The 1,086,141-nt window shown below is 40.6% G+C and overlaps 8 protein-coding genes and 1 long non-coding RNA gene across 17 annotated transcripts; 5 read left to right on the forward strand and 4 right to left on the reverse strand.

The window, feature by feature from the left end:
- Window positions 1-11,402: 11,402 nt before the first annotated feature.
- LOC125460676 (cyclin-dependent kinase inhibitor 1B-like) lies at window positions 11,403-46,888 on the reverse strand. Of its 3 annotated transcripts, none has more exons than XM_059652240.1 (3): window positions 46,652-46,888; window positions 40,074-40,480; window positions 11,403-14,631 (listed from the first exon to the last, which is right to left on the reverse strand). In XM_059652240.1, the coding sequence occupies exons 2-3, from the start codon at window positions 40,471-40,473 to the stop codon at window positions 14,573-14,575; spliced, it is 459 nt and encodes a 152-aa protein (XP_059508223.1). In that variant the 5' UTR covers window positions 40,474-40,480; window positions 46,652-46,888; the 3' UTR covers window positions 11,403-14,572. The 3 variants fall into 3 exon arrangements, with proteins under 3 accessions (XP_059508223.1, XP_048404322.1, XP_059508224.1); XM_048548365.2 differs by having other exon boundaries at window positions 46,586-46,888; XM_059652241.1 differs by lacking the exon at window positions 46,652-46,888 and adding an exon at window positions 40,748-40,861.
- A 41,263-nt stretch (window positions 46,889-88,151) lies between these two features.
- cdkn1bb (cyclin dependent kinase inhibitor 1Bb) lies at window positions 88,152-91,753 on the forward strand. The gene is made up of 3 exons (XM_048549048.2): window positions 88,152-88,969; window positions 89,358-89,497; window positions 91,014-91,753. Exons 1-2 carry the CDS (start codon window positions 88,489-88,491, stop codon window positions 89,480-89,482), a joined length of 606 nt encoding a protein of 201 aa, XP_048405005.1. The 5' UTR covers window positions 88,152-88,488; the 3' UTR covers window positions 89,483-89,497; window positions 91,014-91,753.
- A 93,029-nt stretch (window positions 91,754-184,782) lies between these two features.
- kcnq1.2 (potassium voltage-gated channel, KQT-like subfamily, member 1.2) lies at window positions 184,783-665,364 on the reverse strand. The gene is made up of 19 exons (XM_059652242.1): window positions 665,251-665,364; window positions 664,029-664,526; window positions 631,819-631,909; window positions 600,958-601,084; window positions 600,253-600,331; window positions 599,016-599,112; window positions 584,687-584,827; window positions 583,757-583,867; window positions 581,534-581,629; window positions 566,782-566,910; window positions 551,897-552,059; window positions 530,543-530,569; window positions 529,547-529,606; window positions 527,546-527,663; window positions 345,524-345,599; window positions 338,388-338,482; window positions 336,562-336,602; window positions 333,247-333,308; window positions 184,783-185,306 (listed from the first exon to the last, which is right to left on the reverse strand). The coding sequence occupies exons 2-19, from the start codon at window positions 664,433-664,435 to the stop codon at window positions 185,163-185,165; spliced, it is 2,064 nt and encodes a 687-aa protein (XP_059508225.1). The 5' UTR covers window positions 664,436-664,526; window positions 665,251-665,364; the 3' UTR covers window positions 184,783-185,162.
- LOC132210699 (uncharacterized) lies at window positions 201,591-251,810 on the forward strand. The gene is made up of 3 exons (XR_009446859.1): window positions 201,591-201,702; window positions 247,738-247,794; window positions 251,701-251,810. It is a non-coding gene; the product is annotated as an uncharacterized LOC132210699 (long non-coding RNA).
- A 7,762-nt stretch (window positions 665,365-673,126) lies between the features above and the next one.
- On the forward strand, window positions 673,127-704,622 carry mrps35 (mitochondrial ribosomal protein S35). Its single transcript, XM_048549540.2, has 8 exons — window positions 673,127-673,316; window positions 674,927-674,976; window positions 675,891-676,058; window positions 679,365-679,425; window positions 685,273-685,412; window positions 689,995-690,104; window positions 692,701-692,770; window positions 704,271-704,622. Exons 1-8 carry the CDS (start codon window positions 673,193-673,195, stop codon window positions 704,544-704,546), a joined length of 999 nt encoding a protein of 332 aa, XP_048405497.2. The 5' UTR covers window positions 673,127-673,192; the 3' UTR covers window positions 704,547-704,622.
- An 18,937-nt stretch (window positions 704,623-723,559) lies between these two features.
- klhl42 (kelch-like family, member 42) lies at window positions 723,560-737,725 on the forward strand. Its single transcript, XM_048548338.2, has 3 exons — window positions 723,560-724,698; window positions 731,325-731,518; window positions 736,059-737,725. The coding sequence occupies exons 1-3, from the start codon at window positions 723,938-723,940 to the stop codon at window positions 736,502-736,504; spliced, it is 1,401 nt and encodes a 466-aa protein (XP_048404295.1). The 5' UTR covers window positions 723,560-723,937; the 3' UTR covers window positions 736,505-737,725.
- A 5,481-nt stretch (window positions 737,726-743,206) lies between these two features.
- LOC125460949 (delta-type opioid receptor) lies at window positions 743,207-744,319 on the reverse strand. Its single transcript, XM_048549186.2, has one exon. It carries the CDS (start codon window positions 744,317-744,319, stop codon window positions 743,207-743,209), a length of 1,113 nt encoding a protein of 370 aa, XP_048405143.2.
- Window positions 744,320-759,481: 15,162 nt separating this feature from the next.
- On the reverse strand, window positions 759,482-765,603 carry LOC125460983 (parathyroid hormone-related protein-like). 4 transcript variants are annotated; one of them, XM_048549228.2, is made up of 5 exons: window positions 765,363-765,603; window positions 764,749-764,821; window positions 764,466-764,584; window positions 763,216-763,727; window positions 759,482-760,003 (listed from the first exon to the last, which is right to left on the reverse strand). In XM_048549228.2, exons 3-4 carry the CDS (start codon window positions 764,570-764,572, stop codon window positions 763,244-763,246), a joined length of 591 nt encoding a protein of 196 aa, XP_048405185.1. In that variant the 5' UTR covers window positions 764,573-764,584; window positions 764,749-764,821; window positions 765,363-765,603; the 3' UTR covers window positions 759,482-760,003; window positions 763,216-763,243. The 4 variants fall into 4 exon arrangements, with proteins under 4 accessions (XP_048405185.1, XP_048405187.1, XP_048405186.1 ...); XM_048549230.2 differs by lacking the exon at window positions 765,363-765,603 and having other exon boundaries at window positions 759,482-759,767; window positions 764,749-765,101; XM_048549229.2 differs by lacking the exon at window positions 765,363-765,603 and having other exon boundaries at window positions 759,482-759,997; window positions 764,749-765,101.
- Window positions 765,604-817,065: 51,462 nt separating this feature from the next.
- On the forward strand, window positions 817,066-997,913 carry LOC125460864 (coiled-coil domain-containing protein 91-like). 4 transcript variants are annotated; one of them, XM_048548999.1, is made up of 14 exons: window positions 817,066-817,108; window positions 817,249-817,621; window positions 824,497-824,540; window positions 826,390-826,468; window positions 839,310-839,497; window positions 851,959-852,165; window positions 861,970-862,062; window positions 889,421-889,498; window positions 920,080-920,187; window positions 939,996-940,088; window positions 940,179-940,247; window positions 942,220-942,396; window positions 945,633-945,746; window positions 996,746-997,913. In XM_048548999.1, exons 3-14 carry the CDS (start codon window positions 824,511-824,513, stop codon window positions 996,872-996,874), a joined length of 1,365 nt encoding a protein of 454 aa, XP_048404956.1. In that variant the 5' UTR covers window positions 817,066-817,108; window positions 817,249-817,621; window positions 824,497-824,510; the 3' UTR covers window positions 996,875-997,913. The 4 variants fall into 4 exon arrangements, with proteins under 4 accessions (XP_048404956.1, XP_048404958.1, XP_048404957.1 ...); XM_048549001.1 differs by having other exon boundaries at window positions 839,313-839,497; XM_048549000.1 differs by having other exon boundaries at window positions 817,249-817,598.
- The last annotated feature ends 88,228 nt before the right edge of the window (window positions 997,914-1,086,141 follow it).

The raw sequence follows: 1,086,141 nt of genomic DNA on the forward strand, positions 1-1,086,141 counted from the left end.
CCCTGACGGCTACCTTTATGTGCGGCTGCATCAAGCTGTGCATAGATCCTCAGTACGCAAAAACCAAGTGTCACTACTTACTGAGGTTCTACCTGTCCCCAGTGTTGCAAAGGATGGGCCTGGCCTCGTTGCCGCAGAAAGCTCTGAGTAGTTGGACCGTTCCGTACCACCTGTCCTTCATGGAGAAATTTTTGAAGGGAAACACCTTTGACCACAAGGCCATCAGGCAGTGGTCAGCACGTCGTATCCTCGAGACCCTTCGGGAAAAGGAGAGGGTGGATCCCGTCGTGTGGTTCCCCACGCAGACTGCCAAAGTCGTTTGGCAGAATGCCTCATTGCCAGAACTTTCAAACAAGCACAAGGACATTGCTTTGCTGGCGGTGAGAGGGGCTCTGCCAGTGAGATCTGTTATGCATGCCCGGAATCTCTGCGCCACCGCATGCTACCCTCGAGGCGGCTGCGGGGGGCACAAGACTGTTGATCACCTCCTCTGGAGTGCGCCTATGCGCAGGAGGTCTGGAGGGGGGATGCAGTGGTATTTGTCGAGGTTCGTCCCGAGCAGCTCCGTGACACGGGACTCCGTGCTCTACGGGCTGTTTCCTGGGACGCACACCGAGACCAACATCAACTGCACCTGGAGGACCATCAATGCGGTGAAAGACGCTCTTTGGTCTGCCCGCAACTTGCTGGTCTGCCAGCTGTAAGAACTGACCCCGACCGAGTGTTGCAGACTGGTGCACTCCAAGGCCCAGGACTATGTGCTGAGGGACGCGCTAAAGCTTGGGGCAGCCGCCACCAAGGCGCGGTGGGGAAAGACCATGGTATGAAACCCCTCGTCCAGAATGGTAAAAAGGGCTCTATCTGGTAACTGGGCCCAGCTGGCGCCTTCCCCAACTGGTCAGAGGGCCAACGGGGACTGTGCGGGGAGACGACTGCCGGGGTATTTTCTTTGCTTTGTTTTTTTTGCTTTCTTTTTCTTTTCTTTTCTTCTTTGTTTTCTTTTTGCCTTTAGTTGGTGTACATACCCCCTGGGTAACCCAGAGCTGACATGACTGGGTAGGTGTATAAATGCTTTTTTTGTACATTCTATGAATAAAGCATATTTTTTCAAATAAAAAAAGGTGATGAAACATCTGAAAACTAACCTTCCAGCTCAGCGAGCAAACTCACATCCAGAAGCTCAACCTGAGCTACAAATCTTCTCAAAACTCACTATTTAATTGAAAATTATGTGGTGTCATAATATAATATGTTGGTACATAAAATATCCTGACAGGTAATAAAGAAAATTTATTCAATAAATACCACAAAGGGAATACTTCAAAGTCTGTTTAGTATTTAAAATTTTGAAGGAGTTTGTGCTATGATGTTTTGAATTGATCATTTTCAATGTGTCTGCAGAGTCGGTGGAAGAAAGATTGTGGTAGATGCTATGACAACAAGCAGGATAATTTTCTGAATCACCTGTCTCGCTTGATGAACAACATGTACCATTTGAAATGAACTTAATTCAGTGATGCTGCATAAAACACCAGATCAGTACTAAGAGGTTTCAGAAACTTATAAGTCAAAGCTCTCAATTTGCAGGTTGAAAATGAGGAACAGTTTATTATCATTCAGAGAGCATTGTCAATATGCCATGTTCATTTGTGTCCACTAACGTATGTGGAAGTCTACTGAGAATGATACATTTCCACTTTCCAAATGTATATTGTAGAAATAAAAAAGTTATGTTAACATGTTAAAATTAAAATGAAATGAAAAATTTACAAACATTCACAGGTTAGTCTTAAGGGCATGTTATTGGAGGCAGTTGGAGCTACAAAACTCCAACTCAGGCTTCAGTTCTCCAGTTTTCTTTGTAGAACAGGCAGGCATCAGTGATACAGCAACGACATAATCACTCATTACCTTCTCTGGATTGTACACTTGCTTCCGGGTTACTTTTTGATCAAAGCCTCGAAGTGGAAATTACTTTTTTTTATTGTCTGTTTTCCTTTGCAAGACATCACATTATCTTTGATGCCAAACTATTGCAAGATGCAGGAGCAAAACAGTGCCCTTTCTAATATCACAATGACTGAGGCAAATAGAATTGTTATCTTTCAATTTTTAACTTGAGAATTGAAATTCATCATTTTCAGTCTATAATTAAAATTTATCATCTGCATTATACCCATTTCCTTTTGCGTTACTGTCCCAAAATAAACATAACTTTATATATTTTTAACAAAATCTTCCTCCAATATACTTGTTAATTTCAAGCCAAACAGTATCTCTGAAGAAAGAAAACAAAATAATGTCTCAGGCCAACGATCATAACTGGAAGAAGTTACTGATGTAATAGGTTATAAGCAATTACTGTATCAGGAAGTGGGATGGTGGTTCACTAGTATAATCCCTACTATGAAGAGATTGTCTTATGACCAAAGGCTAAACAGTTTGTGACTCTACTCACTGGAGTTCAGAAGAATGGGAGGTGATCTCATTGAAGCATATAGACTTCTTAAGGGGCTTGACAGGGTAAACGCTGACAGAATATTTCCCTTCATACGGGAGTCTAGGACCACATGGCATAATCTCAGAATAAAGGGGTGCCAATTTACGAATGATTTGAGGAGGAATTTCTTCTTTCAGGAGTTTGTGAGTCTTTGGAAATCCTTGTCGTATGTATATTTAAGGCTGAGATAGATAGACTATTGATCAGAAAGTTAATCAAGGATTACAGGGAAGGGACAGGAAAACGGGCATGAGGAATTTCAGATCAGCCATGATCCTATCGGATAGTGATGCAGGCTCTGAGGGGCTGAACAGCCTACTCCTGTTCCTATTTCTTATGGTCTTGTGGTGGGAGGATAGAACAATAGGATGATTGTTCAAGGAGAAAGGATTTGCTACAAGAAAAAATAAAAAAACAGAATATAAGTTTTGGGGATGTGAAAATACAATAGTGGATTGTATCTGAAATAAAATGTGAACAGGTGTTCTGATCTGAAATGGGTGAAATAAATGTTGAATCTGGAAGGCTAAGTTCACCCATCAAAGGGTGAAGTACTGCTCCTTCAGCTTCCATTTGACCTTTATTTTAAGAGGCCAAAGACAGAAAGGTCAAACTGAGTGGCGAATTAAAATACCAATTAATTGGAAACTTGAGGGTCTGCTTTCAAACAGTATCTCATTAAAGTTAAGCTAGAACCCATATGTATTCTCATAGCAATACCTTTTATTTCACGAAATTAATCAAGTCACAAGAGAAGTCATTCGACGTAAGAACAAATTCACCTAGGTGGTGAAGGGGTATTGGGGAAATGATTGGACCATTGCTTGCTATTCACCTTATCTTGGCCCTTCATGATTTTATAACTCTCTATAAGGTTACCTCTCAATCTCCTACATACCAGGGCAAAAAGTTCTAGCCTATCCAACCTCTCCTTATAACTCAAACTCTCCAGTCCCAGTAAGATTCTTGTAAATCTTTTCTGAGCCCTTTCCAAACTAATATTATCCTTCCTAATGCAGGGCAACTAGAACTGTACACAGTACTCCAAAAGTGACCTCACCAATGTCATGCACAGGTGCAACATGGCATCCCAACACCTATACTCAATGCTGTGACCAATGAAGGCAAGAGTGCCAAATGCCTTCTTCACCATACTGTGTCCCTGTGACACCACTTTCAAGGAACTATATACCTGAACCTCTCGGTCTCTCTGCTCAACAACATTCCCCAGTGCGCTACCATTACCTGTGTAAGTCCTGCTCTGGTTTATCTTACCAAACTGCAATGCCTTGCATTTACCTAAAATTGAACTCCATCTGCCACTTCTCAGTCCATTGGCATGCTGATCAAGACAGAAGGCATAGGTTTAAGGTGAGAGGGTAAACTTTTTCACAATGAGGGCCATGCATATAAAGAATGAACTGCCAGAGAAAGTGGTAGATGCAGGTACAGTTACAACATTTAAATGAGATTTAGACAGGTACATCAATAATAAAGGTTTGAGGGATATGTGCCAAATGCAGACACATAGCAGTAGTATAATTTGGGAAACTTGGTTGGCATGGATGAGTTAGACCAAAGGAACTGTTTCTGTGTTGTATGACTCTATGGCACTGTTTAACAAAGAAGTTGAAAGTTCTCAGGCTGTCCTGGTCGAGGCAACAGCTCAGAGGGATTGGATGTTTAGCGTGAAAAAGAGATGGTTAGGACATGAAAACTGCCCAAATGTAGATAGAAAAATATGTTTCAAGGCAGGAAGAAATCAATTAAAAACTGCAAGAACAGACTGAAACAAAATTGTGTACATAGCTAAGATGAGCTGATGGTACCTTATGACATATATTTACCTTTCCATTTTGTTAATCTGGTGAAAGCATTAGAAGCAGACTATATGGGTTGGTTTTACAGTTTTAGAGTCCATTGAAGGAGGATTTCCAAAAGAGGTGAACTCAATGAACATTTGCAATTTGATGCTTTGATGTTGGGTGAAACAAGTTTAAGATGGCGCCAAAGAGTTGTGATTCAGTTCCAGAAATTAGAGATCCATTTGTCAAACAGTAATACTGCTACCTTGGTCAGTAGTTTAATTGCCAATTTTAGGATTGAATCTGAGAAGATAGAGATCTAGAAGATCTGAGGTACAAATCTACTCAAGAGCCTTAAAGATCTGAGGTAAGTAGTTTCTTAATTGCCAGTAATATAATGCAGTTCAGGTGATTTGACTCAATGCCAAAGCAGCAATAGTAGGAAATGTCTGTTGGCATAATAGACAATGGAGCCAGACTAAATCTCTCCCAATAGTCCAATCTCTCTCAATAAAACAAAACTTGACAAGAGCCAAAAAATTTTGTTGAAGCTTTAATCTTGCACTAATCAAAACAAAATGCAAGAAGACCAGTGTAAAAGAAAAGCAGCACTTAGGCTGGTTGGGTATGGTCAGAATACAGCTTATGCTTGCAAAATTCAAAACACCGTGTTAAACATTAGTTGCAATACCAAATGAGGCATTTTCTAAATAATCCTAACAGTGCAAAGAAGTATGCTGCCAATCAGTTTAGAATTACCAGTCAACCTCACAATGTGGCATGCTTGTGTGCCCTGGAAGCTGGTTATTATTAGTACACAAGGTTCTGTTTTTTGTAGACAGAAAGAACAAGTGCTCCTAAAATGCTGCTTGGCCTGCTGTGTTCATCCAGCTCCACACTTCATCATCTCGGATTCTCCAGCATCTGCACTTCTCATTATCTCTAATATGCTAATACTCTGCCTGTTTCAATTCAACATAGTGGTTAACACCCATTCTCTGGTCCATTTCTCAAGACAAAGCCTTGACCAGAGTCAATTGCCTGATGTAAAACATAAACCAGGTTTGGCAGCTGGCTGTCTGTCATAACGTAACTGGTGCATTCTCCATGGCAACACCTTGCCAACCAATCAGCGCTCTTTTCTCACATGGTAAAAATATCACTTTCCATTTACGTTGGTATTTCTTCCAAAGTGAATGCAAGATGAAAAACTGTGACAAAATCATCCTTTTTTCCTTCAATATCAATTGCCTGTGGATCGTATGCTATATAGGAAGAATAAGGGATCATCTTTCTCAAAATTAATTCAACAATAATATACTCAATATATTGTGGTTAAGATATCAATTGACAACATTTGTATTAAAAATATACATTTGATTTGCAAGTTTTATTCAAGTACATTTTGGTGAGAAAGGATTTCATTCTTGGTGTTCAATGCTACAATAGATTACAGAACAAAATTATGTAAAGCCATACTTTGAAATAAAAAAAGTCACAAAAATTAAAAGTATTTACTTTAGACTGAATACTGTGCAGAAGACATTTAAAATAAGATATGTTATTGTATACACTAAATAAATTTCCATCTGAAATGAGAGCAATTAATTTTGTGCTAATTTATAGATAATGAGAGATATAGGAAGCACTCTTTGATTAATTGGAATAATATCAAAAGAATTCACGATTCCTATGGAGTAGTCATTCAAGTTTTGTTAAATATGTGAAACAGTTTGAGCCTCGATTAATTATCATGGGTGAGCAAAGAACAGAGAGAGATTCTTGGAGTAGTTTGTTAAAGGCAACATAGCTATACTTAGCCACCCAATGTGAAAGCAAGGAATAGATCTATCTTGCTTGTATTATCTTATATATAAGACAAAAAAATCAAGTAATAATTCTTATGACTTTGAGGAGAAATAAAAATTACTACATCAAGACAATATGAAACAGAAGCAATCCAGTTTCTTTTTTAAAAATTGCTAATGTATTGATGCTGTCCAAGAGTCTTTTTTTAAATCCATAATGTGATGCAGGTTTTGCTGGCTAATCTAGTAGGTATTGGCCATCCATTATTGCCTTCGCGAAAGTAGTGTCTTCTTGAACTGCTACAGATCTAGGGGGCATACCTACAGTGCTAATAGGAAGGGAGTTCCAGCTTTTGACTCAGCAACAGTGAGGGATGGTGAAAACAAACCAGACTGGGTAAGCACTTAGCAGAACACCTCTGCCTTAGCTGTTGGAATGATGTCGACTTTCCAGTTGCTTTCCAGTTCAATGAACCACGTTCTCATGCTAGCTTTTCCTTTTTGGCCTCCTATAACATTCAAATGAGGTTCAACACAAGTTGGAGGAACAACACCTCATTTTCCACTTAGACACTTCACAGCATCTAGGACTCAATACTGAGGTTCAAAACTTCAGAGTCTAAGCTCTATACTTTTCTTACATACACCTTCCTGCCAAACTGTGTCTTGTTGTTCTGAAGAAGGTTACTGGACTTGAAACATTAATTCTGTTTTCAATTCGCAGAGGCTGTCACCTGCTGAGTTTCTCCAGCAATTTCTGTTTTCTTTGATTCAGATGTTCAGTATCTGCAGTTCTTTTATCTAACTGGTTTGTTTCTTGTTGGCTTTATTCTCAGCAGAGTGGACCCAGTTTCTCCTTTTCATGCTAGCATTTACATGGATTTTAGACATCTATATCTTCTTTACCACCATCATCACTGCTGTCTTATGCTCTGGATACTGTTACTTTCTGTTCCATCAGCTCCTTCTCTCCCTCTGTCTACAGCATGAAAAAATAGCTCCTTCTGTCCTGAAGAAGTCAGATTCGACTCAAAACATTATGTCTTTTCACAGATGCTGCCAGACCTGCTGAATTTCTCTGGCTCTTTCTTTTATTTTAGAGTGAATACGTTTTGTAAATGAATGGACTTTTGTTTATTTGAGATTCTTTGCAATCCAGCATGGTAAATAATGGCCCCTCAAGAGTTTGTTACAGAGCCCTGGAAGTTATTTTTCCCTGAATTAAAGGGAAACACACATAACTGAGAGGCTTTTAGTTTCAGTTTTAACTCCTGGTAGTGTTAATCCTGTGAAGCCTGTAGAATGAGATTGCTGTACAGAGAAGTGCTCCTGATAAAGGAATGATAGATTTAGTGAATTACATTACTTTGGAATGAAATGTTAGTTCAGAGATTGTTGGGATAAAACCCTGAAAAAATTATTTAAATCTGAGTTCATTGAAGAATAATTATCTATTTGCAGTTCCAGCTGAGGTCACTATTGGCTTAAATCTACCTAGGTATTAGGTACAGGTGGTCAGTATTATGCTACAATGGAGTCTAAAATTCCAAATCCTAATTTAACAATCTGAAATTCCTCTGTGGACATGGTTGATTGGTTCGCCAGTAGTTCACGATTCATAGATTGTATCTTCTCTTTAAGACTCCTTCAAAGATCTTCAGAGTAAACTTGCTGCAATTTAATTTCTGCTTTGCTGTTTTGTTCAAAGGAATTTCATTACGTGCAGTGAGCACAAATGCAGATTTTGTATGCTTTTTTAGGTCAGCGGTGTCACCTTCATGGCTGAGTTAGTGTCCTTGGGTGTACATCAGCAAGTAATGTAAAAAGCTGTAGTGATGTCTTAACTAACTTCTGTTTCATCCATGTATGGTTAAGAAGGTTCAGCACTGTGGAAATAACACGGCCAAGTCCTGGAACTAATACATCACATTATGTTGATATGATGAGTGACAGCAGGTGAAGATAAAAGACCACTTAAAGGTATGTTTACAACATTTTACAACAGCTGAAATCTTAATTAGAGATGTAAAAATAAACTGGAGTTTCTAATTTAAGACCACCATCTCTGCAGCCAAAACAGCTTACAATACTCATGAAATCAGCAATCAAGTTTCTGTCTGTGAGTGATCACCAGAGTGTTTGTAAGAATTGTTTCATATTTGAGTCTGAATTGAGCTATGAACCCAACTGTGTATTTGTGCCATTAAAAAGACAGCCTATTTCTATCTCTTCCGTTGCATCTCTGAAAGGAGATACCCAACCCTGTCACATCCCACTCTGGACCAGATGATCATGTTGGATGGCTCAGAATCAAAAAGCTTATCTTTGAACTTCTCCCCCAGCATTGACACTTGGAACTGAAATTAGACCAGACTTTCCAATGACATTTTGGAGTCAGAATATTTCTCTGCCTCTGTCTCTCTTTCTCACGCTCTCTCTCTCAAACACACAGACACACATACACACACAAATATCTTCTGATGATGAAGAACTCCTAGAAGCTTGCTTTGACTATCTCCCACTGGTGAATCAGATGATCTCCAACCTTTGGAATTCCTGTTCTTCAATGTTTTCATGAATCAACATTTAAGTTTGATTTCCATATTTCCCACCAACTTATTGGTCCTTTTGAGGCAATTGGCCAGTAGAAGGTAGTGATTAGAAAAGAATTGGTAGGCCTGATCACAAGCATTTGGGGTTCAAACTGAAACTCTTCCCTAGCATAGACAGAAAGCTTAACATCTCTGATTGCTTCTATCATGAGTTTGCATCTGGGGCCTAATTCATTATCAGCTCTGCTGAATTATCTTTCTACATCATTCATACAAATGTCCTTCAGTATATGGTGTTCTACAATGACATCCCGCATTACAACAATGATGATGCTCTCAAAAATATTTTGTTTTGGGATTTCCTCAGGCTGTGAAAGTTAGACCATAAGACCATAAGACATAGGAGTGTAAGTAAGGCCATTCGGCCCACCATGTCCACTCTGCCATTTAAATCATGGCTGACGGGCATTTCAACTCCACTTCCCTGCACTCCTCCCGTAGCCCTTGATTCCTTCTGAGATCAGGAATTTGTCGATCTCTGCCTTGAAGGCATGCAACGTCCCGGCCTCCACTGCACTCTGCGGCAATGAATTCCACAAGCCCACCATTCTCTGGCTGAAGAAATGTCATCTCATTTCAGTTTTAAATTTACCCCCTCTAATTTTAAGGCTGTGCCCACGGGTTCTAGTCTCCCCGCCTAATGGAAACAACTTCCTAGCGTCCACCCCTTCTAAACCATATATATATACTATAAATATATGTATATAAAAGTGTGTCTTTCATATCTTTTGAGCATTTGGAGGCAGTCCCTCTTTAGAACTGAGAGCATACTTTGATCAGTCACCGTGGGTGGGGGGGGGGGGCGGGGGGATCATCAGGACATCTGTTCCTCAAGAAAGTAAGTCTGACCACTTCCTTTACTCTGTGGATGAAATTACCACCCTGCAGCATGACACCAGACTAAAGAATCAATAATAATGATGGGAATTGATCAAGGCAACTAATCCCAGCCCGGAGCAAGAAGAATTGAAATACGCTCCCTCCTCCCAGTGTAATAAAGCTGAACAAGCTTGGTCTAGAACATCATAACTCAGACCTTCTGGTCTTTGGATACATGAAGAGCAGATTGGCTCTGAAAGATGTGTGTTGGCTTCTCTAAGCAGTCATTCACTGATTATGTCGTAATTGTCTGGGAGGTTTAAACTCCTGATGTACATTTATCAGCATATTTACCCTCTGCAAATTTGAGTTAAAGTCAGAGACATCCAGCTACCATTACCTAACAGCTCGCCAGAAAAAAATAATGCTACAGAACGCCCAATTACTTATATTAACTAATCCCCAAAACCTGCACCACCATCAATGGTTCAATACTCAACTCCTCCTTCTGACATCTGAACACACTCCACCCTAGCCCCAAAAACTTGATGCCACCTAACACTCAGCATCCCCCTGATCCAGCCCCCACCCAATCCCTGACTCATCCTACGATCCATCCACTTATCTGTTACCTGTACCCACTGAGCCACATTATCCTAACTCCTCACTGCACTGATCTGCCAACCTACCTCTTACCCATTTACCTACCCCTTTATTTTCTCATCCAACTCCTATCCAACCCTTCCTTAGCTATCACCCAAACCTAATCACCTGATCTGCCAATCTCACCTAGCTGTCTCCCTATCCCCTCACCCAGAAAGAAAGGTTTTGTCATTTTCTTAGGCTGTTGAGTAGGGCATAAAGAGTCAATATTCCAGTCCTGCTTCAATATTATTCATTCTGTTCTGGAACAGTGAACACATAAGATGTAACCCCGGTTTTAATTTTCTTACAAATTATTTTGAATGTTTCATCTTTTCAGTATCAAGGATTATTGGTAAAATAAGTAGGCAAACAATTTTAACAATATTTGATGGCATATCAAAATCAAGCAATAACTGTGTGGCCAATGTCCCCATTCTGACTTCTAAAGCACAATGTGTTGATCAAATATGCTGCCAGTTCCATACATAACTTTTGGTGGTTTTGTGCTGGATGAGATGATGGATTCAGATGGGCGTAATAGATCCAAGGCATGTGTTTTCTTTAAGAGTATGTTTTAGTTGCACACATTGCAAGAAGTTGCAGATTATGAAGGACTAAATAGAACCTGTCTACTCAGGTGACTGAAAACACCTCAAATAATTGGTAATTGTGTAAATAATAAAAAAAGAGGTGAAGTGTCATTACCATTGGCTACAGTCCGTCTTCCTGCCTTTTCATTACTTACCAGCCAGAATCAAGGTCCATGCATGAATCAGGGTGCCAATTTTCAGAGTCAAGTATTCCTGCAAGTTTGGTTATAAATGCTCACGCCTAAAAGTAGAATCAAAATCTTCTGTGGAATATTACAGCTGCTAAGGAACAAATGTTAGAGGAACACATTAAAGTAAAAGTCTTTGTAAAGTTTCAGTAATGTCTGCTGAACCCACTATAGAGCTGGGAAAATTTTCACCTATGTAATCTCAAAGAGGAGTTTGGCTTGATCCCAGCCGATGTTGTTACTGGACAAGTCAGATATGAGACAGGAACCTGGCTTGATAAGCCATATTATGAACTGTTTTGCTTTTCCCAAAGTGGTCTCTCACTGAAACAGAAACACACAATGCTGCAGATTTTGTTTGAACAAAAACAGAAATTTATTGTCGAAAGAAATGAAGATAAAATAAACAGAAATCTACTTATAGGACAACGCAAAGGATTTTTAAACAAATAGTAAAACTATAATCCTATTTATCCTAAAACAGTCCTTTATAAATCAAAAAGAAACAGAACAGCTTTGAATCAACAGCTTGGGGTGGCACGGTGGCTCAGTGGTTAGCACTGCAGCCTCACAGCACCAGGGACTCAGGTTCAATTCCAGCCTCGGGCAACTGTCTCTGAGGAATTTGCACATTCTCCCAGTGTCTGCGTGGGTTTCCTCTGGGTGCTCTGGTTTCCTCCCACAGTCCAAAGATGTGCAGGCTAGGTGGATTGGCCATGCTAAATTGCCCATAGTGTTCAGGGGTCTGTGGGTTATAGGGGGATGGGTCTGGGTGGGATGCTTCAAGAGGCAGTGTGGACTTGTTGGGCTAAAGGGCCTGTTTCCACACTGTAGGGAATTTAATCTAATCATAACCAAAACGTAGCCCCTGGTGAGTACTCATAACACCACTCATAAAATAGTACACCAGAATCCCTCAGTAGTTTTAAGTCATTTGTCACTTCAACATTTAGACTGGAGTATCAGACACCTGCTTAAACATATTCAATTTTAAGTAACCTCTTCAGGGTTTTCTCCCAACACTTCTGATCTGGGACTAACACTCTTCAATCTAATGTAACCAAATTCACTATATATTGTTCCCTTCTCGGAAGCACGTGTCTTTATAACCACCATATCATAAATACTTCACAGGACTGCCCCAATCAATTTAAAAGCTGAAACCCACAAGTCTCCTTCTCTAAGCTATGGGTGCCTCCTACCCACACCCCCGCAAGCTTTACAGAAGTTCCAGATGTCTCCAATTAATTTTTCTATGTATGTAATGGCTTTGAAGAGGGAGTTAGAATTTCAACTGGTAGAGTTAAATGTTGATAGTGACTAGAATTATTTATTTGCAATAAACAATAGTTATGTTGATTACGGGAACCTTGTCAGTATTTTCTGTAAACATGGTTCCATCAGACTGATAAATTGAAGACTCAGCACTTTGAATAAACCATTAATTATTTTCTAGGTCGATCGTAATAATGGTCAGTGGTAATAGAGTTTAGTGCTCTGTTAACCCTCTGACATGGCAAGCTGCAAAGAAAATAATCATTTTTTAAAATCTCTTACAGTGGGGTCATTCCAGCTAATCCAGGTGATAGCTTTCATCACCCTCTCAAGGCAATTTGGAATGAATAATGAATGTCCAATTTTAGGCAGCAATGAGAATTTGGGAAGGAAACTTTTCAAAAGCTATGGTTTGTCTACAGTTGAATAATAAATAAATATCAGTAGTACAAGCCATAGATCAAACAACAATTTCCTTTGTTCTGTGGTTATGTTGTACATTAAGAAGTGCATTTTGCATTTAAATCATTGGCATTAGTCCACTGTTTCACCAACTCCAGTAGCACTGATTGTATAAATGACCATTATGAACTGAGTCTAGTCCTGCTGACTTATACCTCACTTAGGGGAAAACACCTATATAATATAAATACTCAGTTACCTGACCAGATGGTAGATTGAAAATTTCTTCATTAGCATAGTCTGGGAAAAGATACATAGAAGACCTAATCTTTTAGACATTAGAATAACCAAATGAACATCATATAAAGTTTGCATTCACTGATTAAAACAAAAATGATAAAAGGCATGTTTAACAAATCAGGTCATTAGTCATTCTTTACAGGATGACAAGCAGAGAGGGCTGTCTCAGCAACAGAAAAGGCTGTTATTATTCCTCTCATTATAAATGTCTATATAATTTACATACCCAAACATTGGACTAGAGCAAATATTAGCCCAACCAAATTGACACAAATTATACATCCACAAGCTGCACACCTTCTCTGACAAATCGATCTCCACGCATGACACAAAATGGGAGTTGGGATTCCACAGGCTATGGCTGTAAGGCTGATCTAAATAAGTAATTGCAAATTCTGATATTGCATATTTTCTATGAGACTCCTTTTTATTGCTTGAATTTGTCATCTAAACTCCTGCAAAACAATTTTCCATGGAAGCTGTGGGATACTTGTTTGCTTTAGATGAGCAAGGCAAAATCACTTCAATAACAAAAAAGGAAATGGATAATGCCTCTGCTGATAGCAAAAAAGGGACAAATCAGATCTCACGATTTTCTGCCCGGTTTATAGCTAACACAGTAAAATCTTCTTGGCATCTGTCTCAACAAAACTTCTGCACAGCTAAGTAACACAGATGAACTGGATAAGAGAAATCTAAATATGGGATAAATCAATAATCCTCAAGCAAAATTCAAACAAGTTAGATTTACAAAAGACAACAGAGATGACAAAAAAAAAGATCGGACTCCCAAAAATTCTGGGCAAGCTATTCACCCAGTTACATTTCATGGTGTAGTGAGATGTGATACTTTTTCCAATTTCTTGATTCCTGCTCCACTGCGATCTAGTGGACAGTCTACAAATTTGCATTTCTGAACCAAACAGGTTTCATGATTATCCGAGGGGAATCTACCTAATTTCATTTTCAGTATAAAAGCAGATGTTGGGAGTTATTGATCCTTAGCTAATATTATGATATTTGTGATTTGAACACAGTGTTGACAATGTCAACAGTACAATCCCTTAGCGCATTGTAGCTGGGCAATACACTGTGTTTATTTGAAGGTAGAAACTCACTCAAAGACTGCAAAAGAAGACTATTTCAAAATAAGAACAAAAAATACAGAATATATATCAATATTCACTGAAGAAACAGCTACTAAAAAATTCATTCTGCACACAAAATCAGCACACAGTAGAAAATATGGGAATCATTTTGTGATACAAACAGCAACAGTCAGGGTGTGAGAGCTCAGTTAATCGTTTCCTTCTGCAAGTTTTAGACTTTGTTTTTAGCATGCAACAGAAGTTCAGAAAAATTAAATCCAGAAATCCAATGTCAAAATAGAATGAGCTGTTCAATGATTAGAGTCTCCGTCTACTGCTCAACAATTGTTTTGTTTAGTGTAATTCGTACCTGAATTGTGATTCATTTTAACATCCAATTTGTATATCAGCTATAGCTGAACAAAAAGGTTTGCATATAAAATATTTTCATAATACATTTTCTTCATGAACCCAAGGCAGTTTTATTCCAAGTGATGTTTAGTCCCTTGAAATCATCTCTAGGTCTTCCGTTCTGTAATGCTACTTTTTTCTGCTGTGGTGGATTGGGCATGTATATCTCTTCTTTGTCGAATAGTAATCTATGGGAAAAAAAGACAGATTGAGCAGAAAAAAAACTGCAATTACTTACAACATACACAAATTGTTCACAAGGTCTTTTACTGTGGTGAAGCAATTATTATGCCAACTTTAAACATCTTATTGAACAAAGTAAAATGCACCATCCTGTGTGGATGGCAAGTCCCAAAGCAGCTGTGCAGCCTGCAACTGTCGTTAGCAAAGAGCTGTTGCCACCGGTCTAGACTTGCTGATTAGCCTAAACCTGCACAAATCAGCTACCTGGCAGTGAGAGTTTGGTGTCAAGGAGGTCACAACCAGTATATCATGATGAAGCTCTGCATGTGATTAGCAGATGGTGGAAGGCCCATAGTTTCCTCAACAGTCCCCAGAGCAGCTCTTCCTGGCCCACAGATGAGCAAAAATAACAAGTTTGCATCAGGATAGGGCAGGAATGTGGCGAGATCAGATGGTTGAGTTCAGCAGTTTTGTGGTTATGCAGCAATTATACAGATCAGTAGGAGTAGTCATTCTGCTTCTTAAGCCTGCTGACATTCAGTGAAATCATGGTTAATCTGATGGTAACCTCAAATCCACATTCCCACCGACTGTGGAGAATCTTTCAGTTAATGCTTAACAAAAATCTAATTACCTTTGCCTTAAAAAGCTCTGCTCCACTCATTTTTCAATAAGGTTTCTAAAGATACCCAGTCATTTGGGAGAATCTTTTCTGTCTAATCTGTCTTAAATGGATAACACCTGATTTTTAGACAGTGACCCCTCATTCTAGACATTCCCTTACGAAAATCCCTTCCACAGCTACCTTGGGAAAACCCCAACAACACATAACTTAAATGCAGAGTCTTGGACTAATAATCCAATAATGCAATGTCATTAAAACCCATCTATTCACTAACTTTTTTTTGCTTACCCACAATGGCTTGCATGTGACTCCAGAACCCAGAAAAACATAGTTGCCATTTTACTGCCTTTGGAAATGACCTAGCAAATCACTTGACCAAACTGTTCTGAGAATGGAGTAAAACAATTCTCTCATCAGCACCTTCGAGTCCAATCAGAGATAGAATCATAGAATCCCTAAAGTGCTGAAAGAGGCCATTGGTCTGTCAAATCTGCACTGACCCTCCAAGCAGCATCCAACTGAGACCCATCCCCACACTACTTCTGTATCTCTACATTTACCATGGTTAATCCACCTAGCCTGCATGTGACTGGACATTGCAGGGCAATTTAGCATGACCAAGCCACTTAACCTGCACATCTTTGCACTGTGGGAGGAAACTGCAGCACCCGGCAGAAACCCATGCAAACACGGGGAGAATGCATAAACTCCATACAGACAGACTATAACCCAAGTCCGGAAACAAATCTGGATCCGTGGCGCTGTGAGACAGCAGTGCTAACCACTGTGCCACCATGGTCTGGCCAGCAATACTCATGTTTTGTGGATGCATTGGAAAGAAAAGTTCTACCCTCAGAACCAACAACACCACCATCTCCTTGTTTCTCCAGGCTGGGAGTGAGGGTAGCTAAAATTAGGCCACTGGTTCAACTCTGCTCTAATCCAGTCCAAAGAAAGCAATTTTATTTTAAACCAGTTTCACTCATGAAAATACCTATATGCTGCATAAATTGGCTAACAATTAGAAAATAAAATCTTCATATAACTTTAACAGTTGAACGTAAATGCTTTTGCTACTTAGAATATTTTTCTATGTACAATTGTATGCTCACTGCCACTAGAGGTAGCTGATAAGCTACGTAAGTACACAGCCTCAGGCAAGTCATTTATTGGTTAGCCAAGAAAATACAATGTTCATCAATGGCAGTATATGCTGTTATGCTGTGTCACAGTGGAAAGACACAACTGCAAGTTATTTCCTGATATAGTGAGCTCCTGATTACACTTGTCGAGTATAGCAGATGCCAGATATTTTCCCAGGATGGGGATAAACACAGGAGGGAACATCATCCATGGGCTAGTTGGTACATCATCCAGTGACTCTACAGGTGAAATATATGCTGCAATGAAGCTTCCTTTCTGTACTTCAATATTTGAAGATTTTAAACAAGATGCTATTGTAATAAGTTGGAATTCACTTAGTTTTTCTAAAAAAAATTCATTTACAAGATGTGGACATGATAACATTCCGTGCCCAACACTAATTCCCCTTTAGGGCCTGTCTTTTTGAACCACTGCCGTCTATGGAGGATAGTTACACCCCAAGTGTGTGTTTTTTTAAAATCAACCTTGTCTGGGATGTTCTTACAGACCTCTAGAATCCAGGCCTCCTGGATCAGCTGTACGAATACTACACTGCACTACAACAGACCTCCACCCAAGTGTATTGGCTTGGAGGGAAGCTTGGAGGAGTTGGTGTTCCCACATAGCTACTGTCCTGCCCTTCGAGGTGTTAGAAGACACAGGCATGGAAAGCGCTTTTGGTGAGTTGCTGCAGAGCATCTTGTGGACAGTACACACTGCTACCTTAGGGAGTAAAATTTCAAGGAGGTGACTGAGATGCCGATCAAGCCATGCTGCTTTGTCCTGGATGTTTTGCGAGTGTTGTTGGGTTACCATCCAGACCCGTGGAGAGAATACCATCTCACTTTCGATTTGTGCCTTGTTGATGGTGGCTTGAGTCAGGAAGCAAGTTACCTGCTGTACTATTCACAGCCTCTGGCCTCAATATGTAGCTAGCCCAGTTCAGTTTCTGATCATTAGTAACCCCAGGATATTAATAGTGGGGGACTCAGCAATGGTAGTGTTATGGAATGTCAAGGGAAGATCAGATTCTCTTTTGCCGCAGATGCTCAGTATCTGGTACTTGTGTCATGAAAGTTACTTCCACCTATAAGCTAAGGTTACAGATTGTTTAGGTTTGGCTGTATATGGACACGGACTGCTTCTGTATGTGAGGAATCGTAAATGGTGCTGAACGTGGTGCAGTACTAGTAAACATTCCCAATTCTGACCATATCATAGTAGTGGTGGGGGGAAAAGAGTGGAGATGACAACTGTTGATGATGAAGCAGTTGAAGATGATTGGCCTAGGTCAATAGGAACTCCTGCAGTGTTGTCCCAGGATGGAGTTGATTGATGTCCAGCAATCACAACCATCTTCCTCTATGTTAGTTGTACACAAAACAGTGGAGAATTTTCTCCATGGTTCCTAATAACTCCAGTTTTGAAGCAGCTCCTCAATGCTACACTTGGTCAAATGCTGCCTTGATGTCAAAGTCATTTACTCTCACTTTTTAAAAAAAATTATTGATGGGATGTGGGCAGCATTTATTGTCCATCCCTAATTGCTGAGCCAACAGTTAAGAGTCACCCTGATTGCTGTGGGTCTGGGATCACAGGTAGATCAGACCAGGTAAGTTTCCTGCCAAAAAGGACAGAGGCGTTTTTCCAACAAAATGATAATGGTTACATGGTCATTATTAGACTCTTAATTCCAGATTTTCATTAAATTCAAATTCCACCAGCTGCCATGGTGGGCTTTGAATACAAGGTCCCAGGACATTTCTGAGACAAACTTTGGATTCCAGATTGAGTAACTGAATTTAAATTCCACCAGTTGCTTGTGTCCTCTAGATCTCTGGATTACTAGTCCAGCAACATTATCATTGAACCTCTACCTCCCAGCAAAGTACTTAAAACATGAGATGAGATTTTTCTTTATGGTCAGTAACATCATTAAGTCTTTATAATTGCTCAATTATGACATACCTTTAAAATTTCAGGTTTCCAATTAAAATTGTGGACTGTGTGATATTGTAAGTAAACTCCATAGCATGGATGAGCAAACTTACAGCTCCTGGAATAGAAGGGACAGTAACAACAATAACACTGGCTATAGTTAGTTAATGTTTTTAAGATTGGATGATGACCCTCATATCTCCGTATGGCAGTGCTGGGGTTCCTGCACTTCCTGATGGATGCTATTGACGTAGACCTTAGTGTAGAGGGCACAATTTCAAACTTGTAGATAATCCAAAACGTGGAACCATTATGAATGGTTAGAAGGGTAGAGGAGAACTTCAAAGGGATGTAGACAAGTTGGTGGACAGGGCAGATGAAATTTAACATTTTACTTTGAAAGAGACAGGGAACATGGAAGAGGAAAACTGTTACTCTGATTATAAAGAATTGGATAAGGACAAATGAGGAAAAAAAACATATTGATTGAGAAAATCAATGTCTTGTTTCATTACAAGAACAACTTGCACAGAACATTTCATAATTTTAAACAATCTGTACAAATCATGTGACCTATGGAATTCTGAGCTAGATAATTCTGAATCTAGAGCAAATACTGAATTTGAATATAAATATTCACAGTTCAGAAAATGCACATGTCCCTTTGTTTAATAATGGACCACTGAAGAAGCAGTCAAAGAACTATAGCATTCCAGCCAACTTGTCTTTCTGACTCACCATGAAAAAAGGAACATTGAAAGTGTGTATCAAAGGTGAATGTGAAATAGATCCCATCGATTTGTATTATCAAGGCCTCTCATGCAAAACTAGGATGAGTTTGAAAGTGTCAAATGATAAACCAACAAGATGAAAAATCAGTACAGCATCCTTTATTGGAAAAAAGGTTCTTTGAAATTGTACAGGTCACATGGTGGAAGCCATCTTCTTGGTCATTTTAAAACTAACAGCTTGCAGAGACAGAGTTCATCAGGAAAGTGGTCAAACCAACTGCAAGCCAAGCTAATCAACAGCAAAGCCTTGAAAATGGGAGTCAGTTTCTCCTCAACCTCACCAAATTTCAAGTGCACATAAAAACCAAGTTCCTGGAAATTTAACTATCAGAAATCTCTCAATCTTCTGCTTGAAACCACCTGCACTTCAATTAACACGTCAACTCAACTTCAAAACTCTAGTCTACTTTGTAGCAGTCCAATAATGTTAGAGGTTGTAACATTTTTCACCTGTATGTAGTCTTTGTGAGTTGCATGAGTATGTGGTGAGAGTGGGATATTATGTTTTCAAATCTTTAGGGGACATCTAGGATACTGACCTTTATTTTAGTGAGCTCATAAAAAAAGCTTACCCAGATAGACTGGTTCACTGGTTTCTGGTGCTAGACCAGCCATTGATTTTATTAATTTTCTTTCATATTTATAATCAAAAGAAATTGAAGTATTATATTTGAAATATTTCTCCTTGTACAATGGAACAATGCAACAACACGTTATCTGTCCATGTAATACTGCTACCACAGTCCCAAAGATCCATTGGCTGCTCTCAGAGGGAGCAGTGTTGGAGAGTTGAACTCAGGGGTCACCACATCTCAGGTGAGGGCCGAGTTTGAGAAAGCAGGGCCTTCGCAATGATCTTAGTTCGATAGGGAATTGAAACCATGCTATTGGTGCCACACTGCATTGCAATCAAGATGCCCAGCCAAATAAGCTGATGATATCTGTACATTGAACACTTGCAACATTGCAGCCTGTAGAAACACTTCTACCATTTGGATAATTTCTTCCCAAACAAACTTCAATTCTGTGCTAAATATTTACATGAAGTTTACCAATCACAGCTGTTCGTCATTTTTGAAACGACTGGTCCACTTAAGATAACATACCAATAACCTTCCAGTATTAACACCATAAGGTAATGTTTCAGTGAAGTTAATATGCTTCATCTGAAGGGAATCTTAAATATTTCAACTACAATGTTTGCACCATGTAACAGAATATTTCAAGACAGTCAAAAACAACAGCAACAGCTAGGCTTAAAAGGGCACTGATGTGCTTAAATTTTATGGAGTGTTTAAGGAAAATGACAACTATGCAGCAGTTCAGATAAATGAAAGCACTGGAGCTTTGATCCAGCAGTTCTCACCTACATGACTAGGCTATTTTCTACCACCATCCTTCTGTACCCTCTAAGTGAAGGCATTTACAGTTTGTCTTCATGTTTAAAAAGTCCTGTAATATGTTGAGCTTAGAATGTTCTTCTGGCTATGGAATAATTAACTTTCAGTAATTTTGGGTATATACGTACAAGTATGAAACAAACTTAAAACAAGTTGTTGAGTTTAATATCAGTTGTTTTAAAAGGATCCCAGCCAAGAAATGAAACAACTTGAGATATTTCATTGCCAATACTGTGAAACAAAAAAAAGTACAACACAATCATTGCTTCACATTCAAAAATCATGGTTTTAATGGTTCTTGCACAGCAGAAGTTGGTCCATCATTGCACTCATTTTCATGGTGTCCAATTATTGGTGAATATTGCAGGCTCGATTTGGCAACTGCAGGATAATTTAAAGATTTCGACATTCAGCATCATGAGTTAATGTGGCTGAGATCTTCCCTTGTGTTGGAGAAGATCCATGCACGTACAATCAGTCTGTAATAACAGGACTTGGTTGGAACCATTTAACTTTTCTATATTTCAGAAAGGGCATCTGTTAAACATGCACCTATGGAGTATTTCACTGCTTTCAATGTGAAGGAATGTAATTAGCAATGCTGCAAAATCAGTCAGCAAATGCTGTGCCAATAATAGTGCAAGTTACTTCAGGTCCAGATTGTTAAGTACACCATAAATCTTCTGCACACAAAACAAAACTATTTTAGAAGCGCTGGTAGTCTGCAGGTGGCAAAAAACAGGTATAGACCAGATCAGGAAAAAACAGTTGGCAAAGCCATGACTCAGAGATGATCACGTGATTCATACAGCGAATCAGGCAAATAATCAGCACAGACTGGGTGTGAATCTATTTTCTAATCAGCCAATCAAGAATAATGAATGAATTTTAAAAATCAGATTAAATTTTGTAAAAACAGGAGAAACATTTTTACCTAGTACTTAACTGAACTTAACCAGAATTATATATCTGTTACTGAAAAGCATTTTAAAATCTTTGGGATCTTAGCATTTTAATATTTTAGCTGAACCGTTGCCAGGTGTTTAGGCCAATCCCAACTTGCAAAGAATTTTTAAAATGTTTATATAGTATATATAAAGCAAGTTTACCTCATGAACTTGAACTGTAGTGCAGGAGGGGAGTGCAGTCACAGCTGTAAATGACTTTAGCTCACCAGTGAGGGAGAAGTTACAGTACTGCAGAAAAATTGCCTTTTTACAACGGCTGAACAGAAACCTGGCAACATTACTCCTGATACCGTAGAGTTGAAAGTGCTGCTTCAAAATTTACAAATAAATGTTGTCCCATTTGGGCCTGAAGAACACTGTCTCGTTAAATGGCCAGGAGGCAGCTGCACAGTATCTGACACTTAATGCACAAAAGAATTAACTGAGGAGAATGGCAAAGAGAAAGAAGTGTCACAGGAGATGTACAGTCAGGGAGGAGGGTGTTGCATCATTTGATAGATCAGTAATTCCAGGCATGGGTACATCCTACCATTGTACATCTTTTTGTTACAAAAGCCCACACATTACCTCACCCAACACTCCCCAAACAAGAAGTGTACAAAGCAGTCCCTCTGGTCAAGTTAAATTGCCATATTCATATTCCATTCCTGCCTTAGAAGCTTTTCTACATCCTACCCAACAAATGTGGTCTGTGACAAAAGAGAAATTAAAGAGTTACAAGCTCTTCCTGGCCACACATGACTGGAAAAATTTCCTTTCGATGACCATATCCTGAACAGACTGAAAATACACATGTATGCCAAGCATGAAGAGTTAAAACTACATGTTTCTCATGTTGCGAAGGTCAGCAGGAACTGGCCTTCATCTTGATGCTCCTAATCCAATTCCCATCAGGGTTAAAATTGGATTTAAAATCTCTCTGTTTTAAATCAGTATGCTTTTACTGCTTTTCTGCTTCCATTCATTAAATAACATGGTGTCTTGGAGTTTTAATCCAGAGTATTTTCTTTTTATTTTGCAAGCTGTAAATTAATCTATTATGTCGAGAACAATCTCCTATAAATTATTAATAAATTGTAATGCATACAGTCAGCTTTGCTAATTATGTTTCAATGAGCACATTAGAACCAAAGGTGAAAGTTTGTTTTAAATGTATAAACATGCCAGTCCAGTCCTCAAAGCACTTGAGAACAGGTACTCGCAGTACTGCCTGTGCAGGATCCTCCACATCTGGTGGTAGGCAATGCAGGCCATTGGTAGTGGTCTCTCTCATGTTCTGCACCGCAAGAAAAACAGATATGTTCAGATTTTACTTTGAAACATATAAAGTCATGCTTTAAACTAATGTAAATTAGACCTGAAAATTTGAAGGCAGTTGCGTTTCTTTTAAAAATAGGTACATCTGCCTCTGTGAAACACGGACATGTGAGGTACACTCAACCCTCCACATGAGGAAAGCAGTGGATAATGAAGGAAGTAGGGGTGGAACTGGGCTTTGGTCCCATTGTCCAAATTCTGGCCAGTATTCTTTATTCTGAAATGAAACAGTGATTTTCGTCCTTAATATATGTTTATAGAATCCCTAGAGGTAGAACCAGGCCGTTCAATCTATTGAGTCCACACTGACCCTCTGAAGAGCAGCACACCCACCTTTCCAACAGCAGATAAGTATGGATCTGGCAAGGTTTACAAGTCTCAGGACTTAAATGATACTGGAAAGCAAATTGGCAACATTTATGAATGAAGATTTAACATGTGCCCTGCAAAGATTTTCCTCAACTTCTTCCTCTTTCTATACAGTCTCCTTTTCACCAACACTCACTCTGTCCCCTTTTCCTCCTAATTCTTTATCCCATTTGTTACTGTAATACTCTCCATTTCCATCATCTCCCTCATCCACTGACCCCAATCCTCACCTATGACCCAAACATAAATACTTAATTGGTCTACAAATAGTCTATTTGTTTTAAATGACATAAATGCAAATTGTTTCCAGATTGTATCAGGAGGAAGTCAATGTCAGCCAAACAGTCATGGAGATGCACTGGTCAGTGGAAAGCAACTGCAGCCAATACCTTAAACACACAGAAGCAAGAACTGAGCTCAGAGGGAGAAAGGGGCACAAGCCAACATTCAAGAGAAATGGGGTGAGAAGCAAATGGTTAAAAGGAAGTATACAGTAGACACGGAGAACACGCTGAGAATAAATGAGACAATTTCAACAATAGCAGAAGCAGGCCCAGTGCAGGCCATAGGCAGTGAGGGCCCTCAACAAAAGCAACTGAAAACTTTAAACTGTTTGTTAAGTTTCCTTTCAATATATGAAATTGGGCCCAAAAGTGCCATCTAAACTGTGGCAGGAGCAGACAACAGTGACATCTATCTCAGAAATGAAGTAATGCAGAACATTGGAAATAACAAAATTAGTATAAACTGAGACAGAAATAGGATAAAAACATGGCGTGTGTTGAATGCGTTTGGGAGGACAGGGCTGGGCATGTGGGGGGATGGGGCTGTTGGGGGGCGGTTTGTTGGGGGAGGAGGGTATTGAGAGGAGGGTCTGTGTGGATGGGGGTGTGTGAGTGGTGGGGGTGTGCCCATGTTGGGGTTCGCAGGTGTGGTGTTGCAAAGGCAGTCAGTAAAAAACACTCAGGTTGTTTTTTCGTAAGTTTCCACCTCTTGCAGGTTTTCCAAGGGCTGATAGGGGTGATCTGCTCAGAAGCAGTGGGAAATCGACTGAAGGGGTAATTAAGTAGCTTACAGCAATCTTCACTGATATTTCAATTTTCTCAGTGTTACATGGGGTCTATGCTGGGTCAGCAGCTTGGTGACCCAGTAGGAGGCTGCATAGCAGGAGAGCAGAACAGCAGTAGAGTTTAAGACCTTTTGCCTTTAAAAGTTAAAACAAAGAAAGGCTGATATTTTCCTAAAGTTTCCAACTGATCTGGGGATAATACAGTCAGAGCCTCTATCACATCTCCACTTTTGCAGTATTCCCTCAGCAACATAACTGCTGCAAAGGGAGAGTCAAGGCAGCCTGAAATAGGAGGGGTTTCTGAATCAATGTCCCACCTCCTCCTATTTGGACAGGAATCTTTCAAAATGGATTATTATATGCCTACTTTGCCGAAGATTGAAACCATAGTCGTGTTCCTGTTGTGCAAAGGACCAAACTGAGAAAATTCTGTTAATGGTTTTGGTCATCAATTTGGTCATCGAATGTTAACCTTGTCTACAGATGTTGTATAAAGGAGTATTTCCAGTTTTTTTTTTAATTGCCAGCTTCTTCAATAGTTTGTTTAAACTGTGGATAATATTTGAAATAATATTTTCCAATTTTAAAAAATCAGTTGAATTGAATGTACTCATTTAAAAGTGGTTAAAAATGCACCTTTAAAAAAGCAAAAATTCAGAACCTATTGTATAGTGAGATGAAAGGTGTATAATATATAAATATCATTTTTGGAGTTGGAGTTTCAAAATTGTGGCATATGACTGTTGGTTACTTTTATTTTTGAAAAAAAAGGTTAGAGAAGCCTTATGCAACAGTAATCTAAACCCATATTGCTCAGAAAGTAAGACACTGTGGATCCTGTGGAGTTAATGAAAAATTATTTATGTTATGGGGTAGGTAGTGTAAAAATGGAAGGCCATAGCTTTTATTCAGTCAAGATTAATCAACAACTGTTTTCTAAACTGAAATCAGAGATTGCAAGTTATTACAAAAGCCAAGAGAACTGCGGATGCTGTAAAGCAGGAACAAAAACAGAAGTTCTCAGAAAAGCTCAGTAGGTCTGGCAGTATCTGTGAAGAAAAATCAGAGTTAACATTTCAGGTCCAGTGACCCTTCCCCAGCGCCATTCTGAGGAAGGGTGACCAAACCCGAAACATTAACTCTGAATTTTCTTGAAAGTTTTTATGGTAGTTCAGTGGAGACCTGACTGGGCTAAGAGGTAAGATTAGTTATCTCTCCTTAAAAAGGAGTTTAGGACAATTCTGGGAAAAGTCAGCTCAGCTGAAAGGTTTAGTTTGTGCAACTTACAAATGAGGATTGATTGGTTAGAAAACAGCAGGTTATTAAAACTAAAATCGTAGACTCAGAGTTGTGGAAGAATTCATGTTGGCAAATTTGGAAGATTCTCAAATTGTCTCCACAGTTATTTTTGCCAGAGACCATGATTCAGTTAACTAAAACCATAAGATGGGGTGTAATTACAATGGATTTGAATCTCCATAAACAGATATTGCCAGGGAACAGGTTAAAACTTTATTATGTTGTGTGTTTTAAGGCTTTTCTAATAGTGTTCTATGTTTGGATAGATTGGTTTTTAATTAGTTCTTTGTGCTGTAAGTTTCTTTGCCATTGTTATAGAAACTTTGCAGCCTCATGTGACTGTTTCAGTGACAGAGCACCATGTTGACTAAAATTTTAAAAGGTCACCTATCAAGCCAGGTCTCTTTCTGAAATTTGATTTACTGAGTAGTGCCATCAGCCAAACAAAACACAGATCAAAACACAAGCAGGAGTTCCTGAAGGTTCTTTTTTCCAAAAAGAACAAATACCTAGAAATTGAGAACCCTGTTTGACATGAAGAATGGAGGTATTAATACCAGTTAACATTGTGAAGAGTGGTAGATTTGCTTGTGGAAGACTTAGTGTCCCTTTCTAGTTCCTAATTAACAGTAGTGACTATTAGACATTGCTGAAAAGACAGACTTGAAGATTGAGATAACAAAGTGTGGAGCTGGATGAACACAGCAGGCCAAGCTGATGAAGGGTCTAGGCTCGAAACATCAGCTTTTGTGAACCTAGGTGCTGCTTGGCCTGCTGTGTTCATCCAGCTCCACACTTTGTTATCTCAGATTTTCCAGCATCTGCAGTTCCCATTATTTCAGACTTGAAGATCAGTTGGCATTTATCCTGATGAGTGGAAGACAATCAACAAGGTTATTCTTCTGTATAAATTGCTGTGATCATTTGAAATTCTTGCATTTGTCTTGACAGGATGAAAAGCATTGGTGACATGTCTCTTCACAGTAATATTCAAAGTTCTGCACTACCAAGTGACTAGTGGGGACATGAATTTAATCATAACATCATTGAACTGGTAAAAAGTGCAAACTAAAGTTCTTTTGTGCTCAAAACTGCATAGCAGAATCTGAAACGAGAGGATAAGAAGCACTATTGAAATCATGTTCATGAGCCTTTTGGCTACTTAATCTTTAGCAAAATTATCCCTCTTCTTAGTGGTGGTAAATCTGAATTATGGATGTGAGTTTGCTCGCTGAGCTGGAAGGTTTTCAGACGTTTCGTCACCATTCTAGGTAAGATCATCAGTGAGCCTCCGACAAAACGCTGGTGTTATGTCCCGCTTTCTATTTATCTGGTTAAGTTTCCTTCAGTTGGTGATGTCATTTCCTGCATTAGTGATGTGATTTCCTGTTCTTTTTCTCAGGGGGTGGTAGATTGGCTCCAAATCAATGTGTTTGTTGATGGAGTTCCGGTTGGAATGCCATGCTTCTAGGAATTCTCGTGCGTGTCTCTGTTTGGCTTGTCCTAGGATGGACGTGTTGTCCCAATCAAAGTGGCGTCCTTCCTTATCTGTATGTAAGGATACGAGTGATAGTGGGTCATGTCGTTTTGTGGCTAGTTGATGTTCATGTATCCTGGTGGGTAGCTTCCTGCCAGTTTGTCCAATGTAGTGTTTGTCACAGTTCTTGCAAGGTATTTTGTAGATGACGTTCGTTTTGTTTGTTGTCTGTACAGGGTCTTTTAAGTTCATTAGCTGCTGTTTTAGTGTGTTGGTGGGTTGGTGGGCTACCCTGATGCCAAGAGGTCCGAGTAGTCTGGCAGTCATTTCGGAAATGTCTTTGATGTAGGGGAGAGTGGTTATGGTTTCTGGGCCCGTTTTGTCTGTTTGTTTGGGTTTGTTGCTGAGAAATCAGCGGACTGTGTTCATTGGGTACCCATTCTTTCTGAATACGCTGTATAGGTGATTTTCTTTTGCTCTGCGTAGTTCCTCTGTGCTGCAGTATGTGGTGGCTCGTTGCAATAATGTTCTAATGCAGCTTCGTTTGTGGGTGTTGGGATGGTTGCTCCTGTAGTTCAGTATTTGGTCCGTTATGTGTTGTTTTCCTGTAGACACTGGTATGAACTTCCCCCATTGGCTGTTCCCTCTACTGTGACATCTAGGAATGGCAGTTTGTTGTTGTTTTCCTCCTCTTTTGTGAATGTTATGCCAGTAAGGGTATTATTGATGGTCTTGAAGGTTTCCTCTAATTTGTTTTGTTTAGTGATGACAAAGGTGTCATCTACATAGCGGACCCAAAGTTTGGGTTGGATGATTGGCAGAGCTGTTTGTTCGAGTCTCTGCATTACTGCCTCTGCTAAGAACCCTGATATCGGAGATCCCATGGGTGTACCGTTGGTTTGTCTGAAGGTTTTGTTATTGAAAGTGAAGTGGGTGGTGAGGCATAGGTCCACTAGCTTGATGATGTTGTCCTTGCTGATGAGGTTGGTGGTGTCTGGTGTATGTGTCTTCGGTTCTTCTAATAGTGTAGTCAGTGTTCCTTTGGCCAGGTTGATGTTGATGGATGTGAACAGGGCTGTTACGTCAAAGGAGACCATTATTTCATCCTCTTCTATCTTGGTGTCTTTGATGGTGTTCAGGAATTCTTGGGTGGAGCGAATGGAGTGGTGGGAATCTTCTACTTAGGTGTTTTAGTCTTTGGTGTAGGTCCTTGGCTAATCTGTAGGGTGGTGTTCCAGGTAGCGACACTATGGGTCTGAGGGGGGCTCCTGTTTGTGAATTTTTGGTAGTCCGTAGAAGTGTGGTGTGTTGGATCCATCTGGTTTCATTGTTTGGAAGAGAGACTTCCAAAAAATGAAACCAGATGGATCCAACACACCACGCTTCTACGGACTACCAAAAATTCACAAACCAGGAGCCCCCCTCAGACCCATAGTGTCGCTACCTGGAACACCACCCTACAGATTAGCCAAGGAACTACACCAAAGACTAAAACACCTAGTAGAAGACTCCCACCACTCCATTCGCTCCACCCAAGAATTCCTGAACACCATCAAAGACACCAAGATAGAAGAGGATGAAATAATGGTCTCCTTTGACGTAACAGCCCTGTTCACATCCATCAACATCAACCTGGCCAAAGGAACACTGACTACACTATTAGAAGAACCGAAGACACATACACCAGACACCACCAACCTCATCAGCAAGGACAACATCATCAAGCTAGTGGACCTATGCCTCACCACCCACTTCACTTTCAATAACAAAACCTACAGACAAACCGACGGAACACCCATGGGATCTCCGATATCAGGGTTCTTAGCAGAGGCAGTAATGCAGAGACTCGAACAAACAGCTCTGCCAATCATCCAAACCAAACTTTGGGTCCGCTATGTGGATGACACCTTTGTCATCACTAATCAAAACAAATTAGATGAAACCTTCAAGACCATCAATAATACCCTTTACTGGCATAACATTCACAAAAGAGGAGGAAAACAACAACAAACTGCCATTCCTAGATGTCACAGTAGAGCGAACAGTCAATGGGGGAAGTTCAAACCAGCGTCTACAGGAAAACAACACATAACGGACCAAATACTGAACTACAGGAGCAACCATCCCAACACCCACAAACGAAGCTGCATTAGAACATTATTGCAACGAGCCACCACACACTGCAGCACAGAGGAACTACGGAGAGCAAAAGAAAATCACCTATACAGCGTATTCAGAAAGCATGGGTACCCTATGAACACAGTCCGCAGATTCCTCAGCAACAAACCCAAACAAACAGACAAAACGGGGCCAGAAACCATAACCACTCTCCCTTACATCAAAGACATTTCCGAAATGACTGCCAGACTACTCGGACCTCTTGGCATCAGGGTTGCCCACCAACCCACCAACACACTAAAACAGCAGCTAATGAACTTAAAAGACCCTATACAGACAACAAATAAAATGAACGTCATCTACAAAATACCTTGCAAGAACTGTGACAAACACTACATTGGACAAACTGGCAGGAAGCTACCCACCAGGATACATGAACATCAACTAGCCACAAAACGACATGACCCACTATCACTCGTATCCTTACATACAGATGTGGAAGGACACCACTTTGATTGGGACAACACATCCATCCTAGGACAAGCCAAACAGAGACACGCACGAGAATTCCTAGAAGCATGGCATTCCAACCGGAACTCCATTAACAAACACACTGATTTGGAGCCAATCTACCACCCCCTGAGAAAAAGAACAGGAAATGACATCACCAACTGAAGGAAACCTAACCAGATAAATAGAAAGCGGGACATAACACCAGCGTTTTGTCGGAGGCTCACTGATGATGTTACCTAGAATGGTGACGAAACGTCTGAAAACTAACCTTCCAGCTCAGTGAGCAAACTCACATCCAGAACCTCAACCTGAGCTACAAATCTTCTCAAAAGTCGCTAGCAATCTGAATTATATTTGACATTAACTGGCTGGCAAAACCTACAGCTGTTTACGATCCATAAGCAACTCTGCATGGAGGTAAATGTTTATAAGTGCAAAAATTTGCTGTCACTCTGTTATATTAAAGTTTTACTGAAAACAACCTGTGTTAGATTCTGACTATCACGAGAGTCCAATGAAAGAAAATGTGATTAAATCAAGTAATAGACAATCAATATTATCTAATCATGTGAAAAACTTTACAGATTTTAAATTAAGAAATACCCAAGTTTGGCCTCTGGGATTAGTTTTTAACATTATTTAAGATTCATTGCAACAAGTTTATCTCAAATACAACAATATCACATGCCACCAGAGTGTAGATTAGTGAAAATAAATCTTTGAAAAACATTTTTCTCCAGATTTTAATACATTGATTGGTTGAAGCACTCTGTGTCTAAACATGATTGTCTTGGACTCAAACTGGAAATGAAGGAACTACATCTAAAACTCTTGTATTCTCTGAAAGCTAGTTTCACTGACAGCTGATTCAAATTTATAGGCAACTTTGCGCAGCTTGAAGTAAGTATCCTAATGTTAATCTTTACTTATTTGAATAGGATGAACACACCAGCTGAGACTTTAACATTAACAACTTTATACCATTTACAACCACTATAAACTGCATTATTCTAGAGCTAAGTGAGCTTTCAGTTTTGATATTTAGTTCTGGATCATCCTACCAGCATTTCCAGTATCTGAGTTTAGAAACCTTTACCCAGTTACTGATGGATGCAAACCTGAAGCATACAGTCAATCATGCAACATAGAAATAGGCCCTTCAGCTCACCATGTCTATGCCAACCAATAAACACCAAGCTATACTAATCCAATATACCAAACTAAAGCTTCAATTGAAATTTCACAGGGCTTATATATTTCCATTCAGCCGATACTTACCAACTGATTTCAATTTTCAAGTGAGATGACAGTTAATGTCCTGGACAACAAGGCCACATTTGATGGAATGTGGCATCAAAGAGCCATATTAAAACTGGAGCCATTGGAAAATTCTCCGCTGGTTGGAGTCATTTCTGGCCTAAAGGAAGTTGGTTGTCATTACTACAGGTCAGTTATTTCAGCTTCAGGACATCTCTGCAGGAGTTCTTCAGGGTAGTGTCCAAGGCCCAACCATCTTCAGCTGCTTCAATGATCTTCCCTCCAGTACAACGTCAGAAGTGAGGAGGTTTGCAGAAAGCTGCACAATGTTCAGCAGCATTCATGACTCCTCATACCATGTCCAAATGCAGTAAACCAGCACTTTGCAGGTTTGTGCTAAAAAACGACGGTCACACTGCACGAGTGTCAGGCAATGACATTTTCACCTGGAACAATCAACCATTGGCCCCTTGACACTCAATAGCACTACTGTCAATGAATCCCGCACTACCAACATCCTGGTGGTTACTACGGACCAGTAGCTGAAGTGACCTTTACCGTAAGTGCCACAGCTACAAAAGCAGGTTAGAGGCTAGGAATCTTGTAGGGGGTATCTTATCTAACTCTCCACTTGTTTGGACGAGTGCTGCTTGAATAACACTCAAAAGCAAACTTGACACCATCCAGGATAAAGCAGCCTGCTTGATTGGCACCACATCCACAAATATTCATTCTGTCCACCACTGAGGAAGAGTTCTAGGGATATGGGCCAAATGCTGGTAAACGGGACTAGATTAAATAAGGATATCTGGTCAGCACGAATGAGTTGGACCAAAGGGTCTGTTTCCATGCTGTACATCTCTATGATATTTAGTAGTACCAGTGTGTACTGTCTACTTGACACATCACAGAAATTCTCCAAGGCTCCATGACCTTCCAAATCCACAACCACTATCATCTCGAAGGACAGGGGCAACAGATACATCACAACCTGCAAGTTCCCTCACAAACTGCACACTGTTATAACTTGAAAATATATTACTTTTCCTTTAGTATCATTGGGTCGATAGCCCGGAACTCCTTCCATAAGGGCAATGTGAGGCCACCTACAGCAAGTAGTTTGCAGTGGTTCGAAAAGGCAACTCCCTACCACCTTCTCAAAAGAGAACCATAGATGGGCAATAAATGCTGGCCCAGCCAGCAGCACCCACACACCCCACGAATAAACTTGCAAAAAAAATTAAAGGATAGGTGTGTGAAAAATGGAAATTAAACAGTGAGCAGAAGGAGTTCTGAGGTTCAGAACAAAAGAGACATTAGTGACAATAACTTATATAGTGCCTTGGATATTTATTCATAATTTGTTTGTTTCAGTGCTATTATTATCCATCTCTAATTGCCCCCGAGGATGGTGGAGAGCCAGTTACAAACTAAGTGGTGTAGAAGGCCATTTCAGAGTGCAGTGACCTGCATTAGTTTGGGTCTGGAAACTCAGGCCAGAACAGGTTAAAGATGTCTTGACAGAGTGAACCAGATGGGTTTTTACAACAGTCCAATAGCTTCATGATTAATATTAAAATAAGACAAGCACTTTAAGTTCAGATTTCATAATTAATTACAAATTCCATCCAGCTGATGGGATTGGAACTCTCATCTTTGAAGGATTTGTCTGGGCCCCTGTGATCATGGCAAAATATCACTATTTGTGATATTCTGCTATCATAGTAATTCAGACCTTATGGGATCATCAAACATCTTTGAAAGGCTAGAATGACAGGTAGTATTGAATTAAGTGTCATGATGCTTCTAGATGCTCTGTAGCAATTAAATAATATTTATGTTTTCAAGTAAGGTGATTAGAAACAAAATATTGCAGATGTTAGAGATCTGAAACTATGAGGTCAGATCTTCAATACCAGGGCAGAGTCAATGGACTTGAAACACTAACTATATTTCTCTCCACAAATACTGTCTGCCCTGAATTTCCCCAGCACTTGTTTTTATTAAAAAGTAATTACAAGCATTTGTTTGCAAAGCATAATGTATAACACCATAAATAGGTGTAAAAATGACTTTCAAGCCTCAATTTATTAAAATGACACTTGTAACATCCTGTCCAACACAATCTTTATACATGTTTAACTTGGGCCACACACTTTTCCTTCTTTTTGCAAAATGTCAGCTTTCAGCCTCAGTTCTTTAAATCTACCAGTTTGTAACCTTCCCATGGCCATAAATTTTACTAAATTTGGTCAACCTTTAAAATTTTAGGCCTGGACAATTAGTAGACACCTGACCCATAGCCTCCAAGTTTTGAACGTTTGAGCTGCGACAGGCAGAGGTAGAAGAATTAAAAATGGAATCATTTTCTGTGTCAGTGCTTTTTCTTTAAACTTGTGTGAATACAACTTTGTTAAAATCTAACATTTAAAATATAATGAATTCTGCCAAAATTCTTCTGTCAAAACAATCCTGTTCTGAATTTTGTTCTTTTTAATATCCAGAGAGGCTTTCATCACATTGCACATTTTTTCCGCACCACCAAATCACCTATGTTATTTTTCTCCTTTATCCTCCACCAGTAAGTAACATGTGTTTTGATCTTTTTGGCTCAGAGGTAGGGACACTACCACTGGGATGCCACAAGGGATCTCAGTTTCCTCCGACAGAGGTCATTAAACAACCCATCCAGACATGTTATGACAGATCTTAGCAGCACAAAAGCTGACATTTCGGACCTCGACCCAAAGGCTGCTTGGCCTGCTGTGTTCATCCAGCTCCACACTTTGTTATCTCGGATTCTCCAGCATCTGCAGTTCCCATTATCTCTCTATGTTATGGCACATCTCTGGATTTGAACAGATGTATTCTGGTCCAGAGGTAGGGATACTACCACTGCATCACAAGAGTCCCTTCTTGGGCTGCAAATGCAGTCCTCCACTACTACAAAATTTGCAGCTGATTATCCTGCTTTTGGAGGCATCACAGGCATCAGACCATCTAAAGTGCAATGAGCTAGCCTCATCCACAGAGAATCACCTTTGTAATCATGCTCTCTCCATTTTGCTCTTGCTCTCCTCTCTTTTGCCATGAGTTGATAGGGATAGGGTCTGGGGAGAAACAGTTCTCTGTCATACATACTGTTAATGCTACTAAACTGTATCCAGGTTTGTTACTGATCCTTTTCAGTGCCGTCACATGAAAGTAAGACTTCATGTAATTTTGTGTAAAAGTTATTTTTTAACAACTGTTATTTGAACTTTTAGATTTAATAAAAGCTGTTTTACAAATCATAAGAGGAAGACTGTAATCTCCAGAAATAGCAAAAGAGCTATTTAAAAAGTTGTTGAAACTAATGAAAACTAACCTAAGATCATCCAAATTTGCTTTAACCAGATACTCAGTGCTTAAAATAGTTGAGGCGCTATGGATCACATTGTTTAAAAAGTTTTGTGAGTATAGTGCCCAGTGATTTTTTTAGAAAAAGCACGAGAAGTACAGGTTTATTAATGCATTTTATAATATTTATTATACATGCATGGGATACAGTGTAATTACCAAATGTCGTGTTTCAAACTATTTTAAAATCCACAAACTGAAACTAATTTATTTTGTAAAACATAAATGACTGTATTACGTATTGCAAACTTTTGCAGGTGAAGGAATTTTAGTAATGCTATGAATGCTACAGTACGCCTCTTAAGTTAATCCATATTTTTCTATAAACATTTTTTACATACTTCTGTTTTTGAAATAACAACAAAAAGTGCAATTTAAGAAGAACTGAGAGATTAGACTTGAAAATTAGATTGAAGTGCAAGTGCTTTATGCATTGAGGAAATTTACACAGGCTAGACTCGATTGGTAGCACAACAGTTAGGAGAACACGATCGCAACTTTGAGACAAGCTTTGAAACGTTACACCTAAAAGGCTATACTTGGGCTGCAATTTCATTTTTGTCAAAGACAGACTTAAGAATGAAAATAAAGATCACTTTATGTTTCAAATTTGACTTACAAACTGTTACTTAACTAAATTTTTGGTCCTGAATGGGGAGATTTTGAAGCCAACATGGAAATGGAACAGTAATTCCCTAATGATAGTGGGGAAATACTGGCTGCCTAGTTCCTGTTATAATTCTTCCGCCTAGGCAAAATCAACAGGTTGGTCCACACTTGCTGCTGATATGCTCAATCAAGAGAAACAACTAGTGACTGAAGGTGCAGAAAGCAGTTAGGTAAGCTGGAATGAGATAGTCAGAGAAATGGAAAGACCAAAGGTCAGCAGACCAGGGGAAGGATGGGTTTAGCCAAGTTCTGGGGATGGGGATTCACGACTGAAGACCAGGAACAAAGATGTAGCCATCAAAAATAAAAATTAGGCTGTGATATACACTACTCAGTTTGCTATTGTGTGTATTGGGCATTGTGCACCTTTTGGGATTGTATCCACAAGCACACGTTTCAAACCTCATGACTAATGAGTTAAACATGGCTCATGTTGTCTGTCCATTACCTGCCTCCTGAATGCTAATAAGGCCTGGTCTTCAAAATTAGCTAGCCTTCTATCAGACTATCAAGTGGCTAACAGCTTGACAGCTGGACATCCAGCATTTGTGCTGCAGGAAAAACTACTCCAACCTTTATATAAACAGGAAATTAGTGATGCAAGCAATAAAAGATATAGCAGTAACATGCTGCAGAGGAGTTTTTGTTTATTCATTCACTGGATGATAAGGCAGCATTTATTGCCCATCCCTAATTGCCAGAGAGTAGTTCGGAGTCAACCAAATTGTTATGTTTCTGGAGTCACATGCAGGTCAGACCAGATAAAGATGGCAGTTTCATAGAATCACAGAATCCCTACAGTGTGGAAACAGACCCTTTCATCCAACAAGTCCACACCAACCCTCAGAGCATCCCACCCAGACCCAATCCCCTTGAGCCACCAAATCTACACATCGATGAACTACGGGCAATTTAGCAAGGCTAATCCACCTACCCTGCACATCTTTGGACTGTGGGAGGAAACCAGAGCACCTGGAGGAAACCCTTGCAGATCCTTCCCTGGAATTTTCCAACAATTGACAGTGGGTTCATGGTCATCTTTAGATTCCTAATTCCAGACATTTTATTGAATTTGAATTCCACCATCTGCCATGGCAGGATTTGAACCTGGGTCCCCAGGACGTTATCTGGGTCTCAGGGTTAACAGTCCAGCAATAATACCACTAGGCCATTGCTGCTCCTGTGCCCTGTGTGTACAAGATGGTTCCTTTTCATATTGATCCAGAGAACTGGACATCCTAGACTGGGTATTGTACAATGAGAATGGGATTTATTCCCAATCTAGTTATGCAAGGCCTCTGAGGGGGTTGTGTGTTTGTGTACATGTGTGTGTGCATGCACATGAAAATGAGGAGGGGGAGGTGGAACAGAAAAAATATGATAGAATTTTTCATTAAGAAAGGTGGAGAGTGATGTACTTGATTCTGAGACTAGGGTCCTGAATCTAAATAATATTACTATGCTGATAAGGCAAGAGTTAGCTATGATAAATTGGTGAATATTTATTTAAGGGATAATAGTGGGTAGACAACGGCAAACACTTAAAGAATGCAGGAGAAAATGCAACAATTGTTTATTCTTGTCTGACACAAAACTGAATGTGAAAGGTGATTAACAAGTGAAATTTAAGAAATTACATTCAAGGAAAAGGCATACAAATTGGCCAGGAAAGGCAGTAAAGGCAGTGAACCTGAGGATTGGGAGCAGTTTAGATTTCTGCAGAGGAGTTGGGTGGGTAAAACAGTGTGTGAGTGAGCGTGCAGTAACAAACCTTTGAAGCTTCTACAATCAGTCTATCGGTTTGTATGGGATGAGAAAAATATTAGTGGAGACAAATGCAGGTCGCCTACAGTTAGAAACTGGGTAAGTTATGAGGAGGAACAAATATGGCAAACCAATTAAATGCATATTTCAGCTGTCTTTAGTAAAGGGCAACAAAAAAAATCCCATAAGTCTTCACAGGGTCTGGTAGTGGGACGAACTGAAGGAAATCGGTATTACTAGGGAAATGGCATTGGGAAACTTATGGGATCAAAGGTCAGTAAATGCCCAGAATTCGATAATCTACACTGCAGAATGCTCAAGGAAGTGAGCGTAGAAATAGTGATTGCATTGGTGATCGTCTTTCAAGATTCTACAGACTCTTGAATTGTTCCTATGGATTTATTATTTAAAAAAAACTGTTGAGAGAAACCAGGAAGTTATAGACTGGTTAGCCTGACATTAGTAGTACGGAAAAAGCTGAAGTCAATTACAAAATATTTTAATAGCAGTGCACTTGGAAAACTGACAGAATTGGACAGTCACCATGGATTTCTGAAAGGAAAACCATGCTTGTCAAATCTACTGAATATTTTGAACTATGTAACTAGTAGAGTGGATAAATGTGAAGCCAGTCGACGCTATTTACTTGGACTTTCAGAAGCCAGTATAACAGATTAGAATATAAAATTAAAGTGCATGGAATTGGAGAAATGTACTGATTTAGATAGAGAATAGGTTGGCAGAGAGGAAACAAAGCTGAAATAAGTAAGTTCCCCTCTCCTCCCCACCCCACCCAACCTGTTTGGCAGCCATTGTCTACAGGGGATTAGTATTCGGACACTAGCTTTTCATAATATCTATTCATGATTTAGAAGAGGGAACTAAGTGTGATATCTCCAAATTTGCAGATGACATAAAGCTTGGTGGGAGGGTGAGCTGTGGGGAGGATGCAGAGATGTTTCATTGCTATTTCAACAAGTGGAGTGAGTGATCAAATGCATGCATTTGAAGTATATTATGGATAATATGTAAGTTTATTCACTTTGGTGGCCAAAACAGGAAGGCAGATTTAATAACTGAATGGTGACCCTTTGGGAAAGGGGGAGGTACAACAAAACCCAAGTTGTTGTTCACCATTTGCTGAAAGTAAGCATGCATGTGCAGCATATAGTGAAGAAGACAAATGGTACGTTGTCCTTTATAGTGAGATAATGTGAATACAGGAGCAGGGGTGTGTTGCTGCCGTTGTACAAGAGCCTTGATGTGACCACATCTAGTGTAATGTATGCAGTTTTGGTTTCCACATGTGAGCAAGGGATACTCTGGCTATGGAGGGATGGCAATGAAGGCTTACCAGAATTGTTCATGTCATAACAAGACTGAAGAAAGGAGAGTGGATTGGTTAGGATTATATTCACTGGAATGAAAGAACAATGAGGGTTAAGAGAAACCTATAAAATTCTAACAGGACTGGTCAGAGTAAAACACAAGAAGGATGGATGTTCCCAATGACTGGGGAATCCAGAACCAGAGATCACACACTGGGAATACAGGGCAGGCCATTTTAAGGCTGAGATAAGGAGAATTTTCTTCACCCAGAATGTGGAGAGCCTGCAGAATTTACTACCACAGAAAACAGTTGCGGATAAAACACTGGATGTTTAAGGAAGGATTTAGATTAATTCTTAGGTTTAAAGGGTTCAAAGGGCATGGAAGAAAGCTGAAACAGATATGAGTTGAATGATGAGCGATGATCATACTGAATAGCAGAGCAGGCTTGAATAGCCTACTTCTGCTTCTATTTTCTATTTGATTTTTAGGGAAATAACAAAATTAGAAAACATGCAAATCGCATTTTGTATCAAAGTATGATGTACAAGTGGTTCAAATTTTCCTAATGAAAATGCCAAAGTAAGTATTCAAAAATACAAGAGGCCCCTGTCCTTTACAAAAAGGAACATACAAACATTAATCATGTCAAAGGCCAAATCAGTTACTAGAATAACAAATTACAATGTAGTTAATGACAGGATGTGTTACAGAAAATGTTATGATGCCAGTGTTTTTATTTGATGGATCATAAAATGAATAACAAGGTACATGTCAACACTCCATCATCAATTCCAATGACACCTGTCAATTATCACTAAAATAAAATGTAAGTTGTTACTTATACATTTTGTAATTAGTAAGGGGATCAAAGGTTACATTGAGATGGGGGGGAATGGGGTTGAGAAACAATCATCCATGATTGAATGGCAGAGCAGACTTGGTAGGCCAAATGGTCTACTTCTGCTCCTGTAGTATTATAATAGGGGAAAAAATCTCATCCTATGCTGCGAATAATACACTTTAGGATGTCATAAAAGGAAGATACGTCCAGGAACTTGGGAAATAATTCCAAAATAAGTCTAGGAGGTTGATGGCCTGGCTACTAGCACAGTATGTGAGCGTTTGCAGTTGTAGTTGTCTGCAGGTAAATGGAAAGATTCATGCAGAGAAGAGGTCAAAACAGGAAAGTATGAACAGAAGCCTGAAGACATGGGTAAACATTTGAATTTTGAAACTCTGGGAATTAGAGGTTCAGCAAGTGTGGTAGAAACAGCATTAGAGTTTTCACTGAGCTAGAGCTTACACAGTGTGGAAGATTGGAAGCCAGCAACAACAGCACCTCAAGTTCTTTGCCATTAAGAGACCCAACCCAAGGTGCCATAACCTCCATCATGGGCAGGGCAAGGATGCAGTTCCTTACTCCACACCACGTGAAAAAGGGAACGAACTCTGTGTGGTTTGCACCAATGTAATCCCAATCCAAATAATCAAGGCACCACCAACTGAGCTCTCGCTGACAATATAGGGAACATATGTTAGATGCATGAGTGGGCCGTTCGGTCCCTATAGCCTTCTCTGCCATACAATAAGATCACTGCTGATCGGACTGTAACCTCCATTTACATTTCCGCTTACTGCCGTTTCAACTCCCTGCTTCGCCAGAATCTATTTGCCTCTGCTTTAAAAATATTCAGACTCTGATACACTGCCTTTTCTGGAAGGAGGCACAAGGTCTCGCAACCTCAGGGCGGAGGCTGACAACATTCTCTGGTCTTTCCAGTGTTTCGCTGGACAAAGTTAAATCCTGTTCATTGCAGCCAGACTAAACAAAAACAGCAGCATCAGAGAAAGAGGGAGAGACAGAACTTGCTGTACGCTTGCTCTGCTTTGAAATATTCTCTGTCAAAGTACAGCACGTAGATGCGAATTGAATTTAAATTATAATTTAAATGTGGAAAGAGTGGACAGAACCAGTAATGATAGAGAAATCACCATGTACCTGTGATGCGGGTTTGTTTCCTTCTCTTGGACTCAGGGTTCAGTTGAGCTTTGAATAGCTTACTCTGGGGCACTGCCTGCTCACAGCTCCTCCTGTCCACCACAGGCTCCTGAACCCCACACGCGTGTTTCCCTTTGCTGATAACACGGCTCCTGTAAAAAGCTGGAACATCGTGGCATTTCAATTCTTCCCATTCAAGGGTCCCTTCCGACGGAACTTCCCGACCGAAGTCATAGTTCCATTTTTGTCCGGCAGCTTCAATATTGGCCCGCAGTAAATGCTGAAAATCTTGCTGTAGCTGCTCGTGATCAACGGGGCCGAATAAGTTTCTCCGAACGTGGTCCACTTTGCTCTTTCGATGGAATTCCAGTTTCCCTCCTTCAGAATGTCCACCCACCATGGTGTTCCTGCATCAAAAAAGGCAATCTAACTCAGAACTCGTGCATCACAAAAAGAAAATAACGCCCCATATGTTACCCGTTCTTTTACACTCCATTTCAGAAATCCATGAGAATGTGCGGTTATTGCACTGAACACTACTCCAGAAATTCACTGCAAACTGGAAAGTTTGTACGGAACTTTCAGCCTCAGTGTGTCAGAGCCCGAGGTTACAGTGAGAGAGGGATTTCACTGAAGTGATCTTGTTTATTTATTACGGATAAACCTGCACCTACAATGAACAAGGATCTTCTAGCTTTTTTTAAAAAAAGGAAATCTCAAAGCGCCTTCAGTGCCAGTTGTTTTGTTGGGAGCAGTGTTCTGACTGGGCTCAGACACCTCCCCATGTCACAGCTGCCTGCCTGTCAGTTGCCTCCTCCGAGCAGCATTTCCCCGCCAGCGGGTCAGTGGCGGGCGCTAAGTGCTATCAACTGAAGGTTGTGCAACAATCACATTCCACATAGACACACCGCAGCCAGCGTTTCCCGTTACAAACACCAGCCTACAAGTGACGCACGAAGCGTTCCTCCCTGTGCTGACTTTCATAAAGAATCCTAGATGTGCCCAATTCAGGAGACACTGACACGCGGAAGGGGTGTCTGTGAAAAGCGGCTGGCAGGGTAAGCCAGGCGCTCGGTGACTGACAGGCTAAACACAAACAGACCCCCTAACCACGCTTGACTGCAGCCACAACCTGAACTGGAAACTCAAACTCCGAGCCCATGCCTGCCCTCCATTTGTCCTCTTCATTTGCTCATTATTGGACACGGCATTGATCATTCCACCGCTGAATGCAATGCTTCTCGCCCGTCCGAAAGGGGCATCAGACATTCCCTGAAAGCAATTATCCTTCAGATAATTATAATTATAAATATCCTTCAGAAATCGCATCGGCGATTCTGTCTCGAAAGACACCAAGTAAATTTGAACGACGTTTAAAGTTCGCCTCAACGTTCATGAGGTTTCCCAACGAACTACGGTATTACTTTGTTGAACAATTCTGTTTGTCGGTAAATCACAAGTATTTTTACGATAATGTCCACAGGCTCGGTGCTTGGACTCGCAGAACTGGATTGAAACCCAGCTGCCTCCGGCCAGCTCCACATTTCTCATCCGAGCACATCAACGACACATCAGACTGGCGCTTCAATCCATTCTGCAGGCGGCAATACATCAGCACATCGCCACTGCAAAATGTGCAGGACCAAGTTGGGCGCAGAAGCACCACTGACATTTCTGGTCTCCAGAAAGATATGTCAGAGGGTGGAGAAAAAGCGATGAGGGAATGCACTGATAACGGAAAGATCAGTGTGAAATGAATTTGCATCTATAAACTGTGACCCTTAATACATGCTCCACAGCCTTTTAGTTTGGACGTATATATTATTGATGCGTTATTATGTTTAAAAAGCTCAACCCAGGTCAAAGAAACCAACTTGATTGGCACCCCATCCACCATTTTAAAGACCCTGCTCATCACTGGATGAACACTTGCTCTGTCATAACATTCAAGGCTAACAGCCAAGTGCTGTGAAGTAGGACTAGTGCATATAGGTCAGCACAGACTCCATGGGCCAAAGGGCCTCTTCAGTGCTGAATTACTCTATGATTCTGATCACTGTGGCAATACTGTACACCATGTATCACTGTGACAGTGATATGCACCATCTTCAAAACAGATTGCACAACTCATTAAAGCCTTCCCAACATCAGCTGGGTGGCAGCATCCTCTACCATGCAGAAGGACAAGGGGAATAGGTGCATAGAAACATCATCATGCGCACAATCCCTTCCAAGTCTCACACAACCTATTGCCATTCTTCCATTGTAGCTGCATCAAAAATCTTAAGAGCTAATAGGAAGGGTGTACCTGGCGCAGCCAACATCCAGTGAAAGACTTTTTAGACTATAACTATTCTATAAATGAATAAAACAATATGGGACACAGTTTATGTGCAGAAAGATCTTAGAGACTTCAATGAAACAAATCAGTTTTTGTGTTGTTTGTTTAAAGATATATTTTGGCCACAGCAGTTGCAAAACTTGATTGATGATTTTCTTTGATTAGTGCTAGGGCATCTTTAGCATTTTAAAAAAATACCTGTTTGGATATGTTGTGACACACCTCCATGGTAGGCAGGACGTGATTCTGGACATTCTAGCCCAGAGGCAGAAACTCTACTGCATGACAAGACGACCACCCATTCAACCCGAGACAACATCCCAGCTAAAAGAATTGCAGTGTGCGACTTTCACCTGACAGTATTGATTTTTAATCAATCTGTGCAGATGTGTTTGAACATTTCTGGAGCAGGTGGGACTTAAAACTGGGCCTCTTGGCTCAAAGACAAGGACACTACCACAACATCACAAGTGTCCCTATAGATCTGAGACAGCATCACATCTGAAAAAACTTTGCAGTACACCCCCATGATCTTCACCTGACAGTTTAAATTATGAGTTAAATCAATTTACCAAGGTAATCTGATGAAATCTAGGCTAGAATCATGTAGGAGCTGCCAAAGATAATGGAAGAGTTTCAATTTTGCCACTCTGAACATTACTGAATTTTTTTTCCAAACAGGTAATACTATTGACCAGGCAACTGGAAGTGCAACAGCACTGGTGGAGACTACGAGGTACACGAGCTTCATGGTTTCAACATGAATAGATTCAATACTCTGAGACAATACCAGCAAAAACTCATGCGTAAATAGTTACAACAGACAGGGAATGGCACTTTGAGTTGCACTAAAGATGTGGCTATAGGAGAAGACTCATTTTGGGAGATTACATAGCTGAATTCTTTTGTTCCCACTGAGGTCAGGGAAGAGGCAGAATTGGGATTGAAAAATGAGGATGAGTTGGCATGCTCATTTCCCAGTGCTGTTCCAGGCTTTGGAAGAACTCTTTGCCACCACAAAGTGAGCAACTAGTTTGGTACACCAGGAGGCAGTTTACAGTTCGGGGACAAGGGCAATTTGCCTACAGGCAGGCACCCAACATAAGGCCAAGGTGCTAGCATTCTATAACAGCCTTCAGGCCCACCCCTGCCTGCTTAGGTGGGTATGCAGCAAAAAGGTTGCTCCCTAGAGGGACTTTCCCCCTTAACAAAAGTAAAACAGCCAGATCTCCACTTTGTGGAACGTTTGTGGCCTAGAGGCACGTTCCTGTTGGAGAAACCCCTCTTTTATTTGTTCCTCATTGCATATGAGTGTTCCTATGCAATAAGCTACACAAAATGGAAGGGATTATCACAAAGTCTTTGTCAAATGTAAGGGCTGATTAGGGACAGTCAACATGGCTTTGGGCATGGAAACAGTAACTTGATTGAGTTTTTTGAAGAAATGACAAAGAAGACTGATGAAGGCAGAGAAGTGGACATTGTCTATATAGATAACAAAATGTGAAGCTGGATGAACACGGCAGGCCAAGCAGCATCTCAGGAGCACAAAAGCTAACGTTTCGGGCCTAGACCCTTCATCAGAGAGGGGGATGGGGAGAGGGTTCTGAAATAAATAGGGAGAGAGGGAGAGGCGGACCGAAGATGGATAGAGGAGAAGATAGGTGAAGAAGAGAGCATAGGTGGGGAGGGAATAGGTCAGTCCGGGGAGGACAGACAGGTCAAGGAGGTGGGATGAGATTGGTAGGTGGGAAATAGAGGTGCGGCTGAGGTGGGAGGAGGAGATAGGTGAGAGGAAGAACAGGTTAGGGAGGCGGGGATGAGCTGGGCTGGTTTTGGGATGCAGTGGGGGGAGGGGACGAGCTGGGCTGGTTTTGGGTTGCAATGGGGGAGGAGGAGATTATGAAGCTTGTGAAGTCCACATTGATACCATTGGGCTGCAGGGTTCCCAAACGGAATATGAGTTGCTGTTCCTGCAACCTTCGGGTGGCATCATTGTGGCACTGCAGGAGGCCCATGATGGACATGTCGTCTAAGGAATGGGAGGGGGAGTTAGAATGGTTCGCGACTGGGAGGTGCAGTTGTTTATTGCGAACCCAGTGGAGGTGTTCTGCAAAGTAGTCCCCAAGCCTCCGCTTGGTTTCCCCAATGTAGAGGGAACCACATCGGGTACAGTGGATCCAGTATACTGATTTGGCAGATGTGCAGGTGGACATCTGCTTGATATGGAAAGTCATCTTGGGGCCTGGGATGGGGGTGAGGGGGTAGGTGTAGGGGCAAGCGTGGCACTTCCTGTGGTTGCAGGGGAAGATGCAGTGTGTGGTGGGGTTGGAGGGGAGTGTGGAGCGGACAAGGGAGTCACAGAGAGAGTGGTGTCTCCGGAAGGCAGACAAGAGTGGGGATGGAAAAATGTCTTGGGTGGTGGGGTTGGATTGTAGATAGACTTCAGCAAGGCATTCAACAAGGTTCCGCATGGCAGATTGGTTAGCAAGGTTAGATCACATGGAATCTTGGACAGCTAGCCATTTGGATACAAAACTGGCTTGAAGATAGGAGACACATGGTGGCAGTGAAGGGCTGTTTTTCAGATTGGAGGTCTGTGACCAGAAGTGTGCCACAAGGATTGGTCCTGGGTCCACTGCTTTTTATCATTTAGACAAATGATTTGGATGTGAATACAGGAGGAATGGCTCATAAGTTTGCAGATGACACCAAAATTGGTGGTTTACTGGTCAGTGAAGAAGGTTATCTCAGAGTAAATTGGGACCTTGATCAGATGGGCTAATGGGTCAAGGAGTGGAAAATGGAGTTCAATTTAGGTAAATGTGAGATGGTGCATTTTGTTAAGGCAAACCAGGGCAGCACTTATACACTTAATGGTAGGGTCCTGGCAGGTGTTGCTGAACAATGGGACCTTGGGGTGCAAGTTCATAATTCCTTGAAGGTGAAGTCACAGGTACCGATGAAGGCATTCGGTAGGCTTGCCTTTGTTGGTCAGTGCATTGAGTATAGGAGTTGGGAGGTCTGTTATGGTTGTACGGGACATTGATTAGGCCATATTTGGAACACTGCATTCAATTCTGGTCTCCCTGCTATAGGAAAGGTATTGTTAATGGTACCAAAAAGATTTATAAAAATGTTGCCAGGGTTGGCGTGTTTAAGCTACAGGGAGAGGCTGAATAGGCTGGGGCAATTTTCCCTGGAATATCATAGGCTGAGGGATGACCTTATGGAGATTTACGAAATCATGATGGGCATGGATAGAGTGAATAGCAAAGGTCTTTTTCACAGGGTAGGGGAGTCCAAAACTAGAGGATGTAGATCATAGAATCCCTACACTGTGGAAACAGGCCCTTTGGCCCAACAAGTCCACACCGACCCTCAGACATCCCACCCAGATCATCCCCTTATAACCCACCTAATTTATTAATCCCTGAACACTATGTGCAATTTAGCCTGGCCAATCTACCTAGCTTGCACATCTTTGGACTGTGGGAGGAAACCAGCGCACCTGGAGGAAATGCAGACACAAGGAGAATGTGCAAACTCCACACAGGCAGTTGCCCAAGGGTGTAATTCAACCCAGGTTCTTGGTACTGTGAGGCAGTAGTGCTAACCACTGAGCCCGTGCTAGGTTTAAGGTAAGAGGGAAAAGATTTAAAAAGGAACCTAAGGGGCAACTTTTTTCTCACAGAGGGTTGTGCACGTATTGCAATGAGCTGCCAGAGGGAGTGATGGACACTGGCACAATTACACCTTTAAAAGGCATCTGGATGGATACATGAATAGGAAGGGTTTGGAGGGATATGGGCCAAATGCTGGCAAATGGGACTAAGTTAATTTGGGGTATCTGGTCAGCAAGGATGAGTTGGACTTAAGGGTCTCTTTCCATGCTGTACATCTCTATGAATCTAATCATGAACTTACAATATCACAACTCAGGCAGTATGAACAAAACATACAGTGAATTACACATCAGTGACTAAAGAGAGATGGCAATAAGTACTGTAAACTACACAAAGTCTAATGGTAATAAAATTAATATCCCCATAAAATAATCTTTAGAACACAGAAGTGTTAACTGCAGAGCTAACGGTATTAACAGATGACAACTGCATGACAATTAATGTTGGAACAATTTATACTGTATACCAATAATAGGGAGCTATACCTGTAATGCATATGGCACATTCTTCCACGGACCCATGCTACAAGCAGACTTGTATATGCAGCTTACCGGAAAATTGTAGATTCTGTCACATCGTGGGAATAGTGGGCAGAAAAAAACGTACGCAACGTTTCTTTGAAATTTTAGTGAGCCATTTGTCTTATTGGGCCTACAACTGCTTTCGTTCAATAGCCCTGAAATTCCTGAGGTATCTTCTAATGTAATTCTCAAAGAAATGAATGGTAGAAAATGGCCCATTTCTCTGACGATTACATAAAGATATAGTCGGAGGTCAGGCTGCAGAATTTCTGCATCAACAACAAACCATGTTGGCTCCAAAGATCATTTACAATAGCATTAAGTTCCTGTTCACACCTTTGGAATGCTTGCTTATAATTGAAATTAATTACGAATATGAAATGGGAGTCACGCCCCTTGGGGTGATACTGAGTTCCAGCGTAACCTTTCCGCTGAAAGTCACCGACCTGAAACGTTAACTATTTCTCTCTCCACAGACGCTGCCATAGCAGCTGAATGTACCAGAATTTTTTTTAGTGCAATATACTTCAAATTCACTTTGGAGGCTCCAAAGTGAAAGGCCAACAGTTTTTTTTCTGGGGGCGGAGACTTTTAATGTGATCAAAGTTAACAATCGCGTCAGATCTCATAAAAATGTAAGAAGTGTAACAGCATAACGCCGTGGTCGCTGGAAATTTCAAATAAAAAAAAGACGCTTGAAGAAAGTCAGCGAGTCCGGCGGCATTCGTGGACAGAGAGAAACGGAGTCAACGTTCGAGCGTAATATTAGTCCTTTTGCGGCCCATGTAAAATGGAACGAATGTTTGATTCCCGTAAACGGCTGCAGACACACGTGTATTGTGTACAGCTGTTTCCCGGGCTCGTTCATATATACGCACTAGCGAGCGGCTGCCAGTTTCGTCTCCATTTGTCTTGAAAGCGCCTAGATCTTGAAACAATAATGTTTGTTAAATTAAAAAAAAACCTCGACATCTAGTTAGGATCTTCCGAACAAAACCCACAAAGTCGGTCACGATCATATTTAATTAAGGAGTATGCAAAAAACTGCTTGTACGTTCGCCTTGGCTGCTAATTCTCCCGCCGTACGTAGCTCACAGCAGCGGTCATGCTGTGTTTATTTGTGCCGAATCCTCTTCCACACGTGAATAGACACGTGAGACAGCGCTAGCTCCTGGTACCTGGCTCGAGTCCAGTGTCAATACAGAAGGTCTGTGCGAGTCTACAATCACCAACTCGTTTGCGTTCATGCGCACATTTCGACACTGGATGGGAGTTTTTTTAAACGCACTTCCAGTGCTGTTCCAATGAAGTGTTGCAATTGTTGGCTTGCGGTAATCTGTGTTTGTGTAATGTTCAGTCAGGGCGTGGAACGGCTAGCTAGGCTTGCACTAGCAAGGCTGGCGTGATGCTGATAGTCTCAGCTGAAGTGATTGCCCAAAAGTGAATCCTGTATTGCTGCAGATTCCCAGCGCTGAACGATTGTGATTTGAATGATTTAAAGCTGGCGTTATAAAATTTCCCTTTTCTAAAGAAAGAAGCTTTTCTTAATGTTAATATTATTTGAATAAAATTACTATTTTACAAAATAATTTCTGGCGGGAGTTTACACTTTTTTCCAAAACTATATTTTAATCATTACATTTGTAAACATACATTATGAGCTATATCCCCATAAATTACAAAATTTACAAAAAAATTAAATTTGTGCCATAAAGCATGTTAAAAACTGTCTCAATACAATTGTAGATAACAAGGTGTAGAGCTGGATGAACATAGCCAGCCAACCAGTTATGAAGGTCTAGGCCTGAAACGTGAGCTTTCCTGCTGCTCTGATGCTGCTTGGCCTGCTGTGTTCATCCAGCTCCACATCTTGTTATCTCAGATTCTCCAGCATCTGCAGTTCCTACTATTTCTCTGTATACAACTGTAATAGTTTTAATGGCTACAATATACATTCCGTGTCAGGCATTCACCCCCAAGTCAAAACTTCTCAAACTGAAAATTTTAGAAAGGTTTATTTCTGTTGAAATTTTTTATACATCATGATCCACTGTGAATTGCTTCAATACAGTTTTAATACTTTTGATGTTCACAATATACATTCTTCACAGTTAGGCATGCTAAAGTTTCCACCAACTCAGCGCTGATATTTTTCCCAATTGACCCATTGAGGAATGTTATTACACTGGAGCAAATGAGACCTAATTCTGGGTCTCCTGGCTCAGAAGTAGGGACACTCCCACCCTGCCACAAGGGCCTCCAAGACCTCAGTGCACAACAGCTGAAAGAGCTTCCCAAACTATAGTCATGATCCCTAGGGAGTCAAGGACCAATGGCTGCCTATCAAGTGCTATCAGCTGGAAGATCCCTTTAAATACTGCAGTTTTAAAGTAGTAGTGGACCGAAAGATATAGGACTGAATCCTCTGAAAAAAACCTAATGGAAAAGTAGGTAGTTTTATTAAAATGAGGGTCAGAACCCCAAAACAGTATATGCACTTTTAGCCTACAATTGCAAAATGTGCATTTTCAAAGAAGACTGCTATAGAGAGACAAAGTAACTGCAGCAATAAATCTATGTGGATAGCTGTCAAAAATTGTGTGGGACCAATGTGATATAACACCCAACACGTATTAAAAAACAACTTGAGAGAGAGTAACTTGGGATGACAAAGGCTGACAACATGCTGCTCAACAGCAAACCACCTCCCACAGATTACATCTCAAACTACAGACATTTCTTGTGTTTTTCCTTTTGAAGAATATACAAAGGTAGGAGTTAAAAAGCCAAATTCAACTCTATTAGTGTATTCTGGAGGAACTGAATATTCTCATGTTTGAGTATTAGAGTGTTGTGAGGAACTATTGAAGAACTATCCTGTAATCACCCCTGTGCTGGAAGTAAATCCTGAAATGGCTAGAAGTCAGCAAACAGCAGCCAGACCCCAAAAGGGAAAAAGGGTAGCAAAAAGGGTAACAAAAAGACTATCTCTCACCCGCAATACTGGAATTCATTCGGGTTACAAGGAATAAGTATTACATAAACTCAAGCAATCTGCAAAACTAAGGGTCATGAAACCTGTTCAACTTGCCAATGTCAATGCTATCAGTTCAACGCAGTAAGGGCCACAAAACATTATCTTATTTTCTCTTTGTGAACAATTCAGACACTGAATCACATTACTTTTAAAAGTTATATCTTTCTGGGCCCAACTTTTATTTCCAGCCTGTGTGCATGCGTGTTGCATTAGCATTTATTATTTATATTTGCATGTACAAATTATTGAACTCTTTTTGTTAATTCAAGAAAAATGGCTAAATTGGCTCATTTTAAAAGCATAAGTTCATTTGGTCAGGTAATCACAGGGAAGACATTGACCAAATGAGGTACTGAGTGAATGAAGACAGGGAATACTGTCTCAAGAAGCAGCCTGAACAGATATTCCTGGAAGGTGAAAGGTTTACGCAACTTGCTTTTGACCAGAAGACATCGGCATTTAGGACAGAAAGCCAATGGTGAAAAACCCTGTGAAATAATAAGGGTGGCATGGTGGCTCAGTGGTTAGCACTGCTATCTCACAGTGCCAGGGACCCAGGTTCAATTCCAGCATTGGGTGACTCTGTGGAATTTGCAGTTCTCCCTGTGTCTGTGTGGATTTCCCACTACAGTCCAAAGATGTGCAGGTTAGGTGGATTGGCCGTGCTGAATTACATATAGTGTATAGATTGGGTGGATTATCCATGGTAAATGCAGGGTTAGAGGGAAGGAGTCCGAAGGAGGGGTGGATTTCATGAGCCAAATGGCCTGCTTCCACACTGTAGGAATTCTATAAAGTCTACTTGAGGAGCTTAAAACTCAACCTCCTCTCAATAAGAATAAACCTTGAAGAACACAAAGTGACCATGGCAAGCAGGGAGCCATACATGAGCCAATCTTTTCCTTGTTTGAAAAAAAATCCTTCCCTACTTGCCTCAAAGACTGGAAAGAGTAGAGGGGGATAGAGTGACAGGAAACTAAGCATCAATGGGAGAGGGGGAATGTCAGGAGCCATCCTCAGGACACAAAGCGTGGTGTAGAAATGAAAGGTCAGGCCAAGAAGTCTGTTTGTTTCAAATGAAAAAGTAGGGTATGTCTGGATCAACTGCTGGAGGGAAGGGTGTCACATTTCCCCAGAGTGAGGTGAACAAGCTTAGAAGGATACTGGAGGCCAGCCCAAGCTTTCCTGCTGGAAAAAGGCATAATCTTTCATTAGAAAGTGCGGCGAGAGCCAAGGTGCTGGTAAAAGGTGTTGAAGGAGTATACATGCCCACCCCCTTTACCAGGTGCACATGAAGAATGACTTTGTTTTGGGACCAGTGGGACTGGGAGTTGTACCTAGTTTGCCTAATGATCGAAGGTAAGAGCATCCCAAGGGATCTCTGGGAAGGCCATTAAAGTCAGGGAGACTAAGCAGCTCCAACAGGAAGTTCCGGGCATTTTCCCTGTCTGTATGGCAACATGGTCTATGGCCAGGCAAGCTTGGCCAGTGGAGGCTGACTGCAAACAGAAGACCCCTTTGTCTCCTTACCTGAAACTTTGTCTAGGAGTCTAGAAGACCATAAGAACATAACAAATAGAGTTTCCTTTGTAGAAGCCCAATAAGCTGACCCACTGTTTAAAAAAGAAGTGGCTTCTAGTGGTCACACTGAAGCTCAGACAGAATCAAATCCTGAGTGCTACTGTATTAAAAATAAGGTTTTGATGAGGAAATGGAGATACCTTGACATAGTTGCAAATGAGGAGTGGACAGTGGTCCACCAGACAATGATGCCACACTGTAGGAAAATATTGTGGATAGCTCATGAAATTCCAATGGGTGGCCATGTTTGTACATGTAAAACCCAGGCCTGCATCAGGCAGTGTTTTTACTGGCCGCAGCTCCACAAGGACGTAGAAGCTGCCATACTTGCCAGATTGTTGGAAAGCCCAACTGATGATACTTATGATGCACTTATGATTCTCATGATGGTTTTTGGGGAACCATTTAGCAAGGTTTTAGTAGATATGTGGGATGGCTGATTAAACACTGACGAATATACCCTTATCATAATGGATGTGGCTATCCATTTTTCAGTGGCTGTTCTCCTGAGACCATATCTGCTAAACAGTAGTGAGGGACTTAACTTAATTCTTCACAAATTATGGTCTGCCCATTGAAATTTATTTGGACTAGGGTTTAAATTTGATGTCCAAAGTTTTCCAGGAAGTAGTGATTAATCTGGCAATGACTGAAAAGAAGTCTTCATCGTACAGCTCGCAGAACAGGAGGTGTAGAATGGTACTACTAGACACTAAAATCAATGATCGAGACATACTACCATGAGTCCCCACATGACTGAGGTAAAGGACTTGATATTATTCTGTTTGCCACCAGCTACTTACTCAGTGAGTCGACTATTTTTACTTCATTTGAATTAGGTTACGAGCACCAAGTGTGAAGGCCTCTAACAGAAAAAGGATGTCTCCACGTTGGACTACACAACAGAGTTCCAAGAGCAACTCTCAAGTGAGTGGCTGTAAGGGTGCCGGGGAACATTCAAAAATCTCCCAAACAGTGATAAAACAAACAACAGGCAAACACGCTAGGCCTTGAATCTTTTAGACCAGACACAATGTGGTCGTGCTATAGTTAACATCAGGTGAACCCTTAAACTCTTAACTTGATGGCCCATTTAGAGTAGTGAAGAAGCTTATAAAAGTGAATTATTTGATTGAGACCCCAGATTGAAGGAAAATAAATCAAATTCTGGGACATGTCAAAAATGAGAAGGTAATACCAATGTTGAGAGGTCACAGTTAACAGTCTGTCCCATTGCCACCAACCTAGAAAATAAGTGTACCATCAGGGATTAATTGGAGGGATATATGGGTGAGGTACACATTGAAGCCCATTCTACCTGATGAAGTAATACAGAAATACTAGCAAACTAGCAAACTTAGACCCCTTATTCACCCACTCAGAGAGCAGAGGCAAGCCAGGCTGCAACATTTTGGTTTTTATGTGATGTGAATGTGGGAGCGGTCTTGCCTATAAGGCAACATCCCTATCACTAGGTCATGAAAAGCTGATCTAGGTTCAGGAGATAACAAAGTGTGGAGCTGGATGAACACAGCAGGCCAAGCAGCATCTCAGGAGCACAAAAGCTGACGTTTTGGGCCTAGACCCTTCAGGAGGACATTTACTACATCCTGCAGCACAAACTAATAAAGTCTAGTAGAATAGCTAGAGCTCCCCATTGTGCTCTTGGCCAAGTTGGATGGCGGCATAATGCTCTACATTGATTACCAAAAAGTTTACACAGTGACCAGAATGGACTCTTAAATTCTCCCTCAGCTGAAAGATTGCATAGATAGTGTGGGCAAAGTTATCACATTATCAAGCGAGAATACGCAAAGGACACTAGTAAGTTTTCTTAACTGCCCACACAAAGGAAAACTCCACCTTCATAACCCTAGGGTGAGTTATGCCACTGTTGCATCATACCATGTGGATACCGAATGCCTCAGCCATCTTACAGAAGCTGATGAATCACACAGATTCAACTAATTGCATGACCTCTTAATATGCAACAACACAGGAGGAAACATGCTTAGAGCAACTGCAAGTTGTTTTCTAGAAAATACAGTCAGCTGATCTAGTGGCCAGTCTTGCAAAGAGTGAGGGCCCAATAACCTATCTAGGACATGTTGTGGGTCAAGGATGAGTATTGCCTAGGGTTGCAAAGGTAAAAATAGTAACACAATTCCCTATTCCTACAACAAAATGGGAAGTCATGAGGTTCCTGGTAATGTGAAGTTTCTACCAAATGTTCATCCCAATATTCAGTGCAGTAGTTGTACCACTAAAGGACCTACTAGAGAAAAAAATGTGATGATTGTACAGAATGAGTAATTCTAAACTACTTTTAAAAGTCTGAAGGCCATTTAAACCAGAGAATCTATGCTTGCAGCTTCAAATTTTAATTAAAGTAGTCACTGGTGTGTGACATTTGATAGGGGCGGTTCTCCTTCAGGTAGACGAGTCTGGAGGAGAGACCAATTGAGTACTTCTTCAAAAAACTAAATAAACATCAGAAATGTACTCCAAAGTTGAAGGAGGAATTGGTTGGTTTCTTACTGATTCTCAAGTGCTTTGAGATATATGTCTGAAATGTGTAATTATAGATCATAGTCTGCAAAATCTTCTTGACTTTTAAGGAAAAGGTTAAGACAGAATGCCAGGTTATTCCATTCAAGCTTGCTCCTTTAACCATACTACCTTGCTGTGAAATCAAACGTAATTGCAAATGTCTTGTCCAGAACATACCAAGACATAGTTAGAATTAAAAATATAATATTGACTGAGGCTAAAGAATGAGGGTGTGGACCACCTCCAAGGCCGGTATAGTTTTCCTTAAATAAAATGTTTTAACAGTATTCCAGTTGTGATCTGCTTTGTGTAGTTTTACGAAGACCTCCCTATTTTTATAATCTATTCCCTTTGAAATAAAGACCATTATTTCATTTACTTTCTCTATAACCTGATGAACTTATATGCTATTTTTTGTGTTTTTTTTTGTGTTTCATGCATGTGGACTCCCAAATCCCTGCAGTATTTCTCTATTTAAATAATATTCAGTTCCTTTACCTTCCTGCCAAAGTGCATTACCTCATATTTCCACATTATATTCTATCTGCCAAGTTTTTGTCCACTTCCTGAACTTACCTATATCCCTCTACAGATTCTGTGTCATCTTCGCCACCCGCCATTCCTTCTCCTAAAACTTATTTTCAAAGTAACATTTCAGTTTGGTGGAAGGTCATCATCCTGGAACATTAGTTCTACTTCTCTCTCCATGGACGCTGCTGAAGGTTTCAGCATTTTCTGCTTTTACTTCATTTTTCCAATATTCAGAGAATTTTTCATTTAGATTTTTAAATGTCTAATAATTTGGGCATTGCTTCAATGGATTTGGAACTATTTGTACAAGACCATCAAGATAATCAGCACTCTGAAGATACAACAGTGACTGCTGAAAAGGCTAACAAAGGACATAACATTGACACTACATCCTTTGACACCGCAACAGCACTTTGTTCACACCAATTTCACTATCAATCCACTACATTTTGCAAAGTGATGACATATACAACTATCTGTGTCTTACATGAGTACTCCCATAATCACCACCTGGGTGAATAAGCATCAAATATGAGCAGCATTTTCCTAAATGAATCAAACCAATATGAATAACAAAGGGCAGTGTTCATCCACATTCAGTTTTATTACTATGGAGTTTGAAAAGACGGACATGACAAGGCTGTTTCCCTGGGTGGTGAGTCCTTCCTATCACCTATTTTAACTCTCCTGAATACACCCTGAGGGTTAGCATTATATGAGTCGATTGGTTACCTTTGTTCTATAGAAGAAATTTTGGATTGAGGTTGGGTTCATTGTTGCAGTTTGTTCCTGAGAATCTTGGGTTTGTTGTCCATACTCCACAGTCATACTTTACCGAGAGGGAAAGCTAGAGATGTCTTGAGAGACACCAGTATCAGCCTGGCAAACTGCAACCATTACCGTTGGAATCTTTGGTCTCACTGTTCTAATGACAACATCAGATCCTGAAGACAGCAGCAGGCATTGTTATTGCCATGGACTGGAGGCTGCTGTGCTATAGCTTCCCTATTGCCAACAGAGAGATGGTTTCTTACACTGGTTTGAGACATTTCTGGAACAAATTTAATGAGTGTTTAAATTTCATTTGAGTCATGAGATGAGCTTACTGTTGTGAAAGTCAGAATAGACTCTTCTTTTTAAAAATACATTTTTTGAGTTGATCAGTTTAAGTTAGTTTTCACTTTTTTGAATCAATTAAACAAATTGCTCTGAAATATGTCTCACACATCACTGTGATTATGATAATGATTCAGAACTCCTTTTCTTCTCCAAAGCAAAAGTTGTGATAAAAGATGCTTTACTTTTGCAAGCAGATTTTAATGAAGACAGTGCTCCTTTATCATGCCATTGATTGTTTTAGTGCAAAGTGCAATTAAGCGCAAAAATAATCATTGGTATGTTGAACACTAAGCTCATTATTGCTATTTAATCCCATAACTGTGAGATAACCCATAAGTAAAAATCCCTTCAAAATAATATTTCTTCACAATGTCTACATGTTGCATACAAATTAAAAGATAGTTTAGAATTTTGTTTTGAATGCGAGTGGAAGTAGCAGTAGGTAGGGTCTTCATGCAGGAGAGTGTGGGCACAGCTAGCAGTCTAAAGCTCAATATCCTGCACAGCAGCCAATCATATTTTTAATGCTGATTCCACCGAGATCTAATTGGATGGTGGATAAAACTTGTCTTACTCACCGCTGTAAGATGACAAAGTGTGGAGCTGGATGAACACAGCAGGCCAAGCAGCATCTCAGGAGCACAAAAGCTGACGTTTCAGGCCTAGACCCTTCATCACCGTTGTGACATTTATTTACTGATGTCATTAACTAATAGTCATGTGCACTGATTTTTAGGACAAAATCTCAACATTAGCTAGCAGTGGAATTACGTGTAAAATATGGAGTGTGGCTTGTCTTTATCATTGTAATATCTGATGTTTACACCGTGTACATAGCATATATACACATACATGACATAAATTCATAATCTGTTACGTTAAGACTCACTGCCCTGTGGCTTGATTTGTAACCATTCCAGTTTCAGCATCCAAGTTATTAACTAAGAGGATGAGGGAAAGCACACTGTGCGATGTCTGCATCTTTACCTTCAGAAATTCATTAATTCTTGGCAAACATCACTTTGAATTTAATATTCTCCTCAAGCAAGTTGAGGCAAGGTGTTCTTTTTCAATTAGATACATTTATTCAAGAATACCAAATTCTGTGGTGTTCAAAATGTAGTCACTTATATCTTTTGGTTGCATATGGACAGAAAAAAATGACAATAATGGTCTAGCCTTGGACAGAAAACATTGGCATTCATATTCAAATTTGAAAGCCATCAGCTCTTTTAAAAAGTCACAGATGCTGATCAATTGTCTCTCTGCCTTTTTGTCTCCATGTCCTTTAGGAAACCCTTTGGCCTTAGTTAATTAAATCAAATCAGCTTTACAAATTTCTGATGCATGTTTCGTTTGCTTGCAAATTTTTCAGTAGGATTTTCAAAATTAGCTTGTTTACCTCCTTGGTTACAGATCAATATGAAATTCTACAGAAAATAGGATTTCAGCATTCCTTAAGATAAGTAAATATGAGCTTTATGCAGATGCTGGAGAATCCGAGATGACAAAGTGTGGTGCCAGATGAACACAGCAGGCCAAGCAGCATCTTAGGAGCACAAAAGCTGACGTTTCGGGCCTAGACATTTGTCCGAAACATCAGCTTTTGTGCTCCTAAGATGCTGCTTGGCCTGCTGTGTTCATGCAGCTCCACACTTTGTTATCTCATGAGCTTTATGCTTGTTCACATTAGATGTCATGGAGATCACATGTGAGAAGACTCACCAGACTCATATCTGGCAGTTTGGATTTTCTTCATACATTTCCTTCAAAATCTCTGTTGCCTATTTATATAGAGTTGAATGCAGTTCAATCCTGCAGATATTATTCAGCATGGTTAAGGTGATTGCAATTGTTCATTTTCTTGAGGAAGCATGGGAATTATACATCCGTGTAGATTGGATCTTATACCTTAAAATCAGTTGCTTGCTCCATACTTCACTGACACACCACTTACACTACTCAACGTAAAAATTCTTCGTCTTAAAGACACCAGCAAATGCACTGGATGTATATAAGTAGAGGTTCACCAGACAAACACTAAAGGAAACATAAAGAAACCTGGAAACAATTTTTGGATTTTGAGATGCGAGAAGAAGATTGGAGGGAAATATTAGCATTTTTACCTTGATATCCACCTTTGAAGATAAAATAGTTTTAGGATTATCTTCTGTCATAAAATCCACTTATGTTGTAGCTGAAATAATAACCCTTGAATCCAAATCTATTGTCTGCATTCACTGTTATTAAACTTTGTAAACAAAAAATGAAACAAAAGAGTGCCATAATGATTTGATTTCAATATATTTCTAGAATGAGCTATTTCAAAACTGCAAATTGAGTAATCATCTAATTTTTAAAAGTAAATAATGCAAATGGTAAGGGATTGCAGTAAGGGGATTGGCTTCTATGTGACAACACTCAATTTGAAGGCATTGTGGAATCCAACAATGTTAATAATTTCCATTTTTACATGAACATACAACATTAATGAACAGGAAAACAGTAGCTGATTGAGCAAACATACCAAGGAACAATATAGCCAAACATTTTTCCCTTTCCCAACCTGCAGTATCCCTATCTGCCTCCTCCCACAAACAAACCCCATCCCTTGCACTCCTCCCCTCTGACCCTGCTCCAGCCCTTTGGCCATGTAATCTGCTGCGAAAGGAAAAATACAGAAATAAACCAGGACTAATAAGGGAAAATACATTGTAGAGTAATTCACTTGACTTCTTTAGCTATGCAAAGTGGGAGATCAGATGAACAAAATATTACCAGCAAGGACACTGATAAGATCTTTGCCCAATTGAACTGGTCCAGCAACCTCTTGAGACATGTTAAGAGTTAGCATTTTCAACATTAGCTGATTATGCTGTCCAGAGGCACATAACTCTGAAAATAGAGCCACATAATATACAGAATATTCCAACCATTACATATTAATATTAGATTTAAACATGTTTCCTGATTTTCCTCAGCAGGTTAAACAAAAATAAGTTGTCAACAATATTTATTCAGCATTGGTGCTTGCAAATAATACATGTAAGTTTGTGTTAGTCCCATCAGCATGCATGTAACTTCAATTATCTAAAGTAAATACCATTTGCCTTGTGAAGCCACACCCCTAGCAAATCTAAGTATGTTTGGATCTGATTGGACTCCTACACTGCTTTAATCCTTGAGCAGATTTTGATATCATCTGCAAACTTATTTACCTCTCCAAGATAGCTATCCAGGTCATTATAATAACTGGGAAGAGTGGCATGCTGTTGAATAACTTCATGGGAACAAAACTAGGAGTATTTCTAAAAGCCAAAACATATTTGCTAACTGGAACTTGTTAGCTGTGGGATTGGACATAATTCCCAATTCAAATTTCAAATTGATATTGATATAGTAGGATCCCAGTTTTTAAAGTAACCTAGGCCCTGATTTTCTTTCCTGGAAATATGACTTGATTTATTACTGTCATGTATACTGAGGTACAGTGAAACCTGTTGTATTATGTGCTTTACAGGCATGTCGTACCAGGATAACAGAACAAAGTGCAGGATATAATCTTACAGCTGCCAAGAAGGTGTAGAGAGAGATCAACATTAATATTTAAGAGGTCAATTCAAAAGTCTGATAACAGCGGGGAAGAAGTTGTTCTTGAATCTGTTTGTTTGTGCATGTAAACTTTTATATCTTCTGACTGATGGAAGAGGGTGGAAGTGAGTACAACCAGTGTGGGAGGGGTCTTTGATTATTTTGGATTCTTTTCTGATGCAGCGAAAACTACAGATGAAGTCAATGAATGCAAGGTTGCTTTGTTTAATTGTCTGGGCTATGCTTATAACTTTCTATAGTTTCTTCAAGTCTTGGGAAGACCAATTGCTCTACCACACTGTGATGCATCTCGACAGGATGTTTTCTATGATGCATCTATAAAAATTTGTAGGAGGCAGATGTTCGAGGGTAATTCAACATTTGGTGCATGGGAAGCTTTCAACTGTAAGTTGATAGGAACTCATTCCTGTAAGAGTGAAGGATAAGTATGGCAAGTTTAGGAAACCTTGGATAATGAGAGACAAAAAAGAAAAAGGAAGCATTTATCAAGGCTAAGAGGCTGGGAGCACAAGAAGCAAGGGTGGAATACAAGTACAGTTGAAAAAACGTAAGCAAGGGGTTAGGAGGGCTAAAAGGTGTCATGAAAAGTCATTCGCCAACAGGATTTAAGAAAATCGCAAGGCTTTTTATACATATATAATAAGCAAGAGGGTAGCCAGGGACAGGGTTGGCCTACTCAAGGACGGGGAAGGGAAGTTATGTGTGGAGCCAGAAGAAAGGGGCAAGGTATTAAATGTGTGCTTTGCGTCTGGGGAAGGATGCGTAGATAGTTTGGGTCATGTTGAGATTAAAAGGGAGGAGGTATTGGGGATCTTAAAGTTGACAAGTCCCCAGGGCCTGATGGGATATACTGTAGAACACTGAAAGAGGCAAGGGAGGAAATTGTTGGGCTCTTGAGAGAAATCTTTGTATCTTCACTGGCTACAGGGGAGGTCCCAGAGGATTGGAGAATAGCCAATGTTGTTCCTTTGTTTGAGGAGGTTGGTAGGAATAATCCAACTAATTACAGGCCAATGAGCCTAACATCAGTGGTAGGGAAATTATTGGAGAGGTTTCTTCGAGACAGGATTTACTCCCACTTGGAAATAAGTGGGTGTATTAGGAAGAGGCAACGTGGTTTTGTGAAGGGGAGGTCGTGTCTCACTAACTTGATTGAGTTTTTTGAGGAAATGATGAAAATGATCGATGAGAGTAGGGCAGTGGATTTTGTCTACATGGACTTCAGTAAGGCCTTTGACAAGGTCCCTCATGGCAGACTGATACAGAAGGTAAAGTCGCACAGGGTCAGAGATGAGCTTGCAAGATGGATAAAAAACTGGCTCAGTCATAGAAGACAGAGGCTAGCAGTGGAAGGGTGCATTACTGAATGGAGGGCTGTGACTAGTGGCATTCCTCAGGGATCAGTGTTGGGACCTTTAATATTTGTAATATAGATAAACGATTTGGAGGAAAATGGAACTGGTCTGATTAGTAAGTTTGCAGATGACATAAAGGTTGGTGAAATTATGATGAGGCCCGTCAAAAGATACACCTGGATATAGATTGGCTGGTGACTTGGGCAGAGAGATGGCAGACGGCATTTAATCTGGAAAAATGTGAGGTAATGCATGTTGAAAGGTCTAATGCAGATGGAAAATATACAGTAAATGTCAGAACCCTTAAGAGTACTGGTAGGCAAGGGATCTCGGTGTAGGAGTACACAGGTCACTGAAAGTGGGAACGCAGGAGGAAAAGGCCATCAACAAGGCATATGACATACTTGGCCATCATTGGCCGGGGTATTGAATTTAACAATTGGCAGATAATATTGCAGCTTTATGGAACCTTAGTTAGGCCGTATTTGGAATATTGTGTTCAATTCTGGTCGCCACACTACCAGAAGGATGTGGTGGCTTTGGAGAGGGTACAGAAAAGATTTACCAGGATGTTTCCTGGTATGGAGGGCATTAGCTATGAGGAGAGGTTGGAGAAACTTGGGTTGTTCTCACTGGAATGACGGAGGCTGAGGGGCGGCCTGAGGTTTACAAGATTATGAAGGGCATGGACAGAGAGGACAGTCAGAAGCTTTTACCCAGGGTGGAAGAGCAATTTACTAGGGGGCATATGTTAAAGGTGTGAGGGGCAAGGTTTAAAGGTGATATGCAAGGCAAGTTTTTTACACCGAGGGTGGCGGGTGCTTGGAACTCTCTGCCGGGGCAGGTAGTGGAAGCAGATATGATAGTGACTTTTAAAGGGCGTCTTGACAAATACACAAATAGGATGGGAATAGAGGGATATGGTCCCCAGAAGGGTAGGGGGTTTTAGTTGTGACAGGCAACAGGCTTAGAGGGCCGAAGGGCCTGTTCCTGTGCTGTAATTTTCTTTGTTTATTATTACCTGCTAAGGACCTGCAAAGGGCCTGTTCCTGTGCTGCAATTTTCTCTGTTTATTATTACCTGCTAGTCCACTTCCAAGCCAACCCACCCTGCCTTAGAGATACATTGCTGTTCCTTCATCATCAGTGCGTTAGAACTATTTATCTAACAGCACCATGGGTGAACCCTACATCTCAGGATTGCAGTGGTCAAGAATGAAACTCAAAATAACCTTCTCAAGGGAAGTTAGAGATAGACAATAAATGCTGATCTGGCAAGTCACGCCCACTTGCTGTGAAAGAATTTAAAAACTAGTTTCCAGCACCAGTCTGATGACTGATTTCAGCCTAACTTGATTTTGGCACCCTATTTACTCTCTCCCATTCTTGAATAACAATGTTACATTTTATAACTTCCTCTCCATCAGGACCATTCTAGAATTTGGGGAAATTTGGAAAGTCATAGCCAAATGATGAACTATTTCTGCAAATACCTTTTTCAGAAGTTTAGAATTAATACTATCAGGTAGTGGCAATTTGTTGGCTCTTAGTCTCTTAGGTTTTTGTTGTACTTTTTCCTGGGATATTAATTAATTTACATTCCTCACTCTTATTAGTCCCTTGGCTACTGTTTATTTCTGGTATAAATCATGTGCCCTGTACTGTGAAGACAGATGGCTATATTGATTCATAGTCTCTGCCATTTCTTCAATCTTCAAGACAATTTCTTCTATCTCTGCGTCCAAGGGATCAACATCTATCTCTATGCTCTTCCTTTTTAATGTGCTTGTAAAAGCTGATCCAACTTGTTTATTTTACTCATAAATTCTACTTTTTCTCCTTTTTATCAATGTTTGGTCACTCTTTGCCAATTCTTAGCCTCTCCTAATATTCTATCATTCTCACACTATTCTTAACTTCTTGTGTAAACCATAGAGGATCTTTTTCACAGTTCATATTTGTTTTAAACATTTTGAATTATTTATCTACCACCATACCTTTGAGTCTAAGTAACCAATTGACTGTAGCCAATTTGCCCCTCGTATCTCTGCAATTAATTCTGTTTACATGTAGGATTTTATTTTGGACTCAAATATGTCACCCTCAAATTCAATATGGAATTCATCTTTATTTTTATCCTCTTTCCGAGAAGAGAGCATTGATGCTCTTTGATCATCATGTTGTATTCTATTTTACCCAAATTATTACACAGTTAAATTATTTTGATTTTTTACTCATAATTCTAAAACATTCATTCATCTAAACCTCATCCCGCAATCTGTCACTCACAGCTCTTTTTAGTTCAAAAGCTTACCCAGAAACGAGCCATGATCAACCCTGTGGGTTTAGTGTAACCAGTCAGGGGAGTCATAAGTCAGTCGGGGAGGTGCATGAATATCAGTCAGATGTCTGATAAATTCATAGTTCAGGGCTGTCTGTCTAAGTGGGTCAAGGTGGTTTCCTGGGGATCTGTTCATTAAAAAAACAAGGGAGTTTATCCATAGTGACGTGCTTACCAGCAGGTGCTCCTGACTCTGACATACAAACCGAGCTGTCAGTATCTGAGCTGATGTAGGGTGGAGCAGACTGTCTTGTCTGTGTTTCTTTTGAGACTTCTGTACTTTCTTCCTCAGAGATGGAAGAGTAGAGGTACAGGCTGGCCAGCCACCAACACCTGCTGATTCCACTGGTACCTGCGCAAAAGAGAGAATATATTGCTAACCAGAGGTAGAAGCTCTAGCCTTTTAATAATACATGCACAGTGGTGATAATGGGAGAGTAACAGAGAGAGCAAAAGACAATGCCTCTTGCTTGATTACCTAGGCATGGAAGTTTCCGCATCTCCACAGGAGTGGTTCCAGTCTTTGCTTTCCAGGGCCAGGATCTTTTCTTCGTATGGATAAGGAATCAAATGAGCATCCGCCATCCTTCTTGGTTCTCTTTTGCCTATATTTTTGGGATGTTTTCTCCTGGAATGAGACAAGCGGGGGAGGTGTTCAGTGAGATAAAAGTGTCTCTCACAGTTGTTAGTGCTGGTGGAGGTGGGGGAAAGGTGGTAAGATGGTAAGGTGTCCCAAGTGAGTGACAATGCAGGGTTAATAGTCTCAGGTATTGGAGTGATTAACAGCACATGAGGGCAAAAGATGTTGGATGCAGTAGCATGAGCGGTAGACCATGAGTCTGAGTGGGAAGTGGTGCAGTAGCAGACACAGAGTGACTGTGAAGTAGCAGAGAGAAGATGGTGGGGCTTACTTTGGCAGAGCGTAGAAGTTCCCTGAACTTCTTCCTACACTGCTGGGCAATTCTCTGGCCCATGGTATATTCCTCTATAGCCTCCTTATGTCCTCTTCACAACTTACTTTCCTCCCTAAGTTGGTGTTATTGCCTGACGCCTGCTGTTGGCAACAAAACAAAAAAGACACTACAAAACTTAGTAAAAATTTCAAAAGATATTATTTTAAAGGATGAATATATTGTCATGAATTCAAAGCTGTCAGCTCAGTTACAAAGATCCATCATATGGCCATTTCCTCAGTATAATGGTACATCAGTTATAATGATGAAGGCTGCCTGAAACAATTCAGTCTAAGTAACTTCAAGTAATAACTTCCCTGAACTGCAAGGAGAATGTTACAGTTGCTGCTGGATTGCAGACAAAAAAACTGATATGAGAACTAACCTGAATGACTAAAAGTTGCTGTGACTTGGTACTCTTAATCTTTAGAAAGGCTAGCACTATTGTCTGTTAGTAAGTGCCCTTTGAGGTGGTGGCATTGAGTCATCTTCATAAGGTATAGTTAAATCCATTGCACTGCCAAAGGGGTGACATCCAGGATTTTAACCTAATGACACTGAAATAATAGTCATACAGTTCCAAGACAAGATTTTATGCAGCTTGGAGGGGAGCCAGCAGGCAGTGTCCTTCCCGTGAATTTATTGCCCTTGATCTTTTAGGTGGTTGAGACAGTGGATTTTGAAGATGCTGTTGAAGGAGCCTTGATGGGTTGTTGCAATGCACTTTATAGATGGTCCACTCTGTAATTACTGTGTATTGGTAGAGCAGGGATAAAATGTTTACGGTGGTGGATAGAGCTCAGTTTAAGAAATCTCTTTTGTTCTGGATGCTGTTAAGCTTCTTCAATATTGTTGGAATGACACTGGTTGAGGTAACAGTGCAAACATCACATGGAAAAATTTCAAATTTAACAGTGGCTTTACCAATTTTAACTGATCTACAGCCATTGAGTGGAGAAAATATTCATTTGTTTAAGATTGACTGCATCTTTTAATTTTGGTTACTTACTATATATTTACAGGACTCCAAATAAGTAATTATCTGGTCTTTGAATCTAAATCTAAACCAAATCTAAATTTGGACAATTTAAAATATATATAATGCAACTCCAGCAGGTGTTGTTCTCTTTTGCAAAAATGAGCCTATGGACTCGTGCCATTTCAACTGCTGAGCATGAATAAGTTGGGAAAATGTTATTCTTGAATCAGGATTAGTCAATTAAATGTTATTTCTGGACCAACAATTCTTACAATGAAAGTGAGTAGGAACTGAATTGGTGTGTTGGAATTCTAAGCTGAGATCAATGGTGTAGATAGACAGGCATTTATTGGGAGTCGATTGGATAGCATAGAATAAGATTTTTTTAAAATTCTACAATTTTCTTTCTAACTTTTCTTTCTAAATACATTTACCCAGACTCTTTAATAGTATGAATAAATATTTTTGCAATTGTCTCAAAATCCTAGATCTCCTAACCACATGCATGGCAGCAGTTCAAGAAGCAGGCTCACCACCACTTTCTCAAAGGCATTTAGGGATGGGCAATGAACACTGGACTCTCCAGCAGTATTCAGATTGCATGAATGAAAAAATATTGTAAAGAATCTCATCAGAAATTATTTGCAGTTCACATCAGGCATGGTTTCTTTAAATAATTGTGCCAAGAACATTCCATGCCCAATAAGAAAAATGTGATTTGCCATTCAAGTATGTTTGCTTTGGGGAAAGTGTGAGTCCCTAACTAAGCAATAAGCTGTCATTTGACTGCTGAAAACTTTCATGAGCTTCATTAGTCCACATTTTAAATAGTCACAGGCAGCTGTAATCAGTGGCAGGTTAAAGCACACTATTTATTGTCATGAGGCAAGGCTGTTAGTAAATTGTACAACTATCTCAAAAAATAATTGGGAAATGTAATGAAAATATTTCATTAGTAAGTTACAGATGGATTTTTAACTTGTTAATGCTGTGCATATATTTGTTTTAAACTATAGTTAATCTCTACCAGGAGAACACTGGAGACTGGTTTTGATGCTTTGCAGTGTTTGTTAGTCTGTATTTTAATTCACAAGTACAGACATTTAAGACTTGAAGTTATGCCATGATTCCAAGTTAATATTTACTGAGACAGTTATACAGCAGATTTTATCTCAATCCAACTTAATTTTCACGTTGCATTGACAGACTCTGTTGTATAACATTCTAAGCAATCTTGAGATTGAATGAATTTAGTTGAAGTGATGTTGATTCAATTTGCACAGTTTCACACAGGTTAAATGAAAAAAAACAGTTTAAAAGGGTTGAGATGATTTGCTGGATTCCCTTAGATTTTCTAATGCTGAAGCTGCAACAGAATTAAGTCTTAATGGTTTTGATCTGACATGAAAAGAACGTTCAGTGAGAATTTGACAATGATTTCATCGAGATCCAATTGTACCACTCTAAAAGCATGTCAAACAAATATTTTCAATGTAATTATTTACAAAGTCGGGTATATTTTTCAGTTAGTAGTGAAGTTTGTTATACTTGAACTTGCCCATAGATTATTTTTATTAGCTTCTACGCAACATTCTTTTGAGTCAATTATGGGGTGGCATGGTGGCTCAGTGGTCAGCACCAGGTACCTGGGTTCAAATCCAGCTTTGCGCTCTTTGGAGTTTGTACATTTCCTGCTGGGCCTCTCTGGGTGCTCCACAGTCCAGTGATGTGCAAGTTAGATGGATTGGCCAGGCTAAATTATCTAGGGGTATGTAGGTTAGGTGGATTAGCCATGGAAAATGCAAGGCTATAGGGATGCCCTTCAGAGGGTCAATGCAGACTCCATGGGGCCAATGGCTTGCTTTTGCAATAGGGGTTCTATGATACTCTGATTGAAAAATTGTGTGTGAATAAGACAAGAAGCTGTGCACTGCTTTAGCTAATCAAATTGATGAATTGTTAAGCCAAGCATGTAGTCTGCACCAGAAAGTGTCAAGTAGAAAACTTAATTCCATGTCAAATCATGTACATCATACAGAAAATAAAGAATGAATAGAAAGAGAAAAGTTAAAATATAATGTGAATTTGTAAGAAAACTACAAGCATGTTCACTGATGTTTGCACATTTGCAATAGTTGCAACTCTACAGGCAATGAAGCAATCAATTACATTGACACGTAATAAGACCTGGACAACATTCAAGACTGAGCTGATGAACCAAGTAACATTTTTGCTACACAAGAGTCAGGCAAGACTCTCTCCAATTAGAGAGAGACCAACTATTGCTCCCTCAACATTCAATACCATTATCATCCTTGAATCCGCAATTACCAACCTGGGAGATATCTTTGACCAGCAATGAATTGGTTTGGCCATATAAATACTATGCCTATCAGAGCAGATCAAAGATCGAGACCTTGCGACCAATCCCCAAAACCTGTCCAACATCTACAAAGCACAATGCAGTGTTGTGACAAAATCCTCTTCACTTGCCTGGTTTCTCCTACAACACACGAAAAAAAAACTCAATGCCAAACAGAACAAAACAACCCTGTTAAATTGGTACCTCATCCTGATTACAGTCCTTAAAATCCTTAAATCAACCCAATATTCACAATTTATGATGCCAGTATCCAGACTCTCCATTCAAGGAATACAGCTTTTTGGCTGTTTCTAGGTGTCTAAGAATTTTATAGATTTCAATGAGATCACCTCTTATTGTTTGAAATTCTGCAAACTATAGGCCCATTCTTCTCAGCCTCTTGGGAAAAAAAATAAACTTAATTTTGAATTTGGCCAAAAACTGTCATCAATTATTTAACTGCCTCAATTTAATGAGTTGAAAACATTTGACAATAAAGAGTTGAATCACTGGAGTTAGGGGAGATTTTTCTTCAAGTTCAAAACAATAATTACCTTCTTTCAAACTATGTGATTCAGTTAGCCCAAAGAATGTACTTTGCAGTGAAAATTAAACAACAAATGTCAGACAAACAATAAAAAAAATGGCTGGGTCAGATCCAAAGCTCAAGTACAGCCAATGCTTATCTTTCTTCCCTAATTTCCCTTGTCAATTTTCTTATTTCCTCTCATGAAGCATTGATTTCTGCAGTGGGATTGTTCCACATTCACTGGCAGCTTTACCTAATTGACCATTCTTCAAATGAACCTTGAGTTTGTGATTTGTGATACTATTTGACTAATTAGGTCATCATGAGAGGAACTGTTTAAAATAGGACCATGATATATATGCACATTCCTTCCCGAATTACTGTCAAGGATGGCTACTTCTTCTCTATTCTAGGTGTAGAAAGTAATTACAGTCTTCAATTTCTACCCGATTAAATGAAATGATGTATTTGTAATTTTTTTTGTATGTTACAAAATTTGTATGTTTATCATGATTTAGGTGCGCATAAGCTTGTATATTATTAACAGATGCTGTTTTATACAGTAAGTTGGAAACTCCTTGGCTCACTGTCATGAATCTATGCAAGGCCTGGGTTTCAAAACCCAACTCTGTAGCACAAAAGCCTGGACCTTGTAAAATGGCACACAGTTTCCTGTCACTGCTGGTGTACAGGTATTATCACTGATGTGTCATGATGCATGCAGAGAGAATGCAAAATTGGCAGACTGCAATGCCAAAGAGCATCTAACGTTGATTTGGTGCAGCGTCGTTTTGCTTGCAGGTCCAGAGAACATCCTTTCTTAAATACACCAAGCTAAACATAACTTCAGCTCCATGAAAGATCACTCTCCTTTCCCACTAATACTAATACCGCTGGGACTTCTGGGCAACATATGTTAGATTTTCTTGTACTTCTGCAGAATGAATGGAAATATTATGTTCAGTGTCATTGGATGAGCTCAAAAAGTTTTTTGGATTCAGAGGCAACGGTGCTGGACTTCAGTAAGCTAAAGCTTCAGTTCCTCTTGGCCTGCAACATGAGAAAGAGATGGAGTTCAGGCAGCAGAGAGAGTTGAAGGATGGCTGTAAATGGAAGGGCATTCCCCCCCCGCACCACCCCCCACCACCCCAACAACTTCCATTTCAGTCAGAGAGGGTTACTTGTTACCAAGGAAGTCACTTAGGTGTGCCACCTCCTCTACCTACACACATAGCCACACTGCACAGTGAGGATGCTGAGGTCACCTTTGATGCATAATAGCGTAAATGTCTGAAAGGGTTAATGTCAAGGAGTACATTGAACATTGCCCAATATGTTGATGTAATAGGGACTCAGCCAGAAGAACAACTTTGGACATCAAAAGAGGAAAATCTGACATCAAGGACTCCCTCACAATCTGGTTGTGGGATTGCTTAGCTCTGTCTATCATTTGCTGCTTACGCTGTTTGGCATGCAAAAGTAGTTCTGTTTGGTAGCTTAGTCAGGTTGACACCTCATTTTCAGCTATCCCTGGTACTCCTGGCATATTAGGTTGATCCCCTAGCTTGACAGTAATAGTTGAGTGGGGAATATGCCAGGCCATGAGGTTGGACATTGTGCTGGAGTACAATTCTGCTGCTGTTGACAGTTCACAGCATGTTATGGATGCCCAGTCTTGAGGTGCTGGATCTGTTTGAAGGCTGTCCCATTTAGCATAGTGATAGCGCCACACAACATGATGAAGGTTATTCAATGTGAAGGATGGACTTTGTCTCCACAAGGACTGTGTGGTGGTCACTCTTACTGAGACTGTCATGGACAGATGCACCTGCAGCCGGCATGAGGTCAAGTATATTTTCCACTCTTGTTGGTTACCTCACCCTCTGCTGCAGACGCAGTCTAGTAACTACGTTCTTTAGCATCCGACGAGCTTGATCAGTAGTGCTGCTGGCGAGACATGCTTGGTGATCAACATTGAAATCCCCCATTCAGAGTACGTTTTGAGTCCTTTCCATCCTCAGTGCTTCCTCCAGGTATTGTTCAATATGGAGGAATATTGATTTATAAGCTGAGGGAGGATGATACATGATAATCAGCAGGAGGCTTCCTTGCCTGTTACCATGTACCATCCTTGCTTGGTTGATGAGTCAGTAGTCCTCCATGTTGGAGGAAGCTCTGAGGATGGTAAGAGCACAAAATGTTCTCTGGGTGGGAGGTTTCATCATACAAACGGATCCATCATACAAAAGCCATAGCCCTCATTGTATATTCCAGTAGATCCTCAAAGGTATGCAGATTGTCAGTGCCATCATATTATAGTTCACATACATTGCTGCATCAGAAACATGACTGAAGCCTTATAAGTCATTGTGTCCTTCTTTCCCAGGGCTTTGTTAAGGTAGCCAGATTTTTAATGGTGCAGAAAGCCATGAATGACATTCATGTGGGTCTGTGGGGCCCGGATATTAATGGATAAAAGAGCTGCAACCAGAAGGGCGATTACTTCCTGAATGTGGCGATTGATGGGCAACCATGCACAGAACATTCTGTCAGTGAATGCTTCACTATTCAGGCAATTGTCACCAAGCATTCATACAGCAGACAGTCGTACCAAATGTACTTCATCCTTTGTGTCAAACCAGAGTTTGGCTGTTTGCTGACAGTACTCGCAATTCCCATCAGCCACCTGACTGCTTTTGAATAGTGCATCTACAAAAAGCCATACTGTCAGGAATTCTTGAAGGAAACCATCACTACTCTGAAACTAAGATTCTACTGCCTGAACTACTCTGGGTGAGGTCTCCAATACTTGTTGTAAAGTAAGTCCAGATATGTGGGGGTCTCTAATCTCACTATTTGTGGGCTCAGCCATGCCAATAGGTCTTTGGCGAGCACTTCAGGAGTTGGGAAGAGGAAGGAGCAAAAGCTAACTGAGACCCTTTACGTTACATGGACTGTCCATAATTGGCTACTCAAACTCCAGTTTCCTGAAAATTTCATTACCTCTGATCTACTTGTCCCCATATTTTCATTTGTTGCCACAGAGCATCGGAATATTCTCTTGACCAAATTAAAGATACTACAAAAATTTATCTTTCCATCACGACTATATTCGACAATACTTCAAATAATGCATACGAAACTGAACTATTCAAATTTAAGCATTTCTTAGTGCCTGTCTGGTGGGCTCCATTGCCTCATTTAGAGTTACTCTGCAGTACAACCTCAGTGATATTACTTCAGCAATTTTATTTTTTAGGAAAGTTTTAAAACAAACTCCTTAATTGCAACACCTTAAGTTTTACTCTCTTAAAATATCGGCTTTGATGGCAAAAGCTCTGTCAGTGGTTACACTGTAAATAAAGTGATGCTAATACAGTCAGAGACACGAAGGTACCAGTAGCAAGGGATTTTACTAAGTTCTGCCAATAACTAGATTTTATTATTCCTGTCCACGTGGATCTGACTGTTTTGGCTTTGCATGACATTTGTGCATGCACATTTCCCTATAACAAAACAAGGCAAATTCTAATGGCAGTGATACAAATGAGGTAGTACAATATTTGACACGTAGCCAGATATACAATTCAAATAAATGCATCCTGACATTATCAGAACTCTTGTGTACGTTGCTCTTTACAATGCTTTTTACAGATAGAGTCATACAGCATGGAAACAGACGCTTCCATCCAACAAGTTCAAGCCAACCACGATCCCAAACTAAACTAGTCTCACTTGCCTATGCTCAGTTCATATCCCTCTAAACATTTATTATTCATGTACTTATCCAAATGTCTTTTAAATGTTGTAACTGTAACCACATCCATCACTTCCTCTAGAAGTTCATTCCACAAGTGAACCACTCTCTCTGTAAAACAGTTGTTCCTCATGCCTTCTTAAAATCTCTTTTCTCTCACATTAAAAATATTCCCCCTAGTGTTGAAATGCCCCACCCTAGGGAAAAGATACCTGCCATTTTTCCTAGTTATACACCTCATGATATTATAAATCTTTGTAAAGTTTATAAATCTCCGATGCCCCATTGAAAAAAGTCTCAGCCTATCCAGCATCTCCTTATGAATAAAATCCTCCATTTCCAGCAAAGTCCTAGTAACTATTTTCTGAACCCTCTTTGGTTTAATAATATCCTTCCCATAACAGGGTGACCAGAACTGGACACAGTACTCCAGAAGAAGTTTCACCAATATCCTGTACAACCTCAACATGACATCTTGCAAAGTTTTTTGATGTGGCCAACAATTATTGGAAAGAGCTGATTGAACCTTAGTCCTGCTCAGTCTGATTCAAATCCTTCATTTATTGCATAAATATTCTAATCCAGTGCCATGGTCATCAATCTAACAGTTTGGAATATGTGTTAGTACAACAATCCTTTATCTGTTATTCCCTCATCATTCACTATGCATTTTCATTTTGAAAATGTAATTTTCACTACGAGATCACTTAAAAAATGTTTTAATATTATCTGTCTTGACTTAAATAATAAAATCAATGTCTGCTGGTACGAGTACTTCTGTTACCTGAAGATACGATGTTGTTTGCACAAAATGAAAGGACATTTCTCAGTTTGCATTAGGTTGTGATGAATTTGGACTACCATCTGTTTATAAAGAAAACGCTGATCATTGAACAGGGAATGTTGATAGACCCAAAGATTCAATGACTGACATCATAAAGGCATACATATGTTTTGCTATTTTAGGGTCAATTTTATCATTTAAGTTATCGCTGTACGATTAGCTTAAATCTCACATCAGAAAGACAGCAAGCATATTTGGCAATTGATTTAAGTACGAGTGAGTTATGCAGTATTACTATTAAAACAAGACATACATTTACAAACTAGGCATCAAGTATATTGTTTTATGGAGGTGAGATCTGGATTAACCAACAGCAGACATTGAACACCCACTGCCTCATTCTAAAAATTAAGTGGAGTTATGAGACCACATCATTGAAAACATAACTTGTGATTTTACCAGGCCATCTTTTAAACAGCTAATTTTTTTTCTTTGAAAATCCACTACATTGTGCATGACAATCTAGGACTATCAGCAATTCTTTTCTAAAATGTCAATTCCACATTCTTGTAAAATTTAGTTGGCCTAAAATGTGACACAGGCTGCCAACGGGGAACAAGAGTTAACAGCCTTAGAACTCATTTCAATAGATGTCATGTACTTACACAAGGGGGAGCAACTGTTCCAAATACAAACCTCTCAGTGAACACACTCCAAGTGACTGTATTGAATTGTTTGGATAAATATTGGAAAAATCGGTAAAAATAATAATCACAGCTTACAAAATAAATCTATTCCTTCAAGTGAAATGATGGAAGAGGCATAGCATGGACTAGGGTTCTTTGAATAAATAGATTCAACATAAGCTTAAAAGGGAAGGTTAAAACTAATAAATTCTTCCATGAGGACTATCAGTAATAAAGTAGAGACATAAAAGACACATTAGATGGACTAAAAAGGAAAATAAAAAATGTTTGACTAACAATATAAAAGGTAGGCTTTGTAATAAACATATTAAATATAAAAGATCATCCAGTGAGAGGGTGGGACCAGACAAGGATTATGCAGAGAGTTTACTAATGGTGCATGATGGAATGGTAAAGAAATGAAATATTTTACTTTGATTTTACAAGCAAGTTTGAAGTGGGAATGAAAGGATACTAGAGAACGATATGTAGCAATTGATTGATTAACCTATGGAAAAGGAGAAAATAGACAAAATTTATAATGGACATGTCACTGAGGTTTGACAGCATATCCAGCAGACAGTGAAGGAAATCAGAAAGGATATACCTGAGGCTCTGGCTACCACTTTTAATTCTTCTTAAGTATGAAGATTATATTGTAGAATGGAAAGAAAGTTAAATGGGTAACAACAGAAAGATTAGTCTATGGTAGATTGGAAAACTTTTAGAATCTATAACATGACCAAATCTATTTGAATTTAGAAATGCTGAGGCTAATTCAGGACATCCAGCACAAATTTTTAAAGATAAAATTTAAGCAAAATTCTTGAAGAAATATTCTGCTGGACATTTAAAAAGGAATTTAGTGGGTCCTGTTTGAAGTTGAGAGTGGATAAAGATCAGAAGTGGGGTTTCTCAGGATCAATATTAGGTACACTTTAACTCCCCATATAAAAGTGTCTTGGACATGGGTATAGAAAGCATAGTCTTGAAATTTTCTGATGACACAAAACAGCAAGCTTGGAAAACTGAGAAAAACTATAAAATACTTCAGGAATATTAGTAATGTTATGGAACTTGGTCAGTTGAAGACGCAATTTAATACAGCTAAGTATAACATAATATTTTTAAGAAAATAGGCAAGATGTGAAAATATGGAATTAATGAAAAGGTGTGTATGGAAAGAATAGCAACAAGTTACACTGACAAAATGCCTTTGAAATGTTCCAAGATGCTTCACAGGAGCGTTATCAGAATGATTTGGCACTGAGCCACATTATATCACAATAGCTGAGCATAACAACAAAGACGTAGGTTATAAAGGGCATATTAAAGCTGAAGAGAGGGGTAGTGTAGTACTAAAATGTAGGTTAACAGCTCTGGCATTTGAATGGCACAGAATTCTGCACAGCATACATGGATGGACTTGCTTTCCCCTATCATAAAGTGGATTTCCTCAGCTTCAGTTGTAGCCAAACTGGATGAGATATTCTGAAGATAAAAAAGGTGAAGAAGCCAATGCGAAACAACTTCAGGCACTTATCCTAATAAGTGTCTATCATTTGGAAATGAAATAAAATATTTATGCAAACAAATCATCCAATGTTATTGTTTTGATTGTGAAGACAACGCATGATTTTCACAGAAGTCACTGCATGATTAAATATTATGTTGTTTGCACACGGAATCATGACAATAGTTACGTTCATATCTTTGGAGATACAACACTCCACTGAGTTGAATTAAAAATTCTGGCTAAGCGAATGCGATCAAAGCGTTTTCTTTTCAAAAATATAAGTGGGGGCTGGGGTTCCATAAAATTACAACATTAGAATCTTCATCCACTACAACCAAGGAAAATTTGATCAATTTATTGCTTTGAGTTTTATCCATTGTATATATTGAAGCACGTCTATTTGTGCGATTGTTTAAATATACTGGATCAAATTTTCTTAAGTCAGAAAACAGTAGTTTTGTATGTTCAGGGGATGCACAGTAAATTTCTGCCACTAGGCCAAAGGATTTTCAGCTGGTTAAGATTAGTTTTCATCCAGTGATATTTAGGTTTTCTGAATAATAAATTGAAAACCAGAAATAAATTTTTGTCTTGATGTTTTATGGTAGAAATTACCTATCAAATTGTTGGGTGGGGAATCAGTTAACAACCAGTTTATGCTTTTCATCTGTGAATTACAGAACTCTGACATGGAAGGGTTAGTTGCAGCAGACAGAGTAATGAAAAAATAAGCACTGGCTGTGCACAGTGGGGAAAAAATTACAAAACTTCATATTTTGTAATTTTTCATAGTGAAATGACAATGAATAATTTTGTATAGTATTAACTACAAGACTGTTTTATTTTGTATCATGCAACTTTAGAATAGGTTAGCGAGTGTTTAATTTCCATTATTGTTAATGATTAATGTGCCTTACACTAGGCATTTAACACATTTCTGTTGCTCCTTTATTTAAAAAAGTTCTTTCATGGAACTTGAGCATTGCTGGCAAGATCAGCATTTGATGCTCTCATTTACTTATCCTCGAGAAGGTTACAATGTTGATTGGATTCTGACAAATGTATTGAAAGGGCTCAAAGGAAAGTACAAAATAATTTACATCGGTGCCCACGTATGGACAATACTTTCTAACTGATATTTAACAGATCAATTATTCAATTAATTCTGCGGTAGGTTACTATAACATAATATTTAAATGTACTGGAATGAATTTTCTAAAGTATGAAAACAGTAGTTTGTGTGCATGTAGGGGATGCACAGTAAAGTTCTGTCCCTCGGCTGGGTAATATTAGTTTTCATCCAGCAGTGTTTAAGTTTTCTGAATAATAAATTGAAAACCAGAAATAAATTTTTGTCTTAACGTTTTATGGTAGCACTTTCTTATTAATATGATTAGTGGGGAATTAATTCATATCCAGTTTATGTTAACTGGATTCTTTTCTAGTTGTGAATTATAGAGTATTTACATGGAATGGTTATTCACATTCAACAGTGTAATAAAAAAAATCACTGGCTGTGCACAGTAGGAAAAATGTTCAACAGCCTTTACAAAACTTCATATTTGGATATTTTCAAACAGTGATATGACAATGAATAATTTTACATAGCATTAAATACAATAGTGTTTGGTCTAGTTTTGCATCATGCAACTTTACAATAGATCATCAAAGACCATAGATCATAGAATCCCTATAGTGTGGAAACAGGCCCTTTGGCCTAACCAGTCCACACCGAACCTTGGAGCATCCCACCCAAACCCATCCCCTGGTAAACCACCTAACCTACATATCTCTGAACACTATGGGAAATTTGGCATGGCTAATCCACCTATCCTGGACATCTTTGGAATGTGGGAGGAATCTGGAGCACCCAGAGGAAACCCACACAGGCACAGGGCGAATGTGCAAACTCCACACAGATAGTCACCCAAGGTTGGAATCACAGTTCTCACAACTGAAAATCGCATTCAAGATGTGCATGCACACATATCTACTGAGAAGTATACTGAAAGCTATCTTACTATATTCCCACAAAAAAATCACCTCAAGTGGTGCTTTTGTTGCCTGCAGAACTCAGCTGCACCAGTATCAAGATATGTGTAGCACACAATACAACCTGGTCATTAAAGGAAGGCCTTGTCATCATCTATCAAGCAAGAAGCTGAGGAGGAAGTACATGAGGGTGTTGCAGATGAATGCAACATGAAGTGGAGGAAAAAGAATAGGAAGGGAGACCATGCTGTAGATAACCCATTTTTCTTGCTCTCTAGGTGATGAAATAATGAAGGGGTGATGTTAGTAATTATAATCACAGTCTCTCATTCACCAACAGTTTCACATTCCTTGTTTGTCCTGTCTCACTGATCATTAGGCTATTCTCTCACTAACCATACAAAATTAAAAATTAGAAGTTACACATTCCAATCTAAATTTATAAATTCAATCATGACAAAATTAATGTAAAAAACGTGCTTTCTACCCTTCAGCATTTCCTAAATGCCTGTCTATCCAGTGGCTTTTCCTCTCTGAGTTCTTGTACAAAATGCTTCCAGAGTGGCTCTAGTAGATGATTAAAAAGCTGCTCCTGTGCGGAGAAAGAAACTGTCAATGGCCTTAGAAGCCTACTTTGAGCATCTCTGGACTTAGAGGATCCTTTTTCTTTAGAACAAACACTTTTGGCACAGGTGGAGTGTTTGGGAACATTAATACTGGCAACCTGAGACAGAAAAAGATAAGTTGTAATCCTTCGAGCAACTGTCACCCTCCTCGTGCAATATCTCACCATGTACAGAACCCCTCCTCTATTTAACCTGGAATGTGACTGCACCATGGAGTGAAAAGGTCTCTTCTTCATCACTGTTTCCGCCTTTTCCTCAACTGACCGAGCAAATTCCAGTCTAAAACACCTGAACTGCAAAAATGAAGTTATGGGGAGAGAAAGAGAAGAAATGGATGCCACAATCATCTGCCGCTTCTGAATCAAAAAAGATTGTGGGATGGGTGAGACATTAGTCATCAGAAAAAAGATTAGGAATGCAGATAACCAACCACAATCGTTTCAGTTTCAGCCGTGACAGCAGTCTCACAGATATCTCGTCCCCTGACGGCCACTACTGTCTTGTCCTTTGGCAGTGAATGAGGGGAGTGGGGCGTGGGGGAGGCGTAGGAAACATGTAAGAGCGCTTTCTGCATTAGTTTTTTTTCCAATGCCTGGCCTATTCCTGCTCCTAACTTATATGACGGGACACATGTTTGTGTGTTTCCTGCTAGCTCCCATTTTGCGTCACCGTTTCCTTAATGAAATAGTGAAATATATCAGTAATATATCATTTGGCTGGGTGATGATGTGACAATCGAGATTTAATTATATGTGTGACAGCTGAGAGTTGTTGGCACTAGGCTTGCAGCTATATTACGTTTGTGAGGGTGAGATAAAGTATCTGAATTCTAGGGTAGAGTTAGATTGATAAGAACTGTTTGTAGACAGCTAATGTTGATGGGGTGTAGTTAAGTGAGCTCTAGAGGAGGCCAAATCTGCAGTAGGCAGGATATATCAGTTGCAGATGAATTATTCAGCAAGACACCTTTTGCAAGATCATTTAATTTCTTCCCTGCACTGCATCCATGTTCATGTAGAAACCTCGTCGCGTTTACCGCTGTCCATGTTCCCGCTGTCTCCTGAACAATTAATTTGGAAGTCTTCCTGCCCCCTAGTGGATACTGAACATCTTTCCATCTCGATCATGAGGACTCCGGTATCAGAAAACGTTGGTGCACACCCTCAAATGTTCAGACATCCTCCATAGCAGCTTTTCAGAGGAGCCAACCATTACCCCAATTCCGAATACCATGTTTCACAGCCACAGCACATGACCTTTAAGAAATACGGACTGATTTTTGGTAGCTTGCAATATTCCGTGTCCTGGCAATAGCTGCAACCAATTAAATATGGTCGGGCGTTGCGAGTTGCACGTAGTAATGGCAAAGCAGCAGGCAGCAACATGTACGGGTGCGGCTTATTTAAACCGCGATCCTGGTGTTTGGTTGGGGGGGATGAGTCAATTTCTACATCAGAAACACTTTTACTTTTTAAAATTCTGAAAAGTAATACAGACAATATTTGCATTTTGGAAGAACCATTTGGCAAGGCATAAACTTATATTAAGAACTTCATGCAAAAGTGTTCAGAATATTGTTTACATTTCACATATTTCTATAATTAGTTAATTTAACGATAACTACGTTTCATGTATATGTCATTAGCAGTTGTTTTAAATGTATCCATGACACGAGTTTTAAGACATTTGTCTGGCAGTATTTTATAGGTTTTTTTGTTTTTGGGACTGTGCAGTTTTTACAACACATTCTCACTGAAATTAATTATTTACTTTTCTGTTCGAGATGTAAGACCACAATTCCGTGAAAAATATAGATTGATAAATTTATGTTTATTTGTGCAAGGTACAAGATGAGGAGCCAGATGAAAACTGAGCTAAATGGATTCAAAAGGACAGAATTATCTACATAGGATAAACGTTTTCTTTGTCTTTGAAAAATATGGATTTGTATTACTTGTGTATATAAGCATAACATGAAGTAAGCTGGATAATTCAACCTGGACAATAGTAACACAGCCACACAGGCAAGTCAGAGAAAAAGGTACTAGTGTTGCATGAACTGATTTTAACTATTCCACATACTTGACTGCAGTTCTAAAATTTCTACATGTTACAGAATCATAAGAGGTCAGTGATGTAATCAGCAGTGACATTTTCAAAATTAAAACCCTTACAAGCAAGTACAATTTACATCTTATAATAGTTTTGATTTAACAAAACACATGAAGGTAATTTAGGGGAAGCAGTAGCGATTAGTGGAGGGCCTTTTGTTTGTGATGCAGTGGTACTGTTCCTGCTTCTGGGCCAGAAGGCTTAGCTTAAAGTCCTACCAATTGAGAAGTTTGTAATAACATCTCTAAACAGCTTGATGTAGAAAATATCCGGAGATTAGTGGAAGTAGGAAAGGGTTTGGAAGATGAAAGAAAATAATCAAAAATGTTTAAGAAGGTTTTGTTTTGAACAGATAGAACTTTAGCCTGATGAAGAGACTGAGAAAAAAAACTTAAATTGCAGAATCGTGCCCAGTTGTTACAGCACAGTAGGAGGCTGTTCAGCCATCATCTCTGCACCAGCTGTCTGCACAAACATTATAACCTAGTGCTATTTGCCTGCTTTATCCCCTCAACCCTGCACACTGAGTGCCTCAACTGCACCTACATCCACGACACGTACATGCCATCCATTCCATATCCTAACTACTCGCTATTGTTATAAATGCTTTATATTTAATATTACTTTGAAGACTTATGTTTTGAAGGATCGTGGAAAAAAAGAATTGTTTTCAAGATTTGTGGACATGCCTGGAATAGTTTCTTTAAAAGAGGTCATTAAAATTTCATGGTGGAATTGGAATTTTTTTAAAAGGCTTCTTCGGACTCATATGACCAATGATAATTGTCTGTTTTGCTGTAGACCCTGCTAGGACTGTTTTTACACAGTGACTGGCTTGGAAAGGTTCTTGATCATTTGGTGGGAAGTGCATTTGGAATAAACTACTGAGCTGATTACTTCCATTTCTGAAAAGAACATTAATTCAGGGTGAAGCCTTATTTGTTTTTTTGAAAAAGTTGTTAAAAGAACATTGCAAGATTGTATTCTGTCAACAAACTGTGTCTGCAAGACTTTAGTTCTGACTGTGACTAGTGACCTCCCCATGTATGCCAGAAAATCAAAGCAACAGAATCTTATGCTTTAACCTTTTCCCTTCAAGAATAACACAATGCCCCAAATATTTATTTTTCAGAAAACCAACCTCAGCAGAGAAAACTTTTTTTGCCATGCTTTTCATGAAGAGCTTGATATACAAAAGATGGTACAAACGGTGAAGTCACATGGTATCGGGTTGAGCTGGCAAGATGGATACAGAGATAACAAGGTGTAGAGCTGAATGAACACAGCAGGCCAAGCAGCATCTGATGCTCCTTGGCCTGCTGTGTTCATCCAGCTCTACACCTTGTTATCTCAGATTCTCCAGCTTCTGCAGTAATGACTATCTCTGAAACAAGATGGATACAGAACTGGCTTAATCATAGGAGATAGAGGATAGCAGTGGAAAGGATGCTTTGCAGAATGGAGGGTTGTGACAGGTGGTGTTCCACAGGAGTCAATGCTGCAACCTCTGCTGTTTGTGGTCTACGTAAGTGATTTGGAGGAAAATGAGTCTGGCCTAATTAATAAGTTTGTGGACGATACAAAGATTGGTGGCATTGTGGATAGTGAGGAGAATTTTCAGAGGATAGAGCAGAATATGGATCAGTTAGAGACATGGCAGAAAAATAGCAGATAGAGGTCAATCTGGACAAATGTGATGTGATGTAAGGTCAAGTACAAGTGGAAATTATACAGTGAATGGCAGAACCCTCAGGAGTATTGATATGCAGAGGGATCTGGGTGTGCAAGTTCACGTATCACTGAAGGTGGCAGTGCAGGTATTAAGGTAAAAAAGGCCTATGGCATGCTTGTCTTCATTGGAAAGGGCATTGAGTATAAGGATAGACAAGTTATGCAGAGGCTTTTTAGAGTATTTAGTTAGGCCACATTTGGAATATTGCACACAGTTCTGGTCACCAAACTACCAGAAAGATGTGAAGCTGGATGAACACAGCAGGCCAAGCAGCATCTCAGGAGCTTTTGTGCTCCTGAGATGCTGCTTGGCCTGCTGTGTTCATCCAGCTACACACTTTATTATCTTGGATTCTCCAGCATCTGCAGTTCCCATTATCACTACCAGAAAGATGTGGATGCTTTGGACAAAGAACAAAAAAGGTTTAAAACGATGTTGAAGAAAGGTTGGATAGATTGGGTTTGTTTTCACTGGAATGCAGAAGGTTAAGGGGCGATGTGATAGAAGTTTATAAGATTGTGAATGGTATAGATAGAGTGGAAAGTATGAGGTGTCAATTACAAGGGGACACAGGTTCAAGGTGCAAGTGCTTGTGGGGTGGAATTTAAAAGAGATGTGTGAGGCACGCTTTTCTACACAAAGGATGATGAGTGCCTGAAACGCACCGCCAGAGGAGGTGGTGGAAGCAAACACAATTGCAGCATTCAAGAAACAAAATGTGCCAACGCAGGCTAGGAGGGCTGAGGGGCCTGTTCCTATGCTGTATTCTTCTTTGTTCTGTGTATGTATGTGTGCATGTGGTGGTAACTATATGTCACCAATGTAGCAAGGGGTAGATAAATGGTAGATTAGAAATGGAAAATCTTATGCTTTACTATGTTGAACATAGTGCTTCATTCTGTCTTAGCACAATCATACCTGATGATGAGGGTGGCCTAATTGACTTCATTATTAGTTCTGACAGATTTCCCAATGTTTTGGGTTGGAACTAAAATATCACTTTGCCTGACTGTGAGAGAGTTGAATTAATGACAACCACTATTCCAATGTGCCCTATGATTTTTAAAATTTGAATCTTGTACAACATTTATTTAGATGTTAGACATTTAAAACAAAGACACTTTTAAGCAGCACCTTCTGTTGATGGTAAGTGGAAGACTAACTTCAAAATTCACTGAGCCTGATAGTGTGTGGCATCTGACATACAGATGCTGCTGAAGTAGGAGGGGATTATTGATTATATGTGTACCAGTATTAATTCAGCTTCATCATCGGACAGTGTTCTATGATTCCTCAAAGCTTAAGTCATTTATTATTTCAATAGAAATCAACAGAATTGCAGGAAAGGAATAAGACACCACAAAATTGATAGTTTCTGGTAGCTGAGTTTTTTTTTAAAGAAGTATACAGCTGTCTATGACACATGGCTGTAGAGAGATGACTGGTTGATATCAGACAGGTAGAATAGAGGGAAAACACAACCACCTATGCAAACATAACAATCCAATCAATGACAGCATCTATCCCTACATTCAGTTGAAGCTAATTGAACTAGCTACATAAATACCGTGGCTAATAGGACAGTTCAGAGGCTGGTAATTCTGCAGCAAGTGAATTGGCTTCTTTTTCCCAAAGCTTGTCCAAAACTTGCAAAGCATACATCAAAGGTCTGGTGAAATATTCTCCATTTTCGTGGATGCTGTGACTGTAATAAAACTCAACAAACTTGACACCTTCGCACTCAGCTTGATCGACATCATGTCCAACAGCTTAAGCACCATACAACTACTATTACACCCTGTACCATCTACAGTATTGACTGCCAAGGCTTCTTCAGCAGTAACTTCCAAACCCATGACTCATGCAAAATCTGGGTGGACCAGAGTAGAAATTGAATGTGAGCACTATCATTTCTAACTTCACCTCAAAGTCAAACAGCATCTTGTCTTTGATATTTATCACAGTCTCTTAACTATTTCTCGTTCAAAATCTTTGAATTCACTGCCAAGCAACATCATAAACTTTCCTTCATTCTAAGAACTGCAGTAGTTCAAGAAAGCAGTCCACTATTACCTTCTAGGGCAACTGGGATGCACAAAACAGAGTTAACACCTTGCATTTGGTGACCCTTTGTCAGAATAATGCTGGTCTACCAGTGAAAACCATTTCCTGGAATTAATTTAAAAAACATTTAACTTCTTCAACCTGACCAGCACATTTGCTGTGACTCAATTTTTACAGCTGTCTCTTTGTTAAAAATCATTCAATCAGGCTATTCATACATGGTATTTGAAAACATAGTATTTGAAGGTATCTTATTTAATTGGGACTGTGACTGATTGTTCCTTCTCATCGAGTGATGGAAGTAGATTAAACAGTGACTTGAAAATAGAAATGGAAATACAGTATACCTGAAAAGGTAAAAATTACAAGGTTAAGAGGGAAAGCACCACTGTGGTGGGGCAAAATGGATTATGCAAAAACCTCTTTCAAAGAACTGGCATAGGCCTCTGGTCTAATAGCTTACTTCTGCACTGTAGGGGTCCAATTTTTTTTTGATTTTATCCTCTTTAATCTTCGTAATTTATTCAACACTGTTAGGCATGCTATCCTTCCAAAACCCTGTTAGGCATGCTATCCTTCTCTGTGCATAGTTCATGTCTGTAACACCGTCTGTCCTGACTCCATCCTGTCACATTATAGATAATATGTCCAACAATTTGTCCTTCCATACCCAAGTATCTCTAGTGCAACTAGGGTTACATAATTACCCATGCCATTTTATAAATTATATCATATTCTTTCGTCATGATGGTTATCCACATTTTCGGTTGTGTATTCAACATAAAGCCCTGGATGATCACATATCTTCTCCAAGTTAATGCCAGCAGAACCAAGTTGTCCTTTACAGCTGCTGCAAACACTTTACAGTATCTTATCCTTGGCTGCTACCTCATGCTGTACTGTTCAAGCTTTAACTGCTTCCTTCCCTATAGTCAATCGAGCACGCACCAGGCCGCCTTTGTTTCACTTCTACAACAATGCCTGCCTTTTACCCATCTGTCTTTCTTTCCCATCAAAACCCAATTCCATACATTTATAGGTCGATTACTACTCTCCTCCAATGATAACTGTCCCAATTCTATCATTTAAAAATCACAGGTACTGAGAATGTTACAGCTATTCCATCTCCTACATGAAGGCCTTATTACCATTACACCACCAAATTCAAGTAGCTTCCTACTGCTGCAAAGAACTGGATTCTCTTTCAAATCCCTCCAATAACTTTCCTACCCATCCAATAACCACTGCACTCCCCACCGGTGGCCACATAATGCATGATATCCACCATCTCTTCACCCTTGAATACACTCCTATGTCTGGATTGTTGCCCCATTGTTCATTTCTCACCCTTTGTGTTTCCCCTTCCTGCTTTTCTTTCTGTTGATTTATTTTCTTCTCTACTTGGGACTCTTTCAAAATTTTCTTCCCCATATTCCAATCTGAGACATTTTTGAAGGCTCCGACAATGTTCCAAAATATTAGTGTATGGGAACATTGGAGCAAGAGTAGACCATTCACTTGGGTTCATTCCACTAAATTTGATCATGGCTGATCATCTACATCAATCCAATCATTCCACTCTATCCCCATAACACTTGATGTTAGAAATCTATTAACTTATGCCTTGAACATAATGCAACAGTGCCCTGTGTGGCAGAAAATTCTTTTAGACTAACACCTCCACTTTCCCAGCTAGGGGAAATATTGTTCCACACCCAACTTGTCCAGTTCTTTAAAAAATTTGTACATTTCTAAATGTTAGTGAACATAGGCCCAGCCTCCTCAATCAGTCCTCAATTACAGGAATTAATCTGGGGAAACTCTGGAGTTCCCTCTACAGCATGTATATCCTTCCTTAGATAAGGTGACCAAATTATACACAATACTTCAGATATGGTCTCACCAAGGTTCTATACAATTGAAACAAAACATTTTTACTGTTTACTCAAATCCTCTTGTAATAGAATCCAACATGCCATTCACCTTCCTGATTGCTTGCCGCATCTGTATGTCATCTATCAGTGACTTATGAACAAGGACCATTTTCCCCTTTGGGCATAAACACTGCTCAATTTCTGAAGAAATACTATGCACCTCATTATTCCTATCACAAGTGAATAATCTCACACTTATTCATATTAAATTCCATCTGCCATATTTTTTCCCATTCTTTGTATCCTCCTCACAATTTAGATTCCCACTTAGTTATGTGCGATCAGCAAACTTAGAAATATTACATTTGGTCCTCATTTCCAAATCATTGACATAGATTGTGAACACCTAGGGCCCAAACACTAATCTTTTACCCATCTGTTTCTTTCTGTTAACCAGATTCAATCCATGCTAGTATATTGCCCTTTATCCCACATGCTCTAATTTTCCTCACTAATATCCTAGGTGGTACTTTACCAACAAGCTTCTCAGAATCCAAGTGCACAAGATTCACTAGTCCAATAGCTCCCCACTACCAACTAAAAAAAACTCCAACACGTTTGTCATTATGATTTTCATTTCATACGTCCATGTTCACACTGACCAATTGGATGATTATCAGCTACCATACATTTTATAGAGTCCACTATTTTTCCTATCACTGATGTCAGGCTACCACACCTGCAGTGCCTTATTTTCTCTTTGCTGTTTTTCTTAAGTAATGACATTATATTTCAACGTTTACAATTTGGAAGTATTATACAGAATCAATAGAATCTTGAAAGATGACAACAAATGCATCCACTCTCTCTAAAGCCACCTCTTTCAATACTCTAGGTTGTGGATTATTGGATCCCAGCAATTCAATTTTCAGTCCCAGTAATTCTGCAGGACTACATTTTTTTAAACCACACCTTTTTTTCAGTTCTTCAATTCATTAGTTTCTTTGAACTATTATTTCTGGGAAATTTCTTGTACCCATTCCCATTATAAATTACCCCATATCTGTTTGTCATGGACCCACATTTGTCTTTCCTATTTATATACGTATATAAGCTGTTTTTTTTTGTTTTGGGTTGGGTTCATATTCTATTCTCCCCATATTACAATCATTAAGAACTTGCAACAAACTGTCATGCACATGGTTGCAAAATTCAGCATAGCTATTGAGGTGCAACAAATGCAACGATCCGATGCCTTGTCTGAATGGCTTTACAGAGATAAACAATCCTTCAATGGCTAGATCAAATATGAGACTACTGCTATATGTGCCCATAGCAATTCATATGCAAAATCCTAACTGAATGTTGGACGCTCCATTGATATTCTTCCCTATTCCACTATCCCGTTCCCGTTTCGCTGTCAAGGATTTAACAGAATTTGGCGCAAATTAGATTATTGAGTGACAGGGGTAAATGCTGTACTTTAACTAATAAGAATAACTCATAATGGTTAAGATAACCTCTCTGAAGTTTGTCTTATATAAGAATCGGTGATTCCGCATGCATTATAAGCCACCACCGCCCCCCCGCCCCCCGAAGATGGGGCGGGATATAATGCTCAAGTGTACTAAGACTGATTGTAACTACATTTGGAAAATGTGCTCTGGGTAAATCGGAGATTTATTTACTTTGTGTCAGCTTTGTTTGGGCGATACATCTTGAAACACATTACAAATTACTCCACGGTTTTACCAAAGGAGTCGTCGTTTATCCGAGAGAAACACAAATACGGCGTTTGCCCTTTCCCTGCAGTGTCCCCAAAAGAGTGATTCAAAAATATACTAGGTGTGATTGCGAAGCACAATAAAACAATTCTAAGCAATGATAATTTACACTGAAAATACTTTCTGAATCAGTTACTTTCTAGCTTTTGTCTTGCGACCTCATTACAATCAAGACCGTTCATATTTTTCTTTGCTGCGCCCAGTATTTATAAGTAAACACAGCGCAATTAATGTGCAAACAGTGAGATCGACCTCTGCATTTCAGTTCTGTTGACGTCCTAATGTTTACCAAAATTGACTGTTTTCTTGGAATACAATCACAGAACATGTTTTACAGTGAGATCTGAGTCTTCATTTCGTTTCCCAAATACTACATACACTGAGGTGAAGGAAAAGTCGCCTTTACGTATCGAGTCTCGAAAAGCGATCCCTGGATGTCTTGGGTAGCTCCTAAACATAACACCTTGTAACAGCTATGAATGCGTCTAGAAGGCTCTCAAACAACTGCCGAGAAATCAACTACAAGACGTTTTTACGGTTATGTTTAATTCTTGAAAACGACATCATAATTTCTGACGCGCCCTTTTAGCACTCTGTGCAGTCACCTGCTGTATTGCTGAAGGGAGACACGAGTTGCCAGTTAAACTACAGTATCTACAATGAAAATATGATTTACAAACTCTCACCCACGTTAATATTTTAAAATAGAAAGAGAACCCCGTATTTTGTGAATTCGACTACATTACTATTGTTTCATAGCCTTTATTCTGCACTCACCCGGCCAGTTTCAGATGATTAATCCACAAAAGTGGTAAACTGCACAATTGAGAGCGGTTATTGGCAGAAAGTCCAAGATCGGAGTTAAAAAAATTCCGCCAAGAAACATGTTTACGTCGCATAAAAGGAAACCAGTTAAGATTTTAAAATATAACCGACACACTGTTAACCCCTTGAGCACTTTCCAGTAAAGTTACTCGGTTGGTCATGCGTGCTGCGGCTGTGCTCAATCATTAGCGAAATCATTCATCTCACTGAAAATTCTCCAGTTTTGGGATGTCTGAGCATTCATCGAGAGCAATTTTCATGAATAGCCTGATTACTCTCGATCATTTATTGCGAGGTGTTTGCTGCATTTGTAGGATTTTAACAATTAGTAATGTGCATTTTGAGGTGTAGGATAGCTGGTTTATAAACAAAACACTTGGATGTGCTCATGAGCTGCCCTATCGTCCAGGGCTACGGACCAAGAGTTGGAAGCTGGGAGGGAGGCTGGATGACGTTTACCCGTCTAGTACGGAAACGATGGACCAAATGCACTCCTACGCTGTCATATGTTTTTTTTAATGTCCCTAATAGTCGGTATAAAGTCACTTCAATGAATCTAAGTGATGCAATATGTAGGAGAATTCACGTTTGCTGCGGGAGAGCTGTGTTTGCTGCGGCTGTCGGGTTGATGGCGCTACGAGCTGACTCCTCTTTAGTAGGTTTCACGCTTCGCTAATACTTCTCCATAGGCGCCTACCTCTCACTCTCCCTTCGAGGAGGGAGGGGGAGAGAAGAGAGAGATTGCTTGTCAATAAACAAAACGTTTTTAGATCATTACAAGGTCGCTCCCAGCCTAGAGCAAGCTCGTTCCCGAGTCCCAGCCCTACACTTGAGGGCGGGACAAGGGCGGAGCAGCTTCACTCCGGCCAATCGCAGGGTGCTCTCTTTTTAAAATTCCCTGTCCGTCACTCAGTTTCCTCTTCGTCAGCCTCCTTCGCCATATTGGGTAACTGAAAAAAAAGCCAGTTTTTTTTCCGCCTTACTGGAATCAGTTTTGACGAGCGATAGGTTGTAAACTGCTGCTGTTGTTGGCGTTTTTGTTGTGGTTCTGTGCTTTGCAGCTTTCTGAAGAATTGCACGATATTGTTACATCGTGTAACCTTGCAGTCCTGCTGTCTGTGAGGCTTCGGACGATTTGCAGCGAGAGGGGGTACGAAGGGAAAAAAAATGTCAAACGTACGCATTTCTAATGGTAGCCCTTCGCTGGAGAGAATGGCAGCTCAGCAAGGAGGGCACCCAAAACCTTCAGCCTGCAGGAATCTTTTCGGTCCCGTAAACCACGACGAGTTGAACCGAGAGTTACAAAAGAAACAGAAGGAGATCCGCGAGCAGGACAGGCGGAGGTGGAATTACGACTTCGAGAGGGACAAGCCGCTGGATGGGAATTACAAATGGGAAGCCGTGGATTGCAAGGATGTGCCTCATTTTTACTGGGGTTCTCCCAGGGAGCAAGTGTCATCAGCCGATTGCAGTATGGATGTGAACGGGAACCATGCGATAGTTTGCGCAGGAACTCTGGCTCAGGGAAATTCAGGGGAGACACACTTTGCGAATTCAGAGCAAAAGGACGTGGTTAAAGAGACAACTGAACATTTCACGGACTCAAAAGAGCAGTGCTGTAGTCCCCGAAAACGAGCTGCGTCAGTCGGTAAGTGACAAAGATGTACTCTATTGGGAGTTGCAGGATCCATTTTCAAACGGACCTTTCTGACCTTTTTTTTCGCGCAAAAAGAAGCTTTCACTGCCAACCAGTGGTTTATTCACATATTTCCGCGGACCTGCTTTTAAAATCGTGCAGTTCTTGGTCTGTTTGGGGTTAAGCATGAGTTCCCCTACGTTTGAAAAAGGATACTGCAACTTCAAAGGCCTTTTACAAAGATGAAGCAAACGGCTTTTCTCCCCCCTTCAACAAGCTTGAGATGTGGTTGACTACTACCCATCAGCACGACGAACCTTCATTAAGGAGTAACGCACATAATATACTATCATACTGAATTTTTTTTTACAAATTTTAATTTAGCTTTTCTTGATTATAGATGGCTTTCCAGAAGCAAAAAGAACCAACACAGCGACGGAGTCAGACTGGTCAGCAAATTCTCCCAATATAAATACATTAGAGAAGACGCCGAAGAAATCGATTTCGAGCGGGCATCAAACATAAAGCAAAAGTGACAAGGTAGCTCTTCTGTACCTTTTTTCAATTGACTGTCTCCTCCCAAAATATCATATAACAACAAAGGTAGCAACAAGACTTTATACTGCATTAACCGGTTGGCCTCACTGGCCCAGGTTTGAAAGCGTACACAGGGTTGTAATGTCACTCGTGTTTCTTTGCTATATTTTCTGACCGACACGTATGCACAGGTGATTATTTCCAGCTGTTTTCAAATAACCAGATACACTGTAGCGTTCTGCACAAGTTAAACATCTTGGGTGTCCTTTCCTTCCCTCCACAATACGGTAGATTGCTTTGCACAAGTCTTGTCAATAAAGTCTCAGGACTGACTGCGAAAACGTAGTACATTACGCGGGGGAGTGCGCAACCACAACTGTAATGTGTCTTTGTAGGCTTTATACATTGGGCATTTTTTCCCTTTACGCCAACTTCCAACATTAATACAATAAAACAAGAAATAATCACGATTAAAAACAGATCACAGGAGGAAGCTGTTCTTTATCTCCCCGGCTGATGTACAAGCAGCATTCAAAATTACACTTGCGGTTGAGTCCAAGGTTGTAGAATAGCTGCATGGCACATATATTTTAACGTTTCTCTCATTTCCCCTATGATTTTATAAGTTGTAGTAAAATGTGAGTGGCGGGACTATGTGGTGTACACTCAGGTTTAATATACAAACAAGGGGTGTGGTGGGGAAGCTAGCTTTTTAAATAGCTAGTCTCAACAAATTAAAATTTAATGGAGATGCTTATTTCTTGGCTCTGTCCACATTCGTAGTCAAAGTCGTGCATTGAAAATATTGTCCACTACTTTTTGTGAAGTATTGTGTATGCTAAACTGTCTTCTGTATCAGTTTCAGATAGAACAAGGTGTGTTTGCACTGAGATTTTAAAACATCCTAATTAGACTACAGATATATTGCCCTGTGCAGTTGTGATATTTCTTTAAGTTGGTAGGTCTAACTAGTCAGATCCAAAAACTCTCTCTTTAAGAAACCTATATAGGTGACTTTCTTTCAGGTAGTGCTGCCACACTCACCATATCTCCCCCCTGGCCCAAAGCAAATCAGTTTGCTTTTTAAAGGAAAGGCCTGGATGCACCACAGCTAACTATATTCAATAACAAGTAATACATATTTGTGCATTTGAAAATTATAGCAACTAGTTAAATGTGGTTCTTGTGTCTAAAGTCCCACCATGCTGACAAATGCATTTTTTGATTACTTCCAGGCAGTGTAACTTGTCCAGTTGCTAGATTTTTAAATCAAATATTGAAATATCATGTTAATAACATGATCATATCTGTGCACAAGTCTTAGCACTAATGGTATTAGTTGGCTCAGTGTCCAGTTGAATAACCAATTGCTTAACCCTTTTGCCAACTGTACCCTGTAATCAGCAGCTGAGTTGAAATTATCAGTGTAGCTATGCCAAATAGCATTTTAAGTAATTCCAATGATACATAATTACCAAACATTGTATTAATCTTTTTACTTTGTATTTTTCCTTGTTAGGTATGAAGATCCTTTTTTTTCCCCCTTGTTCATCCATGGCAGTGCTTGATGAAGCGAGGACGATCTCCTCAGAGACAGACATATCGTTATCTCTCCAAGTGTGGAGAGCCCAGGCACTGAACTTGTGAACACTAAACCGCTGATTTTAGAGTGGATATAGCGCTGTGCAATTAGGTTCTTCCTTTATCACTTGGCTGATTTTACTACCTGTGTACATAGTTTTTTTTTGTAGCACATAAATCATTTTTGGGGGGTGGGTGGGGTGAAGGGGAGGAAGTGGGAAACTGTTAAAATGCAGAGTTTAGAAAATGTATGACTTGAATAGTAGCAGTGTAGTTTTCCAATGCAGTTTAGAAACTGCAAAGTTACAATACCTGTGTATTGTATGTTTAAAAGAATAAAAAAATCTAAAATGTACCTGTGTACATAACTTTGTAAAGACACTGAGAAATTATACTAACTTATTTATGTTATAAAGAATTGATGTTTTTGAAATCTAGAAGATAATTTTCCGTTAAGCCAAAGTGGCATTTTTCATGTGCATTTGTAAATGCTTTATTGTAGATTTTCCCATCCGTTTTTGCCTGTCATAATATAAGGCTATGCTTGAAAGAGGGAGCGTCCTGAGCCATTTTCTGCCTTTAATATTGAATATATTTCTCATTTTTTGTTTTGTAACGTGTGAAGAGGTGCTGACGTTGTCCGGCATCCTGATTTCCAATAAAGAGAAACGTGCATTATGCGTGTGTATAGTTTACAATTTAAAGCAAGTATAGCTACTTCACATGTTGCAAATGCTTAAGAAACCATTAAAAGTTGCTAGTGCTGCTACCTTTTTTGTTAAGGAGAGAGATATTTTGATTTGAAAATTATCTCGGGGCTTCCGTAATTGTAAATGTGGTTCTTCGAAATGATGCACACTTTTTGTGTTGATGTAAGCTACACCTAGTCACAGAAATGATGCAGAATGTTTAATGTTTCATATTTTTACGAAAACGTTACCATTTGTAAGGGTTTTCTTCGCAGTCTGAAACCGTTGCTTTTTATAAATGCGGCCTTTATTAATTTTTAAAATGATTAACACGGCTTCTTAGGTGTGATTTTTGAAGAGGGGATTTACCGTGGCGGGGGAGTTGACAACAGCTTACCAGAGTACTTACCTACTCTACCCGCTCCTCACCACCCCCCCCCCCCCCCCAACCGAACGAATCGAGAGCTGAAATGCTTTTGAAAGCCTTTTAAAAAATAACAGTAGCTGCCAAAACAATAGCTTTGTAAAACATTATCGCCCGCTAAGTAGGAGCCAGACACTCCCAGGAGCAGCTACAGCGTGTGTGGGAGAGGGGGAGCTCAAGCTCTGGGGCGGCTAGAACTCTGTCGATGATTGACAGCTCGAGGACCAAAAAAAGCACGCCATGGCGTGGCGGCCAATGAGGGCGCGAGCTGCTGCAACGTCAGCGCGAGCCGGGCTGTGTTTTCCTTTCAAACACTGTTTCCCCGCCCCATAGCCTTCGTCGCATTGGTTCGCGCTCGGCTAGACGAAACGAACGGTTGGGAATGGCAAGATCCTATTGGAGGAAAATAACGTCAATCAACGCGTGGCGTTGTCCTTGTCGTGAGCGCGCACGCAGCTTGTAGAGAGGTCGTCCAAGTTTTTGAATTCATATTTAAAACGACAATAACCGTTTCCCGAAGTGTATTTAAAGCTGCGCCAAAAAAATAGGATCCTTCACTTGCCATTTCCTTTGGTCTCTCTCCTGCAGTGGTTATACCGAAATGATATATTTGCGGCTGCTCGAATTTAGAAAAAATGAACACACAAATTAGCGCTGTAAATGTAGGCGGAATGGAATGCATTCTTTTTATTTAAAAAAAAGTCTTAAGGAGCGCGTTTAAAACATCGAAGTGTGAATAAAATGTGATTTTCTACAGAGTGCAGTACGGAGCCGACCTTTTTAGTGATGTTACAGGGCGGACAGGTTTAGATGGCCTCCATCCACCCTTTACGTTCCTTCACATGTTTCACAGCTGCTGCCCAGTGACTAAATGAATTGCCAGTATTTAAAAACAATCATTGGAACGGTCACTTCATGCTGTCATTTTAGGAGCGGGGACGTTGGTAAGTAGCATGTTCTCATTTCAGAAAAAAACCCCACTATTAAAACGTAATTTTACTCAGTAATTATGTCGTAATTAGTTATAATAAACACGTTTTACTTGAGAATTTGCTTCACCCAGCAATAAATATTAGGCAGCGAAACGGAGACAACTGCATTTCATCTTAAACAGTTCTCAGGGTAGGCCTTAGCAAGGCAATCACCATTTTTACAGTAGGTCTGTTCTTTTTAAGGGATATATTGCTTCTTCCTCTTTCTGTCTTCTCTTTCTCCCTCCTCACACCTCCACCAGAATATCTACATCCTAAATACTATATATTTCTTAAGTATACGTGAGTGAACGTATTTTGATGACTAGTTTTCGAGGTACTTTCCACGATAAACAACTTTACCACCTACTTTTACACTGTCTTCATCACTGACAACATATTGGATTGAGACCCACTAATGTGTGATCTTGTGAAATTTATTTTTTTTAAAAAGCAACATAATTAAAATTGTGGCTCCAGTTGTAGAAGCATGCATTAAAAGTACCTGTTTAGATAAACGTGCCAATACAGATGGGAGGAAGAACTTTTCCCCAGGTGTAATCTGGTCATTTATGGGATTACGCTACTCGCCTTTCATGGGTTTAACACAACCACACTTGAGGCGATCATATATGATGACATCCTGCAAGCACTTCAGTCACAATGCCTGGTAAACCATCTATTCAAATTTAGCGAAGTATTCAAGTATCAATCAGAATTCCAAATCAGTTGAATCCCTCACTTAATCAATGACGGTTATTGTGAGTTTTACTCATCTGCTCACTTAAAGAGAAAAATAGTTTGGAAGGGGTAGAGGCAGTTTGCATCTCTCATTAGTGATGTATGGAATACTTAATATCTGCCTCGAACGCTATTGACTAGCTAATTGGTTTATGACTATAAGTCAGCTGGACGAACATGCAACCAGAGCTCTTATGGCATGGTGGTAATATCCTTACCTCTGGACCAAGATGCTTGGGTTTAATTCCCACCTGATCCAGAGATGGATAATAATAGGACTGAACTGGCTGACTAGGAAATATCCTACGGCTTGATATGTGTTCCTACCTCTGGGCCAAAAGAGCCTGATACAAGTCCCACCTATCGGTCTAAGCACCCGGCCTGAAACGTCAGGTTTCCGGCTCTTCTGATGTTGCCTGGCCCGTTGTGCTCCTCCAGCTCCTCACTCTGTTATCCCTGACTACAGCATCGGCAGTTCTTACTATCTTTGATTAAAAATATAAGGTTACATCGATATTAAAATATGAACGTGTCGGCTCTCCAAATCTGACGTTAATTAATAACTATAATCTCCATGCAATGTAAAACACTCCACAAATCATGCGTACTTTAACCAAGTATCACTAATTTATCTCAACTAAAGACCCTGCCTAATATTAACTTTTTAAAAAATCAATATCGGGACGTCCAATTCAGCTCTGTTTTCATGATACTATTAGAGTCTTTCGCCACCCGACCACACATTGTGTATGACCTTGGCAGTGATAGTGTTTCGATATTCGTTTACACATCTGTGTCTCAATGTATTTTTGCAGATAATGCATATTTTGCATACACTTCACCATTGTCACTCTTCAAAAATAAATGAAGTTATTCGGAACGTGAAGCAAGTATTTGCACAACATTTACAATGGAATGGGTAAATGGCGGACACGGGTGAAATTGGAGAATCAAATATAGTGAAAATTGAACAGGTATAAGGACATTCTGATAAAAGGCTGGAGGCTACATCAGGGATACAGGAGAAAAGTGGCAGATAGATGTAACACAAAACAATCCAGAATGATTATTACAAGAATTATGGTTTGATTTGGAGGATCGATTGAAATAATATTACAGAATTGGATGTCTTCGGGGGACTGGATGGACAAAAACAACGGAGAACCAAGGCTGGGATGAATTGAAGGTTTAATTTCAGATGGAGCAGAAAAAAAATGAGCTGTTACGATGCCTTGGGTGACAAGACCAGAGTCTCAATATCATCTACATCCAAGATTAATGAACAGTTGTATAGGAAGATCCAGATGAATAAATACAAATATGGACTCTTTCAATTACAATGAGAGATTTAACACAGATCGTTGGTTGATTAGAGAATGGAATTTAGATTTCTTTAACGTGCCTACTTGTTCCTTGTGTATCCCGTTCGGTTACCGGCAATGACACATATACGTTAATATTAAAATAAAAACCTTATTTCTAAACCAGTATTTCAAAATTGAAGGGAAAAAAGATGTTACGTCTTTTTTTCGGAGGATTAACGAGTCAAATTAGAGGTCAATCATACGCGCTCAATTCAACTCCATCATTTATGGAAATAAAGCGCAGAATCGATTTTTCAGACATATGCTATCTAATGGGTAAGGGGACAGAGATGAAGATTGTTATTAAATCATCAATTAAGAGAACGAGGAACGAAAGAAGATTCTCCCCCAGATAACAAAGTTATAGTGATAATTTATTCTTCTTTGGGCACGCAGTCAATGTTCCAAGACGTTTCTTAAACGTTATTTAGGCTAGACTCGCCTATCTGATTTTCTAATGGCGTACGTATAAATATTTTAAAATCCATACAATAGGAGGCGAATTAAAGGTGCATTATGCTCGCAGGCTGGGGCAAAGATCATATGATCTAACTGTGGGAGTAAAATCATCGCTTGGAAATAGAATAGCTGCCCAATAAATTATGAATTATAACTTCACTGACTTATTCCATTTCAATCTCTGAGATTTAAAAAAAACATGAAAGGAAACATCTGGAGTGATGAAAGCTGTTTCCGATAAGATCGTGACAGGTCGCAAACAAATCTTCCATATTCACAATCGCCCAATTTAAAACGAATTTGATAGTAGGAACACAATAATGTGTCCTAATATCGTACCGTGTACCATATTTTCGGATGGGATTTATCCTTTTGAACTCATTCTCTCATTCCGAAAAAAAATTCGCTCCTGAGTCAATCTTGGTTTTTTTGAGCTGTAAATTGGGTATTCATACTTCCTGAATCCGATAGAATGTCCTTTCCCTTTTGTCCTCACGTAGAATGATATTTCATATTGATAGTTGTTAGTTTATCGTGTGGGTGCTTTTTAAATTCCAAGTCGATGCAATGGAACATCAAAGAATATTGTCCATCTATGAATGAATCATAGTTCCAAACTGGATTCTATAACCAGTTTAAACACCATTTAAGACCGTATTGTGCAAACTCTATGAAAAATTACAGTGCCACCATTTGTCCTTTGATCGGCCATGGTTAGTAAATTATAAATATGACATTTATGTGACGGCCGTAACTTCACAAGAACAGCCCCAGAGAACTGATTCTAAGTAGGCAGACTTCTTTTACAAATCTGAAAGCCTGTTACTAAGTGTAAACCTCATTGTCATTGAAGTGATATTCGGGATAAAGCGACTTTTTTTTGAAACAGTGCGAGCCAATTTCACATTGTCGAAAGACAGACAAAAAAAAATCCATCAGACCTCATCGTTGTTTCACTGTTACAGTTTATGTAACGAAATTTAAAGGATCAACCACGTGGATGAAATCATCAGCGACAAAAGTGTATGAGCAATCTAATTAGTTTGTTTTTAGTAGATTAGGATTTCGATGACTGTAAACCATCCAGCAATTCACTGGCTGGCATAATCCATCTGGAAACCACATTAAAAGTGGCAACTGCGATTTTAAAAAGTCCTCAAAGAAACAAAGATGACTAAGTTCGAAAAGAGAATCACATCACATCACTTATTTAACCTCTGAAAAACACACATTATTCAACGGTTCTTCCATGCATTTGTGTAACATTAAACGACTTTCAGTTCTAGAGTGAATGCACAACACTCTACTGTTTACCGCACGTATTTCCACAAGCTGTGCGCGTTTTTCAGCCTCCTTACCGACAGGCATCAGGAACATTTCCCTCCCCACACAAATATTATCTAGTCTCTACTTGTAAACATAATAACAACAAATGCGTAGCAGAGTTTCCGTTTTAAATATTTGCCCCACTCACGAAATATCAATTACTACATGTCTAACATTTCTACAATTAAAAACTGAATCTAACTTTCCGTTTCTCACAATGTGTTTAGGAATGAATTTTCGCCAAGGTTTTCCGGCTCTTTTTTACAGGTTTACTCCGTTTCCATTTTAACTTGGGAAAGCTTTGCGCAATCAGTTCGCATTCCTGAGCGATTGGGATGGTTTTGGACACTTGGAATTGAATAAATTGGAGGTTTAAGTGAAGATAACGTTGTCACTCCAAGGGTATAAAAAGATACATTGAGGAGGGTAGTGGTAATTATTGGGCAAGTATTCCAAGCATCAGTACATTCTGGGACGAGTTCAAATCCCACCGTGGCAGATGATAATACAATCTGAAATGAAAATTGGCCTCATGATGAGCATGTAACTACTGTTGATTATAGGGGGTCTTATGGCACAGTGGTGGTGTGTCTATCTCTGCGCCAGGAGGGCTGGTTCAAGCTCCACCTATTCCAGAGGTTTGTAATATTTTTAAATTGACGTATTGAGATATTTATTAAAAAGAACGTTCACTCGCTTAATAGTAGGTCTTTCCATTGCTTCAAGGCTCGGGAACACACCTAGGAAACTGCTGTTCAAAAATGGTTGCGGTTAAAGCATCACTGGTCTACGTAAGTTCCAGAGAACAGATAGCAGCAACCATATTCCCAGAACTGAAAGCAATTTCCTTGGTTCTGTTTTTTTTTCGGTTTGTGGTTCATTCTAAATCAGGGGAAAAAAGACTACTGCAAAATATTGTTATATTCTATGTCCTATTTGAGGAAAAAAACTGCGAAGTTTGTTTCAAATCTATTTAATAACGAATCCAAACAAATGCTAGAGCAAGCACAATTTGAAATGCACACTTTGGAAAATGATTGGCTATTAAGCTATTCTTAACATTGACAGTCAAGGTAAACGCCTAATTACGATTCTCTTGAATTTGCCAACTGTAAGACATATTTGAACAATTTCTGTTGTCGATCCGTCTAGCTAATTGCAAACTTTTCTGATCAGTTAACTTGGGTTTAGTGAACTTTTATAATCCGGCTGGATTTTGCACTTTGACAGAGTTTTTAATCGTCATTACTTTTTTGTTTAAATTTTCATATCAATACGCAGCAGTATATAGTGACAATATACGAACAGTTGTTTTTCAACAACTCCCATCTGTCCTTTTCACGTAGGAAGAACGCTGGTCAACCAGACGCAATTAAAGAGCGTTACGATGACCTTTGAAGCAAAAATCTATATGTGCCCAGGGGAAAAAAGCAATGATATTGGAAAAAAAACAGGTGAGGCGAGTTACACAAATCAGAGGTAGCAGTGGAGTCAGTTTCAATGAGACACAATGTAGTAACAGGTTAGATCGGAGTCCAGCATGTTGGGTATCCATTGATACGTAGGTGGTGCTAATTCTTATGAACTTCCAAGTCGACTGAAGTCTCAGATTTGATATATTGCACTATGGAGTCACGTGCCCCCACACTACTATCACGCTACCTTATTTCAGGAGCGGAGTTCTGCAGTAATGGCGTCTAGTAGTCGCTTGTTAAGATGATATGCCATTTATGGTCTCACTACTTGTTGTTCCGATGCGGTTTTCATAAATATGCTTACTGCTAATGACAGGCTACAGATTTTACGGTCTGGTGACTAAGCTAACTGGATCTCATTTGGAGATCAGGCAATTAACAACATTCTGAAACTGTATAGATTTTTGTTATCGTTCGTTACACTCATGGTCAATGGAGGAGATGCTCTTCTGCAGTGGCAGAGTGGAGAATTTATTTGACCCATTAATGGGATATTTGACTTATACAGGTTAACTGGTGTTACAAAAGTGTAATAACATCTGAGCAAGTTGATTAGAAAAACAAGCTTTTCTTTTAAGAGATAGTAGGAACTGCAGATGCTGGAGAATCCGAGATAACAAGGTGTAGAGCTGGATGAACACAGCAGGCCAAGCTAGGTCCGTAACTTCAGCCTTCCTGTTTCCTATGATGCTGCTTGGCCAGTTGTGTTCATCCAGCTCTACACCTTGTTATCTCTTTTCTTTTAAGATGTAGCGCCCATTCTTCGGGCACTAACTGGCCTACTGAGCATCCGAGGAAAATCACCATCTTGATTAAGTGAAAAATACAGACATGCTTGAGGCAGGCATTAGGCCTTTCACATGTGAATAAAGGGGCTATCGGCTCTTTCAGGCATTCATTTCAAAATTAATTGCTATGAAGCAGAGGTAGCTACAATCTGGAAAATGAAGGGTCTAGGCCCGAAACGTCAGCTTTTGTGCTCCTAAGATGCTGCTTGGCCTGCTGTGCTCATCCAACCCCACACTTTGTTATCTTACTTACAGGAAAAAAAATCAGGTTTTAGGGATTACTGGGGAGCCCATAAAACGTTTTACAATATTTACCTTAAAGCAGAGTTCTCCTAACTTCACATTTAATCATTCCCTAATCCAGATCACATCCCCTGATCCTCGAGTTCTCCAAACCCTAATTGGAACCGCGCCTTAAACACAAAACTAATTTACCCGAAGACGTCTGCGATACTAATAGGAGCCTAATCTTTTCTCTTTCCATAAAAACTCTTCAGCTTTCCAAGCCCTAAAATAATGAGACCTGGAGTTACTAGCTGGAGAGTCCCCGGTCTCAAAATTCAGGCTTAATATATATTTTATGAGCCTCCACACGTGTCTCATTCAAAATAGAACAACCTTTTTAATTTTAAGACTAATAAACTCATAGCAATAATCTAAAAGAATTTCAAATACTTAAGTAATAATAATAATAATAATAATATTAGCAAGTTGGTCTACTTGGAACTTGATAGTTGGATATTTAATTGTGAAGTGCCACTCTCCCAAATGGGATCGCAGTTAATAGGAGGGCGTGGAGAAGTTTGCTGCTACGTATCGGGGACGGGGACGGGGACGGGGACGGGGACGGGGACGGGAACAAATAACAAACGTACGCACTGCAACCTAAATTTTGGTCTTTATTCATTGCAGAAAATGTCAGTCATTCTAAATATAATCGACTTTAAACGTGAAAGTTTTTCTCTTCCCCCTTTCTTTCACGAGTCAAATTTCATTTTGTTTGTAAATGCGAGTTATTGTTTCTAACTTTTGAGAGGCAGCTCTACGCATATGTGTATTCAAGCATGCAAAGAGATCTCTCCTAAACATGATGGTTAAAGTTTCAGTCAGCCAGGAGCCAAGCAATGTAAACAGGGTTGTTTGGCTGGATCCCAAAAAGCTGTTATTCCGACCAATAGCTACATCATAAATGTATTAAACTATCTATAATTGATACAAAATATGTACATAGTATCTTCCTTTGCATAACAGGTGATTGTTTTATATTAGCATCCTATGATTATATTTTACGTTCTTATGAGTGTAGTAACTTCAGATGATCGAACTGCTCCCTGAAGGCAGAAACTTATTTACAAAATCTAATTTTTGATTAATACATATCTGTCGTGGATTAATACAGATCTTCGTGATTTATCATTAAGGCTCCTATTGAAACCAAACGTTTCAATTATTCTAATATTAACAAACTTCAAGTGCTTTAAAAACTGGAGATGCAAAGAATTGCAAACTAAACAGCGCAGCATTGTGACTGATTAAATAGCGTTTTCAGAAAGATGGCACAATCATAATGGACTGAATGGTTTCCTTCTGGGCTATATGCTTCTATGATTTTGTAAGTTTTTTTTCTGACAAACTCCGTTTGAAGCAACATCTTCCATATACTTTATAATATTACACTGATGTTTACTAATGCTTAAGTTAATTACTTTGCACATAATTATGACTCAAATATCGGTTTTTGTTTATGCACTCACTGGATATGACATTACTGGCAAACATTCATTGTCCACCCCTAACTGCCTATGTGAAGGTTATAGTGAACAGTTTTTGAACAGCTGTGGTCTGTGTGTGAAGGTCCTCCTAAAGTATTGTTAGGAAAGAAGTTTCCAAATTGTAACTCAGAAGTAACAAAGCAATGCTGAAATATTTCCAAGTCAGAGTAGTGTATTGCTTGAAGGAAAAAATGGAGATTGTGATATTCCCTCACACCTGGTATTCTAGTTTATCTGGTGATGGAGGTTGAGAATTTGATTTGGCATTGATAAAGCCTTGATGAGCTGCTGCTGTGCACCTTTTATAGATGATCCAAAGTGCACTAGTAAAACATAGGACTGAAACAGGACATTCAGTCCATTGGTCAATTCTACCATTGATGATCGTGGCTGGTCATTTATCTCAATGCTCTTCCCATGCCTCTTATCACCTTTTAGCCTCTAGAAAGCTACCTATTTATTCTCAAATATATACCAAAAACACTGCTTGGATGATCAAGTAGCTTTGAGATCACATCACCAACCTGAAGAGACTGGGAGCCCCTGTGAATGGTGTGGGAGAGTACCCATTTGGCAAACTCATCCTGGGTTATGTGGGGTTCAGTAAATCCATTTGTGGTATATGGTGATTTTATTCTGGTGAAAAAAATATTCAGTAACTTGCCCTCCACAGTCTTCTAGAGAGTTCCAATTCCACCAGTTCACCATACTCTGAAGAAATTTCTCCCAAGTCCAAAACAGCCTACATTGCATCCTGAGACTATGACCACTTGCCCTAAGCTGGCACTACTAATCCCACCCCTCCAAACTTGGTAAAAGGAAACCATCAGTCCTGCACACTCAAGAATGAGAAGGCAACTCATTCTTTTAAACTTCAGTGACTAGCACCAGAGATAATGGGAACTGCAGATGCTGGAGAATCCGAGATAAGAAAATGTGAAGCTGGATGAACACAGCAGGCCAAGCAGCATCTTAGGAGCACAAAAGCTGACGTTTCAGGCCTAGACCCTTCATCACCCTCTCTGATGAAGGGTCAAGGCCCGAAACGTCAGCTTTTGTGCTCTTAAGATGCTGCTTGGCCTGCTGTGTTCATTCAGTGACCACCACTAGTTGACCTGATCTCTCCTAATCAACAACCCTGAAAGGAATCTGTCTGGTGAACCTTTGCTGCACTCCCTGTACAGAAAGTATACCTTGGGTGAGGAAGCCAAAGCAGTGTATAATGCTCCTTTCATGGTCTCATCAAGGCATATTCCATCTGCAGCAAGATTTCCTTGCTTCTGTACTCCAACACTCTGTTGCAATGAAGGCTAGCATGCAATTTATGTTCCTAAGTGCCTACTTGCTTTCAGTGAGCAGTGTACAAGGCCATCCAGGTCTCTTTTTTGTGCATCAAGATTTCCTAATCTATCACCATTTAAACTATACTTTGCCATTCTGTTTTCCTATCAAAATAAACAACTTCACATTTATCTATGCTTTACTGCAACTGCTATGCATTTGCCCACTCACTTAATTTACCTAAATAAACATAAACCCTCCTCACCACTTATCAGAGATAGTAGGAACTGCAGATGCTGAAGAATCTAAGATAACAAGGTGCAGAGCTGGATGGACACAGCAGACCAAGCAGCATCAGAGGAGCAGAAAAGCTGACGTTTCGGGCCTCGACCCTTCTTCAGAAATGGTTCTGAAGATGTCTTAAAAACCATTTCTGAAGAAGGGTCTAGGCCCAAAACGTCAGCTTTCCTGCTCCTCTGATGCTGCTTGGTCTGCTGTGTTCATCCAGCTCTGCACCTTGTTATCTCACCACTTATCAGCCTACCTAGTTTTGTGTCACCTGGAAATGTGGAAGTAGTAGATTCAATTCCTTCATCCAAATCATTTATGCATACACTGAATACTTAGGAATCAAAACACTGATCCCTACAATGCCCAGCTAGTCACTGCACTCCACTCTGAAAAACACCTATTTAATCCTGCCGTTTCTTGTGGGCCAACCAGTTCTCAGTCCATGATGGTATATTTTGTTGCATTCCATGTGCTTTCATTTTACAAATTAAATTCTTACGAGCGATTTCATCAAAATCTTTCTGAAAATCCAAATATAACAGCTGCACTAGTTTTCCAGCATCTACTCTACTAGTTATTAATGACCATTCTAATTTTTAATTTTGAGGCTGACCTGATCTGATGGCATTTGATCTGGCCCTCTCTGATCATGAGTCATTGTGTTACTGAGGTTGGCTGGTGGTTGTGTGTGTGTGTGTGTGTGTGTGTGTGTGTGTGTGTGTGTGTGGGGGGGGGGGGGTGGTGGGGGGGGTGGGGTTGATGTGGAATGGGGCGGGCAGAGAAAAGTGGTGTGTAAATGGAGTTAGCTCACAGATCAACTATGATCTGATTGCATATAGAACAGAGCTGATGGTGTGAATGGCTGCTGCCTCCTCTTCCTGTGCCCCATCCTTCTTTCACTCACATGTAGCCCATCTGTCTGTGCGTTTCTGTTTCTTTCTCCATATCTCACACTCTCAGACCATCTGGAAACAATCACAAAAATCAGTCAGCCATTTTATGTTTGTTGGTGGTGACCATTTTTATATCCCCACAGCCTGGGATCACTTATTACAGACAGTAACTGCTCAATGGTGTATTCTGAGTGTTTCAAATGTTGCAGAGGTGCAGATAGTACAGGCAATGTATCTTTAAGATGATGGATAGGGTGCTAATCAAGCAGGGTGTTTTATCTTGGATGTTAAGCTTCTTGAACGTTGTTGCACTTGGACTCATTCAGACATGAAGAGTATTCCATTACATTCCTTTCTTGGGCCTAAGGGTGGTGGGAAGACTTTGAGTAAGTCATGTATTGTAGATTATCCAGCTTCTGACCTGCTGTTGCATCCACAATATTTGTGGCTGGATGAGTTAAGTTTGTTGTCAATGGCGACTCCAAAATGTTGAAAAATGGAGCTATCAACAATGTTTGGGTCTTTTTGACAGTTGAGCGGATGTAGTTAGATTCTGTCTAGTTGAGATTGCACATTGTTTTGTTGCACAAGTTTTTGTGGGTGCACAGATTTTGGGGAGTTAAGACATGAGTTACTTGCTACAAGATTCTAGTCTCTGACTTGCTGTTGTAGTCCTGGTATGGATATGGTTAGTCCAGTTCAGCTTCTGGTCAATGGTAACTTACAGGATGTTGCTAGCAGGGATTCAGCAATGGTAATGCATTGAATGTAAAAGTGAATAGACTGCCTCTTTTGGAAATGTTCATTGCCATCTGATTGTATTCAGTTTATCAAAGTATTAATTCAGCAGTTATGAAAGGTTGGCAATCAGCAAGAGATTTCTTTGCTTATGTTTGTACAGTTATCCCAACATTTCTCACCACAACTCTGTCATTTTGCCTTTTTCCTTTCTGATGGCCCAAGAACTGCAATCTGCTCAGACAATGGCAGAGGAGCAATAGGTGAAAGAGTAAGGTGACAGTGGTGATGAATAAACACTATCACATCTCACACTTGATCTCTCACTCTCTTGTAGCTGCCATCACATACACTGATACTGCACATCGTTTAGATAGCTTATAGATGGGATATGTATTGCTTGGCAGCCAGATCAAAAGGCAAGGATAGTGCAGGTGCCAGCTTCCCTGAGGGCATGTTCTTTTGCACAGGACTCATTGTGCACTTTGGGACATTACCATTGCACTACAAGAACCCCTTGTTATTAAATGTATATCAATTGTGGTGGCGGGTATTAATTATGAACTCAAATGTGGATATGAATCTTGCTCTTGTTTCTCATTCTAAGACAGCTTTCATCCTTCCAACACTTCTATTCTGCCAGATGTTTGACTTCCGTGTCAAGTAGTCAGCCCAGATTGATGGCAATGCTGAGTATGGGATAGAATGAAGTTCTGCTTCTTTGTCCAGAATAGCATGAAGACCTCCTTCAAACCATCGAGCATATACCTTCAGATTAAAACAAGGACAAAATCCCTTTGTTTTTTGCAGTTGGCTTCTATTTGCCCACTCGCTCTTCCACTGCCTCCATGAAAAGTATGAAAATGAGCCTATTTTCCCACACTTTTTTTCCGTTTTTAAAAGCAGTTCGGAATGAGAATCATGCTAGACTCAGGGTTAACTCTTTCTTTCTTTCTTCACATGTGCTGCCAGACCTGCTAAGTTTCTCTAGCATTCTGTGTTTACTTAAGGTTTGCTTAAGGTTAGATGCAGAAGGTTGTTTCTCCTTGTGTCTAGGGCTGGACAGCAAGATCCTGGACGAAAGGCCTGTCCTTTTAAGACACATGAGGAAGATGTTCTCCTGAGAGTAGTGAATTTGCCAAATTCTTTACTGCAGAGGCTGGGTCTTTGAGTATAGTTACTTTTGAATCAGCCTATTCAGAGATGTTATTACACACCTCACGCAGGGTTGGAACTTGGGCCTCCCAGCTCAGGGATGGGGAAACTACCACTGTGGCAAAAGAAGAGATGACTGCTGTCAGGGTAACGTGCATAGTTCAAGATGATTTATTGTGCAAGATCACACATTGTTGATGATGAAAGTATAGATTTTAAATATAAAAGTACAAACAGGAATTGGCTATTTAACAGATAATAATAATTGATATGTAAAATATTACCAGAAGTCATATTTTTAATGTTTAGGCTTTACATTTTGCTTTGTTTTGAAAAGATGCAAGAAAACACTGAAAGTTACATAAGAACTTTTATTTGAAAAAAAAGGAAATCCGTCAGCATCTCATGCTTCCTGATCCTTATCGGTCCTCAACCCTCAAAACTCTGAGCTCACTTAATTTTGGTCCCTTGCACACTCCTGATTTTTTTTAATCCACTGAACCATTAGTGACCATGTCTTCAGATACTAGGTGGTAAGCTGTCAAATTCCTTTAATAAATCTTTAAATCCCTTTTTTATTTCCTCCTCAGGTGCTCCTTAAAACCTATCTCTTTGATCAAGCTTTTGATCACCTGTCTCAAATCTCCTTATGTGGCTTTGGCAAGTTTTGTTTCGCAATGTTTCTGGGGAACATTTTAGGACGTCTTGACATAAGTTCTATAAATGCAGATTCTTTGCGTAAGCATGGATTGAAAATATTTGTAAATGAGCATTATAAGTAATGATGATGGAGCCCAGAATTGGCAGTCTTTTTATTATTTGAACAGAAGCACATTTTTGGATTGAGTGGAGGTCGCTTTCAAAAGCATCTTTGTCATTGGTTAAATTGACCTTTGAACTACTGGATACTAACAATCAGTATCCGAAATAGAAAGATGAAGAAGCAAAAACATTTGTCGAACTAAAACTCTCTCATTGAACGCAACAAACCTCCGATTGGCGCACGACGTTGTTCCAAATGCCATCGTTGGAATGAACTATTGTCTGATGTCCGATTTTGTGTTTCAATACAGTGGAGCTTGTTGATTTGGGCGGTAGCAATAACTTACGGTTCCTGGGATTTTTCGAGTCGAACAATTGTTTATCCAGTTTTATTAATTAGTGATTCTAGCGAAGTTTTAAGAACAAGCTAAACAAATGCAGTGAACTGGTGACGGTTTTCCCAGATTTGTTCACATTTTGCATAAATTTATTTCAAATGAATTCTGCCGGATCAATGTTTTGCATATATTAAACAAGAAAAACAGGTAATGTCTGATACGTACTTTCAGAAGTTGTATAGACAGATTTTTGATAGTGTTCTGTATATTTTATTTCATATTATTTCAACTACAACATCTACTGAAACGATAAAGTATCATTTCGAATTTGTGACAATTTGAATTTTTGATCATCCTTGACGCGATATGAGACTACTCTGTACAATTTCCTTTAACCCACATAAATGCCACATTTCGAAATTATTAATTTTTAAAAATATCTTTTAAATTTATCTATGCCTTATCATGAACGATCCTTTGGCCGTTGTGCTTCAGGTTTGTGGTTTGATTTAGCCACGGATTCTTTACGTCAATGAAATCCAGTTGGTTTCGTTTTGTACCGTATGATGTGGAATAAATGGATAGGCATTACAGAATATTTTTGGTTTGTCCTTCTTTCATTTAATATCTTAAAATATCCTCTTTCCTAATAATTGCGAACTCATTTCCCGTAAACATTAGCGAGTTTTTGAAATTCACAGAATACCCCTGAGTTTCTCCCACTAGTTCCTCATCCGCCAACGTCATCGCAGAAATACTCAATTGCGCAAGAGTTCCCGCCAGAATGCGCTACATCTAGCGGACCAATAGTGAGTGGCAACATAAATTCATTGCAGTCTAGCGAGCTGGAAAGGCTTTTTGGAAAACCCAAATGAACATTTCTTTGAAAAATTCAGTTTTGTTTAATATGTTGTTGTTCTGACCTCTGCAATGTAAACAATAATGTTAACGTAACAAAAGATTATTACCGAGGTAATAAAATTTGAGGCTGGACGAACACAGCAGGCCCAGCAGCATCTCAGGAGCACAAAAGCTGACGTTTCGGGCCTAGGCCCTTCATCAGAGATTATTACCGAGTCTGTTGGTTGTTTGATGAACCGTCACTCCTGGGTTTTAAGTTTATAATTTAGATAAGGCATAACAATAAATAATAGCTTCATTTGGCCCATAGACCTAACTTGAAAACTGAAGGTAAAAGACCCTACGGAAAATACCGGGGTGTGCCCAGGTATTGTACCAAACAGGTTGAGTTGAATAAATTAGCGGGTACCTGTCATAGGTAATGGTAGATGTGTATTTTTAAAAAAAGTGTACTCTTGAGTTAAGTAGTGGCACCAAGAATCTAGGCGTTGGTAGGGTTTAAAACAATGTAAAGTTACCAACGAAATGTTTAAAATTGCTTCGTCACTGGTCGCTAGTTTTCGAGAGGCAGAGAAATTGCAGGAGAAGAAAACTTGAGTCTTCAGGGTCTATGATCACAAGCCATTTTCCTGCTCTGAAAAAAACTCCTGCCTTTCTGAATGCATTTCTTTTTCTGACATCTGGTTGAATAACATGCAGGCAACTTTCATCTAATATATGAAACTTCCTGATTTTAGCTCAGACTGTTCTTGCTTATTGAGATTCTCATGTGCTTGACTCAAACTGATCACGTGACTACTACAGACATATTAAGTCTTCACCTTTTTTTCCCCATTTTTTTTCAACCAATTTAATTCTTGAAAGGTCTTGGGTACTAAAATTAGATAATAAAAATGGGTGTTTATTTTTACTAATGTTATAACTATCATTTCTAATGTAATAACCTTTTGCTTAAAGCAAAGTACTGCAGATTTTGGTGATCTGAAATAACAACAGAAATTGATGTAGAAACTCAGCAGGTTTGATAGTGACTGTGAGAAAGTTTCAAGTTCAATAAGACTCTTCTTCAGAACTCAGTGAGACCAAGGATGGAAGGTTCCCTTTTCTGTTAGTTTTTTTTGAGTGAGTTCATGGTGCCCAGTCTGGCATAGCATGGAGTGACTCGTTTCACACAATCTTCTGCTCTTCCCCTCACTATTCAGACAGGTTCTTGCTTTTCTCAGGGGCTGGTTAGCTCAGTTGGCTGGGTGGAAAGTGATACCAACAGCGTGGGTTCATTTGCCAAACCTGCTGAAGTTTCCAAGAAGGGTTCTCCTCAATCTACTCCCCTCACCTGAGATGTGTTGATACTCAGGTTAAACTAGTTGTCTCTCTCCTGAGAGGGGAGCCCTATGGTTTGGTAATACTGTGGCAACTTCTACATTTACCTTTTTTGGGAATCGTGGAGCAATATCTAAAGCCCAGCCACGCATCACTTCAGATAATGTAGGTAAGGAAATGCTCCTCACACAGTGTGCTTGCCCATTATGACCAACAACACAGCTCAGATGAAAAGAAAGCTTATTTCATGCTTTGTGGAGTGGAGACAAGGATGGAATGATGGCGATGAGGACAATTCCTTTTCCTCTGGATTACAGCAGGAGGCCATATCACCAGACCTAGCTAGTCTGATCCCAAATTACAACCTGGGTCAGTGCTGCATCTTGGGTGAAGTGTGATGCCCAGTAGTGCAGGCAGCAGGTCAGTGATTTTCTGCATTCTGCAAGGGTAAGTTCCAACATGTTCTCTCTACTATTTTACACTCTCAGAGCCACCACTCTTATCCTGCATTTGCACAAGTCTGTCACTAAGGCTCATGGACTACAACTCTCAATATTTCATGTATCGAGTCCACTTAAAGACTGTCCCCCCCACCTCATCCTCCAAGACTACTAACCTTTCCTGTGCTCACTGTTTTCTAAACACTCAACACACACACCCTACCATTATTATTACGTATTATCACTAACAGCTCTTCCATCCATTGCTACCATAATCAGTGCTGCCCTTTGTCACATTGCAGCAAAACGTGGCTCACTACTTGGCTGTGTAGTCCAAGACTGGTGCAGGGGTAATGGATATCGGGCACCTCAGTCTCTGCTTGTGAGAAGGGGACAATGAATTTAGCTGGCAAAACACTAAAAGAGTGGCCTGGGAAAGAGGGGTTCAATTTTGTCCTCCATATAGCGACAGGAAGGAACTGTACTGTCAGGATAAGCTCCACCTGAACTGATCTAGACCAGGATTCTAGCAGAAAGGCTAAATAGGGTCATTAAAAAGACTTTAAATGAGTTGAGGGTAGGCGGGATCAAGAGGCGATCCAAGTAATAGGACTGGGTATGGAAAGGGCCATGAATGTAACTTCAGGCATAGCAGTTAAGCAAATATGAGAGTTGGTGGGCAGTCAACACAGGACTGGGGATGCTTTACTTAAATGTGCATAGTACATGAAACAAGGTAAAGAGCTTGTAGTACAGATTGAAATTGGTGGGTATAATTTTGTGGCTATCACAGACGTGGCTTCAAGGAGATCAGTTCTGGGAAATAAATATCCACAGAGACATGACCTATTGAAAGGATAGGCAATTGGGCAGAGAGGGTGGAGTAGCCCTGTTAGTAAGAAATGGAAATTAAAAAGATTTAGGGCCAGAAGGCATACAATTGGTGTGTGCAGAGTTGAGGAACCACAAAGGAAAAAATATCTCAATAGGACCTGTGGATTGCACCAGGATGGAACTCGTCATGCCTTCATGCTACGCTGCATGCATGCATGCCGCCACCAGGCTGGTCACTGCGGGCATGCAGTTGGGGTGTTGGTGTGGTCTGGTTCATTTTCCTCTGTGGACAAAAGCAAATCAGCTCGGCGAGTAAGTCAACAACCTCACCCCAATGGGAGTTATGTACAGGCTGGGTAGTCAGGATGTGGGACAGAAAATCAATCAAGAGATAAGGAAGGCACTAATGCAATAATTGTGGGGGACTTCAATTACGCAGGTGGAGTGGGAAAATCAAACTGGTAGCAGATACCAAGAAAAAGAATTAGTAGAATTAGTGTACAAGATTGTGTTTTTTTTTCTTTGGAGCAGCTAACAGTAGACCCCACTAGGGAACAGGCAGTTCTGGATTTGGTGATTATGTAATGATTCAGACTTGACCTTAACGTGAATGAACCCTAGGGAGCAGAGACCACAACATAGAGCATTCACTCAGCAGTTTGTGAGACGGAGAAGCTGGGATCAGATGTAACAGTATTATAATTGAGTAAACGTAACTACAAAGATGTGAGGGATGAGCTGGCCAGGGTTGATTGGAAGGGGAGCCTAGTTGGGAAGATAGCAGTAATGGCAGGAATTTCTAGGGATAATTCAGGAGGCACAGAAAGAAGAAACATTTTACTGGGAGGAAGAGGCAACCATGGCTGACAAGGGAAGTCAGGGATGGAATAAAATAAAACAAAAATCAGACAGTGTGGTGAAGATTAGTGGAAAGTCAGAAGATTGGGAAGCCTTTAAATATCTGCAGAGAACAACTTAAAAAAAATATACTGGGGCTGAGTGTTGGGGATGAACAATGAGGGTAAACTAAGTGGTAATATGAAAGAATTGCAAAAATGTTTTTAGATACTTAAAAGGTAAGAGGGATGTTGACATTGCACCCTGGAAAATGAGGCTGGAGAAGTAGGAATGGAACAAAGAAAAAGTGGAGGAACTGATTAGGTACTTTGCTTCGGTCTTCACGGTGGAACACGCCAGTAGCATACTAGAGAAAGAGGTGATTGTGTTGGCCTTCATGAAGGAAAAGGTACTGGGGAAGCTGAAAGGTCTGAAGGTGGATAAATCACTTTGATTAAATGGGCTACATCTGAAAGAGAGAGTTGAGATTGTGGAGGCATTGGTGGTGATCGTTCAGGAATTATTAGAGTTGGGGAGTGTCCTGGAGGACTGGAAAATGGCTAATGTAACATCACCATTTAGGAAGAGAGGGAGGCTGAAGACAGGAAATTATAGGCTGGTTAGCCTAACCTCAGTTATTGATAAGATTTTAGAGTCCATTACATTATTGAGGATGAGATTGCGGACCACTTTATATTCACTTGTGGGATGTGGGCATTGCTGGCTGTCCATCATTTATTGCCTGTCCCTAATTGCCCTTGAGAAGATGGTGATGATCTGCCTTCCTAAACAACTTGTACATTTAGTGGTAGGGCTCTGGGTAGTGTTGAACAGAGAGACCTAGGGATTCAGGTACATAGCTCCTTGAAAGTTGCGTCACATGTGGACAGGGTGGTTAAGAAGGCATTTAGCATGCTTACCTTCATTGCTGAGACCATTGAGTATAGGAGAGAGACATCCTGTTCAGTTTGAACAGGACATTGTGAGGTCACTTTTGGAGTACTGTGTACAGTTCTGGTGACCTTTATAGAGGCTTTTAAAATCATAGGAGACATAGATAAGATGAACAGCAAAAAGTCTTTTCCCTAGGGTTGGTAGTTCAAAATGAGGGGTATAGATTTAAGGTGATAGGAGAAAGATACAAAAGGGATTGAGGGACAAATTTTTCACACACAGTTTGGTGTGTACATGGAATGAACTTCTCCAGAGGAAGTAATAGATATAGACACAGTTACAACATTTAAAAGACATTTGGACAGGTACATGAATAGGAAAGGTTTAGAGGGGTATGGGCCAAATGCAGACAAATGGGACTAGTTTAGTTTGGAAAACTTCGTTGGTATTGATGATTTGGACTGAAGCGTGCATGTGCTGTATGACTCTGATTTGACACAACATTCCACATACTGTAGGTTAAGCCACAATGCCATTAGTGAGGGAATTCCAGGGCTTTGACCCAGTGACGCTGAAGGAATGGCAAATTTATTTCCAAGTCAGGTTGGTGAGTATCTTGGAGGGGAACTTGAGTGGTGGTGTTCCCATGTATCTGTTTGAATTCCTTTCTAAATGGAAATGGTTGTGGGTTTGGAAGGTGCGGTCTAAGGATCTTTGGTGAATTTCTGCAGTGCATCTTATAGATAGTACACAGTGCTGCTACTGAGCATTAGTGGCAGAGGCAGTGGATGCTTGTGGATATGGTATCAATCAAGTGGGTTGCTTTGTCCTGAATGGTGTCAAGCTTCTTGAGTATTGTTGGAGCTGCATACATCCAGGAAACTGGGGAGTATTCCATCACATTCCCGATTTGCACCTTGTAAACAGTGGACAGGCTTTGGGGTATCAAGGAGTGAGAATACTGTGGTGAGTAATTAAATGTCTGACCTACTCTTATAGCCACTGTGTTTATGTGGCAAGTCTAATTGAATGTATGGCCAATTGTAACAGCAAGGATGTTGGTAGTGGAAGATTCAGTGATGGTAAGTGCTTAGTTAAATAGGGATGAGCCAGTGTGGCTTTGTTAAGAGGGGCTCATACCTGACAAATCTGTTAGAATTCTTTGAGTAGGTATGAGCAAGTTTGACAAGGGAGAGCTGGTGAACATGGTCTATTTGGATTTCCAGGACACCTTTGACAAGGTGCCGCACAGGAGTCTGCAATCTAAGATGTCAGGGGAAAGGTATTAACATGAGTCAGCTACTGGCAGAAGGCACAAAGTGTGGATAAAGAAGGCTTTTTCAGGGTGGCAGTTGGTGAATAATGGAGTTCTACAGAGGTCAGTGTTAGGATCAAAAATATTCATGTTATACATTAATGATCTGGATGAAGGAACTGAGGGCATTGTTGCCAAATTTGCAGATGACACAAAGATAGGTGGAGAGATAGGTTGTGTTGCTGAAGCAGGGAGGGCTTGAACAGGCTGGGAGAGTGGGCAGAGAAGTTGCAGATGGAGTACAATGTGGGAAAGTAGTGAGGTTATGCACTTTGGTAGAATAAATAGAGACATATACAGTTTTCTAAATGGGAAAAGGAGTGATGATACAATGGCTTTAATAAGTGTATTTTGTCCTTTTTGCATGAAGAAAGGTTGAGATCGAGGTGAAAAGCTGTCAGTTCAAAACTAATAAGTTAAACAGCTTGCAAGGGGACTTGGTTTTATTTTTGTTGGAACAATACAAGCAGCCTGAATTGGTGGGGTCAAGCTTCCACAGTACTAGGAATTTTAGTTTTAGCTTTCAGCAGTTGCTGAGGAACAGGATTGGATGCTCTTATTCCTCTCTCTGTTACAACTAAATGGTGGGGTTCTCTCCCTGCTGCTAGAATTGCATGTGAGGCAATCTATTTCACTGAATTTGCCTTTGCCAAGGTTGTGTTTATGGAATGTTACCATATCTGAACAACTAATTAGTAGGATTTTATATATATAGTATATATTTTTGTAAAACATTTTGATAGAGTTATAGTTAAGCCCATTTAAAATTTTATTATTATTTTATCTGTATTTTAACTGTAGTGTAAAAAAAAGTGTGTTTTTCTCAAAGTTGAACAGTTTGACCAATTGAATTGCATCTGGCATGCAACTCCTTACACTGACCTTAAAATGAGGAGAGGTTACAGTTTAGCCTACTTTCTTACTATATTTTGAGGGGGATTGGTTTGGTCCATTAAAAAAATTGGGGCCTCGTTCAGGATCAAAATCTCTAATTCCAGGTTGGGTTTAGGATCGCTGATCTCAAAGGCAGTGGGTGGGGAGTTTGGTGATTTTTTTTTATTTCAGGTGTTGCGTTCAGTTGGTTTAAATAGGGTGTGCCTTGTGTAGTAATGGCACTTCCAGTCACTAAGAGTTTCCTGGGGCTGAAAGAAGTTAGTTTGGGAGTTTTATGGAAAGTGAGCAAAGTAAAGCTTTTGAAATTGTCAGACAAGCTAGACCGGGGTTTGTGTTTGTCCGTATGAAAAGGGGAGAAAATTGGAGCATTAGCTCACTATCTGGAAATGTCATCGGAATCTTAGGAAATGGCTAAAATTCAGTTGCAAATGAAACAGCTTGAACATGAATGGGAAATGAAACAGATTGAATTATGATTGCAGGCAGAAGAAAAGCAGAAGAGAGAATAGCTCTGGCAGAACAAGAAGAAAAGGAAAGGAAGGCCCCAGCAGATTAAAGGGAGAAAGAGTTTTTGAACTTTGGAGATTGGAACTGAAAATTCAGTCTTGACTTAAAATGGTGGAGGTAGAGGTGAAAAGTAGGAACAGTGAAGAGGACAGTGAGAGAGAGCAATCCCATTATAGCCAAAGGCCTGATGGGGATCTGTTTAAATATGTCCAAACATTACCAAAGTTTGTTGAGAAGGCTGTAGCAGCCTTCTTTATTTCATTTGAAAAAGTGGCTAAACAAATAAAATTGCCGGTGACTACGTGGGTACTGTTGATCCAAACAAAGTTGGTTGGTAGAGCTAGTGAGGTATTTGTATCACTATCAGAGGTGGTACCTGGTGAATATCATGAGGTGAATTAATCCATCTTAAGTGCATTTGAGCTAGTACCAGAAGCCTAAAGACAACGTTTTAGGAATTTAAAGACGGAACCTGGTCAAATGTATGTAGATTTGAAAGGATCGAACAAAGCAATTTCAATAGTTGGATAGAGACAGCAAGAACTGCCGATGCTGGAGTCAGAGACAGTGCAGTGTGGAGCTGGAGGAACACAGCAGCCCAAGCAGCACCAGAGGAGTGGGAAAGCCGATGCCTCAGGTCCCAACCTTAGGCGTTGGCTTTCTTTTTCTTCTGGTGTTGCCTGACTTGCTGTGTTCCTCCAGCTCCACACTGTGTTGTGTCAATAGTTGGATAATTGCTTTGAGAATACATAAAAAGTATGGTGCTGTTGAAGATATGATTATTTTGGAGGAGTTCATAAATTCACTTCCTGAAGTAGTGAGAACTCATGTGGAAGAGTGGAGAGTGAAGACTGCAAGATTAGCCACAGAAATGGCAGATGATTGAGCTGGTTCATAAATCAAAGTTTGGCTTCCAACATCAAATGAGGAGTGGTTGAAAACTCTGGCTCTGAATTCAATGGAGTTTAGAAGGATCGGGGGTGATTTTATTTGAAACCTTGAGAAGCTTGAATAGAGTAGACATGGAGAAGATGTTTCCCCTAGTAGGAAAGACATGAGGCCACAGCCTCAAAGTGAAAGGATGACCCTTTTAAAAACTGAGATGAGGAGGAATTTCTTCAGCTGGAGAATGCTGCAGTAGGCTGTGGAAACTAAGTCATTGAGTGTGTTTAAGACAGATACAGGATCTTGACTAGTCTGGGGATCAATGGTTATGGGGAGAAGGCAGGAGAATAAAGTTGAGAAGCAGATAAAGTATGATCAAATGGTGGGCCAGATGGACTAATTGTGCTGCAACATCTTATGGCCTTATGGAGGAAAGCATGACTGTTCATGTGGGGACATGGAAAGTTCAATGGTCGACCAACCCAGCAAGCTTAATTGTGCTGCCTTCCCATTATCATTGGTGCGAACTCATTCTTAATCTGAACAACATTTTTATCCATGATAATGGGAACTGCAGATGCTGGAGAATCCAAGATAACAAAGTGTGGAGCTGGATGAACACAGCCGGCCAAGCAGCATCTCAGGAGCACAAAAGCTGATGTTTCGGGCCTAGACCCTTCAGAGAGCTGAGAGTGCTCCTGAGATGCTGCTTGGCCGGCTGTGTTCATCCAGCTCCACACTTTGTTATCTAACATTTTTATCCATCTTACTGAACTAATTACGTAGCCGAACCCTCAAAAGGTTTACCAGGAAGGCTTTCACTGAAATCCTCCACCCAGTGGGACCCTCTGCTCTGTGGGTAATCTTTTTAATTTTGACTCAGGAGGGCAATCAGTGAACACATTATGGTTGAGGATCAAAGGCTCCAGCTCTCTCGCACCCAGTGGACTGCTGAAGATCAGACACCTTGAAGTTGATCTGTGGCCCCACCCATGAATTACTTTGTGAAAATGCATAGACATGCACAAGAACAGCAGGCAGGGTTTGTCAGAGGCATTTAATAAACTGATCAAAGGAATCCACCAATATTATAAGTACTGTGCTGCCGTCAGAATGCATGCTTTTGGCCGCCTCCAAGGAGAGGTTGGTGACTGCCATGGACAGTTAGGTCCAGCAATGTCTCTCAGATATGTGCATTGACTTACACCTTGTTGGTCCAGTCATTAGTGCTTGGCAAGTGAGGAAGAATGTGTGACCCCACTGCAGGTGCTGTTTCCTCTGAGAGTGGTACTAGCAGACATTTGTAGGGAGGAGAAGTGGCACACTTGGGCCCCTTGAAAAGTTTCTCGCCTTGTTCCATAGGCACCCAGCCCTCCAACACTGTCTGCGATCCCAAAGTCTGCAGCAATTCAAACCAAAGAGATTCAGCCTGTATTAGGGCAGCGTAGTCTTACAAGACCTAAGCCCTTTAGGCCTATAGCAACCAAGATGCATCTTTCCAAGCCAACAAGGTCAACCACAGAGTAGGCTTCCTCCACTAAATTGTGGAGGTTGGGACTGCACTTAGTAGTCGTACTCACTAAGGGCCATTGGTGTCTCAAGTGACACATTGTAAATCTTTCATTTTCTTAATCCATGTTCACTGGCTTTGTTAAAATGTCTGCTTTAGTGTAATTTTCACTGTCAGAACTGGTTAAATTGCACCCATGTGAGAGATGAGCAGCCTCTCCAGATACTCCATGGATGAACAAAGTTGTAATGGCTACTCACATCAGACTTCAGGGGTTCTTGAAGCATGACATTGTTGGTGACTGTCTCCAGGGATTGTTACACTTTACCATGAACACCACCGAAGTCTAATACACTGTATAGAAACCATGCTAAAGCCTGCCTTGTAGGCATCATTCCACTATCACATGCATCTTGTGAATGAGTGTTTGCTCAAAAGTACAAATGGGCAGCTCAAAAGACCACTCTGTCTCATTGTATGTTGTTTTTTGAGAAAAGCTGCACAATTCACTTGCCTCTTGCAATTTCAACAATACCTTGGTGGATTCTCAAAACATTTCAAGGCAACATTGTCTTAATGGATTCTCAAGCATTTCAGGACTTTAATGTATCAAAGGATTACCAATGATAGAAAGGTTAAAAGGAGATTCCTTAGGATTCATCTTAACCTGTCACCTATCATGAGAGACATTATTGCAGAACATTCATATGATATTCAGATGGAAACTTTGAGAGCTAGCTAACCTAAGTGCAAACCGTGGAATATGTAATGTATGAAAAAATTTGGAAGTGAGGGAATTGTAAAATATAAAACTTGCACTCAGTTGGATAATGAGTCATTTATTCAGCAACACAAAGGTCGAGGTCTGCAAAAACAGCAAGGTCTACATGTCCTCTGCATTAATCAAGGGCTTATTGATAGATTACCAACAGAATGTTAAACAATTACACAAAGTCGAAATACAGCTGGAAACCTATTTTAAGTAAGTAATCGCTGGCTTCCTGGACTGGATACATTCCTCTGTTACACTTTCTTGAAGGCCTCCCGGACAATGCTCTTCATTTTTAAATTTATTCTCAAAAAGATTGCCTTTGATTCACATTTTATCTGCATTCAGGACATCCTGTACTTTGTGCCATACTGTGTCCTTTACAACTGTAGCTGACAATCATTGGCTACTCTCTTTCTGGACTGTACTCATAGGATCCATGAGAATGGTCCAGACATCTCAATCTCATCCTGAAGTTATCTATGGTTGTTTCATCATGGTCTTGATGGGAAGGTAAGCCATGTTGTGTCTACATTCTCAAATGTATCTCATAATATGGGATAAGGTTTATATACACTTACAGAAGAATGAGTTAGTACTGGATAGTCAACATGGCTTTGTCAAGGGCAAGTCATGTCTGACAAACTTGAATTCTTTGAGGTGACAGAGGAATGACTCAGGACTACCCTAGAGGCTTGCAGATGTTCCGTCATTGAAAGTACAGTATTTAAGGATAAAATAGACTTTTAGGCTTCCAGCAAAACAAGGTATATGGGAAAGGGTTCTGGGGAAAGGTCACCAGACCTGAAACATTAACTCTGTTTTTACCTTCACAGATGCTGTCAGACCAGCTGAGCTTTTCCCACAACTGTGTTTTTATTTGAAGGTATATGGGGAATGGTGGATAGGTGGCGTTAAAACTGAACACTAGACATGATATAATGAATGGCTGTCATGGAAGCCTGCCTTATTGATTGTCAATGCTCCCTTTAACTTGCCTCTGTTTTGAATTCAGAGGAAATCACAGACAGCAAGAGGAAAATAATGAATGAACTGTCATGTTTTTCTGGAATTATTCCATAGCCATTTTCGTTACACTAGTAGTATTGTAGATAAGAAAGGTTTGTTTTGATCGACTTCTCAGACTGGCAATAAATTGAGATTTTGAAATCGCTTTAATATGGGATTGTTAGAGGAAAAATGACTAAGACTGCAATTCTCTTACAACGAATTAACAGTGCATATTTAAAGCAGTAATATTCATTTAAAATGACCACTGTCCTGTATTTTAATCAGTAATTACTTTTGGAATCTGAGCAAAATGAATAAACAAGGCTTCCTTACTCTCAACTACAACAAGATGACCCTTTGTTACCAATGCATAATGTAAAAAAGCTACACCATCACATGTACTGTGCTGCTTGACTGAGGAAGGTGGAACTGCCTGCATTGTCCTGAGCCACTTCAAAATGATTGAAGAATAAAGCCATGTTTTCAAAAAATATTATCTAAATATTGTCTGAATAATTAAGGAAAGCAACATAATAAGCCAAGTATTAAAAATATATTTGTTCTTTGTCCTGCTGACCATACAAGCCTATAGGTTTAAATACAACCTTGATTGTTATTTTCCCTATGCGCAAACCAGTTCCCTGTACCTTAGAAGCATCCTGCTTTGAATAATTGAAAATTTACCTGTAAGAAGGTCATGGGTTCAAGCCCCACTTCAAAACTTGAGCACATAATTACTTCAACACAGTATGAGTATTATACCGTCAGAAATGCTGTATTTAGGATAAAATATTAAACAGATGTTCTGCTCGCTCAAGTGCAAGTTAGAAGTACTGTATTTTGTGTATTAACCTGCAGACAGGTAAGAGTATAGAAGTTAATAATATTTTAAACTTAGGCTAATATCTTTACTTGAAAAGTGCACTTTAAAATGAACTGTGTCCGTTCAAAACTCATCTCTCATGAGACCTTTAAAGCTTCAGATAGTGGGGTGGATTTGAACCTAGATCCAGGGAATGAAAACCAGTTCAGCAATTTAGTATATCTGGCAGGAACTTAATAAAAAGGTTTCACAGGTTCTGTTTTCAGAATTTGGGACGAATCTGCAGTTCATTGCAATTGGTCTACTGATTGTGGTGGTGCTAGGTTTTCTAGTTTGCTTAAAGATACACAAAGTATAAAGCAAGATAGCGTTATAAGTTGAGTGATAGTGGGAACTGCAGATGCTGGAGAATCCAAGATAATAAAGTGTGAAGCTGGATGAACACAGCAGGCCCAGCAGCATCTCAGGAGCACAAAAGCTGACGTTTCTGGCCTAGACCCTTCATCAGAGAGGGGGATGGGGTGAGGGTTCTGGAATAAATAGGGAGAGAGGGGGAGGCGGACCGAAGATGGAGAGAAAGGAAGATAGGTGGAGAGGAGAGTATAGGTGGGGAGGGGATAGGACAGTCCAGGGAAGACAGACAGGTCAAGGAGGTGGGATGAGGTTAGTAGGTAGGAGATGGAGGTGCGGCTTAGGGTGGGAGGAAGGGATGGGTGAGAGGAAGAACAGGTTAGGGAGGCAGAGACAGGCTGGACTGGTTTTGGGATGCAGTGGGTGGAGGGGAAGAGCTGTGCTGGTTGTGTGGTGCAGTGGAAGGTGCAGTTGGTGGAGGGGAAGAGCTCCCCCTCACCCCTATCCCAGGCCCCAAGATGACTTTCCATATTAAGCAGAGGTTCACCTGCACATCTGCCAATGTGGTATACTGCATCCATTGTACCCGGTGTGGCTCCCTCTACATTGGGGAAACCAAGCGGAGGCAGAACACCTCTGCTCGGTTCACAATAAACAACTGCACCTCCCATTCGCAAACCATTTCCACTCCCCCTCCCATTCTTTAGATGACATGTCCATCATGGGCCTCCTGGAGTGCCACAATGATGCCACCCGAAGGTTGCAGGAACAGCAACTCATATATTCCGCTTGGGAACCCTGCAGCCCAATGGTATCAATGTGGACTTCAGCAGCTTCAAAATCTCCCCTTCCCCCACTTCATCCCAAAACCAGCCCAATTCGTCCCCATTCACCAACTGCACCACACAACCAGCCCAGCTCTTCCCCTCCACCCACTGCTAACAATGTCACTTTGATACCATGCACTAGGATCCCTCACAAGATGAAAGTGGAGTTCTCCACACTTTGCAACATTACCAAAACAATTACACTTCAAAAGTGTTTAATTGGCTAAAATGTACTTTGGGATGTCCTGAAAACATGAAAGACAGTATATAAACCCAGGGTAACAAAGTGTGGAGCTGGATGAACACAGCAGGCCAAGCAGCATCTCAGGAGCACAAATGCTGACATTTCGGGCCTAGACCCTTCATCAGAAAAGGGGGATGGGGAGAGGGCTCTGAAATAAATAGGGAGAGAGGGGGAGGCGGAACGAAGATGGATAGAGGAGAAGATAGGTGGAGAGGAGAGTATAGGTAGGGAGGGGATAGGTCAGTCTGGGGAGGGTCTAGGCCCGAAATGTCAGCATTTGTGCTCCTAAGATGCTGCTTGGCCTGCTGTGTTCATCCAGCTCCACACTTTGTTATTTCGCATCCTCATTAAATGATTTTATTTGAAGTTGCACCATCGAATGGTCAACAAGTCTAGTAGTCAGTGTACTTTAAATCTCTTCCATTGAAATATTGAGGGATAGTCAGTTACGGCCTTTGAAAGTCATTGGCATTCTTAAATAACTTCCCAGAAACCGGAATGAAGTCATCCAACTTTCTGGAGTCCATTATGTGGTGGTATAGTGTCCATATTTCTTGTTGCTTTCTCTTTAAAAAAAATTAAAATGTGTTTACATCCCAATTAGCTTGACAGACATGTTGTACATGTTACAATATACCAGCATCTGTGCGTTCCCAGGCAATCACACTATACATGACTTTTGAGGTGTAATTTCCGAGTGATACATAATCATCTCCACTGAGTATTGTCAATATATTAGTGCCACTATTATTATAGAAACCTGATGATTAGTTATATCAATTCATGTTCTGCAAGTGTACAACTAATGCAGTGGTATGTATATCAATACAAACATTGATTAAAAGCAAATTTAACAGGAAATGATACTTACATCTTTGTAGAAATTTATATAGAATGCACTAAAGTAAAAAAACCTTTCCTTCATAAATTGCTTTTCAAGGCTCAGGTATTTCACAGGCTATCAGTTTTTCTAAGTGTAATTACTATTACATGGACAAATTGAGAAAATCTATGCTGTCCCCATTGTATATTGGATGGGTAATGATGCAGAATTTATTGGAATTGACACCCCACAGCCTGCACCACCCTTCAGACTTTACCTTTCAACTTCAGTTAAAATTTTTTTTTTTGCAAATTTTGGGTGCGTGTGTCGGCCAGTGTAGCTTAGGCAAAGTGGCATTTTTAACCTTGGTAAATGAGAAGACCACCAATCCTATCTCCTTAGCCAGTGAGGTTTAAAGATTGCGATTGTAACAGAGGAAGAAGAACGATATAGAATGAAATCCAATCAGTTACATTAAGATAAAATAAAAAGAAAGAAGAGATAATGGGAACTGCAGATGCTGGAGAATCCAAGATAACAAAGAGCACAAAAGCTTTTTTGATGAAGGGTCTAGGCCTGAAACGTCAGCTTTTGAGCTCCTAAGATGCTGCTTGGCCTGCTGTGTTCATCCAGCTCCACCCTTTGTTTTAAAAAGAAAGAAAGCAAGATTGGATTAAGAAGAATTGGGGAAAAAAATCTCCATAGTTTTTAAATCTTGAAGAACAATGTACTAATCACAGAAATGGGACTGCATACTTTCAAGTGTTCCTTTTTTAGGACTGGAGTTGTTGAAAGGAAATGTGGAAACATATACTTAGTAGTAAGAATCCTTTGCATAACAGAAGTAGAGGCTATGATTCGGTGTGGTCAGTTTGGTACTTGATATGCCAATGCAACAATTTCTTGATACCAATGTGAGGCTAACTGTTAACTACCATTATCATGATATGGATGGTTGAGCAGACAAAGAAATTTATGGTAATTTGCAACCCATAGCATAGTTCTCCCTCATCACAAATTTATGGATGATTTACATATAAAGCACAATGTCTGCATTAAACTTGGTGCTGTTTTAGCAGCAAATTTGTCCCAATAAATATACTGTTGAATTATTGAATTCAGTTTTTCTAATGAGCAACACAAGATTTGTTAATATAGAGCACAAATGTTTGCTACTCTTTATTGCCGAATGATTGCCAACATAATCAAAGACTCATTGCATGTGGTAATGATTTCCTATAACCTCTTCCATCAGGCAGAACATACAGAAGCCTGCACACGCACCGACAGTTCTTCCCAGCCACTGATGAATGGACTCTCTGGTCTCAAATAATGCTGATCTTACTAATGTTGTTCTCACCTAGTGCACATTCTGTGCAATGTAACCTGTATGCCTGTGTCTAAGTCTTTTTGATCCATATATCCTTGCTTACTATTATCTACCTGTACTGCTCTGTAAAGAGAAAGAGGGGTTAAATAAAAGAAAATCCCTGATATTTACTTCCTAAGTAATGAGCAACAATTTATTTATTTAACACTTAACAGTGAAAAATTAACAGAATTACTTACAAATTAAACATTTCTCCCTTAACTACTAACTATTCCCTAACTGAACTAAATTCTACTTGTATGATGTTCCAATAAACAGAAATTCCACTTGTATCAACCCAGGGAATAAGAAAACAAACTAAAACTTTGTCTCAAGTCTACAAATGCCTTTTTTCTGCTGTTCTCAAGTCATAAACGTCTTTCTTTTGCTGATCTGGCTTCCAGGGAAGTTTTCTGTGTGAGGTCTTCTGTGAGGACTCTTAGCCAGAAGTGCCATGGTATCTTTTATGGATAGATGGTGCTTTCTCGGAGAGTTTAGCGATTTCTTATGAGAGCTAAATGCTTATTTCTCAGATGGTGGTAAGCAATCAGTGATTTTCAAAAACCCTCTCCTTATATACCTTGAATGACATTTTCTTACAATAACATTGGCCCGAGGTTGTCAAAACCATCAGATTTAAGCATCAAAACAAGCCTAATGTTTCCAATCACACAGACAATTACTACACATTTCAATTTCATAACTGTCTGTACCTGTGCAGCTGTTTACAGACACATTTTTGTTTAAATCTCTAAGCTTAAAAAAGTTGATCACCTCTTAAAGGGACTATGCACTCTTCTCCCTTATCATTTTTTTTACAAACAAATTCTAGCTTTCTGTCTTCCAATTCATGATTACACTAACTTCGTAATAGCTCATAAACAAAGCTTTTCACAATACTTCGGTATACGTGACAATCAATCAACCAAAAAAATTCTAACAGGTTGAACACAGAATTACAGATGTTAGGGAAGTGGATTAAATCATGTTATGAGTACTGAAGTTCAGTAATGCTTTAAATAAAAAAAATCTGTTAATAGCAAATTTATTTGACTATGTTTAAAAGCAACATCTAAAAATAAGAATACTTTTCTGGGAAGGAATGAATCTTGCGGTATTTTGTTCTAGTGTCTGTGCCTCATAAACTATAAAACTATAAATTATACCTATTTTCTTTCATTGCTACTGGTTACAAGCCACAAACTAGCCTGTGCATTAGTGCAAAGACAGTATACATTTCATTTAGTTGGTTAACTTGAAATGGGGTATCTACCAATAGTCAAAACATTTATCCACATGCTGAGTTTCTGATATAATCTGTGGGCATTGGGAATCTTAACTTGGAAATAAATGGAAAATTGTAGTAGCGTTGTTGGAAATGTATTTTATTGAGAACCTTCAGAAATTGGGAGACAGGAAGAAAAACAAAGGCAGAGTGGAATAGGTGTAAACTATTGAATTTTGAAACTGTTGGACCTTTAATATTAATATGGAAATATGTGTTAGAGGACTAAGAGATTGCTGGAAAATGGAAGAACTCACAGGAACATATGGCCTAAGCTGTATTGGTGGTCCTTAGTTTTTTTTCTCTAATCCTTTAAGTACTGGATTGTCATAGTTATTGTAGAAATTTATTTATACAGATTTCTCCAAAACTAACGCTGCCTAAAAGCTTCCTCAATGGCTGTTGCACATCTCAGGTCTGTACTAGGTACTCTCTTAGGCTCAGTGTTATCAATAATTCTTTTTAGTAGATTCCATACTTGTAGAATCAGCAGTTTTCCTTTTACTGCCTGCAGTAACATAATATGATATTCATAACATTCATATTTTGTATACTTGCTGCAATTCATGTTTTCTAAAATGTAAACAAACACTGATTTATTTCATATGATAATTAATAAGCATTTTTGTGAATTTTGAGCTCTCTGCTCACAAAGCAGTACAAAATAATAAAAAAATTCTATACTTATTAATAGGCTACATTCATTTTAGAGTAGTAAATTCCTGGAATTAGTATGTAACCTGTATGAGAGAGTTCTTCTGTGGTGGTTTTTCACTCCGTTGCTTCCCCAGATTCTGCTTGAGACAATGCCAAAGATTTAACTTTTGGCCTTTCATAGCTTTCTGTGTTGGGAAATGGCAAGTTTTGCTGCTAGTTAAACAATTATTGCTGTCCTGGATGTAGGTCCTCTGGCAGTCACCTTCTGCTGGTATCAAATAAGTGGAGCAGTTCAATAATAAGTATGTGAATGCATAAAGAAATCCACTTGTCTTAAACTGATATGACCAACAAGAAACACAATCCTGCAGTCATTTTATGTAGTTCTGTCTACGAGGTCAAATTCACATTCCCAAATAATTTGTGGACTGGATGGATTTAACTCTGAATGCATTGAATTAAAGTTAAGAGCATTGGAAATGAATCTGGAATTTTTTTTGGGTAAAATAGTTACTTATTGACAGTTGAGTGCAGTGTGTCTTATAGAACAACGCCATGACCATTTATCGTCTACCTTCCCATAGCACATGCAGAACCTACTGCTTTGTGTGTTTCTGGGCTTTCATTTGTAGCTGAAGTAAGGGTGAGATATTATCACAGGTTTTTTTGTAGCTGATTTTTGTAATAGAAGAAGCCTTAAGAATGAAGCTGGAAAGTCGGTCTGCTTAATATTCATAGAGCCTTTATCTGCCTTTGGTGCCAATTGGTTTGCCTAATTCTAATTTTCTAGTGATGGTCATAGTGCTTAATTCCTTCCCCATATTCTTTAGTATTAATGGGCTGTTTAAAGTCACTTCCACAATAAAGACTGATGCAAAAAATCAGTTTATTTCCTCTGCTATTTCTCTTTTCCCTTAACCATCTTCCAGGTTCATTTTCTAAGCGGCTTATGTTTACTTCGATATTTAAAAAAACTCTTACTGTAAGATTTTATATTCCTTGCTAATTTGCCTTCATAATTAATTTTCTCTCCCTTTATCATCTTTTTAATCCACTGTGCTGCATCCTGAATTTGTCCTAGTCTTTGGGGCTATCACTGACTTTTGCTTCCTTACATGCTTTTTCTTTCAACTTTATCCTCTCCTCAACTTCCATGATTAGCAATGGGTGGTTTATCCCTGTCTTAGAACCTGTTGTTTGTGGTCTATGCAAATCACTTCCCATTATTGATCGGTACAATGCTGTTGGAGAGGGCAGGATGCTTCAACTGGCAATTGGCAAGGGTAGGAGTTGGTTTGCAAAGTTTACAATGACTCTAGCCACGATACAAGGAGATTGAATTTTAAAATAATAGTTCATAAGTTTTGGGTGTCACTGGCTGGATCAGGAATCCAAGTATGGATGGTGAGTGGCTTGGTGGAAAACTTTCAGATGGTGGTATTCTTATCTATTTGCTGCCTTTGACCTTTGAGAAGAAAGTGGTCATGGTTTTGGAAGGTGTTTGTGGATGTGGTGCCAATCAGATTGCTTTGAGATGGATTGTGTCAAGCTTCTTGAGTATGGTTGAATGGCAAGAAAGGCATGGCAATTTGCAAAACTGAGAGCTCACAAGTAAATGGGGAACATCAATAAACAGCTGAACGAAAACAGGGAAGGCTGAAATCTCATTGGGAATGGAGGGACTGTAATACAAAAGGGACCATGAATGATTGGGGATCTTTGTTAGTGTGAGGTGGAGCTTGTAACACACTCATGAGGAAGTAGATTAAGGCCTTGTCATTTTTGCACCAAATCCAAATGTGAGAAGAGGACAAGATGGGTGTCAGCACATGCATAGTGGATGCAGTAAATTATTGTTTATCCCTTCAAGGGCAGTGCACAACAATTTTCATGTGATGCCCTGTGAAGGGCAATTGTATTAATCATGCAACCACTGAATTTTTAATGACACCCACCTGCCATTTAAATTGAAATCAGTTTAAAGCTTATTCCTTTGCATCGATGATCATTACAAGTTACTGCCTCTACCAATCATGACCACTACATGTATTATATCAATTCGTCCCTTTGTCAAATCAGATAATCAATGCTACGCAGACGCATGTGAAAAGAAAAGTCTCACCTAGATTGGCCATTTCTGCAACACCTTTCACACTTGACACTGGAGCACAGTGCTTAGGAGCTGCAACATTTCACACATCAGTGTGTATCTGATACATGCTCAGTGATTTTTAAGGGTGGCATTTTAAAAAAATTTTGCAATAGGATGCTATCATAGTGGAGCGATAATGGGAACTGCAGATGCTGGAGAATCCAAGATAATAAAATGTGAGGCTGGATGAACACAGCAGGCCCAGCAGCATCTCAGGAGCACAAAAGCTGACGTTTCGGGCCCAGACCCTTCTTCAGAGAGGGGGATGGGGTGAGGGTTCTGGAATAAATAGGGAGAGGCGGACCGAAGATGGAGAGAAAAGAAGATAGGTGGAGAGGAGAGTATAGGTGGGGAGGTAGGGAGGGGATAGGTCAGTCCAGGGAAGACGGACAGGTCAAGGAGGTGGGATGAGGTTAGTAGGTAGGAGATGGAGGTGCGGCTTGGGGTGGGAGGAAGGGATGGGTGAGAGGAAGAACAGGCTAGGGAAGCAGAAGGAGGCTGGACTGGTTTTGGGATGCAGTGGGTGGAGGGGAAGAGCTGTGCTGGTTGTGTGGTGCAGTGGGGGGAGGGGACGAACTGGGCTGGTTTTCGGATGCGGTGGGGGAAGGGGAGATTTTGAAGCTGGTGAAGTCCACATTGATACCATTGGGCTGCAGGGTTCCCAAGCGGAATATGAGTTGCTGTTCCTGCAACCTTTGGGTGGCATTATTGTGGCACTGCAGGAGGCCCGTGATGGACATGTCATGTGAAGAATGGGAGGGGGAGTGGAAATGGTTTGTGACTGGGAGGTGCAGTGCAGTCCACTCCCGCACATCCCAGATGTCCAAGTTCTTCAAGGACCGCAACTTTCCCCCCACAGTGGTCGGGAATGCCCTTGACCGCGTCTCCCGCATTTCCCGCAACACATCCCTCACACCCCGCCCCCATCACAACCGCCCAAAGAGGATCCCCCTCGTTCTCACATACCACCCCACAAACCTCCGGATACAACGCATCTTCCTCCGACACTTCTGCCATCTACAATCCGACCCCACCACCCAAGACATTTTTCCATCCCCACCCCTGTCTGCATTCCAGAGAGACCACTCTCTCCGTGACTCCCTTGTTTGCTCCACACTGCCCTCCAACCCCACCACACGCGGCACCTTCCCCTGCAACCGCAGGAAATGCTACACTTGCCCCCACACCTCCTCCCTCACCCCTATCCCAGACCCCAAGATGACTTTCCACATTAAGCAGAGGTTCACCTGCACATCTGCCAATGTGGTATACTGCATCCACTGTACCCGGTGTGGCTTCCTCTACATTGGGGAAACCAAACGGAGGCTTGGGGACCGCTTTACAGAACACCTCCGCTTGGTTCGCAATAAACAACTGCACCTCCCAGTCGCAAACCATTTCCACTCCCCCTCCCATTCTTCAGATGACATGTCCATCACGGGCCTCCTGCAGTGCCACAATGATGCCACCCAAAGGTTGCAGGAACAGCAACTCATATTCCGCTTGGGAACCCTGCAGCCCAATGGTATCAATGTGGACTTCACCAGCTTCAAAATCTCCCCTTCCCCCACCGCATCCCAAAACCAGCCCAGTTCATCCGCTCCCCACCACTGCACCACACAACCAGCCCAGCTCTTCCCCTCCACCCACTGCATCCCAAAACCAGTCCAAACTCTCTCTGCTTCCCTAACCTGCTCTTCCTCTCACCCATCCCTTCCTCCCACCGCAAGCCGCACCTCCATCTCCTACCTACTAACCACATCCCACCTCCTTGGCCTGTCCGTCTTCCCTGGACTGACCTATCCCCTCCCTACCTCCCCACCAAAACTCTCTCCACCTATCTTCTTTTCTCTCCATCTTCCGTCCGCCTCTCCCTATTTATTCCAGTTCCCTCGCCCCATCCCCCTCTCTGATGATGGGTCTAGGCCCGAAACGTCAGCTTTTGTGCTCCTGAGATGCTGCTTGGCCTGCTGTGTTCATCCAGCCTCACAGTTTGTTATCTTATAATCCAGGAATGGCCTGACAGTATCAAAGGAATACCCAAGAATTTTTTTTCATGTTGGCCATGCAAAGACAAACTTAGCATATCATCTCAAATAATTTCAATGGCATATAAATCCAAATACTAGAAATATTACTTCAAAGTATCATGTCTATGTTGCACCAGTTACACATGGGTGTTAAATGCATAAGCCAGCAATCATGTGAATTTGTTTACTGTTTGGAACTGACTAGGATATTCAAAGACTTGTGAATGCATATGAGACATACCCAATGTATCAAACCCAGCACTATGGAGAGACTGTGCAATAATAGAATGTTGCACTCTCTGCGGATGAAAGCAACAACAGAACTGTTCACAGTGCATAGGAAAGATTATATCCTTGTGAAAACTGATTTCTCAAAAGTTCCCATTGTTTGATGATTTATCAAGCGTGACTGTTGATGAATGTTGACAGCCATTTTCTGTTTATTCAGTTTCCGAGAATGGATAATTTCTGAAAACCATTTGAAATATATGTAATAAGTAGAAAGAGACACACATAAGACCATCATCTCACTATGCAAGCTCAAGCTATCTAGCAGAACTTATGGTGTGTATTATAAAACCAGTGATCATTAAGAGTCAAGTAACAGAGCAAGATTTTCACATTTTGTTGCAGCATTTTTGAGCAAAGCCAATGAAGAAGAGATTACCATACCCAGCATAACTTTTGCTCAAAGGCAAGAATGAGCGACTTTGCTAGCAACCAGTTGTCTTACTATTCTGAGATGGAGAACATGTTTCTTCAAAGACAGAGGAGAACATTAGAAATACACAATATGTGAGCAGATAGAGAACTATTACAACTGCACATTGGGCAGAGGGTGCAAAGTAGACACCCAGATACAAATAGTTGGATATCAGCAAAGGTTTCTAACATTTGCAACCAGCTCAGATTATACAAAACCTTTGCTGATAATTGTGCTACATTATAAAGGAAAAGAAGCCAACTTAGACAAATGTACACCATTATCAAGTATGCTTAAACAGAATGAGGAGCAGCATTTCAATGATGATGATGATATGGTGATGCTGAGAGGCAGCAACCAGCAGCAAGACATCCAAGTTGTCAATTGAGTGCAATAAAGAACAAAGCTGGATGGATATATAACGGGGTGGCACGGTGGCTCAGTGGTTAGCACTGCTGCCTCACAGCACCAGAGACCTGGGTTGGATTCCAGCCTTGGGCAACGGTCTGTGTGGAGTGTGCACATTCTCCCCATGTCTGCATGGGTTTCCATCAGGTGCTCTGGTTTACTCCCATAGTCCAAAGATGTGCACGCCAGGTGGATTGGCTATGCTAAATTGCCCATAGTATTCAGGGATGTGTAGATAAGGGGGACAGATCTGGGTTGGATGCTCTGAGGATCGGTGTGGACTTGTTGGGCTGACGGGCCTGTTTCCACACTGTAGGGATTCTATAATCAACAGATCAGTACAGGTTATCAGACCTCCAAAGCATTGCACTGAAGTTTGAAATGTTTGCCTGTAAACTCTGTTTTATCTATTTATTTAATTATCAAATTGGTAACAGGTAGCCTATGTACAACTTTCTATTTCTGTTTGGGATAAAATTTATCTTTGGACAAATGAAGTCTCATGATCAGTATATCAGTATACCTTTAACAGGCACAGATTGTCAGTATACTTTTACTTACGCTCAAGATGAACCTACAGACCAACAGGTTCAAGAACAGCTTCTTTCCTGCCTACTGAATGAACTCTCTCTAACTTCAAATAATGTTGATCTTGCTTTGTGCACCTCTTGTGCAGTTGTAACCTGTATGCCTCACTCTGTTGAAGACCCTATGATCTGTATGTCCTTGTTTGCTATGAACTGCCTATAGTGCTTGAAAAACAAAACTTCTCACTGTGTACATATGTACATGTGACTACAATAAATCAAATCAAATTGACATAACTGCATCATAGCCTGTGACATGAGGGTCTAAAGCTTTCACCTTTGGATTATTTAAAGCATGGCACTTAATTGGAAGCATGCTCCTCCGTTGTAACATCAGGACTGAGCTGCTGACATGACTGCCATGGTAGTCTGAGGGACATGCAGGATGTGGAGATTATAAATTGTGTTGAATAAAATTCTGCTGCTGATGACCCATGCACCTCACTGATGCATAGTTTTGAGCTGCTTTGTCTGGACTGAGTTTATCCCATTTAGCATGGGATGCCACACAACATAATGAAGGGTTCCTCTGTAGGAAGATAAGACATCATCTCCTCAAGGGCTGTGCAAGTTTTTTTCTACCAGTATATTCATGGATAGATACTTCTGTGACAAGTAGATTGATGCAGTCAAATCAAGTAGTTTTTGTTCCCTCGTTTTAATTCTGTCAATACCTTGAAAAGTCCTAGGCTGATATATATGTCTTTCAGAACTCGGATACCTTTGTCAGTACAGGTGCTACTGAGTCAGTCTTGGTGGTGGATGTTAAGTCTCTAAACCAGACTATAGTCTGTGCTGTGTCTGCTTCCAGTTGTCCTTTTATTTTATTCAACATGGAAGAGCACTGATTCATCAGCTGAGCAAAAATGAAAGGTGGTAATCAGCAGGAACTTTTCTTGCCTGTGTTTGGTCTGATGCAATGAGACCTCATGGGTCACACTGTCAGGATTGAGGGTTCCCAGGGTTACTTATACCTGATTGTACACCATTGTGCAAACCTTACTTCTTATGTATCTATCCTGGACAGGACAAACACAGAATGGTGCTGGAAGAGTCTGCAACATAGGCTCTAAAGTGTGAACTATCAATATGACCAGTTGAGGGACAATACTCCCAATTTTGGCATAAGTCACCAAATGTTAGTGGAGACAACTTCACAGAATTGACTAGACAGTGTGTCTTCCACGTTTATGGTACTTAAATTGATGCCACTGGTCTGTCTAGTTTTTTTTCAATCTTTCTATCGTTCAGCATTACAGAGGGCAGTTAACCATCAACCACATTGCTGTGGATATGGAGACACATGCAGGTCAGACTCGGCTAACATGGCATATTGCCTGTCTTAAAGGGCATTAGTGATAATCCAGTCTTTTTATGGTCATTATTAAGAAGTCCTATATTTTGTTCCAGAATTTTAAATTAATTGCATTTAAGTTCTTCTGGTTTGTATTTGAATCTATGTGTTTGGGCACCATTAATAGATTGTTAAAATAACTGCTATTCATCTGTTGGAATTTTCACAATGAAATCCAATTGTGAGATTATAACTCCAATGAACTTCGAGTTAGGATCAGTGGATTGCCTTCAATGCAAACAACAACCAAATTTTCCTTCTCTTTCAACTTGGAAAACTACCATTAATTATAGTATCTCTTGTACTTCACCAATGCCCATATTAAAAAAATCATAGTTTGACCACTCCAATTCTCCTTCAGCCATCAACCCTGAAACTAACTACACATTTCAGACAGTCTCTGTGGCCTCTATCATTTGATAATATTAGTTATTTATCTTTGTTTAATAAATAATTTTTCGTGTAGATTCTCCTGGCTGCATCTCTTCTTTGCACACCTTCCCTGTAAAATGGAGTAAATAAGAAAATTACTGTGAAATGGAATGTTAGGAGGTACAGTGTATGCCAGATAACTCAGATAAGTCACCTGCAAATTCCACTAGAGGAGTAGTATGCATTCATTCTCAACTTTTTTCCCTCCCTTCTTCCCTTTCCATTGATAGCTGATGATTACTCCTTCACATCATCACAGGAGTCAAGTCTGTCTTAAGTGCAACTGTTGTATGTCTAGTCAGAAAAGGTGATTGTAGGGTTTCTGTTGAATAAACTTCCTTTTCAGACACAATATGACTTACCTAAATAGACAGTGATTATCCACAGGTCTGGAAAGTTGATTCTTTGTAATTCAGTGGATTGAAATCAGCAGGAAGGTATCTTTTGTTTGAGGAAAACATGGAATCAGTATCAAGAGGGTGTTGCAAGACAATCATTTAGAAGACTATGTTATTAATTACATAATGTAATTTTATGAATCGAATCTCTCTGTAGTACTGTCCAGATGTTGCATTAAGAAAGTCAGATGTTTCGCCCTATGGGGAATAATATTTAACATAGCCTTATAGGTCATACTGCTGATTCTGTCAGTCCTCGAGTTGTGGTATTAAATGTCAAGGGGCTTATCAAGAGGTAGTCTATGCTGCCCTGGGGAATGTGGAAAACACAGCTCTGGAAATGGTCTTAATTGAACTGGATCACTAAGAAAATGATTGGGGTAAATGGGGAAATGCAATTCAGGATAGAAGGGTGGGATCTAATAGAGCTTGGTTTTGGGGTGTTAGGTTCACGAGTCCTTCTCATTCTGGCTTCTCCATAAAAGTGTGTATAGCTAATAAGGGTGTGCAATTCACAAAGCCATTGTGCCTGGGGTGAAAATAAGAAGAATGGAAATGGGGAGGCTGAATGGTAATTGGGGCATTTGGATAGTAACACAAAAGGGAACATGGACAACAGGGGAATTATCTTGCATTTCAGAGACTATAAATCATTCATATGGCCACAAAGTTGAAACTTTGCAATCTTTGACCCAAAGTCAGTTGTACAATAATGATTCAAAATGGATGCCACTGTGTATGGAGTGGGCAGAGTATATTTCTGTTTCTTTCTTTGGTGGCAAAGTCAAGTTATTTGAAATTAAAATTTGAAGTTCCCTGCTAGGGGAAGTTGCATTAGTCATGCATCCACTGATTCGGTAATGCCACTCATCTGTCGTCAAGTTGCACTTCCTCTTCAGGTTATTCTTTGTGTAAGAATAAACATTCCAGATTATGGCTTCCCACAATCATGACCATTACGCTGTTTGCACTAATTGCTTCCTTGTCATGTCAGCAAATATAATTTTATGCTAGTTTAGAATTATTTGCTGGGCTTGGCATTTCTGAAACACATTCCATAGGTATCACTGAAAAACCAATGCTTCAGAGCTGCTGCATTTATACAATGAATTGTATGTATGTATGCAAGGCCATAATTTGTGATTTTAAAGGATGTTTTCTGATAGTTGGGAGGCTTAAAATTGCAGCTTGCTGTCAGAATTTCACTCCCTTAATGTTGTCGGAACACTTAGGTTATGTAGCATACTGTTGGATAAAGTTATATAGCTCATAGCTCCTTATTGAAGCATGACATTGATATTGTAATATGACACTTCATTGTGATTGGTGTCAGGGCTCAGGAGTATTGTCAGTCAAATGTTCTTTTCCTGACATTCTGTATAAATTATCTGCTCTCACATTTGATAAGAACATTATCATAGCTCTAGACCTTGTGGTATTGCATTAGGGAGGTAATGGCCTAGTTGTATTATTGCTGGATTGTTATTCCAGAGAACCAGGCATTAATCTGGGGATAATGGGAACTGCAGATGCTGGAGAATTCCAAGATAATAAAATGTGAGGCTGGATGAACACAGCAGGCCAAGCAGCATCTCAGGAGCACAAAAGCTGACGTTTCGGGCCTAGACCCTTCATCAGAGAGGGGGATGGGGAGAGGGAACTGGAATAAATAGGGAGAGAGGGGGAGGTGGACCGAAGATGGAGAGTAAAGAAGATAGGTGGAGAGAGTATAGGTGGGGAGGTAGGGAGGGGATAGGTCAGTCCAGGGAAGACGGACAGGTCAAGGAGGTGGGATGAGGTTAGTAGGTAGATGGGGGTGCGGCTTGGGGTGGGAGGAAGGGATGGGTGAGAGGAAGAACCGGTTAGGGAGGCAGAGAGAGGTTGGACTGGTATTGGGATGCAGTGGGTGGGGGGCGAAGAGCTGGGCAGGTTGTGTGGTGCTGTGGGGGGAGGGGACGAACTGGGCTGATTTAGGGATGCAGTAGGGGAAGGGGAGACTTTGAAACTGGTGAAGTCCACATTGATACCATATGGCTGCAGGGTTCCCAGGTGGAATATGAGTTGCTGTTCCTGCAACCTTCGGGTGGCATCATTGTGGCAGTGCAGGAGGCCCATGATGGACATGTCATCAAGAGAATGGGAGGGGGAGTGGAAATGGTTTACGACTGGGAGGTGCAGTTGTTTGTTGCGAACTGAGCGGAGGTGTTCTGCAAAGCGGTCTTGACCGCATCTCCCGTATTTCCCGCAACACATCCCTCACACCCCGCCCCCGCCACAACCGCCCTAAGAGGAACCGCCTCGTTCTCACACACCACCCTACCAACCTCCGGATACAACGCATCATCCTCCGACACTTTTGCCATTTACAATCCGACCCACCACCCAAGACATTTTTCCATCCCCACCCCTGTCTGCTTTCCGGAGAGACCACTCTCTCCGTGACTCCCTTGTTCGCTCCACACTGCCCTCCAACCCCACCACACCCGGCACCTTCCCCTGCAACCGCAGGAAATGCTACACTTGTCCCCACACCTCCTCCCTCACCCCTATCCCAGGCCCCAAGATGACATTCCACATTAAGCAGAGGTTCACCTGCACATCTGCCAATGTGGTATACTGCATCCACTGTACCCGGTGTGGCTTCCTCTACATTGGGGAAACCAAACGGAGGCTTGGAGACCGCTTTGCAGAACACCTCCGCTCAGTTCGCAACAAACAACTGCACCTCCCAGTCGCAAACCATTTCCACTCCCCCTCCCATTCTCTAGATGACATGTCCATCATGGGCCTCCTGCAGTGCCACAATGATGCCACCCAAAGGTTGCAGGAACAGCAACTCATATTCCGCCTGGGAACCCTGCAGCCATATGGTATCAATGTGGACTTCACCAGTTTCAAAATCTCCCCTTCCCCCACTGCATCCCTAAACCAGCCCAGTTCGTCCCCTCCCTCCACTGCACCACACAACCAGCCCATCTCTCCCCCCCCACCCACTGCATCCCAATACCAGTCCAACCTGTCTCTGCCTCCCTAACCGGTTCTTCCTCTCACCCATCCCTTCCTCCCACCCCAAGCCGCACCCCCATCTACCTACTAACCTCATCCCACCTCCCTTGACCTGTCCGTCTTCCCTGGACTGACCTATCCCCTCCCTACCTCCCCACCTATACTCTCTCCACCTATCTTCTTTACTCTCCATCTTCGGTCCGCATCCCCCCTCTCCCTATTTATTCCAGTTCCCTCTCCCCATCCCCCTCTCTGATGAAGGGTCCAGGCCCGAAACATCAGCTTTTGTGCTCCTGAGATACTGCTTGGCCTGCTGTGTTCATCCAGCCTCACATTTTATTATCTATTAATCTAGGGACTCAGGTTTGAACCCAGCTGTGGTAGATGGTGGAATTTGAATTCAATAAAAACCTGGAAATAGGACTGACATGATGATTATGAAACCACAGTCAATTGTTGACCCATCTGGTTCACTAATGTCCTTTAAGGAAGGAAACTGTCATCCTTACCTGGTTTGGCCTACATGTGACTCCAGACTCATAGCGATGTGGTTGACTCTTAACTGCCCTCTAGGCAATTAGGGATGGGCAATAATTGCTGATCTAGCTGGTGATGCCCTAATCCCATCAATGAGTGAAAAAAAAATACAAACAATGATAAAGGAGAGAGGAATTTCAGTGTGGTCAGTCAGGACAGCGAACTCCAGTTGCTGCTGCAACATGTCCAGAGGGAGAAGCAGCAGGTACAGATCCCCAAGAAAACAGAGCAGAATGATGTGACTCCAGATTTGCAGTCCTTGTTGTTTCTACAGCTCCCAGAAACATAGTGTAGGTGCAGATTAAGGAAGTCCTGGGCCATCATTACCAAATGGTGTCATCAGCTAAAATAGGATTTGCACTTAAAAGGACTGGGTGACCATACTGTCTTGACAGCCATCAAAGTCCTAGCTGCCCTGAATTTTTATGTCAGTTGCTTGATTCAAGGAGCAATGTGGGGTATTATGAGGCATCTCCCAAATGTTGCTCCCAAAAGAATTATGAACTAGAAACCCTGTGTCTCTCAAGAACAAAAATGAAGTTGCTGGAAAAGCTTCCAGGTCTGGCAGCATCTGTGAAGAAAAAATCAGAGTTAATGTTTTGGGTCCAGTGACCCTTCCCCTATATATGTCTGTCTACAACACTCCCCAAGGCCCTACTTGTAATTGTATAAGTCTTACTTTTGTTTATTTTACAAAAAATGCAATATTTTATCTTCCAAGCTGCCATGATTCTTTCACACTAAAAGCCTCACAGGTTCCTGTCTCCTTTGAAGGTCTACAGAGACGGCTGCTGAAAGACAATGGCTTCCCCTCTAAACGTGATGACACCTTTATGAAATCTTCAGAGCAGTTCAGAATGAAGATCCAATACTGCCCATACTTCCATTGTGGTCATTGTGGGACAGACCATGGGCCCCATTAAATGTTGTTTGAAATCCTGGATGACTCGGTAGAATATAGGATAGTCCTTGCATTATAATTCCAGAGAGGTTGTGCCTTATCATTGTGGCATGCTATATCCTTCACAACAGGAGCTGACAAAGATGGTATGTCCTCGATGCAGAGGAAATTGGGAATTGACAGCATTCTACTGAGGATAAAGAATAGAATGAGGACATGACTGGGAGAGACATCCATGACAGCACAATAGGGTAATGCATCATCAAGTCCTAGAGGCTGACAGACTTAACCGATACCCTTTTCCAGGATGAATTAGCAGGTTTAGATACATTTCATTTTGAACCTTCCCACAGATAATACAGTAAGATGGTCCTGCTTAATAAAAAGCCATTGTGGACGTTAACCGCATTTTTGCAGCTCTTGACCTTTTCTGTTCTTGAATACATTTGTAGTTACCATCTGACTGCATATTTGATCATTTCTGAAGGTCCCACCTTCAATTATCTATTGACCATTAGTGACAAAGTAACAGTCAGTGAAACAGGTGCTAACATTGCTTGGCACCAAGATTAGGTAGTTTTTAAGATATCAGTCAGCATATGATACCAAGAGTTGTGCAGTGAAGTGTTTCGTGATGGGCAGTGGATTGAGACAAATGCTGAGGCATGTTTTTGGTCTTCTATCGTTGGTCAGCCTTCAATGTTTCAGATTTTACCTAGACTGTTAAATTGCCGTGAAATGCTTGAATATCCTGTAAGACAACATTTAACATGAGAGATAGTGATTTGTGCATTTTTTTTATCAAAAGACCACTACACTGAGGGAGAGTGGACATGTGAACTGTCCATTGTTCACATTCCAGCCATAAATGGCAGTGGAGTCCCTTGAAAAGTTGACTTATAAAATGAACCTTTCTTTCCCGAGATGTGTGGAATCATCACGGATTCCATACACTCACTCACATGGTGGATGCAAGTGTGGAAGACATGCACAGGTCAGTCCCTGCCCAATTCCTTTAGCTTTAGTGTTCTCCATACTGAAGTACTATGCCTTGGCTGCAGTCAAGCAGTGAATTGCCTGTGATGGATCAGCAATGCTTGTCTGTTACAACTTCTTTCACTCCTGGAATGTCTGAAAAGGTTGCTCATCTCTCACATAGACTGAACATAACTAGATCTGACAGTGAAAATTATGGTGGAGCCAAATTTTAACAGAACAAGTGAATATATATCTACAAATGTACAAAGGTATTTATAATAATGTGCCAATCATTATCCTATATGCCCTCAGTAAGTTATTTTTCCTTCTTTTCCCATCCACAATGTCAGAGTGCAATCCTAAACTCCGCAACTGAAGTGAAGGCAGCCGGCTCCATTGTTGGCCCTTGACCTGGAAGACTTAGGTGGTCATCCCTGAAGGTGTTTAGGTCAAGACGACCCAGGTATGTTGAGAGTGTCTTGCCCAGATAACGGATAACACCTTTAGTATGGTTTTCTGCAAGCTTTGACAACATAGACGGGGAATGTGAACCTGCTGTTATTCTCTGAAGCAGTGCATTTGGCTTGTCTCTGTTTAAGCTACTTAAATGTTCTTTTGTAAATGCAAAGAAGCTCCCAAGGTACCCTGTGCGCAGCTTCTAATCTCTACGAATCCCCAAATGACACCACCCTGTTTCCCTGAAAGAAAGCACCACCTGGAGTGAAGTCAATTTTCCTCAGCTTGCCACTGATACTGAACAGTTATGGCCACAACAATAGAGTGCAGGTCTTCAACTGACACTGCGTGTGTTGGACTCATTCTCTGTGATAGTTGCCAACACCTTGATTGAGGCAGCATGGTATTGATAATATTAGTAGACTCCTTCACCCTTCGAACCAGTTTACTGACTGCCTCTGATAAGCCTACTTGATGTTCCACAGGTGCCTGTTCTCCATTGTGTCAGTTCTAGGGTGTTCCTGACTTTACCAGTGCAGAGGTATGTCATTGATGTGGTCGTCAGATTATGCTCCCAAATCTAATCTAGACAAAGAGCCCACTAAGATGAAAGTCTCTGAGGTAGTGGAGACTGCAGATTGAGGTGCACTGCCAGGCATTTTTGTTTCACCCAGGACATTGGGGTTTTGCACTGACCTAGGGTGCTGTCTCAGTCCAGGCTGGCTGGGTTTGTGACATGGCTCCATTGCCAGTCGGTCAGATACGTACAGCACTGCTCTCCTCTACGCTACCTTGTCCATCAGCCCCACTTAAGTTCCTTCATGTGACATCAATGTCATTGATGGCCAAAGTCACCTGTCCTTCCTTGCAATTCCATGAGACCAATGCCCTAGAGCCAGAATGGATAATTAATCATAGAGTCATTACACCACAGAAGGAAGATTTATTGTACTTGCACTGGCTCTCTAATGATTATTATGACATAGTGCCATTCTCTTACCCTTTCAATATACCCTTGAAAATTGTTTCTATCTTTTGGATACTTTGGTGGGGGTGTGGTGGGGGGAGCATGTGATAACTTCTCAGGGGAGTATAACAGCAGCAGCCGCCAGACTTGTGGCATCACAGCTGGCTCTGCTGTAGACCAGGGTCAGGCAAGGTCCAAGCAAGTAGTAGAGACTTGCCAGTGAGGGGCATTTCTGTGGCTGTATTTGAGACACCAGGATGATGTGATGCCTCCCTGGTGCCAGGGTCAAGGACGTCACTAAACAAATTAAGGGGGCAGGTGAGCAGCCAGTGGTCATTGTGCACACTTGTACCAACGACGTAGGTAGAAAGAGGGTTGACGTCCTGCAGAGTGAGTGCAGGGAGTTAGGAAAAAGGCTGAAAAGCAGGACTCCACGGGTAGTAATCTCTGGGTTATTTCCAGTGTAATGTGTTAGAGAGGCACGGAATAGAAAAATAGATCAGATGAATGCATGGCTGAGGAGCTGGTGCAGATGGCAGGGTTTCAGGGTCTTGAATCATTGGGACCTCTTCTGGGGCAGGGGTGACCTGTATAAGAGGCATGGATTGCACCTAAACTGGAGGGGAACGTATATCCTTGCAGAAGGGTTCGCTAGAGTTACTCAGGTGTGTTGAAACTAGAGTGGCAGGGGACTGGGAACAAGAGCAGCAGATCAGCAAGTGGAGTGTTTGAGGGGAAGGTAGATGTTAGGGACAATAAATCAGAAAGGAGGGATAGGCAAATGAACATGATGGTACTAATGTGCTGAAATGTATTTATTTCAATGCCAGGAGTATTACAGGTAAGGCAGATGATCTTAGAGCCTGGATCAGTTCATGGGATTATGATGTTGTGGCCATTACAGAGACTTGGTTGAGAGAGGTATTGAACTGGCTGCTCAACATTCCAGGGTTTTGTTTTAGACAAGATAGGAAGGAAGGGTAAAGAGGTGGAGAAATTGCATTACAAATCAGGGACAATGTCCTACCTGCACTCAGGAGAGGACAAACTGGAGGGCTCATCCACTGAGGCAATATGGGTAAAGCTCAGAAATGAGATGGGTGCAATCACTCAGATAAGATCATGCTATAGTCCCCAAGAGCCACCAAAACATTCAGGAACAAATATGTGACAAATTACGGAAAGATGCAAAAAAAACAGAGTTGTCATTTTGAGTGACTTTAACTTCCCAATAGTGACTGGGACTTCCTGAGAATAAGTGACTTGGATCGGACAGAACTTGTTTAGTGCATCCAGTAGGGATTCTTGAAATAGTATTTTGAAGGTCCAACTAGGCGAGGGACCTTACTGGATCTCGTTTTGGCGAATGAGTCTGGCCTGGTGACTGACCTTTCAAAGGGAGAGCATTTTGGAAACAGCGATCAAAATTTCTTAAGTTTTAAGATAGCTATGAATAAGAACAAGGACCTTGTGGAAAGGTACTAAATTGGGGGAGGGCAAATTATATCAGTATTAGGCAGGAGCTAGGGAGTGTTGATTGGGAGGAGCTGTTATCAGGCAAGTCGGCATTTGACATGTGGGAATTCTTTAAAAAAGGCTTGCTGATGAGAGTTCAGGACTGGCATGTTCCAGTAAGGAGGAAGGGCAAGGACAGCGGGGGTGGAAGGGTCAGAGATAATGGGAACTGCAGATGCTGGAGAATTCCAAGATAACAAAATGTGAGGCTGGATGAACACAGCAGGCCAAGCAGCATCTCAGGAGCACAAAAGCTGACGCTTCGGGCCTAGACCCTTCATCAAAGAGGGGGATGGGGAGAGGGAACTGGAATAAATAGGGAGAGAGGGGGAGGTGGACCGAAGATGGAGAGAAAAGAAGATAGGTGGAGAGAGTATAGGTGGGGAGGTAGGGAGGGGATAGGTCAGTCCAGGGAAGATGGACAGGTCAAGGAGGTGGGATGAGGTTAGTAGGTAGATGGGGGTGCGGCTTGGGGTGGGAGGAAGGGATGGGTGAGAGGAAGAACCGGTTAGGGAGGCAGAGAGAGGTTGGACTGGTTTTGGGATGCAGTGGGTGGGGGGGGAAGAGCTGGGCTGGTTATGTGGTGCAGTGGGGGGAGGGGACGAACTGGGCTGGTTTAGGGATGCAGTGGGGGAAGGGGAGATTTTGAAACTGGTGAAGTCCACATTGATACCATATGGCTGCAGGGTTCCCAGGCGGAATATGAGTTGCTGTTCCTGCAACCTTCGGGTGGCATCATTGTGGCAGGGCAGGAGGCCCATGATGGACATGTCATCTAGAGAATGGGAGGGGGAGTGGAAATGGTTTGCGACTGGGAGGTGCAGTTGTTTGTTGCGAACTGAGCGGAGGTGTTCTGCAAAGTGGTCCCCAAGCCTCCGCTTGGTTTCCCCAATGTAGAGGAAGCCGCACCGGGTACAGTGGATGCAGTATACCACATTGGCAGATGTGCAGGTGAACCTCTGCTTAATATGGAATGTCATCTTGGGGCCTGGGATAGGGGTGAGGGAGGAGGTGTGGGGACAAGTGTAGCATTTCCTGCGGTTGCAGGGGAAGGTGCCGGGTGTGGTGGGGTTGGAGGGCAGTGTGGAGCGAACAAGGGAGTCACGGAGAGAGTGGTCTCTCCGGAAAGCAGACAGGGGTGGGGATGGAAAAATGTCTTGGGTGGTGGCGTCAGATTGTAAATGGCGGAAATGTCGGAGGATGATGCGTTGTATCCGGAGGTTGGTAGGGTGGTGTGTGAGAACGAGGGGGATCCTCTTAGGGCGGTTGTGGCGGGGGCGGGGTGTGAGGGATGTGTTGCGGGAAATACGGGAGACGCGGTCAAAGGCGTTCTCGATCACTGTGGGGGGAAAGTTGCGGTCCTTGAAGAACTTGGACATCTGGGATGTGCGGGAGTGGAATGTCTTATCGTGGGAGCAGATGCGGCGGAGGCGGAGGAATTGGGAATAGGGGATGGAATTTTTGCAGGAGGGTGGGTGGGAGGAGGTGTATTCTAGGTAGCTGTGGGAGTCGGTGGGCTTGAAATGGACATCAGTTACAAGCTGGTTGCCTGAGATGGAGACTGAGAGGTCCAGGAAGGTGAGGGATGTGCTGGAGATGGCCCAGGTGAACTGAAGGTTGGGGTGGAAGGTGTTGGTGAAGTGGATGAACTGTTCGAGCTCCTCTGGGGAGCAAGAGGCGGCGCCGATACAGTCATCAATGTACCGGAGGAAGAGGTGGGGTTTGGGGCCTGTGTAGGTGCTTTTTCAGGCTGGAGGTCCGTGAATAGTGGTGTTTCGTAGGAATTTGTCTTGGAACTTCTGCTGTTTGTGAAATATATATAAATGACTCGGATGAAAATATAGATGGATGGGTTAGTAAGTTGCAAATGAGACAAAGAGTGGTGCAGTTGTGGATTGTGTAGAAGGTTGTCATAAGATGCAGCACAATATAGATCAGTTGCAGATAATGGCAGAGAAATGGCAAATGGAGTTTAATCTGGGTAAGTGTGAGGTGCTGCACTTTGGGAGATCAAATGTTAAGGAAAAGTATACACTTAATGACAGGACCCTGAAGAGTATTGATGTACAGAGGGATCTTGGGGTTCAAGTCCATAGCTCCCTGAAAGTAGCCATGCAAGTAGATAGCGTAGTAAAGATTGGATTAGAGGGTATGAGCTATAAGGAGAAGCTGGAAAAACTTAGGTTTTTTTCTATGGCGTGGCAGAGACTGTGGAAAGACTTGATAGAAGTCCATAAAATTATCAGATGTATAAATGGGGTTGACGTTCAGAATCATTTTTCCCAAAGTTGAAATGTATAAAACTAGGAGCATGCATTTGAGCTGAGAGATGGAAAGTTCAAAAGAGATGTGAAAGGCAAATGTTTTACACAGGGAGTGGTAGGAGTCTGGAATGCACTGCCAGTGATGGTGGTGGAAGCAGATACGACAGGGGCGTTGAAAGAACTTTTAGATAAGCACATGAATATGCAAGGAATGCAGGGATATGGACCAAGGGCAGGCCAAAGGGATTAGTTTAATTTGGCTTCATGTTTGGCATAAACTCGTGGACCAAAGTGTCCATTCATGTTCCATACAGTTCTACGTTCTGTGTTCTATTCAAATATTTATCTAATTTTGACACTGTCTCCATCATACCTCCGAGCAATGTATTTCAGACCTGAAACACTGTGTGAAAAAGATTTTTATCACATTACATTTGCTACATTTACAAATCACTTTAAACCTGTACAGTCTCCTTCCTGATTCTTTTACGAACAAGAAGATTTTCCCTAGCTGCTCTGCAGAGACCTTGCATGATATGGGCCATAACACCTTAAGACAAAGGAGTGGGAGTAAGGCCATTCGGCCCATCAAGTCCACTCTGCCATTTAAATCATGGCTGATGGGCATTTCAACTCCATTTCCCTGCACTCTCCCCGTAGCCCTTGATTCCTTGTGAGATCAAGAATTTGTCAATCTCTGCCTTGAAGGCATCTAACGTCCCGGCCTCCACTGCATTCCGTGGCAATGAATTCCACAAGCCCACCACTCTCTGGCTGAAGAAACGTCTTCTCATTTCCGTTTTAAATTTAGCCCCTCTAATTTTAAGGCTGTGCCCACGGGTCCTAGTCTCCCCGCCTAACGGAAACAACTTCCCAGCATCTACCCCTCTAAGCCATACATTATCTTGTAAGTTTCTATTAGATCTCCCCTCAACCTTCTAAACGCTAAGGAGTACAATCTCAGGATTCTTAGATGTTCATTGTACGTTAAACCCACCATTCCAGGGATCATCCGTGTGAATCTCCGCTGGACACGTTCCAGGGCTAGTATGTCCTTCCTGAGGCATGGGGCCCAAAATTGGACACAGTATTCTAAATGGGGCCTAACTAGAGTTTTATAAAGTCTCAGAAGCATATCGCTGCTTTTATATTCCAACCTTCTTGAAATAAATGACAACATGACATTCTATTTCTTAATCACGGACTCTACCTGCAAGTTAGCCTTTAGAGAATCCTGGACCAACACTCCCAGATCCCTTTGTACTTCTGCTTTATGAATTTTCTCACCATTTAGAAAATAGTCCATGCCTGTATTCTTTTTTCCGAAGTGCAAAACCTCACATTTGCTCACGTTGAATTTCATCAGCCATTTCCTGGACCACTCTCCTAAACTGTCTAAATCTTTCTGCAGCCTCCCCAGCTCCTCAGTACTACCTGCCTGTCCACCTATCTTCGTCTCATCGGCAAACTTCGCCAGAATGCCCCCAGTCCCTTCATTCGGATCACTAATATATAAGGTAAACAGCTGAGGCCCTAACACTGAACCCTACGGGACATCACTCGTCACCGGTTGCCATTCCGAGAAAGAGCCTTTTATCCCAAATCTTTGCTTTCTGTCAGACAGCCAATCCTCAATCCAAGCCAGTAGCTCACCTCGAACACCAGGGGCCATCACCTTGCTCAGCAGCCTCCCATGACGCACCGTATCAAAGGTCTTTTGGAAGTCTAGATAGATAACATCTACTGGATTTCCCTGGTCTAATGTACTTGTTACCTCTTCAAAGAATTCTAACAGGTTTGTCAGGCATGACCTCCCCTTACTAAATCCATGCTGACTTGTTCTAATCTGACCCTGACTTCCAGGAATTTAGAAATCTCTTGTACCACTTGTATCAGGTCTCCACTTAGCCTTCTTCTCTCCAAGGAAACAAATCCTAATTTTTTTTCTCAACTGAAATCTCGTCCCTGGATCCAGTTTTGTAAATTTTTGTGTTGTGCCCCCTGTTTTATATTGTCTGCCCATGTTCTCCCTATTAAAATCCAAGCCTCACACTTCTCCACAATGAACTTCACCTTCAACCTATCTGCTCTCTCTGTCAACATACCTATGTCCTTTTGGAGTTCTTCACTGCCTTCTTCACGGTTCTTAATCTTCCCTCGTCATAAGGGATTTTCACTGATGATTGCACAATGTTCAGCACCATTCATTACTCCTCAGACACTGAAACAATCTATGTACAAATGCAGCAAACCTTTATGATATCGACGTTTGGGCTGAAGTGTGTCATGTAAAATTTATGCCAGTTAAGACATGACCATCTCCAGCAAAAGATACTCTAACCATCGCCTCTTGACATTTTAATAGTATTGCTTTCAGTGATTCCTCCACTATCAATATCCTGAAGGTTAACATTGACTAGAAACAGTATTGGGCTATTCATATAAATATTGTGGCTACAGGGCAGGTCAAGAGTGCTACAATGACTAGGTCACTAACTGATTCCCTGCAGATTGCCCACCAACTACAAGATGTGTGATGGAATACTCCCTGCTTGCCTGATTAAGTGCAGCTCCAGCAACACTCAAGTACAGAGGAAGATGAAAACTGACAATAAGAACATTTAAAAATATATAAGATGGAAGCGAGAGGTCATGGTGAATGAAGAAGGCCCCTCAGAAAATGCATCTGGGAGATTGTTATTGGAAACAAGGAAATGGCAACAGCGTTAAACAGATATTTTGTATCAGTCTTTTCAGTGGAAGATGCTTCAAGCATCCCATTTATACTTAAGAATAAGAGGAAGGAATTAAGCACCACCACCATTACTAAAGAAGTAGTATTAGACAAATTAATGGGCCAAAAGTTAGATAAGTGCCCTAGACTTCATGTCTTGCGTCCAAGGTTCCTAAAAGAAGTAGCTATACAGATAGTGGATACATTGGTGGCAATATTCCAAAAATCCTTTGATTCTGGAGAAGTGCTGGAGGACTGGAAAACTGCCAATGTGACCATAAGACATAGAAGCAGAAATTAGGCCATTTGGCTCATCAATGTGGTATCTCTATTTTGAAAGGGAGGGAAGCAAAAGCAAAAAGACCAATTATTGACTGACCAGGGTAACATTTATTCATGGAAAAATATTGAATCATTCATTAAGGAAGAAATAGCAGCACGTTTGGAAAATCATAATCAAATCAAACACAGTCAGCATGGTTCCATGAAAGTGAAATCGTGTCTGACTAATTTATTAGAATTTTTTGATGAAGTCTCAAGTAGAGTGGATAGAGGTGAAGCAGTGGCTGTCTTGTATTTGGAGTTCCAGAAGCTGTTCAACAAGGTACCTCACAAAAGTTGAAATAATGAAATAATGGCCCAATGAGTTGGAAGTAGTATATTGGCTTGGAAAGAGAATTTGTTAATGACAGGTAACAGTGGTATGGATAATGAACTCTTTTTTTCAGGTTGACAATTTGTAACCAGTAGGGTTCCACAGGATAAATGCTGAGACTGCATACGTTAACAATATATACTAATGACCTGGGGGAAGGGAAAAAAAAGTATTGTCACCAAAATTCCAAATGACACAAAAATAGATGGAAAGGCATGTTGTGTAGGGGATACAGACAGTTTATAGAGAGATATTGATAGGTTAAGTAAGTGGATAAAAAGTTGACAATTGAAGTATAATGTGGAAAAATAAAAAAATTGCTAATTTTGAAAGGATAAACAGAAGAAGAACAATGTATTATTTAAACCTGAAGAGCTGCAAATATCTGCAACACAAAGGAACTTGGGGATACTTGTGCACGATACACAGAAAGCTAGCACACAAGTGCAGCAGGTAATCAGGAAGACTAATGGAATGTTGGCCCTTGTTTCAAAGGGACTGGAGTAGGGAAGTCTCACTGCAATTGTACAGATGGTGAGACCACATCTGGAGTGCTGTGAGCTGTTTTTATCCCTTATTTAAAACATATGACTTCATTGGAGGCAGTTCAGTGAAGGTTCACTATTATGATCTCTGGTATGGAGGGATTGTCTTATAAACATGGGTTAGAGGTTGGGACTCTATTCACTGGAGTTTGGGAGAACGAGAGGTGATCTAATTGAAACATACAGGATTCTGAAGGGGCTTGACAGGGTAATTGCTGAGAGGATGTTTCCCCTCATGGTAGAGCCTAGGACCAGAGGACATAATTTTGAAGTAAAGGGGCATCAATTTAACACACTAAGAAAAGAAGGAATTTCTGCTTTCAGAGTTGTGTGAGTTTTGGAACTTTTTGCCACAGAGAGATGTGGGAGCAGCATCCATGTGTATATTTAAAGCTGAGATAGATTCTTGATCAGTAGGAAAATCAAGGGTTACGGGGAAAGGATAGAAAAGTGATTGTGAAGAATGATGGAACAGCCATGATCCTATTGAATAGTGGAGCAGGCTCAAGAGGTCGAATGGCCTACTGGTGTTCCTGTTTCTTGTGTGGTCTTATGGTGTTAAGCTTGACACTGCCTGGGGCAAAGTGACCAACTTGATTGGCATGACATCCACAAACATTCACTTCTTTCACACCTGGCCCTCAGTCACAACAGTGTATACGATCTACAAGTTGTACTACAGAAATTCAGCAATGCTCCTCAGACAGCACCTTCCATCCCATGACTACTACCATTTAGAAAAACATGAGCAACAGATCTATGGGAGCACCACAACCTTTAAATTCTCAAATATATTTTGAAATATATTATCATTCATTCGGTGTCACTAGGTCAAAATCCTGGAATTCCCTATTTAACAGCCTTGTGGATATATGAACTGCACCATTTTAAGAAAGCAGCTCAGTATTATTTTCTCAAGGGCAACTAGGGATGGTCAATAACTTGGCCTAGCCAGTGGCACCACATCCTAAGAAGAAGTAATAAAAAACTCCATGACTTGATGTTGAAAAGAGCAACGATAAAGATTTTGAAGAATAATTTAGGTTTGCTATGCAATTGAGTCATCAAATGGAACATGAACATATAAAGAATAACACATTAAGTGCAAAAGTGAGCAACACAGATATGTATTGAAGGAAATAGTCTGAGTGTCATGAATGCTGAAAAATGCTTCAGGATGATACTGGTTTTCATTGTTTAAACAATGTAGAAACATAGAAATAAAGAAGATAGGAGCAGAAGTAGCACATTCGACCCTCGAGCCTGTTCCATCATTCAATATGATCATGGCTGATCATTGAACTCAATTCCTGGTTGCCACTCTCCATCCTCCATCCTCCATCCTCCATCCTCCACTACCCCCCCCCCCCCCCCCCCACACACACACACACACACACACACACATGATCTGTTTAGCCACCAGAACTATATCTACATCCTTCTTGAAAATGCACTGTTTTGGCCTGTACCACTTTCGTAGTAGTGAATTTAAGTTTAAGCACTCTGGATGAAGACCTTTCTCCTCATTTCAGTCCTAAAAGATTTGCCCTTATCCTTCAACTAAGACCCCTGGTTCTAGACTCCCCCACCATTGGGAACATCCTTGTTACACTTACCCTGTCTAGTCCTGTTAGAACTTTATAGCTTTCTATGAGATCATGCCTCATTCTTCTAAAATCCAGCAAATACAATCCTAGCCACTTAATCTCTCCTCAGATGTCAGTCCTGCCAGCCCAGGAATCAATTTGGCAAACCTCTGCTGCACTCCCTCTACAGCAAGAACATCCTTCCTCAGATAAGGAAATAAAAACTGTGCACTGTATTCCAGATGTGGACTCACCAGTGCGCAGTGAAATTGCAGCAAGCCATCCTTTTTCCTTTACTTGAATCCTGTCTCCATGAAGGTCAACATACAGTTTACTTTCTTTGCTGCCTGCTGCATCTGCTCATTTACTTACAGCAACTGGTGCATGAGGACACCCAGGTCTCATTGAACATGCCCCTCGCTTAATTTAAAGTCATTCAAATTATAATTGGTCTTCCTATATTTGTGCCAAAGTGGATAATCTTACATTTATCTACATTGTGGTTCATCTTCGATATATTTGCTCATTCACTCAGCATGTCTAAATCATACTGCAACATCCTCTTCACAGCTTACCCTTCAACCCAGCTTTGAACCAATGACAAATTTGGAGATAGTATATTTAGTTCCCTTGTCTCAATTATTAACATATACTGTGAATAGGTCCTATTACCAATCTCTGTGGTATCCCACTAGTCATGCCTGCCATTCATAAAATTTATTTCACTCGGTTTCCTGACTGCCTACCAATTTTCTATTCATCCCAATACACTTCCCCCATCCTGTGCACTTTAAATTTACCCATTAATCTGTTATGTGGGACTTTATTGAAAACCTTATGCAAATCCAAATAAAGCACATCCAATGGCAACCTGATTAACTCTAATAGTTGCATCATCGAAGAATTCCAGTAGATTTGTCAAGCATGATTTCCTTTTTGTAAATCCTTGCTGACTGTTTCTGATTCTACCACTGTTTTCTAAGTGCTGTACTATAAAATCATTTAAAAGGGACTCTTGCATCTTTGCCACAACAGTTGTCGGACTCACTGGTCTATAATTCCCTGTTTTCTCTCTACCTCCCTTTCTAAATAGTGGGATTACATTAGCTATGCTCTAATCTGTTGGAACTATTCCAGAATTTAAAGAATCTTTGAAGAGGACCACCAATACATCCACTATCTTTAAGACAGCTTCCTTCAGTACTCTGGCATGTAGTTTATCAGGTTCTGGTGATTGTGTCAACCTGCTCCAACCTCATTTCCATACTAATATGGATTTGTTTCAGTTTCTTCTTCCCACTATTGAGTTCTCTGTCATTTTTGATAGATTATCCGTGTTCAGCTTTGTGAACTCAGAAGCGAGGTAAGAATTAGTTTGTCAGCTACATTTACAGTCAGTTTTTATGTTCCCTGTGAGGTTACTGTCATACTCTATTTTCCCCTTCTTAATCAATCCCTTCGTCCTCCCTTGTTGACTTCTAAACTGTTCTAATACTCAGGTTTATTGTTTTTTTTTCTAATTTGTATATCTCTTCTTTGCATCTAATACTATGATTTGGTGACTGTTCTCCTTGCATCCTTACACCATACAGGAATAAAGTATTTTTGTAGTTCATCCATTCATTCTTTAAATATTTTTCATTGCCTATCCACTGTCACTCCGTTCAGCAACATTTCCCAATCCATCATAGCTAATTCACACCTCATACCATTTCAGCTTCCTTTATTAAGGTTCAAGTCCCTAGTCTCAGGATCACCTAGCTCACTCACCATAATGAAGAATTCTATCATATTTTGGTCACCCATCCCAAGGGGCTTCTCGCAGCTACGTTACGAATTGTTCCTTGCTCATTGCATAATACCCAGTCTAGGATGGCCTGTTCTCTTGTTGGTTCCACAATATATTGGTCTTGAGAACAATCCTGTATACACTCTAGGAATTCCTCCTCTGCTGTATTGTGACTGTGTTTTGATTCATTCAACCTATATGCAGATTTAAGTCACCTGTAATTACAGGTGTTCCTTTACTGCATGCATCTCTGGTTTCCTGTTTAACATCATTTCCAACATCACCACCACAGTTTGGTGACCTATATTCTATCTTCACTAATGTTATTTTGCCCGTGGTATTTCTTAATTCAACCCATGCAGATTCTTCATTCTCTGAACTAATGTCTTTCCTCAATATTGTGTTTATAACCTTTTAATCAGTAATTCAACTGTTTTTCCTTTTTGTCTGTCCTTCCTAAATACTGAATAACCCTGATATTGACTTCCCATCCCTGGTCACCCTGCAGCCATATCTCTTTAATCTCAACTATAGCATATCCATTTATAAATATTTCTGTGATTCAATTATGAAAACCAATTTAAAAATTTTTAAAAATTATAAAACTTATGCTGAGACTACACTTCAGCTTGTTTTTCACACTAAGCATAAAGTCACAAATATAAACGGATGATGAAGGATCTGAAACTGTATAGGCCAGAATAAGAAAATTTAAGGTGCAAGTCTTTACTGTGTAAATAAACAGTCTTGCCTGTATATACTGGGCTATAGTTATTATTGTTTTACGCAAAGATGCGATTTTACAAAATTGGATTAAAAACATTGACTCACAGTCATCAAATTTTAAATCCAAACCGGAAAAACTGACGTATTCTAATTAAGCTAGTAGCCTATCATCAATGTAATTATGAATTATGATATACTCTAAACTTCGTCGTTAATCTGGCCTCTTCCTAAGTTGTTGTGCCCTTGGATCCTTGTACCGTTTACACCCGTTTTTTTTTCCTACTTATTTGGCAGCTTTTCTTCTACCCACATGAATTATTTCACATTCTGGCACCTGACCCCTTACCTGGGACCATGCTTCTCTGGCTAGCTAACACCTTACCACCTGACACCCTACCCTGCTTGCACCCTAATCTCAGTTATCTTAGACACTTCCTCTTTTGTAAGTGCTGCCAAAGTGGCTGTCTGTGATTCTGAACATTTAAATCACAGGATATGGCTACTACTGCTGTGAGAAAGGGGGTATATTTGACTTTCTTGACTATCCTGCACTAAAAGGAAGCTGTCAGATTTAATTCTCTGCATTTCTAAAGGACACCTGATTGGAATCTACATTAGAAATATGGAGCTTTTTCTTATTGTAAGAAAGTAGGAGTGGAGTGGCAATCTTAATGTGATTGAACTCAATGGAAAATCTGATTTTTATTTTTAAATTCAGTGAGGATGTATAGATGTGAAATGTTGAGCAAATAGTCAAATTTCTCTATGTTGGGGAAGCAAATCATTCTTGTTATATTTTCCTCACCAGTTCTAGCTCATAATTCGTAATAAACTTTATCTTCAGTCTTTCGAAAGAATTAGAGTTGGAGAAAAAGATGACACGTACTGTTTCCACGTGCCTTTTCATTGTCAGCAAAATGTGAGGACATGAAGAGTTTGTAAAGAGGTATAGGCTGTATGATGTCTTTTGAGGAAAATGTATTTTTTAATGCCCTGTGGATTGCTAGTTGTTTTAAGGATGTTTAAAAAGGACTTTGAAGGGTTCGCATCAGTTGTAAAGGGATTGACTGTAACTTTCTTGAATAAAAAGAAATACTGGTCCATGTAACTGGGTGACCTTGCCTGGAAGCAAGTTAAGAAAGAAATTGCATGGCTGGCTGACAAAAAGTAGAACTACAGAGAACCTGGAAGGTGAAAATGATCAGTGCACAGATGCAGATGTGATCAGAAAGCCAAGACAGAAAAGGAAAACATATCATTCCTGTGAGGAGAAGAAGTTAATCACTTTCAGGAAGTGGTCAGTTTTATGTTTGGCAGAAAGCAATCAGGAGCTCTTAGTGCCACAGTGTGAACTGACTATAAAGGTCTAAAACTTGGAAAGCTGCGCAAAAAACTTCAAAACTCTTTCAAAGGAGGCCAAATTGAGAACTAGAGTGTATAGATTAGTTAGTTGAAAAGAAACTGTGGAAATCTACGCTATAAGGATTGTTGTGTCCCCAAGGATGAGAGAGTATGTACAAGTGAGCATTGCTGATGTTAACCACATCTGTGAAACTCAAAGGTCACAGCTGTCATTGAATCAGCCTCCTGATCTACTCACATATATAAAGAAGAGCACATTTTGGAATTGTGTAGTTACGTAGTGCCAGATTTGTGTGATGAAAATTCCAGTTGCTTGTGTTTGAATAAGGCTTGTTGTATTGACTATTTAAAGTAAAATTTGTATTTTTATTTAGAATATCTTTTGGCTGTTAATTCATGTACAGTTTACATTGGTTTTGATCTATATTCAAGTAAGAGATACAGAAGTGGTTATTGGTATACTTATTGGTATCTCTTCAGTGGGTGTCAGTCAGTAACTTGGGTCAATTTCGTTTCTATTTTCCTAATAAGGATTATAACAATTTAAATGAATGAGCAAACAAGGTGGCAGATGATCTGAGGAGATGTGAAGTTATTTACTTTGGTAATAAGAACTGAAGACAGAATTTTATGAAAAGAAATGAAACTTGTAAGTGTTGATGTCCAGAGGGACTTGGGTGTGCTTATAAAAAGAACAGAAAAAGTTAGCATGCAGGTGCAGCAAGCAATTAGGAAGGCAAATGGTTTGTTAGCTTTCAGAATAGGAAGTTTTGAATAAATAAATAAATACATTTTTACAGGGTTTTGATGAGTCCTGGAGTGGCACGTAATGTTCTGGTTTTCATTTTTATGGCAGATTTACTTGCATTCTGAGCAGCAACAGCAAGAGTTCACTAGATTGGTTCCTGGGATAAGAAGGTTGCCTTTGATGAGAGGTTGAATAAACGGAGTCTATTTTCTATGGATTTTTGAAGAATCAGAGGTGATCTAATTGAAACTTTGCAAGATTCTTAAGGGCTTGATAAGGTAGGCACTGAAATACCATTTCAAAACACAGGAGCACAGTCTCATAAGAAGGGATTAATCATTTAGGATTAAACAGAGAGGAAACATCTTTACTCAAGGTGCCCAAGAATCTTTGGAAGTCTCCTATCTAGAGGGGTATTGAGTATATTTAATGCTGAGGTAAACATATTTTTAGTCTCTCAGGGAATTGAGGGATAGGGTTTGTGGGGCCAATATCTGGATTTAAGGTTCAGGATTAACCATGATCATGTTGGAAGGTGAGAGAAGTTCAAGTGGTGTGTGGGTTACTCCCGTTTCGGCAAGTTATTTGGTCTTTATTCCATAACTAGGGACCATAGATATTGGTGAGAGGTAAGAGCTTTAGAGGGGATTTGAGGGGAAATACTTCAGGGTGGTTATAATCTGGAAGTCACTCCTGAAAGGGTGAGTGAGTCAAAAATACTCGTCCTATTTAAAGTGTTTGGATTTGCTGTTAAAGTGGCCTAATGTAGAAACCTATGGGTGAAGATCTGGAAGGTGGAATTAGGCTGCAGGGCTACTTATTGGCTGAAGAGATAACAATTAGCTGAATACCCTCATTTGACTCTATACATCTCTTCAGTCCATCAATTCTGTGATTCTTTTCTATTATGAAAGCCCCTCAGGGTCGTTATTGCCACTTCAGGGTTTACTGGTGCTTTTCCAAGGCAGCTGTGGAAAGGAGCTGTAATATGGATCATTGTAGCTATAATCTAATGTGAGCAGGATTTGCCAACTATATCATTTTCTATGTTGCATCTGAGAAAATAGTAGCCAGCAGCAGTGCTGGCAAAGAAGGAAAGTCCATCCAGTCATTGGCTTCAACCCTTAGATTTTCCATAATTCTCTAATGTGACTTTCTTTACCTCAAATTTGGATTGAATTGTGGAGAAAAAAAAACCTGACTGTGTTGTAATTAGCACGTGCACAGAATAACAAATATGTCTAAATATAGTGCATTTCAATCAATCTATAGAAGCTTATATGTCTAAATTGGTGCATGAGAAAGATTGAGTAGAGACCAAAGCTAAAGACTGAATACATATGAAGTATTTATATGTAATTCGTAAATGGAACTTTAAATTACCTGCCTACATTACTGTCATATCCATTCTTGCTTCACTGTTTATATATTGTTTTTATTTCAAAAATTGAACAACTAGCAAAGAGAAGAAACATCCTCCACATTCAGTTGAAATCCTAGGTGGTGAACAGAGGCTAAAAGACAGCCCCATGAAAACAATAGAATACATATGACAATGACAGGCCGAGTTCCTGGTTTCTCTTTCCCTCATGGTATAGGTATAAACCAGGTTATAGTTCACATTTATGCTCCGTTCTTAGTATCAGACGTTTTAAGAGTAGTAGCTATTTTTCAATTTTGTTTTGTGAAATTGAGTTGTGTGTCTGAAACTATCACAGATGTAAGCCAGACTCTCAATGCAGATGGTCAGCATCAATAACCACCACGTGAGGTTAACATTAATTTACGTTAAGGTTTAATGCAGCAGATGTGGCTTTTACTTTCTAGCAATTTGAAGGAAGATCATGATTGTAGAACCCATTATCATTGCTACCATTGATCTATGCATGTACAGTTAATTGTGTGACAAGTTATAGGCGAAACCACAACCTAGTCATTGTTTTCTTCCTACTTTCTGAAGTAAAGAAGGATCTGATGTGATTTGTGATGTGAAATATAAGGACTGATTTTAACTCTCCTTGGCACAGAGGAAACCATGTGATGCAGGGGCTAAACTTCATGTAATATGTTTCACTATCCTCCTCTCTCATTTTTCCATATCTCTTCAAATTCATTATAAAATCCATATATCTCCAAGCATCTCAATGCACAATGGTGTAATTTTAACTTCAGTTTATAATGTAAAACAGGTGAAATTTGATCAGCTGTTGTTTATTTATCTCTCCCACTTCCTATTTCTATTGAGCTACTGCTTCAGAACACTCAGACACCAATCCCTCTAGGTTTTCCTGACAGATCCAGAAAGGGGCAGAACATTGAGTTCAAATGTATGTGGAGATAAGAAGTTGTGTTCAGCATGCAACTTTAAACTTTTAATTGCAACTCTCTTTGCCAGGGTAGGTGTCTGATACAGAGCCAGAAACAGGTCATGTAAAAATGATCAGAGATAATGGGAACTGCAGATGCTGGAGAATCCAAGATAACAAAGTGTGGAGCTGGATGAACACAGCAGGCCAAGCAGCATCTTAAGAGCACAAAAGCTGACGTTTCGGGCCTAGACCCTTCATCAGAAAAGGGGGATGGGGAGAGGGCTCTGAAATAAATAGGGAGAGAGGGGGAGGCGGACCGAAGATGGATAGAGGAGAAGATAGGTGGAGAGGAGAGTATAGGTAGGGAGGGGATAGGTCAGTCTGGGGAGGACGGACAGGTCAAGGGGGCGGGATGAGGTTAGTAGGTAGGAAATGGAGGTGTGGCTTGAGGTGGGAGGAGGGGATAGGTGAGAGGAAGAACAGGTTAGTGAGGCGGGACGAGCTGGACTGGTTTTGGGATGCGGTGGGGGAAGGGGAGATTTTGAAGCTGGTGAAATCCACATTGATACCATTGGGCTGCAGGGTTCCCAAGCGGAATATGAGTTGCTGCTCCTGCAACCTTCGGGTGGCATCATTATGGCACTGCAGGAGGCCCAGGATGGACTTGTCGTCTAAGGAATGGGAGGGTGAATTAAAATGGTTAAATAATGGATGGTTGGAATAGTGCCAAAAGTGTGTGAGGCAGCCACAGATGAGAGATAAATAAACAACAGCTGATCAAATTTCACCTGTTTTACATTATAAACTGAAGTTAAAATTACACGATTGTGCATTGAGATGCTTGGAGATATATGGATTTTTTAATGAATTTGAAGAGATGTGGAAAAATGAGAGAGGAGGATAGTGAAAAATATTACATGAAGTTTATGTGATGTGAAATGACAAAGAAATAATGGAGTAGTTGCTTGTTGTGCAAGTGCTAGTATGTGAGAAGAGAATGGTTCTAGTGTGTGGGTTAAGAGAGGAAAGAAAGAGATGTAATTGGAATGTGTCACAACATTCCACAAGTTGTTTCATCTGGCTTTAGTACCCATCATCAATGCAACTATGTCTTTATATTTAAATGTGTGACATTTATTTTGAAATACAACTCTTACAAATAACTGATTCCCAAATCCTTTCTCAGATGAAAAATATTTAGTAAAAATTCTAAATGTGATGTTCATCCTTAATTTTAATTTGAGTACTTAGTCAATTTAAGCAGCTGACTTGAGGGATCGTGAATAAGCAATAAATACACAATCATTAAAACTTCTCTCATGCTTTTGAATTTTCCAATGCAGATATCTCATCAAAGACTTAACAACTTGCTTCCATGTAATATGACCACAATTTAACATAACCCATTTTTTGGAATGGGGTAAGTAAGCAGTTGAAACTATGAAAATATATTTGATGTCCCAGGCATCCGCTGACTACTAGCTTAACTCCAGACACCGATAAGAATACACCAGGTACAGATGGGTGCCTGATGAATTAGTTCAACTAGGAGTCTAATTTGGATAACAATAGAGTCGCATGTTGTGCTCAGCAACCAATGACATTGTAATAAAATGTGAGGCTGGATGAACACAGCAGGCCAAGCAGCATCTCAGGAGCACAAAAGCTGACGTTTCGGGCCTAGACCCTTCATCAGAGAGGGGGATGGGGAGAGGGAACTGGAATAAATAGGGAGAGAGGGGGAGGCGGACCGAAGATGGAGAGTAAAGAAGATAGGTGGAGAGAGTATGGGTGGGCCAATGACATTGGTTTGACAAAGCGAGTTGAACTTTAATTTAAAAAAGCATTCACCTGCATGTATGTAGAATATCTTTGTTATTGTGAGAAGTGCATTTACATAGCAGTTCTGAGCTAGTTTATTTCTTTCTGATGCTTTTCCCACTTACATATTATCCAGCACTAACTACTTATCATGTTTTATTTATTTGTCCATAGGATGTGCGCAGTGCTAGCTTGGCAAGCATTTATTGCCCATCACTAATTGCCCTGAGAAGATAATGGTGAACCACTACAGTGCATGGGAGGGTCAGCATACCCACAGTGCAGTTAAAAAGGGAGTTCCAGGATTTTGACCCAATGGTAATGAAAGAATGGCAATATAGTTCCAAGTCAGCTTGGTGTGAATTGGAAGGAAGGTTGTATCACTACTTGAGATGAACAAGTGGTAGGTTTGAAGAGGAACAGATGGAGTCTGAAGAATCAAGACCAGCAGTTGGACCTGTTACAAAGCATTAAGTTAGGGGTATTACTAAAATAGGCCATACCACAAAGAGTAAGGACCCAGTGTTAAATTAATATTGGAATAGTGCAGGAGGAGGCTGTTGCTGATGTGTGCAGCCTGTAGTGTACCAGATACCCAGTGACTTCATGAGCAGAGGACCATGCATTTCCAGTGGCTGTCAATGTTGCCACTACCTTTAACATCTTTGTCGGATGACTTCTACAATGCTATAACAGACACTAAATACATCTGCCACCATATACAGTAAAATTGTACCAAATAGATCATTAACTTCTTTCTTACCAGAGAAAATATCTTCTAGATGGGTGCCAACAGGCAGAATGAAAGAGGTAATACAGTAATGACCAGCTTCCCAGTCTATTACAGACTCTTGTGATTATAAACAAAAGCAACTTATTTTTGCACAGTGCTGTTAATGTGATGAAACATCCTAAAGCACTTCACAGTAGGTCCCTCTTATGGTGCAGTAGTAGTGTCCCTACTGCGGGATAGAGAAGCCCAGGTTCAAACCAGGGTCAACCCACAGCATGTGGTCTGCAATGGTTCAGGGAGGCAGTTCACAGCCAACTTCTCAAAGGCAACTAAGGATGGACAATAAATTCTGGCCAGCCAGTGATGCTTATATCCCACAAATGATTTGAAAAAAGGTCCCACCTGCTCTAGACGCGTGTAATAACATTTCTGAACAAGTTGATTAAAAAACGGCTCATAAAAAGAAAGCATTATAAAATAAATTATGACACCATACCACAAAAGAAGATGTTATCTTACATTAAAAAAAGCTTTAATAAAGATATAGGTTTTAAGGGATGTCTTAAAAAAGGAAAGTGTCAAGAAAAGGGATATCAGGACACTATTAGGTGAGCAACAACTTATGTGGACAGAATAGGATTCCATTACCCAAATGTTCAATTGGTATTGGATCAAGTCAGAAGAATAATACAGATTTGCAACTATTATTCTGGACCTGTTTTCTGAGGGGAGTTTTGAACTCACCACACTTGTCAGTAGTCAAAAAGTTGTCATTACATTGCAATTGTAGTATTGCAGAAAACACGTAAGAGGCACCAATGTTGCAGGATGCAATCAGATTCAAAGGTTAAAGTCATATCTTCCACTGTCAGCAGAGGATAAATATATTTAAGAAAAACCCAAAGAACTGCAGATGTTGGAAATCAGAAACACAAACAGAAACTCTTAGAAAAACTCAGTAAATCTGCCAACATCTGTGGAGAGAAAGCAATGATAATGTTTCGGGTCCAGTGACCTTTCTTCAGAACTAGTTCTGAAAATGCTATCACTGCTTTCTCTCCACAGATGCTGCCAGATCTGCAGAGTTTTTCCGGGAATTTCTGTCTGAGGATAAATGTATGTTGGGAAGAAGGTGCAACACCAGGGAGGGCTAAGTTGACCAGAGGAGTGAGGGGTACAATTGGAGGGTGGGAGTGATGATCAAACTGAAAAGTTGAAATGGAAAGAATTGCTGATCTGGGCAGGGTGTACAGGGGGAGTTGATTTCTTATGGGGTTAGGCTTTGTAATGGAGGCATCAGGGTTGATGAGGTGATAGGGCCTAATGGTTATAGGGGAATTTCAGGGTCTGCTTGGGGTAAAGTGAAGATCTGGTTTAGTTGGAGAAAGCAGACTGCTGATGGAGTATACATCCTTCCTCATTCCAAATAAATATTTTTGTCTTCTTGATGCATCTTCAACTGTATGATCAGATTATGAAAAAGTATTAACAAAGCATCTGAAATGTTGCTGCTAGAATTTTGTTTAATCTCAGGTTTAGCAGCCTACTGAAGCCAGTCCCAAGCCAAGCTGGAAAGAAAGGAGGATTGCCTATGAATTAGTAGCAGGAATAAAGCACTCAGTCCCCAAATCATCCTCTGTCATTTAATAAAATGTTGGAAGAACTGATTGTAAGCTCAAATTTACATTCCTGCTTACATCTGGTAACCTTTCATTCCCTTGTTTACCAAGAATCTATCCATTCCTGCCTTAAAAATATTTTTAAAATGTATGAAATACTCTACTTCTACTTCCTCAGGAAGAGACTTCCAAAGACATGACCATTTGAGAGAAAAGCCTTTGCCCCATTTCTGTTTTAAATGGGTGATCCTTTATTTTTAAACAGTGTCCCCTTGGTTCTAGATTTTCCTATAAGGGGAAACATTCTCTCCACGTTTATCCTCAGGATTTTACAATTTTCAATCAAGTCCTCCTGTACTCTTTTAAAACTCCAGTAGATATAAGCTTAACCTGTCTGACATTTCTTATAAGACAATCTGTCCATTGAGGTATTTGTAACAAAAACCAATGCAGAAATTCAGCAGGTCTGGCAGCATTTGTTGGGAGAGAAACAGTTGACATTTTGAGTCTAAAGACATTTCTTCAGAACATAAATGGAGTTGGGATTTTTAGAGAGCTTCTCATCACCAGTCCTAGCAGGATCTCTCATGGTATCTTACCAAATTAACTACTTACCTCACCCCTATGACATCCCTCATTGTTTGCAGAGCAATTTAACACTCAATGAGTATCTGTCTAAAGATTGGCATCCCTTGTACCCATGCCATTATTGAAAGTTTCAGTGCAATTGGACAAGTGTTGGCAATTTGGCATTATCAATCTCCAGCAACATCATAACACAACAGCCTGCTCATGGCACACAGCCAGCTTGGTTGAGACCATCTTGCACAGACATCCCAAGCTCTCACTCCAATCACTGTTTAACCATATAGTACACTTCCTGTCTGTATAGCTATATCCCATCTGAACACACTCTCCAAGTCACTGCTACTCTGTTCCACTGAGCAAGGAAAAGCACAGTTGGTCAGGCAGCATCCGAGGAGCAGGGAAGTCAGTGTTACAGCCTGAAATGTTGACTTCCCTGCACCTTGGATGGTGTCTAACCTCCTGTGCGTTTCCAGCTCCACATTTATTAACTCTAGCTTCCAGTATCTGCAGTCCTTACTATCTTCAACCCACTGGGCATCATCATCAGAAGGATCTAGGCCCGAAATGTCAGCTTTTGTGCTCCTAAGATGGTGCTTGGAGAGTTGCTTTCCGGAGAGACCACTCTCTCCGTGACTCCCTTGTTGGCTCCACACTGCCCTCCAACCCCACCACACCCGGCACCTTCCCCTGCAACCGCAGGAAATGCTACACTTGCTCCCACACCTCCTCCCTCACCCTTATCCCAGGCCCCAAGATGACTTGCCATATTAAGCAGAGGTTCACCTGCACATTGCCAATGTGGTATACTGCATCCATTGTACCCAGTGTGGCTTCCTCTACATTGGAGAAATCAAGCGGAGGCTTGGGGACCACTTTGCAGGACATCTCCGCTCGGTTCGCAATAAACAACTGCACCTCCCAGTCGCAAACCATTTCCACTCCCCCTCCCATTCTTTAGATGACATGTCCATCATGGGCTTCCTGCAGTACCACAATGATGCCACCCGAAGGTTGCAGGAACAGCAACTCATATTCCGCTTGGGAACCCTGCAGCACAATGGTATCAATGTGGACTTCACCAGCTTCAAAATCTCCCCTTCCCCCACCGCATCCCAAAACCGGCCCAGTTCGTCCCCTCCCCCCACTGCACCACACAACCAGCCCAGCTCTTCCCCTCCACCCACTGCATCCCAAAACCAGTCCAGCCTCCCTCTGCCTCCCTAACCTGTTCTTCCTCTCACCCATCCCTTCCTCCCACCCCAAGCCGCACCTCCATCTCCTACCTACTAACCTCATCCCACCTCCTTGACCTGTCCGTCTTCCCTGGACTGACCTATCCCCTCCCCACCTCCCCACCTATACTCTCCTCTCCACCTATCTTCTTTTCTCTCCATCTTCGGTCCGCCTTCCCCTCTCTCCCTATTTATTCCAGAGCCCTCCCCCCATCCCCCTCTCTGATGAAGGGTCTAGGCCCGAAACGTCAGCTTTTGTGCTCCTGAGATGCTGCTTGGCCTGCTTTGTTCATCCAGCTTCACACTTTGTTATCTCGGATTCTCCAGCATCTGTAGTTCCCATTAAGTCTCACCAGTAATTAGTGAATAAAATATTTTGTTTCTTCTGTTTAAGTTTTCTGAGTTTACTGGTTTAGATAGGTTCTCGTCAATCTTGTTCCAAGTCTACATGACTGCCCAATAATTGGTGCTATTACCACAGACACCTGGCTACAGAAAATTGGAAATTAAAAAGTTAATAGTTGTAGCCTTTAAAGTAGAGGACAATTTACGCTATATCTATCTATATTAAATCTGGCACTATATACCCATTTCTCAGTTTCAACATCCCCCAATTTTATTCGTACAAGATTCACAAAGACATTTATGTGACAGTACTGACAATGCTTTGCATTTCATGAACATTTCTGGTTATGCAAAGGATTGTTGCTTATGATGAAAGACAACAGGGAGAGCAGTGTGTAATGCTCATCATACCTATAAAATATACAATTTGACCATTCATATGTACCGTAGTTAAAGTGATGCAACAAATGGATTAAGCCTTTTGAAGTATCCCACAGGTAACTGTTAAGTTCCAAGCAGGACCAAGAGACCAAAGTATTACAGAGTATGAGCTTTATTAAGGAGATGTTCATTGTACAGTTAGCAAGGCTAAATTAAGCTGTGTCCTGCCTAAAATGGCCCATGATGTCATCATTACGTTAAAGATCAGACTTAAATAATGACAATCTGCCATAATTACACAATCATACGCATCCCTCCCTTTACATCAGAGGGTCTTTCAATAAAAACATTTGCAAGATTTACAACTTATATATACAACAGTTAATAGGTAGGATGTTCCAGAGGACATTGATTCCTGTGTAACTGTCGGTGCACTTAGATGTCTGTTTATTTCACTCATTGGCTTTAATTTCTGGTGTTGTTCCTGTTATCTTTTCATGAAGTGCCTTGTCTGTCATTTTTGGTAGTATTTGATCATTTCTAGTGTACTTCTTAACTTATCTTGCCATTAGTGGAGTGTTCTCTATATGTTCAAAGTAGAAAATGTTTACGTATGGACTGTTTGTTGTTGACTCATTCAGCAAAAATGATCACAGTTTACATTTTTAGGTACTGGTGCCTCGGTTATGGCCTTTATTTCTGAATACTTCTTATGTAGTTCATCAGCATCAATGATATGGCCCAGGTATTTGACATAAGGTCTAAAAAGTTCATATTTGTCTTTTGGGCCATAATCTTCAAGTGTCTGCAGAGTAGTACGTAAACTGTGGAGATGCTCTTTCTCATATCTTAAGTCAATAGCATACCATCTAGGTAACATTGAATTCCTTCCAATCTACTTAAAATCTGATCTATGGTATGGTGGAATAACACAGTTGCAGGTACAATTGCATTTGAATAGTTCTAATCATCAAGTATCTCTGTGACTTAGGATTTACACTCATCTGGAGTTAGTCTATTTTACTGAAAAGCTGGTTTCTAACTAGTCCATCAATCAGCTCACTGTTAAATGGAACGGATACTGCAAAGGATATTTCTCAGCACACATTACCTAATTAATAGTGACTTTAACACACTGCAGATGTGCACTGATCCGTCTTCCTTCATCATGGGTATGATAAGTTTGCCCCAGTTATTCATATTTATGGGTTCAAGGACTCCCATCTTGACCAGCCTCTCTAATTTAGCTTTGACCTTTAGTTTGATTGCACAAGGCATTGATCTAGCCTTGCAACATCTTGCTTGATTCTTATTCTTGATTTTCAATGTAACAGTTTCTTTCTCTGCTTCTCAGATCCCTATTGAAAACAATGCCAACTTCTTTTTGAATTTGGGATAGATCAGTCCCAGTATCTGACAAGTGATTTACTACAGCCTAGTTGAGTGTGATCTTCTTCAACCATATTCTTCCCAATGAAAATTTCCTTTGACAACGTGTAATGATAAATCCTCAGGCTGTCCGTATAACTGAACATTCACACTGATATAACCCCTTAGATTCATCACTTTATTTTGAGGAACAAGTATAATTTTGAACAATTTTTGAAGGTTCTTAGCACAATTTTTGAGGGTTGCCATGCAATGGGACTCAACTGATATACTCTTTCAGATATCTATGATACAAGATACAAGTCTGGTGTCTGCCTCCATTCTTACTTGTTTGCCATTCATTAAAAAGTGATCCAGTATTGGTTGATGTAGCTAGCAATAATCAGTAAGTTTAATAACAACTCCTCTTCAGACTGTGAATCTGGGTGTTTCTCATGCCCTTTTTGTACTGTGTAGATTTTCTTTCTACTTATGTACTTTTGCTGTATATTGTTCATATTTTCTTCCTCAGACATACCCATTCAATGTGCCCTTTCCTGCTGCAGTTTCTGAATACAGCTTCTTTATGGTAGCAACTTGCTTCTGTATGACCTATTTCTTTTCACACCAATGGCACTTTTGAGTCTGTACTGGTGCTCATCTCACAGCCACCATTTTGTGAACACATGCTCGAGCTTAGCTGTTGGTCTTCTTTCACTGCCAGTTTCATTAAGATTGCTGTTTCCAGTGTTTTATTTAAGTCCAGGTTCCTTTCCATCAGTAACTTCTGGATTGCTTCACCAGTCTGTCTCTGTTAAAGTGTCATTTAACAGAATTCTGTAAAACTGCTACAAACTAAGAGATTCACTGTGCTCGGAGATAATGGGAACTGCAGATGCTGGAGAATCCAAGATTTAAAGTGTGAAGCTGGATGAACACAGCAGGCCAAGCAGCATCTCAGGAGCACAAGTGTCTAGGCCCGAAATGTCAGCTTTTGTGCTCCTGAGATGCTGCTTGGCCTGCTGTGTTCATCCAGCTTCACACTTTATTATCTTGGATTCACTATGCTGGTTGCGTTTGTAAAATATGAATGTGATATCAGTCAACAATGGTTTTGGTGAAAAGTGATTCTGTAGGATTCTTACTATTCCTTTCTAAGTTTTGGAACTTGGCTTCTCTGGCTAGGATGTTTAAAAGACTCCTCCCCCACCAATACTCAAGAACACACTGAACAGCACTTTATTGAAGTGCCTCTGAGATCTGCAGTGAGGACCATGATTTTTTTGACCATTAAATGGATTTATCTGGTGGATCTCAGTGGTTCTTATCCTCAACACCTGTTTTCTTCTTATATCAAGATCCAAGAAGGATCAGGAGCCCAAAGTATTAAAAACCATGAGCTTTGTCAAGGATATTTTGACTGTAAAAGCAGTAAGGTTAAATTAAGCTGTTTCCTGCCCAACGAAGATAATGATGTCGTCATATGAACGCAGGAATAGGAGTAGATATTTCAGCCTCTCAAGCCTATTCTGCTAGTCAATGAGATCATAGCTGATTTGTGGCCTAACTCCACAAACCTGCCTTTGGCTAATATCAATTAATACCTTTGCTTATCAAAAAAATTACCTATTACACATTTAAACTTTTCAATTGATCCTGCATCCGCTGCCATTTGTGTAAGAGTGATCCAAATATCTACCATCCTTTGTGACTGCACTGCAATAGCTTTCCAACTGACTCTCACCCACCTCAACCCCTGACAGTGCTAACCCTGCAAGCCCTCTCACTACTTACATATTTGCTTGGGTCATCTCCCACCAATACCAAAGTAACAGCTGCGCCACCCATTTTCATCTCCTGTAATACTTACTCCTCTCTCTCTTGTTATAGGAGTAAAACACACGCAGTACAGCTCTAGAAAGAGTAAAGACAGGTGATGGGCCACCTGACATTTGGCTCCTCAATCCTTATGTAGAGAATTGCTACAAGTGGCTGATAAATCGAGTCCAAGTCCTTGGACTTGTATTGAATTGGACTGTAGTTGACGTTCTGTGCCAGTACCTACTAAGTGAAGGCTATTTCACATAACTTGTCTGAGGCCTGCTGACAACCATAACAAGCTCCACACTAGACAGCAAGGCAAGATACAAGTTATGTGAGCCTGGTATGTCTGACTGAGGCTTCAAAGTGCAAAAGGTCAAGGCATGGCAAGTAAGGAGGGATGCTGTGAGCACCCAGGTAGGCACAGAACGAATGAGCATTATGATAGCAAGTGAACAGGCTAGAGATGCATCCTTGTTCACTCCATAAGCTGGATGCATGTTCCTGAGCTCATTTGCAGCAGCATTTCAATGATTGTTGCCAGTTCAGCCCAAGGTGCAGCAGTAAGTGGAACACAGGTTTCTTAGAGGCTGGCACATATCTAATGCCAGTGTCCACTGGCATAGGGTGCATGTGGCAACTGTTCTGAGATGTCGGTGCATGGTGTCCAACATGAAGGTCCTTTTGGAGCAAATGGCAATCTCAAGTCACAGGTAGGTGCTCACTTAGCAGCATCTTAGGAGCACAAAAGCTGACGTTTTGGGCCTAAACCCTTCTAGACCCTAGACCCTTCTAGACCCTAGACCCTAGAAGAGGCTTTTCTGATGAAGGGTCTTGGCCCGAAACGTCAGCTTTTGTGCTCCTAAGAATGCTGCTTGGCCTGCTGTGTTCATCCAGCTTCACACTTCATTATCTCGGATTATTCAGCATCTGCAGTTCCCATTATCTCTGATCACAATTTTAACCTCACTGCGAAGCCTCTTCCAGGATGCCTAACCTGAAGAAGTTACCCTCCTCCCTCCGGACAAACCTCAGGGGATCTCTCTCCCACTGCAACTCTCTTGTAATCTCTTCAGCCTTGAAACTGCTCGACCATGTCCTGAAGCAAACCAGGTACCACAGCCGCATCACCTTCCCAGCACCTGCCTACGGAACCAGATCATCCCCAATGGACTACAGTCCACATTCAAGCCTTCCCAATTTTTCCCCAACCCCGACCATATCTACATCTAGAACATTGAGACCTTTCAGAAGTGTTTCTCCCTGCGAGTCCTGAAACAAAAAAAAACCTTTTCTGACGAAGGGTCTAGGCCCAAAACGTCAGCTTTTGTGCTCCTAAGATGCTGCTTGGCCTGCTGCGTTCATCCAACCCCACACTTTGTTGTCTACATTTGTTTAAACGGCTTTACAAGTCTTACCATTGTATTTGGTGAGCTCTATAAACCCATCATCTTACTGGAAAGTAAAAAATATGTCTTATTTAAACTCTCTGGTTGAATCCATTATGATTGAACAAACAAAAAATACTTCCTTTTTTTAACTAAAATAACACGGTGTGAAGCTGGATGAACACAGCAGCCAAGCAGCATCAAAGGAGCAGGAAAGTTGATGATTTGGGTTGAGACCCTTCTTCAGAAAATTTCTTGACCTGAAACATCAACTTTCCTGCTCCTTTGATGCTCCTTGGACTGCTGTGTTCATCCAGCTTCACACTGTGTTATCTCAGATTCTCCAGCATCGGCAGGTCCTACTATCCCTGCCTTTTCTTACTTACTGTCTGTCAGTAAGACAACTCGCTTTTCTCCTCTGATAGTGCAGAAGGTATCACTGTGATTGTATAAATATGATGATGCAATTTGTCTGACATCAGGAGCATGGTTTATTCTGACATGTAAAGATTAATTTGGTGCCAGATTAATAATCCATCTACAATGTTTCCAAATGGTTGAGAGATTAAATAATACCACAGGTGGAGTTTTGTTTATGTTGGAATGATTTAGAACCCTTGAACAGTATATGGCAATTTCAGAGATTGGTTTGCTCTGACGGGATTGGTAGGAATATAAACCGAGTGAGACCATTTCATCAACAATGTTGTTGAATTGAGCTTCTGAAGAAGAGTCAAATTGGACTCACAATGTTAACTCTGTTTCATCTCCATTGATGTTGCCAGACCTGTTAGGTTTCTTCAGAATTTTCTGTGGTTTGTTTTATTTTGGCACATTAAGTGGTTGGGGATTCAACAAAATTTAATTATTCATTGTCAGATACTGCAACACCAGAGGTACAAGATTCAATTTGGGCACTCAGTAATGTCCTCCAGAAATAAGATGAACAAAGCATTACAAATAGCCTGTCTATTGTAGATGTGTTCTACGTACGGGGCTCAATTTTACAGGGCAATGTTTTCTCACCCATTCACCAACTGCAAAGATGGTCATCGGCACAGTCACTTGATATCCAGTTGCCCTGCAACAATATTAGCTGACAGCAGCCTTGATGGATTCAGAGCGAGCTTTCCACACATATGCCCTACAGAGCTGCTGGCCATTGTGAATGACAGTTCATGAGAAGAAGGCATGATGAAGCCTAGATTTAAAAGTAATCTGGGATTGTGGTCAGGCCTGTATGGTAGAATCCAGTTAAGTGGGGACTGAATTCAGGAAGTCTGGTGGAAAAGCTTAAAGCAGAAGCAACATTCTTGTGGAGAATGCCTGTAACGTGCACAGACCCTCATCCTTTTCCAAAACAAGGTACTTACTGCTTGACAATCATTTGTGCAATGAAATCTGCCAGGCTTTTCACTTGCCCCTGTCAAATGTACAATTGCAGAATGAGGCTATGAAATCCTTATTAAATGGCCTTAACAGACCTAAGGGAGGTGAGGATGCCTGACACCTTTTCCACCCACCATAATTTGGGAAACAAATCAAGGGTGGGCTGGAAGCCTGTGGGAAGTCCACCTACAGGAAGCCCTGCCATCTTCAAATATGCTGGCAGTTAGAGTGGGCATAAATTACAGACCATAGACAATGTTGAATACTTTTTAATTGGAAGAAGGAAAATTAATTGTGCAAACATTTTAATGAGTTGAATGGGTACATCCAGCCTAGAGCATGTTCTACTAAATTAAGATTATTTTCTGAACACAAACTCAAAATTTTTGATATGTACTTGTGGTTGGTGAATGACCTCACTGTTGGTACATGGAAAATTTAGGCCAAAAATTATAGGTTAACTCAAGAAATTACTTATTTAGAAATGTGGCTTATATTTCCATTACTGGATGGTTCGAGTTTGATGAGAAATAACAATTTATACCCTGTGGCATTGCCCACACTGAGTTATTGAAGACTATCATCGTGTGAAGATCTTTGATGCGGTTTATGTCTGGGGAGGAGTAGACATTCCTGGTAAAAGCATTCAGTAAATAGTTTGTGAAAAAGTGTTTTTTTTAGGTTAGACTCTGGAAAAATTCATACTCTCTTGCAGGCAAAGAAATATAGTTACGTAAATAATCTGGACATGTAATGCTGGAAGAAGGATAGCTCAGGACCACACAAATACATAACTATTTTGTCTGGTGGTAGGGTAAATAGGATAGAGGGGGCGTGTGAGGTACCGACAAATTTGATTGCTGATCAGGTTTAGAAGCAACAAAAGGACATATAGAGTGAACAGACCCCAAAACTGGGTCTGCATACTGGCAATAAGGGACAATATTGAGAAGTATCCTGAGCGTGAGGGAAGTATCTGGTGAGTGACATGAATCTGTGTACGGAACAGTACGTAAACATTTGTCTCCATTTAATAAACAACCACAGAATGTTTTCATGTTTTTGTACCAAAAAGATCAAATTTATATGTATTTCCAAAGTTCTGAGACTGGTTTTCTGACTTTGTGCAGCCAGGCCTTCACTGTCACTGGCAAGACAGCATGAACGGAAGGGTGGATTTACCAACGCCGAATCCCAGCATGTTTTGTGAATAGCTGGTCTTTCTGGAAATCTTAAAAATATTAGAGAGTTTTTGGCAGAGTTGCATGCCGTAAATTCTCTCAACTCAAAATGACAGTCATGGGAAGGAGCAAGAACTCAGCAATCCACAGTCTTCCCAAAAGAACTTAGGAACATAGAAAAGAAGATATATTTTAAAAATACTTTTAAGTACATAGATTATGTCTCGTTGCTAAGTTGAATAGTAAATCGTGTATTTATCCTCTTTTATATGACCATATTTCCAATAATACATTTTTATCCTTAAGGAAATTTGAATGTGGTGTCCCAAAAAAGCTTCAAATTGGTAATTATTGTAACTGCTCATTGATGAGTAGTTTTCCAACATTCTTTATCAGTTTTTGGAAATTTGTTGCTACTAAGCTGTTTCCTACATGTTCCATTGTGATTCAACTGTTTTATGAATATCAAACTTTAGGGAATTATGCAAGTCTGACAGACTGTGTTTGTCAAGTTTAACCTATCAAATGTGATTGTCTAAAGTGTCTTCTAGGTAGATGTAAGTTTTTTTTTGCAGAAATTTAAACCCAGTGTTTCTTTTGAGCCATTATGAAATATAGCACACAGCTGGTATGCCAGAGTAATACCTCTTATGCCTCCATGCAAGTCATCACAAACTCAGCCACGAAGATCACAAACCTCCAATCATTGGGATGTGAATGGTTGATATCTTAAAGCAGATGTCTATACTTTTAGAAGGTGATCATACTGTGTTAAAGTTATTTAGGCTAATAGAAATTCAATCCCTTTGAAATGGAACTTATGGTGGGAATTTCACACTTGTCATATCCTGTGATTCCTGTAATAATCACTTCTGACTCAAAATGCTGAAGTTTCTCTTTAATGTATTTTTTAAAAACTTTCCACATGGCTCATGGACTGCTACTCGGCAAATGACCGCAATGTGACCGTAAATGTGGCATCCTGTGTATCCTTTCATAATAATGAAGTCCCATATCTTTATGACTAACAATATAACATCTTTCCTTCTTAAAAAAAGCTTTATATCAATACTATTAATACAATCATTAATGTGTTTATCTAAACTAAGGAAAGTTAATGATCAACTTTCATAATTAAACTGAACACCAGAAAAGTCTTTTAAGGTTGACGTCATTTTCAATAAATATTATTCACAGCATTGCTTAGATGTTAGAAGGTTGTGTGCTCATCTTGTACAGTTATAGCCATAGAATCTTAAAGCATGGAAACAGACCTTTCAGTCCAACTCATCAATGCCGACCGGGTTTCCCAAACTAAACTATTCCCATTTACCTACAATTGGCCCATATCCCTCTAATCCTTTCCTATTCATGTGCCTGTCCAAATGTCTTTTGAATGTTGCAACTGTACCTGCATGTACTACCTTCTCCTCCAGCTCATTCCATATACGCACCACCCTTTGTGTGAAAAAGTTGCCCCTCGGGCTCCTTTTAAATCCTGTCATCTTAAACCTAATGACACTAAGATAGGCAGTATATGACACAAAAATAAGTGTTATATGACATTAAAATTGGCAGTATTGTGGGCAATGACACTAAAATAGGTAGTAGTGTGGACAGTGAGGATGGTTATCAGAAATTGCAGCAGGATCATTATCAGCTGGGGAAATGGGCTGAGAAATGGCAAATGGAGTTTAATTTAGATCAGTGTCAGGTATTGCATTTTGGAAAGTCAAATCCAGGTAGGAGTTTCATGGTGAATGGGAGGGCCTTAAGGATTGTAATTGAAGAGAGGGACCTTTTGAGGTCAGGTGCACGGTTCCCTGAAAGTGGAGTCACAGGTAATTAGGGCAGTGAAGAAGGCTTTTGGCACTTCAGTCAGTCAGGGTATTGAATATAGAAGTTGGGAAGTTATGGTGCAGTTGTACATACATTGGTGAGGCTGCTCTTGGAGTATTGTGTTCAGTTTCGGTCACCTTGCTATAGGAAGGATGTTAATCAACTGGAACGAGTGCAGAAGAAATTTACAAGGATGTTACCAGGACTCAAGGGACTGAGTGAAAGGGAAAATTTAGACAAGCTAGGACTTTTTTCTTTAGAGCATAGGAGACTTGAGGGGGCCTTTATAGAAGTAATATAAGATCAGGAGAGGCATGGATAGGGTGAATGCACTCAGTCTTTTTCCCAGGGTTGTGAAATTGAGGACTAGAGGGCATCAGTTTAAGATAAAAGGGGGAAGAATACATGGAAACCCGAGGGGCGACTTTTTTACAGACCACGTGGTACACAAATGGAATGAGCTGCCAGCGGAAGTGGTTGAGGGGGTATATTAACATTTAAAAGGCATTTGGACAAATACATAGATAGAAAAGGTTGAGAAAGATATGGACCAAGCACAGGGAAATAGGCTTAGCATGGATGGACATTTTGGTTGGCATGGACCAGTTTGGCAAAAGGGCCTATCTCCATGCTGTGGGACTCTATGCCCCCTAGTTTCCACCCTAGGGAAAAGACCTTTGCAATTCACATTTTCTATGCCCCTCGAAGTCACCATATAAATCTCTATAGGGTCATTCCTCAATGTCCTACACTCCCGGTGAAAAAAGTCCCAACGTATTCAACTTTTCCTTATAATCCAAACCCTCTAATCCCAGCAACATCCTTGTAAATCTTGCCTTTAAAAGGGTTTCTGGAACTGTATGCAGCACTTCAAAAGTAGCCTCATCAAAGTTCTGTACAGCTGCAACATAACATTCCAACTCCCATACTTAATGCTTTGACCAATGAAGGCAGAGATGCCACATGCCGCCTTCACTACTCTGTCTACCTACAATCCCACTTTCTAGGAACTATGTAGCTGAACTCCTAGTGCTATCTGTTCAACAACACTCCCCAGGGCCCTAACATTAACTGTGTAAGTCCCTCTCTAGACAGAAAAAAACAAAAGAACTGCAGATGCTGAAAATCTGAAACTAAAACAGAAATTGCTAGAAAATCTCAACAGACCTGGCAGCATCTGCAGAGTGAAATCAGAGTTAATGTTTTGGGTGTAGTGACCTTTCTTCAGAAAGGACTGTTTTCAAGATGTCACCATTTATTTCCTCAAATTCCCTAGCTTGCATGTCATTCTCCACAGTAAATACGAATGCGAAATAGTCACTTAGTATCTCACCTATCTCCTGTGATTCTACACAAAGACATCCTCGTTGATCTTTAAGGGTCCTTATTCTCTCCCTAGTTGTCTTTTGTCTTTAGTGTACTTGTAGAATCTCTTTGGATTCCCCTTAACCTTATCTGCCAAAGGCATGTCATATCCCCTTTTTGTCCTGCTGATTTCTTTTTTAAGTTGATTTTGCAGTCATTGCTCTAAGTGGTGAGTTTGCAATCCTATGTGGGCAAAGTTGCACATGTTCTTCCTGCTTTTGTAGGAATTGCCAATGTTATGTCACTTGCTGGTGATATCGTTGACATCCCATAGTTTGCTACTGATGCTGTTGATGGTTTTTGATGTTGCTATTTTTCCTGTTCCTCCAGCCCTGGAGGAGTTAAATATGGATTATGTTCCTTTCTGTGGCTAATTTGTTTCAGTCTCTAATGATATATGGGCTAGGATCATACAATCATACAGTGGAGAAAGAGGCCATTTAGCCCATCTATACTGGACTAACCCTCTGAAGAGCATCCTATCCAACCCCAGTCTTCCATCTATCTCTGTTACTCCACATTTACTGTGGCTAATCAATCTAGCCTGAAAATGCCCAGATTTAATGGGCTATTTAGCCTGACCAATCCAACTAACCTGCACATCTTTGGACTGTAAGGGTTAATTGGAACATCTGGCAGAAATCCATGCAAACACAGGGAGAATGTGCAAACCCCACAATGACAGTAATCCAAGGCAGGAATCGAACTCAGGTCCCTGTGCCACTGTACTGCTCACCTCTTGGAGTCTTGGCTTCACCAACAATTTTTGCTGGGTTTCAGGTTTCAGATTGGATCCCATCTGTGTGCAATTTGTTAAAGAGTAGCTCAGTCAGGTATTTGGCAACTTGAGGAAAGGCTGACCTCTTCAAATTAGTAAGCTGTCATCGTATTTACGCAAACCAATGCATACAGTTAATGGTAGGTCCTGGGTAGTATTGTTAAATAGAGAGAACTAAGGGTTCAGGCACGTAGTTCTTTGAAAGTTGAATCACAGGTGGACAGGATGGTTAAGAAGGTTTTTAGCATGTCTGCCTTCATTGCTCAGCCCATTGAATATATGAGTTGGGACATCATGTAGCAATTGTACAGGACATTAGTGAGGCAACTTTTGGAGTACTGTGTACAGTTCTAGTCACCCTGCTATCAGTAGGATATTATTAAATTAGAGAGGGTTCAGAAAAGATCTACAAGGATGTTGTTGGGACGGGAGAGTTTGGGTCATTAGGAGAGGCTACACACTGGGACTCTTTTTCACTGGAGCAGAGGAGGTTGAGGAATGATCTTATAGAGGCTTAAATGAGGTTTATAAGGGGCATAGATAAGTTGAATAGCAAAGGTCTTTTCACTCGGGTGGTGGAGTTTAAAAGTAGGGGACATAGATTTAAGGTGAGAGGGGAAAGATTTAAAAGGGACCTGATGGGCAACTCTTTCACACACAGGGTGATTCATATGTAAAGTAAACTGCCAAAGGAAGTGGTAGATGCAGGTACAGTTATAACGTTTAAAAGACATTTGGACAGGTACATAAATAGGAACGTTTAGAGAGATATGGGCAAAATGCAAGCAAATGGGATCAGTTTACTTTGGGAAATTTGGTTGGCATGGACAAGTTGGACAGAAGTTTCTCTGCTGTAAGATTCTGACTCTGACTTCCTCCTGATCATGAGAGAAAAGTCCCTTCTTGACAGAGTTGGCTTTTATTTTCTTCCATTAAATAGCTCTTCAGGCAATTTCATGTCAATCTTGAGATGCAAAAAAAGGAGTGAAAATGAAAGTTTGGGTTTTCCTTTGTCAGCAATTTGTAAGAGTTCTCCTGACTGTTTGGATGTGTCTGGTTATAAACCTCCATCCTCTTGGATATTTTCGGGATGAGCTAATGATATTGAGACCATACTGTTTTAAGAACTTCTTAAGATCACTCAAGGTGGATTGGGTCCCATTGTCACATATTGTTCTTTCTGACTCAAATGCTGGAACTTCATTTAATGTATATCTTTTAACTCCCCCTGTGGCTGGTAGACTAATAGACTGTTACTGGGCACATGACTGCAGCGCAGCATTAATATGTGTTACCCCAAATGTACATTCCCATTAATTAGTTGCCGTTTATTTATAATACAAGATAACAGTTCCAAGACAACAAGGTGTGGAGCTGGATGAACACAGCAAGCCAAGCAGCATCTTAGGAGCACAATATCCAATGTTTTCGGCCTCGACCCTTCATCAGGAAGGGAGGATGGGGAGAGGATTCTGAAATAAATCGGGAGAGAGGGGGAGGCAGATCGAAGATGGAGAGAGGAGAAGATAGATGGAGAGGAGGGTAGGGAGGGGATAGGTCAGTATGGGGAGGATGGACAGTTCAAGGGGGTGGGATGAGGTTAGTAGGGAGGAAATGGAGGTGCGGCTTGAGGTGGGAGGAGGGGATAGGTGAGAGGAAAAACAGGTTAGTGAGGCGGGACGAGCTGGGTTGGTTTTGGGATGCAGTGGGGGAAGAGGAGATTTTGAAGCTGGTGAAATCCACATTGATACCATTGGGCTGCAGGGTTCCCAAGTGGAATATGAGTTGCTGTTCCTGCAACCTATGGGTGGCATCATTATGGCACTGCAGGAGGCCCAGGATGGACATGTTGTCTAAGGAATGGGAGGGGGAGTTGAAATGGTTTGCGACTGGGAGGTACTACGCTTGGTTCACAATAAACAACTGCACCTCCCAGTTGATATCTTGGGAAAATCTGGGAACCATTGGTGGCATTTGAATTTAATAAAAAAACTCTGGGATTAAAGGCCTAATGCTGGTCATGACACTATTGCTCTACCACTCACCTTAGTGTCATCTGCAAATTTTGACATACCACACTTAGTCCCCAACTCCAAAGCATCTATGTAAATAATTGAAGTCCCAACACTGATCCCTGAGGCACACCACTAGCCACTGACCACCAACTAGGAAAAACTTCCATTTACCCCTACTCTTTGCTTTCTATTGGTCAACCAATCCTCTGTCCATGCCAGTACACTACCTGTATTCATCATTCACAAGTGTAATCAAAAATATGTTTCATTGACAGAGCTTGGAATTTAGTTAGTGTGAACTAATAACTGATGTTCTGTATGAATTCGGGAGAAATTAACTGCTAACATAGTTGATTCATTCTCTCTCATTTCTCTTGCTGCTTCCCATATTTACAGTGTATGGTAACAATATACATCAACTACCACCTTCTTAAGTAAAGAAAGGTTTGTACATTTACAGTCTATTTATAACAACCAATGGAATACTTTTGAAGGGTGGTGCCTCATGTAATGCAGAAAATCCAGCAGCCTATTTGCACACAAGAAGTACATAATAACAGCAATGTGGCATATGATCAGACAATTTGTTTTTTTTTATGTTGATTGAGGATACATATTGGCCAGGACATTGGGATAACTTTCCTGTTCTCTGTGAAATATTGTCATGAAACATTTTTTCACACACTTGAGAAGATGGAGTAGTTCTCAGATTTACATTTTATCTAAAAGACAGTGGCTCCAATATTGCAGCACTCTCAGAATACTGTACTAGATTAATAGCCTTAGGTCATGTGCTCAATACTATTAATAGTAGTCACTAGTAAAAACACCTCGGGTAGTCACGAATGAGTTAATGTAAAGTATGACCTTAGGACAGAGCAAGCTAAATCTTGTAATAGCCTCTCACTATGATCATCACATGATAATTTGTTGCACTTAATACAATAGAACTGTTTACACACACACACTTTTAAACAGCCATCAGAAAACACTTTAATGTGGATTGCATGTACACATATTAAGTGAACTTCAAAGTCCTTTGGATCTTTGAACATTCTATTATGAGCTAATAATAGGGCTACAGGTGCTATATCAAAGTACATCGAATCAATTAAGTGCAAATCATTTGAAAAAAGAACAAAGATTACGAAATACAAGGACTGTATAGATACAACTCTTTGCCAAATACTAGCTATCTTCTGTAAGAAAGTCTAAAGGAAATCTATTTTATGTGTGTGTGATTTCAGGAAGGCTTTCAGTACCATCCATTAACAACACTCTGGCACATCACAAGACAGCACCGCAACCCGGAGCAATATATTAACATCTTCAATGCCTCTACCGAAGCTCCAGCTTCTGTGACAAGACCAACATAGGCACCATAAACTCCTTCAACAGCGTCACAGCAGTACTGCAAAGCATACTCTCCTCACTGTTGTCTTAACAGTGATTGCAATCTACCTTATTTCTTCCTTGACATTCTACCTTTGATTTTAAATACTTCTGAAGATTAATTACCGACACGCTACATTCTTTGAAACTAAGATAATACGTTGAGATACCTGGAAAAGAATTCGAACTTAGTAATACGCGGAGAGCCCAGAATCAGTTTGCTGTTCCCTGCGCTGAACCCATAAATCACAAATTAGAAGGGTTTTTTTCAACAGCCTTGTCCTAACATTGTCTATCCGTTAATCGCGGAAAGATCTTCAAACAAGGCTGAAACGCTCAAATCAAGGTTCGTAGCTGAATGAACACTTCGGCTTTCATTTATAGTGTAATTTGCTCTACCTTAACTTTTTTTTTAAGCGATGGGATTTGCAAGTGCGCATGTTTTCGAAATAACAGGCAACATTGGCCCAGATAAACATCAACATTTCTTAATGTTAGGAACATGAATAGGCGCATAACGCAATTGCTGGCATCACATAGTCTAGCTTATAATTATTCAATATTAGAAGCTTCAGGGATCTGAATGTGTTTTAAAACCCATGCAAAGTCTACTTTCGTATTTTCTTATGGTCCCTGTTATGGAAGGGTATCTGATTTGCTAAGTCTTCTGTTTTACGATCTGAGTATAACTTGTCGCAGTAACAGCCCTCTTGCAGTCATCTGATTACTTTTGTTGCGCCGAGTGAGGCGTAACTGAGCCAATCGAGATATGGCAGTTCAGTTAAAAGCTTGATAGCAGTTGTTTGGTGTCGACAGGACGAATGTACCACCGCCATGTGCTGACACTCGATCGCCGTTTGTTCGCAAAACAATGTTTTGTTTGACACAGATACAATTGTAGTTTCAGGCGTACTTTTCAAAGTGACAAAACTAATGTTCTGTTTCTCGCCATCGATGCTTCTGCCTGACTTTGTGTTCATATACGAAACTTGGAGAACAGACCTAAAAGGTGGTTCATCGTCTCTGTTTGCTATGTATATGTGCTTTGCATGAAATAATACAAAATCCAATGTAATGCGCTGCGATACAGAGAGAGGGCAATGTTAGGAGTGATGAATGAGAACCAGAAAAAAATCAAATTGGAAAGATTCCATAGCGACAAGTTTTTTGCGCCATTAGCCTTATACTTTAACTTTCAACTCGTTTTACTTTTCATTGTGTCACTAAGGACTGACATTAGCCCGGCTGTCAATTACCTTGATTAACGCTATCAAAATACATATTAAGAACCTGTTCTTGATTCTACTTGCTCATCATTAATTTCCAAAGCAATCTGTTTTAGAATTAATGAAGAAACTTCAGATCCTTAAACTATGACAATCTATTTCTCGTAAATTCGAATCTGTCAATTATTTCTAGGCTCCAAATGGTAACATAGTACAATAATTCCATTTGACTATTCCCGGATGCAAAGCTATTTCTGGCATGTGTCAAAACAAAGGTAGCATAAACATTAGATGCCAGGTTTTACTTTGCTTAACAATATCAGAACTGGTCTCCCAGATAATGGGAACTGCAGATGCTGGAGAATCTGAGACAACAGTGTGGAGCTGGATGAACACAGCAGGCCAAGCAGCACCTGGCGTACTGCGTGCAGTTTTGGCCTCTTTACTTGAGAAGAGATCTACTAGCACTGGAGGGGGCGCAGAAGAGATTCACTTGGCTGATTCCAGAATTGAGAGGGTTGGATTGTGAGGAGAGACCGAGTAGATCGGGATTATACTCATTGGAATTCAGAAGAATGAGGGGAGATCTAATAGAAACATAAGATTATGAAGGGAATAGATAAAGTGGAGGCAGGGAGGTTGTTTCCACCAGCAGGTGAAACTAGGACTAGAGAGCATCACCTCAAAATAAAGGGAAGCAGATGTAGGACTGAGGTCAGGAGGAACTTCTTCACCCAAAGGGTTGTGGAATTCCCTGCCCAGTGAAGTGGTTGAAGCTACCTCACTGGATGTTTTTAAGGCAAGGCTAGATAAATTTTTGAACAGTAAAGGAAGTAAAGCTTATGGTGAGCGGGCAGGTAGGTTGAGCTGAGTCTTAAGAAGATCAGCCATGATCTTATTAAATGGTGGCGCAGGCTCAAGGGGCCAGATGGCATAGTCCTGCTCCTAGTTCTGATGTCCTTATGTTTTTATAGGCATATTCACATACAGCTTGGTGGGGTGTATGCTCAGAGGTCTAACTAAATGTTGGGCCCTTGGTAAACTTATAACAATGCTGAAAACTGTATGTAACCGCTGAAACAGTTTCAGTATGGTGTGGTATATAGTAATATGATTTGCTTCATTATTAATGCAAAACATACACTTTCTACTCATTTATTGATACATTTCATGACGTGTTTATGCTTTAAAAGGTTAGGAAGAAGCAGAGAGTTTGGGGCAAGTTGTTATGCTAGGAGCACAGCGCTGCCCAGGACCCCAAGAATGATTTATCTTTATTTCGACGTGAACTTCTATTACCAAAGTGAGTGTTGCTCTGGAGGTAAAGCTCAGCAAAATTGATATTAACTGAATCAACTGTAACAAAGTCAATGAAAATTACAGTACAGGAAATGACGGGTCCATTGGTATACCCATGGCAACATAAACAAAACTAATTGCTTGATTTCCTGGCAGCAACAATGTTTCAGAGAATGCACTTTTGGGCCTGTGCCGGATAAAACTTTCTGATAAATTATACATGTACTTTTTGTTTCAATGAATTTTGTTTTTTTTTGTAAACTGTGAATTAATATTTGAATTTGTTTCAAATATAAATTATATGCAAATATTCATTCACCACCACATTTACAGTTTGATAAGGGAATACTTCCCACTTAGTTTGAATGTGAATAGGCTTCATCAGGAAATTTTGGGCGATGAAACTGCAAACAATGATAAGATCGACATGATGACTCATGGCCTGATTTGATTTGTATTTCAATTGAGAAAAACAGTTATGTAATAGTTTCAGATCATCTATAATGTTATACTGATTGTTATGTTCCGTCTCTTTTTGTGAAACATCAAAGGCTGTGTGGAGAATTATGTCTACTAGTGTGGAATGAAGGGTTTTGTATACTTTGCCAATTTTTCTGTACATTTTGCCTTTGATATTAATTCAAACTCTATTAGAAATTAATGTGTGCAATTAAGATCCATTTAAGGAACATCATTTGCAAACTTATTACTAGTTGGAGACTAAATCTATATTTTGGATGGCATGGGAAATACAGAGAAGGTTCACTTCAGGCGAGATGATATTCCATGCCACTCAGTACCTATTTTTTCCCTTTAACCTAGCAGGAAGCTGTATTTACTTTTATTTTAATGTTGAAATTTTAATTTGTATCCAGAAATCAAAATACAGCACAAGCTGCTATCTTATTCTTATAAACAGAAAACTTTTCAAAGTAACTAGTTAAGCTTGTGATAGATACAACTTTCTCATACCACCAAGGAGAGCACTGAACCTGAAGTGTGGTTTCACCAGCTGTGCCCTTTTCAATTATAAAGATCTAGTTAACACTCTCCGTTAATTCTGTATAGCTGAATGTGTCCAGCAGCAGGAAAGATGCCTTGTATGCACTACTTAAAGAAGTCATCAACCGTTTTCAGGTTAATGTCTACTAGAACTTTCTAATCTGTGGAAATGTTTGGAGGCTCTTACTGTTACTCAGAGTTGATGAAGACTGCATGTAGTGAAGTTTTTTGTTTAATCAACCAATTCAAACAATTCACACATCTCTGGACCAGGTGGGACTTGAACATGATCAAGACAAGTCCACTGTAATACAAAACCTTGAAGGCTTTGGTTCCATGTTTTAAAGAAAATGTATAGTCTAGCACAAATATCAGTGTCCATTTTTCCTTCTGAATCCTTTCACTGTTAAGAAGCCAAATCTCGACAGGGGAAGAACCTAGCTCTTCTTATTATCTTAATTAATGTGGTTAGACATATTGTGATACATCTACTGGGCATGGGTCACTTGAACCAAACCTTTTATCCCATAGATAGGGCATTACCACAACACCACAAGAGCAATTTATCAAACATTATCAACCAGGACTAGTGTAATAATAACAGATATTCAGGAGAATAGAGAAAGAGGAGGGAACTAAAATAAAATGGATTGGAAGACTTTGGTTCATTTTTTTAATGCAGTCTAATCCAATCCAATCAAAGATATCATGTCCCAACTGCTCCAAAGATGGGTTTTGTACCCAGACCTCTTGGGTCAGAGGTAGGGACACTACCACATATGAGCTTTGATTTTTTTTGGGCTTTTTAAAAAATTTCTTATTTCCTATCCAGAATTGCTTTTATGCACCTCTTAATGTTTTTGTGTTACCAGCGAATCACTTGTGTTACTTTGTTTTTGTTCTCCATCACTATAACACCTGTGTCTCTAATTACAGTAAATTAAAAATCTATAAGTACTGCCTTTCAGGGCAGTGCAACAACTACAAAATGAAGATGGTGCCCACCTAGGGGCTGGAAGCTCTGCTTGTTGAGAGATACCACCAGTTGGAGGTTGATTGTCTTAATTGCACAGCAGCACCACTGGGGAGGCGGGAGTGGGTGCATGGTGATGGGGGTCTTTGGAGAGAATCGGAAATGATACCTCTCTGATATCTGCTCACTCAATTAGCTGTTGAATGCCTTTGATCAGGGATTCCTGCATGGAAGCCTTCAACAAGATTTGCTTTTCAGACGTCCTGCACTGCGGGGTTGGATGACCCCAATAAATGGGCCATGGTTGCTCACTGAAAAGCTTCCTTTGGTCATCCCAAGTTTTCTGTCTATGGACATGCAGGCCAGAGACAGGAACATGGTGAGATCTTCACCTGTCACCATACTACCCGATTAAATGCCTACCACCACCAAACACAGCATTGGTTAAGGCATTAAATTCTGCCCACAGAGTTAGGGGTAATAAGTGGGAAAGTGAGTGATGGTGCTTGATATTTGTCATGTTTTCCTGCTCATCTGCCTGTTCTCTTTCACCACCGCCTGGCCACTTGGCAGGTTTTGGATATCTGAAAGGAAAAAGCACAAAAGCAGGGTTACAATGAGGGTAGTGGGGAAAGTAAGAGGTCAGTGCTTAGACCATTTGTAAGTTATTTCAGAAGAAATTGAGAGGTAAAGGGAAATGGGATTGAGAAGATGCAGCATGAACCGGGGCCTACTTCAACATGGCTAACATTGTTACCTCCACTGGGTTGTAGATATGGGCCATGTCTGTCCCTGCTGGTTAATCCGAATGCCTGTAAAAGTGCATGACTGGCTCTACAAGAAAGAATGAACTGCGCCATTGGCTGTGCTGCAACATGTTTGGGTGATGTGACTGCCAATAATAGTGGCAGTATGTGCAAACTCTGAGGCTTGCAGGATTGCTAAATTAGAGGGTGGTGATGCTATAAATGTGAGTAATGAGTTATGATTGATAGAATCATTTATTATTAACTATTGGGTGCAATGCACTGAGCAGAGTACGAAACTGACATTCCATTTAGTGGGAAGATGCATTTGCTGACAATGGGCCTCTCATATTAGGCCACTGTGACGCTGCATTCAGGTCCTTGGATCTACATTGCTGACAACAATCACAACAGCCATCTGTTCTCACTGCTTTTGCAGTATCTGCCTTGAGGATCTCCTGATCCCTTTATGGATTGAGGAAATTATGTCCTCCTGTACATTTCTGCACCAAGGTCTCCAGAATTATGCTGACGAAACTTGGCACACATTCTCTTCCCTTTTTTGCCACAGTCACTCTTTTTTTGAGATCAGACATTCTTGTTCAACCTTGCCCAGCTATTTCCTGCACTTTTCTTTCAGTCAAAATGCACTTCCCTTTCAAGAGGCGCAGTCTAGCTTTAAGTGATGCAGTCAAATTTAAACTGACGGTAGTCTTTCATGATTCCGCACCTCCTTTTCAAAAACACAAGAATATAAGAACTAGGAGTGGGAGACTTTTTTTAAAATTAATTTGTGGGATTCAATGTAGGCATTGCTGGCTAGGCCAGCATTTATTGCCCATCTCTAATTGTCCAGAGGGCAGTTAAGAGTCAACCACATTGCTGTTGGTCTGTAGTCATGTATAATCCATACCAGGTAAGGATGGCAGTTTCCTTCCCTAAAGGACATTGGTGAACCAGGTAGATTTTTCCTGACAATCGACAATGGATTCACGGTCATCATTAGACTCTTAATTCCAGGCTTTTTTCTACTGAATACAAATTCCAACATCTGCTCTGGCAGGATTCAAACCGGGGTCCCCAGAACATTATCTGGGTCTCTGAATCAACAGTCCAGTGATAATACCTCTAGGCCAATATCTTCCCCATAGTAATGCAGCTCCGTGAGCCTGCTCCACCAAATAATATGATCATGACTATTATCATCTTGGCCTCAACCCCACTTTCCTGATCACTCTCCATAATGCTTCAACCCATTACTAATTAAAAATCTGTTTACCTCCTCCTTAAAGTTAATTTAATATCTTGGCATCCACTATACTCTGGGGTACTGAATTCCATAGATTCATGACACTTTGAGAGAAGTGATTTTTCTTGATCTTTGTTTTGAATCTGCTATCCTTTTTCTTAAAACAATGTCCTCATGTTCGAGATTGCTCTAGATGAAGAAACATCCTCACTACTTTGTTGATCCCTTTTAGCATCTCATATAACTCATTTAGATCTCCTCTCAATCTTCCAAATTCCTGAGTGTATGAGCCTAAACTACTCAATCTGTCTTCATAAGACAAACCTCTCATCTCTGGAATCAATCTAGTGAACCTTGTTTGAGGTGTCTGCAAGGCAATTATATCATTCCTCAAGTAAGGGAACCAAAATTCTAAGCAATAGTCCAAGTGCTGTCTCACTAAACCTTGTACAGTTGCAGCAGCACCTCCCTACTTTTATATTCTGTCCCGTCACTCAGCAATGACTTGTGGAGTGGTGGTTGCAAACTGTAATCATGTAAATGATAGGCTGCACAAAGTTTCTTTGTTTCCTGCATATGAAGCAATGAGTGTGGGCTACTCATTGACTGCAACCCTCTTGCTTGTTTCTTGCCTTATTGAATTTTGTGGACAAAAATTCTATTTGAAGCATCAAGAAGTCAAATTCTATCAATCATCAACTGATTTCCTTCAAAAGAAGCTTTTAAAAAATTTAATGATTTTGGAGAAATTTGAAAAGCAAAAAGATTTAGTATTTCATCACTGAAAATAATATCACTAAATTATATAAAACACACATTCTTTCCAGTGAACTTTACAAATTGTTTATTTTCATAATTCCAATTCACTTTGTGACAATCTCGAAGTCTATTATTCTGCAAAGATGAACATTTCCTTTTTTTCAAATGTCTACTGCTTCTGAAATTTGAATATATTTATAGTATGCTGTTTTTGTTGAACACTGTGGAGGAGCTGAACATTCTTTTGATCCTTGTCAGCACCACAACCAGAGCATTACAAGTGTTAAAATTGCTAAGTTAATAGATTTAGGGTACAAGATGAGCACTAGCTATAGTATAGATAGATGCACAGAGTTTCACCAAACAAATTTACAGAGAAGACATACCTTTTCAAAAGCAGTACATCATACATTTATTTTGAAAGAAAAGAATGCCCAACATTATCATATGATTTTCACTTGAAGCATTGACTAGTTCAGATGTTTATAGTTTAAAATTGCTGCGTTTGTGGCCTCATACTTTTGAGTTTACTGACATGGAGACAAGGTGTTTGGTTGTTGGCGATGTAGATTCTGAAGAATGTTGCAGCTGCTGTATGGTTAGATGATCTTTAAGAATGCTCAGGACATCATCTAGTTTCTGGTCTATCTGTGTGACCTGCCAACAAAAACAGGAGTTCATCAGCATCACCCTCATTCTTCTTATCACTTTGTTTGCAAGACAACTGACTTTTTCTCCTGCTCTATTCACAAACCTGCAAATGTCCCTTTTTTTTAAACACATTGCAATATGAGAACTTTTTGCAATTTGTAGAATACCAAGATGCTGTGGTCAGTTCGTTTTGCCAAACTGGTTTGGTGGTTGGCAGACATTTCATTACTCTGCTGGGTAACATCGTCAGTGCAGCCTCCGATGAAGCGCTGTTGTGTTTTCCTGCCTGGTATTTAAACTCTGGGGTCCACTGGATATGATTGCCTCATTTCTGGTTTTCATAGAACATTACGGCACAGTACAGGCCCTTCGGCCCTCGATGTTGTGCCGACCTGTCATACCGATCTCAAGGCCATCTAACCTACACTATTCCATGTACGTCCATATGCTTGTCCAATGACGACTTAAATGTACCTAAAGTTGGCGAATCTATTACCGTTGCAGGCAAAGCATTCCATTCCCTTACTACTCTCTGAGTAAAAAAACTACCTCTGACATCTGTCCTATATCTTTCACCCCTCAATTTAAAGCTATGCCCCCTCGTGCTCGCCGTCACCATCCTAGGAAAAGGCTCTCCCTATCCACCCTATCTAACCCTCTGATTATTTTATCTGTTTCAATTAAGTCACCTCTCAACCTTCTTCTCTCTAATGAAAACAGCCTCAAGTCCCTCAGCCTTTCCTCGTAAGACCTTCCCTCCATACCAGGCAACATCCTAGTAAATCTCCTCTGCACCCTTTCCAAAGCTTCTACATCCTCCTTATGATGCAGTGACCAGAACTGTACACAATACTCCAAGTGCAGCCGCATCAGAGTTTTGTACAGCTTCACCATAACCTCTTGGTTCCGGAACTCGATCCGTCTATTAATAAAATCTAAAACAATGTATGCCTTCTTAACAGCCCTGTCAACCTGGGTGGCAACTTTCAAGGATCTGTGTACATGGACACCGAGATCTCTCTGCTCATCTACACTGCTAAGAATCTTACCATTAGCCCTGTACTTTGCCTTCTGGCTACTCCTACCAAAGTGCATCACTTCACACTTGTCTGCATTAAACTCCATTTGCCACCTCTCAGCCCAGCTCTGCAGCTTATCTATGTCTCTCTGCAACCTACAGCATCCTTCGCCACTATCCACAACTCCACCAACCTTAGTGTCGTCTGCAAATTTACTAACCCATCCTTCTATGCCTTCATCCAGGTCATTCATAAAAATGACAAACAGCATTGGACCCAACACCGACCCTTGCGGTACACCACTAGTAACTGGTCTCCAGGATGAACATTTCCCATCAACTACCACCCTCTGTCTTCTTTCAGCAAGCCAATTTCCGATCCAAACTGCTATATCTCCCACAATTCCATTCCTCCGCATTTTGTACAATAGCCTATTGTGGGGAACCTTATCGAACGCCTTGCAGAAATCCATATACACCACATCAACTGGTTTACTCTCATCTACCTGTTTGGTCACCTTCACAATGGTGTATATATAAGGTCTAGTTCTCTACCAAGAAGGACATCAACTAACACATACAACTAGACCCTATATAAACACCACTGTGAAGGAAAACCGGAGATGAGGTAATCAAATCCAACGGACCTCAAAGGTTAAATATCAGGCAGGAAACCACAACAGCGCTTCATCGGAGGCTGCACTGATGATGTTACCCAGCAGAGTAATGAAATGTCTGTGAACTAACAAATCAGCTCGGCAAGCATCCACAACCCGGCTACAAATCTACTGAAGAACCTTAAAAACCAAGATATGAGTCAGTTTATAAAAAATGCTTAACAACGTACTTATTGAAATCAAGACCAATGATTAATAGAAAATGGTCTAGGTAAAACGAAGTTAATTAGTTGTAATTTACAACTACACTGATGACTTTGCCTGCCTATAATGAAGAAGCAGGGTTTTAAATATATTATCCAATATTTTATAGCAAACCACAATTTTCATTTAGTTAGAATGTTTGTAAGGGATGCTGTGAAAAAATAGTTTTAAAAAACTTGTCTTAATATTCCTAAGGATGGGAAAATGTGCATACTGATAAGCGTTCTCTTTTGGATTCTTCAATAAAGACCGTCATTGCAATCCCTAACAGGAATGGAATTTTACAATTAAAACGTGACAGAAGGATATTACCAGCCACTTTATCAATGACTTTCCTTTCATCATAAGGGAAGAATTGTGTGTTTGCTGATGATTACACGATGTTCAGCGGCTTTTGTGACTCAAGAGACTAAAGCAGTCCATGTCCATACGTAGCAAGACCTAGACAATATCCAGGTATAAGTTGACAAGTGGCCAGTAATATTTGCTAGAGAATGACCATCTCGAAAAAGAGATTTGTAACCATTGCTCCTTGACATTCAATGTCAGTGCTAATGGTGAATCCCCAACTGTCAGCATTTTGGGGGTTGCCATTGACAAGACGTCAAACAGGACAGCCCCTACAAGTACTGTCGGTACAAGACCAAGTCAGAAACTAGGAATCCTGTAATGAGTAACTTAGCTCCTGACTGCCCAAAGCCTGTTCATCGTCGATAAGGCACAAGTCAGGAGTATGATGGGATACTGAGATAACAAGGTGTAGAGCTGGATGAACACAGCAGGCCAAGCAGCATCATAGAAGCAGGAAAGCTGATGTTTTGGACTAGACCCTTCTAGGCCCAAAACGTCAGCTTTCTTGGTCCTTTGATGCTGCTTGGCCTGCTGCATTCATCCAGCTCTACATTTTGTTATCTCAGATTCTCCAGCATCTGCAGTTCCTACGATCTATGATGGGATACTCCTCACTTGGCTTGATAAGTGCACTGACTGACTGACTGACACCATCCAGGACAAAGCAGCTCACTTGATTAGATCCACATTGACATGCAGTCCCTTCACTATCAATGCTTAGCAGAAGCAGTATGTACTATCTACAAGATGAATTGTGGAAAATCACCAATGATCCTTAGACAGCACCTTCCAATTTCACAACCACTATCATCTAAAAGGACAAGGATAGCAGAAACATGGGAATACCACCACCTGCAGGTATCCCTCCAAGCCATTCACCATCCTGACTTGGAAATATATTGCCATTCGTTAATATTGCTGGGTCAAGATCCTGGAACCCTTTCCCTTACAGAATTGTGGGTTTGCTAACAGCAAATGAACTACAACGTTTCAAAAAGGCAGCTCGGCGCCAACTTCTCAAGGCAGCTAGGGGTGTGCAATAATTGGGGACTGAGCAAAGCAATGTCTGTATTCTGTGAATAAATGTTCAAAGAAACAAGATATTCTGTCCAATTTCTTTAAGGCAATCAAAGAAATTCCCAGCTCATATGCAGCGTGATTATAAATGTTAGGAAAATTTCCTTCATGCAGACATGATGCAATGCAACTGGGCAACAGTTTGACAGAGACTACCTCAGTGGTTATCAAACTGTTTTCTTTTGGCAAAGTGCTGGCACTGAAATAATGTGCCAAAAGGTCTCCTTTTGTGCTGTTAACTACTGTGATTTTGGTTCATGAACATGTTTTTACAGTAATACAGTTCATTATCCTTAACTTAATATTCTTCTGTTTCTTGATGCATGACGTTTTGTAAAGCTATTCCTCCAGGAACATATTACTTGCATTCTGATGTGGAATCAGCTTTTGCAGTTTTTTATTTCACAAATGCTTTTGCAATTTGTCACATTTTTACATCTGCAGTGTCACAAGTAACTATAAATAGCTGTGATAGTTATTTTACTGACCATGGCAAGGTAGAAAATAATCAGGAAGGCTTATGTAATGCTGGCCTTTATATCTAGAGGATGAAAGTACAAGAATGTAGAAATTATGCTGCAGTTATATTAGACCCTGGTCAGACCCCATCTGGAACACTGAGAGGGTCGGAACACCACACCTTAGGAAAGGTATACTGGCCTTGCAGGAAACATAAAGTAGATTTACAAGAATGATACCTGGACTTCAGCGGTTATGTGGAATGATTGTGCAAACTAGACCTGTTTTGTTTCAAATTTAGAAGGTTAAGGAGTGATCTGATCAAAGTCTTTAAGATTTTAACAGGAAAAGAATTCCCACTCATTGGAAATTCCAGACCTGGGGGCATAGTCTGAGAATTAGGGCGAGATAGTTTAGGAAAGACATTAGGAAGCATTTCTACACACAAAGGGTGGTAGAGGTTTGGACCTTTCTTCCACAAACAGCAATGGATGCTGGATCAGTTGATAATTTTACATCTGAGATAGATAGATTTTTGCCAAGCAAAGGTATTGAGACATATGGGCCAAAGGCAGGAATATGGAGTTAGGTGACAGATCAGCCATGATTTCATTGAATAGTAGAACAGGCTGAAGGAGCTGAATGGCCTACTCCTGTTTCTATAAAATTCTGTGCTGTACTTACAGATGACCCTTAGAGCATTTCATCATGAACCTGCATCAGCCTCCTCTTATATCTGGGAAACGAATGTCATGGTTGGGACTCAAAAACAACAGATTGTGAGTAAACATGTACAATTGACCTTGTCTTGCCTCAAGTAGTCTGGAATATGACCTCTCTGAAGGTGGATAAATCACCCAGACCAGATGGACTACACCCTAGAGTTCTGAAGGAAGTAGTTGTGGAGATGTGGAGACATTGGTGATCTTTCAGGAATCACTGGAGGCAGGTAGTGGCCTAGAAGATTTGAAAATGGCTAATGTAACACCTTGTTTAAGAAAGGAGGGAGGCAGAACACTAGAAAATATGGGCTGGTTAGCCTGACCTTGGCTGTTGGTAAGATTTTAAGTGTCCGTTATTAAGGATGAAATTGCAGGATATTTGGAAGTGCGTGGTAAAATACAAATGAGTCAGCATGGCTTTGTCAAGGGGAAGTGATGTCTGACAAATCTGTCAGAATTCTTTGAGGAGGTAACAAGCAAGTTAGACAAAAGAGAGCCAGTGGACATGATCTGTTTGAATTTCCGGTTCTTTGACCAGGTGCCACTTAGGAGCTGTTAGGAGCAACGTACTGGCATGGATATAGATTTGCTGACCGGCAAAAGGCAAAGACTAGGGATAAATGGTTCTTTTTCAGGCTGGTAGTGAAGTTTTTCAGTGAAATTCTACTGGGATCCATGTTGGAACCACAACTATTCACATTATACATTAACGATCTGGACAAACAAACTGAGTGTATTATTGCTAAGTTTGCAGCTGACACAAAGATAGGTAGAGGGATAAGTTTTTTTTATGGAAATGGGTAAACTGCAGAAGGACTTGGAGAGGCTATGCAAGTGGTTAAAGAAATGGTAAATGGAATATCATGTGGGAAAGTGTGAGGTTATGCACTTTGGTGGGAAGAATAGAGGTGTAGACTGTTTTAAAATGGGATAAAGCTTCAGAAATTTGAAGCATCAAGGGGCTCAGGAGTCCTTGTTCTGTATTCTCTTAAGATTAATATGCAGGTTCAGTTAGCAATTAGGAAGGCACATACAAAGTTAGCATTCATTTCAAGAGGGCTAGAATACAAGAGTGGAGATGTACTGTTGGTACTGTATAAGGATCATGTCAGACCACATTTGGAAAATTGGGAGCAGTTTTGTTGGGTCCACTTCTAAGGAAGGATGTGCTGGTATTGGAGGGGTCCAGAATGATCAAGAATACAAGAATGATCCTGGGGATAAACGGCTTGTCATATGACTCTGGATCTGTACTTGATGGCGTTTGGAAGGTTGAGGGGGTATCTGATTGAAACTTACAGAATACTGAGAGGTCTGGATAGAGTGGATGTGGAGAAAATGTTTCCACCAGTTGGGGAGACAAGGACCCGCGGGCATAGCCTCAAATTGAGGGAACAACCATTTAGAACTGAGATGAGGAGGAATTTCTTCAGTCAAAGGGCGGTTAACCTATGGAACCCCTTGCTTCAGAGGGCTATGGAGGCCAAGTCATTGACGGTATTTAATACAAAGATAGTTAGGTTTTATATTGATAACTGGATCATGAGTTACGGGAAGACGGCAGGAGGATGGGCTTGAAAAATGAGAGTGACAATTGAATGATGGATAGATTAAATGGACCAAATGACCTAATTGTATTCCTGTATCTTATAGCCTTCACTATTCTTCCACAATGTGTTCTCTTCAGATTTGGATGTTTGATACATTTTTGGGTTGAAGACTTTGATTCTATTTCTGATGGTTTGAGAATTGAATGTCTCTTTCCTTCATTGGGCTTGCCCCAACCAAAAAGTGGCGGATGATTGAATCTGCAATTGGATGAGGTTCCTGCATTTCATTTCAACACCATTTTCTGCCATACGCATTGGATTGCTGCTGGTTGATAGTTCTTGAATGACCATACCTTTCCTGTTCAGATCCCATATCCTGTTGCCTTTGAGTCAAAATGTCAACCATCTTGAAGGTTGATACTGACATTGTCTATCACCTGTTCCCGGATACATTGTGATAGTCCCATTGATGTAAATGAGGAGTCAAACTCTTTGATAGAATGGGGAACTGGGTGTTCAGTTTCTGCAGAAGGGCAGTCAGAATTTCACTTCAAAAGTGCTCTAACTGTTCAGACCTATTCAATTTTGGGTATCTTGGCAAGCATGTGTCAAGATTAATTTCAGAGTAGTTTTCAAACTGCCTGAAGTACTCATTGGAAGGCTGTGGTTCACTGTCTGAAACAACTACATCAAGTTTACCATGTATTCCAAATAATTCTTGCAAGAACCTGATAACTACATCTGTCATAGTGGTAAGAAATTTATTTACCTCTATTTACTGTGACAAATAATTGATGGTAATAAAATAAGAATTTTTGATCAAAAATGAATGGGTCTGGTGGGGAAAGTAGTAGGTGTCAGTGGCTCCTGTTTCTCTTGCCTGTGAATAGCAGAATTTTCATAAGGCTGTTATGAAATTCTCAATTCTTTTGGGATCCCAGCCCACCAATCTGCTGATCAGGCTTCAGCCAACAGTTTGAGATCTTCAAGTCTCCTTTGTATATCTTGAGTTGGTCATCCTTCCAATGTGAAGGTGGAGCAACAGACTCTCATCTAATGCTAATAAGTTACCTTTGATAATGAAATTCTGTCAATATTCAAAATGTGTTTTGATGGCTAATCACCAGACCTTAGATCTGGGAAACCTGGACATCCAACATCAAATTTGGAAGAGAGGTAAAATATGAGGCATGTATCAACATACAAAGTATTTAAATTAGAGGCCAGCGACCTGGGAGCAACTGCCCTTAGTCCTTTTTTGTTAAAACTGGAAATGACGAATTGGGTTCCAGTTTTAAATTTCTTAAATTTAGCAATTGCACCACACCCAAGGACATGCAGTACTCAATTGAGGCTAATAGGTGATGTAAAAGATATAAATAAGTCATAAATTAGGTAGCAGCAAATCAATTAAAGGAATAACAGTCATATCAATAGCACTGCTCCAGTTTGTGACATCACACTGCACAACTAATACAATCTTCATGGGCCTTTTTATACTCAAAGATTTTTGTTTAAAAGATCCGTTTCAGACTTCTGTTTCAAAATGGTTTACAAAATGATAAACTGTACAGCAGTTTCAAAAAACGCAGTCTCCAGGTTTGTGTATACTGCTAAATAAAGAAAAATGGATGTTGATTATTCTGGATACCATGTAGGGTTTAATTTTCAATGACCCACAGGACAAGGTTGGGTATGATCATAGTTTGAAAGTAGCACTCCTGATTGGCGTACTAGTTTTCCAATGTGCTGGGAACATGTTATTTTCAAAGTGAGGAGGGGAGAACCAGCATACTATTTGCCTCCAATTAATTGCCTGTTCTCTTTGTACAGCTTGTTTAGAGCCCGGCGAGACTAGATGGTGATTCATAAATCCCAAGCAAGGAAAACCAAAAGGTTCAGTTTTGTAATGCTTTTACATTGACAGAATTGAAGATGGGGGCCTGTAAAATTAAGTGTATGACCTTTTTGCCATTTAAAAGATGCATTCCAATTTTATTAGAGAGTAATACCTTTTTTAAAATATGTAGAATTTTCATCCTAACAGCCTTTGAATGTCTATTTATGGAATATTAAAATATGTGCACTTTCCACTCAACTTGCTTTTGTCATAGCTGTTAGTAACAATTTTATGTCAATATCTAAAACTGCAATTACCAATATAGATATTCATAATTGGTATTTCCAATGTAAACACTTTGGAGTCATGGTGTAAATTTAGGCTTCTTACTACTGGTGGCGCTTAGCTCATCCCTTGTTCATGCTCACTGCTGTTTGGCCTCTACAGCTGCTCGACCTGCTGCCAGTTTCTAACCTACTTCTCTAGCTCTGTTCTTTGGCCTGACTTTTCTAAGCTTTCCTGCTGCCACGTTGGCTGCTGTAACCTGCTTTGAAACTCCACTAGTGACCATAAGAAAGAAACATTACATCATCTTCAGCTTTGGCTCGGAAGAAAAGGGCAGGCCAATTTGACCAAAGATATATCTGCCTGTTTTTTGTTGTGCTCCTCTTCTAGCAGTCATGACTGTTCTCATTGTTCTTCTTGCATTCCAGTTGCCATTGCTGCTCCAATGATAACTAGCATTTCTAACCCTGGTGACCACTGCCAATGAAGATAAACCAATGTATTTGGTGACTGCATCATTTGCTAATCTCAGTAGAGTATTTTTTCAGTGAAAGCAGAAATTACCTAGGTCTTGCACGCCTGTTAATAATCAGTATTTATCCTACTACATTTCTTTCAATGAGGACAGTTTGGGTTTGGCAGAAATACCCATTACAATCAAAAAGCCTGCCAAACTCACTACCTCAGCTCATGCATCAAAAATTTACAACAGAGGGAGTTACTGAATGGAAACCAGCGAAAAAGAGAAACTATTTTTTAAAAAATCCATTTCAAAACTCAAAAACATCTGTGAACTACAAAGCACTGGAAAGCATAACCAGTGAGATTTCTTTAGCCAGATGAGTTAATTGAATTTAATGTCAGGTTGAAATTCATTGACCAAAACTCATTCCTGAAGAACATGAGTAGCTGTGATGAATATCATTGTTTTCTTAATAAACTAAACAAAGTTCAAAAGCTGTGGTTCCTGACAGATGCACTGATGAAATTGCTGCTCCTGGCCTGCAAGAGAGAGGCCTGCCAGAGTTCTGGAATCAGTAAGACCCTCTTGCAATGGAATGAGGAGAGCAAACTTACTTCAAATATATTATTAGCAGCCATCTGTATCTGGTGCCTGAAAACTCAGATAGCTACCCTGCTTGTACCTGCATCCTATCCTCTTCTCTGGTATTGCAACAGTTTGAGAGGGACCTATGACTTTTGTTTTACTCTACTCACCCGACTAAATGATGGGCACACTCAGCTTTAAACATGGACAATGGTCCTGCTTCTCCAGCTACTACTGTAGCGATAAGCTATAGTAGTCTTTGCTTTATTGTTTACCATTTTGGCTTCCCTAGATTTATATACCATGAAATTCCTTTTCAATTTCTAGCAATAGGGACCAACAGAGAAGGGCCTCTGCATAAATTCTGAGGCATTCTGTTGGTGTGGTTATTGAAGTGGGTTGGAGATAACAATATCAAGTGTAAATTCCAGAAACAAGTGCTGTGCATCTGTCACTTTAACATTCTTTATGAATATTTTACTTCTGAATTTGAATGATGCAACCTCAACTCCAATCTTTAAAAGACTATAAAGTGTGAATTTGGAGTATTTGGAGTTGGAATCATGAAATTATGTAATAATAGATTCTGGATGTTCAAAGATTGCATCTTACTTTTATGAAGTCTCTCTAATGTGCTTCTAGGAGCTGAGAGTAGTTGGAGAAACATACACTGCCACAACCATTGCAGGAAGAATCTGGGTATGGTTCTAAAGAGTTGATGGTTACAGGTGGCAGTGAAGATTAGTAGCAGAAGCACTGAACAAAACGTTCCTCAATTTAATGCGGGAAACACTTTAATGATTTAAATAGGGCAGGAAAAGTGATTACAATTGCACATTTATCCACATCCTGCTGTTTACAACACCATTCTTCTCACTCTATCTCGTCAAGTTTACATCATTATATAATTTCTCACCAACACTTCCCTTACTATTGCCTACCAGTGACACTTACCCTTTCCCATAAGCAATTTCAAGTTCTTTTCTGAAGGTCACTCCCACCAAATCAAGACTTTTTTTTGTTTCTTTTGTTTGGGTTACAGATCATACCTTGGAAAAGTATACTGTTTTAAATGAACGGAACTGTGGAAGCAGATGCTGCAGTTTGAAAACAGGCTACTGGAACTCTCAATCCGCCTAGCCAAACTTGTCCTCACCCTCAACAACTTCTCTTTTGACTCGTCCCACTTCCTACAGACTAAGGGGGTGGCCATGGGCACTTGCATGGGCCCCAGCTATGCCTGCCTCTTTGTAGGTTACGTGGAACAGTCCCTCTTCCGCACCTACACAGGCCCCAAATCCCACCTCTTCCTCCGGTACATTGATGACTGTATTGGCGCCGCCTCTTGCTCCCCAGAGGAGCTCGAACAGTTCATCTACTTCACCAACACCTTCCACCCCAACCTTCAGTTCACCTGGGCCATCTCCAGCACATCCCTCACCTTCCTGGACCTCTCAGTCTCCATCTCAGGCAACCAGCTTGTAACAGATGTCCATTTCAAGCCCACCAACTCCCACAGCTACCTAGAATACACCTCCTCCCACCCACCCTCCTGCAAAAATTCCATCCCCTATTCCCAATTCCTCCGCCTCCGCTGCATCTGCTCCCACGATAAGACATTCCACTCCCGCACATCCCAGATGTCCAAGTTCTTCAAGGACCGCAACTTTCCCCCCACAGTGATTGAGAACGCCCTTGACCGCGTCTCCCGTATTTCTCGCAACACATCCCTCACACCCCGCCCCCGCCACAACCGCCCAAAGAGGATCCCCCTCGTTGTCACACACCACCCCACCAACCTCCGGATACAACGCATCATCCTCCGACACTTCCGCCATCTACAATCTGACCCCACCACCCAAGACATTTTTCCATCCCCACCCCTGTCTGCTTTCCGGAGAGACCAGTCTCTCCGTGACTCCCTTGTTCGCTCCACACTGCCCTCCAACCCCACCACACCCGGCACCTTCCCCTGCAACCGCAGGAAATGCTACACTTGCCCCCCCACCTCCTCCCTCACCCCTATCCCAGGTCCCAAGATGACATTCCACATTAAGCAGAGGTTCACCTGCACACCTGCCAATGTGGTATACTGCATCCACTGTACCTGGTGTGGCTCCCTCTATATTGGGGAAACCAAGCGGAGGCTTGGGGACCGCTTTGCAGAACACCTCCGCTCAGTTCGCAACAAACAACTGCACCTCACAGTCGCCAACCATTTCCACTCCCCCTCCCATTCTTTTGATGACATGTCCATCATGGGCCTCCTGCAGTGCCACAATGATGCCACCCGAAGGTTGCAGGAACAGCAACTCATATTCCGCTTGGGAACCCTGCAGCCCAATGGTATCAATGTGGACTTCACCAGCTTCAAAATCTCCCCTTCCCCCACTGCACCACACAACCAGCCCAGCTCTTCCCCTCCACCCACTGCATCCCAAAACCAGCCCAACCTGTCTCTGCCTCCCTAACCTGTTCTTCCTCTCACCCATCCCTTCCTCCCACCCCAAGCCGCACCTCCGTCTCTTACCTACTAACCTCATCCCACCTCCTTGACCTGTCCGTCTTCCCTGGACTGACCTATCCCCTCCTACCTCCCCACCTAAACTCTCTCCACCTATCTTCTTTTCTCTCCATCTTCGGTCCGCCTCCCCCTCTCTCCCTATTTATTCCAGAACCCTCACCCCATCCCCCTCTCTGATGAAGGGTCTAGGCCCGAAACGTCAGCTTTTGTGCTCCTGAGATGCTGCTTGGCCTGCTGTGTTCATCCAGCCTCACATTTTATTATACTGGAACTCATTGTGAGTTGTGTTTGAACTGTTGCTTTGTTGTAGGACTGAGGGAAGGTGCTTAAGAGTCATTGCATACAGGTGTTTGGAGCAGCTTTGCCCAAGGATAGGCTGTTGATTGGTTTTCAAGTAGCACAATTTCTGCAAGTGAGGAATGTTTAGCACAACAACAATTCTCTGATTGGTTCCTGGACAGATAGACAGCTTGTGTTTGAAAAATATGGGTGGCTCAAAATGAACAATACACAATGTGGCAGCACACTGTCTCAGTGGTTAGCACTGCTGCCTCACATTGCCAGGGACCCAGGTTTAATTCCACCCTTGGGTGACTTTGTGGAGTTTGCATGTTCTCCCTGTGTCTGTCTGGGTTTCCTCTGGCTGCTCCAGTTTCCTCCCACATTCCAAAGATGCACAGGTTAGGGGGACTGGCTATGCTAAATTGCCCCATAGTGTCCGGGGATGTTTAGGTTATGGGGGTTAGATATGGAAAAAGCGGGGGTTGGCGAATGGGTCTGGGTGGGATGCTGTTTGGAGGGGCAATGTGGATTTGTTGGGCTGAATGGCCTGTTTTCACTCTGTGGTGATTCTATAACTTTAATACAGCAACAGAAAACCTCCAGACTCGAAAAGATAGTATCTCGCTCTCCTTTCAGATAGGAAACAAGGATTTGGAAGATAATTAACTATTCTCATTCATCATATACCTAAAAGTTGATCTTGTGGCCAGGATAGTATTTACATGGGACTTTCTCTTCCCTCAGGACTCACTTTCTCTCAACCCACCTGATCCCAACACCACTAACCCTGTATGCCCTCTCTGTTGCCTATTCACTTGTTGATGACACATTCTCAAATGCACCAAGAATAACAAATGTGCCACTTATTTTTGTCTTCTATTACATCTGTCTATCCGTTATTCCCTGAGGAAAACCAATCACAATAGGGTAGAAAGACTCAAGACGAGGGGTGTGCTGTCGTCATTCAACTTCTTACCCCTTATGAGGACAGGATCACGATTCTGACCACTCTGCGCCAGATTTGGATTGGTATTGGAGGCTGCCCTTGACTTACTGTGCTGGGAAACCCTGAGTGAGAGCCTGTTGACAACTATGACAAATTTCCTGGCTTTGTGCCTATGCCAAATAGCAAAGCAAGACAGCAATATGAGATAACAAAGTGTGAAGCTGGATGAACACAGCAGGCCAAGCAGCAACTTAGGAGCACAAAAGCTGATGTTGCGGGCCTAGACCCTTCATCAGAAAAGGGGGATGGGGAGAGGATTCTGAAATAAATAGGGAGGGGGGGGGAGGCAGACCGAAGATGGAGAGAAAAGAAGATAGGTGGAGAGGAGAGTATGGGTGGGGAGGTAGGGAGGGGATAGGTCAGTCCGGGGAGGATGGACAGGTCAAGGGGACGGGATGAGGTTAGGAAGAAGGAAATAGAGGTGTGGCTTGAGGTGGGAGGAGGGGATAGGTGAGGGGGAGAACAGGTTAGGGAGGCGGGGACGAACTGGGCTGGTTTTGGGATGCAGTGGGGGGAGGGGAAATTTTGAAGCTTGTGAAATCCACATTGATACCATTGGGCTGCAGGGTTCCCAAGCAGAATATGAGTTGCTGCTCCTGCAACCTATGGGTGGTATCATTATGGCTGCAGGAGGCCCAGGATGGACATGTCGTCTAAGGAATGGGAGGCGGAGTTGAAATGGTTCACGACGGGGAGGTGCAGTTGTTTATTGCGAGCTGAGCGTATGTGTTCTGCAAAGCAGTCCCCAAGCCTCCACTTGGTTTCCCCAACGTAGAGGAAGCCATACTGGGTACAGCGGATGCAGTATACAGCACAGGAACAGGCCCTACAGCCCTCCAAGCCTGCGCCAATCCAAATCCTCTATCTTAACCTGTCATCTATTTTCCAAGGATCTGTATCCCTCTGCTCCCTGCTCATTCATGACGCTATCATGTCTGCCTCTACCACCTCCGCTGATAATCGTTCCAGGCATCCACCACCCTCTGTGTGAAGAACTTTCCACGCATATCTCCCTTAACCTTTTCCCCTCTCACTTTGAAATTGCGACCGTTAGTAATTAAGTCCCCGACGCTGGGGAAAAAGCTTCTTGTTGTCCATCCTGTCTATACCTCTCATGATTTTGTAGACCTCAATCAGGTCTCCCCTCAACTTCCGTCTTTCTAATGTAAATAATCCTAATCTACTCAACCTCTCTTCATAGCTGGTGCCCTCCATACCAGGCAACATCCTGGTGAACCTCCTCTGTACCCTCTCCAGAGCATCCACATCCTTTTGGTAATGTGGCAACCAGAACTGTATGCATTATTCCAAATGTGGTTGAACCAAAGTCCTAGAAAATTGCAACATGACCTGCAAAGTCTTGTACTCAGTACCTCGTCTGATGAATGAAAGCATGCCATATGCCTTCTTGACCACTCGATCGACCTGCTGCCACCTACAGGGTACAATGGACCTGAACACCTAGATCTCTCTGTGCATCACTTTTCCCCAGGGCTTTTCCATTTGAATTTTGAATTTTGGATCTTCCAAAATGCATCATCTCGCATTTGCCTGGATTGTACTCCATCTGCCATTTCTCCACCCACTCCAATTTGTCTATATTCTGCTGCATTCTCCAACAGTCCCCTTCACTATCTGCTACTCCACCAATCTTAGTGTCATCTGCAAACTTGCTAATCAGACCATCTATACCTTCCTCCAGATCACTCATGTATATCACAGCAACAGTGGTCCCAACATGGATCCCTGTGGAACACCACTGGTCACAGTTCTCCATCTTGAGAAACTCCCTTCCACTACAATTCTCTCTCTCCTGTTGCTAAGCCAGTTCTCTATCCATCTAGCTAGTACACCCTGGACCCAATGCGACTTCACTTTCTCCGTCAGCTTACTGGGGAACCTTATCAAATCCCTTATTGAAGCCCATGGATATTGACATATACAGCATTTCCCTCATCTATCAACTTTGTCACTTCCTCAAAGAATTCTATCAAGTTGGTAAGAAGTGACCTTCCTTGCACAAAACCATGCTGCCTATCACTAATAAGCCCATTTTCTTCCAAATGTAAATAGATCCTATCCCTCAGTATCTTCTCCAACAGCTTTGCCACTACTGACGTCAGGCCCACCCGTCTATAATTACCTGGATTATCCTTGCTACCCTTCTTAAACAAGGGAGCAACATTCGCAATTCTCCAGTCCTCCGGGACCTCATCCATGCTCAAGGATGTTGCAAAGATATCTGTTAAGGCCCCAGCTATTTCCTCTCTTGCTTCCCTCAGTAACCTGGGAAAGATCCCATCTGGACCTAGGGACTTGTCCACCCTAATGCCCTTTAGAATACCCAATACTCCTCCCACGCCCCGTGCCAACTTGACCTAGAGTAAACAAACATCTATCCCTAACCTCAACATTCGTCATGTCCCTCTCCGCGGTGAATAGCGATGCAAAGTACTCATTAAGAATCTCACTCATTTTCTCTGACTCCTCGCATAACTTCCCTCCTTTGTCCTTGAGTGCGCCAACCCTTTCTCTAGTTACCTTCTTGGAAGAAGTGACAGATTCTCTTTTTTTTAAGTGACTGTGGGTTTTATTCTTCAATAAAAGGCAGGATTGGGACAAAGTGAGCACTGATTTTCTGGGGAGAAAATAATTCTACCGGTCTTGGCACAAGAGAAATAAAGCAGGACATATGTTGTGTTATAGGGGTGCATTTTCAAGAGAAAGTGAGAAGAAGTAATAGTAGAGATAAATGCTGGAAGTGTTAATCCAAGAATATGAATGCAGTGCAGGAAGATGTTTAACAACCTCATATAAATTATCAAGGAGAGTGAATCATCTTTGAATTACATATTCTACTACTACACTTACCTCATCTGTAAATCAACTCTATACACCCCCATCACCTAACTGCTGACAATCACTCATTCATTTCCACACCTTCACACACTCTTCACTTTTAGAAGCCTAATCCTCACAACTGGGCAGTCTGTTGGTTGGATAGGTTTTGTAGGGCCTTTCAGTAATTGCAGATAGTGTGCCACATAATCCTAATATGCTGTGCTCTGCGCAACTGGAGCAAGTGACAAGAATGCACGGAACATCAAGGAACTAGGTCAGCTAAAGCAGTTTTCTATGAAGGATATTAACTATAGTGAGCAGAGGAAAATTCCCTAATGCATGACAGACCACAGCTTCATTGGGTGGAAGCTAGTTAATCATGACAGTTACATCAAAAAAGTGTAGACATTCAATGGTATGCTTCCTTTCTTGCAGGAGAAGGAAATGCATGATGGGAGGCAGCAGAAAAAGAGGACAACTAATGTGCCTTCAATTCACGGGAACCTGCATCTTTGAAGGTATGACTGGCATGGCTGGACAGATTAATAGTTAATCCTACTTTTATACCATTTTTCCATCATCTTTCTAACTCATATGCTGTGGATGGTAATCACGTACATCCTATTTCCTTCTCTTCTTCTACCACACATTGATCACCATATAGCTTCTCCCTTTTCATTTTAGACACAAACACAAGGAGGAATTGGTGGAGGGGGAAGAGATATATTAAATTGATTTTAGTCTAACAGCCACTAATTCAGAGATTTACAATGTAATTTTGGGACTTTTTTGGTTGTCATTTTTGTTGCGTTTCATGGATGGTTTATTTCCCATGGCCTCACAAGTTTTCTCAATCAATCATCCTAGATGTGCCTCATTAACTACCTACCCTGCCTGCCTTTATGGTGCCATAGCAACAATGCCGTTTTGAAAGATTGGTCATGTCACTGAACAAAAGTTGGAATTCTGGAGTTGCCTTTCATGTCAGCAAAGTAGCAGTGTAGCCATAACACAGCTCTTCCACCTGTACAGAATTGGCAGGGCTGGCATCGCTTTGCACATGCGACTTACCTTCCCACTTCCATCATTGTTTAAGCACTACACATCAGTCTGCAGATACATCACATCTCACAATTCTTTGTAAATCACTAATTCTTCATCCCCTGTGCCCACCGGAGCTCAGCATCTCACCATTGTTCACAATCATGGCCGTTAAATAATGTGTATCATTGACTTTTATTCAGACGAGACAAAAGCATGCAGAAATCAAACCAGCAGATGTTGCATCCCCCTCTTTGCCCCCCCACCAATTCAGCCCAGTTCCCATTTACAGGAACAGGGTATCTCACTCCTGTCTGCCAAGCAGCACCCAATGAAGTTGTGCTCTGTCATGCATTAGGGAATTTTCCTCTGCTCAATATATTAATATCCTTCATAAAAGACTGCTTTAGCTGACCTAGTTCCTTGGCGTTCAGTGCATTCTTGTCACTTGCTCCAGTTGCGCAGAGCACAGCATATTAGGATTATGCGGCACACTATCTGCAATTACTGAAAGGCCCTACGAAACCTATCCAAGCAATGGAACCTTATCTTCCAGGAGGCCTATTGTCTGCTTCACTAGTGCTGGTTGTAGAATAGGCTGCATTTTATCCCTGCTGTGCCTTAGGCAGGGGTTGCATAACAGATGCAAATATTATGGCAGTTCCAAGGGTACCAGGCATAAATCGCTTAAAAAAAATGGTAGTAGTAATCATAGATTACTTGCACATTAATGTTATAGAACCCTTTTTATTGATAAACCCTGCCATGTTCTGTTAAGGCCACTTAGTGTGATGTGTATGATCTATCACTTCCTGCACCTGGGGGAAGCTAGCTATGTTGCTGAATCCTACTGACAGGACTACAGCATAGTCCTCATCATTAAAATTAGGCAAAGAGGTATGATCTCACACAGAAAACATTGGTCAGGCCTTGATATATTTCTGGGGGGATGATTGAGATATTCCACACGGGTTCCCTGGAAGGAGCTGGCTGCATAAATGTTCAGTGCAGTAGTTACTGTAAAGGCCACCTAGAATGCATGTCTTTAGGTCATATCACTATTGTGCAGTCACTGTGTCCTGGTACATACGCAGCCTGTGTCAATACTACATCTCATCATTGGCAGCAAATGCCATCCAGATACATGGAAAATGTCCTTCAATGGGCCTCCTATCATGCAGAAGTAGAGTCTTCATTTTATTTTGGGCTGTCAAATTGACATTGGTTCCATTCACTCCCAGCATGGTGTCAGCTATTTACCATTTGAAGGTCTTGATTAACAACTGGCTCTGACAATTGAATGGCAATGCGGGTTCTGCTGGATACCTGAATACCTGGCCACCAGACTTGGTCTGGTTATCAGGTTCCTTCTTCCAACCTATATGTCCTTTTCCAACTAGAATTCCTGGACAACCTATGTTGACTGAACCCCAACATGTTCCCACCCACCACATCAAATTTAAACTCTAACTATTCTTCTTACATCTTGTTGTCCCTCACTATAGCTTGGTGATACCCACCATCATGCTGCACTGTCCTCTCATCAAGGCAATGGTGGTGGCGACAGCCTATGTCCTCCAGTGCTGTACTGGCTTCTCCCTTATATATTGTTCCGTTCCATAACTATCCTTATTTCCTCCATGTACCAGCTGTTGCCTTCAACCCCCAAAGTTGATCCTCTTTACTTCCCTTCCCTATAGTATCCCAACACTCTATATCCACCAGTGCTAATTCCACTGATATGCAAGCGTGACTGAAGCACTCTCCCTGGGTTGTCCTGATAAGGAACCTCTGACATTGACAACTGACCAGAGCCAAGCTCCTGGACTGTGCATAGATGCTGCCCTGGACTGGTTGTACTGGAACCCCTGACTGACACTCAGTCCCCTTGACTTAACAGAGGACTATTTCTCTTTGACTTTGAGATGTGGTCATTAGATTGAATCACATAGTTTGTTTTCTGTGCAGGATGCTGGCATGTTGTTGGAGGAAGAAGGCAGCTCACCATTACCTTTTCAAAAGAAATTGTGGTTCCATTTGTAAGCCCCGTTTATTGATTGATTTAATATTAGACTCATAATTCTTAACTGAAGTAATAAAAAAAAGCTGAAATTTATACTCTTTCATATGAACACCATTTAGAAGCACTGAGGGTAGCAAGGACACAGGATTGTCTCTTTATTTTATTACCCAAGACTGACGCAGTAGCACCACTATTAATTGAGCTGACTGAGTCCTGGAAGACCCAGGAGCTGGTTTGTACCTCCAGTGTTAACTTTACTACCGAGAAGGAAACAAAGTTACTTGACTTCACTTGTACCAATGATACTTCTCAGATGCATTTATCCATGACAGTATTGGTGGAGAACTTGTGGTGAGAAAATCCTATCCTCACACTGAATATACTACCCATCACATTATGTGGTATTAGCACTCTGCCAACTGGATGAATTGAAAACAGTATCAACGGGGCGGCACGGTGGCTCAGTGGTTAGCACTGCAGCCTCACAGCACCAGGGACCCGGGTTCAATTCCCACCTCGGGTGACGGTCTGTGTGGAGTTTGCACATTCTCCCTGTGTCTGCGTGGGTTTCCTCCGGGTGCTCCGGTTTCCTCCCACTGTCCAAAGATGTGCAGGTTAGGTGGATTGGCCATGCTAAATTGCCCATAGTGTTCAGGGGTGTGTGGGTTATAGGGGGATGGGTCTGGGCGGGATGCTGCAATGGGCGGAGTGGACTTGTTGGGCCGAAGAGCCTGTTTCCACACTGTAGGGAATCTAATCTAAAAAAACTGGGCATCCATGAGGTGCAGTAGAATATCAACAGCAGCAGAATTGCATTCAATCACAATCTGTAAATTCATGGTCTGGAGTATTCCTCATTTTACCATTACCATTAATCCAGGGGATCAATCTTGGTACAATGAGTATTAGAGAACATGCCCAAGGTAGCAGCAAACTTACCTAAAAATGAGGTGCCAACCTGGTTAAGCTACAACACAGTAATTAAATACGCAAATAGGGGATACAACATGCCACAACCGATGGACAGTATCAAAACTCTGCAGCACTCCTGCAACCAGTCATGAATATTAGTGGACAATCAATCAGCTAACTGAAGGAAAAGGCTACACAATTACTATTATCCTCCTGATGAGGGAGTCCAGCACGTCAACTCAAAAGACAAGATTGAAGCATTTGCAACCATTTTCAGCTGAAATGGCAACTGGATGATGTCTCTTAACTTTCTTCTAATGTTCTCAGCATCATGGATGCAGATTTCAGACAATTTGATTCATTGCACATGACATTAAAAGCTGAAGGAACCAAATATAGTAACAGCTGTAGGTTCTGACACCATCTGGCAATAGTGCTGAAGACTTATGCTCCAAAATTAGCAGTGTTGTAGCATAGTAGAAAATGGTCCAAGTGTACCAAGTCATGAGAGAAAAACTCTCCACCTTGGTGGGAGAATCGAGAACCAGAGGAGATAACACCGTGTGGAGCTGGAGGAGCACCGCACACCAGGCAGCATCAGGGGAGTAGGAAAGTTGATGTTTCGGGTCAGGACCCTTCTTCAGAAAGAATCCCGGCTCAAAACGTCAGCTTTCCTGCTCCTCTGATACTGCCTGGCCTGCTGTGCTTCTCTAGCTCCACACTATGTCATCTCTGACTCCAGCATTGGAAGTTCTTACTATCTTGAGAACCAAAGGATATGGATTTAAATTGATTGGCTAAAGAAACCACAGCACCAGGAGGAAAGTTTATTTTAATGTGGTGAGTGGTTAGGATTTGGAATATGCTGCTCAAGTTGTCGTGGAGGCAGATTCAATTGCAGTTTCTAAAGAATTGAAAGGTATGTCAAGAGGAAAAGATTTCAGCACTATCAGAAAACAAGACATTAAGTGAATTGCCCTGGCAGAAACACACAGGCCAATAGCCTCCTTCTCTGCTGAAACCATTATATGATTTTATGAACTCTTTCCTAACAGTACTGTGAGTACTGCGTATCAACACAGGATAGACTGTAGTTATTGAAGAAAGCAGCTCACCATCATCTTTTCAAGGGCAATTATATGTTTTGTCTTGTCAGCATGCTTATATTCAATAAAACCATTTTAAAAATCTATTGCTCGTGGGTTTGGGATGGAGTACTGCCTTGTAATTTGAATAACCACTGCATGTGCTGTACTCAATTGTAATTTACTGTAAAGAAATCCAAGGTCTATAAGACATTACAAACATACAAAACCTTGTCTGCACATTGGTTCCATAGTGCCTTTTTATAATGGAGTTGGATATACCTTTAAACGTCTTCATTATACTTTACTACCAAACCTCATGTAAAACAAAACCCTTTACTGAGCTATGTAAATATTAATGTTGATGTTACAGAGCATTATTTTTGCAAAGTGAGCCAACAGAATTGACTTTCAAGCCCATTAAAACATCTTTTGCATTTATATTTTTAGACTAAACTTAGCTTCTTCAGTAGTGATATCTACCTGTATCCTAGCAATGTCTCTGATGTACTTATATTGACAAACAGTAGTGTAAAACCTAACTTGTGTTTACAGGAATAAAACCCATTCTCCAAAATAGATGTACCTAACACAGTAAGGTTTATACCACCAAATGTAAATGTATGAAAAATATTTTAAACATCAGCATACAAATTGAGTGACAATGGTTATGTTAACATGTGAAGAGTTCACACAAGATAAATCTACTTTTACAGTTAATTCCAAAGATGAAAAGCATTTATTCCAAACTTTTTACTGAATTCTCAGTCTTAAGGTGGTCTTCCAGAAACTTTTGAAAATACTTTGCACAAACTCAAATACAAAAAATGTTATGAGGATGAGTATTGCAACCATTTTATACAATGATATTGAATAGACAGGGGTGAAATGAATGATTGGTCAATCTGCTTGATTTAAAAGAACAATGCTGGTCGAAACTAATGCTTACTTTTCTTCAACATTGCTCAGGGATCTTTAAAATTCACCTGAACACTGAAAACAAGCAAGTGAGAATTTAATATCAGGAACGCATCACCTCTGACAATGTGCCACCAGTACTATGTCAACCTAAAATTGTGTTTAAGTATTCAAGTGACTGATAGGTGAGATTAATTCCAATTAAGCCAACTGGAACTTGCCTTGGGAGAGTGAGATAAATAGGCAGCAGTTGTCTCAGGATATTTTAATTTTTTTGTGTAACAATCAGTTGCAGACCAGTATTGCCAGAGGCCTGACAGCAGATTATCTTTTCATCCAGCCAAAGAGTGAGAGTGGGTGAAATGATATCCTAAATTGGAGAGAAACTATCAAATAATCTAAATGGTTCTATGTGTTAATGGATTAAGCATACCATGAAGAAATTTATTCTGTACGCATTAACTAACTAATCAGACGAAAAATGACATTTAAGTTTCTTCCCTAAATATTGCTCATTGTTGGAGAGAAAAACAACAAAGATTGAGTTTCCAACTTTGTATCTTCTCTCCATTTCCTTTTCATATTTATTCTTGAAGGAAGTTAAATCTGTCCTGTTTGCACAAACCTGTCATTGTGTTGTGATAAAATCAATTTTCTGTATTGATTTGTGTTGTGTAGGGTAGCAGCCTGTCAATATTGTAACATTTAAGCACACGATGTTCAAATGCCAGTTACACTTGATGCAGTCTGTGAGAGAAAAAGCACAGTTTTGTTGTGAGGTTTTTAATGCATCACCTAAAAAAATTCAGCGGCAATGAATAACAGTCCATGGCTGAGTTTTGATCAGAATCAGGAATAGGGGTAGATCACCAAGCTCGAGGGGGAGAGTGAAGGATTAATGTCACTGGACTAGCAATCCAGAAGCCCAGTTAATCTCAACAATGAATAAAGAAATCTATTCCACATATTTTTCGAACTGTTAGTCTTCAAGAATCTTGGAGCATCAATGCCCCAGGCAAATGCTCTGGCGATATGTGTTCAAATTCCATTAAGCAGCTGATTGAAATTAAATCACATCAACAATTCTGGAAAATAATATTAGTTACTGTAATGGTGATCATGCTAACTATTGTCATATTTGATTTGCTAATGTCCTTCTAAGGAAGGAAATTCTCCTTACCTGATTTTACCTGTATGTGACTCCCTACCCACAATGAGGTTGACACTGAAATAGTCTGGAAGGCCACACAGTTGAAGGGCAGTTGGGGATTGAAAACGAATGATGACCACCCATATCCTATGAAAGAATATGGAAAGAAATAAAGGGAAAAGTGGAGCTTTAGCTGGCTCAGTGTAGGTGCTGCTCAGGGAAATGCGTTTGGAGCTATTGAGACTTAAGAAGGCTTTCATGTACTTAGGTCACTGGAGCTGTAAAGAAGCTATCCACTAGGGAGCTGGCAGATGGTCAGAGCAAGTCAAAGAAGGTGACTTCATATAGTGAAAGTGTTGCTGGCAGTTGAGGAGCTGAAAGTTCATTAAAGTTCCAGGAGCTATTTGGTACCTGAAATCCATGAGCAATATTTGGTGCAGCTTGGAACACTAAAGAAACCCAGGGCAGTGTCAGATTAATGAAGGCAATCATCTATAAAGCAGCTAGATCATGCCAGTGTTTAGAATCTGGTATGCTGGTTTGACAGTCCAGTGGAGGACAGTCTTGGGAGAAAAGATTGGACTATGAGTAGTTGAAGAAGGCTACATTGGTGTGACCTTTTGAGGAAATGCAAAATTTGAATATGAACATCAAATATCCCTTTTGAAAGAGGAAATGATTTAGATGAGAATTAAGAGGAGAACCTGATGAAAAAACTCAGCAGGTCTGGCAGCATCTAAGGAAAGAAAAACAGTTAAAATATCAGTCCAATATGACTTTTCATCAGAGCTCTTCTGAGTTGAAGAAGAGTCATATTGTGAAAAGTTATTGCCTATCTATAATTGTCCATAAGGCAGTTAAGAGTCAACTGTATATGTATAGATCTGGAGTCTCATGAAGGCCAGACCAGGTAAGGGTGGCAGATTTCCTTCCCTAAACGGGAATTCCATCAACAAACACATTGATTTGGAGCCAATGTGTTTGTTGATGGAGTTCCGGTTGGAATGCCATGCTTCTAGGAATTCTCGTGCATGTCTCTGTTTGGCTTGTCCTAGGATGGATGTGTTGTCCCAATCAAAGTGGTGTCCTTCCTTATCTGTATGTAAGGATAGTGGGTCATGTCGTTTTGTGGCTAGTTGATGTTCATTGCCCAACTAGCCACAAAACGACATGACCCACTATCACTCGTATCCTTACATACAGATAAGGAGGGACAACACATCCCTCCTAGGACAAGCCAAACAGAGACATGCACGAGAATTCCTAGAAGCATGGCATTCCAACCGGAACGCCATCAACAAACACATTGATTTGGAGCCAACCTACCATCCCCTGAGAAAAAGAACAGGAAATGACATCACTAACGCAGGAAATGACATCACCAACCCAAGGAAACCTAACTAGATATATAGAAAGCGGGACATAACACCAGTGCTTCGTTGGAGGCTCACTGATGATGTTACCTGGAATGGTGACGAAACGTCTGAAAACTAACCTTCCAGCTCAGCGAGCAAACTCACATCCAGAACCTCAACCTGAGCTACAAATCTTCTCAAAACTCGCTATTTGTTATTATAGCTAACAGCACACTTGATATTGTTCAGCAAGTGTTGCCCAATTACATGATGGCACCTATCAACAGGTGTTTTGAGAATAGGCAGCATTTACTGGACAATCCATATTATGCTAATAACTACACTGACATCCAATTTAGTTTAGTAAATCAAGCTTGTAATTTGATTGAATAAAAACTGAAATTCCTGGAGAAACTCCACAGATGTGGAAACATCTGTGGGGAGAAAGCAGAGTTAATGTTTCCAGTCCAGCGATTCTTCAGAACTGCTGCAAAACTTGCTCAGTTTCTGAGTTTGCGCAATTTCTGTTTTTGTTTCAAATCTCCAGCATCTACAGGTTTTTAATATCATCATATCTTTGCCTAATACATTTACCTTTCCAAGAAGTGAATTATATTCGTATGTAGGAACCTATTCCTTGCAAACAAACAGCATATGTTCTGAATCAGTCAATTTGCTAACCAATCAATGCCTTTTTCTTCTGTAGTGTAAATTGTTTTGTTTGAAATTTAGCATTCTTGCATTTGTCCTTATGCCAAGAAATTGAAAAGCTTTAGCAATATGTCTCCTTTTTAAAGCAATATTCAAGTTCTGTATCACCAAGTAACAATCATTAAATATAGTTACATGTGAAGGATTAATTTAGTTGTTTCTTTCACGATGATTTACCATCCATATGCTGTGCTGTTAAAGGGAATTACGCAGCTAGACTGCACATTTGAATAGAGATATTTGGATATTTTCTGTTTGCACTGAGAATGCTTGGATTACACTCAAATATCTTATTTTGTGAATGATTTCTGCTCATCAGTTTAAAACTAATTTTTATGGTACTTAGTAAAGTTTTTTACAATATAAAAGGAAATAGTACTTTGGTAAATTGGGGCTAGGAGGGAAGTCACTTTGACCTTGACCAAGCATGGTGTTAATTACACTTGAATGTTACTGTGATTTTCCATCATGGCATTTCACTCATTCTATTAAAATAGTTCAGGGAATTTGCAGGATCAGAAAATGTAAATTGATTAAAACATATAACACCATTGTATTACAAAATTGAAATTAAAAAAGAAAAGAAATGCATACTATTGAAAGCAGAATATGCAATAGTTCTGATGCATCTGACTCAGTTCAGATTACATTTCTCATACAGTTTCTGTGACATTTGTAATTGCCATGCCAAGTATGTGGTAGGGATGGAGTTTTACAACCCTTTCTCCAGACTCCCTGATTCTCTTACAAGATCACGGATGGATTATTCATAGAAAATAACAAATAGGTGTAGGAGTAAACCATTTGGCCCTTTGGGCCTGCCCCATCATTCAATATGATCATGGATAATTATCTAACCAAGTATCCTGTTCTGGCTTTCTCCCCATATCCTTGATTCCTTTATTCAAAAGAACTACATTTAAGACATTCTTGAAAACATTCAGTCCTAGGACTCAACTGTCTTCCGTGGCAGACAGTTCTACAAGCTGACCAATCTCTGGGTGAAGAAAATTTATCATAATGAACCTTGGGAATGGCAGGACTGAGACTCGTTCAGTTAAGACCAAAGAAACCTAGAAAATTCCAATAAGATTATCAAAGGGTCAGTGCAGGAAGGAATTCCTGAGGACTAGGGAGTATAGAACCAGATGTTACAGTTTAATGATATGTGGTAGGCCATTCAGGACTGAGATGAAGAGAAATTTCTTAAACCAGCAAAGTTTGTATGTTCCCTGCAAGCTTACACATACTTTATTTCTTCCCCTCTTAATCAATTCTTTGTTGTCCTTTGCTAAAATCTACACTGCTCCCAGTTCCCACGTCTGTTGTATTTTTTAGCTAATTTTTATGCTGTTTCCATAGTTCTAATACTATATCTAATTTCCCATTGGTGGACCAATGTTTTTCTTGTTTTATCTTGGGCCAGACAATAATAAACAATTGTTCCAGTTCATCATGTGCTCTTTTTAAATGTTTGCCATTACCGATGTCCTCCCTTTAAGTGACATTTCCCAATTTATCATAGCCAGCTTGTGCCTCTTTATTTGGGTGATAGCCTAATGGTATTGTCACTACTATACCAGAGACCCATGTAAGGTTCTGGGTACTTGGGTTTGAATACCACCATAACAGATGGAAAAATTTGAATCCAATGAAAGTCTGGAATTAACAGTCTAATGATGACCATGAAACAACTGATTGTTGGGAAAAATCCATTCCGGTTCACTAATGTCCTTTAGGGAAGGAAGCTACCATCCTTACCTGGGCTGGCCTACATGTGACTCCAGATGTACAACAATGTGATTTTCTTTTAACTGCCCTGAGGAAGTCCTCCTGGATGTCCAGGGGATGGGACAGCTGACCACCAAAAACCACAAACATAGTTCTTTGGGTCAAGTGTTTGAAACAAGGCTTAAAGATCCAGGAACTGAGTGACTGATGGAATTAAACTGAGTGACAGTGAGCAGGTTGTTGCTAATTAGGTGCTGCTTGATACTATAGTTGATGACACCTTCTGTCATGTTACTGATGATTGAGAATGGACTCAAAAATAGAAATTGCTAGAAAGGCTCAGCAGGTTTGGAAGCATCTGGACAGAAATCAGGGTTAATGTTTCTGTTAGCTCTGTTCTGAGGAAGTTTCACTGGACCGGAAATGTTAACACTGATTTCTCTCCACAGATGCTGCCTGACCTGCTGAGCTTTTCCCACACTTTCTGCTTTTGTTTCTGATTTACACCATCTTTTGGTTTTAAGAATAGATCGAATGGTTAGCAATTAGCCAGGTTGGCTTTGTCCTGCATTTTGTATATTGGACAATTTTTCACATTGTTGCATAGGTGCAGCATGATAGTTCATTGGAACAGTTGGTTAGGGGTATGGAAAGGTTTGGAGCACAACTCTTCAGTACTGTTGCCAGATGTTGTCAGGGGCTGTAGCCTTGGCAGTATCAGTACCTCCAGCCATTGCTTCATATCATATTGAGTGAATTGAATTAACTGAAGACGAGCATCTGTGATACTGGGGACCATTGGAGGAGACTAAGATGGAATATCAACTTAGCATTTTTGACAGAAGATTGTTGTGAATGCATGAGCCTTTTTTTGGCACTGAAAGACTCAACTCTCCCATAATTGAGGATAGGGATATTTGTGAAGTTGCCTAATTGACTGAATTGTTTAATTATCAACCACCATTAATAATGGATATGGCAGGATTTCAATCTGATTCATGGTGGAATCACTTGGCTCTGTCTATCATCTGATGCTTGTTCTGTTGGGCAATAAGTAGTCATGCTTCTGCCTTGATGGTAAAGGTAGAGTCGTAGATATGCTGGGCCACAAAGTTACAAAGATCCTTAATCTGTTTGAAGTCTATTTCATTTATCACAGTGCCACACACAGTGTAGGGTATTGTCAATGTGAAAATGGGACTTTGTCTCCAGAAGTACTTTGCGATGGTCACTCTTACCAATATTATCATAGACAGATACATTTGGTCGTGTATAAGTTCCAGTATGTTATTTTCCTACTTATTGGGTCTCTTTCCACCTGCTGCAGTCCCACCACCTGCCACAGTCACAGTCCAGCAGTTGTCTTCTTTCAGATTCGGCGAACTTGGTCAGTAGTGGTATTACCTGGTGGTGGACATTGGTCACCAATTCAGAGCATACTCTGAGACTTCATCAGCCTGAATACTTTCTCCAATGATGATCAACATTGAGGAGTACTGAGTCTTCAGCCAAGAAGGGGGTGGGATAGAATTGGGTGGGTGGGAGGGCGTGCTGATGCACGGTAATCAGTTTGGGTTTTCCTTGCTCATGTTTGACCTGATGCCATGAGAGTTCATGGGGTCCAGAGTCAATGTTGAGGACTCTTTCCTGATTGTATGCCATTGTGCTAGTGGGACAGGACATAACCAGGGATTATGAAAGTGTTGGCTGGAACATTCTATATAAGATATAATTCCATGTGTATGACTACTTCAGGTTGTTGCTTGACTAATCTGTGAGACAGCTCTCCCAATTTTGGCACTAGCCCCCATATGTTAATATGAGGACACGGCTAGGATTGACAGGATTGTGTTATTTTGTCATTTATGGTGCCTTATTTGAGGTCAGGTGGTCTGTCTGGGTTTTATTGTTCTTTTGAGATATTCCATTGATGTAACTGAATGGTTTGCTAGGTCATTTCAGAGTACAGTTAAGAGTCAACTACATTGTTGGGTCTGGAGTCTCTTGTCAGCCAGACTAGGTAAGGACGCAGTTTTCCTTCCCAAAAAGGCATCAGTGAACCAGATGAGTTTTTAACAACAATTGACAATGGTTTCATGGTCACCATTAGACTTTTAGTTACCGATATTTATTGAATTAAAATTCCACTGTCTATAGTGGCAGGATTCGAATCCAGGTCCCCAGAAAACTACCTTGATCTCTGGATTATTAACCCAACATCAATATTACTACACTGTCATTTTCCCATGATCCCTCTCTTTGTCTGCTTACATCATTGATCCAGGGAACTGCCAGCTTCAATCCAGACCTCTGCCTCCAATCCAAATATTAGTCAACTCCATACTTGATTACTGGCCTATATCCTCCTCTTGCCAGAATCTAAGCCTTTGCCTAATCCCCAGATGATCCCGGCCTTTGCCGTCCAGTGCTGGACTCAAGTCCTCTAATATTAGCCTCTGTCTATGCTGATCCCCATGAAACTGTTCTCATTCCTCTTCATTTCTAATATGCCATCCTTCTGTGTCACTGGTCCACTCAGTTTTAGATACCCCAGCTTGTCAATGAGTGAGATTCTATACTCAATATCATACATATTACCTTATTTGTCCAGAGATCTGTGCCAGCCCCACATGCTGCTTAAAATTCTAAACCATAATGTACAGCCATAAACACTGAATTTAGGTCTTTTGCAGTGAGTCATTAATAAATCTGATGTCATTCTTATGCAGCTATCTGTCTGATTTTTAGACTGAGCACTTTCTTCAGAAACTGATGCATGTGTTAAAAATACAACTACAGGAATGTAGTGTAAGCAGCTTGGGGCAATGACAGAGATATACCTGTGAATAGTGAAAGACTGTTTCTTCTGGCTGTAGAGACAGTAATGATGAGTCATTAATTTAATATCGTCACTGAGGGGCTAGATTGTGTGAGAAATTCTTTATGTAAATAATTAATCGAGTGTTGAATGCTTCAACATAAAGAACGGTTGAGGCAGGCATCATTGTACCTTTTGTTGAAAAATTGGAAAAGTATTTGAAACAGAAGTTTGGTATTTCTCTAGCAGTGAACTAGTGTGGAAACAAAATTATCTTGTACCGTAGATTTCTTTACTTTTATGACACTTGTAGGAAAAAAAAACAAGTGCATACTTTGCAGGAATTGGGAAAGGAGAATTTTTGGATTTATTTATTGTCTGAAGCATTCACCTATCAGGAAATGTTAATTTTTAAAATTATTTTGCATTTTCCATTTTTACCTGAGGCTACCCTGTACTTGGGATATCAAGTTAATCTGACTGTTAAGGGATAACATGAGAGATTTGGCTTTTGAACATTTTAGAATCAGAAGCAAAACTTACCACCAGAATAGTTGCAAAACTAAGCAACAAAATGAATTAAATGTAGATTTTAATTTCAGTCATTTGTGTGAATGACTATCACCATAGTGATAATTAAAAGTTTAAATCCCAGTTGTATCAACACAAAGGAGTGAAACCAAACAATGTTCTGCACTCAAGTACTGTAGTATGCAAATAAAATTAGTGGAGCAATTACACAGAATTGTTTTGCTTCTCATTGTATATAAGACAGGACTAGGTAAAGACAAAAATAGTACACTGAATGTAATTTCCTCAGAAACATCAGTTTTAAGAAAAGCTCTTTTCCAAACTCAACACGATCAAACACCATATTATATTGCAATAAGGAAATCAAAAGATGTGTAAGATGATTTTTTTCAAAAGCTCCTTCTTTAGAATATACTTCACAACCAGCAAGGCATGTTGTAAATGTTAAACATTAATTTTAGTGGACGATGTTTTATGAGTCTCCCGATCACTAATGGAAGATGAAGATCTTGACTTTTTGTAGCTTAGTCAGTTTATAGAACATTACAGCACAGTACAGGCCCTTCGGCCCTCGATGTTGTGCCAACCTGTCATACTGATCTCAAGCCCATCTAACCTACACTATTCCATGTATGTCCATATGCTTATCCAATGACGACTTAAATGTACCTAAAGTTGGCAAATCTACTACCGTTGTAGGCAAAGCGTTCCATTCCCTTACTACTCTCTGAGTAAAGAAACTACCTCTGACATCTGTCCTATATCTTTCACCCCTCAATTTAAAGCTATGCCCCCTCGTGCTCGCCGTCACCATCCTAGGAAAAAGGCTCTCCCTATCCACCCTATCTAACCCTCTGATTATTTTATATGTTTCAATTAAGTCACCTCTCAACCTACTTCTCCCTAATGAAAACAGCCTCAAGTCCCTCAGCCTTTCCTTGTAAGCCCTTCCGTCCATACCAGGCAACATCCCAGTAAATCTCCTCTGCACCCTTTCCAAAGCTTCCACGTCCTTCTTATAATGCGGTGACCAGAATTGTACACAATACTTCAAGTGCGGCCGCACCAGAGTTTTGAACAGCTTCACCATAACCTCTTGATTCCGGAACTCGATCCGTCTATTAATAAAATCTAAAACACTGTATGCCTTCTTAACAGCCCTATCAACCTGGATGGCAACTTTCAAGGATTATGGATTTCAAGGAGTTTGGATGATGTATTACGTCCTTTATGTAATAATGAATAAATATCAGATAAGACTTCGCAAATCAAACCAAATCAAATATAATTATCATTACATTTCTTCAGGGTTAGAACTACCAATTATTTTGTGTGGTTTGTCATTATTACTTCACTGAAACTGGCATAAACTCTTGATATGCACTCAAACAGAATAATGCTGAAATTAAGTTTTAAATGTTACTTTTGGAGATTCTATGTTTCTTTGGAGGGTGTGATGTTACAATCCCCTCCAGTCTGCATTTAATTGAAAATTGCTGAGCTGGTAAGAACACTCAATATTACACTTTCAGTCTTTCTGTAAAAATCCTTGTAAAAGTTACACCTCATAAAATGTGAGCTAGGTTTTTAACAATGTATTAAGTTATAATTACTGCTCAAAATCTCAATGCCCTGAAAAGATAATTGTATAATTGTGAAATGTGAAATTTCTCCTTTGTGACCCAAAATCCCACATTTTCAAGGTAAACATTTCTTTTTAAAAATTGCCTATTGTAGATTGTTGGATGTGGGTTAACCCAGTAGTTATGTAAACCATTTTATACACACTGAAATGCATGTTGAATTCTGTTCTCAACATGTAAATTGACCCTATATTTTAGTTAATAAATGAATATTTAATGCTATACTTTGCACTGATAGCCTCAATATTTTAGTTTAAAAATAAAATTAGAGATATACCCGTCTTTTAAGCTGATGCATTGGATCAATGAGATGATATGTGTTGTGTTGCAGAAAAAATGCAAAGGAAGTGATCACACAGAGCAAACATGAGAAGATCAGACATGGGTCCTTCTGCATAAAGAATAATGTACAAAGCTGGTTTCAAAGGTACAAATCATAACATTTATTAACTGCCCCATCAGATTCACTGATGTCCATTACAGTCGGAAGTCTTCCATCCTTTTCTGGCCTGGGCTACATGTGATTTTTAGATCCACACCAATGTTGTTGACTTGAATGAGTGGATTGCCTTACAAGGAAGGGTTGTACAAGTTAGACTTCTTTCTGTTAGTGTTTAGAAGAGTGAGTGGTGACTTAATTGAATCATTAGGTTCTGAAAAGTCTTGACAGAGTTGAGAGCAGAAGGGATGTTTCCTCTCGTGAGAGAATCTAGAACTAGAAAAGAAATCAGTACAGCACAGGAACAGGCCCTTTGACCCACCTTGTCTGCACCGACCATGAAGTCATTCAAAATTAATTCCATCTGCTTGCTATTGGCCTGTATCTCTTTATTCCCTGCCTGTGTTCATGCATCTGTCTAAATGCTTCTTAAATGTTGTCATCGTTTATGCTACTATCACCTTCCCTAGCAGGCACCTGCTAACCTCTGTGTAAAAATAAACTTGCCTTGCAATCTCCTTTAAATTTTCCTCTCTCACCTTAATTCTGTGCCCCTCAGTATTTAACACTTTCGCTATAGCGAAATTATTGACATAATATTAATCTCGTGAAATTATTGACATAATATTATTCTGCTTTAGCAGAATTATTGACACAATCAATCCTATCCGTGCCTTCCAAAATTTGATATATGAACAAAGAACAATACAGCACAGGGACAGGCCCTTTGGCCTCCATGCCTGCACTGCCATATTATGCCCTTCTAAACTAAAACTGTTTTCACTTACAGGATACATATCCCTCTATTATCTTCCTATTCATGTATTTGTCCGAGTGCTTCTTGAATGCTGCGACTGTTTGTGTCCACCACCTCCTCTGGCAACACGTTCCGTGCACTCTCCATGCTTTGTGTGGAAAAACTTGCCTCTTTCATCTCTTTTAAACTTTCTCCGCCACTCCCTGCCCTTGTACCTTGAACTTGTGTCTCCTGGTAATTGACCCCTCCATCCTGGGAAAAAGCCTCATTCTTTCCACTCTATCCATGCCGTTCACAATCTTTTAAACTTCTATTAGGTCACCCCTCAAACTTCTGCATTCCAGTGAAAACAAACCTAGTCTATCCAACCTTTCTTCACAGCTAAAATACCTCATACCAGGTAAACATTTTCTGTACCCTCTACAAAACATCCACATTCTTCTGGTAGCATAGTGAACAGAACTGTACACAATATTTGAAGTGTGGTCTAATTAAAGTTCTAGAAAGCTGCAGTGTAACTTGTCTATCTTTATACTTCCAATCAGGTTGCCCGTCAGCATCTGACATTCTAACTGATTTATTGTCAAGTGTACTGGAATAAAGTGAAAAGCTTTGTATACGAGCAGTATAGGCAGATCAGAATAAGCAAGGATGTACAGAACTAAGATCGCAAAAAAAGTAGACACAGGCATACAGGTTACATTGCAGCTTTCTAGAACTTTAATTAGACCACACTTCAAATATTGTGTACAGTTCTGTTCACTATGCTACCAGAAGAATGTGGATGTTTTGTAGAGGGTACAGAAAATGTTTACCTGGTATGAGGTATTTTAGCTGTGAAAAATGTACAGAAAATGTACAGAAAAACATAGGAGGAGAACACATTCCTATCTACATCAACGGAATTGAGGTTAGAGAGTCCATTCATCAGTCTAATAATGGCCAGGAAGAAACTGTTTCTGAATCTGCTGGTGCTTGTGTTCAAGCTTCTGCATCCTCTGCCTGTAGGAAGAGGTTGTAGGACAGCATTACCAGGGTACAATGGGTCTTTGTTGGCAGCTTTTCAGTAGCAACAAGTTGTGTAAATGGAGTCCATGAATGGAAGGTTGGCTTCAGCGATGGTCTGGGCTGTGCATACACATGTCGGTAGTTTCTTATGGTCCTGGGCAGAGCAGTTGTCAGACACTATGCTTTCAAAAGTGCATCTGTAGAAATTGGTGAGTATTCCTATGGACATGCCAAATTTCCTGAGCTGCCTGAGGAAGAACAGGTGTTGTTGTGCCTTCTTGACTGTTGCATTTATGAGGGAAGTCCAAGGCAGGTTGATGGTTATTATCACTTTGAGGAACTTGACACTCTCCACTCTCAAAACCTCAATTCCGTTGATGTAGATAGGAATGTGTTCTCCTCCTATGTTTTTGAAGTCAATAATCAGATCTTTAGTTTTGCCAATTTTGAGAGAGGTTGCTCTTATTGCAGTACGTCAACAAGCCCTCTATCTCCCTTCTGTATTTTGACTCATCATTATTAGATGTCTGTCCTATTACAGTGGTGTCATCAGCGAAGCTGTAGATGGATTCAGAATTTGGCAACACAGTCGTGGGTGTACAGGGAGTGTAGTAGGGGGCTGAGGATGTGTCCTTGGGGGCTCCAGTGTTGAGTGTTATTGTGGAGGAGGTGCAGTTACCAATATTCACTAATTGTGGTCTGAGAGACAGACTGCAGAGGATTCCATTGAAGAGGGCAGAGCAGAGACCAAGGTCTGAGTTTTGAGATCAGTCCAGAGGAGATAATTGTGTTGACCACAGCAGGAGTCTGACGTAGGTGCCCTTGTTGACCAGATGTTCTAGGGATGAGTGCAAGTCTCGGAATATGACGTCCGCTGTGTAAACAGATTAAGTTTATCCAACCTCTCCTTGCAGGTAATACATTCTAATCTAAGCAACATCCTGGTAAAACTCTTTTGCACCCTCACCCAAATCTCCACATTCCTACCATAGCGTGGTGACCAGAGCTGCACACAATACTCAAAATGGCCAGACTTTTTAATATAGCTCCAAAATGACTTGCCAACTTGCATACTGAATGCCCCGACTGATGAAGGCAACAGAGCATATGTATTCTTTACCACCTTAGCCACTTGTGTTGCCACTTTCAGGATTCTATGGACTTACACCCCAATAACTGCATATTTTCTTCTTGTATCTGCCCTGCCAAATGCATCACCTCAGATTAAACTCCATCTGCTGTTTCTTGGCCAAACCTTTCAACTGATCTTTATCCTGCTTTATCCTTTGACAACCTTCCTCACTGTCCACAACTTCACCAAATTCTGTGTCATCTGCAAACTTACCAATCAAACCAATAACATTTTATCAAAAACTTTTTTTAAACAAACAATATAAACAACAGAGGTCCCAGTACTGATATTTATGGAACACCACCAGTCACAGATCTCTAGTCTAAAAAACACCCTATTCACAATTACTTTCTGTCTTTTATGACCAACTCAATTTTGTAGTTAACTTACAAAATTATTGTGGATCCTATGTGACGTAACCTTTTGGACCAGCTTACAATGAGAAACCTTGTCAAATGCTTAATTAAAGTCTATGTAGACTGCCTCCACAGTCCTACTTCAATCATCTTTGTCACTTTCTCAAAACACTCAAATTTGTGAGACAAGACCTTCTTTATACAAAGCTATGGTGACCATTCCCAATAAATCCATTCTTTTCCAAGTGTGAGAGATCACTACTCAAAAGTAAGACATTGCCCATTTAAGACAGATGAGGAGAATTTATTTCTTAGAGAGGGTCACTGCTTTCACTGACATTTCAGGAAACGTTGAGTCTTGGATGCTTTTTAGGCAGTAATAGATAGATGCTTTGGACGAGGGTATAAGGTTGTCAGAGATAGGCAGGAATTTAGAATAATCAAACCAGCAATGATCTTATTGAATGAGTTTTGAAGGCTAGGTCTTCCACTTTTGTTCCTAATTCATAGGCCATTTCAGAACTTATGAACATAATATGACATGGCAGCAAATGCATGGGAAGATCACTACCTATAAGGTTCCCTCTAAGCCACTCACCTTCCTGACTTTATAGTTAGTTCTATTTTTGCTGTTACTGAGGGAGGAAAAACCTGGAGTCCCCTCCCTGAACACACTCCATATAAACATGCCATAAAGACTGTAGTAGTTCATGACCTTTACTAGGGATGGGCCAGAAAAGGTGGCCAAGCCTGCGATGCGCAAATCCTATGAAAGATTTTTAAAGAATTGGTTATTGGTATAACTATCAGTATAGTCAAGATTTTACAGCAAGTGCTACCCAACTGAGAAACATGTTTTACAGTGCAAGATGGTTAACTACAATCTGTACCCTGGCTATTACAAAGAACTGAAGAAGGGCCTAGGCCTGAAATGTCAGCCTTCCTGCTCCTCTGATGCTGCTTGGCCTGCTGCGTTCATCCAGCTCTACACCTTGTTATCTCAGATTCTCCAGCATCTGCAGTTCCTACTATCTCTGAAGGAACACATTGTTTGATTCTATCAGTCTATCATTAGGATGTATGGTGCAAACCTAGCATTGCAAAAGCCCCAAATTCATATACAGTACTACTCAACTATGCGATAGAACATTTTTTTGGATTGATGGCAAAATCCAGTTTGTGGAAACACCTATTTTCACTACACATCATACATCTCTGTAGACTTCAACAAACATTTTTACTCAACAGAAGCCAAACAAAACAATCCAGCAACTCACCTGAAAATAGTTGACAAAACCTTTAAATAGGATGATGGTGAAACATCTGTGTAAGGAATAGGGAAAATGTTTGCTGGAGAGGGAGAAGACTTGATAATAGCATCACTGATGTTAAATGCTGACCAGTGTCACCAGCTGCCTAATCTGCATACTTATAGTGCATAAGCCAAGCATTTGCCGCTAAGTATCTAAGTATGGGCAATTATAAAGTTGCATTTTGCAGCCTCTCTCTATGATTGACTGTCAAAATTGAGTGACAATATGGAAAAGAGATGTTTGTCAGATAGTTTATTTACTTTACATTCAATATAATTGTATAATTCAGTATAATTACTAAGTGTTCTAAAATTGAATTGCAAATGCATTGTGAAGTCATAAACACTCGTCAAACAGTACTTATCATGGATTCACATTCACAATAAACTGCAGAGTTAACTTATTATCAGTAGGCTAATTAGTAGTTGTGTAAAATATATTTGGTGCAGTCATTCAACGCATAAAGCAAATGAAAATTACATGCTCTGTTGGCATGTGTTCCATTTTCAACAAAGATGAGATTCAAAGATGATCTGATTTTTTTTAAAACTTGGATTGTGACCTGACCTTGCACCTGCTTTAACACTTCAGATGCCATTAACTTCAATAGTCCCAAGCTTCTGGATGTATTTATTAACAAACAGCTGTACTGCAAAGTATGTATGCAGCTCAGTGAACAAAACCTGACATATAGGGAATTCCTCAGAGGATTTGAGTTTCTAATGCAAATCAAAAGAAAAGGTCAGCTTATAAATGCTTTATTTGACCCAGCAGTGTCCCCACAGATACTGCCAAATCTGCTGAGCTTTTCCAGCACTTTGAGTTTTTATTTAAGCCGAGAACATTGGCCTTGAGGAACTCATGCAGTGATGTCTGAAGGTTGGGATAACTGTCCTATGAAGAGAGATTAAGGTGACTGTAGAGTTTAGAAGGTGATTTCATTGAAACGTAAAATTCTTAAAAGGCTGGAAGGGATGGATACAGAGAGGATGTTTCCTCTGATTGTGGGGCTAGGACTAGGAGCCACATTCTTAGAATAATGAACATGCTAATTAGGACTGAGATTAGGAGAAATTTCTTTCCTCAGAGAAGAATGAATCTTTAGTTCTCCACTTCCTGAGGAAACTCAATAATTGAGTATGATAATGATAAGATTTCTAGTTTTCTAGATACTAATGATATCAAGGATGTGGAGATAGCACAGGAAAAGGATGTTGAAGTAAATGATCAGCCATGATTGAGAATGGCAGAATAAATTTGAGGGCCTGAATAGCTGATTTCTATATTTCTAACTTCAGCAATTTTCCTTTGCATTGTATATGTCTCCAGCACAGTGGAAAGATTTCTCTGAATCCCATTGATTTTAATAGGTTCCTTATTGCCACACTTGGTCATTTGATATTATGACATTATGGCGGTCAATTTGATCTTGGTTGTGGAATGGCTAACAGTTCAATTCTGGAATCACTCCAGGTGACAAACGCCAAAATATATTTATATGTTATACATTTATGTGCTGTGCTGGGTCATTAACCATGCTTCAAACATACCAGGGGTCACATACAAAATGACATGCAAAAATACTTCTATTTATTACATGAGTGTGACAATAATCAGTGATTTAGTAATCTTTACAACAGTCATTGTAAATAAAGGCTGTATGTTATTTTTGTGACCGTTCCCTGAGGCCTCAAATACATGAAATTGTTGCCTAACTGACAGGTTTTTTTTCCAAGCTGCTCAAGTCAGATGGTCTTTTTTTGACATAAGTTTCCAATTCAAAGAACCATCGAAGCAGCTATACTGGCAACTAGCAACTGTCAACAAAATTGAGTGGAGACATTAAAGTGGGGAATGGGGATGTGGAAGTTCCAAAGCGGGGGCTGGAAACAGGAAATGTTCCAAGGCCCATAGAGTAGGACTTTCTCCTCCCTGATTTGGAGTAAGCACACTGGTTGGAAAGATGAGAAAATATGGAGAAAATGAAAAAAATTAGAAGCTTAACATTGAGAAAAAAATTTGCAATTTTCTCCTCAAGCCTTGAATGATGATTTCAGAATCTTGCCATTGAATGGTCATGATCTTGTTTCAATGTACTTAAATCTCATTATGAGTCCAATTCACTTTATCCATATACCACGTTCAATTCTAATCTCTTTCCCTGAAAATTAGTCAGCACAAATTCTAGACATGTAAGTCAGCAGATAGCTGGTGGCCACAGCTTGCCGAAAGCTTGTTCCACTTATTGTTCAACTATATATTCACAGCAATGTCCCTGAATTCTACGTGGTCACCATCTTCCTCAAAGTTTCATCCATGCAAGTCGGCAGCAAACCATCAACTTTACCACATCATCATGCTTGTTTTTGGACCAACTCACAAACCATGTCAGTGTTTTAACAATATAGTTGGGAGTTCAGGGACACCTATGACTTTCATGTTTCTGCCAGGTCATATTGTATGGAGAGACACAGGCATATCATGCATTTACACAAGATGCATCTTGTGGGTTTTAGTTTGCTTTCTTAGCAGTAAATCATGTTGCATTTTAGAGGTTGCTAGCCTTTTTCTACTTTTTGTATCACTTTTTTGATGAACACTCACTGACTTTGGCACCATTTTATGGGCCTCTGCACCAGTACTTAGATACCAGCCTTTGTAGCTTGAATTGCTTTTTTAGTGGAAATGGAGATGGAGGCCGCCTGTCATTGTTGGGAGGACTGAATGGGGAAGGGGATAGTAGCATGTGCTGTACAGTGATGTGTTTATTTGAATGTCTCACCTGCAGCAGGTACGAGCAGTTGACACACCAAACAGTGCATGTACTTTAAGCAAATAGTCATGTGGGAAGTCAAAGTGAAGTCGTTTTTAGTGAGGTGAAGGGGAACTACAGTGAATCAGCGGTACCACCACAGTCAGTCATGAGCTCATACATTCCATTGAATGGGAATTGGCCACAGTGAGTGAGGTACTTGATCCAACCAACGTCTGGGGTTCTGTGTCCTTACAGTCCAAACACTGGGCCACAGTCATTTCCTATGAGTCAAGTGCAGCAGTCCAGAAACTATAGTTGGGTCAGATGAGTTGCTGTGAAAACATCAATCTAGGGGTGGGCCATTATTTTCCTGGAATCAGAAAACTGTGGGATTGAGTGTAATGTAAGTAAAAGAAAGAACAGTTAGTACAGACGCACAAGCAGGAAAGGTAGAAGATATCACCAGTGAATGAGTAGGGAGCACTGAGGACAAGAAAGGTTAGTTGTTGGACCTAAGCATGTGAAAATGAGAGGTGAACCTTGGTGAGAAGTGTGTGCAGTAACAAAGTTAGAATGAGTGGTAGTCCTGTAACAGTGAGTTAGTACAGAGAAGATACTTATTCTTCCAAAATGCAGAAGATCACTACTAGGCACCTGACTTCATCCACAATATGCATTAACTCGGTTTGCAATTTGTTTTCAGGCTGGCTTGATCTGGTGTGTAGCCTCCTGTGGCAGTCTGCAGGATAACACACCGCCCACCTCTTTACCAACTCATCCACCAACACCTCCAGGTCCCTATCTGCAAAATGGAGAGCAAGCTATTCTTTCTCCAAGGTCATGTCCTTGGTTTTAAAGATCAGTCACCACAATGTTCATGACAACTCCTAACTTGTAGGTTTGTAGAAATGAGTAATTTAACTTTAAATATGGCACCAGAAAACTGGAAGGTCCCTGCAGGAGCAAGCACTTAAGCCCCACTGGCTGCACAATTCTCCAAGAAAGGTCCTCACGTCTATTTACGTAATTAATGAGGAGAGGAGCAGAGGATTGCATGCAAAGAATTTCTGTGAGATGTGGCAGACCAAACACCATGGACCTTACTTGGCAAGGCATTTCAACCATGAAATAACCACACAGAGACCAATATCCCATCACCATGTCACCCTTTATTTACTAGGGCGCAGTACACTGGCTGTCACCAGCCAACTTGGCATCAGTCCTCAACTGAGGAGCTTCTAATCTCCTTGTTATATTGATAGGCCAAGGCTTTCCTGGTTGGAGTTGTTAACTTGGGCCAATCAAGAACCTCATAGTCAACAGGGTCCACCTGGTTCCAATGACTAGAAACTAAAAATGGCAAATTTCTGCCACAATTTCTCTTACCTGGCTTTGCTCAGCTGCTTAAATTGTCTGCTTGAACTTATTAACAAGACAGCACAGACTTTTAGTGGTTCACACCGTAATTAACACCCAGCAATCAGTTAATCAGAAAAAGAGAGGTCATTGCAGAGGATTCAAAATGCTGTTAAAGACATATCACATTTACTGTTCACTTGCTGTGCTCATGTGTTGTTGGAGTCTGTTACGCATCGGAGACTATCTGGAAAACTCGGTCAACATTTAATCTGGAAATTCTCTGAGGACTTCATTAAGAAGAAGAAATTCTCATTCTTGGTATCCACTGTAGTTTTACTGTTGGAATAACAACTTTTAAAACTACAAATGTGCAGAAATAGTGTATAAATGCAGAAATTTTGTCATTTTTCTATTTAAATATTCAGTTTGCATTATGGGACCATTAAATTGCATTTAAGATTTTTCTTCAAAGTTTTCCTGAGCCATAAAATGGCATGAACTTGAAATGAAACCACAGGGATTACAACAAGTCTCAAGTCTGAGGTGACAATGGAATGAAAAGGTACTATGAATATGTGAGCAAGTAAACTGATAGCTTGGGGAACTCTCACACCTTGACTGTTAACAATAATGCCATCAGGCTGTCCCTTGTCGGATATTCTCCCAATGTCAGGTAAAAAGCTAGCCCAATTTTCAAAGTCATAGTGATATTTTTCTCTTGTTTCTCTTTGTTATTGTTGAATCCACTTGCAATACAAGTTATTGATTCAGTATTGACAGGAAAGAACGTATTTACTGAACCACTTCCAGTGGACCAAGAGACCTCTTTAAAAATGTTTGGTATCAGTTTCTTACAAATTATCTTTCCAGGGCAAAAACCTTTTTCGAAAAGGAAGTAGTTCAGTCTAATGAATAGCACTGATAACAACTTGAATTCATGCACCATGTTTAACTTCAAAGAAGCGTAATGAGGCAAAAATGGAGACTGACCAAGGGAGGAAACATTTGGAAGACTGACTGACTAGTAAGTTTTAAGAAGAATATGAGAAAAGAGAAGTAAACAGACAGAATGGTAGGGCAGTGCAGGTTGTTAGGCTAAAATAATCAAGAACACAACTCCAATGGCAAAGCTAAGGAATTAGAAAAGCTCAGAATTGGAAGAACTTAGAACCTTTAGGAGGTTGTAGTGCTGAAGGAGAGTATAGATAGGATATGGAAGACATGAGGTGATTTAAACATGAGGGTAAAAAATTGAAGTCAAAGTGGATCAGCAGCTAAAGTAGATCAGATGACAGAAGGCACAAGGCAATCAGGATTTGATCTGGATGGGATATGTAGGTGTGGAGCTAGCTAGAAAAGCATTGACGCTCAATGTTAAATCTGGAGATGACCACAGCATGGATATGATTTTTTTGGCAGCATCTAGGAGGAATGAGGTAGTGTGGATGTACTCAATGTGAAAGAGGAGGAAGCAGATGTCCTTTTTGTTGGAGATATTGCGTTGGGGAGGCAATGGCCTAGTGGTATTATTGTCGGACTGTTAATCTAGAGACCCAGATCTGGGAGCCCAGGTTTGAATCCTACCAATGGCAGATGATGGAATTAGAAATCAACAAATATTTGGAATTAAGAGTCTACTGACGGCCATGAATCCATTGGCAGTAGTAAAAAAATCCATCTGGTCCACTAATCTTCTTTAGAGAAGGAACCTGCCGTCCTTACCAGGTCTGTTCTACATGTAACTCTACAGTGACCGAAATGTGCTTGACTCTCAACTGTCTTCTAGGCAATTTGGGATGGGCAATAAATGTTAACTACCCAATGACACCCTCATTCCATGAATGAATTTTTTAAAAATGAACTGGAGTTGCAAGATAACAAAGTGTGGAGCTGGATGAATGCAGCAGGCCAAGCAGCATCTCAGGAGTACAAAAGCTGACGTTTCAGGCCTAGACCCTTCATCAGAGGGTTACAAACTTGGTTTGGGATAAGTAGGTGGCCAAGGCTGTGAAAGTTAAGTTTAATCTCAGACAGTAGCTAGATTTTGATATGGAACTGGTGGTGAGAATGTGGAGTTTGTGGCAGGGTCTACGAGTGATTATATTTGGTCTTCTCAACATTCACCTGGAAGAAATTTGATTCATGATGTTGAACAGGCAATCTGGCAAGACTGAATTAAGAGAGGCACTGAGAGAAATCATAGAGAGATAGAAAACAAGTTATCAATGCCCAAGTGGCATCCTACCTTATGTCTTTGGAATGGTGTTACTAAAGAGTCGAATTAGATAAGAAAGAAAATGGGGCATATGGAGAACTCCAGAGGCAATGGTGCGGGGCTGGGAAGAGAAGATGTTGTTATAAATGCTCTGGCTATGTTTAGATTGACAAGAATCAAGCCAAGCATAGTAATCTAATATAGTCAATAATATTGAATGCCAAACAGAAAATATATTCCAACTAATTATCTTATTTTCTGATAATACAAGACCTGTTTTTCCCTCTGTTCTGGCATGATAAGCATTCGACTTTTCCTTTTGTGAATGGATTTAGGGCTTCTCCTCCAACAGCTTTCTGCCAAATTAATTTGCAGTTTCTTTGTACCAACCTAATAATTCTAATGTATCAACCAGCTGTGGATCTTGGATCAGTGATAATGGGAACTACAGATGCTGGAGAATCCAAGATAATGAAATGGGAGGCTGGATGAACACAGCAGGCCCAGCAGCATCTCAGGAGCACAAAAGCTGACGTTTCGGGCCTAGACCCTTCGTCAGAGAGGGGGATGGGGTGGGGCTTCTGGAATAAATAGGGAGAGAGGGGGAGGTGGACCGAAGATGGAGAGAAAAGAAGATAGGTGGAGGGGAGAGTATAGGTGGGGAGGTAGGGAGGGGATAGATCAGTCCAGGGAAGACGGACAGGCCAAGGAGGTGGGATGAGGTTAGTAGGTAAGAGACGGAGGTGCGGCTTGGGGTGGGAGGAAGGGATGGGTGAGAGGAAGAACAGGTTAGGGAGGCAGAGACAGGTTGGGCTGGTTTTGGGATGCAGTGGGTGGAGGGGAAGAGCTGGGCTGGTTGTGTGGTGCAGTGGGGGGAGGGGACGAACTGGGCTGGTTTTGGGATGCGGTGGGGGAAGGGGAGATTTTTGAAGCTGGTGAAGTCACTCTGATGAAGGGTCTAGGCTCGAAACGTCAGCTTTTGTGCTCCTGAGATGCTGCTGGGCCTGCTGTGTTCATTCAGCCTCACATTTCATTATGTGGATCTTGGAGATAAGGTTGGAAGGATAACCTTTTTTACACAGTTCTGGTGGGTGGTGTGATTATACCCATTGTATTTCACCATGCATTTTTCTGTTGTACTTTAATGTTCCTTTTTCTAAAAAATTGTGGCAGCACCAACTTTTCCAAAAATTTTGTAAACACACTGCATCTTTGGGAAAATAAAGGAAATTCATGGCACCATTGGCATTCTCTTTTATATAGTTGATTCAATATGTGCAGTTAGCTGATCTCGATGGTCTAATGGAACTCCAACAAAGTGCAGCATTAGCAGTATGAAGAATATATTAGTTTATTGTATCTGACTGGCAACCTCTTCAATAAATGAATTTAGATCTCACATTTCCTGGGCTGAAGCCATATTATCTTTTTTGACATTATTGTTATTTGTGCGCATCTTGTCACATCATCCTAGTCCCCATGGACAATGATAAACTTCCGTGGCCAGAGTAGAGACAACAATAGCCAGGGATTCTTAGAAGGAGAAAAGATCTATTGTAGTCCAGACTAAAGTGCTGCAAGCACATTGACTAAGGCTTACACTGGTACTTAACATTAAACAATGTGCTTAGTTTCTTGAATGAGTTTGGAATCTTCATTTATATATAGAATACACAGTACAAGAGCAAGGATAACAAAGTGTGAAGCTGGATGAACACAGCAGGCCAAGCAGCATCTCAGGAGCACAAAAGCTGACGTTTCGGGCCTAGACCCTTCATCAGAAAGGGGGGGATGGGGAGAGGGTTCTGAAATAAATAGGGAGAGAGGGAGAGGCAGACCGAAGATGGATAGAGGAGAAGATAGGTGAAGAAGAGAGTATAGGTGGGGAGGTGGGGAGGGGATAGGTCAGTCCGGGCAGGACAGACAGGTCAAGGAGGCGGGATGAGGTTAGTAGGTGGGAAATAGAGGTACAGCTTGAGGCGGGAGGAGGGGATAGGTGAGAGGAAGAACAGATTAGGGTGGCGGAGACGAGCTGGGCTGGTTTTGGGATGCAGTGGGGATGAGCTGGGCTGGTTTTGGGATGCAGTGGGGGAAGGGGAGATTTTGAAGCTGGTGAAGTCCACATTGATACCATTGGGCTGCAGGGTTCCCAAGCGGAATATGAGTTGCTGTTCCTGCAACCTTAAGGTAGCATCATTGTGGCACTGCAGGAGGCCCAGGATAGACATGTTGTCTAAGGAATGGGAGGGGGAGTTAAAATGGTTCGCGACTCGGAGGTGCAGTTGTTTATTGCGAACTGAGCGGAGGTGTTCTGCAAAGTGGTCCCCAAGCCTCCGCTTGGTTTCCCCAAAGTAGAGGAAGCCACAATGGGTACAGTGGATACAGTATACCACATTGGCAGATGTGCAGGTGAACCTCTGCTTAATATGGAAAGTCATCTTGGGGCCTGGGATGAGGGTGAGGGAGGAGGTGTGGGGGCAAGTGTAGCACTTCTTGCGGTTGCAGGGGAAGGTGCTGGGTGTGGTGGGGTTGGAGGGGACTGTGGAGCGGACAAGGGAATCCCAAAGAGAGTGGTCTCTCCGGAAGGCAGGCAAGGGTGGGGATGGAAAAATGTCTTGGGTGGTGGGGTCGGATTGTAGGTGGCGAAAGTGTCGGAGGACGATGCGTTGTATCTGGAGGTTGGTGGGGTGGTATGTGAGGACGAGGGGGATTCTCTTAGGGCTGTCATTGTGTTGGCAGGGTGTGAGGGATGTGTTGCGGGAAATGTGGGAGACATGGTAAAGGGCATTCTCGACCACTGTGGGGGGTTGGGAAGTTGCGGTCCTTGAAGAACGTGGACATCTGGGATGTGCGGGAGTGGAATGCCTCATCCTGGGAGCAGATGCAGCGAAGGCGAAGGAATTGGGAAAAGGGGATGGACCTTTTGCAGGAGGGTGATTGGGAGGAGGTGTTTTCTAGGTAACTGTGGGAATCAGTAAGCTTGAAATGGACATCAGTTTCTAGCTGGTTGCCTGGGATGAAGAAAGAGAGGTCCAGGAAGGTGAGAGATGTGTTGGACATGGCCCAGGTGAACTTGAGGTTGGGGTGGAAGGTGTTGGTGAAGTGGATGAACTGTTCGAGCTTCTCTGGGGAGAAAGAGGTGGCGCTGATACAGTGTTTTACTGTACAATTGAATCAATTGACTGTATCAGCGCCGCCTCTCGCTCCCAAGAGGAGCTCAAACAGTTCATCCACTTCATCAACACCTTCCACCCCAACCTCAAGTTCACCTGGGCCATCTCCAACACATCTCTCACCTTCATGGACCTCTCTATCTAAATCTCAGGCAACCAGCCAGAACCTGATGTCCATTTCAAGCCCACTGACTCCCACAGCTACCTAGAATACACCTCCTTCCGACCACCCTCCTGCAAAAGTTCCATCCCCTATTCCCAATTCCTTCGCCTCCACCGCAACTGCTCCCTGGATGAAGCGTTCCACTCCCTCACATCCCAGATGTCCACGTTCTTCAAGGTCCCCCCCCAACCGCGGTGGTCGAGAACGCCCTTTACTGTGTCACCCGCATTTCCCGCAACACATCCCTCACACCCCGCCCCCGCAAAAACCACGTAAGAGAATCCCCCTCGTCCTCACATACCACCCCACCAACCTCCGGATACAACGCAGCATCCGCTGACACTTTCGCCATCTACAATCCGACCCCACCACCCAAGACGTTTTCCATCCCCACCCTTGCCTGCCTTCCGGACAGACCACTCTCTCCGTGATCCCTTGTCCACTCCACAGTCCCCTCCAACCCCACCACGCCCGGCACCTTCCCCTGCAACCGCAGGAAGTGCTACATTTAACCCCACACCTCCTCCCTCATCCCCATCCCAGGCCCCAAGTTGACTTTCCATATTAAGCAGATGTTCACCTGTACATATGCCAATGTGGTATACTGCATCCGTTGTACCCGTTGTGGCCTCCCCTACATTGGGGAACCCAAGCGGAGGCTTGGGGACTGCTTTGCAGAACACCTCCGCTCAGTTCGCAATAAACAACTGCACCTCCCAGTCATGAGCCATTTTAACTCCCCCTCCCATTCCTTAGATGACATGTCCATCCTGGGCCTCCTGCAGTGCCACAATAATGCCACCCGAAGGTTGCAGGAACAGCAACTCATATTCCACTTGGGAACCCTGCAGCCCAATGGTATGAATGTGGACTTCACAAGCTTCAGAATCTCCCCTTCCCCCACTGCATCCCAAAACCAGCCCAGCTCGTCCCCTCCCGCCACTGCATCCCAAAACCAGCCCAGCTCGTCCCCGCCTCCCTAATCTGTTCTTCCTCTCACCTATCCCCTCCTTCCACCTCAAGCTGCACCTCCATTTCCACCTACTAACCTCATCCCGTCTCCTTGACCTGTCCGTCCTCCCCGGACTGACCTATCCCCTCCCCACCTCCCCACCTATACTCTCTTCTTCACCTATCTTCTCCTCTATCCATCTTCGGTCCGCCTCCCCCACTCTCCCTATTTATTTCAGAACCATCTTCCCATCCCCCTCTCTGATTAAGTGTCTCGGCCGAAATGTCAGCTTTTGTGCTCCTGAGATGCTGCTTGGCCTGCTGTGTTCATCCAGCTTCACACTTTGTTATCTTGGACTCTCCAGCATCTGCAGTTCCCATTATCTCTGATCACAAGAGCAAGGAAGCATCGTTAAGCTCATACAAAGCATTGGTTTGACCTCAACTGGAGCACTGCATCCAGTTTTGGGTGCTGTATTTTCGGAAATATGCAAAAACATTAGAGACTGTAAAATTGCATGCTGAGGGAAGCATTTAACGTTTTGAAGCCAAAATCAGAGGAGATAGGTAGAGCATGATGGAGTAAAATAGGGACAAACTGTTCCCCATCGTGGAAGGATCAAGAATGAGAGAATACAGACTGAAGGGGTAATTGACAAAAGAAGCCATGATAACCTGTGGAACAAGCTTTTCACGCAATAAGTGATTATGATCTGGAGTCCGCTGCCTGTGAATTTGATAGCTGCAGATTCCATCTACATCATGGGAAAATATTGGAATTGACACAGGTTAACCCCACACCACGTATTTGGGGAATGTTAACAAAATCTTCAAACGGAGTAAGAAAATATATTAGAAAGAAATAGGGTATTTGGTTAGGCAGGTAACATAAGATTAATTACATTATTCATTTTATTTTTATTCAAGAAAGGTTGTCAGGTTAAAAAGAATGGAAACATGCAAGTAAGCTCAAAAGGCTGCTGACAACGGAGACTGCCAGATTCACTATGGGGACCTCCAGGCTGAGAGAGTAGCACAGAAGATAGGGGGAGTAGATTAAGACCAGAGACTTTCGGGTCCCCTGCAATTTTTATGTGTGGAAAACAAGTTATTTGTCTGAATCACGCCATTTTGAAAGTTGAGTAACTGTACTGTCTGTGTGGCTTATAATGTATAAATATCTGATATTTCTTGTTGGTTGGCAGATTACTAATTTGGAATCCTCTCTGGGGTGGTACCTCCCAATTGGTTCAATAATCAATCATTAATCCTGCACCTGAGACTCCTGAGATTATTTGGTAAAATAATCTGCTTCAACATTAGATTTTCAAAAGGGAATTAAATAATTATCTGAAAAATAAGAATGTGCACCATACTGGGAGAAGGTGGGGAAATGACATTAGGAGTTGCTCATTTGAAATGCCATGCAAACATGACAGGCATAATTGCCACCTTCCGTGTTGTCACAATTCAGTGATATTTACTACAGGCACTTGGGAAGCAGCTGAACTTCCCCTTCGCAAGTCTTCAACCATTATCGATTGCCATGCAACGCATACTACTGTGGTTTCGTGCAGCTCTGCAATTTAATTAGTGCTTGAGTGTGGAAGATCTGCAGGCTAATACAGATATTGGTTTTGAGATTAGCTGTGGAATGTTATGGTTGGTTAACTGTGTGATACCTTTTGGTAGACAAAAGTAATGAAGAACATTACAGTGATCAACATTACCATTTTTTGTTGTCGAGTCAACACTGTGTTGAAAATAAAATAATTACCGTGCGTATTCACAATGACTTAATTGGCCCTATTCAGAACTATCAGCTCTTTCTATCAAACTTCTGTACTCCAAAAAGCAGCAGTTGATTTAGTTTACCTTGTTAAAAACTTTGAGTGAAGTCAAGGCTTTACTAAGAACCTGTATTGTAATGCTGTGCAAATCTGTGCAAGTAAATAAATCATCTTGTTAAATTTCCACTCAGTCATGAATAATGGAACTACAGCCCATGTTTACCTGTTAAAATCACATTAGAAAATACACTTCTCAAAGCTTTTATTGCTGTCCCAGTTGTTATGGGAGAAATAATCAAAAATTTTTTACATAACTTTGCAGTGTGGTGTTCTTAATTTAAACTGGGCTAAGTCTGAAATTCTTTACTTACCAAATAAATCATCAGTAGCACAGCATTTACCTCAGATAAAAAGAGGAGAATTTTTTTTCGGCTAAGTGTCAGTGAGTTTCATATAGGGTTTCTCTCTACAAGGCCTAGAGTGGTCTCTTGTCAGATCTTAACAAACTTCACTCATTAACTAGCTACCCCGCTCAATTCTAACCTAATTCTACCCAGAACTGTATACAATATTCCAGCTGAAGTCTAACCAGTGTCCTATCATAGATTCAACATAATCTCACTGTTCTTGTACTCTATGTCTCTATTCATGAAGCCTAGAATACTGCATGCTTTATTAATACCTGTCCTGCCACGTTTAATTATTTTTGCACATACTCAACCAGGACTCTTTGCTCCAGCACACTCCTACTGACTGTTATTTTATACTGTCCCTCCATGTTCTTTCTCCCATCACTTCATATTTCTCTGCATTGAACATAACTTACGACCTATCTGCCCACTCCACCAACATGAAGTTCTGCACTGTCTTCCTCCCAGTTTACAATTCTCTCAAATTTGCGTCGTCCCAAATTTTGAAACTTTGCACACCAAGATCTAGATCATTCATATCACGAGAAGCAAAAGTCCCATTACAGACCTCTGGAGAACTACATCACAAACTTTCTTCCAGTCTGAAAAGTGCCTACTAATTATTACTGTTTCCTATCCCTCAACCAATTTTGTTTCTATATTGCTACTGGCCCTTTTACTTGAGAACATAGAAATTTACTCATGAATCTGTTGTGTGGTACTGTATTGAATGCCTTTTGGAAATCCACCAATGGCAGCCCCCTCATCAACCCTTTCTGTTAACTCTTCAAAAAAGCAGCAAAATAGTTAGATTAGATTAGATTCCCTACAGTGTGGAAACAGGCCCTTTGGCCCAACAAGTCCACAACCGCCTCTTGGAGTATCCCACCCAGACTCATCCCCCTATAACCCACACACCCCTGAACACCATGGGCAATTTAGCACGGCCAATCCACCTGGCCTGCACATCTTTAGATTGTGGGAGGAAACTGGAGCACCCGGAGGAAACCCACGCAGACACAGGGAGAATGCGTAAACTCTGCACAGACAGTTGCCCAAGGTTGGAATCGAACCCAGGTTCCTGGTGCTGTGAGGCTGCAGTGCTAACCACTGAGCCACCGTGCCCAAAGATATAACACAGTGTGGAGCTGGAGGAAAACAGCAGGCCAGGCAGCATCAGGGGAGCAGAAAAGCTGATGTTTCGGGTCAGGACCCTTCTTCAGAAATATGGGAGGGGGAAGGAAGCTTTGAAATGAATTGAGAGAGGAGGGGTAGAGCTGAGGAAGGTAGGTAGGATGGTGATAATTAAGTGCAGGTAGGCAATGGTGGGGATTGGTCAGTGAGATGGAGGAGCGGGTAGTTGAGAAAGAAGACGGACAGGTTGTTTCAGGTCAAGGAGGCAGGATTGACAGGGAGGATTGTTCATGGGATGAGGCTGGGGGTGGGGAGATTTTGAAACTAGTACAGTTCACAATGAGACCATTGGGTTGTAGGCTCCGAAGGTGGAATATGAGGTGTTGCTCCTCCTGTTTCGAGGTGGCATCATTGTGAAGCTGGAAATCTCAGCACCCCCACCCTCATCCCATGACCAACCCTCCCTCTCATCCCCACCTTCTTGAAATGTTCATCTTCTCTTCCACCTATCTGGTCTTCCCACCTCACTGACCAATCCCCACTACTGCCTACCTGCACTCACCTATCCCATCCCACCTACCTTCTCCCTCCCCCATTTCTGAGGAAGAGTCCCAATCCGAAACATCATCTTTCCTGCTCCTCCGATGCTGCCTAGCCTGCTGTGTTATCTCTGACTCCAGCATCAGTAGTTCTTACTATTTCTGATGAAATCAGTTAGACATCATTTTTGCTCAACAAATCCATGCTGACTCTTCTGAATTAATATATATTTTCTGATGTGATTATTTTATCCTCATGACTGTTTCCAGAAATCTCCCTACCACTGAGGTTAAACTAATTGGTCTGTAAATGCTGGGCAGATCTTTACAACCATCTTGAACGAGGGCATAATGTTTGCATTTCTTCAATCCACTGTAAGACACTGAATCCGGGGAAGATTGAATGATAATTGCCAGTGCATTACCATCATTGAAATCCCCATTATAAATATCTTGATGTTACCATTGACCAGAAATTGAACTGGACTAGGTTTTCTACAAGAGCAGGGCAGAGTCTAGAATTCTGCAGTGAATACATAATTCACCTCCTGGTTCCTGAAAATATGTCCACCATTTACGTGGACTGCAATGGAGTATTCTTCATTTGCCTGAAGGAGTTTAGCTCCAACAACACTCAAGAAGTTTAACACCATCCAGGCACAAAGCAGTTAGACTGGCACCACATCCACAAACATCCATTCCCTCCACCACTGACAGTAACAGCAGTGTGTACCATGTACAAGGTGGACTGCAGAAATTCAAAAAGGCTCCTTACACAGCACTTTTCAAACTCATGACCACTCCGATCCAGAAGGTAAAGACAGCAAATACATGGGAACACCACTATCTGCAAATTCCCCTCCAAGCCACTTACCATCCAGACTTAGAACTAGATTGCTGTTCTTTTGGTGTTGCCGTGTGAAAATTCTGGAACTCACATTCGAATTATATTGCAGGTGTACCTACACCAAATGGACTGCAGCAGTTCCAGCGGGCAGCTCACCACCATGTTCTCAAGGGAAACTTCGGATGGACAGTAAATACTAGCTCAGCCAATGGTGTCTACATCTCATGAATCAATTTTTAAAACAATTACAGTGAATCAATCTGCTGTGAAGTTAAGTGAATCGACATTTGGTTTTTCAGTCATGGAATGGAATCAGAAATGGAACTGTTATATCACAGAAGGTGGCCATTTGGCCCATCACTGTTAAATGAGCATCACTGCCTGCTGCCAATCTCTTGTTTTATCCTTGCCTGAATCAGACTCCACCACACATCCAGGCAGTGCATTCTATACTCTGGATACTCGTTGTGTGAAACAGTTTTTCTCAAATCACTTTGCTTTGTTTGCATGTCATTTTAAATCCATTTCTCTTGTTCTTTTCTATTTTACAAGTGGGAACAGTTTCTCCATAACTACTCTGTGCAGCACACTCATGATTTTGAAAACTTCTATCAAATCTCTTTTCAGTTTTCTTTTCTCCAAGGAGAACAACCCCAAATTCTCCAATCTATGTTCATAACTGAAGTTCCTTATTTTTGGAACCATTCTTGTAAACCACTTCTGTAATCTCTCCAATGCCTTCACATCGTTCCTATAATGTGGCACCCAGAGCTGTACATAATACGCCAGCTGAGGTCTAACAAGCGTTTTCTACAAGTTCTACAACACCCTCTTGCTCTTGTACTCTGTGCTACTTTTCTGTCATTAAATTTGTGACAAAGAAATTATTAGGTTTGTAACAAGGAGCCACAATATCCATGTAATACTTGTTTTCACACTTCGAGGAATTATCCTGTGTGTTGTAATGCCAGATATGTAAGCTGTACATCCCAGTATTTGACTGATCCAATCAAACATTGAACACCGTAACTTCCAGGAGAGGCATGAGAAGGGCCTTGCTAGATTAAATAACTCAATCCACTGAGGCCAGTTCTTATTCTGACATTTGTTGATCAACAAATTTTATATCATGACCACTTTTGCTACTGCCAAATCGACCACCATATTAAGCAATGTAACGTAAGGTGATGCTATTAGAGCTGACTATCTCCAAATAATAGACAGATCACTTGCCATGAACCTGGACACTGGATTGCTAAAGGTGCACTCAGCTATGTCGTACCAGAGTGGGAGGAGTTTTCTGCAGAGTTGTCAAGCAAGAGCCTACATAACCATACTCACTGAATCTGAATATTGCCGGAAATTTTCATTGTGATCTTGGACAAATGCAAAAATGCTATATTTCAAATGATCACAACAATTTATACTTAAGATAAAAAAGGTACTGATGATTGGCATTGATTCTGATTGGTTGAGGCATTGTCACCAAGAAAATAATAGAGAACTACAAGCTCCCCAAGATCCCAGGAAATTCACAAAAGACACAAGGCAAAAGGCACATTTTAATGTTTTAATGAAGATCTGTAGCTCAGGTTGTGGTTGGAGTTGTTGGTTGGTTTGCTGAGCTGACTGGTTTTCGTGAATGAAAATGCACAAAAACCAGTCAGCTCAGCAAACCAACCAACAACTCCAAAAGGTGCACACTGTTGTGCTACAGTGTAGGAGAGTATCAACTGATCAATACTAAAATGAAAGTCCTGACCTAATTTCCAAAATTGTATTAAGACTAGGCTAAGCTTGTATATGTCAATGAATCACCTGACTTTACAGAAATACTGTTGGTCACCAGGCTGTTTCACTCAGCATTCACACCATTTTTCCTCTTCCTCTGATGCTGCATATGTTTTCTCCCCACTCCCAAGATGTGCCTGAGGGCCACTGCCAACATAGAGGCTGATCCAAGTTGGTCAAGAGAAAAATAGTGAACTGTCTCAAGACAACTGATTGACATCTGCAACCTGTTCTGAGGAAGGGTCACCGGACCCAAATATTAACTCTGACTTTTTTCTTTACAGATGCTGCCAGACCTGCTGAGCTTTTCCAGCAACTTCTGTTTTTGTTGTTGTGAACTGTCTCAGGACAACTGACTGACATCTGCAACCTGTCAGAATTATTAAGACTTTAAATATATATTCTTTCATGGGCCATGAGCATGTCAGCAAGGCCAGCATTTGTTGCTCATCTCTAATTGTACCTGCATTAAGTGACTGTCTAGAAGAGGGCAGTTAAAAATCAACCACATTGCTGAGGTTCTGGAGTCACATATAGTTTATACAAGGAGAATGGATTTTTTTCCCTCAAGATATTTGTGAACTAGGTGGGTTTTTAGGCCATTTAATGATGATCAATGATCACCATTACTGAGATACGTTTTCAATTTCAGAATTATTAATTTAAATTCCACCAATTGACATGATGAAAGTTGAACCCATGTCCCTGGGTCTTTAGATTATTAATCTAATGACATGATTATTACATCACTGTCTTCCCAAATCCAACTGAATCTTGGGTCTTCTGGCAAATGTTCTGAGACAATAACCATTTTGTGCCCAAAAATGATCCTTAATAAATTTCTCATCCATAACCATATTTCAGCAATAAGTCAATGTATTTTAGGCATGAAAGAAGAATACAAAGTAAAAAATTTTAATTTTGCCCTGTAAATTTAAATACTCTGTATGTTACTAAAGAATTCACAACCACAATCAAATGAATTTGGTCATATATAAATGCAAAAGCTGATAGAAGTGCTGCACTATTCTGACATTCTGAATGTGTTGGAAGGCTTCATTCAGAAAATACCACAAACGTATTACTAATGTTTCTGTTTTACAGGTTACAAGTGCAAATATTTCCAATGTACATTCTGTTGGCAAACAATCTGAGTTGTGATTATGAAATGATGCTGACATATGTGTATGGCTTCAGATCCAGGAAAGGATCTGTTACTGCAGTACATTTCACTCAACAACTATTTTTATTCCTTTTACTTTCAATGGATATGGGTGTTACTGACAAGATCAGCATTAACTAGCTTTAAATTTCAGCTGCCATGGTGGGATTTTAACCAAAATTCCCAAGCATTAGTCTGTGCCTCTGGATAACTGATCCGATGACATTCCCACAATGCCACCACCTTCCACTACTATTGGAGAAGTGATTGTAAAGGAAATCTGCAAGCTGAAAGACCCAGATTACGGGAGTCAGAACAGAAAGTGTGGTTTTAGTGGAGGATCCACTGAATGGTTAATCAATATCTCCTACTACTTGATCCTAAAAACATAAGTGCAAAAAATATATACTTTGTGTCCCTAACTTTGTTCCTTTTCATTTGTTCATTATCTGGTCCTACTATTTACATGGCTTCACATTTGGAGTGGAGTTTCTGGGTAGAGTTATGCATCAGAAGTGTAAGTTTGTGCAATTTTAACGTTTTTCACCAGATTTCATACTCAACAGCCAGCCTGTCTGGCAGTAAACCCTGCAACCGAAAGGCACAAGTGAGGATCAGTTAGTGAGAGATTGTTGTCAGAGGTTCTAGTGGCAAAGTAAGGTGGATGGAAGTGATGTGGAAGATGGTAGCGTAATGATCAAATTTAAGATTATTGAAAGTGTTGAGAGTTTACCTTCTGATCCAAACAGTCCCCAGCTGGCCCATCCCACTTTTTGCTTTCCACATCTGAAAACCCTGGTCCCATTCCCTCCCAAGCCTGTCAAAGTTACTCTCTAATCCCAAAAACTGGCTGATCCACACCTTCCAAGGACACCATGAGGTCCAGTGTCCAAGCCCACCCCAGAATGCCTTGTAGTAGCTGAAAGGAATGTCTCTCAGAGAATGACCTGGAGAGAGTGGGACCCCAGTCTTGGCTGCATTGAAGTCTGATGTCATATCTTAGAAGTCAATGCTATAGCATCTTATCCCAATGTTCTTCTGTCTGGAAGAGGTCCAGTCACACTTTGATTTTCCTTCTAGTTCTTTGCTCGATTGTGACTGAATTAATTCACTGAGTTTGACAGAGCCATATAGTTTGCTGATGATGCCAAGCCAGGTGGGGTGTGAATGGTTAGGAGGATGTGAAGAGGTTTCAGAATGATTTAGAGAAATTGGGCAGGTGGACAAATACATGGCTGATTAATTATAATATGGATAAATATGAATGTCCACTTTGATAGGAAAAATGGAATGGCAGAGTATTATTAAAATGGTGATAGATTGGGAAAAGTGAATTTACAAAGGGACCTCAGTGTCCTTGTATGCTGGTTATTGAAAGCAAGCATTACAGGTGCAGCAAACTGTTAGGAAGGCAAATTGTCTTGGTTGCAAAAACATTTGGGTACAGGAGCAAAGAAGTCTCACTGCAGCTCAACAGGGCCTTAATGAAGAGTGTGTCCAGCTATGGTCTCATTATCTAAGAAAATATTTATTTTCTCTAAAGGAGAGTGGCAAATGCTTGCCAGATTGATTCCTCTGATGGCAGGTGTTGTACAAGGAGAGACTGCTTCAACTGGCCTTTATTCACTCGACTTGAAAAGGATGACAGGGATCTCACTGAAACTTATGAAATGCTAACGGGGCTGGACAAACTGAGTGAAGAGATGATGTTTACCCTCACTGGAGGCAGAGTGGGGGATGGCCGGATCAGGAGTCATAGTTTCAGAAAATTGTACAGGCCATTCGGACTAAGATGAGATGTTTATTCACTTAGAGGGTGGTTAATTTGTGGAATGTTCTACTCAAGAAGGCTGTGGAGGTGATTTAGTTAACATATTTCAAGTGAGAAATAGTATTCAAGAAGCTGAAGATGTTGTAAGTTTTGTGGAAAGAACGAGAGCAAGGTCATGTTGAATGGTGAATGAACCCGATGGGCTGAATGGCCTATACGTGTTCCTGTTTTTGATGTTCCGATGTTCCTATAGCCTTAAATAAAATTTGGATCGTGAAGCAAAAAAATTCCATTCTTTGTTGTGAATGTTTACCAAGGCATGATGAACAAGTTTGAAACACATCTGGAACGAATTATTAGGGACAGAACTGTGAATTGGTTTAAGAAAGGTTCTCATATTATTGAATAAAAACAAATTGTAGTCAAAATTGTTTTCAACCTCAAAAAATCTGATGACAGCATGGAATTTGCCAAAAGACTGCCTCAAGGATTCTTTAAATCCTTTAATGCTATTTGGTAGAATACTAATTTTCTGATAATTCTGACGTAGTGACTAATAAATCTGTTATATTCACTTGTGGGATGTGGACATCCTACATTTATTGCCTGTCCCTAGATGTCTTTGAGAAGATGGTGGACTGCCATCCATGTGCTCTAGGTAGTGCCAAAATGTCTTTAGGAATGGAATTCCAGGACCTTGATTCAATAATGGTGAAAGAACAGCCCTACATTTCCAAGTGAGGATGGTGAGTGAATTAAAGAGGAACTGCAGGTGGTCCTGCTCCCATGTATCTATTGCCCGTATCCTTTTAGAAGAAGTGGTCGTGTGTTTGGAAGTTGCTATTGAAGGATATTTAACAAATTTCTGCAGTGCAGTGCAGCTACTGAGCATCGATGTTGGAGGGAGTGGATGCTTGTGGATGTGGTGGCAAATAAGCAGGCTGCTTTGCCCTGTATTGGGCATCAAGCTTCTGGAGTGTTGTTGGAGCTTCACTTGTCCAGGCAAATGGGGAGTTTTCTATCATGCTTCTGACTTGTGCTTTGTAAATGGTGGACAGGCTTTGGGGGGTCAGGAGGCGAGTTACTTGCTGCATTACTTGTAGCCTCTGACCTGCTCTTGTAGCCATTGTATTATATGGCAAATCCTGGTCAATAATAACCCCAGGATGCTGATAGTGGTGAAATGAGCAATGATACACTGTTGAAGATCAACGAGAGTAGTTAGACCATCTATTATTGGAAATCGACATTACCTGGTATTTGTATGGTATGAATTGTCCGGGTCATGTTGAATTTGAACCTGGACTGCTTCAGTACTGGAGGAGTCGCAAATGGTGCTGAACATTGTGCAATCATCAACGAACATCCCCACTTCTGATCCTATGATGGACAGAATGATATTGATGAAGCAACTGAAAATGGTTGTGCCAGGACACAACCCTGAGGAACTCTTCCTGACATGAACTGGAGCTGAGATGACTGACTCCAGGAACCACAACCACTCGCTTATGTGTCAGGTATGACTCCAAGCAGTGGAGAGTTTAGCCTCTGATACACATTGATTCCAGTTTTGCTAGGGCTCCCGAATGCCATCGAATGCAGCCTTGATATCAAGAGCTGTCACTCTCACCTCACCTTTGGAATTCAGCTCTTTTGTCCAGTGAGCACATTAAGATCACAGACCATAAGAAGAATAGAAGTAGGCCATTCAACCCCTCGAGCCTTCACTGCTATTCAATAGGACTCATATCCACTTTCCTGCTTTTTCTCTATAACCCTTGATTCCCTGAGTGGTCAAGAATCTATCTATCATCAAATTATTTAATCTTAAATATACAGAAGGATTCTGCCTCCACAGCTGTCTGTGGCAAGGAATTCCAAAGACTCACAACATTCTGAAAGAAGATATTCCTCCTTTTTGCTGTTGTAAATAGGCGTCCCCTTATTCTGAGACTATGCCCTCTGGGCCTTGACTCTCTCACGAGAGGAAAGATCTTCTCAGTACTCACCTTGTCAAGCCCCTTAAGAATCCTATACGTTTCAATTAGATCATCTCTCATTCTCCTAAAATCCAGTGAGTAGAGTCCTAACCTGTTTAACCTTTGCTCATCAGACAATCCCTCCATACTAGGAATCATCCTGGAGAACCTTTTTTGAGCTGCCTGCAGTGAAACAATATTTTTAATTAAATATGAGGACCAAAACTGCTCACAACAGTCTAGATATAGTCGTACGGACACCATTTACAGTACAGATAATCCCTGTATTGCTGAAGGAGGCCATTTGGCCCTTTGAGTCTGCACCAAACCTCCAAAGGGCATCGACCCAGATCCAACACCTTACTGTCTCATGGTAATGTCACATTTACCACGGCTAATTCCCCCTAGCCAACACATCCCTGGACACTATGGACAATTTTAATATGGCTAATCTATCTAAACCAACACATCTTTGGACTGTGGGAATAAACCAGAGCACCCAGAGGAAACCCACACAAACATGGGGAGAATGTGCAGACTCTACACTGACTGTCAATCAAGGCTAGAACTGAACCCAGTTCTGTGGCTGTAAGGCAGTAGTGCTAACCACTGAGCCAGGTACCACCCAATTGCAGTAAGACTTTCCTACTCTTATATTCCAACCCCCTTAAAATAAGGGCCAACATTTCATTAGCCTTCCTGATTACCTGCTACACCTGTGTGCTAATTTTGTGTGTGGAGGTTGTTGTTCAGCAGATGCTGCTTGAAGGCACTGTTGATGACATCTTCCATCACTTTGTTGATGATTAAGGGTAGAATGATGGGGCAATAATTACTCGGGCTGGATTTATCCTGCTTTTTCTAGGTAAGACATACCTGAGCAATTTTCCACATTGTTGGGTAAATGCTAGTGTGGTAACTGTACCGGAGCAGCATGTCTAGGAGAATGGGAAGTTCTTGAGCACAGGTCATCAGTACTGTTGCTGGAATGTTGTCAGGGCTCATAACCTTTGCAGTATCCAGTACCTCCAACTGTTTCATGATAGCACGTGGAGTGAATCAAGTTGGCTGAAGACTGACATCTGTGCTGTTGGGGACCTCTGCAGGAGGCCAAGATGGATCATCCACTCAACACTTATGGATGAAGATTGTTGTGAGTGATTCAGCCTCAACTTATGCACTGATGTAGAGGGCTGTACCACAGTTGAAGATATTTTGTGAACACCCTCCTCCAGTGAGCTGTTTAATTATCTGCCACCATTCATTTCTAGATGTGGCAGGACTGCAGAACTTTGATTTGATTGGCTGGTTGCGGAATCACTTAGCTCTGTCTACCATTTGCTACTTATGCTGTTTAGCACGCAAGTTGTTCTGCTTTGCAGCTTCACCAGGTTGACATCTCATTTTGAGGTATGCCTGATCCTGCCCTCCTGCACTGTCTATTGAACCAGGATTGATCCCTTGTTTTGATGGTAATTGTCGAGTGGGGGATATGTCAGACCATGAGGTTACAGATTGTAAAACAAAGAACTGTGGATGCTATAAATGTGAAACAAAAAAGAAATTGTTGGCAAAGCTCAGCAGGTCTGGCAGTATCTGCAGAGAGAAAACAGAGTTAACATATCAAATTCAGTGACCCTCCTTCAGAACTGGGAAGAAGGCAGAAGCATGCTGTATGAGTTTGAAAGACTAAGAGCTTAGAGTTTGCGAGTGTAGGGGGAAGATGAGATAAAATCAGTGACCATATTGGACACAATGCCCTGGTATTCAATGGTGAGATCATGGTCCAGTTCTGAAGAATGGTTACTGCACTTGAAATGTCAACTCTGCTTTCTCTCCTCAGGTTGCAGAGTGGAATACAATTCTGCTGCTGCTGATGGCCCACATCATGTCATAGATGCCCAGTATGGAGTTGCTAGACCTGTCCCAGTTAGCACAGTGATAGAGCCACACAACCAGATTAAGGTATTCTCAGTGTGAAGGTGGAACTTCATCTCTACAAGAATTGTGGGTGGTCACTCTCACTGATACACTCGTGGACAGATGCATCTGCAGGAATCAGATTGTTAGGGATGAGATCAAGTATGTATCTCCCTTATGTTGGTCCTCTCACCACCTGCTGCAGACCTAGCAGCTACGTCCTTTAGAACCTGATCGGCTGTGCTGCTGCCAAGCCACTCTATGTCTTTGCTACCCTCAGTGCTTTTCCATGTGTTGTTCAATGAGAGGATTTCTGATTCATCAGCAGATAGAGGACTGTACATGGTTATCAGAAGGAGGTTTCCTTATGCCATGAGACTTTGTGGGTTCCAGGGTAATTGTTGAGGACCCTCATGACTGTGCTACTATATACAGGGATGGTGAGGTGAAATTTCAGACATTGACTAGATGATACGATTCTGTGAGCATCAATAAGTCAGGCTTCTGCTGGAATGGTCTGTGAGACAGCTCTCTCAGTTTTGGCCCTCAGACATTGGTAAGGAAAACTTTGCAGGATTGACAGGGCTGTTTTTGCTGTTGCTGTTTCCAGTGCCAGGGTTGAAGTTAGGCAGTCTGTCTGGTTTCATTTCTTTATTGGCACTTCATAATGATTGTTAGAATAGAATACCTACAGTGTGGAAGCAGGCCATTTGGTCCATTAAGTCCACACTGACCGTCCAAAGAACATCCAAACCAGACCCATTCCCCTACCCTCTCCCTGTAACTCTGCATTTCCCAATGCTACCCCACTTAGCTTGCACATCCTTGGACACTATGGGCAATTTAGCATTGCCAATCCACTTAACATGCACACACTTGGACTGTGGCAGGATACTGGAGCACCTGGAGGAAACCCATGCAGTCACGTGGAAAACTTACAAACTCCATACAGTCGCCCGAGGGTGGAATCAAACTTGGGTCCCTGGCGCTATGAGGCAGAGTGCTAAGCACTGAACCACATCGCCATCCTGTTACAATAGAGTGCCTTGCCTTTCAAAGAGCATTTGGGAGTCAATCACATTGTTGTGTCGTCTGGATCACATGAAGGATGGCAGATTTTCCTCCCTGAAGAACACTGTTGAATCAGCTGAATTTTCTGACAACTCGCAGTGTTTTCATGTTCATCACTTTTTTTCTTAATTCCAGGTATTTATTGAATTCAAACTCACCATCTGCCAAATTGGGATTTGAACTCAGGCTCCCAGACCATTAGCTGACATTCTGGATGAATTGTTGATGATGATACTACAAGGCTGCTGCCTTCCCTTCAGAAATATGGAACTGTAGGGAAGATTTAACTCCTCTGACCATTGATACAGGAGCTAAAATCAAAGCAGTCCACTTTTCTTCACCCTCTCTACATGTCTTATTTCTGAGCAGCAGTTATCACCACAGTGAATAAAAACAGAAATTGCTGAAAAAAGTCAGTACTGAAGAAGAGTTACTTGACCTGAAATGTTAATTCTGATTTCTCTCCACAGATGCTGTGAGATCTAATGACTTTTTCCAGCAATTTCTGTTTTTGTTTCTGATTTCCAGCATCCATAATTCTTTATTTATCACTGCAGTGAAGTGAAGTTGCCACAGTGCTGAGTGCCACCTCTCTCTCAGTTACAGGACAGAGACCATGACCAGAGAAAGTTTAATGAATTCCTCGTGGAAATCAAGGTAAGGGAACAGTGACCTTCCTTTTTACCATCTCAACATCACTGAACTCCGATGTCCATTATCCTTAACACTTAAATGGAATAGTACATCATCTTCTTTCACAGTGCATGTTGTTCAATAGCTCTTAACTCTTCCTTTGTTTGGAACTTGCACCAAAGGTTCATTACCAACATGTCTCTTTAAAATGCTGACCTCTGATATTACAAAATTCACCGTGTACTTGCCTTCCATGATAAACCATCTGCTCGCTATCAGCTAGGAGACACATTTCAGGAGCTTCCCTAATGCTATTAATATTGTTGTAAAGAAAAATGAGCAGGAAATCTTGTAAAACTTTGTAAAAGATGGTAGCACACCGAGGAACTCCAGATTTAAAGGAATTTATGTGATTTGAGAAGTAGGGGATGGCAAGAGGTTTCAGCAAATGGTAAGGTAATTTTTTTTAGCTCTTAAAGGCTGTAAGGGATATGGAGAGAAGGTGGGAAGATGATACTGAGGAAGAAGATCAATCTTGATCATATTGAATGCTGCAGCAGGTACGAGGGCTGATTGGTTTACTCCTCCTCCTAGTTTCTATGTCCAGGACAATTCACCATGCCACTCTCTTAAGGGCAATTAGGGATGGGAAATCAATACTGGCTTGTCAATGTTGCTCACATCCCATGAAAGAATTTTAAAAAATTCGTAGTCCAGCAATTTTGAAACTTTGGAAGGTGATATCCAAATTCAGGTTTTCTATAATTTATATAGGAACAATATTTGCTGTGACCTACAGAAACATCAGCCCAGTAAAATGTTTATAAACAGACAGCATCTTTGAAATATTAAAGAGACACATTTTTGCCAAAATTATAGTAAACATTCATGCTTGAATATTTGATCAAAGGGCAGCCATTTAGTACCCCATACATTTTAAAATACCTTAGAAACAATGGATGGAAGCTTGCTGCTGTCTGTTCCAAATTCCCTGGAAGGCATCCAGTTTATTAAATCAGCTTGTGCACATTTGTTGTTCATAAACACTAGTGGCTGTTTTACGTCAGAAATATCTTTTCAGCTCTTAATAACAACAATGTGCAGAAAACATGCCTTCTCCACTGTGTAGTTAAGAATTCTGTATCACAACTGACAGAAATATGTCTGGAGAGGCATAACACTTAATTGTCTGGATGAGGACAGCGAGTCTTGACAGACAGCCATGATTTTAATTGGACACTTTAAGGACACACCTCAAATATGCCTTGATCCTACCCAACCCCCATTTCAGCACAAAACCTTAAGAGATCTAATGCCAATTCAAATCAATTTGAAACGAGCCTCCAAACTCTGGGAGGATTATGTGATGCCTAGTGACACCACTTTTCAGCAGGACTTTTTCTAAGAAATCCAAATCCAGGTCACGAATTGGTTGTCCTCCTTCTTCCAGTTATGGTTTTGCTTTTATTAAAGAAAGCTGGTTTTGCCTCATTATGCAACACCAACTTTATTCTATTGTCTTTGTCTCTCTCACACACACATCTCTTTGAGAAACTGGAAACACCTTGTTTAAGAGAGACAACACAGTGTGGAACTGGAGGAACACAGCAGGCCAGGCAACATCAAGGAGCAGGAAAGTTGACATTTTGGGTTGGGATCCTTCTTCAGAAATGGGGAGGGGGAAGGAGCTGGGAAAATAATAGAGTGAGAAGGGGTGGGGCTGGGGAAGGTAGGTGGGATGGTGTGAGGTGAGTGCAGGTTGGCAGTGGTGGGGATTGGTCAGTGGGATGGGTGGGGCAGATAGATGAGAGATGAGATGGACAGATTGTGTTAAGTCAAGGAGACGGGGATGAGAAGAAGGGTTGGGTATGAGATATGGACATGTCATCTAGGGAGTGGGAAGTTAAAATGGTTGGCAACCAAAAGGTGTTGTTGTTTGTCATGTACAGAGTGCAGATGCTCTACGAAATGATCTCTGAGTCTGCTTGGTCTCATCGATGTAGAGGAGGCCACACCGGGTGCAATGGATACAGTAGACCAAGTTAGAGAATCTACAGATGAACCCATGTGTGATATGAAAGTTTTGTTTTGAACCTTGAATGGAGGTGACAGGAGAGGTGTAGGGGCAGGTGTAGTATTACCTGCAGTTGCACAGAAAGGTGCCCGGAATGGTGGGGCAAGTGGGAAGTGTAGAATTGATGAGGGAGTTGCGGTGTGAGAGGTCCCGATGAAAAGCAGATAGGGGTGGGGAGGAAAATATCTCTTTGGTTCTGGGGTTGGATTGTAGGTGGCAGAAGTAGCAGAGGATGATGCACTGGATGTGGAGGTTGGTGGCATGGTATGTGAAGATAAGGGGAACCCTGTCTTTATTTTTGTTGGGGAGAGGAAGTTTGAGGGCAGAATTGTGGGAAATGCAAGAGATGTGGTTGGGTGCATTTTTGATCACCAGAGGGGGTAAGTTGCAATCCTTGAAATGGAAGGACATCTGGGATCTTCTGGAATGGAATGCACCATCTTGGGAGCAGATGCAGCAGAGGTGAACAAACTGGGAGTAGGGGATCGCATTCATGTAAGAGGATGGGTGAGAAGAGGTGTAGCCTAGGTAGCTGTGGGAGTTGGTGGGCTTGAAATAAATGTCAGTTTCAAGGTAGTCACCAGAGGCGGAGACAGATGTCCAGGAAGGAGACAGAGGTTTTGGAGATGGTCCAGGTGAATTTGAGGTTGGGGTGAAAGGTGTTAGTAAAGTTGATGAGCTGTTCAAGCTCCTCGTGGGAGCATGAGGCAGCACCGATACAGTCATCAATGTAGTGGAGGAAGATGTGGGGGATAGTGCTAGTGTAACAGCGGAAAAGGGACTGTTCCATGTATCCTACGAAAAGGTAAGCATAGCTTGGGCCCATGTGGGTGCCCATAGCCACTCCCTTAGTCTGTAGGAAGTGGGAGGAGTTGATGCTGTATTGGCATCACAGAGAATATGATCCAAAAAGGCAAGTTAGCTCCCATGTCATCAACATGAACTTAAAGGTGGCGGTTGACGAGATGGTGGAGAGGAGCCAGTGCTTTCTCCTGAAGACTGGAAACAAAAAGCCACAGCCAGCATGGACCAAGACAGCACTTGGATCAGTGCTGTGTTGCAGGGAAAACAGAATATTCAGTGGATCAAATAGAAAACTAATAATCTGCACTCTGCAAGGCAACATCCCATCATCTTCACACTACTCTCACCTCTTTATTAAATTGATTCCTGGGGTGGCAGGACTGATGTATGAGGAGAGATCACATTGGTTAAAATAGTATTCACTGGAGTCTGGAAGAATGAGGGAGGATCTCATAGAAACCAATAAAATTCTAACAGGACCAGACTGATTAGCAGCAGGAAAGATGTTCCTGATGGTGGGGAAGTCCAGAACTAGGGGTTATACTTTAAGGATAAACGGTAAACATTTTACGACTGAGATGAGGAGAAATTTCTTCACCCAGAGAGTGGTGCGCCTATGGAATTAACAACTAGAGAAAGTGGTTGAGGCCAAACCATTACAAATTTCAAGAAGTAAGATGATATACCTCTTGTGGCTAAAGGGAGATGAAAGAAGGGTGAGATTAGGGTATTAAGCTTGATGATCAGGCATGCTCCTATTGAATGGTGGAGCATGCTTGAGGGGTTGAATGGCTTACTCCTGCCATCTTCCATGTTTCTATGTTTAGGTTTTATGGATTACAACATTCAGCATTGCATGCATCATATTCAATCGACAGCTCCAAGCTACACCTGTCAGAAGCAATTTGTAAACTGAATTGTATAATGGAGGAATCCACCAAATTGATTCGTATTTTGCTAGCTCTGATATGCATGTATCCGGCTGTCTCCATGCAGCAGTTTGTAGGAAGGGTCACCAGACCTGATTCATTAACACTGATTTCTCTCCACAGATGTTGCTAGACCTGCCAAGCTTTTTCAGTAATTCATATTTCTGTCTCCATTGAAGACTACACATTCAGTGTCAGCCAGATAAGCACACAGACCTATAATCCATTGACGGAGTTTCAGATGCGTATCATCAATGGTGAGGTGAGAGGGGACATAAAATCTTGATCTCATTTCAGACACCCATTCTTGTCAAGGAAACATGTAGTTCTAACAGGCCATCACAAGGAAGAGAAGCTGTACAGAAGACTTCTAGAAGCTTCCTCTATGGACACTCGATATGTGCCTGGTCCCTCCTCTTCCTGTCCACTGTGATGCCAAAGCCTGCCAAAGTTCCAGCTGCAGGGAATGAGCCTACATTTGGGCAAGATATATCAATGGCTCTCTAGGTCCAAACACCCCCCAGAGACTAGGTCTTCTAGGCCAATGGGCCACCACACAAAAGGTTGCTCCATCCCAGCTGCAGAAGGCAGGATTGCACATTGATGTAATGTGGGGGAAGGGAAGAAAATAATTTATTGAAAGCATGTGGATGACACAGGTGATACATCATTAATAATTTTGCACTTCTTTAAATATGCATATTTAACTAGCACATTTAAAATGTCTGCTCTACAAATGAAATGCAAACATATGAATTCTGACCAGGGGTAGGTTGTTCAACCCCTCAAGCCTGTTCACCATTCAATATGATGATTGATGATCTGACTGTAACCTCAAGTCTGGATTTCTGTCTACCCCTTTGCTTAACATGAATCTATCTCCTCCTTCCTTTAAAAAAAATTCAAGGACTCTGCTTCCACCGCATTTTCAGGAAGAGAGTGCAAAAGATTCACAACTCTCTGATGAAAAGAAATTGTGCTTCATCTCTGTTTTAAATGGGTGACCCCTGATTTTTAAACAATGACCCCAAGTTCTAGATTCCACCATGAAAGGAAATATCCTTTCAACATCTATCCTGTCAAGACCTTCCAGGATCAATATGTTTCAATTAAACTACATTACACAATCATAAACACCAGCAGATACAAGCCTAACCTGCTCAACTTTTTTCATAAGTCAACCCACTCATTCCAGATATTTGTTGAGTAAGCCTTCTCTGAACTGCCTTCAATGCATTTGTATCCTTCCTTGAATAAAGCAAAGAATACTGTGCACAATAGCCCAGATGTGTCCTCACCATCTCACTGCATTTGTATCCAATTTCCCTTGCAATAAATTATAAGTGCCTCTGTCACTGTCAGACCTTGTGAAGTCACACCCATGTTTGAGATGAGCAGCAACTTAAGAATTCCCCAGGATGAAGGAAACTGAAATGGCCAAGCATTACTCATCTCTCAAAAGCATTCATTGACTCCTTGGCTGCAGTTAGCCTCAGATGCCAGGGATCCTTGAACTGAGATGTTGATTGACTGCATGCAAAGCATCATAGTATAATGCTGATGACACTGGGACCAAAGCTAATGTGCAGAGATTATGATAGGACCTGGTCTGCACACATCTTCCATGCATACTTATCCTGTGAATGTACAGTTCAGAATGAGGAATAGTTTCACACATTTCTGGAAGGAGTACTTAATTCTATTTTTAAGCGTGCACACTGTTATTTAGGGATAGGAGATGTACAATAGACAGTTTACATGTCTACTGTCCCTTCTTTTGCAGGGTTTGCTGAGAAAAGCTGCATAATGTGCTGCTCTGTCATGTTCAACACTGTCCTACTGGTCACTGAGGCATTTCAGGTCAACTTAGCAATCTTTGTGATCTTTGAAATGTTGAAAATTTACTAGCAGTGGATGAAATGAGGTACTTCAGGATTCATCTTGACCTGCTGCCTATCTTAAGACTTCACTATACAACACTCAGACATCCTATGCTGACTGAAGCCTTACCAATTACCTAATCTTGGGGCCAAGTGATGTTTGTGCTCTGTCTCACTGATTGGTGCTTATTTGCAAATAGTCAATGGTGCTTATAATGCAGAGATACTTGAAAATGGGATTATCCTAAGATACGAAGCTGATAATCAGATGGATAACAAAACACTTTTTCAGCAACAGAACAATAAGAAATACAAAAACAATCAGGGCACATGTCCTTTGCACTAAACAGGGGCTTCCTGCTGCACAACCAACAGAAAACACTCAACTAATGGAAATCCAAACCCAGATCATTCATCTTGGAAGGGAGTTTCAATTAGGTTCTGTCTGGTTTCTCAGGCTTGACAATGAATAGCTGTATCATGCTCTCTTGGATGTCCCTGATAGTTAATATCCCGATTGTCATTAATATTTTTCTCCTTAGACAATTGCTGTTGAACTCCAATTTCCTCTGTATTCAGGGAACACTCCTTTGTTGGCTCTAGTTGTGAAGGGGACAGCATGCCATGATGATGCATCACAGCCCTTCTGTGTTGTACTCAAAGATTCACTGGATTAGTCCAGCATCAACACCTCATCTTCAGGGAGACTATGGTCACTTCACTATGACCCTTGTGGACCTGTAGGCAGCATTGTATCATTGTTCTGAAGTCTGACATTTTTGTAAAGGTGTCATCAACCATAGTCGGATGGAATGCCTCTCAGCAGCTAACCCTTTCTGCCCAATGACATGGGACGCAGGCCAGAATCTGTCAGTGCTCTGCTTTATGCAAGTCATATCAGGTCCCAGGATATCCACTGCAGATCTTCAACATATGACACCTATGGTCATGTTTAATTAGAACAGTGATGAAGTGGAAGCTTTTTCTGTTGATGAACTCTGCAGCTTCATAATGGAGCTCTCTATCAAAATAATCTTAGGTGCAGTCTATAGCATACAGAACCTGAGGGAAGTCAGCAATGCTGGACAACAGCAGTGCCCAGGCTGCTTGAAATTTCTCTCCACAGGGAAGAATATGGACAGTTGTGAACTGACAAAAATGGCATTATTTACATCCTGGATATATTAGTGGGGTGAGAATTGGGAGATGCCACACAGGTCCACAGTTCCTCCTTCGAATGAGTGACTGTCAAATGTGTTCTACTTTTTAATTTTGCTATAAGCCTTATAGCAATAAATAGGTCTTTGTGTTGTTTTTCATTCCACTTCATACTTTACAGAAGAACCAAACTGGTGGACATGTTCTGTCTTCAAAAAGCAGGGGCAAATCCAACCCAGCGAACTATCAGTGACAACAAGGTGTACAGCTGGACGAACACAGCAGGCCAAGCAGCATCAGAGGAGCAGGAAGGTTGATGTTTCGGGCCTAGACCCTTCTTCAGAAAAAAATGCTGTCGCATTTTTCCCTCCCCACCCTTATCTGCCTTCCAGAGGGACCGCGCTCTCCGTGACTCCCTTGTCCGCCCCACACTCCCCACTAGCCCCACCACCCCTGGCACTTTTCCCTGCAACTGCAGGAAGTGCTACACCTGCCCTACACATCCCCCCTGTTCCCATGCTGTAATTTTCTTTGTTCTTTATTCTTTGAGTAGGCCATTTGACCCTCCAAGCCTGCTCCACCATTCATTATGGATGTGGCTGATCATCCAATTCAGTAGTCTTTTCCTGCTTCTCCCCCATATCCTTTGACCTGTTTAGTCCTGAGTGCTATATCCAAGTCCTTCTTGAAATCAATAATGTTTTAGCCTTGACTGCTTTCAGTGGTAGCAAATTCTACAGGCTCATCATTCTCTGCGTGAAGAAATTTCTCCTCCCCATCTAAGTTCTAAATATTTACCCTATATCCTTAGACTGTGAACCTTGTGACATCACCCCAATTGTTCCTCCCAGTTCAGATTGAAGCTTTTATTTTAATATTTATCACTCATCACTCAGTGCCAGCTCCTCCCCTACAGGCTCTATTCTGAGATTGCAGCTCATAGTGAGTGTCTCTGTGGTGTGGTTTCCCGTGATGTCAGTCTTTGCTTAGTGCTGGGCCACCAGTCCTGGGCTTCAGTTTATCTCAGACAGTGCCTCACTCCATATGTTATCTCTCGTGTCCGATCACATGAAGCTTCACACTGATGACTACTGTATGATTCTAGGATTCTATGAATTCACCGATTGGAACTAAAGCTTTCAGGCAGTCACTAGAATCAATTGATCAGTTCATCAGCAGGAGCTATGATAATTGCAAGGATTGCATTTTTTTGGAAGCTGAACTGTCTGAATAGAAATTGGAACTAGTTATAGCTTCAATGCCAATCAAAGCTTTCCAAAAAGACCAAAGCTAATTCTTGTTTAATACTGTAAAGTTCTGCCATTATCATATTCAAAGAACGAAACAGTATGAAATTAAAGAATAGAGCACAGAATGAAGTTATAAAATCGATTCATAGAATGGAGCAGTATGAAGTGGTGTATTTTGTTCATAGAATCCCTACATTGTGGAAGCAGACCATTTGGCCCATGGGGTCCACAGCAATCCTCTGAAGAGCATCCCACCCAGAACCAACCCTCTACCCTATCCCTGTAACCCTGCATTTCCCTTGGCTAATCTACTTAGCCTACACATCCCTGGATACTATGGACAATCTAGCATGCCCAATCCACGTTACCTGCACACCTTTGGACTGTGGGAGGAAACCCAAGCACCTGGAGGAAATTCACATAGATATGGGCAGAATGTGCAAACTCCACACAGACTGTCGCCTAAGGGCGAATTGAACCCCGGTCTCTGGTGCTGTGAGGCAGCAGTACTAACCGCCTAGCCACCAAGGCACCCCACGATCTTTTCCTGATCTACTTCAAAAATGTCTTACTTGAATTGAGTGAGTGATAATGGGAACTGCAGATGCTGGAGAATCCAAGATAACAAAGTGTGGAGAGAGATAATGGGAACTGCAGATGCTGGAGAATCCAAGATAATAAAGTGTGAAGCTGGATGAACTCAGCAGGCCCAGCAGCATCTCAGGAGCACAAAAGCTGATGTTTCGGGCCTAGACCCTTCTCAGAGAGGGGGATGGGATGAGGGTTCTGGAATAAATAGAGAGAGAGGGGGAGGTGGACCGAAGATAGAGAGAAAAGAAGATAGGTGGAGAGGAGAGTATAGGTGGGGAGGTGGGGAGGGGATAGGTCAGTCCAGGGAAGACGGACTGGTCAAGGAGGTGGGATGAGGTTAGTAGGTAGGAGATGGAGGTGCAGCTTGGGGTGGGAGGAAGGGATGGGTGAGAGGAAGAACAGGTTAGGGAGGCAGAGACAGGCTGGACTGGTTTTGGGATGAAGTGGGTGGAGGGGAAGAGCTGGGCTGGTTTTGTGGTGCAGTGGGGGGAGGGGGCGAACTGGGCTGGTTTAGGGATGCGGTGGGGGAAGGGGAGATTTTGAAGCTGGTGAAGTCCACATGGATACCATTGGGCTGCAGGGTTCCCAAGCGGAATATGAGTTGCTGTTCCTGCAACCTTCGGGTGGCATCACTGTGGCACTGCAGGAGGCCCATGATGGACATGTCATCTAAAGACTCCCTTGTTAGCTCCACACTGCCCTCCGACCCCACCACACCCGACACCTTCCCCTCCAACCGCAGGAAATGCTAACCTTGCCCTCACACCTCCTCTCTCACCCGTATCCCAGGCCCCAAGATGACTTTCCATATTAAGCAGAGGTTCACCTGCACATCTGCCAATGTGGTATACTGCATCCATTGTACCCCGTGTGGCTTCCTCTACATTGGGGAAACCAAGCGGAGGCTTGGGGACCGCTTTGCAGAACACCTCCGCTCGGTTCGCAACAAACAACTGCACCTCCCAGTCGCAAACCATTTCCACTCCCCCTCCCATTCTTTAGATGACATGTCCATCATGGGCCTCCTGCAGTGCCACAATGATGCCACCCGAAGGTTGCAGGAACAGCAACTCATATTGCGCTTGGGAACCCTGCAGCCCAATGGTATCCATGTGGGCTTCACCAGCTTCAAAATCTCCCCTTCGCCCACCGCATCCCAAAACCAGCCCAGTTCGTCCCCTCCCCCCAATGTACCACACAACCAGCCCAGCTCTTCCCCTCCACCCACTGCATCCCAAAACCAGTCCAGCCTGTCTCTGCCTCCCTAGCCTGTTCTTCCTCTCACCCATCCCTTCCTCCCACCCCAAGCTGCACCTCCATCTCCTACCTACTAGCCTCATCCCACCTCCTTGACCTGTCCATCTTCCCTGGACTGACCTATCCCCTCCCCACCTCCCCACCTATACTCTCCTCTCCACCTATCTTCTTTTCTCTCCATCTTCGGTCCGCCTCTCCTTCTCTCCCTATTTATTCCAGAACCCTCACCCCATCCCCCTCTCTGATGAAGGGTCTAGGCCCGAAACATCAGCTTTTGTGCTCCTGAGATGCTGCTTGGCCTGCTGTGTTCATCCAGCTTCACACTTTATTATCATCTAAAGAATGGGAGGGGGAGTGGAAATGGTTTGCGACTGGGAGGTGCAGTTGTTTATTGCGAACCGAGCGGAGGTGTTCTGCAAAGTGGTCCCCAAGCCTCCGCTTGGTTTCCCCAATGTAGAGGAAGCCACACGGGGTACAATGGATGCAGTATACCACGTTGGCAGATGTGCAGGTGAACCTCTGCTTAATATGCAAAGTCATCTTGGTGCCTGGGATAGGGGTGAGGGAGGAGGTGTGGGGGCAAGTGTAGCATTTCCTGCGGTTGCAGGGGAAGGTGCTGGGTGTGGTGGGGTTGGAGGGCAGTGTGGAGCTAACAAGGGAGTCATGGAGAGAGTGGTCTCTCCGGAAAGCAGACAAGGGTGGGGATGGAAAAATGTCTTGGGTGGTGGGCTTGGCCTGCTGTGTTCATCCAGCTCCACACTTTGTTACTTGAATTGAGCCTCATTTTTGAATCACAATGTTTGCATTTCTAATTTTTAAATCTTTTATTGATTTTTATAATCATTACAGCCTATGATGTTGTAATTATTCCTAGCTCAAACTTTAAGTATCAAAACATAATAATGAAAATTTAATACTAATGTTTATAAATTCATTTTATGCCTTATTCCATTACTTGATGCATCACAAATTAAAAGACACAACAGCAAAAAGACAGTTCAAGAACATGTACAATGCCTCATTGACCAAGGTCTGCCCATCTGACTGCCAATGTAGCAATTTTCTCATCATAATGCTATTCCTCCCTTACGCTGTCACCTTCCATTTCTACCCCTCATTTACTACACCCCATCTCTCACAGCCTCACTTTATTTTCTCGCTCCTGTTTACTCTAAGATTCTGTGGGAAGAATCCTCTCACTGTGAGGAACTACCAATAATATGACCTGACATGAAGGAGAATACAGGAAAGGCCTTGGATCTATAATTGCATCACATCTGATAATTTAGACAGCCATGTAGTGTGTGCTCTCTCATCCACTGGGAACTACATTGCGCAAGACTGCACAGACTAATTCTACCTCCTTCAAACAGGATTAGATTCAACCCTCTTCTTCCTTCAAACTGGATTGGATTCAACTCTGTATTCTGGAAAGGAAGAAGTAATTCCCAATGCATTATCCCATCCAATGTATGCTGCCTCCTTCACAAATCAAGTGCATTCCACAGCTGTCTCTCAGAAAAGTAATGTTGATAACTGGAGTAGTAAGAGGAAATATTGACACTGAAGAGCGGATTAGTGTTCAGGGATGAGGGTTAAGATATGTTGCCAAGGCTGAGTAAAGAGGGCTCTATCATGTATCCAGGCAGAACTATATAAAACCTGGGAGTACTGGCATTGAGTGTCAAAATATTAGAAGAAAAATATTGCATCTCCTAGCATTGCCATCTCCAACTTGATAAGCAACAACGTGTTAAGTATAGAATTTATGTAAGGATAAATTCCAGTAAAAACTATTAGACAACTCAGCTTATGTATTTTATTTTCAATCTAAACATGTATTTCCCAAAGTACAGCTCCCACTGGAAAATTTAACAGAACACTGTTTGCAAAGTTCAGACAGAATATTCACCACAGCATAGCATAGGCCAAGCACAGATGCTAGTATTTCAAATTAGACAACTGTATATAACGAGCAATTCATTTTTCATTGTTAAATGTGTACCTATCATAGTTTAAGCAGTAACCATAACTTATTTTTCTTTACGTTGCAAAGCCCTGAGAGGTCAGCATGTACCACCTTGTTAGAATGTTTAAATATTACATAATAGATAACTCTCCTCTATTTTGCCTGTAAAAAAGCTGATATCATTTTATTAACCTTTTTACAACATTTATCTTCCTCGTATTCGTAAGCAACATTGGATTGCATCATTATTCATTCACAGTGTTATTTTGCATTGACTGTATAATATAAATTCCCACTGGATTTTAAGCAGTTGTACAGATTTTAAAAATACCTTTGAAAATAGTGATCTTAGAGAACCATCATTGTGCCAATCCATTAATTTCTTTTTGATAAGGTATGAAGATTTCTGTGCAAACTGCAATGACCTCTGCTGTCATCTAACAGGTTTGACATTCAGCCTCTTCAGAATTTGTCATTCACAGCTATTGTGGTCTTTCAAATACAAAGTATGGATTTTTGCAGCACATTAACCCTACCTATTGAAGTATTCTGTTAAATTATAGCTTTCAGTGTAATCAGTATTAATCCTTTAAAAGGAACAGGTTGGATGGACAATCTGGTATCAGTGCACACTGCTCAGCCCACTGGTAACTGTTGTGACAGCCAGCAGCAGGGAGCCCACTTGGAACAAAGTTACACTCATTTAAGAGGAGCCAGTATTAAATATGTATGCTGTCTGCTTTAACAGCAGCGAGCACATGTCAGTCAGTCACAAACCACGACTCCTGTGCCTGAAAAGAATTTTCCTAACTTTAACCTTAGTCAGTACTGAAATTTTTTAACACTGTCAGAGTGTCAGATTCAGGAAGGATGCCAATTCTGATTCAACATTAAAAAATCCATCCATGACAATATTGAGTGAGACTATCTTGTCCAGGAGTTCCCACAAGGTGGTTTTATAATGAACTATTTTCAAACATTTGAATCCTTTTGGATAGATGCAATTCTAAACTTATTGTCTCAAAATCCCAAGTCAACAATATTATTTTTTAATAAGTGTTCTTCTTCTTTAGATATTAAAATTTATCAACAGTAATAAAATCCTATCGTCAAATATCGGAATGCAGTTATGCCTTGGCTAACAAATTCTATTATTATAACACAATGAATATAACAAAAGTATTTACTCATGTTCCAGTTAGAACTGCATTATGGCCCTAGGAGCTCAGACAACCTTCCCACCTCATAAAAATAACTATTCTGTCAGTCCTGGGGGTTTATAATAACAAGCTCTGCTGTATTGTGGCTGTCTATAATTACTATTTTGTCATGAGTTTGTTGGGTTATAAACATGTCTCCAAACGACTCTTGGTGAAGACCTGGCTCCACAAATTGGAAGATGCTAATTTATGATGACCGATGTTATATTCACTGTACTGGTACCCTTTCAATCATCATCGGATACAACATGTGGTTTTGGTTTCAATTTATGAAAAGGAGTAGAATTTGTGAACATTATATTTCATCACAGTGACAGGCCAAGTGTTTAATTTCATGTTGTTCAAATTGAGTAAAAGTTGTTGCAGTCAAGAATAGCTTCTATCAGTTTAAGAAATAATTCTCGAAAAATATAACAATCCAGTCAAATAAAAATTTTGATAAAGCTTCTTCGTTATGAGTCCTATTGTCATAAACCTCTACTTGTGAGAAAATCTTTCCTTAGACCAAAACAAATGCAAAAGAATTTAGGCATTGGTCACGCAGTACCTTGTTAATTTATGTGACTTTGCAATGATTAGATTTAACAGTATAAAGAATAACCTGGTTTTAGATTTTATGAAATACGTTCATAAAAATGCTTTCTTTCTGCCTGTGATTCAAATGGAGACCTATGATGGATAAGAGTTTCTTTATTCATTTGGGGGATGAGGGTAACAGTGACTACACCAGCATTTATTGCCCATCCTTAACTGCCCTCTGGGCAAGTAGGAGTCAACCATATTCTGTGGGTCTGGAGTCACATTGTGGGCCAGACATGGTAAGAATGGCAGTTTCCTTCCCTAAAGGACAATAGTGAACCAGATGGGTTTTTCCTGACAATAGGCAATGGATTCATGGTCATGATTAGACTTTTAATTCCAGATATTTACTGAATTCAAATTCTGCCATCTGCCATAGTGGGATTCAAACCCAGGTCCCTAGAACATTATCTAGGAATTTGGATTAACAGTCCATTGGTAATACCACCAGGCCATTGCCTCCCGATGTTCCATGGGTGGGAGGCATTTCTCTGTATCTCAGTCAAGTGACAGACCTTCGTGTGAGTTTAGATGGTGACAGCAGGAAGTTATATACACTTGATTCAAAGGGAACAGGTCACAGGGTCACAGAGCTACACAGGATGAAAACAGATCCTGTCGACCAAGCAGTCCATGCTGACCATGTTCCCAAACTAAATTAGTCCCAACTGCCTGTGTTTGGCCCACATCCTTCCAAACATTTCCTATTCACGAGTTTATTATCCAAACATCTTTTAAACATTGTAACTGTACCCACATCCAACACTTTCTTTGGCAATTCATTCTATACATCAAACACTCTCTGCATAAAAAGGTAGTCGCTCATTTCCTTTTTAAATCTTTCTCCTCTCACTTTAAAAATATACCCCCTGGTTTTGAATTTCCCCACCCTAGGGAAAAGACCCTTGTCACTTACTTATTTATGCCTCTCATGATTTTCTAAACTTCAATAAGGTCACTCCTCAACTCTTACACTCCAGAAAAAGGTCCCAGCCATTCCAGTCTATTTTTATGTCTCAAATCCTTCATTCCTGGAAACACCCTAGTCAATCTTTTCTGAACCCTTTCCAGTTTAATACTACCCTTCCTATAACAGGGTGACCGGAACTACACACAGAACTCCAGAAGAGGCTTCACCAATATCCTGTAAAACCTCAACATGACATCCCAACCCAAATACTCAATGGTCTGATCAATGAATGCAAGCATGCTAAACTCCTTAACCACTCTGGTAATCTGTGATGCACATTTCAAATAATACCTGTACCCCTATGTCTCTCTGTTCTACAACACTATCTGGGGCCCTAGCATTAATTGCATAAATCCTGCCCTTGTTTGCTTTACCAAAATGCAATACCTCACATTTATCCAAATTAAACACCATCCACCTCTCGTTGGCCCACTGACTCAATTGATTAAGAACACTTTGTAATCTTAGGTAACCTCCTTCACTATTCATTATACCATCAATTTTGGTGTCAGCTGCAAACTTACTATTCATGCCTCCCATATTCTCATCCAAATCATTTATATAAATGACAAACAAAAGTGGACCCAGTACCGATCCCTGTGGAACACTGCTGGTCACAGGCTTCCAGTCTGAGAAACAATATTCTACCTTCTGTCTCCTAACGTAAATATAATTTTGTTTTCATGTGGCAAGCTCGCCCTGAATCCCAAGTGATCTAACTTTACTAATAGTCTACCATGTGGAACCTTGTTAAATGCTTTACAAGAGTCCAAGTAAACAACATGTTTGTTTGTCCTCATCAATCTTTTTGGTAACTTCATTAAAAGAAACAATAAAGTTTGTAAGAAACAAACTTCCTCGCACAAAACCATGCTGACTATCCCTAATCCTTCCTTGCCGCTACAAATGCACGTAAAACCTATCCTTCAGAATCATCTCCAACAACTTACCATCACCAATATTAGACTCACAGGTCTATAGTTCCCAAGCGTCTCCTTACAGCCTTTTTTAAACAATGCCACAACATTAGCCACCCTCCAATCCTCTACTACTTCATTCGTGTTAATAGATGATACAAAGATTTTTGCAAGCGAACCCACAATTTCATCCCTAACTTTCCACAATGTCCTGGCATGCGCTTGATTAGGTCCTGGCGATGTATCTACCTTTATGTTTTATTTTTAAACTTGTAGCACTTCCTCTTCTGAAAGGTGACCTGTTTTCAAAACATCAATATTTATTTCCCTGAGTTTTCTAGCCTCTATTTCTTTCTCAATAGTAAAAACTGATGTGAAATATTCTTTTAATATCTCCCAACTCCTGAGTTTCAACACAAAGATGACCTCATTGATCTTTAAGGCGTCCTACTCTCTCTCTTTAGTTGATTTCTTGCTCTTAATATATTTGTAGAATCTTTCTGGATTACCTTTAACCTTATTTGCCAACGCTATCGCATATCCCCTCTTTACCTTCTTGATTTCATCCTTTTGTGGGAAACCGGCAATTTAGGATTCCCCCTCAAGATATGGAGTTTTAACTACAAAGCAGGACCATGACATCACCGTATGGCTCCCTGTTCAAAGGCCAACCTGATTGATAGACTGGCCTCCAGTTTGCCAGTGAACTGGATGGTGAAAGCTACAAGAATGGATCTGTTCTCACTGCTGTGTTAAGAGGGTAGTGGGGACGATGGTGTTGAGACGGCTGTGATTGGATGGCTTAGTGGAGAAGATAAGAGAAAGTAGTGTCGTTTGATTGAATGAAAAGGGGATCCATGGGAGTAAGGAAGATAAATCAAGTTGATGGACAGTTGGTGAGGGTGATTAATTGTTGGTGCTGCCAAACAAACTGGGAAGGTTGGGGTGCCTAGATCAAGAGATTGTGAGCCCAAGGGAGGGAGATCACAAATTCAAAGGGGGAATTGAGAGCTTGGAGCGGATCTGGAAGATCTCAATGCATAGATTTGTGTTTGTTAGCATTTATCTACTGGCTTCTTCCATTGTGAATGTCCAAATACCTGTGTCTGGGAATAGATTTATACTAGAAGAATATTGCCAGTACGATGATGTTTCACACTGCACTAATGCTAATCTTGTAAAGTTATTTATATTGCATCAAGAGCTGGAATGAAATAACTGAAGTGATGCAGCATGAGCTTTTAGCAGTCTCATCCCCACTCAACAGGTGTATCAGGATGGGCTATAATTCTGAGTTAAAGCTGCTTGTACAATGACTAAGACTTTCCCATTTGAAGTTAAAGAGAGTTAGTAAGCAAGTTTCATGGTGTTACTTCTGTCGTGCCTGGCGTGAGTTATCTTCCTCAAGCACATAATTCTCACTTCATTATTTATCCAACCTTTAAGTTGGGTGTGTTACTTGGTGAATCGGGGGTGAATGTGATGGAAGTGCTCACCACTTCTGGGACCTTCTGGCTGCCAAGATTTTGGTGTCATATTTAATGTACCGCTGGAAATCACTTCAGATGCTGTAAGGCAAAAACTACCTCTCACACAGTGGTGTCCACCTTTAAACTCTCACCAGCTGGCAAAGAAGAAAAATAAGATAACCCTTTTCTTTCTTGAGAATGATTTTGAGGCACCGGTGCTTGGGGTGACAGAGACTCTCAAACAGCTTTCAGTCACTGTAGCTCAAACACTGCACATATATCTCGCCAATGGTGATGGACTACAATGCTCAGCATCACATGCATTGTGTCCACTCAAGGAATCATATCCATTTCATCCTCAATAACTACTAATCGCTCTTGCCCTCTGCTCTTCATTTTGACTCACTGAGGACAACCTGACCATTTATCATGCTCCTGCAAGATGACTTACCTCTCTTGCATCCATTTCCATCATACTCAATTCTTCCCTTTGTTTCATTGCAGGAAAAACTGACTTGTGAATGGCTTGAGAGGTCCAGGACAAGCAGGGAGATGGCAGACATCAGGCTACTCATTCCCTATTAGGCAAAGGTGGCGAGGAAAGTCTAAGATGTCTCATTTACTGACAGAAAAACAACAATGGACAAAAACCCAATGAACTGCATTCTACAGCGCTTGCCTTGCTTCCTGCCAGCACTCTTTTTATTCTGAACAAGTTTATCCATCTCTAACTCTTTCCCTCTTTTTGCTTATGCAGACAGTAGCAGCACCCAGGGAATTTTTAAATGGTAGCTATCACAACCTGAATCCCTCAGCAGCAGCTCCACCTCTTGAGGAGGAAGCTAGTGAACACTCAGAGGGTACACCCCACCAACACAGAGGTTTCATCTCAGTGGGTACCTGATCGAGATACAATATGGTCTGCATATCATTGGTACATCTCTGCAGCCAGTGTAGAAAGGAATACCCGAGGTCTCTGACATATAGAGGACTGCAGATGAGCAGGCACCCATTCATCCCCAGGCAGATGTGTTCCTGTTTTTTTTAGAACATTACAGCACAGTACAGGCCCTTCGGCCCTCGATGTTGTGCCGACCTGTCATACCATGTTCTTGGCCAAAGTGTCATGCTCAACCTGCAGAGCTAGGCACAGGAACATCAGGCAAGTATGGTGGGGCTTTTGGTAGGCCCATCAACATTCTTCAATGTTCTCATTACTGTGGTGCTTCTAATACAAAACTGCCTCCATGGAAAGTGTAGTAGTTTCTTGCAGACGCAGGCCCAGCAGAACGCTCAGTGACTGCTTTATTTGCAATTAGGCCTTCACTCCATTGTTCTAGCCATGTGTGCCCAGCATCAATGGCAAGACATGAGGGATAAGGCACCTTGACCTTTTTCCACATGCCCTTTCCTCTAAAGGAAATAAGATGGTAAATGCGGGCACCACTGGAGTGGAAGGGCAATATGCAGCACCACACAAGCTTCTTCTCAGGTTACCTTCCCTCCAACTATCCCCTGTCTGTGATCCCAAAACCTGCAGCAGTATAAATTGAGGAGCATGAGCCTACACCTGAACAGAAGATTGTAGGCTGGAGGATATCGGGGGATGACCTCCAAAGTCTTCCAAGTCAACAAAACTAACCACTGAGCAAGCTGTTTCTACTTCAGCTGCAAACGTTCGGCTTGCACCTAGATGTAGTAGAAGGGAGAGAAAGAAGAAAACATTCTACAGCACATAGATGGAATGGTTGCTACATCAGTTTGCCAATATAAGTTTTGCATGCCCTTTTATAATGGCTGATGTAGAATTATTTTCAGTAGAAGACCTCGTTAAGTCACGTTGATGTGAGGGATGAGGTGCCTCCTCCTAAATCCCAAGGATGCAAGATGTTGCAATCACTAAATATTATTAATTTCTTATAAATAAATGTGTATTTGTCTTTAAATAGCCTTGTATGTCAGGGATCCTTGAAATTTAACTTTGAGAACACAGCCAAGGCATTGCATGTAAATATGGAGGGCATTAGTAATATTCAGGGAATGATCCAAGGCCTGGTCTGCACACACCCTTTGATACTGACATCTACATTATGTGTGACAGTATGAAATGAGTGATCATTCTACAAATCTCAGCACAGAAATGTTGTTTTTATCTATGAGGTTTCCAAGGAGCATGGTGACTTTCAAGGCTGGGAGACATTCAATGGACAGTTCACTTGTACACTGTTTGTCATAGATCAGAGGCTGGCAGAGAAAAGCTGCATAAAGCAGTGTCCTTGCAGGTTAAATGCTGTTGTAGAGACTGTTCAAGCATATCTAGGTAATTCAACAATCTCTGCATATTCTGTAGCATTCAAGAGGCACACATGAATGAAGTGCCTTGTAAAGCAAGTGCCACTATCTTACTGCTGCTTTTTCTTCAACAGTGATGTATAGCAAGTTATGCATTGCTACCTTAACATTGCTTCAACTGAAGATATCATTCACACATGCTCAAACAAAATAGTGATGAATGAAAGTTAAAGGGAAAGAATGTTTTGGAGGGGGGTGGGTGTGAAGGTAGATTTGAGTCCATCAGAGATATCACCACAGTCAGTCAAGGGGTTAGTCCAGTTACAGTCAAGGGAGTTGGCCACAGGCAGTTAGGTGGTTAGTCCTGCACAAGTCCAGTGTTCCATGCCCTTGCAGTCTAGGAATTGGACCATGGTCAGCACTCAAGGTCAAGTGCAAGTAGTCTGAGAATTATATGTAGGTCAGTTGAGGTGTATACACAGATTAGTCCAGGAGGTAGCCATGGTCAAGCAGGCTGTCCTGAAAAGTCCATCTGGGGAGTGCACCACAGTCAGTTGTCGGAACAAAAACAAAGTTGCTGGAAAAGCTCAGCAGGTCAGGCAGCATCTGTGAAGGAGAAAACAGAGTTAACATTTCGGGTCCGATGACCCTTCCTCAGACCTGAGGAACCCTTCCTCTGAGGAAGGGTCACCGGACCCAAAATGTTAACTCTGTTTTCTCCTCCACAGATGCTGCCAGACCTGCTGAGCTTTTCAAGCAACTTTGTTTTTGTTCCTGATTTACAGCATCTGCAGTTCTTTTGGTTTTTATTTGGTCATCGGAAATTGGTCACCAATTGTTAGCCTGCTAATCCGGGGGCAGTTCTTGGATCCTGGGGAAAGCAGGCAGATAAAGTTTGAGGATAGGCTGCACTATACTGGGTCATTGTTGTAATGATGACAGAGATGTGGGACAATTGAAGACAGTATGGGGGCCTTATAGTTAATGGTAGGTCTGGGAGTTCTTGAACAAGTAGGTGTTCAAGCAGATTATGACTACTCTGGCCTCTGTGTAGTGATAGTATGGAGCCAACAAGGACATAGAAACTCCAGAGCATGGGCTCTTTGGGCAAAATGGGGATAGTCATATAAATTGACTCAATCAAGATAGGGGAAGGTGGTAAGGTTGTTAGAGCTTCAACCTAGCACCTTCTGACTCAAGCACAGGAAAATTATCAGCAGACCCCATAATGGTACGTTTTCAGTTATCTTTTGGAATACAACTTTAATTGTAAATGCAGATGACGTCATGGGAAGTGGCAATGTAGAGCTTCTGAATCTCATTATTATCAAGCCTTTTGTACATATGGGTTAACGTTACCTCTCTGGGGTAGCATGAATTGCAGGGAGCAAGGTGGCTTTCTTGGGTGACAGTCCAAAAGCCAGATGCCCAACATCAAGAAAAACTTGGTCAGTTAAGGCCTCATGCCATAGATTGCAAGTTCAAAATCTCACTATTGGCAACAGCTTATTTCCTTACATTTGCATCTCATCATTTACTCAAGTTACTGTACTATCAATGCGCTTCCTATCTGCAATTGAGAAACTGAATGGCACAAAAACATGACAAGCACCATGTATATGGTGACTTGTTCCATCAGCATCCATTGCAGCTCCCAGAATGGTTGGGGGTCCACCATCATCAGCCATTCTCTTTACGTGGAACTATTCCTTCTCAATAAGTTACTTCTATAGTCAATGGTCATGATCTTTCAAGACCTTCCATCTATGAATCTCAGCATCAGCAAAGCACCAGCCTCATAACATATTTCTGCTTGCTTTCAGCCCAACACAGCCACAACTTCAAAATTGTCTGTGTCACAGCCTGCTTTATAGTGCAATTTTTTAACATTTACTTAGAGGCAGGCAAGCCCCGATAGCTTAGTCTGCTTTGTTGTAATGAACCAGAGACAAGCAACTCATGGTGATTGTAATCAATGAAGGAAGTGGACCCCCATATCACTACAGCAATGACAGAACTGCAGTATGTGACATCTGCTTACGAATCTGTGATACTTCCATCTTCAAAAACCAGTAGGAGATATCAGCTTTAGTCTGTTTGGGAGATATGCAAATTAACACGTACTATTTGTTGACAAGAAAGTAAACAAGAACAATGTAGATTTTAGTTCACCAACTATTTTTCAGCACCACAAGAACTCAGCTTATTGACCATGGCGGAAACCCGCATTCCCACCAATCTCCACATGCATGCAGACATATACAATAACTGACAGGTCAATAAAGATTTTACCATAAAAATACTATATACCATGCACTTAAAATCAACAAATCCTTCAAATATTTTCTGACTTTGTGAACCATTTAACAGCAATTATTTGCATTAGTTTGACGGGTATCTTGTAACTTTAGACATACAATAGTCTGAATTTTACCAGACCTTTGGGGATGGCCTGTGAGGCACTGAAATAAGGATATTACTTTTGATGAATGGGGAACACACTTTGTTGACTTCACTGGAAATTTTTAAGAAATCACCCAATTTATTTTGCGATGTTTGGATTCAAGGACATAATGAAGAAAGAAAAATAGATTAGTGTATGACAGAATGTTGTAACACACCTTGTCGATGGACAGATCCCGATAAAAATCGTTATTGGTGTTGAGTTTCATGAGCTCTCGCTAGTTGGTTAAAAGTGAAATTGGAGTATGGCGTGGTTTTATGTGCTCAGTCTGAGCTGACTGAAAACAGATTGGGATCTGGTTGCCGCAGGCAGACAGAAGCAATCTATCAACAGCAAGTTCACTTAGCAATGAGGTTTTGTGTATTTTCCCCTCCCTATTTTGATTTGCCTGACTAATCAGGAATGGCTTTATTAGGATGAACAAGTGTCATGCCTCAACTTTGTATATTGGGTCTATTCAGAATATAATGGAATTTACTGACTGACCTTGATTTTGATATGTGACTTGCTTGATCTGAACCAAGCAAAGCTTCTTTGAAGGGAGAATTCAAAGGAGAATTATAGAGTAGGAGTAAATACAAAGAATTTATTGTTCTCTAAAATATAGTTTTCTAAATTTGATTATTTAATTAGCTTATTCTAATGAAGTATCATCACAGTTAATATTGTTATGACCAGGTGAAGACAGGGTATTAGCCTCCCTCTTTTTAATCTCCTCTTCATTGGCTGCAACAAGTATTTTTATTTGTTCCTTGTCTTTCATTTCAGTTAAAACATAGTTTGCTAGAAAATGGATGATCCAATTATAAGGTTTTCTTGAGTGAAAGGAGAATTCTATTATCTGCTAAAATGAATAATGAATAAAAGTGTGACATCAAACACACGCACATACATTGGTTAAGAGTTTAAAAGGCAAATTGTCAGGTTCAGTCAGGGAAAATAATGATTACACAGTTAAGCATTTGAGAGTCCTTGGGGTGTTAGATTTGTCACACTTCAGTGACGTAGCATGTTAGAATCAAACCTCACTTGTCCCAGAGTCAGCACAAATGTTAAAGGTTTTATCAATGCTTGCAAAATCCCCAATTTATTTGCCTCAGGTTGTGGTATATTGGCAAGACCATACAGACGTTATGGCAACAGATGAATGTACACCATGAAACCACCTGACAGGAATGTTCCCTTCTAGTCAGAGAGCGCTTCAGCTGTCAAGGACATTCAGCCTCTGGTCTTCAGGTAAGTGTCCTCCAAGGCAGCCTTCGAGATACGCAACAATACAGAATTGCCGAATGGAAACTGATAGCCAAGTTCTGCACCCAAGACAGCCTCAACCATGATCTTGTGCTACATGTAACCTGACCATACTGTTCTGTATTTGTAAAATCTTCCTTACTGTCATGTTTTGACACCATCACCTTGATAACTTGCTATGATCTCTCTACCTTAATTAACTTGTACAGTTTTGGATTACTTATTACTTCGGTTAGGCTCTCAGCATGCAACTCCCATATTATGTCATGCTTTTCCAGCCATTTGTTTGTTTCCAGCGCCACCTTATTTTTAAATTTTTTGTAACTATCTCTCTGCCTCAATTAATCGGATTATAGGTCATCACTTCACTTGCTGTTCAGCTGACACTTTACTCATACCTTCTTACACTTTTGATCAACTGCAGAGACTTATTCAGCCTGTTGACATTCCACTCAAACCATTTGTCTGAATCTTTGATCTCACTGCCTATAATTTATGTGCCTGTGTACTTGTCTTCACGCCACCTGATGAAGGAGCAGCGTTTCAAGAGCTTATGATTTCAAGAAAACCTGTTGGACTATACCTGGTGTCATGTTACTTCTGAACTTAACTACACTGTGGATGGGTTTGTTGCATAAGAACAGTGGGGAATAGCATTAATGGCTCTTGAAGTCAGCCTGCACCTCCTAAAGGGATGGGACACTCCAGTTGGAGCATATTGCAGCAGATGTGCAGGAACTGAGTTTGACTTAGGAAGAAGTGAAGAATGGCACCCAAAAGGTTCGTTCTTTGGACACTAGGCTGGAGGCCACAGCAAATAAGCCTGTTTTCTGTTTTTCTGTACATATCTTGGCTAGCAGTAATATCAAAATTTTTCACTGACAGTGCCTCCACATTACTAAGTTTTCAGCTATGCCTCCTCGAGCTGATATAAAAAAAAGGGTCTCTTGCAGCATCATGCTCCAGTTTCAGTCAAACTCAGACAAGGTTGTGGATATTTCAGTAGACTTGGAAGTGAAGGAAGTAGTCCCTGACAAAAAAAAACCTAGAGTGGAGCTCAAAGGCAGACCAAATAAGCAATCTTTCTGGCTTCTTATGTAACTGATGCAGTGCCAAATATAGTGCTTCACATTCTTTTGGACAGGCCAGGGATAGTTGAGAGGGGATGTCTGGTGTTTGGGCAGCCCAGGATCTTGATAAAACTTTCTCAGATTTGCACCTTGTAGAGGACGCTCCAGTTTCATGACAGAGTATTAATACAACACAGGAAACACCAATTATAAGATCAACTCTATTGACATGAAGGCAAGGTATAACGGGCTGTCTCTGATCATGGTGAGCCAATCTCACACTGGGCAGTCCCTTCATAGTAAGGTGGTGGCCTGCAATAGTTTATTTGCATCAACGGGTGTTTGGGCTTAGAGTCTCTGTTCCACAAGTGGATAGAATTTAGCACACCAGGCAAAAAGAAAGAATATACAACCTCTTCAACTAGCAAGCTAGAGTATCAGGGCTATGTGCACAAGGCTGACAACTTGCAGCTGATTGAAAACCGGCGCAAGACATCTGTGATCAACTTGAACTTGATAGGATGTTCATTGGCAGAGCTTCCCTAAGAAAACAGGCTCGTTAAGACTGCAATAATGAAAGAAAAACACTACTTGTTTATCAGGCAAAAATGTTCAGAGGAAATGTATAAATTGTGGGCTTCACTGTAAATAACTCACCACTTTTGATGATATAACAACCCACCCTCAACACATTCATATATAGTTCAGAATATGTTCTCTCCATTTGTTTCCCAACTCAAATAGGGCTCGTTAATCTCATGAATGTCTATACTGCAACACTGCACTCCACAACAGAGATAAAAGATCACTTCCACAAGAGGCTTGACACAGCTATCAGCAGAATTCCTAAATTAGAACATTTTTACCTACTGAGGTACTTCCGTGCAATTATGGACATCATGGTCTGGGAAAGATAATGAGAATGTTCCAACTCTCTTCTTTGTTGCTGTCATATATTTTCAGGTCACCTGAACAAGATGTCTACCTCCAGAACTCTCAGAATGTTGTTCAGCTTTGCCTACCTAATATCCCAAACAAAGGTGTGCCAAGTTTCAATCAAAGGGTTTCTCTACTCAAAGGATATTCTGTTAACATTACATAGTCAAGAAGTCCTGCAGTCTCATGCCTGTCAAGAGGTTGTTTAGTAATAGCATCAGGAAGACAAATGCCTTGGTCCAGGACATCGCCAAATCACCTATCAATCAGTGCTGACATTGCATTGCAAGTGTTTGTTGATAGATTCACATATATAGGATCTCTAATTACTAGCAATCTATCATATGATATTGAAATCAGCACATGCATAACAAAATCTGTATCCTAATGTCTAAACTGAGGGGCAGCTGGGGACAAGAGCAATCTTATTGAGAAAACCAAATTGCAAGTATATCAAGCTTTCATCCTTAGCACATTCCTTTGCAGTGATGAGACTTGGACAACATAAACAGGGCATATAAAAAGGCTGAACAATTTCCACCAGTCTTAGTTACCATTAACATCTCTTACCAGGATAGGTAATCAACACAGAGATTCTGGATCATGCCAGCTCCACTAAGATGCAGTCATTGCTAAGCCACTGACATCTGGGCTGTCTCACCCATATTTATTGATGAATGATTGTTGTACATCCAAACATCTTATGCAAGGTAAAATAGTCATAATTTCTTGGTTATCTATAATTCTGCCACAAGGACACATGCAAGAGAAAAATAAAGGTGACAGCTATTGTTACTGATAATTGGGAGACTTGCTGATATCCATGATTCTGGAGGTTGATGGTTTGAAAGGGCATTGGAAGAGAAGGTAGAAATGAAAAGCTCAGCTGGTGAGGATAGATCAGAAAAAATAGAGGCCAGTGAATCGTACACCTTCATACACCAATTCACCATTGCCTCCAATGTGGTCAGCACAGCCATTGACCAAATGATAAGTGTCAAGGACCAGGATCTCACACTGACACTAATGTCATGGTTTATTGGGCAGTAGTGGCTCCCGTGCTTCAATATGCTTTGGAGACTTGGACAACCAAAAGCAAGCACCTCAAGTCACTGGAGAAGTACTGTCAATGGTACTATCACCAAATCGTCCTAAGATCCAAGATACAAATCCGGTAGCAAGAGAAGTGGTCCAATAGCATTCACTTCCAAGCTAAGTCACTCAGCATTGAAGCTCAAATCACTCAAAACTGGCTCTGCTGGGTGGAATAGATCATTCATATGCCTGGCACCAGCCTCTTTTCTACAATATTTCATGTGAGTACATAGCTATTTTGGGTGAATGCTGTACATGTAGTTGTGGGTCTTATGATCCCAGCAGATGTGATTCTTGGGCATTTTCTTTTTGATTTTAATGAAGTGGTCTCTTACAGAGATAAAAGCATGCAAAGTTGCAGGTTTGGTTTTTTAACAATTAAACAGAAATTGACGATGAAAGGAAATGAAGAGTAAATAGAATGAACCAAACTATTTATGTAATATATGCATGTAACAGTTTCAAAACACAGAGTAAAAATATAGTCCCATTAGCCACAAAGGATTCTTATGGTACTCACACCCTCTCTCTCACTCATATGCTTAACTTAGCTGTGGCTTCAACCCTCAATCTTGACAATCTGATGGCATTTTTATGGAGCCTTTGTACAATTGAGATGAAATTTTTACAGCTTCAAATGATCACTTCAGGAATTTAGCAAAGCATTTTTGGTTTGAAACTATTACCAAATTCTTTAAACTGAAGCAATCTATTTATTCAGGTTTTAACTAACTTCTTTCTCAGGTGCAACTGCTTTATACATCCATCTTCAAAGAAGAAACGCGCAAACAGAATGCATCAGTGTACCGCAAACTGCAACATGTCACTTGTATTTCCACTGTAAATTTTCATAGCTTTGAGCCTAATTTGAGGAAATTTGATTGCCACATACCAAATTGCTTCCCATAGTTTACCAGTAATCACTCATATCAAAGAAAATGTTGGCTGGTCAGGAGCTTTACCCCCTGAATCCATGTTGATTACTGTTCGGTATGCTGCTATATTACACACATTCCTAATATTTACTCCTGATAATCAATTCTATTTTCTTAAATGGGATTTAACTAAAATAGTGGGACAGATCAAGGGTTGGAGAGAAAATTGTGAAGTGTCCTAAAGAGGACTGAGCTTGGGGGTCATTGAGACAAAGGATGGAAATGGAGCTGAGAAAGAGATCGTAGGGTGGGAAGACCTTGCGAAGGCACTGGATTGAAGGGTGATAGATCGTGTTGACTGATCACTGGGAAGGTCACTTGGAGGGCCACAGGCAGCATTTCTGTTCATCCTGACTCAAATTAAAATGAAAAGTGCTCAGATGAATTTGGTTCTGAAATTTCTTACGTTTTCATTGCCTATCTGACTTAATTCCATCCATTTTGGGGAATACATCTAACGTCAGTGTATCAGCACTGTCTATTGTTGCTTTGTTTGCTTGTGGACATCATGTTAGCTTGCTTTAGCCTAGTAGTTGATCCCTAAAGTCCAATACATCTGTCAAAATTATTGATAATGGTTTAGCTACCATCTTCCTGTAGCAGGATCTCTCAACTCCTACACTCAATGCACTGACCAGTAAAGGAAAGTGTATCAAATGCCTTCTTCATTATCCTATTTACCAGTGACTCCACTTTCAAGGAACTATGAATCTGCACTCCAAGGTCTCTTTGTTCAGCAACACTCCCCAGGACCTTAGAATTAAATGTTAAGTCCTATCCTGATTTGCCTTTTCAAAATGCAACACTTCACATTTATCTGAATTAAACTCCATCCTCGGCCCATTAGCTCATCTGTTCAAGATCCTGTTGTACTCTGAGGTAGTTTTCTTCACTGTCCATACACCTGCTATTTTGATGTCAACTGTAAACATACTAACCATACCTCCTAAGTTCATATCCAAATCATTTAGCTGTATCACTTAGTTGCAGCAAATCAGTTTCTCCAGAAATTTCTGTTTTCATTTCACCATGACATGATGATCTCTCCATCTTTGGAGACAGCCTTTAGCATGCATTCTCTGAACCAGTAAGGTGGGACTTATTAATCATAACTGTTATCTCCTGAATTGCATTAATGCTCTGCATCAGAAACGGAATATTTTCTTATAAGGGCCCAAGGGTGGGCAATATTATTACAGACCACAGGCTGCCAAACATCAGTGTTTCCCTACTAACTATCTATATTGAGTCCAAATAAATATGTAGCACGATGTTTAGCACCAGCTCAGTTATGTTATTGTGGTTGCTCTAAAGGTGACAGATCTAGATCAAGATGACTCCACAATGGAGCCATCACCCACGGCTGGGAGTTTGTTTCATAGTGCTAGAGCATGCCCAATGCCAGCTAACTTGCATGCTGCATGGCTGGGGGCCAAAACACTTCTGAGTTCCTATGAAGCTTTAACGTAGGATTATTATTGACCCAGTTTCCACATGTTGCCACAAGAATGCACAGCTCAGGACTTCTCAGTACATAGGTCATATACTGACAGGAAAGACCAACACTTTGTCTCTCATTTTTTGCATTGTGGCTAGCAGGCCAAATATGAGAAGCAAACCAGCACACGCAAAGAAAAAGTTGATAACTGCTTTCACATCCATCATAGAAGTATCACATTAACCAGTTGGACATATATGGTTTTTTAAGTGATTGCAATACTTAACTAGACCAAGCATTCTTAGGTTTGAACCCTAGATGTCATCAGAATTCAAACAGATTAAAGTCATCAGTAAATCAAAAATATAACCCATTGTTTCATGAATGGGGTAATAATAAATTGGTAGCATTCATTAAATAAATAAAGAGCAGTAGTCTGACCTTCCATTCCCATTTGGGAACTTTGCACAGAACAGAGCATGTATTTTCATGCAGGTCATTGAAACATGTATGAAGTTAGAAATATCTTCTACCTGAATAAAACTCACGTCAACACCACTGTTAGACCTCATCTAGGGGAAACTTATGAGAAACAGTCAATGCATTTGTTACAATTTTGATGTCTGTTTTGAAATATTACAAACTGAAACATTTCAGGATTTCTAATAGGTGATTATTTGCAATAAAGTGATCCATAGGAGACTTTTGCTCAAAGAATTCTACAGTATTTAAGATACAGGTGGTAGCAAAACTCAAGTTTGAGTAGCAAATACTACCAGCTCAATCTCAAAACTGATCTGCTTTGTAATAGTCATCATTCATTTAATTGATAAACAGTTATGTAAGGTTATCTTTGGGCTTATATTTTTGCATGTTTTACCACAATCTATCTAAGTCAGTTTCTTCCATAATCTGCTGTTTTAATCACCATTTTGTTTCTCATAAATTACTTTAATGAATATTATATCTAAATATTCAAAATAGTTCACATTTGTTTGTTCTTAGCAAATCTTTGCTGTGGCAACAGTTTTATGGCAACAAATTCCTTTTAACTCACATGCCAGATCTTCAAAGAGATTTTTCACATTTTCAGTTAAAATTTTGTTTTGCCAGCATATTGAGAAAGTTTTTTCCTTCCCCCTTATGGGCCTCCATGCCATGTGCCATTCTATAAATCTGTGCCAACATTGTTTATGTGTCCAATTCCCAGACGCTCTGTAAATGTATCCTTAAGAAACATGGTCTTGTAATTAAGTTCTTATAAATTTTGCAATTAAATAATTACATTTGTCTCCTTTGACTTAATATTCTTCCCAGATTAGAAACTCACCATGCAGATATTTATGGCTGCTCATTCTGTTCTCTACCAATATATTCCACTGGCATTCCAACTGTCCTTCCATTAGAGATTTACTTAAATGTATTTTTACTTCTGTAACAATTATGTTGCTTTAAAAGTTATGCAAGCTATTGTCCTTGTTATTTCCTCCTTTGCATGAGAATGTACATAACCTCTCCAAATGTTACACCTTTAAGGTATTTTAGACAGTTTGTTCAATTATAACATGCTTTAATTTTCGGAAGTGTCATTGTTGCATTTTGGACAATCTTAGTTTTAGAAAAACAAATAAAGAACTTGTCCCATTATTTTCATTACAAAGGCAAATCTACATGTAATACTTAATATGAGTTTGTCTGCAGCAAGCTTTCTTTTACCCTGATGTGATAATGCTTATGTTATCCTGATAAATAAGAAATTGGTCACTGTCATGCTGAAAAGTCTAACTGGTGTGCATTAAAGCTGACTATTATACACAAAGATTCCACTCACTTATTAGTTACACAAGGTCATGTGATTTTTAGAGAAACTGAATTTATTATTCTTGTGAGTCAAGCTGGGCACCAAGTGTCCTTGCATTAAAATATGATTAGATTCGCAGTTTGTCACAGTGAACAGTGGACAGTGGAACATAAACCTCCAGAAAGCCTGTAAGCAAAGGCAGGTCAAAACAACTTTCTCTTTTTCACCTCATGGAAAGAAAATATGCTAAAAGACTCTGAAAAGAAGACCGTCAAACTATAAGACCTAGGTCTAACTAACTAGCTATCAAATTGAGGATCTCCTATTGTTCTGGGGTTAAGAACAACATGGCATCAATCCCTAAAGCAGTGTGAGAACATCATCTCATTCTGGCCTTTATGTTTGGATTCTTCACCCACAGGTTTGTTCTGTTTTGCTTAATTTGTTTACTCATGACATTTGTGCAGTGCTTCTTGTTTTGTCTTTGCTATTTGCAAAGATTTTTTTTTAAATTTTCTGTGTTTATGATTTGGGCTTAATTGGGAAAAGGTGCTACAGACCTGATGTGCTGAAGGGCTTCTTTATTGTGTGATTCTATGATTCTTTTAAAAAACCAAGGATTATGGAAAGGATTGTTTCACTTTTTAAAGCAAGATACTGACACTCATTTCACACTGCTGCTTGCATTGTTGCTTACTCAAACAGTGGGGCAGGTTACTGCAGACAAAATGACACCGTGAATTACCACAATGTAAGATTTAGTCAGCAACAAGTATCTGTTTGGCATGGTGGATTGGTGATGTGAAGGCTTTCTGCTTGCCAACAACTATTTGAAGCTGTCCATGTAGCTGAAAAGCTTATGGGTGTGATTTATATGGCAAGAAGCCTTTGGACCTCTGGAGATAAGATCTTGTCTTTTCTGCAGTTAAAAAAAAACCTAAAGGTGGAGGAAAACCACGTTATTTTCCCTTAGCTGTTGCTTTTATCGATTAAGTCAGAGTCTTTATATCTTGTGATCTAATCATCCTGTACCTCCTGTAGTTAAGTGAATAGTACCTAGATTAGGCCTGCAGGAAGTGTGTTTGGATGTGAATCGTATCAGATTGCATGGATCAGTTGGAACGGCAGTTAGAGACAATGAGAAATTTACAGAAACCAGGAGTGTGATGGATGGCAGTTTCAGGAAGATAGAAAAATTGCAGTTATGGTCAGGCAGATGGGTTACTGCTAGGAAAAGTAGGAGAGGGAGGCAGGAAGTGCAGGAGTCTCCTGTGGCTATCCCCATCTCAAGCAAGCATGTGGAGCAGGATGAACATAGCAGACCAGGCAGCATCAGAGGAGCAGGAAAGCTGACGTTTCGGTCTGCACCCTTCCTCAGAAATTGAGGGGGGGGGGGAGGGGAAGGGCCCACGTCCTCCAATTTCTGAAGAAGCGTCCAGACCCAAAACATCAGTTTTTCTGCCCCTCTGATACTGCCTGGCCTACTGTGTTCATCCAGCTCCACACCTTGTTATCTCAGACTCCAGCATTGGCAGTTCCTACTATCTCAAGCAAGTGTGCAGGTTTGAATGCTGTAGGCAGTGATGGACGCTCAGGGGAATATAGCACTAACAGCCAGGTTTCTGGGACTGTGATTGGTTCTACTGTACTGGGTTGTATGTCAGGTTCCAAGCAATCAATTGTGATAGGTAACTCTCTAGTCAGGGCCAACAAGTGAAACAACAGAATGATATGTAGCCTCCCTGATGCCAGGGTCAAGTTTGTCTTGGACAGGGTCAAGAAAATTCTCAAAGGGGAGACTGACCAGCAGAAGGTTGTTATACATGCCAGTACCAATGACATAGGAGGAGAAAGGGATGAGGTTCTGCAGAGAGAATGCAGGAAATTAGGCAGGAGGTTATAAAGTAGGTATTTGATGGTGGTAATATCTGGAATACGCGTGGTACGATATGCTAGTGAGAGTAGGAATAGGAAGATAGGGCAGATGAATGCATGGCTGAGGAACTGGTGCAGAGAGCAGGCATTTGCATTTTTGAATCATTGGAATCTCTTCTGGGATGGAAGTGGCCTGTACAAGAAGGACACGTTCCACCTGAATTGGAAGGGGACTAATATCCTACAGGGCAACTTGCTAGTGCTACTCAGGAGGCTTTAAACTAGTAAGGGGCTGGAGTGGGTGGGACCCAAAGAGACAGTCAGAAAAGAGAGAAGTCTGAGGCTGGTACAGTAGAGGAGAAGCAAGTTAAGTAGTCAAGGCAGGCAAGGGCATGACAGACAATGTGGTGAGACTGATAAATTAAACTGCATTTATTTCAATGCAAGAGACCTGACAGGTAAGGCAGCCGAACTCAGAGCATATTTGGGAACATGGGATTGGGGTAGCATAGCTATGACAGAAATGTGGCTCAGGGTGGGGCAGGACAAGTAGCTTAATATACCAAGATATAGATGCTATAGGAAGGGTAGATAGGGGGCAAGAGTGTATTGACGTGGCATTTTTGGTTAAGGATAACATTATGGCTGTAGTGCCATTTTCCTGGATATTCCTAGAAGTACGTCCAATTAAGTTACATGGGTGGAACTGAAAAATAAGAAAGAGATTATCACCTTGTTGGGATTGTACTATAGGCCCCCCAATAGTCAGTGGGAAATTGAGAAGCAAATATGTAAGGAGATCTCAGCTATCTGTAAAAATAACAGACTTTTAATAGTAGGGGATTGTCCTAGAAAGCATTCAAGCTGTGAGAATTGACTATCCTAGTGATTGAATTGGTCATTTATAGATTTGTGTCAGCTTATAAATAGTGAGCTTGATTACTACTGCACTCTCTCCATTAGGGTTGTGGCAATGTCTCTTAAAAGTATACTAACATACTGACTGTGATACACATTCGAGGTTAGGGACTAGTGTACTTTTAGGGTATTTTTGCCATTACAGAGTTGATACGCTAAAAGGTCTTTTCTGTACTGCATGATTCTACGATACAACATAACACTTCCCAATTTATCTCAAGATTAAAAACTATCCTATGTAGATATACATGGCAATAAATAAGCACATGTTGTCAATTCAATAATTAAAATAGCAGATAAAACAGAGTTTACAAGACTAACATTTCAAACTTCAGTATAACACTTTGGAGGTTTGACAACTTGATCTGATCTGGTGAGTGCATACCTCTCCGAAGATGTATACTTTGTTCACTGTTGCACTTGTTTGACAACCTACTGCTAGTTGCTATCATTCAGCCTGAGCATACAATAATCATTGTTGTACTGTTGTTCCTCACTTACTTCATGCATAATTGATGTGCCAGTTATTAGTCTGAGCTAGTTTCTGCTCCATCACAATCAAGTTCCATGATCAGCAATTACTTTATATGATCTGTATTGCATACATATTCGAGAAACCATTGCTGGCATAAAGTATTTGTATTTCTAACTCACATTGTTTTTCCAATTTAGTAGTACTCATTGTGCGTCTCTCACATTCTTCTTTGAAGAAGAATGTTCTTCATCTTGGAATGGTTAGGAAATTAGTTGCTGGGAAAGGTTGCTTGTACTTGCCTTCTGTGCATAATTTGTGCTGGGCATGGTAATCTATTTTCCACTAGTATTACACATTTCCATTAGTATTGCAGCAATGTAATGTGAAAATCTTGCTTTGTTACTCAACACTTAATAATCAATCATTTAACAGTACATAACCATATGTTCTACTAAACTGCTTCTGTGCAGAGACAGTGGTGTGACAATGTGATATGGGTCACTCCCAAAGTAGTACATGCATCTTAAAATGGTTTGCTGGTGAACTGCATTCATTGTCAGCCACTATTTATTCTGAGCTACTAAATAAACTGAAAATAGTGCTAATGAGGTCAGCAACAGTTAGATTTGTTGTGTTGCTGAGTTGATGGACAGTGGGAAATTTAGAGAGTTAATTTCTAATGTAGACATTCCTGCGCAATGTGAATAGGTCTGTTGCAATTTTCATCCAAGAACTGGATGAAACATTATGGGCATTTAAAGGTATCCTAGGTTGGGCACGCCTCACATGCATTCATGAGAGATACATTCCTGGTCAGTACAAAGATTTATGTACTCACCTTCTTGTGCATTCAAGACCCATCTGCTGCTGAAGTGACATGAAGATAACATTTTCGCACAATGCTTTTGTTACGAGATTCATTTCCCCTTGAAAATGACTTTTTGTAATGTGACAAGGTCAACTCTGTATGGACAAAATGAACGAATCTTCTCAGATACTTCTTTAATACAGACAGGCCTTGCTCATATAGTTCCACCTCTTTGGCAGTTGGCAGTTGGCAGTTATACTGTTTACATTTGGCCAAAGTGTAACAGATCAAAACTGAAAGCATGTTCAACTTGGTAATCTAGAACTTCAACATGTTAGATCAAGAGGCATATATTGGTGTTCGTGTGGGTTGAATATCTGTTCTGCTTACTAGGTGTAATCATCCCAGAACCTGGTTTATATCTCAGTCTAAAGTCATAGCAATTGTTGACCGATTTGAGTGAATCATGTGTGGCGTGTCACATCACACTGGGTGTGATTTGAATCTCATGAATAATGACTTAATTGGGGACTGTGCATACTGGTCATCCTGGCACTTCTTGAACATTGGTATCTATCAGGTAGAGTTGATTTTTGGTAGGTCAAAATGAGCTTGTGCCATGTGATTTTGTCAATGCACAGAATTGGTGATTTTTTTAAAAGAGCTGATAAGTTATTTCTACAAAACCCCTCCTTGCCAACAGTAAGAAAGACTTTAACAGATTATTTCTTGAGATCATCTATTGCTTGATCTGTAATAATAAAACTGTATCTATTGCCTGCACAACTCTAATTCATGTCACTTGATGCCCAATCCATACTTAAGAACTTTCTCTCCACTTGTCTTTTCAGGCCTTCGCTTTTTTTAAGACGTAGACAGCAGTGCATTGATTGTTGGGTTGTATTGGTGCCGCCTCTTGCTCCCCAGAGGAGCTCGAACAGTTCATCCACTTCACCAACACCTTCCACGCCAACCTCAAGTTCACCTGGGCCATCTCCAACACATCCCTCACCTTCCTGGACCTCTCAGTCTCCATCTCAGGTAACTAGCTAGAAACTGACGTCCATTTCAAGCCCACCGACTCCGACAGCTACCTACAATACACCTCCGCCCACCCACCCTCCTGCAAAAATTCCATTCCCTATTCCCAATTCCTCTGCCTCCGCCGTATCTGCTCCCAGGATGAGGCATTCCACTCCCGCACATCCCAGATGTCCACGATGGAGTTCAATCCGGGCAAATGCGAGGTGATGCATTTTGGAAGATCAAATTCAAGGGCGAACTATACAGTAAATGGAAAAGTCCTAGGGAAAATTGATGAACAGAGAGATCTGGGTATTCAGGTCCATTGTTCCCTGAAGGTGACAACGTAGGTCAATAGGGTGGTCAAGAAGGCATATGGCATGCTTTCCTTCATTGGGTGGGGTATTGAGTACAAGAGTTGGCAGGTCATGTTGCAGTTGTATAGGACTTTGGTTCGGCCACATTTGGAGTACTGTGTACAGTTCTGGTCGCCACATTACCAAAAGGATGTGGATGCTTTGGAGAGGGTGCAGAGGAGGTTCACCAGGATGTTGCCTGGTATGGAGGGTGCTAGCTATGAAGAGAGGTTGAATAGATTAGGATTATTTTCATTAGAAAGATGGAGGTTGAGGGGGGGCCTGATTGAGGTCTACAAAATCATGAGGGGTATAGACAGGGTGGATTGCAAAAAGCTTTTTCCCCAGAGTGGGGGACTCAATTACTAGGGGTCATGAGTTCAAAGTGAGAGGAGGAAAGTTTAAGGGAGATATGCGTGGAAAGTTCTTTACACAGAGGGTGGTGGGCGCCTGGAATGCATTGCCAGCGGAGGTGGTAGACGCAGACACGTTAACATCTTTTAAGATATAGTTGGACAGATACATGGATGGACAGGGAGCAAATGGACACAGACAGTTAGAAAATAGATGACAGGTTAGACAGAGCATCTTGATTGGCGCAGGCTTGGAGGGCCGAAGGGCCTGTTCCTGTGCTGTAGGTTTCTTTGTTTCTTTGTTTCTTCAAGGACCGCAACTTTCCCCCTGCAGTGGTCGAGAACGGCCTTGACCGCATCTCTCGCATTTCCCGCAACATATCCCTCACACCCCGCCCCCGTCACAACCGCCCCAAGAGGATCCCCCTCGTTCTCACATACCACCCAACCAACCTCCGGATACAACGCATCATCCTCCGCCACTTCTGCCATCTACAATCCGACCCCACCACCCAAGCCATTTTTCCATCCCCACCCTTGTCTGCTTTCCGGAGAGACCGCTCTCTCTGTGACTCCCTTGTCCGCTCCACACTCCTCTCCAACCCCACCACACCCGGCACCTTCCCCTGCAACTGCAGGAAGTGCTACACTTGCCCCCACACCTCCTCCCTCACCCCCATCCCATGCCCCAAGATGGCTTTCCATATTAAGCAGATACTCGCCTGCACATCCGCCAATGTGGTATACTGTAACAATTGTACCCAGTGTGGCTTCCTCTACATTGGGGAAACCAAGCGGAGGCTTGGGGACCGCTTTGCAGAACATCTCCGCTCGGTTCGCAACAAACAACTGCACCTCCCAGTCACAAACCATTTCCAATCCCCCTCCCATTCTTTAGATGACATGTCCATCATGGGCCTCCTGCAGTGCCACAATGACGCCACCCAAAGGTTGCAGGAACAGCAACTCATATTCCGCTTGGGAACCCTGCAGTCCAATGGTATCAATGTGGTCTTCACAAGCTTCAAATTCTCCCCTTCCCCCACCACATCCCAAAACCAGCCCAGTTCGTCCCCTCCCCCCACTGCACCACACAACAAGCCCAGCTCATCCCCTCCCCTCACTGCATCCCAAAACCAGCCCAGCCTGTCTCCACTTCCCTAACCTGTTCTTCCTCTCACCCATCCCTTCCTCCCACCCCAAGCCGCACCCCCATCTCCTACCTACTAACCTCATCCCACCTCCTTGACCTGTCCGTCTTCCCTGGACTGACCTATCCCCTCCCTACCTCCCCACCTATACTCTCCTCTCCACCTATCTTCTTTTCTCTCCATCTTTGGTCTGCCTCCCCCTCTCTCCCTACTTATTCCACAACCCTCACCCCATCCCCCTCTCTGATGAAGGGTCTAGGCCCAAAGTGTCAGCTTTTGTGCTCCTGAGATGCTGCTTGGCCTGCTGTGTTCATCCAACTTCACACTTTGTTATCATTGATTGTTTTTGCCTTTTATATGATTTGATTTTCTCCCCTTTTAATTTTCCCTTCTTATTGCTCTTTTAAGAATTGCACATTTGTGGTTAAAGAACTGCAGTCTTATAGAAGCAGGCGCCAGCATATGGGTGGTGTCATAAAGTGGAGGTTGGCCCCATTCTGAGAACGAAAACTAAACCTCCCAAAGAGGAGCCCCTCACTCCATCATCTGTAAAAGGGATGTGAAAAGTGGTATAACCTACCTTTCAGCAACTTTTAGTGGTTAAATAAAATAAATCCCTGACACTGATTCTAAAACCAACAAGCAACAATTTATTTACTTAACTTTAACACTGAACAACTTAACCGAACTATTAACAAACCAAATAAATCCTTTCTAACTATTCCAGAATAAAGCAAGATTCTAATGGTATGCTATGTAATAATTATAAGACACAGTTATATATAAAAAAGAATTTAGTCTCTCAAAATTACAGCCAGGTTATGTGTCTTCCAGAATGTTCTGTGCCTTCTCCTTGACTCTTCTATAGGAATGCCCTCTCTGTCAGGAATATTAACTAGTTGTGCTATTGGTACTATTGTTATTTAGATGGTGTTTTGTCTCAAACATAGAGGAGACTATGAGAGCTAGCAATTCCCTCTTGAGAGCAGAGGGCCATTAGTTTTGGCAGACAGCAGCTAGCTCTGGGGCTTTCTCCAACTGCTCCAGTCTTTTTCTAACCTAGAGTACATTCCAATATTTCTTACAATAGGATTGGTCCTATGTTATCAAAACTGTCAAAACTAAATTTCAGATAATAAAATGTGAGGCTGGATGAACACAGCAGGCCAAGCAGCATCTCAGGAGCACAAAAGCTGATGTTTCGGGCCTAGACCCTTCATCAGAGAGGGGGATGAGGTGAGGGTTCTGGAATAAATAGGGAGAGAGGGGGAGGTGGACCGAAGATGGAGAGAAAAGAAGATAGGTGGAGAGGAGAGTTTAGGTGGGGAGGTAGGGAGGGGATAGGTCAGTCCAGGGAAGACGGACAGGTCAAGGAGGTGGGATGAGGTTAGTAGGTAGGAGATGGAGGTGTGGCTTGGGGTGGGAGGAAGGGATGGAAGAACAGGTTAGGGAGGCAGAGGGAGGCTGGACTGGTTTTGGGATGCAGTGGGTGGAGGGGAAGAGCTGGGCTGGTTGTGTGGTGCAGTGGGGGGAGGGGACGAACGGGGCAGGTTTTGGGATGCGGTGGGGGAAGGGGAGATTTTGAAGCTGGTGAAGTCCACATTGATACCATTGGGCTGCAGGGTTCCCAAGCGGAATATGAGTTGCTGTTCCTGCAAACTTCGGGTGGCATCATTGTGGCACTGCAGGATGCCCATGATGGACATGTCATCTAAAGAATGGGAGGGGGAGTGGAAATGGTTTGCGACTGGGAAGTGCAGTTGTTTATTGCGAACCGAGCGGAGGTGTTCTGCAAAGCAGTCCCCAAGCCTCTGCTTGGTTTCCCCAATGTAGAGGAAGCCACACCGGGTACAATTGATACAGTATACCACATTGGCGGATGTGCAGGTGAACCTCTGCTTAATATGGAAAGTCATCTTGGGGCCTGGGATAGGGGTGAGGGAGGAGGTGTGGGGGCAAGTGTAGCATTTCCTGCGGTTGCAGGGGAAGGTGCCGGGTGTGGTGGGGTTGGAGGGCAGTGTGGAGCGAACAAGGGAGTCACGGAGAGAGTGGTCTCTCCGGAAAGCAGACAATGGTGGGGATGGAAAAATGTCAAAAGGTTTTTGCTGTCTAAGTACTTGGTTCAAATTGATTGGCTAAATTCAAAATGCTCTCGTCTTCGTGAAAAAAAACCTGCTGCTTGGCCTGCTGCCTGAATGGCCTTTCAATACAAATGTTTCAATTCAGGTGCTCTCTGGGTACTTGCACAGAAATCCATTTTAAATCTCTAAGCACAGTGAAGGACGTGACCTTTTAAATGGACCAGACAATGCTTTCCCCCCTAGCATTTTACAAACACCAAATTCGAACTTCTTGCCTCCCGATCCACAAGTACTGTACAAACTTCACAACACCTTCCCATCTTAAGAAAAAAATGAACCATCGTTATGAAATTTATGATGAAAGGTCTAGGCCGGAAACGTCAGCCTTCCTGCTCCTCTGATGCTGCTTGCCAGCTGTGTTCATCCAGCTCTACACCTTGTTATTGGTATCAAAAGTGCAGGTTTTATCGTTACCTGTGAATTTCCTACCATCTGACATGTATGACAGATATCACAAAATTGAACCACATCTTTATGTAGTCTAGGCCAAAAGAAATACTTCTGCATCTTAGCCTGAGACTTCCTCACCCCTAGATGACCATTAACTGGTAATGTGTCTGCTATCTCCAATATTTTGTGTGTATTTAACCAGTAACACAATCTAGTGAATCTCCACCCATTTCTTAGCTCCACTAACCTGCCAAGTCTCCATTTGTGCCTTAACATTTTATCCTTAACGTAATAACATTCTGGAATACACTCTGATTCTTTTTCCGAATATGCTTTATGATATAAATTCTTTTATCATCTCATCTTTTCGTTGCAACTCTCTTAATTTTTCAGAACTAAATACCTCTGCCTGATGCTCTACCTGCTTAGGTTTTTCCTTTACCATCTCATCAACAGAGTGTCAGCTAACTGGACCTCAACTCCTTCATCCTCGTCTTTTGTTTTCCCTTCCTGTTTTAACTTAAGGCTGTGGGATCTTGTCACCACAGAGTCTGAAAAACTTCCAGGGTATTTTTCTTTTAACTCCTCAGTTTCCTGGTTCTCTTTTAGCTTTATCGCTACAATGGGAATCACTCCCACCCGTGATCCAGCTAGATTGTTTCCAAAAATAAACTGTACTCCTAGGATAGCCAATTTTTCCATCACCCCTACTATTACTTCCCCACTCTTGATTGGACTTTCTAGCCTTATCTTACACAGGCAAACACTACTCCTTGCTCCATTTATTCCACAGATCACCACACAGTGGGAGTGCAAATATTTTCATCTTTTACTATTAGATGCATACTATCTCCAGTATCTCCCAATATTTTAAATTCTTTACCTACTCTCGCTATTCTACCTGAATAAATTTTATCCATATAGGTGAAGTCTTTGAAAAGATCAAGTGCTATCTTAATATCCTGACTAGTCTGTGCATTCTACTGTAGGTCCTTGACCTCTCTTGGGATTTCCTTCACTACCTTAAAAAATCCCACTGGTTTATCCATTTTTTACCACCTTTTTCCCAGTGCCTTCCTTAAACCACCAGCACTGTGACTTTTTGTGTCCCAACTTATTGCAGTACTGCAGCTCTTTTCCACCCTCTTGGGTTCCTTTTTTCACATGTGGTTAATTGTTCCCAGTGTGATCTACTTTTTGTTTCCCATTGAAAATCTCCCTCTTTCTCAATTTCTATCCCTCATGGAATGACATTGCTGTCAGAAACTAGATTATGACTTATGCATTAAAATGTATTCGTCCGCCATCTCTGAAGCTCTTCTCGCTGTTTTAAATTTCTGCTCCTCAACATGAGTTCTTATCACCTCTGGAAGTGAGTTATAAATTCCTCCAGCTGAATAATATCTCTAAGAGCCTCAAATGTCTTTTCTATCTTTAATGCTCTCATCCATCTATTGAAGTTGCTGTATTTAATTCTTTCAAACTTGATACAAGTCTGACCTAGTCCCTTTCTTACAATTCTGAACCATCATCTATATGTTTCTGGTACCAACTCGTAGACACTCAAAAGAGTCTTTTTTTACTTCATATTCTCCTGACACCTCCTCTGACAGTGGTTCAAACACCTCATTAGCCCTGCCTACCAACTGGTCTGAATGAGCATTACTCACACAGACTCTGGCCAATTCATCAGTCTAGCCAATTTCTCAAAGGAAATGACAAAGGCTTCTAAATCTTATTCATCAAGTTTTGGTAATGTTTGGACATATTTGTACATATCTTCACCAGGCTTTTGGCTACAATGGCTTTGCTCATTACCATTATCTTCCTCACTAAGCCTAATTTCTAGCTTCACATCATCCTTATAGGTTGAATTTTCTGGCTAATTGCCAACTTTTGAAGTTCAAACTCTCTCTCTTTTTCCCTTTCTTATCTCCCCTTTTCCCTTTTTTCTGCTAGTCCTCTCACATCATTTTCTTTTTCTTCTGCTGGAGTGATTCTTTTCTTTTCTCTTTCCTCTGCTTTTAACCTTAATTTAAACTGTTTCAGCTCCCTTTCATGTTCAAGCTGCTTCACCTGCAATTGAATACAGCCATTTCCAAAGATTCTGATGATATTTCATGAAATTTAAATGTCGGGCTACTGCTGTGATTACCTCACCTTTTTTCAGACAAATGCAACACCAGCTTCGACTTAAGATAACAGGGCGTAGAGCTGGATGAACACAGCAAGCCAAGCAGCTGAAGGAAGGCTGATATTTTGGGTCTAGACCCTTCATCAGTAATGGGGGAGGGAAAGGGTGTTCTGAAATAAATAGGGAGAGAGGGGGAGGTGGACAGAAAATGGATAGAGGAGAAGAGAGGTGGAGAGGAGATTGACAGGTCAAAGAGGCAGGGATGGAGCCAGTAAAGGTGAGGGTAGGTGGGGAGGTAGGGAGGAGATAGGTCAGTCCAGGGAGGATGGACAGGTCAAGGGGGCAGGATGAGGTTTGTAGGTAGGAGGGGGGTGGGGCTTGAGGTGCGAGTAGGGGGTAGGTGGGAGGAAGGACAGGTGAGGGAGGTGGGGATGAGCTGGGCTGGTTTTGGGATGCAGTAAGGGGAGGGGAGATTTTGAAGCTTGTGAAATCCACATTGATACCATTGGGCCGCAGGGTTCCCAAGTGGAGTATGAGTTACTGTTCCGCAACCTTCGGGTGGCATCATTGTGGCTACGTCAGCCACAAACGTCAGCTTTCCTGCTCCTCTGATCCTGCTTGGCTGCTGTGTTCATCCAGCTCTATACCTTGTTATCTCAGATTTTCCAGCATCTGCAGTTCCTACTATCTCTGAACCAACTTCAGCTTGCCTGCCAGTTCCAACAGCTCTGCCTGCTTACAGTTTGCAAAACCCCCAAAGTCACTTCTTCCACCCCCAGAAAACTCTTTGTGATTGAAAGACCCATTACCCCACTTTAACCAACAACAAACAACCAAACTTAAACTGATTTTCCTCTTTTCAATTACTTTTTATTTAAAGATCTAGGATATTAATCCCCAAGTCTGTTTAAATCTGCTGGGACCTTTTATACCCTAAATCCGTTCAAATCTGTCCAAACCCTGAACAACCCCCAATCTGTTATAAAGTGGAAGGTGACTCCCTTCTGTGAAAAGGATATTAACTAATTGTGCTGTTGGTACTATTGTTATTTAGATGGCGCTTTCTCTAAGACATAGAGAAGGCTGTAAGAGCCAATGATTCTCTCGAGAGCTGCCGGCCATTAGCTTTGGCAGATGGCAGCTGGTCTGGGCTTTGTCTAACTGCCCCCTTCTTTAATATCCTTGATGATATATCAATATTTCTTAGAATAGGATTGATCCGATGTTGTCAAAACCATCAAATGTAAACTTAATAATTTTTGGTATCTAGTTACCTGGTTCAAAGTGATTGGCTAAATTCAAAAGCATGTTGTCTTGCTAAAAAACCTGCTGCTTGATCTGCTAACTGTAGAGCCTTTCCATACAACTATTTCAATTTGGGCGTTCTCTGTGTACTTGCAAACTTCCATGGTGCTGTCTCTAAGCACAGAAAAAGCACATGCTCTTTTAAAGGGACCACAAAATGCTTTCCCCCCAGCATTTTACAAACAACAAATTCTAACTTCCTCCCTCCCAATCCACAAATACTCTCCACAACTTTGCAACAGTCTTGTTTATATTACTGTGTCTCGTGTCTTTTTTTACTTTTGTACCCATTTGGGAAAAGAAAATGGTGCAGCTGGCTCACTTTTTTTTGTTTTCAACCTGTGCTTTCTTCTAGGAGTGCTTTGGTGCTGCCCTTTCATGAACATTTAAAAAAAACTCTTTTAAAAAAATTAGTTTAGCAGCCTCTTGTCAGTTTTTCTTTCTAAAATGGAGAGAGAGTTAAAGAGGCCACTGTCCTTTTGTATAGATCTGTAGCCTTTCGTTCTGCTTGTATTTGTAACTTCAGCAATTTTAATTTTAAGTAAGACGCCCTTGGACAATCTTTGTATCTTAAAAATGACTTATATTCTAAATAAAAAGAAATTACAGTTCTCTTCTTAGTCCTGCTTTTGTTTTTGTTAATCTTCCCATACAATATACAAACATCTGACTGAATGAATATTCAAAAACTAGGATGGGTGTCAAAGGTGCTGGTTTACCTACAATTTGAGGTTTTCCTGCTTCTTGGTATGTATGACAAGTTTTACAGAACTGCCTTATATATTTATGAAATTTTGGTCATTTAAGTATCTATCTATCAGTGATTGCATTTTTTTTGCATTCCTTCACACCATGTCAGAGAAATTTTATGTGCCACTCTTGTTATCTCCTGATGATATCTGGACAGTGCCACTACTTGATGAACAACCACCTATTTTTCATCCACAGGTCCGAGAGTATGCTTCCACTTCCTCATCAGAACTACATTTTTCACACAATACTTCTCCATACAGCGTGGAGATGTAAAACACAGGAATGGACTCTTTAGTCCAACTCATCCATGCTGACCAGATATTCTAAATTTATCCAGTCCCATTTGCCAGCATTTGGTCCGCACGCCTCGAGACCCTTCCTAAACATATAGCCATCCAGAGATAATGGGAACTGCAGATGCTGGAGAATCCGAGATAACAAAGTGTGGAGCTGGATGAACACAGCAGGCCAAGCAGCATCTTAGGAGCACAAAAGCTGACGTGTCAGACCTAGGCCCTTCATCAGAAAAGGGGGAGGGGAGAGGGTTCTGAAATAAATAGGGAGAGAGGGGGAGGCGGACTGAAGATGGATAAAAGGGAAGATAGATGGAGAGGAGACAGACAGGTCAAAGAGGCGGGGATGGAGCCAGTAGAAGTGAGTGTAGGTGGGGAGGTAGGGAGGGGATAGGTCAGTCCGGGGAGAATTGACAGGTCGAGGGGGCGGGATGAAGTTAGTAGGAAGGAAATGGGGGTGCAGCTTGAGGTGGGAGGAGGGGATAGGTGAGAAGAAAAAGAGGTTAGGGAGGCAGGGACAAGCTGGGCTGGTTTTGGGAAGCATAGGGGGAGGGAGGGGAGATTTTGAAGGTTGTGAAATCCACATTGATACCATTGGGCTGTAGGGTTCCCAAGCGGAATATGAGTTGCTGTTCCTGCAATCTTCAGGTGGCATCGTTGTGGCACTGCAGGAGGCCCAGGATGGACATATCGTCTAAGGAATGCAAGGGGGAGTTGAAATGGTTCGCGACTGGGAGGTGCAGTTATTTATTGTGAACCGAGAGTAGGTGTTCTGCAAAGCAGTCCCCAAGTCTCCGCTTGGTTTCCCCAATGTAGAGGAAGCCACAACGGGTACAGCGGATGCAGTGTATCACATTGGCAGATGTGCAGGTGAACATCTGCTTGATGTGGAAAGTCATCTTGGGGCCTGGGATGGGGGTGAGGAAGGTGTTGTGGGGGCAGGTGTAGCACTTCCTGCAGTTGCCGGGGAAAGTGCCAGGTGTGGTGAGGTTGGAGGGGAGTGTGGAGCGGACAAGGGAGTCGGAATTGTGGTTCATGACCTGCCTACATCCATTGCCTTTGAAAATAGTTATTACAATATCTATAGAGATTAATAACTTTTAAATAGAGATTTGAACTTCAACATACTGGCTGAAAGAGCAACATGAGAAGATTTCACATTTTAAGACCTATAGAAGAAACACTATTAAATAAACACCAAATTCTTTTTGAAACAAATGTATGCATTAATGACAGAAAGTGACATTTCCTTGTATATTTATTGCATTCTCCAGGTCACTTTTGTTAAACAATCCACTGTTGCTGCTAGCTTCCAATGGGTTTCTATATCCTAATTTCACCAAATGGTAACTTCAGTTAACCGCAGTTAACTATTATTACACACCTTCACCACTGGCATTATAGCCGGTTCTGATGATTCACATTCCCCATACCCATGCCAGAATAAATTTTCTGAAATCTGAAGAAAGATGCAGAGATAATGGGAACTGCAGATGCTGGAGAATCCAAGATAATAAAGTGTGAAGCTGGATGAACACAGCAGGCCAAGCAGCATCTCAGGAGCACAAAGATGCAGAACTCTCTTTTTGACCAGAAACCCACTCCCTCCTGCAGCTAGCTGTGCAGCTCACAAAGTCAAGCAATTTCCTTTCTCTGCTGATGACACAGAATCTCCCCCTCAATCGATGATAATTATTGATTTGAAGAGGAACCTATAATCTGATCTCAAAAATGGCTTGCTCTGCCCTCTTCCCCACTGCACATGAATCACGTTAACCTTAAATTCAGATAGGAATGTTAGTTAGCTATCGTTTATCACAACTCCCTTTCACCTTAGAACTAACTGGACTATTTCTAGTAAAATTGTTTATAACTTGATATTACTAATATCTTGCGTGAACACTGACTCAGACAATATTCATTATTAATTCATAGGCTGTTACTCTTGTCTCCAATAATAACACCTTCTTTTCCCTATTAAAGTCAATGTCTTCCTTTGATTTCTAAAAATAAAACTAACCAGGCTTACCGTCAGATAAACTGGAGAACCGGTGTCAGACCCCTCTAATCACCCAACAAGTCCACACCGCCCCTTGTAGCATCCCACCCAGACCCATCCCCCTATAAACCACACACCCCTGAACACTACGGGCCATTTAGCATGGCCAATCCACCTCGCCTGCACATGTTTGGACTGAGGGAGGAAACCGGAGCACCCAGAGGAAACCCATGCAGACACGGGGAGAATGTGCAAACTCCGCACAGACAGTTACCTGAAGCTGGAATCGAACCTGTGTCCCTGATGCTGTGAGGCTGCAGTGCTAACAACTGAGCCACCGTGCCGCCCTTCATTAGATGTATTGGTTCATTCAAGGACTGCATTTTACAAGTTTGTGCTAGATTGCTCAATTTCCTTATAATCTCTTTTGCAATTTTCACATCAATTCAGCCTCTCTATTTGAATGTGGAATGTGTGAAGATGTTGATGGTGTTGAATTTCTCAATCCTTTCTGAAGCAGCTGAGGACCATTTCATTTGTCACAATGTCTGGAATGCCATGATGACTGAAAGTGTGCATTCAGGCATTTTACAATTTCACTGGTAGTCACTGATGTCAGCTAAACTAACTCCCAGTAGTCAGAGTAGTAGTTATTGGTGACAAGACAGTCAGTTCCTGTGAGAATGAAGAGCTTTACTCAAATCTTTACACATGCTCTGTCTGAGATGTCAGCTGTTAAAGGCCTGCTTAGCTTGTTATTTGTTACAAGCACTACACTTGTTAATGTGGTTATTAATCTCATTGCTCACGTTTGGTCAGCAAAGCACTTATGTTTCCATTCTCAGGCTAGATTCAATTCTTTGATGGCTTGCATGGATACACTTCATCCCCATTTTCTCATATCTCCTTAAGGATAATGACTCTATTTCCTTTGTACAACCTTGAACAGCTTTTAGCTTCGCCTCTATGCCTACTTCCTGCAGCAACTGGAGAGTTAACCCAGTTATGTAGTTTGCTTGAATTAAGCAAAACATTTGTCTTCCAGATTCAATGTTTCTGCTGAACTGCTTACTTTCAATGCTTGTCAATCTGTTACTTCTGAATGAATTTAGAAATTTCACATGTTGTCTGAATATCCTGAACTTGCCTTATAGGGACTGCTGCATTTGACAGCACATCTGTACGCATATCTACACATTATATTCAGGCGATATCTTTGCAAATCAAGTAACATTCTTTGAAGATGCTGTTCTGAAGAAGGGTCACTGGAACTGATGCACTAATTTTTTCTCTCCAAAAATGCTGCCAGACCAAACGATGTTTTCTAACAATTTCTATTTTCATTTCTGATTTCCAGAACTTGCAGTTTTATTTTAAATTTAGAATTTAACTCACTGCCATATCTCTTCCAGGTATGCCCACCTTGAAAATGTTTTGCCCCTCTCTAGAACCTAATATTTTCTTATTTTAAAGGTAAGTGTAAGGTGTTGCATTCCGGATGCCGTTTGATTAGTCAAAATACTCGACTTTAAGCAAAACACACTTTACTTTTACACTACAGCTAAAATACAGACAAAATAAAAATAAAAGATTGATTTAACTGTAACTTCATCAAAATGATTAACAAAATACTATATACATTAACTACTACTAAATAACTATTCCAATATAGTAACATCCCATAAACACAAACAAAAACAGAAATTTCTGGAGAAACTCAGCAGGTCTGGCAGCATCTGTGGAGAGGAATCAGTGTTAACATTTTGGGTCCAGTGATCCTTTCTCAGAACTGAGTCAGCTCTTCCAGCAATTTCGGATTTTGTTTCTGATTTCCAGCATCCACAGTTCTTTTAGTTTTTAATCCCATAAACATACCCTTGGCAAAGGCAAATTCTATAAAATAGCTGGTCTTGCATGCAATTCTAGCAGCAGGAAGAGAACCCCAGCTTTTAGCTATAACAGAGAGAGGACTAAAAGTTTCTACATCCATCTTCATGATGCCAGCAGCTGTTACTGAAAGCTAAACCATAAAAAATATGGTTCTGTGGGAGCTTGACCCCACTCATTCAGGCTGCTTCTATTGTTCCAACTTTTAAAATAAACCAAGGCATCACAAGCTGTTTACTTTGTTGATTTTGCAGAAGATTGCTCAACACCTCTGTCTCAACCTTTGTTCATTAAAAAAAAACTAAACAGACCTCTTAAAACTATAGCATCATCACACTATATGTTAGCTATCATTTATCACAACTCCCTTTCACCTTAGAACTAACTGGACTATTTCTAGTAAAATTGTTTATTGACTCAGACAATATTCATTATTAATTCATAGGCTGTTGCTCTTGTCTCCAATAATAACACCTTCTTCTCCCTATTAAAGTCAATGTCTTCCTTTGATTTTGTGTCATTCTCATCACTTGCTTTTTCATCTACTTTTGTGTTAACTGTGAACTTGGCTATATTAGGTGCCATGAGAATGCCATATAAATAATTGTGGCACCAACACTGACCTTTGTGGCACACCACTAGATACTGGATGCCATCCTGAAAATGCCTTCCTTATCCCAACTCTTTGTTTTCTATTAGTTAGCCAATCTTCTATTCATGCTAATATATTGCCTCTAATAGCTTATCTCATTAAGTAGCGTAACACATGATACATTATCAACTACTTTCTCAAAATCCAAATATATTACAACCAGCTTGTTACTTTCTTAAAGAATTCTAATAAATTTGTCAGGCATGATATCCCCTTCATGAAGCCATGCTGACTCTGCTTGATCATATTATGTATTGCGAAATGCTTTGTTATTACAACCTGTAGAACAGATTTGAAGATTTTCTCAATAACAGACATTAAGTTAACTGGCCTATAGTTACTTGTTTTGGTTTCCTTGTCTTTTTGAATGGGATGTTATAATGGCTCTTTTCATATCCTAGGATGCATCCCATCAGCATCTTCAAAGAATGTTACTTGATTTGCAATGGATTTATTGGTCTTTAGCCTGGTTAATTTCTCAAGCATTTTTTCTCTCATGAGCATTATTGTATTTAGGTCCACGCCTCCTTTCACTGCTTGATTATGTAGTCATTTTGTAGTGCTATGAATGTCTTCGAATGTGAATCCTGATGTAAGGTACTTACTCAGCACTTTTCATTTCCTGGTTTCCCCATTAATGTTTTATCATGCTTGTTCTCTCAGGGGCCTTTGCCCCTCTCTTTTTGTTTTAATATGCTTAGAGAAGATCTTATGATCTAATCTTATTCTCATTTAGTCCATAATATCTCACAGTACTGTGTAAAGACTAATATGTTCTTTCATTATTGCACTCAAGGTGATAATTGACAAACTTACAGTTTTTGCACAAGTCCATAGCTTTATTGAGAGTAACTTTCTTTACTCTCTATAGACATGCTTTCACAGCAGGATCCCTTATACCTAAGAGATCTCTGATGAGAGCAACTTTCAGTTGTTCAAACTCTCAGATTTCAACTAGATTTATCAGTGCAGTTGTATTTTGATCAATCATCTCCCTTTCCCCTTATATTTGGTATTGAACAAATATTGTCTAAAAGTAACACCAAAATGGATGTCAAAGCGTGCAAGAATTCTTCTGCCTTTTGTGCATGACAGTGAGCCTGCAATACAACTTGTATCACTCCTTCTCTGAAAACTCGCCAACCTGACTTGGAAATACATTACAATTGCTTCACTGTCACTGGGTCAAAATCTTGGAATTCCTTTCATAATGGCATTGTGGGCCAACCCACAGCAGGTGGACTGCAGCAAGTTAAGAAGGCAACTCACCACAAACTTCTCTTGGGCAGCTATAGACAGGCAATAAATGCTGGCCAGCCAGTGATGCCCACATCCTACAAATGTATAAAAGAAAGTTAGTAGTATTATTGCAACTTATATATTCAGGCTTTTAAATTATGTTGCTCTTTTGTAGCTTTGACATCGTATGTTGGAAAAATGTCTAACTCTTTTATGTTAACAAAGTGTGGGGCTGGATGAACACAGCAGGCCAAACAGCATCTTAGGAGCACAAAAGCTGACGTTTTGGGCCTATGAAGGGTCTAGGCCCAAAACTTCAGCTTTTGTGCTCCTAAGATGCTGCTTGGCCTGCTGTGTTCATCCAGCCCCACACTTTGTTATCTTGGATTCTCCAGCATCTGCAGTTCCCATTAACTCTTTTATGTATCCTCTTTAATTTCCATTGCAGCAGAGAGTGGAAAGCGTCCAGCCATTTCAACTAACAGTATAATTTAAACATGTAGGCTATTGCTTTTTCATTTCTGTCTTTGTTATTTCATTTGTTAGCTGATTCTCTTACATTTCGGATAATCCACACATTTTCAGCTTCATCGCTCTGCTGCCATGTTACATATGATGTGCGTTTAATGGCTGTCACTAACTGCACTCATAGGCGCCTACCAGGATCACAGTGCCTCTTGCACTGCCACAATGATGCCACCCGAAGGTTGCAGGAACAGCAACTCATATTCCGCCTGGGAACCCTGCAGCCTAATGGTATCAATGTGGACTGCACCAGTTTCAAAATCTCCCCTTCCCCTACTACATCCCTAAACCAGCCCAGTTCGTCCCCTCCCCCCACTGCACCACACAACCAGCCCAGCTCTTCGCCCCCACCCACTGCATCCCAAAACCAGTCCAACCTGTCTCTGCCTCCCTAACCGGTTCTTCCTCTCACCCATCCCTTCCTCCCACCCCAAGCCGCACCCCCATCTACCTACTAACCTCATCCCACCTCCTTGACCTGTCCGTCTTCCCTGGACTGACCTATCCCCTCCCTACCTCCCCACCTATACTCTCTCCAGCTATCTTCTTTACTCTCCATCTTCGGTCCGCCTCCCCCTCTCTCCCTATTTATTCCAGTTCCCTCTCCCCATCCCCCTCTCTGATGAAGGGTCCAGGCCCGAAACGTCAGCTTTTGTGCTCCTGAGATGCTGCTTGGCCTGCTGTGTTCATCCAGCCTCACATTTTATTATCTTGGAATTCTCCAGCATCTGCAGTTCCCATTATCCCCAAGGATATAACGGTACTTCTCCACATAGGAGGTGAGAAATTTGCTACTCTGTACAACTGTGTACTCTTCATGCATCTCAGAGCTATTTAAGATCAAACTTCTACTGAGAAAGCTCCAGTGGCAGTGTTGGAGGGTGGTTGTGTGGTTTGCCTGATAGACATGGGCAATGTGAGGAACAGGTTAAAAAAGACATCGGGAATCATACCACTGAAGAACTCAAAGATTGACATCAGAAGGAATACAGGTTGCGTTGGGAATTACTAAATCATGAATAGGGTAAATTGAAATGGAAAAATACAATTCTACTGGGAAAGCTGGATTCTGCTTTCATGCCCTGCAAATTGAACAATTTGGTGTCTTTTTCTGCCTTCAAAACTTTGGGTACTAAACTGATTTATCTTCAGCTTCAAAAACTCTGATTCATGTTTGAAATAAATGCAGGACTCAGGGATATGGTGGAAAATGACATGAAACATGGAGGAATGTAAGAGAAGGAAAGTATATAGGGTATATAATTACACAAAACTGCTAAAAGTATCAGAATTAAGATGTCAGGATGAAAACTGTTGTGGAAAGAGGGAACTATAACATGTTAATGCCAGAAAAATGTTATAATTCACAGGATGGAAATTAATAAAATATTCAGAGATGTTGAGAATTAGAATAAAATTGGAGGTTGTGTGGTCCTTTCCTAAAACAAGCAAATTCAGGTTAAATTATCCTTAAACTAATTTGAGAAACAAATTACAGAGAGTAGAGGAACAAAAGTAGCTTACATAAATCCTGCAGGGAGATATGAATATGGCTCAAAAATACAAGAAATTACACAAATACCTTCAGAAGATAATCAAAGAAGCAAAGAAGACACATGTTAAAAAAAACAACTGAGGCTAAGATTAACTGTGAAACACTATTACAGTTATAAAACCGAAATGAGGGCATCCAGGGCAATGGTACAAACCATAAAATGTATAAGCACAACGCAATAAACATTCTAAATAATTACTTTCTGCAAGTATTAATGAAGAAAACCATGTGCAATATTCCCTTCCCAGCAATGATATCACAGACAAAAATCAGTTGGTTGGATTTAATGGATATCATGGGGTCCTGCTTGCTGGTAGAAAGTTGGCACAAGACCTGGACCCCTCTTTTTAGGAAGGCAAGCTAAATTAAGTACCACTCAGGCACTTAGCTGTACAATGCAGGGCCTTCCACAGATCAAGACACCATGGACAGTGTTCCCATTCACAGAGACCGACAAGACAGTCACAGGTTGTTAGTTATGCTAAACCATGGCATCACTGGGGATGCAGTGGCTGCTTTCTTCAATACTAAATCCCACTTGAGGCCTAGGATTATTGGTGGATCTAACAGACCATAGTTGAGTTTTGGCAGCAGGGTAATTATGGAATGGGATTCAGAGAGGGTGGGGAAAACGGCAAGGACTGAGAGTGTCTCTGGATGTATGTGACCAGAACAGTATTCATTAAGAGTGACTACCACACAGTTCCAGTGGAGATGAAGATCCATCTTCATGTTGAAGATACCCTTCACCATGTTGTGTGGCATAATTACAATGCTAAATGGGGCAGACTTTGCCCAGATCTAACAACTGGGCATCCATGAAGCACCATGGGTCATCAGTAGCAGCAGAATGGTACTCAAATACAAGTTGCAACTTCAGGGCCCAATATGTCTCCATTCCATTATTAAGATCGAGGAGCGGATCAATACTGGTTCAATTACGAGTGCACAAGAGCATACAAGGAGCAGCTCCAGGCACACCTAAAATCACATGTCAGCTATAAAACAGGAGTACATGCGTACCAAACAGCACATATAGCAAATGATAGTCAGAGCAAAGTGATTTCATAGCCAACAAATCAGATCTGAGCCCTGCAGTCCTACCACATCTAGATGCTGGACCATTAAACAACTCACTAGTAGAGGAAGGGCTCCACAAATATACCTATTGTTAATGAAGAGGTGGCCCAACAAATCAATGCAAAAGATAAAGCTGAAGCATCTGCACAGGTCTTAATCCAGAAGTACCAAATAATCCACCTCAACCTCCTCATGAGATGCTTGTATCACAGATACCTGAATTCTACCAATTCCATTCAGTCCATGTAAGGAAGAGAGGTTACTTCAAAGGCTAATGGCCTGACAACATTCCTGCAATAGTACAGAATGGTTCGAATGAAGAGTCACTGGATTTGAAACATTGACTCTGTTTTCTTCCCATGGTTGCTGCCAGACCTGCTGAGTTTCTCCAGTTTTTTTTTGTTTTTCAGCTTCTGCAGTTCTTTGTTTATGTTATTGCTCCAGATCTTGTTGCATCCCTATCCAAACTGTTTCAACACAGCCACAACACTGGCATTTCTCCAAAAATATAGAAAATTGCTCACGTATATCCTGTGCACAAAAAGCAGGACACATCCAAATGAGTCAATTACTCCCCCATCAGTCTGCTTTCAACCATTAGCAAAGTGATAAACAATGACATCAAGCATGCAGCTTAGCAATAACCTGCTAACTGATGCTCAGTTTGGGATCCACCAAAGTCACTCAGTTCCCAACAGCATTACAGCCTTAGTTGAAACGTGAACAAAAGAGCGGAATTACAATGGGAAGCTGACAAAAAAAGTTGCATTTGATTAAATATGGCATCAAGGGTCTGAACAAAACTACAGTTAGTCGAAATCAGTGGGAAGACAAGCACAAAGGGAGATGGTTGTGATTGTTGGTGATCAGTTATCACAGGACTTCTCTGCAGGAATTCCTCAGGATTGTGCCCTAGACCCAGCTCTCTTCAACAGTTTCACCAATGACCAGAAGTCAAGTTCAGAAGTAGGCATGTCCACTGATGACTGCACAATGTTCAGCACTATTTGTGACTCCTTAGGCACCGAAGCAATCAATGTCCAAACACAATATCCAGGTTTGGGCTGACAATTAACATGCACACCATATACTTGCCAGGCATTGATCATTGTCAACAAGAGAATGTAACGATTGCTACTTCACGTTCACAAGAACTTAAGAAGGTAAGTAGTTGGAGTAGGAGTAGGCCATCTGGCTCCTCGAGCCTGCCCCTCCATTTAATAGGATCATGGCTGATCTTTGAGACTCAGCTCCACTTACCCACCTGCTCACCATAATTCCTTTACCTTTCAAAAATGTATCTAGCCTTGCCTTAAAAACATTCAGTGATGTAGCTTCAACCACTTCATTGGGCAGGGAATTCCACAGATTCACAACCCTTTGGTGAAGAAGTTCCTCCTGACCTCAGTCCTACATCTGCTTCCCTTTATTTTGAGGCTATGCTCTCTCGTCCTAGTTTCACCTGCTAGCAGAAACAACCTCCCTGCCTCCACTTTATCTGTTCCCTTCATAATCTTATCTGTTTCTATAACATCTCCCCTCATTCTTCTGAATTCCAATGACTATAAGGCCAGTCTACTTAGTCTCTCCTCATAATACAACCCTCTCAACTCTGGAATCAACCAAGTGAATCTCCTCTGCACCCCATCCAGTGCTAGTATATCTCTTCTCAAGTAAGGAGACCAAAACTGCACACAGTATGCCAGGTGTGGCCTCACCAGGACCCTATACAGCTGCAGCATAGCCTCCCTGTTTTTAAACTCCATCCCTTGAGCAATGGCAGACAAAATTCCATTTGCCTTTTTAATCACCTGCTGCACCTGCAATCCTAATTTTAGCAATTCATGAACAAGGTCGTCCAAGTCCCTTTTACCATTTAAAACATAGTCAATTTTCCTGTTATTCCGACCAGAATGGATGACCTCACACTTATCAACATTGTACTGCATCTGCCACACCTTTGCCCACTCACTTAGACTATCTGTATCCCTCTGCAGACTTTCAGTGTCTTCTGCGCACTTTGCTCTACCACTCACCTTAGTGTCATCTGCAAATTTTGACACACCACACTTAGTCCCCAACTCCAAATCATCTATGTAAATTGTAAACAATTGAGGTTCCAACACTGATCCCTGATGCACACCACTAGCCACTGACCACGAACTAGAAAAACACCCATTTACCCCTACTCTTTGCTTTCTACTGGTCAACCCTTTATCCATGCCAAAACATTACCTGTAATACCATGCAACTTTATCTTATGTAGAGCCTTTGGTGTGGCACAACTAATTCAACGGCATTACTATCACTAAATATTCAATTACAAACATCCTGGGTATTACCATTGAACAGAAACTGAACTGGAGCAGGAATATATAAATACAGTGGCTTCAAGAGCAGGTCAGAGGGAGGGCATCTAACAATAACACTTCTTCTGATCCTGAAGACTTATACACCATCCATCAGGCAGAAGTTAAGAGTGTGATGGGTTACTCCCGAATTGTCTGGATGGCAGCAGCTCCAGTAACACTCTAGGAGCTTGACACCATCCAGGAGAAAGCAGCTCACTTGATTGGCATCACATTGACAAACATTAATTTCATCTATCACCAATGCTCATTAGCAACAGACTATACCATTTACAAGATGCACTGCAGAAATTCATCACCTGCAACCTCTGCCATATATAAGTACATCTGATTGTGAACATTCATATGCATGAGCATGATCTCGTACAGGAGTAAATATCTGACATATGAAAATTTCCTGCATTTACAAATGGCTCATTTACATTGGTCCGCATTGTGTTCAAACTGGCATTCAAATCAACTTGTGATTCTGGAACAGAATTTATTTGAAACCTGGGAACAGCCCGTAGGAGGACAAGGACAGGAGATACATAGGAACACCATTGCGTTCAAGTTCTTCTCCAAGCCACTCACCATCTGATATTCCCTCCCTAACAACATAGTGAGTATATCTGCATCAAAGAGACTGCAGCAGTTATGGTGACATCAATGATGTTGAATGCCAGAGGGACATGGTTAGATTCTTTCTTGTTGAAGATGGTCAATGTTTGGAACATGTGTGATGTGAGTATTACTAGCCACTAATCAGCACAAATCAGACTGTTGTCCATATCTTGCAGCATACAGGCGATTTCTTCAGTCTGATACTTTCAATGAAGTTGAACAGAAGTTATTGTCGGCAGTATTAATGAGTGCATGCTTAAAGCAGTGTAAACATTTAGTTTGTTGCTATTTTATTGGTGGCATCAATATTTAAAATAAATGAGCTAAAACATAGATTAAAATGGGGTCTGATGGAATATCATACAATTTTTTTAGGCATTTACTGTTAATATGGCTATCAGAAACATTTACATTTTGTTGTTTGTCCCAGTGATCACTTTGAGCAAAAGGTTATCCTATTACTAGGCAACATTCAAATATACTTTACCTGACCCCATTGTTTGAAGTCAACTCCTTTATTTGTCCTTGATATTACCCTCAGATGCTGCATTTAATTTCAGTTAGGCTTGTGCGTATCTGTGCATTGAGGCAAGGCCATATTGACTTGTGTAGGCACCTTATATTTAAAATTCTTCTGAACATAATAATATGGAAACCATCACAAACTTTTACATGTGACTTTCTAACGTTGATTTTTTATTTTCAACTGGGTAAAGTTCAAGCTGTCTGCCAGCATCCATTCCATTTCCTCATTTCAGCAGTAATTTACTGTATTTTCTTAATCATCATACAATTTATTTCCAAATTGAATACAAATGGGTAAAATCCAAGATGGTTGCTCAGCAACAAGTGCATTTCATTGTGACTCAACAATCCATAGCTATTCAATTAATCATCACCAAATGTTACTTACAAATTACATCAGTAAAAACTTCAATTTACTTTTAAACTCAGTATGCAACAATTCAGAAGATCTGTTCAACCAACCCACCCTTTCAGATCAATGAAAGAAGTCTAATTTACGAAATGTGGGCACTGAAATAACAAGGATATAAACAAAATAAACCACCATAGGTATAATGGTGGTTTTCCTATCAACACTAAATTCCATACCTTGTCCTTTCTCCCTCTCACTGTTGCCTATGTTTCTTGCCTCAGGTGATTTCTCCTTCTCTTTTGCCCTTGTTTCCCCACCCCCCCCCCCATGCTCCCTCTATTCATCCTTTTCTTTGAGCAAATCTTTCCTGTCATGCCTTATTTTGGTGATAACCTTGGTGCTTGCTTGTTTAAACTGAGTTGGAAAATAGCTTTTAATTTTTTTGAGCATTTCACTTACAGGACTATATTTGCATAGCTTAAGAGTAAAGAAGCTGCCAATATAAGTATTATTACTGGCAAATGGACATAAAAAGATGAATCTTCAGATAAGAGATGCATGGGACTCGGTCTTGATTGAGAGAAGTCTGAGGAAAGGGGGAACTAGAGAATTAAGGAGAGTTGGCCTAAAGGGGTCACAAATTGAAATGGGCCAGATGGCAACGACATGTACTGACATGATGCTTTTCACATGATAACCATGTCACAGGAGGGACATCAAAATTAAATTGATACTATAAGAGCAGAGGTAGGGACAGATGACTAAAAGTTTGTTCAAATAAATATATTTTGAGGAGAAACTTAAAGGTGGAAAGAGAGGTAGAGAGGCAGAACATTTAGGGAAGGAATTCAAAAACTTAGAGAGACAGGGGTGTTCTACTCTTGCTCCTGTCTTTTGTGTTCTTAGCCTGGAAATTGAACCTGGACCAAGAGAGAACTATCCATACAATCAACTCCAGTCAAACACATAAAAATATAATCAAAACATTAATACTTTATTACTACCTGGTTTGAAGCCACAGAAAGAAAGATTGAATCAGGGCTGAATTCTTGTACAGTATAATTGGAAAACTGAAACATGAGATTCAAAAGTTATGGAAATATTAAGATTGAACTACTGCGTCAGAAAAGACTGCAGCAGGATTTAAGTGTTTTACTTTGTTTCTTTTTAAATCAACTTGTTTGCACAGATTATGTGTTATGACCTACTTGGGGAAGTATGCTGACTCTCATGCCCCACCAGTCCTTAAGTTACCACAAGCCCTGACGATTTAAAGCACATAAAGTTCACAATTTACCTGTCTGTTGCCACAAATTAACAGAAAACATTGACCAGTTTTATGTGAGAGATAATAGCAACTGCAGATGCTGGAGAATCTAAGATAACAAAGTGTGGAGCTGGATGAACACTGCAGGCCAAGCAGCATCTCAGGAAAGCTGATGCTTTAGGCCTAGACCCCTCATCAGAAATGGGGGAGGGGAAGAGGGTTCTGAAATAAATAGGGAGAGAAGGGGAGGCGGATCGAAGATGGATAGAGAAGAAGATAGGTGGAGAGGAGACAGACAAGTTAAAGAGGCGGGGATAGAGCCAAGTAAAGGTGAGGAGGTAGGGAGGAGATAGGTCAGTCAGGTCAACCTAATCTGAAGAAGTTACACTCCTCCCTCCGAACAAATCTCAGGGGATCTCTCTCCCACTGCAACTCTCTTGTAATCTCTTCAGCCTTGAATCTACTCAACCAAGTCCTGAAGCAAACCAGGTACTACAGCCACATCATCTTTCTTAGTACTTGCCTACAGAACCAGATCACACCGATCAAGTTTGGACATTGAGCAGTTTTTCCGCCGCCTTTGCCTCACCCCTATTTCCTACCCACTAACCTCATCCCACTCCCTTGACCTGTCCGTCCTCCCTGGACTGACCTATCTCCTCCCTACCTCCCCACCTTTACTGGCTCCATCCCTGCCTCTTTAAGTTGTCTGTCTGCTCTCCATCTATCTTCTCCTCTATTCATCTTCAATCCACCTCCCCCCTCTCCCTATTTATTTCAGAACCCTCTTCCCCTCCCGCATTTCTGATGAAGGGTCTACGCCTGAAACGTCAGCTTTCCTGCTCCTAAGATGCTGCTTGGCCTGCTGTGTTCATCCAGCTTTACACCTTGTTATCTCAGACTTGTTTTATGTGTTTAACAACAGCTATTATTTATTACAAACAATGAAATTATAATCACAAATAAATAGTTATGGACTATCAACAAATTGCACTACTGGTTAAAATTCTGAACCTTTTTAATACCCCTACACACGGACATAGAAAAGCAAAAAATTCATTTTTTATGAGTGGAGAGGAAAAGCTGCGAAGGACAGTTCAACAGCACTAGTGCATAGGGTTTGTTGAGAAGTTTTCGGCATGCAAGGACTTTCTGTTTTTTAATCTCTTTTTCTAGGTTCTTTGACCTCTTCACAGGAGGCACAAGGAAACTGGCATTCTAACCACAAAGCTTCTTAGTTACTGGTTACAGCTTACAGGACTAATGAGAGAAAATAAGTGGCTTCAGGCATTTCTACTGAAGAGAGTCATATACACACATAACCTGTCCTTCCCTGTATCATTCACACCCACCAGGAATCAGAGAGTTATTGCCAGGGTGGTGACTTTTGCATCATGACTGGTCACAACGGTACAAATTAATCAGCTACAGCATGCAATCTAGAAATACTGTAAACATACAGAAATTCGTCATCTCCCATATGAATTGGTACAGTCTTAGAGCATTTCTTGAAATTTTAACTTATCCCACTACTTTACACTCAGGATCATGTATTTGCAATCAGAATTGTTTCAGAATATGTATAGTCTTAACACTAAATGGTTGAAACTACAGATTTCATCAGAATAATCTCACATTTTGAGTTTTAAACTTGCAATGCATGTCAATGGGTTATGGTCAGTGCAGATTAATATTTCTCTGTTACTGCATTGGTCATATACTTCAGTGTTGAAAAGCCAATAATAATCCCAAAGTCTCTGTTTCAATTGTAGAATGATACTGATTTAGTTCCTTAGACAAATACTCCACTGGCTTTTCTATTCCCGACTCACCATCCTGCAACTAAACTGCCTCGATACTCAAGTCAAAAGCATCAATCACCATTTTGTTCAGCCAAAACTTATTCTCAAAGGTTGCCTGTCATTCTGCTGATGATACACTTTTGCTTATTTCCTTAACAAATTGGTTAAGGGTACCGATATTCTGTTGAGTTTGCATACAAAATTCCAGAAAACTCACATATTCCTAAAAACTTGAGTTTCTCATTTAGTTTTAGGAACAGAGAATTCTATTAGAGCCTTCACAGTCACTGTTCTAAGTAACACCTATTCTTGTCCTATGATCTGACTTAGGTAAGCAATTCAGGCTTTTGCAAATTCACTTTTGGCTAAATTTATTACCAAGCAAGACAACAGCAATTGCTTAAATAAGCCTTCTACTTATCTCACATGTTACTATATAGTATAACATTGTCCAACTAACCCACATAGTTATGGACTCTAGCCACAATTAGATTTAGAAGCCTGTGGGATGTACCCGGGACATTGTTTCACTGACATTCATCAACATTGGAAAAAACTGAAAGAGCTACAGTTGCTGGAAATCAGAAACAAAAACAGAAATTAATGTAAAAACTCAACAGGTCTGGCAATATCAGTGGAGAGAAGGCAGAATTAAAGTTTCAGGTCCAGTGACCCTTCTTCAGGACTGGTAAAATGGTAAAAATGATAAAAACTATTTGATTTGATAAGAGAAGATATCTCTTTAGGCCTGGATTGTGAATTCACTTGCCAGTATTCCTTCAATACATCAATTTTTGAAAGGAATGATGCACTGACAATCCTAACATTACAGTCAAATTATGGAATTAGGTACAAATCCATTCTTGTAACTGCATTTAATTTTCTGTTGTATATACAGATTTCAATTGTTCTATCTGGTTCAGAAACTAACATTACTGGTGAACTGCAAATAATTTGACTCGGTTCAATTAAGTGATTGTCAGGAATGTTTTGAACCTTTGTTTCTACCTGAGCTTGTTTTTCTGAGCTCAACCAATAAGGATGCTGTTTTATCAGTAGAGACTCTCTTATGTCTGCATCATGTGCAACTAACCTAGCACATCCAGGTTTATCTTTACAGATTACATTATACTGCCTAAGTAGTCTTACAATTTACTCCCACTGTCCTTTGTGTAAATAATATAGTGTGATTAACTGTCTCACCATTTCTGTGTTGGCTAATCAAATTAATAAAAGGTTTGTTTTGAGAACTGTTTACCTTTCCTTCTACCTCACACTAATTGTCTCTGTTATTATCCATTATTCTTACCACCTGACAAATTTGTTCCTCCTTAGCCTCTTTCCTGTGCTGATACCATTTCAACATTTTTGTGTGATGTAACTGATTCTCCTTCTTACTTTCAGGACCTACTATCTTTCCTAACTACCTTGTATGGACCACTTAACTTTGCTTTCCAAGATTCACCTTGAAAAGGCAACAACACCAACATACACCTCCCAGTTGAAAAGTTCTAGTTTCAGAATGTTTGTCTGGTCATGCTTTCATTTTGGCTTGTGAAACCTTCAAACACTCTTGTGCTACCCTACAGGTTCCTATGGTCTCTTTAGACACAGGGATACGCAATCCAACATTGAAGATTTTCTGAAGAAGGGTCTAGGCCCAAAACATCAGTTTTCTTGCTCCTATGATACTGCTTGGCCTGCTGTGTTCAACCAGCTCTACACCTTGCTATCTCTACTGAAGACATTTTGTTTTGTTTCAAGAACTTCTCCCTAATTAATTTTAAGGGACCTCTAATCCCATTGTTTGGGGAATCTCTGGTAGCAAATAGTAAGATGTCTAATCCTGGATCCTAATCCTGTGGGTATTCATGACAGTATACCTTAGACATGGTTTTGAGAGTCCAATGATATTTCTCCAAAGCATTCTGGGGATGACAGAGTATTGGCTTCCATTGATTTACCCCAAAACTGTTGATTATGTCCGTGGAAGTGTAAACTTTAAACTTTAGAGTTTTGAAAGTTAAAACCCAGATTATATTGCATCTTAACTGATGGTCCGTAATGGTCCTACACAATTTACTAACACTCGACAAAATAGTTTTTCAAAAACTGGTATGGGTATCAAGTGTGGTGATAATGGGAACTGCAGATGCTGGAGAATCCAAGCCAATAAAACGTGAGGCTGGATGAACACAGCAGGCCCAGCAGCATCTCAGGAGCACAAAAGCTGACGTTTCGGGCCTAGACCCTTCATCAGAGATGGGGATGGGGTGAGGGTTCTGGAATAAATAGGGAGAGAGGGGGAGGCGGACCGAAGATGGAGAGAAAAGAAGATAGGTGGAGAGGAGAGTATAGGTGGGGAGGTGGGGAGGGGATAGGTCAGTCCAGGGAAGACGGACAGGTCAAGGAGGTGGGATGAGGCTAGTAGGTAGGAGATGGAGGTGCGGCTTGGGGTGGGAGGAAGGGATGGGTGAGAGGAAGAACAGGTTAGGGAAGCAGCTTTATCTGCTGATTTACTCCTAGATCTGAACTCTCTGTTCCTTCCTGTCATTGTTTAGTTATCATTTTCCACATTAATTCCTTACACTGTAGCTTTCAACCCACTCTTTGATTCACTACAATTTACAAAAGTTGCGTCCTTGCCCCACTATTTAATTTAAAACTTGGTCTATTTCCCTAGTTAAAGGATTTTCCAGAACATTAGTCCCAGTATAGTTTAGGTGTAGACAATGTCAATGGTACAGATCCTATTTTTTTCCCAACTATTGTGTTAATGTCTCATAAACTGGAATCCGCTTCTCCCAGACCTGTCTTTCCACCAGGTAGTCATCTCTCTAATATTTCTTAACCTATGCTAATTTGCAAATGGCTCAAGTAATAATCCAGAAGTTATTACCTTTGAAGTTCTGTTTCTTAATTTGATGCCTAAGCCCTCATACTGGCCATGTAGAACCACTTCCCTAGTTGTACCAATGTCCTTGGTGCGTACATGGACCAGAAAGACTGGATTCACTCCTCTCAATGCAAGTTTTTCTCTAGCCCAGAGCAGATATTCTGAACCCAGGCACCAGGCAGACAATACAGCCATCTCACTCACGCTCAATGCTACAAAGAACAGTGTCAATCCTCTTGACTACACTCACTACATTTCTTTTGGCCTCCGCTACTTGAATGGCTTTGCCACTGTGCCATAATAACTCAACTCATCCAACCCCAGCTTTCAACAAAATTGATTGAGAAAACTTAATACTTGTTGGACAAGAGTGTTAGATCCAGAAGCTGACACTCCTGCAGTCCCATCCTCTGAGCCCCCTTAACTGCCTCACCTGTAGCCACACCCTCCTATCCCTGACCACTGACCATATCAGATTACCCTCTCCTAATAGGTGTGGCTGTGCCTGGTATAAAGAATCCAGGTGGTTCAGATTCCAGCTCATAAACTCTGAGCCGAAGCTTCATGAACTTTAAACACTTACTGCAGATATATTTGCCCTGGATCACAACGGCATCCCTGCACTCCCACACACTGCAGCTTTGACACATTGCCTGTTCTGCCATTCTTAATGAGTTTTTAATTAATTATTTAGTTTGTTGTTCAATTGTTTATGGTTTTTTGTGTATTACCCTAACCTTTCCACTAATACATGCACTATCCTAAAACCCAAGGATAGAATATGTTTAAGCCGATTAACAGATATTCACTCTTGATGAAACAAGTGTCTGTGTAAGGTCTTGATCTGATTTTTGGTTTAAGCTTCCTGTTCCTCCCTTTCTGATACCAACCAGAAAAAAAGGCAAGGAATTGACTGCAAGGTACTCTTCCTTGGCTGCTTTACTGCGAGGCTGACTGCAAGACTGTGTTCCCCAACTGAGATTTACTTTCTTTACTGAGATGCTGACTGTAGGATCCTCTTCCTAGGCTGTTTATGATGACTCTGATGCAGGTCACTCTTCACAGATTGCTTTCCTGAGAAGCTGACTGTAGAACAATTCTCACCAGACTGCTTACTACAATTCTGACCATACAACCCTTTTCCCAGATTGCTTACTGTGATTCTGATGTAAGACACTCTTCTCAGACTGCTTTACTGAGATGCTGACTGTAGGACATTCTTTTCAGGCTGCTTACTATGATTCTTATTGTAGGATATTCTTTCTGGAATACTTTACTGTGATGCTGACTGCAATCTCTACTTCTCCTTTACCATCATTAGCTCTGGCTTTGTCTTTTCCTTTGCAAACCTTCAGAATCAATTCTATGTCCTCCTCCTCCTCCCAGTCTGTCAACAGCATAAAACAAAACATATTCCAGCTCCTTTTAGCCCAAAGAAGAGTCATATCTGCTTAAAAGTTAACTCTGTTTCTCTCTCCACAGATGCTGCCAGACCTACTTGTCATATAAATACAGCATACAAGAGCAGGTCAGGGGCTTAGAATTGCTGACTCCACAATACTGTCCTCCAACTATGTGGCATAGATGAAATGTCAGTTTGGAATATTTTTCATTTGCCTGGATGACTGCAGATCGAATAACACTCAAAAAGCTCAATACCATTCAGGATAATGCAGTCCACATAACAGGCATGCCATCTGTAGTGACTACAATGAGATCAGCCGGGGGACCTCATTGAATATGAGTTCTCTGATTAGGGCTGTTAATCTGGTCAGAGACTCTGTTCACTCTGAGAGTTGGCTCTGAGGAAGCTGGATCAGTGTGAAGGACTTTCCATGTGTGAATAAAGGGGAACTTGGTGACAGGATACCAACTATTGTGGAGGTATTTCACCATCTGGCACTTTCAACATTCACTCCCTACTCCAGTGATGCGCAATGTCTGTACCATGTACCATCTACAAAATGCACATAGTAACTCAACAAAGTTTCTCTGATAACTTCTTTCAAACCCATAACTTCTATCAGCTAGAAGAGCAAGAGCAGAAAATATATAGGAATCCATAATGTACAAGTTCCTATCTAAGATACACAGTATTCCGACTTGGAAATATATTACTATTCCTTCACTGTTGCCAGGTCAAAATTCTGGAATTCCCTTCCTAACAGCTCTGTAAGTATATGCTTACACCCCAAGGACTGCACACGTTAAAGAAAATTGGTCATCATCAGTTTCTCCAGGGCAACTAGGAGTGGGCAATAATTCCTGGCCTAACCAGCAACATCTGCGTCCCATGAACTAATTTTTAGAAACTTATACTCCCAATTGTTGGGAACAGAATTCAGACATTTTGCAGACGTTTTTTTAGCATGTTGCATAATCATGCTAAATGCAGACAGAACAAAATGGAAAGAAATGGAATAGCTTGGCCAATAAGCTAATAACTATAAATAACATTTAAAATAACAAAAATGATGGGAAAAGTCAAAAGGTCAGGCAGCACCTGTGGAGTGAAATGGAGTTAATGCTTCAGGTCAACAACATTTCATTAAACAACTATAATGACCATTCCTGTCATTGAATTTAACTGTTGCGCACATATCTGGGATATCTACTGTGAAACAATACAGTGCAAGCACAGTGAAAATACCATCTCTTCAAGTCTGGGACCTCGATCCAGTCTCCTTCGGCTTATGTATCTTCTTTGGTTCGTGCAACATTGCTCGACCAGATTCCATAGATTGGCCCCAAATTTGAAATCTGAGTTGAAGAGGCCACTGGATAACCGATACAAATAATAGAAAGATTAATTGTGGTTCTCAAGTTAATACACTGCTACAGTTAGGATTAAAATACATTGTTCATGTACTTTATTATGCCATTCTTGTTCTGGAAATACTTGATGCAGTTACAGAGTATAAAATGTAGGAGAAATTCCATTCACCAATACTTTTCATCTTGGAAAGCATAGATTATTTTTCCTTAAATAATAAATGTATGTCATAATATTCCAGCAAAATATGATTTTGGTTCTTTGTTTCTTCAACTTCTATCACTGGTATACTCTATTTGATATGCACATAACAAAGTACACCCGACATGATGGCAGGAATTGAGCAGAAAATCAATTTCACTTTATGTTTCATTCCTCCAGCCCCCACAGCGTAAAATACAAGGCATGTACAGCATGATTTTAAACGAACATGATTGCATGCAGGTCAAATGAAGGCGAAAGGATTCGAAAATGTATAAATGCAAAAAAGAAAGAATGAGTAAGGCTTAATTGTCATTGAAGGCAAATTAGATCTTTAAAATTACCATTGACAATAGGGCTTGATTATTACATCAACATTGCTCATATTTTGAAAAAGTAACAAAGTTATTTTCAATATTTCCTTTTAATAATGACAGTTGGAACACAAATCTAAACGATGGCAAATTCTAAACTGAAAAATGAGTTAAAACTTAACTTAATCATTCACCCTGTGCAAGCTCACTATGATTAGAGCTGCAAATTCATATCAGAGGTAAATTGACATATTCTCTGCCCTTAATTTGAGCTTTTGGTCTTATCAGCTATTCCAGAATCCATCACATCAGTGTGGAAGCAAGTCATCCTCAGTCCCGAAGAAATATTATGCTCTATAAAAACCAGGAGTGGAACAGCCTGCAGTTGACAACTCAAATGTTCTTATAATGTTTTTATTTATTCAAGGCCTGTGGAGATCAATGTCAAGGCCAGCACTTACTGCCCAACCCTAAAGGTCTTCGAGAAGGTAGTTTTGAGCTGCCTTCTTGAATACAACTGTTTTAGAAGACAATTAGAAAACAACCACATTGCTATGGGTTTGGGACCCCATTTAGTGTGTGATAACATTCCCTTTAAAATGTATTAACCATGCATGGCAAGTTTTTTTTTAATCGCATGGTTGCTTAAAATTATTCGCATGGATGTTGTATTGCTGGGCACGCACACTATTTATCACATAACAAGAAATCCCTACATAGTACCTTTCAGGCACATGCACATCCACTGAACAGGAACATTGGGTTAGACCAGTTAAGGTGAGCAAATATTCTTCCCTAAAGGGCATTCATGAATCAAACAAAAAACAGAACAGATGAACATTTCTTCTGTTAAAATAATTTATTCTAAGTCCTGGGACATCAGATAAATTAAATGAATACAAGCTAATTGCAAAGGCAAATTAGGATCAAAGATACTTAAACTTTGCAAACTTTATCTTTTTCAAGTTTCACATAAAGAAGTTGCTTGACTAGAAGCCAACATAGATCAGCAAGCCCAAGGGTGATAGATGAAGAGTGCTTGGTACAATCAGAACATGGTCAGCAGAGTTTTGGATGACCTCAATTTATTGGAGGGGAGAATGTGGGAGACCACCCAAGAGTATATTGGGATAGTCAAGTCCAAGAGTTTGCAGCACTGTGGGATCGTCTTACGGAGTTTGCGGGAAAGAGCAGTAAAAAGAAAAACTAAAACTGGGAATTGAATGTACTGTTCATACTGGAATTCCATTTTCAGGTATACAAAACAAGTTGGAACAGTATGTGTCATTTCCAAGTTATACCGTTTGTCACAGACTAATTGTTCTTTAATATGCCGTTGGCTTTTAGGCAGATACAGAATGGAATTTCTGGATTCTTAGAGGAACCTGGAGGCTGCCGGTCTTTCTTACAAAGATGTAGCAATTAGTGGGACTAATTCCACCCCTACCTTAGCACATCTGCTGTTGAAATACCGATCCATGACTTTGTTAAATTTAGGCTTGATGATGCCAACACAATATGAGCTAGTCTTCCATCTTCCAATCTCCATTAACTTAATTCAAAACTGTGCTGCTTGTATCCCAACTTATTGATTTGTGGCTGTGGGGTAGATGGTTCAGGTGAAAGAAGCACCTTTGAATTTGCCAGTGTGAGAAGGTGAGGGAAGAAAACCTGGGTTCCACCCATATCTCTCTCCCCAAATTCAAATATAATTGAAAATTGCCCCCCATATGTCACTCTTAATCCTATTTTAATATAAGAACAATGTTCTGTTTCACATTTTGATACTGCTACTTGGCAACATTATCTGAAAGTATAATATCAGATTCCACTTCTGTCTCAGAACCAACTTTCTCCACTGTCTCTAAACAGTCAGACTGTTTTTGTTACACCTGCCAGATGAACAGAAATTTCTTCCAACTAACCATGCAAAAGCCAAAGCTAATAAAATGTCAGGCTGGATGAACACAGCAGGCCAAGCAGCATCTCAGGAGCACAAAAGCTGACGTTTCGGGCCTACCCCACCAACAAATTCAGTGCCTAGCCATCATCTGAGACTGAAGTAGACTTTTTGCAACCACAAGATGAGGTTCCCATCACATGTCCACATTCCCATTAATACAGAAAATGTTCATCTTTGAATAGTGCCAAATTCTACGCTGCTTTAGTACATCTGTAGTTGAAACACTCATCCATGACTTTATTAAATTTGGGTTTGGTGGTACTAATGCTGTTCTACCTGCTGTTCTCCCATCTTCCAGTCTTCATTAAATTAAGTTCTTTCAAAACTCTGCTGCTTATAACCTAATACATTATTCACTAATTAGTAAGGGGAGGCAGTGGCCTCATTGTAATCTATTCATCCAGAGACCCAGGTAATGTTGTGCAGACCTGAATCTTGCCATGGCACATGGTGGAATTGAATTCAAATAAAAAAACAAAAATCAGGGTTTACGAACCTAATGGAGTCATACAGTACAGAAACAGACCCACCAGTCCAGCTCATCTGCACTGACCAAACATCCCAATTTGACCTAGTCCCATTTGCTTAACATTCAAGCCCACATCCATTTAAACCTTTCCTATGCATACATCCATCCAGATGCCTTTTAAATGTTGTAATTGTACCTGCCTCCACCAGTTCCTCTGGCAATTCATTCAATACACACACCATCCTCTATGTGAAAAAAAATTACACCTCAGGTCCTTTTTAAATCTTTCCCCTCTCACCCTAAACCCATTGCCTCTAGTTTTGGATTCCCCAACCTAGGAAAAAGACCATAGCTATTCACCATATCCATGCCCCTCATGATTTTATAAACCTCTATAAGGTCACCCCCTCAGCCTCTGACACTCCAAAGAAAAGAGCCCCAGCCTAGTCAGGCTCCCTTTCTAAACAGCAACATCCTTGTAAATCTTTTCTGCACCCTCACAAGTTTAATAACATGATAGCTCAAAAAAGGGCAACCAGAATTTGTGTGCAGCATACTGAAAATGGCTTCATCAATGTCCTGTACAGTCACAATATGATATCCCAATTCCTATACTCAATGCTCTGACCAATGAAGGCAAGTTTGCCAAATGCCTTCTTCACCACCCTGTCCACCTGCAACTCTATTTTCAAGGAACTATGCATCTGCACTCCTAGGTCTTTTTGTTCGGCAACGTTTGTCAGGGCCCTACCATTAAATGTGTAAGCCCTGCCCTGGGTTGCCTCACCAAAGTGCAATGCCTCACATTTATCTAAATTAAACTCCAAATGCAACTCTTCAACCCATTTGTCCATCTGATCAAGGTCCTATTTTACTCTGAGATAATCTTCTTCACTGTCCACTACACCACCTATTATGGTGTAATCTGCAAAATTACTAACCATACCTCCTATGTTCACATCCAACTCATTTATATAAATGCTACAAAGCAGTGGACCCAGCACCGATCCTTGTCGCACACTGCTGGTCACAGGCCTCCAGTCTGAAAAGTAACCCTTCTACCACCACCTTCTATTTCCTACCTTCAAGCCAATTTTGTATACAATTGGCTAGCTCCCCCGGATCCCATGTGATCTAACCTTACTAACCTGGTCTACCATTTGGAACCTAATGATGACCTTGAAACCATTGCTGATTAACAGAAAAACACATCTGGTGCACTGATAACAACAAAAACAAAGTTGATGGAAAACCTCAGCAGGTCTGGCAGCATTTGTGAAGGAAAAAACAGTGTCAACGTTTCGGGTCTGGTGACCCTTCCTCAGAATAGAAATGTTAGACCTTCCTCAGAAACGTTAACTCTGTTTTTTCCTTCACAAATGCTGCCAGACTTGCCGAGCTTTTTCGGCAACTTTGTTTTTGTTCCTGATCTGCAGCGTCCACAGTTCTTTCAGTTTTTATCTGGTTCACTAATTTTCTTTAGGGAAGGAAATCAGCAATTCTTACCAGGTCTGCCATACATGTGACTCCTGACCTGCCATGTAGTTGGCTGTCAACACTCTTCTGGCAATTAGAGATCAGCAATAAATACTGGCCAGTGATATCCACGTCCCACTCATCAAGGGTCCATAAACTAAGATCTATTTAGATATTTATGATCATCAGTGGTTCAGAAGATTATACTTTAACTTTCTGCAAGTTACTGAACAACTATATCAACTTTGTTTTAAAGACATCTAGCTCATTTCTACCAGAAGACAGAAATGATCACCTATATCCATCACCATTACTTCAACTTCTTTGCATTTAAGCATCATTGAATGCTCTTCCTCTTCTTTATGAAACAGCTGGTAATCCATTGTCTCAAGAAGGTGGATAATGTTATATTCAGGAGGTCTAAGTAAATATATCCTCCCCTATAGGTATAGCTAACAGAGAGAGAATTATTTAGTTCTAAATATTGACACAGTTGCCCTCTCCTGCAGAGACTAATGTATACGCAGGGAGAACATTACTAGGTTATAACATTACTGCTAATTACAGGATGTATGGCTGGGGATTACAACTAATGCTACTCCAGAAATAAAATATTGCAGATGCTGGAAATCTGTAATAAAAACATAAATTACTGGAAATGCTCGGGTTTGGCAGTGAAGACAGAACAAAATTAATAGTTGAAGTTTTTATCTGAATGGTCCAGCAAAAACAATTGCCCCATAGTGAGCTCGGAACCTGCTGATGGCTGGGGAAGACTTTAATCTTTAACAGACATATGGCAATAGTGGTCTTCCTCCAGCATTCTCAGACTATCAAAGAGGTCAGGTGAAAGAATACATTATTTCCATTAAGAAAAGGATTTCTAATTAAAAAGACTCTAACATAAGAATTTGGATATGGATTCTTCTGGCCACAGCCTCGCTCAGATATCTAATCTCAACCTGAAGGTACTGCTGCAGAATTTGAGAGACCAAAGGGAGATGATCTTTCTCAAGGGTGAATGGAAGAGACCAGCCTCTCAAATCAAGCAGGCATGCATAGAAGTGATCAACAAATGCCAGCAGCAGAGTTGTGGACCCTCCAGTGTAGAAAAAGAGTACCCAGAGAGTTAAAGGGCTTCGTGTGGTCAGGAAATGAGTAGCATATCATTTTCAAGTGCCAACATCCACATTCTTGACTTTGCCAGAATTTCCTACACATACTTCTCAGAACAACACATCTTAACACATCTTTTTTCTCTGCCTCCCTTCTTAAAAAAAAAGGTTACATTAGGTACGCTCCAATCTGTAGGAACTGTTCCACATTCAATAGAATCTTGGAAGATGATCACCAATGTGCATGATCACCAATGCATCCACTATTTATGGCCACTTCCTTAAGTAGTCTAGGATGTAGATTATCAGACTCTGGAGATTTATTGACCACCAATTTCCCCAACACTATTTCCCTATGAATACTAAATTTTGTCAGTTCTTCCCTCTCACCCTGGAACACTCTGTGTTCCTCAACATTTCTGCAATGTTATTTGTGTCCTCCTTTGTGAACACAGGACCGAAGTACATATTTAGTTGGTCAGCCATTTCTTTATTCTTAATTACAAATTCCCCTGTTTATGATTGAAAGAACCTACATTCATCTTCACTAAGCTTTTTCTCTTCATCTATCCTTAGAAACTTTTGCAGTCAGTTTTTCTGTTCCCTGCAAGCTTACTCTTATAATTTCAATGTAAATTCAGGACCCTAGGATCAGAATCAGTTATGTCATTACTATGTGTTGTCATATTATGGGTACTCAGCCCTGTGTGACTTCATGCAACGAGACTACCAATTATTCCTTTCTCATTACACAATATCCAGTTTTGGATGACCAGTTCTCTAGTTGGTTCCTCATTGAAAAATATCCTGTGTACACTCCAGGAATTCCTCTTCTATAGTGTTATTATTATTTGATTTTCCCAGATTGATGTCACCCATAATTACATATGTTCCTTTATTTGTACACATCTCTAATTTCCTGCTTAGTGCCATTCTCTCCTAAACTTTGGGGGTCAATAATGTTTTTTCCCTTTGTATTTCTGAAAACATACAGATCCCATGAAAGCAAAGCTTTTCATTTTGCACTCATTGGAGTTGAGATGCAAGAAAATCAACTTATACTGGTTCAAAATTTTATATAGTATGAGAAAAGGTCACTGACTGGTTGAATTATGTTTGGCATACAGGTGCAACAAGAACCGTTAACTGTGAAAGTTAATTGATTAGATTCAGACCTGATAGGCTGACTCTGAATATAGTTGGGAAAAGAAATTGAAGGGACTGGAACATCTGAAGACCATTGCTGTGGGACCTGAGTGCCTCCATAATCATTTCTTCGGTGACAAATGTGCAATGTGTGAGTGCAGCCTGTTTGCCAACATAGAACATCTGTCACATGTGAGCATATTGTGAGCCTAATTGATAATCTTAAACTGAGTTCCAGTGTAATCCTTAGAACAGTCAGGATCATTTGTCAAACGCTGTTCTTCCCTCAAATCCATACAAACATTTCCCAAACACTCTCAAATTCTCTGATTTCACTCTATGTGGGAGCAACAACATCAGGGAGAGGCACAGACCTAGTCTGGGGGGATTAAAGGTTGATAGGCAATGTTCCAGAAGACTGCAGATGTCAGACTGAGTGTTAAATGCACACCCTTTGTTAATACCCAAACAATAAAATAAATTATATTTTGAGAAAACAAGCATTAACAGAATTTGAAGACTTTCAGTTAAATTGTACTCATTGATTTTATAATTAGAACAGTTATTTTGAAACAGAGACAATGTTTTGAAAATTCTGAAGGCAGAAATGCTGAACTTCTATGAAGTTAATGAATTAAGCAAAACAAAGAAGAACATGGCAGAAAACAGAATTCTGGGACTCAAACCAACAGGAATTAAATGACAGGTCTTAAAGAGAAATTATAGCTGAGGAATCAAGGCAGACCAGGCAGTTTATAAAAAAAGCCATGAAGTAGTAAGCTTATGCCAAAGAACACAGAAACACATGGGTACAAGGGCTGATCTGACAGATAATGTATCTGTCAAAATGTTTTTAATCTAACTTGTAGCATTGCAGCATACATGTTGCTGTACAGTTAAAGAAAATTGGATGACTGGTGGCATTAATCAGCAATGACACAATAAAGAGGCATTGGTGGTAATAATTCTGCCTCCTGCTTGTTATGAATGCAGCTTTCAAATCAGACCAGAAGCTGCTGAGCTTAATTAGAATGCTATGATTCTCATATCAAATATTTCTAGATTTTAAAGAAGTAAGATTTATTGTCAATATATAGACTATTTTCTGAATAATTATTCAGAATGTATAAAATGCCTGCTTGGCAAAAACAACTTTCAATTATTGATTATCAATTAGAAGCATAACTTTCAGTCATGTACATAAAAGACAATTAGGACAGAGATCAGAATTTCAGCACAAAATACCTAACATCCAATCAATGTATTTCATTCATCCCCAGAGCAGAAAAGAGGCCAGTTATCTTAACCAAAGATTTTAAACATTTTCAGTGAGAAGTATTGCTGATATACTTCCAGGAATGCCCTCTATTTTCAAAATAGGATGCGCATTCATTCCATTAATGTCCAATATGTATTTCAATTGGTCGAACCTACATGCCACCATTCGATATCCAAGGAAAGCCTCGACTCTTCAGGACTCTGACAAAATGCTACTCTAGTCTTCTGGGCTCAGGTTTATGTATCAGTTGACTCAGTTCCATGCTGCATCAGAATTATATTTTGCTTTCTCTTCCAGAGAAAGTGGTCTGTATTCCAAACATCCTGTGTGGTTAATAAGGCACCAAAAAGCAAACGGTGGCTTTACACTGCTGGATACTGTGACAAGATTGTCAAACATTTACTTCAGACGGACTGTAAAGAGGTTACAAATGGTTATAAAACCAAGTCAGAGGCTAGAAACCCTGCAGATTTCAATATTAATTATTGAGCCTTTAATGACCAGCTGAACACATACTGAGAACAGTTCCCATAAATCAACAGTCAACTAATGCACTCTGCAACTCCTTGGAGAACCTAAAATTCCAGCTCCATGGAGTTCTTAACTCTCCTGCTGCAGCATATCACTTATCAGGCCTGAAATGCTTTTACCATTAACTGTGGGGTCAGTCTTTGTGAATCTTGAAATGCAATTTTCTTCTGTAGTGTCCACTGAAGCACAGAATCACAGAACTGTTCTGATGCAGAGGGAAGCCATTTAATTCATCATGAATGCATTGATTCAGAGTCATGGAGTCGTAAAAGTCTACAGCACAGTAAAAGACACTTCGACGTTTACAGTGAATCTACAGTGGTTAAAAACAAGCACTTAACTAGTCTAATCAATTTTTCAGCTCTTGGCCCAAACCCTTATGTGCTCTGGGAGCACAAATGCAAGCACAGAGTGTTCTTTAAAGTTCAGCTGTTCCTACTGCTGACTATCTGCATGAACAGGATTCTTAAAGTTGTGACAGAAGAAATCTTCAGATTGCAACAATGACCAGCATGTGTTATAGGGTAGTTAAATTTAATCCATACGACTGTTTGCCATGTTGCATGAGAAATTCGTCACTGCTGACCACTTTGTTGTTTGAGGCGGTCACCACGATTACTCATTATGGGTTAGGTTTGCTATCACAATTCTCTTTTTGGTCAGGGATCTTCAGGGTACACTTTTTCAGTGAGTTGGAGTAGTACAAGAATTATACTTGCTAGTCTAACAAGAAGAGGCTCGTGTCTTTAACCACATGTAGTTTATTGCATATTAGCAACAAAGTACAAGTTAAACGGAATGAAAGACATTGTTACACAGCCTGAAGAAGATTTCGATGATACATCAGTATTACGCCTCTCAAACCCTTATACCAACATTAACTCCATGTTGTTTTAAAATCTGTTTTGTTGCATAATTTATTAGGAAGTCCTTTCCTTCAATAGACATCCATTAGGATTCCAGTAAAAATATACGTTAATAAAATGTTATTGCTCCTGCAGTATGTATATTTCAATGGAACTTTGTTGAAAAGATTCTGTCCTTGAATTCGGTCATTTTGTAACAGTATATCACCACTGTTCTTTATAGCAAGGGCACACTGATTAATATTTACTAGATACAAATTCAACTCTCATCTTTCATAAAATGCAAAATTCAGTACTTTTCCTTTGGATCATGCTTCCCTCAATCCATGGTTGCACCCAAAAGCTGTAATATATTTATAATCTTGGCTTGGAGCCTGCATGTAACAATAGGCTTGGCAATATTGCATGCTTCATGCATAAACACCCTTTACCACGCCAGTGGGGTACGTGTTGTTCAATGACTGACACAATGCAATGATTATAGCAAGAATGATAAACAATGGAAAAAATGCGCAATGTGTATATAATTCCAAAATTTAACAGATTCCATAAGTAACTGATAACATCCAGCTGATTATGGATAAACCTCTAAGGATCCTAATTACCGTAATTATGCACCATAGCTCAAATTATGAGATGCAGAATTTTTTTCCTAAGCATACCTCTTTGTTGTGTTTTCTCAATTGACTTTAATGTGGATTTCCAATCCAGCTATTTATAAAGAAATATTAATATTAGGCCCTAGATTGTGAGGTAATGTGTATTTAAAATTTAACATTTACAAGTTTTAGCTGTCAATGTTGAGGCACCTTTTGTATGCATCTGTAAAATATTAAATCTTATATGGGTTATATTTTCCCCAACCGTTTCAATGTAACTGTACCTAATTGGGAATTCCACATTAAGGTGTCTGTTCCAACTCTTTCGTCACCCATTTCGTTAGGCACCGCTATCATAGAAATTTCAATATTAATTTTAAAACCCATCAGTTATGTCTTTCTCACAGTTACAACACCACAAATCCAGTTAATTCACTGGCACTTCTTGGTTACAGCTCTACTTGTCGCTGCATGTGCCAAATTTTACTTATTTCATTTATAAAAATTTTTTTGAGCTGATAAACCAAACACACTTCCATACACAATTGGGAACATAGTGAGTAATATTACAGCTCAATAAAGGATAAATGAAACATCAGACAAATTCAAAGAAGCATTTAAAGCTTCTGGCGATTATTTTAGCCTCAGGTCTAATAAAATTCTTAAATTAGAAAGATTTAACAAAAGAATGCAACATCCAGATGAATTCACAAATGATTGCATTAATTATCTCTCCAGGGCGGATGAAACTTCAGTGACTCAAAGCCAGAATTCATGAGATTGAATTGGCATTATTGATGAATCTTTGTCAGATTTATTATAGATAAAGAACCTAACTATAGAGAATGTTATTCATATGGTGAGCAAAGTACAATTTTGTATGCAAAATGGATCAATCCCAGTGAGCAGAAGATATAAATTGACACAGGCGATCTACAGAATCTGTTCATTTCTTGAGGTACAAAGCCACAAACAATGCACCAGATAAGTTAATGCAGCAGGAAGGGTGAAATCAGACAGAAAAAATTCATGTCAAAACCATGAAAAAGACAAAATCTCACAATCGCAAATAGTGTCTGGCTTTTAGAACTGAATGCTTCTATTATAAGAAAGAAGGGCACTTCAGAAAATGTGCCAACGCAGGACACAGGCACAGAAAGCAAACATGTGAAAAACTACCTGCGCTAGGAAATAAATAATGTGGAACAGTCTCCATTGGAAAATAAACCAGAAACTTATCGCGGTAGATCAATGACCATACTGAAAATTTTGACAAATAGACATTTACATCAATAGGCAACTCATGATTTCAAAGTAGACATAGCAGCAAGTTTCACAGTATTATCAGAGCCTTCAGTGACAAAACAGAGCTTATAGCCAACAAATGTTCAGCTATCTGTCCCATTGGCACTGCAGTTATTTTAAAGGTATGTTAAGATTGACAAGTCGCCAGGCCCGGACCAGATTTGTCCTCGGCTGCTTTGGGAAGCGAGAAATGCAATTGCTTTGCCACCTGTGAAGATCTTTGCATCCTCACTCTCCACTGGAGTCGTACCTGAGGACTGGAGAGAGGCAAATGTAATTCCTCACTTCAAGAAAGGAAATATGGAAATCCCCGGCAATTACAGACCAGTAAGTCTCACGTCTGTCGTCTGCAAGGTGTTAGAAAGGATTCTGAGGGATAGGATTTATGACCATCTGGAAGAGCATGGCTTGATCAAATGCAATCAACACGGCTTTGTGAAGGGCAGGTCATGCCTCACAAACCTTATCGAGTTCTTTGAGGATGTGACTAGAAAAGTTGATGAGGGTTGAGCTGTGGATGTGGTGTATATGGACTTCAGTAAGGCATTTGATAAGGTTCCCCATGGTAGGCTCATTCAGAAGGTCAGGAGGAATGGGATACAGGGGAACTTAGCTGTCTGGATACAGAATTGGCTGGCCAACAGAAGACAGCGAGTGGTAGTAGAAGGAAAATATTCTGCCTGGAAGTCAGTGGTGAGCGGGGTTCCACAGGGCTCTGTCCTTGGGCCTCTACTGTTTGTAATTTTTATTAATGACTTGGATGAGGGGATTGAAGGATGGGTCAGCAAGTTTGCAGATGACACAAAGGTCGGAGGTGTCGTTGACAGTATAGAGGGCTGTTGTAGGCTGCAGCGGGACATTGACAGGATGCAGAGATGGGCTGAGAGGTGGCAGATGGAGTTCAACCTGGATAAATGCGAGGTGATGCATTTTGGAAGGTTGAATTTGAAGGCTGAGTACAGGATTAAGGATAGGATTCTTGGCAGTGTGGAGGAACAGAGGGATCTTGGTGTGCAGATACATAGATCCCTTAAAATGACCACCCAAGTGGACAGGGTTGTTAAGAAAGCATATGGTGTTTTGGCTTTCATTAACAGGGGGATTGAGTTTAAGAGTCGTGAGATCTTGTTGCAGCTCGATAAAATTTTGGTTAGACCGCACTTGGAATACTGTGTCCAGTTCTGGTCGCCCTATTATAGGAAAGATGTGGATGCTTTGGAGAGGGTTCACAGGAGGTTTACCAGGATGCTGCCTGGACTGGAGGGCTTATCTTATGAAGAGAGGTTGACTGAGCTCAGTCTCTTTTCACTGGAGAAAAGGAGGAGGAGAGGGGACCTAATTGAGGTATACAAGATAATGAGAGGCATAGATAGAGTTGATAGCCAGAGACTATTTTCCAGGGCAGAAATGGCTAGCACGAGGGGTCATAGTTTTAAGCTGGTTGGAGGAAAGTATAGAGGGGATGTCAGAGGCGGGTTCTTTACACAGAGAGTTGTGAGAGCATGGAATGCGTTGCCAGCAGCAGTTGTGGAAGCAAGGTCATTGGGGTCATTTAAGAGACTGCTGGACATGCATATGGTCACAGAAATTTGAAGGTGCATACATAAGGATCAATGGTCGGCACAACATTGTGGACTGAAGGGCCTGTTCTGTGTTGTACTGTTCTATGTTCTATGTTCTATGTTACAAGCAGCTGTCCAACAAAGGGAACGCCATATACCACAAAACCTTTATGTTCTTCACAAACAAGAATTTTTACACGGGAGTAAAATAGCTTGTCTTGATTTCAATCACAATAAATTTGGAAGAAGTTTAACAGCAAAGGTCAAAGAGAAAACAGAACATTTTCAAAGATTCTGTAAGCTCACAGCAAATCTAAATAAAAAGCAGAATCTCTTGAAGTTCGGTTCGTTGAAGTGACAAAAAAAATTGTTTCATTTCATCAAAGAGCTGGAAAATTATCACTATAGTGGTTTGACTGAAATATTTTCCTCAGCTGTCCAAATTGAAAAAGGTGCAGAGGGCTCGGTGGATTAAGTTGGGTGGTTTAGGTATGGATTTTAGGTGTTTAGTAGTGGGTGGATAGATAAAGATGGTTGGGGTGGGTGTTGGTTAAGTGTTTGGAGGAGATGATTAGAATGGATGTTTGTTGGGGGGAGGGGGTTAGTAGCTCAGTTGTGATTCTCACTTGAGTTACACTGGATAACTACTAAATTAAACCAGATATTAAACTGTGAAATTTGTTGGATAAGTATGCAGCTAAGTCCTGCGTATCTCACTTAAGTCTCTGCCTAGAACCCAGGGTTGGAGACATTCAAGGAGGGTCCTTGGCAGCAGATATCAATTCATTAGATCTTTAAACATCCTGGGTACTTTTTACAGTTATCTGTACTTCAAGGCTTTTGCAGAGTCCAGAGTTACATTTCCCAACGTACACCCCATCTCCAACTATTTGGAGAATGAAGATTTGTGACAGTGATTTTAAAATATTCTCTACATGTTGGGTTTGGAACAAAGGTTAGGTATTTCATTTGAAACACTCACTATTACAATCTTTTACTTCAAAATATTTTTAACAACCCTATCCTTCACTGCCTAGAATGATAAATAGGGGAGCTCTTTAATGCTTGAATTATCATTATTTCATTCATTATCATCATTACAAATTTGAGGTTATTAGTAACCTAATTGACCATTGTGACGAATTATATTTTTACTGTTATTAATCTTAGTTCCTAAGTTCTCCTTCTATTGTTGCTTTGTATGTTGGGTGGTGTTTTGGTCTGTACTCTGTCAGCTCTGTACAAAATTTTCTTTGTCTGTTGTTCATGTTGGCATTTAGGAACTATTGGGCTTCAGTTTTAACTATAATTGAGCAAATTGCCTGATGCTAACAGAGGTTGACTAGGTAAATGAAATGCATTGCAGACTAACCCCAGTATTCTTTTGGAGAGTTGGTGGAAAATAATGGTCATGTAGCAATCCACTGCTCAGATAACTGAAAAAGTTTTTACCATATCACAAAACAATTCAAACTGAAACAAAAGTACAAATGCTCTGCATTAGGAAACACACCAACAGGATTTCAAAAAGATCCCAGAAAAATAAGAACAAAAGCTATTCGAGGAGGCTGCAAATACCTAGCTCATGATTCATGTTACTATTTAGTTCTGGAAATATTAAAGTTGTGAAGGTAATTAAATGGCTGGGATTCAGAGATTGCCAGAACACCTAAAGAAATGGCAGTTCAAAAAGTGACCATGTTCATATCATAAAATCATTTTTTTTAATGTTGCAGCCTGATGAGTGACTACTATCATTTCTGTTTAAAGTGGACAAAGTTTGAAATCCCAAGTACTTACAAAGAGATTTATTGGTACAAACAAACAAAATAAGTTTTACTATCAAGGGATAATATAACAAAACTATATAATATGACATCATTCTAACTTCCAGAATGAACATGAAGTAAACATGGGTAACGCCTCAACAATATATCACATAGCAAATGTGTTCAAGACAGATCCCACAGATTTTTCAGCAAACCTCAAGCACTATTGACAGTGTGAATCATCAATCTCAAAAACGTGTCTCCTCTACGAGAAATTCAAATTCTTCACTGTTGAAAATCTGGCTTTGAAACTCCCTCAAACGTTATCTGTCAGGGACAGCCTCAATGACCATTGGTAATTCTGGTATTTCAACCTCTTCCCTGAGATCACATTCCACTGGATTCCTGAGACAGTTTTCATTTTGTCATGCATGATGCTGACTAGGCCAGCATTTATTGCCCATCCTTAAGCGTCCTGGAGATGGTGATGAGGAGCTCTCTTATTAACCTGCTGCTGACTTTGAGGTGTATGGAGACCCAAAATGCTGCTGGGTATTCCAAGACTTTGAATCAACATCCGTAAAGGAATTTCAACATATTTCCAAGTCAGGATGGTGTACGGTTTGGAGGGAAACTTGCAAGTGGTGACATTCCTATGTTTTAGCTGCCCTTAATCTTCTAGATGGTAAAGGTCACGTGTTCATAAAGTGCTGCTGGAGGAGGCCTGGCAGTTACTGCAGTGCATCTTGTACATGGTCAAACTGTTACCAATGTGGACTGGTGATGACTGAGTGAATGTTGAAGGTAGTGGATGGGCTGCAAGTTAAGTGTGCTGCTTTGTCAGTGATCAGTATCGTAACACAGTACTGCAGATGTGGAGGATACCTGATACTGCTCATGGTGTGCTCTGGTGCATTCTTCATTCACTGGTCTCCAGCACGAGCCCACGAGCATAATCACGGCTATTTGTTGATAATTAGCTTCATGAAGGTGAATCTGCCTATGGGTTTCCTTAGACACTGATATTTTTCAGCTGCAGCAAGCTAATACTGCTTGTGGGCTTTATGTGCCTCACTTTTCGTTGCATTGAACCATTAATGGCTCCCAGTGCTTCCGTTGAGCCCAATATGTTCTGGATGCCTCCCACGGAGTTTCTAAACCTAAACCTGCCCTCTAGTTGCACCTACTCCTAGGATTTGAGCTCTTACTGCTCAAAGCTTCCTGCAGCAGGACTTTTCAGTACGGAGCTTCTTTCTCTCAAGTGCCTGACTGACAAGGAGCCCAAACGTATAACAACCTTCTGCTTTGACTATCGCCAATTATCTTGCTGATGATGACTGTTCACTTTGAACTATTTGGAGTGATCTTTCAACAATACAGCAACCATTGAGCCATCCTGTGCCTATGTTACAATCTTGACAGACTGCCAGTTCACACCTGACAAATGCATTTTTAAAAAATGGACTTTTGTTCTGAGAATTAAACCTAGATTAGTTTAAAGGCATTCAGTAAACCGTGAAAATTTGTAGAATCTATTTTCTTCGTCAGATCAAATATAATTGTAAATAGGAATTTGAAAGTTGGTTTGAGAATGGCCTAGAACAGGTTTATGTCATTATGATGAAGAATGAAGTTTTAGAAGGTTTTTGGGTTTCAGTTTATCTGGGTGTTTTCTGAAACAGTTAGCTACAGTTTGGATCTCAATAAGAGATGGCAAAGCAAATAATAGATAGGTAGGTCTGTGCTGTAAACAGAATTAAAGAAAAGGTCTGTGTGGACTGCAGATGAGGCTTAATTTTAACTTGAATACTGTGAGGAGCAGAAGATAGAAGATTCTTGTGTTTGAAGCTGCAGAGAGAATCCACTCACAGAGTATCAGGGACAATCCAAGCCTTACAGTATCTTAATGTAAAATAAAGTTATTAGTCGAATTAGCTTGTATGTATTGGAAGATAACCAGGCAGTAAAGAGAAGGTAAATTAATGTTTTACCTCTGAGAATAGCTTGAGCCATGGCCAATTTTCCATGGGGCTGTGGCGTACTTATAGATGTTACATTAAGATGTCTCTCACAAGAAAATTCTTGGAAATGAGAAGTAAACCGAAGTGTGTAATGACATGTTGTTAAACGAAATATTGTTACTGTGTGCGTTATGTCAAAGTATTTTAAACAATAAAATGTTTTGCTAAAAAGAATTGAAATCTTATGGTACAGTTCTTTAATTAAGATGCCATGCGGGGATTTCTATTTACATATTAATAGTCCCTTACCAAACTGTTGTAATTAATTGACATTCTCCTTAAGTTTTACCATGAAATTGAAATATGAACCAATCAGATGGAACCACTTTGTTGCACTGAACCTAAGCAAGCTTGGAATTGTCCTTGATAGCCTGAGAGTGTAGGAGCCTGCTTGGAAATTTTACATCTCCACAACAAAGTGCACAATTCATACTGCTCCTCATCCTCCTCTTAGCAACAGCAGATACATTATACCCTTGTCATATCTTAGATGCCAATAATATTCAAAAGAAGAAAACTAAAATGAAAGAATGGAATAAATAAGCATGAAACAGTATTTAAGAAGGATGTACATGTTCTTTGAAGATGTTATTAATGAGTTTTGTTTCAACCAAGGTACAGCTGGGCCTGTACCTGGACAAAGGTCTGAAGCTGCCAGGACCGCCCCATCATTATGAAGACTAGGGATGTAATTTTACAGTCCCCTGATGTTGGGTTTACAGGTGGGAAGAACTTGTAGAATTCTGATAGTGTCCTTCCTCCATCTATCTACCTGCCCTAGCAATGATATTACAGGGGTCAGGTGAGCCCCAGAGCAATCTGCCAGATTGTGATCCTTCTGAGGCCCGTGTGATCCATTAATGGTACTTAACAGCCACTTACCAGTTGCCGTCTTGAGTTGGAAAATGCTTGGTATGGGATGCCAGTGTAAGTCAGCAGTTTAACCAACACCTGCCTTGGGCTGGAAGAGGTTGTGCTTCTCTTGCAGCCCCTGTTGCCAAATTCGAACGCACCCTCATGGTCTTTTCTACACCCCCAGTTGTACGCTCCACCCCTCCCCCGCCCAACGTCTGTGTTTTTCTATTGGCTCTGATGTTAATGTATTTCTACAAGTGAGAACTGTATTGCACATCTTTCAGTTGTCACCGAAAAATAGGTAATTCTTATAAGTGTGAAACAAAAAAGTTAATGCTGTAACCTACTGTTAGCCTCTGAAAAGAAATTTTCAATTATTTACCCACCTCTTAAAGGTAAAACTGTGCAGACTACTTAAAAGTGGTAAGCTTGAGACAAAGACAATATCAATATTTTTAAAAATTAAATTGCTAAAGTGTTCTTAAGGCTCATATTTGTGGCCTAAATCTTACCAATGTATAACATCCCCATTAATCTCTCTCTACACCCATTAAATGTTGTCAACATTTTTTTAACATGTTGCGAATTATTTTTCAAATTAAAAAAATCCAAGATTAAAGAATTGGAAATGTCTGGTTTCATGGGATATTGAGGCATGAAGTAGGTTTGAAGTGCGGTTACTACCATGACTGTGCAGTAGTTTCCAAAGTAGATGCACAATACAGAAGAACCTGCATTGTGATTAGTGTTAGTTAGCATGCAAGGTTTGGCGTAAAGGTGCTAACATTCAAACTACAGTTGTATTCACTGTAAAGATGGCACAGTTAATTTTAAAAGCAAGTGTGTGCTCTAAATATTACCTTATTTTATTTCATAAATAAGCTAACTAAATTACTGTCAAAGATTGAAAGTAAAATAAGTCCCGTGTAGATAGTTGAATTCCAAAACATGTAATTCCATAACACATAACTGACTATAGTTCAACACTGAGTGGATAATGTCTTTCAGACAGACAGTAAGGAAACATTGGATCAGAAGTCGTAAGCTTACTTCTGTGTTATCCTGACAACTCTATCCAGTATGCTCTCCGCAAGAGAATTACCATCAGCAGACATGATTTCCACATGAACCTCAGAATTGAAGATATTCAAGAGAATCAATACCAATAGAAAATATCCTTATGGTTCACTAAGGTGTTAAGGATGTGAATGTCTTAATTTTTTGTTGGGTCTTTCCAAGACCTCTGTCATTGTAGCAAAATGTTTATCCAGCATTCTTGCTCAGAGAATTGAAACAGGCAACAATGTTGTGTCCTTAATGGCACAATGCACTTGTACTAGATATGCAAATGTCATCACTCCTATCACTTTGAATAAGGCATGGGCCTCTCTGCTATAAACAGTCCTTCTGCAATTATGTATTATTACTTTTAATGCTGATACACCAAGTGATTGTTAGTATTTATGCAGTAGTTCTAAATTGAATTACTTTGGTGAGAGTGAGATAGCAATGGTAATTTTAGTGAAATAAAAAAGATGTGTGAGCTCAAGTTAAAAGTGTCATACTCACCCACACTGTATATATATATAAATTTTCTTGGAAGTTCTATCCCATGTCTCAGGTTTGAGATTGAGATTATGAAGGTAAGCTACATTTTATTCTTAAAACCCTGCTTTATATTAAAGTAAATATGATAAACTTAATGAGACAGACTTAATGAAACTGAATACACATTTAATACGTGATGACCATTTTCATTAAAGATTAAATTTGTGAGAACCATTTAACTTTCTAGTTCTGTCAATTTACAATCGGTCTTACATCAGGAAGGAGAAAATCAATGTACATTTGCAACAAAAGAAAATTATAGTCAGAACATTCCAATGCTTCCCATGTTGCAGAACAAAAACTTAGAAGAAACAGGTTTATTGTCAATGTTCATTCTCTTGTTCAGCAATATATCTGGATAAAACACTACCAAAAGCTAAGGACAAGCAAGTTAAAGTATACCATTTGATGAACGGAGTAAAATAATGCACAAACACACATTTTGTCAGTATATAAAATTAGATCAATGGCACGAGTTATCCAAAAGTATATTTCAGATAAGAATCTGAATTGCCCTCAAGTTTTAAGGAAAGTGCATCTTTCACTTACCTTATCTTCCAGCCGGATCAGTCTGGCTCCTGCAGAGTAGTAACCTTTGTCTAGTCCCTTTTCTATAAGTTGCAAAAGAGCATAAAGATTGACTTTAAAAAAGAGTTTTGTTACTGCTCTCAATGAACAGTTCTAAGAAAAATGCATTAATGGTTAATCATGATGTACAACTTGTTATAGCACCAAGACTTTTAGCTACAAACAATTATGCTTTATACACACTGTTTCATAACACAATAGAGTTGAATTTCATTTGAGAAGTATCATCCTGGCCTGATTACAATTTTCAGCGTAGATAGGCCAGGAACTTCCTTGGAGCTACACCCTGCACATTGGCTGCAGAAAACCCTTTAGTGAAGTGTGAAAGTGGGATTTTCTTCCACCATCTTCAAATTTACAACAGTTCTGTCGAAATTCATAGCTAAAGATTGCAGGAGCAAATTTCTTACATATGCTTTTAGCTGAATGGGTATGGTTAGAAAATGCCATTTTGAGAAAAATGATTAAGTAATATAAATTAAAGAAGTAAACAACAAAATAAAACAGTGGTTATACATTAATTACCATCAAATTGTTATTGTCTGACATTTAACAGCAAAATAATTAGGAAGTTAAAGTTTACTATTAACATATTGGTGAGGCTTTTTAAACATGCTCAACTTTTGGAACAGATATAATCAGCTAAATTCAAAATTTGATACAGTTGGTACAGGAATAGGGTAGTGGGATGGGACTAGATGGGATGCTCTTTGGAGGGTCGGATTGGGTTTATTGGACCGAATGGCCTGTTTCCACACTGTGGGGATTCTATGGATTGATACTTCTATGGAAGATCAGTTTCACAGTGGCAAGCATCATTTTTCATGTTGGTCTGAAAAACATAACATTGGATGCAATTGCAATATATTGGTCAGGTTTCAGTGGTTGTGCTAACAGTGAAACAGCATTCAACATCATTCCTGGGTAAAACTGACAGCAACTTCTGGCACCTTCGTAGATGCAGTAAAAAACAATTGAAAGTTGTTATTGGTGATATCCATCTCCAACCAAAGATGTACTGTTGCACAATTTCCAGATGTAATCTATACAAGCAGTTAATTCACATGAAATTGTTAAAAATATGTTAACCATTAGAAAAAGAGCTTTGTTGATGGTATAATTGAATTTTTAACTGTGAGCATATTTAGGGATAAACAAGCTCTTTGCCTGAAAAAAATAACTTCCCAAGTACCCTATTCCATAATACACTTTATACAATTTTTAAGTTAATTAAACTTAGTTTAGCTTTTAAAGATGTTTTAAATGATATTTCAGAGTCTTCCTCCAGTGAGTTATCAAAATGTCTGTCACTATTTATGGCTGGTTACTGCAGGACTACAAACCTTAGATGTGATCCATTGGTTGTGGGTGACAATATTAGAAATGCAGATCAACCAGAAGAGCTCCAGAATTGGCAGAGAGCAAAGCTCACTAGATTCTGTATTTTGGGTCACTCTTAAGACCATAAGACCATAAGGCATAGGACTGGAAGTAAGGCCATTCGGCCCATTGAGTCCACTCCACCATTTAATCATGGCCGATGGGCATTTCAACTCCACTTCCCTGCACTCTCTCCATAGCCCTTGACTCCTTGTGAGATCAAGAATTTATCAATCTCTGCCTTGAAGACATTTCATGTCCCAGCCTCCACTGCGCTCCATGGCAATGAATTCCACAGGCCCACCACTCTCTGGCTGAAGAAATGTCTCCTCATTTCCATTTTAAATTTAGCCCCTCTAATTCTAAGGCTGTATCCACGGGTCCTAGTCTCCCTGTCTAACAAAAACAACTTCCCAGCGTCCACCCTTTCTAAGCCATACATTATCTTGTAAGTTTCTATTAGATCACCCCTCAACCTTCTAAACTCTAATGAATACAATCCCAGGATCCTCAGCTGTTCATCGTACGTTAAACCTACCATTCCAGGGATCATCCGTGAGAATCTCCACTTGACACGCTCCAGCGCCAGGATGTCCTTCCTGAGGTGTGGGGCACAAAATTGGACACGGTATTCTAAATGGGGCCTTGTTTGGAGAGCACTCTTGTGGTGCAGAGGTATCCCTGCCTCTGCACCAGGAGGCCTTGGTTCAAGTCCTACTGCTCTAGAGGAGTCTCATAACATCTCTGAACAGGTTGATTAAAAATAAACAAAATGGGTTTCTGCACCAACCCTGGTGGACGGTATAATTCCATGAGAGTGACTACGTTCACTTTGGCACCAAGGAGAGAATCGCTGAAAACTGAAAATGACAATGGAATTCATAGGTACAAACAGAGTTGAGTTTCCTGGTATACGAGTTGCAAAAAGTTAGTATGCAAGTGATTAAGAGGCTAATGGAAGGCTGTCCTTTATTACAAGAGGAATTGAACATAACAGCCTTACTTCTGTGATAATAAAATGTGAGGCTGGATGAACACAGCAGGCCAAGCAGCATCTCAGGAGCACAAAAGCTGACGTTTCGGGCCTAGACCCTTCATCAGAGTGGGCCTTACTTCTGTGGTACATTTATACAGGGCACTGGTGAGGTCATATCTTGAATACTCTCTACAGTTTCGATCTCCTTATTTTTGGAAGAATGAGCAAGTGGTAATTCAGAACGTTTTAGCGGAATGATGCCTGGAATGTCTTTTGAGGATAAGTTGTTCAGGCTTGGTTTGTTTCCTCTGGTATTTAAAATGAGGAGTGACTTGATGGAAGTGTATAGGATCCTGAATGGTCTAGACATGGTTGATCTGTAAAGGATGTTTTCATTTGTGGGAAAGTCCACAATGAGTGGGTAATATTTAAAATTAAACCTGAATCTTTCAAGACAGAGATGAATTTTTTTTACCTCTCAGGGTTGTGAGAGTTTGGAACTCTCTGCCTCAGAATGCAGCAAAGGCAGGATCATTGAATCAAGGTAAATAGATCTGTTTATTTTTGATAAGCTGTTTTTCTCATCTGCCTGTTCAAAGATGTAAATCCCACACCTCTGGTCCAAGTGGGACTTGAAACCAAGGCTTCCCTGGATCAGGGCAGGGACACTATCACTGTATCTCAAGAGCACCTAATAAATGGCCTCTTGTTAGGTGAGGGAATAAAAGATTACAGTGTGGATAGAAACGAGATATTCAGAATACAAAATGGTCAACAACGATCTTACTGAATGGTGGGGAAGGCTTGGGGGCTGATTGGCCTATTTCTGCTCCTGGTTCATATTTTCAAATTCAAAGTTGCTTGCGTAGAAAGAATTTATAAAGTTTTAATGGAAAATATTACAACAATGTTAACTTTACCTGAAAGAAAAAATGCAGGCTTTCCCAAAGAATGATCTAACCTAAAATAGAGACACAAAGTGCTTTATTATTATTGTAATTATTTCCAGCTACAAAGCAGTGATGTGGCAGTACTGTGTACTTTCAGTCGCTCATTTCTATTTTTTGAAACAATCACATTTTATTTGTCATTGGTAGATCTTCCCTGCCATTACTCATTAGTTGTTTCAGATGTGGAATCTAATATTATTCAAGTTACATCCATTTGTCTGCAGCTGAAGTTCAGCAAACCTTCTGGAGCAGTGAGTCTTGGTAAATGTCCTGTACACTGTACAGATATTTCAAGATATATTCTTCAGGCATAATAATGCAAAAACTTTCAATTTTTAAACAAGTTCACTATCCAAAAATCACTTAATGGTATTTAACCTTTTTAAGCTGTTGTAGCCTTGTCGGAAATGCAGAATTTCCTGAGAGTGCAAGCATTTAATTTATCCTTTTCCTGATTGCTATGTCTTCTCTTTTGTAATATTTACATGCTTCAAAATATTTATTTCCTTTCACTTCCTACTGAAGTTGTCACTACTCAAGCATCCCTCAAAGCTTTCCCATTTAAGTCTCTAAGGGACACACCTAACCAAGGTTCATTCACTATGGTCTGGACCTGTTTGATGAACTCTGGCTCAAAAAATCAACTGTGCCTGAATAAGAAAAGATCTAATTCCCAAAACAGCCATTTCCTAATTCATTTTTTCAATGTATTAAACTGTATTTAACTTGAAAAATATTATTTAAAGAAATAGGTCCCTGCTGCCTAGTGTAAGAATACTGTAACTGTACAATTAATTTAATATTAGCTATGGAGCATATGCAGGATCTACATCAAAGATATTAGATGAAAGAAACTGGGACCTGAGCATTTATAGACTCAATGGGTTCTACCCTATCCATTCTGATGTAATTTCATGTGTAATAAAATCTGTTCACCCACTTGAGTACAGGCCTGATCTCACAAACCCAAATATCATTTGAGTCGTAAATTGTTTGTGCAGTTGTTTGAATGTACACAATATGTTACAGTTTTCCTGGAGTACAGTAAAAATGCACCTCTCATGAAGCATCAACACATGCACACATACAGAGTTTATCCACAGAAGCTGGAAATAGAAGCTCAAATAACATTTTAACCTCAGCCTCGGGCTTCAGAAACAAAGTAGACCTAGTTTGAGAAAATTACAAATCTTAAGGGTAAATTCTGAGGTTTTACAGATCTATCTAATGTTGAGGTATTTGTTATGATAAGTTAGAATGCTAACTTTAGACATCAAAATAATGAAAAATAATGTGGAGAATGCAATGAAAGATGAGTGATCTTTTTGGATCAATTTACTGATATTTATTTGTATTTTTATTTGTTCACACTCAGGCTGATCAGATGACTGATTGATAACACAATTTTTTATTCCAAACGATCACCAGCTTCTTGCCTATTGATAAATGCCGCTATGAGGTGTAACACCTGACCTGTGGTATTTTTGTTTATTGACTCTGAAAGCAGAAGTTTTAGGATTGATATCTTTAAATATTTAACAGATGCAAATCTTCTAATTAAATAATGAAACTTGCTCCCTGACTTAGATGTAACACAGGTTTCTGATTTTTCAAATGATCCAAACTAATTTCCTGTGTCCTAGTTTGGAAAGAAAGGGCTAAATTGTATTTATATTTCTATGGGAAGATGTTGGAATATGTGCACATGAGGATTCTATGATTCGATACATTCATTGAAGGTGTTATGATTGCAATAACAATTATCAGCAAAGTTGACTATGTATATGAAACTTTACCTTCTTTGTAGTTCTTTGATCCGGACCATCATATTCAAGTGCCCCTGGGAATACTGTTCAATTACATCTCGCACATCATATGGTTTTCGAGCTTGCTGTGGAATACATCCCAAAAATGTATGGGGAATTTAACAACTTTCTGTAAATCAGGTTGTCTCAGATAAAGAATATATAAACCACTATATCTGAGCCCAGAAATACAAATGCTCTTTATTAAACTAAGAGAGAGATTATAGACAATGTTTTAAATCAAATCTTTATCCCTATTCACACCAAGAGACGATTATGATTTAATTTTACTCAGTTTTAAACAGTTGTTGGTTGTGTATTTCTCCAGTCCCTCTGTTTGTCGATTTAACTTCTTAAGGACCTCAGCAACACGGTTGTAAAGTTAAACCATAAACATAGTTTCTTTCACATCTAGACCCAGAGAGTGGAAAGATACTTGACACATGGGCACACTCTCAGAAATACACAAGGAGAGACTGCATTGTCTCTTTATCCTTTCTCAATTCAATCAACACCAAATTAACTCCAAAACAACAGAGGGACACCAGTTTATCAATATCATTGCTTTTAAGTTGGAGTTCAAAAGTCAAATGCTGGAGTTAATAGTCTGGAAATCCTTTGTAGCGGGGTGGGGTGGGGGTGTTGAATAGCAATCTGGCAGTTGAGGACTCATAGGCAGTTTCTTCACCTTAAATTTCTTCATAGGTCTTCTGAGGAATACTGCTGAAAGCTCTGCTTTATGGTTTTGACAAATGAATATTAATTATTTGTAGAAAGCAGTTTATTGGTTGCTTTTTTGCAAACCGGAAGTTTTTCCTCCGTGTCCCACATTTTGGGCTTTTGATACTGTAGTGATGGTAGTAAGGTCAGCCAGGTTCACATCATAGAATACGAGCCCCGGCTGACAGATAAAAAGAGGGGCGTCAGACTGAGAACTGGCTCTGAGGAAGCTGGACTACTGTCAAGGGCTTTCCACATGTAAACAAAGGGTGACTTTTTTGTTGAGACGCCGGCCTCTGTGGAGTTATTTGAGATATCATAAATGGACATTGCATGGAGAAACATTGACCCCTTAAGTGATAAAATTGTGCTGTTAAAAGGCAGTCGGGTTCTGGGTTAGGCAGTGTGGAAGTAAGGTCCTCGAGTCATTGAGGCATACAGCACGGAAATAAACACTTCGGTCCGACTCGTCCATGCTGACCAGATATCTTCAACTAATCTAGTTCCATTTGCCAGCATTTGGCCCATATCCCTCTAAACTCTTCCGATTCATATACCCATCCAGTTTAAATGTTGTAGTTGTACTAGTCTCCACCACTTCCTCTGGCAGCTCATTCCAAGAATGCATCACTTTCTGTATGAAAATGTTGCCCCTTAGGTTCCTTTAAAATTTTTCCCCTCTCAACTTAAATTTATACCTTTTTGTTTTGGACTCTCCCATCCTGGGAAAAAGATGTTGTCTACTTACCCTAACCATACACCTCATGATTTTATAAGCTTATGAAAGGTCACCCCTCAGCCTCTGATGCTCCAGCCTATTCAGCTTCTCCCAATAGATTAAACCCTCCAAACCTCACAACAGCCTTATAAATCTTTTCTGAACCCTTTCAAGTTTCACATCGTCTTTTCTATAGCAGGGAGATGAGAATTGCATGCAGTATTCCAAAAGTAGCCTAACCAATGTCCTATATAGCTGTAACATGACCTTCCAACTCCTAAATTCAATGCACTGAGCAATAAAGGCAAGCATACCAAACACTCTCTTCACTATCCCGTCTACCTGGGACTCCACTTTCAAGGAATGTTTTAGGATTGATATCTTTAAATATACAATGCAGTAGACATTTAACAGATGCAAATCTTCTAATTAAATAATGAAACTTGCTCCCTGACTTAGACGTAACTCAGGTTTCACTCCAAGTTGTATAAGTCCTGCCCTGATTTGCCGTTCCAAATTGCAGCACCTCACATTTATTTAAATTAAACTCCATGCACCACTCCTTGGCCCATTTGCCTATTTGATCAAGATCCCATTGTACTCTAAGGTAACTTTCTCCACTATCCACCACTCCTCCAATTTTGGTGTCGTTGGCAAACTTACTAACCATACTTCCTATGTTCAACCCTGCTTGATGGTATGGGAAACAGTCATCACCAAGTCAAAGGCTTGCAATTCAAATAAACAACAGTCTATGACCCATTGTGGAGGTTAAATGGAAAGTCGTTAACATTATTAGACAGTCATCTTATAGGTGAGGATTTTTCTTGGCAACAAACATTCTCAGTGACAACTATAATAAAATAGTTAGCATTCAAATCCCATCATGGTGTTGATTGTCCTGCTGACTTTGAATTCTACAAGTTTCCTGAGGGTTACTGTTAAGTCCAGTTGTGTGATTACAGCAGCCTCTTTTGCTGGGCTGTTTATTGTGCAGAGATGATGTATAATTATATATTAAAGTTTTTTTATGCATTCAAGATGCCTTTGGCTAGGGCTTGGGGCTATGAACTTTATATTATTTACAATATGTGTTCTCATTAAAAGGAAACAGCTAAAGAGATCTGCATTATTCACAAACGTAACTCAAACTTGTTCAGTTATTTGATGGAATAGCAGCTTCTGCTTGCGTCCCTTCACTTAACATCCCAGAATTATATCTTTGCAGATAAATGGTTCTTCATAATGATACACAAAAATCTGAGATTAGACACTGCATTAAGCACAAACACCTTAATGGCATGAGAGATTGAGCAGTCTCAGTCTGAATCCAGCAAATAAAGCAATAAATTTGCTCACTTTCAGGGATGTATTCTGGGGAACTGCAAATTCTTTGATGTCAGATCAAAGTAGGGTTGAATGCAGGTTTAGAAAAAAAATCCCAGATATCTGATGTCTGGAAAAATATCACTGGCTACTAAGGGGGTGCTATGAAGTACTACTTTTAATATGAAAATTTCCCTGATTGCTTCTGGAGGGAAGCTGTAAATCATTCAGATTCTTTCCAAAACCACTGAGAGTGGCAATCAAACACCTAAAAAAATTATTTCTAAGTTGAAGGAAAATTTGGGAAGGTGGGTCATTGGTCCCTATGCTAACGGTCACTGTGATGAACCTTTTGGCTTACCAGGATTTGCCAGTCATCAGGGGGTGTGTGGGTTATAGAGGATAGGTCTGGGTGGGATGCTTCAAGGGGCGGTGTGGACTTGTTGGGCCAAAAGGCCTGTTTCCACACCGTAGGGAATCTAATCTAATCTCATCTAATCTAATCTCCAGACACTTTCACCTGACTATAGGAGGCAATAGAGTGACTGACTCACAACTTATAAAGGCACTAACTTATTGGTTAATAGCAACAGTTTACAAACAATTGGCAGAGGAAAATAAACTGGCTTTCTTCAAGCCTGTGATATTTTTTACTGCAAAGTCAAGGACACTATCTCATCTTCCAGGGATCTGAAGGTTTCTGAATATGTCATTCACAACCACAATCTGTTCAATTGCTCAGAGACAATTACAGCACCTATTGATTGGTAGAAGGCATTTGTCATTGACAACTAAGTGGTCATCACTCCACAGTCCAATCTGCTACATGACAAATTTTGTACACACTCCCCATTGCCAGTTCATCTTCAATTAAACATCCCCCATTGGCTGAACAAACAGCACATGCAACAAATATATACAATAAATATAACAAGCTGGTAGCTTGCTTTTAAAAGGTGCAGCAATCCCCACCACAATCCTTGGTTTTAACAACAGCTCTTTTTCCATTTCAGTCCATAATCAAAAATAAAAACATATAATCTTTACAGAGACCAGAGCTTCAGGGGGTTCTGTGGTTTAATACACTTGAACTGTATTAATGGCATTTGCTAGGCTGGTTGAGCTTTAAGAGAGTTAGCTTTTCATGCCTTACAGCTTTAGAGAGAAGTTGTTTAAAATCTGCCTGTATCTGTTTGAAGAATACTGCACTCAGGTGACTGTCTGGCCACTGCTGTGTTGCATTAAGGTTTTAGAACTGGGTGAGGCCTCGTCCTTCCTCTCATTCTGTCTGTGTGGGAGAAGGTTTGGTTAATCCAACTTCTTGCTCTGCCATTGAAGGTGTGGGCTTCTGTTCATCTACAGTTATCTGTCTGTGCAAACTTTCGCATTGCTAATTAATTCTGGACAGAAGGACTCTGCTGGCTACATTTTGGCTGTAGCTCCCACAATCTTTGCTAGTTCAGCTCTAGTATGCTAACAGTCTTTTAACTCCTTAACTGGAAGAGATATTGCTTTCAACGTGTGCCCAGTAGTATGGAAACCCTTTGGGTTTTGTGTTAACTCAACATTAGGATTATTATCTTCAGGTTTTTTTTAATTTTCTATGAGCCCTTCCAGGACTCCATGTTCCTTTTCAGTACCAGTTCAGCCCTTTTAATCATTCAGGGTTCAATCTGGGTTGCTTTTTGGATTCTACTGCCCCCTACAGGGCCACTGAACCTGGACCAACTTTCTGCACCTTTGCAGAACCTTGATGATGTGATTCATCCCCTTTCTTTCCCTGGGAACCAGGCATAACGCTCTTTACTCTGCTTATTTCCTATGAGTCTGTTCTTAAGCCTATTTACTTTGGCCTTTTAAGAATTTGGCCTCCCTCAATTCCTGTGGCTGTTTGGTCTCCCTTGTGATGCCTGTCTTGCCTGAGCCTTTGGGGTTACTGTGTCTTGATTGTTGGCCAACTCATTCCTAAGTAGGAAGTGTATCGCTGCAGAGGATAGCTGCAGAATAATCTTTATGGTTAAGGGACCTTAGACTAAACCACACCGAACTTGATGGAGGGAAAAGACATGCACCCTCCAATCACTCCTCTGATATGGGCCTGACATGAGAGATTGAGTAGTCTTAATATCAGAATACAGCAAATAAAGTGATAGATTTGCTTGCTTTCAGGGATGTGTACTAGGGAACTGCACATTCTTTGATGTCAAATTAAAGGCGAGTTTACTACTGAATTCAACCTTTGGAAATGGTCTGCAACACACATTCATCCACCAAAGAAGAGAGAAGTAGAGAAGTTACAAATTACTTCACAAAGATATCAGATTTATTTCACATCCATTCAAGAGTCCAGTAATTCAATGCAGAGTTGAGGTTGTCTCAGTTGGTTTGGCACAGGAGTCCTTTCTGGAGGAAAACAGATTCAGTGGAAGAACTGATGATGGTTTAGTAGTTGGAGAATCACGAGTTCGCTTCCAAAAGCTTTCAGACATACTGCGATCAAATTGGTGGCATTGTAGAAAGTGAAGGAAGTTTTCTAAGATTACAAAGGGATCTTGATCAAATGGGTTAATGGGCTTAAAAGTGTCAGATGGAATTCAATCTGGGTAAATGTGAGGTAGTGCATTTTGGCACAACAAACATGAGTAGTGTTTATATAATTAATGGTAGGGCCTTGTGTAGTGTTGTGGAACAGAGGGACCTAGAACTTCATGTACATGATTTTTTCAAGTTTGCATCACACATGGGCAAGGTGGTTAAAAAGGCATTTGGCAAGCTTGCCTTCATTGTGCAGTCCTTTGAGTATAAGAGTTGGGAAGTCATGTTGAGATTGTACAGGACACTGGTGAGGCCTGTTCTGGAATAGTGTGTCCACTTCTGGTTGCCTAGTTATAGGAAAGATATTATTAAGCTGGAATCGGTTCAGCAGAGATTTACCAGAATGTTGCCAGGTATGGAAGGTTTGAGTTAAAAGGAAAGGCTGGAGACTAGGTTGGGGCATTTTCACTGGAGCATTGGAGGTTGAGAGACAACTTTACAGAAGTTTATAAAACCCTCTCCAGCCGCTTCATCAATTATCCCTGTCCTTTGTATGACATGAAGCAGGGGTGCTCACTGATCTCTGAAACTTTTCAGTAGCATAAACAGCTGGTCAAATGCTGAAGCAGTCCATTCTCACATGTAACAACACCTGGATAACATTTAGACTTGGGCTGTTAATAGTAAATAACATTTGTGCCAGGCAATGACATTCTTCAGCAACAAAGAATCTAAATCTCTTTCCTTGACAGGCAATGGTATTACCCCTCTGAACCTCCCCACCATTATCATCATCCTAGTGGTTATCATTGACCAGATGCTTAACTGGAGCAGCCATAAAGATATTAGACTGCTAGACCAGTTTAGAGGTGGAAATTCTACAGTAATTAACTCACTGTCTGGCATCCCAAAGTCTATGAGCATCTACAAGATAAAAGTTAGCAGTGTGATGGAATACTTGTTCACTATACCCCTAATCCAAACGTGCCATCGGTTCTAAGTAAGGTGAACTAAAAAAGTCCTTAACTGTCAAGGGTGGAGTAAAATGGGCAATGAGGGGTTAGTAGCAAATATTTCCTACCACTCAAGCCTTGGGAGACTTACTTCCTGTACACCATTCCTAGCCACTACAGAGAAGAAATAGATGAACTAATATTATTTTACAGCTCCATGGTTCAAATTTCCATTTGTCACAGCCAGCTCTCCTTGTGCCCAAACTCAAAAGTGTAACTTGTTTGAAAATTTATTTTTCATTTTTACAAGAGGCAATGGCCTAATGGTATCATCACTGGACTGTTAATCCAGACACCCAGGTAATGTTCTGAGGGCCCAGGTAATATTTTGGGGATTCAGGTTCTAAATCTGCCATGGTAGATGGTGGAATTTGAATTCAACAAAAATCCAGAATTAAGAATTAAGAGTTTAAAGATGACTATGAAACCATTGTCAATTGTAGGAAAAATCCATCTGGTTCATTAATGTCCTTTCGAGAAGGACACTGCCAACCTTACCTCATCTGGCCTACAGCCAGATCCACAGCAACATGGCTGACTCTTAACTGCCCTCTGGAGTGGCAATATTTGCTGGCCTAGCCAATGACACCTTCATCCCATGAACAAATAAAATATTTTAAAACTAGTTGACCCTTCCAGGTGATAATGTTGTATGTCACACCACTTTGCAGAAGTATTGAGCTATGTATAAAGCCGAAACATAATTTGATATTTTCCAAATGGCACATAACTTAAGCACTTCTATTTCTTTTTCATTAGGTCCACCAAAGCCATTGTCTTTTTTTTATGTTGGTGAACTGAATATTACTTCTCACCTGAAATCTTCTCCTGGCAACAAAATATTGCATTCGTCGAATAACCTTTATGGCAGCTCTGTGTGCTTCTGATAATCTGCAAGACAGTGGGGGACAAAAGTTCCATTTAATGCTTTCCAGTGAAACAGTCGATAAATACATTGGTTGGGACGGAACCAAACCATGTAGACTGGATAGTGTCAAGCTCCACTGGGTTGAATTATAAAAGTTAGTGCAGATATAATCAACTATAATGCACTTGGGATAGAGAAAGAAAGAACAGGACATGAAAAGGATAACATAGGTGTTATCCAAACCATTACCATCAAATATTTCCGAAGCTTGAGTATTCATTACCAATGAATTCCCCACATTTTCTCGTAAGTAGCAAGAACCACTTCATCGTTCATCAAATTTTCTATTCCATTTATTTAGGTGGGATTTATTTTCCATAGAATGACTCAAATCATTACAAATAAACAACTTGTACCTATCCAGTGAAGTATACACATGAAACGTTACTTTGATCCAAGTACAGCTTTTCTCTAAATATGGATTAAAGTTTACTGGAGCCAAGTTTGAAATCACTAAGGCATGATTTTTTTTCTGAAAATAGGTTTGATAGTTGGTCCACAGATATCCTACATTATCTTGCCATCTTCAATTTTAACCTGTTCAAAGGGTCATCTGAAGCAATTGGGATCTTGTTTTAAATGTGCAGATCAGTGTCCAATGGCATTTTGTTGACCTAATTAATTTCATTGATTTCCTTCTGTGAGGAACAGCGTGAGTGTCCAAATTACCCTCAAGTAATCCCAGAAAGTAAAATTATCAAAACTGGGAAATGAGACTACTGTTCTGACTCATCTTGTACACATCAAAATGGAAGATTAGTATGCACATCCAAGTACTACTGGGTTTTCTCTCAGGGATACTTCACATTGTTGAGTGCTCGCAATTTTTTTTATTTCTTGGCTTTCACCCAAAACTTTGCTTCCATCAGCCAGCCAGCTACTTTCTTCCATTATTTTGGGTTAGCAGCAATTCTCTGGAAAAATGTAGATGTACTTAGTGTACTGCTGACCTGTGTAATCATGTTAACTCTACATGTGCTGCAAGTGCCTTTGAGTGTAGTCTGTGGCAGGCATTAAGGTCATGGTGTCAGAATGGTGGAGCTGAAAATGTATGGATTTTCAGACCTTCAAGGACCAGTTATTGAAAGAAAAAGCTAGAAAGACAAATAGTCTGCAACTCTGAAGTACTGCGTGAGTCAAAATTGTTGTGCATTTTTCATTCTATGCTGCTGTGGATATGAAAGGAAACATGATACAGAATCAGAATTATTTCCACTCTCAGTGACAAAACTATAAATTGCTACAGAAATGCTGGGAAAGATGTGCTACAAGCCATACTGCAGCCTAGGCTTTACACACTACAGAATATCCAAACAGAAGCGGTTTTGTAGATTTTGAAAACACCTTCTTTGCACCCTTATTAATATTACTTATAAACAGAATTTATTCTGTATCAAATGTCAAGTCAAGTCCAAATAATTAATTAGCATATGACTGAATCGATAGAATTAGCTTAATCCTATGCATTTGGACAACTGAAAGATAATCTCATCAGAGGGAGGACTGTTTTAGAAACAAAGGATCTTGCCATGAGATTACATCTGCTGAGAAAGGAGACAAGAAGGACATTTTTGCAGGTCTTGCTGATTTCCGGGTGAATACTATTTCAAAGTAAATGAGAATGGGAGATCACATCAGTATCTATATAGAGAGTTCTATGTTGCCTCAGTTTCAGCTTGAATGTTAAAAAGAATAGTTGAAAAAGGAAGTTTGAAGAAATTGACAACTCTTCCAAATTGGCCTGGAAGTATGGTAGCCATGGGAATAAAAGGAAAATTTAGAGTATCCATACAGTTAAAGGATTGCAACAAAACTCTGAAGAGATCACAATACCACAATACAATCACTGAAAAACTTTTGCTACATCTTGCCAAGGCAAAGTTCTTCACTAGGCTCTAAGTGGAGGATAGTTACTGCTAAGTGAAGTTCCTCAAAGCAGCCATTTTCTAACTACATTCTGGATATCATTTAGTATAGGTAGTAGTTACACAGTAGCATTTCCACTGCTTCAGAAAGTATCATCGCAGACAGCGTGATATTTATAATCATGAAGGGAATCAAGGGTTATGGGGATGAGATAGGAAGGTGGATCTGAACATTATCAGATTAGCCATGATCTCTTTGAACGGTTGGAGCAGACTAATTAGGCTGGATGGCCTCTCTCTGCTCCTACATCTTATGATGATAGTTATCTTCCTGCCAGGTATTATGGACAACCTGCTAGTCTGTGGATGTGGAGACACAATGGAAGAAGCCATTGCAGACCATGGTCAGAATCTGGTGTAACTACTAGAGAGAGATTTTTAGATGAACTTGAAGTTGAACAAGAAAAGGTGCTAAGTTCAAGGAAACAGGTTGCTTAGTTACAGCAATAGGACTTCACCAGGATCCTGTCAAAGAGAACTGTCCAGGGACGCAGCAACCAAAAGGTGTGAAAGCAATGCAATTGTTTGTTGGATTCATGAGCTATTTATCAGATTTCCCGTTTAATTTGACATCAAATTAAATGTATGAACCTCTATTCATGTTAACTGTTAAGGGCATACAGTGGTACTGGGACACTGAGCAAAAAGCAGCATTCACAAGAATGAAACAACCAGTGATGACAATGCCAGTGTTGAGGTAATACAATGATGAAGTTACCTTGTAATCCAGCACTTGCAACAACCATTATGAAGCAAGGAAAACTAGTTATATTTACATCCAGGCTGTAAACACAAAGTGAATTATGTTATTGCTCAGATAATGAAAGAGTGTTTGGCTATTGCCTTTGTTTGTAAGCCTTTTAATTAATGTCTGTTCAGGAGAGCCAAAGTGACAGTGGAATCCGTCCATAAGCCATTTCAAGACATTCTCCTCAAACTACTTCTAGCTGATCCAACGCATCTGCAAGGAATGTTACTTTATTTGTAGAGATATCATCTGGACATTGCATGCTAGCAAGGGAAACAGATATACATTGCCAACATGCTACCGAGAACAGCACTCTTTATAAAGGATGATAAGACAGAGTGTGAAACCTTCCAGATTCAATGAGCTTGACAAGCTCTGGAAGTTATCAATGCAGCAGAGACATGAATCTGAAAAATTAATATCTGGCTCTAAACAAGCAAGCTATGTAACACAATACAGCTCTTTAAGTGGTGCAGGAGGTAGTGATGAAAAGATGGCCTGAAAATAGCAATGATATACCTGTTCTTATTGGACATTGGGTATACAGAGATCAATTGACAGCCCAGGATGACATTGTATGCAAGGGAATAGAGTGATTATCCCCAAGGAGCGAAAACGAAAATGCTGAAACATCCATTCAAGTATCAAGGAAGTAGGTCTAGTCTGAGGGAGGCAGGAGAAGTACTCAACTACACAAACATGAGAAATTAGATTAGAACAGCCAGTGCACTACCTGTAACAAATAATAAGCTGAAGAACTGTTTATAACTCGTGACATTCCAGTCAGAACAAGGATAAAGCTTGGTGTAGTCTTCTTTACATTCACAGGAAATTATTCCTGAAAGTACACTTCAGTTGTTATGACATTCCAGACATAACAATAAATGATATTGGCTCTCGATTCATGAGTGGTGAATTCAACCACTACCCAATGGCAGCCACCCCATCCTCAGTGAAATGGAAAGGCCGAAGTGCCTTTGAAAATCACGAAAGAGATCACTTAAAAAAAATCGAACAAATTGAGCACAAACTTATATGAGGCAATCATTGATTGGAGAAATATGCCTACTGAAGGCTTGGAAAGTAATCTAGCCCAATGCCTAACTTCACATTGCACTCAAGTTACTCTTGCAATCATGAAAAAAACTAATGAAAACATTATCAGTAAAAAGCATTAGTGGCAAAATGAAAGTGCAACAACTGCCAACTTTCACCTTGACAAAATTTTCAAATCACCGCCAGAGCTGACCATTAGAGAGCCAGAGTGCAAGCAGTCAATACACTAAACACTTGCAACAGAAGTCAGTTCATGTGGCAACTGGGGACCTGTGTAAAGCAATTGTTGCCTCAATTCTATCCAATGAATATGAATGAGTTGATACAAATGACACAGCTGCAAACAAATAGATAAGCTGTTCCTCGAGTACAAGCTGACTGGGGAGAAATGATATCACTTCCCACAAAGTACAAAATATCAATCAGACTCAGAGATTCACTATTCTGTAGCAACAAAAATGAATCAGCAATAACACATCAACAGCATCTGTCGTAGGATGTACATTCTCCGGAGAAGGAAAATCAACCCTTAAATAAGCAGGTATCAGAGGAACAATCAACAATTTACCCTAGGAGTTTTGAGAAGATTTGTAGCTCAGGTTGAGGTTCTGGATGTGAGTTTCCTTGATTAGCTGGAAGGTTAGTTTTCAGACGCTTCGTCACCATTCTAGGTAACATCATCAGTAAGCCTCCGATGAAGTGCTGGTGTTATGTCCCGCTTTCTATTCCCGGGACATAACACCAGCGCTTCATCGGAGGCTCACTGATGATGTTACCTAGAATGGTGACGAAACGTCTGAAAACTAACCTTCCAGCTCAGCGAGCAAACTCACATCCATTTACACTAGGAATTTGAAGACCTGCATAATTTAAAGACAATGCATACACTGCATTAGCAGAGGCTGATGGAAGTGGAACTGACTAGCGTTTACTCACAGTTTTGTTGGTGAATAATGAAGTTTTAAAACATATATCTATGGGGAGCTTACATACTTCGTAACTGAAAATGAAAATGCTTGCAATTTGTTTTTAACAAGAAATAGAATGTTTGGAGGAAAGTAGCTGTTTGTGGCATACTTGCAGTCTTGTTGTAGTCATGTAACTTTTACCTTCGCTTTAGATGGCTTTTTTTTGCAGTCTGTGGCAGCCATTAAACACACATCACTTGAAACAACGTGCAGATGATGCCAGGGGTTAAAATTGCCACATCTGACAAATATCACCTTGAATTTGTCTGGGGATTATGAAGTCACTCACCCACAGTTAAAGTTCCACACGTAGAACCACCATTACACAAAGAGATATTGTCACTGAAATTGAGTGTCAGATGTTTTTGATATACATAAATTTATATATATATGATACATTTACATCACATCTTCAAGAATAACTTATGGGCAAAATTGCCATCATTCATGTTGAAGTGATACACTTATAAAAATTGGCTGAGATAAAAAAACTGTATTTGACTCAACTATACAGTCTATTGTATCTTCTCCATATCATGCTAAATAAGATGAATCATTGCATAAATGATGAAAAGATACATTTCTGGACATCGTCAATTGCTAGGCACACACTGTCACAGATCTGATATTTTCATGTAAAATATAAAGGCATAAATGCACTCAAAACACATTATAATTTTGTACCAAAGAACTCAAAGCAAAACAAATTTCTTAAAATTAGTTAGGTTTTTCCACTTAATTATTAATTTCAACATCAAATAATTCTGCATGGTGTAATAATTTAAAGAGCAAAAGAATCATCATTTTGAAAATGTATCATTGGACAGAATCACAGAATCCCTACAGTGTGGAAACAGGCCCTTCAGCCCAACAAGTCCAAACCGACCCAATGTGTATCCCACCCAGACCCTTGCCCCATAACTTAAATATATTTGAGATGAATAATATGTGGTATCATTTATGAATAGAAATTATTTCGCACCCAGAAACCTTCATTTTATTTTGCTGACCGAAGGATTGGGTAGCTGAACAAGATGGACTAAAGGATTCCCTATCTATTATTTTAACCCTGACTTGATGGTGATAAGAACAATTTAGTTGAAGAGATAGACAGAATTCTGAAGTGGCAAACTAATCAGCCTTTGCATGCTTGGATGCTATCAAGTTTGTAAACACGTATATGAGATGAAGAATAGTCTAGCAATTTGACCCTTCAGAAACTTCTTTGCTATTTATTTTTGACTCTTACTTCCTGCTGGTGAGGCTATTTCAATTGGATTTAGATGGGAACAGTGAAGTAATATGTCTCTGAGGTTCAGGAGTTAAAAATTCCAAATGCACAATTTCACCTCTGCAACACAACGCATGTACTGAGTAAACATTTGTGTGAATGGTTAACAAGGAATTCCTTTGCTTTTATTACATGCAAGGATGTCAACTGCAATTTATCAAATCTTTTTTACTGAAATATTTAGATAGAATTTTCAAAAATTTTAGCGTTCTGCCATATACTTTGTTTAAAAACTATTTAGTGGAGAATAGGAAAAAGAATTTAAACAGAACAAGTGGCTTATGTTTAGCAATGGAGGCAATAAGTTCAAACAAATATGTCTAATTGTTGTCTGGAAGACTTAATCTTTTGTTGTTAGAATTTTCATTGTGGTTTTTTCAGAAAATTGATTGTCCAAAACAGACCAGAATCCACTATAAGTAGCGTTCCACCTTATACCTCTGAAATAATCCTCTGAGTTTTGTTTTCAAGTTTAAAGAAAACCACTGAAGGCTTAAGTAGGAACAGGTGTTGACTGCTAGAGGGAAAAGTGGATTAGACTGGATTAGCGGATGCATAAATTATTGTTACAGTTGAAAAGAATTTTGAAGTATTTATTGACTTCAGAAGATGGATCGTTGTGGCACAGGCAAACTATGTCTAAAATCATGAACTTTACATTAATACCATCTAACACATGTTTCTTATTATTCTATTAGCTTTTCTAACAAATCTTTTTTTTCTCCTTTTCCTGTAGGCATTTAGGGAACAAGTTGGATATGGTATCAGAAAGGGCATGGGGGATTGTGATGTGTGATATTCATTGCACAATTATTGTTCTGGCAGTTCATTGATAGAAATTTCTAATCAACCTGGTTAGCAGTGTCATTATGTACTTCTGGAGCACGTAGAACTTGAGCCCAGGCTTCCTGCTCCAGTGGTAGGGACATTACCACTACACTGCAAGAGGTCTTATGTCGAGTACCTTCCACAGACCAACACCTCCCAGATGGAACTTTGTTCTTGAGAGATATTTTTTATCAACTTTTCTAGAGATATTATGACACTCCTCTGGAACAGGCAGGACTTAAACGCAAGCCTCCTGGTCCAGGCAGGACACTACTACTGCACCACAAGAGCCTATCCAGCTCATTTATGTGGTCACAGTCTGAAACCGGTGCTAAGTATGCTGTCAATAGCTGTACATCTGACAGAAGGCACAAAATCTTGAAATTCTGCAGAAGTGCCAGTACTACTTAAAGCAAACCTGTACCTCTTACAAGGGAGAAGGGTTTTTCTGGAACAGGTGCTGTATTACATTGCCAGAGTAAATTGGATTTGAAAACGACACAGAACAGCACGATCTGGCAAAGAGCAGGCATCAAGGTTCTATGATGCAGCACTGGAGGCTGTGGCAATTGAAGTGGAAATAACAATATGAGTTCTTCATGTATAAGAAGCCAGGAGGTCCTCATAATAAACTTTGAGAAGGCAAAGGAAGAGGTTAGCTCTCTCACTGGTCAGGGTGTAGCCCTGATGACATGAACACAATGTTGAACAAAGCTCAATGTTCTCACAGGAGTGCTTAAAGTTACTGAATAATCATCAAATTATGCATGACATCATGGAAGCATAGAAGGCTCCTACAAAGTTATGGCATACGAGAATGCCACTGATGTTTTATTTTTCTACCAAAGTGAAAAACTTGACATTTTCCCACATTTTACTCTATCTGTGGACTTTGAGCCAGTCACTCTATTTACAACTGTCTGCAATTTCTTCATGTGTTCTTCGCAATGCATGTTCTGACCCATCTTAGTCATCTATGACTCTAGCTACTCTGCCTTTGTTCCCCTCATCTAGGTTTTTAATGTAAATTATAAAATGCTGTGCCCCACCCTGCCCAAGCTCAGACACTTTAGAACTCGCTTATTGCATCCTGCCAGTCAAACCAACATCCATTTATGCATAATCTGTTTTCTGCCAGCCAGCCAATCTTCTATCCATGCTGATATGTTACCCCTAAAATTATACACTTTTATTTTCTGCAATAACCTTTGATGTAGTACCTTGTTAAATGCCTTCTAGAAATTCTTAAGTATATCTACAGGATCCCCTATTCAGTACAAGCCGCTCTTTCAAAGAATTCCAATAAATTAGCGGAACATAATTTGCCTTTGATGGAATCATGTTGGCTGTTCCTGATTACCTTGAGTTTCTCAAAAGGTGGTTATAAACTCCTTAATCATTAATCAACATGTTCCCCATAACAGACATCAAGTTAACTTGTTTCCTGCCTTCCTTCTTAAATAGAGGAGTGATATTTCCAATTTGATAGAACCTTGCTCCAATATGGGGAATTTTGAAAAACAAACACCAAAGCAACCTACTATGTAATTAGCAAACTCTTTAAAGACTCTAGGATGAAACTGATGTGGACCCAGAGACTTGTCAGCCCCAGCATCATCAGTTTGTTTAATATCATTTCCCTCGTGATAGCAATTTCAATGAGTTCTCTTCCTGCTACTTCCTTATTTCTGGGTGTTACTGGACTATTTCTTGCATCCTATATAGTAAACATACAAGCAAAATATATCTCCATTTTATTTGTCATTTCTTTATTATCAACTATTAACTATTCATTCTTGCTTTCTAGGGGACCAACACTCACTTTACTTACTTTTCCCTCTTTTAAATACCTGAAGAACCACCTGCTATCTGTTTTTATATTCTTAGCAAGCTTCCTCTAATGCTTTAACTTATTCCTCCTGCTTAAGCTTTAGATTATTTTCATCCAACAATCCATCTGCTCTCATCATCTGGAACTCCTTGACCGTTTGTTTTCTCAATCGTATTCTGCTTCATTAGCAAAATCTATCAACACCCGACCCCCTGCCATGATCAGAACCGGCCTCCATGAGTAAATACATCCCCTGCAATTAGAATGCCTGCCCAGAGTCATACAACACGGAAACAGAACTTTTGGTCCAACTCTTCCATGCCAACCAAGTTTCCCAAACTAAACTAGTCCCATCTCTTTGCATTTCACCCATATCTATTTAAACCTTTCCTATTCACGTACCTGTCCAAATGGCTTTTAAATGTTGTAACTGTATTTGCATCTATCACTTATTCTGACAGTTCATTCTACATACGAATCACCCTCTGTGTGAAAAAGTTGTCACTCAGGTCCCTTTTAAATCTTTCTCCTCACACCTTAAAATTATGTATCCTAGTTTTAAACTCCCCAACTCTAGGGAAAATACTTTTGTTATTCACCTTATGCTCCTCATGATTTTATTAACCCTTATAAGGTCACCCCTGAGCCTCCTCTGCTCCGGTGAAAAGTGCAGCTTATCCAAACTCATTGTATAACTTAAATCCTCCAGTTTCAGTAATATCCTTGTAAATCTTTTCTTCATCCTCTCCAATTTAACAGTAACCTTCTTTTAGCAAGGTGACCAGAACTGTACACAGTACTTCAAAAGTGGCCTCAGCAATGTCATGTACAACTGTAACATGACATCCCAAATCCTAAACTCAATGGTCTCAAACACAAACGGAAGTGGGCCAAATGCCTTCTTTAGCAGTCAATCTACCTGTGATGCAACTTTCAATGAACTATGTGGCTGAACGCCTTGATCTCTCTATTGTACAAAAGTCGGTGGGCTTGAAATGGACATCAGTTTGATGGCACCCGCATGGGCCCCAGCTATGCCTGCCTCTTTGTAGGTTACGTGGAACAGTCCCTCTTCCGCACCTACACAGGCCCCAAACCCCACCTCTTCCTCCGGTACATTGATGACTGTATCGGCGCCGCCTCTTGCTCCCCCGAGGAGCTCGAACAGTTCATCCACTTCACCAACACCTTCCACCCCAACCTTCAGTTCACCTGGGCCATCTCCAGCACATCCCTCACCTTCCTGGACCTCTCAGTCTCCATCTCAGGCAACCAGCTTGTAACTGATGTCCATTTCAAGCCCACCGACTCCCACAGCTACCTAGAATACACCTCCTCCCACCCACCCTCCTGCAAAAATTCCATCCCCTATTCCCAATTCCTCCGCCTCCGCCGCATCTGCTCCCACGATAAGACATTCCACTCCCGCACATCCCAGATGTCCAAGTTCTTCAAGGACCGCAACTTTCCCCCCACAGTGATCGAGAACGCCCTTGACCGCGTCTCCCGTATTTCCCGCAACACATCCCTCACACCCCACCCCCACCACAACCGCCCTAAGAGGATCCCCCTCGTTCTCACACACCACCCTACCAACCTCCGGATACAACGCATCATCCTCCGACACTTCCGCCATTTACAATTCGACCCCACCACCCAAGACATTTTTCCATCCCCACCCCTGTCTGCTTTCCGGAGAAACCACTCTCTCCGTGACTCCCTTGTTCGTTCCACACTGCCCTCCAACCCCACCACACCCGGCACCTTCCCCTGCAACCGCAGGAAATGCTACACTTGCCCCCACACCTCCTCCCTCACCCCTATCCCAGGCCCCAAGATGACATTCCACATTAAGCAGAAGTTCACCTGCACATCTGCCAATGTGGTATACTGCATCCACTGTACCTGGTGCGGCTTCCTCTACATTGGGGAAACCAAGCGGAGGCTTGGGGACCGCTTTGCAGAACACCTCCGCTCAGTTCGCAACAAACAACTGCACCTCCCAGTCGCAAACCATTTCCACTCCCCCTCCCATTCTCTAGATGACATGTCCATCATGGGCCTCCTGCACTGCCACAATGATGCCACCCGAAGGTTGCAGGAACAGCAACTCATATTCCGCCTGGGAACCCTGCAGCCTAATGGTATCAATGTGGACTTCACCAGCTTCAAAATTTCCCCTTCCCCTACTGCATCCCTAAACCAGCCCAGTTCGTCCCCTCCCCCCACTGCACCACACAACCAGCCCAGCTCTTCCCCTCCACCCACTGCATCCTAAAACCAGTCCAACCTGTCTCTGCCTCCCTAACCGGTTCTTCCTCTCACCCATCCCTTCCTCCCACCCCAAGCCGCACCCCCATCTACCTACTAACCTCATCCCACCTCCTTGACCTGTCCGTCTTCCCTGGACTAGCCTATACCCTCCCTACCTCCCCACCTATACTCTCTCCACCTATCTTCTTTTCTCTCCATCTTCGGTCCGCCTCCCCCTCTCTCCCTATTTATTCCAGAACCCTCACCCCATCCCCCTCTCTGATGAAGGGTCTAGGCTCGAAACGTCAGCTTTTGTGCTCCTGAGATGCTGCTGGGCCTGCTGTGTTCATCCAGCTTCAAATTTTAAAGTCAACAATAATTTGCATTATCTACTGCTTTATCAGTTAAATCTGGTAGCTGAATAAAATAACTTAGTGAAAGAGAGAATACATCACAGCGTAATGACACATATGTAGAAGGATACTTACATACATTTAATCAGGCTCTTAAAACAAACGTAGAGGCAGAGGGGCTACAGAAATCAGAGAAAACTGTGTTTTGTTGATGCCTCCCTCCATTTTTCGAACATGTGCCTTCTGTATGGTGATACTGACATGACCAGCAGTATTGGGAAGCCATTTGAGTTTGTGAAACGGCCACAGGTACAAGTATGCAAGGACATTGAATTTTGATAGTATTATATGGCCCAAAGGCTAGTCAGAAATGTCAGTTACTCAGAGGATGCGGCTACACAGTGGAAGGTTGGAGTTGGAGGGATTTAAAGGTTTGAAAATAGGATGCAAGCTGACAACTTAAATAGTGCAAATGGCAAGCCTAAGCATATCGGCTCCTAAAAACTGCCATCAGGGAGACATGGATTTCCTTTGCCCTTTTTCTCACTGCCATTTCACTCCATCCCTCTTTTAGGTTTTCTCATCAAGCAGTTCAGACACTCCAGCCGTGATGAAGGCTGGCCAACACATTCACCAGTCTCTCCTTTCCCAAACTACCGACCATTCCTAATCAGATAGTGAACCCTGAGGCAGCTACTTAACTGGCCATCTTGTAAAAATCTGTCTATGAAGGTGCACTGCTCTGCTGGCTGGACTGCGGACTCAAAAGCATAAAATATTCCATGTCCAGAAAAATCAACAATAAAGGCTATTTCTTTAAACCATCAACAAAAAAAAATTAACCTCACTATTATTCTACTTTTGGGAGGGTTCTCTTAGTTTAATTCCTGTTTAAATACTCACATCCAACATATTCCTCAGGATTGGAAGAAAGGAATTTTTTTAAAATCAACTTGTGGAACGTGGACATCACTGATGGACCAGCATTTGTTACCGTTCCTAGTTGCCCTTGAGAAGGTGGTGATGAGCTGCCTTCTTGAACCATGGTAGTATATGTATTGTAGGTTTACCCACAACGCCCTCAAGGTGGGAATTCCAGGATTTTGAATTAATAACAAGAAGGAACAACGATATATTTTGAAGTCCGAACGGTGAGTGACTTGGAGGGATGTACAGCTTCCCACATATCTGCTGCCCTTGTTCTTCCAGATGGAAGTGGTCACGGGTTTGGAGGGTGCTGTCAAAGGATCTACATTCGGCAGTACATCTTGTAAGTAATACATATTGCTGCTAATGAGTGTCAGTAGTGGAGGGAGTGGATGTTTGTGGACATGTTGCCAATCAAGTGGGCTGCTTTGTCCAGGATGGTGTCAAGCTTCTGGATGTTTTGGAGCTGCAATCATTCATGCAAGTGGAGAGTATTCCATCACACTCCCGACTTGTGCATTGTAGATGATGGACAGGCTTTGGGAGTTAGGAGTGGGAGGTGGGGGAGGGGCATACAGTGTGTTACTTGCTGCAATGTTCCTAGTCTCTGACCCATAGCCAGACTGATTATGTGGTGATTCCAGTTCAGCTCCTGGTCAATTGTCATTGCCTGGCATTTCTGGGATGCAATGTTACTTACAACTTGTTAGCCTATGCCTGCATATTGTCCATATCTTGTTGCATTTGAACAGAGGCTGCTTCAGTATCTAAGGAGTTGTAATTGTGCTGAACATTGTGCAATCATTGGCAAACATCCAGACTTCTAACCTTAAGATGGAGGGAAGTTCATTGATGAAGCAACCGAAGATGGTTAGGTCCAGGACACTACCCTGAGGTACTCATGTACAGATGTCCTGGGACTGAAATGACTGACCTCCAATACTACCTTCCAATGTGCTACATATGTCTCTAACCAGCAGAGAGTTTGCCCCCGAATCACATTGATTCCAGTTTTGCTGGGGCTCCTTGATGTCACACCCAGTTGAATATGTCCTTGATATCAAGGGTTGTCGCTCTAACCTCTCCTCTCAAATTCAGGTCTTCGTCCACGTTTGAACTAAGGGGGAATAATCAGGAGCTGAGTGGTCATGACAAAACCCAAATTGGGCATCTCCGAGCAGGTTCTTGCTGAGCAGGTGCTTCCTGATAGCACTGTTGAGAAACCTTCCATCACTGTACTAAGATTGAGAGTAGATTTGTGGGGCAGTAATTCCCCAATTGGATTTGCCCTGTTTTTAGCATACACAACATACCTAGGAAATTTTTCGCATTGACAAGTTGATGCCAATGTTGTAACTGTACTGAAACAGCTTGGCTGGGGTGCGGCAAGTTCTGGAGCAGAGCTTAAATGTGATCTATTGGTTGTCGGATAGTTTGGCTCTACTTATCACTTGCTGCTTATGCTGTTTGAAATTCAAGTAATTGTGTTTGGTAGCTCCACCAGTTTGACAACTCATTGTGAGGTATCCTTGGTGCTGCTCTTGGCATGTCTCCAGCATTCTCCATTGAAGTAGGGTTGCCACCAGCTTGATGGTAATGTTTGAGTCGGGGCCATGCACAGCCGTAAGATTGCAGGTTGTGTTGGAGTACAATTCTGCTACTGTTGATGCCCCACAATGCCTCAAGGATGGCCAGTCTTGAGCTGCTAGATCTGTTTGAAGTTTGTCCCTTTAAGCACAGTGGTAGTGCCACACAATACGATGGAGGGTACTCTCAATGTGAAGGCAGGTCTTAGTCTCTGCAAGAACTGTGTGGTGGTCCATCTTCCATGGACAGGTACATCTTCAGCCGGCAGACTGATAAGGATGATTTTTCCCTTTCGTTGGTTCACTTACCACCTGCTGCAGACACAGTCTAGCAGCTTTATCATTTAGGACCTGATCAGCTCGATTAGTAGTACTGCTGTTGAGCCACTCCTGGTGGTAGAAATCACCCAGAGTACATTTTGTGCCCTTGTTTTGATCAACATGAAAGAATACAGATTCCTCAGCTGAGGGAAGATGGTATGTGGTAATCAGCAGGGGGTTTCTTGGCCAAGTTTAATCTGAGGTCATGGGTCTTCATGGGGTCCGGGGACAACTCCCTCCCAACTATGCCACCACATTTTGCTGGATCTGTCCTACCGCTGGACAGGACATATCCACGTGACAGTTGCGTCCGGAACATTATCTATAAGGTATGATTTCATGAGAATTGCTACATCAGGTTCTCCCAATTTTGTCACTAGACCCCAGATATTGATCAGGAGGACTTTACAGGGTCAATAGTGCTCTTTCTGCCGTTATTTTTTCTGTTGCCTAGCGCAATGCCAGGTGGTCTGTCTGGTTTCATTTCTTTGTTGAGACTTTGGAGCAATTGGTACAGCTGAGTGGCTTGCTCAGCCATTTCAAAGGGCAGTTGAGAGCTAACTGCATCTTTGTCAGTGTATGTATCATGTAGGCAAGAACAGGTAAGAATGGCATATTTCCTTCCCTGAAGGACAGATGGGGTTTCCCTTGCAATGGCTTTGTGGTCATCATTAGATTCTTAATACTAAATTCTTTCATGGAATATAAAATATTGCACTGGTAAAAGTACTTTTTTGATATTGTAATACCATGTCAAGATAGCAAACGCATACTGGTGAGCATACTGGCTTCCTGCCAAATGAGATTCCTCTAACTGTGCTATAATTACTGAATATCTAAACCAATATTGAAAAATCAAAGTAACAGGACAGAAAAGTCAAATGCATATGAAAGTTCATAAATCCAAATAAAGAAATTTGTTTTTTGATGGAAGAGTCACTAATGGCATAACTCCAAAAATCTGAACAGCAATGCAATTAACATGCAGGCGACTGAGTTATTCTGGGTCTTCACCATGTAGATTAAAAGAGGTTAGTAAGCAAACTATGGTACAAATGAAAATGTTTATTTTCCATAAAGACAGGACCCTCCTACTAAATTATTTTTACAGGAGACAAGTAGCTGACTTATTCTGAAACATATGGTTTCAATTCATAAATAATTGGAGCTTCTCATGTGGAAGTATATCTATTCCATTTTATAGAAAGCAGCGAACAAAAGAAAGACATTGTGCCCTTTGTTTGTGCTTGAATGGTACAGACTTCAACGGAGGTAGCAGTATAGAGAATTGTAGTGTCATACAGCATGATAACAGACTTTTCGGTCCAACCAGTTCCTGCCGACCATAATCCCAAACTAAACTGGTCCCAGCGGCCTGTGCTTAGCCCATACACTCCAAACATTTCTTATTAATGTACTTATCTAATGTTGTAAGCATTGTAACTGTATCCATGTACATCTCTTTCTCTGGACTTTCAATCCACATATGAACCATTCTCTGTGTAAAAATATTACCCCCATGTCTTTTTTAAATCTTTCTCTTCTCACCTTAAAAATATGCCCCCTAGTCTTGAAGTGCCCTACCCGAGGGAAAATACACCTGCTATTCACCTTTTCTAAGCCCCTCAAGATTTTATAAACCTCTGCAAGGTCACCCCTCAATCTCCGATGCTCCATGAAAAATGTCACAGCCTATCCAATCTCTCCTTATAACTCCAGCCTTCCATTCTCAGCAGCATCTTGGTAAATCTTTTCTGAATCTTTTCCAACTTAATAATATCCTTTCTATAACAGGGCAACCAGAACTGGACACAGTACTCCAGAAAAGGCCTCACCGATGCCGTGTACAACCCATACCCCACTAGCTCATCATGGGTTGTTTCCCTACTGTCATCAATTTCAGATACCAAAGACGTAAAACTCTGAGCTGATCTGCCACTGCAGTTAGTGTTGGAGAACAGTAAATATTCACAGGGAGACAGTAGAAATGAAAATTTCTGTTGTTTTAAAATAGAGTTGGTGGTCAACTAGAATTATGGTGAGACTTGAGAAGAACATCCATAGAATTTCTGTACTAAATTATCCTAACTGGAGGACTACCATAGAAGGGAAATATGATGATTATTTTCTTTCTAGAATGAATGAACATCAGAATCTTATTTTAACAGTCAGTGACATACCATCATCCATAAACTGAACATGATGGTTAAAAGAAATTATCATAGAACGTACTAAGATTCAACAAGTTCACCATTTTTCACAAGCCCTTGTACAGAATGTCTCTTAAAATATTAGCAAACAGAATCCCATAGCCACTTGTTCTACAAAAGCCAGTACTTTAGCAGCTAACATGTTTTGAACAACATTTATTTCCTTAGTTTCATAAGCAATAGCCTACTCACTGATGCTCAGTTTGACTTCAAACAGCATTTATCTTGAGGTCTCATTGCAACAATATTCCAAACATTGATAATAGAGCTGAACTCCAGAGAAGAGACGAAATGAAAGTGACTGCCCTTGACATCAAAGCAGTATTTAAATGAATGGGACATAACTGACACCAGCAAATTTGAAATAATTGGGAATGAAGGAAAAACCTCTCTATTGATCCAACTCAGCTTGCATAAAGGAAGACAGTTATAGTTGTTGGAGGCCAATGCTCTCAGTTCCACAACTTTACTGCAGGAGTTTCTTAAAATTGTGTCCTAGGTCAATGTATCTTCAGGCACTGTATCAATAATCTTCCCTCAAATAAAGGAACGATGTTCACTGTAACTATTTAGTATTATTGACAACTCCTTAGATACTGCAATAGTTTGTGTCTATATGAGTGAACTTGGGATAACTTCTGGTTTAGGCTGATAAATGGCAAGCAGCCCCTATGTGTCATTCAACTGTTAGACAAGTGCAGGTCTGAGTAGTTAAGAACATCAATGGTCCAGATGGGTCTTTACAACAATTGCTATGTTTACTATTATTTCCAGAGATTTTAATTGATTTCAAATTTGACCATATGTCATGGTGGGATTTGAATCCCATGTCCCTAGAACATTAGTCTGAGGCTGTAGATTATCAGTCCAGTACATTACTACCAAGTCACTGCTTCCAGGTACTGGATGGAGAAAATACCCTCCATACCCAGGACCATCTGCAAAAGGACTTAGTGCCAGAAGGAGAAGACTTGCCACAGACTGGTCTCTCTGAAGGCAAGTAAAATTGGATCTAACCCGAGCCTCAGCTGAATTGGCAAAGATGCAGGAGGAAGCGCTCAGCTATGATTAAGGGTAGGGCATTTTAAACCATTATTCATGATGGCGAGCTATGAATGTTCTTTTGCAAGATGGATGCACTGTCTTCCTGGTACTCAGAAAGAACATGGCATTCCTGTACGTACGTAAGGAAACTACAATGGTGAAGGAATATTAACCACATCCATGGCTTTAATACACATTTTCATCACCATATTGGGGTGAGTGTAGCAAAAATAGTGAGGGAGCTAAAGGAGCAACAGGAGTACAGCACCCTTTTCCATTACAGTCAATTGGTTTGCTATCAATTATTAGCCAGGTGATATAAGAAACAAAAATATTGCAAATACTAAGCAGAATTGAGGGTGACAGTTCTGAAGTGTTAACTACGCTTTACAGATGTGTCCAACCTGCTGTGTATTTCCAGCATTTTCTGATTTTATTTGATATTTTAAAATATTTTGCTTTTGTTTCAATCAGCAAAGTGATAGTAGGTGTCACCAAGTAAAACTTACTCAGCAATAACCTGTCGTGCACATCATGGCACAAGCCTTGCAAAAACAAATGGGGGTAACAGAAACATAAGACTGTGAATGTCCTTTTGCTGTGGAGCTGTCAGCTGACATCTGGCCTTTGAGCAGCTGAGAACAGAGACTAGAAGACCTGATGGTGAACACTAAGGTGTCCTGGCATCAAACAGAAGCCTATTTGTTTTTCTCACTGTCTTTAGCTTGCTGATAGGCTTCACCTTTGCTCTGGGGGTATCTAGGCACAAAGCTGACAACTAATGGCTGCACACATTCTCCCATCTTCACCTTACCAAAAGGAAAGTGATATAGGAAATTTAAGAGCAGCACCTCCCATATTACTTTCCTGGGATTATTGCACATGCTTCTACTTGAGGCAAAGGCTCTGGTCCTTAGAGAAGTTCTGTAATTCAAGAGGCAACATTAAAAGATAAACAGAATAAATTTGCTCCTTTTCCATTTTGCGCTCAATGGGCACAGTCATTGGGTAGCTATGGACTGCAGGAAATTCAGCTGTGTTTCTCTTTGCTTGGCCTTAAATATTTTTAATTCTATCATGACTACTTTTTCTGTGAAATCTGGCAAAATTTATTAAAATATCTTAGTGATAGTAAATCCCATACCAATGGGATGAATTTCTGGCAGATTTCTACTTTAACTCCAGTGGGAGACAAATAAATTGCGTGGAAATGGGTGGAACTGGATATAACAGGTTCTGACCTGTGCTATGATTTACATTACATAACAACTACATTCAATTTAGCAGACAGCGTGATTTATGAGTTGGTAATGATTTGTTGATATCACATGTCCAAACTTCCATCAATACTGCTTCACATACAATTAATCACAATCATGTCTGTATAAAGTGGAAGTCCAGTACAGCAAGGTGCCACAGAAAATGTGGAAATGGATTTAAAGAGTCTAGTATGTACTTTCCACTGACTCAGCTTATTTCTGAATTAATTTTGGTTCATTTTAAACAGTAGCAGCAGGGTTTTCCAAATTAGATAGAGTAACAGAATGCAGGTGCATGGTCATATGTATGATCAATGCCACTGTACATATCAACAGGAAAAGACTTTGCCTTCTCAACAGCCCACCTGTTTGTAACTGGCAGCACAATATCAAGCGAGTGAATGCTCACTTTTCGAGGAGATGACATCATGATGTTTTCATTTGAAGCAGTTTTTTGTGTCAGCATTTCTTACTGAAAGACAAACAATTGATTGACTACAGGGAGATTAAGGATGCTCTCTGCAGCAATGGTTAATGGTATCTGAAGACGTCTCCAACTGAGTTTCACGATAACAAGGTCCATCAATTCTCTAGTCACCATTAAGCACACAGTGGAATGTTGAATATATGCATTACATACCTGAATAGTCAGTCTGAACGTGTGCCACAATGCACTATGAGGGACCCAAGTTGTGTATTGTCTACTGCACAACTCTTCCAAAGAAGGGTCTTTTATTAGACTACAGCAACTCTTTGTCACAATGTAGCACCTAAGAAAGTAGTAAGCTAGAAGTAAAAGTTTAGACTTCGTATGCTGATGCCAATGGAAAGTGCAGTGTTAATACTGTGTTAATACAAAGAACTCTTCCGGAGAGACCACTCTCTCCGTGACTCCCTTGTTTGCTCCACACTGCCCTCCAACCCCACCACACCCGGCACCTTTCCCTGCAACCGCAGGAAATGCTACACTTGCCCCCACACCTCCTCCCTCACTTCTATCCCAGGCCCCAAGATGACTTTCCATATTAAGCAGAGGTTCACCTGCACATCTGCCAATGTGGTATACTGCATCCATTGTACCCGGTGTGGCTTCCTCTACATTGGGGAAACCAAGCGGAGGCTTGGGGACCGCTTTGCAGAACACCTCCGCTCGGTTCGCAATAAACAACTGCACCTCCCAGCCGCAAACCATTTCCACTCCACCTCCCATTCTTTAGATGACATGTCCATCATGGGCCTCCTGCAGTGCCACAATGATGCCACCCGAAGGTTGCAGGAACAGCAACTCATATTCCGCTTGGGAACACTGCAGCCCAATGGTATCAATGTGGACTTCACCAGCTTCAAAATCTCCCCTCCCCCCACTGCATCCCAAAACCTGCCCAGTTCGTCCCCTCCCCCCACTGCACCACACAACCAGCCCAGCTCTTCCCCTCCGCCCACTGCATCCCAAAACCAGTCCAACCTGTCTCTGCCTCCCTAACCTGTTCTTCCTCTCACCCATCCCTTCCTCCCACGCCAAGCCGCACCTCCATCTCCTACCTACTAACCTCATCCCACCTCCTTGACCTGTTCGTCTTCCCTAGACTGACCTATCCCCTCCCTGCCTCCCCACCTATACTCTCCTCTCCACCTATCTTCTTTTCTCTCCATCTTCGGTCCACCTCCCCCTCTCTCCCTATTTATTCCAGAACCCTCACCCCATCCCCCTCTCTGATGAAGGGTCTAGGCCCGAAACGTCAGCTTTTGTGCTCCTGAGATGCTGCTGGGCCTGCTGTGTTCATCCAGCCTCACATTTTATTATCTTCCAAAGAATACTTGCCATATAACACAGGAAAGGAGCATCCAAAGGCATCAGGGAATTCGGCCAGAGAAACAATAACAATCTACATAGAATGTAAATTTGCAAGCTGCAAGACATCATTGCTTTAATTTTACAAAGCAAGTTTGCTCATGTTCCAGTGATTTAACAGTTCCACATATCTTTACCCCATTCCCCCCAAGGAGGATTCACGTCACATATAGATTTTTTTTTCCATTTGGATCAATTCATGCATTTTGAACATCTGATAAAACCATCTTCTAAGTCCTGTGAAGAACAATGTCGGCACACAGAATAACTCGAGTGTGACCATCCATAGCTTAAATCAAACATTCCAAGGCAGTATTAACACTGCACTTTCCATTGGCATCAGCATACGAAGTCTAAACTTTTACTTCTAGCTTACTACTTTCTTAGGTGCTACATTGTGACAAAGAGTTGCTGTAGTCTAATAAAAGACCCTTGGAGCACAGTGGCTAAGTTATCAAATTGAATTTCTGTACTTTGACAACTTTCGTACCTGCTGTATGACACTCCAGCAACGCTGTCTTTCTGCCACATACAGAAGGATCTTTATCGGCTGATAAGAGGGCATACATGTACTGCCTTTCTGACATACAGGATCAAAGCCGGATGCAAGCTATTCATACCCGCTGTGCTGGCACTGTTTCTGTATGGTCATTACTCTGATAGACCAAACTTATAACAGTATCAATAGGATCACTGGGATTCCTACGTAAAATAGTAAAACAAAAGTATTTGTAAAGTGTCTTTTGCAACCACAAGATAGCCCAGTAATTTACATATTACATTTGAGTTTTTCAGGCCTAGCTGCTTCGAGCCTGGAAGACAGACAGTTCATTTTAAACTGGTGCCCCAGGCCTATATGGCATCTGCCACATGTTGCATGATGGTTGCAATGACCATAAAGCCATCCATCAGGGTGCTGCATATATGGGTTGATGATTGATCAGCCATCTGTTGGTCTATGTCTTTTTAAATATCAAGCCCATGAGATCTGGTTCCTGAGGCTCTTTAGGCAAGAGGCAATGAATTCTGATCTTCTGGACAACAATACCCTGCTCCTCATATTCCACCCACAGCTACTCCTGACCACAATACGCTGTGTGCTGCCCTCCAGCTTGCTCTTTAATGTATCCTGGGTGGAGCAGGAAGTAATTGATGCAATGTTGGCAGAACTGGAAGCAAAACTAAAACTGGCTCTTCTGCTTCTTCCTCTTCTACATTGTACTCCTTGGCACATTCAATAAGCAAACTTAGAATTAATTGCTGAGATGCAGAATTCTCTTGTTTTCAATGGGGAAAAAATGGCAGGAGTTTCCTGACAGGTAACGCAAAACACATAAATAAGTGTGTTAACAAAACAGCTTCATGAAGTCACAGGCATTTGCTATCCTCTAGGTCTGGCTCCCTATGACATCACCATTAGTTCTCCAATTGTTTTTCATCTGCTCATCATAAGTCGATCATGTTACTAATTTTTCAGTTAAGTAATGATTTTCTGAAATAAAGCATGTCATAAGGGAAAAATTAGCTTTAATATAGGCTATAGTCTAACCTAGAAGACTACATGAAGCACATAATGGAGTATGCATTCCATCTGAGATTTTTAAATAACATGACTACATGGAGGCATGTGTGCAAAGGAGTGCTTGCAGGTTGAAAAGAAAAGAAAATTTCCCTGTAGTGCTCCAGTTTTGTCCATAAGCACTCAGTTGTATTTGTGAGATCAGGTATTTATGCCCTGTATTATATTTGTGGATATTTTTATTATAATCATATTGCTTTAGCAGCAAAGTTTTCAAATGAAAACTGGTGCTTTAGAATATATCAAGTCTTGAAGATCATCTAACTGTACTAATTAATTTGGCATCAAAGAATAGAGTGAGGGTGGCACTGCTGCATTTGGGAAGTCCAGTGTGATCAAATTACTTAAGAATGCATTGGTTAACATGTCAAATTATCAGATAGGGTATGTAACTAAAAAGTGAAAGTGAACAGAATGCTAAATGACTTTAGTTGAAATTGCCTTATTAAGACTCAACAATGACACAGTCAAACTGCCCTTAAAGTATTGTAATCAAACTAAGACTGTTTGAAGAAAAGCAATTGCACCCTTGACGTACTGGTCAGCTTGCCAGAAACATGTGAAAACAATCTCTGCTGTAAGTGCCTTTGTGTGCAATCTGGTGCAGCTATTAAGTAGAAATCAGGTGAAAACTGGTGCCAAAGTGATGCAGCTGAAAATGTGTAGATTTTGGATTTTCAGAGCTGTAAGCGAGCCAGCTAATGAAAGAAACAGCAATGAAGAAGTCTGCAAATTTGAATTAATGAGTGGTTGAGTCAAAGTGGCTGTTATCAAAAATTCCTACTACTGGTGATCTGAAAAGAGATATGAGACAGAATTACAACATTTTCCACACTTAATGGCAAAACTATGAAACAGCTATAAACTATTTTAAAAACCTGAGCACATGCAAGATATAAATCTGCTATCAGTGCCAGGGAGAGTGTGTAAGAAGCAGCATAGCAGGCTAGATTTCACTGAGAAGGACAAAGCCAAAGCCAAACCCAGACATGTTTTAGGCTTTGAAGATACATTTTGAACCCCACAAAAATGTTATGTATGAATGGTAAGTGTTCGACATCAGACATCGAGGTAGAGGTATATAGTTGCTCAGTATGTGATCACACTGACACATCTAAAAGAATCTCATGAGTTTGGACAACTGAACAACAATCTCATCAGATGGCTATCAGCAGGTGGTTGTCAATCAACAGCTAGAGCACATTCATGGGAGAACAGGCTTGTCTTCGAGGCCCAGACTAGCTCCATTACATCTTTCACTACCATTTGCAGTCTTATCCAATGAAAGTCAGTGGCTTTCCACAGTCATTGGGATAACTCTGCGTGGAGCGCTGGACCAAGCAAATGAAACCAAAGATAGACACTAAATATCAAATATTTGGACTTGCTGTTGCACAAAGATGTTAAGGAAAAGTTTTTTTGGCGTTTTCTTTTGCAGAATTTTGCCCAAAGGGATTGTTTTATGGGTGTCTCAAATGATTTTAACCATGCACGATGCATTTTCATTTATAGCTTTCAAAACACTACAACAGACAATAAACCTACATAATTATTTTCCCACATCAATAAACATAACAATCCTCCCCACATACGTCTACCTCAGAAATATTACACAGCTGAATCCATGATCACTTGAAGGAGGAAACTATAATTTTTTTTCAAGATATTAGCCACTTCATTTTTCACTCTTGCCAAATATCCAAGGACAAATCTCCTCTCTCTAGAAAAATCCTTAGCAACTGACAAATGGATTCTACTTATCCATAGGGACAGTAAAAGTTGTCATGAAATTCTATTAGCTTAAACTTTATCAAACCCAGTGCAGACATATTAGTTTGTGGATTTGAAATCCCAAACAAGCTGCCAGTTTTGTTATGATCCTGTTAGATACCATTAACATGTAAAGAGAAATCCAAACACCCCATGATTAACTGTCAGAAAATACCATAACATTTAATCTTTTTATGTAAAAACATAAGTTTTATAGAAAATAGGAGTGGGAGTAGGCTATTTGACTCATATAAAACAAACACTATAACACTATGGTTTACAACCACTTAAACTAAGTACTTCTGTTTACTTCTCCTCAAGTGTTCTCTTATACATTACAAGAATCTTTAAGATTAATTTACTTTTTTAGGATATGCCACAGTTCACAATATTTTTCCTCAGGGTTCCAGCTACTCTTCGATTAACAATTTTCTGGGTTGTCCCATTATCATTCAGCTAAGCAACCCTGCAATACATCTTGAAGACCTCATGACTGTAGATGATTCAATCCATTGAGCTACCTGTTGGCAGATATTTAATTGAATTCTCAGAGCTTTCAAGGCTAACTCTGCTGATAGCATTATTCTCAGCTTGGGGTCCACACCAGAGGTGGCTGCAAATGCTGCATGTGCTACTTTGTGAACTCAGGGCTTTCTTAATGCTGGCACCAGCACTATTACAGAGGTCAATTTTGCAGCCATGATCATGATTTACACACAATATAATCTAAACAAAAAAAAACTTTCTCAATGCACTATATCAATACTGTCAGTTGAACACGTATTCACCTTTTAGCTGATCAGACTGGATGCCTTGAGTCTCACTTCATTAAGTTATACATGTAAAAAAATTCACCCTGCTTGTCAACCCACTGTTTGCACCCAGGAAATGCAGCAGAGACTAATGTTCTAGGGTGGAACTTCTGAGCAACCAGGGAATGCTTATTAGACCACCATAGCTCAAAATATCATCTTAAGGAAGAAAAGGTTCCACTGAGAAGTGTTAAATCTTTTATTACAATTTTGATTGTGCATTTTCCTATTTTAATGAAAAACAATTTATTCATTTCCGCTAAAGCAATTAAATACTGCGCAAAGAAAAGGAATTCAAATGAATGCCATCTTGTAATTTTCACAACCAGACATACGCTACAGAACAAAAGCAGCAGTATGCCAAATCTCAAATAACGTTCCACGTTAGCAATTTATTGATGACTTGACCTGGACTACTACTGAAATTGAGTCCTGTTAAATGTGCAGGATAGATGGATAATTAGGTGCATTTTTAGGTATGTTCAGTTTCAACACAAGAAGTGAAGAAGATATCTACATTACCTTATGTTCAAGAAAGCAATAGGATCAAAGAATTATCACTGGAATGCCTTCTTTTTACAGTCAAGATCTCTGGGACAAGTAATGTGTTAGACCAGGATTTGTAATTAATTTAGTAATAGGATTTTGAACAGTTTGGAAGGATTAAGCAAGTTAAAGAAAGGCCTAATTATTTCAGCTTGACAGCAGTTAAAATTACATAGTACTTGGTGTTGTCATTTCAACAAATTTATAGGATTACGCAGTAGCCAACCACTTCAGCTCCTCTGGCTATAATGTGTCATGGTAACGGTGATATGTGGATTATTGCTGTTTCTGTAATACAGTTCCATAATCATAGCAGGTAAGTTGACAAGATTTAGCATAAAGTAGAAACAAATCAAAATGCTTTGTTAAGAACACACCCTATGACTTCAGTAGTGCAGTTGTGGGACACTGTTTCTCCATGATTGAATGTTTTGTCATATATATTCAGCACAGAAATTCTGGCAATCCCTTCTGCAAACTGATAAACACTCATTAACTCAAAATGTGGATCATAAACATGCAAGAAAAAAATGATAGGGAAATAAAAGAAGCTTCAGGAAGTATTCATTCCATTTTAACCCTTTAACTATTTTAAGGTTGGGGAAACAATAGCCTAATTTTGTGTAGAGTATTATGAATGGTTGCTGGACTAGTAATCCAGAGGCCCAAGTAGACAATGCAATTTGGAACCAATAAAAAAGTGGAATTAAAAATTTAATGATGACCACAAAATCACGGTCCATCTGGTTCACCAACTGCAGACCCACAGCGGTTGGCTCTTAACTGCTTCTGAAATGGCCAAACAAGCTAATCAGTCATATTACTTTTTTTCCTTTCTAACAGTTATGAAACTGGATGGATCACCTGGCATCTACTAGTACACCAGAAAGGACAATGGCCGACACTACAAAGTCCTCCTTAGCAACACCTGCCCGGTGTCAAATTTGGGAGAACTGTCTCACCGACTAGAAAAACAACAGCCTATCACAGTCATACACACAGAATGATACCTCACAAACAACACCCCAAACAACACAATCACCATGCTGGCACCAGTGGCTCAGTGGTTAGCACTGCTGCCTCACAGCGTCAGAGGCCCGGGTTCAGTACCACCCTTGGGTGACTGTCTGTATGGAGTTTGCACATTCTCCTTGCGTCTGTGTGGGTGATGTGCAGGTTAGGTGGATTGGGCATGCTAAATTTCCTGTAGTGTTCAGCGTTTCAGGGGGATGGGTCTGGGTGGGATGCTCTGAGGGTCAGAGTGGACTTGTTGGGCTGAAGGGCCTGTTTCCACACTATAGGGATTCTATGATATGACCATCCCCCCACAGAAGTGACAGCCCTAAGGTATATGGTCAGGACACAGTTGCGCTGAGAGTCCTCAACTTTGGCTCTGGATGTCATGAAGTTTTATGGTACCAGATCAGACATTATCACGGAAACATCCCACTGCTTACCATGTACTGTCCCTCATGCACACTTGGCTGATGAATTAATAATTCTCCATCTTGAATGACACTTATAGGAAGTGCTGAACAGTGGAAAAGGCACAAAATATACTATGGGTGGGGCATTTCAATGACACAGGTCAGAGCTTTTCATGACGTGTAATGTTACAATAGTTGGCGTGAGATTTATATGTTGTTCAACATTATTACATTTTATTGCTGAAACATGACATTTTTTGTTAAAGCTCTTTGTCTCACATACCTCAGGACAATTTGCTAAAATACAAATGTAAAAGAAAAACAACATTTATTAAGTATGAGAGAAGAGTGCTGATTGGTTGGCAAGTGGACTCTGATTAGTGAAGGCCTTGCAATGGAGAATATAACTGTTTATTGGTGACTGACAGTGAACACAAACTAAATAAGCCTAGGTGTGCAAAGAATTATGCTGTTGGGTTCAGAATACGTCGCTTGTACTGCAAGCTACATATGTTAAAAGACAAAACAAATACCATGCACACACTGTGCCTGTTTCAATTCAACAAAATAGGTGACAGCCATTCTCTTGTACATTTCTAAGGGTAAAGCCTTGATCAAGCGGAATCAATCTGCCTGATTTAAAATTTAAACAAAGCTTGCCAGTTAACTGATAACGGATCCATTTTCAGAAGATGGGTCATTCAATAATCACTTTTAAGGAAGTTGGCTGCCTCCATTTTTGCCTGTTATTTATCTTTAACTGGACTCGGGAAAACAGAGAGGACAAAGATGGCACATACTTGCCTGCTGCTCCTGTTCCTTCCTGTGCATTTGGATGACATTGCTAATTGTTGTCAGCACAGGATACTCTCCTGCCTTGGGCTGAGTTGATGCCTAGTCTCTGGTAGTGCTTTTAGTGTCAGCAGCCTGGGCACTTCATTCTCAATCAGATACAGATCTGTTGCAGTGAGTCACCAACTTGTGCTCCCACACTCTCTAAGCCTAACATTCCCACCAAAGAGTCAGTATCTGAGCTGGTGCAGAATGTAGGAGGTAGCCTTATCAGGGGCCCTTCGACATTTTGGGCCTCAGAGGTCAAGCAGGTAGTTTCTAAAGTGCTGAGTGTTTCACAATGATGGTAGTAGACAGGCTGGCTGTCCTGAGATGCAAGAGAAAACAGAGAGAAGGCTTCATGGCCAATGGTTAGAAATGGCGTGCACTGAATGAAATTGACTGCAGGGTTAATATGAGAATTGCAATGTGATGAAGTGTAGTTCTTAACCCTTTGGCAGGAAATTGATGTCTTAGTATCCCTGTAGAAGCATTCCTGGTATTTTCATGGGAAGGTCAGTATTGGGTTAGGAGCATAACATCCAACTCCCCTCCATCTCTATGGCCTCTCTCTTCCCTGTTATGGACTGTTTTCCCCTGTTACTCATTTGATCTGAAGATATCATACTGGACTCAAAGTGTTAACTCTGTTTCTCCTCTCCATAAATGCTGCCAGGCCTGCTGAGTTTCTGCAGCATTTTCTGTGTTTGCTTTAGATTTCCATCAATATTTTGCTTTTAATAACATGGAGTATATCTGTTTAGGAGTACAGATACATAAATATAATCGTAGAATTGTAAAATAAATATAACAAATGAACCAATTTATGAATATGCTTCAAGGAAAGAAGTCTGCCATCCTATATTCTTTTGCCTTATGTGTAACTCCAGTTGAAGAATGTATGATTTGACATTTATTGCTCTTTGAAATGATCAATATGCCATTTAGTTGTAAAGCAATGGCCACAAAACTGAACAGTATGAGAAACATATGTTTTAAAAGCAACAAGCCGGACAATGGATCAGGTCATGACTTAGTCATTCCAAAGCAGGTGGCCAAATCCTCACTAAAGCTAGAGGGCTAGTTTCCTCGTTGGAAGAGAATTATTCCACTAGTTGGTTCTTCAAAATACTGCCATATTAAGGCCAAAGAGTCATATTTATCACCCAATATTCCAAATTCCTCCACTGTTTTGCATACATCAGAATTGAAGCATCAGATTAGTGCACAACAATAAATTGCATTAGTTCCCTGTTGTATTTCTTCGCTTTCCATTTTACGAACATGTATTAAAGACTGAATAATTGCCAGCTTTGTGGTTTCCATGACTTTAGAAGATAAAGGACATTATGCTTGAGAATGGGACAGTTTGTTTTTCCCAATTTTGGCCTTTACAAATGCTACAAAGTACTATCAGTTCAATACTAGGTGAATTAAACTTTGTTGAAATTCCCCGTTATTCTGCACCTACAATAACTCATAATCATTCTAAAAAAAACATTTTCATGAATTGCATTATCAAAATATTGCTTTTTTTGGTGATTCTGAGTGGCACAATAAATTGATCTATATTATAGTTAAGGATGTTCCATAGACTTATACTTCAAGACTTGGTTTGAGAGTTTCAGGCCCATTTCATTTAGAATCTTGAGAACTAAACCAAGAAGATACATTCTCCTTCCATTAAATTTGTATTTGAGATAACTAAAAATTAGGAAATATTCCCTAATTTTGAGCTTCTAATGATACATTACTGAATGAACAAGACAGTGCTTTATATAAGTTTATTAATTTGATTTATAAATATGGTCACAATATTACATTTCTTGAAGTGCATTTTTGTTTGCTTTTGATTACTCCATGAGCCATTTCTGCTTTTCTACTTCTTACAAAGTTGCAGTAATATAGTACTTATGATTTTGTTTGTTGCCTCATTTGCAAGAAATGCGATAAGGAAAATCAATGGTGATGTAGACTATTGCTTACAGGGAATTAAACAAAAATAATTCCTGTGGAACAATGAAAAACAACCTGCAATTTGTAAACTTGGCACAGCTGTGTAAGTGGCACTCTATTAGCACTGTGACAGATTAGGCACATTGAGCACATTTTCCATCATTGATGGAGTGGAAAGAGCTAGAAAAGCTGAATATTTGGCCAAGATTGTGCATTTATTACAGCTGCTGCAATCATTATCATTGTAACAGTTCATTGAGTTGGAATTGCTGGTACATCAAGCACATTTGGCAGAGTAGGTACTGGTGCTAATCCTTTTTCAACTGGTAGAGTTACAGATACATGTCAGGAGGCCAGACAATGGAACAGACAGTATATAGCTATCGGTCTGTAGTTGATAGGCAGGAGCAAAGATGCAAGAAGCTTGGATTTAAAGGTACTCATTTCATTAGAAGTAGAAGAAAGGAAACATTGCCCATTTGTTCAAGTGTATCAAATACTGTAAATAGTTGAGCATCTATGGCCAGAAATTCCAACGGCTCCAATATAGCACAATATTACACCTTTTTTTAAAAATCAAATCCTTATTGTAGAACAATCCCCAAAGTGTTTCATAGAGAATGACCACTGTGCAGTAATTGAGGATTTAAGAAAGAAAATTAGAAACACAGTTTTAAGGTGGCTTTTAAAGTTGGGTCAGAGACATCAAGATGTGAAGGTCTGCACTAAAGTATAAACCCCAGAGATTAGGATCAAGGCATCTGCATCAGTAGCAGACCTGAGAGCAGAGTGAATGGGGTGAAGGTTATAGGGAGTCAATGGAGGGACAGGCTACATAGGGGAGTGGTAAGAATTGGGAAGAATTGGAGCGTAAATGGTTTGTTGAGGAGAGAAGTCAAATCTCAGCTGTATTTATCTATAAACTGGGGAAATAGGGAGCTATTGAAGTCATAAAGAATTTAAGTGATGGGTGACATGTTATGGTTCAAGATGGGATGGGTGGCAAAAGTTTGAATGAATTATATTTTGTATATCGTAGAGTGTTGGACCTAGCAAGACTGTAGGTGCTGAATGCATAAGTAAAAGCTCCAAGTAACAATCTGAGTTAGGTAAGGATGATACTTGATGGTAATGCTTAGATGGAAGTAAGTGGTCTTAATGGTGGCAACCTATAAGGTTTCCATTTTGACTCTAGATAAAACAAGGTACTAAGATTGTATACTGTTTAATGTAGCCTTAATGAACAGTCAGGAAAAGACAGAGGATGGATAGTGGGTAGACAAGGTAGCAACATTTTAGTGGGAGGTCACTAAGATTGTTTTGTTTTCTTCTAATGTTCAAGTAGAAGTTCTGGTTCATCTGTAATTTAAAGTGAATAGCATACAGCGAGCTACTGATTTCAAATAATAATGTTGAATATAGATATTGAAATGAAGGAAAAGAGGGATGGCCAAATTGGAACCTAAGAGTTCTATGTTAGAACCTCTAAAATTACTATTTCAGGTAGATCGAGAAACCATTGTTAGATAGATGGTCATTACATGATCGCAAGTAAGTGTTGAAATAATTGGATTGGCCTTAAGGGGGTAGAAAATGAAGGAGTTATAATGCTGGAGAAGAAGGATGCGAAGTGGTTTGAAAAAATTATTCAGGGGTAATGTGTCATAGGCAAAATAACAAAGGATGTCATTGGTGCCTTTTGTCAAGATGGTGTCAGTGATGTAAGGTGAAAACATAGACTGAAGGTAAGCACAGAAATTATAATTATGTCATTTGCAAGGAGCACAGAGATGGAAAATGGGTTATGTATGGAGAAACCAAATGACTCAATGATAGGATTTTTGAGGAATGAGATTATAACATTTTTGAAAGGTAACAAAGTTAACTCGAGCATATAGAATTTCATAACATTGGTAATCACTAAGGAGAGAAAATGAGTTGAATTAGGTGCAGTAGAGACGGAGGGAACAATCTACAGATCCTGCGCCAAAATGAACTTTCTCACTTTCCCCTCTAGCCTCTGAATGGATTTGACAGGATGATGGCAATATAGCCAGAATGAAGGTAAGGTTATTTGTGAATTCTGGTCAGCAGCAACTGAATTGAGACAGTAGTTGGATTAAAACAAAGAGAAAAGAAGGCTTTTGCACCAAGTGTGGCAGAGGAAAGATGTAAACGCATGCTAATTAACTATACCACTGACCACATGAACTGACTTTTAAAACATGTAATTTGTGGGTTTTGGCTAAGTGTTTTTATTATTGATGATTAAATGAGTTTTTCATGAAAACCTTTCTATTTTTAGCAATATTTTTTCCATTTACATTTAATAATGTAATCAAGAGGGAAAGAATTAAAAGGGTCAAGCAGGGGATCATAACTTATTCAGAGCTTGTGGAAAGTCTGTGGAGGTGACATACCATTTTATGTAACATCATGTTGGATTGTTCACTGGAGTAAGCAGGATAATATTCTCCTTTTAATATTTAAACCATTCTGAGGTTAAAACCCAATAAAAATTTGTTCCACTTATTTTATACTTGTATGTCTTAAATAAAAAGTGACCACAGTCATTCCAGGCCATAGGACTGCTCTTTCATTAGACAGAGAGGTGACTGGTGGTGTTTTGACCTGAGGGTCATCAGGCTCAAGTGATAGGAAAAGTTGAGAAAGGAGAACCCTTCATGGCAACTTCAGCTGATGCAGAAACTGAACTCACGCTGTTGGTATCACTCTGCATCGCAAACCAGCTGTGCAGCCAATTGAGCTGCTTACCTTTAAATACCATCAAAGGTCAAATACTGGAATGCTTTCTTAGTCTTGCAGTCAGTACAAGTTTAATAAATTGTCTGAATGGTGCTAAGTTTTTCATAAGTAGCCTTAATGCTTGCTGTATACAAATCTTTTCACAGAGCTGTGACATTGTAAACAGGAGGAAGGGTTGCCAGGCACATTATTTAATGTACAGGAATGTATTGTACATTCATACTAACTTCCATAGATATCATTGTAGTAGACTGTAATCTCCAAGGGTTCAAGTGCCATTCCAGGAGTGGAAGATAATCTCAAAAATACTTCAACGCAGTGCTGACGCAGTGCTGCAATGTTGAATATTCAGATGAACACTGAGATGTTGTCTGTCCTGACAGATGACCTCAAAAAAATTCCCATAACACTATTCCAAAAAGATCAGGGGGTTGTCTTCCTGTGGGTTTGCTAATGTTGATATCAACTAATTGTACCAAAAGTAGATTAGCTGGTCATTCATCTATTTGTTTTTTGAAGGACCTTGCAGTCGCTCTGTTGGTCTGAGCACATGATCAGCATGTTGAAGTGGATCACAGTGTTGACTTCTGATTCTGGAAGTTACTGCTGTCCATGGTCCTTGGATGTCCGAGCAGAAGAAAAGAAATTAGAGGGAATTCTGGCTATGACATGTGTTTGGATAGGCTGAGAATGTCGAAGACACAACATATATGCAAATTAATTTTGATTTCCTCCTCTCACAGCAGTACAGTTTATTCAATAAACATTTCATATATGAAGTAAGCGAAACCCACTTGTATTTTTGGATTCAGCATTATATAGGTTTACATAGGATAGACAAAAAGCAACGGGCCAATTGGCCAAACCACTCCAGGCCAGTGTTTATGCTCCACTCCAGCTTCCTTTCATCTTTTCTCAACTGAATCTCTCAGTAAAACTCTTTATTCCCTTCTGTCTCAAATGCTTGCTTAACTTCCCCGTAATGCATCTACATGATGCAGTTCAACTTCTCTCTGCGGTAGCAAGTTCCACATTTTATACTCAAGTTTTAGATTGATCACTCAGAAATTGACGCTCACACTAAATTGTAGAGAGGAACTGTGTGGTCTGCAGGCTTTTAAAGTTTATAGCAGTACAAATTCATGCTGATACTTTGGACTACAGGCAATTGCCCAAAGCTGCAGCCTAATAACCACTTCCACAGCACTCCATTCAAAGGGTAAAGCAGTCATTTCTAGATCCTTTCTTCCTTTCATCCTTTTAGACTGTCTTGCATCTCTGGAGAACCATGCCAAACGGACCTAGGAAGGATTAGCGGCAGGTTAGCAGTTGAGTCATATGGTGTTCGTTGGTCCAACTCCACCAACAGCCTACTAATGGGAAATAAATTCAGTCCTATATTTACTGTGCTTATCTAATAATTTCTGCTGGAATTCTACCCTGGATTTTTCCTTTTTGGTACTACTGCCAGAATAGATTAAATTTCAGACAAATAAGGGTTGTTTACACCAAAGTTCGCTGTGGCATTTCATTGCATGACAGATTCATATTTTGACATATCCAAAAAGTAGTCTCGTGGTGCAAGAGAAACATTTACATAAGGCAAGTGGAGAAGTTGAGAATGTCTAAAGGAATATGTCAGAGAAAGGGGACAAAGTTCTTAAAGTTTTTGTCAAGTGTCACAAGGCACGTCAATCAAATCTGAAACACTAGAAGACCAGATCAAAAATGTGAGGACGGAATTTTCCCCTCCCAGGGAGGTACTGGGGTGAGGTCTTGGTAGTGGTGGTCAAGAATAATGGCAAACATGCTGACTTAATTGAGTGAGAGTCCAAATATCAGCCATTCACCATCAAATGAAACTGTCACAATTAAGCCTTCATTCCTGAGATGACAAGATCAATTTCTTACCATCAAGTGGAGAGAAACCCTGGTATATACATTTACATCTCATTAATTATCCTATTTTCTGGAAAAAAAAATTCACCTTCTCAATTCATCTCTACTGACTAAAGATACATGACATTTCAAAAACTCAATTGTATAAACCTATCAAGCTGGGTCCTTTGCTTCCTGTTGAATACTTCTGCCACCTATGTATACAAATGCAACGTCTCGATGAGAAATTGATCTTGACGTCTGAGGAGTGAGGACTTCATTGCAACAGTTTACTTTTGATGGAACCGGTACAACTGTAGTAGGTGCATCTGTGTTGAGTAGGCACAATGTCTCCTTGAACCATTCCTCCAACTAACTGAGCAGTAGCAACGTGCCAGCATCAGATTCTCAAGTGAGAACTTTAGTATTCAGGCTCAGTTAGCAGTGCCACAGTGCAGGGTCAGGTTTTTTCTGTCTCATGTTACACTTTAGTGCAGAATGAAAGGGAAGCAGCTTGTGACTGAGAGGGAAAAGATACTGAAGAAGGAAAGGCAGGCAATTCCTGCTGGTAGGAAACAGTGAAGAGTAAATGTAAAGTAGGGAGCATAGTGGTGCACAGTACAATGCTGCATCAATGTCAGGTAGTGCATGTCCCAGCAGCTTACACATTACACACACTGCAGTGCTTGGGGAGTATGACGATATGTGAAAGGTCAGGCCTGTTGAGTAGCATGAGGGTCAATTCCAGTCAGAAAACACCAGAAATCCAAGATGCAGCAATTATTATACACATAAGTTCCCAAGTTATATTACAATTTGTTGCCGGAAACTTCCACATCAGACAGTCCCACCAGCAGTGAGAACTGTGAGATTCGATGAGTAACTCTCACAACATTACACTTGTGGAGATGAGCTGGAAAACATGTAATCATGTGAGATAACTTGCCAATGAGCACTGATGAATATGACTTAATATCCAACATGCTCAACGTCATACTTTAATTTCAAAAGTGGAGAATTTCACCCTCAGTGTACATTGTGCAGGTTTGGTAAGGCAGTCAAACACCTGATTCCATGTTTTATATTTGTTAAATGAAGGTGTTTCTGTAAGATCTGGCTGTGATAAAAATTGCACTTTCTGCTATTCTGCACCCTCACCTCCATAATCCACAATTGCCTGCTGAAGAGGGAACAAAGTTCCCTTTGGAAAGGGTGCCTATTACTAGCCCACAAACCTGCTGGATGGAACCATATGTTTCAGCCCTCCCGATATCAGATGGGACAAATCAGTCTCTCGCAGCAAGTCCAGATTCTGAAAAGACAATTTTCATTGTCATTCATAGGCAGCTGTGCCAGTGCCTACAAAAATACTTGATATCCTTCTGGCTAATGCAGTCAATTGGGTAACACTAACTCTTGATTTCCATGGCGCACTTTCAATATGGTGTTGTTGACAGGCTTCACTATAATTAGGGTGCTTCCTTGCAAGCAGTTAGGTATCAGTTAGGTATTCACATAGCTTAGTGATGCCATTGGATTGGCTATCACAGACCACTCTGAGAATGGAGCCTTTACCATCAACTTATATGTATATAGGACCGTTTATGTAATGAAATATCCTAAGGCATTTCACAGCATAATTGTATGACACTGAGCAACATGATGTGATATTAAGTTAGATGACCAAAAGCCTGGTCAAGTAGGTAGGTTTCAAGAAGCCTATTGAGGGAGAAAAGTGAGGTGGAGAAGCAGAGAGTTTTAGGAAGGGCACCCAAGAATATAGGGTCTCGGAAACTGAAGGTATAGGCACAACTGGGGGAGCAATTATAATTAGGAATGCACAGGGACAAAATTAGAGAGCATAGATCTCTGTGGGTGTGTGGCTGGAGGACAATACAGAAAGTGTGACCTCAAACGACAATTTAGTCTACTCCTCAGTCACCCCAAAGATTCCTACTTTTTATAAATCACCTTTTCACACATGACAGGAAACGCAACATCTGCCTTTTTATCTCCTCTCTTCTCACTAACCAAGTCTCCAAATATGTTTTCCAAATGAAACAGCAATTTATTTTTATTTATGAAACAAATAAATTGTTTCAATTTAGTATACTGTATTTGCTGTTCACAGAGTGAGTGGCTGCTTTGTAGGACATCTCTGTTCAATCCACAAGCATGATCCTGAGTTTGTTTGTCAATATCAATTTTTCTGCTTGCTTCCACTCTGACCTTGGTTTGCCACAACGTTCCAATGAAACTCAGTGCAAAGTCCAGGAACAGCACCTCATCTTTCATCTTGGTATTCTACAGCCTTCTGAATTCAACATTGAGTTCAGTAATTTCAACTTCTGTTTCCTTTATGTTTCATTTCTGTTTGCCATTCTATATTGTCCTGCAAGGGTTCTGACTTGCATACAAATTGTTTTACAAACAGGCTCAAGGATGGAACTCATTTGTAACCTGGGGACTGCCTGTACTGATTACCAACAATGCCTGTAATTTTTTTCCGCTGTGCAAATCTCCAAGGTCCATCTTGAAGCCATTTATGGCATGTGGATCAGCATGTACTGACCTTCCCAGTGGCTGCACGGCCATACAGCTTAGAGGGGACATTGTTGATGACCAAAGATAGTAGGAACTGCAGATGCTGGAGAATCTGAGATAACAAGGCGTAAAGCTAGATGAACACAGCAGGCCAAGCAGCATTAGAGGAGCAGGAAGGCTGACATTTCGGGTCTAGACCCTTCTTCAGAAAATCTGAAGCAGCCCGACTAATTTTTCTCATTCAAATAACTTGAATATAACAATCAATGCCACTCATTCAACTAGTCTGTCTTTTGTAGTACCCTACTATGCACAAAATTTGTTGCTGTGTTTGCTTATATAGCAACAGTTCAAATTGTAATTCACTGGTGAAAATAATTTTGGAACCTGCTGAGAATGTGAGATGTACAGATAAATTCTCCTCATCAAGAGTGAGGCTAAAAACAGAACATATCTATTTCACAATAGATTCCTAAAGCATCTTTTATCTTGACAAAGAATCATTGCAACTTCTATTTCTGGACCTTTCATATTTGGAACTCTCATTCTGAAAATTCCATGTGGAATTTATTCTGAGAGGCCGTACAGCTTTCACTGCGCAAAAGGCTTCCTCTGGAGAGGAGAATGCCTATAGTGATTTGTGCAGGCATTTTACAAGCCACTTATCAGAGGAAAAGCAAGCCAGAGTGATTAAACCTAATGTCTTCTTCTCCAGACACGTGCACTGACTTAATCAATCTGACGCCAGCTGCCTACCATTTCACATTGTCTGTTGGCATTTTTCCTGAAACATTCCACCTACTGTAAGTCTGAGTAAATGTGATAAGGAATGTGATCTGAGCCAGCAAATAAAACTACACTAAACTAAATGTCATTAATTTGAGCTGATCTCCTTCTGTTGAAATCTGCTATCTCAGCAGAAGGCATACACGTCTGTGTGCAGCAAAGGGCAATGTGTTGAAGTTTCAGCAAGCCTCAAGCAAATTTAAACTGCTACTGAGCTCAGCCATAAACATCCATGTATTTCTTTTTTGTTGCTTCATTGGGAATTTGCCCACAGATGGACTTTTGCCTTTAGCATATGCATTGACGAAAATAAGTCATTCTTAGTTTGCAGTCTCCTTTCTCAGGCATTTAGTCTGCATTCTCCTTTCTCAGGCATTCGTCTTTATCCTTATGAGGCGACGAACTTTAGTTGGAAAAAGCATAAATGATAATTTTTTGATTCCAGAATACTGACAGGTTGCTTCTGTCAGTGGAGACCTATGAAGTCACATCTATGGCCTAGTATTGAGAGAAGAGATGGTTAAAGTTTTAGTACATCCAATCCCCTCAGGCAACTTCTTTGAATGCACCACAAATACAACTGCCCATGTTGTGGTATAATATTTTATTTAGATCACTTTGATAATGGCTCTCACCCTAACTTTGATTGCATAAGGCTCAGACATTCCGTTAAAACAGAAATTGTTGGAGAAACTCAGCAGGTGTGGCATCATCTATGGAGAACAAAAAGAGCTAACACTTAAGTCCAGCGGTGTTTTGTCAGAAATGAAAGCAGCTGGGAAATGGTGGTATTTGTGCCTGATGATAGAGGAAGCTCACGCTGAGGGAGGAGGTGATGGAGTGAATCAGATGGATGGAAACTGGGTCAGGAGAGGAAGAGACACAGAGAAAAGGGGAGATGCAGACAAAGGTATTGCTGATAAAATGATGGGAGAGAGATAAACATAGAATAGCTGCTAAGGGATGTGTGAACAGTTGAAAATGAAGCTGTGCGGGGAGCAACAGACATAGAACAGGCCAAGGAGATATGAGGAACTATTGAGGAAGATTTTCATGCACTGAAATTCTTCAAGAAATGTTTTCTGTTCTGTGCTGCCTCTGTGATACTGTAGTCCAAAAGGAATGCAAATGAATGGCCCATATCAGGGACCAAATACCTTGCGCAGAATCCTAAGGTCTGGGCAAAGTCCTTCAGCATCTGCCACACAACCTGCCTGCATTTCAGCAATTTTAACCCGGAAATGGTCACTTCTACAATCACAGCAAGTTAGTAGAGATGAATTATCCAGTAACCTAAAAATAACAAATGCTCTATTTTGATAGTTCTGTAGGGCAGTGGTTCTTCTTCCTACTGCTGAATGCATCTTCAGCTGCGCATAGTTAAGAGAGAACAATTATTAAAAAACTGAACTCCGAAATTACTGCACTCGTGTAAAAACAACATTACAGCCTTGGTTCAAATAGGAACAAAATAGATTAAATCCAGATGTGAGGTGAGAGTGACAGCCTTTGACATCAAGGTCTCATTCAACAAAGCGTGATATCAAGGAGCCTGAACAAAACTGGAGTCAATGAGTATTGGGGGCAAACTCTCCATGGGCTGGAGTTATTCCTGGCACATAGGAAGATACTTGTGGTCGTTAGAGGTCAGTCATCTCAGCTCGAGGGCATCTCTGAAGAAATTCCTCAGGGTAGCATCCTAAGCCCAACCATCTTCAGCTGGTTCATCAATGACCTTCGCCCCATCAGAAGGTCAGGAGTGGAGATGTTTGTTGATGTTTGTACATTGTTCTGCACCATTTGTGACTCCTCTGCTTTTGAAGCAGTCGATAGTCAAATGCAACAAAATCTGGACAATATCCAGGCTTGGGCTGACAAGTGGCAAATAACATTCACATCACACAAATGCCAGGCAATGACTGTCTCCAATAAGAGACACTCTAATCACTGTCCCTTGCCATTCAATGATGTTACTATCACTGAATCTCCCACTATCAACATCCTTGGGGTTACCACTGAACAGAAACCTGACTGGACTCATCACATAAACACAGTGGTTACAAGAGCAGGTCAGAGGCTAGGAATACTGTAGTGAGTAATTCATTTCCTGACTCCCCAAAGGCTGTCCACCATCTACAAGGCACAAGTCAGGAGTATGATGGAACACACTTGCCGGAATGGGAGGCAACATCACTCAAGAAGCTTGACGCCATCCAGGACAAAGAAGCCTACTTGATTGGTACCACATCCACAAGCATCCAACCCCACCACCAACACTCAGTAGTAGCAGTGTGTACTATATATAATATGTAGCACAGAAATTCACCAAAGAGCCTTAGACAGCACCTTGAAAAACCTTGGCCACTTTCATCTAGAAGGACAAGGGCAGCAGGTACACCAGAATACCATGATCTGTAAGTTCCCCTCCAAATCACCCACCATCCTGACTTGGAAATAAATCACCACTCCTTCACTGTCGCTAGGTCAAATTCCTGGAATTCCCTCCCTAAGGGCATTGTGATTGAACCTACAGCAAGTGGAATACAGCAATTCAAGAAGGCAGCTCCCCACTACCTTCTCATGGGCAACCAGGGCCAGGCAATAAAATGTAGGCCAGCCAGTGATGTCCATGTGCCATCAGTGAATATAAAAAAATTCTTGTTGATGGCAATCAAAAACAAGCCACTTTGTATATTTCTGGTGGATAAATAGAAACATACTAAATAGGATCAAAAGTAGACAATTTGGCCCCTTGAGCCTGCTCTTCCATTCAGAATGTTCATGGTTTATCTACATGTCTTTCAAATTCTATGACCCATGATTTCTGTGCCTATCATGAATCTATCTAACTCTATCTCAAAAATATTCAATAGCCACATCTCCAACGCTGTCTGAGACAGGGAGTTCCAACATTCCATAACCCTTTGAGAGAAAAACGTTCTCCTCAACTTCGTCCTGAAAGGGAGCATCCTAATTTTTAAGTATTACCTCCTCATTCTGGATTGATCCACTAGAGGAAAGATCTTTTCCATGTCCACCTTGTAAGACCATTCAGGATCTTCTACATTTCAATTGAGTCACTCCTCATTTTGAACTCCAGTGGAACAAGCCCAGACTGTTCAACCTATTCTTATCAGACAACATAGGTATCAATCTGGTAAACTTCCTCTGAACTGTCCTCCCTTAAGTAACCACACACAGTGTTTTAGAGATGGTCTCATTGATATAGTTGAAGGATAACGTTCTTACTTTTACGTTCAATTCCTCCTATAATACAGGAAGTATCCCAGAGATTTCTTGATTACCTGATGGTCCCTGCACGAGCATCCACATCCTCACCAAAAAGGCTCCCAGGCCTTTCGGCCAGCACCAAAAACCTGCACTCATACTGCACACGCCATTTTTGATGTAAGATCACACTTGTAGTATTGAAAAACTAAGTGCTGCAAAGCCAAATTTTGTGACAACTTAGTCTAAGATGTTTATACAAGAAAGTATAAATTGGATTTAAATCACATACAGAAAGCAAAATAAAGATTGGGAAAATAATGATGGAATTAGGGAAAGACAGAAAAATGACTGACAGAAAATATTGAAGTTATTTCCAACAATAACTATTTCTAAAAGAATGAAGCATCACATTCACTACATTTTCAGCACATTTGAAAGGCTGTTTGGCAGCAAGTAAGACATATCATGCCTTTAAAATTCACTGACACCTGAATGAAACAGTATTACATTTTTCTTCTGTACTAATAGGGAAACAGCTGGTAAGTACAGTTACTTCCCTTGACTTTCAATTCAGAATCTATTGATACAGTTCAGCATGTGAAGGAGCAGGAAAAGTTGCACTACAATTTCTGATTTCAATCTCAAATTGTGCCTGTATGTATTCTGACAGTTGCTGACTGATACACTCCATAATGTTGGCGTGTACTGTTAACCTTACAGTTACTCTTAATGCAAAATCCGTGCCAATATAGCTTCCAGCTGTTGGAGAGAAGTTGGAAATGAATTGGCAGGCAAACTGGGCAGGTTTCTGGTGGTGCTGGACTTTTATAGATTTCTCTTTCCTTTAAATCAGGTAGTAATACAGATGCAGACCACAAAAGTCCCTCAGAATATATTAAGGAAAGGCCTTCATTCTCATGGTACAGCAATCAGAATCTTGGCAATCCACCAAAAAAGCTGAAGTGATGTTGTCATGGTATCGTGTAGGAAACCATGCTAAGAATAAAGAGACAGAAATGGAGACATTAAGAGACGGAGATACAAAGTTAAATATAGGGAAAAATAAAATGAAAACAAAAGCATCCTTTTGTTTATTTGGCTTCTTTGCGTTAAGGTAGGTAATACGTTTATGCTTATTAGTGTTTAAAATTCTAAATGTTAGCATTGTCATACACTCATATTACTGAGGAAGACTAAAGGTAAAAATTTCAGCATTATGTAATGTTCTCTGATGTTGCTTATACTATAAGCATGCCTATATCTTTATTGTAGATATCAAGATCATTTGATGCATTGTACTTTGCATTAAACCATCTGAAAGTTCTGATTATATGTGTTTATGTTTCCACAGATTATAGGTTACCCAAATCCCTTTTGTAGGCAGTATTACCGAAATACAGTTAATTTAAAACAGTTAGCTGACAAGTTCAGTATGAAATCACAAAAAATTCTTATATATTCATAATTGACACAAAAAAGGCACAATTAGTGAATTTTTACGATTTCATAATAATTTTCTAAAACTATAAATATTTAAACCAACCGACAATAATGAATTTCATATCATCCGTGCTGATGAGGAATTCTTTTGATTGTCTCAAACAATCTGTAAATAAGAAACCAACCAAGCTTCAGCTACAATCCATTAAAAAGAAAAATGTTATTATGCATTCCTATTTTCCAGTGGGAATCTGGGGTGGAGGGTGTTGCACGTAGCAATCCCATGTAACTGCAGATTACAGCGGTTCATGGACAGTGAGACCAACTGTTTATTTTGCACTGCTGTGGAGTCTGTGGACCAGGTATATATTGGTTGTGGCCGATTGCACCCCATTGTTAGTATTTGAAAAATCTTTTGTTGTGCTTTTGGTTGCACCTCATCCCCACCCTCCTGATCTTTGAGCATCCAGTGAAGAGGATGGCTAAGTTAGAGGACTTCCTCATGGGTCTGCTCCTAGGTCTAGCGAAATTGGCTATAACCGGTGAGTAATGAGGTGTGGAGGGTGTCATTTCTATTGATTGTCTGCCCCTTTTCCACCACCAAGTTCATACTCCGGTGTCCCTGGAGAGGGAGCACACGTCCACCAATACTCTCAATGCCTTTTCAGAAAGATGGGCACTGTCCACGGTAGAGGGCCTTAACAGACTTTTCAACTCCATTTTGATTTAATCCCTTCCTCTACCTCTTTCCTTTGATGGTTTGCATCACCCTTAAGAGGCTTTGCACATAAATTACTCAATTGGAAACATGGTGAATTACTGATGATGGTTAATCTATGAAAAAATAATGCCATGGTGATTTGGTGTTAGGAGAAAAAAAACATTCAGTTGTATACGAAAGCACTTCTGGATACAGAAAAATAATCTCACCATTCAAATTGTTAAAGTTAACAGTTTTAATTCTTGCAAAATATGCTGCCAAGAAACAAATAAACCGAACTAAACCTGAAATTATTTCCCATTTTCAGACTGACAGAAACAATTCTCTATGCACCAAATATTTTATTGACTGATCTACCACAACAAGGAGCTCAGTGGTCATTAGCAAACAAGGTTTCATATCCCCTCTGTATTTCCTGCACTGTTCCTGGGAATTTACCTCACATTAAAACATGACTTTCTGAGCCTTCTGCGGCCTAGGATTATGAAGGTCTCTCAGGCAAGAAGGGAAGGTGGCCTTGAGTGGCATTGCAGTGGAGGAGTGAGGGGATGCGCAGCAAAGGTAAGGAATGACACGTACTGTTCCATCCCCCTTTCTCAATAAAGAGTCTGTCAATCAAGCACTGAGTGGATTTGAGCAGGGGGCACCAATTCTCTGAACACCCAAGCAAACACTAAATGTTGGTTGTTATGCTCCATGCATAGTGAGCACCAGCATCTGCCACTAGGCTCACCCCAACAGTGGCAGGATGGGGCTGTAAATGTTCATGGTACATGGGCATCACTGATGGGATTAATTGTCCATCACCAACTGCCTTAAGAGGTGGTGATGAGCTGCTTTCTTCAACTGATGCAGTTTACAGTGGGTAAGCGCAGCCATCTTGCTGTTATGAGGCAGTTGCAGGAACAGCCTTATAGTTCAGAATGGTGTGGTATGGAGGAAACTTGCAGATGGCACAAAGCCAGGCATTTAGAATGCCTGCTAGTCATCCTCACCATTCCACCCCACTCTCCTCAAATATTAGTGTCACTGCGTAGGAGATGGGCATAGCACCCCCATCTGAGACAATAATACACACCCTCCTCTGATGTGGGTGGGGCCTGGGGGCTACATTCTGGCCCTACGGTTATCTATTCTTAGATCTATATCACAGCATGGCTGAAACCGAAACCTGTTATGGAAGGAATGGTTGGCCCAAAGACCTGACAGTTAAGTTGGTTACGTAGAAATAATTGCCGTAAGTACATTGGTAATAACAAGATGATTGAGCAGTGTGTAAAATTTAGGCAGGCAGTTTAAAGATATGACATTGATATTGAACCCTTTTCCACCAGGTGTCTTATAATGAAGGGCTGAGCTGGATGTGGGTAAAGAATTTACTTATGAGAAACTGACGTCCTGTTTTAGCCTTTGTTACATTGAAATCTGGTTTGGTCTTGGCTGTTCAAGTCTTGTACGCATAAAGAAATGATGTATGAAGTTGACTTGCTAGATGGTAATCTTTGTTCGGAGACAAGCTCCATGTTCTTTCCAAAGTCTGCGAGTGAGCCTGGTAAATTCTGAGCAATGGTTAGTTTTCTATCCAGCATAATGTTATTGGAGAAGGCAGCCATAGCCAAACATGTGCATTGGATGGAGTAGTGTGTTGTTTATAGTGACTATCAGGTCTTGGACCACGTGGTCAGGGGTGGATTAACACAAGATCCCAGAATTCAGATTAATTGTTATGCCTAAGTGTTCTGAGGCTTGGATGAAGCAATTAACAAGCAGCTAAATGTCCTGTGGAGTAGGTGCTATGACAACGTGGTTGTCCAGGCTAATTCCTGGGATGGTAACACTGACACATGAAGAAAGACTAGATCAGTTAGGACTATGTTCGCTCAGGTTTAGAAGAATGAATAAAGGGAGTCGGCATCTCATAGAAACCTATAAGATTCTAACAGGATTATACATGGTAAACACATGAAGCTGTATCTGATGACCGCAGATTCCAGAACCAGTGATCACGGTCTAGGGATACAGGGTAGGCCATTTAGGACTGAGATGAAAAGAAATTTCTTCACCCAGTGAGTGGTAAACCTGTGGCTTGAAGCCAAAACGATGAATGTTTCAAGAAGGTATGAAGTATACTTCTTAAGGGATCAAAGGTTATGAGGTGAAAGTAAAAACAGGGTGTTGAGTTGGATGATCAGCCATAACTGTATTGACTGTCGGAGCAGGTTTGGAAGGCCAAATTGCCTACGCATGCTGTTATTTTCTGAGATCTTATGTTTCTATGTTTGTGAACAAAACTTCACTCAGTAGCTGTTGTACAAGTCTTGCGCCTTTGCACATTGAAGACATTGTTATTTGTCCTGAATTGAATGCATACTCTTGATTCAAGCTATTTGAGTGCATACAGGATCATAGCCAACAGATATAAGCAAAGTTGCAGCCAGTATAAGCCTTGTTAGGTGGTATTAGTGACAGGACAGGCATAGATGATGAACCACTTTGCATCATCCTGGCCATCCTGCCATCGTGAAACAAGTGAATGACACAATCATCTTTGCAAGGCAGCCATATTTGTCCAGAACCTTCCACAGGCCATGCTAGTTTACTGATCAAAAATCTTCAACAGGTTAACAAAGAGGTCCTTTTGAGTTGCTCAATCTGTTGACAGGACTGTTGCTAAGAGCCTTGGCAGGATTTCAGGAAAGTAGCTGCATCATATTTAGTCTTGGAAGTCTTGTATTGATATGCCTCAAGATTGTGAGGATCAATTGCTAACTGAAGATTCAGAGAATGAAAACCTTTCTTGTTGAATTTCATGCGGCTTTCAAAGGGCATCTTGTAATCATACAGTTAGATAAATGACACCTTGTACTGTATGGATCTAGCCAATGGGAAGATTCATATGAAACTAAATGAAAACAGAAATTTGTCTGAACAGAGCATCCATAACCTGTTTAATGCAGCAATGAAGTGCTGACTGATTGATGTGACTAATGTCACCAGATTATGCCTGCAAGCATCCAGGTGCATAAAATGTAACCAATATCCTTGAAGAATGTTTTTTTTTGTAACGTTTCCTGCCAAGCATAGATGTGAAGCTGCCCCCTCGGCAGTCATTGCAGACTTACCTATTAAATATTTGAGTATTAATATATAACTCATATATAATTATCAAATTTTATGTTATTCTTACTTAATCGCAAGCTGAAAAAACAATCGCTTTCATCGATAAACAAAATCTAAGGAGTGAATTTCTACTTTGATAGGGGCAGTCTCAGATTTAGTTGTCCATTATAGATATTTGCTATCAACCTGTTCAGGCATGCTATGACACATCTCTGAAATGGTTTGGACTTGACCTCCTAATTTGAGAGGCAGGGACACTGTCACTGCACTATAAGAGTCCTGTTTGGCTACCATTATACACTTAGCTTTATAGTCAAAGGAAATAGATGCCAATTCAGACAAGTTTGATAGTATACTTCAGACTAAGTTAAATCCCAGCAAATACTTATGTGAAAAGGATAACTATTATGCCTTTCATACTGCACCTCTCAGTGTAGAATAAAACATCAATTCTGAATTGAGAGGAAAATATCTGCTTTTGAGAACTGCTTTTTGATAACTGACAGAAATTTTGCAAGAAAAATCCGAATATTGTAACTATCCCAGGGATACGTCCAAACAGGTTTTACCACTCATAAATGGCAGCAGTTGTGCCAATGTTTACCATTTAAAGATTGGCTGATCTTCCATTTACTGAAACTAAACAGAACTCTCTTTCTCTCTGTGAAATGTGAAAAAAATGACAGCACTACTGTGACACCCCCTCCCCCCCAGCGCGAGTAAAGAATTACTTTTTGTATGGTCACAGTGTGTTTGCATCATTTGTATGAAAATATCAGACAAGACATTAAAATTAAATTGACACTGTGAAATGCCATTTATCATGTATAGTAGTGTAGCTCATCGGATAGTTCTAAGAGAAAGCATGAGTCATCAGGTACAAATTGTCTCTTGGTATCTCAATGGTTAAACTTGGTTCACTATCATTGCTTGCAAAACAATTATGATCATGGATTTTGCTGCCAATCTAATCAGGCTGCCCCTTCCTCGCCTGCTTTTGCACTGTATTCATAACTGCATTAGAAATGTTTTCATGTCTCACCTCACATGAAAAATTGAATCAAATTTGCTTCCAATTTCTATTCTTCTCTCATATTCATATGATCAATCTCAATCTCTCCTCTTCCCTTCCCTTCTATCTGTTTCTATTTCTACAGACAGGCAATTGATGAATGTTTACTGTAAGCCCACTGATTGCCACAACTGCCTCCCTAATGCAATCTCAAACCCTACTTCCTGATAGGACTCCATTCCATTCTCTGAGTTTCTATATCTTTGTTGCATCTGTTTTGATGCAAACTTCCATGCCAGCACTTTTGATATGTCTTCCTTTTTCCTCAATTGTAGATTCACAAAATGACAACGTTAATACAGTGTGGAAAGAGGCCATTCAGGCCTATATTTCCACATAGGGCTTGAAATAAACGTTATGACTTAATGCCATTCTCCTTTTCCCTGTAACACTGTACACTGTTTTTATTCAAATAATCATTTAATACCCTCTTGAAAGCTTCAATCAAACCTGACCTTTGGGCCCTATTCCTCCCTCTACAATTCTATTACTATTTGGGTACTTATAAAAATACTTTGGAATCTCATTTTATATTAGCTGGCAATCTCTTTTCATAATCCCGCCTCGCTTCTCTTATTTGTGCCGACTCCTCAAGATAAAGGGAAGCAGATGTAGGACTGAGGTCAGGAGGAACATCTTCACTCAAAGGGTTGTGAATCTGTGGAATTCACTGCCCAGTGAAGTGGTTGAAGCTACCTCACTGAATTTTTAAGACAAGGCTAGATAAATTTTTGAACAGTAAAGAAATTAAGGGTTATGGCGAGTGGGCGGGTAAGTGGAGGTGAGTCTCAAAAAGATCAGCCATGATCTTATAAAATGGCAGGGCAGGCTTGAGGGGTCAGATGGCCTACTCCTGCTCCTAGTTCTTATGTTCTTATGTCCTGCCTTCTGTATTCTGCTTGATCTCAATGGCATTTTCGTCTTGATACCTAACATAAGTACACAATTTTGTCTTTAATTTACTACTCTTTTTCAATCCATGAGGGTCCAGAATTGTTTGTCCTTTAAGGGAAGATACCTTCCCTGTTCCTAAGCCATCTCTTCTTTGATGATAGCCCATTGGTCAGCTGTAGTTTTCCTGCCAGCTGTTGAAGTCTATTCGGCCCAGCTCCATTCTGATCTGCGGAAGGGTCATTGGACGTGAACTCTGATTTTCTCTTCATGGATGCTGCCAAACCTGCTGAGCTTTTCCAGAAATTTCTATTTCAGCTCCATTTTTGCCCTATTGAAGATGATTGACTACTACTGCTCATAATATCTTTGGACACAATTAAATTTTCAGGTCAATTAAATCTAATCAACAAATGTATCACAAAATATTCACTACCATGTCAAAGCCTGAACATTAATCCCATACTATATATCGAGAAAAGTAACTTATTAGAAACAATAACAGTAAATGCTGGAAGTACATAGCAGGTTAGTTAGCATCTGTAAAGATTTGTGATTAAATGCGAAGTTCGGGGGCATATGCTTTTCGTCAGATGAACCTTCAGAATATACCTATGCAAGAAGCAAGATTAGCATTTATAATTTACTGATGGACTGTTTGCTATTTCTCTCTATTTTGAAATGTTCAGCTAATCAATGCTGAGAACGATGAAAAAGAGAAAATTTACCCAGCTTTGGAAGAGCTTGAACTCTTTGAGACAATTTTCTGATCTGTCTGCCAAAACCTCTAAGTTTAGAACAGTTGCCAAGCCATATTAAAGACAGGTGACTTTGGAAATGTTTCTTTACTACATTGACATGAAAATCCTTCTTGTCTAATGTCTTGGAAAAATTTGAAGTTTAAAATGGATTCAAAGGATCAATGGTGGGCATTGGGGAGCAGCTATTTTCAATAGTAGTGACCACGAATTTCATTAATTAATCAAAAACCCTACCTGATGCATTTTTGTATGAATACGTAGTGAAGAGAAGATAGGCAAAAGAATTCTCATCCCCAGTTTGCATGAGCCTCCAATTGCACTTTTCACTTCTCATCATCTCTTTCATATGCTGAAACTAAAAGACACTCTCTTCCAAATGAGATAATGTTCAATGGATAAGTTGCGTTTTTAGTTCACTTTCATTCCTGTCTGCTAAATTCAATATTTTTTCCAGTAAGCAGAAATAAGATTCAAAGGAAATGTTGGTGGTCTGATTAGTAAGTTTGAAGATCACATGAAAATTGTTGGAGTTGTAGATACAGGGGAAGGATATTCAAGGATGCAGCAGGATACAGATCTGCTGGGAAGTAGGCAGAGAAATGGCAGAAGGTTTAAGGTTGGTATGAGATTAATCTGGACAAGTGAGAGATGATGCATTTTGGGAGGTCAAATGCATAAGGAAAGTATACTATAAATGGCTGGACTCTTAGGGGCATTGATATACAGAGAGATGTTGGGGTCCAAGTCCATAGCTCCCTAAAATGGATAAGGTGGTAAAGAAGGGACATGGCATGCCTGCCTTTGTTAGTAAGGCATTGAGTATAAAAGTTGGCAAATCAGGTTGCAATAATACAAGATTTTAGTCAGGCCACATTTGGAGTACTGTGCGCAGTTCTGGTCACCACACTATAGAAAGAATTTGGAAGTTTTGGAGCTGGTGCTGAAGAAGTTTACCAGGATGTTGCCTGGTTTGGAGTGCATTAGCTATAGGGAGAGGTTGTACAAACTTGGGTTGTTTTCACCAGAGCATCAGATGCTGAGGGGCACTCTGACAGATATATTACAACGTTTTGAGTGGCATTGATATGATGGATAGTCAGAATTTAATTCCAAGGGTAGAAATGTTAAATTTTGGGGGCATAGGTTTATGGTGAGAAGGGGAAAGTTTAAAGGAAAGTTTTTTTTCATAAAGGGTAGTAGGTGCCTGGAACGCACTGTCAGGGAAGGTGGTATGGGCAGATATAACAGCAACTTTCAAGAAGTACTTAAAGAGACACATGAACAGGCAGGAAATAGTGGGAGATTGACCATGTTCAGGCAGATGACATTAGTTTAGCACAGCATTGTGGTCAGCACAGACACGGCAGGCCAAAAATTCTGTTCCTCTGCTGTACTGTTCTATGTTCTATGTCCCATGTAAGCACAGTACAGACAGTGTCACACAACCTTAACGATGATATGCCACTTTGAGTCCATGGCCATGCTTGTATTTTTCAAGCATTTTGTGATCCTAAATCACAAAATGCATGACAGACATTAAACCAGTAGAAAAGTAAGTCCTGTAACAGTATATACATGCATCTACTAGTTAAATAGTGCATTATTACTTTGCATGTTCCCTCATTTGTAGAAGCAGGTGAAAGGTGTAAGTGAACAATTGCTGCCAATATATTTGATGGACTTATATTAAAAAATACAATAGAATAGAAAACTAATATAATTTTGGGACTTTTAGCTTGGAAATCTGCACAAGCAGCTTACATATAAGTTATAAAAATGTGTTGAGCTTTGAAAAGCACACAAGTTAGCTTATGGGCAGATTTATCCCAATCATTGAATGAGCTTTGGGAAGAAAGTTAGGAGAATCATGTAGGATCAGCACTCAGGATTTGACAGCAAAGAGTGGCAAGAGGCTTATTTCCATTCAGTCGCATGTATTAATATCCTGGCTATTATGTCATCACACCTTATTGATATGCGGAGTTCCACACACACTAGACAAGAATTTTCGACACAAAAGTCAGAGCAGTAAAAAAAGCAATTTGTGAGAGAGATAGTGTGAATGTGTGTGTATGTGAGAGAGAGAGAGATAGTGTGACTGGCTGCGCGTGAGAGAGATTGTGTGTACGTGTGTGTGCGCGCACGCAAGAGAGAAAGTGTGTGCGTGGGCGTGTGTGAGAGAGACAGTGTGTGAATGTGTCCGTGTGTGTGATGGAGGAGAGAGGGTGTGTGTATGTGAGAGAGATAGTGTGCGTGAGAGACATAGTTTGTGTATGTGTGAGAAAGAGAGAGACAGTGTGTGTGAGACAGAGGGAGTGAGTGTGTGTGTGAGATAGGGAGAGAGTGTGTGTGAGAGGGAGACACTGTGTGTGTGTGTGAGAGAGGGAGAGAATGTGTGTGTGAGAGGGAGAGTGCGTGTGTGTCTGAAAGAGACAGCGTGTGTGTGAGTGAGAGGAAGACAGTGTATGTTTGTGAGATGGTGAGAGTGTATATATGTGAGATGGAGAGAGTATGTGTGTGTGAGAGAGAAAGTGTGTGTAAGTGTGTGAGAGACAGAGATAGTGTGAGCATGTGTGTGAAAGAGAGATCGTGTGTGTGTGAAAGAGAGAGATTACGTGTGAGAGAGATAGTGCGTGTGCACATATGAGAGGGAGAGTGTGTGAGAGAGAGACCGTGTGTGTCTGTGTGTGAGAGTGTTCGTGTGTGGAGTGAGAGAGAGACAGAGTGTGTGTGTGTGTGTGTGTGTGTGTGTGTGTGTGTGTGTGTGTGTGTGTGTGTGACAAACAGATAGTGTGAGCATGTATGTGTGAGGGCGAGATAGTGTGTGTGTGTGTAAGACAGCGAGAATGTGTGAGAGAGAGATAGTGTGTGTATTTGTGTGAGAGGGGTGAGAGTGTATGTGTGTGTAGGTGAGAGAGAGAGATAGAGAGAGTGTTTGTGAGAGAGAGAGCTGGGGAGTGTGTGTGTGTGTATGAGAGGGAGAGAAACAGTTTGTGTGTGCATGAGAGGGAGAGTGTGTGAGTGTAAGAGAGTGTGTGCTTGTGTGAGTAAGTGAGACAGATAGTGTAACTGTGTGTGTATATGTAAGAGTGTGTGTGTGAGAGTGTGTGTGGGGGAAAAAGAGTGTGAGAGAGAGAATGTGTAGGAGAGAAAGAGATTGTGTGTGAGAGAGAGAAATTGTGTGAATAAGTGTGCATTTGTGTGTGCGTGTGCATGTGTGTGTAAGAGAGATTGTGTGTATATGTGTGAGAAAGAGAGGGACAGTGTGAGATAGAGATAGTGTGAGTGTGTGCGAGAGAAGAGACAGTGTGTGTGTGAGAGAGAGAAAGATCATGTGCGTGAGTGTGTGTGTGTGAGAGAGAGTTAATGTGATTATGTGTGGGAGAGAGTGTGTCTGTGTGTGTGTGTGTGTGTGTGTGTGTGTGTGTGTGTGTGCGTGTGTGTGCAAGAGAGCGAGAATGTGTGATAGAGATTGTGTGTTAGTGTGTGTGTGTGTAGGTGAGAGAGAGATGGGGAGAGTGTTTGTGAGAGAGATAGATGGAGAGAGAGTGTGTGTGTGTGTGTAGAGAGATACTGTCTATGTGTGTGAGATTGTGTGTGTGGAGAATGTGTGCGCGTGTGAGAGAGAGTGTGTGTGAGAGAGCGTGTGTAAGAGTGAGAGTGCATCTATGTGTGCGTGTGCATTTGTGAGTGTGTAAGAGAGAGACAGTGTGAGATAGAGATAATGTGTGTGTATGTCTGTGAGAGTGAAAGAGAGACAGTGTGTGTGAGAGAGGGAGATAGTGTTTGTTTGAGAGAGAGTGTGTGTGAGAGAGAGACAGTGTGCGTGTGTGTTTGAGTGAGAGAGAGGGAGTGTGTAAGAGAGAGAAAGAGAGTGCATGTGTGTATTTAAGAGAGATAGTGTGAGCATGTGTGTGTCAGAAAGAGATTGTGTGTGTGTATGGTAGAGAGAGATAGTGTGTGTGAGAGAGGGAGAGGGAGTGTGAGTGTGTATGAGTGAGTATGTGTGTGAGAGAGAGAGATAGTGTGAGTGTGTGAGAGAGAGAGATAGTGTGAGTGTGTGGGAAGAGAGAGTGTGTGTGAGGGAGAGAGTGTGTGTGAGGGAGAGAGTGTGTGTGAGGGAGAAAGACAGTGCATGTGTGTATGTGTATGAGAGATAGTGTGAGTGTGTGTGAAAGAGAGGTAGTGAGAGAGAGATACTGTGTGTATGTGTATGAGAGAGAGATAGCGTGTGTGTATGTATGTGAGAGTGAGAGAGAGTGTGTGTGTGAGTAAGAGAGAGAGGGAGAGAGATAGTGTGTGTGAGAGAGAATATGTGAGTGAGAGAGAGAGACAGTGTGCATGTATGTATGTGAGAGAGAGATAGTGTGAGCATGTGTGTGAGAAAGGGATTGTATGTGAGTGTATGAAAGAGAGAGATAGTGTATGTGAGGGAGGGATAGTGTGAGTATGAGTGTGAGAGAGAGATTGTGTGTGTGTGAGAAAGAGAGAGAGAGTGTGTGTGTGAGAGAGAGACTGTGTGTGTGTGTGTCTGAGAGAGAGATAGTGTGAATTTGTGACAGCGAGATTGGGTGGGTGTGTATGTGTGCATGTGTGAGAGAGAGAGAGTGTGTTTGTGTGTGTGTGTGTGTGTGTGTGAGAGAGAGAGAGAGAGAGTGTATGTGAGAGATAGTGTGAATTTGTGACAGTGAGATTGTGTGTGTGTGAGAGAGAGAGAGAGACAGTGTGTCTGTGGGAGAGTGTGTGTGTATGTGTGTGAAAGAGAGAGGGTGAGTGTGTGTGTGCAAGAGACAGAGATAGTGATCTCCATCAACTATCAACACTTCTGAGCTCACTCCATAGCCATCAACCACATGCATCTTCTTGTCCATCAGGACGTGCATGTGTCCATCAACAAAGTGGGGTGCCAGTTACCCTCGAGTGCAATTGACTAGGACTGTGCTACATAACTGTAGACAGCCAGCACCTAACCACGTGTGCAGTTGGGCTTCAAAGATAATGCCAACACCAGGAATCCTGGGAGGTCCTAGCAGTGGCCAATATTTCTACCTGGTGAGTGGGAGAGTACAACAAGCCATAGGGGTGTGGTGCATAGGTAATAAGGCAATTTAGGATATAGTGCGAGAGAAACTCGCCAAGAATAACACAGCTGTTTCTGGTAAGATTCAGCTATGTATGTTTATTGCACATGTTGCTGTGCCTGTCAGCTGTGTCAAAATCCTGGATCTCACATCCTAACAGCATGGAAGCTCCACAAAATGGCCTGGAGGGATTCAAGAAGACGGTTTTTCAACCATCCTCTCCAGGTCAATTCAGGATGACCAACATATTCTGGCCTCACCAATGATGCTCAAACCCTATTAAAAGATTTTACAAACATGTTTAAACTTGAGTGCATCATCATTCCTTATTTATATCTATTCTTACAAAGTTCTGGTAGACATCTTGCAAGTAATTCATTATCAGCACATTCCAGAAGAATCTCCATGAAATGTGATTTATGAACCCACAATTGAAACAGCCCAAAATTGTTTCATGTAAAAATAACAGTATTTAAAATTTCACATTCCAAGAAAGTTATGACACTAGCAAATACCCGACAATGTTGGGTCTGGCCTGTACACAAAAATCAGGACAGAACCAATCCAGCCAATTACTGCCCATTAGTCTACTAGCACTTATCAGTAAAACAATAGAAGGTGTCATCGAAGTGCTATAAGGCACCACACTGCTCAGCAATAACCTGCTCAGTGATGCCCAGTTTGGGTTCAGCCAGGGCCAATCATCAGCTCCTGACCTCATTATAGCCAAGGTTCAAACATGCACAAAAGGGCTGAATTCCAGAGGTGTGGTGAGAGATAGCCCTTGACATCATGGCCACATTCAACTAAATGTGGCATCAAGGAGCCCGAGCATAAGTGGAATCAATAGAGATCAGGGGGCAGACTCTCTGCTGGTTGAAGTCATACCTGGCATATACGAAGATAGTTGAGGTTGTTGGAGGTCCGTTATCTCATCTCCAGGACATCTCTGCAGGAGTTCCTTTGGTTAGTGTCCTAGACCCTAGATAGCCAGCTGCTTCATTGACGACCTTCCCTCCATCATAACATCTGAAGTGGGGTTATTGACCAATGATTGCACAATGTTCAGCAGCACTTGTTTCACTAAAGCAGTCCATATTCAAATGCAACATGATCTGGATAATATCCAGTCTTGAGCTGACAAGTGGTTAGTAACATTCACACGACACAAATGCCAGGCAATGACACTCCATCTCCAACACAAGATAATCTAATCATTACCTGTTGACATTCAATGGCATTACCATCACTGACTCTCCCACTATCAACATCCTTGGAGTTACCATTGACCAGACACTTGCCTGCACTTGCCACATAAACACAGTGGCTACAAGAACAGGTCAGAGGCTAGGAATACTGCAGCAAGTAACTCACCTCCTGACTCAACAAAGCCTGCCCACCATCTCCAAGGCACAAGTCAGGAGTGTGATAGAATACCTCCTATTTGTGCAGATGGGTGCAGCTCCAACAACACTCAAGAGATTTGACATCATCTAGGACAAAGCAGCCCACTTCACTGGCACCACATCACAAGCATCAACTCCCTTCACCATCACTCAGCAGCAGCAGTGTGTCCTGTCCACAAGGTGCACTGCAGAAATTCACCAAGGATCCTTAAATAGCACCTTCCAAACACATAACCATTTCCATCTAGAAGGACAAAGGCAGCAGATACATGGGAACATCTCCACCTGCTAGTTCCCCTCCAAGCCACTCACCTCCTGACTTGGAAATATACTGCCATTCCTTCACTGTTGCTGGGTCAATATCCTGGATTTCCCTCCCTAAGGGCATTGTGAGTCTACCAAAAGCATGTGGACGGCAGCAGTTGAAGAAGGCAGCTCCCCATCATCTTCTCAAGGGCAACTAGGGATGGGCAGTAAATGCTGACCAGCCAGAGATGCCCGTGTCCCACAAATGAAGAAAAAAACTAATTAACATCAGAAATCATAATTGGAGATGAACTCAAATTATTATAAATTATCCTCATTATGCTAAATGCTGGCAAATACATTTTTTTAAAAAGGCCTGGAACAAACCCCAAGCATACACATTCACTCAAGAAATACGGACTTTGTGGTTTGTATATGTGAAAAGGAAACATAGTTCTGAAACTTGTGGAACATAGTATTGAAGTGCCATGTCATTGTCATAATTAATGAATGTATTGTACTCAAATTGTAACTCACCACTGCTGTTTACGTGAAACACAGGGGTGCAATTGTAAAATATAGACTGCCAACATAAAATATGGATGATCAATAAGTAATTCTTATTCATTCATGAGATGTGGGTGTCACTCCAGCATTTATTGCACATCCTTAACTACCTTTGAGGAGGTAGTGATGAACTGCTCCTTGAAATGTTGCTGTCCACGGAGGGTAGGTACACAAAATTGCTGTGAGGAAGAGAGTTTCAGGATTTTGACCCAGTCACGACACCTCTAGTGCTTGATCATAGGAATACTTCTTCCTACGTGAACCTGAACTATTTGCAAGCTATTGAATGAGGCAATATCATACCTGTTCTTAGTCAACATCCCACATGCTGACTTGCAGTACAGTTTGCTAGACTTCAACCAGAAATTGGCTGTTTTCTTTAAAGCTAAGGGACACAGATCTGCATTGATTAAGAGAATTCAATTTGCCACTTCAGTATCTTTCCAGAAGCATTGTTAATTATCCTCAGCTTCAACCGGTGAATCTTGCTAATTGCATGCCTTTGAGCACTCTGTAGGCATATGCAGAACGTCGAGCATGAGCAATGTTAGTATCTGCATAAGCTTGAACTTTAGATTTTAGACCTTGAGCACTGGCTGGAGCCATTGTTGTTCAGTGAGAGACAGAAGTTTACAAGAACAGCATGTTTAGAGGGCTGCATCTTGGGTTGAAAAACAGGACTTTTAAAGCAGCAATCTCAGGATTACTCCTGGTTCCCTGTGCCAATGAGCATAGAATCTGGAGAACTGCACGATTGAATACTTGGCTAGAAACTGGCGTGGGAGAGAAACATTGGAAATTGTCTGAACAGGTGAGATTTGGAGGCGAGAGAATTGTGATGTTTTGAAAGCAGTTCATATTACAGAAAAGGAAGTGCTGGAGTTCTTGGAAAACATAAAGTTGGGTAAATCTCCAAGACCTGATCAAGTGTGTCCCAGGATGTTATGGGAATTTAAGGAAGAAATTGTAGGGCCCCTAGCATAAATGTTTGTATCATCTATAACCATGAGCAGGGTGCTGGATAACTGAAGAGTGACTAATGTTGTGCCTTTATTTTAAAAAGGCTGTAAGGAGAAGCCTGTGAACTATAGACCTGTGAGTCTGATTTTGGTAGTTGGTAAGTTGTTGGAGGTGATTCTGAAACATAGGATTTACCTGCATTTGGAGAGACAAGGACTGATTAGGGATAGTTAGCATGATTTTGTACGAGGGGAATAGTGTCTCACAAAGTTGAACACGATTTTTGAGCAAGTAACAAAAACAATTAATTAGAGCAGTGCGGTAGGCATTGTTTATTTGGACTTTAGTAAAGCCTTTGACAAGGTTCCACAGGATGGACTAATTAGCAAAGTTAGGTCACATGGAATTCAGGGTGAGCTTGCCAACTGAATACAAAATTGGCTTAACAGTAGGAGCCAGAAAGTGGTGGTGGAGGGTTGTTTATCAGCCTGAAGGCCTGTGACCAGAGGTGTTCCACAGAGACTGGTTCTGGGTCCACTTTTGTTTGTCATTTATATAAACGATATGAATGACAGTATAGGAGGCATGGTTAGTAAGTTTGTGGAAGATACTAAAATTGTGGGTGGAGAGTGAAGAAGATTATTTAGAGTCATAGTCATAGTCATACAGCACTGAAACAGATCCTTCGTTCCAACTAGTCCATGCCGAACATTATCCCAATCACAAAGAGATCTTGATTAGTTGGTACAATGGGCTGAGGAGTCAAGATTCAGTTTAATTTGGATAAATGTGAGCTATTGTATATTTGTAAAACAAACAAGGCCAGGACTTAAACAGAAAATGGTAGGGCCATGGGTGGTGTTGTAGAACAGGAAAACCTAGGGGTTCAGGTACATAATTCTTTGAATTTTGCATCACAAGTAGATTGGGCCATTAAGAAGGTGTATAGCATGCTTGCATTCATTGGCAGACCATTGAGTATAGGGGTTGGAACATCATGCTGAGGTTGTACAGGACTCTGGTGAGGCCTCTTATGGAGTACAGTGTGCAGTTCTGGTTGCTCTGCTATAGGAAGGATATTACTAAGTTGGAGAGGGTTCTGAAAAGATTTACCAGGATGTTACCATGAATGGAGGGCTTGAGTTATAAAAATAGGCTGGATAGGTGGGAGAAGGTTCCAGTTCTGAAGAAGGTTCACTCCATCTGAAACATTAATTCTGATTTCTCTCCACAGATGCTGCCAGACCTGTCAAGTATTGCCAGAAATTTCTGTTTTTGTTGAATAGGTTGGGATTTTTTCCCACTGGTGCACAGAAAGTTGAGGGGTGAACTTAGAGGTTTATAAAATCATCAGAGGTGTAGATATGGTGAATAGCAAGTATCATTTCCCTACAGTGGAGGAGTTCAAAACTAGGGGACATATTTTTAAGGTGAGGGGAGAAAGTTTTAAAAAGGACATGAGAAGCAACTTTTGTTTTTAGACAGAGTGTGGTTCATGTGAGGAATGAATTGCCCGAGGAAGTGACGGATGCAGATACTGTTACAACATTTAAAAGACATTTGGTTAAGTACACGGATTGGAAAGGTTTGGAGGGATATGGGCCAAACACAGGCAAGTGGGACTAGTTTAGCTTGGGAGCATGGTCAGCATGGACAAGTTGGTCTGAAAGGTCTGTTTCCATGCTGTATGATTCTATGACTATTGCATATGTATGATATGCTCTTAGCAAATATCATAGACCCCTCTGTGGTCGAGTAAAATTACACCTGGATCTGCCAATATCAGTGACCATCAGGGTTATTGATGAAGCAGCTGAAGATGGCTGAACTTCAGACAATATTTTGAGGAATTCTTCCAGTGATTTTCTTGGGGTGAGATGATTGGCTCCAATAACAATGCAAATTTTCCCTTCTGTTAGGCAGGATTCCAGCCAGCAGCGAGTTTTCATCCTATTATTCTGGAATTGAATTTTTCTAGGGTTCTTTGATGCCATATGTAGTAACATGCTGATTTAATATTAAGGACAATCACTCTTTCCTCAATGCTAGGCCAAGGGTGTAAAAAGGTCTAAAATCAAATGACCTTCGTGGAAATCAAAGTGATCATCAATGAGCAGGTTATTTGTTAGTAACTGACACCCGATAGCAATGTCAATGGCACCTTCCATCACTTTGCATGATCTTGTGGTGTCTCTGCCTTTGACCCAAGAGGCCTGGGTTCTCATTCCACGTGCTTCAAAGGTGTGCAAGAACATCTCTGAACAGGTTGATTAAAAGACATCCATCACTTTATTAATGACTAGGATAACTTGAAAAAAACTCTCATGCTTCTGAACTTTTCTTTAATTGATTGCATCTCTCCATGTTCAGAAAGCATAAAGTTCAATTTGTTCCTGTCTCATTTTATTTTTACATTTGCTTACCAAGTTTGGAACACTCAAAGCATAAAATTCAGTAAGCAGCATTTGATAACATTCAAAAAGTATGCAAATTACAGAGAAATGCCTTTTAAAATCCCTACTAAAGTGTCAACAACTCAGCCCTAAATGGTTGTCCCTTCACTCTGAGGCTGTGCCTCGGGTCCTAGTCTCTCTTACCAGAGAATTTAGTTTTACTGTCAGGATTTTGATTCTTTGAACTTCTCTACTTATAGGGTTGTGGAAGCTCAATCTTGGTGTATGTTCAGAGTAGAGGTTTACAGATTTCTAATGCTAATGACAGATGGGGACATGAGGATAACATACAAGTGTTATAAGATCACATTAAAAGAATTACATTTTACTGAATGAGGCAGCACTGTGTTGTTTTTTTAACAGAATACTATGTTATAAGGACTTCTGAACAGGATTTTTGTTCCTGTAAAACCAATATTTTATTTGTATTAGATTTCTCCATGATACAAATTCTATAGATTTGCAAAATAATAAAAAGAAAAATTCAATTTTTGCTTGTGATATTTCAGTTTCCATCCTAACCTTATGCATATGTCCCAATTTTTATCTCACTTCTGTAAAATTACATAAACTGCATGATAAAACCTGCTTGTTATTTAATGGTTTGCTGTCTGTGAGCAGTCTTTGATATGACTGGCTACTTAGCATTATTAATTTTCTAACTAATGCAGAGGTCCTCCAAAGACAGTCCCAGAATAAAATTAATGTTGTGGTAGGTGAAATGCATGCCATTTTTGTGAACAGCTTTCTACAATATTCATAGCAAGTGCCATAACTTCCTTATTGACGCAGCACATTAATTATCTACATCATTATATGTACGATTATCTACAGGATGACATACCATCTATAGTTCTGCATTAGTGAAATGAAATACTTTTAAACATAAATGTCTAGCCTTTCAGTATATGTGCGTGACTAAGAATGGAATACGGTTATCCTTTTCCCATATTATAAATGCAAGATTCAATCCCAATGTTTAAATGCAAACCAGGTGTGTTATGATTTATGTGTGCAGGAGCACTCAACAGTCTTTTTTGCATTTTATGAGAAAAATAGTTTTTTCCAATTCTGAGTTTTGAAACCTTTCAAATCGAGAAAAAATTCTAAGGGATAATGTAATAATTTCTTCAGAATCATGATTTAGGAATACTTATTCCAGTACGGTTGACTTATTCAACAACTCTACAGAAATAATCAATTCAAGTTTGCATTTAATTGATTTGTCAGTGAATTCAAAATTTTAGTCATCTGTTGAAGATAATGAATAAATCTCAGTGAATGATAAAACAGTAGTCCTTTCAAAGAACCCTGATATATGTAGATTAAGAGGCAATCGTGAGTTGCTTATGAACTAGAAATTGGACCACTGCCTAAAACATCATAACAATACATATGTATAGAATTTTCTTTACTTTCATTTAAGCTATTACAACCCAATGATGTTGCCTTTTGAAGATTTTCAATACTGTGAAACAAATCCTCAAATGTCTCAAGGCAAAAAACAAAACTGTTATGCAGTTTTATCGCAGTGTTATGAAGAAACAGATATAACTTTTCAAATTCATAAAATCCTGGGTTGGAAATATTTGCACACAAAATCTCATTTTTGACCACTGCATTGGGCTTTAATCTTAAACTGGATCATTTTTTTCTGCACAAAACACAGCTAGTGACAAAACATGCAAGGTTTTTCTAAATATAAAGGAAAACTACAACACAAGTCCTTATGTATTTAACAAACAGTAGTCTGAAACAGACAAGCTATTCGTATTTTAATATAAGTGGGGCTTTGAATGTTAGGCAGTATGCTCTTATCTAGTAATTTTAAAGCTATACTTAAACTTTGATTTTCAGAAGAATTAAATGCAAATGTAAAACCATTATGTTATGCAGGTGTATGTTCCTTTTTTTAACCACCATTACATAATATACATGAAAATTATTTTCATGAGAGATGAATTTTCATTAACTTGTATGAAAGACATCTATCAGCATAATATAAAGAGAAAAATGTACCAACATAAACGGCATTGAAGTGATATCATTGGGCTATCAACCATACCTGGTGCAAATGTAATGTTTATGAAAAAGCAATGCTAAAACTTAAAATGGTTTTTCAATAAACCTCATAGTAAAAGGATTAGCAAGTGATCCAATTTAATCTTTTAGCAACTTAACAAGCCAATGTTTTTTGGAAGAATTTCACAACACATTTGTCTTAGTTTTGCTCCAGACTGCAGCTTCCTAATTACTCTATATTGACGGAGAACAGTCTGTTAAACATCTTAACTGCTGTAGTTATCCCAAATATGCATCTCTTCATTAGTTTGTACTTTTTAGATTTCATCTGTTGTGTAAAAGTGTAAATGTTTAGGATACTGTCTCCAATTCTTTGGTTTAGTGATTTGTTTTTGAGGAAAACTGCTTATGTTCACAAAAATGTTCATTTAAACTCCAGGTGAATTTATGCTGGATTAATTTTACTGGAATTCAGTACTGACTGTGCAAAAAATAAGGTTTATGTGTGAATATGTGCTAATTTCAATACATTTCAAAACTTTCCATTAAGCCAGGTTTACTTTGTTGAATCCAAATTCGCTTAATTGGAATAATCCAAGCATTCAGTCAGGACAACCAAACTCACGAGGTGGGAAGAGTGACAGGGATTTGTTCGGACATACTGAATATGTGGGTACTGAAGTAAGAACTAAATTATACTATGAACAGAATGAACTGATAACATTTCCTCACTGCAATGCACCTTCCTTTGAAGAATGGTTTTCAGGCACAAGCCACATAATCAAGTTGAAGAAAAGCATGCAGGCAGTCAGCACACCTCATATCTTTAGGAAAACTTCAGTCAACTTTAATTGTGAACATATTTTAGTCAAAGAAGCAACTCACTAAATTCCATTTCTCTTAGTCTGGAATGCTCTGGAAACAACACTGTTATATACATTTTTTTAAACTTAGAAGCTGTGACTTAAACTGTGCTTACATTTGGGTGGTTCATTTGAATTGCATCCAAATAGAGGAACAATTGTTTCTGAATTCCACTTGTTCCAACTGAGTAAATTATGTCAGATCTAAATGAATTTGTATCCAAAATGTTTCCATGACAAAGTGATCATTCCACCATAATTTTACAGTTCTCTTTTTACGCCAAGGACCACTGAATTACGCCAAATCTGTCTTAACAATTATGGCATGCAAGTGTGAGGTAGTGGGGGAAGGGAGCATTCATGTGTATGCCAGCAGTGATCCAACTGACTGCATTTAACTCACATGTTGCTATTATTTGAAAATGCTTTATGTGTTTGAGAGAAACAATTCTGAAGAAATGTGGGGTGGGCAATTAAAATGACAGTACTTATTCATGCTGTGACACTGGAAATGACGAAATTACTTTACAAAGATTTGGAGAGTATTTCATTTAGCCAAAAGAAAATATTAAGTTTTTCACTATTATTAGGTAAAGAAATTGCAAAAACAAGTTATAAAAATGACAGAAAGCTAAGAAAAATAAAGTTTTGAAACTTAAAGGATCAATAGCTGAAGCCAATTAACAAAACATAATACAGGAAAAATAAAGGATTTTTTTTAAAAGTTCTTCTCTACATGAGAAAAGCCAAAAGTGTCAATTTTCTATGATTCTTCAGAACAGCATTTTAAGGCAAGTCAAGATAAAATAATTGCTCATTAACTGCAATTATTGTGAAATTAGTTGCAGAATTTAAAGGAACAAGTGCATTGAAATGAAGCTTTAGCAGAAATAGAAATTGTATTTTGCTACAGCAAATATATAGCAGACCAATAGGTATGTTTGGGTTTGAAAGGCCAATACTGTACAGCAGTTATTTGGTCTGATGAGAATCCATTCACATCAGCTCTCACGGGCTGGATTATTCTCCTCGCAGTGATCATTTGGAGGGAGGATTAGGGTAGAGACTGAACTGATGACACTTGATTATTTAAGGTGGCTGAGAGAAAGAATCCAGGGGCAGAATCTTACAGGGGGATGAACCACGTGGGCAATGGCAGTGAAGTGGCAGAATCAATTGAAAAGTTCACCTAGGCCTATCTTGACGCTGTGAGTAATTTGCTGCATCTTTTAACCAGGTTCCAGGTATCAAGGCAAGATTTTTGCTAGGTAACAGAGGGTTGCCTATTAAGGGGAATTATTTCTCATTAATGTATTAACATATTATTAGCAATTCTACCTCAGTAATATGCACCTTTCTATCATAACCTGCTGTAAGCAAATTACATGTTGAGAATTCTCACCAATTTTGTCGGTGAGTACCTGACAACTCCTTCTTACTGCTTTACACAGACAGGGAGGGGCAATGCAATTGTGTTATCGGGAAACAATTGTCTCAATGCAGTCAACGTTTGCCTGTGTACCAGGCTGATACTTTCACAGCACTCTGACTGACCTACCTGTAGTCTTCAGAATGGTTGCACTTGACATGCAGGACAGTTCATGGCCCAGTTCCTGGACTGCAAAAGCACATATCTCTAGTCTCTAGCATGACTAACTGCCTGGCTGACCATGGCCAACTTCTGACTGAATTGACGCTTTAGTGACTGTAGCAGTACCCCTGACAGACCACAGCTTCCCCCGACCTCGTTAAAGACTAGTCCCCTAACAGACATGACCATTTGGGAGAATTTTATGCATTCTCATTTCTGTTTCTGTTGCATCACCCCTCTCTATCTTTATAATCTTCTCCAGCTCCACAAACTGTGCTTCATTTCGTTCAGCATCTTGTTTATGCTTATATGCAAAGTTCTATGTAAATAAATCACATTGCAGCAAATAATAAATTTAAGGGACCTGATAGCTGGGTGTCAAGGGGATGTTTCCTCTCATGGGGCAAGACTAGAATTAGGGGACATTGTTTAAGAATAAAATATTTCCCTTTTAAGATAAAGAGGACATTTTTTTTCTGTCTCAGATGTTCATAAGAATAGGTAATTACTTCCAGAGAGAGGAGTGGTGGTTGAGTTATTCTATTTATTCAAGATAGAATTAGATAGATTTTGATAGACAATTGAATCACTGATTGAGGATGGCAGATAGGAAAGTGGAGTTGAGAGCACAACTACATTAAACATGAATAGTACAGCAGGCTCAAAGGGCTGAATAGCCTACTCCCCTCCTAAATTCCACAAGTTGTTGTTGACATGAAGCAACCAGTGATGCAAGCTTCTGCTCTGGAGTCTCACTGCTTACAATATTTGAACTTGGATGAAGGAAAGTAGAATTGAATGTCCAAGTTTACAAATCACTCTAATCTGGTAGGGACACATAAGCAGCAGATAGCAGAAGGAAGTTACCCAGAAATACAGGCAGCTTAAGTGAGTGGGCAAAACAATGGCAGCTGGATTTCGAAGTAAACAGTGTGAAGTAACCTACTCTGGCCCAAAGAAAAGAAGAACTTCTTGTGCTTGGTGAGAAACTGGGAACCAGAGAGGAGCGAAGACATTCGATAGTAATGGATAGTAATGAAGTAATTTAAAGCTAATTGAGTGGTACTATTATTAAAAAGGCTAATTAAAGGTTAAACTTTGTCTAAGAAGAGGCTGGAATACAAAGGAAAGGTAGTGGCATTGCTTGTAGTTTTTGACATCCCAATCTCGAGGACTATGAACAATCAAAAAGGAACAAGTGTAGACCACGCAGCCCTTCAAGCCAGTTCTGCCAATCAAGGGGAGATGATGGCCTAATGGTTTTCCTGCTAGACTGTAAATCTTCAGACCCAGATAATGTTCTGGGAACTTGGGTTTGAATCCCACTACAACAGGTGGTAGAATTTGAATTCAGTAAAAAAGAAATCTGGAATTAAGAGTCTAATGATGATCATTGTCAGTTGTTGGAAAATTCCATCTGATTCACCAATGTACTTTAGGGAAGGAAACTGCCATCCTTACCTGGTATGGCCTACATGTGACTCCAGACCCACAGTAATTTGATTGACTCTTAACTGCCCTCTGGGCATTTAGCGATAGGCAATAAATGCTCAGTCTTCTTGCTGTTCCTTCATTGCTTGGCCAAGCTGAAATTCCAGCAACACCCTCATCCCATGAATAAATAGAGAAAAACAAAAATTCAGTAAGATCATGGCTGATCTGATTTTTACCTCAATTCTACATTCCTGCATAATTCCCTTGGTAATGAAGAATCTATCTTCTTCTGCCTTAAAATATTTAAAAGATTCTGCATCCATTGCATTTGAGCTTTGGAATTCCAAAGCCCCCTGACACATAAATGTTTCTTCATCTCTACTTTAAAACCGCCCCAAGCTCGAGGTTCTCCCACATGAGGAAACATCCACCCAATCAAATATCCTCAGGATCTGATCGGTTTTAATTAAGTCACCTCTGATTCTTCTAAATTCCAGAGCACACAGGCGTAGCCTTTTCTCATAAGACAATTGCTCATTCTAGGTATTAGTCTAGTAAACCTTTCCTGAAATGCTTCCAATACATTAACATCCTGAGGCAGGATATATTAGACTTTAGGGGTAAGGTGATTGTTGGGATATAGGGCAGAGGAAAAGAGTGGGGAGCAGGTAGATTCATTAGAATAGTGCTCGGGCTTAGAATGCCAGTTCATAACGATAGCTACCCAGGAATTTAAGCTTGGCCAGGCAATGAAGGAACAGCAAGAAGATGGTGATAATGGAGGCATAGCGCCATTACTTGATTTCACCATTGCAGTCAGCACCTTAGATACTGACACTGTATCTTACAGCACAGATTACAGGCAGGATTTGCACATGGTGAGACATCAGGCATGAATGGTTGACCGCCAAGGCTCACGCCAAGAATAATGTAGGTGCCAGTTCACCAAAGGTTGTGTTCATTCACAAATTCTGTTGCAGAGTATTCAGTGAACACCTTGGTCAAAGATGGGATAATGTACAGAACACTGATAGGTACACATGTAATGTATATTATTCTTAATATGATTGAGTGAAGTATTGCCACAAGGAGGAAATTAGCATTTGTCAGTGCCTCCTCATGTCAATGAACCATTGAAGAGCCGAGCAAACTGACATTGTAAAGCATGAGTCATAATCAAGACACCACTTTACCCAAGTTTGAAACTAAATTTAGCTGTGGTGTTCAACTAAAATAAATACCAGCTGCAGAGGAGACTATAGTAATAAACTACTGCTCCTCAAATTACAGAAGTGAATAGTGCCATTCTTAACCACTCCAGCAATCTGAGCCGAGTGGCCAGTTTACACTATAACCTTCAGCATCAGTCAATATTTGCACATGGCTGTCAACCCAAATGAAGTTTCTTAAGAGGACTCTATGACATGAAGTATATTAGCTGTTACTCTATCAAGAAACTCGCCGATCCTTGTAAATTTTAGCAAGAGGAACTGAATCCAAACAAGAAGCAAACTATGCTTTTGAATCAGATCAAAAGGCTGGTAAAATGGTATAGAACAGAACTCCAACAAGCTATAAATGAACAAGGAAACAGTGAACAGTTTGAGACAAAGACATTTCTAGCAAATTACTTTGTCTTTCTGCTTTGCCAGAGAGCTATATTGTTATGCAATCCTCATGAGTCAGACAGTGAAACTTTGAAGCATGGGCCGGGATTGCCATTCCAGCGTTGAAACCAACATTGTGATCTCATCCATGGATCAATCCTGAACCAAATCAGCAAATTACATTCATTACAGTTCACGATGCCATTCAATCAGAATTGATTAATGCAGGGAAAAGGTGAAATATACATAGAAAAATTAGAAAATAGGGGCCAGTCAGCCCTTTGAGCCTATTCCACTATTCATTGTGATTATACTGATCATCTAACTCATCAGCCTATTCCTGCCTTTTCCCCTTAGCCTTTACTATATCCAACTTTTCTTGAAATCATACAAAGTTTTGGTTTCAACTGCTTTCTGCGATAATGAATTCCACAAGGTCACCATTTTCTGCTTGAAGGAATTTGTCCTTATCTCAATTCTAAATGGTTCACCCTGTATCCTTAGACTGTGACTCCAGTCCTAGCATTTCCAATCATCGGCCTCATCACTCCTGCATGTTCCCTGTCTAGTTCTGTTTGAATTTTATAGTTTCTGTGAGTTCCACCTCTCATTCTTCTGAACTCCAGCAAATATAATCCTAACCAAAACAATCTCATATGTCAGTTGTGCCATTCCAGTAGTCAATCTGGTAAACCTTCACCACACTCCCTCGATAGCAAGGACAGACCTGCTCAAATAAGAATTCAAAACTGTACACAATATTCCAGGTACAGTCTCACCAAGGTCCTATATATTTGCAGCAAGACTTCCCTGAGCCTGTACTCAAATGCTTTCACTATGAAGGCCAACACATCACTCGCTTTCTTACCTGCCTGCTGCACCAGTATGCTTACCTTCAGCGACTGGTATACGACAATACCCATGTCCTGTTGCACATTCCCTCGGAAAACGTGTCGTCATTGAGATAATAATGTGCCTTGCTGTTTTTGCTCCCAAAGTGGATAACTTTACATTTATCTAAATTATACTGCATCCACCATGCATGCTACTCATTCAGCTTAGAACATAGAATATAGAACATAGAACATAGAACAATACAGCGCAAAAAAGGCCCTTCAGCCCTCGATGTTGCGCTGGCCTGTGAACTAATCTAAGCCCAACCCCCTACACTATCCTATCATCATCCATATGCTTATCCAAGGAAGCTAAATCATACTGAATCATCTCTGCATACTCATCACAGCTCAGCCTCCCACCTAGTCATGTTCAAATTTTGAAATGTTATATTCAGTTCCCTCATTCAAATCATTACTATATATTGATCACTGTGTTATGTCATTCGTCACTGTCTGCCATTCAGAGAAAATCTGTTTATTCCTACTTTTTGCTTCCTGTTTGTCAACCAGTTTTCTGTCCATCTCAATAAACTATCCCCAATGCCTGTGCTGTAATTTTAATGCTATTCTCTTGTATGGACTGTATTGAAAGCCTTCTGAAAGTCCAAACAAACCCATATCTACAGACTCTATCTCATCAGTTTTTTGCCATCATTTGTTTTTTGTAAATACATACTGATTCTGTCTAATTCTGCCACTGTTTTCCAAGTGCTCATTTATTAAAGTAACAGCAGGAGTAAAATTGCCCAGTATGTGCTATACACAAAAAGCAGGACAAATCCAACCTGGCCAATTATTGCCCGATCAGTTTATTCTTGATCAGCAAAGGGATAGAAAGTGTCATCAAGCAGCACTTGCTCAGCATCTAACCTGATCACTGGCACTCAGTTTAGGTTCCACCAGGACCAGGACTGCTCAGCCTCATTGCAATCTTAGTCCAAACACAGGCAACAGATCTAATCTCCTAAAGTGAGAGTGACTGGCTTTGACATGAAGGCAGCATTCTCTGAGTGAGACATGATCTCAGCAAAACTGGTGTCAATGAAAATCACTGGGGAAAACTCTGTCAGTTGAACTCTGTGAGGGCCCAGAGATGCATCCTGCTTTGGTCTCATTGGCCATGTTGACATCAGCAGTTGAGATTACAGCAAAAGTGAAGACAACAAGCAATTCTCTAGAGGGAGAAAAGCGAAGAATTTATCTGGATTGGAAGCTGAAGACTACGTCTGCAGTTGTATAAGGGTGTGTTATCTGAAACATCAAACATCTTGATTGGGCAGTGAATTGGAAAAGTGAAGTTAGTTCCAATGTGTTGCCTAAATAATAACATGCAAATGTATGTATACTCAGTTCTTAACACCTGAAGATATGAAGGTCAACTCAGCTTCTGAAGGAGGAGGATTAATTCCTAAAATTTGACTTAATTTTTATTGAAAGTAAATTATATGAACCACTCCACTAACTGAAATTATTGATAGTAAAGTTCACCTTCATTAATCATAGTTTCGTTACCTGTTCCTATAATTCACTAGGTTTTCTCTTCTACTGATGCCTAACCAAATAACTACATATGTTTTAGAGTTACAAAGTATTTCAGTTTGTGATTTCAGTTTGCCAAGCATTTTGTAAAAGTTGGTAAAATGCAGATTTTAGTGAAAGCTCCTTTTGAGGTTGCTTTTCTGATTTAACAGGCTATTCTACTTAGACAATGTTGACAAAGTGAAATAGAATAAAATGTTCAGCGTAATATTGTGGGAGGCAACAGAATTGAACTTTGCTCTTTAAAGTGAAGTACAGACTGAGTGCGATTGCTGTTTGTTGAGTACACAGAAAAATAATTCCTGAACGTCTGCGATTTCTATCGATGTGCAAAACTTCTACATTTTTTATGGTACAGATTAATCTCAGTCAACTTTCTGTATATTGCTAAAATGATTTTAATAGTAGACAGATTGGGAAACTGAATTAATTGTTTCGACATTGTGAAAACATCACAATTTGCAAGCAATGTTTACTTCGCGTGGTCAGTCTGTGAAATCAAGCAACATCAGTCAAGCGTTGCTGGTTGGTCAACCAGGGGCATTTTCAAATTCAGGGACATCTGATGGTGCTGGACACAATGTAGAGAATTTTGCAGAACTAATATTTTGAAAGGATGTTGCGCCTATATCCAGATTAGCAGCCACATCCTAACAGTACTGGCCCACCATATGGGGAATTTGCCAAGGGCCCACCAACTGAGAGGTAACCTGAGGGTTTGACAAAAGCAAGTGGGAAAAGCAGTCAGAAGCCTGACTGAAAGCATGGCAGTTAAAGGGAAACTTGCAGTAAGTACAACAAAGGTATTGTGGCGTGTAAACTGCAGAAACAAAAGAAGCAGGAATTATGGGAACCAGAATGGAAAGGCTAGCTCTTGACTTTCAGATGTGGCGCCCAGTGTAATGCTGCAATTTGAGAGGATGCATGCCCTCTTTCCAGAGGATGGCAGAGGGTAAGTCAGAGTCATCAGACAGACTTAGCTGGAGACTGCAGAAGAATTGAGCAAAGAGTATGTGGTCTGCAGGATGTAAATATAGTGCAAGAAATGCTTCAGTAACCTCCTGACATCCAGCAAAATAACTGGCATGCATGTCAGACGGGACCATCCCTCTACACCTCTGTGGCTTTCATTGCACACATATCCTTTGTAGCTCTCTTTGCAGTAACACAAAAGAATGTCTGCCCAGGCTGCACGTGAACTTCACACTATTATTTTAATTCCAGTGATATGCTCCAAGAGTTTGTTGACCTAGTATTCTGCATCACACAGTGGCTGTTGTGGTGTCTGAAGCAAAGACTGATCTTCTAATAGCTTTCCTTTTGCATTCAGGAGAAAATAACATATGATTCCCATGACAGATGCAGATCTTTGGCTATGTTGATGCCAATGAAGGATTTTGCACTGGAAATTGGCAGGGTAGCATCAGTGTATGCTGCAGCAAATGGAGCAATGGGTATTCTACGGGGAGCAGTGAAAACATTGTATATGCCTCTTGCAGCTGGCTTTGACATGTGACTAATTTGGAACTCAGTTCAGAGATGGGAGAAATATAATCACCAGCAAAAGCAGCTTGATTCATCTCTCTGCCAGTTTCGTGGAAGTTTGATTATTGTCTTTTAGCTCCAACAGGTGAATTGCAAGAGATGAAGAAGGGAGGCAGGGCAATCTTTAAGGAAGAGGCAGTACTCTGTCACAACATTCATGTGTACTAAGCATGAGCACAGATACACTCAGTTTATGGGTCTAACATCACAGACAGAAAGGATGGCATGAGGCAAGGAACGCTTCACATGTGAGAATAAACACATGCCACAGGGAGAATAAGTCACAAGTTCTCAATAGGGGATGAAGAAGCATTGAGCTGGGGTCAGATAGACACAAATGATAAGCTCCAAGGGTCATATACTAAGTGAATGATTATTGGTCAGGAAAGGGAATTATGGAGTCAACTGTAATAAATTCCAGAGACCTGCAGTTTCTTGCACTAAAGATGGAGAAGTCCATTGTGGTGATGAATACTGATATGTCTGCGACATTTGACAACCTCCACTGAAAGACAGGTTAATCTCAGGTCCAACTCAGAAAGAAAGTGGATGCAGACACAGAACAATGGCCTCCATATAATGCAGTCATATTGTAACATTGCGAGAATAGTTGCCTTGATGGCAGGTAAATGCTAATCAACAGGAAGTTTCCTTGTCCACCTTTGACCTAATATCCAAAGACTTCACAGAGTGAAGACTGAGTACTTTTAAGGTAGCTCCCTCCTGACTGTATGCCATTGTGTTGCCACCCTGCTGGCCTGTCCTGCCTGTAAGGCATACCCAAGGATAGCGATGATGGCATACTGGATACTTTTGCAAGGCATGATTTTAAGATTTGGACCACTTTGTGGGACAGCTTTCCTGTGGCACAAGGCCCCCAGATGATGAAGTTAACTTTAACTTGTGCAGAGTAGCAAGGGTGGTGGTAGGTGGCATTGAGTTTGTAGGGGAGGAGAAGGTATGTGGCACGAGGGTATAAGCAAGCTTTTATTAAGGAAGCATTAAAGCACATTTCTTGGAAAACTTGATTGTACATCAGGCACTGTGGAAAGTATGGCTTTCAGCCTATGAGAGTACTGTTTGCACTTATTGTGAGAATGTATTGGCTGTGATACAAGCAATTACAGAATGCTGAAGTTAGAACTGCAGGGTTCCACTCTAAATTGCTATTATCGTTAAAGTTAATGCTAATGAATTATAAAAGACAATTGTCATTCTAAAAAAAGACTAACAGAAGCATTTTGTTTCATTGAGTTCACTTACTACAATGATTGATATGATGACATATTTGTTTACCTAAGGTGGCATGGCTGAATTGTAAATACAGGCAAAAAGCCAAAGAATGAGTTCATCCATTGCAATTTGTTTTTCTATTTATCCAGGGATCAATGACTAATGCAATCTCAAAATATGGTAAGAGTAAAGGGCCTGCAAAACAACATGTCCCTTTAATTACCTTAAACTTTGTAGTCCCAAATGCCATTCCACTGACATAAGCTTACATCATATTTTGAAGCTTTAAAAACAAAGCAGAAATCAAAAGCAATAATTTTTGTGAGCAGGTTAATTCCTAATTCATTGAAATAGTTGCAAATGGTGCATGAATGGACTAAAAGTTTGAAATCCTTACCTGTCATATATAACTGTAATATCAAACCACAATTCACTTCTTTCAGGCTGCAAACTTAGATTCTACAGATTTTCCTCATAGATCAGACTTTTGGCACAAGGAATAAGTCTTGTGATTTCCTCTACACTGCCTAAAATGCTGGTATCACTTTAATGTAAACAGTAAAGATATAATTGGTAAAGTGAACTTAATGTTAGAGTCCAGTTGGTGCGGGAGAGGTGAATTGTAAACAGCATGCCTGATAGTGTCATCAGCTACTATTGCTTCAACAGAAAGATAAAGGGTAAACAAACTGACGACATTGAAAAAACCGAAAGAACTGCGGATGCTGTAAATCAGGGACAAAAACACTGTTGCTGGAAAAGCTCAGCAGGTCTGGCAGCATCTGTCAAGAAAAAAGCAGAGTTTACGTTTTGGATTGGGTGACCCTTCCTCAGAACTGAGTACATTGAAGTCAATTATGATTTTTATGGCTCATAAATAAAAATAAACTGTAATGGTACATTGTGCACCTTTCAAAACATTAGAAAAGCTTGCCAGAAGATGGAAGGGATGGAACACCGTGCACATACATTTCAAACGTTCTAAATTCAAGCAGAGCATTAATTTGTTCATAGGTACTCAATTATCATGGGCAGTCAGCAGCTGATCCGATCATGAAAACCAAATTAAAGAAACCACAAACCCAAACCTCTCTTCCCCACCTTTTGTGGTCTCCCTTGTCCTTGCTGGACATTGAATGTAATTTGAATAATTGGGAAAAGGGTGATTTAGCGGTTGTGGCAATGGGTGAAAAGTACCATGGGCGATTTGGTGTCAAGAATAAAGCCACTCAGCTGTCTAAGGTAACAATTCTGGTCAGAGACAAAAAAAAGACCAGCGAAAAGAACTGGGCCAAAAAGTACATGAGGAAAGGGTTAAAATCTTAGGACAAGCACCAATATGTGTTCCCCTAGAAAATTTTCTTCTGACCCATCTAAATTGTTTGGGGACAAAGCGAGTTCTTATTTTGCATGCCATCATTGATTACTTACATTTCTAGCCACAGACGTAAAGCATGCAGAGTCATTCCTGAATGACATGAGCAACGGTGACCACTTGAGCATCTACAAAGGATAGCGTGAAATCATTTGCTTTCACATCATTGTGCATTTGAAATGCATGCAGTATGGAAGTGGCACCTATAGGCTACAATGCACACAATGGGTAGCCCTTGCCACCAGTAACCAGCCTTGAGGGACACCTGGAACCTCAACTGCAACAGAAATGCAAGCATTTTCAAGGCTATAGAATACATGGCTCCCAGGACACCGAGTGCAAACTCTGAAGGAGCAGTACTGATGATCACAAGTAACTAGCACATTGATGGAATGGAATCCTGTTTTCTAGATGAACTGAGCTGTGTAACAAAACTGTCCTCAATACCGCGTCTGTACATTCAACTACTCCAGTAGATGAGGGAAGCCAGTTTCTGAAACTCGCTGTCCGGGCTCCACTACTAACCTCGTCACAGGTGAACAAGATGAAGTGGTGCGATCAGCTTAAAACAAGACATCCTAAGGTGCACAGGGTAAGGGGACTAATTCCCTCTCTCTACCCGCAAGAGAATACAAGACTCTCTTATATACAACAATACATTTCATGGGCTGGGAGGAGAAGAAATCTATGCTCATGTAAAATCTATGTACTTTCACTTTACCATTCCCTACTTTCCACAAGACAGGTGATGAATTCATTGAAATAAGGTCTAATGTCAAAGTGCCAAGATGAGTCAGAATATTCCATGTCCGAAGGCATAATGGAATGTGTTAAGTCTTCATTTGTAAGGGATGTGAATGTTGACCTTTTGCATTGCTAAGGACTTGTGTTGTCTCTTCTGCTCCCACACCAGGTCACTGCAAGTACGATTGATGGATCTAATCACAGCAAGTGTGATCATTGCTGTTGATACATTGCAATGAGAGCAGATAAATGGAAGAGGAACAGATAGGTGCTCAGAAACAGCAGAAGCTCCAGTAAAATCCAAGTAACCTCCACATGAAGAGGTCAGAGCTGAAGGGCCAGTCATGATGAATCAGAGGCACAGGAGGCCCAGAGATTTTCATCCTCAATTTACCTCCAGATGAGTGAGGCACAGTGTCAACACAAACTAAGGACAATGATGTCAGCAGCTGGATTAGGACCTGTGACCTGAGTGGCTATCAGATGCCAGCTGTGTTGGAACTTTTACTGAAGCAACTGGTTCCTTCCAGACACTCATTGTAAACCTGTATGGAATATCTCAAACATTCACCCACCAACGTATCAAAACAGTGACTGATGTCATTTGTGCCCAATCGCAACACTTCATCTTGTTTCTCTGTGACAAAGTGAATTGTGGAGTCTAGGCAATAAGACTCAGAAGCATAGCTGGCTTCCCTCAGCAGTTGACTCTACATACTTTGGCAGAGGGGGGGGTTTCATAACCACAGGTTAGTTCATCAAGAAAGCAGGATTCCATTCCATCAATATGCAAGTCATCTGTGATCATCAGTACTACTTCTTTAGAGGTTTGTACTCAGTACCCTGGGAACTGCCATGATCCCTAAATCCTTGAAAATGTTCATATTTTGCTGCAGTTGAGGTTCCAAGTGTCTCACAATGATGGTTACTGGGAGACAAGCCACGGCTATCGTGGTTCATAATTCCAGTCTGTTCCTCTGAGGTGGAACACAGATACAATGCGGTCCATTTCTCAATAGGTCCATGGTGGAGTAGATGAAAGGCCTGAAGATGATGTTCTGCTGCTCAGAGTAATCTTGTTAAGCCTCTTCAGTAAACTCTGAACAAAGTGGGCTTCAGAGTCCTCACATGCTTTGCTCTACACAACACTGGAACAGGCAACAAGGTGACGTGAGGACATTCAGCAGGAAGAACTGAACCATGTGTATGATACAGCATATCTGCAATCCAGCACAACAAGCCAACAAAGACTTAATTGACATCTAGTACCAGTAGAAGGGAGCTGGGTACATTGATCAATCACAGTAAAATTGTTGGCACTCAACATGTAAGCAGTTTATTTGTGTTCCGAGAGATAAATGCAGCTTCAGCTTGTTTGACTTCTGTTCACTTTGGTTCTGTAAATAAAAGCTAACCTTTCGAAGTGTCTGAAGGCTTTACTGTATTTGATGCCCCTACATTTGTCATTGATGAGATTCTCAATTGCAACAGGCTTTCAGAAAAGTACAACATTGATTTAGAGAGGCTTGTAAGATGGTACGTAGCTAAGAACCAGCGAGTTGTCTGGGCCGTCACTTAACAGCTATGTGTGTAGGAATGTGCAGTTGTAATGTATATGGAAATGTCAGCCATAGCACCTGTATAGCATGAGAAGTATTGGTTTGTATCTGCTGTGTCCCTGCATAATTGGCAAAGGGCACCTCTGGGCTACCACACATTACCGGATGTATAGCTGGGTTTCCAAGATGGTCTCAGTGCCAGGGATGCTAGTATATGCTGAGATATCCTAGAAAGTGAGTGACTCAGACTAGCATTGGATGAGAAAGGTGCTACAGAAATGTGGTAGGTAGTTAACTAGGTAAGTTTGGGATGACACTGCAAGCAAACTTGACATGCCTTGCAGGGAGACAGAGACCTTCTGAAACTCAATGAAAATGAAACTTTGGTTAAAAATGCTAAGATTCAAATCTTTTTATTTGAAGGAAGGTCATAGTACTAATCTGGGTTCTAAGGTTGGCTCCACTTTGGTTTTTGACTAGCTTGTTATATTGAATCCCTGCTATTTTTATTTTCGCCAGAGATCTGACAGATTCTCAGCATAAAACTTATTTTGAAAGGTAACCTCTAACAGATCAGTTTTTTAGTCTTACACTGAAATATCACTGTTTAAAAGAGCTCAAGTCTCTGGAGTACAGCTTGAAGCTATAATCTTGAGATGTGAGTGATACCACTGACGCCTAAGATGGTACCTAGTTACATGGTAGTATCAAAAATTTGAAGCTGTTGCTTTGCAAGTTGTAAAGTAATTTTCAAGCCTTTATTTGCATCTTCTTCAAGCTATCTTTGTAGCATTTGCTTTTTGATAGCCTGTATTTCCATCGTCAGCTGCCTTTGAATGATAGCAATTTTCCTATGGAAAATATCACTGTACAACTGTTTTTTGATAAACAGACAGAAAGAACATGTAATATACAATGCACCTGTAACAATTCAACAAGATAGTTTACCGTCATTTTCAGGTTAATTTCTCCATGTGTCATCTGATTCTCCATGACAACACCTTTACCAATAGACACCACCACTTGCCAACCAATGGACACTCTCCTCTTATATGCTATAAACATTGTTTTCCCTTTACATCACTGATCTAGTGAATTGTCCCAATGAGTGCATGACATTCATGTATATGTTGATCATTATCTCTGCACGTTAACTCAGAACGATGTGTGCACAATAAGGCGTTTGAAGATGAGACTGTAGCTGGAAGATATCCAATAATCAAGTGAGAGCTTGTTCTGTAATTAGATTAGATTATCTATAGTGTGGAAACAGGCCCTTTAGCCCAACAAGTCCACACCGCTCCTTGAAGCATCCCACTCAGACCCATTCCCCTATAACCCACACACCCCTGAACACTATGGGCAATTTAGCACGGCCAATCCATCTAGCCTGCACATCTATGGATTGTGGGAGGAAACTGGAGCACTCAGAGGAAACCCACGCAGACACAGGGAGAATGTGCAAACTCCACACAGGGAGTCACCCAAGGCTGGAATTGAACCCGAGTCCCTGGCGCCGTGAAGCTGCAATGCTAACCACTGAGCCACCGTGCCGCCCTGTTTTAAAATTTGGATTTAGATTAGATTCCCTACAGTGTGGAAACAGGCCCTTCAGCCCAACATGTCCGCACCGCCCCTTGATATATCCCACCCAGACCCATCCCCCCCAAAACCCTCACACCCCTGAACACTGCAGGCAATTTAGCATGGCCTATCCACCTAGCCTGCACATCTTTGGACTGTGGGAGGAAACTGGAGCACCCAGAGGAAACCCACACAGACACGGGGAGAATGTGCAAACTCCACACAGACAGTCACCCGAGGCTGGAATTGAACCTGGGTCCCTGGTGATGTGAGGCTGCAGTGCTAACCACTGAGTCACAGTGCCGCCCCTAAATTGTGAAGAAATCCACTCACTATAGGCACACCTGCATTTGACACAGCAGTAAACATTCTTGAAAAATATTTCAGATCAAAATATGTAACAATTGAATGTATATGTTATGCCAGGATCCCCATCACAATCAAGTACACTCAATATGAACCAAAATGTGGAGGTGTTGATGGATTCATAGCACCCTGTGCAGCTCAAGGGAAAAAATGTCATTCACGCTTTAAAGTGGAAGCAGTTCACAAAAGTGTGCAAGTCACTGAAGAAGGCTTAATTGATCCAACATGAAGAATGTCTTCATGACAATGAGGTATGGTGTGTGTATCCCAGGTAGTAAGGCACCAGGCCATTGTAAGGAGTAATTAGTTGAGATTGTGGGCATTTCAATGTCACCTCTTATCAATGATGGTGCAAAAGGATCAACTTTGAATGACAAACTCTCTCATTGATGTTATTTGCAACTTTCTTTCATCCTTTGACATTTGTCAGGCTCATGCTGACTCCACTGTGCCAGATTTTGAACCGATTACAACTCAAGTATTCTACTCAAAAGCAACACGAGGTAGGTTGATGTTCTACTCAGCCAAAATCAATAAACCTTTTCAATCCATTTGGCTTCAAACATGCAGACCTGACCAGAGCGCATGTTAACAACATCGACAATGCTGGCTATTGACACAGTACGATCCTTCTTTATTTAATGGACTTGGGATATGAGATTCTGACCAGATATTTGTGCTATCACTAAAACCATTTCCTTCCACCTCCATATCATCACTTGACTCAACTTTTGCTTTGCTCTTCTGCTGCTGAAACCTTCATTAATGCTTTTAAACTTGACTGTTCTAACACACTTGCATCTGGTCTTCCACATTCTCTGTCCATAAACTTGAGGACTTCCAAAGCCCTGCCATCCGTGTCTTAACCAGCACGTTCCATATACTTAAACATCTGATTTCAATGACCTACATTTGTTCCAGGTCAACCAACATATTCATTTTAAAATTCCAATCCTTGTATGCAAGTCCCTCCTTACCTCTACAACCTCCTTCACTCCACAAGGCTCAGAGATAACTGCATTCACCAAATTCAGGCCTTTTGAGTACCCACAGTCCTAATTACTCAACTTGGTGACTGTGCCTTCAGCTGCCAAAATTGTAACCTCTGGAATTTCTTTCCTAAACCTCTTGAACTCTCTGCCTCCTTTTCCTCATTTAAGACGACACCTCAAAACCTATCACTTTTATCAAGAGTTTTCCCATCTGCCTCAATTTGTTATTCGATTTGGTGTCAAGAGTTTGGTTTAATAATACTCCCATGAAGCACCTTTGGCGTTTCACTATGTTAAGGAAGTTATATAAGCTGCTGTGAATTATTAAAATAAACTTTAAGACTCAACAGCAGAATTCATTTCAAGCTCAGTTTTCATTTTTCTAAACCAGGATGCAATAGTGAAGGGGTTACTCCTCATTTAGTATTCTCTTTGACAGTGTGTTCTGCATTGTTTAGCACCTCCAACATCAGCAAGGCATGTTTTTTTCAATGTATGTAATTAATATGTACAGTTTATTTGATAACATCACAAAACAGCAGGTGACAGACTAGGGAACCCTTTCATTTGATTCAACTAACAAAAGCTTCCTTGGGGTGGGGAGGGGGAGTAGGTTGCAGAACACATCCTGTTTCAACAAGTCAAAATGTGTTAGCAGCAAGACAGATTAATGAATGAATGAATGATTTTATTGTCACATGCATCTTGAAGGTAATGAAAAGTGTTATGTTGCGACAATACAGCACTATTTTGAATAACAATAAGGATAAAAATAAATTACTTAAAGAGAGTTCATCTTCTGTTCAAACTGGGTCTCAAGCACAGCTCCAGGGCTTCTGCAAGTTCTCTGGTAGGTGTTCCGGTCCTCAAGGAGCCTCGATCTGGAACAGCAAAGAAGACCTGGCTCTGCTGTCATCTCACACTTCCAACAGTCCAAGCTCCACGCTTACTGCCACCAGGAGTCCCTGCACCGGGCATTGACACTGGTAAGAGTCCAGGAATACCACCATCACCACCAGGAGTCTTGATCCATGCCACCAGCACTGAATGACTGCCCTGGCCTCAAAGATGAAGAAAGAAAACCAAGAAGATGACGAAAGTACTCACAGAAAAGGATGCCACTGGCCTGGAGCAGACGAGGTCCAATGAGCCCGAACGCTACCTATTGTGTCAGCACCACTATCTTTGACCTCATTGAAACATACAGGATTCTTAAGGGACTTGACAGGATAAATAATGACAGGATGTTTCCCCTCATGGGAGGATCTAGGACCAAGGGCATAGTCTCAGAATAAAGGGATGCCAATTTAAGACTGAGATGAGAAGAAATTTCTTCTGTCAGAGGGTTGAGAGTTCTAAGGAAATCTTTGCCACAGAGAGCAGTGAGGGTAGAGTCCCTGTGTATATCCTGCACCTTTGTTGTTCTCTTACAAGTACAAAGCGGGTGCTCAATTTGTGCCAAAATTAATTCCTTTGAGGTCCAAATTGACGGAGTAAGTCACCACTGTGTCATTTCCGGTCACCTTCTGTTTAAGTTTTTAAATTGGGCTTACTCAGTACATCTTGTCTGAAGACTATTTTTGATTAACAAACTCACTGGCACCATTTCCTCCTCTCCACCAAATGTATGATTATGAAATAATTGGCATTTTACATCCTTCTTTAGATTGATTTTGTTTTGACATCGGGCAAATTATTTTAGTTTTTAATGTAAATTCTACTCTTGTTTGGGACCAGTCATAGGCCTTTACATTCTCATTCTTGATTAGCAGCTCTTTACTTTTTGACAGTCTAATCTAAGTAGTCTCAGAGATAATGGGAACTGCAGATGCTGGAGAATTCCAAGATAATAAAATGTGAGGCTGGATGAACACAGCAGGCCCAGCAGCATCTCAGGAGCACAAAAGATGACGTTTCGGGCCTAGACCCTTCATCAGAGAGGGGGATGGGGAGAGGGAACTGGAATAAATAGGGAGAGAGGGGGAGGTGGACCGAAGATGGAGAGTAAAGAAGATAGGTGGAGAGAGTATAGGTGGGGAGGTAGGGAGGGGATAGGTCAGTCCAGAGAAGACGGACAGGTCAAGGAGGTGGGATGAGGTTAGTAGGTAGATGGGGGTGCGGCTTGGGGTGGGAGGAAGGGATGGGTGAGAGGAAGAACCGGTTAGGGAGGCAGAGACAGGTTGGACTGGTTTTAGGATGCAGTGGGTGGGGGGAAGAGCTGGGCTGGTTGTGTGGTGCAGTGGGGGGAGGGGACGAACTGGGCTGGTTTAGGGATGCAGTTGGGGAAGGGGAGATTTTGAAACTGGTGAAGTCCAAATTGATACCATTAGGCTGCAGGGTTCCCAAGCGGAATATGAGTTGCTGTTCCTGCAACCTTCGGGTGGCATCATTGTGGCACTGCAGGAGGCCCATGATGGACATGTCATCTAAAGAATGGGAGGGGGAGTGGAAATGGTTTGCGGCTGGGAGGTGCAGTTGTTTGTTGCGAACTGAGCGGAGGTGTTCTGCAAAGCGGTCTCCAAGCCTCTGCTTGGTTTCCCCAATGTAGAGGAAGCCACACCGGGTACAGTGGATGCAGTATACCACATTAGCAGATGTGCAGGTGAACCTCTGCTTAATGTGGAATGTCATCTTGGGGCCTGGGATAGGGGTGAGGGAGGAGGTGTGGGGGCAAGTGTAGCATTTCCTGCGGTTGCAGGGGAAGGTGCCGGGTGTGGTGGGGTTGGATTCTTTAGATGACATGTCCATCATGGGCCTCCTGCACTGCCACAATGATGCCACCCGAAGGTTGCAGGAACAGCAACTCATATTCCGCCTGGGAACCCTGCAGCCTAATGGTATCAATGTGGACTTCACCAGTTTCAAAATCTCCCCTTCCCCAACTGCATCCCTAAACCAGCCCAGTTCGTCCCCTCCCCCCACTGCACCACACAACCAGCCCAGCTCTTCCCCCCCACCCACTGCATCCCAAAACCAGTCCAACCTGTCTCTGCCTCCCTAACCGGTTCTTCCTCTCACCCATCCCTTCCTCCCACCCCAAGCCGCACCCCCATCTACCTACTAACCTCATCCCACCTCCTTGACCTGTCCTTCTTCCCTGGACTGACCTATCCCCTCCCTACCTCCCCACCTATACTCTCTCCACCTATCTTCTTTACTCTCCATCTTCGGTCCGCCTCCCCCTCTCTCCCTATCTGTTCCAGTTCCCTCTCCCCATCCCCCTCTCTGATGAAGGGTCTAGGCCCGAAACGTCATCTTTTGTGCTCCTGAGATGCTGCTTGGCCTGCTGTGTTCATCCAGCCTCACATTTTATAATCTAAGTAGTCTATTATTTTACATCTTCACCTTAAAACCTTCAAAATGTGGAACAACAAGATCTTGCATTTGTATTGCAAATTTAACATCATAAAACACAGCAAGCTGCTTCATATGAGTGTATCAGATAAAATCTAACATCACATTACTGAAGGCAATATTAGATTGGATGCCTAAAAATGAGGTAAGTTTTGAGGGAGCTCTTAAAAGAGGAAAGCAAGGTAACTAGGTGGACAGACATATCAGGAAGGCCAGTGAGGCTTGATCCAGGAGGTGAAAAGCCAGTAAGACTTGTTCTTTGCCTCAGAGGATCCCAAGATAATTTTCCGGTCCAGGGTTTGCACTGGGGAGCTGGATGAGGCATTCTTCCAGAAGGTGACACAAAAAAACCTCTGTGATTAGTGTGAGGGGAGAAGATAGCCCGGTAAAATCTTCTCAGTCTCACACTCTGAGAGTCAGCAAATCCTTTCATGACATGAAGTCCATGGATAGTGTAGCCTACCAGTCACTCCTGCTCTCTATCATGGAGGACTTTGACAACATCATGCGGGAAAGGCTGTTTGGAACTGGGGTGCACTTTGGGCGTCAGGTTCTGTCAGTGCTGCTGCATGTGGCACATGTCTGGCCCATTCCCCAAACCTGCATCTTTGCAATTACCTCAGCAATCTTACATTTCATCTGGATCTCAAAAATGGGCCATGTACAAAGCTCTGGATAAGGAATGGTGGTGGAGATGGTTGGACAGAGGTGGCGGTGTTGGGGGATTGTAGCTAATGCTGCCCTCTTCCTGAGAGCCACCTCTGTACGTGGCAACATCAAGCAGTAAGTAGACCCGTAGTAAGCAAAAACCAAGTGTCACAATGTCTGAGATAACAGGAACTGCAGATGCTGGAGAATCTGAGATAACAAGGTGCAGAGCTGGATGAACACAACAGGCCAAGCAGCATCAGAGGAGCAGGAAGGCTGATGTTTCAGGCCTGAGGTTTTATCTGTTCCTTGTATTACAAAGAAGGGGTCTGGCTATGTTGCAATGGAACAGTCCAAGTAATTGGATTGTTCCAAATCATCTGTCCTTCACAGAAAAACTTGTGAAGGAAAACACCTTTGACCACAAATCCATCAGGAAGTGCTGAAATCATAATCTCCTTGAGACCCTGTAGAAAAAGGAGAGGGTTGACCCTGCTGGGTCGTTCCCTGAGCAGACTGTCAAAGTTGTTTGGCAAAAGGCCTTATTACCAGAACTTTCAAACAAATACCAAGATGTCGCTTGGCTGGTGGTGAAAGGGGCACTTCCCATCAGATCCTTCTTACAAGCTCAGTCTCTGCGCATTCCCACATGGTGCACTTGAAGCAGCTGCACTCATGAACACTCTATCACACATCTCCTTCTGGAATTTGAAAAGTCTATACAAACAAAACGGTTTTTGACCTTTGTATGCATTTGTAGATATCTTATGAATCAAGTATATTTTTGCAATTGAAAAAAAATGTTACGGAACATACACCTACAAATAGATGGCAGCACCTTTGTGGAGGCTGGGGCTACTGCCAAGTGACTCCTATGCAAGGCCTCACTCAATCTCATGACAGTAATGGTGGAAAGGGGTTTGTTGGGTGGAGTCATGAGAGAGGGAGTTGGCAACAAGGGCAAGGGGTGGCTCTCAGTGTGCTCAAATTTCTCAATGCCAGATCCCTCAATGAGGCACTGACAATGAGGGACGCATTCACCTCACCACCAGCCAGAAGTCCACTTGCTGATTTGACCTGCATAAGTTAGCAGGTTAACCTGTTGAGATAACAAGGTGTAGAGCTGATGAACACAGCAGGCCAAGCAGCATCATAGGAACAGGAAGGCTGACTTTTCAGGCCGAGACTCTTCATCAGAAATGGGGGAGGGGAAGGGAGTTCTGAAATAATTAGGGAGAGAGGGGGAGGCGGATCGAAGATGGATAGAGGAGAAGATGTGTGGAGAGGAGTTAGACATGTGAAAGAGGCTAGGATGGAGCCAGTAAAGGTGAGTGTAGTTGGGGAGGTAGAGAGGAGATAGGTCAATCCACGGCAGTTGGAGATGAAGAGGTCGAGGGAATGTAGGAGGCCTTCGGGTGGTGTCCAGGAGGAGGGCTGGTGTTGGAGGTGGGAGAAGGGGTTACCTTGTTCAGCATCCTACATAGCTCCCCACCATGCTCCAATCTATTTCAATGTTACCCCCTCACTCAACATTTCATAGGGTAAGTCATTCACTCCACTCAATTTCTCTCAAGCCTTACCCTTATAAATTTATAAATGAAATTTATAAGTTACTAAAATAACTTGTGAAAATAATGTTGCATTATCTTGGCAAAGTGTATTCAGATTTTATTTGCGAATGCAGAACTTGTAGATGTTGAATATAAACCCAAAAAATTCCACTTCCTGTGTCTTAATCAGATGTTAATACAGTCAATTCAAATACAAATTTTCAATGTGGTTTTTATTACATGCTGTTAATGTTGAGTGATTGATTTTTTTGAAATGATTTTCATTAATGAGTGTGGTTTTACCACAAGCATTCAAGTGGGAGCTGGATATGGTGAACCTCAGTACTGTGTAGAAAGTAGGCGATGATAGGAGGATTTTGACCTTATCTCTTTGATGGAAACCATGTAGTCGGTAAGTTTAAATTCAAGGCACCAGTAAATTTAACCTGCTGGGTCACCTACTCAAAAGCTGGTGATATCCGATGATGCCACAAATTCAATTCAAGCTTGTGATGGAACTCTACCTCAGGCTTTTCTGGAAGACCAGCTTAAAACAGAACAGAATCAATGGCAGAGGTTCCAGAGGGAAAGTCAGGTTATTCTGCTTCAACATTATCTAACTCCATCCAAATGTCAAACCCCATAAGATTTATCTAGAACCAGATTCCACTACCTGCACTGTGTCAGGTAGCAGTATCAAGGCCGCATAATTTTTTATCCATATCACACTGCATGGAAAGTTAGTTGGTGGGATATTTTGGAGGTCAATTGCTATAATAACCCAGGCCTGACTTGTGCAGCAGTGGGTGAATTACCAAATACCCAGTACCTGCCCAAAAATAAACAGAATTAAAACCCTAAACTAATTTGTCTTCCTGTAGGTTTCTGAAAATTATTTAATAGACATTGAGGGTTGAAAGTAAATTGGATTGTGTAGTATTGCTGATATTTTTTTTACATGAGATTAGAAGACTGTTTGGTTTTGTGACAGAAGAGGCCAAAGTACACATGAGCTGTATCATAAATCTAGTGGACAGAATAAATTATTCATCTTCATGTGATCTTTCACATGCTTTCGTTTTTCTATGTTTGTAATTAGCTTCCTGATAATGTCAATGCCTACTCATAGCTTCCCAAAATTGAGAAAGTGGAAGAAATGTCATCAATGTCAAATTCTATGGACTGTCTAGTATTAGAAAAAATAACAATAGTAGTGAAAAATGCTAATTTTAAAATCAAAATAAAATCATGTTCTCTCATGTAGAAATGTACCAAAATGCATAGGTTCCTTGTGATTATTCACACAAACCTGAAATATTAACTTTGTTGTTGCCAGACCTGCATTTTTATAGCATTTCTGTCCGTTTCTAGTTTCTACAATATTTTGCTTTCAAATGACTTTAAGGACCTCTGGTGGACTTGTTAAAGACCTGGAACTAGCTAAGCATTGCAAGTGCTCAGCACAACTGGAAGTCACTGCCTTCTAAATAAACTGTTGGTACATTTCCAGGGGAGGGAAGATATTATAACTCAAATTTATCTCACCCAAAGCCTACATTTTTCCCACCAAAGAGCAAATGCAGCAGTGTTCAATTCTTCTCCCATATTTCTCTAGTTGTACTCCACCGAACCTGGGCTAGCATTGCATCAGAATTCTTACATGGCCCTCACAGCTCCAAGAAGAATAGCTCCATATGAGCTACACCACAGTCAGAAAGGATAGCGCTGAAAAGCTTAGTAATTATCTCACTTCTCTTCCATAATCAACATCATCTTACCTACAGAACTATCCATTAAAGACAGCTTCAAAAGATATCAGTGAGCTGTCTCCTTGGTTACCTAAGATAACAAGGTGTAGAGCTGGATGAACACAGCAGGCCAAGCAGCATCAGAGGAGCAGGAAAGCCGCTGTTTCGTCCTAGAAGAGCCTAGGCCCTAAAAGTCAGCTTTTCTGCTCCTTTGATGTTGCTTGGTCTGCTGTGTTCATCCACCTCTACACCTTGTTATCTCAGATTCTCCAGCATCTGCAGTTCCTACCATCTCCTTGGTTACCTATCTCAAAGAATACCCCTTGCTCTTTTACATTAACAGTTCAGTTGAGAGAAAAGAAAAATGTATTTTAAATAAAGGAATGTAGTGATTATTAATGTAGAGTTTATAAACATCAAACTGAATTTCGCAACTCTCTGCCTCCAGCTACCCAAGACGAAAAACTTGATATTGAGTCAGACTTAATCTACCAAATACCCATGCAAAAAATGTAGCACTAAGAAGATAGTGCCATGGTGGGAATATCACTGCATTACCAATCCAGAGGCTTGGGCTGATGCTTTCACATCTCCCCGCGGCAATGGGCGTAAGTTCAATTCAATGAATAGATATGATTAAAAGGGTGAAATTCACACCTAGTGTCAGTAACAGTGCCAAAAACGATCATTGATGGTTGTAAAAATTTTCTTCTCATTCGCTAATGTCTTTTAGAAAAGGAGATCTGACGTCCTTACCAGGATTGGCCTACATGCAACTCTAGACCCACAGTAATTTGGCTAACTCTTAGCACCCCTCTGAAATGGCTTAAAAGGCATTCAATTACAACAGCAATTAGGAGCTGGCAAGAAATGCTGACTTTGTCAGTAAGAGTTGAATGTCATAAAAAAAATTAGAAGCACAACTTCTGATCAGATTGACATTAACGATACTTCCAAAAATTGAACATAGCGGGGCTATTTAATATCGTGAAAATATCATGACTGCATCATTTACAGACACAATTTTTCTCACTTGTAGCTTCTGGTCTCTTACAAATTGAGGATTTCATGTTCTTTCAGACATGTAGCTTGCTGCAGAACAAATTTGAAGATCTCATAGTTTGATCTGAATATAATACAACTTTTGTGTGATCTTAATTGCGATGGATCTCCTATTTTTCGCAAGCACAAACTTTATCACAGTAAGAGTTCACATTTATTGAGTGAGCATAGATGCTGCAGTTCAGAAATTGTATGATTATCTCCAAGTAGTTTAAATATCATTTTATAGCATACTTTATGCAGGATGGGGGATACTGAACTAATCAAAATATTAATCTATAACAGCATGAGAAAGATTCTACATGCCCCAACACACTCATCACACTACCCTACATCAAGAACACGTCAGAACTCACCATAAGACTTCTATGACCGCTAGGCATCAGAGTGGCACACAAACCGACATCAACCCTACAACAAGTGCTCACCTGAACTAAAGACCCACTCTCCGCCATAAACAGGACAATGTCATCTACAAGATCCCCTGCAGAGATTGTGAGAAACACTACATCTGACAAACAGGAAGGAAACTAACACGAGTACATGAACACCAACTGGGTACAAAAAGACACGACCAAAACTCACTCATCTCAATCCACATGGACAAGGAGAACCACGACTTCAACTGGGACAACACCAAGATCCTGGGACAAGCCAGGCAGAGACAAGCCTGAGAATTCCTGAAGCATGGCACTCCATGAAGCAGGCTATTAATAAAGACATTGAGCTTCACCTCATATACACTCCACTACAGACAAAACCCGGAAGTGAGGCAGTCCATCGCACCAGACCCCAGAGTTTAAAAACCAGGTGGGAAAACACACCGATGCTTCATCAGAGGCTGCACTGAGGATGTTACCAAGCATGGTAACAAAACATCTGCGGAACAACAAACCAGCTTGGTGAGCCCACCTACCTCAACATTCAACTATATCTCACACATTAAGTATTTTAAGGGCCTCTGTCTAATAGAGTAGGCATCATAGAATCCTACAGTGTGGAAATAGGCCTTTCGGCCCAACAAATTCATTGGAACATCCCACCCAGATCCATCCCCCTAATCTACACATCCCTGAACACAACAGGCAGTTTAGCAATGGTGAATCCACCTAGCCTGTTATCTAGCTTCTGGAGCTTTAATTGTTATCACATTAGTAGATAGCTGACATTTAAATCTAAAGATCCCCCCTTATCATGCAGCAGTTTTGTCAGAGGCCTGCACCTTCCAAGAGTATATGAAAATTTCTATGACTCTATAAGCCTCCTACTTAGGCAGAGTAAGTTTGAGGGGATAAACTGCCTAATCAGATAAGTTCTGATATTTTGGATGTTTGTAGGGCTAGAGAAAATTACAAAGATTGGGAGAGGTGAGGTGATGGTGGGAGTTGACAAACAGGATGTTAATAAGCTCGGCCATGAGCCCACGTGGATCAGTGAGTACGGGGTTGATTAGGAAATGGAATTTTCTGCCAGTATAAACACGGGCAGCAGAGTTTTGGATGAGCTGAGGTTTAAAGAGGTTGGGAGAGCAGCCGGGAGTGAGTGGAGCTGATAACAAGGGCTGCACAGGTATGTCATCCTTTGTTGTCTTCTATAGTGGTCACCATATGTACTTAAGGATATTAATGCATTGGGAGCAGTTCAGAGAAGATTCACTGGACTAATACCTGGAATGAGCAGATTGTCTTGTGAGGAAAGACTAGACAGGCTAGGCCTGTATCCTCTGGAGTTTAGAAGAATCAGAGATGACTTAATTGAAAAACAAAAGATCCTGAGGGCACTTGACTGGGTAGATATTAAAGGATGTTTCCTCTTGTGGGACAATCTAAAAATAGGAGTCGTAGTTTAAACATACAGGGTCTTCCATTTAAGACAGAGGTGAGGAAACATACTTTTCTCTCAGATGTTTGTGAATCTTTGAAATTCTCTTCCTCAAAAGGCAATGGATGAAAAAGCATCAAATATTTTTAAGGCAGATAGATTCTTGACTACCAAGGGGATGAAAGAATATCAGGAATATGCAGTAACGTAGATTTGAAGTTAAATCAATCAAAATCTTATTGAATGGTGAAGCAGGCTTGAAGGGCTGAGTGTCATATTCTTGTTCCTAGCTGGTGTGTTTTTGTGCTCAAGCCCTAGGGTTTGAACATAGAACCTCTTAATTCAGAAACAAGCATTCCACCAACTGAACCACAGCTCACATTTTAAATTAAACTATAAATTGATTCCTCATACCCTTAGTACTATCTTGACTCAGAATTAATACATAGAACAGATGCTGTTAAATGCAATTCAATTTTGCAATGTCTATAAATGTTACCATAACTAGTTTATTGGCATACACTAAATTATGTTATCTTTCCAATTTTGGATATAGAAGGTTACTGGTGTGCTGTTCTCTCCCAATTGGTTCTTTAAAAGGCCGTACCTATGCAAAAAGCTTGCAAAATGCTGACAGGATCTGCTCAATCCTCTGAAGTCTATAGTACAAGACTAATCCTCTAGAAGCTAACTATTACTAAAGCAGCAGCTGAAAGATAGATGCTTCATTCCATGTAACATGATACAAAACTATAACCATGAATGGAGCTGTAACATTAGCTTTCTAATAGTGTCTAATAAACATGTAACTGCATCTATTATAAATGCAGGAGACATATGCAATACTGAGTGTTTTTCAAAGATCACTAGCCATATGGTCGCCTGGTGGTGTAATTGACAGAGACAAGCTACTAAATCTTGTTGTACATTCAGAATCAGTTAGCAATGCCTTGCATTTCATGTATCTGCTCACAATCTGGTCCTTAAGTTAACCCACTCAGGCTAGGCCTACTTTACCTATTACTTTAAAAATAATGAGTTAAGAAGGTCATACTTACTTCCCTGCTTTCTATTTGTACTTCAATAGGCAAAATACCACATCTGAGACTTGTTTTCTCAAAGTAATTAAGTAAATATTGTTTTTGTTGTTCTACATTATGCTGCATGGCTCAAAAACCAAGAACTAAAATCGAACAACAAAGAAATACTACGTAACCTTAAGAGGGCGAGTTACCTACAGCTGTTATTTTGCCAGATGCTTTCAAGCTACAAACAGTTCAAAGTTAAGAAAGTCATACATTATGTAATACACCTGTTAACATTTTGCAGCCTTCTTTGTTGTATAAACTATTATAATATAAGTTACCTCAAGGATGATTTTAACTCAGCCTGCAAACAGAAATCAGTAGGACATTTATGTGTTGTTGACCTCCCCTTTTCACACTTCAATTCTCAATTTAAATCTAAGTAGAAGAAAAGGACAATGAATGGATACATATGTAGATCAGGCTCCAAGAACACATTGCTATCTTAATCTATAGCCTTGCTTCCATGTGGAGTGAGTGAGAAGAGCTGAGAACTGGGAAAGTCCAGATGGATATCATGCTGAAGCTATGGCCATGTGGAACAGGTATGTTCTACAATAGTTTTACAAGGAAAGGCTAGGTGACCCCATTAGCTCCAATTCACTTCTCATTTGCCAGACTGTCTAAAGCCCACTCCTCATCAATTTCCTGAGTGCACAGACAACATCTAACACGAATGGCTCTGGCTGTGGATCTTTAGAGCCTGAGCCCACTATTCTCTTTTGAGATCGCAATATTAATGCTCCCATCACTGTCACTACTCTTCCAGAGCTCTTGTTCTTACTTTTCAGATTGGCAATCGAGATTGCTCCTGACCAAACTAAGGTGGTTTCGTCCAAAGCCATGCCCTCAAGGCCAAATAGCCTCCTGCAAGGCAACACGTAATCGCTCCCAATGAAAATCACGTGTACTGGAGCACTGGGTCAGGCAAAGGTACCAAGAGAAGAGTCACTGTGCCAGAAACTCCTTCCTTTTCTCTGTATTGTGTGTGTGTGTGTGTGTGTGTGTGTGTGTGTGTGTGTGTGTGTGTGTGTGTGTGTGTTGCATTTTATCTTACCTTCAGTCAACAAAACTTTACTTAAGAAAAACTTGGAACAGGCTCTCCTATACTTTGAGCTGGTTAACTAAATTTCATTGAAGTGTGATACTACAGTCCTACTAATTTTCTGTCTGACTGCCCAGTCCTCCCACTTCCATGCATGGCAACAACTTCTAGAACTATGCTGATGTTCATGCATGGGACTGCACAGTTTGAGGGAAAGTTGGTGTGATAGCTGATTGCTAAAAATAAGAAAACAATTTTTATTTACCACTGAGTAAGAGGGCACTAAAAGAAAGAGGGAAGCCATGCCTCACCTCACCTGTTTGTAAAGATACCTAATCAACTGATGTGAGAGGGAGCTGTCATGAGCTCAGAAGCAGTACAGGTATCTAGCCTTTGATTTACTTTAAGTAGTTCAATGATAGCAAGTAAAATTTATTGACACAGAATTAACATATGTGGCTCATGCCAAGATAACAAGCTTTCACAACAGGATATCCTGTACACATTTACACTTCAACTTCACTTTCATGGATTGGTAGCTTTTGCAATTGTGGAACATTTCCATGCCAATATATAGAGCTTTCAGAACCATACGCATATGGTACGCATAAATGGCTGTTAACCTGACAAAGCTATGTGTCTGCTACTCTTGCTTCTTTTCGGTTAGCGAGGTTATGAAGTGATGATCTGTGACATTATTACAATTCTAGCTGTTGGTAATCCTCGACAAAACAGATCCCAGAATTAAACCTGACATGACATATCAATTCTGATGAAGGGTCCAGGCCCGAAACGTCAGCTTTTGTGCTCCTGAGATGCTGCTTGGCCTGCTGTGTTCATCCAGCCTCACATTTTGTTATCTTGGAATTTTCCAGCATCTGCAGTTCCCATTATCTATGACATGTCAATTGTTTAACTTCTGAAGTTTTTCACCATTTTGGTTAGTCTCTGGAACATACCAGGCTGAAAATATCCTTTAACAACAGAACATAAGTTTACTACACCAAAATTAAGAAAAGAACAAAGCTACAGGTACTTGGCAATTAAAAACAAAATCTTAACTGCAAAACAAAGCTTCAATCTGTTTCCCAACACTATCATTTTGAAGTGAGTCTTCTAGATAAATATCACTTCTATCTCAACTCTTTGATTTTATTTAATGGCCTCTTCCTAGTTTCTTTTCCTTAAAATGCTGAGACAGTGTAATGATCCCTTTCTCATAATTCTCACAATGAACCACTCACAATTCTGATAGTCTAACATTTCTCACTTCTAATATTCCAGCTTTGAAGAAACAATACTTTAGCTAGGGTAACAAAGTGTGGAGCTGGATGAACATAGCAGGCCTAGCAGCATCGTAGGAGCATAAAATCTGACGTTTCCGGCCTAGACCCTTCATCAGAGAGTCATCTGAACTAAAAATTAATTCTTCTCCTAGGTGAAAGCTGGTCCCCTTCTAAACTGAAGCCTTGATTCTTCTGAATTGAACTCAAAAATTAAACTAAAAACCGAAAGATCTGCAGATCCTGTAAATCAGGAACGAACACAGAAGTTGTTGGAAAAGCTCAGCAGATCTGGCAGAATCTGTGAAGAAAAAAATCAGAGTTAACGTTTCGGGTCCAGTGATCCTTCCGCAGAAGGGTCACCAGGCTCAAAACCTTAACTCTGGTTTTTTATTCACAGATGCCGCCGGACCTGCTGAGCTTTTCCAGCAACTTCTGTTTTTGTTCAAAACTGCAGCCTCTGACTTATTTCTAAAACTCAGCAGTATAAACATTCCACATATCAACTGTCCTGCCAAGCACTTGACTGAAATTACAATATTATAGATTAGGTTCAATGAAGAGTGCAGGAGAATATGCTCAAAAACTGCACTGGGCATATCTAAAAATGATGAGTCAAACTGGTGAAGCTAAAACAGCATAAGCAGCAGGTGATAGACAGAGCTAACTTTGCACAACTAACAGATCAGATCTAAGCTCTTCAGTCATGCCACATCCAGTTGTGAACGGTGGTGGACAATTAAACAACTCATAAAGGTCATGTTTGCACAAATATTCTTATGCTCAATAATGAAGGAGCCTAGCACATCAACGCAAATGATAAGGCTGAAGCATCTACAACAGTCTTTAGCCATAAGAACCAAGTAGATGATCCATCTTGACTTCCAACAGAGGACCCCAGCATGACAGGTCACAGTCTTTACCCAATTCAAGTTTACTCCATGAAATCAAGCAACATTGGAGGCATTGGATACTACAAAGGCTGCGTTCCCTGACAATATTCCAGCAATAGTACTGAAGGTATGTATTCAATAGCTTGCCACACCAGAAACGACCGTTCTTGTACAGCTACAACACTGGCATCGATCCGACAATGTGAAAAGTTGCACAGGTTATGAAAACTGGTAACATTTTGGCAATGACCAGCTCCAGTAAGAGACAACTTTGTTATCACCCCTTAATATTCAATTACGTTACCTCACAATATTGCTCACTATCAACATCCTGAGTGTTACTATTGATCAGAAACTTAATAAACTAAATATAAATACAATGGCTACAAGAGTACTTTTGTCTCTAGGAATACTGCAGCAAGTAACTCATGTCCTGACTCCCCAAAGCCTGTCAACCACTTACAAGGCACATGTCAGGAATGTGATGAAATACTTCCCATTTGCAGGGACAGGTGCAGCTCCAACAACGCTCAATAATACTGACACCGTCCAGAATAATGCAGCTGCTTGACTAGTACCACAAATATCCATTTCGTCCACTACGATTGTTCAGGAGCAGTAGCGTGTACCACCTTAATCCAGCAAGATTCCTCAAGCAGTGCCCTCCAAACCCCTAATCACTTCCATCTAAAAGGACAAGGGCAACAGATGCATGCTGATAAGATCCCTCCAAGCCACTCACCACCCTGACACCTCTTTGACTTGGGAATAAGATCCTTCAGTGTTGTTGGAACAACATCCTGCAATTCACTCCCTAAGAGCATATTGGATCTACTACAGCACAAGGACTTTTATAGTTCAGGAAGGCCACTACCTCCTTCGCAAGGGCAAATGGAGATGGGCAATAAATGCTGGCCAAGCTAGCGATGCCCACATCTGATGAGTGAATCAGAAAAAAGACATGGCTTATTCTAAGTTATACATTTAGGTCCCTGTTACAAATGACTTTCTGACCCTTAAAAAAAACCCTCAACAAACCAAAATTCAACTGTTTCTATTTTAAAATCCATACCCAAAATGTTAATAACATATTATACACCTTTGATCACAGCACATTGACAACATCACCCAAATCAATACTTACTTACATCCGGACAGATTTGCTGTCCTAGAAATTGAGCCACAAGATTTTCTTTATTACCTTTGGCAGTTTTGTCCTTGACTTGCTGCACAACTATAGATCTGGTTTTAGAAGACGGTACAGTTCAGCATCCTAGTAAAAGGTAGCCACTGTGGACATAGCTCCACGTCACTGGCATGTTGAAGCCCAACAGATATTGCAATGATAACCCCCACTAAAGAAAGAAGGACTTCTCCCCACAAACATTCAAACTTCTCTGAATTCCCTTTCAAAGTCCAACACCACTCTCTTTTGAATTCAAAGCATTTCCAAGCTCTTCCAACAACACTGAATACAAAACTTGTAAAACTGCTGCAGCAAAATAACGTCAAAAGCATTGTGACCTGAAGTCCTAAGTTAATTCCTTTAAATCGCAATAGTGTGGTTCCCGAATGCAGGAAAATGCATGCCCAGCCGGAAGTGAGATCTAATATATAACAAATTATACACCAATTCAGTGTTGGATGCTGTTTCATGTCGGCCCACTATGCACATTTATTTCGAAACAATCTGCTAAGACAATGTATAACACACTTCTGAGGCAGAAGGGATTTGAATCTGTACCTCCTAGTCTAGATTTAAGTATTTTGACACTGCAAGACCTCTCACTACTTATTTTTGGCTTATGCAGGGAACACACACATTAGAACAAAGAACAAAGAACAAAGCAAATTACAGCACAGGAACAGGCCCTTTGGCCCTCCAAGCCTGTGCCGATCGAGATCCTCTGTCTAACCTGTCATCTATTTTCTAAGGGTCTGTGTCCATTTGCTCCCTGCCCATCCATGTACCTGTCCAAATATATCTTAAAAGATGCTAACGTGTCTACGTCTACCACCTCCACTAGCAACGCGTTCCAGGCGCCCACTAGCCTCTGTATAAAGAACTTTCCACGCATATCTCCCTTAAACTTTCCTCCTCTCACTTTGAACTCAGGACCCCTGGTAATTGAGTCCCCCACTCTGGGAAAAAGCTTCTTGCTGTCCACCCTGTCTATACCCCTCATGATTTTGTAGATCTCAATCAGGTCCCCCCCTCAATCTCCATCTTTCTAATGAAAATAATCCTAATCTACTCAACCTCTCTTCATAGCTAGCACCCTCCGTACCAGGCAACATCCTGGTGAACCTCCTCTGCACCGTCTCCAAAGCATCCACATCCTTTTGGTAATGTGGCGACCACAGCTGTACACAGTACTCCAAATGTGGCCGAATCAAGGTCCTATACAACTGCAACATGACCTGCCAACTGTTGTACTCAATACCCCGTCCAATGAAGGAAAGCATGCCATATGCCTTCTTGACCACCCTATTGACCTGCGTTGTCACCTTCAGGGAACAATGGACCTGAATACCCAGATCTCTCTGTTCATCAATTCTCCCCAGGACTTTTCCATTTACTGTATAGTTCGCCCTTGAATTTGATCTTCCAAAATGCATCACCTCGCATTTGTCCGGATTGAACTCCATCTGCCATTTATCTGCCCAACTCTCCAGTCTATCTATATTGTGCTGTAATCTCTGCCAGTCCCCTTCACTATCTGCTACTCCACCAATCTTAGTGTCATCTGCAAACTTGCTGATCAGACCACCTACACCTTCCTCCAAATCATTTACATGTATCACAAACAAAAGAGGTCCCAGCACAGATCCCTGAGGAACACGACTGGTCACAGGTCTCCAATTTGAAGAACTCCCTTCCACTACTACTCTCTATCTCTTGTTGCCTAGCCAGTTTTTTTATCCATCTAGCTAGCACACCCTGGACCCCATGTGACTTCACTTTCTCCATCAGCCTGCCATGGGGAACTTTATCAAACGCCTTACTGAAGTCCATGTATATGACATCTACAGCCTTTCCCTCATCAATCAACTTTGTCACGTCCTCAAAGAATTCCATTAAGTTGATAAGACATGACCTTCCCTGCACAAAACCATGTTGCCTATCACTGATAAGCCCATTTTCTTCCAAATGGGAATAGATCCTATCCCTCAGTATCTTCTCCAGTAGCTTCTCTACCACTGACGTCAGGCTCACCGGTCGATAATTACCTGGATTATCCTTGCTGCCCTTCTTAAACCAGGGGACAACATTAGCCAGTCTCCAGTCCTCCGGGAGCTCACCCGTGTCTAAGGATGCTGCAAAGATATCTGTTAAGGCCCCGGCTATTTCCTCTCTCGCTTCCCTCAGTAACCTGGGATAGATCCCATCCAGACCTAGGGACTTGTCCACCTTAATGTCTTTTAGGATACCCAACACTTCCTCCTTCCTTATGTCAACTTGACCTAGAGTAAGCAAACATCTATCCCTAACCTCAACATCTGTCGTGTCTCTCTCCTTGGTGAATACCGATGCAAAGTACTCGTTAAGAATGTCACCCATTTTCTCTGACTCAGCGCATAACTTTCCTTCTTTGTCCTTAAGTAGGCCAATCCTTTCTCTAGTTACCCTCTTGCTCTTTATATATAAATAAAAGGCTTTGGGATTTTCCTTGCCAATGTTTGCCAGCAATATCTCATGTCCTCTCTTAGCCCTCTTAATGCCTCATTACAGATTCGCTCTACATTCCTGATATTCTTGCAAAGCTTCGTCTGTCTTCAGTCGCCTAGACCTATGTATGCTTCCTTTTTCCTCTTGGCTAGTCTCACAATTTCACCTGTCATCCATGGCTCCTTAATCTTGCCTTTTCTATTCCTCATTTTCACAGGAACATGTCTCTCCTGCACACTAATCAACCTCTCCTTAAAAGCCTCCCACATATCAAATGTGGATTTACCTTCAAACAGCTTCTCCCAATCTGCATTCCTCAGATCCTGCCGAATCTTGGTATAGTTGGCCTCCCCCCAGTTTAGAATTCTTCCTTTAGGACCACTCCCATCCTTGTCCATGAGTATTGTAAAACTTAGGAATTGTGGTCGCTATTTCCAAAGTAGTCCCCTACTGTAATATCAACCACCTGGCCGGGTTCATTCCCCAGCACCAGGTCCAGTATGGCCCTTTCCCGAGTTGGACTACATACATACTGCTCTAGAAAACCCTCCTGGACACACCTTAAAAATTCTGCTCCATCTTGACCCCTAACACTGAGTGAATCCCAGTCAATGTTGGGAAAATTAAAATCTCCCATTACCACCACCATGTTTCTCCTACATCTTTCCATTATCTGTTTACATATTTGTACCTCTATCTGACGCTCGCTGTTGGGAGGCCTGTAGTACAGCCCCAACATTGTTATTGCATCCTTCTTATTTCTGAGTTCTACCCATATTGCTTCACTGCTTGAGTCCTCCATGGGGCCCTCCTTCAGTCCGGCTGTGATATCGTCTTTGACCAGTACTGCAACTCCTCCACCCCTTTTACCTCCCTCTCTATCCCGCCTGAAGCATCGATATCCTGGGACTAGTTGCCAATCATGCCCTTCCCTCAACCAAGTCTCAGTAATAGCAATAACATCATACCTCCAGGTACCGATCCAAGCCCTAAGCTCATCTGCCTTGTCTACTACACTTCTCGCATTAAAACAAATGCACCTCGGACCACCTGTCCCTTTGTGTTCATCATCTGCTCCCCGACTACTATTCCCTTTAGTCACACTGACTCCATTATCTAGTTCCCTACAGGCTTTTGTTACTACCTCTTTTCTGTCCAATATTTGGTTCCCATCCCCCTGCCACATTAGTTTAAACCCTCCCCCACAGCATTAGCAAAAGCACCCCCAAGGACATTGGTTCCAGTCCGGCTCAGGTGTAGACCGTCCACTTTGTAATAGTCTCACCTTCCCCAGAGCTGGTTCCAATGTCCCAAAAATCTGAACCATTAGTGCCCTCACAATCATGGCACATTTTGTGGTCCTACCAGAAGGGATGAGAATGGCTCCGGCCATTAGTTTAGGATTTCTGTGTTTTTATTGTGTTGACATCAGCAGTGCTTTGGAGCCAAATTTCACAGCCAGAGTATTTGGTGGTTCAAGAATTTTGATTAAATTGATATTGATTAAATTGTCCTGATTTTGACTTAAGCTGGTTAAAAAACTAACTAATTAAATTTCTTAAAAGAATTTTTGAGTTCAAAGCATACAGTTTGAAACAGATGGTGGAAGTGACAGAACATTTTCCCTAAAACACAATATATCCGCCTCAGATCACTATTCCATTTTAGAATAAGTGAAGTTAGAAGACCTAGTGTTTTTCCATGCACAAGCTTGTCTTTAATAGTCAGCTTTGTTTACATTTTGTTTCAAGTGCACTTTAATGTTTGTTCATGAAGAAGAAATCAGACACCTTTCAATTTGTTTACCTTCTACTCCATATAGGACTCAGGTTTTGACAAATTAAGGCAATAAAATACAGCTCCAGCTGGGGTTCAATTAAGAACCAAAGTCAAAATGGGTGCTGATGCTGTCCTGACAGTTCCTTGTTTGCTTTCCACTCGGTCCACCAGTAAAGTTGACCCTTCAAATTCAAATAAAATGAAACAGAACAGTAAAAATTCTCTGGAAGCAATTTGTATTAGGCTTCTCTGGTCTCATTCTGGACCACATTCACAGACTTTTACTGCCATTTCTGCAGGCACTTCCACTGACCCCTTTCAATTACTAACAAGAAATGAAAGACCTTTTCTCGAAGGCAATGCCTAGCTACCAAGTAATCACCAATAAAATCAGTCAACCTTGACAACCCATGAATGGACAATGAGATTACTTGCTCATAAAACAAAAAAAAAACACATGCTGCACTAATTCCTCCAACATCTATTTCTAAAAGAACAAAAAGTGCAATGATTTTTCATCTCATTTCTCAGCAAGTTTCACAAACAGCACACAATACACAGATTTCACACTGGATTGAAGTCAAGATGAAATACTCAAACAGAAAACTTGAAATCTGAGCTTTACTTGGTATTTCCTTCCACAAAAGGTGCTGAATGAGAAGACTAAGGATATCATTCAAAATGCAAGGAATATGGGCCAAGAGGAAAGGATGTACAGATACACAAAGATCCTCAAAAAGACTGGAATTTTCATAAATTTTGTGACATCATTCCTGTTTTATAGCAACTTTTAACCAAAGTAATAAATATGTTTGTGCTATCCTAATGCAGACAAACTTAAAAAAATACATATTTGCCATAATACATTTTGAGAAGACTGAAATTTAACCCAACACCGGAGATTGAGTTAGAATTACATGCAAAAATGAAAGTTTCTATTGTTCTGTTTTAAATAATCCACTGATGAGAAGAAGCATCTTTGAGAATGTGTGATTAAAATCCAGGAAAGTCTCTGAATCACTAAGAGCATCAGTTAGTGTTTGTGAAACTAAGTATATCACACAAAAATACAGTTCTAAATTATCCATTACCAAAAGAATGAGCTTAATGGAAAGTGCCCCTTTAAGTTATTTGGCAAAAGCAATACAACTCTTAAAAAGTTGTAATTAAAGTGACAACATATGTATGATCACAAACTGTGGAACAACATTGGCGCTACTGTAAAGAGGTTATACTGATACAGATTATTGTAATCAGCATGCGTTTACATAGCTGAATACATTCTTCAGTTGAACAATTACAATCTGATAGCCATAGCACATATCCCATCTGTCAGGTGGACACCCTGTCATGCGAGGGCAGGGGCTCTGACCTCATAAAAATAGATCACCGTTCATCAGTCTTGTAGCAGCAAAACCACCAATCAGTCAGGCAACAAGCGATGATTCATTCAACACCCTACTCAATTGAAAAGAATGCATAGAGGTGAGTTCTTCAGCAAGGAAAGAAAAACATAGGAATATAAAGCAGACATAATGCAGTTGTAAAGCTTTATCACATCTGTGAAAAAGAACAGAACAATAAAGGGATCTGCTTTCACAATTGAAGCAGCTGGTGCAGTATCATACAAAGTGGCTTGCATTGACTATCAAAATCTTTTCATAAACAGCTGCACAAATAGTGACTATTCGTGTTACACCATCATCTTGGAGTTACTTTCCCAGTTAAGATTTGGATTATCTTTTCAACACAATATTCCTGAGCTTTTTTTTTTGCAATATTGCTACATGTCCCATATATGCCAATATGAATATTAATATTTGACAGAATCTGAAAATTGAATCAACAATCCAGGTTTTGCGTCTCAAATACATTAATATTTGAAGTTTCCAAAACCTGACTTCCCACATCCATTGAGGATAATAATAGAATCATCTGCTTTGCCGTGACAATGAGCTATGGCAGGCAATATGGTGACATATTTACGATGCTGTCGTCAGATTTGTTCCTTGGAACCAGACTGACCTTTCTCAAGAACTCTGTGAAATTGCTTAGCTTGAAGTTGAAACTAGGCTGATCAATGGCACACTTAATATAGTTTTACAATTCACCTTCTGCTCAGATCGTTCCTTTCAACAGGTCATTCTTTGTACTATTACAGCTGGTTACACATAATATTAACAGATTTTAATATCAGTTAGGATTGTCTCGGTCCAATCATTGATGGTTTAAGATTGTGTTACAATCCTGTTACAAAAGTAGATCTTGATTGTGTTTTTGTCAATTCTGGAACTTTTCTGATATATCTTTTTTGCTTACTTCATAAAAAGTTAATTTGAAAATACAGTATACTGTATACTGAGTTGAAAAAGAGCAGAGCTTGCATATTTTTTAATGGTTCAGGTACTAGTACTGTAAATGTTGTTGGGAGTTCTTTTTAGATCATTGAACATCTGTCATGAAAAGCTATATTCTGTCTAGAACTGATCCATCTAACTAAAGTATAAGCAAATTACAACTGAGCTGCTATATTTTATCAAACTTAATGAATATTAAATTTCAGATTTTATTAAATACAAATAGCATGAACCTCTCATGTCACCAAAGTAAATTAGTAGTTTAATGAATACCAAAACAAAAGCAATCAAAAATATTTGATATAACAAGGTGTACAGCTGGATGAACACAGCAGGCCAGGCAGCATCAGAGGAGCAGGAAAGCTGATATTTTGGGTCTGGACCTTTCTTCAGAAAATATTTGCTGATTTGTGCATCCTTTTTTTCTCACCCATTACACATTGTTTAAGACAAGCTAAAACTATTGGTCAATATTATTTATTAGTTTCTTTATTCAAATCGTTTCTTTCTACTATTCTCTTCCAATGACTCTCCATCCTTCAAGTAAGAAGCGAAGAATTCTTTAAAGATTAAACTTGATGTATATGGGGAGTCAGATGGCATTTCATCAGAAATGTAAAAAAAACTGCAGTGCATCTTTTAGTCATGTCTCACTTACATCTTTATAACCATTTTTTGCGACGCATGTGTGACTATTATGAAATTGTACTATAGCATGTGAGTAGAGTAAATTCTAAAGTTTGTTACCAACTTATCCAAATATGACTTAAATATAACAGATTTTCCACTTTGGTGCTCAATCACTGTAACGTCTGGTACTCTAAGGTGAGTAGATGGAAAGTTGCAGGCTGGCAAAAAACAGAGACAAGAACCCTTGACGTTTTGTCTTAATATGATGCAACAAACAAAGGAGCACAGAGACCATTTCCTGTTACAAAAACAGAAAGTGTTGAAGAAGCTCAGCAGGTCTGGCAGCATCTGCAGTGAGACAGTCCAGAGACCCTTCATCAATTTTTATGTATCACAGGGTGAAGAACAAATATTTTCTCAATATTCATTCGAACACAGTTAAAGCAATATACTCTTTCTTAGGCAGCAGGCTACCCATATCACTCTATTAAAACAATAAATTTTGGTTTTCTACCATACTATTAGCAACAGAAGAGTTAACAATAAATTATTACATCATTTTATTATAGGTAATAGATTTTTTATAAGTAATAAACTATGAATTAATTTATACATCCACACAGATATTGATCTCAGTGGCTGCAAGAATGATCTCTTTCTTGCCTTTTGTTAAAAAATATACAAGTATTGCCATCACTCAAATAGTCCTATGGCACGTGCATACTTTCCTGGTATGAGTTATTCTGGTGCTGTTTTGATGAGGATGCTTTAGGAAGCATCTGCTTGCAGTATATGGAGTAGGCAGATTGTAACACTGATCAGCATGTAATGTTGATTTGACACCAGTGCTGTTGTTCTGGAGCTCAATACATCACCTATTGACCTCTCTTAGACACGCACAGCATACGCATGTATTCAGCAGGAGGGAGGACACTCTCTCCCAACTATTAATGGAAATCAACTACTTAAAGATTAGTAAGCTCCACTACCAAAGGTGAGCAGAGGTGATTTTTTTCCCCCTCTACTTGTTAGTCTGTTTGTAAGCAATATATCTCAAAAAGCAAAAACAATTTTCAATTAAACTTGTGCACATGTAAACGTATGTCCCAGAGAAAAATTATTAGTTTTTGGCAACCGTGCAGTTCAAGATCCTGGTATTATTTTTAAAAATACATTAACATTGAGAGAGAGGGTGAATGACTTTTTTTTTCTTTATAATGTTTTATTTAGAATGTTGACTGGTTTAAAATGTTGCAGATTGGACCATTCACATGTGGTGGAACATTTTGTCATGACAATGGATTAGAATCCTAAAGTACAATAGGCGTATGTTTCAATAAGGGACTACTACAGACAAAGAAAGAGTATGGGTATAAATTCATTGTAATCTGGCAAAGTCTTGTATGGAAGCTACGGAGTGCCATACCTGTAGAATGTTAGAGAGATCTTGAACAGAGTGAGAGCTGTCAACATGTGAGCAGAGTTTTCAGAGCACAATGTTGTCTTAAGACTCCTCAATGGCATGGAAGCTGCTAATGAGAACATTTCTTTCTTTAGTTTTGTATTTCCAGAGCATCAAACGGGCATGCAAAAGCCTCAAAAAAGAGCTGGAAAATTGTAACAATGTAAACTGCATAGTGGAGGTAATTGCTGTAATGAGTGTCTCTTCACTTGTTAGTGATCCATTTCCACTGGCCGATGCTGTGATTGTAAAAATATGTTCTACTTTCTAGAGTTCTTTAAAATATTTACAAAGAGTAATGCATCATATACTGAAGGTCCTGACATAAAGGATTTTTTTTTCCAGGCATTTCATCCATTGTAACCTCAGTCAATGTTCCCCAAAGTTATTAAGGCTGTGGACAAGTTACCCCCAATTACTCCATGAACAGGAACAACAAAAGGAAGAATGTTTTAAGATAGACTAATTTCGACCATCAACCGGCAACATGAGGCTCACGATGTGCCCATACTGGAAAAGATGAGGTGCTGGAATCGGCAGTGCTCAGGCACAATACTGGCATCATTCCAGCAGCCAAGATCATATCTTGTCTGCGCACCAAATGACATTAATCAAAACACTTTGATTTTGTTAAGGCCAAACCAATAGCTGGATAGTTTCTGTACTCAGATTCTCAAGAGGATACTATGGTAACATAGCCAAAAGTGACTGAGACAACAGTTTAAAAATATCAGGCCACAGTTCAACAAATATCAATCCTTTACAAGCTACAATGGACTTCTGTAGACATTTCAGGAGCCTAATCAAACCATCCTACAGACTTTCTTTGTGAAAAGTGTTACAACCAGATGCTGGCATGGACCCCAATTTATTATGGCTCCAGACTAATTCCCCAAAATTGTTAAGCTTCGGGGTGAGGACAGATAGACTGGCTCCCTTTCTTTATTCACCTGTTCCTTCAATTGGTTGCATCAAGGTTTATTTAAAAGGAACCCTCTTTTGTGGCTGCCTTTTACCTAGACCAAATGGATTTATGTTTTGAAAGGAGCCAGTTTAACCAGGCTTTATAGAGTTAACAAGGATGAGTTTATTGGTTATTAATTATGAGGAGAAATATTAATGCAAAACACATACACACAGATTAAAAATGGGAAATGAGTATAAAAGAAAGTAACAGTTATAATAGGAGTTAGCAAGAACTGCAGATGCTGGAGTCAGATACAATACAGTGTGGAGCTGGAGGAACAAAGCAGGCCAGGCAGCATCAGAGGAACAGGAAAGTTGACATTTCGGGTCAGGATGCTTCTTCAGAATTTGTGAAGAAGGGTCTCGACCTGAAACATGAACTTACCTGCTCCTCCGATTTTGCCTGGCCTGCTGTGTTCCTCCAGCTCCATACTGTGTTGTCTAATAGTTATAATATATACAAACCAGTTTTTTGTGGCATTTGTGAAGAGTACATAATGGAACATGGGTAGTTAAATAGTTGATTTGCAATTCTTTGTTTTCTAGTTACTTGAAATCCTTTTGCCCTGTTATTTTTCCCCTGATGGTAGCTAGCTGGCTAATTTGCTTTCAACATCTGATAAAAGTGAGAGACCTTTTTATTCTGTTTTTTTTTCAGATCAGCTTGTTAGCTAGATGGATTCTAACACTCACAGCAGGAGTCACATTGTCCTCTTTCCTTTTGCCCTGCTTGTTAGTTAGTTGGCTTTTAGCACTCAGAATCTGAGAGTCCTTTGACCTGAAATGCAGAAGTGACTCATGCATGGTTCTTTGACTGTGACCTTCCCAGCTCGCTAACACCTGAACCAAGGCTAAAATATACGAATGACTCAGTTCACTGGCAGGCCTTCTTCTACTAGGACATTCTCATCCACTAGCACACACAGACCAGGATTGTGGATGGCTTTTAGTCCCTTTTTTATATATTCCTAGAAGGTCAAAACACAAAAAAAAATCTACAAGAGGTGGTTTTCTGTTGAGAAAGATAAAGATAATCAGTCATTTGCCTCTTTATCTGTTCCTAATATGGCTCTCGCTGTGTTCAAGATCTCTCTAACATTCTACAGGTATGGCACTCCGTAACTTCCATACAAGACTTTGCCAGATTACAATGAATTTATACCCATACTCTTTCTTTGTCTGTAGTAGTCCCTTATTGAAACAAAACGCCTATTGTACTTTAGGATTCTAATCCATTGTCATGACAAAATGTTCCACCACATGTAGCACATAACCACCAGATGGCTATATCTTGAAATGGATGTAGAAGAGTGTTCAAAACAGACTTTGCAATGGAAGCAGAGAATATTAATACTAAATGTTAAGAAAATTTTAACGGTTAATAGAAAATTACTTACAACGTATTTAACAAAAATTTGAAGGGGGTGAGGTGAAGGATAATTAACAGGTCCTGTTATTAGCAAGTCCTCATTAATAGGATAAGTCATTAGTGATGCTTACTGATGTAGCATATATTTGGAACTGGGAGTAAGCCTGCAAGGTTGTCGATTGCTCTCTTTCACCCATATTTGCATATAGTATATGGTTTAGACAATTAATAAAAGGTTGTTGTCACCAGTATGAAGACATACTCGCCTCTCCCTACATCCTTGTCGTGATTTCACAAATGTGTCAATTCAGTGTGTGCTACATGTCAACTAGAAAGGATTTCACTCTCCCTCAGTGTTCAGGCAGCATTCAACTATACACAATGCATCATACTAGCAACCACCCCAATGTCCACAAATGGACCTGCATCAGTACACTACTTAAATGAGCCACAACACATTGCAGCAACCCGGAACAACGCAAAGCAGAACAGGAACACATATGGAGTCTTCAAAAGAAATGAATACCCGAAAAGCACAGTCATCGTTATCTCCGAGACAGACCACAGCAGGCAGATACACCACGACCAGACTCACTAATCACCCTACCATACATCAAGGAATTTTAGAGATGACCACAAGATTACTGAGACCCCTAGGTATTTGGGTAGCCCACAAGCTGACTAGCATCCTACGACATCTACTGACGAATGTAAAGGATCCCATACCCAAAACCAGCAAAACCACTGTAATATACAAAGTACCATGCAGGGACAGTGAGAAACACTACATGGGCCAAACTGGAAGAAAATTGACTATACGGATACATGAACACCAACTAGCCATCAAGATACATGACCAATTCTCACTTGTCTCACTACACACTGACAACAAGGGATAGGAATTCGACTGGAACCACATCAATAATAGCACAAGACAAACAAAGACACAACAGGGAATTCCTGGAGGCCTGGTATTCCAACTGGAATTCCATCAACAAAGACAGTGAATTAGACCTTGTGTACAAAACCACTGAGAAACAAAACCAGAAGTAATACCCAACTATCCCAGCAAATCAAGATTATAAATAACAAGTGGGACAGAACACCAATGCTTCACTGGAGATGCACTGATCATGCTACCTAGCCAGGTGATGAAATGTTTGGCAACCAAATCCACCGGCTCGGTGAGTATGTCTACAACCTAATGCATCATACTAGCCACAGCCCAGTATCCTAATAGCATTTTTGACATCTCCATCCAATGGCAAACTACTGTAGCATCCATGCACTTCAGCCACTACAACAAAGCAAAGTATGGCTACTGAGAGAGAAGGGCAATTCTGTGAGAACATGGTTCCTGATTACAGTACAAACTATACACACATAGGCAATGTGCTTACAGAGAAAGCTATGATGTCACAGCAAACACAATAGAACTGACAATTAGTATGCTGAAAAAAATCCATGTAAATCCTGAAGATATAGCTGATCATATGGCTCTGACATCAGTAAGCGAGAAAAGGCATTGTCTATAGTAAGCATGTGAAGAGGAAGATCTTAGACACTACACTAGAGAGCTGTATCGATAATCCATAATGTATTGATGTTGCTGATGTAGCAGTACATAAGGTGTTTATGAGCTTTACAAGTTGATAAGCAGCAAGCAGCCACAGGACAATAAGTGTAGAGATGGCAAGCCCGAGATACTCAAGACTAGTATTTTAATGTACACATAGCATTGGCAGTAGGCAAAGCACCTATCAGTCATCTCATGTTTACATCATTAATCTGTCTTTGTCGCAATCAACCTAGTTCTTAAACCTACACATCAGGATAGTTGACTGTTGAGCAGGGCTTTCCCATGCAGTCCTTTGCTTATGGTCCCACAAAGGTTTCTGGTTCAGATAGAGATAAAAACATAACTGGCAACACACATCAGTCCAAGATGAGTCAATGAACAAACAATACTCTACAACATTAAAGTTAACTTGTAAGTGCCTGGGTAAAACTAGGAGAGGACACACAGACCCCACATCCAAAGACATTAGCATCCGACGTGCGCCAGCCTCTAAGAACTCTCATGATACATCTCTGATTCACATACTGAGCACTTCTGACTTCAATGCAGCAGTAATAGCACTCACTTCTCTCTGAGTCTATCTGGATGCTCACAGCATCCCTGTCTTGCATTTGTGTGCTATGCACCGTCAGCCGGATGTCACATTACTTTGGTTTTGCCTTGTTGTTTGGTGCAGACACAAAGCTTATCATAGCTGTCAGAGGGTCTCAGGCAAGCCATCACTCAGAGCATCCTGGCACAGTAAGTCAAGGGCAACCTCCGATACAGATCCAAGGGTGTGGGCATGGGCAGTCAAATATTCAGGGTGCTCAAAGCCAGGCTTCCCTTTATTCAGGGGTTAGGAGCCAGGTGTCAGGCAATCCACCACCCATTAGGGCAGCACAGTGGCTCAGTGGTTAGGACTGCTACCTCACAGCACCGGGAACCTGGGTTCAATCCACCCTTGGGCGACTGTATGTGTGGAATTTGCACATTCTCCTAGTGTCTGCATGGATTTCCTCTAGGTACTCTGTTTTCTCCCACTATCCAAAGATGTGCAGGTTACGTGAATTGGCCTTGCTAAAGTGCCCAAGTATCCAGGGATGTGCAGGCTAAATGGATTAGCCATGGGAAATTGCAGGGTTATGGGGACAGGGAGGAGAGTAGATATGGGTGGGATGCTCTTCAGAGGGTTGGTGTAGGCAAGAATAGGCTGAATGGCCTGCTTCCACACTGTTGGGATTCTTTGAAAGTATAACGTTCGGAAACAGGTTTAAACAAAGCATCTTGTAACAAGTATTCTAATCAAGTCTCGGTTACATTGATATAAGCCTATTGTAGCAGTGTTATATTCCGTTCCTGGTATTGGCAAGTTGACAGGCTCATAATCCTGGAACAGAACAGGCACCAAAGCTGTACATCAGAAAAGCTGAAAGCCTGGTGCGATATTAATTTACAACCAAAGCATAAACAGAGCTAATGACATTTATTTCATATTAATGGCAGAACTTTGAATACAAGCAAATACATTCTTAATTAAGAAAATCACGAAGTATTAAATTGATTGATCATGTGCCCATTTAGTCTACATGAGATCCAAACCTAACGCTTGTTCGTCAAAGCAGTTGCTGTGTTTCGATAATCCTTTACATTAAATATTATAACTCACAAATGTTCATAATATCTCCCTAAAATGAATTGCATAGCACTTCAGAATCCATGACTTCCATTCATCAGCATAGAACATGTTTAACAATATTGTAAAAACAAATATCATAGCCAAAGCAAGTGACTTCCTGGAATATACTGTATCAAATCCAAAGACTTTTCTTAGATCAGATACCCGATTACTGTAATAGACTTAATTCTGCTCTCATTGACACATCCATTCAGAATCTAATTTTAAACAGCTTGTAATAACCACTTAGAAACTTTCTTCAACGTTTGACAAAAGGAGTGCAGCAGAAAATTGATATTTTAATTCAAACTCTGACGAAAATTGAAGAATAAATTGGATGAATTTGAACGGAATTGATAAAAACTCCACCTATATATAGCACCCCTGAAGATTATAAGAATGAAAAAAAACAGATGGACATCCTGACATTGAACTAGGTGTTGGAAGCGATAATATCAAATCCAGTCCTGCCATGCCTACATGGTCCTCATGACTAACATCTGGGCTTGTGCCAAAGTCAGAAGGGCATTCCTACACACCAGTCATACAACAATGACAGTAATGCCCACAGAACCATACCTTACAATGTCCCAGACAGCACCATTACCATCTTGTAGTATGTCCTGTCTCACTTGTAATGACAGACCAGCAGAGGTGTCGATACAAGGCTGTACAGTCTGGAAGTCCTCAACATTGACTGTAAACCTAATTAAGGAAATTCCCTGCTAATTACCACTCATCACTACCCACATTTCAGCTAATTAGTGCTCCTCGGTGTTGAACACCAATTGGAAGAAGCACTAAGGGTTGCAAGATTGTATATTGTACTCTGGGTTGGGTGGGTTAGCACTGAAAGGGCATAGCTGCTGACTGGGTCTGCTGATGGAAACAGAACCAACACAAGGAAAGTCTTACCTTGACCTCAGCAATCTACCTTTCACAGCTCCACCTGTCCATGTCAATATTGGTAGGTAGAAGTGATCTCTGCATAGACATTATGGAGACTAAGGCCCATCTTTGCACTGCACCCTCCATCATTATGCATGTTACTGCTACCATGCTGAATGGGATAGCTCTCAAACGGATCTAGCCACTCAAAACTAGCTTTCACTGAGTTATTGTGTGCCATCAGCAGCAACAAAACTGTATTCATTCAATCAGAAACTGTAACCTCGTGGCCTGTCATATTGCCCAAACCATCAGTTACGATCAAGATTGGAGATCAACTCTTGTTCAAGGAAAAGTGAAGGAAGGCAAGCCAAGGACATTATTGAGCACATGTAAAAATGCAGGTGTCAACCTGGTGAATCTACAACACAGGAATATTTGCATTTCAAACAGCAGAAGCAACATGCAATGGAGATAAGTTCCTGGTGTGGCAGTACTGACATATGGAGAGAGACTGGATCCACTAGGAATATATGCGCTGCAGTTTAGAAGAATGAGGGGTTATTGTTTCAAAACTTATAAAATTCTAAGCGGGTAGACAGAATAAATGTAGGGAGGATGTTCTTGATGACCAGAGAGTTCAGAACCAGGGGTTCGTGCTTAAGGATATGGATAGACTCTTTAGGATTGAGATGAGGAGAAATTTCTTCACCCAATGAGTGGTAAGCCCGTGGAAATTTCTACAACAGAAAGCAGTTGAGGCCAAAACACTGAATGCTTTCAAGAAGGAGTTGAACACAGTTATTCAGGCTAAAGGGATCAAAAGAAACGGAAGAAAGTGGAGCAGAGTACTCAGTTGGATGATCTGATGGAAAGGTGTAGCAGGCCAAGTGCTAGAAAGTAGGACTAGTGCAAATTTAGAGTAGTTTGATCACAATGGGCCAAAGGGTCACTTCTGTACTGTATGATTCAAATTCTAAAATGAGTAACTCACTTCCTGACTCCTTAAAGTTTGGCCACCGTCTATAAGGAACATATCAGAAGTGTTATGGAATACTCTTTACTTACTCTCTACATACAGTAGCAGGTTGTGTGTACCATCTACAAATTGTGCTGCAACAACTCACCATGGCTCTTTTGGCAAACTAGCAACTTCTGCCATGTAGAAGTAAAGAACAGTAGATGCTGCCATGAGATCACTATCACCTACAAGTTCCTCTCCAAGCGATGCACTATCCTGACTTGGAACTATGTCACAATATGCTCTGTTTCGCTGAGCCAAGATCCAAGAATTCCCTTCCTAACAGAACAACGGGTGTACCTACACCACATGAACTAGACTGCAGCGGTTTCTGAAAGCAGCTAAATGCCACCTTCTCAAGAGCAGTGAGGGACGAGTTAAAAATGCTGGTCTAGCCAGTGATGCCAACATCCCATGAATGACATATATAAAAATAACTGCCCTTACAAATAATTGTGAATCTTTGAACTTTTTTTTCCAAATCATGAATCACTTATCCTAAATATGCACATAAGCATCTAGTCTTAATTTACTGTAATACACAATGAAGCATCTTCAGATGAAATATTTCACCTAAACCCGTGATTTAATTCCATGGTGCATATCTAATTTGTTGATCACTTTGCCTGCTCATACCAGTAATTCCCACTGGGATTCTCCATCACAACAATGTCAGTGAAAGATCAGTGGTAAGCCAAGACAAACAGCATATACAGTTGTATATAACATTTGTCTGTGGTTTCTGCTAATCTTCCACCAAAACTATGACAAGAGGTCAGCCACTTTGAACCCAAGGAAGCTAGTTCAGTATATTGTCTGACCAGTAAAAAGCTCAAAATTGTAAGGAGCAGAAATTTCAGGGTTCAAGTATAAAAATCACAAAAATTTAAATCAGATGCAAAAATAATTTCAAAAATTAACAAATGTTAGCTTTTGTCTCAAGGGGGCTGCAATGTAAAGAAGGGAGTTATTCTACAGCCGTCTAAAGCTCTGATGAGGCTAGAACACTGTATTAATTCTGGCACAGCAGCTCATGAAGGGTACAGTGGCTTTGGAGTCAGCACAGCACAGATTCAATTGAATGATGTCAGGGGTAAAAGGTTTAATTGCTGAAGAAAGGTTAAATAGGCCACAGAAGATTCAGATGATCTAATTGAAGCTTGAGAGCTGATTAAATAACAACAGGTTGAACGAGGGAAATTTAATTCTTTGATAGATATTACAGAACAAGGGGCCCAGTTTTAAAGTTAGACCTCGGCATACATGAGTTATGTCATCAAACACTGCTTCACACAACAGTGTGGAAATCAGGCAGTTTTTGATTCACTCATGAGATGTGGGCATCACTAGCTGTGCTACCAGTTATTGCATGTCCCTAGCTGCCCTTGAGGAGCCGCCTTCTTGAACTATTGCAGTTCATGTGCTGTATGTAGACTCACAATGCCATTAGGGAGGATATGCCAGCATTTTGACCCAATGACACTGAAGGAATAGTGATATATCTCCAAGTTACGGTGGTGAGTGTCTGTGAATGTGATGACATGCAAGCTGGCTGCTTTGTTTTGGATGGTATGGAATGTCCTGAGTGTTGTCGGAGCTGCATTCATCCAGGCAAGTGGTGGGTATTCCATCAGATTCCTGACTCGTGCCTCATAGATGGTGGATAGGACCCCAGGATCAGGAGGTGAGTTACTTGCTGCAATACTCTTAGAGTGCTCTTGTACCTATTGTATTTATATGGCTAGTTTAGCTTAGTTTCTGATCAATAGTAACCCAAGGACTTTGATAGCGGGACTTCAGAGATGGTAATGCCTGTAAATGTTAAAGTGTGATGGTTAGATTGTCTTACTGGAGCTGGTCATTGCTTGGAATTTGTGTGGTGTGAATGTTATTTATCATTTTTCAGCCCATGCTTGGATGGTCTCCAGGTCTTGCTGCATTTTGGACATGGACAACTTCAGTATCTGAGGAGTCATGAATGGTGCTGAACATTGTGTAAGCATCCGTGAGACTCCCTGCTTCTGGCTTTATGACAGAGAGGTCATTGATAGTGGTTGGGCCTGGGACACTAACATAAGGAACCACTACAGTGATGTTGTAGAGCCGAGACAACTGAACTCCAGCAACAACCATATTCCTCTGTGTCAGATACAACATCAAACAGCAGAGAGTTGTTTTTTGTCTCTCTGATTCCCATTGATTCTAATGTTGCTAGAGATCTTTCACATTACACTTGCTATAATTGGGCTTGACATCAAGTCCAGTCACTTTCATCTATCCTCTGGAGTTGAACTCTTTTGTCTATGTTTGAACCGAAGCTGCATTGATGCGGATCAGAAATGATCTAATTGAAAACTAAGTAGAATGGAGTGCTGCATGTTCAATGCTTCCTCATGTGTATATTTGGAATGGAACCTTTTGGAATCCTACAGTACTAATACATTTGAATAACTTATTTGCCCACTTTGCTGCAATAAATTAATTTGCACCTTAGCTTATTATGTGCATGTACAGAGGTTAACGGATGCTTTTGGGTTAATTCAGCACTTTGGGAACCTGGGGTAAAATTCATGTCTTCGATAAATAATTTCAAAATGTATTTTTTGCAAACTGTAGATATTCTTCACTGTTCAGAGTTCACTGAAATTACCCTTCGATGATGGGATTATTGAGAAAGCGCATTAGATTATTTATTCCTTGTCAAAGGATTTTTGTTGTAAAATTGAGCAAAATGTCATGGCATTGTTGAAATGCTAATCTTTATTGTATGGACAGACTTGAAAATGGTGCATTTAAGGACCCACATCCCCTCTTCAAACAAGTGTCTTTATTCATTTCTTGTTAATCAACTACACAGCACAATGGTAGAATACAAATTGTAGACATTTTAAGACATGGCAATGATTTTACAGATGTCATTCTATCTGTGGGTACTGCAAAGTTGAAAACTAATGACCAGGCATTGGTACATTCTATAATTACTTGAAAGTTACTTAGGATTGCTGAACACACCAAAAGTGTGAAAACGATGGAGTAGGGAGGGGATGTGTTGCAGGATTGGGGGAATGCACCTACATTCAACACACTGTAGGGATTCTATGATCTGCAATTTTACAATCTGTAAGTGAGTGGCACATGGCATAGTCATAGATAGATTAGGGTGACTGCATTTGAACCATGTCACTCATCAGCTTCCATAACACAACTTAGAAAGCATTGTTGGAAAAGTATATTGAAATAAAAACAAATAAAATAAAACCCTGTGTCAATTGAATTGTTTACTTAGGGATTTCTCTCTGCTTCATACCAAGCATCTAATTAAATCTAACTATATCTGTACAAAAGAGAAAATATTAAAGTATCTCAGTTGATAAGTGTGCTTAATTGATAAAGTTTAATGCTACTTATCCCCAAATCGCCCAACAAAAGTTTAATGTGGAAGGAAGGAATGTAAACTGTCAGGAAAAAAAAGTTACAAAAATACGTAGACAGATTAAGTAAATGAATACAAGGTGGCAGAAGGAATAGAATGGGGGCAATGTGAGGGCAGTGAGTATAAAAAGCAAAATTTTGAGAGCCTTCCTTTTTTTTCCCCACGTAAGTATATACGAGAACACCAGTTCAAATCCTACCATAGAATTTAAATGTAATCAATAAATTCAATTCTGGAACAAAAGCTAGTCTCAGTAACAGTAACCATGGAAGCACAATCAAATGCGACAAAAACCTATCTGGTTCTTTAATGTTGTTTAAGCAAGAAAATTTGCCATCCTTACATGGTCTGACTTACATATGACTCCAACTCTACAGCAATGTGACTGACTCCTAACTGCCCTGAAAAGACATTTAAGAGATAGACAACAAACACTGGCAGTGCCATATCCCACGAAAGAATAAGTAAAACAAAAATAAAGGGAAACCTTGTTGCAATTACAAGGTTGTCTGGTGGAATCCACTTCTAAGGAAGGGTATGTTTGTGTTGAAAGTGTTACGGCAAAGTTTCATGTGGTAGGGTTTAGAAGACTGAGAAATGACCTCATTGAAAAATACATGGTTCTGAAAGGTGCAGACAGAGGGGTTGTTTCTCCTGGCTGGGAAATAAAGAACACAGGGATATAATCTCAGTCTAAGGAGGTGATCATCTAGGACTGAAAAGAAACATCTTCACTCAAACGGTTATGAACTTTTGAAATTCTGTACTCCAAAGGATTTTGGATGCTCTGTCACTGAGTCTATACAGGATCAGACCAGACTGATTTTTGAGCTCTCAGGAAATAAAAAGACACAGGAAGCTGGCAGGAAAGGAGAGTTAAAGTAGAAGATCAAACATGATAAAATTGACTGACTGATACCACTGGATGGGATCCTTCACTTGTGGGAGCAAAGTATAGACATATCTGAGACCTATCTGTCCTCAATAAGGTTGAGTGAAATTTGAAATATAACTTTAATGTTAAACCCTTTCATTGTGGTAAGTTCAATGCCCATAAATGGATCTTTAACGTAGAGGTTTCATGTTAACACTTCCCTGTTGCTACCAAAAACATCTTTCCCATCAAACTGAAGCTAAATAGCTGCCAAAACTGCTTCCAAATGCAAGGGTCAAGATGTGACTAAAGTATAGAACAAAAGATACCAAGAAAAATGGGCTGTTGCACAGGATAGCCCGCAAAGGTCCACAGCAAGCAGAGAGAAGTGATGTGAAATAAAACTCCAATTAAATAACTATTGCAGTTATGTAGTTCTGCGATGAACAATGCCGGCTAAAGCACTCCTTAACATGCCTCTAAATACTTATCCACATTAATTCTTGATAATGGTCAACCGCTTGACATGTTTATCTGAGACAGAACTTGAACAATTACTAATAAAGGCACAGTGTGAAGCTGGATGAACACAGCAGGCCCAGCAGCATCAGAGGAGCAGGAAAGTCTGACATTTCGGATCAAGACCCTTCTTCAGAAACATCAACTTTCCTGTTCCTCTGTTGCTATTGCCCCCTGTTCTATTCCTTCTGCCACCTTGTATTCATTTACTTAATCTGTCTACATATTTTAGTATCTTCTTTTCCTGACAGTTTACATTCCTTGCTTCCACATTAAACCTTTGATCATGCTACGATCTTCCAACTCCGCACTGTATTGTCTCTGACTCCAGTACCTGCAGTTCTTGTCATCTTCCAGATCTGCTTCATAATACTTTCATTTTGACTAACACTGGCTGAGGAAAAATTGTCACCACCGTGTCTTTCCCAATTCTTTCAGATGCGGCCAAATTCTTTTGCTGTGGCTTCCCGTGGATTATAACAGTTTCAGAAACTCTGAACATTCTTGCTGTAATAACTCAGCAAGCCTAACTGGAAAGGAACATCCTTTATTGTTGAAGATGTAAACAGAGCTCTACTTGTGCTATATATAATCTAATCCAAGCTAGGGATAGACAGTTCTGCAGAACGAGCTCAGGGCTTATTGGTTTGCTTTACAAAGGGTTCAGTTGATGAGTTCCAGATGGGCAGACCATTGCCTGTTAGCAAGGGAACTCGTACTCAATGAACTCTATAGGGAGGTTAATTGGTTATTCCCCCTGGGCCTTAATGGGATTATCACATCCCTCCCCCCACAAGTCCAAAGGTTTTCCTCTCATTTCTGTGATAATAGGGCATCCTTTGTTGTTTTGCCCATGGCCTCATTCCTATTGCCTTCAGATCTGGTCAAGGGCCATGTAATAGGTAGGCATATGCTCTGTGAAGACTGTCATTTACTTGAATGATTATCTTAACTGAGGCCATTTTGGGAGCATTGATATAAATGCTCATCCTTGGGCTCATTTATTTGTAAAGTTCAGTCTTGAGGTGACTTCACCCTTTGGCCTGGATGGTATGGATTTTGCCTGGTTTGCAGCCCTGTCTGGGGCATATCTTATGACTACAAGTGTGGCATGAACATTTCTGCTCTTCACCGTATCATGGAGGAACTTCCCACCCAGTTCTGGAATGTTGTGGGCTCAGACTTCCTTAATAACAAGCCGGTGCCATGAGTACTGTCCTCTAGGAACTTGGGATGGCAGTACGGGGTTGCCCAAAGTTGAGGATGGTACCATCTATGGAACCCTGAAGCTCCCAAGCTCCCATTTCTGTGCTTTTGCAGGAAAAGGCGAGTTCTGTCGCTTTCTTGAGGTTCAAATCTGGTTCAGTCAGTAGCTTTGTTCGGATCACAATATCATTAACCCTATGCTTCTCATCAGTGTAATAATTCAGGAAGCCTGAATAGAAAAGAACATACTTTGTTGCTGAACACAAAAATTGAACTTCAACTCATGGCGTGTATAGGCTAGTCATAGCCCAGGATAGACAGTTCTGCAGACCCATCCCTGGACAGACCAATGCCTGATACTGAGGAAACTCATACTCGATGAGCTCCACAGGGAGATGAATTACAGATTCCCTATTGGTCTTAAAAGGGCTATCACTTTTGGATCAGTGATAATGGGAACTGCAGATGCTGGAGAATCCAAGATAATAAAATGTGAGGCTGGATGAACACAGCAGGCCCAGCAGCAGGGTCTAGGCCCGAAACGTCAGCTTTTGTGCTCCCGAGATGCTGCTGGGCCTGCTGTGTTCATCCAGCCTCACATTTTATTATCATTTTTGGATTCCTGTTTAATAGTTGTGCCTCTATACAGCTCTTCAACTCTCAATCTCAGATCCATTGTCATCATGTTATTCACTCACATGACCACAGTCACGTGTGTACCATGTCTTTACTGAAATGAATATAAGATGAACATCAAGGTCAAGGCCACATGACCACATCAGAATAGTACTGCACTTCTATCTCTGTCCCTTTGTAACTCACCACAGAAATTTGGCTAACACTAATATGTTCTTTGATCACTTGGACTGACTCATCAGTTTTGTATTTGGATTAGGTAGAAGCTACTAAATTCTTAATCAATGTGCATATTGCATGCCCTCAGCTAGTGAAACTACTTTATGGTCTCTATTGTTGGGTCATTTAATTGCATTTAAAGGGAGATGGGCAAGCATGAGTTAAACATTAGAGGATTATCCTGATAGGACTGGAAGGAGGCTTGGATAAGTAAAATGCAAAAGCACCGACCTGTTGAACCAAGTGGCCACTTTCTACATACTCAATCTAACTTTATTTTGTTATATAGTTATGATTTTTCTTATTAATACCAACATGATTGAAAAAAAAATTGACAAGGTACACAAATAATAGTGCAATATTCCAAGTGTAAAAATTGCTATCCAGTTCCTACTGCTACTCTTGAATATAAATAAGCACGAGAATTGGTAGGGTAGAACAGATGAGACAGACAGGTTGGTTAGACTACAGCAAGAGGTAATTTGATTGAAACATTTGAAAAACTTAGGGGTCTTGGCACAGTAAATATGGAAAGGATATTTCCTCATGTGGGAGAATTTAGAACTAGAGGTCATTGTTTAAATGCAATGGGTCACCCATGTAAGACAGAGGTGAGAAAAAAATTTAATTCACAGAGGTTCATGAGTCCTTTGAATTCTCTTCCTTGAAAAGATGCTGTAAGCAGAGTCTGAATTTACTTAAGGCAGAGGTGGATAAATTCTCGATAAACAAAGGGATAACAGGTTATTAAGGGTGGACAAGAATTTGGAGTAATTACATCAACCATGATCTTACTGAAAGACAGAACAGGATAAGGCACTGAGTGGCCTATTCCTGCTCCTACTTAATAAGTTCATAAGTATGGTAATAACTATCTGCACTTTTACATACAGGGCCTCTGAAATGTTCCAAAGAAAATAACAAAATCAATGTACAGGAGAGCTAGAACTGTTTTTGCTACCACACGCTTCAGGGCACCATCTAGTGTTCAATTCACATTTAACAAGTACCCTACATATCAAAGGATGTGCATCGGATGATTCATAGAGCCTAATAAAGCTAAAAGTGTGGAATGGAGAGGATCTGTCAACTTCCCAGCAGAGGCCAAGTGAAGAATGTCTGTGCCTTCGACCTGTGTAATCAAGGACCTACGATACTTACCTGAAAACTAGGATGTTGGTGCAACATATCATCTGCATGTAAGGTCTGATGTAATATTTCAAGAGTACATGGCGATCAAATTTACAGTATACAGTACAGGCCTCAGTTATGGGGAAAAAAAGGAAAGTTTTGTCGCAGGCAGCATATGCTGATTTCATTGGAGCCTAAAGGAGATGCTGACCTAATAATAACTCAGAGACAGTGATAATGGGAACTGCAGATGCTGCAGAATCCAAGATAACAAAGTGTGGAGCTGGATGAACACAGCAGGCCAAACAGCATCTCAGGAGCACAAAAGCTGACGTTTCGGGCCTCGATCCTTCATCAGAGAGCTCAGAGACAATAATAATAACTCAGAGACAGTCAGTATCATTTTGTTCACAAAACATAGCTAGAAGTGTTGTTAAATGTGTGCTTACTGTCATCAAGGAGCTATTTATTTTCATACATGCTGCCTCAATGGTAAAAAGGACAGAATAAACCAGCTTTCAAATCCCTGAGGGTGGAATACTTGCTGTAGTCTCTCAGGACTTTCAGTATCCGATTGCTGCCTTTGAGACAACCTGCTTATTAATCAACATGGGCATAAATCCAGAGTCCAATGGAATGGAAACAAACTAAAGTAGCTTGAGCCTAAGGGCTGAAGCTTAGGTCTGTGTAACAGATGGATTTTGATTGAATTAAAATCTCATCCACTGTCTCTCAGGCCAGGTTTCTGACCTCACTCTTCAGAGAACCATACCAGTGAAATGTGGATCGGCACATCAGCTTCCTCAGGCATAAGTTCAAGAAACATGGTCAGTAGCAATTACCTCCTAGAAACAAATTGCTAGGAATGGGAGATATGCTGAGCCTCATTATCTCCTTTTGTGCTGACTCCCAGGTTGCATTTATAACAGCAAAAAGAGAATGCCACAAAAATGTGTTTTGTTAATCATAGATATTAAGATTATTGTATGGGGACTGCTTCAAAAAAGTGATGATGATTCACACAGTCATATGTGGCAAAAAGATCGGACATGTTGTCTTCTTTTAAGATGTATACTGATTGAAGGACTGTTCTGTTTCTTTATTTCAAGGTGCGAGAGAGAGAGAAGGAAATAGTAGCAATGGTAAACAATGCCAACCAAACTTCAGTGATTAGCTTTGCTCCGAATTTCCTTGCAGCAGTCACTGTGCTCCTTACTCTGATGTTCTCCTCCTTATTGCTTTACCTCCAAAGCTGCTGTGACCATTTTTTTTAGCAATGCCCATGTATAGAGTTTGTTAGATGTGAAGGATGTGACAGCAGGTCATGTGAGCTGACGATTACTGCAGAACCATTTTTAACCTGGCAAGATAGGAAAAGAGACCACTGTCATCCAGCTGGAGGGTAACGCTCTTACAGGGCTACATTTTAACTAATCTAATCATAGATGAGTATTACCTGTAAGTGATTCCCTTCCTGCACTTGCACAATTAGCTACTATGACCCTCAGAATCAACCCAAGACCCGCTCCTGTATCTCATTTACATGCAGACATTATTGAAACACACAGCATTAGTTTTATATATCTGTTGATGACGCCCAGCTCTATGTCACCACTACTTCCAGCCTGCATCTTGAATTTTGCTAAATTACTTACCTGCTATCCACTACTGGATCAGAAAAAAACAGTAAGTGATGTCCCCGTCCTCCCCTTCCACACCTGGGAAATTGGGTAATGTGGCAAAAAGACTACTCAGTGCATTGTTCCCACTATTCCGCCTCTGGAAATCCATCGTTGGTGTCGATAAAATTCTGTTGTTTTTTTCTGATCGGGCAAATTAGCATTTAAACTTTATTTTAAAGTTTCTATTTTGTGATTTTAAAATGCATTACATGTTTTCTAGAGAGTGCCTGGTAGAGTTTTGCGAACTACGTTCTTCTAGATACATGCAAATAAAAATCAGTTGAAAAATAAGTGCATTGTGGGGAAGCCATGGTAGGAGTCATGGTGTGAATCAGAAGTGAAAAGTTAATGACTGGCAATGTGTGGGTTTCAAGATTCACCAACTCAGCAGAGTGCAGGAGGCGACAGGTCTTCAATCTATTGGAGACGAAGAGATCCTCCAACTAAATTCTGAGATGGCAGTGGATGCAAATAATGGGAGTGCAGGCCAATGCGAGGGCTGTAGCACCAGAGTTCTCGATATAGCACTGAAAGAACAGCCTCAAACATGTAGTCAAGGTCACTGAGTGTCATCTGAGTGTCAAATGCTGTATCCCATCATCTACTGCACCAGCCTCAGACAGTGCTCCATGTAAAACATCCCACCAATCAGCTTTGAACATTTTCCATCAATCAGCATATTTTCTTTACATCAAAATATAACAAATAATTGTAGTTGCTGGAAATCTGAAATAAAAGCAGAAATTGCTGCAGAAACTCTGCAGGTCTGGCAACACCCAGACCTGAAACATTAACTCTACTTTCTCGGTACAGATGCTGTCAGAACTTCTGAATTTCTCCAGTAATTTCTGTTTTTGTTTCAGATTTACCTTACATTTGCAGCCTCATCTTCACCCCAATGCTTAGCACTGTTGCAAACCCCAGGCTCACAACTCAGAGCTTGCACAAGAGTAAATCTTCAACCATGATAAAACATAATCTAAACATATGCTATCACACCCACTGATACAACTGCCCCTCTCTTGCAAGTCATGTTGGTGCATAACTATAGACAGCAGCACCTACTCGTTGTACTAGAGACCCTGGGTTGTAATGGCCTCCTGATGGGAGCCATACTTTCCCTGCTCATCCTTTCTGTCGAGCAGCTCATCCCCTATTTCGTCTGCTCAATCTTCCAGTGACCAAAACTAATGGTATCTGCAGCATGTATGATTCAGAACAAGTGATCTGACTTAAAGGCTGGAAATCGGAGCAAAGGTCTTCACCACATGTAACACCACTCCCTATAGACAACTGCAGTTTTTAAAAATGCATTGAACTTCTGCAGGAGCAAAAACACCACTGGAAATAAATCAGCAACTAAGCTGAAAGTAGTTGATAATTTTATATAGCATGGTAATGGAGTTCTTCCTAACGTTCAGCTCACATTTTGGAAGGGATTAGCTGGAGAACTGAGATTGAGAATGCATTGCTACAGTAAATCAGTGTCACATGCTCAATGGCATCACAATCTGGCTTCTGTGCATAAGTTTAGTGTACTTTTTTTTAAAAAACCCTCATCAGAATGCACATCAGTATGGTGCACACTTTCACATGCTTGGTCTCAATGTCGTCTGCAAAACTGAGTTCCCTTGTACAGTATTCAGGTAATCAAGAAAATATTTAAATGAATGCCCTTTTTTAAGGGAACATTGCAATTTCTCTTTCCATTTGTTTTAACTTACAATTTGAAAAACTGAACAATTCCTACCAACTTTATTCTGAATTTTGATTATATTTATATTCTGCTATTTACTTCCAACCACTGCGGCAGTAAGTGGTAGCAAACATGCATTTTATAGCATGCTTAAGTATTTCAATTTTAATGTGACAACTGTAAAATATTATTTCTCTTATTGATTTTCATAGGCTTCTAATATCCTGCAAATAATAGCTAATTTTGTGACTATTTAGAAAGAGGTTGTGTAATATAGTTTCTATACTTAACACAATGATATTGTATCCAGATCTTTCCCTTTTCCTATGATCCGTGTTGTATAATATTACAATTCAGGGCAACTGTTTTTCACGTGTGGTTTACACATTGAGCATTTTGTGTTTTCCTGACAGTGTTCCAATTTTTTTTAAATGCAAGAAGCCATTTATATTCCTTATTAATAGTTCTCCTATAAAACTGAACTGGAGCTTCAAGTTTTAAATTCTGAGTAGTCCAGTGTTTAATTAAAAACTAAATGTCCTTTTGTTCTGAATTTTTTTTTAAAAGACCCCAGTGTGAGATAAAGAGCAGATTCATGATATTTAACTACCCTGATCTAAATTTTCAGATGGCAAATATAGACTAAGCAACAATGTATTTGAAATCAATTATTTCAAAAAGTTTCAAGAAGGGAATAGGCATACCATTCCCTTCAGTTTTGAAATAGGTAAGTGTTGTCTTTCAGGTCATTGGTGCCTACCAATAGAATCAGCTTTGAATGTTTCACAGAAACAAACAGATCACACAACTGTTAGTTATTTTTGTGGTAGGGGGAACAAGAGGAGATACAAGGAACAGCACAATCTTGAATATCATTGTGGTCACTAGACATTTAAGAAAAACTAAATTTATTTAGCTACTGTTGTGTCTCCAAGGTTTCAAAAATAATGAATATCAAATTTATAAAGGTGTTACTATTGAATATTTATTTTCTAGCTTTTGAAAGAAATTGGTTATTGAAGATGAGTATGTGACTTCCTGCCTGTTCTGTCTGATAGTAAGTTTGAGACCTGGTTTCTATGGAAACAGGTGATCCACATGATACTTTTAGCACCTGAAAACAAAGGACAGTGTATCCCACCTTGCCGTGAACAGGCTTACAAAAATTCTCATGTCTCAGATTAAAAAAAAACCCTAGGCAAAATAGAGACAGAGAGACTGGAAAGCAACAGCCATTGTGAGTAAAAGAAAAAGTAACAATATATTCTGTTAGCTGCCAAGCAGAACATTAGTGGAAGCTTGTCCTCTGGTTGAACAGAAGAGCCCTGCAGAGATTGGATGATACTGGACAATTCACACTGGGATGTGGAATCACGAAAGTGATCCTTGCTGTCTGAAGTTAGTTTGGGGATTTTCAGACGACAAAGAAATGATTTTGCCCCATACCTCTGTGAAACAAGCAGAAATGAATCCATCGAAACGGGGGGTAATATTTCACTGGTTCCTATAAAGACTGAAATTCTTTGGAATATATAAATACAGCATACATTATGCTGTAATATATAAGTGCAGCATTGGATTTTCAAGCATGAAAATACTAATGAGCGATGCCTTCTGCGGCTTAATATAATATAAATTTTGATTTTAGTTCATTTGTTACAGTGAAATTTTTAAAACAAGAAATCCTCCATGTGATCCCTTTAAGTTGGCTAATGGCAATTTAATTTTTAAAAAATATCTCTATTGGTATTGTAATACAGCAGATTCTGTTAATGTCAGTGATCCTGTCCATGGTACAGAGTTGTTCAAATCTACACAACAGATTTCATGTGAGCTAGGAGTCATAGAGTCATAGAGAAGTATAACTTGGAAACAGACCCTGCAGTCCAACTCATCTATGCCAACCAGACATTCTAAATTAATCTAGTCCCATTTGCCAGCATTTGGCCCATATCCTTCCAAACTCCTCCTATTTGTAGACCCATCCAAATATCTTTCAGATATTCTAATTGTACAGCCTCCACCACTTCCTCTAGCAGCTCATTCCACACACACACACCACACTCTGAGAAAAAGTTGCCCCTTAGGTCCCTTTGAAATCTTTTCCTCTCACCTTAAGGCCTTGAACATTTGCCCTATCCATGCCCCTTACGATTTTATAGACTTCTATAAGGTCACCCTTCGCGCTCAGATGCTCCAAAGAAAATAGCCCCAGCCTATTCAGCATCCCCCTACAGGTCAAACCTTCCAACCTTGGGAACGTCCTTGTAAATCTTTTCTGAACGCTCTCAAGTTTCACAACATGCTTCTTATCACAAGGAGACCAGAACTGAACACAGTATTCCAAAAGTGGCGTAACCAATGTCCTGTACAGCCACAACATGACCTCCCAACTCCTATACTCATACTACTAACTAATAAAAGTAAGCATAACAATTGCCTTTATCACTACGCTGTCTACCTGAGACCCCATTTTAAAGAAACAATAAACATGCACGCCAAGGTCGCTTTGATCAGCGACACTACCCAGGACCTTATCATAGAGTCAAAAGCAATGTTGTCAGTGGAAGAGCGGGAAGGAGGGTATGGGAGGGGTGCTGTATATGAGAACGGAGTTAAGAACAGTCACATCTCGAATTGTTGGTGGATGTAAGTAATGAGGGGGGCGAAATAAACTGATAAGGAAGGGACTCAAGAACCACGATTGCCCAAATTAAGGAACTGGGTAGAAGTAAAATGCCAGCTTCAAATGTGACAGGAGAAATAGGAGCCCAGCACAAACTGGAAAGAAGTAGAATGCCAGTTTTAATGGAAAAGGTGGGAAGAAGACAGCCATACTTAAGTAACAGAGGAAAATGACTAAAATTAATGAGGCCAAAGTGGGAGGGGAGAATGAATGTCAACATGAACTGTGAGTGGAATGAGACGAGGGCATTATTTTAAATTGAAAGTGGAGGATAATGCATTGTGAACTGTAGCATGCAAGTCACAACAACATAAGCTGAGAGAAAGGGACACATAAGTAGTAGTAATAATATGAGAGATAATGGGAACTGCAGATGCTGGAGATTCCAAGATAATAAAATGTGAGGCTGGATGAACACAGCAGGCCAAGCAGCATCTCAGGAGCACAAAAGCTGACGTTTCGGGCCTAGACCCTTCATCAGAGCCTGAAGGGTCTAGGCCCGAAACGTCAGCTTTTGTGCTCCTGAGATGCTGCTTGGCCTGCTGTGTTCATCCAGCCTCACAGTAATAATATGAGCTTGATTTTGTTTTATTCATTCAGAGGATGTGGGCATCTTTGGCTAGGCCAGCATTTATTGCCCAGAGGGCAATTAAATGTCAACCACATTCCTGTGGGTTTGGAGTCACATGTAGGACAGAGCAGCTAAGGACAGCAGTTTCCTTCCCTAAAAGACATTAGTGAACCAGATAGATATTTCATGACAATCAACAATGGTTTCACATTCATTCGGCTCTGAATTCCAGATATTTGTTGAATTTAATTCCACTATCTGGTGATTTAATTTTGGCAGTCAAAATTATTTACTTAGGTATGAAAGACATGTCATTTTTTTTGAAAGGTATAAAACTTATAAATGTTGACACTGAAACAGAATTGCGTATAGTTGTACAAACAATACAGAAAGTTAGCAAACAGGTACACTAAACATTTTGGAAGGCATGTTTGTATTGTACATAAATGTTTGCTGGTTTTTAATTGCAAGAAATTGAACTCCAGGACTATGAGAATTCTGCTACAACAAGATCACATCTGGAGTACTGTAGTGTAATTTTATCTCCATATCTAAGGAAACATGTACTTGCTTGGATGCAATACAGTAAAGGTTGACTACATTGATTCCTGAAATGAGATACTTGTCCTTGAGTAAAATGAGCCAAAAGTCTCTGGAGTTGAGAAGAAAGAGAGGTGATCTTATTGAAACAAATAATATAATGAAGGAGCTTGACAAAATAGACACAAAGGCTGTTTCCCTGGCTAAGGAAGCTAGAACATGGGGGCACAGTCACTGGTTAAGGAGCTGGTCATTGAGAAATGAAATGAGGAGAAATGTCTTCATGCAGAGGCTTACAGAACTTTGGAAGTTTGTACCTGAGATTCTATGGATGCTCCATCATTAAATATACTTAAGGCTGAGATAGGCTGATTTGTGGTCTCTCAGTTAATCAAGGGGAATGGAGTATAAGGAGATTTAGGACAAATCAGCCATGACCTTATGAATGGTGCAGCAGGCTTGACTGGCGGAGTGGACTCCTCATAGCTCCATTTCTTACGTTCATATATAAATTAAATATTAAGAACTATATCAGATGTTTGGTAGCTTGGATAGGCTTTGATCTGGTAAATGACAAACAAAATTTGTTGCAAATCCAAGTGATCGAGAGGACAATTTATCCTTTTCTTTTAAAGAAAATGTACATATTTATAATGCACAAAAAATAACAGCTGTAGACCCCTGAATTTACAGGGCAGAAATTTTGTTGGTCCCTTTGGTGTGAGCAGATGTGTACTGCATTCCTTTTAGCTGTGCAAAAGTGGCCAGTTGCTGTGTTATTACTGTATATGGTAAATATACCATCTGTCAATGACAAGTCTGTGGTTATTAGACCTGAGTGAGAAGATCTGCTCACCCACAGGGTCTTCAAGAGAGGAACCTTTGACCCTGTAAATTCTAACATGCAGTTTGTGTAGCATAGTCACTGCAAGAGAACTTTAAACCTGTTCCTGCAGCTGTTAAAGCGGGGACTAACCAAACACTGAAATATCTCCCCTGGAGCTTACATTGCATTTTGAAGGCAATGTCACCTGTTCATTTCAAGACATAACTTTGTCAAATGTTGCCTGTTATAGGTTTACTATCAATGAAACAAAAATGTGCTACATACACGCAGCATACCGTAGACAGTTGAAGATTAGGGACATGATAATGTTTAGAGTTTAGTCATTCCTTTTAAAGGCCTTTTAAAATTTTCATGCTAACAAATTTGAGTATTTGTGAGAAATGTACTTCATTTTGTCAATCTGTCCTTGTGATTATTTTGGTTTTAGTGACTCATACAGTTATTGTGAATGTATGGTAGCTAGCGCACTTAGGACTCCAATATAATCACAAATCAGCGATAATATTGGAGTTTTTATGCACATCATACCCGAAATTCAAAGTTCTTTGAACTTTGACAAGCTGACGTAAGAAATTATCAATTGTTCACCCACAACTAGTCGCAAAACATTCTCAGACAGAATTGGTGGATAATGTTGGAACATTACATTTAAAAGGGAGAAACTAAAGAAATATAAATTACATGTATATATCCAAGGAAGTTTTATTTTATTATCAAACAGTAGATTCTTTTATTTATGTAAACAAAATATTACATGTAATCCATCTTCTACAGAGATTGAAACATTTTAGCATTTATCTTGAAGACAGATATGAAAAAGACCTGGTGATTTGCCAAACTAGAATAATCAAACAGAAAATGTCTGGCAGAAATCTTGTCCCAAAATACTATCATTTGAATGTTGATAAAAATACATAATTAAAATCCAAATATGCCTTAGACCATAAGATATAGGAGCAGAATTAGGCCATTCAGCACATTAAAAACTCAGAGGCAGCATGGCTGTAGTAGTACAAGCAATTTCTATGAAAAATAAATTGATACAATTAAAATTTTTGAATAATATGTGCCTCAACTGTTTCTCAGCACTGGCACCCAATATCTGTAAAATGTGTCGAGCTGGTTGAACACAGCAGGCCAAGCAGCATCAGAGGAGCAGGAAGACTGACATTTCGGGCCTTGACCCTTCTTCAGAAAAAGATTTTTTTCTGAAGAAGGGTCGAGGCTCGAAATGTCAGCCTTCCTGTTCCTCTGATGCTGCTTGGCCTGCCGTGCTCATCCAGCTCTACACCTTGTTATCTCGGATTCTCCAGCATCTGCAGTTCCTACTATATCTGTAAAATGCTAACTTTTAATTACAGGCAGTCCCCAGGATGCGAACAAGTTCCATTCCTGAAAACAATTGCAAGATAATTTGTATGCAACGCAGAAGACAATACAGTACAATATAAATTACTGCTCATAAAAACACGCAAATATTCATGTCAGATCTTTAAAATCAATCTTAATACGGGATCCTGCTCGCAAGTATGAGCGTTTGTATGTTGGGAATTCTTAAATTGGAGACCGCCTATGCTTGTATGGTATTTGTATTATTTAAATGATTATGTACTTTCCTTCAAACTTTACATTACACAATATAGGAATATAGGAACAAGAGTAGATAATTTAGCCCCTGATCTGGCTTTCACTAAGATCAGGGCTGATTTATAAATGCATGCCCTTTGTAGCAATGACTTAAAACGGACAGGGTGTTAACTTTGCTGCAATAAAATTGGGGGCTTCGGTGATGATCAGGATATGGAGATTGAAGCACTAATCTGGATTGAGCAAGAAACCACTATTCTATATCATTTACTACTGCCTGAAGATGCTGGAGTCTGGGGGAAAAAAAGTGAAGTTTCTGGAATTGCAGAATGACTTTGGGCTTTCTGGTGATCAGTTTGAAAACATTACTGTTGATCTGCAATTTGACATCTGGCCTGGCATTCTGACAGTACAAGGATAGTAAAATGTAGTGATCAAACTGACTGCTGTCAACATCTGAATCAAGACTGATCCCATGGCTGTAGCATTTGCTTTAATTTCATTTCAGATAATTAACTTATACACGTTGGTTCTGCGTATATCAAATCCAATAAGATTAACTTGTGGCTTAAACAGCATTCATTATTTCACATAGTTAATTTGGCTAACATTCACTGTGGTAAAGTGTACACAACAAGATTTTATCAAGATTGGGCACCTGAAGCACAAATACTGTGATCTACAAAACCGAACAGAAGCAGTATTATTTCTCTTCAGTTTATTAACGCAAAAATAATCAGTAGATACCTTTACTAATATAAATGGAATATTACATATAATTCTTCCTCTACAGAAGTCAAAGCATTTTGCACGAAAATTCTACTGAAGGCAGATATTAAAAATGACCTGGTGATTCATCAGCTAGAATAATCAACGACAAGATGGTTTTCAAGAAGATCAATCAAATTTAGATATTTCAGTTGCAGTTCCCCCTCCCCCACCTACCATCCCAAAAATGACTGAGACTTTCCTAGATTATCGTTTTTTTTCAAAGGAGATTTGCTTAGCACCTAATTTCAATTCAAAAGCTTCTGTTTCAATCTGGAAAATGGACTTGAGAAGGAATAGTTTACAGCACAAGACCTCCAGCATGGAACTTTTCTCCCCTCTATGCTTTTCATTTAAAGATTACTGTAGCTAGACAACAGAAAAACATGCATTAACATATCAAAGTTCCTGGTATTAAAGTCTGTGATTTTCTCCATTGGCAATCATCCTATGCTTTGATTTAATGAAGTTCTGAGCAATTTAATTGCTGCATGGCTTATCATGCAACATAACAATCCCATCAAAGGAAGCGAAATAAAGTCTAACTGAGAAAAACAAGTAATTTCTTATGGTGATTTTAGGGGTGGACTGAAACAGCTCATCAAAAGTCTGACTGTGTTCACTGAATTAATAACAAACCATGCATTCTTAATTATTCAAAATGAAGCTGCAGCAGTTACTTGTTTGCCTTTTAAATATGCACATTAATGTGTGAGAAATGAGTTATCCGACCACAAACAGGGAGGAAAAAAAAATCAACATTCAAGATTGGATACAAAAGTTTTGTTCCTCCATATACTGTACAATAGCAATGCTTCATTAAATTATGCACAGACTAATAATATTTAAAATAAAAATATGTAAATATAAATAATTAAATATTTAAAAATATTGTATTTCCCTAAAGAAATACTTAACAAAACAGCCGGACATAATTCTAGAATACTATTTCTGATAAAGCAAACAACATCTTCATGAATAACTGACGACATTCTGTACCAACAACAACTTTTTTCATGTCTGACTAAATCTTACGTAGGTGGTTACATTAATTTACGTATCAGCCTTATATTTATTTGGCATTACAATATTAGCATTGCTCTTGTTTATTAAAAACACTTCCTCAGACTGCAATAATGTGTCAGATAAGCTTTTCTAAACTGATTAGACATTGTCAGTGCCATGACTAATTTAAATACCAAGTTTTAACTGCTCATATTTATATGAAAATGATAGGTATTTCATAGTTGCATCAGTCAATTTTACATGTAAATTTAAGATTAGGTGAGTTCAATTATTCAAACTTTATTGACCTTAAAGTAGCATCAACACCCAGGAACACAATCATTTTCGACTCATCATAAACATATAATTCAATATTTTTGTTCAGTTGCAAAAGTATTGATCTGTTTTTGCCCATTTTTTTCAATTTCTTTATTTCCTTTAACATCCTCTTCCCTGAACTCCTAATTATTTGTTTCTAACCCTTACTTAAGTGTCGATTTACCTTCTCGTATTCAGTTCTGGTGGAGAGTTTCCAATTGAATTCTCATGGCCTAGTTTTACTTTTAAGGTAAAAATTGACCCATTTGATGACTTTTATGCGAGAATGGAGTCTACCATCCCTGCCGTGAAAGTCTGATGTTAGCCTGCATCCACTTGGTCAGCTCAGTCAACAGCCATTTAGTGGCAGCCAGTCCCTTATATGGCTTGATGTGAGACTTCTGGCCCCAGGGGAGATGAAGTCCTATTTTCAAAATCTGCCAGCCAATCTTAAGCCAGTATTTCTCCAGTACCTGTCCAGTTCAAGCAAATGAATTCTGCTGCAAAGGATCTGGACTTCAATTCAAGTGCAGGGTCTTGCACAACTATGGTAGCACGCCTCAGCAAGTTCAGAAAGGTGGGGTGGGGTGTCCAATCTGGATACGAAAAGGAACAAGGGAAATAATGGATGGAAAGCTATCGGGATTATTTTATAGGGCGGGCTACCTCTGAATTGCAAAAGACACCCTAAAATAAGGAACACTGCCTGCTCCTTGCCTCACGACTAGCTTGCCATGATTCACCAGGCAGAGGGCCCTCAAGTGGTTTTAATTGGTCCCTTAAGGACTTTCACTAGCCTACAGACCTTTGGCTACTACCTCCCCTGCAGCTGATACAATTGCATTAGGGGTTGGCAAGTGACTGTTGAGGACAGCAATGCTGGACAAGGTGTACATTTAACAGTTTCAACCTCCGCACCGCCCCCCACCCTCTCCCCCCCGCCCTGCCCGAGGGGCTCGTAAAATTCAGGCCACTACTTATTTCCATCATTTTCTGGATTTATTTTAACCATGCCATCATAATAGACTGTGATCATAGTCTTGGAGCACTAATATTTGAGAGAACTCACTGTGTGCAGCCAAGACAGAACATTTTATATCAAAATGTTAAGGGTTTTGTTTAAAATGTCACTATTTATGATATTTTATTAATCTAGATCCCACAGATCAGGAATGAAATTTGAAGACCCCTATCTCTGCATAAATTTGGAAAATTTGCAGTATTACAAAATTAGACATAAGTTATCTCAATAGTAAAGATGGTGGCAATTTATTGAGTAGTACAAGGTAAATTTAACTTCCGGAAAATCTAACTCTGTAAATTGTTAGCAATTTAGTTCGGTACAATTAAATTGTGTTTTTTTAATATTAATCATCAAACTAATTGGCTTTTCTTGGCTCTCAAATGGAAAACATCTTGGTGCATATAGAGATAATGGGAACTGCAGATGCTGGAGAATCCAAGATAATAAAGTGTGAAGCTGGATGAACACAGCAGGCCAAGCAGCATCTCAGGAGCACAAAACCCGACGTTTCGGACCTAGACCCTTCATCAGAGAGGGGGATGGGGTGAGGGTTCTGGAATAAATAGGGAGAGAGGGGGAGGCGGACCGAAGATGGAGAGAAAAGAAGATAGGTGGAGAGGAGAGTATAGGTGGGGAGGAGGGGAGGGGATAGGTCAGTCCAGGGAAGACGGACAGGTCAAGGAGGTGGGATGAGGTTAGTAGGTAGGAGATGGAGATGCGGCTTGGGGTGGGAGGAGGGAATGGGTGAGAGGAAGAACAGGTTAGGGAGGCAGAGACAGGCTGGACTGGTTTTGGGATGCAGTGGGTGGAGGGGAAGAGCTGGGCTGGTTGTGTGGTGCAGTTGGGGGAGGGGACGAACTGGGCTGGTTTTGGGATGCAGTGGGAGAAGGGGAGATTTTGAAACTGGTGAAGTCCACATTGATACCATTGGGCTCAGGGTTCCCAAGCGGAATATGAGTTGCTGTTCCTGCAACCTTCGGGTGGCATCATTGTGGCACTGCAGGAGGCCCATGATGGACATGCCATCTAAAGAATGGGAGGGGGTGTGGAAATGGTTTGCGACTGGGAGGTGCAGTTGTTTATTGCGAACCGAGCGGAGGTGTTCTGCAAAGCGGTCCCCAAGCCTCCGCTTGGTTTCTCCAATGTAGAGGATGCCACACTGGGTACAATGGATGCACATCTGCCAATGTGGTATACTGCATCCATTGTACCCGGTGTGGCTTCCTCTACATTGGGGAAACCAAGCGGAGGCTTGGGGACCGCTTTGCAGAACACCTCCGCTCGGTTCGCAACAAACAACTGCACCTCCCAGTCGCAAACCATTTCCAGTCCCCCTCCCATTCTTTAGATGGCATGTCCATCATGGGCCTCCTGCAGTGCCACAATGATGCCACCCGAAGGTTGCAGGAACAGCAACTCATATTCCGCTTGGGAACCCTGCAGCCCAATGGTATCAACGTGGACTTCACCAGCTTCAAAATCTCCCCTTCCCCCACCGCATCCCAAAACCAGCCCAGTTCGTCCCCTCCCCCAACTGCACCATACAACCAGCCCAGCTCTTCCCCTCCACCCACTGCATCCCAAAACCAGTCCAGCCTGTCTCTGCCTCCCTAACCTGTTCTTCCTCTCACCCATCCCTCCTCCCACCCCAAGCCGCATCTCCATCTCCTACCTACTAACCCCATCCCACCTCCTTGACCTGTCCGTCTTCCCTGGACTGACCTATCCCCTCCCCACCTCCTCACCTATACTCTCCTCTCCACCTATCTTCTTTTCTCTCCATCTTCGGTCCGCCTCCCCCTTTCTCCCTATTTATTCCAGAACCCTCATCCCATCCCCCTCTCTGATGAAGGGTCTAGGCCTGAAATGTCAGCTTTTGTGCTCCTGAGATGCTGCTTCGCCTGCTGTGTTCATCCAGCTTCACACTTTATTATCTTCGTGCATATAGATTTCACTGTGATGTGTATAAGAAATGTTGGTATTTGCTTTGATAGACAAATTGCTGCAGAAGAATAACAAAAGAGATTCAGGGTCAGCATAACAGTACATAACTAATTATCACCTAATGTTGCACACAGCAAACTTTCAGTCTTTTGAATAAGAATATTACATGGTTGATCAGATAGTTGATCTGCTTTAAGTCTCTCTCTCTCTCTCACTTTCTCGTCTTCCTTAACTATAAACATTTGTTCTGGCCCTTGAACAATGACAACTGTTTGTCAAGCAATTGTCACTTTCAGATGATGACTGAAGAAAAAGAACCATTTGGAGTGTTAATGTGCAGTTTACCAAAGTTACATTTTACTCAAGAACAGATGTAAGGTCATACACCATGGAGGAAAAAGACTTCCCTGAACAGCTGCCAAAAAAACTGTAAGACATTTTTAATAAAGACTTTGGGAAAGCACGTTTAAAATAGCATTGCCCTAAATAATTTCAGATTAAACTATGGCTCTTGAAACTAAAAAAAATCATAATAACCTATTTTGAGATTTAGCAATGAATTGTAGCTGTAGAACAACTCAATATAATGGAATCTTTCCAATGTTTAAAAACAAAATTGGATTCAAGGGGTTGAGCAACTTCAAAGTCGCTTAAAAATTGTCAGCAGAGCTCAATCCTGAAACATTCTCAATCTGATTACTAACATTATAAAGGTTGGCATTTCTTAGCCCCTGCACTTTTCATTGAGATGATCCACCTTCTACATGAATCGCATTTCATATTCTCTCAGAGGAATCCTGGATCCAGGAACAAAAACAGAAGCCTCTGGAAAAGCTCTGTAGGTCTGGCAGCATCCGAGAAGAAAAATCAGAGTTAATGTTTCGGGTCACTGTACCCAAAATGTTAACTCTGATTTTTTTTCTCAGATACTGCCAGATTTTTTGAGCTTTTCCAGCAACTCTTGTTTTTGTTCCTGATTTACAGCATCCACAGTTCTTATGGTTTTTATCCTCGATTCAGGAACCTTTCCAGAGGTAAGTTCAAGAGGTTTCTTCCAGCTCCCAGATATTCCTCATGGTCCCTCATATCCTCGATGCCAACTCAAGACTAAGTCATGCCCTAGCCACTCCACATAGTCCCCATTTTTTCCATGTGAACTTAATGCCAACTTATAGCGCCAGGCATTACCAATGGCTCTTTATACTCTCCACTTGATATGAAGGCAAGCACAGAGGTAGGTGGACACATAATTCCACATCACCAATTGCTATGCCGGTTTGTCAGCAACCATCCCAGGGCACAAGTGGCTGGCAGCTAATGAAGGTAAATTTAAGCCCAGTTAAAATTTGAGACTAATTGAGATTTTCAGGTCCTTGAGCAGTTTTTGTTACAGATGACTAACCAAATGTCTCCCCAAGGCATTGGAATAGGCCAGTTGCCTGGAGACAGCCTCCCAACATTGTAAAATGGGGCCAATTCTCCAGGCACATTTTGCTCTGGATGGGCTCACCTCCACAATACTGGCCCAGCAACTGTTGCCTTTGTTTAGAAGTTTTAAAAGTTATTGGCGAGAGCTCCTCAAGACAGAATCTCTCCCTGACATACCCTTGCACCTATGAAAGTTGCTTGCCTCTGTTTCATTAGACAATGAGTATATTTTCTAAGATAATAAAATGTGAGGCTGGATGAACACAGCAGGCCAAGCAGCATCTCAGGAGCACAAAAGCTGACGTTTCGGGCCTAGACCCTTCATCAGAGAGGGGGATGGGGGGAGGGAACTGGAATAAATAGGGAGAGAGGGGGAGGCGGACCGAAGATGGAGAGTAAAGAAGATAGGTGGAGAGGGTGTAGGTGGGGAGGTAGGGAGGGGATAGGTCAGTCCAGGGAAGACGGACAGGTCAAGGAGGTGGGATGAGGTTAGTAGGTAGCTGGGGGTGCGGCTTGGGGTGGGAGGAAGGGATGGGTGAGAGGAAGACCTGGACTGACCTATCCCCTCCCTACCTCCCCACCTACACCCTCTCCACCTATCTTCTTTACTCTCCATCTTCGGTCCGCCTCCCCCTCTCTCCCTATTTATTCCAGTTCCCTCCCCCCATCCCCCTCTCTGATGAAGGGTCTAGGCCCGAAACGTCAGCTTTTGTGCTCCTGAGATGCTGCTTGGCCTGCTGTGTTCATCCAGCCTCACATTTTATTATCTTGGAATCTCCAGCATCTGCAGTTCCCATTATCTCTGAGTATATTTTCTAGCCATTAATTGAGCAATTCATAGAAATGTTGCTTGGTGACTGCTCCCAATACAGTTTGAGATTGAGACCCATTTTTAACATAAATTTTACCTAAGTTCTACCACTGATTTCTCATTAATGGCCTTTTACCCAGCTCCTGCAGCCTACCGTAATGATTTTCCCATATCACTTTGCGGACAAAAATGACTATTAGGCATAAATAATGGTCCATGAACTGTCCAATTCCAAATTTGTCAGTGAAAGATGTTCAAATAATGGATTTTCAGCTGTTTATGCAACTTATAAACTTAGCATTACAACCAATACTTGTGCAGTGAGCATGCAGGCTGCCCCAAAACTAAAATGGTATGCTTTACACCTATTTTACGCCTGAAAAATAAGTAGAATACATACTATGCCACATGGTACGATTGCAATGCTGTCACCAGTATATTCAATCATTGGATTCTTGCTATTTCTCATTTTTATACTATACATTTATGCATCATACAAAAAAAACCTTTAGTTTCCACTGGAACACCAACAACATGCGGTCCCATCCTATCATAAATAATTTCTCCTAACACTGCCACCCTCTCTAAGTGGTTGAACTCCATCTCTCTTGTCTGGAGCAGTTTTCTGAAAATTACCTATTTATCCAACTCTCCAAACATTTTCAATTAAGTTTCATTTCAGTTTTCAAATATTTATCCATTTTGCCCTTTTAAAAGGCTTATGGGGATTTTACTTGCATTCAATGACTCAGTATACTCCATGTCCTACATTAAAAAGAAATCTCTTCTTTCATTAATTTTGTGGCAAGGTATTAGCAACATACTTCAATTTAAGAGATTCAAATCGACACAAAAAACTAAAATAAAGCAAATTAAAGTTATCATACTTTGTATCAAAGAATAAATCAGCATGTTCCTGCTAATCCTCATCACAAACAACATTCCCTTCAAGTATTTTCCTTCAAGATATAAGGCAAAGCTACTCACAGTTCCTTGATACACACAACAATGATTACCAACTATCGTCAAAAAGATACACAATTGTCAAAATTGTGGAAGTTATTCCGGTCGCCAAGTTAATATCTGCTGCAAATGCAAAACTTCCAGGGCAATATTGAGAAACCATTCTCAAAACTTTGGACAGGAATGATATTAGCACACACAATTTCATATTAAAAATGCATTATGCTCAGTCAGCAATACAAGTATTGTGGCTCCTAAACAGACAAGAGGCTGGGAAATCTGCAGTGAGTAATTCACCTCCTTATTCTCTCAAATCAGTCCAACATCTACAAGTCAAAAATTAAATGGAATGCTCTTCACCTGTCTTGCCAACTCCACAAAAAGAAATGAAACATCATTCAAGAAAAAGTTCCCCAAATGCTTAGCACCTCATCCACAACTATTAATGTGCACACCCATCACCCCAATACACAGTGGCAACACTACAGAAACTCATTCAGGTCAATACTACTTTTAGTTTTGTGTTCTAGTGCACAGACTGCCAAGATCCTCACGTGACATCAATTTCTGAATTTGGAAGTCAACGTGCAAACACATGAACTCTCGGAGGAAATCTAACCATGAACTTAACATTATCCTTCAGAGAATGTCAACTCCAACTCCTTCAACAGCACCTTCCATGAGGCTGTTTTCAGTATGTGCAGAGAGTTAAATCTCTTGAAATCAATATTGGATGGGGATCCCAAAACTATCCTGCCATTTTCCAGTTTTCCCCGAGTTCAGGGAGCACTCCCCTCGATCTGTTAGGAAAGCAATCCAGCCTAACAAAAACACAATTCAGTCCCTTTCGAATATTAGATTCAGTTTTTCCGCTCCAGAGCATAGACTCCATGCTGTGTCTGTACCTTACCAGGTTGGTGAGGGAGAGTGTCCATTGTTCAGTGGAACTGACCTGATAGTTATTTAAGGCTAAACTCAGCAAGTCTGGAATCAGCCAGAATGTAAAGCTAGCACCTACAGCATTTCCTTTAATCTATGTTCACCAACTTCTTGGAGATGAACAACCACATTCAATGGGGGTAAGGGAAGCTGCAGCTAAGAGGGTGGGGAGGTGGAGAAATACCTGAAATATTGACTTCTCCTTTCCTCCAGATGCTGCCTAGCCTGCTGTGTTCTTTCAACTTCCTGTTTGTATGTCTTGGATTCCAGCATTTGCAGTCTTCTTGTCTCTAACCACTTTCAGTGGTGGAGTTGCGGATAGTGAGGAGGATTGTCAGAGCATACAGCAGAATATAAATCTATTGGAGGCATGGGCAGAAAAATGGCAGACGGAGTTGAATCCAGGCAAATGTGAAGTGATGCATTTTGGAAGGTCAAGTGCAGGTGGAAATTATATCATGAATGGCAGAACCCTTAGGAGTATTGATATGCAGAGAGATCTGGGTATGCAGGTCCACAGATCACTTAGGGTGGCAGCACAGGTAGGTAAGGTAGGAAAAAAAGGCCTATGGAATGCTCACCTTCAGTGGAAGGGGCATTGAGCAGAAGGATAGACAAATTATGTTGAAATCCATCCGTTAACTTTTGAGATATAGGCCCAGATTTTCATGAAGTTGGATAAACTCCAGGAGCACTTAAAGATAGTGGGTGGATATTGTACTGGGATTGTCGCCCACATTCCCAGTACCCATAATTTTTGCTGACATTGGATAAGGATGCAGGTAGCATGTGCTTACCTTGCATTCTCAACTTATACAACTCCATTGCAGGGCAAGCATCTCTCAGCTTGCTCCAATGTTTGTGGAATCTGACCAACTTCTAGTTGTTCATGATTCCTGGTCTCTCAGAGGAATCAGAAACCATGGTATAGATCCAGGAAGTTTTTAAATTCATAAGGTCTTACATTTGGATCCCATGTATTTTCATTCCTCCCTATTCCTCCTTAATGTTAACTACTGTAGCCAGTCTCCCACTGCCTCCCAGATACTCGAAACCAACTCGAAGTCTTTCAAACAGTAATCGATGCAGTTTGCTGTTTCTGTATAAAGTTTGACAATGGCTTTTGTGGAAATTCTTCAGAAAGAAATATCTATTCATAAATCTTCTTTCGGAAAAAACTGCTTTTTCTACAAACCCTATAAAAGTATCAATCAGGCAGACGATCAAAGCATTAATAAGAAAGGGTTCAGACATTTCACGACTCTTAATCTTGAGCAAACAAATACTGGGACATTGACAAAAGAGGTCACAGAAAGAACAATTCATTACACCCACTTAAAGATGTTAACCAAGCAAAGTCAACAGTTCGACCCAGCTGTCAAAACAGAACGATATACTGAGGAAATTCTTTTATGAGTCTGGGTTCTCAGCCAAGTATGCATGATAGGAAAAGGCGTGAGGATTCTTTCAATAGAACTGGATGGCACAGTGGTGATATGAGAACAGGGGAGGGGTTTGAAGCAGCATGATGTCTATAGGGCCTTATGGCTTTTAACACAACTAGGCTGAGATCCCAGCGAAACAAGACAGACTTTCTATCTAACCTTCATAACACACAGCTGCTCTGAGGCTACCAAACTCTGTTCCAGAGTGTTGGCAGAAATAACTTCATCCTGTCATCCTGTAACTGTTTCCTGGGAGTAAAGATTATATTTGGGGACACAGTTGCAGCAAATCAAGAAATTTCCTGACTCAAACTACCCGCCCTGGTTGCCAAATCCAATCATTGGTTATTAGTGTTTTTCCATAAACAGGAATAACAAATGAGCAAAAACATTTCCTCCATACATTGTCAGCAGCAGCACTAATGGAGGATGGCAAAGCTAATTGTTTTAATGGTGTATCAGGAGAAATGGATATCATGTTTTATTTTCAATTTCAACATTGATTACTACTTTATTTAGAAGATTCTTCTTAAACTTCACACAGTTAGGAAATCCAGATTGAATTTAGAGTGAGACACAGCTCGAATGAATATATAGTTCAGGGAATTTGGAGGTAACATGGGAATTCAGTGCACAGAGAAAACAGATGCTTTTTGTTTGCTTTTTTAGCTCAAAGTTTTTAAGTTTTTTTTTAAACAGGATAAATAAAGCCTAGGATCAGGGGCCCAACACAAAAGAGTGACATCACAGGTAAACTGTAAGTTCAATGGTTGTACACAGCTACTAATTTAACTAATTTGGGAAGTTACTTTTGAATTGAAGGTAAACAAGGGAAGTATTTACATTCTATAACCTAAAAGACCAGTATGATTTTTTAAAAATCAAACTATGATCTAATTAATTAAAGTAGAGATTCTAGGCCAGATGATGTGTTCTAACTGCATGATTTTTGGAATGCATGCAAGATTTTTTTGGAGTAGCTTGTGGTAGGGCCAACTAGGGATTGGGCAGTTTTGGATTTGATGATGTGTCATGAGGCTGACTTGATTAGGGAGCTTAAGGTGAAGGAACCCTTAGGAGGCAGTGACCACAATAGGATTGAATTTAATCTGCAAGTTTAAGAGGCAAAAGCTGGAATCAGCTGCAACAATAATACACAAAAAGAAATGGGGGAGGAGAGGCCAGAGTTGATTGGAAGGGGAGCCTAAGAGGGAAGATGGCAAAACACCAATGGCAGGAGTTTCTGGGGTAATTCAGGAGGCTCAGCAGAAATTAATTCCAAGGAAGAACAAATTTACTAAGGGGAGGATGAGGCAACCATGGCTGATGTAGAAAGTAAGGGACAGGATAAAAGCAAAAGGAAAAACCTACAATGTGGTGAAGATGATTGGGAAACCTTTAAATGCCAGCAGAGGATAAAGTTAAAAAAAACACAAATGGGCAAGAAGATGAAATATTAGAATATAAGGTTGCTAGTAACTTAAACAAAGATTGCAAGAGCTTTTTTCAGATATATGAAAGGTTAGAGAGAGTTAAGAGTGGACACTGGATCAGTGGAAAATGAAACACTGGATCAGTGGAAAATGAGGCTGGAGAAATAGTAATGGGGAACAAAGAAATGTGGGGATGAACTGACTGGGCACTTTGCATCAGGTTTCACAGTGGAACACACCAGCAGCATACCAAATCAGAAGAGACCTGGGGTCAGAGGTCAGTGTAGTGGCCATTATTAAAGAGAAGGTGCTGTGAAAGATGGAGGGTCTAAAGATGGCTATTTCACCTGGAAGAAGAATGGGCACTATAGGCTGGTTAGACCTATTACACTTTGGTCGTTGGTATGATTTTAGAGTTATGAGATTTCAGTGTACTTGGAAGTGCAAGGTAAAATAGGGCTGAATCAGCACAGCTTTGTCAAGGGCAGGTCATGCCTGACAAATATGTTGGAATTCTTTGAGGAGGTAACAAGCGAGTTAGGTAAAGGAGTGTGGGCATGATTTATTTGCATTTCCATAAGGCCTTTGACAAGGTGCCACAGGAGGCTGTTAAATAAGATAAGCGTCCGTGATGTGAGGGGCAAAATAATGGCATGGATAGAGGACTGGCTGACTGGCAGAAAATACAGAATGAGAACCAAGGGAGTGTTTTAAATATGGTAGTTGGTGACAGTGAATTCCTGCAGGGGTCCATGTTGGGACCACAATTATTCATATTATGCATTAATGATCTAGACAAAGGAACTGAGGGCATTGTTGCTAAGTTTGTGGGTGCCACAAATATAGGTGGAGGGACAGGTCATATTCAGAAAACAGAGAGGCTGTGGGAGGAATGGACAGGCTAGGAGAGGGAGCAAAAAACTGGCAGATGCAATTCAATGTGGGAAAGTGTGAGGTCATGTACTTTGGTGGGAAGAATAGATGTAGTCTATTTTCTAAACAGGAAAAGGCTTCAGAAATCTAAAGCACAGCTGGACTTGGGAGTCCAAGTTCAGGACTCTCTTAATACACAGGTTCAGGTGGCAGTTAGGAAGACAAAGGCAACGTTTGCATTCATTTCAAGAGGGCTAGAATACCCAGAGCAATGATGTGCTGCCGAGTCTATTTAAGGCTCTGGTCAGACCATTTACAGAATATTCAGAGCAGTTTTGGATCCTCATATCCAAGGAAGGATATGCTGGCATTGGTGGGGGTCCAGGAAGGTTTACAAGAATGATCCTGAAGATCAAAATCTCGTCATGTGAGGAGCAGTTGAGGACTCTGAGTCTGTACTCCATGGAGGAATGAATGATGAGGGGAATATGACTGAAACTATCAGAATACTGGGAGGCCCGGATAGAGTGGATGTGGAGAAGAAGATGTTTACACTAGTCAGAGAGATTAGGATCTGAGGGCACAGCCTTAGAGCAGAAGGATAGCTTTTTAGAACTGAGATAAGGGAGAATTTCTTCAGTCAGAGGGTGGTTCAGTGGAATGCACTGCTGCAGAAGCCTACGGAAGCCAAGTCATTGATTGTAATTAGGACTGAGATAGACAGACTCTCGAATGGTAAGGGGATCAAGTGTTATGTGGAGAAAGCAGGAGAATGCGACTGAGACCCATATCAGCCATGATCAAAATGACAGAACAGACTTAATGGTCCTATTACCTTATAGTCCTACCATCCTTTTGTAAAAAAGTCTTGACAAAATATAAAACAGAATTACTGTATTTCATATTTCGAACAAATTATTCAGAAGAACATAAAATTCACATGTCCTATTGGTTAAACAACAGTAAGAAGAAAAAAAACTACATCAAACAGAATTGATGAATTAAAAAAGCCAGAATGTTTGTTGTATATGATGGTGGCTAGTTCAAAATGAATAATTGTACCAAAGTCCATCACCCACAAATGCAACATCAAAGTGTTTCTCCAGATCAGTTAAGTTTCAAACCTCCCTGTTTTCCACATCAAAGGGATGCTGCTTACTTATGACCTTCAATCAAATGTGGACAATGAGTTAGTGAGAGCTGTCTATAAGAGCGAATCAGTCTGCAATCTAAGGAGGCTATCCTTCTGACATCAATGTAAAATCTGCCATACTTTGCATCTAAAGTTCTTGATACTTCTATTGTAAAAAAACAGGAGTCAAGAGAGACAGTGTGGGCTCATATAGAAAGAAAGAAACAGAAATATTTGAAATTATTATGGTTAAAAATGATGATAAAAGTAAAATAATTTTAGGGTTAATTAACAACCTTTTGCACATAAAATTCCAATAAACCATGAAGACAATATTTGTATGATACTGACTGAATAACTTAATAGCTTCCAGAAAGGACAAGCAAACTCTTCAGATCTAACCCTTCCTTTTAAGTAAATCTTTTGAAGTGGTTGCTTTAAGCTTTAATCTGATGTGAAGAGAATAATATGTTATGTTGGTTATTTTACAGGTTTATGATTGATTTCTACGTATGTGAAAGGATACAAAAACCCACCTTCATGGAAAAAGAAAATTCAGATTATTGGTCACAATGCTTCTGGTCAGGTGTATAAATAAATTTTATAACTGTACTCATCAGATCAAAGATTAATTAATATATCAAGTAATAGTTTGGGGTTTCAGATGCGTGGGATATTGTTTTTTAGAATCACAATATTACCCATAAAATATTACTCTTGCAATCTATTTTAGTTTTCATGGGAGATGCCAAAACTAACAACTTAACAAAACAACACCACTCCTATACATTAAAAAAAAATCAAAGTAACCACATCAAGGAACGTGGCCCTGAAAAGCTCAGGCCAAATGAAAGATATTGAATTATTCTTACGCTTTGATTGGATCACTGGACATGTCCAATGATCCAGCAAAGAAGCCAATGATTAAAAACTGAAATCCAGCAGCACATGCAAAACTGTCAAAGTTAAGGAATACTTCGGTTGCCTACTAACACCTCGCCAGTGAGGTACGTTAGAGGTTGACCTGAGGTTTCTTCAATGGGCTCCTGATACCTTTAATTTTAGGTATTCGTCTTCCTGAAGGAATCCATTTGATGTAATGCTTCAAAACAATGAACCTTATTTGTCAGCTATAATACCTTACTCACACCCCTTTAGACAAAAACAAGGTAGTAACTCTTAATAAGTCAAGAGTGGAGTGACATTCCCTGCTATCAAATTACAGGATATTATATTAAAAACACTTGGAGTTGAATGAAGATCCTGTTGCAGAAGTCAATCTAATAAATGAGACAGTAAAGAATTTTTCATTCATTTAGAGGATGTGGGCTTTATTGGCTGAGCTGGTCTTTATTGCCCATCCCTGATTGCCCTGCATGAGGTGGTCCTGAGCAGTTTTCCTGACTTGCTGTAGTCCATTTTGTATAGGCAGACCCACAATACTGTGAGGGAGGATTTTGAACAAGCAACACTGAGGGAATTGCAATATTTTTCCAAAGGCCCTTTGTCTTCATTAGTTCTGCTTGGATGACACTTGAAAACTGCCTTGGGTCTCTTCAGCAGAACAAAGAAGCATTTAAAGGCACCTTTATCTCAACAACTCCCAATGTCTAAGAGAAAGCCCAAAACTCAAATTGTCACTACTCACTGGGCAAAAGATAAAGTTCCACTACTCCCAGAGTAGTCACAAATGTGAAACTTTGATTGAACCTGCAAATTGCTCAACATTATTTCAAAGTCCAATTCAGGCTAAAACAATATGTATGTTAGATTTTTTTCTCATTAACAAGAAAATAATTAAATTGTAACTAAAACTGTGTTTTTAAACTGTTGGCAAAAAATAAACCAGTTGAATTGCTAATCGAAAATTTAGAATCATCCGGTCAGAGTCTTGACTTGCATGTCCACGTCAGTCATCAAGTACCTATTTACTCTCGTAAAATTTGCCAGGACTTGGTCCATAGCCTATACGCTGTGCTACTTCAACTGATCATCTAAATACTTCTTAAATATTGCAATGGTTCCTGACTCTACCACCCTTTCAAGCAGTGAGATCCAGGTACCCACCAGTCCCCACTTACCCCTCAAAAACTTTTACTTACTTAAATTATATGTGCTAATTGATTTCTTTATTAACAGGAAACATGTCAGCCTATCTACCCTATCTATGCTCTTCATACTTTTGTAAACCTTGTATCAGGATCGCCCTCAGCCTTCACTGCTCCACGTAAACAACCCCAAGCCCATCTAGTCTCTCATGACTAAAGCGTTCCAGTTCAGGCAACATCCTGGTGAATCTTTTTAAAAAGTCCAACATCCATAGAAACAGATATACAAAGAGACAAGAAATAATTATTATGGATGGGAAGAAAAGTTAGTGAAACACAGTTCAGCACCAGTCCAGATCATAGGTGTTAATAAGTTGTTTTGTTTTGGCTTTCTTTTGCTTCCTCCTGATTCATTGTTAGTGATTTGAGGTGGTGATACAATGATTCACAGTCTTCCTCTCAATGGTTGAGTTTCATCTGAACGCCTTATTTTCACCCCTTTCTTTCAACAATGGAGTTGTGGAAAGCACAACTTATGGAGAAAGGTAAGAGCAAGTAAATCAGCTTTGCTTGGATCAGTAAGCATTGGAGTACTGGAATTCGATACAGAGGGGGAAAGGTGTTTGTTTGCTCACTAGTCTGAAAGGTTCTTTTTTTAAACAGAATAAATTCAAGTCCAAGGTCAGAGCACAAAGTAAAGTGTGACATCACAGGAAAACTAAGTTCATTGAATGGTAATAGCTGTTAGCTTGACTACCTATTATGCTTTCAAACTGAAGGTAAGTAGCAGAAATATTTGTAAATTACAACTAAAAAACAAATACGAACCCTTTTAAAATAAATTAAGAACTAAGTAAACAAAATAGAGATGCAGGGACCATAAGACACTGCAGAATTAGGTCATTAGGCCCATTGAGCCTGCTCGACAATTCAATCATGGCAAATCAAACCCATTCTCCTGCTTTCTCCCCATAACCCTTGATCACCTTCCTAACCAAGAATCCATCTATCTCTGTCTTAAATACATTCAACGATTTGGCCTTCACAGCCTTCTGCAGCAATAGTTTGGCTGAAGGAATTCCTACTCATTCTCAGTTCTAAAGGGTTCTCCCTTCAGTTTGACTCAGGTCCAAGTCTTGCCTACTACAGGAAACATCTTCTCAACTTCCCCGCTATCCAGACCTCTCAACGCTTCTGGAACTTTCAATGTGATTTCCCCCCCCCCCCCCCCCCCATCCTTCTAAACTCCATCGAGTACACACCCAGAGTATTCAACCACTCCTCATGTAAGAAGCTTTTCATCCCTGGGATCATTCTTGTAAACCTCCCATGGACCCCTCCAACACCAGCACATCGTTCCTTAGATATGGGGCCCAAAACCGCTCTCAGTATTCCAAATGTGTCTGATCAGAGCTTGATATAGCCGTGAATCAGAAGAACATCTCTGCTCATAAATTCTAGCCCTCTTAAAACTAGTATTAACATTGTATGTGCAGGTAGAGGGATCCAGGAGATGGTGCGGAAGGAGCGTCAGCCTTTGAGCTTGTCTAACAGGTTTGAGATTCTTGCTCCCTGTGTGGATGAAAGCAGGGGCTGTAGGGAGGATGAGCAAATTGATCATAGCACTGTAATACAGGGAGGCATTCAAATGTGGGAAGAAAAGAGAAATGGAGTTGTCATTGGGAATATTATTTTTAGGGGAATAGAATCTGGTCTGTGGCCAGGATCAAGAGTCCTGAAGGCTATTTTGCCTGTCAGGTGCCCAAGTATAGGATATCTCACCAGGGCTGCAGAGGAAATTGGAAGCGGGGGAGGAAAGATCCAGTTGTCGTGGTCCAGGATTTACCAATACTAGAAGCAGAAAGAGGAAATATGAGCAGCTAGCAGCTAAATTAAGGAGCAGAACAAAAAATCTGGAGATTACAACCTGAGCCATGAGCAAATTTGCACAGCAACGAGATTAAAGAGATAATTGCATGGCTCAAAGACTGGTGTGGGAGAAGTGGGTTTGAATGCATAGGACATTGACCCAGTACTGGTGAAGGAAGGGACTGTTCTGATGGGACAAGCTCTGTCTGAATCATGTTGGGATCAGAGACTTGGCAAGTTGCATAACTAAGGCTGTAGATAGGGTTTTAAATTAAATATCGATAGGGTGGTTTTTATGGGGAGAGTGGGGGTTGTTTTCAGTCGCATGGAAAATGATAAAATCAAAGGTAAAAGAGAAGATAGAATTGCAGGTTAGTAATGAGGTTAATTGTTTCCAGAAAATAAAAGGAAGAGTCAGAAAGTGTGAATGTTATGTTGTACCAACGAACAATAAAAATGTAGGGAAGTTCGATAATGGAAGAAACTTTAAATTTTTGTATCTTAATGCACAATGCATTTGACAGATGAACTAATTGCAAATCAGGGTAAATGAAAATGATCCCACAGCCATTGCAAAAACATGATTACAAGGAGATCAAAACTGGGAACTTAACATACAGAGATATTTGACCTTTCAGAAAAATGGCAGAGATAATAAAGTTGCTAGGGTAGCATTGCTAATAAGAAATGAAATGAGGACATTGTGATAGACGATTTAGATACAGATGATGTAGAGTTCATTTGGTGGAGGTAAATAAATAGCAAGGGAAAGAAGACATTGGTAGAATTGTTGTACAGACCTAATAATGGAAGCATGTAAAAAGAATAGAGCAAGAATAATGGGTGACTTCAATCCTGACATTGATTGGATTAGTCACATTGGAATCAAATCATAGAGTATTGGGGATAGTTTCCGACAGAAATATATCACCGAGCCAACCAGGAAGCTGACTATTTTTGTTCTGGTAATGAGGCAACTATAATAATTCACCTCCCAGTAAAAGATCCCCTAGCTGGGGATCATAACATGTCAGAATTTAATATTCAGTTTGAGAATGAGAAACTTGGGTCAGAAAAACCTGTTTTTCATTTAAATTAAGGGAATTACGATGTATTGAGGACAGAATTAGCCTAAGTGAACTGAACAGATAGATTGGCAGGAAGGACAGTAAGCAAGCAGCGACAGATCTTTAAGGAGGTAATTCATTGCTCAGCAAAAATACATCCCTGTGAGGAGGGGAGATTCTAAGAGAGGGATAAACCAACCATAACTAACCAAGGAAGTTAGGAAGAGTATTCAGTTGAAAGAAAAGGTCTATAAAAGAGGTCAAAGTTAATGACAGCCTGAAAGATTGTGATAAATTCAGAATCCAGCAAAGGAGGATTAAAACAGTAAAAAAAAATTACACGAGCAAACTAGCCAGGGATATAAAAACCTACAATAAGTCCTTCTTTAAATATATAAAAATGAAGAGAGAGCTGAAAGTGAGCATAGGACCATTGGAATATTAATCTGGAGAGGCAGTTTTGGGGAACAATGGAATAGTAAAAGATTTAAACCGATATTTTGCATCAAACTTTATGTTGGTACAAAATACTAATGAATATGGGGGAGGAATTCAGTACCCTTACCATTATTAAAGTAGTAACATTAGATAAACCTATGGGGCAAAAGGCAGATAAGTCCCCTGGCCCTCTTTGCTTCATACTAGAATCCTAAAAGGAGGATAGTATAGATAGAATATGCATTGGTTGTAATGCTCCAAAAATCGTTGGGTTCTGAAAATATACCAGAGATTAAAAAACTGCACACCTATTCAAAAAGGGAGGTAAAAACTGGGTAACAATATATCGATCAGCCTAACATATATTGCTGGAAAAATATTGGAATCAATTATTAAGAAATAATAGCAGCACATCTGGAAAATCATAACCTAATCAAGCAGAGACAGCATGGCTTCATAGAAGAGAAACAGTCTGACTAATTTAGTAGAGTTTTTCAAGAACATCTCAACCAGAGTGGACAGAGGCAAAATAGTAGCTGAGTTATATTTGAACTTTCTGAAGGCATTGAACAAGGTGCTTCACAAAGGTTAAGTCACAAAATAAGAGCCCATAGCATTGTTGGTAGTATGTTGGCATAGATAGAGAATTGGCTAATGGGCGGCAAACAGTGAGTGGGGATTAAGGGTTCTTTATCAAGTTGGCGACCAGTGAGCTTCCATAGGGATCAGCATTGGGACCACAACTCTTTACGAGATATATTAATGACTTGGAAGTAGAAAACGAATGTACTGTTGTCAAACTTGCAAATGACACAAAAATAGGAGGAAAGGCAAGTTGTGACAGGAATCCAAACAGTTTACAGAGAGATATTAATAGGTTATGAAAGTGGTCAAAAAGTTGGCAATTGAGTATAATTTGGGAAAATGCAAAGTTGTTCATTTTGGAAGGGAGAACAAAAGAACAGAATATTAAATGGAGAAACACTGCAGAAAGCTGCAAAACAATGGGTACTTGTGCACAAAACACAGAAAGCTAGCACATAAATGCAGCAGGTAATCAGGAAGGTTAGTGGAATGTTGGCCCTTACTTCAACGGCGTTTGAATTTAAAAGTAGGAAAACCTTACTGCAACTGTAAAAGGTGCTGGTATGACCACATCTGCAATACGTTGAACAGAAATATCTTTTAATCACAGGAAATTCAAAGAAGTTACATTTGGATGATCCCAGCTTGGAGGGCAATTGTCTTTTGAACAAAGGTTAAACTGTGTGGGTCTAATCACAGAAGTTAAGAAGAATGAGAGGTGATCTCAATGAAACAGATTGGATTCTTAAGGGGTTTGACAGTGTTAATGCTGACAGGATGTTCGACATCACAGAAGAGTCTAGGACCAAAGGCTTGGCCTCAGAATAAAGTTGTGTCAACTTATTACTGAGATTAGGAGAAATATCTTCTCTCAGAGGACTAAGTGTTTCAAACTCCTTGACACAGAGAGCTATGGGGGCAGAGTTCTTGAGTATATTTAAGGCTGAGAGATTCTTGATCAGTAGGGAAATTGAAGGTATGTGGAAAGGCCATAAAAGTGGACATGAGAAATATCAGATCAGTTATGATCCTATTGAATAGTGCAGCAGGCTCAAGGGGCCGAACAGCTACTCCTGTTTCTATTTCTTATGGTCTAGGTACTAGGGATTCTTGTGTACTTCTCCACACAGAAGGAAAAGAAAACACGAGCAAGACAGAAAAGGATGCTTTCTCTCCACAAGCTGGATGTCTCTACCTTTCTCAGCCACATCCAAGCCTGTGACCACCAGTCCTGGAACCAAAAAAGGTGGTTGTTACTACATTGTTCCCTCTTGAGTCCACAACAATTGGTCACATTTGACGACCTATTCCTGAAAATTGAAAGTCTTAAGACAGAGAAATCAAGGTTCCGTGCCACCATTCTAGCCTCCAATTGCCTCAAAGTAGAAAATCACGTACTGCTGTTGTAATTTTTTTAATGTGGCTCTATTTCAGAACATGCATCTCAAGTGACTAAACTAAAGTTGAACTCTTCTGATCATATATTATGACATAATGAGCATACTGCAAGACTTTCGTACAATGCAAGCCATAAGATCTGTGAAACAAAGTTCAAGTTTCAAATCATTGATCTTCAGAATCAACCTGGTTTCTCTCTCTACAGCTAATATTGAAAGTTTCTAACATTCTCAGTATTTATTTTAGGTTTTTGACTTCTACAGTATTTTGTTTGTCAATCAGGTATATGATTCCATACTGAATGTAAATGGGTCTCTCATTCTACTGGCGCCAAGATAATCTTATCAGCTTCATTCCCCAGCCTTCTTGGACCTATCGAGCAGACATTGGAACCAGCAGAAATTCTTAGAGTGTTAAACATGATAGACTGTACCAGAATGCATTATTATCCACAGCGCACAGGTTCAAGTCAAAGGTGTCTGAGACCCAATTTTGCTAAAGTCTCAGATTGATATCTGCTGGCACGCAAGAGATTGTCCTTTGCTTTACATGTGAAACTAATATTTAATATAGGAATGATTCAGTGTCATAAACTGCAGCATAAAAATTTATTATTAAAAAGGAAACAAACCTAGCAACGATTGCATACAGCTCTTGACAAAGAATGCTTAAATTGAAAGTTTGATGCAGAACTTAAACTGAGAGCTCTAGATTTTTCCCTATTTTACAATGGATTGTAAGTGTGTTTCTGGTTAAATAAAGTAAGCACACAGTGAAATTCCACACCATGGCTATAGCAAACTGGTTGGTACTCTATCCAGCTGTCACAGGATTTTCAGCTTTATGCCTGTAAATAAAACCGCAGAGAGCAAATGAAAGGCCAAACTTCCAGACGGTCTCTGATTGCCTGATGCATATGAATCCCTGCTTTTGATTGAAAGCATATGAAGAAGGTTAGTGCACTAAAAATAGAATAATTTGTCTGACACCACATTCCACCAACCCGTGTCTGGCACATGCTGCGTTCATTCATACAATCAAAACAAAGAGGATTACATATCCTGGGCATCACCAGCCACACTCAGACTAAGCAGCTACAAAAAGGTCTCTGTCAGTTCGTTTTTTTTGTTTTAGATCACATTAGTTAGAATTAATAAATGCCCTAAAAGTTAAATTGTTATGAACTAGAACATGTTTCTTCATTTCCTCAGCAAGTCATGAAAATCAACCAATATAGGACCATCTAAACAAACATTCATATTTTAGTGAGATAGATTTTGAGTCACATGACTTTATACCCACGATCTTTTACCCTTCAATAATTTTGAAATACAAAAAAGCAAAATGAAATACTTTTGAAAATTCTGGAACAAGTATGAATTTAATGGGCTGTGCAAGAGTGGTGCAGGCATAGGATCATACCAGGGGTTGATTGGCAATGTTAGGAATGACTGGAAAAATCATTCAAATGGGGGAAAGAAGTGAGTCTGCCAAACTGCTTGAAAGCAATAGGAGATGACAATTGAAAAGGCACATCCTTGAATGTAATGTAATGTTTCTTTCTAGCTAGCATTGAGGGCTAAGCACTGTAAGGTAAGAGCTCACCAAAACAAGATCAGCGATGAGGGAATCTTGAGATTCAAAAGCAGAGTAAAGAGATCCAGGGACCAGTGGCTGAACACCCAGAGCAGTACGAGCATCAACAAGTTGAGCCCACAGTCGGCCAGGATCCAGCAGGATACCATCAGGAGTTGATCCAGGAGAGGACCAGATGATGGACTGTCCTTTTGTTTTTAGACAGAGTTCTCATACAGTTATCCAATTGACAAGATCTGAAGTTGGCACCAGTCTTGGGATTCAGACACTGACCTGCATACTCTGCTGCAGACTGACAGGTGCCCAACAGTTTAGAGTTGGAACACTATGCCAACCATATTAAAGATCATTGCCATGTTAAATTTTTATACATGCAGATCTTTTAGAGGATTCAGCGGAGACATGTTGAAAATATCTCAGGCAGTCAACAGCGATACACCAAGTAAGTCATGAACACACTGTTTAAAAGGGATGGAGAGTTTCTGCTTTTCCACTCAAAGCTGAAAGGCCAGACTGAGAGGTCTGTTGACTTTGAGCCATTGCAGGCTTCCCCTAAGTAGACAAAGTCATAGATTGCACAAATGTGCCTTTCAAGACCTCATGAGATAAGCCTGGAGAGGGAAATGCACTCTGAGTATAGCAACAGATCATGTCCGAAGTGAGCACATAATGATAGTGCATGGATCTGTAAGATGCTTTTTCATTCCTATCAAGGTGAATGTAATCACACTAATGAATCATGTGGTCAAACAATGTGATGTTGCATCCTTTAAGGCGTCAATATTCTCCACCCCAGAGCACGAGTGCAGGTTTGAACCTCTGAGTGCTGACAATGGACTGAGACCTTTGTGGCAGTGCTGAGACCCACACGAGGTAAGAAAGGCAATTAACTGAAGTTTGCAATTAATCCTCCCAAATATTTGTTTGTCGTCTGCCTGTGCAGGCCATAAACATTTTCAAGTGCTTCTCACTGCCACGACCCATGACTGATTCCACCTGCAATAGAATGGTATCCCCGCTTTCTGGTCAGTTCCATTTCTACTGTCTTGAGGTGTGTCACACCTCATCGGTTTTCATCCTTTCCCAGGTATTCTGGGCCCTTTTCTCCTGCTGGCAGAGTAACACTGCAGTCACCAGACATTTTTAAGTTCTCCCCCACCCTGTCTAGTATCCCTTATGATCACAATGGGTCCTCTAGAATCTCTCACACTCATATCCATTCAAAGCTCCTGGGAGTATCAGTCATTGACAGGAAAAGGTGTGAAATACACACAGCATTCTTCCAGAGGCCCAATCTTCTGTTTTTTTCTCTCTCTCCCATTTGATCCCATCCACCTCTGACATCTATCATGTCACGACGATCACGTTCAGACTCGCTCTTGCGGATTGCTGAAAGTTGCAGACCCATTTGTGACATTGGACCCAGTTACATTGTAAGATTCCACCACAGCTGATCTCTGCAGCAATCTCTGGGCTTCTTTGGTTAGTCTTCTCTTGCCATCTGCATAGAACAAGATCCCTTACCATTCCTCGGCTGCCCCCAGGAGAACCTGCAGGGTGACATTAATGAATCATGGGCTAAATTCTCTTGAGACTTTTGCTATTGCCAAGCCTCCTCCTCCTTTTTTGCCTTCTGCTAGGCTCTTCTTCTGAGACTTAAGGTACTGATGGCTCTGATATGTACACTGCACAGCGGAGGACACTCACTTGATTTTTCAAAGTTTATAATGTTTTGCTGAAGGCTAATACTTTTATCCACAGTGATGTGGATTTGAACTGGTTGCCAACTATAAAACACCAGACACCAATTACAGCAGACAAGCCAGGCTACTGTTTAAGAATAGCAGTGCGCCATGTGACGTTTTCTGCTCTCCAGCCTGCTTCCAACAAGACTAGGTGGGCCATGCATATGTGGATTATTAATTGGCTAAACATCAAATGATCATGACATTAAGTTCTGAGGAAGGGTCACTCGACCTAAAACACTAACTCTGATTGCTCTCCTCAGAGGTTGTCAGCCCTGCTGAGCTTTTCCAGCAATTCCTTTTTTTTGTTTCTGGTTTACAGCACGTACAGTTCTTTCAGTTTTAACATGATCATGGTTCTCTTGCCACTTCTGCTGGAAACTGCACTGCCATCCACTTCTACCACTGGGATCTGCAATGGTCATCTTGCATTCTACCTATAATTATTATCTGATGTACTTTCTGTGAAGTTTCAGAATTCAGTTCATGTAGTTAATAACCTGCTTTTTAATTTAACAGTATACACAGTAAGTGTTGTAGCATTATACATCTTACACCATTGAGTGGGCATCCAAACTGGCATAGCCATTCAATGAATACACGCAAATCTCCCAACCCCATGGTCCAGGGTAGGGTGACGGGCACATCTTTGGAGTCAGTGAAGGTTACTATAGCCTGAGTTGTAACCACAGCAGCTTCTACAGGACCCTAATTTGCAGATTTAAGCAAAAAACTAGATTTTTTAAAAAAAAATCAATTATTAGGCTCACTTCAAGATTATTCAAGTGAATCATCTGAGCTCAATTTCTAATTTTCAACTTTATTTATTTCACATGCAAGAAAGGGACAGCCACAGTTAGAAATCAACCCAATTGTCTACAGGTCAGCTTCCAAGCCTGAACACTCTAACTATCAACATCTAAAAAAACTATGTTGCTTGTCTTCTATGCCACATACGTATCAGCTGTTTCCACTTTTCTCATTTTCACAGATTATTGAGTCCCAATGTTACAAACATAAAATTCTCATTCTTACTTTTAAACCAATGTATTGCCTCATCCCTCCCAATTTCTGTAATCTCCTTCAGTACTACAATCAAAACTGTAGCTTCTGTTCTTTGACTTTGGACTTTTGTACATTGCTTGTACTTGCTTCTCCATCATTTCCTGCCACATAAACCCTACTTGTCTGAAACCTCTTCGGAAAATCGCTCTACCTCAACTCCTCCTCTTTCAGATCCTTCTTAAATTTATTAGTCATTGTTTGCAATACTTCCTTCTTTAGGTGAGCATTCATTTTAGTTTTGCTTTTCTGTAAAATGCATTTGGAACTTTTCTATGTTAAAGTTAGCGTGGTTGCAGAAATTTGTCCAAAAGGAGATGTGCTCAAGCCCATTTTTATACCACTGAACACAATATCTTCATGAGGCAATACAACTGCGTAATCTGTTAAAGCATTTTTTAAAATCAAATTTTAAATTTTAAGTAAAAGCTCTTTCATACATGTAAAATTGGTAACTTGCTAAGTGTAATTTAAAAAGATAGAAATATGGTCCTCACAAAAAACAGTGGCCACAGTATGTGGACTTCATTAGCTTCAAAATCTCCCCTTCCCCCACTGCATCCCAAAACCAGCCCAGCTCGTCCCCGTCCCCCAATGCATCCCAAAACCAGCCCAGCTTGTCCCCTCCCCCCACTGCATCCCAAAACCAGCCCAGCCTGTCCCTGCCTCCCTAACCTGTTCTTCCTCTCACCCATCCCTTCCTCCCACCTCAAGCCGCACCTCCATTTCCTACCTACTAACCTCATCCCACCTCCTTGACCTGTCCGTCTTCCCTGGACTGACCTATCCCCTCCCTACCTCCCCACCTATACTCTCCTCTCCACCTATCTTGTTTTCTCTCCATCTTCGGTCCGCCTCCCCCTCTCTCCCTATTTATTCCAGAACCCTCTCCCTAACCCCCGCTCTGATGATGGGTCTGGGCCCGAAACGTCAGCTTTTGTGCTCCTGAGATGCTGCTTGGCCTGCTGTGTTCCCATTATTTCTGATACACTTTAAAGGTATGTCATTTGCTGTAGGTATCTTGCATTCTTGAAAGGCACAATATAAATGTGATTTTTATTAAGCTTTAAAATTGGTCAATACAGAGATGATGATTTGATACTGTGGTTAGAGATAATGGGAACTGCAGATGCTGGAGAATCCATAATAACAAAGTGTGAAGCTGGATGAACACAGCAGGCCAAGCAGCATCTTAGGAGCACAAAAGCTGATGTTTCGGGCCTCGACCCTTCATCATACAGCTCTGCTGAATGGTCTAGGCCCGAAACATCAGCTTTTGTGCTCCTGAGATGCTGCTTGGCCTGCTGTGTTCATCCAGCTTCACACTTTGTTACCTTTAAAGTGTAGTTGCTGTTACAATGTAGGAAATTACTGAATTTCACTTCTTACTAGAAACAAGTTTCAATTTATATTGGAGTACATTGTTCACTATCTTGGTTATTTGAAACAAGAATTATGTTTTAAAACTTTTAAAAGGTACCATTAATATCTTTTCATCTAAAATGACACATTTGAATGTGTGCGACTGATGGAAAATCTCACTCTGGGGACATGTTCGATTTTGCAGGCAAGTTGTTATTACTATTCGCTTGTTGACAGCACAGATGCAATCAGTAACAAACCAAATACAGTATCATGGACACATTACATAGTTTTTCCTACTGTACACAATATGGCTAATGTAACTTTAATTAATTTTACACACACTTTTGGTTTACCTCAAAGTAATGCATCATAATTTAAGAAGCTGGGTCAATTGATTTATGTCCATAAATGTACTAGTCTGATAACTCTCAAGGGATTAGTTTATGAGAGTTGCATTCACTTAGATAAGAGAAAACTACAGACCTGCAGCCATGTAGCTGACTCTTTACAGCCCTCTGGGCAATTAATGATGGGCAATAAATGCTAGCTTAGCTAGCAAAGAAAACATCCCATGAATGAATAAAAAAAGAAAGGGATTTATTATGTTTCAATCAAGTAATCTCTTGCTCTTCAAAACTCCAATGGGTATGAGCCTTATCTCTTCAAACTTTCCTCATAAGACAAACCACCCATTCCAGAGAAACCGTCTGGAAACTGTCTCAGAATAATTTTCAATGCATTTGCATCCTCCTGAGATGAAAGTGACCAATATTGTACACACGCTGCAGGGATGATGTCACAAGTGCTTTGTTGAACTGAAGCATAACCTCAGAACTTCTGTATTCAATTCCTCTTGCAAAAAAATGATGACATTCTATTAGCTTCCTTATTGCTGAAACAAACTGGAGCATCCATTTTAAGATGATAGAGTTTTTTAAAAAAGGAATAAACATGTTAGGGACACCACTTAAAACAGAACATTTCAACACTGCAGTGAAAAGGCGTCACTACTTCTGTCATTGATAGTGTAAACACGACTCAAGAATATTAACGTCACAACAGTAAATCTGTATCGCATGGTAAATGTTACTCATTCTTATTCCACAAATGATTTAATTAAACTTAAAATATAACATTCAAGACTGCTCCTACACACATCAGTTATATTTTGGAGCAATTTGAACTAAAATAGGTCAAAACAGGCAGTCTTATATTTAGAACAAAAACAGAAGTTGCTGTAAAAGCTAAGCAGGTCTGGCAGCATCTGTGAAGAAAAACTCAGAGTTAAAATTTCAGGTCCAGGGACCCTTCCCCAGTTCTGAATAAGGTGCTACAACTCAGATATACGCATGGTCCTCTGGAATTTTCCTCTCCTCCCCTTCTGTCTGACTGTAACCCCTCCGCCAATCCCACGTCCTGTTGGGTATTCACCATCACTCCTAACCTTCCGCTCTCCGATGCTGAATGTTCTGTACTCAGCAAAGGCCTCAGCTTTATTCCTCTATGTCCCCACCTTAACAAATTTTGGGAATGACCAGACGTCGAATTCTTCATCAGCTGTCTTTGCCTCTGTGCTCATTTCTTTGGGCAAGAGTCCTCTCTCCATCTGACAGGCTCCTTCACCCAATGCTAACATTCTATCTCCATCTGGCCACCCCTCCCTCTGGCCTTTATCTGTACTCAATCTGTTCTTTGAGAACTGTCAACATGATATTGATTGCCTCAATTTCTCTCCCCCACCTCACCAAATCCAACCTATCTCCCTCTGAACTGACTGCACTCCGTGTACTTAGATCCAACCCTGACTCTGTTACTAAACCTGTCAATAATGGCACTGTTGTTGTTGTCTAGAGTACTGACCTCTACATTGCAGAGGCTGAGCGCCAGCTCTTGGATACCTCCTCCAATCTTCCCCTGGACATTAACCCCAGCATGATACATCAGGCCATTGTATCAACTACAGTAACTGATCTCATTTCATCTGGTGACTTCCCCACAACCCCCACCTCCACTGCTTCCAAGCTGATAGACCCCAGACCTGTACAGCTCGCTTCTACCTTGTTCCAAAAATCCAGAAACAGGACTGTGAAGGCAGAGCCATTACTTCAGCCCACTCTTGCCCCACCGAACTCATCTCTTCTTACCTTGATTCAGTTTTCTCTCCCCGGTCCAATCCCTGCCCACGTACATGCGCTAAAAAAACTGAGGAAATGTCACTGGACCCAAAATGTTAACTTTGATATTTTTCTTCACAGATGCTGCCAGACCTGCTGAGCTTTTCCAGCAAGTTCATTTTTGTTCCTGATTTATAGCATCCACAGGTCTTTTAGATTTTAGTCTTGTAATTACAAGAAAAAACACAGCTATATCTTCTTCTGCCTCATTTATTTCCTGTGGATCACAGATTCCACAGCAGTCAAAGCTTTGAAAGTGAGGATGGGACACTTTTCTAGCTGTAACTGCACCTTTTCCAGCCTGGTCCTCATTGATTTAACTCTTATTTCTCCCTTTTAACTGTGGCAGGTAACTGCAGGGTTCTGATCAATTTTTTTTAAATCCTGAAACTTAGTAAATTATTAGCATAATCATGGTTTATTGACCATGCAATAAGTGATCAGATACTGAAGTTCCTGGTTAATACTCCATGAGTTGATGATTGAAGGTGTTTAAGTGTCACTCAGAGTTTAGGCAAACACCCACCAGAAATAAAAAGATAGCTTGAACCATGATCAATAGATTCTCACTGTGTGATCATACATTATATGAACAGTGAAAATAAATAATATTTCAAGCAGTTCCTGTGTCATTAACCATCATGAGGACCTTCCTCCCAAAATCTAGTCAGTCAAACAGCCATCAGTTCTCTTGTCTAGTAGAGCCACCTGGAAGGATGGTCACTGCTGGGTTTGCAGTGATGGAATTTGCTCCCAAAGATTTCCTGCACTGATCATTCTGTTCAGGAAGAGGGTCGTACAGATGTAGCATAAACATGGATGGAAGCATGCAGTGTGAGCAGTCAGTCAACACTGAATGCTGCGTCAGAACCTGATATGTAAAGTGGGCTTTGTAGGTCCTGTCAATGCCCTCTCCTAAATGTGCACAGCCAGACATACTTAACTATATAATGCACACTCTGCAAGCACTATTTGAAGAAATTATCATGCATCTGACATTCTTTTGCTGATGCAGGGTTCATGGAGGCACTGTTAACAATGTTATTGTAAGCATAGGCACAGATGGGAGAAAATGCCTTTCTCACCAATGGACTTCAAACAACACTTTTCCCTTCAACCTACAATGTCCGTGATGGCTAAGTTTCACTAAAGAGCTGATCACTAAGCAGTGTCATCTCCTTGAGCTGCACCTACAGCATCAGAACAGAGTGAGAATGGTAGTGCCAGTTAAAGCAATGATGACATTAAAGCTTCCAATGCAGATGGGTAAAGCAGCAGGTTTATTGCAAGGCTACACCACAGTGATGGAGATGAAGGAGTAGAATGTAGTTTGGATACCGTCTGCATCAATTTCAATGGGCACAGAATAATCATGTGATTCCAACATATGCTAACGGACATGGCCCCATTTTTAGTCCAATAAGTTTCTGCTTGGTTCATAGGTGAACTATGTAGAAACAGCACTGAACACGAGAGTTTGATTCAGTTTTGATTTTGAGATCAATTTGATTCAATCTGATCCATCCACTAAAAGCTTCATTTCAGAGATGAGGTTACAGATATCAGGGCCTGATCTTGACTGGGGGAGGTTTGGCAAGTGGGGCAAGAGAGGAGTTATGTTCAGTTTTCCCGCACAATTGTGGAGGTCTTGACTGTGTCCGTACCTCAGTCGCAGAAAAGTGGTCATTGATCCCTTGGGGATATGGAAAATTGTGATCTCTAATTCCCGGAGGTCCAACTGCAATGGGATCTTTGCGTCAGTGTTGAGGAACAGTCCACTGGTGGATAGGAAAGCACATAAGCTTATTAGGAGGAAGAAAGCTTCTCCTGGCCCAAAAGCATCAATGAAAACATACTTCTTTGCCATAAAACAATCCTCATCTCCCTTCAGCTGCTGGGATGAACATGAAACATAGATTAAATATGAACTATGTAGACTCATTATTGTCATTTAATAGTCAATGTATCACAAGGACGGACTTTGGTTTCCCTTCCCCATTACATCTCTGTTAAAACTGGAAGTGGATCTGTTGGAGGTCGATTGGCGTTGGCTTTGAAATTTTTTAAAATGTCAGCATCCCACCCAAAACCAAACCACATGTTTTTCTGTGACTGAAATTACCCCCACACTCATTCATTTATGTTATTTTAAATCAGTAAAGGAAACCTTCATTATTCAATTAAATCAAAGGAAAAGCCAGTGTTCCATATGCAAGCTTTAACTGCTCCCCTATCAAAACTGAATGCAATTATTACAACACAAGTCATATGACTAAATCACCAGTGTGCAATGTATCATCCAAAAAATGAAGTTAAGAGCCCAATTCGATAGGAAGAAAAAAGCTCTGCAGTTCTCATAGTAGGCATTAAGAAAAATTCCCTCTTTTCATCTGAAGCAAGTTGAAAGCTCAGATGGGGAACTGTTTGGCATACCACTTCCATTCCAGGAGGATAACTGACTATCTCATGCTGTCTGTGTTGATACTTTTCCAGACCAGTGGAATTACCAATTGGAATGTATAACCATCAATACCTCTCTAGAATGTAGTCAGAAAATTAAACTTTGTCCAGCTTCACTTCCCAGAATCCATCCTTCACATCTAGACAGTAAAGATCTTTGCCACAGCACATTCCTACATTTCTTTAATCATTAGGATGGGGGTAGTGAGTTCTCTTTGAAGCTTTATTGAGATCCTCTGGACCCGTTCATGCATTCTCACACTTTTCCAGGTTTCTCACTATTAGCATGCTTCTAATCCAGTCTGCCAGGGTTGTCACTTTCTTGATTACTTCCTTCTTTACCAGATCTTCCCACTTGTCTTCTGGGTTGGATTGAGGGAAGTTGGAATTCTCCTTAGCAGATGTTGAGTTGATGTCATACTCCCATCTACTCTGAAATAATATTCACCAGGAAAACATTCAAGACCCACAAAAACATCTTTAATTTTTTTTTTAAGCAACTGTTCAGTAACCAATGGCCCAGCACTTTTTGAAACACTGCAGTTCTCTTCTGGTATGCCAACAGCTTCCAGTCCAAGCTTTCAACTTGCTTCAGATGAAAGAAGGGAATTTTGCTTAATGCCTACTATAAAGAACTGCAGATCTTTTTCTTCCCACTGTATTAGCCTCCTAACTTCATTTTTCCTCTCAGAATAAGCATAACCTCATCATATGGTCATGATTCAGGGTAGTCTCTTGTGGTTGCAGAAGTGTAAGCCCTTCCTGCTTCAGAGGTGTGTAATTGCATCTTTGAACAGATTGATTAGAAAATATCTAAAGCCTAAACTCTACCAACTCAATATCTTCAGCCTCTTCATAGAAACCCTACAGTGCAGAAGCAAGCCATTCAGGTCCACAAGACCCTGTGAACAGCATACTACCCAGACCTGCACCCCTACCTATCCCTGTAATCCTGCATTTCCCTTGGCTAATCCATCTAGCCTGCACAGCCCTCGACACTGTGGGCAATTTAGCATGGCCAATCCACCTAACCTACACATCTTTGGACTGTGGGAGGAAATCCGAGCACCCAGAGGAAATGCATGCAGAAACACTGAGAACTTGCAAACTCCACACAGTCACCCGAGGCTGGAATCAAACCCAGGTTCTGGCGCTGTGAGGTAGCAGTGCTTGCCATTGTGCCTTCTACATGCAGATTGTGAAGCTCATGTGGTTGCATGTAGTACAGGCATCTGACATCACACTTATTTGATGCTCTCCTTTCACAGTCATCATCCTAGCAGTCATAAGCCTTTATCACTTTGATGTTGGACAGTCCTTAAAAGTTCAATGGTGTAGTCCTGCATCAGCTATCTGTACAGTTTGCTTAGTTTCTTTGCAGCAAAACACAATTACTCATTTTAGTGGGTAGTTTATGGATATAATAAATGTAAAACACTTGCATAAACATATGTAGTGTTTGGACTGTGTATCTGAAATATATGCACGTAATCCAATGCAACTACTAATTAGCCAAATTTCAAACTATCCGAGTATGTTGTCAGATGAAAAAGATCCAAACAAAGGCAGAAGGATGTAATAAATTAAAAGATAATTTTGCATAAATATGTATGGGTACTATTGTCTGCTATGCAGACATGTGTAAATATGACAATTGGTTTGAGATTAGTTGAAATTTTTATTTCTCTTCAAATGGTCCAAAGGTACAGATATCTCACTGATTATTTTAAATCCAGCAGATAGTTCTGGCAGGATGTTAAACTGGTTACACCACTTCACTTTACAATCAGTTTAAGTAAAAAAAAGTGATTGACAAAACCTCAAAATTCCTTGCATCTTGATAATTTATTTATTATGAAGTAGTCAATATAAAATTAATCCTGATTTCTCATTAGTTGATACATTTTTAAAACATATACAAGAGGGACTTTATCTAACTAGAAATAAAATGGTTTTCCCAACAGTAAATTTAAAGTGTGCTGCTAAGTTTAAAAGGTTAGGAGACATTCATGTGTTTTTGATTCTATTTGCAACTCTTGGCAAACTATATATACTGATGTGTTTTTAAGGACAGAACATTCTACATATCGCTCATGGCTCTTGCACCTGAATCAATTTTTTTCTAACTTAAACATTTTATAAGAATGAATGAAAGATTATGCCCATATCAATCTAGCAGAGCGATTAATAAGGTAATAATTTATTCAGGTGCAAGCAATGTTGCTTTACTGAAGTACCTGTTACACACAGAGCTGGACCTGGAAGTAGTCATTTATTTATACAAGTGTCTTGTTTGATTTGTTGACACATTTAAGACTACCATTATATCCAGTCATACTGTTAGGAAACTTCCACAAACCCATGTAATATTAGCATTGATTCCTGAATATAGCTGAAAAGCGAGACATTTTATTGAAACATTTTAACTTGTATTTCTCAAAATAAACACAAGAATGGCAAACTTTGAATGAGTACAACAACTTAAGCTATAAGAGAAAAGGGGTGCTGATTGGTTGGCAGCCCAACTATGATTGGCCAGGGCTGTGTCATGGAGAAGGCAACATTTGTGGATAATTCAACAAAGTGTAAGACTTGAACATAATTACTTTGATTGCAATGAACAAGTTTGTTGCATCTAGCAAGCATAAATAAGACATCAAAGGCCTGACTGATTATTTTAAATTTCAGAGGTAGGTTCTTTATTCTGGGAGAGTTCGGGGCGTGGAATGCATTGCCGGAGAGGGTAGTGGAGTTGGCCTCATTAGGAACATTTAAGTGGCTATTAGATAGGCATATGGATGATAGTATAAGGTAGGCAAGGAGGGTGGATAGACCTTAGGTTTAGAGTAAAACTCAGCAAAACATCATGGGCTGAAGGGCCTGTACTGTGCTGTACAGTTCTATGCTCTATGATTGTTAATGTAGCTATTCACACGTTCAGGATTGTTCAGTAAGTGCTGCTCAGTTGCTGAATCAGGATTTAATAGGGTGTGTTGTGTTTTGATTTTTCCAAAGCCCATATTTTCTGCTACCCAGGTGCATACACACTAGCAGTGATAGTTCTCATAAATATATGTGAATAAACAGTATCAAATACCTATAAATGAAAACAAATGAGTGGGTATGTTGAGTACGAAAAATGGAAAAAAAGCCTAATAAATGATACTGTTTAGAACTGTAAGATGTACTATCCAACTACAATTGTCAGATTATGCCCAACAATATCTTGTACTTCTTTAGATTGTTTAATCCGAAAATGTGAAAAAAATCATTAAAAACATAGTGATAATGGGAACTGCAGATGCTGGAGAATCCAAGATAACAAAGTGTGGAGCTGGATGAACACAGCAGGCCAAGCAGCATCTCAGGAGCACAAAAGCTGATGTTTCAGGCCTAGACCCTTCATCAGAGAGGGGGATGGGGAGAGGGAACTGGAATAAATAGGGAGAGAGGGGGAGGTGGACTGAAGATGGAGAGAAAACAAGATAGGAAGAGAAGAGAGTATAGATGAGGAAGTAGGGAGGGGATAGGTCAGTCCAGGGAAGATGGACAGGTCAAGGAGGCGGGATGAGGTGGTAGGTAGGAAATGGAGGTGCGGCTTGAGGTGGGAGGGATGGATGGGTGAGAGGAAGAACAGGTTAGGGAAGCGGAGACAGGCTGGGCTGGTTTTGGGATGCAGTGGGGGAAGGGGACGAGCTGGGCTGGTTTTGGGATGCAGTGGGGGAAGGGGGGATTTTGAAGCTTAGCAATGTGTGTAACAAGTCTCCAGTGCTTCATTTTATTAGTGACCCTCCAAGCCTAAAAGCACACTGCATTACATCATCGCAACAACTTTTGATTGTCATGAAGTAATTTCAAGTACCACTTTATAATCCCCTTTGCTTTGCCTAATGATTCTGTATTACTTTTCAATTTACCTTCACAAGTCCCTGCTTTGTAATCAAGTCGCTACCACGCCCTTAACTTTAATTTATTTATAACTCTGACTTTAAAAAAGACATTAGGGAAAGGGAACCAAAAATTTCAAATCAAAATGAGCTACTTCATTATGGTCAATTAAAGAGCCTGTGCACAACCATTAATTCATTTCCACAATTAGATACAAATTTCCCACTTTTATATATTTCAAGCACAAGGCTGAAACTACCTTAAGTGAAACAGCACTCATGCAGATTGTAGTACTAAAGCTGATCGAAAAACATTGAAAGGCCTTTGCCAGGGAACGCGTCCCGACTCCCTTAACTCCTTATGTCTTACAGAGTATAAGAGATTAAAGTAAACTATGAAGGGTTTTGGTGTGACTGTCCTCTCCCCTGTAACAGGTGATGTCTACTGCAAAAACAATCTACAATTTAATGGAAATCAAAATATGAAATTGTTACACTAATCTATTCAACCATTAAAAGTAACAATGAAAAGGCAGGTAGTTAATGTACTCAACTAAGTTGCACTCAGCCATTCTGTTAATTTCTTCTTTGCCTAAATGGGATACTACAAATATGAATTGACATCATAGATGCGGCATTTTTTGTGTTGTGTACAAACCTAATTCTTTATACATAATAAATTTAAGCACGGGCATGAAGGAAAATGGGATCATGACTATAAACAAAATCACAGCACCGCAAGCTTTCAAACACACAGTTGATTCACTAACTAAATTATATTCGATTTACTGTCCAATTGATCTTTTTTTAAGCACACCAATTCAGAAATGCAAGCTAGAAATAGATGTTTTTTGCTTCTTAAATATGTCAAAAATGATATACTTATTTGAAAAGGTGGGAAGGAAGAGAGGAAGCACATTAAATTAGGAGGTGTAGGTCCATAAGCTCTGTTGGCTGGAGAGCTCGTTTGCAATGCTGAATAATGCTAACAGCATGGGTTCAATTCTCACATTAGCTTAGGTTAGCAATTAGTACTCTCCTTCTCAATCTCTCTCACCTGAGATATGATGGTACTAGGTTAAACTACTACCAGTCATTTCTTCAATGAAAAAGCAGTCCTATGGTCCAGTAAGACTATGACAACTTTATCTTTAACCTGTGAGTGCTGTGACTCAAGATGCCAACCCTTTTCTTTCAACTTGCAAGTTCTTTTCAACTTCTTCAATAGTGCTAGCTCAGAGTTTTGGCAATTCTGGGATGATTGGCCAGCAGCTCCTGAAGGTAACACTTTTTGTGCATTGAGAGGCAGAAGTTTAGCTGACTCTGAAAGTGTTATTGCTGGGGGCAGGCTTAAAGTTGATCTATTCAGGATGCGTGTTGCTTCTGGGAGGGCAAGTAATATAACCATCTGTAAAATGCAACCTGCCATTACTAGATTTTCTGCACACATCTATATTAAACACTTAAAGAACCAATTTCATCGCATTACTATGCCAATCTTTAAGTAGCAGCCAACACATAATACCTCAGTCCTGTCAATGTTTGATATGTGCCAATTTAGGACCTGACCAGAACATGGGCATCCACTGCTTCCCTCCAGCACAGATGGTGATCTCATTAATTTATGCAAACATGGTTTGTGACATGGATCCAGGTGCAATTTTAATGCTGCAATGCACCACTGTGTGTGCTACACAAGTCACAGACTGTAGAACTTCGTGTGGAGCAGTCAAACTTGACACTTAAAGAGTATAATGAAGGCTACTTGGAAAATGTTCCAGGAGGTTTCTTTCAAATACATTTCAACATTAATGAAATGCTTCCCTGATTCCAGAATAATTTTCTCACTAACTGCCACTCTGTACTCTGCCACCTTCCTGTGATTAACTGATCTTACCCTGAAACATAAATTACCACCTTAGCTGAACACAGAAACTGCTGGCTTGCCCCCATAACAAAAAGCTGTGTTCCAAGACTGATAAGATTTCAGCAAGACCCAGCCACAGAAAGGGCTAGGCCAACAAAACTGTGATTTTACTCAATTGAATGGGGTGACTTGAATGTGGGACGTTCGTCTGTTTAAGTCCAATGTAAAAATTTCATGTTTTCATTTTCATTCATGTTTACTTGCTTTATTCTACACAACCAATCAAGATGATGAAACCCGTTGAAATTCAAGTATCTCCAAAAAAGGAGGCTCATTATTCAAATACAAATTTGTATAGCCAAACACCAGAAAATTTAAATCCTACTCAAAATATATATGTGGTGATGCCTTTATGAAATATTAAGTGAAATTAATCTTGTGAAGTTTTAGAGACACTTGTGTCCAATAACTTTATGCAGCAAAACAAATATTCTCTGTAATGAGGCACACAAATATGTATATTATATACAAATATCACTGCTACATTTTATAACACACCCAAAATAAACCCACGGTTGCCCTCTGTTCATAAATACTCAAATTTTAACTAGTTACGTGTATTTAAGGACTAGCTTATTTCATTTATTCCCAGAAACAGTTAAGTTTGGACAACTATTGAAATTTACAAAAAACCAAATGGAATACAACTTTGAGAAAATCAGATTTTATGAACTTAAACATCAGCCTAAATATATGAAAGTGGAGTTCAGCATAATGTTTTAGATTCCTATTTACATAATGGAGAACTGTGGGTAATTAGAGTTTTGCTTCGCTGTTAAGTTTCTGGAATCATGTAAGGAAGTACAAAACATAAGGAAAAAAAAATCGAAAAGAAAATTAGAAAGACATATTAGTATTTGATAGGACAGCAAAGCTGGTAACAACACAAATATCAGTAAATACCTTGTTGAATTGAGTTGCCTTGTTGCCTGTGATTCCAAGGCCCTTACATATAAAGGACTTGTCAAGCAACTGTAAGAGAAAAGTGTTTGTCCCATTTTACAAATGCTTTAGTTCACATTTTGGGATACAAGACAAACATACCACCTGTGACACTGACAATGACAATAGGCAATGTGAAGAATTAGCTGCTGGGAAACAATGAAAAATATGAAACATTGATAGTTGGTAAATCTATATTGAAAAATTTATTCGGTATTATGTTTATTCAATTTATGCACAGAATTGTTACATATGGCTAGTCTGACAAGCTTTAACAAAATTACCACTGAATCAATTCTGTCCTACTTCTGCAATAGGTGAAGCAACAGCTGATCAACTATCTTACTTAGAAAAAAATACAAATATAAGTTCATCTAATAAGTTTAAAACCAAAATACCGATGGCAATATATTTAAAAGACTGTTAATAAAAAACAATACATACTACCAACTGAGATACTAAGAATCTAAACCTTAATTATTGCTTAAGTTTACATGGTTCAATGATTTAGTGAATCAATGTGATGCATTCAGGGCTCATCATACAAAGATTACTAAATTTGAATTCCATAAATTACATTACTCAGACAAAATATGGAAGGCTCAAATCAAGGCATATCAATGCTTATGTTCAGGTTTTTTATAAAATTAGAAATTATCAAGGGCTAATGGGCACTTACCTGCTGGAATTTCTGTTGGCAAACGATGAAAAACAAAATAGAGAAAATGCCATTTAAATTTTTTTTGTAAAATATGAATTATCTGTGTACTGGTGAACTTACAACAGACCATAAATAGTAAAAACACAAAAATTTCAACCTTCTCCCAGTCGAGCAAAACAGATCACTTTGTCAATCACTTCATTTAAATTTCCGTCACATTAAAAACATGAGGTCTTAAAATATATCACTCACTTCCTATATGACCCTAAAAGAGAAAAACGAAAAAAATAAAAATGCAGAGTCTGCTAATTGGCATGCAAGTAGTTCTGTGTAAAGGCTTCAGCAAATTGACACCTTATCTTTAGGGATGCCTGGTGCTATTTCTTGCATACCCTTCTGCACTCATTGAATCTAAGAAAAGATCAATGACACTTGTCATTGAATATAAGAACATTTACAGGCAGAAGCATCATTTTGGAAGCAGAACAGCAATTAACTACGCAATCACTTCATGCATACTCTATAACTTAAAAAAGCCTCATGATCTATAAATCTGTCAGACAAATAAATTTTATTGTTGAAATTTGCCACAAATAAATATTAAACATGTTAATTTTATTCATGGTCTTAACACCAAAAATCATAAAAAGCATTGATTATCTTATTTTGTCAACTGTCACAGCAAATTTGAATAAATAATTCCTGCTTTTGCCGACATTATTGTTTTCAGTGTTCACAGAAAGTGTAAGTACTTATCACGATACCATTGTATGTAAATGAGATTGTCAACAAGATTCCCAGTATTTATTAAGAATTACCTGTGAAACTCATTGTAAAACAAAATGAGTGTTGAAACCTTTTATTTGCAAAGGAATGTTAAAAGCCTCTATTCAAAGTAAAAACACTGACACATTTAAAACACTCATTTTGAAAGAAACACAACTAAAAAGCTTACTCTTGTGAATGCTCTGTTGTTTTACAATATATTTTACAGAGAAATACAAAATATGGCAGATTTCATTTACAGATGTCTTCAGACAAATTGGATAGCAATTTATGGGAATAAATGGGATAGCCTCCGAATAACATACCAGATTAACCCAGGCGCATTAAATGGAATGCAGGCAACATGCCAACTTTGTGCTGCCTGCTTATCTCCATGATTGCTATGTGCAGCCAGCACAAACTGTGTCATCCATTGGGAGCACATGTCAATGATGTTCAAAATCATAACTTGCCAGCATCACTTAAAGTTAGCTTGCAGCTCTTAAAGAAGTGCATTGTGAGAACAATTAAGAGTAAACCACATTTTGTGGTCCTGGAATTGGAGGTAGGCATGGCCATGGAAGGACAGCAGATTTCTATCTATAAAAGATGTGAGTGAGCCAGCTGGGTTTCAAACTCTCAGATTCCAAAACTAACAAACAGCGCCTGCCCCAGTAGACACTTCATTTCAGCTGAAATGTGCCAAACTAAGCTTGTTTCTTTTAAACTCTATTCTCCTTCCTTTAAACCACCTTGTCCAGTCTCTTTCCACCTACGTCCTTTCGATTAATCACTTCAGCCCTTTCTAATTTTCTGGGCTTAACCACGTTCTCTTCACCTTTAACAGCCAAATCTTCTACATACCCATCTCCCAATTCTTCCTTGAACAGAGGCCTAACTGGTCTACATCCAGCACGTTCCTCTTCCACCCGGCCAAACTTCTTACGACATAAGAACTTCTCTTTCATCTCCACACACTCCCTTACCCTTCAAATCAGGTATGTTCCTCTGGCTATTTGTATGAATCCTATCCGTTCCTGCCTTTTGTGGGAAGTATGGAACATTCTTCGTTACAGTTTAACTCAAACTCCCCCATTGCTGCATCTCATACATTGACTCCTGTTTCAGTGGTATTTCCTTCAAATGCCCTGAAATGTAAAATTTCATCAATTTGCTTCCAATTCCAATCCTTCTCTTACCTTCACTTGGTTCAACACTAACTCTTCTTTCTTTGGCTTGTCTGAATCCTATTATAAAACCATGCTTCACATCAAAAATGACTACTTACAAACTGGATTGAACTACAGAATGTTTTTTTAAAAAAACTGAAAGCAGTATTTTAAATGACCAAGACAACAGCTCTCAAAATGGCTGGACATTTACATAGCTTGATATTGTAAATTACGAAGCTATCAGAAAGGGGTTTTGCTGTCTGAAAGTACCCTAGACAGACTATCCACTTGAGTAAGTGTGAACGGCTGATCCCAAGAGTTCCTCGGGACATTCACACATAATCCCTTTGAGGTAGGCAAAGACTGAACCATTAAACTCCATCACCTTGGGCAATGTTTTGACTGAGGAGGGGGGTCCATTGACCATGTAATCTAATCATTATAAGCAACAGACTTTGAATGAGGGTTCTTCCCATTTATTGTACCATTGGCTAGTTTGTGGATGGTGGTCAAACTAGAAGTTTTGTCTTAAACAGACTTCTCAGATATTGTGGCCAGTTCTCTGGCTTCAGAAAATGTTGATTGAACTACCATAAGCTTCATTGCAGCTGCCAGCCCTTTAACTGTCAGACTGTCTACCATTTGTGACTGTTTACTGCATTAAGCCTCAACACTGGCATGTCCTTTGCGTTCAGCTGAGCTGTTTGCAACTTTGCCAAGGTCCTGTTCATCTCTAACAGATGTAGGTGTACAGCTGACAAAAGAATAGATTTTAGGATGCCAGTGTCTTTCCACTTCCCTGTGGTGCTGCTTGGCCCTTACCACAGAATAATCTCTCTCACCCCTTCAACATCCAGAGAGATGCCTGGAGATTTGCAAACTATGGTGGTCTGTTTTTCATTTTCTGCACTGCTAATGCAGCTCCAAATGATTTCTCTCAGCATTTGTGACCCTCTGTAATACTGCCTGAGTTCGGCATCCTCCCGTGCAGCCCCGTAATGGCATCCTGTTTTTTTTTTTGCATACTTTCTGCTGGAAAACCTTCTTTCCTTCCTGATTTCTGTAAATAGCTAAATCTACTGTAATGTTTTACTCATGGTAGTGAGCTGATTTTTTTTGGCAGCCCTATGCTTTGTAAACTTCGTGTCAGCATCCCCTCTCCACTGCCTGGTGCCTAGGTGAGCCCTGAATTTATTCACTCACTATGCACTGTGATGCAAATGGACTGCTCTTCAAGTCTTTCCCCCATCTTCTGTAGCTGGATAAATTGCTGACTTTTTTTTTACATGCAGCATTATTCTGCTTCACTTCAAGTGCTCCTTCACATATGTCTCCAATTCTGTGGCTACGGTCACCACTGCCATCTCTACCTAGATCAAGTGTAAGCTCAGGTCAGTGAGCATTAACAGGCTTTACTGAACATCATTAAGAGAAAGCACATCTTCTGGAACCCTACAGGCTCAGCGCACAGGATACAGGAGCACAATGTGCTACGGTCTGCAGAGGAACACTGATGGAAACTTACAATAAAATGTTATTATGAAGCCTGCCAGCAAACCTACTGTCAATCTCAGTGGGTTACAAAGCAAAATCGAGTAGAATCAATGACAACAATGCATCCCTCCCTGATGAGTTCAATGCATCCTATGCTCGTTTTGAGTAGAAAGTAAGTGAAATGATGTCACCTGCCTCGACAGCCTTGATGTATACCTGTACCCACAGTCATCACCGTAGATGTCAGGCCAGCTTCTTGAGTGAACCCATGGGAAGCAACTGTTCTGGCTGGAGTCTCCAGCCATGCACTCTGAACTTGCACAGACCAGCTGGCGGGAGTATTTGCAGACATCTTTAACCTCTCCTTACTCCTACGTGAGGTTCCCACCTGCTTCAAGAAGACCACTGTCATCCCAGTGCCAACAAAAAAAAATCAGGTAACGTGCCTTAATAATTACTGCCCAGTGGTTCTGACATCTATCATTATGAAGTGCTTTGAGAGGTTAGTAATGGCATACATCAACTCCAGCCTCTCAGATTGCCTTGATTCACTACAATGTGCCCACTGTCACAATAAGTCCATGGTAGACACCATCTCTTTGGCCCTATACTCATCCTTGCAACATCTGGATAACAACGACAGATACATCATACTCCTACATATTGACATTAGCTCCAGTTTCAACGTCATTTTTCCCACCAAACCCAACTCCAAGCTCTGACACCTAGGACTCTGCTCCCTCTCTGTAAGTAGATCATCAGTAAGGATAGGCAACAACACCTTCTCCACAATGATCCTTAACATGAGTGCCCCACAAGGCAGCATATTCAACCCCTTACTATACTCCTTGTAAACTCACAACTGTGGGGCCAAATTCAGCTCTAATTCCATTTACAGCTTTACTGAGGACATCACCAAGCGGGTTGGATCTCAAACAATGACAAGACAGAGTGCAGGAGACTGGCAGAAAGCTTTGTATGCTGATGTAAAGACAACAAACTCTCCCTCAATATTGGCAAAATGAAGGAACTGGTCAACAACTTCAGGAAGCAGACCCATGTCTGTACCAATGGTGCTGAGGTGGAGATGTCTGAGATCTTCACGTTCCCAGGGGTAAATATCACCAACAAATATGTCCAGACCAATCCATATCAACACTATGGTTGAGAAAGTGGTGCACCAACGCCTCTATGTCTTCAGACGGTTAAGGAAATTTGGCATGTCCGCAATGACACTTACCAATTTTTATAGATGCCCCATGGAAAGCATCCTATCCAGTGGCATCACAGTTTGGTACGGCAACTGCTCTGCCCAAGACTGTAAGAAGTTACAGAGTTGCGAACACAGCCCAGACCAACATGCAAACCAGCCTTCCTTCTAGTAACAAAAACAGAAACTGCTGGAAAAATTCAGTAGGTCTGGCAGCATCTGTTGAGAGAAATCAGTTAACGTTTCGAGTCCAGTGAACCTCAAACTTCAGAAAGGCTTTTTCCTTCCAGTGACTCCACCTATATTTTCTTCTGCCTCAGGAAAGCAGCCAACATAATGAAAGATCCCTACCACCCCAATTATACTCTCCTCCGCCCCCTTCCATTGGGCAGAAGTTTAAATACACATACCAACAGATTCAAGAACAGCTTCTTACCCACCGTTATGGGACTTGTGAATGGACCTCCCATGTATTAAAGCTGATATTTCTCTGCACCTTCTGCATAACTGTAATGTTGTATTCTGCATTCTGTTCTACTACCCCAATATAATTAAGTAAGGTATGATTTTTCACTGTATCTCAGTAGTGCAGTAGTTATAACAATGTCAGCCAGATGGAGCTCAGAATATGAGTTCACTGATTGGACCAGATTAACAGGCCCAATCAGGAAACTCTGGCTGACAGATATAAACAGGGGTGTCAGATGTTCTGCTCATTTTGAGAGCTGGATCTGAGGAAGCTGGATCAGGGTCAAGGGCTTTCCTTTGCAAATAAAAGGTGACTTGATGACAGGATACTGACATCTGTGGAATTATTTCAGGTCCTTGTGACAATAATAAATCAAATCGAAGAAGTAACATAAAGTAGTCCAGTACAATTAGTCACAAGGCCATAGACAAAGCTTGGAAAGCGTCATTTCCAGCCTAGAAGTGGTGAATATCCCTGTTCAGACAGTTGTAGCTCAACAAAGATACAGCATCTGATGGCAAATGTCACAGCCTCCACTGCAGTGTAAGCCACAGACAATCAATGTTTCAGTGCTACAGTGGAAATTCACACTACTGCTAGCACCATGGCTGAGGATTGTGAGGAAGAGTTTTGTAGTGTTACTGTACTCCAGCAATCTACCCTCCAACAAATTACTAAAACTGCACAGATGGCAAGGCACTGAGTAATAGTGGCCATGCCATGGAGTGGCAGTGCCTTCTTACAGTGTGAACTTGCGGTCCTCTAACAACAAAATTAGCATTAATCCTCTCATCATTGCAACTCTGTCAGAACACTCACTGCTGGCTGTCATTAAGCTTGTCCAGACAGATGCTATATATGTTGAGCAGGTGCAATACACAGTGTGATATTCTAAAACCAAAGTTGATTGAGCAAGGGCATCTGCTGTCTTTTCCACTGAAATTCAGCAGCATTCTATTGACTAAGCTGCAGCCACTGGGTTAACACTGCCTCGGAGCACTGGGACAACCAAAGGCACAGTGAACACAGTTACTAATGGAATGCAGAGCTGTTCCATTGGTTTTTGCATTCAACATAGCATGCTTTGTTTTTAAAATTTTATTTGCAACATTTATTTCGTCATGACTTACATTTTTGCATTCTAGTCATGCTGGCCAGACAGACTGAAAGGAATGTGTTGAATTTTTGGTGTGTTGGTGAATTTTGAGTTAAGGTTCCTAATATTGCACTCAGTTTAGTTATTTACTGAAAACCTGTGCAGAAGAAGTCTGACAGGACACATCTCCCTTCCCTTACTTCCTCTTCACCACTGCATATCTCTCCTCCTGTTTGCTGTTCAAGCTGGTGACAAGAGCTCTCATGATATCAAAGTTCTGCAGTACACAGCTAACAACCATTAATCATAGCACTTGCTTTGCCAAGTACTGTAGGGTTTATTGAAAACTGTCCAAGCAGCAGATATCTTGATTCAAAATGCCAATAGTCTGTTCAATCACATTTTGTATAGCAGCATAGCATTCTCCGCATTCATGCGCACAGTCAGTGTGAGTCATGTCATCAGCAGATAGTTCGCCACCTGTAGTCAGCTTTTCGGTTGTTTCAGGGACTTAAGTATTGCTGACACAATGATCTGCTACAGACTGGAGGCAGCATGGAAGCTGTATTCCTATAGTGTAATGGATATCTCGTTCGCTTCGCACACAAAAGATTGCCGGTTCAGAACTGGGCAGAAATATCTGGTCTGACTGCTGCCGGGATACTAGACATTGGCCTGCATGATTTGCTACCTATAGTCACAAACTGACCAGATATTGTGGAGGTGCCGGTGTTGGACAAGGTCAAAAAGTGTGTATGTATGAGGGCGGGTGCGAGACTGAGTGTGAGATAGAGTGTGTGAATGAGAGTGCATGTGAGTCTGTGTGAGTGCATGTGAGAGTGTGAGACAGCATGTGTGTGAGTGTGTGTGCATGTGTGTGAGTTATAATCCAACAAGTTTAGGTGAAAACACGAGATATCAGAGGGTTGCTCCTTCATCAGATGTCGTGAGAGAGGCATCAAGACACAGAATTTATAAGTAAAAATTCAAACAAAACTGTACAATTGATGGGAATGTTTTGAATAAACCTAAAATGGCTGGCTGAGTCCCTCCAGTCAACTCTGGTTTTGATTGATTAAAATGTAAATCCCAGAATTTCTTCCAAGTCACTGCCTCAAGATAACTAAATGTTTTATCAACGTGTACAACAGATGAAATCTCAGGTCAGACAATACACTTTAGGTGTGAGGCCTTGTTTAGAATCTGCCTGTGTTTTTATCTGGAGTCAGACTGGTTTCACTTTCAAAGCAGGAATTTACGAAATGCCCCACTGACAAATGGCAAGGCAGCATTTTAGGAGGACAAAAGCTGACGTTTCAGGCCTAGACCCTTCATCAGAAAACCTTCATCTTTTCTGATGAAGGGTCTAGGCCCAAAACGGCAGCTTTTATGCTCCTAAAATGCTGCTTGGCCTGCTGTGTTCATCCAGACCCACACTTTGTTATCTTGGATTCTCCGGCATCTGCAGTTCCCATTATCTCTGTGCCTACAAATGGTGTGTCTTTTGAACAAAATAAGATGTACCTGCAAATGCAAATTCACTCCATAGATTTGTGTGTTTGTATGTGTGTGTGTGTGTGTGTGTGTGTGTGTGTGTGTGTGTGTGCGCGCACACATCTGTGAGAGAGAGTCAGAGTGTGTGTGCACGTGTGCCTGTGTGGGTTTGAGGGGACAGTGCGTGAGTGTGTGAGTATGTGTGTGGACAGAGTGAGTGTGTGAGCGTGACTGTGTGTGCATATGTGTGAGAGAGTGTGAGATTGACTGTGTGAGTGTGAGTAAGTGTGTATAACTGTGCGTTTGTGTGAGTGTGTGTGTGTGTATGCGTGCATGGGTGCAAGAGAGAGGGTGTGCATGTATGTGCACCTGTGTGTGAGAGAGTGTATAGTGTGGTGGGGTCACCTGTAGTGCGACATGAACCCAAGATCCCGGTTGAGGCTGTCCTCCTGGGTATGAGCCTTTGCTATCTGCTTCTGCTTGGTGACTCTGTGTTGTTGTGTATCCCAAAGTCCACTTTGGAGTACGTTTACCCGAAGAACTGAGGCTGAATGTCCTTGACCGCTGAAGTGTTCCCCCACTGGGAGGGAACATCCCTGTCTGTTGATTGACGCACAGTGACCATTCAATCCATTGTCATAGGGTCTGCAGTGAATGAGACAGACAATATTGGCTGAGCCACATGAGTATCTGCCATACTCATGTGTGGTGTTCCCACACATGCGTATGGTAATGTCCATGTCAATGATCTGACCTGTCTTGAGGAGGTTGCCATGGCAGGTTGTGTGGTGTTGTGGCTGCTGTCATCCTGATGGCTAGGTAGTTTGCTGTGAACAATGGTCTGTTTAAGGTTTGGCAGTTTGAACGCGAGAAGTGGAGGCCTGGGGAAGATCTTGGCAAAGTGCTCATCATCATTGGTAATGCGTTGAAGACTGCAAAGAACATGGAGTAGTTTCTCCGCTCCAGGGAAGTACTGAACAATGAAAGGTACTCTATCAGAAGTATCCCATATCTGTCTTCCGAGGAGGTCATTACGGTTTCTTACTGTGGCCCGTTGGGACTGGTAAACAATGAGTCGAGCATCATATCCCATTCTTAGAGGGCACCCTCGCACACATCTCTGATAAAATCTTTAGTTATCTAGGGGCGGTGACGTGAAAGAAATTCTGGGATTTGCATTTTAATCATTCAAAACCTGCACCTCCTTTCCAACAGATTAAAGATTTGACAGAAAGGAGTCAGCCAGCCATTTTAGGTTTATTCAATAAATTTGCATCAGTTGAACGATCTTTTATGTATAAATTCTGCGTCTTGATGCCTCTCTAGTGTTTCACTGAAATTCACCGAAAACTAGTGTTTTCAAATAAACTTGTTGGACTACAACCTGGTTTTGTGTGATTCATGACCTGATTGGATCTTGAGTGAATGGAATTCCTTCAGGGTCCAATAGAGGGCAGAGTTGATATATGCAGTCAGTACACCCTACACCTGCAATCTGAGCAAAGCCCTCATTTGCTCCTTTTGCAGCTGCTCTCAAAAAGATGAAAACATAGTTTTATCTCCATGAAGAGGGTGTCAGTGATATTTCTTCATAATAGTAGACAGCAAACTGCAAGATGTTGCAAACACACCCAATCTGGAAGGAGCTAAATGCAGAGAGGTTTATCACAAAGGTGACTTTCACAGTCAGTAGCAATGTGATCCTTGGTGGTGGTTTTGGCTGCAGCCAGCCGTAAATTTCAGTGAAAACATCTTTATGAAATAGAGTCCTTTCACACATGTTCCTTACGAAGGTTCTTTGAAAATTTTTTCCTAAACATCTGGAATGGACAAGCCCTTTTGATGACAACTCTTCACCCCTCCTCCCGCTTCCAATACAGCGACCTGTCCTGATTTACATGGTCCTGTTCATTCTCCAATTTGGGCATTATTCCAAGCTGAAGGGCTACTAGTCCACCATGTCTGGGAACAGCTGATTTGTACAGAAGCCTCAAAGCCAGCAAAAAGTCATTCAGTATCTCCCTCACCACTCCCTGTGAATTTTGCAATTTTAATTAGCTAAAAGAAAGCAGAAAACAGTTGCAAAGTCATAGTAACAACCAGAAGAAAATAACTAACAACAATTGTTGTTAGATGGTGATTCCTTTAAATTGTGCTGCTCAGGTTATTCGCCTGTTGAATGCATGTTTCATTGTGTAAGGTTCAGAAACAGCATTAGCCAGTATGTTGAGCTCAAAGTACGGACATCAAATCATAACTGTGTACTGAATGGCTCTGCATACTTTGGTGGCCATTCTGTTCTTGCACTAATGCCCTTACACAATGGCATTCCGTGCTATTCACCCCAAAAGTTTACTTTTCAATCTACATAATATCCATATTATTACTGTAATATTGTAATATAAAGTGATGCCAGATACACAATCACATTAGGTGGAGTAGAACTGTCCACAAACTTGTTATTTATCTTTACTTCTTATATAATACCAACAGAAAGACAAATATCAGGAAAACAGATAAATTTCAGGACTAAAGCTCGGACCCAAATACTAATCTCATTTCTCCTTACTAGTGGATTAAAATTTTCCGACTTTATTCTTTGCTTTTTGTAAAATGATAACCATTTCATGTTTTGGTACAAATCACTTCAGCAGTGAATGGTAACATTGAAGCCTTAGCAGACATTTATATACAATCAATTCAATACACGTCCACGCACAGCATACTGGGGAAAATGTAAATTATTCCACATTACTAATTATGGCATTGGACTTGTCGCACATTCAAATATCAATGTAGCAACCAAATAAATGTGCTTCAATTTCTAATTTTCTTCCAGTATACATTCAAAATCACTTTTGAGAAAAATTAAAATTAATATTAATCAGGACACTTGTAATTAAACAAAAAAATAAGCCAGCAACACCATCCATATTTTAGAAACAGGGAAATATGAAGACCCAATGGAGAGTTTTGTTGAACTTTTTGTCTGAAGTCTTTCTGCCAAAGTTAAGCTGGGGTCCATTCAGCTATTAGACAACCTGGTATGTCAAATGCTTGTAATTATACTCACGTACAAGAAAAAAAATGCCTTTGGTTTCTTTGTTTCTTTTTATGCTACTATACAGAACTGAACTGCTTTAGTGACTATGTATGCATATAAAGATATTTTAATGAATAAAGTACATGTTTGAAAAAAAAGTGCCATTGTGGTGTGGAAAAATCCGTGCTGGATACTGGAGTTATTTTCCACTTTGGTTTTCTAGTATTCATATTCATATATGCCAAGAGAGGGGTGTACTGAGGCTCCTTCCACATCAAGTGAACAATGTTTCCTAAATGCTGTCTTAAAGGTTACATCCTACTACAGCAGTATGATTTTTTTTCAAACTATACATCGCCATGATTTGCCTGAATGAGGTTAATTAAATAATGACTTCCAGGATATTTCTGCTGCTAAATTTCTTCAATTTGAACCTAATTCCTGAATGTGTCCAGGCAAAGATCTACCCTTCTTTTTCTAATAATGCCAACAAGTTACTAATTTTCTCCTGAAATAACACACAAATTAAAGAAAAAAAACTTGCTGGTACAGAGTGATATTCATAGCTTCAGGACAGCCCACTGCACTTTCAAAACAATAAATTATTTTTGAAGAGTAGTTAGACATCACCGCCCCATGTCATACCTCAGTGGGATAGTGCACTGCAAGTCAAGACCTGGATTCATCACAAAAAGCTTTTATAAAAATACACAAAATTCCCCAATGTACTGTAACTGTCTTTTACTCCCAGGCTAACAGAAACTTAACAAGGATTACTATTTATTACAGATAAATAGATTTTAGATGTAAGAAAAAACACACACTCTGTCTCTCTCTCACACACACACACACACACACACACACACACACACACACACACACACACACACACACACAGAAACCTTACCACACGATGTTTGCAAAACAACTTGTCCACTTGGTGATATTCTGGAGCTCATAGGCATCCCTTGCACCTGTGCCATCTTGAAAGGACCATTCTGCACCCAGACAAGGACTGTGAGCCCTGAGTTGTCCTGCACAGTTCTTGACATTTGCCATGAACACAGATGATGGGGGAAATCAGCACCATGCTTTGCAGTCAGGGTTCTGAGAGCCCAGCTTTATCAGCGTAGTGCCAACCCAGGACCACTAGGAGCAGTAGTGGAGGCCACAACATCAGACCGTGCCAATCAGCGTCAAGATTGCCACCCAGGTTACAGCTGTTCCAGCCATCTAGAAGAACGTCCAGCACTTTAAGAAGCAGGTCAGTGTCCTTCTCCACTTTGCCAACATATGTTCCACCAACCTCTTTCTGACTCCTTATACTCAGTCTGTCTCTGTTACTGTCTCCGCCTCTTTCCAAGAGTCATGCTCTATCAATCTCACTATTGCCTACCATATCTTCCCCACGTGCTCTCACCCACTTTAACCTCTGACTGCATGTCCTCCTGACTCACTCGGCTCACCTCCCCTCCTGCATCAACAGTGGTGGCTGTGGTGCCCACTTTCATTTCCTCTAATACCTGCCTCTCTCTCATTCCTGAAGGCAAATAGTCCACACAAACCAGAAAGAGTCAAGTTAGGTGGTGGGCTGCCTGACATTAGGCTTCTCACTCCTAATGAGCCGAGGATCCTGATTCTGATAGCCCCAAGTAGGGACTGGGCTGATATTGAAGGCTTACTGTGCGAGGATCCTCTAAGTGGAGGCTATTCCCCTTAACTGACTAATCCCAATAAGCTTCATGTTTGCACAAAATGGCTCAGCAAGCCAGCAGTAATGTGAGCCTGGTACCTTTGGCTGAAGGAACAAAGCACAAAAGGGCAAGGTAAACCAATTCAAAGCAGGGACTCAGAGTGTAAACTCAGAGTGAGTGAGTACAATGAGAGCAGACAAAGAACGTGGAGATGCAGCCTGGTCCAGTCCATGAGCTGGGTGTATGTGCCTTTCGAATCTTGCCATGCCATGTGTGAATGCTTCAAAGATAATGTGAAATTACTTTGATGTCAAGATGAATTGCAGCATACTTCTCACACAATTCTGCCAAATGTCTCATATGTCGGTCTGGCTCCTCTAAGATTCCACCCACTTTACGCCTATCAGACAGCAAAACACAGCTGCAAGAGTCGATTAATTCAATCAGCAATCAGGCTAAGCGACTGGGACTCAGTTTAGCCACCAAGAAAACAAAAACAAATGATGACTAAAAAGAAGCAACAAAAAATGTTTGTTGATATTGTGCAGGACTTTATCTATTTGGATGGCTTGCTTCTTGTCCAAGAAGCCATAGACAAAGACTTCAGTAGAAGAATAAGTAAACTATCGTTACTTTTCAATCACTGAATGTTGAAAAGTTTTTCATGAAAACAAGCTGAGCTTCCATACGCAAATGTGTTGTCCAATTTTTTTATCCATTTATGGTACGTTGGCATCACTGGTTGGCTAGCATTTATTACCTGTCGCTAATTACCCAGAGGGAATTTAAGAGTCAATCACATTGCTGTGGATCTGGAGTCACCTGTAGGCCAAACCACATAAGGATGTAAGTTTCTTTCCCCAAGGGAAAGGATATTAATTAACATTAATGACTTTTCTGACAATTGACAATGGTTTCATGTTCACAATTAGACTTTTAATTCTATATTTTTATTGAATTTAAATTCCACCATGTACCATGGGATTCAAGCTCAGGTCACCAGAACATCACTTGGTTTTCTGGGTGAATTGTCTAGTATAACACCACTAAGCCATCAGTTTCCTTCTAAACATCTGAAAGACAGTCAAGAAAAGAAATTGCATGCTTTTCATACCAGAAATCTTCAAAACCTGCTAGTCATCCACTGTTGGGACTTTATACCAAACAGTGGAGCAAAGAAAATGCTCAGAGCAGCCCAGAGGTTCATCAATCAGCTTCAAGAGACAGCTAAGCTGACACATCCATGTCATTGCAGCCTATCTATACAGTTAAGCTGTGGGCTTCTGACAGATGTAGAAGGGGGTGGCCCAAATGAAATTGTGCCAGATTGTCAGTGGAGATTTTCAGCCAGTCAGCAATGTGAGAACATCGCTATGGATAGAAAAGGATGGAGTGCTTCACCTGCTTCATGCATCTCTAGACGTGGGAAGTACGTCAAAGTTACTAATATTATCCAGCCAAACATGACAGGCAGGTTGTGTACAGAAAGATCCCACAAACTGCAATGAATCAAATAATCAGTTTTGGTGGCACTGATTGAGAAAGAATTCCTATTTTTCTATTTGTGTGTTCTCCTTTGTGAATGTATTGTTCATTTATTACTTCAAAATGTCTTTCTTCAGCTACAAAACTTAACAATAGCTTGACTTCAACTGTCTTTTCTTCAACCATCAGAATCAGGAAATGAAAGGAAAACAGGATTTTATTTCTCCTGCCTTTGCCATCATCAATTACTTCTTAGGACCTGAATTTCTGACCACTCTTTCCTCAATACTAAATATGAAATCGTATGATCAAATTTGCAGGTACATAAAGAATCAGAGCACAATATTATTTAAGTCCTGTGATCCAATTTTATTTGTATGTTTATGTTGGAAAGCATCTGCATTCGGTTGTCAAAGGTTAACTGTTTTAAGAGACCTTTAACTTCAAAACTGTCGCCAGCTAACTTAGTACAGAGATTATCAAAAGACAGCAGTTTAGATTGGCAAAAATGACATGGATTTAAAATCTGTCTGAACTTACTGTAATACATCTGTCACCACAGGGAGTGGTGATTCTTCACCCATCAAATCCATTTCGTCAGTAAAGCTGTTGGTCCGTGAAATATCATTTGGGTTATCTTCAGTAGCATGTTTTCTCACTTTCAAAATAAAAGGCACCAGAGGGAAAAAAAATTAAAAATCAATCAAGATAAATACTTACATTCAATATAAGTAAGTTACAGAACCTATTTAAGAAAAGTGGTAAGGAAAAGCCAGGGAACTATTGACCGGTCAGCTTGACATCAGTGGCAGGTAAATTATCGGTGTGGATTCTGAAGGACAGGATTTACATGCATTTGGAATGGCAACGACTGATTAGGGATAGTCAACATGGTTTTATGCGTGGGAAATCAGGTCTCACTAACTTTATTGAGTTTTTTTGAAGAAGTGACAAGGAAGACTGATGAAAGCGGAGCAGTAGATGTTGTCTAAATGGACTTTAGCAGGGCATTTGACACGGTTCCGCATGGTAGGCTGGTTGGCAAGGTGAGATCACATGGATCCAGAGGGAGCTGGTCAATTGGATTCAAACTTGGCTTCAAGGAAGAAGACAGGTAGTGGTGGTGGAGGGCTGCTTTTTGGACTGGAGGCCTGTGATCAGCCAGATTCCATGCTGGGTCCCTTGTTTTTTGTCATTTATATAAACGATTTGAATGTGAATTTAGGAGGTATGGTTCTAAGTTTGAAAATGGCACTAAAATTGGTGGTGTAGTGGACAGGGAAAATGGCTATGTCAATGAGGCCTTGACCCGATGGGCCAATGGGCTGAGGAGTGGCAGATGAAGTTTAATTTAGATAAATGTGAGGTGCTGCATTTTGGTAAGGCAAATCAGGGTAAGATTTACACAGTTAACAGTAGGGCCCTGGGGAGTGGATGAACAAAGCAACCTAGCGGTGAAGGTGCATAGTTCCTTGAAAATAAAGTTGCAGGTAGACTGACTGGTGAACATAGTGTTTGGTATGCTTGCCTTCACTACTAAGTGCACTGGGTATAGGGATTGAGACATCATGTTGCAGATGTACAGGATATTGGTAAGGTCACTTTTAGAATACTGCGTTCAATTCTGGACTTCCTGCTATTGAAAATATGTTGTCAAACTTGGTAGGATGCAGAAAAGATTTACAAGGATGTAGCCAGGATTAGAGGGTTTGAGCAATGGAGAAAGGCTGAATGGGCTGGGGCTTCTTTTCCCTAGGACATCAGAAATTGAATCCAAAACTAGACGGCAAAGGTTTAAAGTGAGAGGGGAAAGGTTTTAAAGGGACCTGAGGGGTAACTTTTTCCACACAGAGGGTGGTGCATGTATGGAACGAGCTGCCAAAGGAAATGGTGGAGGTGGGTATAGTTACGACATTTAAAGGGCATCTGGGCGAGTACATGAATTGGAAGGGTTCAGAGGAATATGAGCCAAATATTGCCAAATGCGGCTAGATCAGTTTAGGATATCTGGTCGGCTTGGGTCAAGTTCGACTGAAGTGTCTGTTTCTGTGCTGTATAATTTTACAACTCTAAAGCCAGTCAGAGGACAACAGCAAGGACAATTTTTTTTCTCAAGGTTGTGCATTGCATTGTGGCCCGTGCATTGGTTCATCAAAGATGCCCCATGTTCAATATAAATGCATGCAGATTACAAACTGAAGGAATAGTCTAACAATGGTGGTTGAAGGGAACCAAGTTTTAAAAATAATTAACAATATTATAAATAAAAAACGTTATCATGAGATATTAAACTGCAATTGAAAACAATTTCTTCATTTGGAAACAGATCATAAGAAAGTAAACAGGTTATGGAATACAACACATATTTAAAGTTCTATGAGTGATATTACTGCTCTGGAATTATACACAAAACAGAAATTATTATACATTGTAGGAGTCTAATCAAAAATAAAACTGTTTGAACTATACATTTATGTTCACCTCTTGAACAAAATACTATTCTAGTCAACAAAAAATGGTCTTTTGAGAATTATCTTGTACCTGGTGATGAGGGATAGCTTGAGGTACAGATCGTTAAGGAAGACCAGGAAAGCTGTCGACCTGCATGCAAAAAGTCAAAGAAAGGCAGAAACCACGAGCAAGGTGTAAAACAAAATAACTAATCTCAATCAAAAAGGGAAGACAAATATGCAGCTGTTAGGAGTGAGACAATTTGTCTAATATGGGCCAGGTAAGACATTACAGCTTGTAAGAGCCAAGGTTGACAAGAGCTTCATCATTGGCAAGTTATTTAAAGTGCTAGAATAAGATGAAAGGATATGACTCAAGTCAATTTGAAGTTATTGGAAAGAAGACATTAATAATTTGATAATCAAGAATATAAAGATTACTTCAAGAGTTAATACAATTTGTGAATCAAATTTTGTAAAGTCTGCATTACAAAAATTGCGTTTAGTAAGTTCTTGGATCTTTGTACATAATAAATCATTTACCAGCACATATTAATCAAGGAACAGACAATGACTGCTTATTATACATGCTTAAGTGAATCGCTTGGTTTGGGAGTTGCACAATGGAAACAAATGCTTAGACTGTCATTGACAAAGCTCATTCTGCATTCAAAGCAGACAGGAAGCGAGACAGATGAGTGTGTGATAACACTGACATTCATTAACAAGTATTACCCCCAAAATAATGCTGCATTTATCTCAAGCCGCTGATTTCAGAAATGAATTATTAATGGAGCATGAAGAAGCCAAACAGATTAGTGAACAATTATATACTGTAACAACAGTAGGCACCAATGATAATATGCAAATGCATAATTGAAATAATGAGAAAGCACTAAAATCAACCATCTGTTTAATTTTCCACACTCCATAAGAGAATTAAATGGAGAAGGAATAAGCATTGATGAGAACTGATGGGGAAAATTATATATGGAGAACAGAGTCGAGACAAAAGCAAAATTAATTCCTCAACAATCACAGTTCAGACTACAGGATTTGAATAGTGATTACTTTAAAGCAGACTTACCAGATTGTCTAAACATCCTTGTAAGACCTGACAAAGCAGAAAAAAGGCAAGCGTGTGAGATTATTTCTGAGCGTCAGTCTCACTATGAACCAGCTGATTCAGTCCTTCTGCTAACAAATATCTACGGCTGAAAGGTTTCAAGAACAATTGAAAAAAACTTCACTGAAAAATACCTCATGCAATGAGTACAAGTCAGCTCAAACAAAAAAAATCATTCATCAAACTTGTCAAAAGTCTTGAGCTAATGCTAAATAGATGAGTGCACATTCTAATTTTACAAAACAACTGGGGTAAACAGAGAAGATAACATTTTTGACAACTGGTCTATCTTGCTGTTCAAGGTCATAAAATAACAATTTTAATCCTACCTGACTATCAGAAATTGTGCGACAGGGAAGTTAAGGTCACCCAAGAACTGAACCTACTATCATCTTTTTTAACCAGCTGTTCTGATCAGATAGGAAGAATAGCTCCTAGCAAGTGGGGAGACCCTTCCTTAAACACATACACTGGCCTCTAATGATAGCATCTGACTGATGTTTTATCCTGAGGCTTATGAGAAGAAACTGTTATGACTTTCTGACCAGGTAAAGCTAGTGGGCAGGAGAGTTAGGATGTAAAAGGACACAAGAAGATTTTTTAAACTTATCTGTGCTTTCCTTGTAGCAGCAGAAGGAGATCCTCCCAGTAACTTACATGAACACAAGAGACCTTTTGATTGGTTCACACCAGAGGTACAGGTCACCAAACATATCCACTGCCCAAATGGTCCTAGGTCAGTTAGCACCTGAGGGCATATAGATGGGGTCTGGATGATAAAATTGCCCAAGCCTCACATTGGCAGAATTAAGGAGAGTTCACTGTTTCCTCAATTTTCCACTTACAATTCTCACCTCAAGTTAAAATCAAGGCTCGTGGCTGTCAGGATAAAATAACAGCTCATGTTTTACCTATTGGCTAACCGTGAAATTGACTAAGCGAACTAAAATAAAGTTACAAAGTTGAAGCAGGCAAGAAGGGTGGAGTACATAATCTGGGGTAACTCTCCAGTGTAGTATTATCATTTTCTTAATTAAGGACTTGTTTAGGTGGTTCAAGAGAATGTAAAGGATCTTTTTCAATTTGTCAAAGAAAAAGCAGGCATCCCTAACTATTAAAAGAGTCACATTTTAATCTCCTCTTCATTTTTGTTTCTAATCAACACAACAAATTTGGATGTTCTCATCACTGCACTCATCAACTAAAAAAAATTATTCAATTATATTCTTGAATTCTCTATCAGGTCACTTCTTTACTCTCCCAGCTCTGTTGAAAAAGTCGCACATAATAACCTTGCTGCATGAGCATTCTAGGTCACAACCCTGCATAAGATGTTGCTCATGATGAAGAATGCTGCCACCATCCTTGTTAAGTGTAGAAAACCACAGGGCCTGGTTGGGTCAGTGTGGCAGAAGAAACCTACTTGTTGATCTAAACTGAACAGACTCTTGTATTTAACAGGATATAACTTTTCACGTTAGCAACTGATTCCAGGTTACATTGATATAAAAATATTGTCACAGATTTTGAGGAGGACCAGATTTTCGATCTCACTCCTTCAAAATCCTGAGCCAATCTGCCACAAATTCATATGGCATCATCATTGTGGGTGGCAAGTGAACACTCCTCAGTATTAATCCTTTCAGAGCCATATAACAAATCTAACTGTAACCTTATGTGACTGGTATTATTCTGAACAATCTATGCTGAAGCTTTTCCACTGTTTTCTAGGACCTTTCTATAATAGAGTACCCAAAGAAAACTATTTACAATAGGAATGATTCCCTCTACTCCACAACCACCAGGAGTAATTCTTGATACAGTCAATTCAGCTGTTAATGAGAAGCAACCCCAAACAGCTTTCCTGTATATAATTGAACCTGATAAAATAACAATGCTAATCAGAAGAATACATAGAAGGACTACATGTGAGTTCACCTAGTTAAGACATAAAAGGAAGAATATCATTTATTTCAGAAACATATCCATCTTCTCTGTCTCAAGTTGAGGAAACTAAAGATCATCCACGAGAGAGGAAAGTTTATAAAGTAATATCAAAGTGTCTGCAAAGGACATTTAGGGAACAGTAATTATTGTTGTGTAAGGAAGATCGTAGAAAACATACAATGGACAACCCAGAGTAAGAATTAATTAGGGTAACCAACTTCAACGGGGCAAGAACAGAACTCAGCTGCATAGTCTGAAGACAAAGGCTACATAGAAAAATTAGTTGAATAATGGGCTACCTTCAAAGTAGAGATGGTTCAGATACAGTCAACACATGATCCCTTAAACCAGGAAAGAAAAGTAAACAAATTTAGAGCTCTCTGGATAAAAAAAGGCGATAGAAATTAAGATAGAAGTAGGAGTATGCTTATGACAGGTTTCAGTTAGAAGTTACAAGTCTGAACCAAGCTGATTACAAAATGTTCAAAAGACAACTGAAAAACAAATAAGAGAAGCAAAAAGGAATTATTTTTTTAAAAAACTGGTAGTTAAAATAAAGGGGAAGTCCCAAAATCTTCCACATCACAAATAGTAAAGGTTAATTTCCTGTCTCAAGTATCTGTAATCTTAAATCTGTTACAGGCATAATCGTTTTCTCCATCTCCTCTGTACTTAACAGTGGTTACTTCTATTAATTGAATGATTTATATGAAAGCTATTGTAGGAAGTTTATTTTGTAGATGTAGCTGGTTTTGTTGGTTAGTATTGGAAATTGTAAAATCACTTCAATTATAATAAATATTGAGTTTTCTTTAGCAAATTGTTTTAAATCATTATAATAATTTTAAATATGGGATAATGAGGATGAATTTTTAATAAACATTTTCATTGAGGAGCCTTGCTGTTTTAATAAAGGCTCTCTTATGTCTGTCTGTCTAGCTTCCTATTTTTCTTTACAGAAATTTCCTCTAAAATCTGTTAAAATTGGAAACTTCTAAATGTTTCAGAATCATCCTCTTTTTTAATGCTGAACAAAATAATTCAATGTTTGAAAATTGTTGAAATGCTTTAGAATTTTTCACTAATTAGTTAAATTACACTGCTAGTTTTAATGACTTTCTTAACAAATTTCTTTCAAAGTTTTTTTGTGTCTTTTACTGATAATTTTAAATGATGATACAAATGCTTATTTACTGAATACAGAAAGTTAAGTTTTCTTGTAACTTCTCAGCCTAGAATTTGTTTCTTAAATGTAAGAATTCTTCCCCATTCTCTAAGGGACTTAAATTTATTTTGGCCATCTGATATCAACTGCTTTTTCTCAGGTGTATGTTTCAAATTTTTCCTCCTGCATCTCTGGTAAACCTGCATGATATTCATAAGCTTTTTCAACATTGTTCACTATTTCTAGTTGTTTTAAGCTTCTGGAGACATGTCTAATACTATTATCAGTTATTCAGTCTTTTTCAATTGCTGGCTGCAGCATTTGCACAAACTGGTCATGTTGATTTTACAGAAGCTGACAGACTCTGGGTGTTTTGAGCTGCTCAATATTGAAAGATCCAATCAGCTTCTGTTGGAATATTTTCCTTCTCTTCCTCGGACGGCTGTGGCTTTTGTAGAGCTGGAGGTCGCTTTGGGCTGCACAATCTGGCCAAAACCCACACTGCTGTTCACCATGCTAAATGTTATGGTGTGTCCACGAGAACCATGTGGTATACTCTGGGTAGAACTACTGCCACCAATTCTTCTCATTGGTATAAGTTTAAGTTATTGATACCAAGGAGAGAAGAATGGCCATATTAAATCTTCAGCAGAAAAGTGGCTCAGCCTTGATAAACAGATCAGATTGATTACATTGTAATTAATAACTAATAACATCTGAGAAACACAGTAGTGCCCTGATAGACAAGTCTATTCTAGAGAGTAAGTACACATTAATGATACTGAAACATTCTGGTACACAAATTCTCACCAGAGCATTTAAGAACTTTGACTTCATTAGAGAGACAATTGATGGGGTTGAATCTAAGGATCACCGTACCTCAGATGAGAGAAGAGGTTGAGATGGAGAGTCCTTCATAGTAACCTTAGCCAGTGCAGAAATTGAACCTATGCTGTTGGCATAGAACACAACACAGAATATAGTGTGACAGCTACAAACAAGGTGCAGAGAAAGATCACCTCTAATATAGGAGAGGTCCACAAATAATTCTGATTACAGCAGAGAAGAAGCTGTTCTTGAATCTGTTGAAACATGTTTTCCAACTTGTGAATTTTCTGCCCAATGGAAGAGGGTGGAATAGAGTATGACCAGGGTGGGAGGGTTCTTTGATTATGCTGGCTGCTTCCCAAGGCAGCGGAGAGTCAGGGTCAATGGAAGGAAAGCTAGTTTTTGTGATGGACAGGACTGTGTTCCAACTCTCTGTAGTAGTTTGCGGTTTCAAGTCCCCTCCCCAGCATACTCCTGACAAATGTCCAAGCTGTTGAAAACAAGCTTGGTGAACTTAAAGCTAGACTTTTCAAAGGGAATTGAGAGACTGCTGTGTGCCCTGTTTTATAGGGATATTGCTTACTCTTGCTTCACATGACTGTGCCTTATAACCTGCAGGTTTCTCAATCCACCATATGGACTGCACGGCATCCTTAGGCAAGGCAAGAGCAGAAGGGTCTGCCTCCTGATCAATTTGGTGCTCTGATATGAAGAACTTGGTGAGTTACTACACCCCAGATCTAGAATATTTCATGGTGAAGTACTGTCCATACTACCTGCTGCAGACATTTTCTTCTGATATTCCAATGGCAACTTACAGCCCACCCTATGTAGAAGTGAAGACCGCACTTGATGAAATAATACATTGCTACAAATATCCTTGACACAGAATATCCTGAGGCTTTGTCCATCATAGTCAGTAGCTTCAACCAGGCCAACCACAAGAGCGTGTTACCAAGATATTGTCTCCTGTCGCTCTAGACGCAAAAGCACCCTGGACCATTGCTACACAATCAAAGATGTCTACCCCTCCAGCCCCCACTCACACTTTGGTATATCAGACTATAAGGATGTGCTCATTCTCCCGGCCTGCAAGCAGAAACTGAAGCTTGAGGATCCAGTACAAAAAGTCATACAGTCTGGCCTGAGGTAACAGGTAAGCTCCTACATGACAGGTCCATATTCAAGAACTCAGCTGCCAACCTAAATGAACATGTCATAGCCTTCAGCAGTAAGTCTTTAGAGATAGTTAATCCAAAATAGTTAAATCGGAGTGGTCCCCAACTGGAACCCATGGATGAACCAGAAGATCCACTCCACTGAAGTCCAGGCCTGAGGCATTCATGTTGGGTGACAATGACTAGTACAGGAAATCTAGCTAACCTTTGCAAAACTATCAGGGACACCAGCAGACAATACCAGACTAAGCTAGAGTCCCAGGCTAACTACATGAACATACACTGAACATGGCAAAGCATACACAACATAACAGGCTACAAAGCTAAGTACAGTAGATTCATGGGCTTATCCCTCCCTGATCAGCTCAAAGCATTCTATGCTTGTTTTGAACAGAAGGTCAATGAAATGTCATCACCTGCCCCAAAAATCTCAGGTGCACCTATACCTACAGTCACCACCGCAGACATCTGATCGGCCTGCTTAAGGCTGAAACCACGAATGGGACTGCCCTAGATGGAATCCCTGTCCATGCGCTCAGATCCTACATGGAACAGCTGGTGGAAGTATTTGCTGTTAGCTTTAACCCCTCCTTATCACAAAGTGAGGTTCCCACCTGCTTCAAGATCACTATCATCCCTGCGCCAAAGGAAAATCAGGCAACACACCTTGATAACTACAGCCTGGTGGCTCTGACATCCACCATTATGAAGTGCTTTGAAAGGTTAGTAACGGCACACATCAACCCTAGCCTCTCAGAATGCCTTCAGCCACGACAATTTCCCTACTATCACAATACGTCCACGGCAGATGCCATCTCCCTGACCTTACACTCATTCTTGGAACATCTGGATAATAAGGACAGTTATGTCAGACTTCTATTTATTGACTTCAGCTCTGCCTTCAACCATAATTCTAATCAAATTCATCTCCAAACTCCAAGACCTAAGACTCTGCTCCCCTCTCTGTAACTGGATTCTCAAACTGCTGACCTGAAGTCCACAACCAGAAAGTATAGGTGACAACAACTCCTCCAAAGTAATCCTCAACACTGATGCCCTGCAAGGTTGTGTACTCAACCCCTTACTTTACCCTTTGTACACTCATGACCATGTGGCCAAATCCGCTAATTCCATTTACAAATTTGCTGATGACTCCACCATGTTGGGTCAGATGTCAAACAATGTCAAGACATAAAGTACAGGAAAGGGATAGAAAGTTTTGTGGCATAGTTTAAAGACAACAATTGCTCCCTCAATGTTGGCAGAATGAAGAAGCTGGTGATTAACTGCAGGAAGCAGAGCTGAAGACATTCTTCTGTCTGTATCAATGGTGCTGAGGTGTCGATGATTGAGAGCTTCAAGTTATCAGGAGTAAATATCACTGACAATCTGTCCTGGTCCATCCATGTTGCTGCTACAGTCAAGAAACACACCAATGCCTCTACTTCCTCAGAAGGCTAAGGAAATTTGGCATGTCCACACATCTTGGTATGGCAACTGTGCTGACCAAAATTAATTTTTGTTAATAGTTTCAAGGTCACTATTAGAGAGCAAAACCTTTCTCTTTCCATATTTTAATACTTGAATTCCAGTTCAATCAATGCCACAGTGGAATGTGAACTCATGCTCCCAGAGCATTAGGCCTCTGGATTACAAGCTCACTTGTGATTTACCATTACACCATTATCTCCCCTGAACATTGATGATAGTATCTCTGATCTTCTTCAAAATATTTAAGATATGGAGGGCTATCTAGAACCATGTAGCATAGTTTCAGAATAAGGATTCTCCTTTTAAGATGGAGATGTCAGGAGGAATTTCTTCTCTCAGGGGGTTGTGAAACCTTGGAATTCTACATCCCAGAGAGCTGTGCAGGCCGGATAATTTAATACAGTCAAAGTGAAGGGAGACAATAGGGGCATAAAGAGTTATGGGAAATAGGCATGGAAGTGGAGTTTATGCTAAGGCCAGATCAGCCAGAACAAAAACTGGAGTTGCTGGAAAAGCTCAGCATGTCTGGCAGCAACTGTGAGGAAAAAATCAGAGTTAACGTTTCGGGTCCAGTGATCCTTCCTCAGAACTGATGGTCGCTGCCATCAGTAGCTTTCCCAGCTACCATTAGTTCAGAGGAAGGGTTACCGGACCCGAAACACTAACTCTGACTTTTTTCTTCACAGATGCTGCCAGACCCACTGAGCTTCTCCAGCATCTTTGTTTTTGATCCTGATTACAGCATCTGCAATTCTTTCAGTTTTATCAGTTCAGTCATGATCTTACTGATTGGAAGAGCAGCTCTGGGGACAATATAGAGTAGATCTGCACCTACTTATATTCTTACGAAATGAGTGTATAATGGGAGAATGGCACCCCAAAAATCATAATGAAATTGCACAGAAAAGGGACAAATCAGCAATCCTGAGGTCGTCCAGTGACTGCGGTCTGCGAAAGCATATTTTTACCTGAAGATTGATGTGACAAACAGAATCAAAGATGAAGAAGTAACTGCCATTTCCTCCTGTTATTTCACAACTCAATTTCACCCTAGTTGCTCTCAACTTAGTCTCCACATCAGCGCTGCCAGTGCAGAAGCACAAAATGCTATTAGCATCCTCACAATCAACTGTATTGAAAATGCTCTTGTGGCACAGTAGTAGTGTCGCTACCAGTGAGCCAGGAGCTCTAGGTTCAAGTCCCATTTCCTCCAGAGGTGTTCATATTTTCTAATCAGTTCAGAGATGTTATTACACAACTCTGGAGCAGGTGGGACTTGAACCCAGGCCTCCTGTTCCATGGAGGACCACTGTGCCACAAGAGCTCATCTCCAGTGGTCTGTAATAACATCTTTGAACATCCTCACCTGCACTGAAATGCCCTCCATTCTCTTCAGCCTTTCAACAGTCCCTAATGACACAACAATCTCAGGTGCATTGTCTAATTGGCCTGTAGTTGTACTAGGATCCCAACTGTGACAGGATCAAGTTCATATGGTCCAAATATTCATAAAAATCTTGAGCTGGGAGAATGCAGCCCCATGTACAAGTCAGTAGTCAATTTAAATAATAATTTATTCCTGGAGTGACCTGCAGTGGAGAACACAGAGAATTAGTTGATGGTTTACACAATCCCTTTTCCTCAGAATGATAGGGATATTATTCCCATACTCCCCTTTGGCAACACCAGACTAGCAACATCCTCACAGGAACGTTGAGAAACTCTAATCTTACCATCTGTGCAGACTTGATCTGGTCATCCTGGGAAAGTTCTGCAGCTTTCTCCACAAAAGGAGTCAGGGTTTGAATGTCTGCAACTTTGTCACAAATCTTTGAGTGTTTCCAATAATTGTGAGTGGCTTTCCCTTGCAGACAGACAGACAGAATGATCGAGCTTCATTTCAATGGGTGTATGATGACTTAATGAGAATACATGGCTAAAAAAGCTCCTGTACTTCCCAGTTTGTAACTGGTGCAACCTTTGCAGAAAAACATACTCAGGCCATCTGCTCCAACTAAGGCTGCACTTAAACTCATGTATGACATCCCTCTGCACTTAAACAGTTGACCCCCCTATGTGCACACTTACAGTGACAGTGACAATGCGGTTTCATTTACCCTTGTGGAGTATAGTAGACCATTCCTTTTGTGATCTGGAGGCAAGTCCACAGGAGCCAGTCTTTGTCTGCTCCGAGATTTCACTCTGGGAGCTGACGTTAGTTTTTTTGTGGTGGTGAAATACCTAAAAGGTTCCAAATGCAGCTGTTGTGTCAAAGCTGCCACTCACAATCACTGACGCTGTTAGCTTGCAGGGAATGCCCATCTGGGTGCCATTTAAAGGTGTTACCAAGATCTTTGACCTTATGAGGGAATTGCTGGTGCCTTGACCACCTGCCTGCCCCTACCACAAGATTTACCACACAGCTCAAGCACACATAGCTAATTCAGTATCAACAGTGTGGAGCTGGAAGAACACAGCAGGTTAGACAGCATCAGAGGAGCAGCAGAGTTGACATTTCAGGTCAGGAAATGTTGACTCTCCTGCTCCTCTGATGCTGCCTGACTTGCTGTGTTCCTCCAGCTCCACACTATGTTAACTCTGACTCCAGTGTCTGCAGTTCTTGCTATCATTGATGTATAGCTAATTGCTAGCCAGTGCGGGATCAAATGCCCAGGATGAAAGTGTCACTCACTTCCTGTTCCTTTGTTGACAACCTCATTGCTACCAGAAGATTACACCATATAGATTTACATTCCAAAGTCTTTGCAACGTTTTTACTCTTCATTTGCTTTACAAAAAAGTTCGTGAGCGGAGTCCCAAAAGCAACCTCCGTAGTGTGCAAAGATATAATTGCAAAACAGGGGCACTTCTTAAAGGATCCAATCAAGATAAGCACACCGTGTCTTGTTAGTGGTCATTTAAAACACGAATACACTGGCTCTGGGGAAGAAAATAATTTCGTGTGTCTTCCATACAGCTACTGATCTGTATAGTTAGCTCTCAAACCCTCTGTGCAAGTCACAAATCATTTGAGATACAAAATGGGCAGGGCCTTCAGGGTGTTTCAGATGCTAATTTTATTTAAGGATAGTGGGAACTGCCGATGCTGGAGAATCTGAGATAACAACGCATAGAGCTGGATGAACACAGCAGGCCAAGCAGCATCAGAGGAGCAGGAAAGCTGACGTTTCAGGTCTGGACCCTTATTCAGAAGACCTGAAATGTCAGCTTTCCTGCTCCTCTGATGCAGCTTGGCTTGCTCTGCTCATCCAGCTCTACACCTTGTTATTTCTAATTTTATTTAAGTTGTTTTCATGAACAAAGTGGATATTGGGTGTCAAAACTGATCAGCAAATTGATTGTACACATTATTTTCATGGTGGGTGAACATCATTGGCAGGGTCAACATTTGTTGTCCATCCTTAAATGCCCTTCAGAAGGTGGTTGCAAACCACTTTCTTGAAACATTGTAGTCCATCTGCTATGTACATACTTATTGATATGAGGAACAGAGGTTGTAGGAAGGAATGGGTTTGGAGCATATAGCTTCGACAGAAACTTGCAGGTGATGGTGCTTCTATTCATCTGCTGTCCTCTTCCTCTGAGATGACAGAGGTCACAGTTTTGGGAGGTACTGTGGAAGAAATTTTTGTGAATTGTTGCAGTGCACCTTATAATTGATACACATTACTGCTACCATGTTCCAGTAGTAGATAGAATGAATATTTAAGATGGTTGATAGGTTGCCAATCAAGAGGGCTGCTTTGCGCTGGACTGTGTTGAGCTCATTTAGCGTTCTTGAAGCCACACTCATCCGGGCAAGTAAAAAATTCTATCACACTCCTGATTAGAGTCTCGCAGATAAAGAGAGTGCTTTGGGGAGTAAGGAGATAAGTTACTCACTGCAGAATTCCTGCAGTATAATCTGTTAGTTTAGCCACCCTACTTATACAACTAGTAAGTTAAGTTTCTGGAAAATGGTAACTCCTAGGATGTTGATTGAGAGGGATTCTGCAACGGTAATGTTATTGATTGTCAAGGAGGATTGTTAGATTTTCTCTTACTGGAAATGATAATTGTTTGGTACTTATACTACATGAATGCTATTTGCTACTTATCAGTCTAAGACTGAAAGTAGTTCAGTTCTTGTTGCTGGTGGGTATGGACTGCTCCAGCATCTGTGGAGCTGCAAATGGTGCTGAACAAATCAGTAAACATTGCAATTTCTGGCCTTACGATGGAAAAGAGATCATTGGTGAAGCATCAATGGATGGTTGGGCCTAGGACAGTACTCTGAGGGACTTCTGTAGTAATAGCCTGGGAATAAGATGATAGGTCACCAGCAAACACCACCACCTTCCTTGGTATAATGCTCAATACAATGCTAATCAGTGGAGAGATTTCCCTCCAACTGCCCTCAATTTTGCGAGGTCTCCAAAATGACACACCTAATCTCATTACATAGGGTTTGAAGGCCAGAAGTCTGGAATATGTTGAGCATCTCCTATACCTTGGCACCCAACTCTTCAAAAGGCCATGACTGACAAGAAAATCCAATAAAACTTCAACAAGTCGACAACAATTCCAATGCACAATGCAGTTGTTGTCACCACACTCCTGTACTGCAGTGAAGTCTGGACTGCACCTTCAGTAACTCCTAAAAGCACCAGGGAAATTCAAACAGCAAAGCCCCCACCACACTCTCTGGATTCAACAGAGGACCAGCAAACAAAAAATAATGCCCTTTTTGAAGCTAGCACCACAAATACTCAGACAAAAATCTTGCAAAATCAACTTTGACAGACAGGAGCGGAAGACTCGAGAATGGAGAACCAACAACTCACGGGCCAGTTCCCACTTTTCCAACTCTGAAATGGCCAAGCAACAAAAGCAGAATTTGCTGGAAAAATTCAGCAGGTCTGGCAGCACCTGTGAAGGAAAATCAGTTAACATTTTGGGTGCAGAGACCCTTCCTCAGAACTCCTCAGGATCCAAAACGTTAACTCCGATTTTTCTTCAAAGGTGCTGCCAGACCCACTGAGCTTCACCAGAAACTTCTGCTTTTGTTCCTGATTTATGGTTCCTAGAGTCTTTTTTGGTTCTTAAATGGACAATTTCCTTGGGGGAGGGGGGAGGTGCAGATAAATTAGATGCTTCAAAGACATCCTGATGCTCGCTTTTCATACTGGCAACATTAACATGAATGGGGACAAACTCCTCTCAGCCAATCAATCATTCAGAATGGCAACAATTTGTCTACCAAGCCACATCACACTTTGATTCCAACCCTTAAATGATGAGGCAAAGAAAGAGAGATGAAAAGAACAGGAAGCAAATCCTGCACTTCAGAACATAATAATTCATGGGACATACCGCCCTACATGTCAAATCTGAGCATCAAGAATCGGCCTGTTGAATCACCTGAGGACTGATGGGAAACATTTGAAATTCTTGAGTAGACATGGTCTTCAGTTTCCTTATCAGAAATACCTCAGGAGGCTCAGCTGCCAGATCAGGAGCTAGCAAACATCTGCAACCTGATGGAAGATAAATGCTTCCACTGGAACAAGTGACCATGGCTTATCTGTGGCCATCGATATCTCTATTGCTCTTAATCCTTTTGTCTCTGTACCCTCCAGATGGAGATGTCTGTACTATACCCCAGTCAAAACCCCATAAATAGAAGACAAATGAAAAAGCAACAAATGGCTGTTAATTGTGTCAAGTTTTTCTAAATGAGTTCTAGTCAGGACAAATAGATAGTCAGGTCTCGAGTTGATTTTTCACAAGTTCAGGATGCCATTGACTACCCGTGGCAATCCGGGAACTCAGATCACGAGGAAATAGGTCAAACGTTTTCCATTTCCTGCATGTAGCTGGTGAAAAAACTACAAAAAGGTCTTTATGCAGTTGTGTGCAAGATTACAAAACCATTGAGATTATGGTGTGCTCCAGCTGACTGGACAAATCAGGAGCTACAATGGTTGATGTTTGTGTGTGACGCACTACACAAAATAGATCAGCAGTAGGTTTGGGCATGCAGAGGTACCAATTGCCTTTGGAAGAAATCAGAGGAGGAGGATAGGATTCAAGACTGTGCAACACTTGTAATATACATTGCCATCAGGATGTCAAGGATGGCCTGATTACTCTAGCGTTCACTTGCTTGCACCAGGGGATTCAACTAACAACCACTAGTTCAACCCCCATTCCCTCATCCAACTGTCAATGGCGCAAACATAAAGCAAATAACTAACTACTTTATTCACGCCCTCCTGTCGGTCCAATCAATTTTTGCCTTCTTTTTCATCATGAAATAAATTAAAAGGTCACACGCAAGTAAACCCAGAAAGCCCTGCACTTCAGGGAAAGAACATAAACTCAAAGATGGAATATTTAATAATATGTACATGTACGTGCTCATGCAACTGCAAACCATTAACGTTCCTTTTCTGACAACTGTTACGTGGCGTAACTCCTGTGCCTTCAGTAGGGTGAGGCACACTACTCAGATCCCTGCTCTGATTGTTGAGATACTCTCTGCCTGCATCTTATAGTACTAGAGATGATACAGTCCACCAATAGTGATTGAGACTAACAAAAAAGTGAAGGCACTTTAAGTGTTTCCTCTTTCTAAAATTGGTCCTATGGTCCAGCCACACCTCACTACTTCCACAGTGCTGGACCTTGCTTTAGTGCAGGTAAGTGAGGCACTGCAAGGCTGGAGTTAAAGTATTTGTTAAACTGGCATTGATTTCCCTCTTTAACCTACTGAGCCTAAAATAACTCAGGTCTTAAAGTCCATCCTGAAACTCCATCCTTTCATCCTCAAGGTCACTTGGATCATCACCTTGGAAGGATACGATCCACCTACAAGGTGAAACAATTCCTGTCCCTGATCATAAAGCCCCACTGTTCCACATTCAAGTTCCCACTATGATTGGCAGTATTCCTTCTGCCACTCAATTCCACCAGATGCCCAGACAGGAGCCTTCTGCAACAAGGACCACTCCTTGGACACCTGTGGTTCTCGTTTGCCAGCCATTGCCCCAAACAATGAGACAGGACAGATAATGCTGCAATACCCACCTTCCTAACCCTGAGCAGATTGTGCCCTACCCCTGTCTGCTCAACCTCTATTCTATTTGTCACATTGGTTTCTGCTGAGGAGGGTGAAATCAATATCCTCCCCTTTGTCACTTCGAGGGTAGTAGTATTTTGGAACTTATCCCTGAAAGGTTGTGGCGCTAGAACAATTAATGCTAGATCTCAAGAGATATGAACCCAAGAGAGATCATTGTAGCTTGGGTCCATTTATCAATGATTGAAAGAAATGGTGAATTCAGAGGCTGAATTATTAAATCATGGCCTTGTGTTGCTAAAATAAAGTAGATTACTCATCTGTTCATCTATAATTAGTTCTCTTTATTGGACAATTAAAAAGAAAAAGAATCAAGCTACAGTCAGTTTAAAAATAAGAATTTAGATATTGTATCAGGAAATAAAAATGGAACACTTTAGAAAGCAATCTGAAATAGCTCAGCAGATGTAATTAGCTGTTTTACAGTATTTTTTAGAACATTTTAAACACTTTTCTTTACAATTTCTTATATGAACATGTCAAGCTTTGTACTGGTTTACTATTGTACAATACTGGCGGTGCTATTCTAGGTTTTACTGTAATTAACATTCATAGTGGAAAAACTGCTTGGAAAAGGATGACCCCCATGTCGCGCAGGATAAACAGTGTCGTCCTGAGGACAACCACATGAAACTAATAAAGAATTAACAAATACATATCTGCACTACCCTTAGAATATCCTTACGAAGGTATAAGTTATGACAGAATGCTCATTCTACAAACAGAAAAACTCGAGGATAGATTCAGTATCAGGAAAAACCTGACTTGGAAAAAAAGTTAGTTGTTTTGAAATGTGGTAAAGACTGTGCTGTTTTGATTCCCAAACTCAAAGCCCAATTTAAACTGCAGGGCTATGTCTTGATGCAGTTCGACAGCAACATTTTGACAGGCCTGTGATGAAAATCATTTTGGCTGATTAGGCAAACAGCGCCACAGTGAGGTCTGATTCACAAATGACATCACCAGAGATAAATGTACTTAAGCGATTGTCTAACATAGATCATAGATCATAGAACACTACAGTGCAGTACAGGCCCTTTGGCCCTTGATGATGCGCCGACCTGTAAAATCAAACTGATGCCCATCTAACCTATACTATTGCATTATCATCCATATGTTTATCCAATTACCATTTAAATGCCCTTAAACTTGGCGAGTCTACTGCTATCACAGGCCGGACATTCCACACCCTTACTACTCTCTGAGTAAAGAACCTACCTCTGACATCTGTCTTATATCTATCACCCCTCAGTCTAAAACTATGTCCCCTCGTGCTAACCATCTCCATGCGAGGGAAAAAGGCTCTCACTGTCCACCCTATCTAATTCCCTGATTATCTTGTATGTCTCTATTAGGTCACCTCTTAACCTTCTTCTCTCTAATGCAAACAGCCTCAAGTCCCTTGATGGTGACCACAGTCTGGTTACGTTTACTTTAGCAATGGAAAGGAATAGGTATATACCGCAGGGCTAGAGTTATAGCTGGGGAAAGGGAATTATGAGGTGATGAGGCAAGATTTCGGATGCATAGGATGGAGAAGGATACCACAGAGGTTGGGCACAATTGAAATGTGGAGCTTGTTCAAGGAACAGCTACTGCGTGTTCTTGATCAGCATGTACCTTTCAGGCAGGGAGGAAGTTGTCTAGCAAGGGAACCGTGGTTTACTAAAGAAGTTGAATCTCTTGTCAAGTGGAAGAGGGAGGCTTATGTAAAGGTGAGGCATGAAGGCTCAGTTAGGGCACTTGAGAATTACAAGTTAGCCAGGAAGGGCCTGAAGAAAGAGCTAAGAAGAGACAGCGGGGACATGTGAAGTCTTTGGCAGGTAGGATCAAGGAAAACCCTAAAGCTTTCTATAGGTATTTCAGGAATAAAAGAATTAGGGCCAGTCAAGGACAGCAGTGGGAAGTTGTGCGTGGAGTGCGAAGAGAAAGGAGAGGGGCTAAATAAATATTTTTCATCAGTATTCACACAGGAAAAGGACAATGTTGTCGGAGAATACTGAGATACAGGCTAATAGACGAGACAGCATTCAGGTTCACAAAGAGAAGATGTTAGCAACGCTGGAAGGTGTGAAAATAGATAAGTCCCCTGGGCCGGATGGGATGTATCCTAGGATTCTCTGGGAAGCTAGGGAGGAGATTGCAGAGCCTTTGGCTTTGATCTTCATGTCATAATTATCTTCAGAAATAGTGCTAGAAGACTGGAGAATAGCAAATGTTGTCCCCTTGTTCAAGAAGGGAAGTAGAGACAACCCTGGTAATTATAGACCAGTGAGCCTTACTTTGGTTGTGGGTAAAGTGTTGGAAAGGATTATAAGAGATAGGATTTATAATCATCCAGAAAGGAATAATTTGATTAGTGGTAGTCAACACGGTTGTGTGAAGGGTATTGAGTTCCTTGAGAAAGTGACCGAACAGGTGGATGAGGATAAAGCAGTTGATACGGCGTATATGGATTTCAGTGAAGCGTTTGATCAGGTTCCCCACGGTAGGCAATTGCAGAAAATACTGAGGCATGGGATTGAGGGTGATTTACCGGTTTGGATCAAAAATTGAATAGCTTTAAGAAGACAGAGGGTGGTGGTTGATGGGAAATGTACATCCTGGAGTTCAGCTATTAGTGGTGTGCTGCAAGCATCTGTTTTAGAGCCAATGTTGTTTGTCATTTTTATAAATGAGCTGGATGAGGGCATAGACAGATGGGGTAAATTTGCGGTAAACACTAAAGTTGGTGAAGTTGTGGATAGTGCAGAAGGATGTTGCAGGTTACAGAGGGACATAGATAAGCTGCAGAGATGGGCTGAGAGGTGGCAAATCGAGTTTAATGCAGGTAAGTGTGACATGATTCACCTTGGAAGGAGTAACAGGAATACAGAGTACTTGCCTAATGGTAAGATTCTTGGTAGTGTGAATGAGCAGAGAGATCTCGGTGTCCATGTGCATAGATCCCAGGAAGTTGCCACCCAGGTTGATAGGGTTGTGAAGTACAGGGTGTTAGGTTTTATTGGTAGTAGATTGAGTTTCGGAGCCATGAGGTCATGCTGCAGCTGTACAAAACTCTGGTGCGGCCACACTTGGAGTATTGCACACAATTCTGGTCGCCACATTATAGGAAGGATGTGGAAGCAATGGAAAGTGTGCAGACTGTGGTCACTATCAGCGGAGTGCTCATCTACCTCCAAATCTACCAAAGACATAAAAAGGAACACAATAATATGGAAATCAAGTGATTTTTAGGTATGGTTTAAATTAGAGTGACTAAACCTGAAAAAGAGAGAAGGAAGTTGTCATAACTAAACTTTCTAAAATGGCTTTAAACTTTAGCTGGTTTATGTTTATGGTATTATCAGGATTGGTTGCAGCTGCTTTCTCACATTATTTTAAGATGCTTTTATATATGCATTAAATATAGTTATAATTATAATTTAAATAGCGGCAGTCGGGAGGCAGCCAGTGAAAATGGAATGAAAATGTCATCAACATCCACATAACTCCATTTAAACACATCAATGTTAGACTTGAAGAGAATAGACGTTTTCGTGAATTTTAAGACTAGTAGTTTTGATGTGCTATGCATGACCATATTTGCTGCCCAAAACTGCCAGAGAATTCAAAGGGGAATCCAGTCTTTTCCTCCTGACTTGGGAACAGTCATGTCACATTAGGTTTTGCAGCCTATGGCGTCGGTGAATGAAATATATTAGTTAGTGAAAAACCTTATTTCATAATAGTGATAGAAATAAAAAAAGTCAAATTTCCAGTTAATTATATGCAAATGACTGCATACATTCAAGTTGTAATCATAACTTATAGCAGGAAGTAGAAACGCACAACTTTCTTCTGTAAACCACAAAGGGACATTATTTCACACAAATTTTTACTGGTGCCCTAATCCTTCACTTAAAAAGAAAACAAACATTTTGGAGCATTTCAGAACTAACTTGGATTCATAGGTTTGTCATCAATAGCACTTTAGTACCAAAACTGTGCAGCGTGCTGTTAAATGTATTCATTTCACATGTTAAAATTCGCAAATCTTTTTGCAATTATCTAAATCCTGGATTGGAACCTATGTTATTCACTCTGAGAAACATAAAGTGACAAATTGGGCAGAATATTCCTGGTCCGAAAGCAAGACCTGATGGAAGGACTAGGTTCATGTCCCACTGTGATCCTGCCTCCTGCTGATCTTGCCAAAACAGGGAGATAACAACAGTGAACCTATCAGCACAGCTGGAGAGCCCATCTGCCTTATTGTGAGCCAATTACAGAGGTTGAGTCTACTTACTGAGGAGGTAACTTGCAGGCATTGGACCAAAGGATCTATGATGTTTCTTTAGCTTTCCTCCCCCAGCCACATTCCCCACTCAACCCTACTGGACCCTTTTGAATCAAAACAACACAGCCGTATTCACACACAATTCTTGTGGATGGTGTTCTCCTCTTCAGCAAGCACACTATGATACAGGCTCCCTTGAAGACCCCGTCCTGAAGTGGCAGAGCGCACCTCTGCCATTTTTCCAATTAACCTCTCAAACCTACCCGCTGTCCTTGATTGGTATTGGATGCATTCACAGCTAATTAGGATGTTGCCTCCCACATGATCACATTGACAGGCACACTGCTGGCAAGTGTAGGATTAGCATTTTAAAAATAATCGCAAGCCAGGTCCATTTTTAAGAGCAAAGATTTACCCCTCATCTTTAGCAAATGTGTAGAGCAAAAAATATTGAAATTACCTTACAGCATCAAGAGTAACAGACTACACTACTGCCTATTGTTAATACATTATATGCTTTTTAACCAAGCAGCATTGATGAGATGCTCAACATAGCCTTGGCAACAAAGAAAGGCAATAACTAACGATTGAAAAAAAACTTTCCAATAGCTATTCATCATGGTGTCTTTCTCTGGGCATTAGACTTTGACAAGTTCAATAGTAATGACCTGTAATCACTAGTGGCAAATAATGAGTTCCATCTGCTCCCATGAATCATTTGGCAATAGACTGCTACTTACACATACAATCTGGTCCAATTTGCTGAAGACTTTTTTAAAAAATTCTACAGTTTTGTGCCATTAATTACAAGTTCAGTTAAGAACATTAGGAATCAAATAACTAACTCTTTTGATTTTGATAATGCATGTGTTTGTGCAAAATTACTGAATTATGATTGATTGTACCCTAGAGATCTATTCCTTGATGAATGTCCAAATTAAAATAGGTTGAGAGAAATCTTAAAATAAAGCAACTCCTTTTGTTATTTTGTTTAATGCTACATTCAAGTTGATCATTTATTATATTTTTTGTTCTTCAGGAAACTATTTTATCTGAATCATTATAACCTAACAAAGTTATAATGCAGCACTGCCTACTAAATACAGGAAGCACAGATAAGGAGCTCAGCAATTACTCAACCAATAGATCACAGTCACACTCTGTAACTTTTATCACATCTAGTTGGGGATGTGTGGACAAATCGAACAACAAATGAGGAGGAGGTTCCTGAAACATACCCATCCTGAACAGTAGCACAGTCCGGTATGAAGCTGAAATGTAGCCAAATGTGTCAGGTACCTAATCCTAGTTGAAATCCTTGCAAGATATTTTACATTATAGTTTCAGTTTGACTCCAAATGAAGTGGAGACATCTTTTGTTCTCACAGATACAAAGATTTTTAAGTGAAGAAGTCCAACTGTGGAGCTGAAGACCTGAACTGAGTAGTCTTTTAACTATGCTATTCCACTGAAAAATGGCCACATAACAGATTGATTTTATTATTTATTCATTCATTCATTCAATGGATGTGGGTATCAGTAGCTAGGCCAGCATTTAGTCTCCAAAGTTGCCTAGAGTGCAGTCAGGAATCAACCACATCACTATGGATCTGGAGCCACATGTAGGTCAGACCAGGTAAGGACTGCAGATTTCCATTCAAAAATGATATTTACCTAATTCACACGGTTATACTTCAAATTCTAGAGACAAACAGCATGAAGGTAAACCATCTGATTTCAAAATTGGATAAGATTTTCATTAGTGAAAATTGTCAGTTCACAAAGCTGCATCCAAAGGTGGCCTGTTAAAGACTCTCCTTGTCAAATAGAGAGATTCCACATCACAGCAGCAACTTTCCTGCCTAATTATATTCTCATTAATGTAAGACTTGAAAGTACAGTTGCATTTTAAATTCCACTTTAAACATGTAACATCAGATTGATTTTACTTTATTCACGTGTGCATCAACATTGTTTGCTGAGTTTAGTTCAGTCAATGAACTACTTATAATGTTTTGTCTTGTCTTTACAAAGCATGCCTTGTTGTTACAGAAGAGTATAGGGACATTTTCTTTATTGTGGAAGCAACAGTGCGGTATTTTTCAATTCACACTTTACTGAAGGCTCACATTAGTGTCCAATGTTGCACTCACCACCTCTTTGGGAGGTTCACCTTTCTGTGAATCTTAAAGGACATTGATTAGATTAGATTAAATTTCCTACAGTGTGGAAACAGGCCATTCGGCCCAACAAGTCCACACCGCCCCGAGGCATCCCACCCAGACCCATTTACCTATAATCCACATACCCCTGAACACTACGGGCAATTTAGCATGGCCAATCCATCTAGCCTGCACATCTTTGGACTGTGGGAGGAAACCAAAGCACCCGGAGGAAACCCACACAGACACGGGGAGAATGTACAAACTCCACACAGACAGTCGTCTGAGGCTGGAATCGAACCCGGGTCTCTGGAGCTGTGAGGCTGCAGTGCTAACCACTGAGCCACCATGCCGCCCTGATTGCTAACAGCAATCTCACCAAGGGTAATTTAAATGCTGTAGTTCAACTCAAAGCCCTCTAAGGACGATGCCAGCCAACACCCTGAGATGGGCACTCTTTCCAACAGCACTAACATTGACCTTTAGACCCCTAACTACTTTATAACAAAGAGGACACTAGGCCCTTCCCAGTGTACTCTTCCATGCCCCCAGTCTCACTCTTTGTCTCCCCTGCATCGTTCTGCTAATCTTCTATTACCCTGGCTCTGCTATCGGTCCTCCCCTAGATTTTTCTCCCAATCCTCCATAGCCCGTATCCCATCTTACAGCTGACTCTCCCTTGCTAGCACCAAGCCTTTATGCTGGAGATCTTGCTCCTGCTCCACTCCCTTATGCCATAGAGTGCTACAATTGATCACATACACAATTGTACAAACCTGGGGCAGATGCAGCAGTTACACCTGTGAATAATCTTTCGGTTCTTGTGCAACACCAACTATATCTTGAAGGTAGGATATTATTGAAAACTGCTTCATGTTAAATGATATTCATGCCACGCAAATGAGTATGAACCTGAAAACCAGCATAACCTATAACACATGACAAACATTTCACTGACATAACTGCAGTGTCTCAAAGTGCTTATCTTCTATAAGTGAATTTGACATTAAATCCAGTTCATGGTGTGACAACATATCATTGGCATTACTAGCACAGGACAGACAAGATGAGTTAGTTTGGTGCCATTTTAATATCCAAAATCTCATAAGATATAAAACAAATACCTGCGGGTTCATCAATAAAATAATTGACTTCTTTCTTGTTATCCTTTTCATCAATATGGTCATAAGTTATTTGTGGGACTGATAATGCATTTTCTCCAATATTCATCATGAGAGCTGTCTCATTATCACTTCCCATTTTGCATTTTCTTTTATATTTCTTCACCTATAGTTCAAAGAGAAGTAAGAAAGGAAAACAATGAATATAATTCTACTTAAAGGAACATGTGCTACCATCATGAGTGCTGCAATTTGAAAAATATTTACTACAGGGAACATTTGTATAACTAGGAAAGTGTTAGTATTTTACTGTCAGCACTAAATACTGATCCTGTACATTTTAGAGAAAGCATGGTGCGGAAATGTTGAAGTTTTTAATTTTGGAAATATTTCACATAATTTTTTCCGATCATGAACACGATCAAAAATGGCTTTAATGTGAACCCAGCATACTCCATTTCAAACTGTCTAATGTAAATAATTAGAACAAAAGGAGTCTCCACCTAGATCAGACATCATGGCAGCATGTTGCAAAAAACTTCCCTCTGGTTTTTCAGTCTGTCCAGATTATTGCCCTATCTTTACAGAATTGCAGAATTGTTACTGTATAAAAGAACACCATTCAGCTCACCAGGTCTCCATCATCTGAGCATTTTGGCTTAGTGACAATCACATGCCTTTTTCCCCATAACCCTGCACAGCTTCTGTTTAAATCAACTATTCAATGTCCTCTTGAATGCCTCAAATGAATCTGTCCCACCTTACCTTCAGTCAGTGCATTCTAGACTGTGACTGATCAATGTGTGACAAGGTTATTTCCAAATTCATATTTGCTTCTTTTACAAAGCACTAAATCTCATGTAAGCAGGACCAATTTCTTACTAGCTACTCTGCCCAGGCCCTTTAATGATTGTGAAAACTATCAATTTTCATCTTAGCTTACTCCTCCCCAAAGAAAACAGTTCTAACTTGTCCAATATATCCTTATGGGGAGGCACTGGTGCAGTGGTAATGTCACCGGTTAACTAATCCAAATACCCAGGTAACGCTCTGCAGGTTCTGGATTTGAATCCTACCATGGCAGATGGTGGAATTCGAGGCAAAAAAAAACAAATCCTTGAATTAAAAGTCTAATGATGACCATGAAACCATTGTCTACTATCATAAAAACCCATTTGATCCACTAATGTCCTTTTGGAAAGCAAATCCACTGTCCTTACCTAGTATGGCTATGTGAGATTCCACAGCCACAGCACAGTGGTTGACTCTTAATTCTGCCAAGACACTCAATTATATCCAGATACTAAAAAGTTTCAAATAACACTGAAACCAACCAGACCATCTGTACCTACCTATGCACCGGAAACAACAAAAGCAAACTCAGTCCCATCAACCCTGAAACGTCCTCAGTCCCTGAAAAGCAACAGCCTGACATAATCATCCTTTAAGGAATCATAATTTACTGAAAACCTGCCAGACAACACCAAACTCAGGCATGCAGAAGTGAACTATTGGTGAAGAAATATAAAAGAAAATGCAAAATGGGACATGATATTGAGACAGCTTTCATGATAAATTTTGTATACAGTTGGGAGTGAGCTGCCCTCGGAGTCTCCAATGTTGACTCTAGATTTCATGATATCTCATGGAATAAGATAAAACATGGGCAAGTAAACCTCCTGTGGACTACCACATACCATGTAACATGTAAGAGCCTCCCCCTTTTCCCTTATTCTCTGTTGATATTTCAAATTGTCAATAGTTCTAGTTGCCCTGCTACAGAAAGCATATTATTAACTAGGACAGTGTGCAGAAAAGATTAACAATAATATTGCTGTAACTGGAGGGTTTGCATTAAAGGGAGAGGCTGAATAGGCTGGGAAATTTTTAACTGGAGCATAGGAGGTTGAGGAGTGACCTTATAGAGGTTTTTAAAATCATAAGGAGCAAAGATAATGTGAGTAGCATCTCCAAACGATGGATAAATTCAAAACTAGGGGACATATTTTGTAGTGAGATGAGAAAGATTTAAAAGGGACCGGAGGGGCAACTTTTTCACAGGTGGTTTGGGTGTGAATGAACTGCCAGAGGAATTGTTGGATGCAGGCATAGTTACAACATTTAAAAGACACTGGTTAAGTACATGAATAGCAAGGTTTGTAGGGATGTGGGCCAAATGCAGGCAAATAACATCCGTTTAGTTTGGGAATTTTGACTGGCATGCACGAGTTAGACCAAAGGGTCTGTTTCCATGCTGTATGACTCTATTTGGAGGAAGTGCAGAGGGTAACAAGGATACATAACATACCTTGGGTGGGGCATTGAACATCCATCACTTAGAGTGGCATTACCTACCGATTAAGCTGATCGAGTCTTAAAGGACATCACTGCTAGACCGAGTCTGCAGCAGACTGTGAAGGATGCAAAAAGGGAAAACATATACTTGGCCTCATCCTCATCAATCTGTTTGCCACAGGTGCATTTGTCCATGACAGTATCAGTACAGTGACTCCCACACAGTCCTTCTCAAAGAGAAGTCAAAAGACAAACTCTCATCTTTTCTATTAATATACCTCCCATACTGTGCTAATGGGATAGATTTCAAACAGATGTAACAACTCAAGACAGGGCATCCATGACACACTGTAGACCATCTGCAGCAGGATTGTGCTTCAACACAATCTGCAAGCTCCTGGCCCAGTATATTCCTACTCTACCTTTATCATCAAGCCAGGGGATCAATCCTGGCTCAATATAGCATACAGGAGGGCATGCCAGGAGTATCACCAGGAATTCATTAACAGTAATATCAACCTGGTGAAAGCACAATATAGGACAGCTTGCATGCAAAAACAGCATAAGCAGCAAGTGATAGACTGAGCAAAAGTCAAGTCCTGATAATGGAGGTCAATTAAACAACATACTGGAGGTGGAGCTCCAGAAATATCATCATCCTCAATGACAGAGGAATCAAGCACATCAGTACAAAAGATGAGGCTGAAACATTTGCAACAATCTTCAGCCAGAAGTGCCTAAAAGATGTTCTATCTTGGTCTCCCACAGAGGACGCCAGGATCACAGGTGCCAGTCTTCAGCCAATTCATTAATCTCTTCATTATATCATGAAATAAAATGCAACAAGGTGTGGACAGTATCCAGGCTTGTCTGACGAGTGTAAAGTAACGTTAATTTTACGTAAATGCCAGGCAATGACCATCTCCACTAAGAGACAATCTAACCACTGCAACTTGACATTCACTGAATCCACTGGCAACATCTTTTGAGTTACTGTTGACTAGAAATTTGACTGGACTCGCTACGTTTTCTTCATTCTTTATTCATTCATAGGATGAGGGCATTGCTGGCTAGGCACCATTCATTGCCCATCTCTAATTGCCCAAGGGCAGTTCAAAGTCAACACCACTGTTGTGGGTCTGGAGTCACATGTAGGCAGACCAGATAAGGATGGCAGTTTCCTCCCCTAAAGGTCATTAGTGAACCAGATGGTTTTTTTCTGACAATGGATTCATGGTCATCATTAGATTCTTAATTCCAGATTTTTTCTATTGAATTCAAATTCCACCATCTGCTGTAACAGGATTCAAACCTGGGTCCCCAGAACGTTATCTGGGTCTCTGGATTAACAGTTCAATGAAAATATAACTAGGCCATTGCCTCCCCCATGAACACAGTGGCAACAACAGCAGATCAGAGGATAGGAATGCTGCGTGAGTAATGCACCTTCTGACTCCCCATTCCTGTCCACCATCTACAATGCACAAGTCAGGAGTATGATGGAATACTCTCCATGTTGCTGCATGGGTGCAGCTCCAACAAAATTCAAGAAGCTTGACACCATCCAGGGCAAAGCAGCCAGCTTGATTGGTACCACATACATAAGCATCCACTCCCTCCATCACCAATGCTCAGCAGCAGAAGCGTGTACTATCTAAAAAGTGCGCTGCAGAAATTCACCAATGATCCTCAGCACCTTCCAAATCCTCAATCATTTCCGTCAAGGAGGACAAGGGCAGCAGACACAAGGGGATACCATTACCTGCATGCTCCCCTCCAAGTCACTCACCATCCTGACTTGGAAATATATCACTATACTTCAGTCTTACAAGTCATATTCCTGGAGTTTTCTCACTAATAGCATTGTCGGTCAACCCACGCTACATGGACAGCAGCAGTTTAAGAAGGCAGATCACCAGCAACTTCTCAAGGGCAACTAGGGACGGGCAATAGTTGCCAGCTACCCAGTTACACCACATCCCACAAATGAAATTTTAAGAATTGCTGAAGCTACTTGGATATTGCAAAGACCACAGGCTGTAACCATGTCCCAGCAATAGTACTAAAGATTGTGCTCAAGAACTTGCCACATCCAAGCTGTTCCACACTGGCATTTGCCCAACAACATGGCAAATTGGATGGCACAAAAAAGTGGATGGACAAAAAGTAGTTGTTGGGTCTGCTGCTTTTCATCATTTATATACATCCAAAATGATTTGGATATTAATATAGGAGGTACAAAACAGGTGGTGCCATGGACAATGAAGAAGATTATCTCAGAGTACAGTGGGTCCTTGATCAGATAAGCCAATGGGCTGAGGAGTGGCAGATGGAGTCTAACTTAGATACATGCGAGGTGTTGCATTTTTGGTAAGGCAAACCACGGCAGGATATATACAGTTAACAGTAGGAACCTGGGGAGTGTAGCTGAACAAAGAAACCTAGGGGTGCAGGTGCGTAATTCCTCAAAAGTCAAGTTCCAGGTAGACAGGGTGGTGAAGAAGGCAAGTGTGCCCTCATTAAGTAAAGGAGTTGGGATGTCATGTTGCAGCTGTACAGGATATTTGTGAGACTACTTTTAAAATACCACGTACAATTCTGGTCACCCTTCTGTAGGGAGGGTGTTGTTAAACTTGAGGGTGCAGAAAAGAAGTACAAGGTTGTTGCCAGGATGGAGGGTTTGAGTTATAGGGAGAGGGTGAATAGGCTGGGGCTTTATTCCCCAGAGCGTCACAGGCTGAGAGTTGACATTATACAGGTTTATAAAATCATGAGGAACATGGAGAGGGTGAATGAAGTTCTTTTTCCTCAGGTGGGCAAGTTCAAACCTAGAGGGCATAGGTCAAAGGCAAACGGGGGAAAATATAAAAAAGGTCCTGAGCAGTAACATTTCACACAGAGGGTGGTGTATGTGTTGAACAAGCTGCCAGACTTAGTTGTGCAGGCAGGGACTATAACAACATTTAAAAGGTATCTGGATGGTTGATGAATTGGAAGGGTTTAAGAGGGCTCAATGCTGGCAAATGGGACTAGATCAGATTGGGATAGCTGGTCAGTGTGGGCAAGTTGGACTGAAAAAGTCTGTTTCCATGCTGTATGACTCTCTGACTCTAAACTGAACCCCTCTAATTACAGCCGCTGTCTATTCTTGAACATCAGCAAATGCTGGAGACAGTCATTAACAGTGCTATGAAGTAACATTTGTTTAGCAATAACAATTGACACTCATTTGGGTTGTGCCGTGGCCACTCAGCTCCTTTTTTCAATAAAACCTTGCTCACACATGGCCAAAAGGATTGAGTCCTAATAATGAGGAGTATGTGACTAGCCTTGAAATCAATGCTGCATTGGATTGAACATAGCAACTAGTAGCCCTAGCAAAACTAGAATTAATGGGGAGTCAAGCAAAAATTCATCTCTGGTTGGAGTCATTTAAAACAACAGCAAGATGTGATCAAAGGGTTGGAAAGTGTAGAACTTGTTTGGATAGAGTTGACGAACCACAAAAGGGAAAACGACCCGGATAGGAGTTATGTGCAAGTCCTTGCAGCAGTCAGGATATGAGTCAGAAAATGAATCAGGAGATAGAGAAGGAATCTAAGAAAGGCACTATTACAATAATCATGGGGACCTCACTATGCAGACGGACTGAGAAAATCCCAAGAAAAAGAAATCTGTGGAATGTCTATAGTCACTTTGGAGAGTTCACGGTAGAGTCCACTAGGGAACAGGCAATTCTGGATTTCATGATACGTAATGAGACAGCCTTGATTAGGAGCTTAAAGTGAAGGAATCCTAGGGGACTAGTGATCACAACATGATAAACTGCAGGATGAATTCTGAGAGGGAGAAGCTGGAATCAGATGCAATGGTATTGCAATTTAGTAAAGGTCACCACAGATTGCTGCAGGAGGAAGGAAAGTGAGGGCAGACTGTTTGGAGGTCAGGCTAGGGGGGAGTTAATTCATTTTTGTTCACGGCTTTAGTGCTCAGGATTGATTTATGGGCAGAGGAATTTAAATTTAACAGTTGGCAGTTAGGAAGGAAAATGCAGTGTTAACATTCATTTCAAGAGGGCTAGAATACAAGGGCAGAGATGCACAGCCAAAGCTGTATAAGACTCTAGTCAGAGCGCAATTAGAATATAAGGAGCAGATGTGGGCTCCTTACCTAAGAAAGGATGTGCTAGCCTTGTAGTGGTCCACAGCAGGTTTACAACAATGGTCCCAGGGATGATGGACTTGTCATGAGGTGTGACTGAGGATTCTGGATCTCTACTTGGCGTTGAGATGTATGAGAGGGGATCTCTTGAAATTTACAGTAGACTGAGGAGCCTTGATGTAGTGGACATGGATAAGATGTTTTCACAAGCAGGAGAGGCCAGGACCCAAGGGCACAGCCTCAAAGTGAAGGGACAACCCTTCAGAACTGAGGTGAGGATCAATTTCTTTAAGTCGGAGGTTGGTGAATCTGTAGAACTCATTGATCCCCGTCCTAATCAAGAACTTCTCCATCTCTGTCCATAATTCAAAGGTTATGGGGAGAAGGCTGAAGAATGGGATTGAGAAACTGTCAGTCATGATGGAATGGTGCAGCAGATTTGAATGGGCCAAATGGCCTAATTCTGTTTCTATATCTCATAGTCTTAGCGTCTTCTGTGTGGCCCAGAAGAAGTTGGTTGTGGTTGTAGGATGTCAGTCATTTGAACCCCAGGACACCTAGGTCCTGCCATCTTCAACTGCTTCAACAAAGACCTTCAGTCCATCATAAGATTGGAAGTGCATGTTCACTGACATTTTCACAATGTTCAACAACATCTGGAATTACTCATATACTGAAACAGTCCTTCACCAATTGCAGCAATTCCTGGATAAATCAAAGCTTGGCCCATACAAGAGACAGGCAATGCTTATCTCCAATCAGATGATCTAACCATCACCACTTGACATTCAATGGTATTCCATCAACGAATCCGGGTTACCATTGACCAGAAACTAAATGGGACCAGTTTAGTGGCTACAAAAGCAAGCCAAAGTCTTGGAAGCCTGCAATAAATCACCCACCTCCTGATTCGCCAAAGCCCATCCACTATCTACGTGATACAAGTCACAATTGTGACCAAATATTGTCCAACTGCCTAGATGAGAGCTAATCTAACAAAACTCAAGAAGCTTCACATCATCCAGGACAAAGAAGTTCACTTAATTAGCACCACAACCACAACATTCACTCCCTCCACCACCAATGCACAGTAGCAGTATTGTGTGCCATCTACAAAATGTGTTGCAGAAATTTCCCAAGCTCCTTAGGCAGCATCTTCCAGACTAAAGACCATTACCCATCTAGAATATCAACAGCAGCAGCAGATGCGTGGAAACATCACAACACCAAGATACTCACCTTCCTCATTTGGAAATTTATTGCCATTCCTTTTGTGTTGCTGAATCAAAATCCTGGAACTCCCTAACAGCAGTGTAGACCTATGTACAGCAACGTGACTGAAAGGTAGCTCAGCATGCCTTCTCAAAGGTAATTCAAGATGGAAAATAAATGCTAACCCAGCCTACAAAGCCTAGATCCAACAAATGAAAACCACCTAAAAAAGTGTAACTTAAAGTTTTTTTATTCCTGAAAACATTCTTGTAAAGCTCTTTCGTGCTTTCGCCAACGCGTTCACATCATTCTTAAAATGTGGCCCCCAGTGCATAACAGTGTCTACAATACTCCAGCTGAAGTCTACCTAATGTCCTAAACAAATTCAGCGCAGCATTCCTACTCTTGTACTCCATGTTCTTATTAATGAAGCCGAGAATGCTGAATACTTTAAATTCTCTCTTCACATGTCCTGCTACCTTTAATGACGTTTGCACATATACATGCAGGTCACTCTGCTTGTCACCTTTTAGATTATTATCATTTATTTTATAAGACTCTTCTCATGTTTTGTTCCAATAATGTTACAAGCTCTCAACTGTAACACTGATATGCCCCAACCCAGAAAAGCAATCAGTGAGAGAAAAAGCGCTATCTCAGCCTGTCGGATGACAAGCGACCTGATATTCTGAGGATATTGTGTGAATGGAGTGTGAAGGCAGTTATTTATAATAGTGGAAAATGCTGAAACTGTAGAGATTCCACCTAAAGTGCAGAGAAAATGGCTAGCACAGCCGTGAACTCACTGATACAGATGCAGGGGATCCACTTGACAGTTACCAGCTTGTTTTTACAGATTTTGAAGCTTGAGTTTTTTTTATTGCAGTTGTTATTTGAGAAGCTTAAAGTAGACCGGAGAGTTGTTTAGTTAATCAGACGCAAATACATCTAAATAAATTCTCCCTATCTAATGGCAAGAATTTGAACTCAGCAACTAAGGAGGAAGAACTTATTTACATCAGTTTTTCAATAGTGAGAATCTGATTTTTGGAGTGGGGGAATGCGGTAGCACAGTGGTAATATCACTGGACTTACAATACAGATCTCCAAGGTAAAGTTCTGGGGTCATGGTTTCAATGGCAACTGGTGAAATTTGAATTCAGTAAATCTGGAATTAAAATCTAGCCCAATAGCTACTATGTAACCATCACTGATTGTCATTTAAAAAATGGTCTGATTTTTAGGGAAGGAAACCTGCCATCCTACATGTGACTTCAAACTCTCAGCAATGTGGTTGACTCTTAAACGCTGGTTGCTTGAGCCATTTCACTCAGATCAAGGGGAAATTAGGCAGGGCAATTAATGCACGCCACAAACAAACAAAATAATGATCAAATTAACTTATTTCCTCTTTATAAACAAACTTCTGTAAGAGAAGTCTTAGGAGTGAGAAACACAAGTCCATGCTATTGACTCTGAACAAAAAAGTGTTGAAACTAATAAACTACTGGGAATACATCACGTTAAGTTAAGAAGAATTCTAATATGCAGTTTTACGCTCATGAGTGGCAGTTGTCTGAATTGTGGCCAACACATTTAACTCATAATACATCAAAACAACAATCTTACAACAATGTCAGACATGGTAAGTCAGTATTTATGAGTTGTAGTACATAAAAGAAATGAAAAACAGCTATACGGTAATAAATTCCATCATAAATCAAAATACTGAAAGTGAAAATGGACAAATGTTTTGTAATTAAAATTATATTATTCTTTAGTCTTTCAAGGTCTGGCTCTGTATCAAGTTTACAAATATTCTGCTGGTCTTGATAGGCTGTTACTTTGAATGATATCAAATTTTTTCATATATATAATATATACAGCCACCCTTATACTTTGTAAAAGGATATGTCAAGTGCTAACATTGTAACAGATAATCAGAGAGAATCACAGGTTCATGGCTTATAATTTTGTCACTTGAAAGCAATGAAAATTATAGTCAATGAACCTGTCAGCTGTTGCATGAGACACCACATCAGTGGCACCAAGTTTCTGAAACTTTCACCCAATATTTTAGAAAGACCGAAAATAGAAGCGCGAGAAGGGCATTTGTCCCAATGAGCCATTCTACCATTCAAGCTGATCACTGCTGACCTTTTATTTCAATGCCATGTTCCTGCTCTCCCCTATATCCCTGAACAATGTTAGCCTCTAGAATGCTATTTTCTTATATAAGATGTTCAACGACATGATCTCCCCAGCCTTCTAAGGTGGAGAATTCCACAATAATATTAAGATGTATCATCATCATTATTGGGGGGGGAGGTTTGATTTCTGGACATACAAACATATAGAATAGGAGGAGAATTCAGCTGGTGAGATCTGATTCGCTATTCAATAAGAACATGGCTGATCTGTTTGCGTTTCAAATTCCAATATTCCCAATAATCTTCGATTCCCTTACCTACCAAAATCTATGGACCTCCGTCTTAAAAATATGCAATGACCCCATCACCACTGCCTTCCAAGGCAGATGGTCCAGAAGTCTCACAACCCAATGAGAAAAATAAAATCTCATCTCTATCTTGAAAGGACAACTTTAATTTTAAAATAATGGTCCCCAGTTCTGGGCTGATACCTTAGGGGAAGCATCTTTTCCACATCCACCTTGTCAAGACTAAGCAGAATCTTAGACACTTTAATCAAGACACCCCTCATTCAACTAAACAAGTCCAGCCTGTCCAAGTTATTCTCAGGAGACAATCTGGTCATTCAGGTATTAATCTAGTAAACTGCCTCCAGGGCATTTACATCCTTTAAATTATGAGAACATTATAACACACTGTATTTGAGTCATGATTTCACAAATATCGTGTAAAACACGAAGCATAACATCCTTACATTGACATTCAGTTTCCCTCATAACAAAGCATAATATCCCATAAGCCTTCTTGATTATATGCTGTACTTGCATGCAAACATTTTGGGACATGTGCATCAGAATACCCAAATCCTTCTGTATCTCAGAATTCTGCAGCTATTCTCTGTCTAAGTGATACTATTTTTTTCATTTTCCTGCCAAAGATAACAACTTCACATTTTCTAACATTATACTCCATCTGGCAGATTTTTGGCCACATTCTCAACCTATCTATATCTTATCAGCTACTTCTTTATGTCTTCCTATTTTCCTATCTATCTTGGTGTTATCTGCAAAATTAGCTCCCATGCTTTTTCTCTCTCAAAGTCATTAATGTAAATTGCTAAAAAAAAGAAGCCTCAGCACAGAAACCTGCAGCACGCCATTTGTTACATCATGTTAACCAAACAAGGACCCTCTTATACAGAATCTCCACTTTCTGCCAATCAGCCAATCTCCTAATCTCCTAACCATGCTAATGTGTAACTGCAAGCTTTTACATTTCACAATAATCTTGGACCATGTTCGATTCTAATTTGATCCCCACCACAAATTTCAAGCTAACTGGCTGATAGTTTCTGATTTTATTTGCTTCCCTCTCTTCTTGAATAGAAGGGTGTTATTTGCTGTCAGATAGAACTTTCCAGAAATTAACAAACTTCGGAAAATTAACACCAATGCAACCCCCAGAAGGATATCCATCAGAACCCAGAGACTTGTTGCTTTGCTCCACTTCCTTCGTGATTATAATTTCATCATGTTTTCCTCTCCCTCCCACCTCCAAATTTGCAGCTATTACTAGAAGCATTTTTGCATCTATTGTAGTGAAGACAGAGCAAAATATTTGTTGATTTCATCCGTCATTTCCTTGTTATCTCCTATTAATTCTCCATTCTGAATTTCTGAACAAAAAATACTCACTTTTCTTACTCTTTTCATTTTTAAAGAGCTGTAGAAATTCTTGTTATCAGTTTTTACATTCTTAGCCAGCTTCCTTTCAGTCTAATTTCTTCCTTCTGATTAACCTTTTAGTCATTGTCTGTTGTTCTTTATATGTTGACCAATCATCTGACCTGCCACTCATCTTTGCGCAGTTACATGTTTTTTCCTCAATTTTGATGTTTTCCTGAACCTCTTTGGTTAACCACATTATAGTGGGTACTCCCATTAGAAATTTTCTTTATAGTAGCAATGTACTTACTCAGAATATCTTGAAATTGGAACATGATACTTAATTTTCAAACTTCAGCCTCTCACAAGCTAACTATTCTAACAGGGACATACTTCAGGTCTTAATGTACAATTATACCAAAATTTAAGATGAACTTACTTCTCATTGGACTGAGTCTAACAAAGGAGTACCTCAATATACTGATGCAATTAAGAGTGTGGCTCCAATTTCATATCTCAGTGACATATGTAAATATCAGTGAAATTTCCACGATAAAATACAATATCACTACTTTAAAAAAAACTTCAATTTATCAAACATTACACAGTAAAACAGATTTCTATTCAAGCAAGTTTCATTTTTACACTTAAGTAAAGCACAGTCTTGACAAGGCTAAAGACACTATATGCCATATAAACAATTCACTATGGACATCAAGGTCTAAGCTGGATTCTCTCTTTCGCAATCTAACTTCCCATCATCACATTGCTGAAAGGCTTCTGCATTCCACAAGACAACTGGTTTTGAAACAGTAAAATCTTCAGGGAAAAAAAGAGCTTCAAAGCATTAATGGCTTTTGCTGCCTACAAGTCATGTATTAATCGTCCTTTGATGTAATAATTGACCTGTTTGGAATGCATATGTGTAAGTGACCGAGCAGTGAACTTCCAAAGACTTTCACATTTTTCCCTCTAACCTGTCTTCCTTTTTTTCTTTTCTCCCTAGAGTAGAGTAGCCACCAGGCAACCATAGTTAAGAGACATGATGATCTGGGGTGTGGGCCATTTATCTATCCGCTGTCAATACCTCTCTGTGGTGGTTAAGTGAAAAAACTCAAAGCTTCAGCTCATTTACCTAAGCATTGCATCCACCTTTCCCCAGTCCATCTCATCCCCAAGCAATGCAATTAACCAGTGAGCTTGCATGGAATGCAGCCCTGTTCAAACAAACACACCCCTTTATTATAATTCAAGTAAATGTTGGTCAAGAATTTACTTCCAGTCATATCTATATTACTAGAATTTGGACAATATACTGAAGAGAATCATAACACTACAAAACAATGTAAAATAAATCAGCACTGCAAAGGAGCCAATTTCAAATCTCGATGCATAAGATAATATCTGCACCCTCGTGTGCAACTTGTGGAGGATACACATCCATAAAAAGTTAGAATTTTCCATTAAAATAGGTAGTTCCAGCTAATTTTAGAAAACTCTAATCTCAACTATTTTTATTCTTAAGAACAAATTTGCAGGTAATATATGAATAACATTTTTGTTTATCTGTTGGTCAACAAAAACAATACTTCCCCTAAATATCCCTGAATGATCATTTCCTTTCCATTTCCATAACACATTACACCCTGTACTCAAAGGGTATGGAGACAGGGTTCTGGGGATCGGATGAAAGGTAGATCAAAGCATTCTTTCTCACCCTTTAGCAGCACTCAGACTTTCATCTCAATGGATAACCTACCCGGAACAGGCTCTTGGCAACATTTAGGTGAGTACGGCTCTGACACATCCCCAGATGGAGACAGATAAAACAGCTGAGGTCTCCACACTCCAGAAACTGTCAGAGCACAGGCCCCTGCTGAGTCCAGTACAGATAATAACCCTCTGGACTTGCGTATTAATGAACTGTTGGAGATGCACAGGCTTTACAGGGGAACACCTGACAGAGGTACAAGAGATCACATATCGACTGAAGCAAACAGCAGAGTAGTCAGCCCAAGTTCAATCTGATATCATGGTTCTAACATGTAAAGGTATGACTGTCTCCAAGGACCATGTGGCAGCTATTGCGGAGAACCAGGTCCAGCAGAACAATCAGTATCTGCTAAACATGGATGAGGACCTTCACACTGGATGATTTGGATGCATTTATTCACTGGCTAGATGAGAGGGGGCCAACTCACCATGACCGTCTGCTTAATTCTTCATCCCCTCATGGGTTAAGGGAGATGCCAAGGAGCACCAACAAGGAAGAGGAGTGACAGACAGGCACTCAAGAATTGTCATCACTGGATACTCTACGAGTGCCCTAACTCACCACTTACAGTCTGCCAAGGAGCCAAACAACTTGATCAAGTCTGACCAGGGAAGGTGAAACTGCACTGTGAAGAAGGCTCTCAGCAGGCTGCAGACCTCTAGGCTCTGGACCACCAGAGTACACCTGCAACTATATCTGAGGAAGGGCAGAAAAGCAGTCAAAAGCCTTCCTCAAATAGTTGTAACTACTGAGGCACCACCAAGATGTAATGGCAGGGGAAAGAAAGATTAAACAAAATTGAAGTTACTCTAGATGCACAACTGTCACCTTTCTGCACAATTTTACCTAAAACAATTGCACATGTGAAAGTAATCGTGGTGATTTGGGATGCTGATGAGTTTACACAGAATGCCAATGAAAGATTCTGAGGACTCAATATGACAGAACCTCCAGCAAAGACAGTGATGGTGAAGGAGGAAGCTGAGCAGGATAGATTGAACACTTATGCTGGGATCTTCAGCAGCAGATCACCAAGGTGAAGGTTGTCACCAAGTGCGGCAACTAGAGCAGTCAAATGGACTATCTTTAGTGGAAAGTGTATCTTATGCAGTGAAGCAGCAGACAAACAAAAGATGTAAACTACAGGCTTAAATTAACATAAATATAATGTTTTCCTTATTCAACCTTAATTTCTCTTACTGACCTGATGCCAATTGAATAACAAATTTTATGATCTTTGGGAAACTGTGTGTTCAAATTTCATGTCAAATTAAGAGCAAAGTTTCAGCCTACCATCAAGAGATGAGTATTGCTTCTTACTAAATTAAATTCTTCAACCTTTGCTTCTAAAAGCTTTGGATAAGCCTGGAAGATTTTATCCATGAATTTATTCGCAAACAAAGGTGGAGCATGCTGAGTTTATCACCTCATGGGGAATATATTTTTAGACATCGCATGTGACTACTTCAACTGGTATTGTTTGTATGCAAATGGTATATATGTTAAATAGCATTTAATCAATGACAAATTTTAGTTAAAACAAATATTTGAGAGAGTACAGATGTAGAACTATGGTTCAATGTAAGTATAAATTGTATTGTTAATTGAAATCATAATTGTAACAAGTGATACCTGTTTCCTCACATTTGGGCTGGATGGCATTGCTGATGTTTTGGAAATGTAATCAGGAGGCATTACATACATCTTCCAAGTAGCTGTGGAACTGTGGGTTTTCTCTACAGCATAACATCGCCATAAGGTCTATAAAAATCAAGATTTTTTAAAATTTTAACTGTAGTTAATGGTTATTTTTATAGCCATAAATCATTACAAAGTAACACAGTAAGTTACAAATGTTAGGAAAATGCCATAATATTTAAGTATTTAACTAAATGGACAAGTTGCAGAGAGATTTAATAGAGATGCTTTTAAAAAACTAAAATAATTTGTTAGAGTAGACAAAGTGAAATGCTTTCCTCTGATGGGAATCCCAAAAGACAAAAGTTAAAGTTCCAGCTATGCCATACCAGAGTGAAATTCAGAAGGATCGCTGAAAAATAATATGTATCTCTTACATAAAAGAAAGAGGTTGTTGGATCAATTGGCTGAGATTGACAGATTGTCCTTACATAAGCTCTTCCAAAGCTACGATATCATCATAAGTAGTCAACCAAACCACAAACCAGTGGAGCGGGATCCAAAAATATCGTCTTTCTAAATGATGGGGATGCCTGATGTGTTTGTGCAAAAGACAAAGCTGACATATTTGCAATAATCTTCATCCAGAAGTGCCAAGTGGATGATTTAAGTCAGACTCCTCTGAAGTCTCAACATCACAGTGCAGGTAGGTATTCAACCAATTCAATTCTTCATGATATGAAGAAACAACTGAAGACACTGGATACAGCAAAGGCTTTCAGTCCTGACAATATCACTAAGCAATCCTGAAAATGAGTGTTCCAGAACAAGCCTTACCCTTAGCCAAGCTTTTCAAGCTCACTGATGACACTAGCATTAGGTATGTCTTGTCCACAAGAAAGAAGAATAAATTCAGTCCACCCAACTATCAGTCATCATTAAAGTAATGGAAGGTATCAACAGATTTCTAGCAACTTAAACAGTCATAACCTCCTCATTGGTCAAAACATGGACAGAGAGTTGAATTCTAGAGGTGGGGTGAAACTCTTTTATATCAAGACATCATTCAAGTATGGTAACAATGAACAGTGGCAAAACTGAAGAACTGGAGGAAATTGGAGGAAAGCCAATTTGATGAACTAATATCATGACTGGAGTTTGCATATTGTCAACAGAAGAACAGAACTGAAAATCATGATAATAGAAACCAATAAATATCTACTGACTATTTTTTAAGAGAAATTGAGGGATGTAGGCATCATTGGCTGGTTCAGCATTTATTGCCTATGCCTAGCTGGCCTTGACAAGGTAATGATGAGCTGCCTTCTTGAACTGCAGGTTGGAGTCATACCTGGCACAAGGAAGTTGGTTGGAGTAGCAGTTGTTGAAGGGCAATCATTTCAGCTCCAGGACATCCCTGCAGTAGTTCCTCAGGATACTGTCCTAAACCCAACCATCTTCATCAGCTTCATCAATGACCTTCCCTCCATCTTAAGTACAACAGTGGGAATGTTTGCTGATGATTGCACAATATTCAATATTGGCTATGTGGATTGGGAAATGTTGCTGAAAGGGATGACTGTGGATCGGCAATGGCAAAGATTCAAAGTATGAATGGGTGAATGACAAAAATGGTTCACTCCTGTCTACTGCGAGAGTGCAAAGAGAACAGTGCATGAAGCATGACCTACAAAGGATATTAGACAGTATTAGATGTATATTAATAAATATATACAAATTGCCAAGAAAAACAACAGACCTGAGGATTGGGAAGATTTTAGAAGTTAAAGGAGGATCAATGGATTGATTAAAAAGGGGAAGATAGAGTGTGACAGTAAGCTAGCAGGGAACATAAGAACTGACTGTAAAAGTTTCTACAGATTCATACAAAGAGAAAGATTGACAAAAATTAATCTAGATCCTTTGCTGTCAGAAATGGGGACATCTCGAATAAATAAACGGCTGACAAACTAAATTTATACTCCGCTTCTGTCTTCACAAAGGAGGACATGAATAATGTACCAGAAACGGCGGGAAACACAGGGTTTAGTGGCAGGGAGGAACTGAAGAAAATCTGTGATTGGAGAAATTGTGCTAGAGCTAATAATGGGACTGAAAACTCGTAAATCCCGAGGGACTGAAATCTACACCCCAGAGTACCTAACATACTGGCTTAGAAATAGTGGATGCATTGGTGGTCATTTTTCAAGAGTTTACAGACTGGAACATTTCCTACAGATTGGATAGGTAGCTAATGTAATCACACTATTTTAAAAAAGAGAGGTAGAAAGAAATCAGAGAATTACTGATCAGTGAATTCGACATCATGTACGCTAGAGTACATTATCAAGAATTTTGTAGTACAGCACTTAGAAGACAATGCGTGGTTCAGACACAGTCAGGAACAAAAACAAAGTTGCCGGAAAAGGTCAGCAGGTCTAGCAGCACCTGTGGAGGAGAAAACAGAGTTAACGTGCTGGGTCCAGTGACGCTTCTTCAGATACAGTCAGCATGGATTTAGAGAAGAGAACTCATGTTTAACAAATCTACTGAAATTTTTCAAGGATGTAACTAGTGGTGTTCATCCATGTGGGGAGCCAGTCCATGTGGTTTATTTGGACTTTCAGCAGGTTTCTCGCAAAGTCCTACATAAAAGAGATTACTGTGTAAAATTAAAGCGGATGGTATTGGGAGCAGAGTGTTGACATGAATAGAAATTTGATTAGCCAACACAAAATAAGACTATGAATAAATGTCTCTTCTTCCGATTGGCAGATAATTGTGGTCAGGCATTGCAGGGATCAGTCCTAGGACCCAAGCTATTCGGTGTATATGTTAATGATTTAGATGAGGGAATTACATATAATGTCTCAAAATTTACAGATGACATAAAGCTAGATAGAAGGGTGAGCTGTGAAGGGGATGCAGGGATGTTGCAGTTTTATTTGGACGAACTGCATGAGTGGCAAATACATTGCAGATGCGGTATAATATGGATAAATGTAAGATTATTCAACAAAAACAGAAATTGCTGGAAAATCTCAGGTCTGGCAGCATCTGTGGAGAGATACCAGAGTTAACATCTCGGGTCCAGTGACACTTCTTCAAAATTGATGGTAGCTCGGAGGGGCAAGAGTGGAGGGGGTGGGAGAAACTAAATAGAGATACATCCCAAAGAGGGAGAAGACCTGTTGGACAGACAAAGGAGTGGTTAAAGGTCAGTTTGGGGAAATTAACAGCTGCTGATGGGTAGTAAAAACTGAAAGCACTGTAGATGCTGTAAATCAGGAGCAAAAACTGAAGTTGCTGGAGAAGCTCAGCAGATCTGGTAGCATCTGAAAAGAAAAATCAGAGTTAACATTTCAGGTCCAGTAACGCTTCCTCAGAACTCAAACCTGCTAATGGGACTATGAGTGACTGACAATGGCTGGAGTGTGGTAGCAGCCCACGTGATAATGGTGGGGAAAGGTGCTTAAGTCCTAAAATTGTTGAACTCAACATTATGTCCAAAAGGCTACGGAGTGCCCAAGTGGAAAATGAAGTGCTGTTCTTCCAGCTTGCACAGAGCTTCACTGGAGCACTGCAGTAAGCCTGAGAGAGAGGTGTTTGCCAGGGAACTTGGTGGTGTGTCAAAGTGGTGGGCAGCTGGAAGCTCAGGGCGTGATTTGCAGAGGGAGCACAGGTGTTCTGTGAAGTAGTCATCCACTTGCACTTCATTCCTCCAGTGTAGAGGAGACCGCATTGTGAACAGCAAATAGAATAGACTAGATTGAGTCATGTGCAGGGAAAGCATTGCTTTACCTGGAAGGTGTGTCTGGGACCTTGGATTGTGAAGATTCAAATTCAGTTCTTTTGGTTTTTTTTGTAAGATTATCTACCTTGGTGGCAAAAATAGGAAGACAGATCATTATTTGAATGGCTGCAAATTGAGAGTGGAGAATGTTCAACAAGACAGGGGTGGCTCAGTGGTTAGCACTGCAGCCTCACAGCACCAGGGACCTGGGTTCAATTCCATCCTCAGGTGACTGTGTGGAGTTTGCACATTCTGCCCATGTCTGCGTGGGTTTCCATCGGGTGCTCCGGTTTCCTCCCACAGTCCAAAGATGTGCAGGTTAGGTGGATTGGCCATGCTAAATTGCCCGTGGTGCTCAGAGATGTGTAGATTAGATGGGTTATAGGAGGATGGGTCTGGGTGGGATGCTCTGGGGGTCAGTGTGGACTTGTTGGGCTGAAAGGCCTGTTTCCACACTGTAAGCATTACATGATTATATGAAGACCTGGGTATCTTTGCACACCAGTCACTGAAAGTAAGTGCACGGGTTAATGCCAGCAGTACAGAAGTAAGTCTGTTGGCCTTCATAATGAGGGGATTTGAGTAAAGGAATGAGGATGCCTTTCTGCAATTATACTGGGTGATTCATGAGACCGCACCTGAAATACTGTATGCAGTTTTGGTCTTGCTGTAGAAGGAGTGCAGTGCAAGTTTACTAAATTGCTTCCTGGGATGATGTGGATGCGCTAGAGTTGGACTGGGTTAGACAAGGTCAGAAGTTACTCAACACCAGGTTATAGTCCAAGATAACAAAGTGTGGAGCTGAATGAACACAGCAGGCCAAGCAGCATCTCAGGAGCACAAAAGCTGACGTTTCGGGCCTAGACCCTTCATCAGAGAGGGGGATGGGGAGAGGGAACTGGAATAAATAGGGAGAGAGGGGGAGGCGGACCGAAGATGGAGAGAAAACAAGATAGGAAGAGAGGAGAGTATAGGTGGGGAGGTAGGGAGGGGATAGGTCAGTCCAGGGAAAATGGACAGGTCGAGCAGGCGGGATGAGGTGGTAGGTAGGAAATGGAGGTGCGGCTTGAGGTGGGAGGAAGGGATGGGTGAGAGGAAGAACAGGTTAGGGAAGCAGAGACAGGCTGGGCTGGTTTTGGGATGCAGTGGGGGGAGGGGATGAGCTGGGCTGGTTTTGTGATGCAGTGGGGGGGGGGGGGGGCGAAGAACTGGACTGGTTTTGGGATGCAGTAGGGGAAGGGGAGATTTTGAAGCTTGTGAAGTCCACATTGATACCATTGGGCTGCAGGGTTCCCAAGCAGAATATGAGTTGCTGTTCCTGCAAACTTCGGGTGGCATCATTGTGGCACTGCAGGAGGTCCATGATGGACCATAACCTCGTGATAATGGGAACAACAAGTTTATTTCAAATCACAAGCTTTTGAAGTGCTGCCCCTTTGTCAGGTGAAGTGAAGAAAAGCATACAGGCACAGTATTTATAGGTAGAGAGATCAATGGCAGAGAGATCAAAAGATCACACAAATGTTCTGAGTGGAATGTCGAATAACATAGAAAACTGATACCATTTGACTTCTGACCAATTCCTGCAATGGCAAAACTGATGGAGTATGAGGAGAGATTGAGTTGGTTGGGATTATACTTAAATGAAGTTTAGAAGGATGAGGGGAGAATCGCATAGAATCCTATAAAATTCCAACAGGACTAGACAGGTTAGATGTAGGAAGGATGTTTCCAATGGTGGAGGAGTTTAGAACTGGGAGTCATCATTTAAGGATTAGGAGTAAACCTAAATGAGAACAAGCTTGAATACATTGTTTTCAGTACCCTCACTTAAATCATTAAGGCACTCACACCTTGATAACAGTATGATGTATTATTGCACGAAACCCAGTTCAATGCAGACTCATCTTGGATTCCAAAATGACACTGAAAGAAATTTCAGTCCACATTTTTATCATTAATATTTAATGAGCAACCTCCAAATTAAGATGAAGAAGTCAAATTGATGAATAACATTGAACATTTATGCTGCCATTGTTTATATTTTTATTTGTAGATGTCAGTTTGAAATTGTGGCAGATTCATACTTTACTATCAGTAGAATTGAAGCTAATTTTGTATACATAACACCTTATTCAATGATACTGGAGATAAATTTCCAAAAGAGTGTGAAGCAAAACAAGCCAATCTCTAACCAAATAACTGTTAAATTATTAATGTTGTTTAAACTGTTGAGATACAGTGGCAATTTTAAACCTACACAATATACTTGCATTCCTTTCTCGAGTAATAATTTAAAACTGATTTTACTGAATGAGACTACAAGGAACATAGTTATTGCAAGCATTCTACAAAGTATTTCCAATTGATTTGTTAAATAAATAGATCAGAAATGAAAGCAGATTAAGACTAGCAGTAAGTAGAAATGTTGCAACTGAAATTGTTAAATAAATTAGTTTTGTATACAGTGTCTCATAGAAAAAAACTAACTTTTGTTTGTTTAATGAAATCAGGATTTGTTTTTAAAACTCACTTAATGGATGTTCATTTGTGTTACTGCAGTTTTTCACTATGCTGATTACTGGCTTGATGTTTTCAAAATAGCCTCATAATAACATTTTCCACTGGAAAGCTACCTTGAAGCATGGACCCCATAGACCTCATTAAAGCTGGGTCCCAGTGTGTAAGGTACAAATAGCTGAGATCAAAGCACTGATCCTTGCACTTACCTCCATAATAACAGTTCCAAACTGAAAATGACACATTTATTCCTACTCTCTACTTTCTGCCCTTTAATCAATCTTCAATCCAGACTAATAGATCACCATTAACCCTGTCAAGCCTTAACTTATATGATAATTTTCCCAAGACATCGTATCAAGTGCCTCTTCAAAATTTATCTAATGATTCCACTTTATCTATCCTATTGGTTACATACTCAAAAAATTCCAATAGTTTGACAAATGCTACTTCCCTTTTATAAAATCGTGTTAAATCTAACCATATTATTATTTTCTTCCTTTAATAATGTATTCCAGCATTTTTCTGATGACTGACATTAGGCTAACTAGGGCTGTCTTTTTATTATTTCTCACCTTTCTTTCTTGTTACATTCACTATCTGCCAATCCAATGGAATCATTTCAGAGTAAAAGGAATTCTGGAAGGCTATAATCAATACATCCACTGTCTCGAAAGCCACTTCCTGAAATCTCAAGTTCATATTGAGATGATTTGGCATTTTAAGTCACCTTAATTTCGCCAGTACTTCTTATACTAACAATGACATCTCATTTTTATGTAGCACCTTTAATGTCAAAATATCTCAGAGTATTGCAATGAAGCATCATAAATTATACAGAGTACCACAATAGATAGGAGACAGTAGATCAGATGACTAAAAATTTAGTCAAAAAGTTTGGTTTCAATAAATGGCTCGAAGGAGGAATGTGCTGAATGCCATCAGGGACAGCTAGAGACAATGCCAGACTAAACTAGAATCCTAGACTAACCACACGAACATATGTCAACTGTGGAAAGGTTTACACAATACAAAGGGCTACAAAGTGAAATAGAGTAGAATCACTGACAACAACGCATCCCTTCCTGATGAGCTCGATTCAAAATGGGCACAGGATGCAAAGAAGGTCAGTGAAATAATGTCACCTTTCCAACAGACTCAGGTGCACCTGTACCCAGAGTCACCACCACAGACATCAGGTCGGCCTGCTTGAGTATGAACCAATGGAAAACGACTGTCCCAGATGTAGGCTCAGAACCGGCACAGACCAGCTGGTGGGAGTACTCACAGACATCTGTAACCTTTCATTACTCTAAATGTGAGGTTCCCACCTGTTTCAAGGCCACTGTCATCCGGGTACCAGAGAAAAACCAAGCGACGTGCCTTAATAACTGCCTAGTAACTCTGATATCCATCATTATGAAGTGCTTCAGGAGGTGAGTAATGGCACAAATCAATTTCATCTTGCCAGATTGCTTTGAGTCACTACAATTCATCTACCATCGCAATATGTCCATTGCAGACACCATCTCCCTGGCCCTACACTCATCCCTGGAACATCTAGAAAACAAGAATACCTATATCAGACTTGTATTTACTAACTTTAGCTCTGCCTTCAACACTATAATTCCACACAATCACATCTCCAAACTCCAAGACCTTGGTCTCCGATGCATCCTCTGCAACGGGATCATGGACTTGCTGACCTGCAGACCACAATCAGTAAGGACAGGCACCAACATCTCATCCACAATGATCCTTAACACCAGTGCCCAACAAGGCTGCATACTCAACCCCTTACCATACTCCTTATACACTCAAAAGTAGAAAAGTACAACACAGGAACAGGCCCTTTGGCTAAGCCTGTGCTAATCATCATGCCCTAACTAAACTGAAAAAAACAAAGCTCCTGCCCTTATTCAGTCCATATCCCTCTATTCCTCCCTATTCATGTAACCATCCAGAAGCCACTTAAATGTTGCCAATGCACCTGCTTCCATCATGCCCTCTGGCAGTGTGTTCCAGATTCCCTCCACACTGTGTGAAAAATGTCCCTCGCACATCTCTCTTAAACTTTCCCCCTCTCACCTTGAACCTGTGCCCCCTTGTAATTGAAACTTCAACCCTGGGAAAAAGCCTCTGACTATCCACCCTGTCTATGCCTTTCATAATTCTGTAAACATCCATCAGGTCTCCTCTCAGCCATCATCTTTCCAGTGGAAAAATATCCTAGACTTTTTAATGTTTCTTTATAACCAATGCTCTTGAGACCAGGGAACATCTTGTGAATTTTCTCTGCACTCTCTCTCCAAAGCTTCCATGATCTTTTGGTAATGTGGTGATCAAAACTGCACACAATACTCCAAATGCAGCCAAATAAGGGTGTTATATAGCTGCAACATGGCTTGCGAACTCCCGTACTCCATGTCTCAGCCAATGAAAGCAAGCATGCCATATGTCGACTTAATCACCTTGGCCACCCGTGTTGCTACTTTTAGGGAACTGTGGATCTGCACACCCAGACGTGTCTGTATGTTAATGTTCCTAAGGGCTCTGCCATTTACAGTATAATTCACACGCAAACTTGAACCTGCAAAATACATCATCTCATATTTGTCTGGATTAAATTCCATCTATCATTTCTGTGCCCAAGTAACTAATCTATCTATATCCTGTTGTATCATTTCACAAATGTCCACAATATCAGCAACTCCACCAATCTTTGTGTCATCAGCAAATTTACTAATTACACCACTCACATTTTCCTCCAGATCATTTATATGTACTACAAAGAGCACAGCATCTAAGACTGATCCCTAGTTACTGGTCTCCATTCTGAAAACACCCTTCCACCACGACCCTCTGTTTTATAAGACCGAGCCAGTTTTGTATCCATCTAGCCAGCCAACCCCAAATTTCATGTGATTTTAGTTTTTGTGACAATCTGCCAAATAGGACCTTATCAAATGCCTTACTTAAGTCCATATAAACTATATCCACAGGCCCTTCCCTCATCAAATATCTTTGAATTTTTGAAGAGGTGACAATCAAGTTAATGAAAAATAACCTTCCTCATACAAAACCATGCATTGTGTCCCTAACTAGTTTATTTTTTTCCAAATGTGCATATATCTTGTCCCTCAGTATTTTCTCCAACGGCTTCCCCACGACAGATGTCAGTCTCACTGGCCTATAATCTCCTAGGTTATCCCTGCTCCCTTTCTTAAACGAATAAACAACATTGGCAAATCTCCATTATGCTGGAATCTCACCTGTGGTCAAAGAGGATGTGAAGATATCTGCTAATGTCCCAGCTATTTCTTCCCTTGCCTCTTGCAGAAACCTGGGATAGATCCCATCTGGCTCTGGGGACTTGTCTGCCTTAATGTAATTTAGGATACCCAAACATTCCTCTTCAATACATTGCCATTCTCCAGAATATTCACATATTCATCCCTGACCTCAACATCAGTCATGTCCTTCTCCTTGGTGAATACCAATACAACGTACTTATTAAAGATCTTGCCCACTTACTGTGGCTCCACACATAACTTCCCTCCTTTGTCCTTGAGTGGGCCTACTCTTTCCCTTGCTATCCTCATTTTTCTTCCAATATATGCATAAAAAGCCTAGGGATTATCCTTGATCCTGTTTGCTAAAGACATTTCATGGCCCCTTATAGCTTTACTAATTCTGTGTTTAAGTTCCTTCCTAAGTTCTCTATATCCCTCAAGGGATTTGTCATTTTGTAGCTGCCTAGACCTATCATATGCTTCCTTTTTCCTTTTGACTAAGCTTACAATTTTCCTTGTCATCCATGGTTCCTGAATCTTGCCAGTCCTATCCTTACAACAACAACAACAAAGTTGCTGGAAAAGCTCAGCAGGTCTGGCAGCATCTGTGAAGGTGAAAACAGACTGAAAGTTTTGTTTCCAGTGACCCTTAAAACTGATGGTGGCTGGGAAAACGTCAGTTTATATGCAAAAAAATAGGGATGTGGGTAGGGTGGGGAGTAATCGATAGGATAGAGCCCAAAGAGAGAGTAAGATAGTTGGACAGACAAAGGAGTTGCTAACGATCACGCTGTGAGGGTGAATAGTTGTTAACGGGGACTGTTGGTGACTAACAATAGGGGGCATTATGTGGCAACAAGGCCTGGTGTGTGGTGTAGGGGGCTGGGACATGGGAGAATTTAGGCCCTAAAATTATTGAACTCAATGGAGTCCGGAGGGCTTAAGGGTCCCCTACTAGACAATAAGGTGTTGTTCAGGGTCTTTTTTGCGAGCAGAACATAGATGTTCTGTGAAGCGGTCACCAATTCTAAGCTTAGTTTCCTGTGTCAAGGAAACCAGATTGTGAGCAGCGAATGCAGTACAGAACAGAGGCAGAGGCAAAGGTGGTGGAAGAAGAGTTCAGTGCCATGTTGTGCCCAAAATTCATTAAAGGTGGGGACGCAGAGGAATGAACCTGAGGTCTTTGCTAAGTACAGAATGTTCAGCATCAGAGAGCAGAAGGTTAGGAGTGATGGTGAATACCCAAACTTCACAGATGCTGCCAGGCCTGCTGAGCTTTTCCAGTAACTTTGTTTTTGTTCCTGATATACAGCATCTGCAGTTCTTTCGGTTTTTATTTAGTCCTGTCCTTCAGTTTTGCAGGGACATGCACATCCTTCATTTTAATCAACTGATCTTTAAAAGGCTCGCACATGCCAGATGTAGTTTTGCCCTCAAATAAGTGCTCCCAATCCACATTCCCCAATTCTTGTCTAATTTGGGTGTAATTGGCCCTTGCTCAATTAAACACTCTCTCCCATGGGCTACTCTTGCCCTTGTCCATGACTACTTGAAATCTTACAGAGATATGGTCACCAAGCCCAAAATGCTCTCCTACTGAAACATCGATCAACTGTCCTGGCTCATTCACTAAAACCAAGTCTAGTATGGCCTCCATGCTAGTTGGATTGTCAACATACTGTTTCAAAAAGCCCTCCTGGACACATCTAACAAATTGCTCTCCATCTGAGCTCCTGGATCTAAGGGACTCCCAGTCAATAACAGGAAAGTTGAAGTCACCCACCACAACTGCCCTGCCTTTTTCAAAACTTTCCAGCATCTGACTACATATTTGCTCCTCTGTCTTCAATGATCTCCCAGCATTGTGATTTCACCTTTGTTATTCCTGAAATTTACCCATAGCGCCTCACTGCAAGATCCCGATGATGAGTCCACCCTCAACATAGCTGTGATGTGATCCCTAATCTACAACGCAACTCTCCCGCCCCTTTTGTTTTCCCTTTCTGTCCCATCTAAAACAGTGATATCTAGGAATGCCAAGCTGTCAGTCCCGTCCCTCCTTTAACCATATCACTGTCATGGCAATTACATCATAATTCCATTAAGTAATCAATGCTCTTAGTTCGGCTGCCTTACCAGTTATACTTCTTGAATCGAAGTAAATACACTCCAGACTCCAGTTTCTCTGAGCCCCGTGACTTCACTCTGTCTGGTCTTACTCTGCGCAATGCATATCTCATTCTCTCTTTTGTTCCCAGTTCCTGCACTTACTGGTTTGTTGCTCTGGTTCCGAACCCCCTGCCACACCTCTTGAAGAGCTCTAGCAAACCTTCCACCCAGGATACTGCACCCCCCAGTTCAGGTGCAACCCACCCTTCTTGTGCAGGCTCCACCCTCCTCAGAAGACATCTCAATGATGCATATTAGATTAGATTCCCTACATTGTGGAAACAGGCCCTTCGGCCCAACAAGTCCACACCTTTGGAGCATCCCACCCAAACTCATCCCCCTATAACCCACACACCCCTGAACACTACAGCCTCCCTCCTACATCAGCTCTGTAGCCACATGTTCAGCTGTACTCCGTCTATTCCTAGCCTTACATGCCTGTGGCACGAGTTGTAACCCTGAGATTACTACCCTGGTAGTCCTGCTTTTTACCTAGCTACCTAACTCCCTGAATTATCCTCACAGGACTTCATCCTACCTATGTCATTTGTGCCTATGTGGTCAATGACTTCTGTCTGTTTTCAGGGTGTCCTGTACGTGCTCAGAGACATCCAGGTACCCTGGCACCAGAAAGGCAACATACCATCCTACAATCTCGTTCATGGCCATAGAAACTCCTGTCTGTGCCCCTGACCATTGAGTCACCCACTACTATCATTCACCTAGATCTTGCCCCAATCTGCTCTACTGCAGAACCACACTCACAAATGGATGGTCAAATTCAGCTCCAACTCCATTTATAACTTTGCTAATGACACCACCGTAGTAGATTGGATCTCAAACAATGACATATGGAAGAATAGGTTAGAGAGCTTCGTAGTATAGTGTAAAGACACCAATCCCTCCCTGTATATCAGCAAAATAAAGGAGCTGGTCTTCAACTTCAGGAAGTGGAGTGAAGGACACACCCTTGTCTGAGGTGATGATTAAAGGCTTCTAGTTCTTCAGTGTAAATCTCACAAACAATCCGTCCTCGTCTATCCACGTCAACATTACCACCAAGAAAGCATACCAACCTTTACTTCCTCATAAGGTTAAGGAAATTTGGCACGTCTACAACAACTTTTACCAATTTTTATTGATGCACTCCAGATAGCATCCTGTCCGGATGCAGCGCAGCTTGGTATGGCAACTGTTCTGCCCAAGAACACAAGAAATTACAGAATTCTGAATGTAGCCCAGTGCATCATGAAAACTAGCGTTGCTTCCATTGACTCCATCTATGCTTCCTGCTGTTTCAGGAAAGTAATCAAAGACCCCTCCCACCCCAGTTATACTCTCTTGCATCAGGCAGAAGACACAAAGGTTTGCAAACACATACCAACAGATTCAAGAGCAGCTTCTTCCTCACTGATATCAGACTTATGAATGTATCTCTTATATATTAGAGTTGTTTTTTTGGCACTTTCTCTGTAGCTGTAACACTATAATCTGCATTGTGTTCTATTACCCTAATATAGTTAAGGTATGGTTTGTCTGGATAATATGCAAAACAACACTTTTCACTATATATCGGTATGTGTGACAATAATAAATCAAATCAAATGTAGCGAGGCAGTGAGGTGTAAAAAGGGAATTCAAGAGCTTATAATTCGGGCAACTTAATTGGGAATGAACAAGAAGCCAGGATGAGATGAGTAGTGTCTGGCAGGTTTGTGGAGCTGGCGAAAATGAGGTGGAGGAGAATGAGGAGCAAGCAAAGTCTCTAGTTCAGGCTCAAACAATTGCCAGGCAGTGGAATTAGTAACTTTGGAACAGTATTTGAAAGTAGGACTGTAAATAATAGCTTCAGCTTTCTCAAAATTTAGTTAGGAGGGATTTCTACACTTCCAACACTGCATGTTGCAAGAATCTGAATTTTCCAACAGTGAAAGGCAAGATGGGGAAGGTGGTACTGGGTGTCATTGACATAACTAAAAACTGTGTTTTCAGATGATTTCACTGATGCAAGCAGACAGAAGACTGGAGGGGGCCAAGGATAGATCCAGGGATACAAAGAAAAACAATGCAAACAGTGATTTTTCATAGCTTATGATCTTTCACCTAAGTTATAACAGATGAAAGGGGAAAAAAACAATTAAGTCGTTAAAGTTTAAAATCTGTGTAAATTTGCTTATCTCAAGTTGCCGGGATACTAACGTTTACAATTAATGCAAGGTGCAGCTACGAATGCTAAAACCAGTGTCTAAGTTCAAAACCTCTACATCCTACAAATTCAAACATGGGAAACCAATAAATGAGAAATCCAAATGAAATTGAGAATTCTAGGATGTAAGGCTTGGAATGCATAGGTTTGAAAATCCAATACCAGACACTATTGGCTTTAATTTAGAAATGGCTCTAAGAGCAGTATTTTGTGGTATTCCTCATGTTAGTGTACAGACAGATATTCCCATTGAAAGAACTAGGAAAGAAATAGAACAGCAACTTACGTTTCAATCACTCTAAGAAAAAGGTTTTCAGGTGTTTTTAGCAAATTGGCTTAACGTAGTATTTTGATTCAAAATGTAGGCAAAAAGCTGTTAGTATCATTACTCTGACATTCCAGGATATGAAAGTTTTTTAAAAATGCCAAATTTAAGAATACAACATGTTTAGTCACACATTTAAAATGCTTTATTCGCTAAATAATCCCCAAAAGTTTCAAGGTATGCACTTCTGCAGTATTTGGTGAACAGCTGAAAATGTACCCAATAAATAAATGGGAAAAAATAACCATTAGAATTCTATTTTTTTCTACCATTTCATGAGGGAGAAGCATATTTAAAGACAAATATACAGAGAAAAAGAAACAGATACCTAAACAACATGCATTATCAAGTGGACTACAGTATCACGTCCTATTTCAATTTCTTTGTGGCTCATATTTTCAATGGTCCTTTTGTATCTTATGGAAACCTGCAATGCATACCTGAATGAGGGAGGCAGCAGCAGGAATCTGCCGACTGAAATGCTTCTGACGCTGTTTCTGTTGAACTTTGAGAGCAAATCCAGATCCCAGTATACCCTTAAAATTTGAACATTTCATGAAAGCATGTCATTGTACTTGAAAGCAAAATTATTTGATTATGCGATTAAACTTCTTTTGTAAACTATGCAAACAACCTTGAATATCAGATCTATTCCAGTACAATATCAACTTAACTATGAAAGAATCAGAAACGTAGAAGGAAAAGGCACTATATAAAGGCACCAGACCAAGCCAGTCCTACAGTTTTTTACACTTAGAATGGATGGTGGCAGCAACTTTCACCATGAACAGCAGATCATACAGCGAAGTGAGCTGTTGTGCTCATCCAGCAAGACTATGAATTTAGACTTGAAAATGTTGGACTTTTTCGGCAAAGCTGGGAGAGCAAGGGTGTGATCTGATACAAGCCTTCAAGAATATGATCAAATAGACTTTTTTTTAAATTGAAGAGTGCACAATTATGGTATGATGATAGAAATAATTAAAGGGGAGATTAGAATGTTTTTTTTTAAATGTAGGAATATCCTACTTTTTGTTTGACTTATTCCACAAGTATTTTATGTCCACTTGAACCATAAAAAAAAGCAGATGGATTTTTATTCAAAAGATGATTGTGCAGCACGTGAGAGTCACTTCAGAATATATACTCGAGCCCTACTGCCTGCTTCAACTCTGTAACTTTCTTACAGTGTGATTTGTCAGTTCCACATTAGACATTAACATGCAAGGCGAACGTAATATTAACCACATTATTTTTGTATCCAGACTGGACGGTGCCATTCTCGTGGAATCACTCAGCTGGAGAGTTATTCCCTGCTGCTGGAAGCTTCTAGTGTTAACATTGCTGGCATCATAATTAAAGGCCCAGCTGCACACCACAACACATGCTGCAAGTCCAAAACACTCCTTGCGCCATGGTGCTACTCAGTCCCTCCTTTTGTCCCTTTGCAGGAGAAATTTTCCCATAATTGGGCCAGGAATAGTAGGAAGTGGTGAACATAAAGCTCCACATCCCAAATATGTAGGAAGTTCTCCAACTGGCCAGAGAAGTGCACCACTGTTCATGTGAAAAAGGGGAGACCTCAATGGGCAACCAACCCAGTGAGTTTCATTGGCTTATCTCCCATTACCACAAAAATTAAGCCAACCTTAACCGTCACAAACTTCTAGGCTTCTTCCACAACTACTTCTATGTCCACTCTTATTTAGTCACTAGCTGCAACCGAAGAACCTCAGCCTCAAAAAATCTTAACTCCAAGGCTCCCTTTGAAGAGGAAGCCACTGTACCATTTTTGGCAAAGGTTTCACCTGCACATTCCACTTACTCAGTAAGTTTCATCTCGCAACATTCTCTATCTAGATCATGTTTAGTAACACAATCTGGCAAGTACATCACTGACACATCTCTGCAGCTGGTGAAGGAAGAAATGCCCCAGGTCTCCAATACTTAGAGGCCGGGAACACCAAATATCTGGTTAGACAATGATCTCATGTTCTCGGTTATTAATGACACTTGTACCCTTGTACCCCACTTATCTGGCATCTCACCGTCCAGGACCCTGACCCTGCAGAATTTGCACAAGGTGACATAGCATATGCATTTAATTATCCAAACAAATTACACTAATCATAACATTTCACATAAATATGACATACCATTCTGATCAATAGCTGGATAAATTTAATTTCTATCCTGATTCTTGTAACTATTGCTAATCAAACTTCCGTGGCTTTAATACTTTTCCTTTGTCTGTGGTAGTACATGGATCACATGATCCAACGGATCTGTCATTTGATAATCTCAGTTAGTACTTATTCCAACCAGTCTCATTTCGATCCATATATTTCCATTCCAAAACAAGAGCTGTCCAAGCTGACCACCATTAAAGCCAGTGCACTTCATCCAACTTCAAGTTGGTTTGATATCACTTCTTTGATCTTTAAAATATATTTTCTAATCAGCCAGCTCTTCCAAGCTGCTCCCTTGTCCTTACCAACCTTGATTAATCATGAGAGGTTATACCATGAGGTTAGAATTTTCCAGTCAGGGGAGTTTTGATATGTATCCAGCCCATGCAGAAGATATAATCTGTTTGATCCTTTGATCTGTTTGAATGTTCAAAGGCGAACAGCAACGTTTTCACCAAGGTAAAATATACTTACTGCTGGAAGCGCAAAGAAAGATATAGCAAAAACAGAGAAGCAAGATGCTATTGTCTTTCCAATCCACGTCTGTGGGACTTTGTCACCGTATCCAATTGTTGTAACTGTGACCTATGATAAAAAGAGCAGCAAAATCAAAAATTATAATTTTTAAATTATAACTTTAGAAGAAATCTATAGATAGTCGCTATGTCTAAGAATTTTGTTGATTTCTGGATACAGGTGAATGGATAGGGAACAGGAGTACAAATCACTACTCACAGAGCAAACGTTTTAGGTCAAAGTACTTCCCAATCTGATATAAACACCTATAAAAACTCATAATTTTGATCGCTATTTTGTGACAAGATGAATTTTGTAAGCTATGTATGCATCTCAAATGATGAAAATGAAGCATGTCTACAGGAATGCTTTTTAATCAAAATTTATTCCAGTTATAACAATATAATATGAAAGCTATGTTTAACTTTTTAAAAAAAGATTCTGCCACAGTGAGGTGTTCAGGATCACTTCCTCATTTCTATTTAGGACTTGCATGACACCATCAATAGAACAATCTTCTCATGTGCCTTGGTTTAGTTTCATAACAAGCAACAGAAGCAGTGACATCAGCTGACCCCAACAACCAATCTAGAGTTTCATGAAATCAAGGAAAGGATCCTATTATCAACATAATCTTCACTGTTTGCCAGGATGTTTGTTGCTGCTTCATAGCTCCACAACACTGCAGCAAATTGAGTGGCAGCACTACAAAGTAGAAACTGAATATTTTGTTAATTATCAATTCAAAAATGTGTCCTGTGGAGTTTGGTGATTTTAAATGTACACAGAAATTACTAATCCTAAAGTTCATAATAAAGCAAGTTTTTCAAATTCACTCTCAGGTGAAAATGTCATTGACAGCTTAGGATCAAATACAAAAGAACTCACCACACCCCACCACAATGCATCAGCATAACTGCCAAACCCAGTCTTTCCCTTTTCATCTACTGCATCCTTCTCAGCCAGATATACAAAATAGGAGGAGAAGATCAAACCCAGAAAACCAATGTATAATGTTGTTATGAGTTCCTGCAAAAACAAATATTACATTAAGTAAGGCATCCTCTGATCTCAGATTAAACATTACTGTATACTTTTTAAGCTTGTACATCATGTATCACATTAAGTTATATTTTATAGATGATAAGATTTAATCAGCAACTACACAAAGAACAAGATTCTATACTTTGGTGCATTACTCCCATTACAATAGGGAACTTTGGTCAGAAATTGATTGGATTATTCATCTTTTACCAACAGAGCTTTTAACCTTCTAACCTTAAGAACTCAGAAAATACAGACTGAATCTTAGCTGATCGTGATGACAAATTCCAAAGGTCCATTAGAGCTCATTGGTCACAGAATGCCTTAAGCATAACTGTGGGCACTGAGTGCTCCCTCTTCATAGACATTTAAGCATGGAACTAGCATCAGAAAAGATGCAAGCAGTCAGGCTGACCATCCCCCTCAATTACCTGTTGCTTGGATGTGTTAATGGTCACCAGCTCTTTCTTTCTACAACAAACTATAACTGTCAATAAGAGCCGGTACACACTGTTAGCAGTGTATCCTTGCTTAACTTCACAGAAAAATTGCATGTTCAGCTGAAGGTATGGGCTAAATCCCACTTTATGTCCCTTCATGGTCAGAAAGATGCATTGCACTGTCCTTTTGTAGTTCCAATTCTCTACAGGTCACAAAATAAATGTTATTGTTTTACCCACTTGCTGATTGGGCCAATATTCGATTAGACATAAAATAAAAAGATTTATTCAGGTTTCTTTAATAAACACAGAATTATTGACTTATTACAAACAAAACTTACTCAATGACAATGCAAAATAAGTTAACACTCTTAAATTGCAATATGAAAATATAAGTTGCATCTCACAAAATAAACCAAACCATACACAGAAATAAACCCACCCATGTCACATAAAGAACAAGTAGGAATTCTTGCTACATATGCATATTTGAGAAAAATACTTTATGCCAATAAGTCTTGGTTCCTGAAGGCAAAATTGGAAAGGATAAGATGTGTAATGTTCAGGCTGCTGTTGATCTGACATTCTAGTGCACAAAGATCGATGTCACCAAATATTATTGCAGATGTACCTGGGATCTTTGCTAATACAGCTTACTCAGGAAACAAAATTCTGAGAATTCTTTTAGATGTTCTTCAGAAGGACAATCAGGGTTTAGAAGGGACCTCACTCTAAATTTATATACATTTTTCATCTCTTTCTCTTTCACCATAATTAACTAACTCTTGGTCTTTTGAGCTGAGCCTCTCTCCCATCTGCCCTTTTGTTCCTCCACTGCCTCTGTCAGAAGCATTTAACAAACCCATTTTCCAACCTTTCAATTCCGAAGAACAGTAATTACTGGACTTGAAATGTTAACTCTATGTTTCTCTGCAGATATTGCAAGACTTGATGAGTTTCTGCAGCTTTCTCTGTGTTTGTCCTGCATACCAACACTTTGAAATCCAAACTCAAACTTTTATTAAACGATTGATGAACTGCACATCTTACATTTTCATTGCCCTGTGGGGGAGGTATCTTCAGAAGGTATTTTCATTACCTATCAAAAATTATACAATTTCTTTGTTGGATTAACTGTAGTAACCTTATTTTACATAAGTTCATGAGCCCCACTGCAGTCAGTCTCTTTCATATGTGCTCTCAATAGAGTGCCCAATGTAACATTTCCCTTGTTAGACACAATTTTAAAATTTTGCAATGACAGAATTAAGCTCTGATATAACAACTGTAAGTCTGTCTCAAGAGTGTCAAGTTCCTAGGAATGACGATAACCGATAAACTGTTCTGACTTCCCACATAGATTCGACAGCCAAGTAGGCACAACAATGCCTCTTCTTCCTCAGGCTGCTTAGGTAATTCAGCATGTCCATAAGGGCCTTTTATAGATACACCATTGAAAGCATACTGTCCAGGTGCATAACGACACAGTACAGCAACTCCTCTGCCTAGGGCTGTAAGAAACTACAAAATGTTGTGTGCACAGCCCAGACTGTCACAAAAGCCAACCACCCATCCATGGATTCCATTTACACTTTCCACCCCAATAATGCTCTCCTACAGCCCCTTCCATGAGGCAGAAGATACAGAAGCTTGAACACACGCACCAAAAGGTCCAACAACAGCTTCTTCCCTGCTATCATTAGCCTGACAAATGGACTCTAACCTCAAATAATGCTGATCTTGGTGTCTCAATATTAGTTCAGGTACTGATGTGCCTTTGAATATAATACTTGTACAGGGCTGTAGTGCTTTAAGTTGAATTCTTCAATAACACAATAATCATGTTTAGCTTCTTGTGTTATGTTTTGTCACATCAGTAACACATCTTGCTGGAGGCAAAACTCACATCAAAGGAGACATACCACTTGCCTACAAAGCCTGTATTCTCATCCTGGAAATACTGGTGTTGCACCCCATAGGCAACACAGCCTTTGGAATTTGCTGTAGGGAACAGTCTCTATCTCCCTTGTGCTATCCTGTATTATTATTACATTTCTCTTTTCTGTCCCAGTTGAATTGTGCTCTGTACCATGGTGCTTTGGTCACTTAAAGGCCATAAGAAATAGGAACAGGAGTAGGCCATTTTGCCCCTCAGCATGCTCCACTATTGAAGAGAATCATGGCAGAGCCAACATTCCCCATATCCACTTTCCTGGTGTTCTCCCTGTAACCTTTTATTCCCCTACTGACCAAGAATCAATCTACCTCAGCCTTAAATATACACAAGGACTCTGCACTTACGGCTTTCTATGGCAGAGCGCCAAACACAAAGCCATCACAGAAGAAATTTTTCCTTACCTCAGTCTTAAATTTGTGCTCCTTTACTCTGAGGCTATGCCCTCTGGTTGTAATCACTCCCATGAGGGGAAACTTCCTCTCCGCATTTAGCCTGACAAGCCCCTTAAGAATCCAGTCGATGAGATCATCTGCTATCTTCTAACCTCCAGTGTGTACAGTCCCAAACTGTTTAATGTTTGGTCATAAGACAATCCTCCATATCAGGAATCATCCTAGTGAATGTTCCTTGAACTTCCTCCAAATAAACAATATCTTTCCTTAAATAAGGGGTCCAAAATTGCTCACAGTATTCCAAAAGTGGTCTCACTAACCCCCTCTACAGTTGCAGTTTGACTTCCCTACTCTTTTACTCCAAACCTCATGAAATAAGGGGCAACGTTCCATCTATCTTCCTGATTATTTGCTGCACCTGTGCAGTAACGTTATATGCTTCATTCCCAAATATCACCAAGTTCCTTTGTGTTGCACTTTCTGAAGTTTTCTGCATTTAAATAATACTCTGTGCTTCTGTTTTCCCTTCCAAAACAATTTCACATTTTCCTACATTATACTCTATTTGCCAACTTAGTGCCCACTTACTTAACAATCGGCCTTTCCAGTGGTTTTTATGTCATCTGCAAATTTGGCTATGTTCATTTTCTTCCTCCAAGTCATTAATAAATATTGTAAATAGCTGTGGTCACAGAACTGATCCTGTGGAAACCCACTGGTCACAGGTAACCAACCTGATATGGAAACCCTGACCCCAACCCACTGTTTCATGCTCATTAGCCAATTCTCTATGGCAATATACTACCTCACACACCATGGGCTCTCACCTTATGGCTTAAACTTTTGTGAGGAACCTTGTCAAGTGCCTTCTGGAAGTCTAAATACAACATATCTACAGTTTCCCCTGTATCCAGTCTGGTTGAGACTTCCTCGAAAAACTAAAATATTAGTCAGATGTGATTTCCCTTTCACAAAGTCATGCTGACTCTGCATGATTAGAATGTCATTTTCCAAATTTTCTGCTTCCTTAATGATTGGAAAAGTATTGGAATCAACAATAAATGTTAGGCTAATCGGTCTAAAGTTAACCACTTATTGCCTCCATCTCTTTTGGAATAGGGGTGTCACATCAACAGTTTTTCAATGCTCTGACGCTTATCCAGAACCCAATGATTTTTGGAAAATTACAACCAATACAGCCACTGTCTCTGTAGCTATCTCATTAGAGGATGCAAGCCATCATTGCCAAGGGACTTAACTGCCTTTGGCCCCATTAGTCTGTCTAATATTGCTTCTGCAGTGACGGTGATGGTACTGAATTCCTCTCCCATTTTCTTTAGCATTAATAGGGCATTTAATGTATCTTCCATAAAGACTGATGTAAAATATCTGTTTTACTCCTCTGCCATTTCTTTAATTTTCAAAACCACCTCTCCAGATACATTTTCAAACAGTCCAATGTTCACTTTGACCTCTCTCTTCCTTATATATTTAAAGGAAGATCTTATGGTCATTCTTTATTTTCCTTGCTAGTTCACCTCATAGTTTATTTTCCCTATCTTTATTATCTTTTTAGAGCTCCTTAGCTGGATTCTGAATTTACCCCAGTCTTAATGGCTGTCACTGAATTTGGTTGCCTTGTTCTTTTTCTATCAACTGAATACTCTCCTTAACTTCCTTGATTAGCCATGGTTGATTTATTCATCTCTGAATCTTTCCTCCTTACTTGGATGTATTTTTGCTGAGCATCATGAAGTACCTCCTCAAATATCTGTCACTGCTTGCTTACGGTCATTCCTGCTAAATTTATCTGCCCAGTTCACTTTAGAAAACTCTATGCTCATTTTATTGTAATTCTCTTTACTTCAGTAAAACACAGTTGTTTCTCTCCTAGTTTTCTCTTGAATTGAATATTAAATTCTAACATGTTATCACTAATTCTTGGGAGATCTTTTACTAGCAGGTCATTTATTATACCTGCCTCATCACACACTACCAGATCAAAGATAGCCTGCACCCTGGTTGGCTCAATCACATATTCCTTTGGAAACTATCCCTAAAGCACTCTATAAATTTATTGTCATAGCTACCCTTTCAAATGTGATTAAGCCAGTCACATGAGGATTGAAATCATCCATAATTATTGCTGTGTTCGGGGGTTGATACATTACTCCCACCAATGTTTCCTTTCCCTTGCTGTTTGTTACCTCTCCCCAAGTGGAGTCTACATCGCCTGAGCCTAGATCATCACTCATAACCATTCTCACTTCATCACTTGTTAATACTGCTAACCCACCACCTTTTACATCCATCCTGTCTCTCTTTATTCTGAACGTACTGTGTATTAAGATGCAAAGCTCCTAAGTTTCTTTCTCTTATCAAGTTTTCCTACATGATTATGGTTCCTTGCTAGAGTGTTTGGACACATGATACATGAGCTAGGAACCAAAGTAGAAAATCTACCTTTAACCTATTAATCAAATATTTTGTTTAGAATCTTTTTGTAGTTTTTTTAAATGTTTCAAATCCAGATCTTTAAAATAAGCTCCAATTCTGGAGTAACAGCATTTTTACAAAAGTTTACTTTAAGAAGTTAAGCCTTACTATTTTAAAATAAATGAGCCAAAACATACATACAACTGTACTTCGAAAGGGTTTTTCAATTGTAGTTGGAATAACTTGGCCCTTGCATTCCTTATTTAAAGTCAACTGAACAGAGCACTTTTGCTATTTCTAAAATAACAGCTGTGAGTAATCAACATTTTCTGAGTTCAGTTACTCCAGCTATTTTGTACCATAATCTTTTTAGGGTTAAACAAACAAAAAGCAGCAATCTTGTCAGTTTAAATGTCTTACTTAATTACATCAGACTTTTAACATATTTAACTCATCATCAAACATTAAGGCAGAAAATCATTAGTCCAGTAATGGACGTATAATGACATCTCCTTGAAATACTAGTCAAATTTCATGAAGGTAACATTATAACTGAGAATAGATGAAAAATAGATTACAAAGCAAAGTAACCTCTTTGAAATTAATCTACAATCCTTACATCAACATAATTCTTCACTGCTTCTCCCTCCATGCAATACGCAATGCTTGCCACAGAGGCTAGCAGCTTCCAAGTACAAGAGGATCCTGATTTACAAATGTCGGTACCTACAAATGCCATCCCATTCAGAGGTGTAATTTTAAAGATCCAACATACAAACTTTTCTTGTACATACAAATGGCTACTTTATATTGTACTGCATTGAGTTCCAACTTGCATAAAAATCAATTTACAAAAGGACTCTCAAGAGCATTTACAACTTTAGGATCTGTAATTGAGTGAGCACTAAGAAGTAAAGCAAAGAGGCATAAGATGCAAATTCTAAATATGCAAAAGATACGTATGTGCTCCTATGGGCAAAGCGACCTGGTAGAAGCATGCAAGTCACAAGTGTCTTGCGCTCCAAAGTGAAGTCCTGAATTTCAGAACTCGTGAGGGAATCAGTCCAAAAATAATTGTTACGTTGTGGTGAGACTGATGATTTGGTGCTAATCACACAAAAATGGATGAAGGGTGGAAAAGGATGGTTTCCATGAAGAATACAGTGAAACAGTGGTAAAGACGTTATTGTTTGAAGGTCCAGACAAGAAGCGAAGGTAAACTGCAACTGCTGCTCTGACTTTCATGTTGAGAATTGGTGCCAGTCATTTTCTCTTGGAAGCAAAACAAAATTGAGAGCTGCATAGAAATGAGGTGAGGTTAGCTAACAAGGGACTATAAATACAAGGAAATAAAGGTAATTGCTGCTCCCAGTAAGGTTCAGAATTTGCCATTTAAACTCTGAAGAAAAAATATCAGCGGTCTTTGTTGACTTTAACAGTCTGATTTTCCTATTTTGCCTTAATTTTCCTAAAGGTTTCATCAATGGGCCCCCAACATGCTACCTAAGAAATTATGAAACAATTTCAGATTAGGTACTTGATTATTTCTTCTTGCTGCTGCTGCTGTTATACATTTTGGAGCTTTCCTCTGCTTGATTAAAGTTTCAATGGTCTATTGGAAATGGTCTGCCTGGTTCTAAAGTACATCTTGTTCACTCAAAAGCTTGTGCTTTTGTATTCTGTGGACACAGCCCAGTTACCACTTACCAGGCAAGTCGAGTGAACTACTGGATAACAAATGGATAAACTGCTGTAAAGCTTCTACGGCCCCTTTGAAAATGGTAACCAAAGGAATGATAGCAGAAATCTGAGCTTCTACTATAACTGTGACATTGGCCATAATAAAGTTGCAACAGGGTAAGTTGCGCAAGTGCCACTGATAAAAGTGGTGACCTATTTAATGGTTTGAAAGGAGGGTTTCAAGGTATATGTACAAGTTACATATTTCAAGTGCTAAGTTGGTCTTAGCTCTTTGATATGCCTGGGCACTGGGCACAGACTTTCCAGTGCACCAATGCAATTGTAAAAATGCCTTTCATTTATTCAATGCAAGCAGGTTGTATTATAACACATGGAAAGAATTTTCTCACTACATAATAAACATGGACAAGTGCAAGTCAGTTGGCATGATATGGCGAGATTGTCAAAAATGAGATTCTTGAAGTGGAGAAAAAAAATTGTCTGATTCTGCAGAGATAATGGGGACTGCAGATGCTGGAGAATCCAAGATAACAAAGTGTGAAGCTGGATGAACACAGCAGGCCAAGCAGCATCTTAGGAGCACAAAAGCTGACATTTCAGGGTCTAGGCCCGAAACGTCAGCTTTTGTGCTCCTAAAATGCTGCTTGGCCTGCTGTGTTCATCCAGCTTTACACTTTGTTGTCTGATTCTGCAACTCAGTTTTGAATGGCAAGATGGGAATTTTGCTATTGAGCAATGAGAGGCCTGTTTGCATGCATCAGCGTGCCACTCATATTTAATCTCCCCTCACTGACATTCACTTTTCTATTCTCCTACATGTTGAATTGACAGCGAGAGTTCACAACATGAAAGTCAATTTGGGTACCTGGTGATTGCAGTTTGTCACATGTTCCTCCAGGCATCCTTATCGGTCAGCAGTTTTCAACACCTCAGGACATGCTCTATGGCCTAACAAAGCCCACGTTAAATGCATTCAGTGTACAACTGTGTGGATGCAAACCTGGTCACAAATAATCTTGACTGTTAGTCATTATAGATTGAACATCATCATCTCAATGAAACAGAAGTAACCTGCAGGTGATTTTTAAAAAGTGCCATCTATCAGTGCCACAATTTACAAAAACAATCCAAGATTTCTGGGGCCGCATAAGTGCACAGAACTGATTTGTTCACCTTGAATGGTCAATATTTGCCAGCATATTGTTATATGTAATGCTGCCTTTCCTGGATGTTGTGAGGGTTGAAGGAGGGGTGGGGGACAAGGTATCAATATTCATAAAGCAATTAAAATCTCTCATTGCATATAAACAACCTGGTTTGTACTGCATTGATTGAAATAAGGTCTCCGTCAAAACGACATCTAAACCCATTCCTTGGCCCTCCTTGTCAGAGTATTCCATGTCCTAGTATAACTAAACCATTTGTGAGAGATGTGAAAGCTGCTCATGTTATTGAGGACCTGGTCTGTTTCTGATGTTTTCTACGCAGATTCATTGGAAGCCTGACATTGTTATTGTCACTCTTTCTGCAGCACTAAAAAGGCACAGAGAAATTAAGGAGGAACGGATGTGCCGCCAGCCAGTAGAAGATCCCATCAGGATGCAGAGGAAGTAGAGCGGGCCCACGTGAACCATATTCAATGTCATTTCATTTGGATAAAAGTGATACAGTGTTGATGAGGACTACACAAGTCCCAGAATACCGTCACAGAACTGTTCTAACGGCTGGGGCCTGTGGTATGAGAAGGTAGAAGGCCGTCTTATCCCAACGGGCATCAAGAAGACAGCTGTGCTAAATGTTTTCCCAACTGGCTTTTCCAAGGATCTACAGGGCAGCTGTGTGGATTTCAACCTTTGATACACAAGCATATCAACACTATTTCTGATGCAATTCATGCCAGATCACCCTGCTTCATTTTCCCACAATGAAGTCAGTGCTGCAGCTCAGGCATTTGGCCTTACCAATAAATCTGGCTTCCCCATGTGCAAGGTGCTATCAACTGTACACATGCTGCATTGAGAGCACCATATCATATTGGAGGAGATTTCAACTGGAAAGGATTCCATTTCAAGTGTCAAGTTGGTTTTAGCTCTTTGATACACCTTGGCACTGAGCATAGACTTTCCAGTGCACCAATGCAATGTTAAAAATGCCTCTCGTTTATTCAAATGCAAGCAGTCTGTGTCATATCTCATAGGCAAAATTTTCTCAGTGCATGATCAACATGGGCAAGTGCAAACCAATTGGCAAGATATGGCTAGTTTGTCAGAAATGAGACTCTTGAAGTCGAGAAAAGCAGGAAAAGTGGGGATGCGGTGGACATTGAAGAGCTTGGAGATAGCAGAAGAGTCCCAAGGAGGAACATTTCAACGTATAAATTATTTGTGATCATAAGCACCAAGTCTTAGAGGCCTGAACCAGGTACCCTGGGAGCTGATGTGATGCCATTATCCTTGAGAATTCTCGTGATCCTGCTGCATTCAAGGGCTGAATGACTTGGAAGGATAGAGAGCAGGAGACAAAGGCTACCCTCTGCAATCTACCTTATGCAATCCTCTGACTGAAGGTCAAATATATATACAATGCAGCCCATAACGGAATAGAAAAAAGGCTTCCTGAAGATAGGATTCCTATGCTTGGGCTAGTCTGGGGAGCCTTAGCATACAGTCCTGATGACATATGCCGCATAGATAACGCGCTGTGAAGCTGGACGAACACAGCAGGCCAAGCAGCGTCAGAGCAGCAGGAAAGATGACATTCTGGGTCAAGACTCTTCTTCAGAAACACTTTCCTGCTCCTTTGATGCTGCTTGGTCTGCTGTGTTCATTCAGCTTCAGACTGTGTTATCTCAGATTCTCCAGCATCGGCAGTTCCTACTATCTCTGTAACCTATGCCACGTAACTGTGTACGGTTCCGGAGCAGGAAACGTGTGGATGTGGTGGACACTGAAGAGCTGGGAGAGCAGTAAAGTCTCCCAAGCAGGAATACAGGGATCGAGAACCAGATGAACATCACCTTCAGCATAACAGAGCATTGAAGTGGTTGATGCAACAAGTCAGACAGGTCAGACAGGACCTAATTGAGACACAGTTCCAATAGATGTGAACTAGATGCAAATTTGTTAAATGGTTCAAAGGCAGGTAGTCCTTGTCTGGTCCCAGAAGCAAATTCACCTTTTCATAGCTTTTTCTTCACTTTTGCAGTTGCGGAATAAACGTGAAGGCTTTCAATCACCGGAAACCCTTCCAGTATGAAACAAACAAACATTGAACAATAAGATGCTGAGCTCTGAGCAAACTGCTGCACTCCCTTAGACATGGTTTTAAGATAGCATAATACTAAGAACAGATAACTTGTGTAGCTTGATTTGTTTTACTTCAGTTACAATAATTGACAAATCAGATAGGTACTGTTAAATAGCAATACTTTTACTGAAGTGAACCTGTATTTGCAGTGAAATGTCAGCCACGCCACCTACATGCCCTCCTACCACAAGCAATGTGAAAGGCAGCTGCTGGCTGATAGCACTTGAACTAATGCACAGCTAGGCTGTTCAAATGGAACTGGCATCAGGAATTCTGGGGCACCCCAACAATGGTGAGTATTTCTTACCATTGCTGAGCAAAAGGTTGCACAAGCCAGGAGCTATAAAGGTGTTTATCATAACTAATGAGGCAAGCCATGGAGAAAAGAATGAAAAAACTCGAGAGGAACTAGTGAGAGAAACCTTCCATGAAACATGCTAAAATGAAGTAACTACAGCTGACTGAGGTAAGCTTGAAGCCAACTGGAAAGTATTGTTATCTCTCACCGGAATGGTCAGTTGAAAAATCAATACCCATGCTCTGCCCAAAATCATCCAAAAATGTAAAAAAGATTTTGTTTTGTAAATACTCAGAGTTCCTTCCTCACTTTACCAGCCTTTCAGACTCAAGTTAGTGGAAAGCACAGATCAGGTTATTGTACTTTAGAATTATTTAGAGTCATAGAGTTGCACAGCACGGAAACAGACTAGATATCCTAAATTAATAAAGTCCCATTTGCCAACATTTGGCCCACGTCCCTCTAAATCCTTCCTATTCATATTCCCAGGCAGACACAATGTTGTAATTGTACCAGCCTCCATCATTTCCTCTGGCAGCTCATTCCATACATGCACCACCCTCTGTGTGAAGAAGTTGCCCTTTAGGCCCCTTTAAATCTTCCCCTTCTTACCTTAAGCCTATGCCCTCTAGCTCTGGACTCTCCCACCCTGGAATAAGTCCTTGACTATTTACCCTATCCATTGCCTTCATGATTTTATAAACTTCTATAAAAGGTCACCCCTCAGCCTCTGACCCTCCATGGAAAACGGCCCCAGCTTATTCAGTGTCTCCTTGTAGCTGAAACCCTCTAACCCTGGCAATATCCTTGTAAATCTTTTCTGAACCCTTTCTAGTTTCACAGCATCCTTCCTATGGCAAAGAGACTAGAATTGAACTTCCAAAAGTGGCCTAACCAATGTCCTATACAGCTGCAACATGACGTCCCAACTCCTATACTCAATGCAATGATTTTTTAACAAGCAAACAGATTGAAGTTACAGGTAAACAATTATGCACCATTGGCATACATCTTGACTGATTAAAACTCCAATCCTGTTGTGATCTTCCCCTTACATACACACAAACAATATAAATATGGGTGAAGTAGTTGGAAATATCTGGGAAATTCATAACTGGGAAAGCGGTTTAGTAGTCACAGTTCACAGCATCTGCTTCTTGGTCTTCCTTCTCTGGATGACTTCACTGTTTTACATGAGGTACATGGTGACTGGCTCTCAATTACAAGAGATTTTCTGGACTGAGTACAAATGTGGGGAGGTGAGGGCCTAGTGGTACTATCACTTCACTGTTGGTCCAGAGACTAACATTGCCGGGGTGGCAATGGCCTGGGGTATTATCACTTGGCTGTTAATCCAGAGACCCAGATAATGTTCTGGGGGCCTGGGTTTGAATCCCACCATATCCTTCAGGGAAAGAAATGGCTATCCTTACCTGGTCTGGCCTACATGTGATTCTAGACCCACTGCAATGTGAGTGACTCAAATGCCCTCTGGGCAATTAGTGATGGGCAATAAATGCTGCCTTGCCAGCAACGCCCTCATCTCCTGAATGAATAAAGGAATTATAAAAGGTCTTTGAATCATTTAACTATAAATCAGAGCTTATAGCAATTGTTGAAGTAACTGATGATAACTGGTTTTCTTCAGGGTTAAAGTGGATTTTACTGCAGAGTACAGAGAGTCACTGATTTTGATAGAGACCTGATGGTTATTCCCTCTCTAGTACACAGCCTCAAGTTGTGCAGCTACTTGAGAACCAATCACAGTTATTGACAGGCAGATGGCTTTTTATCAATAGTTGGTAACTAGTTCACAGACCAATCAGCTACTTGTTGCTGATTTAACCTCTATTTTTACACGTCTTGGCTCCAGTTCACCTGCACCTCTTCCTACTACTGCTTGAACTAGCAGCTTTGTAAAAATACCAATAAATGAATGTCAGGTTACTTTCTTTCAAAAACAAGGAGTAATCCTTACTTTATAATGGTTTCATTTGCCTATTTCTGCCCACAACGAAAAATACAGAGAATTAAAAAGAGTAGTCTTTAAAGAATACAGAGGAAAATTAATAATTGGATGTTCATTCTCAGATCTCTCATCTGGTCAAACTGCCTGGCCATAACATGTTCTTGATCTACAAGTGGCTATATCCATCCTTTGGACCAAATGCGTGTTGGTGCAACACCCTGTCCTCACACACATATCTGCTGCCCAGATGGGAAGAATACGGAAGCATATGTTGAGATTAATCTTAAAAGTCAGGATCAGTCATGCGTGGGCAATAGTTTTCAAGTCACAAAGCTCAACTCTACTAAGGAGAAGAAGAGTGATTTTTTTTTCTTTATTCATTCACTGGATGAGGGTGTTGCTGGCTAGGTAGCATTTATTGCCCATCCTTAATCGCCCAGAGGGCATTCAAGAGTCAACCACATTGCTGTGGGTCTGGAGTCAATGTGGGCCAGACCAGGTAAGGATGGCAGTATCTTTCCCTAAAGGACATTAGTGAACCAGATGGGATTTTCCCACCAATTGACAATAAATTCATGTGCATCATTTTTAATTTCAGATATTTATGGAGCTCAAACTCCAGCATCTTCCATGGTGAGATTTGAGCCTGGGTCCCTTGAACATTACCTGGGTTTCTGGACAAACAACCCAGCAATAATGCCATTAGGCCATCACCTCCCCAAATTTGTACTAAGTCTAGAAAATCTCTTTTGTAAACTGCTTAATTTCAGAACTAGTTACACCAACATGCCCAAAATTCTCAACTCACCTCAGATACATATCTAAATTCAACCTAAGATGCAGAATGAAACCTTAGCAATGCAATCTTTTTTCTTACATGGTTCAGGTCCTCGTTGGAAGGAATAAAATGATGAATTTCATATATACTTCAGTTGCAGTAACATAGGAATGAAGAATAGGCTTTTAGTTTTACTATAATTTTGATTCAGCGTTACCTTCCGTTTAATATGCTAACCACAACTTCCCTGGTCCCTGCTGAATTTCTTTCTTACTACAAGAATGCTACTTTTTTCATGGCTTTAAGACTACATGCAAACTTTTCAACGCAAGCCACACTAGACCTTCAGTCTGCGAATATGTTTCCTGAGTAAAATATTCTAATCATGAAGAAGCCAATCAACACTTAGAATCATAAAACCCCCTAAAGTGTAGGAGCAGGCCATTCAGCCCATTGAGTCTATGTTGGCCATCTGAAGAGCATCCCTCCCAGACTCAACGGCCTACCTTCTCCTACCTTCCTGTATTTACCATGACTAAGCCTCCTTGCCTGCACATTCCTGTGCAATTTGGCATAGCCAAACTACCAGACCTACACATCTTTGGACAATTATGTAGATTGTAGGAGAAACATTTTGGGGTAGCCTCATAATTGGGGACAAGAACCCCAGTCTGCAGAGGTATAATTTTTTCTAATCGAATCAGGAGTCGCCATTTTCCTCCTAGCACAAGAAAAATTAATAAAATCAAAAACATCACTTAATGGCATCGCCTCCCTTGGGTCAACCTGGCAAGAAAGTCACAGCTACTTTATCTACTCAAGCTCACTGTTACAAAGGCTGTTGGGCATAATTACACCATCAAAATCTGACCTGAATGGCTAAAGATGTAGCTAACCTGACGATGAATAAAAACGACAGATCCTAAAAGTCTCCAAGTGCCACCCTGTCGATCCACATGCAGCATCCGTAAGATCTGAAGGAAACGAATACCCCTGAAAATACAGAATAGAATCAATACTACGAGAAAATTAAACATTTAAAACAGTTGTTTTCAAAACAGTGAAACTAAACTTCTAATGTTTTAAAATTATGTTCAACATATCAAAATCTATCCCAGTTTAGTTTTTGCTACAGGTGCATCAAGAAAATAGGAAGATAAATGGGATGTTGGCCTTCATTACAAGGGGCTGTGGGCACAAGAATATGGAAGCCTTGTATAGGTGTGGGTGATATCAAATGCCTCCAAATTTCAGAAATAATACATGTGCTTTGGTATTACTGCACAGGCTCCCTAGCCTAGTTTCTGGAATGAGAGGGTTCTACCGTGATAGTAGGTTGACTAAATTGGAGAATAAGTCATCATGTCATTCAAACATACAAGGTTTTGAAGGGGTTTAACACAGTAGGCTCTGGAGTTGTTTGAGGAATCAAGAAAAAAAGAGAGATGTAATCTCAGCATAAGTGACCCATCATGTGTAACAGAGATAAAATAGGAGGCATTTCTTCACCTAAAAGGTTGTGAATATTCAGAATTGTGTATCAGAGGAACGTGGATGCTCCACTACTTAGTATATTTAAAGCCGAAACAGATAGATGTTTAGTCGCTTGGGGAGTCAAGGATGTAGCAGCTGGGAGGAAAATGTATTGAAACAGATCAGCCTCAATTGTATTAAATGGTTGTGCGAGCTTGAGGAGCCCTAGGGTCTACTGCTGTTCCTATTTCTTATGTTCTTTTATTGTTACTTATTAACAATTTACCATGCCATTGATAAATCAATGTTGTACTAAATAAGTAACAGCTTCAAGTGATTTTTCTGCCTCTCAGGCTGTCAAAAAGAACACACATACAAAAAGAGCAACACAAGCCAAGCAAATGTGGTGATCACAATTATTCAAACATTAGATTGCAAACACAATATTTATCTGTAAATATTCCAAAGATTTTACAATTTGGCCCAACGTTAATATGGATCTCACTATAATTTTAGACATACTATTCCATATGTAACCGCATCTCTCAGCCAAGGAGGACTCCACTCTACTGAATCTTAAATCTAATTGGTCTAATGGACTAGAAATAAATTGTGTCTGTTGACTGTTCATTTTAAATTTATAAATCTGCAGAGAAATACCTGATGGCAGATGTGGCAAAGACCTGACCATTTGATCCGACACTGAGCACTATAATGGATGCAATCACTACAATCAGATCTGCAAGTCAAAAATCAAGCATGCTGATTAGTTTCAAATATGACATGATAAGGGATTATGTTAGTTTTTTCAGCCATGATCTTGAAAAGATTAATACATTGATGGCAAACACAAAAAAAAACACTTGGATCAATCTTCAAAATGCAATTCCAAACCACTGTTGGGTTGTAGTTTCTCATTTATTTCAAACTCAATGAAAATTCTAAGTTGTAAAAAATATCTACAGAGCTTCATGTTATATAAATTTCCCACTGCAGTTCAAAGAGCAGTTAAGAAATCTGCCTCTGTATTCTTCTGTGACTCAGGAATGGCCTGTTTTCATGCTTCTTGTAGATTTATTATCTTTATCAGGATATCATTACTGTGAAAGCATTTACTGTATTCAAAACTTTATTCTACATTATTCAACTATTCCAGATGCATCACTAAGCTATTCCCATAACGTAATAATAAAGCTATACTGATTTGCAATTTTAATAAAGATATTTTCCCATTGTTGCAAAGTCAGATACTTGCACAGAACCTCAAAGTTCTACCTGACAATTATTTCAATGAAGTATAATTGATTTTAACCTACGCAGACTGTTAAAGTTAAGGTGGTTGAAAGAAAACAATGAAATCCTCACCTATAATGGAAATAGGTTTTCTGGCAAACCGAATCCTTCCTTTAACACCAACATATTTACTTCTGCAGCCTGCAGACCACAATCGTACCATATATTCAGCACCAAAGAAAACTACTAACACAATTTCCTAAGTGGAAAACAGAAGAATTGTTGAGAGTAGATTAAACTGTTTAAGCTGAAACAGAGAAATCATTGCTTCCGTATAATAGACTAAGGCTCAATACATTGTTAGAGTATTTTAACAGTACTTAACCATTTACAAGCCCAAATTGCTGTCAGAGTGTTTCACGAGAATAAATTGCTTTGCTAATATTGCCAAGAACTATTTCCAGGTTTAATTCTAGGCAGTAGCCTTTATATATTTCCACATGCCAATACTTACAACAGTGGACAGATTGGGATGATTAATTTTATTTTAAAACCAAGCCATTGTTTTTAGATTACCTTAAAAAATTGTTAAAAAATGATCTGGGCCAGATACATTGGCATCAAAAGTTGGCAGGCAGAACAGTGCAATGATACAATGGCTTTAAGAGATGTATTTTGATGCGTTTTGTTTTAAAATGAAGAAAGATTGAGAATAGGTGGTTTCTCACTCTCCATTAGTCTTTACTTTGCTCATTATGTTTTCTGCAAAACACATTTCTCAAACTTTACATTTCTTTCAATTCCACTTATATTTTACATGTGTGTTAATTAGCATTTTACAATTTTTAAAATCTTTTTTGGTCCAATCAAGCTTTCAATTTGTGTATTGCTTAAATTTTTTTGTAATAATCTTGCAGGGTGAAATCTTCCTTTTGGAAGTTTAAGCATGATGGTGAGAATGTTGGATGACATCATTTCTCAGCTCATTGTGCAAATAAGATATTGTATGCGTCCTCAGCAAATCACAAGGCAAGCAAGCTAGAAGCATTTGCCATTAGCAAGATATTTTCGCTTCAAAAGGTCTAGTGCCATATTTAAAGACCAGCTGAATAGCACTTCAACTGCTACAAGCTAAGAGCATCTCTTTATCCTGTGCTGGTCATTCCTATAGCATAAGCAATACCAGCAAAAATGCATGTTGGCTCTTTATTGTTTAATGGACTCACAGAAAGACCACACAGGCACTTCCCAGTTAAGAGAATCAAAAGGCCATTACATTGCACCTGTCCAGCCCGCACACAGATAACAGCAGAAGTCAGCAGAGTCAGACTCCATAAAAGGGATGTCAAACTGGTATGAGAATAGTTCAACAATCTCCTGTGCTCCATAAGGCTAAGAGGTAAGGGGAAATCTGCTAATTTACAGGGCAAATCACTAATTTAAAAGTTGCCACTGCAAATTAATCTCACAAATGGTCTATGGCTACATTTCTCAGCATCACATGTCTATTCAAGGGCTCACATGCAACTCATATTCTCAAACTACGAACCCTCCTCGGTGCTTCCTACTCACTTGCTAAGGAAACCACAGACCCCGCAAATTCATACCTGCTCGTACAATGCTTCTGCACCATTCCCATCACACACAATCCTTGCCTTTGTCTCATCATTATAAAATTGGCAAGGTGGGTCCAGATGGCCAAGACTGGTGTGGAATGAGGATGATGCAAATGAAGACACTCATCCCCTGTGAGAAAAGGATCACTGAGCTGGCTAGAGAAAACTAGGTCCATTACTGTAGTGATGCAGAGATACCAACAGGCCAAACAGCCATTGTGATCTGTTCTTCTTGGTTAAGCTCCACGCTAACATATTGCTGTATCTAATTTCCATTTATCTTTGCCAACTGATTCTTTCTCATCTCTTCCAAAAGTACCCTGGAATTTTCAACTAGGAAGAGCCCACAGTCCGAGCCCCTCTGTGCATGTTACTTCTGAGGAAGAAATCTATGAAATCTTAGAAAATGCACCTGCTGCTTCTCCGGCAATGTAGGGATTGTCATCTGAATAGATATTCTAGCTAGGTTAGATTTGATGTTACAATCTGGTAAGCACATCATTGACACAGGTCCCTAGCTAGTGGAGTAACACCCCAGGAGTTCTGATACACAAGGCTGCAGAATTCCAGTCAGCTGCTTAGTCCCAGGTAGATAACGAGTCTCTGAAATCTGCCAGAAGTGGCACGGTAAACCTGAAGAGATGGGCAAAGTACTATCAGACAGGTGAGCTATAGATGGTAAGCTGGAACAAAAGGTGGTGGAATCTCTCCACATTCTGATACTAGGGTGGCTCTACCATGTGAGCACTTGGCTGCCTTCCTGTACAGGGTTGTGGTAACATTGTCAACCCAGCTCCAGCAAAATACACAATGGCTGCTGAATTTGTGCTCAAACATACCTTCCATCACTTTACTCTTGGTGACTCAGCATTCACTGATTTCATGAACTACAACAGAAGCTGCTGGAAAAGCTCAGCAGGTCTGGCAGCTCCTATGAAGAAAAAAAATCAGTGTTAAACGTTTCAGGTCCAGTGACCCTTGCTCAGAACTTGACTGACTTCAACCTCACTTTTCTCAAGAAGGGTGGTGCCAGCAGGCACCCACTGGGAAAAGAAATGACAGTCTGGCAGCCCTACAGCTGCTTCTCAGGACACTACAGAAGGTGTACCGTGGCTCTTCTTCCTTCTATCTGTGACCCTAAGGCCTCCAATGGTCAAGCCAAAGATGTTGAGAGTGGATGTTGGCAGGATACTCTTAGCAGGGTGGGATATTTCAGCTAAACATGCCACGGGATAATTGCCTGAGTTTTCAACATCAACAGGGCATATCACATAGCAGGATCCCTTCACCTCAGCTGTGAATGTCAGTCCTGCACTAGCTGTAATGGGAGGGAGAGGAAGTATAAAGGCTCTAATGGCACATAAATGGCACTGGGTCTGCACTTTGGTAAATATATGTTCACTTCCAATGTTATAAAATCTTCTGTTCATTTACTATCCTAATAGCAATGAATGAAGTGGAAAAATTTAAAAAGGTGTAGAGTATTTTTAACCAGCAAAAGGATGTGCTGTGTTTCAATTATAAACATTTGCTCATCTCTTATAATCACCCATGTGGGAGACTGATGCCAGCCTCATCATCAGTGAACCCCACAACTATAAGTAGGGGATTGCAGCCAAGGCTCTACAGATGAATGCTGTGAGACAGAGGCTAAAATAAAAATGGTAGAATGTGTGGTGCTTCTGGCATTCAGAAACGCAAAGTTTATCCTAAGCCTCAAACAAATCTAATTGGTAAGTCACATGATCAGATTTCTTCTTTGAACACTGCTGCGGAGTAAACAAATGCAGCACACTGCCCTTAAAGTGGTGTCAAACATGATGCCCAGGCATAGCAAGGGTAGACTGAAGACTCATAGCACCCTAAAGCACCTGTGCATTGAAGGGAAAGTAGTGAAATGCTTAGGAGTAAAATTCTCAGGATGACTGGCAAATTGGTAATCTTCACGAGAGTACATTCCCTCTTTTGGCTGAAGAAGGGTCCAGACCCAAAATGTCAGCTTTCCTGCTCCTCTGTTGCTGCCTGGCCTGCTGTGTTCTACACCTTGCTATCCTTCTTTTGTCTCATGCATACCATTTTAGTGCAGACATGAAAGAGTGCAATGCTGAAAACATGATCTCTGCGTCAGGGATTCATTACAAGCACTGGTCAAGAACAAAGTTTGGAGGTCAGTCATCTCAGCTCCAGGACATCTGTGCAGACATTCCTCAGGGTCGCAGCCTCGGCCCAATCATCTTCAGTTGCTTCATCAATGACCTTGCCTCCACCTAAAATCAGAAGTGGGGATGTTTGCCAATGATTCCTTAGAAACTGACGTAGTCCATGTTTAAACGCAACTAGGTCTGGGCAATATCCAGGTTTGAGCTGACAAGTGGCAAATAACATTCATGCCACACAAATGCCAGGGAATGACCGCCTCCAATTAGAGATAACCTAACAATCATCACCCCTTGACAGTCAGTGGTGTTACCATCACTGAATCCCACTATCAATATCCTTGGGGTCATCATTGATTGGAACCTCAACTGGATTTGCCACATAAACAAACACAGTGGCTACAACAGCAGGTCACAGGCTCAGAATCATACACTAACTAATTCACCTCCTAATTCTCCAAAACCTGTTCATCACTTACAAAGCACAAACAGCAGTGTGAGGGAATATTCCCCACTTGCCTGGATGGTTGCGGCTCCAACAAAGGTCAAGAAGCTTAACACTATCCAGGACAAAGTAGCGCACCTGCAACACCACATCCACAAGCATCCACCCCCTCCAGCATGGGCACTCAGCAGTGTACTATTTACAAGGTGCACTGCAGAAATTCATTAATGATCCTTAGACAGCACCTTCCAAACCCATTACTAATTTCATCTAGAAGGACAAGAGCAGCAGATACATGAGCTCGTCTCCAAGCCATTTACTGCCCCAACTTGGAAATACATCGCCATTCCTTCAGTGCCTCTCGGCCAAACTCCTGGAATTCCATCCCTCAGGGCATTCTGGGCCTAGCTACAGCAGATGGACTGTAGCAGTTCAAGAACACAGCTCACCATCACTTTCTCAAGGGCAACTAGGGATTGGCAATGAATGCTGGCCAGCCAGCGATGCCCACTTCCCACGAATGAGTAAAAAAAAATTACAGATTTCAAAGAATTTTTTAGAGCAGTATTCGGCCAATGCATCAAAGTTTTCCTACCAATTTAGAGAAACATTTGTTTTATTTCAGAATTCCAGCATCTACAAAATGTTTCTTTACTGTTTCCTAGCAATCGAGTGCCTGTATTTGTCAACAGTATTGAATTTCTTCATTGTTTGAAAGGAGCAATCTATTAATATATATCATCTGAATTACCAACCAGAGCAAAGATGCAATAAGTCTTCAACCCACACTACAAATTCTTATTGTAACAGACTCTAAATTCTGTTTATTAAAATCTGTTTTAGAATACTTGACAGTAACTTACAAGTCTGCATGTATCAAATTGCATTCAATTATAGTATCAAATTGTTTCCAGTGACAGCAAGTTCATAATACAAGGACAAAATAAATTCAATTTCAGAATTTCATGACAAAATTCAGCTTTGTCTGCAATGCATATATCCAACAACAGCAAAGAAACTAACTCTCAATACAGGCATAAATCAATCCTTTCATTGTATTATTTCATCAAAATTTAAAAGTATTTTCAATCACTAAAAATATCGTGTTGAACTATAACTACACAATTTGACATAATCACACAACTGAAAAGTAATTGAATGGAATATTCCCAACCCTTAAACAACATGGACAGTCGTGAATCGGTAGGTAAAATAAGCAAGAATGGAAAATGAGACACTGAACATTGTGAAAAAAAAATCTGACTGTCCACCAATAACTATTGCATTAACCTCATTATTAATCAAGCTTTCCTCATTCCAATACATTTTCCTATTTTCCCAGGTAGTGGAGAAAAACTGGATGGCAAAAATTCCTGATGTGTGGGTACTTGTCAGCTGTAACTTTCTAGTGGTTTTTTCCAAAAATCCATCTTAGCCAGCATTCCCCAACAGCTCAGGACAAGGTCCATGGGCAGTAACTGCTGATACCAATCCATGTGGACAGAAGGTATCAGCAAAGCACAAGCCTCACTACATCCTGGCACATCTCACATTCATTTAAAATACAATTCATCACTTCAGTACTGCAGTGAGACTGGAAGCAGCTATTTGCAGCTAAGTCTATATTTGGAATGTAGAATTCCTTTAAAAGTCGTTTAGTGAGAATTCAGGGCCAGTGTGTTCCTCTAAGAATGAGGGGCAAGGGATATTAAGTGATGCAGAGAGCTTAGTAAAGGAAAAAAAAGGAAGCATATGTCAGGTACAATGCATTAAAAACAAAGGAGGCCCTCTCAAAGCTAAGAGGGTTTAGAAGCTTGCTTTAAAAGGAAATTAGGATGGCAAAAAGGGCCACAAAATACCTTTGACAGATGGGATCAAAAAAAATTCCAAGGCTTCTTATAAGTATATTAAAAATAGGAGTATTCGCTGGAGAAGGATGGGACCCATTAGAAACTACAAGGGCAACTATGCATGGAACCAGTGGATGTGGCTGAGATCTTAAATAATTACTTCTCATTTGTATTCACTGAGGAGCACAACATCATAGATAGGAATTTTGGTTAGGACAGTGAGGTTTTAGAACACAATAAGATTAATAAGGAGAAAGTATTAGATATTTCAATGGGCATACAGGTGCACAAATCCCCAGGGCCCAATGAAATGTATCCCAGGCCACTATGCGAGACAAGGAACGAGATTGCTGGGACTCTGGCGAAGATATTTAATACTTTGCTGGCCTCAGGTGAAGTGTCAGGTGACTGGTAGATATCTAATGTGGTTCCTTTATTCAAGATGGACAGCAGGGATAGGCCGGTTAATTATTGATCAGTTACTTTGATGTCAATGTTGGGGAAATTATTGTAAAAACTAATGAAGGACAGGATGAATCAACACTTGGAAAGGCATGGATTGCTTAGTGTTGGTCAGTATGGATTTGTTAGATGGAGATCCTAGCTGACTAATTTAATTGAGTTTTTGAAAAAGTGATTAAAAATATTGATGAGTGTAGTGCAGTTGTTGTGACTTATATGAATTTCATTAAGGCCTTAGACAAGGTCCCACATGGAAGGCTGGCCCAAAAGGTAACAGCCCATGGGATCCAGGCAAATTTGGCAAATTGGATCCAAAATTAGCTTGCAAATATGAGGCAAAAGGTGACAGTGGAGGGTTATTTTTGTGAATGGACGCTTGTAACTACCAGTGCACCACAAGGCTCAGTGCTGGGACACTTGTAGCTTCTCATTTTCTTCAAGACTTGGATGTGAATGTAGAAGGTATAATCAGTTAAGTTTGCAGCTGACACAAAAATTGGTGATGCTGTTGATAGTGAGGAGGATGGTCTCAGGCTAAAGTCTGATATTGATCAGCTCGTAAATTGACCAGAGCATTGGAAAGTGGAATTTACCTTGATAAGTGTGAGGTGATGAATTTTAGGAAGTTCTAATAAGGGAAGAGAATACAAATTAATGGGAGCTACTGATGCTCAAAGGGACTTTGGTGTACAAATCCCTGAAGGTGTCACCACAGGCAGACAGGGCGATGAAGAAGGCATATGGCATGCTGGCTTTAATTAGGTGCAGGCGTAGAATACAGGAGCTTGAAAATCTTGTTACAAATTTATATCACATTGGTTAAGCCATAGATGGAATATTGTGGGCTGTTCTGGTTGCCACACTATCAAAAGGATGCGATGAAATGGAGAGGAGATTCACCAAGATGTTGCCTGCAATGAAAAATATCAGTTATGAAGAGAGACTGGATAGGCTGAGCTTGTTTTCCTTGAAGCAGAAATGGCTGAGGGGGAATCTGGTTGAGGTATACAAAATTATGAGAAACACAGACAAAATAGATTGTGAGAATCTCTTTCCCATGGCAGATGTCTCTAAGTCCAGATGGCATAAGTTTAGGCAAGGAACTAGAGGAGATGTCAGAATGAATATTTTTAACCCAGAGGTTGGTAAAATTATAGAACATGCTGTCTGAGAGGGTGATAGAGCCACTAACTGTTGCAAAATTTAAGAAACATCTGGATGAGTACTTAACATGCTGGGGCTTAGTAGGTTATGAACCAAACGCAATGGGATTAGTGCAGTTTGGTGCCTGTTAGTCGGCATGGATATTGTAGAGCCAAAAAGCTGTCTCACTGTAACACCACAAATTGTAATGTTGCTGCTTTATGTGCAATGGCAGGCACCCATCCCATGCATCATAATACAGTATCACAGTATTGCATTTGGATATGGACTGCTTCAGCATCTGAGGAATCACAAATGGCACTGATCATTGAGCAACCATCAGCGAACTCCACTTCTGACCTAATAACAGGTGGAAAGTTTTGTGAAGCAGCTGAACATCACCCCTCAGCGTCCAACACACAAGGAAAATAGCCCCAGCCTATTCAGCTCAAATCCTCCTACCCTGGCACCATCCTTGTAAATCTTTTCTGAACCCTCTCAACTTTCACAGCAAATTCCTACAGCAGGGAGAGTAGAATTGCAATTGGGTAGCCACTTTTGGAATACAGCCGCAACTTGATTGACCAACTCCTATATTCAATGCACTGATCAATAAAGGCAAGCATACAAAATGCCTTCTTCACTAGCCTGTCTACCTTTGACTTCACTTTCAAAGAACAATGAGCCTACATTCCAAGGTCTCTTTGTTCAGCAACACTCCCTAGGACTTTACCATTAAGTGTATAAGTCCTGCCCTGATTTGCCTTTCCTAAATGCAGCACCTCACACTTATCTAAATTAAACTCTTTCTGCCACTCCTTGGCCCATGTGATCAAGATCCCATTGTACTCTGATGTAACTTTCTTCACTGACCACTACATCTCCCATTTTGGTGTCATTTGCAAACTTACTAACTAGCACAGATGTGGCCTCAGGGTAAAGATTGCGTGACTGCAAAGATTTTCTGGATCCCATTATCTCTGGGACGAGCTAGAATTATCAAAGTAAGGGTAGTGGGAGGGAATTGGAGACCTTCTTAACTCCAATTACTGTTCCTTTAATTACAGTGAGAGGCTGGTTAACAGGCCAGAGAACAAGGAAGAATTTCCAAAGTGAATGCTAGGAAGATAATTTAAGTGATTAGCTGTTGGGAGCAATGTGGTTGGACATTTTGGAAGTAAGACGAGGTCATAGTGGTAAATCACTGGATTACTAATCCAGAAACCCCACGCTAATTCTTTAAAGACATGGGTCAAATCCCACCAGGGCTGCTGATGTAATTTAAATAAATAAATCTATAATCAGGCTAGAATTAGAATGGTGACCACAACAATATCATCAACATCTTCTGATGTCTGCACTGTTCCACAAGGCAATAGCAAACCCTGCAAGATTTGTCATCTGCCTACAAAGGTGCTTTCTGTCTTATACTTCCCTTAGCATTACTGATCAGCAGCACTTCACCCATGATCAATTTACATGATGATAAAATGTGAGGCTGGATGAACACAGCAGGCCAAGCAGCATCTCAGGAGCACAAAAGCTGACGTTTCGGGCCTAGACCCTTCATCAGAGAGGGGGATGGGGGGAGGGAACTGGAATAAATAGGGAGAGAGGGGGAGGCGGACCGAAGATGGAGAGCAAAGAAGATAGGTGGAGAGGGTGTAGGTGGGGAGGTAGGGAGGGGATAGGTCAGTCCAGGGAAGACGGACAGGTCAAGGAGGTGGGATGAGGTTAGTAGGTAGCTGGGGGTGCGGCTGGGGGTGGGAGGAAGGGATGGGTGAGAGGAAGAACCGGTTAGGGAGGCAGAGACAGGTTGGACTGGTTTTGGGATGCAGTGGGTGGGGGGGAAGAGCTGGGCTGGTTGTGTGGTGCAGTGGGGGGAGGGGATGAACTGGGCTGGTTTAGGGATGCAGTGGGGGAAGGGGAGATTTTGAAACTGGTGAAGTCCACATTGATACCATATGGCTGCAGGGTTCCCAGGCGGAATATGAGTTGCTGTTCCTGCAACCTTCGGGTGGCATCATTGTGGCAGTGCAGGAGGCCCATGATGGACATGTCATCAAGAGAATGGGAGGGGGAGTGGAAATGGTTTGCGACTGGGAGGTGCAGTTGTTTGTTGCGAACTGAGCGGAGGTGTTCTGCAAAGCGGTCCCCAAGCCTCCGCTTGGTTTCCCCAATGTAGAGAAAGCCGCACCGGGTACAAACAACTGCACCTCCCAGTCGCAAACCATTTCCACTCCCCCTCCCATTCTCTTGATGACATGTCCATCATGGGCCTCCTGCACTGCCACAATGATGCCACCCGAAGGTTGCAGGAACAGCAACTCATATTCCGCCTGGGAACCCTGCAGCCATATGGTATCAATGTGGACTTCACCAGTTTCAAAATCTCCCCTTCCCCCACTGCATCCCTAAACCAGCCCAGTTCATCCCCTCCCCCCACTGCACCACACAACCAGCCCAGCTCTTCCCCCCCACCCACTGCATCCCAAAACCAGTCCAACCTGTCTCTGCCTCCCTAACCGGTTCTTCCTCTCACCCATCCCTTCCTCCCACCCCCAGCCGCACCCCCAGCTACCTACTAACCTCATCCCACCTCCTTGACCTGTCCGTCTTCCCTGGACTGACCTATCCCCTCCCTACCTCCCCACCTACACCCTCTCCACCTATCTTCTTTGCTCTCCATCTTCGGTCCGCCTCCCCCTCTCTCCCTATTTATTCCAGTTCCCTCCCCCCATCCCCCTCTCTGATGAAGGGTCTAGGCCCGAAACGTCAGCTTTTGTGCTCCTGAGATGCTGCTTGGCCTGCTGTGTTCATCCAGCCTCACATTTTATCATCTTGGAATCTCCAGCATCTGCAGTTCCCATTATCTCTGATCAATTTACATGATTTGCTTTTGAAAATCAGGTCAGTGAGAGAGTCACATCCTAGCTTCAGGCACCAGGTTCCTGATTACATGGTAAAAATCCAACCCATATTTTGTTTTTAAACAACCTTATTAATCTGCTCTGACACACTCATAAGATCATAACAATATAAGAACCAGAAGGAGAAGTAGATAATTCTGCCCCTCGAGCCTATACCACTGTTCAATACAATTATGGGTGATCTCGTCTCGATGTCAACTCTACTTTCCTGCCTGCTCTCCATAACCCTTCAATCTCTCTATCTCCTCAGTGTCTCAGCATCCACCACACAATGGGATAGCAAATTCCACAACTTCATGACCCTTAGAGAAATAATTTCTCAGTTTTAAATCAAGTACTTCTTACACTAAAACAATGACCTCTTGTTCCAGATTGCCCACATGAACAAATATCCTTTCTACATCTACTTTGTCAATCTTCTTCAGCATTGTATATGCCTCTGTTAGATCTTCCCTTAGTCTAAAATCCAAAGAGTATAGGCCCAAACTGCTCAATCTCACTTTATAAGACAAATGCCTCTTTTTTTTCCCCACTGGCTAGTCATATGGCAGCTTAAGTAAGAGTTACATATGGGAACCCTGTGGAATCCCCATTATAGCACACTCCAAAAGGAACTGCCTGAGAAATTAGAGATTTTTTCCAAGCAATTTTTTTCTATGCCTGGAACACACCAAAACTCTCCATCTCAATTAGAGACTTTGAAGGGTTGTGCTAAAATTATGGAAATATTGATTCAGGGAAAGAAAGACCATCAAATACACAGTCTAACTTCCAAGTATCTATTAAACTGACCCTATACTAAGCTCTCATACCCCCAACTATATCACACCACACCCCCCTGAATCTGGCCAGGCAATTCTACACCCAACAGCTCTCAAACCCCCACCCTGCCCTGACTCAGCCCAATCCAACCTCCATCAACCCAGCTGGACCCATCCTCCCATTGCCACTGGATCCACACCCTACAAACCTAACATCCTGCATCCCTGCCAGATCCAAATTCTTCCCACTCACCCAATCCCTAGGAAATATCACTTATCTTGCCACGTTACCACCTTCCTACTTACTTGGTACCCTATTAGCTAACAGCCCACCTTCTATTTTTCTGGCATCTTTGCAGTCTATTCCTTTCCCACCTGGAACCTTATTAACCTGGCACCCCACCCATCTGGCATTCTACCCCATCCTGAGATGGCACTCTACCCTGGTCTCCCAGCACTCATATCTTGTGTACTTGACATTTGACAGCAACTGTCAAAGCGGCTGTCAGAGCCTTTAAATTTCAGAATACAGCAGCTGACTGCCATGAAAACACAATTTGAGTTGCCTTCCTCTGACAGTTCTGCACTACCAGAGAAAGTAAGGCTCTGGATTTTTGAGGGGGCCTTAACGAGAATTTCCACTCAAATGTAGAGATCCTTGGTTTGAAGGAGCTTGCCCTTCCACAGAAAGTCTGGCCAATGATTTCCATTTACCCTCCCTTGAGGTTTCTTCCATAACCCTACTGCAGTCTCCACATCTCCCAGTGACACTGCCAAGGCTTCAGAATTGTCAGCTTCTGATTAGGCCCTTAATTGAACAATAATCCTCAATTAGGCCAATTAGAAGGTAAAAATGTTCTCAATCCTTCTGCCAAAAACTACAGTCGTGGGCCTTGTATTTAGATGTGAAGTCATGGTCTAAAAGCTAGCAGTAAAATACAGATCTTGGGTTTCACTATTTGTGTCGATCCACTTTAAAAGAGTTATGCTGAGGACTAACATTTTTCTTTAATCTAATTGGCCTACTTCTATTGATTTTTCGAATAAACTAAAGAAAACAGCAAGAGTCAAAGTCATAGTTGAAGGCACAATTGTTAATCCCAACAGTGCAAACAAACAGTATTAACTTTTGTTAAATCATGCATGAGTTCTCTCTGTTGAACATGACTGCACCATCAGTATCAGATCAAAGGCAGATCACACCACATTGCCTGTTTTCTGCTTAACCGTTTAAAATATGTCAAACATTAACCTAGGTTTCCACTTGTCTGGTTTGCCTCACAAATTTCCAAAATATAAATGCTTCGCTAAAAATCGACTTTCTTAAATTCATCAACTTTTCCATTTAAATTCATCTTTTAAAATGAGGTGTCCTTAATTTTTACAGTTATTAACATTTTCAATGCAAGGTAGGGATCAAAATTCAAATTCTGGCCTTAGCCACTACACCACACACGTCCGAATCTTTGTAGGTAGTCCATTGATCAAAAATACAATTACTTTTGCGTCTGGTTTTCAGCCGGGGGCACTTTTCTCCCCAATGTTACTTTCACCATTAAAACTAGAAGAATGGGGGGGGGGGGGGGGGGGAGTGGGAATTTAATTAGGCAGGAAGGAAAAACTGCATTTTTCCAACAGCAGGTTAATGTTTTTCTATTAAGTTTTCAGAATCTATCAGACAGGTTGCATTTCCCAACCTTTATGGTAAGGAGAGCGTTTTGCTTTCATTAGCATGTCATGAGTATTCAATAGCACCCCAGCCCACTGGAAATACATTTACAAGTACAATCCTGTTACCAGAAATGGAAAACTCAATCAAAATGTGGCCATATATAGCAAAAATGTATTTGGCAGGGTAAACATCCTCCTCCAAAGTTCTGGTGAGTACACACATATTCACAAATTAGGTTCCTCCATAATCAAGGTGTTTCTTTGTGCAAATACAATGTTGAGGTCAAGTACATCGGCTTACGAGAAGCCTTAGTCATATGTTGGCTCATTTGTCGTTACCAAAAGTTTCCAGTGTTAGAGGTGCAGACTGAGTCAACAAGACAGTCCAAGCAAGGAAGCCACACACTGTCTGAAACTAGCAAACTTGACCAGGACAAGCAAGCAGTGATGAACTTTAAAAGGGGTATCAACTCAAAAGGCCATTCTTTGAGCTTGTGCCCTTGTCCCTTGCAAACCTTTGGTGAAGAGATGTCAGATGTGTACATTCTCCTAGCTATGATAAAAGATCGGTATCTGAGAAATTGAGTATTACAGCTGCTTCGACGTGTTTATGCAAACCATGGTACACATACAGGCTCAGGACAACATTCTGATGATCAGACTGAAGACTCGTGCTTCAGAACTTACTGGACCATGAGCCAAGCTGTTCCAATACAGGAACCATATTGGCATCAACCAAGAATGGGAACAATTATCTATTTATGTTCTGTTCAGAAAAAGCAGGACAAATTCAACCCAATCAACTATGAGTCCATCAGTCTACTTCCAATCATTAGTAAAATGATGAAAGAATCATCAACAGTGCGATCAAATTTGATCACTGATGTTCAGTTTGGCTCCTGATTAAATCATTTAGCTCTTGACCTCTTTGTCCTTCTTTGAATCAAAGAACTGAATTCCAGAGCTGAGGTGAGAATGGTATCAAGGCCACATTTGATCAAGAAGCCCCAGCAAAACCCAAGCCAATAAAGAATTTGGGAAAATTCTCTGCTGATTGGAGTCAAACCTAGCACAAAGAAAAATTGTTGTGGATTTTGAAGGTCAGTTATCTCAGCTCCAAGACATCTCTAGAGGGGTTCCTCAGGGTAGTCTCGTAGGACCAACCATCTTCAACTCCTTTCAATGACCTTACCTCCAACAGAAGGTCAGAATTAGAGAAATTTGATGATGATCGCACAATACTCAGCACCACTTGTGACTCCTCAGAAAGTGAAGTGGTTTATCTATAATTACAGCACGCCCCATACATATTCAGACTTAGCCCACATAAGTGCAAAGCAATGGCCATCTCCAACAAGAGAGAATCTAACCAAACTTTGGCATTTAATTGTATTACCATCATGGAATATCCCATTAACAACATCTTGGGGGTTACTTTTGATGAGAAATTGACTGGGCCACTCATATTTACACCAGGGCTTCAAACGCAGGTCAGAGGTTAGGGATCCTGTAGGAAGTAATTCACCTCCTGACTCCCCAAAGCCTGTCTACTATCTATGAGACAAAAGCCAGGAGTGTGTTGGAATACTCTCCGCTTGCCTGAGTAAGTGTAACTCCAATAACACTCAATAAGCTTGACACCATCCAGGACAAAGCACTAGCTTGATTGGTACCACATCCACAACATTCACTCCCTCCAACACTCATGCACGGTAAAGCAGGATGTACCATCTACAAGATGAAATTCACCAAGGTTCTTTAGACAGCACCTTTCAAACCCACAATCACTATCCTCAAGAAGGATAAGGTCAGCAGGAACATGGGATATATACCACAACCTACAAATTCCCCTCGAAGCCACTTACTCCTGACTTGAAAATATGTTACTGCTCATCCAGCGACATTGCATCAAAATCCTGGAGCTCAGTCCCTAGCAGCATTGTAGGTGTGTCTGCACCAAATGAACTACTGTGGTTCAGGAAGGAAACTTACCACCATCTTCTTAAGGTCAACAAGGATTGGCCCTGCCAGCAAAGCCCATAATTGAACTTTTTTTAAAAAATGAGAAGGGTCATACTACTGGTACCAGCAGTGCTACATTGGTGGCTTCAATTAATTGATGGGTATTGAATGCAAATTAGGCATCTGACAGAGATGCCTGACACACAACTTCCTGGGTGACAGTCCTCTTTAATCCAAGAAGGACAAACTGGTGAAACTTGTATATGCTATATACTGGTTTGACTTGTTTCCTACACCTCAAAATGGAGCTCCAGTACACCTTGTATGATCATTTGCAAATATTAAGGGGTTTTCCCCCTCTAGGTGGCAACCTCACCATGTTAGTTCACATCGCTGGGGATACAGAAATTTGATTAGACAGTGGTACATTGATAGAACACACATCATTCATATTCTCATGGCACTGGAGACAGATTCTCTTGAACCAGCCAATGGGCACTGCCCTCCACAACCACTGCCTTCCTCAGTCAGGTTGGCTTCTTGTAGCCATCAACAGGGAAAATAACTTCCCTTCTCTCCTGGACAGCTTTCAGGAGAATGTCCAAGGCGGCATTGCTAAAGGGTGGCACTACTTTTTGCCAGGTCTCTGACATCTCCTTGACTAGTTGGGTAAGGGATAAACATAGGTTGAGTAATTTTCCTGGGCTGCAGTAAGTGAAATATGTTCTCACTGCCTTTTAAGTATGGTCCCAGGATAGGCCCGGCTGACTTCAGAACTTACTTCCCCTAAAAATTTCTCATTTTACCTGGACGTGAATGTGTAATAAACTAAGAGGAATGTGATCACACAGGAAAACTGGACCTATCCTTGACAGGAAGTTCTTCCTTCTTTTACACCCACTTCATTTCAGAGAAAAGATAAATCTACCATATGTTTCAGCCAATATAATTGTCATCAATTGAAAACAAATCCTACTATTGAAACCTATTTTGAGTTACTTTATGGAGCAGGTTATGATCATGCTTCTGTGCATTATTTTTGAGCTTGGGGAAATAGGTCAGTTACAGTCATGTATTTGTATCAATTCACCAACAATATAAATGAAGTGCAATTAATGTGATTTATGAGCCCGTGTTTCATATTTCTTTAAAGTCAAAGCTCAATGTAATTAATTTGGATAATTAAATGTCATCTTCCATTTATTTCAATTAGTTTTTACATACATGGTTGAAGTATTAAAAAATGATAAAAAGCTGAAATCTGAGACAACTTATTGCAGACTTGCAAACAGAACAATAATGTCAAAGTTTTGATAGCGTTTAGGTCATTTAAAGTTCAAGAATGTAGTGTGGGAGGTAGGATTGGCAGGGAAGTTATTGAAAGCCACCACTACCTGTTTATTAACTCACTTATTTTAACTGCTTAAGGCAAAAAAAACTAGATCCTTTAATAAATGTGCCATTTGTTGCTAATTCTGTACAGATATATTGTTTAAGATTTGAAAGTCTAAAATTTTATTGTGCTAATTATGACCTGACATTAGAACACGCACAAATTAATGTTACAATTTAAGTCATCTTAAACTGTGATATGTTTTTTCACAATCACATGTTTCCATCCAAGCCTCTTGTGGCACAGTAGAAATGCCACTGCCTCTGAGCCAGACTTGAGCTCCAGTGTCAACTGCTCCAGAGGTATATCACAACACATCTTAACATGTTGTTGTTGAAAAATATCCGCAACTATATCCAAGAATAAAGTACAACATTCTTCCAACATGCTCTGCATTTCTCGGGAAAACCAGTTTGGAATAACCAACCAGAAATGCAAAGCAGCACTGGAGTAGGCAAAAGTTCAAGTGCAGCAGTAATCTAACGATGACTGAAGCTCAGGAGAAGGTCTCAGCTGTTATCTTCAATACTGGGTAATCTTCTGATGAATCACTATAAAAACCAACTCATTAACTCAACTGGAGAGAATCTTCAAAGTGATTCACCGCAGAGAGATCTGGGTATCCTTGAATCTCAAAATGCTAGAACGTATGTACATCAGGTAATAAGCAGGGCAAATAGAATGTTGGCATTTATTGCTAAAGGAATGGAGTATAAAGGTGGAGAAGTGTGGTTGCAACTGTACAAGTCATTAGTGAAGCTGCATCTAGCATATTACAAACAGTTTGATCCCCTTACTTAAGGGAGGATGTGATTGCGTTAGAGGCAGTTCAGAGAAGGTTCACTACATTAATTCCAGAGATGAAAAGCTTGTCTTCCGAGGACATGTTGAGTTGTTTAGGCCTACAGAATCCTGATCGTGCAGAAAGAGGCCATTTGGCTCACGAACTCTCTGGAGTCTCCAAGAATGAGAGGAGAATTAATTGTGATACAAGATGCTAAAAGGGGATTGATGGAGAAGATGCACAGCAAACAGATGTTTCCTCTTGTGGGGCAATCTAGATTGAGAGGTCATACTTTTAGGCGATGAGGTGGCAGATTTAAAACAGAGATGAGAAGAAATTATTTTTTTCAAAGGGTCACAAATCAATGGAATTCACTACCCCAGAGTGCAGTGGAGTCAGGATACTGAATAAAAGTGAAGAGATTGACAGATTTTTAATTAGTAATGGTTGAACAGTTTTGGGGATCAGGTAGGAAAGTGAAGTTGAGGCCAAGATGAGATCAGTTATGATTGCGTTGAATTCCAAAACACTCTTCAAAACTTCTTAATTTCCAATGATTATATGTAATTCATAAAATATCATACATCCAGTTATGAATGAAGGTAGATTTTAAAATTTCCTTTTCTTCCTCCATAATAATGTTAAATTGAGTCTCAGATATAGATATGTGAATGCAATTTGGGGTGAGTATATCAACAACAGCTCCGGCTCACTTCCTGCTAATTTCGTACTGGGATATGAAGACTGATCCCTATGATTTCACCTCAAAACAAAAAGTAGAATACTCGGGCAGACTTTTCACTGGCCACACAGTCCAGCATAGACAGGAGATGTGGACAGGGTCCCTGCAGAATCAACAAGTGAACAATACAACAGTTTCTTCCACAATAAAGGAAACAAACCCATCATCCTTGAAATATATAGAAACAAAGACAATAGAAGCAGCAGTATGCCATTCGGCCCTTTGAGCTTGCTCCGTGATTCAATATGATTGTGGCTGATCATCTAACAATTACAATTTTACAGGTTCCTATCAGACTCCCCACTCATTTTTCTAAACTACAATAAAAATAGATCTGATCAATCCATTCTCTCTTCATGCGTCAGTCATTCCATCCTAAGAATCAGTCTGATAAATTTTAGTTCCACTTCTTCCCAAGGCCAGAACATCGTTCCTCAGGTTAGGAGACCAAAACTGTGCACAACACTCCATCTATGTTCTCACCAGAGGCCAGTATGATTGCAGCAAGATATCCAATCTCATATACTTGAATCCTTATGTTTTGAAAGCCAAATGCCATCTGCCTTTTCTGCCTGCTGCACCTGCATGCTTACTTTCAGTGATTGGTATATGAGGACACTTGTGTCTCATTGGGAAAGGGGAGGTTATATAATCTCTCACAATTCAGATAACAATCTGCCTTCCTGTTTTTGCTACTAAAGTAGATAACCTCACATTTATCCACATTATACAGCATCAGCCATGCATTGGCCCACTCACTCAACTTGTCGAAATCACACCGAAGCAGCTCTGTGTCCTCCTCACATGTCACTCTCCCACCCAGCTTGTATCATCTGAAAACTTGGAGATTTAACATTTAGGTCCCTCAGCCATTAATATATGGGAAAAAAAAAGACTCATTTATTTTTACTCTTCATTTCCTCACCACCAATTTATCCATGTCAGTAGACTACCCTGAATCCATGTTAATTTTACATGCTAATCTCTTATATGGGACCTTATTGAAAGTCTTCTGAAACACGTCCAAGTAAATGACATCCACTACCTTCTCCTATAAACACTAATAGTTACATCCTCAAAAATTCCGATACATTAGTCAAGCAGGATTTCCCTTTTGTTAATCCATGCTGATCTGTCCAATTGTGTCATTGATTGTTTCCAAGTGCTTTGCTATTAAATCTTTAAAATGGACTCAAGCATTTTCTCACTTACCGATGTCAGGCTAACAGGTCCACAAATGCCTGCTTTCTCTCTAACTCCTTTTTGCTTTTAAAATAGAAGGGTTACATTAGCTACCCTCTGATCTATAGGAATTCCTCTAGAGTCAACAGAATCTTGAAAGATGACCATAAATGCTTCAACTATTTCCAGGGCCTCTTTCTTAAGTACACTGGAAATGTATTGGCCTTAAATTCCATTAATATCCCCAACCACCATTTCCTTATAAATACCAATTTCTTTCAGTTGCTCCCTCTCACTCGACCCTGTTTTCCTCAACATTTTTGGTATAATGGGTGGGTGCAGAGTGCTCATAGGTGTTGGTGGGATGAGGTGGCAGGGAAAAAAACAGCTGAGCATTGCTCACTGTACCCAAGTTTTCTTCAATACATGAAGGTGTGGTGCCGCAATAAGTAATTGTCAATTTTGCCTATGAAACTTGTCACCTGTTTGTAGCATTCAGTTTCTCGAAACTGAGTGACTTAATGACTTGTATAAATAAACAAAACTTACTCAACTTATTTACATCTTCAAAAAGGTAAAACTACACTATAGGGTTAATTTAACTACACAAAACTAAAGCAATATCTCCCTCTAGCAAAAGCTAATAAGATTGCAACGTAAGAAATACGCTCCACCAAAATACAGGGGCAGGGAAGAAACAGAATTAGCAAATGATGGCAACAGCTCCAAAGAAAAGGTCAACAGCCTGAAAAATGAGACAATAGTATGTAATTAACATCCAAGAAGATTTCTTAGAGGACTGATAAATTAAATGGCATTTATTTCAATGCAAGAGGCCTAACAGGTAAGGCACACAAACTAAGGGGATGGTTCCGAACATGGAACTGGGATATCATAGCAATTGCAGAGATGTGACTCAGAGATGGATAGGGCTGTCAGCTTAATAATATTTCAGGGTATAGGTGCTATAGGAAGAATAGAAGGGGGGCGCAAGGGAGGAGGGGAGTGATATTTTTGATTAGGGATAACATTATGGCTGTATTTAGGGAGGATATTCCTGGGCATACGTACAGGCAAGTTATTTGGATCGAACTGAGAAACAAGAAAGAGATGATCACCTTATTGGGCTTGTACTACAGAATGCCAATTGTCAGCAGGAAATGGAGAAACAAATTTGTAAAGACATCTGTTATCTGTAAGAATACAGGATGGTTATGATGGGGGATTTTAACTTTCCAAAAATGGGCTGGGACTGCCATAGCATTAACAGCTTGGATGGACAGGGTATGTTAAGTATGTACAAGAAAGTTTTCTGATTCAAAATGTGGATGTGGCAATTAGAGAAGGTGCAAAACTTGACTTACTCTTGGGAATTAAGGCGGAACAGGTAACTGAGGTGACATTGGGGAGGCACTTTGGGGCCAGTGACCATATTTCTATTAGATTTAAAATAGTGATGGAAAAGGATAGACTGGATCTAAAAGTTAAATTTCTAAATTGGAGGAAAGCCAAATTTTGAGGCAAGAGCTTTCAAAAGTTGACTGGGGGCAGGTAAAGGAACAGCTGGAAAATGTGAAGCCTTCAAAAATGAGATAATGAGAGTCTGGGGACAGTACGTTCCTGTTAGGGTGAGGTAGGTGTAGGGAATGCTGGGTGGCTAGAGAAGTTGAGTTTTTGGTCAAGAATAAGGAAGCATATGTCAGGTGTCAACAGCTTGGGATCGAGGGACTCCCTAGAAGAGTATAAATGCAGTAGGAGTATACTTAAGAGAGAAAGCAGGAGGATAAAAAAGGACATCCTATAGCACTGGCAAATAGGGTCAAAGGAGAATCCAAAGGGATTCTGCAAATACATTAAAGACAAAACTAGGGAGAGAATAGGGCCCCTAAAAGTTAGAAAGGCCACCTATGCGTGTAACCACATGGGGGAGATACTAAACGAGTATTTTGCATCAATGTTTACTCTGGAAAAAGATACGGAAGAGATAGAACATGGAAATAAATAGCAACGTGTTGAAAAGTATCCACATTACAGAGGTGTTGATGCTGGACATCTTAAAATGCATAAAAGGTGGATAAATCCCTGGGATCAGGTGTACCCTAGAACTCTGAGAAGCTATGAAGTGATTGCTGGGCCCCTTGCTGAGATATTTGTACCATCGAAAACCACAGGTGAGATGTCAGAAGAAGGGAGGTTGACTAATGTGGTGTCACTATTTAAGAAGGGTGGGAAGGAAAAGCCAGGAAGCTATAGACCAGTGAGCCTGACATCAGTGATGAGCAAGTTGTTGGAGGGAATCCTGAGGGACAGGATTTACTCGTATTTGGAAAGGCAAGCATTGATTAGGGATAGTCAACATGACTTTGTGCATGGGATATCATGTCTCACTAATGTAATTTAATTTTTTAAAGTAACAAAGAGGACTGATGAGGGCAAAGTGGTGGATGTGATCTATGTGGACTTCAGTAAAGTACTTGGCAAGGTTGCTCATGGTAGACTGGTTAGCAAGGTTAGATCACCTGGAATACAGGGAGAGCTAGCCATTTGTTTGTAGAACTGGCTTGAAGGTAGAAGACAGAGGATGGTGGTAGAGGGTTGCTTTTCAGACTGGAGGCCTATGACCAGCAGTGTGCCACAAGGATCGGTGCTGGGTCGACTGCTTTTTATGATTTAAATAAATGATTTGGATGTGAACGTAGGAGGGGTGGTTAGTAAGTTTGCAGATGACACCAAAATTAGTGGTGTAGTGGGCAGCAAAGAAGGTTACCTCAGAGTACAACAGGATCTTGATCAGATGGGCCAATGGGCCCAGTAGTGGCAGTTGAAATTTAATTTGGATAAATGTCAGATGCTGCATTTTGGAACGACAAATCAGGGCAAGACTTATACACTTAATGATAAGGTCCTGGGGAGTGTTGCTGAACAAAGAGACCTTGGAGTGCAGGTTCATAGTTCCTTAGAAGTAGAGTCCCAAGTAGATAGGGTAGTGAAGAAGGTGTTTTGATATGCTTGCCTTTATTGGTCAGTGCATTGAATATAGGAGTTGGGAGGTCATATTGTGGCTGTACAGGACATTGGTTAGGCCATTTTTGGAATACTGTGTGCAATTCTGGTCTCCCTGCTATGGGAAGGATGTTGTGAGACTTGAAAGGGTTCAGAAAAGAGTTGTAAGGATGTTGCCACGGTTGGAGGGTTTGAGCTATAGGGAGAGGATGAATAGACTGGGGCTATTTTCCCTGGAGTGTCAGAGACCGAGGGGTAGCCTTATGACATTTATAAAATTATGAGGGGCATGGATAGGGTAAATAGGCAAGGTCTTTTCCCCAGGATGGTGGAGTCCAAAGCTAGAGGAAAAGATTTAAAAGGGACCAAAGGGGAACCTTTTTCATGCAGAGGGTGGTGCACTATCGAACGAACTGCTCCAGGAAGTGGCGGAGGTCGGTACAATTACAACATTTAAAAGGTATCCGCATGGGTTATATGAACAGAAAGGGTTTAGAGTGATCTGGGCCAAATGCTGGCAAATGGGACTAGAATGATTTTGGATATCTGGTTGCATGGAGAAATTGGACTGAAGGGTCTGTTTCCATGCTGTACAGCTCGATGACTCTGTAAAGATATGCTGATGAGTTCAAAACAAATACTTAAAAGTCCCTGTGTAGATAAGGGGATGAATGGCTCAAACTGGAAAACGTATCCTTAAGACTGTTATAACACAGCTCTTGTGCTTACAGAAACTGCCTAATTCTGAGCTTCTGACATAGTTCTGGAGAGGACAATTCTGGATTAGTTTAAGAATCTATTACATTTACTTGCTAATCAGTCTGTTCAGAGACCTACGAGGCAGCAGGTAGGACTTGAAGCAGGGAAGTATTAGTCTAGCAGCAGGGACATTACCACTCCACTACTACACTCCTCTCAAGAAACTTTTATATATATAGCCATTAAAATATTGTCCTGGGTGGATGAATTAAGATTAAAATTAGTCTCTCATCCAGAAGTATCATCTGATCTTGTAATATTCTGAAAATGCGGAAAATTGTAGGTTTAAGGCAAATTGGATTGGTACCCAAAAGTTAGCTCATACTGACTCCCACAGAAATGTCCCAGAGGAAGTGAGAAGAATGGCCGACATGAGAACTTAAAATCAAGCAAGCACCCAAAAATAAGACTCTAGCAATTTATATGTACTTTAACAATTAAGTTCTCCTACCACGAAAGGTGAATTAGCCAACAAGTGTCAAGAGCCTTACATGCATTTGATGTCATTAATTATAAAATTTGTTGGAATTAATTCACGCTTTGCAATTAACCTCGGTCCATCATGCTTCAGATACCCAAATTCATGATAGCTGTGTCCCTGGCAACTTGGTTTCAGCCTTATGTAACTGTACGTTTGCCCTTATAGTGAAATGGTTTTCAGTGTCAGTCATCATAATTTTTGCCCACAAGTACAGTCAAGGCATCAGAGTGGACCAAGGAACATTGTGTCCCTGGGCCAGGGCAGAACACAACCAGAGAATGGCAACACAGCAATACTTGGCTGAGAGGGGGCAGCTTAGCATGGAAAGAAAGGCTGCAGCATGTGGTTAAAGGGCACTGTGCTTAAGTGAAAATAGGGCTCATTTGGCCAAAGTGCTGCATTAGAGGAAGTGCATGTGTTTGATGTGTATGATGAGTCACACATAGCAATCAGTGCATGAAGCTATAGAGCTTGGTACTGTGCGAACCGAAGAGGTAAATATTATTGGAGAATCTGACAGCCAGGCAGGTTGGGTCATTTCTCATCCAGGGATCTGGTTGCATCAGTTAGGCAGATGGTCCAATTCAACTCCAGGACTCAAGGGAAGGTCACAGTCACTCCTGGAAGTCAAGCAAAATCAATTTAGGCCCAAGTCACTGGTCGTTTAGGGAAGTTTTTCTTCAATGTTCAATTCAGGAGGATGGGGCACTAATAGTCAGGGATATCCTAAAAATTCAGTTTTAGGATGGGCTAGTTTTAATCAAAAAGGAGGCTACAAATTTTCCAGGATGTGCTGTTCTGGCTGTCATCCAGGCTGTAGACAGTTCAAATCTAGGGATTAGTCAAGTTGTAATGGGTAGCTGAATGAGTCATAGTGGGCAGTTGCCCGTAATAGGGTGGGATTTGGTAGGATAGATTAGAGCAGCCAACAGTCCCAAAGGGAGATGTCAAGGTACTGCAAGTGATCTAGACTAAATCTGGGGAGAGTAAAGGGTCAACATGGGCATAGGGGTCTCAGTTATGAGGCGCTAGGAAGGTAAAAAGGTAATTGATCATTCTCTTCTCAGGCACATTCTCTCGTTTTTAAAAAAAATCAAACAGTCTGAGCATGTTATGACACACCTCTGCAGTCATCACATCCTGAGATGGGACTTAAATGAAGACCTTCTTGCCCAGAGGTAGGGTCACTACCACTATACAAGATCCTAAACATTGATGGCAACATAGAGGGGTGTCATGAATTGGATGTGGGAGGAGGAGTGCATCATGGGTCATGGGGGAAACTTGAACTCAGGTTTACCAACACAATTTTTGAAGCACACAATGATCCAAAAATTAAATGTAATATTTGCTTTTGAGAAGACAAGACTCAATTTACTTTCTTCAAGAATCAAGAGGTGTCGAAGGCTGGAATTTGTGGCCAACTAAAGGGGCGTCCAAGAAATCAAGAGTCTTATTATTTTTCAGCACTCATCACCTACTTTCAATCCCTACTTAAGCAGCATGCCAACACAATAAACAGCATTCATTGTAATCTGATGTCATTAAATACTTGGTGAATGTACATTGCAGACCGATTGACAGCTCATGATGTTTCAGTTCTACTGCTACAGTGCAAGGGAGATGCAGTTAATCTTTCATCTTCCCCATTGGCAATGGCAAATCATCAAAGGGACTGCAAGCTATGACACTGTTGCTGGGCTATCCGGACATAGAGAAAAGGGTGGGAGGATGGTTGTAGTGGGAAAGGGTGGGGAGTTGCATGATGCTATTGTCTCCTTATCATATTATAGGGGCAACATAAATGGAGTCATGCTGACTTTTATACCTGGGAAGGAGTATGGACATCCTTGAAGGAAACCCAACTGTACTTAATACACCTGCAATGTTGCTAGCAAGAGCTGCTCACTCAAGCCACGGAGCAATGTCAATTCACTTAGAATACATACTAGTTCACAATGTGAGCAGGTGCAAGGCTAGCTTCTGTAAAGGAATAATCTTTAGCTTCAGGGGGGAGGCTGAGCAGGTGTAATATATAGCAGCAACATGAGTATGTGCTTTAATTTAATATTTACAGATATCTTGAAAGCAAAAGGGCAGTAGCACACATTAACACTACCATTCTCAGATCTTCCTCAGCATCCAAAGAAATGGAGTCAAACATTTCTGCTGCTGCAGCAATAGCTACCACCAACTGCAGTCAAGCCACTATAACAAAAAGAACTAGGACGGATGAGAGGCACCACATAGAAGAAGTTCCATGCAAAACTGTAGGCTTCAATGCAGCTCACTTCATAGTGACAGTCAGTTAGTGCAGAAGATGCCTCAGTCCTAAAGCATGATTGCATACATCTGCCATTTGTTCATCAAGGACCTGCACTTGAAAGGACCTGGTGTCAATTTCATTCCAGTTGCCCGAAAATGGCCCTGAATTTCTGTCAATGGATCTTTTGAGGGAGTTGAGAACTTTCAAGGCATTCCACAGATAGATGCTCAAAATTTAATCAGCAAGGTGTTAAGACATGGAGGCTGATTTGGTTCAGCTCTGTATTCACAACACAGTAAAATTAAACTGATGATCCTCAAAGAGTTCCTTAACAAACTTTTGAATAACCAATCCCAGACTTTGTGAATAATCAATCTTAAACAACAGACTTTAACTATTTATTGAATATGCAATAACTTCAGCAGACAGAAAGTTAAACAACACAGTACGCTGATTAATGGATGTGAGTTTGCTCACTGAGCTGGAAGGTTAGTTTTCAGACATTTCGTTACCATTCTAGGTAACATCATCAGTGAGCCTCCGACGAAGCTTCGTCGGAGGCTCAGCGAGCAAACTCACATCCAGAACCTCAACCTGAGCTACAAATCTTCTCAAAACTCGCAAGCTGATTAATGCCTGATTAAGACAAAATATTTGTTTGCCCCATTCACAAAAAAGACAGACAAATTAACAAAGTTAAGAGTTAAATAAACAGAAAATAACAAAACTGGCCAGATTATTTAGAAGGCTTTCACAATGCATTGTTTTAAGGTAGAAATGTACACTCCATGGCTGTTTCTTTTGTGTGAAACATTGATCAGGGTCAACTTCTCAATTAACCCAGCTAAAGGCAGGAATACTTCAAACTCAGTGTCCTTTCTTAGGGATTCCAGAACTGGTATGGAAAATTAGACAGGGAGTTTTCAAATTTTCATGCTGTCTCAGCAGCAGGCCACAACCATCTCCCAGAAACTGCAGAAAAAAAAAGCTGAATCATGATTTCACCTTGGTAGACTTTTCTTGAGGCCTCAATTACCATTCAACAATTACCATCTGCTTGAACATATGATCACTTTCAAACCTGCTGGAACCATTTCCCAGACTGACCTCATTAATAGCCAACTTCTGCTCTGTTTAAACACAGGCTCTTCCTGGGGTTGCTGTGTCTGTTAGAATCTTCCTTAAAATCAAGGATAAATCTGCAATTAGCCTCCACACCTGGCTTCACAAACAAAGCTTATTTGGTCTGTTCTTTCTCTTTGACCACAAGGTGTCCCAAAGTCCACAAGTCATTTCCAGCTGACATTTCAAAATTGTTAAAAGGAACAAAAAAGAACAAGCATAATGAAAAATTGGCAAGACTTTAAAAAAAGTCACTTATACACTAATCTTACAAGCATATCAATTTATCCATTTCTTCCACTTCAGAAGGTGAAATCAAGTCCACCCATGTAGCAATCACAGCATTCTATCACCAGCCCATAGCTTTCATTACTATGAGACGGCTCCATTCCATCAATGTAGCATTGTATAGTAAAAATTATTGTTGTCTGTCTAAAAAACATTAGAATCTTGTGGCTTTAGTCACAATAAGGTGACTCACAAGAGAGGTGTATAAAGGAAAACCAGTAAGCTGGTAGAAAAGTTTGATGTGACTTAAAAAAGGTCATGATGTGGAGGTGCCAGTGTTAGACTAGGGTGGACAAGGTCAGAAATCACAACACCAGGCTATAGCCAACAGGTTTATTTGAAAACACCAGCTTTCGAAGTCTCACATGAAAGAGGAGTGAGGCTCAGAAAGCTTGTGTTTTCAAGTAAACTTACTGAACTATAAACCTGATGTTGTGTGATTTCTGAGCTTAAAAAAAGGTCATTGCAGATGATTTTAACAAGGATGGAGAATTAGCTAACAGAAAATAGATTGCTGGGATAAGTGGATCATTTTCAGGTTGGCAAACAAATCGAGCACTGCATGGATTGAGGTGGCGCATCAACTATTTACCACATATATTAATAACTTGGATGAAGGATATGACCATTGTATAGAGATTCACTGATGATACAAAGTTGGATACAAAGGCAAGTTGTGAGAAGTAAAGCTCTGCAAAGGGACTGAAATTGGTTAGGTGAGTAGACAAAATAAAAGTCAGCAGGTAGAACATAATATGGGAAAATGTGGATTGTCCACTTTGCCAGGAAAAATAGAAAGACAGATTATTTAAGTAGATCTGACTGCAGAATTCTATACAACACAGAGGGATCTGGTTGCCCCTGTACAGAAAATCACAAAAAAATGCTTGCATGCTGGTGCAGCAAGGTAATAGGAAGGACAATTGAATACTGTTTTTTTTAATAAAGAGGAATAAAGTATGAAAGTAGAGAAGTCTTGTGTGTATGGGTGAGGCCACACCAGTAACAGTGTCACCGTACACAGAACAGGTCTCATGAATGAAGGATGTACTTGTATTAGTTTCTGGGATAAAGTTGTCTTCAGCAGAAAAGTTGAAAGGGCCTTTGCAAATTACAGTTTGGGAGAATGAAAGGGCATCTTAATCAATAAAAGGTTCTGAGGGAAACGGTTTGGGTAGATGCCCACAGGCCAGTTCCTCTCATGCAAGAATCAAACTAAAGATAGAGTTCAAACATAAGGCATCTCCTATTTAAGACAGAAATAAAAAGAAATTTATTTTGAGGGTCATTAGGCTTTGGATAAAAAGAACAGCAAAGTTGGGATATTGAACTTATTCAAGGGTGAACCAGAATTTGATTCAATTTTGATCAACAAGGATTGCAGGTTAGGAGTCAAGGCCGTATTCAGATCCGTCATTATCTTATTAAACAATGGAATGCGTCAAATGGGTTGAATGTTACAGAAGTTAAAGATTTCATGGAAGTACACAACATTTCCTAATTTACTAGACTTTCATCCATGTTGACAGAAAGCACAGATTAAATTTCCGTACTTAACGAGCATAGCTATGTATTAAAAATAAAGGGACTTTAGCTGAAGGTAAAGAAGAGTGAAGCATCAGCATATACTGCTAGTTAAACCTCCAACACCACTGACGTACATGCACTCAACACAGATACAACAAGAACACTGGTGTTATGGGTAGAAAAACTTGGAAAGCAAACCATAATCTGTAGTTCCTATTATCTCTGATATAATTTTAACTCCACTGAGAAGCCTCTAAGAATGCCAATTTCTGATGAAGGGTCCAGGCCCGAAATGTCAGCCCTTCTCCTCCTATGCTGCTGCTTGGCCTGCAGTGTTCATCCAGCTCTACACCTTGTTATCTCCAATGGTCCCTGTCCACAGGGTTCACTGAAGTTATCGTTTTAACTTCTTGACCTTCATTTGCTTGCAAGAGCACAGTACTAGTGATTAACATTTGCGCTGCCCTGATTAATTGATTAAGAGAGTGACAGCTTACAGCAAATAACATAGAGAAATAAATTGGGTTTCTTCAAGCTTGAAGTTTTGGTTTTGAAGTATGGCAAGATCAACTCCGAACCTTGCCCTCTTTTGACATTACCATCATTATGCTGGACAAATTCTTCAAATTGTGTTCACTTCATTTACTTAGCATTATCTTGACCAGTTAACAACCTCCATGGTAGAATACCCAAGGAAATAAAATGCAAAAAAAGGCTCAACAGTGAGGTGTGTCAGCTCTGTGAGAAAAACAAACTATTTACTTTATAAACATCTGGTCTCATACAGTGCTATACTGTTTTAGAATATTATTAAAATAAATACTGTGACAATATACATAATAAGCTAATGAAAATTCAACTGCACGTTACTACGTGCCTTGTTAGGGGCTATGCACTGTTCCTGCCTCCCCTGTTAATCAATTTTCTACAACATAGCTCTTCCAAATCTTCATCTTTGAGGCACAGTAACAAATTGGTGAATAGATTCCATGAAAAAATCATGTTGTCAATTCACTCCAAGTTTTTCTATTCAAATAGTGTCGCTGTTTTCAAGACATCCATTATAATAAACTTTTCTGAATTACTGTTATCTCTACTAATCAAATCACAAGCACAAAAATTCCTATGAATTCTACAGACCACTAATGGAGATTCAACAACAAGTTCTGTCTGAAAGGGCACATTTATTTTTGTACCTGCAAAGTTACAGAGAAAAGTTTTATTTATCAGAAATATTTAATTCATTTTCTGAATTCATTCCTTTTAAACTCATCTTCCAATAGTAGCAAGTAATGAACAATCTGGAACTTTGCAGCACAGCTTGCTTAGGTAAATAACATCTAGACATTGGGTACTCCATGAATATTTGGGACAAGTATTTTTACAAGGAATAAAGCAAATAAAGTACCTCTACAAGAAGTCAGCTGTTTCAAAAACTAAATCTACACACTGACTCAATTGCTACTTTAGAATTTGCTGGAAAATAGAAATAAGAACTAATCCTATGGGTGAACTTTAATTTGTCTGCCCCCACCTAGAGTGTGGGATAGAAGGCATGGGTGTCAAATATAATTAGTTGTGAAGAAAACTGGACATGCATCAACTTCCCAGCTGCCTCCAATTAAGATAGACAAGAAAGATCCTTAAGTTGCCCATTAATTTCCAATTCACTCCATCATCACTTTTATTACATCAGTGGTTTGGAGAGAGGTGTGGTAGCATACACCATGTTACAGGCTCATGTTTTGGAGTAGGGTTGAACCCTCCTGATCAGACACCCTGTGATCCATGAAATGCCCTCTTTAAGATCCCCACAACAACCACCCCCTGCCTGACTGACCCCAATGAACACCCCCCACGTCATCTCTTGTAGGCCTTGCTGCAGTCGCAACACTACTCCTAGTGACACTGCTCAGACTGGAGTGTTGCTTGAACATCTGATTGACAAGAAGCTGTTACAGTCAGCCTCTACATTCCAAGGGACAGGAATGCTGACAGCAAGCAATTGATTTGCTTGATTACTTAATATTGGTCCCCTTCAAGACTCCCAATAATGAACGAAGGCAGGGCTGCCACTAGTTTTTCAGCAGGTGCCACTGGATCACAACTGTCATCAATAAGTTACTTTCTATGTTTTCCTTTTGCTAACAATCAATCCTAATGATCAAGTATTAATCCTGGTTATTGAAGCCATTTAAGACAACAGCCAATTACTAAATCCCCAGTTTAATTATACAATGTCATCTTTATGCTTTTATCAATACCCAAGATTTAACCGTGGAAATTCTAGGAAAGAATTACAACTTTCAATGTGGTCATCATTCTACCTATTACAGAAACTGCCTGTTCTCAGTTCTGTAGGAACTCCACAGGATCAGAACTGTAAACAATTTTAATGATATTCAGTTGATTTGCTCTGCTAGTTTTATGGCAGACAAAATTCTACTTACCATCCAAAACAGAGTTCCAGTTGCAAAATCAGCATAATGATCAATGGTGGATAGTACACTGAAGATCAAACAAATCAACACCATCAAGAACCTGAAATTTAAAAAAGAAAAAACATGTGAAATGTTGATGTTAAAAGAAATGAAGTTAAAATGAAATAATCATTTAATAATGACCTCTGATTTTAATCCCATTTTCCATTTGTTACATTTTCTGTTTAAAGATAAAAACAAACCTATTCAACATACTCAAGATTAACATGCAGTATTGAAGAAAATGAAGAACAATTATAACGGCAAAATGGGGAGGAAATTAACCTTCAGTGAAAGCATGAAATTGTAAATTAGAAGTTTACTTTTACTTTTCCTTTCCACTAAAATCAATTAAACAGTGCACACTTTGTAAAATTGAGCTGTGTTTGCTCATTTGCTGTTTCTGTGGAAGACCAAGTTAATCCCAGTTTCTTTCGGGAAGAAAAGCTGTTGGATTTTAAAATGTGAGCTGAATCTATTTCTTTACAAATAAGATGCAGAGGGTTCAATTTTCATCCTAGAGGTAGATAACAGTTACAAAATTCTGTGGCTTGCCACACCTGCCTTGGGATAAATGGCCTCAAAAGGGGGCTTTTTCAATGCTGAATGTGTGACTGTAACTAGAGTCAGGCATGCCATTTCTTGAAACCATACAGACACATCTATACAGTCTTTTGAATGCTGAGGTTGGCTTGTTAAAAGGCCAACATCAACACCCTAGGAATTTTTTTTTAAATTGTTCACTGAGTTTGGGCATTACAGGCTCAATAGCCCTAGAAAAGATATTGATGAGCATTCTTCTTGAACCACAACAGTCTGGGTTTAGTATGTGCACTCTGTGCTGTTAGAAAGAGAATTCCAGGTTTTTGACTAAGTGACAGTGAAGGATAGCTCGCTAGTTCCAAGTCAGATGACGTGTGGCTTAGAGGGGAAAATTAACATGGTAGTGTTCCCATGCATCTGCTGGTCTGGACTTTCTGGATGGTAAAGCTGTGGGTTTGAAAAGTTGTGCCAAAGGAACCTTTGGGAGTTGTCACAGTGTTTCTTGTACATCATACACACTAGTGCCATGCAAATCAGTGTTGGATGGAGTAAATGTTGAAAGTATTAGGTAATGTATCAATCATGTGGGTGCTTTGTCCTGAATATTGTTGAACTTCAAGTGTATTTAGAGCTGTTCTTGTTCAGGCAAATGGACAGAAGTCTATCACATTCATGATTGTGCTTTATAGATGGTGAGCAGGATTTAGAGAGTTAAGAAGCAGGTTACTCGCATATAATTCCTAGCTTACAATTTGTTCTTTATATGGCTGACACACCAAGTTCTGGTCAACAGTAACCTCTCAATTCATCCCAGTTGTTTTATTAGCCACAACGTGGCTGTAACTTTCATCCCCCAACACATATCCCATGCCCCATTAATGCCAAATCATGCCCCTTTACCCATGTTCAATGGCTCCTCTTGTCGTCTATAACAACCTATGGCATTGCCATGATCTATTCACTTCTAAAGTTATCTATTTGGATAAATTGATTATAGTTTAAAAAAAAACAAAGGAAACTGTAGCATAGAGGGCCAGTAATCCAGATACACTGGAAATAAAAAGAGTTCAAATTTATAGCTTTTAAACAGTGACTTGGCAATTTAAATTCAAATAAATGAAAGCTGATCTCAGTAATGGTGATCATAAAATAACTGGATTGTTGTGAAAACCTTTGGTTCAGCAATGCCTTTTTAGGATGACAAACTGCCAGACTCAACAGTCTGGCTTATGGTTAATTCCAAACCCACAGCAGTGTGGGTGACTCCTAGCTGTCCTCTTAAGTTTAGCACTACATATGATGAAGGAACGACCAGACGAAGTCAATTTCAAGTCAGTCATTTTCACTAAATTCCAGGAACCTCTATCAAAATTGGGAAAAGTGTCACGCAGCTTGACCTAGTCATAGTCATTACTTGTAACCCATGTACCAAAATCCTCCATCACCATCTCTGGAAAAGTTCTGTCCTGCCAACAGGATAGGCTCACCAGAGCTGATGGTAAAGTGATAGCAGGTTGGGAGGTAGTTGCCTTGGAAGTCTTTAACATTAATGATATGGTCCATGAACCTATCACAGGATCAGTTTAAACATGGTCAAGGAAACCTCATCCTGATTACTACCTACATTACTCTCTCAGCTGATGAATCAGTCTTTTTCCATGTAGCATATCTTTCAGGTGGTGTCCTAAGGGAAGCAAGGGCACAATACGTACTCTTGCGTAGGAATTTCAGAGGTCATCACAAGCTTGGTTCAGTAACACAGCAATTGACTAACTTGACTGAGCAATGAAGGACAGCTGGCAGATTGGGCCTGCGGCAAGTGATGTGAGGACCAGCAGGGAGGAATAAAAGCATGTCCTCACCAAACTACCTGTCACAGATATATCAATCCATTCCCATTGATGGAGAATTCTCCATATAGTCCTTGTAGAGATTAAGCTTATGTTCACATGGAGAAGAGCCTCCATTGTGATGTTTAGCACTCTGTACAAAATATGATAGATTTAGAAAATATCTCAAATCAAATGGCTCAAAATCACTTCATGGAGGCATTATTGGCCATCAGTGACAGAACAATTGCATGCTCTCTGTGCTCCACAGGCCAGCATAATTAGCATGGACAATAACCTTCAAGTAACGAGATTAATTATGGTTTAATAAGGACAGTTAGAAAGCATGCCAGGAAAAGCACCTAGAATATCTAAAACAGTGTGCTTAACCCGGTGAAGCTATAACTTAGAACTAGGTGCGTGCAAGCAGAATAGACAGAGCTAAGCAAATCCCAGAACAAAGCTCCACAGTCATGATACCCAGTAGAGTGTTAGACAACGAAGCAACCAACATGAGGCAGAGGGTCCCTACCCCAACGGAAAGATGCTGAACGTCAAAAGTAAATGAAAAGGTTGAAGCATTTACAACTATTGTCAGCCAGAATGGATAACCCATTTAGGCCTTCTCCTTAACATAACAGACGTCAGTGCTCTGGATTCATTCTCATAGTATGAGGAAAATCTGGACACGGGAAAGCTATGGGCCCTGAAAACATTGTGGCAATAGTGCTGGAGAGTTGCAGATATTCTGGAGCACAATGCCAACATCTACTTGACAAATGTGGTAAATTTCCAAGGTATTGTGTCAATTTAAAAAACAGAAAAAAATCTAATCCATTACCTGCCCACATTAGTCCATGCTCTGTCATTAGCAAAACAATGGAAGATGTTATTTGTTGTACAATGAAATTCGTGTAAATGATGATGATGAAACTTATCATTTGATTGACATCAGAGCAAGACCAAATAATCTAGAAATAGCATGCAAAGAGAGGGAGCTTAGACAATACAATAGCAAATTGTATCTGCTAACCTATAAACAGATATGAATAGTATTATGCTACATAAGGAGTTGAAGAGATAAGGAGCAAGCACCCTCAGGCACAGCAGACACCCAAAGCCAGAGATAGTCCAGTGTGGCACTTCAATACACAAGGAGCTGTGTTGGTTGAAAGCAAGATAAAGCAACAACTGTTACTGGTGAATATTTAAATCAGCAACAAACTGCTCACCAATGTTCAATTTGGGTCCCACTGAAACTATTCAGACATGACCTTGTTTCAGCCCTGTTTCAGGCATGGAGAAAAGGATAGGATGCAGTGAAGAAAGAAGTGTTGTTCTGAGAGTTGACCGTGGCAGTCCTTAACATCAATTAAGCATTTAAGCAAATATGGAAATCAAAGGGGCCTTTATTAAAATTGAAATCATTGAAAATGAGATAAAAACCTCTGATGGCTTGAGCTTCCCTTGTAAAAAGCAAGACTTTGTCACTGTTGGAGTGCAATTATCTCCATCACAGGCTATCATTGCATGACTTGTTCAAGCCTAAATATCTTCAACTGCTTCATTCGTCTTCTCTCTATCATAAAGTCAGAAGGACAAATACTTGCTGAGGATTGTATAGACGGTTGATTTTGCTCTCTTGATCTATTGTTTTCATTTTCTCACCTTCACTTATCTCTGGTGGTGGGTCAAACTGGGACAATGTTCTCTGGGTACTCTCACCACCTGTCCCACTTACTCCTCTACCCCCTCTGTTACAGCATAACCACTTTCCCACAACATTCTGCCCTTTCGTGGTGGTGTGCTGCCCTCCATTTGACTCCCTGCCCTTGCAGGAGACATCAGCCTCTGACTGGCTCAAGCAATGTCTTGACTGGCTTTGGAGGTTTTCCCCGATTCACTGTGTAGTCAACCCCTCAACTGAAGGCTATTCCCCTCAACATGACCAAGGCCGATGACACCAACAAATTTCCTGGCTTTGCATCAGCCACAAATGGCAACGCAACAGTGATGGTGAGTCTAGATGGGTGGGCAAAGTGGAAAAACAACAGATGCTATGAGTATGCAGGTAGGAATGAGCACTATGACAGCAAGTGAAGACTCTGGACATGCAATGTGGTCAAGCCCATGCACTGGTTTATGCGTACCCAAGCGCAGAGAATCTCCTCCTTCCAACATTACAATGGCAGTTCCTGGTGCAGGATAAAGGTGCAGGAGCACCCTGTAAGTGACCGGAGATGTACCATGTGGATTCTTAGAGTTTGGCACATATTGATGCCAATTCATATAGCTGGTGGCCATGAAGCATGCCTGAAAAATTTGTGCCTGATTGCTAACATAGAGGTTGTTCAGAGAAATAGGAGAGATGAATCTGCCAGGTACCTATTCTGACCGAGCTTTGCCGACATCAAGTTTGTTGGGCATGTTTGGTAAGATCTGAATCTAAACATCAAAAGGAAGCAAGTGGGTAGAGGAGCCGAAAAATAGTTAAATCTCATCAACTAGCAGCTCACCACTTCTTGGTAAAAATCTTGCCACGCCTTGTGTGAAAAATTTAAAAGATGGAGCAAGATAATCTTGACTTATTTCACTTCTGGTCCAATTTGGCCATACATCTCACCACAGTCCACACCACTACAAGATGCCACACTTTGGTCAATAATCATAAGCTTTGGCACTTAAATCATAAAACTAACATGTTGAATTTGTTTTATTTATTTACACTGACTGCTGGTAAATATAACACGATAGTAATTAGAAGCAGGAATTAAACCTTCACCCACACTAAGATCAAACATGCGCCAATTATCATAGTCTCAATCTCAATTAAACACATTACCTGTATTTTTAAGTGTATTGACACTATAAACGTCATTAATGTTTAAAAAACTTGCTTTACAGTGATAACGAAAATGCAGTATGAATCCAAAAACATCAGATCTCAAGGGAACATTTACGCTGCACAAATCTAATGATCATACAAAATGAAAACTGTTACGTGAAAGTTGGGGGGGGGGGTGGGGGAGTCCTTGTAAATGTTAGTGTCAGCGTAGGTCAGAAGCTCAGTGCGTGGTGCACGTTGCTCAACGTGTGTGTTCCAGTCCCTGCTTCATAAAAACCTGTGTAAAGCAACTGGGCCACTTCCGTGAAATGGTAATAGAACAAAGGATTACATCAGAATTGATTGACATGAATAACTTTACAGAATTAAAAATGTAAATACTTTTAAAAAGTAATAACATAATTCTGATCAAAATTAGACGTTAAAAAAGTCTGCTAGATCAATGTTTTTAAAAAGTTGGATGAAAAAGTAATACCACTTTCAGGTACGATTTCACAAAACTTGTAACTTGTTTAAAATGTAATTTATATTGATTGTAAGTCTGATATCTTAAAATATTGAAGACGTATTTTTTCAAAAAGTAAACAAAAACATTTACCCGAATATATTGTGACATTTAAAAAGATATGTCCGAAGATTGTATCCTCATTCGGTGTTCGCAAAACGGGAACAGGCAGAATAAAATACTTGGTCTAAAATGTTTCCGTTGTGCATTCTTATTACTGGCTCTAAGTCCATTGTCCCTTGCCTGCCAGTAATGTGCATAGCTTGCTAATAGAGGTTGCAAGGGCTGGGAGTAGCTGAAGGACAAATCGGTATGCAGTCAGGTGGTTGCTGGACCCCGCAATATCCAATAACTGCAAATACGGAACACCTCATTGTCACTAACACCACAAAATTTATCTAATGTTGTTAAGAATACAATTCACATAACAATAACAAACCACCTCAAAAGAAATACGTTAAAGTTAAAAACAATAGCACTGTTTCCTTGAATTTCTGCTTCTCCTATTGAATGACACAAGTATCATCATGCTCATCATAATATGTAACTTTCCTTTACTGCCATTCTTATTCAATACACATACGGCATCCTGTTTAATTTGGTTTTAAAAATTGGTATGAACTTGCCACCTAAAGACAATCATAACTTTGCAATTACAACTGACCATTCAATTCTGCACATACATAAACTAAATTATTCTGATGTGCACGTGAAGAAATTGAACATTTTTCCCCATATTGGATCAGTTACAGACTTTTTGCATCGCATGATGTAATCTCCCTAAAGGGCTACCAAAATGATAGCTTACGAAACGTCATAATGATGCTTTTTTTTCTTCTGGTACAGTTTTTATAACAAATGGCATAGCAATCACGATCATTTCTTTCAAATTTCAAAATTCTTTCAAAATTAATGGAAAAGAAATTGATAAATTTGTTGCTCATTCTTCTCCCTCACCCACATGAATTAGTACTTATAAACTAAGTTTGCTCGCTGAGCTGGAAGGTTAGTTTTCAGACGTTTCGTCACTTTTTTTTAATTTGAAAAAATATACTTTATTCATAGAATGTACAAAAAATAAAACATTTATACACCTACCCAGTCATGCAAGCCACTCCGGGTTACCTGGGGGTACGTACACCAACTAAAGGAAAACAAAACAAAACAGAGAAAAAAAAACAAAGCAAAGAAACCGCCCCGGCAGTCGTCACCCCGCACAGTCCCAGTTGGCCCCCTGACCAGTTGGAGAAGGCGCCAGCTGGGCCCAGTTACCAGATAGGATTCTTTTCCCTTTTCTGGACGAGGGGGCTCATACGGTGGTCTTTCCCCACCGCGCCTTGGCGGCGGCTGCACCAAGCTTTAGCGCGTCCCTCAGCACGTAGCCCTGGACCTTGGACTGCGCCAGTCTGCAACACTCGGTCGGGGTCAGTTCTTTCAGCTGGCAGACCAGCAAGTTGTGGGCAGACCAAAGAGCGTCTTTCACCGCATTGATGGTCCTCCAGGCGCAGTTGATGTTGGTCTCGGTGTGCGTCCCCGGAAACAGCCCGTAGACCACGGAGTCCCGCGTCACGGAGCTGCTCGGGACGAACCTCGACAAATACCACTGCATCCCCCTCCAGACCTCCTGCGCATAGGCACACTCCAGAAGGAGGTGATCAACAGTCTCGTCCTCCCCGCAGCCACCTCGAGGGCAGCGTGCAGTGGTGCAGAGATTCCGGGCATGCATAAAGGATCTCACTGGCAGAGCCCCTCTCACCGCCAGCCAAGCAATGTCCTTGTGCTTGTTTGAAAGTTCTGGCGATGAGGCATTCTGCCAAACGACTTTGGCAGTCTGCGTGGGGAACCACACGACGGGATCCACCCTCTCCTTTTCCCGAAGGGTCCTGAGGATACTACGTGCTGACCACTGCCTGACGGCCTTGTGGTCAAAGGTGTTTCCTTTCAAAAATTTCTCCACGAAGGACAGGTGGTACGGAACGGTCCAACTACTCGGAGCGTTCCGCGGCAACGAGGCCAGGCCCATCCTTCGCAACACTGGGGACAGGTAGAACCTCAGTAAGTAGTGACACTTGGTGTTTGCGTACTGAGGATCTACGCACAGCTTGATGCAGCCACACACAAAGGTAGCCGTCAGGGCGAGGGTGGCATTCGGTACGCCCTTTCCCCCATTTCCCAGGTCTTTGTACATGGTGTCTCTGCGGACCCGGTCCATCCTCGACCCCCAAATGAAGTGGAAGATGGCCCGGGTGACCGCAGCGGCGCAGGTCCAGGTAATAGGCCAGGCCTGCGCCACATACAACAGTACTGAAAGCCCCTCGCACCTGACAACCAGGTTCTTACCCGCGATGGAAAGGGACCGGAGCGTCCACCTGCCCAGCTTCTGCTTAAATTTGGCGATACGCTCCTCCCAAGTCTTAGTGCATGCCCCAGCTCCACCAAACCAAACACCCAGCACCTTCAGGTAGTCTGTCCTGACGGTGAAGGGGATGAAGGAGCGGTCGTCCCAGTTCCCGAAGAACATGACCTCGCTCTTACCCCTATTGACTTTGGCACCCGAGGCCAGTTCAAACTGGCCGCAGATGTCCAACAGCCTACTCACCAACCGACGATCGGTGCAGAAGACGGCGACATCATCCATGTACAGGGAGGTCTTGACCTGAAGGCCTCCGCTGCCTGGGATAGTCACGCCCTTCAGGCTCACGTCCTTCCTGATGGAGGCGGTGAAGGGCTCTACACAGCACACGAACAAGGCAGGAGAGAGCGGGCAGCCCTGCCTGACTCCAGATCGAACAGGAAAACTGTCTGATTCCCACCCGTTGATCGAGACTGCGCTGACGATGTTGGCGTAGAGCAGCCGGATCCAATTGCGGATGCCCTCCCCGAACCCCAATTTGGAGAGGACGTCCCTCATGTAAGCATGAGAGACCCTGTCGAAGGCCTTCTCCTGGTCCAGGCTGACGAGGCAGGTGTCCACCCGCCTGTCCTGGACGTAGGCGATCGTATCCCTGATGAGCGCGAGGCTCTCAGCGATCTTCCTGCCCGGCACAGCACAGGTTTGGTCAGGGTGAATCACTGACTCCAGGACAGACCTGACCCGGTTGGCAATGACCTTGGCCAGGATTTTGTAGTCCACGTTCAAAAGTGAAATGGGACGCCAATTCTTAATTTCTTCCCTCTCCCCCTTCCTCTTGTAAATGAGGGTGATGATGCCCTTCCTCATGGACTTGCACATTTCCCCTGCCCGAAGCGCACCATCGTACACCTCCAGCAGGTCCTGGCCGACCAGGCCCCACAGAGCAGAATACAGCTCGACCGGTAAGCCGTCGCTTCCGGGAGTCCTATTCCTCTGCAAGGACTTGAGGGCTCTGGCCAGCTCGTCCAGGGATATCGGCCGGTCCAGCCACTCCCTCGTGCCGTCGTCTAAGACCTCCGTGATAGACGACAGGAACGACTCGGAGGCCGTGCTGTCCGTGGGCTTCGTGTCGTACAGTCCGGCATAGAAGGATCTGCTGATCCTCAAAACGTCGGGCCGAGACGACGTCACCGAGCCGTCGTTCTCCTTCAGCCGGCTAAGCACAGAGCTCTCTTTGTGCACCTTCTGAAAGAAGAAACGCGAGCACGTCTCGTCCTGCTCCACGGAGCAGACCCTGGACCGGAAGATTATCCTGGAGGCCTCCGCGGCGAAGAGCGAGGCTTGCTGGCCCCTCACCTCGTGGAGGTCCTCCGTGACATCGACCCCCATCAACTGCAGAAGGAGCAGGTTCTGCACCCTTTTCTGGAGTCGCGACAGCTTTCCCCGCCTCTCTCTTGCCTTCTGAACACCCTTGAGGACAAAGAACCTCTTGATGTTCTCCTTCACCGTCTCCCACCAGTCGCCTGGAGACTCAAAGAGGGGTTTCACGGTTCTCCAACCGGCGTACTCCCTCTTAAGCTCCTCGACGTTCTCTGGGGTCAACAGAGTCGTGTTGAGCTTCCACGTCCCCTTGCCGGCCGGCTGGTCGTCCTGTAAGTGACAGTCGGCCAACAGGAGGCAGTGGTCAGAGAAAAACACCGGCTCGACACCGGTGGATCTGACCGAGGACGTCCGTGACACAAACAGGAAGTCTATCCTTGAGCGGATAGACCCGTCTGGCCGCGACCAGGTGTACCTCTGCTGCGCTCCGTCTGCAGGGGTGCTGAAGACGTCGAGCAGCTTGGCGTCCTTCACCGTGCCCATCAGGAATCTGGACGTGACGTCCAGTTGAATCCCCCCACCCGCTGTCCCCACGCCGGATCTTCCATCTGAATCAATGATGCAGTTGAAGTCTCCGCCTAGGATGACCGGCCTGGACGTAGCCAGCAGGGGTGGAAGCCGCTGCAGGACGGCCAACCGCTCACTCCGTACCGCTGGGGCGTACACGTTGATCAGCCTCAGGGGAGCATTCCTGTAGGTGATGTCAGCCACTAGGAGGCGCCCCCCCCCACCACCTCCTGAACTTGAGAGATGGTGAAGTTGTGCCCCCGCAGCAGAATAGCCAGGCCCGAGGAGCGACAGTCGTTACCCCCCGACCAGATCGAAGGCCCACAGGTCCAGGCGCCGGACCATTTGCCGTACCTGCCGAGGTGCGGGATCCCGCACTCCTGCAGAAACAGGAGGTCCGCCTTGATAGTGGTCAGGTAGGCCAACGTGGACACATCTCGCGGTTGACTTGACGCTGCGCACATTAATGCTTGCAATTCGGACCCCCATTGTGGGCAGTGACCGCAGTACCCTCCCCAAGTCCAAGGTCCAGCCCCTCCATCTGTCCCTTCATGCCCATTGCCCGGGCTAACTGCTGGACGCTCTCTGGGCTCAGGAAACCGTCCGTGCTGCCTTCCGGGTGGCATCCCCCCGTCAGGGGTGCGGAGGCAGGAGGGTCCGGCTCCGGGTCAGGCTGGGGACGTGCTGTTTCCTCCTTCCCGCCTGGAAGTTCCGGGGGGCCCTCCAGTGCTCCAGCGGCACTTGACTGGGTGTCGGAGTGAGCCTCAGGACGCCTCCCGTCACCTGGAAGCGGGGTGCTGCTTTCCTTCCCCCTCGAGACCTTTAACTTCTGCTTCGGGTGGGCCCTCTCCGAATCCTCCTCATCAGAGGAGCTCTTATAGCCCCCCTGTAGCTGCCTCTTCCCGCCTGATTGTTGCGGTTCCTGGGCCCGTCGACGCACCTTCCTCCTCGCTTTCCGGACTGTTGTCCACTCCCCTAGGTCGCCTGTCGCCGCCTCCATTGGCTCCGGGTTGTCGGGGGGGATCGGAGCCTGCAGGGCTGCTTTGCTGGCCTCGGGCCCATCCTGCAGGGCTGGGCCCTCCTGCACAGCCTGGCCCTCCTGCACATTAGTGGGGTCCTTGCTGGGCCCTGGTGCCTTCCTCCCCTCCGGGGGGGCTGGCCCCGCATTTCCCCTGCCGGCGACCTGGGCGTAGGTGGTACCCCGCCGCGGGCATGCCCTATAGAAGTGGCCCGCTTCCCCGCAAAGGTTGCAGCTTCTCTCTCGTGGGCAATCCTTTGCAAGGTGTCCCTCCTCCCTGCAGTTCCTGCAGATGGTGGCTTTGCAGTCGGCCGCCATGTGACCTGACCTACCACAGGCATGGCAGACTTTAGGTTGCCCTGCATAGGTCAGGTAGCCCCTGCTCCCGCCGATCGCGAAGCTGGACGGTGGGTGTGCGACATTTTCGTCTGCGCCCATCCTCAGCGTCACCTTGACCTGCCTCTTACTCGTCCAGATGCCAAAGGGGTCCACCATGTCAGTTAGGTCCCCTTCCACCTTCACATACCTTCCGAGGAAGGTCAGGACATCAACTGCTGGCACATGCGGGTTGTACATGTGTACAGTCACCATACGGCTCCTCTGTGCTGGCATCACAAACAGTGGGACAGCGGTCAATACAGAGAGGGGGCCCTCACCCCCTTTCTCCTTGAAAACCTCCAGGAAGCGCTCGCAAAGCTTGGCACTCCGGAAGGTCACATCGTAAAAACCTCCTCCGGGGAAATCCTGCAGGCAGTAAATGTCCGCAGTAGCAAACCCACAACAGTCCAACAGGACCCTCTTCACGAAGAAGGTGCGGTCCACAGGTGCACCTTCATCCACCTTCTTTACAGAAACACGGATGGTGTTCCGGACCCCCTGACCTGGGGCACGAGCACTTGCCGCAGCCATCGTTGCAGGTTGGCTGCTCCCCTGAACCAGCGTTAGGCCGAAGCCAGCATTAAGATCCACTGGTCGCAAGGGTGCACAGCCAACCCGACGTCCTCCTTTCACCTCCAAGACAGCACTCTCGTCCTCTCGGTCCACAAGAGAGTGGGTCTTTATTGTGTTCGAGATGTAAGCTGGTTCACTGAGCTGTAAGGTTTGTTCCCAGACGTTTCGTCACCATTCTAGGTAACATCAACAGTGAGCCTCCAATGAAGCGCTGGTGTTATGTCCCGCTTTCTATTTATCTGGTTAGGTTTCCTTGGGTTGGTGATGTCATTTCCTGTTCTTTTTCTCAGGGGATGGTAGATTGGCTCCAAGTCAATGTGTTTGTTGATGGAATTCCGGTTGGAATGCCATGCTTCTAGGAATTCTCGTGCATGTCTCTGTTTGGCTTGTCCTAGGACGGATGTGTTGTCCCAATCAAAGTGGTGTCCTTCCTTATCTGTATGTAAGGATACGAGTGATAGTGGGTCATGTCGTTTTGTGGCTAGTTGATGTTCATGTATCCTGGTGGCTAGCTTCCTGCCAGTTTGTCCAATGTAGTGTTTGTCACAGTTCTTGCAAGGTATTTTGTAGATGACGTTCATTTTATTTGTTGTCTGTACAGGGTCTTTTAAGTTCATTAGCTGCTGTTTTAGTGTGTTGGTGGGTTTGTGGGCTACCGTGATGCCAAGGGGTCCAAGTAGTCTGGCAGTCATTTTGGAAATGTGTTTGATGTAGGGGCGAGTGGTTATGGTTTCTGGGCCCGTTTTGTCTGTTTGTTTGGGTTTGTTGCTGAGAAATCGGCGGACTGTGTTCATAGGGTACCCATTCTTTTTGAATACGCTGTATAGGTGATTTTCCTCTGCTCTGCGTAGTTCCTCTGTGCTGCAGTGTGTGGTGGCTCGTTGGAATAATGTTCTAATGCAGCTTCGTTTGTGGGTGTTGGGATGGTTGCTCCTGTAGTTCAGTATTTGGTCCGTTATGTGTTGTTTTCCTGTAGACGCTGGTTTGAAGTTCCCCCATTGGCTGTTCGCTCTACTGTGATATCTAGGAATGGCAGTTTGTTGTTGTTTTCCTCCTCTTTTGTGAATGTTATGCCAGTAAAGGGTATTATTGATGGTCTTGAAGGTTTCCTCTAATTTGTTTTGTTTAGTGATGACAAAGGTGTCATCCACATAGCGGACCCAAAGTTTGGTTTGGATGATTGGCAGAGCTGTTTGTTCGAGTCTCTGCATTACTGCCTCTGCTAAGAACCCTGATATCGGAGATCCCATGGGTGTACCGTTGGTTTGTCTGTAGGTTTTGTTATTGAAAGTGAAGTGGCTGGTGAGGCGTAGGTCCACTAGCTTGATGATGTTGTCCTTGCTGATGAGGACCAACACACAAACACACTAAAACAGCAGCTAATGAACTTAAAAGACCCTATACAGACAACAAATGAAACGAACGTCATCTACAAAATACCTTGCAAGAACTGTGACAAACACTACATTGGACAAACAGGCAGAAAGCTAGCCACCAGGATACATGAACATCAACTAGCCACAAAACGACATGACCCACTATCACTCGTATCCTTACATACAGATGAGGAACGACACCACTTTGATTGGGACAACACATCCATCCTCGGACAAGCCAAACAGAGACACGCACGAGAATTCCTAGAAGCATGGCATTCCAACCGGAACTCCATCAACAAACGCGTTGACTTGGAGCCAATCTACCATCCCCTGAGAAAAAGAACAGGAAATGACATCACCAACCCAAGGAAACCTAACCAGATAAATAGAAAGCGGGACATAACACCAGCGCTTCGTCGGAGGCTCACTGATGATGTTACCTAGAATGGTGACGAAACATCTGAAAACTAACCTTCCAGCTCAGCGAGCAAACTCACATCCAGAACCTCAACCTGAGCTACAAATCTTCTCAAAACTCGCTAACTTATAAACTAATCTTGGTGTTTTCTATTCAATTTATTTCATTCAGGAGATATTGTACCCACATCTGCAGAATCAATTATGATTGTTAAATCTGCTCCGGTATGGCTATTTTCTGAAAATAATTAGAATATTAGCAGTAATTTATCCTTTATTCCCAAAGGAATTACAGCTTAAAATAAAGGAGCAATTTGTTAATTTTAACTTTTCAGGATAATCCTTTCCAATCAAATTTATGTTCAACCACATATCACTGCCAGTAGTTATAGTGATTTTATTACTGTACAGTCCTCCATCCATTACAATTTCTCATACTATGCAACACCTGAACTTCTATTCCAGATTTTATACAAGTATATGTGCCTACTGAATCAAAAATATTGTGTCCTTGCCATTAACAAGGGTACTATTTAGTATTTCAGCTGATATATTAGTACAGTGTTTGTGTTAATGGTCCACCTATGTATTCTGATCAAGTGAAGTTTGCAGAACAAATTCTATCGACAATGTGCTGTTAAGTGTGTAGAATTCACAATATCATTACAGGTTAGCCATTACAGGCTAGGAATGAATGTATCTAAGTTCATCCACCCAGAACCGCTAATAAACAAAAAAAAAAATCATTTATCACATTGCTGTTTAGGGATGATGATGTTCAGTCTTCCTATTTCAACCAAACAGATAACAAACATTGCTATGCCCACCGAGAGTGCTTAGTACTACAAAAAGATTTTTAATTTCCTCAGGTAATAACGTTTATTTTAATTAGGCTCATGATAGCACTGAAGAAAGGGAGCTCAATGAAGTGAGTCTCAACATCAACAAATTTGCCTGGGGAAGAAGAAGGAAGATGCGAATTTTTCTAATTCTTTACAAACAAGAATGTTCAATTCATCATTTAATCAGCAAATCCCATCCCATTTTTAGGAAATATATACTTATTTTTCAAAATAAAAATAACCTTCAATTGTCTTTTATAATTAGGAAACAGTCATACACCTCTGCAGAACTTCACTCTTGGGAATGGTTCACATGGGTTGCTATGAATGATTTTTTCTACAAATCAGCTCAACAGCTTGTAACTCATCTCATATAATTATGTTCCGCTAAGATTCTATTAAGAGATCCTCAGGTTCTTTGCTGCTAACAAGACTAATGACAAGGTTCAAATCTTTATAAATAGGAATGGGAATCAGTTGTCTTCTCTGAATGCCAGAGGAAGTGGTAGAGGTTGAGCACAATTGTAGCATTTAAAAGACATTTGGGCAGGTACATGGACATAAAAGGTTAGGGGATATGGGCTAAATGCAGACAAATGGGACAAGTACAGTTTAGGAGTGGTCAACATGGATGAGTTGGGCCAAAGGCTCTGTTTCTATGCTGTATGATTTTGGAAAACAGAATAATTTTAATGTTTTTTTTAATTCATTTGTGGGATGTGGGCATCACTCACTGGGCCAGGACTTATTGCCTGTCCCTAATTGCCATGAGGGCAGTCAAGAGTCAACTACATTGCTGTGTTTCTAGAGTCAAATATAGGCCAAAGCTGGTAAAGATGACAGATTTCCTTTCCTGAAGGACATTAGTAAACCAGATGGATTTTTTTCCTGACAATTGATTTTTCTTCACAGATGTCGTAAGACCTGCCGGGCTTTTCCAGCAACTTCTGTTTTTGTGGCGGAAATAAGAGTCAGATGATTGAAGGGTAGTCAGGGTTGCAGTTGGTTGTGGAGTTATCTAGGTTTTACATCAGGTTGTAAGCTAACATTTCCTCGGTCATTATCAAAAAAAAAGTCACATGGATCTGTCACAGGTCTTGGAAACGTTCAGACAGGGTTCCAGGCAGCAAGGGAAATTCCCAACAGAAGTTTAAACAGCTGACATTATTTCCACACTGGCCTGCATGTCCAATATCCCAGTCCATCCAAAGAAATCCATTAAAAAAAAATCTGGGTCTGCTTAGAGATTTCTGAAAAACCAGTGGGGGAAACTTTATTGCACAGGGGACAAGAATTCAGTTTCCTGATGATGGTTTCAGAATGTTGCTCTTAAATTCCATGGATAACAAAATTTAGCTAGCTATCAGATAAGATGGCTTTTTAAACTTAATTTGGGGATGTGAGACGAGAGACATTTAACTCCCCCACCTGAGAGCTTGTTGGCAGATGGAGAAGGGTGTCAAATCAGGCATCAGGGTGGCAGCGACATGCCCGTAGCCTACCCACCTCTGCTAGGATTTCAGCAGGGCCAAAGAAATCGTCAGGTAGCATGCCTGTCCTTGGACCAGTTGAAGCCCTTAAGCAACAATTAACAGTTACGAAAGCCGTCTTCCTGCTGCCGTGCCATACTATCAATGGCAGAGATGTCAGAAAAGAAAATCCAAGAAAAGTTGGAAGACAGGAGTACTAGGATCTCATATACCTTAAAATGGGACTCTGGTAGTCGTGGTGCTGGAGGTATTGGTATTTGACAGTTTTTCATCACTTTTCCTTCATGCCACATGGTGAGCGCACAATGTTACTAGCTACAGAATGAGTCCCTTCTTGTACCAAAGGGCCCACTCCCAAAACCTGATACCCATCCTGCATGGATCTCCATGCAAAATTCAGATCACTGAAACATGGTTACAGAGAAACAAAGAAAAAGAGTCAAAATAGTGCTAACAATGTTTTTCGTACAGAACTAAGACACAAAACTGATGCATTATCTATAAAAGCTTCTTACACGAAAACCTTACTACATATGTTAGTTCCACCTTTCCCCCTCACAGTAATACCAAAAATAACCCAAACTCAAACTAAGCACTAAAACAGGAAACTAGATGCATTTTTATTTACACTGACAATGAAAATTGGCACATTAATTACTGAATTCTGTACTACTGTTTGTGAAATAAAAGCAGTAAGTGAAAAAAAATGTTTAAAGAAATACCTCTAATATTTAGACTATCAACTGAAATATGGAACAAATCTTTATATCATGCTGTCAGTAGCTGTAATTCAGTAATTCATTAGGTCCTTAGTGAAGTTAGTGATAGTATGGAAAGGAACCATTGGCTGATAGTTATTTAAAATAATAATGGAGGACATCTTTCAGTAGCCTCTGAGCTCTCATTAAGGAAACAAAGATATTATGCTTCACATCACTGTTACTCAATAAACAGTAACACTATATTGTTCAACATTTACAACACAATAAAAGCCTAACTTCGAAATTGCAAGTGATGTATAACAAGTGGCTATCAAATTGCATTTGTGAAATATATGTCAGGTACATTTTTCTTAAACTTTTCAAAGACAGATGAAATGAATTGTGCAGTAACTGATAGTGTAAACTAGGACAAAAGCGAGAGCACAATTAATCGGCATCTTTTTGTTTTTATTAATACTCCATTCCTGTTTTATTTCAATTCACATCACCAACACTTCTTGCATCATGCCACCAGATTTTTAATGCCACAGAGAAACAAAGTAACTATTTTGGCAACATTTATAATTCACATATTTTACAAAATTATAATCATAGAATCCATCCAGTGTGGAAGCAGGCCATTCAGTCCATCAAGACCACACCAACCCTCCAAACAACATTCCGTCCAGACCCACACCTCCACAGTATTCCTGAAATGCTGAATTTCCCATGGCTAGTCCTTCTAACCTACACATCTTTGGACTGTCGGAGGAAACTGGAGCACCCAGAGGAAACCCACGCAGATGCAGAGAAAATGTGTAAACTTCACACAGACAGTCACCCAAGGGTAGAATCGAACCCAGGTCACTGGTGCTGAGGCAGCTGTGCTAACCACTGAGGCATGCCTGCCCTTAAATTACATTCAGAATCTTTTCTGCATTTTCTCCAATTCAGTTGGCAGAAGTTCTTACCAAGCCAAGTTGCCAAAAAAAAATAATGTAAGCAGTTTATGTAGCTCAAATGAATTTTTTTCTTTTCCTCCCCACTAATTAATAAACTTCAGACTGAACCCATAATACCTTCTTGGAGGAAACAATTTCTATTCACACTTGACAAAACTAAAACAGCTAATAGACTTTGAACTCCTGTAACACTGTGACTTCTGGTATTTTTCTGTTTATTTGAAATCATAAGCTTTCGCAATGTTGCCACTTCATTAGGTGAAGTGAGAGGGAGGCACACAGGCACAGCATTTACAGGCAGAAATACCAATGAGCAAAGAGATCAAAAAGATCATACAAATGGTTTGAGTGGAATGTTGACAAGCCAAATAACAGGTTTCAGCAAGTGATCAAGAGTGTCAGATGGTGTGAATAAATTGTCAACAGCTGACTGACAAGTGAAGGGATGACTTATAATCTGATTAAATGAGGCAGAGAGATAATTACAAAAGTTTAAAAATAAGCTGGTACTGGAGACAAACCAAATGACTGGAGTAATGTAATGGCATAAGAGTTGCAAGCTGAGGGTCTAACCAAAGTAATAAGTAATACAAAACTGTACAAACTAATTAAGGTGGAGAAATCATAACAATTGGATGTGAACATAGGAGGTATGGTTTGTAAGTTTGTAGATGGCACTAAAATTGGAGATGTAGTGGACAACGAAGAAGGCTACCTCAGAATACAACGGGAACTTGATCAGACAAGCCAATGGGCTGAAGAGTGGCAGATGGCGTCTAATTAGATAAACGTGAGGTGCTGCATTTTGGAAAGACAAATCGGGGTAGGACTTCTTGCTTAATGATAAGGTCCTGGGGAGTGTTGCTGAACAAAGACCTTGGGAATACAGGTTCATAGTTTCTTGAAAGTGGAGTCCCAGGTAGATAGGATAGTGAAGAAGGCATTTGGTAGGCTTGCCTATATTGATCAGTGAATTGACTATAGGTGTTGGGAAGTCATGTTGTGGCTATACTGAACATTGGTTTGGCCACTTTTGAAATTTGCATACAATTCTTGTCTCCCTCCTATAGGAAGGATGTTGCAAAACTAGAAAGGGTTCAGAAAAGATTTACAATGATATTGCCAGGGTTAGAAGGTTTGACCCAGAGGTAGTGGCAGAATAGGCTGGGGCTATTTTCCCTGGAGCATTGGAGGCTGAGGGGTGGCCTTAAATAAGGTTGTAAAATCGCAATGGGCATGGATAGGGTAAATAGGCAAAGTCCTTCCTCCGGAGTGGAGCAAGTCCAAAACTAGAGGGCATAGGTTTAAGGTGAGCGGGGAAAGATGTAAAAGGGACCTAAGAAGCAATTTTTTTATGCAGAGGGTGTATGTATGAAATGAACTGCCAGAGGAAGTGGTGGAGTGGTTCAGCGGTTCTGTGTAGTTGTTTATCTCAAGATATGCCTTGGAGAACACTTACCCAAAGAAAGGAGGCTGAATATCCTTGACCATTGAAGTGTTCCCTGACTGGGAGGAATGTTCTTGTTTGCTAATTATTGCACAGTGCCCATTCATCTATTGTCATGGTGTCTGCGTGGTGTCATCAATATACCATGCATCAGGACATCCTTTCTTGTAGCGTATGAGATAGACAACATTGGCTACAATGGGTATGCCGTCTGAGGAGGTCATTGTGGTTTTTTGTTGTGGCACGGTGAAACTGACAATGAGTTGAGCATCATCCTGTTCTTATGAGGGTGCCCCTCAAAACCTTTATGGGTCCACCACATTCCTCCTCATCCGAGCAGATCAGGTGTATGCACAGGGCATGTCCATAGGGGATGACTTCTTTGGCATGTTTGGGGAGGAAGCTAGAGAAGTGCAACGTCATGAGGTTATCCTCTGGCTTGTGGTAGCGTGAGGTAATAAAGTGTCCACCCTTGATCGAGATGAATGTGTCGACGATTGAGACCAATTCTGAAGTGTAGTCCATGGTAAATCTGGTGGGATGAAACTTGTTGGTATCACTACGTAGTTGTTTCAGGGATTCCTCACCATGAGTCTAAACAAGGGAAATGTTGTCAATGGACCGGTGTATAGCATTGGTTGGAGGTCCTGTGCAGCAGAGAAGTCTTGCTCAAACTTGTGCATGAGAATATTGGCATATTGGGGTACAAATTTGGTCCCTATGGCTGTTCCACGCATCTAAATCAAGAATTGGTTGTCAAGAGTGAAAACATTGTAGATGAAATGGATGAGTTGCAGGATGGCATCTGGAAATTGGCAGTTGTTGGTGTTGAGTACTGAGGCTGTTACAGCGATGCTGTCGGTGTGGAGGATGCTAGTGTAGAATGCCAAAACATTGGTTGCGACGAGGAATGTTCCAGGTTTGACTGTTCCACGGGTGCTAAGCTTTTTCACCACAGAAACTGGGGGCTCCTTGTACAATGAGTTTCAAGGTGTCTTTGACATAGCCAGAGAGATTCTCACACAGGATCCCATTGCCTGATATGATTGGCTGTCCACATGTGTTGGTTTTATGTACCTTTGGAAAGCAGTAGAAGTCTCCTATGTGAGACGTACATGGCATGAGTGTGCATAGGATGATCTGAAGGTCTGGATCAAAGGTCTTGATCAATCTGTTGAATTGATGATGTGTTCATCAAAAGGATTGGCAGGCAGTTGTCTGTCATGTTCCTGGTTGGTCAGTTGTCAGTACACCTCTCTGCAGTGGTCTGTTCTATTCTGTATGACGATAACCAGGTGTCATCTGTCATCTGACCTTGTTCACTGAAGGCCAACATGAGTTAGGTTCAAGCAGACTCATTAAGAATGCAAAGACAAGAACCATATTTAGGTTCAGATTTCTTTATAATGCTGTTTGTTGTACATCAAGGTTAACTATTATAATACATGGTATTCAGGAGTATACTAGGCTTTTACCTTACTGTTACACTATTAAAAGACTATTCCATGCATTTCACCACCTAATTCTAGTCAGTCAGCACCACATGCCTCCACTTTCTTTCTTAACTCCGTGCAGTGTTATTTATGGCGAGTAAACAGTACCTCCAAGACAACAATGCAAGATTGCTCCATGGTCCAAAATCCTTTAAATAAAGCAAATGACTACCTTTCTCTGGAGTGGAAAAATTGCAAGATGAAAATAATATTTGGGTGAATAGCTGGTTAATGAAACATGGCCGGGGGTGGGGGTATCCCAGTTACTATTTTTGCCTATTACACAAACATATAACTGACTGAATCGTCGTTTCCAAATCATCTTCATTTTTAAATTTTTCAAACTAAAACAAATGCTCTACAGATGACGCAAGTCAAGATCATGAGGCAAGTCACAATCAATAATTTGTCAATTTTTTCAGTCCAAGCTAGACAAAAATTTGTACATCATGGGGCCATAAATCAGTCCTTGTAAATGGATAATTAAAATAAGTATTGTGTGTACTTAAACAGTTCCTGAAACTAAATTCTGAATTAGGTCAATCAACAGTGGAAAGGTTCCATTTCACTCAAACCACAAAAGGTGCTGGTTTACCTCTTCACTGATCAATACATTTAATCAATGATGCAAGCAATTTCACAGTGAAATGTGCAATATCAAAGCCCTCTTTCCGGACAACAGGTGCAATAGATATTTCCATTTCTATGTAATCCTAGATGCGAGTTTTGATCAGAATTCCTCACCCTGATGAAGGTGATTTCCAATTGTGGAAATAAAATGTTAACAGGTTCAACATCCACTTCTGACTATGAATCACGTTACAAGGAATCCATTTACTGATCCGTGAAAAAGCTGGTCATGTTTATTCACAAAGTGGGATTTTCCTAAAAACAGGTGACTACAAGAAATATTTCCCTAAATATTATCTATTTCTATTGTTTCCATTGGCTAGCAATGATTTATGGCTGATTATTAAGCATACTTAATATTTCATCCCACTCCCCCTTACATCTTTGAAGGAAGCTACATTCATGTATTGAGAGATAACATCTTGGTTAACAGCTAATTGAATTTTCTGTTTTGGATGACATGCTCATAGGTTCTTTTTATTGCCTTGATTCAGATGTTTGTTAAATTGGCTATTCCAGTTTTGTTTGCAAACAGGCCATAATTTTTATGCCACTGAATTGACTTTCTAATGAAAAGGTAAACTTTCTCAACAACTGTAAATATTGTATTTCCTTAAATGTAAGTCAGATGTTGCACTTGATATTTCAGAGTTGATTCAAATTCACAAAAGTAACAGGGCTGCTCTAAGTAACTACTGATGGATTCAAACCACTGAGGACATCTGCAATGGTCTACCTTCCCCTGCACTAATACAGATAACTGTTCCTTCATAAAATAAAATTATCAATCCATAATCAAATACAGAGAAATGATTTGTTCTTGAGGGTGAATTAAGAACAAAACCAAATTATTTTAAATTCAGAACTAGCCTTTAATGGAGTGGAGTCATAATGAATGAATGCTTTTACATTCCACATTTCTCTGAGGAGTAAATTTCACTAATTTGCTGGGTCCAATCCATATATTGGATTAGAATCAAGCTTCTGGCATTATTCAAGACCCTGCAAGAGGTTAAACCAAAAAGGTGGGACTAAAATTCAAGAAAGTTGCAGTCAAAATTCTGCATGAACAGGAGGTCCAACTGTATTCATTAAGTGTTTTGCAAATGAAGAAAATCCAAAGATGTCACAAACACAGTGCTTCTAAGCTCGTATCATACTGGCAGGTTTAAAAAAAGACCATTTATGGGGTTTCCTGTTACACAGGGGCATTGTCCTACCTCTGTACCAGAAGTTTTAGGTTCAAGTCCCACCTTCTAGGCATGTCATAACATGTCTGAACAGGGTGATTTAAAAGATCAACTATTTGAAACAGAGGAAAGGAACTCGTCCAGTCCACGATCAAGCCTAGTAAAACAAGATATTTCAGGGCCGGACTGCAGTTCTGAAAAATACTCATGGCTTAATTACACTGTCGGGATTCCATACATCTATCAACTGCAGGAGCTTCACCTTTTTTTAAAAAAGAGTACGTGAAGATCCTCGAGCCACTGGACTCGTTGGAATGTTAGATCTGTTTGGTTCCTGCTGTGCAATTTTGATCTTGGTAATTTCCAGTTTATAACACCAAAAGGTTAGCCAAGAAAAGCTCAGAATCGTGCAAAAACATGGAATGATGGATAAATGGATGGATGGACAGACATGCTGTTGGATGAATTCTCCCATCACAGAAAGCTGAAGGCAGAAAAGTAACATGCTTCTGAATGACTAACTGGATGAATCAGATTTATTTAAATTATTTATTTCAAGGAGAATCTCAAACAACCTCAACAGAGACACTGCCATATAAAAGACAAAAATATGACTTGTATAATTTCAAGCTAACAGGATACAGTAAATACTGAACATTGTACATGCATATTACGTTAGTCAATTACAGTATCCTTGAACATGAATCACAAAATTTTGACATGCAGGTACAGCAAGCAACTGGAAAGGCAAATGGTTTGTTGCCCTTTAACTGCAGGGGGATTGACAGGTTTTTAAACAATAAAGGAATCCAGAGTTATGGGGATCAAGCAGAAAAGTAGAGTTGAGAATGATCAGATCTGTTGTCATCTCATGGTACAGTCGACTTGATGCACCAAATGGCTTAAATGTACTGCTATGTCTTATGGTACCTTTAGATGCATCCTAATCGGTCTTGATGCTTTATCAATCCCAAGTACAAATAGCTTATCCAATACCTTCTCCTTACTAACTTCAAGCCCTTCAGGTGCCTGAATTATCTATTCTTTCACCATGACCAGTGCACCACCTTGTTCCTTGATAAAGACAGATGCAAAGTATTAATTTAGTATCTCAGTCATGCTGCCTGCCTCCATGTTTAAATCCTCTTCTTGGCCCCTAATCAAGCCAACTCTTCCTTGCACTTCTTTTTTACTGTTTGTATGCCCCAAGGACACTTCAGATCCCCTTTTCTGCTAGCTATTAGCCTGTTTTCATACTTTTGTTTTTTTTTAAATGTGCTATTTCACTTCTCAGTTGAAATTTGTATATTGTTAATTAGTTCTCTGTCATAAGCACACTTTCTTCTTTGTCTTAATCTTCATCTGTTTTGTCATCCAGGGAGTTCTAGATTCAGTTACACTGTATTTCCATATGGTAGAGATATACCTGATCTGTATCCAAACACTCTTCTCTAAAGGCAGCCTATTATTAAGATACTCACGCCTACCAACTGATCTGATCCAGATTCATTCAACCCCAAGTTGGCTTTTCTTACTTAATTATTCTTGCCTGTCTTGCATTGTTCAACAATTAAGAGCCATTTGTGCACTGAAACTCCTCAGCTGGAGTGTCTGCTGGAGCTTTAATATCCAGAGGCTTGTCATCAGGAACTCATATGGCACTCACCTTGCCAGATGAAAGAAATCACTGAACTTGTTAAGATACCGGACTTCTGACAACACCTGCTGCTAAGGTTTCAGCCACCTCTAAACATGCCAATCTTATTTAACCTAACACACTTTTCTTTCCACCCCCCCACCCCCCCAGCTGCCAAAATTCTCAACCTCCAAGCCGAAATCAATTTCAGTATCTGAGGACTGATAGAAAACCTTGCGCTGGGTTTTTGCAACACTTCATGACTTCCTGGTCCAAATACTTTTTCTTCCAAAATGGCTATCATGATAATGGTTAATGATAGCTTTACATTATGCATGCATTTTAGAGTCACATCTCCATCCTGCACCCATAGCCACTAAATGGCTGACCATCTGCCTTTCAAACTATTAGCAGCCCATTGGGACTATGTCTGTACCCCACGAAGCTAGAGCCCTGGCTCCACCCACCCAGCTGTTAGGACAAGGTTAGGACTTGGAAACAGGGCTGATGTTTCATTCCTGATCAGAGGGAAAATTCAACTACATGTCTTTATTTCAATACTGACAGTACAGAAAGGTCAGAATGTACAGTACATTTGAAAACTAGGATGGCGGGGTGGGGGGAGGTGCACAGGGGAGTACTGAGTAATGACATCCCTAAAGTAAAGAAGGATGTGAAAACATAGCCAGGTTGGAAAACAAGTGAGAGAAGGAATAATCAATCAAAATCTTGAGACAGCCTAACATTGAGGAACATCATTTAGTCCATCCTGATTCATCTAAAGATAATCATTTCTCAACTGTTTCATTTTCACCCTGAATCAGAGCATCAAAAGCTGCAATGGTACAACAACTGTAAGTTTCTCAAAGACCAGTCTTATTTGTTTTGTTCTAAAATGTGTTTAAGTCTCCTATATTTTGAAATTAACTGAAATTTTAAAAAAACTGTATTAACTGTAGCTGTTGTGTAATTCATCCTAAATTTTGAGTCTTTCAAGAATTTGTTCTTATTGTCACAAGTACTCAAAATCCCAGTCCTGAAGAAACTCTAAACATTGAGCAATATATGAAGAGCTTTCTGACATCAGACCTTCTGCCAGTTTGAACCTGTGCCACAGTTTAAATTGAAGTAGTGTTTCCAATTTATCTAACATATTCTGACTAAGCTTCTCACTAATCATCTTCTCTCAAGGCTATTAAAATTCAAATTTCCTGCCATCATAACGAAAAAAGTAAATTACAAAAGCAAATCCATATTTCCGAGGAGCTGAGATTAGTAACCAATTTTAGCTAAATTAAAAGTAGCAACCAATGAAAAAAAACACTTCTGTGGTATTAGAAATCATACAATGTACGATCCATTCAAAAAAAATGATGAAACAACACATTCATAGAGTAACAAGATAACAAAGTGTGAAGCTGGATGAAGCTTCTCACACTTTGTTATCTTGGATTCTCCAGCATCTGCAGTTCCCATTATCACTCACACATTCATAGAGTAACTGAGGTCTTTAGCATACAAACAGAACCATCAGCTAACTCTGCCAGGCATGAATTTAATTCTTATAGTGAAAATTTATATGCAGGCAGATTAATTATCTCATTGCCCAATATCTTAGCCATTTTTAGATAATTGAATCTTATTCATTGCGAGTAGCCTTTTATATGTGGTTTTATATAAATTAAAGCTACCAGATCGGAGTAATTTAGTATACTGAGCAAAAGTTAAAACTCAGGGACCCTTTTGTGATCGTGTCCCTATCCTTAGACTGAGTGACCCAGGCTCAAGTTCCACCTGCTCCAGAGGCACACATCTCCGATTAGTTTGATTGGGAAAATAGGTTAGGTTTAAAAAAAGTTAAAACTCTATTTGGCAGTAGTAACTGCCAGTAGTAACAGTAGTAAAACTAAGAGTTTTCATTTCAGCACACAGGGACTGAATGAGGACAACATCCTTCATTCAGTAAATCTGCAGAATTCTCTAATCCAAAAGACTATGTTAAGTATATCCATGACAGAGTTAAAGAAATATTTGGACATTAAGGGAACCAATCAAAGATACCTTGGCAAAGTGGAGTTGATGTTCAAGTTCAACTATGATCTGTTATGATACAGCAGGTTCCTATTTCTTACTCTTTGCATCACTGTCAAGGCCCTTCATTCCTATGAATCAGTAAACTTTAAAATCTTGCTTCTTGTGCCCCAGATCAAAAGTTACTTATAGGGCAAAATTGGGAAACAGCTGGGGCACAATACCCACAAAATTTGAGCAGTAATGTCTTCTGTTACACAAATTCCTATCTACGATGAAAGCATTTAATATATTGTTACTTAGGAATTTACATTCTGAAGTAAAGACAAGTGGATTTTTAGTTTTCCCTCTGTGAAGGTGGGTCTTTTTAAAAACAAGGGTCAAAGTAGTTTTGAACAATAAGGTCAAAATAATGTTTGAGAAATCATGTAGCTTAATCTAAAAATTAAAGAAAGAGGTTGGGCCGTAAGTAAGAACAGTTTTAATTTTTAGTCATCTCCACGTCGCCAGAGCTGGAAAGACATCATGACCTCATTTGGCAGTTCAAGTAGACAGGGCTAAGAAAAACCCCTCTGTGCTTTTCTCAGAATTCAGTAAATAAAAAAATTGGTGAGTTAACCTGTATCTGAGAGTCTCTGGCAGAGATGGAAAGAATTACATCTGGAATATGCAGAAAGTCACTGAAGGAACAGGTTTTCAACTTCTTCAGCTATGTAAGAAATTTTAAAGTGAAGACAGGTGTCATACTTCAATTAGTTTGGAGTATCTGCAAAGGATATTGCTGGGAATAAAGGATTAATCTTCATTTGTTTTGTTTATGCCAAGATCATTTCAAAAAATTGTCATTTATAGCTTTTTATTCTCTTACTTTTGGGAAATAAACTTGTGATCTTTCATTTCAAAATACATTGACAGTTTCACCACAGTAACTAAATTATGAAAAAAAAAGAACAATCAAGCCAGGTTTCACTCTGGAATCAGGCTTATCCAGGATTAGAATCAGCTGGCATCGTACATATCCATTTGACAAATATTCTCATATTCCATTTGACTAAATTTTGTAAAATACATATTCAAATAATTGGCTTCATTGGTTGTATTTTCATAACGTATGGAAATGATTATGACCAATTAGTTTCTTTGCATCCCTTCCACGATCAGCATGCCAAAAGCCCATTCATGGAATATAAATATCACCTTTGTTTTATTTTCACATAAAACACTTTTCCACTTATTCATAATAAATAATGTTATTGCTAAAATAATAGGAACTGCAGATGCTGGAGAATCCAAGATAACAAAGCGTAGAGCTGGATGAACACAGCAGACCAAGGAGCATCACAGGACCAGGAAAGCTGACATTTCAGGGCTAGACCCTTCATCAGAAATGGGGGAAGGGAAGGGGGTTATGAAATAAATAGGGAGAGGGGGGAGGTGGGTCAAAGATGGATAGAGGAGAAGATAGATGGAGAGGAAACAGACAGGTCAAAGAGTAGGGGATAGAGCTAGTAAAGGTGAGTGTAGGTGGGGAGATAGGGAGGGGATAGGTCAGTCCAGGGAGGATGGACAAGTCAAGGGGGCGAGATGAGGTTAGTAGGTAGGAATGGGGGTGCGGCTTGAGGTTAGTGGAGGGGATAGGTGAAAGGAGAAATGCATTCGGGAGGTGGGGACACGCTGGACTGGTTTTGGGATGTGATAGGGGGAGGGGAGATTTTGAAGTTTGTGAAATCCACATTGATACCATTGGGCTGCAGGGTTCCCAAGCTGAATATGAGTTGCCGTTCCTGCAACCTTTGGGTGGCATCATTGTGGCACTGCAGGAGGCCCAGGATGGACATGTCATCTGCGGAATGGGAGGAGGAGTTGAAATGGTTTGTGATTGGGAGTAGCAGTTGTTTTTTGTGAACCAAGCGTAGGTGTTCTGCAAAGCGGTCCCCAAGCTTCTGTTTGGTTTCCCCAATGTAGACGAGGCCACAACGGGTACAATGGATAGGCTTGAAATGGATATCGGTTACTCGGTGGTTGCCCGAGATGGAGACAGGGAGGTCCAGGATGGTGAGTGAGGTGTTAGAGATAGTCCATATGAACTTCAGGTTGGGGTGGCAGGTGTTGGTGACGTGGATGAATTGTTCGAGCTCCTTGTGGGAGCACGAGGTGGCGCCGATACAGTCATCAATATAACGGAGGAAGAGGTGGGGTTTAGGGCCAGGTACGGAAGAGGGTTTGTTCCATGTAACCTACAAAGAGGCAGGCATAGCTTTGGCCCATGCGAGTACCCATGGCCACTCCCTTTGTCTGTAGGAAGTGGGAGGAATTAAAAGAGAAGTTGTTGAGGGTGAGGGCGAGGGCGAGTTCGGCTAAGCAGATGATGGTGTCAGTGGAGGGGGACTGGTCAGGCCTGTGGGACAGGAAGAAGCAGAGGGATTTTAGGCCATCTGTATGGGGAATGCAGATGTATAGGCACTGGACATCCATGGTAAAAATGAGGTGTTGGGGACCAGGGAATTGGAAGTTCTGGTGGAGGTGGAGGTGGAAGGCGTGGTAGGTGTCACAGACGTGGGTAGGGAGTTCCTGGACCAAGGGGGAGAAAATGGAGTTGAGATAAGTGGAGATAAGTTCGGTGGGGCAGGAGCAGGCAGAGACAATGGGTCGACCAGGGCAGTCAGGTTTGTGGGTTTTGGGAAGGAGATAGTAGCGGGCAGTGTGGGGTTGGTGAACAATGAGGTTGGAGGCTGTGGGTGGGAGGTCACCTGAGGTGATGAGGTTGTGGATGGTTTGGGAGATGATGGTTTGGTGCTCAGGGGTGGCATCATGATCCAGGGGGCAGTAGGAGGAGGTGTCAGAGAGTTGGCATCTGGCCTCAGCGATGTAGAGGTCAGTGCGCCATACTACAACTGTGCCTCTCATGTCTGTGGGTTTTATGGATGGGAGAATAATTGCCTACTGAGAGTCAATAGGCCAGAGAACTTTTTAAATTGTCATTATGGAAATTCACTGCAGGTGAAATGACTGACTAAAAGAATTACATCAGCAATGTAACAAATTGTGTAACTTCAGTACAATGCCAACATTTCAGCCAAAAGAGAAAAGGGATGGATATCAGGAGCCTTGGTACTTCGTGCACCCACCCAAGTTCATATAATTGGTACATCTAAGTTGGTGACACGCCATGTCTCCCACATTGTCTCCTGTACTAGGCATTTATATTTTGGACGGAGAATGGAAATGAATTAAATGTGAAATTTTATGAAACTCTGTGATTCTTAGTTACGGTTTAGCAGCTGGCAATTGCTCATCCTTAAAGGCCTGCTATTTCTGTCTCTGGAAAACTCTTGGCTGAGGACACTGCCTGCTTTTGACAGCTGACTGCTGTCTTGTGGAAAGGCATTCTAACCCAAAAAGCCCAATGCTGAGCAGTAAGGGCTGCAATGCAACACCTCTGATAATGGAAGGCATGCTGAACCAAACTTGCATATAGCTTGTTATTATATTGTGGTTAATATTTTTCCAATGTGAGTACAGTTACCATGTGGTTGAATGAGCTCACAGTCAAGGAATTAACCAAAAAAATCATTTCACATGTTGCCGAGCCTATGGATGCCAGCACAGCTATTCTTCATCATCGCCTTTTCCTCCTCACTGACCCAGAAGACTAAGCAACATTAAAATAGAGTGCCAGCAGGATCCATTTTCACTGTACATGAAATATATGAAAATAATGAGGAAATTCAATCATTTGAAAACATAAATGAAGGTAAACAGACTATGAAAAGCAGTGTCAATTAATCTTCAGTTCCATAGAATCTGAAGGTATATTTCCTGAGTCAGGACTTCAGCACTTGAGAACTTAGATAAACACAATGATTATTTTATTATCTCACAAATGTTGGAAAGCCAGATTTTCCATGCTTTTCACACAAAAAGAAAATCATTAGGAAGTTATTTAGCTTGTTCTTTGAGACCCTGTTGGTATAGCCAAAGTGTTGAAATTTGGGGGTGGGAGGGAGGTGTTCATTTCAAGGGTAGAAATGTGTTAAGGAGAATTTATCATTGCCTCATGAACGGAACCTGCACCCAAGACAAATCCCATGGTCAAAAGAACTGTATTTGCTTTTTGTTGTAAGGTTTCCATAATAATTCTGGCACCAATAAAGTGCCTGTCTCAGCTGAGGGAGGGTCAGAGAACTGGAGAACGAATTTTTCATTGGCCCTTGATGCAGTATTCAAAAGATTTGTTATTCTCAAAACTAATATCCATACTTGAAAAAAATGGTACAGGAGCTTATAAACAATAATGTCATCAACCTCGAAAGAGATCTGTTCCTGCTTGAAAAATCACTCAGCCTTGCCTTCCATTGGGGAACTCACAAATATATTCACCAGGCTGTACTCTAAACCCAACACTAGAATGACATTACTAAAATTAATCACTTCCCCACAGACAATAGATGATTGGAATTGGAGAGGAGCAGGTCAGATATGGATACTATGACAAGCAGTCACCATCAGGGAGAGAGGTATGTGTGTTGAGGATCCTCTGAAAGGCAGTCAGCATTACAGTGGGGTGGTGAGACTAATACCCTTTGCAGATAAGTAGAATTATCACTCTGATAGGGCTTCAGGCATTAATCACAAGCAAAAGGCCAGTGTTGAGGAGAGAAGACAATGGTGAGGCACCATCCAAGAAGGGTAAGTGAGATTAATGGGGCTGGTGTGAGACATATCCTCATTATTGGGACGAGGGCTTGGTCACTGAGGTAAGTGTTATGTTTGCTGGGGGCCATGATGTGGCCGAAAATGCCAAGAACTTCTTGTGACGCTGCCACGGACAGTCACCTTATCAAGCTATGCAGGTGAAGTGCTCCTGGAGGCAGCAGATGGTCCTTAAGTTGGTGACTTAAGTGATTCAGGTAGGCTCAGTAGGTGGTAGATAAGCCAGCTTTCCTGCCACTGGCAAGTTGGCATGGTAGAAAGATGGTGGACACTGTCACCTTTCCATTTTGCAGTCAGTCTCCAGACGCCTTGTAAAATATAGCCAAAGTATTTCGGATTAAATGTTATAATATTCCAAATGCTTTCAAAAGACTCAAAGATGTTTCTAAGAGCCTTGGAACTGGAGGAAATATTGGTTATACAGTGGCACCTAAATGGCCATCATAATACGACTTGTTATGTGACTCAGTAGGGAGATTTCTTTGTTGAGATCCAAGGGCAGACAATTGTAAATTAAGTTGTTATTCCATACGCATAAATAAAACATGGAAAACTCCGTGGTGCAATTCTTCAATACGTTTAAAGAGGTATCGACAGAGCGACATGGTTCCTGTCATGACCGCATGGGTCCCCAGCCAACTGAACTAAAGTTCAGAGAAAAGTAAATGTGCTTTGAAAAGGGAATTTTCAGTTTAACAAACTATTTGAAATGAGCACATTTGCAGTGACGAAGAGTACAACAGGTTCGACCTTATCAAAGTGGGTGGAAAATGCGGCTACCCCAGGATGAGATTCCTCTTATCTGCCTCAAAATGCATCACAAAGCAAAACGTCTGGGGAAGCAATCGCAGAAGGGAAAAAAAGCTCACATTAAACACTATGGAAGAAGATTGACCGAGTAATGCCCTAGTGCTTTGGAAGGGGAGTACTTCTGACACAGTCTTGAAAGGAAACTGTTTCCTGTCTGGACTTAGTTATTTTCAAAGGATATAATTTTTCACATGAAAGCTTACATCAAAACAATGCATTATCGTGGCCGAGTAACGGGAGGTGTGAAGGTGGGTATCCAATTTGGCAGGTTATTCAGAACATTCACTCCCATAACTCGAAAGAATTTTCACCGGGTGAAATCTGTGGCCGTATATTGATCTGTGAGTAGCAATTAAAGACACGGCTAGTTTTGTTTTTGTAAACCACTGCTACCAAGAATTCCCAGAGCACATGTTAGCACACTGGCATGGAACCGGCGTTGGAAAACAACTGTCTCAACAATTCTTCGAACATCAGCTGTTTTTTTAAAAAAACTCTAAATACTTACACAGCGAAATGATACAGAAAGCACTTCCAGCCACTGGGTCTTTCCAAGAAGTTGTAAACATCTCCCTGCATGCTAGTTTTGGTCATGTAAGGATGGTAAAACCGAGTGGACGAGCTATTTTTGCGGGACTCCGAGCCGGCCATGGATGCGCTACTTATCGGAAGGTTTGAATCTGGCATATCCGCCTCCGGATTGTCAGGAATACTTGATCCATTATTAACCATGGCTTCTTCTTGTTCAAATGAAACCGGAGAATAGCCAGTGTCGACCGCATCCTCTGCCACTCCCAAAAACGCCGGAGGATGTCTGTGCCCATTGACGGTCAACAGTTGGGAATTTGAGCTTTGCACTTGATCCTGGAGATTGTACATGGGTAATCCAACCGAAGCGCCATTGGGGTATGACATCCCGTTCTTTTAACCGCGGTTCCGGGGTTCTCAATCCAGTTCAGCCATGGTCTGATTAAACGGCGGAGCGGGTTTGAGGGACCGTCTGCTCCTGCACCAAAGTAAAGAGTTGTTTAATCCACTACGGGTCACTCGTTGGGTCTGTTGCTACACCGTATTAAAAGGGACTGCCTTGGATTTTCAACGCGGTAATCCAACAAATCACAGCTCAGTGTCCTAGAAATCGGATTTTTAAAAAAAATGAAGGATCAAATCTTGCCTCTTTTGTCAGTAACCACTACAACCAGAGTTTCCAGCAATGGAAAGAAACATCAATAAGTGGAAGCAAACCAGCCGCTGAGTGAGGCGTTAGAGTAATGATCTGACTCTCTGTACTTGTCGACCAGAGAACAAAAGATAAAGTGGGGAAGCTTAGTGTAAATTACTAAATCAGAATTCATTAAGGTGTTTTACGACAACTGAACCAGTATGTTGAGTACTGACACGAAAATAAAACAAATTCGACGCGCTTTTATTTGCGAATATCAGCTCAAAAGCAAAGTAGAAAACATATGCTGATATGTCCACACGGAGTTGCGGAAAGGTTTTTCCTAAATAATCTGCCTTTGTGCTAAACGGACTACCACTTTTTTTAGATACTCGGATTTTCAATGAAAAGCAAACTTCCAACAATTTGCAAATATCTTTTTTTCTGCTGGTCAACAGCTGAAACTTTTTTTTTCAGTTGAGGCTGTGTTAGAGATGTTTTTTGCCTTCTGGCTCTCTCAGTTAAACAATACCTGAACGGTATTCCTCACCAGGAGCTCCAACCTTACCTGCTGCTGCTGCTGATGATGATGAAATGGCTCAGAGCTGGTGGCAGCCGCGCCCGGTTTATACCGACAGCACCGGCGATGTGCCCAACGCGCCCCCATCGACAGAGCGCAACTCTCTCTTGTACCAATCAGCAGGAACAGCCGCTCTGGTAGAGACAGCTCGCAGCGATCGGCAGACAGAGGTCGCAACTTGTAAATTTACTTGGAATTTGGATCGACCTCTCGGATTGAAAAGTTATTACGCTTGATTATTATAAAGCTTGAATAAAAATATGTATAATTTGGGTTTGAAATCCTTCATAGTCTTTTTCACCCTAAGTCTGATTTCACGAATTTCCTATGTGTCCGTTCCCTCTTAGTTCTATTTACCTGTGTAAAATAGATCAATTCCAGTCACTGAGCTTGACGGCTATCCCTCATTTAGCGCTCCTGTTTGTTCAAAGACTCTCTGGATGTGTTGTTGGAGGTGGTGGCAATTCAAGCGATCCCGGAATGAATGGAGGGTGAGCAGGAGGTGAGCAGGCAGTGTAGTCAGCCGGACATGAATAAAGCAGGAAGTGGTTCAATAGTCTCTTGAGGTCTGGCAAGGTTGAATGCGGTGCTGCACCGAAGTGATTGGCCAATGATTGTGGTGGCCTCAGCAACCGTGTGGTGCCGGAGGATGCATTTTGCTTATGTACAGTGAGGATGGGTGCTCAGGTGCAGTACTGAACCATGCTGAAAGCTCACACCACAAGCACTTGCGAAGGAGGTGAGACTAGAGCCATGGCCATCACATATAAATATGCCACATGACAGGATGAAAGAGAACAGCATGGTTTCTCATCCCGGCCCAGTGAAATGGAGCGCACAACACACAAAGTAGTTGCATGATACAGTGACTCTTTTTTTTATTGTACTAATCATGAAGGAGAGGGAAGAGGCACTGAAATAACCAGGGAGGCAGCTCAACAGGAGGCCGTTGAGGGCTAGATGGGTCTTTATTCAAGAGATGGTGAAAGCATATTACCAATTCAACATGAAGGGCATGGAGCTCCTTTCTTGCTGATTTTATAAGCTTTTCTGAATAAGCAGCAACTGATAGAGAAGAGCTTTCTAGCCAGTGTGTCATGTTTGTCACAGTGCCAGTTTTGGAAGAGCAGTCTAACCATGCTACTGTGCTAGACATGGCAACTTCAGAGAAGGAGGATGCATTCACAGTGCCGTCACAACAAGTTAAAATGCCCTCCACCACCAGATACTGATACAGTGGCTCCTCAGCACTGGCCATTGAGGTGGCAATGAAGCTGAACCTTGTGTCCAAGAATAGTACCTCAGTTCATAGCCACCAGTTCATGGAAATAGCTACCTGGACCCACCTACAATGCTGCACTCACCCCTGCAGTGACACTTCCATTCAATTTACCCAATGGTTACATTTGAAACACTTTTGAGCACTACATATGCAGTGGTCACTATGTGTCAATGTGCACATTCTTCCTTGCTTCTTCCATAATTTGCCACATAGCATTAGGAATAGTTATCAGTCCAGGAATATAGGATGTAAGAGCAGAAATAAGCCATTCAGCCCTTTTGAGCCTGGTCCAACATGCAACAAGGCTTTGACTGATCTGATTACTCCATTTAGCCAAATCCACTTTCCTGATTTTTGATAGATAATCTCACTGAGCCTTGAATAAATTCAACAACTCGGCCTCAACTGCTTTCTGGTGATCTGAATTCCACAGTCTAACAGACAACTTTAAAAAAAGGAAATTAATATCCCTCAAAAAAAGAGAGACTTCTCGACCTTTTACTGTGTCTACACTGGTCTCCCTCACAAGAGGTAACACTTTAATGGTATTCACCATATAAAGTTATCTCAAGATCATCCATGTTTCAGGATTAGGTTTCCTTTTCTCAAACTCCAATGGGTATTAATCTGACCTGTTTAATCTTTCTTTATAAGATAAACCCTTCATCCCAGAAATAAATTGAGTGCACCTTCTCTTAACTGCTTTGGAGTGTAATTATACCTTTAATCAAATAAGGAGACCAAAACTACATACAGTATTCTAGAGTGATCTCATGAACACCCTGTTCACCAGCACTACAACTACCCTACTTGAGCTTTCCACTCCCCTTGCAATAAAGATCAATATTCCATTTTCCTTCTCAATCACTTGTTCTCCCTCAATACTAACTTATGATTCAAGTACAAGGACACCCAGATCTCTCTGTACCACTGCATTTGCTATCTCACCATTTTAAAAAATCTTCCTTTTTTATTATTCCTGAAAAGTAGGCAAGTTCAGATTTTCCCATTTTATGTTGTGTCAGAATTTTTTCACCCACTCATCTAACCTATCTTCCTTCACAGACTCTCCAGCTCCTCTTCACTACAGCTTGCCATTGTGCAATCATTTCCTTGGGCATGCTGATGAGCCAATATATTCCCCCTGCAAGTCTAAATCCACTCAGCAACAAACTCTCAGCTGATTACCCACCACTGGGGAATAGTTTGCTGAGACTTACAAGAAGATGCCTTCACCAAAATTTCTGGCAGGACATGTTGAGAAATTGATATCTTGCTTTCTCAACATGTATACTACCAAACTTGCTACATGTCAAGTTGAAAGGTCACTCTCATCAGTGACAGGATTGGGTTTGACTGCACTGGTCCACTCCATTTCAATCAGAGACTTAGTATTTAGTTAGTAATTTACAGGTCATCCTAATTAATTCTCATCTGCAAAGCCAAGAGGACACTGGATATTGAAATGTCACAATTTTCGATTAATCTTTCTGACCTATTGGGTCTTGGTCATTCAGTTATTAAACATTCTAAAAGTAAAGAATTGCAACGTAATTTCCTTGATTTATCAACATCACTTTGATCATTGTTTTGCTGAACATTTCATTCGTCCATATATACTTCCTCTTTCCCTATACCCACTATTTCAAACTCTACGATACCTTTTAATGCCTCTCCACTATCACCTAGCTGTGTGGTACAGCTCTCACCTTGTTCCTTTTGTAATATATAATCAGTCAGAGAATAACTTTGAATTAATTTTCATCGTGACCTCACATAATTACCTCTGCTATTGCCCAAGAGCCTATCCAAGGCATTCTCCCAATGTCTCCGATTGAACATCCATAGTTTCACCTGTAATCAGTTCTGATTTGTCTGTTGTGGTCAATTCCTGTCCATCACTTCAAAATTAGCCTTACCTAAATTCAAAACTTTAGTTCAGGAATCAATCTTCTTACTCTTAATCACAACCATCTGTCCAGAGTTATGAGTGCTTTGTCATATAATACATTAGCCCAAATATATACTTATTTAAGGTTTATAAAGAAGGTATAGACAGCATTTATCAAAAGATCACAAAACACCACATATAAAAGTGACAATAATACTAAAGCTAGTCAGTCAAACCAGAGTAATCCTAAAATACTCTGAATATTTCACAAAGCCTCATCATGTCAAAGCTCACAATAAATCAAATCATAGGTAAACATTAATGAAAAGTGAGGCCTAAGGAAAGACTTTATGATTGGAGCAATTGAGAAGATTATCTTGTTGAATTGAGAACATCTGCTTCTCCCTATATAGGTCAAACTACTCTCCATTCACTGAAACATGTGCATTTGTTTCCTAATACTCTTATGTGAAAAATGTACTGTCATAGATCTGAATATATAAGATATATACTTCACATGTATGTTGATACATATGTGTGCAGCTATTTGAAGTTTAGAATGTTTAATGGAAGAAATGATACCCTAATTAATATTCTAATTTTTTGATTTAGTGCTATTAAGTAAATGAGTTTTTATATTCACTTCAAATTTGAACATTAGAAACATTAATCACTAAGAGAATTTTTATGTACATTTCTACAACAGCACTTTAAAAGATTTGTTTGGTTCAGCTCCCCTTTTTTCTGAAACTGTTTTACAAATGGGTTATGACCTAAAGCCTGGATTAATTGTTACTAAACTCAGTACTTTTTAACTGGTATTTTACGACTCTGCTTAAATTTAGTCTTATATACATATCTCCTCAGTTCTAAATTTTATTTAGAAGATACCTGTTTACCATTTTATTATAACATAAGATGTATGAAAAGAGGAAATAAACAAAATAACAGGAGTTTTTTTTATTCACTTGTAGCATATGGACATTGCTGCCTGGCCAACATTTATTGACCATCCATAGTTGCCCTTAAAGATGGTGGTGAGTTGCCTTCTTGAACCACTGCATGCTGCAGTATGGCCCTTACTGCCTTTAGGGAGGTAATTCAAGATTTTGACCCAGTGCCTGAGCATTGGATGAAAAAGCCCTTGGTGTTGTGTGTACTTGTCTCCATCCTCTATTAAGACCGCCATATCACTCCCTTTTCTAGACCACATTATCCAACTACTAACTAGTTCTAACCTTACTTTCATCTCCATGGTCCTGGAATGTTGCACTATGTTGCCAATAATTTTCCACCACCCTCGTCAATCCTTTCAACTCAGCCACATGCCTATTCAGAGGAAGATTGCACGGGTCAGTCACCAATGATCACCTAGATTATTATGACCACAATTTCCTATCCTTCCTCATGCACATAATCAACAAGTCTATTATCCTTTAAAGTCCTTTATGCACTTCACGATTGGTATATTCTACTCTCCTGATTTTGGTCTTACCTACATTACTACCAGCAGTTTATTTTCTTTTTCTGCCAGTTTTCTTTTCATTTAATCTTAATGTGCTCTTCCATGCAACTGGATATTCTTTTTTCCAATCATCAAATCACTTGTGGTATTTTTCCATTAACCACCACCAATAAGTCACCACGTTTTCCCTAATTAATTTACATCAGAGCTGTAAGGTATATAGCTTGCCTGCAAAATGGTAGAATCAGAAGCTGATTTTAATGATGCAAGACTCTATTGTTAAGCATTAATCCCTCTTGTTCAGGAACTCAATCTCCTCATGAGACTTTTACCTTGACGCACAGAACCAAGTTAAAGAAAAAAGCAAGTTGCTCCTGACATTGATTTATGTCTCTAGCGAGGGTTCTGGCTCTGCTTGAAGCACTGGTCCCTTGACTGCCATTAGCAGGTAGCCTCCATGCACCTAAACTGGCTCCCCGCTGTTTGCAAAAACTTGGAGATCAATTGGAAAATTTCAGTAATCTTCCCTTAATTTAACTCAATAAATTGTTAACAAACTACCTTGACTCCACTGCTGTAGTAGTTAGCCTATCCCTCCTTACATCTCTGTAAAAATCACTGGAAATGTAACTGAGCTCATTTTACCAGCATACTTGTTTTAAACTCATTCCTACATCCTGTCTGGGCTTTGATAGGGGCTCAAATACCAGCTTAATGTGTCTCAATGTTTGTTAAGAATACAAAATGGTATCTTGGTGCATTTTTCCATTGATTCAAAGACTTATCACACTCTCAAATAAGCCCACCAATTCTTGAAAATTGGTTGACACACCCAATTCAATTTTTAGAAGCCCAGAGACGAAAAGGAAAACACAAGCAATTACTACCATGAGTATGAGAGCAGTGGTTGTGACCTCCAGGCTATTTTTTATGTCTCAGCCATAAATATAACACTTTCAATTGAATACTTATCTCTCCAGGCCCAAAAGATTCTACACTGTTCACATCTGTGCTTTGTTTCCTGGGTTTGGATGGGCATTGGAAAGGGTCACATTTCGCCTTATTGTTCAGCAGGCTATGGAGAAGGAAGGTCAGACATAACTTTTGTTCTTGAATTGCTGTGTAGTGATCTTGACTTGGAAATGTAAATAGGTAAAAATATGGTGTATGTGTTTGTCACTATTGATCATAAACATGATTATGCACATCGAGATGCCTTTCATGGCTGTATAAAAGGCAACTTAGATAAGATGAGTTGAACTACTAACACAGCAAGAGATGGTATCAAAAATTAGAGCAGGTGGAGGAAGAGAGATAGGAAATTAGATAGATACTTAAATGAAAGAAAAGTGTGTCAAAATGTACAGCTGTCACAGACACGAGTTGAATGGTCTCATTTAAAATTGTATCATCTACTGTGCTGGGAGGGTGGGTTTTTATTAAACATGTGCTGAGGAAACAGGTAGGATTCTAAAGTGTTTGGTAAAGTTATTTTTTGTTATAATACACAGGATTAAATGGGAAAGAGAACTGATGAATTGCACAAGTGGTTAGGGTTTCACCTGAAACATGAACTGGTCCTTTCCTCCAGGTGCTGCCTGACTTGCTGTGTTCTTCCAGTTTCCTGTTTCTCTACCTTGGATTCCAGCATCTGCACTGTTTTTGTCTCTAAATGGTTTTGGTGCCTCACTTTGTCCAAGAGATACTCTAAACTAAATATTACCAGCTTGTTTTTATCAACTAGTTAGTCTCTCTTGCTCCTTCTTCATTAGGACATGCCTTAAAATATCTTTTACAAACATTTTGGTTATCTTTTCTAATATTGTCATTTAAATCATAGCCTAAACTCTGGAAACAGGCCTTTCAGCCCAACAAGTCCACAGCAAACCTCAGAGCATCCCACTGAGACTCCATCCCCCTATAACCCACCTAATCTATAACCCACATCCCTGAACACTCTGGGCAATTTAGCATGGCCAATCCATCTACCCTACACATCTGTGGACTGTGGGAGGAAACCAGAGCAAACCCATGCAGACATGGGAAGAATGTGTAGACACAGACAGTCACCTAAGGGTGGAATCAAACCTAGGACCCTAGTGCTGTGAGGCAGCAGTGCTAACCACTGAGCCCTCGTGCCATGATAGGTGAAGTGATTAAACACATCAAGGATACAGCTAGAGATTGTGGCTCATAAGTTTTGCTTTAATTATAACCTCTGTAAAGAAACAAGGGGCTACATAAAAGCAAGTTGTTGCTGGGTTTTGGAATTTTTAAAAAGATTTTCATCATATTAATTACAAACAAATTAAAATTTATATTAAAAATGTTAATCTGTTGGGAAAAAATCAACTTTTATATCAAGACTTAATTTTTAAGAGGTTACCTCCTGCAGAGCAGTCAACTCTTGTGAAGTAAAATCAGGGAAACTTCAACTATGGGTCCGGGCCGGACGGTTTTGCTGATGATAAGTGAGTGGGTACTGGTGGTTGAGATGGGGTAGAATTTCTAGGGACTACGACAACAGATGGGGGAGCAATGGTGGTATGAGTTAAAAGAACCAACTCACATTTATTACGTTTCAGCTGACCCACTCAGTCCTACTCAAATCATCCCTCTTGAGACTCCCGGTCACAGGCTGTTCTGGAAATACGAGACAAAAGGCATGCCACTAAGGACAGTCAAAAATAACAGGAAATGTATGAAAATAATGGACAATCGGTCACCCTGAATTTCTTCTGACGAAATGCCACGCAGTTGACATATTCCTTTTTCTATATTAACTAAAATATCTTCTAACTTAATTGGCAATTAAGGAGGTCATTTTACATCCGCATCAAAATTATCAATATGTCTGGTTACACCTTGAGTGGAGCTGAGAAGATACATGGAAATATGATGTGCTGCTCCATTTCAATTTAGCTTCTTTATCATCTTTGTACCAATGTCTGCGTATCTCTCTATTCTTCTGCTGTCAAAACATTAACGCTGTCTTCTCACAAAAATACTATGCATCTTGGGGTCAGGAATTAAAAGGGAAGGGAATGGGGAAATCCTATTATATTTTCCCTAAATGTTGACACTGACAGCATCGAAACGAACGGGGATTTGACTGACTTTCTTTGGTGACAATCTGAACTACACTTTTCAACGAGCATTCACAGCACTTCAGATGACAGAAGGCTGTGCTGTTGCACTATGGGATACTGGACGAGTCGTTGATTCACTGGTGCCTGGTGCACTATGGGCTGTTGGAGGAGTTGTTGGTTCTAATAGTTCCTGGTGTGAGGAGATGGTGGTGGTGATGGAATGTAGTTTGAGATCATTAGCGGTGTGGAGTCGAGTGAATTTGCGACTTGGAGGCGTTGCTTTCTATTCTACTCCATTTTCGCCAACTCCTACGACGTCGCCCGAAGGTAATGAGAAGATCAGACTAAGAGAGTGGTTGTGTCCAGAGACATCTTGGCTTCAGTCACTGACTCACTCGAGCTGAGGTTGGCGACTGACTCCAAACGGGGTCTTTAGTTAACAAAGAGAAGGGTATAACCACTATGCCTCACACCCTGCTTCCTGTAATGTTGAACTTTTAACTTTATTTCATTATTTTTCTGCTTTGTACGTAAGATGTTGTACTAAGGTGACATTGTTACACTTTTCATTGTACTCCTGTATCCTCGTACTTGAGTACAAGTGACTATAAAACCTAATTCTGATTCTGTAAGGACTTCTTCTATCGTCTCAGATATATCTGTTCCAATGATAACACCTTCTGAGGGAGCGCTTCCATCATATCATCCTGTGGTTTGCACAATTCTTAGTCATGTTCAACCCATTTCCCACAATTCTGCCTTCACTGTTTTCCCCTAAGAACAATGATGTACCCCTATCCTCACTTTCCACCCTGCCAGTCTTTGTGTTCAATCCTTTTCCATTTTCTGCCACCACCAAATTCATCACTCCTCTCCCCTTGAGAGCAATCCGCAGGGACAATCCCTTCCATGATGCCCTGGTTCACTTGATCACTAGTGACACCTCTTTGCCCCAACATACCACCTTCCCATGCAATTACAGAAGACAGAATACTTGCTGTTTTACCATCTCATCGTCCAATAAACTGAACATGCTTTCTGAGTTAAGTAGCTGTTTTCTTTTACTTTTAATCTAGTCCTTTGCATTCACTGCAGGTAGTGTGGTGTCCTGTATATTTGCAAGATGAAATTCTGGCTGGGTGACACTTTGCAGAACACCACTGCTGTGCGTCTGTAGAAATGATCCTGATCTTTCAGCGATTTGCTTTTTCTATGTACCCGTCTTGCTGTCTTGCTAATGTTTTCATACTAGACCTGTGCAGTTCGCCACTGAATCCCAGCGCAAGGCATAAGAATGGTTCCCCATTTTCCACTGCGTACTTTATAAAGTAAAGGACTCAACATTGAGCCAAACAACTTCAGAGTGTAAATACTGTGCTCCATTTTGAGTGTACACATACTTTATCTCTCCCTGTCCCACCTCATATGCCTTGTTTCCATGAGTTTGCTCTCAGCAGAGTTAACCTATATAGTTTAACCTATATTCACACTTGCCATTGGCACTTAATAAAGAGATATAGATGCAGTCTGCCATTAGCACTTCTTTATCTTTTGTCCGATGTACTTTCACCATCTCTTTCACTTGCTTTTGCTGTCTCTTTGTTAAGAGCATAAAAATAATTTTTTCCAGTCCCCTTCAGTTCTGAAGAAAAGTCACATTGGATTCAATGTTAATTCTATTTCCATCTCCACAGATGCTACCAAACCTGCTGAATTCCTTCAACAGTTGTTTTTGTTTTTATTTCAGAAGGTCTTAGAAGAATATGGGCCAATTGCTGGTAAATAGGATAAGATCAGTTTAGGATATCTGGTCGGTGTGAATGAGTTGGATTGAAGTGTCTGTTTCCATTGTGTGTGTGTGTGTGTGTGTGTGTGTGTAAGTACCATTACTTTCTGTAAGATTCTTTAACCTTCTGCTGGATGTTTTATTTCTTCAGTGGTAACAAGAAGCAAAAGAATATCTTCAAAAGAAAAACAAAGGAGAGAGGTAGTTATTGCACAGCTCTCATGTATTTTCAACCATGTTTAAGAATCTGAGAATAGTCTACAGAAAATTGGCATGGCAGTTCAGTGACTTTAAAATCCTGACCATTACCCAAAGAATACAGAGTGAAGGGTAACTGACTTGTTATTTAATTGTTATTGATCTTGAAAGTATTCATTTTTACCCTGTTCATCCATTGTGTGGACTGAGCTAGTGACAAATGATACTTGCGCAATTCAAGGACTGGGTATTCTGTGTCAAGTGCTTCAACTCCTGACTTCTCAAAGCCACTTCATTAGTTGGCAACTCATAATGTGATGGAATAATTTTCACATTTTTCAGATGTGTGCCTGGAACAATACTCCAGGCTGAAGAGCTTCCACAACAAAGCAGTTCTGTTGCCACTGGCTTAAGTATCTACTTCTTCTGACAGTGTACTGTGTCAATGGTGTTACTATCTACAGAATTTATTGAGAAAATTCATCAAGGCTTCTTTGGCAAGTCCTCCCAAATTTGTGATTTCCACTAGTTTTTTTTAAAAAAGACAAAGATAGCAAGTGCATGGGATCAGCATGTCTCCATGTTTCCTGTCAATTAAAGTCCTGGAACTCATCACCTAAACAACAGTATTTGGGAGCACATTTACCAAAGAGTCTCCACTGCTTCAAGAAGCCCAGCACCACCACCTCAGCAATTAGGGACAGAGGCAAATACTGAACTTCCCAGTGCCATCCACACTCTGAGACTGAAGAAAAAAAAATAGATCACTTTGATTATTACAACATATTACAGTTAGTGGTAAAACACCATATTTTGTATTTATTTCTTTGAGAACCCGATTAATAAAATTGCTAATGTGAGAAACCAAAACTTTTCAAAACATTTAACAAAGTTTTAAAACGATATTTTATTTTTAGCCAGTACCTCCAAGGTCTGAAAAGATGGAAGTGGACCAGAATTGGTGCAACGTGTACCCAACAGCTGCAGCATTTAAACCTTCTGTTGTACCGCTTCCTATTCGCATGGGCTATCCAGTGAAGAGAGGAGTACCTCCAAACAAGATAGGAAACCTGGAGCTCGTAAAAGTGAGAATTAATATGATTTAATCAAATGTCTTTGTCCAAGATTCCATTAAAGCATCTCATAAAGATCCCTGATGCCTGGAGCCAGTGCCTTTCCAAAAGATACAAAATAAAACTCTAATTAACTGAATTTGCTCAGGTGTTTTGCTTTGGTAACTTGAACTGTCTGAAATTCTGAGGAAAGCATTAGTAGCCTTTGGTTTCAGCTTCTTAAGCCTTGTGTTTATAACTTTTCAATCTGGTTGTCTTGTGCCAACAATCTTTCACTTTCACAGTCATAGTTTCACAGAGAGTGATAAAAATGCAAAAGAACACTTTGATCAGCTCCTGTTTATATACTACCTGATGTGAAATTTAGGTTGTGGTCGTAATTATGTGAATATTGTAGTTCAACAAGAACAGAATGAAAATAATCCTGTAGCCTTGATGAGCCTTTCTTTAGGAATTGTCTTCCAGAACTTGAGATTGACAAGCCTAAGTGAAGCTTCCAGCTCAAGCCCCAACCTCTAGAAGTAGAAAATTCCAACAATATACACATATTACATGGATAAATTTTATTACCTTTTTGTTTTAGTCAATTAAATTGGAATGAGTCTCTAAGATTTGAGTAGATTTGTAGCTCGGGGTACGGATGTTGTGGTTGGATGGCTCCTCGAGCTGGTTTATTGTTCCGCAGACATTTCATTACCCTGCTGGGTAACGTCAGCAGTGCAGCCTCTGATGAAGCACTAAGAAATATATCGATAAGCACATGGAGCTCAACCCCATATACACTCCATTGCGAAGGAAAACCAGGAGTGAGGTAATCCAGCTCAATGGAACCAGATTTTAAATAACAGGTGGGAAAACACAACAGCACTTCATTGGATGCTGCACTGATGATGTTACCCAGCAGGGTAATGAAACGTGAGCGGAACAATGAACCAGCTCGATGAACCAACCAACCACAATTATAATGAGTCTTCTGAAATGCCATTGCAAGAAACTAGCCTTCATGATATATCCATCTCAAATTCTCTTTCCATTGATGTTAACCAGTTTTAAATAGGCATCAGTTTTACTGATACAAAGATTCAAATTACAAGATGTGATACATATTACTATAGCTGATCTTAGTGATGAACGAAAATGCCAGATAAAATGACAGAAATCATATGAGTCATTTGGTCATTTAACTTTTAGTATATTCTTGGGACTGAATTTAGTCATTACTGTGGGCTAAATAATTTTTGTGTTATGAAGTTCATTGTTCCAATTTTATGTCTATGATGGATTGTGAAAAGGTGTTTTTGATAATTAAAATTACTGGAGCCTAATTGCTTGACTTCCCCCAATTAATTGGGAACCCACAAAATCAGATTTTATGTTCAATGTTCTCAACTTCTTTCTACATCCTGCTCTGAGAAATTATCCCCTAGCGAGTTTTGAGAAGATTTGTAGCTCAGTTTGAGGTTCTGGATGTGTGTTTGCTCGCTGAGCTGGAAGGTTAGTTTTCAGACATTTCGTCACCATTCTAGGTAACATCATCAATGAGCCTTTGACGAAGCGCCGGTGTTATGTCCCGCTTTCTATTTATTTATTATCCCCTTTCATGATTTTAAGCTTATTCGAAGGATATGTTTTTGCACATTTTTTGTAACAAGAATCAAGCATTGTGCAATTCACAGTCTTGCAGCTACTAATATATTGAAAAAGAAAACCTTTGCACATGCTCACTATTTTTAAAAAAAAGGCAGTCTTGTCTAATAATCAAACTTCAAAAATGCGTTGTATTAGATATCACTTCTGACATTAGGAATGTATAACACACACCTTGAATAATTATTAAACAGTAAAGGATTCTGTTGTTTTATTTCTTTCAATCTTTGTGCCATTACGACTGGTTAAGTTGTATGTTTGATTAACAATTTCTAGTGACTGTAAAACAGACAGCTGTTTGTTTCCTAAATATAGTCATTACAGAAAGTCAAATAATTTTGCAAGATGCATGATGTTCCAGTTTTGTGCCTGTGAAGAATTATGAATGTTGATAAATATTGTGAAAACAACTGTCTAAAATTGTTGGTGGTAACGGCTGCAATGTTTAAATTTTCTTTAATCCCCATTTTAAAATTCTGAAAATTTAATTCTTCAACTAATGCCCTTAACAACATTACGCAATCATAAGAATCCTGATAGTGAAACTTAATGTTCTTTTTGGTCATGTTTCATTTTAAAACTAGAGGCAGGAGTAGCCATTCGACCCTTCAAGCCTGCTGCACCATTCAGTATAATCATGGCTGTTGACTTGTCCTCCAAAACTTTCCACGGTAGCAAATTCCACCGGTTGACTCATCTCATTCTTCTAAACACTACCGAAATCAGGCCCAGTCAAACCAAACCAAACCAATGTCTCCTCTTTCAACAGCCCTGCCATCTCCGGTATCAACCTGTTGAATCTTCTCTGCTTTTTTGTATGGCAAATGTATTCGCTGTTGGTTGGGAGCCCAAAACTTGACACAGTACTCCATTTGTGGTCTTGTGAAGGTCCTGTTTAACTGCAGTAAGATATCCCTGCCTCTGAACTCCAATTCTTCTTGCAATGAAGACCAACATACCATTTGCCTTCTTAAACTTCCACTGACTGGTGTATAAGGACACCTAGATCCCTTTGTACATCCACATTTCCCAATATATTACCGTCTAAATAATACTGTGCTTTTCACACCAAAATGGATGACATTTATTCATGTTTTACTGTTTCTGCTATGTGTGTGTCCACATACTTAACTTGTCTAGGTTGCCCTGAAGCCGTGCCTCAACCCCAACTAATTTTGTGTTGTCTGCAAACCTGGAAATATTACTGTTGCTTCCCTGATCCAAAAGCTATTGTATATATCATGAATAGCTAGGGCTCGAGCTTGGATCTTGCAGCACACCACTAGTCACCCCCTGCCATCTGGAAAAAGACCTGTTTATTCCAACTCTTTGTTTCCAGTCTGTCAACCAATTCTCAATCCATGCACTTGCAGCACTTCAAGATGTCAGTTTGCCTAGTTACATTTTGCCATCAACAATATGTAATGGTTCACAGACTGCAAAAATATCTCTGACCTCGCTGACAATGACCCTCATTACCTGCTAAACTAAATCTGTTTATGTTACATGTATTTATTGTTTGTTTGCCATTCTCCGGCACCATCTTAAAACACAAAACATGACATAGAATATCAATGTAGAAAATCAGGAAATAACGTTAAAAGTTCAAATTTACAGCTCAAAAAGCAGACAAAATAATCCTTATATTTATTATCTATAAATGTGTTTCAGATTTCAAATTTCTTACATCTCACACCACCTGCAATAAAACAACATTGTACAGCTTTAAAAGGTAGGTTGCATGGTAACCCTGTAATTTATGGTAGATGGTTTTAAGGTAGCCTTTACATTTTAGAATGGCTTTATATTATTCTGCAGTAACTATAACATGCTTTCTAGGTTGTAAAGCACTTTTAAATTTGGCTGCTCAAAAAAATGTTGTGATTAAATTTTAGTAGTCGTGGCTTAATCAGAAGATTGTGGACTCAAGTCTTGCACCAAAGCTTGAGCACAACAATTTAGGCTGACATTCCAATGCGACACTAAGCAAGCTGTGCATGTCTGAGGGGCTTTCTTTCAGGAGAGACTTTAAACTTTGACTTCTGTACATGGCTCTGTTTTGCAGAAGGAGAATTTTTCCCAGCACCTTGGTCAATATTTACCCGTGAGACAACATGACAATAGCTTATTAGACTGTGCCCTGTGGGAGTTGCTGAGCATAAATTTACTTCCTTGTTTCCTACATTTCAATGCTGACTAGGCTTCAAGTACTTTTTTGGTTGTAAAGGACATTGGGTCGTCTGTGCACAATTCGATAAATGTTGTTGATACTACCAGACTTTGTAAGGTAATTATGTTTAAAACTGTCAGTTTAAAAGACCTAGGACAAAATTTACTTGAATTCATATGTTAGTTTTAATACCTGGACCAAAAAGAAAAGATACCTGGTTTTATCACTTTAGACTCTGAGTCAATCAAACTGGAAAAAGTTGGGGAGAAAAGAACTCCTGAGTGGGTGCTGCTCAGCTAAGAAGAGAAAGACTGCTCTTGGGGTAACCAACAGCAAAAGGCTTGTGAGCTCAGAACACATGTTTGAGAAAACTAGAAAGTTAGAATCAATAGATTGAACTTTACACTGGGGGTTAATTCAGTCATTCTCCAAAGGCTCAATGGGAGGACTTGGTTTATAAGGGCATTGGAAAATTCCCCTTTGCAAATCAGAGAGAAAGAATCTTGTTAACTCCAAGATGAGTTGAATTTTAAACTTGTCACTCACCATGGGGAGTACCGTGGAATGAATAAATGTGGTATGAGTGTTTCCATTTGGTGACTTTGAAGTGACTGCACATACATTTTCATTCAGCAATGCAAATTTGCACAGTTTTGGGTCCTGTACTTCTTTCTGTCACGTGCAATCATCCATGCTGTGCTTGTGCATAAAACAGGCGAGGGATTGAAATGGGAATTGAATGGGGCCCGAGGGGAGAAAATGGATTGGATGCTGGGGCAAGGGGAATGAGCAGGGATTGAGGATGAATGGGGTGGATGAGTGAATGGACGACGTCTGATCTGTTTCTCCCACCAGATCCATTCTCTTCTTAGAACCCATTTCTCTCGGCTTTCTTGATATTGTTAGCTAGCCCAATGACAAAGACACGCATGCAGGTACTTTTCAATAAATCTCAGTCACTTGCACATGCGCAAATGTCTGCCTAGAGCCTACTGTGCATGCTCTTCAGTGTCGGCAAATGCGAAGAAGTTAAAGAAAGATATCTTTTCCATAGTTTAGTGTATTTGTTGTCTCCTAAATAATGTTTAGTTGATATTGATTTCAGTTTTAGTGACTGAAAAAGTTTTAAAATGAAATCTCGTGAGGTGCGTTGCATTGGTCATTGGAAACTGATATTTCTTATATCAATGGGGCTTGTAACAAAATGAAACAGACTTTGTGTTTGATTCAATAATATCTGTTTAACCATTTGCTTTCCAATGTTTAATGGTTTTTAAAAAAATACCGTCGTACATACAGCTGTGTCAGTTTCCGAGTGTTTGCTGTGATGAAATAGTTGATTTGTTTGTGGCCTTTTCAGAATTTCTTTAATACACTGATGCTCCTAATTCACATGCACATTTTATTCCATACACCATATTTGTGCCTGTCCAAGTGCCCTTGAAGCCTCCTTGCATCTTCCTTTCAACTTATATTCCCACTTAGTTTTATGTTATCAGCAAATTTGGAAATATTACTTCTGATCCCTGTGTCCAAAACATTTATATAAATTTTGAACATCTGTGGCTCCAGCACTGATTTTTGTTTCATCCTACATGTAACAAACTGCTATGCTGAGAATGACCCATTCATTCCTACTTTGTTTTTTGTCCAAACCAGTTTATTACTCCAGTCTCCAGTGTTCTACGTTTCTTTACTAATCTCTTGTGTGCAACCTTTACCAAAAGTATTCTGAATATCCAGATGCATCACCTCTTCAAGTTCTCATTTATCCATGCTAGAAGTAACATCCTCAAAAAGCCCCAACAGGTTTGTCAAACAGGATTTCCCTTTCCTAAAACCTTATTGACTCTGCCAATCACATCATTATTTTTTAAATATCTAGTTACAGCATCCTTTATAATTGTAAACATTATCCTTGCTATTACTATCAAACTAATAAGTCTATAGTTCACCATTTTTTTCTGTACTTCCTTCCTTAAACAGTAAGGTTATATTTGGAACTTTTCAGTTACTGGAAACCTTTCCAGAACCTATAAAATTTTGTAAGATAACTAGCAGCATCATTTAATCTATAGCCATCTCCTTCAACAAGAAAGTTAAGGATTGATCAAGGATACTCAGCACAGATTTGTTAGAGAGAGGTCCTGTCTGACTAGTTTTTTGAAAAGGTGACTAAACATATTAAGGGTGGTGCAGTTGATGGCTTGCATGAACTTCAATAAGGCCTTTGACAAAATCCCATGTGGAAGGCTGGTCCAAAAGGTAAGAGCTGTTGGAGGGTGTTTTTGTGATTGAAGCCTGTAATCCACATGTACAACAGGGCTCAGTGCTGGGACCCTTGCTGTTCATTACTTATATCAATGACTTGAATGTTGATTGAAAGGTATAATTAGTAAGTTTGCAGATGATCTTAAAATTGTTGGTGTTGTTAATGGTGAGAAGGATAGTTTCAGGCTACAGTCTGATATTGATCAGCTAATAAATGGAGCCGAGCGTTAGAAGATAGAATTTAATCCTGATAAGTGAGAGGTGATGCATTTTGGGAGGTCAAGTAAAGGACATGCACAATGAATGGTAAGTCCCTCCGGAGGACTGAGGAACAAAGGGACCTTAGTATAGATCCCTGAAGGTGTCAGCACATGTAGACAGGATGATGAAGAAGGCATACAGGGTACTTACCTTCATGCAGGGCATAAAATAAAGGAGCAAGGAAGTCTCACTGCTGTTTGTAAGACACTTACTAGGCTTCAGATGGAATACTGTGTGTAGTCTAGTCACGCGCTATCTGGACATTGTTGCACAGCAGGGGGTGCAGATGAAATTCAGCAGGATGTTGCCTAGGATGAAAAGTCTTAAGTTATGAAGAGAAACTGGATGCGCTGGATCTTTTCTCTGAGCACAGGATGCTGAGGGGAATTGCTTGAGGCATACAAAATTGAGTTATGGACAGAGTAGATTGCAAGAATCATTTCCCTGTGGCAGGCATGTCTAAGACCAGATGACATTAAAAAAAGTTTAAGGTGAGGAGAAAATGGTTTAGAGGATGTCTGAGGAAAGAATTTTTCAAACACACTGTCTTAGACACCGGTGAGGTAGGTACTCTTATAATATTTAAGAAACATCTGAATTAGCACTTAAAATGCTGGAGTGTAGAAGGCTACAGAACAAGTACAGATAAATGGGATTAGTGTAGTTTGGTGTTTGTTAGTTGGCACAGACATGATGGGCTGCAGGGTCCATTTCTATGGTGCATGACTCTGAACACTCTAGGCTTCAATCCTGTTAATTTTTTTGAGTTCTACATCCTTAGCGATACTTATTTCTTTCACTTTCTTATTTTCACAACTCCCTTGGTTCCCTAATAATTATGTGCTTTTAGTTTTTCCACTGCAATGCATTTCTTTTACTACTTTAAGGAAGTATTTTTGTAGTGTAAATTCTGCAATTTGTTCCATTAATTTAGTTGCATGTCATATTAGCACATTCTGATCTATACTATATTGCTAGAAATTGCTAACATTCTCTGAGAACATAAGTATAGCTTTTCAATATTGTTCAGATCTTGAGTCCTTGACAACATGCAAGGTCAACTAGAATTTAATTTAAATACTTTTTTTTTATTTATAATGCAATACAGTTGACATTCTTTATTTCTTATACCACATAGAAAACATTGGTACTGTAAGTACATTATGCAAAGTGTGAGTATTTGATTTGGGTCTTTCATGGTGGTTATTATATAATCGTGCTTTAGTGTTTGGAAATGACGAAAACTTTTTTAAATATGATAAAAGTAAAATGTTTTTGAACAGTTTTTGTACTCATCATCATGAGATATTTTTGACTGAAAGAACATTTGAGCATTCCTGTATTATGTACAGCTTCTTCCAAAGCCAAGTAAAGCTTCCCATTGTATCTTAATAAAAACCTCAGAATTTTTTCAGTTTTCTATTAAATACCTGAGATAGTCATACAGCACAGAAACAGACTCTTTAGTTCAACCAGTCCATGCCAAACATAATCCCAAACTAAACTAGTCCCATCTACCTGCTCGTGGGCCATATCCTTACAAACTTTTCCTATTCATGTATCTAATCAAATGTCTTTTAAACTTTATAATTTTCACTGCATCACTTCATCATTTAGTTCACTCTCTGTGTGCTCCAGTGGAAAAAGTCCCAGCCTATCCACCCTGTCTTTTTAACTCAAATCTTCTATTCTCGTCAACGTCTTGGTAAATCTCTTCTGAATCCTCTCCAGCTTGATAATATCCTTCCTATAACTGGGTGACTAGAACTGAACACAGTATTCCAGAAGAGGCCTTACCAATGTCCTGTGCAATTTCAACATGATTTCTCAACTCCAATACTGAATGGACTGAGCAATAAAGGCAAATATGCCAAACACCTTTTTAACTACCTTTCTATAATGTGACGCAAACTTCAAAGAATTATGTAACTGCACCCCTGGGTCCCTCTGTTCTACAACACTACCTAAGGCCCTACCATTAATTGCATAAGCTCTATTCTTGTTTGTTGTACCAAAATGCAATACCTCGCATCTGTCCAGATTGAGCTCCATCTGCCATTTTTCAGTCCATTGACCCATTTGATCAAGATCCCTCTGTAATCTTAGAAAACCTCATTCGCTGTCAACTATATCACCAATTTTGGTATCATTCGCAAACTTACTAACCATGCCTTCTATATTCTCATCCGAATCATTTATATAAATGACAAACAAAAGAGGACCCAGAACTGATCCCTGTAGAGCACCGCTGGTCACAGGCGTCCAGCCCAAAAAGCAACCCTCTGCCACCACTCTGTTTCCTGCTGTTAAGCCAATTATTTATCCAATTGGCAAACTCACCCTGAATCCCATGTGACCTAACTTTACTAATTAGTGTGTCGTGCAGAACCTTGTCAAAGCCTTTACCAAAATACAAACAAACAACATCGAGTGCCCTGCCATCATTAATCTTCTTGGTAACTTCCTCAAAAAAACTCAAATCAAGTTTGTGTGAGACAATTTTCCTAATCATGCTTGAGATGAGTTATCTAAATTTGTTTTACCTAAAACCCTTATAGGCATTCTAACAGTTTGGACTATATCGTACTTGGATTGATCTAACATGCTGTGAAGTTAAATCTAATGGCTGATCTTGCAAATACTAAAAGAAAGTATTCTTGGATGCTTATGTATCAGTTTTTTATAATTCCAGTATTAATGCTGAAAATGTAGTGATTTTTATTTCAGCAGACCCATGATATTATAATGCCAAGATTTTCAGTATAGTCCAAACCTTGAGGCATAACACTATCTAATGAACTAAGATTACAATAATGATACTTTATTAATGCTAAATGGACTAAAAGTTTTATCTTTCTAATTATTTCACTGATGCAGAATTCTGCACTGAGTGGCCAGCAATGCTTGATAGTGATGAAAAGTGTGAGCATCATTTCCCAATCGAAATTAAGACAACAGACTATGTTGCAGCAGGACCCTCTGCACGCAATCCCAAGGCTAGAGTGGTTACCATGACAGTAAGTGATGAGTAAATGGCAAAAGGCCACAATATGTAAAACTATTTAATATAATCTAACCAAATTGATGCTAAAAGTCCTTTCTTGGTGAGCGATGTTAACAGTCAGTAAATGTGCTTCTGTGCAACATGGAGGTGTATAAAATTCACTGTGAACTTTAGGGAGCTCCTCAGCTGAAATATTATGCAGCATATCAATTTAGCTGCTTCATTAGCAAAAATGGATGCTTTCAGAACTATAGTTCCACTGCACGGCTGTCAGCTCATGATATCAACCTCTGTGTGTTATGTTCTTACCCAAGCGACCAAGGTGGAGATTATTTCCTGTGCTGAAACATCTGTGCTGTGATACTGAGTTAATAGGAAAAGTAGCTAAGATCTTTCTCATTTTCTTTCTCTTCTTTTTCTATCTCACACTGTCTCAGTCCCTTCCTTGCCCCTCTCTTTCTCTGGCTTTGCTTTCTGTCTCTCTCGCTTTTGCTTTCTCTCTGTCTCTCTCTCTTGCTGTCTGTCTCTGTCTCTCTCTCTTTTGTTTTCTGTCTCCCTCGCTTTTCCTTTCTCCTCCTTGCATTCTCTCGCTCATGCTCACTTTTTTGCTTTTGTTATTTCTGTTTCTCTTGTTCTTTCCATTTCTCTTGTTCCTTCCTTCCCCCACCACCCCTCTCTCTCTCTCTCTCTCTCTCTCTCTCTCTCTGTGTCACTCACCCTCCCTTCAAATTAGATATACAATTGATTAAACCAGTGATAGCTAGTTTGTTTGTAAATAGAGCTGCCTCAGTATGCAGAAAGGTTACCAAGTCGTGTGTCTTAGAATCATTCTAAATAATTGTGTGCCACAGCATTGGGAATATGACTGAAAGGGACGATTTCCTGTCACAAGTGACAATGGGACTTTGGTGAGAGACATTAGGTACACACAGGGAAGGAGGTGCTAAGTAATTTAAATTGAGGGCCAACAGTGAATAATTCCAGTGACATAAGCAAAATGAGCAAGGAAAGAGAATAGCACACAGGATCTCAAAAGTTACTCGTCTCTGGATTACTCCCAGTTCCAAGCACTAGTGAGTATTGGTTTAGGAAAGAGCCAGAACATCCACATTAAGTTTCATCTGTTACAAATGTGGGTCATAACATGTCTGAATAGGTTGATTTAAAAATTTCCATGCGAGTCCAACGGAATGGTTTAGGCTTTTGGAATCAGTGGGCACTACAGTGGGCATCTTCACACCCAGAACTGACGTTTTAATTTGATTTAATTTTAATAACCTCTTCGGTTAACTTTTGATTTTTTTGGTTCCTTGGCCATAGTGTTCAATGTATATTTAAGAGTAGAATTAGGAGGAAAGTGTTGATGATTGTATAGCCAGAGAAATAGTGGAGAGGCTGGCTTTACCTTCTTGGGGCATTGGCACTCAGTTGGTTAGAGATGAGACCTACTTAGGACAGATTGGTTGCAACTTTGCAATCAATACATAGTTTGCTAGTGCTGTTTGGGTGATTTAAATCAACTCACTAGGGAGATTGGGATCAGGATGTAGCATTTGAAAGGAGAAGCAAATGCGCAGAAGATGCAAAATGGCAGATAGGACTAATGTAATCGTTGGGTGTAAAGTGAAGTTCGAAGAAGACCGAATGTAATGTCTCTATTAGGTTTATATTGCATGCAGGTAACTGTGTTTCATGTGCTGCAGGTACAAATAAGCACGATTTTTGTCCCAACTGAGCCCTGACTCAAAAGACAGAGCTACATACTAAATTTTCTAGAATCTAAAATGGGGAATAAAAGAGAATGAGAGGTGATGGTATTGATTTCAGGAGAAGATTCCATTGCTGGAGAGAGGATTTCCTGGTGTGGTCAAGGGCAGAATCCATTTGGTTACAGTTGATGAATAGAGGTGCAGTTGTACTATTTAGTGTATTCTATATGACACCAACTAGTGGGAAAGCTATATGGTGGTAAATTTGCAGGGAAATTAAAGGTGCGCTAGTTATGTAATAGTGATAACAGTAGCTTTTACCTTAATATAGATTGGAATAGTAATAGTGCAAAGGTGGAAGAATTTCTATAAATATTCCTACAAATATACAAACTCCCTACAAAGGAAGAGTTATTGCTCGATTTGGGTTCTCAGGAATGAAGTGAGTCAAGTGTCAGTATGGGAATGCTTACACAGTGGTGATCACAGCTATCCTAACATTTATTCAAACCAGAGTAAGAGACAAACCAAACAAAGGGATCTGGATGAGGAGGGAGGTAAGCTGATGGGCACGCAACTACAATTAATTTTACCAGCCGCATGATAATGAGACTGGGGAACGGAAATATAAACATTGAATGTACAAACCAGCTGCCTCCCTATTTCAAGATGCAACACAAGGAATATGGGACACAAACCAACAGTACAGTGTGAAATAACAAAACGATCTTACAATGTAAATCGTTAAGGATTTACTGCGATTCAGCAGTCAATAAATCTGCGTGAACCCTTTTCGACCTCACAACTAGGCATTGTACAATGTTTCTTTTTAGTTTTTCTTTAAATCATCTTCAGTGATACACATATTGACCAGTTATTACTGCCCTTGACTAAACCTGGAAAGATTTGATGTTCTAACCATTAATTGTAACTACAAGCTAACTGAAAGATCTTGTTCTCCTAGTGCAATGTTGGAGCACCCTTGGTTTTGGAAGTAATTCATTCTTTTTCCCCAGAGTTCAATCAGATTGTCAGAAATACAATTTTTAGGATAACCTTTAACATTATTAGGGCACTTATGGATCTCCCTGCTAATGATGTCTATTACACACAGTTTTTCTGTCCTTCCTCAGGAAATATACACGTCTTAGAGGGAGAGCAACACAGCCCTATTAGACTGATCCCTGACTTGAGTTGTCCAGTGAGATATGTTTTGTCCATTTAATCCTATTTTATCTGCATTTTAGAAGAATGAAATATAATTTTGTTGAAATGTGTAATATTCTTAGACACCTGGAGTCTATTTCCAAGGCTGAGGAATTTGGAATTAAAGATTACAGCCTCAGAAAGGAAACTGGTTTTGCTTAAATTAGATTGTATGTTAGAGATATTGAACAAAAAAAAAGTAAATTCACAAATAGCTAAAGGGTTATTGGCACTGCAACTTATATTTGAACAATGGTGTAAGTTGTCCAAGGATATTAGAGAAGTACATTTTAATTGTTTTATAACTGACTTGGGAAACCAAGCATTTGAACAGTTGAAACTAAGCAGGCTAACTGTCTATTCAGAATTTGCTTCTTTTCCACTACCTGTGATTTTAACCTGAAAGCAACTGAGGCAGGCAGCTAATGCTAATCAAAAGAAAACAAAGAATGAGATGGAAACCAGAAACTATAGCTGAAACTGCTGAGAAAACTCAGCAGCTCTGGCAGCATCTGTGGAGAGAAAGCAAAGTTCTGAAGCAGGGTCACTGAATCTGAAATGTTAACTCTGCTTTCTCTCCATAGTTGTTGCCAGACCTGCTGAGTTTTCTCAGCAAGTTCTGTTTTTGAGCTTATGGTAATACTTGTTAAAGTACTAGATTACATTTGTAAGGTAGACATATTGACGGAAAGCTATTGGGCCTGCAATTATTGGCAACAAAGCCAGAGACCAAAAGATAATGGGGTATTTTTCTTTCATGCAACCAAGAGTCACACAAGACCTCACTTCATTCCACAGGAAGATGCGACCTCTCTAAAGCTTTATTCTATTCAACGGCTAATACCTGCTCTTTCTCATTTGAGGAGCAAGGTGTACATCAGTAAAAATTAAATGAGACTTGATGATTAAAGTTATGATAACCTATTGAAACTGGGGTTGAGGGCATTAACCTGCGGGAGTAGATTTCAATCAACAACCCAATGAAGCAAAACTCTCTTTGTTTATTTTCATTTTATTTAGTGTATATGTATTTGAATTGCTCATAGTGAATTCACAGAATGTGTCCATTCTTTTGTTTACTCTTCCTCTAGTGCCTTGCAGAGTCTGCCTTCCTCCATTTTTCCTTTGTCCTTCCCACAGCTCTCATCAAGTTCTTTGGAGTTGAGCCATTATACATATTGTTTTTTACGTGAAGAAAGACAGCAGTTCTGATTGACTGGTGACTTTTATGAATTGTAATGTCTGTTATTGGAATTAGACTGCTGTATTTTGTTTTCAGTACTGGTAGGTCAGTCCTCTGAATATGGTGAATTCACAAATTGAAATGTAAAGAAGAGTAGTTGAAATCTAGAATTTTACTAAACTTGGCATCCATGAAAAGGTGAAAACATTTGCATCTAGTTCCCTTTTTTTATCATCTTTCCACAACTACTCGTGGGAAAGCAAACATATTTTGTTGCAAATGATATGTACTATGATGACTACCCTAAAATATGTCAGTAAAAATGAGTTGAGGCTCAGTAACACTTATGGTTGCATTACTTACTATGACACATTAGTAGCCAGTGTCATTTGGAGTAAGATTAGCTTATTATTCGCAAAATAAATGGCACATCTCTATAATTTTGATGAAATATTTTGGTGAAGCTCAAGTAAGCATTTCATTTTTGTATTTTAAAGATTCGACTCTCAAGTCTGAATTTGGATGATCATGCTAAGAAGAAATTCATTAAACTTGTAGGAAATCGATACAACAAAGATACAGCTATACTTACCATTACGACAGACAGGTACAGTAACACAAAACTGATGTCACTTATAAATGCTGTTAAGCTTACTAAGTCACTGCGCAATATCTTTATTACAATACAGTAAATCTAAGTATCCAGAGGGAACATCACAAAGTCCTGCAGTTTTACTCCCCCCCCCCCCCACCTTCGTAATACAATTGTACAATACCAAATTATCACATACATTATGAATTGTTCTGTAACGATGTGGCATTTTTTTGTAACTTTCTTCATACTGACCGCTTCTGGGATTTTTTAACCAGTTTAGCTCAGTATAATGGTTAGGGAAGAGAAGAAAATTAATTCCTATTGTGACCTCATTAATCTCTGCTTTTTAACAGTACTGTTGCCTCTATAAATCCCTTTTCCTTGCCTCTGTGTGGTTCATCATTGGTCCATACTTGGCTTCCTCATTTTCTTCAATTGCTTTAAATATCTTTGCATGATGACATAGCACTATCCAACTGTAATTCTCTCCTGCTGTCCTCAGTTCTGTGACTGTCATTGTGCCATCAAATTGTTTGAATGTAATGAAGCCATAGTTCCTTTTGGTTCAATGCCAAGAACATTGAAATCATACCATTTGGCTCTGATCATAAGCCCTTCACTTCTGGCCCTGACTCCAAGCACTTTCTGGTAGCTTTTTCAAGCTGAGTCCAAGGATATGTATTTTAGTACACTGTTTGGTCAAACTATTCCATTTCTTATTTATTGTCAAAACTGCTTACTCCCACCTCTGTCGCATCCCTGCCAAAAACTCTGTCCAGCCTCCACCATTACTGAAACACTTAATGTAACCTTTTGTTACTTCAAGGCTCAACTTCTCTGGAGCCTTTGTAACTAGTTTCTTGAACTGCACACAACATAAAGTGTAATTTATCAAATTCTGTTTTGCATTGCACATCAGCTTGCTAACCTATCAGTTCCATTCTTGCTACTTATTCCTGTCTTCCAAAATAGTGAATTTGAAATCTTCATCTTCATCTTCATTTATGAATCTGTGGAGTCTTCATGTTTTAATCTCCCCTCCCAAAACTTACTATCTCAGAATTTGAGAGGGTTTAAGAACTGCACATTGCTGGAGTCAGGGTCAACACTGTGGAGCTGGAGGATCACAGCAGCTCTGAAGAAGAGTCCCAACCTGAAATGTCGACCTTCCTGCTTCTCTGATGCTGCCAGACCTGCTCTGTTCCTCCAGCTCCACCTCTCAAACTCTGTCTACTTTCAAGTGTTTTGACTATTCTCGCAAAGGTCTGATTTGCTTTGCAGTGCCCACTCCAACCTGTCAATATTAGAAATGAAGGTTCTTGTAATGGTAAAGGTACTTTCTATCAACTTGTTCAGAGATGTTATAAAAAACTCTGTAGTAAGTGGGACTTGAACTTCAGGCTGCTGATCCAGGCGTAGAGACGCTATCACTTCCTCTGTCCCACTGCCACTGAAGCCTGGTTTGAATATTACCTGTTCCAGGGATATGTAGTGGTGTTGTCCCTACTTAGGAGCCAGGAGCCCCAGGTTGAAGTCCCATCTGCTCCAGGTATATGTAAAAGCATCTCTTTAGGTTGGATGGAAAATATCTAGGGAGCCCCTATGGTGCAATGGTGGTGGTGTGCCTACCTCTGAGCCTCAAGACATGATTTAAGTCCCATTTGCTTCAGCGATGTGTCATATACATCTAAAACATCTGAATAGGTTACTATATCTGGAGGAAAAAAGAGCTGATCTCTTGAGAGTCTTTGCATGCAGTGGTAGCATCCCTACCTCTGGGTATAAAACCTGAGTTCAAAATATTTAAAGGGCCTTTATGGCCCAGAGGTAGTATCTCTATTTCTGAACCTGAAGGGCTGAGTTCAAATCCCACCAGTTCCAAAGGTGTGTCAAAACTTAACTGAGCATGTTGTTTTAAAAATAAGAAAAGTTAAGCTCTTACCCATTGGGATGTTGACTTCTGGACGGGAAAGGGTAGAAACTGGAATTGTGTAAAACTGAAGATTCACAACAAAACCCTTGGAGAAAAAAAACTGTCTTCAGCTGCCTAGTTCGGCATACAGATATCTGTCTGTTAAACACTGCCAGAAAAGATTTTTTTGAATCTGTTGCTTCAACCATGCTTATTCTCCTGTCTCTTGTCTCTCTTCACAATACTTGATGTTCATTTCTATTCATTGAGGGACCATGAAACTTCTTACAAATGCTGTGAAAAACAGGAATACCTGTAAGGAAAAACTACATACAGAATTAGTAAATTGAATGAGGAAGGGGGTAATTTGAACGTGAAGAAATCAGAAATAAAGGAAAAACAAAAGTGAAAAGTAAAGTCACAGAAATAAAGAAGGAAAGTTGAAGTTTGAATAAGTGGAGAGATTAGCTTCTGTTTCAAGCTATTACATCTTAGCCAGAAAGCCTGCTTTTACTTGATGAGCTTTGCTACTTAGAGTGATTACTGAAGAACTGTATACAAAATATTTCCGTATGCTTCACTAAATAAAGTTCCTTTCTTAAACATAAAAATTGCCATTGGAAGGAGTAGCTTGACTTTTTAAAAGTGATTTTAATATTACACATCTGTTACAAATACTAAATACTTTTTTTTCAGATGTCCACTGCGGCGGCAGAATTATGATTATGCCATGTATTTGCTCACTGTTTTGTACCATGAGTCATGGGTAAGTTGACTTATTTTGGAGAACTGGCCATCTTTTGTCATACCAAACTAGTCATTTTTCTTCAACAATTTTCTGAAATGAAATTGAGAAAATATTTGTGTACAGTGCAAACAGTAGCCTTGCTTCATGTCATTTGCTGCTGTTTATCTTGATGTTGTTTGTATGAAGTTGTGGGTGTCGCTGACCAGGCTGGCAACTTTTTAATCATTCGTGGGATGTGACATTGTTAGGTGGGCTATCATTTATTGCCCATTCTCGGTTGCCCTTGAACAGGGCAATACCCAGGCTTGAGCTAATAAGTGGCAAGCAACATTCATGCCACATCAATGCCAGGCAATGACCATCTCCAATAAGAGACAATCTAACCAGTGCCCCTGACGTTCCTTGGAGTGATCATCACTGACTCCCCACTGTCAATATTCTTGGAATTAACATTGGCCAGAAGTTCAACTGGACGTGTCATGTAAATACAATGGCTCCAACAGCAAGTCAGAGGCTAGGAATACCGTGGCACCTAACTCACCTTCTGACTCCCAGAACCTGTTCACTAGCTGCAAGGCACAAGTCAGGAGCGTGATGGAATACTCTCTACTTGCCTGGATGGGTGCAGCTCCAGCAACACACAGGAATGATGCCATCCAGGTAAAGCAGCCCATTTGACTGGCACCACATTCATAAGCATTCACCCCTCTGCCACTGAGGCTCAGTACATACTGCATCTTGCAGATAGTATCAGCAAATCAGAAGGTCACCAAAGAAAGACAGCCACAACCAAGAAAAACCCACAACCAATTCCATCTAGAAGGACAAGGACAGCAGATACATGGAAACACCATCACCTGCAAGTTCCCCTCTAAACCACTCACCATTCTGACTTAGAAACATATTGCCAGTCTTTCAGTGTCGTTGGATCAAAATTCTGAAATTCCCTGTCTGATGGCATTGTGGGTCAACCTACTCCATTTGGACTGCAGTTATTCAAGAATGGAGCTCACCACGATTTTCTTGATGGTATTTGGGGATGGGCAATTCGTACTGGCAAGCCAGCAATGCCCATGTCCCAAAAGTGAAGATTAAAAAAAAGTGGTGGTGAGCTGCCTTCTTGAACTGCTGCATGCAGTCCATTGGTTTCAAGTCACCACAATTCTGTTAGGGAGAGAGTTCCAGGATTTTGACCCACCGCTAAAGGTATCAAAGATCATGGGAACTGCAGATGCTGGAGAATCCGAGATAACAGTAGAGCTGGATGAACATAGCAGGCCAAGCAGCATCAGAGGAGCACAAAAGCTGATGTTTTGGACCTAGACCCTTCGTCAGAATAGCTTTCCAAATTAGGATGATGAGGGAACATGCTAGTGGCATTGTTCCCATGCATCTGATACCATTGACCTTCCAGTCGAAAGTATTTGTTGTTTGGAAGGGGCTGTCTAAGGAATCTTGGTGAATTTCTGTGTTGGATTGAGTAGATGGTATGCATTGTGCATCAGTGATGGAAGGAGTGGATGTTTGTGGATGTGATGCTAGTCAAGTGGGCTGCTTTGTTTTGGATTGTTTCGAGCTTCTTGAGTGTTGTTGGAATTGCACACAATCAGGCAAGTGAGGGGTTTTCCATCACACTCCTGACTTGGGCCTTGTAGATGGTGGGAACCTTGAGGAAGTCAGGAGGTGAGTTAGTTACTCATCATAGTAGTCCTAATTCCTGTTCTTGTAGCCCACATATATATATGGCTAGTCCAGTTCATTTTCTGGATAATATGTGGCCATGATCGTCCTGGAGATTCGGTGCTGATAATGCTGTTGAATGTCAAGAGAAAATAGTTAGATTCTTCCTTGTTTGAGATGTCATTACCGGGCACTTGTGTGGTGGAAAAAGTACTTGCCAGTTTAAACCTCAGTATTGTTTAGGTTTTGCTGCATTTGGACATTCTGTTTCAATAACTGAGAAGTAATGAATGATGCTGAACATTGTGCAATCTTCAGCTAGTATTCCCACTTCACTTACATGAGGGAAGGTAATTGATGAAGCAGCTGAAGATGTTTTGGCCTTGGACATTACCCTGCGAAACTCCTGCAGGGATGTCCTGGAGTTGAGATGACTGAGGTCCAGTAATCATAACTATCTTCCTTTTATGCCAGATTTGGCTCCAGTCATAGTAGAATTTTCTCTTGATTCCCATTGACTCCAGTTGTATGTGGATACATGATGCTACACATAATCAAATCCAGCCTTTGATGTCAAGGACAGTCATTCTCACCTCATCTCTAGAATTTGTCTCTCTTGTCCTTGTTTGAACTAAAGCTTTAATGAGGTCAGTTCCTGACCTGCCCTGGTAAAACCCAGATCATTAATTTGAAGTGAGCAGGTTATTGTTAAGCAAGTAGTGCTTGATAGCATGAGTAGACTAAAAGGGTGCTAATGTCTCCCGTTCAATTTGCCACAAAGATTGTAGGTTGCCTTTGAGTTTAATTGTGCTGCTGCACATGGCCCACACCAGTTTTTCCCCACTGTGAAATTGTTAAACCTTTTCAATAAGGTTCAGCAAGCACATAATATAAGGTAGTCTCAATGTGAAGACAAGATTTTACATCCACAAGATCAGTGCAGTGGTCCCTCGAAGGAGTTCTTGCCTGTGTTGACACAAGATTCGATTGATTTATTGTTGTCACATGTATTGAAATACAATGAAAAGTGTTTAATTGCTTCAGGGTAGCAGAACAGACTGCAGAATAGTGTTATGGCCACAGTGAAGATGCCGAGAGAAAGATCAGAATTAACATTTCAGGGGCCCATCCAAAAACCTGATAACAGCAGGGAAGAAGCTGTTCTTGAATATATTCTTTTGTGTATTTAAACTTTTATATCTTCTACCTGATAGAAGAAGGTGAAAGAGAGTATGAAAACTGAGAGAACTGCGGATGCTGTAAATCAGGAACAAAAACAAAGTTGCTGGAAAAGCTCAGAAAAAGTCAGAATTAACATTCTGAGGAACGGTCACTGGACCCAAAATGTTAACTGACTTTTTTTTTCTTCACAGATGCTGCCAGACTTGCTGAGCTTTTCTAGCAACTTTGTTTTTGTTGTGGAAGAGAGTATATCTGGAGTGGGAGGACTCTTTGATTACATTGATTTCCTTTCTGAGGCACGTGGAAGTACAGATGGAGTCAATGGATGGAAAGCTAGTTTGCATGATGAACTAAGCTGTTCATGACTCTGTAATTTCTTGCAGTCTTGAGAAGAGCAGTTGCCATACCATGCTGTGATGCACCCGATAGGAAGCTTTCTATGGTGCATCTGTAAAAATTGGTAAGAGCACTTGTGGCCATGCCAAACTTCCTTTAGTCTCCTGGGGAAATAGACTATGCTTTGTGCTTTCTTGATTGTTGCGTTGATGTGGGTGGACCAGGACAGGTTGTTTGTGATCATCACTCCCAGGAACCTGACACTCTTGACCATCTCCACCTCCATACCATTGATGCAGACAAGGCCATGCCCTACACTCTCACTTCCTCAATGACCAGCTACTCCATTTTGCTGACAGTGGAGAGATTGTTGTCTTTACATCATCATATGCTGTTTCATGGTTGTTGAGATCTGACCTACAAGAGTGGTGTTGTCAGCAAACTTGTAAATGGAATTCAGGCAGAACTTGGCCACACAGTAGTGAGTGTACCAGGAGTATAGTAGAGGGCTGAGTACACAGCTTTGCTGGGCGCTGGTGGTGAGGATTATGATAGAGGAAGGTTTGTCACCAGTTCTTACTGACTGCATTCTATTGGTCAGTAATTCGAGGATCCAGTTACAGAGGGGGAAGTTGAGACCTAAGTCTCTGAATTTAAAGATGAGGTTGTTTGGAATTGTGGTGTTAAATGTAGAACTGTCATCAATAAGTAGGAGTCTGACATAGGTATCCTTGTTATCCAGAAGTTCTAGGGACGAATAAGGCCAGGGAGATGGCATCTGCTGTGAACCTGTTGTGCCAGTAAGCAAATTGCGAAGGATCAAGACAGTTTGGTAGGTGGAGTTGATGTGAACCATGACTAACCTCTTGAAGTACTTCATAACTATGGAGGTCAGAGCCACCAGGCAGTAGTCATAGAGGGATGCTGCATGATTTTCCTTCGGATCAGGATGTTAGTAGTCTTCTCGAAACAGGTGAGGACTTAAGATCGCAGCAGGGAGAGATTAAAGATATCAGTGAATATTCCCACCAGCTGGTTTTCACAGGATCTGAGTGCACAACCAGGGACTCCATTTGGGTCAGTCACTTTCGTGGATTCATTCTCAAGAAGGCCGATTTAACGTCTGCGATGGTGACCTTGGGTACAGGTGCATCCAAGGCTGTTAAGGTCTAGAATTAATGTTGGGGACGCTCGGGACAATTCCTTCTCAATTGTACACCACTATGCCACCACTTAAGTGTCTTGTCAAGACAGACTCTGAGATGATTTTTCCAGGAAATTGTGTGTAAAGTATGATTTCTGTGAGTATGACATTTAGGCTGTCACTTGACTACTCTGTGTCACAGCTCTCATAATTTTGGCACTCACCCCCAGATGTTAGGAAGGAGGACTTTGCAGCAACTTTCCTGCAGTTATTTCCAGTGTTCTAGTCAATGACAGATGGTCTGTCTGATTTCATTCCTTTCTGGAAGCTTTTCTTTAGTCGTTTGTACAAATGAATGGCTTGTTAGGCTATTTCAGAGGGCATTTGAGAGTCAACCACATTGCTGTGGTACTGGAGTCACATACGCATCTGACCAGATAAGGACAGTAGTTTACTCTTCCTAAAGAACATTAGTGAACCAGTTGGGGTTTATGCCGATCGACAATGTATTCGTAATCATCATTAGACTTTTTAATTCCAGATTTTTGTTGAATTCAAATTCCACTATCTGCCATGGTGCAATTCGAACTTGGATCCTCAGAATATAACCTGGATTGCTAGTCTATTTACAAACCCACAATATCATCATATCCCCCGAATGGACATTTGTTAACCATTTTAATTGTCCTTGAACTGAACTTGTTAGGCCATTTCAGGGAACAGTTAAGAGTTAATCACATGGCTGTGGTTGTGGAGTCACATGTAGGCCAAACCAGAGAAAGATGACATATTTCCTTCTGTAATTGAATTTTGAGCAAGAATGGTTACCTAATCGTATTCAACCAGATTTTAATTCCAAATATTTTCCTTCATTCAAATTTCACCAGCTGCCATTGTGTGATTCAAACCTATGCCCCAGGTTGTTAGCCTTAATCTTTGACATCACCACTGTGCCACAGCCTTCCCTAAATTCTAGTGAAACTACTTAAAGAATATTATTCTGCACCTGAGTTGTAATATATTTGCGTTCAAAGAGCTAAATGCTAAGTAACAAAACTTCCAGGCTAACCAAGTACTTGGAATACAGGCAAGTCTTTTTTCTCCCTTTCTAATGATGTACTTCTAAATTCAGTGTCACTACATTTTGCAGGTCCATTGCTATAAGTGCATGAACACGCTGATCTTTTATTACTGATAAGAAAAGCCATGACCCCAGTGGCAGGTGGAAATTTTCAATGCCAGCAATGCATTAACGGTGAAAGATTAGGAGATGACTTGTTTATTAATGGGAGACAAACTCTTCATTCTTCTGACTATAATGTTACTTGGATGGGGAAACCAGGTCATCTGATATTTTCATGTTGTCTGTGTTGTATTCTGAACACACAGGAAAGCCTTTGGTGAAATGGCTAGCTTCTGTTACCTTTCAGATCTAATATCAATAGTTAATGGAGGTGTCAATCAGTTCTAATTGCGTTTGATTTTTATGAAACATTAATGAGCTTGTGACATATTTGATTTTCCATGGTCAATGCGATCTCTTTCCAGCTAGCTTGCGGATGAGTTGAAATGTTTTGTTACAGGAGCTGCACCTGTCTGATGTTACTGAGCATGAGTACTGTTAAATAATTGCACTATTTAGACATTAGTTATTGTAGTAAGCTGTTCAATAAGAATTGGTACAGTCATAATCCATGAGTTGACTGCCTAGTTGACAAAATACCAACATGCTGTAGTGAGTGGAACTTTACACTTTTTTTTCATCACCCAGTAATATGAGAATCCAGGCCACATGGTGTTCCACAAGAGAATGGATTTCTCAGTGATATTCCAAACATTGCAATAATCAATATTAGTAGCTTCATCTGTAAAGATTGGTTTCGGATACATTAAATGCTACATAATATCAAGTTAAAAAAATCAAATTACAGGCAACTAAATTGCTCTTCTCTTGGAAAATATAGGCTTCATCGTGTATGTCAATTGATGTAAATTTGAAATAGTACAAGCAATATCTGAAGTTAATAATAGAAGTAATACAATTCCTATGCTTATTTACATCAGAAAATCAGACTATTTGTAGAAAGGAACTTGAAGTGAGGCAGCTTTTAATAAAGAGATAATGGGAACTGCAGATGCTGGAGAATCCAAGATAATAAAATGTGAGGCTGGATGAACACAGCAGGCCCAGCAGCATCTCAGGAGCACAAAAGCTGATGTTTCGGGTCTAGACCCTTCATCAGAGAGCAGGATGGGGTGAGGGTTCTGGAATAAATAGGGACAGAGGGAGAGGCGGACCGAAGATGGAGAGAAAAGAAGATAGGTGGAGAGGAGAGTATAGGTGGGGAGGTAGGGAGGGCATAGGTCAGTCCAGAGAAGACGGACAAGTCAAGGAGGTGGGATGAGGTTAGTAGGTAGGAGATAGAGGTGTGGCTTGGGGTGGGAGGAAGGGATGGGTGAGAGGAAGAACAGGTTAGGGAGGCAGAGACAAGTTGGACTGGTTTTGGGATGCAGTGGGTGGAGGGGAAGAGCTGGGCTGATTGTGTGGTGCAGTGGGGGGAGGGGACGAACTGGGCTGGCTTTGGGATGCAGTGGCGGAAGGGGAGATTTTGAAGCTGAAGTCCACATTGATGCCATTGGGCTACAGGGTTCCCAAGCGGAATATGAGTTGCTGTTCCTGCAACCTTCGGGTGGCATCATTGTGGCACTGCAGGAGGCCCATGATGGACATGTCATCTAAAGAATGGGAGGGGGAGTGGAAATGGTTTGCGACTGGGAGGTGCAGTTGTTTATTGCGAACCGAGCGGAGGTGTTCTGCAAAGCGGTCCCCAAGCCTCTGCTTGGTTTCCCCAATGTAGAGGAAGCCACACCGGGTACAATGGATGCGGTATACCACATTGGCAGATGTGCAGGTGAACCTCTTAATATGGAAAGTCATCTTGGGGCCTGGGATAGGGGTGAGGGAGGAGGTGTGGGGGCAAGTGTAGCATTTCCTGCGGTTGCAGGGGAAGGTGCCAGGTGTGGTGGGGTTGGAGGGCAGTGTGGAGCGAACAAGGGAGTCATGGAGAGAGTGGTCTCTCCGGAAAGCAGACAAGGGTGGAGATGGAAAAATGTCTTGGGTGGTGGGGTCGGACTGTAGATGGCGGAAGTGTTGGAGGATGATGCATTGTATCCGGAGGTTGGTGGGGTGGTGTGTGAGAACGAGGGGGATCCTCTTTGGGCGGTTGTGGCGTTTAAATCTGAGGGAAACTTTTGCAACTTTAATTATGACAGATTGTACATTCAGGAACTGAGAAACATTTATCTCCGCTGATCTTCATTTTTCGTATTTTGTGCATTACTACGTGTGCCAAACCTAAATCCATGAAGAATCATTTTTCATTTGAAGTTTTTCTTCATGGCTCATGCTCAATTTCATTCGAGAAATCTGCTAAAACTTTGTAAATTTCCTCCCTTTGGGACCGCGCAAGATGAATAATGGCTATTTTATTTGTGTTACGTTTTATAGTTTAGTTTGAAATATAAGCTTGCTGGCTGTGTGCATTTCTGTTTATTGAAGTGTTCAAGAATGTGAACCACTCCATTGCTGATTTAGTGCTCTGATTAAAATAATAAATTGTGAGCCTTGAGACGAGTATCCACACTGTACCTAAAGGTTTTTGGTTCATAAATGCACTACGTTGTCCAGGAAGGTCTCTTGGAGCATGAGTTATAAGATTTGGGAAGCGGATAAGCTTGTAATAGAGCCAATAAATTGATCTTTTACAAGTATTTTTGTGCATCTTCGGCCAGATGCTTGTATTCTTTTTGTACATTGTGGGACGAATGCACTGGGTGTAAAATTGCTGTAACCAGTTTTGCATCGAAAGAATGGGTTGCAGCTTTATAGTTTTGGCAAACATTTTTGTGTAATATACAGCTAGGAAGTGACCTTACATTATTAACTTTAAACATTGTCTGTATCATATGAAGAGGAACTTAATTTTTTACATTAAAAGCTGTATTTAAATTCTAACCAATTTAGTATCAAAGCCTTTAAATGTATTTTTATTGTCTTGGATTATTTTAGTCTTTACAAAGACGGGGTCATTTTATTGAGTGATACAACATAGAAACAGACCCTTCTGCCAGCCATGTCTATGCCAAACAATAAACACCAAACTATAGTCATCCCATTTACCTGACCATAGCTTACTGTGCCTTGATATTTTAAGTGATCATCCAGATGAGTCTTAAATGTTACAAGAATGCCTGCCTCTACCACTATCTTAGACAGCATGTTCCATATTTCTACCATTTGGGTGAAAAATATTTCCTCAGATCCTCTCTAAACCACTTACTCCTCACTTTAAACTTATGACTTTAAACTCTTGGCCTTAGACATGCCTGCATGAAGAAAAGGTTCTCTCAGTTTACCCCATCTATGCCTCTCATAATTTTGTATACTTGAATCAGACCGAATCCGCATCCCCCCCCACCACCGCTTAAGCCTCCTGTGCTCCAGAGGAAAATCAATCCAGCCTGTCCAGTCTCTCCTTATAACTGAGATTTTCCATCCCAGGCAACTGTATTGAATCTCTCTCCAGTGCAATCACTTCCTTCTGATAGCAAGATGACCAGAACTGCATGTTCTTTTCCATCTGTGAACCTCTATAAGTTGTTTTATAAAGTTGCAACATAACTTCTCTGTTCCTAAATTCTGTGCCCTGGCTACTGAAGCCAAGCATCCATATGTTTTCTTCACCACCCTGTCTACAGGAGCTGACACCTTCAGTGATCTATGGACTTATACACCAAAGTCCCGTTGTTCCTCAGTACTACCTAGCAACATACCATTCATTGTGTAAATCCTTGTCTATGAAACCTCCCAAACTGCAACATCTTCTACTTATCAGGATGAAATTTGATCTGGCATTGCTCTGCTCAGTTTACCAGCTGATCAATATCACAGTGGTTAAGGGGAATATTCTGTGAAAAGATGTTTTGATATTTTGGATAAATCAAAAGGACTTGTGCCAAATACAAATTTTGCTGCGTAACCGCAGCTGTATGAAGAGCTTCTACGCATCTAGGATTACTAATGGTAAAAATAATTTTCAGCATGTAATAACAACCCTTTCAGATAACGAACTGAAGTTCAGTGAAGATCACAGTCGATTTTTGACCCAGTGCCCTTAATACCCCCGGACAACAAAAACATAGCTATCTCTGCTTTAAATATATCCATTCTCTTCTGGAAAGCAAAAGGTCACACACTGTATAAATAGGAAAACTAATCTATTTTTTAAAGGTTTTCCAAGGATGGTTACTTTCTTTGATGGAATTCTGCATTTAATTCTTTTTCCAACCTCCATGTGGTCTGGGAAAGCTGTTGCTCAGTCCCTCTCCAGGAGTATTGAATGTCTGTTTAATAGACAAAATAAGTTATATTTGTGAAGTGATAGTATTGGTTGGGCTTAAACGAGATGATTCAGTGCTGTAGTTCAGAATGTAAACTGCTACAAAGTTATTGTTTAGTTAATAGTGCTTTTAGTCTTACGGTGGAAGTCATGAGTCATGAAATCTTGTCATCCTCTCACGTATAAACTGGAAGTTTGAATTTCTTTTTAACATCTGTCAAGCTGTACAGCGAGTATAATAGTGTAGACCTTCGTTATCTGTACTTAAAGGGATTTGATCCTGTGTTTTGACAGTGTTATTTTTTGTATTTTGGTCTCCAAATCTTTTAACAATTTGGGAGCTAAACTAGTTATACTGTATTGCCAACCTTGGTTGCAATTCTAATCTAGTACTTTGCTGCATTGCTTATGTGTGAATCACACAATGTGAGAGCTCTGAACTCAATTATATTACCAAATATCTGCTCCCAAATAATTGGTCTTTAAACATTAAAGAAAAACATGAATGGAAACGCCAGCAACAATTGATACAGGGGAACACTACAACCAGCGGGTGTCCTTCAAAGCTACTAACCATTCCAAGTTAGAAATAGATCACCATTCCTGACTTAAATTCCTGAAACTCCCTCCCTAATAGCATTACAGATCTACCGACTGCAACAGTTCAAAAAGGCAGCTCACCGTCACTTTCTCAAGGCTAACAAGCAATGGGCAATAAAGGATGCATTACAAAAAATAAATTTAAAAGCTTCCAAAAAACATTTAATAAGACTCTGCCTAAGTTTATAATGTGCTTATAAATCTAGTGATGATCTATAGCTGTTTGTAGTTGAGATTGTGTTGTAGCAAGAAATAAAAGATGACCACAGTGAAGTTCTTTACACTGCATTTTCGAGTTATATCGAAAAGCACAGCTTTTATGTTAAACTGTTGTTTTTCTTATGTGTGCTCACACTTTCACTTGGTTAAATGTGATGAAAAGGCAGACTGGGTAAGGGTGAGAACAAGTTTAAAATCCCATAAACATAATACTTTTCTGTTCCTGCAAAGTTGAAACCACTATTACGCTGCAGGAGTGGCAGAATAACTGTCCTATTAATATGGCACAATTTAGCATGAAGGTATTTAAATATCATTGTAATGTCATTTCATGTAATGGCAATTTACAGAATGTCATGATTGTTCTGATTCTAATTGATTTTTCTTTTCCAAAAACCTTTAAAATCTGTTTTGACGATCTTCAAATTTCAGGGAATAATATTGAACAGTAAATACCCTTAACTGCTATTTCTGATGGTTTAACAAAGCATTGCAAGTAGGTCCATTATTGTTGTAATAATCCTTGCATTTTTTTATTGACTTGGAAAAATGTATCAAAAACTGCGTCCTATTAACTTTTCCTTGCAATATGAAAGCTTGTACAGGGGCAGCACTAAAGAGAAAAGGCATTTCATTGAACTACTTGCAAATCTTAAATTCAACCGCACATGTATCTTCAATCTTTCAATTTGTTTATTATCAATTACAAATCTTAACTTGTAGTTCTGATTTTAGTTCATTTGCATGTTCCTTATTTTCACCTACATTTCCATAATGGTTTTAATTTAGTTCATATATCCAGTCTTGTACTTCAACCTATAACTGCATCTCCTCGAACTATATTTTTAGATTGGTTGGTTTGACCTGAACAAAACATTCTGATGGTATAGAAATACAGTACTTACCTTCTGAAAAATCAATCACATTGTCATCATGTTATTGCGTTTCTTCTTCCCAGAAAACTGAAGCATGGGAATTGGACAAAACAGAAGCTGATATGGATGAATATATTTGGGAGAACAGTCAATCTGAGAAAAATGCTTTGGATACAATCTTTAGACTGAGAAAAGCTGAAAAATTACCAGTTTCAAGGGAAGATATAATTAGCTCCCCAGAAGTCCACAATTACAAGCTATCTGTGGTGAATATTAAAAATGTAGGAGAAACAGAAAACAGCATTTCACAATATAAAGAATCTGTAAAGAAACTGCTAAATTTGCAGATTGCAGCATAATTGATGGCACTGCACAGACTTTGTTTAAAAATCTTATTTAAGTTACAGGTGTTCAAATAAAACATCTACAAAGAAAGTGTTATTTGCTAATTTCTGAACAAACTTACTTTAATTTTCACAGATCTGTTTGTATGGAAAGTATGTCAATTCTGTGAATAAAATTTGTTCTTTCTCTTATTTGTTTACCCCCTCTCTACCCATGTATGAGGCTAGCCATCCAAAATTTTACTCCGTCGTGACACCTTGCCACTGATTTTGTCAGAACACTTTCTAACTAATTTAACCTGTGTTTTTGACTCAATATTTTAAATTTCACTTCCTCTTTGACAACAAGACCACTTACCCACATTTCTGCAGTGTTTCCTACATTGACACCTAGTTTGCTGAAACCATCTATGCTTTATCTTCCGTACAATTCACTTTTGTCATGTTGTTTGGGCCTTGCATGCATCATAACTCCCAATTTATCCAAAATTAAAATTACCTATAGTCCTTTGTTTACCACACCTGCCCTTGGTCTATTAAATTTATTACACATCATATCTGAATGTGCATCTTCTTTGTATAATCACTGCAGACTCCTACCCATATTCTCTTCAATCCTCAGATTCCTTCCATGTACCCACTCCCATTTCTATATTGCCCTATGAGGAAAAGCATTCATCAACTTCAGCCTTATGAGAACTACTAAACTTTCCTCCCCTCAACTTCTCTGTACAACTTTTAAATTCCTTTACAAAAGCATTATTTTGACCTTGCCCTTTATTGATCTAATTATACTACAGAAGAAAAGAATTGGTTGATAAATGATATGGCCATGGAAAAAGTAAAGGGAAACTATCATCTCCCCAGCCTCTAAGCTAATTCAACAAGGCAAAGGGCTTGAATATATCTCTTGTTGTAATTGTGCCCCTGTATATAAAGATACATTACTTTCTAACAAAGATGAGCCCTATTATCTCAACCAACTAACTTAAATTTGTTGTTAGTACACATGATTTTTTTGCGACATCAATAGAGTCATATAGCATGAAAACAGACCCTTCAGTTCAACTCGTCTGTGCTGACCAGCAGTCCCGATCTGACCTAGTCTCATTTGCCAGCATTTGGCCCCAATCCCTCTAAACTGTTCCTATTCATACACCCATCCAGATTCCTTCCTCTGGCAGCTCTTTCCGTACACAAACCATCCTCTGCGTGAAAAAATTACCCCTCAGCTCCTTTATAAATCTTTCCCCTCTCACCTTCAACCTATGCCCTCTAGCTTTGGACTCGCCCACCCGAGGAAAATGCCCTTGGCTATTCACTCTATCCATACCCTTCTTAATCTTATTAACTTCTGTAAGGTCAATGCCGAGCTTCCTCCCCTCCAGTGGAAGAAAAAGTCTGTGCCTATTCAGCCTCTCCCTATAATTCAAGCCCTTCAATCCTGGGACATCCGTGTAAATCTTTTCTGCACCCTCAAGCTTAGCAACAGTTTTCCCATTGAAGGTGCTGTCTAATTATACAATCGTATCTAAGTTTAGATGTTTCTCTTTGGGTTTTTGGAAACACAACCCAGTTGAGTATGGTATGTCAATATGTAAGTCATATCTTCTGAAGAAATCTTTCACCAGCACATGGAAAACTCACTAAGAACCGACTATGGTAATTCAATCAACAATTTGGCCAATTTGCATTGCACATTAAATGCTCTTCTTAAAGTGTGGCAGCATCAACCAATAACTGAGAAGAGTCTTTTTTAATCAATCGTTCAGAATGGTGACATTCATCAAGTTGCATCACACCCTCAATCATAGCAGCTCACTGATAAGGCAGCGAAGGGTAAAGGAAGCAAATCAAGCACTCTAAGATAATACAATGTGAGGCTGGATGAACACAGCAGGCCAAGCAGCATCTCAGGAGCACAAAAGCTGACGTTTCAGGCCTAGACCCTTCATCTGATGAAGGGTCTAGGCCCGAAACATCAGCTTTTGTGCTCCTGAGATGCTGCTTGGCCTGCTGTGTTCATCCAGCCTCACATTGTATTATCTTGGAATTCTCCAGCATCTGCAGTTCCCATTATCCCAAATCAAGCACTCTGACATCTTGTGGGGCAATTCCATATCACCAGAGATCTGTCCGTCTGTAAGCAAAAACAACCTTGAGTAGACATCATCCTCAAATAAAGGGCCAGTCAACAATAATGAGCCACTGTGCTTCGATCTAAAAAACTGATACCAAATCTTAAAAGAAGTACAACGTAGATGATATTAGATATCTAGGAGTCGGGAAATCCAGATAATGTCAAAAACCTGAGGGCATGTTAATCAGCATTATCTGAATCAATTTGTTGTTTCCAGTAGCTTACGATACTTATAAAATGATGGGAATGCTAATTTAAACTTCATATCTAGTTTAAAGAGTACAATTTTACACAGTTCAAGGGTCCAGAGACAAACATTGAAAATAGAAACCCAGAAAGTATTGCTGGGGCATCTGTTCCTGATTAGTCATAATTCATAGGACATTTCTGTACACTGCAGTTCTGTGTGCCACTGTCATTCTTCCCTCTAGTGTGATTCTTTTCCAACCTGGCTTGTCTGACTGATGTTTCACCATACAAAGGGTCATACTTTTTAAAACCTGGTTCCCCCTAAATGCCCATGTGATGCTGTTGAGGACATCAGTGGATGAAATCTTTTACTGTCTTGATGTGATTTATTTCACTCACCTATACTGTGGTGAGTACAATGACAGCATTTTTCTGCTAATATTATCAATAATAATCATTACAAAAATGATTGAAATAAATCAAAATCCTTCAGGTGAAATATTGCACATATGTTAAAAACACTTGGTACATTGTATGAAACAAATTCTGTTGCAGGTACTCGCAGAAAATGGCAACACAAGATGGGATGATGAAAAGCAGAAAATTGAAACAGATTCAGAGAGTCATTATTGGGTCATGAAGTAATTGTGCAACCTTCCTTATTTTAAATGCCAGTTTTGCAGTTCAACAAATATTGCAAAAGTTTTGTCATAATTTTAATCTCCTAATTCCTGAAAGGCCAGGAGACAATTTAATACTTTGTTAATTGTCTTCTAAGGAACTAACAGCTTGTTTCTTTAAGTTATTCAAGATTTTGTTTGATTTAGCTTTCTGCACTTCAACAGTGCTTTAGTTAAGGATTTTGTAAGTACATATTGATATAGCCTGAGCATTTTAGATTAGATTAGGTTCCCTACAGTGTGGAAACAGGCCCTTCAGTTTGGTTCAGTCCTACAAAATATACCAATGGGCAACAACAGGTACATAAACATAGAACATAGAACAGTATAGCACAGTACAGGCTCTTCGGCCCACCATGTTGTGCTGAGTTTTAACCCTCATCTTAAGGTCTATCTAACCTCCACCCTACCTTACACTATCATTCATATGCCTATCTAGTAGCCGCTTCAATGCCCCTAATGAGGCCGACTCCACTACCCTGTCCGGCAATGCATTCCATACCTTGACCACTCTCTGAGTAAAGAACCTACCTCTGACGACTCCCCACCATCTACCTGCACTCACTTTAAAACTATGCCCCCTCGTAATAGCAAGTTTTTAAAAATTCCAAACAAAATCTCAACTCTCAAATTGTTGTCTGCAAATTTCCATTTTTTTTTAGAAATGGTGAACTTAGCATTAAGGAAGTCACTAATCTTTTTTCTTACTGTAAAACCTGTAGGATTTTGGAATGATCCCTGAAATATACAGTTTTCATTTTTGGATGATTTTTTTGAGCAGCACAACAAATAATTTCTTAAATCAATAATCCTGCCATGTTATCAAAGTATGTTTCATAGCTTTATGACCTCAGTATGTTGACGTTTTTACAAATTTAGATCTTAGAACCCCTTCAGCCCAACAAGTCCACATCGAACCTCAGAGCATCACACCCACACCCAGACCCCATCCCCGTATAATCCACCTAATCTACACTATGGGCAATTTAGCATGGCCAATCCACCTACTCTGCACATCTTTGGACTGTGGGAGGAAACCGGAGCACCCGGAGGAAACCCACGCAGACACATGGAGAATGTGCAAACTCCACACAGACAATTGCCCGAGGTGGAATCAAACCCAGGTGTCTGGTGCTGTGAGGCAGCAGTGCTAACCACTGAGCCACCGTGCTGTGATAGGTGAAGTGAATAAACACATCAAGGATATAGCCAGATACTGTATTTATCAAAGTCAATGTGTAATTTTGAAAATGTGCCAATGTAAAATGTATCTCAGTATCAGTGATCTGTACCACCAGTGCGATAAACTCACTGGAACAATTAGATGCAATAAATTTTATGGTAGAGTTGGTTAAAGGGCTTACTTTAACTTCATTTTAACATCTATATTTATGAGAGAACACCTCTTAATAAGCTAAATAAATTCAAAGGATAGATCTAACTGAATTGAGTCTATGGGTTGTCGCACTTCATGGTACAGCAGGCAGGAAATCAAGCCCCACAATTCCTGGAATCATCACAAATTAAAAGATCAAAGTACACAAAATTCCACAATTTTCCTATTTCATAGAATCCCTACAGTGTGGAAGATGGACAGGTTATGTCAGGTCAAATCTCCCTACCTTCCCCGCCTCATCCTATTTCCAATCCTCCCTCTCATCCCATTCTCCTTGACCTGATGCAACCTGTCCATCTTCTTTCCCACCTATCCTCCCCACCCTTCCTACTGACCAACCCCCACTTCCTCCTTTGCATCTACCTATCACCATCCTGGCCCCCAGCCCTACCCCTCCTTTGTCTATTTATTTCCCAGCTCTCTTCTCCCTCTCCAGGCCTGATAAAGGGTCCTGACCTGAAACGTCGACTTTCCTGCTCCTCTGATGCTGCCTGACCCCTCAGCATATAGTTTGCCTAATTAAAACTCTAACTCCCTCTACATTCCCCTCTACACATTCACCACAGAGAAAAGATAGCACCACCCTTTCCGGAGGTCTGAAGGCTTCTAGCAATCTTGGAACCAATAATATAGTTGTTGGCAGGCTGAAGATGACCTTTGTATCAACAATTAGTCACCATTCCAGATCAATCAATTACTTGTTTGCAACAGTATTGAGTCACAGAGATATACAACACAGAAACAGAGCCTTCAGTCCTATTCATCCATGCCGCCAGATATCCTAAATAAATCTAGTCCCATTTGCCAGGATTTGGCCCATGTCCCTCCAAACCCTTCCTGTTCATATACCCATCCAGATGCCTTTTAAAGAGATAATAGGAACTGCAAATGCTGGAGAATCCAAGATAACAAGGTGTGGAGCTGGATGAACACAGCAGGCCAAGCAGCATCTTAGGAGCTGGAAAGCTGACGTTTTGGGCCTAGACCCTTCATCAGAGTGCAAAGAATAGAAAATAAAGAAATAAAAAGTCCAGCATTGCAAATTGTAGGAATAAATTAGAAAATAGACAAAATAAAAAGTTCAGAACAATGGTCTTTTCAATCCAATCCATGCTAGCACCTAGCATCCAGATCACACCATGCTTCACTTTGAGGTTCTTGAGGCCAGAAGACCGCTCTGGAATAACCTTGAGACTGGAAGTCCATGCTGAGGCCCTTGAGCCAAAAGACCACCATGGGCCACCGAAGGACTATCACACCAGGCTGAAAGACCACCTCTCTGGGACAAAAGACCATACGGTAACAGTTGTTTGTAACTCACCTTGTTTTTACGGAATATCCAAACTAATGCCAATATTGCAAATGAAAGCAATACACAATCATAAATAAGATTTAGAGAAATGCAAACATCTTTTGAGATAAATGCTTACCTGTTCCATTGTACTTAGTGTCTATTTACTGAAATGTATAGACCACACACTTTTGTTTTAGTAGTGAGTAGATGATTAATTTAAGTGCACAGTCCTCATTCACAGGAACACGGGGGCCTATCTGGCACAGCACTTTCATGTAACTGTGCAATCATGCAGCTAAGAAGCAATATAGTTTACAGGGTTCTTAGCAGTTCTGTAACAATAATTGACTAATATAATCAAGATAGGTTTTCTTTAAAGCTCTCAGGGAATTAAAAGATATGAGGAGTAGGCAGAAAAATAAGAACATCAGCCATCATCATTTTATGGGCTCAGCTTGAGGAGTCAAATATTCTCTCCTGCTGCTAATCGTGTTCTTAGTTTCATTTCCTTATATTTATGTAAAGAATAACAATGAGGCCGTGTCCTGATGTGTATCATCTGCAATGCTAAGATAATATTTAGTTATCCTTTACCTAGTAAGAGTTGCCATTTTTGCTGCAAAAATAATTGTGAATCTAACTTCAAAACAGCAACTTTTGGTGAACAAATATGTTTTATTATACAGAAAATCCAAAAATGGTTATCAAAGATAATTTTGGGGAATTCTTTCATGACATGTAGCCAATGCCAATAAGGCCAGAATTTGTTGTCCACTCCCAAATTGCTGTTGAGTCCTGAAGAAGGGTAATACCTGTAACGTTGACTGCTCCTTTCCTCCAGATGCTGCCTGGCTTGCTGTGTTCTTTCAGCTTGCTGTTTGTCTCTCTGTTGTTGAACTGAATGGGCTGTTAATCCATTCCAGAGGACAGTTAAGAATCAATCACATTGCTGTAGATCAGGAATTCCTTTAGGCCAAACCAAATAAGAATTCAAATTTCATCATCTGTCATTGTAGGATTTGAGCCTATGTCCCTAGAGCAACCAGTGATATAATAATGCTATCATTTTCCTATTTTGGAGAAAAGAAAATAAAACATGTGAAATACACAATAAATGGCAGGATACTGAGAAGTGTCAGGAAGGGGGTTCTTGACATGCACTGATTCCTAAAGCTAGTAGGATATTTAAACAAGGTGGTTAAGAAGTGTTGCAATCGCTGCAGATTCTAATTTATTTTAAAAGGAAATTTGAATATCTGGTGACTGACTCAAAGAATTACATGAAAATGTTTCATATTTTAAGATTTATTGTAACAAACAAACTAAAAACAACTAGGTTTGTTTAGTAGGCAATTAATATACAAAATTCTGGAAAAGATACGCCCTCAACTTCTAAATACGACTAAATATTCCACACCACCATTGAGTATTGCATTGCACTCCCTGCAAATTGTAGTCTTTACAGGAGCCATTCCAAAGTTACTCTCAACTTGTAACAAGCTCACCGCTCCCTATTTTGCAGAGTTGTAAGATCCTGTGTCCATCAAAACTCAGAATGATGTTCTGCCAAGGATTTGAAGAGAGTCCAAACTGATATGTAGGACCTTTGGATTTTTACGTTCTCCATGTGTCATTATCAAATGATCAAATGGATTAGCAAATTAAGCAAATGGTTTAAAAAGTGATGTGGGAATAAGGAGTTTTAACTCATAGGTCACTGGCACTAGTATTAATGGAATGAGGGAGCTGTTCCACTGGAATAGGCTCTCCGTGCAACAGGCAGCGATCAATGTCTTTGTGAACCATGTAACTAAGGCTGCAGACAGATTTAAACCAAAAAAAAAGTCCAGGTGAAGGGTGATTGAAAAATCCAATGAGAAAAGTTGAGAAAATATAGAGAATTGCAGAAATTTATGTAAAGATTGGGGCAGGTAGGAACAGAATATTTAGAATGCTAACAGTGCATGAGTGAAGAAGGTCCTTTCAAACTATGGTGATAAAATCAATACAATAAAAGGTTATTTACTCAAATGTCCAAAGAATTCACAAAGACAGATAAACAAATCACACAAATATATCTATTTGTCATTATAAAAAGGTTACAAGATTGGGAAATAAATATTCCATATTACACAACATTTTGAAAACACAAACAGAATGGAAGAGAGGAGGAGTATCCTTGATAGTAAATGATGACATGAGGACAGTAGTAATAAAGGATCTTAGTTCAAATGCTTAGGAAATACAATTTATATGTGTGGACATTACAAATAGCAAGGGTCAGAGAATGCTGTGGATGTATAATATCAATGTAAAGTAATAATCATGAATTTGACTCTTCAATTGTTCCATTACAATTGTTTTGAACTAAACAAAATAGTCAGCTTTAGCTTCATTGGTACTGAACTTAGTTTGAACTGAACTTTAGATTTATGCATTTGGTTTTTAAGATGATATTACCTAACCACACTTCAAACAACAGAAATGTCAAATAAATTTGAATGAAACTTTTATGCACAAATAATGTCAAGATGCATTTGCCATTTGCTTAGTTTTGCAAATTTTACTTTGTACTGTATGATGAAATGCCACGTACAGGTTATAAATTGAGAGGATTTATTACATTTCTATTGTGTACCATGTGTCACATAGCTATTTGTCATCATATGTTATTTAAGCTTCAATCTCTTGCTATTTTCTGTCCACTGGGACTGGCATTCAATAGTCTAACTGTAAAGTGTATGCCATGTACAATCACAAACTTACAGAAACAAAGTAAAACTTTAACTTAACTTTCTTCTATTTATATATTTTTGATAGACATTTACACAACATAAATATTTACTTAGAAATCAATAACTTTTTAAAGAAAATTACAAGTTACCTATTAGTTCTTGTATTAGAACAGGGAAATTATCTTCTCTGCACCCAAATTTCCATTGTCGTTATCAGTGACTTTATAAAGTGTCTTGGAAATGTTGTTCGACTTTGGGGTAAGTTAGCAAAATTAAAAGCATGTCATTTAAGGTGTACATTATGCCACACGTAAGCAATGAACTGTAAACACGAATACAGGCAGACATTTGTAACTTTTTCTACAAAACTCTTTCTTAACGTAGAGCATATGAGGAATCAAAAAAATCTTCTGGCATTCAATTACAAAACAGAAGTGAGCAATTTTATTCTCTGAAAAGCTGTAATTACAACCTTCATTAAAACCATAAGGCAAAAGAGAAAAATGGACTGATGAGATTTGTCTAAAAAGGTTGGCGCTGTATTGATGTTTCGCCACTAGTGGCCACCTGGCACTTTTAGCAAATACTCCAGGAACCAAGGACAGAAAGCCACTCCAACACAATATTCTTTTCAACTCACTCAGATTCTAACTGTCCGATGTGAGATTCATTGCGGGCTCTTAGTTCACAGCCTCAGATATAGCGGTTTGTATGGATTAATGAAAAAATACTATCTAATATTTCTCTGTACCAACCGTTGAAAGCCCTAGTTCTATTATAAACAGAAATCAAGCAGCAGATGTAGTTCAAATAGAAGAAAGTATTTACATCATGCGTATAATGCGCATACGGAAAGGTTTTGGTGATCAATTCTCAGCGTACGTGGTTTAAATGGGTTCCCTCTTTCTGTGATAAGACAAATCAATGATAATTCTTTAAAGTATTCCATTATAATTATTGATTCAAGCCATTTTTGTATGATCTGATTGTAATGTGTGCTCATTGTACATGTTTTGTTTTCTACCCAGCATCACTTGGCTGGACAGTTTCATAGTAACCCCTGTTTTTCCTGCATCGTGCCGCTATCCACAGAAGAGTACACAAACAGGTCAATGTGATTAATGAAATCATCAGCAAGGGAGTCAACAAAACCTCTGGGCCCAGTTGCCACGGTGAAGGAGTAGTGATATTAGCAATGGTCTGATTCTTGTCAGAGGTCCCTTTGGTGGTGTTTCCCTGGTTCAGAGGGAGGATGTTAGAAGTCGGAGTAACATAAGCAGATCCTTGGGTATAGTAGTTGGCAGCTGGGAAGTGAGAGAGCTGGACCATTCCTTGCGTCGTGATGCGAATGGCCACATCGCCTTCGACTAAGGCTGGAGCTTCTGAGGGCTGAGGCGAGTAGGTTCGGCTCCTACTTGCACCATTTGAAATATTTTGAGAATCGTTGCTGGACACTAGATTGAATATGGAAGGAAGAGGTGTCTGTGGTGACAGTGACACAGACTTATGCCAGTTGTTCGTGGGAGGAGTGGCTTGTGATAGAACGGAAACGTACCTGTTGTGGTGGCGTTGCTTCTCCAAACCGAGATATTCTGTATTATTAAATCTTGATGTGCTGGTTGAGAAACGAAAGCTGGGCTCTCTACCTTTACTATGGCGATTTCCAAAAATGAGCAAATCTGGATCCGGTCCTGTGGACGAATTAAATGAAAACTGAGGCTCTCGAAGTTGAAGCAAAATGTCAATCATTTACTTAACAGCTTGAGACTGACTGAAAATCACGTTCTCCTTCAGGTGTCTCTATGTTAGATTCTTAAAAGTTGCTTCATTCGCCAAAGGAAGAACTTGAATTCATCCAGCATCATTTACATTCTTGAACCTCTTCAAAGTGCATTGCGAAGTGAATTACTTTGAAGTAAAGTCGCAGTTATGTTGGTAGTTTGTACCGCCACGTCCAGGAACAGTAGTGAGGTCAATTGATAGCAAATCTATTTCGGCATATGTTTATTGAAGCATGAATATTGGCGATTTGTAACTAGATTACGCTGAAATAACTAACTGCTTTATTATTGGTTTTCAAACCATAATCAAACACTTGCAATAGAATATTAAAAATTGCATGAATATTATTAACTCATTGGCTTTTGAATGTCATGACGTGGTGTGTTTACCTCTTGTAACGTTAAAGAGTATAAAATTAATCTTCCTTCTCATTATGCAACTCTCCTGACCTGGGCAGTTTAGGTGAAAACAGTTGGAACGGCTCTGATCTTGAACAAGTTTGAAAACGGCTACGTTACAAGTATCTGTAATAAATGGAAAGCAAGGACGAATTACCTGGAAAAGCTATTCAGATATAGTGTCTAAGAGTTGCGGGGGGTGGAGGTGGGGGAGGTGTTGCGCAGAGGGAGTGGTCTCACACGAGAGATCCCATACCCACTGATTAGAAAGAAACAGGGGGACTCGCCAGCATTCTTTTTCCAGGCAGCAGACAAGACTGCATTAGCTGAATTGGAGAATGCAGAGTAAGCGGTGCAGGATACCTGCAGAAGACCGATAGAAAGTACATACGAGCTTCAGGATCATGTGATGCAGAAGCAATAAGCAGTGCAGTTATTGTTACCAGCTAAATGAAAGCATGTAGAGTGGCATTTAGCGTGCAGCAGAAAGGTCGTACCACACCTGGGCTGGGTTGGACTGCAGGAACACAACGATCATTGTATTGAAACAAAGTACAGCTTCATGAAACTTAAGCTTCACCCAAAATGACAGACAGTCTTATAGATCAACAATGTTCTTAATTCTTTTAGTCAAATCTGCTCTTCAATGCAAATTCCAGCCTCGTTTTATATTATCTTTAGGAATCCATAAATTTGGAATCGAAACGTTTTGTTTAAAACTAATAAACCTCGTAAATCATTTAAAAAATGTTATAGCTGGGTCATTTGTTTTGATTGAGCGGTAATAAATCGTTAGGGAGGCCAATATCAACCGTCTTCTTGATCAGTTGTATTTCTGATATAGGGTTACTCATTTGCGACCTTTATAATAACTGGTTTATCTCGAATTTTTTTCCTTCTGTATCCCTAGTGCAGCCATTTGCCTCCAACGCGCGTTGAGCGATTACAGACAACAAGAAACAAATATGTTATTCATAGTGAATATAGTTAAATCGGATTTGGATAATTAATTAATCATGAAAGATTATCCTTGGCGGAGGTGAAAAGGAGAGATGATTTACTGCAAATTCCGGTCGGCCGCAGTTCTGAAGGCAGATTGGAGACTCTGTGAAACTCACCATTCTGCCTGAGGCAGCAAGTCCTGCTGCAATGCTGAGACGTCTTCGCATGGTAGTAATTGACCAAATGGGCACCTCTGCTCCTGGACAGAGGTACATCTATAAGTATCCCCGGAAGACGATGCATCCAGCAGTTTCTATAAAATACTGTAGGCGAACACCGAGAGGCTGATTTCTGGAAAACGAGAAAGAATATCAGCAAGGACAAGGTGAGAATCATAGTTTCAGACCTGACGGGGGCGAGCAATCTTCAGTGTCCGCGCTCTGGCCACAATGTGCTTATTAAGGCGAGATAGTGCTGTGCCAGAATTGACCATGTTCAGTCTGGCATTGCTTCAAGATTTTTTAATGACAATGGGGAAAGTGGGAGTGGGTGTAGTCGCTGACATTCTGGACTGACGCTTCTTAATTATTAGCCCATGTTTTCATTACCGGCAGGCGAGTTTCTGATCGTTCAAACAATCAGTTTCCTGTCCCTGTCTGGAATTCGTACACAGTCGAGTTAATGGAAAGTAAATTGGAGAATTTTACGTAAGAGTTTAACATTGTACAGGGCTTAATTGCGTTTTAATAGTCATAATTAAGGTGACAATGAATCTAAATGTTACAAGAAAGTGTGTTAAAAGTTTTTGTAAGTACAAGTACACACGTCGAGAATCAAACAGGGAAAGAGGTGTTCAGCTGGATTTTCACGAATGGCTGCACTACAGCCACATCTCTCTTGTCACCCTCCGGATCCTTTATACTGGCGTCAGTTACGGTTACCAAGTTTCAACGTGAATCCTGCCGAAGTAACTCTGACATCTTCCGTAGGCCAGTGACTGGAAATCCTCGTATTATTTCAGGAATGAGCTTGTGGTGGACCTTTCCTCCTCCCCATTAATGGTTGCATTATTTACGGCCATGAAATATAAAATTCGAAAATTAAATCTTGTATATCCGAGCAAGTTTATTGTTTTAAGTGAGCGAGATTTTAGGGAGCTTTATTTTAATCAGTCGTGCAAAACAGTGAATATTTAATTCATTCCCACGAGGCTAACATTGTCTAATAAAGTCGAGGATAATCATAGGGAAACATTTCCTCACACCTAACCCCTTGAGTACACGCTACTGTGAGATCTCGTTATTGGGAGAAAAAAGTCGACCGAGAATTGCGTAACATTCATTATCAAGGAAAACAATTCGTCCACACTTGGCAAAGTTGAAAGAAAACATTGTTCTCAAGGACAAACTTAAGTTGTACATGATGTAGTTTAATTCTAAATAGAGACATCAGCACATTTTTGACACTGAATGTGTATTTCAGTCGTTGCAAAGGGTCACATTTCATCAACCCAACCTTCCCATCTTCGTAACAGAAGTTTCTTGGGACAGTTCCTTATTGTACTATATAAACAGAAGTCCCTTGTTTCACAAACAGTGCTACTTTTGAGTTAGCTCATTTAACTCATAAATTGAGGTAGTGATAGGATTTATCTGCAGCCAACAGAGAATGTTAGGACCACATATAAAGCAAGGTAAAGTGCATTGGTAATTCTGTTTGTTATTGCAACAGGATGTGTTTTTTTTGACAAGGCCAGTTCTCTAACTGAGTTATATAAATGTGGGTTGCTGGTAAAGCTCCCTGTTACATTGACTTGATTTATGGATGCATAGCTAACTGTAATCTTGCTTTTATTCGTTTGCATAAATTTTATATTCCAGGTAATCTACAACAATTAAATTCACAGTACGCTATAAATTGTGATCAATTTACTGTCTTTACTGTCATTACAATTAAACTGAGTTATTTTCATAATGTATGGTTGAAAGGATTCAGGCCTCAAAAGTTAACCCTGTTTTTTCTACAGATGCTGAGTATGTCCAGATTTTCTGTTCATATTTCAGAACATGACTGAATTGTGTAGTGTATGAACTCTGTTGTCTGAGTTAAATTCACACCACAGTATTTGGACTGAATGTATTGTGTCTTACTTAATTTGCAAAAAACAATTGAAAATTTATACAAACAACTCAACATATTTTCTGTCATTTTCTGATGTTTGACCTTCTTCAGATAAGAGATATCCTAGAGGATAGATCACTACCCACATGGAGGACCCTGTAAACAGCAAATGCTCCCAGATTATTTAATACACAGCCAGTTGTAAATTAACTCTAATCTTTGCACAGCATCTTTTATCTCCAGTGTGTCAGATCAGGTATACCCACTAGCAAACTTTGTTATTTTTCAATTACAATCAAAATTTAGTGCCAGTTTAGGGTTCTTTTCAATAATTTCACATGCACTGACAACTAGACAATGATGCAAGATAATTTCAAATAATAACAATCAGCAGAGATGGACAAGACTCTAAGCTCATTATTCTGGGTGGAGGACAAATTCAGATTCAAGAACCAAAAGGATGTTTGCAAATGAAGCAGAATGAAAAAGACCAACTGGTTGTACATGTTACATCATGTGTGCATTGGCAACCCACTTTTCAAAACACTTATAACCAAGAGTTATCAAAACAAAAGAAAAGCCTTGGACTAATCCAGGAAATATTTTTAATAAATTTCTCAAAGAGCTCTTTCCAAAAAGGCAATCAACCAATCTTCAACCGCATGCAGTACACTTGACTTCAGTTCCAGATATGTTCTATTATTTCAGAATTTGGGGGTATTCTTTCTTACTCATAAGACAGTTTTTAAGATATTTTATATTTATTTAAATACAACTTCCTTTTGAAGACCTGTCTTGAATCCACATTTTGTATCTGGCAATCTATTCCAAGATCAATATCTCATAGAGTCCCTACAGGGTGGAGCAGACCATTCAGTTCATTGATTCCAAACTGACCATCCAAAGAGCATCCCACTCAGATCTACCCCCCTACCTTTATTCCTGTAACCCGGCATTTCCCATGGCTAATCTATCTAGTCTGCATTTCCCTGGACACTACAGGCAATTTAGTATGGCCTATCCACCTAACTTGCACATCTTTGGAGTGTGGGATGAAATCAAAGAACCAGGTGGGGGGCGGGACCCACACAGACACAGGGACAATGTGCAAACCCAACACAGACTGTCACATGAGGCTGGAATCAAACCTGGGCCCCTCTTGGCAGTGCCACCATGCCACTTGTCTCCATAAAGTGAAGCACTTCTTGAGATCTAACCTATGTTTTCTTAGTTTGTACAAATGCCATTTAGATTTTCTCCAGCTGCTTTAATTGCCAGTGTTTTTTTTAATTAACTCCATTTCGCATTATCATGATTTTATTAGCATGATGTGGAATAGCAGTAATGTCATTGGATTACATATTTAAATGGAGTTATATCACAGTATAGAATTAACCCCTTCAAAATGCTCACAGATTGAATGCTTCAGATTCAACAGACAGATATAATCAAGCAAGTCAAGGGTACTAAGTCATGTAGTATGACTATGTAATGTGACCATATGACTGTGTAATTTGATATAGTCTGGGAAGACAATTTTTTTTGTGTTCATTTGTGGGCTGTGTATGTCACTGGCTGGCCAGCATTTCTTGCCCATCCCTACTTGCCCATGAGAAGATGATGGTGAGCTGCCTTGTTGAACTGCTGCAGTCCTCCTGCTGTGAGCTGACCCACAGTGCTGCTAGGGAGGGAATTCCAGGATTTTGAATCAATGACAGTGAAGGAATAGCAATATATTTCCAAATCAGGATGATGAGTGGCTTGGAGGGGAACTTGCTGGTGGTGGTGCCCCCATATGTCTGATGCCCTTGTCCTTCCAGATGGAAGTGGTCATGATTTTGGAAGGTGCTGTCTCAGGATCTTTGGTGAGTTTCTATAGTGCATCTTTTAGATAATACACACTGCTACTACTGAGCGTCGGTGGTGGAGGAAGTGGATGCTTGCAGATGTAGTGCCCATAAAACGGGCTGCGTTGTCTTGGATGGAGTCCAGCTTCTTGAGTGTTGTTGGCAAGTGGGAAGTGTTCCATCATACTCCTGATTTGTGCCTTGTAGATGATGGACAGGCTTTGAAGAGTCAGGAGGCGAATTACTCGTCGCAGTATTCCTAGCTTTTGGCTTGCTCTTGTAGCTGTATTTCTGTGGTGAGTCCAGTTGAGTTTCTGCTCAATGATAACCCCCAGGATGTTGATAGCAGGGGATTCGGTGATGGTAACACAATTGAATGTCAATTGAAACACAATTGAATGATCTTATTGCATTTGAACATGGACTGTTCATTATCTGAGCAGTCACAAATGGTGCTGAACATTGTAATAAAATGTGAGGCTGGATGAACACAGCAGGCCAAGCAGCATGTCAGGAGCACAAAAGCTGATGTTTCGGGCCTAGACCCTTCATCAGCTCTCTGATGAAGGGTCTAGGCCCAAAACGTCAGCTTTTGTGCTCCTGAGATGCTGCTTGGCCTGCTGTGTTCATCCAGCCTCACATTTTATTATCTTGGAATTCTCCAGCATCTGCAGTTCCCATTATCTCTGGTGCTGAACATTGTTCAGTCATCAGTAAACATCCTCACTTCTGACCTTATGATAGGAAGGAAGGTCATTGATGAAGCAGCTGAAGATGGTTAGGCCTAGGACACTACCCTGAAGAACTCCTGCAGACTTGTCCTGGAGCTGAGATGATTGACCTCCAACTACTACGATCATCCTCCTATGTGTCAGGTATGACTCCAACCCAGATACCCAGTTTTGCTCAGGCTCCTTGATGCTACACTTGGTTGAATGCAGCCTTGATATCAAGGGCTGTCACTCTCACCTCTCCTCTGGAATTCAGCTCTTTTGTCCATGTTTGAACCAAGGCTGCAATGAGGTCAGGAGCTGAGTGGCCTTGGCAGAACCAAAATTCAGCGTCACTGAGCACTGACAGTGGCTTAGTCGTAAAGTTACTGGTCTTGCAATGTAGAATCTCAGGCAATGCTCTGGGGATCTAAGTTCTATTCCCACCAAGGCAAGTGGTGAAATCTGAATTGAATAAAAAAAGTGAAAAGCTAACCTCAAGGCAATGATGTAACCATTGCTGGTTGTCATAAAACCTGCTATCCTTACTAGATCTGACCTTACCGTACTCCAGACACATTGCCAGAAAGAATGGTAGCAGCAGATTTATATCGCATTACAAAGGGAATTGTTTGTATATTTTTGAAAACAATCCAGGACACGGGGAAAAGGGCACGTATGACTAACTTCATAACTCTTCAAGTAGTTAACACAGATGACAATGGGCCAGAAAGCTTCCTTCTGAGCTTGTGATCCACAACAGCATTGTCATCCAATTCTGAGCTCTTCAAAAAAAGCCCTGATTAAATTGGTGAAACAATGCCTCTGTTTTCAAAAGCCATAGTTGTATTCTGTTATAACAGCTGAAGTTTCCAAAAGATCATGCAATGATCATGCAGTATGTCTCTAATAGAAACACAAGATACAAAGACAATAGGAGCAGGAGTATGCCATTCAGCCTGCTGAGACTGCTCCAACATTCAATATGATCATGGCTGATCATCTAACTCAGTACCTTGTTCCTGTTTTCTCGTCATAACCGTTGATGCAATTAGTTGTCTCCTTCTTGGAAGCACTCAATGTTTTGACCTTAACAGCTTCCTGTGGCAGAGAATTCCATAGGTTCACCACTTTCTGGATGAAGAAATTCTCCTCATTTCAGTCCTAAATAGCCCACACAGTTTCCTTAGACTGTGACCTGTGGTTCTCCAGAACATCCTTCTTGCGTTTATTATGTCTAGTCATATTAGAATGTTATAGACTTCTACCAGATCCCCCTCATTCTTCTAAATGCCAGTGAATATAATTCTCACTGATCCAGCCTCTCTTCATACTTGATCATCTCACTACAACTTAATTTTCAGAAATGAATAATGTCATGGATTATTTTCACCATAATTTTCTCAAAGTGATAGCTTCAGTTTTAAACTTGGGAAGCTATTTGTCAAAGGAATTAAAGGAAGTTAATCTTGGGATTTTAGGTTATATTTTCTGATGTTCAGATAACTAGATAGTCTCAAGATCAAACAATAAAATAACAGTAATAAACTCAGAAAGGGGATAATTTAAGACCTGACATGCCACCTTGTCCTCTAATTATAATGATGAATTTATGTTGCTTACCTGGCAAATTTAAGTTGCTCCATTTAATGTACGGAGGTAAACGTTCATTGAACTGAAAGATTGACTCTTTTTCTCTCTCCACATATTCGCCTGACCTGTTGAGTATTTCCTGCAATTTCTGTTTTATTTAAGAATTCCAATACCTGCAATATTTTGTTTCTGTATCCCTGCTGCTTTATGCAAACTTCTGTTCTCTGTATATCTGTATAAATATTCTTTTTATCAACTCCACGACTTGAGTATGTCTTTCCAGCTGACATTAGGTGTAGCAGTAAAATTGCTGAGGTGTCATATTTCAGACGAGACATTAAACGAGGTAACAAAGTGCGGAGATAACACAGTGTGAAGCTGGATGAACACAGCGGGCCAAGCAGCATCAGAAGAGCGCAAAAGCTGACATTTCGGGCCTTTATCTCTGATACAACATTCAACGAGGGTCCGTTTGCTTGCTATTAAGTAGATGCAGAAGATTCTGTAGCGAAATGTTATCCCTCAACCGTCAGCAGCAAATAACAGTTATTTGAGGGACCTTGCGCTGTTTAAATTGCCTCATTACCGTGGTTATATTTCAAATGTTACCATTATTTATGAGAAGCCTTGAGAGGTGAAAGGCTAGATATAACACAGGTTCTATACTCGCTCTTGTACCTAAAGTCAACGCTCACTTACTTCCTTTATTACAAAGTATTGTGATTTACATAATGGAAAAAGTCATTCCTGACTCTGTTCTCTTAAACTAATGCCTTGGCTTTGTACTGTCGAAACTGTGGAATGCTGTCTTTGTACACGGTGGCCAGTACCCAAAGCAGTGCTCAACGTGTGATCTTGACAAGGCGAACAGTTCCATTTCTAACACTGCAAAGTTATAATACGATCTTCAGGATTTCTGTTGTCTATAGGTACATACTGAGTGTTTTTTTTAATTCAAATAAAGTCCATATAACAATTTATTTATCTTTGAAACAGCTGGGTTTTTATTTTATCAGTTGGTCGACTCTGTTTAAAATCCCATTGCATCATAAAAAAGGACGCGGTACCACATCTGTAAAAACAATCAGAACAATAATATACTACTGTTTTTGTTTTTAAATACACCGTTGCCAGACTGTCACAAATGATACATGTAACTCCGCGCAATATTTCATGCGCAGTCAGAGCGAGCTGAGTGCCTTTCAAAGGTAAGATGCGAGAGGAGCAGAATGTGCTGGTTGTTGCCTTTTGCAGTCCGAGATTGGCCGTTGTAAACGGAACAAGAAGTGACGATACAAAAATGACAAGGAAACGAGATTAAAGAAACAAGCGAGCAGGCTGTGAAACTTCAACCGAATATGCATAGAAACCGAGTAAGCATTTAGTGATTGCTTGCACTGTGTGCAACAAGGTCCTGCTGTTATATTACACTGGACACGGCAATGTTAATAAATCTACTGAAACGGGTGTTTTGTCTGATGTAGGCCCGCGTGCAGATCCGAATAAATATAAATAAAAGCTGAACCTGCCCGCTGAAAGAAAACAGACTGTATTCATTCAGTCCTCATCTGCTGATACGATGTCCTCCGAAGAAATCATAGCTATCATAATAGACGATAAGACGTACAATGTCAATAAGAGTAAGTTAATTGAGAAAAGCGATTATTTTAAAGCCCTGTATAACTCCGGGATGAAGGAATCTGAAGAAGATTCGGTGCAGCTGCAAGGCTTGAGTGCGCATGGACTGGAGCTCGTCATTGAATTCATCAACACTTCCAAAGTACATTTTGATAACGAGACCTTGGAAGATTTAGTGGAAACAGCGTCGTTTCTCCAGGTGTCTTCCATCTTGAAGCTGCTCCTCTCTGAGATTAAGGTGGATAACTGTGTGGAGTTATATAAACTTTCTGAAATTTACGGAATCGCTGATCTGAGAAAGGCCTGCCTCAAGTTCATGGTGTGTCATTACCACCCAATGCTGAGGAGGCAGGAATTTAGCCATCTACCCAAGACTTTGCATCAACAAGTCAGGGAGATGCGCCTTAAAGGCACAGCTGTCTTGGTGGCAGTAGGGGATTTCTTTAGCACCTCCTTGGATCAGTCTCCTGATGAGGCTTGGTCAATGCTGAGATATGATGAGGTTGGACAGAGATGGCTACCCTTGGCAAACAGCCTCCCTCATGACATGGTGAATGTGAGAGGCTATGGTTCCACAGTGCTGAATAATTACCTTTTCATCATTGGTGGATACAGAATGACTAGTCAGGAGATCTCGGCTGCACATTGCTACAATCCTTGCAAAAATGAATGGAATCAGATTGCACCAATGAATCAAAAAAGGTACAAAGCTGGTAATCACTTAGTTCACTCTCACCACAGTGTGATATCAGAAATACAAACCGCAATTGCTGAAACAAAAAACGTGCAGGTCTGGCAGCATGCTGGCAGATGCCAGAACTGGTGAGATTTTTCAGCAATTTCTGTTTGTGTTTCCAATTTCGAGCACCTACAGTTCTTAGTTTCTTTTTGTGCTGTCAGAAATATTATTTCTCACATCGCTTCGATAACCAACAACCTTCGTTTTTTATAGACAATTTATATCTGATAAATGTCAGTTTCACAAATGACATAAGAAAGTTTATAAATGCTTGAAATAATCAGAATCACCATGACCCAGATCTTTTATCAATCTATTTTTGATAATGGAGCAGAATTTTTACCAAAGCATTTCCAACCTGTGAAAAGCTCATGAAGTGGGGATTCCCCTCTCTCACAAAGGTACAACTAGTCTCTTAATGCTGCACATTTCAAACAGGCCTTATTTGTAGTAATAAAAATAGTAAATCAGAGCACTTACAATGTCTTGATTGGGTGTCATCTGCAGTTGGTAGAAGTGGGGAGACCTGTGTACTAACCAGTTAACGCATCATTCAAAAAGCCTACAGTGACCAACTGTTTGGTGCAGGCTTAAGGGGCTAAATAGCAATTCCTTCTCCAGTTTCTTATGTTTTTAAGTAGCAGTTACTTCAGTATTTGGGATAATTAACAAGTGTTATAGACCATTTTTCTTTCATAAGTACAGCACACTGGCTTCTTAACTAAAACAAAATTAATTGAAACAATGTTTTGAAGTCCAGTAAATGGGTTGAAACAATGTTGTGATGGCACTCCAACATTGCACTGTTCTACCACTGATGAACATTAAATATAGGAGCATAAGTATTCTATTCATACTTTTGAGCCTGTCATACAGTTATAGAGTCATACAGTTATACAGTACAGAAACAGGCCCTTTGGTCCAACCAGTCCATGCCAACCATACTCCCAAACTAAACTACTCCCACCTGCCTGCGCTGGCCCATATCCCTCCAAATATTTCGTATTCATGTACTAATCTAAATGCCTTCTAAATGTTCTAGCTGTACCTGCATCCATCACTTCCTCCGGAAGTTCATTCCGCACACACGAGCCACTCTGTGTAAAATAAAAATTGCACCTCATGTCTTTTTAAAATCTTTCCCCTCTCATTTTAAAAATATGACCCTAGTCTTGAAATCCCCAATGTTAGGGAAAAGGGACCTGCCATTCATTCAACTTATCTATACCCCCTCAATGATTTCATAAATCCCGAACTTGTCTCCTCAACCTCCTATGCTCCAATGAAAAAAGTTCCAGACTAGCCAGTGTCTCTTTATAACTCAATTCCTCTAGTCCCAGCAACTGGTAAATCTCTCCTGAAATCCTCTCTAGCTTAGTAATATTCTTCTGTAACCGGAAGACCAGAACTGGACACAATACTCCAGAAGAGGTTTCACCAATGTCCTGTACAATCTCAACATAACATCCCCATTCCTATACTCAACGGTCTGAGCAATGAAGGCAAGCATGCCAAACGCCTTCTTAACCATCTTACCTATATGTGATGCAAACTTCAAAGAATAATGTACCTGTACCCCTTGGTCTCTTTGTTCTACAACCCTTTGGATAAGTACATGAATAGGAAAGGTTTGGAGGGATATGGGCCAGGAACAGCCAAGTGCGACTAGCTGAGTGTGGGATTATGTTTGTCATGGCCTGTTTGGACTAAAGGGTCTGTTTCCCTGCTGTATGACTCTGTGAGTCCTACTTTGAGTTGTGTAAGTCTTTGTTTGTTTTACCAAAATATAATAGCCCACATATATCCAAATTAAAATTCATCTGGCTGTCTTCAGCCCATTGACCCAACTGATCAAGATCTCTTAATAAACTTAGATAATCTTCTTCACTATCCACTATACCACTAATATGTCGTCCACCAACTTACTACCCATGCTTTCTGTATTCTCGTCAAAATCATTTTTTAAAATGACAAACAGAAGTGAACCCAGCACAGATGTCTGTGGACCACTACTGGTAACTGGCCTCCAGCCCCAAAAACAACCCTCTACCATCACTGTCTGTGTTGTGCCAGTCCCCATAAATCTCAACTCTCATTCAGACCACAAATCTGACTAATTCAGCACGAATATATGCAATGATTCAGACTCCTCTACTCTTGGGTAAGGGAATTCCAACGACATATGATCATTTGACAGAAGAACTTCAATCCTCAACTCTGTCTTAAAAGGGAGACCCATTATTTTTTAAATTGTGCCACTAGTTCTAGATTTCCCCCACAGGATAAATATTAGGCAGAATTTAATTGAGATAGTAGGAACGGCCGATGCTGGAGAATCTGAGATAACACGGTGTAGAGCTGGATGAACACAGCAGACCAAGCAGCATCAGAGGAGCAGGAAGGCTGACGTTTCGGGTCAAGACCCTTCTTCAGAAATGGCGGAGGGGAAGGGGATTCTGAAATAAAAAGGGAGAAAGGGGGAGGCAGATAGAAGATGGATGGAGGAGAAGATAGGGTGAGAGGAGACAGACAGGTCAAAGAGGAGGGATTAGAGCCAGTGAAGGCGAATGTAGTTGGGAAGGTAGGGAGGGGATAGGTCAGTCCAGGGAGGATGGACAGGTCAAGGAGACGAGATGAGGTTAGTGGGTAGGAGATGGGTGTGGGGCTTGAGGTGGGTCGAATGGTTAGGGAGGCGGGAACTAGCTGGGCTGGTTTTGGGAACCATTTCAACTCCTCCTCCCCCCCCCCCCCCCCCACCCCAATCACCCACACTCTTCGAATGACATGCCCATCCTGGGCCTCCTGCATTGCCACAATGACACCACCTGAATGATGCAGGCACAGCAACTCGTATTTCACTTGGAAACCCTGTAGCCCAAGTGTATCAATGTGGACTTCACAAGCTTCAAAATCTCCCCTCCCCCAACCACATCCCAAAACCAGCCCAGCTAGTCCCCGCTTCGCTAACCATTCCTCCCACCTCAAGGTCCATCCCCATCTCGTACCCACTGGTTGTGTTCCTTTGCAACATGGAAAAGGAATATCTACAGAAATATTTTACACAAGACTAAATATGTGGTTTACTAATCCAAATGTAGGGATATAATGCCCAGGGTGCAGTTGAGCTGCTGTACTGTTATCTTCTGAGCAATGACAATTATGGTCAAATTGTCACTAATTCCTACAGCTTTAAGTTCGGAGAAAGAGCCACATTTCTGGAAGAAAATACCATTCATAGCTCCTGAAGAAATGTGGAGTGTACCTCCAATCCAGTTGAGACCTTAGAGTGAAGCAGCAGAAGGCAAACCACACTTCCTTTTTCACATTAGTTAATAGTTCCTGTATTCTGCAATTTAAATGTCCAGCAGCACAGACAGACACTTTGACAGATGCTGTAAAAGCATGTGTATTTAAGCTAAGTGTGAGGCTAGGTACTTGATCAGTAGGCTGCCAGGTCGATAGTTTAGTGTAGATTGGGATTGGTAGGGGCTATCGGGTCTGGTGGGGAAATAAGAGTGTTGTGTCCAGCAAGGGGGTGGAGGTGGGAGGGATGATGGTGGTGGCGAATGGACCAGTGAGGATGATGGTTGGACTAGTGACAGGGTGGAGGCAGGGCTGTCAGGTCCCTGTGGAGTGTGGGTTTGTCAGGTCCCTGTGAGAGGAGTGATGTCAGGAGAAGAGGGGATGTTGAGCCCTGGGGCCGATGTAGCATTGTTTGGTTCCTGTGGCAGGGCAAGATTACCAGTGGAGAGATGTGTATTGGCTCCAGCAGGGTGCGTGGGTTTGTCGGGTCCCAGAGGTGAGGGGTGATGCAGGGCCCCAGAGGAAGGTAGAGTTCTGAGGTCAGGGTCTGAGGCTTTGAAGGACTGGAGAGGAAGTGGACTGGGGATTTGTGCAGTAAGTTGGGGTTGAAATTTATATATACCCAGTAATTTTAAATTTGTTTTTAATTGTCTAACGTTTCCTGGGTAAATTAGTTATTGACAGTGGACCCCTCTGAATACTCCAATATAAATAGATACTTTTGCAGAATTCTAGATGCAGCAGTATTTCCCATCAGAATCTACAGTTTCCTCAGTAGTTTGCTTGGAGTCTCCAATGTGTGGGGTTCCACAGGGTCACAATGCACAACTCTCACCTACACTGCAGAAATGACTACCTGACCATTGGAAAATCCAAACCTATGAAAATGATAAAGTATTGTATAAAGTACCTCAGTAAGTCAGAACTGGCAACATCCAACAGGGAGTGCAAACTGGCAAGTATTGGCATTCTTCCAAAGGTTCTTTTTCAGCAAGAGAGGTGCATGCTTTTGCAAAGCCTAAACTGTGTTCTGAAAATATGAATATGAGCATGTGATTTAGCAGCAAGGGTAGGCCATTTGACCCCTCAAGCCTACCCAGCCAATTGTTGAGATTATGACAAATCTCATTGCATCCTCATATCTACCTTCCTGTCCACACTGTGTACCCTTTGAGTCCTTTGACAATCAAGAATCTATCTAACTTAGTTTTGAAAATATTCAATGACTCTGCTTCCACTGTTCTCCAGGGAAGAAATTTCCACACATTAAAAACACTTTAAGAGAGAAAGAAAATTTCCTAATCTCTGTCTTTAATTGGGGAAACTGCTTATTTTTGAACTGTGTCCCCTCGCTCTAGTTTTTTCCATAAGGGGAAATACCCACTCGGTAGCTATCCTGTCAAGTCCCCCCAGGATCTTATATATTACAGTAAAACTACGTTTCATTCATCTGAGCTCCAAAAAAATAAGATCTGCCCTATCCGTACTTTCCCATAAGATAATCCCCTCATCCCAAAATTCTACTGTTAGTGGTTTTTAAACAGATCCTGCTGCAGGTATATACTTTATTAAGTAAGGAGACCAAAACTGTATGTAGTCCCTCAGATGGAGGGCAGATTCTTTCATTATGGAGTAGAAGTTTTAATGGCATTAAGGGCCTACCTCTAGCAAATGGACTGCAGTTATTAAAGAAGGCAACTCACCACCATCTTCCCAAGGGTACCCAAGGTTGGGCAGTTAATGCTGACCCAGCCAGTGATATCCATATGCCATGAATGAGTTTAAAAAGAGGATTGGAAAGGATTGTCACTTTGACATGTGGGCAGTATGGCATGTTGAGGTTGTGCAGAACGTTGGTGAGGCCACTTTTGGCATCCTGTGCACAACTCTGATTGCCCCACTCTGGGAAGCATATTATTAAATTGTAGAGTGTTCAGAAGAGATTTACTAGGGTGTTGCCAGGACTGGAGGATTTGAGTTATAAGGATAGGTTGGGACTTTTTCAACTAGAGTGTAGGAGTTTTAGGGGTGACATTATAGAGAATTTTAAAATCATGAAGGGCATAGATAAGATGAATAACAAAGGTCTTTTCCCTGGGCTGGGAGAGTTCAAAACTAGGAGACATATTTTTAAGGTGAGAGGTCAATTTAAAAGGGACCTGAGGGGCAACCTTTTCACATGGAGGGCGGTTCGTATATGGCATGAACTGCCAGGTGAAGTGGTAGATGCAGGTATAGTTACAGTATTGAAAATACATTTGGACAGGTGCATGAATAGGAAAGGTTTAGAGGGATATGGGCGAAACACAGGCAAGTGGGACCAGTTCAGTTTGGGAAACTTGGTTGGCATGTACAAGTTGGACCAAAGGGTCTGTTTCCATGTTGTGTGACTCTGACTCTATAACTAGTTAGATATCCAAGTACAAGGAGGCTGTGTTGGAGAGAGCATGAAGCTGACACCCTTATTGTTTCTTCATGGGACCAAAGGTCCATATTTAAAGAGCGTCTGTTCAGACAGTCATTCTCTGCAAGCTGAGTGTATGTTTTGTTTAGTTCTGCAATTACTTATACCCTGTCTTCACCTCTCAGCCCCACCTTGCTTATTTTCACCAGCTGAAACTTTCTCTTCACTTGCCTCCCTTTCAATCTTTCATTTTCTTCCTAATTACTAATTCCTAATTACTGGTTGTACCTGTACACCGAACTCTGTCTTCATTTAAATAATAGACTGCTTTACGTAGTATTTTCTGTATTTTAATTCTAGTAACACGGTAGCTTTCAGTATAGTTTTATAATCAGACTCTAAAGCCTATATCTGAATTAAATCTTTCTTGACAACATCCTACTGTCCTGTCAGCAGGCATTAAGTCTTGAATATGAAATGCGTTATGCCAGTCCAAAGCTACCATTTCTTTGCCCAAAGTCCAAAATCATCCAAATTTCAGCATTAATTGTCACTTTCACTTAGAGAGGTCGCTGTAGGTTACGGAAAGCGCTGCACCAGTTCTGTAGAGGTTGGGGATAGGGTACGCTGTTGAGACAGAGGAAAGCCTTTTTATGTATCTAACGCTGCTGCACCTGAACTGGGAATTTTTGGTGCTGGGCATGGATAGCTAGAAATGGAGTATATTCTATTACCTAGCAGTGAGCTACTTACTTCTGAGGATAAAGTACATTTTTGTCAAAAATTGGCTGTAATTTATAAGATCCTATCAAAACTGTAAGTGGTTTCGAAAAGTACAAGATTTGAATATTTTGTACTGTTAATATACTTCTCTCTCTTCAGATCGAATTTTAAACTTCTAGCTGTAAGTGAGAAATTGTATGCAGTTGGTGGTCAGTCCCTTTGCAATGTTGAATGTTACAATCCAGAGATGGATTGGTGGAGTTTTGTAGCTTCAATGCCAGATCCTCTTGTGGAATTTTCAGCCTGTGAATGCAAAGAGATGATCTATGTAATGGGTGGATACACAACTCGAGGTGAGTTGCTTTTTTTTGTTCTATGTTTTAAAGGATAGTTGTTTTCTGTTTGCTTAAGCGTATATATACATATCTGGATGGTCTGTTTGTACATTGACAAATGCCACCCTAGCAATGGCAATATTTTACTTGCTTTAATCTTGAGTTCTTGGTCTCAGTTTCATTGGTTTGAATGAAGGTTTGGTAATTTTGTACAGACAGGAAAGGAAAGATGGAGGGGATCCTGGGCAAGGCCTGCCGGCACTCTGTGTATCGTATTAACATGTAACACCACAGACTTACAAAACAGATTTTAACAAAATTGAACCATGGCAATATGAGATTAAAAACTGTAAAATTTGAGTAACCAAGTTTTCAAAACAGTATTTCTTGGAATTTTTAAAAAATGCAATATTAGTCTGGTAGCTTTAATACTAGTTTATTTCCTTATAGAAACTACTAACTGCCATTCTTAACTCTAATCCTAACTCATCGTTACCAGTAAAATAAATCCCTTATATTTTTCCTGGCATCTATCCCAGCTGCAATTCACTGGTTCCCAGTTATTATCAATTAGCTATTCTAAGTCATTAGATACGCTGGCCAGGATGATCATCGATCCAACTTTTCTTCCCTTTTTGATGAGATTTGATTTTGTTGCAGGAACTCTACACCAGCTACAGAGGGTGTACTGAGTAAGAGGCTGTAAGTTTCAATTTCTCAAACTATTCTTTTGAGATAATTTCTTGAACAAATTGAAAGAAAGGTGACAGCACCAGAAAGCAGTGGACTAGTGCTATTAGCATTACACAAGTAATCCAGAGACTTGTGTAATGTTTCAGATACTCAAATTTGAATCCCACCATGGCAGGTGGTGAGGGTTGAATTCAATAAAAGAAAACACTCGAATTAAAAGTCTAATGATAACCTCAAAACCATCGTTGAAAATCTATCTGGTTCTGTAATGCTCTTTAGTGAAGGAAGCTGGCACACCTGGTCTAGCCTACATGTGACCCCAGACCATCAACAAGTGTGATTGATTGAGAATAATTCAGCAATTGTATCAACTGTTAGAATGAAAAAAGAGAAATGAAAATTATGGTCCTCCTGCCATCAACTCAGGCACCAGAAACAATAATGGCAAACACAATCCTGTGAAGTCAATCTTGTAAGGTCCTCCTCACTAATATCTGGGGCTACTGCCAAAATTAGAAGAGCTGTCTTTGGAGAGGCAATAGTTTGGCATTGTCATACTCATGGAATCATACCTTACACTCAATCTCCAACACAATACCATCATGTCCCTGGATACATCCTGTCTCATCAGCAGATGTTATGGCACAGTGGTCAGGAGGGAATTGCTGTAGCAGTTCTGGACATTTACTCCAGGCTTCCTTGGTCAAACATAAGAAAGGAGACCTCCTGCTGATTACCACATACTGCTGCCCTCAGGTGATGAATCATTGCTCCTCCATGTTTAACACCATTTGGAGGAAGCACCAAAAGTAGTAAGAGTGTAGAATGTACTCTGGGGTAGGAGACATCACCAGGAGTGGCTCAGCAGCACCACTATTGGCCAAGCTAGTTGAGTCTTAAAGGACATAGCTGCTAGACTGCATCTGTGGCAGCTGGTGCGAAAGCCAACAAGAAGGAAAAATATACCCAATTCTACGGTCAAGCCACGGGATCAACCCAGGTTCAACGAAAAATGCAGGACAGCATTCTTAAAAATGAGCGGTTAATCTTCAGAAACTACTTGCTTGCCAAACAGCATTAGCAACAATTGATTAACAGAGCTTAGTGATTCCACAACCAGCTAAGCAGATCTAAGTTCTGCAGACATGTCACATCCAGTCATGAATGGTGATGGACAATTAAATAATTCAAAACAGGAGGAGGTAATGCAAATATCCCATCCTTAAAGATGAGGATCGCATCACATCAGTACATAAGGAAAGGCTGCCACATTTGTAACAATCTTCAGCAAGTAGTGCCAAGTGGATGATCCATCTTGGCATCTTCCAAAAATCCCCAGTATCACAGATGCCAATCTTCAGCCACAAAAACAGAAGTTGCTGGAAAAGCTCAGCAGCTCTGGCAGCATCTGTGAAGAAAAGATCAGAGTTAACGTTTTGGGTCCAGTAACCCTTCCTCAGTACCTTCAGCCAATTTGATTCACTCCACAGTATAGCTAGAAATAGTTGGAGGCACTGCATACTAAAATGGCTATGGGGCTCTGATTTTATTTTGGAAGTAGCACAAGACTGATGCTCCAGAACCTGCAGCAGTCCTAGCCAAGCCATTTTCAGTACAGCTACAACATTGGTATTTACTTGATAATGTGGAAAATTGCCCAGGTACGCTCTGTTCATAAAAAGTCGGACAAATCTAATCCAGTCAACTACTGCCACAGCAGTCTACTCTTGATCATCATTAAAGAGATGAAAGATGTCATCAATAGCCATTGAGCAGCAGTTATTTAGCAATAACAAACTCACTGATGCTCAGCTTGGGTTCTGCAGGTGCCACTCAGCTCCTGAACACATTATGGCCTCGGTTCAACTATAGACAAAGGAACTGAATTCCAGAGGAGACATGAGAGTGACTGACCATAGATCATAGACTCCCTACAGTGTGGAAACAGGCCCTTTGGCCCAACAAGTCCACACTGACGCTCCGGACATCCCTTCCAGACCCATCCCCCTTTAACCCATCTAATTTACACATCCCTGGACACTATGGGCAATTTAGCATGGCCAATCCACCTACCCTGCACATCTTTGGACTGTGGGAGGAAACTCGGACCACCTGGGGGAAACCCAATGCAGACACAGCGGGAATGTGCAAACTCCACACAGACAGTTGCCCGAGGATGGAATCAAACCCAGGTCCTTGGCGCTGTGAGGCAACAGTGCTAACCACTGAGCCGCCGTATCATCCCCATTGATCTTGACATCAAGGCTACATTTAACCAAATGTGGCAACATGGAGCCCTATAAGGACTGCAGTTGAAGGGAATCATGGAGGAAACTCACCACAGATTGGTCTCATACCTGACAGAAGGGAGATTGACCTTCAACAGCTACAACAATCACATCAGCTGCAAGACATCTCTGCTGGAATCCATCAGCATAATACCTTAGATCCAACCATTTTCTGCTGCTTCATCAATGTCGTTTCCCCCCCTCCTCCCATCACCCCCCACCCCACCCACCATCATAAGGTCAGAATGAGGTGGGGGAATGTTTGCTGGTGACTGCACAATGTGCAGCACTATTTGCAACTCCTTAGATATTGAAGCAATTCATGTCCGTACAATATCCAGCTTTGCAGTGAGAAGAGTTGCAAAAGTGCCACGCACAGGCCACCTTCAGCAAGAGAGAATCTAACCCTTGTTCCTTGACAGTCAATGACATTACCATCATTGAATACAATTCTATCAACATACTGGGGCTTACCATTGATCAGAAACTGAACTGGACCAGCCATATAAATAGTGGCTACAACAGCTGTTTAGAGACTAGGAATCCTGCAGCAATTTGCTCATCTGCCTATGCCTTTCCACCATCTACAAGGCACAAGTCAAGAGTGTGATGAAATGATCTCCTGGATGAGCAACTCCGACAACACTTACGAAGCTTCGCACCATACAAACACAGCAACCCACTTGATTGGTTCCACATCCAAAAACATTCATTACCTTCCCCAGCTGACACTTAATAGCAGCATCTAGTATAATCTCCAAGACGCACTGAAAAAATTTGACAAGGCTCCTTAGACAGCACTTCCAAACCCACCCAAACCTATCCAGAAGGACAAGGTCAACAGATTCATTGGGGAACACCACCACCTGCAAGATTGCCTCCCCCCCTCCACCAACTAAGTCACCCACCATCATGACTTGAAAATATATTTCTGTTCCTTCACTGTCACTGGGTCAAAATACTGAAATTCCCTCCCAAACTGCATATGGTCTACCTCCAGCACATGGACTGCAGCGGCTCCAGAATGCTGCTCACCACCACCTTCCCAGAACCCATTAGTGATCGGCAATAAATGCTCGTTTAACCAGTGATGTCCATATCCTCTGAATGAATAAGAATAAATTAAGGAATTAAAAATAATTTTTAAGTTTACATCTGATCTAATGTGATGTCCAATTCTCATGTCCGTGCATGCTGACTTTTCATGAGTTAATAAAATGCCATTTCTGTTATGTCTTATAATGTGGAGAATTACATTATGATCAGCACATGTAAACAGTAAACTGCTGAGCTGCATTTTGGACACTGTGATAGATAACACAAGTATCAGGATATGCTTACACAACACTGAACTCATTCAATTGCCAATCTAGTCTATTGCAACAATGGTCCACTTTGTACTAATTATATTCAGCAATTTTTAATATTTTGGTTTTGTCATTGCTTGGAAAATGAGACTACATGCTTGAAATTAAATTTCCCAACTTTGACATTGTTTTGGTATTGGTTTTGTCATGCTATACATGTTTAAAATGTTAGCCTTGTTTTAAGTTAACTAAAAACACATGTGATTTCAGGTAGAAATATGAACATTTTGCGATACTGCCCTACCTCAGATGCTTGGACTGTATTAGAATCCTGTGAGCTTCATATTCGTAAACAACAAATGGTGTCTGTGGAAGATACAATTTATCTTGTGGGTGGCTGCATCCATGAGAAAGGTGGAAGTAGAAAGGGAAGCCATACTGAAGATATGCTTACGATTCAGTCCTACAATGTGAACACTAGAGAATGGCTCCACCTCAAGGAAAACACTTCAAAATCTGGACTAAATTTGACTTGTACATTGCACAATGATGGGATCTACATTATTAGCAGAGATATTGCACCAACAACCAGCCTTGAACATCGTGTATTCCTCAAGTATAATCTATTTTCAGATATGTGGGAGGCATTCCGACGTTTTCCAGCATTTGGACAAAATACATTACTTTGCTCATTGTATTTCCCTAATATAATTTAAGAGTAATTACTTTATGATGAAATGTAGTTGGTATAACTGCAGCAAGATTCTAAAATGAGGAGGAATGTTACACATGGGTCAATTTAATGGAACCAAACTACTCTGCTTTAAAAGAGTTGGAGTTGATCATTATTCCCAAACAATTCGTCAAGAACTGAATCTTCACACTTGTTAATATAAATAAGAGTTATCTCCTACTTAATGGAAAAATTGCAATTGGGGAACACAAGCTGAAACTAATAAATTCTTTTGGGTTAATAATACAAATGAATTATATTTCTTAAACGGTGAAGAACAAAGGTGTGACTTTGAAAACATGGTTATATGGCAGTGGTTGGTATCAATCACTTGAGAAGGAGCTTTGTTATCAGATGGCTGTTGATGGCAAAGGTACATTCCAGTGAAGCATGATGTTGTGCCTGTAAGTGACTCATAGTGCATGATGTGTATTCAGTGAAGAATACTTATAACCTAATAAAAGCTTAATTTCACTCGTCTAAAAATCTTCATCACTCTGAAAAATAACAATTTCCAATTTAATTTATATAGACATTTTGTGAGCATGTCACAAAATGTGCAGTAGCAATCTGGTTTGTCAATGTTTGCTATTTTACAGATGAATGTGTACCTTAAAATGGGATTGTCTCTGTGTTTTCAAAATGAATCAATTTCAAAATCTTAATTTCAACACTTTAAGTCTTTATATTACATGTTTAATTTATTTTTGTTGATCATTTGTGTCAAACTACAGAGTGGAGTATTGGGGCTGGTCTGATTCTTATTCTGACAGTATAAAGGTGCTCAATTAACCCTAAATTTTAGATTATAAATAAATGAATTCTCCTAGCATTTGTGGTTTCCACTTGACTACCATTGCAACCACCTCTGACTTACAAAATGAATTTCCATTTAGAAATGTCTAATAAATTGAAAATGTTGCTGCTGTTCTGTTTTTGTTACACACCTGTGTCAACTTTAATGATAAATTTCTGTGTCTACATTCGTATTGAAAATGCTTGTGGACTTGTTGCACTGAAGTTACAATCTTCTGAGATCACTTCAGTTCTGTATCTATTAGCCCCTTAATTTGTTCAGGATGCAAATGCCATTTCCCCCACACAAATCTGCTTGTCAGTTTCACATTTGTTATTCAACCACAAATAATGTAAAATCAAAGAAGAGGAAGTGACAGAGAAGTTATTATTGATGAGCCTTTGCATGTTTTGTTTGCTTTTAACAGGGCATTTGTTGGTGACTTTAAAAATCACTTGGGAACAGTCATTAGTTTTTCACATCTACTCCATAAGAATCACTTACATAATATTCCAATGTTTCCTAATGCATCTCTACAGTCTAAGAATTACATTGGTTCAGATTTTGCTGTAGCAGTGCACCAAACGGTGTCTGCTGCCAGAGTTGCCATTGTAACTTTAGGTTTTTAAGTATCTATGCATGACAAGTTGCTGCAAATGTAAGCAGATAATATTGTCCTGAGGGAAGACTGGGCTGAACTGAGTAACAGCTAAGCTCTGCATATTTCTTTATTCAATTAGACTAAAGGACTAGAAGGAAGTTTATATTAGAAGGGGTGAAATTAATGTCATATCAAATGCAGAAAGAGAAGGTGAGAAATATTAGATTGAGACAATTAAACCCAAAAGAGACGTTTAAAAAAAAGACCTGATTTAAAATTCTACATTTTTATAATCTCCAATAACAATTAACCACCTGAAAGGATAATTAATTTTCAGTTCTACAGAAGTTGGCTGTTATGAACAATTCTTCAGGGTCTGCCCAAATGAACGACCGTATCAGTTGTTCTCTCAATCACAGCTAAGTGGCTTGGTTCTTTTAACATTTGTGAGACAAAGCTACATGCCCAGAGTTTATCTTAGCTGGAATGGTGATTGAGTCCTGTGTTGTTGTCATTAATATAATCTGCATGCTAGCTGTCTGTTAACCATCCTTGCTTAATAACACGTAGCATATAATTAGAAGTGTGTTTACATTTGAAGTAACAACAGTTAATTTTCTATAGTGAGTTTAGTTCCATTCTAATTGTTAAGTAGGACAACTTCATCACGTTGAATATACATGAATGGTGAGACAGTCAGAAGGATGTTACGTTTGTAAATCAGCACAACTCAGATAGGTACTTTATTTAATTTCTCCTTAAATTGTTACCTGAGGATTAAATTCTAATGAATCTGTGCTGGACATTTCTAAAGGCCAAAATGTCAGATAGGTACTTTTGGATACTGATGTTTACACGTACATCTGTCCTTCACCTGAAATTGCTGTGCCAGCTACAAATAATGGTGAGCAACATTGGCCTCACTGCTATTTTAAATGAAAAATCAAATTACTTTTAAAATTGTTCTAATTTTATCACACACTTATCCTGATTGCTTATAGTTACTGTTTCAATACAAGTGAGGGCCATTCAACTCCTTAAACTTGTTCTCCCATTCAATTAGAACATGCTTGATCTGTATTTCACTTCCATCCGACTACCTTAATGCCTAACCTATTATACCCCATTCTAGTAAAAATCTCCAGATCTCTGGATTTAAAGTGAATAATTGGGCCAACAATTACAGCTTTATGTGGATGGGATTTCAAAATTTCTACCACAAGTTGTGAGAATCATGTTTTTCTTAACTCTCTTCCCAGATAGCCTGGTTGTGATTTGGGATTATGCATTCTTATCCCAGACAACACAATCAATGGAAAAAGATTTTTCTCTTTTTTTGTTTATTCACAGATTGTGGGCATCACTGGCCAAGCAGCATTTAGTGCCAACCTAATTGCCAAGTGGGCACTTAAGAGTCAGCCATATTCCCGTGGTCTAGAGTCACATGTAGGCCAGATCAGGTAAAGGTGGCATGGCATAATTCAAACCCAAGCCCCTAGAACATTACGTTGGTCTCTGGATTAACAGTCCAGCGATGATACCGCTAGGCCATCACATTCTCCTATTCTCTTCAAAATCTCAAAAAAAACTAATATACATCATCCTTTAACATATAATACAGCGAAATAAACCCTACTTATTTAATTTCTCCTTAAATTGTTACTTGAGGATTAAATTCTAATGAATCTGTGCTGGACATTTCTAAAGGCCAAAATGTCCTTTCTAAATCACATTGCCTAGCATTGTATTCCAGATTTTTTCCAATCAAAATACTGTATATGTACTGTATTTTGTATATCATTAGTTTGGCATCTCCCTGGTATAAACTAGATCTCTAGTTATAAATTTTAACATTCCGTAAGCCTTTGGATAAGTTTTTTTTTCTTTGTTAATACAATGTATTAATTATGTGTAACCATGGACTCCAAAATCTAGCACTTTAACAAGCAATAGATTTTTTGTAATTTTTGAGTCATCCAGTAAAATTACCATTGCCCCAGACGACTGCTGTCTCAGAGAGAAGCACCTGGAGGTGAGTTTAACCTGAGGGTCATTGTGACTCAGGGAGGGGCAAGGTTGAGAAGGCAAGACCTTCATGGTGACCTCAGCCCAAAAAGAATGTGAACCCGCACTGGCATCACTCTGCATTGCAAACGAGCCATCCAGCAAATTGAGCTAACGGACACCCAACTACACCCTCCCATCTACACACCTTATTGTATATCACCATTCTTTGGACCATTGACAAACTTGGATATATTGCTGTTAATTTTTTAAGGCATTAATAAATGTTATGAATAGTTGAGGTTCTGGCACAGATCCTTGTGTGACACCACTCTTCACTCAATTCCAAACTGAATGCGTAGCTGTTATCCTACTGTCTGTTTTCTATCACCTAACCAATCACCCGCCCAGAACAAAAGTCAATAGTTTGCCTCCAATTCCACAAGCTTTCGTTTTAACTAACAGCCTATTAATACAAAATTTTATTGAATGCTTTCTAAATGTCCATGCAAATTACATTAATAATTAGCAACATTGTTTAGTCACCAATCCAATTAGCTTAATTAGACATCATCTACCCTTTCATATATTACATGTTAACAACAGCATAGTGATTAAATTACAGGACTGGTATTACAAAGGTCTTGATTAATACCCTGGAGACATGAGTTTATATTTTACACCAACTGAGGAATTTCTCTTTTTATGTAACTGTAAAGACTTCTATATATCATCCTGATATCATTCATATATTTCTTCTATTATTTGGATCTTATTCGAATTATTAGAATCCCTATAGTGTGGCCCAACAAGTCCACACTGAACCTCAGTGCATCCCACCTAGACCCATCCCCTTATAACTCACCCAATCTACACTTTAGATTAGTTAGATTTAAAATATTAATGATTACGCTGCTAGCAAATTGAGACTATTCTAACATAAACTAAAAAGAATTTTAAAAATTGGTTATTGCTCAACACTTTGAAAACAGTCTATGAATGTTTTATGCTCCCAACATCTAATATAACTTACGCACAACTAAAAACAGGAAACACTTCAAACAAAATTGCTGTTCTTCAGAAATTCAAATTAATACATGTAGAAGTTATTTTTAAGCCTGTACAAGAATGCCTGCAACTAATTGAGTCTTCTCCTTTTTCTGTGGCATTTCAATTGTATAAAATTACAGGAATAATCTGAAATAAGATAATAAAGTGTGAAGCTGGATGAACACAGCAGGCCAAGCAGCATCTCAGGAGCACAAAAGCTGATGTTTCGGTCCTAGACCCTTCTAGGCCTGAAACGTCAGCTTTTGTGCTCCTGAGATGCTGCTTGGCCTGCTGTGTTCATCCAGCTTCACACTTTATTATCTTGGATTCTCCAGCATCTGCAGTTCCCATTATCAGGAATAATCTGAATAAAGCCAAGACTCATTTTCTGTGTTTATATAAAAAATGTAAGCAATGTCCAAATAAAGAATCAATAGTAGTTTCCTGCCTCTCATTGTGATGAAAATGGATTTGCTACTTCTGTTTTGGGAACTAGCTACGGTTTATTTTCTGCAAGATCTGTAGCCAGGTTCAGGAAAGCACCTTTGATCACTTTCTATCCCATGTACTCATTCTAATCAGATTTCTTTTAATGGTAGCATCTTATTTTGGAGCAGTATTCATTAATTATTTAACCATTTTGCTATTGGAGCATTTGATTATTCAAAGTGGATGAGAATGATATTAAAATAATCCCTAAAAATTTAAACTCCTATTTGTTATGTATCTGTGACATTATTAATGGATACAGCCAAATTAATTACTGTGAGGACTGAAGATTTTATGAATGTTCACAACTCACTGACACCTTCATCTCAGTTTGCAATTTGATTGACTTATAATCTTGTGACGCCCGGCAGCTATTTCTCTTCTTGCATGTTGGAAGGCAATCATACTGAAGACAGACACACTAGAGAATAGCTGTAATGTATGAATGAAATACAGTAGTCATTAATATTCAACAAAATAAATAAAAGTTAGAAGGTTAGATATTTCTCCTAAGGAAACAACATCCATGCAGCTGGGAACGGAATTAAAATACAATAACTTTAATAGGCAATGTGATCACAACTAATCTAAATAAATTATATTATAGTTGGAATACACAGTTAGCCATTGATGGTTGGGTATTGCAATGACACTTAAATATTGTGCTGAACATTTGAATAAAAATTGTGTTGTTCTGTATTACAGAAAAATAATTGCCCTATCTGGTGGATGAAATTTATTTACTGTGGAACAGTTGTTCAAATAATAGCAAATTATTAATTTGTGATTCAAACTCTATGAAGAGAGCCATGTGATTAAATAATTATACAGTTAAACAAAGCAATAATTTTGCATTGCCCAGAGCTGTTTGATTTTGTTGTTTGCTCTCCATTGTGAATTGCTCTGATCGTTGCATGTTGTCTAATTGAAGCCCTTTTCTTGAAATGTATTCCTGATCTTTTAATTTATAACTAAGGCGGCTGTTGGGTGTGGGAGAGGGGTAGTGGTAAGAAGATTTTGGTGTAATTCTCTCACTTCTGATAACCCCCGTTTCTGTTTTGTTTTAAAGGTTTTTCATTTTGTTACAATCATTTTCTTGTACTGATCAGGCAAAGAATCAATTGCCAATTGCACGAAACAGTGGAGCAGCAAAACATTGTACTAGCACGTTACATGAGTATTCGATTTACTTTTAAAATTTTGAACCATGTTTATTTTAAAATGTTGGCTGAATAGCGTCTTATTTAATTAAGCAGAACATATGTTATCATTTTAGGTGATGATAATGATTTCCTCATGTTACAAAGCACTGTTCGTTTACATTTTATTTTGAAAAAATTCGCAGAAGATGCAATTAATCTATCCTCCACTTTATTGTAGCTTCCTATCAGCTCAACATTTTCTTACATCCCAAGTGCAAACGTTCGGAATATACTAATTTGATTTTAGCTAAATTGCAACATGGTATTTTGCAGAAATGAAAATTAATTTTGCAAAATATATTTTAAACTGCGACATTTCGAATTCCATCTGGCCGATCCGGTGATATTTTTTGTGCAACTCGATAGTGTTCTGCATACCTGTCATTTGATTTTTGAAAATCAGACCCTCCTCCCAATTAAATTGCAGAATGTTACTGGAATTGAACTAACTGTCGGTTCTTAAAAGGAATGGACCGTCGTTTTCCCGGTAAGTATTAACCGGGGACAACTTATACAGACTGGTGCGCTTTGAGGCACGCTAGTTCAACGGCATGAGAACACGTTCTGTTCGAGACCCATCGTACTGCTCCTGGGGCGCACTTTATGTGATTTAATAGACAGGCTCCAGCACGCTGTGTGGTACCTCTTTGCAAGTAAAACGTAAATAATGGAATTGACACACGGGTAGAAATAATTAAAGATGGTGCATCCAAAAAAGAGCATTTCCCAGTTCTGTCCGCGATGGCATGCGCCCAAATACAGGCAAAGCTCTAAGATGTAGCTGGGTAGCCAACACGCAGAGAAGGAGCCGGTGGCAAACAGAATCATGATGGACGCCCTCCTTGTATTTCTGGAACTAACCAAGGACATCATGGGACTCTTAAGAAGGAAGACTGCAAGGCGGGCATAGTTATAGGCGATCACCAGCATGGGTACCAAGTAAAACAGAACGAACTGAGCCAGAATGGTCTTGTATTTGTGCTGGTATAAACCCGAGACGCAGAGGGTGGTATTGTGATTTCCTGTCCCTGTTGTGGCGTTGATCCGAAGTGGAATGGTCACACCGAGGCTGAAGACCCAGACAAAGACCAACATGATCATGCTAAGAGTCATTGCAGGGGGACTGTGAGGTTTCAGGATGATCCAGGTACGGGTGATGGAGACAGCGCACAGGGAGTAAGCGCTGGCAGCCGCCAAGAACGCCATCAGGAACTGAAGTATTTTACAGAAGATCCTTCCAAACGGCCACGTATATCGTAGGGCAGCCACGATGAGAAAAGGGTCTAGCAAGAGAGCGATGAAATCTGCCACGGCCATGCTCACCAAAAGGATGTCCAAGCGGTTTTTCCTGAATGAAACATACTTGGTGAAGATGTAGAACACCAATGTATGGGCGAACACCCCAACCAACACAACGCCAGTGCAAATACTGGCGAAGATGATGCCGTATGTAAAGGTCATGATTAAAAATTCACAACATTCTTCTTTCGAAAGGCAGCAGCGTGATCTTGGTGGACGGACGTGGAGATTGTCCCTTTCAGGCCAGGCAGCTTTTGGTCGTATCAAACCAGATATCCCACTCCTACAGGGTTGGGGTTCGCCCTGATAAAGCCGCGCAGGGAAATCTTTGCAGGTAGAAACTGCGTTGGTGCACATTCATTGCAGCGGGAGCGTTTCACAATCACGTTAAAGGAAGTAATTCACAAGGTCTTTCTGCTATTAGATGACGTTAAATAGCTCAAACCATTCGATGTCGACAAGTTCGATCCTCGTACAAACGAACTAAAAGCTGGACGCTCACATAACCCAGTTCGGAAAACAAACCTGCTGTGAATAATTAACTTTTTCTCGATTTACTTTTTGGAATATTTGGGCGTTTTTAATGATGACACTCAGCCCGAAATCCCAGCGATACTGCTCGTGCTATCACCTTGTCGACATTATGAGAATGCTTCTCCGAAATTCAGCACGATGATACAAGGACCAAGAGGTTAGGGGGCACAGATGAAAGATTTTGGACGAGAGATGATGGGGCTGGCTGAATGGGGAGGGGTGAAATTTGAGGAACATTTTTATGCAGTGTATTGCAAAGGCCGGGAGGTGATTGACCACGAGAGTGGTACAGGTGGGAACAGTTAATGAATTCAAAGGAAATTGGGTGGAGAGTAGAAATAAATAAGCTTAATGGTTTGGGGATTCAACAGAATGGGACTGATTGGATTGCTTCAGAGTTCTGGCATGGACTTGATGAGCCAAGAGGCTTCCTTCTGTGTCACAAATTGTTCTGTGACTCCACTTGATCACGGAAACAAAATCTTGCAATTAAGTATTAGAAAGGCTAAAGGCATTGTCCTTTGTTTCTCTTTAGAAATATCTATTCCTTAGTCATTGACTTCATGGCTGACAACTATCTGGAGTGAAACCAAAGCATCTCAGTGCAGTATTTAACATCAGCGTGAGCTTCTGGCTACATACTTGCACCATCACTAATATCAGATCAAGATTGATGAAGTCTTGAACAGATCAAGATTGAGAAAGTTGATGTGCTGGAAATTTTGGCAAACATTAAGATTGATAAGTCCCCAGGGCCAGACCAGATTTATCCTAGGTTGCTCCAGGAAGCGAGAAAGGAGGTTGCAAAGCTCCTGGTGAAGATCTTTGCTTCCTCACTCTCCACGGGAGTTGTACCAGAAGATTGGAGGGAGGCAAATGTTGTTCCTCTTTTCAAGAAAGTGAATAGGGAAATCCCTGGAAATTACAGACCAGTCAGTCTTACGTCTGTGGTCAGCAAGATTTTGGAAAGAAATCTGAGGGATAGGATTTATGACTATTTGAAAAAAGCATAGTGTGATTAAAGGGAGTCAGCATGGCTTTGTGAGGGGCAGGTCATGCCTCACAAATCTTATTGAGTTCTTTGAGGAAATCACGAGACAGGTTGACGAGGGTCGAGCAGTGGATGTGGTGTACATGGACTTCAGCAAGGCATTTGATAAGGTTCCCCACGGCAGGCTCATTCATAAAGTCAGGAGGTATGGGATACAGGGTGATTTGGCTGTCTGGATTCAGAATTGGTTGGCTGATAGGAGGCACAGAATGGTTGTAGATGGTAAGTATTCTGCCTGGAGGTCAGTGCTGAGTGGTGTCCCACAGGGCTCTGTTCTTGGGCCTCTGCTCTTTGTAGTTTTTATAAATAACTTGGATGAGGAGGTTGAGGGGTGGTTTAGTATGTTTGCTGATGACACAAAGGTTGGAGGTACCATTGATAGTATCAAGGGCTGTTGCAGGCTTCAGCGAGACATTGACAATAAGCAGAGCTGGACTGAGAAATGGCAGATGGAGTTCAACCTGGATAAATGCGAAGTGATGCATTTTGGAAGGTTGAACTTAAATGCTGAATATAGGATTAAAGGCAGGATTCTCGGCAGTGTGCAGGAATGGTGGGATCTTGGTGTTCAAGTGCATAGCTCCCTCAAAGTTGCCACCCAGGTGGATAAGGTTGTTAAGAAAGCATATGGTGTTTTGGCTTTCATTAACGAGTGGATCGAGTTTAAGAGCCGCGAGGTTATGCTGCAGCTCTACAAAACCCTGGTGAGACCACACTTGGAATATTGTGTCCAAGTCTGGTCACCCTATTATAGGGAAGATGTGGAGGCTTTGGAGAGGGTGCAAAGGAGGTTTACCAGGATGCTGCCTGGACTGGAGGGCTTGTCTTACAAGGAGAGATTGACTGAGCTCGGACTTTTCTCTCTGGAGAGAAGGAAGAAGAGAGGTGACCTGATCGAGGTGTACAAGGTAATGAGAGGCATGGATAGAGTCGATAGCCAGAGACTTTTCGCCAGGGCAGGATTGACTGCCACGAGGGGTCATAGTTTGAAGGTGTTAGGAGGAAGGTATAGAGGAGATGTCAGAGGGAGGCTCTTCACCCAGAGAGTTGTGAGCGCATGGAATAGTTTACCAGTGGTAGTCATGGAAGCGGAGTCATTAGAGACATTTAAGCAACTGCTGGACATGCACATGGACAGCAGTGAATTGTGGGGAATGTAGGTTAGGTTGTTTTATTTTTGGATTAGGATTATTCCACGGCACAACATCATGGGCCAAAGGTCCTGTACTGTGCTGTACTTTTCTATGTTCTATCACTTATTTCCACTAGCAGAACAATTCTTGACAGCACCCTCTTCTCTGCTTATTGACTGCTTGAACTCACATTCCTGTCTCTCCAGACTTGACTATTGCAAGGGACTTCCATTTTTTACTCTCCATAAACTTGAGGTCATCCAAAATTTTTTCGCCAGTGACCGAAGTCACCAAATTCTATTCATCCACCCATTGACCAACACTAATGGCTGGTAAAACAACTCCTCAATTTTAACTTTACTACCACTGCATTAAAAATCCCTCAGTGATCCCATCTCTCCTAATCTCTGTAACTCTTCCAGCTTTACAACTCTCCAAGAGATCACTGTTCCTCTGGTTCCAGCTTTTTCAGCATCCTAATTTAACTCACCCATTGGTGCTCATGCCTTCAACTTTGGCCAAGTTGTTAATCATGTCGTCCAAAATGTCCTTATCTTGTTCACTGTCTTTTACATTGGTGTATTTTACTATAATATTTAAATATGCTATTAAAACAAATTGTCGTGGTTATTACAGTAAGCCCTGATGATACTATCAGAAGCAAATGAAAAGGCTCTCACTGTCCACCCTATCTAATCCTCTGATCACCTTGTATGTCTCTATTAAATCCCCCCTTCTCTCCAATGAGAACAGACCCAAGTCCCCTCAGCCTTTCTTCGTAGGGCCTGTGCTCCAGACCAGGCAACATCCTGGTAAGTCTCCTCTGCACCTTTTCCAATGCTTCCACATCCTTCCTGTAATGGGGCGACCAGAACTGCACGCAATATTCCAAATGAGGCCGCACTAGCGTTTTGTACAGTTGCAGCATGACATCACAGCTCCGGAACTCAATCCCTGTACCAATAAAACCTAACACAACGTAAGCCTTCTTAACAGCATTATCAACCTGGGTGGCAACTTTCAGGGATCTATGTACATGGACACCAAGATCCCTCTGCACATCCACACTACCAAGAATCTTTCCATTGACCCGGTATTCTGCCTTCCTACTATTCCTCCCAAAGTGAATCACCTCACATTTATATGTCTTAAACTCGCTTTGCCACCTTTCGGCCCAATTCTGCAGTTTATCCAAGTTTTCCTGCAAGCTGCAACATTATTCCACCACTCCACCAATTTTAGTGTCATCTGCAAACTTACTAACCTATCCACCTATGCCTGCATCTAAGTCATTTATAAAAATGACAAACAGCACCGGTCCCAAAACAGATCCTTGAGGCACACCACTAGTAACCGGACTCCAGGCTGAATATTTTCCATCAACCACCTCTCGTTGCCTTCTTACAGAAAGCCAGTTTCTAATCCAAACTGCCAAATCTCCCTTAATCCCGTGCCTCTGTATTTTCTCCAATAGCCTGCCATGTGGAACCTTATCAAAGGCTTTACTGAAGTCCATGTACACCACGTCAACTGCCCTACCCTCATCCACCTGCTTGGACACCTTCTAAAAAAACTCAAAGACGTTTGTGAGACACGACCTGCCCTTGACGAATCCGTGCTGACTATCTCTAATCAAATAGTTGCTTGCCAGATGATTATAAATCCTATCTCTTATAATCCTTTCCAAAATTTTTCCTACAACAGGTGCAAGGCTCACAGGTCTATAATTACCTGGGTCATCCCTACTGCCCTTCTTGAACAAGGGCACAACATTTGCAATCCTCCAGTCCTCTGGTGCTAAACCTGTAGACAACGAGGACTCAAAGATGAAGGCCAAAGGCGCCGCCGCCTCCTCCCAGCTTCCCAGAAAATGCTCAGAAAAATCCCATCCAGCCCAGAGGATTTATCTACCTTCACACCTTCTAGAATTGATAACACCTCCTCCTTACTAACCTTAATTCTTTCAATTCTAGTAGCCCATAACTCAGTCATCTCCTCTACAATATTCTCCTGTTTCTCAGTGAAAATAGATGAGAAATAATCATTTAGCACCTCTCCAATCTCCACAGGGTCCACACACAACTTCCCACTTCTGTCTTTGACTGGCCCTATTTCTACCCTAGTCATCCTCTTATTCCTCACATACCTATCGAAAGCTTTAGAGTTCTCCTTTATTCTACCTGCCAATGTCTGCTCATGTCCCCTCCTCCTTCCTCTTCTTAACTCTCTCTTTAAATCCTTCCTAGCTAATCTGTAACTCTCCATCACCTCATCTGAACCATCTCGTCTCATTGTCACATAAGCCTCCCTCTTCTGCTTAACAAGAGATACAATTTCTTTTCTAAACCACGGTTCCCTTACCTTGTCGCTTCCTCCCTGCCTGACAGGGACATACCTATCAAGGACAAGCAATATCTGTTCCTGAAACCAGCTCCACATTTCGATTGTCCCCATCCCCTGCATTTTGCTACCCCATTCTGTCTCCTAAGTCTTGCCTAATCGCATTATAATTGCCCTTCCCCCATCTATAACTCTTGCCCTGTTGCATGTTCCTATCCCTTTCCATTGCTAAAGTAAACATAACTGAATTATGGTCACTCTCTCCAAAGTGCTCACCTACCACTAAATCAAACACCTGGCCTGGTTCATTACCAAGTACCAGATCCAGTGTGGCCTCCCCTCTTGTCGGCCCTTTGACGTACTGAGTCAGGAAACCCTCCTGCACACATTGGACAAAAACTGAGCCGTCCGATGTACTAGAGTTACAGCATTTCCAGTCAATGTTAGAGAAGTTAAAGTCTCGCATAATGACCACCCTGTTCTTTTCACTCCTCCCAGAATAGTTTTGCTGATCCTCTCCTCCACATCCCTGGAACTTTGCGGGGGCCTATAAAAAAACTCCCAGCAGTGTTACCTCTCCTCTCCTGTTTCTGACCTCAGCCCATACCACCTCAGTAGGCGAATCCTCATCAGAAGTTCTTTCAGCCACCGTTATACTGTCCTTGACTAACAAAGCCACACCTCCCCCTCTTTTACCACCTTCCCTGACCTTAATGAAAGATTTAAATCCTGGAACCTGCAACATCCATTCCTAACCCTGCTCAATCCATGTCTCTGAAATGGCCACAACATCGAAGTCCCAGGTACCTATCCAAGCTGCAAGCTCACCTACCTTATTCCGGATACTCCTGGCATTAAAGTAGACACACTTCAATCCAGCTTGCTGTCTGCCAGCCCGCTCCTGTGACAGTGAGGTCCTGACCATGTCCTCCCTACGCTCATCCTCTTGTGTACTAGGACTACACCTCAGTTTCCCATCCCCCTTCTGAGCTAGTTTAAATCCACCCGAATAGCACTAGCAAATCTCCCACCCAGGATATTAGTGACCCTCTGGTTCAAGTGGAGACCGTCCTGTTTGTAGAGGTCCCACCTTCCCCAGAATGAGCCCCAATTGTCCATGTACCTGAAGCCCTCCCTCCTGCACCATGAGCACAGGGAGGACATGGACAGGACCTCACTGTCACAGGTGTGTGCTCAGCTGATACTGCCTTTAAATTAGAAAACATCCCAAGATGTTTCACAAGAGCATTGTTGGACAAAAATGTTGAGCTGAGGGAGACAATATGAGCGATGATTAAAATCTTGGGTAAAGAGGTAGGTTTTAAGGTCACTCTTAAAGAAGAGATGGTTTGAAAAGCAAGAGATTATGGAGGAGATTGCAGAATTTAGGGCTTAGATGCCTTAAGGCACAAATGCAAGGTGTGAGGTGAAGTGAGTGGGGGTATACTAAGGCCAGAATTGAAAGATTGCCAAATTCTTGGAAGGTTGTAAAGAAGAAATTATACAGATAGGAAAGATTGAAGTCAAAAGTGGATTTGATCACAATGAGAATTTTAAATTGCCTTGTATGTACAGAAAGGCAAAAGTCATTATAGGTCAGAAATCACATGGTGTATAAGTATAAAATGGATTTGGTGCAGGTTAGGATACAACGAGCTTTGAGAAGATGGATGAGATACAGTATATAGAGGTTGGAAGACTGGCAAGGCAAGCAATGGTATAGTTGTAAATGGATGTGATGATGATATGGGCAAATGTTTAAGGTAGGATCCTAAACAGATGGATATAAAGGCATGGAGCTGAGCAAAGTTATAAAAGTACAACTATGAGGTCTTTGTAAAGGAGCTGGTGCTCAATTTTTAAGCGGGTGGGATTCCGAGATGGCACCTTCAACCAGAGCGGAGATGGCATGAGTGTTTAAGATATAATGTTTGTAGTAGGACCTGAAGATAACAGTTCTGATCTTCCCAAAATTTTTAAATCAGTAATTGTGGCTCATCTAAGACTGGATTTTGGGCTAAGAAGTTCATAAACCAGAGACAGTTGGAAAGGGTATTGAGATCACTGAAGAGCGAGCAAGCTGGATATCATCAGCTCACAAATAAAACCTGGGGGCACATGGAGTAGAATTGTTTGCTCATAGCAGTTGCTCAATACAAACTCTGTTTAATTATTAACCCTTAATCATCTGGTTTGTTCAGTCACCTCACACTTTCCTTTGAGCCTTAAAACAATAGTTTATCTTAGAATTAAAACATCTAAGAATCATTTATGTGTATATATATTAGTATTCTCAATGTTTGTGTCAGTGCTTTATGTTTAATACAACAGACGGTTTACAATATCTCTCGTACAAATCTGTTTCTATTCTTGGATTTCTCACGAGAACATTGCGCTTTATGATCAACTTGTACTTCAGTCAGCTTTTATTAATTTTCTGTTAAAGCCTGGAGATTGCCTTCCTGTTTGTTTTCCAGAGAATTGAGTTAATGGCTGTTTTCAGAGGATGACTTTCTTTTTTACAGTGCTGTGCTAATTTTAGATTGTAAACACCATTTTATCATCATATTTTAAACAATCAATGTTGATATTTTATGAGATGAGTTACACACCTGCTCGATGTCATGTACCATTTGATCTTCCAAGCATTTTCACCTGAGCAGGTTTTAGGAGAATTTTATCAGAAAATACTCTTTAGTTTGCAGTGCATATCTTTGACAGAATTATTTCAAATACTTGGCTCTATCATGCATATTGTACAATAGCAGAGGAAAGCAGAGAAGCAAACATGAGCTCTGAGCACCCTGTTTATTCTTCATTTATATCCTGGAGCTCAGTCTGTCAAAGCAAGACAGTGTTTATGTGTAAAAGTGTAAAAGCCTGCTTTTAAAGTCAGAATAAAATATTTCATTAATAATAGCAAAACAAGGACTGAAAGTAATGAGACTGAAATTTTATTTAAGGAAGTTATAAAGGAGTTAAGACCTGTACAATAAAAATTCAAATCTTATTTCACATTAGTATATCTAATCCATTTCTAAAAGTCCAGCATGCAATTCAGTTTTATTTTGTGCATGATATTGTGGATTGCTTTACTTATTTTAATAATCAGAACCTCAAAAACCGTAGCACATTAATAGCCTAGTGAATTTTGGAGCTGGTAGCGGACTGTGTAATGTATGTTTTTATGGCTGTCAATAAGGGTTCTTGAGAGGTTGGGTCAATTCATCCCACATTAATGAAGAAGGATGACATAGACGTAGACATCAGGATAGGGACAGTGAAATATTGAAAAAAATTAAAGTAGAGTGAGGAGGTACTAGAGAATTTAGCATGCTTAAAAGTGGATAAACACACATAATGTTAAAGGAGGCCAGGGAAGACTTTATCAGGGGCCCTGGCTGTAATTTTTAAACACTCTGTTTTCTCAGGTGAGGTGCCAAAGGACTGGAGCACCACTATCATTGTTCCATTATTTTAAAAAAGGGAGCAGGTTATAGACCAAGAAATTGCACACCAGTCAGTCTAATCTCAGTGGTAGGGAAAATATTTGAAGAATTCTGAATGGTAGGATATATCCGCATTTCTGGAGATGCAGATTAATCAGGGATAGTCAGGATGAATTTGTTATGTCGTTTTTGACAAATTGATTGAATTGCTTGAGGAGGTAATCAGGAATGTTGATGAGAAAACCACATTTGATATGGTCTTTATGAACTTTAGAAATGCTTTTGATAAGATCCCTCATGGCAGACAGGCCAAGAAATTAAGCGACCATGACGTTTAAGGCAAAGTGGCACATAGAATCAAAAATTGGTTGAGACTGTAACTGGAATACTTATTGCAGTTCAGGTAAAATGTGGCTGCACTAGAGAGGGTACAAAAGAGATTTACCAGGATGCTGACTGGGCTAAGCAGTCTGAGCTATAAGGAAAAATTGGAAGGGACAGGGAGCAAAGGTTGAGAGGGGAGCAGATAGAGATGCATATGATTATGAGGGCATTAATATGGTGGATAGGAAGGCACTTTTTCCATTTGTAGAGCAGCCAATAGATAGACTACACAGATTTGCTAAGAGGAGAGTTCAGGCAAAACATTTTCACCCAGAAAACGGTGGTAATCTGGAAGGATGGTTGAGTCAGAAAGTCTCATAATATACAAGTGTAGTTGGATATTCATTTGAGTTGCCATAACTTCCAAGACTATAGGCCAGGAACTGGAAAACGGATGTACTGTGATCAGATCTTTATTGTCTGGTGCTGGCAGGATGGAATGAATGGCCCATTAAGGGAGTTTATTCCTTATCTGGCTATGTCGCATATAATGATTTTTCCAGATTCATTGTCCTTTTTTTTAATTGAAGGAACCATAATTCCTCTTGCCTACAGTTTTTATACTTCCTTTTCAATGTAAAATTATTTCTCATATTTTATAACATTCTTTTATAATTCTTTACTGTACCCAAAATAAGCTCTACACTTCCATTTAATGAGGTTATCTACCTCCCCACTAATTTACCAGGATTTTTAATTTTTAAAGAATAAATGCAGTCTTTCAGGATATATTTTGGCACCAATCACATTTTTGTTTGCACCGACTTAGCTGGAACCTCTGAACTGTAAAGCAGAAGCTAAAGCCATGAACATGTGAACATTCTCATCTTAACATTTAAATAAACCAGCTAATTTGATTAAATTATTGAACAGAATAAATGCCTATGAATGCAAAATTGTCCATTTCCAAATATTCATGTCAATTTTGTTTGTTTCTGGCAGGGAAATGTGAAAGATGAAATTATTATAAATGAAGGAACATTGCAATAATAAACAATGGACCATAATTTGTCACCACATGCTAAAAACCGCTTCTGTAAGGATTAAGATTTTATTCCAAAAATGAGATATTCAGCCCTAATAAAGTGTCAAATTGAACTTGAAACATTAACTCTGTTTTTCACTCCACATATGCTGTCAGACTTATTGCGTTTCTCTGGTACTTTCTGTTTTTAGTTCATACCACCAGAATCTGCGATAAGAGATAATGGGAACTGCAGATGCTGGAGAATCCAAGATAATAAAGTGTGAAGCTGGATGAACACAGCAGGCCAAGCAGCATCTCAGGAGCACAAAAGCTGACGTTTCAGGCCTTTGCTTTTGTATGATTGAGATGCTCATTGTTCTTTAGTAATGACAGCGGAATTTATAATAGAGAGGTTGACACAGACATAACTATTAATATATTTTTATAATATTGCTAAATGTCATATGTTTGTTACTTGTGACCCTGATGGTAACAATAATCATCATCAGTGATGCTCTGCTCCCTTGGGAATGTAGCTAGCTGGTAGAAATGTTGGTGTTCTCTAGTTATTCTTTCATTTCTACTGGAAAAAATGACAAACTTTTGGCTTTGATCATCAAGGCTGTGGTGATTTGCTTGACGCAGTATCATGTAGAAAGATGGCATACTGACAGTTGCCTCAAATGATGCTTTAAAGTGAAACAATTGCAAAAATTGTTCAATGTCAGGATCATAAAGCTATCCTAGTGCTGGATGTCATCTGCAGTTCAAATATAGGTTTTTAAGGGGAATAATCTGAGGATCGCATCCCAGCCGAAGGGAGTGAAGCAGAGGATGCTGACTTCCAATTTTGCAAGTGGGTTAATGCCAGGAATCTGTCTCACCAATACAACATCTTTTTCTTTGCATGGATAATTCCTTTTTATCCTAAATCCAACACGAATACTTATCTATCTCAATGGAATGCCCACAGCCAGCATTACTTTCAGTTCTAGAGTAAACTCTTGGCAGCAATTGGGAGGTGGGCATCAAGCAATCACTGAATTGAAGAAAACCAACAATCAACAATCCTAAAAGACATCTACATTTTAAAGCTCCACTGAAAGTTTACTTTGTGAACTACCTGAGGATCACATGACTATGATCAAAAAAGTGATGTTTCCTGCCTTCAGTAAGTCAGTTTGTAGAGCTCCCAAGCTGCTCTGCTGCTTTTGAGAGTAGTTCTCATCAACGCAAAGTTGATTTACATTGATAGATTTTAATTTATAAGCAGCTCATCTCTCGGCATGTCCTTTGCAATATCGTTAGGTGCACCAGAAGAATGAGATTGAGGAGTTAAGGAATGAAAACAAACATTTTTTCCTGATGATTTTTCTTTCATTTAGTTGAGTATAGGCCCATGTTCCAAATCTATTTCTTCATTTATTTGGGCCGAACTAAAAGGCAATGGATGTTGTTAACTTTGGAAGAAAAGAGATAAGCAAAGCACATCTGTAAATGATCTTTTTAACATTTTTTTTAGATATTTTGGATATTTAAGTGAGAATTTTAATTAATGTCAGCTTTATAAATGTTTGATTGACCTTAGATCACCCCAGTCTCAGCATATGTTCACAGTCTGCCATAGAAAAGAAACTATGGAGAATTAAATTTGGAGGGTGGTCATTCTCTTCATATAAAAAATTCACTTAAGTTTTATTTTCTTGATTATAATTTACAATTATAATCAAGAAAATAAAACGTAAAATGAAACAATTGCAAAAAATTGTTCAATGTCAGGATCATAAAGCTATCCCAGTGCTGGATGTCATCTACAGTTCAAATCTAGGTTTTTAAGGGGAATAATCTGAGGATTGCTTCCCTGCTGAAGGGAGGAAAGCAGAGGATGCTGACTTAGGCAAATTAATTAAAAACATTTGGGTGTGACACCTCTGCTGAAAATTATCTTCGGTTCTTCAATTTGACAAATAAGAGCATTTTACCACTTTCTGAAGACAGTTTTCCTTTAATAATTTACCATGGAAATCTATAATTTCCAAGTAATCGTATCAGTAGGAGTTGGCCATTCTGCCCTTTGAATCTCTTAGAAAATTCTACAAGATCATGGCTGATCCTCTACCTCAAATTGACTTTCCTACCCAATATCCATTTCCCCGAATCCTTTAGTACTCAATCTATTGAGAAAGCACAATTAACATATCAGGTTGATTTAACTCTGCTTTCTCTCCACAGATGCTTCCGGATCTGCTGACTATTTCCAGCAATTTCTGTTTTTGTTCCCTTGACCCCATGGCTCAGTTTAGTGAGTTTATCATGCATATCCTCCAAAGATTAGGATATTATTTCTTAGGTGAGGTGATCAAAACTGTGCACAATGCTTCAGGTATGATCTGTCTCAGACCCTGTATAACCCTATATAATTTTTACACTTTTGTACACTGAACACTTTGTAGTAAAGAATAATGCACTATTTGTTCTCCAACAATCTCACTAAATTTGCATGTTAGCTATCTGTCATTCATATACAAGGACATTCAATCATTACCAATACCAATATTTCCCAGATTCTCATTAATTAAAAATAATTCTGTTACTCTATTTTCTCTACCAAAGTAAATAACTTCCCACTTCACCAGGCTACCTTCTGGCCCACATAACTAGTCTACTCCTTTTGGAGCCTTTTTACATCTATCTCACAGATTACTTTTCTATCTGTTGCTGTAAAATCAACAAACTTGGATGCACTAACATACATATAGTTCCCTCATCAAAACCATTGATTTAATCAGTAAATAGCACAGAGTCCTTTTGTTACAACATGCCAAATTCAAATTGATCTGTTTTTTACCCAGTCACAGATCTCAATCCATGCCAAGCCAAATCTCCCTTCTAATGAGACCTATTTTTGTTTTGAAAACCCAAATACACTGGGAAAGATAAAGTTACCAGGGGCTGCTTTCTCATTAGAGAGCGATGGCAGCTGGATGTTTAAGCTAAGGGTCATCAAGCTTCATATGAGGGGAGATGTTGAGAAGGAGAATCCTTCACGGTAACCTCAGCTGGTGCGGGAATTGAACCCATACTGTTGGCATCACTCTGTGTCACAAACCAGCCTGGGCCCTTCGTCAGAAAAAGGGTCTAGGCCCGAAACGTCAGCTTTTTTGTAGTCCTAAGATGCTGCTTGGCCTGCTGCGTTCATCCAGCTCCACAATTTGTTATCTCGGATTCTCCAGCATCTGCAGCTCCCATTAAGTCTGATCCAACTGAGCCAACAGACTGACTAACAGTATGTTGATTTCAAATCAGATTATGATTTTTTTTAATGTTTCCTGGTAGCATTACTTGAGAATGGACTCTCACATTATCCTCTCTGCTTGTTTCACTCTACTTCCTTTCTTGAACAACAAATTTATGTTTCTACCTTCCTATCCGTGGGAACGATTATAAAACCTAGGGAATTTGAGAAGATCAAAACTAATGGCATCCACTGACTTGTAGTGAGCCTTTTAACTTTATAGAATATAAGTCATTAAGTCGAATTGATTTGGTAGGTTAATGCTTTTGTTCCATTAATTTTACCCGTGCTATTTCTTTTAAGCTTCTTCTTCTTGTTAGAACTCGTTTTAGGCATATTTTACCGTTTTTGTTTAATATCCTACCATTTCCTTATTTATGCTATCTTTACTTGTAGCAGAGGCACATTTACATTTGCTGATCTCTTCGTTTTTAGATATAGAATTCATAGAATCCCTGCAGTGCGGAAGCAGAGGCCCATCGACATCTAAATAACATAGCAGCTACACCCATACCCCCGCCCTACCCCTGCATTTCCGATGGTAAACCCACTCGTCCCTGAACACTATGGGCAATTTAGCATGGCCAGTCCTTAGACTGTGGGAGGAAACCCGTACTGACAGTCACCCGAGGATGGAATTTAATCCAGGTCCCTGTGTGGTGAGCCAGCAGTGTTAACCACAGTGCCGCTCTATTTTTCAAAGCTTTTATGACATTTTACATTATTTGCTAGTTTTCTAGTGTGTTTACAACAGAAGGCTTATACAGAACTTGAAAATGAAACCTTAACATAAATCACATGTTCTGGGAACCTTTAGAAATTGTTGCAATCAGATTGAAAATTATTGATCTGGCATTAAAAAGTGTTGCTCCATAGACCAATTGGGGCTGCTGTGGTACAAATGCAAACTTTGAAGTCTAGCTTTCCAGCCAAGCTTCATGCAGGTTTTCACCATTAATAGCAGACTTGATTTTGGCAACTACTTAGAAGTGAATGTCTGACACAAAGAAAAATATTACTCACTCAGAGTAAAGATATTGTGATTCATTTCTTGAATGAGAAACACACAACAATAAATTTGTGTGCAGAGATTTAAGTAATACGAATCAGGTTAAATGTCAAACTAAGATTTGTTTTACATATTTAGTCTCAAGTACCACTCAAGAGTAATAATGAGGACTGTCTCGCAGTATGTGTCGATATTTATTTCAGCATTTGCTTAACTGTGTGCTTAATTATTACTTATAAAGTACTATTTGGATATAAATAAAGGCTCAAGCTGTTTTTGTCTCCTAAATATGAAGATTTTCAGAAAGAAAAAGATCAGGAGATTGGTGTGCTGTATGGAAGCCTGGAAAAAATGGAATTAACAAGGTGAAATACCCAGTTTAGATGGTTAGGTACAAAAACAGAAATTGCTGGAGAAGCTCAGCAGCTCTGGCAGTATCTGTGAAGTCTGGTGACCCTTCCTCAAAACAGATGCTGTCAGAGCTGCTGAGCTTTCCAGCAATTTCTGTTTTTGTTTCTGATTTACAGCATCCGCAGTTCTTTCGGTTTTTTTTACTTAGATGGTTAGATACTGCTTACTGAACAGCCGAATGTGTTTCGCCTCACAGTTGACCTCTCTGATAACAGCAACAACAAAAACAAGCTTCATTTGTACAATCGCTTCAAGTCTGAAATTGAACTCTGGCGTTTTAATTTGGAGATTAATTTCGGCTTTTTCTCGATTGTACCTCAGATCCGTGCTGCCCTCCACTGGCACACGGAAGCTGAAGGTTTCCGTTCACTCATATCAACATTTTGTTTGAAGTTCTTGCTTCATAATCTAACCTAAGTAGCGAAACCTACTGATGGATAGATTAATGTGCTGCGAATCACGTACTGTGTAGTTTCACCGAAATCCGCTTTGTGACTGTCGGACTTTAAATATAAGCTTCTCTTCGGATTCTTATTGCAAAACCAGGGATCTATTCCTCAAAATAAAATCAGAAGTTAACATTTTCGTTAGCAAATGTTTCTGGGTGGTGATGCAAAGCATTCCTGACCAAGCAGGTGTGCCCATGATTCGTCTAAACGTAATGCCGCGAACTCCCATGTCTTCCTTGGAAGTATTTTTTGGCTTGAGACGGATGGTATTACCCTCTTTTATTATATTTAATCCTCGTTTACTCACAGGCAGAACACCGTTCAAATCAGAGCACTTTAAGGAATTGCAGGGTTCTTTGCCAAATAATTGCTGAACATTTTGATTTTTTTAAAATTTCACCGGATGTCACGATAAAATGTATAGTTCGTGCTATTAAAGAGCAGTACTTCCTTTTGCAATTCAACGAACCACGAAACTCTTTATTATAGGTCACTTAACAACATTACTCGAACTCTAAAGTGCATATATTTACAATGTACCTACATATTAGCAGCACCAAGATACACAATTTAAATAAATAGATGATTTAACAAATAAATTACAGTATGTGACATTAATCATGAATTTTAAATATTCATAATAACCGATGTACAGTTCCATAGTGAACACACTTCTTTATTTTTTTAAATATTTACAATCAATAAATATGTTTAATACTTTACTTATGATCACAAATACAGAATACTGCAAAAGAGTTTGTTGGTCTTTCCTGAATAACAGACCTGCCGAAAAAAAGGAAAATTCTTCTGTCACTTAGAATTTAAAATAAACAAAATCAGCAACGTTCCATAGAAATACAACCAATCAACAAATATATTGATAGTTTTGCAATGAAACTTATTCGGGAATTCCTCTTCAAATATCAAAAAGTCATGCAGGCTGTTCGGTTCAATATCGAGCTGCTGGCTCTCATTCGATGTTGCTCCAAACACTATCCAGGTCACGGGAAATTCTACAACTTAATGTAATCAAATACTTGTTAGTTTACATTTTGCGTTTTAGGCGTGGAAGTCATTTGGCATATTGGGCTAGAAAACCTATAAGCGTAAGTTAATTATGTTCCTTCAAGTTTATTCCAGGTCCCATGGGAGAAATTTACAGAGCATAACAATCGTCCATTCCTTGTTAGGTTACTCCATGTGGTCACAACGTGTACTTGGTTTGAAATCTTATGACCATTGAAATTAAACGTCATTCTTCATCTCCAAGGGCAGATTACAAAATCAAACAACGTATGGTAAAATATGAATGTATTGGAAATTTCTTTGTTTTTGTAAATCAAAAGGTCAGCAGGGCAAATTACTTGAAATTGTTTCCATTGTATTCTGTTGTATTGTGAAAGAAGGCCATTGGAAAATATTGATCACTTTTGGATTGGCTGTTGGATAGCTTTCACATAATATTTTACTAAATCACATCCCAATACCGTTAAATTATGAATTTATGAATCAAGAAAGGTATTATTACACAAAGTAAATATCGGAGCAGTTTTGCTTCAACAAAGAGTATGTTTATACAATAATGATGCATAGTTAAACAGATTTTAGATGCACGAGTTCATAAGTTTGACGAACAATCACCAATTATGTATTTTTCTTAGTCTCACACATGGTAAGTGTAGCATTGGTGCAAATTAATGTAATACAAATAAAATAATTGAAGTGTAATCTAAAGTTAGAACCTGATCTAACAGAGTGAAGTCAAAAGATATTGCAGATATTCTCTCAACATTTTTCACAAATGTAAACCCACCCTAACTGTATTCTCTTTGTCCATGATTTCCTGGTATATTGTAGCAAAAGTCTGTCACTGTCCACTTTCTCTGCCCTATTATTAACTCTGACAATCTCATGCTGCATCTTCCATCCGATTTGTGGCATCTGTTAGATGCAGATCGGGTTTGTTTGTGACCTTGGTATCAGATTTGACCACGAGATGAGCTTCTGACCACGTAACTGCTTCATGATTAATTTCATCTATTTTCACATCTGTTACGTCACTTGACTCCGTCCGAGACATCTTCAGAATCTGAGACGCTTTGTTATCTCTAGTTTGACTGTTTCACCAAATACCTAGCCAACTTCCCAAATTGTATGTTCCGTATAAACTTGAGGTCAACCACAACGCTGCTACTTGTGCCTTTACTTGCACCTGGTGATATTTTACCATATCCATTAGTCTATACAATTATTTGTGCTCAATTAAGCAAAATCTCAAGTTTAAAATTCACATCCTCCTTCCCATCCCTTCATGGCCTTGTCACTTCCTATCTTTGTGATTTTCTGCAGCCCAGCAAATTTCTGAGATAATCTGCTGACCTCTTGAGCATTCCAGATTCTAGTTGTTCAAATATTAGGGTCCCTGCCTTTAGCTACCCAGGCCCTAAGCTCTGGAATTCACTGTCTGAACCTCAGAGCTACCAGCCCTCCTTTAAAACATTACTTACATTTTTCTCTTTGCACAAGCTTATTGCCATTGCTCTAATTATGCTTTATGTGCCTTATTGTTAAAGAAAGGCTTTATAAGGCTCATGTTAAGTGCCTTGGAACGTTTCATTACTTTAAACGTACTATGCAATGCAAGTTGCTAAAATGGCTGTTACCAGCCTGTAATAGAGGCTGGTTTAGTTTGTAGCCGCTCCAACAGTCCCACACTATCTAAATGTTTAAATTAAATTCTGCTGGTTTTTAATACGTATCTAGGAAATTCATTTAATCCTGTAGATGCTTCTAAAAGTGTAATTTGACTTCATACTGAGTTACACTCCATATTGTGCCAAACCCAACTGATTTGAGGCAGCCTCAAATCACTTGGGTTTGGCACAACATAAGAGTTTAACTCCAGCATGATATCAAATTACACTTTTAGAAATATCCACAGGATTAAAAGAATACAGAACTGCAATTCTGTATCGTTATCTTTTTATAAAACCTATTTTACAGAAACACCGACGTTGTAGTGTCAACACAAGATACGTACTTGCAATATACAAAACCAAAGCAAGCACTGAATGTGGTTGTGAACGGGATGGTGCCGGCTAGAGTAGGTAATTGTTCCTTATTCTCGGACAGTCTCCTCTAACCCTTACATTCCTCCGAATACACAGCAGGTAAGGCATTCAGATATCTTGGTCCCAAGTTCTGGCATTCTCTTCCTAACCCTTTCGATCTCGCTCTCAATTTAACACCTCTTAAACCCCAGCATTTTGACCAATATTTTAATTCGCCTTGCATTATCTTTTTGTTGGTCTCAGTGACCATGTTTCTGTGAAGTCTTCGTGAAATATGATGCTTTGCGAGTGTTTGCACAGAGCTCTACTCCCTCTGTACATTTTTTTAAACTGCAGGAGTCTTGGGGGCGGGGTCGCATCGTTTTCTCAACGCATGTGACATTAAGTGTACGGTATAAAAAGTAAAAAGTGCACAAGAGATTGCTTCATCTGAGCTGCTTTTAAACCTGCTGGCGCAGATGGGAGTTACATTCCATTTAGTCACCAGTTTCAATGTTGCAAAATTGATTTCTGGAGAGGTCTGGTACCTCCTTGGCTTTAGATTCGCTCCCAACTTCTACAGGCGCACAGTCAAAACTGCTTTGATTGGTCATTAAAAATGATAACATCAGTGCAGCGGTAAATCATTTTAGGAAGGACTTAGGTTTGCACATAGTCGATTAAATTCGAACATGTTACAGCCTCTGGCTTATAGTTTTCACTTTTTAAGTACCCTTCTTGTTCGTTAGTTATTAAAGCAAAATAAATCCCTAAGGCAGTCACTTTCACCTGAACGGAATGTGAAAATCAGAAAAGTAACTTGGGTGCTGTTCTGCCATGAACTCCGTTGGATACCTTCCAGGTCCCTGTGTCACAGACCTTGCAGGTTTAAGCGGGATGAACGGTATAGCAACAGACTGGTGCAAAATACATTTGGAACGTACCCATTTAAAATGTTGAATGGGACTTGTCCTCTGTGAATATTAAAAGGGAGTAAGGTGCGAGCACTCGAGTATAAACTGAGCTGTGCTCCTTCTACCTGGCGGCTCTCGTCAGTCCGGAATCATGTGAGTGACTGTACATGACAGCCGCGATTTACTGCTCTCGGCTTTTTTAAAACCTGCAACACTGACCTTTAAAGAAATCTGAGATAATTTATTGGAAGAATATTACGTAATTACCTAGGGCGATTTGTTAGAGGTTGGCCCCTCATTGCCAAAACCGTCCAGAGGTGGCAGTGGGGAGCGGCACGGAATCGGATGAGATATTGGGATCCCCGATTTCGGAATTCACCGAGCGTGCCTGCCTCCTGCTCTTCTCCTCTCGACCTCTGTGAGCTTTGCGCTTGTTGTTTTTCCCTTGCTTCTTCTTCTTGCCATTTTTCTTCGAGTTCTGGTATTTGAAAGGACCGGGCTTGTTGGTGTCTTGTATCTGTTCTAGCGGAGTCCTGGTGCCCTCGTTATTGTTGCTGTTGTTGTTGGCTGCCAGTTTGATGAGGAGCACGGCCAGATCCGCCGAGTCCGGCCACGTCGCCGGGTGTTTGGGGTTGCGGGGCGTCTGTGGCTGAGTCATTCCCCGGCCCTCTGCTGTGTGCAGTTCGCCCATGACATTATGCAGCCAGATCCGCCTCTGGAGCTCCTGGATAGACCTGCTCTTGTCATGCATGAACTGGTGCTCCGAGACAGACCTCTTCCTACAAAACACAGACACGAGATTTTTATTATTTTACATTAGACAGCTCGGCACAGGCGCAAGCACAGTTCTAACCACATCAAAACACAGCTATCAAATTCCAATGGACCGTAAGAGGAAAGCGGTACTATCCAAAATGCATTCCAACTGAACACACAGCGCCTCAGTCATTTTAGAGTCAATGTTTTAATATGCTTTGATTTCATTATGAATTTTTTTTCTGCCAAGATCTCTTCAAGGTGCACAAAGTGAACTGGACATCGAAAGCCGAGGGTTGACCCGAACGACGTCATGCGGCCAGAAAGTAGAAACTCTTGATCCTGAGTCAGTTGATTCCCAAGTCGAACGGCGTTTGCAACTGGTCGCTGCTGGAGCTGGGGCGCTGCGGTACAAACGGGATTAAATACTGAGACAAAGTGTTGGGCACGCAGAGTTTCACTTTGTCATTGCCTGCAACTTGATTAAATCGCCACCATTTTCGCCACCCGCCACAGCCTTTGACTTAAAACTGACGAAACGTGCACCCAAATCACGTGTCACAGTTTAATGAAAAGCTGACAATTGCTATATTTAAGTAGGTACAGTTATTACAAGGAAAACTGTAATTCACCTCTTGCAATGCACAGGGAAATATTTGAACACATTATGCGCAGCATTCAGCACACACTACAACCCGGTCAGTGCGCTCAGTCTCTGTTAACCACAAATAAGGAATGAAAACCACAACAGAAAACCTTACTTTATAATGGAGATTTCATCCACTGGTTTCCCAAATATGGGCAGTGAACAACACAGGATAAATATCGCAAAGCTCAGCTGCTCAAACAATCGGCTTGTGTTGGACATCTCTGCTCTAATCTGTAAACAGGAGAATGTGCGAGTCAAAATCAAATGCACCATAGAAATTTCAGCATAACCTTTACAGATAGACATGTTCCCACACAGTGACTCGGAACGGTGTGTGAAAAATGTAAAATAGGATTCTGCTGCATATGTAAATCGATCCCTCTTCCTTCACTTACTTCTAGGTAGTCAGTTCTTGTGAAGAGAGATTGAATTGGAATCCTTACAAGATACAGGTCCTCCTCAGGTGGTCTGTTGAAGATAATAGAGAGAGGGAAATTAATTCCTAAAGGATTAATCAGCCGTGTTAAGCACTCTTTAAAATAAAAACACTTTCATTCTTCACGATCGCATGGAATGGATGAAACTGCAGCTCGCTGACTGTGGTTGGAGCCAGTGGGAGGCTCTGCTTTGCCAGAGACGTACGGAGCAGCGCTCCGAATTTAAACCCGCTCATCAATTTAAAGACGCAGGAACCCTCTCCAGGGTCCATCGAACCCAGCGGTGTTGCAATGGAAATGTCAACTATTTCACAGCGTTGTCCCGACGCGTTTTATACTGCGAGCGCCTGTGGTCATTATCTTAAGTAGAAGTTTAAAGAAGCACTGATTGGTCGAACGTTAAAATTTATAGGAACACCACGTTCTGATATAATAAGCGACACTTTATCTCGAACATTTGTCAATTCATCAACGACTACACCAGTTCTCGCACAAGGATGTGTATCACAGAATGTGTGGACGAGATTTGATTTGTCAAAACCGATACGAAGAAATTGAACCCCAACACTCACCAAATAGACGTCTTGTAGCGGAATTTCGAATTGAAGATTGGGCAGATCTCGAAAGACTTCCGGAATTCTTTGCGGATGACCAACAGTTCTTTCTGAAACAAGCACTTCGCCGAACAGATTTTAAAACTAATACAAAAATAACTGACTTTAGTCCTTGCCCTTGCCAATCATACTCTCGCACCGCTGTTGTCCGAGGTTTCAAACTCTCTGTGTGGGGGCTTGAGATCGAGCCTTGATAAGTACCTTTCTCTGACATCACATCACGTTAATGTGCGTTTCAGTAAGCCGGTTTGATGAAGATCATCACATCCGAAAACTAATCCCGAGCCACTCAACTGTAACAAATGTGGCCAATCATTAAAGGAAACGAAAAAAAAAGCTGGCAATGGTATGCAAAAAAAGGTTTTATTAAAGAATAAAACAAACTTTATTACAAGTCTCAGTAGATGGAGCTGGATTGGCGTCAACAATCACCTCCGTCAGCAGATCTTGATTTCACAGCGCAGTACGAACGCGAAACTGAGCGATTCCTGGGGAGAGAACACTCTGTACGACCAGTCGTCTCAGCATTGTTAAAACCCATGGTCAAAGCTTGATGTATACTGGGTGAAATAAAATTGTTACATTTAGTAACCGAGTTCACTCACATTTAGTACACTATTCGATAAACCTCCTGTAGACAAATATTTCGTTAGCAAAGCTAATAAATGAGGCACACTGTGGTACAGGATAACATCCTTGCAGTACGTAAGCAGTTTGAAGTGATGTTGCTGGTACATAACGGAAAAAGTAATCTTGAGCCCGAAAAGTTCCCAATTGTGTCCGAAAGTAACTTTTACCTTCCAACTTGCATATCTAAAGCATTGACAGAAAATACAAATGTAATGGTAATTAACTCCTGCTGGAACAAGATGTGGTCCACTCCGTTCCGAACAGTATAGAGGAAACACCACAAATGCTTCGATTTTGCAGCAAATTGCGTAACGCTGAGAGCTGTCCATGGTGATTACAAGATTGTAACCAGTCTTGAGAAAATTGAACCCATAATTTCTTTAAAAAGCTTGGGAAATTGCATCGTAAAAGAGGCCATGCTACTTTGAAGAACGTGGATGTCGTTTGACATTTTCTGGTGATTCTCGAGGGCGCGAAATCACGATAATACTCCCCCTACATAGACTTCAGCATGTCTTCAGTACTGCAGTTTAAGTAATCATACGAAAAAATAGTAATGGTATAGTTGTGAAGCCTATGTGAATATTGTGCCATCTGCTTGAAAGTAATGATTGAATAGTCAGCAAATAACATGGTTTAACAGAGGACACCTTTCTGCTCAATCTCGGGCTGGACCTGCCATAGCTTGGTCTCCCAAAGCTTGCTGCATTCTGCCCAGAAAGATATTACTTATTGCCTGTAATATTTTACTGTCTACTTAACAATTCATTGATGGTAGATGTTTTACAACTAGCACCACCATCATCCATACCTTACAGCTTGGTTCTGATTGGACCCCTTCCACAACCCCCCCCCCCCCCCCCACCCTCCTCCAATTTGGTATCAATTCAGTAAGAAACAGGGAGGAGCCTGAATGCTACTGAAGGATAAATTCAAGAGGGGTATAGCTGATATATAGTATAACATCCTATATTGTCTCTTATATTGCACAAGATTAGTGCCAGCACTGGTAGTTCCTGATATTCATGGCTTAAACAGTCGATGTTTTCCCCCAAAACAAACTTAGATAGATTTGCTAAGCTTGGCCAATCATCCATTGTGTTCTCAGAAAATATTGGTATTGCATCAGATTGTGACTTGTGCAATACTATGAGCCAATTGTATGAGCATTTGTCCATGCTAAAGTAGTTTTGTACTGCCTAAATGACATTGTATTACCCTGACCAGTGGTGACTCAACTCATATTAATACAAGTTTGCATTGAATTCTAATGAAACACATGTACAATGTTGCCTTTTTTCAGCTATTCTTTCATGGTATAAGATGTCACCAGCATGTGCTCTTGGCCATCCCATTAATTGCCCCAGAGAAGATGGTGGGAAGCCACATTTTTCATCTGCTGTAATCCACATGATGCAAGTATGCCCAAAGTATTATTAGAAAATGAATTCTAGAATCTGATCTGTGAAAGTAAAAGAAAGATGACATTGTTCCAAATCTGCACACTCTGCGGATTGGAAGGGAAATGGGAAATGGTGATGTTTCATTCATGGACTGCATTTGTCCTTCAACAGAGCAGAGGTCATGGGTTTGAAGGAGTCTTGATGAGGTGCTGCATTGCAAGAAAATTAGCATGTGAATTGGTACACTGGCCAAGGATGAATCATAATATTCAATGACTCGTGAATGCATGTGAGGCATACCAAATTTTTCAACATCAGCAGCAGAGGCAGCTCATCTCCACAATGTTCTTTTCACTGCTTGGGTGAAAAAAAGCAATGAACCTATTCACTGTGCACTGGGAAGTTTACATCCTGCTGATAGATTAATTCTCCAAATTAGCCATTGTTCAACCTCTTAATGATACGAGTGCAGCCATATCAGATATGACAACAGCTATTTTCATTTTATTCAAAGTTTCACAGTGGGTGGTGTCTAACAATGGACCACAATTCAAAACAAACCATTTCCAGATTGGTGCTAAGTACTGAGTAACCTATATCACGTCATCACTCCATTATCCTCACTGAAACCATGAAGCAAAACATATTGTATGTATATCAAATCAATGATCAAGTGTCAAATGTCACATTGCAAAGCTTCTTTTTCATACAGTGCTAAAAGCGAATGCACTGCCATCTCTCGTACAACTTATGCAAAGTAGGCAATTACAAACAAATTTTCAACACCTTCAATTGTCTATCCACTCAGACACCGAACATTCTTCTTCAACTACAGAGGAGAATTAATTAAATACATGCCAAGATACAGTGAGCAGGTAGAGGGCTATCAGAACTGCACACTTGTCAAGCACTTGTGAGATATACAATTACAATTACTTGGATACCAGCAAAGGTTTCTAGAACATACAACCAGCCCACATCATACAAAGTTATTACAGATCATCACACTGCATTACAACAGAATAGAAGCCAGACTGAAGTATAACACGTCATGCATGAGGGAAGTAAGGAAGAAAACTCATGATGATGATTGTACCTGAGCCACAGCAACCAGCAGCAAGGCAACCAAGTTGTCAAGCAAGAGCAACCAAGCAGAACACATATCTCTCCACATGAGCGTATGATCACCAGATCAGGATGAGTTGTTCAGCTTTCTAAACATGACATTGAAGCCTGAATGATTAATCTTGCAAATTCTGTTTGTCTACTTAGCAAACTGACAGCACATGCATATCTACATTGCTTTTCCTTCCAGATATATTAATTGAATTTAAATTGGTGGGATTGAACCTCTGAGACAGAGCATTGCACCTCTATATTACCAGTCAAAGTTCATTACCACTGTCCTCCCATAATCAATTCAGATCTGCCACAGACACCATCTATTGTTGAATGGCATCTTTCATTTGCGCAAGGACAGAGTAACTTTAATGAGAGTTTTTTCAGAACTGCCAATATCTACTTGAACAACAATAGAAACAGAGGTCATATCCATCATGTTGTTTGTGACAGGAACAGGATGACTTATCTCCCACGCATACAAATAATTAATCTCTCTGACAGCTAACTGAGTTGAAAGCAGATGGGGTTTGTTTCGTTTTAAGCTGATTTATCACAGAAAGGTGAACACAGACCATTAATTATGATTAGTTTCACTTAGTTTAATCTATACAGCATTTCTCCATAAAATAATAAAATATTTAATTTGCTATTCTATTATATATTTGAATGAATTATCATAGAATCATACAATGTGGAAACAGTCCCTTCAACCCAACAAGTCCCACTGAACCTCACAGCATCACCCCAGACCCAGCCCCCTATAACCCACCCAATCAACACATCCCTGAACACTACAGGCAATTTAGCATGGTCAATCCACCTAATCTGCACTTCGGACTGTGGAGGAAACCCGAGCACCTGAAGGAAACCCACACAGACACGGGGAAAAAGTGCAAACTCCACACAGACAGTCGCCTGAGGCTGGAATCGAACCTGGGTCCCTGGCGCTAACCACTGCACCACCATGCCACCCAATTAATTACTGTCACAAATATTTAGGGAGATACAGTGAAATGTATCCTGTCACCACAATCTGGTGCCATATTGAGGTGCGTAAGTATAAGAAGTACTTAACTGGAGTTCATCTTCATTGGCCAAGGTTCCAAATAGGTTCCAGGGCTTCTGCAAGGTTCCTGTTCTGGGCCTACTGCAGCCAGTAGTCCCCACCCTGGGCACTGTACCTCTGCAGTCAATGATCCACCATCAAAACAGTAATGCAATGTTAGGAAGATGAAGAAAAGAAAGGGAAAAAGAAAAAAAATGAAAAGTAGGGAAAGAAAAATAATGCAGCCAGCCTGAAGCAGAAAGGGTCAGCCGGTACACCACCTATCATTCCAGCACTGTCATCTTGTCCGTGATTTAAAGTCTAAAACACAGTTTGATAATGCTGTTATTCTTCTTATATCTGAAAGGTAGATGATCGCGAGGGTGTATCATCATTTGGATGATGAGTTTAACGAGTCATCCTCTCTTCAGTGCTGATGTGAACAGACTTTGAGATTTTAAGAGATATCATGTTTATCATATAGCAGCAATGACTCAAATTTAATTTTCTCAGCCTTATCTTTGTATCCTTTGCCCGACCCTTCCTTCTATCTGTAATCACCTATAGATTTCTACACTCTTCAATTCTAGCCTCTCAGACTTCCCCAATCTCCTTTTTCTCAGTATTGGTGGCCATCACTTCGTTGATGTTAGCTATTACATTTCTGGAATTCTCTCCTCAAGCGGTTCATCCTCGCTCTCCTCCACTATATTAAAAAAAACTTTGAAACTTCAAGATTTAGATCACCTACTCTAAAGATTAACTTAATGTGACTTTGTGTCACTCATTGCCTGATAATGTTTCTGTGAAGGACACATTACCACATTAACGGCACTGTGAAGTTGTAATTTGTTATTGTTGAAAAGTTGAATGAGATCAGATCGTTTGCAATTCAAGGATATAAAATGGAAATAAAACTCAGCCTTTCACAGAGCCTTACAATCTCCCATCACTGCATCCAATTGCTTTTTGCTCAATTTTTACCATCCCTCATTCATGCAGACCCTAACCCAAAGTCAGGTATTCATCAGTGCGTACACATAGGGGCTTCATGCTTTCAGTTCAGAACATGACTTGCTATTATGGCCTCACTTACAATTGTGATTAATTTTTCTCTTCCATTTGGTTTCTTTCTTACTTGCTGGATACAGTGGCCTACTAATCATTTGAAGTTAATAATTCTAGTGAACAGTAGTTCAAATTCACCCCCCATCCACAGTGGGAGAATGATGGTTTTTATCTTGTTGACAGAGGGGGAGGAGGACTTAGTCGAAACAACGGTGAGCATACCCGAAGCAAATACAAAAGGAGTGTTAATGGTAACAGAAGAACAAAATATATGTTAATGGTTAAACAAAACAAAGGCCCATGGATGCTGGAGATCTAAAACAAACAAAAACAGAAATTGTTGGAGGAACTCAGCACATCCAAAAGCATCTGTTGGGAGAAAGCAGTGCCAAGGGTCACTGGACTTGAAATATCAATGCTGTTTTCTTCTCATACATTTGTGAGTCACATTGATTGACTTAAACTAATTAAACTTCTGCAAGCTTACTTATGAGCTTGCCATTTTTGGGGATGCTTTGTCATGTAAGATTTGCTGTTGCAAAAGGTAGTCCATTTTAGACATCTCTGCTCCCTGCTTATCCCTTTGTTCACAATAAATTAGATAACAAATAAATTTCAAAACACAAAAGGTAAATGGAGTTTCTGAATATCTCTTGAAGCTAATAGAATCAAAATCCTTACAGTGCAGAAGCAGGCCATTCAGCCTATTGAATCCATACCAATGTTCCGAACAGCATCCTACCCAGACCCACACCCCCTACCCTATCCCCGTAACCCTGCATTTACCATGGCTAATCCATCTGGCCTACACATGTTTGGAATATGGGAGGAAACTAGAGCACCTGGAGGAAGCCCATGCAGACACTGGGAGATTATGTAAATTCCAAAAGGTCATCTGAGGCTGGAATCAGACCAAGATCCCAGGCACTGTGAGGCAGCAGTGCTAACCACTGAGTCACTGTGCTGCCTCAATCAACTATTTATTGAATGATTGAACCAAAGCTATTTAACTATTTGTTGTTAAATCTCATAAAAATGAGAACACAGAAGAATTAAAGAAAGCTCAGAAAGTAAGTGAGAAGGTTAAAAAAAGTGACTTGCCTTTGTGACCAAAGATACATCTACATAATACAAATGCCAGCTTGATTTTTTGACAGCCACAGATTAAAAAGTCTACGTGAGTAGACACAGACTCATCACAATTTAGCCACCTTGTGAGATACAAGAAAGCATTGAGTGCTATTAGAATTCCACTTAAAGACTGAGACAAAGACTTATCATATTATATATTGGTTTCAAGCATACACTTGATCACATACACTTGTTTGAATATCCACTTGTTTTTTTAAAATTAAGTCAAAAACGTTTTTTAAAAATTAAAATTTCAAAATTGTATGTAAATTTAAATTACTTATGTACCTGGCCTGCTAGCTCGAGGGAGCTGTGGATATGCATAAGGTCTTTGCAGGATCCTACTATTCATAGTGTGATCCCATGACTCAGAGTCACAGAAATGTACAGCACAGAAACAGACTTTTTGTTCCAACTTGTCCATGCCAACCAGATATCCTAGATAAATCTAGTCCCATTTGCCAGTATTTGGTCCTGTATCACTCTAAACCCTTCCTTTTCACAACCCATCCACATGGCTTTTAAATGTTGTAATTGTACCAGCCCTCCACCACTTCCTCTGGCATCTCATTGCATACACACACCACCCTCTGCATGAAAAAGTCACCCTTAAGTCCCTTGTAAATCTTTCCCCTCTCACCTTAAACCTATGTCCTTCGTTTTTGACTACCCCACACAGGGAAAAGACCTTGTCTATTTACTCTATCCATGCCCCCCATGATTTCATAAGCCTATATAAGGTCACCCCTCCAGGGAAGGTCACGCTCCAGGGAAAATAGCCCCAGCCTATTCAGTCTCCCCCTATAGTTTAAGCACATCAACCCCGGCAACATCCTTGTAAATCTTTTCTGAATGCTTTGAAGCTTCAAACATTCTTCCTAGAGCGGGTTACCAGAATTACATCAGAGATAATGGGTACTGCAGATGCTGGAGAATCCAAGATAAGGAAGTGTGAAGCTGGATGAACACAGCAGGCCAAGCAGCATCTCAGGACCACAAAAGCTGATGTTTCGGGCTGAGACCCTTCATCAGAGAGTCTCTCTGATGAAGGGTCACAGCCCGAAATGGCAGCTTTTGTGCTCCTGAGACGCTGCTTGGCCTGCTGTGTTCATCCAGCTTCACACTTTATTACCAGAATTACAGTTTTCCAAAAGTGGCCTAACCAATGTCCTTACAGCTGCAATATGACCTCCCAACACCTATACTCAATGCACTGACTAATAAAGGCAAGTGTACCAGACGCCTTCTTGACTATCCTATGTACCCATGACTCCACTTTCAAAGAATTATCAACCTGTACACCAAGGTCCCTTTGTTCAACAACACTCCCTTGGGCCTTACCATAAAGTATATAAGTCCTGCACTGATTTGCCTTTTCAAAATGCAGCACCTCACTTCCATCTAAAATAAACTCTATCTGCTACTCCTTGGCCCATTGGCCCATCTAATCAAGACCCCATTGTACTCTGAGATAATATTTTTCACTGTCCAATACACCTCCAGTTTTAGTGTCATCTGCAAACTTATTAACCACACCTCTTATTTACACATCCAAATCAATTAAATAAATGATGAAAAGCAGTGGACTCAGCACCGATCCTCGTGGCACTCCACTAGTCATAGGCCTCCAGACTGAAAAGCGACTCACGACCACTATATTCTGTCTTCTACCTTTAAGCCAGTTCAGTATCAAAATGGCTGGTTCTCCATGTATTCCATGTTATCTGACCTTGCTTACCAGTATACCATGAGGAGCCTTGTCGACCGCCTTACTGAAGGTACAGATCACGTCTACTGCTCTGCTCTCATCAACCTCTTCATTACTTCTTCAAAAAACTCAATAAAGTTAGTGAGACATGACTTCTCATGCACAAAACCATGCAGACTATCCCGAATCAGTTCTTGCCTTTCCAAATACATGTAAATCCTGTCCCTCTGGATCCCCTCCAACAACTTGTCCATCACCAACGTCAGGCTCACCAGTCTACATTTCCCTAGCTTTTCTTTAGCATCTTTCTTAAATAGTGGCATCACATTAGCCAATCTCAAGTCTTTTGGCACCCCACCTGTGACTATCAATGATACAAATCTCTCAACAAAAGGCCTAGCAATCACTTCTCTACCTTCCCACAGAATTCTAGGGTACACCGATTAGATCTTGGGGATGTATTCACCTTTATGAGTTTTAAGACATCCAGCACCTCGATCTCCATAACACAGCCATTTTTTAAGATGTTGCTATCTTTAATTAGCAAGTTTTGAGAAGATTTGTAGCTCAGGTTGAGGTTCTCGATGTGAGTTTGCTCGCTGAGCTGGAAGGTTAGTTTTCAGACGTTCCATCACCTTTTTTTATTTGAAAAAATATACTTTATTCATAAGATGTACAAAAAATAAAACATATTTACACACCTACCCAGTCATGCAGGCTGCTCCGGGTTACCCAGGGGATACATACACCAACTAAAGGAAGGAAAAAGGATAAAAATAAACAAAGCAAAGAAAACACCCTGGCAGTTGTCAACCCGCACAGTCCCCGTTGGCCCCTGACCAGTTGGGGAAGGCGCCAGCTGGGCCCAATTACCAGATAGGGCCTTTTTTTCTATTCTGGACGAGGGGTTTCATACCGTGGTCTTTCCCCACCTCGCCTTGGCGGCGGCTGCCCCAAGCTTTAGCTGTCGTCCTCCTTCAGCCGGCTAAGCACAGAGCTCTCTTTGTGCACCTTCTGAAAGAAGAAACGCGAGCACGTCTCGTCCTGCTCCACGGAGCGGACCCTGGACCGGAAGATTATTCGGGAGGCCTCCATGGCGAAGAGCGAGACTTGCTGGCCCCTCACCTCGCGGAGGTCCTCCGTGACATCGACCCCCATCAACTGCAAAAGGAGCAGGTTCTGCACCCTTTTCTGGAGTCGCGACAGCTTTCCCCGCCTCTGTCTTGCCTTCTGAACACCCTTGAGGACAAAGAACCTCTTGATGTTCTCCTTCACCGTCTCCCACCAGTCGCCTGGAGACTCAAAGAGGGGTTTCACAGTTCTCCAACTGGCATACTCCCTCTTAAGCTCCTCGACGTTCTCTGGGGTCAATAGAGTCGTGTTGAGCTTCCACGTCCCCTTGCCGGCCGGCTGGTCGTCCTGTAAGTGACAGTCGGCCAGCAGGAGGCAGTGGTCAGAGAAGAACACCGGCTCGACGCCAGTGGACCTGACCGAGAACGCCCGTGACTCAAACAGGAAGTCTATCCTTGAGCGGATAGACCCGTCTGGCCGCGACCAGGTGTACCTCTGCTGCGCTCCGTCTGCAGGGGTGCTGAAGACGTCGAGCAGCTTGGCGTCCTTCACCGTGCCCATCAGGAATCTGGACGTGACGTCCAGTTGACTCCCCCCACCCGCTGTCCCCACGCCGGATCTTCCATCTGCATCGATGATGCAGTTGAAGTCTCCGCCTAGGATGACCGGCCTGGACGTAGCCAGCAGGGGTGGAAGCCGCTGCAGGACAGCCAACCGCTCACTCCGTACCGCTGGGGCACACACTTTGATCAGCCTCAGGGGAGCATTCCTATAGGTGATGTCAGCCACTAGGAGGCGCCCCCCCACCACCTCCTGAACTTGAGAGATGGTGAAGTCGCGCCCCCGCAGCAGAATAGCCAGGCCCGAGGAGCGACAGTCATTACCCCCCGACCAGATCGAAGGCCCACAGGTCCAGGCGCCGGACCATTTCCCGTACCTGCCGAGGTGCGGTATCCCGCACTCCTGCAGAAACAGGAGGTCCGCCTTGATGGTGGTCAGGTAGGCCAACGTGGACACACATCTCGCGGTTGACTTGATGCTGCGCACATTAATGCTCGCAACTCGTACCCCCATTGTGGGCAGTGACCACAGTACCCTCCCCAAGTCCAAGGTCCAGCCCCTCCATCTGTCCTTTCATGCCCATTGCCCGGACTAACTGCTGGACGCTCTTCGGGCTCAGGAAACCGTCCATGCTGCCTTCCAGGTGGCATCCCCCCGTCAGGGGTGCGGAGGCAGGAGGGTCCGGCTCCGGGTCAGGCTGGGGACGCGCTGTTTCCTCCTTCCCACCTGGAAGTTCCGGGGGGCCCTCCAGTGCTCCAGCGGCACTTGACTGGGTGTTGGAGGGAGCCTCGGGACGCCTCCTGTCACCTGGAAGCGGGGTGCTGCTTTCCTTCCCTCTCGAGATCTTTAACTTCTGCTTTGGGTGGGCCCTCCGAATCCTCCTCGTCAGAGGAGCTCTTACAGCCTCCCTGTAGCTGCCTCTTCCCGCCTGATGGTTGCGGTTCCTGGGCCCGTCGACGCACCTTCCTCCTCGCTTTCCGGACTGTTGTCCACTCCCCTGGGTCGCCTGTCGCCGCCTCCATTGGTTCTGGGTTGTCGGGGGGGAATCGGAGCCTGCAGGGGTGCTTTGCTGGCCTCGGGCCCATCCTGCAGGGCTGGGCCCTCCTGCACAGCCTGGCCCTCGAGCACATTAGTGGGGTCCTTGCTGGGCCCTGGTGCCTTCCTCTCCTCCGGGGGGGCTGGCCCCGCATTTCCCCTGTCGGCGACCTGGGCGTAGGTGGTACCCCGCCGCGGGCATGCCCTGTAGAAGTGGCCCGCTTCCCCGCAAAGGTTGCAGCTTTTCTCTCGTGGGCAATCCTTCGCAAGGTGTCCCTCCTCCCTGCAGATGGTGCCTTTGCAGTCGGCCACCATGTGACCTGACCTACCACAGGCATGGCAGACTTTAGGTTGCCCTGCATAGGTCAGGTAGCCCTGCTCCCGCCGATCGCGAGGCTGGACAGTGGGTGTGCGACATTCCCGTCTGCGCCCATCCTCAGCGTCACCTTGACCTGCCTCTTACTCGTCCAGATGCCAAAGGGGTCCACAATGTCAGTTAGGCCCCCTTCCACCTTCACGTACCTTCCAAGGAAGGTCAGGACATCAACTGCTGGCACATGCGGGTTGTACATGTGTACAGTCACCATACGGCTCCTCTGTGTTGGCATCACAAACAGCGGGACAGCGGTCAATACAGAGAGGGGACCCTCACCTCCTTTCTCCTTGAAAACCTCCAGGAAGCGCTCGCAAAGCTTGGCACTCCTGAAGGTCACATCGTAAAAACCTCCTCCTGGGAAATCCTGCAGGCAGTAAATGTCCGCAGCAGCGAACCCACAACAGTCCAACAGGACCCTCTTCATGAAGAAGGTGCGGTCCACAGGTGCACCTTCATCCACCTTCTTTACAGAAACACGGATGGTGTTCCGGACCCCCTGACCTGGGGCACGAGCACTTGCCGCAGCCATCGCTGCAGGCTGGCTGCTCCCCTGAACCAGCATTAGGCCAAAGCCAGCATTAATATTCACTGGTTGCAAGAGTGCACAGCCAACCCGACGTCTTCCTTCCACCTCCAACACAGCACTCTCCCCCTCTCGGTCCACAAGAGAGTGGGTCTTTATTTTGTTCGAGATGTAAGCTGGTTCACTGAGCTTGAAGGTTTGTTCCCAGATGTTTTGTCACCATTCTAGGTAACATCAACAGTGAGCCTCCGACGAAGCACTGGTGTTATTGCCCGCTTTCTATTTATATGTTTAGGTTTCCTTGGGTTGGTGATGTCATTTCCTGCATCAGTGATGTCATTTCCTGTTCTTTTTCTCAGAGGATGGTAGATTGGCTCCAAATCAATGTGTTTGTTGATGGAGTTCCGGTTGGAATGCCATGCTTCTAGGAATTCTCGTGCGTGTCTCTGTTTGGCTTGTCCGAGGATGGATGTGTTGTCCCAATCAAAGTGGTGTCGTTCCTCATCTGTATGAAAGGATATGAGTGATAGTGGGTCATGTCGTTTTGTGGCTAGTTGATGTTCATGTATCCTGGTGGCTAGCTTTCTGCCTGTTTGTCCAATGTAGTGTTTGTCACAGTTCTTGCAAGGTATTTTGTAGATGACGTTCATTTTGCTTGTTGTCTATATAGGGTTTTTTAAGTTCATTAGCTGCTGTCTTAGTGTGTTGGTGGGTTTGTGGGCTACACTGATGCTAAGAGGTCCGAGTAGTCTGGCAGTCATTTCAACCCAAGGAAACCTAAGCATATAAATAGAAAGCGGGACATAACAACAGCACTTCATCGGAGGCTCACTGATGATGTTACCTAGAATGGTGACGAAACGTCTGAAAACTAACCTTCCAGCTCAGCGAGCAAACTCACATCCAGAATCTTTAATTAGATTAGCTTCCCCACAGTGTGGAAACAGGCCCTTCTGCCCAACAAGTCTGCACTGCCCCTTGAAGCATCCCACCCAGACCCATCCCCCTATGATCCACACACCCCTGAACATACGGGCAATTTAGCATGGCCAATCCACCTAACCTGCACATCTTTGGACTGTGGGAGAAACCAGAGCACCTGGAGGAAACCCACGCAGACATGGGGAGAATGTGCAAACTCCACACAGACAGTTGCCTGAGGCGGGAATTGAACCCAGGTCCCTGGTGCTGTGAGGCTGCAGTGCTGACCACTGAGCCACCATGCCGCCCAAATACTTTCACATATTCTCTACCTTCCTTATCCTTCTCCACAATAAACACTGATACAAAATAATTGTTTAGTATTGCTCCCATCTCCTGCAGTTCCACACATTGCTGATTTTGAAGGGGCCCTATTCTCTCTCTCGTTACCCTTTTGTCCTTAATGTACTTATAAAATCCCTTTGGATTCTCCTTAACCCTATTTGCCAAGGCTATCTCATGTCCCATTTTTGTCCTCCTGATTTCCCTCTTAAGTATACTCCTACTGCCTTTGTACTCTTCTAAGGATTCACTCAATCTCTGCTGTCTATACCTGACACATGCTTCATTCTTTTTCTTGATGAAAACCTCAATTTCCCTAGACATTCAGCATTGCCTACGCCTACCATCCTTGCCCTTCATCTTATCAAGAACATCCTGTCCCTGGGGTCTGGTTATCTCATTTTTGAAAGCTTCCCATGTCCCAGCTATCCCTTTACCTGCAAATATCTGTCCCCTAATCAACTTAAAGTTCTTGCCTAATACCTTCAAAATTTGGCCTTCCTCCAATTAAGAACTTTAACTTTTAGATCTGGTCTATCATTTTCCATAACTATTTTAAAACCAGTAGAATTATGGTCGCAGACCCCAAAATGTTCCCCCGCTGACACCTTAGTCATCTGCCCTGTCTTATTTCCCAAGAGCAGGTCAAGCTTTGTACCTTCTCGAGTAGGTGTCTCTACATACTGAATCAGAATCGTTAGCTCTTTCTTCCCTCACACTTCCAGGGTGATTTCCATTTGCCACTTCTATGTCTACCTGACCAGTTAACTGATTTCTCCTTCAATTTATGACTATCCTCCTTACCATTTACCCTTCTTCAGTATTATCCTCAAAACTCTTGACCATACCATCCGCCCCAAAAATTAAATTCCAAATCATCAGTGTACACCACAGACAACAGTATCATTAGTACCCTGCTAAATTTGAGGAAACAGATTTCCAGTCATACAGACATCACCATCTGCTTCCTACCTCTTAGCAAATTTCTGCATCTTATGTGCCCTTTACCTTGGATCTCATGAGGCTTTTACTTTTTTGAGCAATCTGCCCTGAGGGATCTCTTCAAAACCCTGTTAAAGTCCCAGTAAACCATATGAAATGCATTTCTCATCAACATTGCTGGTCACTTTCTCAAAGTACTCATCCAAATTTCTAAAACATGACCTCACATTAAATATCCATGCTGATCATCCCTGACAAATCAGTGTCTCTCAAAGTGCAGATATATTCTGTCCCTCACAATCCCTTCCAACAACTTTTCAATTACTGAGGTTAGACTACTTAACCTGAGTATCTTTTTCTCCTTTTTGTAATAATAGGATCTCAGCAGGCCTCCAGTCTTCTGGAACCTCATGTGTGGGTACAAAAGATTTGAAAATTACTACCAAGGCCCTTGATATTTCCTCCCTTGTATATTCAACAGCCTGGGATACATGTTATCTACTTTTGAGGCAGCTCATTCCTCCAGTACATCCTCTATTTAAAAAAAAACTTCACAGTCCCTCACCAGTCTACATCTGTGTCATTACTTTCCTTTGTGAAGGCCTGTGCCCCCATGGACTCAGAGATGTATAGCATGGAATTAGACATGTTGCTCCAGCTTGTCCATGCCAACCAGATATCCTAGATAAATCTTGTCTCAATTGTCAGCATTTGGCCCATATCTCTCTAAACCCTTGCTACTCATAGACACATCCAGGTGCCTTTTAAATGTTGTAATTTTACAAGCCTCCATCACATCCTCTGACAACTCATTCCATACACACTCTGCGTGAAATAGTTGTCCCTTAGGTCCCTTTTAAATCTTTCTGCTCTCAACATAAGCCTATGCTGTCTAGTTTTGGACTCCTCCACACTGGGGAAAAGACTTTGGCTATTTACCCCATCCATGCCCCTCATGATTTTATAAACTTCTATAAGGTCACCTCTCAGCCTCTGACATTCCAGAGAAAATAGTCCCAGTGTGTTCAGCTCAAATCCTATAGCTCAAAACCTCCAGTCTGAGCAACATACTTGTAAATCTTTTCTGAACCCTTTCAAGTTTCACAATGTTCCTCCTATAGCAGGGAGACCAGAATTGTACACAATATTTCAAAAGTGGCCGAACCAATGTCCTTTACTGCTGCAATATGACCTCCAAACTCCTATAATCAATGCACTGTCCAATAAAGGCAAGCATTACCAAAAACGTTCTTCACTATCCAATTTACCTGCAACTCCATTTTCAAGGAAGTCTGAACCTGCTCTCCAGACATTGGATCACAAGGATAACAATGGATAACATCTTCCAGATGCACACACAGATCATGTTTATGGTCCCCAATGGCCTTAGTCTTTCTTTATTATTTTCTCACTCTTTATATATTTTAATAAAACAACTCAGCTTCTTCCTTATTCTATCCACTAAAGCTTTCACATGCACTGTCTTAGATTTCTTAATTCACATTTTTAAAGTTTCTACTGGTACTCTTATATTCCACTGGGAACTCTGGTGCATTGAGCCCTTGGTATCTGTCACCAGCTTCTTGCTTTTTCCTTCTTAATTCTAACCTTAATTGTCTTTGACATCTAGGATTCTCCAGTCTTGGTCCTACCCTTGGTCTTTTTGTGGGAATGTATTTGCCCTGTACCCTCACTATTTTCCCCATAAATGCCTTTCACTATTCTGACGCTGATATATATATAGCCTATCCGGATATAGTTTTGCTGATCTGAGAACCCATAGAGAAGTGTACATTTCATTATAGGACCTAGTCTATAGCTAGTAAAGTTGACCAAGTTCCTTTAATTAACTGAAATTTCTCATAGATGAGGTTTTAAGCTAATAATAAATTGGACTGGACAGTTTTACATTGCTTAAGCAGTGGTATTGTAGTGGTTGTGGACAGAGATGGTAAAGATAACTTTGACATTGACGCAACAATTGAATTAATATCAACTGTTATTTGCAGAAGAAAGTTCAAATCCCTGATTACCTTTTGCATTTCAAAATCTGGCTTTTTGCTTTAGACTATAGTCAATGGTCTAGAATCCAGAAACAATACTGGTGGGAGAAAAGAAAAACTTTGTTCTGCTTAATATCTTGACAATCATTTCAATTCCAGGGAATGTAACCCCTACTTTGTGAAATCTCATCTTGTAAATTGACCCTTGGAAATTCTTAATCTGACATTTAATAATATCTAATTCATGCTTCCTCCAAGGTCAAAATATATTTGCCAAGGTGTATTGCCAAGGGCTGCTCACAATACTTCAGGACCTGTCTAACCATAGCTGTAGCATAATTTCTAGCATCTTGTATTCTACTCATCTACTTATAATTTGTCAGCATTCTATTGGTGTTTTTGACTATTGTTCTATTTATCCAATGAACACTTTACCAAACCATATATATATATAATTAGTTCTTTCATGATCTATAGACACTACTAGCTAAACCAGCATTTTTTACCTGATTCTAATTGCTGTGGAGAAGCTGGTGGTGAACTGCCTTCTTCACCACTGCACCCCGAGGTTTAGATTAGACTAGATTAGATTCCCTACAGTGTGGAAATAGGCCCTTCGGCCCAACAAGTCCACACCGACCCTTGGAGCATCCCACCCAGAACCATCTCTCTATAACCCACACACCCCTGAACATTACGGGCAATTCAGCATGGCCGATCCACCTAGCCTGAAGATTTTTGGACTGTGGAAGGAAACTGGAGCACCCGGAGGGAACCCACACAGACACGGGGAGAATGTGCAAACTCTGCACAGACAGTCGCCCAAGGCTGGAACCGATCTCGGGTCCCTGGCGCTGTGAGGCTGCAGTGCTAACCACGGAGCCACTGTGCCGCCCCAAGAGACCCTCTATGCTGTTCGGAAGGGAATTCTGGGATTTTGAATCAGCCACAGCGATAGAATAGCAGTGTAGTTTCAAGTGGGGATGGTACATGACTTGAAGAGGAGGTTGCACGTGATCTCCTGCATCTATTTCCCTTGTTCCTCAAATTGGTAGCGGTTGAAAGTTTTGTGGGTACTGCTGAAGGAACATCGCTGAATTGCTGCAGTGCATCTTTTAGATGGTGCAGAAAACAAAATATGTTGGAAACCACAGCTGGTCAGGCAGCATCCATGAAGAGACAGCAAGCTAAGGTTTCGAGTTAGATGACTCCTCATCGGAGCTGATGGTGCAACTGCTATCACTGTGCGCCAGTGGTGATAGGAGCGAATGGTGAAGGCAGTGAGTGAATGGGATGTCAATCCAGCAGGCCGCTTTGTCCTGGATGGTGTCAGGATGTACCAGTATTCATCAACGTATGTGCGGGGTATTTCATCAAACAAAATCTTCTGTGAATAACTGTGGCCAAAAATCAGCATTACCAGAAAATTGAAATTTATAAAGCCCAAGTAAACAATACGGTCCATTTTACCAGGTGGGACTAAATCGACCTTTCCATTTGGTCGGATAAAATAGACCGTCTGATGAGATTCAAATGATCACACGCGTAAAAGAATGCTGAGCCGGAATGCAACTTCTATAGATCTTTGCTTTGTTTATCTCCCACAAAATAGAAATAAAGTCCAATCTGAAAGTTTGGAAGGTCGTTAAAGGCATGTTTTGTTTCCTCAACTCTGCGGAAAATAGGGGAGGAAAATCAGTCTTGTATGATCCTGAGGTAGTGAACCTCCTTTCCAATGAACATCTGTAAGAGTAAAACTATCAATCATTAGTCTATGGTGTGCACCGAATGTAGAATGCTAATAACATACATAAAATTACTATTTACAGCTAATATAATAATGACTTAATTACACAAAGAACCACGGGCGCTGGAGATCTGAAACAAACAAAATCTGAAGTTCGCTGGAAAAGCTCAAAAATGGCATGTCTGGAGACAAAGCATAATTTTGAAGAAGGGTCACTGGACTTAAAATGTTAAACTGTCTCCCACTCCACAGATCCTGCTGAGCTTCTCCTATTTGTGTTTGTTACACAACAGCCATATTGTACGGTGAAGTTTGAAGTCTGGGGTAATCCAAGAGCAGGAAAACGTGATTTCATTAAATTTTTGCAGTGCAAAGAGAGGGGATGCGTATGTCATAATTAGAGTCACGCGAAGGAAACAAATCAAAGACCGGCTTGTTGAAGTCGAAAACAAACCCCTGAATATTTCGACTGAAATCAAAACTGGTTTAACTGTTCGAAAATAAGTAAGTTTTTCTTTGATCCTGAAAGTTGCGTAAATTCTTTTTAAAGATAATCTATCCATTAACAAAATAAATCGCCTGCAGTGAATTCCCTAAAATTAAAGTTACAATCGGTATGACTGATTGACCAGTGATGTCTGCTTCTGCCAGTTTGCTAGTTCTAGTTAATGGGCAGTCTGTTCATGCACCTTTTTCGTAGAGGCCAGCCTCACTGACTTTTCCTCATGAACTTTTCTTCCTGAAAGTGTGTCAAATTACGTTTACAAATACAAAGGAAAATTATTTGCCTTGGAAAAAAAAGCAAAAGCGGTATTAATTCAGTTTCTTTTAACCGTTGTTCTGATTTCTTGGGCGATATAATTTTCAGACAACTGGTCGAAACTGGTACTTGCTTCATTCCGCTGCATGATTGACAGTTAAAGCTTTTAAAAGCTGAATAACGTTGCAATTTACTTTCTATTGTGCTCATAAACGATAACCCACTCCGGATAAATTCGGTTTGCTTCTGAAGATATGACATTTCAAAACGCTTAAACGATTCATTCACGACTTGACGGTGCCTATATTATGCCCCTTCAAAAAAAATCCTTTTTGAGCTGGTTTAAGGCAGAAGTAATTGAAACTCTCAGGTTCTAAATAATTTCTTTTATGGTTCAATCTGTTCGTTTACCCTCTCCCCTCTTCTACGGCCGTCCAATATCAATTATCATTTCTCATGCGAGACCAATGGCGTAACAGTCTGCTTCCGAGCCTCTGTTTAATGTTGCTCTAGTGCTAAATAAAAGCTGTGTTGGAAGTGAACGGCATAATTCTGTAGCGCATTATCCTTTCGCCTCTGGGATCGAGAACATTCAATATGATTTCTTCACACACTCAAAAAATTAGGATTTAGCTCTTAGTTTGCCTCAGTTTTGGCTTATTTACTTCTCATTACGCCACAGTTAACAAGTAAACACTACAATCGCAAGAATACGTACTTGGGTAAGTCAGCCAGGATAAACAGAATTTAGTTTTAAGCTACGCACTTAGTGCTGCATAATCAGCAGAATTAGCTCAGCATTTCGCTTACCTCTTTCAGAAATTAAATAGTTAACAACCAATAGAACAGGACGTATATCTATTTGATCATACTATGTATTATCTTTGGCTAGATCTCTGTTTATAGCCATAGTAAAGAACTTTGATTGAATCCTCTTTAAAGAGATTGTAATGAACATTGCCTATACTTATGATGTCTTCCCTTTTCCTGGACAAGTGTTCACCCTGGTCCCATTGGTTGATAGTGCTCTGTCCATCTGATTTGTTGTACTTCTGCCTTCAACCCTCTTACTCCTTCTCAACCACATCAGAGTTTCCTAGTCTTCACCTTGCCGTTCTGTGATGTAATCCAGCTGCAACTTCTCCCTTTCCAGCATCCTAAAGGGATTATTTCCTCCGTGACACACTTCAATTTCTGAGCTTCTGTCACACCACTCCCATTCCTGTGGCACCTTCCCACACAAGTCCAGGGAATGGAACACCCGTCCTTTTACCCCCTTAATTTGCCATCTAGACATACCAATACCTCTTTTAAGAGAACCTGCTATTCATTTCTTCTTCTTTCAATTTGGTTTCCAACATTCACTGCTCATAATGTGTCTCATCTTCAATGGTGACTTCTTAGTGGAATACTTCCATTAAGTCTACAAACATGACATTGAACTTCCAGTCAGTTGCTATGTTAATTCTCTGCCATACTCCCACTGGACTAAACTTGTCTTACCTGCCTGCTCCTGGCCCATATCCCTCCAAACCTTTCCTATTCATGAATTTATGCAAATATCTTTTAAACATTGTAATTGTACCCACATCCACCAAATATGTCATTTCACCAAAGCCCAATGGAAGCTCAAGGTACAACTTTCAATTAAGCACTTGTGGGTGCAAAATCAAACTCAACAATTTCAGATCATTATTACTGCCCCATATTTCAGAATTATGTTGCTGCTAATAATTCTTACGTATTCATTTTTTGTTTTTTATTATGTTCCATAACTACATCCCTCTGCCTTATATCACTATCCTTTTGTCTTTTAATCTCGTGAGTAAAGGCAAAATGCTGCTGAAACTGAAAATCTGAAATAAACACAGAGAATGCTAAAGAAACTCAGCAGATCTCGTAGCATCAGTGGAGAGAGAAATGGAGGCAATGTTTTGAGTCCCTATATGAAAAGGTGTCACACAGCACTCAAAACGTGACTCTGTTTTTCTTTCTTCACAGATGCTGCCAGATCTGCTGAGTTTCTCCACTATTCTCTGTGTCGGCTTCTTTTCATCTCTCCTGCCTTCCACCCTGGCACAAATGTTCATTTTTGTTTATCATAACTACCTCTGTTTAAAACCTGTCACAATTATAACCTTTTCAGTTCTGACAAAGGCCATTGATGTTAGGCCCACTTTCAAGTCTAGGTAAGTACATGTGTTTTGAGTTAGTTAAAATTTTGCCCATTGGACTATAGGGGGCTCTTGTGGTGCAGTGATAATCTCTGGATCAAGAGGCCCACATTCAGGTCACCACCTGTTGCAGAAGTGATAGTAACTCTGAACAGAGTGTTTAGGAAATATCTCCATTGGAGTGAACAAAGTTTTCTAAGATTACAAACGGATCTTGATCAAATGGGTCAATAGGCTGAAAATGGCAGCAGAGCTCAATCTGGATAAATGTAAAAGTATTGCATTTTGGTACAACAAACAAGGGCAGGAATTATACAATTAATGGTAAAACCTTGGATAGAGTTACAGAACAGAGCAAGTTAGGGTTTTAAGTACATATTCTTTGAAGTTTGTGTCACATATAGACAGGGTGGTTAAAAAGGTGTCTAACATGTTTGCCTTCAGTGCTCAGTTCTTTGATTGATTAAAGGAGTTGGGAAATCATGTTGAGGTTGTATAGGGCATTGATGAGGGCTCTCCTGGAATACTGCGTCCAGTTCTGGTCATCCAGTTACAGTAAAGATATTATTAAGCTGGACAGGATTCAGAAGAGATTTACCAGGATGTTGCCAGGTATGGAAGGTTTGAGTTATAAAGATAGGCTGGGACATTTTTCACTGGAGCATGCGAGGTTGAGAGGTGACCTTATAGAAGTTTATAAAGTAATGAGGGTTGTACATAAGGTTAATATCAGTTATCTTTTCCCCAGGATGGGGGATTTCAAGAGTAGAGGGCACATTTTTAAGGTGAGAGGAGAGAGATCTAGAAAAGACATCAAGGGCATTTTTTTTTACACAGACGGTGGTTCCTGTGTGGAATAGATTTCCTGAGGAACTGGTGGATGTGGGTACAATTACAATGTTTAAAAGATATTTGCATAAATTCATGAATAGGAAAGGTTTGGAGGGATATGGGGCAGGAGCAGGCAGGTAAGACAAGTTTAGTTTGGGATTATGTTTGGCATGGACTGGTTGGACGAAAAGGTCTGTTTCTGTGCTGTATGATTCTGTGACAATTTACAAAGCTGCTTTGAGTCCTGTGTATTTCCAGCACTTTTTGTTCATATTACAGTTTTTCTGCACATGCAGTATATTTCATTTGTACATTGTTGTTTATAGAGCTTACAAGTTCTATTATAAATTGTTAGCCATCAGTACAATTGGCATACATTTGCTAATTTCAGTAGAAAGGTTACAGATGTATAGTTATGTAACAAAAATTAAAATAATTATTCATAAAAGTACAATTTTTTTTGAAGATTAATGCATATTGTCAGGCAAATCAGAGGGAGCATCTGGTTAACTCAACTTGACTGTCTTATACTATTTGAATGTGAATTGGCTTCCAATATTGAGAGCAACCTTAGTGACTCTTTGTTCCTTAAATCTTCAAAAGACCTACCTGCTTTATCCACTTTCAGAGGACTAGCTCTCAGGAGTTCCATTAAATATCTCAGAGTCTGCCTTTTACTCCTCAAAAAGCAGCTGTCCCATCTATGTGTGAAGGTGTGAAAACCATCAATTGATTTGGTGGAGGTTTTGCTGAAGTTTCTTGAAGTAACAATCAGATTACATGGGCCTGCCTGTGAGCAGAGATTTAATAAAACCACCAGTCGCACTGTAATCTAGAACATTGGGCATGTCATAACTTTTTTTGGCTACTGTCATATTCAAGTTCCATGGGGGAATTCTCTCTGTGAGGCTCAGCCAATTTTCTCATGCCATCATCCCAAGCTCACCTCATTGTCTACCTACCATACTGCCCCGATGCCCTCCTTTCATCAGATGCTAGCCTGATCCTTCCACTTGCTGTAGCTGGAAGTACTTGCAACTGTCCAGATATTCCTGAAAGACTGGCATCTCTGAACCCGGTGCTATTTTTAAAAGACCATTGTGCACCTGGTTAAGCACTGACAGCCTATTCTGAAGAAGGATCACTGGACCCGAAACATTAATTCTGCTTTCTCTCCACAGATGGTGCAAGACCTGCTGAGTTTCTCAAGCATTTTTAAATTTTGTTTCTGACAGCCTGGAGCCGGACAGTGCAGTTCATGATATTCACTTCAGACCTGGCAGGTAAGGGGAATTTGGCGCTACACTTTGTGGAGGACCTGGTGGATAGGATAATACAGAGGAAGGCCTTCTCTTCCACTATAAGTGGCAGAGAAGGCCACAACATCAGGCTCTACCAGCCTGGGATCAAGTTGCTACCTGGGTCAGAGTGGTCTCAACCATTTAGAGGAATGCTCAACAGTCTAGGAGGAAGGTCAATGACCTTAGGTGCTCCATCCAAGGTAAGTGCCACTTTCTTCTCTCTGATAACTTAGACTCACTCTATCTTTGCTACTGAACCTACCTCCCATGAAGGCATATGCTCTACCATGCTCACTACCACATGCAACATCTTCCCTCACTTGTTCTAAACCCTCCCCCAACACCCACATTGCTAAGTCTGCATGGCCTGCGATCTGCCTCATGCAGGACATCTCACCACATTTCTAACATTTGCACTAGCACTAACATCTATGCGACCCTCTATCATTTTCTTCAATCTTTCTCTTACTCCAGGGAAAGAAAAAGCTCATAATCGGGCAGAAAGAGCCAAGATAGGTGGTGTGGTGCTCAACATTTGGCTCCTCATCCCTCATAGTGAGAGGAACCTAACCCTAACTGCCTCAAGTGGCTGATTGTCCGTATCCAAGCCTGTGGATTGATATCAGATGTTGTCCTTTATTTACTGTGTTGGGACCCCTTGACCGAAGGGTGTCTCCCTTGACTTAGCTGAGGCCTGCTGACAATAATGAAAAGCTTCTTGGCTTTGTGACTGTGTTAAATAGCAATGTATGACAGACGGTATGACCCAGCAACAGCGAAAGAACAGTGACATATTTCCAAATCAGGATAGTGAGTGGCTTGGAGGAGAACTTGCAAATGGTGATATTCCCATGTATTGCTGACCTTGTCCTTCTAGATGCAAATGGTAATGGATTTGGAAGGTGCTATCTAAGGATCTTTGGCAAAAATTTGCAGCGTATCTTGTAGATAACACACACTGCTACTACTCAGCATTTGCGGTAGGGGAGGGGTGGATGTGGTGATAATCAAGTGGGCTGTTTTGTGGATGGGTCACATGTCTTATGCTGGAGCTGCACCAATCCAGGCAAGTGGGGAGTATTCTATCATACTGCTGATTTGCGGCTTGTAAATGGTGGACAGGTTTTGCCACTATATTAAAAATGCATTCAGAGTTTTGCATGAACATGCACTTCCGGTCTGAAATTTATTTCATATAACACATCACTTGATTATCCGCAAATTTTAGCTATCATGCTATGTCCATCACACTTTTGTAAGCATGTTTGAATTTCTTCAATGTTACTTGTTATTTAAAGCGGTATTAATTCAGATATCCTGGTTGTACTTGATCAAGTTCCTCAACTTCCTCCTCATTGTTGAAGCTGGCTATGATTATCTTCATGTCAGCAGCACTATGCAACTGTCACCATTGCTCTCAGGGTGTGGAAGGAGAAACAGCTTACAGGCCATTACCTCCTTCAGAAATCCAGAGGAACATTCCGAATTGCTGCTAATCATTCTGGGCCATCCCAGTGGTGCTCTTAATTGCCCAGGCTGATGAGAAGACCAGTTCAAAATTGTTTCAGTGGTCCAAAGTCAGCAGGACTCTGTTGTGATGCCCCAGAAACTCCTGGAATTCTTCAGGGCGATAAGGAAGTGGGGGACACTAGGGAATCCATAACCGCATTACAGACTGACTCTGTGTCATCCACAGCATTTCCCACTGAGCCCTCAACGTCCTCCAGGTGGTTGTCCTCAGCCCCAACTCATCTCCCACTGTGAGAGTTAAGGACGATACAGTGCTGTCGATCAGATCTATTCCCCCAGTGTCACCAACCCCAGAATCAGAGGCTGTGGATTCCATTGGAGCATATTCTGGGTCATGGAGTGTCAGAATTTCAGGGTCTCACTCCTCTCCTGATGCTGTGTCACATGGCCTCTCAGGTAAAAGGTCTACCCCAAAATCATGGTACCCAGTAAAAATGTCTGGAAGGGAGGCAAGAAATCAACATCCTCTTCACCATCAAGTGATCACTTGGCAATGGTCACAGTACCAGCATTGTGGTCCTTGCAAGTCACTGATTTGTCTCTGGGGGTGGGAAGGCCTGCTGTACTGTATCGAAGCACCTGACTAGGCAGGCCATGACCTCAGACCTGGTGACAAAGTGGGAGGGGGAAAGATGCATTGCCAGCTCTCTCTCGGTGGAGGTTCAGGTACTTCATCCTGCAGGTGACAATGTTTTTCCACTGCAGGGAGTGGCGCCTCTTTCTGGTCATAACAGCAGCCTTCTTTGGTTTCTTGCACCTCCCACAAGCCTCGTAACAAACACAAAGATGGGAAGGCTAGGGGAATGACGAATCCATGGAGGACCATTGCCATAATCTCTGGCTTCGAATGGGGGCCCTTGTGCTGTGGTGAAGAAGGGCAAGTGCAGGGGCAGGTCATGGATTGCCTGTGCTGAGGTGTGAGGGCTCAGGATCACCATGCTGAGGTGTGAGATGACTTGGGATCACCATGCTGAGGTGTGAGGGCCTGGAACCAAGCTCAGGATCACTGTGCCAGGTCAAGGCAGGTTTGGCCACAGGGGCGTATTCGTATTTCGATTCTCAGGTGAGGGTGGGGGTGAGGTGGGGTGGGGGGCACCTCCAGTTGATTTGTGTTGCATTGCGCCTTCCTTCTACCCAGACACTCGCCTCCTTCCTGCCGGAGCCCACAATGACAGCAACCTCTGGGTTAGGCCCAGCTTGCAGGCTGGGGTGCAGGCACAACAGTGGTATGCCTTTGGTCACCTGAGAAGTGGGGTAATTCTTTATAATATTTCCCACTTCCTTGTGTGGGTGACACCACATGTGATCTGCCATCCAGAAAGTGCGATGTGTAGTCCCCTTGTGGAGCACAGTGAAGACCCTCTCAGTCACCTCCTCCAGGGTCAAGCTGATGACCTGGTGCTAGAAGGAGTAGTCATGCCAGAGGCTGCTGTCCTTCAGCCTCAGTGGGATGAGCATCGTCTCCAACCTCACCTCCCCTGGCTGCCGCCATTTGGGGAGGAAGAGCTCAGTGGCAATAAATGGCAGGACGTTGGAGAACACGAGCTTTTATGCTGTCACCTCCAAGGAGTCCACTGGCAAGTAGGTCTCACCCATAGTGAGCCCCTTCTACAAGGCCAGGTGCACTGCCCAGGACCAGGTCCACAAGGAGGTCCTCTGATCACTGGATCCACGAAGATCAGGAGTGTGGGGCTGAAGTGCAACTAAAAGCACAGGATTTTTCAAACAACTAAAATGGAGAATAATCACCCAGAACTAATATATACAAGATCCATGAACTCCGTAGTGTCACTAAACTGCTTCTTGTAGCTGAGATGGTGAGATTTGAACCCATGTTTCCACACCTTTAGCCTGAACACCTGGATTAGTAGACCAATAATCACTATGCCACAACATGCCCATTCCTGAGTCTGCTTTAAATAATCTACCTGTTAAGGCATGTTATTACATACCTCTGGTATAGGTGGGCCTTGAATCTGGGCCTTCTGGCTGAATGGGAGGGATACTACCGCTGCACCATAAGAGTCCCTCCCCTGATGCTGCTTAAATATTTTCTTTTTTTTAAAATTTAACTATTTTTACTAATCGACCAGCTCACAATGTTATTACACACCTCCAGAGCAGGTGGGACATGAATCCAGGCATCTCAGTCCAGGGGTAAAGACACAACCACTGCCCTTTCCTCTTGTCCCGCAGACCCGACCAGCCCCCCTCCACCGACACCCTCATCCGCCTAGCTGAACTCGTCCACACGCTCAACAACTTCTCTTTCGATTCCTCCCACTTCCTATAGACAAAGGGGGTGGCCTTGGGTACCCGCATGGGCCCAAGCAATGCCTGCCTCTTTGTAGGTGATGTGGAACAGTACCTCTTTCGCACCTACACTGGCCCTAAACCCCACCTCTTCCTCCGTTACATTGATGACTGTATCGGCGCTGCCTCATGCTCCCAAAGGGAGCTCGAACAGTTCATTCGTTTCACCAACACCTTCCACCCCAACCTTAAGTTCACCTGGACCATCTCCAACACATCCCTCACCTTCCTGGACCTTTCTGTCTCCATCTCAGGCAACCACCTACACACCGATGACCATTCCAAGCCCACCGACACCCACAGCTACCTAGAATACAACTCCTCCCACCCACCTTCCTGCAAAAATTCCATCCCCTATTCCCAATTCCTTCACCTCCGCCGCATCTGCTCCCAGGATGAGGCATTCCACTCCCATACATCCCAGATGTTCTCGTTCTTCAAGGACTGCAACTTCCCCCCACCCCCCCCACCTGGGTTGAGAACGCCCTTGACCGTGTCTCCTGCATTTCCCGCACCTCATCCCTCACACCCCGCCCCCGCAATACCTGCCAAAAGAGAATCCCCCTAGTCCTCACATACCACCCCACCAATCACTGGATACAATGCATCATCCTCCGACACTTCCGCCATCTACAATCCAAACCCACCACTAAAGACATTTATCCAACACCACCCTTGTCTGCCTTCCGAGTGACCACTCTCTCCGCGACTCCCATGACTGCTCCACACTCCCCTCCAACCCCACCATACCCAGCACTTTCCCATGCAACCGCAGGAAGTGCTACACCTGGCCCCACACCGCCTCTCTCACCCCCATTCCAGGCCCCAAGATGACTTTCCACATCAAGCAGATGTTCACCTGCACATCCGCCAATGTGGTATACTGCATCCGCTGTACCCGGTGTGGCTTCCTCTACATTGGGGTAACCAAACGGAGGCTTGGAGAGCGCTTTGCAGAACACCTATGCTCGGTTCACACTAAACAACTCCCCCTCCCATTCCTTAGATGATATGTCCATCCTGGGCCTCCTGCAGTGCCATAATGATGCCACTCGTAGGTTGCAGGAACAGCAAGTCACATTCCGCTTGGGAACTCTGCAGCCCAATGGTATCAATGTGGATTTCACCAGCTTCAAAATCTCCCCTTCCCCCATTGCATCGCAAAACCAGCCCAGCTTGTCCCCACCTGCCTAACCTGTTCTTTCTCTCACCTATCCCTTCCCCCCACCTCAAGCCGCACCTCCATTTCCTACCTACCAACCTCATCCCGCCCCCTTGACCTCCCTGGACTGAGCTATCCCCTCCCTACCTCCCCACCCATACTCTCCTCTCCACCTATTTTCTCCTCTATCTATTTTCGGTCCGCCTCCCCCTCTCTCCCTATTTATTTCAGAATCCTCTCCCCATCTCCCTTTTCTGATGAAGAGTCAAGGCCCGAAACGTCAGCTTTTGTGCTCCTAAGATGCTGCTTGGCCTGCTGTGTTCATCCAGCTCCACACTTTGTTACCATTGCATAAAAGCCCAGTTCGTAAGTTCCAGCTAGGCAGGCCGTTGTCTGTTACCACAAGAACTCATCCCCAACAAGCTCTACGAGAACATTAATTATTGATTTCCATTGAATCTTGTAGAGTTGTCATACCATTGACACCTACTTTAATCTGTGAAAAAATACCATTGACAAGTAGATTAAATTTGATAAGAGTGCTCAGCAATCAGGGTAAGTATTCATACTTCTATTAAGGATCTGAACTGACTTACAATAAAATGTGAGTCGGGCAGTTTAAAATAAAAACTAATCATGGGCTGTTTGTGGTCGGAGTCTTAAATGCAGCATTGTGTGGCTATTTGCAGTCGAGGGATGATTTAGTATTAACAAAGGCAATTTAACTAACAGACAAACTGAGATCAGGAAACATTTGGTGTTTTGGATGTGGGAAGCACCATATTTCAAAAATTACTGATTCTATAGGATGCTTTAAGTTTAAAAACAGAGGTGACTGTACACTAGCAGACAGAAGGAGTATGAATGAACTGCTCAATTAACTGTTATCAGTGTGGTGGGAAGAAAATGTAGACTATCATGCCCTGTTCAGCTACTTTGTCTTGTACTGCCCACATATTTTTGTCCTGTTAAATCTTCTTGACTACCCTATTCAATTTGCAGTCTTGGACCATCAACATCCCACTCTTTCCATGCCTGTCCTGCTTGGAGTTTATTACTTCAGATTTTGCACCACGGCCTATATCCCAGTACTTGTCTTATATCTGGAAATTTAGGGCATTGAAATGCACAGGCAGGAGACTGCATGACAGAATTATTAGATTAGATTAGATTCCCTACAGTGTGGAAACAGGCCCTTCAGCCCAACAAGTTCACACCGTCCCGTGCAGCATCCCACCCAGACCCATCCCCCTATAACCCACACACCCCTGAACACTACGGGCAATTTAGCATGGCCGATCTACCTAGCATGCACATCTTTGGACTGTGGGAGGAAACTGGAGCACCCGGAGGAAACCCACGCAGACACGGGGAGAATGTGCAAACTCCACACAGTCGCCTGAGGCTGGAATCGAACCCGGGTCCCTAGTGCTGTGAGGCTGCAGTGCAAACCACTGAGCCACCGTACCTCCCAATGTTCCTAGTATTTTAGTTTCTATTACTCCTCCTATTGCTTTTGTATGTTTTGTGTTTCTTTTAGTTCCACATCCATTCTGTATTGTTAAAACATATAACTATAAAGGTACACAATTGTAACAAAATCTGCCACAAGAGACAAGTATGTGGTCATGGGGAGGGTGTCACCAATTGTGGGTTAGGAGGAAAGTGAAATCGAAAATCATGGACAATGAGAAGGTCAAAAGCGCAGGCTTTATAAGATAAAAACCATATCAACTCTAACATTGTTTCGAAACATTCAAAGCCAGATTTTCTTAATCAGTGCTGTGACACATCACCTTCGTATTATTTTTAAAGATAGAAGTTTAGAGTCGGTGGAAGTGATTGAGGATGAATCAAAGGGCAGGAACCTATGGATGAGTGGACAAAGGGAAATAGAAAGAGCAGACATAGCGGGGGCAGGGCTGACAAAGAGCAGGTGTATGCATAAAATCTCCCTTCCAACTGTTGCTGCCAAACTCTTTCTTTTCTCCATTGTGACTTTTCCCCAATGCCAATACTCCATTTGTTAGATACGTGCAGCTGAGTTTTATAACATACTAGTTTGGATATGCTGATAGTTAGGTCAACATTTCTAATATTAAAAATTGTGTTCTATTTCTATACTTGGAAACAGGATAGATGTTCAATAATATGGGATGAGAAGAAAAGGAATAGCAAGAAAGAAAGAGGGACAGCATTCCACAGTGTAAGAAAGACACTTTCAGTACTGTAGAAAAAAAGGTAATCAACATTATATCAGAGATAGTAGGAACTGCTGATGCTGGACAATCTGAGATAACAAAGTGTAGAACTGGATGAACACAGCAGGCCAAGCAGCATCAGAGGAGCAGGAAAGCTGACATTTTGAGTCCGGACCCTTCTTTTCTGATTTATGGCCTGGATTAGGCTGCATATCAGGATTGATTGCTTTCCTAGTGCTCACTCACCTGAATGCTTAAAGCATCCCTGCTTAGTCTTGTGTTGCTGTGCCAACTGTGCAGTCACTCAAGCAGGCAGCATGCTTTGTTGATCAGCAGGCCTCAGACTAGGGTGCATACATCTTGCTGTATGGCAGTATACAGAGTCAGTGTCATTCCTGCGCCAAGTACCAGCACCTTACATCGGGATGGAGGGATGATGGTTGTGAATTGAAACAACAGCATTTCCAAGGTGGGTACATGGTAAAGCATGGACAAGAAGGGGTGAGTGGGTGGAAGCTTTATCAATGTTCAGGAGAAGAGGGAAGAGCCAAGCATATCACCACACCAGGAATGGTCACCTTTTGCAGACCCCACAATCCAAGATACTGACATCTCTTTGAGAATGACGACATACAGTCTGGTGAGTACCTTACGATGGCAGCTGGCTGAAGTGGCCTAGGTCACCAGCACTCAGAACTGCTGGAGACCAGGTATGTGCTCAGTCCCAGGAGGGAGAGGATCCTGTGACATCAGCAGTCGGAGACTTCATACGGCTGCACAGGGGGGAGCAGCAGCAGCAGCAGATAGGTATGTAGGACACAATGTTCCTTACTGCCCAAAAGCTGCATCAGTGTAGTGAGTCAAGTGAATGTCTGTCTGCCCTCTCTCTGGGAACCAGGCCCAGCACACTCAGGGCTGCTGGTGAGCTGCATACATCTGCTCTTCCATTGTCCCACAGGACTGAAAGCTTGGTGTGGAGAATGGGATCCTTGACCTCAACCTGATGCCCTCCTCAGGAGGAGGCAGGATGGTGCAAGAAGACACCCAAACAGAGAAATCACACACAGCACTTTCCATTTAGGACACTGTGGAGGTGGTCAGAACCTCCCGCCTCTACCCTGCCTGTCCTCCTCTGCTCCTTGGAAGTTCAAGCCCAGGAGAGTCAACTGGTCTCTGGTAAGAAGACCCTTAGCATGTCTGGCCTGTCTAAACACAAACAGTGAAGGGTCATCCTGCAAAACCTCAAGGGCCACTGGCCTGTGTATCAGCACAGGCTCTATCCATTTAATATACTGACCTAGGGAATGCGCTTAGATGTAATGTGAGGAAGAGAAAGAAGAAAACATATTTAGGATGCTTTGGTGGCACAGGTGAAAAACTTTGTACTTAAATGTTATTGACCATAACTTTCAAGCATTGCTTTTGGGTGTCTCTTGTAGGTGTTCAACACAGTATCACACCATCTGGCAGCAGTTCATAGTCACACAAGAGACTCCATGGATGCAGGTTTGTTTTTACAGCCTACTGCTGATAACTACGGGTGGGGGTGGGGGGGGGGGGGGGGCGGGGCGAGAAGAGAAGAGACAATGCATACACTTGGCATTGGTTGCTACAGACATCTTTGGTTCTCCAATGAAGATCCAAAATGCTTAGATCCCTCTGTGTGCAGCTATTATGTATCTACCACACATTTGACCAACAGTGGCTATGCCAGGGAGATCTCATTTACAGAGTGTGTCAATGTTGTAGAATGGCCAAGGAGTAGATAATCTACAAGCCTGTGTGATAGACATTTCAGGGACCTGTGAACTATGTTGTTCCTCTTTAAAAGCCATCTGAATGATATTTGCTGTCACCCCTTCCATCACTGCTGAATCGCCAACCATTAGCCCAACCATTTTGAATGTGCTCAGGGTCATATTCTTCCCATTGCACACTTTTAATTTCCAGCACAATGGAAGGCAATTGTGAATTCTCCTCTTCTAACGGCTCCTAGCCTGAGCCTGAAAGTATTAGTCAGCCCCCAAATATCCATATCCCCTTTCTAAAGGCCATCCCATCAAATGCATAGGAATCACACATACAAATACCTATTCAGTCTGCATTTACCTAAACAAGCCTACTCTTCCACCCAGACCCTGGCAAATGAGGTTTTTGCCTGGTGTGGTCATTCACATTCCCCTTGAAAACTGGATGCAACTAACTGTGGATGACCCCTCCTCCCTCATTGCAACTTTCCACGCCTTGCTTTACAATATCATGTCCTTTGAAATGCTGCTATTCCCCTTCACAATTGTACTGTGCCCTTGCTGCACCCTTTCGACCAACCTAACAATACAACCTCAGGCAAGATGTGCATAAACCCCTGACTGCTGCCTAAAAATCTCCCTAGCTGCATTAGCCCTAACCCCCAGACTTGCTACTATAATGAATTGACCATGGACCACACTTTATACTGCAGGGGGATGGAGCCCCTGACCAAGACTCCAATAACTGAACACCTGCGATTGGCCAATCCCTTGGGCTAGTATGGAAGGATGCCCTTCATTTAATGTGCTGGCAGCATCTGACTGACAGATACCCCTTGGGCTTCATTGACATCTACACCCCATTTATAGCTGGATATATGAGTGTGTGCTTGCTGCACTTGCAGTATATGTTTATTGCCTCATTTGCTGGCAAATGGAGAAGGTTGAGACTAATGTAGTGTAGTGCTGCACAACAAGATGTGCACTCCCTAGGCTGAAGACTGTTTAGCAGCAAGGCAAGCTACCTATTTTTATGACTGTGATAATAAGCATAGCATGATGATGTAAGACCAGAAAAGACAAAGAAGGGATGCTGTGAGCAAGCAGACATGTACTAAGTGAGTAAGTGGTAGGACAGCAAGCAAACATATGCCTGCCTCTTTGTAGGTTACGTGGAACAGTCCCTCTTCCGCACCTACACAGGCCCTAAACCCCACCTCTTCCTCTGTTACATTGACGACTATATCGGCGCCGCCTCTTGCTCCCCAGAGGAGCTCGAACAGTTCATCCACTTCACCAACACCTTCCACCCCAACCTTCAGTTCACCTGGGTCATCTCCAGCACATCCCTCACCTTCCTGGACATCTCAGTCTCCATCTCAGGCAACCAGCTTGTAACTGATGTCCATTTCAAGCCCACCGACTCCCACAGCTACCTAGAATACACCTCCTCCCACCCACCCTTCTGCAAAAATTCCATCCCCTATTCCCAATTCCTCTGCCGCATCTGCTCCCACGATGAGGCATTCCACTCCCGCACATCCCAGATGTCCAAATTCTTCAAGGACCGCAACCTTCCCCCCACAGTGGTCGAGAACGCCCTTGACCGCGTCTCCCGCATTCCCCGCAACACATCCCTCATACCCCACCCCCACCAAAACCGCCCAAAGAGGATCCCCCTCGTTCTCACACACTACCCCAACAACCTCCGGATACAACGCATCATCCTCCAACACTTCCGCCATCTACAATCCGACCGCACCACCAAAGACATTTTTCCATCCCCACCCTTGTCTGCTTTCCGGAGAGACCACTCTCTCCGTGACTCCCTTGTTTGCTCCACACTGCCCTCCAACCCCACCACACCCGGCATCTTCCCCTGCAACTGCAGGAAATGCTACACTTGCCCCCACACCTCCTCCCTCACCCCTATCCCAAGCCCCAAGATGACTTTCCATATTAAGCAGAGGTTCACCTGCACATCTGCCAATGTGGTATACTGCATCCATTGTACCCAGTGTGGCTTCCTCTACATTGGGGAAACCAAGCGGAGGCTTGGGGACTGCTTTGCAGAACACCTCCGCTCGGTTCGCAATAAACAACTGCACCTCCCAGTCGCAAACCATTTCCAATCCCCCTCCCATTCTTTAGATGACATGTCCATCATGGGCCTCCTGCAGTGCCACAATGATGCCACCCGAAGGTTGCAGGAACAGCAACTCATATTCCGCTTGGGAACCCTGCAGCCCAATGGTATCAATGTGGACTTTACCAGCTTCAAAATCTCCCCTTCCAACACCGCATCCCAAAACCAGCCCAGTTCGTCCCCTCCCCCCACTGCACCACACAACCAGCTCAGCTCTTGCCCCTCCACCCACTGCATCCCAAAACCAGTCCAGCCTGTCTCTGCCTCCCTAACCTGTTCTTCCTCTCACCCATCCTTCCTCCCACCCCAAGCCGCACCTCCATCTCCTACCTACTAACCTCATCCCACCTCCTTGACCTGTCCGTCTTCCCTGGACTGACCTATCCCCTCCCTACCTCCCCACCTATACTCTCCTCTCTACCTATCTTCTTTTCTCTCCATCTTCGGTCCGCCTCCCCCTCTCTCCCTATTTATTCCAGAACCCTCACCCCATCCCCCTCTCTGATGAAGGGTCTAGGCCCGAAACATCAGCTTTTGCGCTCCTGAGATGCTGCTGGGCCTGCTGTGTTCATCCAGCCTCACATTGTATTATCTCCAAGATGCAGTCTGGTCAAGACTATGAGCTGAATGGCTGTGTGTGTACGAAGTTTCCTTGATGTGGCTTTTTTAATATAAGCTGCTGGTGTGCCCTGCAAGGCTGTACTTCCAGAATACAATGCTAACACACAATAGAAGTATCAGGAATCATGATATGCTAACAGATGTTGATTGCCAATGTTCATGGAGGAGGAGTGAGAGTGGCGGGTGCCCAAGGATTGTACCCCAGTTGCAGCCAACAAGGAGAAGGCAGCAAGCTTATTCCATCAGGAATTACTGTGGTTTCCTTGTCGAGGTTTCCTGATATCTAGCTCACCTGCCACGTTTGGTGAGATGGAGTTATGAATCTCAATGGGGAAAACTGCGGTGTTAACAAAGCGTTTAACAAGTGTTGATCCAAATCAATTGGCATTTTGTCACTGTCTAGTCAGAACCTCACAAGACATTGTCCAACAAATAGATGTAAAAATATTGTAACTAGCACATGAGTATGTAACACTGTCACAAGCATTGAGCTTAATTGTATACTTTAAGTTCATATGATTAAAAGCATATCTAGGTTCTTGTCCTTAGTTAATCTGGACTGTGGGTGTCCACAAATGTGATATATCTTAAGTTGTTGACTACTTCTCTTTAAGTAATAATATCCCTGATGCACTGTGACTCTCATTTACATCTGTATATTGCATTTTACTTATAACAGCTCTCTAGTGCAGTTCATAGAATCCCTACAGCATGGAAATAGGCCCTTCAGCCCAACAAGTCCACACGGACCCTGACAGCATCCCACCCAGACCCATCCCCCATAACCCACATGATCTACACATCCCTGAATACAACAGGCAATTTCCCATAGCCAATCCACTTAGCCTGAACATCTTTGGACTGTAAGAGGAAACCACAGCACCCAGAGGAAACCCGTGCTGACACGGGCAGAATGTGCAATCTCCACACAGACAGTCACCCGAAGATGGAGTTGAACCCAGGTCCCTGGTGCTGTGAGGCAGCAGCGCTAATCACTGAACCACTGTGTGTTGTGTCTAAGAGTTGTGCCTTTGCATTTGTTCCTGATGTGATGGCATCTCTTGAACTGTTTTAATGACTTGAAAATCATGTCATCTGTTATCTCATTGGTATATATCATTGCACTACACATTTTACATAAAAAATGATAGGTGATGCAACAGGCCAAACAGGTCATAGTTGGCCTGAGTATTGCATTAAACTAAAAAAAACCCTTTAATTGATTGAAAAACAGAAAATTATTGGAGGTTTACAATATAGCGTCACTATTTGGGCTCTCAGGGTCTAAAGTAGGGCTGGATGGGTTTTTGTTTTCAGGTCAGAAACTAATTATTTTTAACAGTGGACCACAACAATTTTACCAAAGAAATCATGTGACTTAAGCGTAAATAAATGAATAAGTTACCTGGTGAGCTAATTCCTGAAGTGTTTATTAAACTGAGTTTGCATAACCTACAAGAAGAATGGGTCCAGAGGCCAGAAGCAGGGTTAGTTCAGGAGAAAAGATCCAGACCAGCAAATGTGCTGTCTGGTGGCTTTAAAGAGTCAAAGTCAGAAAACGTCAATAAATTAGCTTATCTATTTGTCTCAGGGTACAATGGAGAGAAACATGTCTGTTGAAAGTACATGAAGTTGCTGAAGATAAAGGCTTGCAACTTCATCAGTTAAGCAAGTAAGTGTGAAGGCAGGACTAAAACTTCACTGGGGTTGAGTCTTTTGTGCAGTACGTTTACATTCTTTTGATTAAGGTACATTGACATTCATGTATGAATATTTTAAGTGACTGATCACCAAAATAATTAAATATCAAAAATAAAACTTGAGGTGTAATAGGTCAGATTTCACTCTGGAATCTGACATGTTTGTCTTGCCATCAGCAGAAATTATAAAAATATGGACAGTCTTTAAGAACGACCTGTAACTTCTTAAAGAATAGAGTACTGGGAAGTACTGGACATAAAAACAGGAATTATTATGAACTATGTTATGTGAATTAGAATTTCAGAATAGCTTTGACTGCTGTTCAGACTTTTTTGGGAATAAAAACATGTAATTGTGGATTCTTTGAAATCTTTAACTAAGCCTACACTGAGAGAGTTATCTGATAAATTGAAGGTAATGAGAAATGGAGGATCTTCTAAGGATTGGGTACTTAAAGTATCTCAGTATTCATATTAAAAAGGAGTGAAACTTGAAATTGAAATGTCATTGTTAAAATTAATGAAAATTTGTCTAAAAATGAAAACAAAACTTGAATTAGAATAAAAAGAAAGAGAAATGAGAAAGAAAAAACAAAGTGAAATACAAAATGGAGAGAATGAAAAGAAAGGTCCCACCATATAGCCCAAAGAAGAATATAGGTTTGGGGTTCAGCTCTAATATGAGCAGTCAATCATTCCTAAGGACTTTTTTTGATAGCTTATAAAATATGTTAAGAGGCAGCAGTGTAGATAGAATACACTGGTTAATTAGACAAAAAAGAATACAATCTTTGAAAATTAAGGAAGTTTCACTGATACCAAAGAATGGACAGGTAGTTGGCATGATGCTTCAATCTCATTTAAGTCGTGGAGGCAGCATCCTCCTTTCTAGCTGAATGGAATTTAGGAGACTCTTCCCTAGACCTTTCCTTAAACTCTTCTGGTCCATCTTACAGCTGCCTGTTAACACTATTCCCTGACACCGAGCACTTTATTGATATACTTTCTGGCAATCTATATTGTGTCAATCTCTTGCCCCCTGAATCTTTTTAACCAATGAGCAGAGGCCAACTGCTAATGACCTCAGATAACTGTTGCCCACAGTAATCTGAAAGATAGTTTTCATTCTTTCCTATTTTTCCTAAACACTGTAACGATAATGGGGTACATATAGTGTTGGATAATTATCTGATTTCAGTTTGTTACAATGGTCTCCCCAATCTTTATTGACAATGTAAGCAACCAGACATTTTTTGTTTTTTGACTACAGACTAAAAATATGAAAAATGGACACTACTTTTATAAAGGGCATAAAGTGCAGAGAGTTGTTTCTAGTTTGGAAGAACAAGTGAAGTTACTGATGCATATTAAACAAGCTAAGCATTTGGGGACATTTAGTTCAAACAAACTAATACCTGTTGTTATGGGTTCAGGACAGCTCAGTGTAATAACAGGTCGATGACTGGTCAGGTTGCAGCTTAACACACCTCTCCCCAGTGAGAGAACTGAAACAGAAAGAAGCAAGAACTTCAAAAAATCTTTCTCTCTTTCCTTTGCTTGTAAACCAGCTCTTTAATCTTCTGTCAAACATGCCAAAAAACTACATTTGGAAGCCCCAAAAGGAATAAGTCTAAAACCCAAGGTCAATCATAATGACCCTGGGTCCAAACAAGCAACCAGTGAACTACAGATTAATCATCACTGTGCAGATATCAAGGAGGCGGTATTGAAGAATCAAAATAAACCAACACAGCAAGTTTTGCGATTGGAACTGGTGATATAGGACTATGTTCTGACTACTATTTCTCCCCCACTCCTGATACTTATGTCTCTTATTTTTGTACGTCTGTCTTGGAATTTTAAAAGAGGTAAAGTTTAAGTTACATACATTAGGAATCCCACTATTTTGTTGTTTTTGTAAAAGTTACAGATTACATAGAGTTATTTGTTATTGTTGCTGAAGGAACCTGGTGTAGTTTACTTTTATTCTGAGTCACAATCAGTTAGAGGTAAATTGGGATTTTTTTGCTGGTCTCAGTAATTCTTCATATTTTGGGGATGTCGGATAAGCGTGGCTTGATTTCCAGGGCACTACCCAATAACTCATGGTATTAGTAGGAAACACTCGAAAGAAAACTATTTTTAAGAGGCTGTAAGTGGTTTATAATTTCTGCAAAGTTGGTGTCAAAAATATAATAAAATGTGAGGCTGGATGAACACAGCAGGCCAAGCAGCATCTCAGGAGCACAAAAGCTGACGTTTCGGGCCTAGACCCTTCATCAGAGAGGGGGATGGGGAGAGGGAACTGGAATAAATAGGGAGAGAGGGGGAGGCGGACCGAAGATGGAGAGTAAAGAAGATAGGTGGAGAGAGTGTAGGTGGGGAGGTAGGGAGGGGATAGGTCAGTCCAGGGAAGACGGACAGGTCAAGGAGGTGGGATGAGGTTAGTAGGTAACTAACCTCATCCCACCTCCTTGACCTGTCCGTCTTCCCTGGACTGACCTATCCCCTCCCTACCTCCCCACCTACACTCTCTCCACCTATCTTCTTTACTCTCCATCTTCGGTCCGCCTCCCCCTCTCTCCCTATTTATTCCAGTTCCCTCTCCCCATCCCCCTCTCTGATGAAGGGTCTAGGCCCGAAACGTCAGCTTTTGTGCTCCTGAGATGCTGCTTGGCCTGCTGTGTTCATCCAGCCTCACATTTTATTATCTTGGAATTCTCCAGCATCTGCAGTTCCCATTATCTCTGGTGTCAAAAATATGTTCACTCAGAATCAATGGGATTAAGTTGAAAAGAATAGCAACTTGGATACTAAATTGGCTGAGTGATAGGAAATAGAGTAATGTTCATTGGATATTTTTTGGGTTGGAAGAATGTTTGTAGCAGTGGTCCCCAGGGGTCAGTATTGGGAACCTTGCTTCTTATAAATATTAATGATCTAGATCTTGTTGTGCAAGGAACAATTTCTTAGTTTGCAGATGACACTGAACTTAGAAGAACTGTAAACTGTGAAGAGGACAATGTGGAACTCCAAAAAGACATGGACAAATTTGTGGAGTAGAGGATAGGTTGCAAATGAGGTTCAATGCCAGGTGAGAGCAATGTACTTTAGTTGGAAGAACATAGAAAGACAACACAAAATAGGGGTTACAATTCTAAATGGGGTGGGGGGGACGGGTAGCAGAGAGACCTGAGTGCATATTTGCACCGATTATTGAAGCTGACAGTACAGGTGGAGAGAGCAGTTAATAAAGGAAACAGTGTTCTCAGTAGTTATTAGTAGGGACATACAGTACAAAAGCAAGGAGTTGATGTTGAGTCTGTACGAGATACTTTTTAGACCTCAGTTGGAGTGTTATTTACAATTGTGGTTGCTACACTATAGGAAAGATGCAAATGCATTGGAGGATTTGCAGAAGTGAATTACAAGAATGGTTCCAGGAATCAGAAACGTCAGTTATGATAACATGTTGAAGAAGCTGGGACTGTTCTCCTTGGAGAGAAGAAGACTGAGAGGAGATTTGTTAGAGGTTTTCAAAATCATCAGTGGGCTAGACATAATAGACAGTAAGAAGCTATTCCTGTTCATGAAAGAAATATGAACAAGGGAACATAGATTTAAAATGATGTTTAAGTGAAGCAAGAGTGATGTGAGAAAATACTTTTTCACACACTGAATGGTTAAGGTATGGAAGGTAGGTGGGACTAGTTTAGTTTGGGATTATGTTCAGCATGAACTAGTTGGACCAAAGAGTTTGTTTCCATGTTGTATGACTCTATGACTCTGCTCCCACAGACCATAAGACCATAAGACATAGAAGCAGAAATTAGGCCATTTGGCCCATTGAGTCTGCTCCGCCATTCAATCATGGCTGATAAGTTCCTCAACCGCATTCTCCCGCTTTCTCCCTGTAACACCTGGTCCCCTTGATAATCAATCTCAGTCTTGAATGTACTCAATGACCTGGCCTCCACAGCCTTCTGTGGCAGTGAATTCCATAGATTCACCACTCTCTGGCTGAAGAAGTTTTTCCTTATCTCCCTAAAGCCTTCCCTTTACTCTTAGGTTGTGCCCTTGGGTCCTAGACTCTCCTACCAGTGAAAGCATCTTCCCAACATCCATTTTGTTCAGGCCATTCAGTATTCTGAAAGTTTCAATTAGATCCCCCCTCATCCTTTTAAACTCCAATGAGTATAGTCCCAGAATCCTCAAACGTTCCTCATATCCATTCCTGGGACCATTCTTGTGAACCTCCTCTGAACCCGCCCCAGGGCCAGTACATCTTTCCTGAGATATGGGGCCCAAAACTGCACACAATGCTCCAAATGTGGCCTGACCAGAGCCTTATAAGCCTCAGTAGTACATTCCCCGTTTTTATATTCAAGCTCTCCCTTTGGCAAAGAGTTTAAATGACTCTCAACTCTCTGATAGAAGATGTTCCTCTGCACTTCAGTCTTAAATTGGCACTTCCTTATTCTGAATTTATGCCCTCTCTCATGAAGAGAAACATCTACTCAGCATTTACCTTGTCAAGCTCCAGAAGAATCCAATATATTTCAATGAGATCACTTTTCATTCTTCTAAACTCATGTATGCACGTAGTGATTTGTCCATGACTTGCAGCTGGGATAGAATCTTTGTGCACATATTTTCAAAGATGTTCTTTCAGAACTAAATTGAGATAGTTATGTTTTGAAAATTAATTGCATTTGCCTTTAATATAGCAATTTGATGTTTAAAGAGTAATAGCAGCAGTTTTGGTGCAGCTGGAACAATCAAAGATAGCCCCATAAAAAATGGTATCACTCTGCTCTTACCACACTGATCTAAAAGGTCACAACATTTGATTAAATAAGGTAAAGGGGAAATTAACTAAATTATCTGTACATCAGGTACTCATGTCTACAGTCTTTACCCTAATTTTAACTGTAGTTCAAAAGCTCACAGAGATAAAAGCATGTGTAAATATCTATTTAATTGCTGCCAAATACTTCCGCTATTATTAGTGGTTGTGATGTGAATTGAAAGGTACTTATTATAAAACATTAGATGTTGAGTGAGTCATCTTTTCCTGAGGGAATCCATACTAACTTTTTTATTGTCCCTGGAGAAAGGCTATATTTAAAACTGTTTAATGAAGCATAGAATTGAATATATTGAACTTGCATCCTTTAGTGATAATTAATTTTAAGACATAATTGAGAATGGGCGGTGAAATGCCTCAAGATGTTTGCACAAAAAAACTTAATGGACCCAACATTTTTCTTTAGGGCACAGGTGAAATTATTGTGACTGCACAAATTTTCCATCTGGTACAAAGACATCTAAAATTCCCTAACATTCCATTGCGATATCAATGGCATCACCTCGAATGTCATGTGCATGTCCAAGAAATAAAAATGAACTTTTCTTGCTCAACACTTCACACAGTAGATTGTCCTCATTTGCAACGAAAATTTCAGACCCTGTGTTTCATACCTTTACATAACAATATGAAAAACAGCCAAATGAATAGATTAAACTGTGCCAACTGTGGAATTGGTGTCAGATTCTTACAGACCCCTTGACATTATGCACAGACTTAGTGACAGACTTCTCAGCGCATCAGGCATCGGCTTATGTCCACTCAATGTCATCTTATGAAACCTGAAACATCTAAATCCTTACTTGCCTCCGCTGAATTAGAATGCATGAGTGATGCCCATCCTTCAGTCAGCCAGCAAATGCTTTATCCTTTATTCCCTAGCTCTTGCTCACTTGTGTCCAGATCCCACCATATGATGATGTTTCCTATGTATAAGCCTCTAAGCTTTATATCACTCTTGAGTATAAGATCAAGTGATGGTGTCATTTCATCCCACTGACCTCTTTTTATTTCACTGGGAAGATTACGTCTCGGTTTCCTAACTGAAAAGGGTGAAGAGTTTGGTTTGATGATAAGAGAGGGAGAAGAAGACATGTCTGCTTATGCTATCTGCAGCTTGTGAGTCAGAAGTGATTATGGGATGAAGGAAAAGTGGATAAGGGAAGGAGGACTGATGCACACATCAATAATCTAATCAGTGGACACAGGATCAGAAATGCCACATTTAATAATAGCCAACACTTTCGCCTTCTGGTGAGTTGAAAACAAGCAGGTAGTTCGCCCTGCACCAGTTCATTTCTGCCCTGCATTGTGTGCCTGAAAAATATATCAGTAGTTCTGCAATATGGTTGGGTGATATGGCTGTTTTGCGTGAACAGCTGCCAACGTGTGTGAGCTGAGTTGTTATGAGCTGTGTAATAAAGCTAATTGTGAGGACTGTGTCTTTAAATGTTGCAGTACCCAATGAGAGAGAATTTTTTTTATACATGAGAAAAGGATTTACTTGGTTGGCTGCATAATTTCACAGCAGGGAAATTGATATTCACCGTGATCTTGGTTGTTGTTGCTGTAGTTCCTGCAATGTGCAGACAATCAGGAGCTGAGGAGTTGTTTACTAGTGAAGTTGATTTGTTCTCACCTAATTGAGTTGGTTGGAATTGGAAATGAGAAATAAGAAATGATTGGACATGGTCACAGAAAGGAGAAAGATATAGAAGTGTGGGCGGTTGTTCATCCCAGCAGAAGCTGTCTGTTCTCAGCAGTAAAAAAAATTAGTTTAAACTTGAAAAAAACTGTTCCTGCAGCTGTTGCTGTGATTTTTGAATCAGAAACATTTTCCAAGTAAATCAGTCACTCTGTACTTCTAACAAACTAGTGGAAGCTATCAGAAAAGTGCAACAAAAGGACTTGTTAGCTGAAGAAAAATCATCTCAACACTTGAATCAGGAAGCAAAGACCATTGAACTGATTTTCCAGTGTTGTCTACCTCTGGCAATAATTTATTTTCTCTACTTTTTTGTCTCTAATGTGTGTGTAAAATGGAGTTGAAAAGGTGTGTAGAGTTTTAGTTAGAGATGGCAGGAACGGCAAATGCTGGAGAATCTGAGCTAACAAGGTGTAGAGCTGGATGAACACAGCTGGCCAAGCAGCAGAGGAGGAGGAAAGCTGATGTTTCGGGCCTAGGTCTGAAACATCAGCTTTCCTGCTCCTCTGATGCTGCTTGGCCTGCTGTGTTCATCCAGCTCTACACCTTGTTATCTTAAGAGTTTTAGTTAGTAGTGTTATATGCCAATAGTCTATATCTGTTTACCTGTAAATGTAGCCTAATTACTTAAAATAAGTAGTAGTTCTTGTTTCACGGAGGAAAACTGATCTGTACTTTTTATCAACTTTGGTCTGAAAATCAAGTAAATTGGAATACTGGGCATATCTTTAAAAGAAAAGTTATTATTTGGCATGATTGGGGATAGTCGGGTTTTATTTACAGCATACTACCTCAGTGGATTGTAACATGAATGTGTGAACGTGAAATAAAGCCATTTAATTGAAGATTATTGACTACTAGAGATTGTTAGTGGGTGATGGGATATAATGAATTGAGCAGTGGATAGTGGTACATTTGACAGGTTCTGGTGTGTGAAATCAACTTGTCTTAACAACTTCCTTGGAACGGATTAACTTCTTTCCACTGTACCATGTTCTGGGAGCTACACCTTGCACAATAATCTCCATCATCTTCCAGCTACCATCTGCCCATCTGAAAAAAAAGCCTGTCTTTTTCTCCTTAACTTGCACTACATCAACCCAATGCCATATGTGAAAACATTGCTCATGCTTTCATTTGTTCAGCCATTCAAAGTAGCATGGCATAGAATGACTGAAAAAAAACTCCCACTTCTGACAAGCAAAACAAGAGGTGACCAAAAACTAGGGGGTCTCATGTGGAGTGAACATAGACATTCCACAAACCAATATCTCAACATGCAAATTGCTTCCCCAATGGAGAAGAAACAACATCATGAACAATGAACACAATTTACTAAGTTGAAAGAAGCATCATTCCACATAGAAGGGTTGGGGCCTTGGGAAGAAGGTAAAATGGGCATAAGTTCCATTTACATTTAACAGGAAATGGCCATGGTAAGGGGATAATGGATTTTAGTTGTGACTGAGCAGTGGACCAAGGTGCCATCAAGGTAATAATCCTTTCAGATTGGTGAAAAGGTACAGGGAGAGGATGATGTCAAGTGATAGCATTACATTGAAGGTAGTGGAAGTGCTGGTGGGTAATCTGTTGACTTTGGTGGCTGGTAGATGGAAGGTGTGAAGAAGGGAACTTGATCCAAGCAGTGGTTGGGAAGAGAAGGGTTAAGATCAGAAATATGGGAAATGAGTCAACATAGTTGGGACACTGTGAACCACTGTGAAAGAGAATTATCCAATGAGGAAAACTATGCCCTGGCATTTTAAATGCTCATTGAAATGCTTCTGAAATGTTGCACGAGTACCTGCCTCTACCACCCTCTCAGGCAGTGCATTCCATACTGCACTACCCTTTGGATGAAAAAAACATTTCCTCCGAGCCTCTCTGAATCTCTTATACCTCACCTTAAATTTTTGCCCTCTGATCCTACACATGTCTGCCATGGAGAAAAGATTCTAATGATCTACTGAATTGATACCTGTCATAATTCTGTATACCTTCGTCAAATGCTTCCCTCAGTCTCCTCTGTTCCAAGGAATACAAATCCAGACTGTCCTCATAACTGAGGCAACATCCTGGTAAATCTCCTCTGCACCTTCTCCAATGTAATCATGTACTTCTGACAGTGTGGTAACTAGAACTGCATACAGTGTTCTATTTGTGACCTTAACAATGTCCTATAATGTTGTAACAAGACGTCTTTCCTCCAATATTCTGTGCCTGGCTATTGATAGCATGCATCCAGTGTGGCTTTTCCACCTCCCACTTAACACCTTCAGCCATCTATGGACTTGTAATACCAAGGTCCCTTTCATCCTCATACTCCCTAAGGACCTGTCATTCAATGTGTACATCCTTCTGTTATTAGATCTCCCAAAATGCATCACCTCAAACTTAAGAGGCTTAAACTCCATCTGCCATTGCTCTGTCCAATTTACCTACTGATCAATATCACATTCCAGATGAGACCATCCTTCTCACTATCAATAATACCACCAATCATTGTGTCAAATGCAAACTTACTAATTCTACCTTCTACATTTACATGCAAGTTATTAATGTACACAACAAACAGCAAGAGTCCCTACAATGATCTCTGTGGTGCACCACTGGCCATGGGCTTCCAATGAAAAAAGGCATAACCCTACACCTTTTGCCTTCTATTTGCAAGCTAATTTTGAATCCCCAGTTTGCAACTTGGCTTGGATTCCACCTTTGGACAGCCTTCCATGTGGGACCTTGTCAAAGACCTTACTGAAGTCCTTGTAAACCACATCAACTCATCAATATATTTTGTCACCCTTACAAATAAAAAAAAACTAAGTTAGTCAGACAGGATCTCCTTCCAACAAATTCCTGAGCTATCCTTGATCAATCTCTGCCTTTCTAAGTGTTGATTAATCTTGTCCCTCAGAATTTTTTCCAATAATTTCCCTCCTATTGATGTCAGACTAACTGATCTATAATTACCTGGCCTATCCCTACTGTCTGCCTCTGACAAAGGAAATACATCAGCTATCCACCAGTCACCCGGCACTTTACCTGTGGCCAGAAAAGTATTAAATGTCTTCGCCAGTGCCCCAGCAATCTTCTCTCTTGCATCCCATGGCAGCCTGGGATATATCTCATCAGGCCCTGGGCTTTATGCACCTTCACCAAAACATCTAATACTTCCTTCTTATTAATCTTAACATGCTCAAGAACCTCACCAGCCCAAATGAATTCTCAAACGACAGTATCTTTTAAATTTGATCTTTGTGAATAGAGATGAGAAATATTCATTTAAAACCTTACCCACATGTTCTGCCTCCATGCACAGATTGGTCCTTTGGTCTCTGATATGCCCCACTCTTTCCCTGATAATTTTCTTGTGCATAATATGCTTATAAATTGCCTTGGGCATTTTCCTTAATCCTATCTGCCGAATATTTTTATAGCATAGAATCCCTACAGTGTGGAATCAGGCCCTTCAGCCCAAACGTCCACAGCGACCATCGGATCATCCCACCCAGACCCATTCCCCCTATTACCCACCTAATCTACACATGCCTGAACACTATGGGCAATTTAGCATGGCTAATCCACCTAGCCAACACCTTTGGACTGTGGGAGGAAATCAGAGCACCTGGAGGAAACAGACACCAGGTGAATATGCAAACTCCACACAGACAGTTGCCTGAGGGTGGAATCAGACCCAGGTCCCTGGTGCTGTGAGGCAGCAGTGCTAACCACTGAGTCATCGTGCCCCCCTCTTTGTTTTTCTAATTTCTTTATTAAGCAATAGGGTTACGGTTACCCCCACTTTCTCTCTGTACTCTTGCAGGATCTCCTAGTTTTTAATATTTTGTACCTACCAATATATGCTTCCTTAATTTTCTATATCAAATTCTTAACATCCTTGACCTTCAGGGTTCCCTAGACTTGCTGTCCTTGCCCTTCACACTTAGGGGAACACACTTTCCCTAAGCACTCACTATACTACTTTTAAAAGACTCCCACTTTCCGAATGTAGACTGATCTGCAAGTAACTGTTCCCAGTCTATGTTTGTCAGATCCTGTCTAATGATATTGAAATTGGCTTTAACTCAGTGTAGACACTTCTGCGCTATCCTTATCCCTTTCCATAATGCCTTTGAAACTTACAGTTGTGGTCACTATACCCAAAATGCCCACCGAATGACCAGTCAATTGACTTGCTTCATTCCATTGCATTAGGTCTAGCATGTCCCATCTCTAGGACTATCTACATATTGGCACACAGAACTCTCCTGGATGCACTTTAAAAATTCCATCCCATCTAATCCTTTTGCATTTAGGCAATCTCGGTTAAAGATAAAAAAGTTGAAAATCACACACCTCTCAGTGTTTTGCCTATGTATCTGCTCCACTACCTCCCTCTCCCACTGTTGGAAGATCTGTAGTATAATCCCAACAAAGTAATCACCCGAAACATCAGCTTTTGTGCTCCTGAGATGCTGCTGGGCCTGCTGTGTTCATCCAGCCTCACATTTTATTATCTTATAAAGTAATCACCTTTTTTTTTCAATTTCTAAGCTCTACCCAGATGGCGTCATGTGAAGAATCTTCTAAGACATCCTCTTTCATTTTTGCAATGATGTTCTTCTTTATCAAAAATGCAATGCCCACACCTCTTTCCCCATCATGCCTGAAACTTCGAAGCCTTGGAATGTTAAGCTACCTGACCTGCCCTTCCTTCAATCGTGTCTTAGTGATTGCAATGATATCATATTCCCACATGCTGATCAATGCTCTAAGTTCTTCCATTTTACCAGTTAGGCTCCTTGCATTGAAATTAGGTACAATTTAGCCTTCTGGAACTTCCATGTGTCTTATGCCCATGTCTTCTCTGCCTGTCAGTTTGTCCTAGTATTCCTTCGATATCTGGTTTAACTTGCTGTTGATTTTATATCTATTTGGTGCACCAATTCCCTTCCAAATTAGTTGTAAAATGCCCCAACCGCACAAACAAACCTCTCAGCAAAGATACTGGACCCATTTCAGTTCAGATGCAACCCATGCACATGCAGCTTGTATCGGTCCCATCTACCGTAAAAACTGTCTGAATGATCCAAAGATCTAAAGTCCTCCCTCCTACACTATCCCTTTACCCATGCATCATTTAAGATATCTTCCTGTTTTTGTACTCAATAGTCTGTGGCACTGGAAGTAATCCAGAGATTACAACCCTAGTAGTCCTCCATTTTAATCTACTACTAAATTCCTGTTGCAGGACCTCATTTCTATTTTTTTACCCATGTTGTTGACACCAACATGTACCACCATTGGCTTGGCTGTTCATCTTCCCATTTAGAATGCCCTGCAGCACACTGAGACATCCCCAACCCTGGCATCAGGAAGGCATAATCCCATTTGAAATATTCTAATTTACTGTTACAGAACCACCTGTCAGTTCCCTTGGCAATCAAGATTCTTATCGCTAAAATTCTCCCGGTCTTTTTGCTCCCCCATTGTGCAGCAGAGGCAAACATGGTGCACCATCTTGGCTGCTGCTGCTTTCCCTTGAAAGGTCAGCCCCCAACAGCATCCAACATGATGTATCTGTTTGAGAAAGGAATAGTCTCAGGGGACTCCTACAGTGCTTGTCATCTTCCTGGAGGTAAGCCAATGCTTTTCTGCCTATGTAGTCCTTCTGCTTCTCATTCTCTTTGGTCTCTTCTTCCCCCCACTCCAAACTCTTAATCTCTCGCCAGTCTCTATTTCTAGCCCATAATCTCTCTTCTTTCCCCTCAATCTCTCTCTCACTTTCTCTCTCTCTCCTGATCAAACTTTTGCCCTCCCCCAATCAGTCTCTCTCTCTCATATCATTGATCTTTCTTACCCATTCCTGATATGGATTTCTCCCTCCCAACCTCTTATATTTCTCACCCTTCCACCTGATTTCTCTGTGCACAAACCTACAGGGGTCTGAGCAATGTGGACTATGTTGAGATGTGTGGCAGAATTGGACAATAAGTCCAGCGAAGATTATCTCAACATTGAGATGGGCTATCTTTTATGTTTTACAAAGGCAGCATGGTGAGATTCTCACTGGACAGTGGCCAGATGACATTTGAAGGAGATTAACGCTTGTTAAAAACTTTTAAGCCAAAACTTGCCTCATTAATATTCAGGATCTAATTTTCACTCACACACACACACACACACACACACACACAATTTTATCAACTGTGTCAAACAAGTTTGATGGGAAAACTTGATAAAGAAACTACAGAGGATAACTTGGTGGATTCAGCTTGCTCTGAATGACCTTCATGTTACTGATGACCAAACGACAGCTGAGGGCATGATCACTGTTCATCAGCCACATACAGTCCTTCTCCACAAATGTGTGCCAACTCATCACAACAATCTTGGCACTTCTACTATTCACTGACACTGCATCCTGGAAGCAAAAACTTGTATTGCAGGTGACACCAGCAATTAGCGTTGAAAGGTTGCAGAGAGGAGACTTTATGCACAGGGACAGGCACCCAGTTCACAAACTAGACTAGACTGTGTCTCAGGGATGCTCATTTGTTTTCTTAGTGCTTACTCACTTTGCACCTAGGTGGATGCTCATAGTATTCCTGCCTTGCATTGCCATATCAATTCTGGTAACTTCCAGTATGATGGCAGTGGAGCAGGGCTTCTGTGCCCGGGGCACATCCACTCTGTCCATTTTTCTTTTCTTTTATCTCTCTTTTCTGTTGGTGTTTTTTCCCTCTTCTATTTTATTTTACTTAACTCTTGGTGAAGAGCTTTGTTGCAGTGACAGCATTGGTTCTGACATGTGGGTCCTACAGCATGCACTCAGGTTGGCCCAGCAGCGCAGAAATGTGGCATCAGAGGTGGCTATGAGTTCCCGGAGGCTTCTGCATTGCCAAGGCAGTCCTGGCACCAACTCATGGCTGCTGCTGCAGAGCTGAGTTTGGGTTTCTGGCGTCACCAGTATCCAGCACAGATTCATGGTGGTGGAGGCGAGTTTGGGCCCAGTATGAGACCCAGTGACATCATCAGCAGTTGCACAATTGAGTGGGCCCAAAGTGGACTCATGTTGGTGAAGTCGTGTTTAGGTTGGTGTGGTACCCAGTGGCATTGGTGGCCTCTGTGTTGACAAGGTCCAGTGAGAATTCATAGTGGCATGGACAAAGATGGCGTCAAGCTGGCGTCGGAGAGTGACAACTTTCATTGCAGTGGTGGTGTGGCGAAGGGGGCTCAAGACTGGCCACCACATCCATAGCCCATGACAGAGCACTTAACAAGAAGAACTGTAAAGTTAGACACTTTCTTTATTTTTTAATTTTTCTGCCTTTATATTCTATCTTCTGGTTTATTTTTCTGTATTTTAAGGTTGCGCTGAAGAGTGGCAACACTATACAACATACTTCACTGTAACAAAATACACATAACAATAAATAAATCAAATCAAAATCTATTAGTGCAATCACAGAAATAGGCAGTTTGGCTTCCTACCTGTTGTTTAGTGGATGGGCATTTTGCTGTACAGCAGAGTGCTAGGTCAATCTTACACCTGCTTCACATGCCAGCAGTTAATGTGGCAAACATACTGCATGTGGAGATCAGGCAGCAATACTTCAAAGTCTCAGTGGAGTAGTCCTCACTTAAATCCATTAAAGGCACTTTTCAGTTAAAGGTCCCGGGACAGTAGGTTAAGCCTCCCATACCAGTTGAGGGAACTGGCCACGGTCAGGCGTCCAGTAGGGGTGTTCTCATTCACCGAGTCCATGCCTCTTCAGTCCAGGCGGTGGGTCATAGTCACTCCATTGCCTCCATAGTTTCTAGTCCAGGCAGTAGAATTAATAAGGTCAGGGAGATACACAAGCATCAGTCAGGGGTTGGACAAGAACATAGTACAGTTGTGAAGGGGGCAGCAGGATTTGTAAGGAGGATACAGCAAAGCATGGCTAACAAGGAGGTAATGTGTAACACCTGCCTGTTTACTTGCTCGCTCTTCAATATTGAAAAGCCTAAATGCACCTGCCAGGTGCACGTCACTCAATCTAATCTACTGCATTCTTTATTCATTCATGGGATGACAGTGACATTGGCTAGACCAGCATTTATTGCACATCCCTAATGGCCCAGAGGGCAGTTATGAGTCAACCACATTACTGTGAATCTGGAGTCACATGTAGGCCAAGACAACAAAGTGTGGAGCTGGATGAACACAGCAGGGCAAGCAGCATCTTAGGGGCACAAAAGCTGCTCCTGAGATGCTGCTTGGCCTGCTGTGTTCATCCAGGTCCACACTTTGTTGTCTCTGATTCTCCAGCATCTGCAGTTCCCTTTATCTCTGATCACATGTAGGCCAGTTCAGGTAAGGAGGGAAGTTTCCTTCCCAAAAGGACATTAGTGAATTCACGGCCCACAATGTGGCCTCCTCGACATTGGGAAAACGAAGAAAAGACTAGGTGACAGCTTTGCAGAACACTTACGTTCTGTCCTTAAAAAAATGACCCTGAGCTTCCAATTTCCTGCCGCTTCAACAAACCACCATGTTCTCTGGCCAACATTTCTGTCAGGCTTTTTGCAGTACTCCAGTGAAGCTGAGAGCAAATTGGCAGAACAGCACCTCAATTTCCACTTTTGAACTCCATAATAACATTATGGGACTCAATGTTGAATATAACAGTTTTAGGGCTTCAAGCACCTTCTCTCACGTTCAGACTACAACCCCCACCACACACCAGGCCTTGTTATCACATGATCTGCTATTACACACAACCCATTGTTAGCCACTAATAGTCTTCATTAGTAGCCATTCTCCTAATCGTTATCCACACCTTTGTTCAACTGTTTTTCTGTCTTCTTGGGCTCTATCTCCATCCATTGTCTATTCCTTACCCCTCCTCCTGCCCTACCATCCCCATTTAAAAAAAACTTTTTCTTTGCTGTCCCATGATTTGTCAGTTATGCTGTGCAGCCTGTCCAACCACTTCCGAAGAGTAAACCTGCTCTCCATATTTGCTTTACAGGTTTGTGAAAAGTTTCCAAATTGGCTGCCAAATAAATCTCAAAATCCTCGAGCTGAAACATGAACTCTGTTTCTTTTCCCACAAATGCTTCGTGACATGCTAAGTATTTTCAGCGTTTTCTGCTTCTTTTATCATTTCAGATTCCTGGAATATTGGAATTACATTGAAACTGAAAGCGTCATCCAGACTGATCGCTGTGCGGCCCTTGGTATTTTTTGAAAATAGCTGAAGGGGGCAGTATTACAAACTCTGGAATAGACGGCAACATATTTTCGACATCGAAGAACAAGATTCGTTTGTCTCCCTTTTTTTTAGCTGTCATTGTCTGGTCAGACTACGCTGCAAGTAAACGAGGGAGCAGTCTTTTCCGAACAGAGCTGGCCACGTGTAGAACTGCACGCACTGTCTTTGCTGTGAACGCTTCCGGCTGGCAGGCCGCGAGCGCGGAACCGTCGCAACGGTCAGCGCGAGGCTCGCGGGCACTGGGCAGGTACGGGGGCCGCAGGTAACTCGGTGAGTAACCCCGCCCCCTCGCTATCCACATTCCCCTCCATGGGGTAAACGGGTGAACAAACCCCTCCATCCACATTCCTCCTGAGCCAGATAGGTGAGCTCCATGTCCCCCTCCTGGGGCAAACAGGTGAGCACCCCCTCTACCACCTGGGGCAAACAGGTGGGGTCTAAATGACCCCCCCCTTCCTGGGGCAAACAGGTGGGGTCCAATGACCCCCCCCCCTTCCTGGGGTAAACAGGTGGGCTCCATGTCGCCCTCCTGGGGCAGACAGGTGAGCATCTCCTCCCCTTCCTGGGGTAAACAAGTGAAACATGAGTTGTGAGGCATGGGTTGGAGTGAATTATCTTTCCAGAAAAGCTATTTCTGTTAATTTTTAGAAAGATCTGGGAATCATTTGTTATGCAGATATACATTGACTGCTGCTCTGCTGTCAGGTGTGAAGCAACAATGCTCAGCCAACCAATCAGATGCAAAGTAGCAAATACACACTGGAGGAAACTCTTATGCATGAAAAAAACTCAAACTCAAAATCCTGATCATTTTGAAACCTTTTGGGAACTAGAAGACATAACGTGGTGGATGTCTCTATGGTGGTGTAGAATGTCAGATAGTTAAAACCCAAACAGTTTAAACAGTTAGAATGCTGAATTAGATTGTAAAAGTAAACACAAATTAATACCAGAGAAAAAGCTGAGTGAACCTATTTTTCCAACCATTCTGTGCAGAGACATTATTACACTCCCGCATTTCCCGTAACACATCCCTCACACCCCGCCCCCGCCACAACCGCCCCCAGAGGATCCCCCTCGTCCTCACATACCACCCCACCAGCCTCCGGATACAACATATCATCCTACGACACTTCCGCCATCTACAATCTGACTCCACCACCCAAGACATTTTTCCATCCCCACCCTTGTCTGCCTTCCGGAGAGACCACTCTCTCCGCGACTCCCTTCTCCGCTCCACACTCCCCTCCAACCCCACCACACCTGGCACCTTCCCCTGCAACTGCAGGAAGTGCTACTCTTGCCCCCACACCTCCACCCTCACCCCCATCCCAGGCCCCAAGATGACCTTCCATATCAAGCAGATATTCACCTGCACATCTGCCAATGTGGTATACTGTATCCATTGCACCCGGTGTGGCTACCTGTACATTGGGGAAACCAAGCGGAGGCTTGGGGACCACTTTGCAGAACACCTGCTCGGTTTCGCAACAAGCAACTGCATGTCCCAGTCGTGAACCATTTCAACTCCCCCTCCCATTCCTCAGACGACATGTCCATCATGGGCCCCCTGCAGTGCCACAATAACTTTGTTATCATGGATTCTCCAGCATCTGCAGTTCCCATTATCACATTATTACACACATTTGGAGCAAATGGGACTTGAACCCAGGCCAGGGGTAGAGACACTACATCTGTACCAAAAGAGGGACTACAAATTGAGAGAATTATGAGGATAAGGTGGTCGCAGCGGCAACAATGAATTCAAGTTACAGGCCATAATGAGTTGGGAAGCTGATGATATAAAGGCAGTTGAGAAGTTTAAACAAAAGCACCAGTTTACAATTATTGGCCTTCTAAAAGGCACTAGCACCGAGGAAATGGTCAGCCACATCCTTCGTGAGAAGGAAAAAAAGCCGTTGAATTTATTTAATGCAGCTGCCATCTTCATAGAATCCTGTGTGGAAGCAGGGTATTTGGTCCATCGAGTTCACACTGACCCTCCCAAGAGCATCCAACCTCTCTGCCACCCTATCTCTGTAAAACCCATGGCTAATCCACTTAACTTGCACATCCCTGGACACTATTGGCAATTTAGCGTGACCGATCTACCTAACTTGCACATCTTAGGACTGTGACGGGAAACCCATGCAGACACAGGGGGAATGTGCAAACTCCACACAGTCATCCTGAGGGTAAAATCAGACTTAGTTCTTTCTTGAAGTTACATTTTCTGGCTTAGTTTTTCGATCTTGTTAGAAAATTCTCTGCAGATTGCCTAGATCATGGTGCCTGCTTTACACTTTGATTCCAGTGCTGTAAGACAGCATTGCTATCCTCTAAGGTAGCTATTGGTCCTAGCCAATAGCTTGGACATGATCAGAGATAATGGGAACTGCAGATGCTGGAGAATTCAAGATCACAAAATGTGGGGCTGGATGAACACAGCAGGCCAAGCAGCATCTCAGGAGCACAAAAGCTGACATTTTGGGCCCCGAAACATCAGCTTTTGTGCTCCTAAGATGCTGCTTGGCCTGCTGTGTTCATCCAGCCCCACACTTCATTAGCTTGGACATGATCGAAGGTTACAATAAAAATCTAAATGAATATTTTTCAAAAATTCACATCATGAGCCGAAGCTAACTTGTTGGATCCACTGGAATCAAAGTGTAAAGCAGGCACCATGATCTAGGCAATCTGCTGAGAATTTTCTAACAAGATCGAAAAACTAAGCCAGAAAATGTAACTTCAAGAAAATATATGAAAGGTTGATAGAGTAGCTCACTTGGTATTCTGCACATTTGCAAGTATCAAGAGACTTAATTGGAAAGGACCAGCTCATAATATTGCAGGCTATAGATTGCCAAAGATACTGACTGCCTTCGGTTAAGTCAAGAGAAAGGCTGTGGGATTAGTACAATAAAATAGTAACAAAAAAATGCACACCATACAGAAACAAATATTTTCAGGAGTTGTGGCTGACTGCATGCTCACAAACAAATGTATATATTTGGATCAAATTGTGTAACTTGTGAAAGCTCAATCACTGGAAATAGAATTTGAGGCAAGGAAACATGTTAAAAGTGGTGTCAGTGTAACAGGGTGAATGAGAAATGATAGCACTCATGCTGAGTGGTTATTGAGTTTGAAATTACAATAGATTTAGGAACCAAATAACTGCATGAAATGGATGTGATAACTTCCAGTAAAATAAAATCTCACAAGATTCCACATGAGGAAGAGAGTGCAAAATAAGCCTGGAGCATAGAGTAACATCATTCCCCTCAGAATATATCAGGAGTTTGTGAAAATTTGATAGAAAATTATTATCCAAGCAAATATGTCCTGAAATAGAGTCATGTGCTGCTGGCGACCCATGATGAAACTGAGATACAACAACCAGGAACATCCGAAGTCAATAGGATATGCAAAGAAAATGGCATTAACTATGTAATCTATGCCACAATTAAATAGTTCGACTGCCCTGCATTTGAGGAGCCGTGAAGAGATGCAGTTTATCTCAGTAAATCATGAGAGAAGGAGACAACACTGAAAAGTGAAGGTAGTACACCTGTTGTAAAATGGCCTCTGATCAGAAGCAAGGAAGATCTGGTACAAATGTGCCCAGAGTTTTGATGGTAACAATGGGTTGCTTGGAAGAAGCCAATAATCCATTCCCCACAAAAAACAACAGTAGAACAAAAGGTAAAGCTTGAAAATGAACTCCAAAGGATGGAAGAAATGAAAGGGACCATCAGTGTCACAATTTAAAGATTATAGGAATGTTATCATAATAGCAGAAAAATAAATGTATATGGAAGAATTTGCTTAAATTATAAAGCTCTTAAACAATAAAGAAGAATTACAACCTTGTTCCAATGCTAGAAAAGATTTACAGCAGCATTGCAAGTGACAATGGTTTTCAACAAGCATGATGTCAGAAATGGCTACTGGAATATAAAGCTTGATGAGGCTGATTAAAATTGTTGCGAAGATTTGTAGCTCGGGCTGTGGATGAGGTTTTTGACTTGCTCGTTGAGCTGGCTAGTTATCATATAGACATCTCATCACCATGCTAGGTAACACCATCATTGCGGCCTCTGATGAAGAAATGTTGTCCCACTCTGTTTGGAATTTATACAATCTGGTCTGTTAAGTTGGGTTGTGTCATTTCCGGTTCTCTCTTGCATGGGTTTGTAAATGGAGTTTAATTCATTACTTTTGATTGAATTACGGGTTGAAAACCAGGCCTGTAGGAATTCACATGCATGTCTGTGGTTGGCTTAAGCTAGGATGGCCACGTCGACCCAGTTCAATTGATGGCTTTCATTGTGTGAGTGCACTGAAGGGAGGAAAGGTTCATCGTGTCATTTTGCTGCTAGCTGGTGTTTGCGTATCCTGATGGCTAGTTTACTTCTGGTCTGGCCGATGTAATGTTTGTTGCAGCCATGGTAAGGTATTTCGTAAACTATGTTGGTCCTGCATGTAATGGGTATGGGGTGTTTGGTCCTTGTGAGTAGTTGTCATAGTGTGGGTGTGGATTTTTGTGCTGTCATGACTCCTAGTGGTCGTAGGACAATGAAGGCTATCAAGTTAACTGGGACAACGTGACCATCCTAGCTCAAGCCACAGACACACACCGGAATTCCGACAAGCCTGGTTTTGAACCCATAATGCAATCAACAAACACGTGAAATTAGACCCCGTATACAAACCCATGCGGAACAGAACCGGAAATGGCACAACCCAACTTAACAGACCAGATCATATAAATTCCAAGCAGAGCATGACAACATCGCTTCATTGGAGGCCACACTGATGATGTTAATTAGCATGGTGATGAAACGTCTGTACGATAAACAGCCAGCTTGGCGATCAAGCCAACAACCTCACTTGATAAGGAATTTTAATTTTGACAACTTTTGACACACCCATTGAAAGGTACAAATTCCTGGGTCTACATTTTGGCCTTAAAGAGAGCTGGAGTATTGCAGGGTTTCTTTGTGATTGAAGATGGTTTTTTCTTGTGTTTGTGTTGTTATTATCCCAGCTGATGATTTATTAGCTTTTAATTGCATTGTATAAGAAAGTACGTGTTAGTTCCTCTTACTCTTGTAAGAGTAAGTACCTCTTAAAAAGCAAGTTACTTCTTCCAAGTGGCCAGGACTTCATGTTTCTTTTTGAATTGTTGAATGCTTTTCCTGACATGCAGTTTCTGGGGGAAAATATATGGCTGAAACCGAAAAAGTGGGGACTTAATAAAAAGGGACATAAGGGAATTAAAGTTATAGTAGCAGTACAGGGAGTTTCCTTAGAGTGAACTAAGAAGGGAGAGGTGACTCAGGACAGTCATGAAGTTTATTGTTATTCACAAGGAGAGTCAGACTATCTAATATTCTAACAAGGTGCAGAGCTGGATGAACACAGAAGGCCAAGCAGCATCAGAGGAGCAGGGAAGCTGACGTTTCGGGCCTAGACCCTTCAGAAATTCCATTTCTGAAAAATGGTCTCAGCCCGAATTGTCAGCTTTCCTGCTCCTCTGATGCTGCTTGGTCTGCTGTGTTCATCCAGCTCTCTACACCTTTTTATCTCAGATTCTGCAGCATCTGCAATTCCTACTATCTCTACGTAATGTTCTGTTATTTTTGATTGTACCAACTCCAACCATTATTTTATGTGTTCTAGTATCACATCCTTTATAATAGCTTCAGACATCTTTACTACTACTACTACTAATAATAATCATGTCAAGCTAAAAAGCCTGCTGTTCAATATTTTCTCTCTCCCTCTTTTCTCCAATTGTAGAGTTACATTTGCTACCTTCCAATGTGTAGGCACAATTCCAGAATCTGTAGAATTATGGAAAATGACAACTTACGGATCTGCTATCTGTACAGCCGCCTCTTTTTAAAATTCTAGACTGTAGATCATCAGATCCAGGATATTTATCAGCTTTCAGTCACATTGTAGGAATATGTACCTTTTATTAGCTCTTTGTCTTTAAGAGTAAAAACTCTTAAAAAGAAAGGTACTTCCTCCAAGTGACCACAAAGAAGTAAGATGATAATTCACTAATGCACAGGTAATAAAAAGTCAGCACTTCTATAAGTTTACCAAACCTTGACTGATTTGTTGAAAACACAAACTCTGCATGAAAAATCATGAAAATGTGAAACCTAGTAATAATAGTTGAAGCCAAGACTTAATAGGTAATATGTCATAGAGGCCAAAACAAATAAACAGTTGAGAATGAACAGAATTTATAACGGATCTACACTGGAGTTGGAAAATCAAAAACGATCAGCAACAGCATTGACAACATCACCAACAATGGTGCAACATTGACAGCATCAGAAACAAATGTCACAATATTAGCAACATCAGGCACAACTCCTGCAACAAGTGCAGCAACCATAATGTCCCCTGTGCAGCATGTCACCCCATCAATGAGTGCAATGAATGCCAACTCTACAAGGTGCTATAACATAAGTAATGCCATGAGTAATCTTTTGAGTAAAGAATGCTACATAAGTTATAATGAACTCAAGAAGTGATTAGTTTAATTGTATAATTGTTAATCATCTTTAGTTATCACATATCAATATAATGTTAATTATAGGGATAATTATGTTGATGTATAGGCGTGATATGTTTTAAGTTGGAAGTTGTCAGGATTCACTGAGCAAAAGATGACTTATGTGGATGTTCACATTAGGTATATGGATGCAGTATTCTACTAATTGTACCACTATGTATGTCCACCAACCACATGGAAAAAGATCAATTGAAAATGCATTCGCTGATGCTCTAGTCAATGTCATATCAGCCCATACAGCAAATCTGTATGTCGCTGCCTAGGATAAAGAGCATTTCTTTTGCTTTTTGTGTTGTATTGATCTGTTGTTATATTGTGTTAGATTGCTGCAAATTCTTCAACTTTGTCTTCTGCAGTGATGTGTTGGGCTTTTCCGTTGACCATGGGGATATTTGTGGTATCTTGCTTCAGTGATTTGTTAAATTTTTCTATATTGTAGTGAAAATGCATACAATTCTTTCAAGCCATGATGAAAATGTTTCTTGACAGATGTATTGTTTGAATGAATATTATGGGATATTACAGTTGTGCATGTATTTGATCTTTGTAGGTGCGCAGTGAAAGATGGAGGATGATGAGTTCGGAGGATTTGAGGTATGTATTGAACTGTGCAGAATAAGTTTATGCTTGGCTTCAGATTCTTGTCTTTTTGTTTGGTTAAATATTGGACATATACCATTCAAATGATGGGTGGTACATTGTGGTGAAATAGCGTGGTTTGCTTTTGGAATCATATTTTGAATTTGGCCCAGACAGATGGGAGTGAAAAAATCTCAGTTAGCTTAAGGCAATGGAGGTATGAAATGGATTTTGGCAGTCTTACTGCAGTTCCCAGAAGAACCTCATACACAGAATTGCTTTCACATTTGCTATAAAGGACCTCATCCTGGCTAACTACCAAGACAAGGTGAACAGTAATTCCTTCTGGAGCTGTTTGTGGAGGGGACCAAGTGTTTTTCTTGAATGTAGGCTGTCCTTTCAAATAAGAAGGGGCTATGTTTTATGTTAAATGTTTTTAATTAACCTTGATCTGATTCTTTTTTAATGTGCTTACTAAATAAAAGGAAATCTTTAGTACGGAATGAGCCACATTCTTGTCATTAGCTGACTCCAACTTAGAAGCAGCATTTCTTGAAATCCCTTTCTTCTGCTGCCATAGTGATGTGGTTAGATCCCATCACTTAATATACCAGCAGGACTTTTTTTCTTCTGGAAAACATTAGCTGCTTTGTAAAATTCCTGGCTGTAAACAATTTTAAAGTATAGCAAGTGAATAACTACTCAGATTAATTTCAGGTGAAAATTCTCGCAGATTTCAGAGAGAAGAACGTTCGTTCCCTCAGCCTGGTTGGGATTCATACAGTACACTGACAAAAAGAGTTTTGTGCCAAAGCAAACTGTATCATCTGATATATATATATAAAAGTCTTTCTCATCATCCCCCTCTGTGTACTGTAGGATCTCATATTGGAATATGAAGATCTTAAAGCCTGCCGCTTGGGTACATTGGAAAGAGCCCTGTAGTGACCTGGCCAAATGAGTTGAAATTCGTGTCATCTTTTGAGCAATTAGCTTGTTGAGGTACCAAAACGAGAGTGACAGTTTCCTTGAGCAGATATAAATTGATTCGAGTTAATCTCTGAATAGATTCTCCTTAACTGAAACTGACATTTATTGACTAGATTGTTCACATTGAAAGTGCTCATATTCAGTTTTGGAAAAGCGAATTATTGTTGCAAAATAAGCGATCTTTTAGTAGAAGTAAATAATGACCATTATAATTGAACTACTTTGCTCAGAAATCTTCATTATTTTCTTTCCTTCTGTTCTCTCCCAAACTTTGAGGAAGAGGCCAATTGTATCCTCCACCACAGCAGAGGCTGCAGATTGTAACTGTGATCTTAGCTCAGTACAACAGTAAGTGTACTTACTGAACCATCCAGGGAGGCATTATTTTTATTCAGCACAGCACAGAATGTTTTCATAGCTTTGACTCTGTGCCTTGAGGGCATTATGGCACAGGAGCATTTTTGTGGATGTGTGAATTTTAAATTACTCTTGGTGCTGTTGTTTTATTTGCTGTCTATTCATATGGGAGAATAAGACATTTCTCTGACAATTATTATAGTGTAGTTTAAAAAATTATTTTGCACTGGGTAGGAGGGGAAAGAGAATTATTCCATAATAAGCAACTGCGTTCAAAAGTTAGATATTGCATCAAAACTTGACTTCAGAATCTTTTATATGCCTAACTGCGTTCAGCTTCACATTTTATGAACTGGGTTCCAAGTCAGCCCCAAGCTACCTTCAACTAAGCACTTTCTCATCTTTCAGTTTTATTCTGAATAAATTCTGATGATTCGTCATTCTTTTTAAAATATTTTTGGGAATTAAGTCAGTATTGCGAAATTGAACTGTGTTTTTTGTAAAAAAATATGCTTAGGCAGCAGAGAGCTTTGAAGATGGTGAAATGGGAACACAGTCAGTCTCACCAGCCATCCCCTGGGCAGCATTTTCTACAGGTAGGTGAATCTTCAAATTATTTACTGTGCCCTGCTTGCCTTAAAACTACTGTAAAAATTACATTTTTGGCTTGGATTTATTTTGCATTGTGTCATAATTTGGAAAATAGAGAAGTGAGAGACTTTGCTTATATATAATATGGAAAATCATAACTCATGGCCTGAATTTTCTAGGTAACATGCTATAAATGGTTTATATTTCATCAACTGACACTTATCCATGGTGCGATGCACCTTGTGTATGGGAAATTTGTGTTTGTTTAGTAAATGTATTATGTGATGCATACTAGTGTTATTACTTCATGGGGTAGATCGAGTGAACTTTATGTTCCCAAACCGGTGTTTAAATTAATTATTAATGACACTCACTTACTGTGGACTGATAAAGTTTCCTTTGCCTTTCCACCTGAAGAAGCCAGTTATGTATATGATGAAGGTACATCATGTCTAGTATTATCAGTGCATCTACATATTTGGACTGCCTGAGTATTGTCATTCAGTGATTTGATACTTTGCCTATGCATTCAGAAATTCTCTTCAAAAAGTAGTAATTGCTTCATTGGGTGCAACCAGATATCTGCTTTGTTTACCAAACAATTAAGCATTTAACGGTGTTGAATATGGGTGTAAAAGGGTTAATACTGAAGGGTGGCATAATCATCACCCACAGTGGTGAAGTCAGATGGATTTCTGGGCAGAGTAGCTTACGATCTTGAAGGGGTGAGATTGGTCCTTCTCCAAAGACTGTAACAAAGTCTATCATATCAATTCAACCTATAGTTGGCCACGTGCAATAAGCTACAAGATACTCTTCTAGTTAAACTAGGAAGTGATTTTCTTGTTCCACACAAGATCCCACGGTTTTATATAGTTGACAGATGATTCAGTAACCTTCAACATGGACAGTAGCTCATATGGCATAGAAAATTGCCATGTCCATACAGTGTGGTAGTCAATGGTGTGGATTTGATCTGACTCATAGCACCTGGAGAAGAGCACAGTGAGATCTTCAGACTGAGCTTTAATTTCTGTGCTCATAATCACAGTGGAAAAGAAGAGCTAAAGATTTAAGAAAGTTATAGAAGAAAACCTTGTGGCAACTCTAAAGAAGGAAGTATACTCCACTGAATTGTAAAATATTTCACACCTGGTGAGATAGGTGTTTAAATGGAAAGGTACTAATCTCTGGAGGATGAGAATTTGTAACTTCAAAATTACAAACTCCATAATTATTAACTACAAATCAAGGCTGTTGTCTGTGGGTGTGGTCCTGAGTCACAATTTAATGATGGGCAAACAGACATTGAAGGCTTCTTGAGTAAAGCTTAAATCCGAGGTGGACCAGGGGAGCTGTAAAAAGGTGCACCAATCCAAACGGGAAATGCAAGAAATTAAAAAGTTAAAGTTTAGATTGAGCATTGCAGCAAGTCTGCATCATGATTCATGACAACAGAAATGGAGCAAAGTGCCACAAAAGAAATATTAATCCAAGTTTGTAGACTTGGGCATATTGCAAAGTGAGTAACCAAAGTAATAGCATTGAGCAGCTTAAAAGATTAAGCAGACCTGGCCTATCAGGAAACGAAAGTTTGAAAGACTTTACTCAGTCCATAGACAAGGTCGGAAATCCATCATAAGAGCTTTGATAAAGACAATAATCATTCGTTTAAATGGTGAGGAGTGGGAATTGATTATTTAAAAGGGATTTTCTTATTAAAATCACACAGTGGGGCCCATACAGTACAGTTGTGAAAATGGCAGCAATTCTCTACTTCAACCATGAGAAGGCAGGAATCCACTTTTGTAGCCATAAGATGCAGGAACGTCATCCAGTACAGCAGCAAAGAGCAGCAGAGCTGGTACTACTGTGAAATAAAAGTTGTTTTTGAAAGCAGGCAAAATACATAATCACATTAATAAGTTATGTCGTCATAAATAATAGTGCCAGGAAAACTTAATTTCAAGATGGGCATCTGAGAGAAAACACATGGAAACACAGAAAAGCTTTCAAATTCCATTGTAATTCTGAAGCTGAACAAATATGTACACTTATATGCATAATTGTTGTGTAACCAATGATATTATAGTTCACATAGGGGTAAAAGCAGCAGTAGATATTTTTGAAGAGGTACTAAAAGCTTTTAACAATGATTTCAATTTCAGGGCTAATCAAATTCTTGAAAGGCGAAGGTTTATTAGGAGACTTGAATATCAAGTTGAATGTGTAGACGATTTTTTAAATTATCTAATCAGTTGAGAAACCAGTTCACTTATTAGGCTAGATACCAGGTACTAAAAGTGCTCGTCTGTGTTGCAAAGCAAAGCAAGCTTACTGGCACAGACAGTGCTTGACTATGGTGAAAATAAAATGAGTCATGGTTAGATAAGTGGGCATTCTCTCAAGGAAGAAATTGTTGAGAGAAGCTGCCAATCCTGATGAAGAAGCTTTGCTAATGTGATTCAAGGCTGCAGGAGCAGAGAAAGTTCCCATCTCTGGTACTAACCTGCAAACGGGACTTAACCTGGCATAAAAGATTGGCCATAAGAAACTCACCTGCAGCAATGGATAGCTGGATCAATTCAAAACAAAACAAGGAATCCTTTATAATCAGTGAGTAGTGCAAATGACACTGACAGATGATTGGCTGTAAAATAGTCTTGCCCAGATTCTGAATGAATACGCATCAAGAAACATTTATGATGAGGATGAAGTCAGACTGTTTTACTCTTTTATTTTAACCAAATTATTCTTTATGTTTAAAGAAAATATACATAAATGTGGGAAGTGAAGCATGGACTGTATCACTTTAATGGTTTGTACCAACGTGGATACACTGAAACGGCTGTTCCTATTTGTGATAAGAATTTCCAAGAAGCCATGTTGTCTTGAGTGTCAAGAACTCCACACACGATAATCACCTGGAAGACATCCAGGATTTTTGAGGCATGGATTAGGAAAATGGACAAAATGTATCAATGGATGTAAAGGAAGAATATAATCATTAAAGACAACAGCCACTTGCACACCAGTATTGCAACCCTCAAGCAACATTTGCTCCCTCCCCGTATCATGGCCAAGCTCTGACTAATGGATCAGTGAGTGATTTAGGAATTCAAAATCAAGCTATCGATTGTACCTGATCTTTGAGATTATCAAAGCTGTCGAGGAAAAAGGAGGAGTATACCCCAACTGTTTTAGAGGCCATGTTTTTGATGAAAATGATGTGGAAGATGATGAGGGAAGCCATATCTCCAACTTCTTAGCCATGATATGTTCAAGTGAACAAAACATGTGCAAGATGCCAAGAATGAGGAGGAACATGGTGAGGTCAATCAATGTGATGACTAACCTAATGTTGCTCACCCACGGGAAGCTGACATGGAAATATCTGGGGGAGACTACAGTGGAAACTTGCGCTGATGTGGATAACACTTCACTGCAGACCATAAACAACAGATGAGGCAATTATAGATGCAATATGTTCTTAAAACTCAGGAGGCTGATGAGTGCCTGCTACTCACCTGTACTATTTCTCTAGCTGAAATAATTAAGGCTGTGGAAATATTCCAGAATTTTACACTGGTACATGAAGAAATAGAAAACACATTTGACTGCATTGGTGATATGATGGACTGTGTAGCATTTAGCTGAAGACAGCACACGTAAAATGATTAGAGTTTTTTAAGAGTTAAATCTGAACATTTTTCAATACCTTTTATTGTACAAGATCAGGCTGTTGTGAGGTGTGAATAAATTAAGATTTGAATGTTGCTTAATAAAATGACATTTCTTGTCTTGCACGTGACAGAAAATTTATAAGAATAAAAGTTAAACAGTTATACTGCATGAGAGAAGAATGTTGATTGGTTGGCCATTGGAATCTGATCAAAGCATCGTTTTAGCGAATGCATCCATTAATGCTGATTTGAAAGTTATCTGTCAGGCTGAGGTTACCATGAAGGTCCCAACTTTTCAACACCTCCCCTTACCTGAGGTGTGGAGAAACACAGGTTAAACCACCATCAGTGGTGTCTCTCCAGTGAAGGAGCAGCCCAGTGGTCCTCTGGGACTATGGTGACTTCATTTTTTGTTTGCGTATTAAATCAAAAAGACAACTCTGGTGAGGGCATTGCTTTGAGTAATGAACCAATGAATAGCTGTCACTGATTTTGTTGAGGAATCCAAAAATTGAACTATCAGTTGTACCTGATCTCTGAGATTATCAAGTCTTTCGAGAAAAAGCAAGAGTATAACTCAACCATTTTAGAGGCCAAAGATAATGGGAACTGCAGATGCTGGAGAATCCAAGATGACAAAGTGTGAAGCTGGATGAACACAGCAGGCCAGGCAGCATCTCAGGAGCACAATGTGCTCCTGAGATGCTGCCTGGCCTGCTGTGTTCATCCACCTTCACACTTTGTCATTTTGGAGGCCATGATATTTATGAAAAATATGTGGAAGAAGATGATGGAAGCCATATCTTCAACTTTTTAACCATGCAATGTGTGTTCATGGATAAAGCAAGAATTGCAGATGCTGGACTCAGAGTCAATACAGTGTGGAGTGGCAGAACACAGCAGGTCAGGCAGCAGAGGAGCAGGAGAGTTAACATTTCAGGTCCAGACCTTTAATCAGGACTCTGAGGTGATCGCATGGTTAATGGCACCGGACAAATTAAGAGAGGTCCTGGATAGGGTTGGAGTGTGGGTGGTGGAGGAGGCCTGTGTTTGGAGGAAGGGAGTTTGGTGTACTTACGATCCTTGATATCCGATAGGCTGGAAAAAAATGTTTTGATTGATGGTGTAGATCCTGTACAGAATGAAAAACAGAGACGTCCCTTGCAGGTCTGGTAGAGAGAGGCCCTCAGATGGGATATGGTTGACTCTACTGCCAGAAGATGCCAGCGCATGGCTGCGAGTGTGGAGCTGAGGATCTGCAGAGAAAATCATTTTTGGAGGCTCTAGATGTATTGGAGGTAACAGGTGCCACGGTTCGGGCCAAACTGGGGTCGTCTGAATGTTGTTCGGAGTGCATTGGGAATGAGCCGATTATGTAGGTAGGTACTGAGAAAGCAGGTGTGGCTTTAGTAATGGGTTTGTTTCAGTATGTGGTCAAAGATTTTCAGGGTGGAGGAAATCCCAGTGGGTTGCAGTGGGTGAGAGATTAACTGAGGTCTTTCTGGTGGGAGGAAGGCAACTTCTTCAAGGTGGGCATCCTTGGAAGAGGCTTCGCAGTGGGGTTATAAGTCACTTGGAGATAGCAAGAACTGCAGATGCTGAAGTCGGAGTCAATAAATTGTGGATCTGGAGGAACACAGCAGGTCAGGCAGCATCAGAGGAGCAGGAGAGTTCACATTTTGGGCCTAGACCCTTCATTAGGACATCGGGACTGTACTAATGAAGGGTCTAGACCTGAAATATTGACTGTCCTGTTCCTCTGATGCCGCTTGATCAGCTGTGTTCCTCCAGTTCCACATTGTATTGACAATGTGTGTTCATGTTCTTTCTGTTGGCAAATAACAAGGCAATGTGTATTAATATATGTAGCTTCTAGGCAAGTGAGCCACACTGCAAGTCTGAGTGGTAATCCTATATTTCTTGTTAACATAATTCATTATATATTTAGGATTATCCTGCAAATGTTGGACACAGTTGTAAGTACAGGCTGATTGGGTATAGTCGTTATCTTTCTTGTTGCTGAGAGCCAAAGGGATATGCTGTTTGATATGATATGCATGCCTTTGGCATGTATGGCCTATATACCTGTCAATACACTGTTACTGAGTTTCAAGTCGAACAATGAGACATATGTCATTGAGTTATCAGATAATGAGCCAAATTAGTGACATTCACTTATAGCCATTCTTTCTCAAAATCTGGATACTTATACATAATAAAGAGCATTATGTTTTCCCTCTGTTAAATTCCCAACATCTATATACCATAGATCAAGTGCTGGGTTGTGTTAGTTTTAGCCTCTTTAGTCAGCTGTACTGGACTGAGCATTTCTCTTCTCAGTTTTTGTATGTATCTTCTCTCAAACTACACTGCCACCATTCACATGTCTGCTCACTGGGATTCTCTCAGTAAATGGGCCAGAAAAGAATGGCTGTATGATAACTAAGTTACACCTATCTTAATTAAATTGACAAACTTATATTAATAAAATTAATTTTGGCTATTTCCAGTCAGTTCTAACTCTTAAATAAACTGAAAACTTATTGCTCTTGTGGAAATTCAATGTAGTTATATCAAAGTCTATCTAGGACTAAAAGTTTCATCTTAGAAGAGTCTTGGACTGATTCACTACAATACTTTGACAAGATTTTCAATTGTTTAGCTTAAAGTAGTAATTATTCACAATTTGGATGTATTTAATTCTTAGTCAACATTGGCATTACATTAATGGATCAGAAGAAAGAAAATTCCATCCATCTCTGCTGCAAGGCATGTTGTATGGCCACATGATAGTCCAAAATCAAAGGCTATGGGGAGAGTGCAGGAAAGTGGAGTTGAAATGCCCATCAGCCATGATTTAAATGGCGGAGTGGACTTGATGGGCCGAATGGCCTTACTTCCACTCTTATGGTCTTATGGTCTAAAATGAAACTAATGGAGAATATTGTAACAGTGATAATGGGAACTGCAGATGCTGGAGAATCCAAGATAATAAAATGTGAGGCTGGATGAACACAGTAGGCCCAGCAGCATCTCAGGAGCACAAAAGCTGACGTTTTGGGCCTAGACCCTTCATCAGAGAGGGGGATGAGGTGAGGGTTCTGGAATAAATAGGGAGAGGGGGGAGGCGGACCGAAGATGGAGAGAAAAGAAGATAGGTAGAGAGGACAGTATAGGTGGGGAGGTAGGGAGGGGATAGGTCAGTCCAGAGAAGACGGACAGGTCAAGGAGGTGGGATGAGGTTAGTAGGTAGGAGATGGAGGTACGGCTTGGGGTGGGAGGAAGGGATGGGTGAGAGGAAGAACAAGTTAGGGAGGCAGAGACAGGCTGGACTGGTTTTGGGATGCAGTGGGTGGAGGGGAAGAGCTGGGCTGGTTGTGTGGTGCAGTAGCGGGAGGGGATGAACTGGGCTGGTTTTGGGATGCGGTGGGGGAAGGGGAGATTTTGAAGCTGGTAAAGTCCACATTGATACCATTGTGCTGCAGGGTTCCCAAGCGGAATATGAGTTGCTGTTCCTGCATCCTTTGGGTGGCATCATTTTGGCACTGCAGGAGGTCCATGATGGACATGTCATCTAAAGAATGGGAGGGGGATTGGAAATGGTTTGCGACTGGGAGGTGCAGTTGTTTATTGCGAACTGAGCGGAGGTGTTCTGCAAAGCGGTCCCCAAGCCTCCGCTTGGTAGAATATTGCAATGAGTATTGTTGATACTGTGGGTTGAAAGAGTTGGTATTGGAATATTTTCAGTTATTACTGAGGGAATGCTTATTTTCAATGCAAGTATTTTCTGCTGACTTTGTATCATGTGAAAGTACAGGTATCATGCAATCTTGGCATTAGATTTCTTCTTAAGTAATATATGCCAAAAGTAAACTTGTATAAACAGTGAACAGGATATTTTGATCAAGTACCAGCAATATTGAATTCAAGTGAAAAATGCCAATGGTTGCATGTGGTCTTTTCAGATGTAGAGAAATGCAGATCTTTGGCGCTTGATTTGAAGCACTCAAGGGGAAAATGAGCATGAATATTGAATTGAGGTATTCAAGGCATAATTCCTGAAGTAAGCACCCGTGTAGATAAGTGGCTTGGCTGGGGATTTGAGATATTGTCCAGGGAAACATATTTAATTATGTATTCCTGTAACTTTAGTTTTAAAGTTTTTATTGAAAGGCAATGAAATATAAAATAACATGTATGTTATCAAACAATAAAGTAACCTTCAGTTACTTTTTGGGCAGATCAGAATGGAAAGAGCTCGTTGTAACACTGCAATAGCATGACTCTTCCTGATCTACTGTAAAGTCTACAATAAACTCTTACCCTTGTTTTAAATGAGTTCCAGATATGTTAATAAGTGATTTTTTTCTGTTTTGAAACATCATTGTTCTGTGGTAATCCAAAGCCAACCTGTACATTAATAAAAACAGACCACAGGTGAAACTCAGTAGGTATGGCTTTATCTATGGAGAATAAAATGGAGTTAATGTTTTGAGTCTAATATAACTCCTCACAAAATTAAATTTGTTATTTTAAAAAATTCAGGAGATGTGGGTCTTGCTGGCTGGGTAATCATTGCTTATCCGCCATTGCTTTTGAGAAGGTATGGTGAGCTGCCTTCCTGAACTGCTGCAGTCCATTTGGTGCAGATGCATACATAATGCTGTTAAGAAGGGAGTTCCAGGACTTTGACCCTGATCCAGAGGAATGGTGATATGTTTCCAAATCAGGACGGCGAGTGGCTTGGAGGGGAACGTGCAGGTAGCAATGTTCCCGTGTATTTGCTGTCCTTATCCTTCCAGATAGCTATGGCCATGGATTTAGAAAATGCTTTCTCAGGAGCCTCTGTGAGTTTCTGCATTTTGTCTTGGAGATGGCATGCACTGCTGTGTGTGTGTGTGTCTTTGTCCTAGAACATATCAAGCTTCTAGGATGTTGCCGGAGTTGCAGTCATCTGGCAAATACAGAGTATAGAGGAGTATAGAACAGGTAATAGAAGGGCTGAATATTATTTTAAAATGGGGAAAGTGTGTTATAGGAAGTTAAATGATTTTCTTGTGTTCAAAGGTTGAGTAGGTTAGACTTGTCCTCATTAGAGTTTAGAAGAAAGAGAACTAATTGAAATGCAAAAAAAATTCTTCATAGACTTGACAGGGTGGATATGTTTCCCACTGTGGGAGAGTCTAGGGTCAGAGGGCATAACCTCAGACTAGGTAGTCAGCCATTTACTTCAGATATGAGGAAAATGTCAACCCTCTGAAAGAAAAACAGTCTGTAGTATTCTTTACTGCAGAGGTCTGTCGAGGCTAGGTGCTTAAATATAGCCAAGGTTGACATAGACAGATTTTTAGCCAGCAAGGGGGCAAGAATTCTGGGATAAGGCAAGAAAGTGGAGTTGAGGGTTATCAGATCAGTCATGATTTCATTGAATAATGAAGCTGACTTGATGGATGAAATTAGAAACTTTTGCTCCTGCTTCTTATGGTCAGTGAAGCTAATATCCCATGACTGAATGGCAATGTAAAAAGATAGTGAAGAAATGGTGATATAAATCCGCAGTCAGGATGGTTTGAATCTAGGAAGCAACTGTATATACAGTATGCTGCTACTGAGCGTGAGGATGGAGAGAGTGGATGATTGTGGCTGTGGTGCTAATCAAGCAGGCTGTTTTGTCCTGGAGATAGTCATTGCCTGGCATCATATGATGTGAATATTATTTGCTGCTTGTCAGCCTAAGCTGTGATCTCACCAATACCTTGTACAATGACTGCAAAATACCCATTCTTTTTGTTCAATTTCCCTTACAATAAACATCGACATTCCATGTGCCTTCCTAATTGTTCAGTATATCTGCAGACTGACTTTTTGTGATGTCCTCTGCACTGCAGATTCTGTAGTTTCTCTACATTTAGATAATGTGCTGTATTTCTGTTCTTCCTGGCAGGTTAGGCATGTTCACACTTTTCCACATTACACTGCATCTATCAAATCTTTTACTATCTGTTAACTTATTGTGTCACTTTGCAGTTTCTTGTGCCTCTTCACAACTGGCTTTACTACCTTTGTGTCAACAGCTATTTTAGACCCATCATTGACAGATTGTAAGTAGTTGAGGTCCAAGCACTGTACCTGTGCATTCCACTCATTGCATCTTGCCAACCTGAAAATAACCCATTTATGTATACTGTACTTCTTGATGGCTAACCACCTTCTTCCTTTACCCATGGTGATACATTTATCCTCTATTCCATTGACTCTAACTTGTTTTGATGTTAGAATTTTTCATCTATAACATCACTGATGTGGCTATGAAGAAAGTCTTTTACAGTGTATCCTCATGCAGCATCACAAAACACAATTTAAAGGAGGTTAAATTCTTGTGTAAAATGCTCTTTTTTAAAATTGCCACGAGCTCAGTCTTTGCAGTGATGCACAGTGTCAACTTGAATTAGTTGATCACACACGTGCTTGTTGAATTCAAGCACAACTCCTGCACTTCAACATGTAATCTTGACTGACAGCTCAGTTCAAAGGTCTCGACTGAAAGATGACATTTTACAAAGCCCATTTGCTGCTTCTGGTATTTTGCTATCTACCATCAATTCTGAGGAAGGGTTGCTCGACCCGAAATGTTAACTCTGATTTGTCTCCATAGGTGCTGTCAGACTGGCTGAGCTTTTCCAGCAGTTTCTGTTTTGATTTCTGATTTACAGCATCTGCGTTTTTTTTTGGTTTTTCCATTTACTGCTTCATTGATGGGAAATAAATAGGTTGGTGGTGCTTTGAATCTGAAAATTCTTTTCATGTATTTGTCAGGATTCCTCATTTTAACAAGCATTAGCAGATCATTGCTATTAGAGGACTTGTGATGTATGTTTTGGGACATCCTGGTAAGGTGTCATGTAAATTACTTACTTTTTGTTAATTTCTTTTTAATTCATTCATGGGTTGTAGGTGTCTGCATCTAGCTGCCTTCAATAAGGAGGTGGTGAGCTGCCGGCTTGAACTGCTGCAATCCACCTGCTGTGAGTAGACCCACAATGTTGTTAGGGAGGGAATTCTAGGATTTTGATCCAGCGATGGTGAAGGAAAGGTGATATATTTCCAAGTCAGGATGACAAGTGGCTCAGAGAGGAACCTGCAGGTGGTGGTGTTCCCTTGTATCTGCCGTTCATGTCCATCTAGATGGAAGTGGTGGTAGAAGGAGCTGTTAAGGATCTGTGGTGAATTTCTGCAGTGTATCTTGTAGGTACACTGCTGCTACTGAGCGTCAGGATGGAGAGAGTGGATGATTGTGGCTGTGGTGCTAATCAAGCAGGCTGTTTTGTCCTGGAGATAGTCATTGCCTGGCATCATATGATGTGAATATTATTTGCTGCTTGTCAGCCTAAGCTTAATATTGTCCAGATCTTGTTGCATTTGAACATAGACTGCTTCAGTATCAAAGGAGTTGCGAATGGTGCTGAACGTTGCTTCATCATCAGTGAACGTTCCCCTTTCTGACATTTTTATGGAGGGATGGTCATTGATGAAGCAGCTGATGATGGTTGTGCCTAGGGCACTACCCTGAGGAACTCCTGTTGAGATGACTGACCTCAAAAACCACAGCCATCTTCCTGTGTGCCAGGCGTGACTCCAGCCAGTGGAGAATTTGCCCTTGATACACATTGATTCCAGTTTTGCTCTGACTCATCGATGATACTTAGTTGAATGCAGTCTTGTCAAGGGCTGTCACTCTCACTTCACCTCACCTCATCTTTGTTCCACATTTACAGTGGACTCTGTTCAGTATGAAAATTACAATATAAAATGGTGGCCCTCTCTCTGATCCAATTTCACCTCATCTACTCAGGATTACTGTAAGGGGGCCCTTGGCTGTGTTTGCTTCAGTTTAATAGCTGGAACTGAACTGACAGCTTGGAATTCACAATTCATTTTGTTGTGCATTAAAGACTTTCACTGTTGGTGTGAGTGTGGAACTGACACCTCAGCTAGCACACAAGCCCCTGTAAGTGGATTTAACGCATTCATGTTCTATAGCATATCAGGTATTTTGTCTTCCTCTGAAATTCTGAACGCTGGTTGGTGTACACTTGTCTAAAATTTTGTTTGCTCAGAAAGGCACTCTGACCAGCATAAGTGAAGTTGACAGTGTTTAATGTACTTCAGTTGCTACAATTATGGAAATGTAATCATCATAAAGCACTTTTATGTGGAAATATACTTCCCTCCATGAAAATCTGCTATTTCACTTGTGAAGGATTCTTTTAACTTGACTTCTAAATGTGGACATTTCAGTAACAAATGAGGTGCCATGTACCTAATCAGTAATGAAGTATATAGGTTTTGAAAAGAAGATCTGGTGTTTTATAGTTCTTTTCAGAGCTTCTTGCTTCTGGAAACTTTAGTGAACCTCATCTTACAGTCTCCATATTATGTATGAGGACCTAGAATAATGAGTTTTTGTGGAAGAGAAGAGCTTAGAGCTTGAATTGTCACACACCAGTTAGATTATTTGTGAATAAATGCAAAATACTACGGATGAGGGAAATCTGAAACAAGTGCACATAATGCTGGATAAATCAGCAGGTCTGGCAGCATTTGTGTAGAAAGAAGCAGAGTTAATGTTTCAAGTCTGGTATGATTCTTCAAAAGAGTTCTGCGGAAGAGTCTTAATGGACTTGACTTTTTTTGAAGATTTACCTAGATATTTATGAAAGGGAAAACCAGAGAAGAGTGCTTTGCATTGCTTTTTGCTTGATATGACGGGAACTTAACTCCTTGTGATATCTCTTCAGTTTTTGGTTTTAAGTTGACAAATGAGCTACGTTTATAGTTTTATGTGAGTTTCTTAAAGAATGAGATTTTAACTGGAGTCCTTTAATAAGGCTAACATTTATCAGTGGTTATAATGACATTGCTTTTTGAGAGAGCTTAGAAAATGTTCCCTATGTTGCAGCAGTTTATTACATTTCAGAAATGCTACTTTGCCTGGAAAATACTTTGAGTTGCCTTTGATTTGATTGTAGAAGGCATTATTTTACAGCTCTACGTGTGAAATTGCTAGTATGGTTAGAAACAAGTTCTGCAATTATTATCAATATATTATAGTGTTACTTTAATTTCTTGGTGATTCTTCTAATTGTACTTTTTCTTTTTCCAGTAGGACAGGCATTGGAACTGGCTCAAAATTCTTCAGATGTCCCTGAGCACGTGACTGCAAAATCTGTTGGAAGCTGCACTGTAGAAGCTGTCTCTCTTCCAGAAGATGAGTCTAACTACACCTTGAAAGCTGAATCAGAGGAAAATGCCGTTTTGGAGCAAGGAACATTAATGGAAGAGGGCAAACATGTAAGTTTAATATTGAATTTAAGGATTTGGATAAGAAGAAGAAAGAAATTTGGGCAACCAAAGAATCCTTTAATTGATTGGTCCAATAATGCATATGTTACACTATGGTATAGTAGATAGTGTCCATTTTGCACTCTTGCTCAACATATTCCTTGATCAGATGCTTGATTGATCATTATAAATGATGATGAGAGCAGCAGGAAACTCATTCTGGGCTTTCACCTCACTTTGATCAGTTAAAAAGGTGAATTGGAGCAGGTAATTGAATTAGAATTGTGACTGACATGAAGGATCAGAACAGGAATCATGTCTTGAAGATTCTGAAGAAAAACTAGATCAATTGATAAGAGTTCAGATATGTATTATTGTTCTTATAGTTGTGATTCAAGAAAACAGTGTTCTGTTTTCTGGGTGTTTTGCTTGAAAGACAGTTTGTTACTTCTGAAGTAATTGCTTGATTTGTAAACTATCTTGCATTAGCTCCTGTTTGTAGTGAACGAAAAACACTTGAGTATTCATAATTATATACCATAGGATACAGTGAACATGGCTTTAGAAGTAAAGGTACTGCTAAGTGCTTTGGCTCTGTGTATATCAATTTTGGATGTAATTAAAACACTGTGGTTTAATATTAATTCTGTAATACAAAGCTGGTTAGATGTTGTCAATAACATGAATAATCAGGAATAACTCTACTGGTCTTGAAACAGTTTGGTGGGATATTTTACTTCTGGAGAAACAGTTGTCAGGACCTTGGTTTTTTATTTTATCTGAAAATGTCACCTCTGACTGACAGTGCAGAACTCCTTTGGTACTGTATCATACTGGGAACTTGAGCACAGGTATTTGAGGGGAATTCGAAAACCAGAATTTCTAACATAGTGGTCAGAAACTATTAACTGAGCCGGGGTAAAATTATCATGAGACAGAGTAAAATTTGTTGATGATAGCACCAAGGTGTGCAGCTCCTGCCTTGTACTTACTAGGTATGTATGATTTGAATACATGCAAAGGTCTTCATCAGAGGACTATTGTTTCTACCTGCTGCCCAGCATGCCCACTGGGCATAGTTGATATCTAGATCTGTATTGAGGTTGATGGCGAGATATCATCAGGAGATTTGGTGGAAATAGCTGGTATAACCAACTAGTTCCCTTGCTACTTGACAGTGGTCAGCTGTTGAGGGAGTTAGAGCTTTTTTCATTGGAGTGAAAGAGGTGACTTGATAGAGATTTACAAGATGATGAGAGGCATAGATGGAGCGAATAGTCAGAGACTTTTTTCCAGGGTGGAAATGACTATTACGAGGGGGCATAATTTTAAGGTGTTTGGAGGAAGGTATAGGGGAGATGTCAGAGGTAGGTTCTTTATGCAGAGAGTGGAGGGCATGTCATATGCACTGCCGGCAGTGATAGCGGAGTCAGATACTTTAGAGACTTTTAAGCGAGTCTTGGATAGGCACATGGAGGATAGTAAAATGTAGGGTATGCAGGGTAGATTGACCTTAGTAGGATAATAGGTCAGCACAACATCGTGAGCCAAAAGGCCTGTACTGTGTTGTACTGTTCTCTGTTGCCACAAATTGTTTTGAGGAGGAAAGCAGTTAGAATCCCTACAATATTGTGGAAACAGGTTATTCAGCCCAACAAGTCCACAGAGCCCTGCCAGCCCCCACAGAGCATCCCACCCAGACTCATTCCCATGTCTAACCCACATAACCTAAGCACTATGGGCAATTTTAGCCTGGCCAATCCACCTACCCTGCACATCTTTGGAATTTGGGACAAAACTCGAGCACCTGGTGGAAACACACACAGACACAAGGAGAATGTGCAAACTCTGCACAGCCCAAGGGTAGAATTGAACCCAGGTCCTTGGTGCAGTGAGGCAGCAGTGCTAACCACTGAGCCACCGTGCTGCCCTCAGTTGTTGCATGAAATTTTCTTGAGTGAGTGGTCAGTAACTTGAATTGTATAAAGAATATTTTAAATAACTGGAAACTGTGTGTAACTCCTTGTTCTGATGAATAATTCCCTAAAAATGAACAATGGCACTTTGTCTCAAATAGTCTTGAATTACCTCAATGTTTCTTTCACTATAATTCCATCTGACTACTTTTGTGGATCTTTACTGATTGACAGTCTGTATTAAAAATTTGGCTACATTTGCTATTTTCTGATCTCCTTGATAGGATTTATAAATTTGGAAGCTGAGCCCTAAAATGCCTATGCTCAGAAAATAAAGCAAACCAATGATGATGGTACAAATGACATTGAAGTTTTAACCCTGTTGATTTTCGGTTATAATTTCTTAACATCAAAGTAAACCCTTCAACATAATGGTAAAATACATACTTTTATTAGGTAACTAGCGTTTAAATTTTGTTTCACCAAATAGTTAATAATTATGTTGACTCATAGCACAGGTTTGTGTCCAGTGTGTCGATATGATGCATTTAGTGAGTGACTGAGTCAAGACAGACCTAGTAGATTCTTGCTTCAATGTGCTAGTTTGCATCTCATTTTTGGGCTGTACCACTGGCAAGCAGCAATGTGAACAAAGGGAGCCAAATGTGTTTCTGGCCTCTGATTTCACAGCTTTTAGGCAAATCCCCAGCTGTGCTTTCTCATGGGAACATATGGAAGCTGGTTGTCTCACAACCCCAAACTAAAGCTTACAAATTTTGAGATAATGGGAACTACAGATGCTGGAGAATCCAAGATAACAAAGTGTGAAGCTGGATGAACACAGCAGGCCAAGCAGCATCTCAGGAGCACAAAAGCTGACGTTTCGGGCCTAGACCCTTCATCAGAGAGCCTCTCTGATGAAGGGTCTAGGCCCAAAACATCAGCTTTTGTGCTCCTGAGATGCTGCTTGGCCAGCGGTGTTCATCCAGCTTCACTCTTTATTATCTTACGAATTTTGACCTCCTGCAGCTGAACCTGGGTGTAAGTTTCTCTGCAAGGCGCCAAGTCTGTTGAGAATGGATCACTGAAGAAAAAATGATATATATTCATCTGGCAGGGAAAAGTACAGAGCAAGTGCATGAGCAAGGTATAGGCTGTGCTGCAAGGAAACTCTACTCGTAGTAATAGAATCTTCTCGTGAAATATTTCAGGCCACATTCTTCCTATCTGTCTCATATCTTTAACTGAGTCCTTCACTGTTGCTGGGCCAAAATCCTGGAATTCCCTCCTAAGGGCACTGTAGGTCAACCTACAGCAGGAGGACTGCAGCGGTTCAGGAAGGCAGCTCACACCCTCCTGTAAAGGGCAACTAAATGCTGGCCAGCCAGTGATGCTGTCATCCCACAGGTTATAAAAAACCTCATGAATAACTGTGCTGTAGCGTTGTCTTCCACAACCTTTTTCATGTTTTCATCGAGGCAAAAGACAAGTTTTACGAGGCACATGGCACTGCAAATAACAGAATTCCTAAGATAGATAGTTTGAATTTACAGGGGCTTTTCAACACAAGAGCTGATGCAGATCGTGAGACACGACCATCCTGCTATGGTCATCGTGGCTTGGGAAAGATAAATGGGAATGAACAGCAACACCTTCCACCCCAACCTTCAGTTCACCTGGGCCATCTCCAGCACATCCCTCACCTTCCTGGACCTCTCAGTCTCCATCTCAGGCAACCAGCTTGTAACTGATGTCCATTTCAAGCCCACCGACTCCCACAGCTACCTAGAATACACCTCCTCCCACCCACCCTCCTGCAAAAATTCCATCCCCTATTCCCAATTCCTCCGCCTCCGCCGCATCTGCTCCCACGATAAGACATTCCACTCCCGCACATCCCAGATGTCCAAGTTCTTTAAGGACCGCAACTTCCCCCCCACGGTGATTGAGAACGCCCTTGACCGCGTCTCCCGCATTTCCCGCGACACATCCCTCACACCCCGCCCCCGCCACAACCGCCCCAAGAGGATCCCCCTCGTTCTCACACACCACCCTACCAACCTCCGGATACAACGCATTATCCTCCGACACTTCCGCCATTTACAATCCGACCCCACCACCCAAGACATTTTTCCATCCCCACCCCTGTCTGCTTTCCGGAGAGACCACTCTCTCCGTGACTCCCTTGTTCGCTCCACACTGCCCTCCAACCCCACCACACCCGGCACCTTCCCCTGCAACCGCAGGAAATGCTACACTTGTCCCCACACCTCCTCCCTCACCCCCATCCCAGGCCCCAAGATGACATTCCACATTAAGCAGAGGTTCACCTGCACATCTGCCAATGTGGTATACTGCATCCACTGTACCCGGTGCGGCTTTCTCTACATTGGGGAAACCAAGCGGAGGCTTGGGGACCGCTTTGCAGAACACCTCCGCTCAGTTCGCAACAAACAACTGCACCTCCCAGTCGCAAACCATTTCCACTCCCCCTCCCATTCTCTTGATGACATGTCCATCATGGGCCTCCTGCACTGCCACAATGATGCCACCCGAAGGTTGCAGGAACAGCAACTCATATTCCGCCTGGGAACCCTGCAGCCATATGGTATCAATGTGGACTTCACCAGTTTCAAAATCTCCCCTTCCCCCACTGCATCCCTAAACCAGCCCAGTTCATCCCCTCCCCCCACTGCACCACACAACCAGCCCAGCTCTTCCCCCCCACCCACTGCATCCCAAAACCAGTCCAACCTGTCTCTGCCTCCCTAACCGGTTCTTCCTCTCACCCATCCCTTCCTCCCACCCCAAGCCGCACCCCCAGCTACCTACTAACCTCATCCCACCTCCTTGACCTGTCCGTCTTCCCTGGACTGACCTACACCCTCTCCACCTATCTTCTTTACTCTCCATCTTCGGTCCGCCTCCCCCTCTCTCCCTATTTATTCCAGTCCCCTCCCCCCATCCCCCTCTCTGATGAAGGGTCTAGGCCCGAAACGTCAGCTTTTGTGCTCCTGAGATGCTGCTTGGCCTGCTGTGTTCATCCAGCCTCACATTTTATTATCTTGGAATCTCCAGCATCTGCAGTTCCCATTATCTCTGAGACTATTTGAATTTTGTTGGTATTGTAAATGCTGAGGCACAAACAGTTTTTGTAATAAACCTTGCTGCAAGAGATCCCTGACAGCAGATCAGAGCATTAGCCGCATCTGGATTTGATAGTCACAAGACATTCCTCTTTAAATTGTATTCTTAGCATTCATTGCTACCAAATCATTTCTGGGTCTGCACCATGGTTAGGCTACACCGCTTTAAATGCTATTCTCATTTCAACATCAGCCATACAAATAGCTTCTCAATGCAAATGAACAGACATTCTCTGGCATTTCAACACTGTGCAGAAGTGAAATGCCAGAGAATACTGTGAGGCACTGTCTAAGATACCATACTTTGAACATATGGGAAATGATCAAAAAACATGCTGACTGCTTCAATGCTAACATTGCTGAGAGGGAAGTTGCCATGGAAGCTAAATGATCCCTCTCATTATTTACAAGAGTTCCAACCAACGTCGCTGAATGCAGAATAGCCATTCTAAATAAAGTCCATAAGGCAACCAGTGACAACTGGTAATAACTTGAGCAGAATTTTCAGATGTACTTTGACACAGGGAATATTAGGGGCATGTATTGATCAAAAAGTCAACAAATGTATCAGCAAAGAGACCAAAAGTAGGGGAGGTCATCAACTGCAGTAAATAATTCAAATGATAATTCAAACTCTATCATGAGTTATACTTGGGAGAACATTGTTGTTGTAGAAACTCCAGACACCATAGAAAGCTTGCAAATCGTACCAAGAAAGCTTGTGGCATACCAAGATATGCAGCTTACTACAACTGTTGACTTTATTGTTAGAGGCAAAATTCCAGGTCCTGATGTCATATTTTCTGGACAAATTAAGCAGAAAAATCTGGCACTTATGCAGAATTTGCGTGAACATTTTAACATTAGGAAATGCGTGGTGCAAATATTGCCGCTGCCTCTTCATAGAACATAGAACATTACAGCACAGTACAGGCCCTTCGGCCCTCGATGTTGTGCCGACCTGTCATACTGGTCTCAAGCCCATCTAACCTACACTATTCCATGTACGTCCATATGCTTGTCCATTGCTGTGAGGGAAGTTGCCATGGAAGCTAAATGATCCCTCTCATTATTTACAAGAGTTCCAACCAACGTCACTGAATGCCGAATAGCCACTCTAAATAAAGTCCATAAGGCAATCAGTGTCAACTGGTAATAACTTGAGCAGAATTTTCAGATGTACTTTGACACAGGGAATATTAGGTGCATGTATTGATTAGGGGCATGTCTTCTCTCTCCCCTTACTTTCCCCTCACTCTCACATACTGTCTTCCCCCCGCTGTCCCCACCTCCTCTTCCCCCCCGACTCCTTTTTTTACTGGTCTCCCCCTTTTCTTTGGTCTCTTTCCCCCTCTCTCTTCTCTTTCTTGCTTTTTCTTCCTTTTATCTTTTTCTGTCTCTCCATGTGCATTTTCACTGTCCCCTCGTGGACTTTCTTTCCCCTCGTGATCTTCCTTCTCACTCCTCCATTCTCCTCTCACCCTCTATCTCCCCTCCCCCTCTCACTCTCACCCACCCCCCTCACTTCCCTCCCTCTCTTTCTTTCCCATTTTCTCCTTCTCTGTCTCTGTGCCTCTGTCTCCCTTTCCATCTCTCTCCCCCGTTCGCCTCTTTTCCCACTCCCTTGTCTTCCTCCTCCCTCCGTCTCTCTCCCTTCTCCATATATCTCCCCAACCCTTCTTCACCCCCAATCACCACCTCACTCTCTCCCTTCAATGTCTCCACTTTCTTGAAAGACTGCAGATTCAACAACACTCAAGCTTGTTACCATCCAGGACAAACCAACCCACTTGCATGCCATCATCCACAAACATCCACTCACTCCACTGCTGACAATCTGTAGCAGCACTGTTCACTACCTAAAAAATGTACTGCAGAAATTTGCCAAAGATCCTTAGACAATACCCTCCAAACCCACCAGCACTTATATCTAGATGAACAAGGGCAACAGATACATGGGAACGTCGCAACATGCAAGTTTATCTCTAAGCTGGTTGCTGGCTCAAAATCCTGGAATCCCTTCCCTAATAGCACTGTGGGCTCATCTACAGCACGTGTATTGGAGGGGTTCAATGTGGTAGCTCAACACTACCTTGAAGGGAAACAAATGCTGGCCAGCCAAAAATGTTCATCCCATGAGAGAATAAGAAAATCTACCTATTATACCTGCATACTTGCTTTCTGCAATTCAGGCATGAGGACACCCACATCCTTCTGCACTTTTGAAGTTTCTGTCCATTTGGATAATAAGTTGCTTTTTAATTCCTGTGACAAAAATGGGTACACTCTCATTTTTATCTCTATCTGCTAAACTTTGGCCTATTCTGCCCACCTCTTCATCACCATTTGTAAACTTTTTTTTTCTTCATTGCACCCACTTTCCTACCTTTTTAGTTTCAGCTCCAAATTTGGCTACAGTGTGTTCTATTCCTACACCCAAATAATTTGAAGTGAGGACTGAACCCTGTGACAACCCCTTAAAGTGTTGCATTTTTCCAATTTTTTGGAACTTTTCCAGAAACCAGGGAGTCATGAAATCTTCTAACCAGTGCATCCACTGCCTCTACTGCTGCTTTCCTGCAAGATCCTACAATATAGGCAGTCAGGCTCTGGGGACTTGTCTGCTTTTAATCTCAATAGTTTATTCAGTACTTTTTCCCAAGTGATGACGATTGTTTTAAATTCCTCTTTTTCTTTAACCTCTGCATTGCCTTTACTGTTGGGCTGGTTTCTGTGTTCTCCACCATGAAAACTGAGGCAAAATAATGCTTGATGTCATTGCCATTTCTGTGTTTACCATAATTACCTCGCCAGCCTCCTCATCTCAGGGACCAACATCCATTTTAGCTACTGTTTTCCTTTTTATATTCTTATAGAAGCTTTTACTATCCATTTTTATGTTTTGTGCTAATTTTCTTTCATAATTAAACTTTGCTCTTTTTATTACTTCTTTTTAGAAACTCTTGGTCTTTAGAAGTTTCCCAATCCTCTAGCCTGCCACTGACTTTTGCAAAATACTGTCTTAGTTTTTGCTTCTAAGTTATCTTTAACTTTGTTGCTTAGCCATAGATGTTTTTTCCTCTTCTTACATTCCGGAAAGAAAGATAGATTGTATTTTAATTGGATGGAATTGCGTATCTTTTTAAATGTCTGCCAATGACCTTATCAACATATACCAGGTAAGAGAAAATGCTGAACAATTTCCAACTTTTCAGTCTTGGGTGCATGCTTGGGATTTCTCAGAGCAAAGTCATCAATTGAAAGGTCTTATAGCATTCTGACCCTATACCCAAAGGCCTTCGTATGGTGAACTGCTTACTGCTAACAACTGCTTATGCATATATACCTTCACTACAGAGGCATCTGCAAGGGAAGTAGTAAGATGATTAAGAATTGAAGGTGAGTTTGTAGTTTAGAAGATCGCAGCAATTTATGCATCAACTTCTTCATCGATAACGTTCCATTGCTTTCAAACTGCATTTTCCACTCTGCGAGATAATAACTGTTAGAACAAGCAACAGCATCGGTAGATGGTCTATGGGGAATGCAATGTTACAAAACCCGATCCATTCAACAACATATTTCAGATATGTCAACAAATTAAATATTCCAGCACAGGATAAAACAAGGAAGATGAGAGTGAGGAGGCAATAGTTCTGATGACAAAAGAACAGAAATTTACCTTTATCCATTCGAGCAAAAAAGCAGGCACACAAATAAATAATCATCTAACAATGCACATGTGCAACGGAGGCTATCGGGGGACTAAAAATGCCGATTTGTTGTCATGCGTATTGCTGAAAGGGTGAGTGAAACAGATTCTGTGGTAAATTTGAAGAAATACGGAGAATGCATCTCAGGATGTTGGAGAAAGAACATTTATGGACTGAGGCAAATTGTATTCCCCTTTTCAGGAGTTAATAGGTTCATAATGAATTGAAAGACTTCCTTCTGTGCTGAAAGCTTTAGTTTAGTTGCAGCTGGATGACAATTTCTGTTCCTGGTAGTATTTAGCAAACTGTTAAAAGTGAATGTCACTGCACAGAATTCCAAACATAACTCCAATCAGTACAGAAAATATCCAAGGGGTGTGATGAGTTGTATCCTCTCATGTTGAAGAACGCAGCTGCAGATACAATGGAGGCACTGATGATAATCTTCCAAGAATCCTTAGATTGTGGAAAATTCTCAGAAGGTTGAAAGATTGTGAACATAACACCATTATTCCAAAGATACTTGGACAAAACACAGTCAACACGGCTTTGTGAGGGGTAGGTCATGCCTTACAAACCTTATCGAGTTTTTTGAGGATGTGACTAGAAAGGTTGATGAGGGTCGAGCTGTGGATGTGGTGTATATGGACTTCAGTAAGGCATTTGATAAGGTTCCCCATGGAAGCCTCATTCAGAAGGTCAGGAGGAATGGGATACAGGGGAACTTAGCTGCTTGGATACAGAATTGGCTGGCCAACAGAAGACAGCGAGTGGTAGTAGAAGGAAAATATTCTGCCTGGAAGTCAGTGGTGAGTGGGGTTCCACAGGGCTCTGTCCTTGGGCCTCTACTGTTTGTAATTTTTATTAATGACTTGGACGAGGGAATTGAAGGATGGGTCAGCAAGTTTGCAGACGACACAAAGGTCGGAGGTGTCGTTGACAGTGTAGAGGGCTGTTGTAGGCTGCAGCGGGACATTGACAGGATGCAGAGATGGGCTGAGAGGTGGCAGATGGAGTTCAACCTGGATAAATGCGAGGTGATGCATTTTGGAAGGTCGAATTTGAAAGCTGAGTACAGGATTAAGGATAGGATTCTTGGCAGCGTGGAGGAACAGAGGGATCTTGGTGTGCAGATACATAGATCCCTTAAAATGGCCACCCAAGTGGACAGGGTTGTTAAGAAAGCATATGGTGTTTTGGCTTTCATTAACAGGGGGATTGAGTTTAAGAGTCGTGAGATCTTGTTGCAGCTCTATAAAACTTGGGTTAGACCGCACTTGGAATACTGCGTCCAGTTCTGGGCGCCCTATTATAGGAAAGATGTGGATGCTTTGGAGAGGGTTCAGAGGAGGTTTACCAGGATGCTGCCTGGACTGGAGGGCTTATCTTATGAAGAGAGGTTGACTGAGCTCGGTCTCTTTTCATTGGAGAAAAGGAGGAGGAGAGGTGACCTAATTGAGGTATACAAGATAATGAGAGGCATGGATAGAGTTGATAGCCAGAGACTCTTTCCCAGGGCAGAAATGGCTAGCACGAGGGGTCATAGTTTTAAGCTGGTTGGTGGAAAGTATAGAGGGGATGTCAGAGGCAGGTTCTTTACGCAGAGAGTTGTGAGAGCATGGAATGCGTTGCCAGCAGCAGTTGTGGAAGCAAGTTCATTGGGGTCATTTAAGAGACTGCTGGACATGCATATGGTCACAGAAATTTGAGGGTGCATACATGAGGATCAATGGTCGGCACAACATTGTGGGCTGAAGGGCCTGTTCTGTGCTGTACTGTTCTATGTTCTATGTTCTATGATGAATGTTGACATTGAAAGTTGAGAGGTGATGACTGATCCTTTGGAAAAGGCACAAAAAAAGAGCTTACCTGGCTGAGGAAAAAGATCAATTGATCGTATATCTTTTCAGCTCACTATTGAAATCTACAGCACGTGGCAGAGGCACCCATGCCAGTGTCAGGGCTCCTGACTCATACTGGCAGCACTGAACAGAATTGATTGCCATGGAACAAATCATCATGGAGTCATAGAGATGTACAGCATGGAAACAGCCCCTTCGGTCCAACTTGTCCATGCTAACCGGATATCTTAAATTAATCTTGTCCCATTTGCCAGCATTCCTCTAAACTCTTCCTACTCATGTACGCATCAGATCTTAAGCGATGGAAGATTGTTAGTGCAATTATGTGCTATGATTGATTCTAATAGTCTGAGACTTAAGCATTGAAGGCACAGGCTGATTTCTAGCATCAGATGAGTTATAAGGAAGATTAGAGAAATTTGAGCCACTTGATCTTGAAAATAAGTTATTGGGGAAGATCTTCGGGAAATAGTGAGCTCTAAAGAAAAGGTAATTGAAGTTATTACAAGTTTTTGGGACCAAAGAATTTCAGGTTAAACTTTTGCAGACTTGTTTAGATGTTCTATCAAAGAGTTCACCTTCATACATAAATAGTCATACACTTGGATGATTGAAAATGCCAGTGAAAGTAAAAGCTATGGATTAATTTCAAGAAATAGTTTGAAGTTGTCTAGTTTTTCTTGATGGGTGAGGTGCTTGGCACTCATTTTTCGTACAAATGTTGAAAAAGTTTTCAGGAAGTTTCCTGAATTGTATGCAGAAGTTTGATTGGATTTCTTTCCTCAAGCAGCCTGGTTGAGACTGAGAAGCACCATTCTCAAACTTAATGCGCTATTATGATTTACTTTGGATCACGGATGCAGCACATTGTGGTTACATTTCTTTTTATAGAATCCCCACATGGTGGAAACAGGCCATTTGACCCAACAAGTCCACACTACCCCTCTGAAGAGCACCCCACCCTGACTCATTCCCCTACTCCTGCATTTCCTCATGTCTAACCCAGGCCTCCCTGAACACTATGGCCAATCCACCTAGCCTGCACATCTTTGGGCTGTAGGAGGAAACTGGAGCACCCGGAGAAAACCCACGCAGGCAAGGGGACAATGTGCAAACTCCACAGAGACAGTCACCCAAGGGTGGAATTGAACCCAGGTCCCTGGTGCTGTGAGGCAGCTGTGCTAACCACTGAGCCACCGTGCTGCCATCTTGTAATCCAACAGTTTAATCTGAAGTAATTAAAGGAGCACTGATAGTTCCGAGGAAAAATCTATGTGTATCATGTGTATTAAGTACAGTAAATCTTTATCATGCTCTTCATTAAGAGTGCCATTCCAGGATAATTTCCTGTCATGAATATACATGATGTAGGAAATACTCCAAATTTAATTGTAGCTGTTCAAAAATAATGGTTGAAAGGATTCATTTATATACGGAAGATTAATGTAATATAGTACTCATAATCATTAATGGAAGACTTTAGTTACAAAAAACCTTTTAACACTGCACATTTCAAAACAGTTACCGATGCATATATAATGCAGAACTCCAATTTCATCAGTTTCTCATCAACATTTAAAATCTTCCTCACTTTTGGGCTTCATTCAGTTCAGCAATTTGTCGCTAATGCTAAACATCTTGTGCCTATTGTTTGAGTTCTGTGTTGCTAAACCTGTATGTGGAATGTTACAGCAGTGCAGGAGGAGGTTTAGAGCTACAAGTTGATTGTTCCAAGGATGCTTAATTAACCATTTTTACTGTTTTATTTTAGTTGTTTCTTTATGTTGTAGAATTCCAATCAAAACATTAAAATGTTTAATATTGAAAATACAGGTTCAACAAAGGTCCCAACCATCATTGAACATTTTACCTGCATTAACAAGCTTACCCGAGAAAAGAGATCCACAATCTGGGGATGTTCTTGCAGGCCACATGGTGGCTGTAGAAACAAACAAAGTGGAAACATGCTACAAAGAAACATTAGAAAATATCGAATCACAGCTTTCTACTGCAGATGAAAAGGAGCTCAGAATAAAACAGGTAAACTGTTATACTATGTGTGTACATTTTGTTTCATAGTTTTATGATGCCAGATAACATAGCTACATTTATTTAACAAAATGATTCAGGCCCAGTAACAACTTTTCTAAAAACACACGCACGCGCACGCGCATGCCAGGCAATGGTTGAACAATCCGCAGAGCACGTTACATTGTGCCAGATGTTATTTGCACTGTGGGACTCCAAACCTCGTTAAAACATTTCTCAATGGGCATAAAATGTTCATTTCTAAAGATCTAACCTCTAAACATCTTCAATATTGTTCTAACCCAGACTGCTTCAACAACTGCTCAGTTCCTAGTAGTTACATCCTAGCTTTAGAGAACAGCTTCCCTGGGTTTTCTGACAGTGCTGATAAACATCAATTACTGACACTACTTCAGCAGTTTTGCCAACAGCTGGTTTTCACAAGCTGCTCCTGCTTTCTAGCATTTCCTTGCTGAACCACCAACTCTCTAGCTGACAGCTTCCTTTCAAGTTCACTAAGCTGATAAGTATGCAAAGACTTCCCGAAGTGACTGGCTGCTCATCTGTGTGAAGCTGCCAAACAGCTCCTTGTGGGCTTCATTGAGTTAACTAAACATAGAACTTTTCCTGGATGGAACCTCTTCCCTGAATCCTGGTTGACTCACTGACGAAAACTGATAGATCTTTAAATTGCAATTCACTGACCTTTAAACTGATTTGAGTGACCTGCTGAAAAGGTTGCAACAAACCCGGCCAATGCTCACATGTAGCATCAAATGTAACCCAAACTGAAACATCTTGTGCCTTAAATGCCATAACCTACCGAGCTGCTAGCTTCCACAGCATATGTGAATACAGAAAAAAAAATGGATTTTATCAAAATGGTCATTGTTATCAAAAATAGTCCACATTTAAAGGGAATATATTTTCGCTACTGATGTATTTCCTTGTTGGGATGATGAGCGACTTGGAAGGAAAATTGCAAGTGGTGGGTGTTCCCATATGTCTGTTGATTTTGTCCTTTATAGATGGAAGTGGTTGCGGGCTTGGAAGAGACTGTCTGAGGAACCTTGGTGGAATTTTGCAGTGCATCTTATTAGAATAGTACACATTGTTGCTTCTAAGTGTCAGTGGTGGAGGGATTGGTTGTGATGCCAGTCAAGTTAGTTGTTTTTTCCTAGATCTATCAGGCTTCTTGAGTGTTTTTAGAACTACACCAATCTAGGCAAGAGGGAACTATTCCATCACACTCCATACTTGTGCCTTGTGGATGGTGGACAGACTTTGAGAAGTTACTCCTTGCTGTATTCCTAGCCTCTGACCTGCTCTTGTTGCCACTATATTTATATGGCAAGTTATGTTGAATTTCTGGCCACTGGTAATCCCCAAGATATTGATAGTGAGGGATTCAGTGATGGTAGTGCCACCGAATGTCAAGAGACTGTGGTTACCTTGACTCTCATTGGAGATTGTCATTGCTTGACATTTTGAGTGGTGGAAATGTTACTTGCCACTTGTCGGCCTAAGCCTGGATGTTATCCAGATCTTGTTGCATTTGGACATGGATTGCTTTGGCACCTGAGGAGTCATGAATGGCGCTGAAGATTGTGCAATCATTGGCGAACACCTCACTTATGATCTTATGACAAAGGGAAGGTCATTGATGAAGAAGTTAAAGATATTTGTAGCTAGAATACTACCCTGAGATATCCTGGAACTGAAATGACTGACCTCTAGTAACCACAAATATCTTCCTGTATGCCAGGAATGACTCCAACCAGCAGGGCGTTACCCTCCTGATTTCCACTGATTCCAATTTTCCTAGGACTTCTTGATGTCACCCTCAGTTGAATGCAGTTTTGATGTCGAGGGCTGTCAGTCCTGCCTCACCTCTGGAATTAAGCTCCATTGAACGTGTTTGAATCAAGAGTGGAGTGACCCTGGCAGAATCCAAAGTGGGTGTCACTAGGCAGGTTATTACTGAGCAGGTGTTGCTTTATTGCATTATTGAATACATATTCCATCACTGATGATCAAAAGCTGACTGATGGGATGGCTGTTGGCTGAGTTGGACTTACAGGATTTACCTGGGTAATTTTCCACAATGTTGAGTAGACCCCACTGTTGTAACTGTACTGGAAGAGGTTGGCTAAGGTAGTGGAAAGTTCTGGAGCACAGGTGTGCTGTACTATGCCGGAATGTTATTAGGGCCTGTAATCTTTGCAGTATCCTATGCCTTCAGCTGGTCTTGATATCATGTGGAATGAATTGGATTGGCTAGAAATTGGCATCTGTGATGCTGGGAATGACCATAGGATCCTAAGATGGATAACCCACTTTGCATTTCTGTCTGAAGATTGCTGCAAGTCCTTCAGCCTAATCTTTTTCACTGTTGTGTTACGCTCACCCATCAGTGAGGATGGAGATAATTGTGGAGCCCCCTCTTCTAGTGAAAATTTTAATAGGACACCGTCATTCCTGAATGAATGTGGCAGGACTGCAGAGATTTAGATCTGATTCCTTGATTATGGGATTGCTGACCTGTGTCTGTCACTTGCTGCTTATGCTGTTTGGCATGCAAACAGTCCTGTTGATACCTAATTTTTAGATTTGTCTAATGTTGTAAACAAAATGAAAAGATAGTGGCAGAGTCAGGCATGAACCAAACTAGAGTTTAAATTAGTCATGTTGCACCTGAGTGGTGACTCAACGGATAAAAACAGAAATTATTGGAGATACTCAGCAGGTCTGGCAGCATCTTTGTAGAGAAATCAGGTTTAACTGTTTTGAATCTAGTGACTCCTCTTCAGGCACGGTTTGAGCTCTGAAGAAGGGCCACTGGTCTTAAAAACATTAACTGTGCTTTCTCTTCACAGATGCTACCAGAACACCTGAGTTTCTCCAGAAATTCCTGTTTTTGTTTCAAATTTGCAGAGTCTGCAATTCTTTGTTCCATTTCCAATCAATAGTGGGAAGCTTAATTTCGAGCATACAGTTCCCACTAGGGTTGTGACAGATTTAGGAGCAGAATGCAAAATCAGTCTGATCTAAAACTTGCATTTTAATTTTTAAAGTCTTTTCTCAGATGTGCCCGGTCCTGTAATATTGAGAAAATTGCAGTCCTTCACTCATTTAATATAAATTTAACTTTGCTGTGTCAGACTCAACACAGCAGGACTGTCCAGACATTTGTCTTTGTTTAGGCAAATGCCTTGGAGTTTCAGGGGCCACACAAAGTTAAGATTTGTGTTCCATTCGCCAAATGGAATGCTGTTCTGATTTTTTCTATTTATCTTCTGTTGAGACAAAAGTGTGGTTTTTCTCTGAGGGGAGAAGAAAAGCTTCCCTGACCACCAAGTTTGTAAAATCCAAACAAGAGAAATCGGCAACGCAGCAAAAGGAAATTATATTGTTTTTATGGTCTTTGCAGAGCTTCAAGGGTGTGGCTGTGCTTTGTGGCTGAGTTTATCGATGTGCCTCATCCTACCTCTGCTTCAGACATGTCAGATCATTGACATGAACACATTGACATCACCCATGATGTGCACGGCAGATACTCATATGACTCGGCCAGCATTGTCAATCTCATATGCTGCTGGCAAGGATGCCCCGTGGCATGGTATATTGGTGAAATAATGTTACGACAACGGGACGGCCTCAACTGGGATCTTGGGTTCGTGTAGCACAACAGGCGACCTCACCACACTATACACTGTCTGCCTGCCTGTCTGTCTCTCTCTCTCTCTCTCTCTCTCTCTCTCTCTCTCTCTCTCTCTCTCTCTCTCTCTCTCTCTCACACACACCCCACCTCTCTCTCACACCCCACCTCTCTCCCATGCCCTCCCCCTCACACGACCCCCCCCGCACGCGCCCCCCCCATGCGTCCCCGCCCTCACACGCACCCCCTCACACGTGCGCGCCCCCTCACACGCACCCCTCCTCACACGTGCCCCCCCCACACGCACCCCCTCACATGCCCCCCCCTCACACACCCTCTCTCAATTACAGATCCATTCTATTTTGTTCAAAAAGCACACAATTTGTAGACAGTTAATTTGGCATTTTATAAATTCCTAGTTGGCAATAAAACCAGCCCGACTCCAAGTTGATACACAGCCAGATTCTAAACAAGGCCTCGTACCTAAAATGCAATGTCTGACCTGGGATGGTCACCTCTGCTATACTGAGGGAACTTATAAAACCTTTAGTTATCTTGAGACAGTAACTTGAAAGATATTTGGAAATTTGCATATTAATCCTTTCTAACTGATTAAAGATTTAATGGCCATCTTAGGCTTGTTCAACACTGCATCAGCTCTAAGATCCTTTGATCTTTTGCTTATAAATTCCGTGTCCGACGTCACCTCGCTCACTGACACCTGAAGAATGAGTAAGACTCCAAAAGCTTGAGTCTTCAAGTAAACCTGTTGGGACTATAAACTGGTGTCATGTGATATTTGACCTTGTCCATCCCAGTCCAACAACAGCACCTCCATGTCATCGCTCCTTCAGAGTGGCCTGGTTCTGCCGTTCCTGTCTGATTGAAAAGGAGGGAGGAGCTCAAGAAAATTCCAATTATCAGGAAATTGCTGAGTTCTGATGTATTTCATCATAGGGTCTTGAAAGAAGTAGCTTGTGAGATAGTTGATGCTTTGGTTTTAATTTTCTAAGTCATTTGATTCTGGGACAGTTCATTTAGATTGGGAAATAGCTAAAAAAGGAAGAGAGGCAGAAAACATGTAACTACAGGCCTGTGCTCCTGAGATGCTGCTGGGCCTGCTGTGTTCATCCAGCCTCACATTTTATTATCTTGGATTCTCCAGCATCTGCAGTTCCCATTATCACTAACTACAGGCCAGTTAGCATCACATCTATCATAGGGAAAATATTGGAAGGTATTATCAAAATACCTTGTTATAATATTTTTAATAAGTTCAAGGTAATCAGATACAGCCAACATGATTTTGTCAAAGGGAAATGAAGTAACTTGGCCTGTGATTTAAGAGAAACGACTGGATGTATTATACTCACATTTCTAAAAAACATTTGATAAGGTGCCACATCAAAGTTTATTGAGAAACATAAAAAAATCGGTGTTGGGGGTGACATATTGGTATGGATAGAAGATTGGCTGGCTAACATGAAGCAGAGAGTAGAAAAAATGGGACTTTTTTTAGGTTTGTTATCGTGAGTGGTGTGACTCGGGGTCAGTGTTGTGGCCTCAACACTTATAATTTATATAAATGATTTGGGTGAAGGGACCAAAGGTATCCTAGCTAAATTTGCCGATGACAAAGAATCGGTATGAAAGTAGGTTATGAATAGAAAGTAATGAGCTTACAAAGGGATAAAGCTAAGTCAGTGCACAAAGATCTGGCAAATGGAGTACAATATGGGAAAGCGTGACATTATCCATTTTGACAGAAAGAATAAAAAAAAGTGTATTGGCGCCGCCTCTTGCTCCCCAGAGGAGCTCGAACAGTTCATCCACTTAACCAACACCTTCCACCCCAACCTTCAGTTCACCTGGGCCATCTCCAGCACATCCCACACCTTCCTGGACCTCTCAGTCTCCATCTCAGGCAACCAGCTTGTAACTGATGTCCATTTCAAGCCCACCGACTCCCACAGCTACCTAGAATACACCTCCTCCCACCCACCCTCCTGCAAAAATTCCATCCCCTATTCCCAATTCCTCCGCCTCCGCCGCATCTGCTCCCACGATAAGACATTCCACTCCCGCACATCCCAGATGTCCAAGTTCTTCAAGGACTGCAACTTTCCCCCCACAGTGATCGAGAACGCCCTTGACCGCGTCTCCCGTATTTCCTGCAACACATCCCTCACACCCCGCCCCCGCCACAACCGCCCAAAGAGGAACCCCTCGTTCTCACACACCACCCCACCAACCTCCGGATACAACGCATCATCCTCCAACACTTCCGCCATCTACAATCTGACCCCACCACCCAAGACATTTTCCCATCCCCACCCCTGTCTGCTTTCCGGAGAGATCACTCTCTCCGTGACTCCCTTGTTCGCTCCACACTGCCCTCCAACCCCACCACACCCGGCACCTTCCCCTGCAACCGCAGGAAATGCTACACTTGCCCCCACACCTCCTCCCTCACCCCTATCCCAGGCCCCAAGATGACATTCCACATTAAGCAGAGGTTCACCTGCACATCTGCCAATGTGGTATACTGCATCCACTGTACCCGGTGCGGCTTCCTCTACATTGGGGAAACCAAGCGGAGGCTTGGGGACCGCTTTGCAGAACACCTCCGCTCAGTTCGCAACAAACAACTGCACCTCCCAGTCGCAAACCATTTCCACTCCCCCTCCCATTCTTTTGATGACATGTCCATCATGGGCCTCCTGCAGTGCCACAATGATGCCACCCGAAGGTTGCAGGAACAGCAACTCATATTCCGCCTGGGAACCCTGCAGCCTAATGGTATCAATGTGGACTTCACCAGTTTCAAAAATTCCCCTTCCCCAACTGCATCCCTAAACCAGCCCAGTTCGTCCCCTCCCCCCCACTGCACCATACAACCAGCCCAGCTCTTCCCTCCCCACCCACTGCATCCCAAAACCAGTCCAACCTGTCTCTGCCTCCCCAACCTGTTCTTCCTCTCACCCATCCCTTCCTCCCACCCCAAGCCGCACCCCCATCTACCTACTAACCTCATCCCACCTCCTTGACCTGTCCGTCTTCCCTGGACTGACCTATCCCCTCCCTACCTCCCCACCTATACTCTCTCCACCTATCTTCTTTACTCTCCATCTTCGGTCCGCCTCCCCCTCTCTCCCTATTTATTCCAGTTCCCTCTCCCCATCCCCCTCTCTGATGAAGGGTCTAGGCCCGAAACGTCAGCTTTTGTGCTCCTGAGATGCTGCTTGGCCTACTGTGTTCGTCCAGCCTCACATTTTATTATCTATAAAAAAAAGTGTGTTGTCTAAATGATGAGAAGATGCAGAGTTCTGAGATGCAGAGAGTTTTGAGTGTCCTAGCGCATGAATGGTTTAGTATAACTAGTATTGCAAGTAATCAAGAAAGCTGCAAGGATCAAGTTTTATTGCAAGAGGAATTGAATGCAAGATGGGGATGGTTATGCTTCAGTTACAGAGGGCATCAGTAAGATCACATCTGGAATACTGTGTATAGAACTGGTCACTACTTATGGAAGAATGTTAATGCATTGGAAGCAGTTCAGTGAAGGTTTACTGGATGAATATCTGCAATGAGCAGATTGCCTTATGTGGAAAGATGAGACAGGCTAGTCCTGAGTCCTCTGGTGTTGAGAAGAGTCAGAGCTGACTTAATTGAAGTATGTAGATCCTGAGGGGACTTGACTGCTTCTTCGTGTGGGAGAATCTCGAACTAGGGGGTCACAGTTCAAAAATAAGGGGTTGCAATTTAAGAGAGATGAAGAAAAGAAATTCTCTTGAAGGGTTGAGTGCGTTTGGATTCCCTTCAAAGAACAATTAATACAGACTCTTTCAATCTTTTTAAGGCAAGAGTAGATAGATTCTTGATTATCAAGGAGTTGAAAGATTATTGTAATTATGCAGGAATGCAGTGGTGAGGTTAAACTCAGATCAGGTCTTATTGAATGGCAGAGCAGACTTGAAGGGCTGAGTTGCCTACCTTGGTTCCTTGTTCACATCATTCTAAGTAATCTCTTATGTTATTTTTCCTAATCATGATGGCCATTATTCATAACCATTAATGATGTGAGCAGAAAGACCTCAACTTCTTTCTACCTCAGTTACAAATTATATCCTTTCTGTAGTTCAACTAGTAATGGGAATGCAAACATAGACAACCTTAACAATAAGGTTCTTGTCAATCTGTACCAGATGTAGTTATGTTCAGAATTTGTATTCACTCTTGTAATATTTTGGTGAGTTTGCCCACTTACTGATGTTGGACACAAACGCCATCCGAATTTTTTGACTGCCTGCAGAGTAAATAGGCATTGAATGAGTTTCCAATCAGATTAAGCCAATAATTTTGCACTTGAATAGTATTGGTATTAAGGAATATATCATAATTGAATACTTAATCTCCTTACTAAAAAGTCAATACATTTAGCAGTTCAAGTCATTCACCATGACCTTCACCAAGAGAACAGAGTTGATTTGGCTTGTGCACATTCAAAAAAATCCTGATGCCACATGGGCAGCACGGTGGCTCAGTGGTTAGCCCTTCTGCCTCACAGTGCAGGGACCCGGGTTCAATTCCACCCTGTGGCGACTGTCTGTGTGGAGGTTGCAAGTTCTCCCCGTGTTTGCGTCGGTTTCCTTCGGGTGCTCTGGTTTCCTCCCACAGTCCAGAGATGCGCAGGTTAGGTGGATTTGCCACTCTAAATTGTCCGTAGTGTTCAGGGATGTGTAGATTGGTTGGGTTATAGGGGGTTGGGTTTGGGTGGGATTCTCCAAGCTATGGTGTGGACTTGTTGGGCCAAAGGGCCTGTTTCCACACTGTAGGGATTCTATGCTAACTGATCTAGATGCTCCAATTGTCAAAATTTAAACTTTAAAAATTAAGAAAAATGCCAGCAGTAAAAATGTGTTCAGATACTAATGCCAACTTGCCCAGTGCAGCATTTTATATCTGGATGAAAATACACAGGCAGAATGGAATACACAGTGCTCATACTGGATTTTTTTTGTGTTAACCTGAATTTAGCACTGAAAATAACGTAATAAAGGAAAGAAAAGAGAAAAGATGTGAGTCTTTTTCTTTAATCAAGCATTTGTCGACGCAGGCATCGCTGGCTGGCCAGCATTTATTGCCTGTCACTAGTTGCCCTTGAGAAGGTGGTCTTGAGCTGCCTTCTTGAACTCCTGCAGTCTACCTGCTGTGGGTTGACCCACAATTCGATTAGGGAGGGAATTCCAGCATTTTGACCCAGCAGCAGTGAGGAAATGGTGATATATTTTCAAGTCAGGATGGGGGAGTACTTTGAAGTGGAACTTGACGGTGGTGGTGTTCCCATATATTTGCTGCCTTGGTCCTTATAGATGGAAGACTTGTTGCGTTTGGAAGGTGCTGACTGAGGATCTTTGGTGAATTTCTGCAGTGCACCTAGATAGTACATACTGCTGCTCCTGACTGCCAGTGGTGGATGGTGTGCATGTAGTGTCAATCAAATGGCTATTTTGTCCCAGATGGTGTCGAGCTTCTTACGTGTTGTTGAGGCTGCACTCATCCAGTCAAGCGGGGAGTATTCCGTAACTCCTGACTTGTGCCTTGCAGATGGTGGACATGCCTTGTGGATGGTGGACAAGCTTTGAAGAGTCAGGAGGTGTTTACTTGCTGCAGTATTCATAGATTCTGACCTGTTCTTGTAACTGGTGTGTTTATGTGGTGAGTCCAGTTGAGTTTCTGGTCAGTGATACCTCCCAGGATGTTGATGGTGGGAGATTCAGTGATAGTAACACTGTTGAAAGCCATGCTAGATAGCATTGTTGATGACACCTTCCATCACTTTACTGATGATTGAGAGTAAACTGATGGGGTGTTAATTGGCCGTTTTGGATTTGTCCTGCTTTTTATGTACAGGACATGTGGGTAATTTTCCACATTGTCAGGTAGATGCCAGTGTTGTAATTGTACTGGAACAGCTTGGCTACAAGAGCCAAGTCTAGCTCATTTTGTCATCTACTTGATCTTGCATGACTTTAAGAAGATAGATAATATAAGTTAGCTAATTTTCCCAAGTTGATTTTGTGTCATATTTCTGTGGCAAACTGTATTGTATGTTCTTGATTGTTAAATTCTTCTAAAACTAATTCAATGAATTGCAGGAAATGTTTGAGAAGTTTTCAAAGTTAGAGGAACATCTGCAAGAAGGAAAAACAGAGGAAATTTCATATGAAGATTCTTATAATCAGCTCCAGGTAATGAATACGTGTATGAGCACCTGAGCATTATTGGGGTTGTGTAAAATGCTCAGTTTATACGTTAAACATCTGTATTGATCAAGTTGAATCCATGGATTATCTTTACTGCTGACATTGTCTTTTAATTTTAAAATGGTCACTTTTGACCTTTGAACATCTAGATTTGTGATGTGGCATCAGGATAATTTGGATGCACATAGGCCAGGTCAACTCTGTCCCCTTGGAGAAGGGTACAGTTCATTATTTGAACTGGCAAATGTGTCGACGTTTTAGAAGGGAGAGGAAGTAAGTATTCAATTATGATATTTTCCTTGTGTTTACTGATTCAAGCTTGATCACATGGAAATGCTGCTAAATACCCTTTTGGTCCAAGAAAATTGATGTTGAATTTAAAATGATGGAAGTCACAGTATTGCAAGGCTTAAAAATATGAAACTGAGGTAGCTTAGAGGCACAATTGCAGGTCGTATTTTTATTCTTGTGAAGCCCTATCTTGGTGAGATTCCAGCCACTTTCATGGAGGTGACAGGAAGATATTAGATTTTGCGAGTGGGGGTAGGAGAAACAAAATATGACCATAAAATAAATTTTAGGAGTTGGCATCATTAAGTTGTTGGAGCTTTGGTATACTCAGCTACCAGCTGGTCAGTCAATAGCAATGCTTGTCTAGTACAGAAAAATCCAAGAAGTTTGGTCGAGTGATATTTTTTGACGGTTGTACATTATTTTGTGTGCCTCCCAGTACTTCTCAATTTCAAGCATTGTGTTATTTTCTCATACCTGCAGCCCGTGCATTCAAGAATAATGCTAAATAGGTTATTTATTATCATTATTGTTTCTGTTGACTGAATAATATGCCAGCTGTAAAAAGAAAAATCTGTTAATCTTGTCTTTGAAAATTTATGCAGTGGTTCGAGCCCTGTACTATGAACAGTATGATAGTAAAGACCATATACTAAAAATAATCAATTGTCTTTGCCTGTGACTGATTTCAAATAAATGTGAAAATGTAACTATGAATTAATTACTGTTTTATTTTTTACGAGTAATGCTTAAACATTTTGAATAAACAATGATTTATTAATAAATTCCTAGAAATTGTGGCAAAATACTGAGAAGGGAATGGAAGATCTCAATAGTTATGAGTGAAGTAATCTAACATCACAAAGTATACAGTGATTGATTACTGTGATTTAGTAGAGGAAGGATTTTTTATGCGTGTTTGCTGGAATGAAATCGTCAACACTTATTCCTAAGGCTTTAAGATTAACTAGTACAATGAAAAGAACAGTAGAAAATTTGGCACAGAGATCTGTCGGCCTATTGCGCATGTGTTCCTGTTAGCTTTTCAACTGGATTTCTGTAATTGCATTCTTTTTATTGCTTCACTGTATCATTAAGCGAGTGAAGAATTGAAAGTTGATCAACCTTTACTTTCCATTTCTATTTAGGTGGACTTCTGTAATTGCATTCCTTTGTCTCTTCACTGTATCATTAAGCAAGTGAGGAATTGGGAGTTGATCACTCTTTGCTTTCCATTTCTATTTAGAAGGAACTCCTTTCCTAACAAACTTGATGGATTTTATTACTTTAGTTGAAATGTTTCTTTTAACCAGTAATTTCAGGATCTCTCTTCTGTTCATCCACTGTAATTTCAGCGGATGCAATGACAACTAGGATAAGTGGTTGCGTAAATATGCTTCTGTGGCATTTGCCAATTTTGAACCACAAATTATGGCTGGTATCCAAGAACCTCCTCACAATTCCCTAAATTCTCAGTCCAACCAAAATGGATGTGCTTTTTAAAAAGTCACATGTTCCGTAAATCGGCATCTAAGCTCTGAGCTGCTGCTGTTTGAGCAAAAAATGTTAGGCAGGAAACTATATGTGTGTGAAAAGATATTACACCATTTAGTATTCATGTTGGGATTTACAGATTGGAAGGATGCTTAGAGTGCTCTTTAGATACACTTGAGCATCTGGATGATAATCCTGAAACGCACATTTAGCTGTCACTCTTTTACTATATTATTTAATAGGATGAATGTGTCACTAGCAAGGCCAGAATCTGTTGCCCATTCCTAAATGAACTGAGTGTCCAGCTCGCCATTCCAGATGCCATTTAGGAATCACTCACATTGTGGGTCTGGAGTCACTTGTAAGCAAAAGCAGGAGAGGAAAGCAGATTTCCTTCCTTAAAGGATAGTAGTGAACACCATGAGTTTTTATAACAAATCTATGATAGATTTACATAGAACATAGAACAATACAGCGCAGAACAGGCCCTTCGGCCTTCGATGTTGCACCGACATGTGAACTAACCTGAGCCCATCCCCTACACTATCCCCTCATCATCCATATGCTTATCCAAGGACTGTTTAAATGCCCCTAATGTAGCTGAGTTAACCACATTGGCAGGCACTTTCTGAGTAAAGAACCTGCCTCTGACATCTGTCTTAAATCTATCACCTCTCAATTTGCAGCTGTGCCCCCTCGTACAAGCCAACGTCATCATCCTAGGAAAAGGACTCTCACTGTCCACCCTATCTAATCCTCTGATCATCTTGTATGTCTGTATTAAATCCCCTCTTGGCCTTATTTGTGGTTGCTATTTTGAGAATAGCTTTATTTTTCAGATTTATACATTTAATTCAAATTCTACTACCTGCCATGTCCCCATGTTTTTAGCATGGCCGTCTGGATTACTAATCAGGTGACATCATGACATCACCATCTCCCACGTTTGTAGCAATGTGAACCAATTCATTTCAAATGTTATGATCCTGAGTTTTTACAAATCTTGCTGAACAATTATCAGCCCGACAAGTCCACACTAGTTATTGAAGCTGCACATAATGCTTCATCCATCTTCTGAGTTCCGAAGCAGAGGCATTCTGGACTTGAAATGTTAACTGTTTTTTCTTCTGCACAGAGGCTGCCAGACCTCCTGAGTTCCTTGAGTATTCTGTTTCCTTGATCTAACCCATATTAATATTCTTTTCTATTCCTTTTTCCCCCTCATACATGCCAGACCTCCACTTAAAATGCTCTATTAGTGGATTAGGATTTGCAGTTTTGTTCCCATTTCATAAATTTATAGAAAATGCTGAAATTTCCTGCATGAAATATTTGCTTTTCTTTGAATTAACTAGATTCTCAGGTAAATTGGGAACAAGAGCTTTGAGCATGACTTTGCAGCATCAAGTAGAAATTTCTGCTTAAAAGAAGCAACTTATTCATCTGGTATTGCACTAATATGAATGATAGTAATCTGGCAAGTCTGGTTATTGATAATTACATTGATACTTCATAAGTGTTGGAAAAACTGAAGTAATTGTCCTGTGTCCCGATGCACTGACTCCATCTTTCTCCATGGCAACTGTCTTGAGGATAAACCAGGTTGTTTGCAACCTTGGTGTCATGCTGAGATGACCCTCTAGCCAAATATACACCATTGCTTAGGGCGTCTATTTCCATCCACTTAACATTGCCTGGTGTTGACTCTGACCAGAGTTTCAGCAAATGACGTGAGACAAAGTCTTTGCTACCTCTAAACTATTAACTATTCCAATACACTTTTAGCTGTCTACCTCATTCCTTTCTGCACAGGCTTGTGTGTTTATATAACATTCTGCCGTTCTTGCCTTTGTTTGCACTGAGGCATGTTCATCAATTTCTCCTGTGTTTGCCAATGTAAATTGGCTGCTAGTTAAATGGTATCCAGATTTTTGAACTCTCATTCTTGTTTGCAAATCATTTCAAGTGATCTTAAAATGGTTCTCTCTGTTCTCCTCTAAGCCTACAGCACTTGAGATATTTGAAGTTCTTGATATCTGCCTCATGAGCATCTTGATTTTAATTAATCCACTTTGCTGGCCATGTTTTCAACTCCAAGGTCATCAGCTCCAGAATTATCTCTCTTGACCTGTCTATATTTCCACCTTCCTCTTTTACAGTTTTCCATAAATCCTACCTCGATGTCCAAGCTTTTGGCCATCTGTTTTAATAGCTCTTGAGAGGTGGGGGGAATGCTTAGTGCCATGTTTTTCTTTAAACCATCCTGTGAAACACCTTTGAATGTTTTATTACATTACTGGCAGTAATAAGATACAAATAATTGTTGCTGTTGGATAGGAATATTCCAAGTTCTTGCACATATCTTTTCAGATAAAATCATAATTTGGGGGCCAAAGGTGCAAAACTTGGCTGAAATGGTGTTTGGAATGCATGAAATTTTGTTTAACTTTATGAACCTAATTGATTACTTATTCAATCAATGGTGGATTAAAAACTTGAAGATTTATTGGAAACCTGATTTATAAATATTACATATTTTATGCAGATAGTGGATGTGGCACATTGAATTTCTTTGTAATGTATACCTGTGTGATTGTAGTAGTATAGTGAGTCTATGTCATTTGTCCACGGACCATCAAAATTGTCTCAAAAGAAATCAACTTGTACTATTCCACCATGAAATTCCTTCACCTTTGTTAATCCTTCATGCTAAAAAATGATGCATTTCAGACATGAAACATGTACATAGACAGGGACAGGACTGAAAGCACGAAAGGGGAGGTCTGTAACAGTGTGCAACACAGAGGGGTAAAGTAACAAAGGGGATGGTAGTGAAAACAAGAGAAGATAAATGAATGAATATCCATGAATGCCATCCTTTCCTTATAGTCTTCTGTACAGTTTCAGATGTACCCAGATTCCTAGGTGCTAGAATTTATCATCTCATTGAAGTTCATATTCTTTCCTGCCATACAGCTATTGCTCATTAAGTTTCAAATTAAGATTGAATATGTTAATCTGAAGAATTGTTATTAACATAGTTCTCCAAACTAAAATTTCAAACAAATTCAAGACTTGCCAATGCCTCTATCATGTTTAACACCTGAAGACATATTTTTTATGTTCACCCAATAATACTTTGCAAATGGTTTCCAGTGGCAAATAAAAGTGTACAAAGGGGACGTAGAGAAATATAACACTTGCCTGACAATTTTGTAAATTCAGGTTGTTCTCTGGAAAATTATGTTGCTGAATTTTAACTTGAGATGATAAAATGTATAAGATAAATGAATAAGATGTTGGCTGGATTTAAACAAATCCTTCACCCAAATAAGTGATCTTTTAATTTTGAGGATGTGGGTGAGATTTACTTTAGGATAAATTGCTTTTAATGTCCTAATCTAAACATGCCAATCCTTTCTTTATTGCTGATTTAGTCCCTTCATTTAGCTGCATCTTGAGTTAAGGAGTGGAGTGGAGATTGGTGAATTGGAAATGTTCCAATGTCATTCTGTTTGAAACAGTCACATATTACGAACTTTACTGGAAATTGGTATAAAAGTTCAAAAATGTTGACTAAGATGCATGGAAATTGATTCTAGACAGTCCCCAATGAATTCTGTAAACATAATGTTGTCTTGCATCATATTTTCAGGATATGTTGTGGTTTTTCGTTCACTTACAGTGTATTGGTTAGATGAGATGAAGAACCACCCTTAAGATTGTGTTTTATTTTAAACTTCCTGTCCAGACAATGGAATTCTTTAGGCTTGTATTGTATCTTCAGGACATCAGTAGTATTTGAGTTTTCATAAACTTCAAATGTGTCAGTACTTTTCCATCATTTGGAATAAGTGAAGCCATCAACTAGTGGGAAACAAGAGATGCTGGCAGTCCATAAGAATAAGATGGCTGAACCTTTGATCAGTGCAGATGTAAGCATATATAGAAATATGCTTGTGCAGATGTGCTTATAGAGAAAATTAAAAATCCCCGCAATTTTAGAGCTTTGTTTGATCATTGTTATTATCTTCAAAGTTCTCTTTAATCAGGCCATTAACAAATACTTTTTAATTACTAAGTCTGGAATTCCACCTGCAGTATTTTCAAATCACTGATAGAGAAGGCAACCTATTTTACTCCAGTAGCCCTTAACGTAGCATAGATAGCTTTGAAAACTGGGTAACCTTTTACATCACTAATTGGACTTCTGGATCTGACAAAACCATAATCTCAGCAACAGTGCTCTCGTATCTTTGTCCACCACTAATTTGTCATTATCCTCCTTTAAAAATGAATGCTTTAAAGGTACATGGTAGTGAATTGTTCTGATGAAATTGCCATTACAGAAACATGACTGGTGTCCAGGACTGGCAAATGAATATACCTAGGATATTTGCTATTTTGGAAAGACAGAAGCGAAGGAAAAGGAGGTGGAGTTGCACTGATAATGAGATGGGATCAGTACGTTATTAATGGATGGTCTCAGATCAGAAGAACAATATGTAGAACTTGTTTAGGTGGAACTTAGGAATGTCAAGGGGCAGCAGACATTGGTTGTAGTTATTTGTAGGCCACCAAGTAGTCGTGGTGGTGTGAGGCAGATTATAAATCAGAAGATAAGAGATTATTGCATATGCAATATGCATTGATGACTTCAATCTTTAACAGTTTGTGTAAACCAATTGATCTGTAAACTGTGGATGATGAGTTTCTGGGAGTGTCTTAGGGGTAGGTTTCTAGAGCAGAAGTTTGAAGTGCCAACGAGAGGGCAATCTGTTTTGGGATCTAGCATTATGTAATGCAAAAGGGCTAATTAGTTGTAAAATAACTTCTAAGGATGATTAACCACAATAAGACAAAAATTTACATTGTTTGAAAATGAGGTACTGTAATCTGGATCAAATGTGTTAAATTTGAGTAAGGGAATTTATGAAAACATGAGGCACAAGTTGATTGAGCTTGATTGGGAAAATATACTAAAAGTCACGGATGTAAGTAGGCAATAAACAGTCTTTCTTAATAGACAATAGACAGTAGGTGCAGGAGTAGGCCATTCGGCCCTTTGAGCCAGCACCACCATTCATTGTGATTATGGCTGATCATCCACAATCAGTATCCTGTTCCTGCCTTATCCCCATAACCCTTGATTCCAATATCTTTAAGAGCTCTATCCATCTCTTTCTTGAAAGTATCCAGAGACTTGGCTTCCACTGCCTTCTGGGGCAGAGCATTCCATATATCCACCACTCTTTGAGTGAAGACGTTTCTCCTCAACTCTGTTCTAAATGGCCTACCCCTTATCTTTAAACTGTGTCCTCTGGTTCTGGACTCCCCCATCAGCGGAAACATGCTTCCTGCCTCCAGAATGTCCAATCCTTTAGTTATCTTATATGTCTCAATCAGATCCCCTCTTATCCTTCTAAACTCAAGTGCATACAAGCCCAGTCGCTCCAATCTTTCAACATATGATAGTCCCGCCATTCCGAGAATTGACCTCGTGAACCTAAGCTGCACTCCGTCAATAGCCAGAATGTCCTTCCTCAAATTTGGAGACCAAAACTGCACACAATACTCCAGGTGCGGTCTCACTAGGGCCCTGTACAGCTCCAGAAGGACCTCTTTGCTCCTATACTCAATTCCTCTTGTGATGAAGGCCAGCATGCCATTAGCCTTCTTTACTACCTGCTGTACCTGCGTGCTTGCTTTCATTGACTGATGTACAAGACCACCCAGATCTCGTTGTACTTCCCCTTTACCCAACTAGACTCCATTTAGATAGTAATCTGCCTTCCTGTTCTTGCCACCAAAGTGGATAACGACACATTTATCCACATTAAACTGCATCTGCCATGCATCCGTCCACTCACCTAGCCTGTCCAAGTCACCCTGTATTCTCATAACATCTTCCTCACATATCACCCTGCCACCCAACTTTGTGTCATCAGCAAATTTGCTAATATTACTTTTAATGCCTTCATCTATATCATTAGTGTATATTGTAAATAGCTGTGGTCCCAGCACTGAACCTTGTGGAACCCACTGGTCACCACCTGCCATTCCGAAAGGGACCCATTTATCACGACTCTTTGCTTCCTGTCAGCCAGCCAATTTTCAATCCAAGCCAGTATTTTGCCCCCCAATACCAAGTGCCCTAATTTTGCTCACTAATCTCCTCTGTGGGACTTTATCAAAGGCTTTCTGAAAGTCCAGGTATACTATATTCACTGGCTCTCCCTTGTCCATCTTCATAGTCACCTCCTCAAAAAATTCCAGAAGATTAGTCAAGCACGATTTCCCCTTCATAAATCCATGCTGACTCTGACTCTGTTACTGCTATCCAAATGATTCATAATTTCAGCTTTTATAATTGACTCCAGCATCTTCCCCACCACTGATGTCAGGCTAACTGGTCTATAATTCCCTGTTTTCTCTCTCCCTCCTTTCTTGAAAAGTGGGACAACATTAGCCACCCTCCAATCCACAGGAACTGATCCTGAATCTATAGAACATTGGAAAATAATTACCAATGCATCCATGATTTCTATAGCCACCTCCTTAGGTACACTGGGATGCAGACCATCAGGTCCTGGGGACTTATCAGTCTTCAGATCTAACAATCTATCCAACACCATTTCCTGCCTAATATAAGTTCCCTTCAGTTCATCCATTACCCTAGGTCCTTCAGCCACTATTATATCTGGGAGATTGCTTGTGTCTCCCCTAGTGAAGACAGATCCAAAGTACCTATTCAACTCTTCTGCCATTTCCTTGTTCCCCATAATAAATTCACCCGTTTCTGTTGTCAAGGGCCCAATTTTAGTCTTAACCATTTTTTTCTTTTCGCATACCTAAAAAAGCTTTTACTATCCTCCTTTATATTTTTGGCCAGTTTGTCTTCGTACCTCATTTTTTCTCCACGTATTGCCTTTTTAGTTATCCTCTGTTGCTCTTTAAAAGTTTCCCAGTCCTCTGGCTTCCCGGTCATCTTTGCTATGTTATACTTCTTTTTTATCTTTATACAGTCCTTAACTTCCCTCGTCAGCCACGGCCGTCCCTGCCTCCCCTTAGGATCTTTCTTCCTCTTTGGAATGAACTGATCCTGCATCTTCTGCATTGTATCCAGAAATACCTGCCATTGTTGTTCCACTGCCATCCCTGATAGGGTGTTGAACCATTGAACTTTGGTCAGCTCCTCTCTCATAGCTCCATAGTTCCCTTTGTTCAACTGCAATACAGGCACTTCCGATTCTCCCTTCTCCCTCTCAAATTGCAGACTAAAACCTATCATATTATGGTCACTACCTCCTAATGGCTCCTTTACTTCGAGGTCCTTGATCAAATCCTGTTCCTTGCGCAACACCAGATCCAGAATTGCCTTCTCCCTGGTAGGCTCCAGTACCAGCTGTTCCAAGAATCCATCTCAGAGGCACTCCACAAACTCCCTTTCTTGGGGTCCAGTACCATCCTGATTCTCCCAGTCTATCTGCTTGTTGAAATACCCCATTACAACTGTAGTAATACCTTTGCGACAGGCCAATTTCAACCCTTGATTTAACTTACACCCTACATCCAGACTACTGTTTGGGGGTCTGTAGATAACTCCCATTATGGTCTTTCTACCCTTAGAATTCCTCAGCTCTATCCATTTTGACTCTGCATCTCCTGATTCTATGTCTCCCTCGCAAGGGACTGAATATCATTGCTCACCAACAGGGCCACCCCACCTCCTCTGCCCGTCAGTCTGTCCTTTTGATAGCACATATAGCCTTGAATATTCATTTTCCAGGCCCTGTGCACTTGAAGCCATGTCTCAGTTGTCCCCACAACATCGTACCTGCTAATTTCCAACTGAGCTTCAAGCTCATCCACCTTATTTCGTATGCTTCGTGCATTCATATATAATATGTTTAATTTGTTACTCCCGTCACTCTTCCTATCAATCCCTATTTCATCTGACCATTCTGTATGATCCCTTCTTGAGTTTTCGGCTTGGTTGATTCTGTTGTCTTTCTTAACTTCTCTTATTTTCACTTTCCCTTTAACTTCCTTCTTACATTTCCAGTTTGTACCCTCCCCACCCACTACTAAGTTTAAGCACACCTGCGTTGCAGTGGCAAACCTGCCTGCCAGAATGCTGGTCCCCCACCTATTAAGGTGCAACCCGAGCCTCTTGTATAATTTATCCTTACCGCAAAACATACCCCAGTGATCCAAGAATTTAAATCCTTGCTTTCTGCACCAGTTCCTCGGCCACACATTCAAGTCCATTATCTCCCTGTTCCTGCCCTCTCCTGCTGTCTTTCATGGCTTACAACAACTACTGTTTCCTGCAAGGTACAAAAACTCAAAGAAATGGTCAGTCAGTCATGGCTGACTAGGGCAGTTCAGATTATATAAGATTTAAAGAAAAGGCTTAAAGAATGGCCAAAAATGGTAATCACTTTGAGGATTGGATTGTTAATAGAATATAGCAAAGGTGGACGAGGAAACCGATGAAGAAAGGAAGAATAGAATAAAACTTCAATCAATCAAAAACATAAAAATACGCTGTAAAAACTGCTAAATTTATGTAAAAAGGAAGTGGTTGGCTAAAATCAGAAGTAGAGAATTTCTAATGGGATTAGAGAAATGGCAGAGATGCAAAATGATTGTTTTATGTCTGTTTTCATTGAAGATGATGTGGAAAATCTTACAGCATTAGAAATCAGTGACCAGGGAGAACAAAGAGTTGAAGGAAATTAGTATTGATAAGAAGGCTCTACTGGAGAAATTAATAGGGCTGAGAGTCGATAGGTCCCCAGGATCCATCGGAGAAAGTTGAAGGGAGTGGTTATAAAGATAGTCAATGAATTTGGAATCATCATCCAAAATTCCAGCAATTCTGCAATGGTTTTATAGATTGGAAGCTAAAAAGTGTCAATCCATTATTTAAGAAAGGAGCAAGGAAACAGCAATGAATTATAGACCTGTCAACCTTCTGTTGGCAGTAGGAAAATGCTAGAATCTATCATAAAGGACATGATAATTGAATACTCTGAGAATAAAGCTCTGATTGGACATAATCAGCATGGGTTTACAAATGGAAAGTTGTGTCTTTCAAACCTGTTGACTTTTTTTAGGATGTTATTAACACAATTGATAAAGGAGAGTTGATTGATGTAGCATATTTGGATTTTCAGAAGGTTTTTGTTAATGCTCCTCACAGATGGTTGTTTAGCAAAATGAAAGTTCAAGGGTGAAAGGCAGTGAAGTTTTCGATCAGCCATGATCTTATTAAATGTTGGAGCAGGCTGAATGAGCAGAAGGTATACTCCTGTTCCTATGTTCCTGTGTTCTGTTCATGTGTATTGGAGTTTGTGGGTGAAATCTGACATCAATTAATTATGCATTGTAGTGAATCATAAGTCACAAATGATCTTATCGAACATTGAAAATAAACTTTAAAAATCTACTTCTGTGCTCAAATACTTGTTCCAGTTAATTGACGTAAGTTATACAGAAGAGGAGTAGTTTGGTGGTACAGTGGTAATCTACCTTCCCCAATTTAGTTCAGTTTTTGCTTGAATGACCTGGGAAGCACCTTAGGAAAATTGACAATCTAAATCTATCAGAATGCCAGTTTTTTTTTTGCTTAAATCCTGCTTTAAGTTCTAGGGTGGGAAAAATTTCATTTCAAGGCTCAGTACGGGTTTGAGATCCAAGAGATTAGAGTCTCACTGTTAGTTGATTTTACTTAGCTGTGCTCCCTGCCAATATTTCCCTCCTTTTTTCTTAAAGGAGCTCAACTGTTTTAAGCTGGACTGAATTGCTGTTAAGCAATTGGTTATCTCAGTGTAACATGTCTAGTTTGAAAATTCTGCATCAGAGGTATTTGTTTGAAACCGAAAGGTTTATTTGAAGCTGAGCAAGTCTAAACCCAATTGTATGAAGTCTTGAGGGAGAGTTTATTAGAATTTTGAGATTGGGGTTGAAGCACTGTTAAGTTAAATCAAAGAGAAAGGAATTCTCTTTACTGTGGGTTTTGAAAACTTTAAATTTGTGTTATATGCAAATAGTTTGATTTATTTTCTTTTGAATAATTTTTGTTTTATTGTTAAAACTACAACACTGCATGGTGTTCCAGTGAAAGGCCACATTGTTAAAACCAAAAACACAATAATCTGGTACTCTAGATCTAAGTTTAGAATCTGGCTTCTCCAATAATAGCTTTAGCTGGGATCATAATACAAAGATAGATGGGCAAACAAGTTGTGTGGAGGATACAGGGAGCTATAGATAGGTTAAATGTTTGGGAAAAGGTTAGCAATGGAATATAACATGGGAGAATGTGATGTTGTCAACTTTGGCAATAGCAACAAAGCAGAGTATTATTTAGACGGGGGGATTTTATAGATTGTTGCAGAACAGAGGAATCTAGATATTCTCTCATGTAAATTACAAGAAGTCTGCCTGCAGGTAGAGCAAATAATTAGGAAGGCAATCTAAGCATTTACCTTTGTTGCACTGAGCATGGAGTATAAAATCAGAGAAATTTTGCTGCAAAGCAACACACCAGAATTGGTGAGAATAATGGTCAGAATATTGCACGCTGTTTTGCTTTTCCAATTTAAGGAGGCATGTTCTTGCATTGGAGGCAGTTCAGAGCTCACTAACCTGTTTCTTGGGATGGAAGTGTTCTCTTACAAAGGAAGGTTTACAAGATTGGGTCAATACTACATAATTAGAAGTATGGATGTATTCCTGTTGAAAAATATGATTTGTGGTTTGACGTGGTAGATAACAAACAAGATGACATAGTTTCAAACTATGTAGTCTCCCGTTTTAAGATGGTGAGACATATTTACTCTGAAAGCGATAGTAATCTTTGAAATTCTCTATTCAAGAGAGTAGCGGGGGGTATCACTGAATATATGTTGAATTAGACAGATATTGGATTGATGTAGGAGATTATAGGGACAGATAGGAAACTGGAGCTCAGGCCACACTTCAAACAGCCATGTTCTTAATGTGTGGTGAAGTAAGTGTGAAGGCTGAATCCCCTTCTGCTTCATTGTTCTTACTCAATTTTTAAATTACTGATACCTCATTGAATCTGAAAGAAATATGTATCTTGCTGCTGTGTTTATGTCATTTCAGCAATGTCTTTTTGGAATATGAGGACAAAACATTCATGGTGGCAAATGATTGGGAGAGCTATTCTGCACTCTTATCCTTTTATGATAATCTAACACTTGCTTAAGCTGTGACAGACAAATTATTATACATCTTCAATGATTGCCCATCTTCAAATGTTTTTTGGTAGAAACATGGAATCTTCTAGAATTAAAGCTGCTGAACAATGTTGCCCTTTTTGCTGTTCATGTGTTTAATGAATGTTGTTACATGCACCAATATAAATGTAATGGCAGGTGTGTGACACCAGTACAAATGAGCAAATACTATACAATGGCCTCCTGATAGTCGAAAACTGGATTCACCCTGAAAGATCTGCAGTGGGACCTCCTATGCATGTTGGCACCTCGCAGAAGTCCTTATGCGCTGAGTGCAAGATAATTGTTAGGAAAGTTTAAACTCCTGAAGGACAAGTACTTGCATCTGCACCTTCTGAGAAAGCCCAAGTTAGGAGTTAGAGTTGGAGAGTTTTGGAGGGTTGTAATCTACTTAACTTTATGATTAGCCAGGAAAAGTTAGGGGGATTAAAACCTGTTCTAATTCCTGACGACCTATTTAAAAGACTACTCACCACCTTTCTACCTAAACTATCATAATGATACCTCCCTGACATCATACTCTCATTACGCGTGTTCCAATCACCCATCTGTATCTGCTAACCCACTTGTCAACCTTCCCATGTGGCACCCTAGATCGTCATCCACCATGTGTCCTGCCACCCATTTGCTACCCTTCCCAACTATCGTTCTATCCTTCACCCATCCATCTGACATCCTACCCATTCACCTGACACCCTATCCCCTGTGCCCATTCAACTGGCTCCCTATTCTCTCTCCCACTTATGAGGAATCCTTCCCATGCAGCTGGGACCCACATCCCTAACCCACCCTCTTACCTCTCCCACTCAACCTACACGCTTACCTTCCCTCAGCATGTTGAAATGTGGCTTTGGGATTTTTAAACATTTCCTTGCTAGAGTAGACTGCTATTACAATCTTGTGGAAGGGGTTGGCATAGTCGTAATGTCACTGGACTACAATCCAGAGCTACATGGAACATGGGTCTGAGCCTCACCAAGGCATTTGGTGAAATTTGCAGTCAATGAAATTTAGAATTAAAAGCCAGGTTAACCATGGTGGTTAGATTGCATTGAAAATCTTTCTAGCTCATTTAAGGTATTTTAGTGGACGAAATCTGACGTCCTTACCTTGATTGACCTTTTTGTGACTCCAGACCCACGGAATGTGGTTGACTCTGAAATGCCCTCTGTCATGGTCCAATAAACCATTTAGTCCTATCATACTATCCCAGTCTGAACAAGGAGTGAAATCTAATGAACTTTCTGGCTTCAACTGGGGCATTATAAACGAGAAAGGCAAACCTAGCCCTTTTGGCTCAATTGTGCGACACTACTACTATGCTAGATGGGACAGACTTTGAAGAGATGTAGAAACTCAAGACTGGCCATTCATTGGGCATTCCAGGCCATCAGCAGCGGTAGAATTGCACTTCAGTGCAATCTGCAAACTTATGGTCTGGTATTTCCCCACTCAACTCTTACTATCAATATGCAAGGTCCACCCTGATTGAATGAAGAGTGCGAGAGCATGGCAGGAGAAGCACCGGGCATTACTAAAAAAAAAATGTCAACCGAGTGAAGTTAGGCTGTAGTCCTACCTGTATGCCCAACAGTGGAGGCAGCATTTAATAGAAAGGACGAAGCATTTCCACAACAAACTGTCAGATCTGAGCTCTGCAGACCTGTTACTTTGGTCATGAATGATGGTGGATTATTGCACAACTGGCAGGGCATGGAGACTCTCCATATACTCCATCTTCAACAATGGGAGAGCCTGGCACATTATTGCAAAGGACAGAGCTGAAGCATTTGCTTCCATCTTCAGCCAGAAATGGAGAGTGGATTAAAAACAGGTAATGATGTGGAAAGCTGGCTGGTGTGGCTGCACATATGGAGAGAGAAACAGAGTTGATGTTTCAAGTCCAAATACTTTCTTTGAACCTGCTGAGTCAATGATCCAATTCTGCTTCCTTCTGAGATCCTCAGAATCACGGATGCCAGTCTTCAACCAATTTGATATGCTCCACGTGATACACCTGTATCAAGAAATGGTTGAAGACACCGGACACTGCAAAAGTTATGGATGCTAACAATATTCTGGTGATATTACAAAAGTCTTGTGCTCCAGAACTAGGTATTGCCCTAACCGAGCTGTTCCAGTACAGCTACAGCAATGGTCAAGAATGTGCAAAACCAACGCATTCAATTACTGTCCTATGTACCTATGTCTACTCTCAATCAGCAAAGTGGTCAAAGAGATTGTTAACAGCACTACCAAGTGACACACGCTCAATGACACTCAGTTTAAGTTCCGCCACGGCCAGCTGGCTTCTGATCTCATGATAGTCTTGTTCAAAAACAGACAAAACAGTTGAACTCCAGAATGCCAGAATGACTGCCCTCTAACATAACAATATCTGATTAGAGTATAGTATTAAGGACCCCCAGCAAAATTACTGTAAGGGAGAATCGGAGAAAAGCGCTACACTAGTTGGAGTCATAAATAACACAAATAAATATTTATTTTGTTGCTGGATTTCAATTATTTCAGATGCGGGACATCCCTGCAGGAGTTCCTGCAGGAAATATTTTAAGTCAGCCTGCCCAGACATGTTATGACACACTTCTGGAGCAGGTGGGAGTTGAACCCTTCCCACACTGATCTTGCAATGACTTGATTCCTTACTGTTTTTCTCTAATGGAGCCATTTGGACATGTAAAACACTGACAGATAAATGAAATATGTTTGTGAATTTGTAGACAAGTTGGCTATTGTAAGCTGGAGGGTGAAAATCCAAGAGATGCCGCATCTCTGTAAATAAAGTGATCTTGAAACGGAAAACTACATTTGTACTTAGAAAGAGAGCATTGTGTTGAGAAGAGAATGGAATTCAAGGAGGGAGACTTTATCAAGGATGTGGGGGTCTTTATATAGGTATGTATAAATAATTACTTTCGTTGATTATTGCTATAATTTATTAACAAATGGCAGTTGGTGTTCATTAGTCCTTGCTTATTTGTGGTATAGAGGTAGAGTTTCGACCCCTAGATTGAGAGGCCCAAGTTCAAGTCCTGCCTGCTCCAGAAGTATGCAATAACACCTCTGAACAAGTTGATTAGAAAAATAGGTTTAAATTTTTAAAAAAATCATTAAAACTTGAGCTGGAAGTGCAAGATGAAACTCGTGTGGAATTTTCTAAAGTACATTCAGGACCCAAACAGACAAGTTATGCTACTGTGCATTTTCTTATCCCAGTAAATTGAAGGTTTGTAAAATAAACAGCACAAGGGCTTGAACAGGAAGTACAAATGAGAGTGTGTGAAATTGGTGCCAAATAGGTATAGGAATGTTTGGATTTTATTGGATTTTAGTACAGTAGCTGTACCTTTAACAAATTAATTATAGAAGTCATAAATAACACAAATAAATATTTATTTTGTTGCTGGATTTCAATTATTTCAGATGTGGGACATCCCTGCAGGAGTTCCTGCAGGAAATATTTTAAGTCAACTTGCCCGGACATGTTATGACACACTTCTGGGGCAGGTGGGACTTGAAAGTCAGCAGAATGCTTCATGATGTTTGAGAAACTGAAGGCAGCCCTGATAAATGAAACGGTATTGGTCACCCCTGGTTTTCCAGACTTTAAGAAATTAAGCTAGTTTCAGAAGAAGTACTCGTATGTGGTAAAGAAAACTTTGGGATTACTTTTGGCTATTCAACACTTTAAAGTCTATAATCTGACACATAAATAAAGGAAAACGCTAATTTACCTTGGCCATAATCACTAGTTTTCATTGGAAATTTAAAAATTGGAATGTGAGTAGATGGAGTATTTTGTTACAACCATTTAATGTAAAGATTATTCATATCATTGGAAAAGATAATGTAATTGCAGATACATTGTCCCAGATGTAAAATTTTGAAAATAAACTGAAGGTTTAAGAAACATGAAGACCATATGAGATAGTAGATGGAGCGGCGTGGGGTGGGGGCTAGTGGAATGAGTGGATAGAAGTCTTACGTTTTTATTCGTTGTCAGCTGCATGTTCCAAAATGAAGTGCATTTTCAAAATGCTGCTTCATTTAGCTAAGGACTGAAGTGTGTAAGGAAACTTTTTTTTTATTTTCGTGCTTTTTAAAATTGAAGACTGAAATGAGAAATAACTATATTAAAACCTGTGTTTTAACAGGATGGCTGCATGGTTTCAAAACAAGCAATCTGACACTTGTGGCAAGTATCATAAATTACTGTTTAAACAAACTAATTTAAATGGTTGCAGGTGGATTTCCCATGAACTGCCACCTTACTGCAGTGGAGAGGCTTGAGTGTTCCACTGTTCCTCAGAGTGATGCTGTCAGGAGTTCTAAATTCCTGGCAGTATCACACGAGACAGTAAGGTCAGAGGTGAAATCCAAAACAAGTCCTCAATGGGCATTCAAGCAGAAGATATCTGTGTGGCATAAACTGCTGCAATAACAGATGAATACTGCAGCAATATGGAGATTACCTGTTGTTGAGGTTTCTGTGCCACTGGAACTGGATTTACCTTCTGTCAATGCTGTGTGTCCCCTGATGTGTAACAGCAATCTCACATTAAAAGATGACCCCCTCAAGGTTTCTACCTAGAGGAATTCAATCCCCCCCCCAAAAAAAAACCAGCATGATTGTGAGAGGTAATGGGGGCTGGATTCAGAGAACTAGCTTTTGACTGGTATGTAGTTGTCACAGTTTGACCCAGAAGTTTCAGCAGCTTTCTTCATAATCAAGCAATACTGTTCAGGATGCAGTATGCTAACCCTGCATGGGGGGGGGGGGGGGCTAGAAAAGGTACTTTAAAAATAGTCTGTTCCGTCACCAACCTGGCCAGAAAAACACATTCTGTGGGTATCGGTGGTCTGAAATGTGGAATGAATTTATCTTCATAAACAACTGTTTTTGATGCCTGTAAACTCAGGCTCCTCGGTATTGGTATTGCTGCCTTGCAGGAGACTCGGAGAGCAGGCAAAGGGCAGCTAAGGAAAGAAGGTGGTGGTTACACTTTCCTCTGGTGAGAAAAGCCCAATGACCATCCCAGAATGTATGGAACTAGATTTGCTATCATGAATTAACTCATCAGCTGAGTCACTGAGCTCCTGTCGACATTAGCACTTGCCTTATGACTCTCCATTTATAATGAAGAACCCATGTAAGTATCTATGCTCCAACCTTGATTCTACAGATGAGTCCAGTGATGCTGTACTCCAGGCACCATACTCAATTAAATAGCGAAGGAATTTAAAATTATTCTCTTTGGGAACTTCAGTGCTAGGGTTGGAAAGGACTCCCAACTCTGGAAAGAAATCATTGAAAAGGACGGACTTGGGAATTGCAACTCCAATGGGAATCTGCAGCTCACCGAATGTAATGAATGTCAGCTGGTCATCACTAATGCACCGTTCTGCCAAAAGACAAGTTCAAGACTTTCTGGACAAATCCATGATTGAAGCACTGGCACCTGATTGATTAATTCAATCCCAAAACCGAAAGAATGTTCCATATCACCAAACCAATCACCAGTGTAGATGACTGCTGGACAGACCTCTGGTTTATCCACTCCTCCTTGTCCATTATATGCCACCAGAAGCAGCTGAAGATACTGAAACAGTTTGAAAAGCGTTCAACATTGAATCGCTTCAAGAGCCAAGCAGATGAGCAAACATTCAACAATGTCTTCACCAATAAGTCAAAAGTGTTCACTTTAATGGAGTGGAGAAAATCTGGAAAGACTATAAGGCAGTCATCATTATCATGATGTGAAGAAACTATAGCTATAATACCAGGAAAACTAAGACCGGTTTGATGGGAATGACCACATAATCAAAGATTTCATTGATAGAAAAAGGAGAACTCTTTGTGCCTGGCAAAACAATATCACCAGTAAGCCAAAGAGGAAAATTCATCAAAAAGCAAAGATGGAGTTATAAAGAAGAATGAAGGAAGTCAAGGACCAAGAGTGGACTCAAAGTTAAGGATCTGAAACTGCTTGCTAGCAAGAAGACACTCGGTGCATCTTCATTTCCACTAAGGCAATGTATGAACTCAACACCCTTCATTTCAAATGAGAGATTGAGAAAATACCATCCTCCAATAGAGCAAAAACTTCAAAAGAACTGCTGAATTGTGATATTGTAGTAGAGAGAAATATGTTTGAGCAAAACCATGTGTCTCTGGGTTGATGCAGTCATCTCTTTTGTAAAGAAAGGAAACAGAACATTCTGTAAGAACTACTGAGGAATCTTCCTATTCTCCATCGCTGGGAAGATCGTAACCTGAATCCTCCTCTCATTCTTTTGGGACACCCTTCCTGAAGGTCACTGTGGCTTCCACTCAAAATATGGGAGCTAAGGACATGATTTTCACTGCTCAGCACCTCCAAGAGAAATATCAAAAATGATACCAACCACTCTATATGGCCTTCATCAATCTGACCAAGGCTTTAGACTCATTCAGGATGTGCTGGCGAAGACCCTGTCAAAAACTGGATATCCAGAGAAATTGAAATTCCTCATTGTCCTCTGTCTGCTCCGTGACAAGATGTTGGTAATGGTCCTCAATAACGGTAATATGACAGAATCCTTTGAGGTCAAGGCAGGTGTCAGTCATCCCAACTGTTTTCTCTGTCTTCATCATCTCCATTCTTCTCCTTTTCAAGAAGCAGTTTCCCATTGGTGTGAACGTTGTCAACTCATTGGACAGAAAACTTTTCCTCCTCAGTTGTTGAAATCAAACAGTGAAATAGCACCGACCTCACGCATGGAACTTCAGTATGCGGATGACAGTAAGATCTTGGCTTTCTTGAAGGAGAAACTTCAAGCCTTGCATATGCCTTTACGCAGTATAATGAAGAATTGGTCTCAATCTCAAGAAGACTTGAATCCTTTAGCAAGCTCTGCCAGGGCAAGTTCTGGTCCATCCCTCCATACCGATCAATAGAGAAATCCTCTCAAGTGTGGAACTTCTCTCCTACCTGGAGAGCCATCTTTCGTCTAAGGCTGACATCAAAGTAGAGAATCAACACCACATCCAAAGTGCAAGTGCTACCTTCAAATGCCTAAGGATGCGAGTTTTCAACTGACATTTGTGCTGGTACTAACACCCCTGTGTTTAAAGCAACTTTTTGACTCTTCCATGTGACTTTAAAATTTGGATTACATATAGACATCACCTTAAGCCCCTTGTGGAATGCCATCCCTGAATCACCTAGCAGGACAGACCAGAAGCAACCAATAAAACTAGTATTGAGGCTGTGATAATCTGAAACCAACTCCTCTGGGCTGATGACATGCATAAGATGAGTTCTGCTGAAGCAGTTTATCTTTGTGCAGCTCAAGAAAGGCACTTGAACAAATAAATGATAAACGAACCATTTCAAAGATTCTCTGAAGGCTTCTCTCAAGAAATCGAGCATAGATGTCAACACGTGGAAGACCAATGGTCGGATGAAACTGGCTTGGATGAGCTTTCTACATGAACATCCTTTGGGAACACCCATCAGCAAAAGGGAATACGCAAAAGGAACTCAAGAAGTGAATGCTAATGATCTCAAGGGCAATGATTAAGTCTGCTTCCTGGAAACACTTAACAGATGTGTGGTTGAAGATGTGGTTTTACGGCCAGGCTCATTAACCACTCAGGGGCCTACAGAATCCATGACCAGAGAAGCAGAATTTCTTAGTTGTTAGGGAGTGATTGCCACCACTGGTTGCAGGTAAACAGGAACCGAAGGATTCTGACTTCAAATGAGACTCTGGTTGTCAACAAGAAATTGGTTTATGGATTAGTGATTTGTTATTGATGACAAGAGCCTTTTGCTTCCAATAGACAGTAGTTTGTCAGGTGTAATTGAACATCTTGGAACTGAAACAAAATATTGAGAAGGAATTTGATTTCCGTCTGTCCAGAAACAGTCTCTCTGCTCTCTTCAATCAAAACTCATTTTAAATCTAAAGCAAACCGGTTGATCTTTCCTTCTCTGGTTACTTTTAACAGATAAATCAGTTATTTTACAGGTGAACCAGCCACGCTGTGCCTCTTGTAAACCAGTGGAAATACTTGGAAAAAGAAAAGCCAAGAAGCAACTTTCAGATCAGCAAGAACCAACTAGCAGAAATTATTCATATTGACTACTGACTTTTTTTCCCAGTACTTCCCTCCATCCATGTGTTCTTTATTTTCCCTCTCTGTATATCTGTCCCTGTGTAATTAGTAGTGTTACATGTTGATAATTTATAATTTTGTCTGAAGCTAGCATCAAATTACTTGTAATTAATCGTAATTCTTACTGAGTACAGAAACCCAGCCTGTGCTTTCAATAAATCTGGTTCTGAAAATCTGGTATAGTAGAGAGTTCTGTGTATCTATTTTAAAATCTTTAACTTTTGTGACAACACTGGGAATAGCCAGATTTGCTACCAATGTGCTACCCCAGTGAGATGTGACATAACATACAGAAAAGTAGAGCAAGATTGAATTAAGTGAGAGAAAAAAGATACAAAGATAATGTGAACATTTATTTAGTTTTTAAAAAAGTTTCAAAGAACTGAAACTTAAAAAATGAAACTCCATATTTTGTTTTTAGGAATTAACCTTTTCAGACATATTGTGGGGCTGGTAGGACGTGAACTTGGACTTGCTTGCGCAGTGGTAGGGGCATTATGACTGCACCAAGTTCTCCAGAACATCTTGCCTGGAGTTCTGGAATACTTGCCCAGAGTCATTACCGCTACACTAACCATTCAGCCATGATCACAGAAATGAAATGAGATGAGATACCATGTTGATATTATCTGGTTTACTGTACCAGTGAGGTTGATTTTCAGCAATAAACTTATTCAAAGAGTACTTAAATTTGAAATGACATCTTTTTGTGGCACTTTTACTTCTCATCTATTACACAAATACTGGAGCTCCACAACACTCAGTGCATTTATGTAAAGAGTGAGACCATGAAAGACAGTTTTTACAAGGCTAAAATATAACCATTCATTTTTAGTACCAACTTTTGATTTTTTTGCTTTCATTGTTTGCCTCTGTTTACCTGAAGTTGTTGTGGCATTTGCACATAATGTCATCGTTTTCTTACCAGAAAATTTTGAACAATTATTGATGATGGTGACGAAACCAAAATGTAAATGTGTTTCTGTTTGGCAAAATGTCTCGCAGCTATTTGGCTCAGTGAAAATATGATAAAATCACATTATTGGAATAACATGAAATTGCCATTTGAAATAGTGAGTGATCCCATCACATTTCTATGTAGCATAGCATGGATAGAAATAAAATTCAAGTTCCTTTTCAAAATGTTACAAACTGCTTCAGTGTCAACCAGGTCATCATCCAAACACTTCAAACATGAATACGAAGATTTCATTCTGTTTTGTCAGTTTAGTAAAGTCTAACTGGGTTGAAGCAACATTTCCATAGATGTGAGAAGTAGCAACTTCATGTACAACAGAGCAAAGATATTGATGCTTCTGAAAAAATGACAGATTTGCCATTAGCCATTGGGGTAGAAGTAGGCCATTTACTGGTTCATTTACTCTTTCCTGCCATTCAATGAGATCATGGTTGTTCTGATAATCCTCAATTCTATCTTGCTGCTTTATCCCCCCCCATATCCTTTCAATAAGTTTCAATAAGGTCACCTCTCATTCTGTTATATTTCACTGAGTACAGGCCCAGTGTTTTCAATATTTTCTCATAAGAAAATCCATCTATGTCCAGGTTCGACCTCGTGAACTTTCTTGAGACTGCTGCTGTGCCAGTAAATCTTTACTTAGACAAGTCAACCAAAACTGTTCACAGCATTCCAGGTGTCATCTGACCAGTGCTTTGTATAATTTAACAAGATTGTCTTATTTTTGTACTCGGCATTTTTTTTGAATTAAAGATCAACATTTCATGCTAACCTTTTGTGATTCATGCACAAGTGCTGCCAAATCTGACTCTGCAGCAGCAGTAGTTTTTCTCCATTTCAATAATATTCAGCTTTTCTTTCTTCCTGGTTAAAGTGCATAAGCTCACATTTTTCCACCTGCTAAGTTATTGTCCAATCAATCAACCTATCTATATACTTCTGTACATTCTATGTCTTCCTCACCGCTTGCATTCCTACCTATTTTTGTCATCTAAAACTTGGCGATAAAACTAAAATTCCCCTCATCCAAGTCATTCATATTTATTGTAAATAATTGTGGCCTAGTCTATGGTACTCCAGAAATTGCAGGTTGTCACCCTGAAAATGCCCCCTTTATCCCAACTCTCTGTCTTCTTTTACTTAGCCAATCCTCTATTAGTGCTACTATAACACTGCAACACCTGGGACTCTTCTATTATGGAACCACCTTATGTGGAATACCTTATCAAATACCATTTTGAAATTCAAATGTTTTACATCTTTTGATTCCCTTTTATCTTTCCTGCTTGTTACGTGCTCAATGAATTCTAATAAATTCTGAGTCTTCTTGATTTTATTGTGTATTTCTACATGCAATAGTATTTTTTCAAAGGCAGGTATTAATCAGAACAGATCTATATTTATCTGGTTTCTTTTTTCTCCCTTCCTTTTTGAATAGGGTGCTACATCAACAGTTTTCAAATCCTCTGGGCCTTTTCCTGAATGTAAGGATTCTTGGAACATTGCTACCAGAGCATCCACTAGCTCTCTAGCTATTTCCTTTACGATCCTTGAATGCAACTCATCAGGTTCAACTGACTTATTGGCCTTTAACCACATTAGTTTTGCTAATACATTATTTCTTGTGATAGTTACCTTATTTATTTTCTTGCCATGGTAGAATTTTTGGAATGTTATTATTGACCTGTTTTATGAAGACTGGTGCAAGCTACGTAATTAACTCTTCTGCCATTTCCTGGTACGCCCTTATTACTTCCTCAGGCTCTGATGACCCTATATTAACTTTGGTCTCTCACTACTTTACATACGTAAATAAGTTCTTTCTGTTTGATTTTATGTCACTTCATGTTAACTCTCATAGTCCATTTTCTTCCTCTTTACTTTTGGTCATTTTTTGTTGTTTTTTAAAATTTTCCCAATCCTCTGGTTTCCTACTAATCTTTGCCAAATTGTATGTTTTTGTTCTTTCAACTTGTTACTATCCCGAACTTATTTGATAAACAATGATAGGTTTATCCCTTTCTACATCCTCTTTGTTGTGGGTCATGAAATATTTTCCTAAACAAGTGCCATTGTTCTTCAACCATCATTTTTGCTGCTAATTACTATTTGATTATTAACTGTATGTTTTTCCTTAACATTTGATCTCCAAAGGTGTAGGACTTCACACCAGATTAAACTCCATCTGCCGTTTCTCCTCCCATATCTACAACTGATCTATAACCCGTTGTATCCTACGACAACCTTCTACACTATTCACAACTCCACTGATCTCTGTATTGTCTGCAAACTTACAGCAGAGGCCCCAGTACAGATCCCTGCGGAACACGCATGGATTTCCAACCTGAAAAACACCCTTCCACCAAATACTCTTGTGGTGTATGGGCAAGCCAGTTCTGAATCCATGTGGCCAAGTCACCATTGATCCCGTGCATCTTAATCTTCTGGATAAGCGTCTTAGAGGGGTCTTGGTAAAAGCCTTACTAAAATTCATGTAAACAACATTTGCTGCTCTACCCTCATCGGTCACCTTTGTGATCTCCTCGAAAAATTCAATCAGGTTAGTAAGACGTGACCTGTCCTGCGCAAAGCTATGCTGACTTTTCCTAATTAGGCCATGCTTTTCCAAATATGTGTAAATCCTATCCCTAAGAATTCTCTCTGTTAACTTCCCAACAACTCATTTAAGTCTCACTAGTCTGTAGTTTCCTGGATTATCTCTATTTCCCTTCCAGAGGTATAACAATAGCCACACATCAATCCTCTGGGACCTCTCCAGTGACTAGCAAAGATGCAAAGATCTTGGCCAAAGCCCCAGCAATCTCCTCTCTTACCTCTCTCAACAGCCAGGGGTAGACATCATTGGCTCCTGGGGATTTATCCACCTTCATCCTCTTCAAGACATCCAACAACACTTTTTTCTTGATCTCAAAATGCCCTGTACATTAGCATGCTCCACACAAATCTCACTACCCTCTATACCCTTTCCTGGGTGAATACCGATGCAAAGTACTCATTTAGGATCTCATCCACATTCTCTGCCTTCAAGTACAAGTTCTCTCCTTTATCTTTGAGTGGTCCTGCCTTCTCCCTAGTTATCCTCTTGTTTTTAATGTATCTATAGAATTCTCTTTAACCCACTTGCCAAGATCATTTAATGGTCTCTTCTTGCTCTCCTAATTCCCTGCTTGAGTAATTACCTGCTTTTGTTATATTCCTCATGGGCCCTGTCCGATTTTAGCTTCCTAAACCTTACATATGCTTCTTTTCCCCTTTTGACTAAATCAGAACATTCCTAGTTATCGAAGGATCCCTTGCCTTGCTATCCCTTTCTTTCCTCCTTACTGGAACATGCTGGTCCTAAAGTCTCATCAACAATTCCTACATGTCAAATGTCAACTTGCCTGATAATAGGTCTTCCCAATTAACATTTCCTAGCTCCAACGTAATATTAATGTAATTTGCCCTCCCCAAGTTTAGTACCTTTCTGCAAGGTCCTGACCTATCCTTGTTCATAGCTATCTAAAAACTTTAGGAGTTGTGATCACTGTTACCAAAATGCTGTCCCACTGGAAGGTCACTAACCTGGCCAGACTCACATTAGCCAGTACAAGTTCCAGCATAGCCCTTCCTTTAATTGGACCATCTATGTACAGTTTCAAAAATCCCTTTTGGATGCAGTTAACAAATTCTGCTCCATCCAAGCCTCTTGCTGTAAGGGAGTCCTACTCATTATTGGGGAAGTTCAAGTTACCCACTGTGATAACTTTTTTTTTTGCACGTTTCCATAATCTGCCTACATATTTGTTCCTCGTCTGTTGGTGGCTGTTGGGAGGCCTATAGTGTAATCCAATCAGAGTGATTGCACTCATCTTATTTTTGAGCTTACGGTTTGAACTTCTTGTGTTTGTTGACTTTTTTTATCATGTTGAATGTATAATAATGCCATTAGTTGGAAATCTATCCATTGTGCAAGTTTTCAGTTTAAAACACTTACAGGTAAATACTACAACAACAACAACAAGAGCTTAAAACTACACAACAGATATTTTTGTTCTTTAATAGTAGGCAGACAATACTCTGAAGCCATTAAATTCTAAGACAAAAAATTAAAACATTATAATTCTCAGATTTAGAAAACCTTTCAACTCATTACACATTTCAATATGAAACAAGACATGACAACTGAACTTTGTTCACTTTTATAAGATGAAATAATCAGCTAGCAATTAACAGCAGAAGTGATGGTTGAGGATCAATGGCAATTGTTTCTGAAAATATTTCATGATCAACAGCAAAGAAGACTCCCAATGAGGAAGATGGATTGCAGTAAGTGTACAAACCTATCATTGTTTATCAAATCAGTTCAGGATAGTAAAAAGTTGAAAGAAAAAAACATACAATTTTGCAAAGATCAGTGGGAAACCAGCGGATTGGGAAAATTTTAAAAGATGACAAAAAATAAAGAAGAAGAAAATAGACTATTAGAGTAAACATGAAGCAACATGAAATCAGACAGCAAGAGCTTATTTATGTACATAAGGTAGAGAGAGACCAAAGTAAATATAGAGTGCAGAAAATACTTATCGGGGTGCTGCCTGGATTAGAGGGTGTGAACTGTAAGGAGAGGCTAGAAAAGCTTGGGTTGTTTTCTGTTAAGTGGCTCAGGCTGAGGGGCATGATAGAAGTCTGTAAAATTATGAGATGCATGGTTAGGTTTAATGGTCAGGATCCTTTTCCCAGAGTTGAAATGTCTAATACCAGGGTGCATGCATTTAAGGTTAAAGGGGGAAAGTTCAAAAGAGATGTGAGGTGGAAGTTTTTTACACAGAGCATGGTGGGAGTCTGGTAGGGGTGGTGTTGGAGTTAGATACAATAGAGGCATTTAAGGGACTTTTCGATAAGCACATGAAAATGTAAGGAATGGAGGGATATGAACCAGTGGCAGGCAGAAGGGATTAGTTTCATTTGGTGTCATGTTCGGCACAACGTCGTGGGCCAAAGGGCCTGTTCCTGTGCTGTATAGTTCTGTGTTCTATGGAACTATAATACTGAATTCTGTAGTGATATCTTTAGAAGTCTCCATTATTGATACTTCAACAATGTGTGATACTGTTTTTGCAGGATAAACACAAACAAGAGCTGGAAGACCTGAGGAAAGCTGGCCATGATGCCCTAAGCATTATCATTGAAGAATTTAAGGTTAGTGTTCTGAATAGTGAAACAGGCTCAAGGGGTTAAATGGCCTACACCTGTTCCAATGTCAGACCGCATTTCAGTAACTCAGAAAAGAGTGGTTCACAGAAGTTGAAAACAGAAGTGAATAATCTGTTGATTTATGCAGTATTTATAGTAAGCATAAAACTTAGCCAAATGTTAAGTGTACAATTCATTGGAAAGATAATTGAAAACAGTAAATTTTGCTTCATAAAACTTAAATCTAAAACAAAGAACAGTTTTTCAAGTACCACAATTCCCCCCACTAGAGGTCAAAAACACCCTCAACTGTATCTTTTGCATTTCCCACACCTCAGCCGTCACACTCCATCCCTGCAATGAAAACAAAGACAGAATCCTCCTTGTCCTCATGTATCACCCCATTAACTTCCGGATTCAACGCATCATTCTCTGCCATTTCTGCCACCTGCAATCTGCCCTCACTACCAAGGATATATTTCCCTCCCCAATCTTATCTGTCTTCCGGAGGGAGTGCTCTCTCCGCGACTATCTCGTCTGCTCCACACTAGCCCCACCACCCCTGGCACCTTTACCTGCAACCACAAGAGATGCTACACCTCCCCCCTCACCTCCATCCCAGGGCCCAAAAAAACCGTCCACATTAAACAGATGTTCACCTACACATCCACTGATGTGATCTGTTGTATCCAATGTTCCCAACGTGGCCTCCGCTACACTGGGGAGACCAAGCAGAGGCTCAGAGACTGCTTTGTGGTGCACCTATGCTCGGCTCGGGACAAACGCTAACATCTCCCAGTCGTGAACCACTTCAACTGCCCCTCCCACACCCTGGACAACATGTCCATCCTGGGCCTTCTCCAGTGTCACAATGATGCCACCCGGAAACTGAAGGAACAACATGTCATACTCCGCCTTGGGAGCCTACAACCCAATGGTATCAATGCGAACTTTACTAGCTTCAAAATCTCCCCACCCCTGACCTCATCCCAAGACCAGCTCCCCCTGTCATTCCCGCCTCCTTCACCTGTCCGTCTTCTCTCCCACCAATCTGCTCCTCCCATCTCACTGACCAATCCCTACTCCCACTTCTGACCTACACTCACCTTTAATAGCTTCATCCCTGCCTCCTTGACCTCCATGACCTGGTCTTCTCTCCCACCTATGTGCTCCACTATCTACCTGCCATCATTGCTCCCCCCTCCCTATTTATTTCAGAGCCCCCTTCCCCTCCCCCGTTTTTGAAGAAGGGTCCCGACCCAAGACATCAGCTTTTCTGCTCCTCTGATGCTGCCTAGCCTGCTGTGTTCCTCCAGCTGCACACCTTGTTATCTTGTAACAGTTTTTATTCGCTCTTCAAATAATTTCATTTTGGATGTTGGCGTAAAATGATTGACTTTTTTTGTTCATCATGCCATTAACTTGCAAAAACCTTCTCAGCTAAAGCCGGGGCAACAAACTTCTAATCTTTCTGCAAAAAAGTTCTTGAATAAAAAAGCATTGTTAAAAATCCCCATGCAGTTATGGCACTGGTCTGAATTCACACACTGTATGGAAGGAAAATGTATTTGAAGATAAGAACATAAACATAATCAATTAATTTTTTGATCTTTGAAACAAAAAAACCATTGACACTTTCAATTACAAATGCAAAACTTTGTGAGTTTTTTTTTGCTTCAGCCCTTTAGCCAAACCAGATATTTTTACTTTCAGAGGTACTCCATCTAGTGGTTTGTCTAAAACATTTCTTAATTGCCCATTTGAAGATGAGGGCCACTGGCCAGTTGTTGACTTTGAACGTTGCCTCCACATAATTTTTACTGTTTTAACTAAACACCTTTGGCAAACTGATTCACATCCATGAAAGGTTACTTTGTCTCTGTTAGCATATGTGTAATGGCACCCATGTATTCAACAGTTTTTTTATCCGCTCGTGTAAATCGTAAAGTGAAGGATAGAAAATGTTAATTTAAGGGAGACAGCCATTGTACTGTGTTTGGAAAAAGAGGATCACTTTTTAAGCTTCCCGACACATTGAAATCAAACTGCACCTTCCGTTTGTCTCCAGCTTTACCTTGCTTGGTGCGAAGCTGCTTGAAATTAAATTTTAAACTGGTGGTGACTTAGTTCACAAAATAGGATAAGAATTATTGTTGCATAGTGGATCTATATCATATTTGGAACCTGACTATCCAGCAGATATGGTTAATTAATAATTTGTTTATTTTTATATCGTTGCACAGGAAAATTACCTGGTGTAATCTGATAAATCAAAATCAACAAATCGTTTTTTGGCCATTTTGAGTAAAAGTCTGGCATGTGATGAAAAAATAGTTCATTACTTAAGGAATTAAAATTCTATTTAGATGCTTTGTGATATAAAACAAGCGTTCTGTGTGATGTAGGCAAATAACCTAGTTAATTGTATGCTGTTTAAGTCATGCATATTTCAATATTTCCATTCTGGGTAGAACATTCTTAAAGAGATTCTGTTGTACATTCAGAAAGATTCGGCTCAGTTCAGTTCCGGGAACAGGTTATTCTAAAAAACTCTGTGATAATCCATCTGAATGAAGTCTCCTCTTGGATGTAAAATACGATCTTTACAGTCGAACATCACAATTGATTGCATTGCATAACTACTTTGCCATTTTGTATTCCTTGTTTAGAATCTTTTATATCTCCATTTTACAAAGATAATGAGAGCCAAATGCTACTGAGTCACTTGGCAATGTTGCTGTGATAGGGCTGCTCTCTCATTAGATAGAGATGACAGATGGTAAGTTTGACCTAAGGGTCACCACGCCTCAAGCAAAGGAAAAGGTTGAGAAGTTGGGACCTTCATGGTAACTTCAGTCAGTGTGGGAAATGAACTGATAATTCACCCCGATAGGTGGTCGTTTGCTGCTATTTTCATGGAGTTATGAACTATTGCAAATACAAATGAGGTTGAATGAAATTTTTTTAGTCACTCTTGCAAATGAGCAAATTATACATTAGTTGCAGAGACAAAGATCTGGAAAGATGCACTCATTTTTGAGGATTGCACTTCATTAAGGATAGGTGTACTGAAAATTCAACAGAATCAGATGGGAGTTTGGAGAGTTAAATTGAGGACAGGTGGCATAAACTTGAATGTATTCCATATGACTAAAAGAATTATGGCTGACCTGATCAGGGTGTTTGGAAAGTTTACAAGATACAGAAAAGATACAGTGAAACAATTTTTTTCTGGTGGAGGAAAGCAAGATTGAGGGGTCATGATCTAGGCCTTTTTAAGGGAGAAATCAGGAAACACCTCTTCATAGAAAGTATAGTAGAAAGCCCGAAATCTCTTCTCAAAAGGCAGTGGATTATCAAACAAAATATGACACCAAACCACCTAAATGAGCAGATGACTAAAAGCTCGGACAAATGCAAGTTTTAACGTATGTCTTCAAGGATGAGAGTCGGGTGGAAAGTTTTAGGGAGGAAATTCCAGAAATTAACGTATGGACAGCTGAAGACACAACTGTAAATGACGGTTGATTAAAATTGTACATAAGAAATGCACAAAAGACCCAATTTTGAAGAAAATGGAGGTCTTGGAGACATGTAGAACTGCAGGGAATTGAAAATATAGTAAAGGATGAGGCTATGGAGAGATTTGAAAACAAATGTGATCTTTAATGTTGACGTGCTGATAGAACAGGAGCCGGTGAACACAGGGTTAAAGGGTAAAGGGGATTCCATCCAATATGATCATGATTGAGTTGTTTGCATTTCAAATTTCACACTCCCATCTACCTGTTTACTGCGGATTCTACATCCCCCTTAACATTTTAAATGATCTGGTTATTTTAAAATTCATTCATAGATTATGAGCATTGCTATTTGGGCTAGCATTTGTTACCCATCCCCAGTTGTCCTTGAGAAGGTTGTCCTGAGCTGCCTTCCTCAACTGCTGCAGTCCGTTTGGTGGAGGTACATCCAAAATGCCATGAGGGAGGGAGTTCCAGGATTTTGAGCCAGCAACACTGAAGGAACAGTGATATATTTATAAGTCATGATGATGACTGGCTTAGATGGAAACTTGCACATGGTGGTGTTGTCATATATCATCTTCCCTTGTCCTTCTAGATGATAATGGTTGTGGGTTTGAAAGGTGCTGTCTAACAATCTTCGGTGAATTTCTTCAGTGCATCATGTAGATGGTACATACTGCTGCTGTGGAGCTTCAGTGGTTGGGAAAGTGAATGTTTGTGTATGTGGTGCCTTTCAAATAGGCTGCTATGATATGTATGGATAGGGTCAGAGTTCCAAAGTTGCACAAACAGAAACAAAAAAAACTCCCATTCTTTGTCTTAAAAGGGTGAGTCCTAATTTTTAAATTGTGCCCCCTAATTCTGGACTTATGTACAGAGAACATCTTTTCTACATCTACCTTGTCAAGACTATTCAGGATCTTATGCACTTCAATCAGGTCACTCCTCAGCTTCTCAACATGAGTGGAAAACAAGCCCAGTTTATCCAACCTATCCTTGTAAAACAATGCATTCATTTCAAATTATAATCTCGTAAGCCTCCCCTGAACCACTTACAATGATTTACATCTCCCATAAATAAAGAAACCAAAATTACCCCTAGTAACTGCGATACTGACTTTTATTTAAACTTCTTTCATAATAAAAGTGGCATCCTATTAAACTTCTTGATTAACTGCTGTACTAATGTACTAACTTTTTGTGACCTTTGCAGCAGAAAAGCTAAATCCCTCTGAACCTGGAATTTCAGTAGTTGGTCTCCATTTAAACAATACTGTGCTGTTTCATTTTTCCTGCCAAATAAACAACTTGTATTTTCCCACATTATACTCAAAATGCCAATTTTTTTTTGTCCATTCAGGCAATCTATTTATTTCTTTCTGCAAACACCTTCTGTTGTTTTCACAACGTATTTTACTTCTATTTTTTTGATACCTGTGAATTTAGCTGACTTGCCTTCATTTTCATCCTCTAAGTCACTGACACAAACTTCATAAAGTTGAGGCCCTAGCACAGACCTCTAGAGGTCTCCATGTGTCACATCCTGCAATTCGACAAAGACCTATTTATCCATACTCTAGTCAGCTGATCTTCTATCCATGTCAATGTATTACTCCTTACACCATGAGCTTTTGGTATCCACAATAACTTTTGACAGGCTCCTTATCAATGCTTTTTGGAAATTAAAGCACAGTACATCTATTGACTCCCACTTATCCACAGCTCATATAATTCCTTCATAGACATCTAATAAAGAGGTTAGACGTAATTTCCCAAGTTGAAACCATACCATGTCTTGTCAGCTTCGGTTTTTCTAAATGTGCAACTATAACCTCTTAAATGATTGATTCTGAGGACAGCTTCAGGACAGACATCAAGCTAACTGACCTGTGGCTTTCCTGTTTTTTTGCCTTCCTCCCTGTTTTAGTAGCAAGATTATATTTGCCACTTACCAGTCTGATGGAACCTTTCCTGAATCCGAGCAATTTGGAAAGTTAACACCAATGCATCTACTAACTCATTAGCTGCCTTCTTTAAGATCTTAGGGTGAAGTCCATTAAGACTTGGAGACTTGTTAACCTGAAGCTGTATTGGTTTCCTTGTACCACATTCCTCGTGATTGTAATTTCACCACATTCCTCTCCTTTCCAGTTGCTGATTTACAAGTATAATTGGAATGATTTTTGTTTCCTCTGTAGCGAAGACGGAAGCAAAATATTTGCGTTTCATTCATCATTTCCTTGTCGTATAAACGTAGAAACTTAGAATTTATCTGCTATTAATTCCCCATTCTCGCTTTCTGGAGGACTAATGCTAATTTAACTTACCCTTTTCCTTTTCTAATTACCAGTAGAAATTCTTGCTACATTTACATTTGCACTTTTACATTTGCAACTAGCTTCCTCTCATTTCTAATTTCTTCCTCCTAATTAACCTCTTTGTCAATCGCTGCCATTATTTATATTTTGACCAATCATCTGCCACCCTCCTTTACTTTTTCCATACGTTTTATGCTTTCCCTAACTCTTTAGCTAACAAGAATTGAGGGCTATGGGGATAAGGCAGCAAAGTTGAGCTGAAGATCATCAGATTAGCCATGACTTTATAGAATAACAGAACAGAATGGATGGGCCAAATGGCCTACTTCTACTCCAACAACTTATGAACATATGAACTTTTGTTGTAGCCTCCCTTATAGTGCCTTTTATTGATCTATGCCAATTCACATCAGCTAGCTCAGCTTTCATGCCAACAGAGTTGCTCTTATTTACGTTTAAAATAGTAATTTTATACTCAATCTGCTCCCTCATTATGGTCGCTGCTACCTTTGGATGCTATTGCTCTGAGGTTGCTAATTAATCTTTACATTACACAATATTAATTCCAATATAACCTTGTTGGCCAATTCCAGAATGTGTGACTTTAAGAAATTACCTTAAAAGCATTCTATGAACTCGTAACCAGACTACTACTGCCGATCTGATTTTTCCAGGCTATACATAAATTAAAGTCACCTGTGACTTTCTCTGTCCCGATATCAGAAGCACCCAGTATTTTTTCTTGCACACTTTGCTGTATATTGTGGTGACTGTTGGGGGCATATACACTACTCCGTGTAGTGACTTCCTTCCCTTACTAAACCCCATATCCATTCAAAAGGATTCTTTATCCTGATTTCCTGAACCAAGATTGTCTCTATCTGTTGTACAGATGCCATCTTTGATACGCAGTACGGTACCTCCACTTGTACCAAGTTGCTTATTCATGATGAATGTTAGATGTCCCTCAATATTCAAGACCCAATACGTCTCATTCTGGTTTCGAGGCTAACAAATCATGTTTTTTACTTTAAAGTGAGCTATCAATTAATTTACTTTTGTTATGAATGCTGCACTCATTCAAAAACAAAGCTTTTAGTTTTTTTTTGTTACCTTTCTAACAGCGTCTTGATTGTTTGTGCATTTCTTTTTTCCTCTATTTCCAATCTATTTTCCTTTCTTACCTGGTCTAAACTCTTCAATATCCTACTTGTTTCCACATTTGATCCCTTGCTAAAACATATATAATGCTTAGGTTAAACCTCTGTACTTCCCTAGAAATGCACTTCATAATAGCATTGGTTCCAGTGTGGTTCGGGTATAGACAGTACTGTACAGCCACTCTTCCCACTAATGTGCCAGTGCCCTGTGATGTAAAACCCACTTCTCTCACACCATTGTTTGAACCACGTGTTCACCTCCGTAGGTACCTTTTAGCCAGTTTGCACATGACATAAGTAATAATCCAGAGATCATACCGTTTGAAGTCCTGCTTTATAATTTAGTGCCTAGAGCTTCATACTTGCTATGCAGAGCCTCTTTCCCATTTCCACATATGTTATTGCACCTAATATGGATAACTGGTTCCTCCTCTTCCTGCTATACATTCCAATCCAACCCTGAGTAGATGTCTTGAACCCTGGCACTGCGCAGACCTCACAGCTATCTCAACTTTTCCCTTACTTCACGCAGCAAATTGTTTGTAGCTCAGCCTCCAGCCCATGAACTCTGAGCTGTAGTTTCTCGAACTTCGCACATTTATTATAGATATGTTTGCCTGGGATCACATTGGTATCCAGGAATTCCCAAGTGCTGAGGCCTTGCCACATATCCTTTCCTGCAATTCTAAAGAGCTTTAAATAATTAAGTGATTTGATTATCAATGCTGTATTTACATACAGTTTTTCAACATTATACCATTTTTTGTAATAAAACTTTAGAAAATACCTTAACCACTCATTAGGTAGTAGGGTGGTCTGAAATAAAGTTTCAGGGAAGCAAGATGGCACCGGCAAACAAGAAGTTGGTTTGAAGTGTGTCTACTTCAATGCCAGGAGCGTCCGGAATAAGGTGGGTGAACTTGCAGCATGGGACTTCGATGTTGTGGCCATTTCGGAGTCATGGATAGAGCAGGGACAGGAATGGTGGTTGCAGGTTCCGGGATTTAGATGTTTCAGTAAGAACAGAGAAGATGGTAAAAGGGGCGGAGGTGTGGCATTGTTGGTCAAGGACAGTATTACAGTTGCAGAAAGGATGTTTGGGGACTCGTCAACTGAGGTAGTATGGGCTGAGGTTAGAAACAGGAAAGGAGAGGCCACCCTGTTGGGAGTTTTCTATAGGCCTCCGAATAGTTCCAGAGATGCAGAGGAAAGGATAGCAAAGATGATTCTCGATAGGAGTGAGAGGGACTTCAACTTTCCAAATATTGACTGGGAACACTATAGTTTGAGCACTATAGATGGGTCAGTTTTTGTATAGTGTGTGCAGCAGGGCTTCCTGACACAGCATGTAGACAGGCCAACAAGGGGCGAAGCCACATTAGATTTGGTACTGGGTAATGAGCCTGGCCAGGTGTTAGATTTGGAAGTAGGTGAGCACTTTGGTGATAGCGATCACAATTCTGTTATGTTTACTTTAGTGATGGAAAGGGATAGGTGTATACCACTGGGCAAGAGTTATAGCTGGGGAAAGGCAATTACGATGAGATTAGGCAAGATTTAGGGAGCATAGGATGGGGAAGGAAACTGCAGGGGATGGGCACATTAGAAATGCGGAGCTTATTCAAAGAAAAGCTCCTGTGTGTCCTAGATAAGTATGTACCTGTCAGGCAGGGATGAAGCTGTAGAGCGCGGGAGCCGTGGTTTACAAAGGAGGTGGAATCTCTGGTCAAGAGGAAGAGAAGGCTTATGTTAGGATGAGATGTGAAGGCTCAGTTAGGGCACTTGAGGGCTACGAGGTAGCCAGGAAAGACCTAAAGAGAGAGCTCAGAAGAGCCAGGAGGTGACATGAGAAGTTGTTGGCCGATAGGATCAGGGTAAACCCTAAGGCTTTCTATAGGTATATCAGGAATAAAAGAATGGCGAAAGTAAGATTAAGCCCAATCAAGGATAGTAGTGGTAAGTTGTGTGTGGAGTCAGATGAGATAGGCGAAGCGCTAAATGAATATTTTTCAACAGTATTCACTCTAGAAAACGACAATGTTGTCGGGGAGAATACTGAGATACAGGCTACTAGACTAGATGGGATTGAGGTTCACAAGGAAGAGGTATTAGAAATCCTTCAGAGGGTGAAGATAGATAAGTCTCCTGGGCTGGATGGGATTTATCCTCGGATCCTCTGGGAAGCCAGGGAGGAGATTGCCGAGCCTTTGGCATTGATCTTTAACTCGTCCTTGTCTATAGGAATAGTGCCAGATGACTGGAGGATAGCAAATGTGGTTCCCCTGTTCAAGTTGGGGAGTAGAGACAACCCTGGTAATTATAGACCAGTGAGCCTTACCTCAGTTGTTGGTAAAGTGTTGGAAAAGGTTATAAGGGATAGGATTTATAATCGTCTAGAAAAGAATAAATTGATTAGGGATAGTCAGCACGGTTTTGTGAAGGGAAGGTCGTGCCTCACAAACTTTATTGAGTTCTTTGAGAAGGTGACCAAACAGGTAGATGAGAGAAAACCGGTTGATGTGGTGTATATGGATTTCAGCAAGGCATTCGATAAAGTTCCGCACAATAGGCTATTGTACAAAATGTGGAGGAATGGAATTGTGGGAGATATAGCAGTTTGGATCAGAAATTGGCTTGCTGAAAGAAGACAGAGGGCGGTAGTTGATGGGAAATGTTCATCCTGGAGACCAGTTACTCGTGGTGTACCGCAAGGGTCGGTGTTGGGTCCACTGCTGTTTGTCATTTTTACAAATGACCTTGATGAGGGCGTAGAAGGATGGGTTAGTAAATTTGCAGACGACACTAAGGTCGGTGGAGTTGTGGACAGTGACGAAGGATGCTGTAGGTTGCAGAGAGACATAGATAAGCTGCAAAGCTGGGCTGAGAGGTGGGAAATGGAGTTTAATGTGGACAAGTGTGAGGTGATGCACTTTGGTAGGAGTAACCAGAAGGCAAAGTATTGGGCTAATGGTAAGATTCTTAGCAGTGTAGATGAGCAGAGAGATTGTGGTGTCCATGTACACAGACCCTTGAAAGTTGCCATCCAGGTTGACAGGGCTGTTAAGAAGGCATACGGTGTTTTAGCTTTTATTAATAGCGGGATCGAGTTCCGGAACCAAGAGGTTATGGTGAAGCTGAACAAAACTCTGGTGCAGCCGCACTTGGAGTATTGTGTACAGTTCTGGTCACCGCATTATAAGAAGGATGTGGAAGCTTTGGAAAGGGTGCAGAGGAGATTTACTAGGATGTTGCCTGGTATGGAGGGAAGGTCTTACGAGCAAAGGCTGAGGGACTTGAGGCTGTTTTCATTAGAGAGAAGAAGGTTGAGAGGTGACTTAATAGAAACATATAAAATAATCAGAGGGTTAGATAGGGTGGATAGGGAGAGCCTTTTTCCTAGGATGGTGACGGCGAGCACGAGGGGGCATAGCTTTAAATTGAGGGGTAAAAGATATAGGACAGGTGTCAGAGGTACTTTCTTTACTCAGAGAGTAGTAAGGGTATGGAACGCTTTGCCTGCAACGGTAGTAGATTTGCCAACTTTAGGTACATTTAAGTCGTCATTGGATAAGCATATGGATGTACATGGAATAGTGTAGGTTAGATGGGCTTGAGATCGGTATGACAGGTCGGCACAACATCGAGGGCCGAAGGGCCTGTACTGTGCTGTAATGTTCTATGTTCTATGTTTTAAAAAGCTTGCTGCTTTCTGTAGCAGAGCATCAACCTATTCTAATGGGAAAGAGGGTAGGAAGGCTGAAGGAAACAAAGCTTCCTTCACAAAACTCCCTACTTGCCAAACTCTAGACTTCCACTCCATTTTCTTCACTATACTTTTTTTTTGAGAAATGGGCAACACAGTTTTGAATGAGCTTGAGTAGGTTGAAGGCCGACTAAGAACACAATGGAATAGTCAAATCTAGCATGGTTGGTGTCATTTTCAACATCATGTTTACAACCAAGTGCTTTCTGACAGTTCCCCTGGAGTTGATGATCCATTTGCAGAGGGGATTAAAGGCAATAGCTGGAGAAAATTTCTGCTCATCTTGCACTCAATATTGGACAAACAATTTAAACATTGTGTAAGATTGAGAGAAGTAGTGTTTAGGTAGTACTGGGTGCCTTCAGCATACAGATGATATCTCAATTGACTCCAAATCGATGAAATGTCAGAGAGAGGGGGCCAGGAATAGATCCTTGAAGCACTCCAGCGGTAATGGTACATGAGCAAGAAGTCATTGCAAGTTAATTGATGGCTGGAGATGGAAAGATAAGAATGGTACCATTTATGATAGTTGAATATCAAACAAGAGTCATTGGTGGACTTGGCCATGGCAAAGGCTGTAGACAGATGGAGAAGCATGAGGAATGCTGGTTTACTATTGTCACAGAACTATAGGATTTAATGTGCCATTTTAAAAATGACCATTTTAGTTCCGTGGTGGACTGGAAGCCTGTTTGGAGGCATTTAAATCTGGACAGATTCTTAGACAGTAAACCCATGACCTCTACCACCTAGAAAGATAAGGATAACAGAGACATGGTGGGAAAGGGATGACCTGCAAATTCCTTCCAAGCTACACACCGTCCTGACTTGGAACAATATCACTATTCCTTCAGTGTTGGTGGTTTAAAATCCTGGAACTCCTTCCAGAAATGGTAGATGTGGTTTTGGGAGGTAGCATCTTCATGAGCTGTAGAGAAGAAACGGAGGTTGGGGGTGAAGTTGCAAGGACAGGAGGTTCAGTAATGGATTTTTGTGGGGAGTAGTATAATTAGCATAATTGAAGGCAGAGAAAGGTCAGAGTACCTGATGGGGGAAAATATCATTTGGAATACCAGCTAACATGTTGGCCATAAAGAGCCCATGGGTAGGCCAGTTTAGTGGAAATAAGTTCGAGGGCAGCATTGAGTTTTATTGATAAGATAAGCTTGGAGGAGAATTGAGCAAAGGTAAAAGAGAGGCCTGAGAAAAATGTGAATTCTAGGCTAGGGCAGGAGTTAACCTTACCGTTACTTTGACAAAGTGGGCTTGAGGTTTCGAGTGAAATGACAGAGGTGACTAATTGGGTAGGCACAACTTTTTGTGACCACCAAGCCAATGAGATCCTCACACTTGTTGGAGGTGAGGGTGGAAATGATGGGGTGACAGGTTTAAGGTGGCAGCTTGTAGTTAAGAAGATAAATTGGGGGTAATCATTTCATTTCATGACAGTCTTAGTATGTTTGGCAGAGATATGCAAGACCTGTTAATTCTTTAAATGGTTTTACTCAGATCAGGTTTTTGAATGGCTAAATCGGTTCTCCTCCATGTTTTTCTAATTTATAATTTTCTAATTTCTCAACATTTCTTTGACTCAGTGTGAATGGCCTTGTAGTTGATACTAAGTCCTAGCTACAATTACTTTTCCCACTCACTTAATTTGTTGATAGCCTCTTGGAGATGTCTGCACTACCTTTCTAATCAAAAATCTTCAAACTTTAATATAAATTTCCTATCCCTTCATTGGACCCATTAATAAATATAAAACACTGGAGGCCCCAGAACCATTCCTGTGGAGTACCATGTATCACATCATGCCAGTCAAAGTACGTGCCATATATACCAAATCTCTGCTGCTTCTCCCTATACAATTTGGCTGTTGAATAATGAACCTGAAGTAGAGTCCAATGTTTTAGAATTCCTCATGCCTGTTTTAAAAAGAGATCCCTTAGGACTAGTAGATGTTGATTATTAAATCAATCTGAAAATCCAAGCCAATTGAAATTCAATTTTGAGTCATCAAGCAGTCACCATATTTGTTGTGTTGGACATACAGAGCTTCTGTTTGGTCAGATGAAAGTTGGGCATGAGCATTAGTCCTCTTAACACAGGTATTTGAATTGAAAGTATCAATTCTGCATCAGGTTTTCAGTTTTGAAGAAACTCATTCAGCAAGGGTGAATGTTCATGTACAGGAATGAAAAAAATTAAAAATTTATGTTGAATTGCAAATCAAACTAATTACTGCCCTGTGACGTCAATAAGTTAAAAAGTTAGATTTTAAACTAAGGCATAGGTGACTTCCTGTCATCAGTGGAATCGTTGAACAGAAACGAAGTGGATGGGATGGGAAATTAGCATTGTTGGAACTTTCCATTTGTGTACGAGCAATTATTGTGAAAGTCCAAGCCAGGAAGTTTGGCATATGGAGAAACTTTATTGCTGAATTAAGTAATGTCACAAATAGAGTCAGAGAGATCTACAGCCCATTGAGTCTGCACTGGTCAAAAACAATGACGTAACTATTTTAACCCCATTTTGCAACACTTGGCCCATGTCCTTCTGTGCCTTGTCATTATGAGTGTACATATAAATACTTCTTAAATGTTATGAAGGTTTTTATTTTTACCATCCTTACAGGTAAGTGTGTTCCAGGTTTCCATCATCCTTAAGGTGAAGAGTTTATTTTCCCTTGCATCCCCTGTAAATTTCCTGCCCCTCACTTTAAATCTGCGCCCCCGGTCATTGATTATTTCATCAAGGTGAAAGGTTTCTTCTTGATCAACCTGTCTTTGCCCTTCTAGTTTTATACACCTCAAACTTGTACCCCTTCAGTTTCATCAGCCCCATGGAAAATAACTCCAGTCTATCCAACATATTTTTATTACTAAAACTCTCCTATTTAGGCAACATACTGACAAATCTCCTGTTCAACTTTTCCAGTGCAACTATATCCCTCCTGTAAGATGGATTCCAGAACTGCACATAATACTTGGTTGTGGCCTAACCAGTGTTTTATACAGTTCAAGCATCACCTCCCAGCTCTTAAACTCTATGCCTCAGCTAATAAAGGTACCCCAAATACTTTCTTAATCACTTTATCTGTCTTGCTATCTTAAGGAACTGGTGGACACACACACCAAAGTCCCTCTGATCCCTGTTGCTTCCCAGGGACTGATTATTTATCCTGCATTTCCTTACCTTGTTTGTCTTGTCCAAGTGCGTCATCTCACACATATCTGAATTGATATTCATTTCATCACTGATCAGCCCATCTGACTAGCTTGTTCAATAGCCTGATTTATGGCTATTCTGCTCAGTTTTACCAGCTTGTTTGTTGTAAGACAGTCCAGAACAAAAAAAAAATTCTTTGAAGTTTGGTGTGGATGTGAAGTTATTTAGATTTTTAACAAGCTAAGCAGACTTTCTCTGAAGTTCCTGTTAAACCAAATCATACTATCAGGCACACTGATTTGACAGCGTTGGTGGTTGTCCTGAGATCACTGGGATGAAGAAATGTGTCTAGTTGGGATGGGGGTCTCTGGAAGACTAGTATATTAAATGATAAATCACAGGGTCTGGGAATATTGGATTGAGGGTACTGAGGGACATTAAGAAGTCTGAGAGTCTGAAATGGGAGTTGGGTAAGAGAATTGCAGAATTGGATTTGATGGTATTGAAAGAAGCAGGATCCAGCAGTCTGTTGTGGCATTTACCAATGAAACTCAATCTGTAATAACCCCATTACACAATATAAAGATCTATTATTCAGCCTTCCTTGTCTTTCTACAGCTTGTTTTGCATCTGTGCTTAAATAACTAGATAACCTCTTTTGATTTAAGAATGAATGTTGGGTAATTATCTCCTGGTCTTTTATGACACACTGTCATGGATCTTTACATATGTCTGAGAAGGCAAAAGGACCTTAATTTAGTGGTTCTCCTGACAGCCCCCTCAACAAAGAAGCACTCCATTATTACTGCACTTGGGAGTGTCATGCTCAGTTATGAGCTTATGCCTTTATGGTAAACTTTCTCAGTCTCAAGATTTGAAGGTGAGAGTGCTAACAACTGAAAACTGACTGAGGTAGCTTGTTTCAGACAGAAGTCTACCAGTAAGATTGGGGAGAGAGGCTTCATAGAGTTTGTCCAATGTTATTAGATTATTTTCCTGTGTTTATTTTTATAATAAACATGTTATAAAGAGTTGGAAATGTGGAAGAATACTATGAGAAGTTTTATTGAGCAGAAAAATAAACTGGGAAGTTTCTCTTCTTGCCAGATTGTCGATGTTTTTCAGTTATTTTCCAGAATGCAATAGTTTTATATGCATCTAACGTATTATATATCAATCTATTTATCAAGTGACCAATAATCACTTCAGCCAAAAACCACAACTGCGATATGTTTCTAGTTGTGTTTATACTATTTGTGTACTTGCATCGAAAAGGTCTGCAACAACATATGAATGGTATCCAAAACCAGCTGGCAGGTTACTTCAAGGAACCTTGCAACAGACAATCTTGTCAAGCTTTTGTTTCTTGTTGATGAAAGATGGCATAAACGTCTGCTGTGAATTTACTTGAAGTAATTTACAGCACCAACCAGACAGTGAAGGAAATCATATAAAATTATCTTTTTATAATTTGGTTGTTGAATTAAATTATGATATGTAGTGCTCAATGTAAATGGCAGGAAATATACTGCATGTTTTGTGATTTTTTGTTTTAATTTGCTAGCTAAGAGTGTATGTCTTGAAATACAGCAAAGAAGTGACATGTATTTGTAATAGAATGATCTAATGTTAAGATTGCATTAGCTTTGTGTGTTGAAAAAAATCATTTCCATCATGGCTAATACTTGAAGATTCAAAGAAAAATTTTAAAGCGATTAAGAAGTGAATTATGGAACAGTCATCTAGAATGTTTGATAGAAGAGAAAGGCATGCAAAGACAACAGAAATTAGCTGATCGTTCTTAAAATGACTTAATATATAACACGTCTGTTAATTTTTAGCAAGAAATTCTGTGCTGCTTGAAGTGGACAATGATACAGATTATTGGAATACTCATCCTGTGTCAACACATGATGGAACTGGACCAACTTTAACATGAGAAACATGCAGATTGAATTTCTCCTTATTTTGCCAAAATGATGTTTTTTTAACTTAAGCCTTGAAAAGCCACACCCTGTACATAAGTTTGAATCTCATGATTCTTACCTTCATTCAGAATATAGAAGATGGTATTTCTTCGCTTGTGGGACGTGGGTATTGCTGGTTTGCCAGCATTTATTGCCTGTCCTAGTTGCCCTTGAGAAAGTGGTGCTGAGCTGACTTCTTGAACTGCTGCAGTTCATGTGCTGTAGATAGACCCACAATGCCGTTAGGGAGGGAATTCCAGGATTTTTACCCAGTGACTGAAGGAACAGTGATTTATTTCCAAGTCAGGATGGTGAGTGACTTGGAGGGGAATTTGCAGATAGTTGTGTGGTATCATCTGTCCTTCTCCTTCCAGATTGAAGTGGTTGTGGGTTTATAAGGCCTAGTCTAAGAATCTTTGGTGAGTTTCTTCAATGCATCATGTAGACAGTTCAAAATGCAGCTGTTAAGTGTCAGTGGTGGAGGGAGTGGATGCTTCTGAATGTGGTGCAAGTCAAGCAGGCTGCTTTGACCTGCATGATATCTAGCTACTTGATTAATACTCGAGCTACTCTCACCCAAGAACGTGGGAAGCAGCACACTCCTGTCTTGTGCTGTGTAGATGGTGGACAGCCTTTGCAGAATTAGGAAGTGAGTTATTCACAACAGTATTTCTAGCCTGTAGTTGTCACCACTGTATTTGTATGGTGAGTTCAGTTGAGTTTCTGGTCAACATAATGCCCCAGGATGTTGTTAGTGGGGGATGCGGTGATGACAGTTAGATTGTCTGTTATTGGAGATGGTCATTTCCTGACATTTGTGTGGCACAAATATTACTTACCACATGTCAGCTCAATCCTGGATATTGTCCAGAATTTAACAAGCTAAATTTTAAAACGTCCCTAATATAGTATTAGTTTCACTGTTGACTCAGTAGTTAATAGACTAATTTTGATCTTCCTAAGGTTAGAAAGAAAGCAATGACGTGTATTAAATCTTCGCGTCATAATGAAATTGCTGAGTCATAACTTGAAAAATTGTATTTCTGGCTGCTTCCATATGATTCAAATCAAGGATCACCCCGAGCTTTTTGCACCTGCTTTACTTAGTACTTTCAGCAAGATACAGTAACTTCTTGTGGTTATGGTACTGCTTCACTGTGCAAAAACTGGAAGGAGTATAGTTGTTTTTGCACTTCATCACATTATGAAAAGATGAGAGAAGAAATTTGGAAGCTTCTTTTAAAATTATTATTGTTTGATATGTAGGTTATGATGTATAACAAAATATATAGTTATATATAAGCATGGTCAACTACCAAAGAATCACTAAGTTAACAGATATTCCTGTGAAATCACACCGGCACACAAACATTGTTTCAACAGTCATGTTTTTCCTCTGTAAAATGATTTGCCAAATTGACTGGTAAGTATTTGATTTCACAGTTTATAAATCGTGATCCATATATATTAGAACAATTTTTACATCAAATTTATCTAACACTTCGGGGGAAAAAAGTCAACAAGTAACAATCAACAAGCAAAAACTATGTTCCAGGTTAATTTTCTTTGTTAAATTGCTTTACACTACAAAGTTTTATGTTTACTATGTGACATCATGAAATATATTTAAGGTTCGGCATTTGTTTTTGTATTTCGAGGAGTTGTTGCTGACACTTTTCATCTGCCATCTGCGCTATAGCCAGCTCAAAATGATGATGAGTCGAAAATTCTCTGTAATGTTCTGAAGAAGTCATATCAAGGACAACTAGGGATGGGCAAGAAATGCTGGCCAGCCAGCAATGCACACATCCCACAAATGAATAAAAAAAATTAAAGCATTAACTTTGTTTCTGTCTTCAAAGATGCTGCTAGACCTGCTGAGTTTCTTCAATACTTTCTGGTTTTATTATTGAAGAATTTTATTTGCTGGCTGAACTGTTATACTTGTTGTAACTTAATAGGATAGAATTATTCCTATTTTGCACATGGTTAGTTATCTTCCTTAGAATAACATATGGAAAATGTGGGAGAGGGAAGATCATACGGATGTCAACTGACCATTGTCTTAAAATTAGACCATAGTTGAAGAACATTTGCATTGCAGGAGGCTGTCTTTACAAAAACAGGGGTGCACTAATGTTAAAATTGAGGGCTGAAATTGGAAACTGTTTCACTCCTGGACAATGATGTTGTCCTAGTTAAGCCAAAAAAAGAGCCAAACAAATTCGGCATACTTGATTGTGTGCAGCTTTAGTCTGCAGATCTAATGCACTGTGTCTTTTGATAGAATTGAACATAATATGCCAGAGATAAATTTGAACATGAGATAAAAATATTGTTGAAGCGATGGGGAAGGATTATCAAACTTTTATGCTATTTCTATCAAATTAAGTATTTCTACAGTACTGTCCTATATTTACTGTATTTCTGTATGTTTCTGTACTGAATCACACTTCAGCAATCTTCTGTGTTCATCTTGTAATCCACTCTTGCTCGTGATTCCATGCCATATTTATCAACCTTTTCAGTTTGTCAGTTTGTATTTCCGACGGTGTGCCCTTAGTTCCTACAATACTTAAGCCCTCAAAATTTGAATCATAGCCAGTTGTGAACGTTTTGGCTAAATGGCATTGGAATATTGCTCATTCTTATGTTGACTTTCTCTTCTGGTTTACATTGGAACACTTAAGTTTGGATTTGCTGAAAATATTCTCGAAATCTTGCTGTAATACTTTGCATTTAACTTTTCTTCCTTAACCATTATAACTTGGCATAGAGCTTTATTATTTACTGGTTTTGGTAGTAGTGTGTTGGTTAGTTCTGCTTTAGTTTGTCTGAAGGCCTAATGCACTATTTTCTATATTCTGTTCTGACTAATTCTCAGCAACTCCGACAGTGGAACTTCATACTTATCTGACTCCTCTCACCTACATGCTTTTGAAACGCTGTTTAAAACATCATTGCTTCTAGGGGCATCCTGGCTTTGATCTAAGGTGTCAATCCTGGTGATATTCTGCAATATGTGCCTTGAAGCCTTGACTTATCATAGTCATTAGTTTTAGTAAAATCCTGTTTCTAAAGTATATTGTTGCACTTTGAAGGGCGTGTTAAGTGGGAATTTTTTTTTAGGTTTAACGTAATGTTTTCTTTTAGAATATTAGCTGGGCTCAAATTAGAATTCTTCCTAATAGTCTTTAAAAGTTTTTTTTTGGACCCTAATCTATTTGGAGCATTGCTAATTTTCTTGAAAGATGCAATAGTATTGTGACTTTAAAATTGGTCAGTTGGTCAATTGGTCAATTTTCAAAGAATACTAATGCATTAAAAAGATCATGTTAGATTTTCCACTTTGCGCCTACAAAATCCCCTTCCACTATGAGTAGATTTTTGCAGGTCAGTCTAAAAAATGTTAATTTTGGCTAGTTCTCTTTGGGATTTCTGATTTAATCAGGGAATAGGTGGTGAGACTAGAACCTGCCTTTGGGTTTGGTGAGTGAGGAAAATGGCTTCTGAAGTCTTTTTGCCGGCAGAAATGGAACAGGCTGGCTGTATAAAAACTACTTTAAAAAAAAGACCAAGCTGTTTGAAATAAATAAAACTATGTCGTTTCAGATTGCAATTATGGGTTCTTTCAGAAGATTTTAATTCCCTGCATTACTATGGTGGCAAATATAACTATTGTGCTACTTGAATATACTAAAATATATTTAGGAAGACATATTCGACTGTTGCTACCACAAGAGACAGAAGATCCCAGAAACCCTTATAGCCGAAATGGAGATTGGGAACTAACCCTTTTACCAAAGTTTTGCCTCTGCCTACCTTGCGTTGTTCAAAATCGGACAAAATTCAAATTCCAGCCCATCTTCTCAACTATGAAAATGCTAATATCATGAAAGAAACATTTCTTTAGAAAACATTGTTGTAACATTTTTGACCCAACCATCACCATACCTGTTTATTTGGGCCTGTGACCTGTTGCAAGGTTGGCATGACCCACTTGTCTATTTATATGTACTGATGCCCAAGCCTCATTACTCTTGGGTTGTCACAAAAATTAAATATTTAAACAAATTGCATAAAATTCACCTGCCTTGGATTCTCCAGCATCTGCAGTTCCCATTATCTCTGAATAAAATACACTGTTCTGGTTTCTGTGCTTAAGTATTTTCCTGTTTATTACCAACAAATTAAGACTAAACACAGGCAAACAAATATAGCTTTTCAACTTATAACTCTTTAAATTGAACTCGACCCCATCTTTAACCTCTGCACACACATGTACAAATAGACACAAAAAATTGGATGTAATATATGGAAGGAAAAACAAAATTAGGTGTACATTGTTCAAGAGCACCAGTCCACAGAACATGCTGAGATGCACTTTTACTTCTTCCAAGTATTTCAGATCGTCCATAATAATTTTCTTTAGTTACTTTAGTTACTTCAGTACTTTACTGAAGGCTCAGGATTGTTGGTACACTAATTGTTCAGCCACCCAATCATGGGTTAGAGGCTGCAACTTATGGCAAATGATGAGAGAGAATAGCTAGCTGTCTTCCAATTCTCTGTTATTTCTCTACAAGGAAAAAGAGATGCTGCTTCTTTAGATTCTGGAGGCTTTCTGCCACCATAATTTTCACACATAGGCTGCTCACCTTCCCAGGAGCCAATCAGAGAGATATCATGTTGTGCATTTCTGACCCCCACAATTGATCCTAATTGAAAATCCCATTAACAATCTCACTGGAAAACTGCCTTGAACACATGCCCATAGTGTTAATGAGTCCACCCCCACTAACTGCTTGAAGAAGGCAACAGTGTAAATACATCTCCCAATGAGTTCCAGTAATTTGTTTTAAAATTGCAATATCTTCTTCCACAGTTTCCAGGTTTAAAGCAACACCTTTTCTCCATTTTGGTCCATAAAAGAAAGTGAAGAAAAATAAAAAGTGGCCTTTATGTGTTTTGTCCTTAAAGTAGATGAGATACCATCTGAAAAAGTATTTCTTCATAAGACATGTGACACATAATCAGTAAAACATAGGACTTGGGTCCATTCATCTGTCCTCCTTCCTTATGTGATTTTAAGCAATCGTTCAGCATTTCTTAAATTTCTAATTCCTTCCATTACTTTACACATGTGGCAAAGCATTGTATTTAGTTTTCCATCTATGTGAATAATTTTTATATTAGTTGAAACAGAAATCCCATATGAACAGCCTCATATTTCAAGTTTTAATTTTTTAAATGGATGTCCATGGATTATGGCTGTTGTAGATTAACGTTTCTTTGCCATTGTGTTGGACGTAAATCTCAAAAGTGTTCGAGACAATAATCATTTCAAAGTCATGTTTTCTATGGTACAATACTATTTAGATATTTATTTAGTTTATTAAAAAGTATCCCACTGGCTAATTGTCATCATCTTGTAATCAAACTGCATCTATTCTGAAGTCACTAGCATCATTTGTCATTTGAGTTGGGAGACTCAACCACTGTCAGTTTACTAGAATTACCTTCAATTTCTCAAAGGCTACTTGGTATTTCGCTGTCCAGGCCACTTTTTCAAAGAAAACCGTAACAAATTTGTTAAAGGTGCAGCTGTCATGATGAAGTTACCCATAATTTTTGAGTAAAACTGAGATACTCATAAAAAAAATGACATGATGTTCCATTTATTTTTAGGAACAGGGAATTCCATTTAGTCTTCACTTTTGATTTTCTTAGTAATACTTGTACTTGCCTTGCCATATGATCCAGCAGGGCCACCCTCGCTTTTGTAAGTTCACTTTTGGTCAAATTTATGACCAAGGCACCTAACTGTAATTGCTTAAACATGACCTTTAATTGCCCTGATTCTGATGTTACAACATCAAAATATCCTCCACCATTAGGTACTTTAGTGATCGCATGATTCATAAGTCTTTAGAGTTGGGGTGTTTTTTTAATCAAAATTGCAATACCAGACATTAGTGTAACTGTCATCTTTATACTTCCTAAGCAACCTTACTAGATACTCTCATCATCTCTCCTTTAAATATGAGAACACAAGAATTGTAGGAGTTTCACTTTGTGAACTAACTCTCCTTTTACCTGCTTCTTATTGCCCTGTTCATCCTCCATTACTCTTACCAGCTGACACCCTTGCTGCTGCAAATCCTCTTGCTTGCAATGATGTGTTGAGGTGATATCAATGTGACATTTTCCTTTGTCGAATCCTTCTGATCTTTGATCATCTTCTTGCAAGTCACTTCAGTTTTTTTATTGAAGACACAGGGTGGTTGACATACTAATTGTTCAGTCTCTCAATCACTGGTCAGAGTCCAAGATAACAAAGTGTGGAGCTGGATGAACACAGCAGGCCAAGCAGCATCTCAGGAACGCAAAAGCTGACGTTTCGGGCCTAGACCCTTCATCAGAGAGGCGGGTGGGGAGAGGGAACTGGAATAAATAGGGAGAGAGGGGGAGGCGGACCGAAGATGGAGAGAAAGCAAGGTAGGTAGAGAGGAGAGTATAGGTGGGGAGGTGGGGAGGGGATAGGTCAGTCCAGGGAAGATGGACAGGTCAAGGAGGCGGGATGAGGTGGTAGGTAGGAAATGGAGGTCTGGCTTGAGGTGGGAGGAAGGGATGGGTGAGAGGAAGAACAGGTTAGGGAAGCAGAGACAGGTTGGACTGGTTTTGGGATGCAGTGGGTGGAGGGGAAGAGCTGGGCTGGTTGTGTGGTGCAGTGGGGGGAGGGGATGAACTGGGCTGGTTTTGGGATGCGGTGGGGGAAGGGGAGATTTTGAAGCTGGTGAAGTGCACATTGATACCATTGGGCTGCAGGGTTCCCAAGCGGAATATGAGTTGCTGTTCCTGCAACCTTCGGGTGGCATCATTGTGGGACTGCGGGAGGCCCATGATGGACATGTCATCTGAGGAATGGGAGGGGGAGTTGAAATGGTTCACGACTGGGAGGTGCAGTTGTTTGTTGCGAAATGAGCGGAGGTGTTCTGCAAAGCGGCCCCCAAGCCTCCGCTTGATTTCCCCAATATAGAGGAAGCCACACCGGGTGGAATGGATACAATATAGCACATTGGCAGATGTGCAGGTGAACGTCTGTTTGATATGGAAGGTCATCCTGGGGCCTGGGATGGGGGTGAGGGAGGAGGTGTGGGGGCAAGTGTAGCACTTCCTGCAGTTGCAGGGGAAGGTGCCGGGTGTGGTGGGGTTGGAGGGGAGTGTGGAGTGGACAAGGGAATCGCGGAGAGAGTGGTCTCTCCGGAAGGCAGACAAGGGTGGGGATGGAAAAATGGCTTGGGTGTTGGGGTCGGATTGTAGATGGCGGAAGTGTCAGAGGATGATACGTTGTATCCGGAGTTTGGTGGGGTGGTATGTGAGGACGAGGGGGATCTTCTGGGGGCGGTTGTGGCGGGGGCGGGGTGTGAGGGATGTGTTGCGGGAGACGCGGTCAAGGGCGTTCTCAACCACTGCGGGGGTATGTTGTGGTCCTGGAAGAACGTGGACATCTGGGATGGGCGGGAGTGGAATGCCTCATCGCGGGAGCAGATGCGGCGGAGGCGGAGGCATTGGGAACAGGGGATGGAATTTTTGCAGGAGGATGGGTGGGAGGAGGTGTATTCTAGCTAGCTGTGGGAGTCAGTGGGCTTGAAATGGACATCAGTTTCTAGCTGGTTGCCTGAGATGAAGACTGAGAGTTCCAGGAAGGTGAGGGATGTGTTGGAGATGGCCCAGGTGAACTTGAGGTTGGGGTGGAAGGTGTTGGTAAAGTGGATGAACTGTTCGAGCTCCTCTGGAGAGCAAGAGGCGGCGCCGATACAGCCATCAATGTAACGGAGGAAGAGGTGGGGTTTGGGGCCTGTGTAGGTGCGGAAGAGGGACTGTTCCACGTAACCTACAAACAGGCAGGCATAGCTTGGGCCCATGCGGGTACCCATGGCCACCCCCTTTGTCTGTAGGAAGTGGGAGGAATTGAAAGAGAAGTTGTTGAGGGTGAGGACGAGTTCAGCTAGGCGGATGAGGGTGTCGGTGTAGGGGGATTGGTCGGGCCTGCGGGACAGGAAGGGCGGATGAGGGTGTCGGTGGTCAGAGTCAGCAGCTTAGGGTGAATGGTGAGAATAGCTAGCTATTTTCCATTTCTTTCTCACTTTCCTGCGAGGAAAATGAGAATACAGTACTGTCTTTTTAGAGTCTGGATGCTTTATGCCACTTTATTGTTCACGTACAGGCTGCCCACAATCCCAGGAGCCAATCATCAAAGAATTTTTGCCAAGCTAAATTGCCTGTAGTGTTCAGGCGTGCGTGGGTTACAGGGGGATGGGTCTGGGTGGGATGTTCCAAGGGGCGGTATGGACTTGTTGGGCTGAAGGGCCTGTTCCCACACTGTAGGGAATCTAATCTAAATGCTGAGCATTCCTGATCCCCACAGCTGATTCTAACTGGTTTACAATCAATAGTAACTTTGGGCAAAACTAACCCGAACACACACTCATGGGATTGATGAGCCAAGCATTTGACACCCCACAAGTTAACAAGGCAACAATATAAAGACGAGTCATTACGAGTTCCACTAAATTGTTTCAAAACTGCAACATCTTCCACAGTTTATTTGGTTTAAAGCTCGTTGCTAATTTGATCCACAGTAAACAAAAATATGTGGTCTTTACATGATCTGTAATAGAGGCCCAAGTACACAGCCTAGGTTAAGGGATAGAAACATCTCTTTAGTGATATGAGGTTTCTATTATGTCAGGAGTTACTATTGCAAACCTACATTATTATATTTTGTTGCACAATAATATTGGAGCTGCGCTGTCACCAACTGTAATCTTTTGGGATTTTTGGATTTTACAAACATTCCACCTCTGCAAAAATTCTGACAGGTTTTCTGGTTGATGCTTGATATTTGGGTGGTAGATTTTGTGTTGATTGGCCATATTTGTCATTTTGGAAAAGAATGTCTGAAATTGTTAACCTCCACATACCCATTGGCTCCCAATCTATCCAAAGTCTTTGCAAGCTGTTTTGAATACATTTGATGGCTGCATTTCCACAGAACTCGAACAGAGAATTCCAAAGATCCACACTTCTTAGAGTGAAAGAAATTCTCACCACTATGTCCTAATTGGCTATCCTCATTCTTCTGCAGTCTGGAACTACAGGCCTAAACTATTCAATCTGTCTTCTTTGGACAGCCCCCTCTCTCATCCCAAGAATTAGCCTGGAGAGCCTAAATTGCATTCTCTTCATTGGATCACTTAACCTGTTTGATGTAAGGAAACTAAACTGTATGCAGAATTCCAGATTTTCACTAAGTACCCATACAATTGCAAAAAGGCTTCATTATTACACTTGAGTCTCCTTCTAATCAAGATGACATGCCTTTTTACAAAATATATAATTTAACTAAGTTTTGTAAAGCTTCTGATATAATGCCACACTACTGAATGATGAATAAGGTCAGAGAATGCAAGATTAGGAGACAAGTAGCAGAATGGAGAGATAATGGGAACTGCAGATGCTGGAGATTCCAAGATAATAAAATGTGAGGCTGGATGAACACAGCAGGCCAAGCAGCATCTCAGGAGCACAAAAGCTGACGTTTCGGGCCTAGACCCTTCATCAGAGAGGGGGATGGGGGGAGGGAACTGGAATAAATAGGGAGAGAGGGGGAGGCGGACCGAAGATGGAGAGTAAAGAAGATAGGTGGAGAGGGTGTAGGTGGGGAGGTAGGGAGGGGATAGGTCAGTCCAGGGAAGACGGACAGGTCAAGGAGGTGGGATGAGGTTAGAAGGTAGCTGGGGGTGCGGCTTGGGGTGGGAGGAAGGGATGGGTGAGAGGAAGAACCGGTTAGGGAGGCAGAGACAGGTTGGACTGGTTTTGGGATGCAGTGGGTGGGGGGGAAGAGCTGGGCTGGTTGTGTGGTGCAGTGGGGGGAGGGGATGAACTGGGCTGGTTTAGGGATGCAGTGGGGGAAGGGGAGATTTTGAAACTGGTGAAGTCCACATTGATACCATATGGCTGCAGGGTTCCCAGGCGGAATATGAGTTGCTGTTCCTGCAACCTTCGGGTGGCATCATTGTGGCAGTGCAGGAGGCCCATGATGGACATGTCATCAAGAGAATGGGAGGGGGAGTGGAAATGGTTTGCGACTGGGAGGTGCAGTTGTTTGTTGCGAACTGAGCGGAGGTGTTCTGCAAAGCGGTCCCCAAGCCTCCGCTTGGTTTCCCCAATGTAGAGAAAGCCGCACCGGGTACAGTGGATGCAGTATACCACATTGGCAGATGTGCAGGTGAACCTCTGCTTAATGTGGAATGTCATCTTGGGGCCTGGGATGGGGGTGAGGGAGGAGGTGTGGGGACAAGTGTAGCATTTCCTGCGGTTGCAGGGGAAGGTGCCGGGTGTGGTGGGGTTGGAGGGCAGTGTGGAGCGAACAAGGGAGTCACGGAGAGAGTGGTCTCTCCGGAAAGCAGACAGGGGTGGGGATGGAAAAATGTCTTGGGTGGTGGGGTCGGATTGTAAATGGCGGAAGTGTCGGAGGATAATGCGTTGTATCCGGAGGTTGGTAGGGTGGTGTGTGAGAACGAGGGGGATCCTCTTGGGGCGGTTGTGGCGGGGGCGGGGTGTGAGGGATGTGTCGCGGGAAATGCGGGAGACGCGGTCAAGGGCGTTCTCAATCACCGTGGGGGGGAAGTTGCGGTCCTTAAAGAACTTGGACATCTGGGATGTGCGGGAGTGGAATGTCTTATCGTGGGAGCAGATGCGGCGGAGGCGGAGGAATTGGGAATAGGGGATGGAATTTTTGCAGGAGGGTGGGTGGGAGGAGGTGTATTCTAGGTAGCTGTGGGAGTCGGTGGGCTTGAAATGGACATCAGTTACAAGCTGGTTGCCTGAGATGGAGACTGAGAGGTCCAGGAAGGTGAGGGATGTGCTGGAGATGGCCCAGGTGAACTGAAGGTTGGGGTGGAAGGTGTTGGTGAAGTGGATGAACTGTTCGAGCTCCTCTGGGGAGCAAGAGGCGGCGCCGATACAGTCATCAATGTACCGGAGGAAGAGGTGGGGTTTGGGGCCTGTGTAGGTGCGGAAGATGGACTGTTCCACGTAACCTACAAAGAGGCAGGCATAGCTGGGGCCCATGCGGGTGCCCATGGCCACCCCCTTAGTCTGTAGGAAGTGGGAGGAGTCAAAAGAGAAGTTGTTGAGTGTGAGGACGAGTTCCGCTAGGCGGATGAGAGTGTCGGTGGAGGGGGCCTGGTCGGGCCTGCGGGACAGGAAGAAGCGGAGGGCCTTGAGGCCATCTCCATGCGGAATGCAGGTGTACAGGGACTGGACGTCCATGGTGAATATGAGGTGTTGGGGGCCAGGGAATTGGAAGTCCTGGAGGAGGTGGAGGGCGTGGGTGGTGTCACGGACATAGGTGGGGAGTTCCTGGACCAAAGGGGAGAAAATGGAGTCCAGATAGGTGGAGATGAGTTCGGTGGGGCAGGAGCAGGCTGAGACGATGGGTCGACCAGGGCAGGCAGGTTTGTGGATTTTGGGAAGGAGATAGAAACGGGCCGTGCGGGGTTGGGGAACAATGAGGTTGGAGGCTGTGGGTGGGAGGTCCCCTGAGGTGATGAGGTCATCCCCACCTCTGTCTGCTTTCCGGAGAGACCACTCTCTCCGTGACTCCCTTGTTCGCTCCACACTGCCCTCCAACCCCACCACACCCGGCACCTTCCCCTGCAACCACAGGAAATGCTACACTTGTCCCCACACCACCTCCCTCACCCCCATCCCAGGCCCCAAGATGACATTCCACATTAAGCAGAGGTTCACCTGCACATCTGCCAATGTGGTATACTGCATCCACTGTACCCGGTGCGGCTTTCTCTACATTGGGGAAACCAAGCGGAGGCTTGGGGACCGCTTTGCAGAACACCTCCGCTCAGTTCGCAACAAACAACTGCACCTCCCAGTCGCAAACCATTTCCACTCCCCCTCCCATTCTCTTGATGACATGTCCATCATGGGCCTCCTGCACTGCCACAATGATGCCACCCGAAGGTTGCAGGAACAGCAACTCATATTCCGCCTGGGAACCCTGCAGCCATATGGTATCAATGTGGACTTCACCAGTTTCAAAATCTCCCCTTCCCCCACTGCATCCCTAAACCAGCCCAGTTCATCCCCTCCCCCCACTGCACCACACAACCAGCCCAGCTCTTCCCCCCCACCCACTGCATCCCAAAACCAGTCCAACCTGTCTCTGCCTCCCTAACCGGTTCTTCCTCTCACCCATCCCTTCCTCCCACCCCAAGCCGCACCCCCAGCTACCTACTAACCTCATCCCACCTCCTTGACCTGTCCGTCTTCCCTGGACTGACCTATCCCCTCCCTACCTCCCCACCTACACCCTCTCCACCTATCTTCTTTACTCTCCATCTTCGGTCCGCCTCCCCCTCTCTCCCTATTTATTCCAGTTCCCTCCCCCCATCCCCCTCTCTGATGAAGGGTCTAGGCCCGAAACGTCAGCTTTTGTGCTCCTGAGATGCTGCTTGGCCTGCTGTGTTCATCCAGCCTCACATTTTATTATCTTAGCAGAATGGAGAACTAGCTAATTTCAAGGCAGAAGGAACAGGGTCAGAGTGAAAGGTACTTATCATTAAAAAGTGATGGTAAGTGGTGTTTCACAAGTATCACTGTTGTCCCCAATGTGTGTTATAGATTTTGACTTTGAAATTGAAATTACAATTTCTAGTTTTGCAGATAGTACCAAATTAGAAGGGATAATTAATAATGAAGAGGACTGCAATGATGTACTAGATATTAACCACATTGCAGAATTGATGCAGAATTAGTAAATTCAATACTGATGAATACAAACTATTACATTTTGGCAAAAAAAAACATATTACATCGAAAATAAAAATGGGATAGAGACTTGAGGCTGAGGCTCAAAGTTGAAGTTTGCAATTACTTGGGAGTGGAAATAATTCATTCGGCTGCCAGCTGCTCAGAGCTGGGCAAGAAAACTTGGAGTGACATCACAAGAAATGGGTGAGTTCAGTGGCTGGTAAGAAACCACTATGAGGGAATGTCTCTCAGTAGCTGTAAAGTTGGAAAGTGTAATTATTTTACTAAACCTGTTCGGAAATGTCATGATGTACGTTTGGAGCAGGTGGGACTTGAGCTCAGGTTTTTGATAGAGAGTTTTGATGAAGATTTTGATAGAGTAGCACAAAATGTTTCCATTTGCGGGAAAGAGCAAAACTACAGACGCAAAATCGCCAAAAAATGATTAACCAGTGCATTTAGAAGAAATTTTGTTACCGAGAGAGTGATGAGACCCTGGGTTATCCTTGAAATGAATAGTATAGCTGCATTCAAGGAGTGGAGATGAGAGTTTGAGGTTGAAGGCAATATAGATGTTTATAATAACTTGTTCAGAGATTTCTTACACATCCCTGGAACAGGTCGGTCTTAACCCCAGGCCTTCTGGCTCAGAGGTAAGTACTCTACCACTGCTCCACACGAACCCTCTAGAAAGGAATGTAGGGTTATGCTAGTTGATGAGGAAAGGTAGGAGGAGTGTGGAGCATAAATGCCAACATGGACAGGTTGGACTAAATGGCCTAGTCCAGGCTGTACATCCTATGTGATTCTTATTTCAATGAGAGCATTAGTTCTTTATTATTTCTATTTTCTGTGTTCTACTGTGAAGACAGGTACCAAGTAATGCCTCTGCCGTTTAATAAACCCAGCTCCGCTCCCATTGTAATTACTCCTATCCCTTCTTATAAGGGAGTAATATCTGTTTTAACTAGTCTCTTGGTGTCAGTTAAATATTGTTGTCATTCTGTGCAGTTGTTGATGCCCGATATTTGAGTTTTATAAGTGAAATATGCACGAAAGAAAGAAATGGGGTCCAGTGTAAAGTGAAAAATAACTCAAAATATTAAAAATAATCACATGTTTATGTTTAGCAAAATTAAACTATTTCACTTAATCTGGAGGAGGGATGAAAGGCATTATACATTTCCAAAGAAATGTCTTTGGATTAGAAAATGATCTGTAGACTTTTGTCTAGTCTCATCACTTATATTTTATAGCATCAATAGCACTTTACTCATAAAATTGAAACCCTGGAATGGTTTTGCATAGGACACAATAGTTGCCTTACCACACCCTACAATGAAATGTCTGCCTCATTGCCTTTTATGCTCCAATTCATGGAATTTCCATCTGCTTTTACTTGGCTTGACATTTTTAGCATCATCCTGCCCCATGAGATTTCACAGCATGCAGATTTAATGTCCAGAGGATGTGGTATTTGTCAGTTTGTGAAATATGTCTGGTGGTTCTTCCTTTAGCAGCTTTCATTTGCCTGCATTCTGTGTGGTCTGCCTTTGGGTCACTAAATTGAGTCCACTTCAGTCAAGTGAACATTCTGTCTTACCAGCTGCTTGTGATATGCCTGAATTTGCAAGAGAAGCTGTCTTTTAAAAGGGAATGCTGACTAGGATATTAAGAATGCAGACTAAATTTCATTACTTTATATTGATAACCTCGAAATCAAAAGAGTAAATCCCCAGTAGATGTTTTCTGAAAGATTGTAATTGTAATTGATGTTTTCTTCTAAAAAAGGAATAGATAAGTTTTTGTGTTTGAAAATCTGTTACTTGTTCTCTTTGTTGAAGGCATTAACAAAGTCTGCTGTGCAACAGCAGCAAGAAGCAAGCAGAAAACACCTTCAATCAGCCATAGAGAGGCAAATGCAGAAGTGTGAAGAATTGCTCAACACACAGGTAATGTAATTGCATTACTTTATTTAAAAATGTTACGCTTCAAGCTTGTGACAGTGATTTTTCTATCCTCGACCTACTGCACCTGTCTGCAGCTTTTGACATGGTTGATTACACCATTCCCCTTCACCAAGTGCACTCTAACTAAGCTGGGTGAGTCTCCTCACTTATCAGTCTTATCTATCTGATGACATTAGTCTATCTAACTGGAATTGCAATGGCTGCATGCTCCTACTTCTATTTGCATACTGCCTATCAATGACATTGTCTGTAAACATACTTAGTTTTCATAAGTATGCTGATGACAACCAAATGTGCTTAGAACCCACCTTTCCTGACTGTCCCACTGTTGCTAAATGGTCAGGCTGCTTATGTGGAATTCAGTACTGGTTGAGCAGAAATCTCGTGCAGTTAAATATTGGAAAGACTGAAAGCGTTGTTTCCAGTCCTTTCTCCAAACTCCATTCTGTAGCAGTTAACATTATCTTTCTTCCAGGCAACAGTCTGTGATTAAACTGATGAATAAAAGCAAAATTTTCAGATGCTGGATATCTGACATAAAAGCAGCAAGTGCTGGAGAAACTTAAAGAAACTCAAACTCTGAAGTAGAGTCGTATTGGATTAAAAACAGTAACTCTTTTTTTCCCCCAAACAAATGTTTCTAGACCTGTTGGAGTTTCTCCAGTATTTTCTGTTTGTATTTGAAATTAAACCAGCCTGTTTCCAACCTTAGTGTCATATTTGACCCCGTAGTGAGTTCCCGATTTCATTTGTTCCATCATGTAGATGGTCTGTTTCCACCTCCTGCATGACTGCTGTTGGCTCACTAATCACAACCCTTGACATGACTACTTCAACACACTCCTGACTGGAGTCCTATACTCTATCCTGTTTAAATTTAAGGGCATCTATTATCTTTGCTGCATATACCATAACTTGCACCAAGTCCTGTTCATCTATCATCCCCATGTTTGCAGATCTGCATTGTTTCCTGGTCAAACAACAACTTTAGTTTAAGACTTTCTTCCTTATTATCAAAATCCTCAATCACCTTGCTCCTTTCCAACTCTGTAATGTTCTTTAGCCTCAGGAGCTTTCACTCCCTGATGCAGCGATAGTGTCCTTATCTCTGGGTGACTTCTGGATTGAAGTTGTCCCTGCCACAGCAGCATGTTGCAACATGTCGAAACAGATTAGTTAGAAATAATTTTTGTTTCTTGAGATGCAGCAATCGTGCCCCACCTAAGGGCCAGCAGCTGCCTCTTAACACTTAAATTTGCAGGTGACACAAAACATGGAAAAATTTAAACATGGAGAAGTGCAATATAGAACTCCAGGAAGACATGGACCAGTTGGTGGGCTGGGCAGATATGTGGCAGATGAGGTTTAATTCAGAAAAATTAGAGATGATGCATTTTGGTTGGAAGAACATTGAAAGGTATAATTCTAAGTGGGGAGGGTGAAGGAGCAGAGGGACTTAGGTGTACGTGCACATTGTTGAAAGTGACAGGACAGCTAGACAGCAGTAAGTATGTAGTAAGTGAGATATACGGTATCCTTGGCTTTAGGGGTGGAGTGCAAGAGCAAAGAAGTAACGTTGACCTTGTTTAAGACACTTGTTAGACTTTGGCTGGTATTTTGGGTACAGTTCTGAGTACCACATTGTAGAAAGAATGTGAGTGCCGAAGCAGCTTGCAAGAATGGTTCCAGGAATAAGAAACTTCAGTTATGAGGATAAATTGAACACATTTGGATCATTCTGTTTGGAGGGAAGAAGGGCAAGAAAATGTCCAATAGAAATTTTCAAAATCATGAGCAGACTTGGTTTGTGGAGACATGGGGAAACTGTTCCCACTCATAAAATGAACAAGAACAAGAGGCCACAGAGTTAGTGATCTGCAAAAGAGTCGAGGGTGAAGTGAGGAAAAACTTTCTCGCTCTGAGTTGTACGTGTGTGGAATATACTGTGTTGAAGTATGATGGAGGCAGGTTAAATTGTTGCACTTGAGGGCATCGCATGATTAATTGGGTAAGAATCATGTATAAGGCTGTGGGGAGAAAGCAGTAGATTGGCACTAGGTAGTAATGTCCATTAAACAAACTGTTGCAGGCACGTAGGGTTGAATGGCCTCCTCTTTTCCCATTGCACTTCTATGATTCAGTCCATAGAGAATAAATACAGTTTGGAACAAACTGTTTGTGAAGTTCTTTACTGCCAATCTTTGAATAACCATTCAGTGGAATATATGTTGTGGTCTGTAGAATAGCAACAGGGCTTTTAGTGATGAATGGTACTACTCATCATGCCACTTGTGCAAAGATCCTGAGGGGCAGACGGGCAAGAGGAGTAGAGACCACAAACAAATCCTGTGTGATTTTGTTGAATGGTGAAGCAGCTCAAAAAGACAAATGACCTACTCATCCTCAATCTTTTGTTCCTATCTAAAAGCAATATTAGAATAGAAATACAGGATTGAGTGTCTGACCTGAATAAGAGTTCATAAAAAATGCCAAATGTAACAAATAAATTGCAGGCTCAAATTCAAAACTGAAGCACACGTTATAACCATTGCTGCATAGAGAGTTGACAATAACAAAGTATAAGTCCTGTAGGAAAAGTTGGGAACCAGGTACAGGAGGAGTAGTTTTCGTGATGAAAGCTGAAATTAATGATAGGAGACATAACGAGGTGAGCAGGCAGTATGATTTAAGCCTTTCTAGGAATTGTGAATAGATGTTTGGTAGAAGCTGTGAAGTGGCTGAATGGATAATGCCGAGATTAGTCAAACATGTTAAAAAGGCAGCTGGGTTTAATTGAACATTTTTGCTAGTATGGAAAAATTGATAAGCAGACAAGTGCGTATCATGATGGTAGTGAATTTCTTTGGCATGTTCATATGGTTTTATATAACACCGTGTCTTAGAACCAATAAGATGGAATGCCAGATCGGATTTAATAATGAGAAAAGAGGCAGATATATATTTTAGCTGATTAGCCTGTGAATATTTATCGGGGTGGTACGGTGGCACAGTGGTTAGCACTGCAGCCTCACAGCGCCAGGGATCCAGGTTTGATTCCAGCCTCGGGTGACTGTCTGTGTGGAGTTTGCACATTCTCCCAGTGTCTGCGTGGGTTTCCTCTGGGTGCTCCGGTTTCCTCCCACAGTCCAAAGATGTGCAGTGTAGGTGGATTGGCCATGTAAAATTGTCCAGAGCGCTCAGGGAGGTGTAGATTAGTGGGATGGGTCGGGATGGGTCTGGGTGGGATGTTCTGAGGTTCGGTGTGGACTTGTTGGGCCGAAGGGCCTGTTTCCACTCTGTAGGCATTCTAATTCAGAAAAGTGGAAGAAACATCAATATTGTGGTTGAAAGAGGGAAACATGACATAGCCACTGGAATTGTAGGCTAGTGTAAGGCTGACTTAAATAGGACAGATGGAGACTGTCCACAGTAAACCAGGCAAATCTGAGAATGGAAAAATGACCTAAGAGTCAGGGAGAGTTGTTCAAAAACCATTTAATGTGACATAGAACCAAAGTATATCTTGAGGGGCCTGACACTGTGTTTGTCAAATTTAAAGGTATAGATCAGTAAATATAACATCTAATGAAAAAGCATACAAAAATACAGAAAAAGCTCAGATCCATGGAAATGGCCATGAGTAACAAAGCAGCAAAAGCTACAGAAATCACCCTGTAATATTTACTGTTTAGGAAAAAGATGATAAAGACCAGTTATATTCTTTTGAAAACTGAAGACAGTAAGACTGTTGTTGAAAAGAATGAGAAATATTTTGAACATTTATTTTGTGTCAGCATTTACAGTAGGGAAGGAGCTTAGCATGCCAGACATCTGAAGGACATTAATATTGCATCATGGACAGAGATTAACAAAATTAACAATCTTAGTGAAATAACAGTAATGAAGAAAGTATTGACATTAAAGTCCTAAAATCTCTAGGGTTTGATAAATTCCACCCCAGGATTTTAAAGGAAGTGGTTGAGAACATTACAGATGCCCTAATTATGATTTTTAAAGTTCTCTGAATTTATGGACCATTATCTTTACATTGGTTTGTTACAGTTATTCCTGACAGTTAACTGTCAGTCATTATCTGTTGCACTTTTGATGACAATGTTTCTTCCATGCATAATACACTTGCCTGCCAATCAACACGACCCCCTTACACAGTATAAATGGTGCTTTGTCCCATTATTGATACTGTTTTGTTTTTATTAAATCTGTGCTTGCCAATGACTCAAATACACGTTTAACAGTAACCCATTTGAAATAGCAGTAACTGCATAAAATGTATAGGCATTTTGATTACTGTAATGCTGATCTGCAAAGGGCAACTCCTTTATATAGGTCAAGATTTAGTCTTCCCAGAGTTGTCACAAAAGTTAAAGATTTTTAAAAGTATGCAAAGATTCCCCAATTTAACTGACTTTCAGGCCCAGGTTGAAAAAAAAAGACCTAGTTTCTGTATTTAACAAAAAAATTACTACTTATTACAACAAACTACTCTAGCTACAGGTAAACATTTATGAACGATGGTTTAATAGCGAGTGCAGGACACTATGCCAGGAGCAGCACCAAACATACCTTAAAATGTGCTGTTAACCTGTTGAAGGACTACTTGTATGCCACACATCAAAGTCAGTAAATGATAGACAGAGCTAAATAACCCCACGACTAATGGGTCAGATCTAAGTTCAGTAATCCTGTCATAGCAGTCGTGAATGGTGAATGACAGTTAAACAACTCACTGAAGGAATAGGCTGCACAATATCCCCGTCGTCAATGATGGAAAAACCCAACATATCAGTGCAAAAGATAAGGCTGAAGTATTTGCAGTAGTCTTCAGCCAGAAGTGACAAGGAGCCTCCTCTAGGGTCCCCAGCTCGCCAGATACCAGTCTTCAGCCCATGTGATTCACTCCATGTGATATCAAGAGTCAGTTGGAGGCATTGGATAGCACAATTGCTATGGGCCCTGACAAGATTCTGTCAATAATACTGAAAACTTGTGCTCCAGAACTTGCTTCTGCCCTAGCTCAGCTCTTCCAGTACCATTACACCACTGGCATCTATCTGACAATGTGGAAAATTGCCCACTTATGTCCTGTATGAAAAATGCAGGACAAATTCAACCTGGTCAGTTACTGCCCCATCAGTCTACACTCGATCATCAGTAAAGTGATGGAAGATGCCATCAAAAATGCTATCAAGCAACACTTAGTCAACAGCAAACTGATTACTAATATCCAGTGTGGATTCTGCAAGGGCAGTTCAGCTCCTGACCTCATTACAGCCTTGATTCAAACATGGACAGAATTCATGGACTGCATTCCAGAGGTGAGGTGAGAATGTTAGCCCTTGATGTCAAGATCACATTTGACCAAGTGTGGCATTAAGGAGCCCTAGCTAAACTGGAGTCAATGGGTATCAGTGCGCTGTTTGGAATCATATTTGGTGCATAGGAAGATTGTTTTGGTTGTTAGAGGGTCAGTCATCTCAGCTCTAGGAAACCTCTGTAGGAGTTTCTCAGAGTAATGTCCTAGGCCCAATCATCATCAGCTACTTCATCAATGACCTTCCATCCACCATAATGTCGGATAATTTGGATGTTATTGAATGATATACAATATTCAGCACCATTTGTAACTCCTCAGGCACCGTAGCAGTCCATATTCAATTTCAGCAAGATCTGGACAATATCCTGGCTTGTGCAGACATTATTTACACCATACAAATACCAGGCAATGACCATCAACAATAGGACATAATCAATCCATTGTCCTTCATGTTCAATGACGTTACCATCACTGAATCTCCCACTATTAACATCCTTCGTATAATCATTAACCGAAAACACGATTACTAGAGCAGATCAGAGGCTATGTGGCAAGTAATTCACCTCCTGATTTCCCAACTCCCCAAAGCCTGTCCACCATCTATAAAGCACAAGTTAGGAGTATGAAGGCATACTCCCCATTTGCCTGGATGAGTACAGCTCCAATAACACTCGAGAAGCTTGACACCATTTAGGACGAAGCAGCCTGCTTGATTGGCAACACATCGACAAGCATTCACTCCCTCCACCACTGATGTTCAATAGCAGCAGTATGTACTATCTACACGATTCGCTGCAGATGTTCACCAAAGATCCTTTGATAGTATCTTCCAAATTCATGACCACTTCCATCCAGAAGGACCAGGGCAATTGATACAGTGGGAACACAACCATCTTTAAGTTCCCCTCCACGCTACTCATCATTGTTGATTTGGAATTTATATCACTGTTCCTTCACTGTTGCTGGATCAAAATCCTGGAATTCCCTCCCTAAGGGCATTGTGGGTCAACCTACAGCATGTGGACAGCAACAGTCTGAGAAGGCAGTTCACTGCCACCTTCTCAAGGGCAACGAGGAAGGGGCAATAAATGCTGGCCAACCGGCAATGACCATGTCCTGTGAATGAATAAAAAGAATTCTACAAATTAAATTAAAATCTACATTAAAAAACTCCTCATGTGTATGCTCACACATGCAAACAGAAACAGACTGGAAAAAAAACATGAATGGGTGAGACTGGGAAAACAGTTCAGGGGTTTTTGTTCACATGATCTACTGAGATGGCTGATACGCTGATCAGAATTCTGCATCTCCAGCTTTCTTTTCCGGATGTATTCACTGGTTTGTAGCAGGCATAGGGATTGGGTCACACTTATAAAAGATCTCTGACTTATTATACACATGTCACAGCAACTGCTGGAGGAAAAATAAACTAGTTTACTTCCAATTTAAGGTTGCTCTCGTTGCTGGCAGAGGGCTGAAGACTTCTGTCTTTTTGTATTAGCTACTTGAGAACAATCTCATTGTTCTTGGTGGATCGGAGGCCTTTATCATCAATAACTGTACAGACCAATCAGCTACTTATTGCCAGTGATAGCTCCATTTGTACACAACCCCTCAGCTTCAGCTCATCTGGAAACCACTCCAATCACTGCTGGAATCAACAGCTGTTTAAACAATGTTTACAATGAGTATCCAGTTACTTGCTTTCAAAAACTTTTAGCATTCCTTGGTTTTAAAGCATTTTTTTTCTTATTTCATTTCCAAGTTTAAAAATAAAAATAAAAAAAATTCAACTTACAATTGCCTTTTTTTAATGATAGTAGATTTTTATTCCTCCTCCATCATCCTCAGGGTCCAATCATTCTTCTTAAGGCCCTTTCAACTGATTGCTCCATAATGCCCCAAAACTGTATGTCACAACTTTCTAGGCCTTGAGAATGAATTGAGAATTGATTGGTTTGTGTAAAGAAATCTTCACTAAAAAGAAACTGAAAATTACTTGAGAAGCAAGTAGTCCAATTGGGAAAAAGGTCAACGCAATTTAATGTATTCCTGCCATAAATTTGATTACACATCCAACATAATATTGAAGATTGCAGCAAATAGTTTGAAGTCAAAGGTATCATTTATCATTTGGTGTAATCTGTTTGGTGTAAGGAAGGATTGTTAAAACTGCAGAGGAAGAAATGATGATGGGATTGTTAAGTGAAAGAAGTACAGAATACCAGCAAGAAGTTACACTTACTTTGTGGATTATTAAATAAAACGTTTGAATGAGTGAACTGGCAAAAACTGTTGAAATTGCAAAAGGCCTTTGGAATTCATTGGAGAGTTGAATGATTTCAGTCTCTACATAGGGCAGACAGCTAAACTCAGAATAGTATTTGGTCAAACTGAACCTAATGTAAAAAGACACTGGGTTAGACAGGGTTGTTTCCGGGTACCATTTTGAATGGTTGATATTGGTTGTATCTCAATATGAGGTATGTAGGCAGAAGAAATTGTTTTTGCTGTTGATGCATTGGTTTCATTTTAATCAAGAAACAAAGGATGACTTAGATTTAAATAGTATTTTTCACAGCCACTGTATATCTCAAAGTGCTTTTTGGTTAATTAAGTACTTTATGACACAGAATCACTGTTTAATATCGAAAATGATGCAAAGGCTAAGTAGATCCTAGAAACAGCCGAAGAACTGCCGATGCTGGAGACTGAGGTAACACAGTGTGGAGCTGGAGGAACACAGCAGGCCAGGCAGCATCAGAGGAGCAGGAAAGCTTCTGTTTCGTGTCAGGGCCCTTCTTCAGAAAGCCTTAATACTACTCTGATGCTGCCTGGCCTGCTGTGTTCCTCCACCTCCACACTGTATTAAGTAGATCCTACATCCTTTTGGGGTATTATTTCTGCTACCAGAACAAAATAAAACCATAATCGGGCTGCTAATGTTGTTGAAGCAGTTTCAGGCATTTTCACTTTTCAACTATGATGTTTGACCAGCACACATTTAGCCCAACTTCAAACACAAAATCTGTGCCACATTTCTGGTTCTGGGCCAGAAAGTCAGGGTTCAAGTCTCACTTGTCCCAGAGTTGTGACATATCCGAACACATTGGGCTAAAAATGTATATTTTTGAAAACAATCTCAGTTGTCTCTCTTTCCATTTCTCCCCCTTAGTGAAAGTTGTTGGCTTCCAATATTGTCAGTAGCAATTTATAAATGCACGTCTTTTTTCTACAATTGGATGGAGTTTCTTTCAGAAGGGAAAATGTAAATACCTGACTTTTGGATAAACCAACACAAACCATCCACGATAACAAGGTAGAGAGCTGGATGAACACAGCAAGCCAAGGAACATCACAGAAGCAGGAAGGCTGACGATTTGGGTCTAGACCTTCTTGAGAAATGGGGGCGAGGAGGGGGATTCTGAAATAAATAGGGAGAGAGGGGGAGGTGGATAGAAGATGGATGGAGGAGAAGATAGGTGGGGAGGAGACAGACAGGTTAAGGGGGCAGGAATGGTGCCAGTAAAGGTGAGTGTAGATGGGGAGTTAGGGAGGAGATAGGTCAGTCTAGGGAGGACGGACATGTCAAAGGGGGCGGGATGAGGTTCGTAGGTAGGAGATGGGGGTGGGAGGAGTTGTTTCGAGCTTAAACAGTTCATCCACTTCCCCAACACCTTCCAACCCAACCTTAAGTTCTTCTCTGATACCTGTATCTCCTTCCTGGACCTTTCTGTTTCGATCTCTGGCAATCACCTGGAAACAGATATCCATTTCAAGCCCACTGATTCCCACAGCTGCCTAGAATACATCTCCTCCCACCCACCTTCCTGCAAAAATGCTGTTCCCTATTCCCAATTCCTTTGCCTCCACCGCATCTGCTCCCAGGATGAAGCATTCCACTCCCATACATCTCCGATGTCCTCGTTTTTCAAGGACCACTCTCCCTGGGACTCTTTTGTCCGCTCATCTACACTCCCCTCCAGCCCCACTACACCTGGCACTTATCCCTGCAACCGCAGGAATTGCTACACCTGCTCCTACACCTACCTCCTCATCCCCATCCCAGGCCCCAAGAAGACTTTCCACATCAAGCACGTGTTCACCTGCACATCTGCTAATGTGGTATACTGTATTGGCTGTTCCTGTAGTGGCCTCCTCTACATCAGGGAAAGCCAGTGGAGGCTTGGGAACCACTTTGCAGAACACCTACGCTTGGTTTGCACGAAACAACTGCATCTCCCAGTCACGAACCATTTCAACTCCCCGCCCCATTCCTCAGACGACATGTCCATCCTGGGCCTCCTGCAGTGCCACAAAGATGCTATCCAAAGGTTGCAGGAACAGCACCTCATTCCGCTTGGGAATCCTGTAGCAAAATGGTATCAATGTGGACTTCACAAGCTTCAAAATCTCCCCACCCCATTCTTTATCCCACAGCCCAGCTTGTCCCGCCTCCCTGACCTGTCCTTCCTCCCACCTATCCCCTCCTCCCACCTCAAGCCCCACCCCCATCTACTACCTACTAATCTCATCCCACCCCCTTGACCTGTCCGTCCTCCCTGGACTGACCTATCTCCTCCCTAACTCCCCATCTACACTCACCTTTACTGGCTCCATCCCCGCCTCTTTGAATTGTCTGTCTCAACCCCACCTATCTTCTCCTCAATCCATCTTCTGTCAGCTTCCCCCTCTCTCCCTATTTATTTCAGAATCCCAATCCCCTTCCCCTCCCCCATTCGTGAAGAAGGGTCTAGGCCTGAAACGTCAGCCTTGCTGTTCCTCTGGTGCTGTTTGGCCTGCTGTGTTTATCCAGTTCTACACCTTGTTACCTCAGATTCTCCACCATCTGCAGTTCCTACTATTTCTGAAAGAAACTGTCCAAATTCAGTTTTTAGAAACGATGCAGTGATATGCAGTATGTTTGTATATGTATTCTTGTAGATCGCAGTATCAGTTTAACAGGGTGCGAAAAACACTATTTCTCATTGATTATTCATCTTGACTAACTTCTTAGAATCAGCATGTCACATGTCTATATAAGTAGCATATATATGTAAGTCTGGAGAAAGACTAATTACATTAAGAATTCTGAAATACTGTATTTATTTTGAATGTTGACATCTCAATTGACCAGAAAAGAACAATCATTGTTTCTTTTCCATGTTTGATGTTTTTTGCAGTTGACTTAATACTGAATGAACATTTTTAACAAGCAATTTCCTTTGCTAATGCAACAGTGCAGACCATATGAAAGCAATTGATCCTTGTAGTTTTCAAGATGTAAGCTCAGTTGGTAATTGGGTGTTACATTTAACTTGTAGTTTCCTCTGATTATCCAATTGCTTAATTAACCTTTATTATTCTGTGACACAAATTTAGGGAATTAAATGTATATGGTTGCAAATTGGTATTTTGCTTTAATTTATAGTTAATATTTTACTCCATTACAAACTTTGTGCGTATGCCTATCTAATTCCAAAAGAATTTTTCCACACTTCACTGTTTTAAAGATAAAAGATCTGCCTACGTTTAGAGGAAAAGTCTGGTATGGTTTACTGGAAATAGTAAAACCAAATAAATGATTCTCTGGAGTGTTTTGTTGGTTCTAAATGTTAGAATGTGTTTTGATGGAGATTGTATTGACAGCTGCTGCTCCACATGTGTTTAACTTGGATGTTCCATCTAAATATAATTTGTGTTATACAGTGCAACTGCTAAGGACATTTTTAGTTAGATTTATTAAACAAAGTTGAAAGAATAAATAGTTGCCTTAGTCCTTTTTTGTAAGCACTTTTTGTACAATTACTTTGTCATTGTTGCAACATGTAGTATTTATGATGGAGAAAAAAACTACAAACCACGTTTTACCTGTTCCTCTTTCCTTGTGTCCCATAGACTTTTGGCTCTTTATGTCAAAGCTCCTCAATAAACAACAGGTTAATGGGAATGTTGTCACTATTTTATAATCTTGTGAATTAAGTCTGCAGTATTATGTAGAATCTGTTAATACTTTTGAAGACAATGCACTTTGACAATAGATAGTCCTGGATAACAGTTGTGACATAATGGATTTTAAAACATAAATGCCTAAACTTAAGTTACTGAAGTGAAAATTGCTGAAAATGTGAGAGCAATTTAAATGAACTCAATATCTGTATTCACGAGGTATATATAAAATAATTTCTATCTGCATCATTTAACACTGCAAAGGTTAATAAATGACAATCAGGGCAACTTTGTTAGAGGCAATTTGGTAATGTTCTTTCTAGAAATTGAACAGAACTATGGATGTAGAGTATGTAGATTTCCAGAGGTGATTACCTCACAGAAGTTTGTAAAATTCAGACATGCTGTGTGAGATTGAATGGTGGTTGGCAATATTAAGGGCATATAGGACAATAGTAAGATGAATAAGTGTTGCTTGGATTGGAGAATGGTGTACCATGTCATTGCTCTTTCCACTTTTGTGTAGAAGTGTAGATGTTAGTTTGGATTTGTGTGTATGGAATACAGCCATAAAATGTGCAAACCCTAAAGTAAGAAGTTTGACTTTTTCTGATGAAATAACAGGGAAAGTTGAAGAGAATGTAGGGGATTTTGGCTGTATAAATTTTAAGAAAACATTTGACAAGGTACCAATTAGAAGGCTTGTTTAAAACAAGAGGCTACTGCATAAGACAGTCAGTGCTGAATTGAAGAAAAAATGGCTCAGGATAGAAAACAGTAATAGTCAGTGGATATTTTTCAGATATGTGGATAGTAGTCTTCCCCATGAATCGGTGCCAGGATTGTCATATTAATGATAATGATCTATTAATCTATTCCTTAGCCAGCAACTAACACTGTGGGTTTGTTCACTTGAAACAGTAAAACACACTATACACTACAAAACGGGCATTATAACAAGTTAATTGATTTCTGTATGTGCAACTTGCAAACCCACAGCAAACTAACTGCCAGGCAGTGTTGTAACATTCTACTCTCTATAAAACAGAGTTTTTAAAGGTGAATTCTCTTATAGATAGACACACTCACAACAGAACTGCTGTGTTTTATGCTTGTGTAAATTAGTTGGATTTTGTAATAGGGTGTGCAATTTCAAAATTTGTCGATGGTATTAATCTCAGAGGACTGACAGAGAGCGAAAATGCATCACCTGGAACAGAACAGAACTTCAATTGGGTCATCCAGCAACTAGAAGGATTGCTCTTTCAGTAGAGACAGAGAGATGACTGGTGGTGGTTTAACCCGAGGGCTGCCGTACCTCAAGTGCTTGCCTGTACAGTGATATTGCTACTATTCTTCCTAGTGACAAATAGTGACGTCTATGAAAGACATCATGAAGTTATTAGGATGTGCGGATGGGTATTAGTAGTAATTTATAGCGCATGCTGAGGTTATACATTTTAGGTGAAAATAAGCAGAGAGATAGAAGTGGAAGTTAATGCATGTACAAGGGATTGTGTGAATGAGAAGAAAAACCTAATAATCTTATAAGTAAAAGTCAGTTTGCTGGAGTATTACAACAGCTGTTTATTCCATAGCAGTGAAAGCTTTTATAGGTATATGTGAAGGTTAGTGAAATGTAGGTCTCTTACAGTCAGGTCCAGAGGAAGTTATAATGAGGAAGAAAGAGATAACAGACTAATTAAATATGTATTTTGATTCTGCCTTCACAAAAGACTCAAAAGGTTGGGGAACACAGTCTAATGAAAGGGAGGAATTGAAGGAAATCAGCATTAGTAAAGAATTGATGTTGAGGAAATTGTTGGGATTAAACTCTAATAAGTCTCTAGGGCCTGACATTCTATGTTCCAGAGTACTTAAGTGGCCCTACTAATAGTGATGCATTGGTGGTCATTTTTCAAGATTCTTTGAACTCTGAAACAGCTCCTATGGTTTGGAAAATAGCTAAAATAGGGCTTAAAAAGTAAACAAGAAATTATAGACCAGTTAGATTGACATTGGCTAGCCATTACTCCAAATATCTTCAGCTGCTACATTAATGAATTTCTCTCCATCATAATGTCAGAAATGGGAGGTTCACTGATGATTGCAGAATGTTCAGAACCACTTGCAATTTCTCAGACACAGAAGCAGTTCATGTTCAAATGCAGCAAGACTTGTACGATATCTAGACTTGGGCTGAAAAGTGACAAGTGATGCGTGTACCACACGATTGCCAGGCCTCAATACACACGGACAAAGAAGGAAATGAATTCGGCTTGGACAACACATCCATAATAGCACCATCCAAACAGAGACTTGTCTGGAAATTCCTGGAGGCTTGGCACTCCAACCGAGACTCTTATCAACAGACACATTGAACTGGATCTGTTATACCAAACACTAACAAACAGAGAACTGGAAGTGATGCCCACCACCCCAGCAAATTGAGGCATATTAATACAAGCAGGACAAAACATCAAAGCTTTACTGGAAGTGCACTGACAATGTTACCTAGCAGGGCGATGAAACATTCTGCAATCAAATGCACTGGCTTGGCGAGCAAGTCCACAACCTGAGTTATAAATCTTCTCGAAGACTTTAACCACAGTGCTTTGACATTCAATAGCATTGCCATCACTGTATCCCCCACTGTCAACATCCTGAGGGTTACCATTGACCAGAACCTCTAGTGGACTCTCCATATAAATGCAGTGCACATTACAGGCCCAGAATCCTGTAGTGAGTAACTTCCCTCCTGAATCCCCAAAGTCTGTCCACAAGGCACAAGTCAGAGGTCTGATGATTTACATCCCAATGACCTGGATGAGTGCAGCTCCAACAACACTGAGGAAGCTTGGCAGCATCCACCACAAAGTGCACCACTTAATTGGTATCACATAGCAGTAGAGTGCATCTATCTACAAGATGCACTGCAGAAATTCACCAAAGATCCTTAGGCAGCACCTTTCAAATCCAGAACTAATTCCATCTAGAATGACAAGGGCAGCAAATACATGGGAACACAATTGCCTGTGACTTGCCTTCTAAGCCACCCACCATCCTTACTTGGAAATCTAAGATAATAAAATGTGAGGCTGGATGAACACAGCAGGCCCAGCAGCATCTCAGGAGCACAAAAGCTGACGTTTCGGGCCTAGACCCTTCATCAGAGAGGGGGATGGGGTGAGGGTTCTGGAATAAATAGGGAGAGAGGGGGAGGCGGACCGAAGATGGAGAGAAAAGAAGATAGGTGGAGAGAGTATAAGTGGGGAGGTAGGGAGGGGATAGGTCAGTCCAGGGAAGACGGACAGGTCAAGGAGGTGGGATGAGGTTAGTAGGTAAGAGATGGAGGTGCGGCTTTTCCTTTGCCATCACTGGGTCAAAATGCTAGAATTCCCTCTGTAATGGCAATGTGGGTCTACCTACAGCATTTAGACTACAGTGATTAAAGAATGCTGCTCACCACCGTCTTTCCAAAGCAACTAGGAAAAGGTAATAAATGCTGATCAGCTAGTGATGCCCATGTTCCACACGTGAATTTAAAAACCTATGCTGGTAGGGAAAATTTTCAGAATCTTTAGAACCTTTCATAGCAGATCACTTGGAAAACAATGACAGGTTTACACAGAATCACCATGACTTTACAGAAGGGAAATCATGCTTGACAAATCTACTGCAATTGTTTGAGAATATAACCTGAAAAGTTGATAAGTGGATGCGGTTTACTTAGCCTTTCAAGGCAGCTTTTGATGAGGTCCTGCATAAGAGACTATTATGCAAACTTAAAGTGCATGTGATCAGGCTTAGTGTACTGACATGGATAGGGAACTGATTGGAAGACAGGAAGCAATAAGTTGGAATAACTGGGGTAACTTTCTGAGTGGCAGACAGTGAGAGTTGAGTATCACAGTGAGTAATGGTTGGGACTCAGTTATTCGCAAAATATATTAATGATTTAGGTGAGGGAACTAAGTATAATACCTCCACGTTTGCAGGTGACACAAAGCTGATTGGAAGAGTGAACTGTGAGGAAGATGCAGAAATGTTTCTGAGAGATTGGAACAAGTTGAGTGAGTGAGCAAATGCATGGCAGTTGAAGTAAAGTTTGGATAAATGTGAACTTATCCACTTTGGTAGCAGAAGCAGGACGAAGATTATTTTCTGGAACATGACAGATTGGGAAAGGGGGAGGTGCAAAAATGCATGTGTGTGTTTGTACACCAGTTGCTGAAAGTAAGTGAGCAAAAAAGCAAGTGATATGTTATAGTAAATATTTAAGCTTGGGAGCAGGCCTGTCTTGCTGCAATTGCACAGGTTCTTGCTGTGACCACAGCTAGAATATTGTGAGTACTTTTCATCCCTTTATCTAAGGAAAGGAGTGCCACAAAAGTTTACCAGACTGATTCTTGGGATGGCAGCTCTTTTGAATGAAGAGACTGGATTGTCTGGGGTTATTTTCTCTGGAGCTTAAAAGAATTAAGGAGGCTTTCACAGAAACCAGTAAATGCCAGCAGAACTAGATATAGTCAATATCTGGATGCTCCCTGTGATTAGGGAGTCTAGAATCAAAGATCTCAGTTGAAGGTTATAGGGGACGCCATTTACGATTGAGATGAGGAGAAATTTCTTCACCCAAAGATTAGTGAGCCTATAGAAGTCTTTGCCACATAAGGCATTTGAGGCCAGAACATTGAATGTTTTGAAGAAGTTATTTGTTTTGGGCTAAAGGGATCAAAGGGACTGTGGAGGAAGTGGGAACAAATTTCTGAACTGGATGATTAGCAATGATCATATCGAATTGGTGGAGCAATATGGAATCGCCAAATATTCCTCCTCCAATTTTTTATATTTCAGTGTTAGTCATAAACACTTCATAAATGAGTGGTCATACCATCATTGTTAAGGAGCATAAGTCTGCTAAATTGCATTTTATAACTTACAGGTTCTGCATTCTAGGCAGCAGGTGGCAGCCTATTCTACAAGCCAAAAATACTGTTAATTTTGCTTTCATTTTCTGCTTCATCCTTTTAAAAATCAGAACCCTTCCCAGCTATTGATATCTTCTGTTCTACTCCTACAGTTCATGGTGTGGAAATTGACACTAGCTGTGCTTGGAGAGGAAGGAAAAGAGAAAATAGTTCTGGTTTCCATTCAACATTTTTAGGTTTCTTTTATGTTCTTTTACTTACATTTTGAGATCCTTTGCCTTGTAGTGTTGCCCATCAAAGAATATGCTGTCACCTGCTTATAAGACTTGAGATAATACTGCTGTTGAATTGTCTGCTGGTGGTTAGGTGCAGATCTCATGGAGTGACTGAGAGCATGTATGTATTCGCCATTGCTCTGGTGCATTCATTTGCCTCCTCACCCAAAATGTTGCTGTTCAGTAAATTCAATAATGTGGCTGTGGATAGAAAAAAGAAAGCTGCATAAAAATGTTATTTGCTTTCTCAAGCGGCAAGATAGATGCTAACATTCAGCTCCGTTTTGGAAGTTTTATGTAATCTCATGCACAAGTTTCAACTCCATGCAGACTTCTATTGCTTTTACAGAGTGTAACTTGCCTGCCACCCATTGTAAATCGTATGAGAGGGACCATACTAACAATATAGCCATATATCAGAAAATGAAAAATTAGGATGAGTAAAGGCCCTTTTTGAAGTGGAATTTTCTGGTTTAATTCTGCTATACTGAATAAATTTTGCATTTTGGTATATATTACCTGGATGTGAGTTTGCTCGCTGAGCTAGAAGGTTAGTTTTCAGACGTTTCGTCACCATTCTAGTTAACATCATCAGTGAGCCTCCGATGAAGCGCTGGTGTTATGTCCCGCTTTCTATTTATCAGGTTAGGTTTCCTTGGGTTGCTGATGTCATTTCCTGTTCTTTTTCTCAGGGAATGGTAGATTGATTTGGAGCCAATGTGTTTGTTGATGGAGTTCCGGTTGGAATGCCATGCTTCTAGGAATTCTCGTGCATGTCTCTGTTTGGCTTGTCCTAGGATGGATGTGTTGTCCCAATCAAAGTGGTGTCCTTCCTTATCTGTATGTAAGGATACGAGTGATAGTGGGTCATGTCGTTTTGTGGCTAGTTGATGTTCATGTATCCTGGACATGTAGCCAACACTACATTGGACAAACTGGCAGGAAGCTAGCCACCTTATCACTCGTATCCTTACATACAGATAAGGAAGGACACCACTTTGATTGGGACAACACATCCATCCTAGGACAAGCCAAACAGAGACATGCACGAAAATTCCTAGAAGCATGGCATTCCAACTGGAACTCCATCAACAAACACGTTGATTTGGAGCCATCTACCATCCCCTGAGAAAAAGAACAGGAAATGACATCACCAACCCAAGGAAACCTAACCAGATAAATAGAAAGCGGGACATAACACCAGCGCTTCATCGGAGGCTCACTGATGATGTTACCTAGAATGGTGACAAAACGTCTGAAAACTAACCTTCCAGCTCAGCGAGCAAACTCACATCCAGAACCTCAACCTGAGCTACAAATCTTCTCAAAACTCTCTGGTATATATTACCACTCCCATTTCTTGCATTTTTACAACACAAGTAAGTTTGAAGGAGGCAAGTAAGTATACACATTTGAATATTGCTGAAAAAGAGACGTGCAGTTGAAGCTCTTTACGTTGGACAAATGCAAGAGTGTTAGATTTCAAAGGGAGCAAAAATTTATGGTGCGTGAGAAAGTGTGTTAATTTGATTGGCACGTTGACTCTGGTCGAAGCAGTGCTATCAAGATTGCACCAGGGAACTGTTGTTCCCACACATCAAATTATAGTGGAATGGTAAGATATTTAAACAATTTTAGCAGTCTGTTTTATGTTGCTACTGTGCAGCAGGATGCTGACATTTGACCAAAAAGATGTTTAGATGACCTATGGTGTAAAAGAGTAATGCAATTTATGAATTTCGGTGCTGGTGCTATGCAGGTCCAAAAGCCATACATCTCAGTAACTGATGGATCATATCAAACATCATGCTCCTTCAGCTACGTGCATCAGACAGAGCATGGTTCTTATTCAACTAACCTGTTCTTGCAAAGCTCACAACATAATGTCTAATGTGAGATGAGATTCCATGAGCAATCCTGAGTTTCCTTAGAATTACATCAATAATCAGTTTATGGTTTTCAATTGTCCTCATGATGTGATTAATTTATGCTTGATAGAAATTGCATGTATTCCCTCTGCAGTAACCTGTACTCAGTAAGAAAACGGAACACGGACAGGCATTAAGCCAATTTTAAGTTAAACAAAAGTGTGGGAGACAAAATGCCTTGGTGCTTTCTCCACAGCAACACCTCAGCCAATTAGAGTTGACTTGCCAACCAATTATAGTAGCTTTTTCTTACGTTGTATGAATTGTTGTTTCCGTTGAAATTTGGCATTCTTGTGTCTGTCCTGATGAGTGTAAGGCAAAAGATGCCACAGAATGTTCCTTTTGTGTTTAGCGATGCTCAAGATCTATACTAAGTGACCATCCATAAATTTGTTAAATACAATTAAAGCTGGAATACAGCAAGTCATGGAATCATACAGCACAGAAACTGACTTTTCGGTCCAACCAGTCCATGCCGAACATAATCTCAAACTAAATTAGTCCCACCTGCCTACTCCTGGCCCATATCGCTCCAAACCTTTCCTATTCATGTATTTATCTAAATGTTTTTTTAAATGTAATTGTACTCACATCCACTGCTTCCTCAGGAAATTCATTCCACACACGAACCATCCTCTGTATAAACAAAAATTGCCCCAGTATTAGTTATTTTTCATATTTTCATTCAGCATGTTTTTTTAAGAGGGAAGAACCTGTACTGAATATGTTCTGTTCAGATATTACAATGGAGGGAGTTCGGGATTGAAGGCAATTCTGCTTTCAGCCTTTTCCAGCTGCTAGCTAGAATGTTGAATAAATCCATCTGACTGCAATTTTTGTTTGCCCTAAAGCTAATAGAATATGTTTTTTAAATATGCAGGTCACAGCGAATAGCATCATAATTGAATTTTAACTTTAGCCTGAGTGGAGAAATCTTGTACTTTTTCTACCAGGCAAAGAGAGTCTGAAACTGCCAAAACATGAAAAGACCCAGATATTTAATTTTTTGACTTTAAGTTGTGGGACTTGGGGGACTACTGTTGCTCTCCCCAGTCTTTAAAACAAATTGTGCCCTCTTTCCTGTGTGAGCCACCCAGAATTCCATTCCCACACATCTGTTGCCTAATTTCTAGGTGTTGTGCGCTGCATCCCATTCATCTTCAGCCAGGTGTTTGACAGGAACTGGTCTGACAAGATATTAATGCCCAGGAGTGAGTGTGAGACTCATCCATAGTTAAAATCAGTAATTTCCTCTTCTGAATAACTTTTTAAATGTAAGTCAAGGCATTGATTTATTATTACTTCATGTCTAAAAAAATCACATGCTGTGTGATTTGCTGCTAATTTTGTCAATTGTATGGCCTTCCAGCATGAACGACTGCTTGACTTACTGGAGAAAGAAAAATGTGTCTTACAAAATAAGTTAAAGGAAACTTTGGAGGAACAAACAAAACAGCACAAGGTAAATTTTCAGTTCCTTTGTACAAATAATCATTTTATAATATTGCCCTTGGTATGTAAACTATCTGAACGTTTGCTGAATTGTTTACAGGATACACTTGAAAGATGTATTGCTGAAGAAAGACTACGAAGCACCGAGGCAATGGGAGAAGTTGTAAAGGTATATTTTTAAAAACAACCCAGCTTACCAGAATTTGTGTTACAGGTTTCCTTTTTAAAGAACCCTGCGATAGACTTAGGGTTAGAGTTAGATTACTGTTACAATATTGAGTGACTGTGTAATAGGCACAGAGTTTCCCTATAATCAATTAGAGGCAAATTTCCAAAAATGATGAGTCTTTTTATTTAAGCCTTTGCTTGGGTTGCTCTACCCGCGATCTGTAATATATTTCGTACAGCTCAATAAAGATAATCCTATTTTGGATGAGTTAATCTTATCTGGACCTTTCAGTATTAAAAATCAAATACACTATGTGGAGTTTTCATACAACAAATATATGGTTAAAATGAATACTAATTTTCATTGATATTATGAACTGCTCATATTCATTGTGCCAGATTGTTATTTTTTGTCCAGATAATATGAAAATGATACAAGAATGAATAGCAAAATTTTAGGGAATCTTAGCTTTGTGTAATAGCAGTGTGTAGTTGATTGTATCCACAATCAGGCATATTATATTGTGGGTGGCATAGTAGAACAGTGGTTAGCACAGCTGCCTCAGTCCAAGGGATTCCAGCCTTACGTAACTGTGTGCGCGTTCTCTCCGTGTCTGCGTGAGATTCTGACGGGTGTTCCAGTTTCCTTCCACAGTTCAAAGATGTGTAGACTAGGTGGATTTGTCATGCTAAGTTGTCTCATAGTGTCCAAAGAATGTACAGGCTAGGTGGAGGAATGCCGGGTTATATTGAGGGTGGGTCTGTGTGGGATGTTCTTTGGAGGGTCTCTGCAGACTCTGGGCTGACTGCATTATAGGGATTCTATGATTTTAGAACAAAAAACTGGCCTTTAATCTTTGCAAGGTGAATTTCCCACCTATGACCTTAACAATGGAGATGGAGAACGTATTGTTACTAATTGAAAACCATTGCATTTGCTGCTCATTGTGGTTTTCAAGTACAGTTGCTAGTTTGGGACTGAGTGAAGCATTAGATATATTATGGTTGATGTGATGCAGCATACTGATGTACCAAGATGTGGCATCTTGGTATCTAAGGTCATGCTGCACTTGCTTGAAGTTAATTTCTTATGTATCTTCGCATTTTACTTTAGCTGAGGACATTTTTGGACTTAGTCAATATTTAGCATCATCAAACACAGAGGATGAATAATCAGTTGCGATCTATCCCGGTTTCCCTCATACAGTTCCAAACACCGGCATGTTTAAATCAATAGGAAAAAAACTACATCTTTGACTGAGCTTTTGGCTATCTTTGTTGTCTTTTATTTTGATTTGGTGTCAGTTTTCTTCTGATTAGGCTTCTGTCAAACCCTTTGAATAATTTACTACTTTAAAGATGCTATTAAGTTGTTATTGGAAACTTCAGCATAGTTGATAATAATTAATAAAATGGTGGGTAATTAGAAAATGTATGTGCGAATTTATATTGAATACTATTATTAACTTTGTGTCTTACCCAATTATTGGGCCAAACAATTAACTTGATACATTAGTATAAAGTTAAATTGCAGAGTGGTGATTAATAACAAAATATCGTAACCTTGTTTCAATTTTGTTCGAAACTGTAGTATTCTTGTCATCTGTTTTATGCAGCCTTTTGAAGATTGATTCTCCCCTTGAAATCGTAGACGGTCTCTGTGGTTGCCAATGGCAGCCATTTTCCTAACATCACCACTGTAACAATATTGTAACAAGAAAAATTTGCATTATTGGCAAGTGATACTATAATAACAGGGACAACAATATTTCTGAAGCATGTGCTTCCAGCTTTGTAATCCAATTCCTGTTGAAGTTGGCAGAAGCATTTCATTTTTCAACATACAATATTTGTTAGTTCCTCTGATCTTTTATTTAGTATATGGCCATGGATTTTTATGTGGTATTATATTTGGTTTAAATGCCTTTTGATTTTTTCTTAAAACCCCTTTTGAACGATGCTTTGTTACACAGGCAGAAAAGGAAATCATTACGGAGGCTGTTTTGAAAGCTGTGCAAGAGGAGAGAGAAAGGATGGAAAAGATCCAGCTGGAAAAAAGAGAACTATGGGAAATTGAGCGTTGTAAGGACCAAGAAAAATTTGAACAGTCTATCCAAGCAGCATTCCAAGAAGAGAGGGAAAAAAATCAGGTAAATGCAATCGCACAAATTAAGATCATTCACGTATGGGCCAATTCATTAGTTCTGTAGAACAGCTGAAACGATCATTATTCTTTGACTGCTTAGGTTGATTTTAATGCTGTTACATGGAAAATATTTCATCATGGAATTGTATCACCTATTCCTTCAGTGGGAAATATTTGAAAATGATTAAAATACTATAAAATCTCTGGCCCATAAACTGAATTGATCAGAATAATGGTATAGCAATCAGTCACAGACACAACCAAGCTGAACTTAGCCAATACCCAAACCTCATCATCACCATCTCCTCACTTCCACCTCCTTTTCAACCAACCGGGAAACATAATTAATAATCCCACCATCTCTGCTTTGACTTTATATGTAGTCTCTTATTTTGGTCCCATTTTATTAATTTTCACCAATATCTATATTCGCCTAATAGAACTTCTGTCCTCCATCACACCTATTCTAATGCCCTGCAATCCCACAAGCAACCAACTTCTTGTCGTTGCTTCCATTTTGTTCATTGCTATCTCAGCATAATGTTAGGGCTCTTCCCCAAACTAGTAGAGGCTCAAAGATTGAAGGATTGGACTCAGCTCCTTTTTATTAAGCTATTAAATAATCACTATCAAGGCACAGGTGAGTGTTCATATAGTTGTGGTATCTATAACAAAGTTAGTGTAATGTAATCAGTATAAGTAATTGCCTTCAGATATGAGGAAATTACGCAGGAAAATGTTTTCTTCCATTTGTACTAACAACTTCTAGAATTCTAATGTAAAATATTTCAGAAACTGTTAATGTTATCCAAGTGATTTTCTTCTAATTCTTAAGGGGAATTTATATAGAATGGTAAGTATGTATTAACATATGTATTGCTTTTTTGATGTGACATGGAATAGAAGCATAGGAAATATGTACAGGAGTGGGTCATTTGTCCCTTCAAGGCTGTTTTGCCATTCAGCATAATCAGGGCTGATCATCCAACTTACTCTCCTCTTTCTGTTTTCTCCCCAGATCCTCTGACCCTTTTAGCCTTAAGAACTATCAACCTTAGAACTAAAAACTGGGAATGCAGGAAGTATGTACTGTCTCTTGAAATTACCAAAGAATGCTGGTAGATTTACTTATCACACAGCATATGGTGTACTGCTTGTATTTAATTGATCATATTCTGACTGCCTGGAGTTTTAGGATCAGCTTCTTTGCTACTGCTATGAATATGTTTTCTAGTCTTTTTTTGACTCATTGGGAGTTTACGAGAAAGGCTGCAGGGAATTGAGTGTAAATCATTTTTACAGACTGCTTACATTTAATGCTGGGCAAACTTAAAAGAATTAGCCCAGCCAATGTAATTGGACAGATAATGAGAATAAAAAATCTTTTCTAAGTTTGCAAAAGCTATTGCATTTAAAATGTTTGGTAAAATCCAATGACTGGCACAATGACTGTCATGGCAAGAGTCTAATTGTGTGACTGAGTGATGGAGAAACACTATCTATTGAAATCTGAGATGACAAAGTGTGGAGCTAGATAAACACAGCAGGCCAAGCAGCATCTCAGGAGCACAAAAGCTGATGTTTTGGGTCTAGACCCTTCATCTCTCTGATGTAGGGTCTAGACCCGAAACATCAGCTTTTGTGCTCCTGAGATGCTGCTTGGCCTGCTGTGTTCATCCAGCCCCACACTTTGTCATCTTGGATTCTCCAGCATCTGCAGTTCCCATTATCACATCTACTCAAATCTGTTTGGTTTTCTGTCGAGTTTTGTTTGTTTGGAAAATGGTGGCAACGATTGAACAGATTTAGGAAAGGGAACTTATGCATGACAAATCTACTGGAATTCTTTCAGAGTATGATTCGTACAGTTGGTGAGGTGGATTTGGTTTATTTGGGCTTTCCGAAGGCTTTTGATAAGGTCCCACATAAGCAATTTGTATGTAAAATTATAGCACATGTGATTGGGAATAATGTGTTGAATGGATAGAAAATTGGTTGACAGACAGGAAACAAACAGGAAAAGCAGGACTTTTTCTAATGTCTGGCAGTGACTAGTGCATTTCCACAGGGATCAGCGCAAGGACCCCAGCCATTCAGAATGTGTATTAATGATTTGAATGAAGGAACTAAATGTAATATTTCCACATCTGCAGATGATGCAAAGCTGGGTGGGAGGGTGAACTGTGAGAAGGATGCAAAGATGCTTTAGTGTAATTTGGACAAGTTGAGTGAGTGGGCAAATAGATGGCACATGGAGTATAATGTGGATAAGTGTGGGGTTTGGTAACAAGAAGGCACATTATTGTCTGAATGGGTATGAATTGAGAGAGGGGAATGTGCAATGAAACCTGGTGTGCTTGTACACTAGTATTAAAGGTTAGCATGCAGGTGCAGCAGATGGTCAAGAAGGCAAATAATCTCTTGGCCTTCATAGCAAGAAAATTTGAATACAGGAGCAAGGATGTCTTACTGCAATTATACAGGGCCCTGCTGAGATCATGCATAGAAAAATATGTGCAGATTTGGTGGTCTTACCTGAGGAAGCATGTTCTTGCTGTAGGGAGAGTACAGCTAAGATTTGCCAGTCTGATTCTTGGGCTGGCAGGATTGATGTATGAGGAGAGCATGAATCAATTAAGATTATACTTGCTGACATGCAGAAGAATGAGGGTAAGTCTTTTAGAAGCCTATAAAATTCTAACAAGATTAGATAGAGTTGATACAGGAAGGATGTTTCTGATGACAGGGGAGTCCAGAAACAGGAGTTATAGTCTCAGGATATGGAACTGATTATTTAGGACTGAGATGAGGAGAAATTTCTTCACCTAGAGAGGAGTGAGCCTGTGCAATTCACTACCCCAGAAGCAGTCAGAGCCAAACCATTGTACGATTTCAACAGGGTGTTAGATATAGCACTTGGAGCTAAGAGGATCAAAGGATAATGGGGGGACAAGTGGCAATAGTCAGTAGAGTTAGATGATTAGCCATGATCTAAATGAATGGTGGAACAAGCTCAAAGGCCCAAATGGCCTACTTCTACTCCTATTTCCATGTTTCTATGATAATTGTTCCCACGAAGTATTCTGGGATATTTTGCAAAGGCAAAGCGCTGTAAATGCGCTTACTGTCTCCACATGTTTTTCCAGTTATGACTACTAACAGAGTTCTGTTAACAGATCACATTTCTCTGGACTTCATGGATGCAATTGTTGATTATTCACCATTGTAATCTCCCAACAGGAGGCCATAAGAGAAGCTGTAAACCATGAAAGAAGAAGAGCTGAGAAAGCTATAACAGAGGTAATTCATAAAGCAAGGGAGGACACGATTAAATACATCAAAGAGCAAAAAAGGGTAAGTAATTTCAATCACATACTTCACTAACCAGATAATGAGTTATAATTTTTACCTTTAACCCACCTTTTAACTTTTTTGACTGAAGTAAGTTTTTTTTTGTGACTGTAAGTTGCATATATGAATGTGCACCTTTCTTGCAGCACTTGCTGAGATCAGCTAACAATGTACAAACTGGAATATTGCTGATTTGTATGTTTCAGAACTGTTTAAAATTGCAAATCTAGATGAGTGAAAGAAATTGAAAAGGAAAATTGAAATTTTAAACACAAAATTGTGTTTGATTGTTTTTTCAGTTTTTAAAATTCCATCTCCTCAAAATTGCCTAAGTGAATTGTTCTGAATTTTGCACTTTGGAATAAGAACTTGTAAATAACTGGTAGAACAACTGTGATTTACAAGGAAAAGAAGTATCAAGTTACATAGCTGGTATTTGTGCATTGTATAGATTGTAGTTCATTGTCAGTTCTTCAAAAACCCCACCCCAATAACCTTTAATGTACATCAAAAGGCTCTTCAGCTGTGTGATCTTCAATGCCACAGGCTGGAACTATGAGTAACTAATGGTGTCAATAAATTGTCATCATCTGCTGTTTTCCACAGGCTCTGTGGTAGATTCATTCAGATTCTTGATGCATTGTGAACTGCCGTAAAACACACACAGTGCCTTTTGGGATATAGGTTTTTGTGATGCTGTAGAAAAGAGAAATTAATGACTGCTGCAGTATCGCTAATTCATTCCTGACTTGAGCTTTGACAATATACCATGCCATTTACTGTGTGTGCAGAAAAGAAATAATTTTGTTGCAGTGAATGAAGCAATGCTAGGAAAAAAGATGAAAGTTTTATTAGATATTTTTCCTTTATGTATTGTTTATCTAAAATGATCATTGCTGACCTTTTGCTGTGAAGGATGAAAGAAAAATTGTACACCATGTCAGATTTGACGAGACATAGTAATTCAGCTAAATTGCGTCAACTTCTCCTTCAGTCTAGAGGGAAAAGAAAATGAGGGGACCATTGTGCTTTACCAAATTAAGTGGTGATGGTACTTTGTCAGGCTATCAGTTTTCATATAAGTAAGGAATGTGCCCATCAAAAATCAGTGGGAAGGCAACTGGTGGGAATGACACAGAGTCTCCAGAGAGATGTAGACAGTTTACATGAATGGGCAAAAACTAATTTGAGTTTATGCACTTTGGCAGGAAGAATAGAGGAGCTTTATATGGAGAAAGACTGTGGAGAGCTACTGCGCAGAGGCATTTTCTGTCCTTGTGCATAAATCTCAAAATGCTAGCAAGTAAGTTCAGCAGGTAATAGGGAAAGCAGATGTAATGTTGACCTTTATTACAAAGAGAATGGAATAGGGAGATCTTGCAAAAATTCTGTAAGGCACTAGTCAGACCACAGCTGGAATACAGTGAATAGATTTAGTTCCCTTATCTAAGCAAGAGTGCACTGGTATTGGAGGCAGTCCATTGAAGGTGCACTAGGTTGATCCTGGGTGTGGAAAGACTGTCCTTTGAGTAGAGGTTGAGTAGGATCAGCCCAAACGCATTGGGGTTTTGAAGAATGAGAGATTATCTTATAGAAGTATACATGATTCTTTGGAGAACTTGACAGGGTGGATGCAAAAATGTTGTTTCCCCTTTTTGTGAGAATCTAAAACCAGAGGGCATTCTCTCAGAAAAATGGGTTGCCACAAAAGTTGGAAGGTATTTCTTCTTAGAGAGTGGAGGTGGTGAATCTGTGGAGTTTTTTTTAACCACAAAGGGGCGTTAAGGTCAGGTAATTAAGTATATTCAAAGCGGAATCAGTAACAGAATCAAAGTTTATGGGGAAAAATCAGGAAAGTGGAACCCTGGATTATCAGATTAGACATGATCTAATTTAATAGCAAAACAGACTTGATGGACTGAATGGCTTAGTTCTACTTCTACATCTGATGGCCTTCACTGTACATTTTTTCCTATTTTGGTAACAAAGGCCAGTAGTTCTTTTCCTGATTCATGCCTTTTCTGTTTTCATTAAATGATCATAAGTGCAAAATGCAAGATCAAATTATATTTACGTTTTGAAATATGTTTGAAGTTTCCATGAAAATTCTGCAGAAATAGATGATTACATTTAAGGTTTTAGATTAAGATTTTGGTGGATAAATCCTTATTAAAGCTGTATGACTCTTTGCCAGTTATTAAGGGAAGGTTATCGAGGCTTATCAAAGCCAAGTTGTACAATCATTTTTATTTTCTCAGGCGTTTTTGATTTAAATTGTTGGCCAGGACACTGCAGAAGGTGCAGTGTTTTTAATCCCATGATCTCTGACCATCTGAAAAGAAACTGGTTGGGGTTATTATTTATTCATAATAGAACACTGCTGTCCCCAGTGCGTAATCAAAATTAGCTGACCATAGATAATGCCCCACAAAATTTGTGGCATTAAAATGGCAGAGTACTAACTTTGCAGCATTTTTGCAACAGTTTTGCACAAATGGATGTAAATTTTTTGCTTTGCAATTTTTAGAAAAAGACTAACTGGAAGAAAGTGATCTTCAGACAGAAAAAAGCCTCTGTTATAAGAATTTTTTAAAAAGTTGTTAAGGATTTTCTTCTCACCACCAACCTACCCAAACATCCACCCACTTCTGACCTTGTGGTGTTTGTACTTGGAATGCTTCATTTTAGCTTTGTGTCAAGATGTAACTGGCATAGTAGTATGAGTCTTGGCTCTTTATAGTGTGGGGCATTATAGGCAGCCAAATGTACCACCAAGCTACAATGTTGTGACATATTTATACACAAGTACAAGGTTTAATTCATCTGAAATGTGCTCAATAACTACCTACCCCATCCCTCACTTCTGCCCAATCTAGGTAGGCTCAAGGTGAGGTCGCAACAAGCAAGCAAGCAAACAGGCATAGTCCAACCTGTGAGCTGGGTGCCTCTCCCTGTGCATGAAGCATTCTTGCAGCTGCTTTTCAAGTAATGCCACTTGCTGGTGTGCCCAAAAGTGCAGATTAAAATTGCAGATACTTCTCATGAGTGTATTAGGGAAATGCCATGCAAGTGTTGAGAGGCAGATAAATGTTGGATGCCATTATCCAAGGATGTGGAATGATTATGGCTGGTACCATAGTGCACGATTGAGACCTTGTTGTTGGATATCCAAGATGTGGCCTGGTGGAATAGGCAACAAGTTGAAGTCATCAAGCACCTGCTCTGACTTTTGTGTTGAGAATTCTTGGTGTCTAGTTTCCTCAGCGGGTGTTAAAATAAGGAAACTACATATTAATAGGCTGAGATGTGAAGTTAACAAGGCCAATAACAAGCAATAATTTCCCAATAGGCATTTTACCATTCTCTCATGAGAATCTAATCCTAATGTCTAGAACTTAGTTAAAATATGCATCCAGTTGCTCTTGACATTAAGAAGGATTTGCTGGGCTTCGGACATGATTCTTTTAGATTTCATGTCAGAGCCCATGACATTTAATGATGGTAAGGTTCTGTTGATGGTTTTCTTCAGAGTTGGTCAAATCACATTTTACTCCTATTGTATCTAGCTATTGAAGAATGGATATCTAACCAAGGCAAGTAATATATCTTCCATGTGTGTAATTCACATGTGGCAGACATGGGTCATTTGCATTTCCAGTGAACTGTGGCCCTTCCTGTTCATGTAGGTAAAGCATTATGTGCAGGTGCTCAAAAGGACGCATCTGTGCACTCTGATTTTCTTTACCCTAAAGAAATCATACTGTGGTGCTATTGCATCTGCCTTCCCTTGTGCTTTTCATGCAAAATTTTGTGTACATTTTTCTATGCTGAAATAGGGCATCCATCATCACTTTGATGCAGTAGTGCATGGCCAACTGATTTATCCTATTCATGTAATGTAGATGCCTTCAATAATCCTCCTGCACAGAAACTAGAAATCATGATCATTTTAAATATCTCTGTTAATGTTTTCAAGATTGTTACCTATGCCTGCCAGGTGCGTCAAGAGTCATTTAAGCAAACTTCAGCCTCCTTGGATGGCTCAAAAATGAAATGTCAATCAGTATTGTCACTAAATATTTGCAAACTGTGATTCTTAACACAACAAAAAATATTAGCTCCATTGTATTGTTTGTTCTGTTTTGTGTCTGGCCCACAGCTAGGTTTAGTGATGCACTTTCTTCTCCTTCTCAGTCTCATTGTATGAAGAGTGTGAAGTTAGATTTATTGGAAATAATGGAAAGCAGTCTTTGTCTTACCTGTAGTTTGATATTCAGTGCCTGTATGATAAGCTTTGGTACAATTCTTCAAGCAGTACTGTAGCCTTAATAATGGAGTCATCTCATTTTTACATGTTAAAACCTCCCACTTGTATCTGTGAACTCAATGTTTGATGGATTATCAATTTGTACATTGACTTTCACGGTGCAATAGCAGCAGAAGTTTAAAGAGCAAGGTTCAGAGGGAGTGTGATTTTAAAGAGAGACGCTGAGAGACAGCAGTTAGATAATAGTGATAATTTAAAGAGTAAGCCTAAGATAGGGCTGTGATACAGTAGCTAGAGTTTAAACAGTTGAAGAATGATGTTTTGTACAGTTAAAGAGCAGACTCTGTAGCTGCATTTAAAGAAAACTGAAGTGATTTAAGTTCACAGTTTTTCACTTAAAAGTCATCAATTCTGTACACCCCGGTTACCTGATACATATTATTGTTTTCATTTTCACATCATTTGTGTACATTGTTGTTGGAGTTGCACATCTGCAGAATAGCATATGTTAAGTGAATAGAAATCCTAATAAAATGCATCTGAGGAAATTCAGAGAATACTGAAAACCCATTTAAAAGTGATTGAAGGGCTTGGGTGGCCATCTGTTATAAAGGATAAAATGTTTTCCTCAGATGGCAAGGAATGCTTATGAAGAAAATCATTGGCAGAGATAAAAGGCTGTGTGAAAATTTAATGCAGTGTTAATGTTTGAAAAGTCACCAAAATATTTTTTTGAAAGCATCTAACTGTAAGATTGGGAAGCCACAATGTATCCGAATCTAACAGAGGAAATCTGTCATAGAGATTTTCTAGGGTAGTTAGTAGTTGAGTCACAGGACCAGACATATGGGCCTTACACATGATTTACTTAAAACGTTTTACTTAAAACCATGATTTTCCGGAGCACAATTACAACTTTAGGTGAGGATTTAATGTAAATCATCAGTTGGTAAGCGTTTTGTCTCCTTTCACTCTGCAAACTACAGTATTTGTTCAGTTAGGAGTTGGGAAATGAAAAACAGTTTAAATCTAATTATTTAAAACAGATTAAGGATGGCAAGACAGTTGATGTATTACAGCTTCAGCATGGGAGAACTGGTGCATACCAGTATGATTGACAACGATCAGATCTGCAACAGATGTTTGCAACTTCAGGAACTCTGACTTGCAGTTGATCAGCTGGAGTCTGAGTTGAGAACACTGCAATGCGTCAGAGAGGAGCAACGTTACGTGGACATTTTCTTCCTGTAGGCAGCCATATTCCTTAAGGCTAGGTTCTTTAGATTTGTTCAATTGTGAGGTACATGTTGATGCTTTTATTTAATCATTCATAGGGTAGATGTCCCTTTAAGGCCAGCATTTGCTTCCCATCCATAATTGACCTAGAGAAGGCAGTAGTAAGCCTATACCATGAATTATGATGGCCCTTGGTGGATAAGCACATGCATAAAGCTGTTAGGCAGGGAATTCCTGGAATTTGACACAGTGATGGTGAGGGATTGACAGATTTTCAAGTCAAAACGGTGTGTGATTTAGAGATGAATTTGGAGTGAATTTGTTAGTGGTGGTGCTTCCATTGCACCTGGTTCTTGCAGATGTATTTTTAGATACAAATTGTGAATCTGGAAGGTGCAGTCTAAAGAATTCCTAAATTCCAATCCTGTCTGGTAGCCATGGTATTTACATGGCTGGTGTAGTTGAGTTTTAGCTCAATAGAAACAACCATGTTATTGACAATGATTCAGCGACAGTAATGCTATTAAACACAAAAGGACAATGTTTGAATTTTCTCTTGTAGATGGGGATTGCCTAGCATTTGTGTGTGGTGGAGATGTTACTCACCCTTTACCAGCCTACGTCAGGACGTTATCTGGGCCTTGCTGTGTATGGACATAGATTGCTTTAATATCTGAGGAGGCCTGAATGGTGCTAAATGTGGAGTAGTCGCCAATTAACATCCTCACTTCTGACCTTAGGATGAAAGGAAGATGGTTGCTGGATAAAGCTGAATTTGACTGGGCCAAGGATGCTACCGTAAGGAACTCCTGAAGTGATATCCTGAGACAGGGATGATCGGCCTCCTTCAACCACAACCATCTTCCTTTTCTGTTAGACATGGCTCCAACCAAGGAGCTTCCCATGATTTCCATTTACTTTAGTTTTGCTAGAGTTCCTTGGTGCCATTCATAATCATATGCTACTTTAATGTTGAATGCAGTCACTAACACCTACTTTCTGAGTTTATCTCTTTCATCCATGTTTGGAACAATCCTATAATGAGATCAAGACATAAATCAACCTGGCAGAACCTGACCCAAACATCAGTGGATAGATTGTTGCTCAGCAACTGCTACTTGAAAGTCTGGTTGAAGATCTCTGTCTTCATTTTGCTTATGATTTAAAGTAGACCAATATGGTGATAATTGGGTGGTTTGAAATTTTCCTGCGTTTTGTGAACAGTACAAACCTGGGCAGTTTTCCACATTCCCAGGTAGATCCCATTGTTGTAGCTGCCCTGGAACAGCTTAGCTAGCAAATCAATTAATTCTGGAGCACAAGGCTTCAGTACTATTGCTCGAAAAATTTCAGGCTCCATAACCTTTGCAGTATCCAGTGCTTTCAACCATTTATTGATTTCAGTGGAGTTGATCACATTGTTCAAATGCGAGGAATCTCCGGATGGGGATGAATCAGATTATCTGATTGAAGAAGTCTGTACTGCTTCAACCTTATGTTTTACACTAATGTGCTAGGCTCCCCCATTGAAATATATGTGGAACTGCCTCCTCCTGATACTTGTTTCATTGTCCACCACACCTCATGACTGGATGTAGCAAATCTACAGAGTTTTGATCTGATCTGTTGGTTGTAGCATTGTTTGGCTTTGCCTATTGCATACTGCTTTTATTGTTTTGGATGCAAGGAGTTCTTCATTATAGTTTCCCCAGGTTGACACCTCATTATTAGGTAATCATGGAAAGGCTCCTTGCATGCCTTCCTGTACTCACTATTGAACAGGGTTGACCTCCAAGCCATGATTATGCTGGGTCCGGGTTACAGATTGCTTCTGCTGATGTTCCACAGTGCCTTATACATATCTACTTTTGAGTTTCTCGATCTGTTTGAAGTCTGTGTAATTTAGCATGGTGGTTCTACCAGACAGCAAGTTGGATTAGGCAAGATCATGTAAGTTTTTCTCCGTGGACCATCACATTTCAGAGGGCATTTAAAAGCCAACAACAGTGATTGGGGTGTGAAGTCACTTGTAGGGAAGACCTGGTAAAAGAGGCACATTCAGTTTCATAGAAGCATAGAAACATAGAAAAGTACAGCACAGTACAGGCCCTTCGGCCCACGATGTTGTGCTGTGGAATAATCCTAATCCAAAAATAAAATAACCTAACCTACATTCCCCTCAATTCACTGCTGTCCATGTGCATGTCCAGCAGTTGCTTAAATGTCTCTAATGACTCCGCTTCCACGACTACCACTGGTAAACTATTCCATGCGCTCACAACTCTTTGGGTGAAGAACCTCCCTCTGACATCTCCTCTATACCTTCCTCCTAACACCTTCAAACTATGACCCCTCGTGGCAGTCAATCCTGCCCTGGCGAAAAGTCTCTGGCTATCGACTCTATCCATGCCTCTCATTACCTTGTACAACTCGATCAGGTCACCTCTCTTCTTCCTTCTCTCCAGAGAGAAAAGTCCGAGCTTAGTCAACCTCTCCTTGTAAGACAAGCCCTCCAGTCCAGGCAGCATCCTGGTAAAGATAATAAAATGTGAGGCTGGATGAACACAGCAGGCCAAGCAGCATCTCAGGAGCACAAAAGCTGACGTTTCGGGCCTAGACCCTTCATCAGAGAGGGGGATGGGGGGAGGGAACTGGAATAAATAGGGAGAGAGGGGGAGGCGGACCGAAGATGGAGAGTAAAGAAGATAGGTGGAGAGGGTGTAGGTGGGGAGGTAGGGAGGGGATAGGTCAGTCCAGGGAAGACGGACAGGTCAAGGAGGTGGGATGAGGTTAGTAGGTAGCTGGGGGTGCGGCTTGGGGTGGGAGGAAGGGATGGGTGAGAGGAAGAACCGGTTAGGGAGGCAGAGACAGGTTGGACTGGTTTTGGGATGCAGTGGGTGGGGGGGAAGAGCTGGGCTGGTTGTGTGGTGCAGTGGGGGGAGGGGATGAACAGGGCTGGTTTAGGGATGCAGTGGGGGAAGGGGAGATTTTGAAACTGGTGAAGTCCACATTGATACCATATGGCTGCAGGGTTCCCAGGCGGAATATGAGTTGCTGTTCCTGCAACCTTCGGGTGGCATCATTGTGGCAGTGCAGGAGGCCCATGATGGACATGTCATCAAGAGAATGGGAGGGGGAGTGGAAATGGTTTGCGACTGGGAGGTGCAGTTGTTTGTTGCGAACTGAGCGGAGGTGTTCTGCAAAGCGGTCCCCAAGCCTCCGCTTGGTTTCCCCAATGTAGAGAAAGCCGCACCGGGTACAGTGGATGCAGTATACCACATTGGCAGATGTGCAGGTGAACCTCTGCTTAATGTGGAATGTCATCTTGGGGCCTGGGATGGGGGTGAGGGAGGAGGTGTGGGGACAAGTGTAGCATTTCCTGCGGTTGCAGGGGAAGGTGCCGGGTGTGGTGGGGTTGGAGGGCAGTGTGGAGCGAACAAGGGAGTCACGGAGAGAGTGGTCTCTCCGGAAAGCAGACAGGGGTGGGGATGGAAAAATGTCTTGGGTGGTGGGGTCGGATTGTAAATGGCGGAAGTGTCGGAGGATAATGCGTTGTATCCGGAGGTTGGTAGGGTGGTGTGTGAGAACGAGGGGGATCCTCTTGGGGCGGTTGTGGCGGGGGCGGGGTGTGAGGGATGTGTCGCGGGAAATGCGGGAGACGCGGTCAAGGGCGTTCTCAATCACCGTGGGGGGGAAGTTGCGGTCCTTAAAGAACTTGGACATCTGGGATGTGCGGGAGTGGAATGTCTTATCGTGGGAGCAGATGCGGCGGAGGCGGAGGAATTGGGAATAGGGGATGGAATTTTTGCAGGAGGGTGGGTGGGAGGAGGTGTATTCTAGGTAGCTGTGGGAGTCGGTGGGCTTGAAATGGACATCAGTTACAAGCTGGTTGCCTGAGATGGAGACTGAGAGGTCCAGGAAGGTGAGGGATGTGCTGGAGATGGCCCAGGTGAACTGAAGGTTGGGGTGGAAGGTGTTGGTGAAGTGGATGAACTGTTCGAGCTCCTCTGGGGAGCAAGAGGCGGCGCCGATACAGTCATCAATGTACCGGAGGAAGAGGTGGGGTTTGGGGCCTGTGTAGGTGCGGAAGATGGACTGTTCCACGTAACCATCCTGGTAAACCTCCTTTGCACCCTCTCCAAAGCCTCCACATCTTTCCTATAATAGGGCGACCAGAACTGGACACAATATTCCAAGTGTGGTCTCACCAGGGTTTTGTAGAGCTGCAGCATAACCTCGCGGCTCTTAAACTCGATCCCCCTGTTAATGAAAGCCAAAACACCATATGCTTTCTTAACAACCTTATCCACCTGGGTGGCAACTTTGAGTGAGCTATGCACTTGAACACGAAGATCCCACTGTTCCTCCACACTGCCGAGAATCCTGCCTTTAATCCTATATTCAGCATTTAAGTTCGACCTTCCAAAATGCATCACCTCGCATTTATCCAGGTTGAACTCCATCTGCCATTTCTCAGCCCAGCTCTGCATTCTGTAAGTTTCCTGAAGGATATCAGCGAGCCAGTTGGCTTTTAAGGCAATTAATACTGGTTCCATCGTCCTCATTAAAATTAGCTTTTTAATTTCGCAGTGCCTGCTGATACCAACAACTGTATGCAACTGTGCATGCACGCCAATCTGCATTGTGCACAATTCCATTAGAAATTGCTTACATCATACACAAAGTCTACATTGTGCATGCACAGTGACTAAGTGTAATATCGAAATGAGGTTCAGTGGAGACGAGGATGGAGTCTTAGAATGCAGGATGCAGAAGATTAACGTGAGAAGTGTGAGAGTGAGGACATGGGAAAAGGGAGGAGTGAGAGTTGGGAGGGAAGGGGAGTGAGAATGCGGGAAGGGGATGAATGGGCCAGGAGGGTGGATATGAGAAGGATGTTCTTTTTTTGGTGGAGTCTAAAACTGGGATGCACAGTATCAAATACACAACTTCATTTAGTACAGAATTGAGGGGGATTTTTTGAGGAGGGTTGTTAGACTTTGTTAGGCTTATGCTCGGTTTGCACTAAACAACGGCACTTCCCAGTCGCGAACCATTTCAACTTCCCCTCCCATACCTTAGACGACATGTCCATCCTGGGTCTCCTGCAGTGCCACAATGATGGCACCCGAAGGTTGTAGGAACAGCACCTCATATTTCGCTTGGGAACCCTGCAGCAAAATGGTATCAATGTGGACTTCACAAGCTTCAAAATCTCCCCTTCCCCATACCACATCCCAAAATCAGCCCAGCTCGTCCCCACCTCCATAACCTGTCTTTCCTCCCACCTCAAGCCCCACCCCAATTTTCTACCTACAAACCTCATCCCGCCCTCTTGACCTGTCCATCCTCCCTGGACTGACCTATCCTCTCCCTAACTCCCCACCTACACTCACCTTTACTGGCTCCACCTCCGCCTCTTTGATAAGTCTGACTCTTCTCCACCTATCTACTCCTTTATCCATCTTCCATCCGCCTCCCCCTCTCCCTATTTATTCCAAAATTCTCTTGCCCTCCCCCATTTCTGAATAAGGGTCTAGGCCCGAAACGTCAGCTTTCCTGTTCTTCTGATGCTGTGTTCATCCAGCTGTACGCCTTGTTATCTCATGTATCTTTCCAAATGTCTTTTAAACATTGCAATTGTACCCATGTCCACCACTTCCTCAGGAAGTTCATTCCATACACAATCCACCTTCTGTGTAAAAAAAAAAATTGCCTCTCGTCTTTTTCGATCTCTGTCCTCTCACCTTAAAAATGTGCCCCCTTGTCCTGAAATCCCCATCCTCGGGAAAAGACAACTACAGTTAACTCTATCAGAGATAATGGGAACTGCAGATGCTGGAGAATCCAAGATAATAAAATGTGAGGCTGGATGAACACAGCAGGCCCAGCAGCATCTCAGGAGCACAAAAGCTGACGTCTCGGCCTAGACCCTTCATCAGAGAGGGGGATAGGGTGAGGGTTCTGGAATAAATAGGGAGAGAGGGGGAGGCGGACCGAAGATGGAGAGAAAAGAAGATAGGTGGAGAGAGTGTAGGTGGGGAGGTAGGGAGGGGATAGGTCAGTCCAGGGAAGACGGACAGGTCAAGGAGGTCGGATGAGGTTAGTAGGTAGATGGGGGTGCGGCTTGGGGTGGGAGGAAGGATGGGTGAGAGGAAGAATCGGTTAGGGAGGCAGAGACAGGTTGGACTGGTTTTGGGATGCAGTGGGTGGAGGGGAAGAGCTGGGCTGGTTGTGTGGTGCAGTGGGGGGAGGGGATGAACTGGGCTGGTTTAGGGATGCTGTAGGGGAAGGGGAGAATTTTAAACTGGTGAAGTCCACATTGGTACCATATGGCTGCAGGGTTCCCAGGCGGAATATGAGTTGCTGTTCCTGCAACCTTCGGGTGGCATCATTGTGGCAGTGCAGGAGGCCCATGATGGACATGTCATCTAGAGAATGGGAGGGGGAGTGGAAATGGTTTGCGACTGGGAGGTGCAGTTGTTTGTTGCGAACTGAGCGGAGTTGCTCTGCAAAGCGGTCCCCAAGCCTCCGCTTGGTTTCCCCAATGTAGAGGAAGCCGCACCGGGTACAGTGGATGCAGTATACCACATTGGCAGATGTGCAGGTGAACCTCTGCTTAATGTGGAATGTCATCTTGGGGCCTGGGATAGGGGTGAGGGAGGAGGTGTGGGGGCAAGTGTAGCATTTCCTGCGGTTGCAGGGGAAGGTGCCGGGTGTGGTGGGGTTGGAGGGCAGTGTGGAGCGAACAAGGGAGTCACGGAGAGAGTTGTCTCTCCGGAAAGCAGACAGGGGTGGGAATGGAAAAATGTCTTGGGTGGTGGGGTCGGATTGTAAATGGCGGAAGTGTCGGAGGATGATGCGTTGTATCCGGAGGTTGGTAGGGTGGTGTGTGAGAACGAGGGGGATCCTCTTAGGGCGGTTGTGGCGGGGGCGGGGTGTGAGGGATGTGTTGCGGGAAATACGGGAGACGCGGTCAAGGGCGTTCTCGATCACTGTGGGGGGAAAGTTGCGGTCCTTGAAGAACTTGGACATCTGGGATGTGCGGGAGTGGAATGTCTTATCGTGGGAGCAGATGCGGCGGAGGCGGAGGAATTGGGAATAGGGGATGGAATTTTTGCAGGAGGGTGGGTGGGAGGAGGTGTATTCTAGGTAGCTGTGGGAGTCGGTGGGCTTGAAATGGACATCAGTTACAAGCTGGTTAACTCTAACCATACTTCTCATTATTTTATAAACTTCTATTATCAGCATAATTCCTTCCTTGCCATGCCTCCCTTGAGTGTTTTTCCAGAAAATGCTACTACACCACTATGGAATTGGTCTGATTTTTTTTCGCCTCAATGTTATTCAGTTTCCTGACTCATTTGGGAATGAGCCTTTGGAATCCTGAAATCTGTGACTGTCTTTGAATGCATCAGCATTAATTTTCCTGCAGCACTGCTTCTGTTGCCTGTTTTGGAACACCATTGATGTCACTGACAGAGGGAATTGAGTGTTGGTCCATCAACAATTGTCAGTGCCTGTCAAAGTGTGGATGACATACGTGCTTTTGTGATCCTGCAGTCATATGATGACGTGCCACTGTTTGGAGTGAACCTTGTACTTGTCTCTAGAGGAGCACGGTGTTAGTTATCATAAGACTGTGTTCTATTGAGGAGCAAGGTACTGTTGCGATTGCTGAGCCCAGATAGCTCAGTCAGTAGAGCATCAGACCTGTTCAGGCGTTCCTTTTAAATTACAGTTCTCCATGCTAGTGTCGATTGTACAGTCCCTAAACAATCAATTCAGGCTAACTTTGGGTGGCATAGTAGTTCACTGGTTAAGCGCTGCAACTTCACAGCACCAGGGTCCAAGGTTTGAAATTGAGCGTTAAATGACTGTCTGTTTGAAGTTTTCATATTTTCCCCATGTCTGCATGGGTTTCCTCCAGGTGATCTGGTTTCCTCTCACAGTCCGAAGATGTGCAGACTAGGTGGGTTTGCCGTGTGAAAAGCAGGGTTATAGGGATAGGGTAGGATGCTCTTTGGAGTATTGATGTGGACTTGACGCTCCCACATTGTTGGGGTTCTATCATTCTATGACTTCACTACCACCTCCGTGCTGATTACATCTCCCCAGAGGCCTGTGTCTTTTCCATTAAAGTTGCCAAAGAGGATCAGTTTGTAGTCCGTTAGAATTTGGGAACTTACTGTTAACATTGCATTGACAAAATTCAATACTGCTTTCTATGTGCCAATGCAGACGTCAATTGCCTGAGTGAGAATGTGTTTGAAGACCAGTCCCTCAATGAAGTCAGTGACTGGTGGATCTGTACACCTAGATCCCTCTGCATATCAATACTCCTAAGGCTTCTGCTATTCACTGTATCATTTCTACCTGTACTTGACCTTCCAAAATGCATCATCTCTCAATTTTCCAGATGAAACTCCATCTGCCATTTTTCTGCCCATGCTTCTGACTGACCTATATGCTGCTGTATCCTCTGACACTCCTCCTCACTATCTGCAACCTCGCTAATCTTTGTATCATCTGCAGACTTATTAATTATACCAGCTCTATTTTTCTCCACATCATTTATATATCTCTCTGAACAGCTGAGGTCCCAGCACTGATCCCTTTAGAACACCACTGGTCACAACCATCTATTCAAAAAAGCCTCCTTCCACAGCTACCCTCTGTGACTCCCATGACTAAGCCAGTTTCATATCCAACTGCTACCAACTTTGATTCCACATGATCCTACAAATCCATTGGAGCATTATAGTATTGAACACTAAAAATGCATTCTCAAGTGAATGACCAGTCTATTGCATAATCTATAATCTCTGTCACAGGAGGGACTGATAATGATTGCTGAACAGAGGGCAGAACGTTCAGGATGTCATGTGCTTGGTTTTGTCTCTGCTTGCCGCCTTCTTTTTATTGGGAAACAACCTCTCAGTCAGGCGGAGTACATTGTGCTCATTCCTGGAATAATATTCTTGAAATAAGTGCTCCATTCTGAGCTTCAACATTTAAAGCAAACCCTGGGAAGGCTGAGAAAATGCTCCCTGAAAGTTAGCTTGAAAAAATGCAACATCCCCATGAACACGTGTGAAATTACAGTATTTACAACACATAATCATGACCTCAATAAGAGAAGTAAATGTTCTTTCACCAAATTTGACACTGATATAGGTGGGGAGGCAAGTGGTGAGGATAACACAAAGTGTGTATAGATGGTCATAGATAAACTAAGTGATTAAATGAAAAGAAAACGTAGCAGTTGAATGTGAAATATAACGTAAGAATATGTGAATTTGTAAAAATATGTTGACTTAACATCTGTCATGGGAAATGTTAAAGAAGTTATAGCTTAGCACTTAGATCAGTTCAAGGCAACCATTATTTTGTGTTATTTGAGGAGTTAACATGTGCTGTGAATAAAGGGAAACCAATACATACTGTACTTGGATTTCTAGAAGGCATTAGATAAGGTGTCACAACAGAGTTTATTGCAAACAATAATACTTCCATGGTGTGGTTGTAGCATATTGGCATGGGTAGAATTTGGCTAGCTAGCAGAAGATGGAGAATACCTGTAAATGGCTCTTTACTCACCTTAATTAGATGTAGTGAGTGGTGTGCCACAGGAATTGATGCTGGGATGTCAACTGTTTAGAATTGTTACAAATGACTCAAATGAAGGGATGGTAGGTATTGTAGCTAAATTTGCTGATGAAACATGATAGGAAAGTAAGTTATGAAGAGGACACAAGGAGATAGAAAGATGTTGATAGGTTAAGTGAAGGGTAAAGATATGACATAGTCTATTCTGGCAGGAAGAGTCAAAAGCTTTGTATATAATGGCAACAGATTGCAGAGTTCTGAAATGCAGAGAGATCTGGGTGCCCTTGTGCAGGCATCAAAGTTGCTGGAAAAGCTCAGCAGGTCTGGCAGTATCTGTGGAGGAGAAAACAGAGTTAATGTTTCAGGTCTGGTGACCCTTCCTCAGAACTGATCATGTCTGGGAAAACATCTGTTTATGTGCAGAAATTAGGGAGGTAGTTGGGGTGGGGAGGAAACGATAGGAGAGAGAGAAAGACAGTTGGTCAGACAGAGGAGTTGCTAACGATCAGGCTGGGAGGGTGAATGGTTGTTAATGGGGACTGTTAGTGACTGACAACAGGGGGTGTGTAGTGGCAGGCTATGTGGTAACAAGGCCTGGTGTTTGTGGTTGGGGGTTGGTACATGGGAGAGTTTAGGCCCTAAAATTATTGAGTCCAGAGGGCTGTAGGGTCCCCAAGTGGAAAATGAGGTGTTGTTCCTCCAGCTTGTGCTGGGCTTCATTGGAACATTGTAGAAAGCCGGAGACAGAGATGTTGGCCAGGGAGCAAGGTGGTGCATTGACGTGGCAGGAAACAGGTAGTTCAAGTTTGTTGCGAGCAGAACATAAATGTTCGCGAAGCGGTCACCAAGTCTATTCGTTTCACCAATGTAGAGGGGACCACATTGTGAGCAGTGAATATAGTAGACTAGCTTCTTGGAAGTGCAGGTGAAGTGTTGTTTCACTAGGAAGGTATGTTTGTGCCCTTGGATTCTGGGAAGAGAGGAGGTAAATGGGCAGGTGTTGCATCTTCGCAGGTTACAGGGGAAGGTGCTGTAAGAGCTGTGGGTAGGTATTGGGGGTAAAGGAAGTGTGGACCAGGGTGTCCCAGAGGGAACAGTCCCTGCGAAAGGCGGACAAGGGAGGGGAGGGGAATATGTGTCTGGTGGTAGCATCTTGCTGGAGGTGGTGGAAATAACATCAGATGACCTTCCGGATGTGGATGCTGGTGGGATGGTAGGTGAGGTTAAGGGGAACTCTGTTGCTGTTGCAGGAGGGGAGGGAAGGGAAGGGGTGAGGACAGAAGTGCGGGAGATGGATTGGACTTGATTGAAGGCCCTGTCAACAAGGGAGCTGAGGAATCCTCGGTTGAGGAAGAATGCGGAAATTCCGGAGGCTGTCTTGTCGAAGTTGGCTTCATCTGAACATGTGCGACGGAGACAGAGGAACTGAGAGAATGGGATGAGTCTCTACAGGAAGTGGCGTGTGAGGACGTATGGTCCAGGTAGCTGTGGGAGTTGGTGGGTTTGTATTGGATATTCATGGCCAGTCTATCCCCAGAAATGGAAACAGAAATGTCAAGGAAGGGAAGGGAGGAGTCAGTGATAGACCACGTGAAAGTGAGAGCAGGGTGGAAATTGGAGGTGAAATATATGAAGTTTCCCAGTTGTCGACGAGATATCATCAATGTATCAGAGAAAGAGTTGTGGTTGGGGGCCGGAATAGGACTGGAACAAGGAATGTTCCACATACTCCACGAAGAGACAGGCATAACTAAGATACTATGCACAGTATTGGTCACCTTACATGAAGATGTAAATGTGTTAGAGGCAGTTGAGAGAATGTCAATTTGACTAATATCTGAATGGGCAGTTTGTCTTGTGAGAAAAGGTTAGAATTAGCAGAGTAAGAGGCAAATTGATTAAAACATACACATTTTTGAGAGTTCTTGACAGCGTAGGTTTTTGAAAGATATTTCCTCTTACAGGAAATCTGCAAATAGGAGTGTCACTCAAGGGTTATCTTTTTAAAAACAGGGATTAGGTGATTTTTTTTCTCTGCAAATCTCTTCCTGAAAAGATGGTAGAAGCCCTTGAAAATTTTTAAGGTAAGGGTAGCACATTCTTGTTCAACAAGGGGTTGAAAGGTTATTAAAATTATGTGGGAATGAGGGTTTGAGGCTCTCAGCAGGTCAGCCGTTATCTCGAATGGCGGAGCCCGTTCAAGGGGCTGAATAATCCTGCATTGTATCTTCATATGCTGTCACTGAAAGGTAAATAAATATTTCAACAGAACCAAGAGGGTATTTTTTTTATGGTTGACCTTGGTTTTGGTCTTGCCAGTACTTTTCCATGGTAGCTTTTACCTTTGCTCGTATTATCCTGCAATTATGTATAATATTACTGTTTTACTTATTTTTGGTATGCATTTTTCTTTCAGGTTGTCAACAACATTCTTTCTCATCTGTGTAGCCATTCTGTCATCTGAAAGTTCACCGTAGGCTGCATGCAAATTCACAACTTTAAATTGTCACATGTGACCTCACTGAGTCAGTGATGCCAATAGAATTAATTTGTAGGTCCAATCCTGTGATTGTTACAATGGCTATGAATTTCATAATTACAGGATTAATTCATAATCAAAAGTTGTAGATTTTTGTTATGAAGTGGCCTTACTCAGAATTGAGTAAGAGTCATTCATGAAGTTCCAGTGACGTGGATAATGCATCGTCAAACTCATGAAGTGAATATGTTCAAATTGGTTAAGATACACATTGTGAGTGCCAAAAAGAAGCAGCCTTTGAATTTGATGTAACCTAATTTGGTTTGAAACTTTTATTTCATTCTTTATAAATAGAACAAATTGGGATGATCTAATTTGAAATCTACATCTGACATCATTATGTTGAGCCCAAAGGGCCAATCATGGCCAAAGTTATCTTATGATTCTAGACTGAGAAATCCCAAGTTCCAAGTAGAAGTAGATTAAATGGGAATTGTCCTGCTTTCCTGTGCTAGAGCATCTTAGCCCATTTTCTAAAACAAAATTCCCCAGTCATCTGATCAAGATCCTGTTGTACTCTGAGGTAACCACCTTCGCTATCCATTACACCTCCAATTTTGGTGTTTTCTGCAAACTTAACAACCATACCTCTATGTTCACATCCAGATCATTTATATAAATGACAAAAAGCAGTGGATCTAGCACCAATCCTTGTGGCACACCACTGGCCACAGGCCTCCAGCCTGAAAAGCAACCCTGCACCACCACCCTCTGTCTTCTACCTTCTGTATGCAAATGGATAGTTCTCTGTGTATTCCGTGTGATCTAACCTTGCTAACCAGCCTACCATGAGAAAACTTATTAAATGCCTTGCTGAAGTTCATGTAAATCACATCCACTGCGCCGCCCTCATCAATCCTCTCTGTTACTTCCTCAAGAAACTCAGTCAAGTTGGTGAGACCTGGCTTCCCACACACAAAGCCATGTTGACTATCCCTAATCTGTCCTTGCCTTTCCAAATACATGTAAAGCTGTCTCTCAGGATTCCCTCCAACAGCTTGCCCACCACCAATGCCAGGCTCACCAGACTATAGTTCTCTGGCTTTTCCTTATCACCTTTCTGAAATAGAGGCACCATGTTAGCCAACCTCCAGTCTTATGGCACCTGACCTGTGGCAATCAATGATACAAATATCTCAGCAAGGGCTCAGCAATCACTTCCCTATCTTCCGATAGAGTGCTACGGTACACCTGATCAGGACCTGGAAATTTATCCACCTTTTTGTGATTTAAGTCATCCAGCACCCCCTCCTCTGTAATATGGATGTTTTTCAAGATATCACTATTTATTTCCCCACATTCTATGTCTTCCATATCCTTCTCCACAAAGTACTGATGCAAAGTACTTGTTTAGTATATCCCCTGTCTCCTGTGATTCTGCATATAGACAGCCTTGCTGTTCTTTAAGGGGCCCTATTCTCTCCCTAGTTACACTTTTGGACTGAATGTGTTTATAAAATCCCTTTGGATTCTCCTTAGCCCTATTTGCTAAAGCTATCTGATGTTTTTTTTTTTGCCTTTCTGATTTCTCGTTTAAGTATACTTTTACAGCCTTTATACCCTTCTAGGGATTCACTTGATCTCTGTTGTCAATAGCTGATATATGCTTCCTTCTTTTTCTTGCCTGAAACCTCAATTTCTTTCGTCATCCAGCATTCCCTACACCGATCAGCCTTGCCCTTCACTCTAACAGGAACATACTGTCCAGGGACTCTTGTTATCTCTTTTTGAAGGCTTCTTATTCCCCAGCTATCCTTATAACTGCAAACATCCACCCCCAATCAACTTTTGAAAATTCTTGCCTAACATTCTTACAGGTAACTCCGGTTTCCTTAAAAATGTGTTTGTCAATTTCTTGCTGACTATTGGGGGTGTGGGGCAGTGGGTGTCTGTGGTACAATCTCAAGAGGTGATCATACTTATTTATGTTTCTCAGTTCCACCCTAAGAACATCCCAGGACATATTCCCAGGAATATCCTCCCTAAGTACAGCTGTAATGTTATCCCTAATCAAAAATGCCACTCCCCCTCCTCTCTGTCTTCCCCTTTTCTATCCTTCCTATAGCATCTATACCCTGGAAGGTTAAGTGCTGTCAGTGTCGTCCATCCCTGAACCATGTCTCTAATTGCAATGATATCCCTGTCCCATGTTCCCAACCATGCCCTGCATTTATCTGCCTTACCTGTTAGGCCTCTTGCATTGAAATAAATGCAGTTTAATTTACGCTAGCTTGTTTTTTTGCTTTGTTCCTGACTGTTCGACTTGCTCCTTTTCCCAACAGTACCAGTCTCAGACTGATCTCTTTCCTTACTATTTCCCTGGGTCTCCCCGGCCCCTTACTAGTTTAAATGTTTCGAGCAGCTCTCGCAAATCTTCAACCTGTCCTTCTTTTACAGTTCACTCCTACCCCAGAAGGGATTCCAATGATCCAAAAATTTGACTCCTTCTCTGTGCACCAGTTTCTCAGCCATACATTCATCTGCTGCATTCGCCTATGGCTACCTTCACTAGCTTATGGTACTGGCAGTAATCCAGATATTACTACCCTTGACGACCTCCTTTATAAATTGCTGCCTAACTTCCTATATTCTCTCCTCAGAATCTCATGCTTTTCTCTTGTTTCTTTCCAACGTGTACAACAAGCTCCTGCTGGTCTCTTTGCCCTGTAAGAATAAAAGTGAATTTTAATGTGCTTTAATTTGTTTAGATTTTTTTTAACTTAGTTTTCTTTGAGTTGCCTAATAAATCTCAATGTAAATCAAATTGCACTGACCCACACTCAGCAAATTCAGTGTTAAAAGTGACAAAACCAATACGCTAGCTTAAATAAAGTAGTGGGCCTTGATTTTGTGGTTAACAGTAAATCACAACCTTTACTGTTTAATTACAGTGTTGGCATTTGCCAGCTGTGGACTGAAGAATTGCAGTCACTGTGTTTTGTGTGAGCATTGTAGACAGCAATACTGAGGTTTCTCATCCAATCACACTGTAAAATTCTCACAAAGACAGAGTCTAAGAAGTATAAATTAGATTACAGTCTTGAATGGTGAGTGAAATAAAGAGAGAGAGAAATGTAGATAAAAGAGAGAAAAACTAAAAATCTCCAATACTAATTAATTTATGACATAATGTTTCTCCACATATGCAAAATTACATTTTCAGATGCTGGAGAGGTTGTTTAGTGTCACTTTGGCCGACCTTAATGTTAAAATATCTCTGACATTTAGTTACATCATGAGATTTTCCACCATGATTGATGAAGAATTAATGTCAAGTCTGCAGTACTAGGCATATAAATTAGGAGCAGCACAGTGACTGGTTATCTCAGCACCAGGGACTAGGGTTAGAATCCACCCTAGGCCGACTGTGTGGAGTTTGCACATTCTCCCGTGTCTGCATGAGTTTCCTCCGGGTGCTCCGGTTTCCTCCCGCAGTCCAAAGATGTGCAGATTAGGTGGATTGGCCATGCTAAATTGCCCATAGTGTTCAGGGATGTGCAGCTTAGGTGGGTTATAGAGGGATGGGTCTGGGTGGGATGCTCCAAGGGTCGGTGTAGACTTGTTGGGCCGAGGGCCTGTTTCCACACTGTAGGGATTCTATGAAACATTCTATGAAATCCCCGAATCTGCAAGTCTCTCTTTTTCTCCCTCTTTAGATAGCCACTCTTGGTAATTTGACAATGTTTACAACAATTGGTACTTCTGACTACATTATAAACCCTGAAAGGTTGAACTATGACTATTTTCTAATGACTCAAATTCAGCTTGATTTTAGTTCAAACTGTAGATGTTTCCAGCAGTCCATGGCTGTCAGCAATTCAATTTTGTTGACAGGAAACCTGGTGGACTATGAGAATCCATCACATTTTATTTTTCATTTTGAGACTATTGGCCAGCAGGAGTGTTTTCCTTTTGCTTTTAAAAAGAAATTGTCTCTGCTAAGTCAGTCAACTTTTGTGTTCTGTGAGTGCATCATTTTGGGACTAAGGAAATGAAGGTTCTAATTCGAGGTTATAGTTTGTACGTTTACTTGTGTTTTTCGCTTGTTCTAAGAATAAGTTTTGTGTTCTATAATAAACAGATTATTTTTTAATTCATTAACGAAACATGTTGTAAATCTTTTTTATTCTGGATAGAAGTACAAAAGGGCCATTTTAGTGTCTGAACTATTTATACTGTTGTACAATTGGGAGAGGAGTGGGGCTTGATTATCAGTGCCTTCCTTCCAATGCAGTCATAACATAAGGCATATGGCATCTGATGTCAAGAAAGTACTCCTCATAAAACTGAAACTTTAGAATTACATTAGAACCTATGGTTTGTGTTAAATTGAAGGTAGTTGTACTCTGTCCACATCAACAGTAATGGAGAAGGCATCATTGTCAATAGCTACTTCTTGCCAGCTATCTTTCCTGATTTTTACCCAGTGATATTTTCATAACTCCTTTTTCAAAAAAGCAGGATGACTTGCTATTTCCTTGAGGCCTTCTTGGGATGTCAGTAAAGTACTTCAGCTGTAGGATATCTCTTTAAGCCTCTGAGGACATTTGGTTACATATCCATTTGAAGTATTATTCAAATATACAATTTACTTGTATTTTGTTTTATCCAAACAGACGCCAGTTCAATTGCATGCAATCCCCTCACTGTTTTGCACCCAAAAGCAACTCCATTTGTCCAAAACTCCACTGAACTTCAGTTCGTTCACTGAAGCCTGAAATGCAGCAAAATATAAAACTAGATGTGTTCAATGATGTTGAAAAGTTAGACAACAGAAGGAAATTGATTTAATTAATTGAAATAATTCATGTACGATGAAGTTAAACAACATGTAATATTAACTAAATTAAATCTGGCATTACCAAAGGGGAAAGTTTAAATTAAAAGTATTTAATGATCAAAAATAGCCTGTGATCAGTTTGAGGTATAATGGACGGAAACAGAATGAAGGGAAATAGATCTGAACTAATATCTTCATAAATTGCAATTTGTCGATGTACTTGTTTCAGATCTATGAATTATCCTTGACGTAAAATAATGGCTGAGATTTTCCAGATGTGTTAGGAAATGAACTGTTGGGGCCAAAGGAGGGTGATGGAATCTGTGGTGTGGCGGTAAATGTCACAGTGCTCGAACTTGGGGCTGCATTGTTTTGGAGCACAAAGGGTCCAGACCCGAAATATCAGCTTTCCTGCACCTCTGATGCTTCTGGCCTGCTGTGTCCATCCAGCTTTACACCATGTTATCTTAGTCAAAGACAGGGCAGCTGATGGGTTAGCTGTCTAATTAGGAAATGAGCACTACTGCTAAGATTGGCCTGCACCTCAGCATACTCAGCTGTGCCACACAGGACAGTCGTCACAGCAGTGCTCATGCCTCGAGGAAGAGGATTCAGTGAAGCAACTTCACAAGCAGGCATATGAGCCAGTCAGGCTGGACTGAAAATGTCAGGGGTGGTCACTGAGATAATGCTGTGGGATCTCCTTTGAGGGCTATTGAATGCTTAAAAAGTAGACCTGCCCATTCTACTCTCTGTAGAGCCCACCTTGATTTAACTGCTGGCTTTCCCAGTTGATGGAGATGGAAGGAGTCTCTTATTTGACACCGGATATGACTTAGTTGGACTAAAGTCATTTGGCCATCTGCCAACTTCTCTGCCACTAACAAAATGGCATAATGGCTGAAAATGTTTTGGATTTGCCATGTAAATCCTTAACATGCCAATTTTTTTGCTACTGAACCAATTGCAAAGGAATCTGTACTGAGAGCTGAGAAATGTTTAAGTTTGTTTTTAGTTTGGAGAGTAGTTATATTTCCATTCTTTATTTTGTTATGGCGCATAAATAATCTGGTTTCTTGCTTTGTTGATACCAGGCTCTTAAATAACTACTTAAAAAAAAGGTTTTTTTTTCTTTTATACATATGAACTGATCAGTATGACAGGTGAGAACTAAAATTTATCAACCACGGCAAAAGACCAAAGTAAGGTATTTTAAGAACCTTAAGCATAGGGCAGTGAGTAAAAACTAATCCAATAAGGAGTTCAAGGAAAGTTTTTTTTAATCCAGAGATTAGTTGGAAGTGGACCTAACTACTACAAGGCAAAGTTGAGATAAAGAGCATTAGGGAAGAAAGTAATAGAAGGACATGTTGAGGAGATGACGTAGAAGTTTTATATGCAGCGTAAGCATTGTTATTATCATGTTGAGCTGAATGGCCTTTTGTTATAAATACTTTGTAAAATATCAGAGTTTGATATTACTGCAAGATGTTTTGATTTTCATCTTGTTCTGGAGAAGTGTGTCAACATGATTGATTTGGTGTGTAATATTCTCTAGCTTTAGATGTGCATGTAATTAATTCACTACGATTTCTTAGAAATTCAGTATACTCAAACACGACATATTTTTTGAGATTGTAACTGTTATCTTCGGTGTTGAACACCAAATTACTGCTCATATATTTAAACTTTCTTTTAAAATTTCACCGAAGTTAAGGAACCTTTCTGTCCTAGAAAGAATAGATAAGATTTGGATTTTAATTGTTTATAACTAATTCATTTTTATAATGTGATGCAACTAACTTATTTCCATTTATTTCATCACTTGCAACTCTAAATATTTTTCTAAACTTTCACTGTGTTCTTATAAGTGTGAAATGAAGTATACTGTCTCTATAATACTGTAAAGTTATTTTTCTCCTCTTTGCACCACCCCCCCCCCCCCGTTATAAGTTGTCCAAACTTGATTATTCAAATTTTATTTTAATTTACTCATGGGACATGGGCATTGCTGATTGATTGATTGTAACTGTGCAAGAATGAGAAGCTTTAGTGATTTTGTTGGGATTTGGGTGTTTGCAGGTATCTCACTGAAGTTAAGCAAAATATTGAATTTGAATCCTTTTCCAATGTTTGTAATGAAATCTTTCCAACCTTTTTTGTCAGGTGTAATACGTCATATTTTTTTCCTTGGTTTATCCTTTCTGTTAGAAGTACACTGGCAGCTTCTTCTGAGCATGTCCAATAACTGGCTTCCACAATTTAAAAAATGTTATGATCCAACAAGCTGGATTTCACTCTGGGATCTGACTTGTGTAGTTTTAACATCAGCTAGATCATAACACTTCCAAGATATACGTACTCTTCTAATTCTGGTATCTTAAGCATCTGACTATAACTTGAGTATTTAGGGCAAGCCAATAAAAAAATGTTCAGTGAGGTGTATCTGGATTTCTAATGGATTTCTGAAGAACCTGAAAAGGGCCTGAAATGTTGACTTTGTTTTCTCATCGCAGATGCTGCCAGACCTGTTGAGTTTTTCCAGTGATTGCTGTTTTATTTCAAATTTCCAGCATTCACCATTCTTTGTTTCTTGTTTTTCTATGCAATTGCATTGTTGCCTCACAGCACCAGATAACCTGGCTCAATTCCACCCTCAGGCGACTGTCTGTGTAGCGGTTGTATGTACTCTCTGTGTCGGCACGGGTTTCCCCCAGATGCTCTGGTTTCCTTCCACATTCCAAAGATGTGCAGGTTAGGTGGATTGGCCATGCTAAATTGTCCTTAGTGTCCAGGGATGTGTAGGTTAAGCAGATTAGCCACAGGAAATGCGGGGATTACTGGGATAGGGTACGGGGTGAATGCAGATGTTAAAGGGATAGGGTAGGGCATAGGGTGGGATGCTGCTCAGAGAATTGGTGTGGACTTGTTGGGTCAAATGGCCTGTTTCCATACTGCACTGATTCTATGATTTTATGTTGCTGAACAGTTGATCTCGCCCCCTAAAAGTAGTTTGTTGTTAAATGGACCAATAATGATGAAATGCCAGAATTTTAAAAGTTTTTTTTTACAAAACAGCCTTTCTTTGTTCATGATATTTCAGCTTCTACTTGAACCCCATGCGGTATGTCCTGATTTTTGTTGCACTCTGTATAAAGTTTTAAACAGGTAATTTGGTTATTTATGCTTTTCATTTCCTGGTTGGTTATCTCTAAGAATAATTTATGGTGGTTGGTTGCTTGGGCAGCTCAATGACATCACTGCAACTTGAGCTAAGAATCTCCATTTAAGTAAAGGTGCAGTCAATTACCCATCAAGAAAGTAACGATAGAGATTGAGGGATATCTCTGCGAGGCTTTCACGTAGTTTGGGAAAACTGTTGTTGCTTTGCTGCTAACTGCAAGGTGCGTGTTGGTATCTTCTTCTGTGATTTATTGTCTAACCTATAAATTGCTTTTGTAATCTTTTGATTCATACAAAGCATATGTAAGTACAGGTATATAAAAACAATTCTACAACAGCAACATGCTTTATAATGTGGCCAGTTATATCATCAGACTATGATTTCCTAATCTAAAGTAGGCACTCCATCTGATCATGGTAGAATCTCTTTGCCTTCTCAGGTAAGTGCAGGGGCATATCATTTGTACCTATTGCAACATGGAAAATTTCACTAGAAAAGTTATATTAGAAAAGACAACAGCACATCCTCCATGATAATCCTCAAAACTGGTGCTCTGCAAGGATGTGTTCTCCACCCCCTACTGTACTTCCTGTACACCCACAGTGTAGCCTAATTTTGGATGACTGCCATGTACAAATTTGCTGATGACCCCACTGTGGCAGGACAGATAACAAACAAAGATGAGTCAAAATACAGGAAGGAGATAGAGTGCTTGGTGTAATGATAACAACCTCTCCCTCGATGTTGGCAAAAGAAAGAACTGATCATTGACTTCAGGAAAAAGGGAGGATAACATGTTCCTGTCTACATCAATAGAGCCGAGATTGTCAAGTTTCTAGGAGCAGCAATCTGTCCTGATCACCCATGTAGATGCAGTGGTCAAGAAGGCACAGTAATACCTCCTCTTTCTCAGGCAGCAGAAGAAATTCAGGGGTTATTGTCCATAAGGACCCTCACCAACATTTACAATGCACCATTGAAAGCATTCTATCCAGGTACATGACTGCCTGGTCCAGCAACTGCTCTGCTCAGGATGATATGAAACTACAGGAAGTTATGTGCACAGTCTGGACCATCACAGAAGCCAACCTCCCACCCATGGACTCCATTTACACTTCTCGTGTGGAAATGCTATCAACATCATTAAAGACCCCTCCCGTCCTGGTAAGGCTACCTTTCAACCTCTTCCTTCAGGTAGAAAATGCAGAAGCTTGAAAACACACACCAGTAGGCTCAAGAACAGCTGCTTCTGTTCAGCATTAGACTGCTGAATGGACCTCACCGACTTCAAATAATATTGATCTTGCTTTGTGCAACTCTTGTGAAGCCGTAACCTTGTATTCCTTGCTCTGCCTAGGCACCCTATGATCTGTATGACCCTGTTTGCTATGATCTGTCCACACTGCTCACAAGACAAAGCTTTTCACTGTACATAGGTGAATGTGACTACAATAAATCAAATCAAATCAAAATTTGTGTGCATTATGTTTTTCTTCAGTTTTCTGAAAAGGATTAAAAGCACTTTGTAAAGTGGGATTCATTAATTGCTTTCTCTTGATTGTCTTTGCTATTCCCTGCACATTCTTTAAGTGGGCAAGTAAGTGGTCATTTCCACTCATCAGTGTAATTCTGCAAATCAAGACAGGTGTGAGTGGCAGCAGCTTCTTTTTTTATTACTCCTTCAGTCTCTGTGGGTCGCAGCTTGCTTTTGCTCAGCATTCTCCCATAACTGGGATTGTTTGAAATTTGAAATGCTGTGTAAGGAACATTGCATTTGAGGCAAGAAGTGCATGTTTGATTTTGATTTGATTTTATTGGTCATGTGTACTCAAGTACAAAAGTGTATAATGTGGATGTGAGTTTGCTCGCTGAGCTGGAAGGTTAGTTTTCAGATGTTTCGTCACCATTCTAGGTACCTAGGTGACGAAACGTCTGAAAACTAACCTTCCAGCTCAGCGAGCAAACTTACATCCAGAATCTCAACCTGAGCTACAAATCTTCTCAAAACTCGCTAGTGTATAATGTCACTGCATAACGTGCCATTTTAGGTACAAGTACCTAGGTACAGAATCCTAAGAATAAGTTAGAAAGTAAGAGCGAAGTTAAAAGTTAAACATTGCAGTAATTATGGTACAGCGATACCTCCTTAGTTTAAAATAGAAGATAAAGAAATAAAGCTGAAAGTTTAAATATTACAGCCTTTCTTAAGTGCTTCGCTGTGGTGGGACCACACTTTGAGGAATTTGCCTGAGACCAGAAGTCCGTGCAGAGGCCACGCAAGGCCGTGAGACTGGCACATACTGCTGAAAGACCACCACACTGTGCCACTGAGAAACTGCTATCCTGGGCCGAGTTACCACTACACTGGGCTGAGACATCGCCAAGACGATCTGAGAGTCCACCATTGCAGCCAGAGAGTAGTCTATAATGTGGAACATTGTAACATAGTTCATTTGTTCTCTTTTTAGTTGTTAGAATAAGAATCTTGGACTGTTAGTTGTGATGTTGAAGAAGCACTTCACCTGCTCAAACTTCTAATCATCCTGCTCAAAATCAGCATTTTGTTTCATGTAAGATGAGATACTGCTCAGGACTTTGTGGCCACTTTGACTGATTTGACCTTGGAAGTAAAGTCTGCATTGAAAAGAGATAATGCTAGAAAACCAGCAAATGTGAAAACTTGGGGGGCAAAAAAGTTTGTGTTTCTGTGAATATTAATTGGCAAAGCACTAAGATTTGACCATTTATGATATTTGTTCGTCTTCAAGAATAAAAGTAAAATATTTGAACATAAAATACATCACTCCAAAAAATACCTCTATTTACTTCTGCTCTGAATCGTTACCAAGGGAAACATATTCTGCTACCAATTGCTCCAACAATCTGTTTTCTTACACGGAACAATTCTAAATTTTCTCCCTTCCATGTTCTGCCATGAACTGTCAAACATAATTTATATGTAAGATAACAAAGTGTGGAGCTGGATGAACACAGCAGGCCAAGCAGCATCTTAGAAGCATAAACGTTGACATTTCGGGCCTAGACCCTTTATCAGAAAATCTTTTTCTAAAAGGCTGCTTGGCCTGCTGTGTTCAGCTAGCTCTACACTTTGTTATCTCTGATTCTCCAGCATCTGCAGTTCCCATTATCTCTGATTATTTAAATATATTTGTGTTTGTACAGGTACCCTAAATTCATACAGAGAGACTCTTCGCAGTGTTCAGCCAGGAACCTATGTTGATTAATAAGAGCTTTACAATTACTGCCCACACCAACCAGATATCCGAAACTGCTCTAGTCCTATTTGCCAGTGTTTGGCCAATATCCCTCTAAAACCCTTCCTGTTCATGTATCTATTTGAAAGTGCCTTCAAACTTACAGTTTACAGTATTTCATTCTACTCAAATAAACAGTTCCTTTCCAACTAATAAGAATGATGCAAAAAGACCACCAGCAATTGGAATCAATCGCACAACAGAATTGAACAACAAACTAGTTATAATCAGTTACATCAAACACATTTAATTTAAAATCTGTAAGTGTTATTTTTAATAGAACAAGAATGTTCTGCCAAAGTGAAATATTTAATGATGTGACTGCACTCACCACATTACTTTTCCCTCTCCCGATTTTCTGTTCTTAATTTGACCCAGAAAGATTACAGTTTTACCTATGCTGGCAGCACTTCAGTACTGCTCCCAAGTTGGTTATTCTTCATGTGTTAAGCCATAGGGAGAGGCTGAATAGGCTGGGACTTTATTCCCTTGGAAGACCAAAGGCTGAGGGGTGGTCTTATAGAGTTTTATAGAACCATGAGAGGCATAGATAGGATGAATAGCCAAGGTCTTTTGCCCAGGCTAGGGGCGTTTAAAACTAGATGGCATAGGTTGAAGGAGAGAGGAGAAAGAATTAAAAGGAACTGGAGAGGCAACTTTATCGCACACAGAGTGGTACTTCTGTGGAACGAGTGCCAGAGAATGTGGTGGAGGTGGCTACAATTGTAACATTTGAAAGGCATCTGAGTAGGTCCATGAACAAGAAGGACTTCAGAGGAATATGGGCCAAATGCTGGCAAATAGTATTAGATCAGTTTAGGATAGCTGGTCGGTGCAGACGAGTTGGACTGCAGGATCTATTTCTGTGCTGTATAACTATGACTCTATGTGCAAGCTTAGATAGTGAATGTCTGTAATCAACTCAAGTATTGAGATATCATAACCGAGTCCATTCATTTCCTCACCTGACGTTCACACCTGTATTGGCTGACCTACCTGCAGTTACCATTATGTAGAACGTAAACTACAGAGTTCACTGCCAGAATTCTGCAGTAAAACTAGGGCATCAGTGGGAAGCGAATAATATTCTTGAAGAAGCAGTGTTTATACTTTCCCAGGAGTAAGTTGAGTGGGAATCTGAACACCGGAATCTACCACCAACACACAAGTCAATTTCTTTTTAAAGTTGTAAAATGAGGGCATTAATTTCAGTGTTCTCAAAACAGTTTTCTTTTCCTTTAGGTTACAAAGAAATAACAGCTTTTAAGTCTTAACCTTTCTTTTTATTGGCGTGTGTAGATTATATTTCAAATCATCAAAAAAAATTAACTCACCACCAAATCCTTTTTAATATAACTCAGCTACTTTACAAAAAGTTCCCTATAAATTATTTTCTTAATTTCTTTGATTACCAAACTTCTGTTGCTACTGGGAGACTTTGAATAGGATTTTCAGCATTGTAAAAATATTTGGTAAAATTAAATCACTGAAATTGATACAGCACATGATGCATAGCTCATATCTTTTTCAAAGAAGTTCTAGCCTATTATTTTTCTGATTGAGTGCAATAAATATTCATGCAGCTTTGAGAGGATTTTATTGCTTCATTTGACATTAGTATTTTAGTTACACATCTTGCTAAATTCGTTTAGGGTGCAATATTTTCCCAAATGTATGTATTTATTTTAAATATGTATGTTATGACAACAGCAGTTTTAGTCAGGAGGCTTATCTGATACATCATACAGGGTAGTGTAATTTAGATGTTTAGTAGCTTGGATGAGCTGAAAACTTTTGGGTTTTGTGTTTATATGAATTAAGCTCCCATCATTGGCTGTAAAGAATATTTAAGTTGAAGCATTGAAGAAGATATTGGACAACTTGCTTTTTCAGCTAATGTCAAATCATTGCAAAAGCAAGAAGATTTGAAATGATCTGCTCAGTTCTAGAGTGAGGATTTATGATTGTGTAAAAGATCTTTTCTCATTTTTATGACATTTTCAATAACTTTGGAAATATATCAGCAAAGAAAAATTGAGGTAGAAAAAACCTGTTGAGAATATTTTGATTTATTTTGGTTTTGGCTACAAGTATACCAAGTGTTTTTCTGTATTTATCTGATATTAATATGGTTTTGTGTATCTCCGTGATGCAAAGTATAGAAATAATTAGTTGGAGATTCAAGAGTTTCACTGAATATGCTGTTGTTTTTATTTGTTCATGGGATGTGTACATTGTTGGCAAGACCATTTTTAAGGCAACTGTAATTGTCCTTGATAATGATAATGATAAGCTACCACCTTGAACCAATATGCTCTTCATGCTGCCAGTACATCTGCTATGCAATTGGATGGTGGACAGGGTCTTGGGACTTCATAAGTGAATTATTTGTTACCAGATATCCAGACTGTAATCTTCTCTTCTAGCCACAGTATTTATGTGGCTTATCTAGTTAGGTTTCTGGTTAATGGTGACCCCTAGGATGTTGAGGATGAAGCTTCAGGATTGACACTGAGCTCGAGTAGAATTGATGAGACTTATAGTAGTTAGAAATAATCATTACCTGGCGCTTTTGAGCCGAAACATTACTTCCATATGTCAGCTCATGCTTGATGTTTTCCAGGTCTTGTTGCCACGCAGGTGACTGCTTCATTATTGAGAAATTGTAAATGGAACTGCATGGTATTATCATCAGCAAACATCCCCGCTTCTCACCGTGTTTTTGAGAGAAGAAATTTGAAGCTTGTAAAAAAAAAGCTACCCAGCCAAATTCCTGCAGTGATATCTAAGATTATTGGCTTCCAACAAGCACAGTCATCTTCATTTATGCTGAACATAACTTTGGAAGCAGAGAGCTTTTCACCTTGATTCCCATTAACTTCAATTTTATTTAGATTCTTTAATACTTAGTGAAATATTGCCTGGATGCCGAAGATAATAACTCTCTATCACTTTAAAAATAAATAACAAAACTCAGGGAAAATTTTCCACAGCCAAACAGCCAAAAACCAGAATGAGAATTACTGCAGATCTGAAATGCATGTAGTGCCACATAATCTCACTGCATAGGATTCATTATTTGCTTGCCAGGTTACTAATCACTTTGAAAAATACAACTGTCTCCCCTCTAGGGGAAAATAAAATCCCATGGTAAGTTTTTCTGACCATTTTTGTCTGTATTCTTGTGACTAATTCATGACCAGCATTGACAGGCACCAGTCTATGGGTTAATCCATAACTACTTTATGTAGATGATAAATTAGTGTTTTGGAAAGGTATTGAGCATCTAATGTTCTTCAGTGTTAGCAAAATCATCATAGTGTCTTTAATAGCCATAAATAAATCAGTAAATGACACCTCGACAGCCATAGTTACTTTTGTTAATCCCTTTTTTTCTCCTAATTTCTATAATTGTTTTTAACTGGTTTGTTTCAAACTAAATATGTATGATTTATTTGGGGAATACCAGATTATGGGGAGCTATAACACTGGATTAGGGAAATAAGCACAAATGCTTGGATGATGGTGCCAGGGTGAGCTTGTGTTTTAGAGAAAATTGAAAAGCTTCACAAATGGAAATATTCTGTCAAAACATGCTATATTGCTATCCTTCACAGGGTTACTTTTAATTCCTCACCTCATCAAATGTACAGGTTCCATCTGCCTGTCCCCTCAAGTTGTGTAATCAAAACTTACCTATCAACAAAGTTTTTTTGGATACAAATCAATTTTTTTAAAAAGTTTTTTTTCATAGTCCCGGTTGCTGAATCTCCCACTCCTGATATTTTTTTCTGAAAATTAAAATAACTGGTGTTGTTAGAAGCAAAGGAAATCATAACAAACTGTAAGAGACACTATTCAAACATACATGACTGAATTCTGGAAACAAGTGAAGAAAATATGCCAATCATGAAAGGAACCATGCTGTGTCCCAACTGGATCTAGGAATGCAGGAAAACACCAGCCTAGTAAAAATGGAAAGAAAACCAAATTACCAAAAACCAAAGGCACTAAGCAAGTTTCTCTTTTAAAGTGAAAAGGTTAAAGAGAGTGCACAACAACTTAAATAGCCTAGCACCTTCAGTAGACATTCAGCAAACAAAATAACACACCCTCTGTTTCAACACTTAAACCTGGCTTTTCGATTCTGAGGTGGATATCACCAATGGGGAAATTACCTAACTTGTCGCACCTAACTAAGGAAAAACTCCTGTGACTGGCAGGATCTTCGCTTTGAGGGGAGGGTAGGAGAGATACGGCTTGAAGTCTCACCACCTCTGGAAACCGATCAAAGGGAGCCACAGACACTGCTGATTGCTGAGAAGGCAGTTTAAAAGACCTGCCTTGATTCTTTGGGCCAGTGTTTCAGTTATTTGTTCATATTTTAGGCACTTACCCTTTGCCCCCATCTTACCCAACCCACTTCTCAAACTCCATCCATGCCAACCCACCCACTTCAAGTTATATCATTCCGTCAATGCCAGTCAAACCTGGGTCCTTAATAGCTCCTGGTGCCAACCCAGCACATAGCCTTCTACCCTTTGCACCTAAACCATCCAAGCCTGTCACCCAGCATCCAACATCCAACATGGGCAGATACCAGAAAACATATTCAAATGAAATAAAATTAAGTTTTAAATATCTACAACAGCATTTTATATCTGCTACACTCCCATTCATAAAAACCCATCAAATCGTTCAATTCCCCTCCAGTACTTTTCATTCCTTATTAATAAACAAACAAACCTGTATTCATAACCACTCCTCAAAAGACTGCTAATTCTTTAACAACATCTAAGCTGCCAATCAAATGGTGGACAAAGACACCCTGCTAGGATAATTATAGGTTGCGAAAAGCAGCCATGTATTAAGAACATGCAATGATAGATCTTGGGATAATGTCAACAAAGATCTAATGTAAATGCTTGACTTTTTTTTAAACGCCAAGTTAGCAATTTTTAAAGCGCTGAGGATTTGAGTTAACCTACTACTTCCACCCTTTAAGAATATTTGCATCTACACTTAAATAAATAATCGTAATTTATGCACTGTAGGTTAAAGTACTTAACACAGTAAAAGTGGGGTCTGTCTGAACTGAATGCTGAGGGAGTTTTGAGAAGATTTGTAGCTCAGGTTGAGGTTCTGGATGTGAGTTTGCTCGCTGAGCTGAATGCTGAGGGGTCATAAGGAGTGGTTAGGGGCATTGGGTTGGCATGAAATGTATGAGGTGTCATTGGAAATGGATGGTTGGCATGGGTGGGCTTGGGGATGTGTTGTGAGGGTTGCCAGTGATACATGAGGACCTAAAATATGAATAAATAACTGGGATAAAGCCTGAGAGAACTAAGGCCCTGCTGAGTTTAGGTTTCCCTTGTGTTATTGATGACCTGCTCCTTTTTCCCTCCCAGTGAAAATGGAATCCGGTAGAAATGAATGAAACTTCTGAATCCAGGACCTTGGAGCCACTACAATTTCTCTCTGATACATAGCAGACAAACTCAGTTTCGCTGAAGATGAAATAATATGTAGCAGCTATGTGCTATTTGCAACATGATTCAATGTTTGTTACATGAAATATTCAGACTTGCTTTGCAGTAGTAGCCAAGCAAAGAATAGTACATTACATGTTAACTCAAGGATATTTACAATGGGGTATTCAGGAATGATAATACTATTGAATGTTAGGGGAAGGTGATTAGAGTTTCTCTTGTTGGATGGTCATTTGTCTGACATTTATGTGACACAAATATTATTTTCTACTTATCGTTTGAAGTCTGAATGTTGTCCAGATCTATTAACTTGAAGTGCCTCAATAGCGGAGAAATTTTAAACAGTGCCGAACATTGTGCAATCACTGAAATCTCCACCTCTGATCTTATGATAAAAGGACAGTCATTGGGACTCTTGTGGTGCAGTTGTAGTGGCCTGACCTCTGAGCTAGAAGACCTAGTTTCAAGTCCAACCTGTTCCAAAGGTATGTAATAACATCGCCGAACAGTTTGATTAGAAAATATCTAGAAGGAATGTTATTGATGAAACAGCTGAAATAGTTGGGCCAAGGGCACTACCCTGAGGAACTCCAGGAATTGAATGATTGACCTCTCACCATCACTATCATCTTACTTTGTACCAAGTGTGACTCTAACAGTGGAGAGTTTTTCTCTGTGATTTTCATTAACCCTCCAGTTTTGTTAGCGCTCCTCGATGTTACAGGGGGTTAAAATCAGCTTTGATGTCAAGGGCATTCAGCTGGTGTTCAGATCTTGACCATGTTTGGACCAAGGCTATTATGATGTCAGGAGCCGTGTGAATCTGGCAAAACATAGTGATTGTCAGTGAACACATCTGTTCAAAGGTTAAAAAAAAACAGTTTTTAAAGCCTATTCACATAACTGAAATCACCTATTCCTGGAGCTATTCTGATAAAATGTTTGAGGGTTTACAGAAGAAATTTATGTGCCCAGAATTGGACATTTGTTAATACTAAAGCCAAACTAGTGTTCCATGTAGTTTCATTTGTACTCTACCTCTATTTATAAAGCGAAGGAACTCATTTGCTTCATGAGCCGTGTTATGACCACCTGACTTTCGTAAGACGGTAGCATAATATATAGTGTGCCTTAGGGTTTTCAGTTGTGTTAACAATTATTAGGGAATATAGTTTGATGCATTGCTTACCTACTAAGCAATATTATTTCAATGTGAATTTTGGTTTGTTTACAGTAGAAACCTTATATGTGTTAAATTTTGTTGCATGATACATATGTTTGGTCACTAGATCACTTGTATGTCTTTTTTCTGAGAAGTTATTAGTCTCTGTGCTGTGACAAGATATTCCTTTAGGGGGGATTTGTTATGAACTATTTCTCTTGAAGAGGTGTGTTGTACACCTGGTCACAATGTGTCTGCTCCATGGAAAGCAGAATATGTAAATTTAGCTTTTATTTAAAGCAGACGAATGAAGCATGAGTGGGTGGATTCAGGCTCACACAGATCCAGGGTTTTAGTTTTCCTTTCAGATATTGAAGTTGGAGTTGAAAATACTGCTGCAAAAAACTTTGGGGTCGCTCTCTGGTGGTAGTTTCATTCTGTTGGTATTCCTTCCTGGGGACTGGAAAAGATAACAAGTGAGGGATATCTGTTTTGCTGAGTTTGCCTTTACCAAAGATGTTCATGGAATGCTGCTATATTGGACTGGTTGATGAGTATTAGTTAAATAACATTTTATCATTAAGTATTTCAATAGTTAAAGTTATGCCAATTCATTTTTTGTTTCTACTTTAACGAAAGAGTAAAATGTGTAAGAGTAAAATGTGTTTTGCTTAAAGCCTAGTAGCTTGACTATCAGATCATATCTGGAATATAGCACCGTGTACCTCCCTTTACGTAAGATGAAAGTTTGGGTCTGGGCAATCTCCTTGACATGTTTAAGAGAGTTGGTTTGATTCAAAACAATGCACAGGTGTTCACTCTGTTATTAAAACTCCTTAACATTGTTCTGTTTAAGTTGTACTATCTGCTCTTGCATCTCTGCAAACTCTATTATGTCTCACTTTCTGGACTGAATGTGTTGCCCATTCCACCAGCCTTTCTGTGTCATCTGAAGCCTATTATTGTGGTGGTTAGCTCAGTTGGCTAGATAGCTGGCTTGCAAGACAGAATGATGCCAAAAGCATGGGTTCAGTTCCTGCACCAAGTGAGGTTACTTTGTCAACCTCCCCACTTGCCTGAGGCATAACGACCCTCGGGTTGAACCACCATCAGTCATGTCTGTCTCTAATGGGAGAGCAGCCCTATGTTTTGGTAGAAACGTGGTGACTTTACCTTTACTTCATTCCTGTCTTTACTTTTGACCAAAACTTTTAAGTTATGCCTTGTAACTTCACATTTAAATGATAAATACTTCCTAAGAGCAGTACTGACCCTAGAACCGTTCTTGGAGTAGTACCACTACATACCTCACTCCAGTCTGACAGACATACAGCCATTTTTTTAAAACTCCTTAGTGAGTTTTGTGTTCAGACAGCTATTCTCTGGTACAACTACCATCTCTTTTTTTTTCAAATGCACAGATTGCAGTTTTAGGTATGTCTGGAGCATTATTGATGTATTGTCCAATGTCAGATCTGACCACAGCAACATTGGGGTAGTTGAAGCTGAAGTTAACAAAGGCAAGAATGAACTCTTCAGCAACTGATGGGTGATGATGCATGGACGAAGGAGATGATCAAGGTGATGGAGAACAAGTTCTGTCAACACTCAGCTATGGGTCAATTATCGAGTTTGTGAACAGTTGTTTCAACCCAAGTGCATGGCCAGAGAAGGAAAATGAATTATAAGCTATGGAGCAGAGTTTGTTTTTGGGATCGAATGCTTAATTGGAAAAAAAAATCAGCTCATCTAGGACTGGATGGTGACATCACAGAAGCAGTAACAAAGACCATGTAGTTGCAATAACTTCCTTCATTTTGGACAAAACAAGTTTTGCCTTTCTTGATAGCAATTATATGCTGCTGCTGGCATACAATTTGGCAAAAATACATTGGTCGCTTGAATTACTGTTGTGAGCCTGAAGTTTGAGTGCACTTTGAATCAGATGGCGGAAATGTCAAATAAGTGGCTTCTTCAGAAATTGATTCTACTGTAGTACAGTCTTCCCCCAGCCTGCAATTAGATGTTAAAAACACTGATGAATTTTAAAACTATTCAAGTGAATGACTTGTCCACTTTAGAAAGCAAACTTACAGCAGGGTAGGAACATCAAAAGAAATCATCATCCTCAATGATTCACTTATTTTGCTCCCAAACCCATCACCTTTTATCTTCCCTCTCACATTTTTCAGAATTGGGAACATACATTCATCTCTTGCCCTAAACTGCCCCCTCATCCACTGAGGTTTGCTTTTGACATTTTCTTGAGGGCTACTTTTTTCATTAACCAGCTACTTTTTCATATTTGACAATTTACTTATTCAGTGACATAATCACTTCGCAATAACACATGTGCATGTGTCAATTTGGAGGCTACTTAGACGTGCACATGTGGTCAAACGATCTTGGGCCCAAGATTGGACATTCTAAATTGACCCACAGCCAGGAAAACAAGCCTGACAGAAAATTATTTGAACTAAATTACACAGCAGCCAGCAGCTATCAGCTGCAAAGATAACCAAGATTAAAGAGGTTACAAAGGTTCAAAGACAACCAGTTACAACCAGCCTGAATGTTTTAGAGAAGTGTCAGTCAGATATTCTGGCATCTTAACTGCCTAAGTGTATGCACTTAACACTTCCCAGAATGGTGACAGTGAAGGGTATTGACGTGACCCCATTGGATGACTTGAACCCAGTGCATGATCCCATTGGCCAAAGGCCACAGAGCAATCTGGAAGGTGTGGTGCAAGATAGTATAAGTACACACACCTGAATGTCACCCTCAGCGAAGACACAGTCAAGACTAGGTGAAGAATTAACCTGTCCCAGCAGCAGAGTCCCATCTACCTGAGAGAGTGTGGATATCCCCCCGACTGGTGAGACTTGTGTTTGTGGAAGAGAACCACCCCTGCATTGAAGAGGAAGGAGATTCCAACGGTCCAGCTTGAACACCTGGAACGTGCCAAGTAATATCCTTTTTCAAATGGATAGAGTGAATTAAAGAGTAGTTATTGTGGGTGTTTGGAAATGACCACATGTTGTTTTTAATGAAGACTATTTTGTTAATAAAATTGAGCTTCATCACAAACTGAATTCTGTGTCTCACAATCAAGAATGCCTGGGTAATGTGTTTTTAATACATAAACTGGTTGAAGTTTCTGAAGCATGGACAAAACACGAGCTTGATTAGAAGAATTCATTAGTAACCTCAACAATTACTAACTGTCTATAAAACTTAAAGCCACAGCATGTAAGGAAAGCATTAATTTGCAGATAATTCATTACATAAGTCATTTCCAGTTTTCCTCATTTCTCATTTGCTGAGTATTTTGTTTGTTGAGAAATTTAAAACTATTAGCATTATTTTGCAGCCCCACTCTCCTCACATCTCCCCACTGCATTCTCCTCATGCCTCTCTATCTGCCCTGTCTCTTGTAGGAACACTTCCTCTCACTTCTCACACCCCCAGTTGCAGCCACCTCCTCTCTCCCTGTTGCAGCCTTCCTTTCTAATCTACCTTTTAGCCTCCAACTCTCAGTCCTGAAACCTCCACCTTTCTCATTTCCATTCTCTACTCTGCTGCTGCTGCTGCTGCTGCTTGTCATCGCACCACCCCTGCAATCTCCCCTTCTCATTTCCTTTGGTTCCTATTGACTCCTCTCTTTCCCTTGAAGTATACAGTCACCTTCTCTCTCTGCCATCATGCCCTCCAATCCCTTCAGTACCTTCCTCTCCTCCGCCCCACCCTTTGAAGCCTCTTCTGTCCATCTTTTGCCTCCTCTACTCTGTCTCTACACCCACAAATATCTGAAGCCCCAGCTTTATCTAATCCCCAATTCCTGAAACCTCCCCTGTCTATCTCTTCCCCACCATTCTGATTTTTACACTCAATCTGTTCTTTAACCCAACCTCTGCTGCTGCCCTGATTGCTTTTCCTCCTTCACCATTGCAGCCTGTCTCTGTCTTCCTTGCCCCCCCCCCCCCATCACGACTGCAACCTCCTGTTGTCTCTTCCCCTGAAGTCTGCCAGCTTCTTCATTGTGTATGTCTCTCTGTCTCTCTCTCTATCCTTGCCTTATCAGCTTGGTAACTTGGGCTCCTTCATCTCTGGCTCAGAGTCTGGCCCTTTGCTCTGATCTCACCAGCTCAGGCGTCTTTAGCTCTGTAACCCCTCACTGTTACCACGTGCCTTCTCCCTGTTCCTTCAGTCAAGTTCTGGTTTTGACCGTGATTGCCGCTGATGGACCCGCTACTGAGCATGGGAGAGAAGGAGCTTTTAAGAAAGTCTTGCCTTTCAACATCCAGCCACCTGTGATCAAATTTTTTTTCAGGCATTTTGTGATGCATTTGTCTGCTGCTCCTGTGTCATTTGAGCATTACCATATAGCCAATGAGTTTGACCCTCTCTACATTCCAAGCAGTGAAGAATAACGCCAGTTGCATCCCCTCTACTGCACACTATGCCACAGTCTTAAACCAAATATCACAAAGATTCTGTTCTTTCACTTAGATTCCAGTGTTTACAGTGAACATTACCCAAATTGTCAAATTCTCAAACATGATGTTTGTCCAATGCAATTGGACAGTGTCCCTAACCAGTCACTAACCTATCATGGCTATTTACTGAAAACTGTTGGAAAAGTAAAACCCCCAAATCACCAACTATCAAACACTTCAGGCAATATCTAATGAGTGCTCAGTCTTTTCGAACAGTCTTAACTTTCTTTGAACTCTAAATCAGCGTGGCATCTCTGATCCTACACATTGTTGACCAAGATCTAGCATTGTATTTGGGCCGGTTTTCAACTGGACGGGAGTGGTATACCTCACATCTTCACCAGTGGTGGCCTCATGGACTAGCTGACAATAGCTGCCCTTACAGGCAAATTGAATCCATGTTCCACATGATTAAGTCAATATCACTGTATCTGGTCATCCACATGCTTTTTGTACTTGATAATGACTCTATGTTAACATGTGTAAAATCCTAAGAATTGGTTATTGTTTTGGTTCCTAGTGGCTTATTTGTAGATTGGAAAATATGGCTCAAAATTCCTGATTGCTTGTCTCATCAATGGCTGATTCCCTGTTTAACTTGGCCTGCTGGACCCAGCAGCTGGTTTTCTTTAACTGTTCTCTGGAGACTGAATGCTGACAATTGATACCACTTCATTAATGAGTAGCAAAGGAGTTGTCAACATCATGGCTGATAATATCTCCCATTCAGCTGGAAATATTCTAGGCTTCAAGTCCTTTCTTAATCAATTGGCTCACTGACCTCTGCATTAATAAAGTGACCCCAGACATAAATCGCCATCACAGCCATAATAGTCCCATGGCGTGCAACAATTAGAATGAAGTAGCATATGTTGCAAACGGACTTTACAGTTTGGGCTTGGGGAGGAAAGAGGAGAATGGAAGTTTGAAAATTGAGCAATATGGCATTACTATACCTGCTGAAAGACTAAAGACTGAATAATTTAGTGCCAATGCTAAGAGATCTTCTGGATATTCTAAATGTCTGCAAAGAAATGAAACGCTAAATGTTTGCAGGAAAAGATGATATCATTCAGTAAAAATGAACAACTCTTTAGAGTGCTGGGAAAGTATCCACAAATATCACATTAAATGACTGATGAAGTTATATAGAAGTCTGACAACCTGCATTTGTTGCAAGTCCACATAGAAATCTGGCAAGCTCTGGTCTCCAACTGCTGTAAAGGTATTTGAGAACTTCATGTTTCCTCATTACTTTCAAAAACTATTTCAAGGTGCCAGACATCTTTCGCACCATTATTACTTGCATAAACGTGTTTGATTTTAAATTTTTGCTTACCAGATAATTATGCAAGTTTTTATCTTTATGTTAAAACACTACAGAGTTCTTTTAATTAAAGGATAATTGTAGTAATTCTCTTCTGTTAAATAAGCATCACTAATCTAAAATGTCTGTAACATGTTCATTGCAACTTCTATGGAATTAAATTTCAACCCAATCCAGTAAAACTATTTTCATTGTTAAATTATTTAACCCTTTGCGGGTAAAGTGAAGATGCTATCTAAGCCTAAAGTGTCCTTTAACAGGCAATTTATATTCATATTTTCTGTAAGAAGACAAGGTGACAACTGCTTTTCCAAACTCTTCCCTGTTTAAAATGATTCTGACTCAAATCACTACACACCTGTGGACATTATAGGTATTTGTGGTTACAGCAAATCACTTCTCTACTGCTTTAATTAATTAATACAAGATTTATAGGACTTGCTTTCTTCATGATCAATCATTATGTTTAAATTTGCCTTCTTAAGACTTCAAAGAAGTGTGGAGTATTGAAGAAGCTGAATTCAGACTTGCCGTGCAACCATCTACATTTTATTGAACTATATTTTTCATTCAGTAATCTACAGTTCATCCTAATACTTCTGCAATAACATGGCCTTGTGGCTGTACCGATTCCTAAGTTAATTTTGTGCTGCTATGAGTAAACGTAATGTCACTTTTTTTTTAGAAAGTAGCTATTTGGATCGTCATTTTGAATTGTAACAAGTTACAGTTAAATAATATGCTAACTTTTCCCAGCTCCTGAGCAACTTGGATAATGGTGAGTTAGCTGAGAAAATAGGGTGACATTGGAAAAATTAGGCCGTTGATATCAAGGAAGAAAGGTCCAAATGGCAAGGGGTCTGTTTCTTTGCTGTTATAACTCATTGGCTTCCAATGTCACTTGGACTAAATGCTATGTTCTAATCTCTGATGCAGTGGAAAGAAACTAGATAGAGACAAATCCCACTGTGAAAGTAAAAGTGGGTACCTGGTGATTCCAGTTCACTTATTGTTCTTGTTGACCTCCATCTTGAATAGCAGTCTCCAACATCTCCATGGACCGTGACTGTCTGCACCCTCTGAATACAGAGGTTGGCATTGGGCATGCAGCAGACGCACCACATTATTATGGTACATCTCTGGCTCACTTAGAATACACTTTACTGCTGCAATGCTGCATTTTGGAGCATGTCAACTATTTGCATTGCAATTCTGAAGCCAGGCTCTTTCACACACCAGGACAGTCATCCAGCTCATGGATTGGAGCAAGATGCATTTGAGGCTTTTAGCTTGTACTCACTCACTTCATGCCTTCTACTCGGGAGTTTCCAGCTATAAATATCCTCATGATGCAGTGAAGCTGCAGGAGAGCCACAGTCACTCATCTTCTGTGGAATACTATACAGATGAGAGAGGGGCAGTAGAGTGCCACTCTGTTCAGAAGTGGCAGCCTAAACATCATATTTTGACGTTTCAACATATCAGCAATGCAACATCTTCCCTTGGGGCCAAGTCTCTGCTCTGGACTACTGGCGAACATACCAAGGATATGTGATGGATGATGAGGATCCGTAAGAGCCACAGCATTGTGCCAAGTGAAAACATGAAGACATTCTTCAGGTGGAAAAGCACCAGCAATGCCTCATTCACTGGAATATATGAAGTCATCTTTCACTTTCTGTAAATGTCTTGATGCTGTTGAGGCCAGCATTCCCTGTATAATCCAAACTGCAAGCACAGATTTGGGGTTTGACCTTTTAGCATGTTTCATGTTGTTAAGGTTGAAATCTTTCACAATATCTGATACTGTCTCATTCAATCGTGACAATGTTTAATGCGAGTATGGATGCAGTGGAGAGGCTATGATTCAGGCAGGGTTCCAACAATGTGAGGTGCTAAGGATGGCCTGCCTCTTTACATTAATCCCTACAGCTACTAATAAAATGATACTCGTTCACACAGCTTATGAGGAAAAGTGAACATAAATTTTCATATGTGGTACTGCATTTATAATGAAGTGTCGCCCATACCAGTGATGTATACTCAGAAGATTTTCCTTTTCCTTCCAGACATCTAGATCAGTCCTAGGGCCTGCAGCTACATGGATGAACCCTGTTAGTCTCTTGGAGTTTTGATGGGTGACCCAGGTTGGCATTGGTGGCTAGAGGGCCTAGACATCCTGATTGTGTTCTCTAGATGCAGGTTCATCCTCTGCAGCTTGAACTTGTACTGTGTTGGATTTTGGTGCCAGGGTAAGGCTTATAGAGCCAGGCACCATTGGAATGTCTTGAGAAGAGCCTCTAGGATGCCTGTGCATAGTTCCTCCTGTGATAGGGTGCTGACTCTGGAAGACACCACCATGTCTCTTCGTGAGGACAGGGGCACAGAGAGTGAGATCACGGTCCCTTGTTTCCACAGTTGCCTTGCCATAAGTACTAAAGAAGTGATGGTGACAGGTGTGCGCATATATCTGGCACATACCAAGTGTGAAGAGCCTAGGTCTCCATTGTAGCTGCCAATCTGTCCAGGGATGCAGCCTGGCATTTGCATGTCAGAAGCAGCACAGTAGACTTAGCATGGTGTACTCCAACACTTGGTGGAGTCGTTCAGCCTTTGAATCATTCTCCCAAATGTTTCAAACATCTGCCTACTGCTTTTGTATCAGCTTGGGTATTTGAATGAAGTTCTGAATGGCCAACACCATCTAATCAATCTTGGGGCTAAGCAGGTGCCTGGTCAATAACAGTCGCTGGGGCATTTCTTCGATCAGGTGCAGACATGTGGCAGCAATGTGCTCCCAACTGTACTCTAGCAAAAGTATCAACTGAGCTGTCAGTATCTGAGCTGGTAGAGGATGCTGTAGGTAGTCTTACTAATGGTTCCTCTCAGGGGTCTGTGACTTTTCCTCTGAGATGAGGAGAAGATGTCTTGAGGTGTTGGTCTGGTCATACCACTGGTGGCTGCATGAGACATGAGAGAGAACAAGTTGTGAAATAGGATGGGTGTTTGGGCATGTTAAGAATTCATTTGCAGTGCTGAATGTTTAGGACAGCGTTTAATCATGAAGTTACTTGGTTGCAGGGACATATAGGTCTGGACATCACCATATCAGCAGTCAAGGTTATCTCTCACTAATGCAAAGATTTTCTCCTCGCAGGAGGTGAGGAATTAAATGTCAGGCACCCCACAACCTATATCTGTCCTGCTGTGGGATGTTTTTCTCATGGAGTAAGACAAAAGGAGGGATTGAGTGAGATATCACACTAGACTGGCAGGGTCTGATGCCATGGTCTCACTCTGGCGAGTGCAAGATAATGTGAATGATAGGCAGCGTAAAATTACGTGTGAAAACTCATTAGAGCTTGGAGAGAAACTCCCCAAAATTTTCACCCAACTGATTTTTTGGTAAAATTCAGCTAATATGTAAACTGCTGAAATTTTGTACATAACATTTACCAAACAGTGACAATCATATGCAGGTTGCCACTTTGATCCTTTAAAAAAGAGGGGATCTTTCTATTTCTGAGAGGAGATTCCAATCTGAGCTCCTGTAGAATTACAGGCCCTTACTTCTATTCTGACAATTCTTTTGCAGCACAGAAACTTCCGAAAAAGGGAAATGATGTCCCGTTTTCACAGCAATCGACTGCCATATTCTGAAATTTAAAAGTCCTAGCAGCCACTTTGACATCTGTCAAATGTGTTGGTGGATGTCAGAAGCCTAGGGTATAGGGTGCCAGGCAAGTATGACACCAGCTAAGTGGGGGTTGGGTGCCAGGTGTATAATGCAGACATGGAAAGGTGGTAGGGTACCAGGTAAGTATAGAGCTGGGTATGATGCCAGATAAGTAGGCTGCTGGGTAAATAGGCTGCCGGCTGGGTAGCGGACAGAATGCCAAGTAGGTAGGATGTTAAGTGGTTAAAATGGCAGGTTTCAAGGAGGCCAGGGAAGTGCTGCAATGTTTATGAAAGGGCAGGGTGGGTAGGAGAAAATGGGGTCTGGCAGGGGTTGGAAAGGGTGGGTTTTGAGTCAGGGGAGAGGGTTATTGTTTTGGCTGTGATGGGGTGTTTGGGCGGTAGGGTTGGGTTGGATTGCGTACGGACAAGCAACAGTCTTGTTGGGTTGGCTCTAACAGCGGAGAGGTTGAGGTTTCCAGGTCCAGCTCAGTCCAGTAGGGTGTCGGGGACTTCGTGGGAGAAGGTGGTTCCGGACCTATGAAGGTTTGGCAGGGTCTGAAAGAGGTATAATTGGAGGTGCATGAGATAAATATTTGGTCTGTTCAATAATTACTCAGGTGTTAGGTTATGCATTTAATAGTTTAAATTCTCCTGAGTAATTATTTACTAATTTCATTGGAACACTCTGAATTCTCAGATTAAATGGAGACTTTCGGAGGGCTCCTGGAGTGAACCAGTTGCCAGTGAAATCTTCAGGTTTCCTGGGTAGCCTCTTTTGAGTTTGTTATGACAGCGATTCCACAGTGTCCTCATATGCAACTCCCATCTATGCTAGAATAGTGACTGACTGACGGTCCTTGGATTGAGTAGAAATTTATAACAAATCAATATCTTGCTTTGGTCTCAGGTCTGCATATTGTTCATCCGCTGTGTAGTTGAGGTTCATAGATTAGGAATATTTCAGGTGCTGGATCTGGTGTCTCTGCATTACAGAAGAGAAAAAGAACTAGGGATCTTGCTCCTTCTTAACATTATGTGTCTTTTGGAGGCACGTATGTGCAGATATTGGGAAAGATTTGGGCTTAGAATGTGATGGTGACTGTCATAAAACTGCTGCCAGCACATTCAATATGAATTCACAGCTTCCTAATGTATTGGAAGGCAACCAACATCCCCATTACTATATGCCAGTAAAGAGTCAATGCCCCAAGAAGTAAGAAATTTCCTAAGAAGCCAATTTTCAAGAACAACCAAACTCCTATAAATCCTACATTCAAGGGGACCATTTCAGGGTGTGTTCCTCTGAATAGCCACGTAGCCTACTTTAATATGGGGACTATCATAGCCAAGTATCACCTGATACGCACATTCAACCCTGTTGCCAAAGATTTATGTAGTTATAAGGTTCCCTCAGAAAGCCACCTGTACTGCTGTCTCTGAATTGTTTTACTGCGAAGAAAAGGTGTATTTTAAAACATTATTTTTGACTGCTAATGATTTTGTGTAGAATTTCACAATGTCTACAGCACAAATGAAATTTATCGATACTTAATCTACTTGTCTGGTCAGATCAGTTGTCTTTGTTTTGTCACCCTGTTGATGTCGTGACGTTGCCTTCTTAAGTAAACTTTTTTCCGATGTTTTCTTGTCTGGCGTCATTTCTGGTAAACGCCGCCACTAGGTGGAGACAACTGCACGCTCATCCAAGATAGCACCTTTTTATGATATGAAGCTCTTGTAACCTCAGGTACACCTATGCAAAGTTCCTTTGGTGTTTTCAGATTTAAAAGTGGTATAGAAAGTTCTTCTAAAGCAGAGTCACGTTGAACTTGAGACATTAACTCTGTTTCTCTTTCCACAGATACTGCTGGACATGCTGAGTTTCTCCAGAACTCTTGTTTTATTATATAAATTTTTTACTGTTTGTGCAATACTTTTTATTTTTCTCATTGAACCATTGAAAATAGGAATGGACCCTTCAGCCATTCAAGCCTGTAATGCCATTGAGTAAGATTATGGCTGATTATCCGATCAATATTCTGTTCTGTTTCTTCCCATACCCTTTGACTCTTTTAGCTCCAAGATCCACATCTAGCTCCTTAAAAGCATTCGATGTTTTGGTTTCAACAGCTTTCTGTGGCAGAGAATTTCACAGGCTCACCCTTCCTGGATGAAAAAAAATCTCATCATCTCAGTCTTAAATGGATTAGGCCATATCTTTAGACAGAGACACCTGATTATGGACACACACCACCCCCCAATCATGAGAAACATTCTTCCTGTTTTTGCCCTGTCTAATTCTGATAGAAACACAAAATTCAGTGAGACTTCCCCCACCCCACACTTCTAAATTTCAGAGAATATAATCCTTGTTGATCCAGTCTGTCTTCATATGTTAGTTCTGCTATCCCAGCAATCAGTGTAATAAATCTTTGTTGCACTCCTTCCATAGCCAGAATAGTATCCTCAGATCAGGCAACCAAACTTGTGCCTGACAGTCCAGGTGTGGTCTCACCAAGGCCCTGCACAGTGGTATAATGTTAATTTTTTTTAAAATAATTGTTTCTTAATATGTAATAAAGTGGTATCAGCATTTTAAAATGCAAATCTTAACATTCATCATGTATTTTAAGCCACTTCCGTGTTAAAAGCTTCCAAGAGTAGAACATAGGAGCCTGCATGACATTATACTTACAATTGTGCATGAACACGTGGATCACAGTGCCATATTTGCAGTGGGGAAGAAACATGCTGTTCTAATAAACACAGAACTGTGGATGCTGGAAATCTGAAACAAAAACAGAGTGTGCTGGAGAAAAAGAGGTCTGGCAGCATCTGTAGAAAGAAAACAGTGAATATTTTGAGTCCAGTGACCCTGCATCAGCCCTCTCTCTTTGTCTACTGGAAAATGACAGTCTAAAAGCTTAAAAATGGCAGCAACTTGCTTGAGTCCATATTGTTTCACTTACTGTATATGCATTAGCTAATGGCTCCATTTCAAAACTTTGCAGGAGTTTTGTTGCACTTGATTCATTATTTGAGGTCTTTCATTATATACACAAAAGCAATTATTTTTTGGACCGAGTTAACAGTGAAGAACAGAAACTACCGTAAATTACAGCAAATCTGCCAGCATTGGTGGAGAGAGAAATGGGGTTAACATGTAAATTCCAATTTGAAATCTTTGTAACTGAAGGGAGGTAGAAATGCAATGGACTTTGTTATTGAAAGTTGGGGACAGGTAGAATAAAAAGTGTCATAGGTTAGAAGTCAGGAGAAATTAAATAAGAAAGATTCTTTCAAACAGAAGGCAAAGGGAGTAATAACGGTTGTAGTTTAGAAACATAATATTGGCCAAGAGTAAGTGTTACAGGCACAATAATGAAAAGCTGCTTTGAAAACAAAACATTTAAATAAGTAAATGAGGGTAGTGCAGTTGATGTGTTTTAAATAGATTTTAGCAAGGCCTTTGACAAGGTCCCACCTAGGAAGTTTATCAAGAAGGTAAATGCACTGGAATACAGGGTAATTTCATGAACTGGATTCAAAATTGGCACAATTGTAGGAGACAGAAGGCGATGACAGAACGCTGTTTTAGTGATGCACCACAGGGATCTGTATTGGGTACCTTATTATCATTATTATTATTATTATGACCATATTACCCATATCCCTTCAAACCCTTCCTTTTCATATACCCATCTGGATGCCTTTTAAATGTCATAATCATACTAGCCTCTGCCACTCCCTCTGGTAGCTCATTTCATATATTCGCCACCTTCTGCATGACAAAGTTGCCCCTTAGGTGCTTTTTATATCTTTCCTCTCTCACCTTAAACCTATTCCCTCCAGTTTTGGACTCACCCACCCTGGGGAAAAGACCTTGACTAGTCACCATATCCATGCCCCTCATGATTTTATAAACCTCTGTAAGGTTACCCCTCCACCTCTGATGCTCCAGGGAAAATAGCCTCAGCCTATTCAGCCTCTTCCTATAGCTCAAACTCTCCAACCCTGGCAACATCCTCATAAATCTGTTCAGAACCTTTTTCAACTTTCACGACATCTTTCCTATAACAGGGAGACCAGAATTGCATGCAATACTCCAAAATGACCAAACCAACGTCCAAGTTGCAACATGACCTTCCAACTCATACACTCAGTGTACTGACCAGGATAAGCTTTTGGCATGTCATAACGTTCAAAACAATGGGCTAACTACTGGTAAATGGGTCAGAGATAGCAAGAACTGCAGATGCTGGAATCAGAGACAACACAGTGTGGAGAAGGAGGAACACAGCAGGCCAGGCAGCATCAGAAGAGCAGGCAAGTTGATATTTCAGTCCGACCTGAAACGTCAACTTTCCTGCTACTTAGATTGATGGTCAGGTGTTTATCATGTGTTGGTGTAGATCAGTGGTCTGGAGGGCTGCTTCTGCAGTGTATGATTCAATGAAGAAAGGTACATTGTGGGAGTTGCAAAACATGTCAAAATGGAGGCCAGAATTCATGGTCTGAAATTGTTGAACTCAGTGTTAAGTGCATAATCAGGAGAGATGATTCACTTGGAATATTACAGCAGGCCAAGGATGGAAATGAGTGCAAGGAGATGGTGATAAATTAAGATGGCAAACAATCCAAGGATTGGATCAGGCTGGTGGACTGAGCAAATGTGTTCTGCAAAGTGGTCACTCAGCCTGCGTTTAATTCTCTAATCTCAAGTAGACTGTAACACATAGAGTGAAAAAAGTAAAATATCATTTTTGTTTCACCAGAAAAGTGTGTTTGGGATCTTGGACAGCAGGAAGAGGAGGTAAATTGCCAGGTGTTATATCTCCAATTGCATGGGATAGTGCTGTAGGAAGGAGACAAGATGTTAAGGGTGACTGGGGAATCGACCCAGAAATTGCAGAGGGAGCAATTCCCTCAAATGCTGCAGGAAAGGGACGGAGAAGCTGTGTTTGACAACATGCTGGCAGTGGTGGAAGTGGAAAATGAAGATAGGAAAACTCGATTTCTGGGACGGGGGGATAGGATGAGAGCAGATGTGCAGAAAATGTGTTGGATATGGCTGATGGCCCTGTCATTCACAGTGAATTAGGGGGAGGGGGAGAAGGACACCTTGTTTGAGGGGAAAAAAGAAAGACAACATCAGAAGCCTTTTTTGTGCCATTTAAATTCTCTGACTACAAGTGCAGGTCTGATACTGAGAACTCTATGGTGGTTAACCTGCTTTCGGACACCCTAACCATAAATGTACATCGTGTACTTACTTTGACAGCAGGTGTCAAGGGGGCTATCTGTGTTTCTGGATCTTTAAATTTTGGAAAGCGGCAGTTGAGTGCTGTGCAAAGAGGTATGGTTTGCCTTCTCCCGAGAGTTCTGGACTGCATAAAAACTGTCAGATGGAAGTATAGCTGCACGTTTCTGAAAGAGCCGTTATCAGAAACTCCTCTTAGAGCTCTCTCCTTTTCTAAAATGGAAGGGATGGAGTGGCAAAACCCCATATAATCTAGCATCCTTATATTCTTCATGGATTAAGTTAACTGAATAGACAAAAGTAGGTGACAACAGCATTCTATATGTGATTTGAGCACGTATGCATAAAGCATTAACTGCCTGCTCTGAGTGTTTGGATGTGAAGCATAATTTGATCAGATTTGTATAGGTAGCAGAATATTGCATCTTGGAAACAGTTAGCCACTGGTACAAATGTGTTCTTATTTCTCCCTTAAAGTTCAGGAGTGCAGTTAGGTAAGCATTATTTCAATGCAAATTCCATAGCTATGGCGCTTTTTACACTGTCTATTTATAATTGTACAAACTTATAAAAAGCAGAACCTTAATACGTATTCAAGTTGATGTTTAAACACTGTTCATCATTGTTCATGTTTTGAATCAGATTTTGTTTCTTGTGTGGTCTGCAGTTGGTTTATTTTCCATGTTTTGTCTTGCAGCTTGACCAAGTGGCTCGTCAGCGTAACTTAGCCAGTTTGGAACTGTTTCTGTCATGTGCACAGAGACAGTTATCTGCTCTATTGGAAGATACACCAGTAGCTACAGAACAAGACAGCGAGCAACCTTGAGTAGATCAAACACAAAGCAAGTAAAACAAACACAGTTTAGCAATAAATCTGACACCACCCACTTTTGTTTCTGTACTTATGGAAATGTCATTCCCTGTTATGCATGCCGGTTTAAAAATGTTTCCTTTATACTAACTATTTTACAGACTGTCCCAGACTATTTCATCTGTATATAAGAGAAAAGTCACATAATTGCACAGTGCAAGATAATTGAACACTAATTAATAAAGGATGCCATGTTTAAAGTGTACAAACACTAACTTTACACAAAAGATACCAACCCGTAGCATGCATATGAATTGTAAAATATTAGTTTTACGGGCACTGTAATATATGACTTATAAACAACAGGTTTATTCAGTCTCCATGATTGATTGCAATTGTTACTAGATGTGTATTTCTTCACCATATATGTAATTTACACCAGATTGAGAGGTATTAAATTACAAGAACCTCGATCTGGCCTTGAGAAAGTTTTGGGTATCTGCAGAGAAAAATCTTTTGTGTCTAGAAAGAAAAAACATATTTTATTTCAGCTCTTCAATATTTTGATTTTTGTAAGTTTGTAATCCCTCTTGGAATGCCCTTCTAATTGTTTAGTTCTTGGCTTAAATTCAAATTGAATCCAACACCACAACATACAAAACTTACATTTTATTTAGATGAAGTGATCACATGGTCAGTGCTAGAAAAGTGGAATTATTGTCCGAGATTATGCAATGGTAATAGTGAGGAAGCTGTCTATATTCACCATCGTTGTTGCTTGAAACTGGAAGAAACCTCAGGTATCGACACCTGTAGAAAAACGTGAAAATTTAGAAGTTAATGTCATTAAGTACCCATAGGACATAATTATTCTCTCAAAGTGAAGCCTCCAATACAATCATCATAAAACGTGGCACTTTTGCATGGTTAATCTTGGTACAAAATTCATGAAAATGTTGGATCTTATTGGTTGGGCTTTAACCATGTTTTAAATTGCAGACTAACTGCACAATTGTTACTAAGCCCTTCTTGCCCTAAAAACTATTTTCTTATTCGTGGGTTGTCAAATTACTTCACAATAAATTATACTTTTTGAAAAAGAATTTACTTTGATTTCTTACATGTTATATATCTTTATTTTAGTTTGCATCCTGATGAATTCATTATCACTTAACTTCATTGTATGAAAATATAATTTAAAATTGAAGGGTATTAAGTGGTTTTAGTTTCCTGGTTTGCTCTGTGTGAATTCTTCAGTGTGATTAGTTACTTATCTGTGTGCTAGCTTTGCCGACATTATTGCTGCTGCATGCCAAGACCATCTCTTGACTTGGTGCCTGTGTTAAACAGCTACTGAGAGGGGTATATATCCATTTCACAGAGAGTGCAAGGTCTTTCTGAGAAGTTTTCTTTGAGGCTATTTGCAAGATTCATTCCTTCACTGTTGAAGACCAAATCCAGATTATTGAACAGCCCATCTTGAAACTGATGAAGGAGAAGTCCTTCAAACATTTGGCACAGGCAAGAAAGGGAGGTGAATTGAATTATTTTGTGGTCCTGCTGTTTTCGTAGTAAGTGATTTTTAATTATTTTTCTTGTAATTTATTTATTTCCCTTTCAAAATAAAGTCTCTATTGTGTGGAAACAGGCCCTTCAGCCCAACAAGTCCATACCGAACCACACAGCATCCCACTCAGATTCATCCCCCTAATCTACACACCCCTAAATGCTACGGGAGATTTAGCTTGGCCAATCCACCTAACCTGCACATCTTTGGAGTGGGAGGAAACCCACACAGACACAGGGTGAATGTGTAAACTCCACACAGTCAGTCATCTGAGGGCAGAATCAAACCTGGGTCCCTGGTACTGTGAGGCAATAGTGCTAACCATTGAGCCTGTGTTCCACCTCGGCCCTCTGTTTGTGAAGTCCAGTTTCTAAAAGACTCGCAACAAGCTGTCTGTCTGGTTAAACAAAATGGTAATTTATACAGGCACTCAAACCCAGAGAATATTTTTACAACACAAATGCATACGAGCATACAAGGAAGAAATAAGAAAAATTACAATTACAAGTAACTTAAAAAAAAATACACATATCTAGAAAGTGAATGTCTAGTAGGTTCTTGCGGTAGTTAGGCCTGGCAGAATTGCCTTTTTATAGGAGACAAAAACAGAAATTGCTGGAAAAGCTCAGCAGACCTGGCAGCATCTGTGGAGAGAAATCGGAGTTAACACTTCAGGTCTAATGATCCTTCCACCTCAAGTGGGAGGTGTAACACCTGTTTGTTTACTACCTCCCTTCCTTAGCTGGGTCCAACCCATCTCCCGCACTTTAGCCCTCACCCCCTCTCGTCCTTTGTGCCACAGAGAATCATTAGCCATAATTTCTGCTACCTCCAGTGAGATGCCACTCCCCGTCATAACTGCAGAATATGTAACACCTATCCATTTACTTCCTCTCTCAGTTTCTATTTTTGTCTCTGATTTACAGCATCCACAGTTCTTTCCAGGTTATATTTCACCTCTTCTAGGACCTCTGATAGTAGCTGAACTACAAGCTGAACAATTCTGATTCTTGCAGATTGGAAATTGGTACATTTTTCAGCCAAATTCTGGAATATTCCTGGAATCACATTTGCAGAGTCATTGAGACTTGAGGCAAGTTATAGTTGAGCCCGGAGCTGCATGTTCTCTGGTCCGATGTTATAAAGCAGACTGAGGAAGGAATTTGGAGCTGTATAATCAAAGCTATTCAGAAGAAATCATGTGACAGGATTCCTGACTAGGACAGTTCAACCTAACAGGTGGTTTTAATGCCTCTGGTCAAAACCATTTGTGTTCTGTAGGAGATGACTGGGAACTGTAAATACCAATCATGCATAATGAGTTCAGTGTTTTTTTTTAAAAAACAACTTCAGCTGGGGAAACACATTATCTGTTACTCTTTAGTATGGGGTTCACTGCTATCTTCACACAATCTGCGGTGTGAATTTCCAGAGAGATTATCTAACTTTTGACCTAGCAATTGCTGGAACCTTCTAGCAGCAGCCATCTTTTCCATTCTATGAGCAATAACAGCTAATTTAAATTCAGCAAGAGTCAATTCATAAAATTGAAGAGATCTTAGCTTTTTTGAAAGAAAAACTCTCCTCATTCGTTGTGGGTGTGACATTTTTAATATAAATTGAAGAAAGAATTTACTTTATAGTTATAAAGAATTGGTCACTGTTTAAAGGAACGTCCTTTCCAGATAGTGTATAAACATGTAAAAGATGTAAAATTATGTTTGCATTGAAAAACCTTGTGTTGTTTATGCTTGATGCTATTAGGCTATACTGTGCCAAAGGCGTCTCAGGTTCTAATCCTCTTTTTAAAAAAAACTGAAACTTCCCTTTCAAAATATTCTGGCTAATGGCTTCTTATGCCACAGTGGGTCAGTGTCTGGTAAGTACATTACCAATTTGATTTTCATTAGTTTATGGAAAATAGAACGGAATAATTTCTCCTTGGAGTGGTATATACAAATGCACAAACTGATCCTGTTTCTCTCAGTTCAGGTTTGGGCAGAATATATTACAAATGAAAAATCCAGCAAGTCTACACTGCTTACTATTTGGAAGTAATTAATTTCTGGCATTACACATCAATTTTATGTAGGTCAAGTATTTGCAAAACTGAAAATATAATCTATCTGTCCAATCTACAAATATTGTAGTGCTGTATGACTCTCTCAGGCCTGTGATCATCAACATCTCCTGTGCATGAAATATTAGGTCTTTTTTAAATGATGAATTAATAATTGCTAAAGCATAAGTACAGAAATTATGCACTGAGTATTATCAATAATGCCATAGATTTAGTATTCTCAAAAATTACCAAGAAAACATTACTGGTAGGAGGTAACCAATGTTTAATGATAATTAAAACTATCCTGCTAAAACTAATCATAGTTCTCTAGTACTTATTTTTGTTTGTTCCTGTCTCATTTATCCAACATTACCAATTATTCCTGCCCAATCCACATAAATGCAAAAAAAAAATCCTGCTTAGTAATTTATTTACAAAGCTCATCTTAGCAACTTTCAAAACAACTATGATGTAAATGGTTGAATATCAGCACATTATGCAGCTATCTGTCAGCACTCATTTGTTAGGAATTGTTGTAATGTTCAGGAATATCTAGTACTCAGAAAAGACATGTTAACATTTCATAATACCTTATTGTTCACTAAATTATTCAGTATGGCAAAAGGAAATATGTGGAGCATGTTGTATACGATTCTTGTATAATACAGGACCACAGCAGAATGGAAGTCCATAACAGAAGGTTTGATAATATGAAAAGCTGTTTCTAGAAACTAAATCTGTAATTACACTGGAAAGTTACACATGGCTTGCCAAAGACTTTTTTTAAAAACCTCAAGTACAACAGCTTGTATTTATATAGTTAGTTATTGTGGGAAAATGCCCTGAAGTGCTTCATAGGCACATAATTAGATTGAAATTGACACACAGTGAAAAAAGAAATTTCAGGAAGAATGATTTAAAGCTTCACTTTGGGAAGAATAATAGGAAGGCAGAATACTGGGTCAATGGAAAGATTCTTGGCAGTGTGGATGTGCAGAGGGATCTTGGTGTCCATGTACATATATCCCTCAAAGTTGCCACCCAGGTTGATAGTGCTGTTAAGAAGGCATACGGTGTGTTAGGTTTTATTGGTAGAGGGATTGAGTTCCGGAGCCGTGATGTAATGCTGCAAAATGCTAATGCAGCCTCATCTGGAATATTGCGTGCAGTTCTGGTTGCCCCATTACAGGAAGGATGTGGAAGCATTGGAAAAGGTGCAGAGGAGATTTACCAGGAAAAACTTAATGACAAGATTTAAATTCAGAATGTTGGTTTACTGTGAGCCAATGAAAGTCATCAAGCACAAGGGTGATAGATGAATGCGATTTGGTGTAAATTTGGTTCTTACAACACAGATTTGCATGTGTTAAGTTTATGCAAGGTGTCAGAAATGAGACCACCCTGAGTAGTTTGGAACAGTTGAGCATGGAGGTATTAAAATCTTGGATGATGGTTCTAGTGGAAGAAAGACTAAGGACTGGACTGATAATCACGATACTATGGAGAAGGAAGTTTTGTATCTATATGGTGGAGAGGGTAGGGGCATGAAAGCTCAGCTTTGGGGAAAGCATGGTACTGAATTTCTGAACAATTTGATTTAGTTTGAGATGGGCAATGATTGAATCAATGGTGATAACACAAAATTGAGACATGACAACTTCTGGTTCTGTGAAAAACAAATATTGATTTGTTATCGTATCTAATAAATATAAGCTGGTCTCAGCAAATTTCATATCGTGTTTGATGACAGACTACTATTATGAAACTGTCAGGCCTTTCAATCTGGTTAAACTTTCTGAGAAATTTGCTGAGCTAGTCTAAATTCATTCTGAAAAAGAACATGTAACCCCACCAAAGCAAGAGACTTCGGGCTTCATTTTGCACCTCTTTATAAAAACTACCAAAATACAGCCAGCAGAATTTACTTTGTTTCTTCCCTGCAGAATTGGAAAGATATCTAAGTTTATGACGCGTGTAAACGCTGTACCAGTTAAACATATTGCTATTTATGCACATGCAAATTTGCTAGGAAATTTACTGGTACAAAGTTGAATTTAGCCGTCTTTGCAATGTCTTCTCCAGGACGTTATGAATAGTCTTTTCATTCAATTAAGACCATAAGACATAGAAGCTGAATTAGGCCGTTTGGCCGATTGAGTCTGCTTTGCCATTTGAGCAGGACTGATATGTTTCTCAACCATTCTCTGCCTTCTAACAGATTCCTGCTGTGTCAGGATTTTGGAAATCAACCTGATCCCTCATAATTTTGTTTTTTCCTATTTGAATTACTTCTATTTAAAGTATGAAGCGTCTGACTGAACTTCAAAGATTAAGGGATTATTTGCCTTATAATAAGTTAGCAGTGCTATAGTTCAACTGAATGTTCTGGTGTATACGCATCTTCACTTAGTCCAGTTTAAAATCTAATTTTAGTTACCTCGTGTTATTACTCACTATCAATGATACCTCCTAATTTTGTATCATTCACAAACTTACTAATCATGCCTTGTACATTCACATCCAGATTGTGTATGTAAATAACAAATAGCAATGGTCCAAGGACCGACCCGTTTGACACTTGTCACAGGCTCCAGTCTGAGAAACAACGTTCAACTATAACCCTCTGCTTCCTACCATTGAGCCAACTTTGAATGCAATTACCTAGCTTTCCCTGGATCCCATGCAACCTAACCTTCATGACGAGCCTGCCATATAGAATCTTGCCAAAGGCCTTACTAAAATCCATATAGACAACATCCACTGCCCTATCCTCATCTATCCTCTTGGTTATTTCTGAAAAATTTCAATAGATTTGTCAGACATGATTTTCTGCACACAAATCCATGCTGACTATCCCTAATCAGACCTTGACCATCCAAATGTTGATTGATCCTGTACCTCAGTATCCTCTCCAATAACTTCCCTACCACTGATGTCAGGTTTGCTGGCCTGTAGTTCCCTGGCTTGTTCTCGATACCTTTCTTAAACAATGGAACAAAATTAGCCACCCTCCAGTCTTCCAGAACTTCACCAGTTAAAGCTAAAGCTAAAGCTTTAGCCCAACAAGTCCACACCGAACCACACAGCATCCCACCCAGACTCATCCCCCTAATCTACACATCCCTTAATGCTATGGGAAATTTAGCATGCCCAATCCACCTAACCTGTACATCTTTGGAGTGGGAGGAAACTGGTGCACCCGGAGGAAACGCACGCAGACGCGGGGTGAATGTGTAAACTCCACACAGTCGTCTGAGGGCAGAATTGAACCTGGGTCCCTGGTGCTATGAGGCAATAGTGCTAACCATTGAACCTGTGTTCCACCTCACCCCTCTGTTTGTGAAGTCCAAACTGCTAAAGCTGAAGCAAAAATCTCTGCAAGGGCCTGTGAAATTTCTTCCTTGGCCTCCCACAACATCCATGGATGGACTTGATCAAGCCCAGGGGATTTATCCACCTTAATGTGATCTACGGCTGCAAACATCTCCACTCTGGTAATTTGTATGCAGTCCAAAACACTCCCACTTGTTTCCCTTATTTCTTTAGCATCCATGATTCTCTACGCAGTAAACTGAAGAGAAATATTCATTAAAAATCTCCCCCCCCCCCACCATCTCCTGTGACTCCACACATAGATAGCCATGCTGATCTTTAAGGGGATCTATTCTCTTCCTAGCCACTGTTTTCGTCTTAATATGGCTATAGAATGTCTTAGGATTATCTTTAACCTTATCTGTCAGATCCATCTCATACCGTCTCTTTGCTCTTCTGAGTTCCTTTTAAGTGTGCTGCTACACTTTTTATAGTCATCTAGGGATTCACTTGAGCCTGATAGCTTAACCCCAATGTATGTCGCCTTCTTTTCCTGACCATAGCCTCAATATCCTTTGTCAGTCAGGGATCCCTAAACCTGCCTTTTCCTTGCACCCTAACAGGGACATACTGTTCTTTGAGATAGCAAAAACTTCAGATGCTGGGGTCAGAGATAGCACAACTAGAGGAACACAACAGGTCAGGCAGCATGAGAGGAACAGGAAAGTTGACAGTTGACAAGAACTTCTGAAGAGTCCCGACGTGAAATGTCAACTTTCCTGCTCCTCTGCTGCCTGACCTGCTGTGTTCATCCACCTCCACACCATACTGTCCCTGGACACTTGATGTCACACTTTTAAAAGCCTCTCATTTGCTAATTGTCCCTGTTCCTTCAAACAGACTCATCCAGTTGACCGCTGTAGGTCCTGCCTAATGACCCCAAAATTGGCCCTGCTTCAGTTCAACACATTAACCAATGGACCTGTGCCATCTTTTTCCACAACTATATTAAAACTAGGAGAGTTATGGTGACTGGACCCGATGAGCTCTCCGACTGACAATTCAGCCACTTGCCTGATCTCATTTCCTAAGAGGAGGTCCAGTGTTGCACCCTCCCAAGTAGGGCCCTCTACTTTTGATTTAGGAAAGTTTCTTGGACACATTTGACAAATTTCACCCTGGACGGGCCTTTTACGCTCTGCTTGGCCCAGTCAACATAGGCGAAATTAAAATCTCCAACAAATACTACACTATTATTCCTACAGGTATCTGCAATCTCTCTACACATCTGCTCCTCTAGTACCCACTGGCTATTTTGGGGTCCATAATACAGTCCCAACAGAATGACCATCCCCTTCTTGTTTCTAAGTTCTAACCATATGGCCTCATTTGATGACCCTTTAAGAATATCCTCTCTAAGCACTGTTGTTATGTCGTCCCTTATCATAAGGGCAACTCCCCCTCCTCACTTACTTGTACTTCTGTCATGCCTGTAACTTCTGTATCCTGGAACATTGAGCTGCCTGTCCTGCCCTTCTCTCAGCCGTGTTTCTGTTATGGCTATAATATCCCAGTCCCCAGAGCCAGTTCATGCTCTGAACTCATCTGCCTTACCAGTCATGCCTCATGAATTGAAATAAATGCACTTTAATCCAAAAGTCTTTTCCCTCCCTTTACTGTACCCCTGGTTATCCTGAATAGTAAACCTGCTCTTGATGGTTAATGTGTTTTTCCCTGACCTGATGGTCCCTTCCTTACTCAGAGCCCCAACCCCTGTGAAACTAATTTAAACCCTTCCGGGCAACACAAGCGAATCTCCCGCAAGGCTTTTGAACCCTGTCCAGGTCAAGTGCAACCTGTCCCTCTTGTAAAGACAACCTCTACCCCAGAAGAGATCCCAATGATCTAAGAACTGTAAACCCTGCCCCCTAAACCAGCTCCTCAGTCATACATTCATTTGGCCTATCTTTATTTTTCTATCATCACTGGCATGTGGCACTAGGAGTAATTCAGAGACCACTACCCTTGAAGTCCTGCTTTTTAATATTTTACCTAAATCCCTACGCTCGTTTTGCAGGACCCTGTCCCTTTGTGCATGTCGGTACAAATGATATAGGTAGACAATGACCTCTGGCCGTTCACCCTCCCCCTTCAGAATTTTCTGCAACCACTCAGAGACCTCCTTGGCCCTGGCACCCAGGAGGCAATGCACCATCCTGGTGTCTCTTCTGCAGCCACAGAATCTCCTGTCTGTCCCTCTCAAAATTGAGTCACCTGTCAGTATTGCAGTGTCTGACTGCAGCCTTACCTTCTGAGCCTCAGAACTGGTTGTAGTGCCACTGACGTGACTGTGCTGCTGCTAACTTCTGAAAGTCATCCCCTGCAACAAGATCCAAAGCAGTATACCAAAGCAGTATATATTGAGGAGAATGGCCACAGGGGAACCCAACTTTATCTGCCTTCCCCCTTTACCTGTTCTGGTGCTCACCCAGCTACCTGTAGCCTGCACCTTAAGAGTGACCACTTCACTATAGCTTTTATTAATGATGTTCTCTGCATCCAGCTCCAGTTCCCTAAAGAGGTCTGTCAGGAAATGCAGCCGTTTGAACTTCTCACAGGCGTAGCCAGCAGGGACATTGGAAGTTTCCCTAATCTCCCACGTTCTGCAAGAGGAGATGTCGTTTATATGCAGTTCACTGTTCTGCCAGCGACTAGTGAGAAATGTGATGGTGCTAATTCCCAAGTTGAAAGCCAAAGTGATTATCTGGCAGCTGTAGCATGCTGGTTTCTTCTCGGGGCCTCCATGTTAGTCATCCTTTCCCAAGATCTACGGCCACACTGCCTGGGCAGCAACTGATCCACTGTCTATGCACAAGGAAGTCATCAGGAAAGCTCCAATTTCACCACATTCAGCATGGCATATTCAGTGTTTCTTTGCACACTTTGTAGCTCCTTGACGCTTTCACTTGCAGTGCTCTTGGCAAGTCAATTTGTTCACACAGACGTACACCAATGGAACAGTGTGTCTTTGTTGGCTTAGTTTCCTTTCTTAGCACTCACTTTGCACTTAGATGCTCACAACAGCTCTGCCTGTGTTTCCTTTTTGCTCATTTGTCACTTCATTCAGAACTTACAGTCAAACAGTTCAGCTTTGTCTTGCCTTTTAGCATAAACAGCTTGTCATAGTTGCCAGAACTGAATAATGAAGGCAACAAGCATATTGGTCCGTGGCATATGCTATGTTAGTATCAAACCTACAGCATTTGGCAGCAGCTTACATGATCCACACTGAATGTGCTTCAAGAAAATGCCTGAAAGTCTGAGGGGATTACTCCGGGAATGTTGCATAACAATGTCAAGCATGACTATATGGTGGACTGTTGAGTCGGGGGAAAATTGGAGGTGTCAGTAGTTAAATAAGAGAGTTGGGTAGGAATGTGGGAAGGCTCCAAGCTGATGGGTTTGGCAGGGACTGTGATACAAAATGGAACATGAAATTGAGGGGTATCACCTAGTATAATAGGTGCCGTCTGCAACACTTAAGTGCTTTATAGAAGGCCTTCCATTTTCAATGGAATTACAACTGCGCAATACATGAAACATGTCTGTCAGCACATGCAGGGTAGGCAGAATCAGTTCATTTTGTTCTTTCTGCAAATGTGGGGTCCACTTGTGTGTGATGTGAGGCTGTTCAAGGAGTCATTGCATTATTCAGGTATTCTTAGATTTGAAATTAAACACATCTACTATTATAATCTGAATGTGATCTTTTGGAGTGACCAACAACATATTTTAGAAATTCAGGCCACAAGCAACCATTATAAATTAACCTTAGTGATCTCTGTGAAGCAGAAATGATCACAGGCAACCTTTAAAGTGTCACCTGCTACCGACAGTTCCTTAACATATTTTAAAGGTCTCATTGACTGCGTAAGTGCATAGAGCTGCTTTTGTCTCACGTGAAACTGTAAGTGTATGAGAATTTGGGTTCTTATAAGACATGCCCCATGATTTGGTGGGGAATTGGGGCAGCGTTAATATTCCTGTGTGACATAATATACCTAATATATTCGTGCAGCATGGCTTGTGCTGTACACATCTGAATGAGGTCTAATATGTAGGGGCATTCTATTGGCCCTCCTTGTTCGAGGCTTCCATATTCTACTGTTTAAAGGCCTATGGTAAAATTTCATTTATGTCTGGAGTGACTTCTGTTGAGTGACATCCAGAAAAGCTATTCTCACATTCCTCACCTAAATTCATTGCAGTGGCAGGTTTTTTCTTAATATCACTATCAGCACAATGCAAAAGTATAGAGAAATTGAGGAGGCACAAAAGCATCAACAAACCCAGGACCAAGAACAACCTTCAACAACTGCCAAATTGTCTCAATGTGGAGAAATCACAACTGAAGATACCCTTCATGCAGAAGATATTTAACAAGACTCAAAGTCTGTTGATGAGGGCACAGTGCCACTGCAAAATCAGGATGTCACAGATCTTTGCTATCAGCTAGATCAAGATTTGTAATCTGAAGGGATGGCCAGTTATCCTATCCTGGTGATTGTCAAGGTAACAGTAACAGTTAAATTTTATGCAGCTGACTGCTTCCAAGGATCCTTTGAGATTTTAATTCTAAATACACAAATGTAGTAAATGTATTAAGATCTTGCAATTTGTGCAAGATCAGATGGCTTCATCTCTTTTCTTTATGACAAGGTTAGTGTGATAGCTAGGCAGTAGACTTTGCCAACATAGGTACAAGGCACTATACACTGTATATATGTCATGTTGTGAGTGTCATATTATAATTTGGCTGACTTCACTAATAAGAATGGGTTCAACTCAGTCAATGTTCAATTCATCTGTGATCATCAATACAGCGTCTTAGAAATCTGTGCTAGGCACCCTAGTAGTGATCATGGCACCTATGTTCTTGATAACTTTCAGTTTCCTGCTTCATGTAAGGGCCAAATGCTGTTCCAGGATGGCTTCTGAGGGGCAAGGATAACACTGTCCAACCATGGCTGATGACTCTGTTAAGTACCCCTGACTGAGGCTGAAAGAAGATACAGTGCAGCCCATCATTTCTGCCAGGGTCATCATGGAGCAGGTGATAATAATGCTCCTCAAGTTGAAGTTCTGATGCTTGGATCAGTCCAAGCTCACAGGTCCACACCAGATAGAGTGTGACATAATCCTTGCATGTGGTGCTGTATTTAACAGACACTCATCTTGCCCAAGCACAGGCTCACCCTCCTCCATTTAAAGGTTCGCAGGGTAACTGCTTAAGGCAGGATAAAGACATAGGGTCAGGCACCTCTGGACCATCCCAGGAAGAGACTTCTGTGGGACCTGTTTATGATTCTAAGGGTGGCACGTGGTTCAGTGGTTAGCACTGCAGCCTCACAGTGCCAGGGACCCGGGTTTGATTCTACCCTCGAGCAACTGTCTGTGTGGAGTTTGCACATTCTCCTTGTGTACTGTGTGGATTTCCTCCCACAATCCAAAGATGTGCAGTTAGGTGAATTGGTCATAGTGCTAAATTGCCCATAATGTCCGGGAATGGGTCTGGTTGGGATATTCTGAGGTTTGGTGTGGACTTCTTCGGCTGAAGCACCTACTTCCATACTGTAGGGATTCTATGATGATTCATTCTCCAACTGAGCGCCTGGTGCACTACTCCATCTCCTGTAGAAGCAGGGACACCTAGATTAAGGTCAAGGTCCTTCCTGCACCTGTTGCCTTACGATTGATGCTAACCTTCAGTGGCAGGTCTGTGTGTATTTCCAATACCTACTAAGCGTTCTGCTGGACCACGTCAGCAGCCACACTGTCCACCATACCACCGGCCCTGGTTCTTTCATTCCTGGCTTGAGTGAGGTTAGAATGACTTAATAGTTGTGTGACGATGTTGTAGCTTTAAAAGGTGTATGGTATAAACATAGTGAGAAGTTATTGCTGGGGTCTTAGCAAGGTCGGAAGATGCAGTGAATTTCTTCCGGCTGCTACAATTCCTCAATATTTTCTCTTGATGTCATGCCCTTATAGAAAGTATTAACTAATTACCATGCTCATTTCTTCTGCCTGCATGTGCAAGTTAACGTTTTGGTCTCTAATCAAAGTGGCAGCACAGTGGCTCAGTGGCAGCGCTGCCGCCTCACAGCGCTAGGGACCTGGGTTCGATTCCAGTTCGGGCGACTGTCTATGTGGAGTTTTTTATTCTCCCTGTGTCTGCATGGGTTTCCTCCAGGTGCTCTGGTTTCCTCCCACAGTCCAAAGATGTGCCGGGTGGGTGGATTGGCCATGCTAAATTGCCCATGGTGCCCAGAGATATCTGGTTTAGGTGGGTTAGACAAGGGAAAGGCATGGGTTTGGGTAGGGGTAGGGGAATGGGTCTGGGTGGGATGTACTTCAGAGGGGCTGTGTGGACTTGTTGGGCCGAATAGCGTATTTCCAGACTGTGGGGATTCTATAACATGAGATGTAGAATGGCAGGTGACCCTCTAGCTCTGCAGCAGATAGTGGTACTGATGGTCACTTTGGCTTTCATCAGACGTCCACAGTAATACAACGTTATGGTTATGCTGTAATCTGATACGTCGGAGCTCCAATGTGCAGATCAGACTTTCAAAATCTCCAAGTGCACAAAGTATATTCTCAGCACAAGAATAATCAACAAATTCTTTCCCATTGGCAGGTAGGAATATTTCCCTGCCATGTCTTAATTACTCTAAATTATTGCTGTGTTCTTGCCTTGCTTTCACCAGTGAGTTCGAGTAAATGTGGAAACCCAAAGTTTAATTGCAAAAGCCATGTCAATATTACTGCAATGGAGTAAATAATATCGTGAAATTGACAACCCAAGAAGATTGTGGCATGCAGATTAATGTGCTGGAGTGAAATGTGGAAGCCAGCAAATTGCAGCCAACAGGATTTCACTCCCTTTTCCACCCAAACCCAATACATCCACTGCATTAGAATTCCCGTGCTGTGTTAGAAAAGAACCCTACTCAGGAGAAATGCAAATGGAAAGTGCTTAAGAAATGCAGCAATTCTGGCAGTACCCATGAAGACAGAAACAGTCAACATTTTGAGTCCAATATGACTTCTTCAGAATTGCTTTCATCAATTTCAGGGGAATCTGCTTTGGAGAAAGGCAAGTATTCAAGGTCATTCTAACAGTTTATCAGATCTGAATAAGCAGCTTACTGCCTACAGGAAAATAAGGACTGTACTGTGCTGTGCAGCGATTTGCTCTTTCAGTAGGTCTATTTCAATATCCTATAATATTTAACTGCCACTGATGTTCAACCAACTGAAATGGGTAGTCTGCAGACAGCTTTGGGAAAGAAGTCCAAAAATGAAACAGAGGCCAAATGTAGCAAGAATTTCCATACAGAAGATACCTCTGAGCTACGGGTAGTATAGTTATTAGCAATTAACGCAAAACTCATCGAAAAAGAAAATTCAAAAATGCTTCTTTCAAATTAAGAGTAAAGTTGGAGGAATGAACTGCAAAACGGAGAGGACATTTAGGACAGTATTCCCAAAACAGTGCAGAATTTTATTTCCAAATTCTTCAATCTTGATCAAATATGTCTCTAATACTCAACAATTCAAGCTGCTGGAGTGTAATTGTTGACACAAGAGGAGGACCCTTTCACCAGCTACATGATCACATACTTGTCTATGTTACGGCATGTTACTTTCCACCTCATGCTTAATGTCTGGTGGACCTTGGAACAGGAAGTTTAAACAATTTGAAGAATGAATGGTTTCAGTTTGTTTCTAAAAATAGTTGAGCATGGTGTTTATCACAAACCATGTGTGGCAAAGTTGAACTTTACTGTCAGGTCTGCTTGCAGTCCGGAGATGCTTGCCAGCCTTCTGCTTTGCACCATTTCTTAAATAAACACACACGCCTTCCAGCTATCTGAATAATATTGTACAAGAAAATTAATACAAAATGGATAAACTGTTTTTGGAGTCTACCCATGTGGGATCATACATGCTATATGAAATAACATTCTCTTTCCCCTGGACTGACAAAGGACTATGGCACCAGTTTGCTTTGGCGTAGCCACCCAGTGGTAGCCATTGTCCAAAGGGATACATGGTTAGTGACCTGTGGCCTACAAGAGTAAGTGTCACCATCATCTCTCACTCTGACTGTACTGCTACACACCCCTCCTGCCAACACCCTCAATCTATCACTCTGTTACATTTTGGCATTGTCCCCCAGTGAGTCTCCTATACCATATATCCCCAAATTACTAAGCATTCTGGTATTCTTACTCATTTACTTGGGACATTTCACCACCTCTCCTGCAACTTCATCATTGCTATGGACCAGACCCAAACCCCCTCAAAATATTAAGATATTCTAGGCCCTAACCTTATTTTAATGGTAAATGTAAGTTGGTGTGTTCCAGATGCAATTGATTGATCAGACTACTGAATTTAAAGCAAAGCGTACTTCATTCATCCTCTATAGTTAAGGGTGTATTTTGTCCTATTTTTTAAGAAGAGAGGTTTTAAGGCAGAGGCTCCAAGCAGTCTACTAGAACCACTGGGGTTAACAGCTTGTGAGGCTTGGGGATTTCTTTAAAAGTTGGAACAGTAGAAGCAGCCTGTACGGGTGTGGTCAAGCTCTCACAGAAACAGGGTTTTCAGGTTAGTTTTTTTAATTCTAGTTTTCAGCAGTTCATGAGTAGGAGGAGTGTGACATATTACATAGTGAGAGGTGAAATAGTAAGGTGTTTAGCATTTTTGAAAATGGACAAAATGTCAGGTTGAACTGATATGTACTCCAGGATGTTATGACAATCAAGAGAAGAAATAGCAGAGTGCTGACTACTTTCTATTCCTCTTTGGCTATAGGTGTGGCGTTGGAGGATTGGAGTACTGCTAACATTATACCATTGTTTAAAAAGGAGGAAGGTGTAGACTAAGTCGTGTCAGCCAATCAGCCTGACCTCTGCAGTGGACAATTATTGTGCACAACTGAGGTACAATATAAATCATAATTTTCATTCAAATTAGTCAAGGTCCCTCAGTACGAATTTGTTGAGAGAATGTCTTATTCAGCTACCTTAAGAAATGCAGTAAGACTAGATTAAGATATTGCATTTGGGGCAGTCTGCATGGCTGTAGCAGGGCTTCTGACAAGCTTCCACTTGGTAAACTAATCAGAAAAGTGAGACTCCATCAGATCCACAAAAAAAGTGTAAGGATGCGTCTAAAACTGTGACATGTTATTATGACTAGATGATTGTTTTCATTTTGGTTACACAAACTAGATCCATAGCTTTTCATGGTTCATAAGTGAATGGTTTAGACTTAAATCTAGGGGGAGTCATTAATGTGTTTACAGATGAAGCAAAATAAGGTCTTGAGACTGACTGGGAGGAAGAAACCTGTAGGTTGTAGGAAGGTGTCAATGATTGGATAAGTGAACAGGAGAGTGGCAAATGGAATTCAAACTAGGTGTGTTTAAAATAATGCATTTTGGAAGGATAAACAAGCCAAGTGACTACATTGCAAAGTGAATATTAGGAAATAGAAAGGGATATAGGGACCTTAGAGTGCAAGTGCAAATATCCCTGAAGATATCAACAGATAGTTAAGATGGTTAAGAAGCAGATGGGATGTTTTCCTTTATTAACAGAAGCATTGGAGATATGGAAGGTTATATTAGAACTGTACATATCATTAGTTAAGACAGCCGCTAGTATACTGCATACATATCTGATCACTGTTTTACGGAAAGGATATAATTGTAATAGAAAGGATGCTGAGGAGATTTAAAAGTTTATCATCGGAACTGACCAATCTTACTGTGAAGAAATATTGCATAGGCAGGGGGTGCCCTTTAATAGAAGAAAGCTAAGGAGAGATTTAACTGAGATATGAAAAATCATGAGAGATCTAGGTAGAGTGGAAATGACGGACCTCCTGTTAGTAGACTGGCACAAAGAAGACATATAGGATGCTTTCCTTCATTTTTGGGTTATTGAATACAAAAGAAGGGATGTAATGCTAGAACTATATAAGACACTGGTTAGATCATAGCTGGAATTTAGTGTATAGTTCTGGTCACCACAGGAAGGAGATAGCTGTTCTGATTTACAAGAATGTTGCTAGGGCTTGCAAATTGCAGGCATGAGAAAAAATTGGATATTCCAGGTTTGTTTTCCACAGAACAGAAGAGGCTCAATAGTGACTTACTCAAAGTGTACAACATAATGAAGGGCTAGGATATGGAAGACTTTTTTCTATAGCAGACAGATCAATGGTAATATATTTGAAGTGATTGGTAGAATGATTAAAGGAGACATGAAGAATCAAGATTTTCACACATGGGATGGTGGAATTCCATGAAGATCAGTGCTGGGCCTGCAGCTGTTTACAAGATATATAATAATGATTTGGAGGAACGAAGTGAATGTACGGTGGCTAAATTTGCAGAAGACACAAAAATAGATGGAAAGGCATGTCGCAAGACGGGTGCAGACAGTTTATAGACGGTTACTGGTTGGTTAAGTAAATGGGCAAAATGTTGGCAAATGAAATATGATATAAGAAAGTGTTAAGTTGTTCATTTTGGAAGGGAGAACAAAATCAGCCATGATCTTCTTGAATGACAGAGCAGTCTTGAGGTGCCTAACAACCTACTTCTGCTCCTATTTCATACAGTCTTAAGGTCTTATGATTCAGCTGGCGCAGACACAATGTTCTGAATGCACTTTATCCAGGCTGTAACTTTTTAATGTTATATTATAGGAAGTGCCAATAAAGCACAACCTTTTTGGGTACCTTATACTACAGTTGGAGAGATGGCTGAAAACTGCAGTTATTGAGAATATTTGAACTGTTTCCCACTTGGATAACTGGCATACTACAGCATTAGATTTAAAACACATTCATTTGGCAGTAGGAATACAAAATCCATCTATTGTTCCTGGACCAGATTCAGTCTACATTCGTTAAATTGAATTGCACGGGTCAACCTACATTATAGCAAAAATATTACAGAATATAGCTTCTTTTCAGACCTCTGAAAATGATAATGGGATTGTACCACCAAGTCAATAGTTCTTAAGGCAGATTAAACTCCATAATTTTGTTTCAAAAATTCATCAGCTGTGGGTATCTCTGGCTGGACAGCCTTTATTGCCTATCTCTAATTGCCTTTCAGAAATTGGTGAGTATCCTTCATGAACCACTGGTCCTTGCTACATACACCACAGTGCTTTCTGGAAAGGAGATTCAGGACGTTGACACAGTGACAGTGAAGAATTGGAACATAGTTCTAAGTTAGGGTGATGTGAGGTTTGGAGGGGATCTTACAGCTGGTTGAGTTCCCATCCATCTGCTACTCCTGTGTTTCTAGGTGGTAAAGGTCATGGATTTAGATGATGTTGTTGAACCTTGGTGAATAACTGCCATGCATCTTGTATATGGTACAGACTGCTCTCATTGTCTGTCAGTAACAGTGGGAATGGATACTGATCGTGCTGGATGGGGTGCTTTATATGGATAATAAATTTCTTGAGTGTTTTTGGAATTCCAGGCAAGCGGAGAACATTCCATCACACTGTGAACTTCTGAGATAACAAGGTGTGGAGCTGGATGAATACAGCAGGCCAAGCAGCATCTTAGAAGCAGGCAAGCTGACGTTTCAGGCCTAGACCCTTCATCAGAAACTCCAGCATCTGCAGTTCCTATTATCTCTTACACTCTGAACTTCTGTCTAGTGGACAGGCTGTGGGAAGTCAGGTAGTGAGTTACTGTCACAGAATTCTCAGCCCCAACTTCTTGTAACAGTATTCAGATAGATAGACCAGTTCAACAACTGGTCGAAGGTAACCCCCATGATGATATGAGTGAGAGATTCAGCAATGGCAGTGTGTTGACTGCCAAAGGACGATGTTTCGATTCTGTTGTTGTGAATTGATGTGATTCTGGTTTTCCATATATTAATCCATGCAGCATATACTACATAGAGTCAGCTTTGTGTCAAGATATTACTCATGAACACCTCACTATGTACACTGACATGACATCTCACACTGACGTGTGCAGACTTGGATATACGCTTACCTAGATTACAATTGTATTACATACATGCTGCTTCAAGAAGACCATCTTCCCTGTATGCAAGAAAACACATGCAGTGTCCCTTAATGACTACGTTCCAATAGCACTGACTTCAATAATCATGAAGTACTTGCTGATGGTGGTTATGGCCCACATAAACTCTAGGCTTCCAACTTTGATCCCCTACAGTTTGCCTGCCAACGTAACAGGTCCACAGGATGCCATATTTAGAACAGTACAGCACAGAACAGGCCCTTCAGCCCACAATGTTGTGCCGAAAATTTCTTGCCCTGCACTCAACTCTGGAACACCTGGACAACAAAGACACCTATGTCAGACTCCTGCTTATTGACTGCAGCTCCGCCTTCAACACCATTATCCCCTCCAGACTGATCTTAGAACTACTTGATCTTGGCCTCGGCTCTGGCCTCTGCAATTGCAGCCTCAGCTTTCTGACCCTTAGGCTGCAATCAAAGAGGAGAGATAATTGCATGTCCTCCACAATAACACTCAACAGTGGAGCCCCTTCCCCAAGGATGCATCCTCAGCCCCCTACTGTACTCCCTGTACACCTGTCACTGAGTTACCAAATTCTGAACAAGCACTATCTACAAGTTTCCTGATGACACCACCATAATGGGATGGATATCTAACAATGGTGAGTCAAAATACAGAAGGGAGATAGAGGGCTTGGTGATATGGTGCAATGAAAACAATCTGTCTCTCCACATCTGCAAAATTAAAGAGCTGAACATTGACTTCAAAAAGAAAGGCGGAGAACACGCCCCCATCTATATCAATGGAACTAAAGTTGAGAGGGTGAAGGGCATCAAGTTCCTTGGAGTGACAATAAATGACGACCTGTCCTGGACTGCCCACGTAGATGCGACAGTCAAGAAGGCACAAAAATGCCTCTTCCTTAGGCAGCTCAGGAAATTTGGCATGTCACCAACTTACACAGATGCGCCGTTGAAAGCATACTGTCCAGGTACATAACAGCCTGTTATGGCAACTGCTCTGCCCAGGACTGTAAGAAACTACAGAAGATTGTGTATACAGCCCAGACTATCACAGAAGCCAGCCTTCCACCCATGGACTCTATTTACACAACTCGCTGCCACAGAAAGATGGTCAACATCATCAAAGACCCATCACACCCTGGTAATGATCTCCTACAACCTCATCTGAGAGGAAGAAGATACAGAAGCCTTGAATACACGCACAAATAGGCTCAGGAACAGCTTCTTCCTGGCTGTTATCAGACTGTTCAATGGACTCTCGCCTCAAATAATGTAACCTGTCTGCCTCTCAGTCTTTTTGATCTGTACATCCTTTGCTTGCTGTGATCTGCCTGTACTGCTTGTAAACAAAGTTTTCCACTGTATTTCAGTACACGTGACAATAAAATTAATTCTTATCCTTACATCATTGATTGACTGACTAAATGACTGACCAGCAGACTGATTGCTTGCTAACAGACTAACTGCAAATAATAAGATGGAGACCATTTATTCTGGAGTAGAACATGTTGTAATGTCATCTAGCTGTCTTAAAAATGTAGTGTCTTTCTGAGAGCTGTGCAATAATTCAACAGGGTTGATTATTGCCTTACACTCCTGTGTCATGAATGGCATTTCATAACTAATCAATTCACAACAGAATGTTAGTATTGCTGCATATGGACAGACTGCTTCAATATCAGAGGACTGAATGGTGCTAAATATTGTGCAATCATCAGCGAATATTCGCGCACCATATGATGGAAGAAAGTTCATTGATGATACAGCTGAAGATTGTTAGACTTTGAACATTACCTGTAATGTCTGGGGACTAGATGACTAACCACGTGTCTAGGGAGTTAATCAATGAAATGTTTATAAAACTGAACTTATATGACATTCAGAAAGACAAGAGCCATATCAGGTTTGAGTAGGAAAGAATAATTTCATACCATTAGGCAGTTTAGTTTGTAGCAGCCCACATTTTCAATGCTGGCAAGAAGTCTTAACTATGTTTGCAGTCACACAGACAGGCTTTTTCTTAAAGTTCAGTTAGAAAAGAGTCAATGCAGTAGCTGATCTCTCTGTATCTGGTGAAGAGATAGAAACTCATGAAAAGGAGATGCTTGCAATCTTGCCAGTTAAGTTAGAAATTATAGAGTTTAGACAGAAGTGATACATCACTGGGTTTGAATGTCTGTAAAGGATATTGCTGGGAAAAAGGTAGAGTTGTTCTTTTGCAGTTTCTGTTACGATCTTTCTAATTTTTTATATATATATATACATTATTTTTTCTTTTGTGCAATAAACTAATATGCTTTGTTAAAAGAAAATTTACAGCTTGTTGTGAACATGCCCAGTGACTGACCACCACAATAACAAAACTGTAAAAATAGAACTTATAAGCCATCGAGCCAAGTTTTCATTCTGAGATCTGAATTGTCCAATATTATGATCAATTCTGATAATAACACTTAATAACACTGTTGGTGATTCCTTCTGTCACTTTTCTGATGATCAAAGTAGACTGATGAGACAATAATTGCCTTCATCCTGCTTTTTGTGGACAAGAGAAATAGGCACAATTCTTCATTGCCAGGTGCATGCCAGTGTTACAGCTGTGTTGAACCAGCTAGACTAGGAGTTATGGCTAGATCTCAGATTGACAGATTGTTGTCAAGACCCATAGGCTAGACAATTTAGACATGAGTTCAGTGCACAAAAATGTTAGAAATAATCCACAATTTTCTTTATTGAATCAAAAGCCTATCCTTAATGCGAAGTTGTTAACGGGCATTTCCTTGTGCACACAGCACTTAAGAACATAAGAACTTGGAACTTTAAAAACATTGTGGCTGATCTCATAACCCTTTAACCCATTGACACTAAAACTCTCTCCTCCTCAAATTTTGTCAGTGTCCTGTTTCTTGTCGCCAAATTGATTTTGTCCAGCAATGTTTTCAAGAGTATGTGACCATTGTACATGGAATCAGGGTTAACTACCATTTGTGTACCAGGCCTACTGCAATGTGATTTTGTCCACAGGAAGCCTTGGGTTCCCAGTAGAGAAACCCCAAGGGTCATTCCATAGGATATCCATCTTTTATATATGTGTCTCTGACTATGTCTAGTTAGTTCTAACATTTTATCAAAAAAATGTAACCCAACAACTATTAGGCGAAGATTGAGTTAAAAAAATTGGATATGAGTAAATAAATTTTAAAATGTATAGCTCCAGAAAGAAGTTTTTGTGAGCTCCATTCCTATTATATGTGTGTGAGGTGCCCCCTAGTGAATTTAGAAAATCCAAAGTTATACTGTATTTGTTTCATGGCATTTCTCCCACTTGACTAATGGTACAAACATAATGGAACAAACTGCACCAGTCTAACCCCTGCATTTTATTTACTAATGCCTTTGTGGAGAAATAAACACCAATTCTTATATTGATATTCATCCAGTTATTTAATAGCAGTAGTATTGACATTATCATAAAGTTTAATGCATTGGTACTTTGAGTAAGATTTTCACAATTGTTCAAGCAGAAATTGCAGTCATGGACTAATAGATGATGAATTTAAGAAAGCTTAATTGGATAGACCCCTGAAAAGGGGCACAAGGATTTTGAGGATCAGAACCTGCACTCATTGATTGAAATGCAACAACTTTGTGCGGTCAGTTAATGTCCGTCGTCTCTACATCCAACTAATAGTAATCACAACACATTGACCGGACACATGAGTGAACAGCTAATGTTGTGAATAACTAGTGCCACTTAAACTTAGCTTGTTATGCTTAAAGCTAGCTTGCACCTCTTAAAGATATGATTGTAGCTGGTGTAACTGCTGGGAATTGTGACAGACAAGGATTAGATCTGGGAAAAGGGAATGATGCAACAGGAGAGAGCAGGCTGTGAGGTTTGTGGATGCTGTACTGGAGCTTTAATGGACGAGACAAAAAGGAGAGGAGATATTCAGAATTCACAGGGCAGAAGGTACCATAAAAATCAAAAGGCAAAGATAGTAAATGACAGTGAAGTTATTGCCAGGAACCTCTTCCCAAGTGCCTGGATACAGTTCTGCAAAAAATTAATGACCTCAGATGAGATCAAGGTCTGTGCATCAATTTTCAGATGCCGTATAATACCAACATGTACCTACAGCTCTCTTATGAAGGGTCTAGGCCCGAAACGTCAGCTTTTGTGCTCCTGAGATGCTGCTTGGCCTGCTGTGTTCATCCAGCCTCACATTTTATTATCTTGGAATTCTCCAGCATCTGCAGTTCCCATTATCTCATGTACCTACAGTGTCAGTTAATGTTCAAATTACCATAGTGATCTACTGATAATCTACATCAGTCTGCTATCAAATCTAGTATTTATATGGTTCACCTGATCTTTGTGTACTTAGCACTGCTTCCTCAAGCCAACGTTGCACATATTTCACCATTGCTAGCTATTCAACAGTGGCATATACATTAACTAACATTCACTTACTTATTTCACACTTGAAGAATAAAGTAGCTCACAATTGGAGGCAACAAGAGTTAACAGGAGGGATACAGGCATGACTCTTGGCTTTCATGGAGGAAGACGATGATGGATATTGCTGAGACATATACTGAAAAGGTTGTGCTCAATGCGAGGCAGAAACCATCAAAAGTGATGATATCCTGATACCAAATCCTCCTCACATTCCAGTTCTTTTCAGCCACATACCCTTCTGGTTTACCTCTAACCTCCCTGCACCAAAACCAACTCTTTATCCATTCTCATTTCAGACAATCAAATACTTGATAGGGCGAGGTAGTGGAGGAACACTCAGAAGAGAGTAATGCTGAAAATAGTGCACTAACCCATCATTTCACGGTCGCTCCCAGTAGCCCACATTTTGACATTCTGTATCTCAGAGGATAAAGTACAGATGGGATCTGCACATAGTTGGACATCAAGCTCAGGCTGATAAGGATAATTTGAACTTTCCAGTAGATAAGATCACACATGTTCCACTGTAGAGAATTCAAATATGGATTTCAATGGGGAAATTTATAGGAGATTTCTCCTGATTATGTTATAATCACCTGATGTTAATACTGGGAAAGTCAGAGCCCAGACTTGTAACCTAGTATGATATATCATCTGCTGTTTTGGTTTGGTTTTGGTAAAGAAGTCTCTCACTGAAACATAAGCATGTCAGCCTCATACTCTTTGCCTTCATCCTTTTTCTCAAAAGTTATATCTGATAACTGAATTTCCAAATCATCGCCCTGTTTCATAAACTTCTTCCTGTCTAATGCCTGAGATCTAATCACAACACAATCAGGAATCATTCCACAATGCTCTTTTTCTAACTTTTCAGTTTCTTTAATCTCCACTGATTGTACCATTATGCTTAATGAAGTTAATATCTTAGAACTCCTCAGGTCATTTCATAATTCTAAATATCACTTCTCCATTTCCTAAGACATGCTTTAATCTACTTCTCTATAATGGGATTGGTTTGTAACCTATGTGTATATTTCCAATTAATATTTTCACCTTCATCAACATCTCTTGAAGATAAATAGTATCATCCGCCAATATCAGTGACCAACCTGCTCCAAAGTCTCTCAATATTTTTATTGGTTTACCTTCTTGATTCAAAGCACAATGATAAATGTCCAGTTTTGAGATAACATGCTCGGACAGCCAGAGGCCTGATTTTTGTTGTCAAACTTCAGGAAAGAATTTTTGTAACTGTCCTGAGCCAACTTAACTATATTGGCATATTCCAAGGAAACATTTTGTCCTGTATCACTGCTACAGTTTTACTTCGTCTCCTATGCCTCATATCTGAAGGCTCTTAACATTTTGCTGTTACTGCAATTGACTTCCCATTTAATATCCAGAATTAGTGTTGGTACGTCAAATTTTATTGCAATGAAAGTGTGTTATTTTCCATATATCACCTTTTTGGTTCTATCCTTCTCCTTTATTACTTTGACATAATTCTGATTGTATTCTAAAACTAGTTGTTCTTCTGTCTGCAATTTTCTATTTCTCTTTTCCCTAACTTGTTCCATGGCTAACTCATGTTCTTTAATTTCTCTATTTGGAGTTCGTGTGTTTTCAATTCCATTCCCCTCAGTTCTTGATTTTCATATATTTCGATTTCAAGTTTTCTTAATTCTGTATCCCTTGAATTTTCTTTCTCCTCTCTTCACATTACCTTCTATTTCTACAGAACATATAGTATGTATAGTATTCAAAAACATCATTCCTACACTGCTCACCCCAGAGTCCCTGTCTTTAACACCTTAAAAGGATTAAGTCACTTGTGATTTAACTTTTAGACTAGAACTGCAGTTTGCTCCAGGAAAAAGCTGTGGAACATCCGAGCTTAAACGTACTCTGCTTTAAGTTACCTTCTCAGTGTTTTATTTCAACAATTCCGGTCAGGGTCTAACATTAACACTTTAACTGTTCACAGTAATCTACATTGACTGCATCCTTCCCTTCTCAAAAACATTGGTGTATATAGATACCTCTCTCTTCAAAATATGTGTGTTTCCCTTAAGTCAAAAAAATACCGAATTCCAGATACTACTCACAATCCCTAAGGCCCCATTATTTACCTTGTTGGGTCGCAAAACCGTCATGGGTAATCAGAAATCCAGTAGAGATCCCAAACAAAACCCATTAATTCTAAGGTGAGGCCTCAAAAACTGCTTTAAAGTTATTCACCTTGGTTACAGAAATACTTACAGCACTTAATTATTAACTTTAGGCACCTTGAAAGCCCGTTTGTTGATAACTTAAAAATCCAAACTTACAACAGATGATATTAACAAAATACGTAAATCACACAGACTACATCACATTATGCATAAAAATTTCTTTTGCATTGGGAAACCTCACAGGGAAAGTGCATCATGTGGCCACCAGCCTGCCACAGAGTTTTGTGCAAAATTAGAAATTGCTGGAAAGTCTCAGCAGGTCTGGCAGCATCTGTGGAGAGAATTCAGAGTTAACGTTTCGGTTCAAGTGATGCTTCCCTGAGAACTTCCATCATCACCCTGAACCTAATGATACAATGATCACTGTTTCCTAAATTTTCCCCCAATGCCACTTGATCCACGTAGCCCACCTTTTTGTTGGATGGACACATTGCTGTAGGAAACTCTCCTGCACACAATCCAGGAACATATGTCCCTAGCTGCTCCTCACACAGTAACCTAATCTATATTTGGCTAATTGAAGTTCCTCATTTTAAATACTCTATGTTCGCATCTAATTTCCCTGCAAAGTTATTCTGCTATATCCTTTCCACTAGTTGGTGGTGCAGAAACTACGCTGAGTTAAGGTAATAGTATGTTTTCTGATAGTTCAAGCCAAATTCATTCTGTCTTTGAACTCTCCAAAACATTCTCTTTCCCTAGCTCTGCAATGCCCTCCTTAATCAAAATTCCCACCTCTTCCACTTTCCTTTTTCTTTCTATCTTTTCTGAACACCTTATTTCTGGGAATATTTAACGCCCAATCTTGACCTTTCTTGAGTCAAATCTCAATTATTGCGAAAAAATCATATATCCACGTGGCAATCTGTACCTGTAAGTCCCCTGTCTTATTTACTATTCTCTGTGCATATACAAGCACAGTACCTCTGATTTAGACTTCATTTCTTTCTGCTTTATTCCAGCATTTCAGGCAGCCCTGAGGATGCCCAGCCTGGCTCTCCATGGCAGCTGCTAATCAGTCCATGGAGGCAGTCAGAAAATGGCATGATTTGCTGCATGGGCCATTGCAACCCACATATTGTTTAATACTTCTGTATATTTCTGCTCATGTGGATCAAGTCCTGAGTGCTGACACTACAGGGTGCTCTCCTTCTTGGGACTAAGGGGCTGTCAAGCCTCTAGCAGACTCTTTTGATTTGCCAGTGTCACAGTGAGATGCTTAGCAAATAATGAACCCTCACTATCTATCATGATTTTTCTCCCGGAGATGTCAATATCTGGACTGGTGGATGGTACAGGAGACAGCCTTGCTGATGCTTTCTCTGAGGTCTCTGTGTGCTTGCTGTCAGAAAACCAGGAAGGCACATCTGAGGTAGCTGGGCATTCCGTCATTCACATTGAGGGAGGTAAGTGGAACCTGCAAGACTAACAAGATACAAGGTATTATGGCCAGTGGTTAGAAATGGTATGCAATGATTGAAAGTGACAACTGGGTTTGTTGCAATGGAATGAAAAGTGGTGCTTATTCATTTGGTAGAACACAGATGATTTGGCTGCCCTTCAAGAACAGTCTTAATCTTCTCCTATGATGGCTAGGATTCTGTCCTCATAGGGGGTGAGGACATGGATGTCAGACATTCCTTCACCTGTATAGGTTCTCTTTGCTCTGTCATGGGCTACCTTCTTCTTTAATGAGAGAAAGTCGGTTAATGGGTTATATTGCAGTGGGTGACATAGTTTTGCATATGGGGGAGAGATGGTGAGGTGTACTGGAGGACTGAGGAGGCAGCACAGAGGGCACAAAGGATTAGAAGTGTGGGAGCCTCGTTGTGAGAGGTGGGGATGGGGATGCGAGTTGGGGGGGTGTAGGGGTAGAGGTGGGGAGTTTGGGGGAGGCGGTGCTAGTGAATGAGAGAAGGTGAAGCATGCAGCAGTGAGAATGGAAGAGTATAAGCTTCAGTGGGAGATGTGTGTAGTATGAGAAGCAGAATGAGTGTGAGGTGGCAGAGTGGAGTGTGTCATGCTTACTTTGCATTGCTGGCCTTTCTTCTGTGACCTGGTGATGGCACTGACCCAGGAGGTGACCTCAGACCAGGCTGGCAGCGTCTTGTGGTGTAGCCTCCTCTGCTGGCCCCCCAGGAAGAGGACACCGCTCTTCTGGACCGCCTCATCCATCAAGACCTCCATGATCCTGTTGGAGAATTGCGGAGCCATTTTCCCCTTTTCCAACTTCTGTTTTTGTTCCTGATTGATGGAATATTCTGATTAAATCATTCTGTTCCAATTATCTTCACTAAACTGTTTCTTATTGTTACTTCCAGCTCCACCTCTTTGACTGCTATTGTAGCTCTCAGCCATTTGTGAAACTTGGTGGGTACCTTCATTATCATTTAGCTGACTCTGAAATCCAAGGTTTGTACATGAATATCCAACAAAATATTTCAGCTTGTTGCTCAGGAAGTTGAAATCATCTGTTTTGAATCGGAAAAATATAATTGCAATTTTGAGTGTTCTTGGCCTGAGAAAGTCAGAGGAGAATTAAATAACTTCTAATAAATCATGATCAATATTCACTGGTTGGCAAAGTTTAAGAATTAACTTTTCCAACCACTGGATTGGGATTGACCCAGGCATAGATTGGAACAGCATTGGCAAAAAAAAACCTGATCCATCATTTCATTAACTCATGAAGGGCTCAGTTGTGTTTCTGCATATCTTAACTTGAACAAAATACATCCACTAAGTCAGAAAATGTTGTAAATTATGAAAGTAAGATGTAATAAATGCAGATGCATGTGGTGTCAGTCTTTTAATGATTTCTGATGATCAATGTTCTTCTGAATTTTCTCTGATTTCTCCTAACCTCTAAATTCACTGTTCCATAATATCTTCCTACTCTATGTGCTGAAATTAAGGGGTAGATTTTAACTCAAATACAAAAGCAAGATACTCTGGATTCTGGAAATATGGTAAAAATAGAGGAAATGTCAGAAATTGTCAGGTCAGGCTGCATCTATAGGGAAAGAAACCAGTAACAGGCAATCTTAACATGGAAATTGGATGAGAGGATTTGCCAGTCTTGGGAAACCTGGGAAATGTAGACATGAAGACAGCTTAGGGAGAAGGCATGTGTCTTCAAGTAATCCTTGTGGGCAATGAAAACGATTAATTCTACCCTTTACTTCCCAAACTCTCTCACCACCAGACACACATCCTAGAATTGAGCCTTCACCTTGGAATTATTCATTTGATTCCCTTGCACTCTCAACCTCTGGGGTAAGGGACAAGCTATTAAAATGCTATACAATGCAAGTAACCTGGACATCTAGGCTACCGAACTGTAAGCACTCCCATCAATATGTTTGTAGGTTCCTCAATGTTTCATGCCAACAACCTGACAAAATGATATTGACTTGAAATGCTGCTCTTGATCATGTTGTTCAGATGGGTGCAATTTTGTACTGTAAACTTGGAAGAATAGACTTATCTCAGATCTCTAAAAGTTTATTGCAAGTAGCTGATTACGGTTTTGTTTTTTGTCTTTGTTTATTAGCCACAGCCAGCTACAGTGAAAGGCTGTGGAGGCTTTTATCACTGAGGACTATAGAGAAAGGAGGACAAGTAGGGAAGCTGGAAACCAGAAATGAGATCCACTGTTCCACTTAGAGAGGTTGAGGTCCAGAATCTGTGAGGAAAATAGGATCCTGAGGTGGGGTCAGTTTTTCAACTTCCAACATTTTTACATCTCATTTATTTGAAAAGTTAAGATTCCCTCTTTCTTTCCGCAAATATGATATCTGTGAAATATTCCCAGCAATTTCTCTTTTTAGTGTTTTCATGTATTGTGTGTGTGATAAAGATACACATATTATTTGGGAATTTGGATTTTAACTAAAGGTAAAATAACAGTGTGATTTCAGTTATGTGAAGGTGAGGATTTTTCAGAGGTCAGAAAGTCATTTGGAATAGTGAACCAAAGGCATAATTTCCACGAAACCATGTAATTTAAGTTATGCCCAGAGATAATGGGAACTGCAGATGCTGGAGAATCCGAGATAACAAAGTGTGGAGCTGAATGAACACAGCAGGCCAAGCAGCATCTTGTGAGTACAAAAGCTGACGTTTCAGGCCTAGACCCTTCATCAGAAAAAGGGGATGGGGAGATGGTTCTGAAATAAATAGGGAGAGAGGGGGAGGTGGAACAAAGATGGATAGAGGAGAAGATGGGTGGAGAAGACAGTATGGGTGGGGAGGTAGGGAGGGGATAGGTCAGCCTGGGAGGACAGACAGGTCAAGGAGGTGGGATGAGGTTAGTAGGTAGGAAATGGAGGTGCAGCTTGAGGTGGGAGGAGGGGATAGGTGAGAGGAAGAACAAGTTAGGGAGGCGGGGACGAGCTGGGCTGGTTTTGGGATCCAGTGGGGGGAGGGGAGATTTTGAAGCTTGTGAAATCCACATTGAGACCATTGGGCTGCAGGGTTCCCAAGTGGAATATGAGTTGCTGTTCCTGCAACTTTCGGGTGGCATCATTATGGCACTGCAGGAGGCCCATGATGGACATGTCATCTAAGGAATGGGAGGGCGAGTTAAAATGGTTCGTGATGGGAGGTGCAGTTGTTTATTGCAAACCGAGCGGAGGTGTTCTGCAAAGCGGTCCTCAAGCCTCTGCTTGGTTTCCCCAATGTAGAGGAAACCACAACAGGTACAGCGGATGCAGTATACCACATTGGCAGATGTGCATGCCAGTGGATACCAATGGTGATTAGCACAAAGTGCTTACAAACTTCAGCTTTTATGGCAAACAGAGATAAAATGTCAAGAACAAGAACAACCCTGTTCCGCCTGGCCTCACAGATATAATTTCAGCTTCTACCTTTTCATGTTATTTCTTCAGATATTATCGTTCAGAGAATTCATAGCAGGTTTCAGTCCAGAAGGATCAGGTTCATGTTGCAGAAGAAAAGTTTCACTATTGAAGAAGGGCAAAGTCGTTTGCGAAATAGTTCAAATATAGATAAAAGAGCTGAACTGCAGAGGTGAGGTGACAGCTTTTAACATTAAGGTAGCATTTGACTGAGTGTGGCATTAAGGAGCTCAAGCAAAAGATTCTGAATTGGATTCAGGTTGGTTAGAGACATATCTGGAACAAATAAAGATGGTTGTGGTTGTTTGAGGTCAGTTGGAGGTCACTAGGCAACGGCCAGGCAGTATTATCGTTGGACAGCTAATCCAGAAACCTAGACAACATTCTGGGGACCTGGGTTCGATCCTGCCCTGGCAGATGGTGGAATTTGAATTCATTAAATATCTAGAATTAAGAATCTACCGATGACTTTGAATCCATTGTCGATTGTCGGAAAAACGCATCTGGTTCATTAATGTCCTTTAAGGAAGGAAACTGCCATCCTTACCTGGTCTAACCTACACGTGACTCCAGACCCACAGCGATGTGGTTGACTCTTATCTGCCCTCTGGCAATTAGGGATGGACAATAAATGCTACCCAGCCAGTGATGCCCCCATCCTGTTAATGAACAAAGGAAAGAAAGTTTCATCTCATCTCCATGGCATCTCCACAGGAATTCATGAGAGTAGGGTCTTAGGTCTAACCGTCTTCAGCTGTTTCATATATAACCTTCCCTTTATCAAAAGGTCAGAAGAGGGGATATATTCTGATGATTAAACAATGTCAACACCATTTGTGGCTCTTCAAATATGGAACAGGCCATGACCAAATGCAGCAAGCCTTGGATAATAGCCAGGTTTAGGCTGATGAGTGGCAAGTAATCTTCCTGGCACAGAAATGTCAGACAATGATAATCTTCAACATTAGCGAATCTAATTGTCTCTCCCTGATATCAATGGCATTACCATTGCTGAATCACCACTATTGACATCCCTGAGGGTACTGTTGATCAGAAACTGAACTGGACTAGCCAGTTCAATATTGTCGCTATCAGAGTCAGTCAGAGGCTAATGTTCTGGGGGCAAGGTTCAATTCTGACTATAGCTGATGAAGCTTAAATTCCCTTTGTAACAAATCTGGAATTAAAATTTAGTATATGTAACTATTGTTAACGGCAATAAAAACCCATCTTATTTCTCTAAGTTACTTAGTGAAGGAATATCACCTGGCCTGGCCAACATGTGAGTCCAGATCCATTGGATGTTGACTTTTAGTGTATGAAATGGCATAGCAAGTCACTATGTTGTATCGAACCACTACAAAGTCTGATGAAGGAGTAAAACTGGACAGACTACCCAGCATTAACCAAGGCACTGGAAATGACAATGGCATGAGCTTAGTTGAACCCGCAAAGCACTCGTTATTAAATTCTGTGATCTTGTCCTGAAATTATGAGAGTTGTCCCACAGATGGATCAAGCAAGATCTTGACAGAATCGTGGTCACTGAATCATATCTTACAGACAATGGAATGAATTTTACCAGAAATCAGAAAAACAAGAAAAAGTTTCATGGGTGAGTTTCATGGGTAGAGGGGTGGGTTCTTTGTGAGCCCTCTCAATTTCTTTCAGGCTGTTCTCTGCAACATGCCTCATTAATTGTGTATCAGCTCTGTGGCACCTATCCCCTCCTCTTCTGCCTTATCAGTGGTGGAAGTACTCACCCCTCTCAGGACCTTCTGGGATTCCCAGTGCCTGTGCTATTTTTAAAGCTCAGCCATGCATCAAGTCAAGTGCTGCCAGCTGGGAGTTTCCATTGACAATTACTGTAATAAGAGGTCACCCAAAAAAATGCTTCTGAGGTTACATAGGTCACATGGCTGACACTTCATAGCAAAGAGAAGTGCATATTCTTTAAACTATTGCTATTTAAAAGCCAAACCACCAAGGCTACCAATCCTTAGTGACATCCCATTTTAGCAACAATTTCTAAGGGAGTGAAATCATTTCCCCAGTTCTCAGATTAGCCTAACACATTGTCATCATTCAGTGTGGGACATTACATACTGGAAAGTCTTTAAAGGTCAAAAATGATCACTTTTATTCAGCAACAGCAAAAACCAAAACAAAAACGGTCACAGGTAGCATCTGACCAAATATGGCATCAAGAAGCCCTAGCGAAATGGAGTTGATGGCAATCAAATGAAAACAACTCTGCTTGTTGGCCCAAAATGGGTGAAATTATTAGAGGTCAATCATCTCAGCTTCAGGACATCACTGCAGAAGTACCTTAGTGTAATGTCTCACGCACAAACATCTTCAGTCCCTTCATCAGTGAACATCCCTCTAACATAAAGTCAAACGGGGGAATGTTACCTGATAACTGCACAATGCTCAGCATTCATGATTCCTTAGATGCTGAAGTAGTCTGTGCCCAAATGTAGCAAGACCTGGACAGCACTCAGGCTTGGAATGTTAAGAAACAAGTAACATTTGCTCCACACAGGTGCCAGGCAATGACCATCTCTGAGAAGGAGAATCCACTATCATCTCTTGACATTCAAATGAAATAACACAGCCAGGAATATGATGGAATACTTCCCACTTGCCTGGATGGGTGTAGCTCCAATAACACTCAGGAAGCTGAAAACCTTTCAGGACAATACAACCCACTTGATTGAGACCCCAGTCACCATCTTCAACAGTTACTCTCTTCACCACCAAAGCACAACGATTCCATCCCATCTACAAGATAGACAGCAACAACTCTCCAAGGCTCCATCAACAGTACCTTCCAAACCTGTAACTCCCAGCATCTTGGAAGACAAGGGTACATGGAACACCACAATTTCCTCTCGAAGCCTCCTATTATCCTTACTTGGAACTACATTACTGTCCCTTTACTGTCACTGGGTCAAAATCCTGGATCTTTCTCTCTAACAACCTGGCTATACCCAACTCCATGAAGATGTTATGGTTAAAGTTTGATGTAATAAAAAGTTTCTCCCAGAGAGGAGCTAGTTCAGGAAAGTAAAAAAAAATGCTATTTTAGCATAGAGATTATAATTAATTATTCTAGACTAGAGATGTTTGGTTAGAACTGAATGAGTTAATCGAGTGGAGAAAGTTGTGTGACTAATCAAGGAAAAGCAGTGACGATTTCAAGACTGGGAATTGAAAAAAAATCACGGATAAGTCAAGCGCTCAGATGGGGTAGAGAAGGGAATTTGCTCTGAATACTGTAAAGTGAAGGTGTTGAGATTAAATGAGAACGTATTTTTGTCTGAAATCTTTGAAGTTGTGTTTTTTGTAACTAGTTAGATTTATTTTGTTTTTTGTACATTTCTGTTGTATTGTTGAAACCAAGTTTGCAGCAGTTGTGCTTGTGTTTCAGTGAAAGGTCACTTACTAAACTTTTAAAATATGATCTATCAAGGCAGGTTTCAGTTTGGGATCTGACTTGTCCAGTAACAACATCAGCGAGGATCATAAATTTTTTTTAAAGGAAGTTGTGCCTGTTATTTGGCTATTACCTTTAAAATTACAGATATTGCTTACAATGGACTAAACTAAGTCAGCAAGTATGATTCCAGAGGTAATCAGCTCAACATCCTTCCAGCATAAAGTGTTCTAATTTCCAGATATGTCCTTCCATATTTTTAAATGCACTTTGCTACCTAGAGCTATACTTTATCCTACACTGTACAATGCTTTGTTTTATTTATTAAACTAGTCACTTGGTAGTGCAGATTTCAAGTATCGCTGAAAACAGAAACATGCTGTTGAAGCTTTTCATCTTGCACTCATCAAGATAGATACTAATTTGGCATTCTTTCGTCTATCCTAATAAATGTGAGATGAAAAGCTTTGTCAACATGTTTCTCTTTTCAGCAGTTTTCAAATTAATTCATGTCCAATATGAAAGCTTCCTAAAACTTGGTCTCAGCCTAAAGCCCTTCTAACAGCTTCTCCAGACAAACTAACAACTGAAATAATCTATGCTGAAAAATCACAAGATTTTCGTGCACTAATTTTATGTGGCCATATTACATGTCTTGGTTACAGCTTCACCCAAAATCAGAGAACTTGTGGTGAGGTAATTTAAAGCTTTTAACACTTCACAGCAATATCTCTCAAAATAAACCTTTATGAGTTTGATTTTGAAGAGTTTATTGGAATGTCAATGTAGATTGTATTTTTGGAGTATGGGGAGATTGTAGGCTGGATGGGACGGGTCGTTCTTTTGGAGGAGAAGGTGCAGCAGAAGGAGTGGTTTAGATTTACTTAGTAATTTACTCACTTAGAGACTTAATATAATTTATTTTTGTTCTCTTTCGGTATTCAAAGCAATGGAGAATTACTCAGATGATTTTAAGTAAACATTGTTTTGAAGGAAAATGCAGTGATGACAAGGTCAGCCAGCAGACCTCAGAAAATGAGTTCCCTGACTGGGGCTGTTAATCTCGTCTAATCAGAGAGCTCTGGCTGACAGATAGAAACAAGAGCGTCAGAAGTTCTGCTCTCTGAGAGCTGGCTCTGACGAAGCTGGATCAGTGTCAAGGACTTCCCATGTGTAAGTAAAGGGTGACTTGGTGATTGGATATCGGCCTTTGTGGAGTTATTTCAGAAAAGGGGAAGCTTTATTCCAAATGGTAGCAAAACATTTAGTATTTGTCTTGTACTTTTGGATGAATAGCCATGCAAATCATAAATGACCTAAGAGCCAAGATAATAGTTGCAGTCAGTTGCTTTCTTGAAGATTTCAAGACAATGAATCAATTTATTGACTTTTTTTAAAAGGCAAATCACATTTGTAATCATTTACTTCTTACAGAATGGATCCAAATATAATTAATTAAAATTAAGTTTAATTCATTCAAGAGTCAAAATTATATAGGCAGCATTGTTCACAGAAATGAAGAATCACAAGAAGAAGTGTCTTAGCTTAGGGTAAGGACATTCAGCCCATTAGCCAAGGACCACTGTAACATGCTAATATATTTAGGAATATGATCCTTAGTTGTGCATTTAAGGCCAATGGCTAACTATACTTTAAATGTAACATTGTTCTTCACTATCTATAAATGGTTAGCCCCGTGTCAAGAAAATTAGAAACTGAAGGAGAAATTTTGGTATTTTGTGAGGTAAGACCTATGTATTTTTTTTCCTTGACACACAACTATTTTAACACAAGCTATCATGGCAGTAATATGTTATTTATGACTAATTGTGAAAGCAAAATAAAGGAAAACAGTAAGTGCCTGTAAGGAGTGACTATATTGCCTTGAAATACAGCAAGATCTTGCATCCATTTGCAGATCATTCTGGACTGGAAGAAAAGAACTAACAACTAGAAGAAGTCATAATATGAATAAGATAAATCCATTTTAGCAATCAAAGTACATGGCAGAGGTGATGCTATCTTAAATGTTGTCTTTAACCTTTTTTCGAGCTGCACTGCCTTGATTAAATTTACAAAGTCAGTTTTACATAGGATATGATATAAAAACAGGCCATGCAGCACAACCATTCTATTTTTGCTCCACTTGAACCTCCTTGCATCTTTCCTCATGAAATCTGCCATTGTAGTTTGTCCAGCTTCACTTTATTTATTTTATTATATGTTGATCCCATTACCACTCCATATGGTAGCAGGTTCAGCATTCTCGCCATTAGTTGGATAAAGATGTTTCTCCTAAATACCCTATTAGGTTCCTTGATTTATTTACAGTCACAAATTACACTTTTCCTCTTAATAGAAAGCATTTTCTCCGAATCAATTTTTCAAAACCTTGCATAATTTTGAAGATCTCCATTAGATCGCCAGTTAATTTCTTTCAAGAGAAAAGAGACCCAAATTGTTCATTCTTTCCTGAATAGAATACTCAAACATTTCTTGTATCTTCCTTGTAAATCTTCTCTACAACGTCTTCAATGCCTCCATATTATTTTCATTAAAATGGCTGGAACTTAATGTTGAAATTGAAAATCATGTAGTTTGTTTCTTTGCAAAAAGCAGGAACAAAATGCAGAAGCCAAAGAGCCAGGCTATAGTGTAAACCTTCAAGAAGAGTTAAATGAAAGTGCAAGAAACTAAGTTGAATTCAATTCAAAATAGTGGTAGTCACCATCAACCTCGGCACCAAATACTTCAACAATAAGGGAAAGAAGCAATTCCACGATTTTGAGGATCTCAATGGAATCTATTTAGGAAGGAGATAGAATCAAATGCACGAAAGACAAATGTTGAATTCTGATTTTACAAACTGAAGTAGCAATTCACTAATAAACAAAGCTAAGTGAAAAGAAGACAAAGCTGAGTATTGCCTGAATATTTCATAACAAACAAAAGAAAAAGCAACTGTAAGTTATTCTGATTATTTACTTGTCCAATCTGATAAGTTGAACAAAGCTTCTATTAGATGGATTATATTAAAATAGAAAAATTAGATTTTATTTGTACTCAACATGCATCATGAATATCTAAGATTCATTCTACAGAAAAGAAATGGAAGAAAAATCCAGAGGCATTCATTCTTCAGATGGTGACGAGAGTCGAGGATATTTGCTTTGGCTTCATTGTTGTATTAATGCCCGATGGTTGTCTCCAGACCTGTCACCCTTTTCCCCTTCTGGACTATTTCATTTTTACTGGTGTTACTCCAGACAGGCTTTGGGAGGATTTGTTTAAGAAAATAATTATAATTACTATACTACTTAAAAATGAGCCAAATGTACACGTTAGTATATTTTGCTGTGATGTCTGGCATACTTTGAATCATTCTAGAGTAAAAAAAATGACTCAAGTAATTCACAATGGGACACTATGCTTTCTTAATCTTCTTGTCACTCCTTGTTTTTGGTACAGGTATCTTAATTTATGCACCTCTTAAGGGAGATCCAAACCTCAATGATGAAGTCATTCCTTTCTTCATCTGACATTGCTTACTTCCTTTCTCAGCTCAACTCTTTTATATTTGTACAGTTGGATTATCTTATTTTAAACAAAAGCATTCCATGACCTCCCTTGGCAAATACTATACTTAGCTAAGCATTCACCCTTTGGCTACCAGCTATCCAAGGAAATCAGTGCACACATCAGTTTTTTTGAGTTTTCAGCTCACGTGTTAACCCAAAAGCAATACAATTGGAAATAAAAGCATTTTAAATACTTCAATTCTATCACCATATTTTCCCAACACTCTGTTTCCTCTCTTTCACATTCATTTGTTTAAATTCTACTTTTTTTCACCTGCCCCATCCACCTTTAATTGGAAAAAGAACTGAAAATGCTGAGAAAAACTCAGCAGGTCACTCAGTATCTGTGAAATGAGACAGAGTTAATGCTTCAGAATTCTTATCAGGCTACCTTTGTCTTTATCCTTCCTAATGCCCCTGATACCCACAGTTGTTCATATCTTTAACGTTCCCTCAACAACTTTTTTTTATGTAGGGCTGTTAACAAAATAAAACATCGCAAGTTCTTCCACTGGACTTTGATAAAATATATTTGACACCTAACCAGACAATATTTCAGGGCAAATGGCCAAAAACTTGGTTAAGAAGTAGGACATAAGGAGGTAAGGTAGAGAGATTAAGGCAGAGAATTGGAGAGCTCAGATGTGGACACCAGTAGAGGAGCAATTAAAATCTGGGATATCCACGAGAGCTAAATTAGCTCAGTACAGATACCTCTGAAAGTTGTGGCTCTGGAGGAGGTTACTGAGATAAGTAGGATCCAGACCAGAGAAGGGTGTGTATAAATAATCAAAGCATTGCTTAAGCATCCCAAGGTACTAAGAGATGAGGTGATGGGGGAAATAGCAAATGCACTAGTAATTATTTACCAAAATTCACTGGACTCTGGGGTGGTTCCCACAGATTGGAAAACAGCCAATGTGACACCACTGTTTAAAAAAGGAAGTAGACAAAAAGCAGCTAAGTATAGGCCCGTTAGTTTAACTTCAGTAGTGGGGAAAGTGCTTGAATCTATCATTAGGGAAGAAATAGCAAGACATATGGATGTAAATTGTCCCATTGGGAACACTCAGCATGGGTTCATGAAGGATAGGTCATATTTAACTAATTTGGTGGAATCCTTTGAGAACATTACTTGCATGGTGAACAATGGGGAACCTGTGGATGTGGTGTATCTAGACTTCAAGAAGGTATCTGACAAGGTGCCACACCAAAGGCTGTTACATAAGATAAAGTTACATGGTATTACAGGTAATGTATTGCCATGGATAGAAGATTGGTTGACCAGGAGAAAGCAAAGAGTAGGGGTAAATGGGAGTTTTTCTGGTTGGTGGTCAGTGGCTAGTGGCTAGCCTCAGGGATCAGTAGGACTGAGGTCAGGAGGAATTTCTTCACCAAAAGGATTGTGAATCTGTGGAATTCCCTGCCCAGTGATGTGGTTGAAGCTACCTCGCTGAATGTTTACAAGGCAAGACTAGATAAATTTTTGACCAGTAAAGGAATTAAGGGTTATGGTGAGTGGGCGGGTAAGTGGATCTGAGTCTCAAAAAGATCAGCCATGATCTTACTAAATGGCAGAGCAGGCTCAAGGGTCCAGATGGCCTACTCCTGCTCCTAGCTCTTATGTTATGTTCTTAATCAGGAGCTGATGAAAGTCAGTGAATTATTGCATTAATGAGACATGGCACAAGTTAGGAGGCAGCCAGTAACTCTCCAGAGAAATACAAAAGTAATAGTGCAACAGAAAGAAAGGAAACTATTGCAGATTATTCAAAACAACATTTCTAAACTGCTTATAACATGGTGTGGAGCTGGATGAACACACCAGGCCAAGCAGCTAAGCTTTCCTGCTCCTAAGATGCTGCTTGGCCTGCTGTGTTCATCCAGCTCCACACCTTTTTATCTTGGATTCTCCAGCATCTGCAGTTCCTATTATCTCTTTCTAAACTGCTTTTCTACTTCTAAAACAAAATCTATGATCAACATTGAAGTTATTTTCTATAAATACATTTGATAATAAAGTTTGCATTTTTCAACAGGCTCTTCTAATCCGTGTGATTTAGGGATTTAATTGTTAGTTTAAAATTTAAAAATCCCGAATGGGGCTCTCAATGAAACACAAGTTCATTTTTACTCACCCAGTGTTATATTTTCTTCTGGGGAGATTGCAAGAAGGAAAGAATTCCTTGCAGTACAACAACCATTAAATTAATATGCTTAGCATCTTGAAAAGAAAAGACTCAGGAAATGAATTCAACGGAAGTCTGTTAGCACTCGATGTATGAATTAATATAATTTGTAATAAGTTTAATTTTTTTGAATTAATGACATATGGGTTTTTCTGTGTGTCTGTAGAATGAAAAATTAACTTGCGTATTTTGTAGCCATGGTACTTAAAATAAACTTTTTTACGAGAGCTAGATTCTGAGATAATGAGTTTTTACTTAACTTGGGAGGGTTTTCAACCTAGCAAGCTAAACAATTGTGCTTCAAGTTCCTGTTAGAAATTTCTAACACTGAATTTTTTAAGCTTGGTAAAATCGCTTATAACTAAGAGAGAGACATTTTCTGCTTTACTTTGTCTTTGACAGTTCTGCAGAAGCTTTTCATCTGTAAACTTGTTCCCGAGACAAGAGAAAAGTTAGTTAGATTTGTCATCACTAGAATACTTAGTTAGTGATCACCTCAGACGAGGAATGTATGGATAAACTCCTGTAGAGGTTATTTAAAGCTGTTGGCATTCAAGATCAGGCAAATGATGGTTTTTTTTCTGGAGCTATCAGATGTTCCAGACTGGGATTTGAGGTAAAATTATAACCATCAAGGTATCAGAGAAAGGGATTTTATGGTGTACGTCCTGTAGAAAGGATGTTTGTGGGACCTGTCAAGGAGTGTTTGTGGGATTAATGATATTATATTTCACAACGTGTTTCAAAATCTTTAGGTTTGCATTGCAAGTAAATAGTCTATTTTTGCCTTCATTTCTTTTGCATGATAAATTTCTGTGTTACTGTTAAAACAAAATTTTCAATATTGCATGCTACAGAGACCACCTTGTTAAAACTGAAATCTATGATCTATCATAGATAATGGGAACTGCAGATGCTGGAGATTCCAAGATAATAAAATGTGAGGCTGGATGAACACAGCAGGCCAAGCAGCATCTCAGGAGCACAAAAGCTGACGTTTCGGGCCTAGACCCTTCATCAGAGAGGGGGATGGGGGGAGGGAACTGGAATAAATAGGGAGAGAGGGGGAGGCGGACCGAAGATGGAGAGTAAAGAAGATAGGTGGAGAGAGTGTAGGTGGGGAGGTAGGGAGGGGATAGGTCAGTCCAGGGAGGACGGACAGGTCAAGGAGGTGGGATGAGGTTAGTAGGTAGATCTCCCCTTCCCCTACTGCATCCCTCAACCAGCCCAGTTCGTCCCCTCCCCCCACTGCACCATACAACCAGCCCAGCTCTTCCCCCCCACCCACTGCATCCCAAAACCAGTCCAACCTGTCTCTGCCTCCCTAACCGGTTCTTCCTCTCACCCATCCCTTCCTCCCACCCCAAGCCGCACCCCCCGCTACCTACTAACCTCATCCCACCTCCTTGACCTGTCCGTCCTCCCTGGACTGACCTATCCCCTCCCTACCTCCCCACCTACACTCTCTCCACCTATCTTCTTTACTCTCCATCTTCGGTCCGCCTCCCCCTCTCTCCCTATTTATTCCAGTTCCCTCCCCCCACTGATGAAGGGTCTAGGCCCGAAACGTCAGCTTTTGTGCTCCTGAGATGCTGCTTGGCCTGCTGTGTTCATCCAGCCTCACATTTTATTATCTATGATCTATCATGCCAGATTTCAGTCTTAGATCTGGCTTGTCTAGTAAGAACATCAGCTGGGATCATGATACCACATATGCTGAGCAGTCTATCTTGGCAGGTACTTTCAATCACAGCAAAAAAATATAAATGTGATACTGTTTCCCTGGAATTGATATTGCTACTGATGGGTGCAGAGAGAAGGCTGTGGTACAAACCAACCAAAAATTAACCAAGTCGGGAGAATGGTTTGAAATTCACCAAAGCTTCTTAGACAGCAACTTTCAAACGCATAAACACTACTATCCAGAAGGACATGGCAGCACATAGATGGGAACATCACGGCCTGTGAGTTCATCTCCAAGCCACTCGCCATCCTGACTCAGAAATATATTGCTGTTCCTTCACTGTTGCTGATTCAAAATCCCGGAACTCCCTACCTGATACTTAGTAGAATTGAGGGATCTACCCCAAATAGACTGTAGTGGTTCAAGAAGGCAGCTCACCGTTACCTTCCCAATGGCAAATTATAGAAGAGCAAGAACTGCTGGCCCTGCCAGCAAACCCCACGTTCCCTAAATGAATAATTTTAAAAATTATTCCTATTTTCATACAAGCTACTTTCTGCCCATCCATTCAGTTGTCAGACAAATCACCAAAAAGTCCTGCACAACATATCTAGAATTTATTATCTCCATATCCATTTCACTATACATTCATTTACCCACTTAGAATTGAGGAGCATGGCACATTGGATCTGGCTGCTAAATCAACACACAAGTATGGTTAATGCTATTTAAAATGTCTAAATTAGGGTCCTATATTAGTTGCAATAAGCTTATATGACTCTTTATATGCCCAACTTGTTATGTGATGAGCTTGTTCAGCGGGCAGCATTGGTCTTCAAAGGACTCATCAATTACGTATTGGTTATTTTCTGATTCACCCTTTCAGGCTGTTAGTTAACTTTTAAGCATTTTCTAGCTTGTTGCCTGATTTATAAAACTGAATTCTGTTGCTGATTCCACATCTTTTTCTGCTGCCTTCAAAATAGTTTTATTGCAAATCTAGGTGATCTGGAGGTTGAGAGCAAGCAACAGGGAAGTCAGAACTGAGTAGGAAAAGAAAGAGGATGAGGAGGGAGAGTTGGAACTGCCGATGCTGGAGAATCTGAGATAACACGGTATAGAGCTGGATGAACACAGCAGGCCAAGCAGCATCAGAGGAGCAGGAAAGCTGACATTTTGGGTCGAGACCCTTCTTCAGAAAATTAAGTTTAATTCATTCACGAGTCTAAAATTAGAAAGACAGCATTGTTCACGGAAATGAAGAATCACATGAAGAAGTGTCTTAGCTTAGGGTAAGGACATTCAGCCCATTAGCCAAGGACCACTGTAACATGCTAATATATTTAGGAATATGATCCTTAGTTGTGCATTTAAGGCCAATGGCCAACTATACTTTAAATGTACTTTAAATGTAACATGATCATCCAGCTCTACACCTTGTTATCTTGGATGAGGAGGGAACTGTGTAAGATGCAATGTCCATAAGCACATCTTCATGGAGCTCATGTCCTGCCTAAATATTTCTACAAAGTGCATTAATTTCTTCGAAAAGGCCATTGCCAAGCCAAGTTGTCTGCAGCAGCTATAATTTGAACTTTGAACCAAAGAATTGAAGGAATTACCTGGACTGTCAAAGTCGCCGTGGGTCTCATTTTATGCCACTAAGCAGTAACTGAGCAACTGTTCATCCTACCTTCTTGAGGATCGTTATGAATAGGCAACAAATGGTGGCCTACCCATCACCAGCCACATCTCATGAAAGAAAAAAACACATTTGGAGTATCGAATGGAAAACAGTTCTCAAATATTGGTCATATATCGGGAAATAGCTGATGATTGCAGACACAAAAGACTTGTTTAAAGTTCATTAGGCTATTACACCTTATGTTTAATGCATTTCTATTGCCCTTGTTAAATAGAAAACAGAAGCAGTATGTTCTCTATTCATTAATAGGAAGTAAATAGCAATATAATTGACTTTGAAGAGCTGAATTCTGAATATAATATTGCATTCAGTGCTCAGTTGGAACTATATTTGGAGGATAGAGAGAGATCTTAGACTAGAAATATCAGGTGATGTGAATAGAGTTTACTCAAGGCCTGCTGCAACATTTCTACTGTTTCTTCTCGCCCAGTCACAGGTAATAAATAGCTTTAGGGAAGCAGAATGGTCTCTGCTTAACTTCTGATTTTTGCTATACCTTCCTGGTGAATTAGACAAGTAACAGTATATTGCAAGTAGCTCATGTAAAGTTCATTCATGGCAGTTTGCCTGTGCAGATGTAGGTGTGGCATTTTCTATCATTATGACAGGAACAATGAGAATTTCGGCCTGGATTTTCCCATTTTAAGTGAAAAGAAAGGGAGCGAGCAAGATCTGTGGCATCATTTCCACCGTGGCCCAATCTTGCAAAATCCTGTGTTTCTCGTTTTGTTAATTAAGAAAACGGTATGTTGGCCACTTTACCTGGCAAATTGTGAAACAGATACATTCCAGTGCCAGAACCTTCCAGCTTCTAAGTCTCTATGCTGTATTTAAAGCCCCACTTTAGATTCTGTCTGAAGTCAGAGCTACCTCTTACACTGTGGTGCTCACTAAACTCTGCTGTGTGCTTTCTGGAGAAAGATCTCAAGGCACTGGCAGAGGGGTTGATGGAGAGAAGATCAGTTCTTGTCCCGGCTGACTCCTACAAGTGGCCGTCCCATCAAACCCAGCAAGCCTAGGCAGAGTTAGCAGTATGGATCAGTGCTGACTTCACAGTGAAAGGGAGCGGCCACAGTGCAAAAACATCAGTGATCTCCTGTAATCTGCAGGGGTTTGTGGCATCATCTTTTCTCTGCATTCACAAGGCCATTACTCACTCTATCTGCATATATATCTCACTGAGGGTGGTGGATTACAATGCTCAGCATGTCCACTTGAGGGCTCTCATCCATTTCATCTTCAATAACTCCTAAGCTTTCCTACCGTCTGCTCTTACTTCTGACTTACTGGGGACAAATGCTTTGGGGACTCTTCTGATGAAGAGTCTAGGCCCGAAACATCAGCTTTCCTGCTCCTCTGATGCTGCTGGGACTGCTGCGTTCATCCAATTCTACACCTTGTTATATCTGAAATGTACGACATTTCACATATGATTACACAGATCTGGATCTCCTGACTTTATAGTGTGTTTTGTATTGACTCAAGTACTTCATCAAGATTACTTTGTTATAGGATGTCGTCTTTTTAAAAAGCAAACTCTGCCAAGTTACAATCTCCGGGCTTTGTTGAGTCAAGAACTATGCCCAACTTCAGAAGAATATTACAAAGCTGTGGGAAGTAGTGACCTTATATTGGTTACATTGTTCAGTGGCACATTGCATGTTTCATCTAGATAATACATACTGCTTCTATAAAGCCATTTTAAGAATTGTTAATGTGTTGTAGGTTATCTTAATGTTTTTTCTTAATTGTGAGTAGACCATATCTCCTAAACATTCTTAATCAGTGCTTTCTTTAGCCATATTCCATTATACCAGAATTGCATAGTGTGTATCTAGATCCATACACTATCTTCTTTTAGCACTTTTCTTCATTTCAGGCACCTGGTCATTGAAGCAACATTTCTTTGCTCTTAAACAGCAATGCAGATTTGCTGTGCATTATTTTAGGGGTTAGGTTAGGTTAGGAACACCTAACTATTGCTACTTTATCTTAATGTGTTTTTTCATTGGATGAATCATCATACAAAAGTAAAACACTTGATATCTACAAAAATCAGCAAATTCATGTATTAAGCAACTTTTTGTACCATTCAAAAATGTAAAGTAACATTTGGTTAAATGTTGCACACATGTTACACACCAACAGCAATTTGTTTTCCCAACTTTGGTGCCCTTTATCATGCGATTCATACTCAAGTTTATTTTAACTCAAAAAAAGCAGCTTTCTGTCATGTTGCAATGTCAACAAGAAACTATATCTTGTAGCTGTTATCCGAAGAGCAGAACTGTGTGGCTAGGAAATATTCTAAAGCAAAAAAAATGGAACTTAAAAGGTTTAAGGAACCCATACAGTGGCTATAATTGACCTTGTTCACATTTTACTGCAATTTCATAATTTGTTAGACAATGTTCATATGCATAGTGCGCACATTAGGTCCAGAAAGCTATTTAAATGTCACTCAGGCCAAGCAGCATCTCAGGACTTTTGTGCTCCTGAGATGCTGCTTGGCCTGCTGTGTTCATCCAGCCTCACATTTTATTATCTTGGAATTCTCCAGCATCTGCAGTTCCCATCATCTCTAAATGTCACTCAGCACATTTTTTGAAATAAACTTTAATTGGAGATGTAACAATGAAGAAGTTAAATTGGTTGCTCCAAGTTGCATTAAACCTCTCAAACTTGTGTTAGCAGGGAGTTATGCTGCTTAGAGTACAGTGAATGATTTAAATACAACACTAATCTTTTTTACTTATTGATGGTACAGATTTTGTGACTCAGCTGTGATCAAGCTAGAGTTTTATCTTCTTTCTCTTTTCCTGAGACCAAAAATAATCTTCACAAAGCCATGTAAACTACTTATCCTTGACCAACATCATCAAGGCTGATTTTAATATAAATAACACAATGTCTAATACCTTTGCTTTACTGCTTTCTGAATATCTTGTTAAAAGATAAATTTCTTCTGACTTAACTGCAAGAGCAGATTTTCGTCTTGCAGCCAAAATGGCTCAAAATCATGTGTTTCGGAGCCAGACATCACAAATCTAATCCATCTACTCTAAACACTCCGAATGGAAACATAAGTGTGACAGAGATATGTTTGGGCTTTCTGATGAGTTGACCTAATTCATTGACAAAATTTGCATGCCAACTCATAACCACTGACAGGTTTTTGTAGCCTACCCACATCACCTCTCCACCTCAGCCAATTTATGCTTGCTCAAATCTCCCTTAATCTTACTCCTGAAGAATTTAACTCACATAGTGTTATATCTTTACTTGAAATGGTGACTCTGTTGACTCACCCAAGTGGCCACTTCCCATGTTATGCAGAGACAATGGGTGTCAATAGACATTTTGATTGTCAAGCACACTCTCGATGTCCCCATACAAATCTGTGAAATATTCCTTCATTTAACATATCTTTACCCGCCTTCTGGGAATTATTTGGTTGATCCCATGTCCACTGTTGGCTGACACAAAATGTCAAAATTACACCATCCTGTCATTTTGAAAAGCCCTTCAAAATGACAGTATGGTGGATTATTGATATTATGTGATCAAATTAAGATCAGGCTATGTTTTTATAAAATCAACATTACTTAATTTTAGTTTTTTAAAATTTTTGTATACATATAGGTAGGTATCCTATTGTGTTGCTTGTAGTGAGACAGAGGATAGACTGTTTTCCAATGATAGGAACATTAGAATGCAATGTGTACAATATATTGCATAATAACATAGGGCACTAATTTTGTCTTAAACTAGTCTTAAATAAAAGTGAATTGTACTATCTGAAGAATACTGTCTGCTGTTAAGATGGCAGCATTCATTTAAAACTACAAGTAGCAACTGGAGGAAAGCAGAAACAGGCAATATTTTCACTACAAAGATTCAGGCAGGGGCTGAGCGTTTAAGCCTTGAAAAGTGCTATAGCCCTGAAACCTGATGTGATCCAGTTTATTGCTGAGTTTAACTGGGCATGTTTCTGGGTAACCCCCATGGAGATGTTGAGTAAGTTATTTAAGTTGTCAGTTAAATGTGGATTTAACTCAAGATTCTGCTGTGACCAGCCAATAAACTGACTTCTCAAGCCATGGGAGGGTTACCAACAAAGTAAGAATGTTATGAAGAATCTTCAGTAAAGCAATAACAAACTTGAGAGTGTTCAAACAGTGCAACTTTGTAGCAGCTGGTGTGCCTATGTGAAAGGTTTGTGCTTGCAGTACTTCTTGAGAGAACCAAACGTTACAGCTCCATAAGTGATTTCCAATGTTTGGAAGCAATTTCACCTACCCTGGGCTTTATTCACTCTATGTGATGTTCTCTGCTGTCAGCTTTTTCTGCAGCATGGCAGATGCTCCACCTTGTATCTTTGATGGGAATCACGGCCTTTAACAACAACAGCACTAGAAACAGCAGGAGCCACCTTATCCCATACAGAGTCCACAGGAAGATGATGTGTTTTCTTGACTTGTCAGAGCACCAGTATCTCATGGGACTTGGGCTTTCATGATGGGTTATTGATGACATCTGCATTCTCATGGAACAAGACTTCCTTCACTGTCGAACTGGTGAATATGCATTTCTAGAGGCTACAGAGGTAGCTGTTCCTGGAATTCTCGGCCTTCCTCAGAAGTTGTGAACTGTCTTCTACAGGGGTGAAAATGTAGAGAGTTATGAATATGGGAAGTAGATTGCATGGACAGGATGAAATTACAATATTTGTCTGTAGGAAATGAGGTGAGTGTGAGTGCAAGTGTTAGCTGCTCAGATGGGATGTGATGAGGTGCTTGGAGAGGGAGAAATTATTGGTGTTAGAAGGTGTTTAAGGAATAGATTGTAGGACATTGGCACCTGAATGTGTTGTACTCATCTACCATGTTCTCATAAGATAATGGAAGCTTTTGCAATGAGAGATAGTAAGAACTGCCAATGCTAGAGTCAGAGATAACTCAGTGTGGAGCTGGAGGAATACAGGAGACCATGCAGCATCAGAGGAGCAGGAAAATGGACATTTTAGGTCCTGACCCAAAACGTCAACCTTCCTACTGCTATGATGTTGCCTGGCCTGCTGGGTTCCTCCAGCTCCACATGGTGTTATCTCTGTAGCTTTTGCAATACTATTTTCAGTTTCAGAGGACCACCCTCCTGCTACTCATTTTCCTGGAACCTTCCAGCCATATTTGTTTTGTTTGATGGACTGATCTCTTCCTCCCATCAGTAGAGACTGTGTTTTCATTTTAGTCCTTCAGATTCCTATAGCAGGACCATAAGAGAAAGGTTAAGGACCTTGAGTGGGGATGGAGTTTGAGGAATGGGTCTCCCAACATCTCCTTTCCATTTCGGTGGTTGCTAACACCTTGGAAATTATTGAAGGATTCTGCTCCTCTGACCTTTATGGGGTCATTTTGAATGAAATCTATTCATTTGTCAGATTGTAGACCATCTTCATGCAAACACTCTGATTGGAAGCTTAGATGCAGAATATTAATGCTTTGGCTGATTTAAAGAATGCTAAGACAAAGCCTGCTCATAAAACAGCCAAGTTACACTCTGTATTCCCTTTTCTCCAAAAGCGTTATTTTGGTAAAATTCCTTCATACTTTTCTATCAGTTCCATGGCTACTTTGTTGCAGGTGGGTACCATCCTTGGGTTAATTCTGGACTAATTTCTCTGAGTGAAGAATGCTGCCTGTTAATAGTTTAGAATTTATTTCTGTTTCTGCTATTTGAAACAAACAAGAGCAATTGTGACAGATACAATATGCGTAAAAAATGTAAAACTTTACATCTATGCTAGATGTTATGTTCTTAGCAGAGGCAGTAATGCAGAAACTTGAACAAACAGCTCTGCCAATCATCCAACCCAAACTTTGGGTCCGCTATGTGGATGACACCTTTGTCATCACTAAACAAAACAAATTAGAGGAAACCTTCAAGACCATCAATAATACCCTTACTGGCATAACATTCACAAAAGAGGAGGAAAACAATAACAAACTGCCATTCCTAGATGTCACAGTAGAGCGAACAGCCAATGGGGAACTTCAAACCAGCGTCTACAGGAAAACAACACATACGGACCAAATACTGAACTACAGGAGCAACCATCCCAACACCCACAAACGAAGCTGCATTAGAACATTATTCCAACGAGCCACCACACACTGCAGCACAGAGGAACTACGCAGAGCAGAGGAAAATCACCTATACAGTGTATTCAAAAAGAATGGGTACCCTATGAACACAGTCCGCCGATTTCTCAGCAACAAACCCAAACAAACAGACAAAACGGGCCCAGAAACCATAACCACGCTCCCCTACATCAAAGACATTTCCGAAATGACTGCCAGACTACTCGGACCTCTTGGCATCAGGGTAGCCCACAAACCCACCAACACACTAAAACAGCAGCTAATGAACTTAAAAGACCCTATACAGACAACAAATAAAACGAACGTCATCTACAAAATACCTTGCAAGAACTGTGACAAACACTACATTGGACAAACTGGCAGGAAGCTAGCCACCAGGATACATGAACATCAACTAGCCACAAAACGACATGACCCACTATCACTCGTATCCTTACATACAGATAAGGAAGGACACCACTTTGATTGGGACAACACATCCATCCTAGGACAAGCCAAACAGAGACATGCACGAGAATTCCTTGAAGCATGGCATTCCAACCGGAATTCCATCAACAAACACATTGATTTGGAGCCAATCTACCATCCCCTGAGAAAAAGAACAGGAAATGACATCACCAACCCAAGGAAACCTAACCAGATAAATAGAAAGCGGGACATAACACCAGCGCTTCGTCGGAGGCTCACTGATGATGTTACCTAGAATGGTGACGAAACGTCTGAAAACTAACCTTCCAGCTCAGCGAGCAAACTCACATCCAGAACCTCAACCTGAGCTACAAATCTTCTCAAAACTCGCTATCTATGCTAGAATTATACAGCATAGAGACGGGTTCTTCTGCCCACCATATCTTTGCTGAGCAACAAACATCAATCTACACTAATCCCATTTTTCTGCTCTGGCATTTTAAGTGCCCTTCCACATGCTTCTTCCATGCTGTGAGAGTACCTGCCTACACCACCCACTCAGGCAGCACATTCCATATTTCCAACATCCTGTAATGAACGTTTTTCCCATAGATCTCCTCAAAACTACTTGTGCCTCACCTTAAACTTGTGCTGTCTGGCCTTAGACCTATCAGCCATGAGGAAAAGATTCTCATGATTCACCCTGTCTGTCTCATAATTTGTTTGCTTCCAGTTGACTAAATCTGACTTATTCCTGTCACATTTTTGCCAACTTTTTCCTGCACATTAAAAATTTCCATGTTCAACTTTACAGTGAAAACTTTCTTTGTAAGCCAGTCATGATGTAATATGTTCTCTTTAGCGGTGGCACTGTCATGCCTTAGTTTTATATCTCTAGCATCTCATCTGTACTGCAGAGAAATTTCTACACAATGACCAAAGATATTTTGCTTTCCAAGTTACTGTAAGTTTTCCAACTTAAATAGAAATAACAAATCAAATGCAGATTATGTAAAAATAAGAACAGATTGTTAAAACATAGACCAAATTTTGTTGATGTAGTGTAGTCTTATCCCTTGCTCAATAACTGTTTGACTTGAAGAGAATACTTGTTTTGGTGTTTGGTAAGGTGGAAAGCAGGGCCTATGAAAAAGAACTGTTCAGCTCTTTGGACATTATAATGTACAACTTACTTCTATAAACATAACATTTTTCATCATGTGACAGTTTCTGGATCCTTTTCACAAATGATGATTTGATAAATGTTTTCATTGTTCTAGTCATCACAATCTGGTCTGCAATGGAAGTTAATTTACTGCTGGAGCATATTAAACTGTGTATAGCTTTATCACCCGGCTTCCATAAATCATCCAAAATGCTTTTTGAAAAACATTTTCAAGTTCCTTTCTTGAGGTGAAATTTCTAATATTCAAAGTAAGAAATTTAACCAAAATGAAATATGTGCATATTTCACAAAAACATAATTGAATTTATCCTCTTTATTGTCTTTTGTGTCTTTTTACCTTAAAGTCTTGCTGGAAGATCTCAGTCGTCCCCAGACAGCTGAGTTTGAACATTTTGCTGAGAGCTTTATGAGCTGAATTTCGATTTCTCAGTCTAAGCATGTACAATGTATCTCATTTCTCAGGATGTGTCAGGACTGTTTGGTCAGCTGTGCTTATAGGATATTTTTATTTATCGCCTAACATTTTCATTGAATAACTTAAAAATATGAGAATGAATTTCAAAAATTCCAAATGAGGTAACATTCTGCTGAATTTGTTTTTTAACATGTTTTCATGTAGGAGGGGCAGCATTTAGATTATTAACAGTTCGTAGTTTATATTTTCTATAAGCTTTAGAAGTTACCTTAAGCTTAAGACAATGAGAAAGAATGTTGAGAAAGTTTTTTTTAATTCATCTCCCTCCCAACATAAGTTGAATTTTGATTCCAATTAATTATCTCAGCATGTTTTATTACTAATGGATGCTGATTAGTTTCATCAGTGAGGGATTCGAATTTTCAATTATTTTGAAAGGGTTAAAGAAAAGGACACAAGACACAAAAGATTAGATAAAACATTTTACTCAATGAAACAAGACAAGACGAGGGAAGGAATTAAATAAGGTAAGAATGAAGGGTGCTTTGGTTTGTTGATCCATTCTTGGGGAAAGAAAATGGAACATTAAAGGGTGAATAAGTTGAAAGTGAGTGTGAGTGGAGAAAACAGGTTTCAAATTAATCATTCAAACAGAAGGAGGTAGGGATGTGATGTGAGTGGGAAGGTGGTGGGAAAATAGTGTCCAGATGAAATAGTAGGGCATAATACAGGAGTTGGGGGGGTATGGTGGTGGATGGCAGATGGCTGATGGCTGAAGCCAGAGTCACAGGAAAAGGCTATAAAGAAAGTTCTGTTGAGGACGATGCTCATTCCACAAGCCAGACCCAAATATCAAAGCAGAATACAGTGGATCCTGGAAATTTGAGGTAAAATCGGAAAATGCAGGAGGTACTCAACAAATAAGACAGAGCCTCTTCAGACAAAAAAAAATTGCTAATAATTTAGGTCTGTGATGTTTTATCAGAAGAGTTAGAAATGTAAAGGTTTTGAGCAAGGTAAAGGGGTGAAAATGGGAAGAAGAACAGCAGGGAAGGTAATGGGGCAGAATGCAGGTCCGATTATATGGTGCAAGATTTCTTGCTGCAAAGCAAAGGCAGTAGTTATTAGACAAGTAAAGAAATAAAAGCAATGTGTAGATGATGTGTGAATGGAAAGAAGGAAGTCATTTGAACACAAAGTAAAGGGGTTAAGAGGCAAACAAATAATTAAAAATAGCAAAAAGATACATAACCTCTGTGCCTATTTTGTTTTTATCTAAAGCTGCTGAACTCATGTTGAGTCCATAAAGCTTTAAGTCAAAAGATGACAACCTTAAACTTAAGTTGACTTTCAATGGAACACTGTGGACTGAAATCCGAAAGATAAAAATTGATGCCAGATGGAGAATTAAAGTGGCAAGTGGCAGGTTGCTCAGGGGTATAATTGTGGACTGAACATTGTTGCTTTGCAAAGCAGTCATTCAGTACGTATTTGGCATCCCCACTATATCATGAGTACAGAAACAAAATATTAAATTATACATTCACTTCAAAGGGCTATTTTAGAGACTTGGAAAGTGAGAAGGTAGGAGGTAAAAGAGCCCACCCCACTCCAAATTTGACTCCATTCTCTCTGATACCTTCTACCTGTTTTAAACAAAAGGTGGAGGAAGAATAGAGAGTGAGAGTTAAAAAGAAACGTTTTGGAGAATTAAAACAAGGGGACAGAGTTAGAAAGCCAAAGATCAGGAAACAAACGCTAAGACTTACGAAGATTGTAAGAGTCGGCTTGTGTTCCCTAACTTTTTGTGCGGGAGAAGTCAACTGGTATGAAGGTAATGAATTCTAGCCCCATTCCAGAGATCTAAGCATGTAATCTACATTAGTACTAACAGCTTAACAGACCAGGAATGTTAAACTTTTGGATAAAATGTTAAACTGAGAGATTGACTACTGTCCTAAGAAAGATTCCATGACACTTGTCAAGAATCACAAAACTTCTCCCAGTGTCATTGCAAGCATTTATTCAATAATAAACTCTAACAAAAGATTAAACTACGTGTATTGCAATGTAAAAATGATCTGCTGCATATCTCTAACTTACAGCAGTGGTTGCAACACCAAACACCTTAGTGTAGAAATACACATATATAAAGTGATAGCTTTAAAATAAATGAACGCTTGCTAAAAGATAGAATTGTTGAGAGGTGTGACCAAGATTTTGACTAAAGCAGTCAGTTTTAAGAAGGATGATAGTAAAGCAAGATGGAAAGGCAGGGGGTTTTAGGAAGGATTTATATTTCAAACCTACTTTATTGACTGTGAAGAGCTTTGCAATGACTTCATAACTTGAGTCCTTTACTTTCAGAGGCAAGGTGAATAGCCAAGGTCTTTTCCCCAGGATAGAACTGTCCAAAACTACACAGCATAGGTTTAAGGTGAGAGGGGAAAGATTTAAAAGGGACCTGAGGGGTAACTTTTTCTCACAGAGGGTGGTGCATATATAGAATGAGCTGCCTGAGGAAGTGATAAGGGTAACTATAATTACAACATTCAAAAGACATTTGGACAAATACATGGATATGAAAGGTTTAGAGGGATATGAGGCAAATGCAGGCAAATGGGACTAGTTCAGTTTGGGAAACCTGGTCAGTGTCGATGAGATGGATTGAAGGGTGTGATTCTGTGAATCTATAGCTATCACTCTAAATTGACCTTTATGGTATGATTTTGGTCTCTTTCTTAATGTCCTTATTTCTATTCACCTCAATGAGTGTGTTTTTAACGTTAGAAAAGCTGCCCAAGTGTAAAATATTATTGGTATCCCATAAAGAACCAATCTTTTCAACAAAAATAACGCATTTCAATTTTTCCTTCAACTTCCTACAGGTGGAGCTGGTATTCTTTTGAAAAGCTTCTAGGGAGCAACTCCAGGGATTGCAAGGTTAAAAAAAACTCTCTGAATGTGACTCTGAATATAAAGCTGTGGAACAATGTTTTCCAGTGATCTTTACACAACTTAAACCATATCACATACTGGAATAATTAAAACAACTTACACAGAGGCATCTAGTTTCACAAGTTTGCACTGTACCAGAAGCTGTTTTGTACTTCTTGGCCTGACTTCCTTTTTCCACTTCCTTTGCTGATTTCAAAGGCTTAATTCCTACAAGAATAATAAGCAAATATTATTTTTTTAAGGAAAGTGTAGTGAAATGCAAAAAAGTGCCTTGTTTGCATATCTTCATGTGAACCTATGTTGGAAAGGTAGTTTTGAGATTTTTTAATATTTGACATGAACTGTCAGAGGAAGTGGTGGAGGATGGTACAATTAGAACATTTAAAAGGCATTTGGATGGATAGGAGAGGTTTACAGCGATATGGGCCAAATGCTGGAAAATGGGACTTGATTAATTTAGGATATCTGATCAGCTTGGACAAGTTGGACAAACGGGTCTGTTTCTGTGCTGTACATCTCTATGACTCTATGACATGGAATTGAGCATACTCACCAGTACTGTAATGTAATTTGTAAATTGATTTTGTACCTGCAAAATTAAGTAGCTGACCGACAATATAGTGTGGATGCATTAGTACTTGTTCTATTATTTCACATGACTTGATTTTATACTTTTGACTTTTCAATCACAGTCAACAGCACCAGAGCACACTCATATAGTGACTTTCAAAATGTGAACAATCCAAAGGCACTTGTAAAGTGTGTACACCACAGGATTGGAACAGTTAGCTGTCGTTCACTTGAAAAGACAGCTTTTAAGGATACATTTGAAACAGGAAAGAGATGCAGGAAAGATTGCAGAATACAGAGTACTTACAGTGGTGCTTGCCAGGCTGTTTAGAGTGGTGCAGGGTGCAGATAAGGTCTTTCCAAAAATACTTGAAAAGCAACTCAGACAAAGCAACTTAGGTCAGAATAACATCAGTTAAGGCTTAAACATGGTGGCCTAATTTTCCTGATCATTGTGCAAATGGAAACATTGGTTGCCATCATTATTGTGTCATTAAAGATTCTTAGCAATTTTTAGAGATGCACTATCGAAAACATTATATCCAGATGCATCATGGCTTGGCATAGCAAACTGCTTTGCCCAGGATGATAAGAAAGTACAGAAAGTTGTGAACACAACCCTGTCCATCATGCAAGCCAATCTTCCATCCATTGACACCACCTATGCTTCTCACTGCTTCAGGAAGGCAGCCAACATAATCAAACACCCTTCCCACCCCTGTTATAATCTCCTCCAATCTCTTCCATTGAACAGAAGATACAAAAGCTTAAACTCACATACCATTAGATTCAAGAGTAGCTACTTCCCTGCTGTTATTAGACTTCTGAATGGAGCTCTCAAATTTTAAAGTTAATGCTGATGTAGTTCTTTGTGCACCTTCTGTGCTGCTGTAACATTGTTTTGCTTGCTCTGTTCTATTATCTTAATGCACTTTGTGTGGAATGGCCTGCCAGTACTGCACGCAAAACAAAACTTTTCACTGTATCTAGGTACATGTGACAATAATAAATCAAATCAAATCGAAAAGATTTAAAATCTTGATGCAGCTTGTCTGCCTACTTTTTAGTGTAAGAATAGGAGGTAATTTGGTATGCCCTTTAAGAAGAGGACAAAAATAATTGAGATAGCTTCAAAAACAATTCAGAATACTGATTTGATGGTACTGGATGGACCTAACCATTTCAGAGAAATCTATTTTTAACTTATAAATGACATTTTATTTTTCTTTCTATTGCTATAATCAGTTTTACATATTGCAAAGTAATTATAATTAAGAAGGCAAATGACATGCTGGAATTTACTGCAGGCAAATAAGCGTATAAAAATAAGGACGCCTTGTTACAATTCTACAGGATTTTAATGACACCACATCTGGAGTACTGTGTGCAGTTTGGTCTTCTTTATTAGGGAAGGATTTATTTGCACTGGAGGTAGTGTGGTGACGGATCACAAAATTTGTTTTCTGGAATGAGAAGGCTATCCTTAAATAAGATACGAAATAAATTAGATCTGCATTCTTTGTAATTTGGAACAATATGAGAGGTGATTTCTTTAACATGGTAGACACAGAGGGTGAGGAATCTGGGACATGTGGAGACAGCGCCAAGGTAAGGTTTGGTCATTTAAGACTGAGATGAGCAGAAATTGCTTTACTCAGAAGGTTGTTAACCTTTAAAACTTTTTACTTCAGAATATTATGGATGCTATAGTTGAATATGTTCAAGATTAAGAGTGATAGATTTTTGATCTTTCGGGGAATCCAGGGGAAGGGGGGGGTCAGGGCAAGAAAGTGGTGAAGGTGGAAGATCAACTATGACTGTAATGAATGGTGGAGCAGGCTTGGGTGACCAAATCTTTTATTCTTGCTGCAACAACAGTTTTCAGTATAGTAATTTGTTTGTATTATTTCCAAAAATTACTCTAGCTCTGAAGCATACTTTCCAATTTTGTGAGTCTTGATTTTAAATCCTACATTCATAAAATGTTTGAGTGATGAGTGACCACATTTTGTACTGAAATAGAATTTTTTTCAACTAGTTGTGTTTTTATTTTTGGACCATAGAGGAAGGATACCTGGATCAAGGCTGTAGGCCAGGTACAGCACAATTCAGATACATTCAACTCTTTCTATTGTTCTAATTATCTTAAATTGATTAAATAAAATGTTCATCCTTTATAATAAATTCATTTCCTGCATTGTATCTCCTTATGCCACTTTGATCTCAGACTACAGCTAATAAGTGATTTTTTTGCAGCAGACTTGTATACACAGGGAGCTTATTTAAAGTCAACCAATTTCACTTTATTTAGGTTCACAGATAGGGGACATTTATAGAGGAAAACATCCTGCCTTCTATCACAACTTAATTTAAGAAATGGTTATAGTTGGAATTGTACTCCTCACTGAATTACGTTCTTCCTTTAATTTCAACTTGACCATTAATTTAAAAGTTCAAGTACTACAAATGCTGGAAACACGTACAGACAATGCTGAAAATACATAGTAGGTCAGGTAACATCAGTAGAGACGGAAAAAAGCTATTAAACTTCCATTGGAAAATGTGCACATGTAACAAGATTTGAATAAAAACAGAGGAAGGGTGGAAAGATGGAATGCAGAAGTGGTTTAAATGCAAGCAAGAATAATACAGCAAAGCAAGGAGAGAGGCAACATTATGGATCTTGTGCTAAGCCTAAATATTCGTGTTTAACATAATGTGAATAAGTAATTGCTTTAGAAATATCTTAGGGTCCGGCAACCTCGCTTTCATAATGTAGTGCACCATATTTCCTTCAAAACCCACACATCAGATGGTGGTAAAGGCTGAGAAACCCAACATCCGAGCTGAGCAATAAAGATAAGGATACATTTTAAAAATAATCTGACCAACTAAACAGAGAAGTGAGAAATTCTTAAAAGGAACAGCCCAATAACACAGAAGCAGCGAACAACATGTGATTGATGATGAGATTAGGTAGGAATCTTTAATGAGGGTAAGCCAGGAACAGATCCCACTGCAACCAGAAACCTATATATGTGGAAGATCCATGGCAAACCGAATCTATGCAGACAATTCACTAGTTACAGAATCACTTCAGAGTTGACAGGAAAACCAAGTAAGGATCAGATCAGCACCCTACTCTATGCAAGTGACAACATTGCAAACACTGCTTTTGTAAGATCGCAGGATGAACAAAATGACAGCCATTGTGAAGTGCACTTTAGCGTTTGGTGCAAGGCAGGTCGGGAATCCTTTACCCAAAATCCGAAAACAACGCGTTTTTGGTAAAGGATTTTTTTCAGTTTTAGGGTCCACTATAACCTGCTCAGGTCCTTTTGGGATCCATAGGGGCAAAAAATTTTGCTCAACTCAATCGGAGTCAAGTGCAAATGTTTGATTTACAAAGGACTAAACTCAGCATGTCTGCAGGTCCTTTTGGGCTCTCTGGAAAGCAAAACTTTACTTTTAACTCTGTTTGGGTCTCCTCAGGTTAAGTGAGATTTTTCCACGGGGATTCTCCTTAATTCAGTTTGCTAACAACTTTTTATGACACCCTTTAGCCCTTCTAATTCCTTGTTTAAGTTCTTTCCCACTATCATTGTATACTTCAAAGGCTTTTTCAGTTCCTGTCTTCCTATACCTTGCATCCTTAAGGGTGTTGTGATGCAATAGTAGTGTCCTTACCTCTGGTCCAGAAAATCCCAGTTCAAATTTGACCTGCTGTGGTTGTACGTTATAAAATATCTGAGCAAGTTGATTTAAAAATAGCTACAATATATAATTTTTGAGACTTTAACTGCTATTCAATATTAAATACATTCTTCACTGAACAAAAAAGCACTGATCTGAAACTTATTTTCAAGACTGATGAAGTTGACAGCAAAGAAAAAGATAGATTCAGAGCTGACATCCCAAAATTATTCAGTGACTTGTTGAAGCTAAAGGCACATAATAATTGGTGCACATGCCAGGCCAATTTGCTTATTCATACCGTGAAAAGGACTGCACCCACTTTAGAGAGGCTAAAACATAAGACTGAGGCATGGCTTCTCGAAGGTGTCATTACAACGATAACCAAACTGATGAATTGGTGTCTGGAATGGTACCAAGTGCAAAGTTGAAATTCAATATGAATTTGTGTGGTCCTTGCATAACTGAATAAAATCTTACAGTGAAAAGCCCATGATGAAACTTAAAAGACAACAATTTTCCATCAAACTCTGCTGGTAGAGGACTTTGTCCATTATAACTGGATGAAGAATCAAACTATTTAAAATTTGTCACACCCTTTGGATGGTGTAGCTTTAACCATTTATCTTTGCCATTACACTGCACCTTAAATATTTCAAAGGACAATGACAAATATTTTGCAGAGCCTGGAATGTTTATTTCTGTCACATATACAATATTTTACTTCACAGTTGAACTGTAAGTGAATATGATGAAAGGGTAAGAACAATTACAAAAACTTTATAGGAAGCAGAACAAACATTGAGCAAGAAATGCAGATCTCAAAATCTGCTGACAGGTTCTTGGGACATATTATTCAAGTAACAGCAGACCTACAGAAGACTAACAGCAGAATCTTCCCAGCCTTAACAATGTGAACAGTGGCAATCAGTTGATATGATATAGCAAACTTGGCATAAGTGAGATTCTCAACACTGAGGAGAAAAAGTCCAGTTTTGTAACTAAGCTTTCACTGGCAAGTCGAGAAATGTACTTGTAAGCAGTGAGATGCCCATCTGCATGCATTTGTGTGATATTAGCATGTAGCCTCAATTTATTGATATTCACTTTCCTATTCTCCCGTGTGCCAAAAGGAAACTAGACGCTGACAAGTGACATGAAAGTCAGATTGGTGCCATGCAACTCTAGCTCCTCGTTTGCTCCTTCAGGCCTACAAATGGACAGCAATCAACAAGATTTCAGGGCATGCTTCTTTGGCAGCACACATCATCATCCATGGATGTTGGCACACTGCATGACCCATGACATAACTCCGATTCACTTACAATAATGTTTTCCATTGCAATACCACACTTTACCATCTCAATTCCTTGTAATGCTGCTGCCAGGACACTTTGCATTCTGGTAACAGGACCCATCTCATGGATTCAACCAGCGTACATCTCCTGACTCCTCAGTTGCTCTATTAGCATTCATTTGCTTTGAACCTACTTAGATCTCTCCACATCTCTGCCTTGCCGTGCATTTTGCACATTGTCCTCTCATACAAAGCTCATCAGCTCATAGTACTTCTGTCTAGCTTTGCCTTTTAACACAGACACAAAGCCAGACACTAGTCATTGTTTTCAGCAAATATGAATCGACTGGGTGGACATCTTACTGTATGGCATCACACTACTTCTATCTCACACCTGCACCATGTGTTATTGGCATAAACATGAGATTTGACCAAATTGCCATGTCACAAAACCTGAGGGGAGTAGCCCTCAGTCAGGCCAAGTGCGATAGGGGGTCAGTCAGGGGCCCTGGCATAGTAATTCAAGGGCTGCATCTGACATCATTACAAGTGCTGGGCATAATCTGCTGGCCACATAGGGTGGTCAGGATCTTCTGGTCTATACCTCTACAATCCAGAAAATATGCCATGGTCAAACCTATAGTTATAGTTCAACCAGTTTGGTGTTGCAGTGTGTCAATTGGAGAATTGCACAAATATCGATCAAGGATCTGTGTATTCATTGTTGGGACTGTCTCACAAAGTCTGTCAGTGAGATGGGCCATAGTGAGTCCAATGAAAGTCAAAAGGATTTATCAGGAGCCAGTGCTGTGGCCGGGAATTTGGGGGACTCAACTGCAGAGATTAGAGCAACATGCTGGGATCTAGAGGGCAAAACTTGTGGAAGATGGCAATGAAACACACATCAGGACAAAATGTCACATCATGGAGGGAGAAGATTACTGTGGAAGAGACCAGGGTCACTGATGGTCAGTACCACTCTGCCTTTGATGATGGAACAGTGAAATACCATGTGTGGCATAACTATGCAGCTTGCAGAGGCGCAAGTGGTAAAGTGGGGAGATAAACTGTTAAATAAATGGTTTCGCTGGAAATGTGGCAAAGGTGAAAGTTGATAGGATTGATGGGGAGAGTAAGTGTTGGAATATGGTGTCCCTTTAAAAGTGAGTTTTTTTCTAGTATTTCCTATGTAGCAACTGATTTTCCACTGTTACAGCAGTGACTAGACTTACTTTATTATTTATTTAGACTTAACAACTAGGATCACCAAGGTAATGATGTTCCATTGTGTTGATGTTGAAGAACTGTATGCAGTATGTGTACCCTATTATTAATGCAGCTTTTGAGATGTTGTGCCATTTTGGTCTTAAAACAGTGACGACTAACCTTCAGATGAAGTTAAACAAGGGGACAATGGTCATCGTGACATCATGAGCAGTTATCCCATTGACATTGGTTAGATGGTCTCAAATGGGAGATTGACCAGTTTGACTTGTTGTGGTATGTCAATCGGGGAACTGCACAGATCCTAATCAGGAGGCTATTCATTCATCAATTATGGCTGTCTCTCAAAGTCTTTCAGTGGGTGGGCCATTATCAGATCTGGGAGTCTGTCTACTGATTACTAGCCCATGAAAATCGGGTTTATCTGTCAAGTGCTCAGACAAAGGCATTCCTAATCAGGCAGTGCTTTTAGGTGGCTGGCCTCATCAGGAAACTCTTCTTCAGCTGGAAGATGAAAAGGAAATGATTGAGGAAGGACCCAGGGAAATGTACACTAGCTGGATAGCAGATTTCTGCTTTTGCAACTTTAATGAGATTGACACACTCCATATCAAATGAATGGTCATCTGGTAAACATGAATCATTTAACTATCTGATTGTTTACTTCTTTTTGTCTAATTAACTAATATATCATATTTAAACTGCTGCTTCTTACAAATATTATAAACAATCTGAAAATTGCTTAAATGGTCGTCTGCCTATATGTCAGAAACTGTGATCATGATCCCCTAAAATCTAACCATGGTGTTAGAAGTAGGATGCACAGGAGTCAAGTTAAAATTGGTTGCTGTTTGAGAAACTGAGAAGCAGTCATCTTAGATTATAGTTATATGGATTTGAGTAATTTTTAGGTGAAGCAGGAAGTTACAATGGCATTGGAATACTCTGGAATGCCACTGATAGCCAGTTTGACAGAAAAAATGACAGCATGACAGGGTGGCACGGTGGCTCAGTGGTTAGCCCTACTGCCTCACAGTGCCAGGGACCCAAATTTGATTCCACGCTCAGGCAACTGACTGTGTGAAGTTTGCACATTCTCCCCGTGACTGTGTGGGTTTCTGCTGGGTGTTCCGGTTTCCTCCCACAGTCCACATGTACACGGTTTAGGTGGATTGGCCATGCTTAAATTGCCTGTAGTGTCCAGGGGTATGTAAGTTAGGTGGATTAGACATGGGAAGTGCAGGATTACAGGATAAGGTTAGGGAGATGGGTCTTCAGAGTGGGATGTTCTTCAGAGGGGCCTATTAATGAAACATCTTAGCCAGAATATAGTGATTAAAAGTTGGTGGAAGTATAACAACCTTACTTAATTGTGCAGATTTGAATGTCACTCTGCAGTCGAAAGATTTATATTTTACCTTTTTTCCAAGAAGAAATGTGACTGAGTTGTCTTGTTGTGCATTAGATATAGGTGAAGCTGTTTTTCAGGCTCTGTATCATGAAATGGACCATTAACTGAGGAAATAGTCAGTAGAAATGTAAACAGTTACTGATTGTTTTGAGATGCATGAATGTGTATTTTGAACTAATTGCTGAACTAGTGCTCTTTTAATCTTATAAAAAGAACATCTATTATACCCAATCTATTCCATGAATCTATATTAAATACAAACTACTGACAATTAGTCCTGTAGTGAAAGTGATATTTTCCAAACATAATGTTATATTTCTACACTTTCCCAGGTTAGAAGTACTAGAAGGAATGAGGTTTTAAATTTACAGATGTTCAAATAACTTGTATTGACACATCAAAATCAGTATAACTGGAATGATTGCTGTCAAGTGTTCATTGCTTCTGTGTTTCATGGTAACAATTCTTCATACAATTTATATTTCACAAAAATATACAGTCTTCATAACATAAAAATACATTTCAAAACATTCAGGCTGAGCACTACACAGTGAAATGCAACTTTTTTCCATTGAGTAAGTTCATATACTATGCAATGTGATTGAGCAAGCTAAGGGTGGAAGCAAAACAGAAATTATTGAAGAAACTCAGCAGCAACTGTAGAGAGAAAGCTGAGTCAACAGTTTGGGTGCTGTAACCCTTAATCAGAACTAATTATTGCTAGGAAAAGGTGGTATATATACTGAAGATGTATTGGGAGAATGGTAAATGAGTGAGAGGATAGACAGGCAAACAAATGAATGGATAACAGTGAGCCAGGGAAGAAGAAAAGTTGATAATTGGGACCAGAAGTGGGTTGGGCTCCACAGTATATATAATGATTGAAGTATTCCATAGAAATTACATTCAAAGTCAGATCCTTGATGCCATTCCCAGCTTTGGCAAATTCGATAGGACCAAAGTTATTCTTATAATTTCTATGGGTGCCTATTGGTGAAACTTCTTACTGACAGTTATTTAGCAGACATGAAAATGAATGATCCTTGAAATTTTGAATGGAACAGGCTAAGTGCTTAGTTGAGTGCTTAGTAATTTTATATTTAGTAAGAAATTTGATTAATTGGGATTTTTAAAAAAATTCTATGTAATTAATTATTTGTAGATATCAAGGTTCTATACACAGCTCTGAGATAATGATCAGTTGATTTTTTTTTGTCTTGCTGATTTTAGTTGAAGAATGAATATTGGCAAGATCAAGGAGGAGAATTCTCCTCTACTCAGGAATGTCACAGAATCTTTATGTCAGCATGGAAGGTGATGGCCTGGTGGTATTAGCGCTGGACTGTTAATCCAGAGACCCGGGTAATGTTCTAGGGGCCTGGGTATGAATTCAATAAAATGTCTGGTATTAAGAATCTAATGATGACCATGAATCCATTGTCAATTATTGGAAAAACCCATCTGGTTCACTAATGTCCTTTAGGAAAGGAAATCTGCCATCTTACCTGGTCTGGCCTACACATGACACCAGACCCACAGTGATGTGGTTGACTCTCAACTGCCCTGTGGACAATTAGGGACGGGCAATAAATGCTGCCTAGCAATGACGCCCTCAGCCCGTGAATGAATTAAGAAAAAAAAACTTTCAGACTTACTTTGCTTCAGAGGGCAGCTGTCCTATTTAATACGGAAGACTTTGTGCCACAGCATTAGGCTCAAAGGAAAAGTTCCAACAAGTTCTTATAACCTCTATAATACAGCAGTTTTGTGTCATTCACACACTTGCTAAGATTGGATGTGTAATTTAAGAAATCTAATTTCATTTAGGACATTTGTAACCAAAAAAGAGAGAATGTTTTCAACTTAAATGTTTAATCAAAATCTGTGCCTTAATACACTCGTGAAGTGATCTCTGGTTGTCTTTTAATCAAAATATATTTTTGAATGATTACAGAAACAGTTGATAATTATAATTTTCTACACTCATTGTCCAGACAATTGAGATTATTATGATATGAGTAATCTAATCAGAGCTCCTGGTTAATAGTGCATAACTATGAAATTGAAACCACAAAAGTAAATTAATTTCCCAATTTGTGACCGACAGGAGTGCAAATGTTCATATTGTGTGCAGATAACCGCATCTCTGCATTTTAGTTTGTTTCTTGCAAAAAACAATTTGATGCAAAATAACTCACAATACAAGAGTGTAAATGTAGCTTTTATACTCTGTACTTAAGGCTTTTTGAAGCGCGGACTCTTCCATCAACCTGATATTGCTTCATGAAACATATTTTTGCTGGCAATATAAATGTAATTCATTGAGATGAATATATATTATTAATCAAGCTAAAACTGAATGAATTTTGGTAATTCAAAAGCATTTTAAAAATAGAAAAATACTTTGAAATCTTTTTGTTTGAATAATTGGTACTGCTGAAACCCTACATTCTTACATTGTGCCCACTCACCTCAATAGATTGCACAAGACTTTTTGGCACACAGATAGTCGCACTGAGTTTAAATGTTTCATAAAATTCAATAGAGGAACAGTTATTGTGTTTGAACTTTGTAAAATGTCTGAGGCATTAAAACTAAAGTTGAGTAGAGTTGATATATGTTCAAATCTAAAATTTGCAGGTTTTTTTCAATTTCTTTTAAGGATTTAACATCTATTAGAACTTTGAGTAGTTATTTTAGAAGGAATTACTTTGTGTTAATTCAAAATAACAATTAAGTTGAATAATAATCTGAAGATTTGCAGATTATTTGACTATTTCAACTATTAAAAAGAACTTTACTCAAAATAACAACTCTTATTTGTCAAGAACATTGTTCTCCCTCTCATTCCCTTGGGATTGTGAGCCTTTCTGATGAAATGCTGATATAGGTAGAGCTTCTTATCATTTTTAGACTGTTGCAATACTTTCAAATCTTTTTGTTTGAAGAATTGGTACTGCTGAAACCCTACATTCATACGTTGTACCCAGTCACCTCAAAAGATTGCACAAGACTTTTTTGTGATTGAGCCCATTGGTTACATTTCATTAGCAAAGCAAAGATCATTGAGGTTCCAAAACTGTTAGTAAGGAAATAGCTTCTGAAACCATTACTTTTCATCATTTGGCCACGTGGAATGATATAAAATATGTGTCAAGACCAGGCATGTTGAGTGGTGGGCTGAATGCAAGGGAGGTACAAGAAAGTAGAATTGGTTGGACAAAGAGCCATTTCTGGATTTCTGTGTTAGAGGGGTGTGCAGAGGAGCAAAAGCACAGAGGGACTTAATTATAAAGATAAGAATTGTACATTTAAGGCATTGATTGACTGATTCTAAATGTCCGCTTGGGAAATACGTGATGGTGGAAGTCTGAGAAACAAAATACGGCAGGAGTTCTTGATAAGCTTAAATAACTGAGGAGTGAATGAAAGGCCAGCACAGAGGATATTGGAATAGTCAACACAAAATGCTGAAAACATTCAGCATGTCAGGCAGCGTTTCTGCAGAGAGAAATATAGTTAATGGGTGGAATTCTCACAGATACAATGTGATGGTTTTGGGTGCCTGCAGAGAGTTAAATCTCAGAAAAGCGATTATGGCTTTGTATCCTGACATTATCCCATCCATTGTAACAAAGTGTGAAGCTGGATGAACACAGCAGGCGAAGCAGCATCTCAGGAGCACAGTTGTAACTAAGTAAGCTAAGTAAGTTGAATATTGTGTCAGGTTATCATTCCGGCTTTAACAGCCAGAGCACTGTTTCTGATCTGTCCGCAACTTGTGAAGGGTTACCAAGGTGGATAAACATCAAGAAGAGGTTTTTCAATCAAACAAGTTGGGAAGGTTTTGACCAGTGAAACTAAACAACAACAGCCTTGTCCAGATCAGAGACTGCTGCAAACTTAACTACTTCTCTCAGAGAGTGAATCTAGTGCTTGACAGGTGGTTACTGGTGTGTTGAAAGGTATTTCACTTATTTTCCATTTCACCCACCTACTGCAAGCAATTGCACCCTACATTCACCAGAGTATGGTGCAACTGTGGTGTGGGACAACAGAAGAAGCAACACCAGTGGCAGCATTAACTGCCTTCTCCTCCTCTACATGGCTGTACACAGGGCATAGGGATGGACAAAGAAATCCAGCTGAAAGGAGATGAGAGCCCACCTACAACAAGACACTACTGATGTCAGCAGCATCCCAGATCAAGAACTCCTCCTCGGTTTAACAAATGGACACACATTGCCAGTGATCAGTAACATGTACTCTAATGGAAGGCCATCTCCTCACATAACCCCATCCCTCCCAATCCTCTTGGTCTCTGCCTTTTTCAGAGTTTTTCTTCTGCTGCAAAGAGAGAAAGCAGAGAATAGTGAGTGTTAATTGTAGATAACACAGTATAGAGCTGGATGAACACAGCAGGCCAAGCAGCATCATAGGAGCAGGAAAGCTGATGTTTCAGGCCTAGACCCTTCTTCAACCTCAATGATTATGCCTGAATATGATGGTAATGCAAGTTTCCTTATGTCGCAAAAGATTTTCAAGAAAGCATTTATAAGACCAAAGATGAACACTGGCACCAAATCTGTGCTAATTTCTGTTTAACTTCACAATCTGCTCATTCGATTTCTGGCATACCACATCCGCATTAGCATTCTTACAATCTACAAGATGATCAGAGGATTAGATAGGGTGGACAGTGAGAGTCTTTTTGCGAGGAATTCAGCTTGCACCAGGGGGCATAGCTACAAATTGAGGGGTGATAGATATAAGACAGATGTCAGAGGCAGGTTCTTTACTCAGAGAGTGGTAAGGGTGTGGAATGCCCTGCCTGCCAATGTAGTTAACTCAGCCACATTAGGGGCATTTAAACAGTCCTTGGATAAGCATATGAATGATGACAGGATAGTGTAGAAGGAGGGGCTTAGATTAGTTCACAGGTTGGCGCAACATCGGGGGCCGAAGGGCCTGTTCTGCGCTGTATTGTTCTTTGTTCTATGTTCTATAGCTGCAACCACAGCAACAATGGTAACCAGTGTTTTCTGCAAAATGCATTGGAAGTGCAACAGCAACATAATACTTAAAAGACCTGATAAAGAGACAATGTTCTGTGTGCCATTAGCATAAACTGGATGCACAAGCCTGTGCCAAGAATGCAAGTTCAGATTTTTGGTGTTAAGTTATTTGGAAATTGGTTGATAATATAATGAGAATCGCAGTGGTAGATTTTAAACATTCATCCCATTATTATGGATATATAAGAATGAAATCGCATTGTTCAACCTCACCAAAGCAACATCTTAAATTGTAAAATTTTTATTTGGTGTATCAATTAATGCAAACCTTAGCTATTGAACTAATGCAAGCAACAGAGAATCTGACATGATCATTGAATTCTCTGCAAATCTTACATTAGTTACGCATTATGGCTCTTTAATGCCTCATCTGTCCTATCTTCCGTCTCACCAGAAGTGGAAGTACTCACTATTGCTGAGACCTCCCAGGATTCCCAGCATTGGTGCCGTTTTTAAAATCAAGCCCAGCTCCAGGTCAAGCACTGCCAGCCAGGAGTTAACCTTCAGCGTGCATGTGGCAGGAAGGGAGCCAAAAATAAATGATTCTCAGGGCAAATGGGTAGCCAGCTGACACTGCACTGCAAATGCAAGTACACATTTGCCAATGCACTGCTATTTAGGAACCAAGCCACAAACGTTAATGTCCTTAGTATCATTCCATCTTCGTGTGGCCGAATGTCTTCTGATTGTACAGTGTGGGACCATCACCTACCGGAAAGCCTTCAAATGGCTGAAAATGCTCACATTTATTTAGTATCAGTAAAAACAAACAAAAATCAATTAATCAAAAACTACATATGCTTTTGTAAGTTAATTTTCCTTTCAAGTAGGAATACATTTACAGTCACTGACTGATCATTGCACTGAGTTCACATCTCCAGGAATCAGGTGCCAATTAAATCCTGGTTGGCTTGGTGCGCCTGTGCTATACTATTCTGTAAAGCTGATGGCAATGTTCCTCTTGTTCAATATCATCATAGAGTCAATGAGATTTACAGCAAAAGGCCTTTTGGCCCATTGCATCTCCATTGGTCAAAAACGACCACCTAACTATTCTAATCCCATTTTTCAGCACTTTACCTGTAACCTTCTCAAATGTTATGAGTTTCTGCCTCTACCACCTACCACCATTGCAGACAGTGAGTTCCAGATTTCCACCACCTTCTGGTGAGAAAGGTTTTCCTTATATCTCTTCTAAACCATCAGCTCCTAAGTATGTGCCCCCAGTCATTAATTGCCCAAAAAGGGGAAAGGTTTCTTCCAGTCTACCCTAATTATGCTTCTTATAATTTGGTGCATATCAATCCTGTCCCCTCTAAATCTCTTCTGTTCTCAGGAAAAGAACCACCAATTTCAGTCTAATTTCTCTTCATAACTGAAAGTCTCCTGCCCAGGCAACATCCTGGTAAATCTCCTCTGCGCCCTCCCCAGTGCAATCACATTCCTCCTGTAATGTGGATTCCAGAACTGCACATACAACCGTAGCTCATCTTCTTCCTTGGAAGTCTGCTGCCACTTTCCAGGCTCTTCTGAGTCCTTCACATCCTTTCTTTTATGCGGCATACTTTGTCAAAGCATCAGAACCTCATGTTAGCAGCCTGTCATCTTCCCCATGACCGGGGAAGAATGAATTGTGGACTGTAAACCCTTCCTATCATATACCCCTCCAGATGCCTTTTAAATATTGCAATTGCACCCACCTCCATCACTTCCTCTAGCATCTCTTTCCATACATTTAACACCCTCAATGTGAAAAAGTTGCCTCTCGAGTCATTTTTAAATCATTCCCCTCTCATTTTACCCTATGCCCTCTAGTTGTGGACTCACCCACCCCAGGATAAAACCTTGGCAATACACCCCATTCATGCCCCTCATCATTTTATAAACCTCTATAAGGCCACCCCTCAGCCTCCAACACACTAGGGTAAAAAGCCCCAGCCTATTCAGCCTCTACCTATTACTCAACGCCACCCCCCCATCCTGGCAACATGCTTACAAATTTTTTCTGGGTACTTTCAAATTTAACAACACCTTTCCTATAGGAGGGCAACCAGAATTGTATGTAGTATTCTAAAAGTGGTCTCATCAATGTCCTATACAGTTGCAACGTGACGTTCCAAATCCTACACTCAGTGTTCTGATCAATGAAGGCAGGCGTGCCAAACTCTTCCTTCACCACCCTGTCTACCTCTGACTCTTCTTTGAAGGTAATATGCACCTGCACCCCTAATGTCTCTTTGTTTGTCATCACTCCCCAAATTCTTACCATTAACTGTATAAGTCCTGCCTTGGTTTGCCTTACCAAAATGCAGCCTCTTACATTTACCTAAATTAAATTCCATCTGCCACTCATCAGGCCAGTTACCCAACTGATCAAAGTCCCATTGTACTCTGAGATAATCTTCCTCACTATCCACTACACCACCGGTTTTGGTGTCATCTGCAAATTTACTAAGCACACCTCCTTTGTTCACATCCTTACAACCTTGCTTAAATTTTGGCACCAAATTAACCAACCTTCGGCACCTCACCCATTGCTGTCAAAGATACAAATATCTCAGCAAGGGGCCCAACAATCTCTTCCCTAGTTTCTCACAACGTTCTTGGATACACCTGATCAGGTCCTGGGGATTTATTCACCTTTATGCATTTTAAGACGTTCAGCACCTCATTTTCAGGGCTCATCCAAAAACAATTCATTGGCAAAATAGAATGCAACTTGAACCCTTTCAACTGCAAAGTAGTTAGTTCAGCAGAAGACTTGTTTTGCGAAACTGCTGACCTGCAATTCAACTGTGTTTGGACTGATGATACACAATATTTCAAACACTGTACAAGAGCATTTAACTCATTATTTTTAAAGCGTTGATATTTTATGGAGGTAATACAGTATTGGAGAGACTCCAGCATATGCCCTGCAATCCAAGAACTGTATGTAACCTCCTGGCCTTAGCTGCATCATGAAAGGAGCAAACAGAGAGATTGAATGAGGAATGAGTTTATCACAAATTACCTTTGAATTACAGGGATAGGTACAAAATTAAAGCTCTGCATTCCTTCATCACCACAATGAATTTAAGATGCAGCGGCCAAATGATGTTATATCTCAAATGCACTGCATCTTTTTATATTATATAATACTCTATTATTCTTCAAAACTGAGTATGTCGCATGAACTTCAGCACACTGCACAAGCGATGGGTTTCAATGTTAATGTGTGACCAGGCATTACACCAAATTACCTCTTCTTCTGTAATATGAACTATTTTCAAGATATCATTATTTATTCCCTACGTTCCCTTGCTTCCACATCCTTCTCCACAGTAAATATATTTGCCAGATATTTGTTTAGTATCTCACCCATCTCCTGTCGTTCTACACATAGATGGCCATATTGAATTTTAAGGGACCCCATTCGCTCCCTTGTTATTCTTTTGCCCTTAATGTACTTACAGGTTCTCTTTGGATTCTCCTTAACTCTATTTGCCAAAGCTAACTCATGTCTCCCTTTTGTCCTTCTGATTTCCCTCTGAAGTATACTCCTACTATTGTTATACTCCTCTACAGATTCATTCAATCACAACTGTCTATACCTGACATATTCCTCCTCCTTTTACTTGGCCAGAGCTTCAATTTCACTACTTATCCAGCATTCCCTACATATACCAGCCTTGCCCATCACACTAACAGGAACATCATGTCTCTGAACTCATGCTATCTCATTCCTAAAGGTCTCCCACTTCCCAACCATACCTTTACCCATGAATAGCCTCACCTAATTAACTTTTGACAGTTCCTATTTAACACTGTCAAAATTGGCCTTACTTCAATTTAGAACATTAACTTTTTGATCAGTTTTATCCTTTTCAATAACTATGTTAAAACTCCCCCATTGACACCTCATTTGCTTGCCCTGCTTTATTTCTCAACAGTAGGTCAAGTATTTACTCCTTCTACAGTAGCTAAATTCATGTATTGAATAAGAAAGTTTTCTTGTACAATTTTTTAACAAATTCCTCCTAATCCTTAACACTTTGACAGTCCTAGTCTCTGGAAAGTTAAAAACTGCCAGTCATGTTCACCCCAAGCCATATTTCTGTAATAAGTGTGATGTTCCAATCCCATGTTCCTAACTGTGCCCTAAATTCATCTGCCTTACCTGTGAGGCCTTTTGCATTGAAGTAAATGCAGTTTAATTTATCACTCTTACCTCGTTCTCTACCAAGCTCTTGTCTGCCTTGACTATTTGACTTCGTCCCCTTACCTACTGCACCAGCCCCAGCCTTTTCTCTTTTTTCACTATCACCTCAATAAAGAAACTCTAGAAGCAAAAACAGAAATTTCTGCAAAAACTCAGCAGGTTGGCAGCATCTATGGTAAGAAAGCAGAATTAATGTTTCAGGTCAATTAACCATTCTTCTGAATTCCACTTGACTCCTAGGTATCTTGGGACAGTTGGAAACTCAGTACACTGATTTACCAAATGAACCTTCTCTACTCTGGTCACAAGCCAGGGACTCCCATGAGCTGGCGGAGTTGTTTCACCTTTTTAGATGTGCTTTGGGATCAACCCCAGAGCATTTTTGCCTTTTTGGGATTCTCTTGCCCATGACAGAATCTTGAATATAACAAAGTGTGAAGCTGGATGAACACAGCAGGCCAAGCAGCATCTCAGGAGCACAAAAGCTGACGTTTTGGGTCGAGACCCTTCTTCAGAGAGGGGGATGGGGAGAGGGTTCTGGAATAAATAGGAAGAGTGGAGGAGGCGGACCGAAGATGGAGAGAAAAGAAGATCGGTGGAGAGGAGAGTATAGGTGGGGAGGTAGGGAGGGGATAGGTCAGTCCAGGGAAGACGGACAGGTCAAGGAGGCGGGATGAGGTTACTAGGTAGGAAATGGAGGTGTGGCTTGAGGTGGGAGGAGGGATAGGTGAGAGGAAGAACATGTTAGGGAGGCGGGGACAAGCTGGGCTGGTTTTGGGATGCAGTGGGGGAAGGGGAGATTTTGAAGCCGGTGAAGTCCACATTCATACCATTGGGCTGCAGGGTTCCCAAGCGAAATATGAGTTGCTGTTCCTGCAACCTTCCGGTGGCATCATAGTGGCACTGCAGGAGGCCCATGATGGACATGTCGTCTAAGGAATGGGAGGGGGAGTATAACAGTTGCATCAGGAATCTGTGACAACATGTTCAATTAAATGGGACTCATTCTGAGTTTTTGGTGCTTCAATGCTGGGCACATTGAGTTAGGAGACGACACTGCTGTTGCACTGCCTTTCATACTCAGAAAAAATAGGGAGAGCAGGTTACACCTATTAAGGACATGGACTGAACAGAAAATGCAAAAGACAGGAAAGAAATATGTAAGAAGAAGGGACAATTTTAGCCTAGTTGTTGTTATTGTATTTCGGGCTTTAATATGATCATTTTTCATTTTTCTTTCAGCCCTTAATCCTTTCAATCTGCTGAAGTCATTGTACGCTACCCCTTTTTAAAACTTTATTTGAGTTAGTAATGATTACACTAGGTGGCAGTGTGTTCCATAACTCAACAAGTGTGAAGATATTTGTTTGGTTAAAGTTAGCTTTCAAAACATCAGTTTTTAATCATGTTTGCTGATTTTTCAGTTCTGAACTTGCACAAAATAATTCTGCATTCAGGCTATGACACCTTTACAAATACAGGAAGCTTTAGGTCATTATTAATTATTTTTCCTCATGAAGGTAGATGTAGTTTCTTTGGCCAATTTTTGTTGCTCTAAAATCTGCAATGTTGCGTTTCACTGAATGCATTTTATAGTGTTGCATAGTCCTTTGTGTGCAGAAAACTGACCAAGTGGACTGTAATGTTTTTGGATCTATTCTGTTGTCTGGCTTTTAAACTTATGGCTTCATATTTTGGGATGATCTCACAACCCACTTCCCAATGCCTTTGAAATTTTCATACCAGTTTTGATACGTAGATAGACTTTCTGAAATTTAGTTAAAATAGTGAACAGAACAGTCTTTCTGGCAATTGATTTGGTTACCAGGATATATCTTCTGCCCAGAGGATTCAAGGTTGTAATTAATGCAGAGGAAGAATATAACAATATGAAGGAAGATATTAATAAACTTTCAGAATTGTATGTAATTGACAAATAAATTTCAGTATTGGATATCCTGAAGTGATCCATTTTGGTGGAAAGAATAAGAAAGTTATGTCATGATTGAATAACTAGAGCCCAGATGCGATAGAAAAGCAACAGAATCTAGGGGAATAGACACACGAATCATGAAAAGTAGACAAGCACTTGAATAATGTCATTCAGATAAAAAAGAACCACAAATCATTTTTAGGAGGGAAGAAGTCGAGAAATTATGTCAAGCTATGTTGATTCGAACAGACTTGTGCATTATAGCATTAAGTATAAAATATGGAAAGCAAGCCTGTAAAGATAATGAAAAATAGGTAATAAGCAAAAATGATTCACAAAATGATGAGAGAACTCAGAAAATATCATATCAGGAACGGTTGAACAGACTGATTTTTTTTTCTAATAAAGAGAAGATTGAGACGTGATCCGATTGAGATCTTAGAGGTAATGAAAGGGCTTCTACGCTCATATATATACAGTTTTCACTTCTGATGTGTCTAAAATTGAAGGACATAAAAATAGATCATCCTATTAAATTGTATAGAAAATTAAAGATAAACTCCTTTACGTAAGGAATACTTGGAATGTGGAATGCTCTGGCAAGAAGTAGTGGTGGCAATAGCATCAATGCATTTAAGGGTAAATTAGATAAGCACTTGGGGAGAAAGGAACAGAAGAAGATATTGACAGGATTAGATTGAATTGGGCTGAAGAATGCTTATGTGGAGTGAAAATGCCAGCATGGATCTGTTGGGCCAAATGGACTGCTTGTGGGTCAAAAGTTTCCCAGCCTGGCAGAGGCAAGTTCCAGAATATGTGGGTTGGGAAAATCACAGAAACAGAGGTTGCTGTTCTCTTCAGCATTTTCCTGGGCAGTTTGCAATTCTGCAGAGGATACCTTGTGGGTCTGATGGAAAAGCCATTGGTGTAGTTAGAAGTCAATCCCATGTCTTATTAACTATGAATTCCTTATTTTCAGTAAATGCACAGTTTCAACACTGGATCTGAACTTCATCAGGGTCACAGAGGGGAGTGCACAATGTGAATAGCATCTTTAGTGAATTGAATTTGACAAATCATATTGATAAGCTTCAACCATGGCCTACGAGAGATTAATGGCCAACAACCAGAGATTGGCTCCCTCAGTATATATCTGAGTGTTGGTACCTCAGAAGGCTCAGGCCATCATGGCTGACTTCTGCAGCCTCCTGGAAAATATCTCCTTTCCAGTGACGCAGGTGGGAATATATTGCCGCTGGCAGTTAAGTTGCCTGTCACCTTGACTTTTTGTCTTTTGACATGTAGTGTGCCTTCTTCTACAAGGAGAAAAAGCAAAGAGATATGAATACTCCTCATGGCTTGTGTGGAGAGGAGAGGAGAGCACCATTTTTTTTGGGATTTACTGTGATCCATGGATACAAGAGGAAATATATTGATCGAGTGTATTGGCTGTTCAAATGGGGGTGAGTTGTAAAAATTCCCACCTATACAACTCCATGCAACAATATAAGTACCACACTTGAGGCTTGGGGACCGCTTTGCAGAACACCTCCGCTCAGTTCGCAACAAACAACTGCACCTCCCAGTCGCAAACCATTTCCACTCCCCCTCCCATTCTCTTGATGACATGTCCATCATGGGCCTCCTGCACTGCCACAATGATGCCACCCGAAGGTTGCAGGAACAGCAACTCATGTTCCGCCTGGGAACCCTGCAGCCATATGGTATCAATGTGGACTTCACCAGTTTCAAAATCTCCCCTTCCCCCACTGCATCCCTAAACCAGCCCAGTTCATCCCCTCCCCCCACTGCACCACACAACCAGCCCAGCTCTTCCCCCCCACCCACTGCATCCCAAAACCAGTCCAACCTGTCTCTGCCTCCCTAACCGGTTCTTCCTCTCACCCATCCCTTCCTCCCACCCCAAGCCGCACCCCCAGCTACCTACTAACCTCATCCCACCTCCTTGACCTGTCCGTCTTCCCTGGACTGACCTATCCCCTCCCTACCTCCCCACCTACACCCTCTCCACCTATCTTCTTTACTCTCCATCTTCGGTCCGCCTCCCCCTCTCTCCCTATTTATTCCAGTTCCCTCCCCCCATCCCCCTCTCTGATGAAGGGTCTAGGCCCGAAACGTCAGCTTTTGTGCTCCTGAGATGCTGCTTGGCCTGCTGTGTTCATCCAGCCTCACATTTTATTATCTAAGTACCACACTGTTTGTTTCTAAATCATTTGTTTGCAATGCCGTCATAAAGCTGACTGTACCCTGCAATAATTGTCCATCTGGACCAAATCTGACACATGATACAATAAACTGGAAAAGCTTAAGAGACCATTCAGCCTAGTGTGCCTATACTGGCCTCTTTGAAAGATGGATCCCTTGACACCCATTCCTATCCCACAGTCCTGCGATCTTTCTTTATGTTTATGTTTTGTGCTGTTAAATTAACTTTTATTAAATTAACTTAAATTAATTTTTCAAACTAATCACGAGTAAGTGATTATATGACTGTTATATAATTAATTCACATATTTTTCCAATGCTGCGGTTTCACCCTTTACCTGGATCGCTCCTTGACCTTAACAAGTTTACCCATCAAATTTTCGTCCGTGCCATGATCTGATAACCTTGAATTCAGTTATCTCTTTTGAATAAGAGACAAAAAAAATTGAGCGTGCACAAAGCTTGGGAGTGAATCATGTTACAATCATTCAAAAAACATGACTCTTACTGGCAACCGTAAAGTATGATTCAAACCAATACACTTGTAATAATACTTTTTGCATATTTTCAAGGCAAGTAACATAAGAATACAGAAACAGGTAGATAAGGGTTTGAATATGCTCTGCCACACAACTAGATCATGGTTGATCTGTACCTGAACTCCATTTATTTTCCTTTACTTCATACTCCTTAAGGAAATAGTTTGTCTTTCTTTGCCCTAAATGAAATGTTATATGTTGTATGATGTACTAATATCATTTCTGGAATTTTGCATTTCGAACTAGAGGCAGATGGGTGTTGTTTATTTTTGTGGTGCATTTCTTTTAGAAAAATGGTCAGAGATTTATTTTGATGCAGTGACCGATGTCCAGCATTTGTCAGAAAGGGGTGTCTGCAGACACCTGTAGTGTGAATGTAAAGATGTTAATACTGTTGCATTTATGATGGTTGAAGAATAAATATTGAAGGTTATTAGCTTTGTTTTTAAGTTTAGAAGAACAAAGGATTGAGCAAGAACTTTAAATCAGACGGATGAGTGAATAAGGAAACTTTAGTTTTGCCCATAGAAGAGGTTTAAGGATGTTCAGGGAACCAGACACCTCAAGCTTCCAAAAGAGAAGAGTTTGGTTAGAAACCTGTGAGTTATTAGAAATTAGAAGGGTTAGCCTTTCAGATTTGTGACAAATTGATGTTCACAGACTTGGAAAGGACTCACTGAATTATTTCTACATTTCTACAGAAAAAAAATCTCATGAGTCAGTTAAGTTTACAATATTAATTTATTTTATTAAGTTGGAACATGTGTAAATTCTTTGAATTTGTGTCTCTAATAGTGTCAGGAAAATTGTTGAAACCTTGTTTTGCTGTGTGTTTTGAACCTGCTAAATTCCTTCTAAACTTTTCCCTTGAATAATAAATTTTGTTCTGTTGAATATCTGTAGGCTTGTGTGGATATCTTTCAGTGAGTAACCATCATGTTAAGTAAGTAAACAAAAGATATCTATCAAGTTTCATTCTCAAATCTTACTATACCATTGGTACCATTAGCTGGGATCATAACAGTTGACACAGAAATATTAAAAAATCTGTTACAAAAACATGTTAGCGTTACACAAGTAACGTTACGCAATACATTGAGCGGAAGGAAATTTCATTAGTCTCAATTCACTTGCTGCAAAGTGAAGGAAATCTCTTATTTAATACAAGATCACAGTATGCAGCAACTGGTGGATCAACAGGTCTGAAGAAATTACTATCCTTTAAGAAAGCAATAGTTGAAAATATTGAAACCTAACATTAGATATTTTTGTGGTAATATGAGATCTATGTTTCTCAGACTGATCAGCAAAAGACTTTGTTAAATGTAACTATGTCCATAAAATGATAAGAGAAGACATCTTAATTGGAACTTTACACCCCAAAGTTCCCTTTGCATGTGAACTGTCATCGCTGTCATTATAGCACATTTTGCAATAGCTTTAACCGGAGTAAAGATAAAACTCTCCTTACATGGCATCTCCCCGGGTTCTTTTACAATAACTCATTTTACTACTAAGATTTAACCATGAACATGCAACACTAATACTCCAATTTCTTACCCTTATCCCAAACTTGAGAGACTTAATTTCTTACAGATCATTGCTGGAAAACATGAAAGTAACCTTGTGCCAGTTCAGTCAGTAATGAAAGCCAGTGAAGCTTTTCAAATTTCTACAAAAATTGGTATATCAAGAGCTATGGAGTTAGAAAGGGAGCTTAAAGTACCCAGGAAAGAGATCTCAGAATGTCAAAACAAATTCAAGACGATTGAAGCTTAGAAGTGTATGCAATTTGAATTATTTAGTCACAATAAATAGATGGCCAACACAATAGAATGTGTAATGAGATTCCTGTACATGTGTTTTGATGTATGTATAATTTTATGCAGTTATTCTAAAATTAAAGTTGTTTTATCTACCACCTTTTCAGAGCGAGATGAATTCGGTGGACCCAAGATAACAAAGTGTGGAGCTGGATGAACACAGCAGGCCAAGCAGCATCTCAGGGGCATAAAAGCTGACGTTTCGGGCCTAGACCCTTCTCTGATGAAGGGTCTAGGCCTGAAACGTCAGCTTTTGTGCTCCTGAGATGCTGCTTGGCCTGTTGTGTTCATCCAGCTCCACACTTTGTTATCTTGGGTTCTCCTGCATCTGCAGTTCCCATTATCTCTGAATTCGGTGGACCACTCATCACACAACAGTCATTAGCATGACATGGCGTAGCTATCAATGCAATGAGCAGTAAGAGATGCACCATGTTTGATGATGATTAGAAAACAGAGGATGCAGTAAAAGGATGGTGATAGAAGAGTACCTTGTGGTGACTTGGAAAACAACTGGAACGTATTGAAGGCTTAAGTGTTCTGAGTGCACTAGTGAGTTGTGTTGGGGGACACATCTTAACTGACCTGCTTTCAAATGAAAAAGAAAATTCAGTTGAACAGGTTTCTATGAGGAAGTCTTTCCTGTTGGCACACTAAATTATAATGTGGCTTGGGTTCTGCGGGCAACTCCAATATCTCGTTTTGGACTATTATCTCTAATGTGAGTTTAAACACACTACAATGAAAATGATTGATCCTAATACAAATTCATTACCAATAATCAGCAACTTAGGTACTCCATGAAACACTGCAGCTGGCTATGCAGTGATCAACCAATGCTACTCATTGATTTATGAGAGCAGTTAGAACAGGCATAATCATTACCATCACCAAAAAGTTCAAAACTCAACAAGCTAATGAAGGAAAATGTATACTAAACATATGATGCTGCAACATTTAATTAAATTGATTTACTTTGATGATATGTTATAGTCACCCTTCTTTCAACAGAACAAATTACCACTACAGAAAATAATACAATTCTTATCAGAAATAAAGCAAAGGAAATGTGTAATATGCAGCAAAACTAAATAAGGATTGCAAATGTCAATCCAGTAAAATGTCCAAATGTATATAATGTCTTGGAAAAGCTCAGCAGATCTTGCAGCATCTGTGGAGAGAAATCAGAGTTAACATTTTGGATCCAGCGGACTCAAAATGTAAACTCCGATTTCTCTCCACAGATGCTGCCAGACCTGCTGAGCTTTTCCAGTAATTTCAGTTGTTGTTTCTAATTTCCAGCAGTTCTTTCAGATTTTTTTAAATTTCATATAATGTGCTATTGCACAGTATACTGGAATATTTCATCTTTGACATTCTGAGGCACAAACCTCTCACCTTCAGAATTTACCTTGAAAACTGGTGCCTGTTGTGTACAACCTTTTCCCAACTTCGCATGATTTGCAGCTGATTTGTATATCATTTTAAAAATTCTGTCATGAGATGTGAACATCAATGATGGGGCTGGCATTTGGTGCCAGTGCTGAATTGTGCTGAACTGTTAGGATAATGAGTAGTGGGAGATTCAGTGATAGTAATGTTGTTGAAAATCAAGGGGAGACAGTAAGTTTTGCTCTCATTGGAGATGGACATTGCCTGACAGTTGTGTGGCACAAATTATATTTGCCACTTATCAACCTAGCTTGAATGTTATCCAGATGATAGTTGCAAATGGGTCAGGAGTCCCAAATGGTACTGAACATTACATAACCATCAAGAAACAGCCACACTTCTCATGTTAGAAGGAAGTTCATTGATGAAGCAGCTGATTACTTTGGATTCAGGACACTACCTTGAGGAACTCATGCAGCAATGTCCTGAATCTGAAATGATTATTTTCCTACAACCACAACCATCCACTTTGCTAGTTATGACTCCAGTTGGGGGAGCAGTTGGCACTTCTTCATGCAAGACTCAGTCAATTCCTGGCTTCATATCAAGAGCAATTGCTCTCAACCAACCTGCTGAGTTTAGATCATCCAAATTTATACCAAGGCTGTCAAAAGATCAGGAATTGAAAGTTCTGATAGAACCAAGCCGAAAAGATTGGATTTGCCCAGTTTTTTTTGTGAACAAGATGAACTTAGGCAATTTTCCACATTATTGAGTAGATCCCAGTGTTGTTTTGGTACAGCAATGTCTTAGCTAGAAGCACAGCAAGTTCTAGTCCTAAAGTCTTCAATACCACATTCAGGTCATTGTCAGAGCCTGTAGTCTTTTGTTACGATGAGATGTCATCCAAATATATCTTTTGAAGGATTCTGTGAACCAACCTAAATGTTGACTTTTTTAAAAAAAAATAGACACTTTACTATGGAGTACAGCATTAACAGCGTTATACCTGCAAAGGCCTTTTGTAGAGACATACAACCAGGGAACTTTCAGAGGAACATTACATGAGTCAGTTTCTGAGTTGGATAAGATTGTTACATTTTTGAATGCAAGAACAGTGAGGTTGACCTGCCTGAAGAGCAACAGCCCATCTTCCTCTCTATTTCTTTGTACCATTTATTGTAAAGTGAAAGAGTTGCAGATCTTCAGAAGCTATTTCTACTATTTGTGAGGCTTCATGATGAAGATTTTTTCTTAGAATCTCCTGCACTGTATGAAACAAGAGGAATTCAGCCATCTACAACTGTTCCAGGAAGACACCCCAGTGTCCCAGCTTGTGCGTGTGTCTAGCATTAACTTGGAATCAGAACACCATTGCAGACAATCTGTGACATAGCTTTTTCATGAATTCAACTGTTACTTGACCAAAGTACTTGAAAGTCAAAACTCTGCAGAGTTTTCAATTTTTGTTTCTCCTCAGGCTTGTGTGTGTGAGTTTTTGTTACAGATTTCAATACACACAAAAATTGCTGGTGAAACTCTGTGGGGAGAAAGCAATTAATACTGCGAGTCCAATGACTCTTCATCAAAACTTGGAGAGTCTCCTGACTCGAAACTTTAGGTTTGCTTTCTCCCTAGAGATGCTGCCAGATCTGCTGAGTTTTGCAAACAATTTCAATTTTGGTTTCACATCTCCAGCATTTGCAGATTTTTTTAAATGCATAATCCAATTGTTTAAAATAAGCTCTGTATCTTTATTGCTAAAAAATACTCACAGAAACCAATCATTTCTTGTCTATAATAGAAACCTGATAGCTTTGATCTGATCCATTGGTAGTAGAGTCATTTCACTCTATCAATTACAGTATCATTGGAGGAAGTGCAGCATAGATTCACCAGAATGATACCTGGACTACAAGCATAAAATTACGAGGACAGCATGAACAAAAAAAAATTCTTAGAATTGAGAAGTTGGAAAGTAATTTGATCAAAGTCTTTAAAAAATTAAGAGCAACACTTATTGGACGTAGAGGGAAATTATTTTTGCTGGGTTGAGGAGTTTAGGATCAGTTTTAGGTATCTAAAACTTAGAGCTAGACGTTTGAGGAATTCAGAAACATCTGCACACAAAGGCTAGGAGAATTTTGAAACTTGTTTTCTACAAATGTTTGATTGATTATTGATTTTAAATCTGAGACCATCAAATTTTTGTTATCCAGAGATATCAAAGGGTATGATGCTAAGGCCGTTGTATGGATTTAGGTTGCAAATCAGCCATTATCTTTTCAATGGCAGAATAGACTCAAGGGCTAAATGGCTCACTTCTATTCCCAAGTTTCTAGCACAGACAATATCTTTGAAGGAGGTGTGTCTTCAGATCTGGTTCAGCTTCCTTCACTTGTCACGAAATATCCAACAATACGAAAGTCACAGGGAGAGCCAAAAGAGGGTCTAGGCCCGAAACGTCAGCTTTTGTGCTCCTGAGATGCTGCTTGGCCTGCTGTGTTCATCCAGCCTCACATTTTATTATCTTGGAATTCTCCAGCATCTGCAGTTCCCATTATCTCAGCTTACATCTAGATGGGATCTTTCAAAATTAAAAAAAACATATTCGCCATTGGACAGAGGAAACCAGACTGAGCCAAAGTCATCAAGATACTTTTTAAACTTTGAGAAAACAACTTCAAGCTTGGATAGTTTATTCTCTTTTCTATGCTGCTTAGTTAACAATGGCAAGTAAGCTACATCTTGTGCAATTTTTCGCTTGACAATGCTCCTCAAGTCCTCATTTTACCACATGTTTTCTATTCATTAAGAAGGTGCACAAAGGTGGCTGCAGTCACCATAGAAGAGACTTTCCAAATGCATTGAAAAAACAATTGTTTATCATCTTGTCAGAAGCATAACCAGCATTGTTAGTGGCTAGGGATTGGAATTTACAGCAGGGGTCCAAGACAATGGCTTTGAAAATTTAGAAGTAAGTTTTAAATCCTGAAGATATAATTAGAAAAGCAATTCAGGAAGTACTTCAAAATGATCAGTACACAAGCGTACAGAGAAGTATGAAATCTTAAGATTAATTTAGAGGATTAATTGGAGGAAATTTCTCCACTTTTTAATACTGTAAATGACCTAGCTGACTGGCAGCGTAGAAGTGGTGGAGGAGTTGAGAGAGATTATGCTGAAGTAGCACAGGTTCTGACAACGCACATGCAGAAGCTGATGTTGCATTTTTAGAGTATGGTTCCCTGGAACTGCATGTAGGTAAGCAATTGGGTAAGGAGGTCTGATGATGTCTCTAGAGATAACAGCATCGAAACAAAGTGAAAAGCCATCGTAAGAGAATATCTAGCTTCAATTTGTTAAATACGAATAAATCCAGGTGAGGGCCATCTCACTCAACTGAACACTGAAGGAGAGAGTTTGGAGGAGTATGGTATATTTAGTCATGGTAAAGCCTACAGACAGCAGGAAAGATGAGACTTGTTAATGCACCATGGTCACAATCACATAGGATGCTAGCTGTAACTATGATTAGGAGCATTGTGGTGCTGTGTCAGGGACAGAAACCTAATTCAGATTCAAATGTGGAATTATGGGAAGAATGAGCACAATTTTGGGAGTTTGCAACATATCTCGGACATTGGAGAGGGAGAATGGCTATTTTTCAAGGACATAAGAGAAACAAATGAATCTTTTGAGTGGATAATGAAGTGTGTCAAATAAGTAGATTATCTCTGTTAATTGAGTTGCAAGAATGGGTGGAGAAGAGTACTTCTGTGAACTGGGGAGTCATTTTTAAGAGGTTTTTAAAAGAATGGAAAACCTTGAGAGTATAATCTTTGGATGTTTTTGTTGCTTGGAATATTTGTAAATAGATTTAAGTACTAATAGATTTAAGTAATAGATTATTGGTAGAAAAGCAATTCTGGAAGTATTTCAAAGTATTAACTTTAGATTAACGATCTGGATGAAGGAATTGAGGGCTTTGTAGCTGAGTTTGCAGTTGACACAATGACAGGTGGACGGACAGGTAGTGTTGAAGAAGTGGGAAGGATGCAGAAGGACTTGGACAGTCTAGAAGAATGGACAAAGAAGTAGCAGATGGAATACAATGTGCCAAAGTGTGAAGTTATACATTTTGGTAGGAAGAATAGAGGCATAGATTATTTTCTAAATGGGGAAAGGCTTTAGAAAACTGAAAGACAAAGGGAGTTGGGATTCCTAGATCAAGTCTCTTAACGTTAACATGCATGTTCAGTTGGTGGTTAGGAAGGCAAATGCAATGTTGGCATTAATTTCAACAGGGCTAAAACACAAGGGCAGAGATGTACTACTGAGGTTGTATAAGGCTCAGGTCGAATTGCATTTGGAATATTAAGAGCAGTTTTTGGTCTTGTATCTAAGGAAAGATGTGTTGGAGTTGGAGGGGGTCAAGAAGAGGTGTACAAGAGTGATCTCAAAGTTGATGGACTTGTCATATATATGAAGAGTGTTTGATGACTCTGGGTCTGTACTCAATGGAGTTTAGAAGGTTGAGGATGGTATCTGATTGGAATTTGCAGGATACTAAGAGACCTGGATGGAACGGATGTGGAGATGATGTTTCCAGTTGAAGGAGAGGCTAGGACCCGAGGGCTCAGCCTCTGAATGAAGGGACAACCCTTTAGAACTGATATGAGGAGGAATTTCTTCAGCTAGAAGGTAGTGACACTGTGGAACATATTGCTTCAGAGGGCTGTGGAGGCCAAGTCGTTGTGTGTAGATAGGTTCTTAATTAGTAAGGGGATCAAATGATCTGGGGAGAAGACAAGACACTGGAATTGAGAAACATTATCAACCATGATCAAATGGCAGAACAGACCTGATGAACTGAATGGTCTAATTCTGCTCATATCTTATGGTCTTATGATTTTACATTATCTTACAACATCTCTCACTCATTCAGCAAGAGGGAGGGACACAGAGGACTTAAAAATACATTTGCCTTTTCGGTCTCCTTTCTCAATATACACTGTAGGCTACAGTATGCCTGTAGGCCACAGTGCACACGCTATGTCTTTGCTCATATACACCGTGGCACATGCATTAAAATACATTCTGTTATTACTCCAGTCTTTGTTCCCTGGTATGCATGTTGTATCTGACATATTATAATGTGCCCCATAATCCGTGAAGTCTCTTATATCTTTTTGTCAATAGGTTATACTTCCTCATTCATTCTTTCCAGCAGTTGTCCTAAGATCCTGAATACTGACACTATTATGGCCCTTTCATACTGGTTTCTCTTCCTGAAGGTGGGGGGGGGGGTAATCAATATTCAAGCAAAAATAGAACTTGATGGTCACTGATATTTACCTCTATCGGTTGTTGTTTATTCTTCTTTGACAGTGGAATGTGTCATTTCCGGAAAGGGCCATAACCGTTCTGGGTAATCCCAGTATAATTCATAAATAAAAACTGAAAAAAACTGCGGATGCTGTAAATTAGGAACAAAAACAAAGTTGCTGGAAAAGCTCAACATCTGGCAGTATCTGTGACGGAAAAAACAGAGTTAACGTTTCGTTTCCGGTGACCCTTCCTCAGAATTATACTTCATATCTTCATCACTTCTATCTTCTCCATGTTAGTCACATTTTCCCTTTATATCCGGACTTAAATTCCAAAAGTCCATGCCCTGCTAGTAAGTCATCTAAAAATGTTTGGTATCCCTGTTCATGCTAACATTACTGCCAAGGCCTAAAACAGTCTGTTTTCCAATTTATTCTTCCATGCCTGGTATGCCAATGTGTACCAGGTGGTGTTGATTATGTGATCTATCTTACGGTCTGTCATTTGTCATTCTTATGTAACTTTAGTTGGGACCAATGTTTCCTACAGGCTTTACCTTTCATATCTAAACATGTGCATATGTCACTGGTCATGATTGTGTCATATGGTATTCTGGGGCAAACCCTGCCTGCTCTGGGGTTGAATGAGAACTCTGTATCTGATGCGTGGTGTTGGCTTGTAAATCTCTGCAGTCCCTTTACATTCTAAGTCCCTTACTGCTTGCTGACCCTTTGCTTCCTAATGCACATCCTGTAGCTGATGACTCAGCTGGATTGTTACATCCCATCACTTTGTGATTCCAACTCGGCTCCGCTGTCGATTATGCTCTCGTGCCGTTCCTGGCCCTTCCTGTCTTAATTCAAATGGTGTTAGGCCGGAGGTCCAATTTGGAATGGCTCTCAGGCTCATCAGAACGCAAGAAAGCTATCCTTTTTCTGTTCAATGCCGTCATAACCCATACCCAGAATGGTTGTCTATGTAAAATGTTAACTGTCTTGCCTGCTGCTAGTTTTAAAACATCCCCCAGTACTATAAATTCTGCTACCTGGTTGAAGAGCTCTGTCTAAACTGCCTTTTGGTACTTTTTCCACCTCAATGATCTACGAGAGATCAGCTGTTTCAAGAATGACCACCAATGAATTGTCTAGATCAGCCTATGTATAAGGTCAGATCTGGGTCATTTAAGGGTTCATCTGCATGTTCCTCTCTAGTAACCTGATCCATCACTGCCTAACAATGATGAGGTTCTTCTTCTGCTAGAATGATTTCTGCAGGATTATAGTTATCGTCTCAGACTATCCAAACTGATTTATCTTTTGGTGGTAGTACTACCTTCTACATTGCACCTTTATAATCTGATAAAGTTTTTAACCTCCCAGCATTCAGTAGGTCCACTAGGATGCATCTGGTGTGCAGCACTATTTGTTCCCACATTAATGATAAGATTGCTTTCCTTTACTGCGCTAGCCAACACGTCTGTGGACTATCAGGGATTTTTGTGTTGGATAATGGGCCACAGTTGCATATCACTTCCCCAATCTTGGGCCATTATAAAAGTTCTCCTTGCTGCTGTGAAATAGTTGGAAAGGTTTGCACACATTGGTTAACTTAAGAGCTGGCATGGCCACAAGGACCCTTTTAGGGTTTGAATATACTTTTAATTGTTCTGGCCTCCATTCTATTTTTTTCTGTTCCAGAGTACCCTCCTTTTACCAGCCTCTGAGTGTGTTCAGCAATGGCTGAAAATTTGTAGGATAAAGTTGCAGCAGCAACTAAATAGCCCCATCACCTTCCTAATTTGTCGTATGGTGATCAGCTGGAACATGTTGACTATGGCTACTTTCCTTTCCTCAGGAAGGATTTTATTATTTTGGCTCATACCATGTCAAATATTGGAGTGTATTTTGTCTTACTTGTGCCTTTTTGAGGTTAACTTTCATTTTCGCCCTTTCCAGGGTCAATAAGACAGTCAGTAGCTCCTCTATGTACCCTGACTTGAATTGGGATGCTATTAAAATATCATTCACGTATTGGAGACTAATTCTATCATATGGGGATGTGTTGCACAGCTATCGAAACTCATGTTTCAGCTAAAAATCTTCCTCAGCCATTTTTTGTCAACTGAGATTCAGTTTCAGTCATTTTATACTGCTTCAGCCATGGGCAGCTCTAATAACAGGTCACAAAAACAAAGTTGCTGGAAAAGCTCAGCAGGTCTGGCAGCATCTGTGAAGGAGAAAACATAGTTAACATTTTGGGTCCGGTGACCCTTCCTCAGAACAGGTAATGTGTTTTGATGGAAAGTCGTTCAGTGTGATGACTTCAGGCAAAGACTGAAGTCTCCAAGAACAGGGCAGACTTCATGATTTCATACTTGCTGATGACTGTGTTCAAGCTGCTGGGTCAGAGATGCAGTATAGTGTGGATATGTTTGCTAATATATGTGCCAATTGCAGCCTTAGAAAATGCACAAAGAAAACTGAAGTAATGTATCAGTCTGTCCATGAAAGACCTTTCTCTGTTCAAAGGTTTCAGCCCATTTCAGCCAGATCCATATTAGCAGTAGATAAACTGTCTTATCTTAGTAGCATCCTGTCTTGGTGTCTTTACTAATTACAGGGCATATATGAGAATAGCCAAGACAAGTGTACCTTTCAGCAGATGTCAAACATCAGTCTGGGAATGAAGATGAGTCAAGTCCACCTATCAAACAATGAGTCTATAGAGCAATTGTTCTGTATTCTGCACATGTGAGATCTGGATCTGTGTACTAGTGCTATGTCAGGAAGTTTCTGACCATCAAATGACAGGACAAAATATCGCACACTGAGGAGTTCACATGTGCTGGCATGCTAAACATTCACCCTATATTAAGACAGTCACAATTGATTGGTATTCTAGTTACAAAGTGAATATTCTATAAAGAGCTCAAGTGCACTATCATGGTGGTCAAAGGAAACACTACCAGGCCATTATGAAATGTTGTGACTTTTAATTCAAGTCTTGATAGAAGCTGGCCAGGATCACTGCGCTGTTCAGCTGAAAAAAGAAAACATGCTTCAAATGGAAGTACCTAAGAGAGGCAAAGAGAAAATTCAAAGTAAGGAAATTCTATTCTTGCAAATCATCCAAACCTCTGTGGTAAAAGTTGCGAAAATCTTGTACTGAGCATAGCAGCACCTTCTAGAAGCAGATTGGTTTTTTTTACTGTCATCTGCGTACTCAGCAAGCATCCTAGATGATGAACATCTCACGTTCACTTCAAAAGACAAACATGAATCGTCCTTATCAACCATGGTACACGTAAAGTCACCATAGTCCTACTGGATCATAGGGCTGCTGTCTTATTAGAGATACAGATGACTGGTGGGAGTTATAAATTGAGGGTCACCACTTTTCAGGTGAAGCAAGAAGTTAAGAGGACAGTTATTCATGGTAATTTCAGCTGGTGTGGTAATTGAGCCTATGCTGTTGGTGCCCACAATGCATCACAAACCAGCCATTTAGAGAACTGAGCTAACCGATTCCCAGCCACTGTAACTATGACTCATCTGATTAGTTCATACATTATTCTCACATTCTTGACAATGCTGCAAATCATGTACTTACATCTCATTTTTTGCACATACTACCAGCTAAGTGCATCATCTAAACACATTGCACAACATTCATTGACATATTTTCCTCATTTTTTCAGGTCAAGCTGGTCCATAATAGACAACTGCAGCAACTAATTTAAATAAAACAAAAACTGCAGATGCTGCAATTCTGAAACAAAGCCAGAAATTGCTGGAGTAACTTGCCAGGCCGGGCAACATCTGTGGAGAGAAAGCAGAGTTAACTTTTCAAGCTTAATGATCCTTCTTCAGAACAGTTGACCTCTGTTAACCCTGTTTTCTCTTTCCACAGATGCTGCCAGACCTGCTGAGTTTCTCCAGCAATTTCTATTTTTGTTGTAGCAACTAACTGACGGACAGGTAAAGCTGAATACTTTTGCTCATTAGGAGAGATAGTAATGGCAGCTCCAATGTTTCCCAGAACCAGAGTGGAGCCAACTATGTCACTGATGGTATGATGGAATACTCATCCTTAGTGCACCTTCTCAAATCCCACTTCACCCTTGGTTGCAGTTCATGATGTACACTCTGTTATTTTACCCAATCTATAATGTCCTGAGGATCCCTGCATCATAAATTCTAAGCTTTAGCCAATTTAATTCACCCCAC

This window comes from Stegostoma tigrinum, chromosome 18, assembly GCF_030684315.1.
Source record: "Stegostoma tigrinum isolate sSteTig4 chromosome 18, sSteTig4.hap1, whole genome shotgun sequence".
Classification (NCBI taxonomy): domain Eukaryota; kingdom Metazoa; phylum Chordata; class Chondrichthyes; order Orectolobiformes; family Stegostomatidae; genus Stegostoma; species Stegostoma tigrinum.

Coding starts and splice junctions, on each gene's coding strand:
- LOC125460676 (XM_048548365.2), bottom strand. CDS start 46,605: ATGTGCCATATGCATTACAG. Junction 40,481..46,585: donor ATGTGCCATATGCATTACAG/GTATAGCTCCCT, acceptor TTTTTGATGCAG/GAACACCATGGTGGGTGGAC. Junction 14,632..40,073: donor GAAACAAACCCGCATCACAG/GTACATGGTGAT, acceptor TTTTTCCCATAG/ATTACTATTCGACAAAGAAG.
- cdkn1bb (XM_048549048.2), top strand. CDS start 88,489: ATGTCAAACGTACGCATTTCTAATGGTAGCCCTTCGCTGGAGAGAATG. Junction 88,970..89,357: donor AAAACGAGCTGCGTCAGTCG/GTAAGTGACAAA, acceptor TCTTGATTATAG/ATGGCTTTCCAGAAGCAAAA.
- kcnq1.2 (XM_059652242.1), bottom strand. CDS start 664,435: ATGTCATACCCCAATGGCGCTTCGGTTGGATTACCCATGTACAATCTC. Junction 631,910..664,028: donor TTTCTGTATCATTTCGCTGT/GTAAGTATTTAG, acceptor TTTAAATTTCAG/GTTCTTGATGGTGTTGATTT. Junction 599,113..600,252: donor TTTGCCACATCTGCCATCAG/GTATTTCTCTGC, acceptor CTGTATTTTCAG/GGGTATTCGTTTCCTTCAGA.
- mrps35 (XM_048549540.2), top strand. CDS start 673,193: ATGGTGGTGGTGATGGAATGTAGTTTGAGATCATTAGCGGTGTGGAGT. Junction 673,317..674,926: donor TCCTACGACGTCGCCCGAAG/GTAATGAGAAGA, acceptor TTATTTCTTCAG/TGGTAACAAGAAGCAAAAGA. Junction 679,426..685,272: donor ACATTGTACAGCTTTAAAAG/GTAGGTTGCATG, acceptor TCACTGATGCAG/AATTCTGCACTGAGTGGCCA.
- klhl42 (XM_048548338.2), top strand. CDS start 723,938: ATGTCCTCCGAAGAAATCATAGCTATCATAATAGACGATAAGACGTAC. Junction 724,699..731,324: donor GCACCAATGAATCAAAAAAG/GTACAAAGCTGG, acceptor CTCTCTCTTCAG/ATCGAATTTTAAACTTCTAG. Junction 731,519..736,058: donor GGGTGGATACACAACTCGAG/GTGAGTTGCTTT, acceptor ATGTGATTTCAG/GTAGAAATATGAACATTTTG.
- LOC125460949 (XM_048549186.2), bottom strand. CDS start 744,319: ATGTGCACCAACGCAGTTTCTACCTGCAAAGATTTCCCTGCGCGGCTT.
- LOC125460983 (XM_048549228.2), bottom strand. CDS start 764,572: ATGTCCAACACAAGCCGATTGTTTGAGCAGCTGAGCTTTGCGATATTT. Junction 763,728..764,465: donor GATGAAATCTCCATTATAAA/GTAAGGTTTTCT, acceptor TGTGTTTTGTAG/GAAGAGGTCTGTCTCGGAGC.
- LOC125460864 (XM_048548999.1), top strand. CDS start 824,511: ATGGAGGATGATGAGTTCGGAGGATTTGAG. Junction 889,499..920,079: donor TTATCATTGAAGAATTTAAG/GTTAGTGTTCTG, acceptor TCTTTGTTGAAG/GCATTAACAAAGTCTGCTGT. Junction 940,089..940,178: donor AACAAACAAAACAGCACAAG/GTAAATTTTCAG, acceptor AATTGTTTACAG/GATACACTTGAAAGATGTAT.